Consider the following 1,153,433-nt stretch of genomic DNA (forward strand, 5'->3'; position numbering starts at 1 on the left):
AAATAGACATTTATCCCAAGAAGCCATGCAAATGGCCAACAGGTACATGAAAACATGCCTGACATTACTAGTCATCAGGGAAATGCAAATCAATGTCACAATGAAATATCACTCACACCTGTTCAAAAAGATGAACAATAACAAGGGTTGGCCAGGATGTGAAGAAAAGGGAGCCCTTGTACACTGTTGGTACAGCAAAATGGTACAGCTGCTATGGAAAACAGTATGGAGGTTCCTCAAAAAATAAAAAAAATAAAAATACCATATCAATATGGTTTGGCTGTGTCCCCATCCAAATCTCATCTTGAATTCCCACGTGTAGTGAGAGAGACCCTGTGGGAGGTAATTGAATCATGGGGGCAGGTCTTTCCCATGCTATTCTTGTGACAGTGAGTAAGTCTAACGAGATATGATGGGTTTATAATGGGGAGTTTCCCTGCCCAATCTCTCTTTTTATGCCTGCTGCCATCCATGTAAGATGTGACTTGCTCTTCCTTGCCTTCTGCCATGACTGTGAGGCCTCCCCAGCCACATAGAACTGTGAATCCAGTTAAACCTCTTTCTTTTGTAAATTGCCCAGTTTCAGGTATGTCTTCATCAGCAGCATGAAAACTGACTAATACACATATCATCTAGCAATCCTACTTCTAGGTACTTATCTAAAAGTATTGAAACAGGATCTTGAAGAGATATTAGCATTCTAACATAGTTTGTGACACTACTGACAATAGTCAAAATGTGGAAGCAACTTGTGTTCAGTGACAGATGAATGGATAAAGAAAATATGGTATGTACATACAAAAATATTATTCAGTCCTAACCAGGTGCGGTGGTACACACCTGTAATCCCAGCTGAGGCAGGAGATTGCTTGAGTCCGGGAGTTTGAGGCTGCAGTGTTCTCTGATTGTGACTGTGAATAGCTGCTACACTCCAGCCTGGGCAACATAGCAAGACCCTCTCTCTAAAAATAATATACATATATTTTTTAAAAAGGAAATCCTGCAGTATCAGATAACTTGAATGAAACTTGAGGACATTATGCTAAGATAAATAAGCAGTCACAGAAGGATGTATACTGCATGATTCCACTTAAATGAAGTATCTAAAATAGTCAAATTCAAAAAATCAGGGAGTAGAATAGTTGTTGTCAGGGGCTGGGGGAAGGGGAAATGGGGAGTTGCCAGTCAAAGGGCGTAAAGTTTCAGTTAAGCAAGATGAACAAGTTCTAGAGATCCGCTGTGCAATGTTGTCCCTATAGTTAACAATACTGTATTGTACACTTAAAAATTTGTTAGAGGGTGGATCTCATGTTAAGTGTTCTTACCATCACCACCACCACAACAAAACACAACCAAAACCAAAAAAGGTTGCACACTCGTACAGTAGTTAAAAATGTTATGGGCAATGGTATGCTAGAGCTGGCCTGTAATGGCTCACAAGAGCTGATTGTTAAATTTTCAGGAAGATCCTCGTTAAATATAGCCATTATTAAGTGTTAAATGGTATAAATTTACAATTAAACAAATTAAATTGAAAGTAAAGGTAATAAATATTCAGAATACATCACAAACGTAATTATTTCACTACATTCTACTACTATCTATGTTCTAGAGGTTACCTAAGTTATTATCTATTTTATCTGCATCCTGGAAAGTACATACAGGTTTACAACCAACCACCACTTTCAACTCTGCATTCAGAGACATCATATTGGCAGGTTGAAATTGGTTATGGTGTGTGAAGTTACACCACAGAAACTGGCAAATGCCATAAATCACATATTTTTTTTTTTGAGTCAGTTGTTAAATGTTCACCAGACACCACTGTTCCTAAGCCAGTTCTTCACAAAAGACTTCACAAAGACTCCAAAATGGAAGCAGAACTGATATTACCACCAATTTACTAATACAGAAAGAGAGACCCAGACATTAATTAGCTTGTCCAAAGAAGCATTCGGAGTCCTACTATACTCCATATTTTTACCATTATATAATTTTAAAATCATTTATTAATAATTGAAAGAGTCTCAATTATCTATGATCATCTATGATAATTGAAATTAATTATTAAATTCTTACATTTATTTTTACTTTTTCCTATAAAGCATAATACATTATAAAAATCATGGTAGAAATATAGATTAAACTAGGGTTGCCAGGTAAAACACAGGACATCTAGATAAATTTTAACTTCAGATAAATTATGAAAACATTATTTAGTATGTTACAAATATTGCACGGGACACATTTATAACAAAAGAAAGTTGGAGGTCGGGTGTGGTGGCTTACACCTGTAATCCCAGCACTCTGGGAGGCCAAGGTGGGTAGATCACAAGATCAGGAGTTCGAGACCAGCCTGGCCAACATGGCGAAACCCCATCTCTACTAAAAATACAAATTAGCTGGGCATGGTGATGCATGCCTGTAATCCCAGCTACTTGGGAGGCTGAGGCAGGAGAATTGCTTGAACCCGGGAGGTAGAGGTTGTGGTAAGCCAAGATCGTGCCATTGCACTCCAGCCTGGGCAACAAGAGCAAAACTCCATCTCAAAAAAAAAAAAAAAAAAATTGAGGTTATTTCACTCAAATTCAGTGAAACACTAGCTATGCTTTCATATTAACAAGACAGGAAGTTTTCTTACTCTATTTCTATTAAATTATTTTTTTAATCTGTAAGGTACATGGACGTACTTTGGTCAAGAATTAGGCCGAGGCAGACATCCAGGCCTGCATGACTCAGCGGGACTGGTACGCAGGTGCACACCTCCACTTGTTACATAACCTGTTTGTGTAAGCTCATACTTGGCTCTATGCCACTATTGTCTTTTTTTTTGAGATGGAGTTTCACTTTCTCATTGCCCGGGCTGGAGTGCAATGGTGCAATTTCAGCTCACTATAACCTCTGCCTCCCAGGTTCAAGCGATTCTCCTGCCTCAGCCTCCTGACTAGCTGGAACTACAGGTGTGTGCCACCACGCCCATCTAATTTTTTGTATTTTTAGTAGAGATGGGGTTTCACCATGTTGGTCAGGCTGGTCTCAAACTCCTGACCTCAGGTGATCCACCTGCCTCAGCCTCCCAAAGTGCTGGGATTACAGGCGTGAGCCACCGTGCCCGGCCGTATGCCACTATTATCTGTAAAGGGTATAACTGCCCTGCTGATGCTGATACATGCTGCTTGGCTCTCATACCCAGAGAGAGAGAGAGTAATGCTACTGACACCTGTAAGGGAGAGCTGGCCTTGTAGGTAAAGGAGTGCAGCTGTAGGTGTGGGGGCGGCAGGGGCTGTGGAGCCAGCTGCTGAGAGGAGCCACAGAGCTGGAGCAGACGGCCAAGATAAGGGTGGACAGTGCAAGAGAGAGCTAGAGTGAGTAAGCTGCTGATGAAAGAGCTACTGAATAAAACTACATTTCACCCACCTACGGCCCTCCAAGTGTTCTTTCAGCTATCTGCCACCTACCCACTCCTCTCAGACCTCAGCATGGGCTAGAACCTGACCCTGGGCCTGACATTTGCTGTAAGAGTGGACCTGACAAAATGACTTTCTTTACCACGTCCTCTGGTCAGTTCTACCTTTAAACCTTTGCTAGGGTCAAAGTTAATTGCATAAATAAATTGCTTACGATTACCTAGTGCAGGTACGATAACCTAGCGACTTTGAATTTCTACCTAAAAGGGACTGCCAATCTCCTTTCTGACTTTTTAGACATCTCTGGAACAGTCTAAAACAAAATAGAAGCATTTAAAAACACCATTTCCTTTTCCATTCATGGCCGTTTCATCACACAGTTTGCACAGTCATCTCCTCCTGGGGGGGATAGAACAGTCTCCTTGTCATTAGCACACTCTGGGGTCAGGTGTATCTTGGCCAGTGGCTTTAGTTTTTTACGGATTAGAAATTCTTAGGAAAGTAAGTAAAGCTGCCCTTCAGAATCTTGGGTCTTGAGTGAACAGAAAATCTGGTTGGGATACCTCTCTAATGGAGCTCAGGAGTGTGCCTGGACCAGTGAAGCAGTTGTTGGCAGGTTGATTATTGCACCTGTAATGCCGAGTGTCTGGCTATTGAAAGCTGGCGGCATTCATCTGGGCCATGTTTCATTTGCTGCGAATGCTCTTTATTTTTAACAGGGCCCAAGGATTAGTGGCAAAGAGCTCCCCTTAGAAGGTATGGGACTGGGAGTTGTGGAAACAGAGCAGGCAGTTACATTGCATTGGTAATTTAGGTGGCGTGTGTTAGCAGAAAAGGAAGCGATAAAGGGCCTTGCATTTTGGAGGCATTCCCATTTGGAAACAGTATTCTCAAAGCCCGACTCAGAAGAAAGACGTATCATTGCTCAGTTTCCTAGCCTGTGTGTTATTCCTTAGTTGTTTCAACAATTTGATCATCTTTCAATGATTGTTCTCATTGGTTATACATTGTGAACACATGAAGAACATAATTACTTAAGAACCTGAAATTGCTCTTAATAGTGTATTGAGGCAATAATACAATTTCAAATGCTTTCAGTTGTAAATCTGCAGCATATTTTACTGGTGGTTGAATGAATAAGATATATCAGGATGGTAACTACAGAAAGTGTCTATGGAACACTTTTCTGCTTACCAAAATTGGCATTGAGTTTTAAAAAAGTAATTATATTTTCCTAACTTTTCAGAAAAGTATGTTCTTTTTATAATAAAATGACAATATGAGTACTTAACTGGGTTTTGTGTTGAGATTGCTTCCATCGGTCCAGGCTTCTGTTACTTCCTAGGAGTGGGCAGGAAGGGTCTCTATAATGTGATCGTGAGTACTTGACCATTGCCTGTTGTGGAATATTCTTGTGATTGGTGCTTTTTAGTGCTCTTAGAAGAGAGCCAGGTTATTTCTATCTCCTGTTCTGCTCTCCTCCACTTTGGCTTTAGCCTAATTGGGCTCCTCATGGTCATAAGATGGCTGCCAGGAACAACAGTGGCTGAATGCTTCCTTCTCATTCAGCTGGAGGAAAATAAAAACTCAGGATCCAAAACCTTTTCTCCGCTCACATTTACGTTAGTTACATTATTTGTTTTTCACTTCTTCTAGCAAAACTCATCATTTTTGCCATTATTAAGAAATATTGGCTAAATGTTTGAAAGAGGAAGCTGAACCCATTGCTGCAAAATGTTACAAGCTTTGTGGTAGATTGTACCAAAAAGGCCACTGTAGTATTTCTATCCCACAGGCTCTTCCAGAATCTTGCCACTCTTCCATCAAGAAACACAGTCTGTTTCCCACCCCATCCCCTGAAACTGAGCATTATTTTGCCGCTGCATTGACTGATGGAATGCATCCCGACTTTTGCGCCTGGCTTTTTGCCTTGGGATATGGGTTTTGGGAGCTTTGAGATAATATGTAAGAAGTTTGGCTGCCCTGAAGCATCCCTGCTGGAGAGACCTGGTGGAGCGAGCTCAGAGGACGCCTGAGGAGCCACAGCTGTCCCTGTACCAGCTACTTGAGTCTTCCCAGCCCAAGTGCCAGACAGCTAAGTGATTGAGCCTTTAAGTGAGTCCAGCTTTCAGCCCCGTGCCTCCGCAGCTGACTCTGAGTGCAGCACAGCTGAGTTGTCCCAGTGGAGTACAATCCAGGTTACAAAGTCTTGAACAAAGTAAGTGTTTCTCTCTCTCTTTTTCTTTCTTTAAAGCACAACTTTTGAAGCAGTTTGTTACAGAGCAATAGAAAATCAGAATTAGTCTAGTTTAAATTCTGTACGTGTGTGATTTTCAACTCTGTCTTTGATAATTAAGAGTTGGCTGTATATTCAGGTAGTAGAAATGGGATAGTGTTTCCATTGATGACAGGTTAGCTCAGGTGTGCACATGCAGTCTTAATGTGGCCGATGGTTTGGGTGTAATTCCCACAAAGGCCAGTTTACTTTCCCCTGCTCCATGACTTAACTGTGTGGTTATCTCACAGATGTCTGCTTGCAATTATGAGGCATGAAGAATCCTTGCAGCCATTAGGAAATAGGCACCTGGCTTCTCTGCTGAGCGAGCGAGTAATGGAAGCTGTGATGAGAACTCTGAACAAAAACATAGTGTCGGTTCCATCAAGGGCCAGGCTTCTGGTAGACTGATCATATGAGAAGTGAGGATAAGTAGCCTGGAGCAGATGGGGTTGTAATGGGGTAGTAAGGATGAAAGTCTAGAAGAGAGATCAGTAATTGATGTGGCAGGTACTGGTGGTGTCGGCTGCATGGTGAACAGCAATAGACACCCAAACTCACAGAGCTAAGGATCAGACTTATTCCATGTTGCCCTGTGTGGATGTCATGGTGCTGAGTAAAGGGTGGACCCTGAAAAATTAGACTGAATTAGACTTTTTCCTCTTTATGTCCCCTTTGCTTGGCACACTCGTAATCATCTCTTGAGCAGAAAAGCCCCAGTTGAATATCCAGCTGCAAAATTTTATATTCAGCTGCATGATATCACAGCATCTTCCCCTTCCCCCCATTTTTTTTTGAGACAAAATTTTGCTCTTGTTGCCAGGCTGGAGTGCAATGGCACAATCTTGGCTCACCGCAAACTCCGCCTCCTGGGTTCAAGTGATTCTCCTGCCTCAGCCTCCCGAGTAGCTGGGATTACAGGCATGCGCCACCACGCCCCACTAATTTTGTATTTTTAGTAGAGATGGGGTTTCTCCATGTTGGTCAGGCTGGTCTCAAACTCCCGACCTCAGGTGATCTGCCTGCCTCGGCCTCCCAAAGTGCTGGGGTTACAGGTGTGAGCCACCGTGCCTGGCCCTTATTCCCCTTTGCTAAAAGAAAGCAAGGCTGAGGATACTAGTAGTGAGCAGGACAAGGAGAACAAATGTTAAAATACAATGAAGGCAATACAATACCATACAAATAGAAGGGGTTGTTTCTAAACCATTTGCACAAGCATGAATTACCTTTGCCTTGGTTTAAAAGTTTATTTTGCTGTCCTAAAATAGTTCTTCATTCCTTATGTGATTGTCCCAGCCCAGGGTCTCAGCTCAATTGCTAGCCCATTCCCAAACTTTTCACTGCCTCAGCCTCCTACCTCCCGTTCACTCACCCTCACCTGCTTCCGGAGCTACTCCCGAAAGTCCTGCGCAGTCTGCACATTGCAATGTGCAAAGGTTTGTTTTCGGCCATTTTTCTTCTTGTCATCCTCTGTGCCCACCAGTGGCATTTGCTGCTCTCTGCACGTGAAATGCTGTCCTTCCCTGGTTTGGATAAAGTACACTGGTCTCATTCTTCCCGCCTCCACCCCACCTGGCTTTCTCCTCAGTCTTCTTCTGCCTCACGCTGCTTCCCCAGGGGTTCTCATCATGCTGGGACTCTCTTTTCTCCAAATCTTCTTTTTCATGGATGCTCTGTCCACACCCACTTTCCAGCTTTTAACCTCAAAGAGACACCCAATTCCACATCTCTAGTTCAAAGTACCATTTGCACATCCCACCGCCCTCTGTAATTGCCATCAGCATGGGCAACTTCACATGTCCAAAACCAAGTGGATTTTCCTCGCTGGAAAAGTTTTTCCTCCTTGTCATGGATGAGTAGAAACTCAACTAGCAAAGCAGGCACTTGACCTTCCGTCTCTTCATCAGTTCCATCATAAGTAACTTGTCTACACCTAAAGCCTCATCAGCCACGAAGGATAAGGAAGAAATAAGACCCACCCCCAACTCCCTAAGCACACTAGGTAATAAAGAAAGTGGAGTTTTAAGTCAAGTTTGGGCCTTAGTAAGACAATGGAATTCTTGACATAAACTTCAACAATAACTACATAAAAATCACACATTTTTATGTGGTTATAATATGTGCTGGACTTCTGGTTACCTAGGCTCACACCTCAGAGGGATCTTTGGGTACCTCCATCCTTCACTGAGCAGTAGCCAAGGTCTACTAATTTTATTTCTACAGTATTTCACATTAGTTTTATTTCTCTTGACTGTCATTCTTTTAGCTCAGACGCTTATGTGTTTTTTGGATCATGGCTGTCAAACTTTAATGTTCCAAAAAATCACCTTTTGATAATGCAGATTCTGGTGTGGGACCCAATAGTCTGCATTTCTAGTGAGCTACCAGCCGATGCTGATGCTGCTAATCCCCGGACTACACTTTGAGTAACGAGGTTCTAGGTTAATTATTACAACAGCCTCAGAAGTGATTCTCCCTAAACCAGTGGTTCTCAACATATGGCCCCCAGACAAGCAACATTAACATCGCTTGGAAACATCTTGGAAATGCAAATTCTTAGCCAGTTCCAGTCCTACCCAATCAGAAACTCTCTGAATAAGCCATCCAGGTGATGTACTCCAGGTGATTCTAATGGATGCTGAAGTCTGAGACTCACTTATCTAGATCTTACCTTTACAACCATCACACACACCCACACCCCAGAATCTTTGCAACAATGTTGTAAAATTTTTTTGTAGTGTTTCTGCAATATGGCTTTCTTCTTTTTGTCTGTTTGTTTATTTATTTATTTATTTATTTAGAGACAGGATCTCACTATGTTGCTTAGGCTAATCTCCACCTCCAGGACTCAAGTGATTCTCTCACCTCAGCCTCCCCAGTAGCTGGGACTACAGGCACACGCTACCACACCTGTCACAATAGAGCTTTCAAGGGCCTCAAACTTTGTCCCTAGTGGGTTTCTCTCTCGCTCCATCCTCCTCCTACTCCTAATTTTGGAGTGAAATGTATTGCAAATTGTTCTCTGTTCATTCCCTATCCTTCCTCCATCTTCTCCTTCACTTGTTTCTTTTTCCTGAAGCACCCTCATCATTGCTCATTGGAAGCCTCTCCACTCCTTACGTTCTTGCCAAACACCATCTCTGCTGTCTCGTATTCCTCAGATCACTCAGCTAGGAGTGCATCTTTTCCCTTCCTTTAACTCAGTAGTGGTTAGCGTATCGTGCATCACACTAGAGTAGTGGTTCTCAACTGGGGCCGATTTTGCCCCCTGGGGACATTTGCTTATACCTGGAGATGGTTTTGATTGTCACAGCTGCAGATGGTGGTGCTGTAAGCATCAAGTGGGTAGAGGCCAAGGATGTTGATAAATATCCTAGAATGCATAGGAAAGCATTTCACACCACCCCCAGACAATTATTCAGCCCAAAAATCAGTAATGCACTGGCCGAGAAGCCCTGCAGTAGAGCAGTATGTTTATCTTGTATTTTCTCTGAGATTGTTGTCCTCACCACCCTGGGGTTATGTCTTTGTCATGCATGCAAGTTCCAGTACAGAGAACCAGGTGCTTCATAATGTCTTCATTTTATTGAGAAACTGAGCAATCAAATATTGTAAAGTTTAAAAATGTGTGATTTTTATGTGGTTATTGTTGAAGTTTATGTGGAGAATTCCATTGTCTTACAGGCCCAAACTTGAGTTAAAACTCCACTTTCGTTATTAATTACCTAGTGTGCTTAGGGAGTTGGGGGTGGGTCTTATTTCTTCTCTATCCTTCGTGGCTGATGAGCTTTAGGGGCAGACAAGTTACTTATGATGGAACTGATGAAGAGACGGAGGGTCAAGTGCCTGATTTGCTAGTTTGGAACTGGGTATTGCGACAGGGGCTGTATTAGAAACCTTCTGTCTGGAAAAAACATTAATGGGTCCCCTGCTTGGGTGTATTCTAGTTGTTGTTTGCAAGCAACTGGAGATCTTGGTCTCTTTGCTTTGTACAGCCAAGCATTGTCGAGGACACCCAGAAGTCTCATTCCTATGTACCTACAGGTTACAAAGCGGTATGTTGCCTTGCGATGAGGTGGTGTGCACGAGGCTCTCTTGCCCACAGGGACCTCTCCGCAGGATGGAGACCAGCACACTTTAATGTAGATTCTGATCTGAAATGCACCACAGGAAGGGAACTGGTTCTGAGAGCCGAACCAGGCTTTGGTAACTCATAAGTCCAGTTCTCTTATTAAGCACTTGGGTACAAGCTCATCTGTGTGAATCCCTTGGGGCAAACTGAACTAAGAAATTTTCTGATTTTAGAAGGTAATTTGGGTGTGCACCACAAAGTCCATAACAAGCTCAGCAGAGTCTGGGCAGGACCTGGTAGTCAAATGCACCATGTGTGAGAAACATCGGAGGAGTCTCATGAGGTCGGAGAAACAAAGACCATTCATAGCTTGGAGTTTGTTCAGGTGAGCTTTTGCTACCAAGTGCATTACAGAGTGTTTTTTTGGTTTTGGAGATTTGGGGATTTTAGAGAGACCCAGGGATACAAGGCTGCTGATAGGAAGGTCAGTTTGGTCTTGATGAGATGGTTACCCGGCATGAGTTTCTATTATAATCTCATTTCGACCACAGTGTAGAAATGAAATGTCAGATGGGGAGTGGAGCCATGGGGCCTTACAGGAAACGTTGCCATGGAAAATCCTGCAACATGTCAGCAGTCTCCGGCATGTCAGCAGCCTCCAGCCTGTGATGTGCAGATCTCTAAAGCACTCCATGGGCTCCCCTGATTGCTGGCTTATTTTTTTCTCTTTGTCACACAGAGGTTCCTTTGGTCTTGAGATAAAGGTCAGGTTTCTGTGAACCGACTGGCCGCAGCCTTTCTTCTCCTGCCGTCTGAGGTGGAGGTGAGCTGAGGCGCCTGGAGTGTTCTATTTGGTAGGTAAGAGACCCCAACAGCCTGGATGAATACTTTTGTAAACAGCATTTTGTCAGACAAGAGCCATGTTCATTTCCCTGTTGCCGTGTGAGTGAGAATACTGTATCTTCAGACAGTCAGACCTCACTTCTCGGGGGCACGGTTCTCAGAGACGAAGGGGACAGTATCAGACATTAAAAAGGAGCTGAAGAGAAACAAGACATACCAAATACACTGAGGTTTTTTGTTTGTTTTTCCTACTGAGTTTAAACACTGCTTTTTTAAACAGCAGCTTTCCATAATGCACGAGTCTCATTAATATGAAATGGGTCATCATTGGTTAACCTTCACTTAGGTTAGCTCCAAATACAATGTGACATCTTATGTCACCCTGATTCTTCTAAACCTGATATTTTATTGTCTAATGCACAACTCTTAATGAGGATCATAACATTAATGTGTGATAATAAAAAGATCTTATTGTTAAATGCTACTATTATCCATAATGGTATAATGGTATAGGGACTGTTTCTTAATCAGTCCCTGGTGACCAATACCCTCAAGAACAAAAAAAAAAGGGGGTCTGTGTTGTACATCTTATTAAGTGCATTGGGTTTTTATGGTCTACCATAGGGACTGAACAGAAAAAGAAATTTCCTCGCTTCCCCTCTTTCCTCTGAAAAACACCATTCCCATTTCTGTAGGAAAATTCAGGGTCTGGAGGCTCTTGTAGATGCAAGACACAGCCACTTGTGGGAGGGGGCCTTACTTACTTTCAGGACAATCAAAGCCAAAACAAAGGTTTCTTGTCACTTGGGGCTTTTATCCAATACATCCCATGTTACAAACAATAAATCACTGGCTGACCAACCTTCTTTGCCAAGGGAACCTGTGGGGGCTTTAGGCTATTTCATAGTTCAAGTAAGACCCCATCTATTGACTTACCTACCTCCATCTACCTATCCATCCACCATCTATCATCTATCTATAGCTATGTATTATCTGTCATCTCTCTCTCTCTCTCTCTGTCTATATCTATCCTCAATCTATTTGTATATGTGCCTAAAAAGGAAAAATGGATTGGCTTGAATAATTACAAACACTTTTAAATTTTTCCCACTATCTCTCCTTCTGATGCTGGAGGCTCCTAGCTGAGTCAGCTAATCACAGCCTGGCACAATGTGCTCTCAAAGAATTATGGGATGCAAAGACATCCTTGGTCTTCATGAGTCGCAAATGTAGGGCATGCATTAAGACTCAAAAATCATAAAGAAAATATACGGTTTCTACTAGGAGGAGGAATTCCATAGCACATTAATTCTGTGGCACAACTCCAACCAGAGAATGAGTCCTATTGCTTTCTTCTGGAAAGGTTAAGCCAGCCCTTATGTTATAGGGAAGTCATGTCCATATCACATTCTCTTTACTGTTGCATTGTATGATACAGATGAAGTGGAAACCCTGTCTTCAATGTGCCATGTTTCTCTCTCTCTAGAGGGTCTGAAGCATTCCTGTGAGGGAATCCAGAAATGTGGAGTCCTGTATGTCCAACTAGTACATAATTCACACATACATTTCTGTCTACTGCTCTATTCTGAAAGTTAACTTTTCATTTCCAAAACTATGCGTGAATTGACTATCATCATTTGATTGTTGTTAAATTTGGAGAAAGAACCATTTACTTGAGACTTGGAGCTGAATTAAACTATGTAGCGTGAAGGGAAGCCAGTTTTAAAGGACGATGGCAGCCAATTTCTTTTGTTACTGATGTTTTTATTTTTTCCAAGAACAGTTAACATTTACTAGGCACCTATTGGCCTCAGCCACTTGCATCTAAAGAGCAAAGCTAGTTTACCCGCGGCCCATGTTCTTTTCGATGGTTAGCCTTATTTCTTAGCTCTGTTAACCACTATTCTAACGTTAGCTTCAAGTTCAGTTTTAATAATCTATTCCATAGTTGTGTACTGCTCCCTGCCACATGAACAAAAAGTTTGGGGGAATAAGGCGAGCAGTTTACATTTTCTGTGGATACTTCAAGTAATTGGCCCCAAAGTGAAACTGAATTGGCCATGGTTTATCGTGTTCTGAGGGGATAAAATGTGTAAGGAAACGGACCTGTAGAGAGGGTTGATATCCAAGTATGCGTGAATGTGTGAAAATCCTATAACTCCACTTCAACTGGCCTAATATCCTGAGTCACTAGATGGTCAGAAGAATAGATACAGTACAAAAGGAACAAACTGATGTACATTTATACTAAAAAACCAAAAACAAAGTTTGTACAAGATGAACAGCAAATGAAATAGCTTCTGTCAAAATAAAATCTCACACAGGTAATTTTTCTAGTACGTGGACATACATACACCCACACACACAGACACACAAGCAAGAATGTGTATTTTGTAAGATATAGGTTCTTGGAAATAGACATTCTTAGCAAATATGGATGACAGATCAATTGTAATTTATTTTCTTTTAACACTGTATCATCATAAAGAAAACTGGTATAAATGAAAAAATCTATTTCAAATATCTACATCTAAAATTTTAGGCAGTGAAAAAGCACTTTGTTGACAAGGAGTGTGGAATGATGTATGTTAATTGTCAGAAACTGCTGAATGCCTTGTTTAGTTGTCACAAACAAATTCACATATCAGAACGAACAATACTGCTAAATATTCCTTTTTTCCTGCTTTTTTTTTTTTTTGTTAAAACATACTGGGAGAAAGTAAAGAAAAACTGGAAATCCATACATCTTTCAAAAGTTTGAAATTGAAGCAATATTTAGAACCATAGATGAGGAAACACGGCGGCATTGGTGTAATATACACAACGCGCTTTTCTTCTTTAATCTGTAATGTACATCAAATACTTTACAACAATGCATTAACAAAAGGCAAGAAACATCTTGCTGTACAGAGGAACCCCAATGCAACCTGAAGCCTAGAGTCACAACGGATGAAGAGAGTAAACAAAGCGTGAGAAGCCGTCCCCCACACAGTGTGTAAACTATTCTGTGTCTTGTGCTTAACGATAACCCTTACGCCCCACCGGCCCGAATGCCTCGTCTCTCCTCCCATCAACCACGTTCAGTATAAAGCACTTCTCGTTACTCTACAGCTCACGCTAGAAAGGTGCTGCCCACTGTCATATTTAGGATCACTTTAGCTTTCTACTGATTTCCAAGTTAACTTGCGATTCATTTAGCTTTCTAAAATAGCTCTTAATATTTCCTTACTGGTTATCACAGCCTTCCTATGGAACAGGCTTTAACAAACTAAATTTGCAGGAGAAAAAAACAAAACAGAAAGAAATGTCTTGTGGTATGCATGCACATGCACTGTTCCCGGAGCGCCTGTGCCCTGCTCCTCACACCCAGGAGTCGGGGGAGGCCGGGTAGTGGCTCGTTTCATAGTTCAGTTCACTGTAGGGACGGGCAGCTGAGTAGAAGTCAACGTAGTTGCCGGTGGACTTGAGACCCAGGTGCATGGTGTACTCGCTGGCGGGAGGGCGATGGTGGACCTGGTCCTCGAAGAAGGACTCATCGTAATTTCTTGTGGAATTCTGAAATGGCTGGTAGGTCTCGTAATCTTTTCTGCTGGGCTCCTGTGGGACTGGCTGTGCTGAAACCTAAACGGGAAAGAAGAGCCACACTGGGTTACTTGGTTTCCCTTGACTCAGCCTGCCTCTTGCCCCGGCACCCAACTCTCCTTCAAAGAATAGGCTGTGTATATCCAGGCATTCACCACTGTGGCCCTGCTTCTCCAAAACTGCCAACTGTCATTGGCTTTCCTTTTGAAAATTGGATCCTAGGTCCACGTGCTATCATTCTACATAATCTTTATCATGGCAAAATATACATAACATAAAACAGCTTGCTTTAAGAAATGTTGAAGTGTAAGATTAATTAGGTGGCATTAAGAACATTCACAGTGTTGTGCAACCATCACCACCATCCGTTTCCACCACTTTTTAAATCATCCCAAACAGAAACTCTGTGCCCATTAAATGTAATTCCTCATCCCCTCTCTCTCAGCCCATGGCAAGCACCATTCTACTTTCTGTCTCTAGAAATCTGCCTAATATAGGCACTGCAGAGAGTGTTTGTCCTTGTGTGACTGGCTTCTTTCACTTAGCATAAAGTTTGCATGGTCCATCCATGGTGTTGCACATGGCAGACCTTGATCCGTTTTTGTGGCTGAATAATATTCCACTGTATGATGTGCATTGCTCCACTGATGAATGCACTGAAGGCCATGACTTTACCTCAATGTAGCAAAACTGCACTTGCACCCCCATGATTGTATATATATAAGAATAAAATAGTCCATGGTATGCATAGACCACATTTTATTTATCCATTCATCCATTGATGGACGCTTGGGTTATTTTTACCTTTTAGCTGCTGTAAATAATGTTGCAATAAACATTGGTGCATTTGTATCTGTTCTAGTCCCTGGGGTCCCTTTTCAAGCACCTGCCCCTGAAATGAGCAGAACCTCCCAAGGTATAGGGTGAGGTTAACCCTACAGCAAGTGCATACCGGGATGCACAAAGCTCTGCTAATGTGCAGTAATTGGGGAGGAGATCTGGTGTGAATTATTAAACACTCTTAAAGAAATACTGTTTGATCACTTTTGGGTGGACTCAGTGACTCCCTATTAATTTAACTAAAGTTCAGCACGGAAACGTTCTCTAGAAATTGGTCTTAGTTAATAGATAATGATTTGTAATTAGCACGTTGTGTGTAAATGAATGCTTTTAAAGGCTTACACATAATTCTTCTCTCAAGTAAGTGAAACTCCCTCTTATATATGTCATTGATTTATACTAGTAATCAACCTGATCTTCAAAGAAGTGGTGAACTTCATCACAGCAGCTGTCTAGGATGTCCCACGTGTCTAGTTAGTGGTAGCTGAATGAATGAGGTTTCTGTCTACCTACAGAAGTCCAAAAGTCCATAGAGGATAAACCTTTGTTAGCCTGAGAGCTAACAAAGGATGAGAGGAACATTTGGAATGAATGTGCAACATCTGCAATTAAATACTGCTAAGTCCAGGTCTACTGGACTGCGTTGCTAGGTTGGGGTGCCCTTTGCTATTCTTTGAAGAGCTCTGCTTGTGTGCTGCTGAACTCCACTCCAACACAGGGCTGTTTTCCAAGTGCAAGACATGCAAAGGCTCAGAATCTAGAAGTTTGGAAAAATTATACAGGGAGGGAACTAGATTTGCTGTGTTTCTTGTTCAGCAGGGCACCCTATTCAACATTTAGCAAATTCTTTAATACTCCAGTAGTCATAAATATTTATGTGTGTTTGTGTCTGTCTACATCAATATCTATAATCTATCATCTGTCTGTCTTCCTATCCACCCACCAATCCATCCATCCATCCATCCCTCAAGCAAACTCCCACCTTATAGATGAGAAAACTGAAGCACAGAGAAGTTAAGAAACTTCTCCAAAACGTCATAGCTAGTGGTGTTGTGAACTGGAACTGGAACATACGGCTGGCTGACTCTAAAACCCAGGTGTTCTACCAACGTAGTCCAGTCCCATCAGAGCCAAGGTGGCCAAACCTTGGAGGACAGGCCTCAAGGAGCTGACTCTAGGCTCTAAGATAAGAAAGTCGGTGGACAAAAGAGACCAAGAAGCGGTGTGTTTTCTTATGGATTTTTGGGGGCCAGGGAAGGCAGTGCAGGGGACAGGGACATCTTCAGGAGGAGTCACTCACAAGGGTTATAGCTCTCCTCCAAAGTGGCTTCTGCTTTCATTTTTTTGGTTCTTTTGCACAACCTCGTTCAAATTGCTTTGACTGTTGTCATGTTCTCTCTGGTTGGTGAACATTTGGGAGCTGGGTATCAGCTTTTTCAGCCTCTTACCCCAGAGAATTAACTTCTTCATTCATCTGTACTGTTCATAAAATCCCACACCAATCACTTCTGAGGTTTGGTGCCCCAGTCCCAAAAGTGTGTACAAATGAACTGTCACAGGTGACACGTGTCACTGCTGCACCCGGAGAGACAGAATTTGCTCACTGTGGTATTTGCTCTTGTGGTATGGACATTTCTGTGGTATTTGCTCTTGTGGTATCTTGTGGTATTTGCTCTTGTGGTATGGACGTCTTGTGGTATTTGCTCTTGTGGTATGGACGTTTGCTGGTGAAACACATCCACAGTGGAGGAATATTGGCTGCATTTTAAACTTTAAGGGAATATCTGACAGTTGAAAATCTGGCTGATGAAATGACCCCTCCCAAAGCCCTCCTCACATAAGAGCTAAAAATAAATGCATTAAAAATTGCACAGTTTGCATCAGCCAGATTTGGATGAGGGATGTAGAATGATGCCCCAATAGAGCAGAGGGGATTTCTGAATCTGGGTGTCTGTTACGGTCTAGAGAAGCCCAGGAATACGCAAGCCCGAAGCTTTTGCCTTCTTTGCCTTAACGCTGCATCTTGTTTTGGAAAGGGGTGGTGACCAGCAGCTCACTCCAGGGTCAATATGCTCACGCTCTCTGCGCTCTGTTCCATGGCTTCTGTTTCTACCAAGTCATCTTTGCTGAACTTTTTCCTCAACAGTAGAATATTCACTCTAAATTATGAAGGATAGTGTCATGACACCTTCCAACTCTGTTAGCATAATGACAAAAGACTTCTTTGGGTTTATTCCTTAATGAATTTGCCAGGAAACTGGATTTATTTTGAACACAAGGGAAATAGTAGCCCAGTATAGCTCTTCCAACTTTTCCATGTCTCAGAGTGTTCATAGAAAGACTCAGAGTGTTCACAGAAAATGAAGGAGGCCAGATATGAAGTATCAGTGGTCTTCAAAGCATAATCCCAAGACCAGCAGCATCAGCATCACCTGGGAACTTGTTAGAAATGCAGATTACTGGGTCCCACTCCAGACCTACTGAATCAGGGCCTCTGGCGATGGGCCCCAGCAATCTGTGCTTTAACAGCCCTTTGGGGAATTCTGGCTCATGCTCCAATTTGAGAACCATTGGCACAGAGGTAAAAAAAATGGGACAGGAAGACAGAAGAACCAAGATGAGTATTTGCCTCTTCCTGGCTGGGGGACTGAAGGAAACACGTATCCTCCTGGGATCTCATCTTCCTCATTTCTGCAGACAATTACAACTGGCCTGCTCACGTGACAGTGGAACTAAGGACACCAGGAAGGAACTCAAGATTCCGGTTTTGTTATCATTTAAATATTGGTCATCAAAACAGCAAAGCTCTTTGTTTCTAGTTCCTGAACAAAAATCCTGTTGTCAGCTAGATAGATACCGTTCAACATGATATTTCTCTTTGTAATTATGGGGTGGACTGGTAGAAGCTCAAAAGGATGTTTGGAAAGTATGCATAGTTAAGTCTTTTTTTTTTTTTGAGACAGGGTCTCGCTTTGTCACTCAGGCTGGAGTGCAGTAGTGCAATTATGGCTCACTGTAGCCTCCACCTTCCAGGTTCAAGCCTTCCTCCTGCCTCAGCATCCCAGCTAGCTGGGACTACAGGCACACACCACCATGCCCAGCTAATTTTTGTATTTTTTGTAGACACACAGTTTTGCTATGTTGCCCAAGCTGGTCTTGAACTCCTGAGCTCAAGCGATCTGCCTGCCTCGGCCTCCCAAAATGCTAGGATTACAGGCATTAGCCACTGCACCTAGTCAGTTAAGTCTTAAAGTGATGTCTGTAACCCGTTGACCTCAGACATTCAAACCAAAGATCACGAACTGTGTTTTATACTACTGATTGTTTCTTCTAGGAGGCTTTAAGCTCAGAGTTCACTGAAAATGTGCCTGAGTCCCAGGTCACAGGAGCAGCACCCACGTGTGGCCATGTGTCTGGTGCAGGCGTCTCTTTCTCAGCTCTCACTGTCTTTTGCCTTATCTTGGAGATCCACTTGAAACTGATTTCCCTCCATGAATTGCTTCCCCATAAGCTCAGTCACTACCCAGTGTGAAGCCTGTGAGACCTGGCTGGTGACTGAGCCACCCGGGAGACAGGAGCGCTCAGCAGAGGACAAGCTTCGATGCTGAAACTGACCAAACCCTGGAGGATCCCTCCTGGTGAAACTGTTCCAGGCGCAAAGTTCTGGGGTAACTTTTGGCCCAGGGAAGCTCCCAACATGAAAGCATTCCACCTAGAATGGTTGGTTACACCTCTATGGCCAGAGAATCCAAGTCAGGGATACTGTTTATGAGTCCTCTCTAGGACTCCCAACCGGAAGAGAGTGAAAACATGTCTTTTGAAGGGTTAGGATGGTTGCACTTTATTGAGTCCCCAAAGAGAAAACTGCAAGTGAAGACAAGGTTTATTCCTATAACATAGTCTAAAAGAAGTAAAATGCTTTCTTTCCTTCCTCTCCAAGTTCAATGGAGTGTCATTATGATCTCCTTGGAAATACTTTTTGGGGAGGGGGGGGAACCCTCTCTTTGGTGGACGTTTAAAAATGGATGTTAGGCTAAGATAGAATGATCCAATTATCCACTTCCCTTGGCTGGTCCCTTACAGGGAATGATGGTGGTCCTGAGCTATGAAGATAGGACTCAGCTCTGCCGGGGGCTTGCCTGCAATGCCTCGGTCCTGACGAGAGATGCGGAGCTTGCTCTCCATCCAGGGTGGATTTTAGCAACATTTGCCTGAGGCCCAGTGGCCTTGGTGTTTCACTCTGAGACTGAGTCAAGCACATTCTGGAGACCTCTGGGAGAAAGGCTATGGCTAGGTGGTGTTCACACTCATGGCAAGGATGCCATCTTAGCACATTAATTCTCATTTGCTTAAATGCTCGGGATCTGCTTACGTAAAAAGAAGGTGCCCCTTAGAGCCATTATAGACTGTCCTCTAAATCTAGATGGCAAGCAGTCTTTTGGAACCTACTGCAGCCACTCTGTGAGATGCCAGAGACCCCTGGCCATGTCAGGGCGTTTCTTCAATGCCAACTCCCGGGGAAGGAAGGCTGGTGCAGAGGGAGCTGGTTCCAATGAGGAGCTTCTCTCTACCTGAGGGGACTCAAGATGAATCTCACACTCTTGGCGGCAAAATCATGGTCCTATTACAACCTGACAAGAATCTGTAATAATTGGCAATAATCTGCTTACTGTACATCCAGAATTTCATAATATTTGCTGCAAGAAGCATGATTGATTTCCATAAATGAAGTTGGCATTTCTAATACATTTTGTTTCTGTTTGCCTTTATGGAGGCAGGTTGGCAAGTGAATAGTTGGGGCCTCCCTGGTGACCTGGTGTCTACAGCTCATGACCCTATTTATTTAGTCATTGGCTTCTTTGCTTTTAGCAAATACTAGAACTGAGGGGAGGCTGATTAGATGTTAGCAACACATCAAATAGGCCATGGGGGCCAAGCCATTCACCAGGGGGTCACAGACAACACCATATGTTTTCCAGAGTGCTGCACATGGAGTGGGCTGATGCCCACCATGGGAAGGAGAGATGTATGAAGTTTCTGATCAACGAGGGGGAACAACTGTGTCTTTTGGCTTTTATAGTTCCTGCAGAGCCAGAGAAAATGAGCCTTCAATAAATGTTTGCAGAGTAACACACACATATACTCTCTCTCTCTCTCTCAGATTGGTTCCTTAAGAATCTACTGTTCAGATATATAGACTAAAGGAATAGAACAGAGGCCTTAGAAATAACACCACACATCTACAACCATCTGATCTTTGACAAACCTGACACAAACAAGCAATGGGGAAAAGATTCCCTATTTAATAAATGTTGTTGGGAAAACTAGCTAGCCATATGCAGAAAACTGAAACTGGACCCCTTCCTTACACCTTATACAAAAATCAACTCAAGATGTATCAAAGACTTAAACATACGACCCAGGACCATAGGAATCATAGAAGAAAACCTGGGCAATACCATTCAGGATGTAGGCATGGGCAAAGACTTCATGTCCAAAACTCCAAAAGCAATGGCAACAAAAGTCAAAATCGACAAATGGGATCTAATTAAATTAAGAGCTCCTGCACGGCAAAAGAAACTATCATCAGAGTGAACAGGCAACTATAGAATGGGAGAAATTTTTTGCAATCTATCCATCTGACGAAGGGCTAATATCCAGAATCTATAAAGAACTTAAACAAATTTACAAGAAAAAAAAAACCCATCAAAAAGTGAGCAAAGGATATGAACAGACACTTCTCAAAAGAAGACTTTTATGCAGCCAACAGACATATGAAAAAATGCTCTTCATCACTGGCCATCAGAGAAATGCAAATCAAAACCACAATGAGATACCATCTCACACCAGTCAGAATGGCGATCATTAAAAAGTCAGGAAACGAGATGCTGGAGAGGATGTGGAGAAATAGGAACGCTTTTACACTGTTGGTGGGAGTGTAAATTAGTTCAACCATTGTGGAAGACAGTGTGGCGATTCCTCAAGGATTTAGAACCAGAAATACCATTTGACCCAGTGATCCCATTACTGGGTATATACCCAAAGGGTTATAAATCATTCTACTATAAAGACACATGTACACGTACATTTATTGTGGCACTCTATTCACAATAGCAAGCACTTGGAACCAACCCAAATGTCCATCAATGATAGACTGGATAAAGAAAATGTGGCACATATATACCATGGAATACTATGCAGCCATAAAAAAAGGATGAGTTCATGTCCTTTGCAGGGACATGGATGAAGCTGGAAACATCATTCTCAGGAAACTATCACAAGAACAGAAAACCAAACACTGCATGTTCTCACTCATAAGTGGGAGTTGAACAATGAGAACACATGGACATAGGGGAACATCACACACTGGGGCCTGCTGGGGGTCAGGGGCTAGGGGAGGGATAACATTAGGAGAAATACCTAATTTGGATGTCGGGTTGATGGGTGCAGAAAACCACCGTGGCACGTGTATACCTATGTACCAAAACTGCACATTCTGCACATGTACCCCAGAACTTAAAGTATAATAATAAAAATAAAATAATAATAATAATAAAAAGAATCTACTGTTCAGTTCTCCTCAAACCTGAATGTGCACACAAGCGCATCTAATTAGAATGCAACTGTGCTGCAGAAAATCTTGGACGGGTTAGGGTTAGGAGCCAGAGAAGAATCTCTCCTGTGTTTCTAACAAGATTCTGGGTAACATTGATGCTGCTGGTTCCCCAACTAGACTTTGAGTAGCAAGACACTACAATGCATTTCATGTATTGCAGAATAATAGAACTTATTTATGTGTTCTTTTACAAGTTCTCTATTGAACTTGCTGTGTCTCCTTTATTGGTAGTGATCATGTATAATGAATGCTTCCTTCCTAATGCATTTGCAGGGTTACAGGAGCTACTCCATCTCTGTCCAGTAATTAGACAATTCCTGTTTAGTGACATCTTACAGTTGTCTATTTGGGGGTTTCTTTTAGTTTTGCACCATAGCAGAATACTTGCTTTCTGCACCAGATCAAGCATGAGGTTCAAAGGCCGTTTGCACATTTGAGGCTGTTCTGCCGAGTCCAACACACACACACACACACACAGAGACACACACACGCTGCAACAGGCGTGAGGAGAGGGCCTCAGGGGACGTTGCCTTCTTTTTCAGTTCTTTATGTATGTTGGATGAAAGTTTATGTTTAAAATTCCAGGTTATTTCACATGAGTCACACTGAAAAGGAAATACAAACGTGTTGCATTTACTTTACCTGGTTGTGTTTGATGTCTTCAGCGGGCGCACCATAAGAATTCCTATACAAAGTTGAAATTCCAGTGTTTTGAGCTAAAAGCAAAAGGAAAACAAAAGTTTAGCAAAGAAAACAACATTACAAATAAGGAATAGTTGTTATTGAAGCAAGTTCTTGCCCTAACAAAGCTTGTTTTCTTGGGGACCATTCCAAGTAGAAGACATTCTTTGGCCCTGAACACTTCATTTTACATACAGATATTAAAAAAGGAGAACAGTTATTCTAGAAAATCCCCACAGCATGTCAGCCGCTTGCAATAATGTTCACATCACAGACAGGGTCAGGGCAGATGCTGCAAACAGATGGTCATTTTGTAAGTTTTATGGCCTTCTTTTCTGGTGAAAACTGGCAGGTAATAAAGGCTTGTCACCTGCACTGAAGCATGCAGGAGTCTGTATCAGCAGCTTAGCTTTTAGCCGGAGAGTGACAAGAATAAAATTTCTAATTTGAGCTCACAGAAGTGCTTGATCATCTTTCAGACAGTTCATTTCTTACAGACCCAAAGGACGGGCAGGGGGCATCGCCTGCATGTCCCCCATGTATCTGGAAGCCTGCGGCTTTGGAATCAAACTAGATGCAGAGGGAGGATCCCACTCTGTTGTCTGGCTTGCCTGTCGTCTAGACGAAAGAGATGAAGGTCTCCTCTAGTTGCCAGCAGCTTCTGAAGGCCCAGAGAGGGGGCCTATTAGCCCACTTCCTTATGGGAAACCCTTGAAGCTCAAGCCACCCACTCAGAGGAAGGGCACAGGCCACCACTCCCTTCACAGCTGCTGAAGGGTCATGGTTCAAGAAATCTTTGGTAGAATGACCATATCACCTAGCAATCCCACTGCTGGGTGTATATTAGAAAGAAAGGAAATCAGTGTATCAAAAGATATCTGCATTCCCATGTTTATTGCAGTGCTGTTGACAATAGCCTAGATGTGGAATCAACCCAAGTGTCCACCAACAGATGAATGGTTAAAGAAAATGTGGTATATGTACACAATAGAGTACTGTTTGGCCATAAAAAGAATGAAATCCTGTCACTTGCAGCAACGTGGTGGAACTGGAGGTGATTTATGTTAAGTGAAACAAGCCAGGCACAGAAAGACAAATATGGTATGTTCTCACGCACATGTGGAATATGCGGAAGCTAAAAAAAATTGATCTATGAAGATGGACAGTAGAATGATGGTTATCAGAGACTGAGAAGTGGAGTTGGGAGAGAGGAATAAGAGGGGATGGTTAATGGGTAGAAAAATACAGTTAGAAGAGAAAAGATCTAGTGTTTCATAGCACCATAGGGCAACCATAATTCACAGTAATTTATTGTATATTTCAGAACAACTAGAATAATGGAATTGGGATGTTCCTAACATAAATAATAAATGTTTAAGGTGATGGTATCTCATTACCCTTATTTGATTGTTATACACTGTATACTTGTATCAAAAAATCACATGGACCCCATAAGTAAGTACAACTATTATGTATTCATAAATTTTTTTTTAAAAAAGCTTTGGAAAATGCTGTCTTGTGTCAGTGGGGTATAAAACACTCTAAAACTAGGAAGGGCTCATTGTTTGCTTCCAGTATTTAGGGGATAATGAAGTAGGATCACTCTACCTATAGGCCACAAGAGAAAGGTCAGTATAACCTCTCAAGGTCTAAGTTCACTCCACCCATGATTTTTTACCTAAGAGTTCACTACAGCTGTGCAATAAAATTCCTCCTGGAGAATTCAGCTTAGAAAGTGAGAGCCGAAAGTCCATTTTTCCATTTTAAAGACCATTCTGTTATCCTCTCTGGTTGAATGCATGTCACTCCTGTCTCTGTATTATGGTGCAAACCACCATCTCTCTCTGGACCATTGCTACCAAATCCTCCTCGAAGGCCCAACTTCCACTCTGCCCAGCCTGATTCCTCCATCCACCCTGTTACCAACAGTTAGAATGCTGTCTTTGTAACACAAGTTGGGTTCTGTCTCTTTCTCTGCTTGTAATGCTCCAATGCCCTTCACCCTGAGACGGCTCTCCACTATGGCCATGAGGCCCTGCAAGGTTTGTTTCCTGCCTAAAATCCTAACACATTTCTCCCTCCTCTCCTCCTGTTAAAGGAGTCCCAGCTTTGCCGACCCTCCTTCCTCAGAGCGGGCCAAACTTGTTTAGCTTCGGTGAGGTTGTCTTTGCTGATCTTTCTCCCTGGAACTCGCTTCCCTCAGACTTCAAATGTCTCCTCCTCCCACGTCAAGTGAAGTAACCCCTTCCGCCTGCACCCCCATCTCATTACCCTGATCAGTTTCTTCTTCCTACTAAACACAGTGCAGTATCATCTTGCTGGGAACTTGTTATACTGTTTACCTTATGTACTGTCTGCCTTCCTCTTCCAGAGCAGAAGGCCCTTGAGAGAGAAACAGTCTGTCCTGCTGCTACCTCCGTATGTATCCTCAGAACCTGGCACAGCACCTGGCCTCAGTGGACACCCATAGAGTAAGTGCCCCATTTGCTGAATGAATAAATGGGTAAACCTTAGATAGATCTGCCTTCAGAGCTATAATTTGCTGATAGAAAATGTCACTTGAGGAATAAGGTGAAATTTTGTTTTTTCTGTTGCTCAGAATTAAATGCATATATTTTTTAGAACGTTTGCACTATTGCAGTCTTGGCCTCCCTCCCTGTTGTGAAATCATAAACAGACACTGAGACGCTCTCACCAGAGGAATCTTAAAAGCACGAGGCACAGTTTGTGGCTTCTGAGCCTAGGATGTTAATACTGGAAGTTCTTTCCCCTCACTCGTTTAAACGAGACCATAGCTGAGACTGAATTACCTTTACAGACACGTGAGGCAGAGGAATTCACAGAGGCTCTGCCCTCATATGACCGAGCTAATAGTGGACTCACAGAAGAATGCCTTTCTATTTTTCTAACAGCCCCCAAATACCCAATTCCCAACTGAATCAACACATTGAAGACTAGAACGACTTTCAAAGGCATAAGAGGCCGGGTGTGGTGGCTCATGCCTGTAATCCCAGCAGTTTGAGAGGATGAGGCGGGAAGATCACTTGATGTCAGGAGTTCAAGACCAGCCTGGCCAACATGGTTAAACCCTGTCTCTACTAAAAATATAAAAATTAGCCGGGCATGGTGGCAGGTGCCTGTAATCCCAGCTACTCGAAACGCTGAGGCAGGAGAATTGCTTGAACCCGGGAGGTGGAGGTTACAGTGAGCTGAGATTGCGCCACTGCACTCCAGCCTGGGCGACACAGTGAAACTCCGTCTCAAAAATAAATAAATAAATAAATAAATAAATAAATAAATACATAAATAAATGGCATAAGAAAGACACTGACAAAAAACAAACAGACCATTGGATGAAAGGGTATGTGGGAAGTTCAGATGGGAAGGGAAAACCTCCAGGTGAATTTAAAACTCAGGCAGTGGAGCTGCTGGGATGCTGCAGCCCTTTCTTGAGGTGAACTGAACACGTGAGGTTCCCAGGCATGCAGGGCTGCAAGAACTCGCTATGGAAGCCGGCATGCCTGAATGAATAGCCAACTGGATTTCTCAGGGCTCTCCAGTGGCAGAGAAACACTTAGGAGAGAAGAATTTTATGAGGCTTCATCCAAGCTAGAAAATGAATCCAGAAAAGGAGGGTGGGGGAAGCCTGGAATAAACACCTAGATGGATCTGAACTTCTAAGAGCTCAGCAGAAGAGATGACAGCTCCATCAAAGAGATGTTTGCACTTCCAGCCCTCATAGGCTGCATTTTGGGGATGAAGCTTCCCTTGTGGTTTTCATATCAGAGGGAATGTTTTCTTGGCAGGGAATGAAACAAGGAAGATGGCAGTTTTTCAGGTTATCTTTCAATGCACTGAACTTTAAATGTTCCGTAGATTTGTTCTTGAACAAGAAAAAGCATTGCTTTTGATGTTGGGGCCACAAGAAATCTGATTTTGCAAGTAAACCCTGGAATGATGGGCATTTGCTAACATCCTGCAAGGTGGGGGTTGTAAACTCAATATCCCCATCAATATGTGAAAGACTGGCTTCCACCTGGCTTGGCTGGGGACTTATTCATACCACTACTGAAAGTGGCAAACCACCACTATCCTCACTTCTGCTATCCCACCATCACCTCCATCACCCTCACTACCACCACCACCACCATCATTGTTGTGATAATAACAATCGGCGTTTACATAGCACCCATTGGCTTTAGAGGAACTTCCCTATATACACATAATATTCAATAAAGATCTCAATGTTCTTTCTGGCTTGCTACATGATTGAGAGTGTACTCCTGAATTGCATTTTTAAGTAAGTTAGAGCAAAGCTGTTTAAGCCTCTAAATAAGTTTGAAGAATTACATACACTGAAATTGTCAAGATCCCTGCCATTTTCTAAGAAGATTAAATATCAGAAACATAGTAAATTTTATGTTTTATTTTATTTTGAGTCCAGGGCACAATTATGTGCCATTGGAACTGTTTTGACATAAACACGCACACCCACACCTGAAGGCCTTTTGAATGATTCTCTTGGGCAAGAGAGTTAAAGAGAAACATGAAACTGAATAATAATGCAGTCGATCTCACAACTGTTCCTTAATCTCAGTGTATCATCCCAGACAGCTGGTGATGTGGCTACCCAGGGCAATGATAACTGCACATTGAAAGGGTCAGTTGAATTTGGTGTCATGACTAGCTCAGCATAATCAGTACAAATGGGATCCTCTGCCGAATGTCTAGACTCCAGGGACTCAGAATTCAGATTCACAGCTTTCTTTGTTCCTGTTCATCTACGCGGCAACATGTAAGGGGAAACAGTGAATGTGAATAGTAACCTAGAGTCCATGTAATGAGTTAGGTTCTCCCGTTCAGGAAACGTCTCAGGAGCAGCGCTGAGGTGTTCCCTTGTAGGGTCTGCACATGGAGGCAGAATGTGCTCCTGGGGGCAGGGATAAGAAACATCCGTTTATTATAGTTTTCTTTACGCAGCTGAGCAGAGTTAACACGGAAAACACTGCCGCTGGGGTAAATGCATTTGCTATTAGAAAAATTTATCTTCGCTGTCCTGGTTTGGAAGGCATTTTAATAAATCATCCAATTTGTCTGCTCTGCTTCCCTGCCAGTCTACACCTAAATACTACTGGAGAACTGCCTCCTGCTCTTCAGATTCCTCTCCTAAGAGGGTCTCAGTGTCTGCACGGCGCCCTTTGCGCCCCAGCTTTATGAATGCTCTAACATGGCCTTGTTCTATTAAAGGCTCTTCCTCATAGCCTATTTTCAGCAGGGACCCATCTCCATGCCCATGTGGTAAAGAGGATGTGGGGTCCCCGTTGAAAGGTCCTCAGGGCTCCGGCAGCTTTGCTTTTAAGGTATAACTCCCTCTACAGCCAGAGCCCACATCCTGCTTCTTGGAGGAGGGCCATCCAGGGAGAGGGTGAGGTATGGAGAGCTTGGAGGGGGCTGTGAGTGCCTCAACAGAAGCATATACAGAGTGTACAAGACGTACAGACTATACAGTGACTTAAGGGTAAGCCCTGTTATCAGATGGGCTGGGCATGGCACAGTGGAGGGGGCAGAGACAGATACCCACTGTACCAATTCTGGCCTCCATAGAGTCTTGGCTGATGAGAAAGGAAGGCAATGGCTGTGACTGAGATCGTGAGGGATGACGAGCGTGAAAGATGAATGCCTCCCCAGGGAATCTGCAGTCATCAGCTCTAAGGAAGCTTCTTTGGGATATGTCACGTAAGAGGTTGTATCATGGCAAGAGGGGAAAATATCTCAACAGCAGTTTCATGCAGTTCCCCTTAAATCCTCCTCCTGCCCTCCTCTTTCCATTCCCCGTCCCTCCCCTCCCCACTCCCCTCTCCTCCCCTCCCCACTCTATTCCCCTCCCCACCTCCCCTCCCCTCCCCTCCCCTTCCACCTTCTTTTCAGTTCCCTCCATTCCTAATGCACAGGGCCTAACTACACTGCCTCCATCGAGTCCCCTCCCCAGTGGGTGATGTCAATGAGGAAGAAATATGTGGGAATATTCTCTCTAATTTGAAAGAATATTATGAGCTGGGCAAACAAGAGGAAAGGACCGATAAAACATGGGTAGAAAACATTTTATCTTAGTTATGCCTCTATTCTTAGTCCCAATTCTTGGAAATCATCATTATCAAGCTCTCAAGTGACTGGACAGCTGCTAAGTCCTGCTCAGCAGCCAAGCGCAGCCAGCCCCGTGAAGCCTGATGTCCCATATCTCTGCCTTGTCGCGGGTCAAGCCACCAAGTTCCAGGAGGGGGCGCGCGAGGGGCGCTCACCTGTCATGGCATCTTTCCTGGAAGTGTGTTCGCCTTTAGCTCCGTGGTAGGTGGCGTTGCTGCCGGTGCACTCGTAGTCTGTTTTCCTTTCTTTGAGGCTGATCATTTCCCGAGGTGAAGCTGGGGCACTTGCTACATAAAGAAATCAAAAGGGGGATTTTCTGCATCTCATCCCACAGCGTGTGTGCCTTCCACACAGTCAGGGTCCTCACTATGCATGGTCCCGCATCTCAATGCCTACGTGAGGACCTGATGGGTTTTCTTTTTAATTTTTATTTTTTGGCAGTTTTGGCTCTTGTCCCTGCCCCATTCCCTCACCTGTGACAACTGATGCTTTATAGTTAGAGGGCATGTGATTTGGAGGCTGGCAACTGGGGACCACATCCTGGGGCCATCTTCCTCAGAGAGAGATCATGGAGGGGACGTGACCTGCCCAAGGTGTGTGGGGCAGTTTAGGAATGAGACTGCTTTTGGTTTCTTCCTTTCTCTTCTCTTTTCCTTCCCTTTCCTTCCCGTGCTCCCTTCCTTAATTAGATGTGTTTCAGAAGATCTATTACTGATATTGACTAATCCTTGATTAAAATAAATGCAGTTTTACTTAAACACTGAGTCACCTAGAAACTGCCTTTAAAAAAGTCAGAGGAAACAGCTCTCTACACAGGATGATTTGTGGGGCAAAAATAACCAAGCCCACAAAGACCTTCTTTGTCTGTGGCTGGGGTGGGCTGGGGAGGGGCATGGAGGCAGCTCTAGTTCCTGCTAGGGCATTCTTGCTCCAGCTTTTTGCATAAACACCCCAATAATCTCTGAGGCCCTCCTTACACCTCAGCCACTCACTGCCTGTCTGGCTGGGAGGCTGAGCCCTGCCGTTCCTCTTACACCCATTTCTAAAGTGCTGGGTTGTAATTGGAGGATCCTCCTGGGAAATTCCAGGAGTCCTTAAAAAACTGGTACTAGAAGAGAGGAAAAGCTGAACTCAGAGGCAAGGAAGTCAGTAAAAGGAGGTTGAATTTTCATGAGTGACTGAATGGATTGGCAGCAACTCAACCTTCCTGCCAGTGCAGAGGGGCACTGGGAGAGGTTGGCAGGAGCCATGCGTCTGGGTGAGGGGGCAGCTGGTCGCGCACCCCACCCTGTGGGCACCTGCAGCTGTGTCCAGCTCCGCAGGAGCTCAGGTGCCGTGTCCTTCTGTCAGGAAGCTCTCCCCAGCTCCCATAGCCCAGGGCAGTGCTTCAGAGCCTTGTTTACCCTCAACACTCACTTGAGAATTTATGGATGCCCAGAGCCCATCCTGGACCTTTTGAGTCTGAATTTTCAGTGACGGGCTTCAGAATCCATATTTACTGAGCATACTTGGTGACTATTAAGGCTAGGAATCCCTAGAGCACTCTGATTTTTAGGATAAATCTCTCTTTCCTTTGCTAGTGTCAAAGCTCCTCCCCAGCCAAACTTCAGTTTACCTTCGAGCTTATCATTCACACCCTCTGTAGGGTCTCTTTGCTCCTTGGGTCTGTGGTCCCCCAAGGCACCTCTCATGTCACTGAGTCATGTGATTCAGTTTGTCACCCTTATATCTTCTATGTACAAATTCCTGTGCTAGCCACTGTGCAAGGCAGACATGCAGATCACGTGGCTCTTCCTGAACTTGTGCAGCTCTCAATCGAGTAAGGAAATGGATGTCCAAATAAAGTAGAATGAGAGGCAGAAGTGCCCAACAGACGTTACAGCCAAGTGCTGGGAAGATAAACATGGGTTGTTGCCACCCTCTCAAACCTATCAAAATAAAATCACGCCTCAATGCTCAGCTCTTGAAGCCATCACGGGTTTTGGATCCTGGATGCCTATTAGAATTCATTACCTGGAATCCTTTAAAAAAAATACTGAGGCTTGAACCCCACCCAATGCCAGCTGGCCAGAAGTCCTGGGTACAAATGCAATGGCAGACAGGGAAGAAAACCATGCAGCTCAGACAGCTGCAGCACCTTCATCACTTGTAGGACAAGCCTGGAGCTGCAATGACTTGATCAAGGACTGAACCTCCCTGATCCACAGTGACCCTGTGTAGGTGGAGAGAATGCCCAGGCTCTGCTGTGAGGGAAGAGAGGTTCCAGGGGAGAGGACAAAGGCTGGGACTTGGGCCATCTCTGTCCCGAATGTGAATCTGGGGAGATGTGAGGGGCAGCCACTGTGTCGTATGAAGATTGGGGTTCTGTTGCTTGGAGAGGGAACCTCTGCAAGAACAACTGAGTCCTTAGCAAGCTCTGTGCCCTGTCACTCAACTGGGCTCTGCATCCAGTTCCTGTCTGCTCGCTGGTTCCTCGCTAACCTCTTCCACCTGCTGCCCCCTTCTCTTTGGTTCACCATCTTTCTCTTCCAGGAAAGTCTCTCTTCCTGCCTTTGCCCTTTTGCCTCTGGGTCTTCCCTAATAAAGGTTAGCCTTTTATGAGTTACTGCCACATAATCATGAAGGGACAATATTTTAAAACCTGTTGACCACAGCTTTTAAAATTAGAATCCAATATTGCCCAGATGGTGGTGTTTATTAAACCACATCAAGTGTGTAATTATCTCCTGAGACCTCACACACAGCGGTGCTCCAAGTCTCTGGTAAATCAGGATTAAGTTCTGGGAAAAATCAAATCACGCAAACAAGTGTTTATTAGGTGTCTGGATGTGCCTCGCCTAGGAAGTCCTGAGGCAGCGCACTGTCTGCATGGCTGGTTGAACACAGCCCTGCCTGCTCGCGAGAAAAGGCTGCTTCTCTCTTCCAGCCCTTGCCGATCCATCATGTCGTTTCATTCTCATAACACTGATTGGCTCACTGTAATTCTTAATAATCACTGCTTTCCAAAAGACACCATCCATATGCTTTCCACACTCCATGCGCTTTATCTTTTTAAGCCTGCTGGAATTACAGAAATAAGAGGCCTAAGAGGCCACCTCCATGCTTCTGAGATGGGTGGACGTTTCCACAGGTACAGGGGGTTCCTGATCGTCACCCAGGGTTGGACTAAATGTGATAAGCAATGACAGTACACTAGAAGGATCAGCTTTCACAGAGCTGGGAGCGGGCCATTTATTTCAGTCAGATATTGGCCATTCATTTCTCATCATGTTGACAGTAAAGTCTGGCGTGGAGTTCTGCAACCATCATTCTCGCGGGTAGGGAGACCACTTTGCTGGGCAATGCTCTCTACCAGGTCCTCCCAGGTGTCATTTCAGAGAATAGGATTTCCTCAGCAGGGAGAGGGCAGAGAAGAGTAGGAAGAAAGCTTTCATAAATAAGAGCCTACATAGCTGTCATCTGTGTGGGTGCATATAACTTGTTATCCATCTTTCACTCTCAGAACAAAATCAAAATGCAGAAATCAAAATAAAAGTTTTAAAAACTAAACTGTGAGGAAAACAGCAAATTTATGCCATTTATATTACTAAATGGTGTGTTCACATTTGCCTTTCATCTTTCCTCTGATTTTTGGCATTTCTTAATGTGAATTAAAAAGGGTATAAAAATCAAGTATTTTTACGAATACAAGAAGTTCAAAATTTAAGCAATAGGAATGTGACAAAATTAGAAAAAAATTAAATGGAATGACATGGAAGTTATAGTTGGCTACGATAATAATTTATCAGTGGCATCTGCCGGTTTATCATTAATAATGAAAAGCCAATTAGATGTGGAACAGTTATGAAAGCATCAGTGCTATGTGTCAAATGTATATCACACTGAAGGAAGAAAGCACATTTGGTCTCCTCAACTTTTTATCCCAATTATGACAAAATGCAACTCAAACTATTTTTATTTTATTTATTTATTTATTTATTGAGACGGAGTCTCACTCTGTCACCCAGGCTGGGGTGCAGTGGCGCGATCTCTGCTCACTGAAATCTCGGCCTCCCGGGTTCAAGTGATTCTCCTGCCTCAGCCTCCCGAGTAGCTGGGATTACAGGCGTGTGCCAACAAGCCCGGCTAATTTTTGTATTTTTACTAGAGACGGGGTTTCACCATGTTGCCCAGGATGGTTTCGAACTCCCGAGCTCAGGCAATCCGCCTGCCTCAGCCTCTTAACATGCTGGGATTACAGGCATGAGCCACCTCGCCAGGCCAACTCAAACTATTTTAAGTTGGAAAAATTGTCCACGGAAACCCCGGATTTGCAGACACATGACAGTTTTCTTTATACTCGTTCCTCCTGAATTCAGGTTCATTACGTGCATGTCATGCATAAGAACCTGTTAGAGAAGGAGATTTGCTCTGAGTCTGTGTATACAAAACACAGAGTGGCCACCACAGTACAAAGAACAGATTCATTTCCTACTTCTAGCGAAGGTCTGAATGGAAGGCTCTCCTCTGAGTACGGGTTGGCTCACGGACTGGGAAGGACCGTCTTTGCTCAACGAGAAATAAAGCCTGGCTGGCTAGCCACGGCAGCCTCTTACCTGAGCGGTTGTTGGGAGACACGCGCACAGGGGAGATGGAGGGCGTGCGGGAGGAGGAGTAGGGCCTTTGCCGGTCCCTCTCGATGGTTGAAGACGAGGCTACAAAGTGGTATTGTGACCATCCATCCTGCAAAACACAGCACGCTCCTGTTAGATGGGCAAGACAGAGTGATTTTTCACCTCCGGACATTTTTAAGTTCCAAGTATCTGGATTTGCATAATATTTCTATGGTGTGTCAGAAGAGGTTCTTGAAGTTCTGCGCTCTCATGGAGGTGAACAGAGCCAAATGTGAATGAAGACACACCTCCTTCCCTCCAGAGAGCCTGGCGGGTAGGGCCTGCTTTCCTTCATGAATGTTGAATAAATGGTCCCTTTACAAACCCGCTCTGGTCAGAAGCTTCGACTTCGATGAAAATACGATGCTCAGAATGTTAGGGGACCCGGAAACTGTCTATTTTTTGCCGACCTGGTTCCAGCTCTGCCTGGCTCCCTCTTCCGCTGCCTCAAGATTTTCCACAAGGGTTTACCCCTTTGCTCCCAGGACCTATCTGTTGGCAACCAGAATCCAGGGCAGCGTCCTCCCTTCCCGTTTACCTGCCTGTGTCCTTTCCAGCCCCAAATGCCCACCCTCGCCTGTCTCCAAGCTGGTCTGCTCCAGGAATGATATTTTTCAATATAGAGCATATTCAAAATGCATCCTACCAAGCCTCCGTTAGGCTTCTGACATCTAGTTAATATACAGAAAGCATCTATACTATTTTTCCTTATAAAAACCGCATAAATATATCACAGATTATTTTGTGAATTTACAAAGCATAAAGAAGAAAATAAAAATAGGTGGTAATTCCACCCTCTCCACCTGAGAGAACTCCTGTTAACCTGTCATGGTATTTCCTTCCAGTCTTTTTTTCTTTTTTAAATAGATTTTATTTTTATCAAAGTAACATGTTAAATAGTACTAACATTATAGCAAAGAAAAGCAGTCACCTGCTCCACCCCCAAATCCTCCTTTACAGAGGCCATTGCTTTCAATTCTTTTAGATTTTTTATTTTTTTCCCCTGACAACATTTAGACTTTTAAGGGGCTCAATGCTTTGTTCTCTTGGGATTGTTCAGAGAATCTTGCCACACAGTTAGCACCTAGTAAGTAAGCTGGGTAATATCTTTTAAAATCATGCACCTCTCATTCTGGCTTTATCCTATCAGTCAAGTAGAACAGGAATAACGAGAATTAGATACACAAAGATTAGTCTTGGTGTATCTAATAAGAATTAGGAACATGGAAATGAGTATGCATTTTGTTCTTTATTAATTCATCTATTTATGTTTTCAATGATTTTTGATAGAGTTTTGAGCCCCTTAAAAGTCTAAATATTATCAGAAAAAAAAGCTAAAGAATTGAAAACAAGTGCCAATGTAAAGTGGGAACAGGGGCTGGGACAGTGCCTGCTTTCCTTTGCTATAATGTCAGTAATATTGGACATATTACTCTAATGGAAATAAAACCAAACTAATGGATACCATTATCTGCATTCTACAGGAAGAATTTGAGCCTTCGAAAGTAAATAGGCCACCCAAAGTCAAACAATACACAAGTTACAAAAAACATATTAATACTAACGTGGCATTCTAACAAGTGCTTGGAAGGAAAAACCAAGCCGGATTAGGGGATAGACGAGCAGGGGCGGGGATAGAGGAGCGGGGTGGGGGGAGATGGAGGAGCTGGGACGGGGATGGAGGAGCGGGGGCGGGGACGGAGGAAGGGGGCGGGGATGGAGGAGCGGGGGCCGGGGAAGGAGGAGGGGGGCGGGGAAGGAGGAAGGGGCCGGGGAAAGAGGAGGGGGGCGGGGAACGAGGAACGGGGCGGGGAAGGAGGAAAGGGGTGGGGAAAGAGGAGCGGGGGCCGGGAAGGAGGAAGGGGGGCGGGGAAGGAGGGGCGGGGTGGGTATAGAAAAGTAGGGGTGAGGATGCTGGCATCTCTATTTTGTGGAGTGGGGTCAGGGAGGTGCTGTCGGGAGCCTTAACGTTGCAGAAGGACCTGCAGATGACAATTGAACCAGACCCTGGTGACACAGATCTTGGCTTCCCAGCCCACAGAAGAACAGATGTGAAGGCCCTGGGTGGGAACGGCTTCGCTGGTGTGAGAACAGGCTCCTGGGACTGAATAGGCGTGAGCAGGGGGCCAGGAAGACAGGAAAGCTCTGGGTGTCCAGGACAGTTTGGGGAGGAGTAGCCACAGCAAAGCTGCTTGGGAGGTCACTCCCCTGGACAGAGGAGAGATGGCCCAGGCTTGAAGGGTGCTGGTGGTGGGAAGCGTGCAGATCTGGTATCCACACTGGAGGGTTTGCTGGTGGCATGGCTATTGGTGTGGGAAAGAGGAATCAAGCCTTACCGCAGTGCTTCTGGTGTGAACCACAGGGGCCTGAGGTCCCCTTCACTGAGCCAGGAACAATGGGAGGGAGGGAAGCAGCTTTAGGGAGTGGAACTAGGACTGCCTCATGGGGACGTATATGGTTACCGAAGAGGGACAGAGAAGGAAGCAGGATCTGCAAACTGGGATCTCAGGGCTGGAGGCAGAATTTTGGACGTCAGCATATAGATATTATTTAAAGCAAAGAGAATGGATGCAAACCTGTAAGCGAATGCAAATAAAGAAAAGCAGAAGGCAGAGGCTGAGTCAGCCTGAGGACATTCCAATATTGAGAGGGGTGCAAAGAGTAGGGGAAGCTTCAAAGGAGACCAAGAAGGAACCCAGTGAACTACAGGAAGCATCAGGAGGGTGTGACTGTGGCATCAGGCAAGACCAAAGGAGCAATGCGTGAGGAGGAGAAGGAGACCAACCGAATACCGAGGAGGACCAAGAGCTGCCTGGTGGTCTGGGAGGAAGGAAGTCCTCGTGACGGGGACAAAAGTGCTTTCTTTGGTCAGGTTGGTAAATGTCTAACTCCAGCGGTCCCAAAAGATAATGAGAATTGGTGAAGGGGAGACAGTGAGTACAGACAAGCCTTTGGCAAAGTTTTATTTTAAACGGAAATGGAGAAATGGGCTTGAAGAGAGTGAGGGCTGGAGAGATGTTTTCATAGATCACCTAGAAGATATTGCAGTATTTCGTGTGCTGATGGGAATGACTGAATGCAGAGAAGGAAAAACCTGGGGACATAGGAGAGAAAGGGAAAAATGGCAGGAAGAACATTCTCAAGACAGGAAAGGTGGATAAGATTAAGTGAGCAATGGGGTCACTGCCCACAGAAACAGACTGTGGCCATGGACATGGGGAAGAGACTGGTAGATGGGGTGACAGGAAGATAAGGATATTCACTCTTGATTTTTTTGTTTTTTGCATTTTCTTATGGAAAATGAGAAGAAGTGAGGTCATCTGCTGAGAATAAGGAAGGGTTGGAGCTTAGAGAACAGAGAGAAGAGAGAAAGGGAAGGGAGGAAGGAAGGGGACGGGGATGTGGAGTGGTCCTTGAGTTGGGTGGGGAGCGAGCTGACTGGCCAGGGCAAGTGGCCGGGGTGCCGGACAGGGCTGGAGGCTGTGGCAATGAACCAAAAAGGAGCTGACTGGTCAGCATCCGTGTGTGCCTCTCTCCAGCCACAGTCAGCTGCCCTAGGGCAGGTGTGGAGTGGGTAGAGTTGATGGGTCATCAGGCAACTTGGAGAGAGACAAGGGAACGTCACGGAAGCTAAGCCCAGTAGGGAGGAAAATGTAGGTGCTAGAGACGATATGGAGAGTGTATATTGATCAGGGTACTGGTGGGCTTATGAGGGCCACAGGCTGTTGGGAGGATACTTCACAGGTGCTGGGGGTTTTCTTGAGGGAGGGGAGCGGAGATCCTTCTCAAAAGAGCAATGAGGAGGGGGCAAGAAAGACGACTGCTCCAAGAAGGACGTCTGTTCCACCTCCAGGGTGGGACACAAGGGAGGGAGGGTGGGTGGGAAATTAAACAGCCCTCGAGGAGGGGGCTCGGGGGGCTGTGTCCTCAGGGCCGACAGGAGATGAGCAGAAGAGGTTTGCGAAACGGACACAGGGGATTTTGCTGATTTATTTATTTATTTTTCTTTTGAGACAGAGTCTCGCTCTGTCACCAGGCTGGAGTGCAATGGCGTGATCTTGGCTCGCTGCAAACTCCACCTCCTGGGTTCAAGCAATTCTCGTGCCTCAGCCTCCCAAATATCTGGGATTACAGGCATGCACCACCACACCCAGCTAATTTTTATATTTTTAGTAGAGACGGAGTTTCACCATGTTGGCCAGGATGGTCTTGATCTCCTGACCTCTTGATCCGCCTGCCTCAGCCTCCCAAAGTGTTGGGATTACAGGTGTGAGCCACTGTGCCCGGCCAATTTTGCTGATTTTTAACCACAGGTTAAAGAGGGAAAAGAAATGGGAGGTGGACAGAAGACAGGTGGAATATATGGGGGATAACTGGCTGCTCAGAGCCTTTGATCGAGGGGTCCAAGTAATGATGGTCGTCCCAGGAGGCTTGGGTGATTGTGACAGCTGAGGTGATGAGAGATGAAGGGTGTAAGTTACAAATAAATGCCTCCTTAGGGAAGGGTGGGGGTGGTAGGTAGGTATCACGGCAGGAGAAAATGTCTCCACTGGAGTTCTGTGGGGTTCTCTGAAATCCTCCGGAGGGTGGAGGCAAACACAGAGGAGGAGCAGTCTTACCAAAAACACGTTCAGGATGGAAGATATTTCAACAATGTATGTGTCCATTACTTATGTATGGGAACGATTAAAAACATTTTTTTTAGGCCAGGAGCGGTGGCTCACGCCTGTAATCCCAGCACTTTGGGAGGCCGAGGCGGGCAGATCACGAGGTCAAGAGATCAAGACCATTCTGGCCAACATGGTGAAACCCCGTCTTTACCAAAAATACAAAAATTAGCTGGGCGTGGCAGTGCGTGCCTGTAATCCTAGCTACTCGGGAGGCTGAGGCAGGAGAATCACTTGAAGCTGGGAGGCGGAGATTGCAGTGAGCTGAGATCACACCACTGCACTCCAGCCTGGCAACAGAGCTAGACTCCATCTTAAAAAAAAAAAAAAAAAATTTAAATCCCTGTCTTTTGAAGGAAATGCTTTGTAGAGGGCAGAAGTCCTAAATATGACTGAATGGGGACAGATCATTTTATGTTTGTCTCATTGCAATGTAGAAGGTGTGCTTTGGGATTCCAAGTAGTGGCTCGGGACAGTCGTTTAGTCAAAACCTTGGCTTCTTTGGCTATGAATGTGATGATATTCTGTGTGGTATTAAAGGTGAACAAGGTACTTTACAATGTGAATATTGGCTAAATATTTATTATGTTCTAAGACCTAAGGACACACTAGACCTAAATGTGGCACAGCTGTAGGACTGGTTTCACTTGGTGAGACATCAGTAGGTTTGTTAGCATTGCTCTCTTATGCAGGTGATTGGAGATATGTGTTGCTCAGCAACTCAGATTTCATGATGTTTAGACTATACTGCAACCATTTAAGTATTTACATTTCTGGAAATGTCAGAAAACTGAGTGTAATAACAAAATTGCTTACAAAGGAACTCCTATATGGATGCACTCAAAAAATTTTCAAATCCTTCATAAAATCAAATATGGAAAATGCAAATGCCTGGCAGAAGTGTGGTCCTGCAGGTAACTTGTCTGTATGTGATTGGGTTAGTATACAACTGAGGGTGATGACAGCGGAGTGTGGTGGGAGAAACGGAGAAGCAATCCCTGACTCAGACCCTCTGAGGATGGCCAGGGACTGCATGCCTGTGGGTATAGGCACTTTGAATGGAGGGGAGAAGGGAGCTTAAGGAATGGGGCAGAGTAAACACCCAATAAATATCTTCGTTAGAGCTGTTTCCTGACCCACAGCTCAGAAGCCCCAGGAGGAACAGAATACCTTCTACACTGCAATGAGACAAACATAAAATTTGTGTGCTGTGAGAAGAGGTGATCTTCTCCATCTCCCCTCTCTCATTCATCGATGCAGAGTGAAGGCTACAGTGACTAAACTGCACAACTTCAACACTGCTATGCTCAACAATGCCCAGAAAGGACTTTAAAACTTTAGTTCCGATGCCACATACAGTTGGCCCTCTGTATCTGTGGGTTCCACATCCATGGATTTCACCAACCTAGGGTGGAAAATATTCCAAAACATATTGTCTGTACTGAACATGTACATGTTGTTTTTTCTTGTCATCCTTCCCTAAACAATGCAATTATTTTCATAGCACATTGTATTAACATTACATATTATAATTAATCTAGAAATGATTTAAAGTTTACAGGAAAATGTGCGTAGGTTATATGCAAATACTGCACCATTTTATTAATACAGCCGGGACTTGAGCATCTACAAATTCTGGTATCCTTGGGAAGTCCTGTAACCAATTTCCCACAGATATAGAGGAGCAGCTGCCAAATGTCATGGAAACTCATGGAACACTAGATGCTAGAGGCTAGGGTGCAGCTGGCCCATGGCATAGATCAATCACCACTCATTACAAACACCTTGAGCACAAATCTCATGGCCTTCCTCATCTTTTATTGTATAAAATCTTTAGTCATTCAATTAAAATAATGTTTCACTTTTTAAATAAGAAGGGAAAGTTATTGCTAAGCTGACATTCCTTCTATTCCACTAGCCATGTATATTTTTGTTATCTAGCCAGCTAGCAATCAATCTATTATTCATTTGCTTCCCACTGTCACTCAGAATGGCTTGGAGGTGGTTCACATAAATATATACAACTCGGGCACATATCATTTCAATCATTATTTGCCTCTTTAATCACTGTATTTTCTTGTTAAAATATCAACTTATTGTAGGCCAGAGACTTCTTTTGTGAATTCTGTTATATTGGGCATTTTACCTTAGCTCTTCTTTGCACCACCTGTACAGCTCATAGGGGTTAGATAAGAAAGCCCAGGGAAGAAGCAGGGAGAGTGAAGAATCACCACGGTAACCGGGGAAGGGCCATGAATCCTTCCTATTGATGATAAAGAACTCTTTTACTATCTGTCGTTCACCTTCAACAGACTGACCCACAAGTTGTGCCCTTCAGCTGAAGACGCAGCTAAGCTGTCAAAAATGTGATATGATATCTGTGCCTCAAATTGGTTTTTATTTTTAACACATTACACTTAAAACTGGAGGTTGTTAAATTGTTCCAAGTATATAGAGATAGAAATCCAAAAAAGAAGATGAGTTCAAAGTCACTGAACTTTAAATTGCCACCAGGAACAATCTGATGTTCTTTATCTTACACCCTTTAGCTGTCCCTCCACCACTTTCAGCCTCTGTGCTCAAGTTTTCAATGTGTTTCTTATGAAACTTTATTATTCCCCAAAGCTACAATCGTCCATACGGGCATTTCCAATGTGCACGACAATCGGGCGATGTTCATCCCCACAGCCCCACTACCATCGGTCTTCACGGTATTTCTAGGACGTGGTCAGTCTGTTTAGTTGATACAGGTCTTCTTTTTATGGATTTCGACGGCCCTGAATCTATAACACTCTCCATTTTATATTTCTGAACATCCTGTAAACATCGCCAAGAAGAATGTATTAGTAGAGAGACTTCTACTAACAGTTTGAATGAGGGGACTAAGTAGCTTTCATTCGGACTGGTCTACAGGAGGTTAGGACAACACACACTTGAGCCACAGCTTCTTATTCTAGAAATTGTGTGGCTGAGCGCAGTGGCTCACGCCTGTAATCCCAGCACTTTGGGAGGCCGAGGCGGGCAGATCATGAGGTCAGGAGTTTGAGACCAGCCTGACCAACAGGGTGAAACCCCGTCTCTACTAAAAACACAAAAATTAGCTGGGCGTCGTGGTGGGTGCCTGTAATCCCAGCTACTCGGGAGGCTGAGGCAGGAGAATCGCTTGAAACCGTAAGGCAGAGGTTGCAGTGAGCCGAGATTGTGCCACTGCACTCCAGCCTGGGTGAAAGAATGAAACTCTGTCTCAAGAAAGAAAAAAATGTGCACGACATTCAGTTCAGATGAGCACAGGAGTTTGTTAGCTTTGTATGCAGGGGATGAGCTAGAACTGTCTGGCAAGGCTCAAAACTATTCTCATGAATATCTTTTCACTACTTGGCTTGCTAACCCTGGGTGTCTCAGCAGATAGAGAGGTGGAATTAGAGAGCTGTCAGGAGTTGGCCCTTCTCTCACAATTACTGGTAAGCTCCATCTCAGCTTCTTTTCCACACATTAAGGGCAATGTGACTCATCAGGCTGGGGAGTTTTAAAAATAGTAATGCCTGGGCCCCAGCCCTGAGGTTCTCTTTAGGTTATTCCGGGTAGGGCCTGGGTATCCTTATTTTCAAAAGCTCCACTCCTCCCCCAAATGGATGCTAATGAACAGCCAGGGCTGTGAACCATTGGCTTGGGGTTTCTTTGCATAGGTGTCAGTGACAAGTTGGGGCACATTTTTTAAAGTGCTAAATCCCAGGAGGCCCTTCAGTCTCCATTCCCAAGGTTGACTTCTATAGTAACAAAACAGGTCAAAATCTCAGGCCAGAGAGGTGCCACACACACTGAGCCCCAATCACACCTGATCACCCAGCATGCACTGCTTATGAGACTCAATTTCAAACATCCCCACCTTTGATCAGGCAGCTCTATGACATAGCAGGGCACCTTGTCTTTTTCTACCTGTTAAATCTTATCCTGCTTGGTTCTGTATTAGGCAAACAGGAGGCAGGTAATGCATGTTCATTCAATTACTATTGCCAAATAAATTATGCCACCCTGGTTTGGGGGGAGTTTTCAGTAATGCAACCAGTTTTCTTTCCATGATAGTAATAAAATGCTTTTACATCACAATACAGACTTTAGCAATGCAGGCTGTCTCCCTAGCTGTGAGGCAGCAAGGGTGCCTCATTTATTTCTGAAGCCGTGGTATCTAGCATAGTACCTGGAACACAGAGGTGCCTAATCAATGCTAGCTGGAGTCAATGATTTAAGATGACAGTATTAATTATTGTAAAATGAAATGATAATCAATTTCACAGGTTTTATAGCTAGCATCCACGGTTCTTACACTCTATTCTATAAGAAATAAATACATTCAGAGCCTTAGAACCTTTTTCTTTTAATTGTAGCTCAGAGTAACCTCATCAGAATCATCTTCTGCTGTTGGTAGATCTGTCTTTTATGACATACTCGCAACTGTGCTAAAGGTAGTGTTAGCTTAGGTAAAATAGTACCTAACAACAATCACAAGAAAAGTGGCCTTTGGCTTGCCTGCTCTATTTTAAATGGTAATTCCTCTCCACTGACCATGTTTCAGTGTGAGTACATACAATTGCCTCCTCTTTAACCGGTCTGGAAAATAATTTTGAAGCATCATTATCTCTGCCACCTCTGGCCCCTGGGTGGGTGCTGACTCAGTTGGAGCACACAGCTTGTCCCTCCACCTCCAGTGCTTCTTGCCCCATGGAGCTCAGAAGAAGATACAGGTACCTGCCCATGGCAAATGCATTCAGTTCCCCACAAACACAGATCCATAGGGGAATCAGGAAACAGGATAAAAGGGGAGAGTATATTACCTTTCTCATTAGCTATGCCCCAATTCCTTTTAGGGCTGGGTACAGCAGTCCACACCTGCTTCCAGAATGTGCCTACTAAACTGAAGGGGTTGGTTTCTGGATGGGTCACCTTGTGGGAATATTACTGGGTAGGGAACAGTGATGACCAGTGGTGCTCCAGAAAACATGCAGAGCATGTCAATAAGAGAGTGGAGAGAATTTAGATGTGGTGGAATGAGAATGACCCATGTGTTCTGAGGCTCCCGCCTCCCTCTATGAAGGGACATCCTGCCATTTTGAGTTGAGCAGGTGAGAGCACCCTACTTCTGCTGAATCACAGAAAGGATGGAGAAGGATACTCCTTGATGGAGGAGGAGGAAAGGGGATTAGGGAGAGAAGTTGGCTCATTCCATGTAATAGAGTTTAGAGAGAAGGTGGGAGGGGAGAGTGAATATTTCAAGGGCTGCTCAAATGAAGGTTGAGTGGATTTGGTGATTATGGGGAGAGAAAACAGGCTAAATACCAAATCCTCATTAAGGTGTTTCAACAGATGAGATTTAGCAGAAAATGGAATTTTGAGTTACGTGCATGGTGGCTTCTGACCCTGCTCCTGGAAGACAACTTTTAGAAACTTGACCCTGATGGGGTGGAGGGTGACCCAGTGAATAGCCACAGCTGTGATGATATGGTCAATGTTGATGTTTCTATTGATAATTTTGTTTCCAAAGAGAGTTTTGGAAACTTTGTCTTCTATCCTTAGAAGTTAGATTCATCAACTATTTTCTTATAAGAGACTTCTCTGACCCAGGAGCTTCAAGAAATAATTAACTTTGAAAATGAACAATGCTTGTTTATTTCTACTGGGGATATTAATTGGAACCCAAAATAATGACTAGGACACTGTTGGCCTATGTATGGCCTTTTTCTACCTGTTTTTTAAAAAGTTCTGGAAGTTTTTTAATGTAGCAAGATTTGGCCTCTAAGCGAGGATTCCTCAGTGGCCATACACAGACTATTTGGTACTGAAGTCACAAACACAAGCTTTTCACCTTAGCTGTCCTTGAAGGCTCTACAGCCCACAAAGCTTGTCAAGTCTAATTTTTTTTTTAAGTGACTTGAGATATAAAGAAAAGTGTGGCAAAAATCTGTTGGGCTTTTAGTAACCCAAGCTCACCCATGCACCAGCCTGTAACACTCAGGGCTTAGTACTTACATTCACAAGCAAGACTACTTCGCTGGGGACCTATTTTTCAGATGAAAGTCAAAACAGAAATCATTGCCTTAGGTAACCAGCTAAGACATTAATGCTCACGTATCAGAAGCCTGATTGTTCAAAATTGTACCAGTTTTCCAGTCATTTTTGAGTGGAAGAAACCTATTAATGTAATCACATTAAGCAGAGAATGAAAATATTTCAAATTAGTGGCATTTACACATACACTTCCTTCTTATTTCAAGAAAAGGTATTAAATACAATAAACTGAAGGTAGAATATTCTGATGCACAGTCTGTGTGACTAAAGACCAAGCCAGATTTTGCTTAACTACAAAACCTTCTGCTCCTCTCTGCTGTAATAAAACAAGCTCCCATCTATTTTTAAGGTAAACTGTTTGTTAAAGATTCATTAAAACTAATTCCATCAACAATTCCAAGAGCTATTAGAGTTAAATATTTAAACTAAATTTTAAGGGCCAAAAGGGAGTATTTGCAGTTTAATGTACAAATAAATACCACCTGACATACCAGTTGCTGTCATTAGTTTGTTTCAGCTCTGTTGCTTCTAATGAAATTTAATTAAATTGATTTGGATACTTAAAGGTACAGTACGTATAAGCATAAGGATCTTGTGCAACACCATCTTTTAAAAGCAAATACTGTGTAAATCTGTTTTAGGAATTCAATTTACTGCTACTGGGCTAATTCTAAAGAACCAGTGTAACCAAGAAGATTTGAAAAGTTGGAAAAAATGTATATGATTTAGTAGAAGAAAGTATACCATTGTTAACCGCTAGGAGTTAATAGGTACCAATGGAATGCAAAAAACCAAAACAAACAAAGAAACGAAAACACCTGGGAAATTGAAATAAGACCATATCAGTCCTCTTACCTCCCTGGCTTTGCTTTTGAGGCCTTAAAACAAAGATCTGACTTGGATGAGCTTTAACAATGTCCTCTGTGTTTCAATTAGTACTGCAAAGTTAAGTTCAGGATAAAACTGAACAGTCCAGTCTTCAGATTTAGGAATACAAATGTCTAGCTTCTAATATGTCATTTGAGCATTTGAACAGTCAGCTATTTTACATATACACTCATCACTGGGGAACAAATTCGATGTTTACGCTGGGTCTCAACTTCAAGTTCTCTATATTCCAGTCTCCTTCAAAATGCTTCTGACAGGCCGGGCGCAGTGGCTAATGCCTGGAATCCCAGCACTTTGAGAGGCCGAGGTGGGTGGATCACCTGAGATCGGGAGTTTGAGATCAGCCTCAGCAACATGGAGAAACCCTGTCTCTACTAAAAGTACAAAATTAGCTGGGCATGGTGGCACGTGCCTATAATCTCAGCTACTTGGGAGGCTGAGGCAGGAGAATTGCTTGAACTGTTTCGTTTTTGCAGAGGTTGCAGTAAGCTGAGATCATGCCATTACACTCCAGCCTGGGCAACAAGAGTGAAACTCCTTCTCACAAAAAAAAAAAAAAAAAAAAGAAAAATGCTAATGACAATGTGAATGGAAGCAGAGTCACTGAACATGCCCTCTGCTAGGCTTACACTCTGGGGTAGCTACACTGGTGCTTTTATTCAATAAAAATTAGTAAGTAGCTAGCACCATGCTGAGCACAGGGCAAGAAAAGAGAGACTGGCATGGTTGTTGAGGGGAAGATGAAGGAGAAACAGGTGTTCAGACATGATCACATCAATAGCCAGGCTGTAAGAGCCATGAAGGAAAAGTACAGGTTATTGGGAAGGACTGCTATTAGCCTTAGAGAGCTGGGGAAAGTCAGGAAGTTTTTCTGGAGGGTGTTATAGTTACACTGGGGCAGCAATAACCAGGATTGGAGGCAGAGAAGGGGAGGCATTCCTGGGGGAGGAATTGACCTGTGCCCAGGCAATGCCAAGGCTCTGAGGTGGAAACTGCTTTGTACCTGCAGAGGAAGAGCAAGGGGAAGCAAGAACAGCGTGGCTGAGGCAAAGCGATCGCAGGCAGGGTGGACGGAAGTCAGCGCAGGGAGGTGAGCAGGACTTTGTGAGAAAATGGAAGGTACTGAAGAGTTTTAATCAGGAGAATGGCCAGGTCAGATCGGGATTTTTAAAAGTATATTCTGAATGCTTAATGGAAAATAGACTGAAGATGGTAACGTTGATTCCAGAAAACCAATTAGGCAGTAATATTGTACCAGGACCAGGGACAGATGATGATGGAAGTAAGGATGGGAGACATAGTTGGGTATGGGAGATATTTAGGAAATATATCATCAGGGTTTGTGAAAAATAGAGTGGAGATAAGAAAGAAGGAAGTATTAGTTGGATAACTCTCAGATTTCTGAAAAGAACAACAAGGTGGGTTGGGTGCTATTTACTGAGATGGGCAACCACGGAAGAAGAATAGATTTAGGGAATATACTGAGAGCTAAGCACTGGATGTATGGACAGTTACAGCTGATGAGCCATCTAAGTGCAGATGTCATGTGGGTAGTTGTATGGATGGGTTTAGTGTTAAACAGTGAAGACCAGATAGAGAAATAAATGTGGATACAAACTAGTCTTCAAATGCATTTAAAAACCATGGGAGCAGGGTGCAGCAAACCACCATGGCATCTGTATACCTATGTAACAAACCTGCATGTTCTGCACATGTATCCCAGAACTCAAAGTATAATTAAAAAACAATTGTCTTAAGATGGTAGTGGTTTGTGAAGGGATCTTGCCTATATGCTGTGAAGTTCTCATGAGACAGGTTCTATTAAAAAAAACAACAACAAAAAAACCATGGGAGCAGATGAGATCATCTACATTAGCAGGTATAGGGTCCCAAACAAGGATGTTGCAGGGAAGACCAGGACCAGGGTATTGGCAAAAAAGACTGAGAAGGGGCGCTTTCCCACATAGAGAAAAATAAGAATAGTGACAAAGCAGCCAGGGAGGAGGCTGTTTAACAGAGAAAGATGTGTCAGGGCCTCCCCAGTCCATGCCCTTTTCTTCCTGGATGCCCATCTAGACCACATGTCCCAGCCTCTCCTTGTGGCAGCCTTTCACACCCACGTGATGGAGATCTAGCCAATGGAGGTGAGGCAGTGGGCATGTGTGTTGCCAGGTATAGCTGCGGCCCTTACGGCGTGCCAGAGCCACAGATGGAAGGAGGAGTCTGGGTCCCGAGTGCCCACATGGAGAAGAGCTGACCCATCTACTTGAACACCTGTCCAGGATGACTACAGGAGCAAGAAAATAAACTTTCGTGTAGTTGGATCATTAGATGTTTAGGTCTGCGTGTTACAGTGGGGAGCCCTCCCTAAGTCACACAGGCAATGAGACTCGTTGGATGCTCCAGTTAGGAGCCCTTTCCGTGGAGGCATGAGGACTGACTGCTAGGGGTTGATGAGCACAACAGAATGTAAGAAAGGCACCATGAATGAACTCCAACCTTCCTAGAAACCTCATTGTGAAGGCTGGACCATGGGAGAGCAGAAAGTGAGAAGGCAGAAGATGGAGAAGGATGGGGAGAGGACATTTCTCAAACATCGTAAGATAGAAGCACGAAGAGCATATGTATCTCTAGGGGAAGAATGACCAGAGGGAGAGGATGAAGAAACAGGAGGAGGAAAATGGACAATGTCAGGAGAAAACGACTTAACAAGAGGCCTGGACCATAAATAGGGAATAAATATATATTTCTATTTTAAAATAGAACCCAATAAAAGTAAGCACAAAGTGAAACAATCAAGAAAAAATTGCTAAAACGCATGCCACTGTGTAACTGGGGAAAGGTAACCCAATGTGGATGTATCCACTTCAGAATTTCCAGAACCTAGAAGGGAGCAGATGATCCAGCAGGTACTCAGTAAATATGCATTGAAGGTACGAATGAATGTAAGCTACTAGGAGTGGCCATTTGCTAGTAGGATTGACAGGACTGCTCTAAGAGGAATCACATGGTATTAAGGAGAATAAGAAAATGGGGGTACTATCGCATAGACTGGCATAGAGAAAAACCCAATTGCTGTATACTTTTATTTTATGCTACATACCTTACCAGCGGCCAATCTGTCATCTGGTTAAATGGAGCACTGGCGGTGAGGACGGCATGAACAGCTCTCTCAGAGCAGTTCATGGGAACTGTGAGTTCACTCAGCTTTAACCTCGGGAACTGCTGGCAGCCTGTCACGGGCACGTGGTTATGACAGGACACGTGGCAACAACAAGAAACATCTGAGACAGTTCCACATTCTGTGACCTCACTTCTTCCCTTGGTTGTTGCTAATGTTCTTATATTGTTCCAGCTACAAAACGGAGTCTGAAAACGTACAGTTCTCTTTCCATCGAACTGGCTGGCCTCCCTGCATAGGGCAAAGGAGTCATGGACTTGGGGCCGTTTTCAAGGTTGAAGCCAATTGGTAATTACTGTGGAAGTATTTCCAACGAAATGACAGCACTGTGGGATCTCCCAAGAATGTGGCTTTTATAAAAACTGGGCACAGATACTCAAAAGGAGCATTGGTGCTGTTGCACACATAGCGTGGATGTCCACGGAATGAACATCTCCGTAGCCTTTCTTCACTTTCGCACCGTGTAATGAAACTCGGCTTTTCAGTTAAGCCCCTAGACAGGGAGATGTGGGTGGCCACTTGATTAAGAACTGGAAGTATTTACATTCTTGTCTCTAAAAGAAAAAGGCATGCCCTCCCTGGCTCTTTTCCATTCCAGTTGTTTGGAATGTGGGCAAACTGATAGCCAATGTGGATAATACAGATGAGGGCAACACTCCAGAGGTGGTGAGCATGGAGTTAGGAGGAGCCAAACCCCTGGCTCTGGCAGGCGTTATATCAGACTTTGATCATTACACTCAGGCTTTTATGTGAGAGGGAGTGGGAGACTGAATAATACTGCCTCCCCCATAGAAGATGTCACCATCCTAATTCCCAGAACCGGTGAATATGCTACCTTAAATGGCCAAAGGAACTTTGCAGATGTGATGAAGTTAAAGACCTTGAAAGGGAGAGATCATTCTGAATATCCCAGTAGGCCCAATGTCATCTCAAGGGTTGTTCCTTATAAGAGAGATTTGGGGGGTCACAGAGCAGGCAGTACGACAACATAAGCAAAGAAATTTCAAAGATGCGGTACTGCTGCCTCTGATGGTGGAGAAGGAGGCCACCAGCCAAGGAATGCAGGCAGCCTTTAGAAGCTGGAAAAGGCAAGGAAACAGATTCTCTAGAAAACTTGTAGATAATTAAATACTGATGATAAGGTAGTATGCCAGGATGTTAATGTAATTTTCTTATCGTCTCTGTTCTGGCTAAGGTCCCAAGCAAGGCAAAGAATAATAGATGCCCCCTTGCCCCACTTTCTCGAAGTCTTAGACCTTCCACTCGGAGTTGCAAAAATGGTGGACAAAATAGGGTTCTGCAGTATTAGCATATGACTCAACTCCAGATTATATAAGATTAGGCTGAGGGTGGAAGCGGCTGGTGGTGAGAACTTCCTTGGAAGTAATCAATTGGTTGGGGATTCCTCAGCCTCCCTCTCCAGAAGCCCAGGGAGTGGACTATGTAAAGACCTTCACCATGAGCTCCCTGAAGTTTGGGGGTGGCAGGCCTGGTGTCTTCAGTGGCATTAGCGGGGCAATACAGAGATTCAGTGCCAGAGGTGAACTGACCATGGAGCCATGAACTTTCATGCCCGCCCATCGCATGGGCCCCTTCCAGGGTCTGTACCTAATTTTATATTCATAAAGTGTACTCTTCTTCTTAAATAGGACTTCCAAAATGACAAAAGCTACAGGGGCACAAAATTTGTATCTTCCCTGGTCTGTGTGTAGTCTGAGGCTGATTGAGAATTCTGAGGCGGATGGCTGTGGAGGTCAGGCATCCCCAGTTGGGAGGTCCTTGGTTGCAGGGTGGTACTTCTGAGCAACCCACCCCACTGCCCTCATGAGAGATGGAGCTAGCCAGCAGACATCTCCCATGGGCAGAGTGTACCAGAGCCAGGATATAACCAAGATGGTCAGGTTCTGCTCTCCTCTCCTTGAGTCTCCTTTCCCACTTAGCTCAACCTCATTGGGAGGCATTGAGACAGGGGAAGCCACAGCTTATGAGAAGGGGAGGGAGAAGAGATGGAGCTGGGAAGAGAGAAGAAACTGATCACGCTGTCTCTCAAGCACACCGAGTTCTCAAAGATGTGATATCACCCAATCTACTGGATCCACCAGAAAACGAGGGAGTAAGTTTGAGTTAATTGCCCCAAAGTAAGTGAGAAGAATGGATGTAGACTTACATTAAACTTACTGAGTTTACTAGCTCCTGATCTGGTCCTTTGATTCTGCCTTTTGTCTCTGGGGTATTTTTGTAGGGTTTGATTCAAAAATGTTACGAGCGAAGCCTTGTGAAATGGTGGAATTATAGAGGAAGTGTTTAGTTTGGGTACTGCTATATGGGATTTCCCCTGACTTGGGGATCTATCCCAGCAACAGCTGTAACTTAGTGACTTCTTGTTTAGCAACTGCCATGTGCATTGATTTCCACTTTTGCACAATTGATTTTTGCTTCTTTTCCCATTTGTGCCTTTGCTTTTGGACAGATATCATATGAGTGTCTGAGAGTTGTCTCAGAGAGGTCAGGAGACCTTGTGAAGAAAGACCTTCTTTGTCAATACCAAACATCAACAAGTAAACGTCCAGATTTATGAAGGAGACAGTATGGTAGCTGAGTTTAACCTTAGCCTTTTTGTTTTCTACCCTTACTTGACATCAAGTGATTTAGAAAAGAAAGAACTTGAGGAGCTACAATTGCAAACCTTGTGGACACTAGCCTTGGGTTGTTTTAAAATCTGGCTGAAAGTCCTTATGTTCTTCCAATAATCTGTTGTTGAAGAATTTTCCAGCACAGTAGGAAGATTAATAAATTCCCATTAAGCAATTTCCTTGATAAAATGACAGCTCTACATTTGGTAGTTTATTTCTATAGAGGATTTACTGCTTTTTCATCCCTATCTTAGATACCCAGAAAGTAGAATCTATTAATTCTCAAAATGGCAACATATTGGAAGACATATTAAAGCCCTTCAGTATTCCTCACCCTTCATACTGCAAAGCTTAAATAAAATTATGAATTTTGACTATATTGTGTTTTTCCTCGACAATATTTCAAAGTATCTTTCTAATTCTCACTGGAATCTGGTATTGTTTTTCAAATGTCCAGCAGATGAGGGTGATGGAGTAATGTTAAACATGAGAACATGACTTCAGTTTGCAGGGCCATGGCTACTGGCTCATCTATGTAGAGTGGTCAGTCTCCCACAAGCAAGCTGCGAAAGATGACAAAAGGCTGTATTCACTCCTTCATCCACTCTGATTTGGACATGTGAGGAAATCTACAGGCATTCCCTTACCCATCTATAATTACTTATTGATTTCTTGTTTTGTGAGTGCAATGGCCGCAAGAGCCAATGAAATGAATCCAAGAGCAGTAAGGAAAGAGAGCCTGGTGTGAGACAGGCCATGAAGGGCATGACTCCACTCCCATCAAAGCTCATTCTTCACTTGCTGTGCAACCCAAGAGTCTATCTTCTCTGACAATAAAAGGAAGGACATTGAAAGATTAGTTTTACGTTTTCTTTCTCTCATCACGAAGGCAAGAGTGAATACAGTGTCTCTATTCAGAGAAATATGATCTTACTCTGTTTCAAGCACAGGCAGTCTGGCATTCTTCAAGACATGAGCTCACTGTGCAAGATAACAACATTGTGTGTGGGGTGGAGTGGAGGGGGGCACAACCATAAAAACACCAGACCACTAATATTAGGAGGGATAATGCATCTGGTTTCTAACCCCATTGCTTGTCAACAAGAGGTTGGGTCTGACGTCTGATCTACCTGTGATTTGATCCATACGCTTAGGAACTATGGATTTTATTTATTTTTTATTTTTATTTTTTGAGACAGGGCCTCACTCTGTCACCCAGGCTGGAGTGCAGTGGTGTGATCTCTGCTCAATGCAGCCTCCACCTCTTGGGTTCAAGCGATTCTCCCACCTCTGCCTCCCGAGTAGCTGGGATTACAGGCGGATTGCACTGCCACACCCGGCTAATTTTTGTATTTTTAGTAGAGATGGGGTTTTACCATGTTGGCCAGGCTGGTGTTGAACTCCTGACCTCAAGTGATCCGCCTATCTCGGCCTCCCAAAGTGCTGGGATTACAGGCATGAGCCACCATGCCCCGCCTGAACTATGGATTTTAATTCATTCGGAGAGATACTGAGTGGACGCTGTTCTCTCTGAAGCACTTTGAGATTCTTAGAGCAAAATGAGCTTCAGGACCATAAGCTGAACATTGGAAAAATCATCTACCACTTTAACAACAGGGACTGCCCTGACCCTTTCCATAGTAACTTTACAGGGTCTGTTTGAATGGCCTGGCTTGTCTTCCAGGCAAGCAGTCCACGGAGAGGCAAGGGCACGGAAGCATGCAGGTAGCATCCCCTCCATTCTGATCACCAGCTTTCAGCACCTAGCACTCTCTGTTGTAAACATGGGACTCTGTTTCCTATAGGAATATCGCTAGCAGGCAGAGCTGCATGGGAGAAAGGAGAAAGACCGTGGGAAAGCAGAAAGACAGTGGGACTAGAGGAGACAGAGTAGAGAGACCAGGGGGAGAGGAGCTGTAAAAATGTAGGCAGAGGTGACTAGTGATGATGATGATGATGATGATAAAATGAAATCCTCAGATCCAAACCTTCAGCTGCCTGTGGACAGGATGGCAGAGACGGCACTTGCCAATCAAACAGCTTGGAAAAGGGTTGTTGAATTAATGGCAGCAACTCCCATGGATATATTACTTTCCATTTTACAAAGCACTGTGATGACTGCTGTTCCATTTGAGACATCAGCAATCCACTGAGGCAAGTGTTATGGCTTTCCCATCATGGATGGGAAAACCAAGGGAGGGGGTGGGATTGAGGGAGAGATGCCCACAGACTTCATGAAAGGCCATGAAGGTTCTTTAACACAAAGGTCAAGGAAAGATACAGACTTGGATACATAAAGTGGAAGGAAGGCATCATGGTGACCCAGGCTTCCAAACCTCCAAAGATCTGAGGGCTTGTCCCGCTGCTTCCAGAGAACATGCTGCCAGGTCTAAGAATAGCCAGAGACCATTTTAAGAGGTCGTTTACTTTCCTGGTGGCTCTTCATCAGGAATGGCTGCTTATCAGGTACAGATAACCGGCTGCCAAGCAACCCTAGCGCATCTGAAACCTGGTGAATCGGAGGGCTACTCATGGTGTTCCGCCCCTCAGCAGAGGTGGCCAGAGGGCTGCCGGAAGTCAGTTCTTACACTGATGGACAAGGGGTCTCAAGTCACCTGCCCAAGGTCATGCTGCTGGTAAGTGGCAGGGCTGTGCTGTGGACCCCTGGCCATGCACTCTTTGTATTTCACCAAATTGTAGGATGAGCCTTTCAGACACCAATGTGATCTCCAGTTTTATGAGTAGAAGTTGAGTGTCCCTCATCAGGAAAGCATAGTCTCTGTCTATTCTCCTCTGCTTCAAACAAGCTTGGAGGAATACGTTCATTTTGGGGTGCTATATTACCAAAGGGATACCAACAAACTTACATGCATTTGGCAAAAAAGGATAGCATGGTGAAGGCTGTGGAAAGGCTGACATATTAGAATTCAGCATGTGATGGGATTCATGCTAACCCCAAATATGGCACCTTGGCATTTGGGAAAACAACAGAGGCAGAAAGATCTCTCTCACCTTCCCCTCACGCTTCTTCCCTTAAGCAGGTCATAAAACCCTCATTCGAGAGGTGCCTCCTTATACTGGAGCAAAGGAACAGCCTTATCTCTGAACTCACAGGGGCCCACAGAGGAATCCGTAAGATCTCCTTGTTTATCAACATTAGATCATACCCTTTTGTCCTCCAATCAGACTTCTCCATGGGTGTCCACTCTCCATCAAACTTAAGCATAAAAATACACAAGTTTACCTGTTTCTTTGGGCCTTTATTTCCTTACAGAGGTTCTCATATAATTAATTGGCATGCAATTATCTCATGTAATTTTCTAATTATATAGATAATTTTGTATGCTTTTCTCTTGTTACTATAATTTGTCTTTCATTATAGGGGCTTCAGCCATGAACCTAGTGATGGGTGAGGGAGGATATTTCTTTTCCTCCCCTACACATTTTAGACCTAGAAAAGAAATGACCTTGTAGATAAAGATGGCTAGCTTCAAATCCAGGAAGGCTATTGCAGAGAAGACAGATTAGACTTTTCCAGTACAGCTTTTAGAGGACAGAAGTTGCAAATAATGAGATTTTTGCTTAATATAAGTAAGAAGTTTTGGATGATTACAGTTACCCCAAAATGGGATAACATGCCTCATTAGGTTGTGATTACAGCTGACATTAAAGCCATTTGGGAAGAAAATGACTGCTGGAACGGTACTGCCTTTCTTCTCCTGCCACAAACCTTTTGCAGGGGTTATGCAGCCCCCTGTCCCCATCCTCCCTGGCAGGGGGCTGTGGCGATGGGACTGAGCTCTCACCCCGGGGTGTGAGCCCGAGACTGGCAACTTCTGTGCCACTTGCCCTCCCCTCTCCCCTCTCTCACCCTATGGGCTGGAATGAGAAGTGGGCAGAGCCAGGGTGCTTTGCTTACACAGGCAGGAATGATGTTTCTTTTGCAAGGCAGAGCAATGTGACAGGCATCAAGGTCACCTGCTGGCCTTGGGCCACCTGCCTGAGCACGTACAGCTCCATGAGAGGGAAAGGGATCCCTGTGTAGTCTCAGCTCCTATAGTTTTGGGTCCCAACCAATGCAACTACTTCTTGGAGATGTTGTGCAGATTATTAAGGTATCATCTAAGAATTTATACATGATGATTTCTATAATCTTTTAATTCTATGACCTCCCCCTCACCCATCTTCTTTCCTTCAAAACCAGCCATCCTGACAGTTCCCCAACCATAGTCAAACATAAGCACCCTATTATTTCAGTCACTCCATTTCTTTTTAAGTCCCAAGGTTCTAAAAAGTCAAGAACTTTCCATCTCCTACTTCTCTTGTACCCCGACATCCAGTCTCTTCCCATGGCACATCGTCTTTTCCTTTAGAAAATATCCTCTGCAATGACACAAAACATCTAAGTTCTATTTGCGGTTATCTAAACTTAAAGACTGGCTTTAAAAGGGTGATGCATTCTTTAGCCTGCAAGTGATCACATTCTCCTACATCTGTTGATGTTCCATTAGGGCAAAATAACCCAGAAGGCCAAGCTTCACAAAAGTCAAAGGTTCCGATGATACAAATATGCTTTGGTTCCAAATGCAGCATGAATCAAACATAGTTTTATATTAATCAATACACCCAGCTGGAAGAATATTCTGATTTGAATCAGAATGTGTCTCCCTAGATAACATAAAGTAGGTGAGCTAATGAAATGACATTCTGGCCTCTGTACCTGGGTTCGACAAGAAAATGAGCATGACAGATGGCGCCGAATTCTGTTCCACGGACATGTAACTCTCAATCCAATTCCCATCTCTCCCCTCACACTTTCCCTTTTATCCATAATGTCCTTATCTCTTACCTCCTAATTATGCAAACTCCATAAATGCCTCTCCAGATTTGGTCTATAAGTTTCTTTCCCTTAATTCATGCTTTAAAATTTGTAGTATGTAATTCAGAACTGAATGAAGTTGCCCATTATAGTTTCATATTTCATCTTTACCCCTAGTACCTCCTTCCCATATCTTATGTTTTCCTTTGGAACGCTTCCTTTGCTAAGCCTAGAATAGATGTTTAATAAATAGATTCGAAGCATGGATAATTAAAAGATATGGATCAGACATTTTTTCAATGATATGCAAATTGTCAGTGAAGAACAAAATAGAAATCTATTTCCCCACTGATTAAAAACAATTCATAAAGATGAATGAATTTGGTTTTCTCACAAAGGAGCTTTTCAAAAGGAAAGCTTTTTTGAATTTTGAGCTTTGCTATTAGCAGCACTTATGACACTGGGCACAAAGATCTTCCTTTCATTTCACAACTGCATAATTTGGTAATTATTAAGAACAGCTCTTTCTCGATATTTTTAAATCATGGGTCCACTGAAAACATCACCATTCATTTGTCCAGTCCATCCTTCTTGAATCTCTTCAAATGAAACATATTTTAAGCATCTTCAACTCTTGAGTTTTAGCTCCATTAAATTCCTGTCAACACATTCTTTTTTTCATGGAAATAGACAGACAATTATGCTTTTTGAACTCTACTAACAACAATGAAAAACATTAAGATGGAAGACTCATATGACTATTCAAGAAAGAGCCTGGAGAGTGTCTAAAAGCTGCTTCCCTTCAATGCACAGAAGTATCAGAAGGTTTATTTCAGCAAACAGGAAACGTTCAGGATCTAAAGGAAAGAGGGTTTTATTTCAGGCAGTAATATTTCATTGAGCTTCTGGAGCCACTGATTCAGAATGGCCAGTTCCTTTCTAATTTATACCATGTTCCTCATTTCTGGCTGCCTATTTAGCTGAAGGACTCTTTCCTGGGCGAGACTTCATTTGCCTCCTGGAGGAATTCAAGAAGGAATTAACTAAGGAGGCTGGGATAGGAATTTCAAACAAAATAGAATGGAAGCCAAAACATTGTAGATAAAAGGCTTATGCTAACCCATTATATGAAATGCTTTGGGAAGGACTTAACAGTTGTCCCTTGAGCCATATGGGTTTAACACTGTGGGTCCACTAATATGCAGATTTTTTTCAACCAAATGCAGATAAAAAATACAGTATTTGCGAGATGCAAAACCCATGTATAAGGAGGGCTGACTAATTTCCATAGGGCCTTGAATATTCACGGATTTTGCTATCTGCCGCAGTCCTGGAACCAATCCCCTGTGTATACTGAGGGATGACTCTCATTGATCTAGAACTTCCACTTAATTTTGCATTCTGTTTCAACTTAAACACACTTCCTCTTAGGGAACAGGAAAATTTTGAAAGAGAAATATATAGGCTACACTTTATAAAACTTCAAGTGCAAAGTAATGAATAGTTAAGGGAAGTTAGAAAGGCCTTGGGGGAAATCTAGAAATAGACTCTAACTTAGTTGAGACAGCTATTAAATATTTTTTTCCCCCATTGCTTAGAAAAATACAAATTTTCCCTCTGGCAAGATGGGTCTCATTCCCTATGATGTGAGCCCCTTACTGTGGTCCCACGTCCCTGGCCAGTGAGTGGCCGGTGACCTGGGGGATGGGGGCTATAGATGGGGATGGAGGCAGCAATGATCTTGGCTTTCCCACTCCCTGCAAGTGGCCAGGGGGCTGCAGGTGGGTGCTGTGGGCAGTTGCTGATGGAAGCCCAGGCACCCTTCTGTAGTCCTGTTTGTGCTTCCTGAATCCCTGCATGGAAACCAATGCCTATGCCATTCTCCCCGCTTATTGGTGATGTCCTCTATCCCCTATATATTTTTTTTTTTGAGATGGAGTCTCGCTCTGTTGCCCAGGCTACAGTCCAGTAGTGCGATCTCAGCTCACCTCAACCTCTGCCTCCCAGGTTCAAGTGATTCTCCTGCCTCAGCCTCCTGAGTAGCTGGGATTACAGGCGCTGCTACCACGCCGAGCTTTTTATTTTTTTTTGAATTATTAGTAGAGACTGGGTTTCACCATGTTGGCCAGGCTGGTCTCAAACTCCTGACCTCAGGTGATCTGCCTACCTCAGCCTCCCAACATGCTGGGATTACAGGTGTGAGCCACTGCACATGGCCTTCTACCCCTATTTGTTAACTCGAATTTAAACTCCCATGCTTGCTGGCCTTGTCACAATAAAACAACAACTTCTGGGAAATGTTAAAAAAAAAAAATTCTCCCCTCCTAACCAAAAAGGAAAAGTTAGGCACCCCTTATTGAGCAGATTTTGGAAATGAGGCCTTGAATAAAACTTTCTAGATGTGACTTTTTTCTCTTAAGGGATTTTTGAGCCATGTTGGGGGTGAAGACTCTTTGGAGGTATGCGATATGAATTCCTGCCTGCCTTGTGAGAGGAACAAATGCCGAGCATCTTGGTGATCCACGTTTGTCACTGGGAGCACTGTCTTTTTCCTTCTGGCCAGTAACACTGTGAGGTTCTCAGGGGCTTAGTGACGTGGGCCAGACAGTTGAGTCTCCTATTCAGTGTTCCTAGTTTGCAGTGGTTCTTGATTTCCTGAATTACGTGCTCTGTTTCTCTCTTTCCATATATAAAGATATATATACATATATATATATATCTTTCCATATATATATATATCTTTCCATATATATATATATATATTTCCAAAATTACTTGTTAACATTTGTTGATTTTTTTTTCCCCAAAATCCCTCTGTCATTACTTGTTAGTCTACTGTAGAATACTGAAGCTCAGGAAAATGAGCTTATTTTCTTTTCTGTAAGATGACTTAGGGTAAGACCCTGTGAGCACAGGTCTGTCCAGTCCAGAAAGTTCATGGATCTTAGGAGCTACTCAGGGGACACATTGCCTCTTTTCTGGCTTCTTCACTGATTCTCGTTTCAGTTGTGTTTCAATGACTGAGGCTGTGGGAAAGTGCCCTCCACGTCTGTGACGCCTCTCAGGGTCCCGTGTTGAGTGTTTGGACTCAGGGCCCAGGTGAAGCCAGCCTTACCTTTTTGTAGAGACTCCTCAGATCTCGGTACTGCCACATGCTGTTGAGGACCTGAGATGCAGCCTTGACCACTTTTGGAGAGTGTCTGATGAAGAAAAGACAGGAAAGGCAAGATGTGAGTGGGACAGCTGTGTCACATTTCTGTAATTCTTGTAGTATTTCAAACCTCTTCATTATTATTATATCTATTATGGTGATCTATGATCAGTGCTCCCTGATATTACTACTGTAATTGTTTTGGAGCACCACGAACTGCACCCACCTAAGACAGCAACCGTAATCAAGAAATATTGTGTGTTCCGACTGCTCCACAGACTGGCCCTTCCTCCTCTCTCTCCTCAGGCCTCCCTCTTCCATAAGACAAAACAATGTAGAAATTAGGCCAATTAATAACCCTACAATGGCTCCCAAGTGTTCAAGTGAAAGAAAGGGTTGCACGCCTCTTACTTTAAATCAAAAGCAAGAGATGATTAAGCTTAGCGAGGAAGGCACGCCACAACCCAAGACGGGCCAAAAGCTGGGCCTCTTGTGCCAAACAGTGAGCCAAGTTGTGAATGCAAAGGAAAAGTTCTTGAAGAAAATTAAAAGTGCTACCCCAGTGAACACACGAATAATAAGAAAGTAAAACAGGCTTATTGCTGATATGGAGAAAGTTTGAGTGGTTTGGATAAAAGATCATATCAACCACAACATTCCCTTCAGCTAAAACCCAATCCACAGCAAGGCCCTGACTCTTTTTTTTTTTTTTTTTTTTTGAGACTGAGTCTTGCTCTGTTGCCTAGGCTGGAGTGCAGTGGCGAGATCTTGGCTCACTGCAACCTCTGCCTCGCGGGTTCAAGCGATTCTCCTTCCTCAGCCTCCTGAGTAGCTGGGATTACAGGCGTGTGCCACCATGCCCAGCTATTTTGTATTTTTAGTAGAGATGGGGTTTCACCATGTTGGTCAGGCTGGTCTCGAACTCCTGACCTCGTGATCCACCCGCCTCAGCCTACCAAAGTGCTGGGATTACAGACGTGATCCACCGTGCCCAGCCAACTCTCTTAATTATATGATGGCTTGGTGAGGTAAAAAAGCTACAGGAGAAAAGTTTAAAGCTAGCAGAAGTTGATTAATGACTTTTAAGGAAAGAAGATATTTCTACAACATAAACAAAAATATTTGTGTGATTTGCTTTATTGAGATATTTGCTTTATTGCAGTAGTGTGGAACCAAAACTACAATATCTCTAAGGTATGCCTGTAATTCCTTTGACTTAAAGACAGAGAATTTTAGATCCTTTCATGAATCCAGATGAAGCTGCATTTCATTCTCATATAATCGATGCTGAACAAAGATTAAATGTGATGTTTTGTTGTATTTTATCATTTAGCTAAATATTTGTTCATGACAATAGCCAAGCAACTCTAGAAAAACATATATTAATATTCAGGTCGTGATAGTGTAGTTGAAATACAATTAGTGTGCAAAAATGCTTCTGAGTAGAAACAAAAGTGTAGTTTTTGTTTCTATCTTTTGCATAGTTACAAAACCAAAAGAGACTGTGAATGTGTAACGAACAGCAGGTTTTAACCTCTCAATTAAAATGCCAATACATCACAGTGTTATACTAACATGTGAAGGTTAAAGAAACTTTGCTTTCTTTTTAGACTTTAATTTTGATGCATTCACTAGATGGATGCCATGGAAATTTCTACCTGAAAAACTCTTCTAAATATTGATTGAAGGGCTTGGACAATTGTGTGTTTCTAATGTGACAAGTGATTATAACCCAAGCCACAATACACAGTTCTTTACTGACAGTAACAGTTAAGACTGTTAATAGCTTTTCCGTCTTATGACAAAATATAGTGACACATTCAACACTACTTCCCATATAACTGTTAAAATTGGGGAAAAAAAACCAAATGTATTCTTGAGACAGATGAACATGATAGAATGTCCATAATGTATGTTTAAAATGATGTGAAAAGAATAAATAATTAAGATTTCAAAATGGCGAGTATAAGACTACTATAAGAGTTAATAACAATTACACAATTGGAGTTTGATCTTCACTAGAGCTGTCACATCAGGGGTGGTGAGGACTTCAGTTGGTGCAGTTCATTGTGGCTGTCAACACAGCTGTGCCAGCGGTGGGATCACAGAACACTAGCCCCCTTGGTTGTGTCCGCCAGACGCTGTGAGTTGTGCAGTTCTGATAGACTGTGATTGGCAACTCGCCAATCTGACTCATTAACATCACTGCACATTTAAGCTTGTATATATATATATGTATATATAAAGAACATGTATAAATACATAAACTAGAGCATCATAGCAAGGCACGTTTCTTCCATCTGTGTTTTCCCATACTATCACAAATAAAAATCAGGTTTGAACTGAACTTATTTCTAGAAATAAGTTTTTAAGGAATAATTTAGGGTGGGCAAATTAGCAATCATTTTATAAATAAGCTATGGTGTATTTGTATACCTACCGTTCCCAATTATTAAATTATCCTCAGTTCCAAAAATTTGATTTTCAATAAATAAATTCTATTTCCTTAAAATTTGTCTAGAAGTCCATGGGAATCTCCATACCTACTATTATAATAGAATTGAGTCAGAAATGGTGAGTTTCATGCTCAAATTTGGAGCAATTCTCCTGAATTCATTTTGTTTTAAGAGCAGTGAAAAGCAATAATAAAACTGAAGTGTAGGTAGGAGACGAGGATAAATGTAGTTATAAAAACCTTGTTTTGATCTCCAAATTAGTCAGTATATATATAAAAAAAGAGATAAGCTACATGAAACAGTGAATGAGACTGACTAAGCAGGAGAACTGTAACCAGGAAGATGCTTGATTCAATCCAATTTAACACTTCTTATTAAACTCGTAAATCCAGGCTGTTGGCATTGGAAAAAGAGATAAAGGAACAACAAGACAGAATGAGCGCCTATTCTATAAGTAAATTTTCAGCCAAATTAAAGGGCATTTATGAGATCATCTTTAGTGAAAAAAATCTTCCCATTAACAATAATCAAGATTGGACCTGGCTTATCAGGACCTTAGCAACATGGATCTGTATTATTTTATAGATGGTTTCTTCAAGTGATTTGTAATATCATTTCATAGATGGTTTCTTCGAGTGATTTGTAAATTAGTTTCACCAAATAATTTTATTTGACCATAGGACTCAATAAAACTTTTTTTTCTCTTTAGGCCCATTTAGTGATGCTTATTGCAGTAGGAATGCTCATAAAGTTGGAGAGAATTAATATATGCCAAACCACTCCTCAAAGCTCTCTAACTGTATAATTCAGAGAAAATACTTTAATCTTTGAATGTCTCATGAATATAGACAAGAATATATCAGATTGTTTTGCAGACTACGGTTTTATTGTGTGTGTGGGTGTGTATGCTCAAGAAAGCATTACCATATTAAGATCTTAATGCTCAAAACAGGTAAGCACTTCAATTAGAGATTCCAAAGGTCTATTGAAGCTAAATAAAGAAGAAAACCATATGGTTTCCTGCCTACGTAGGATAGCACTTTATTGTAAGTACAATATCATAAGATATAGCTCAAGCCAACAGTCTCCACTGCGCAATTATTATATGAGTCCAGTGGGGCTTTTCTACTTAATATGAGAAAACATTCAAATCCAAATGCAAAATTGTTGATTGAGCCTATTTGGAGGTCTCTGGGTGCTTAAACAGAAACTCCGAATCTTCTATAATACATTGGTACTATCCTGAATTAAGTGAAATAATGAGACAGAATTTCCAGAAAGTTTCAAAGTGCGTCCCTCAAAGTGTTTAATAACAACAAACTATTTAGCATTTACATGTAAAAGAATGGGGGGTGGGGGTGGCTTGGCAGGGAATGAAAAGTCAAGAAATAGACTCTTGATAACAAAATGTTTACCCTTTTAATCTTATTTAATTACATCGAGGGACTTCCAAGAGGCAAAATTTAATTAAGGTTAGTGAAGGTTTCTGTAAAATTGACACCTTGCTGATATACCGATGCGCTGGCTTGTGAAGCTATTTTCCAGCTGTATATAGTAAGATACTGTTGGTTCTTAAAAACTAGGAGGCATTCTTATTCAAGGAGGTGCAGTTGCTTTGACACCAAGTCTCATCTCTTTTTGTTCTATCTGCACGAAGGCCCTCCTTTCTCACCACTATCTGCACTGCCTGGGAAATTTCTACTCATTCTTTAAGATTTGATTATCAACTCTTCCAGCTAGCATATTGTGACAGCCTCTCCCTTAGGTTTAGATTGGAAAGTATAGGCATAGTGACTTGTTAAATTAAATATTTGCCCCACATCTCACAGCTTGTAAGGGAGGGTACTAGATGAGAACTGAGTTCTCTGACTCCATCATGCCCTGTCTCCTCCCCCATCCTTCCTGCATGGTGACTTGCTATGACTTGGTGGCTACTGTGATGTTGGTAAGGTGGACCTGACTTGGTTGCAGAGCTGAAGAGGCACAGAGCAGAGGGATGTAGAGACATCATCAACACACGGACTTCCCACCACAGAGGAACAACAACAAAATACCTTCATGTATCCAGGTTGAACTCGTGTCGCTGCCATGTGGAAGGAGCACATGGGTGTGCTGGATCGTCAAGTCCATTTTACCAACAGTAAGAGAGAAGACTGGAAACCATTTGCCATTTTCCTTCTCTTGATTCTCAGAGACAAATGCTTTCCAGTGACAGTCATAGTACTACCCGTCATCAGGAGTTGAAAGGCACATTCAGAACCAATTTTACCAGGACAGAGATATGGCGTCACCAGGTAACTTACTTATCTCCTTTGCTTTTGGAGATGCCGACCAACTTCTCGATGCCACCGGCATCCCGTAAGGCCTTGGCGTTCTCCATGTTCTTGGTAATCACTTCGTGCAGTGTGCAGCAGACAGCTGTCACTGTGTCATCCGACATGGCCTTGCTTGCAGTGTTGTTGCTGTTGTTCCCTCCTGGAAGCCTGTGGACTAGGTCTCGCATGGCGTATTTGCCTGGAAAAGAAAATAAAGAGAAGAGTTGAAAGGAGGTCAAGGTGAAGGCAGAGATAGTGGCAGAGGTGGGTATGGGGGAGAAGAGAATACGAGAGGCCACGTTTATGCAAAATTGTTTGTTTCCCATCACTGAATGTTCCCTATTGGGTAGTTTTACACACATCTACAGAGAAAAACAGTCATTCCTCATGGCAGTGCATCCACTCTGCTGCTAGATTGACCTGGGATCAAATCACTGGCCAAGTTATTTCATGCCTCTGAAGCCTCAGTTTTTTCAATCTCTAAAGGAAGACAATAATGGTACCTGCCATACAAGGTTGCTGTAAAGCATAAATGAGTGAATGTATGGAAATGAACAAGGACACAGGACTCCATAGGTATTAGCTATTATTATGTTCTTGCTTGATGTTTATAGAAGTCAAGAAAAATGTATGGGAATTCTAACATAACCCTCAAAAATACCTTAATGAAAGCTATGTTGCGGCCTGTATTTTTTAAAAACAGTCAAAGCAAAAATGTGTGGGGAACATGATCACATATGTGAGTACTGAGCTTTGATTCATTTAAAGCAAGGAGAAACACTGAAAGCAGGAGAGAGGTACTTGACAATCTATAACTATGTGTCCTCTGAACTATAGTAACCTGATGCTGTTTGTCTCTCTGATGGGATTTTATTGTGTAGTTCTACCAGGTAACACTTACTAATTTGGTGTGTTTTTGTGTGAAAAATATAATACAATCCAATTCTGCTTCCTTAATTCACTTTAACATTATTAATCTTACTATTCCCAATGACAAAGGTACTTATAATGACATATTTATGGAGTACTTTTAGTTTACAAAGCACTTTAGGCATTACCAATAGCCCTGCAAGACAATTAATTTATCCCACCTGCAGCTTCCATTTCTGCTCCTTTAATTGACTTCTGGAAGTAAGTAAATGAGTGCCTGTAGCAAAGCTGGCTGTTCTCACATTTTTCAGATGGAATTGGCAAGTGCCTAAAGTTAGATCCCTTTCTTGTCTCCCATCCCCCAATTAGGCACATTTAGCTAGCTCCTAAAGGCTGTTTGAAATATTTCACCTCCATGTACATATCTATAAATAATAGTCTTCTTCTGCTATTTAATTCTCTGGTGTATGGTGCCTGGCAGCAGGAAGGGAACCTTGTGGGAGTAGGCGATGATATCTTAATTCCAGGCAGTGATACATAAAACACAGGCCCTTGTAATTTTGGTATCTGCTCTTATCCTATGTTTAGGTGGCTTATTTTAGCTTAGAGAGAAAATGCTGATACTTAAATTACTGAAATAGAAAAGTGTGTTCATTCACTTGATGATAGCTGAGGAAGTGTCTGACAAAAATGGTTTGCCTGCAAACCCCCAAATGTAGCATATTTATTTTCTAATGACAGCACCTAAAATAGTTTATCTATTTATCATTAAATCAGCCTTAACTCTGGTTAAGAGTTTACTTTCGTAGGGCTCAGCATGCTGGAGATTCTACCAGTTCATTAACCCCCACAAACCATTAGAAGACAAATTTGAGCTCCACAGACATGAAATGATCAATGTGTTCCTTTTTCCTTTTTCTTATAAGGAAAGTGATGAAGGAAGGGCAAAATAACTGAAAAAATACTCCAGTCATTGTATATACGGGGACATTTACACCCTTGACTGTGTATGGAGGACTGGTTTCATGACCTTGGACACTGTCAAGGTTAAAACCAAAAATGAAGAGAGGGTTAAGAATTTGGCTGTAGCATTTTTTAGTTTTGTTGGTATTATCATTTTGAAAATTATGTCAGATAAATATGAAGATGTAGTCTCATCCTCCATGGCTTTCCAATCCTTGAGTCCTGATTAAGATGCGGGTCTCCCTGTAATGTTAGTTTATTTATAGATAATAAGTAGATGGCAGGGTACCCAACCCCTGCAGAGCAGCCTCTTCCACTCACCCCAATGTGCCATTCAAGTACTATCATTTTCCATGTGCCCCATGGTATGGAAAAGACCAGGAGTCACTGTTATATTTAACTTACCCCAACTTTACTGTCGAGGAAACTCATTGGATTTATCTTATTTCTAGTATTTCCAATATAGGTTACTGACATTTTACTAGGCAATTGGAGATTTTTCATTAAGTCTATTTATCAGTCTACTATTTATCAGTCTATCTGGAGGAATATATTTTAGTCCAAATTTTTGACCATCCAAGTAAAGAAACAAATCAGGTAATATTATTCCACGGAGAAGAAAACCTCGGGGCAGTTTGTTAATTATTTTAAAAGTTTACAATTCTTTTTTAGCCTTTGATTATGTGTTGAAAAATGCTGTCTTTTTACAGTGAAATTTAAATCCTATCTTCACAAGAAATTTGGGTAGCAAAAAAAGATTTTTAGCTCTTTCTAGTGTTTAGAAACTTTGAAGCTGATTAGGGAAATAATAAAATGTGGGACATAGAATAATTACAGATGCAAGTGACCTTGTGTTGTATGTTTATAACAGTAGTTCAGGGAAGAGACAAGTTAGATAGGACTGGAGTTATTATGGAAGGCTTGATTCAGGAGGTGTACATTTAGGATTTTTTCTTGTATGTCAAGGGGGCAACAAGAACAACTTGATATTTTACAAAAAGAATTCTGGTGCATTAAGAAGGAAGGTTTCAGAATAGTAAAACTGAGGGTGGAAGAAACATAGTCTTTTTCTTGACAATAATGTTCTCTTCTTCTAGACTTCTAGTGAAATTATAAGCACTACAACTCAAGGTAGTGTGCTTCTATAACTGTTCCATATCCTGTATTTTCTTTTTAACCTAAGTTTCTAAACACTTGAAAGAGCTAAAAAGCTATTCTTGCTGCCCAGTAGGAGGAATCTTGATTCCTCTCCTTCTACTGTTTCAGGCAGACTTTTGGGTCTTTGAGGTCTGAGATTTCTTCAGAGGGTAAAAGAAGTTAATTCCCTTTTTTTGTATCACATTGGCAACAGGAAACTGCAAAGTGGGTGGTTCAAACTTTTTTTATAGTTTCACACCATCAAGGTGGTCAAATTGTTTCCTTTTCTTTTTAGAGAGAGAAATGGATGGAGGTAGGGTTCTTTTAGGACTGGGGAAGAAAGAGGCTGGATCACCAGGTGGAGGTTGTGGGCAGTTCTTCACAGTCCCAGGGACAGAAAGGGCACCTAGAGCCCAGCTGTGGTCCTGTGGTGCACTGAGATTCTCTGTGGATGCAGAGCATAAGCTTCCTCCTGTGTTTGAGCCTGGCATGGGGCAGAAGAAGTGCCTGTCTTGGAATGACCTGCTTAGGCCCTCAAAAGGAGCAGGCACCAGTAACCACTGCAAATAGATGACTGCTCCAGCTGACTACTCCACCTTCTTCTTCTTTTTTTTTTTTTTTTTTTTTAAGACAGTCTCACTCTGTTGTCCAGGCTGGAGTGCAGTGGTATGATCTCATCTCAATGCAACCTCCATCTCCTGGGTTCAAGCGATTCTTCTGCCTCAGCCTCCCGAGTAGCTGGGACTACAGGCACATGCCACCACACCTGGCTACCTTTTGAATTTTAGTATAGATGGGGTTTCACCATGTTAGCCAGGCTGGTCTCAAACTCCTGACCTCAAGTGATCTGCCTGCCTCTGCCTCCCAAAGTGCTGGGATTACAGGTGTAAGCCACCATGCACAGCTGACTCTACCTTCTAGATTTAATTTGATTAAAAGATATGACACAGACTGAAAATAATAGAGTGATTCATTCATTTGGCAGGAAACTATAATATTTCAGGAACAAACAAGAACCTGTGACTACAAAAAGGTGGTCATGGGAGGATCAAGGACATGAGAGCAGCCATTATGGAAATTCTTAAGAAGCAACTGACAGGGCTTGGAGCCCAGGGAAATGTTGAGGTAATGCAGGGAAACAGGATTCAGAGATTTCACGCGGGAATAACACAGAGGGTAGTAAAAACCAAGTGAATTTTAAAGCTTAATATTAATGGATAAATTGAATGTTATTTTTCCACACAAAGAAAAACATGCAAAATTAGTTATATTACTTATATGAGAGAATCACGTACCAAAATCCCGTCAGAGAGACAAGCAGGTCATCAGGTTCAAAGAATACCTGGATTTATGAAAGCAAAGTGGATACCTTGCCTTGCTTCTATTTTGAATAAATGTGCTACCAACGATCCACTATCATGGACTCACATCTGAAAAAGGGAAATCATGGTGCTCGCTTCGGCAGCACATATACTAAAATTGGAATGATACAGAGAAAGATTAGCATGGCCCCTGTGCAAAGATAATACATAAATTTGTGAGGCGTTCCATCTTTTGTTTTTTTAAAAAGAAAAGCTTGTTCTTTGTCAGATCAAAACAATACAAAACAAGACTGTACCACCACCACTACCACAAACAAAGTCACTCTTTCTTGCTACAGTTCCCAATAGAAATGAATCCTTGGGCCATTTCTTTTAAGTTACTTAGTCTCTAGTAACAATGACTATATGTCTGATTTTTGCAATACTGGTAAGAGACTACCATTGGTGATAACATAATTGTGCAGAAAAAGGACTGTATTTTCATCAATGATGGACTAACTGAAACCTTGTAACTTTGCTACCCTTTCCACTGTGTGTATGTGTGTGTGTGTGTGTTTCCTTCAAATACCTGTATTTTGTATTTGGTGAACCAGTTTTCTAAATCCAGATTTTCTTGAAAAACTGCAAGTAAAGATTATTTTCTCTTTACAGTGCTTCATTCTCGAACTCTTCTGTTAAGCATTGTTGGGCACACCAAGGTACCCCAAGGGACTCACTCAGGAGACCTAACAAACCATGTTGCCCAAGAAAGGCACTCCTTGCAGACCGCTTGTGCAGAAAGGAGCTGGTGGGGATTTCATGATGAGGTAACAGCCTTGCTCTCGTTGACTGCTTCGGTTTCCATGTTGTGTTTGTGACTTTCTGTTTCTATTTCTGAACTAAGCCTGTATTTGTTACTGATGTGCATACTACCATTTGGTTTTCGCATTGGTGGCAGGAATGTTGAGTGGTGGTCTTATGGTCTAAAGACCTGCATTCTCTAAGGCAGCAGACAACAGGGAAGTCACTTGAGTTCCTTCCTACACTTACTATAGATCTCTTCTGATCACTGATGGAGTCCTATGTGTAGATGGTCTTTGTTGTGCACCATTATAAACTTAAATGTCTCAAACTGATTAGAGAAAATATATTTTTCCAGAAGGTCAGCTGGACTGGAGAGCAACCCCGGATGAGAAACATCACAACTCCTTTGTCTTCGAGGTTTAAGTAGTTCTATGGCCCTCCTGTTTCTGCAGCTGCTAAAACTGATCTGTGGGTTTTTGCTGAGGTGCTCTGAGTTTATTTTTTCTAAAAAACTTCTTTATTGCAGTAAAATACTTATAAAATTTACCATTTTATCCATTTTAAGTATATAGTTCATTGATATTATGTAGACTCATATCATTCTACAATCATATATCTCCAAAACTCTTTTCATCTTGCAAAATTGAAACTTTAAAAGCATTTAAACAACTCCCCAACCCTTCCCTTCAGTCCCTGGAAACCCCCATTCTACTTTCTGTCTCTTTGAATTTGACAACCAGGTACCTCATATAAATGGCATCATAAAGGATTTGTCTTTTTGTGATTGGATTATTTCACTTAGCATAATGTTCTTAAGGTTCATCCATGTTGTAGCATATGTCAGAATGTACACTCTTTTTTTCTTTTTTTCCAAGCAGGGTCTCATTCTGTCATCCAGGGTGTAGTGCACTGGTGCAATTTCAGCTGACTGCAACCTCTGCCTCCTGGGTTCAAGCAATTCTCATTCCTCAGCCTCCTGAGTAGCTGAGATTACAGGTATGTGACACCCCACCCAGCTAATTTTTTGTATGTTTAGTAGATACAGGGTGTCACTATGTTGGCCAGGCTGGTTTGAACTCCTGGCCTCAAGTGATCTGCCCACCTTGGCCTTCCAAAGTGCTGGCAGTACAGGCGTGAGCCACTGCACCCAGACAGAACTTTCTTTTCAAGACTGAATAATATTCCATTGCATGTATATATCATATTTTGCTATTCTTCTGTTGACGAAAAATTGGGTTGATACTTCATTTTCACTCTTGAGAATAATGGTGTGAACACGGATGTACAAATATCCTTTTACTTTCAATCTATTTCTGTCTTTGAATCTAAAGTAAGTTTTTTGTAGGCAACATATAATTGCATCATATTTTTTTAATGCACTCTGTCAATCTCTGTCTTTGATTGGAGAGTTTATCCATGTATATTTAAAGTAATTACTCATAAAAAGGGTCTTATTTCTAGCGTTTTTCTGTTTTCTATATGCCTTGTAGCTTTTTTGTTTGTCCCTAATTTCCTGCACCACTATCTCCTTTGTGTTGATTGTTTTCTGTAGTGAAATGTTTTAATTTCCTTATTTTCTTTCGTCTATATAGTTTAATGATTTTCTTTGTGGTTACCACAGGGATTACATTTAACATTATACCATTATAATTTGAATTTATACCAGGTTAACTTCAATAACATACAAACACTTTGTTCATTTACAGTTCCATCTCACACTTTTCAGTTATTGATGTCACACAATTACATCTTTAAACATTGTGTGTCCAAAAACATAAATAATTGGTTTTTAAAAACGAATTATGTAGAAAATTTCTCTTTAATTATGTAGAAAAAAATGTGGAGTTAGGAAACAAAGTCACAATAATGCTAGCCTTTAAACTAGTAATTGCTTTTTCTTAAATGTACTGAATTATGTAGAAAACAAAAGTAGCATTATAAACCATTGTTAAAACAATATGAGCTTTATAATTGCCCATGTATTTATCTCTACTAAGATCTTTATTTCTTCTTATACCTTTGAATTACTGTTTAGTGTTCTTGCATTTCAACATGCAGGACTCCCTTTAGGATTTCTTACAGAGCAGGTCTAGTGGTAGTGAACTCTCTTAGTTTCTGTTTATCAGGGAATGTCTTAAGTTTTCCCTCACTTCTGCTGGACATAGGATTCTTGGCTGACAGTTTTTTTTTTCTTTCGGCACCATGACTATATCAACCTACTACCTCTGGTCTTCAAAATTTTGATTAAAAAATCAGCTGATAACCTTATTTTGGATTTCTTGTGTGTGATGAGTCACTTCTCTCTGCTTTCAAGATTCTTTATCTATGTCTTTCAACAATTTGATTGTAATGTGTTTCAGTCTAGGTATCTTTGAGCTTATCCTATTTGAATCTCATTGAGTCTTGAATGTTTATATTTATGCCTTTTGTTAAATTTGGTAAGTTTTCAGCCATTATTTCCTCTAATAATCTCTCTATCCCTTTCCCACTTTTTTTCTCCTGAGTCTTTTGTAGTGTGTATTTGATCTTCTTGATGATGTCCACAGAACCCTTAAGCTCTGCTCCTTTTCTTCGATCTTTTTTCTTTCTGTTCTCCAAAGTCAGTAATTTAAATTTTCCTGTCTTTCAACTTTGCTGATTCTTTCTTCTGCCTGCTCAAATCTGCCTTTTCATTTCTTTAGTGAATTTTTCATTTCAATTATTGTACTTTTCAGCTCTAAATTTTTTGGTTTGTTTTTAGGTTTTCTATGCCTTTATTTATGTTTCCATTTTGTTCACACATCATGTTCTTGACTCTCTTCATATCTTCCTTTAATTCTTTGAACATCTTTAAAACAGTTGTTTTAAAGTCTTTGTCTAGTAGATCTACCTTTGTGCCATTTTTCAGCTATGGTTTCTGTTTTTTTTTTTTTTTTTTTTTAGTTTGTTTGTTGTTTTTCCTTGAACTGGTCATACTTCCCTGTTTCATTGTATGCCTTGTGGTTTTTTATTGTTGTTGAAACTGAAAATTTGAATGTAATAATGGGTTATCTGGAAATCAGATTCTTCCTCTTTTCCAGGGTTTGTAATTTTTTGTTTTTGTTTTGTTTTTGACTGTTTTAGGCTGTCTCTGTGTTGAGAATTAGCCTTAAGATCTTCACAGATGTTTTCTGAGCATGAGAGTTTCCCTGGGCATGCATACTGGCTCTCTTATTTCTCTTGTATATGCAGTTGCTTTTGAATATGCTAGTCTTTAATGACTGGCTCCCAAAAAGGGAAAAGAAAAACATAAAGTGGATGAGGAGGGTGACGGTGTCAGCTCTTTAAATCCTCTGAAAATAACTTCAGCCAAAGATAGAGGGGCTTGCAATCATGGTATGGGTATGTGCAACAATGGCTGCTTGCCTCTGTGTTTGTGTCACTGTAGTGAGAAGCAGCAATCAGCAGAAAGAACAGATCCACGATATTTAGAGGACGGGGTCTTTTGTGTCAACCCTGGTTTCTGCCAGCTGCAAGTAAGCTGCTCTAGGAACATGTGCACAGCTGCCTGCTACAGGGCTGAGGGGTGGGGGATGGGTAGCTACTGTGAGCTAAGCTGAGATTGACCAAATATACTGTACTTTACTGTCCAAGCCTTCTGAAATTTTTAAGTCTTCAATAGACTCCAGAGTTTCAAAATAGTTATATCAGTGTGATGGTTAATATTAGGTGTCAGCTTAATTGGATTGAAGGATGCCTCGGTGGGCTGGTAAAGTAGTGTTTCTGGTGTGTCTGTGAGGGTGTTGCCAGGGGAGATTAACATTTGAGTCAGTGGATTGGGAGAGACAGACCCACCCTCAAGGTGGGTGGGCACCATCCAGTCGGCTGCCAGCATGGCTAGAACAAAAGCAGGTGGAAAAAGGTGTGATAAGATGGCTTGCTGAACCTTCTGGCTTTCACCTTTCTCCCATGCTGGATGCTTCTTGCCCTTGAACGTCAGACTCCAGTTCTTTGGCATCTGGACTCTTGGACTTACACCACTGGTTTGACAGGGGCTTTTGGGCCTTCGGCCACAGACTGAAGGCTGCACTGTTGTCCTTCCCTACTTTTGAGACTTTTGGTGTCAGACTGAGCCACTGATGGCTTCTTTCTTCATCATCTTGCAGATGGCCTATCATGGGGCTTCACCTTGTGATCATGTAAGCCAATTCTCCTTAATAAACTTCCTTTCATATATACATATATCCTATTAGTTCTGTCCCTCTGGAGAATCCTGACTAATAGACAGATTCTGCCAATGTGATTGTGTCCAGGTGGTGAGACAAATTCCTGGTGCTTCCTACTTCTCCATCAGCCTAGAATCCTCTCCCGTCTCTGAATTTACTTTTCATCAATAATTGATGATATAAAAGTGAGGAGCTGATTTCCATGTGATTGGATGTCTGTAAGTTAGTGTGAAAAGGATTAAAGGGTTTTTTTCCTTTTGTATATAAAAGGTTGTTTGATGTTTACAATGCTGGAATGTTTTGTCTCTCATTTCTCTTTTGGGAAGTATTTGGAGCTTAATTTATAGAAATCTGTCATTTGCACACTATAAATATATCTAATTTAAACACAGTCTATCATCAAAGGGGAAAAATATATGCAAAAAATATATATTTTAAAACTGGTTAGTGTGGCTTACAGACCAAATTGGTGAAGCATTCAAAATGGTATTGCTTAGTTACTGAAAATGTCTGAATGCTTGTTAATGTGGGAAAAGTCTCTTCTGGATTGTCCGGAGATCTCTGACCTCTGGAAACATCTGGAAGGTTCTGAGTGCTTATTTTTTTTTCCCCTAAAACAAAATACATGGAATACTACTTAGCAATCAAAAGGAACACTATGTGCTACAACGTGAAAAGATTTGAATGGTATTATGCTAAGTGAAAAAAGCCAGTCTCAAAAGGTTCTATATTGTAAGATACCACTTATATAACATTCTTGAAATAACAAAATTATAGAGATGGAGAACAAATTAATGATTGCTAGGAGTTTAGGATACTTAGGAAGACTGTGACTATGACAAGATGGTACAACAAATATCATTGGGTTGAGGGAATAATTCTGTATTTTGATAGCCTTGATGGTTACACAAATCCACACATGTGATGACACTGTACACATATACTGCAATGTTAATTTCCTGATTTATTGTGTTATAGTTACATAAGATATAGCCATTGCTGGAAACTGGCTGAGGGATGCATAGGACCCCTCCTTACTATCTTTGCAATTTCCTGTGAATCCATAATTTTTTTAAAGTTAAAAATTAGAAAAGTCACACAGAAATATAGAAATATGCCAATAAACATGTGCTGACAAAAAGGTGTTAATAAATCTTAAAATGTATCCCCTGGTTCAATCCACAATGGACTTGACAAGGATTACAAAAAAATAGCACATATGAGATAAGAAGACATCCAGTCAGAAGTTCCTGAATCCTCCAGCTTACCCAAGAGTTTGCTGGGGATTCTTCTGTTGTATGTGTATAAACATTTTCTGTGTCTAGAAATTGGTATAACTTTTCTATTCTCTGGATGAGACTGATAAATGGAGCTCCCAATTTGATTGGCTTATGTAAACAAGTAAGTCCTTGTATATGTAATTACAACAAGAAAACTAAAAAATTGCCAATGAAAATACTCTCAGAATGCTTTAAGTTGCTGGTCCTTTAAGAAAAAAAATAAAAATCTGGCCAGGCTTGGTGGCTCATGCCTATAATCCCAGCACTTTGGGAGGCCAAGGTGGGCGAATCATGAGGTCAGGAGTTCGAGACCAGCTTGGCCAACATGGTGAAACCCTGTCTCTACTAAAAATAAAAAAAATTAGCTGGGTGCAGTGGCGGGAGCCTGTAATCCCAGTTACTCGGGAGGTTGAGGCAGGAGAATCGCTTGAACCTGGGAGGCAGAGGTTGCAGTGAGCTGAGATCATGCCACTGTACTCCAGCCCAGGCAACAGAGTACGACTGTCTCAACAACAACAGCAACAACAACAACAACATCTTTCACAAAAGCTTATTTCAAGGAAAAACACAAAGAAATTTCACAATGAATTAAATTAACAGCCTTGGTAGCTAGGTTAAAAAATTTAAAGCAAAGAAATAAAAGTTGATACCAGGTTAGCAAAGACAAGGTAAAAAATAGTACTAAGACACTTCAGGACCTTTAAGGATATTTGAAGAGGTTTCAATATTTAGTATCTAAGGTAAAAAGAGTTGATGCAGTATTTTCAGGTAAAGGAAATCCTTGCAAAATCAGACTGATTTGATAATATTAGGGGAAAAACAGAGATGTCTTTCCCCTGGTTTTATCATTTCATAAATCTTTTGTTAGCATGATCTGTTTTATAAAAGATTAGGTTTGTTTCCTCAATTTTTAATAATACGAATTTTTAAGATTTCCAATTCTAGGTTTATTAAACAGATAAGCTAATATTATTATTTAAACATTTAAAAAGGTTAACGAGTGTTCAGCTAGATTGAATTGTAATAACTGCTGTTTCATGAAGGAGTCGCTCTTCTTCACCTTAGGGAATTCCACAACAATCTGTTACTGAGTTACTCCACCAAATTCCTCTGAGTAAAATTCTTAGTGTCCTCTTTTTGAAAAAACACTGTCCACTAAACACATAGGCACACACATATATGCGCTTCAAATATCTGCAAATGTACAAATGTCCTGGACTTGTTCATGTTGCTAATTCATGAAATACAAAAACAATATATCAGACTGTTGGAGGAAGGACATTGTGAGGAGTCACAGGCAGCTTTCTGGAATCTCAGCTGATCTCAAGTGCACACAGGCAACTGTCTCCTAGCCTTCTCTATGTCTGTGAGGAAACAACTCAGTTACATGGTTTCAAAGTTATAACTCATGAAAAGTAGATGCTGCATGTGTTAGTTTTCTTCTTTTTTTTTTAATGTGATCTTTGTCATTTTTTATTGTGTTTATTGGGATCTTGTTTTTTTTGTTAAGCTAACTACTAGTGGTCTGTTGATCTTTTTTTTGCCTCTTTTTTAAATTTATTATTATTATACTTTAAGTTTTAGGGTACATGTGCACAGTGTGCAGGTTAGTTACATATGTATACATGTGCCATGCTGGTGCGCTGCACCCACTAACTCGTCATCTAGCATTAGGTATATCTCCCAATGCTATCCCTCCCCCCTCCCCCCACCCCACAGCAGTCCCCAGAGTGTGATGTTCCCCTTCCTGTGTCCATGTGTTCTCATTGTTCAATTCCCACCTATGAGTGAGAATATGCGGTGTTTGGTTTTCTAATGCTGCTGTAACAAATCACCACAGGTTCAGTGCTTTAAAACTAGATACATTTATTATTTCACAGTTCTGCAGGTTAGAAGTACAACACTGGTCTTACTAGGCTTCAATTAGGGTGTGGGTAGATTACGGTGTGGGAAGGACTGCATTCTGGGAGCTCTAGGAGAGAATCATTTTCTTGCCTTTTCCAGTTCCTAGAGGCCACCTGATTTCCTTGGCATGTAACCCTCTGTTTCTACCTTTAAAACTAGCAACAATGGGCCTTTCTTGTGTCACATCGCTCTGACCCTTTCATTTGCCTCCAGCTGCTCCCTTTTCCACTTTTAAGGACCTTTGTGATTACATTGGGCCCACTGGGATAATCCAGGGTCTTCTTCCTATCTCAAGGTTAGCTGATTATAAACCTTAATTCCCCTTGGCCACGTAAGGTGGCACAGCCACAGGTCTGGGGGAATAGGCTCTGGACATCTTTGGGAGGACATTATTCTGCCTACTACACTGTACTAGGTACAATAGTTGTAAAATAATATGAATGTGTCTGTAAGATAATGGAATGCATTTTTGTTTATCGAGGAAGAAAGTGTGTCTAAGGTTAAAAAATCTGGCTGTGTGTTAATATGTAAAATTAAGACATATTTGAGGATGTGCAATAAGTTATGGAAAGGTTGAGAAGAAGTGAACCTTATTTGTCTTGGTTTATAATGCCTGGAAATAATGAACTTGAAAAAAAAAAACAATGAAAGGTGTCACAGTCTTTTATAAAGTTTGTGTAATTTTGATGAGTTTACTTACAAGATAGAGAAAAGGCCTGTGAACTTTCTACTGCAAATGTTACATGAGTAGGGTACAAAAATAATGAAGTTAGTGTTGGGTTTTCTCTCTGATTATATTTGAGTATATACTCTGTTTTCAGTAAGAAATTGTGAAGAATAGTCTGTGCCCAAAGAACAAGAGCTTCTTTTGTCACTAAAATCCTCCTACTTGATATCGTGTTAATTTTTTTTTTGCGCTTTTGTTACTCTCGAGTCACTTTTAGCAAAATTTCCTCACTTGTGGAAATGCTAGAGTTCAATCTTTTAAATTAATATTTAGCAAAAGATCCTTGCTTATGAAAATGCTAGAGTTCCTAATAACTTCTTTAACCGTTTTATTATAAATATTATCATTCTGAGCCAAGCTGAAGTTACGTCTTGTCTTCAGCCACTCCAGATTTACACTCATATCTTGCATCCCAGATAACTCTTTTTGAAATTGCCTTCCACAAATCTGCACCCCCACAGTCAAACTAATACAACTTTTTTTTTTTGGACAGAGTTTCACTCTTGTTACCCAGGCTGGAGTGCAATGGCACGATCTTGGCTCGCTGCAACCTCTGCCTCCTGCGTTCAAACAATTCTCCTGCCTCATCCTCCCAAGTAGCTGGGATTACAGGTGCCCACCACCAAGCCTGGCTAATTTTTTGTATTTTTTGGTAGAAATGGGATTTCACCACGTTGGCCACACACCTCGGCCTCCCAAAGTGCTGGGACTACAGGCATGAGCCACTGCGCCTGGCCTCAAACTAATACAACTTTTAGAAGTATCTTCTACATCTAAACCATCTTTGCGGTTTCTCAGAAAACTTCCGGTGACACTAAAGATTTTTCTTCTTCACTTTATGAGAAAAGGGATCCTAGAAATAATTGGCTATGTTCAGCATTTCGTAGATTTTTATTTGGTTTAATACTATGTTGAGAGCTGTCCTGTTCATCAAGAATCCAATACAAAAAGACCTGCCAAGACATGAAAAAATGAAAAGCTCAACCACCACTTAATTATGATGAGTAAAATATGAGCATTATGATTATGCTTCAGCAGTGATGACCTTTTCATTGTGGAGAGAGGCACACTCTCCTTCATGTTAAAGAATGGCACAATAATGGTCAACAATTTTTTAAAAGAAGATCCCATTTCCACATTTAAAATAGCCTTTTCAGTTGGTGGTAATCCAAACACACATTGGATGGAATAAATTAAAAGGCCATGGAGATTGTTCTGTGCCCTCACCACTCTCATGGCCGTCACTGACTAATTATTTATGAAACTAAACTGGCCTCAATTTGGATATTAGTGGTTATAATGAGTAAACAACCAGACCTATTCAGCCTTAGCACCAACAGGTGGTTTCTGATTTTTTGTCACACGATCCTAAATACCCCTGCCAAAACCATGCGTCAGTATTGATGGCTGCTGGAAGAAACATCACAACAGCTCGATTAAAGGACTCTAACAAGTTCTTTCGACACTTCATAGAATAGAAAATTGGATCTTAGTTACACGCATCCCTATATCAGCTGATATCACCACCACATATGAAGACTACCAAGGGACTGAGTCAGGAGTTCCAGAACTTGTTTGCACTGGAGGCAGAAAACTTTGAGAAAGTGGAGTGCCTACTAATCCAAGATCAACAAAACAAGGATTAATTACCTCAACAAAATGATACAAATTTCGCTGTGATTACTGTTCTGATTTGAATCGGGCATGTTATAGAAGCCTTCTGTCTATTTCCTCTGTCTCCAGTGCTTGATCTAACAGGTTATGCTTATAAAGACTAGAATAAAACATTCCTTAAATGGTATCTTCTAATTAATCCTTCAAAACTCATTTTTAAAATCCTTTAAAAATTTTAAAACAGATGATGATAATAAATTATCAGGAAAAGCTAATAACTATAATAGTCCTGCAAATATCATGACATATATTGATTGGTCTGAAACTATACAACAACTGAAAGCAATAGTTACATTATTATTTAACTATTATTATTACTAATCTGGGTGTTTTTCTTTAGCCATAGGCCTTCATATTTACCTAGAATCTGTCCTCCTTCCTACCAGAATGTAATTGAGTAAATCAAATCTGTGATAATGACCATGCCAGAGATGTTACATTTAAAGGGAAATATAATGTAATTAGACATGACAAGCTCATTTAAAATGAGTGCATTTCATATGTGGGGTTAATGCCTACACCATCCTCCCAGGACACTGGCTTGGTTCATGTTGTGTAGCTTAGGGCAGGGGTCCCCAAGCCCTGGGCCATGGAACAATACTGGTCCATGGCCTGTTAGGAACCAGGCCACACAGCAGGAGGTGAGCAGCAGGTGAGCGAGAATTACAGCCTGAGCTTCGCCTTCTGTCAGATCAGTGGTGTCATTAGATTCTTACAGGAGTGTGAGCCCTATTGTGAACAATGCATGTGAAGGAGCTAGGTTGCACACGCCTTATGAGAATCTAATTAATGCCAGATGATCTGAGGTGGACACTTTCATCCTGAAACCATCTTCCCCACCGACCTCAGTCCATGGAAAAATGGTCTTCCATGAAACTGGTCCCTGCTGCCACAAAGGTTGGGGAACGTTGGCTTAGGGAATCCCAACTCTACAGGCAGTATGGCCAGGAGCACTGAAAACTTGGAGCTCAGAGAGATGGAATAATCTTTGAGACCTAGGTAGTGGATGTGAAACCTGGAAGAGGTGAACTTTGAATCTGAAAGTTCTGGATTACTGATTTCAGCAATCCAGAATCAAATATTTCTGCCACAGATATAAAAGTGACCACAAAACAAAAGTTAACCCTCAAGATTTAACATCATATAGCTCTCATTTTTATAACCATGCTAAGGGGTCTTTGTGAATGAATCAACACTGCTTGCTATACCTATGTCTATACAGCTGGTTCAATAAGACAACATATCAAATTAATGATCACAAATAGGAAAACTGCTAACCAAACACCTGTGGTTAAATCTATTTTAGGGGCAGAACGTCAGCATTATAACTGTAAAGGCAAACCAGTACCCAGCTCTGCACCTGTCATGGCAGCGTGCACATCATGTGCTTGTCACAGTCCTCATTCAGGGAAACAGGACAAAGCCAAGCTCAGGGAAACAATCCCAAAGCAAGCAAGCAAGCAAGCAAGCAAACAAACAAACAAAACACACAATCGCCTTTCTACTGTAGTCCCAAATAATGAATCTTTGACCCATTTCCTAACAGTTGCAGACTCCCCAATCAACATCATCTCTGACATTGGCAATACCAATCTGTGACAATGTGATTACCTTGTGAGAAAACTGCTGTTTGCCCAGCATGACCTGACTAAATGTAACCTTACAAACCAAGGTAATTTTGTACTTAGTTTTAAATGTAGACGGCTGGTCTTAATTCTGGCTCCCCTGCAACAATCCATAAGAAAACCCCTTTCTCATCTTGATGCTTTTTCTTTCTGTCTTCCTTTCACACAGTGGACGATGGCTGTGGCAACACCAACCCTCTGGATTGATCATACCAGTCCCCTTTTCCCAGAAAGGGACCTGTTCATCTCCACATCTGCCCCTTTGCTCTTGCTAGATTCAAATAAATATTTCAAGAGATGCCTTGATTTTTTTAAAAAATGAATCTTCTTTTATAATCTGCCTGTTGTTTTAATTGATTAGAGATTTATTCAAATAGAAAAAGAGAGAGAGAAGGAATATTAAGAAGAGACCAGCTGGAGCCAGGGGATCAAATAGTTGCAATGGGCAGAGGATAAGACAAATTCTAGAAGGTACACTAAAGTTCCTTATGTTTTTTTCTAATAACCATTATTTTAAAAAACAAGTACAGGCCAGGCACAGTAGCTCACACCTGTAATCCCAGCACTTTGGGAGGCCGAGGCTGGTAGATTGCATGAGGTCAGGAGTTCGAGACCAGCTTGGCCAACATGACGAAACCCCATCTCTACTAAAAATGCAAAAATTAGCCAGGCATGGTGACACGTGCCTGTAGTCCCAGCTACTTGGGAGGCTGAGGCAGAAGAATCAGTTGGACCTGGGAGGCAGAGGTTGCAATGAGCTGAGATCACACCACTGCACTCCAGCCTGGGTTAACAGAGTGAACTCTGTCTCAAAAAAGCAAACAAACAAAAAAAACTCCGAAAAAATTAGCTGGGCATGGTGGCGGGTGCCTGTAATCCCAGCTACTCAGGAGGCTGAGGCAGGAGAATTGTTTGAACCCGGGAGGTGGAGGTTGCAGTGAGCTGAGATCACGCCATTGCACTCTAGCCTGGGTGACAGGGTAAGACTCAGTCTCAAAAAAACAAAAACAAAAACAAAAAGCACAGACCTGTAGCACATATAAGATCCTATTTCACATGCCCGAATTGGTAAGCAGTTAGTCTGAGAAAATGATTCAAAGAGTAACTCAATCCTCTGAAAAGAAATAACATTGAATGAGGCAGAATCTTACAGGTTTATGGCATACGGTATGCATTTCTTTCAAGAGTTGTTATACTCAAATAAATAACCTATTCCATCTGTTTGGAAGACAAAAGGAATTGTATGTTTCAGCACCTTGTCTCATCCAGGGGAATTCACTGAATTAGATTCTGAGAAATTCTCACACTGTTGAAGTGTGAAGAACTAAGAAAATGAGTAGAACTGTGGGCAAGAAGGTGGCTGAGATATGCATATTTAACTAGTATAAGAATGGTTCTAAAAATAAAAATGGCAGTTAATTAACAAGAGATTTGCTGAAGTTCCTTTTTGAACTAGAAATAAATTGATTTTTGAGAAATACTGAAAATGAGGCAAGCAACTAATATGATACATTTTAACAGGATTTAAATAATTTGATTAACTATTAAGCATGATAACCATAAAAATAATTATCTCAATTCATTGACTAATTTTAGCAGAAAGGAATGATGAAAATTTAAACTTACTGATTCTAGCTTCAGGAGAGAAACCTATGAAGGGTGTTTTATTTTTAGGTCAAGATTGCTATCTAGCAAAGACCCAAGAACTCTCCTAAGATGAAAATTTCAGAAGACAATTGTCTGTCTGAGACAGATGAGATCAGTGTTTCTCTGAAGAAAAGTTTGTTTTCAGGAATAGAGTCTGAAATTAGTCCTCCAACCTGAGCGACATTGGAATAGCAGTAATTCATTGATTACTGCAATGGCTTAATGATTAATTATATAATCACATTCCCTCATTCTTGCTTTTCCAAATTGATTTACACCTCTGCCAAAATAAAAATCAGACCCAATTAAGGATATGGAGAGAGGGAATCATCTGTTGGTTTTCTTCATATGCTGTTACTCATAGATGACATTATGTAGTGTTCTAACTTTTTTAAGAACATTCATATTCATTATTTCCATTTGTGTCTTACATTACCCTAGGGATATAAAAATGGCAGGTATAATTTCCAATTTATCTAGAAGACAAATAGAAGTTAAATGGTATGGGAAAGGTCACAGAGCTGTCTCCTGAGCTTTGGTGACCATAAGTCTCTTAGGCAGAAGCTCTTTTCTCCAGCCTAACCCTCCTGACTCCTTCCTCTGAGCTCTTTTCACAGGGATAGACTGCCTTTACCACCTGTGTGACACCTTCCCTGTCATGCATTTATTCAGCCAGTCATTCCAAAAACATTCATTGAAGTTGCATCTAGTTTGCTGATGTATATAATTTATCCTTCTATCATATAAACTGAGGATAGGATGATAGCTAACAAACCTATGTCTACTGATAATAAACAAATTGCATGAGGCTTTTGACCACACAAGGTAAGAAGGTACAACAGCACTTTGATCACTGAAAATTGCATTCATATTTATCCTGTTGCAGTTGTTATTTACTTCTATGCAGGTCTGGGGAATACTAGTTTTAAAAGGTGCTATGTTATAAATAGGGTTTCACTGCAACATAAATGCAGGAAATACTGTACTTGATACTCATCTCAGAGATTTATAATGTATTAGCAAATTTACTTTGAATTAGCAAAGTAAAGGCTCTGAGCAGACCAACAGACACAATGAAGCCAACTGTTCAACTTTGTTTAAGCACAGGTTTTGCCAAACTTATCAGAATAGAGAAACTTATGAGAATAGAGAAACTTATCAGAATAGAGAAAGCAGTCTTGGGCATGGCATCCATTCCATTTCCAGAGAAGTGGGGGTCTGAGGACTCAGTCTGGGGCCCTGCTGCTACTGTTCTTGTTCCTTTGATTAAGTTTTCATGTCACCAAGTGCACACAGATCTTTACACCACAGAAGCTGTAATTTCACAACTTAAATTAATGTTGATGAAAACTAGAACTAAAAGAAAAACTCTTACTATGAAAAAGGGATGGTCAGAGAAGACGTATGTTAGTCTGTTTTTAGTGTTGGCTGATAGGAGCAGCTCACCCCAATACACTTTATTCCTAAATGCATCTGTCTTGTTCTTATGTTATACACGCACACCTTGTTCACAGAGGACTTCGTAAACTAGAGAGATATGTGGCATTAAAGAAGGATATGTAATTATTTGCTTAAAATTTCATCTTCCTTATTAACCAATGAGATGTTTATGGATGAATTCCAAGATGGTTCTCAAACAGAGGAAGTTCACTGTACGAAACTCATGTAATTTTGTTGCCCAAGTCAATTTTTGTCCTGGGACTTACCAGCCAAGCCAAGTGCTGGTTTCCACATGGCAATTCTACTTCTAATGTAAATTATAGAATTGAGCTTTGGATACCGGGAAGTCTTTGGTGGCTTTAGGTCACTGGTTCACCAGGGTCTGATTTGGCTTATAAAAAACCTGTACATCTAGGATTTCCTCCAGAGCTGAAATAGACCCAAGAAGGCAGCAAGCCTGGTGTGGCTTGGGGTGGTTGGACCATCACTTCATCTCTTTTCCTAACACATATAATGGGGCCCTAATTTCATGCCAGGTGCCTGAACTTTTCCAGATCTTACAAAAGCCTTGTCCCCCTTATGTTTAGGAGGTAATCTTCTTTCTTAGATGCAAGATAGTTTAGATGGTTCTTACCAACAAAAGAGATAGTATCCTTTCTCAAAAAATACTTCCAATCACTTGTCTTCACTTCGAGATTGGTCTTTAATAGTGTTAGCTTATAAAATTTTTTATATCTAGGTCAGAGCTTATTTTTTTTTTTTTAGGATAAAGGAATTGGGCCTCTTTTGTATTTTTATAGTACACAGAATTTCTATTTCAAGAGAAATAACATGAGAACCCAAAGATACTTAAATGTATTTTAGTAAAATTGGTTTGTGCTTTAGATATTTCTCCAAGTGTCCTAGCTAGTGAAAACACTATTCCTATGAACTGTAAGAATGTCTCAGGCTATATAATATTGACTGTATGTTTGTTAGTTAACCACAGTAGACATTTTTAATGAAACTGTTAGCATTATTATTACTCTACCCAGGATTCCAGCATTCATATTGTAGGCTTATGTCGTATGCATAAAACATACAGGATTTACATGTGATGAGTTTAAAACTTTGGTAGTTGTATTTGCGCTATACTAAAAAAAATCAGTAACTGTATGTTGTAATTGTATGAACTGTTCACAAGTAGATAGGTAGAAAAAACATAAGGTATGATGAAATGAATAAAAAGAGACCAAGTAGATATAAAAACAGAAGCAAAAAATGAGCTTAGAAGACCAAAAATGGACCAAAGTTTATTTTAACTAATTTCACTCAATTAAAATGACTTATTGTTATATCTGAGCCAAGTGATGACCCACTTTTTACAAGCAATATTAATATGGTAAAATTTCAGGAAAAGAAAAGAAGCTGCAGTGCTGTGGCAATTTCTTTATTGAGATGGGATTTCACTTGTAGCAAAGGAGAAAGATTTGATGAGTAAAAGAGATTGCATGGAAGATTAAAAAAGCAGGAAAATACTAGACACAGAGCTTCTGTAAATCACTTGGCTCAAACCTCAGGAAAGTGTTCAGTGTTTGAGTTTTCTCTTCTGAAATTGCAATTTTTGGAAAAGTTTAAGTATCTATTTGTCTCCCTCACTAGGGAGCCCAGGCAGGGGATAGAGGCTGTCATTCACACTTGGCTGAGAGTAACTGGCCCACAGGCACAGGCCCTGCATCTTCCAGCAGGTTGTACAGCGGGGTAGCAGCCTCTGCCCGGCAGGACTCTGATGGTCCTGCCTGTCTGCTCTCATTCTGCAATGAGGTACCGTGACAGGAGGTCCTTTCCCTTGGTAAGAATGACTTCCTAGCAGTGTCACCTTCTGAAATGCAGACACCAAACATGCCCTGCACACTGCCCTGCCACTCTGTCAAGCCCGTTTGGCATGATCTGACAGACGACAGGGAGGTGAGTGATCATCTGCTAGGATTGCAGGAGCCTACACATTGGTAGACAAGTAGCTTAACTATTATTACACAGTGACTATGGTCAGCCTCATCAAACCAAACCAAACCATGCAAATCCATACATCCATCCAGCAAAAATAGAGGTCTTCATATTATAGAACGATATTTTCTATGTACATTTCATAATCCGATATAAGCAGTCCCTCCTACCCTATTTTCAAAGTGAGTAGAAACAACACATGCTTGCAAAAAAAAAAAATACATATATATATATATATATAAATGGGTTGTTGGCTTCTTTTTAAGTCTGAAGATTCAGTGATGTTTGTTTGGTTTTACAAAATTCCATTAGTTAAACAGAGCTTATGCAGCATCTGTTTTCCTTCCAGTGTCACATTGCTAAGGTCAAGTTCAGGTGAGCATGTGCCTGAATACAGATCCAGGAGCAGAGTGGTGGACAGGGACAGGGAAAGATGGTGGTGCTCAAAGGAAACTGTCACTGGAGACTACAGCACAGGATCAGCTGGTGGTTCTGCTATTCCTCATGTGAGTCAGGCCAGAGCAGAGCTGGAGAAAAATGTAGGACTTCAGGGGTTTCAGGGTAGTGCCCCCTTGGGCCACCACTGGGGACCCTGAGGGCCCCTGAAAATGGTACTTCTTTCTTTTCCTTTCCATTAGTTTCCTGTGACTGCTTCAGTGGATTATTACAAACAGGGTGACATAAAAAATCAGAAATGTATCCCTCACAGTTCTGGAAGTCACAAGTCTGAAATCAAGGTATCAGCAGACAGGGCCATGCTCCCGCCTAAGGCTCTAGGGGAGGCCTGGCATTTATTCTGGTGGCTCCTGACATTTACTGGATTGGGGCTGTGTCTTAGTCCATTTGTACTGCTATAAAAGAATACCTGAGACTGGGTAATTCGTAAAGAAAATAAGTTTATTTGGATCATGGTTCTGCAGGCTGTACATAAAGCATGGTGCCAGCATCTGCTTTTGGTAAGGGCTTCAGAAAGCTTCCACCCACAGCAGAAGGTGAAGGGAAGCCAGTGTGTGCAGAGATCGTACGGGGAGAGAAGGATGCAAGAGGGAGGGGGGGAAGGTGCCAGGCTCTGTTTATAACAATCAGATCTTGCAATATCGAACAGAGTGATACTCACTCATTAAGGCACCAAGCCATTACTGAGGGATCTGTCCCTGTGACCCACATACCTCCCACAAGGCCCCATCTCCAACACTGGGGACTGCATTCTAGCATGAGATTTTGAGGGGACAAACATCCAAACCAAATCAGGCTGCATCGCTCCCATCTCTGCCTCCACCCTCACATGGCCTTCTCCTCTGCGTCTGTGTCATCTCCTCTTGTGTCTCTTACAAGGACACTTAGCTTTGGATTTATAGCCCACTTGGATAATCTAGGATGATCTCATCTCAAGACCCTTAACTTAATTGTATCTGCAAATACTCTTTTTCCAAATAAGGTCACACTCACAGATTCTGGGGACTTAGACTTGGACAGATTTTTGGGGGGCCACCATCTCACCCACTACACTTTCCTTATCTCCTCTCCCATCCCTCCTTTATCTTAAAGAATGTTCCCTTCCCTTCTCTGTCCTCTCTTCCTGTCTTCCACTGATAAGTTGGAGACTCAGGACCTTCCTCCTTGGTGGTTTTAACCAGAAATATTAAGTGGCTGGTCCCCTGTCTGTGCTGCAGGGCAGGGTGGCTGCTGGCTCAGCAGCTGTTGGGGCTACTTGGTGTGGGATGGGGTGGAAACGGGTATGCTGCCGGTTCTGGGTTGAATTGTTACCCCCTCACCAAAATTCTTATGTTGATATCCTAACCCCCAGTCCCTCAGAATGCGGCCTTATGTAGCAACAGGGTCATTGCTGATGTAATTAGTTAAGAGGTCATACTGGAGTGGGGTGGGCTCCTAATCCAATATGACAGAGATCCTTACAGAAAGGGGAAATTTGGATCCAGAGATAGATGCACACAAGGAAAGCACCATGTGAAGATGAAGCAGAGATTGAGGCGATGCTTCTACAAGCCAAGGAACGCCATCTATTGACAGCAAATCAGCAGAAGCGAGGGCGGCAGCCTAGGACAGATTGTCCCTCACAGCCTTCCAAGGCAATCGACCCTGTGACACGCTAATCTGAAACTTCCTGCCTCCAGCACATTTAACCCATGCAGTTAGGGGCACTTTGTTATAGGAACCCTATTAAACCAACACACTGCTTGACTTTTGGGTTTAGGTACGTTTCAGAGCTGCTACTTTGAAGAAGAGACCACAAAGAACAGTTCTATTTTGCTTTATTTGACAAATAATCATGTCTCATCAGTCATATGGAATCCCACGGAATTTGCCATTTCACTTTTAACGCTGTCTGAAATCTCATTGAATGATATCTCAACTTGGTATTTAAGACCAAATAAGCAAAAGCAAATAAATAAAATAAATAAAAATGATGCTTCAGTTAATCACATTGGCTGCCATCATCACTGTCACTACCACTGGATTCTGTTTTGTCCAAATCTGTTAAAACAAAACAAAACAAAACAAAACAAACAACAACAAAAAAACAGGCTTCAAGCTCCCTGGAGTTAACAAAGCACAGAGCCAGCACTGACGAAATGGCAAGCTCAAGACCAATTTCTCTAGAAAGTCCTTGACAGCCACAGAAAGCCCATGCGTTTTCATGGGCATAATCACCAACATTATTGGGGACAGAAAATAAAGTTTAAAATTCTGTCATCAGTGACTCTTCTCAGCAGAGCCTCCTCATGAATTTCCGGAGGGTTAATGAGCTGAGTTTCATGACCGTGAGTGCCTCTGTGAAAGCCATGCTTCTCTCAGAGAGATGAGTGTGCACACAGGCTCTTCATCTTGGAAATGAAAGATTACTTGCACATGGCACTCCGGCTGCTTCAGAAAGCAGGGAAAGCTGCCAGTACACACCTCTGCCTGTCCAGGAGGATGATGTCACAGGAAGCGGGACTGGGCAACTGGTTCTACAGGAACGCAGGGACCCAATCACATCACATACAGTTCCCCACCAACAGCGATGGCAAAAATGCCTTTTGTATTGTTTTCCCACGTAAAAGGCATTGTTTTGGGGTCTGAGTTTAAACCAAAGAGACACAATTATCCACCAAGGGGTGTGCTGGCTAGGGAAGGGACGGAGAGAGGGACAGGATATGTGTATATTTAGGGGTATAAAGAGTATGGCTCCATGTCTACATACACACAGATGCACAGATACATGCATACATATGTGCCGTGACTTTCGTTTATCAGCAGGTCAATAAAAACATAGAAAGATCAGTGTATTCCATTGCTTGCTGCTCTGGTATAGGTCCAGCGTCACCCTAATAAATACAAATCACATACTTCAATCCTAGCAGAAGTAGGCTGGGGGCACAAGACTGTGAGTGCCATTTTTTCTGTTGACCATGTCATGTCGCTAGCTCCCTCTTGCTTACCAGGTAAAATACCAGCTCTTGGGACTGGCCAACAGGACCCCTGCAGGGCTGGGGAGCTGCTGTGTTCCTAGCAGGTGACCCTGCTTGTAATTTTGTAAATATGCTCCAGGAGATGGGACTCTCAGGTTTAAGTCCTGTTGTTTTCGCTTCCTGCATTGTTTGCTCCTTTGTCTGGTTAACTTCAACTTCTCCGGGCTCAATTCAGGGGTTCCACCATTTAGGGAGGCTTTCCTAAATCGCTCCTCCCAAAGCTGCTTCTGCTGGCCGCTTCACCATCCCCAAATCCTGGCATTCCTCTAGCACAGCACAAGGGTCCATTCACTTCAGTACCCTCCTTGAGGCAAGGAAATACAGGCTCTTTATCACCTGAGCTCCCAGAACCTGGAACTGGCCTGGATCAAGGTCCATGTTCTACAAACACTGCCCTGAATGAAGTGTCATCCAATCTCTGCATCTACTTAGCCATGAACAAATAAAACAGGACCCCACCCAAACCAAACCATGGCAAACAGTCAGGTATCCCAAGGTAGTTTCTAAGACTGAAGCATAAGCTATTCCCTGAGTGAGGGTAGCTGCCTTCAGAGATTTACATGATCTCAAATATTAGTCCTAAATTTAATGTGATATTGTTTTATTTCCCCATAAAAATCTTGCATGCATATATTTTTAGGTACTGCATTTAGTTGCCTGGGAAACAGCAGGGTCTGTGCAGAGAGAAGGAAATGTTTCAGAGAGCGTTAGCCACAGAAGAGTTTCTGGAATATTCTCTAATGGTGCAACCATCCACCCCATGGATGCATAACTTAAACAGTTGAGCCATGTAACATCCCTGCCCCACACTGCCCCTGTGTTGAGCTGACAGGTAGAGTCATCTATGGCAACTCAAGCACAGATTTGTAGAGGGTCACAGCAGTGCTATATCCAGCTAGTGTCATTTGGCTGGATTGCATACTAGACTTGTGATTTTCACATATGTGTAGACATAATCTATGCCTACTGAAAAAGATTGGAAGGAATAGTTCTTTTGGAGAAAGACAGAATTTGCCAGGTTTCCAGGTCTCCTTGAGAGACGTCTGTACAAGATCTGGAGCCGGGTTCCTCCAGCTTGGCACTGTTGATATTTTGGGCTGGACCATGCTGTGTTGTGAGGCTGTCCCATAGCCTGCAGGACAGACAGCAGCAGCTCTGGCCTCCACCCACTAGGTGCCAGTAGCACCCTCCCATCCACACCAGTTGTGACAACAAAAAATGTTTTCTGATATTGCTAAATATCTCCTGGGGGACAAAATTGCCCCATGTTGAAAGCTATTGCTCTAGAGATTCCGAGGTAAGACGAGGTCACTGCTGGAAATGGGGGAAGGTAAGTCACCTTCTGAAAGTCAAGGGATGGGCATTTCAAGGAGCTAAAGGGAGGATCCTTTTTGCTAAAGCCTCCTGATATCTATTCCATACTTCTCACCTGCCTCAATAACCTCCTAAGCTCCTGGAACGTCATGCCTCATGGGCTTTTGGAGGCTTTTGTGTGATTAGAGGGGAGGACAAGGGTGTGATTTGGTAAAACTGACATAATACAAATTGCTTGTCAAATTTCCTCTCACTTGTCTGTGGAGTGCAATAGTAGGAACATTTGCACAGAGAAAAATAAATGTCTAAACATGCATTGGCACAGACAGTACACTAACTTTCAACCTAATGAAAGAAACCTAATGAATGAAAATGTAAGGCTTGCCAAATGTGTTATGATAACTCTCCAGTGCCAAGGAAATATCACCCTCCCCACGGATACCCTGGCAAGCCTGCGAGTTTACCCCAGTCAGCAGGTGCACCAACCATCTCCCCTGCATTGTAGGTGAGTGTATCTATCCCTCATTACAAGGCTTCTTGAAATTCCTTCTGAACTTTCTTTCTGGAAATGCTATCCATTATCCAGGCACCCAAACCCACCCCTTTGTGCATGGAATGTGTCCAATAAATAACTGGGTTTCATACCACTTGTGCAAAAGCAACATAAAAAGTGCTTTTTCCTTAAGGGGAAATATCTCACCATTTATACCTCCTGGGAGTTAGTAGTTTCATTTAAATACTAACTTTGTAAGCCACAAGCAATTCGCTGTCTTAGTGGAGGGAAATACTCTTCTGTCCATGTTGCTACATACAGACTACTGTTAACAAATAAGAATGGAGATATTTCCAGTGCCAGGCTCATAGTAGTGCCCAACCAATTTCAGTGAAGGAGTCTAGCAAGTTGAACAAAGTGCTACTTCAATAATCTATTCCTGAAAACTTGTTTTTAATGTGGTTTAGAGGATACAATTGTGCATGTATATTTTAGCCTATGGAATTTTAACTGGATGCTCTTTCTTCTTCCCTTTCTACCAATTTCTGGTAGATTTCTTTCTACTTTCAAGCCATGTTCTTTTTCCACCCAGGTCTATTGGTCCCTAGGCCTTGAGACCCAGAGTCAATAACACCTTCCCTACAAGAAACACACCCAGAAGTGTCCACCACCTCAGGTCCCAGTGAAAAGAGGTCCAAGGAGATACTAAGCTACGTTCAATGTTTCCCTTTGGTTAACTGCCTGCTTCTTACATTTCCACAATGATTTCCTTTACAATTTGTATCTACTGCTACAAATGGCTTATAGATGTAGTACCAGAAGGAGAAAAACTAATAATAGATAATTTTCTCAAAATTACCTGGCTATATTTAGTTTCATGACAATTAACTAAAAACTAATTTAAAATAAAGTATAATTTGGAACCAGAGCTCTATTACGTTATAACTCTCACATATGTCCCCATGGAGAGACTGAATATGCAAATGGACAATGGTCAGACAATGCATAAAAACAGAACTTTGACCCACAACCTGAGCATCCTGCCCAGGAAACCAACTCCTTACCTGTAATAAGCAACTCAGGAAGCAAGCCTGCTATTAGTTTCACAGAAAGACAGATTGCCATCTCTATTCAGAACTTGTGCAACATTTGGCCCCAGATGGCCAGGACGTGATTCATAAATGAAAGCTTCCCTAGTTTTTGTCTCTGCTTCCAACTGAGGACCAACCAGAGAAGGCCAGGCATACACCCCAACCAATCACCAGGGGTGCTCCACTTCTGGTTGGCTCATAACATCTCCGTGCTATCAGCTTCCAATTAGGGCACAACTGAAGCTTCCCTTTTCTCCACTATAATATTTACCACTCTTCTGCCTTTAAGTCTCTGCCAAAACACAAGTGATAATGGCCAGCCCCCTTGCTATAGGAAGCTCAGAATAGACAGCCTTTGCTTTTCTCCTTTGGTTGTTTATTTCCACAAAGCCTGCCCTACCAGAACAAAAGCGCATTCATTCTTAGTAAATTGCTAGTGAATTTCCTTCTCAAGGGTCTCAAAAAGGCTCTTTATTAACATATACTGCCATCTCTAGGATGCAGTACATTTGCCCAATGGCCAGAGCTCTAGTGGGTATGGGTACCTATGAAGCTTAGATCATGCAGAGAGATATGAGTTAACCAAAATAGAAGAGAATTTTGGGTGGGGGACAAGCAATTAGCTATATCAGAATTTGGCTGGGGCAATAAGAATATAAAAATGGAGACACAGCTCCCTGGTTAATTTTAGTAGCCTTGTAGAAATTTGAGATAAACTGACAAGAACCCTGGCCTTCATTGACAAGAGCTTTAGCTGCATTGTAAGCCACTGGTTCAAGCTCATGCATTTGGAACTTCTCTTGATTGTATCTACATCTCTTAGGAAAGAAGTGAGGAATAGAAAAATACAAATGTTTGAGACTAATAAAGAAGTATGTAAGATATGAAAATTCATCTAATAACTGAGAAATCAGAATTGCAAAAGATTTTTCATGAGAGTTGAGTCATTTCCTCTAATTTTTAGAATTAGGTTTCTTTTTTTAAAGCTATAGATCTTGTAATACCTGTTCTCTATGAAATTAGAGCATGAATATCCACCAACTATTCATTAAACAAATATGTATTGATAGTCTGATATTTTGTTGGCCTTGGACTTAATCAAAAGGCAAGTAAGAGTGGCATGATCAGATCTTGTGTCCCAAAGCAACTGAGAATAAACTTCAAAATAAAATTTGATTTTAAAAATACTAAATTTTTGTTTATTGCTTCTTCACTACGTAACGTTGTGCGTTTAATAAGCACTGTCTGCCTGCCATGTTTATCTTCTATGAGTTCCCACAGCACTTAAAGCATGCACGGTAATCCCAGTGTTTGTGACTATGTAAATGTGGTTTCAAGCGGGCCGGGGCTTGGTCCTTGAGAGCAGAGAGTCCATCATGCTTTCCATATCAAGCTGGGGTGGAGGAATTGAAGAGGGTGTACAGGTGTGGACTCAGGAGCCAAAGGGCTGTTAGATGGAAATACATTTTAGATCATTGATGGTTTTGTACTACCTGTGCTTCTATTTCTTCTCAATATCATCTGGCTTTTTTTTCCATGATGAAACAGAGCAATTTTTGAGATGTGTATATACTTTCAGTTCATGGAGAACTAAAACTATGTACCCTCCTAAAACTTCTGCCCAATACTCCCCTGACACACATACAGCTAGACAACAAATCTACATGCAGATAGAAATGGTTTTATTACCATCACTTAATTACCCCTGTCCTCATTAACGTCACTTACTATTCCAGGAGATTCTTGCCAATGCAAATAACTTGATTGTTCAATCCAGAAACTTGTAGAAAAACCTACTGACTCTTCCATGGAAAGTATCAAAAGACAGTTTGTGCCCTAAGACATACTGAATTCCTGTTTCTACCAATCCTGAATGGTGGCAAGTCTTAGCATTGGGAGATTCACCTTAAACCAGAATTCAAATTCTCCACAAAATCTCATCTCCCTCCTCCCAGGCACTGCCAAAGCTCCCTTGAGTGCTGTCCCCCTTACCACAGTAAGAAATAAATTCAGCTTTGTTTCAGCAACAGGTTGTGTTGATGATCTTTAGGGCGGCGGCCCTGGGCACCATGGAGGACCACTTTTTCACTAGAAACTCAAGCAGATAAGGGCATCTGAGGCAGCTGCTAGTTGGCAACACTTAAGTAACACTAGAAAAATTACCGAATAACACTTCGGGTTTGTATATTTTCATTAGTGAGGCTTATTTTTGGTCTGTGTTCATAATGCTTTTTTTTCCCCATGAGTCAATTTATTTCTTTGTATTAGAACAAATAAGACTTATATAGGGCAGTGGCTAGTTCAGCTTTAGATTTAATCAGTCTCTTAAAGATATGACTTAATGTAGGCAATTTACTGAAAGTTTCAAAGAGATATATTACAATAAGAAAAGGATGACAGATGTGATTTGCTGTAAGCTCACTGCTAGGCTGAGTTAATCTCAGATGACTAATCAATTTGGTCTCATTTGAAGCTTAAACTAAAGGTGCTTTTCTCTTTTCTTTTCTAATAATTTTTCACCACAGGCTTTGATGTTTTTGTATGCAGAGGCAAGCTTATCAGAGAAGTTTGAGACAAAAATAAAAAGTTTACGTGGTGCTATGAATGAAACAGATGAATTTCAATGTCTATAGGAAGAGGTTGAGCTCTTTGGAATAAAGCAAAGCATATTCAATACTGAAGAGGGAATTCAACTACATTGCATAATGCACTAAAATCCTTCCTGAGAATCCTCATCTCAAAGGATTTGCTGAAAAATATATTAATACATTTTCCCTGAGATTTTTCATGGTTCATTGAGACACCTAGAGACGGCTCTTTTCTGGCGTGCACCATTTAGACAGTGCAGCGCTAATGGGTATTAAAGACGCAGCACTGTTACCTTGAAGATACAAGCTCATGGAAGATATATGTGCATGGGGCCACAAAATGCATTTGATCTTCTACTTTGTGTTCATGTGTTTGAATTTGTTTAAGGCAAGCTTATTTTGGTAATTAAAGCTTAGGAGTTCTTGGCAGTTTTTTCCTCTTAAAGGAATAATAAAACTGGCTCTCTCTTTTTATCAAACTCTGCACATGTGTAGGAGAATATAATGACAGGTACTTGGGATTCCAGCTTCTGTGTGGTTGCAGATTACTCTTTAGTGGCGACACTGCTTCATTGTTCCATTATTTACCAGTGGGCTTCTTGGAAGAATGCAGATGTGATGACCAAATAGAAAACCTTGTTGAAAGGAGTAAGTTGCTTTTTGGGAAAAATTAAGCATCTGCATTAGAAAGATTTGTGCCTACAATAAAACGAAAATAAAAAAGGGTTTTGGAGAAAAGGCATCATCACAATAGGCTGGAGATAACTTTAAATATACTGAAAATGCTTAATCTCTTTTTCACAGAACAGAGGTGCTGAAAAACCTTTGCTTGGGAGCCTCCAAGGAACCGAAAGAAGCCCATGAAAGAACTGAGGCTAAGAGCAGCAACACGGCTACTGCTATGAAGCACGAGGACAATGATGGCAGTGAATTAACTCAGGGCCTGCCAAGTTCCAACTATTATTCTAAGTATTCTCTGTGTCTTCAATGGCTTCTAACAACAGCCCTAGGAGGTCAACACTGCAGTTCTTTCCATCTTAAACATGAAGACACAAAGGCACAGAGACAGAAAGTAACTTGCCCAAGGGAGTCAAGCTAGAAAATGTACAACAATGCCCAACACTTAGCCAGAAATAAAAGGTATGCAAGAGGAAAAGAACTAAGAGGAGTATTAGAGAAGACAAGGGAGCAGTAAGAAGCACATTTCCTACTACCTTCAGCAGAGGCTCCCTGCAAGCCCCAACTTGTAGTTTGGGTCCACTGGGATCCCCTCAGCTGCTCCCGCCTTCCCGCCAGTCCCCACGCTTGCCTCCCATCGTTCATCATCTCCCAGCTCCTCCTTGAAGACCGCACTTGCCCTTTGCTGGGCACTGCTGAAACTGAAGTTTTTGAGCATTTTCTCTGCGAAAGTTGAAGGCTTGCTATAGAGTCAGGGTGATTTAACATTTTCTGAATGACTCCAGGACTCTTTGGGGAGCATCATTTATTTTTCTATATTATAATAATATTCTCACAAAGAGCTTCTGCCCTACACTAAGTGGTCCTAGATAGTTCCACGCTTGTGTTTATATAAAGAGCCTTTACATTTCCATCCTCTCCTATTGCCTATTTATTTCTCATTACTTTTTAAATATTCTCTACTGTTCAATGTTTGACTGAGAGCCTTAATGTGTTTTCTGAGAGCAATGCATGGGCTCTCTGGCAGCTCTGTCCCTGGCTGAAGCTGAGCAATGCCAAGGGTCCCATTTTCCACCTGGCATAGGAATGCTGGCTTGAAGTGTGGCAGGACTGATTTCTTTTCTTGACACCACAGGCTTGATTGAGGAATGAATAACGGTTGGAGAAGGTAGAGTTAAGGACGTAGGTACTGAATGAACCAGGGTTAAGGACGTAGGTACTGAATGAACCAGGCTACCTAAACAAGTTGTGTGGAAGTCTTAAAGAACCCATCAGAATGGCATAAAGGTTACTTTAAACTTAAAAGAAGCCTTTTCTGAGCTTCCTTCATTGACTAAAGGCTGAGCTTTCTGAGAATGCAGCTGCCATAAGTCCCCTCTGAGGAGGCTCCAGCCAAGAAGGAGAGACTGACTCTTAGCCCTGGGGTGAGACATGGCATAAACCAAACTTTATCAGAACTGCCATACCCCCATTTATTTCCCCTCGAAGCCCATTTGTTTCAACAGAAGCCCTATCTATCCACCCTTCCCCTATTAAGCTGGAATATAAACTACTACCCATACCCGTTCAGTGAGTTACTCATTACTGAGTACTTCCACACACAGGTGAATAAACCTTGTCTTTTCTCCTGTTAATGTGTCTATTGTCAAATTATTTGCAGTCTCCCACCTCCATCTCCCCAGTTAGGACCTAAGTTAGTAGAGGGATGGCCTGGAGTCTGGAGCTGGGTGTGCTGGGGCATGTGCTATCTAAAGTAGCCAGTGCTGTGGAGGTTGGCTGTGATTGGGGGTACTGGGCTAGGTGATCTTTGGCTCATGTAGGGAGGAGCAAGAGACAGAGAGAATGAGCTGCTACTGGCCTACACCCTAGGTCCTTGTGGATGGCAGGTACTGCCACAAGCCACAGGCAGGGTTGGCTCACGGTGGGATGTCTCTGTGTGCTGAGGACACAGAAAGCCAACCTGCAATAAAGTTGGGCTTGAGCTGATTTCCTGGCTGCAGAACAAAATCCCATGGTCACGGCACACATGGTAGTGCAGGTTCTCAGATACACTGACCCATGAGTACTGAATTCCAACATGAGTAGTTGCAACATGCAGTGACCTGGATCACGGAGATGGGGCGGAGTGTCTCCCACCATCAGGCTTTTGCTAAGTACATGCTTGAATAAAAATTAGAAGTTTAAACAATGACTTTTGTTTCTGAGAATAAATGTTTCACATTTCAATACTATTAGTGAATCTTTCTGAAATGGAGAATCTAAATAAATGCCTAGCCTTGAGTCACAATACGTAGTGATGCCTTGAACATAGAATCACTTTGTTAATGTTCATTGACTGATTATCTTGGATTTCTGCTAAGGAAATATTGAAAAATGAGATGTAGAAAACAAATGGAAATGAATCTGGGAAAAAGTTTTAGTGTTTAGTATATATTAAAACCTGATGTGATACATATAGCTCATTTCAAAATAATGACATATTTGCCCCTCCAATTTGCTAAGGTATTTTAAAAATTATTATTTTGTTATTATAATTTCTAGAAACAGGGGTCTCACTGTCTTTCCCAGGCTGGTCTCCAACTCTTGGGCTCAAGCGATCCTTCTGCCTTAGCCTCCCGAGCAGCTGGGACTACAGGCATGTGTTATTGTGCCCAGCTTGCTTAAGTATTTTAAATTCATGGGCTCATTGCACAATCTTAATAGCACTTGACTTGAGTTTTGAAGGTCCTAAGAACTTTTGTAAGTAATAATTTAGAGCTCAGTGAGAAGCAGCTTCATATGAATGGAAAGGGCAGTGCCATTCATAAGAGGAAATGGCTGAACTAGCTAGGGCTAACACTGCAATGCAGATATGTGATGCTCAGCCTGGGCTGTGTATCAGAATCCCCTGGAGGGCTTCTATAGATAGAGAGAAGCTCAGGCCGCATGCCAGAGACTCAGATTCAGGAGCCTTCAGGTCTGGTCAGGGCCAGTGTCACTCTTCATGTCTGAAGGTGATTTCACACTGAGTACCTTTCATTTAATCATTTGTGTGTGGAATCCAGTCTTGTGCTGCATTGGTGTGACATCCATCTATCTACCACTATCATTGTCCCTTGATCTGCACTATAGAAAATCACATGCTTTTGCCAAAATCTCTCCTCCAGCTCAGGTCTCCAAGTATAGGACAGCTATCTCAAGACCAACATTCTGGATTGTCAAAACCAGAAAATGGTTTCATTGATAAAGTAAGCAGGAAACAAGAGAAAACAGGAAGTTTAATGAGGAGTATATTCATCTAATGGGGTGGGTTGTTGATATGGTTTGGCTGTGTCCCCACCCAAATCTCATCTTGAATTGTAACTCCCACAATTCCCACGTGTTGTTGGAGGGACCCAGTGGGAAGTAATTGAATCATGGGGACAGGTCTTTCTCGTGCTGTTCTCACGACAGTGAATAAGTCTTATGAGATCTCATCATTTTAAAAATGGGAGTTCCCCTGCACAAACTCTCTCTTTTTGCCTGCTGCCATCCACGTAAGATGTGACTTGCTCCTCCTTGCCTTCCACCATGATTGTCAGGCCTCCCCAGCCATGTGGAGCTGTAAATCCAATAAACCTCTTTCTTTTGTAAATTGCCCAGTCTTGGGTATGTCTTTATCAGCAGTGAGAAAATGGATTAATACAATACATTGGTACCAGTAGAGTGGGGTGCTACTGAAAAGTTACCTGAAAATGTGGAAGTGGCTTTGGAACTTGGTAACAAGTAGAGGTTGGAACAATTTGAAGGGCTCAGAATAAGATAGAAAAATATGGGAAAGTTTGGAACTTCCTAGAGACTTGTTGAATGTTTTTGCCCACAATAATGACAGTGATATGGACAATAAAGTCCAGGCTGAGGTGGTCTCAGATGGAAATGAGGAACTTCTTGGGAACTAGAGCAAAGGTAACTCTTGTTATATTTTAAAAAAGAGACTGGCAGGAATTTGCCCCTGCCCTAGAGATTTGTGGAACTTTGAACATAAGAGAGATGATTTAAGGTATCTGGTGGAAGAAATTTCTAAGCAGCAAAGCATTCAAAAGGTGACTTGGGTACTGTTAAAAGCATTTGGTTTTATAAGGGAAGCAGAGCATAAAAGTTTGGAAAACTTGCAGTCTGACAACGTGATAGAAAATAAAATTCTATTTTCTGGGGAGAAATTCAAGCCAGCTGCAGAAATTTGCATACGTAATGAGGAGCTGAATGTTAATCCCCAAGACAATGGGGAAAATGTCTCCAGGGCATGTCAGAGGTCTTCACAGCAGCACCTCCCACCACAGGCCTGGAGGCCTAGGAGGAAAAAGTGATTTCCTGGGCTGGGTCCAGGGTCCTCATGCTTTGTGCAGCCTAGGGACTTGGTGTCCTGCATCCCAGCTGCTCCAGCCATGGCTTAAAGGGGCCAATGGAGACCTCAGGCCATGGCTTCAGAGGGTGCAAGCCCCAAGCCTTGGCAGCTCTCATGTGGTGTTGAGACTGCAGGTGCACAGAAGTCAAGAACTGAGGTTTGGGAACCTCTGCCTAGATTTCAGAAGATGCATGGAAACGCCTGGATGTCCAGGCAGAAGGGACAGGGTCCTCATGGAGAACCTCTGCTCGGGCAGTGCGAAGGGAAATGTGGGATGGGAGCCCACACACAGAGTCCCTACTGGGGCACCACCTAGCGGAGCTGTGAGAAGAGGGCTACCATCCTCCAGACACCAGAATGGTAGATCCAATGACCTCTTGCATCGTGAAGCTGGAAAAGTCACAGACACTCAATACTAGCCCATGAAGGCAGCTGGGAGGGAGGCTATCCCCTGCAAAGCCACAGGGGTGAAGCTGCCCAAGACTATGGAAACCTACCTCTCACATCAGGATGACCTGGATGTTAGACATGGAATCAAAGCAGGTCATTTTGGAGCTTCAAGATTTGACTTCCACACTGGATTTCAGACTTGCATGGGTCCTGTAGCCCCTTTGTTTTGGCCAATTTCTCACATTTGGAATGGCTGTATTTACCCAATATCTCTACCCCATTGTATCTAGGAAGTAACTAGCTTGCTTTTGATTTTACAGGCTCATAGGCAGAAGGGACTTGCCTTGTCTCAGATGAGACTTTGGACTGTGGACTTTTGAGTTAATGCTGAAATGAGTTAAGACTTTGGGGGACTCTTGGGAAGGCATGATTGGTTTTGAAATGTGAGGATATGAGATTTAGGAGGGGCCAGTCACAGAATGATATGGTTTGGCTGTGTCCACACCCAAATCTCATCTAGAATTGTAACTCCCACAATTCCCACATGTCATGGGAAGAACCTAGTGGGAGGTAACTGAATCATGGGGGCAGGTCTTTCTTGTTCTGTTCTCACAACAGTGAATAAGTCTCATGAGATCTGATGGTTTTAAAAGGAGGAGCTCCCCTGCACAAACTCTCTCTCTTTGCCTGCTGCCATCCACATAAGATATGACTTGCTCCTCCTTGCCTTCCACCATGATTGTTAGGCCTCCCCAGTCATGTGGAACTGTAAGTCCAATAAACCTCTTTCTTTTCTAAATTGCCCAGTCTCAGGTATGTCTTTATCAGCAGCGTGAAAACGAACTAATACAGTCTTGTACATCATCCGTACTACAGAGCTGGGTTTTAGCTATGAGCACAGAAGCATCATGAATCTGTTGGAAATTTGAAGGCAGAATCACCATGATTTCCCATTTCATGTCAGTCACAGACATTTCTGAAAATAGCTTGGGACAAAAATCATGTTGTTTATAAAAACTCCTGTGGCATACAGAGCTACATATAAGATTAAAAAATCATTCACCTACCACCAAGATTCAATTGAATGAAAAAAAGTATTCAATTTATAAGAAAAAGTATCACAGAAACTCTTTTTGAAATATATGTGTATATATATAGATATACCCATACACATGAATATATACATTCATACCATATTTATATAAAAAATGGTAATTTTGTTGAGGCTTATCTAGGATTTGAAGAAAAAGGAAGAAGTAAAATATTTTTTCCTGCAAAATAAGGAGAGCTTGACTACAAGGTGTCTAATGGTCCTCTATCAATTAGATTTATAACTTCTGGGAGCATTTGCCTCCCTGCAGGCTATTCTCACTTCTAAATGTTTGACAGAGTCTCCTGCCAAGCCATGCACACAGCTGAAAAATGGAAGATAAGTTCACAACCACAGCATTTGCAGGGACGGCTCAAGGGGTGGGAGCTACCCCCACTGCATTTATAAAGGTACTAGCAAAGAAGCATTTCCATTCATTTTCATTATAATATATTCCATGGATAAATAACTTGGCACTGCACCTATGGGCCCCTAAAACAATTTCCTCCACATGGAAAACTGATCAAGACAGAATGACTAGGTACGTGGTCCTGTGCACAGGGATTCATCAAGTCCCAGAAGCCATATAGTAAAGGATGACTACACACACACACACAAATTACCTGACAGATAAAAATTTCAGGAGTAAGATGTGACCATTCGGAATAATAAGCCTAAAGAAATAAAAGTAAGACAGATAATACCCAACACGAGAGTCTAGACTCGTGGATGGAAATTCAGACTTCTGATCAGTCTCAACTGATTGGCCTTTTCCTCATGTCCCATATTTTTTCCTGGGGTGGATAAACAGCCAAGATGCCTCAACAGTAGTGGCATGAATAAATCTGTTTAAGTTTTGTTCTTAAACAAGTAAGAGGAACTTAAAATGGCTTCACGTGATGACCTACAGTCAACCTAAAATAATCTGAACATGTGTGGTCTTATAATTTTCAGTATCATCCACACAAGGAAACATTACCTCTTGTCTTCTTTATTCCAAAGTAAAAATGAAGACAATTATGTAAGAAACCTGTCTTGGGTTAATGAGCCAAGAAATGCTTATCTACCTGTGGATGGGCATTTTATTTTAAGATGAGACTTCCTGTAGATGTTTCTGTACTTAGAGATTAACATAATTGGACCATGACTTTAACTATCTTTTTTTTTCTTTTTCACACTGATGACACACAGATTAATATCTCAGTCCTGAGCTCTAAATGAATATTGTCGGCTTTCTACGTGGCATGTCCCCTTTCATGTCTCACAGATATTTCAAACTTTCAGTCCAAAATCAAAGTTGTGATCTACCATCCCCTCCCCTCCTCTGTCTTTTTTTGCCACTTACGGCATTTTGTATTTCATCCATCAGCAAACCTTGCTGGTTCCACCTTCAAAATACTTTTTCTACCCCTGTGCTACAACTCTGGTCCTGGACAGCATGAGCTCTTTCCCAGACTCCTGAATCCAAGTCCTCACTGCTCTTCCATCTTATCTACTGTCTAGTGTTCAACCAGCAGCCGGAGAGGACTTTTAGTAATAAACATCTGATCATGCTTTCATGAGCCAAAACTCTCAGAGAAAAATCCAACTTCCTTATCCAGGCTGAAAGGTATCCCGCACTCACCATCAGCATCTCTGACCTTTCCCTGCCTCGTTTTCCAGCTACAACAACATTGACCTTGTTCCTGTTTTTGCCACCTGCGAACCTCTCTCCTGCACCAGGGGTTTTGCTCTTGCTGCTCCCTTGCCCAGATGGTGTAAGGTCTGGCTCCTGTCCATCTCTTAGGATTTACCTCTTCATAGACTTCTTTCCTGACCACCCCATTCAACATTCCCTTCCCCTTGTCACTCTCTAAACCCTTACCCTATTTTACTCATGTCTGAAGTGGAAAGTAGATATTGTTTTCTTTCTCTTTTTTTTTTAGACAAAGTTTTGTTCTTGTCACCTAGGCTGGAGTACAGTGGTGCAATCTCGGCTCACTGCAGCCTCCTCCTCCTGGATTCAAGTGATTTTCCTGCCTCAGCCTCTGGAGTAGCTGGGACTATGGGCACCCACTACCACACCCGGCTAATTTTTATATTTTTAGTAGAGATGGGGTTTCACCATGTTGGGCAGGCTGCTCTCGAACTCCTGACCTCAGGTGATCTGTCTGCCTCGGCCTCCCAAAGAGCTGAGATTACAGGCGTGAGCCACTGCACAGGGCCTGTTTGCTTATTTTTGAGACTATTTTCACCACTAGGCTGTAAGCTCCACAAAGCAGAAACTTTGATGTGCTATGACTGGTACATAGTAGGCACTCAAAAAATATTGGTCAAATGAATGAATGAGGAGATAAATTAATTCCACATCTTGGAAGTTAGTACACAAGGATAAAATTACACTAAACCCTTGAAATATCCAACTATGTATTAGCATATTTTGCCAACTGTATTAAATAATCACATTAGACTTTCATGGTATGAACAATGAATTGTGGCACTTCTATTTTGAAAGCTGGACTTGTTTATATTTAATTAGTCCCTGGGAATTTTTAAATACTGTACTCATTGTCCCAATAATGATACTCTATATGAAGATAAGAAATTATGATCTAGCATAAAATTCTCACTGTAGTCTTAATTAGCTTCAAATGCAACCCCTAAATCTTGCCTGGTGTTTCATACCACACAGTTGGCTGCTTTTCTCTTTACGTGAGCTCCCTCTGGGGAACTGCAGCTCAAAAATGGCATTTGTGGAAATGACTTGGGAAAGCCCGAGCTAATTCATCAGACAAGCACATTCTTCTAATGTTAACCCTTGACTACATGGGAACAACGCCAAGCTCATAGCTATAGTTCCACTGGGGGCAGGCTCCCCTGGGGCAGACTCCAAAAGGAGCCCTGTGTGCTGTCGGGGACCGCGTAAAGGCTTGCCAGGGGGATACAGGGTTTGGGGTTTTAAGGGAATCCATTTTCAGATTCTCGACCTCCTTATGCACTCTGAACAAAACTGATCTGCCTGAAAAACGTGCTTGCATGTTCTTTCACACGTTCCCTTCTCTTGTTTTACAAAACCAGGTCAATTTTCTCCCTGCTGCAATGGCAAACATTCTCTGAGATGAAGCCAAGGGTATTGCTTAATGCCAGTGTCTGGGTTAAGGAGGAACAACCATGATGATGGACAATTCATCGTTTTCTTCAACGGGGCAGTTTCCAGTTCTTTACCTTCAACAAGATTGAAGGAAGACTGAACAAAGTTGACAGTTAACAGATCATTAAAAATAACTTGATGACGGATCCCAATGAGATATTTAAACATCAATGCATAAGAAGTTCAAAGAATCAAGTAGCATTACTATAAGGAAAGACCATCTATTCTCTTTACCTTATATATATGAGTAATGTTTCTCGGTATTTAAATCTATAAAAACAACAAAAAAGAGAATAAAATGAGACAACCTTGTTCAATCAAGCAATAAGTTATATTATTTTTGAATATATGAATGGATAGGGAAAAAAGGCTCATCCATCTGGTGAATGCATTTCCAATACAATTTTACATTTTATATTGAATAACTTTAATCAAGATAAATGATATATTATTTTGATCAATTTTATTCTGCTAATAACTACAGTAATAATCTGTAAGAAAGTTTTAATTTAAAGCCTAATACCATAAGAAATATTTACAATATATCTTAATTTGTATAAATTTTGTTTGCAAAGAGAATGAGCAATAAGACACTTTAAAGCATAAAATACATTAATCAGGGTAAAATTTTCGGGGGAGGTAGAAAGCTTATATGTTTGAGGAGCAAAAGGAATGACGTAGAATTTCTAATATTGATAAATAATCTGCTCACATATTGTTGAAGAAGATGATGTTGGGTACTAAACCACTGTGGTATCCAGATTTTTAAAGACATATTTAAAAGAGGGATGTGTCAGTTTTATTTTTAAAATGCCACCCGGGAAACTAAACTATATTCCTGGCAACAATTTAAATCTAAAAATGTGAGGGGGGTGGGGTTGGGGGGCATAGCTTTCCAAAAGTCTTTTAGAGAGTTAACAAGGAAAAATAAATTGCATACCCCTACTCTTAAACATTCTGTTAATGATTTGCAATCATTAATTCTATCAATACGCTGACACAGGCATCCTCCAGCCTGTGTGTGGTCAGGCCATGCTGGGGAAGCACAGAGATCCTCCGAAAGAACAGGGCATCTTCTCTCAAGGAGATTACCAGCATGGGTCAGCCAGACCCAGGAGATGCCAGCAACAGGATAAGATGACTTTAGAACTTCAGGGAACTTGGGGGTGGGGAGGGCTGGAAGAAATGGAGTCCTCTTAGGCATTTATAGGAAGGTCAAGGTGAAGGCAAGGTGTGTTCCCTTCCATTTCTTTCCATTTCTTTTCTCCAAGTAAAGATACCAGCTTGTTTCAGCCAAGTTGTCGGGCTATTTTTATGCACATATTTGAGCTCCCTCTTTTCTGTGTTTAAAATAAGGAATCTCACACGCCTTGGAATTTAGAAAGAAAACTAGGCAGAGACTAGCATCTAGTCACCGCATAACTGAGCAGAGACTAGATAACAATCATATAGACTGTGAAAAGTCCTGAACCTGGAGACTTCATAACCAATCAGAGGCTGATTCCCACCATCCGGGAGGAAGAACAGGGCTCAGAGTGGAAGGATGAGAAGAGAGGAGTCTGCAGAAGATGTGCCTTCGAGATAGAGAACATTCCATGCGCTCCCTCCCCTCCTTCTCCGGTAACTGTCCCCACTCTTCACATGCAGTAAGGGTCACTTGGGATTGCTTATCTATTCTGCAGAAGACAAGACCAAAGTTGGCCTACAGCTGTTTAAACCCCCTACCTCATGCCTGGGTCTACCAGCCCTGTCAGCTCTACCATCTAAACTCATCCCTTTGTCTCTTGCCAAAGCAAAACGGAGATATAGTTATTTTTCCTAAAAGTTCATCAGAATGCTTAAAGGAAAGTTATAAAGTAAACAAATTTATAGGAAAGTCTGTGTACCTGTCAATCACACTGTTACTATCTAGACTGATTCCTTATCTAATTAGACTAACTGGGATTTTAGGCAGTGGTGATTTGTTTTTTCTGCACCCAGTTCAAGCTGGTCGCTCAGCTTCCTTCAAGCCACCTAGGAGCTGGTGGGTTACAGATTAACCAGTTGGAGGGGTGGTTGTGGTTGTTCTTGTTACTGCTAGTTATTGTCTAAGCTGCAGTTTTCCTGCATTTCATTTTTATTCTAAACATTTCTACATCTTCCACTCCATCTCTGCTTTGAGTTAACGAGGGGTGGAGGTGGCCTTTGGAGACAACTGGGAAGCTAAAATGCAGGTTTGCTAGAAGTCCTGCTTTAAGCCAAGCTGGAAGGATTTTATAACCTGATTCAGTCACCTGGGCCTTTCCCACGGGTGCCTAATAACTGTGGATGCAGCCATGATTATAAGTATGAGGTCACTCACCTACTTAAGATAGTTCTTTTGGAAACTGTACTTAGTTATGCAATGCTCAGTATTGTTTGTTGCTCACAGAACTTTACTGCTTGATCCAGTAGCACAGTCACACATATGTGTATACTTTAAATATTTATCCCCAGGAGCCCTGATACTTTGTCATTCAAATTCTTTTAGCGAGTGCTAGTCCTTTGCCTATCAGAAAGAAGCTCACTGAATAATTCCTCTATTTTCCCCTATGGAGATGCTTTAGAAAAAAAATACTCCCTTTTCTTCAACAAACATCCTTGCCAATATTCATCACCCACTCTATCTCTTTTTATCTGTTACCTCTTCCCTCTGAGGACTAAACTCTGATTTTTTTAACATGCCCAAATTCCTATCTAAAGGATTTGGGGAGTCATGCCCTACAAACCATAAATTCTCATCAGATGGGTTTATTTAATCCTATATATCGTGATTTACTTTCCAATTTGACTCTGGCATAACATTATGTGACAAAGAAGAAAGTCAAAATATTTTACCCCAAAACATGTTTCTTTGCCATATTTTGAAATGGTCCTGCAGAGCTGTCCTTTGTGAGGGAAAATTTGCATCTGTAAAGAATCTCTGCTAACATAACTAGATCTTTTTATCGCAGGCCCTCCCCATCCTGAAGAGATTAACTGAGAGTCTAGCACCCTTTAAAGGTCTGAATAGGAAACATTTGTCATCTATTGTCTCTAAGGGCAGCCATTATAAGACTTCAAAAGAACCTTGGTCTCCACAATCTTTTATCTTTTTTTTTTTTTTTCAGATGGGGTCTCACTCTGTCACCAGGCTGGAGTGCAGTGGTGTGATCTCAGCTCACTGCAACCTCCGTCTCCTGGGTTTAAGAGATTCTCCTGCCTCAGCCTCCCAAGTAGCTGGGACTACAGGTGCACGCCACCATACCCAGATAATTTTTGTATTTTTAGTAGAGATGGGGTTCCACCATGTTGGCCAGGATGGTCTCAATCTCTTGACCTCGTTATCCACCCACTTCAGCCTCCCAAAGTGCTGGGATTACAGGCATGCGCCACCGCGCCCAGCCTTCCACAATCTTTTAACTTAACCTGAGCATTTCCTTCCTATTGATCCCAGGCCTTTAGACAAGCTCAATCAATTGTCAACCAGAAAATGTTTAAATTTACCTACAGCCCCCCTCACTCCCTCCTCCCCCACCCTGACCCCTGCCATCCCCAACCACCCCCTGCACTTTGAGTTGTTCCACCTTTCTGGACCAAACCAATGTATTTAATTGATGTCTCATGCCTCTCTAAACTGTATAAAACCAAGTGCACCCTGACCACTTTGGGCACATATTCTGAAGACCTCCTGAGGGCTGTGTCATGGGCCATGGTCACTCATATTTGGCTCAGAATAAATCTCTTCAAATATTCTGCAGAGTTTGACTCTTTTCGTTGACACCTCCAAGACCAACAGCGAGACTCAGTGAGAGTGAAATACAATTGCAATCGTGTTCTGATGGGCTAAGCAAGCTGTCACAGAAGAAGGCAATGCTAATGCCAGAATGTGGTCTCAGGTCAATTTAGGAATATTCAAGGCAGACCAGAGAATTACTCCTTGGGTCTCCCACTGTCTATGTTTCCTTAGTTCAGCAGATTAGCAATCTGACCAAAAAGCAAGACCAAAGGTTTGATCTTCAAGGGGACTGATTAGCTCCTCCCAGTGCCTGATGCAGCCATATACCAACCCCAGAGTTATTCTGCACACAACACATGCTGTCAGTCAGGGCCTGGGGAAGGGACAGGGCCTGGGGAAGGGACAAGAGGGAAGAGCTTATGAAAAATCCTGTTGCCATGATTCAAAAGCAATTCAAAGCAAACACTGCCTCACATCCCCTCTATATATCAAAGAGAACACATTTTAAAAATCGTCCAGGTATTGATATAAGGTAGAGGAGAGTATAAGCAGAGAATAGTGTTTAAGAAGTGATACGTAGCTTTAATTCAAGAAAAGTAGTTCACCAAAATGCAGTGGTAATACTCTAGCATTTTTGGAGAATGGTCAAGGCAGGGTTATAGCTCTAAGTATTAAATTACATATTTTCTGTTTATTTTTCTTCTCCTTTGCTTGCTCACTGAAATGCTGAAGAAATACTTTCCTTACTCAACCCACACCTAAACAGAGACACAGCTTCAAAGAAACCATGGGCCAAAGCGCAAGAGGGAATAACCAGATGCTGCCTGAAGGATCAGGTTCTTAGGTCCCAGAGGTTAGCCAAGACTGGAGCTGGGAAAAGGTGCTGCCAGGAAAAGCAGCACCTCCAACCCTGTGGTCTAACCACCTTGGTCACGTGTAGGCATCCTGAATGGTGAGAAACTTAGACACCTTGAGTGGGGCAGGAAACCCTGCCCTCATTGAAGAATTGAGAGACTCCCTGGAGCCTTCCCAGACCCCTCTACAATTGTCAGTGTTATATTTGCATTTTAATGTTTACAATGAGCTCTTTAAACCCATCCTCTTGATTAAATTGGTCTTCAAACATAAGGGGCTTTATTAAGTGGAAAGGTAGAGACTTTTGCTGAACTGAAGAGGCTCATGATGTCTTCATCAAAGTGTGTGTTGTGAAAGATTATATTAAAATATAATATTCCTACTCTCTCTATATATAGTATTTGCAACAATTTAAGCTGGTTTTGACTCTAGGGATCAATGACATTAGTGGCAATGTTGGCTGAAGTTGGCTATTCCATTAGAAGCAACTATCCATTACATAAATAATATAAAGTTTGGATCAGCAATTTCTGGAACAAATTTTTTTGTCTTTTCTAATCAGAGAAATGGGATATCTCAGAGGAAAAATACTCTTAAGTTTAAACTTTAATAATTATAAAATATTTCCAAATTGGAAGAACACAGTTTTCCAAAAGATTAGCAGGCAATTTTTATTTATGATGGATCTTACAGACTCAACTCAGTAGTTCTCAACCTTGGCAAACTTCAGCATCCCTCAGGGAGCCTTGAAACAAGTACTCATATCTAGGTGGCTCTGGGTCAGGCTCAGGTGATTCCACCGTGCATCCAACTTTAAGAATGGTGTTCTTTAGAAAGGACTTTTTGTCTGCTTTGGTTTGCAGAGTAAAAATAAAGCATGTAGTTCTATTTTTATAAGTTTGTGGTGGTGATGTGTTCAAGTTAAGGAAAGAGAGTAGAGGGTAAGTAGGTCTCAGTTATAAAAGATGCTCTGGTATAGGTTATAATGGCAAACTGATTTAAATTACTTAGGAAATCTATGTATGACAATAAAAATTTGGTTTATAAAACCACAATATTATGACTTCAACCTATTATGCATTACAACACAACTTAATAAGAATCTACTAGGCCAGGCGCGGTGGCTCACGCCTGTAATCCCAGCACTTTGGGAAGCCGAGGCGGGCGGATCACGAGGTCAGGAGATCGAGACCATCCTGGCTAACACGGTGAAACCCCGTCTCTACTAAAAAATGTAAACAAATTATCCGGGCGTGGTGGCGGGCGCCTGTAGTCCCAGCTATGTGGGGGGCTGGGGCAGGAGAATGGCGTGAACCTGGGAGGCGAAGCTTGCAGTGAGCCGAGATCGCACCACTGCACTCCAGCCTGGGCGACAGAGCGAGACTCCGTCTCAAAAATAAAAACAACAACAAAAAAATAAGAATCTGCTAGACGACAGAACAGATCCGTTCTGGGGGTTATAGTAGCAAAGAAGGAAGACACTGTCCGTGTCCGTGTTCCCACAGAGCTCATATTCTAGCAGAACAGTAACTACGCAACGTGTATCTTCATCACAACATTAATACAATGCTAGGCATATTGGGGCTTTCAAAAGAAGCACAAAAAGTAAAAATAGAGAAAGGTATTGTTCTTATTCCTAAAGAGTGATCAGGTTAGAGGAGGAGATGACACTACTCTACTTGAGTCATCATGAACTTATGGTGTTGTACACAGCATTCCTTAAATTCCTTAAGTGCCAAACTCGGGGGGTATACAGATTAACACAAAGAAGTGTAAATAGGGCAAAAATAAATCTAGAGCACTCACAGAAGCTTGTAAAAAGGGTAGGGCCTGAATTTGTCTTGGAATATGGGTTAGGAGTAGATAGAAAAGGAGGTGAAAGAGCCATCAGGGTAGGAAAATGGCTGCCATGAGCCATCTAAGTGAGTTATAATGAAAATGTTATCCGTAGGGACAGAGGAGAGAGTGTCCAACTGGAAAGGAGGCTGTGAACTCAGAAATGGTACATATTGAGGATGGATAGAGACAGTGGATGTAAAATTATACAAGGCCTGAAAAATATAGGTAGTACAATGATCCAAAAAGCTGGCAGCTGAGCTTCACAGCAGACAGGGAAACAAAGGAAAGAGAGAGAGAGAGACAGACAGACAGACAGAGAGACAGAGAGACAGAGAGAGAGAGAAGAGACAGAGAGACAGAGAAAGAGATCTTATATGGCTCAGAAAACTGATAACTGGGCAATAGTATACGGAGTATAGAGAAATCTTTGGAATCTACAGGTGCTCAACTTCTGAGCCTAATGGTAGATTAAATACTGATCATGCTCTTGAAACATTTGCACTCAGTGGTAAACTGAATTTAACTGGGCTGCAGCTGGGCTGAATTTAACTAAAGCCCAGATATAGTTAAAGCATGCATTAGATTATCTCAGCCCTCTACCTTAGCAACCCCGTAGATGAAATGAGGTGCTTTTTAGGAGGAAAGAATTACCAACTTCAGTCTATTCAAATCTTTCAACATAAAACGTCCGGCATACAATAACAAATCACAAGACTTGCAAAGAAGTAAGACAATATGACCGAAAATTAAGAGAAAATAAAGTTATCATAGGCAAATCCACAATAATATAGATGTTAGAATATGTAGATAAGGACTTTATCTGTGATATATTTGTTAAATTATCTAGTGAGATAATGGACAACATGCATGAAAAAAATTGGTTAAATTCAGCAGAGAAATGGAAACTATAAGACATAACCAAATTGAAATTCTAGAATTGGAAAATACAATATCAGACAGGAAGGATTTATATAATGCCTTTATAAAGGATTGAAAATAGCACATGGAAGGACCAGTGAGTTTAAAGATAGATTACTAGAAATTATCAAAACTAAAGCACAAAGTGAAAAAGAACAATAAAAAAATCTTAAACTGAAGATCTAAGACCTACCTACAGGACAATATCATGTAGTGTAATATACATGTAATTGAATTCCCAGAAGGACAGGAAAGTGAGATGGGGTAGAGGAAATATAATAATCAATAATGACCAAGCATCTTGAAAGCAGGTAGTATAAAAATACATACTCAGGGAACAACAGTAACAACTGACTTCTCATCAAAAGCAATGGAAGCCATAAGACAACAGAATAATATCTTTGAAGTGCTGAAAAAAATTATTCTCAGAATTCTAAGGAGAGGTATCCTTTGTGGATGGAGGCAACTAAAGACATTTTCAAAATGACACAAAGCTGAGAGAATTTATCTTCATCAGACTTGCACTATAAAAAGTGCTAAAGGAGTTTCTTCAGGCAGAAGGGAAATTATATCAGATTTATACAAGTTTATTGCAGGAAGAAATGAAGAGGACGTGAAATAAAATGGAGGAGAGGTCTTAGATATAGTGTGTATATGGAGAGGGAAGAGGAGGAGTGCGTAGGGGAGGGGAGGGAGGAGGAAGGGAGGAGAGGAGAGGGGGAGAGGACAAAAAGGCCCAGGACACAGCAGTGACGTAAAGTGGAGAAGAAAAGGCCAAAGAGGGGAGAAAAATGGAGAAGGAAAAGAGTAGGAAGAACACTAGGAAAGTTTTATCTTAGGAACAAAGGTACGTGAATATGCCAAATGCTGCCGGAAGGTTCCAGCAAGTTTGGAAGAGAGACATATCTACTGCACTAAGAAGCACAAAGGCTCTTGGGGGCCTCAATAAAAATTTTTACTAAGAAAAAAATCAGGGCTGGGCACAGTGGCTCATGCCTGTAATCCCAGCACTCTGGGAGGTTGAGGCGGGCAGATGGCTTAAGGCCGGGAGTTCAAGACCAGTCTGGCCAGCTTGGCAACACCTTGTCTCTACTATGAATACAAAAATTAGTCAGGCATGGTGGCGTCTGCACCTGTAATCCCAGATACCCAGGTGCCCGAGGCATGAGAATCGTTTGAACCTCGGAGGCTGAGGTTGTAGTGAGCTGAGATTGTACCACTGTACTCCTGAGTGACAGAGCCTGAGTGACAAAGTGAGACCCTGTCTTCAAAAATTTTTTTTTCAAAAAACGAAAAAAAAAAATGAGGCAGCAGAGTTCACTTTGTGTCATTCACATCAGGAAACACTGACTAGTCTGTAACTGGAGTACCTTGCAAAGGTAAGCGTGGCAGCAGTGATGTGGGAGGGGGGAGTGCAGACTGGGTAAGAAGGGGCAGAGGGCAGGAACCCCCACAGAGTGCGCGTGTGTCCTGGGCTTGTCATGCTATGGGCTGAAACTGAAAAGTAAAATGCTGAGGGGTAGTAAAGAGAACTCAAGAAACTCCCTGGCAAAGTATCAATAAGATATCACACTTGGTTTACTCACTTGGGATAAAGAAAAGGAAGAAAAGAAAACAAGGAAAGTTTCTGTTCATTTCTATCACTGGGAAAAGAAGGCCAAGTAAAAACTGGGGTTTATGTTCGAATCTGAGGAAGAAAGGAGATGGTGACTGGAAAATTAAACCTAGTGAGTTTCTAACATTTTAAGAGGAATAAGGTCACTCCCATAGACACTGGGGGTATTAGTCTGTGGAGGTAATAGTCAATTAAAATGTAATACCACCAGTTTCCATTTCATCACTATAACTTTCCTTTCTGACCAATAAATTAAACTGTTCAAGTCTCAAGGTGAGGACCACAGGGATTTGTATCTTTTGATCTCTCTTGAGCACTGAATAACCTCTAATGTTAATGTTGCAGTCTTAGTGAGCCTTAATTGAAAGTAACACACTGCACATTAACATATATGTGCATCAGCCCAGGCTATACTGCCTGAAGTTCAGTAGCCTACATCAAATGATAAGAAACATACACTCACTTTGGGATTGAAGGCTATTATATGCTTAGGAAATAAGCCACTCTATGCTTCAAATCCATTCATTTTACCTGACATTGCTTAAGTACATTATAATACACGAAATTGAATAGGAAAATTTTGTTTTAACTTTAAAAAACCAAGTTTCCCAAATGGACAGTATATTGTTACGAACTTTCTGGTTATGAGAGAAACAATGTCCGAATTTCAACTAATTTTCTTGAATGAACTTTCAGGACATTTTCATGAGGAGCTGTTGGGAATTGCTTGATTCTCTCACTCAATGTCCCTTTGACTGGAGTCTGGCAGGATGAACAACACGAGCTTTTTTCTTCTTCAGGCAATTGGTTTAGGAGCAGAATCTGTGGTTGCTGCTCATGCCAGGTCACAGACCAGCATCCCATATCCGGCCTCAGGCTGCCCAGACACTGGGACACTGGCGGGGCTGCATCTCCAGGCTTCTGTCTCCTTCCTGGTCCCCTGGTGTATGCCCGGGGGCTTGCGGTGCCCTTCCTGCTAGGCTGGCTGTCCCCTCCCTGCTGTCTGCCTCCTTCTCTTCTAACTGCCTTATGCCCCCAAGGGCAGCACCACTGGCCCATCTGATTGATGGCACCAGCCTGGAGCCTTCCTTTTAGCTGAAACCCAATTACAGCTGTCCTTGCCTGCTCCGTAATTTTTTGAGATCCAGTATAATAAATATAATCAAACATCAGCCAGGATGGTTTAAAAAGAATTCATCTTTAAACGTTTAAACTCATTTCTAATCCATTAATTTTTAGTATTCAAGAGTAAAAATAATAATTTCTTTCCACCTGATTGAGACTTTTGTTTTTAACAAGGAGAGAAGATAGCAGTCCACACATAGAAGGGAATACAATGTAAAAACATTATCCTGCAAACGTCTATTTTCTGTTTTTATATTCTCAAGATTTGGCTGTGGTATTTGAGGAGAGCCATTTCATTTCTCATGCATCCTCTTTTCTAAAGCTTTTCTTCGGAAACTGTTTGGCCAGACATAAAATGAACACCTAAACAGTCCAAATAAAGTTAGGTCGGCTCTCCGTCTCTTGCTCTCTCTTTGAGGTCTCTAAGCCTTTGGGCAGAAGTCCTGAATTTGAATCAACTGGAAATGTTTCAGTTTTGTCTTTTTCCCCACATGGAGTATTTCCAAGGGACAAATCATTAATTCTTATTTAATAGAATAATGATTGGCTCTTCAATTTATTTATAACTTCCCTTTTAAGGAATTCTTATCTTCCCGACCCAGCTGCCAAAATTCCCCAAAAGGTGTCCCAAGTTAATTAACAAAGAACCCATGGCTTCACCGAAAAGGGAGGCAGCATTCATGAAATTAGGTTCTGGGGTTTAGGAGATGGGAGCTGTAACATAGGCACCTAATCTGAAGATACAAAGTTCCAGCCAAGGTACAGAGCTTGCCTTCTGTCTAAAATGTGGCTTGTGAAATCAAGTTATTAAAACAAACCAGCAGAGAGTGCTCCAACAAATCACTTTGTCTAAGAAATAAGGTTTCTTTTTAAAATACTAATTGAAATTCCAAGTGTTCTAATAAAAACGACATCTGTCTGGGTCTGAAGAAACATATTTTGAAAAGCAGAGAAGATATGTCTCTAAAATTTCCTCAGATCAACGTAATAAAGTGAACTTACATATTTCCAGTACTAAAAACAGCACGTTGCCTTCCTGGGTTGCACTGGACTTTCCACAGCCTTGTATCTTTCCCTGGACGGAGGTGGGATTCGTCAGGGCCAAGAGCACAAGTAAAGAAGGTGCCTACAGTGCCACGTGATCAGTGACCCTCAAGAGGTCTGTTTCCCAGAATGGAGCACCCATATCCCAGAACGTTCTGTCACGTGCCAGCCATTAGCATGAGACGCAAAAATAAGAAAACACATGGGTATCTATTTTAACTGATAGGACTCTAAATGTTTCTTAGAGCCCTCTGTTTCTCAGTTTCGCCAGCAGACAGTGGGGGTGCAATATGATACTCTGAGCATGGAGAGGATACTGACTCAGGTGCGTTTCAATCCTAGACTGTGGAATTTAGACGGACTTTGAGGAATGATGTCCTGAGTATCATTTGTAACCATTTGTCATTGAAGTGGAGACACAGCTGCAGGGATCTGTTCATTCCCCAGTTCATGCTCTCATCATTGAGGGTTTGGTTAAAAAGGTATCTCAAAGCTTCCATGAAGAGCAGTATTTCCAGGTTTAGAATTCCTAGATTCCATTATAAAGCTTTATATGTAACATTCAGGACAGTATTGATATAACGAAGATTTTCCCTGTTCTCACCACCCCTCACTCCAGTTCTCCAAAGGAAAAAACATTTCTCACTAAGTAAAGACCTGGCATGGAGGAAGGAGTATTGTAATTCTATGGGCATCACCGTTTTCTTTATTCAGTCTTTATTTTCACTCAAAGACAGAACATTTTTATGTCGTCCTTTAAATATCACCAGGAATCTTTGTCCGGAAACAGTCTTTACAATGTGCAGATCAAATCTATTATTTGAATATTTAAAACATTGTGGTAAGTAAAGGAAGCTTGAAAGGATGGCCCTAATTCCCCCTGCCCACCCCCCACCTCCTTAACCCCCAGAATGAATGAAAAGGATGATCTAAAGATCCATGTGGGGAAAGGAATAGCAATGATTTTTACTACTTAAAAAATAATAAACTCCCAGGCAAGAAACCACCCTTATTTTGTTCCTGATTTTGTTCACGTGGGAAAACATGAGTTGTGTAATGCTCACTACACAGGGGGGCGCTGTGTAGCGCCCTTCCCTTCCATCTTGGTTGGTGGATGCCTGTGTTTGAGAAGCAGCAGATTCCCCCTAGGAAATGGCCCTATTCTGACCCCAGAGAAAGTCAGATCCCATCTTGTGCTCCTTTTGAGGTTGGAATGGGGAGAGAAGGCATTGGCTGGACAGAAGCTCAGCTAGTTGGTAAAGTGAAAAGAAAGCCCAGCGTGAAAAGTGGATTATAGAATAGGAACATATGGGGGCGTCAGTCAAAGGAAGATTCTTACACAGCCTCCCCAATGTGGTGAAGCAGCCATCCAAATGGGAGCAGAATGTAGGGAAACAGTCCTGCAAAGCACAGAAGGATGAGGCCAAAGGATGATGGCAAACTGGGAAAGGGCCAGGCTCATGACACGGAGGATAGGTCCTTCTCTTCAGCCTCAGGAGGGTGCAGGGAGCTAGGAGGATGCTTGCAGCATCCCAGCCCTGGTTCGCCTGCTGGAAACTGTGGCAAGTTGCCACCACCCGGGGCAGCCAGTGGAGGGGCTCTGTGAGCTCCGCCAGTACCCGCAGGGATGCGGTGGCCCCGCCAACAGGAACCTTTGGCAGTGATTGAATCACACACAGAAAGCATTACTATTTCCTTTCCAATCTCAAGCCTCTTCCACAGTGGCAGCAGAATGAGTTTGATTAGAGTCTGGATTTGAGAGAGCATCTAAGCTTTATTTCTTTCCTCTGTTCTCTGGACACCGTAGAAAGAGACAGACACAGACATCCCTCTACCCCTTCCTCTCTCTATTTGGATTCCCCAAACCTCCTCCAGATCTGCTCTTTGAATAAATACGCTGTGTTATTTATCCACCAGTTAATTCATTCAGCAACTACATACCGAGTTCTTGTTATGAGCATAGCAAAGTGCTAGACACTGTCAGACATAAAAGTAAATACATCACCTGATGCTTGCTTATTATTTCATTTGGGGAAGACATACGCATACACAAAAAACATAAGAGACAATGTGAGGATAAAATTACACAATGGAAATCTAAAACAAGTGAGAAGGTTTCTTATCAAATAGGTGCTGCCCACTTCAGCTCTGGGTGCAGGGAGTAGCCTTTATCAGGAAAGGCCACTGCAAGGTGGGCTTTGAATGGTGGTGGCAGGTAGTAAATGCAAGCTCATGTTATGCTTTAAATGTTTGGTTTGAGTTTGTTTTGTTGGCAGAGAGGATGGGATTTGCCTAAAATAAGTGTCTGCCATCTACACCAGGAACTGTCCATGTGCCGAAATGGGTGGCATTTTGCTAAACTTTCTGTTGAAGCAATACAATATTGTTTGCTCTTTTCACTGATGCTAATTATTACCATTCCTTTTTTAAACCTTCCATACTCAGAAGGATAATTAACATTTTTTGAAGGTTGCAAAGAAATGTATGGATGTGCATTAACCTCGGCTACTATTCTATGCCAGTAGGAAGAACACAAAGATCTATCTATAGCATACTTATTGCTGTTTCCCAGAGACATACACATAACTATGGAAACAACCCAAATGGAAAGCCAAGGGAGAGGCAAAGCGTGTTTCATTCTGCTAGTGCTACTGTATGATTCTCATTAGACCTCATGGGATAGGGTGATTATTGTTCAATAGCCTATTTAGAGTTTCCCCGATAATGGAGTCTAAGAAAGATGAATGATTCCTTAGCTGCAATTGTGGAGTCTGCTTCCCCCAACCTCTCATTAAAAGAATGATCTACGAAGAATTCTATTTTAAACTGAAAATCCAGAACCAATGATGGAAAAGAAAGGGATTCTTTCTGAAATCCTGAGTGTCTGCATGCATCTAGTAAATTTATAGAGAAAAGAAACTGGCTGTTTGATTCTTGGCTTTTTTAATAGAAAACCCCCCTTTTTTAAGTTAATGTTTTATTTAATTTCCTTAATGTTTTGCTGACTTGGAGGTCATTTTAAGATGACGACAAGCAGGAAATATTCGGTTCAGTCATTTTTTTTCTGGCAAATATTTATTAAGTCCCTACTACAGATTGGGCATTGTTCTAGGTACATGGGATATGCCAGCAAGGAAATAAGAGAACTCTCTGCTCTTAACAGGCTTACCTTACAGTGGGGAAAGATGGAAATAAAACAAGATGAATAAGTAATACATTATATATTAGAAGGTAATTGGGGCTGTGGAGAAAATTAAGCAGGGAAAGGAGCTGAGGGTAAGATTTTAAGTACGGTGGCCTGAAAAGCTTCTCTGGGAAAGACGTGAGTGAGGTGAGGACTGAGCTGCATGAATGCCAAGAGGAAGAGACTCCAGGAAGCAGCAAGTTCAAATTCCCTGAGGCAGGATCTCAGAGCATGTAATATAGGAATCACAGTCAACCAGTGGCCTCAGAAAATTTATTAATTTCCAGAGGACTAGGTGGGGTTGGAGAGGTCATAGGGAGCTTCCACATCTGCCCTGCAAAGACTTGATTTTACACTGAGATGAGGAGGGTTTGGTGTGAAGGAGTGACGTGCTCTGACTAAGGTTTCAACAGGATAACTCTGGTTGCCACTGCAATAGGAGACCATCTAGGGTGAAGGAAGCACAGGGAGACTAGGTAAGGGGGTGCTCAGGAATAAGCCAGGAGAGGGATGATGAGAGTTTTGGACCAGAGAGAAAGCAATGAAGATGAAGAGAAGTGTTAAAGTCTGCGAAAATTCAGAAGGACAACCAGATTTGTTGATAGATTAGGTATGAGGTGGATTGCATACGAGTCAAAGAAGACGCCAAGGTGTCTGTCCCAGGTCTCTGCAAGAATAACTGGTCATTTTCTGGGGGAATACTATGGAAGGGTCAGGTCTGGGAGAGACCTTGGTTGTGGACATGCTATATTTGAGACACTCATAAGACATCCAGTGGAGAGGATAGAGCAGACAGTTGGACACAGGATCTGAGGTTCATGCTGGAGATACCTGTTTGGAGTCACCAGAATACAGATGATCTTCAATGCCATGAAACCATATGATGTCACCCTAGCCTTCTGTGAGAGGTGATGGAGAGGAGAGGAGGTCCAAGATTAACCTTTCATTGTTCTTCACTCAAAGTCACTGCAGCTTTCTTCTGTGTATAAAGTTCTGTATAGCATTTTCCTACAAAAACCACTTGGGTACAGTATTTAAAGTAAAATAGTTAGCAAAAGTCGCATTTCCTCTCTCTTAAATACAATCCAATGTTGTTCTTGTCAAATTCTGCTATTCTCAGTCAAGAAAAAAATATTGATTTCATAAAGCCTGTGACTTAGATATTTTCCCTTCTACTTTCAAATGACTGGCTTCATTTCCCATCTGGTGACATTTGATAGTAAAGGTTTCGTTGAACACAGGCAGTATAGTGGTCTAAATATTCCTGTCTCCGAGAGAAGACTAGATAACTGGCTTTTGAGAAAGAAGAGATGCCTAGGAGCTGTCAAACCAATCAATAGTTCACTATTTTGTTATATTTTAATCCACCAAAAGAAAAAAAACACACATACAAACACACAATACCAAGTAGTTAGTATCCAGGCAGTAGACTGATTAGCTATTGATTTTTTTCTCCATTTTTCAGAGAAGGGATAGGATTTTATTGGGAATCCCAGTGCTGTCCTGTCTGAAACAACTGTGCAACGAAAAAAAGAAAAGAGTATATGGGAAGAGTACCTTGACCTTTGGAGCTAACGACCTACTTTAGATATACCAGATCTACACAATTCACAGATAACCCTTAAATTAAATGCAAACTAAGTGTAAATAGCAAGTTGCAAGCTTATTTCCCGCTGTATAATGAATTACAAGTATGGTGAATCTGTTAGACACAGATTTGCAGCCTGGCCTTGCAGTGAATAAATAAATGGCTGAAGAGCTGCAAATATTATGGTTTTTCTTGGAGGATATGATGGCTATTGTGAAATGGCAGGAGAAAAAGTGGCTGCTTCCCAGGTCATAAAAGGCTTAATATACCACTATCTGTAATTTGGATAGGGGAAAAAGAACCATGTAACTATAAAAACATTTTGTCTGCAATTTGGAGTCACACTTGGTCTTCCAGTTGCCCCAGGAATGGAATCTTGAGCTCTTTGCCTATTGTCACCTAATTTCTCCCAGTTCCCAAGATCACCTGCACCCTTGCCACGGGGGTTGGTCCAGCTCCCTTCTGCTGAGCCTCTGGATGCTACCTACTGACTTCTGTTCCCTGCATTCAGGCTGCCAGATTTCATGCTGTCATTGGACTAGTGACCCTACAGAAATGATATCCCTAACACCAGATGCCTACCAGCCAGACCAATGGCCTGTGGGGACTGTGTCATCCTCTGAGAGGTTTCAGTAGATTCATCTTTCTCCAGGAGATCAATCAGCCTTGGCCTTGGCATCTTCCCACCTACAGAGGGAGGCATCAGAAGGCCTCTCTGACCTTGGCTCCCAACACTCGCCCTGCCAGGTACACAAGGTCCCTTGAAGGCCTGGAGCCCACTGGCCTGCTCCCAGTTCCCTCTCCAGGGCCTTTTCCCTGGATTCTTTTCCCCCCAAATACCTGCATGGCTTCCTGTCTCATCTCCTTTGAGTCTCTAGTGTTACTTTTCCAACCACCCCTATCTTGACCTCGCATTGAAAATCACAACCCTAAACTGGATATCCACATATGGAAGAATGAAACTAGACTTTTACATAGAAAAATCAACTAAAAATGGACTCAAGACTTAAATGTAAGACCTAAACTATAAAAATTCTAGGAGAAAACAGGGGAAAAGCTATACGACACTGGTCTGGGCAATAATGTTTTTGGATTTGACTCCAAAAGCTCATGCAACAAAATAAAAGATAGACAAATGGGATTGCATCAAACTAAAAAGCTTCTGCACAGAAAAAAAATAATGGAATGAAGAGACAACCTACAGATTGGGAGAAAATATTATTAGTAACCAAAAATATAATTATGGGTTGATATCAAAAATATATAAAGAATTCAAACAATTCAACAGCAAGAAAACAAATAACCTGATTAAAAAATGGACAAAGGATATGAATAGACATTACTTAAAAGAAGAAATACAAATGGCTAGCACATATATGAAGAAAGGTTCAATATCACTAAGCAATGCAAATTCAAACCACAATAAGTTATCACCTCACACCTATCAGAACAGTAATTATCAAAAAGATAAAAACCAGTGTTGGTGAGGATGCAGAGAAAGAGAAACCCTTGTACTTTATTAGCGGGAATGTATATTAGTACAGCCACTACTGTACTGATTAGAAAAACTGTATATAGGTTCTACAAAAAGCTAAATATAGAATTACTATATGATCCAGTAATCCCACTTCTGGGTATATATCCAGAGGATCTGGTATCAGTATGTCACAGAACCATTTATAACTCTCATGTTCATTCCAGCATTATTCACAATAGTTAATGTATAGAAGCAATCTAAGTGTCCATCAATGGATAAATGAATAAATAAAATACGGTATATATACACAAAGGAATACTACTCAGCCACAGAAAGGAAGGGAATCCTGTCCTTTACAACAACATGGATGAACCTGGAGGACATTATGCTAAGTGAAATGAGCCACTTACATATGTACACATACCACATGATCTCACTTAAATGTAGAATCTAAAACAAATGAATTTATAGAAGCATAGGCTGGGTGCCGATGGCTCATGCCTGTAATTCCAGCACTTTGGGAGGCCGAGGTGGGTGGATTACCTGAGGTCAGGAGTTCGAGACCATCCTGGCCAACATGGTGAGGCCCCACCTCCACTAAAAAATACACAAATTAGTTGGGCATGGTGGCACGTGTCTGTAGTCCCAGCTACTCGAGAGGCTGAGGCAGGAGAACTGTTTGAACTTGGGAGGTGGAGGTTGCAGTAAGTCAAGATTATGCCACTGCACTCCAGCCTGAGCAACACATGAGACCCTGTCACACACACACACACACACACACACACACACACACTCACACACACACACAAACATGCTTTGTAGAAGCAGAAGGTAGAATGGTGGTTATGAGAGACTGAAGGTAAGAGGAATGGGGAGATGTTGGTGGAAGGGTGCAAAGTTTCACTTGAGAAGAACAGATTTTTTGAGATTTATTATGCAACAAGGTGACTACAGTTAATAATAATGTATTTTATATTTCAAAATTGCTAAGAGTAAATTTTCAAATGTTCCCACCAAAGATAAGATAATTATTTGAAGAGATGAAATGTTAATCAGCTTGATTTAATCAGTTCACATTGTATGCATTCAGGTTGAGAACCCCTTATCCAAAAATGCTTAGGACCAGAAGTGTTTTCGGATTTTAGATGTTTTCGGATTTGGGAATATTGGCAGAATACATACCAGTTAAGCATCTCTAATTTAAAAATTCAAAATTGGAAATGCTCATTGGAGCATCATGTTGGCACTCAAAAAATTACGGATTCGGCAGCATTTCAGGATTTTGGACTTCTGGATTAGGGACCCTCAACCTGTATATCATAACATCACTTTGTGTCCCATGAATGTCTATGATTATAACTTACTAGTTTACCATTAAAGAAACATAATCCTTATGCTAAGTGAAAAAAGTCAGACACAAAGGTCATATGTTCTATGATTCCATTTATACCAAATACCCAGAATAGGAAAATCCATAGACAGAGAGCAGATTGATGGTTGCCAGGGGCTGGAGAAGGGGGATGGAGAGTGATTGCTAATGGGAACAGTGTTTGCCTTTGGGGTGATGAAAATGTTTTAAAACTTGATACAGGTGGTGATTGTACAACATTATGAATATACTAAATGCCACTAAAATGGTAGACTTTAAAGTGGTCAATTTTATGTTATGTGGATATCTCAATTAAAAAGAAATTTGCAATCTCACTAATTACCCTTTACTCAGCTCCATTTTGTGATTCATTTGTTTAGTTTGCTTCTTGAACATCTCCTTCTCTTGAATGTAAACTCCACAAGGGCAGGGCTTTCTGTCTGTTTTGCTTATTGATTTAATCTCTGGGCCTAGAACAGGCCTGGAACAAAGCAGGCCATGAGTTTTGTTGAATAGACAGGTGAATGTATTACCTCTTTTGTGCCTTATTAATAAAAGATCCTCTGTATTTCTTGAATACCAAATTAAAGAGAGATAATTTCTTAAAAGAATAGGATTAAAGGGCTAGTGGTCTCATCCAAAATAAATTTAAAATAGAGAGGGGAAGAAAAGTAATCCTATCAGAATTCCTCAGTTCACTGCATGGGAAACAAACAAACAGCCTGTCAGAGATTCAGAGGATTGAGACAACGGTATCCTGTGCCGAGCATTGAGGTTCTTTTTAATTTGCAAGGATTAGAAATGTCAACGAGCATCACATTTTCCTCTAAATTCTAAAAGATGACTCAGTGCAGTGGATTTAAATCAGAAGGACAGCAGAAAAAATGAGGCTGCTAATAAATGCACGGCTTCTGTGTAAGCATAGGCTATGCATACGGGTTCAACCACACCTACCCCTAGAGAAAATATTTTCACTTAACACTTGAGACACTGTGAATCAGGGAGAACATACCGATGAGCTCCTTATTTCTGACGTCCAAGGCCATGTTCCGCAGCGCAGTGGCCACCGCGCACACCACACGGTCATTGTCTATTCGGAGCAGCTCCACGAGGATGGGCAGGCCTTTCTCTTTTCGGACAGCGGCTCGGATATATACTGACCACTGCAAAAACAGGGAAGGCGAAGGGCGTTAGAAACAGGAAGAAACCCTGCATGCAAATAGTACATTTGCGTTTTCAGGCGGCTGCTTACAGGAGCCAAAAAGGTTGAATTACCAAGACCTAGTTGTAGAATGGGTTGAATACGTTAGACATGCATTTAAACTTTTTAACTGTATTTTTTGCCTTCAACTTGGGGACAAAGATTTCAGGGTTAATCAGTGAACCACATTAGGTTTCTTTTGTGACACTGTTTTCAGTACTTGAAGTTGAAAGCCATTTGCGTGATGCGTATACTTGATGCTTCAAGATACAGAGGTTTGGGACAAGCGGATGTGGCCAGTGGCATTAAAGAGAAATAAAACAAGAACCCTGAAAAAGTAGAAAATGAGAATGGGTTGTGTGGGAGTGATTTCTCAAGACAGCTTTGAATTTGGAGATGGGGCACACAGGTGAGTTGCTGAACGTGCTGTCAATAAGTCGTTTGCTGAACAATAAAGAGTCAACTAGTCAGAAATAGGCAGGGGTGGATAAATGTAAATATGACATTGAAAAGCAAGAGTGCACATGGTAAAATGTTTTTTAAAAAACATTAAGGTTAAACTGTATAATGTTCAGGGCCATAATTCAATGTCTTCTTTATAAAGTAGGACATGAAATTTGTTTTGGGTTGGTGGTCGTCAGCCTTAATGGAACACAGGTAATGCGTCATATTAAAATGTCCTTGCAATATCAGGATGATAAAGCATTCCCATTCACTTAACAGAATGCAGGCCCACGTTTTCAGACATTTGTATGTATGATGTATACTCTTCTACAGTGTCCTGGAGAAGAGAGTACAATATAAAAATTCACAAATGTAAGGGTTTTACCTGTTGCAATTTCATTTTGATTTAAGAAAATTACATTCACGCAATGAGGCTGTGGATTCTGTGGTAGGGTCCTCCTGGGGACCAGTCCTTTCCCACCCAGTCCCCCCACCAGGCCACCTCCACCCCCCTTCCCCCATGGGGGCAGGCACCCCAGAGCTGGCTCTCACCTGTGGCAGGCAGGGAGCCCCCTCTGGCAGTGAACGTAGGGCATATGCCATGCCTGCCACATCCTCAGCCCAGCCCTGCATGAAATATGAAATCAAAAAAACAACTTCATCCTGTCCTACATTAGAAATCACATTCACACAGTTTCTTATCACCATCAACCCACACTGTATGCTTTTGTCTCACCTCTACTTTGTATCTCAAGCTCTAGGAAGCCTTGAGGGGGTAGGGAGCAGGTAAAGCTCACTAAAGCATCTCTTGGCTGCAGTGAACTATTTGACAGCTCCACTTTCAGGGAGCAAAGAAGTGGAAGGTTAGGAAGTGTCAGACATGACAAAACATTGAGGTTTGCAAACTGCTTCTTGGGATGTGGGAATCCGGAACTGATATCCCCTCCCAGGGAGGAAGCCCTTTCTCCTGGTACAATGCCAATTTCCATCGATGCATTTAACCGACATGCTGAAACATGACTTCCTGTGGACACATCTGCCTCCCCTACTCCTTGTGCCCTGCTGAGTCTCCAGTCCCCAGCTTGGAAAAGCCTGGAAATCTGAGCTTATGCAGCCCACTTAATCCTGGGATCTTCCCTAAAACTAAGGAGAGAAGCTAGAAAAAGGAAGAGAATGCAAATCAGGGTGTGGGGTCAACAATGACATATTGCAAAAGGAACATCAACAATAACTTGCAACATCGGGGAGATATTCTTGACCTTCTGGGAGATGGCAGGGGTACTCCTGGCAACTTAGGCAGGCTGATGCAAGTGCCCTCAGCCTGGTGGGGAAGAGATGAACTGGGGAAGATGAGTTCATCTCTTCCACCATACCACTTCTTTGCAGGCCCCATGCGACTGGCTTATATATTTGAGATCTCTTCTAATTCTTGAAACTCCAGGGAGGTCAGCATTTTTATTTTATACAGGGGGAAATTTAGGCACAAAGATATTCAATAACCTGCCCACAGGAGACACCTGTGCCCTTGACTCTGGGTCCTGTTACTTCATATCTGTCTTTTTTTATGCTGCTGACATTATACCCCCTCTACCATCATCTCATCCCCTCTCCTTTAATCCTCCATGCTCAGTCTCCCAGATATGACCTAGCCTTTCCCTCCATCCTTCCAGACACAGACAGAGGAGAACCTGGCCACATCTGAAATGAGCCAAGAATAAATGGACATAACTTTGTCCTTAGAAGTCCAGGTACTAGCCACACCCCCCAATGCTGGATGAAAAGGTGATTTGGTATTTGGAGAATAATGGGAATCCTTCAGCTTTGCTGGGAATTGATTTGAGAGCAACAATAACAAAAAAGGCTACTTAGGACCAAAAATGTGGATGATATAGAAACACATTTTTGATACGAGAAACTGGTGAGCAGTGATGTGTTTTCCCTAAGAAAGAAAGGATAACCAGACAATAGATTTGATATTTTTATTATTGAGACATAGAAAATAGCTTTCATTTTGAAAGGTTAGTTATGTGTATGTTTGTGTGTATATAGAAGATTTCCAATGTTATCACAGTAAATGAGACCAATTTGTCCAGATTTAGTAGGTCCAATACAAGAAGTCATGTCTAATTGGAATTTCTCGCTTGTGTCAGGAAAGGATCCCTTCCTGCAGGTGATGGGACAAAGCTTTTGCACTCCTCTTCCTGGGGAGAGGCTCAGGCCATTATTTGACCCAAAGAAGTGTTGTCAGCATGGGACAGAGAAGCAGCAAACATGTATTGTCTAAGGCTAGAGGGCACAGATCCAGGTAAAAGATGGAATATATTTGAAAGAGAATTGGAACAGGGAGAAAATAATTTGCCCTCTCCCTAGTCAATACAGAGCCTCCATGCTGGGGAAAGAAAGGATGCAGTTTGGAGAGGAAGCAAGAGATGCGGCAGCACTGTGGGGGCTGCCAGCTGATCCCTGGAGTCCTCCTGGACAAGCCCCCCTCCATGGATAAGGGGGACTGAGGATGACATCCCCCTTGAAGATGGGAGAATGGAAACTCCACAGTTTGGCTGCTCTTCTAGGATGACTGCAGTGGCTGAGCAAGACTCAGTGAAGTCTCCTGTACCATCCCAGAATGGCAGCCACAGGGCAGGAACAGTGACATGGCTTGCTGGGCTGGGGAGGGCTGGGAGGATTCGTGTAGCCCCAGTGTGGCAAGGGGTAGCTGCTGAGGGTGTTCTTGAATGGGTGGGGTGTGTAGGTTAGCTGAGGAGGAGAAACGAAGGACCCAGGGCTGCAGAGGGGTTACTTGGCCAGAAGGGAGGAGACACATCAGTGGAGCACATGGTGGGAGCAGACGGTGCCTCTCTGGATTAAGGAGAGGAGGTGGTTGGATTTCAGGGGAGCTCAAAAGGGATGGAGGCAGGTGTGGGCCAAGACAGGACCCTGGACCGGAGATGGTCCAATCACCAATCACCACGTCCATGTGTGTCCTGGAGAAGAGGCTGCATAGAACAGAGTTGATTCTACACTGAGAAATGGACACCACACCCCCATCCTCTGTGCGGGACTATACCTGTAAGACCCCCAAGTTTAGCACCAACTGCAGGGGCAGGAGAGGATGAAGGTGAGGAACGTAAAATGTGGCCACGCTTGCAGACTGACGGGACTGGGAAACAGCTGAATTTGACTGGGTTTGCCTAGAAATGTTGAGATTCACATTTCTTTCCTTTCTATTTGTTGGCATCAGGCAAATGAGGGCTCAGAGATGAACCTGAAGTAAATTAACAAAGATACTTGCACACAAGTTTGTGTCCCATGAAATTCCTAGTTGTATGTATTGAGAATTTGGTAACAAGGAGAAGTCAGTATCTTTTAACCCTTTAAGGCCAGACTGTCTCATTCTAATGTGGATTTCCAGGGATTTGACTTTTACAAATCCCAGCCCAGCTATAAATACAACTGATGGTCATAATTTTTCCAAAAAGTTCCCCCTTGCTGAAACTGAGGTGATTCTGTGAAGGCCTATTTGTTCCTGAAAGGAGATTAATACTATAATTTAACTAGCTTTTCCTCATTGAAATCCTAATAATTTGCTAAATTACAATGACAGTGTTTTCCTTTAAGTACTAAATATTCTCTTCTGAGGCTGAATCCATTATAGTGCTAAAATTCTGAATTTGTTGAATAATTCTCTATATTCTAAAAGTACTCTTGTGTTAGAAGTATAGTCTGCAATTAAATGATTTTCAGTTAAATAATCATTTGTGCATTAATTTTCTTTATCAAATTAGCCATATCCTCAGTTTTTCTTTTAACAAGGTAAAGTCAAATTTTAAAACCAAACTCTTCCAATGAAAAATACATACAATGAATTTGGTACAAATGGCATGTGATTCCTAAATTTGTTTCTGAATTTATTTACAATACCAGGGTGTCTCATTCCCATGACAAGAGGGTAGGAAACACCTCCTGCACTGAAAAGCTTATTTAGTTAGTCTTATTTTTACCAGTAGTTTATTATAAAAACAATGCATAAAATATTAGGAAACGGCATGGCTTTTGCTGTATGCCCCAGATTATTCTGTCTAGAATGGATTATTATTTGAATTACCAGATTCTCCCAGCTGGAAAGGAACTGTGCTTGGTTCCTGCTCTAGGATTTATGAAATAATGGGGTGGTATTAGCACAAGGTCCTTCAAATGATGGGGTTACTCTGCAATGGATATAGAAGTCAGGTGTTGGCTCTTCACATCCAGAGTTATGTTATGGATTTACATAACTTTGTTTTCAAAATTTCTAAATCTATTTTGAAAACTGGTATCTCTAGTCAAGATGACTAGTGAAGAATTCCATTCTGTTAGTAAAGAAATAAATCAATTTAATAAGCACAAATTTTGGTTAAGGCAATGGCAACTATTGCATGTTTAGTGTTTTTTGTTGCTGTTGTTTCTTTGTCTGAATTTTAAAAATCTAAGTCAAGTTAGGGCAAAGACTGAATTTTAGCCCATATGTTTATGCAATGCTCAAAATATTAATGTACAGGCAAGATAATTTCCTGGGGGGAAAACATTTAGATGTGTTTTTGTAGTAAGAACAAACAAAGAAGGTCAAGCTCAAGTAAAAGTGACCCAGAGGAAGCATTCACTGAAGAGATTGGAAGAAGCATACTCATTCCCCAACTCTCAAGCTATCTCAAGGATTAGTAATTTTCAATTAAAAAATTTCTTTAAAAAAGGAAACTTTCTGAACATGAAAAGGTTTTTTGTTTGTTTTTACTGTGGATGTAATCAAATATTAGAGATGTCATCCTTGTGTGCAACTGGTATCTAGAAATGCCTTCTGGGGAACTAAATACAACCCTGTTAAATGATAGACAGTGCATGGTATGAGACTCAGGCTGCCTCAGATCTTATTCTGAGACCCCTGTGTGTTCCTTAGTAACAGTGATGCATGAATACACCATTGAGAAGGGGAAACTGACCACAGTGGAGGTCCAAAATGAAACTGCTCACACTACTACCCTCTAAACAAGAGTGGTGGTTGAGAGGTGCAGGCTCTGAGCCACTACATTCACAGACATGGAAGATTTGGTGATATTTTTATCCAATTTAGGAAAATAAAATTAATTCAGTTGTTTCTTGTTCTAAGTTAATAGGCACTAAGTCAGAAAACTTTTCATCTACATATTTTTTTTTCTCTTTAAACATAGTGCCTCATGGGTGGAAGTGATCTGGACTTCATGTTTTTCTTTTGGAACCAGAAAACATGCCATTTTTGGAATATTAAGCAATTTCTTTCTTTTGGATATGGGGAGGGAGAAATCTGAAATGTATCTTTAGGGCACAGTTTGGAGGGGCCCTATTGATAAGCCCTTTCAGTCTTGCAACTATAAGGCAAAGTTTTTGCTGAAGTCTTAGGTAGTAAGTTAACTACAGTGCAATTATATTTTACTAAGATAGTGTGTTTTATTTTCTAATAGTCTAGTATAAATCTAATATATTAGCAAATTCTTCAGAAGACAGAATCTTATTTTTCTTGGATCTGGATTTAGATGACCTTACTGCAAATTATTATTGATTGCTGGTAGGGGATGAGTTTATGAAGACATCTGTGTACTAGAGGCTAGGAGCTGAGCCCAGCCTATGAGAAGGGACATAGAGCTGTGATCTTGACTTTCATAAGAGAACATATGTTGTTATGAACTTGTGTTTTTGCTGCTGTTGTTTTTGCTTCCTGCTGGTGGATAGTGATGACAACAGCAGTCCTCTAAGTCACACATTGAAGATGGCAGAACAGCTATCAGCCTGGGTGAATTAATTCGTGGAGGGGAACTTCTGCCTTAACCTGCTCTTAACTGTGACATCAGGAGAAAATAACTTATCTCGCTTGGGTATTTGCCTATGTGGGGGTCTCTTTGTTATAGCAGTTAGCACTCTCCTAAATACTATGCTAGTGTACTAAAATAAACTCTCAATCATGGAACCCTAGCCCTAAGGCTTTAACAAGCAATGCTGGAAGTGTGCTTCCTCACCTCCTCCACTTCATTGCAAAAACAACCTCATGGATGGCCCTGTGCCGGCACATACTGCTATAGCAGCATCTGTAATGGATTTTGTAGACACTTTGTTTACATGTTTACCATATTGTAAGGGAAGAGACCGAGTCATATTCATCTATTTATCTCAATTGTCTTGTCTTTTTTGGCCCACAGTTGGAGATTTTAAACTGTTTAATTGATGAAAAAAGATGTCAGGTTGATTTACAGCATCAAGTCTGATGATTTAACAACAGCATTCTGCACAGAGGGGAACTATGCAAAAAGGATCAAAGCCACTGAAATTACTAACAGGGCCAAAAAATTCTAACCACTTCCACAAAACGACTGCTAGGGTTTAAAATGGTTACACAGCTGGGCACAGTGGCTCACGCCTGTAATCCGAGCACTTTCGGAGGCCAAGGAGGGCGGATCACTTGAGGCCAGGAGTTCGAGACCAGCCTGGCCAATATAGTGAAACTCCATCTCTACTAAAAATACAAAAATTAGCTGGGCTTGGCCCAGGCTCCTGTAATACCAGCTCCTCGGGAGACTGAGGCAGGAGAATCCCTTGAACCAGGGAGGCAGAGGTTGCAGTGAGCCAAGATCCCACCACTGCACACCAGCCTGGGTGACAGAACGAAACTCTGTCTCAAAAAAAATAAATAGATAGATAGATAAATAAAATGGTTACATGCTCCTTTGGGAGTGTGTTCTAAAGCCAAACAAATCCCTTCATTCTGAGGCCCCTGGTGTGGTGCTGGAACCTTTGACTCAGGGCTTATGAATACTTGTTTGTCTCCAGGACTGAAGAACAGAATACTGAGGTGGCATGTCCGGAGCCACCATAGCGCTGTGATCATGCTGTGTCAATTTCATCTAAGTTTTTGTGTTAGAATTCCTCTGTGAAGTTGACTGCTCAGGTGACAGGTTAGCCCATGTCTTAAACTGGGCTGAAAATGGGTTTCATGTACAGGTAGTTTTACAAGTGCTCTCAGTGCAATTGGTGGACTAGGACTTCCCATTAGGGCAGAAGGCCCCAACCCCCGGGCCGCAGACCAGTATTGTGGCCTGTTAGGAACTGGGCCGTACAGCAGGAGTTGAGTGGTAGGTGAGTGAGCATTACCGCCTGAGTTCTGCCTCCTGTCAGATCGGCAGCAGCATTTGATTCTCATAGGAGCACAAACCCTATTGTGAACTGTGCATGTGAGGGATCTAGGTTGCATGCTCCTCATGAGACTTTAATTCCTGATGATCTGAGGTGGAACAGTTTCATTCCAAAACTATTCCTCGCCCCATTGGATCCACGGAAAAATTGTCTTCCACGAAACTGGTTCCTGGTGCCAAAAATGTTGGGGACCACTGCTTTAGGGATAGGCTGTGTCTGCTAGACACCAAACTAAAAGTCAATTTAATATATGATTGAGCCCAGTAAGTTCAGCCTTTTTTTTCTTTTTTTTTTAGTGCTTTATAGATGCTGCCTCCCTGTCTTCTCACTGGCGTTGTTGCTGATAAGAAATCTGCGGTCTTCCTTATCTTGTATGGAACATGTCTTTTCTTCCTCTGGATGCTTTGAAGATTTTCTTTTTATTGCTGACTTTGAGCAGTTTGATTTTGATGCACCTTGGTTTTATTTCTTCATGTTCCTTGTGCTTGAGGCTGTTTAAGCTGCTTTGATCTGTGAGTGTATGAGTTTCATTAAATTTGGGAAATTTTCAGTCATTATTTTTTCAAAAATTTTTTCCTATTCTCTTCCTCCTTTCTCTGTCCTCTCATTAGGGTACTCTGTCTACATATAGCGGGTGCCACTTGACACCCACAGATGATCTGTACCTTTCTTTTTTCTTTCTGTGTTTCATGCTGGATAGCTTCTATTGTCTTCAAGTTCACTGATCTTTTCCTCTGCAATGTCTAAACTGCTGTTAATCACACCCCATGTATTTTTCATTTCAGACACTGCATTTCAGACTCTAGAGGTTTTATTTGAGTCTTTTATACATTTTCCATGTGTAACTTTTAAAATGTTTTGAACACATGGAATACTGTTATAATAATTGCTTATTTGATAATTTTAACATCTGTCAGTTCTTAGTTTTCATTTATTTATTTTTCTCCTTATTATGGATTGCATTTTCTATTTACTTGCAGGATAGTTTTTAGTTGTATGCCAGACATTCTCAATTTTAATTTGTTGGGTGCTGAATATTTTTGTATTCCTACGGGTATCTTAAAGCTTTGTTCTAGGATGCAGTTAATTTACTTGGAAACTGTTGATCCTTTTGGGTCTAATTTAAGATTTGATAGGAAAGACTAGAGCATGGTTAGTCCAGGGCTAATTATTCCTCTGTACTGAGGCAAGACCCTACTGACTATTCTCCCCAGTGGCCCATGGATTATGAGATTTTCTTCTCTGGCTCTTGAGAACATGCACTATATGCACCCCCACATGAGTGTCCGATTTCATTCTCCCTAATAATTTCAGGTGTTTCTTTCCCAGCCTTGGGTATTTGCCTCAGACACATGTGCTGAGAGTTCTCTGTTGAATATTTAAGGGGAGTCCTCTGCACATCTCTAGGGTTCTATGTGTGGCTCTCTCCTCTTTGATATTTTGTCCTATGAACTCTGATCACTTTGATATCTCCCGATTCCCCGATCCATCTCCTGAACACAGTGAGTCTACCGAGATCCCCCTGGTCCCTCAATCTTCATACCATGGCTTGGAAACTCTCTCTCAAGGTGGTGAGCTGAGACAATCAGAGGACTCACCTTCTTTTGTTTCCTGTCTTTCAGAGATCATTGTCCTTTGCTGACTAATGTCTAGTGTCTTACTAAAAAACCCCAATGTTTCACATATGTCTTTTCTTTGTTGCTGTTGTTTTTCCTTGAAGAAAGGTAAATTTGAACCTTGTCATTCCATCTTGGCATCTTGGCTGGAAGTGGAAATCCCTCTGGTTCAGCTGTTTCTACAACTTTAAAGTTCTGTAATTTAGAACTTTAGAAATCAGATCATCCAATGACAGTACTAAAATTAATGCAAAACTATTAAAAATGGGTTTTCTCCATTTATCGATTTGGATGCATGTGGCATTTGCAACACAGATGTGGTCTTTGCTATCCGTGCTGCTTCCCGGGTCTTGCAGGGAAGAAATCACTGAGTCCTGTGATTAGGACCAATGACCTGGTTGTGGCCATGCTCCTCCCATCTCCTGCTCCACAGAGTGGGTCTGTTCTTGTCCTGCAACAGACTGGTCATTGCCTGTGTCTGAGTGTACCATCTCCAGGACACTGCTGACTAGACAGGGTGCTCTGATCACCTCTGTGTTTATACTGGCCTAGTTTCTAATTGATGAGGCACGATGCTTCGCGTTGTATTTTCATCACAGTCTTTCAAAACTCTGTTTCTTTACATTTAAATCTAAAGCTTGGCATCACACCATTAACTAGAACAAAGACAAGTCACTTTGTCTTAGACAATAAACCATGATTCTTAACTTGCGTTTGATAGACTCCACTAATCTGCCCTGGTTCACTTTTACATGATACACTACCTACTAAGCTATGCTAAAGTCAGTCTTTCTCAAGGCTGTTATCTCTCTCTCTAAGGACAAGTCTCTAATTTCCCAGTTCTCTTGCATTTTTTATTCATTTGGGGCACACGGCCAGAGATTCTGTTTCCTTCTTCACTAAGTCCATGTTGCTATTACGTTAGCTCATTAAATATTAATAGATTAACATCCAAGTCTCTCTTTGTTCTGTCTTATTTTTAAAATAAATGGCAAATAACAGATGCTTTGAAAAGAGTCACACTTTAGGAGGAAAACTGAGTGTACAAAGATTTTAAAATGTTTGACTTCATAGCAAGTACAGATATATTTCTACAGTTCAAATCCTGGGTTTTCAGAAAGCTCAAGTACAATAGAAATAATCCATAAACGGGAGTTAAAAGAACATTCGTTCACATTTTGGAAATCTTCAAAGCACTATACCCAATTGTTTTAATAGTCTGCAACAAACAAAATCACTGTACTATAAATGAGAAAAAGGTAACTGAAGTCCATGTTGGCAATGAAAAACATTTATCACTTTGCTTCTGCCATAATAACATTATGTTTTTCTGATGCTCATAAACCAAGTAATGAGTGTTTTAAAGTTTAAAAAGTGTTTAGGGCCATTATGAATATCTAGTTTGCTAGTCAATTTGTCACAGAAAAAGAGTGTGCATGATCTTCCTATAAAGAGAATTTATTGTTTTAGATGATGAGGTCTATAAAAAGCTGTCTCCATGCAAAATTATAGTATTTTACCTCTACATTTCTGTTTTTGTTGGGTCATAAAAAGTTAAGAACACTAAAGAAATACCACTAAATTTTAACAGTTGCTATAAAAATGCATTCTTTGAATTCTAGATTTCAGATGGTAACACTATATGCTGTTGTGTATCCTAACTCAATCTTTTAATAATTCAATACTTTTTTCTGAAATCATCTTTTTAAAAGTAAGGATTTATCTGTTTGGTTTCTGGACAACTCATCCTTTGTCTTCTTGAAATTATAATAATTCATCATTGCTTGGCTTCATGATAATCTTCTGAAATCTTCCCTAAGAATTGTCCACTTGCTCTTCCCATGAAACATGGCAAAATAGTATATTATACAAAAGATGATGATAATGTGACTGATCCCTATATGTGTACTTGTATTTTGATAAGAAATGTTTATATATGTATGTACATATTTATAATTACTCCCAAATATTACTTATCAGCCTCTCGTCATGCCTGAGAACTATCCCATTATCTAGAATTATTAGGGAAGCAGCGCTTCTCATAAGCAAGACTGACATCCTAAGAGGCAAAATCCTACTTTAACCATTGGGATGGAAATCTTTTGCAAATGCTTTCTGTCTTCTAAAATTACTAGTAATAACATTTTCTTGATGACAGAGGGCCAACTTTATGACTCGCAGAGTAGATGGAACAGCCATGACATTAAATGGTCTCTGACAGTTTTTCTTTCTTGCATTCTTATATTCAGTTTTCCTAACTCCTCTGTCTTTTCTCTTTGCCACCACAGTATCTACTCTCCCTCCTTATGATGGTCTATGTGTCTGCTTACAAGAGTTCTTGCTTTTTTTTTTTTTTTTTTGAGATGGAGTCTCACTCTGTCACCAGGCTGGAGTGCAGTGGCGTGATCCTGGCTCACTGCAATCTCCGCCTCCCAGGTTCAAGGGATTCTCCTGCCTCAGCCTCCTGAGTAGCTGGGACTACAGGCACACGCCACCATGCCCAGCTAATTTTTGTATTTTTAATAGAGACAGGGCCAGGATGATCTTGATCTCTTGACCTCATGATCCATCCACCTCAGCCTCCCAAAGTGTTGGGATTACAGGCGTGAGCCACAACACCTGGCCAGTTCTTGCATTTTTTAACATGTTGATTTCCGATAAGGACAGGGAAATCTATGGTCGTCATTGTTAAGCTTTGTCTAAAACAGAACAGCTTCTGTTATGCTGACTTTGGCTATTCTAGACCTTTCTGCCATTTTCCTATTATTCTCTACTCGCTTAGCAGTAGAGAAATTTACCAAAGAAATGCGCTCTGGATATGTGGAATAACTGTGCTGAACTAATGCACAGATTTATTGTGCTGGAAACAGTAAGAGGCTATTGCCAGAAAATATTAAGAATAATTATCATACTTCTTCCATAATTCCCATTATGTAAAGTAGAAGAGACTCTTAAAATATAAAAATAGTAAATGCTTTTTAAACTTGTCATTTTCTTACTCTACACACCTAAAGATCCACACATATCTAAGCAGTTCTTGCAGCTGATCTGGTTGCCCCTGAGATACGGAACCTGCAAACTTACACGGAAATCTCAGCACAGTAGGAACCGCAGAACTGGCCCTTTGCTACTGAGCTCTGCAACCTGCAAAACATTGTTCAGTCTGAACACTGAAAAGAAAATGGTTCTCTCATAACTTCTTTCTATCAATTTTACATTGTATTGACAGTATATTGCCAGCTGAACCAAAGAATCAAAATATCATAAAATGTGACCATCTGAGGATGGCCTGGAACATAATATGTGCTACCAAATTCTTATTGACTAGTAGACATTAATAAATAGAAAACACTGCAACCCTCAAGGAAGACATATAGACATGGATAGTAATTGAGAAAAATAATCACATTTGAATTTTTTCGCTCAGCCAATCACAGGGGTAGTCAGTGGGACAGAAAGATAAATGGGGCTTGGTCTGCCCATAAGGGGCGTACAGACTAAATTCTCTTCTAGAGGACAGTCTTAGCAGCTCAGAAGGAATCATTGTATGAATGAATGATTAGTGCCACTGATCCTTAAATTTGGTGTTTAGATGTGGCGCAGTTCTTTGTACTTTAACATGTCTTTTTTATCTGTCCGCTTTTAGGATTTTTTTTCTTTGTTACTAATTTTGAGCAATCTGATTAAAATATACCTTGGTATTTTTTCTTCCTGTTTTCTGTGCCTGGGGCTCCTTGAGCTGCTTAGATCTGTGAGTTTATAGTTTTCATTAAATTTGGAAAATTTTCAACCATTATTTTTTAAAATATTTTTTTCTGTTCTCTTTCTTCTCTCATTTGGGGACTCCGTTTACACATATATGAGGTCACTTGAAGCTCACTGATGCACTGTTCATTTTTTCTTCTTTTTTCTTTGTGTTTCATTTTGGATCATTCCTATTGCTGTCTTCAAGTTCACTAATCTTTTATTCTGTAATCTTATAATCTGCTGTTAATCCCATTCCACATAATTTTTGTTCAGGCATTATATTATATTATATTTATTATACTTTAAGTTCTGGGATACACGTGCAGAATGTGCAGGTTTGTTACACAGGTATACACATACCATGGTGGTTTGCTGCACCCATCAACCGTTATCTACATTAGGTATTTCTCCTAATGCTATCCCTCTCCTAGCCCCCCACCCCTGCCAGGCCCCGGTGTGTGATGTTCTCCTCCCTGTTTCCATGTGTTCTCATTGTTCAATTCCCACTTACGAGTGAGAACATGTGGTATTTGGTTTTCTGTTCCTGTTTTAGTTTGCTGAGAATGATGGTTTCCAGCTCCATCCATGTCCCTGCTAAGGACATGAACTCATCCTTTTTTATGGATGCATAGTATTCCATGGTGTAAATGAGGCATTATATTTTAATTCTAGAAGCTTGAGTTTGTTCTTTTACATATTTTTCCTATTTCTACTTTTTGAACATATGGAATATAGAGTTGAAAGGTTGAAGTCTTACATTCAAAATCTTCTAGAGGCCAAAGATATTTCTCCACTTTTAAGTTGTTATTATTACATGATAATGAAATAAGTATTTCTCAAGGAAAATGATAATTGATAAAAATAAAGGAAGAGAGAAAGAAGAGAGAGACAGAGGGAGGGAGGAAGAGAGAGAGAGACAGAGAGAGAGAGAGAGAGAGAAACAACATCTTAAGATGGCACACCTGATTTGCCACAATCTAGATCTTTGTGTCTTAGTCAGGCTGATGCCTGAAGCCCAGAGCCCATTTTCCTGTACCCATCTAGTTAGTGCTGCAAGGCAGGGGAGCTGGGTAGGGTCTTTTAGCTCATGAGCACGTGAGTGGTCATGGGCACATACAGTGTCTTGGCCTATCACATCTTGCTACCATCCTTGCATCCAGCGTTGTGACTGATGTGCATGATGTAGAGTGAGGCAGCCCTGATTTTCTCTGCAGATGACACATCTGAGACACAGTGATATGCTGTAGTTTGCCCAGGCTCACCATGCTCAGAAAAGGTGGAGCCTCGGTTTGAACTGTGATTTGAGTCAAAGCTTCCTAGATCACGCTAAATTTAGAGAGACATAAGATGTAAGTCCTCATTCCAGGAAGTGATTTCCATTAGTATCTCTTTCCTGCTCCTGTAAGACTATGCTTGGGATGTCTACCTGGTGCAACTCTGCTTTTGAAGCTTTTCTCTACCAATCTCTGGTTGCAAGCAAGAGATGTGTACAACTCTAGGGCTGTCTATGGGCAGGGTGTAGAAAAGGGCTAATTATGCCCATTCCTAAGACTCTTAGGAGAAGAAGTGGGTCTGGCATGGGGCAGCGGCTAGCTCTGTAGGAAGAATTGTCAGGGCCTGGCACCCATGAGCTGGGATGGCACACTTGAGAAAGAAGGAAGTTCTGTAGCTTGGACTGTAGTAATGGAAACAAAGGATGACAGAGAGAATGACAAGAAGGCAGACATCCAAAGGAATAAGCAAAGGGGAGGGTGTAGTTACATAATGTTGAGGCCAGGGTGTGGTGAGTGTGTGACATCTATGGCCTTGAGCTTCTGATGTCCGTGTGTATATGTTAACATGGTTTGGATGAAAATAAATGTAAAGGAAAGGAGTGATTGATGAATATCCCACACCCCAGGATTTGATATGAGATTAATGGAACATGCATGGCAGAAGTGCAAACTTTCTCTCTTGGTATTCTCCCCACCTGCCCTCATTCTTCTAATAGGTCAAACTTTTTTATGCAACAAAGCAAATTAGCGCATTGGTGACCAGACTCAGGAATGAATTACTATGGTGAATCTCTTTTTGCCCAAAATGAGTGTTATGAAAATCAATCAGGAACAGTGTTAGTTTATAAGGACTCAGAAAAAGGCTGTTCTAATCTCCTCTCCAATCATAAATTTACTTTAACATGTTTGCCAAAGTCAACTAACAATACTATTCTTCTCTGTAAGCCCATGCTTTAAAAACATAAGGGGTTCTTTTCTTTTCTTTTCTTTTCTTTTGGGGCTGGGACCCGGTACATTTTAAGTGTTCACATGGGATTTTACACAGGTATTTGAGCATTAACTCTCTTACCAGTTAATGATAGTGCTTTGAAAAAATATCAACCTGTCACAATCTGCACTGAAAACAAAGTAGCTCAGCTACAAGAATAGAATGAAAAACATTTCACAGCATTTTCAGTGACTATAACCACATCTAGTCCTCTCTGTTTGTAGTGATCTTCAAGGACTCCTGAGCCTTTAAGATCAATTTTTAAAAGGAATACATTTCCAAGTAAAACAGTTCAATATAATTTTTTTTTCTCTAACATCCTAGAAATCTTTATTAGAGTTGCATTTCTCAAAACTGGACTTATATTGTTTTCTGAGGAGTTGCTCATAACTCCAGATTTCTTTTTATTGTAATGAACTGGCCATACCTTCCAGCTCCCTGCAGCCAAGTTCTGCAGGGCGCCTGCCGCCCCTTCCAGCGTGTCTGGATTTGAGCACTCAGAGAGCAGTGTGAGGTAGGGTTTGACTATTGATGGGTGCCACAGCATCTGGATCCCTTTTGGTGGTTCAGCACAGTCTGGAAGAGGTCCTACTCCATCCCACTGGCGGAAGAAAAACAAGAGAGCAAACATCTTTAACATCTTTATGCTTCCCAACTTTGCCTTCCTCAAACATTACAGGCGAAAACAAAAGCAGAGTGCTATCACATTTGCTGAACATAGACTGCACGGAGGCTATTGCATCAGCAGTCCAGGGATCACTAAAAGTGGAAGCCATTCCTGCCCAGCGAGAGCTTGGGATCGAGGGTGGAGGGTGGGTTGGTGTATGCACGCAAGAGAATGTAACTGGCAGAAGAAGTGGATAAGCTCTCCAAGAACGACTCTAACATGTTGCTGTAGGAAGGAAGGGGAAGAGATGAATTAATTTTGATTGAGCAGTTTGGAAGAAGGATAAAGATCAAGGTAGCATATTTTATAGTAAGCATACTACCAGTGTTGCATAATAGTTACCAACAACAAATGCCCTCACTTCTTATGCATCATTATTAATGTGATAAACTCCTATATAATTTGTTACATGTATACAAATTGGGTTCTATTGTTGCATCTAACAAATGACAGAATCGATAAAAGAGAGAAAACTGCTATAGTCTATTAGACACAATGACATGAGCTACAGGCAAATCTAGATCTTGGAGCAATCATGATAGTTAAGTTTGCTTTGAATTGAATCTAATGAATAATAGGATAATGTGTAATTCAAAATTAATTACCCATAATTTAGAAATTATGGCTTACACGCACAAAGGAATACCAGTCAACCATTAGGAATGATACTTATGAAGACTATGTAGCAACTTGGACAAATTATAACAATAAAAGTTAAATGAGCAAAGCAGGATGCAAAGTAGTATGGGATTTGCACATTATTCCAACTAAAATGCATCATAAAATACCTGTAATTATCATAAAAATTTACTAATACAATGTCTTTTTTTTCTACATTTCAAACTTCCTGTTCTATTACTCTTAACAATTTAAAAAACACTAAAAATTAAAATAATGATTCTGATCTTTGATTACACAAAGGCTTTGTCTTTTGTGAAAATAATGACTATAATAAAGTTAGAAATGAAAGATGCTATGCTTTTAGAAAAAAATACACATATTCAGTTCTGAGAAAAATCACAGTAAAATAAACAATTTCTTTATAATTTTAGTGTGAGAACATGAAGGTATTTAGCTTATTAGTGTTTATTAATGATTACTTAAAAATACAGTGTAAATGACATATGCTAAATGTACTTACAGATATTTTATGTACATACATATATGTGCATGTATATAAATGTGTGTGTGTATAAATATGAAAAACAAAACCATATTTCTGAATGTAAGTTCCTTAATTCTGAAAGTTTTACTGCAAGAAAATACATGCTTACTTTTTATCCTTGCAACATAAAAATAGAAAAGTAGACAGAGATGGCTGCTGTCACAAATAATTTCAAAAACTTCATTATTTATTTCTTGAAATAAGCTAAACTGCATGTCTTCTTTTCCTCAATAATGACACAGCTTAGTTTAAGTCAAGGGTAAAGCTCAGAGATGAATGACATCCCATTAAAGGTCATTTTCAATGAACATGTCACTCAATTTTAACTTTATAACAAGGACACTCAGTGTGGGAAGCTTCCTGTCCTTTTAACCAAAGCCACTTCCTAACTATTCAAAGATGACTTTGCACCTGTGAACTGCCTATCAATAAAACCAATACATCTCCTTTAAATTAAAAAAAGAAGGAAGTGAACTAGCCCCGTCACATTGCTCCTAGTTCATTATTTGATCCTGGCTTGCTGCACTGAATAGAAAGTGGGCACTAGAAAAAGACAGTAGTCATTCTGTAGGTTTGCCAGTTTCAATGACAAAGCAGTAGCAATATTGGCCTCTCAAAGGAGACCAGCTTGGGGTAGTGAATCTATCTGCTAGAGTAACAAGAAATGGCAAATTATTTCTTTTATTTCATTTTATATCTTGTCTCCTTAAAAATTTAAAGCAATTATTTTCATATAAAAATGGATAAAATTCAGAAAAATAAAAATGTGAAACTTCCAACTCAACATGGATAGATTTTCCTTTTATGTAAGAGCTAACCTAACAGCAAGAGGTACAGAGAAGTAATATTTGCATGCTCGTTACAAAAAAGAGGAAAAAGTAGCCATGTTATCTTTTGCTGGGTTTCATCTTGTTCTCCTTTTCTAACTTCTGTGCAATAAAGCAGGATAAATGGTTAAGTCCGTAGAAAATTTTCCTCAGGCTCTGACATGTCATCTATGTAGCTCTCAAATATCTTTTATTACAATCCTTTCTTAATGGCTACAGAGAGAATCTGAAGGAATAAAAGGACAACTGATGTGAACACAGATAATCTTTGATGGCAACTGGAGATGGAGTTCAAAGGGGATTCTTGGCTATTTTAGCACGTTGATATTGAAGAAAAAGGACTATTTCAAAGCCAGTAAATGTATCTGCCAGACCTTTATCTGGGTACTTTATTCAAACTTTTATTAAGTTAATAGGGAGAAAAGTATCATAAGTTAATAGGGGGAAAAGCCCATTAAAAATAGATTTCCATCAGCTGTAACATGACTGGACGTATTCTGTAAGACTTGGGTTAACATGCTTGATATTATTTTGTCTAGCTCATCAACATCAACAAGGTAGTAGGGCAATGGTGAAGTTAGGATCAGACTGATGTAGGTGAGACAATTCTGCACATGCAAACTTTTGAGGCTCGAATGTGAAGATTCAAGAAAAATCATGGGATATACAACTCTTGCACCAAAGTAGAAATACTTGATTTACAAATTTAAATATAAGGTGCTTCTATCCTAAAATATCTACAAAAATGGGACATTATCAGAAGGCAAGCAAGTGGCTTAATCTGTAACATAATTGAAGCAGTGACCACACAGTGATTCAGCCCTGAAGAACACAAGACTAAACTTACAAATCTTGTGCAAACTGTGTTCGTTTTGGACTATATCTTGAGAACCTACTACCAAAAACTCTTTAAGAGCTTGAAATATGCAAAGAATACATAAAGAAGTAAAATGTCATCAAGTCAGGAGAGAGAATTTTCTATATAATAAAGAGCACATGAAGACAAAGTATTTCCAGGACAGCAGTGGTGGCAATGCCAGAAAAGGACTTTTTATTATGTTATCTGCATGACGACCACATATGTGTGTGTGTGTGTGTGTGTGTGTGTGTGTGTGTGTTTACATCTTCACTCCTCAGGTTGCAGTTTAAAAATTAAGCAGAATAGAGAAAGTGAGAGAAATAGCACGAAGACAGAGGCATTTGTGGTTTTAAAAAAGCTTTTTTGCTGGGTTTCATCTTGTTCCAGCTTGGGGGAAATTTTCAATGAAAATATCCCTTCCTCCTCAGAATTTTACTCCTTATGTTTGAGAGTTACATAAATGTTCCACAATTCTGTGCAACATGTTAATTTTCATCTGTTATATTTTAACGAATAAAATTTGCAAAAGTTCTAGTATCCCTTGAGTCTTACAGATATTACTTCAATGTTCAAATTACACTTTGTGCAAGTCATTCACATGCTGTTGAACAGGAAAACAGACCAAAGGATATATCACTAGTGTAATACTGAACCTCCTCTTATGAATTGTCTTGTTCATAGAAATTTCTAATTTTACACACATATTTAGAGTTCATAAAGCTAAGGATTAAGGTGGCTATAACCAGAGTGTTTGAAAACTGAGTAATTGAGAATTAGAGCTCTGTTGGAGACAGGCTGGTAGCAAAGCAGTGAGTGTACATAGATCATAGAACAAACCAATAGATTGATTTTTTGCCACTCCAAATAGTGCTTCACCCAATAATGTATCAGCACTTTTCTTTACTGGCTTCAAATATACAACTGCATGACTAATATCCATAAAAAATCAGCCAACAGTTTCTGTCATTCCATTTCTAAAACTGTATAGAATTGAAAATATGTATTCTTTCATTAAGAAGGTAATGCTCAAAAATTTTTGGAAAAAAAAGAGGATATCAAGCTTCCCAAGATAGAAGGTTAAGGGACTGCTGAAATTTAGACATGATGCTTTTTGATATGGTCACCATCGGCACAGAGCATACATAATGGCCCCTGTAAAAAAAGGTCTGCTTAGGAAGGAAATAACATATGCGTGGGGCTGTGCTCAATGTGTATGTTACAAAGAAAGAAAAGGAAAAAAGCCTTTCTTTGGATTTGCTTTAAATACTTTTGCTTCCATGCAGGGCTTAAATTCTATTTAAAAGATTTTTTTTTTTTTTTTTTTTTTTTTTTTTGAGACAGAGTCTCACTCTGTCACCCAGGCTGGAGTGCAGTGGCACAATCTTGGCTCACTGCAACCTCTGCCTCCTGGGTTGGAGCAATTCTCCTGCCTCAGCCTCCTGAGTAGCTGGGATTACAGGTGTGCTCCATCACACCCAGCTAATTTTTGTATTTTTAGTAGAGACGGGGTTTCGCCATGTTGGCCTGGCTGGTCTTGAACTCCTGACCTCAAGTGATCCACCCACCTCGGCCTCCCAGAGTGCTGGGATTACAGGCATGAGCCACCGCACCCGGTCTATTTAAAAGAGTTCTATCTCAGTTGGGTTTGAGAATGAAAGAGTGGAAGCCATTTGCTCCTTATATGAAGAGAAAGACGTAACTTAGGGATAAAAACCTGAAAGTAGGCTGGGCACAGTGGCTCATGCCCATAATCCGAGCACTTTGGGAGGCTGAGGCAGGCAGATCGCTTGAGGTCAGGAGTTTGAGACCAGCCTGGCCAACGTGGTGAAACCCCACCTCTACAAAAATACAAAAATCAGCTGGGTGTGGTGGCGCACACCTGTAATTCCAGCTACTCAGGAGACTGAGGCAGGAGAATCACTTGAATCCAGGAGGTGGAGTTTGCAGTGGGCCAAGATGGCGCCATTGCACTCCAGCCTGTGTGACAGAGCAAGACTGTCTCAAAAGCAAAAAACAAAACAAAAAAACCCCTGAAAGTAAAGATGTCAACATACTATATTAAAAAAAAAAAAGACTTTGTAAACATGGGGTTCTTTAAGTTATAGAGAGTCACAGGAGTACTCTAATTATCACATTCATAAAAGCCCCCTAATGAATGAGAAGAATTACAGGACAATTTACAAGACTCTTCTCTGTGAGCCATCCTGCAACTGCCCTAGTCTCTGATCTCCAATGCACTGGGCTGGGTACTGAGGAGACACCAACAAGGAGCAGTCAGGGAGTATGGAGAAGGATTTCCATTTCAGGAGAAGTGCTAAAATACACAGCTCCTCTTTCCACCTGTCACAGGCTTCATACAGTCTCCGCCAATCAAGTTTGTGTGCAGAAAAGACCTTTTACTGCTGAGTCGTATCTTCAGAACATAAACAGAAAAGGCTGGCTTCACCAGCGGAATGCACCTCTATCACCTAGATTTCTCTACTAATTAGGGAGCATCACAGTCATTACATATGTGCAGGCTCACTTTCATTTTTTAAGATATTTCAGTGAAATAAACAACAGACCAGAGATGCTGCAAGATAAAGGTAGCAGATCTGCAGCATCAGGGAAACATTCTGATTTTAAGATCCCACTCTTTCCTCTCAGGGGAAGTCACACATTGCAAAATGTAGGAAGAGAAGATGGCTCTAAGTAGGTAAACTGTCAGAGAATGTTCTCTCAAGCAGGGTTTGGTTTAATTAAGCTGCAGCCAGCACTATGTACTTTAAAAAGCAACAATAAAAACCCAAGTCCATCCACCGTCTGCCACTCTTGCTTGGCTTGCTTTGAACAGCAGAGTTATTACATAATTTGCCTTTACAGTGTTTCATGGCCACTTCCAGCTTTTGGGGGGTTAAAGGTGGAAGGATAGAGGTGATGGGTATTCAAAAACTCCAGTTAACTGTAAAAAGCCAGCGAGAAATGATTCTTTGTGTTGATTCTTAGGAATTTCAAAGAAAACGGTAGTGCGGGTGTCTGAATCCCCCAGGAGCTGTTCAGAAGACTTCGGCTGCAGCTGAGGCTGAGGCTGTGCAAAGAGGGGATAGAGTTGATGGCTAATTAGCTGTATTTATGTGGCACTGCATTGTCTCCAGGCTCTCCTTGCAAAAGACAGGAGGGACTTTGCATTTGAGAGATTAGAAACCCGCATTAAAGAGGCAGGATGAGGTGCTGTCTGAACAAAGCGTTAGGGCAAAAGAGATTCAGGAATAGCCTTGCTGATGCACCTCCTCCTGTGGGGGGCCACGGGGCCCGGTGAGCACACATCCCTCAGGAGTGAAGCTGGTGATGCTGCCTACTCCACAGACTGGCATCACGAGGCCGGCCACTGTGCTGTGCCCCACAGAAGACAGCTGTCAAGGCTGCTCCATATGACTGGGCCTGCCTGTCCCTTCCCAAAGTCACTGTGATGGAACCAACTGGGGCATCACTGATGCTCATCTAGAATTCTCTCTGCTCCTAATTTGCCATCCACATCTAGGGAAACCTGGGACATGGCCGTCCCTGTTACTGCCTTCTAAAGGGGCTTTGTCCCTGACGTGCCAACCTCCTTCAGATAATCCTGTGGTCTTGGTTTATATGTTTGGTAATATGTCCTTCGAAGGACAATCTAGTCCAATGGTCTCAACCAGGGCAATTTTAACACCCAGGGGGACAAGCGGCAATGTCTGGGGACATTTTTGGTTGTCATGGCTGTGGCAGAAGGTGCTACTGGCATCCAGTGGGTAGAGTCCAGGGAGGCTGGCAAATACCCTGCAATGCACAGGCCGGCTCCCTGGAACAGAGAGGTATGCTGCCCCACATGTGACCAGTGCCGAAGCCGAGAGGCCCTGGTGAAGTTGTAAAAGACAGTATTGATGGTGTGGAAGGCTGAGAGATAAAATACAATTAAGAAAACTAAACGAGACACCTGAAACAGAGTTTTAAGTCTATAAACTCACTGAAACTAAAATAGCAGCACTTTTAGGTGATGGGCTATATCTTCCACTAGAGGTGAGAAAGAAGTAGAAGAATATGGTTCATCCATGGATAATGGCAGACGAGAGTTGCTGCGCAAAAATGCACAGCCGTGATCTTTGCAGGCTCATGAGATATGTTGCTTCCAGGACATGAAATATCATGCCTTGAGTCAACAAGCTCCCAGCATATGGTGAGGTGAAGGCCGAGGGAGACTGTACTCGAACCAGCCAAGAGGAACGGGCGGCAGCTGAAAGAAGCAGATGGTTAGAAAGGAAATGATATTAAGCGGCAAAAGAAAGAGTATGGTTACTAATGAGAAAATGAAAACTGTCTGGAAGAAAAAGAAAAACAACCTGTGATATTAGGAAATGAAAGCCTAGGAGCATCCAAATGTCATGAGGAGCAGATGCATGAAGTGATAATAAAAAATCAAGTCCACGAACAGAAACTGTCACTGACATTTAGAGTGATTAAGATAAATTCTGGTTTGCGTATTGAGAGTCTTAAAAGCATGCATTTGGTCTAGCTATTTCACTTCTAAGAATGCACTCTCAAGAAGTGATTAAGGGGGTAGGTGAGATTTAACTACACAGATGTTCATTACAGTTTACATTAGTACAAACTTGGAAGCAACCTGATTTTCTAGGAATAGGGGATTGGTTCGCCACGTCATGGTATTCCTCTACCATGGAATTCACAGTAGCTCCTCCTCATTCCAGTGTGAAGAACTGCTTACTGGCAAGGAAAAAAGTCAGTCTGTGTCAAATGATAAGCTGTCATAAAGTGGTCAGCAAAGTGACATAGAGCAGACTTGTGCCTACACCTTCCCGCCCATCAGTGGTGTGCCAAAGTGGGCAGTGGGGGCTGTCACCTGGGGGCAGGTAATAAGAGGCTGCACTCTTTGCAGGGAATGTACAGGTAATGAAATGAATACAAGTTGGGTTTTTGTTCACTACCATGTGCAGACAATGCTACACGATTTCACTGGTAAGAGACTCCTCCTCACAAGGAGAGCCCCCTACTCACTGCACACCCTGAATGGGCCACTACATGCCTTTTTTTCTTTATTAAGAGAATGCCCAAGGTTCACCTAGGGTCATAGTTGTCACAAAAGACTACAATCCCCAGCCTCCCTCGCAGCTCTGGTGCCACTACGAGCCAGTCTAGGCCACAGGGATGTAACAGTGATGTGTGCAACTTCTGGGTGGGGTCCTAAAGGAAAGGATACTCCTGTCTTCTTTCCCCCATTTCTGCTCCTGAACTGTGGATGTGAAGAGCCAGAATCGTGACCATGGGGAGGAAGGCAGCACCCTGAAGATGAGAGCCCCATAAAATACAAGGAGCCCACCTCTGAAGACTCAAGAGACCGGAGTTCTACATCAGTGGAAATACACTTACTAACTATAAGACCTTATGAATTTTGCTGTCTGATATGGCCTCTAACAGAAAAACATCTGAAAGGATATATGCCCAGATGTAAGTTGTAACTATGAATCTCTCTAGAAGGAGGCACGCTGAAGGTGTGGGTATTATTTTCTTCTTGGAGGTTAGTGCTATTTTACTCACATATTATTTACATGTTAACTATGTAAATGTATACCTAGATATTTATCATTAATATCTACTTTGTCTGAAATGAGAAGAAACTGTTAAAGTTCAAATCTCCATTGTGGTCATTTTAACTACTAATAAAATTCATGTTTGTGCTTTGGGATATGCATGCTGTTTATTTAGCCCTAGAGTCTCACTTTTGGGTCAAGAGCATCCGAATGACATAGCAGGCAACGTGTGAGGCTCTTGAAGAAGTGGTGGCCAATACCGATATCCTGAAAATCCAAGAAAACCTTGTAGGTGGTGGGATTTCATGATTTCTCATAACACCTTCAGTGCAAAGAATTTGTTTAGTCTGGCAGGATCAAAAGTCCTGCTTCTCCAGGGATACTTTTTGACACATACACATATACCTTTGTTGCATATAAACTTAAGTTCTTAGATGATAACAGTAATTTAGATGGTGCATTTGTTTTGGTGGTGATTGCAGATTCAGAATACTGACTAACAGTGAGATAAATGCAGCACTGTCATGAGAGGCTGGGGAACAGCTCAAAACACAGGGAGGGAAGACTGCGGAAGACGCTTGGCTCACAGCAGCCCTTGGGGCAAAGTCTCACCAGGAAAGAAACAGATGAGTCTGGGAAAAGTCACAGCTATGAGCATCCACCCACAATTAAACCCACAGCAAGAGCTAGGGGCCACCATAGGCCACAGTGTAATTGGGGCCAGGCATTGGGCTAGAAGTCACAGACCGAAATAAGACCCACAGAGTCCTTTGCCCCAGAAAATTCGCTCTCTTTGGGGATCAATTGCTATACTTAACCCATAATATGATAATAACTAGCAGAGAAGTTTAAATAAAATTATGGAGAAGTAGATTAGGGAGTAATTGTTTACTTGAAAGAAGTCTTGGAAAGATAGAGGGGATGTTTTATTTGCTCTTGAATGATTATTCTCCAAGTAGTGAGTGGGGAAAGGGAGGGCCAGGCAGTGGAACAGCATGAACAGAAGCGTAGAGGCTGGTCTGCGGGATCCTAAGACAGGCCAGGAAAGAGTGCGGGCAAGAAGCCTTGAAAGTTCTTCCAAGACATCTCTTTCATTGTGGGAAAAATAAGGGGGCATTGAAGTTTTACACAGAGGCCCATTCCTACTGCTTTTATGCATAAAACAGCACCGTGTATATCACAGGTGAATCTTCCAGTCATTTATGCATTTGGCATCTACAACTTAACAAAGAGGTGAAAAAGAGCAAAAATATTTACTGTTAAATTGACTACAGTGCACTCAGTTGTGAAACAAAGATGATCATGAAAGAAGACCTACCAGATAAAAATAGTGGATCAGAATCCTGTTTGAATTGATAGGTTTGTCTCCTCACCCATGCAGACAGACATATATTTTTTACCCATTTAAATTAAATAACTTTAAATTGATTTATAAGCTAAAAAGGGAGGTTTTGGATTCCATCAGGTCCTGCTTATTTAGTTTTTGTTTTTCTCAGTGGCCCTCTGCCCATGGTCAATCTCACACCAACAGCGCCTTGAAGAAGGTCTGACCTGACCAGCAGCTGGTGGAGGACAATGTCCCGTCACCTCCAAACCACGCTGAAACAGTACCCACCTCAGGACACCATCACAGGATCGTTGGCCATAGACCAAGGTGAAAACAAACCAAAAAATGCTGATTGCTACAAAAGGTGCAAAAAGTAAATGAATCCATTTTGTCTCCTCCTATTTCCCTGGACCCCAATCTTCGGATTCCCTCCACCAACCATGCAGTGACAGTCTGCTGTCATAAAGCCCTGCTGAGGGCAGAGAGGGTCCTTCTGGGGGAGACGCGCCTTCTTGGCAGATGACATGCTGACTGTTTCATGGGAGGTTTTGTCCAAAACGGACTAGAGAAACTAGCAATTCCTTAGAACTCAGCAACAGGCACACAGCAGATGCAAAAATGGATGAGTTTGCAAGGACCTCTTAGACCAGAAAGTGATGCATAGAGTGTCAAACACTTCTGCACACAGGAGCTCGTAGTCTGGTGCTTCTAGACTAGAATGGCCTAGAAGTCTGATACTTCTAGTATGGTTCAATAGCAACCATTTCTTGAACTAACAGCATGCATGCATCATATTTTTGTATCATATATTTTCTAGAATTATCCCTACAGGGATTTTTTTTTAAAGTTTCTGAGATTTTTCTTATAGCTAAATTTGACATGCAGAATATTATAGTGTCTTTTTAAGGTCAAGAACACCAATGCCAAAGGTAAGGGTCAACATAAATTTCTGGACTAGAAAAAGTTCTAGAGGCCATCATTAAACCAATTATTATTTGTATCACTTTTACTCCTGTTATAATATTTGGCTCCTCTGTCCTGGAAGGTCTGTGTTGTAGACTAGATAACCTTTCATTTTACATAATGTCTTACACCTTTCAGTGAGGTATAAATTTCTCTGAAAAAAACCATACACTTTTATAAGCATACATTAACTTAGTGCCTTTATGAACATTATTTTTTAAAGGCCATTTGCAAAGATTACAAATGTAATTTTCATTGTAGAAGATTTATAAATACAGAAGTACAAAAGGAATCAATCATTATCTTCTCTTGGATCTTACTCTGCTTTTTCAAGAAACACATATATTTTGTACAGGCAAATAGCATTTTGTATTTGCATATGACATATTATACAAAACTGGCCAGATTGTATCTGTATCATCTATACCTATATCTATGTACGCACCTGTTTTTATATTGCTTTTTTTCACTTTACTTGTGAAACTCTCTGTAAGCTCCTTGATGAGATAAATCAGTTTCCAGGCCCTGAAGTTAACCGCTGTTCCAGTGTTAGCAAAGGTGGGGATGCTTTGTCCTCCCATCGCTCCCTGTCCTGGTGGGGCCTGTGGTGAGGGGTTTGGTCTCTCATGGGCTCCCCAAGACAGGAGCAGAGACTGTTCTGATGCATCAGGGTTGTGAGTTGCTGCCTAGCGGCCTTCGTTTTGCTGCAGGGGAACCTACTTCCCGCTGCAGCAGGTGAGGGCCATTCTGTTCTCAAGAGGCCTCCAGCTCCAGCTCAACATTGTTCTGAATTCACCTGAATTGTTCCCCACGGCCAAGCTTCTAATGCCATCCTGTGGAAGGGCTGTGAATTCTCTGTTACCCCATTTCCAATGGAAAGTGTGAGACTGAAAATCTAAATGCTTCGAAACCAGCGATTAAATACATGATGGATCTTTGGCCTCCCTCTGTCTCTCTCTGTTTCCCTTCTTATACCACATCTCCTGTTCCACCCATCCCTGTCACCTGGATGGCATCAAATCCAGCTCCGACAATGCCCTAAGTAAATGTGTGAATTAACACAGCGCCTGCTCAGAGGTGGAATGTCAGAGCTTGCTAGGGCCTCAGGTGTCTTTTTTTCTTTTTTAAGTAATTTCCTATCCTGGCTCAACTGCGAGACGTGAGGGAAATCATTTCATGTCCCACCGTCTCAGCTGTGAAATTCCCACAGGAAAATTGTGCAGATGCATTAGTGATTTTACCTCCTGATGAAAATGCAGGGCTCATTCTCTATATATTGAGGATATATTACAGTTGCAATTAGGAAGGGGATAATTGCATGCAGCTGCAAGCAGCCTGCATCACCTGATCTTGGGATTTCTTTTTCTTCTTCTTCTTGCCCCAGCACCCAGAGCTCTCAGCATCCTTGCCATTGGCCTCGCCACAGAGTAGCCCGTCCAGCTCGTCCGTGCCCATGTGCTGTCCCTGAGACGTTTCTGCCGCCAGCCGGTACGAGAGGTTCCTTAAAATGCACACACAGTTTTCAACGGTCTGCAGAAAAGGGGGAAACAGAGGAAAGAATGAGTAAAACTAGCACTCAGCACTCCATTCTTCCACCTGGAAAGGCCTCTTTCTCCATGGACACATTTCTCTTTGGAAGTGTTTAGCTGCCAGCTTCTGAAAGCTCCCCTGATGGCCACAGTGGAAAACAATTGGAGAAACTTAGAAAGGTCTTAGGACCTTTTATCCCCCACAAATAAATGACTTATCAGCAATAGTTACTTCTATAAACATCTGTTATTGTTGATTGAAATTCACTTGTGAGAAGGGAAGAATGTACAACCACGAGAGATCCCAAATATCATCCACTAACAGACAGCGCCCCACCTCTGACTCCCTGGCTGGGGATTGGGGATCGGGTAATGAGGAATCAAAGACTTAGAATTTCGGTCAGCTCTGGTGGGGGGCATATTTACTGCCCACCGGAGCATTTTCCGAGTGTCAAGGAGGCTACAGGTGCAAACCAGGGTTGTCCCAGGAAAGTGAGGGGCTGTGATCACCTGGGGTGCATAAATATTTTTAGTCTACATTTTTTTGAGATGCCTGACACTCATGTTTTCTTAGCCAAAAGGTTAAACAGTGGTTAAGGACACATGTTGTGGAGCCAGACACCTGTAGAACCCTAGGTGTCCGATTTAGCTGTGGGACTTTGGACAATGCACTTGACATCTCTGGGACATGGTGTACCCCTCTGTAAAATGGTCATAACAGGTCCCACATCTTAGGTTCTTGTGCATTAGTTGAGCTAAAACATGTGTGTGGTACGCAGAATAATGGCCCTCCCAGAAGGTCTACATTTTTTTTTTTTTTTTGAGACGGAGTCTCGCTTTGTCGCCCAGGCTGGAGTGCAGTGGCGCGATCTCGGCTCACTGCAAGCTCCGCCTCCCAGGTTCAGACCATTCTCCTGCCTCAGCCTCCCAAGTAGCTGGGACTACAGGCACCCGCCACTACGCCCAGCTAATTTTTTTTTGTATTTTTAGTAGAGATGGGGTTTCACTGTGTTAGCCAGGATGGTCTCGATCTCCTGACTTTGTGATCCACTTGCTTAGGCCTCCCAAAGTGCTGGGATTACAGTCGTGAGCCACCGCACCCAGCAGGTCTACATCTTAATCTCTGGAACCTGCGCGTATGTTAGGTCACGTGGCTGGCAGGAGGTGGGAATTGTTAAGCTAATCAGCTGCTTGTCAGATGGGGAGGTTATCTGGATTGTTCGGGTGGGCCTGTGTCCTCACAAGGGGCCTGTACGTCAAAGAGGAAGTCAGGAGAGTCACAGTGATGTGATGTGAGAAGGACATGGCTGACCATGGCCGGATCTGAAGATGGTGGAAGGGGCCACAAGCCGAGGTATGTGGGCAGGGTCTAGATGCTGGAATAGGGAAGGGAACAAATTCTCCCCAAGAGCCTCAAGAAGGTAAGCCTCAGACCTTACCACATTTTAATTTTATCCCAGTGAGACCCACTTCAGACTGCTGGTCTCTAGAGCTATAAGATCATAAATGTGTGTTGGGTTCAGCCACCAAGTTTGTGGTCATTGGTTATGACAGCAACAGGAAAGTAACACAGCGTGCAAGTACTGGGAAGAAAGCTGGGGCACAGTAAATGCTCTTCAAATGTTCATATCATTAACAGTGGCAGGAGATGGCACAGTGCGGAGCTCCAGAGGATGGGATCTAGGGCTAGCCGGCTTGGCTTCCAATCCTGGGCCTACCATTTCACAAGCTGTGGGGCCTTGGGCAAAGTGCTTAATCTTTCTGTACTTCTATTTCCTCATTTGTAAAGGGAGGGTCATATTAACAGTATCATGTACAGGCTGGGCGCGGTGGCTCATGCCTGTAATCCCAGCACTTTGGGAGGCCGAGGTGGGTGGATCATGAGGTCAGGAGATTGAGATCATCCTGGCTAACAAGGTGAAACCCCGTCTCTACTAAAAATTCAAAAATTAGCCAAGCATGGTGGCGGGCACCTGTAGTCCCAGCTACTCAGGAGGCTAAGGCAGGAGAATGGTGTGAACCCGGAAAGCGGAGCTTGCAGTGAGCCAAGATTGCGCCACTGCACTCCAGCCTGGGCAACACAGTGAGACTCCATCTCAAAAAGAAAAACAAAAAAACAAGCAAAAAAAACACCAGTATCATGTACAGAGCCACAGTGAGGGTTAATAAGCTCACAGATACAGCTCTTTGAATAGTGTCTGCTCAAAACTATTTGCTAAAATACTAGTTGTAATAACTTCTGATTGTTGAGAAGAGGGGTGAGCAAACTGCCGCCCAGGGGTCCGATCCAGCCCACAGCCGGTTGTGCATAATTGGTGTTTTCCTGGAGGACACCCAGGCCCATTTGTTTATGAATGGTCTGTAGCTGCTTTCATGGTACAATGCAGAATTACATGGCTGTGACTGAGACAGTATGGCCCGCAACACCGGGAATATTTATTCTCTGACCTTTTGCAGAAAACGTTTGCTGGTTAAGACAAAGCTGACCTTTTGACTACAGGAACCATGGAAAGCGGAGAAAAATATCCAATTTTAGAAGGGGTGAAACAATGATGGAAAAAAAAATAAACTGAGCCAAGTTTTATTTGAAGAATCTTACCAAGCTGGCTATCATTTTTTCAGGCACCTGCTACGTAACAGCCACTGTGATGGCACATAATACAATTCCATTGTATGGGTGAAAGGAGGACAGCTAAAGCTGTGAGTACCTCCCACCAGACTGAGCTGCTTCTCTGCAGTCCTGGGGTGGGACTGGAATGGGCAGGGGCTGCTGGGATCACAATCCTGCACTGCTTCCCTCCACTGGCTGGAATCTGGTGAAAGGTAGCAGGTGCCCTGTACTTATTACCGAGGGCATGAAAACTTACGAGGAAAACCAGTTTTCAGGAAATATCTCTGGAGCCTTTGTCATTCCAGACCTTTCTTGTCAGCTTTTCAAGGTGTCATGGGCTGCTAATCCCACAGGCTCTGAGTCAACCTGATTTTCTATTCCAAGCATCCTCTGCATCAAAAAGTGGACTGGCACGAAAGCAGGTAAACTCAGGGCGATGCATGAAAGAGAGAAACGACTCTCATTGAAAGGAAAATGTTATGGCATAAGTCAGAATGATCTTTAAATCAGCTCAAACTTATTTTTCTTACATCAAAGACTTGGGAGAATAAACTTCTTTCTCATCCCACTGTTCGTCTTCCCTGGAGGCATCACTGTTCCTCTGTTTAACAAATGACTCCTGGGGAATAAATCTGCAGTTGGGAAAAATGCTTTATAATCGAGCTGCAGCTGGGGAGATGATTTGGGAAGAAGCTAGAAGAAGAAGAGAAAGTAGGGATGGGGGCGGATGGGGAGGGAGGAATGGGGGAAAGAAGATCACAGGGACCACATTTATCTGTCATTTAAGCCTCCAGGAGTTCTGCAGTCTGGGTTGGTTTGGGAGAGTTACTTAATTCAAGAGCTTTTCTCTAAGGGGATAAGGAGAAAGAGAAGACAAAAGACTTGGGATCCTAGCAGGAGGGTGGCAGCCGGTAGCTTTGCTTGGGACATCCATTGCTGTCAGCAGTGCTTTCAGCAGTTGCTTTTGGTTACCAGGGTCATTTTGATTCCTTATTTTCTATTAGAAAGGGTTAATCTGGAAGTTGTAGAGTGCTCCACTATATGTTATCCAGTCAACACACTGGCCCAATTATAGGACCAGAGTCACAAGCTTGTATGGAATCCACGCTCTTTTATGTATTAACTTCTCAGGCCTTAAAAAGAAGGTGTACTCATTCAAACCCCTCACCCTCAATTTGTCATTGTGAAAGCTCAAAAGCGGCCAAGCAGAGGGCTGAGTGGAAAATGATGGTACAATAATAATACATTAAAACCCAATAGCACAATCCAGCCAGTGAAGCACCTGCTGAGTAACATCACATCTGATCCTTTCAACAGCCTTGGCATTCAGCTATGATTATGCTCCTTGTCACAGAGTTGAGGTCAGTTGGATATGGTGCTCCAGCCAGTGGGAGGTGGAGATGGCACAGTCCACTGGCACTGTCTTGATGCCAGCTCAGGGCTCTTCTTACTCCACCAGGGATATCTGGGTTTTCTGACTCCAGCCCTGAATACTCCCAATTATTTCAACTTCCTCTTTTGGGGAAAATGTGGACATTAGAAAAGATGATCTACCAAGTCTCCCAGGTTTTAGGAATCTGGTCATCTGACAGAAAGAAGATGTTTGTGCCATGTTGGTTCTTGAACCATGGCTCCTGAAAGATGCCTTAATCTTTGGTGCTGGTGGCTGCACTTAGCCAAAGCATGAGGCTGTTGACTCTTATTTTATTTTCAGCTGTAAGGTCCAGCTAGTATCAAAGCTCTTTTCGTAGCCATCACAGTAAAAGGTATAGTCTCCCAGTGCCTCACTCACCACTCTGAATATGACGATGCTGAGCATTGCCGCTTCAGTGATTTACCTTCAGGAGCCCTTTGAAAACACACGTGTCTATTACGCTAACAAGCACTTGTAAATATTCAAGACATCTTGACTGGTCACTTGTTTAGGAATTTAATTTTCCTGTCGATGATACTAAATGGTCTAAAATGGTCACTTAAGGCCTTCTGTGAAAGGGGAATGCTTACTCTTTGTTACATTATGTTCATCTTTGAAACTAAAAACACACAGTCAGTGAATGGATGTGAACCTAACTGAGCAGAAGTTAAAAGATGACAAGTGGTGCTCATAATTGGGGTGAACTAGTACTCAAAGGGCTGACGTCCCAGAGGTACCTTGCATTCAGATCTCTGGGGAGTAAGGCTCAGGCATCAGTGATTTTCTAAATTTCTTGGTAACCCTAATATGTAGTCAGGGTTGAGAAGTGCTATGCTAACTTATACACACAGCCAATTAATGACTACATGGATAGAAACACTTTTATTTGTTCTTTATCTAACTTTGTAACTAAATTACATTTTACCAGATTCCCAATTAGAGAGTCATATTAAAGCTCTATCTACTATGGCAGGTTCTTAATCTAAGATGTACATCAAATTACCTGATGAACTTTTAAAGGTACACAAACTTGTGACCAGAGTTAGACAGTTGGGTTAGGAGGACTGCAATAGGGTCTGTGCAGATGTATTTACATGAACACTCCAAAGGCAATTCTAATAAAGAGTCAGAATGAAAACCATAGGATTAAGGTCACGGTTCATAACCAGGGCCAATTTTGCTCCCTGCAGGACATGTGGCAATGTCTGGAGACACTGTTGTTTGTTACTGGGGTGGGGATGGGGGCTGCTACTGGTATCCAGTGGGCGGAAGCCAGGGAGGTTGCTAAGCATCCTGCAATGCACAAGACAGTCACATGACAAAGAATAATTCACCCCAAAATGTCAATAAGGGTGGCTCTTGAGAAATCCTTATTAAGAAATCACATTTATTACCTGCATTACTTTATGACTATTGGTAAAGTTTGTGTTTATAACAGGATATTATGAAATTACAAACATATGAATGAATCAAACTTATTTAAGACTAAATAAAATAGCTCAAACACTGGAAAAGCCCACCCAATTCTATTCTGGCTTGTGAACTAAGACACTGAATAGACTTTGCTGATTTATTTTGTTGGGAAGCCCCATTTATTTAGCATTGTGACATTTATTTAGATCTTGCAGGCCTTTTAAAATGGCACTTAGTGTAATCAACAGTTGTTAAAAAGCAAGTTTATAAGAATATGGGATTATTCAAATCGCAAATCTGGGTGTGGTGGCTCATGCCTGTAATCCCAGCACTTTGGGAGTCTGAGGTGGGCGGATCACTTGAGGTCAGGTGTTTGAGACCAGCCTGGCCAATGTGGTAAAACCCGATCTCTACTAAAAATACAAAAAAATAGCCGGGTGTGGTGGTGCACGCCTGTAATCTTAGCTACTCAGGAGGCTGAAGCAGGAGAATCACTTGATCCCAGGAGGTGGAGGTTGCAGTGAGCCTTCATTGCACCACTGCACTCCTGGGTGACAGAGCCTGGGTGACAGAGCGAGACTCTGTCTCAAAAAATAAAAAAAAAAAGCAGGTAGTTTTAACATCTTGTCTTTTCTGTTGAAAGTGGATTACATTAAAAAAAAAAAACTAGAAGCTTGTGAGCAACGTGGTATTCAAGTTTATACACTCAACTGGAACACCTGTGGTTTGAGTAACTTAGAACAATCTGCATATTTACTCACAGCTAATCAGAAGTTAGGTTATATATCTAGATCCATGCTAGAATTAGAAGCCCAGTCTAAAAGTGTTGGATTCTTATAAGGAAACCAGGAGAGAGTTCAGAAGGAAAGTCTGAAATACTGCATTGGCTCTCCAGGGTTGTTAGCTATTGTTGAGTCCCGTGGGAGTCTTTATTCTCAAACATGTTTAATCTATGCCAGCACAACCAACCTTGCTATCGATCTCACTGCTCCCCAGCGCAGACTGGATCACGTACAGCAAGGCATCCGTAAGCCCATCACACTCTCTCATCCTTCTGCGGGCCTCCTCTCCGGCCGAACTAACATTCCTGCAAAGCAAAAGGACACGTCAGCGATCTTCACGGTTGTCACCAAAAGAATGTCTTTCCATGCCCAGCTGCTCTCATAGTTTGAAAGTAAATGCATTTTTCCCCACTTTTTCAGAATGCTTATCAAGAATATATCTTTAATGAAAAGGGATGGCTTCCACAAAACACATCCCAGAGTTGGGTAAGTCACAGATGTCTGTAATGCAACTCCTGGAATAGACAATGAAGAACTCCTAATACGGGATCTGTGAGTCCCATGACCGTGGAGGGTGGGGGACCTTCAGAAAGTCTTCTAGGTTTACTCCATGTACAATCAGAAGCTTTTTGATTCAAAGGATTCCTCTTTGAGAGGTCCGAAACACTTTCAAAGACAGAACTTGTAACTTCTGAAATATTTTAGACATCTAAATTTGTCTGCCACAAAAGATACCTACCTTGGCCCAGCCAGAAGTAGACTTCTAGGACTTCATTCTAAGGACATAGTTAGAGGTTTCTGTGACAATTTAGTCATTGGGATGTGCATGATACCTCTTATGAGAAGGGGCTGCTCCAAGCTCTTTTCTGTACTAGCACATGCTGAGCTAATGGCAACAGATGGGGTCTACTGTAATGAAATGTGTGGCTACGAAGCAGAGAGATCTTCTAGTCCTACAAGAGACAGAGATAATCCGAAGGAAAATCTTGGGGTGCTTTTAGTTACTCTACCACCTGAGCATATGTTGTTCTTCTCCTACCCACAGTTAGCATATGGTTCCAGTAGAGAATTTCTGCAATGACTTACTACAGACAACACAACCTGTAAAAGGGAGGCTGCAGGAGATGACTTAGTGGGTGGTACAAAGGGATTGAAAGAATTTAAGGACCTTGGGAACAGTGGTAGAAAAAGAAGGACGATTCTCAAACTTTGGGAGCATCGGAATCCTCTGGAGGTGTGTGCAGTACAGACTGCTGGCTCCATGCTGGAGTCTCTGACTCAGAATGTCTGGGGTAGAGTCAGATAACTTGCATATCCTTGGTGATGCTGATGTTGAGAACTCAGACCCCAGCTCTCTAGGGAGGGTCTGGCTGGGAGGAGGGTGGTGTTCTTTGCTGAGTGCTGGGGCAGCCATGAGGCAGATCCCAAGGATCAGTAAGCCTGGACGGAGTCTGGAGAAGTTGAATGAAATGAATCTCCAGCCCGCTATAATTGACCCAGGTAGTCTCATTTCATATTCACAACATCTTTTGCTGTTGTAATAAATTCTGTTTTACAGATGATAAAACCGAGCCTCAGAGGTTGTCCAAGGCCACACAGTAAGTGTGTCTCTGCTTCAGATGGCCAAGATACTGGAGATCAAACCCAGAGAGGACCAAGGAATGAGATTTTGAGGAATCAATCTATTTGCAATTAGCCTCCCCCTTCACACTCTCTTGGCTCTTTGAACCTCCTTTACTGATCACCATTGATTTTGTATTGGAATTATTTGGCTGTGACCTCATTACTGCACCGAGACTTTCTGGAGGGTAGAAGGCATGTCAGTCTTACGTCTCTACCTAGCATTCAGCTGAGGAGGAGCTGGAACAAAACCTGTGAAGATGGGAAAGAAAGGGCTTCAGGCCTGTTGTCAAATATGAATGCAGAATATGATTTTTTAAGAATTAAAATAAAATAAAACAGGTTTCATGTTAAAATGCTACTGAACATGAAGAGTTTTTTGATACCTAAAAAGTTCCACAGACGTGTTAAGATAGGCTCTATCAGCAGCATTTTTGTGTAACACTGGGAAAGGTTATACAATTCAAATTAGTATTTTTGGCATTTGCTGATCTTCGAATATAAACAAAATTTCTCAGCTTCCTAGATAATATAACTAGGCAAATACTGACAGCATTTTTATGTAAAATTTTATAAATTCCATCCTGTGATGGCCAACCTTTGTTTCTGACACAATCCGTGGTGGTGGCCAGAGAGGAACTAACTTTCTGCTAGGGAAAAGGTGGTGACAGGCATTTGGATATTATTTTAAACTAAAAGAATGGCCCTTTTAAAGGAGCATTTTAGATCATTCCTTCTTGAAATGATTTTCACCAGGTTGAGCTGTGAAGCTGTTAAAATAATAAGTTTGTCAAAGATTCTGAATCAGACCTCTTTGGCCAGAAGAACTTTGCATGGCAATGTGTGATTATGTTTCGCTCTTTAGCGTGGCAAGTTAGCATTTCCAAATAGAATTAATGAAATTCAGGCTGGAAAGCAACTTAGGGTAGCGTGTGTACACCCTGATCTGAAAAAAACCCTCTGCAGCTCTTCTTTGACTAATGTGCTCAGTCTTTCCTTCGAGTATCCTTTTTTTGGAGGCAGGCTGCCTCCCAATTCACCAATAAACTTCCTAATAATCAGCCCTAATTTCACTGGTAATCATTAAATGCGCAGGACCAACCAATAGGAAATAATCAAAATGAACAACTTAACATCAGAAGTTGTCAATACTAATCTTAGCGTTTTTCTTTATTCTAGTTTCTATTCCATTCTAGTCCAGTCTCCTCCAAAATTTAAAAAGTTATTAATTGGCTACTATATTACAATGTGTAAGATATTGAAAAATGAGAAAGATTAATAACTTAAGGTCTCAGCAGAGAAGGGGAGTGACTGAGATACGCCTACACCCACACAGCACCTATGATATAGACTTCAAGAGGGGGTTATCATGCTGTCTGCAGGGGTGATGAGGCTCAGTATACATATAGACTTCAAGAGGGGGTTATCATACTGTCTGAAGGGGTGATGAGGCTCAGTATACATATAGACTTCAAGAGGGGGTTATTATACTGTCTGCAGGCATGGTGAGGCTCAGTATACATACGGACTTCAAGAGGGGGTTATCATACTGTCTGCAGGGGTGATGAGGCTCAGTATACATATAGACTTCAAGAGGGGGTTATCATGCTGTCCGCAGGGGTAATGAGGCTCAGTATACATATAGACTTCAAGAGGGGGTTATCATACTGTCCGCAGGGGTGATGAGGCTCAGTATACACATAGACTTCAAGAGGGGGTTATCATGCTGTCTGCAGGGGTGATGAGGCTCAGTTTACATATAGACTTCAAGAGGGGGTTATTATACTGTCTGCAGGCAACATGAGGCTCAGTATACATACAGACTTCAAGAGGTGGTTATCATACTGTCTGCAGGCATGATGAGGCTCAGTATACATACAGACTTGAAGAGGGCGTTATCATACTGTCCGCAGGCATGATGAGGCTCAGTATACATTTTTATATAAACTGTCTCTTTTCAATGGGCAATGATTTCCTATAGGCCTCTGGGCTTGGGTTTCCACTTTTAATCAACTATGCCTCAGTGCATGAAACATATCTTAAGAGAATATTTGATTTTCACATTGGTGGTAAGGAGGGTTTCCTGTTCCTCCGTCTTCCCCACAGACACAAGTTCTACTCTTTCAACCACAAATTTCAGCTTTTTATTGTTGTTGGTTAAGACTTTTGATCAACATGTTAAGGTGAAGTCATGTCAGCTTATGATTGAAATAGCATAAGCTTGTTAGTACATGATACAGCTATAAGCATCACGACTTGAACACAGCTCAAATTTTTGTCTCAACACCTTTACTATGAAACTTAACAAGATGTTTCACTGTTTAAAAATAAACACCCTGATAACCTTCCGCGATGCTCACTAAATGGTTAGTTGTAATCATGGTCCTTAGTGTTTGACAATTAATCAATGTTCAATCTAGAAAGTTCCTCCCTCCCATTGTACTTAAACCATCTTCTGCCCATCATGAGGAAGGTGACTTCTATGTCTGGTTAGAAATGGGTATGGAAAAATTCTATGCATAAACATAGTATTAAATACCTGTAGATTATTTGTTAGAAGCACAAAAATGTGCATAATATCTCATCCTTATTAGTAACCTTTACAATCGTGACTGAATTGTCAGTTGCTATGTCATTGGGAAGTTCCTGCTAAAAGTGGATTCTATAATCTTTTTATCTAATAGATAAAAAATGAAACAATTCATTTTTATGTCTTCCAAATTAAAAGACCAATCTATTTTTTATTTTAATGCAACTAAACTGCTTCCTTTCCCCTGTCTTCTGTGCTGCTTGAAATCTCATTTCTTTGAATCTCCATCACTCAGTGCTCTCCTAGGACCCAACGTGGAACTCAGACCATATGTTCACCTGTATGACTACGGCATTTTCCATGAAAGATGTGTCTCTGCTTCAGATGGCCAGGATACTGAAGATCAAACCACAGGGAAAACCAAGGAATGAGATATTGGGTAATCAATGTATTTGTAATTAGCCTCTCCCTTCACACACTCTTAGCTCTTTGAACCTCCTTTACTGATCATCATTTATTTTGTATTGGTATTATTTAGGCTGTGACCTTATTACTGCACTGGGACTTTCTGGAGAGTAGAAAGCGTGTCATTCTCATGTTTATACCTAGCATTCAGCTGAGTGTGTGACACATAGTTGGCTCTTATTGAGAATTCAGCCCTTCCATCGGATTGGAATTCAGGAAAGCAGGGGCACATTTACTCTGTGACTGACTGTGCTCTATGCTTACAGAATAAATATCAGATGTTTGTTCCAGCATTTGAATACTGGCTTCTTAAACTGTACCTTGTGTTACAAGCCTCATCTTGAGTTATTCGAGGCAGTTTCAACTTGCAAAAAAAAAAAAAATAGAAGATGCAATTGAAGATAGCATACAGCATCGCAAGTAAAATTAGTTCAAGATATAAACTTTCTTATGATTGTTCACAAGTTTGTGGCCTGGAGCCAGTCAGATATTTCCCAGTTTCTCACCCGTCTACAACCTCAGGCTTGGAGGAAGAGCTTTCACAGCCTGGCTCAAGGCTAGGTTGTCTTCCTATGTCTGTTTCCTCCTCTCCTCTCTCCCTCACCTTCTCCTTGGCCTTCAGGGTCTGGACTCCACTGGAGTTGTCTCATACCCAGCCTACTTACATGTCCTTGAGCCCTGGGTCCAGCCCTGCTATAATCACCGTCCATCAGGTGGCCCAGCCCTTCACATCCCTGGGCAGGCGCTCCCTGAGCTCCTACATCTCATCTTCCAATTTATAACCATCAGAGCCCAGATGCTGGGTCTCTGCAGGATCTGGCCTGGGTTCCTGAGACCATATACTAGTTTGAGGAGTGGGGTGGGCTGTCTGGAGGGTGTTAGAGAACAGAACTAGGTTTAAGTGATACAGAGAGTCCCAAGGCACCGTCCCGTCGAAAAATGAAGTCACATACTTAGTACAGCCTTGATGCAACCCAGCAAGGCAGGCCGGGGAGGCAGAAGACACCAGAGATGATGGCATGGACCAGAGACCAGACCCGACCCTGGGGATACCTGCGACCCCTCAGGGCAGAGCTGAGGGCCTCTGGACGCTTGACCAAGGATAAGGAGAGGCTGTCTGGGGTTCCCAGGCCCACTGATCCCTCCCCCTGGAATGTTCTTCCTTCCACCTTGAAGCCATCAACTCTGACAGTCGCAGTTGCCAGGGCTCAATCCAAGCACTGCCTTTTCTACCTTCTAAGCCTTGCCTCAGCCCCGCTACTCCTTCCTTCATAGCTCCAGGCACAAGCTTCTCTTAGAGCACCTGTAACACACGATGTTTGAGTCTGGTCCCACAAGGCGTTAGGAGGTAGGGGGGAGCATCATCTTATTTGGTTGTTTGTGCTCCCCACTGTGCAGGACACAGTAGGAACTCACTGGATATCGACTGGATGAAAGAGCATATGGTTCTTTTCAGGACTCTTTCTAGACCAGTGGTTCCTAACTAGGATGACTGTGCCACCAGGGAATATTTTTGGTTGTCACCGCTGGGTGAGTGTTGGGGACATTACAGGCATCTCATGGGTAGAGGCAGCCAGGGCTGCTGCTAACCATCCCACAATGCTCAGGACTGCCCCCACCACAAGGCACACCAACTGTTTCGAGGCTGAGAGGTCTGCTCTGGATAGCTGGGCTCCATGAGGATCTAATCTACATGTGTGCTTCCCCAGCACCTAACCTGTGTTCAGCCCTGTGGCTTCTCAAACCTATGCTCCTCTGCTGCATCAGAATCAGCTTTGGAGCTTGATTAAAATACAAAGGCGCAGGCCCTTCCCCTATACTTCGATTAGCCCCATTCTCAGTGTGTTTCACTGGTCTCCAGCTGATGAGAACGCATTCCAAAGGTGAGAACCACGGCCTTAGCCCACGGTAGGAAATTCAATGTGGAAAGGTAGAGTACTTCTTGAATGGCCATGAAGCCATGTGGCTGTCTGCCGTGTGCTATGTGATGTATAGACTCTGAACAACACTCCCCAGGCTCTTCCTAACAGGATGGGACCATGGCCCCCACACACACCAGTTATGGCCTTTAGACCAATGGCCATCAGCTTCTAACAGTCAACCAGCAAATGATGGGAAATAACACTAAACTTGTGAGGGGGGATCTCACAAGTAGAACATAAATATGGAGCATCTTAATTTTTTGACCATGTAATTACCTGCTCAGAAATTGATGGAAATTTTTTAACTCATGACAATCTTTTAATTCAACAACACAGGCACCCCCAGTAACAAGATCTCCAGAACTCCCAGCCTCTCCTGCCTGCTCTCTCTTGCTTAGGCTAAGCAGAGACTGAACAGACCTAATAGCTACCCCTTCAAAGAGCCATATTATTAGCAGCCAAATCGATTATCAAGTATTAATTACACGTAAAAATGCAAAAAATTGGCTCTTTGGAGTTTGATGCCTATAATTAGCTCCTTTCTGTGGAGAACATCCTTACATCCTCGATGGCTTGAATTTATCATAAATTACCTGATCTGAGTAAGTGTGAGAATGGGAAATTATGCCAATCATACTTTTCTCGATTCCACGAAGCACACTTGCTTTTGCTTCAAAAACATTAAATTTTAAAGAGATCTTCTATCCGTGAACACCTAGATCAGGAGTTAAAAACTCTCTGTAAAGGATCAGAGAATAAATATTTCAGGCTTTGCGGGCCACACAGGGTTTCTGCCACTTTTTCTTCTCTCCTCCTCTTTCTCCTTCTTTCAACAACCTTTTAAAAAATGTAAAACCTGTTCTTACTTGAAGCCATACAGAAACGGGTCACTGGCACGATCAACCCCTGACCGAGATTCTCATCTGAAGCTCAGATATAGGATTCAGGAGGGTGTCTGTGAACTCCTGATATTTTGTTCCAAGTTTTGTATATTTTTATATGCACGTTATGCATGGTTTTTTGTTTTTATTTTCTGTGCTAGAGGTACAGAACTTTCAGCATATTCTGAGGCTGGGATCCTAAACTGTCTAAAAACATCTCACCAAAATAAGTGGTTTGAGCAGCCCCTGCTTGGAGCAGCACGCTGCTCTCCTAAATCTAGAGTCTGGGTTTCAGGAATCAAATGTATTTGCCTCCTCGGGGAAACGGCAGCTCTGCCTTGTGTCCTCCCACAAGGCCTTGGGAAACTTTGTCTGTGGTTTCCAAAATCATTGTCCAAAAAGCCCATCCTTTTCTTCCGTGCAGGAAGATTGTCCTCTTTGTTGAGTGCCCAGGGGTGGGGAAGGAAGGGGTGTCTTCGCCCAGCCACTGGGTCTGCTGACTCCACCTGGCCTTTACTGGAGTGACAGTAATCCAGCCACAGCCTCTCTCTCTAGGTGCAGAGGTTGCAGGGCTAGGGGGGCAGCATGAGACCCTCCAAGTCTGTCCATCCCCTTCATTCTTCCACGAGGGCTCATCCCTTTGATTTGTAGCTTCTTTGAAAAAAGGGAGTGGCTGGCTTCCTTATTATTCAAAATGTTCACAAAAGTGGCTTCTCCTGTACCTGCTGCGGTGCACATAGCTGCGCTACTTAGCTGTGAAGGCGCTTTCTTTGCTTTGGCCTCCTCATCCGGGAGGTGCTGCTGGGAATGGTGTGGACATCACAGGGGATCTGCAGTGACACAGGGCAGCTGCTCAGCGCCGGGCTGGTTTCTTCTCAGTAAACGTTAGCTGAGCAGCTGCTCCACCAGAGACCTCCCAGCCCAGAGGGGAGAAACATGCCAGGCGGGTTACCAGCACCCCACAGGAAAAGTGTCTCCCGCAAATGTGTGAGAGGAAAGAACAGAAGGTTTCACAGTAGCATTGGCAATTTTAGTCATTTATTTTTTAAAAATCAAAAACTAATGTAAAAATATTAAGACAGCGGGGGAAATGTAGAACTAAAAGTGATGTCCACACTCTTCGCTTTCCCTTAAGGAAATCACTGTGACCATTTGGTGTTTATCATTCAAGATTATTTTCCACTCGTATTAATGAACCATGTAGGTAAGATTCTGTTTTTTACCATAACAATTCCTCAGGCAACTGGCTTTTACCCCTCAAAAGTTTATCTCTGTCTCTGTTCATGATGGTAGCTACAGTTATTGAATGACTTTTGGTATCTCATGGTATAAATAGATCGGCTGGGCACAGTGGCTCACACCTATAATCCCAGCACTTTGGGAGGCCGAGGCAGGCGGATCACCTGAGGTCGGGAGTTCGAGACCAGCCTGACCAACATGGAGAATCCCTGTCTCTACTAAAAATACAAAATTAGCTGGGCGTGGTGGCACATGCCTGCAATCCCAGCTACTTGGGAGGCTGAGGCAGGAGAATTGCTTGAACCCGGGATGCGGAGGTTGCGGTGAGCTGAGATCACGCCATTGCACTCCAGCCTGGGCAACAAGAGTGAAACTCTGTCTCAAAAAAAAAGAAAATAGATCACAATTCATAATTTTTTAAATTAATACCCTGTTAATGAATATCCAGATTATTTCTAATTTTTTACTGTATTATGTAATGTTTGGTTCAATTTTGGAGGAGATATGGGCTTTAGAGGAATCATTCTAGGAAGATAAAATAGCAGAGATAAATAATTTCAAATCAACAAAGCAGCCAACCTTGACTGGGTGCCTGCTTTCTTCCATACGCAATGCTAAGTCCTGGGATAAACTGATGAGAGTACCTGGCTTGTGACCTTTAGAAGGTCACCGTCCAGCAAGGTAAACAGACATTATATTTGATGTGAGTAACCACGATATCATCAGTATGTAACTAGCAGTGTGAAGAATTTGGGAACCCATCTTCTTTGGAAGTGACATCTAGATATACAACAGAAAACAAATATAGGCTGAAATGGATGAAAATTTTACTCTTCATCTGTTTTAGTAAAATATTTCCTTAAGTTGTAATTCTGTAAATGTAGATATCAGTTATTTTCCTTCACACTTACAGCAGCAAGTCATGGGTGGTAACTTAAAAAATAAGGACACGGAACATAATAAACATGTTTCCAGCAAAAAAGCAGCTCATGCAATGTAAATGGAAAGTATTAAAAATGCGTACTTTTAGATGCAAAGGGCAAGGCTTAAAGTACAGGCACAGGTTTGGGCTAAGTTCCAGGTGAACAGCCTGTGCAAATACCATCCACGCACATCCGTGCAGGGGTGGGGTCTGCAGGCTCCAACCAAGGACAGGACCTGGCAGGGAGCCATGGCATTCTGTGGCAAATGTTAATTTTGGCATATAATTCTCCATTTTTACTAAGCCTGGCATCCTCAGCCAGTGCAATATGTCTACTAAAACTGTGGCTGGCTCATGGTGGACCAAGGGCAAATCTTGTTAATGGCCTTTTACTCAACCACATTCTCTGTGCTAAGTGCTTCCTGAGATCTGGCCACAGGACAGCCCAGGTGGATTGCTGCAAATCCTGGGCCATCCCTCACCAGAGGTACCACTCCTGCCTCTTGTAGTTCCACGGCAGGTGGAAATGCAGTTCTGTCCTTGTCGTTCTGTGCAGGTGGAAATGTGTGACGTTTGCACGATACTCAAAAGTGGACTGAAGCAGGGCTTCTTCCCCCACCAGCCTGATGCATTCAAGTCCCTTACAAGAGGCATTTCCACTGTCATCTTTTTCTGACATCTGACCCGGAGGGCAAAGCTGAGGCTGACGTTCGATAAGCTCTGGCCTGGAAACCCAATGGCATTGGCTGGGCTGGGTTTCCAGGCTGCTTTGGAGCAGCAACTCCATTTTATTTTCAATTCCCCCTTTTAGAACTGGAGTGTCTATAATTGTTACTATGTCGTCCCATCACTGCATGTTGGGAGCAGATATGTTGCTTCCTTATTTTCACAGGTTCACAGACGGAGAGAAGTTCTTCCCCAGGAGCTGTACTTAACAGATTACTCATCCAGCTCGGATTTGGATGATTCAGATTTTGGACTTTTGAGCTGAAGAGATTTAAGACTTTGAGATGATGCTGTAATGGGATGAAACCTTTGGGGACTGTGGATGGAATGAAAGTATGTGGCATGAATGTGACTCTTTGGAGGCCAGAGGGTGGACTGTGGTAGGCCAGAGAACAGCCCCTCCAAGAGGTCTATAACTTAATTCTTGGAGTCTGTGAACAGGTTACTTTATATGGAAAAAAGAAAAAAAAAAGACGTTGCAGATGGAATTAAGGTTACAATGTTTAAAATAGGGAGACTTTCCCTATTTTGTCCCTGGAAAATCTCCCTATTTTATTCTCTGCTTTCCCTGGCTGGAGTCAGAGAGGTGCAGCAGAAGGGATGGCAGAGATCCCAAGAGTAAAGGTTCAGCTCCCAGCTGCTAGCTTCAACATATGGGGTAGCCACAGGCAAAGGGGAGGGAGAGGCCATTAGGAGTGCAGGAGCTGAGGGCAGCTCTCAACTGGCCACCACCAAGCAAGTGGAGACCTCAGTCTCATGGCCATAAGGAACAAGGTTCTGCTAACAACCTGCAGTAGCTTGGATTCTTCCCCAGAGCTGCTAGTAAGGAGAACGATCCCACCAGCACCTTGATTTTAAACCAGTGAGTCCAGTGTCTGAAGTTCTGGCCCAGAGAAGCTGTGGGCTAATGTATTTTGTTTTTTTAAGTCATGGAATTTGTGGCAATTTGTTACAGCAGCAAGAGGAAACTCACAGGGAGGCTGCAGCTCGTTTTGCTCCAGGGTAAACGGATTCTTCTCAGCACCGTCTCCGATGCCTCATGTCCCATTCCCTCCCAGGAAAACTGCTCAGCCTGCAGTGGGCACATGCAAGTTTCAAGAAGAGTTTTCTAGATAATCAAACAACTGGATTGCTTTGCTCAAGACCAAAATGCCATATATATAATATATATATTTATATATATTATATATAAATATATATATTATATATAAAATATATAAATATATATTATATATATACAATATATATAATATATATTATATATTATATTAAGTATATAATATATATAATATATATAATATATAAATATATAATACATAAATATATATTACATATATAAATATATATAATATATAATACATAAATATATATATTATATATAATATATAAATATATATAATATATAATATATAAATATATATAATATATAATATATAAATATATATTATATATAAATAAAAAATATAAATATATATTATATATAAATAAAATATATATTTTATATATAAATAAAATATATATATTATATATAAATAAAATATATATATTATATATAATATATATTTATATATATTATATATAAAATATACATATATTATATATTATATATTTTATATATAATATATAATATATATTATATATTTATATATTATATATAAATATATATTATATATTATATATTATATAAAAATATAAATATATAAATATATATTATATAAAAATATATAATATATATTATATATATAAATATATATAATATATATATATGCATCAAAATTCTTCCTCGGAGCATGTGGAAGGGCGTGAGGTGGTGGCATAGAAAATACCTGCTCTCAATGCCGTGAGGCCAGGCCACTGTTCGATGGGACTCAGGGCATGCCAAGGCCCTCTGCATGAGCAACACTGATGTGATGTTGGGATGACGCACTTTCTGAGGCTGAACTACGTGCTTCAATATATTCTGCCCTATCTCTGATCTCATCAGCTACAAGAATGCCACCAAATTTGCAGCCATCAGCTTGGTCCAGACTGCTCTTTTGCCTGGTTGGTATCTTCCACTTCTGCCAGAAAAGTCCCCTGAAAACTGGAGTTTTCAGAGCTTGCAGAGAACCAATAGTGCTACAGTTGGCATTCTGTATCTGTCTAGGACATGAGTACACTGGATTATAAGAGAGAGAAATGAGGCAGCTTCCTAGCCCTGCTTAAGTGAAGTCTGCAGTGCAGCCTCGTTATTTTAAATGAATTCCCATAACATTATGTGAAGCACCAACCATAAGTACCAGGCAGTATTACCCGCATTAGGATTAGCCACACCTCCATAAACTTTTATTGGTTGCAAATAATGTAAGGTTAAATTTACTTGAAAAGCTCTTGACTTCTCTCTCTCCATATGTGTTTTGAAAGCTGGTCTCTTATCACAGCCAAGTCAGAATAATTCCCAAAAAAACAAGTTTCCCTAATTTTTTTTTAAAGATTAGCACAGTCTTGCTGTTCGAATTACTATGCACCTTACTGTCTTCTCCCAAGGAAGGCAATTTCTTTATAAATCAGGACAATGATGGCTTGGTAATTGCTTTGCTGAGCTGCAGAGACAGAATGCTTCAGTGGCTAAAGACCAACTACCTATTGGGGCTGGCCGCGAACACCACTGTTGTTCTGTGCCCAAAGCGGTGGTTGCTAGGTTCATACCACACCCCCCCCATCCACCCATAAACGTAAGCCATCAGAAAGGGACGGAGGGCCCCTCTTTTGATGACGATTAAACACTGCACCGTTTTAAGACTGCCTGGATCCGTGCCTTCTGGAGTTAGCCATGCATCAGGGAACATTGTTCCAGAGAAGCCCAGAGCGGAACCAGAAATACCTGAATTAAAAGACACCCTCTTGCTGTCAAGTACTACCTAGGGTTTTAGCTACATGATTCCAATTAAAACTGATGGTCGCCACAGAGTTAACTGCTCTATGAAATGTCTGCTGAAAGTTTCCCATTGGGCTAAATTACAAGGAAATCAGAGGGAAGAAAGGTGTGGATGCTGTGTGGCTAAAACCATTAACTGTGAGCCTAATTGTGCGGGTGGCCCTTTGTGCTCCACAAACACTCACGTGCCGCTCACAGTTGTTCTTTCCTAACTTGCAGTACTTGGGGAATGAGCTGTACTCACTAGGCATTGATTTTTTCATGACCGGACGACGTCTCAAGCTTGGAGTAACGCCATATGGTCCATCCCCCGGGTCAGTGCCCGCCCTCCCTGTATTCTACCAACTCCCACAATGTTTTACTCTGGCACATTCATGGTAGGCTCAGAAAATCAGGGTGTACTATATATTGAAAGCCGCCCATATCTAACCTTAATTCTGGCACCTTGACTTCCCATCAAGAGGACCTCTGTTAAGTCCACCCACCACACGCCACTGCAGCAAGCATTACCATGCTTGCTAAATGATTTGCCAGCCATGGCCAGTTACAAAGTTACAAACACAGCGAAAAGAAAATGTCATGGGTCAAAACACAAATTAGATTAAAAAATGAATACTAGCTAGTTGTTTTCTTCTTTCTTTGTTAAACAAAATTATTTCTGCTCAACCAGGTGTGATTTATATGACAAGTCACAGAACCTAAGCCTTAAAATGTATATAATAAATGAATATGCTAGGAAACATTGCAGAAGAGAGATGCAATATTCACTTCACCAAGCAGTTGGCTTCCAGGAAAATAAATACCATGTGACTAAATAAATAATGAGCAATACCAATGTGATCCAATTCCTTGCATTTTGAGTCCCCTATCTTCTAAGAAGTAGGGGAACAGAACTTGACTAATAAGGGTTTATAGATTATTGGCTACCTGGCTTTTAAATGTCAGACTGTGGGCGTTAAGATTTTCAAGATCTGGCATTATGTTCTGGATTATTAACAGCTATTATTAAAACAGCCTTTCCGGCTGGGCACAGTGGCTCACGCCTGCAATCCCAGCACTTTGGGAGGCCAAGGCTGGCGGATAACGAGGTCAGGAGATCGAGACCATCCTGGCTAACATGGTGAAATCCCGTCTCTACTAAAAAAATAAAAAAAATTAGCCAGGCGTGGTGGCGGGCGCCTGTAGTCCCAGCTACTCGGGAGGCTGAGGCAGGAGAATGGCATGAACCCGGGAGGCGGAGCTTGCAGTGAGCTGAGATGGCACCATTGCACTCCAGCCTGGGCGATAGAGCGAGACTGCGTCTCAAAAAAAAAAACAAAAAACTTCCAACTTTCATTTCAATTCATCCCCTAATTCCACATATGCAGTCATGTAATCTTTTAATTTATTTACTTGCAGGATATTTTAACAAATCGTACTTCAAAGACTTATTAAAGCTGAGAATAAATGTGATTTTTAAAAGCTCACTTATCTAGATGGTAAAGTTTTCCTTGAGGTCTATTTCTTGTTTTTGTGATTGCTTTGATCACTGACTGATAGCTTACTGAATACCAATAACCATCATCAAAAAACTGAAAGAGGCAAAGAACTGCATATACTCTCACATACTCTTGGGTCTTAACCCTTTGTTTTGTGCAATTCTCCAGCCCCTCTAAAATATTGTTTTATTGTGGGGAGTCACCCCAGTATTTCTGTAAGCTGACTGCTCACTGGGGGGCTAAGTACTTAGAAGAGGGAGTCACTCAGTAGGGAAGAAAGGGCAGAAGCCGCTGTTATTCTGTGGGGTCCAGGCCTACCACCTGCGGGTATCCGGCCCTCTCTGCTTTTTATGGTCTTTGTTATAGACTGAATGTTTGTGTCCTCCAACAAATCATATTTTGAGATTCTAACCCCCATGTCACAGTGTTACTGAGGACTTTGGGAGATGATTAGGTCATAAGGATGAGAACCTTCTTGAATGAAATCAATGCCCTTATAAAAGGGGACTCCGAGACTCTTTGCCCTCTTTCCGCTGTGTGAAGACACAGGAGTTGGCTGTCTGCAACCCAGGAGAGAGTCCTCACTAGAACCCAACCGTGAAGGCACCCTGATCTTAGACTTCCAGCTCCCAGAATGTGAGAAATACATTTCTGCTGTTTGTAAGCTATCTTGTCTCTCGTATTTCACTATGGCAGGCCAGACTGACTAAGACAGTCTTCTTACATATTTTCCCTGGAAACCAACTCCTTAATTTGTGGCAAAAATGCTAATAGAAAAGGAGACTCCAAGAGCTCTTGGATCAAAACATTCCTTGGATCAAAATAGCTTAATCCCCATAAGTTTAAATTGGAAGGAAGTGATTGAAAATAAAACCCACCCTTCCTATAACCTCTTAGAAATTTACCCATCTCTGCTAACTGCTATCTCATAAACTGAGAAGTTTTGACAACTTATTTAGTAGTTTTTTACTTGAGGCAAAGAACAAGACAAATGTTAGAAAATCCGGACTCCAGTTAACTCGGCCAGAGATTACTGTATAGCTCTAGCTAGGTGAATACTGTATTAAAAACAGACAAACCATGTTTTTGGCTAATGGTTACTTAAGACTGCCAAGAAGTCTAAGGACCACTCGCCTTGTTTCAGAATGAAAATATCGCATATGGAGGTAATGGGAGATGGGGATAAGAAAGATTATAAGAACACATATATATTTCATATAAGAAAAAATATACAGAAAACAGTAAAACTTAAGATTATTTAGCCTTTTTTTTTCCTGAAAGGGAAATATTAGCACAGTCTTGCTGTTTAAATTATTATGCACCTTACTGTCTTCTCCCAGTAACTAGTAATTTAATCTTAATTACTAAAATATATTCTTAAATTTCTTTTTTCTTTTTCTTTTTTTTGAGACGCAGTTTCACTCTTGTTGCCCAGGCTGGAGTGCAATGATGCGATCTTGGCTCACTGCAACCTCTGCCTCGCGGGTTCAAGCAATTCTCCAACCTCAGCCTCCCAAGCAGCTGGGATTACAGGCATGCACCACCACGCCTGGCTAATTTTGTATTCTTAGTAGTGATAAGGTTTCTCCATGTTGGTCAGGCTGGTTCCGAATTCCTGGCCTCAGGTGATTCACCTGCCTTGGCCTCCCAAAGTGTTGGGATTACAGGCATGAGCCACCACGCCTGGCCTATTCTTAAATTTCTGAAAGAAATTTCTGGAAGGCTTATTAAAAGAAAGCAGGAGTTATTTCTGTAAAGAGAAGTACCAATGAGGTCTTGCAAGTTTATGCACAGGTCTTAATCACTAGTTAGGAATAATGTTGGAAAATGCGTTAACAGGGCAGCTCGAAGATTCTGCATTTTAAAAGCAAGGCTGCCATAGTACCGATATAGTCTGTCTGCTTCCATTATTGTCATGATTGCACTTTTCCCCTTCACTGTGGTAGGGAGAATTCTAAAGACATCTCTCCAAGATTCCTACCCTTTGGTCGCTCAACCAAATACTAACTGGGGAAGGGGCTTTGCAGGTGGAATCAAGGTTGCTAATCAGCTGACCTTAGGATAGGGAAATGATCCTGGATTATCCTGCTGGGCTCAGTGTAATCACAGGAACTCTTCAAATCAGAAGAGGAAGGCACAAGGGTCAGACTGAGAGATGTGGCTGAGGAGGGAGCAGGAGAAAGGGGGAAAGATAGAGGTAGTGGGGCTACTCAGGTGGCTTTAAGGATGAAGGAAGGGAGCAATGAGCCAAGGAATATCATGCCCTCTAGAATCTGAGAACAACTCCTGGCTGACACCCCACAAGGAAATGCAGCCCTTAGTCTACTTCATGGGTCTGAATTTAGCCAGCAACCTGAACGATCCTGGATACAGGCTCTTCTGTGCAAAAAGAGCCCAATGGCCAATGCCTTGATTTCAGACTCGAGAGGCTCCAAACAGAGAAACCAGCCAAGACCCCTGCATTTCTAGAGTGCAGGACTCTGCAGTAATCAATTAGTAATGTTCTCAGCCATTACGTTTGTGGTAATTTGTTATGGTAGCAATGGAAAACTACTATATTCACATAAGATAAAACAAAAGGAAACCCACCATAGTAATTTTCACAAATGTTCATTTTAACATTTCTGCTAACGTATTTCAAAAGTTTTAGATAAACATCGTTTCTTCAGATGGGGGCATTTCACAGGCTCTGAATGACAAGACGAGATGTAGTCATTAAGATTTTTAGATGTCTCTTGTTGCAGGAAGAACAGTAAGCTAAATGAGTTTCTCACCAACTCTAGGTAGCACCTAAGAATGACTTTTCTTGCTTTACTACTACCAGATGGCTTGCACACAATATGAGTGTAGGATAATGGCACCACTGGGTGCACAATTTCCTTTTACTGCTTCAGTTGTGAAAGGAGTAATGCTTCAAAAATCCAAGAATTATAAAGCTGCACAGAAAGGTCAAATAGCAATGACACTTTGAGGAGCCACAGAGCATCATTAAAAACAGGTCACAAGTTGGCCATGAAGAGTTTAGTTCCATTGTCTATCTTCACTGCGCTAAGTGCTGCAATCAAAGGACTTTTAATCTTTTACAGTACATGTGTCAGTCTTTTGAGCAAGTGTTAAGGTCTGATTTAAAAATTGTGCACTTAACCAGCTTGGTGGCCACCCTGGGAATAACTAGAAAACAAAAGAGAAGGCTCGTGCCCTCCACCATCAGCCCAGGGCACATTTGTCATTCAGGTTTTACTGCTTTTCGTAAATAATAATGGTTCTTAGAACTCTGGCACAAACTATATATAATGACTTCATGGGGGAAAATGTCAAGGCAACAGTACTCCATAGAAATAATCTAGAAAACAGAATCTAGAAACTCAAGGTTTTTCTAAAGTTCATCTTAATATAATTACTCTTATTATCCATCATTTTATATGTGCTGAAATGAAAAGGTTTTAGAGATCTGTCAATTAGTAAAGAAAAAAGTTACAGAAGAAACAGTGGATTCAACTTTTGACAAAACACATGCAGAGAGAGGATCCTTCTATATCACACAAATGTACATCGGTAGATTCAGTGATTGAATGACTTCATTTAATCCAATAATTTGCTAAAATTCTCTAAGACATACACTGTATTATTTTAATTTGAATCACAAATACTCATCATGGAATATTTTTACAGACTATGCTGAAAATCAAATACATAGTGTTAGGTGATTCCAACTCCAAAGAAAATTAGGATCGCTGAAGTCTCTGAGTAGTGGTTTCCCATCTTTATTTTCCACATGGACACACCTCAAAGATAGTGTGCCCATGACTGACACTCTCCTACATGCACTGGCCCCTTACCATGCAGCGAGATGCAGTGGGCTGTGGGTTACATGAAGTTGCAAACAAGCTAGCCACAACTTTGCCCTTGCTCTCCATCTGGTTCATATCATGGTGGTAGGTGGAGATATCCACTTCTAAATTAGCATTGGCTACTGCTATCATCTGAATATCTGTGTCCCTCCTAAAATTTATATGTTGAAACCTAACCCCCAAGGTGATGGTATTAAGTGAGACACTCATGAATAGGATGAGTGGCCTTATAAAAGATGCCTGAGGGAGTCTGTTAGCCTCTTCCACCATCTGAGGATGCAGGAAGGTATTATCTGTGAAGCAGAAAGCAGCCCTCAGCAGATCTTGAAGCCGCTGATGCCTTGATCTTGGACTTCCCAGCCTCTAGAACTGTCAGAAATACATTTCTGTTGTTTGTGAATTACCTGGTCTAAGCTGTTTTGTTACAGTAGACTGAACAGAGACTGCCAGCCTTTTTAGCTTGTTTTTTGTTTGTTTTTTAGTTCTGAATTTTCTTCATCTTAGAGGTCATGAATTAAATTAGTGATGAATAAAATAGAAATAATAAGAGTGAAAAAGGACTTTATAAAGTATATTTGTTGCCACAGTGATCAAGAGACACGAAAGAAGATAAAATGAAAAAGGCAAGAATGAAAAAAGGAGATAAAAATGAAATGGGGAAAAAGAACAATGGTGCTAACTGGGGCCTATTTTGAGGGTTTTCTTAATGCTTATGTTGTTATGCACCAGCAGTGCTACGCTTGTGGAATAGATATGTGTGTCACTCATCTCTGACTCTCCTCTTTCCCACACACCTACATTCAATCAGGCAGCATATCAAGTCAGCTCTAACTTCAAAGCATTTCCAGAATTGTTCTCTAAGGCCACCATGTATCTCTTATATGTTCTCTCTGCTTCTGTCCTCATCTTCTCTACCTTCTAGGGAAGTCTCATGTAGCAGCTGCAGGGATTCTTCAAAAATATATATCGAAGCACAAGTCCTCCAGTCCAGGGTCATTTCACTGAGTAAAACTCAAAGGCACATGCCTGAATACTCTCTCCTCTTCTAACTCCTACTCATCATTCAAGTCTTTTCCTTAGGAGGGCTTTCCCTGATCCCCTGACCAGGCTAAATTCATTGGTTCTATGTTCATTCAAGGCTCTCTTTCACAATTCCCACCCCACTGATGTTACCTGCTTACTGCCTCCTTCCTGCAAAGCCCATGAAAATAGGGCCTGTGCCTTTCTTGTCACTCATATATCACCAGCAGCTAGTACAGTGTCTGGCATCAAGTAGGCACTCAATAAATAGTTGTTGAATTGAAAAGACATACTATTGTATCTCTAATCCAATTCCATAAATAACATACTTATTCCAGATTGGTCTGGAGGAGCTGAATGACAGAAAAGCCATATGAGGAATTAATCCATTCATTAGTTCATTTCTTATTTATTAATATAAGACATCCCAATTTTATTGGGAGCATGTTGATCTAAAGGCAGGAATTTTATTAATTTTCCTATTCAGAGTCCGGAAATTTGATTTTTTTCATGCCAGTTTAGTCAAGAAGCTGTATCTAGTCGTCTAGAGCAAATTATGATTTGGAAAATACTATAAATAGTACATACACCCCAACGTGTCCAGGAATTTCCTTGTTTTTTCCTTGCTTGTTATATTCAAGAACAAGGTTAATCCTCATAAACTTAATAGGGTAATACTCTAAGCCTTGGTTTACTATTTCCATGTAGTTGTAGATAAGCTCTTACAAAATAACTTGGGAAGAAGACAACTAGCAGCAGGTCTAACTTGGGTGTAGGGAGGAAGAATGCTTTTGGAAAAGAAAGCAGGTGACTGATGACTGCCAGGTCTTCTTGCAAACATGCAAAACACAGACCTCCTAGCAAACAAAACAATAATGTTTACTAGCAGGCAAATCCTTATTTATGGAATGTTTTCTTCAGAATATTCCTGATGTCTAGGAGTGCTCATGGGAAATATTTAAGTTAGGTATCCATCTGGATATGAAATTAGAGGTATTTAATGACCAAAATGACCCTGTATTAGCTTTTTGCTACTGCCACAAGTTACCTCTAATTTACCAGACTAAAGTAACATAAATTTATTACCTTACAGTTCTCTCTTATTACAGGTTGAAAGTCCAGTATGGGTCTCCAGAGCTAACATCAAGGTATCAGCAGGGCTGCATTACTTTTTGGAGGTGCTAGGGGAAAATCTGTTTCCTTGCTTATTCAGCTTACTTGCAGAATTTAGTTTGTTATGGTTGTAGGACTGAAGTCCTGTTTCCTGACTGGTTGTCAGCTGAGGATCTTTCCCAGCTTCTAGCAACTGTGTGTATTTCTTGGCGTGTGGCCTCCTTTCTCCATCCTCAAAGCCAGCCGTGATCTCTCATTCTGCTGCATCTCCCTGACTCCAGCCAGAGAACATTCTCTGCTTTTAAGGGCTCATGTGATTAGACTGGGCCCACTGGGAAAATCACAACAATCTCCCCTTCTCATGGTTCTTAACCCTATTCACGTCTGCAAAGTGTCTTTTGCCAGGTAACAGTCTCAGGTTGCTGGGATTAGGATGTAGACATCTTTGGGGGCCACTATTCTGTCAATCCCAGGCTCCCTATTTGTAAGTGTTGTAAATGCACACCATTCTGCGAGGACACGTGTTAAACTGGGTCAGTGCGTGTCCTGACACAGCAGGAAGGACCTGGTAGTGGCACTGGTGGTGCCATCCTCTCCCTGCCCAACCTGTGCCCTGTGGTTACCTGTGTCTCTGATATTATTAGAAAAGCTTGATACCTTGTCGGGTCTGTGATTGGTGTGAGTTCGGCTCAATATTCTAAACCTTGTTACATCACACAGATTTAATGGGTGGTCCAGATTCTGTTCTATTTGTAGTTACTGATTAATTATTTTTTCTAGAAAAGTTAGCTTTGCTAGGAGCTACACAACAGGACCAAGGTTGGTGTCTTGGCTTATAATTTAGGTCATGAGAGCTCTGCTCCATACATATCTCCAGTGGGGAGTGAATGAAGTGGTACTGCTGCATTGATTAGTCATGAGGAGGTTCCTTCCTGCATGTCCATGCAGAACTAAAGCATTGGAATCATCTCCCCAAGAAGCTGGCACTGAGTATTCTTTCCCTGTCTTCAGAGGAGTCACAGAGTAAAAGGAAACTTTTTTTTTTTTTTCTTTTCTGAGGCTGGAGTAAAATGGCACGATCTTGGCTCAATGCAACCTCTGCCTCCGGGATTCAAGTGATTCCCATGCTTCAGCCTCCTGAGTAGCTGGGATTACAGCTGCACACCACCATGCCAGGCTAATTTTTGTATTTTTACTAGAGACAGTGTTTTGCTATGTTGCCCAGGCTGGTCTCAAACTCCTGGCCTCAAGTGATCCACTCACCTCGGCCTCCCAAAGTGCTGGGATTACAGGCATGAGCGACCACACCCGGCCAGAAACCATTTTTGATCTGGAAACCAAAAGAGGGAGAAAGCATCTTGTTACCCAAGAAGCCTGTCTGCATCCCAGCATACTGCGTGTTAGAGTTCAGGACTGTGTGAAAGCACGCTGACAGTGGCTGGATTTCATTTCACATTTGTTTTCTCACACCTAGAACGGGACCAGCTGATGAATCCCTGTCTTACTTGAATCTTTGCTCACCTCCCTGGGGTAACCACTGCATCATCATGGGTGTGATGTTTATGGAATCTTGGATGATAGAAGAGCCTGGGTTGAAAGGGAGAAAGAAAAACAAATCCCATTTTCTCTCTGTTTGCTGCTAGACCTCGTGTCCTGCTGGCCAGCTGCTCGTGCAGCTCTGCTCCCTGAGTGCTGAGTGCTTGCGACCTGCCTGGCTGTGTGGCTTCCTGGTGCTCCACAGGAATGCAACAGCTGCCTGAAGGCATCTGCTAGGTTCCTCCTGCTGCTGTAACAAATTAACACAAACTTAGGGGCATAAACTGCCGATTTATTCTTATACATCTGGAGAACAGAAGTCAGCAATGGGCCCACAGGCTGAAATCAAGGTGTTGGCTGTGTTCCTTCTGGGGGCTCCAGGGGAGAATGTTTCCCTGCCTTTCCCAGCTTCTACATGCACATCTTGGCTCATGGCTGCTTCCTCTGTCTTCAGAGCCAGGGGAGACTTTCTTATGTGGTATCACTCTGATACTCTTCTGCCTCCCTCTTTCACATGTAAGAATCCTTGAGATTATAGGGATCCACGCAAATAATCCAGCATAATCGCCCTATTTTAAGGTCAGGTGTTAGCAACCTTAATTCCATCTGCAACCTTAATTTTCCCTTGCCATGTAATTTAAGGTCTTCACAGGTTTTTGGTGATTAGCACAGGGACATCATTGGGGGTCTGGCCTACCACTGAAGGTCAGACTATTTTTTCATTACAGTTGGGCATACATTGGTACCCAAAGAAAACATGACAATCTCCTGCCTCCTTCAACCTGTCCAGGGCAAAGGAACAGGTTCAGGAAGTGTATTCACAAGACTGTCCTCAAAGTACTCCTAGGCTCTTCTTTTAATAATTTTATCTCAAAAGGAAAAACAGGTAAAAACATTATCTGGTCAATTTATTGGTCTTCTATTGATTAATTGGAATGCAATGCTATCTGATTACATTCAAACGATTGTTTTTGCAAGCCAAGGGCTAAAGTTGTTTTCAAACACTATGTATGCTAATAAAGTTCAAGCTTACCTGTAATAATCTAATAATAATGATTCTCTATAACTACCTATTGAGAAGACATCTGTATCTATATTTACCAATGCTACCAGTTCCTACTGTGATGTCAAACACATGGGAAGAGAGGGAAGAAGGAGAGCCCATTCACCCCCAGCTACAAAACAGTTACTGAGGCCATTCAGGATGTGCAATGGAAAGAAGGATCTGGGAAAACACAGTCTTTACCAAAAGTTCATCCAATGTATAGGAGAAGCCATCTGTGTATAGTATTGGAGAGAAAATGTACACGTATTTAAGTTGTTATATTCTAGATTTATTAAAAAAACAATTTATATAAATATATATGGAGAATAATTAACTGGTTTGGCTCTGGGTTGGAAGGTAAGAGACAATTACTAATACTATTTTTATTCCTTTTGTATTGTCTGATTGCTTTAAAAATTATTTTTATTTTTATTTTTATTTTTTTGAGACAGGGTCTCATTCTGTTGCCCAGGCTGGAATGCAGTGGCATAATCAGGGCTCAATGCAGCCTCTACCTCCCAGGCTCAAGCGATCCTCTGACCTCAGACTTCCAAGTAGCTGGAACTACAGGTGCATGTCACTGAACCCAACTAATTTTTTATTTTTTGTAGAGACAGGGTCTCCCTATGTTGCCTGGGCTGGTCTTGAGCTCTTGGACTCAAGCAATCCTTTTGTCTTGGCCTCCCAAAGTGCTGGGATTACAGGCATGGGACATCATGCCCAGCTGTTTGATTACTTTTTAAAACAAATGCATATAAGACCGTCATTTTTTTTTTTAATTTTGTAAATTGTTGGTGAACACAATAATAGAAAAGGTCAGAGTAATTAGTGACAATTGCATGCTTAAAGTGATTGGCTTTACCTGTTTTCTATGTGGCCAGAGTACCCTCCTGATGGCTCTTGGTGAATAAAGGAGCCAAAGCTAAAAGTTAGAGGCTCCAGTCTTTGGAAGGCGTCTTCAGTAAAAATATCCTTTGGGGATGCTTAGTTATTCTAAGAATAGTTATAGATCTAATAAATATTGCCTTTGAACGGTTAAGTTTGGATATGCAAGAAGGCCAGCTGTGAGAAGAACAGGCAGCCGTGCAAGCTGGCAAAGGGAGAAAAAACTGTTTAGGGATAGGAGAAAACAGATGGATGCCTTAGGCCAGCTGTGTCTGCACTCAGGAGCCCAGGTTGGCAGCAGACAGCCCTTGAAGGTTCTGCATCTTCATCTATGGCCAATTTTGGTCTGCAGATGAATATGAATGGCTGCTTGTGATTGATTTCTTTGCCTGTTGCTATAGTTTGAAGGTGTTCTCCAAATTCATGTGTTGGAAACTTAATCCCAATGTAACAGTGTTGAGAAGTGGGAACTTGAGGAGGCGATTAGATCCTGAGGGCTCTCAATGGATTAACATTTTTATGGGAGTGGGTTCCTTATTGCAAGAGTGAGTTTGTTATAAAACTGAGCCTGGCCTCCACTCACCCTCTGGCTCTCTCTTGCCCTTCCACCTTCTGCCCTCAACCATGATGCAGCAAGAAGGCCCTCACCATATGCCAGCCCCCTGACCTTGTACTTCCCAGCCTCCAGATACGTAAGAAATAAATCTCTGTTCTTTATAAATTACCCAGACTGTGGTATTCTGTTATAGCAGCATAAAATGGACTAAGACACCTGTCAAATAGATGATAACTTGCTCAAATGAAAAGGAGACAGAAGGACTAAATGATGCCAATACTAATGTACTCTAGCCACAGAAAGCAAATAAAATTAAAAGCCAGCAAGAGAGCTGCTTCCTAGTGCCTGCTTCTTCTTTAGCCCTATTCCACAGAGAAATTAGAAACGGATCAGATAATATTCTTATCTCAAACATGTTAAAGGAATTTCAAGCAAGAGAGTGTGAAGTTGAATGCAAGGGGGATTCTTGAAGAGCCAGGGAGAAGGGTGTGAACAGTGAGAGGAACACACCAGGAATACTTCCATACCCCTACCTTGGCAGGTCCTCATTTTTATAGTTCACTTATAAGAAATAGAAGTATTTTGTTTTCCATAAGACAGGCTGTGGTACTGGAAAAGGTTTGGTGTCAAATTTAAACTCTTTTTTTTTTTTTTTTTTTGTTTGAGGCAGAGTTTCGCTCTGTCACCCAGGCTGGAGTGCAGTGGCGCGATCTCGACTCACTGCAAGCTCCGCCTCCCGGGTTCACGCCATTCTCCTGCCTCAGCCTCCCGTGTAGCTGGGACTACAGGCGCGCGCCACCATGCCCGGCTAATTTTTGTATTTTTAGTAGAGACGGGGTTTCACCGTGTTAGCCAGGATGGTCTCGATCTCCTGACCTCGTGATCCGCCCGTCTCGGCCTCCCAAAGTGCTGGGATTACAAAATTTAAACTCTTTTATTAGCCAACTGGTCTTGGGCAACACACTTAACATCATACCCTCAGTTTATTCATCTATAAAGTGGGCTGATGTTTTAGAAGGATTAGATGAGGCAGTGTGTGATGCATGCAGGAGCCAGACCTATTTCCTCCTTCCCCCTTGACTTCTGCTCACTCAGGCATATGTGCCCGAGCAAAGGGCAGAGGAACCCATTTAACAAAGAGAAAATAAGAACAATATGTGTAAAGCACCTAATGTCATGCACAGAGGGCTATCCTATTATTCAGCTAATACCCCATTAGCTCTGGGAAAGGTGAACCTCTTTTCCTAGCTTTATTTTCCTAGAAACTCTCCATGACTTCCCCTACCCTTCCTATACACTTGCACCCCTGTACTAGTTTGCTAGAGCTGCTGTAAAACATTACCACAAGCTGGGTGGCTTAAGCAACAGAAATGTATTGTTTCACAGTTCAAGATCAAGGTGTCTGCAGGGTTGGTTCTTTCCAAGGGTTGTGAAAAAAAACTCGTTCTGGGCCTCTCTCTTAGCTTCTGGTGGTTTGCTGGCAGTCTTTGATGCTCTATTGGCTTGTAGGAGCAGGACCCTGATCTCTGCCTTCATCTTCACGTGGATGTTCTCCCTGGGAGTGTGTGTCTTTGTGTCCAAATTTCCCATTTTTGTAATGATCAGTCACATTGGATTGGAGCCCATCCTAATGACTTCATCTAAACTAACTTTATCAGCAATGAACTTATTTCCAAATAAGGTCACATTCTTCAGTAGTTGGGGTTAGGACTGCAAAATGTGAATCTTGGAGGGAGGTATAATTTTACTCAAAACAGCCCCTAATAAGGAGAGTGAATCATTTGACTGGTGGGTGATGAAGCTCTGGCATTGGCTGAGATTTTTGCACTTGTTGGAGCTAAGCTATAATACAGGACCAGGGACTGTGGGAGTCAGTGATGTTGGGTGGGTTTGTCAGCTTTTCAAATCCCAGGTTTTCCATAGGGGCAGTCGCCAGGTCTACACCAGCTAGGGGTTTCTACCATAGGGGCTTGTCCCCAGGTCTGCACCAGCTAGGGGTTCCTACCATAGGGGCAGTCCCCAGGTCTACACCAGCTAGGGGTTTCTACCATAGGGGCTTGTCCCCAGGTCTGCACCAGCTAGGGGTTTCTACCATAGGGGCAGTCCCCAGGTCTGCACCAGCTAGGGGTTTCTACCATAGGGGCAGTCCCCAGGTCTGCACCAGCTAGGGGTTTCTATGAGCAGATCCTTAGTCTGCCACTTGGCGGGTTAGAAAGTCATGCTGTCAGCCCAGTGTTGTCACCAGTAAACAGACTATTTAAGTTCCATTTGTCTGTTTTCATTGTCTTATTTTTCAATTAGTCCTAAACTTGGGAGAAGAAAAGGGTGCATTTATTGGGCCCCTCAGTCCTAAAATACGGATTTTAAGGAGGCATCAAGGAGGCATCAGGGAGGCAACGGAGGGTCGGGGAGCTCGGGAAGGTTTGGGAAGTGGCTTGAGCTCCCACTGCCTCCGGTCCACCTGCAGGCTACCCGACCAGAGCCTGGTCTCCCCACTTGGACTCACCTGTGCTTCCTCTGAGGATCTGTCACATGCTCTCCTTGTCTCCTGGGGCACAAAGGGCTGAGTGAGTCAGGGTAAGGGTTACTGTGACCACCAGCAGAGGAGATGTCAAGGCCTTGGGGGTCTACCTTTTGGTCCACAGAAATGGAAGCAGAGAATGAGGTCTTAGGGGACAACAGGTATCCTTTGAGTTGGTGGGAAGAAGCTGTATTTCTCTCAAGGGACCGCCGTCTCACCCCTTTTCTGGAGGAAGGGCCTCCACCCAAGCTGAGATGATCTAGGAGACAAATGTTGTTTTACGGAGTGAGGTTCCTAGCTCCTGTTGGTGGACACATTTTCCTAAGGAAATAGATGTGTGTAGGATGCTATGCCCAAGATGCATAAGACGACCCAGTGCTCAGCCCCTGAGTCTCCCCTTATCGTTCCCAACAGCTCCCAAGACAGACTTTCATTACAATTGCACGATGGCTGCCTCAGCAGAGACAGTGGTCTTGAGCCAGCAGCCATCCGTTTCTGATTGGTCAGACCCTATGCCAAGCAATTTATGTGCATGACTGCAGGGCCAGGAATGGGTGAGGGATGTGAGGCTGTCACCTCGGTGCAACATTTAAGGGGGTGCTGAAATAACTTACTAATTATGATAAACAACGTACACATTTTTATAATAAAATATATATTATATAAAATTACCATCTTAACCATTTTTAAACGTTCAGTAGGACTAAGTACATTCACATTGTTGTGCCGAAGAATATTTTAATGCAATATTTTTTCATCTAAATCAAAGCAAAAAAATACAGGATGAAAATATTACCAAAAATTTAAACTAAAGGTGGGATCTGGCCCTGCACAGCTCAGCCTCCCTTGCCTCCCCCTGTCCCAGCCCTACATGACTGGCCAATCCCTCTTTACAGAGGGAGAAACTGAGGCTCAGAGAGGCTACCTCAGTGGCCCAAGATTACACAACCTGTAGTTTCTATTCAGATGCAGATGAGGATGCCTGCTCCTCTGAGCTTGGATTTTACACCTGTCCATATCACACTCATCTCAAAGACAGTGGCAACTAACTGAGGTTCCTAGAGCAACACCTAGGACAGAGTCTAGGATCTGCAAATGGGGCCAGTGCTATCATGGGTCCTCTCATCCTTCTGCCAGCTCCACCCTCTTCTCCTCCTTGTCCCTGCCCCACCTCTCTAATCCTCTCTCCACCCTGTGGGAATGGCTGCATTTGTATAGCAAGAGGAGCCCCGTGTCTCTTCCAATCACACTTCCATGGTTCCACGCAGTCTACGAAAATCAAGACACCTCCTCCAAATGACGCTCCTTCACAGACAGTCTTAACAATCAGCTCCCAATAGGCCTTTCCCCTCTCTGTCCCTCCCTACCAACCGCGCCCTGGCTGGCCACACTGAGCCACCTGTCTGTCCCCAGACATGCATCATCTTCCTCCTACAGGTGGATCTTCTGGCCTGGAGCATCTCTCTGCGCCTTCACCGGCAAACTCTCCTTCTTCCCCCGGACAGACTCTGGGGTGGGTTCCTAGAGTTCTTCAGGTGGAGTCCATGGTTCCATCCCCAGGAGCTCTCTGGCAGTTTGCCATGGACTGTTTTAATGACATTAAGTATCCCCATGATGCACCACAGTTCAGATTTCCTCCTCTTCTGTTAAAACACAACTGTCACTTCCTCATCTTTGTTCCTATGGTGCCTAGCAAAGTCCTGGGCACATACTAGAAATTCAAGATATGTTTGTGTGCAATAAGAGATGTGATCCATTTTATCTAAGCTGTTGATTTAACACTGGGCCAACAAGGAGAGGATGAGATGGCTACGGCTGCTCCAATTATCTAGGGGAGGGGGCAGACTGGCTGCAGAGTTCAGTGCTGACAGGCTGACCACAAGGCAGCAGCATCATGGGAAAAGCATTCCGTCCAGATTCAGAAAGCCCAGCTTCGAATTTTGGTTTGTGGCTTTCTACCAAGGGCTCCAGGGTAAACTGCTAAACCTCTCTAAGCTTCAGTTTTTTCTTATTTAAAATTGGAAAAAAAGACATAATATATCATTTATGATGCTATCCTGAGAATTACGTGATGATTAGAGGTATTAAAGAGTTATCTTGTCCACAAAGCACTAGAGTGATATTATTTATTGATTTCTTAACGGTGCTGATAAGCACAGTCTAATGGCTTCCTTCAGATGAGGTGGTTGAGGAATTCAGAATCATAAAAACCAAGGGCAACATGAGCACATCGTGAGGACAAAATGTACTAAGCAAGTCAGTGAGGCCACCCAAAGGAAAATATATTCTGTTTGATAAAACAAATTGATGCGGTGGTTTCATTTAGCAGAATTATCAGCAACACACACACTGGAAAACAAGCAGTTACATGGCTCTACCCAAGAAATTAATCTCAACATGTGGAAACTGGGAAGGATAAATGTGAAGTTAGTTATCTCTCCAACTGGGAAGATTTTATGAACAACCAGGAGAGTGAAAAGTTTCCTTGCTTGGTGCTGATTAGTACAGGACAGTTATTAGGCAGCTGGCACAGCAGAAAAAGAAGGGCCATTCATCAATTCAGTCATTCACTCAGTCATTCAGGTAGGAGCTATTTATTCAGGATCTACAAGGTGCCAGATGTTGTTTTGGGGAAAGACAAAACTGATACTGATCAAAGACATGATCGTCATGTACGTGAGAATGTCACTTGTGAAGTGATGGGCCTTAAATACCCAAGCACACAGGCAAGAATATCCCTCCAAATTGTGAGAAGTTCTGGATCAAAAGCCCAGAATGCTTTGACAAGGCCATAGAGAAGGCCGAATATATACGGAATGAACGTGTCAAGGAGTGTCTCTTACAACAAGAGACATTTAAGTTGGGATACAAAGGTGGAAAGTCCTCCAGGTGTTGGTAGTCACATGTAAAGGTCCTGAGGTAGAAAAGACCTCAACGTATAGAACAACGGAAAAGAGGCTAGTATTGCAAACATGGTGAATGAAGAGCAGAGGGGCCCCACATGAGGCTGGAGACTTGCAGGCCCAGGCCAGCTATGTCCACACAGCTGAGACGGGCTGATACCAGTTCTGAGATGCTTAAAATAAAATGGTGAAATCTGTGTAGAGCCTTTCTCCTAAGGACTCAAGAAGAGTGATACAAAGACAGATGGCCATAATAATTCAGCAGTTGAAAAAAAAAAAAAAAACTTTTTCAGAATGAGGCGACAACATGAAACGAAGGTAATGTGAGAAAAAGAGAATAGGCCCAGATAATGTAATGGAGGTGAACATACAGAAAAAAAAGGAAGAGCTGTGAAAAGCAGTTGGCGGTTTTCAAAAAGTGATACAGAGTTACCATACAATCCATCAATTCTGCTTCTAGGTATATACCCAAAATAATTGAAATGGGTATGTAAACAAATACAATAGCCGAAGAGTGAACACAGCTCACATGTCCATCAATGGATAAGTGGATACACAAAATGTGCTATATCCATGCAGGGGAATATTATTCAGCCACATAAAGGACTGAAGTTCTAAAACATGCTACAACAATGATGAACCTTGAACACATCATGCTAAGTGAAGGAAGCCAGTCATAAAAGTCATCTATTGTAGGATCCTATTTATATGAAATATGCAGAAGAGATAGATTCATAGAGAAAGAGCACAGACTGGTAATTGCCAGGGCCTGGGCAAGGCAGAATGGGAGTAACTGCTTAATGAATATGGGGTTTTCTTTTAGGGTGATGAAAATATTTTGGAACTAGGTAGATGTCATTTTCAACACACTTTGAACGTACCAAATGCTGCCGAGTTGTTCACTTTTAAATGGCTAATTTGATGTTATGTAAATTTATTCTGAATTAGTTTGAATGAAAGGGATAGAAAGGATAGGGGAGGAAATGCCTGGGAGGTGGAGGGTCATAATCTGGTCATAACAGAAGGTGTTGCCGGGTGGAAGGGCTCGTTTCTGCTGCTAGTTCGATCTGCCTGCAGGCAGGTGCATCTGGGCTTGGTGGTCTATGGCACTCCTTGGCCTTTGTCTTCACCTGAATTAAAGTCTTCATAGCTCAGTAAGTTTTAAAGACAGTGGAGGGAGCTTCCAGGTCCAGTGAGGTGAGAAGTGAGGGGAGCCCTTTCTCCAGCAGCGTCCCTGCCTCATGGTGCTTTGGTGCTGTCTTTCTGGGCTGCTGTCCCCTTCTGTCCCCGTGGGAGTGGGAAGCTGCTCAGACAGGCAGCTCTACCTTCCCAAGGCCTCTGTGTTAGCTCTGGGGATCCCGGCTGGGTGCTTGGGAGGAAACAGGAGGCTATTCTGCCTCAATGATTTCCCCTCAAACAGGAATGCTCCCTGGGAAATCCTAAGAAGCCCTGGCATTGGTTTCTTTGTGAGCCTGTTACCGCAGGAGCTGGCAGAGGATGCTCTGCTTCATCTGACTCTTAATCTATTTCAGCTGCTTAGGAGTGACAGGGGTCAAGGACAAATGACATTTAATCATGTGTGGTAGCCAGTGCTGCCTGCAGAGGAGAAATCAGTAAAGTTCCTTTGTGTTCTAGGAAGAAACTCAGCGCTGCTTCCGTGCACATTAAGGAGAAACGCTGCCCTTCAAGCCCCATCAGGTTCTGAGCAATGCGACAGGCCACACACCACGCCTCCTGGCAGGCCTCAAAAGGACACGATGCTTTTGCTTACCTGAAACCATTATTTTTTGCAGTAAGCTTCATTTCCTCCAACCACCTGACTCTAACTTGTGCAAAATAGCTCCGTGAGCAGTCAGCACCCATCACGGTGACGCTTTCCTTTGGCAGAACCCTCATGTGTTTATATAAATTAGTCCACAATTGGCAATTACATTGTTGTTCCAAAATAAGGGCAGGCAACATGTAACCCCGGGAAGAACAATGGTCTGGACACGGAAGTCCAGACAGGACTATTATGGAAAATTATGGGGGATGATTCATCAGCTGGCCTCTCCCTGGGCACGGCCATCCTCACATACAATCTTTGTGCTAACGCAGCTACTTTCTGGTAATAAGTTACCATAAGAGAAGTGTAATTAGCTGTTGGGATTCATTAGCTCCAGTCAGTGCATCACTGGTACAACATCTTCCTTGCCAGTTTACTGCTTGTTAATGGGGAGCGATGATGTATTTGTACCTCTACGGAAAGACAGTGAAGGACGCAGGACTAATCTGAAGTCCTGGCGGTCTGTCCTTTTATGTAGCAGACTGAAAAACTGAAAATGAGTGTATGACACAGAGGAAGAGCCCAGGGTCCTAAAAAGCCAGTGTGGAAGGCTATCAGCCCATTCACACATATTATTACTAAATATTGCTTCTTCGGTTAAACCTGTTGGAGGCAAGAACATGCTGACCAAGCATGAAACCTGGACAGGGCTGTCTTCCCTTTAGCTTTTCCCTGCTTTAGAAAATTTTGTAGTGGGTACTTCTAGAAGCTTCTGTCAGTTTAGAACAAGAACTTACAAGACTTAAGGAGTAATGACTTTTACTTTCAATTGCTTCTCAATTCTGTTTCCAGAATAAGCAATTGGCTTTCTGTGACACAATGAAGATCCCATCCCAGAGAGGCAGACAGGGGCCCCACGGGGCTGTGCAGGAAGGCAAGTGCTAATTCTCTCTGCTCACCCCAAAGGCACCTCTGCTTCCTATGAGACCCCCACACTACTGTTGAGTCAGTGTTCAGAGACCCCACCTCTCACTCTTCCATAGCACAGCTGCACAGGGCAATGGAAAAGAACCCAGGGAACCAGACCTCCCGCTGAGCCTCCACCGCCCCCGCCTACTCCTGCAGTGATTGTCAAACATCCCTGAGTAAATCCGGTGGACTTCTCTACTGGCCCGCACAGTGACGGGACAAAGTCGTTATCCTAGGAAAGGGGGCCAGAGAGCATAGAATGGCACATGGAGACTTTTCTACTCACTTACTTGAAATAGTCTTGGTCAATTAGAGGGAAACTAAATTTGATTTCAAATATTCTTGGTTAATTAAGGACCAACCAGACTCAAGAAAAAGAGGATGTGGGGCCAGCAGAATGTGGAGAAGCGCAGTGCAGCACAGATAGCATCCAGCTCTGCATGCTGACATCAGGTGGTGGCAGGTGGTGAGGCCTCTGAACTGCTGCCTTCTTTTTTTTTTTTTTTTTTTTTTTTTTTGACGGGGAGTTTTGCTCTTGTCGCCCAGGCTGGAGTGCAGTAGCATGATCTCGGCTCACTGCAACCTCTGCCTCTGGGTTCAAGCAATTCTCCTGCCTCAGACTCCTGAGTAGCTGGGATTACAGGTGCCCGCCAGCTCACCCGGCTAATTTTTTATTTTTAGTAGAGATGGGGTTTCACCATGTTGGTCAGGCTGGTCTGGAACTCCTGACCTCAGGTGATCCACCCGCCTTGGCCTCTCAAAGTGCTGAGATGACAGGCGTGAGCCACCGCGTCCAGCCTGAACTGCTGCCTTCTGAGTGCCTTTCATGCCTCTCATTGCTGATGTTTTCCTTCCTCCAACAGGATCACATCTACAAGCTGGAGATCTTCACTTAAGGTTCATCAACAGGGGCATGGCCCCACGTGGACTCTGCTTGTTCTGTGAGCTGTACTAACTCACGGGTTGTTTGGCCCAACTTTGGTAAATGTCAGTTTTATTTATTTTCAAATAATGCCACTTTGAAATGGGAAAGAATAAACAGCATGAAAATCGATGTGTTACAGTGCTGGAGAGGCTGGGTACGTAAGCAGTACATGAAAGCGTTTGGTGTGCTCTTTCTTCTTCAATTTATGGTTAATAGATTTGTTTGCTTCTCCTCCAGGGAAGTTACTTCTTATGCAATGTAATGTAATTTGGGAGGCAGCAGGAAGAAAAATTACATTTTTAATGTCAAGAAGTTATGAAGGATTTAAAGAATGAACCAGCTTTTTATTTATCAGGGAGCTAATACCCTGTACTAATGTTTTATAGAAATATCTATTAAACATCATTTTAAACCAATTGATAATTCACTAAACTTTTTCATTGAATTTCTTTTAAAGTGAGTAATTTGTTCATATTAATGGAAAAATCCAAATATTCATGTCTTCATAGGAATAATGACTATTCATTCACGCTGAAAAGATAAATTAAATATTTGCTTGTCCTTTTAAAAGAAGCCCATATTTGCAACCAAATTACAGGATACATAATTTAAAACAAATCTCAGTTGGAGTGTGCAAATTTTCATAATTAAGTAGATCAAAGTTTGCAGAAATAAGTGATGAAAACTTTAAAAGGGAATAGCATGATGGGGGATTTTATATTAATCATTTATATTCAAGGAGAAATCATTATACTCTCACTTTTTCTAGCTTAGGAAAACAAAATAGTGTTTGGGAAGAAATTATCCCCAATACTATTTCAGGGAACAAAAATGCCAGGAAGAACTTTGGACAATGATACTCCTTTTGGGGAAGAAAGGCCATCTGAAAGAAATGAAAAATGAAGCTTTTTCGAACTTTTCCTAATGGAAAAGACAGGGCACATACAAAATTCCTAACAGATACAAAGCTCAAGGGCTACAAGATAGAAACTTTAAGCCAGCTTCAAGTAAAAAGCTTTTATACGTAAAGAAAGAATGTGTTAGTAAGAGAGAGGTGGATCAGCCACGGAGATACTGAAAAAAGGAATATTGTCTTCTGAGGCATTAATTAGGGAAAACATATCCCAGCTTGTCCAGTCTGGGGCATATAATGATGACCTAAATGCATCAGGCTGTCTTATCTTAATGATATTATGCAGTAATTTCAACTGCAAACTCCAAGGATTCTTCTATTTGCCACTAAGTGCAAAGTATTACCTTTTCTATGTATGGATACGTTTAGATAGACACATACTTACCATTTGTGTTACAACTGTCTGCAGTATTCAGGACAGTGTTGTGCTATACAGGCCTGTAACCTAGGAGCAATAGACATATCATACAGCCTAGGCTGTGTCATAAGCTATAACGTCTAGGTTTGTGTAAGTGCGCCCTATGGTGTTTACGGCGTTTCCATAAGAATGAAATGGACTCAAGATGCATTTCTCAGAACACGTTCCTGTTGTTATGCCATGCATGACTGTATAAAGCACACCTCCTTCTGACTGGGTGGGAGGAAGTGATCTGGAAATGTTGGGGTTGCACCACAGGAGACCCGAGCCCTCGTCACTGGTGGAGCTGCTGAGATGGGCAGCCAACTGTCTTTTCTGAGGAGCTCCTAAGATCACCTTACTCCTCCTCACTCCACTGAACTCTGTCCCCTCCCATCGAAGAGGACTGTCACTGCTGAGAACTGACTCAATAAAATCACTTCACATCTTTACTAGACACACTGATCAGGACTAAGCTGCCCGGCCAGGAGCTTCCTCTGCTCTAGGACCAGGTGTGGGAAAATGGGGTGGAGTGGGGTGAGTGGTGTGTCTCATCTGTTCCCATGTCCACACAGAGTCCTTCTCATTTTCAAGAACCTGGATTAAGAGTGCTGAATTCAGGCTGGGTGCATTGGCTCATTCCTGTAATCCCAGCACTTTGGGAGGTTGAGGCGGGAGGATCACTTGAGGTCAGGAGTTCAGGACTAGCCTGGCCAACACGGTGAAACCCCATCTCTACTAAAAATACAAAAATTAGCTGGGTGTGGTGGTATGTATGTAGTCCCAGGCACTCGGGAGGCTGAGGCAGGAGAATCGCTTGAACCCAGGAGGCAGAGGTTGCAGTGAGCCGAGATCATGCCACTGCACTCTAGCCTGGGCAACAGAGCAAGACTCCATCTCAAAAGAATAAAAAAAAAGGGTGCTGAATTCAGCTGACACATGCCCCTCATCTCTGGCCAAGACTGGGATGAGCTAGTTTGGGGCTCATGATACAACACTTTAAAAACACTTTCTCAAAAAGATTCTTTTTAACAGATGAATAATATTGGCAGACAACTGAACTTAACATAAAAATAATAATAATTCCTCTTCTTACCTGTGGCTAATGCAAGAGTAAGCCACAGAAAATAAACGTCCTTGGAGCTTTGTAGCCAGAGTGTGATTATCATTAACATTACTTTGTGAAGGGGCGTTTCTCAAGGTCACTCTAGAATTAGAGGCACCGTGGGACCAAGCACTCATCCATTTTATGGGTTAAAATGACTAATTGAGGGTCTGAGTTTAATTACAATCGTAAGCAAAGGCACAGTGCAGATACTTTGACGGGCTTAATAACATTCTTATGTACACAAAGATAGATGGAAAAAATTAGGGTTGTATATTGTTGTCCTTTAGGACAAGATACTGAAGTGGGAATAGAATAATAAAAATAAATAAACGACTCAGCGGCACCGGGAAATGAGCTGTGGAAGTTAGCCAGCCAGCCTTATGCACATACTTCAGCTGGAGATAAAGTCCTAAGTATCCATGACTAAATATAATGCGACTATACAGGAGTGCAGATCACAGTTGTTTTATTGAGCTAGCTGCTAGATTAAAAGGTAAAAAAGTATGCTCTGCAAGCTTCTACCCATAGTTCACCCTGAAATGATGATAACAGCCACAGCGGGATCTTTAGGATATGCATCGGTGATATTTTAAATGGGAAATGCAGTCATGTTTCACAGAAAATCCACAAAGCATCAGGTCTGTACACAGCTGCTAGAGTCGACATCCTTAAATGACACTGATATGGTGTCACATCCCCTGCGTAAGAACCTCAAATGACTTCTGGCTGTCCATAGTGTCAGAAAAATCCATGCAATGTTCAGAAGCTAGTTCAATGTCGGGAGGAAAAGGAAAGGTTGGCTCATAAATAAGAGCAGAACACACAGAAATCAGATCCGTGTGTGGGGAGACCCTCATTTCATGGCCATCCAGTCAAGAGGTTGGATATGAACCTTCTTTGGCCGAGACAGCCACATCTTGACTTGTAGAACTCAATCCTGCTACAGGTAGTGTTTGGTTTTGTAGCTAAGCTACAGAGGGGAATGGCCTTGTGCACAAAGAAAAACAGAAAAACATCTTTGATCTGGGTTGTTTGTTGAGTGTGTGGGCACTGTTTGGGGACAGGCAGCATCTCTGAGTTGTCTATCTCCTCCTCTTCTCAGTGCTGCATCCTCAGGCGGCTCCTTGGCTTCCTAGCTTAGCAGCCCCTCTCTTATTTTCTTACTGGAGTGACCATAATAGATTCCCAGGGCTGTCAGAACCGAGTACCACAAACTGGGTGGCTTAAAACAACCGAAACTTATTATCTCACGTTCTGGACGCCAGAAATCTAAAATCAAGGTGCCAGCAGGGCCGTGCTCTCTCTGAAGGCTCTTGGGAAAATTCCTTCCCTGCCTCTTCCTAGCTGCTGGTGTTGCAGCAATTCTTAGTTATCCCTGAATTGTGGCTGCAACACTCCAATCTCTGCCTTTGTCTTCACAAGGCCTTCTTCCCTGTGTGTCTCTCTGTGCATATGTCCTCTTTTTATAAGATGCCATTCATTGGATTTAGGGCCCACTCTTACCTAGTATGACCTGATCTTCATGAACTAATTGTATCTGCAAAGACCTTATTTCCAAATAAGATCACATTCTGAAGTTCTGGGTAGACAAGAATTTTGGGGGAAGATTTATTCAACACACCGCAGTGACTTCAGCCAACATGAGCTTGTCCAGAGAGAGCGGAGCCAGCTCAATGTTCCCTGGTTAGCGTTCAGACCATGGTCCCTCAACACATGTTTTTGGTTGAAGGTGATGATTATAGCGGCCACAGGTTAAGAGATGGATTTGATCACACGATGTGCAAGGAAACAACAATGAGTGCAAAACTGAATTGATTTCAAGGTCTGAACCTCACTCTATATGAAATTCATTTCCCTGGAGGACTCCTTCATCATAAAACAAAACAGAGAAGACTAACAAAATAACCTCATTTATTCTTACATCCTAAGCCTCTCCAACATTTTGCCACATTTGTTTGGGGCCATATTTTAAAATGTTTTTTGTTAAAAATGGATGCTTGAATCTGGCAGAATTGGAGCAAAAGGAACAACTAGCAAAGGGGAAGAAATGAAGAAGGGAGCATTAGTGTGCCTGGGATTAGGGGTGGTGGGGAAGAGGTAGCGGAGGCAGAGCGTAGAAATGAAGCCCTTCCCTTCTGATCACCCACAGCTCTAACCCCCGCAACCCCACCTCCCCATGCCGCTTGGCCTCTCACAATCTAGCTGCCATCATCCTTATCAACTCAGGCCTCCAACAAAATTTAAGGCTTTTTTTTCCCCACTTCTATCCTTTTTCCTCAGTGACAGACAGATACTCCAGGAACACAAAGATAGATCTGCTTTTTAAAAATTCAATTTCTTGTCCCCAAATGAATTTCAAACGAAAAAGGACTAAGGGCATTAACTTTTCATTTTACATTTCATATGTGCTTAAATTTTTGCTATGTCAACATGATATAGCTTCCCATGAAGATTCTCCATTCCTTTCTAGAGAAGGCAAAGCAAGTGTCTCCTCTCTTTAGAATGCTCCCTGTAAATGTGCCTCCTTCAGTAGTCTACGACCTGGAGGTGGTAGGGAATGGGGTGGCGTTAGGGCATGAAGTGGGGACAGCCACTGATATTGGTACAATATCCACTGCCTAGAGGAAAGCTTGAGAAACTGGACAGAGCCTATTAAGCCTGCATGAAATTGTCTAAAGACAGAATAGTGTCACATTGTCAGGTTCTGGCTAAGCCTTAGGCAGATTTTACTGACTTAAATTTATCTCTAATAAGCTTTTGGACATTTAAGAGCAATATAATTTGCATTCATAGATTATTTTTTTCCAAAAAATGAAAAGGTGACCTCTTTAAAAACACTAATTCCTTAAATTCTTAACCTTGGCTCCCCACCCTGAAATCACATAAACAAGTCTGAATCCTGCTAGGAAGAAAAATCAAGAGTAATGATTTTCAATAATGACCAGATGAATTTACTTTTACCTACCACATGCTCCTTCTGCTGGATTTCCAAGCTATACTAGTTTAGGAAATAGTATTCTAGGAAAAGAGTTTTATTTTCTTGGATGTTTTATTTTCTTTATATATTCCTGAAACAATAGCTACAGAAGCAAACCAAAAATATCAACTCATCTTAAAGTCATTGGCAAAAGAAGAAAGGAGTACTGGAAAAACAATGTCAACATTATTATCTAAAATATGCCTTAAAATATAGTCTTATTTTAAAACACAAAAAGGCACCCACAGTTCTAGTTGTCTACATGAACATCAAAGGTGGAGGTCAAGAGACTACTTGCACTTGGCTGAGTGGCTAATGCTGTCCCAGGTAGCTACACACTCCGTAGGTCCTAGCAGGGAAGAATTTGAAGTAAGAAAGAAGGGAGAGGGAGAAGACCACTGGCATTTAAAAGCCAAATGATGTTGGCCACATGGATGCCACTCCGTTTATCTCTGGAAGCAAATTTAAGGAACCAACAGAGAGGAAAGTGTTGCCCCGTCAGCAGGTGGTGGTTGTGTATTGTTTTAAGCACAGATCTGTTAGCAGTCTCCTATCCCATAACTTTGAATTTCCTCTCTGTGTGATAGGGTGGGGATGGTCTGAAACCAGAGTCAGGATGTGGCTCAAGTCCTGGCTTCACGACTTAACTACACATGAGCTCATTGGGCTACGATGCATGTGAGAATCAACAACATATCTGAAGTGGAACTTTCAGGCCCCTGGAAGACAGAGATTTTATGAATAATAACACTTACTTTAATTTTATTTAAAAATCTAATCTCTATTGATGGTGCATCTCAAACTCCTCTAGAGTCCTTTCAACGCTGGGTAGCGAGTGCTGGCCTCTGCTGCCCTCCATGATGCTTTCCCATTGCATCATTTCTATGTTTAGCCCAATCTCACCTGACTCTTCAAGCCTTTTTTGGCCACACCTAGCTGTCAGTCACTTTCTCACCAGTTTTTCCTCCTGTACTGCCATGATCATAACACTAAATTGCCACTAGGCTGTTGTGCTGGGGCTCACCGGCTGAGTGCCATTTCTTCCACTCAGTCATGAGTTTCTGCAGGGCAGAGTCTGCCCTCTCTCAGCCTCCTTAGCCCTCCCCAACACAAAGCAGGTGGTCAGCAAATGCTCCTGGGATAAAACTGCTGCATAGCAGAAGCAGCACAGGAAGTCATTTCTTTAATGTGAATAGTGATCTTGGCTTTGTTGGAAAAATGAAGAATGTAAATACACTTGCATACTAAAATCTAAAGCCTTCTGTCATGATATGGACGACTGTGACTGTTCTGGTGTCACAGATGTCTGCATGACAAACTGAATCAAATGGCATCATTTTTTGCTTCCTATTATGTGGTCACTCCTGGCCAGCAGCAGAAGCAGCAGCAAGTGTCGAGCTGCTGTATGTGTGAATAGACAGGGATGGGGAGTCATTCTGGTCTCACCAAACTGTGCTCCAGCAACACAACCCAGACCCTAAACTTAGCCAGATGATGTGTAAAGGGGACCCGTGAGCCTACACTGGTCTAGCTTCTTCATCTACTTTTTCATCAAAGGATGTCAAATGTACTTTAATAAAGGTGGTAGCCTATATCCTTTCAAACACCACGAAGACATACTTATGCTACTATATTAATCAGAGAGCATTTTAACAGACAGAGCTAGCCAGGTCCTTATTGATTACACTTCTACAATTGCTTCTGAGACAGTTCCTTCTGCAGTCTTCACTAGGGACCCTGACACTGTGAAAGTAGGGAATGCTAGCAAGGGAAAAACACTTTTAAATAGTTGTGAATAAGTGAAATAGAAAAAAATCAGGCATGGGAGTTCAGAAGAGCCTACAATTTTAGCTTTGGAGGAGTTATATTTCTTCTGGTGGGACAGATGTTTGCCCAAGGATAACAGAATTTAAGGGGTTATGAAATGGATGCCTCAGTAGGGGGTTTCAGAGTACTGTATATTTGCCATATGGTAGCACCTATCCAGAGAAATCACGTCAGATGTTCATGATTTCGTGACTCAGACGAAAAGCAGAATTGTCAGAGGATTCCCATTCCTGCCCATGAACGCATGTAGATATTCGTGGAGGCAGGCTCTTATCTTGCTCTGTGCACACACATTTCACACAAACACATACCGCCTCTCAAGACTGGAGGCTGAGAGCATTGGGATGAATACTCATGAGATGACGATTATTAATGCCACTGAGGTGGATTTTGTTCCTTCTCAGTAGAGACTGGTTGTTATACCTAGAAACTGATCAACTGTAGGAGAAATGGCAGCTTTGAACCATTTCAACTAAAACAATCCTGTATGTTTCACTTTCAAAATATAGATTATTTGGCTAGGTGTTTTCAATCACCCCTTTTGCCCCTATCCCAGCAATTTCATCCAGCAGAGATTTGCAACTTTGGTACAAAATACAACACTTTTGGGAGCACAGTTTCTAGAGTTTAGAAGAATCATATCTTGGTAACTACTTTCCTTCCTAAGAGCAAAAATTAAACAAGACATAAAGTTGATTCTAAGAAATCTCAATAGATTCCTGATGATTTTTGTGAAAAACGCATCAGGAGAGAATCACAAGACATTTGCTACTTTCATTATTTAAAAAACCATTTAATACAACAGGCCTTATTAAAGAGCTATTTCTAAGAATTATAGAATCTTACAGTCAAACAGAGAATTTTTAAAATGAGAATTTTTAAAAAATGGCTACTTGTGACAGTTAACCAGATCCCTATGTATCTGTTATGAACTCTGCCCAACCAGTCAGCCTGCCTGGTTGTGCTATATGCATGATATAATGTGAAATTACCAAGAACTATTGTTTTCGGCCAAAGAAAATGACTTATTTTGGGTTGGAATAAAAATGTTTGTTTTTCACCTTAGACCTAAGAAATCATGTGAAGTAAGTCTAACATTAATTAGGTAGAGAAAGATACCTATATGTCTTTATTACCTGGTTAGAAAATTTAAAATTAACTTCTTATACTCCGTTGCCACATCAACATTCATGTTTTCAGAATGGTCTGATCCTCAGTAAAAGAGCCACTAAAGTTATGGAAAGAGACAGTGTCTGGCCAGGGGAAGATGGTGGGAGGAGGCACTCGTGACACAGGACTGACCTTAGGCACCCGGTGGCGTTACGCAGCACCTGTGATGAATGCAGCTGTATTTTCCGATCATCCTGAAGAGGCGAATTTTCCCAGCCTGAGTGGGGGATAATCACCGCGTTGGTCAGTACTGCTAGGGCATCCTGGATGATTGGCATTTTGAGTGCATCGCATGAGGAGAGGTTCCAAAGGACTCCTGCAAGAGACACACAAAAAGAGGTTTTGGGTGGCCACAAGTTTTTCTCATCTCCAAAACTGTCTTCCTTATTTGAGTTAACGGAACTGGCAGGAAGGATGAAAATACTGTGGACACACATCCTAGAGTGTGTCCTTAATTTTAGAACATTCGTGTGAACCCATTAAAAGCATTCTGTGAAAAATCTGATGAGTGAGCAGAGGAACTGTGACATGATTATCTTTATTTCCTCAGGGAGCATAATCAAGGTTGCGAGGTCTGATTGAACTGAGGCTACCAACAACGCTTCTGTTCCATTTTAATACAATGGACCCAAATTGCTAAATTCTAACCAAGACCAAAGAGATGTGAAAGTTATTTGAAATGGACTAGTAGAGCATCTTTGTCTTACCCAAGACCTCAGTGTGCACATGTGGTTGCCATGAAAGCTAAGTGCTTTCATAAACAACCAGCTACCATGGGTAGGACCCTTATGAGAATCCAGCATCAGGTCAGATGACAACTGGCTCAACAAGCAATTTAAACTGTTGCCCCTTGTGACTGTTTTGTCAGCTTTTCTCTGAAAGCAATGCTCATGGAGGACCTACAGAATGTTCCTCCTTAAATAATGACAAAGGGAGAGGTGAGAAGAAGAGGGCATGTCCACAATGGACAGAGCGTCACAGTAATTCATGCAGGCAGAGCAATGCAAAATGTTAACGACAAATAGAATGCTTTAGGCTTTTAAATATTTTTTAAAAGGAGATGTTCTAGAAAAGGTCATAAACATTGCATATATATTATAACATCATTTGAAAATGCTTTTAAATAATTATTCTTTTTTTGTTAGGACAGTCTACATAAAGAAAAAAAGGAACAGAGAATAACATTCTATTTTTCTTTGAAAGAAAGCCTGTATACACCCTGAACCTAAACACGTACCATCACTGCAGATATTGGAAATAAAACACTATAGTTGTCTTTGGAAATAGAACTTGTAGCTTATGTTTTTAATGAGCTTTCGATATATTTTAACGAAATGCGATTTTGTTCCATCTACTGTGTTATGAATAGAACAAACAGAACATGTTTATTTCCAAAATTTGTTTTATTGGTTCCTTGCGTTGCACATGTTGAACTATCCAAGGACATTAATAATACAAATCTGACTGTTAATAACTAAATAAGTGACTATAAAAATAAAGCAACTATAAAGTTCAATAAAAATGTGACTACAGAGGCAAACTCAACTGTCTTTAGAAATACCATTTACTGGAAATTTTATTGAAGTGAATGCAAAGGAAACAAAATGTTTTTAGTGCCCAGCATGCATAAAATAATCCTTCAGTACAGGGGGTTAACCTGAAGGCAAATCTAGCTTCTCTTCTTTTATGAATAAAGTTTTATTGAAGCACAGCCATGTCGGTTCATTTCTAAATTTTTTACATCTGCTTTTGTCCTATGAAGGAATAGCTGGGTATTAGTGACAGAGACTGTACAGCCCACAAACCATAAACAATTTACAAACTGTCCCCTTACAGAAAAATTTTGTCCAACTGTGCTTTAGTGAATTTGACCATTTTATATACACTTTCATTTGTGCTTGTATTGCCATTAGTATCCTAAATTGAGTACACAAAAAGTGCTCAATGGTACACAGAAGGTGCTCAGAATATATTCTGATTTGGACTGATTTGAAATACTAGGAATATTAACATATGCATCTATCTTGTTTTAAATAAAACACAAAGCTGCTTATTCATCCATTGAGAAATGTTTTGCCAAAGTTTGGTAATCTAAATAATCAAAATGACTTCATTCATTTCCAGCCTCACAAAAATGTTAATTTTTAGAGTAAAATAATTGATTTTGCAGTTTTAAATAGTATATTAAAAAGAAATTAGTATCTACCCCAGTATTTGAGGATAACTTTCAGGAATACCATGTTAAGACATTTGTGTCTGCTCTTCAAAGTATACAATGCGAAAATATAGGAACAAAATGTGCATTTTTTTCATTCCCAAATCCAGACTCAAAATACCAATATCTAAAAATTGAGGCTTATAAATGTTTTAAAATATGGGTGACATATTTTGCTGTATGGTATATATCCTTTAAAAACTAAATAGCAGGCAGGGTGCAATGGCTCACACCTGTAATATCAGCACTTTGGGAGGCTGAGGCAGGTGGATCACGAGGTCAGGAGCTCGAGACCAGCCTGGGCAACATGGCAAAACCCCATCTCTACTAAAAATACAAAAAGTAGCTGGGTGTGGTGGCGTGTGCTTATAATCCCAGCTACTTGGGAGTCTGGGGCAGGAGAATTGCTTGAACCTGGGAGTGGGGGGGGGTTGCAGTGAGCTGAGATCGTGCCACTGTACTCCAGCCTGGGTGACAGAGCAAGGTTCCATCTCGGGAAAGCAAGCAAGCAAACAAACAAACAAAATAGCAGAGAGAAACCTTTGCATTTTTTTACATGCAGTGAGTATGAAAATCTCAAGGCTTTCTATGAGAATACAGCTATTTTTACTGTTTTCTTACAAACAGAAAAGAAATAGGGAAAGGGAGGAAGGAAATCAAAGAAAACCTAAAGGCCAAATCTAGTACCTGACAAGAAGTGAAAGAATGGAAAGGCAGATGCAGTCTGGAATATCTTTTTATAGGCTGTTCTATCTCCTTCACTTTTCCTTAATTAGTTAATTAGTGTAACCTAATTCAGAATCACGAACAAACAGAAGTTCACATTCATTCCACCCTTCCAGGCTGTCTCCATCTGCGAGTCACATTCCAGTGAACTGATCACAGTACTTGATCCATATCTCTGAACCATCTATCTCAATTTATAACTGCAATGCACAATGCTTCCTGGACTTATTACAACTGCAATGAATCTCTATCAAGCAACTTTATCACCTCTTGATGAAGTCTTGGTAAAGTGGATGGAACGCGGCAGATTTTCTTGAGGGGGAATTCAGCAAACCAGCTGCATGGGGTCGTCAAAATTTTGAGTTTTGGTTAGATTACCTGGACATGAGACAGGTTTAAGCATAGAAGCAGCAGTTTCTGGAGACAACTGAGATGAAGATTTATATCATCTGGCAGGAGTTCAAGTGGGAAACAACTGGGAATTCCACATCTTTCCTGCTACACACACACACACACACACACACACACATACAGACACACACACACACATGTCTTGACTGACGGAAGAGAGATTAGTGGAGAGAACTGGACGTATCTAGGCATCCTCTGAACAAATGGAAAATAAATTTTTTCCTCAAACTTTTACTTCACTCCTCCCTCCCCTTTTCCATAGTGGTTTAAAATATGTCCACAAATTCTTGGACATTTCCTTCAAATGGTGGAGCCTAATTCTTCTCTCCATGAGTGGGGATTTGATTTAGTGACTCATTTGTGACCAATGAAACATGGTGGAAGTGACTGTGACTTGAGACTATGTCATTAAAAAGGCTTTGTGGCTCCCTCCAAACCCTCTCTCAGATTGTTATTTGAGGGGAAGCCAATTGTCATGCCATCATGAGGATCCTCAGGCAGCCTTATAGAGAGACCAGCATGGCAACGAACTAGGGCTTTCAGCCGAAATTTTGGAAGTGGATTTTCCAACCCCAACCAAGCCTTCGAATGACTGCAGCCTCATGACAGACCCTGAGCCAGGACCACCCAAATCTGTGGCTCCTACTTGTACTCCCTCACACTTAGACAGTGGGTGACATAAATGTTGGTTGTTTTAAGCTGCTAAATTGTGGAGTAATTTGTTATGCAGCAATAGACAATATACCTTTCCTTTCCTATGAAGCTCCCACTCTCTCTGTTGCTTTCTTCTCTCTGCTTCACTTTCCTATCCCTTTGCCTTTCTACAATGGATGGACTCATTTTTCCCTCTCGCCTTCCCAGGACACTTTAATTCTTACTCCTCTCTTACCTAAATCCACTTGTTCCCTTATTCCTTCCAAATTCCAATGTGAGAGTATACAAGATATAGCAAGGATGATCCAGCTACACTTTGTAACTAAATTTAAAATGCATTTTAAGTGACAAGTATTTAATTTAAAAATATGTATCATTCTTCACGTTTGCAATTCAATAAGTGACCCAACACTTTCTTTAATTTGGAATAATCCTGCTCTTATTTCCAACTGCTGCCTTAACAAATCACCACACAGGGGCTTGAAAAACACAAATTTATAGGTTTGTGTTTGGAGGGCTGGAGTCTGAAATGGGCTGGCAAGGCTGGCTCCTTCCAGAGGATCCCGGGGAAGATGTGTTTCCTCATCTTGTCAACCTCCTGGGGGCTGCCTGCATCGCATTCCTTGGCTTGAGATCTTACATCCCTCTGATTTTGGCTTCCATCATCATATCTCCTTCCTGGACTCTGACCCTCCTACCTCCCTCTCATAAGGGCACTCTGATCACATTGAGCCCACCTGGATAATCCAGGATAATCTCCCCATTTGAAGCCCTCCTACCTTAGTCATACCTGCAAAGTCCCTTTCATCATGAAAAGTAACATTTACAGGCTCTGGAAATTAGGGGGTGGGCTTTTTTTGCAGGGTAGGGACATTATTCAGTCTACTACGTATCCCTTCAAAAATAACCTGTTATGCTTAAAATAAAATTAAACTTCCTATGGTAGCCTCATGATCAGGCCTTTCTCTAAATCTCTAAATTCATCTTGATCACATTCATTCATTCATTTATCCATTCCATAATATTAAGGACCTAGTACATGCATGGTTCTGTTTGACGTGGAGTGGAGACATCAGTGAAGAAAACAAAAAATCCCTGTGCTGGTGGGCCAGGTACCATATAGCTCTAGTCACTGTGCTCCAGCCAAAATGGCCTGTTTCTTCTTGAACACACAAGCTCCTTTGTGTCGCAGATCCCTGGACTTGCTGCTGCCTCATTCTGGAACATTGTTTCCTAGATCTTTTCATGGCCAATACTTCTTCCATTCACGTCAACTTAAATGTGCTAAACTCAGAGAGGCTTTCCTGGATCAGTCTAGTCTACCTTCCCAGATGCTTGCTGTCAGATCTCCTATTTAATTTCAGCAGAAACCTCAACACTAACTCATTCTGTCATTTGATCACTGTTCCATCCTCCAACAGGGTCCCAGGCATAAAATGAAAGCAGACACTTGTCTGAATGCCCATCGTATGCAGAACACAGAGCTACAGAATCCCTGGCATACAGAATATGCCCTGACAAACATGAACCAAACAAGCACTAAAGAAAAATAAAAAATAACAGCTGGATGGTATGATCTTATAGGATGCCATGTGCTGTAAGCATCGAAACTTCTGTAAGTATTATAGCGTTAGCAAAATGACGTCATGCCTAGAGAAAATAAAACAGCAGCTGCAAGATGTAATTTCACAAATAATAAATCCAAACAAGAATAGAAAAATGTTATTTAAGTGGGATTATTTACTTTGAATCTACAGAAATTCCATTTTTAGCTAGTAGAGAAAAATTTATAGCACTGAAACATATTAATCTGCTTTGTATTAAAAGGCTTATCTCTGGTGCTTCATTTGGGTAATTTTCTTATATTAACTCCCTGATAATTCTAAATTAGCCCAGGTAATACTAAAATTTCAATCTGAGGAAAAACTATAAAACTGATGGGATTCACACCAATTTTCAGCATTCATAACAAATTACCCTGTTTGTTTATATCTGAGGATAACATGAAAAATGGTTTAATATTTTGGTTGATGGTCACTAGAAAATTTAAATTTCCCTGATGAAAATATGCTAATTCCTTCCAGATTATAATCTGTGACAAATTTGTTTTATTAGCATCTTTCTTTTATTATTTCCATCCAATAGCTTTCCTTTATCAGTGTAAAATTATTGCTGTTCCAAATATAATTTTGAAAGTTTAATTGCGAAGACATTTACGTATACTAAAGATATTTAAAAATATAGTTTATTTTTATTTCAGGCACAGAATGGCTCTTTTCCTTGATATTATCCATATTCATGAGCAATGATTGGTTTAATAAAAATTCCTTAATAAAACCTTAATTACTTTCATTTGCTTCTTTATAATGCTTTAATACAGGGTAATTGTAGTTTCTTTTTACTGAAAGAGATGAAGACTATCTTGGTTAAAAAAACCCCAGATGAACAAAAAGAATGTTTTAATAAAAGCAAGTTTTAAATGATGGTAGAATCAAACACTGCCTGGTGGCTATGCAGGACTTTACGACAGCCCACTGGCTTGCTTTCAGCTCTTTAGACGTAGCATGAATCCTCTCATGTGGGTGAGGCTCAAACCAAGCCCAAAGGAAAGCTGGGCTTCATTCATTTTAAATAAATGTTTATAAAAATGTATTTACAATTAATTAGTGAATTAAGGCATCTACTTAGTGTATTTATGAGGATTTATTTTAAACAAATTTGTCATTTCTTTTGGGAGTGACAGTTTGTGTACCTGGGGGGAGGGGGAGGAAAAAGGAGAAGAATGGGGACAAAAAAGTTCTTTTTTTTTTTTTTTTTGAGATGGAGTCTTGCTCTGTCACCCAGGCTGGAGTGCAGTGGTGTGATCTCGGCTCACTGCAAGCTCTGCCTCCTGGATTCACGTCATTCTCCTGCCCCAGCCTCCCAAGTAGCTGGGACTACAGGCGTGCACCACCACGCCCGGCTAAATTTTTTGTATTTTTAGTAGAGACGGGGTTTCACCATCTTAGCCAGGATGGTCTCGATCTCCTGACCTCATGATCCACCCGCTTTGGCCTCCCAAAGTGCTGGGATTACAGGCCCGCCACCACGCCCGGCCAAAAAAAGTTCATTTTTTAAAAAAACCAGAGTTAGGCTTGGTTGATGGTGGGAGTGGGAGGGGGAGGGGTATAAAGGGGCTGTCACCACTACCTCCTCCACCCACACCCATTCACACTTTGAGTCCCTAGTGTGTGGAGGTTGAATGATTAAAATATAGAGGCCCAGGACGCCCTGAAGTCCTGTTATACTATTGTGTGTGTGCATCTGCTATACAAACGAGTATTTGGATGCATATAAACTCTCAATATGGCCCCGAGAAGCAATAACCCTCTGGAGTGGCTGCTAATGGAGATCATTTTGAGAGTCCTTCTAGATGGAAAACATTCCTATACCACACTCACTGAATGCTTTTAAAAAATTAAAGCGTTTATCTTGAGTCGATGTTAGATAGAGTTTACCAAATGTTGCTGTAATAACAGCTCCTTAGGCCAAGGCTTCTTGTAGGAGTCCCAGGGGTTGGTTGGCCACAACAAATGACCTCTACGTTTTCCTCTTTAATATTCCAGAAGAGGAACCTGCTGTTGCCTTTGCAGTGGGGATTACACAAAGGTCGATTCTTTTAGAATTTCAACAGGCTGAATCATCATTCTAGGCTGAGTCTCAGAGAGCCGGCAATGGGAAGAAAGGGCCTCTGAGGCTGATAGGCGTGGGAGGTGAAGAGAGAGAATTGGAGTGCCATGGTCCATAACACCGTAAACTCTCATTCTACAGTTGCCACATAACGCTTCAGGTCCAAATACAGAATTTTTTAAACAGAATCACTTAGGCACAAATATTGAGAATTAGGTAGAATTATTCTTGCTCATTTTCAAAATACATACAAAATTTATTTAGCCCCAGAATGGATGAAGAATGAGTTGTCCTTGACATTTGAAAGTAATTCAGATCTTTGCTGTTGCATACAAGGCAAATTCTGGCTTAAACTGACTAAATTTACCTGGGTCTCCATGCAATGTTTTAAATCTGCAGATTCTAAAACAATTTTGTTATAAGATACAGCCATCAATACTAAGGTACTGTCTTGTTCGAAGCCAAAACTGATCCCAGCAACATTCTGATGTTCAAATTTCAGTACCAGCAGCAAACATTAAAAGTTTAGATCAAGATGATAAACATTTAGATGGCAAGAAGCCAGAAGTCATATTCACTTTTTTTTTTTTTTTTTCAGACAGAGTCTCACTCTGTTGCCCAGGTTAGAGTGCAGCGGCGTGATCATGGCTCACATGGCTCACTGTAGCCTCAACCTCCTGAGCCCAAGTGATCCTCCCACCTCCGCCACTTGAGTAGCTAGGACTTCATGCACGTGCTACCATACCTGACTTTTTTTTTTTTTTTTTGGTAGAGACAAGGTCTTACTATGTTGTTCAGCCAGGTCTAGAATTCCTGGACTCAAGTGATCCTGCCGCCTCAGCCTCCCAAAGTGCTGGGATTACAGGCAGGAGCCACTATGCCTGACCCTCACCTAAATTTTTGATTAGTTTAAAAAATAACCTTCACTTTTGTTTTCAGAGCCTGAATTAATTTTATTTAAAATCAGTTAATATTACAGACAAAAGACTATAATTGACTGATTTTTTTAAAAATGAAAATCAAAACTCAGATGTATCTATGATCTCTCTTTTCATTCTAAAATGGAGTATACATATCCTAGTTTCTTTAGAATTCTTCTATTAGATGTTTACCAAAAAGGCACAACAGATCAGGCTCTATTAATGGAAAATGATGCCTGTCCCAAACTGGATGCCTATCTGCAACTGGCAATGCAGCTACTACAAGAAGTAGAAAGCTCTTCACACAGTAGTTTTTTTAAGTAATTATAATTGAAAATAATTTGTATGTCAGTGTTTGGTAGTGGCCATCTGTAAAAGTCATGGGTTCATCTTTGATCACAGCATTTTATAAATGAACCATAGAATTTCATATTTCTCAGGCCCCAAGAGATCAACAGTTAGGAATACAAAATTAGGCTTGCTTAGAACTATAGCCTTCCTCAATGACCTTGGGTGTGCAAGAACTTTGAAAAAATGTCACCAAAGCACCAAGGCTGAGTTGTATAATCTCTGGAAAGTGGTCCTGGAACTTTTTTCCTAAAAGTTATGACAGTTAAAGACTATACTCTTTTATCTGACAGCTGTCATATTCTTCTATGTGTAAAATGATTTCTTATACTTTGTTGTGTTTCTTGGTAGTTTTGTGCCCTGAATTACATACATTAAATAAAGTAACTTAAGTTTGACTTTTCAATAAATAGCATAATGAGGAAGAGGAGAGAGAGAAAGTGAAAGAGAGAGAGAGAGAGATTTAAAGACAAAATACCCCCACTATCTGATTAAAAAAAAGTAAATGCAGGAGGTGAAATCACCATAATTTTTGGCCCTGGGTTAAACGATACTGGGACAGATACATTTTCCTATCCCTGTGTTAGACCATGCTGAGACTGATCAAAAATAATTTAAGTGCTTGCTCTAGGAAACACTCGCCTGTGAATGTTTAGGCTGTGAACTAGAGAGCTGGCTTATCAAGAGTAATAGTTTGCTCATCATGACCCATTTCAAGACCCTCCCCTCACTGTGCTACTAGTTAAAACTCTGCCCAATCCCCATGGTTCCCCACCTTGCAATACCCACCTTAAAATCTCCCAGCCAAGGACCTACAGCCTTATAAATACCCTGCCTTCATTTTCCCTTTTGACACTAAGACTCTTTCAAGGGAGCATTTTAGATCCACTGCAGTGAGGGAGGATACTTACTGCAGTATGTCTAACAAACCCAGCTTTGCTGATCAATGGGTTTTTATGGTAGTCTTTGGGGAGCTGACAGCTGACAAACCATATAAATTACTGAAAATGGGTGGATGGCTAATGTCATCTTTGGTAAAAAATAGAGTCTGGCAAATTCTTGAATATTCAGGGGATCCATTATCCATAAATTCATCACCTTATCTCTATGCATGGAACAAAGGGTATTGAGCTGTTTACAGTTCCATTAAGTACTATAACCCAGAAGTTACACAGCCAGCACACATCTTGGCAAGGCCCCTAGCTGCCATTCCAAACTCTCTGGGTCTCGAGTGAGCATGCATATATAACCTCTTACAAAGATAGAGACGGCTATTGCCTTGGGGTTTCTTTTTTTATAATATAGGTAGCACATCTACCTCATAGGTCCTGTTGATGTCAACATAAGCGCGCTAATTGAATTCGTGGACGCTTGCTTATCCAAGAGTCCCCGGATTGGAGACCCTGTTATGCACTGGGGCCACTTTAAAGAGCATCTTGGGTTCTACGGCTTTCAAAGAAAAGCAAAGCAACCTTGATGAAGATATGGTGGCAGAGTAAAAAGAGCAACAGCTTTTTCACAGAGCATCACTGAACTACATGTCCAAAACAAGACCACATTGAAAAAAACACAACACAAATTGTAGCCGAAAATATCTAACATCTTTGAGTTCTTGTCATGCACTAGGATTTTTGTTAATCACCTGCATGTATTAACTTGTGTAAACCTTCAACCAAGTCCATTTTACAGATGAGGAAACTGAGACACAGAAAAGTTGAGTTACCTGTCAAAGTCATTCAACTTTTGGGGAAAATGAAGGTCAGATAAGAGTCTGACTGTGATGCATATGAACAATCAGACAAACGTCAGACACATAAATTTGCTATTTGAATTGGAGGGAAGAGATGTGGCGTGCTATCCTTTCAAGCAGAATATATGAACACAAGAGAATGTTCTGCTTTTCATCTTTTGCCAGTTCCCTTTTCGCCCAGGTAATGTAGCTTGAGAAATTTAAAGAAGGCATTTGAGTTCACAGAAGGAAGAACATTCAGTTTTATATGTTTTTAACTGACAGATACAATTGTATGTATGTATCTTCATACAACATGATATTTTGAAGTATATACACGTTGTGTAATGATTAACCATAGTTAATTAAAAAGAACTTTCAGCTTTGAAACTACTTTTACAACTAATTTTTCTTGCAAGCATTTAATTCTGCCGACCTCTACTAAAACACACATACACACACATACACACACACATACACACACACACAGCTACAACCTTCTGTGGGAAGCATGGAAGAAACATCAGATTGAGATTTGGGGTAATCAAAAAACCCAATTGTTCATCTATTCACCACACTAATTTCATGACTAGATCTTTTTTTCAGTTACATCAAAATTGTCTGATACTGTATTAGTCCATTTTCATACTGCTATGAAGAAATACCTGAGACTGGGTAATTTATAAAGAAACAGAGATTTAATGGACTTACAATTCCACGTGGCTGAGGAGGCCTCACAACCATGGGAGAAGACGAAGGAGGAGCAAAGGGTCGTATAACATGGTGGCAGGCAAGAGAATCACGTGCAGGGGAACTGCCCTTTATAAAACCATCAGCTCTTGGGAGACTTATTCACTATCATGAGAACAGTATGGGAAAAACCTGCTCCCACGATTCAATTACCTCCCATGGGGTCCCTCCCATGACATGTGGGGATTCTGGGAGCTACAATTCAAGAAGAGATTTGGGTGGGGACAGAGCCAAACTATATCAGATACTGTTGCTCTATCATAATAATGTCACTGATGATCATGAGCCCTCATTTCCTGAGACATTACCATGTCACATGCACTATTTAATTAAATCCTGACCACAACCTTAGAAGAGGGGTACTGATCTGTGAAGGAAACCAAAGGCTAAAGTGGTTACAGAAATCTCCCATGGACAGGTAATGAATGAGAGAGAGAGCTGGGGTATAAACACAGGCTCTCACACTTCCAATTATATTGTTTCTTACAGACATTCTAATAAGAGATTATTTTTCATGGAAAATATGCTATCACTGGATAATAATATTAACACTCATCTTTAATTTCTGCTGATCATGCTCAAATTTATATTTCTGAGTTTCATTTCTATAATTCTGAATGTGAACATTTATTACTGCATATTTTCCTCCAAACATATTCTCTTCTTCCTTTTGGTTTTTCAGCAGGTATTTTGTGAATGCCTGTTGAGACAAGACATTGCTAGGTACTCTAAGGAATACGCAGTAAATTAGTAAGAGTCCACTTGGGGAGACCAAATTACACTTGCCCAGGGAAAAATAAAACACATTTTATAGAGTTGTAGATGCTAAAGTCCATCAACTGTCAGAGGTGGTGTGTCATGAAAATTCTGACAGTGAAAAGTCACCATGGGAGGGCATCACGGAAGGTTCTATGGGAGAGGGAGGTCTTCACTGGCCCCTGAAGAACGAGCAGAATTAGCCAGAATGAGAGAAAACATTCAGGTATCAAGAAAAAGTGAGCAAAGGCTTACAGATAAGAAAGGGTGATGGATAACAATCCTAAAGACCGTGGGCCTAATTGTAGAGTAGATGCCACCTAAAATATTAATTGAGTAAAAAAGTTCAACAACAAAATTATACTTACATTCGGACAATTGTGGTCTTACACTAGAATAGTATTAGGTCGGTGCAAAAGTAATTAAAAACAATGACAAAAATGGCAATTACTTTCGCGCCATAATATTTCTCATGTGATCCACCTGGGGGGCATTAAGAAAGATACCGATGCACTAGCTTCACCTCTGGAAAATCTGGAAAGTGATCTGGGGTGGGTCCTGCTACCTAAGAATTTTTTTTAAAAAGTAGCCAGAGTGAGGGACCACTGGGGCTGGGAGTTATTTTATCTTAGTCCTGGTGACTTTAACTGACTTCACCAACATCAGCTTCCTCCTGAGAAACAGGAAAAAAAACTCTAAGTTATGACTATGGGAAAGTGACTACTGAGTTTCATATGTGAGATCTTCATACTTTAGCCTAATCATGACTGAACAACTTCATTCATTTATTTATTTGTTCATTTGTCTCATTATCCATCCTTTCAGTTGACAAAATCTTCTTTGGGTCCAGAACTGTTTCAAGCCTTAGGGCAAGCAAACCACTAAAGAATTCAATCTCACAAACATTCAGCAATTTTGGTTCAGTTCCTCTGCAGAGCTGGGAAGACAATGATAGGAAAATGAAAGAAGTGGTCTCAAGCCTCAAGGAGCTTCAGTGGGTGATAGAGGATAAAACAAGAAAGCAAACACATGTGGTATGTGGTTAAGGATGGAGAGCGCCAATGGGGAGGAAATAACAAAGGTTGACGTTAAGAGAAGATGCAGCGTGGAGCTTCCTGGCACTACCAAGAACAGGATGTCACAAAACTCATAATATCAATTAGGCAGAGAGAACGTCCTCCTTGGAAATAAAAGGAAGGTCTGCGTGGAGAGAGAGTGTTGGAGAAGGTATGATGGACACTGAATTCACTCCCTGTGCACACAGCTAGGTTTCCAGCAAGGACTATACAGTGGAAGTGAGGACTCCAGGAAGAGAGTGGGACATAGGTATTGTATGTTTTGGACCTAAGGGAAATCACTGTGCTTTTGTTTTTTAGTGTCTGGATGGCGAAACTGATGTTCAATGATCAAATTCAAGGCATTTAATTTTCAGCTTCCTACCAGCTCCATATATACAACACTGTAATGTCTGGCACTGTATACAGTCAGGACTCACATTGTCATAAAAAATGTCAACTTTGCCCACATGCCGAACTTCCCGGGTACCCGTGCCCTCTGGCTTGCAGCCAACCACAGGGTTCAGCTAATGGAAGAATAAGTAGGCAGTCAGAGGGCAGGAGGAGAGAGAGCTGGGGAATGTTATGCCCACTCCTCTGCTGTGCCCCTAGGGCTGGGAAGCCTTGTGGCTAGAGCAGCCTCTCTTCACGGCTCCCAATTTTCCCAAGTTCTGGAGACTGTGTTTGCTTCCACTGCTTCCCGCTGCTGACCACCCTCTAGATCAGTATACTAACCCTGTCGACTCCTCGGAAGAGTCCCTGCATTGGATTCTGTAGAGAATCCCAGCTGAGTGTTCTTTTCATGTCCTGTGGAAACCTTGATGAGAGCTGATGTGCAGGGGGCACTTTCTAAAAAGGACCTCAGAGGCCACTATAAGAAGTTTCAATTTTATCCACCAAGTGCAGTGGGAGGGATACCATTAAGCAGGTAACTGTCATAATTGGGTTTTTGTGTTTGTTTTATAATGTTTCATTCCTTCTTGGTGGATCAATAGCATTAAATAACAAAGTACAAGATAAATTCCCAATTGGAGCTATAAGGTTAGGCTTTGAAAAATCTTTTATTAAAACTTAAGATGAAATTCCCATAACATACAGTTAATAGCTTTAACATGCACAATTCAGGGTTGTTTAGTGCATTCACAGCGATGTGCAGCCATTACCTCTACCTACTTCCCAAACATTTCTGTCACCCCAAAAGGATGGTTGGTTTTTAAACACCATTCTGGAGGCATGCAGCAGAGAACAGGCTGAAGTGCGGTGAAAAGAAGTGGGCAGGCAAGGTAGGAGGCCACTTCAGAACCCTAAGGGAGAAATGGCCAGCAGAGATGGACGTGGTCAAGTCTGAGACGTAATTCAGACGTAACACTGGCTGGCTGGCAGCTCGGCTGGATGTGGGGGTGCAGGGAGATGGAGACGTTCTGGCCTTGAGCACAGAGGTGAGGAACACTGGAGGAGGGAGAGGCCTGGCAGGAAGTTGTGGGCTCCAGTTTGGGATGTGTTAACGTTTGAGATTCCAATCAGACATCACTATCAAGAGGCAGCTGGGTGCATGAGTTGAGTGCTGCACAAAGGTAGAAATGTAGAGCCTTCAGCATTTAAATGGTATTTAAAGCCAAGGGACTGGATGAAGTCACAGAAGTAAAGAAATAAAGGGTTCAAATTAAGAACCAGCAGCCCAGGGCTGGTCTTGCATTGAAGAGTCTGGTGGTGAAGGTAATTTGGTATAAAGAAGAAAAAGCAGTGTAAAAAAATGTAGTTGCACAAACTGTTAATCTTGGGATGGTTTGCTACTCTTGAATGTCAGTGGAAACCTTCTTCTGTTAGTTGCTGACTTATTTTTTTTTTAAATATCACAAGTAATTTGAAACTGTTTCTCTTTTATTGTGCATATTTGTAAAAAATACTGAGCCGCAGTTCCCATTTAAAAGCATCTGTTTCAGGACTATCAGAGGGTTGATTGAGGACAAATAAAAATGCGTTAGCCAGTTGATCATTATGGCACGTATTCAGTGATTATACGCAGAGCACGTCACAAGAGGGGATAAAAATCACTTATTTTAGGAATTTCCTGAGTCAAGGCAGGAGCAACATCAGCAGAGCGTGGCAAAGCACGCAGAACGGTGCAGCCTCTATTATGATTGGAATGTAAAGTGTAATAGGATTTTCAGAAAACAATTTAGAAAAAGTGACAATCTTGCTTATTTAAATGCTATGTGACATTCAGCACTACTCCTTGAGGTAAAATTACAAAACTGATAAACTGGCTTTTCAAGATATTATTGAATATGCTGAACACAGGTAATGCATTTATCTATTAACTAACCCTTAGGTTAGTATAAAGCTACATTGTTTCCTGAGAATGGAAGGTGACTTTCCTGAGTTGTGATACCAAAACTTTGGAATTTCTATGCTTGTGTATTTCAAACCAAATTTTAGATTGCTTCTATTTTTTTTTACATAGTAATTTCTCTGTATGGATATATATGGTATAAAATAAATTCCATTTTATATTATAATTAATCTTTATCAAATCTTAGGTTCAGAAAAAGTGCATGTTTTTGGTATATATTCTCAAGTTTTCTAGATGAACATAATAGTATTATTTTCTATGATTATAAAATACACATGGTAATATTAAAATCTTCAGCCTATTAAAAAGGGATAAAGAATAAAGTAAGAATAAAATCACCCAGAGATAATGAGATTTGGGAGACAAGCTCTTGTTTATCGCTCTATTCTTATCATATACTCACATGTCACTTTACAGAAATAGAATCCCAGCACGCACGCTGTTCGTTAACTTGACTTTTGCATTCAACACATGTTACGGATATATTTTGATATCAACATCTAGCCACATCTTAATTTTTAATGCCTGGTAATGCTCTATTTGATGGTCCATTTTTATCTGATTGTGTATTGATGGACATTTAAGTTGTTTCTTTCTTTTTTTATTTATTTATTTTTTTTGCTGACATTGGCTCTTACTATGTACTAGAGTGTTTGAAATGCTTTCCATATATTAACTCATCTGCTCTAAAGATGCTTCTTAATAGTCTCTCAATATGAATTCCTAAAACTTGGATCGCTGGGTAGAGTCTACACATTTTAAATACTGAGGTATATTGCCAAAATGCTCTCCAGAAAGATCACCCTCTTGACACTGTCACCCAATAGTGTGTGTTGCTGCCCCTCAGCAACCCTGGGTGCCAGCAATCATTCTCATCTTTGGAGATCTACTAGCAGACATGGCATCTCCTTCCCATGCGCATTCCTTTTAATTAACCTTCTTCTTATGAGTGTAGTAGCTGGTTGCATGTTGTTTTTTGAAATGCCAATTCATTTCTTTTGTTATTTTATTTCCCAGTTGGGTCATGCATGGGAATGAACACATAAGTTAAGCTACTAAAAGTTGCAGAGCTGTAGAGACGCTAAAGAACTGAGAAGTTATCAGAACTAGTACTGATGCCCAATATCATTATTTTTCCTTCTTCTTATCATTTTTGTGACCCTTAGTCTATTGACACCTGTATTTCTCTTTTCATGGTATCATTTAATTCATTTGTTTTCTACAGTGAATCCTCTATTTAAAAATCCAGGGGACATTTATTTTTGCTGTTTCCCACTGACATGATTCCCCCATCTTCTGTCTTGGTGAGAGCAAGCTTTGACGATTTATAAACACAAGGTGTAAAAAGGCTTTGGAAACATGTAGCCACCGACATGTTCATTGTTGACAATGGACATTAATATTCACACACTGTTTCCATGGCAAACTCTTGTCTCTGTTGCTAGTCTAAGGATGCAAAGCTCTAGTCATTCACTTTACCAAGTTTATCCATTTTACTGTGTTTGGAGGTTGAGAATGTAAGCACTGATACAGTTGAAAACAAGATGAATTCCTTCATGGAGTGAGATCCTATTGAACTATCTAGTAGCTTCTACCTCTTTCTCCAAACCACCTTACTCTGTGAAGACTGGTTTCCTTATCCTAACTTGCAATAATGGGAACTCAAGATCCAGCAAAATCTGAATTGGGCTCTACTGTCATGACTGATTCATAATTTCTAGCTAAAAATCCAACCATAACCTGACTGTGCTCACCCCCTCTGTTTATCTCAACTGGCTATTTATTCCAATCTATCATGTCATTGCTCTCAGATTAATGTTCCTACCCTGCAGGAGGGATTCATGGCACTGCCCTACTCAACAACCATCTGTTTGTCCCATCCTCCACAGATTTAGCAACAAATGACATAACAGCATCTAAAAGTCCAAGTTTGTAGGATTTGCTGACTTGTTTTTCATATAAGTTTCTTACATAAACTCTTAATAAGAGTAAGAGTAATAACATTAAAATATGACCTCTCTTCTGGGAGCTGAGCTAATGAGGTCCAGGTACATAATCTTGTGATTGAATGTTATGAACAGATGGAGTTTATAAATTCCTGCAAAGATGCATGAGTATTACATCCCTTATTTCACGTCAACAATTTCCAATGCACTCAGGTTCTCAGCAGGGACTATATAAGTTGATGGTAAGGCCCCAAGAAGAGAGTGAGGTTTAGACATTCTGTGTTTTACCCTCAGGGGAAATCCTGGTGCTTTTGTTTCTAGGTGTCTAGATAGGAAAATTGATATTCAATTATAAAATTCAAGGCATTTGGTTTTCAGTTTCTTACTATGTATCTACAACATGGTGATACCTAACACTGTCTATAGTCAGGACACCCATTGTTCTTAGACAGAAAGAAAGGACAAAAAACAGCTAAAAAATTATTGGCCTATACAAGACTCTAAGGCACTCCTTATTTGTGATTCCAGAATTTTTTAATATAGAAAAATTAATCAAAATATATGTATAAAATATATGTATTATAAGTTATTAAGAGAAGCTTTTACCTATCACCTCCTGGAGACTAAAAAAATATTTAAAGGAAGTGAAATTTTGAGGAACTTTTTTTTGGTCTTGTTCACAGATAATTAGATCTACAAAATGCTCTCATTAAACTACATGGATCAAGTTAGATGGAAATTTATATCATCCATCTAAATTCTGAATAATATATTGCAAAAACAACCTTTGTCATTTTGATATTAAGTTGTTCTTTATGGCAATAATTAGATAGAAGTGCCATTTATTTCCTTAGGTGAATTATGATTTGTGATGATAAAATCATATCATCAGATAAAAAGTATCCTCAATTCCATCGCAAGAAAACATGCATCAATTAATTTAAATACTATAGCAAGTTGTTTATACCAGAGGAATGTATATAAGATGATACTTGTTGGTTCCTGGTAGCTACTGATATTCTGGCAGTGGTGTTGGCGAAGGCAAAGAAATAGAAAAGGAAGACTTGAAGAAGACACAAAGTTGGCTTAGGATTCAAGCTGGTTTTATATTGTTTAGGATAGAAATGGGATCTCTCAATGCCCATTTCTATTCCTGCAATAGTGTTCAAGTATTCTTTATAGATGTGTTAACATACTGTCACCCATGATGACTCACACATTAAGCAAGTCTTACTATGAAATCAAAGATGGATGAGCATCAGTGAATACCAATAAGTCTGCTACTGACCTAAGCCTTTTTCTCAGTAGGTTAAAAGGAGAACACAACAGTGGTTATTAGTTGAGGAATACTCTTGAAGCCTGGGAATGCAGCTCAATGTGGGGAAAATTGGAATATAGTTTCCACCAAATTAGTCCAAGAGGGATTTATTGAACTCCTATGATATGCTGGGTTGAACATCATGGAAACAATCATGACTATGAAACTTCCCCTACTCTTAAGGAGCTTATAGGTTAATGTAGGTGATAGAGAGGCAGAGATGATACAACTTGAATGGAAAACCTGTGATATGAGTCCTGGTAGGAGGAGTATGATTAACAATGCGTCATAATGGAAGATGATGCTAACAAAATGAGGCAAATGCTGGTTATGGAGGTCTGAGAAATTTGAGATGTAAGACATCAGTAGAGCCTAGCAGAATTTTACTCTTTAAAAAGTATATATATAATTGGAAATTTATGGTATATAAATGGTTTTGTTAAAATTAATTAGACTCAGGGCACTCACAACATTGAATCATTTTAAGTTGGCAAAGAATGTAATGATGATTATCAATTTAGTGTACCAGGAAGACATATACAATACATTCTTCGCCTTATATTGAAATTTAACTCTTAGAAAGACATATGTCCTACTGATCTTTATGATACTGTGGAACTACAATAGCTTATAGCTAGAAAACTCTTATTTAAAATTACCCCACTGAGATGACAGTGCATATATTTTACAACTATTTCTTAATTATGAAGATGGTATGTTCAACAATGAGCAGATAATTTTTCATAGCTTGACTAACTTTTCTCAATTTCAGTTGCCTACAGTCTCTTGGATGGACACATTTCAAGGCAAATCACATGGGCCTTTATTCTTAAAGATACAGCAGAGCAATTAGTCCAGCGTGGTGGCAGGTGCCCTGTAGTCTCAGCTACTCGGGAGGCTGAGGTAGGAGAATCGCTTGAACCCAGGAGATGGAGGTTGCGGTGAACCGAAATTGCACCACTGCACTCCAGCCTGGGTGACAGAGCGAGACTCCATCTCAAAAAAAAGCACAAAAAACAAAAAAACAAAAAAACAAAAACAAAAACAAAAAACAAAAAAACATAAAACAGAGCACTGTACTATATTCCTAAAACAAGGTTATCACAGAAAATATGAACCATGCCTTTAAATATACATATTTATCTCGAACTCCTGACCTCAGATGATCCACCCACCTCAGCCTCCCAAAGTGCTGGGATTACAGGCATAAGCCACTATGCCTGGACTAAATATACATATTTATCTGTACCTAACCCTGACATTCTATAATGTCTCCATTTTTAGTTATCTTCACAAAGGAGATAGGAGATATATTTGTTATAAGAGATATGGTTTTAAAAAATCATTTTCTGACCTCCACTTCTAAAAGTTAGTAAATTTGAGGGCTGAGGACCTATTGACACCTCAACCCTCTTATTAAAGGCTTAAATGACTCTCAGAATAGATAACCCTGGATATTATATAATATTTAAAAAAATATGTAATTGGCTTGGAGAAAGCAGGTATTTGTATTCCAAAATGATGCTGCGTAAACATGGAAGAACTTTTGGTTTGGTGCTTATTACATTAACCTTTTAATATTTCCTTCTCAACCTAACATGGGGATAACAATGACACACATTTTATTTGCTGGAAATAATAAACTAAAGGCTCTGCTCATTGAAGAAATAACTCACAGCAATGACCTTCATTGAGGGATCGCTGAGGCTAGAGCACTAATTCTGTAACTAGCAATAAAAACAGGGTTGATATGGTTTGCTCTGGGTCCCCACCCAAATCTCATCTCGAATTGTAAGCCCCATGTGTTGAGGGAGGGACCTGGTGGGAGGTGACTGCATCATGGGGGGTGGTTTCCCCCATGCTGTTCTTGTGATAGTGAGTGAATTCTCATGAGATCCAGTGGTTTTAAAGTGGGGCACTTCCCCCGCATCGCTCTCTCTCTCTCTCCTCCACTATGCTTCCTTTTGGCCTTCCGCTACGATTGTAAGTTTCCTGAGGACTACTCAGCCATGTGGAACTGTGAGTTAATTAAACTTCTTTCCTTTATAAATTACCCAGTCTCAGGAAGTTCTTTATAGCAGTGTGAAAACAGACTAATACAAGGGTCATGTGGCCTTAAATGTAATATGTTATTTTGGAAGCAGAGTCCTAGGTTAATATTTAAAGCATTTAAAGAAAGAAACATAATAGCGATTGGTTGAGAACTCACTTTTAAGTTTCACACACTGAAAGCACAAGCAAGGCTTATGTGCCTCACATATTGTAGAGTCTCAGCATCATGGTCCCTGCAAGCAGATGGGCTCCTCTGTTCATGTCCCTGACCCCCAAGGCAGGATGTAGAGTGAAGAAGGACCTCACTTATCCTGCTGGGGACAGGGTCTGTAACACTGATCTCTTTTCCATATTTGCCCTAGGGCTTAGCTGAGCAACACACTCTAGATCCTGCTACCTCGTAGAAAACAGTGAAAATGTGATCTGGCTCTTTAGAGAACCAAACTGAAATACATCACTCCTAACGATGCCAACTGGCAACTCCTATAAAGAGTTCCCATGTAGCAGGGATGCTGGCTCCCATCTGAGTTGATGTCTCTGTCCTCTTCAGAGTTCAGACAGGGCTGAGCACTCCCGGTTGCCTGAGGATGTGGAGCTGACAGAGTCTACTAGTATGTGGGCCCGGAGGTTCTGGGGAAGAACCAAGTCTGTGCACTTGAGGTCTGGGATGTGTTTGGGCAGGTTAGGCAGGCTGGGCAGAGGCTGACTGGTGGGGCAGGAAAAGCTCCTAGGAGGGAACTGATGTGAATGCAAACCAGCCAGCGGGTACCAGGAGCAGGGTGCAGTGGCGGGGAGGGTGGACCCAATGACTGGAGTGGGAGCCATTATTTGACTCGCCCTTAGCCCAGCAACAGAGAGGCAAGTCTCAATTCCCGGGAAAGAGGCTAAGGTGGGAAAAGCTCTTTCTGTAATGCCTGGGGTATAAGAAGTGCTCTTCAGGGATTCTAGTACAAATTGTAATGCAAGGGGCAGTGAGCCATTCTTTCTCTCTGGCTTACCTACTACCTCATAGCTGCAGTCTCCTGGGGGCTCAGGGTAGACACATGTGGGGCCACTTTGCCCGGGAAGCAGCAGGTGAGATGGCGACAACCAGCAGAGCACACAGGCTGTGCCCCGGGGAGCCATGGTGACCAGCTGAGAGAACTGCAAGCTCTAAAAGCACTGTGGAAGCTTCTGCCAAGCCCAGTGTATAGAACAGATACACAAAGAAGTCGGGGATAGTAGTGCTTCCAGTGTGGAACTGCGTCTGGTAGAGCAGGATGGTAGGGAGGGCTGTGTGATAGCCAAAAACCCAGGAGGCTCCGTGTGTATGTGTGTGTGTGTGTCTGTGTGTGTGTCTGTGTGGTGTGTGTGTGGTGTATGCGTGTGGTGTGTGTGTGTGTTATGTGTGGCATGTGTGTGTGGATGTGTGTATGTGTGTGTGTGTGTGTCTGTGTGTGTGTCTGTGTGGTGTGTGTGTGGTGAATGCGTGTGGTGTGTGTGTGTATGTGTGGCATGTGTGTGTGGATGTGTGTGTGTGTTATGTGTGGCGTGTGTGCATGGATGTGTGTGGTGTGTATGTGTGGTGTGTGTGGAGGCTATGTGTGTGGTGTGTGTGTGGGGGGGTGCGTGGTATCTGTGTAGTATGTGTGTGGTGTGTGTGTAGTATGTGTGTGGTGTGTGGGTGTGTGTGGCGTGTGTGATGTATGTGTGGTGTGTGTGGGGTGTGTGTGGGGGGTGTGTGTGGTGTGTGTGGTATGTGTGGGGTGTGTGTGGATGGAGTGTGTGTGTGGTGTGTGTGTGGATGGGGTGTGTGTGTGTGGATGGGGTGTGTGTGTGGTGTGAGTGGGCGTGTGGTGTGTGTGGGGTATGTGTGTGTGGGTGTGTGTGTAGTGTGTGTGTGGTATATGTGTGTGGTGTGTACGTGTGTAGTGTGTGCATGCACACACCCGGGCATGTATGTTCATGCCTGCATGTGCTGGTCTGTGTGGGTATGCCTACATTGCACAGGTATGTTTGCATGCACCCACCTTCGTGTGCACATCTAAGAGTGTGCACACCTGTATATATATGTCTGTGTGTGCAAGTAAAGTTAGTGACTTAGTTTTTGGAGGAGAGGGATGGATGTGAGACACTTGGTTTTAAGTAAATTTGCCTCAACTTCAACCTCTCTCTTCCCCCATCCATGTCTAGGTAGCTTTTCCACTGCCCACGATGGCTTCAAAACTCTTAATTGCAGGTGATTGCCCTCAACTTCCCGCCCTCAACTTCCCACCCGCAACTCTTACTACTAGCCATGTCCCCCAAGGATTGGGTAATACTATCTTTGTATAAAAGAGATACAGCAAAAGAAACTGGCAACAGTCAATGGGGAGAAGCAATGCCAAGGGTAGCTGTGGGCTGTTGTCCTTGCAAATTTCATATGACTGACAGACTTTCTGTGGCCTAATGATTTTTTAAAAGGTAATTTGCATAGATATAGCTGTTTCCATAGCAACTCAGATTGTGTTTCATTACACTGCAGCCCTAATGGCAAGCAGCTTTAGGAAAGCTACCTAGAGATGGTGAGGGAGCCCCCTGGAGGTAAAGGGAATTTTAGTAAGATCCTGGTATTTGGAGTTTGGATCAGCAAATTTTAGAGATATTCCTTTCCATTCACTAAGCATGTGGCTTATCTAATCAGACATAGTGTTTGCTTTTGGGAGAGTTGCCCTTCTGAGATCACCTGATCATTTCCTTCTTTTCAATCCCATTTTCATTAGATTCAAATTATAAATACCTAGCCATGCTCAATGTGAAGTTTATACATGACAAAAAAATTTCACATCTGTGTTTATACACTTCAATAACTAAGTTAATAGCAAGGGCAGTTTTGCAGAAAATTATTAAATTGATAGACTGCTTGAAAATCCTAAATGATCCATGTTCATCTCATAACTACAACTGTATGTTAAATACAAATTTCTATCTCCTGTTAATTTAACGAAGCCTTAGGAAGTCTCCTGAAAAAGGCATGGAAAGTAAGGCATATTAACATGCCCCTCCACCCATACGTGTCCTTAATAAAGGATGCACGTGATTGGCTGTGCATAAGTGATTACACAGATCAGAAAATGCCCCAAGGTCAAAAGTAGAGAGGATGGCATCGACACTCTCCAGCTAGCGGGTACAGATACCCAGCAGCTAAGGCCCCACTGCTAAAGAAGAGCAAATCAATTTAGTTTCTTTTTTTTTTGGTTTTTTTTTTTTTGAGACCAAGTTTTGCTCCTGTTGCCCAGGCTAGAGTGCAGTGGTGCAATCTCAGCTCACTGCAACCTCCGCCTCCTGGGTTCAAGTGATTCTCCTGCCTCAGCCTCCTGACTAGCTGAGATTACAGGTGCCTGCCACCGTGCCTGGCTAATTTTTTGTATTTTTAGTAGAGACAGGGTTTTATCATGTTGGCCAGGCTGGTCTCGAACCCCTGACCTCAAGTGATCCAATTGCCTCGGCCTCCCAAAGTGCTGGGATTACAGGCTTGAGCCACCGCGCCTGGCCTAGTTTTGTGTACTCTCTCTCTTTCTCACTCGCTCATGCTGTCTCTCTCTGTCCCTCCCTCTTTCTCTTTCTCTCAAACTCTTTTCTTTCATTACCACAAGCATGCGTAGAACCAATATAAAATTAAACATCTGCTTCAAAACTGCAAACTCACTTAAAAGGCAAAGACTGAAACATAACAAAAACCGCTAAAGTTAATGTCCAAGACTTCTTTTGGTTAATAAAAGTGTTTCTGAATGCTTTGAAATCAGTATCTCGCAGTCTTAGATTTCCATGCATATTACTGCCTCTCACTAACGATGGAGGGGAATAATTTTTAAGAATAAAGGATGGGGGATGGTTCTTTCTAATCTAAAAAGAATCATTTGACATAAAATGTGAGAAATGAAAGTAGCCTTTTTTCTACTGATACCTGTGAATGCAAATGTGGTTCACTGTTAAGTATATCTGGAAACCAGATAAGAGCGCATGTTTATGTTTGCTTTTAATTAACTGCACAGATAAGCCTCAGAAAATAAATTTGTGAACAGAGCAGGTATGCCACTTGAAAACAGAATTGCACTTATGAATTAAAATCCATTTTCTCAAAAAAAAATCCAACATGCATGAAAGCCAAATACTATGTAGGGCAAGCAGCTCTTTTAACTAATATGTATCATAATTTTAAGTGCTAACTGTGTTTGCTATAGACTGCTGTACTTGAAGTACTGAATGCTTTTATGCTCAAGGTTCCATGGTTTTTAAATTGCCTGAAAATATGTCCTAACTTTTAAGTTGGCCGACTGTCATTTGCATAGTAGATTAATCCTTGTTCACTATTGTGAATTAATAGTCTGTGGAATTATTTTGTCTCATCAACGAGGACACAGCTGACTCTGGGTGTGTCCCTAGCAATTTTTGTGTGAAGTGAATCAAGTTATGTAGAAACTTATCAAGCACGTTCCTCATTATTCCTTCCACCCAAAGGCCCTTAACTTCTAGAAGAATTGTAGATTAAAAGGCAAATATGGATGGAAGGAGAAGACCAGACTGTTTGAACCCGCAGCACTCGGACTCAATGCAAGGAGAGTGGCAAGCAGATATGCAGAAGGAAGCTGCTTTGCGCAGGAGTGCTTGTGCCTTAGTCTGAGCAGGTGTGCAAGAACACACATGCCCACCCCTGCATGCACACGGATGACTCAGTTCTCAATCCATTCTTATTAAAGAAGCATGCAAAGAGAGTTTGCCCCTGTAACCTTCGTGGCCCATGTTTTATTCTCCTGCTCCCATTACCTGCACGCCAAACCCATATGCATCTTTAAAACCCATTTCAAATGTTGCTTTCTTCATAAAGTCTTCCTTGATCTCTTCAACTGAAGTTTCTCTTTCCTCCTCTAAGCTCCTCTGGCCCTCTCTCCATGCTTTTCTTATAGAACAGTTCTCTATCTCCCTCTCCCTAACTCAGTGGACTGCTCCTGGAGAACAGAGCTCACATCTACATCATTTCCATATGCTCTTGTCTACCCTGACTGAGCAACCTTGTAGTGCTGCTCAGGCATCTATTGTGAACTGGAGAAGAAAGAAGGAAGACAAGAAGGTCACCTTCTAAGCAGTCCCATTTCCTGACTTCTCTGGGATTACAGGCCTCATGATACAGGCTCCTATTTTAGGAAACCACTTCACAGAGATTCTTCTTCTGGGCATTCCCTGGGGATGGCACACAGTTGATGTACACAGCTGCCATGATGGCAACGACAACAGCCGTCATGATGGAAGAGCGAGTTGCTAAGTGAAAAGAGTTTTGCATGTGCAAAACTGAAGCTTCTCCTCCTCTAGGCTGAGTTTCATCCTCTAACGGATAACCAAAAAGGAAGTTTATTTCAAACGTTTCATCAGGAATGACAAACAAAAACATCTGTTGGAAAGGAAACCAGGTGTTGGGCAAGGGATGTAGACGTTATATAATTTGGTGTTCTCCTCCAGGATCCAGTGGGGATTGCTATGTTGTGTTCGTTAACACTAGTTAATGTAATTTTTGTGATAATTGTAGAGCAAATAGAGCAAACTCTCAAATATAATTAGGGAAAAGTGTTTCTAATTAACTTGTAACTCGTGAGTTGCAAAGTAAAGCCACAAATCAGTTATGCATTGTCAGACCTAACAAATGGAAATGCGCTGTACATTTCAATCTCGGCAAATACAAAACAAAGCACAAAGACCCAGAAAAACTTTCCTTTAAGCCTTTATACAATTTTGGCATGCTCTGAAATGTAATTAGAGATAAGCACAGATACATCTCACGTCACCAGCCCTAATGATCACGGAGGTGAAAACTGAAGGCAACTTCAGACGGTTCAAGAACATCCAACATTTTACTGCTGCAGAATGTAAAATGGATCATGCTCACAAAACACTCTCTGATCGGTGTACAGAAGGTTCTGATGAAACTTCACAAGGTTTCATAGGGAAGTAAAGGACTATAATATATGCAAGCTCCACCCCAGTTAACACTGCCATCAGTAACAGTTGCTTACTGCTGGCTGTAAGTCAGAGGGGGATACAGGAAATTTCTTCTATATCCAGTGGAAGCGATTCCACTTATTTTCTCTCTCACTTGAGGAAGCACACTGTAATATGAGGTAACCTCAAATTCATTCTAATTTGAAAAAAGTGATAAACGGGCCATATATTTTCATTGGATAGTGTAGTTACCATTAGCGTCAAATTATTTTGGCGTCTCTCAAAACACATCCATGTCTCCTAATCCTCCACCCCTCTGCAGTCCACTGTAATTGTTGGTCCTGTTAAAGTAGAAAGTGGTGTTTCTCAAACATGCATGATCCTAAGAACCTCGAGAGGGTATTGCTAAATGTGTGGATTCCCAAGCTATTATCGTGAAAATCTAGGGTCCAGAAATATGTATTGTTTTATCAAGTGCCTCCAAAGAAACTCTTATGATTGGAGAAACTGGAAAATCACTGGTGTAAAGCAGACTGGCTTTGGAAATCAAGGACTACACTAGTACCACAGACCAGCTGTGACTTTAAGCATGCCCCTTACATCCAACCTCACAGGACCTCAGGAGTATTCAAGGCAATGATAGACTGGACGGTACGTAGCACTATGACCGGTAAGTGTGGGTGTTCGTAAATGTATGCTTATCTCTTCTTGGTCCACAAGAAAGAAATGCAGAGAATACCTGGATTCTCAGGTTAGGCACATTGGACAACAATAAGAATGTAAAACACAGGAAATAATGTGACATATTGGCTCTAGAGGCATCTGCAAAGTCCTACTCTGTGACAAAGGTAATAAAGAAGGGGTATTAAGCTTGACTTACCCATATATAAATGTTAGCAGTCTAATCTTACCATAGCACAACTAACTACAACTCCCTTAAAAAGACTGTTTATGAGAAACAGAGACAAATGGGACAGAATAGAGAACTCAGAAAGAAGACTGCACATCTACAACCATCTGATCTTTGACAAACCTAACAAAAACAAGCAACAGGGAAAGGACTCCCTATTTAATAAATGGTGCTGGGAGAACTGGCTAGACATATGCAGAAAATTGAAACTGGACCGCTTCCTTACACCTTACACAAAAATTAACTCAGGATGGATTAAAGACTTAAATGTAAAACCCAAAACTATAAAAAACCCTAGAAGAAAACCTAGGCAATACCATTCAGGACATAGGCACGGGTAAAGATTTCATGACGAATACATCAAAAGCAATTGCCACAAAAGCAAAAATTGACAAATGGGATCTAATTAAGCTAAAGAGCTTCTGCACAGCAAAAGAAACTATCATCAGAGTGAACAGGCAACCTACAGAATGGGAGAAAATTTTTGCAGTCTATCTATCTGCAAAGGTCTAGTATCCAGAGTTTACAAAAATACTTAAACACATTTATAAGAAAAAAACCAACCCCATTAAAAAGTGGGCAAAGTACATGAACAGACACTTCTCAAAAGAAGACATTCATGCAGCCAACAAACCTATGAAAAAAGCTCAACATCACTGATCACTAGAGAAATGCACATCAAAACCACAATGAGACACCTTCTCATACCAGTTAGAATGGTGATTATTAAAAAGTCAAGAAACAACAGATGCTGGCGAGGCTGCGGAGAAACAGGAATGCTTTTACACTGCTGGTGGGAATGTAAATTACTTCAATCATTGTGGAAGAAAATGTGGTGATTCCATGAAGACCTGGAACCAGAAATATCATTTGACCCAGCAATCCCATTACTAAGTATATACTCAAAGGAATAAAAATCATTCTATTATAAAAATACATCCACATGTATGTTCACTGCAGTACTAGTCACAATAGCAAAGACATGAAATCAACTCAAATGCCCATCAGTGATAGACTGGATAAAGAAAATGTGGTATATATATATACCATAGAATACTATACAGCCATAAAAAGGAGTGAGATCATTTCTTTGCAGAAACATGGATGGAGCTGGAAGCCACTATCCTCAGCAAACTAACACAAGAACAGAAAACCAAACACTGCATGTTCTCACTTAACTTAAAAGTAGGAGCTAAACAATGGGAGCACATGGACACAGGGAGGGGAACAACCCACACTGGGGCCAGTCAGGGAGTTGGGTGAGGGAGAGCATCAGGAAAAATAGCTAATGCATGCTGGGCTTAATACCTAGATGATGGGTTGCTAGGTGTAGCAAGCCACCATGGCACACATTTACCTGTTTAACAAACTGCACATCCTGTACACGTACCCTGGAACTTTAAAATAAATAAAATTTAAAAATTAAAAACAAATACTGTATATGGAAATGTCTTGTTCACTGAGACACTGGTGCCACCATCCTGGTCACTGGTAAGAGAGCCATCCCATAAGGAAGGGGGAGCTATGGCTGGAAGAAGCCATATGGCTAGAAGGGTTTCTGAAGACTCTATGGGATACAGCTGCGTTATCACCTTGGAACACTTAACTCCAGATTTCACGTATGGGAGACAAAACTTCCTCTAGTTTAACAGATCATTATCCGGGGCTTTTCCTTTCTTCAAACTTCATTCTAAGTAGTAAATTTCTATCCCTTTCTAATCTCCTTAGCCTGCTTGATTTTTCTTCACAGCACTTGTCACATGCTGAAATTACAGATTTATTTGTCTCAGTTTATTGTCTGTCTTGTCCACTACGACACAAGCGTTAGGAGGGCAGGTCTACGAGTTCCAGCTTCTAATAGCCCACAATGGTTCTGTTAATAGATTATGAAATTTCACTTATTGTCTTGACACAGTTCACTCCTCTACATATGAATCAATGGAAATACCAAGACTCCTCTCAATGCTGCTCCTTCTTTTCTCCCTTCCTCCATGTGGCTCCTTGAAAAACAGGTGCCATGATCTTGACCATTAGGAAGAAAGCCATATCATAAGGAAGGCTGGTCTATGGCTGTAAGGTGCCTGGGTCCTTACTCCTTGTATCCCAAGCACCTAAACTTCACTTCCATATACATTTGACTTTGAACAACATGGTTTGAACTGCGCAGGTACACTTATATACAGATTTTCTTCCACTTCTGCCACCCCTGAGACAGCAAGACCAACCTCTCTGCTTCCTCCTCCTCAGCCTACTCAATACAAAGATGATGAGAATGAAGACCTTATGAGGATCCACTCTTACTTAATAAAGTGCATACATATTTTCTCTTCCTTATAATTTTCTTAATAACATTTTATTTTCTCTAGCTTACACTGTTGTAAAAATAGAGTATATAATATGTACATAAAATATATGTAAATTGACTTTTTATGTTACTGGTAAGGTGTCCAGTCAACAGTAAGCTATTTGTAATTAAGTTTTGGGGAGCCAAATTGTATGCAAATTTTCAGCTCTAGGGGTTGTCAGCACCCCTAACTCTTGGGTCGTTCAAGGGTTAACTATAGTAGGCACTCAGCAGCAATTTGTTTAATGAATGAATGAATGAGACTCACAGTCTACAGAATGGCTTCTGTCTCTAGGACTGAGGGTGGAGTATACAGAAAGTTAAAGGTGTGGATTTCCTAATTGGATTACAGTCAGTCTGTTTGGGGAAGCAATTAGGAATCAGAACAGTGCTGAGGGTTGTAAGTTTTTGCCCTCTGCCTGTGCATATGATTTGGGCTTGCCTCTGTGAAGAGATAATCCTAAAATGTTCAAAATGACAGGAGACAAGAATGGGCAATGTCTCAGCATAGAAGGCATGAGATACAAAGCTGGTTAGGAGATGACTTGCCATCAAAAGGTAGACCAAATACTTATCTCCTCTGCCCATCATTGATCCATCAGAATTAACAGCAATGTACTGGGAAGGATTCTTCCCCAGGCCTGATGTTTCCTTACTGCGAATGGAGCACAATTATGTAACACTGGACTCTCCCAGCCCCTCACTTGCTCTTCCCCTGAGAGGTAGAGGAACTTGTCCAAGGCACTAGTAAGCGTGCAGGGCTTGGCCCAGCTCTGAGCTTCTTCCACTTTGGGATGAAAGGCCATGAGGAACTCTGCTTCCCCTGGTCTCCATAAGATGTGCCCTAGTGGCTGGCAGAGGAGAAGGGAAGCTGCCCTGATCCAACGGCTGCCTGTGCCATGGTAGATAAGTCTAACTAATTCTGGCATCTGGCATTCTGTGTGAGCAAACCAATGTGGCTAAAAGGCCTGGAGTCTGGCCTCCAACCCAACCCCTAGCAGTAATGAGGTGACAATGTGGCCTTCTTCTTTATTCTGTTAGAACTTGGTTGCAGAAGACAGTATGAAATAGAAGGTTCTATAAACTATGGCCTGAGCTACCTGCTTGCATAAATACAGTTTAATACACAGCCATACACATTTGTTGATGTATTATCTATGGTGCTTTCATCCAGCACAGGTAGAGTTGAGTAGTTGTAACAGAGACCTAGGGCCTACAAGCTAAAATATTTTCTATCTGTCCTTTTACTGAAAAAGCTTGCCAAGTCCTGTTCTAGAATCTAGAAGAGAATGGTAGAAAAGCATATTGCCTCTAGTGCAATGCTTTCAGGTTCACGAACAACGGAAAAGTAGAAGGCAGGCAGGATTCAATTTCAGCAAACACTGCTACACTTCCAAGTGCTGAAAAGCAAAGTGTCCAACTTAGGAAGCAGGTTCAAGAGAACTGAGCCTTCCTGAGATCTGCAGAAGGAAAGCAGAGGAAAATGAATCCCAGAAGGACATCCCATCCCAGCAGTAAAAAGAAGTGCTGGAAAAATGCATTTCTCAGGGCCTAGAGCAGGAGCAAGCAGAGACAGTGGCCTGCAGTGCACACAGCAGAGGTCTGGGCTTGAAGGCGCAGCAGGTTCCCCCAATGGCAAGAGCAGCTTCAATTCAGGAGTCTGTTGAGGGTGATTTTGCAATCTTCGTAGGGATAGGGGAGCAAATCAATTCCATCATAAAAAGCAGAGAAATCACTGTTGCCCCATAGGATTGAGGAAAACCTGCTAACAAACCACAGGACAGTGGAAGGCTTGTCACGGGACAGAACACACTCATGGGACACTGGACCAAAACACCTGACTCCCATAGAGGAAATCCAAAATCAAAGGTTTCCATTATGTAGGAAGGGAAAGAAACCACCTCATATAAGACCTGGAGTGGTGGGTTTGTGCTGTGTCACCCCAGCTGAACTGCAACTATGCTTCCCAGGATTTCCCTCCCTGCTTGGTTGCAGGTTGAGACTGTCCATGGAGACATCTGCGGGATGCCTGGCAGGTCCAAGTGAAGCACAGTGCTGAGCTCTGAGGGCTGCGGGCAGAGGGCATCAGGGCTGCTGCAGTGTGTGCACGTACCCCCTGCTGCTGCTCCACCTTTTAGGCCACAGCTCTGACAGCTCCCACCACATCCCCTCTTTCCACTTCCCTAGGTCCTGGCCAGGAATAATCATGCAGAGTTCCGTGGCAAAGAGCGGCAGCTTTGTGTATCACTCATGTGGCAGATTTGCAGCCAGCGAGAGGCAAAAGAGGGGTGCCATTTGTCCCCATGAGTGGCAGCTGGCTCTGGCTTCCCCTGCTTCACATCCTGCTGTTCTTTCTGACTGCTGCCTGCTGGCCCGTGTCAACTGCAGGCCCATCACCAGACACAGCGGCAAAGCCTTCCACAGGCGTTTTCACCAGCTCTCACCGTGGTGTCAGGTCTAATCCTGATAACAAGTCCCCCTTTCCATGTCATCTACAGTGCTTCTGCCTCCCTGGTCAAACCATGATGCACCTGGAGACAGGCGCTGCCTCTGCTGCCAGTATCTAAATGTTGCAAGGTGGCAACAATTCCTGTGATTCCAGTTTCCTAAAGAAGAGACAATGGGAATCGAGGAATCTCCCTTCGAGTGGGAAATGCATCATGCCAGAATGAACCTTTGCCTGGACTTATTTCTCCCAATTCAGGTTAAGTCCACAGATGATGGACTCTCAAAGCCACACAACACCAGGCTGGCATCCCCCGACTAAATCCAAGGGGTCTCCATGTGCTCACTTCCCTCAGACACTGTGGGGAGCAGAATAATCATTCTCCAAAGGTGTCCACATTTGACTCCTCAGGACCTATGAATGGGCTCCTTTACATGGCAAAAGGGGCTTGCAGATGGGATGAAGGTAAAGAATCTAAAATGGGGAGACTAACATGGAGAGAATCCTGGATCAGCCCGGTGGGCGCAATCTAATCACACGGGGCTTTAAAAGTAGAGAATCATTTCTGGCAGTGATCAGAGGAAAATGTGACCATGGAGGACTCATCAGGGATGCAATGCTACTGGCTTTGAAGGCAGTGGAAAGGGGTCATGAGCCAAAGAATGTGGGCAGCTTTGGAAGCTGGAAAAGGCGAGGAAATGGACTGTCCCCTAGAGCGTCCTGAAAGCAACACAGCCCCGGTGACAGCTGGATTGTAGCCAGGTGAGTCTGTGTCAGGCCTGTAACCTCCAGAACCGTAAGAAAATCAATCTTCCTTGTGTTAAGCTGCTAAATGTGTGGTGAACTGTCACAGCAGCCACAGATGACCAATACAAACTCCACTGACACCCTAGGCAAACCTGGTGAGGGCTGGCTTCTGGGAACATGCCTGTGCCTGGGATACTTTCCCTTAGGGGGTCACAATGACTTGCTTGCTACATTTGATGGGCAGGGACCATTGTTCACACCTTTGAACAGTGAGAGGAGGGAGAACTGACAATGCAATCTTGCATCCTCTGAGGTCCTGAAAGTATGTGGCCAATTCCAGCGTGAGGCAGCCCCGAATTCAGGCTGCTAAAGGACCCAGGCCCCATAGAGGCACAAGAATCCCCCTGGCTGAGACTGTGCAGAATAAAAAATTGGGAGAAGATGATTTTTACACATCAGCTAACTTAAGAATTGTGGATTTTGAACTTTAACACACAATGGCAAGAGGTATTGATTCTTTGACTTTAATTCCTTTGAACCTTAATGTCTTCGGACTTCAACATGAAAGTGGATTTAAACTTTGATTTTTAATTTCTCCATGGGAATTTGATATTTGGTAGGGTTTATATTAAAATTTGAAGCATCTCTACATTGCTGGCATTTCATTATTGAAATGTCTGTATTCATTTTTATCTTTGGGATGTTGTTTAATCTTCTCATAGAACCTCTAATTTGCTAGGTTGGACAATGTACCTGGACATTATTTGGAATAAGAAATAAAACTGGACTTAATTTTAAATCTTGGGAACATAGTAACCCTGAATTTGGTTTAAATAATTTGCTCCTCTGACCCCTTTTGGTGCCTCTTGGTGTAATATATGAATTGCCCACCAAGAATTCCAGGTGATCCCCAAAAAGTGCCATCAAGATAGAAGAAGAGCTTTCTTGACAAATTACTTAGCTCCTGCTCTGGGGAGAGGGGCTATGCCTCTGGGTGATCATAACAAAGAGGGTGAAGGAAAAATAGGCTGGGGATGTTAGTGGGATAAATGCATCCTCTCTGTTCCAGTGTCTCCTTTCATGCAGGGTGCTTCATTAATGCTATACCTGAACTTCTATTAAATTAGCAAGGTCACTTGGCTGACCTTAAAGAAGGCCTCCAGCCTGGCTTCTGTCAGCAACAGAGATAATATCTGTAAACATATTTATACTTTGTTTAATATTCAAAACTGTTCAGAGTTCACTGTATGAGTTCTGAACTCATACAGGACAGAAGATGTTATTTACCATGGACATAATGGAATAGAGAAGAGAATGGAAGGAGTAATTCAGACAAGAAATTTCATCACATTTCTGTAAGATACAAAACAGCCAGAGGTGAGCTGACAGATGGAGCTCAGGGAGAAGCCAGCATAGCCCAGGATACACACAGAGGGGACCCTATCCCAGGGAGGTGGCTAACTTTCCTGGTGGAACACTAGGAAAGATTTATACTCAAGAGATGGCAGGCACCTGGGGTGCAGAAATGGGAAGACAAGCTAGAAAGGGGTGATTGAAAGGAAGTAGTCACCTCTCATTCTCCACTTTCACCTAGGTTGAAAGAATACCCAGCAGACAGGAAAGTACTGTCCCCTTCCTCCAGGCCAACAAACAAAATAAACAACTCAGAAGAATCTCCACAGAGATGGATTGTGATGGGGAGAACCAAAAAGGTACTGAGGATATTTGGGCCTTAGAGAAAAACCCTCCTGATTAAGACACTTAAAAGACTCCCCACTACAACAGTTCCCTCCCACCCATTCGCCCTGAAGTGAAGCTTCACTGTGAACAAGCTTCACCGACATGCAGAGAGCTCAGAAAAACTCCATTCCACTATTTTAAAAATAAGCAGAAAACTTGAAGACCACCACAGATTTGAAGTAAGCCTGCAAAATCAGTGAAAAAGCCCACCATAAAAAAAGAAAAGCTGACAATGAAAAAAATTGAGATAATTCATGCCAAAGAGATAAAAACAAACTTCAGTTCTAACTAATATCCTTAGAGAAATTCAAAAATATCTTACATTCATAAAACAAAAATAGGAGCTATTAAAAAACACAAAAGAGAATTCTTAGAATTTTTCTTTTAAAGAGATGATATTCTCTTGGGCCCCTGGTAGTGGGAGCATGGAAGTCACAGAAAAATTGGGGGAAAATAAATGTTGGATATCAGTGAATTCTTTCAGAACATATGATAAAAAGGCAAAGGGCTCCAAATTACATAAGAAAATACAAGAGAAATAATCCAAGAGGCTCAAAATCTGACTAATTTCAGAAAGAGAGGACAGAGGAAATGGAGACAAAAGAATTATTTTAAAAGAGAAGAAGAAAATTTTCTGGCACTGAAGAAGGTCATGACTCTTTAAATTGAAAATGTTCAACGATTTTTTTAAAGGCACACACCTAGATATATCACAAGAGAATTTAATAGTATTAAGGTTAAAATTAAATTATAGAAAATATTCCTGAGAAAAAGAATTTTCCATCTAGAATTGTGTATCTAGTAAACATCACTCATGTGTGAGGGTTAAAGACTTATTTTTTTAGAATTTAATGTCCTAAGCATCCCTTTTCAGGAACTTATGAGAGAGAAAAACAAGAGAGAAGAGGGCATAGGATCTTGGAAACAGAAGTTCTAATCCAGGATTGCTGTGCAGGTCTGGAGAGCAATATCCAAATCCGTCCTGAAGACAGAAGATTCTGGAAGGGACTTCTATGGAGAAAGGAGGGAATTAATGATGCCCGAAATGAAGGACAAGGTTAAGTCCTCAGCCCGACTCCTTAACTAAAAGGAAAGGCCATCTGGATATGCGAAGCATCAGACGGATGGACACTGTGCTCCTGGAGAAGCAGAGCTCTCAAGACACGTGCTTTCACCAAAATGAAACCTATTTACTAAGTTCTATAGTTTAATAAAAACCATTTTATTATAATTTGTAAAGCATTCTGAAATCTTTAGTTGGGCATACTCAAAATTTTGGTCAATTATTTCCATATTTAGAGAGAGAAAAATTATATTAGTCAGGCCCAAAGGACGTGCAGCATTTCTAATCAAAGTTTATTTGCTTCGGAGCTTTTCAAGCAATGGCTAGCATACAATAGCTTCGATTGGATTTAAATAAAATTATCATCATCATCTCATAGTAATTATTGCATAGGAAGAAAATTATTTATTGCAAGACATAGCAGGCAGCAAAATATATTCTGCTGTGAAGAGATATTGCCGTGCAAACAGGGAGCTGTTTTTTTCAGCATGCATGTTTATGCGCTGAATGTAAATGCATGTAAATATCTCAATTTTAACTCTTTATCATTGTTCAAATTGTTTGCCAAGCAATATTCAATACATAATTTAAAACTCTGCAAGATCATTTCTTTCTTATTTATAATTTGGCACTCTTGACATCATAGGTTCTTCTGGATATACAGCTAGGTCTAATCTAAAATCTGGTTTATAAACTGTGCTTTAGTTTTTTAAAAATCACTAAAATTGTTCTTTTGAATATTTGTTTATAATATATCCTAGTCTACAAATAAGTAAGAAATTCAAAGGGAGACCTCACCCTGCCTTCCCCTGTAATTTTTTGTTCAACATTTGCTCTCATCCATGAGATAATAGGTAGGAAAGTGATCAGAAAAAACTCCCCTGTACTGGTGGGGCTCCTGTAACGTACTAAGTCATTTTTCTTTGCTGAGCTCTGTATTAGATCCACGGGAGAATTGCAAAGGAAGTAAGGGGTATAGTTCTTACACTTAGATCTTTGTTTTGTTTAATTCATGCATGGATACCTGACCTAATTCCTAAACAGATTTGCAGTGGCTCCTTGCGACAAAAGACGTGAAGCCAGCCTTTCTTCTTGTACCCTACTCCACCTCTTGGAGTCATCCACTCCCTTGCGGCTCATCTAGCAAGTTCCCAAAATGTGGACATGTTTGTCAGGCCTATCGCTTTAAATATTTAGCAGCCAGTGCTGCACACTCCTGACCATTCAGAGCAGAGCCTCACCACTGTAGGGGGCACTGGTGTAGACATCTCCGTGGCTGCACTGTGTGGTCAACTGAGGGCATCCAAGGCTTGGTCAACAGAATCCAAGCTTTCTCTGAGGTGAATTCCTTTTGCCTCATTTTAGGTTTGCTTTGTGCAGTGAAGCTGGCTTTGGCTTGCTTTACATCATTGAGGCAATGACTGTGCAGATGTCAGCTGAGTCCTGCAGGTTTCCAGGCCCCCTCAGGTTTCTGTCAGTAAGGAAACTCAGAAGGCTTTGTCTAGAGCCAATCACTAGACTGGCTTACAGTAGCAATTCTTTTCACACTAGAATGTTCTCCTAGATGCTCTCTTCCAATTTCCTTTACTAGAGTGGAAGCTTGGCCAAGTGGCTTGTGGATTTTCTAAAGAATCCATGATGGCAACTTCAGAAACCATGAAGTTCAGCTTGTCAACATGTTCTGATATGTTTTTCTTTGAGAAAGGTGAAACTGATGGCTGAAGTTCAGCCAAGCACAACATGAAAATGCTCTAGAAAGGCAGAAAACATCTATTGAAGTAACAACCACTGTCCATCTTAACGGATGTGGCTATCACGGCAAAAGACAGCATTTCGTCTAGGAGGAGACAGACAGAGAGCCTCAAACCCCCAGCACATGCTGATGAAAACACAGTGGGTCAAGACATGACAGTGGGTGCAAACCTCCTTCTTCTTAAAAGAAGTGGAATAAGAGTGTATCCTCTCCATACATCAAGCAAGCATCCTTCCTACAGCCTGCGTTTCACCAGGAAAAGAAACAAGAGGTTATGCCTTTGGTTTTCCAAATGGGGCTCACATAGGAATTTCTGATGTTGCCCAGGCACACGTGAACGGCCGACACCCAGAAGCTGTTGGAAGCAATGTCGAAGGCAATGGAGTAGACTGCGGTCAGTTCCTTTACAGCTGCTTCAAATGGCAGCACAGGATAAGACACATGCTGCAGAAGATGTCATGTGTCAGGGGTATGGGATTTCCATTCTGTTTTAAGCCATCATTCATCTCAACCTTTGGCACGTGGCTGAGTTTTTCTGGCAATCAGGGAAGCCACAACAGAGGGGTTCTTCTACACAATGAATTTTGTATTGGAGCAAATTCAAATTGTAGTCAAATCCAATTCTTTTCAAATCATAAATGAATCCATACGGTGTACACAGAAGGTGCTCTGCTGGTCTTCCTTTCTCGTGGCTTCATGTATCTGTTGGTGGAGTCTTACTGCACGGAAGCCTCCTGTCCCCATCACATGCACTGAGCTCTTTCTTTTGCAGGCAGTTCCAACTTAAGCACAACCCACAAATATAAGGATGGGTGTTCCTAACCATAATGGTAGGAAATATTTTCAGTTACATAACTCACCCCTAAACTATCATAGATATCATACTGTGTAGATAAAAGTACTTTTACTTTCCCTGACTCATGTCTCCCCACATTAGTTTGGTGTGAAACATTGCTTTAGTAGCACGGCAATTTTAACAATTATTATTTTTTCCACAAAGATGATTTTCTAGTTATAGAAAGAAAAAACAAAAGAAAAAAACCAATTTACATCTAGTTCTAATACAACCAAGAGTGAGAAAGAAATGTGACAATAATCTCAAAGAGTGTACATTTAAGAAAATATACGAAAGTTGGGAGTCTTGACCCGGGACTGGACAAATATTTATGACTCTCTAGCTTGAATAATGTATTTTCTTTAAAAACACATTTTCATCTACTTCATCAGCATAGCTACAAGGAAATTTTAGAGTTAAGACAGAAGGTCGACGGAATCACAGATGATTAAAAGATCTTTTTAGACAGTCAACTATGCAATCCATTTGCTAAATACTTGCTGATGGGGTACTTTTTGATGAACTGAAAACCAAATATCACCTAGAATGGCAGTGAGCCTGATTAAGATGAGTAAGCAGCAGAGTTATTTGAAATGCTGTATTGAGGCCACCTGGGCCATTAGTACTCCAAGTAACACTGCACATTTTAAAAGGGAGGGATGACAGCTTATGGCTAACACGGACTGTGTTTACATGTATTCCATATATGTGCCAAATGTTTTACAGAGTCTCATTTATGAAACCTTCACGACTATGGTGTGGCTACTATAATTATCTCCATTTTACTAAGCCCAAAAGTTCTACAATCATGAAAAAGCTTTAATGTTCCCTTTTTGAAAATTCCTTAATATGTAATAATTGTGACTTTTAATAGACATGAATATTTCATTTAAAAAATTAACTGCTAAGTAGGATAAGCCGTCTGTTGTTAAACACACTAGAAACCAGAATATATACCTTATTAGCAAAAACTGACACACCTTGTCCTTTGATCAATTATTATTAATGCTATTCTAATAAAGAGCCCTGGGTATTGTACGATGCTCAACTACTACTTCATCCACTGACAAAAACTGTTCATGATCACAGAATTTTAGTGAGGATTACATTTACTGGATTATTGAATATGAATCCATGCATGTCACATCTGATACCATTTTCTTCAGTTGTTTACTCATTTGAAAACACATATTGAGACCGCCTATGTTATTAGAACACCACAATATTTATTTGATTAGTACATTTGCCTCTGTGTTGGATAATGGAAAGTTTATCTTGAGATATAATATAATAATTTAATAATGATTCTAACCTGTGACCAGCTCCCGGATCTCCAGGTCAGTCGTCTTGCGGAGTAACCTCACCAGTGCTGGGATGCCACCACAGTTTTTCAGGGCAATTTTGTTATCATCGTTGGCCTTCCCATACACCAGGTTTCTCAGAGCTCCACAGGCACTACGGTGGACTTCGGTCATCCGATGATCCAACAGGTCCACCAGGAGCTGGATGCCTCCTTGTCTCCTTATCTGAAAGAGCAAAGGACACCACTTTTGCTTTACAGTGTAAGGTTTCCCTACCTACACCAAAACATGTTTTTCATATAAAGTATCTGCTAACAATTAATCGCACCAAACTGAATTAAGGCATACAAAAGGAAACAAGAAAAAAATAAGTGTTTGCTTTATATTTGATTGCCGGTATTTGCTTTAATATCCTACCAATAAAAATCCAAATGTATTTCTTTCGAACTATAGAATTTTGGAAAGGTGATTTTAACTTCATATTGAGTGCCTTAGACATTTCTCTCCATAAAATATGCCACAACCTCATGGATGAAGCACATGAAGAAATAAAAGGCATTAGAGTGATCCTCATTCCCTAGACTTATTAAATTTAACCATTGTCTTAAAGGGCTGCAGGAATGATACACAAAATGTTAAAATTATGCTTAATAGGGATATGCTCTAAACATTTCAAAGGAATCAGAAGCGAAACGAGAGACTGGAAGAATTGACACAAGGAGTTTTATCTCAGAAGACCCGCGGAAATAAGAACGTCTCTTACATGAGAGACAGAAGGTGTGAGGCCAAGGCACGTTATGCTTAATTTAGGTATTTGATTCAACAACAACAAAACCACTCTACATTTTACTCTTCTTTTTATCAAAAGAAAATTTTAATCTTTTATAAGTAAATGCAAAATATTTTTGCTGTGTATTTTGAGATGCATGTTCTCCTGGCTGCCCTTTGATTTGGGGAACAATTTTAAAATTTAAATTAGAAACAAAATAAAGTGGCTACTTAACACACAGGCTATATTAGCAAAGCTGCATCTGAAAACTTTTGCATGTATATGGACAAAGAGCATGATTCGTGCAGGAATACCCTTCTTTTACACTTTATGCTTCACCGTTCTTCAGGGATCGAAGGATTAGCATCTTCTCTACTTAATTTTTTGATTACAGAAAAACTCATTCATGTCACAGATGTGCTGGGACACCTGGCTACATCCCCAGCCTCTTTCTTTTCTCTTTCTTTCTTTTCTTTTTTCTTTTTCTTTTTGAGACAGAGTCTCGCTCTGTCACCCAGGCTGGAGTGCAGTGGCGCCATCTCGGCTCACTGCCAGCTCCGCCTCCCGGGTTCACGCCATTCTCCTGCCTCAGCCTCCCGAGTAACTGGGACTATAGGCGTCCGCCACCACGCCCGGCTATTTTTTTTGTATTTTTAGTAGAGACAGGGTTTCACCGTATTAACCAGGATGGTCTCGATCTCCTGACCTCGTGATCCGCCCGCCTCAGCCTCCCAAAGTGTTGGGATTACAGGCGTGAGCCACCGTGCCAGGCCATCCCCAGGCTCTTTCAGTAGTGCCCAAGTGCTGCTCTGTGAGGTGACTCTAACCACACCGTTTAAAACTGCACTTAGAACCACACCCTCACCCCAAGCCAGCATTCTTGTTTATCTTCAAGTGCTATTGAATTCTTCATAGGATTTGTCATGTTCTAACTTATTTGTTATGTTTATCATTATTGTCCGTCTTCTCCTGTTAGGATGTGTGTTCTGGGAGGAAATGTCTCTGTTATATATCCCTATCCCTAAACCCAGTGCAATGCCAGACACCTCATAAATGTTCAGGAAATATTTGTCAAATGAATGGAGAGGGTTAATTAATATATTACTTGCTACGTTGGTGTTGCTCAGCTTTGCTAAAATAGTGTTTTCAAAATGAAGAAATATCCCTCTTTAAAGACAACAAACAAACAAACAAACAAACAAACACCTCTTTTGTGAACAGCCAAGGATGTATCCAGAGGCCTCAGCCCTGCAGCTCTTCCAATCCGGCTTACAAACAAAATAGAGCATGCTTCATTCATACAGGGTGGCCTCTGATGATTCCGAATATGCCTACGGGAATTATTTTCATTCATCAGCAAATGAAAGCAGAAAAAGTGGAAATCTTCAGAGCACTCTTGGACTCTAAATCCCTAAGTTGGAAACCATGAATGCAGCGTTTCACATATGGTGCCTCCAAGGGAACATGACAGGGAAGGAAGAGGGAGGGATGTAGAGGGACAGTGTGGTTGAGGGGGTTATGGTTGCCCAGCCTGAGGGTGGTCACAGCACCTGGGTAAGGGAGACTCAAGGATCTTTTGGGTCAAATAAGGAAAGAGAAAAAGAAGTGGGAAACAACTTTACCCAACTTACAGTTCTACCCAGGGCTTGCTTGGCACCCACCCAAGAGAGATGATGTTTGTATTCCTATATAGGTGTCTTGTTCATGTACCCAGATTATAAGCACATCCACTTTATTATAGTGCTTGAGAAGGGATATTCCACGTGTACAAAAAAGGTTAAACTATGAGTATCACTTTCTCTATGAGTGTATATTTGCCCATGTGTGATTTAGTTCAAAGTTCTCTGAATTTAGTTATTTAAATAATGATGAAACCATTGAAAAGAGATAATAAATCCATTCTTGCAGTGAATCTATTGGTTATGTACTAAAAACAGATGGCATCATCAATCAATCTATGCATTTTATTCATATGTATATATTTTAGCTATATTGGATGTTATAATTAATATTCCTAATTTATTATAATACATTTCCAATTCATATGATTTAATGAATTAAATGATTAAAATATATTAAAAGGGAAAATGAATTCAAACTGAATGCAGCATGAATTCTAAATGCTAAAATGAAAACACAATGTTTTCAGTATGGCCCTAATTAATGCCATATACCCAAATTTATAGTGAGATTTTCAATTTGATTTTAATCTATTTAGATAAACATAAGTAAGTCAATTAACCTTTTTCTTTTGCTCTTATTTGGGGTCACCAGATCCTCTATATTAAAACTTGTTTTCTTGGGGTTTAATTTTATCTAAGAATGTGAGAACCCTACTTCTGTTTTCTGAAGCCAAACATTACTCAGAATTAAAATGTAAATGGCCACATGTGTGAAATGGGATGGCCAGGTCCTTGGTTCTCCCTCCTCCCCCTGCAGCCTCCCCTCTCCCATCAGGACCAGAAGGGAGGCCCTGACATGGACTCCAGTCCTCTTGCTTCTGGTGGCTGTGCGTGGCTCTGATGCTGTCCTTTTCACTTTCCCTCTATTTTGCTTTTCTCCAGGATCCTTCCTTTCTCCAATTTCTTTTTTTTCTTTTTCTTTTTCTTTTTTTCTGAGATGGAGTTTCGCTCTGGTTGCCCAGGCTGGAGTGCAATGGCACGATCTCAGCTCACTAAAACCTCCTCCTCCCGGGTTCAAGCAATTCTCCTTTCTCAGCCTCCCGAGTAGCTGGGATTACAGGCACATGCCATCACGTCTGGCTAATTTTTGTATTTTCAGTAGAGACGGGATTTCATCATACTGGTCAGGCTGGTCTCAAACTCCTGACCTCAGGTGATCTGCCTGCCTCGGCCTCCCAAAGTGCTGGGATTACAGGCATGAGCCACCGCACCTGGCCCCTTCCTCCAATTTCTTGCACCCAATCCATCTACCAGTTTCTTCTGGTACCTAACATGCAATCTTTCCAAGCTTCCAAACAAACCTATTTTAAACACTTAAAATGTACAACTTTCTGAAAACCTATCAGAAGAAACTTGTCTTCTTTGAAATGGCACCTTTATTTATTCTCCCCCAAAACGACAAGTTGTCTAGTTCCAATTTATCCCCCTAGTCGATCACTCCACATCCAGCAAGCTGAGCCCAGGTTTTTGTTAACATATGATCATTGCAGGTCAGTTTACCCTCTCCTCACATTATTACTTTAATCATCTTCATGCAAAATTGTTTTTGTTTTGTTTTGTTTTGTTTTGTTTTTAGACAGAGTTGCGCTCTGTCACCCAGGCTGGAGTGCAGTGGCGCGATCTTGGCTCACTGCAACCTCCGCCTCCAGGGTTCAAGCGATTCGCTTAGAAGACATGAGGTTTCGCCATGTTGCCCAGGCTGGTCTTCAACTCCTAGGCTCAAGCGATTTATCCGCCTCGGTCTCCCAAATTGCTGGGATTACAGGCGTGAGCCACTGTGCCAGGCCTCATGCAGAATTCTTTAAAAGTCAAATCTTGAAAGATTTTAGGTTTCATAGCATTAAAATAAAGTCAATAAAATGCTAGTTAATGTATATCTTGTTATTTATATATAATTCAACAATAAAATAAAATGCATACAAATGATTAAAATGGAAACAATGAATGTTGAATTACATACGGGGAAATGATAGCTTCATTTGAATCTAGACTGAACAATTCTCATATCTGCTACTTTCCTGGACCTAATAGAATTGGACAGTGACCAGAAGGGACTTTTCATACTTGACCTGAATAGACAGTCTTAAACTCACTTATTGAGTTTAAGTGAGTAAAGTGGTTCTTTGACAAATGATTGACCTTAGTCAGTTGTTCCTGTGTCAATGGCTCACATTTATTTTTCTGCTTAGCTGTGCACTTCAGGAATCTAGATGTCGAGAGTAATCTACAAGGAGTAAGGGAGGTGGAGGCTGGTAAACCCCATCCCCAGGGGAAACAAAAGATGAATTAACCAATCAAATAAAGCAAAACTATGCCCTGCCTGTCTTTTGTTTTGTTTTTGGGTTGTTTACAGTGAGGGCATTCTTGAACCTGATGCAGATAATCTCTGGGGAATGAACACTAGAATGTATTCCCAGTTTGCACCAGGGGAGAATAAAAATGGTTTTCATACCCTTTGCCCTAAAATCCGCTGCTTTGAAGTATGTTTACAGTTTAAACTCTAGAACTGAGAGTATCTAAAAATCATGCAAAAGAAGGATGCAGTGGGTATCTTCCTTGTTTTTTCCTTAAAAGGTAGAATATATCTAAGCCTTTCAAATCAGAAAACAAATGGATAGGTAATTAAATTATACACAAGAGATATGCAAGTAATGCAATAGCACCTATTGCAAAAATAGGGCCCCATTTGTTACTCTTAACATAATCTGCATATATTGACAATAGCATATATTTGCCAATGAATTAGCTATCATCATTAAACTGATATCAACATCAATGAGTAATTTATAGCATATTCAATTACAGCAGTGTTCAGATATTTATGACAGTCTTCATAAAAATGTAATGATAATGATGATGTATAGTGGATAAAAAAATACTTTAAACAGCTTGCAATAGAATTCCTCTCGGGAGGTATCTGTCTTTATTTAAAAAAAAAATACTATGACAAGTTGCTTAGAGGATAGTGAGACCCCGAGGGCGTGGCCTCCCAGGCATTCAGGGCAACAGAAGATATCGCTCACCTGCTCTGCATTTGCAAAAGGGAGGGATTTGGAGCTGGGAAGAGAAGACAGAAAAGGTTGGAGTAGCTTTTGTCAACCTATTATTTGGTGATACAAGGACCTCAAAACAGGTAAGGACCTGGGTGTGTGCTGCTATTCCTCTCAGGAATCTTTCATTTTAATAAAATGGATATATCTTTAGGCTTCTGGGTTCATGCTGAAAGAAACTAGGCTGTGCCTGAGACTCAAAGTAAATTTTAATAATAGTGTGCAAGACTATCGCTACATACTATATATATATGTATAGCATATCATATATACACACATACACATATATAGTATACACACACACACAAACTATGGATACTATGTACTATAGTAATTACTTTCTTCAGATACTTATGAAAACTCAAGTCCCAATGTCTGAGAACTGGTTTATAGAAAGAGCTGATTAAAAAGAAGATAAGGGAATGCGGTGATTTTTTTGCTAAATTTTCAATTAACTGTTATTTTTCAATGGTACTGGCTTTGAAAAAGCTTTTTAAAATGATATAATTATTACACATTCTTTTTTAATATTACAAAATTCCAATAATTTTCTCTGCTTATAAGCTACTGGAAGATACAAATTTTATAGATCCCAAACTAGATGACTAAGCAGATGTATGTAGAAATTGCAAGGTTATCAGTTTGTAAAACACACAATTTACCTCACTGAATTTCAAGCCTTACTCTTATTGAAAAGCCAGTTAAACCATCAGTTTCCATAAAATATGAACTGAGGTAAGTCCATGTAGTTGCCTCTGAGTAATACAGAAGTATATTTCATAAAGGTCATAATTTTTTAGTAGAAATTATTTTTGAGAATCTCTCTCCTTCCAATTGTATGAAATGGCCTGCGTTCTCCATTCGATAGGTGAACCAAGATGAGCTATGTTTCTTTCTCAATTGTGTTTTCGAGAGAAAGCACATTGCAGTGACTGGAGGTGCTGCCTCAGACCTAGGTTCAAATCAAATCTTAAAACCGGTTTCCCCCAGGCAAGTTACTTAAATGCCTGTAAAGCATGAACAAAGTGTGAACCTACCTCATAGGTTGTTTTCAGGACTGAATGAGATTTCAAAAGTGAATTGTTTAACAAAGTACTCAGTAAACATTATGTGTCACAGAACCATCCACTGTATCAACTTTTTAAAGGATATTCTTAATTGCTTTCTTACCCGGCCAAAATACAAATTAATTTAATAAAATGTTGATATGTGATAGTGAAAGGAATACAATTTAGGGTTTAACTTTATAAACTGGATTTAGGATGTACGGTATATATCGAATAGATCTCTTGCTAACTGTGAGACGAGCAGTGAAGTTTTCTGAGAATGAAGCAGGCTTGGAGGTCAAATGCACCTCAAAGCTGTTTTTTTCTGGCAACTGTTTTTCTGAGAGCAGACACCCTCCACAAACACACTTGTGAGTCCTCAGAATTGCTGAACACCGTAAATGAGTTTCAACTTTACTCATTAAGTGCACCCAAGAAAGGCCTCTCCATTTTTTTTAAACACAAAAAATTTCAAGCGATTCCTCAAGTTTCTTTTCTAAAGACACCACTCAGGAAATGTGATCTTGATAAGTCTAATGGTTTCTATCACTTCGTGTAAATTTTGAGCTGTCCTTGCAGATACTGAATGCAAAAATCACAAAGCATTGACAATTACAAAGAATGCCTCCAGTAAGTCTTAGTGCATTCTGACTAAACTCAAATGTGAATTTTTATTTCCACATTTAGATATTTCATGATGCTAAAATCCCATGATTTTCTCTAAATTACAAAGTGTTGATGAACCCAGACTAGAAAGTACCTAAGAAATTCTAGGGCCTGGAATAACTTGAATAACTGCTTTCCCTGAATAACTTCATAACATCATCAGTCAGAGGCAAATATCGTGTGGTGAGTGCAGGGTGGATTTCTCCTCCCAAGACCATGTTCCCAGGTTTAAAGGCTACACTTACACTTACTCTCTCTCTCTCTCTGACTACTATCCTATCTCTGCAGATCTGTACATACAATCTGTTCAAGCAGATATATGCTCTACTTCACAGTAGGAGATTTAATCTATTGGATGTTTCATAAGAATACATGCTACATATATACCATGGACTACTATGCAGCCATATAAAAGGATGAGTTCGTGTCCTTTGCAGGGACATGGATGAAGCTGGAAACCATCATTCTCAGCAAACTAACACAGGAACAGAAAACCAAACACTGCATGTTCTCACTCATAAGTGGGAGTTGAACGATGAGAACACATCGACACAGGGAGGGGAACATCACACACTGGGGCCTGTTGGGGGGTGTGGGGCTTGCGGAGGGATAGCATTAGGAGAAATACCTAACGTACATGACGGGTTGATGGGTGCAGAAAACCAACATGGCATGTGTATATCTATGTAACAGACATGCAAGTTCTGCACACGTATCCCAGAACTTCAAGTATTTAAAAAAAAAAAAAAAGAATACATTCAAGGCCTCATGTTATTTAACTTTATTATATCAATTACATATAGTTAGTACCATACCCTAAAACAAATATTCACTGTCTATAAAGATGGACATTGTTTAAAATATTTAAAGATGGATGGTGAGGGCTGACACATTCTTTCTCTCTCACTTCTCTGAATTCTGATCTTTCGGCTTTTTTTGTGTGCTGCTGGACAGCTCTCATCCTCCCCACCTGATTAAGCAGAGGTCTCTCCTTAGGGGCCTGGATTAGATTTCCTTGCCTGGACTCCAAACCCACCACTCGCCTTTGTTATTGGCTTTAGCTTTGTAAGTCCTTGCTTCACAGCTAACTGAGCAGACTATTTGAACTTGAACTTGACTCTGAGAAAACCTGCCACTACTATGGCATTTAAGCAATTTTTAATCCATAATAAAGTGAAGACACCGGTTACCAGCCTTATCATTTAACCTTGTTGTGGGTGTGATGGTCAATAGAGTAAAACTAAAAAACTGAAATAAGGAGGTGAGTCATTTGGAAAAAAGACTCAGATTATCAAGATTGATGAAAAAACCTTTTGGAATTAATTAGAAAATTCAGTAAAATACAAACTTAAAATTTTAAAAATGAAAGCTTCCTCATGGATATATATAAAAATTCATAATTTTCTTATATACTAAAAATAATTGGTCAGAATATTAACAGAAAATTATTCCATTCAGAAAAGCAACATGGTATAGAAAATACTTAGGAAATAAATATGTTATGAATTGGGAAATTTCTGTATGAAGAAAACGACATGTATTTACTGAAATACATAAAAGCAGATGTGAATAAAGGTAAATGGACTACCACATTCCTTCAGTGTTATAAAGATTTCCACTGGTCTCCAGATTAATTTAAATATTTAAGCAGTTCAAATCCAAAGCCCAGTAAATTTTAAGTTGTTTTTGGACACAGTGACACTAAAGTTCATCTGGAAGAATGAACATAGGAAAAAAATCACAAGAAAAATAGAGAATTATGGAAAGATGAACATATTCTAAAGCACCAATATACAGAACAATATGAAATGACCCCAGAATCAATAGATAACAATGGGAGAGAAGAAAAAAACTCCAGAAAAGATACACATGTTTACAAGACTTTAGGATTTCATCATGAAGCAGTATGGATTCGATACCTAGAATTAGTAATAACAGGCTCACCACATAAGGGATGACACAGCATTTGATTTCTTCACAATGACAAAAAGTAAATTCCAGATGGATTAGAAATGTAAATGTAAAACATAAAACAAAAAAGCACTAGGGGGATCTACAAATGGATATTTATATACTACTGGGAAGACCTAAGGTTGATACAAAAGCCAGGAGCCATAATGAAAAGGACCGATGCACACACATTATAAACAAACTTAAAGTCGGGTGGAAAGAACTAAACAAAATATTGGCTACGAACATGATAGATAAGAAGTTTAGATACTTAGCATTGCTAAATTCTTCCTTGAATTTAACCCATCTATTGGCTGTAAAGTGATATCTCTTTTTAGTTTTAATTTGTGTTTTCCTAATTACCAGTGACGTTGAGTCTTTGAATAAATTCTTTACCAAAGAGGTAAAGAATCAACATGAATAAAATTAAAGTACTTTACTGAACAATATAAATACAAACATTAATAAGTATAAAGAAATGCTCTGTTCATGAATGAAAAGAGTGGATATTGAAAAGGCTATAAATTCCCCAAAATTTATTTATACTTTTAACACAATTTCAATCAAAATTCAAGGGATTTTCTAGAACATGACAAAATGATTCTAACTTTCATCTGGAATATTAAGCAAGCAATAAAAAGTAAGACTATTTCAATAAGGAGGAATACAAGGGAGACATTATTTTATCTCATTTATAAATGCTACATAAAGCCTCAATAGTTAAAACGTTGTGATACTGATGTAGTAGTCAAGATGGCTTAGTGGAACAGAATGGATAACCAGGAAATAGAGCCCAGTGTACTTAGGAGCTAACGTGTGATAAAAAGAATTACAAGCCAATGTTAAAGGCCTGAATCACACCTAAAGGTCTTAGAGAAGTTGACTATAGATCATGTACATTCCAAGAATTTAAGAACTAAATGAACCAAATAAGGGCAAAAATAAGTTAAAGGAAATCTATGAGATTTCAAGAATGAATGAGGAGTCCTGAACACAAACAAGAATGGAATCAATTTAATTCCAAAAGTAATAACTGTATGCAGATATAAGATACTGCTTCAGCTTTAGTATCCTAGTGATACAGAGGCCGAGGTGGGCAGATCACGAGGTCAGGAGATTGAGACCATCCTGGCTAACATGGTGAAACCCCGTCTCTACTAAAAATACAAAAAATTAGCCGGGCATGGTGGCAGGTGCCTGTAGTCCCAGCTACTTGGGAGGCTGAGGCAGGAGAATGGCATGAACCCAAAAGGTGGAGCTTGCAGTGAGCCGAGATCGCACCACTGCACTCCAGCCTGGGAGACAGCGAGACTCTGTCTCAAACAAACAACAACAAAAAAAGTGTAAATATAATTTTAATATATCCTTATAGGGAAGCATACTATCCATACTGAAGTTAGGATACATCTTTAGATGGTTCAGGTATTCACTTCCTTTTCTTTCTCCTCCTCCACTCCCTCAATACAATAAGGATAGAGTGTGACACTGGGTAGTTTTATAGAGATAATTTAAATAAAGATATAAGATTGGGCGTGGTGGCTCACATCAGTACTTTGGGAGGCCAAGATGTGCAGATCACTTGAGGTCAGGAGTTTGAGACCAGCCTGGCCAACTTGGCAAAACCCTGTCTCTACTAAAAATACCAAAAATTAGCCAGGCGTGGTGGTGCACACCTGTAATCCCAGCTACTCAGGAGGCTGAGGAATGGGGATCATTTGAGCCCAGGGGGCAGAGGCTGCAGTGAGCCTAGATCTTGCCACTGTACTCCAGCCTGGATGACAGAGGAAGACTCTGTCTAAAAATAAATAAATAAAAATAAAATAAACAAGAAATAAAGATCTAAGACTGACTGATAACAAATACTCTTCAAATGCCGGTCTTACTTTTTAAAAGAAATAGTCATCTCCCTTGAGCATAAATATCTACTTTTTAGGTGAATGGTTACTAATCTAATTATCTCTTCATTTGGAGAGGATAAGATCTAACATATTTATTTGTATGTGGCAAAGCTAAAGTCACAGATTGTTCAACATCTCAAAGAGAATTTTGGATGACCTCACATAAATTTTGAAAACACACACCCCAAAAGGTAGATAGGTAACTTAATTATTTGAAAATCATTAAAACATCTAAGAATGTGATTATAAGAGGCCCACAAATACTGCCCACAAAGCTTTCATTTTATAAGGACTGGACAGTTGCTTGTTTGGCAAATGTTTCCTGTGGGCCTTGTCTGCTCAAGGTGCTGGGGCTTAGAGGAGGTGAGATGGGCCATGGTCCCTGCTGGAAGGAGTCAAGGAACCTGTGGAGTCAGGAATTAAGTAAGGAAACCAACAAGGGAGCAAATATGACCTTTGCAATAATGAAAACTGGAGGCGGCTTTACTGAAAGAGGATCTCGCAATTTTCTAGTCATTATTTTGTAATCTTCTGCTTAAAGAAGATCCACTAAACGGACAAGTTTTAGGTCCATCAACAACTGGGTTCTTCTGGGTGATAAGAACCAAAAAGAAGTCAGAGAAGGAAGAAAGGATAAATAGGGTGTGATGGTGTTGCCGGGGAGTGGGTCAGCGCACACTAGAGCAAAGACTCAGTGACATGAAGTGACAGAGGCCCCAAGGAGAGGGAGACCTGGAAGGCCTGTGTGCTAGTGATGAGCAAAAGAGAGGCAGTGGGGCTGGGGGAGGCGAGATGAGGTTGCAGGGCCCTGGGTTTACTCTGAGGAAGACAGGAATTTAAGTTGCCCTAACTCATTGCTTTTAAAGACCATGTGCCATGTGAGGACAGACTGACCATCAGCTAGGGCCACTGCCCTTGTCCAGGTAAGAGAACCACAGCAGCTTTTGACTGATTGACAGGAGTACAAGCACTAAAAAATGGCCAAATTCTAGGTCTGTTTTACAGGTAGGGTGGTAAATATCAAGTCTGACTGAAAGAAAGGAATCATGCGTGACTACGATTTGGGGCCTTGGGCTTTTAATAAATGAGTGTGTTGATAATCATCACAGCAGTAGTTTTTGGTTGACTGACAGATGGCAAAGCAGTTCAGAAAGACACAGCCCTTCATTTAAATTTCTATGTTACTGGCATGACAAAAGCACACATTTTAAAAACTGCTATTCTTTTGTTCATGCAAAATGGAAAATAACATCTTTCTAAAATATAGAGTTATGCTAAGTATACATGCAGAAATAATAGAGAAATTGTTTTGTGTCTTAGCCTATGGTTGTAACAAATGAGGAGTATTAAATTAAAAGTAATATATTCCACCAAAAGAATTTATGATAGAAATGTCGAGAAAATTTTCTTACATATTTATTTTAATTTTAAATTAAAAATATACTGACTTTAAAAAAATTTAAGTCATCTCAAGACTTTCATTAAACCGGTAAAAATTGTATAGAATATAATTTGCTTTATTATATGTATTACATGATGGAAAGTATTTTTTGTTATGCACATATTTTTTTTTCTTTCTATTTTAGGTGACGGAGTCTCTCATATGTTTTGAAGATATATTTTTGTAGTAGTAAAAGCCAATGCTTAACCACACTAAACTGTGGTTGAGAAAATAATTCCAGTTTTGTTCAGTTCAGCTGATATTTATTAAGCATTGGTCCACATTCCCTGGGGTTGTCATGGTTTAGTGAAGGGGATACACACAGGAACAAATACAGTGTATGAAGCCCACAGGAAAGTCACAAAACCAGCCTCCTTAGGAAATGGGGTGGGGTAATTGTTTCTGGAAGAAATACCAGCTGAACTGACTTCTTGGGAGTTGAAAAACTGGTGACCTATACAATGTAGTACACGATTAAACTCTCAAATGCTTGGAGTGCAGTAGGTCCACGCTTTTTAAAGTTGAGAGCACATATGGTAGGGTTCAGGGAAAGGACAGGCATCAGTATGCCAGACAATGGTGCCTCTTCTTGGCCCTTAAATTCACCCAAAGATTGGGGGCCATTATTTTTCATACTAATAAAGACTTGGAGACTTTACGAAGTAGAACACAAGATGTATGGGAATTTTAAAGCCAAAGTACAGAATGTAAGAGCGTGGCACGTTTCTAGAGAGCTGCTCTGGTCAACAGGCCCTGATTCCTGGAGCCCACATGGCTGAGGCCTGGCTCCACAGAGAGACCAGCAGTGGAAGGCTGGAGAGTGGGAGCTGGTCTCGGTAAGGGCCTGGGCCTGGGCCTGCACGGAGCCCCTCCCAGAGGTAAGAGACAGGGAGCGTGGGGGATGCTGGGAGGAGACTAGACTGGAGCTGGCACTGAAAACCACATAAATGAGGAAATAAACACATAAATGAGGTGATAGGACCCACACATGGTTTCTGGGCAGGAATGACAAGGGAGGTTGTGGCCAGGAAGACATGAGAACAAATTTGAGAGCTGGTTCAAAAGAAGGAATTATCCATCATGTAAAAGTGTATCTTAGCTATTCAATGGTTTGACCATTTTCCTGACACCTAGAAATTTATAAGAAATTTATAGCATAACACACACAGGGGTTTCTACATCTCTCAACCATTTTTGTTTCAATCAACTTAAATGTTTTTACTCCAATAGCTCTGTGTTCTGAGCCCCAGCAAGGTAACTGGTGGAGCCATCTTGTGTTTCTGTGTTTAGCTCGGCCTCCACAATCAGAGGGTGGAGGCCGCTGGGATCCCAGAGGCTGAGCAAAAAGGAAAAGCTTAAGTTCCACCACTCAGAGCTCCCCGGAGCTCCCCGAGGAGTCTGCTGGATTTGACCACTATGACCCGCTCTTTCGAGACTCCACAAACTGAACCATGTCAACCTTATTTTTTCACATTTCTATTGAACACAAAGAAAGCTGTTACCAGGGAAATCTGTCCGCAACAAGGCAAATTGAAATATGATTTATTTAATGGTGCTGCTCAGCTGATTAAATATTATTCACTCTTCATTTTGTCCTTCAGCCCAAGCAGAACATTGATATGACACTTGGATCTTGGTATAAGAAAATACACATTTGGTGCATCTGTGACCCTTGAAATTTACAAAATTATGTACCAAAAAATCCCATCAAGTGCAATGCAGTGCATCCCACACTGATGTGTCATCCTAATGGAGAAGGAGACCTTCTCCCAGGCATTCCATGGAAGGCCACTGCAGAAATTCTGAAGGCTCACAACTCTCCTAGCAGTTTGGGGGTTAGTACTGCTATGTTACACGCATGCCGATAATTTTATATGCACATATATATATATATAGTATAATGTCATACATATATAACAATGTAAACATATATGTCCATAAGTAAATGTATACATTTAAAAGTGAAAATCGTTCAGAAAGGTCTTCTCCTCCTTCCCTCACCAAAATGGGATTCATTCAGTTCTTTATACTATTTTATTCCAATTTAAAGCTTGTAGCGTTAATTTTCTTTTTTTCTTGTAACCCACCACTTGTGGGTTCAGAGGGCCTGCCTGTAGGTACTCTCCTTTCCAATAATTCAAATAGCTACAGATGTTGAGAAGGCTGTTATTTCTTTAATAATTTCTGTTCAAAGATTTTCAGTTCTGGAGTGTACCAGATTCAATGGCTATAACCTCAATAATAAATAGTAAAATGCTCTGATTTTAATCTACTTTCAGAGGTTAGTTCTTATCAGTGAACTCTTTTAAAATCTTTCATGCATGAAATGTCAGGTTTATAAAAATCAAGTTTCTTTGTTCTCTGTTTTATTTACTGATTTTCTAATTTTGCATTTAAAAGAATACAGGCTATATAAATACCTTTGTTTGTATTTTTAATACTTTAAAAATTTTCAGATGAGTTATTTGTTTATTGCATACAATTTTTCTCCAGACTGGAAGGAAGGCAATGATTATACTCTCAGATTTCAATAGACCGGTAGATGCTGAGGACTAATAACGAAGCAGGGCCTTTAGGGGAGGGTTTTTTGTCTTTTATTTCTACATTCTGCACACACAGTAGTCAAAGTCATATTTTCAAAAAACATACGTAACCAATCAGATCATGTTGATCACTGCTCAAAATCCTCTAATGATTCCTGCCACATTTAGAAGATCATTAACCTTGGCCTTCAGTCCTGCCTGACCTGCCTTGTCTTCTCTCTGCTTCCATCTCTCATTATTGTTTCTTACTCACTTCGGCTTCCATTGCCTTGGGCTTCTGGAAATTCCTGAGCAGGTTGTTCTCCCAGAGTCTGCAGAGTAGCTTCTCTTCCATCATGCAGGTGTCCCCTAAACCTGATTAGCCATCAAGAATGATGGTATGACCACCCCTTCCCCCTTCATCCTCAATCTTCCCCTTCTCTAGGTTCCATCTTAGCTCCATTTACCACCTGACATATTTCACATACTTATTGGTTCATTTTCCGCTTCCATCCTCACCCAGAGAGATGTCAGTGCTGTGAGAGCAGAGATCTTGCCCGACTTGCTCAATGCTGTGTCCACAGGGCTGAGAGGAGTGCCTGGCAGCCAGCAGACATTCCATATATCCATGTCATCTTTAGACTGAGCGCAGTTTTGACTACTGACTTTGAACTTCTGCAATATGTCTGATTGGAACGTCTGTCTGTCAGGAGAAGTATCATATATCAAGCAGATTCACACTTGGGAACAAGGACTTCCAGTGCCTAAGAAGATATCTCGGAAACTCAGAATATTATACAATCATGAATATCATGACACTGGTCTGGCAAACATCATGCACCTCTAAAAATGTTTTTCTTACAGCTTTATCTTTTTATTTCATGAAGTGAGAGTAATTTTCCCACAAGTACACGACAGCACTATGTATAAAATGCCTCTGCCCTATGTACACCTGCATCTTGTTTGTGGGAGCCAGTGCTGAATATATTAGCTAATTATAGATATGCAGATGCCTTGTTTTCTTTAATGCAAAAATATGTAAAAGCATGTGAAATAGTGTAGCACTCAGGTCCATGGTTGAATATCCAATTTCCATTAAATGAACTTGGGTTAAATAGTAAAGAGACAGATAAAGTCGGAACAATAAGGAAGATTATTCATAATTCAAAATCTTCACATTCTGCTGTCACTCTTTAGGCTTTAAGACACTAAAATGGGGAAAAATCTAAATTGCAAAACAAATTATCATCCATTGATTCATTTCTTAGGATGTTCATCACAGAGAAATTAAACACACAGCCTGGAAGACTACCAAAAGGGGGAAAATGTTACCTTTGGGAACTCTCAGAGATAATATGGAAAACTGTTAGGTATTTACTAATATAGATATGCTTACAGGGGTGAGGGAAATAGTGATTTTGAATGACAAATTAAAGAAATTGTGGTTTACATTGAAATTTTCAAAAGGGGATTTTCATAACGAGAGTTGGGACTTATTCAACATATAATCGACACATTTGCTTTCAAGACCATGTGGTCATTAATATGGAATGGATTGATGTGACCAGCCAACCAACTAGTCAAAGGAATAATGCTCTGTTAAGTGGTAAAAAATCCTGAATCTTATCTGAAGGAAGATAGCTCCACAGAGCAGGATGTAATGTGGCATCCTGCAGGCAGACGTGCAGCTGTGCAGGGTTCCTCTAAGAGCTGAGAGAGCATTTTCCGCACTCTAATACACGGTGGTAGGCAGAACAATGCCCCCCCACCGCCACCCTATAAGATGTCAATGTCCCGATGCCTGAAACCTGTGAATACATCATGTTACACGGAAAAGAGGAATTAAGGTTGAAGATGGAATGAAGGCTGCTAATTAGCTGATCTTAAAGAGTCTAACATTAACTATCTGGGTGAGCTCCATGCAACCAAAAAGTTCCTTTCAAAGCCGAAGAGAGTGGCAGGAGAGTCAGAACAGAAGAACAACAGTGTGAGACAGACTCAACCAGCCATTGCTGGCTTTGAAGAGTGAAGGGGCCATAGACCAAGGAATGCAAGAAGCCTCTAGAAGCTGGAAAATGAGAGAAAACAGACTTCACCCTAGAGGCTCCAGAAAGGAACACAAACCTGCCAACACTGGGATGTTAGCCCAGTGAGACCAATTTTGCATTCTGAGCCCCAGAGCTACCAGATAGTAAGTGTATGTCGTATGAAGTCACTAAGGGTGTGGAAATTTGTTACAGCAGCAATACAGTGCTCATACATAGGTGGAAAATCTGCTGCAAAGTTATGTGCTCATGAGGAGCACTTCAGGCTCGCTGGATAAGAAGTGGCTGCTTTGATCAGCACACCTGCAAACAGCAGAGGGTTGCTGTGCCCACTCATTCCCAAAGTCCAAGCTGCTCCCTCCAGGAGGTTGTAACCAATAGATCATCCTCCTGCTATAACCACCAGGGCTCATTCTTTGGCTGCTGGAGGAGGTGCCTACTGAAGGAGGTGGATCTATATTGCCCGCCTAAATATAAGTCTGATAGGACCAAGGCAATCTCAATGTGTGCTGTGCACACATTGCACTTCTATGTACCAAGAAGTACCAAGTGTGAAGTACTCTTTGTCCATTTTCTTGACTCAATGGTCAACTCACTGGCCATTGTCCACAAACCACTGTTAAATGACTCTCTTTTCAGATAATTTCAATGACGGAAGACAGAAAAAGTCTTCCCAAGGTGGCAGATTGCACAATGGATGGCTAATCCTGTCTACACAAGTAAGAAATCGTTCATTATAACTAGCATCTTTTCAGATGAGTCATTCAAGAGAATACAGCCTGGTCAACTGGGAAGATGTGCTCTGGTATTTTGGTTTTGCTTTTTGTCCTGTTAACATTAACTTTCCCACAAACCAGGGAGGAAGGAGGTGGCTTTTCAAAAGTGTTCTCCATCATCTTGTGCTCTTGTCTGCAACTCCTGTTAATATTTATCACTGGCCTTGTTCTGATAAAGAGTCATAGGCAGTGCCTATGATTTCATTGTGGAAAAGAATGAAGCATCAGAAAGGATGCAGAGAGACCTGAATTCTGAGGCTTCCTGCTCATGCATTTAGTGGACATCTCTGGCATAACATAGGAATTTATTAAGGAAATCCTTACATTTAATTAGAGAGTTTTCAAGGCAGACCCTTTTTATGTCTGTATTTGAAATTTTCCAGGGTCTAACAGGAATTTCAGGCCGAAATGTCTCCTAGGGATGCAAGCATTCTCTACCAGTGCCTAAGAGCAAGCCACTAATCACTTTTCAAAAGGTAAGTATTTAATGGTGGACTCTGGTGGTCAGTATGTTCAAAAGCTTAAGGTTGTCTTTCTGTTGCCCCTACTAGCTTTTGCCATGAACTCCAATCTCTTTGGGTGTTTGTTGCTATTTGGGTAAAGCAGTTTGTGGATCTTAGGCATCCAAGGTTGCGGCTCATATTATTATCCACTGAAGACCTTGAGAGCTTCTTGTTGTTTGGGACCACCTTAAAAAATAAATCCCTCCCTCCCTCCCTTCATTTCTTCCTTCTTTCCTCCCTTCCTCCCTCCCTTCTTCCTCCTTCCTCCTTCCCTTCTTCCTCCTTCCTTCCTTTTCCTCTTCATCTGTCTTTTTTCTTTTTTCTCTTTTTTTTCTAATGGGACTTAACAATATCCCTGAATATAAGATAGGATTTCTTCAGGATCCAAGGAGTTGTACCAAGTGTTATATTTCTTACTCATTTCAGGGTAGCATCAGGGAAATATTTTTTCGTCAGTTGACAAATATCCCTGATTCTTCAAATTTTCCCCGTTGAGTCATCCTCATAATTCTCCAGAATTGACAAGCCAGCATCATCTTGTCATCGGAGTCATGCTGGTGCCAACTCTGACAGTCTTCTCATTTGTAAGCCCGATAATCATTATACCAGTAAAGTTGCATATCAGAGTATCTTTTATCATTAGTAAGTCTGGATCCCTACATAAAAGTTTTGGGCCATGGGTAAGGGAATGAGCATATCTTTGTGTGAAAACTGTTAAAATAGATTGTGTGTGTTCTCTCAAATAAAGGCAAATTGAGATTGGCTTTTTCTCAGAAACTAGGATTGAAAAAAAAGGCATTTTTCATATGGATGACAGTACTGTAAGCCCCTGGTGCCTACCAAGCTTCCTTTTTAGCTTGAACTACGTTGAATACTGTCAAAGCCACATGGAGCACCACTTTATTTAGACCTTAATAATCTATAAAGTCAACCCAGAAAAGCTGACTGCTTTGGTCCAATAAGCCATCTGTATAGAGAGGTGTTGCGAGCCAGGAGACCAGCCTCTGTGACATCCTTAGTTAATACAGATGTCACCAGTCCCTTCCCAGAAAATCCATCTTGTTTTCGTTTGGGGATTGCTGGGTCTTTCTGGCAGAGAGGCACTCAGTCAATGTGCACAATTACAACAGGTATACCCACCATTTTCACCACAGCTGTCCCCTCATGTGGAAGCTCACCCTGGCCTGCACATAGGGTGTGGCTGGATATGAGATGAGACCTTTCATTTTAAACAGCCACCATTCCTTTCTCTCTCTGAGCAGCCTCCAGTTCTTTAGTATGATGGCCAGGTATAATTACACTGATCAAGCTCAGTGTAAAATGTGGTTTCCCAACCAATGGCCATAAAAGTAGCCTCAGCATGTGGTCCCAGATCTCTCGCTAGAAGTGGTGGAAGAGTAGACCAGCCATCCCCATGCAGTGGGGGTCACCTGGCTGGTCCTCCTCACCCACTTCAACTATTAATCCTCCCACCATCACAAGAATCAAATGGAGTTAAAATCTTTCTTCAAGATCACCATGTTTCCTCCCTTCCTGAAACTCCAGCAGGGAATTTTTCAAATCAGCTAACTTAAGCATAAATACTCTAAATTTCCTAGAATCTTACAGAGGAGAGAAGAACATCAGTTTTTATTTCTTTTTTCTTCCAAGGTATTTAGGTTTTACTTATCAGTGGACAAGTACTTCTATGATAGGCTGAGTAATTCTCCTCCCTGAAGATGTCCAGGCCTTAATCCCTGTGAATATATGACCTTACATAGCAAAAGGGACTTTGCTGCTGTGATTAAGAAACTTGAGATGGGACATTTGTTCTGGATTATCTGGATGGTCCCAGTGTCATCACAAGAGTCCTTATAAGAAGAAAGCAGAGAGAGGGGATGTGATGTTAGAGTCAGAGGTCAGAATGATGAAATCTGAAGACGAAGGAAGAGACCACAAGCTAAGGAATGCAGCCAGCCTTCAGAAGCTGAAAAAGTCAAAGGATCAGAATCTCCCCTCAGGACACCATGACTTTGGCCCAGGAAAAGAACTTTGGAAATTATTCAGCTCTGAAATTTTAGATCTCTGTTGACAGAGTTCTTTCTTCTGTGGTCCAATTTCAGTATCTCTTAGAATAGGGTAGAGTTGTTCTAGCCTGTGAATAGGGGGCCTACTTCTCACTCCACCTCCCCAACTCCACTCACCAATCATTGCCAAACAGCTCCATCTTGAAAGGGGAGCTCTGTAAGACAACTGAAGGGAAGCGTTCTGCTCAACTGTCCATGTCACTATTTTATCATTTGTAAACGATATTATTATTAGTGTCTTCACAACATGAGAGAAAAACAGAAGAGGGACATATAGGAGGGAAACATTTAACTCCTGGTATGCTTCTCCATCACCTGTGAAGATGGTAAAAATCCATAAAAAAAAAAATTTAGAGTGTGTTTGCATTACATAGAAAAGAATAAAGAACAGCTGGGAGGTTGTGTCTCATTCCCCAGTGAAGAGGAAAGAAGGAAACTGGCTTAAAAGCCCCATAGATGGTGGCAACAGAAAAAATATTAGTTAGGTTAAGCAAAATTAAATGAAGGGAGTGCCAGGCAGTCGGTGAAGTCTGAGAAGATCCCCTGGGATTTAAGGGAAATGCAGACAGGAGCTTCTACTCCTCACATCTCCTTCATTCGGTCCATACTTGGGGTTCCAAAGCTCACCCAGCCCTCCTAACAATGGCACTGTCATTGTCTCTGTGCTCCTTTTCATTTGTCTCCATTTTCCCTGGACCCCTGCCCAGACAACAGATTTGATCACCTGGGGTCAGTAGCAACGATAATCCCCACTTCCATTCCAAAGCTTGAAAGGAAACTGTGCAGCGAACATACCCTTCTATGCGAGGGTGTGCTGGGATGAGTCCCAGGCATGCTACTGGAACGCTCTTTGCCCGTCTCCATAAATACTTAGAGATTGGATATGCCAGTATTATTCACCCACTGCTACAGTTCAGAGACGTTTTGGCTTAACAAAGCTTGTGTGGGCCTAATCTCCTAATATATCACACCGTTTCCAGGGGACATACATTTCAATTGCAAGATTCTTTCAAACAATCTTTGGAAGTTGAAGAGAGCCTGTATAGATCCACAGGAAACACAGAAATCATCCCATAAGTACAATTAAATGCAAATAACAAAAGAGTTAATGCCAACTCAGTGTTCTACTTGTCATGCAAGAGGCAAATTAATTAAGAAGGATTGTAAGTACAGAAGAGCAATGTGAATTTTGAAGAGCTCTTAGCAAAGCAGATTTTTTTTTCTTATGTTTGGAGCATGGTTAAAAAGTGCACTAGGGCTAACAAACTAGAGTAGTCATATAATGAGCACCTATAGCTTTTCTTGAAACATTTAAAAAATATTTGTAATGCTGAAGTGCATCTAATAGGAAGACACAGCTCTTCCAATCAGCGTCTGATACGAAATGACTGAAACATGGTCAAGCCAGAAATTTGCATACATTTAAAGTCAGCCAACTGGGGCACCTGTTCAAGTCAGGGAGGCTCTTCCCCTCCATTGTGTTAACTATTTCCAAGATGGCACATGTAGGTGCCCACAGAGCAGGGTTATTATGCATTTGTAGTTCCACCAGGTTGAGGAGGTCTAAATCTTTAGATTTAGAATGAACTGGAACAATAAACTTGGAAGATAAGGTTGGAAGAGTGATCAGAGGCTCAAAAGCAGTAAGTCTAAGATCATTTGCATAGGGTGGATTAATGAAACAGAGATTGCAAAAACATAGGAAAGCTCATAACTGCAATGAAATCTTAGGAGATGACGGCGCCTTATAATCTATGCATGGACATCACATGATACGAAGCCTTCTTGTATTGTTTCTCTCAGTATTTTCACAAAATGTTCTCTCCAGTTCTGTGAGCCAGAAAAACCTGGAGAACGTCTGGAAGGGAAAAATCAAGAAAATGACAGATAAACAAGGTGTGTCTTCCTTGGTTCAACGATTTAGAGATTTTTACTTGGAAACAAGGCCTGAGCGTGCTGAGTCGGTAGCAATAAGAAGCCAAGTGTCACCAGGAGGAGAAAGGCCAAGGTTTTGCTGCCACTTCCCCTACAGACTAAAGCAAAAGAAATGACCAGAATGCCAGATGAAGAAGTTTATGGTGGATATAAAGTTAAACTATGTCCCTGAAAAAGCAACTAGTTCTTCAGGTACAGGTCTTCTTCTCTAAACGATGACATATCAGAAATGCATCAAAACGGCAAAGCACAGTGAGAAATCCCTCAGTGAGTGCCGGCTCCTTCACCTGTGATGCAAATGCGAATGGACTGACATTCACACAGGTCATCTGTTTCTTCTGCTCACCATTGCAAAGACTACAAACCTTTTGTGGGTGGGTGGAGAGGCGGGGGGAAGATAAAAAGAAGACCCATTAAAATAGAAGGGAAGCATGGCCCAAAGAAGAAATGGAGTTAAAATAACCCAAAGTGATATTTAGCAAACCCAGAAAGGAAACTTCAAAGAGATCTGAAAAATACCTGCTGCATCATTGTTCGCAAGTCATGACCCAGTTTCAGAGACTGCTGTCTGACTCACGTCTGTTTTGCAAAGAGAACTTTGTGTACCTGGTGGTTTTAATCAGGAGTCTTGCCTCGCTGCAGGGTAGCTACATTTCATCACAATATTGGTCTGATTCCTTAACTTCATTCACTTTGGGCTATTAAAATGGTCTCCTTCTGGTTATAAAGAAAAAGCCTTGTGGGGTGTGTTGGCTCACGCCTGTATTCTCAGCACTTTGGGAGGCAAAGGCTGGAGGATCACTTGAGTCTGGGAGTTCAAGATCATCCTGGGTAACATAGGGAGACCCTGTCTCTACAAAAAATAAAAAAATTAGTATGGCATGGTGGCCATTGTCTGTAGTCCCAGCTCCTTGGATGGCCAAAGCAGGAGGATTTCTTGAGTTCAGGAGGTCAAGGCTGCAGTGAACCCTGATCACACCACTGCACTCCAGCCTGGGAGATAGTGAGACCCTGTCTCAAAAAAATAAAAAGGAATAAGCCTGTCCATTTTACCACTTCCATCCTTTCCCCCTCCCCATCTCCAACATCCCACCTCCTGAAGCAGGCTGGACGTGAGCTCCAGCCCCCTGGTGTGCCCTTCCCACCCATCTCCTTCCATCCTGTTCTTTCTCCTTTCTCATTGGAGGTGGGAGGGAGAAGGAAGAGGTGTTTCCTTACATAAAGGCAGGCTAGAGGCCACCAGGCCACTGCCTATGTCTGTGGGCCATCTCTGCCAAGGTGACTCCTGGGCTTTAGCAGGGGCCAGTTAGGTGGCTGAAGCTCTCTGCCACCCCATATCTTTGCATCTTTGGCCCTACATCTTTGATGCCTACACCTTGCTTCACCCCTTCTGCCATGCTCCTGCAGGAACACGTCTAAATCCCTCCATCACTAGTCTCTTCTCTCCCCTGTGACCCTGCCCTTGTCCATCTTCCTTGAAGGGACCTTTAAGCATAAAGGAATACAGTCCTTGCTCAAAGTCTGGCTGAATCCCTGTGTGATCTCCCCACTGTACTCCAGCAGCCCAAGGCAAGTCACCAGCTCAGAAGCTGAGTTGACAGCCAGTTGGGGAAGAAGATGCCAGTTTTCCTTTCTTGCTGCCTCCTACAAACTTTAAGGGCTATTCCCATCCTTAGGCCCCATCTTCCCCCAGTGTAGCTTCCTTTCCTCTCCTAGTTCTCCTGTTAAACTTCTAAATGGAAAAGATCATCAAACCAGTGAGGTCTCTACTGCCCCTAGAGAGATTAGCTCTTCTATCAAGAGCTGGGCCCTTGAACTTGGTCCTGGGGGAGCCATATCTACTGAAGTCTCTACTCAGTGACCTCTAGAGCCAGGAGAGGTGCTCATTTGGCACCTCACACAGAACTGTCACGCTGACATCTGATGCGTCCCTGACATTTGGGAGGAGAGGCCTTTGTTGGAGGAGCCCTAAAATCTCTTTAGCCTGCAGGGAAAATCTCCAAGGCCAAGACAAGCCTCTTGATGGCTACAGGATGCTAGAATCAGCTTAGGTTTAGGAGGAAAAGGAGGAGAAAGGAGAGTTAAAAGGAGCAGGCAGTGGAGATAGGAGGGTAGAGAGGTATACAATGTGCAAAAAATAGATGCATATGGCAGCTAGTAGCAGTGGCCCACCTGGCCTGGGATCCCCTGCTTCTCATCTGTCCCATCTATTGGTAAGTAAAAACACGACTGAATCACCATGGTTTGGTGTCTCTGGAGTCCTTCTTACTCGGCTTTTCCCCCTGTATTCTGAGTCCATGATTCTGCCTTACCCTCCAAGTTGATCTATACCTCCACGCAGCGGTATTTGTCCTCTTTAGTTGTAATTCTGTCCCAGGCTGTTAGCAATATTGCCTTCTTATTATCTCCTCCACTGAGGATGACTCATGGTCCTTTCCACTCAAAGCACTGGCCCAATAATTCCTGAGTGTGCCTCGTCCATCATCCTTCATGTGTGAAGGACCAAGCCTTCATGAAAATGGAAAAATATATTGGCCTCTGGCTGCAATAGTGCTCACTGTGGATCACATATCACATCTCTCTTGTGTTCACAAAGGTTGTAGACCCTGAGAAGCTTTAACTTCTCCACAGAGCAAACCCCTCCACCGAGGCCTGGTACACTGACCCTCAGCACATTCCTTGCTCTCTTCTTCCTCCTTCCCTGGCTGTATTTAAACATGACAAGATTCCATATCTTTTTGAAATAGGAATTATAGCTCTGTTTGTTAAAGTCACTGCCTTCCTTCTTTTTCTTTGTGCTGACCTAACTTGTCACATGTCACCCAGCTGTTTCCTGCAGGCTGTGTGCATGACCGCTAGTATCCTGGTGGCCAACCTCACAGGAGAGCTTCATCTTGCCTTGTGGCTCCTGGACTCTTCCACAGTGCTGTTCTGGAAGGTTCTTAGTCAAATGCCCCTCCAGTTTCTCCCACTTACTAACATTCTCTTATTTCTGAGTCTTTCTGGTTTACTTCCTAATTATGGATTACATGTCCTATCATAAATCATTCACATCTCCTTCAGATCCAATAAGTCACTTTGTTTTTATGACACTTTCTTTGTTTTTATCATACTTTCTCAGTCATTTTTGGATTATTACAAGAGGCTACTGTAGGTTACTGGGCAGCCCTTTTTGGCTTCTTTTACATCTTCCTGCTGTGAAGTGTGATATATGAAATGGTGTCTCTGTGGTTCAGAGCTCTAAATTGGAGTCAGAAAGTCATTGTGAGAAAGACTGCCTGTGTGTCTTGCTAACTGGCAACAGCAACAACAAAAAAAACCAGGAACTTGTCTTGACCTTTGAAGTGGGTCAAACTGCAGTGACCACCACATTCTGGAAAACAGCTGAATTTCTCCAGTATTGCAACCCCTGAACAGCGACCACCAGTAAACTATGGACGCATGTTCTAAGTCAGCCACCTCTACCAATGATAATTCTCCAAAACAACTTGTGTAATCACTCTGAGCTTCCTTTTGGTTTTCTCTTAAAATCCTCTACTCCCCTCTGTCTCTTCAGAAGCCAAATTGTTTCCTGAATTATAATTCCTAACATTAAGACCCCTATAAACACCACCTTGTCTTCTTGAACTGCAGTTTGGTCTTTCACCTGTTCTTGGTTGACACTACCCAGTGAATTTACCCATTTCCCATCTTCTTCAGAGATTCTCTTCCTCTTCTTTTATATCACCAGCTACCCCTCCTTTGACCATTTCATAGATTCCACAACCTGGTGAAGCACTGTTTCTTAAGATGTATTTCTTTCCAAACCACCCTGCCAAAAAGCACTCCCAGCTCCTTCTCCTCTGATATTAATAATAAGGCACTGGCCTACGTGGTTTATGTGATCCAACCCTGGGATATTACCTGTCTGATCTCACCTCCTACCCCTCGCCACCTCACTTGCTAGGTTCCAGCCACACTCTTTGTTACTCCTTGTTATAGGTTGAATATCGTCCCCCACAAAAGATATATTGAAACCCTAGTACCTGGGACCTACAAACGTGACCTTGTTTGGAAATAGGGTCTACATAGATGTAATCAAGTTAAGATAGGCTAGGTCCTAATCCAGTACAACATAAGCCCTTATAAGAAGAGGAGAAGAGATACAGAAAGAAACACGCCTAGAGGAGATGGCCATGTGAAGACAGAGGCAGAGATTAGAGATAAAGCCAAAGAATGCTGAGTACTGGCGGCCACCAGCAGAAGCCAGGCAGAGGCAAGGAAGGATTCCACCCTGAGTTTCAGAGTGACCATGGCCCTGCCCCTTCTCAATCTTGGACTTGTAGCCTCCAGCATCGTGAGAGAACAGATTTCCATTGTTCCACATCTCTCAGTTTGTGGCACTTGGTTCCCACAGCCCTTGGAAGCAAGCACAAATGAGCACATGCCTTAGAGATCTAGCTCTGAGGTACTCTCTCTGACTGCCTTCAAGCTCTGCTCCGAGGCTACTTCTCAGAGATGGCTTTCCTGACCATTTTCTACAGAATGGCAGCTGCCTCTCTTCACCCACTCCTTATTGCTGTCCACCCGCTTTACTGTGTTGTATTTCCTCCATAGCCCACATCACCATCTCACCCATGATGAATGTATGCCTGTGTATTAGTCCTTTTTCACATGTCTGATAAAGACACACTCGAGACTAGATAATTTATAAAGGAAAGAGGTTTAATTGACTCACAGTTCCACATGACTGGGGAGGCCTCACAATCATGGCGGAAGATGAAGAAAGAGCAAAGGGACATCTTACATGGCGTCCAACAAAGAGAGAATTTGTTCAGGGAAACTCCCCTTTATAAAACCATCAAATCTTATGAGACTTATTTACTATCACAAGAACAGCACAAGAAAGACCTATCCTCATGATTCAATTACCTCCCACTGGGTCCCTCCCATGACATGTGGGAATTATGGGAACTACAATTCGAGATTTGTATGGGGACATGGCCAAACAATATCAGCCTGTATGTGTTTATTGTTGCTTCCCCCTACTCATGGGGGTCTATTTTGTTCACTGCTGGATTATTGAGGTCAAAAACAGAGCCTGCAACTTTATAGCTGCTCAGTGATTATCTGTTGAATATGAATTAGTTCCACTTTCACATATCAATATATCAAGTACTTGGGTCTATATGTTGCTTTATGTTGGTATGTGCAGATGGCTTTTTGATTCTAACTTCCTAAAGGGCAGTAGTTGAATCTAGTTGTGTAAACAGTGGCTTAGCACAGAGCCACACACCGTGTGTGTGTGTTCAATTTCCTTTGCTGACAATAGCAGATCTCAAAACGTGGATGATGAACAATACAAGTATTCTGTCTATAAAACTATGGAATTGGTTTTACATTTAACTGTTGGAAAGAGATTTCCTTATTTATTTTGCAGCACATGCTAAAAATAACTCATACTCCTTTGCCACCTGCTCTGTGCTGGCAGTCTACCTGTGTTCTCTCTGCCATGATATGGAGTCTCAACGCAGTTTCATAGTCTGGGAGACTGAGTCTCAGAGAGGTAAAGAAACTTGCTCAAGGTCATGGAGCTAGAAAGTAGTACAGCAGCCAGGGTTCAAATGCAGGCAGCCTGGCTCCAAAGCCGTTGCTATAAGCTCAGTGGTATCCTCTCTACTGATATTTAATCAAAGAAATACAGGCTCTTTTCCAAAAATGTGAAACAATTTATGATGAAAGAAAGAGAAGAAATGATTCAAAGGTAGTTGACTGAAAAGATGAATAGCACATTCCCTCGAACTATATGAGGTAGAAAGAACTAAGAATAAAGTAGAAATTATGAAGCACTTTAAGTCTAGTAGACAGGAACCAGTCTCAATTTTTTTAACAGATGAAATGTTCTAAATTTGTTGGAATAAAAAGTTATGGGGGAGGGGAAAGGTATGCATATTTTATGCACAGAAATCAATTTCTATGTTCCATACTTAAAGGTAATCTGAATTTAGCCAAAATATTATTATAAATGATATAAGTATATTGCAACTATCTAGTCTAGACACACAGACACACAAACAGACAACTGCAAATATGAGCTGTCTTCCATGAGTTCTAAGTGGGTATGCCTTAGGTTATATTTTTCTGGCAACTTCTAATTTAAGACTTAGCATGGCCATCAGTGTAGGAAGCAGGCTGTTTTCCCTGACTCCACAAGGCTGGGATGTAAGCTGGACTCTCGCCAGCTGTGGCTTCATCTCTTCATCATGCCTAACACATGGTATTAGAATGCCCTGTTGGCTGGGCGTGATGGTTCATGCCTGTAATCCCAGCTCTTTGGGAGGGCAAGGCTGGTGGATCTCCTGAGGTCAGGGGTTCATGACCAGCCTGGCCAACATGGTGAAAACCCGTCTCTACTAAAAATACAAAAATTTTTAGCCAGGCGTGGTGGTGAATGCCTGTAATTCTAGCTGCTTGGGAGGCTGAGGCAGGAGAATCACTTGTACCCAGGGGGCAGAGGTTGCAGTGAGCCAATATCGTGCCACTGCACTCCAGCCTAGGCAACAGAGGAGACTCTGTCTCTCTCTCTCTCAAAAAAAAAAAAAAAAAAAAAAAAAACAAAGAATGTGAATGCTCATTTTACTGCTGTGGCTTCACCTCTCCATCATGCCTAACACATGCTATTAGAATGTCCTGTTTACTTATTTTCTGTCCTGCAGGTTATGGATTTTTTTTTTTTTTTGAGACAGAGTCTTACTCTGTCACCCAGGCTGGAGTGCAGTGGCATGATCTCCACTTACTACAGCCTCGTCCTCCCAGGCTCAAGAGATCCTCCTGCCTCAGCCTGCCAAGTAGCAGGGACTACAGTGGGGCACCACCATGCCCAGCTAATTTTTGCATTTTTTGTAGAGACAGGGTCTGGCTATGTTGCTGATGCCGGTCTCCTGAGCTTAAGCAATCCTCCCACCTCAGCCTCCAAAAGTGCTAGGATTACAGGCATGAGCCACCACACCCGGCCAGATTCCTTAAAGACAGGATCTATATGCTATTGATATTTGGACCCTCCCACTAACACAAAGCAAGCTATCAGTACACTCTTTTGCTTTCCACTAGGACTGAAAATTTCATTTCTTTAAAAACAAAAATGTTTTATAGCAGTTAGGATGATAAGGTAATTGGAAAGATTGTTAGGAGTTAAAAAAATAAAATCAATATTGATTTCCTAGAGCAAGAATTCTTACCTTGGGCCTGTGTAAGTTTACTATATAAGATCTGTAAACACTTCATATATAAGACAGCTGAAGCTACTTTTTGATATAACAAAAAGTAATCAGGTCGAAACCTTAAATTACATCTTTATCAGTGCTGGTCACCGGACATTTCTATCAAAAAGAAAGGAGTACAAGTCAATCCTTCTCACATATAAAGTCACATAATAAAGTTTGAATTTTTGAAATAAGGCATGTTTAAAAATGAGGCATGTTAATAGGGATGGTCTATGTTTAAAAGAAAATACATTTTCCAATTATTTGAACATTTATAATTTTTGTTAGATTAACTTAAAGTTTTAAAAAGTTAATTGATTTATTAACTTATAACAAAATAAAATATTTAGCTGGGCATGGTGGTGCACACCTATAATCCCAGCTACTTGAGAGGTTAAGGCTGAGGACCACTTGTGCCCAGGAGTTCAAGGCTACAGCACGCTATGATTGCACACCACTGCACTCCAGCCTGGGTGACAGAAACAGGCCTTGTCTCTAAAAATAAATAAATCAATAGAAATATTTAAACATTTAAAAATAATCCCTATATGCCACTTGAAAATGTGCAAACACTTTTAAACCACTAAGATACATATTACCTTGAATGCAGCCATATTGCGTGTGTGTGTGTGTGTGTGTGTGTGTGTATATATATAACTGTGTATATATACACATATATATACATATATATACAACTGTGTATATATACACACATATATACATATATATACTGTATAACTGCTTTCATGTATAACTCTTTTTGTATAACTGTGTACATACACACATATATATACATATATATACTCCTCTTTTTGTATAACTGTCTGTATATGAAAGGGGGTGCCACCTGCATGCCAACTCTGGTGTGTGCATTGGAAGAAATGGGGGAAAGTACAGGCAGGAGGAACATAAATAAACTGCAATCCTCACTACCCATGAAATGCACTTAGTATCCCCAAATCAATGGGATACTCATAATATTCTTAGCTGAGGTGAGTTTCCAAAAGAATGAAGAAAGGATTCATTAAAAATCCGCAAAAGGGACATGGATGAAATTGGAAACCATCATTCTCAGTAAACTATCGCAAGAACAAAAAACCAAACACCACATATTCTCACTCATAGGTGGGAATTGAACAATGAGATCACATGGACACAGGAAGGGGAATATCACACTCTGGGGACTGTGGTGGGGAGGGGGGAGGGGGGAGGGATAGCATTGGGAGATATACCTAATGCTAGATGACGAGTTAGTGGGTGCAGCGCACCAGCATGGCACATGTATACATATGTAACTAACCTGTACAATGTGCACATGTACCCTAAAACTTAAAGTATAATTAAAAAAAAAATCCGCAAAAGTTAGCAACATTTAGTCACCTCCTAAAAGATGCTTATAGTCCATACACCTGAGGAAGTGTCCATGTTTAATAATTCCTCTGTCTAAAGGCTTAATTTATGGTGACTTTCCCAACAATCTAGGAGACAGTGTAGATGACAGACACAGTTCAAGGAGCACTGCCATCCATCCACACTAATCATGCCTGCGCCCTTTAAAGTGGGAGGATCCACCTCCATCTCAGATATTCATTCACCCATGAATACGGACCACACTAACTTACTGTGTTTGCAGCAATCACCTGAACCCTCACTTTATTCCTTCTCCTTCTCCCATCCTCTTTAATTTTTCCTTGACTGCTTTTCTTCTGATCTTATCTCAGTCTGGCTCTGACTACTGCCTATGTGACTACACTTCTATCTCAGTTTTTAAAAACTTGCTGATCTACAAAGTATTTAAAGCTAATGTCCTACCCTGGATCAGAGAACTCAGTGGAATTCAAACTCTGCCTTAGTCACTGGAGATTGCTGAGCTAGATCCCACCCAGCCCTCCCTCCTCAGTTCACCTCACTGCTGGGAGGGTGATATGGTTTGGTTCTGTGTCCCCACCCAAATCTCACTTTGAATTGTAAAAATCCCCATGTGTCAAGGGCAGGACCAGGTGAAGGTAATCAGACCATGGGGGTGGTTTCCTCCATGGTGTTCTCGTGATAATGAGTGAGTCTCACGAGATCTGAGCATCTGACATTTCCCCTGCTTGAATACATTCTTTCTCCTGCCCCCGTGAAAAGGTGCCTTCTGCCATGATTGTAAGTTTTCTGAGGCATCTCCAGTCCTGTGAGTCCATTAAACCTCTTTTTTTAATAAATAACCCAGTCTTGAGTAGATTGGTACCAGGAGTGGGCTGTTGTTGTAAACAGACTTGAAAACATGGAAGCGTCTTTGAAACTAGGTAATGGGCAGAGGTTGGAACAGTTTGGAGGGCTCAGAAGAAGATATATAGAAGTACAAAAGTTTGGAAGTTCCTAGAGACTTGTTGAATGGCTTTGACCAAAATGCTGATAGTGATATGGACAAGGAAGTCCAGGCTGAGGTGGTCTCAGATAGATATGCGGAACTTCTTGGGAACTGGAGCAAAGATGACTCTTGCTATGCTTTAGAAAAGAGACTGGCAGCATTTTGCTCCTGCTCTAGAGATCTGTGGAGCTTTGAAACTGAGAGAGATGATTTAGGTTATGTGGCAGAAGAAATTTCTAGGCCACAAACCATCCAAGAGGAAGCAAAGCATAAAAGTTTGAAAAATTTGAGGCCCGATAATGTGATAGAAAAGGAAAACTCATTTTCCGGGGATAAATTCAAGCTTGCTGCAGAAATTTGCATAAGTAACAAGAAGCCAAATGAACGTTAATCACCAAGACAATGGGAAAAATGTCTCCAGGGCATGTCATAGACCTTCAGGGTATCCCCTCCCTTCACAGGCATGGAGGCCTGTGGGAGGGAAAAATGGTTTTGTGGGCTTGGCCCAGGGCCTCTCTGCTCTGTGCAGCCTCAGGACATGGTGCCCTGCGTCCCAGATGCTTTGGCTCCAGCCATGGCTAATAGGGGCCAAGGTACAGCTCAGGCCATTGCTTCAGAGGGTGTGAGCCCCAAGCCTTGGTGGCTTCCATGTTGTGTTGAGTCCGTGGGTGCACAAAAGTCAAGAATTGAGGTTTGAGAACCTCTGCCTAGATTTCACAGGATGTGTGGAAACACCCTGAATGTCCAGGCAGAGGTTTGTTGCAGGGGTGGAGCCCTCATAGAGAACCTCTGCTAGTGCAGTGAGGAAGAGAAACAAGGGGTTGGAGCCCCCACACAGAGTCCCCACTGGGGCACTGCCTAGTGGAGCTGTGAGAAGAGGGTCACCATCCTCCAGGACCCAGAATGGTAGATCCACTGACAGCTTGCACCATGTGCCTGGAAAAGCTGCAGACACTCAACATCAGACTGTGAAAGCAGCTGGGAGTGGGGCTGTACCCTGCAAAGCCATAGGGCAGAGCTGCTCAAGGCCATGGGAGCCCATCTCTTGCATCAGCGTGACCTGCGAGTGAGACATGAAGTCAAAGGAGATCATTTTGGAACTTTAAGGATTAATGATTGCCCTATTGGATTTCGAGCTTGCATGGGGCCTGTAGCCCCCTTGTTTTGGCCAATTTCTCCCACTTGGAAAAGATGTATTTACCCAATGCCTGTACCCCATTGTATCTTGGAAGGAACTAACTTGTGTTTGATTTTACAGGCTTATAGGTAGAAGAGACTTGCCTTGTCTCAGATGAGACTTTGGACTTGGACTTTTGGGTTAATGCTGAAATGAGTTAAGACTTTGGGGATTGTTGGGAAAGCATGATTGCGTTTTAAAATGTCAGGACATGAGACTTGGGAGGGACCAGGCATGGAATGATATCGTTTGGCTCTGTGTCCCCACCCAAATCTCATTTTGAATTGTAATAATCCCCAGATGTCAAGGGTAGGACCAGGTGGAGGTAATTGGATCATGTGGGCGGTTCCCCCTACTGCTGTTCTCATGATAGTGAGTGAGTTCTCACAAGATCTGATGGTTTTATAAGTGTCTGGCATTTCCCCTGCTTGTACTCAATCTCTCTTTTGTAGAAGGTACCTGAAGAGGTACCTTCTGCCATGATTATAAGTTTCCTGAGGCCTCCCCAGCCATGCAGAACCGTGAGTCCATTAAACCTCTCTTCTTTATAAACTGCTCAGTCTTGGGTATTTCTTCATAGCAGCATGAGAATGGACTAATACAGAGGGGAACTGAGGAGATGGTCTTAAATCCAAGTTCACTAGAGCAGCAGGAAAAGCCAGGGATGAGGATTTTATCTGCTGACTTACGGAAGCAAATTCTCAAAATTGCACATATAAGATCTGGTATCATTTTGAAAAAAAATTGATGTTCTTGGCTTTATTATATGAAAACCGTACAAATCACAGGAATAAGGAACAAGAAAGGCATGATTTATGACCCTCTGCATATAGAAGATGTAGTTCTGCCCTTCGTTCAATGGCCTACCCATTGTGTGAGCAAAGTCAATATGAATGATGAAATGTAGACTGAAGGGCTAAATCAGTTCAATAAAATGCAGTAGAAAGACTAGAGGACTGAGTAAATTTGGAAAGGCTAGTGCCTGCAAAATTAGTATTTGGACAACAGGTAATTACAAAATTCAATGTCTGTGTATGAAAACACGACAGGCAGCCATCTGTCACAAAGGTAGAACCAATTACTAACAGTTTGATCTTGGAGTGAGGATGAGAGAACAAAATAGATCTGTGTAGAATCCTTATTAGAGTTTACGTGTCTGTGTGTGTGTGTGTGTGTGTGTGTGTGTGTATGTGTATATGCACATATGCACGCCTCCCTATGTGACTGAATGGGAGAAAGAAAGGGAAACTCTGGAAGCTTCCTCTGTGTTTTATTTAAGCCTTTTGCACTTCCCATGTTCCTTTGGCTAACACTTACTAACTTCAATCTCATTTTGTCAACTCAGGATCAGGGTGCGCACTCAGTCATATACCACCCTTCCCTTCCTTCTCATCCCAGCCTCCCAGGTCCCCTGGGAACATTATCATGGGGCCTGGAAGTGTTTGCAGCCTTTAGAAGGTAGCATGGAGGGCTGCCATCAATAACATGAACTGCTGCTAGGAGTGCCAGCTGCTGGGGGCCACCCCAAACAGTGAGAAGTGATACAGGCAACCTTGATGGCACCCACAGCAAAATTAAAAAATAAACAGAAGCACACATATGTACACACACGCAGAGACAGACACACACACATATGCACACAGAGACACAGGCACACACACAGACACATGTACACACAGAGACACATATATACACACTGACACTTAGAAATATACATAAAATAAAACAATAACTTTAGTGTCTTAACCGTTCCTGGCCAAAAAGAAGGTGGATGAATGCACATTTCGCTACTAAGCAGTTTGTATATGTTAAGTCATTTAATTCTTGCAAAGATTCTACAGAGAAGGTATCAGTATCTTCATTTTAAAGATTAGAAAAGAGGCCCCAGGATAATCAGGTAGTTCAAGGTGACTGAGCTGGTAAGCAGGAAAGCCAGCCCGGGAAGCTCATCCATCTGCCATGACTCATGTGCTGGTTGCCCCTTCACTGGAAGGCCTGTGTTCACCACAGTGCACTGGGGGTCATTCTGATGTAGCCGGAAACAAGTCTACAGCTGCTGTCACTACAGCTCTTATCAGGTGGCATTGCCACTGAGAGGCCCCAAGGCTGGCCCATGGATCACGTTTACAGAGCCAGTTAGACCATGACTTCAGACTTCCCTGGGCCATGAAGCCTGCATTGCCTGGCCGGGTGACTCCTTGTAATAGAGTCTGACTCTATCTCTTGATGTTTGACTTCTGACAGCTTTGAAGCCTCACCCTTCCTTCCTCTGCCCCACATCTGAGCAAGCTGATAAAACTCAAGAGCTTCCTTTTTTGGTATCCGCAGGAGTTTCAACCCGTACAAGGCCCAGTCTGCATGTGAGAACCCACTTCCCACAACCATAAAAACTCCACGACAGTTTCCTTTCCATAAGCTTTCTCAAGACAATTTTGGACATGCCTGGGAGCCACTGTGCTTGGCCTGGAAAGCCTCACTGTGTAAGTGACACCTTTTCAGGCCCTCTTGGTGTGTGAGTCATGCCAGCAACCTTGGCATCAGAACAACCAAATTTTGGGTGGGAGTCCATCCCACTTCGGCGGGGCACTACAACACTCTTGAATCAATTCATGCTAACGATGAAATGAAATGCTTTCATGACCTTCAGAGAAACCCTCAAAGTTATAGTCTTCAAAAAAGAAGACTGAAAGAAAAGTTATAGTCTTCAAAAAAGAGAAAAGTTATGGTCTTCAAAAAAAGACAACATATGATGATGGTATGTGATCCCCCAGTCAGAAATCTGTCCTTTATTTTGCATGGCCATTGTTTTTTCTATTAAAAATAGAGAATGACTAAGTTAACATATGTTTGGGACAGGAGTCACGTAACTTTAATGCATTTTTAGGTCACTTTAACAGTTGGTATTTTTTCACATTTAAAATTTTTCTTAGATGGACAATATTTCTCTATATCTAAACTTTGGCACTGCTGACATTTGGGGCTGGGTGATTCTCTTGAGGGGGCTGCCCTGCACTTTCTGGGATGTTTGGCAGTATCCCTGATCTCTACAAGGGATACCCACAGCCTCCTCCAGCTGTGACAACCAAAGATGTCTCCAGATATCAAATGTACCTTGGGACAAAATCACACCTGGTTGAGAACCATTGCTCTATATTCATTCCACAAAGAAACAGGACTTTCCTGATAAGAACAAACATGGACCATGTTCTTTGCAGTCCCAGGGGAAGAGAGATGGAAAAAATAAAAAGCCATGAGGCTATGTATATCCCAATGCAAGCAAGCAAAATCTATAATAAATTGCAATTTTATCTTCAAATCTCTCTTTCCACTCTTAAACTAATTTAGACTCATCCTCAGAATTGCTTACACGCCATAAAGATGACTCGTTATAGTTTATAAAATCTTTTTGAAAAAAATGACTACTCAGTTCCTTATACGCAAATGCTTGTCCCTTGTCTAAAAAACTTAGATTTGGCTGCAGTGACCACTGTGATTTTCCAAAAATATCACACAGCATAATATATGCACTTCATGTATCCCAAAAACACAGAGCATGTTAACAGTTGTTTACATGATGGACATGGACAATAGTCTCCTTAATGGAACACATATCCACATTTAATCCATTATTCGTTTGTAAATAGCACCAAACACTTGGTTATAACACAAAGCCAATTTAGTGCCTAGAGTCCTTATCCTGTCAATGAGTTCTTCAGGAAGGACAGGTCATAGCTTATACTGACTATAACAATTTTATTGTAATTTGGAGATAACAATTGATGTTTAGTATGTCTTTAGGATTTAGGGGCAGAGAAAACTCCCAGAGTCGGAATTGGGAAGAGAAAGACAAATCACGTTCCAAGTATGGCATTTGACAATCCAGCCTCTATTAATAACTAGCATACACTATTGGTCCTCTGTTCCTCGGTATTCAAATACTAAAAAACGAAGAATGCATGAACAGGCATGCTAATCAATTAGATGAAACATGCTATGTTCTAGTCATAAATATAGATCTAAATTTTAAAAGCATAACTTCAGTTCTCCTAATTCTTTTCCCCATCAACATTAAGAAGATCTAAGTGCTTATGAATCTGACACCAATCATTTCAGAATCCAAGGAGCACTGACCTCGGCTTTAATTTTGTTGTCTCCAAAACAGAGGTGTTGCAAGTAGGCTGCCGCGTTAGACTGGACCGAGGGAAACTGGTGCTGCAACATCTGAATCACTTCCGGCAGTTCCGGGTCTCTCCATCCAAATTCTCTGAACAAAAGGAAAGAAGCGGGGAGAATATGAGAGAGAAATCCTACCACACTGTTAACACATGGTTAGCTCGTGTATGAAATGTACCTGACTCTAAAAGAAAATATTTCATAAATGACTGTTCTGGTTTTCTTACATGCAGACCCATTTAAGGGGATTTGGAAGAGATTCCCTTGAGTAAATAGTTTTCTTTCTTTTCTTTTTTTTTTTTTTTTAGACAGAATCTCACTCTGTCGCCCAGGCTGGAGTGCAGTGGAGCGATCTCAGCTCACTGCAAGCTCCGCCTCCCGGGTTCACGCCATTCTCCTGCCACAGCCTCCCAAGTAGCTGGGACTACAGGCACCCACCACCACGCCTGGCCAATTTTTTGTATTTTTAGTAGAGATGCAGTTTCACTGTGTTAGCCAGGATGATCTCGATCTCCTGACCTCGTGATCCGCCCACCTCGGCCTCCCAAAGTGCTGGGATTACAGGCGTGAGCCAGCGCGCCCAGCCTAGTAAATAGTTTTCAAGTGCAAACGTGTATACTACATATATTGGTTTTATAGATTATATATACAGATCAATCTATCAACTGAAGTTACATGTTAATAAAGATTATGAAAAAATAACCTAAAATAGCATATGATTTTAATATACACATTTTCATTTAAGCTTGAGTGGATTATTCATTTATTTATTTTTAACTTTTTTAAGAGATGGGGTCTTACTGTGTCACCCAGGCTGGAGTGCAGTGGCATAATTATAGCTCACCGCAGCCTCAAACTCCTGGGCTCAAGCGATCCTCCCACCTCAGCCTCCCAAATAGCTGGGGTTACAGGCATGTGTCACCACGTCCGTCTTAAATGGATCAGGTATAGAGGTCATATCTATTCTAGTATATTGTTTCAATAGTCTGATTCAGGCACAGGATTAAGCTAAATTATCAGACAAGAGAAAACAGAATTGGATGAGTCCAATCCAAAATGTTGTGATAGCAGCCAATGTTTATATCATTATTATTTTTATTACTGTTGTTATTTTCACAATCTCTTCTTTAAAAATAGACAGGGGCCTACATGATTCTCTGGGGATAAAAATGTAATAACATAATGACTTTATAATAGGAAATTATTTATTTAAGAAGCTAGAATTATTTGCAGAATGTTAATACATTTTATGCATTGCACTTTCTTTTTCCTGTCTCCTCCTTTTTACATCTGAGCTACTCCAAGAAGCTGGTTGTCATCTTAAGCAATATGGTTTAAAATATTTAAGTCCATTCTAAAACATTATCTTGATTGTACTGTCATACAAAGAAATATTCTTTTATTAAATCTCTCCACTCAACCAGTTAGACCATGCTGCTAACAGGACGAACTGTATGAATTCTATCCCTGCAGCAGGGAACCAATTTTTAACAGAGAAATAAAATAGCAACCTCCAAGACCACAGGTAAAAACTTGACCCCACAAGCCACCAAAGGGCACTATTTATCCAAAGAACAGGCTGGAAGAGAAATGAGTCAGTTCTGCAACCACCTCTATTCCTCATGAAACAACTCAAAAGCATACATCCTATCAATGCCAGGTCGATGCTGTCATCTGGGAAGAGAAGACATGAAAAATGGGACAGAGAAGGAACAGACAAAGGTTAAAAGTGTCCTCAAAGATTTTAACCTCTTCTCTTTATCTTTCCTTTATCACAGTTGGTAGAGGTTGTCAAGTAAACCTTGAAACATGTTGGTGCTTCCTTTACAGCAAGTGAATAAAATATGAAATAGAATACCTCTTGAAATGGCTTCGTTTTTATTGGAAAGATAAAGCATTCTATTTAATGTGCACTGAGCATTTTATAAATTTACATACAGTCAGACAGATTATATATACACACACAGATATATATACACATTATATATATACACACAGATATACATACACACTATATATATACACACACACACATACTCAGAAAGACATACAGTATAATAATATACTTGTGAAGAAACCTACTCAAGTGATTGCTGATAATGAACAAACTATTGAATCCTTCTTGGCTATGTGATCACAGTAGAAAACAATCATAGAATTAAAAATGTAAAGCCTGTTTTTCTCTCAAATTTAATTTCTTTTGTTTTATAATTCTAAACCACGTCTGCAAGGCTCAGATAGCACAGTCCTTCTTATAAAAGTAGCCCTCTAGAATTATATTCTTTATGCAAATTAATTCGAAATCTACTAAATACCTGTAAATTAAAATTAGGAGTGTGGAGACACTGGATGGCTAAGATGAATTCAGGTAAACCTATGCTTTTGGAAAGTGATTAATAAAGGATTCATTTTAATCTGTTTTATTAACCAGTCAGGAATTGCTCTATTAGGTGATGGCTTACACGGCATATGCCAAGTGCACCTTTTGAACAAGAACCCTAGGGAACAGGTTTAGGGGCTCTTTGCACACATGCGTGCACCTGTGCACATGTGCTTGCACACACCCTCAAACTCAGACAGGAAGGATGGACATTCCAAAGACTCATGAGTGCAGAAGGGATCCACGTCCCTCACACTAGGTCAAAAGAAAGGCTGCTGCCAGCTCTGCCCTGTCCCCAAGCCCAAAACCTCTGGAATCCCAAGCATCCCTTCCCTCCCCACTTCTGTTCTCCCAGACCTCACCTTCACTCTGCTGATCTGCAAATCTCCTCCCACCTCCCAATCACCACTCTTCCCACCTGAGGCATTTAAATACATTTAAATACGCAGATACGCACACGTGATTGTGCTACTTTCCTGCTCCACACCCTACTATGGCTCCCACCATCCTTGAGAGTCTAAGACACTCCCATGACCTTGGAGGCCCTGCTGGGCTCGCCCACTCCTGCCTCACAGGCTTCTGCCTGGCCCTGGCCTGCCTCTGCTCCTGTCCTCCTGTCCCCTGGCCTGCCTGGCCCAGTGGCCTCCCACTCAAATGCGGGGCCTCAGGCTCTTTACAACTTCCTCGGGGAATCCCGTCCCAACTCCTACCCACGCAATGCCCAGTGGAGGATGACACCGTCATGCTGTGGGCCATGAGGTGACCATCTCTCGCTTCACTCTGGTAGGCTCTGAGGCCAGGGCCCCAACTCTGTTGGTCATCTTTGTCAGCTGGCTCCTACAGTTCTCCCTGACACCAGATGGACTCCACATAAACGTGTTTTGAAAGAATGAAGGTGCTAACGAATGAAGAAAGGGCTTGGACATGGACAGTGTTTCCACAGTTCTACCAGTGACTCTCAGAAGAGCAAGAGTCATTCCTAGATTAGCCACACAACACACACACACACACCCCCAACACACACACCCAACACACACACACATTCACACACACACCAACACACACACTCACACACCCAACACACACACACACACCCCCAACACACACACCCAACACACACACACCAACACACACACTCACACACCCAACACACACACACCCAACACACACACACTCAAACACACACCCAACACACATACACCCAACACACACACACCCAACACACATACACCCAACACACACACATTCACACACACCCAACACACACATACACTCACACACCCAACACACACACCCACAACACACACTGACACACACTCACACACACCCAACATACACACACCCCCCAACACACACACTCACATACACTCAAACACACACCCAACACACACACCCAACACACACACACCCAACACACACACCCAACACACACACCCAACACACACACTCAAAACACACACCCAACACACACATACTCAGCACACACACCCAACACACACACCCCAACACAGACGTACATACACACCAAACATACCCAACACCCAACACACTCACCCAATACACACATCCAACATGCACACAGACACCCAACACACACACACCCAAAACACACACTCAGCACACACACACCCAACACACACACATCCAACAGACAAATACATTCAGCACACACACCCCCAACCCCCACACACCCAACACACACATACACTCAGCACACACACCCCCCAACACACACCCAACACATACACTCAGCACACACACCCCAACCCACACACACCCAAAACACATACACTCAGCACACACATCCCCAACACACACCCAACACACACACTGAGCACACACACCCAATACATATACACCCACATCATGCACACACACCCAACACACACACCAAACACACACACCCAACACACACACCCACCCCAACACACATGCACACACACCACACACACCTAACACCCAACACACACACACCCAATACACACACCCAACATGTACACACACACATCCAACACGCTCAAACACACCCAACATACACTCACACACCCAACACACACAGACACACACAGAGGAGTCCTTCTCCATGCTGCTAACCTGAGCAGCCTTCTCTATGCCTCCATCGCATCTCACAACTCTGTGGCTTAAGATTCTCCAGTGGCTTCCCACTGCACTTAGACAACAATCTGTGAGGGTGACGTGAAGGTGCAACATTTATGGGGAGCAACTCTGGGGCACAGTGAAAGGGAGTGAAGGAGAAAAAGCCCCGATCATTAAGCCAGACAAGACTGGAAGGTGAACGTAAGTTAGCATTCAGATCCTCTGGCCTTAAACCAGCTTCCCAGAAATTGGGTTGGAGTTGATTGTGTCTCCAGGCAGTTGACTTCTGGTTTATTCTAATTGGCAGTCCCTCAGGACTCAGTCACTGCAGCAGTTACCCACTAAGAAAAGACTAATCTTTTCAAATGTTCTCCTCAATTTCACAAAATAGATGCTAAAAGAGCACCCTCCAGCAGAAAGTCTGGGGGAATGATTTATCTCCAAGGCTCTTTTTCTATAACAGTTTTGTTTCGCTTAGATGAGATTCCGTTTGGTTTTCTTTTTGCTGATCATGGAGATATACCCCAGAGAAATAGCAGCAGGCCTGCAGAAAATAGTCTGTCTGGATCATTTCGGCCAGAATTCAGTGTATAGTATGGTTTCTTCACATAAGGTCTTAATCCTTAAGGACAAAGAGGATCCTGTAAGACAAAAAAGTTCTGGAAAGAACAAATACCAGAGGAGGGAACAGCACCTGCCAAGGTGTGGAGTCACCGGGGGTGGGGGGTCGGTTATTTGGGAAAGGGGAGCCATTCAGCATGTCTGGGGCATGGCTCTGAAGGGGATGGGGGCCTCCAGAGAGGACGGCTGTCTGGGAACAGGGGGAGTTGGAGCAGGGGCTGGAAAGCAAGTTTGAGATGAGATCATGAAAGATCATTCATTCAAATACAAAAAAATCTGAACCTGGTCTGTGGATACTGTTGTGAAAAAGAAATCGAGTAAGATTTGTTTAGAATTACACAACAGGAAGATAATAATCTCCAGTAATAACGTGAGCGCATACTAAAAGTCAGTTGCCAAGGTTCTCTGGTCACACACTTTAATGTTCTAAACCTTAACGAACATTGTGTGGTTTATTTTCATCTTACAGAAGAGGCAACTTAAGGTGTTATTGAACTTAAGTGATGAAGCTGGAATAAAATTCTAGTTGTCTCCTCTCGAATCCATAAATATAGCCATAAAACTATGTTGCCTGCTATAATCATTCTCTTGAAATAATGTCTAAAACAGTGATTTTTAAAAGACAATGTCTAAAGAATAAATAGCGTCTAAAACAGTGCCCCTCCGAGGACATTTAGCAAAGCCTGAAGACAGTTTTGGATGGCACCCGTGGAAGGCGCTGCTGGCATCCAGTGGGTAGAGGCCAGGGAAGCAGCCAACCTTATGCAGTGCACAGGACAGTCCCCACAACAAAGAATTATTGGTCCCCAAATGCCACCAGAGCCCGAGTTGAGAAGCTCTGGTCTCAACATGTACTGTATTTGATTAGTTTTGTTGAGCAAGGATGTTGTAAATCTTTCCCTCCTTGACTGTTGTACTAGAATGAGCACAGGATTTGGCATCAGAATACCTGTCAAGAAGTTCAGAATTTGAACATCTGGCTCTGTCCCTTTTATCCCATAAATACAGGACAGTCCCTTAGATCTTGCTGGCCTTGGTTTCCATGGATCAATATATAAAGAATAATACCACCTATTTTACTGCATTTCTCTTAAAATGCCAAAATAAAATAATATATATGAAAGTGCTTGATCAACTACTAAGAGCTAGATATTTTCTAGTAATTTTTACTTTAAGACTGCCAAAAGGGATACATTTCTCTTAAAATCTATGTAATACCGCTGAAGGTTTTATAAACCTTATAACCTTTCACTGATACGTATTCATTTAGACATTATACTTATTTGAAGAACTCTTAGTGTAAAGGGAGACACTGCTTCAGCTAGCAGTACAATTTGCCCTTTCAAAATAATTTCCTTTCTTCCTAACTCCCCTTGGGAGGCAGTGTGCTAGAGTGGGAAATGGTCTTTGGATGCAACCAGACTTGGTTCGAATCCTGCTCCACCATTAACTGTCTCTGCAGCCTTGGGCTTGGGTCTGAGTCTTGCTGGCTGGCAGGGAGGTGCTCACTGTGTAGATGAACATCGAGTCCATCTGTCCCACTGAGATAAAAATTCCTACCTGGGAGTATTATTGGGATGATTAGAAATAATATATGTGAACCCCTTAGAGCAGTGGCTGGCACCCAGCATGGGCTCTCTAGAAATGTCAGGTATTGTATATAACTAAGAAGAGGAGAAATGAGAACCCTCTACAATTTCCCACAGTAGCCAAACTCGTAACTCTCATTTGTGACTGGGCTTCACTTTAGAAATGTTAATGGAAATGGGGATATGCAAATGTAACCTTTTCTCCATTAAAACTTGTCACACAGGCCCACAATATTGTGAGTAAATCCTCACTCTTACATGGGCTATCTGAGTTGTTAAAATCAAAACGCTCAGCACAGCTAAACAGCCAACAGTTCATGACTATGTTCAACAGTTCATGACTGTTCTGCTGGTACGGAAACCAAAAAGTTGATGCATTGTCACAATATCTTATCAAGCTTCCCCATTGAAAAGAGTCCCAGGACAACTAGAATCCTCACAATTTCACACTATTTTCAGCAAAGCTTTATGGTGGCAGACATGGCTCACTTTGATTGCAATCTAAACTATTTCTATTGAGGGCAGGGCTGTGTGGACATTATTAAAATGTATGATAATTTTAATCCTTTAGAAACTCTAAACTCAAAATGTTTTAAAGACTGTACCGATTTTGACTTTCATATTTAGAGTCAAGAGGAAGTAGGTGATTTTGTTTTTCATTTGGGCTTATTGATGTAGTTAGGAAGGGTGCAGGGGTGATGGTCATAAGTTAGATAGATTTTTTTAAAGAACAAAATGGAGATATTTACATTCTTGTTGACCAAAGAGAACTTATTCAACAATTAACATATAAAAGTATTAATATCTTAATCCTCATTCCTGGATAGTTTGTAACTAAAAACAAAAAGCTGTCCTATACAATTTTTTTTTTTTTTTTTTTTTTTTGAGACAGTCTTACTCTGTTGCCCAGGCTGGAGTGCAGTGGCGCAATCTCGGCTCACTGCAACCTCCACCTCCCAAGTTCAAGTGATTCTCCTGCCTCAGCCTCCTGAGTAGCTTGGATTACAGGCACCCACCACCACACCTGGCTAATTTTTGTATTTTTAGTAGAGACAAGGTTTTGCCATATTGGCCAGGCTGGTCTTGAACTCCTGACCTCAAGTGATCCACCCACCTTGGCCTCGCAAAGTGCTGCGATTACAGGCATGAACCACGGCGCCCGGCCTGTCCTATAAAATTAATCACATTTTTTCAAAACACCAACATGGCTTTTATATAAACAATAGCACTAGAATTATGACTATCTGGAAAGTAAGCTCAACGGTTATACCATTTTTAAGGAAGAAATGGCCTTCTCCAAGCATATGCTAAGGAAAATTAATTCCCCAAACTGTATCATAAACATTAATTCATTCAACCATGATTTCTGGTCCTGGCCTCATGATGGAGCAGCCACAGATCTCCCTGGAGAAGTGCTCAGCTCATGGGGGACTAGAAGGTGCTCCACCCAGCCAGCAGCTCCTCCTTCCAATCAGATATTCCCTTCTCATATAAAATTTGTATTATTAATTATACCCAAGTTTTCACAAAAGATTGAGGCAACTCAGACAAATTATATATGAGATAAGATGACAAAACGGAAATGAAAAATCAAGTACACAAAAGAGAGAGAATTCAAATGTTATAAACACAGGGTCAGCATTCATGCCTGATTTGCATCAAATTTGATTATTTCCTTACAAGTAGCCCTGACAACAGGAGAGAAATGAACAAAGGCGAAAAGGGGCTATTCTTGTTCGTTCAGTGAAAGGACAGAATCCCCACTGGGAATTTAGGGGGCAGGGATCTGAGACCTTTTCTACCTGTCCCTATATTTGTGATAAAGACTCTGGTTAGGACACTGGGAAAGACTGAAGAGTGGCCCCCAACGTTATCCAGGTCCTAGTCCCTAGAATCTGCTAATGCTGCCTTCTATGGCCAAATGGACTTTGCAGATGTGATTCAGTATCCTGAGATGGGAGATGATCCTCGGTTAGCCAGTGGGCCCTAAATGCCATCATAAGTGTCCTAAGAAGAGGGACGCAGAGGGAGACTGGACGCAGAAGAGGGCAATGTAACACTGACGCACGAGGCCATGCTGCTGTGCTGAGCATGGAGGAGGGGTCCACGAGCCAAGGGGTGCAAGGAATGCAGCTCTACAAGCTGGAAAAGGCCAGGACAGTTTCCCCTAGAACCTCTAAAGGGAGCCTGGCAGTACAGACACCTTGACTGCAACACAATGAATTTCTGTTGGATTTCTGGCCTCCAAAACTGTACGAGAATAAATGTGTGTTGTTTTAAGCCACCAGTTTTGTGTTAATCTGTATTAGCAGCAGCAGGAATCTAACACAGAAGCCCATCTGACCCCAGGACACGGCCCTTTTAAGCCTGGAAAGAGACCACCCCATTAGGGCAAGAAGGTGAGAGAGGCCAAGAAGCACCACCTCTGATTCCAATTTGGAGAGTCTTCGATGTGACTTTTGATTATGAGGCCGACTCTTCCATTGATTTACTCTGACTTTCTGACCACCTCTCGTTCATCTAAGAGTTGGAAATGCAATTTCCCTGAGCTTCGGCTTATTTCAGTAGGGCCCAGTAGCTTTCACCTCTTGCCATGTTCCTGCAGGCTGCCTGCCTGCTTTGTCTAAGGATTCAGTCAGGAACCCTCTCACTCCTCCAAACAATGTTTAATGGCCACTGCGTGTTTGTCCAATGGAATACAGTGTTGAATGGAGCAAAGGTTCCTATTCTTGGGGAGCTGACTTTCGATTGGTCACTGGTCATTAAAATTATTAAAAGAGCAGAATGTACTATTTGTCAGATAGTGATACATGTGTAGTGGGTTGAAGAGTGTCTCCCAGAATTCATGTCCTCCTGGAACCTTAGAACGTGACCTTATTTGGAAATAGGATCTTTGCAGATGTAATTGAGGTAAGGATGGAAATGAGATCAGACTGGATTGGGGTGGCCCCTGAGTCAAAAGAGAGTGCCCTCATAAGAGACAAAGGAAGACACAGACACAGAGAGAGGCAATGTGAAGAGGAAGGCAGGGGCTGGAGTGATGCAGCCACAAGCCCAGGGACACCGAGGATTCCGGGCACCACCAGAAGCGAGAAGAGGGGCAGGACTCTCCCTCAGCACCTCTGGAGAGACGCTACACTGCTCACACCATGATTTTGGTCTGGCAGAATCAATTTCTGTTGTTTTGGGCCACCCAGTTGGTGGTGCTTTGCTATGGCCACCACCAGGAAACTCATACAAGTTGGATGGGAAAGTAAAGCCAAGTAGAGACAGGGACACGACAGTCTGTGTGTCTGTAGGTGGGTGGGGGGGTGGGGGGTGGTTATTATAAATACAGAGGCCAGGGGAGACTGCTCCGAGAAGGTGACACCGGAGCTGAGTGGAGGGAACATTCCAGAACAGGAAAACGGAAGTAACAAGCCTCTGAGGCAGGAGTGTGCCTGGCATGTCAGACAAGAGGTAAGAAGGTCACGGGGTGAAGAGAAGTGAGTCCCGGGCCCTACTGGGAGACCAACAGGGGGCCCTGATGTGTCCGACATCGCAGGCCTCTGGCTTCTGCTCCAAGACATAGGGAAGCCACTGGAACGCTGGGATCTGACTCACATTCTTAAAAGATCCCTTTGACGGTGGCTGCCTGGATGTGTGCATCTATTGACTCTCATAAACTGCAGGCCTAAAATCTTGCATTTCTTGGGTATCAATTACACCTGGATGATGCTGAGTTCTGGAAAAGGCCCCCGCTGGATGCTAGGTTAAGAACAGATTCTGAGGGGTGGGGCAGGAGCTGAGAGCAGTTGGGGGCAGATGGTGGCTCAGCCCCAGCAGGGACAGAGGGTGTTGAGAAGCACGGGCAGTCTGGATGCCCTTTGAAGGTAGAGCCTGCAGGAATTCCTGGAGGGGTGCATTTGAGTGTGAGAAAAGAAAGAGGCCCTCTGTGAGACCCTATGCAAAGCCTACTCCACGCCTCCCACCCATATCACTGGGGGCCTGGGCCCACTACGCAGGTTAGTCAAGGAAGGCCACCTTGTGGGGACTGTGGGGACTGGGATCTCTTGTTTCACAATTAGAAGGAACAATTTCAACTAGCAAGTTTTCTCCTGGCTGGTAAAGTGAAGAGAGAAAACAGTAAAATGATGAGAAAATTGGCTATTTCTGAACTATTATGGACACTAAGTGCCTTACATTAATCTTAGTCAAGCAATGGGCTTCTTCTCTGAATTCAATTTATTAGAAGTTAGGGGTGAGGAATGATGTAAAATGATTAGCCCCAATTTATGCTAATAGTTATCAAATTTAATTACATGTAGCTTAAATATTAACAAATTTCTGCTTCTATATAGAATATTTAGGTCCTTTAGAAGACATAAATATTCTCAAAGACCATTAGATTACAATGGATATCATCAATTATGTCATAATACCTATGCAATATCCAATTAACTTTAAAACAGCATTTATTCATTCATTAATGCAACTAGACTTTTTCAATAAAAATATGCTACAAAATGGAAAAAATAACCTCAAACATGTAAGAATTTAGTTGCCCTGGAAATTCTAACAGGTTCTGTCTGGTGGTAACAGCCCAAGGGAAAAAATACAAATTAGTGTCCATAAACTTTACCTTGTAAAGCATGATGACTTTATAGAAAATGTTTATGTTCACCACTATGTATCTATTTTAAAATTAACAGCCCGTGATGTTTCTTAGAAAATCACCTGGAGCTGTGAACCTGGAGTGTAAATAAGAGGGAAGGGATTTGATGCCCAAAATACTCGGATCAGGAGATTTAAGAACATTTGAGCAGTGTTTTTTACTTTGTTGATATCAGGGTAAGATCAGAATTTTGCCTCAGGATTAGATTAAGAATTTGAGAAAACCACAAAGGCCTTGGTCACCCTCAAAATGTTTTATTATACATACATATATATATATATATGTGCATGTGGGCACATGTGTATGTATATGTGCAGATCTGTGTGTATAATATATAGTGTGTAGATATTATATATGTATAATACATATAGTATGTGTGTGTTTGTACTTATGCACACATATAATGCATATATACACATATAATATACATGTTACAGGAAACTTGATACATAGACTTAAAATACATTGTGTATAAACCATAGACTAGAGCACACTTTCTTATAAATTAGGTAACCATACCACTTGACAATTGTCCCTGAGAAAAATATAAATGGTGCACTTGATGAATCTCTTTATGAAAACTTAACTTCTGATAGAAGCCACAATGATACAGGTAGATGCATTCTAATAACAAGAACACCATCTCTTGAGATTCCACACTAAGCTCTGTGTTTCTGGAAGTGAGAACGTGTCCTGAAGTACCTGTCACAGTGTCTTTACAATGTGAACCATGAACACATACTTTGGGGCTGACGGTTTACCGGAGTCTAGTCTTGGCTAGAACATGATTTAACAATATCCATTTTTGGTTTTCATCATCATCACCTTATCTTAGTTCTTCGAAGAATGCCAACTTAATTTATCTCAGATAATATTGAGCAGAGATACTTCCTCTAAAGAAAATCTTAATAGAATCTAACAAAATGTGGTCTAATTTGGCCTAACATTTGGTCGCTGTGCTCTCCAAAGCTGTCAGCCTCTAGTACCAAACACTGGTTCCTGCCCTCAGATTGTAGTGGGCAACACAGTGGGAGCAGAATTATCTACCAGAAAAAGCCTGTTATCTAAGAAGGAAGAGCGTACTCCTTGTTCTTGTTTTATGGGTTCATTTCCTGATAGGCCATGTGGTGTGGCATTCAGGAAGAGTGTACTTCAGAAACAAGCTGCTAGCAATGTCACTGCCATCCAACCGAGGGCATCAGGATCACACCTGTGTTTGAACCAAGTTGGGCTTATTGCTCGTAATAAGAAAGGACTCACACCATGGGAAACCATGGGACATATCAGTAAGAGGGCGTTGAATAGACTGACAAAATTTGACTTGTTTTGTGTGTCTTGGGAAGATTCAAAGGAGCAAGGCTTTGTTCTGGATTGGGTGCTACGAGGATGTAGGGGAAATTTCATGGTCAGGGGGCTTGAATAATCTTATCTAGAAGGAGAAAAAACAGAGTAATGTTCAACCTGTGATTGGCCAAGAATGAGCAGTCATTCATATCAGCCAGGCTACTGTGAGTTGTGTGGTCATTTTTGTGGTTTAGGGACCATCATATTTTCTATTCATATTTACCATTCGTATTCATATTTGACACTTCAGTATAATTTTTGAGGAATGACTTCATGGATTACATTAGATTGTTTTAACCTGAAATACATTAGGAATGGGAGGAAAGCTTTTGAGTGTGGTTATTTAGCCGCTAGAATAGTACAAAAACAAACAAAAAAAAAACCAAAAATCTAAAGCCATTTAATTAGATCTACAGTCATTAGTGTCCATGTCAAAAAAAAAAACCAAAACACACTCATCTATGTGTATTGCTTCACTTTGTCCTTAAAGAAATCCTAAAGAACATATGAATATTTGGGCATATTCTTAATATGAGGATATAAAGGGCTGCAGTGTCCAAGTGTCCATTCATAATTATTTCTCATTACTAGACATTAAAAGCAAAGCAATTCCATAGGGATTTTCTTTGATCATATTTCAGAGTACTTTGCTATAAAACTTTTAACTTACCTCCATTTCCAGAGTCTGCATTTCTTTAAATATAAAATGTGGAGAATATTTTCACCCTTCAGTTTGAATAAAATAACCAACAGTGGACCATGGGTGAAAAGGCTGTTGAAAGGCCCAACTATAGGTCATTGTCTTGGATGATTCTGTATCTGTACAACTGAATACATAAGCAAGTTTTGTTTTCAAGTGCAACAATAATAAAAAATAACGTTGATTTCAATATAATGGTACCCAATTACCTTTCATTTCTACCCATTGATAAAGTCTTAGACTAGCCTTTTTCTTACTTCTGTGTCTGCTCAACTCTAAGTAGAATGTGTGTAATTAATTTGAAAATTAATTGAAAGTTTGCGGTGAATTTAAAGGGTGCTCTCTCTCTCTCTCTCTCTCTCTCTCTCTCTCTCTATATATATATATATATATATACATATATTTTTTTTTTTTTTTAGAGACAGGGTCTTGCTCTGTTGCCTAGGTTGGGGTGTGGTGGTGGATCGTAGCTCACTGTAGCCTTGAATTCCTGAGCTCAAGTGATCCTCCTGTCTCAGCCTCCAAAGTAGCTAGTACTACAGGCACGCACCAACACACTCAGCTAGTTTTTAAATTTTTTCTACAGACAGGGTCTCACTAGGTTGCTCAGGCTGGTCTCCAACTCCAAGGCTCAAGTGATCCTTCTGCCTCAGCCTCCCAAAGTGCTGGGATTACAAGCGTGAGCTACCGCACCCAGCCCATAGACCTTTATAATTTAAAATGAGGTAGAGGGGTACACAGGGCAGATGGAAGACGTTTGACTACACCATAAAGACTAAGTGGCAGAGACACATAGTTTTGTTCGTGCAAATAATAAATGCATCTATGATCTTTTTCACTAATTAAGAACGATGGTTTCTTTATTAAGCATTTTAAAAGGTCTATTTCCATAGCAGCAAACTGAAGCCACTAGGAAAAAAAAGAACTTGGGTCTTTAAGAATGTTGGTTTATTATTTAAGTGTTGTACAGATTTATTTTTTATAAATCAAATATTTTTTATTTGTGAGAAGTGACTGAACACAATTATTGGCCGGAGTGTTTCGGCTGCTTGACTTTATAGAACTTGAGTTTCCTGAACTTTATGGGTTCACAAACCTCTTCATGTTTCACAGGGTGCCCCCCAGGCCAAAATAAATGCCTGACAGTTCCATTTAGTAAGTTCTTAGGTCTGAACAGCTTGAATCATCTACATCCTAACATGTCCGTGCTTTGGGGCACTGCACAACTTCTCAAAACTTGGAAGCAGACAATGCCATCTTCACATCCTCTCCTATGCTGATTGTCACTAGCACTTGCTTCATATCACAGAAACCTCTGAAAATCCTGGTATGCAAAGTGATGACATCATTGAAAGGAATGTGGCACAGCTGGATTTTGAAACTGAACTAATGGGAGCTCATGTTTCAACCTGGTTTCAAGATACCGTATTTATCTTGAAAATTTAAAATATCCCTCGGAATCCCTCGAATTTCCTATGTTGCCCTGGGACACCTTGGCATATAGTTTGGAAACAGAGCAAACGAATCGTCCTCACGACAGCTGTGACCTAACCATTAATGAAAAACTTCAGCAAAATGAACAATTATTGGGAGAAGGGCAAATTATGTGTATATGAATAGGAAGTTCGTCTTGTAAAAGTTTATACTCAGAATTTCAGAATTTCAATTAAGTGACACAGTAGCTAAGTAAAATAAATAAAAACTTGTAGTTTGGGAAAATAGACTTACACTCAATTTCTAAAAATTTGCTTATGTAAATGTTTTGAAATGTATCGTTTTATGACTTTGAAAGTCCTAAATCACAGCTTTCCTTAACAATTATTTATATATTTAAAAATACTATAAATTTTGGGGAAAACATCAGCATTTAGAATTGCTTTATCTTTTTTTACATTAGCAAGAGTACAGTAGAATGAGATCTTGCAATGTTCATGACAAAAACACCATTTTAGTGGCAGTAGCATTACTGAAAATGCTTTATTATATTCAGCTTGTTCTTCACTGCATCAAATTGCTCTTAATGTCTTCAAACTTGTACGTGAACTTAAGGGACCTCCTTCACACCCATTTGTTGCCCTTTCCCCAGATCCTTTGTTGGGCTGATATGGACTTAGACTGCAGAATGAGAAATCAATGAGAGACTTGACAGCCAGAGAAAGCAAACAAACTCAGTGATGTGAAAACTGCTGTCAGGTCAGTGTAACAAGCAGCTCTTTCTAGATTTCACTGCACTGCAGTGATCAGAAACTGGGGTGGGGGGGAGATTATACCTTAGTTCTATGTCTATAGACAACTACAGATTCAATAATCAGAGAGATTATCTCCTGTACATAACAATATTCTACAATAAGCACTGGCATAAGTTCATTTCTTACAAGTAGAAGTCAACATAATGTAAGCTCACATTTAAGGAGCATGTTCTGTGTTGCTAAGAACTGCTCTTATGCCTTCCTCACTTAATGTTCATCACATTCCCATCAGGGTGGTGCCATAAATATTCCATTTTATAGATGTAACATTTGCAGTATAGAGAGCTTCAGCCACTTGCTAGGAGTCTCAGAGATGATCAGGTGATGGAGGCAGAATTAACCACAGGCTCTCTTCAGAGCCCACAGTCTTACCCAGGTGGCTCACTCTCTCATCAAACACTTTTTGTTACTATTTTTATAAGCCACTGCAAGTTGGGCACCAAAATGAATGTGTACTCCTCAGTAATTTCATGAGGATAAAGTAAAATTCATCTACTGTAGGACTAACACCATGTTTCTTATGGCTCTTTCAATTATGATTGCCTTCTCCCCTCTAAATCAAGAGTTGTGTAATCTAAAAATAGCAGTATCTCACACAGAGATATTTTATGTTGCTGACTTTTATAAAGCAATGAACTGTTTGCAAATAAATATCTCTGCTATGCTTTCTCCATTTATAATCTCAGGCAACCTCAGTCTGAGGTTATTCCAGGGCCCAGGGTCAGGAGATGGAACAGAGAATAAAAGGTCATACCTGAAGAAAAAAATCATCAGTGCTCTCAACCAGTTCTTACACCTCTCCTTTTCTTTTCTTTCATGATCTGTCTCTAAATTTTACTTGGCTTCTCACTGGGCCCCATTTGTTCAAATTCCTCCCAGATTTGTCATGTCCTGCCTTTCTCTGGCTTTTGTGAGTTACCTGTGATTTATTCAATTAAGGACTATTGATATGGTTTGGCTGTGTCCTCACTCAAATCTTATCTTGAATTGTAGCTCCCATAATTCCCAAGTTTGTGGGATGGATCTGGTGGAAGATAATTGAATCATGGGGCTGTTTCCCCCATACTATTTTCATGCTAGTGAATAAGTCTCACAAGATCTGATGATTTTGTAGCAGTTTTCCCCTTTTGCTTGGCTCTCATTCTCTCTTGCCTGCTGCCATGTAAGACATGCCTTTCACCTTCCACCATGATTGTGAGGCCTCCCCAGCCACATGGAACTGTGAGTCCATTAAACCTCTTTTTCTTTATAAATTACCCAGTCTTGGGTATGTCTTTATCAGCAGTGTGAAAACAGAATAATATAACGATGATGTAAAAATACAATAGACCATCTAGATATCTATGTCCATAAAGAGTTATGCTATTTGTTGATGCAATAAATAAAACCTTCTGGATAAAATATTTTTCCTAATCTGTATTATTCTGCTCACCTTAGTGTTCTCCTGCCTTAAATCTCCCAAAAGGGAGTTGCTAAGCCAATCAAAATCTACTGGTTTGATTTGAAACAGATATTTTCTTTAAATAAGGTCTGATACAAAACACCTATCTTTCTGTACACTCAGTATATTTAATTTTTTATGTTTACTTACTTGGTGTAATCTATTGCCTTGACCCAAAACTATTTGTTATTTTTTATTACAATCCATTATGACTAAAAAAATGCTTTACATCAAACGGGTATTTAGAAAATGATGACCTTCTAGTCATCAAATTTAGTTAGTTGAAACATTGGATTTTTAAAATTTACATAATTTACTGCAATTTTAACACACTCAGTTTAGCAGAGTGATGGGATTTACTAGTTGCTCAATAAACATTAGTAGTCAATCCACTTTTCTTCCCAGAGCCTGATTTTCAGACATCTTAAATGACTTGTGCAAAGTTGGTAAAAGAAGCTCCCATCACTTCAAGTTTCCCTGAATACATACCCTCTGCTCAATGCATAAAGCAAAGCCCACCCTATCCTGGCTGTGGTTCTCAGGAACCACACATCCAGGTAAAGGAAGCTGGATATGATACCTGAATGTGTCTGGGCACAAAAGAATAATTTAATCATAGGTAGAGCAAAGAACATGGTTCCTACCTTGCACAATAGAACTGGGAACTCTCAAATTTTCTGGTGCTCTTTAGGGAATGTTTTTGACTCCATTTGAATAGGTATCAGAGGTGCAGGCTGTGGTCAGAGGCAACATCTCCAAGAAGGCTTTCTTCTACTAGGTCAGAGGAAATGCCCATTTCCTAGGTTCTGAGAACATTCAGATTCACCATACAACAGTGCATGTCAAAATTACAAAGTGGAAGACGGTCTAGAAATGTTTTTTACACTTCAAGAAGTATGAAATGTATAAAATACTTTTCTGAGCTAGGAGAAACAGGTGTCACCCTTACTTTTAGACTTGCAAATTATAATGCAGGGCAGCCTCCCTTCCCAACTAAGAATTATCTGGCCCAAAATCTCAGTAGTGCTGAGGCTGAGAAACCGTGGTGTATACTATATTATGCACATTTTGATAGCCCAGAACATAAACTGTAAGAGGCACTACATTAGGTCAAAACACTGTCAGTTCAGACCAACATCTTTCTCTGAATAGGACCAAGGATTTGGGTTGCTGTTGTAATTTAAAATTTGTCTTTGGAGTCATGCCAGAGCTACAGGTTTAGGGATGCATTTCAAAACATTTTCCCTCCATCTTCTATTATGTTTGTGTCATCTATGAGTTTTTTTCCTAAATATCCCTTGACTTGTTTATGTTTCAAGTCTTTACAACACACGAGACTTTAAATTTACTGCCTATTGTATGATTTAATACTTCCTTGTGGTAAATAGAAGAAGGGAAAAAGGACTGAATTAACAATTCCTGGGGAAAAAAAACTCACTTCATGAAAAATGTCCATGCATCTCAGTTGCAGTGAGGACTTGTCACATCGGCCCATTTCTGCAACAGTTGGGCCTCCAGCTGTCTCTACACATCATTTCTGGAGAGCAGACTTTGCGCTGGTTTTGCACAGAGGCCGACTAGAACTTTCGACAGGCAAGTGTGTGACACAGAAGCATCTTGAAATCCTAGCATTTTTTCCTGTTCATTTAACAGCTAGGGAGGTTTCAAACATCTTTCAAAAAATACTTTCTTAGAACTAAAATCACCATAATATTGTGACATAAAGAAAAATTCAATCTTGTCTCATGCTCTCATTTTCTTTGAAACACAAAATCCATACTTGGCTGCGACCACAAAGGTTACGCATTCTATCTAGTAGGATGCAGATGAAGGAAGGCACAGGCACGGTTATCATGGAGGAACACAAATCTTTATCAGGTCTGTTTCTTCAGTAACTGTTGGGGAAAAAATAGTGGGAATAAAAGTTTGGTTTCTAAGCTCCTCCCAGCATCAATCAGTCACGAGAGCTGGAAACTCACTTTCCATAATACTCCCATTGCTGGAGCCATGGCCCAGGGCCTCATTACGTCTTGCTTTGGAAACTGTGATGGTTTCCTAATGGGCTCTGTTGCTCCAGGCTGTAGCCTCTCCATTTTATCCTGCACAACTCCGTCCCTGTGAGGCTTCTAAAGGCAAACCCCAGCATTTTACTGACCTTCCAGCAACCCTCCATTGCACTCCATCACGGGACTTTGTTCCAGAACAGCCCTGCGTTCCGGCCACTGCCTCCTCCCTGGCTATACTCCTTGTGCCTGTGTGCTCTTTGGTGCATGCCCTGTGCTCAGGCCGAACTGTCTGTAGTTCCCTACTCATGCCAAACTGTGTCACTTCCTCCTCGGCTAACTTGGCCCCATCTCCTACCTGGCAATGCTGGTTCTGCTCCAGCATTAGCACCTGTAAAACTCCTTTCCTAATGACAAAAAAGTTGATAATATGCCTAGGTCATATTTGTGTGTTGACATAGATACATAAAACCCATTTGTGGGTCACACCACTCTGAAAAAAATACTGTCTGGTTTTTGACCCCATGAAAATTTCCCCAGCCTCTCTGTGGCAACCAAGGAGAATGTGTAGCACTTGTCACGTTGAAACTTGACACTTATTTGTGTAATTTTGTAATGATAATTTCCTCTACTCAACAGTAAACTCCAGAGAGCAGGGTTCATGCTAAGTTTAACTCATCATTATCTTCGCAGTACCTGGCATACTTCTTTGCATATAGTAGATATTCAATGAACAAATGAAACTATTCCAAGATAAAGTCATCTCAAAGATAAAAATAAGAATGATGACAGAAAGAGTATATATGCAATATTACATATGTACTAACTTATCAGTGGCTTGCTCTCTGGCTTACCATAGCTCCTCCTTAACCCCATTCATTAATTCAGCAAACATTTACGGGATACCAATGAGGCATAGTGAATAATATCCACTGGCCCCAGGGGCTACGGATGAGGAGGTCAAGGTGGGATAAAAGAGTGGGCAACATCAGTGTACGCCAGGGTTTCTCAACCTCAGCACTACTAAGATTTGGGGCCAGGTAATTCTTGGTTGGGAAGGGAGGCTGCCCTGCCTTATAACATATTTATGCAACATGCCTGGCCTCTACCAATTAAATGCTAATAGCACCCTTTTCCCCCAAGCTGTGACAACTAAAAAAAGTCCAGACATTGTCAAATGTCCCCTGGGGAGCAAAATTATCTCTGGTTGAGAATTACTGATGTAAGGTAATATTTCTGATACAGCAAGAGAAAGGTCACAGGAAATTAATCTCTGTATGACCTCTAGTCATATTACATAGACCTTTGTTGGCTTATTTCTTGCTAATAATATTGCCAAATGGTGTAGCAGTAGGTTTTCTCCACTGAATCTCAGTGATTTTTGGTCCAGAATTGTGTTGTGAAGGAAAGAAAGAATGGGAAAGGGTGTGCAGCAATTACCTCTTGTTTCCTTGGTTCAAGCACCTAAGTGAATGATTAGCCATTGGCACATGTGATAAGACTGCAGGAGTCATGGGAATATTCTCAGAGTTCATCACCATGCACCAATTTACTGTATTAGTCCATTCTCATGCTGCTATGAAGAAATAACCAAGACTGGGTAATTTACAAAGAAAAGAGGTTTAAGAGCCAGTTCTGCATCGCCGGGGAGGCCTCAGGAAACGTACAGTCATGGCAGAAGGCACCCCTTCATAGGGCAGCAGGAGAGAGAATAAGTGCCAGCAGGAGAAATGCCAGACGCTTATAAAACCATCAGATCTCCTGAGAACTCACTCATTATCAATGAGAACAGCATGGGAGAAACCACCCTTATGATTCAATTACCTCCCACTAGGTTTCTCCCAAGACACATGAGGAATATGGGGTTACAATTCGAGATGAGATTCAGGTGGGAACACAAAGCCAAACCTTATCACCCACCCTAACAGGAGCCTGATGGTTGATGGGCTTTCTACAGCATGTCCTGCCTCTCAGTGTCCCATGAACCTTGCCAGGCAAACGAATGACTATTTTCTGCTGGCTCCTCACTTATAGCTCTGCAATACTGCACTTATTTAGATGGTAAGGCACCTGACAGTCTCCATGCTAAGTAACTCTCCTCATGCATTTCAACATCGCCATCATTCTCCTATTACTCCTCCAAGCCCTCTTCCATCGGGGAATAGAGCTGGTGCAGCGCTTTCAGTTCATTGTACTCCTGGGGGAGAATAATGCTCTTCAACTGATCTGGTGTCTCAGTCAAACTTAGATCCCTCTGAAAGTCAGATCCTTTCAGCGTAGCATCCCTGAGTGCCGTGTTGGCAGGAAGCGAGACTCGTACCTTAGGCTGAATGGATTTCTTCTAACCAATCCCAGATATCAGAGTAGTGCAAAGTCCTGCCCATCAGGGAACCAACATATGCTGCATCTTCACAATGTCCACAGGCCAGGGAGGCAGCCGACATATGGCCCAAAGAGGGAATGGAGAGCTGACCAGGCCCAAAGCATTTGGAGGGGCTGGATGGGCCCCTGCTCTCCTTTCTTTTCTCTCCCTGGCAGCATCATGGCTTCCATCTGGTCATCTAAAAATCTTTTAAAACACTCACTCATCAACATTGCTATTACTGTTCACAAGCTTATGCTCAGGCACCAATCCGTTCAGTGAATTTTTCAGGGTCACACAGAAACACCTTACAAAAGCTGAAAAAGACTTCCATGCCCCTCAAAGGCAAGCGAACCTGGTCATCACTTCATCCTTATTAGATTAAAATGATCTAATCTTGGTAAGTTTCGCTTTGTCTACTCTTTTCATTTTTGCACAGAAAAGGATTATGTGTGCGTTTTTTTCAATGTGGCAGGTTATGAAAAACACTCATGAGCAGTTTCTTCACCTCTGAAGTGGAAGAAAGTGAGTTTTTCTGAGATTGCAGAATTTAAAAAATAATCAAAACCTGAGGATTTTAGGTCATTATTAACAGAACTCCTATGTTTAGATTTCATAAAGTCTTGTCAGAGGTGCATTTCAACAGAAAAATTCTGTACATTCTCCATATCTTTTTTCTTTCTTACTTCTCATTTCCCTCTGCACAGAAAAGATCAGCTAATTAGGAGATTCTTATGTCTCCTTCCTATTCTTCATCTATCCCCAATACATGAATCAGTGTATCCTTTTTGTAGGTCATGCTCTGTTTGGCTAGGCTACAGTTCCCGTGATTTAATCAAACACAAATCCACAAGTTGCCCTGAAGGTATTTTGTAGCTAGGATTACCATCTACAATCAGTTGACTTCAAGTCTAGGAGGTTACCCTTAATAATATGGGTGAGCCTTGTACCATCAGTTGAAAAACGAAAACTCAAGACTTCAGTAGTAACTCCTGCCTGAGTTTCCAGCCTGATGGTCTGCCCTGCAGATTTCAGACTTGCTAACTCCCACAAATGCATGAGCCAATTCTTTAAAATCAATCTCTCTCTTTCTCCCTCTCTGTGTGTATATGTGGGTCTCTTGGGATGTTTATTCCTGGGATATACCCTTTTAGATCCCAGCCACCACGCCAAAAAAAAAGATGGCACCATGTAGAGAAGATGCTAGGTCAATTGCCCCTGCTGAGCTCCCAGTTGACAGCAGTTTCACCTGCCTGCACCAGATTGTGCCATCCTGGACATCCAGCCCTGTGGGACCATTACATGATGCAGCCCACTGACATCTCACTGCATGCTCATGAGACTGCCCAAGTCAGAACTGTCCAGCTAAGCCCAGTCTACACAGAGAATCATGAGAGGTGAAGATTCACTGTTCTTTTAGACACTACGGGTTGGGGTGGTTGGTTATGCAGCAAATGGCAATGACATATAGGAAGAGCTTTTGCTATGTTGTTCTCGAGTCATGTTTGTATTTGAAAAAGAGCTTCTTCAAATGAGTCAAGAAGATAATGCAATGTGTCCAAATAGCACCTGGATTTTGCTGAATTCTTTCTCTTCAGACAGGAATAAAAGATCTGAAAAGAACCGCTTTGTTGAGGCCATCAGTTTGTTGTTAACAACCCTCAAAGTCAGCCTGGAATGGATTTAGCTCACTGTATCAAGACTGTGGACCCAGAGAGCTGTTCATCTGCTGTGCTTTTTCACTAATATTTTTTAAAGGGATAAACACGTTTTAAGCCACTCAGAAATTGTCCTAAAATGGAGATATTGCAACTACTACTTAATTTTTCCAACTCATTTATGACTTTCCTATGCAGCTCTGCATATGGTGAGTGAAATAATCTATCAGTCTGTTTCATTACATCCGAGATGGCCCTTCCTTGAATGATGTGTTCATATCTAATATTTGCTGCTGTGAAGTGATGGAGATAGGAAGGAGGAGTAGAACAGACCATAGGAATGAGAAGAAACATAGCAGGCAGGCAAATATATTTTAAATAGACAAAGACTCATGCTGAGAGGATAAATGGACAGAATGTTGTTTCCTGGTGTTTAGACCTCTTTGGAAGATCCTGTCTATATGATGCTATTAAATTACAAATTGCCACTGTAATGTATAAAATAACGACATATTTTAAATTTGTTGCTTCTTCCGAAGAGCTTTATTTACACACTAAGAAAAAAGGCTTAAAAGCACAAGGTCTCACACGAAAACCCAATGAAAAAAAACCAGTAAAATTATCTTTTACAATATCAAAATATTTAAAAATTTCATGTAATATATGTAAAAAGAGGACAATCAATGTCCTAATCTGTTTTATATGGCTATAACAGAAAATTCATCTGTGAGGGCCTTCTTGCTACCTCATCCCACAGTCGAAGGGGAAAAGGCAAGAGAGCACACACAAGTGAGAACCCACTCTCACAATAATATACCTGCTCCTGACATAATGACATTAATCTATAAGCCAGTCACCACTCAAAGGTCCCACCTCTCAACAAGATAGTACTGGGGATTAAGTTTCCAACACAGGAATTTTGAGGGACACATTCAAACCTTAGCAATCAACAATTTGAAAAAAATTCAAGGTGACAAGGACAACCATCTTATTGGCAATCATTAAGGGGGTAACATAAAATTTACTATTATAGGGAAGTATAATAGATGAGTTGGTGAGTAAAGACTGAATCCATACAAAGGTTATTAAATTAATTCTGACATATCCGTAATTATGACGGGCCTGAGAGCAGGACTCTCAAGGTTTTAGCTGTCGAATTGGCTCACACATCTTGGAGGGATGGGTCTGGCTCGGTGCATGCAGGTTGATCCCAGGCAGGGTGCTAACATTTTCAAGATGATACCCAGCCACAGTCACGCGAATGCTTGTGTGAATTTATACTTCACCTTGGCCCAGAAAGGACTTGGTGGGGGTTTCCTCTACTCTAACAAAAACTAAAAAATTAAAATTATGGCTCTTCACACAGAGGCAAATGACACAGGTAGCATTAGTGACAGTGATATTGGGCTGGCCGTTTGTCCCAGCCTCTCATCGGTCTAGGCCAGATCTCTTGGTCTTGCCCCAAGACAAGGGGCATGGGCTTGAGCCTCTTTATATTCTGGGAGTTCCTTCCTCCAGAACTCGCTGAGAGAATACTTTATTTGTTATTTGTTGCACACTGACACTGTGCTTAGGATCTGGCAAGCTACCCAATGTCCTCCCGGGTGCTTTGCAATCGAGACTGACAAATACCCAATTATAAAATCCACCAGCTGAAAAGGCAGTTAACTCTCCAAAGGACAGAGTCACTTAGCATTTTTATTTGGCCTCCATCTCAGACACTAAAGCAGCCTCTCAGTATCCTGCTGAACAAACCAAGGGTCATGTGTTTCTCTAGCTCTGGATGGTGGGATGCCCCGAGGGCAAAACATCCTCGTGTCTCACCCACCCCAAGATGGATATAGGGGATCTTCCACCACTGCAAACCTTGGTCTTTCTAACCTAAGTTAGAATACTATAGTATAACCAACTAGTATTGGTAAATAGGAAAGAAAGGGAGAGCATGAGAAATAATGGATTTTGCAGCTTTTATTTGTGAGTGAATGGGCCCACAATTTTCCCTTCCTGAAAGTCAACTTGAAGTTGAAATAATGGGGTGATACACCGTGAAACAACTCAATGACTACTCAGCCCAGTGGTGTTAGATAAATATTTAAAGTTAAGTATCTCGTGTAGAAAGTCTAAGTTAATCATAAAATCAAGGTGAGTCAAAACATATCTACGCCTTAGTTATTTATTTCATAATTTATCTATTATAGAGATCAAGAGTTTCATAGGCACCTGTTAAAAAAGATAGGAGGCCCCAGGTGGAGTCACTCATGCTAAAGTTCCACGTTACCAATCGAGACGTAAGTTGTTTACGTGTAAGATCTGACCTTCCCAGAAGCCAAGAGAGAAATGATGGCCACATTTCCAAGCAAACCTTTCAAAACAAAACCCAGGAGATTTCACAGTAACTGACCCACCAAAAGGGCCCAGTCAACCTGAGCAACATAATAGGGAAGTCCCCTCTGCTTAAACCCACACCATACTGAAGGTAACCAATGTGCTTTTTGCACTCTGCTGTCTCCTTGTTCCTACTAAAGCTGCCTTACTGAAGACAATTGTTCTGAGATACCTGGTGGAGCTCCATACTATTTTCTAGACTGGATGTTGCCCAGTTCATGAATCATTAATAAAAGCCAATTTGATCTTTGAAACTAAATGTGTTGGCCGGGCGCAGTGGCTCACGCCTGTAATTCCAGCACTTTGGGAGGCCGAGGCGGGTGGATCACGAGGTCAGGAGATCAAGACCATCCTGGCTAACATGGTGAAACCCCGTCTCTACTAAAAATACAAAAAATTAGCTGGGCGTGGTGGCGGGCACCTGTAGTCCCAGCTACTCGGGAGGCTGAAGCAGGAGAATGGCGTGAACCCAGGAGGCAGAGGTTGCAGTGAGTCGAGACCGCACCACTGCACTCCAGCCTGGGTGACAGAGTAAGACTCTGTCTCAAAAAAAAAAAAAAAAAAAAAAAAAAAGAAAGAAAGAAAGAAACGAAATTTGTTGAAATTGTGTTCTTTGCCACACATTTTCCATTCACAGGCTGAACTTCTGATTTCCCTGATCCCCCTAACTCCTTTCAACAACATAGGCTTTTAGAAACTTCAAAAAAGACTTTTCCTGCCGAGAATCGTTTAATTTATTTACATACAGCCTGACATGCTCTAGAACGAATTTCCGATGGCTCTCACAAAAGCATAACATTTCAGAGGTGAAAGAAAACTTGATGCCCACATAAGTGCAACTTTCACCTGAAATGTGACCTTGGATTGCAGAGCCATCATCTGTGTGTATGACAAGAGAACACCTCTTCTAGCTGGCCCACCTCCATTCAAAGATGACTTGATTCTAAATTTTCTTTTTCCATTGACCCAGCATCGATATCTCAACCTGCTTGACTTTATTGCTGACTTCTGAAACCTTTCAAGATAACTAAAAATCTCTTTTGTATAATGGCCCATTTCGTATTTCAAATATGAAATGCATCTCAGTATTTAATTTAAGTGTATTTTAAATAGAGCAACCAAGGAAATGATTAAAGAATACCATAACTCTAGAGTAGAATATTTAAAGCCAGTAAAAATGATGTGTTGAAAGTATACTTAATAACATGCAAAAATGCTCATGAAATGATAGTCAATAAAAAAAGATATAAATCCATATTGGAACTATGATTACAAATGTGTGTGTGCATGTATGTGTGTGTGTGAGTGTGTGTGTGTGAGGTGGAGAAAGAGTGAAGACAGAGGAAAAGAATGAATAAGAAAATTAAGAGAATTTAAAAAGCCTGGGAGAGAATAAACGTGAATAATGTTATCAGTGGTGGCACCATGAACCACTTGTAAAATATATCTTTGTATTTTCCAGTATGAGCCTTGAATTCATGCCTTTACAGTTACTGTGTGTATCTCTGCACTTACACCCACCCTAAACTCTTTACAGTTAATTTCATCAAATACCCAGTATTCCTCAGCTGATGATTTTGAGTCTTTTGTCCTCTACTCTAAACACACTCCAGTTTGTGCATGTGTCTGTTTCTGGAACTGCCAATAACTAGACACAGCGTCCCAGGTGTGGTGTGAATAGCTCAGATGCAGTGGATTAGGGTCTCCTTTGCCCTGGACAAGGTCTTTCTTTCCATGCATTTGAAATCGTCTTCCCTCTGGTGGCACGTCATCTGTAATCTCACGTTCACCTTCGAATCAACTAACATAGATGTTCTTTTAAAACATGTTTTGCTAAGAGCATTCTGATAAGTCTTTATTCTTAGTTCTGGCCATCAGAATGACCAATTAACTGAAATACTTATTTCAATTATTTGGTCTATCTAATATATAGTTTAAAATACAAGGAGAATTGTCAATTTTCCAAAGGATAGTCATTTGATATTATGGGTTGAATTGTGTCCTTCAAAAAGCTATACTGAACTGGCGAATCCAGAACCTGTGAATGTGACTTTATTTGGAAACAGGGTCTTTGCAGATGTAAGTAAGTTATGAGGTCATATTGGATTAGGGTAGGCTGTGGCAGTGGGCATGGCTATGTTCCAATAAAACTTTATTTTCAGAAACAAACAGTGGGCCAAATTTGGCCCATGGGATACAGTTTGCTGATGACTGCTGAAACTGTTTGAGGAAGATAATGGTTTTACTGGGTTCACAGGTGAGGGAAGTGAGGTTGAAAGTTTACAATCTTGTAGAAAAATCACACAGTGAATACAGGGTAGCCCTGGAGTTTCAACTGACACCACATCTCCAGAAGCCGCCGTTGTAATCACTCGGCTACACTATCTTAGAGGCAAGAACAATTCTGCACTTTTGTTAAAAGTGTATTCATTGGCTGGGTGTGGTGGCTCATGCCTATAATACCAGCACTTTGGGAGGGCGAGGCAGGCGGTTGGCCTGAGCTCAGGAGTTCAAGACCAGCCTAGGCAACATGGGGAAACCCTGTCTGTACTAAAAATACAAAAAATTAGCCAGGCATGATGGAGTGTGCCTGTGGTCCCAATTACACAGGAGGCTGAAATGGGAGGATCACTTGAGCCTGGGAGGCGGAGGTTGCAGTGAGCCAAGATTGTGCCACTGCACTCCAGCCTGGGTGACAGAGTAAGACCCCGTCTCATTAAAAAATAAATAAATAAATAGCAAGCTTTTCCAATACCTATATTATCTTGGCAAAAGAACTAGATCAACAAGTTCAAAGCAAAACAAAGACAGGCTAAATTTTATTAAATCAAAAAAACTGCCATAAATTATATATTTTAGAACTATATTATCTTGGCAAAAGAAAGATATCAACAAGTTCGAAGCAAAACAAACACAGGCTAAATTGTATTAAATCAAAAAAACTGCCATAAATGTTCTAAAGAAGTTACATATGTTAGAAGATTCAGGAAATTAAAATTCAGAGTTATTGAACATTAGTGTCTCAAACAATCTGTGTATAGGACTGGAAAAAATAATGTACATGAGAGAACAGAGGAAACAAAAATCTTAGGGAATCAGTGAAAGCTTGATGTACATCTCAAAGTTTCTGGTGGTTTTCCTAGCTGAAAAAACAATTAAAGGGATTTCTTTCAAGTTTCTGGGGCACACAGGAGAAACCATGAGGGTGATGTCCCACAACACAAGCCCTTCTTTTGCAGGATGGTCCCACCCTCTGCAAAGCTCCTCTCCACACTGCAGACGGGCCTTTTACTTGCCCCCAAACCATACTCCTGTATTACTCAGTAGCGTTTTGCTGAATCTTTTATTCCCTTAATACAAAAGTACTCCAAACACTCTAGGAGCGTTTGACTGAGTGTTAAACTGTTCTGCTCAGAAGACATATAGCATTAAGTTGTCCAAAATCAGTTGCAAATCACTCAGCATCACTGTATGTATTCTCTATTTTTTTTTTTTTTTTTTTTTTTTTGAGATGGAGTCTCGCTCTGTAGCCCAGGCTGGAATGCAGTGGTGCAATCTTGGCTCACTGCAACCTCCGCCTCCCAGGTCCCAGTTCAAGCAATACTCCTGCCTCAGCCTCCCGAGTAGATGGGATTACAGGATCGCACCACCATGCTCAGGTAATTTTTTTATTTTTAGTAGAGACTGGGTTTCACCATGTTAGCCAGGCTGGTCTGGAACTCCTGACCTTGTGATCTGCCCACCTCAGCCTCCCAAAGTGCTGGGATTAGAGGTGTGAGCCACCAGGCCTGGTCATCTCTTTCTATTTTTTAAAGTACCTTTCATTTACTGGTTCAGGTAGTTTTGATCCATAAAGACAAAAATCCACATTACTAACAGAATTTAGAGATCTTTAGTTGACAAAATAAAATAACTTTTTCGTCACCTAACTACAGCATGATGTTGATGCCTCTCAGATCCTTCAAATTAATAACTCAGACTCAAAAGGTATTGCTACCACTTGGGCTTTGTTTGAATTCTAAGTAAAAATAATTTATTTCCCAGAATACAGCTTTAGTTGAGCATGGCAAAATCACACTGGGCCAATGGATTCTCGCCTCATTTCCATAATTATCATAAATACACACAAAAGCATAAATAAAGAATAAGGAATTAACTTCACAAATATACTTGGAACAAGACATAAAGCTGCAGAGTGTCACCACATTTAACTCTCTGCTGTAATAAGTGCCACAGACAAATAGAGTTAAATGGGTTAATTAGTCACCAGTGGCCATTTTAATTGCAGTATTGAAAATCAGGCACAAATGCTAGAAGAATTCTCATTACAGGGTTACCTGGGCTTTCATGGGAGGGTTCGCTTGGGAGAGCGGCATCTCTAAAACATTGTGGAACTGATTACATCTCTTCCTCCCCTTTACCTTTCATAATTAGCTGTACACTATTAAGTTAATGCACATTTATCTACAACAATTCAATTCAGACTGCAAGAGAGAATCTTTCTAGTCTATAATTACACTCCAGCTTAATTAGCATAATTTCCACTGCACATATTTTAATAAAGAAGCTGCCATTATGGGTTGGCTTCAGAAGTGGAAACTCTTCCAGGGAGATACAAATGCTTCCTACTCTCGAACTGCCACAAATGCAAAGAGACGACCTAAAGCTGACTTTCTTTTTTGAGACGGAGTCCAACTCTGTTGCCCAGGCTGGAGTGCAATGGCGCGATCTCAGCTCACTGCAACCTCCATCTCCAGGGTTCAAGCAATTCTCCTGCCTCAGCCTCCCGAGTAGCTGGGACTACAGGCGCCCGCCACCACGCCCGGCTAATTTTTGTATTTTTAGTAGAGATGGGTTTTCGCCATGTTGGCCAGTCTGGCCTCGAACTTCTGACCTCAGGTAATCCACCCACCTCGGCCTCCCAAAGTGCTGGAATTACAGGCGTGAGCCACCGTGCCCGACCTGAAGCTGACTTTCCATGAGACAGTACTGTTGGGAAGGGCATGCTTCTGCAGGAGGGGACCTGATGGATTCTCCCCACGTGGAGCTAACGGCTAATCCTCAGTGATGGCTGATGGCTGGTGATGGGTGATTTGGCAATTGGGCTACGTGGTGATGGGGTTTGACCTCATCAGTCTGTAAATGTCTCATCTGAGAGGCTTGAAAAACATTTCTACAGTTTATTTTGGATCTGCCTCTCCAGGGGAAAGCCATTTGAGTGCCTGCAATCCAGCCACCACTAGATGTCACCAGTCATTAACTGGGACACAGATAAATGAGCCCTTTAAGATATTTTTATTAACTTGAAAGACCTAAGCAACTGGTTGTCTTTTCTGCAACTCCCTTGTGTGGGGGCCTGTTAACAACGAGGGAACCAATCTATTTGCCCAGCCCTGAAATGGCAAATGCCCACCGTGTGATTTAAAAGGACTGCACACACTTTGCAAATGTTAGAAACCTGTCCTGATAATAACCAGAATTGTCTGATATAAAGGAAAATCTTCAGTTCTAGTAGCTCATTATATTTTGCACAAACATCTGGCTATTCAAATAAAGTTCGCAAAAAAGATTTTGCCAGTGGCATTAATGTTCTTACTAGATCCCTTAGAGAGAAGAATGAGAGGCATTTTGCCTCCTCTGAATTTCCTGATGTTGAACGTGAAGTCATAGTATGATGCACAAGAAGATGGGCTTTGAAAAAGAGTAGGAAATCATCGCTGTCATCCAGAAAAACTTTAATGAGAAAACTAGAAAGGAGGCAGATGGAACAAACCAATGATTGTTGCGAAGTCCCAAAAAACTGTTTCAAATCCAAAAGTGGCAATGGTAGAAGGTGTGATTCTACCAATGGTTGAAGAGACCTTGAAAGAAGTAGGGGTTTTTAGAGATGCTAGACACCAGCATCATTTCTGGAAAATCCAGGTAGGTGCCATGAGGCACGGAACATGTGTCAAACATTTCCTTTTCCACATGGATATTTAAAAATGTAAACATTTTTAAAAACCTATTTTGAGTGAGTTTAAATAGTAATTTCAGTAAGGTATCTTCTCAGTCACCAAAGATTCGATTTAAAAATAATGCAACAGCCCAGGCACGGTAGCTCATGCCTGCAATCCCAGCACTTTGGGAGGCTGAGGTGGGCAGATCACTTGAGGCCAAGAGTTCAAGATCAGCCTAGACAACATGGTGAAACCTCATCTCTACTAAAAAGTACAAAAAATTAGCTGGGCGTGGTGGCATGCACCTGCAGTCTCAGCTACTCAGTGTTGGGGGCTGAGGCACGAGAATTGCTTGAACTTGACCTGAGAGGTGGAGGTTGCAGTGAGCCAAGATCATGCCACTGCACTCCAGCCTGGGTAGCCTGGGTGATGGAGTAAGACTCTGATACACACAAAAGAAAAAATAACATAAAAATAACATAGCAAATATATATATAAAGTACTATCACACTATAATGGTGTAATGGATTAAAAAATGATGTAATGAAGACTCATTTATGCCATCACAATCTGCATTTTTTTACCACAACACTAACCATTTAGAGCTCATGTGCCTGCAGACAGTTACTTAAATTTGTACTTATGTCTTCAAAATTACGGGTAATTTTTTTTCTTTTAAAACAAGATGTTCATTGCAGGGAGCAATGTGCACACTGACCCTTTTAAACTCTGCCACTGTTGCAAAGGTTTTCAGTAGGATTCTCATAGCGGTCTGAAGAGATAGGGAATGTTAGTTAACAAAACTGAACTGTCCTCATTTCAACCATGCATAAATGCTCACTCTGTTCCTTTTACCGAAACTTTTCCTTTAGAAATACAACAACACAGCTAAGAGCATGGCCTCTGGAGGCTACCTGCCTTGGCTTGAGTCCAGCTTCTCTGCTTACTGACTGTGAGACTGTGGGCAAGCTACATTAGCTCCCCGGGATTTAGTTTGCTCAGCTGTAAAATGGAAAAATAACAGCAGCCAGCTTATAGAAGTGAAGAGGAATGAATGGGGGAAAGCGAGGCAGTGCGCTTTGAACAGCGCTTACCCCAAGCTAGTGATACTGAATCACTCATCTTTATTTGCTCCTTAGCCTTCAAAAATGTAAGAAAACAGCTTTATAACACTTTGGGGCCCTTGATCTGCAAAACTTCTCTTTGAAATCTATTCTCGTTTATTATAATAGAAATGCTAGAAAATAGTTTCCTCTGATTTATTGATCTTACCAAAATAGATACAGTCTTTAAAAACAGCACACTGTCTCTTCACTTCAGAAGGATCTAGATTTCAGGCTACATTTGCATTGTATTCATACCTAATATTCAACTGGACCACAGCACGTATTTAACTCATTGTACTGTAATGGGGTTGAATGAACTGACATAGATTGCTATGTTTAATATAAAGAAATCAGTGCTTCTGGCTCCACAAAGACCACATGAATAGGAAGTTCACAATAGATGGTTGGCATAAATGTCAATATTCACAAAAAAGGTGCCTCTCTTTGAAACTGCTGCCAGAGTTCCTCTCCAGACTTGTACTTTGGACCCCTGCAGAATGATTTTTACAGGAGTAAAATCCCTCCCCCCTCAGAATATGCAGGACATCATCTGTATTTACTTCAATATAACATAAACCAAAAGGCAGACCTGGTCAGAAAGTTAGATGCTTCTCTAGAAAAATTATGCTAGTGATTGAAAACGAAAAAAACACGGAGCCTTGAATTGCAGGATTATGTCAACCCTGGAAATATTAATCACATGACAATTATTTTTCAAAAATTTACACATGTATAAAACAACATTCACAAACATTGTATTTCACCAATTCTTAACTTCAAATGGGAAACAAAACTTTGTGGCAAACTTCAGTTAAATTTGTGTCTAAATCCTCAATGTTGAGTCCACTTCCCATGAATACTGAAATTTACTAGAATTAGTTCCTTGTAGAAGAACTTCCCCAAAGTGGGGCTGTTTTTATTTTTATTTCACTCACAAAATGTGTGAGCATGTTAGGATTTTTCCCTTTACATTATTTCTTAAGTTCTAACACGTAACACACACACACATATATAATATATGTATAGTTATATAGTTATATAGTTTATATAACCAGAGACAGACACATTAAGCAATGCATTTATATGTAATTAATATACATTGGCTAATAAGTATTGGTGAAATACCACACATAACAACTATGTAACTTGTCAGGAACATGATTGTGTTTCTATAAGCCTATTAGGATACATTCAAAGGAAAACAATGTGGTAAAAAAAAAAAAAAAATCCATTCACTGTAATATTTAGCCTGTGGGAATTTTCATGCTTTTGCAGTGTCAGATTTCTGTCTGAATTAATTTTTATTCAACAGGGAGACAATAGATTATGAAATGCTCATAAAAAATACAGGATCCCTGCTTCAACACATGGTACCATGAGAAGCAGCATTAGAAAGGATCAAGCTCTTTTCTCCCTAAATCAGTGTTCAGCATTATACTTCTAGGCTATGTCTCTTAATACTTCCTTTGGTTGGCATTATTGGATTACTGCAACCCAATCTTTAGCCTTATTATTGCAAGAAAGCTTAAAATAGCAGATAAAAAACCTTCAATAACCAGCAGATAGAAAAAGCTAACCAAATAATAGTTAGTTCATGTGAATGCCACGTGGAACCAAACATGAAAGTATTTATTGAAATTAGATTGTATGAAGAAACATACTAATTAGCATCCTTTAGCATTTGGCAATAAAATACAAACTAGGAAAATAAAAGGAACATGTTAATCATTAATGTCACTATGACTTTAGTTCTATTTTAAAAAATGTTTAAATAATGAGCCACAATATAAAATAATTACATGTCAAGTCAATTCACATACACCCAACACACACCTATGTATATGCATAATTAAGTGAAGAACAAGTTATCCTCGCAAAGGTAGATGCATTTGAATAGGTCCTATTCTTTTCTAGTCTGTTCTGTTCTATTCCATTACATTATTATTCTACAAACACTGTTCATGACCAATAAACGTATTTTACCACCCACTAATGGATCACAACCTGTAGTTAAAAAATGACTATCAAACATATGTGCATTTATAAATTAATGTATGAGAACTAGATAATCATGCATACTCATATCACATAAAGTATTGCATATACAATATTAACAGTTTGGCAATTTGGGTAACACTTAGCTTTAAAAGCTAAAACTAAACCAAGGGAAAAAAGAGCTTTCTTTCATGATTTTAATTTTATTTAAATTCCTGGTTTATTGGGTATTTCCTTTCTTCCCTTCCTCCAAATATATGGTCCGCTTTTCAAAGATGTGTGCATGTGATGAGGATGATAGCAATGTTGAGAATATCGCCCCCTGCCACCTGGACAGTAATCTCAATTGTCAGAATGGGTCCCACTGCCATTATGACATACTTCATATTCAGATAAAGAGGGAATGATGGGCTTAGATGATACGCTGCAAAGGATTATGTTGTACCTTTAAATATCTCATATCATCTGCAAATTTGGCTCCAATTACCAAGTGGGTCCTCACCAAGGACTGGCTGAATGAGAAATGAGTGGGAGGTTGAAATGGGGATGTCTGGGAGCGGGTGTGGGGGAAGGTTTCATTCTAAGATATGCTTCATCTCACTTAACATAAGGAGAAAACAACTTTTACTGGGTAGGATACAAATTGTGCATCTTAAGCTACAATTCCCAAACTGTTTTGGGAATTGTACAAATGAAAATATAAATGAAGTATAATATAAATATAGATAAGCTGTTTTGGGAATAATACAAATAAAAATATAAAAATGTTTTATAAAATGTTATAAAAATATTTCCTTTTACAAGTATAATTTCCATGTTTCTAAAAAAATACAGTCCATTATTTCTTAAAATACCAATTCCTGACAAATAAACAGAGAGTTTAGATAATTTTTACACCAAAATTTGTGGATTAATTCAGAAAACAATTATAGCAACGTGAGATTATTTTTGTGATAGAATTCTGTCCTTTCTTCATCTGATCGCTCACCATCTACTGTGAAACACACCACTCTATAGCCACTCAGATTATTTTATATCCATCAATTATGATATATTCATTAGTCTTAAACAGCTAGAGGCATTTGACAACATTCTTCCTGTGTCAGAGTCTAGGAAATTTTTTTTGAATATATTATTTTAGGAAAGATAAATGTTTCTAAATCAGTGTTTGACATGTATTTTGAATCAAGACCCACAATAAAAACCTTAGATCCACCCATGCCACACTCACAAGTCTGACTCTTTCCTAAAATGCCAAACAAAACCCAATTTTTCCTTACTATGGTTATTATAATTTATTCCATCCTATTCAATCCCCTAAATACTGGTGAAAACGCTCTGAACTGATTTTACAACTCCATCGTAGGTGGTCCCCAGGTGGAAAACAAAATTGTGCTAATCCAATCAGGTCATGGACTCCTGAACTGCAGTACAACTATGCCATAAAAATATCATCATCAAATTCTCATTTGCACTACTTAGACTCAAGGGGCAAAGGGCGACTTTACTAAAATATATTAGGGCAAAGTATCTACTTTTATAATTCAGAGAAAGACATTAGAATTTTATCCACGAGTATATAAAATTAATGATATATTAGAGTAGGGGTCAAAATCTGGCCCATGGGACAAATCTGGACCACCTCCTTTTATTGTACAACCTGTAAGCTAAAAGGTTTCTACAGTTGCACATTTATAATCTGTCTGATGACAGGGAACACTAACTTTGAAGACCAGCTAGGCATTCTCACAAAAAATAATCCCATTCTTACTGGCAGACCTGTATTACAAAACATTATTAATATTGATATTATGAATTGTTTTTGAATTTCATTAATAATAGTTTTGTGAAAATGTGTTTTCTCTCCTGTTATATAATTATCTACATATAATATTTTCAATTTTGCCTCTTGGCCCACGAAGCCTAGAATATTTGCCATCTGGCCCTTCACAGAACATTTGCTGACCCAAGTATTTGAGCTGCATGAAAAATAATTGTTATAATTATTATTATATGTACCTGTCAAATCAGAGAGTGATCTGGTTCTCAACCTCAACACACCCTGAGTCTCAAGTGGACACATGGGGAATACGCACATCAGGTGTGTAACTGGCTAAGTGTATGAGTCACGCTGCCTTCAGTGAGCCAGATGCAAAACCGTCCCCTTGGTTATAGGGAGAAGTGTCTCGCTGAAGAGCAGTCCCTCTCTTCAGTCAAGGAAACTCAGATGCCTTCATTAAAAATAACTTTGCATTTATTTTATTAAGTGCCATAAGCTTGAAGGAAAATTGGGCTTTTCGGTCACTGAAATTTCTTTTCACTTAATTCCTTCCATATCATGGGACCGTGTGCAGCTCTGCAGCGGGAGACATTGTACTTAATAAGCATTGCAGGGAGATGAGCTGTTCCCGTCTCCTTGCAACAGCAACTGCATTTTGCATAACTGACACTTATCGCCCAGATAAATGGTATTATTGGGCAACCTCATGTTTATTGCACTTGGGAAATTCACATTTGTTTCTAGGTTGACATGAAGCAGCGTAGGTTAGCTCCCTCTGTGTATATTTTCCACTAGAAGAAAAAAGTTGTGCGCCATCCTGATACACAGTAAGTTTTCCTAAAAAGATGTTTTGCTCTTTGAGATATTAAGATTTTAAAGTTTAGCACTGGAAAAACACAATTTGAATGAATATATAGATTTCCTGGGGCGGCCAGGGAGGGGACGGGTATTTATGCCTTCGCTTTTCATTTTTCCCATGTTTTATTTCGACTGCTCCTGCTTCATGCTCTCCTTGTCTCCTGCTCTCATAAAGACTTCTCTTCAGAACACGCTGAACTGAAAACCTTAAACAACAGTCCACGCCGCCAACATTCATCACTTGTTCTCATTCTAACTAGGGGCTGAGCCAAGGTACTTTCTATTGGCGTAATCCCTGACAGTTGTACTCATCCTAGAAGTAATATTTTACAACTTTATGAAAATCTTACTTTTCATGACATGTGTTCATCAAAGCCTCATTTCTTAAAGACTTTGGGCTTAAGAATGCATAGAGGTTTCTATGACTGCTTTGGGTGCTGATGAAATATCTTTGGCCATATGCCTATTTCAGCAATAACTAATAACTTTTTCATATGAAAGGACCATCTTATTAAATCCTCATTTCACATGAACACAGAATGGTAAACAACCTGTCTCAGCAAAAATGTGAGACAAGCCCAAGATAGAAAAAAAATGTTCAATATCACATTGAAAACACATTTGGGAGAGTAATTAGAAAATAAAACAAATAAAACAATTTTCACAGAAAGTTGATTTTGCTTTCGTTTTTTTTTTTTTTAAAAAGGCAACACCAAAACACAAAACACTTAAAAATTTTCCTGGAGCAAGATTTAATCTATTGGAAATAGATTATAAAACAATCAAGTCTAACAATTAATTATCTTCTCCGTGCATAAGATATTATAGTTTATTTTTGCTTGCTAACCGCTAATGAAAACAATGTTTTTAATCTAAGCAAAGGTTTATTGTTGTTATTGTTGTTGTTGGAACAAAGAACTGTTTTCCAAGGAAAAAGAGTGAGGCAGGTCTAGAACTACCGATCTACAAGAAAGTTCTAAAAATATATTAAATATTTCTTTGTCATTAATGAACATTCTAAAAATCTTTCTGTTGCAAGAAAAACAGTAAATCTGGGACTTAACTGGTACTTGGTCTTCCTAGGGTGTTTCACCAATGTTACTAACATAATTACGGGTATAGAGTTGGTAGGAAGCTGGAGGAGATGATTCAAATTCTCTCCATAGATAAACTTATGCAGGTTAATGCGTGGGTGGGAACAAGTGTCCTCAATAGGCCTTGCAAAGTGCCAGGCACCATTACAAGCGATTTATGTATAAATCACTTTATTTAATTCTCACACAATGCTATGGGGTAGCGGCTACTAATGCCAGCACTTTACAGATGGGGAAACTGAGTCACAAAGACACAAGTAAGTGGTCCAAGGTCACATAGCTAACAAGCAGCAGAGGCAGGATTCAAACCCAGAGCATCTGGTGCCTCCTAATCCCTGCTCAGAATCAACAACTGGTAAGCAGTGATGTCATGACTGGAAGCCAGCTCTCCCAGCTTTTGCTCCAACTGTCCTGATAGCAGCCAGTGAGGTGAGCACTGAGAGAGAAGGATGGAACAGAAGACATCTGGGTTCAAATTCTGCCCCGTGGATTCCCAGCTGGCCCACTGATGTACACATCTGCTTCTTAGTCTCTTCCACAATAAGAGGGGTAAGATCCTATCCACCACTCTGAGTTGCTCTGTTAATGAATGAGGTCCCCATTGCAAGAGCAATTTTAATTAAGGAGATGCTTAGTAAACATCACTTCTCTCTCTTACACTACACATATTCTCTCCCTTAAACCTTTCTCAGTTCCCTGCTTATTTATAAACTCCTACAGCCTTATATTCAAGGGAAGCAAGACTTTGAAACAGCTAGAATTAAAGTTTGACATGACTTCAAATTAATCAGGATTCTATTTTGTGCCAATCCATGGGGGAAGGTACTGAGTAGAATGTGTTTCTTCAAAAGACATTTTACTAATTGTGTTTTCTAGATGATTTAATGCCAGCCAGAGAAACATACAATTTGTAGATTGCTGAATACCTGATTTTAATTCCCAAGTCATTCAATACTTGCACATGATCTAAAAAATACAATTAAAACATGGTCTTAGTTGTTTCTTAGAAATTCAAAACAACCTTATTTCTTTATATAATTAAGTGATGTGACTTTTCCAGAACACAAATAATGATGTATTGATTTAAAACAAATAAATCATACATCTCAAATTACAAAACTATAGTTTTTGTAGACCTCAGTGAGGACGTGACATTCGAGAAAATGTCTCCCTGGCTTCTGACATGAGAGGAGACAGGAGCAGGGGATGTGGCTTGAAGATGGTGGCCACTTAGTAAGCTCAGGATATACATATGTGTGCATCATTGCAATACAGATGATAATCAAAGCCTTGAGTCTGGATGAAGGAGGGAAATAGATGAAGATGGGCAGAGAACAGATGTGAGCACTGTGTCTGGGGCATCCCCAAATCAGCCACTCCTCCTTGAAGCACTCTCTTCTGAAAACCCAACTCTCCTGGTTTCCTCCTACTTCCCAGGCCCCTTCTTGATCTCTTTCCACAATTCTCCCTCATTGCTTGATTTCTAAGTGATGGCAGCCCTGGGGCTCATCCTGGTCCTCTTCTCTTCTTTACCTTCACTCACTCCCATGGTATTCCCATCCAGTCTCACGACTTTAACTAGACTAGGGTATAGTGCATAGTGGGTTGCAAAGTGGCCCCCAAAAAGATACATCCAAGTGCTAATACCCAGTATCTGTTAATGTGACCTTATTTGAAAGCAGTGCGTTTGCAAATGTAATTGAGTTTAAGGATCTCAAGAGGAAATCATCCTGGATTCAGGGTGGGCACAAAATCCAATGACTGGTGTCCTTATAAGAAGAGAAAGGAGAAAGAGATTCGTGACATGAGCACACACAGAGAGGAAGGCCACGTGAAGATGGAGGTGGAGATTGGAGTGGTGAGGCCACAAACCAAGGAAAGCCAGGGGCCACTGGAAACTAAAAGAACCCAGAAAGGATTATCCCCTAGAGCTTTCCAAGGGCGTGGGCCTGCTGATTTCTCGATTTTAGACCTCTGGCCTCCAGAACTGTGAAAGAATACATTTCTGTTGTTTTAAACCACATATTTAGTAGTAATTGGTCACAGCAAAGCCCAAGGAAACTAATCCACTATATTTTTGAAGAGAAAAAGAAACGCATCTAATGAAAATTCTCCCTTACTATGTAGAACAGCTTGAAAATCATTCCCCCTTGCCTTTTTTTTTCTTTCCTAGAGCAGTGAGAGAAAATATTTTTAAAATAATCTTCACAGAATAGAGGATACAACTCAATAGAAGTTTTGGTTCTTAAATATTATCTAAGAAAATGTAAGCTTTTGAAACTCTCCCTTTTACTGAGAACAACAGAAATTACAGATTTTTCAAATTTTATAATTCACATCATCAATGAAGATGGAATAATTCTTTAGAAAAAACATTTTGAACTCACTTGTTAATTAAAAAAATAAAATAACTGCAGAACAGCTTAAGTCCCAGAAAGAAACTTCAATGGCCAGTCTTTAAGAGCTGCTTTTGAATAGTATGGGCTGCTCTGGTGCTTTAAGCTTTTTAAAAATATTTATTTATTTATTTATTTATTTATTTATTTATTTATTTATTTATTTTTGAGATGGAGTCTCTCTCTTACCCAGGCTGGAGTGCAGTGGTACGATCTGAACTCACTGCAGCCTCAACCTCCGAGGTTCAAGAGATCCTCCCACCTCAGCCTCCCGAGCAGCTGGAATTACAGATGTGTGCCACCACACTTGGCTAATTTTTGTATTTTTAGTCGAGTCAGGATTTCACCATGTTGGCCAGGCTGGTCTCAAACTGCCGACCTCAAGTCATCTGCCCGCCTCGGCCTCCCAAGTGCTGGGATTACAGGTGTGAGCCACCGCATCCAGCCTGCTTTAGGCTTTTATGCTGTCTGACTTGGGAAACAACAATACCCAAGTGCACTTCCCTTTCCAGACACCCAACCACCCCATAGCTCCGGTCTCTCTCTCAGAAAGCCAGCATATCTACAACATTGCTGCAAAGCCTCTTGTCTCCACTTTTCTGTACCGCACAGTAGTTACTTCTTTTCTTAGGGACTTTATCTTGGCTCCAACACCTCTGTCCTGCTCCAACACATTCTCTAAAAATCCCAATATCCCTCCAACTAGGATGTTCTTCTTAATTTCTTATAAACTCTGTTCTCCTCGTCCCTCCCCACCAGCTATCTCCATCAAGGGTCTCAAGGGACGCGCCAATCCAATGCTTCTCTACAGTCGCCATTCTACTCAACCTCTACCCACTACAGATAAGCTTTCCCTCTTGCATGTCTGGCCTTGCCCTTGAACTATGTTTATCTCTCTCCTGCCTCTGCTTCCTCACTGGGCTTCTTTTACAGGTCCTATTTCCTTGTCTTTCATTTATTTATTCAACAAATATTCATGGAGCACCTCTTATGTGCCAGACACTGGAAAGCATGAAGAACAATTTTGTCCTCCACAGTGCTTGCATGCCACGGAGGAGGAAAACAGGAGGGAAGACATCAAAGCATGTTGGGCAGCTCCAGGTGCTAGAGGGGACAAGCACAAAAATGACATAGGAAAAGGGGGAGTGGGAAAAGCTAGTGGCCAGGAAAGACCTCAGTGAGGATGTGACATTTGAGAAAATGTCTCCCTGGCTTCTGACATGAGAGGAGACAGGGGGAGGGGATGTGGCTTGAAGATGGTGGCCACTTAGTAAGCTCAGGATACACATATGTGTGCATCATTGCAATACAGATGATAATCAAAGCCTTGAGTCTGGATGAAGGAGGGAAATAGATGAAGATGGGCAGAGAACAGATGTGAGCACTGTGTCTGGGGCATCCCCAAATCAGCCACTCCTCCTTGAAGCACTCTCTTCTGGGACCCACCTCTCCTGGTTTCCTCCTACTTCCCAGGCCCCTTCTTTGTCTCTTTCCACAATTCTCCCTCGTTGCTTGACTTCTAAGTGATGGCAGCCCTGGGGCTCATCCTGGTCGTCTTCTCTTCTTTACCTTCACTAACTCCCCCACGGTGTTCCCATCCAGTCTCACGACTTTAAGTAGACTAGCGTATAGACTGGGGTAATAATATAATTTGCTGTCAAAACCTGATGCTTCTGGGACTGAAATGGGGTGATGTAAATATTTACACTGAGGAAAAAGGCATCCATGGGACTGTCTTGGGCAGATGAGAATACATGATTGCTCGGTTCTATAGACAAATACCTGTTGATTTTATAACACCAATCCAGAACCGTCCCTGTCTTCCAGACTGTGATGTCCATTCAAATACTTAAGAGACATTTGAAACCAAATATGACCAAAATTATGACACCCCCTCCAAAACTGTCCCTCTCACCATTTCCAGCAGCTCAATTAATGGCAACCCATCCCTGCCTAAAGCCTATATTCAACCCATCAACACTTTCTGTCATCTTTACCTTGAAAATATGCCTGTAATCTGACTACTTCTCATTCTCATCCCTGCACCCCTCTGGTGCCCCATCATCTCTGTTCCATATTACTTCAACAGCCTCCCAATTGGTCTTCCTGCTTCTGATCTTACCCCCTGGAGTATACTTTCAAGAGAGCAGGAATAGCCAATCCACTTCAAAGCTAAGGAAATTCATGTTACCCCTCTTAAGAGGTTGAATCCCTCTGGTGCCTTGCATTAGATTAGACGATTCATCCATTGCTATAAAGAAATACCTGAGACTGGGTAATTTATAAGAAAAGAGGTTTAACTGGCTCGTGGTTCTGCAGGCTGTACAGGAAGCATGGTGGCATCTGCTTCTGGGGAGGCCTCAGGAAGCTTCCAATCATGGTGGAAGGTGAAGTGGGAGCAGACACATCACATGGTGAAAGCAGGAGCAAGAGAGAGAGAGCATGGTATGGGGGTGGGATGCCACATAGTTTTAAATGTCCAGATCTTGCAAGAACTCACTCACTATTGCGAGCCCAGCACCAAGAGGATGGTGCTAAACCATTCATGAGAAATTTACCCCCATGATCCAGTCACCTCCCACCAGGCCCCATCTCTAATACAGGGGATTACAAATTCAACCTGAAATTTGGTTGAGGGCAGATACACAAACTATATCATGCCTGTTCACCTTACTTGCAATAAGAGTCAAAGCCCATACCCCAGCCACACTGAATTTTAAAAGTCTAAGGTCTTAAATTGTGTAATTTGTTTTTGCTTTCCCCAACCCATCTCTATAAGCAGCATTTATTGTAAAGCTCAGAACATTTAAAATCCAGCAACATTTTAACTCAAATGAACAGAGACACAGGACAGAAAGTGTTAATACCAACCTACTAAAAGAAGATCAAATATTAATGTGGTGGAATAATAAAGGAATAATAATAATAGTGTTTTAGACTGCTCTGCTGCCACACAAAATACCAGACTGGGTGGATTTAACAACAGAAATGCATTTTCTCATAGTTCCGGAGGGTGGTTAAGTCCACAGTCAAGGTTCCAGCAGGTTTTGATTTCTGATGAGGGCTCTCTTCCTGGGTTGCAGGTGGCAACCTTCCTGCTGTGCCCTCACATGATGGAGAGAGATCAAACTCTATTTCCTCCTCTTTTGCAAGGACATTAGTTCTGCGATATCAGAGCTCCACCTTTGTGACTTCATTTAATCTTAATCGCCTCTTCAAAGGACCTACCTCCAATACACTCATAGAGGGGAGTTAGGGCTTCGACATATACATTTTTTGGAAGGGAAACACAATTCAGTCCACAGAAACAGAGGGAAGCATTTACAGGCATGTTTCTCTCTTACACACACACTTGGCAATCCCTGAGCACTTTCAGTTTTGTCCTGTGGGCCTCTTCCTTCCCCTAGTTTTTCCCTGAAAGTTGCATGCTACTCCAGCCCTGAAGACTATTATCCAGCCCTGTCTCTTCTTCCCACAGACCCCTCCTCAGCTGTGTGTCCTTCAACTCCCTGGATCAAGGAGCAAACAGAGTAAGGAGTGTGGGTGGTGTACGAAATGATGGCCCTGGGTTGGGAGAAAGCCTCATTTCAGATCAAGGTGGGGAAGAAAAAAGCGAAAGAAAAAAAGATCAGACTTCACCTTCTTTGAATCAGCATGTAACATGTTCACCACACATGAAATCCTCCAGACAAATTAACGACCATGTAGCTAGTGTATTGCAAAAAATATTATATCAAACATTTTATGTTTTCGGCCTTTTAATGGCAGACGTTTGCTCCTTGGGTAAATGGTTTCTTCACCTTTAGGAAATAATTGCAGAAGCCCAGTAAATCCCAGAGAGGATAAGGTCACTGAGGGAAAGGAAAGGCTAAGCATGTTTACATTATTGACTAAAATGGCTTGGGGGAGCTACGTTTCTGGAAATGTTCACGAACTCCATCAATTTTTCTAAAATGTTCCTTTTGGTGACTAAAGCTGTTACCTCACGAGAGGTGTTAGTGCTACTGAAAGCAAACAGTTATAGGAAATAGAATTTCATGAAGCAACAGCAAATAGCCACAGAATTCCACGAAGCAATGGCCAATGGCAAAAACTTGAAAGAGTATGCAAAATAAAGTCAACATTTGTGGACTGAATCTGTTTTCCTATCATGTATATTAGTTTGCTAGGGCTACCATAACAAAATATCACAGACTAGGTGGCATAAACAACATAGATTTGTTTCCTCACATTTCTGGAAGCTTGAGATCACAGTGTCAACAGATTGGTTTATCTGAGGCCTCTCCCCTTGGCTTGCAGCTGACTGCCTCCTCCCCACCCACTCACATGGTCGTTCTTCTGTGTATGCGCACCCTTGACATCTCTTTCATGTCTAAATTTCCTCTTCTTATAAGGACACCAGGCAGATTGGGTGACGGCCAATTTTCACTGCCTCATCTTAACTTAATCACCTCTTTAAATGGCCCATCTCTAATTACAGTCATATTCTGAGGTACTGGGGGTTAAGGCTTTAACATATGAATTTTAGCATAACACAGGTCAGCCCATAACATAGTGCTGAATAAACTATCCCAAAACTTAGTAGCTTAAAACAACAGTCATTTATTTTGCTCAGAAATCTAATTTGGGCAGGGCTCAGCAGGGACGGCTTATCTCTGTTCCAGGCAGTATAACATGAAGAGACTGAACTGGCATTGGAGAATCCACTCTCACGGTGGTTCGCTACCATGGCTGGCAAGTCAGTGCTGGTTGGTTGTCAACGGGGCATTCAGGGACAGGGCCATGGGCTGAAAACCTCAGAATATCAGCACGATCAGTCAATGCTGTTGGGTATTGGAAAAAAAGCAATTCATGCTTCTCGTCTGACATTTCTAAGCTTCCTACCACAGCACTCAGGAGAGTGACTGGCATGAAGTAGGTGCTAAATAATTACGAGTTTTTAAGTGCCCAGAGAAGATGTACTCAACAGGGAGAGTTAAGAGGTTCCGGACTTGATACCCTCTCTCTCCTAGCATGCAGCATCAGCAACTGATTTCAAACATGATGTCGGGAAGATAATCACGTGTTGTTTTGAAAATCACTCCAAGGTGGTTCTGATAAGCTCCAAGCCCCCATAAAGATGAACGCTACAGCCTCGATTTACAAAAGGCCAGCAGCTCCTGCTAGAAATCCAGGAGATCCTCCTCTGATGCATACACTGTTAGGGAACGACTGTTTTGTCTTCCTGTAGATGCTAGGCAACCAACATTACTTAGATTATCCTAGGAGGGTATGATTTACATATCTTTTTTGAATCAATTAATTCTGATAAAAAGTGGGCTTTCATATGTAAACTTAAATCTTGCATTGAATATTTATAGAACAATAAGCCATGAGTAAGTGCAATGCTTTTAAATTATTCCTTTTTATCTTCAATTGTTTATACAGGTTTAACGGCAACAATCTTAACTAACAACAAGTAATGCCCTGGCTATTTATTGTACCATCGCATACTGATATATCTTTGCCAGATAATGTTTACTCAAAACTCAGGAAACTCATGTTAAAACTTGCCTCGTTCTAGCACTCCCTCTTCCTCAGATCTTTTTAAGACAAAAGATTTACAAATTAAGACCCTTCAGCTGACTCAAGCTCAGCCTGATTTAATCCTCAATAGCCAGTCTTACAAAATTCTCCTAAAATGCTTTGACACCCTTACCAATGTTATTTGCTTGCTTTTACCCCAGCCCCTATGCTTTACCATGTTTACTGAAGAAATTCTGAGTAGTTTTTAACCAGACTGCTTAATCCATGAGTTAACTCTCAGGAAAATCCTGTGGTTTTAGTCAGACAAAATTAAGATTTTTTTCCCATCCTGTATGGGAATTGAAATCACTTGCCCATGCCCAGTGTACAAGTAAAGACCACTGTTTTTGGTATTTTCTATGGTATAAGGAGTGTCATGATACCAAAGAGATATGTCAACTTCCTCGCTACTGTTAACATGGGAGGAAAAAAAGAGGAGGGAATCGGCTGGGCGCAGTGGCTCACACCTGTAATCTCAGCACTTTGGGAGGCCAAGGCGGGCAGATCATGAAGTCAGGAGTTTGAGACCAGCCTGGCCAACATAGTGAAACCCCGTCTCTACTAAAAATACAAAAATTAGCGGGGTGTGGTGGCACCTGCCTGTAGTCCCAGCTACACGGGAGGCTGAGGTGGGAGAATCACTTGAACCTGGGAGGCGGAGGTTGCAGTAAGCCAAGACTATGCCATTGCACTCCAGCCTGGGTGAAAGAGTGAGACTCCGTCTCAAAAAAAAAAAAAAAAAAAAAAAAAAAAAAAAAGAGAGAGACATGGGAATCTGTATATTTGGAATTCAAAATGAAGAAGCTAATTTAAACAAATACATGTTAGATTATTCATACATTTTTAGAAAATAAGTAAATCACACGTTAAATTTTTCAGAATTGAGGAAATTCATGTAAACCTTAGAAAAAGTAATTCCTTAAGTTAAACAGTAGCAGCCATGCAATGCGGACCTTGTGGTTCTGTTCACGTCGTCTGACGTGTATTGTGTTTTTCCCTTGTCCAGTGTGTCTCTAATACAGTCTTCAACATGTGGGCTATTAGCAACCACCACCATAAAACTGTTTCTCAATACTGAGATGGTCCCTTTACTGAGGAAAGCCCAGCACATTCCCACTGCTGCCTGGTGTGGGCTTCACGCTCCTCTCTATTAGGAGAATGTGGTTCTGAGCCGCATCAGGTGTTCTGGTCATGTGAATTCTTCAGCCACATGGAGAGCGTGAGGCACCATCTGACAGCACTCCAGGGTTGTGCAGGGCTGTCAGTACCGGGCTCCTGTTGTGGGGAGGTGAAGGTTATGCAGGGCCTATCTCATTATTTTTTTATTTTATTTTTTTAAGTTCCAGGGTACAGATGCAGGTTTGTTACATATGTAAATGTGTGCCATGGTGGTTTGCTTCACCTATCAACCTATCACCTAGGTATTAGGCTCAACATGCATTAGCTCTTTATCCTAATGCTCTCCCAGCCTGCCCCCTGGACAGGACCCAGTGTGTGTTGTTCCCCTCCCTGTGTCCATGTGTTCTCATTGTTCAGTTCCCACTTAGAGGAGAGAACATGAGGTGTTTGGTTTTCTGTTCCTGTGTTAATTTGCTGAGGATAATGACTTCCAGCTTCACTCAAGTCCCTGCAAAGGACATGATCTTGTTCCTTTTTATGGCTGCGTAGTATTCTATGGTGTATATGTACCACATTTTCTTTATCCAGTTTATCATTGATGGGCATTTGGGTTGATTCCATGTCTTTGCTACTGTGAATAGTGCTGCAATGAACATACATGTACATGTGTCTTTATAACAGAATGATTTATATTCTTTTGGGTATGCACCCAATAATAGGATTGCAGGGTCAAATCGATCTCACCATTAACTTTGGCTTCTAAGCATGTATGTGTTCCAGGCTGGAACTTTGCCTCTCTCACTGTCTGGACTGAGAATGGAGGCTGAGTGATAGCAGAAACCAGAAATCTGCTTCTTTTGTGTCACAGGGGTCTGGTGGCCTGACAGAGCCCCCCTCCTTGACAAAGCTTTAGTCAGGTTCCTATAAGCCTTCTTCTCAATGAGAGCTCAATCTTGACTCTGTCCTTGCTAAGACCAGTTTTGGCAAGAATACTGATAATTTAGTTTAGAGAGAACTCCCACCTTTGATATCTGATTCCCCTTAATGTCTGATCAAGTTCCTCATCCTTCACAATACTCCAGGTTATATCTGCTGCCCCAGCAAGAATCCTGTTAGATTAGCAAAGAACCATCTCCCCTTGAGGCCCCCTCTTGGTAATTTTTCATCCACTGACCCCACCCACCACTGCCTTCCTCCTTAGCTTTAAGTCCCCACTTTTCCTTGTTGTATTCAGAATGAAGCCCAGTTCTATAGTGAAATCTCTCTTCCCCTATTGCAATAGTTTCTGAATAAAATCTGGTTTTGCTGCTTTAACTACTGTCCAGCTCTGGTTCTTTCACAAGCCCCAGTCTAAAAGTGTTCCTGAAACAGAGCAGAAGATCAAAGACAAGGGAGAAGAGTTCTGGAAAAGACTAGAGGATAAACACAAAAGTGTATGAATACTAGTGACAGGTGCTGATCAATATCTACTACCCCTTAAATTTGGAGACCCAAAAGCCAGAATGAGGGGGATTTTTCCCACTTCCCTCCAGAAAATAGACAGCTGGCCCCTCTGCAACAACCTCTTATGACTGCAGTAGAATGAAACGAAAGAATGGCAGGTTTGGGTACAGGGAGCCTGAGATACCGCTCCTTCCTTTTGCTCCAATTCTTACCTCCGCTTCCCTCTCAACCAGAATCCTCTTTAGCTCCTATAAGCCCAGGAGGCCTTTCCTGCTACCCATAGGAACTAAGGAGGTGGTTGAGAGTTAAAAGCCAGGGGGTTTATTTCCAGGAACTGAGGGAGAGTGCACACATATATGTTAAATCCAAAGTGATTTTTAAATACATTAACAATACACAGTGTAATATAAGTGTTAATAAGAGAGCATAGGTGGATGCAGATCAATAATGATGCCACAGCATAAATGTAGGAGTAATATTACAAATTAGAGGACAAAGATACTGGAAAAATAAGTGCTTTTCCAGCAATTGATATCCACATGAAAAAAAAAACAGATCCCTACCTCACACTACACACAAGAAGTTGAAGACATATTTGGGAACAAATGTGAAAGGTTAAACTTAAATATTTAAATAAGAAAATAAAGGAGCATGATACTATGAACTTCATATAAGGAAGACTTTTAGACATATAAAGAACAAAATTTAAATGCTTTAAAATTTATAAGTAAAAAAAAAGAGACATGCCACCAGTTGGAAGAATTTATAAGAATCTAGATACCATCAATAATTTATAAATGCCTCCTATATAGTTAATAATGGTTTTCACTTATGAACAAATCCCACTGAAATACTTCACATGTCTTAAGTTATTAAAAACTCAGAAAAGCTCAACAAGGTAGGTGCTTGTATTAGACTCTTAAGCATAAAAAGACTACAGATATTAAAGATAAAAATTGCCCAAGATCACATGAATAGCCGATATGGGACCTGCACCCAAGTGCCTTAGTTCTAGCACTCTCACTCGAAGCCAACAGTAAAATGGGGACAGGACTGAGGAAAAAGCAAGTCACAGACCACTAACAATGCTGAACACGTGCTAAACTTCAGGGATAACTGGGGTAATGCAGAGGGAAACAACCAACCCATCAAACTGGCAAAGATTTAAAAGGCTAACAGGAGTTGGCACATACAGGGTGAAATAGAAACTGTCATAAACTGACAGTGGGAGTATAAAATGGGCCCAAGCATTTTAGACAACAAATGGAGAGTAATTCTTAAATTTGAAGATACACGTTCCTCTGGTTTAGCAACGTTCATGCTCTGAAAATACTCTTCCACATTTGCCCAGGACACATGCACAAGAACAGTCCTTGCTTGCTGTCTACCAATAAGAGCATGGAAACCATGTAAGCATCCATCAATCAGAGAACAGATGAATGCACTGTAGTCTATCCATGCAATGGAACACTACCAAGTAGGAAAAGAGGAATGAAATCTACATATACACACCCACATGGATAAATCTCAATAACACCGTTGAGAAAAAAAGCATATTTCCGGTATCTCTGTATCTCTGCAAATGTAGTATGACGCTGTGACAAATAATTTTATGTGTCAATTTGACTAGGCCACAGTACACAGATACAGTATTTGGTCAAACATTATTACAGATGTTTTTGTGAAGGTATTCTCTTAGATGAGATTAACATTTAAATCAGTCAACTTTAAGTAAGGCAGATAACCCAAAATGCGCATGGGCCTCATCCAATCAGTTGAAGCCCTTAAGAGAAAAAGACTGCCCACCTTAGAAGTAAAGGGGATTCTGGCTGCAGACTTGAACTCTCCCTTGAGTCTCCAGCCCTGCTGACCTACCCTGCAGATTTTGGACTTGCCAAGCCTCCACTATTGCAGAGGCCAATTCCTTAAAATAAATCTCTCTCTTTTTATATAGACATATTTTTGTTGGTTGTGTTTCTTTGGAGAACACTGAGTAATACAGATGCCAAAGGTGCCAATGTTTAAAACACATAAAGCAGTTCATGGGCAAACACATATATGAATGGCATCCTTAGAAGTGTTCAAGGTAGTGTCCTGCTTAATTCTCAATATGCAGGAATAACAGTCCATATACGACCTTTACAGTACTATAAAGGGATGATTTGAAAAGTTTTATTAACATGCAAGAAGTGCAGGGGACAGGCTTAGACAATTCTGAGAGCTGCATTTAGAGTACATTTCGTTTTTCTAGAAAGTGAATATGCCTCCTTTTCTAGCATAAGAAGATAAGTTGATTTTCCTCAATTATAATTTGAATCACTGGACCAGTTCCAAAAAACTACACAAAAATGCTACACCAAAATAAAAACTCCGCATCAGTCAGTTGATACAATAAATGCGAATTACCAATTTTCCTCAGCTGTAGTTTTTTTATTTTTATTTTGTAACAGCAAATAATTTATTTTCTTATGTGTATTATAATTTACAATGTGTTTTTCTATTATGAATTAGGGGAAAATTTCTGGACCATGTCAGACATCATTCAGGTATGACACTTATATAATTCAATGCATTCTAAGTTATTAAACTACTGTAGGCAGATGCATTGCGGCAGGTTATTTGTTTTTGCATAAAACATGCCAATATTTTAAGGTGAGGTGGCATGGGAGACGCCTGCTATATATTTAAAGTCCTATGAGATTAGGATTCCAAAAGTAACACAAACATTAAATGACACTGATGTACTGACAATCATCTACATTCATGTTCTTCTTTTTGTGCAGAAACTGCTTCTAAAATGTTTTCTAGTGTGCCTTCAAGTATTTTTTTTTTTTAAATACGACTTGGGAAAAACAACTGCTAACTAATTTTAACACCATGTCAATTATGCTAACAAAATTCTAATTGAATTACTTGTAATGTAAATCAGTCTTTCTTTGTGTTGTGTGAGCGCTTGCATGGGTGTAATTATTATACAGGCTGTCAGGTATCAGACACTAACTGTATCATAAACCTATACCGTGGGCTTGCTTGTCCACAGATCTTTTGATATATCTAGCTCTGTCTTCCATAGCTTTGGACAAACTAATGGGGGAAGCACAATTTTCAAGGTACCACAGAGGTAAACCAATGGATTCTCATTATGGAAATGCAGCAGTCTAGAAAGAAGGAAGAGACTGAGTGTTCAGAATTGACTTTTTTAAAGAAATAAGAGATCAGTGGATGGGATTTATGTCACAAGGAATTCAATTAGTTATTTTATTTCAGGCTGATTATATGAGATCCTATGATGAGAAAAAAAAAGAAAACCAAAAAAGAAAAAAAAGAAAACCAAAAAGGAAAAAAAAAAAGAAAACCAAAAGAGATTCTGTACTGCAAGATATAAGAGGAGGCACCTTTAGGGGTGCCAAGGATGTTGTAACTTCAAATGCTGTCAAATGTGGAAACCCCGGCAGAGCACATGTGGACATTTCAGCCCCTCAGCATATAGAATCCCCATGTGGCCTTTACCACTGACATGATCAGTCTCAGCTCTGATGTGGCCATCTCCCTGTAAGCCTTTTGCAGCCTGCCATCCCCCCCGCCTGTGCTCCCAGGCCACTATCTGCACACCTTAGCACAGGTCTCATGAGATCCTCGTGCTGTTCTCTGTGTGCATGCCTCTGAGTGCCTCAAGAAGTGCCTGTTTTCTCTTCCCAGTGTCCAGAGCATCTAACACAGTGTGTGACACAATGCAGGTGACCATGGAAACAAAATAATTCTGTCTTGCAAACTTTCACTCAGATGCTCTTAAGCACTCCTAGTCTGACCTCAGGCTCAGATTCCATATCCCAGTGGAGGAACAGCTACCGAGTAGCACAGGGGAAAACATTCTATGCTTTTTAACTAGACTGCGTATGGCATCTTCTCTTATCAAATTGGATTTGGCCAAAAGAACAACAGCTGAGCACTGGGAAAGTTATTCTTAGTATGCTCACAAAAGAGCAACTCCTCGCCTTCAAAATAGTCCTCTGCATCATGAGTACAGATGCACTCTCCTGCAGAGCCAACTGCTCAGACATCCCTATGGTATCAGTCAGACGCCTTTGGATCCAAGTGACAACAACCCAAAAGATTAAACCATCAAACAGACAACAACAGCAACTGCTCTCTGGGCCCAGGGGACCTTAATCATTGGGCTTCTGTAACCTCTAAAAGAGAGGCTCAGAATGAGTCTCAGAGATCCTCTTTCCACGGTTCCCATCTAAGCTTCTCTTTTAATGTCACCTCTCATCTCTTCTAAGGCCACCTGTGGCTCCAGTTCCTCACTATTAACCACCAGAGATAAATGCAGATCATTCTTTTTGGTTCCAAGCCCAAAAGTTCCAGGGAAGGGCTCCCATGAGCTCGGCTGGGGCAAGGTGCTGAATTCTGGAGTAGTTACTGTCACCAGAAGGTGGGGCACTATGGTTGGTGACCTCTGGAAAAATCACCAGGATCACGCAGCATCAGAAAATGGTTCCCTTTGCAACTACAAGGATCGAGTATAGAGCAACACATTTTCCGGAAGACAAGGAGGTAGCATTCTGGACACATAAACTAAGGAATGTTTACTTCATACTCCTAAAGAGTGGAGAATAGCAGCATTTTTACATGGTTTTACAATAACGATGTGTAGCAATTTCCACTCCCCTCCCTCACCATTAGCAAAGACCCACTCTCTTGCTACATAAGTCTCTAAGTAATTTAAAAGCCTTTGCATTCTCTCTTGAACTAGGTTATAAACCCTGTGAGAACAAAACAGGTTTTTAATTATGCTTATAACTACCTATGAGGTACCTGACGGGATGCTCATCGCATAAGAAGAGCTAAACCTAGCACACATATGATTGTGTTTCTATTTGTAGCTCACACAATGATAGTGCATTTTGTACCCACTTTCAGTTCCAACAAAAAAAGCCTTTGACCATTTCTACCTCTACCATGACTTTTCCTCCCTTAAATACCACTTTTATATTGAGAATTACATTTCATCCATAAATGAGTGACCTCATATGAATAAACACCCATCATTTCATGGAATCTGCTGAACAAATGATCCTGAATGCAACTATAATTTACCTTCAGAGAGAGCTTTTAAAAAGCTATAAAAGAATTATATGAAAAGGTACGTTTCATAGAGAACATCTGTTTTACCCATGATCGGTCCTTTTAAATGATCTCTGAAGTCAACTTGGTGCTTTGGTCTAAGTCTTGTGCTCAGATCCCTCTATCACATTAAAAGAGATGAAGCAAAATCTGAGTCTTTTTAAAAAACTCTGATGGTTTTAACATAAAGTAACCTTCGTTGTTTATTTAACTTCATATAGTCAAGCAGGACACACTGAGCCCCTAAGAAGGGACACGTGCTGGCAGCTGGCTTTGTGAAGTTTAATTAAACCGTTGATTTTAGCAGAGTCCTAGGGAGTTAACACGTCACCTATATTGGAGTCTTCATAGAGGAAATCATGCTACTGGGGAGAGAGGGAAATCAGATACATGAAGAGAAGTGAAGAGAAGTGATCATGGATTAACCATCTTCAAGGAATTGCGGGTCTCCTGGTTACTGCTTGGTGCTGTCCTGCCACTCCCACACTCCTGACTGCGGTCCATATCTACCCTGGGGATTCGTCCACCCATTGGTGCTGTCAACTAAAGGCAACAGCCTAACCTGGGAGCCACTTCTTCCCACAAATCCATTTTCCTTCGAATGTCTCTTTTCTTTTCTTTTTTTTCAATAATATTAAATATATTTTCCCATCATTCTAGGCTAGAAAACTTGAAGTAAATCTGAATTTCCTTCTCACTGTTTAGGTTGAGTCTCCAAATGCCATTGGATTTTTCTCTGCAGTTTTTCTCCTATTCATTGGTCCCAAGTTTGATCCTGTTCCTTCAGTTCACATGAAGTAAATCATTTTCCCAGTTTACTGTGTCAATGTCTGCCACTTCCAATTCCTTACACAATTATTCTCAGATGAGTCTCCCTCATACACACACTTGCACATGACACTCTCCTGCTCAAAGCTCTCAGTGGTTTCCTGTTGCTTTTTAGGGGCAGGGAACTAAACTTAAAGAAAAGAAACTCTGGTCCTTTCTCTCTGGTACCGCCCTATCTCCCCAGATTCTCCTGCCACACTTGCCAAACTAGCCTATTCAGTTTTCTCCAAACGTATCTCTAGCTTTATGACTTAGCTCCCCAAATCTCCCCAGTACCTGATAACATGGAACAGAAAATGCCTGAAACCTGGTACAAAATAGGCAGGCAATAAATGTCTGTGGAATTAATGAAAACATACAGACAAAACATTTATTTCCTGATGTCTTGCAAAACTGTATCATAGCCACATTTCTCTTCAGATTTGCATTTACCATAAATTTTTGCTTGCTATACAAACCAGCTATACAAAGTTTCCCTAAATTTAAAAAAAAAAATTCCACATCCTGACCTATCCACCCCATAGACCCTGCTCCTCCTTTTGAGTTTCTAGCTCAACTCATGGTAGCACTATGTTCGAATCTGCTTGTGAAAACTAGAGACCTCAGAATAATCCTCAGTTCCAAGTTCTCCTGCTTATGATTGAAGAGTTATCTGCATTGCCATGTAATAACGACAATAAAACAACAATAACAAACCTTACATCTATTGAGGATCTACTAAATTATGAGTTGTGTTGTATCTTTGCCCAACTAAAATTCATAAATTGAAGTTCTAGTGCCCAATACCTTAGAATGTGGCCCTTTTTGGACACAGGGCCGTAGTAGATGTATTTAGTTAAGATGAGGTCATACTGGAGTAGGGTGGGCCCCCAATCCAATATTACTGGCTGGAGTCCTTCTAAAAGGAGGGAATTTGGGCCCAGATATTGATATGGTTTGGCTTTGTGTCCCCACCAAAATCTTGTCTCAAATTGTAATCCCCATAATCCCCATGTGTGGAGGGCGGGATGTGGTGGGAGGTAATTGGATCATGGGGGTGGTTTCTCCCGTGCTGTTCTCATGATAGTGAGTGAATTCTCACAAGATTTGATGGTTTTATAAGTGTTTGACAGTTCCTCCTTCACACACTCTCTCTTGCCTGCCGCCATGTAAGACGTACTGGCTTCCCTTTCTGCCATGATTGTAAGTTTCCTGAAGCCTCCCCAGCCATGCAGAACTGTGAGTCCATTAAACCTCTTTTCTTTATAAATTACCCAGTTTGGGGCAGTTCTTTATAGCAGTGTGAGAACAGACTAATACACACATACTCAGGGAGAATACCATGTGAAGGCTGGGTGATATTGCCACAGCCCAGGAACTGCCATAAGCCAGCAGAGGCCTGGAAGAGACCCTTTCCTAGAGCTTTCAGAGGGAATCTGGCCCTGCCAACACCTTGATCTCAGACTTCCAGCATCCAGAGCTGTGAGACAATCAATTTCTATTGTTTAAATCCTTTGGAAGCCCTTAGAAACTCATACACCAAGCATCAGCCAATGTGCTAAAATCCTTCGCAAACTTAGAGTTATTTAATGCTCACAATGACTCTGAAGTCATCTAGAGTTAGAGATTCATATAATTATTATGCCATTATACAGCTGTGCAAACAAAGGCTGGCTTAGAAGTTAAGCACCTAGTTCAAGGTCACTCAGATAAGCTCAGCTATTTATCAATAGCAGAGCAAACCAAAACATCTGTGATTAGAAAGCCCAAGTTCATACACACTAAACTCCAGGCCTCTCCTGATACATTTCCAAGCAGGGACAATGTTATACAGGTGACCCTCATACAATTCCAGGGCATAATACTGTAGAATTTCCACTTAAGATATTCCCTTAAGGTGCTCTTTGGAAATAGAAACTTGAACATAATTCATTTCATTTTAGGTGAGATTGTGTTCACAAAAAGATATCCAAGGGGAACTTATTTTTATCTAATTTATCAGATGTGACATTTAAAATAAAATAACTCATAAACAAAGCTAACATGCTCCACTGCACATTTTTACTGTTTCTTTTATAATGCAAACATGGTATTACCCTTGTTAAAAGAAATTAAAATTGTAGCATCACACAGTGCACAAATAACAAAAATTACATTCTAAAAACATTTCGTTCACAGTTTATATTTATTCTTAATATGTGTAGAGCAACTGAATGAAAAAAGCATTCAACAGCCCCGACATTCCTTTGCTATTTCAAACAGTGGACTTATGTAAACTAATAAACACAGAATACAACCACCTTTTGTTTAAGCATTAACCACAGGCAAAAAAGACTCCAAGAAATGTGCCCACATTTCTTGGAGTCTTTTTTGCCTGTGGTTAATGCTTAAATATATATGTATATATATTTCCTAAGGCAAAGTTGTGAGTTGTGAGTTTTACTAAATTATGCCTGTGTATTGGAAGCAATAATAGAACCAGCCCAGCCCAGAGCTGGTCTAGAGCAACAGTTCTCAGAGTCTCAAAGTTTGGTTCAGGAACCCCAGGACTGCCTTCCAGGAACCCACAAGATGAGGACATTTTGCGTAATTATAGTAAGCCATGATCTGCCCTTTCAATTTTCTTGACATTTGCACTGAAGCTGCAGGAGCACTGGTGGGTAAAACTGGTGCTTGAGCATGAATCCAGCCAGTGACATCAACTCGTACATATAGTTTCACTGTCACAATCTCAAAAAAAAAAAAAAAACAAAGCCAGTTCCAATTAAGAATGTCCTTGATGTCGCAGTAAAAATGATTAATTTTATGAAATCTTGATCCTCAAATGCATGCCTTTTTAGTATTTGGGTGATAAAATGGAATACACATAAAGCCCATCTGTTTCCAATGGTTCTCTCCCAGAAAAACACTAATGTGCTGAGTTGTGAAATGAACTAGCCACTTTTTCATGGGACATGGTTATTCAGTCTTGGGTATTTGCAAGTGTTTTTCTTGAAAAGGGAAAAAGCAAGCTCCTCGCTTTATGGAAATCAACTAACCATATTTGTTACCAATAACAAATATGATAAAGTTCAAGCTTTCATGCAAATATAGAATGTTGGAAAACTTACATCCAACACTTTAAGCTTGACAGTTTCAATAAAATACTGGCAAACTGAATCCAGCAGCACATCAAAAAGCTTATCCACCATGATCAAGTCGGCTTCATCCCTGGGATGCAAGGCTGGTTCAACATACGCAAATCAATAAACGTAATCCAGCATATAAACAGAACCAGTGACAAAAACCACATGATTATCTCAATAGATGCAGAAAAGGCCTTTGACAAAATTCAACAACCCTTCATGCTAAAAACTCTCAATAAAGTAGGTACTGATGGACGTATCTCAAAATAATAAGAGCTATCTATGACAAACCCGCAGCCAATATCATACTGAATGGGCAAAAACTGGAAGCATTCCCTTTGAAAACTGGCACAAGACAAGGATGCCCTCTCTCACCACTCCTATTCAACATAGTGTTGGAAGTTCTGGCCAGGGCAATCAGGCAGGAGAAGGAAATAAAGGGTATTCAAGTAGGAAAAGACGAAGTCAAATTGTCCCTGTTTGCAGATGACATGACTATATATCTAGAAAACCCCACTGTCTCCGCCCAAAATCTCCTTAAGCTGATAGGCAACTTCAGCAAAGTCTCAGGATACAAAATCAATGTGCAAAAATCACAAGCATTCTTATACACCAATAAAAGACAAACAAAGAGCCAAATCATGAGTGAACTCCCATTCACAATTGCTTCAAAGAGAATAAAATACCTACGAATCCACCTTACAAGGGACGTGAAGGACCTCTTCAAGGAGAACTACAAACCACTGCTCGATGAAATAAAAGAGGATACAAACAAATGGAAGAACATTCCGTGTTCATGGGTAGGAAGAATCAATATCGTGAAAATGGCCATACTGCCCAAGGTAATTTATAGATTCAATGCCATCCCCATCAAGCTACCAATGACTTTCTTCACAGAATTGGAAAAAACTACTTTAAAGTTTGTATGGAACCAAAAAAGAGCCCGCATTGCCAAGTCAATCCTAAGCTAAAAGAACAAAGCTGGAGGCATCACGCTACCTGACTTCAAAATATACTACAAGGCTACAGTAACCAAAACAGCATGGTACTGGTACCAAAACAGAGATATAGACAAATGGAACAGAACAGAGCCCTCAGAAATACTGCTGCATATCTACAACTATCTGATCTTTGACAAACCTGACAAAAACAAGAAATGGGGAAAGGATTCCCTATTTAATAAACTGTGCTGGGAAAACTGCCTAGCCATATGTAGAAAGCTGAAACTGGATCCCTTCCTTACACTTTATACAAAAATTAATTCAAGATGCATTAAAGACTTACGTGTTAGACCTAAAGCCATAAAAACCCTAGAAGAAAACCTAGGCAATACCATTCAGGACATAGGCATGGGCAAGGACTTCATGTCTGAAACACCAAAAGCAATGGCAACAAAAGCCAAAATTGACAAATGGGAACTAATTAAACTAAAGAGCTTCTGCACAGCAAAAGAAACTACCATCAGAGTGAACAGGCAACCTACAGAATGGGAGAAAATTTTTGCAATCTACTCATCTGACAAGTACTAATATCCAGAATCTACAATGAACTCAAACAAATTTACAAGAAAAAAACAAGCAACCCCATCAACAAGTGGTTGAAGGATATGAACAGACACTTCTCAAAAGAAGACATTTATGCAGCCAAAAAACACATGAAAAAATGCTCACCATCACTGGCCATCAGAGAAATGCAAATCAAAACCACAATGAGATACCATCTCACACCAGTTAGAATGGTGATCATTAAAAAGTCAGGAAACAACAGGTGCTGGAGAGGATGTGGAGAAAAAGGAACACTTTTACACTGTTGGTGGGACTGTAAACTAGTTCAACCATTGTGGAAGTCAGTGCGGCAATTCCTCAGTGATCTAGAACTAGAAATACCATTTGACCCAGCCATCCCATTACTGGGTATATACCCAAAAGATTATAAAACATGCTGCTATAAAGACACATGCACACGTATGTTTACTGCGGCACTATTCACAATAGCAAAGACTTGGAACCAACCCAAATGTCCAACAATGATAGACTGGATTAAGAAAATGTGGCACATATACACCATGGAATACTATGCAGCCATAAAAAATGATGAGTTCATGTCCTTTGTAGGGACAAGGATGAGGCTGGAAACCATCATTCTCAGCAAACTATCGCAAGGACAAAAAAGCAAACTCTGCATGTTCTCACTCATAGGTGGGAATTGAACAATGAGAACACATGGACACAGGAAGGGGAACATCACACATGGGGGCCTGTTGTGGCATGGGGGGAGTGGGGAGGGATAGCATTAGGAGATATACCTAATGTTAAATGACGAGTTAATGGGCGCAGCACACCAACATGGCACGTGTATACATATGTAACAAACCTGCACGTTGTGCACATGTACCCTAAAACTTAAAGTATAATAAAAAAAAGAAAGTTTCTCAGTACTTAAAGACTTTCTGATGTGATCATTAATAATATTAATGAATATGACTTTAAAATACATTGTATAATGAACTGTGTCAACATTTAGAAGATCTGCAAGAAAGTCAGCCCAGTATGTGCCAACATCACAGATGTTCATAAAAGACAAATTTACAACATTCAAGGTCCATTCAAGGATTTGAAGTTACACAGTACAAAAAAGTTCATTGCTATATTTTTAAATTCCATATTTCAACTAACCTTTAAGGAACTAAAACTTGTAGAGTTTTGGTATAGTATCAAATAATAACCACAATTGTCTAAAAAGCTTTGAAAATATTTCTCCCTTTTCCAACTTTGCATCTGTGTGTAGCCAGATCTTCTTGATATACTTCTAACAAAACGTATTACCACAGACAGAATACAGAGACAGATATGAGAATGCAGCTGTCTTCCACAGAGCTGGTCATTAAAGACATTTGCAAAATTATAAAATAATGTTATTCTTCTTATATTGGAAAACATAGTCATTTTAAATAAAATATTTACATCAATACATAAATGGTTTATGATCATAACTCTAAATGAATACTTAAAGGAGATATTAAATTAAGCATTTAAACATTTTTAAATTTTAATATTAAATACAGTAAATATTAAGAGATGTAACTCATAGTAAAAAGCTCTTTGAGGGCTTCCATAATTTTTAAGAGTGTAAGGGAGGTCAGGAGGCAAAAAAGGTCAAGAACCTCTATCTTAGAGAGTTTGGACAGGAGGAGTGGGGTGACTAAGCTATGAACCAACATATTCACGAGTTCGGATTTTATCCTAGGATGCAAAAATCTATTCCACCCACCATTGTCTAACAAATTTCCATATCTTTAGTTATTTTCACCTCAAAAAAGTGACAAGACAAAATGAAAATACCATCATCCTAATGTTAAAGTAAAAATTAGCACCTTCAATATTGGGCTAATAGAGTACAACAGGGGTGAGCACAGCCCTGAAATGTCCTATGTCCTGTTTCTCTGCTTTCTCTTAATGACATCACATTTCAAAGTTAGTAAATTGTACATAAGGAACCATGCCAGTGTAACTGCACCTAGACATTAAAACTTTACGCCCTATGAAAACGATGACAATTTTTAAGTGACAACAAAATCCTCAGGAAATAAATGGCTGTCTTTTATTTAGTTGTTTCTTTTTTCTTTTGAGACAGGGTCTTGCTCTGTCACCCAGGCTGGAGGCACAATCACAGCTCACTGCAACCTCAGACTCCAGGGTTCAAGTGTTCCTCCCACCTCAGCCCCCTGAGTAACTGGGACTACAGGTATGCACCACCATGCTGGGCCATTTTATGTATTTTTTGTAGAGATGGGGACTTGCTATGTTGCTCAGGCTGGTCTTGAACTCCTGGCCTCAAGTGATCCTCCCACCTTGGCCTCCCAAAGTTCTGGAATTACAGGTGTGAGCCACTGCTCCCAGCCATCTTTTGTTTTATAACAATGCTAAAGCTTAGGAGTGAATGTATTAATCTGAAGAGTAAAATTCCTTTTCTCCCAAACCCTTTCTATTTTGCTTTTAAAATGCCTAAATCATTGGATTTTCTCTCATTTAGTTATGTCTCTCATTGAGCTAGTTCTATTACTTCTATGATCTTGGTTTCTGATGACTGCATCTACAAACATGTTTCCTAAGAATTTAAATGGTTCATGCACTGCCTGTATAGAAATGCACAGTCAGTATAGAAATGTGGCGTGTAGCACGGGCTATAGCTACAATCCCAGACTCCACCATTCACAGTCTTGGGATGCTGAGCAAGTTACATATGTCGGTTTGCCCCAGTTTCCTTAGATACAAAATGGGAGTAGTGATAGTACCTCAGAGGGTTTTTGTAAGAATTAAAATGATTTATACTTGGTAAACACTTTAGAACAATGCGTAATGATTGGTGGTGAATTATTATTATTATAATATAGCTGGTAAATATATTTACTTGGGTCACCTTTTTATTCCACTGTATAGAAACCCTTGTGGTACAAACACATAAATGCTCACTCTGGATATGAGTTACACAGAAGCTATTTGGAGAACTATTTTATTAGATAATAAAATGATAGTGACGCATATCAGTCACCTCTTTAGGCTACCTTCCCACTCACCTCTCTTCTTAACTTTAGTGAGGATCTGTTTTGTTTTCCTAGCTGTTCTTTGGTTTTGGACTGGCTTTTCTTCACGGTTTGGTCTAAATTTACCACTTCGATGTCCCACTTGTGGAGGTTTAGCTACCATTTGTGTATCTGTCATAGGCAAGCATATGTCAAACTCTTTGGTATATACTCTCTCAACAAGCTGAGACCTCGTTACTGCCATCGCCTTTTACCAGAAGAAACAAACTCTTAGAAGAGTCTCACCCAAGGTTACAAAGCTCAAAGTAGCAGAGTCAAGAGAGGAGTGGAGCTCTTGACTCCCAATTTCACATGCATCAAGGAGGCAGGCTTGCATGAGGTACACCCAAGGAGCAGCAGCCTCTCCCGTTCCCACCTCTCACAGGCCCTCTGAGGGTGTTTCTATTCTATCGCTCATCACCTTGACAGAAACCTCTGGAGAAGCTATGGTCATCTACTAGCAGGATCTGTGGGTCGTCTAAGGTAGAAACATGTAGAATGGCCATGTTATTCCTCCCCTCCGTGAAACTTTCCTGCCAAGGTGTGTCTGATTTTTGCTGAGTGTGTTCCCAGGCTAAGGATGCTGAGAACAAGTGCAAAACCATAACAGGATGCTGGGAGCCTGGGCCAGCCACAAAGAAGGCCTTGACATTTGCAGATCTGAAGTCTTGGACCTTCAGACTGCTCGGATCCTTAAATAACCAGGGGCTGGTAAGGGAGATCTGGCAAAGGCAGGTAGCACCAGTGTGCCTCAGTGCTCTGATATGCCATGTAGAAACACGGCCACTTATGTGTGCTAATTGATGGGCATGAAACATACATGTGAATACATTACACATGATCCTCTCAAAAGAAATGGGCAGCTTTCAGGGCTATTGTATTCATTTATATACATTTAGGTTTGAAGATCATAAGAGCCTCTGGGGGTGCAGGGACTCCATTTCAGGAGAGACTTCTAAGTTGCCCACATCCATGACACCATCAATCCTGTGGTTAACCCTCAGATCCCTTCCATGGGGAACGGATAGGATTTCCTGCTCTTAGGAAAAGAGACCAGGTTTGGTCTCCAGCAGAAACAGCTAGGAGAGTGGCCTGGAGAAGGGAATGAGGATAAGAACCAACCCCTCCTCCACTGAAAAACAGGGTAGGCAGAGGACACCCAAGGGAACTTCACAGCCTGGAAGGTCCAAGCAAAGGAAACTATTCTGGTGGCCCTCTGGTCCTCAATGGGCCTGGTCACCCCAGAAATGCCTATCACTCAGGCCTTTGCAATCCCTCAAGTCGGGTCCAGCTTCCTTGTCAGGGCTCCTTGTCCCCCAGATGTTCTGCCATCTCCACCTCCTAGTGTGAATAACAGGCCTGGGGCCCCAGTGACTACAGATCCGAAGTCCTTCCCACCCTCCCCACACACAGTTCCCAGATTTAGCAAGTAATACAGGACACCCAGTTAAATTTGCATTTTAGACAAACAACTTTTTTTTTTTTTTAAGTGAAAGTATGTTCCAGGCAATATTTGGAACTTATATACTTATACTAAAAATTTACCCGTTGTTTATCTGAAGTTCAAATGTGGCTGGACATCTTGTATTTTATCTGGCTACCTTAGACCCTCTCCATGACGAGCTAAGCCACTACTCTTTTGAGCACCCCCAGCCTCCACTCCCATCCCCTCAAGGGTGCCGCCTTTTGGAAACAGGAAGTAGAAAGGGAAGATGTCTTCAGAACACGGGCCTGCAGCACAACCTTCTCCTGGGATCAGAGGGCACAATCTGACACTGATGGGGAAGATACTGATGGGGAAGAAAACAAAACAGAATGAAACAAGAACTGGTATCTCAGTGTGTGGTCTCCCCTTCTGCTTTCTTTTTTGAGACGGAGTCTGGGCTGTTGCATGGGCTGGGCTGGGCTGGGCTGGAGTGCAGTGGCCCTATCTCGGCTCATTGCAACCTCCACCTCTGGGGTTCAAGCAATTCTCCTATGTCAGCCTCCCAAGTAGCTGGGATTACAGGCACCTGCCACCATGCCCAGCTAATTTTTTTGTATTTTTAGTAGAGATAGGGTTTCACTATGTTGGCCAGGCTGGTCTCGGACTCCTGACCTCGTGAGTTGCCCGCCTCTGCCTCCCAAAGTGCTGGGATTACAGTCATGAGCCACCGCGCCCGGCCCCCATCTGCTTTCTTACTCTAGGGTCCAGCAGACAGGAAACATCTGGAATGCCCTCAGCTGGAGTCACTGAAATGAACTAGGGAAAAAACAAAGGAGATTCCAACGTGTGTGTGTGATTCCAACACTATGTGGCAGGGTGTGCCATGAAGGAACTGTATCATGTTTTAGACTTAAGACGAACAACCACACATAGTGCGTTTTTGGAGAACTTCATCAAGCTTTACAATCTTTCTTGTTGTTTCTCTCCAATGACCCCCAAAATATCAAACATTATTTTCTTCCCCTGAAGTTTCATTGTTGAGAGAGAAGAAATTACATTTTAAAATTCGTATTCTTCACTCAGCATTGCAATATAAGGACGGTTTGCAAGCAGACAGGGAATGGGTGAAAACATATTTTGTGTTTTAATCTTAAGACATACATTTTTATACTAAAGTCACATACTACATTTCGATCACAAGCACAGAAATTCTGTTCTTTTTTGCCCCCTCCCACCCTGGGGGAAAAATAGATTCAAATTTTTGGAGACTTAATTGCCCTAAACTTTCATCTTTATGATGGAAATGACATTTTTCCTGGAAGATGGAACTTGGCCCTTCACTGCTCCATGACTTTCTCGGACTGAGTTGTGTCCTTGAGGAAGAGGGAGTGGGTAAACTGGAGGAGGGTGGGGGTCCTGAGAAGGAATGTGGGCAACTGGGAGTTGGATCCTTGGCACACCATGAGCTGGAGCTGAGAGGTAACTGTCGAATCAGAAACCTGTACCAAATTTGCTTTCCTTGACTTGTGCTTCTGGCTTTTTCTTCGTAATTAATTGATATCTGCCCTCTTTGCTTTTGAATACAATTCTTCCCCTAAGGTTGGCTCTTCCCATCAGTACTGAGAGGAAGGAAAGAAGGGAAGCGGGCTTGTGTTTTTCAGAGTAAGTGGTGCTCTCTGGGCAGCTGAGAATGACAGCCACTCCCAATCAGGAAGACCGCGGGGACAGGGAGAGATCCAGGGAATCAGAGGGGATGTTCCTCCAGAGTCTTGCACACCTGGAGACAGCTCTTACCGGGGAGTCCTCTTAGCTGAAGTCTCGGAGGGATGTGTCATCTTTCAACATAGGAAGTTATTCTCCTTTATCCCCCAGTCTGTTCCTTGTGCTACTTCCTTACAAGGGGCCACAGAAGAGAGAAAAGGGGTGATGCCAAAGGAACGCAACAAACCCGGTAAATGCCGCATGTGGGATTAAGAATTGAGCACCTCAGTTTAGGTGTGGTTTAGAGAAAGGCAGTGAAGAGAAAAAGATGCCTTCCCCAGGTCTCCAGTGATGCTTCACCTGCTCTCCACTGTCAGGTAATGGAGAAGAAACCATGCTGAGGAGTCACAGGACAATTTCAAGATGTGACCATGGCTTCCCAGCTCTGAGAAGCTGCCTCTGACTGATGATAGCAGCTGGCAGGAAAATGATCTCCTGGGCAAATAGAGGATGTAAATAAATGTTCAGCATATGCCACTTTGGTTATGAGGCAATGCCTGGTAGGTTTCACAATGTAGAGGGAAGTTAGGAGGAGGAGGACCATTTCAGATACCCTTTCTCCTCCAAGAAACCTCGCGTCCTTCCTCCTTTTTGCCTACTGCCCCAGAGTTATCCCAGAGTGTTCAGACCCACAGGCATAGCCAGACTTTGAGCCCTGGGTTAACTTGCTGTCTTAATCAGTCACTCCTCAGCACATGGTGCCTCCTATATGTAATGTAATGTTCCAAGTATGTCTTTTCTCCTTAAGACTGTGAACATAATCAAGCCACGGGTTGCCTCAGAAACTTCCTTTCTCTTCCACTCAACACTTAGTCCAGTACCTGGCATTTGGCAGCTTCTCGAAAATACAGCTAAACTGAATTCTAGCTTGGTGTTTGAGATATAAATTCAGTCTCTGATGAGAAAAAGACAATGCTCTTGACCTTAGGAAAAAGTTAATTCCTAATTATTCATTTCTGTCAGTACAGGTTGCTCATGGAACTCACAAGGGGCAGCCTAACACGGTAGTTATGCTATGGTTTCTGCACGCAGATGGCCTTGTTGAATTCAGACCTCCTCACACTTTCTCTATGGCCCTGGGTAAGTCACCCATTGGCTTTGGCCTCAGTTTCCTCCTTCTATAAAACATAGATGATACTATTACTCCTTTCACTGGGTTGCTGAGGCCTTAGTGATGTAATGGATGCAAACTGCTGAAGCGGATGCCTGGCACAGACTTCACCTTCAATGAATGTAGGCCATCAGTATTTATCTGCTGACCATAATGACCTGATCACTATTCCTTCTTCATTCAGGAAGAGCTCCAAGACATAGATTTCTCCTGGTGCTTTTTGATTCCATGAGGAGGAAGTATGTGGTAATGGGAAACCAACCCAGCTGTTTCCACTTTGTTCAGTAGCCTTGATTAGTTACTGAGGGTATCTTGAATCTCAGTCTTCATTCTAAAATGAAGATAACGTTGATATGGTTTGGCTGTGTCCCCACCCAAATCTCATCTTGAATTGTAGCTCCCATAATTCCCACATGTTGTGGGAGGGACCTGGTGGGAGATAACTGAATCATGGGGGCGGTTTCCCCCATACTGTTCTCATGATAGTGAATAAGTCTCAGGAGATCTGATGGTTTTATAAGGAAAAACCCCTTTCGCTTGGTTCTCATTCTCTCTCTTGCCTGCCGCCATGTAAGAGGTGGCTTTCACCTTCCACCGTGATTGTGAGGCCTCCCCAGCCACGTGGAACTGTGAGTCCATTAAATCTCTTTTTCTTTATAAATTACCCAGTCTTGAGTATGTCTTTATCAGCAGCATGAAGGGTATGTCTTTATCAGCAGCATGAAAACAGACTAATACAAATGCTATCTGACTTATTGGTTGTTGAGGATTAATACTGTATTAAAATACTTTGTGAAATGTTGCACAAACCGTTTCATTATTTTTTATTTGGCCTTTTGTATACATAAATGCATTACACACGGACACACCACACACACACACACACACACTCTTTCTCTCTCTCTTTTGTATACATTAATGTATTACACACAGGCACACCACACACACTTACACACACACACAAACTCTCTCTCCCCCATGCATAACACTACTTCCTCCCTCAATGGTGCTCAGCAATGCATTTCATTCCTAGATGTATCCAGGTTTTTGCAGACCTGAAACTTGTATAATAATTTTTGGTCCCTCTAAAAAATATAAAACTACAAATATAAAATCAGGTTTTGTTTTTTATTAAACTGAGATCAGGGACAAGGAACAGTGGTGGGAGGGATTTTGTTCCTTGCAAGAAAGGGGCCAGGGGTTTCCACTCTCAGTCTAGCCACGTGGCAGCCCACTTGGTTATACCACCCTTTTCTTCCAACCACCTTGTCCTGACACAACTGTGCTCTCGGCAGAGAGTCTGTTTCTTCCTGGCCACTGTGCTCAGAGTTCAGTCAGCTTCTTTTCCTCCTTTTCCAACATGTTTTGTGCATCCACCTGTTCTCTCCATCTGCTGGGAATCTCCACGTGTTTCCCACTAGTCTAAGCTCAATGCGGAAAAGAACCGAGTTTAAGAAGCACGTTATCCCAAGTTCCTTGCAGCATGGAGGGTTTATGTGCTTCCTTGCTTGCTTGCTTGCTTGCTGAATGAATGCATCTCGGCATTGCATCCACTGAGCCACCAGGCAGCAGTCTGAGAAATGCCTGTGGTCACTGCGCTTGCATCTCCCAGTCACCACTCTCACTGCCTTGCTCCCTTCAGAGGTGGTGTCTTACCAGGTGCTAATGTAGCTCTTACTACACACAAAACATTGTTCTGAGCGCCTTTCAAATACAAACTCCTTTCATCTTAAGCACCACCCGACAGGGCAGGTACTATTACCATCTCCGTTTGACAGATGAGGAACCTGGCACAGGAAGCATTTAAGTGGATTCCCCAGGATCGCCCCACTGTCAGGAGCAGAGTCAGAATGGGCCTCAGCATCAGGCTCCCAATCCTGGCTTCTAACTGCTGCGCTCTGCCCTTCTCTCTCCCCACCTCCCCACTCCAGTGCCTTTGGTCATGCCACTGCAGCTTTCAGGCCAATACTGGATTAGCCTCTTAGTGTTCTTGTCCCTGCAGCCATTTCCCCAGGCAGCAATTCCATGTGCCCTCACTGATGTAGGTGGCTCTTGTGTCATTTGTCACATCCTATTGAATTGTTTATGCATCTTGTTCACACTCACAGCACCCTCCCTCTCACACGTCCTCCTTATAAAAATGTCCCTCAGTGTCTGCTATGAGCCAGGTGCAGACTTAAGTGACAGGGCTGCTACGGGAAATAAAAAATTAACAAGGAGCACCTGCCTCTTAATGCACAGTAACAAACTATGTTAAGTGTCAGGAAGGAAAGGTTAAGGATGCCAGGAAGGCTTTTAATAAATAACCTGACTTAGATGGGCAGGTGGTGCTGAGGATTCAGAACGTGTTCTTCTCGAGCGCATCTGAGAGATGAGTAGGGTTGGCCAAGTGAGAAACATGGGAGAATGTCCTAGGCAGAGGGATGGCCCCCGAGGAAGGCCTTGCAGTGGAAACAAGTTTGGCCCATTAAAAGGTATTGCACGGAGGTCTATACAAATGGCTTACCATATGCAAGAGAAACAGTGATGGGACATGAGGGTAGGCACTAGACCCATCCCAGGTCTTAAGAGAGTTTTTGAAGACTTTATACTTGTTCTTAAATGTAACAGGAAGACAGTGAAGAATGTGAGCAGGGGAGTAGCACTCTGATTTCCATAAATGAAGGATTTATATTCTCTTTGCTGTGAGAAGAACTGATTAGAAGAAAGCAAGACTGAAAGTGCGGAGAAGCCAGTTAGGAGGCTCTGACAATAGAAGAGGCAAGAGATGATGCTGGCTTAGGATGTGCGTGTGGAGGTGCAGGCTGAAGATAAACAGATTCATGATATATTTTGGGGGGATGTTTGAAAATACAGTTGTTCTTAAGTATTTGCCATGTGAATTAAAGATTGGTCTATTTGCTTCACTTATCCCTTCTTTCTTTGCAACAAATTAAAAGTTGCAAGCTGCTTCCATCAAGGCTGTTAGAACATCTTTTGGGACAACTTAGGAAAACAGGCTCCAGGAGCTATCATGGGGTGGATCCGAGGATGTCTGCTTTTCTATAGCCATTTTCAGTTGAAAAGATACTGAAATCATCTTATCATCCATTCAACTAAGAGTCAAGTTATTTGTCATTCTGTTGCCTTGGAAACAAAAAGACTTTTGCTTTCTTGATCTGCTGTTTTTTCAAAACTTACAGGTTGACCTTGGGGACTGTTATGCAAGGCCCAACTATCTTTAAACTTTATGGATGTGCTTTTATCCACACATATGCATAGGAATGTCTGATGCTTTGATCTTTCACCATGTTGTTGAGTCAAGATGCCAAAATGCCTCAAAGGTTTGGCTTGCACTGCGTCCAAATGAAAAGGCAGAGAGAATGAAGTGTGATCTTAAATTCATACAATTCAGTGTGCTGTCCTTAGTGACAACTCCCTCATTCTGCCTCAAAACAGAGGACTGACACCTCTGCTCGCACTGTGCTTCCTTTTTGTGTGTCCCTGCGGGAGCATGCTCATGGTCTCAGTGCAGGGTTCCTCTCCACAACCTGGGGTTGTTACCAACATCCTAGGGGTGCAGGTTGAAGGGACCTCTGTCTTTCAGAGTGGCCCCCTGAGGTGGCCATGGGCTTAGTTAAATGAGGCTACTTTGCTCAAAGTGTGATCCCAAAGCCTTTTTTTTTTTCTGAATTACCTTCAGAGTCATTTATCAGTCTCTAAGAACAAGTTAGTTTTACTGCTATAGTAATTCTTTCCACATCCCATACCCAGAAATGTTTCCATCCCTTCTTTCTCTGCTCCTGAATCAGTGATCAAGTGAGGGTAGATCAGGCTATGCCTGTGAGATAATATCCAAACCACAAAGGTAGAGTAGTGTGTGTGTGTGTGTGTGTGTGTGTGTGTGTGTGTGTGTACACAAGGGAATCGTCACAGGGCGCAATACACAGGGGCACTAGGGGAAGCAACCTGGTAGGAGGAAGCCTTCTATTCTCAGCAGGAGACAGCAAGGCAAGGCCTGCTTTGGAGACTTCTTGTAAAAATATGACAGGGGCCAAGGGGCTGAAGAAAGTTTCGCTTGCTGAACAATGCCTATATTTTAAAATAACCTCTCACTAGTAATAATTTGTATCATATTATCTCAGTATCTAAAGGGATCATCTTATGCTCATTTTAACTGGGGCTCATGAAACAATTTTCTATAAGAAAAACTTGGTTTCATAAGAAAATATTAGTCTAATGATGAAAAAAGTATCAATTATAGAAGATTTTCAAGACAAACGAAACTTATTACTTTTAAGGGCAAACATGCATTATATTAGACTCATAGTGCTGCCTGTTAAAAGTCCTGCTTTAGTTACTGCATAATTATTGATTGTTATGGGCTGAATGTTGGTGTCCCTGCTCAAATTCATTGTTGAAATCCTAATTCCTAAGGGGATGGTGTGAGAAGATGAGGACTTTGGGAGGTGATTAGGTTATGAGAGTAGACCACTCATGAAGGTAGACAGTGCCCTTATAAAACAGATCCGAGAGAGTTAGCCATTCTCTTTCCACCATGTGAGGACACAGCAAAGACTGCTGTCCCTGAGCCAGTACACTGGCCCTCACCACACAACGAACGTGCTGCTGTCTTGCTCTCAGACTTCCCAGCCTCCAGAACTGTGAAAAATAAATTTATCTTGTTTGTAAGGCACCCAGTTTGTGGCATTTTGTTACAGCAGCCCAACTGGGCTGGGACAGTGTTTTAAATTGTATGCCTAAGTATGGTCAGCCTCTGCTTAGATTATAATTACTTTTTTTTTTTTTTAAAGCAAGCTATCTATTCAATTTGCAAACAGGCTCTTAATGTATCACATAGTGATTTAGAAACAAGGCCAGCAAACTTTCTCTGTAAATAACTGGATAGTAAATATTTTAGGCTTTGGAAACAGTCTCTCACAACTAGCCAGCTCTGCTGTTACAGTGCTGCAAAAGCAGCCATAGAATAACAAATAGCATGGCAATAAAACTTTATTTACAAAAAAAACAACAACAACCAAAAACACAGGTTGTGGGCCAGATTTGTCCAGCAGTCTGTAGCTTGCCAATCCTGATTTGGGGAAAGTAGTGGGTTCACTTCCCCTAACGTTCCACTAATCACAAACTCAAAATTAGTGATGAACTACACAAAACTTGAAGTCTATTAATTGTTTAAATGTGTTTTGGTTTGATTTTTTATTTTTAAACATAAACTTACCTTCGTTCAGGGCAAAAGTAATCAGAAGCAATGAATACTGATGCAAATCCAGACAACATTTTTAATGGCTTGGACCTTTCCATTCAGATGTACCACAGTCTATCTGTATTAGTCCTTTCTCATACTGCTATAAAGAACTACCTGAGACTGGGTAATTTATAAAAAAGAGGTTTACTCAGCTCACAGTTCCACAGAGTATACAGAAAGCATGGCTGGGGAGGCCTCGGCAGAAGGCGAAGGGGAAGCAGGCACGTCTTACATGGTAGGAGCACGAGGAAGAGGGCAAAGGGGAACGTGGCACACACTTTTAAACAACCAGGTCTTGTGAAAACTCACTCACTGTCATGAGAACAGCAAGGGGGAAATCAAACTTCGTGATCCAATCACCTCTCACCAGTCCTGTCTTCCAACATTGGGGATTCGAATTTGACATGAGATTTGGGCAGGGACACAAATTGAAACCATATCATCAGCACCCGCACAGAGTTCTCAATGGGGCACTGCCTAGTGGAGCTGTGAAAAGAGGGCCACTGTCCTCCAGACCCCAGAATGGTAGATCCACTGATAGCTTGCACTGTGCACCTGGAAAAGTCACAGGCACTCAACGCCAGCCCATGAAAGCAGCTGAGGGGGCTGTACCCTGCAGAGCCACAGGGGCAGAGCTCCCCAAGGCTTTGGGAGCCCACCCCTTGTATCAGTGTGGCCTGCATGTGAGACATGGAGTCAAAGGAGATTATTTTGGAGTTTTAAGATTTAATGCCTCCCCTGCTGGGTTGTAAACTTGAATGGAGCCTGTAGCCCTTTTGTTTAGACTGATTTCTCCCTTTTGAAACAGGTGTATTTACCCAACAGCTGTACCTGCACTGGATCTTGGAAGTAACTAACTTGGTTCTGATTTTTCAGGCTCATCCATGGAAAGGACTTGCATTGTCTCAGATGAGACTCTGGACTGAGGACTTTTGCGTAAATACTGAAATGAGTTAAGACTTGGGGGACTGTTGAGAAGGGATGATTGTATTTTGCTATGTGAGAAGGACATGAGATTTGGGAGGGGTCGGGGCAGAATGATATCGTTTGGATTTGTGTCGTTGCTCAAAATCTTGTGTCAAATTGTAATTCACAGTGTTGGAGGAGGGGCTTGCTGGGAGGTGATTGGATCATGGGGGCAGATTTCCCCCCTGCTTCTCTAGTGATAATCATTGAGTTCTCATGTGTGGCACCTTCCCCTTTGCCCTCTTCCTTCTTTTCCTGCCATGTAAGATGTGCCTGCTTCCCCTCTGCCTTCTGCCATTATTGTAAGTTTCCTGGGGCCTCCCCAGCCCTGCTTCCTATACAGCCTGCAGAACTGTGAGCCAATTAAACCTCTTTGCTTTATAAGTTACTCTATCTCAGGTAGTTTTTTTTTGTTTGTTTGTTTTAGCAATGACAGAATGGACTAATATACTATCTACATATGTCTTTATTATTTAACAAGTATTTGGTCCCTTCCAATGGGCTAGGTCCTGGGCTAGGCAGTGGCTAGGGAGAAATAAATAAAAACAGCCTCTCACAGAGTTCCTGCTCATGGGGTCTGACAGCTTTTAGTGTGTTGTTCATTACATCCTCAGTGCTGTGCACAGGCCTGGCACCTAGTAGGTGTTCCAAAAAATCCTTGTTGACTGAGAGAACTGCCATATCCTATTTGACACAATTAAAGTGAGCCCTTATCTTCCCCTCAAACTTAGTTTCTCCCTCTGCCTTCATCACTTCTATTTATAACTCTGTTCTCTAAGGTCTAAAACCCCAAAGTCATCTTTTGCGACAGCTCACAGATCTATCCCTTCACTCCATCCTACACGTTAAAATCACTGTAATCTTCCTGCAACTCAGCTCTGATTCTGTCAATCCTCATTCATAACACCTGGGGAGTTGTCCTTTACCTTCAAAAACAAAGGCCATGCTGTTTCTCAACATGGAAACACCCCGAGGACCCGGATTTACCGACCTCTCCTCTTTCTCTGCCTTTCCCCAGCGGCATCTCAGTAGATGCCTCTCTCATGTTCCTCCTCCCTGTGAGACATTCACCCTCACACACTCCCCAAGCACTCTCACCTCACACACACATACACTCTCACATACACACTCCCCATACACCCTCACCCCACATGCACTCACAGTCCCATGTGCCCTTAACCCACACGTACTTACACTCATACACTCACTCTCCATGCACCCTCACCTCACACGCAATACACTCACACACACTCCCCATACACCCTCACCCCACATGCACTCACACTCCCTATGCACCCTCAACCCACACATACACACACTCTCACACTCTCTCCATGCACCCTCACCCCACACACACAATACACTCACACACACACTCTTACCCCACAGGCACTCACGCTCCCCATGCACCCTCAACCCACACATACATACACTCTCACACTCTCTCCATGCACCCTCACCTCACATGCACATACACTGTCACACTCTCTCCATGAACCCTTACCTCACAGGCACACTCTCACACACTCCCCATACACCCTCACCCCACATGCCCTCACACTTCCCATGCACCCTCAACCCACACATACATAAACTCTCACACTCACTCCATGCACCCTCACCTCACATGCACATACACTCTCATACCCACTCACCCTCACCCCACATGCCCTCACACTCCCCATACACCCTCAACCCACATGTACATATACTCTAACATTCTCTCCATGCACCCTCACCTCACATGCACATACACTCTCATACCCACTCACCCTCACCCCACATTCCCTCACACTCCCCATACACCCTCAACCCACATGTACATATGCTCTCACACTCTCTCCATGCACCCTCATCCCACACATACACTCACACACACACTCTCACCCCACAGGCACTCACACTCCCCATGCACCCTCAACCCACACATACATACTCTCACACACTCCCTCCCCATGCACCCTCACCCCACATGCACTCACACTCCCGATATACCCTCAACTCATGTACATATGCTCTCACACACTCACTCTCCATGCACCCTCACCACACACTCCCCATGCACCCTCACCTCACATGCCCATATGCTCACACACTCACTCTCCATGCACCCTCACCTCACACACACACACACACACACACTCCCCATACACCCTCAGCCCACACTCACACACACTCCCCATACACCCTCACCCCACACACTCCCCCTTCCCACTCACACACTCCCCATACACACGCCCACACACACTCCACATACATCCTCGCCCCCCACACACACTCACACACACTCCCTATATACACCTCCCACACACACCCACACACTACCCATATATGCACCCCACACACACACTCACCATACACCTTCACCCCACACACACACTCACACACACTTGCCATACACCCTTACCCCATACATTCATAAACACTCCCCATACACACACCCCACACGCACACACACAAACTCCCCATACATCCTCTCCCCCACCACACACACACTCCCCATACACCGTCATCCCCCACACTCCCCATACTCACCCCACATACACACTCACACACTCCCCATACAGCCTCACCCCACACTCACACACACTCCTCATACATCCTCTCCCCCTACCCCCCCAACACACATACTCCCTGTATTAGTCTGTTTTCATGCTGCTGATAAAGACATACCCAAGACTGGGAAGAAAAAGGGGTTTAATCGGACTTACAGTTCCACATGGCTGGGGAGGCCTCAGAATCATGGCGGGAGGCGAAAGGCAGTTCTTACATGGCAGCGGCAAGAGAAAATGAAGAAGCAAAAGCAGAAACCCCTGATAAGCCCATTAGATCTCATGAGACTTATTCACTATCACGAGAATAGGATGGGAAAGACCGGCCCCCATGATTCAATTACCTTCCCCTGGGTCCCTCTCACAACATGTGGGAATTCTGGGAGATACAATTCAAGCTGAGATTTGGGTGGGGACACAGCCAAACCATATCACTCCCCATACACCACCATCCCACATGCACACTCACACACACTCCCCATATACCCTCACCCTCACCTCCCACAGCCTTAAACATTCACACCCACCCCGTGCTCTCACAGAAACATGCTCTTACACAGTCTTTCACACACACTCAAAGCCAGCCATACGTCCCTGGACAACTTGTCCTTTTCACATATCTGTATATTTTCTAAATGAGATTTTGCTTGTGGCATTTTACCCTTCCAGAATACTTTTATCTCCATTTCAAAACACCATTAAAATCAATTCAAACTGCACTTCCTCCGTGGAGAATTAGGGGCCTGGAGAATGCCTGTGGTTTGCAGCTCCTTTGGCCCTGAGCACATCCATTGGAGCAGGTCAGAATCTGAACATTACTCCTCTTTGGTGCAGAAAGGTGACTTTGTTTTTCTCTCTAAACTCCTGTTTGTTCCAGAGCTTCTGTGTGTTTGGACTGACACTTTCCCTCAACCCCTTCAGAACCCAGTGACATTCCAGTTAGAGTTGACTTGTACAGATAGGTCTGCTTTTCAACTCCGTCACAAGAAGAGTTGTTGTTCAGATTTCTTCCTGTCCCTCCTCCTCCTCCCTGAGCAGGATTTGGGGCAGCAGCAGGAAACAGGGCTAGGATCTTACAGGCCTGTGCAGGCTCCCCAGCCTCAGTACGGCTGCTCAGGGTGCTCAGGGACAAGGTTTTTCCAAGGCTCAGTGACAAGCTTTGCACTTTCTCTGACTTCCAGTCCCGAGATCCTCTTCCAAGTCCCCGACACTCTGGGCCCTTCTTCAGAGACCTGTGGGAACAACTGGAATTCCTGCCTGTGAGGTGCAGTGGAAGGGAAGTGGAGGCATTCCTGAGCCCCATTTCACCTGCTGCCTTTCTCCTCAACCGTGTTGGTGTTGGTGACCTGGCAGGATGGGTCTTCCCGGAATCCTGGGCATAGAGCAGCCATGTATTAGTATGTTCTCACACTGCACTTCCTCCGTGGAGAATTAGGGGCCTGGAGAATCCTGTGGTTTGCAGCTGAAATAGCTGCAACTGGGTAATTGCAAACTGGGTAATTTGCAACCGGTAATTGCAAAGAAATAGCTGAAACTGGGTAATTTATAAAGAAAAGAGGTTTAATTGGCTTATGGTTCCGCAGGCTGTACAGGAAGCATGGCTAAGAGGCCTCAGGAAACTTACACTCATGGCAGAACGTTAAGGGGAAGCAGGAACGTCTTACATGGCAGGAGCAAGAGGAAGAGCGAGCAAATGGGGAAGTGCCACACACGATTAAACAACCAGATCTCGTGAGAACTCACTCACTATCACTAGAACAGCAAGGGGGAAATCCACCCCCAAGATCCAATCATCTCCCACCAAGCCCCTCCTCCAACATTGGGAATTACAATTTGACATGAGATTTAGGTGGGGACACAGAGTCAAACCATATCAAGCCACCAGCCCCTTTCTGGGACCTCTGATAGCTTGGTACCTATCCAACCTGGCTCAATCTTAGGAGGTAGGGTCTGCGGATACCTTCCTAGGGTCTCACACAGCAGCTCAACTGTGGACTAGTCCCCTATGAATTTCCTGACTTTCTGATTCCTGCTTGATCATTTCTCGTTCTTTCCTAAAGTCTGGAAATGTGCTCTGTGTTATATCTGGATTCCTGTCTGCTCCCAAGTCAGACTCAAAGCTATGTTTTGGGGACCCTAAAAGTCTTCTTCCCCTAGAGACAGGGTCTCACTCTGTCACCCAGGCTGGAGTGCAGCGGCATGATCAGAGCTCACTGCAGCCTCTACCTCCAGGGATCAGGCAATCCTATCCCCCTGCCTCAGTCTCCTAAGTAGCTGGGACCACAAGCATGCACACCACGATGCCTAGCTAATTTATTATTATTACTACTATTTGTAGAGATGGGGGTCTCTCTTTATTGCCCAGGCTGGTCTTGAACTCCTAGGCTCAAGGGATCCTTCTGCCTCAGCCTCCAAGATTGCTGGGATTACTGGCATAGGCCACTGCACCTGGCCCAGACTGGCTTTTTAAAATCAAAGAATCTTGCATTCCTACCAAAATTTGGCTAACCATTTAAAAATTTCTGTTTGAACCTCAAAGCTGAGCAATGAGCTCTGACTCCTGGCTCCCACTACCCCTGAAGAAATGAATGTCTTAGCTGCAATGGGGACATGATTTGGGGAGGTATGGGGTAGCCAGGGGTGGCTGGTAGGGTGGCCAGGGAAAATAGAGAGTGCCCAGTTATTGTTGAATTTCAGCTAAATAATGCATAAAGTTTTTTTAGAATAAGTATGTTCCAAATATTGCAAGAAACATACTATACTAAAAACTTTTAATTGTTTATTTAAAATTCAATTATAACTGGGTATCAAGTCTTTTAATTTGCTATCAAAAATAATCATTAATTATAAATTCCCAGTTTTTTTAAATTAAGCTATGCTAGCAATGAGAACTTTAAAGAAAAACAGGAAACCCTAGTAGCAGAGGGTTCACCAGGAATGAAATCCATCAGTTTAGAGTTTTCAAAACTATGATCCTCTCCATACTACCTTGTACTAGAAAGAGTGGAGCAGTTAAAGGGGTAATTTAATATGGCAACTGATGTAATGCTGAGCACAGTTTTTGCCATCATTTTATTAGTTTAAAGGTGATACAGTCTTAGAGAGAGTGAAGATCTCAAATTCTTTTATACTCCACATCTGAACAATATTGAAATAATGTATAAACAATTCTGTACTGTTGATTCCATTGTTTTGTCCCATTTCTCTAACTTTTGCCAGTAAAAACTGACTTCACAGCACTTTTTATTTTAGAGTTTTATTTGTTCACACAACCTAGTACAATAACTGGGAAATTGTAAATGATGTCATTTAATTTAAGGTAAATTAACATATAAATATATGTGGATAGATGTTTATGTTAAACACAAAACTGAGGGATCAATTTGGTTTTTGTAGCTGGGTAATGAAAATATACAACTTTTCAACTTTTCCTGTTAATAATTCTGAGAGCTAATTAACTTTGTAGAACATGTTAGACTTTTGTTATGAAAAACTCCATTTTTCAGTGTTTCATTTCAGTGCCATAGTCATGGGTCTGCAGGCTTTACCCTACCTATGGAAGTGGATGGCTACAATTCTTTATCTTCTTTGGTTGGTCCTACATAGTAAGCTTGATAAAGAGTTTGACTTTTATGAAAATATAAATAACATTGTTTTGGAATACTCTGATGTCTTATCACCAGTAGATAGAAATCAATTTCATATAATACCCTGAGCAGTGACTAAAAAGGACAACTTTTGGCCATTACCAACCTGGATTAAAATGCCTGTTGAGACCAAGAGGAAAAGAGCATTTATCCTGTTAATTATGATTTCTTTCACAATACATTTTATTAACAAGGTTTCTAAATGTTAATCTGATTCCAGACCTAAATAAAAGGCTACAGCTAAGAAAAAACAAAAACAAAAAATCTAAACTATCACTGGAGCTTATAATTAGGGTAAATCAGGACTAACACACACCATTTATTGAACAATTACTAGCCGCCAGGTATATTCTAAACACTTTGTTATTTATTTGTTTGTTTTTTGAGACAGAGTCTCCCTCTGTTCCCCAGGCTGGAGTGTAGTGGTGTGATCTTGGCTCACTGCAACCTCTGCCTCCCAGGTTCAAACAATTCTCGTGCCTCAGCCTCCCGAGTAGCTGGGACTATAGGCGCCTGCCACCACACCTGGCTAATCTAAGCACTTTAGATGTATCATCTCTTTTAATCTTTTGGGGGCTCCGTGAGGTAGGTACTCTTATCCACTATTTTTTATTATTATTATTATTATTATTATTATTATTATTATTATACTTTAAGTTTTAGGGTACATGTGCACAATGTGCAGGTTTGTTACATATGTATACATGTGCCATGTTGGTGTGCTGCACCCATTAACTCGTCATTTAGCATTAGGTATATCTTCCAATGCTATCCCTCCCCCTTCCCCCCACCCCACAACAGTCCCCGGAGTGTGATGTTCCCCTTCCTGTGTCCATGTGTTCCCATTGTTCAATTCCCGCCTATGAGTGAGAACATGCAGTGTTTGGTTTTTTGTCCTTGCGATGTTTACTAAGAATGATGATTTCCAGTTTCATCCATGTCCCTACAAAGGACATGAACTCATCATTTTTTATGGCTGCATAGTATTCCATGGTGTATATGTGCCACATTTTCTTAATCCAGTCTATCGTTGTTGGACATTTGGGTTGGTTCCAAGTCTTTGCTATTGTGAATAGTGCCAGAATCTACAATGAACTCAAACAAATTTACAAGAAAAAAACAAACAACCCCATCAAAAAGTGGGCCAAGGATATGAACAGACACTTCTCAAAAGAAGACATTTATGCAGCCAAAAAACACTTGAAAAAATGCTCATCATCACTGGCCATCAGAGAAATGCAAATCAAAACCACAATGAGGTACCATCTCACACCAGTTAGAATGGCGATCATTAATATCCACTATTATTTTATCCGCATCTTACAGGTTAAGAAACTGAGGCTCAATGAGATTTGTTACCGAGCCCAGGGTCACACAGCTAGTTAGTGGAAAACTAGGATTTGAACTCAGTCTTACCCTAGATACCATCATTTTAACTGCCATACACCATATACTATGTCCTCTCCTCACTGATAACAGCATTTTGGTGGCTATGGCAGCATAGTTAGCTGAACAAATAATACTTTAATGCCCAGAAAACACACTGAGGTCAGTGCATTCTTGCATGATTTCTAAATATCACTTCTTCCCATTTTGCTTTTTCTCTATAATAAACTCCCAATTATCCACTGTTTTGAATGCTGAATATCTTATAAACCTTTAGGTGTCCCACTATGGTACTTTGTCCACTGAAAGTATATTTCTTGTGTTAATTATAAGTACTTTTCAATGATTTTTATATTTTGATTGGTTCCTTTGAGTAAAGAGAGTATCTTTCAGGGAAAGTATTTTCCAGTTACAAACATGATTATTTCTTTAATTCAAATACTATTTTTTTTTATAATTGATATAGGTAATGCAGTCTTTGAAAGCCTTGATCCTTAACCTGAGGTTCGTAGGTCCACAGACAGGATTCTCTCATGCTCAAGTAACCCTAAAATTAAATGCAGAATTCTACAAGTATGGATCTATGCAAAGATGGAAATGTGAAGATGCCCAGAGCTTCCATCAGATGTCTGAAAGGGTGCAGGGCTTCAAATGTAGCACCACATGGATCACGGTACTAAAATAGTATCTGGATTTTTATGCTTCTTTGTAGTGGAGCCCCTGCCATGCTGAGCAGAGTTCCAGAGTTAGGTGTTGAACCATGTCCTTGCCCTCCTGCCAATGAGCATGTGTGGCATGCTCAGAGGTGCTCAGGGAACCCTCAGTCCCTCTGGTGAAGTACAGGACTGAGCTGCATTCTACTGACTTTGGTAGACTCAAGGAATCTGAATTCTTTCTTTATGAACCCAAAAGAAACTCCAGTACACGGAACCACCACCTTCCCTCTGTCCATCACTCCCTCATTCTCTGGCTCTCCCCACCAGGCTAGACCCAAAGTCCCCTGCTATCATCCCTTCTTCCTGTCCCTCCATGGTGTTCACCAGGCAACCTCAGAGGAGGCCTGACTCACTGCCTCCTTTGTCCCAGGTCCTGAACGTGACCAAAGACAAACATCAAGCCATGCTGAAGGTTGTCCTCTGAATTTACAACCACTCCCTTCAAGTGGGCACTCAGCCCTGTGTGGCAGGCAGTTCCACCTCCCTCTCCAGTCCATGCCCCCTCCCACGTACAGGATGGGCACCCCAATCCTAACCCTCAATCCTTAGCTCTTAGGCCCCTCCTCATGCTCAAGCAAGAACCTGATTTCTTTTCTCAGTGAGAAAACAAAAAGTCACCCTCTCCTCACCAGATCCTTCAACCCAACTGGATTTGTTCTCATCTACTGTGCCTTTGCTTTTGTGAAAATGTAGACAAATCGTCCCCTTTCCCTTTGACACCACTAAATCCATTCCTTTTCCCATAGGTAAGATCCTTCCTTACAACGATGCCCTCTTTCTTCCGCCCCACCAAGTTTTATCCTTCTTCGGTGGCATTCCCACCTGCATAAAAACATGCTGTAAAAGCTCTTATCTGAAATAGAACAAAGCAAACAGTCACAACACATGCAACCACTCTAGGTGCTGCCCCATTTTTCTCTCTCTAACCCACCCCTAGAAAAAACATATAGAAATGTCTATAATAATAATAATATATATATTAATAATGAGAGAACATACTTATATAATGTCAGGCACTGTTTTAAGCATGCTGTATATTTAACTCAAATTACTCTACACAGCAATTGTTAACAGAGGGCTGTTATTATCCTCATTTTACTCTTGAGCAAACTGAGCCACAAACTCACTTCTATGGCTTTCCCTGACCACCTCATGTAAAGTGGCACACCTCTCATTCCCAATCTCCTTACCTTGCCTCATTTTCTGTAGAACCTTCTATCTACTTAAGATTGTGTTTATTTGTTGCATGTCTCTTTCTTCTGACTACTAGATAAGCTTCAACAGAACAGAAACTGTGCCTGTTTTCCAATACCTGGAACAGAGCCAAGCCCATGGTTTATACTCAATAAGTATTTGTTGAATAAAGAAGGTTAAAGACCTACACAATAATTTTGTGTAAAATTAGAGAGTTTTAAGAATATGTAAAATAAATATTTATAAATTAAAATGTCTATTCAACGGATATCCTATTTAAAATCATCCTGTGAAGTCATTTGCAAAGTTTTTGTGTGTGACAAACCACAGAAGTCTATAGTGTCTTTATTTATTTATTCGTTTATTTTTATTTATTTATTTTTGAGACAGAGTCTCACTCTGTCGCCCAGGCTAGAGTGCAATGGCACAATCTCAGATCACCACAACTTCTGCCTCTTCTGTTCAAGCGATCCTCCTGCCTTAGCCTCCCAAGCAGCTGGGATTACAGGCTCCTGCCACCACACCTGGCTAATTTTTAAATTTTTAGTAGAGACAGGGTTTCACCATGTTGGCCACGCTGGTCTCGAACTCCTGACCTTAGGTGATCCACCAGCCTCGGCCTCCCAAAGTGCTGGGATTACAGGCGTGAGCCACTGTGCATGGCCTGAAGAAGTCTACAGTTATCTGTATTTTTTCATGTATTTGTTTTTTTGGATTTTCTTCAGCTGATGATCAGAATATTTTAGCCTGTCATATTTTAGTGTGAAATGCATAACGTGTTTCCTGTTTCCATGAAGTTGTCAGGCCCGCTTTGGCAGGCTCACAAATGGACACTGCATATACACAGGCACTGAGCTGAACTCTGAGAACACTAATCACATTTGAAATGGAAACGACACCCAGCGGTTCTGACCATTCTGCACGGAGTTTACATTCCAGTTCATTAGTCATAGGCACTGCTCAATTGCATTCAACTGGCATAGTTCACTTACAACACAGGTAAATATCAAAAGGAAATTAAATCGATGCTCAAATACAATATTTTGTGTAACTCTCTTTTTTCTTTAGTTTCTGTAAATGTGGTTGGCAGGTTTTGACAGGAAAAAAGTTGTTCTTCATAAACATTAATATATTTCACTTTCACTCACATAAGTAAAGTTGCTTCAGTTTTTTTTCTCCACTAGGTTTCTTGTTTATCTAAACACTGGTGTCCTCAGACAAACCAGCTACTATGTCATGGTTTAAAAAATCCTCTGTGGGTGAGAAAATAGTACAGCATACCAAACACCCAATCAGCTGAAGAACTGAAAAGGAAAAAGTATTGTATTAGTCCATTTTCATGCTGCTGATAAAGACATACCCGAGACTAGGAAATTTACAAGAGAAAGAGATTAATTGGACTTACAGTTCCACATGGCTGGGTGGGGGCCTCACAACCATGGTGGAAGGCAAGGAAGAGCAAGTCACATCTTACGTGGATGGCAAGAGGCAAAGAGGGAGCTTGTGCGTAGAAACTCCCATTTTAAAAACCATCAGATCCCATTCACTATCATGAGAACAGCATGGGAAAGACCCGCCCCCATGATTCAATCATCTCCCACCGGATCCCTCCCACAACACGTGGGAGGTATGTGAGCTATAAGATGAGATTTAGGTGGGGACACAAAGCCAAACATATCAAGTATCTTAAAGCAAATTTCTAAAATAGGCCCTGGTTAATCTTAGAAAATTAGGAAAGTGACACCAATTCCTACGATTAAAGAAACAGAATTTAACATAGCTTTACACAATCTATTTTTTGAATTTGATAAACATCAAGATGTTTTTAAAATGTTATGCAATAAATAATATTTTCTAAGTTGAAAATGTATGCATATGACCTTTTTTCTCAAATAAATGCAGAGCTAAATAACACATTCTAAAGACCAGTTTTATCATCTTTCTACTGTTCGTAACATAAAACTGAAATGGTAATGGATCTACCACCAAGCAAAAGAGAATTAAAACAGTTTAAGTGATCGGGAAAATTGACATAAAAATGGATAATGTTTTATACAACAGTGAGTTTCTACATATGTGTGTTGCAACATTAAAAAGGAATTTGATTTTCCATTTTTGTCACTTGCAGATATTGTGTTGATAATAAGATTATTACGTCAAATCAACATTATACTGTGTTCTCCACCATGCATGCTGGGCCCTGCTCTGGGATCACCTCCATGATTTGCTTGGTTGATGGTGGTAACTGGACAAGGTTGGAAGGTTTAAACAGTAGCCACCAAGCCAGGGACAAATAGCTGTGACTTACTGCCAACCTTACAACCTTCTCCATCATGCCTGCACATATTGCTATTTAAGAAAGCCCTGTAATAGCTGCAAAAGTCATCCTTATCAACCCAAGGCATCTTGAGAATGATGTATTAAAAATGTGAAGTAGGGATTGTGAGAAGTTCATAAAAGATGGAAAGTAATACAGCTGCAAGAGAAAGATGGGAAACTTGTGAGGGACAGTCCCTGTTTCAGAGACTGGAGAAATAAATAACCCCCCAATGCACATATGCACCACACACACACATGCATGCACACACATCACACACACACAAACACACTAACGTAATGAACATGGTTCTTGGTGATTCTTTCCTAGAGATTTTCAGCATGAAGCTTGGCTTATAGTACTGTCCTCCCATGTCTGATTCTAAAGCAGAGGTGAGCTTCCTAAAGCTTAACCCTATCTCCCCACTCCTTATGGCCATGATTCCAAGCACAATGAATACATCTGGTTATGTTACCTCCCAGGTCCAAGCCCCCAGAAAAATGGAAAGCCCTGGGGAGCTCTGTTGGAAACTGGGCCTGCCACACAACGCCTCTGGTGGTGTCCTGTTCTATCCCTCCCTCCACACGACTGCAACTCCCATGATCAGTAACTTTTGCTTCTCTATACGCATCATACTCTTTCTTTTGCAGAAACCCATCATGAACCTCACTTAAGTAGCCTATTCTTCAATTGCCTCATGCAGCTTGCTGTAGAAAGCCTCTCTCTTCCTGCCCATGCTAACTGCTCCTGCTCAGCCTCCCATGATATCAGTGCCCAGCATTTTCACTTCATGTGTTGCAGTACTGAAACTGCAGGTCTGTCATTTTCCCGCAGAGGTCCCAAAGTTTCTTGAAGATGCAGACGTATCTTACTCATCTTGGTAATTTTAATGTTACCACAGTGCTTGCCACAGAGAATCTCTGTTGACATAATGAAAGCATAGTTGCATAATAATATTATGCAATAAGCATTTATGAATTGCCTCCAAAAAAGACTGGTGATATAAATGCACTATCCCACACAAGAGTTCCACTGAAGTGTCATTTCACTCTATATATAAAAGCAACAAAGCTACACTGGGTTGATTCATTTTTCAATATTTTATGAAATTGTTCTATAATATATATTTTGAGTGGCTTCTTGGATACATTTGTTATGTAAGCTTTTTTTCATTTTGACAGCTATAGGATAAAAAGTGCCCTATTACAAGTGAGATACTATAAAATGTGCACAGTATAGAACAAAATATATTTGTCAAAGTCAAAATAAATTTTTACAAAAGTATGGGCATTCTCCTTCGGCAGGTAACAAAGCACATGCATGTATTTTTTTAAATAAATACATTTAAAGAGATTGTATGTATACTTGCTCTGTGTACGGAGATACCTGCTCTAAAGGGGAGGCTACAGGGCAATTTGTTGAAAGAAACAGATGTAAATTTAGAGATCAGAGGCAAAAAGTAACATGGTCTTTAGTTCTGTGGGCAGATGTGGTTATCTGACAAATTATGTCTGTGACATGGCTTATTTCATGAATATGTGAGGCACAAGTTTACCACACATTTGTTTGTTTGTTTGTTTGTCTGAGTCAGGATCTTGCTGTCTTGCCCCGGCTTGAGTACTATGGCACAGTCACATCTCACTGCAGCCTTGAACTCCTGGGGTTAAGTGATTCTCCTATCTCAGCTTCCCGAGCAGCCAGGACTACAGTGTGCACCACCACTGCCCAGCAAATTAAAAAACAAAAACATTTAGAGATTGGGGGGGGGGGTCTCACTATATTGCCCAGGCTGGTCTTGAACTCCCAGCCTCAAATAATCTTCCTGCCTTAGCCTCCTGAGTAGCTGAGAATACAGGCATGAAACACTGCATCCAGGGTATTTCTGACTTTTTTCCCACATACTCTGGCTCTTAAATTCAAAGCATCCCAAAAGTCAATGAGTCACATGATCTATGATGATGAACTAAGTTGGGACACAGTGAGGAGCAGGCAACTGAGCAAGTCATTGGGGTCTTATCCTTCCCTCCAAGCAACACCATTCTGAAAGGGAGGACTTGAAGATGATGCTAGTGTTTTTAGCTTAGGAAACAGACAGCCATGACAGGGTACAGGATCCTGGGAGCAGAACAGATTCAGGGGTCTCTGTTGATGGGATATAATGAGTTCTCTTTTAGACATGTTGGGTTTGAGATGTCTGAAACAAATATTAAGTTGAGGCAATTGCAATTATGGTTTTTGCCATTGAAAGCAATGGCAAGACTGCAATTACATTTGCACCAACCTAATATCTACTAGGTGTAAATATGACACTCTGGAGAGAGGCCTGGCATTGGGGACATAAAGCTGAGCAGGTGAGCAATAGGTAATTAAGCAGATGCCATCAGAAAATTCTGAGTAGCAAAGAGTGAGGTCCTAGCCAGGAACAGGATTCCCCAGCGAGGAATGGGGAATCACCCTTGCTTTAAGGAAGCTGAGGTGCTTGGTGTCAGGGTGGGGCCCAGGCTGATGGAAGCACGTCACCATCTGGTCATTAGCAGGAGGGAACTCGATGGACACTCAATCCAGAAAAGGCAGAAGCCTAGGTCCTAGGTGACAGGTGGAACAGTGTGAGGTTGATGTTCAGTCCTTGGATCGCTAAGCTACTCTGTCTTAGGTATTTTCTGACTATGGTCTGGCTTGACTCCAAACATGCAGAGGTTGAACCTCATGGTGAGGGCAGCAGGGACCCAGAGTAGGCCCTGGTTACCCTTTTCTCATGTTTATATGCCAAGCAGCAAAACGAGCCAAAACAATTAGAAATAATAATGCCCACACCATTTTACAGGTAATCTTCCCCATCAGATTGAAGCCTGCTGAAATGTCCACTCCCTGTACACAGAACATTTTCTAAGTCACAGCTTTGCATATCATTCTCTAAATGTTACCACTTGAAACAGCAGAGAAAACTTTAAAGGGTGCATTTTAGTAAGCCATCATATACTCGTTTTTTGTTGAAAGTTACCAAAGAAACTTTCCCTATCAATTCCAACGACCATCTAAAGAAAGTATGCCTTCACTTGTATTCACAATCTGGGAAGTATTTGAGACTATTTCCCTTGGCTTCTCTTTGTCTAATAATAACGATGAAACTGAATGGTGTCTATCCTAACAAGGTCGGGGGCACATCAGGTTATTGGCAGAGCAGAATTCTGGCTTTCTGGAAAAGATGAAATGCCTGTCTTCTCAGCCGAGGGCAGCCTGCCACCTCCACCACAGTGTGCCATTGAACGTGGAGAGGGTAACAGGATGGGAAAGTGTATAGTTGGCCCATTGTTTAAAAGCAACTCCAGACATCCTTATTTGCTGTGTATTAATTGAAAGAAACCATTTGTTTGGTGGCTAAGTTTGCTTCTGAAATTTACTAAGAACTGAGTGCTGATTTCTCAGAAAACTGAAGGCCAAGTTTAATTTTTCCAGCTTTCAACTTAATGCATTATCCTTTTTTTTTTTTTGTCTAAAGAGTGAAAGCCTTAAATGGAAATCAAAGTCTGTAGTGCAAGAATGAACCCTCTTTGCCTGAACTGGTGTTTAAGGAGAGCTGAAACTCTTCATTTCCTTTCTTGTTTCTGAGAAACTGGTTCAAAGGTCAAGCCTAATGGAATGTTTCAGAAGTTTTATTTTCCTTTGCAGGCTTACGAAAGGCTTGGAGCTGACCCAGTAAAATTGAGATTATGAAGCATTCAGTTGTTAAAGGAATTTCCATGGTTTTTCCCTTTAAAATAAATCCTATATAGATCAAAAGACAGTGCCTTGATATTTCATTAAACCAACACACATATATATATAACATATATATATCCCTTTTTTCCTCTGGCCATAAAGCTGTAACTGTTAATTTTTCTTTTGGATTGAGTTATCATCATGTGGGCATCATTAGTACACAACTGATCAAGACATATATAATTATAATATACAATTATTAAAGCATACAAATTGTGATATGCAATTATGAATCTTAAACATTATTTTATTGAAAAATACATCTCTTAATGAGTGGAGACAGGGTTTTAAAAATTAATTTATGTATCCATGAATGAATGCTATTTATTGCTAGACTAAGACAGGTCCATATCAATCTCTAAACCTAAGATAAAATTCTAAGCCCTCCAACCGACTGAACTGACCTCCTCTTGGTCAAGGGGACCCTACAGGAGCCTTGAAAATTGAATTCCTGGCCTCATTATACCCCCTCCCTAGCTAACCACCATTAGGCTTTCTTTCCCAAGGGCTAAATAGAAACCAGTACTTTGCAAAGACTCACTCCACCACTCTATCAACCAGCCACCCGATGCTGCCCTTCCCTTTTGTGCTTTTGACAAAGCAACTGGCCAGCATTCCTTCAACATAGGAGACCACTGGCCATGGAGTGGTTCTCGCCAGTCTATGAGGACTGCACCCAAATGGCTTTTGTGTCCTGTTTCACATTCTGATGTTCAGAGCCTAACTGTAGTACATTTAAATGTTGAGTCTCCACCACAAAGTGAACATGGGATGTGTGCTGCATATATGTTAGCCTATTACACACACATGCGCCACCTCTTCGTGAATTTTCATAGCTTCAACTGAAACCTGCTGAATATGTACACCAAGCCACCCTCCCAGCATCAATTCCTGTTCCTTTTACCCCTCCCTTGAAGTGCTTGCTTTTTGGTTTCAACAGGATGCTCTGCTTCTGGCCTGCAGGTTGTGGTACCCTCTTTCACAAATAAAGCCTTCCTTACCAAGTGTATAGATGTGTGACTTCTTTGGTCAACGAATCTATTTCTATCTTTGGTTTTTATAGATGCAAGAGTTGAGAAGGTTTGTCCATAGTAATATGTAGTGAGGTTCCTGGGGAGTCAGAGGCTGGCCTTTATTTGAGAAGAGGGTGGGATTACTGTGAGAGGGACATGGAAAAGAGAGTCAGGGAAGGGCCAGTAGACATTGGCCAAGTGAGTGTCTTGAAACTGATTGGCAGGACCCCTCACCCCTGGGACACACCATCTCAGCCTGAAAGCCACTGATCTACAATGTAAAGGGTACAATTCCTATCTCTAACCCTGTGAAACCATCCTGAACAGAGTTTGCAGTACTGCTGCCTTCTAGGTGTACATTTCTCTCTTCTCCCTCACGAGGCCTGTAATGAGCTGTGTGCCTCCACATCCTCATCCCTTTGCTCCCTGACAGCTCAACCCCAGGTAAGGGTGCCAAACTGCATGACAATGTGTAACAAATGGGAAGGCCTTTTTCAATGAGGCAGAAGGAAAAGAGCTGGGCAACACCGACCTTCAGATCAGGGCATCTTTAACATTGATGTCAATGAATCACAACTGGGGGGTCTTGCTAATGCAGATTCAGATCAGTAGGTGGGTGGGGGCACAGCTGGGATTCTGCATTTCGAACAGTGAACTCTAAGTTTCAAGGTGATGCAGAGGCATCTCCTGGGACGCATGCTCGCTGTAGAGAATGGTCTTACATCTGTCTGTGCATTGGTGACTTCTGATGATTGTCCTCCTAATTGGTAAGGAGCACACACAAGGCACCATCCGATTCCTTGATGACAACCACACAGCATGAAGTGCCTATGTCCAGGGTCCACGTTGAGGCATCTCAAGCTAGAGGGTATGCTACAGGCTGAAGTTAACCAGAGAAGACAGCCGGGATGTGGCTACTGCATTGGGTCAGGTGGAGGTCAAGGGCCAGTGGGAAAGGACAAAGAAGGGTGAGTCAAGCAAGGGAAAGAATAAAGCTTTCAGCAAGTATAAGTGATTCTGGGATGAACAGTCCAGATCCCCAAAGGCAAAGTGGGACAAAGGCTCAGTGGGAGAAAAAAGAGAACTTAGGGGGATTTGGCACGGGCTGGAAAAGGGGTAAGCATTGTTTGAAACCTATGAAAGGCAAGTTGAAACTTTTGACTTTTTAAAGGGAATAGTTCCTGTGAGAAAAATCTAAAAGGTAAATTGTCTTCACAAACTCTATTACAACCTTCTAAAAAGTGAGTGTAAATTTTGTTGATCACATTGTCAACTATATTAAACACCTGGATTCTCAAATCCAGACTTCTGATCAAATAAACGAAAACTCTAAGACTGTTAAGGTCAAGTGATCCTGGGGCCTTATTATGCCACTGATGTTATAATTACAAGCAGATTTACAAGGTCAAACAGGAGTAACATCATAACGTCATAGCTTGGTTTCTAACTTCTGCAATAAACTAAATGTGGTTGTTAAGAGATGTTTCTGATGATAAAATTGGTGATTCAGACATTAATGCGTGCAGAAATCACCCAGGGATCTTGATAAAATGCAGATTCTGATGTAGTAAATGTGAGGCAGGGTCTGGGATTCTGCATTTCTAACCAGCACCCAGGTCTTAGAACCTTATTTCAGATAGCAAGGATCCAGAAAAGGTGTTAACAAGTTTAAGTTTTGGTCAGTCTAGTGTTTGTAATTTTTTAAGTACAATAATATATTTTATGGAAAAATTCAAGATGTGGTAGGCTAGATTTCATTTCTGTGATTTTAAAACCAAAGGAATAAAATGGAAATGACAGTGATTCTTATTCTGTAGAAACCATTTCATTCCCATAAGTGAGTACGTTCACTTTATCAAAGCGCTAGTGATTTATTACATTAGGTTGATTTATACATATGTTTAATGACTTATATGGAAAACTAGAAAAATGACTCTTTTTTCCAAATCTCATTTTCTACATCTTACACAAACCTTTCAAATTTAGAGCAGATAAATGTATATGTGTTGAACTGCATGTTAAATTTTAAACACTACACAAAATTCTTTTTTTTTTTTTTTTTCCTCAAGACAGTATCTCATTCTGTTGCCCAAGCTGGAGTGCAGTGGTGCCATCACGGCTCACTGCTGCCTTGACCTCCCCAGGTTCAGGTGATCCTCCTACCTCGGCCTCTGGAGTAGCTGGGACTACAGGTGCTTGTCACCAGACCTTTTTTTTTGTTGTTGTTTTTTGTATTTTTTGTAGAGATGGGGTTTGTCATGTTGCCCAGGCTGGTCTCAAAATTCCTGGGCTCAAGCAATCTGCCCTTCTTGGCCTACCAAAGTGCTAGGATTTTACAGGCATGAGCCATTGCGTCCAATCCAAAATTCATCTTCAGAAAAGATACATCTATATGAGCAGAATGAATGGCCACTTAATATGCCTCCTTCTGGGCTTTCTCTCAGGGGCTACCATACTCCCAACAGCCCCTCTTTGAAGATCTACACGTGCAGATTATTGCGAAGTCCCACTTCAGCTGAATGCTATGGGAATTCCCACTGACCCACAGACAGCTCTGCCAAGAGCAGGTGAGCTGTGTCCAGTGTGTTTCATACTGGACACCCACTCATGGCTCCAGACTGAGCCTCTTGTATTAGTTTACTGGGCCTGCCCTGCAAAATATCCCAGATTTGGTGCTTAAACAGGAATTTATTTTCTCCCAGTTCTGGAGGCTGGAAGTCCAAGATCCAAGTCCTGGCAGCTTACATGTTTCCTGAGGCCTCTTTCCTTGGCTTGTAGATGAACAAATTCCCACTGTCCTCATGAGGTCTTTCTGTATAACCACATCTCTGACACCTCTTCCTCTTCTTATAAGGACACCAGTCCTATTGAATTGGGGCTCACCCTAATGGCCTCATTTTAAGTTAATCATCCTTCTTTAAAATTTTTTGAGACAGAGTCTTGCTCTGTCACCCAGGCTGGAGTATAGTGGTGCAATCTTGGCTCACTGCAACCTCTACCTCCTGGGTTCAAGCGATTCTCCTGCCTCAGCCTCTGAGTAGCTGGGACTACAGGCATGCGCCACCACACGCGGCTAATATTTATATTTTTAGTAGAGATGGCGTTTCATCATGGTGGCCAGGCTGGTCTCAAACTCCTGACCTCAAGTGATCCCCATCCCTCGGCCTCCCAAAGTGCTGGGATTATAGGTGGAAGCCACCATGCCTGGCCAAAGTTAATCATCTCTTTAAAGCCTTATCTCCAAATACAGTCACATTCTGAGGTACTGGGGGGTTGGGATTTCAACATATACATTTGGGGACAGAATTCAGCCCATAACACCTCTCTTAAGCCAGTCTGAATTCAGAGTGCTACAGTTACCCACACTGGAGAGATGCAGATCTCTGCAGAAGTCCTGTGCAATAGCAGCCCAGGAAGTCAGAGATTGGAGACCAGGAGAGAAGAAGGTGGTCAGAGGGAAGCGTCAGGGTGGCAGGGTCATGAGTGCAGAGGCAGAGACCCACACTGCCAGGCTCTGCAAAGGGGCTCAGCAAATGCCCGATTCTCAGCGCCATCCCCAAGGCTCCTGCCATGGTCCCAAAGCAGCTTTGGTATCCAGCACCGTGATCTGTTTTTCAATGAGACTCGTCTGGCTAAGGTTGCTGAAACAGCTTCCTGTCTCTTTCATACCCCTCTGGAAACTTACAACAAGCTCCTATTGACTGAGATAACCAGAGCTTATTTCATTCCTTGTAGTCTGTAAGTGATTACTGCAGTGAATGAGCTAATGTAGCATGTTACATACAGGAACTTCAGCAGACAGTATGGGCCTGAATGATACACACATCACATGTGGATGTACATAAAGGTCCTGTTGTACGTTGCCTGTGTTGCCTTGATTTTTATTAAAGCAATAGTGTAGGATAATCAGACAGAAACTTGTTTCCTTTTTAAACATGAAAATCTGGCTGGGCACGGTGGCTCACACCTGTAATCCCAGCACTTTGGGAGGCTGAGGCGGGCGGATCACGAGGTCAGGAGATCGAGACCTTCCTGGCTAACATGGTGAAACCCCGTCTCTACTAAAAATACAAAAAAAAAAAAAAAAAAATTAGCCGGGCGTGGTGGCGGGCACCTGTAGTCTCAGCTACTCAGGAGGCTGAAGCAGGAGAATGGCATGAACCTGGGAGGTGGAGCTTGCAGTGAGCCGAGATCACGCCACTGCACTCCAGCCTGGGTGACAGAGAGAGACTCCGTCTCAAAAAAAAAAAAAAAAAAAAAAAAAAGAAAGGAAAACTTATGGTTACAGAGTTCAGGCTGGGTGTGGTGGCTCATGCCTGTAACCCCAGGATTGCAGAAGGGCGAGGCGGGTGGTGGATCACTTGAGGTCAGGAGTTCCAGTCCAGCCTGACCAACATGATGAACCCCCACCCCCTGTCTCTACTAAAAATGCAAAATTTAGCTGGGCATGCTCACTTGAACTGAGGAGGCAGAGGTTGCAGTAGGCCAAGATAGCACCACTGAACTCCCACCTGGGCAACAGAGCAAAACTCTGTATCAAAAAAAAAAAAAAAAAATAGAAAGAGTTCAGCTAACTTATACAGAGCAAGTCCAGCCTGTGTGTGTCTGTGTGTGAGCCTAAGTGTATGGACACTGTTTAGCAAACATACGCAGTGTTTGAGTTCCTAGAGGCCCATTTTACAATATTAGCAATATTGTCTGTTACTTTCAAGCTGATTTATAGTAAATTTAAGTCTGTTAATACTTCAGTCATCTTCAAAACAAAGAACAGCAAATACATAGCAAGGCACCCTACAGAAACGTTTCCGTTTATCTAAAAAATCCCATGCTTTGTATTTTCTTCTTTAATGTCGAAAGCACTTTTACTGCAGCATAGATGTTAATTGCCACTTATCTTAATGAGTTCTTTTCTAATATAACTGAGCCTGGCTTGAAATATAGCAGACTTCTTTGTCAAGAAGAGATAGGGACAAGAGTACTGTTGGTTCCTGGAAGAAAGGGTATGCTTATTTTTTATCTGCTTTCTTTGTGTTGGTTGAAAGCCTTCTGATTTAGCATTTTTGAGGTATGAGTTACTGCTTTCCTCCTCAGTATGAGGGGAAATTAACCCCTGTAGAAGTCAGGAAACAGAACTTTGGTTCTAAAGGCAAAAGGCACAGTAGGAACTCCTGAGGTTGTTAAAATATTAATAGAATTATGTGGTAGCTCATATAATCAGTTACTAAGGGTAATTTTTAATAAAATTTTGGCAGGTCGCTTTCATTTAAATGTGATCTATTTTTAAGTTTATGTAATTTTAAACATGATTATTTTTTATTTATTTCCTAGTTAACATTCCTACCTCATCTTCCCTATGGAAAAGTTTTCAGGGTCCAGAACATACCTGACTATTTGTACTTAGAACATATTTGTTGAGTGAATGAATGAATGAAAATATCTAAAACCCCAAGGCGAGATTTCCCAAATAGCATACACAACTATTTTTATTTTATAGAATAATATTATGTCATTTAATTTAAAAGCTACTTTAGTGGGGAGGAGGGATGGGCAGAGATTGGTCAATGAGTACAAAATTACAGATAAGAGGAATAGGTTCTGGTGTTCTATTGCACACTGGGGTGGCTACAGTTAACAATATTATATGGTATATTTCAAAATAACTAGAAGATTTTGAATATTTTCACTACAAAGAAATCATAAGTGCTTGAGGTGATAGGTAAGCTAAGTACCCTGATTTAAGAATAATGTAGGCCGGGCATGGTGGCTCATGCCTGTAATCCCAGCACTTTGGGAGGCTGAGGTGGGCGGATCACCTGAGGTCGGGAGTTCGAGAGCAGCCTGACCAACATGGAGAAACCCCGTCCCTACTAAAAATACAAAATTAGCTGGGTGTGGTGGCGGGTACCTGTAATCCCAGCTACTTGGGAGGCTGAGGCAGGAGAATCGCTTGAACCTGGGAGGCGGAGGTTTCGGTGAGTGGAGATCGCGCCATTGCACTCCACCCTGGGCAACAAGAGCTAAACTCCGTCTCAAAAAAAAAAAAAAAAAGGTGGGCTTTCGAGCTTCCTACATGGTAGTGGGAGGCACTGTTTTGAAAGGATCAGGATCCATGAGGCCTGGGTGCTGCCTCCCTGGGGATTCATCTCCTGCTCGTCCATGCAGCCTTGGTTTCTGTCTATAGGAGGCAGTGCCTGGCCAGCCTGTAGTTGTCTCCTTCCTTCTATTTATGATGGTAAAATATACATAACATAAAATTTACAATTTTAACTATTTTTAAGTGTACAGTTCCATGGCATTAAGTACATTCATACTGTTATACAGCCATCATCACTAACCATCTCCAAAACTTCTTCATCATCCAAATTGAAATTCTATACCCATTACACACTTCTCATTTCCCCTTCCCACATCCCCAGGAAACCACTATTCTACTTTTGGTCTCTTAGATTTGACTATTCTAGGTACTTCATGTAATTGGAGCATACAGTGATATAATTAAACTGTGTCCCCACACAAATCTCATCTTGAATTGTAGCTCCCATAATTCCCACGTGTCATGGGAGGGACGTGGTGGGAGATAATTGAATTCCCTATACTGCTCTTGTGGTAGTGAATAAGTCTCATGAGATCTGATGGTTTTATAAGGGGAAACCCCTTTCGTTCATTCTGTCTTACCTGCCGCCACGTAGGACATGCCTTTCACGTTCTGTCACGATTGTGAGGCCTCCCCAGCCACGTGGAACTGAGTCCATTAAACTTGTTTGTCTTTATAAATCACCCAGTCCTGGGTATGCCTTTATCAGCAGTGTGAAAATGGACTAATACATATTCATCCTTTTCTATCTACTTTATTTTACTTAGCATGATGTCTTCATGATTCATCCCTCTTGTAGTATGTATCAGAATTTCCTCCCTTCTTACAGCTGAATAAAACTCCATCATATGTATACTGTATACTACATTTTGCAATGGACATTTAGATTGTTTCAACCTTTTGACTTTTTTCTTTTCTATTCTTTTCTTTTTTTTGTTTTTTTGAGGCAGGGTCTCACTCTGTTGCCCAGGCTGGAGTGCAGTGGTGCAATCACAACTCATTGCTGCCTCGACTTCCTGGGCTCAAATGATCCTCCTGCCTTAGTCTTCACAGTAGATAGGACCACAGGCATGTGCCACCACACCCAGCTAATTTTTGTATTATTCTGTAGAGACAGGGTTTTGCCATATTGCCCAGGTTGCTCTTTTTTATTTCGATAAGCAAAGGTAAAGGGAATTCCCCAGATGATATTAGAGGGAAAGATGGATAGTTTTGTGAGATGATCAGTCAGATCAGACATAACAAATCATCATCCCACAAACTTAAAGGCTGGAAACAACAATCTTCACTTATGACACCTCACAGGTTCATAGGAACACCAGATAGGGAAGAGTAGGGATGACCTTCTCTGCTTCACCACGTCTGGGAGCTGACCTGGAAGATCCAAAGGCTCTACTGACCCTGGCGGATTTGCTTGAAAGGGTTTGCTCACTTGGCAGGCAGGTTGACTCCTCACCATGGGCTGTTTGGACGTCCTTAGGACGTCAGCCTGGCTCCCTTACCTTCAGAAGCCACACACTGCCACCCCTATGGCATCCTACTGGTCATACGGGCCAGCTCTGCTTCATTTCGGGCGGGAAGACAGAAAGGTGTGAACCCCAGGAGACCGGGGTCATTGCGGCCATCCTACCACACACTTTATTACTTTAATTCTATGCTGGATGCTAGGTATTGGGAGATTTTTCAGAAATTATTAAGATTTAAATATTATTGCTACTTTGAAAAACTTGAAAATATTGAGGAGATATTATAATTCTAGTCACTCATTCATTTAGCAAACACATTCAAAATGGTAAACATAGGTAAGGTAAAGAAGATAAATGGCCAGGATTTCTTTTTCACACTCACTGGGACACAAATTTTGAATGTTTTCACTGCAAAGAAATCATACACGTTTGAGGTGATGGATAAGCTAAGTAACCTAATTTAATAATGATGTACTATATATGTATAGAAACATCACACTGTAACCCATAAATATATACAACTATTCTATGGCACGTGAGTATCTTAAGGTAATTTTACATTACTCGTTCAGAAAAATAAAGGCTCCATCATTGTGGGTTTCTAAGTCAGTGTTCCAACCACCTGTCTGTAAACCAACTTTCATTTTTTTCATAAGGCCTCTTTTATTCAGTTGAAAAGACTACATCCCAGGCTGATTTCATATCTGTCTTTCCAGTATATTAGGAAGTGCTGGAGGAAATCCTTTGTCAAGTGAAAGACTGGACGCCCTCTGCCGGCATCTCACCTATCCCTTCATATGTAACTAACTTGTGTCTGAATTCCGAAAATGTTGGGAACCACTGGGCTGCATTTCAAAGATGGGGGAGCCACCCTAGGGTCTCACTGTAGCATCCTTCAAGAGCAGATAGATAGGGTAGATGGAGGCCCTCACTTTGGGGGTTTCTTGCAAATGTCTCAGTTAACAAACACATTCCAAACTCCTTCATGTGGAGCTTCATCTCTAAAGAGGCCCCCAAACTAAGGACCCTCCGGTATGGAATTTTAAACAATAAACACATTCAAAGAACAAAGCATATATTGAAGTGTCCCTAGAATACTGAAAAGGTACAATAATGAAAAAGTGAGGATACTTCTGTCATCTTACTCTTCAATGCACTTTAGTACATAAAGCACTGTGTGTGTCAGAGTATAGCCTGCTGAATTTCCCACTGGTATCTTCTTCTCTTTCTTACCTTTCCTCCTTTCCTCCTCCTTCTTGTCTTCTTAGTAGAATTAAGTGCCTGCTAAAGCACACTTGGTTCAGCAACCCAGTTATAGTCGCTGAACATGTTCTTCAGTAGATTCAGTAATTTAAGTTACTAGGATTGTCAAACTTGAAATGCACCATGAGCAATGGGATTTCTGTTTAAAATATATTTTTTACTATAAAATGCTAATCTTCTCCTTATCAAGGTCAGTATCTCCAAATTAATGAGCACTATTAGCTGCAAAACATCTCAAGAAGCAATGGAAATTAATTTTCATTAGTTAAACACTGACAGTCAACTACAACCTGCTTTGTAAGACAATAAATATTTTGAATGCTCCATTTTTGTCCTCAAATGTTCAAAGTCAGATGGTGAAGGAAAATGACTTAGGACATCAAGCCAAATATCAAAACTGGTTTGCACATGAAATAACCAAAGGAGATTTCAGAATTCCACTTGTGGTAGAATAAATAAGGACTTTGAGGATGGATTAATTGAGATATGCTAAAAATAAAACACGTTTCCCATAGTAGTACACATTGAAGAATAAGGGAAGGAAGCTCTTTTAGGAACTGAGGCAGGAGAATAGGGTCTGGCGGCGGGGAACCTAAGGCCAATTCACACTGACTTCCTAGGACTAAATCAAAAGAAAAACCTCAACTTTTCACACCTAAGTAACAAAAGGACCAGAGCCTACTCCCTTTGCAAATTCCCACTCCCTTTTCTGTGTGCCAGATGGAAAATTGAAAATACCTCTGATTGGTTGCTTTCCACAACCAATCAGACTGATTGTGGGCCAAGTCTTTGTTTGCACAGAGGTGTAACTTTGGAAATTCACTTTAGCCTCTGATTGGTTGCTTTCTACAACCAATCAGACATTTGCATAGGATGTAACCTTTGTAACTTCAGCCTCTGATTGGTTGCTTTCCACAACCAATCAGAGGCTGAAGTGGAGTGACAAAGGTTACAATCAGATTTTTGGCCACTATTTCATTTGCATTGGGTGTACACCAAGTGGCTGATGGGAAACCTCTAGAGGGTATTTAACCCCAGAAAATTCTGGAACTGGGCTCTTGAGCCCCTATGCTCAGCCCTGCTCTCACCCTGTGGAGTTATACTTTCATTTTCAAAAATCTCTGCTTTTGTTGCTTCATTCTTTCCTTGCTTTGTGAGTTTTGTCCAATTCTTTGTTCAACATGCCAATAACCTGGACGCTCTCCACTGGTTAACAGAACTGGCCAAGGTCTCTGAAAGGCATAGTGTACTTTGAACAGAACATGAGTTCGAAAGGTTGAACGTGGGTATGTGGATGCCTATTAAATACATAAACACACAACCAGAATGGGCTTTTCAAAAATTTTATAGCTACTATGACTTATCCATACTTCTATAAGGAAAACAAGTCTTGTGTCTAAGTCTGTGAATTTATACTTTTAGTTTTCAACACCCTATCAACACTGATAAATAGAGAAGACAGAAAATCAACACTTTGTTACTGTGTGCCCTTTGTAGCATTAACAAACATGTGCTTATGCAAGGTTTGTATATCTTATCTTTGGATAAATGCATGCAGAGCCAATAAACAGATGGATTACATGTATATATAAATACATGTGTTTATACACATGTGTACACATACTACATAGATACATATACACACATTATTTATCATCTGTATGCCACATAGACAAATTATGTGTGTATATGTATGTATACAAATAGTATATCTACATATAATTTATGTGTACATACAAATGCTCATATCACACAAATACACTCATAATCTATATGGCACAAACACACACACACACACACATAACTTTCTTTAATAAAAGTCTAAGGCTGTCAAGATTATCCCTAGAGGAAGACAGTCCCTGAGGAATGATTGACCCAGTGAGCCAATTTTGTCACCTGAATTTTTTTGGTTTCCCTCTCTCTGGTGAGGGTTCCACAACGTGGGAACCAACTTTGGGTAGCAGGGGTGCTGTCCTCCATGTTCACAATCTTGTTCAAGACTAGACCCACAAAATCTTCCTTTGATACCTTTTGAAGCACAGAACCTTCTTTGCATTCCTTCGAAACCACTTCCCAGAACTCTAAAAGATATCAAGCAGGAAATAAATGGGAAGCACACGGATTTTAAATACAATCTGTGCATCCAACTGGAGTGTTTAGATTTCACAACTTCCTCTCTGGAATTACAAGCCACTCTAATTCTCCATGAGATTCCAGGGAAAGAGGCTCCCTTGTTTTTGGTTCTCAGCTGACTTCCAAGAGGTGCCATTTTTAATATTCACTCTCCTTTTGTGCTCTTAAACATTCTGACCATTTTTTTCAAATGCAGATGAAGAGAGAGATTTACTTCCCCCACCTACCAAGGACCTTTCTTCTCATTTGCAGTCTTTGATATCTGTTTCATCACAAAATGGTACAAGGAACAATTCCACCTGCAAGACCCCATTCTCCTTCCAGTATGAGAATATCTAAATCCCATAGATAACACATGCATATCACACATACATCATATACAATATCATCAGTAAAATGACAGAGATTAACCACGAAAGAGGAAGTAATACAAATTACTGATAAAGCTATAAACTTAAAGCATAATGACAACATTGCGGATAATTATTTGAGAATTCAGTAGATTACTCCTTTAAAGCACTACCTGCTTTTTTTTAATGTGTTATCACTGTACTTAGCATTATTGGGGACCTTAAAATTCATTAAGTTCTGACTTCTACTGATCCAAGATACCCTTGATACTGGACATTATCATCAGATTTAGTGTCTCCAATAAGCTTATTTTGTAAAAATTTCATGCTACTTTAATTATTGCATGGTACTTCTCAGTTGCTTTAAATTAGAGGAAAGATAATATATCTGTTCCTGGAACAGGGGATATAGTGGACTTCAGGTAGAAAGGTTAAAAAAGAAAGTTCTGGAAAGATGGAATAAGCAAATATGATGGATCCACTTGTAATTCATCAGAGACACAAGCTAAGTGACCCAGGACATCTTAGTTCCTGGCTTTTTAATGGAGACCAAATATAAGAAACACAACCACAGGTAGGGAGTGAACAAGGTGTGTAGCAGGGGTGTTAGGGAGGGTGAACTACACTGAGAAGGAGGCGAACATGTGAAAGTCGCTTTAGCTGCTATATGTTGGCTCTAGCTAGCTTGGATTTGGCTTTTTGCCCCCAAGTGATGTAGGGAAGCCCAGAATGCCTGGAGCCCACTTTAGAGAACTGGAACATGGGTCTCACAGACCTCTCTGCAGTCCTCGAGGCCCTGGCTAGGAGTGGGGACCCCATGGGTTGTCAGCTCTTGGGCCAAGTATGAGATCCACACTCACCTTCTGAACTTGGGGTACAGTCTGTTTTACTGATAGCACATGGATTTGGAAGAGAAGAGGCTCGTTCCCTAGAGGAAGGTCTGTATACGAGAGCACAAAACGGATTTCCACCATCGCAAAGGATGGGGTATTTGCTAACGAGGAATTAAGTAACTAGTACTTTGGGTAGGACTATGCATCAGGCATGATTGCCTGTCTCTCATTACTCTTGACCACATGATATCATGGAGGCCCCTATGCCAGAACCTGCCTTAGTATAAATTAGGTGGGTATATTTAGGTAGCATTAGAAATGAGTTGTTATTTTGGAATGCAATTGTTTATTATAAGTACTGAAAAAAATCAATATTATCACAGACAAATACTGTGTGTGAACATTACTTTCTTTTAAACTGATAAAAGAACTCTTGAAAAGGAAGTTTTATAAAACAAAAAGGTCTTTTTGCCTTGGAGTCTTCTCTCCCTTCTTCCTATCTTCCCTCTTGGCTATGAGGGCTGAGTACACAGTTCCTTCATTTTTTTTTTTTTTTTTTTTTTTTTTTTTTTTTGAGACGGAGTCTCGCTGTCGCCCAGGCTGGAGTGCAGTGGCGCAATCTCGGCTCACTGCAGGCTCCGCCCCCTGGGGTTCACGCCATTCTCCTGCCTCAGCCTCCCGAGTAGCTGGGACTACAGGCGCCCGCCACCTCGCCCGGCTAATTTTTTGTATTTTTAGTAGAGACGGGGTTTCACCGTGTTAGCCAGGATGGTCTCGAACTCCTGACCTCGTGATCCACCCGCCTCGGCCTCCCAAAGTGCTGGGATTACAGGCGTGAGCCACCGCGCCCGGCCCAGTTCCTTCATTTTTTAATGAGCTTTCATTAAACAGCCTCATTTTTTAAACAGCCTCATTTTTTAATGAGCTTTCAAAGTTGTGTGAGAGGGAAAGGGACATCTACAAATGACCATCATGCTATGGGGAAATAAGGCAGATGTGACAAAAGCAGTACCGCGGGAGGAGGTGAGGGCTGGTACATGGTGAGGAACAGATGGTATTGCCACAGGAAAAACTGAATTTGAAGGGAAATGGTCCTGCTGACACCTTGATTTCAGACTTCCAGCCTCCAGAACTGTGAGATGATAAGTTTCTCCTGGTTTATGCCACCCACTTTGTGGTAATCTATTATGGCAGCCACTATGGTCTGAATGTTTGTGACCCCCTAGATTTGTAGGCTGAAACCTAATCACAAATGTGATGCATTAGGAGGTGGAGATGTTGGGAGGTGACTAGGTTATGGGGGTATAGCTCTCATTGATGGGATTAGTGCCCTTTTAAAAGAGACCCCACTTTGTGAGGACACAGAGAGAAGGCACCATCTCTGCAGAAAGAGCCCTCACTAGACACACAGTCTGTTGGCACCTTGATCTTGGACTTCCCAGACTCTGGAAGTGTAAGAAATAAATTCTTTTCATATCAAGCTACCCAGAGATATTTTTCTTATGGTAGCCCTAATGGGCTAAGACAGCAGCCCTAAGAAATTAATACACTATGGTTATAATTTATAAGTTAAACAAATCCACATATTGGAAGTGCAAGCTTTCAAGTTACCACTTTGTCCTGATTTGGGTGGGTGGACAGGGCATTCAGAGACAGCTGCCCTCTGTAGCCCAATATCCCAACTGAGCCAGGCCTGAGTGTTCCCACTGGCTACCCTCCTCCATTTCCAGACCTCTTTTCTTTTTAACTGTCCTCTTTACCTGGAAAGCTTTATCTCAGTTCTTCCTGTGGCAATACCATCTGTTCCTCACCATGTACCAGCCCTCACCTCCTCCCGCGGTACCGCTTTTGTCACATCTGCCTTATTTCCCCATAGCATGATGGTCATTTGTAGATGTCCCTTTCCCTCTCACACAACTTTGAAAGCTCATTAAAAAATGAGGCTGTTTTCAGGCTCTTAGATCTGCAGCACCCACTCTGGAATCTTCCATGGAAAAGCCATCTAGAAGATAGTAATGCCTTCAGATGGATTCAGAGGGAGAGGTCCTGAGGAGTGAGGGCTGCAGGCTCCATCCTGGGGCCAGGATGTACCTGGATACAACCTCGCTGAGGACACATATGTCTGATTTTCCCATTTCAAAGGATGTGGAGCAGTGTTTATAATTATACTGGATAACAAAATTGGGACCCAAAAAAGATTTCTATAGTATCAAATAATGGAATCACTCTACAAGAAGTGAATGTAAAGTTCTTCATTTATGTTAAAAAGAAAATTCCAGATAAGATCAGTGATTCATAGTTTTGCAGAAGTTGCCTGTGAAAAGACTTGGCATTTTGTTTGATTCTACAGCTCAAATAGGTATGAATGTCCATTACAATTAGAAACACGAGACTGAAAGTCAGATTTGGGTTCTGTTTCCACCTCTCTGAGCCTCAGTTTCCCCACATGTAAAATAGGTATTATAAAAAGTCATGTGATAGAGATTTTGGGATGATTAAATTAGATAACGAATATAAAATATTCAACACTGAGCATGGAACTTAATAATTAACTTTCATCATCATTGTTATCATCAACACTGTTATAAACATTGTTGTCATCTTACTGTCAAGAAACCCTAAAGTGAACCCAGGTTTGCCCAAAGTAACACTTACTCTCTTTCTATACTTGCTGGTGATGTGTGAAGCATAATTTGGAGGGACATCAGCCACTGTTGGGCCCAGAAGTGACAGCTCATGGAACAATGGCAGCTAGCACAGGGGCAGGAGCCTTGGGCCTGGGAGTGAGGTGCAGGAACTGTCTCCCAAGGCCACTCTTTGAAAAAGGGATAGGTGTATTCTCAAACGATTTCAAAGGTCAGAAACAAGATCAGTGAAGGAACTTACAAAAGATGCAGATTTCTGTATCAATATAAACTAGTGCATAAGGCTTGGATTACTCAAAGAAAAATAAAATGGTTCAAGAGATGGTGAGGGGCCTGTTGCTCAAGGCATTCAAGCAGGGGCTGAATGGCAAGGTTTTGGGATTGCTATTAGCTCAACTGATAAACGACCTCCGGCACTCTTCAAACTCCAGAAGTCTTTAAGTTGTGAATCCAGTATTTCTCCCCTTGGATATTTCCTCAGTTAAATAAATAATTAGTGAGCATTTGAAGTTAAAAGCAAACTACCCAGAGATTCATCACCTGAGAGAATTGGACCCTGAAAAATATGATATGTGGTTTACTGCAAACATTTCAGCCATGTTATTTGAGTTACATGGTAACAAGTTACATAATACTGTTTAAACTTTAATATTTAAAAAATATTCTTCAAGTCTTCATCTTTTTAAAAGCATTTTTATGCCAGGCACTGTAGCTCATGCTTGCAACTCCAACCCTATGGGAGGCCAAGGCAGGAGGATCACTTGAGTCAGGGAGTTCAAGACCAGCCTGGGCAGCACAGCAAGACCCCTTCTCTAAAAAAAATAATAAAAACAATTTAACCAGGCTTGTGGCCAGCCTGTAGTCCCACCTACTTGGGAGGCTGAGGTGGGAGGATCATTTGAGCCTGGAAGTTTGAGCCTGCAATGAGCTAGGATCACACCACTGCACTCCAGCCTGGGTGACAGGGCAAAACCTTGTCTCAAAAAATAAAAGCATTTTTATAGTATATTTTGTTTCCTGAGCTTTCAATTCACTATATATGCATGCGCGTGGGTGTGTGTGTGTGTGTCCACATGTGCACATGCGTCGTGAACAGTTAAAAAAAGAAAAAGCAGCATTTGGAAAACATTCTTTACCAAGGTTTACCTAGTAGTAAAATATTTATAAGTAATATTCATTAATGAGATTTAACAATAAAGTGTCCAACAATAAGATAAATGTTGTTACTATTTCGAAACAGCACACAAAATATAGTGGAAATGTATACATAATTCCTTAAAAGTGCATATTGTCATACTCTTAGTCAAATTTTGCGGTTTGAAACGGAACAAATCCATGGAGTGAGTTTGATAGAGCCGACTGAAAGTGCAGCTGCTATAATTTGGGCCCAGCATCAGCATTAAAAATGTGCCATTGTATGTATTCCTGTTATGATGAATAACAAAATAGAAGATAGTGTTCTATTGCAAATCACATTCATAAAAAGTGAGATTCTTTAAGCATGTTTGAAAAACTGCTTTCGAGATAGTGTACACCAAGGATTACAACATCTCAAAAAGGGATTAATCAAACACGATTAAAAGTTGCTATTACTGCTACAATTTACACATTATGTCAGTAATATATCTTAACCATGACTTTTATTATTTGATAGACAAGACAGTTATAATACCCTTAGTATATCTGGGTATATCAGTCTTGCTGTGTTTTTTTCCATTTGTTTCATCATCAAATTTTCAAAATGAGAATGCTTTTGTGACTTATCACTACCAACATGACTGACACTTCTTTCATATAATTTAAGAGTTATATTTGACTTTCATGTTTAAAAACAACAGTATATAGAACTCAATAGCTGGTGTAGTACCTACAAATATATTAGCTATGATAACAATCCTTAAGAGATTCACATTTTATGGAAAATAACATACAATTACAAATAAAATCTTCTTAGCAAATGGGGCTGTAAAGGGAATTTTACAGGTTTAAAAATGATCTCAGTGACTGCTGGCTTTACAAAGAAAATTGGATAAGACATTTCTGTGGGTTTTCTGTTGGCATATAGGATGACTAGTCAAAAGAGAAAAGACCAAAGCTTTGCCACAATCCAAATGACTGAGCCAACCATCAACAAGAAAATCCCAACCCCTCAGAACCAATCCTTTTGTATCCTATGACTTAGAGTCACAGAAAGTCAATATGGCTTCTCTGGTTTCAAGTCTAATGATGAAGTGGAACTGCCATGACTTCAAATTATTATTTCAAAATGCAGTATTTGCTTAAACACTTCTCACTGAATAATACTAAAACTCTCTAACAGAGAAGAGATACTGGTCTACAATAAGAAAAATAAGGTAGATGCCGGAAATGAAAAATATAACAAAGACCACACATCCAATAAGCAATCGATCAGGGATGCCAGAACTACTTAGACAATTTCCTTCATTCTTCCCAACTCCTACACAGATACTGGTACTGCCATTCATCCTCTGAAAAAAAATCATAAATATACTCTTTCTTTTTCCTTTTTCTTTTTTGTAAAGAAATAAAAATGTTCGTGCCAACATGTGCTGCAGTATGGATTCAATATGTGCTAACAATGTAGATGTAGGTCCGCACACTCACCTGGCACCAATGCATTTTCAAGAAGTCATTTAACATTCTGATTCTGCATTTATTTAAGGCATTAAATATGGGATATCAGTTTCTGCTCACAAAGGAGGATTACATCAAAGATGTAAGTAAGCCTACTTTGAAGATTGTAATGTGCTATAAACATATGTTTATAATGATAAAGAGGCTTACATAGCCTGGTGTTTGGCAGTAAATAAAATGTTAACAAATTCTCTTAAATATATGTAAATATATTTCAAAAGCTTGAAAACATTGAAAAGATTTAAATAATAAGCCATAACGCCAAAATAAATAAGTGTGAGCCCTAGAAGTTAAACATATTAGTTCTGGTAATATTCACCTATGAGGAATCAAATTATAATATTTAAGGGAAAATGCAAAAATCTTGTCTTAAAAGAATTACTATATTTTGGACCTGAAGTTTAAATTTGGCACGTCTCTCCATTAAATAAAAACATGTTGCCGGGCGCGGTGGCTCACGCCTGTAATCCCAGCACTTTGGGAGGCCGAGGCGGGTGGATCACGAGGTCAGGAGATCGAGACCACGGTGAAACCCCGTCTCTACTAAAAATACAAAAAATTAGCCGGGCGCGGTGGCGGGCGCCTGTAGTCCCAGCTACTCGGGAGGCTGAGGCAGGAGAATGGTGTGAACCCGGAAGGCGGAGCTTGCAGTGAGCGGAGATCGCGCCACAGCACTCCAGCCTGGGCGACAAAACGAGACTCCGTCTCAAAAAAAAAAAAAACATGTTGAGACATTCCTTAATTTTAAGAAAACCCGACAAGAAAGGTATTATATTACTACACTTTATGCTCCATACATTTTGCATGATGCCAGATAATGAATCCCTTTTATAATAAACCACAATAGTCCAGTTCTGGTTCTAGATTTGTTTTTTCTTTTCTTTTCTTTTTTTTGGGGGGTCTGTGGGTCTGAGCTCAGGATGAACTTATAATTCATATAGCACTAATCTGCATACAAATTTGACGCATACAAAAGCTTAGTGGTCAATATTCTCTTATTCATTCTAACCCTTCTTATTGGTGTTTTTCTTTTTTGGTTTATAGCAGGCACTCAATAAATATAAGTGACATAATCCATAACTTGAAAAGGTAAGAGCTGTGTCAATATATTGAGAGAAGAAAAAAGGCTGTAAAAATGACAGTAACATAAAATGGAAAGGATACGCCATTTAATAAAATAAAATGCATTTAATACACAGTATTAAATACAGAAGCTATGCTACAGCTAGAGAAATATAATTTGGTTTCTTATTAAGCTAAATTCCTAATATGAAAATTTAAAGTATTTCCATCAGAGATAAAATGTTTATTGTCAATTTAAACCTCCTATGTTAAATATAAACAATGTCAAATCACATATTTTTGTCTTTTAGCATTTCTTAAGGGTTCACTATTACGCTATTTCTACACATTTTCAGTAGCATATCAAGAAAGATTATTTTAAAATAGGGAATATGTTGAGGTATTTTCTGATGAATACGCTTGCCATACATGCCAAGAATACTTAAGGATCTGGGGCAGGTTTCAGGACCAAGACTATAAAGAGTGCTGTTGAGACTGAAAATCTAGATAACCAGTACACTGAACATAGTAAACAAAAGAATGCTTCCGATTTCTGGTAGATAACAGTAAGCACTTATTACAATTCACTTTTTCAATGGTGTTATACCAAATACAATATTTAACATGGACCTTCCAAGCAGGTTTGAATTGTGCTAAAGTAGCTATCTCAACGTAAACCATAAAATGATCCCATTCTGCCTTTTATATTTGCAGAAGTGATTTCTTTTTGCAAAAAAATCTATTCCAACCCCTCAATACAGTACACAGGAACTTGCGTGCTCCATCAGTGAAAATTCCTTGAGATGAATTTTAAGTACAAGACCAGAGTCAAGCCACCTGCCCTGCCATAAAGAAATATCAGCAATCTGACATATCAACAGTATTCACAGATGCAGATATATATATTTATGGGACTCTATCAGCATAAATCCAATGGCTATGAATAAAACATCCTTTAACTCTACAGGGACTCAAATCCAACTTTACAAGCAGAGCATTGCTAAACCCCTTGCCACTGATGGAAAAAAGAAAGAAAGAAAGAAAAAACAGCAACAACAACCACAAAAAAAAACCTCCATAACAACAATTTCTCTAATATATTATGCTCACATTTTTATCAGTCTTTAAACAACTTCATCCTAATGTTTATTTTCAGACATAGAGAAATGAAGGCCATGTAAAATTTCTAAATTTTCAATTTTACTATAGCTTGGAAGGTGTACCCCTTTGCAATCTGATAAATAGAAATACGCATGATGACAAAGCATACTTCCACTGAGACAATAAAATATGTAGGCCATGATATCTGAAGTCAAATGACATAGCCTCCAGTCCCCAGTTTCCCCTGTATTAAAGACGGCTGTTTACATCTCATCAAGTAGCTAAACATCAAGCACATATAGATACTCTGATCAAAAGATCATCTCTGTTTTTGGTGATGAACCACCAAAGATACTAGGGATCCATTGCAAGCACACACATTCCAAGTCAAACAAAAGAAAACCCAAGAAAAGCCAACCCTTTAATAGTCAGTGACATAAATGCAACATGACGTGAAATAAATTACAGTACCAGGTTACAAAACCTCTTTAGACATCATAGGGAAAGAAAAAGGTTTTTACCCACCTGGGATCTTTCTGAATGCTATCAATGGACGGGGACCTGGCCAAGGTGCCTTCAGGCGGGAGAGCAGGGCCGGATTTGCTGTATGGAGACTCAACAGAGGGACAATACTGCAGCTGTCGGTAGGGGTCCGCGTAATTGGAGGCTGGGCCGGCGGCATAGCTGGCCCTCTGGAAGGTGGCCGCGGCGGCATTCTGTGGGCCGTGCTGGCTGCCTGTGCGCTGCAAGGGGACGGAGTCGACACCAGGGGAAGATGGGGCTACGACAGGAAAGTAGGGACAAAGTAAAAAATTGAGGACCTGCTCACAGAAATGGTTAACCAGGTCTAGGCAGGGGCAGGGGAAGTTACACACATAAAAAATAGGGGGTTCAAAAGAATAAAAAAAATTAATCCATCATATTTGAACCAATACATTCAATGTTATCCAGTCAAATGATAATTAGCATGCCTAAGAGACAAACCTTTCAGGTATGGGGGGAATGCATCTGTTGTGTGTATATCGCTTACCTACATCCAACAGAAGGTGTGTTCAGCTGCAATATAAACTTTGTGCATAAGAAGAAATATAGAGAATACTTTCTAAGGAGGCATGGGAAGTTAATTCTTCATTTTCAAGTTGAGAAGATTCAGAATGTGTTCCGGTAATGTTATATTAACTTTATTAAAGATGTAAAATGAATTCAGTAATGTAATTAGTAATGTAGTTAATTTTCTTGAATCAAAGAAAATAAGAAGAAATGAGAGGGAGTGTATGCATGGGGGTGGAGGTGAGAAGAGGTGGGGTTCACATCTCCATAATTAGCACCAGAACATTCAATCCATGACTGCTCTAGTTTTTGTAAAGTAACTCCCGAAAGATTTTTATATGCCTCTTTTTCAAGTGAAGCTGTCACAGAAACAAACACATTTGGTGAAGGGAGAATAAGGCCAAAACCAACCCAACTGCAAGGCAGACAAAATAAGGAGCTGACTTAGCTTTTCTGAAAGTATTTGCATCTTCTCAATGTGTCTAAATTGTTTTGAGAAGATTTTACACTAGTTACTAAAATCAGTTTGACTATTTTGAAACTGAATTTCAATTTTTTGTTTCCCTCTTGGATTCTTTTTAGATCCTTTCATGTCATTATTTTTATCTGGTTCTCAAAATATATTTGACATCTAAGGTTTGGTTGATAGATACAATGAAAATAGCATCTTTCATTTCAGTAGAATATGACCAGTTATTAACTGCTTTAGACTGCTAGTCATGATCAACAGCAGACAGCCCACTTGCTTTCTGGTGCTGTAGAACAGACTTCATATCCAAAATACAGCCAGTGGCTAGATAGGACCATTTATGACATGGGTGCTCTATGGGAATTAGGTTCTAATTATCAATTATACATCTCTGACTTCCTAACCATTTCTTAGTGAACAATGATAGAGCTTATTTTATCCTCTTTTACATTAGGGGACATATACCAAATCAGACACAAAGGACATTATGTCATGCTGAGAAAATAATTATTAAAAGAGGTAAGGAAATTGTGTCGAAATGATGAAAATCTGCAAAGTGAATGGGAGGAATACACTCTAATACCGAGGATTGACTTAAGAGTTCAGGGCTCTTCTTTCCCAGTGAACTTTCAAGACTTCATCTTAGAATTACAAAAATTTAGGAAATTAGGTTCCGTGACATGACAAAAATGACAAAAATATTTAAGAGAAACTTTATAAACAAAAAGTGCATATATTCCCAGAGGGACAATATTTTGAAATAACGAAGGTTGTCCTGATGTGTTAAGTCTCAAAATAATCAGATTAGGCTAATAAACATTAACTGCACAATCAGAAAATCCGCTTTATGTCCTTATGCAAGTCCTTGAGGATTTATCGTTTCTCCAAAGTATTACCAGCATGTGTAATTAAAATCCACATTTTAAAATTTATGCATAATGTGCCTTATATTATGCTGAAAGGGGTTTAAAACAGGCAAGTCATAAACTTGCTCTTGGATGAACAAATGTACAGAGGTAAACAAAATTTCATTTTCTACAAGTTGTGATAAGCTAGCCAGAAAATCAAGGGCAAAAAAAAAAAAAAAAAAAGAAAAAAGAAAACTAAGTACATCTGGCATTTTTCATAGATGTGCATTTTTTTCCATTCAGAAAACTAAGTATCAACATTTAATCTTGCTGAAAATGGTTTTCAGGAAAGAAATAGTTTTCTATGCAAAATCATTTGCTATTAATGTATTCAATACAATGATTAAAGTGTCAGAGATCAGGAAATAATATTGAAATCTAAAGAAGTCTTTTTGTTAAGAAAACAACAGAGTAGGTAAGGAGAACAATTTGACTACCCACACAAAAAACTCTCAAAGGACCATGAATTAAAAGAAAATATAACAAGAAAGAGTTTAAGAAAAACTCTGCCAAGCAGCAGACAATAAATTATAAATCATGTAAGAGGGACTGGTTCAAAATGTGAAAATAGGGTGGGAAATTCAATTAATTAAGCAGAAACAGGAAGGCAACATCTTGGTATGTATGCAGGAAGAAAAGGTAGAAAAAAGTTTATGAATGTTATTGGGTTCCTATTTATATTTCACTTTAGACCCTTTCAGGGAAATGTCCTGGAGCTCTTTTAGAGCTTGGTTTCTAAAGGTGGAGAACTGGTTCCTGTCCTGGCCTTTTGGTCAGTTCTTGGCACTGGACAGATTTACCGAGCTCTCCAAGCTCCAGTTTCAGTGTTATTGAAGAGAAAAAATGGCTTCATGGGATCATTGTTTAATTTCAACCCAGGAAAAGTGTTAAATAACTCATATGGAGAAAATATTAAACAAATAAATTATTAATATTATTACCATTAATGATGTTGAAATCAACCGACAGTAGGAAAGGGGATTGTACACTTGGCATTGGGGAGAAAGGCCCTTTCACTGGGTGTCAGACTATATAGCTCCTTTTGAGTGCTGGGCTCTGTTGTAAGTGCTTTATTTGTATAAATTCATGTTTTCTCCAACAGTCCTATAAGAGAGTATACACATCATTTTCACCTTACAGACAGGAAACTGAGGCTCAGAGAGATTAAGAAACTAGCCGGCAGTCAGCTGATATTAATAAAAAAGGAATTGAAGTCCTCGGAGTTGGTTTCTAGAGTTCATGCTCATAGACACCATGGCTACCAGGGCAGGTTTAAAACCTCAAAGCTGTAGATTATTGAATTACCTAATACGGTCAGAAAACTTAGAAAAACGGTGAGGCCTGAAACGAAAGGAAATGTCTACTAAAGGTACAGAGAAGAGATGGGTTCACTAAGGAATTAACAACCTGAATATTATATTGAAAAATATTACAAACTCGTATGCTAACTAATTTACACTATTTCTCATTACATTTACACTATTTCTCTACTAAAGGTAACAGATAAAAGATGGGTTCACTAAGGAATTAACAACCTGAACATTATGTTGAAAAATATATTACAAAATTGTTATGTTAACTAATCTACACTATTTCTCATTACATTTACACTGTTTCACTTTGGGAGGCTGAGGTAGGCAGATCATGAGGTCAGGAGTTCCAGACTAGCCTGGTCAATGTGGTGAAACCCCATCTCTACTAAAGACACAAAACATTAGTCGGGCGTGGTGGCACGTGCCTGTAATCCCAGCTACTAGTGAGGCTGAGACAGGAGAATTGCTTGAACCCGGGAGGCGGAGGTTGCAGTGAGCTGAGATCGTGCCATTGCACTCCAGCTTGGGTGGCAGAGCAAGACTCCATCTCAAAAGAAAAAAAAAATTTACACTGTTTCTACTAAAGATACAGAGAAGAGGTGGGTTCCCCCTTTAAATAATTAATAACCTGAACATTATACTGAAAAACATATTACGAGTCGGTATGTTAACTAATTTACACAATTTCTCAATTAAATTGAATTTATTGAGACATGCAAAAAAGTACAAAAATTATGCCAAATAAACCTAACTTTGTTCATTCCTTGGAAAATAAAAAATATATATATAATTATCTTAATTTTATTTTAAACTGTTTTACATTTTAGTTTAACCAGTGATATCACTACTATGAAAAGAGGCTGGGATATGAAATCTAAGATGAGAAACAACTTTCAAAAAGATTATATATTTAAAAAAATCACAATCATGTGTAGTTTCAGCCTTGTCAAATGGTCTTTTAGAACTGTCATTCCCAAATCCATGCTTTAAACTTCTTTTAGGTCATAATAAATAAAACAGCTGATGAAAATTTCAAAATATAAAACCTCAAGCCAAATTGGTGCTGTTATAGTAAAATAAGTTAGAGGCTAATCAATGCAATGAAAATAATGTAAAATACCAGTACAAATGGACAGAAAAACACACTGTATTAAAGGACAGGTTATATAATCATACAGAAGAAAATGTATGAGAATCTAATGGATCTCAAACCAACCATTAGTAATGTAACAATGTAATACCTTACTTTGTAAAAGTATATATGTGAAAACAATTACTTTAAATGAATGAAAATCATTAAAGATCTAATATGTAGAGAATATTAAATAAATGAGCTATTATTATTACCATTAAGAATTTTGAAATCAATCAATATTAGAAAATGGAAAAGTGCGTATGGCATTGAGTAAAATGACATAAAGATTCAGGGTCCAAGTCTCCCATCTGGCCCCAACTATTTAGACATTGATGTGGCTTATGCAATCCTTGGCTCTCCATTAGTATGGATAAATTAATATCAGTCACACTATTAAAAGACTTTCCTTTAATACATTTTTTTCCCTTAATTTCTGGACTGTTGAACACTTTTCCTTATTTGCGTTTTAAAGCTCAGTTGACCAAATCATTCTCCTTGTAGGATTACTCTATCCAATTGAACCCACTCAGGGCAAACACTGGAGAGGGAAGGTGCTTCATCAACTCTGTAAACACACTCCTCTCTCGTCTCACCTGCTCTACAAACAGCCCCTTTTCCCCTCAATAAGCTCTTAGAATTCAATGAACTGTATCACTGGTCTCTTCGGGAGATATAACAAATAGCCACTTCAGCAGCTGACGTGATACTTCAATAGATACCTACGCTTTCATGAAATTATCTGTTTTCTGCAGAGCTGCACAAATAAGGGCCTAGTTTATAAAGGAAAAATAAAGAGATGTTTTACGTTTATGTGCTGTATTTGTTTGAAAAAGGGGAAGAGGCATCCTTTTTAATAAAGTGAAATATTCTGCTTTATGATAGATAATTGCAAGCATTATTTACTGACAATGGAAAAAAGGAGAACAGAATAAAATACAAGAATCTGGGCACACAGTTACAGAAACTTGGTGGGGGGAAATACAAGGTAATGTTCAATAAAGAGGAAGAAAAAAAGCACTACTTTTTGGATTATTTGTCTTTAAGTATATCTGCATATACAGATAAATATGAAAACATTAAGCACATTTACATGTTATGTAAATACAAAATAAGCATATAATAAAGTAATTAAAGAATGTCCCTCTGAAAGTTCAGAAAACAAAAATAGATGAGGTGACAATGGGTCCAAGAAAATGGCCTACATACTTGGAATTCAACTCAGTTTCTTTAGGGATAGGGAAACTCTAGCACCCAATCTGGCATATATCCAAGAGTGTCATCATTAATAACTGAACTATAAACATTTTGCAATTTTCTGTACTCAGCACAAGTTGATCCATCTAAATTCAATGGAAAAATACTCAAGGGTAAATTTGAACATACAAAATTTAAAATAATTGCATACATTACTATCTTTGTGGGGAGAGGCATTTAATGCATGATTCTTAGTAGTAATGGAATAATTGTCATTGGTGTTGACCTTGTTTTCCCTGCTTTTATTGGAAAAGAAGACATTGAAAACACCAGAACAGGCCAAACATGCCTATCACATTGGTTCTCAAACTGAATGTGGGATCATGTGTATGAATATATCATAGATATATTTGAAAGCGAATATGATGTAAAACCCTATCCTTAAATAGCTCTCATAGTTTCCTTCTTGTTATAACCTTGAAAAAATTTAAAAATGCAAGCTCTTCATCTGGATAAATGGCTAATACATGCAGGGTTTAATACCTAGGTGATGGGTTGATGGGTGCAGCAAACCACCATGGCACACATTTATCTACGTAACAAACCTGCATGTCCTGAACATGTATCCTGAAACTTAAACAACAACAAAAAAAATTCAAGATGAGATATAAGGTACTACGGTCATGTTGAAACTTTGAATAACATTTTTGTGATGGTGGTGACTATACTTATCTTAACCAATAGCATTGTAATGAGCAGATAGATTTCTATGTAAGTACAATTTTTAAAAATGCAAGCTCCTCATTAGGTCTTCATGATATAAATTAGCAGGAAAAAAACAACAAATGATTAACACAAAGGATCCTGCTCATTCATTGGCAATAGCTACTACTATTTCTAAGAATGTTATGGCGATATACAGCATAATGGACTTCAGCAGGTTTCTAGAACTTGGTATAAAAATTAAAAATGTAAATAAGCGAATTAATAAAAAAGGAAAGAAAAATAATCCCATGTTTAATCCTACATATGTATGTATTTATATCTATTTAAATGTACATTTAGCACTGTGCATTTTAGTTGTCCTCTAATTTATAGTGTGTGTAACTGGAGTCACGATGAATGATGAAGAGGATGATACACAGTCTTTTTTTTTTTTTTTTTTTTAACCATTCCAAGCACGTTTTCAGCCATCAATGGGAAAGGATAAAAATAAATGCTACATGTATTTGGAGCTTCCCATTGTGCCAACTACCATATTAGGGGCTTCTTCACATGATCTCATTTAATGCTCACAACAGCCTACATGGCAGGTACTACTATCATTAACATCATCCTCATTAGGTCACAGAAGAGCAGTGACAGGACGGTGGGCAGGACTGGGACTGAAATGTAGCAGTGGACTCCAGGGTCTGCGTGTTTTACCCCCTCTCCTCCACTGTTCGGCACTAGAGGTGAGGGCAGGCCTGGTTAATAAAACCTACACATTTTGAAGTGCAATATGTTTGGCAGAAATGCCAGAAAAAGACTAAAATTTAATGTGATATAGAGTGTCACTGCTTAAATCCCTATTACCTAGATAATTGGCTCCATCATAATATTCCTAGGGCTGGGTGCAGTGGCTCACGCCTGTAATTCCAGCACTTTGGGAGGCCAAGGTGGGCGGATCACGAGGTCAGGAGTTCGAGACCAGCCTGGGCAACATGGAGAAACCCCGTCTCTACTAAAAATACAAAAATTAGTTGGGTGTGGTGGCAGGCACCTGTAATCCCAGCTACTTGGGAAGCTGAGGTAGGAGAACCGTTTGAACCCAGGAGGCGGAGGTTGCAGTGATCCGAGATTGTGCCGTCGCATTCTGGCCTGGGCGACAAGAGCAAGACTCCATTTCAAAAAAAAAAAAAACATTGTATTATCATTTTCTTTGGCTTCTTCTTCAGAAAGAAATGCAGAAGAATCTCCTTCAATTGAAGACAGAAAGGGATTAGGGGAAGGTCAATGAATAGAATTTTCCATAAAAATGGAAATAGGATGGTTGGGTGGAGAATGCTAATGTATCCACAGTGGACTTATTTCTTTACCTTGAGTAAGATGAGGGGACCGAGCAAACTCATCACAGGACAAGAGAGAGGCAGGCCAGAAGGAGAGGCTGCATGGGGCAACCTGAGCAGGTTTCCTACCTGCCAATCTCTAGAGAGCCAGATGAGAAGAGATGCATTATTCATGTGGTTTCACACGAGGCTCAACAATGTGGTGATAGAGCTGGTTTTGCTCCCAAACATGAGCTAGTTTGGTGAGAACAGAATTAGCTGTGGAAAAAATCTTCTCTGCCATCTTAAGCACTAAATGATTTTACATCAAGTACTTGGCAATATGTGGTTATGGCATAAAAGGTATATTATATTCTTTATGCATCCAAATGTCCACTGCTGAATAAGAGGCTCAAAAAGAAACTCCAAGGAAGCTTAAGTGTTCAAACAAAATACCTTAGCTGGCTAAGGGCCTTAAATTAGGGATATAGCTTGGAACCTGGTGGATTTAAAACCACAGGTGCTGTGACCCTTTTTATTTTGTAAAAATAAGCATTTCCATGTCAAGCGTATTCCATGCTGATCTTGATCTATTCATTTGTCTATACACTTGCAACATTTCTGAGAACATTTCCACGAACAGTCATATAAATAAATTTTAGAATAAAGAAAATTATTATTAGACCTAAAGGAAGAGATAGACTATAGAACAGTAGGGAACTTCAACCCCCCTTTAAGTGTGGACAAATTATCCAGACAGAAATCAATAAGGAAACATCAGACTTAAACTACGCTCCAGACCAAAGGGACCTAACAGACATTTATAGAACATTCCATCCAACAGCTTCAGAATACACATTCTTCTAAACTGCACATGAAACATTCTCCAGGATAGATCATATGTGGCCACAAACAAGTCTTAACAAATTTAAGAAGACAGAGTCAACATCAAGTATCTTTTCTGACAAAAATGCTATTGAATTAGAAATCAACAAGAAAAACTTTGGAAACTTTACAAATACATGGAAATTAACATGCTCCTGAACCAATCAATCAACAATTTAATGAAATTAAACGGCAAATTAAAAATTTCCTTGTGACAAATGAGGATGGAAACACATCCTACCAAAACCTATGGGACACAACAAAAGCAGTTATAAGAAGGAGTTTATAGCAATAAACACCTATATCCAAAAAGAAGAAAGATTTCTAATAAACAACCTAAAGGTGTACTTCAAGGAACTACAAAAACAAAAACAACCTAAACTCAAAATTGGTAGAAAGAAGAAAACAATAAAGGTGTGTTTATTTTTTCAAAATTCTCAACAAGATACTAGAAATGCAACAGCACATTAAAAAGATCGTTCACTATGATCAAATAGGATTCATCCCAGGGATGCAAGAATTATTTAATACATGTAAATAAATAAATGTGATATATCACATTAACAGAACCAAGGATAAAAACCATATAATCATTTCAATAGATTCTGCAAATAAGTTGATAAAATTCAACATCCCTGCATGATAAAACAAAAAAAAACTCTCAACAAATTAGGTATAGAAAGTGTGTACCACAACACAATAAATTTAAGCCATACATGACAAACCCACAGCTCCACAGCTAATATCATACTGAACAAGGGAAAGCTAATAGCTTTTACTCTAAGGTCAGGAACAAGACAAGGATGCCCACTTTCACCACTTCTATTCAACATAGTACTGGAAGTCCTAGTCAGAGTGATTAGGCAAGAAACAAAAACAAAAGGCATTGAAATTGGAAAGGAGAAAGTCAAATTGTCTCTGTTTGCAGATGGCATGATCATATAAATGGGCAGCCCTAAAGACTCCACACACAAAACAAAGCCTGTTAGAATTAATAAATGAATTCAATAATACTGCAGGACACCAAATCAACACACAAAAATCTGTAGCATTTCTATACACTATCTGTACAGAAATATACTAGCTGAAAAATCAGGAAAATAATTCTATTTATAATATTAATAGCTACAAAAATTAGATATGTAGAAATAAACTTAACCGAGGAGATAAAAGGCCTTTACACTGAAAACTATAAAACTTCAATTAAAGAAATAGAAGAGGACACAAATAAATGAAAATACATCTCATGCTCATGGGTTATAATAATTAGTACTGTTAAAATGGCCACACTACACAAAGTGATCTACAGATTTACTACAATCCCTACCAAAATACCAATGATATTCTTCACAGAAATAGAAAACCTATACTAAAATTGGTATGAAACAAACAAAAAAAGGCCCTTAAGAGCCAAAGCAATCTTGAGCAAACAGAACAAAACTGAAGGCATCACACTATGTGACTTCAAAATATATGACAAAGCTACAGTAACCAAAACAGCACAGCACTAGCAGAAAAACAGACACTAGACTAATGGAAGAGAATAGAGAGTCCAGAAATAAATTCATGCACCTAGAGCCAACTTATTTTCAACAAAGGTACCAAGAACTTACACTGGGGAAAAGATGGTCTTTTCAACAGATAATGCTGAGAAAACTGATATCCACATGCAGAGAATGAGACTAGACTCCTAATTCTCAGCATATACAAAAATCGACTCAAAATGGGTTAAAGACTTAAATGTAAAACCAGAAACTTTGAAACAACTAGAAGAAAACATAGGTAAAATGCTTCACAATATTGGGCTGGGCAAGAATTTTTAAAATAAGACCTCAAATGCACAGGTAGCAAAACCAAAAATAGACGAATTAATACTAATATTAATAGGCAAACTATTAATAGACTGAGAAGACAATCTATAGAATGCGAGAAGATATTTAAAAATGATACATCTGACAAGTGGTTAACATCCAGAATATATAAGAAACTGCAACAACTCAACAGCAAAAAAAAAAAAGTTCCGATTTTAAAATGTGCAAAAGACCTTACTTGACATTTCTCAATACAAGACATACAAATGACCAACAGGTATATAAAAAAAATGCTAAACATAACTAATCATCAGGGAAATGTGAATCAAAACCACAGTGAGATACTACCTCACTCCAGTTAGAATGGCTATTGTCAAAAAGAAAAAGAAAAGTGTTGGCAAGGATGTGGAGAAAAGGGTGCACTTATATACTGCTCATGGTATTATAAACTAGTTAAGCCATTATGGAAAACAATATGTTGGTTCCTCAAAAAATTAAAAATAGAGTTACCATGTGATCCAGCAATCTCACTCCTAGGTATATACCCAAAGAAAATTAAATCAGCATGTTAAAGAGATACCTGTACACTCACATGTTTATTGTAGCACTATTTACAATAACCAAGATAGGGAATCAACCTATGTGTCCAACAATGGGTGAATGGATAGAGAAAATGTAACACATATACAAAACAGAATACTATTCAGACATTTAAGAAAAATGAAATCCTGCCATTTGTGATAACATGGATGAGCCTGGAGGTATCATGCTAAGTAAACTAATCCAGGCACAGAAAGACAAATACCACAGGATCTCACTCAAACATGGAATCTAAAAAAGAAGCTGATATCATAGAAGCAGAGAGTAGAATAGTGGTTACCAGAGACTAGGGAGGGGAGGAGGATGAACAGGGGAGAGAATGGCCAATGGGTACAAAGTTACGATGAGATAGGAAAAGTGAATTCTGGTGTTCTATTGCATAGTAGGGTGACTATAGTTAACAGTAAAATATTGTATATTACAGAATAGCTAGAAGAGAGGCTTTTGAATGTTCTCACCACAAAGACATGACAAACGCATGTGGTGATGGATACACACACTGCCCTGACTGGATCATTAGTATACAGCATACACATGTATCAAAACATCCAATTGTATCCCATGAACATGTACATGTGTCATTACAATGTGTCAACTAAAAAATTAAATAAGTAATTTTTTAAAATTTGAGAGCTTTTTCTATTATAATTTTAAGTGATAGAGCATGTCTGGTGTTGAGGGCAGAATCTGCTAATGTGTAATTATGGTTCCATAGTGCTGTATCTTCGGGTAATGTCTTAATTATTCTTAAGTTCCAACTTTTGGTATTATATTATATGAAGCCCCATTCAATGTGCCGTTGAAATCTCATACTTGGCTTCTATTCTTTTCAACATTGCTACGCTTAATGATGTAATTCCACGTATGAGGTGACACATCTTCCAGTAATTGGGGTGCATCATCCAGGTCAAGGCCAGCTGTGTAATTTTCAGTATGTGTATCCCTAGTTGACATGACATTAATAAACATGGTTTCATGATCTATTTGTACAAAAGTATGACAGTTATGATATTTTTGAATTTTACCAATAAACTGTTCTCCCATCAAACACTCTGTCTTCCTTCAACTAAACAATTAGACTTCTTATTTATACCTTTTTAAGTGAATCCACACAGGTAAGCATCTGAAAGTTCTCTTTGGTTCTAAGATGACATTTATCGTTGGGTTGATATAAAATTTCTAACTGGGTAACAACAGGCATTTAACTTTTTAGCCTAAGAAAAGTGAAAATTTTAACTAATAGGTTATAGAGAATCTTATTTGACTTGCTCCAATAGGAAGCACTTGATTTAAAAATTTTAAGTAACAGCTCTTAATAAGTAATAAACTGCTGATAATTCACATCTTTGTGAACTCAAATAATTTTAATTAAAATATTTTTGATACTGGACTATTATTTATATCACAATGAATAACAGTAATAAGATTTTATGAATATGCAGGTCCTATGTAATCCCTCTATCGCTTCATTAAACACTGGCTATTCTTGCAGAGGATTACGTTTTTTTTAGAGACTATTTTCTCTACATGTGTAACTATTTCACCACATTCTTTTTTCTTTTTATGTTGCAGTACTTGTCATCTTCATGAAGATATTTAGCAAGTTTGCTCCTTGCAACATATCTATGATAATTCTTTCTTTATTACAAGCTGACACATACATCACAGAAAGCTTGTTTTCAACACTCAGTTTGAATAGCATTTATCCAAAAGAAAATCCATCTGACTATCATCACAGCAGACGTTGGCCATTTCTACTGGTTTATAAAAATGTGTTTAAGGGGTTGTCAGAGTCAAGTGTTTGTGTTGGTCAAATAACTCCTAAATTGACAGTCATTCATACATTTGAGTTTGAAATAAAAATTCATGTTATTTATTTCTGCTTAATAGACTTTACCACAAGCAAATTCATGAGGCCCACACATTCCTTGTTTCACTGTACTCCTTATTTTATAAGCTCTGGTTTTGACAAGCCTCATCTCACATGAAATGTATATTTTATCTAAATAGACACCTTAGTTAAAATTGTATCTCTTTACATTTTCATCATGCAAGAGGTATAAATGCCCAAATATTAGGGGGATGGTCATGTAAAAGTAAGTCTGTCATTTCTGCTGCAGTTCACACAATTCTGCCTCCTCATCTAGGGAAAGGACACTGGTGGCCTTCCTCTCTGTTATACTACCCGCCTCCCCCTGTTAATGGTCCTGCAAGAAAGATGTGGCTGTCATGTCTGGTGATGGGTACTCTCCGGGAGCTCTGTTGACCAGGGACCACTCTGTGGCACAAAGTGACCCTTTCACCTTTTCCTAGGCTGCCAGATCTCTGGAGCCACCATGCTGGCTCTGTCTCCCTCTTGGAGTCCTCGGGCAGGTGGGCACTGCTGTACTTTCTATCTGCCTCCCTGTTCAAAGCACTTTCTATCTGTCTCTCTATTCAAAGCCTGGGGCCAGGGATGCAGGCATTGCTGTCCCCAGAGCCCATACCCTTCTGCTGGGCCTAGTAGGGGACAAAGGTCTTTGGCTCTTATCTTGCAATGGCTGGCAGACGTAGGTCTGGGGCAGGAGGATGGAGAACCCCTTTAGACCATGTTCTCTAACACAGCCTTGGGTGATGGCATGCCTGTTCAGCTTCATGAAATCCTATTGTCAATAGTGAAATTTGTTTCTGTCACCATCCACAAGCCTGGAGTAGAGGAGAGGTGAGGAGTAGGACTTGGGTACCCTGCTCCTTGGACATTACATAGATGTTCCTATATGCATGCTCAGGAGGTCTCTAACATTATGGCTAGGTAGCTTTTTGGGTTAGGAAAGCCTGGAGGACCTGTTTGATTACAAAAAGGTAGACAGTAGTGCGCATCTGAGTTGGTACCCAAGATTTAAATTAGTCTTCATAATAAAGTAACAGGCATGGATGGATTACTTATGACAGCTAAGAAGAAAAGAGAGATGAAGAAGGAAGGTCTAGAGGAGAGATAGGAAAAGATGGTGGTAGGTGGAGTCTAAGGGGAAAAGCTAATTGAGAAATCCTCTTTGGTGGGAAAGTTAAGAGATCTAACATATCTTATCTTCAATGTCTGAAGTTTTTTTTCTGGTCTTCTCTGTGCAGTTATCTCCCTGACTATCTCTCAGCCCTAGAATGGTCTCTTACTCATGTTAGCCTTAGTGGTGTTTTGAGTAAGGAAAGCCCAGGGGTGAGGTCAGCATGGGGCAGAGCAGGGCAGAAAGAGTAGAGTGGCCACTAGAGCCAGAGTCATGCCCATGAACCCGAGCTGGTAGAGCGTACAGCTGTAGCACCGAATGAGGAGTGATCACACTCATACCTTCCCTTGGTGTGATTCCATCCAAATCCACACCTTTCCATGCCCCAACTTGCTACCCACAAAAGAGAGGAAGGCCACTTTAGTAGGGACATGAGCAGGAGAGTGAAGGGCAACTCAATCCCTCATTTCAATGTCTTCAGGTTTTTTTTGGAATATGCATGTAGCCTATATGATATTACCTTCCAATACCGGTTAATTTTTCAGATGTTTATGTCTTTCTCTGAAACAAAATTGAACATGCTTAAGGACAAGGAGTAGATTTTAAGCCTCTTTGAATCCGCCAGTACATCTAGCACACAGAGTATCTTAAACAGATATTATTTAACAGGATATAGAAGACCATTAAGCTCCACAGATGAAAATAAATGTCTATCTATTTTGTTTTTAAATGATGATTTTTACCAATGCAGTCAACGAAGCCCAGGATCTAGGGTAAGACTGCCTACGTATGAAAGTTTGTTTATTTATTTATTTATTTAGATGGAGTTTCACTCTTGTTGCCCAGGCTGGAGTGCAGTGGCGCGATCCTGGCTCAGCGCAACCTCCATCTCCTGGCTTCAAGTGATTCTCCTGCCTCAGCATCCCGAGTAGCTGGGATTACTGGCGCCTGCCACCATGCCCGGCTAATTTTTGTATTTTTAGTAGAGACGGGGTTTCGCCATGTTGGCCAAGCTGGTCTCAAACTCCTGACCTCAAGTGATCTACCCACCTCGGCCTCCCAAAGTGCTGGGATTACAGATGGGAGCTACTGCTCCAGGCCTATTTATTTATTTTTAATAGAGATAGGGTCTGACTATGTTGCCCAGTCTGGTCTTGAATTCCTGGGCTCAAGCGATTCTCTCATCTAGGCCTCCCAAAGTGTTGAAATGATAGGTGTGAGCCACCATGGCCAGCCTGTGTGAAGGTTTAAAGACTGGTTCCACACAACCCGTGTGACCTTCGCATATTACTCAACATCTCTGTGCCTCGGTTTTCTGATCCAAAAAGCAAGCACCGAGCATCATAACAGCATCTCCTTCCAAGGATTGTTCTGGTGGTTGGTAAAATACCCAAAGCATTTGGCACACTCCCTGGAAGAAGTTACAAGCTAGATGCTTCCCCACCAAAGGGGATTTCTCAGTTAGCTTCTCCTTTTAGGCTCCACCTACCACCATCTTTTTCTATCTTTCCTCCAGCCCTTTATTCTTCATCCTACCTTTGTTTATCTGGCCTCACATGCTTGTTTCAATGACACCGTCTAATAATTCCCTAACTGTTGAGGCATGTCTACTTTTCTTCATTCCCAAGTGTTGACCCCTTGAAGGGAAGCAACTGGTCTTCGATCTTTCTGCCCCACTTCTCTTGCAGTATCATCTGGAAATGCCTTATGAATTGTACTGAAAGACCTCCACCTGGTGGTCTATTCTTAAGGGCAGAAAGATAAGACCAGTTGCTCGGGTGCCCTCAGCCACTCATCTGAGCTAAGAGCCAGAGACCATGAACATTTTCAGGCTGGTAGGCCTCATAAGAACCTGTCCTCTTCTTTCAAGGAGTTAGGGTGTCTGCTTTAGGCCTGCAAACCTCTTAGAGTTCTGTATCAGTGGTCTCCAGGGTAGCGGTATGTACAACACAGATGACCCCCACAAAGATATTGGGAAGCAAACTTAGAATGTTTTTTTACGGCTACTGGATAACTATATTTAATCCTTACTTCTTTGTAATCTCCATTTTTATGGGTGTTATTCTAGACAGAATTTAATAATATTATATATGATGTCTTTAATATCTAAATAAAAAGACATATACACATATTAAAGGCATTTTCTCATACATGCAGGTTGTGATACAGTTTCTGTGGCTGTGAAAATGTGAAGACATGAAATTATATGAATTAGGTATAGACACAGGGGTAACCTTGGTGGATGCAGGGAAGACAGAGTTTGCGGCTTTATGCTTAGGAGCTGGAGAGAGGTAGTTTCTCCTCCTCCACTTGTGGTCCTAAGAGGTCATCCAAGCACTTCTGGAAATTTCCATAGTATTACGTCAATCAGCATGTTTTCTCAAAATTGCCTTAAGTTCAAAGGTGCAGGCTGGGTTGGGGTCTTGGACATCTGAATGTCACAATCATAGCACATCTCTGCCACATTTATTACCAGGAAAAGCCCCCAGCAAATGGGTTTCACCTTTGAAGCAGTTAGAAGGTTACTATTGCCTCCCTCATAGGCGGTAGGAAAAAAACACTTGTTCATTCTGGATAGCTCTCCATTGACCGCTTGGAGCAGGAGACGACAAATTTTTCCTGTCAAGGGCCAGATAGTAAATATTCTTGGTTTTGCCAAGAGTCTCTGTCACGGGCACTCCACTCTGCCCCTGCAGGGCCCAAGCCACCATGGATGATACATAAATGAATGGGTATGGCTGCATCTCAGTAACGTTATTTATGGATACTGAAGTTTGAATTTCATATAATTTTCACATATTACAGAACATTAATCATCTTTTGATTTTTCCCCCCAATCATTTAAAAATGCAGTCATCATTCTTAGCTCATGGGCACTACTAAAGTAGATTGGTGAGCTACAAATGGCCCATGGGCCATTGTTTGCTGATGCAGACTCAGAAAAAACACTATCACACTAGAGTTTTCTTTTTTTAAGTATGGATATCTTCCCTGTGTTTAATGTGATATAGATGAATTAAAGTTTTTTTTTCTTATGTAGCTAATTTTTCATTAAATTCCTGGAAGTTTATTAATAAAGGATAATTCTAAGAACATGTGAATATGGAATAGAGAATCAACATAATCTCTTTTGTCAGTTTTTATTCAAATTAGATATTGAATGTCACTGTGGTTATCTTCTTCTTTTATAAGATGTGCATAAAAATAAAATTACCTTACTTAAAAACATGCAAACATTAAATGCTAAAGTAGCCCAACTCCAAGCAGGAGTGGATCTAACAGGCTGAAGGTGAAAAAAATTCTGACAGAAGAACAAATAGGCATTCTTTATCATCAAAACCAAGATATGTATTATTAATATTGGGTGGCATTTATGATGTCAAAAATAAAATAAAGAGTATTTTGTGCCTTTCTCCCTATGATTCAGTGAAATACTGAAATGTAAATATCAATAATCAACTATAAAAGCAGCTTGGCTTGCCTTGATTTCAAAGCATGTAATTTAGCACCATAAGGCAGTTTAAGAAAATTGCTATGCTCTACTTAGTGGTCACTAGAAATTCCAGTAGTCTGAGGATGTAGAGATCTGCGTGCCAGGTTCTGAAGCAGAGAGCCAGCTCTGCCAGCCTCAGTCCCTGCCGGAGCTCATATATATCATTAGGAAAGAAGGAGAGAGCTGTACTGTCTGCAGACCAGCAACACAGTCATTCCAGTTTACTTAGCAATGTGCAGCTTGATAATAAATGCAATTCTCAACCTGTTTTTAATTATATCGATTTTGGAGTTAAGATAAGTGTTCTCTAGCAATCTAATTATGACATTTGACAGATTATGTTGCAAATGGCTCCAGATACTGGAAAACACTTGCGTTTTGTCGTGTGATCTGTGGTTGTATTCAATTGAAAATATATATTTAATCCAGGAGAGCTATATAACTGATTGAACCATTTGCAATTGCCAACATCCAACCTTCACACAATAATTTTGTGATTCAATCTATTAGTGTATATGAAATAAATTGTCTGCCTTTCAAAATATGCTACATGTTTAGTAAATATGTTTTTGTTCCAAGCTTGCCAAATAGGTAGACAATATCATGAAAAAAACACTTACCATCATCAAGCATACGTCTTTCACGTCCTACAAATGACTACGTCCTTGGGGTACTTAGATTCATTACGTAAGTGAATAACGATGGGCTTAACATTAGTATTGCTTCTTTCAATTTTTCTCTTTGACAAAATGAGCTTACAATCGCCATTTGCTTCCTTTCATTCAGATTATACCAAGGTAGCCTGAATTAAAGTCATATTCTGTTTCTACCATTATCATTACAGACATTGATAGAAGCAGGTCACAGTGCTTGTGGGGATAGTGGACACAGACACACACCTTTCATTTGGGAGTGTTATTGAAGCTCCCGCGCAGAGCCCACCCCCTGTGGACAGGCCACCCAGTGGGGTCCTGATTACACACCTGTGCTCGTGCGGTAGGTGCCGGTGTGTGCTGGCGGCAGAGGGTCCCCCTGGCTCTGGCTGAGACTCCTCATAGGGGGCTTCTGATAGACGCGGTCTTCATAGATGGGATCTATGTGGTGTTCTGGGGACTGCAGGGCCCGCAACTCTGGGCCCAGGTGCCCATGCTGGCTGCTGTATGAGGCTCGGGAACCAGCTGAAATAAATCAACAGAGGGACATCAAAGCTCAGGCGACCTCCAAACAGAACTTGTTTAATCAAAGACATATTCAAATTTTTTTGGACAAAATTGTTGAAATTCCCAGGAAACCAAATGAATAGCATGAAATGGCAGCAATATGTCAACCTAATCAGCCTGTCGGCATCACCCAGCTGCCTGGCTTTGCGACCAAACATGATCTCACTCTAAAAATGACAACGTTTCTGAGATAAACCCACATGGAACAAGACCAGTGAAATGTTATTTTTCTCAAAACCTAATGAATGTAGCTAGGTTCTTCACTAAAGGAATCAGGTAGATAGTCAGTCCTAAAAATCTGTTATTAGCCCATAGCCCTTGCACCTTAAATTGTACAATAGAAATTATTTTAAATGGCGAGCCACAATGGCAAAGCCATCTTGATGTTGTTCCTAAAAAGTGAACTAGAAATTGTTCCCATCAGCAGTTTTTCCCTGGGAAAAGGATAAAGCAAAATGTTTGAACTTACAACAGCCTAAATCCCCGAGAGAAGCAGATATTAAAGAAAGAGGTTTCAAGTTATATTTTCCTTTACTCTGACCCTCTAAATTGAAGCATTTACATTTAGCCTGCCTCTCTCTGAAAAAGTTAGGAATGATTGCCACTAACTGGTTTAATGTATAAATTGCGGCTACACACCACTTTGCTTTGTAGTATTTATAAATCCTTATTTGTGTCACTTCATTGCATGATATGGGAAGAGGTGTTGATGTGAGGCAATGCTATGGACCAGAGAATCACGAGAAAGTCTCTGAAGAAAGGAAGCCTCTGTACATCAGGAAATAAGACTTTAGTGAGGGTGAAGAGGCTGGCTTGACAGACAGGAAAGAGGACGTTGATTGAGAGCCAATATTTTATCTGACGTACAGTCAGAACCACTGGAGCAGAAACGTCACGAAAATCATTTGCGTTGGGGCAATGAGATGGCCTTGGGGCATCAAGGAGAGGTGGCATCTTCCATGTTGAATACAGAACACGGACAAGAACCAAAGGAGACAATGGCTGATTTTGGGAATGAGCCTTCAGCTACATCCTACAACTAATCCCCACATGGCGTAATGGGATTTAACTGGCAACTGTCTTTCAGCAGCCCTAGTTCAGCCTCTCTATTCCGGACTAACATATCAGGGTGCTGGGATTCCTTGATCTTGGCCATGTCGGGACAGCTCTCCTTCCATTTTGCCTTCCTCAAGGACCACTTCAAAGCCAAAGTCTTCAAATGCTGGATGTTAGGTCTGTTTTGTCAGGAACATATAAACTCAAAATTGTAATATTCTTGTCTAGAATATTTGAGAAAAAAAGCCATTGTAAAGTTTTAAAATTGCCAATAGAAAAATGTTTTACTGGTATATTTAACGTGGGCTACTTTAAATTTAAGTACACAGAGAACAGTATTCCTGAATAATTGGAGAAGTGGTGAGAATTCTATGAATTCAGTGTTAATAAAAACCACTGAGTATTTTGAGGAGGAGAAAGGGACAGGGCAGGCAAGTTCCTTACCATTCTCTTTGCTGGTAATTAAATTCTGATTTAGATAGCGCTCCGATGAATGACAGATTCAAAGTAACTGTTTTGCATAATTAGGTTCATCGCATCTGATCTGTCAAATGCCAACATCACTCTGAATATTACCTCAAGCTTAAATTTTCCAGGAATATATTTAAGTACAGTATGCTTTGAGTTCCTGTTGTCAATTCTTATTCCTGAAGGTTTTGAAAATATTGCTAAGGATTTAAAAATGTAAAAATAAAAAAAAAAAACAGTCATCACATCCAAATGCAGAGATAAATAAAAGTTATCCATCACTGGTACATTTAGAATTGTTACTTTATCACTATTCCTTTATTCTAAGCCTCAAAAAAACATCCAATGATGACCAATGAGAGGATCTGCTGAACTTTTAAGTGGTAACATGGTCTTAGGCTATATGTAAAAATCCTCTTATTACATGCATTTATTTGGCATTCAGAAATTTTCATTAGTGGCATTAATCAAATTGATGACCAAGGGTGCTAGGCAAGGAAGAAGAATCTTAAGGTAAAGTCTACCTATGTGGATATCAGTCTTTTGATGTGCTGATATTATTACGAATATAATAATCAAATTAACTATCTGAATAGGATACTATACTTTTTTACATATTAGAGGGCTCTGAGTAAAACTATAAGCTCATAGTGTTTCCCTGTGTAAATGCTTGTGCAAAATACAGTTGCATATGTAAGCCTTATGCATAGTTCTGAATCAGATAAGGCATTTTAAAAAGAACATTATTTACACTTCTTTTTATCCACTGTGATCAAGTTTTGATTGCTCAAGGGTGGGCACAGTTATTGGCAAGAGAGACACAGAGAACTATGGGAAAGAAAAGGGCCAAGGAAACAAAGGTTAAAGATGTCACTGCTGGAATTCATGTGTTCAACCGCCCGTGTTCAAGAAAGAACATTTTAGATCCATATGAACAAGGCCTATTTTATTTGGGGCAATTTCAAGAAAAAATTCTCACACAATGTTTTCTGGGAATCTGCTACAAAATGTCATTAGATGGTGTATATATTTGCTGATTCAAATTAAATGTCCTTTTGTTTAGTAGTAATTTTTTTCATCATTATGGTCTATTTGAAAGTGAATCTCAAGCGTCACACTGGACTCAAAACGTCATTCATGAGAATTTACATCTTTGCCAGGGACTGGAACTCTGTTATTATAATAAGAAAAAATGTTGGAGAAAATTCAACTTTGTCTAAAATGTTATAGATGTCAAGGCCAAATGTTCTTGCCAATTATGCTGGTGCAGAACAATCCTGGGAACCTGGCCTTGACCAAGACCCTGCAGGATGGCAAAGTGCAATCAAAACATGGATGAGCCAAAGAGAAAAGGGGAAGTAGATCCACAGACCAGACCAACTTTCCTGATGGTTTCCCCTGCCATGACAGACATAATGTCATGCAATCATAATCCCTGTGTCTATAAAGCATTTCATGACCAATTACCGCAACAATTCCTACATCATCCAGCATTAACGTCTCAATTTTATAATAGGGTTTTGCTCTTCCTATTTCTTCTCTTCACAGGGCAAAACTGGGGCCTAGAGAGCTCAGGCACTGGCAATTTTTCATATACAATGCGTTTCTGAAAATGAGCTTGAAGACTCACAGCTGAAACATGGGTACTTGGCTTACAGGTTAAGGAAGATTTCATGATGCAGGAGGACTAAAGGGTATTGGAATTTCCCTAGATATGTTCTGTGCTGGGTGCTGCTCCTATAGGTTCAGAGAGCCCCCCAAAACTGGGAAGGGCTTTCAAGCTGATCTAGGACTAAGCCTGAGGCATTTGCTGTATAAGAACTACCACATATCCTGTCATGGAACCTCAGAGCCATCTCTTCTTCACCACAGCTACAGGTGACCTGAATGGATGCTTAAACAGCTCAGAACCTACCTGACTACTGACCACTTGGCTGTGGGGTTGGTGTTGGGGGAGCGAGGAAAGGGTTCAGTCCTATGGCAGGGAGGGAGGTATAGATTCTAGGGACCCAGAGAGGTGGGCAGAAGGGACCACTGGAGAATGAAGGGACACAAGACCTCAGACATCCCCTGCTTCTATGTTGACACGTTTAATCCTTGGCTCTCATTTCCATGTACAACTACTATGAAGAATCATGACAACATGGCTCAGCCTCAAATTCTACACATGAAAGGTGGCCTCAGGGTGTTGATGTTCAATAGTTTGAGGTAAACAGAAATGGTATCTAAAGTAGTAATTTTCCTGCTGTTTCTTGTGTCACTTTTGCCCACAGAACTTGAAATAAGAATATGTGAATTCTGTCCCAGATCTGTCTCTAACCAGTTGGATAAACCCAGGAAACACACCAAACTCTTTGATCCCCAGTTTCCTCAAGTGTAGAAACAGAGATAATAATATAAATGGTATTGTTGGAGGGTCAGATGAGAGAGACTATGTGTGAAAGTGCTCTGCAATTGATAAAGCCACATCAAAATAGGTGTCCTCATGCCAATGAATCTTTGAATCAATAAATTATGTCACCTCATGCAAATATATCTTTTGATTTGACAAAATAGTTGAATACCTCTTACCATAAACTATCCAAATTTCAAAAACAAGTTGAAGATTTCATTTTGAAATAATCTAAATAACAACCATTTTTCTGATAATTCTGTGAAGTATTATTGCAAAATGTGAATGTTATAGTTTTATCTTTTCTTAAAAATGTGTGCTTTCTAATGGATTATTGCAAAAAATGTAGGAATGAATGACGTTCATAAGGAAAGAAAACACTGAAATGACCACAAAAAGGTGACATCCTTTTTAGAAAGGAATAGGGCATAAATTAAATCTCCAAATTGAAAATAACAAATACCTGCTAATTCAGTAGGAAGCCAGTGACAGATCTCAGGGGGTTCTTGACACAGAAAATAATTACAAGGCTGAAAAGGGCTACATATGGCTCACCGCCTTGTGTCTTGCCTGTTCCTGTTCCACACCATGTTTTCCTTGAGTCAACAAGGCTCTGTTTTCATTTGGCCAACAAAACAATGTATTTATTATTTTTGGAACGATTTGTAACTAAATTTCTATGTACTAGATTTTACATCTATCATTTGTAGGTACTAGTTAATCCTATGGATCTATATATTCATTCAACACATTCAACAAGTGCCTGGGAACCTCCAGGAGTTGAGGATGTCCTAGTGCTCAAAACAGACAAGGTCCCTGGCTTTGAAAATAAGTTATTACATGCAGGAGGATGGAGGTAAAGGTGTTGAAGAAAAATGAGGCAGGGCAGTGAGAAAAGAGATAAAGTGTCAGGAGGTTGTGGTGTTGGGATAGGGGGATCAAGAAAGTTCTTTCTGAGCACCTGACATTTTAGCAGAGAGCTGCAGACAGTAAGAGAATGAGCCTCACTGGAGAAAGAGCTGTATGGTTCTCAGGCGGAGGGAACCAGCAGCAGACACGAAGGGTCCCTCCGGGATTTCAGAATATACACAGAAGTGATTTTATGTGTACTGAAACCACATCATCTTTAAAAGAAATACCAGTAAGTATATGAAATCTTTACGAGTTCATACTACAATTGATTGGACGAATGAAAGGATTTTTTTAACTCAAAATTTCAAAATCACGGAAACACATTTTTATTAGAAGGATTTGCAGCATTCAATGGGAGATCACATAACCTTGGGAGAACTGCATAGCTGAAAATTCAGCTCCAACTACTTGGGTTTTTTTTTTTTTTTTACATTTCAATTTTCATTCCTTAGAATAGGATTAATTCTCAAATCTTAGTTTATTCCTCAAAGAATCATCTAGAAAACTTGCTGAAAATGCTGACTTCTGAATACAACCCCCAAGAGATTCTGATTAGGTCAGCCAAGTGGGATGCATCAATGCACATTTTAATGGGCACCCCCGAGCCTCCTGGTTCTAATGCTGGGATCACACTGTGAGCCATCCTGTCCCAAATAAAGGAGAAAAAGAGGAGATGGGCATATTTATTTTCAAAAAATAAGCATCTAATGTGTTACACCTTCCATTTATCATTTGTTGCTTTATTCAAACAATTCCACTTAATACAGGTTATGCCAATTATTTTACTACATTAATAAAACAGGTCCATGCTGGATTTTTTAAATTGGAATCCATTCATATTATTTTATTTATATACTCTATAATCTATGACTCTCTAATTTAATGCAAATTCACCTGCCTTTACAAAGAAATATATTTTTCCATGTTTTCATTTTGCAGTATCAATATAGTTTATAAGGACATACTGCTATGTAACTGGTGTCTTCAAATTTAGCATCCAGTTTCAAATGCTTATTTGCAAAGAAATGGAGGGAGAAAAAGAAGGGTCTAAATGACATAGTATTCACATAGCCAGAGTGAGCAGGCTTAATGTGTTTGTGAACAGTTCTTTCATTATTGAGATAAAGTGCTGTTGTATGGAGAAAAAAGTAAATTTCTTATGATATGAAGAAAAATCCAAAATAAAATTGAGGTTTTTAAAAACTGTAAGGTCAGTTAATGCACTGATAATTATTAACGAAACTACAACTTTGAAGGGCAAAAGGGAACTTCTATAGAGAAGGGTGGGGCCTGGACTAGATGCCAATTTTTCCCTTGCAAATCTACACTGCTGTTGTTCCTTTGTGGACATCCTGATTTTAGGGGTATGTCCCATGATGATAGGTCAGCATCGCTAGGCAACATGGCTTTGCAGGTAGTCAGCCTGTACTCTATGATAGTTGATGGCTTTGAAATAGCTATTTTCTGGACTTTGAACCTCTTAAAATGTTTGGCTTGATACCTGTTATCATGAAACTCCAAGGGGAAAAGGTGATATCAGCATATAAACACTTTGAGATATACAAAAACTAACATAACTTTGGTTAACATTATCTCAGAAATGTGTACTAGGTAAATTGTTGAGAGGTGCAAATATTACATCTTAGATCTGAAGAATACCTCATCATAATAAAACTTATCTCAAAGAAGGCACATTAAGAAAGGTGTGCCTCAAATGCTACTTCAGGAGTATCCATGAGGAACTGGGCACATTCACATCCTTCCTTCTGAACTCTGTTTCCTGAGATTGACTTGTTTTATTCTTGATTTTTGCTTTTGACCTAAATCAAAACTCCAAAGTCTCCTTCCTAATCCTATGTTAATTCAAAACTTAAATTTGCTATTTAAAGGGCCCCAAAATATTTTCCTATGTATTCTGAATCAAGCCTATCAACTGAATTTCATTTGCAAATGATCATTACTTTGTTGTAATTAATTTGACATCTTATATCATGTTGTTATAAATGCAAAGATATAAAGACACATTTCTCATATAGATTGAGTCGTATTTCAGACTTACGTTTGGAAGGAACATTGTTAATTCATATGATTTCAAAGATAAAATTGCACTGAAACCAAATAATTCCAGTGTAACAGGCCATCTGATAATATAAAATGATCTTATTATAAATCTATTTTTGGAAAGAAAAAAATGCCCTCCTATTTCATCATATTTCATAAATGTTAGATTTTCTTATACTAACTTAGTACAGCTTTGCTGCTTTCACTAATAACTTGAATACTATGCAGTCTCTGGCAGCGTACAAAACACAGAATTTGTTCCCATAACTTTGCTGATGAGGTTTTCCGATACAATTTATTGTCATGATGAAACCTCATCACACCTTTTACAAAATGAATACTGTAAACTATTGGGACTCAAATACTTTCCAGCAAAAATAATTTAAAAGTCAAAATCACTGCCCAGGACATCATGGTAAGTGTGTCCATGTGATCTCATCCCTAGAAAAGTATATGCCCCTTGTTCCTGTACTTTCTTTTTAACCACAAGCATCTATTCCCAAACTGTTAGGAAAACAGGCTTCCTTTGTTCAGTTCTTTTTGTAACAGGCAGGCATCTGGAAAATAATGATAGTGGTAACGGAGTATAATGAGTAATGTGGGGTCCTGTGTCAAGCTTTGCATTTTTACTTGCAGTGGAAGGTTGTTCTTCCTCTCTAGTGAAATGGATGGAGTGTAATACCCCACCCCTCATGCACGGCTTCAACTTAACAAAGAACCGGTAGGAACCTATGGCTAAGGTGGTACTGGTAATAGTAAAACATATGAAGTACACAGGGATGGTTTGACACCTGCAACCAATATCTGTTCTGGGTTTCCTATCTCACAGGAAGTAGAAAGTAGCACCAAATTTACTAGCCACGTATTTTGGTGTTTTTCAAAATGCCACAGGCATATGAATGCCTTAATTGGAATGCAGGTTCTGGCTCAGTGGGTTTGAGGAAGGGCCTGAGGTTCTTCATTTTTAGCAAGTTCTCAGGCAATGCTGGCGCTGCTGGTCCACGGACCACCCTTTGAGAAGCCAGGACATATTTGTCTAGCTATGAATACATATCTGGTCTCTAGGAGCCCCGGAGACAGACCATCAATGCCGTGGTCTCTCCTGCCTCAGTGCTAGGATTACAGGTGTGATCCACTGTGCCCAGCACTCCTGCTTTGTTAGGCAAACACAAGTGGCCTCAATAAAGGCACAGTTCAAGAGTATAGCTAGACACTGGCAATGCAGGTGCTCATCAGCTTGGGCTCTGCAAGCACAAGCTGTGCTGGCCATGACAACTGTGACCATTCTATCAGCTGCTGCAGAGTGACTGATCTTAGCTACAGTTGTCCGGGCCCCACACCAGGGGGACTTCAAAGGCCTTAATGAGCAGGATAGCTGGGGCAAGAGTCACTTCTAGTGGGGAAAGAGCATCTTTCTATCTCTAGGGTGGACTTTTTTTAAGACAGGGTCTCACTATGTTGCTCAAGCTGGTCTCAAACTCCTGAGCTCAAGTGATCCTCACACTTCAGTCTCTCCAGTAGCTGGGACTACAGGGGACCCACCACCATGTCTGGGTCAGGGTGGATATTTTAGACATGGGTGGGCTGGAACATTTTTGCTATGATTATGGTGTTTCTTGGGTGATTCTGGAGAGGCAAGTATCTAGGTTCCCTGCATTGCCACAATACCCACATAGGTAAGGATAGCTCAGGGCTTCTCAACCCTGAAAGAACATGCACAGCATTTGAATGGGAGACTTTTTAAAAGAGGAATGATGCTGTGGCTGCATTCCAGACCAGGACCTCAGGGGAGGGGCCCAGGGAATGGAATAGTTCAAAGATTCTCCAGGCTTCTCCAAGAAGCATCCAATCTCTGGATGGCCAGGGGTCAAACTAATAGATTTGGGGCTAGATGTAGGATCTTGAGGAGCATGTGTCAAGGTTTGGTCCTCAGCAGACTCTTTAAGGCTGAAGCTTCAGAATATCCCCAGAAATATCCATTCCTGAAAGTGAGGGAAGGAAAGAACCTCTTCTTAGATGAGGTTTTAGTGTCAGAAATTTGCGGGTACCTTTGAAAGTAGAGGCTGCTTTTTGCCCCTGGCATGCTACACCTAGGGGCATGTCCCTAGCATGCCTCCTGCTGGGAAGTCCCTGGGAGGTCACAGGTTGTGGCCAGGCAGAGATGGCAGGACATTTCCTGCCTCTGCCTTTTCCCTTTCCTTCTGCAGGTCTCTGGGCTGGATCAAGCCTTATGTCTGAGGAGGGTGGGGTCAGTGCTGTGATGATCACGTGTGTCTTGTGAACTCTTGCTATAAAGAACTACTGTAACCATACCCTTCAAGTGAGAGACAGTCCTGACTGAAGCTAGGGAAAAGACCCCTAGAAAGACTCTACCCAGGCACCCTAAACCCTTCTCAGCTGAGACCAGGTAGAATAAGAAATTATGGAGTGATTGAAATTTTGAATTTGTAATATCTTTGTACAGAAGAACAACATAACTTGACATCAGACTTGTAACAAAAGTCTTTTGACATGAGCATGTAAAGAAATTTAATCTATGAAGGTTAATTTTTACCTGGGAGAAGGCTTGTGTTTAAGATTTGCTTCAAACTACCTCTCCTCCCTGGGAGTAGCTTTTGGCAGCTACTAGGAGGAGTGGGCCCAGAGTCTTCACCACCACAATCTTCTGTTTGTCCTGATTAACTACAGATGCAGGGCGATCTATGACTCGGTATTTTATTCATTAGTGACTTACCAGAGTTTTTAATGGGCATATTCACACAGATACTCTTCCTTATCAAGGAGGGGGATAAAATTCAACAAGTGGCATTTTATTTCTCAACAGCTGTGTCTCAATACCCCATCAGTGCAATATTCCAACAGTGCATCTGGAGTCTGGCTTCCAGACCTCATTATTATGGATCACTACGAATATTTCCATGGAAATAATCCAGAACAAGGTGCTCCCAATCTACTTTTTTTTTTTTTTTTTTTTTTTTTTTTTGTTACATCAAGATGCAAAGCAGACCTGTGGGCTGAAGCTTCAGAGAGCCCAGAAGTCTCCATTCTGCTTTCCAGAGTGCTGACTGCTGTGGGAACTAAGCTAAGTATTCATTTTTGATTATGTGGCTTCTGCCCATCAAAGGGGTACAGATGAACTTTTCAAGGTATGAACAGGAATAAGGCTTAACAAGCAAGAATAGGATTAAACATGCAGTTGTCTTTGTAAATGGGTTCAAATATTTTGAAAAACATGTAAACGAAGATGTTTTACATCTCAACATCCTAAACAGAGGCCTTTTTCCTCAGATTGCATAAGATAGGTAATAGGTAGGCTGCAGAAATTCCCTTTAAACCATTAGACATTTAGCTTCTAAAATACAAACTGAAAATGTATTCTCCCTATATCATTTTCTTCTACTTCTTTGTATCTTTCACCAACACTCAGAGTGACCTCTGTCATAACTCCAGAAGAAAAAGACACCCTAACTCTCAACATAATTTAGAGGGAGGAAACGACAAGTAAACAGCTTCACAGATTAGTAATTCTCTGTACTTATATTTTACAACTTCTCTATATCAACATTTTATTAATTTTTATTATTTTATTCAACATAATATTCAGCATATATAAAACGAGTTGGAGAAGAGAGGAATTCTGTTATGTAATAAACAGTTCTAAGGAGAACTAAAATTTTCCTTTGATTCTTTTCCTCTCAAAAGCTTTAATATGTGTGTATGTGCATGTATATGTTAAAGTTCAATTAGTTATTGGGTTATGTATGTATAATGATCATTTGAATCGCAGTTGTATTCATTAAAACATTAATTTTCTAGTTGAATACAAAATTGATGAAACCAATCTATAGCCAAAATTCTCTCACCTCCTTTTTCAAATGTTGTCATTATCCAGATAATACTGTTAAACAACCAACTGGTTTTGTACCCTAGTGATGTTAGTGATGCTTTCTAGTACAGAAAGTCAATTTGTTTTGACTACATACAATAAATACTACATATCTGAAAAAAGCTACCAAGTTGGGGGAAAGGGGACTGTTTTTCGTCATGTGAATAACAACAAGCGAACTGACTACTAGGGTCTAAATGTTTGTGCTCTCCTCGCCCCCCGATTATGTTGAAAGCTAACACCCAGTGTGATGGTGTTAGGAGGTGGGGCCTCTGGGAGGTGATGAGGTCATGAGGGTGGACATGTCATGAGTGGGATTAGTGCCCTTACACCCGAGAGAGCAAGGTGAGGACACAGCAAGAAGGGGCCATCGATGAGCCGAAAAGTGGACCCTCATGGGACAATGAATCTGCCATCACCTTTATTTTGGACTTTCCAGCCTCCAGAACTAGGAGAAATAAATCTCTGTTGTTTGTAAGTTACACAATTTATGATATTTTTTATAGCAACCTAAACAGACTAAGACACTGACTCAGCCATGGAAAAAGCTGTGGCATTATCTGCTTCTAACCACCTGAGCTTAAGACCTGAGTGATGAATGCCTTTGTGTGTGTGTGTGTGTGTGTGTGTGTGTGTGTGTATTTCTTATTCTAAAGAGAAATAAATACTGACTTCCCCTTTCTACATCAATTTTCTATTTTGGTCTCTCTTTTTCATGCCACTAACTCTTTCCAATTCCTCAGTAATCTTTGATAATTTATCATATTTGAGAAAGAAAAATCCAGTGACAGCTTCTTTCCACAGTGTCAAGGGCAGTATTTTCCACTGTGCATTCTCGAGTTAGAATTTCTGGAGGGGAAGGCAGGGCATTCAGACTGGCAGTCTTCCTTCAGAATGAGTGGGGGGTTGGGGGAGCAGTCCCAACTTCCTCATCACTCCATACGCTTGTACTATCTAATGTAAACCAGCATCTATAACAGAAGTCTAGAAGTTTCTTCAAGAGAACACCTCTCAGAGTAAGCACTGGCTACAGGGTCGCCATTTTGGTAGGAGAGATGTTTGTCAGGGGGTGTCAACCTAGAACTGTCTTGAACACTGACTTTCAATGAATCCCTCTATCTTCAGCCCATCTCTCCCCAGCCCCACCCCCTCAAGCTCAGCTCTGACCCTTGGGCCTGTCCAGGAATTCACACAAGACAGCCAGTCCACCTCCAAAGTCCAGACAGAGCTCATTCTCAAAAGATAGCACTCCTATATTTTAATTGCTTATCACTCTACTTTCTAGAAATTCTTAACTTGGCTTGCTTGTCGGTGACACTCAGACCCTGGTCTCTGTGTTTTTGTCTCCTTTTTTTTTTTTTGAGAAGGAGGCTCATTCTGTTGCCCAGGCTGGAGTGCAATGGCACGATCTTGGCTCACTGCAACCTCTGCCTCCTGGGTTCAAGCAATGCTCCTGCCTCAGCCTCCTGAGTAGCTGGGATTACAGGCACGCGCCGCCACACCTGGCTAATTTTTTTTTTGTATTTTTTAGTAGAGACAGGGTTTCACCATGTTGGTCAGGCTGGTCTCGAACTCCTGACCTCATGATCTGCCTACCTCAGCTTCCCAAAGTGCTGGGATTACAGGTGTGAGCCACTGGGCCCAGCCTCTGTGTTTTGTCTCTTTTGTGACTTCATTCCCTATTGTATTCCTGTACTTTTATTTTTTGAGGTGTCCGGGAAATAGGGGAAACAAATGAGTGGGCAGAGGATGCCATCTTGAACAATTATCTTAGGTAGTTTTCATTTTTTTAGGGCACATTTTCTCAGCTAAAGCACAACTGAAGTCATATCAATATCAATAATATTAGAAGAGCTTTCACAGAATTCTATATAAAGATGCCACTTTCCTACCAAAGAACAAAAAAAGGATCTGTTTACCCGCATTTGATTTACAAGGATGCTATGAGGTAGGAAAAGAATGGTAGATATTAACTTCTGTGAAGGAAACAAAAATGAAAGACACCAGGAAGACATTTTGGGCCACCTCGCAATCCCAACTCTTAGTTCCAGGCTTAGGCACTAACTTGCCATACGGGAGTGTTAAAATTGCACTGTTCCCACTTCAGTTTGACCTGGACATCAGTTGGATAGAAATTGGATAGGAAGGTAAGTAGAATAGAGGTGCTATATCAAATGAATTTACAAAAGAAATGTTTGATTACCATTTCTGTTGAGTTCTGGACCCGTAGGCAGATGAATGCTATTAGACTGGGCTTAGCATGTATAAAGGATGGAAGGTTTGCTGAACCTTCAGCAAAGGCAGACCTCATGTCTGCCTTCCTGGGAGGTGGGGAATTCCAGAGAGATGAGCTTGCACGAAGCCACTGAGATATGGATTCCCTACTATAACATGGGGTCCTGGAATTCCAGAGGGTAAGTGGCTGGCTGAATAACTGCTTTGTTGGTGGAAGCAGGAAATGGCTGGTGTGTGGAAATCAGCCTGTACTCCCCAAGTGTGTTGAGGTGTAGGATGACACAATGCACTATGCAGAAGAGAGACCCATATTACATTGATTCTAAAGACACCTGGGGCAGGCAATGGGTTCCTAATGCTTATGAGGAAGGGGCTGGAGCCCAGAGGCATGGCCAGCAGGGAAGGCAATGAGTCGCTGTCGTTGGGAGAGTGCCCAGTTAGGTCTAGTTCGAAAGAACCCCTGGAAGCTCCAGTTGAGAGCAAGTCAGCCTTAACCACCTTTACAAGGTTAAAGTTGATTGATATCACAGGTTGATCATATTTTAATTAGTAAATGTACACTGGAATTTTTTAACTTTAAGTGACAGTGGGAAAATCTAAATATCTAGCACTAGAGTGAGCAGAATGTTCGTGAGAACTGCGCAATGCTTGTCCACAGCACGGGAAGATTAGCTTTCCAAAATGAATTGAAAGGAGCAGCAGGAGCCAGATATCATGTTGCATTTTGACCCCATCCCAGGAGCTGTGGCCTAAACAAACTCGTTCATTACCCCAGTAGACTTCACATTTCCTTTGAAAACCTCACTGCAGAGATTGCGAAGCTTTCATCTAGGACTAGACTCTTTTTTTTTCTTTCTCATATAAAGTGTACCTGGAAGCCTTAATCAGTCAGGGAATGGGTCTGAAATCTCTAAACAGTAAAGATTCAGCATTTATGTGCACGATCCACTCTAAATACTGAATTTTATGTCCATTTGACTGGGGGACAAGTTAGACAGGCCTTGACCAAATTCCTCTCCATATTAGGTCAATTTTGATTTAAATCATTGGTTAAGAGTCTCCACTTCATTCATTTCAATTTTACCTCAAAATAAGCTTCTGATGTTTGACTCAACTTCAATGCATGTCTACAACTCGTATTTCTTTTCAAAACAGGATTAATTTAGCTACAAATCCCGAAAGTGAAAGGATTATGTTATTCTCTTTGTAAAAGTGAACAAAAATTGGTACTGGTGAAGTTACAATCACACATTCAATAGGATGTCGACAGCTTTTTTAGATACTATTATTACTTTCTTTAAAATAATGAGTCACTTAAATAAGCTGAAAATTTATATTGCATTTCTACATCCTTCGTGTTTTTCTCCACTGACACAAAAATATACTACCTCTAACTATGCATCACGTACATTTAAGACTACAGAGATTCTGGGGTCAAAGCGACGTAGGTTCAAATCACATCCCTGTCATTTCTAGATGAGTAGCTTTGGGCAAGGAGGTTATCATCCATAAGCTTCAGTTTTTAAATCTGTAGAATGGGGGTAAAAATCATGTCTGCCTCATCAAGTTGCTGGAGACTACATGAGATGTATTAAAATAATACATTTAACTCTTAATTTATTAAAAAAAAACTAAACAAACTTTGGGTCAGGAAAAAATATAAAAAGTAGGTTCTGTCGCTGACTAGCCTTTTTCTCAACCATTTATAAGTGATAATTTTTGTATTGTCCCATTTCAAAGCAAACGGGAAAGAGTTTTAAGAAGCAGTGAAGGACTACTTCACTGGCTTCCAAAGTGATTCTCTGCCCATTTTTTCTTTGTAATTCCAGCCTCCACACACTGCCCAGAACAAAGTTTCTAACAAGCACATATGACCATGTCAGTTGTCTGCTGGATGGATAAAACGCTAAGTCCATTACAGTGGGATGCAGCAGCCTTATCTCCCTCTGCGCCTTCATGTCTCACCACCCCTACCACTCTGTCTTTGCTCAAGAAACACTGAGCTGCCAGTTGTCTTCCCCTGCCTCCCTGCACCCCACACACACCCTCTCAACTCTGACTTTGTTCTGGCTACCGCTTCTTTCTAGTTGCTCCTTTATAGCTTTGTTCTGGGACCACTTCATCAAGGAAGCATGCCAGGTGCACACTGAACCCCACTGTAAGATGCTCCGCTAGGATGCTCCCATAGTAACTAGCTTCTGTCTGACTCTGCGCGGGGTTTAAAACTGCCCATTCCTGTGGCTGTTCCGAAACTAAGTCTCTTGAAACCAGGGGTTATGCCTCATTCATCTGCATATGCCCAACACAGACACTGACATGTTCTGGGATTCAATAAACCTGCTGTGTCTGAAGCAAAGATGGATGTCTTCTTCCTTGCACACCCAAGGTAGTGTGGTAGGTATTACTAAATAATATGAGTTAACTTCTATTGAGCCAGAAAATGTGCTAGTACTTTACATATGCTACCTTATTTATGTGCAAAAGTATATGAATAGATACAATGGTGACCCCTTTTATCAGGGAATAATTTTAAGCCGGTGAGCAATGAGCCTACCAGCCTTAAGGAGCTCCCCCAAGGCAGAGTTGGCTTTCCACTCAGGTAGCTCTATATGATAAAAAGCAGATATGATTTTTTTAAATAAAAGAAACGAAATTTTTAAACCTATCCAGGGATCTTTGGGTTCTGATGACTTAACATCTGAGAAGTTACACTCTGTAGGTTGAATCTGAATTGTAGTGTTTTCCCAGAGAGTCAGAACTCTGACGTTTGTGGTCAGATTTTCTAAGGTTTGTCTATCAGGAAGATCCAATGCAAACTGTGAATGTGTGTTGCCTTACCAAGTGCCCACTATAGTCGATGACCCGAAACCCTCAGATAGAACTTCTAATTTCTGGAAATGTTTATAGCGAAACAAGAAAAACTTGAAAAACTCTAACCTGCATATATCCCACTTTCTAATGGCTACATGCACTTTGATTCTGACAGATATCACCTATGCAAAACCAAGATCTTAGCATTTACCAGAACTACTCCCAGACCACCCGGTCCCTCTGCAGCCCACTCCCTCTCAATTGATGGTGACTCTATTCTTCTGGTTGTTGGGTGGGTGGCATCCTTGAGTTCTTTTTCTCTTACCTTCATCACCTAGTGCATGAGAAAATCTCAGTGGCTACACCTTATATATACATCAAGAACTATAATACCCACTTCCATAACGTCCAATGCTTCCATCTTAACCCAAACCATAATCACCTCTTGCTTAAATTACTGCAATCAGCTCCCAACTGACATTCTTGCTTTTGCCTTTAATCCTGATAGTCTATTCTCCAAATGGCAGCCGAAGTAACCCTGTTACAAACTAGATCAGAATGCAGTACTCCTCTGCTCAAATCCCCAATGGTGCCCATGGGTTTAGCAAAGGCAGCATCAAGTTCTCCACAAGACTTACAAGGCCTCTCAGACTTGGCCTTCCACTCCCACCTTGCTGACCTCAAGTCATGTGTTTGCTCTTGTTCTCTCTGATTAACCCCCGTGGTCTCCTTGCTACTCAGCAAACATATCAGACACACCCCCATTTATAAGCCCTTGAACTTGCTGTTCCTCCTGCTTAGAAAACCTTCTGCCCAGATAGTCACAGGGCCAGCTCACTCACCTATGTCAGGACAGATTCAAAGTTACCTTCTGTATAAGTACTGTGTACTAACTAATGGCATCACTGGAATCTAAAAAACAAAATATTGGGGACCAGGTGTGGTGGCTCACGCCTGTAATCCCAGCACTTTGGGAGGCCGAGGCGGGCAGATCACGAGGTCAGGAGATCAAGACCATCCTGGCTAACACGGTGAAACCCCGTCTCTACTAAAAATACAAAAAATTAGCCAGGCGTGGTGGCGGGCACCTGTAGCCCCAGCTGCTCAGGAGGCTAAGGCAGGAGAATGGCGTAAACCTGGGAGGCGGAGCTGATAGTGAGCCAAGATCACGCCACGGCACTCTAGCCTGGGTGACAGAGAGAGACTCTGTCTCAAAAAAACAAAAAAACAAAACAAAACAAAACAAAACAAAACAAAACTATTGGGTACTATGCTCAGTACCTGGGTGACAGGATCAACTGTACCCCAAACCTCAGCATCATGCAATATACCCAGCTAACAAACCCAGAGAGGTACCCCCTGAATCTAAAATAAAAGTTGGAAATTATATATTAAAAAGTCTCTTCCTAATTAGAGCCTTCCCTGGCCATCTATCATAAGTATTTTGATAATTTTCTGTCTTCCTCATTTGAAACAAGGCCAAGGATTTTGGCTGATTTCTTATCCCTAGGATCTAAATCAATGGCAGTACATAAAAGGTGCTTAAAAGTAATTATTGAAGGTGGCTAGGTGCGGTGGCTAAGGCCTGTAAACCTAGCATTTTGGGAGGCCAAAGCGAGCAGATCACTTGAGGTCAGGAGGTTGAGACTGGCCTGGCCCACATGGTGAAACCCAGTCTCTACAAAATATACAAAAATTAGCCAGGCGTGGGGGCAGGTGACTGTAATCCCAGCTATCGGGAGGCTGAGGCGGGAGAATCACTTGAATCCAGGAGATGGATGTTGCAGTGAGCCGAGATCGCACCACTGCACTCCAGCCTGGGCAACCGACAGAGTGAGACTCTGTGTGTGTGTGTGTGTGTGTGTGTGTGTGTGTGTGTGTGTGTGTGTGTGTAGAATGATGAATTAGTGAAAGTCACTACATATCCTGTATCCACCCTTCCTAGTCATCAGTGACAAATCTCTAAAATCACAACCCCGAAATTCCAAAAGCTGTTTTGCCATCTCTTGACCTAACTGCTCTTTCAACTAGCAAACCAAGTAGCTCCCAACTTCACAACGCCTCGAATGGTATCAAGCACACGAAATCAGGCATGGAGGTCTTGGAGTTGCAATATTCCTAATCTCTCAGAAGCATCGAGTTTGTCCCTTATACCTTCCCTGGGCCATAGTTTGCAACCTAAGCGCAATACAATCTATTTTTACAATGTACTTTTACTACCTCTTCTTAGATGCAATGATAGAAGGAGCTGTTGGCTCTATTCAGCTCCATTCACCCTCCCCTAACCTCTCCACAGGTATATTCAGCCATGTGGCCACACTCTCGATTGCTACTGAAATGATAGACTAGAACATGCAAAAGTCTACACAAATCACCCATGGGAGAAAGAACTGGAAGCTAAGACTCCTGATTTCTTTCATGAGGTAAGTGTAAGAAATGAAATGGCCTCTAGTAGGACGCCTGGACTCCCTGCGCCTCAGTCTCCTCTTCTCTGTGGTGGTGCGCATGGCTGAGAAGGGTGTCATGGAGTCTCGTAAGAACTCCACCCATCTCCCCCTTCTTGACATGATCTGGTAACTTATTTTACAAAAGCATTTACATGAAGTTTCAGTACATGTTCACTCGCCCCCTTTTCTAAGCAGATCGCTACTCCTGAGTCCCTACAGCATGAAGATTTAGGTACTCATACTGGGTTGGCACTAATAATTGTCTACCTCAAAAATTCTATTTGAGAGAGAGGCAGTGAGTGAGAGAATATTTTCATTTCAGTAAACGTAGCTAGCATAATTTTGTGGGCAGTGGCACCCTAGCCTGCATCCTGTTAGGCCAGGCCAGTCCACACTGGCAATTACTGTGCTGAATTAAAGAAGCCCTTGGCCACCTGCCTCATGCATGCAACAAGCTCCTTTTTTAAATCCTATTTATCTTCACAGTCATCTATTTGTGTCAAGAAAGGAAGCATATGAGCACAGCATCTGTTACTAGAGTGACACAATTACCAAATCCTTCTGTAAGGGAAAAAAAATTCACAATAAATCCGGGTTAGTTGTCAGGTGTTTCAGAAGACAAAACATTAGTCTTTCAATCATGGTGTCTTGTTTAAGCTGAGCATATGGTGCTAACAGCAGAGAGGCACCAGCGCAGCCTGGTCGCTGACGGGCATAACGACCACAGAAATGTCACCTCCTCTAAACTGGGAGAGGAAAGCAGGTTTCTCTCCCCAAGCCCAGCCCCTCCCTCCCTGTAATAAAGCAGGTACAAATTTAAGGGACTTCATCATTGCTAACTTTGTCGCAAATGTTAGGACCCAAGTACATCCAATGACAGGTATGGGAGAGTCCTTTAGTTTTCCCAATAACTAATTTAGCAAAGATGTAAATAAATTCAAGCCAAAACAAAAGGGTAATAATTCAAGGCAATTCATTATTAATTATTTCCCCACTACTATTGAAAACTATGTAAGCTGAACGTCTAATTTGAGAAAATCCCTTACTTTTTCCACAATGAAATGTAGACAACTAAAGGTGACCCTGTCAATACTGCAACTGTTACTTGTTTTGCTTTTTTTCTGGATACCATCAACAGGTCTATGGGATGCTTTCCTAAATGTGTCTTACTTTTATGAGTTAGTCTTTAGGCTGGGGAGAGGGCAGAGAGAGAAGAGAGGAGAGAAGAGAGTGATATAGGTGTTAGAGATTGAGACACCACATTACTCCGGAAAAGAAGTCACTGACAAACTGTAGGGAAGATACTGACTTGTTCCAGGAAAGCCCTGGCGTTCTCTGTCTCCTGCAACTACTACAACCTGGCAGACAGCGCGCCCGGCTTCGCTTCTGCTCAAGCCGGGCTGCTGCTTCCGCGTCCCCGCCACGCGCCCAGGTGAGTCGCGCCAGGTGGCAGCGAGCCTTTACCTGCCAGGCTGCCCGGCCTCTGGAGGGTGGCCGTGGCATACAGCTCCTGCGAGTGCTTGCTGTACTGCTCGGACGCGTGGACCAGGCGCTTGGTGGGCGACAGGGTGGCGTACGTGCCGATGGTGGAGCTCAGCTGGTGGATGGGCGAGGAGGAGATGGTGGACTGCACGGTGGGGGGCGAGGTCACGCGGATCGGGGACAGGCCGGCCGAGGACACGACGATGTTGATGGGCGAGCTGGTGCTGTAGGACTTGGCCAGGCGGCTGGGCGACTGCTTGGGCGAGGAGCCGCGCGGCGCGGCGTAGGTGGCGCCCTCGGGGGCCGAGCCGCCGCGCTGCAGCTTGGTGGGCGAACCGCCCTGGGGCGCGGCCAGCGGGGAGCCCCCGCGCGGCGGCGCGGGCAGCGTGGAGCTGGAGTAGTAGAGCGCGGCGGCGGCGGCGGCGGGCGGCGCGTCGGGCAGGTGGAAGGCGCTGCCCAGGCTGGGCGCGAACGGCTCCCGCGGCGGCGGCGGCGGCGGCGGCGCGGGCTCGGGCCCCGCCAGGTGGCCGGCGCGGCTGGTCGTGCCCTGTGCCCGGGAGAGGAGAGAACACGCGCACTTAGCGAGGGAGAAGCACACGGCCCACCCGGCCCAGCCCGGCCCCGAGAGCAGAGGCACACCGGGGATGCCGCGGGCGCCCGGCGGCTCTGCGATCCCAGCTGCGCTCGGGGCAGTACGCGAACCTGCGCCCCGAACTCTCCTGGGGCGGATTTCTTGTCCTGACACTGGCACAGGCCAGCTGACTACTGGAGGGAAGTCACGTTTGACAAATGAGACCTGTGTTTGCTTACATGTAGATGTTATTTCGGAAATAGCAGAAGCATCGCATTAGTCACATAAAGATTTTTAAAGCCCCACCCCGACAGGGCAATCATGATCTCCCTGGTCGCAATCACAATCTGTTTGTTTTAATGAGAAATTCGGGCAGTAAATCTTTTTCTGTCCCCCACTCCCCACCCTTGCCCCAGGTCATTTCATTAGATACACTTTCTACCTCTGAGATTGGCCGAGTTACATACTTATCTGGAGAACATCAAGAATAAACATACTTCTTACAGTTTATTCTGTTGCTATTGTCGCGTGGATTCTTCTTTTTGGACAATGAAAAGTTAAACGGAGGGAAAAATACTAAGTCAGAATGAATTCGCTTCGTCTTTTCAGCATTAAAAAAAAATCTAGAGGAATTAGAGCAATTGGAAATGAGAATGCTAAAAAAGCCTCCCTTTTCTAGATTTTAATACTGGGCTCCCAATCTTTCAGCATCTTTCTCTCTCTAGCTCCCTTTAAGAGCCCCCTGCAGCTGTGTCTTCAAACTGAAAGCCATTCGCCTCTCATTTATTTACAAGAACACAAAAGACAACAAGGGCTGGGGAGGAGCTGGAGAGACAGTTGGAGGGGAAAGCACTTTCCTTGAATCTTGTCCAGAGACAAATTTGCATTCGAATGAAAACACTACATTGTCAACCACTTCTGGGCAGGAGGTCTCAGATCTTCCAGGCTTTCCCCGGGGAGCAGAGAGGATTTTGAGAGCCTGCTGGTGTGAAAAGGGAGTAGGATTGTACACAGAGTTGGAGAGAAGCTGGGAAGGAGGGATTTGAAATGAGGGATGAGAGGTGGGTGGGGAGGAGGACTCCAGAGAGATCGAGGGAAGGGAGGAAGAGAAGATTGAACAGATGCTAGCCATTAAAAGTTTCAATTATGCCTCTCTACCCGTTCTGGAATGGCAATTGGCAAATAATAGACTGGGCACTTTCACTGCACATACACAGGCATTCCAAATTTTATCTGGGATGTCAAGTTCATATGCAGATCTGAAGGAGTTAATTGAGCAACATCAAAATTCTCTATTAGGAGCAGCCTGGCATAGGAGGTAAACAGTTTGGTGAGAGACTTTCTCTATGCAGAGTGTGTGTATGTGTATGCATATGTATTTATGTACGGTATATATATTTTAAATATTCTCACACACACATGCAATCCATAAAGCAATTATTTTAATGTTAAGAGTGAAAGTAAAATGTAAGCTCCATGAGTTTGTTCAATGTTGTGTCCCCAGCAACTAGAACAGGGCCTGATTCCTAGCAGAGACTCCAGGAATATTTGTGGAATGGTTCCTCAAGTTAGTCTCAAGGCTATGAGGGTCTTATATGTGGAGGATGGGTAACGAACACTACAGATGTGGGTGTGCTTACTCTGAGCCCCAGAGAAATAGTCTAGCTTCATCCAGAGTCATTGAGGGGGTGGCTTTGATGCAATTTTGCTTCTCTCCCAGTGGCAGCTCTGAGCATGAAACATGTATTAAATAGATTGGGCTTCTCAAATCTAGTTGTATATTATAATCTCCAAGGGTGCTTTTAAAAAAAATCTCAATACTCATGACTTACCATTGCTATTTAATTCAGCATCCCTGAAGGTGAGACCATATATCAGTTTTTTTTGGAAGCTCAGCAGGTGATTTCACTGTGCAACCAAGCATGAGTCCCACGTCCCGCTAGAGCAGTGGTTTTCAAAGGGAGGTCCCTGATGGTCTTTTCAGCATTAAAAAAAAAAAAATTCTAGAGGAATCAGAGCAATCAGAATCATACCCCCACCATAAACTGAACAAACTCTGGGGGAGGGGCTGAGGGATCTGGGTTTTAACCAGTACTCTGGGTGATTATGGTGCTGGTCAAAGTTTGCCAACACTGCTCCAGAAGACACTTGGATTTGGAGGGTGCGGAGTGGGCCCCAGAGTCTGCATTTCTAACAATCTCCCAGAGCAGGCAAATGCTGTTGCTCTGAGAACTACCACTAAGCTGCAGACATTTTTCTTCTGAAGCTCTACTGGGGTTCCCTATCAACTGGGGCCTGAGCAACACTCAGCCATGCAGAACACAGCTGGCAAGTGATGGAAAAGCATCCGACAAAAATTTCTGAAAACCCTTCCCACAGGAACAAAATGAGAAGAAAGAACCCTTTCTCTAAGGTTTCAGGAGCACTCTCTGCTCCCTGTTTACAACAAAACAAAAACTTTTTGTTATGTCTTGGCTATGTAACATTAATAAAACAACCTTAGAGTACACTAACGATGCCATTACCAAATAGCATAATTTTTAATAAATACTAACTAAAGCATACCAATGTAAATGAGAATATTAAGTCGGTATTCATTCTAATATTTAAATATTAGAACATATATCCTGTGAAAACCTTAATGCTTTTTACAAATACTTTATTTTTCTTGTAATCTGTCAAAACATCTAGTCTCAGGTGTACTAAGTGCTGAATACGACTGTCTCCTATGTTTTCTTAAATGCACCCCAAATCTGTAGAAGTCTTGACAACTGCCACATGAGCTGTAGACATTTTGACAAGCTACGGCAACCAATTTGAAAGTCTTTTAGATATTATAGGATCTTGGTAAAATTGTGCTAATAATTTTGGCATGAAAAAAGGAAAAGTATAAACAATAAAATTTTATATACTGTTTAACATAGTAAGTGGTATTGTCCACTGTGTACTAAAATGCACTTCCAAAAAAGCCTCCTGAATCCATTTGCATAAGAAGCCATTATCAACTAGAGCACCTTCTCAGGAGCACCAGCTACACTGGTGTGTTACCAGCAATGCTTTCTACAACGTAGAGAATGTTCTCAATCCGTACTGCTCAATATGGCACCGCTGAACACATGGGCTGATTGACAGCTTGAAATGTGGCTAATCAGCTGAGGAACTTCAGTACATACTTAACTTTAATTAAGTTAAACAGCCACATGTGACTAGTGGCCACCTTCTTGGACAGCACAGTTGTCTAAGCTCCTCTGCAGTTTACAATAAATAAACCAGGGGTGCTATACTCCATTTCAATGGCTTATAGAGTAATAAATGCCTAAGAACTATTCTTTGGTTAAACAGAGAAATTTGTTTTGTAGCATCATTTGAATAAAAACAAAATTTGGGGGAGCCTCTTTTCACCCTTGTGCTTATGTTTTCTTTCACTACCGAATTTGATTTAGTAACTCTTTGTCAGTTAAGGTTACCTGAGGCTGTCATTCAAGCCAGCTGCACAATCATAGGACAGTTTATTACTACCCATCGTTGCATTAGAGATAATCGAAACACATTCCAACACATACAGAATTGTATTCACTTTAGTGTCACAAGAGTTCAATTCTACCTTAAAAGTATGTTAGCACTATAAAGCTGCAAATCTGATTTTAAAGTTAGAATTCAAGTAAAGTTTCATTTTCCTTTTTTAAACTAAAGATTACTACATACTGCTTCCCTGCAGATATTTGGAAATGTGTGTGTACATGCAAAGACAGTTGAAATAATTTTTTATTGATGTGTGACTCTGAAAATAAAAATAATGATATAACAAATTTAGATATACTTGGAATAGATTGGGCCCCATCCTTGGTCACACCATCTAGGCTGTTGGCAGAGACAATTCTTGACTCTGTCTTCATTCTCAGCTCTTTGGATCAGTCTCAGCCTCGAGGGCAACTTTATTTGTCTTTCCCACTCCTTCAAAATGAGGAACCCATTTACGAGAAATGGACAAGGAAGCAGAATGTTCACAGATAAACAACCCCATCAAGGAGATGTTCTGATTCAACAGTTTCTGATAGGTAGAGTATGGTGCACATTAAGTGTAGTTCAGTTCTTGTTTCCCTTATGGGAAATTTTTCAAGAAAAATATGGAACATTAACTCATCAAAGCTATTACAAATTATTTTATCTGTATACATATGTTTCAGATGGGTCAGATTTAGGATATATTCAGTGTCACAATTTTTACATTACATGGTGTGTGTGTGTGTACTTAGTGGTATATTGAGGCCTCTTGTGTAATTGTAGATGCATTGATATCTATTTTATAGAACTGTTTAAGGGGAGGATGTATTTACAAAGTATAGTAGAAAAAATATTGAAATGGGAAGTTAGGGAATATGTACATTATTCCAACAGCCATTAATGAACAGTACTCAAGTTTGATGCATTAATTTACTCACTGACTCAATAAACCATTAAGAAGAGCCTACTACAGTCTGGGAATCCCTACTCTGAAAATCCAAAATCTGAAATCCAAAAATCCCAAACATTTTGAGCACTGACATGAATGTCACAGTAGAAAATTCTACACCTGACACCTTTGCTTTCTGATGGTATAATGTACATAAACTTTGTTTCATGTACAACATTATTTAAAATGTCATATAAACTTACCTTCAGGCTATGAGTTATGTATGAAATACAAATGAATTTTGTCTTTAGACTGGGGGGGAGTCCCATCCCAAGAAATCTCATTATGGATACGCAAGTATTCTAAAATCGCCCCCCGCCAAAATCTGAAATCCAAAACACTTCTGATCCCCTGCATTTCAAACAAGGGATGCTTGACCTGTCTACACCATGTACAAATGAGGAGTTTGTTTTTGAAGAGCTCTCAACAATTCCCTTATATGGAGTATTTTACTTTGATGTTATTTTGGAGATCTATCGATGGAGTATTTTTGTTTGTACAGAATACTATCTGGCCACAATTAAGACACTGTTCTTTGGGGGAGTAGGAGCCCCTAAGAATATGGCACTCTTAAACCAGAAAGTGGCACTCGTTTTAGTGCCAAGCACATTTGCTTCCAGATTCTTTCACGCTGAATCTTCTATGGAGGGAGTAGGAATGGCAGAGGAGTCATAAGGGGACAATTCTCAGAACTTGAAAATTTATTCAATCCTCATTCTTTGGGGATCTGGCAGTGCAAACAAAACAAAACAAATCCCCCCAATGCTTATATCCAGTTAACAAGAGACCTGACAGCCTGTAATCTCTAAGGAATCTTGACTTCTCATCATGAGTAAGCCCTGTCACTAAGCAAAAGCACATTTTATAAAGCAGGCTCATGATTTATGAGCGGTCCTGTGAAGATGCATTTAGACCTGCCAAGTTTTCTTAAATTGCCAGCAAGTCCCCCAGTTCTGGGACAGGAGGCCTATTTGCCCAGGATGCTGGGCAGCCGGGCCAACAGTGTCAGGAATGGAGAACTGGAGCCCCGTTTTGTGGCTTCCCTGAGTCCAGCTTAACGGGATCAGCAGTCTGCTCCCCCATTCACTGTATTCATCCCTTTCTGTTTTCCTGGGATTACAATCAGACTGGCAAACCTAGTTACTAATGATGTCTTCCTTTTCCAGATAATATTGGCTGGTGGCACCTAAGGTCACCACAGGGAGCAGTGTACCCATGCAAGCACAGGGTTATGACAGGTGCAGCTGGGGAGCACATTCAAAGGAAGGCACAGGCCACAGGGCCAGGGCCACAGAGGAGTCAAAATGTGAATGTGGCCACGGACTGGGGGAGGAAGACATTGGAGCTCATGTGTGAGGAAGATGTCTCAATGCAGAGTGGTTTAAGTTGTGACAAGGACATGAGAAAGTAAAAGCAATGACAAAATGTACTCCTTCAGTGAGTTAAGAAAGGCAGGATCAATCCTGCATAATAAAAAACAGGGCATGGCTTAAAGATGACATATTCAAAGAAGTCTGTTTCTACTGAGAGCACTCTGGTAAGGTAACTGAGTTATATCAGCTCTGTGCTGCTGATTAACAGTTTTAAGAAATTGTTGCACTTTCCTAGTTTAAGTTTGTCTAGAGCTTTGGGCTTGCACACAAAGACAGACAAGGCGATTTGATCTCACAATTTTGAAACATGAAGAAATCACCAACTCCAAAATGCTTACAGTCATATTTAGTACTATATGAAATGTTCCTATAATATAGTGCAAGTAAAACAAATCTACATCCCCAAATAAGTTGTGTGCCTTGAACTTACTCCCTGGGATGTAATGAATTTGCTTGAGCATGCACACCATTGCTCAAAAAATTTGGAAAGTTTTCTTTTCAAATCGTCTTCCAAAGGAATGCCATTCTTTAATTCCAAAGGAAGAAAACTCTGGTACTGCGAGAAAAGTTTGATTTTGTCAATAACTAAATAAAATCATCCAGGGCCTTGTTTGATGATTCTCTTGAGGGGTGCTGGTTTTGGTAAAAGCTAATATGTAACATAAAAGAAGAGATAGCTTCTATGCACATTTTATACACCTTCCCTGAAGTCATCACCACTGGGATCATTACTGTTGGTGAGAAAAGAAGGGCTGGGTTTACCTGGTGGTGATGTCCCACTGACACTGAAAGGTGGTGTCCACAACAAACTGAACTTAAGTAACGGAAAACCCAAGGTACTTGGAAGAAATTCCTTTCCTCAGATGGGAACATCCAAATCAAAAGGACCATAAAAGCAACTATATCCCTGGAAATAATAACAGAAACCACCCTCGCTGCTTTCTCTCTGCCCAATGGTCCCAAAATTATGGAGGAGGGGGAGAGAAAGAACAAGAGAGAAAGTGAGAGAGAGAAATTTTGCAAACTATTTTGTCTCTGCCACTGCAGTTAGAAGGAGGCGGCAATGGATTCATTTTCCCCAGGTCTCTAAGTCACAAGTGCAAACATGGTGACGTAGATTTTTGCATCCTTGAGTACTGATTTTTCCTACCCTTTTACCTCCCTTTAAAGAAAACTGATTAGGATCATTATCAGTAAATGTTCTGAAAAGTATTTCATATGGCCATTTCTGTGGTCTACCAGTGGAAAGAAAATAGAGAAGAAAGAAATAAAGCAATGATGTAAGTATCTTATAGATTTATCTTGAAGAATACGTAAGGAGAGATTTCTTGATGGCAACTCTTTCTTAAAACCTACATGAGCACCCGCAAAAATATACTACACAGAACTTTATTTCAGCAAGAGGCTCATTTAATATAACTGCAATAGCCCAAATATTTGCTCAGAAGAGAAAATGTTACAGCAAAACACATATACACCCTCTCTGCCATGAGAAACGTTTCCATTATTGAAGCCAAACTAAATTTGCTTATCCTGGAAAGAGAAAATGGAGAGAAAAGATTTTAAAGCAAAGCAAGGAATAGGGATTCACAACAGAGAGTCATCCTAAAACTATCTTAAAAACAAATATTCTGCCACTTTCCTGCAAATACGGGCCAAGGAAAATATGTGAAACAATATGAATTCTCTTCTAAATGTTGCATAGTGTATACATTTATGTTAAAAATCTCTCTGCAATTTTTGTGTTTTCCAAATTTATTGGTGACTTTTCTCTGCAGGTTTTACCTAACAACAACTTATTTCATAATTAAGCAAATGGGAGTGAAGTCATACTAGCTGTCTTTACCACCCTTTTTATTCAACACTCAAGACATAGGTGTTTACAGGGAACTTGCTCTTCCTTCAACTTCCCCTTCCCCTCAGCCTTCACATCCACCCGCATGAGTGTGCACCAATAAGCAATGTTCCAAACACAATGAACACACTTCCTTCTGAAAGAAGTGAGCAGATGGTGTACTTATGATTATGATATAGCATTAATGAGGACTTTTAAGACATAGAAGTCAGCACAACATTAAATAGATAAGCCAGATCAAAAAGAAATGGAAATTTTGTTTCTCAAAAAGTGTATTGCTTTTCTAGAACACTTACCACTGTTCAGTTTTATTTTAGAGAACTATCATACAATTCTTAATTTCTCTTACAGCAAGCAGGCCATTTCCCTAAGATTGCGGTTGTGCACACTGTTCAATTCTACTGGAGAATATGCAAAGATTTTGAAATCTTTAGGCTTGTGTACTCCTTTGCCAGTGCTCTGTCTACAGATGTATATTTTTATATTTCTTGCATAGTTTTTTTGTTTGAGGGACAAAATGCTTGGTGAAACTATTTTTTATTCGGACATGGGGTGAAACCAACATGTTTAGAGTTGGTTTTTGGCTCCTCTTTGCCAGAAGTTTTATATTTAGCATTTCATATAATCCAATGGAAACTTTATGTGAGTGGAAAAAGCCAACTTCTTTATCTTCTAGCCCACCCACAAACCAGCACAGAATAATTATAAAACATCAGTCTGGTTTTGGCAGAACCTGATGGATATCTGGTGAACCCTGGGTCAATTATGAGGGATATGAAGGTAAGTCTTGCATCGTTCTCGCTCTTGCAGCAGGGCAATCTAATAGGAAGAAACAGACTTAAATGCAACTAACTATAGGATATCACTTATTATATGACAGAGTAATGTTTTTAACACATAAGGTAGATCATGTCGTTCCTCTGCTTGAAATTCTCTACTGGCTCCTCACTTCACTCCCAGTAAAAAAAGGAATCCTACCAATGACTGAGTGGTTTCCCATCACCTCACAACTCCTGCAGTCCACTGTAGCCACTCTGGCATCCTTGCTGCTCTGTCAGCATGCCAGGCTGCCCCATCCAGGGGCCACAGCATTTGCTGTGCAGAGGGAGCCATATAGCTTCCTTCCTCTTCTCCATGTCTTTGCCCAAAAGTCTCCTCGAGGTCCCTATCATGCTGCACTCCCCCATGCACTTTGGATCTTGCTTACCCTGGTCTGTATCCATTTCCTTCCCATAGAAACCATCACTTTCTAATGTACTGTGCAATTTACTTATTTGCTGTGTTGATTTTCTGAGTCTCCATCCCTGATGCTAGAATAGAAGTTCCTTGAGGACTGGGATCATGTCTACTTTCTTTACTTCTCCATCCCAAGCACATGGGCTCATGGCATCAATTGGCACATGATAAACATCTTGAATGCATCAAAGAATAACCTAGACACACAAAGGTGAAGGTTGACCTGGAAGAAGAAGGGGTCTGTGGAGGGGTGACCTACACAACTTATTTAGAGGCTGGGGCAGGAGCTTGCAGCATAGCTGAGCAGAGTGCTGGCAGTGGGGAAAGGATATCTGTAAATCAGTTCAGGTCACTTTCTAGAATGGCCTTGGGGTCTGATGGGAAGGGTAGTCTACTCTCTCTCCTCTGGACCAGCTCCATGAACTCATCCTAAGTCTCAGAAGAATGATTTTAAAGAGTAATGTCAGAGAACAAATATTTTATGGCAATTTGGGTGGCTTACAGTTTGAGTTTTGGGCTGATAAGTTGGGGCAATGTGGGTTACACACATATCATCAGGGCCTGTTGTAGATCCTGGTGATGATCACTGAATAAGCATTTATTACGCTGAATAGAGATTTTTAAATACTGAAATTAGAATCTTTGAGCATTTATAATACTCCTTTGAAATTACATTTAAATTTACGAACCAGATAAAAAATTATTGCTTTACTTTAGAACTACATAGTTTTTTAGAAAAAAAATAGAATATTTTTGTTTTGATTGATTATTGACCATACTCACTTGGTCTGACATCTGTTAGCCATCGTTTGAATTATATTAGGCCTTGTGGCAATTTATTATTACAGGATATTGTAAAAATTAACCTCGGCTTGAAGGAGTAAGATTTCACACGGATCAGAATTTTGAAAAGAAAAGTATCACACCACTCAAATAGAGGGATCTGAACAATAGTGTCATTATTGGAATGGAATGTGGCCTCCCTTCTCTCAAGGGTATAACACTAAAAGCAGAGTGAAAATGCTGGCTTATTTGTTGAACGTTTCTCTGACATTACATTGAAGTCACAGGCGCTACAGAATATTCAATAAGCATCCCTTTCATACTTCAGCACACAGCTAAAGTAAATTATAATACCAATATCTACCACTGAGTTAAATAAATGAGAATTCAGATATTCCACAATGGTTTCCCTTCTGTTAGTAGAGTGAATTAGAACATTTCAACTCCTGGTTTGATTATTCATACTTGTGCATCCTACCCACTGCCAGGTAAGTGAGTCTACCAGTAACCTTTGCCTCAAACTTAAGTTATATCTTTGAACATTTACATTTATCGATGTCTTCAAACTATAACTCTGATGACTTCAGATACAGAGCTTTGATATCTTTATAACTTAGTAACCCTTTCTGATTAAACTTTAAAGCAACTTTGAATGTGGGTAGAGGGACAGGCCCTTTATCTCAATGGAATGTTTTATCAGTTCCTCTTACCCATATTCCTATCATTCAGCATTGTGAGAAGGTAAGACTTACAAAGCCACTGATGAACAAGGATGTTGCTTGAAGAAGGTAATGACATTTTAAAAATTGTTTCTGGCACAGTAATTTAATGTTAGTAGTGGAAATCCAAAAAACTTCCAGCTCCTGCTTCAATAATGTGAATGTCACATAAATGAACACATAGTGGTGCCTGCACCAGGCTGTTAACCCTCTTTGCCTCTCACCTCTGCATTCATTTTTTGGGGCCATGTGGCCTGCCAGGTGCTCCTGATACAAACATGAAAAAAGTCCTGACCTCAAGTAGCTTTCAGTTTAGTTAGAGGAATGCCTGGATGGATAACATCAATAAATTGGTGAAAGAGATGGGCTCGGGGGTTACAGAGCCAGTGGTGCATAGTGAGCATTTCAGAGGAAGGGTTCCTGGAAGAGATAGTGCCCAATAAATGCAAAAGGGCTGAAACTAACTTTGTCAGCTGCAAACGTGGTGTGGGGCTTGCAGTTCTTCATTCCAGAAGCAAAAACACAGAGGTTAGAAGGACTTATGTTGCTGAAAATAAGCTTAAAACAAGACAGCCTTCCAATAAATTAACTCTGGCGTGATGATCAAAATTATACTCTGGTGGGTACCTCAAAATTATAAAAACTAAAATATTAGCATCCCTTCTCTCCTCTCTTCTAAATAACAACATTTACATCTTTCTTGAAAAAAAAAAATTTCCAGATTGGTAGCTGCTTCTTTTTACCAAGAGTTGGTTTTAACTGCAGCTAATGTATTTGTGCAGTGAAACTGTAAGATCAAGCACCTGCCTTAAAGAAACAATGGAGGGCAAATTTCAAAATCAGACTTCACAAAATGCAGCTATGCCTAAACTCATCACAATCATTTTCCAAACAGTTCTGTTTACCTGATTACACATTTATAGTATGTTTCTTTATATTGATATCAAAAACCACAAAGCAATCCCATGCTTTTTTTTAGGAGACACAATACTCAGTATTTTTTCCGAGTACACTCACAAATTCAGAATGTATATCATACTTATATCACATATAGACATAGAGGGAGTAACTAGATGGACACTGACATAGTCACACAGGGAAACATATATAAGACAGGTATAGCGTGAACAATACATAGATATTTCTAAAGAAAATGTCTGTAATTTAGCATTACTCCATAATTGTATTTTATTATTTATTTTCTTCATTCACAGCACCAAAGGGCATTTTCCCTCAAGTTGAGGGACACACCTACAAAAAAGGCAGGCTGGATCTCCACAATCTCCACATCCACTGCATGCCCATTCCCCACCTGTCCCCTTGGAGTCCACTGACACCATACAGCACTGGGTACCTACCTGGCTGAAGCTCTGGCCCGTAGCTCGGGCTTGTGTGCCTCGGGCCGGGAGCTGTGAAGGGGTGGTTTCCCCCAGGGCCAGGGTCTGGTTGCTATGGTAGCTGGCCGGATACTGGAAAGACCCTTCAGGTTTGGAATTGAGCTGAAGTGCACTCTGGGAGAGCAGGCTGGGCCCTGCATTGAAAGTCATTTAGAGCAGTCAGTGACAGTCTCAGTGAAGCAGAAATGACATGTATTATTTATTGAGAGTAGCCTAGAATTATCTCATGCACATGATTCCAGCCATCCATGCTTAAAATTCTGAGAACTAAAATGACCATATAATTTGACTCCAGCTCTCAGATGAGATTTTTTATTTTTTATTTTTTTTTTGGTGGTGGTTTAAAAGTTCTCAAAGGAGTAGATTTTTCAAATGATCTCATCCTGACCTACATAGAGACATTTCTTATGAGACAAATTAGTTAATCAAGTAGTTATTTTGGGATCAGACAATATCAGAAACATTTGAAATAATGTAAAACTCTACTTTTCGGTACCTGTTAATTTTGCTAATATAATTATATCTCCTACTTAATGATGGAGATGCTAAAACACTCGAAACCTTCCAATCACTGACAAATTCTACTGTATAAATAGTGATATAATACCTCAGTGCCTGAAGGGTAGACAGTGTTTAAAATATTAATAGCTCTTTGTACGATGTGGAATTCACCGTCGCCTCACATAATCCCTGATGACTGGTTACCTTTACCATCCCAGCAGTGCACAGTAGGAGAACAAAGAGAACATACGGTGTTCAAATTCATGCCACGCATGTAGCTGATATTACAAGGGGTGAAGAATCAGTTTCTGGTCTTACTTAATTATACGTTGCATATGAAATTGTGTTTTGTTTTCTTATATTCTTTTTAGATGAGATCCTTGCAAACATTTTCCCATTTTCTTTTTAAGCAAATTTTCTTTGATCAAATTTAATACTCTCTTTAGGGATCAAATAAATATGGAGGAGAGTAAATGTACTTGTTATTTTCCATTGTGTGTGTTTGAGAGGGGCTGGGGTAAGAAGAGCGTGTCAGTGGCAAAAACTTGGCAATACAAGTTTTCTCCTGCCTCTTTGTACCATAGTACAAAGTCATATATTCGATGGAGTGTAATAATACACATATAGACTATAGCATAACCATTAAATCATTCTTGATCCCCCTCTTTGGCTGTTTTAGACAATAATATCACTTCTGATAAGTATGAGCAAATTTCAAGTTCCTTATTTTTTTCTTTTTAAGAATGGAACATGACTTTATATTTCGAATGAGACATGATGTGGATCACCTTTCATAAAAATAATGCATCCTCTTTTAAATAACATTGGTTCACAAATTCTTTGGCACTTAAAGCCTTCCCAATCCCTCTGATTTTCTGATGGAACTTTGAAACAACATCAAGATATTTTTTCATCAGTATTTGAAACAACATGAAGATAATTTTTCATCAACATTTTATATTGAATAATATGCCAATTAACTAGTACAGTTATTTTGGAATCTATGCGGTTTCTGGAAAAAAAAAAGGTAAGCAAGGAAATAAAAGTGTTTTCATCCAGCCACAACTTCATCATGAAGGGTGTAACAAAAGTACAAATGCAATCCCTTCACTTTTAATTTAAGAAACCCAGTCCTGAGAAAACAGTATGTACCAGATGGTAACATTTCCAATAGCCTGGAAAAAAAATCATTTATTCTGTCCTAATGGCATTATAGGACTCAATCACTGAATATAAGGAAGTCTCTGAGGGGAGATGCATTTAGAATTTGATTCTGGGTGCCAGGAACGTATTGTCCCTATCACTGCTATGGAAGCTGCCAGGCCCAGCAGAGTCAAAGAACAGTGTCTGAGGTCCAAGTGACAGGCAGGCTGAGATATGGGAGAGCCTCTGGAGGTGGGGCAAGTGGAGACTAACCATAAAGCGGAGGAGAAGGAGGTGGGCACTGGGAAGACAGTGACAACTGTGGCTAAGGGCTTTACCCTTTGTCCCTCCGAAGGTCACATTTTAATGGTGGGAGTGAGCTATGGTGGAAAAGCAAAGGCCTTTTCAGCTGGGTGGTCACCATTCTACCTGACAAAGGAGGGCTGCCTGCTGCAGCTTTCTTGGTTCTTTCTTTTTTGTACAGTCTACCTGGGCATAATGGCTTGTACTGGCCAGCCTCTCCTCCCCCCTTGAGATAGTAATGCATCCTAAGGGCAAAGAAGGTTAAAGCAGATACAACGACAGTGCACAGACCTTTGGAAATATCAATAGAATGAAGTAAATAAACACATAAACAAAATACTTAATTTCATGGAAGAAGTTTAGCATTATCTTAGACAGTTGCATGTCCTCATTATTTGTCTTTCAAAGAGAATGCAGGAATTGCTCTGAAGAACTGTTTTGAGTATGTAGTTAGCAAGTTAAATAACTTTGTATATTCTGAATAGACTCATACAATTATCTCCAGAAACTTACAAATGCTGTCTGTACAGTATCTTCTAATGACAATGTAAAGTCCCTTTTCAAAAGAATTTAAATTAAAAATGTGGTTTACTTGCTCCCAGAATATATATGATAGAATAATGAAATCTCTTCATCTTTTATAGAATCAGTTGTGTATTTGATCAGTACTCAATGAAAAGTAACCAGGATTTTCTATCTCATTACTCTATTCATACATCTCAAGCACTGAAAACTAGATGTACTCTGACAAAAGTAATTGCAACAATGAGCAATGTATCAGAATATTACAACACTGACATATCACCTGGCAAGGACAGAACAGTCAAGACAATAGCCAAAACCATGTATGCATTTTAGAATGTTTTTCCATTGCTCACTAGGTTTTAAATCAGTGTCATTTACTCATTCTAATTTTAGAGAGCACAGACATATGAAACACGTTAAAATTTTAGGACAATTCTTAACTACTTTATAATGAAAGTACAATTTAAATGTAACTAACTTTCAATTAGCTTTATTAATATTACTGTGCAATGAGGTAGAAAATACAAATTTGCCAAGGATTTAAAAAGCATTTATAGTTTTGGGCTTTAAATTATGTTTTTTTTTTCCTCTGGAACTTTTGACTTTTTAATCAAGCCTTGCTTGGGCTAGAGGTAAAACGAGGCTGTGGTCCTGAACCTATGGAATCTATGACCTGAAGGATGTGGGTGATATGGAAAGAAATGGTAGACGAAGAGAAAGAAGCTGGACCCTAACATTTCACCCAGGGAAACAGGCTATTGTCTTTAATGTAATGATTTCCAGTAGACATCTGAACTGTGAGCAACAGCGGATCATCATGTCCTTCTTGGCCACAGAGAGCAGAAGCCATGGTCTCATTTGCCTTCAAGACGCTGACCTGAGGGGTCACAGTGACTTCTTTGACCATCTGGCCCTTCTCCATGATAGAATAGTCCTCAGAACTGAGCCCAAGGGTTTTCCCAAAATGAATCACCCCTGTGAGCCAGGAAGAAAAGGTGAAACCATTTCCTCATACATTGATGATGCTTAAGACAGTTTTCTTTGTTCTGAAACAAAACCTACTATCCTTAACTGGATAGAGAGAAGAAATTCCAAGGGAACTACAAAGTTGATTCCATTAATCCTAAGAAGATACATGAAGCAAGGATCTTGAGTGTAACACCAATGTCTCAATATGTTTTCACATGTATGAATTGGTTAGAGACTACACAGCAACCTGTGAAAAAAACTGCATGATCTTCATTTTTGTCCTAGAAGTACAGGCAGAGGCAAAGAGGTTAAATTGGCAGCCAGTGTCACAGACATGGTAACATGAAGAGGCTTGGATCCTTATCTTCTGTCTCCAAGTCCAAAAGTTGTTGTTGTTTAATATCAAAACACTGTTTCTTTAAGTCATATATACATGTCAGCAGTTTAAGGTTGAAAAAGTCCTGTGTAAACAGAAATCCACTTGTTTGCAGGAGAAATCTTCATGCCTCAGATTTTGGTGCTTCTCCAGTGAACTGCTGCTTACAGATTCCAGGTGCTGGCTAGAGGAAACTCGCTGTCCACTATTCGTGGGACAAAATCAATCTCAGAAGATGTAGAGGTTGAAATGTTAATTTTCTGCATAAAAATTCAGACCCACTTATAGGTCATATCAATACAGACACTATATAACACAGACACAATATGGCCAGCTTCTTCTGATCAGATTAACTGAGTATTTTAGAGTTTCCATGATTATGTGCACTTGTTCTGTTTACCTAGTTTTAAAGAGACTTTATTTGGAATTGCTAATATTTGCCTGCGTTAGCTGAACATCTGCCTTAGAATACAGTAGACCTTCAATTAAAGAATATACTTTGTAATAATACAGAAGAGGCCAGAGGTCTACAATGTGGCATTCCCGAGTTATTCTATAAGTCACAACCACACTAATGGAGTATCTGAACGTGTGTTGAAAAAAATCCAGGACTGGACATCCACAGACCTGGGCTCTAGCCCATCTCCATACTTATTTGACCATAGATGATGATGACAAAGATGATGATGACAGTGACAGTAATGACCAGTTAACCTTTTTTGAGTACTTAAGAAATTCCAAGGATTGTCCTGAGCAGTTTCCATCTACTAACCCATTCAATTTTAATGACATCTAAGCGAGGAAGGTACAACCATTCCCACTAATGTCGGGGGAACTGAGGGATCCATTAACTGAAACCTCACAGTTACTCGTGGGCCTGGGGTTAAACAAAAATAGCAGATTGGCTTCAGAATGTGTGTTCTTAAGCACACTTCATGATTCTGTCACAACAAATTGTAATCTTTCCAAATTTGAACACCTAAGGAGATAATGGATGTGCAAGTGCTTGGAAAAATTTTAACTGCTATATAAATATCAGTTATTATTATCTGATTATCTAATTGCATAGCCACATGGTCTGATAATAATAAAACCTTCACAGGGATATTTTGGTCTTGAAAACCTTATTGTAGGACTCTCCCACACATTATTCATGCTTTCTTTCAACAACCTGCAAGCTTTCATCTTACAAACAAAACATACAAGGCACAGTTCATTAAAATGGCCTGCATGCAATAAAACAACAACAACAACAAAACTAATGTCAGAGCAAATAGATGAGGAGCTAAAATCTTTTGGCACTTAGAGACAGTTCTCCGTTTCCTCAGCCTGAAATTCTTTTTTCCATCAACCTCAAAACTCATTCTCAAACTTAAACTGCTGCTTAAATGTCACCTCCCAATATTTTAATAGAAAATATTAAGTAAGAATAAAGGAAACAGATGGTAGAACTTACATACAAAAGGGTTATTGGACCATTACAAAATCAATGAGAAAAATTGTTGATTATTTCTAAAATTACCAAACTGATTTAAATAGATTCAAAGCACTTTGATCAGACTTAACTCTGCAGAATAAAAATATTCTGTTTAAATTTCACTACTAATGATTTCATTTGTAGCAGCAGTTTCACCTTTATGGGTTCCAGAAGAACTTGCCCATTTACAAATTAACTTAGAGTAAGAGGTAGCTACTGATGATAAAGTGGTTGTTTTCTCCTGATCTTCGTTAGTAACTTATAAAGCTCATTTGGAGGAGTTTCTCTGAGGAGGTCCCCTAAAAATAGTGGCTCAGCGCATCTACCATTCCAAAAATGAGCTGAGAGAAAAAGCCCAAGGGGCTTGTTATGCAAGAAAGCTTCAGAGTTGACGGGCAGGTGTGTTTATAAATATCATTTCTAAGCCTCTGTCTCCAGAATATCTATTTCGTCTGGTCAGTTGCTTTCAATGTGTAATGCTTTATGTGAAAATTAAAACGTTAATGGTCCCAGGAATATAGAAGTACCCATTTAGTTTTTAAACTGATTTAGACTTATCCAATGTCCTTGGCTTAATTAGTACGCTTTTCCAAGTTTGACTACTGTGGATGGATACATAAAGGATTGGTCAAATGTTTGCACTACACAGTAAGTCACTCAACTTTTTTTCTTTTTTTTAAATTTTATTTTACTTTAAGTTCTGGGATACATGTGCAGAATGTGCAGGTGTGTTACATAGGTATACATGTGCCGTGGTTGTTTGCTGCACCTATCAACCTGTCATCTAGGTTTTAAGCCCTGCATGCATTAGATATATGTCCTGATGTTCTCCCTCCCCTTCCCTCTCATCCTCCATCGGGCCTTGTATGTGATGTTCCCTTCCCTGTGTCCATGGGTTCTCATTGTTCAACTCCCACTTATGAGTGAGAACATGCAGTGTTTGGTTTTCTGCTCCTGTGTTAGTTTGCTGAGAATGATGGTTTCCAGCTTCATCCATGTCCCTGCAAAGGACATGAACTCATCCTTTTTTATGGCTGCAAGGTCACTCAATTTCTTTACAATGGTGTAAAATGGAAGACATGAGCAAACTGACATTTATCATAAAAATAACTCTCAAATGTATAACTTTAGTTTGGAATGTGTACCCAAAGAATTTTATCATGAGTGAGATTGCACATAATATTGTAATCAGAGAAGTGTACTTTTCATCGTTCATTCCAATTCCCAACTATACCTTACAAAGTTTTGTCTTTAGGTTATTTGCCATTAAAAATTAATGTAGCACAAGGAGAAGAAAAACATTATTTCTTCATAAATAGTTTAAAGAGGATCTGATATATTCGTATTTCTCACTATCAATACTTGCAAAAATAAATAAAACATTAATACAAATTGGTTTTGAAGAAAATAAAATTTAAAAGTGAAACTCAGAAAACACTACAATTTGTGAATGGGAACATAGCAGTTTAAAGAACCAGTCTTTGATTTGTGACACATCACACATTTGCCCCCCGTTGATCTGCATGGCTTGCTGGTGCATTTCTTTCAGGTCTCTGATTCAATGTCTTCTCACAATAGAGGATTTCCTGGCCTTCGATCATTCTTTATTCTAGTGGTTCTCAAAACTCTTGGTCTCTTAACCCTCAAAATTATAGAGGACTCCAAAGAGCTTTATTTTATCTGGGTATATATGATGCTAGTCACTCAAAATGTTTCCAACAGAAGAATATGCAGCACACATTCCCAGAGCTGTCAGGGACATGATGTTGTTACATGCCATGTAGTCTCTGGAAATCTTCAAAAACATTCGTGTGAGAAAAAGAATGGGAAAGCAAGTATCTCTTAGTATTATTATGAAAACCTTTTGGCTTTGAAAGTCCCCATCAGGGGCCACGAAGACCCCAGAATTCCCAAGTATATTTTGAGAAAAGGTGCTCTACTCTACTGTTGACCTGGCTTTGTCCTTCTGCAAAGCCATTATCGATCTGGCCCTCCAGTATTGAAAAGGTTGATTTTGGCCTTTTCTGACTAGAATGTAAATGCCACAAGGACAGAGACCCTTTGTTCCTGCCATTAATAAGTGGTTAATACATACATTTAACAAAATAAATGACTGGAACATCCACCTGTGCCTACAGTGATATAACAAAAACTCAGTACATTAAGAGTTGGTTACATCAGTTACTGTTCAAGTGCAAGTGCCTTATTGTTTGATCAGTATCTGTCAGTATCTGTATTCTTTTTTTTTTTTTTTTTTTTTTTTTTTTTTTTTTAGACAAAGTCTGGCTCTATTGCCAGAGCTGGAGTGGAGTGAGGCAATCTTGGCTCACTGCAACCTCTGCTTCCCAGGTTCAAGCGATTCTCCTGCCTCAGCCTCTCAAGTAGCTGGGATTACAGGGGTGCCCCACCATGCCCGGCTAATTTTTTGTAGAGATGGGGTTTCACCATGTTGGTCAGGCTGGTCTCAAACTACTGACCTCAAGTGATCTGCCTGCCTTGGCCTCCCAAAGTGCTGGGATTGCAGGCATGAGCCACTGTGCCTGGCCAATATTCATATGTTTTAACTTTTGGGGAAATCCCTCAATACATCTTCATAATGTGTTACTGAGAGAGTCCTCTCCTTCCTCTGCCTCGCGGGGAAAAGTCTGCTTATTCTAAGGCTTTCTCACTGGGGCTGGCAGCGTCTTTGCTTTTTCTCATACCTATGGCAGCTCTGAACCTGTCCTCACTTTCAGCAGCTTTCATCTAATCTTCATATTTGTGTTCCGGGAATCTACAATGCCTTGACAATTTCAAGACCAGGAAATTCCCACCAGGTTCTACACACATTGTGCTTGATCCCAGAAGATCCTGATAACTCAAGTGGGAATGATGTCTTTAATGAGAAATTTGCATTGTTTTCTCATATTAAGTGTGTGGTTAAAGAGCTCTTCTTACTTGATGCCTTTGCCTATTCCTTAAATTCTTAGGTTTGCCTCTGAGCTGGCGACCTTGTTAGAGAAGGTATAACATGCTTCTGAAACATCTACATGGTAGGAGGAAATCTAAGTGAAATCTAAGAAAAAGAAATTAGGCCGGAGCAGTGGCTCATGCTTGTAATTCCAGCTACTTGGGAGGCTGAGGCAGGAGAATCACTTGAACCCAGGAGATAGACGTTGCAGTGAGATGAGACTGCACTATTGCACTCCAGCCTGGCGACAGAGCAGGACTCCGTTAAAAAAAAAAAGAGAGAGAAATTAAACACCAGCTGAGAAACAGGTAGAAATACTTTCTGGAATGGAGGATAATTACAGCTTCCTGAAGGATTTTATTATTTCCTGTGGGCCACCTATGTGTTTTCCCTCAGCTTTTGCCCTCACCTTCTATTTTTGCTACTGCTAACCTCCCATTAATTTCATATACCCGAGGTAGGGGGGGAAGTGAGTGTAAGTGAATTTCAAAAGGAATGGTAGCATCAGCCAACTTTAGACATGGACACCATGACAAACCTCTGGAAAGAACAGTCTTGTTTGTATTTTAAAAACTTGGACCTCCCAGCACTTTGGGAGGCCAAGGTGGGCGGATCACTGGAGGTCAGGAGTTCAACACCAGCCTGACCAACATGGTGAAACCCCGTCTCTACTAAAAATACAAAAATTAGCCAGGCGTAGTGGGGCACCTGTAATCCCAGCTACTTGGGAGGCTGAGGCAGCAGAATCGCTTGAACCCAGGAGGCAGAGGTTACAGTGAGCTGAGACTGCACCATTGCACACCAGCCTGGGCAACAAAAGCAAAATTCCATCTCATAAGTAAGTAAATAAACAAAACTGGACCAAAGAGCATATGATAAAGTGATTTCACAGGGAATGAACAATTAGGATAGCTCAACTGACTCAGACACGCTTTCAGGATGTGGGGTCTCTAAGGCCAGGTGACAGTCCTTGGGCACATCTGGGATAAGGAAGGTTTTCTATCCTGTTGGGTCTATTGGAGGACCTGGTTTCCACTATAATAGAAAGCAAAACAAAGAAAACAGCCCTTTTTCCCTGACCATGACTTTTATTTTTTGAGCCAATTTGATTAATGGATTTATCATTTTGACTACTATGATTTTCATGAAAAATTTACTCTCCTAAGACCTCTTCTGCATCTTTTGGTGTCATGCTTAACACGAATTATGAAAACATTCACTTCACAAGGATGCCTCCCACCTTTATTATTATTATTGCATGAGAACATATGGAATTAGGTTTTATAGCTTTTAAATAACCTGATCTCTCAAACGTCTCTTGTAAATTAAGTATATTCACAGTAATCAAAATAAAATAAAACTGTAAGTCAACAGTGAATAATATATTTGCCTCTGTTAAACTATATATGATTATTCTATTTTAATTCCACCTGCTTAGAATGGTAACATATACGATTGATTCCTGAATATATTTAAAAATATATTCAGATTTGAAAACTTATAATAATATGTACTTTTTTTTAACCATAACACTCAGAATATATTAGCTCTGAAGATTTTCTTCCTACTGAATAATGGAATTTTCTAAAATATGACAGAATTTCAATTCATTAATATGCTACAGAAAAAATAATTACTATTGCAAAATACAATATTTAAACAAATTAACAATCTGTGGTTAAACATACGAGTTATTTTTTTCCAGGTTATCCTTTCTATTTCTTATTTTGACTGACAACATTTTTGTGAATCACTGGCTAAGATATAATCACCTTTATTTCTGAGTTTGTATATAAAAGGATGCATAGATTAAAGAAAGTACTTGGTCCTAGGCAGTTCAAGTCACATTATTCATTATGTAGAAAGCTAATGGCCCCAAGCTTCTGTTGGTAAATTATTTTTTATTGTTTTGTTTTGTTCCACTGAAGCGACAGCAGTCTCTGAAACAATTCTCCTAGTGACTCAGTGACTAGTTTGTTTAACAATATTTGTTAAAATTGAAATTACACAGCCGGTAGTCACAAAAAAGAGGCAGGGTGGCAAAGGTTGTGCACATGGTTTACCAAGTGTTTCAGATTGCACTGTTAAAAATACACAAAGTGTTGGAAAACACTGGTAACTGTATGACCCAATAAAATCAGCATAGCAGAGCAGTTACTGCTTGTCTTGAGGTCAAAAAGATGCGTACTGTGACTCAAATTTTATTTTAATCAGACCTTTGAAAGACAAATAGCAAAAAGCTTTAAATAAAACAAATTAAGAACTATGCGATCATGGGGTGAGACTGCTTTCCATTTTAGAACTTTTCCAGACTGAGTTTAGACAGTATTTAGCCTTGTTTTAGTCCCTTTTGAGTGAGGATTAAGAGACTGGTTCTCAAGGGCAGGGTGCCAGGTCCAATTTAGCATTAGCTGGTTCATAGCTAATGAATCCATTGATTGAATAATCACTGACTGGCAGAATCTGATGGGCTTTTCCTAATTAGATGAAATCTGTCAATGTGCCACTGCATATCTATTTGCTATGTTTCTATACGGGAGAGGTAAATATGGTATACGGTTGTTCCACTATCGAGGAGGATGCTGTGCTGATAGTGCTGTACACTCACTCTCTGCTAGTCCTCTGCACAGAGAAGGATGTCTTTCAGTTTGGCTTCTGGTTGGGTTTGGCCAATGGGAGGCAGGAGAAGGAGATTGGGGGAGGGAGGAAAAAGAGATTATGACATTGATTCCCCGCTTGCTGCTAGACTCTGCTGGGGATAGTTCCTTGATTTCCCTTAGGGTCTAAGGGTGGTAAGGGCATCTGTCTTCCACTGCCTGAATACCACAACATGCGCTGTTTGTTCCCTTAATCTTGCCCACCTCTTCATAAATAGTCCCTTAATTAAATTCTGTTCAGTTAAACTCTTTTGAATAGAATCTATATCTCATCTGGAACCTAACTAATATATATACACAGAGCAATTTAGATTTTTATTTTATGATCCTCTGAACACTTAAAATTCGCAATATTGATGCCCAAAATGATAGTTATCTACCCAATATGTTAAAATTATTTTCCTAGTTTTTACTCAGTTACTTCAGTTTCAAGGTGACTCTGAATATGTTAAGGGCAAATGGTTCTTAAGAATAATAATATTCTTTATGTGACTGTGGTTCAGAATCCTTCCGCATACAACTTTTGAATGGTACTTTTATCAATTGTTTCTTTTTTGTTTTGTTTCTTTTCCTTTCTTCAAAGCAGGATGAAGGAGCTTTCAAAAGAAATAATCAACTAAAATCCTAGGAGTCTTCAATAAGATAATTCAGTACGTGACAATATAAAGTGACTAATCTTTCTGAAAAATAAATATTTGGTGGTTACCAAATATATGTGGAAAGACCATACTGGAGCATTTAACTTCCCTATTATAAACCATTTGTAGGTAATTTTTGAATACATATTGCAGGCAAACTAAAGTGAAAGCTAAAAAATTTCTTTCCATTTTCCTTGTGTGTAACAGAGTTTCTCAACTAAGAAAGCTCAGTACTATTATTTGACTTACAGAAAAAAATATCATCTATTTATCCCCTCTATTTATCTCTTCTGGCATTTATTTATCTTTGACTATTTTACTTTATATTACTTTATCTCTGCATTACTATTATCGTATGCATCTTACTAGTTTCTTGCTATTTATTTACCTCTTTTAAGATTTTCCCCAAATAAGTACAACATTCTTTATTTTGTTTTCTATTTTTAATCATGAAGTTAAGATATCCTCTGAATGTGTTTTTTCCCCCATACTTCTGTTTTTACTAAAAAATGTTCCTGTTTTATTTGCTTAGTAAATGCTATGCAATTTTCTTTATTATTTCCATTTGATTCAGTAAATATCCAGAAGTATGTTTCTTAGTTTTAATATTAGTACATTTTGCTTACAATTTTATTATTTACTTTTAGTGTTGGTAGATTTTTATCCAAGAATATGGCCCTCCATACTTCTTAACTTTTATAATTGCCTTTATCTTCTAGTAGCTGGTCAATTTTTATAAATTTTCCTTGGACATATGTAACAAACATATACTATCATGCAATAAATAAAACCTTTAAAAGTTATTTAATACATGGTTATCTTAATTTGTTATTTCAACATTTTGTGGCTTTCCCTTCTAGCATTCTGTCTGATTCATGAGACGTGCATTCAAATGTTCACAATAATATTTTTCCTTAATTTCTTTTATTTTTAGTAACATTTGTTTTAATATTCACATGCTATGCTGTTTGGTGCACACATGTTCATTAGATTTGAGTATGAGCTTAACACATCTTTATAAGTTAAGACAGCTCACTACATAACTCCCATCTTTGGCCCTGCTAAGTGATTCTGTATTAAATTCCAATTTATCTCACATTATTCTTCCAATCCCACTCTTTGCATTGATTATATTTGCAGGCACTACTTTGACCATTCCTTTAATTTCAACACTTATTTCATTAAATGTTATGAATAACTCATAACTACTTTCTTTGTTTACTGCAAATTTGAACTTTTATTCTTTTCAGAGGAGAATTTAGAATGCAGCATTAGATTGATATACCTATATTTTCCCTTCTATTTTAATTTGTTTACTTTTTATTTAACTCATTAATTATTTTCTGTACTTTCCATTTATTAAATGTTACTCCTTCTCCTAAACTCGTTATCAAATATATTATTATATTAAAAAATGAGATTTCCACTATCATCTCCCCGTTTCCCAACAAGGCAAACTATTCTGTTGCTGCTCTTATTACTTGCTAATAAGATGAATGCATGTGTTTCAAATATTAATTAAATGTGTTCTAACTAGAGTTGTCCCTACAAGAGAAATATATTTAATGACTATGAGTAAAAGAGGTAACGATTAGACATTTTTCAATACAAAATACAGAGAACAAGGATAATACCAACCAATCTTTCTTTACGAATTGTATTGAGAGGATGCATATGGGTATAAATAAATCTGTGTATACACAGCAATGTTATCCTAACAGTAATGGTATTACAAAGATTATAGAGAAAATGAGCTAATCTGTAAAATAAATGGTTTTCAAGATCAGTTTGCTATCTTATCCTTATGTCTTCCTTTTGCATGACGAAGCTTAGTGGGTATTGGAGGAAATTTTATTTTTTAAATTAAGGAATAAAATGCTTCACTGGTTTTTGATGTATTACCAGGATAATACCTATTTTAATGATGAAATTTTTAGTCTTTTGTGGAATTTTATTAAAATAAGTAAAAAGAATTTTATGATTTATTTAAAGGAGGTCCATTTCAACTCCTAATCCACAACCATTCTGGTTGAAAAATACGTCATTAAATGGAGAGAAAGTGATTTTTAAATGTTCTATGGAATTAATATAGCAATGCAAGATGGTTAAATACAGAAATGTAAGAATTTATTGCATAGTACCTTAGCATAGTACTAAATAGATAATACTAAGAGTACACCATTTTTTTTCCTATTTTGTCATATAATTGCTGCTTTTTATGATTTCTACCAACAGTGATCTCTATGAGTAAAGCACTGATAGGTAATTTTTTTTTTTTTTTAAGACGGAGTCTCCTTCTGTTGCCCAGGATGGAGTACAGTGGCGCAATCTCGGCTCACTGCAACCTCTGCCTCCTGGATTCAAGTGATTCTCCTGCCTCAGCCTCTTGAATAGCTGGGACTATAGGCACGCACCACCATGCCTGGCTAGTTTTTTTGTAGTTTTAGTAGAGATGGGGTGTCACCATATTGGCCAGGCTGGTCTCAAACTCTTGACCTTGTGATCTGCCCATCTCGGTCTCCCAAAGTGCTGGGATTACAGGCGTAAACCACCGCGCCCGGCCAGCATTGATAGTTAATTTTAAGGCAGACATTGTGTTGACTACAAAATATATGATGAGTTCATAAAATGCAGTAGTCTAGATATTGAAAAGGATATCAGAGAACAGTGAGAATCACCAGTATGTCAGTAATTAGTGCGAAAACTAGATGCCAACTACTGACTTAAAAGAGTTTATACTCTAATGTGAACTGAGGTGGGATAATGTGGGAAGGGAACAGATGGGACGGAGTGAAATGGATAAAACAAGTATAAAAATATCCTGAAATCCTCATTTGATATGGCTCATAACAGTAATGATATTAGAAATAATGACATAATACTCCTATATTTCAACTATCTTCAAGCATAACTGCCACGTGACTTACTTTCACCTGTAGAATAATCCTGTGGGTCAAGTATTCCTGATTCCTGTAGTGACCTAATACAGGAGTCCACCAGCTCGAGACCTGTTGTAAGCTCATCTTCGATATCTTTTTGACCATCTGAAATGAAATATTTTAAAGTGATGAACAAACACATGGTATATTATTCTTAAAGATTTAGGTTATCATTTAATCATGGAAAATATCCTAGTCAAATATATTACCTCTATGAAGTTTTCATTAGCTATTCCATTTTAATTTTTGGTCAACCAACATTAAAGCCAAGGTCAGCAATTTCATGTACCCTTGAAGAGCATAGTTACTACAGAATTGAAAGATTTAACTCTCAATAAATTGTGAACTATCATAACAACTTCATCTAATTTTACTATCGGGATGTTTTCCTATTACTTTTCTAAGTCTCATTCTAAAGTTCATAAGAAAAGTCATCAGTAGAGATATGTTTAGAAGTGTAAGTGTTCATCAATAAGATAGACATTACCTTGTGACTGCCACTGAAACTGCTCTTCTGCTGAACTGTAAAAAAGAAAATACAGAGATATAATGCATTGATTAGAAAAGAAAAATAAAACCCTAAAATCTAAGACACAAAGGCATATTAGGGTAGTAACAGTGGCCCCGTTGCATTTCCTTTCATTTCTTACTATGAAAAGGGATTCCACTTTGATATAATTTTAATTTTAATCCATTTGCTGTATATCCCTTTTGATTCGCAAGTATTAGCATGTTTTAAATGGACATTGTCCAGTAATTTTCAGAAGAGCTCATTTTTTACAAAGCCCAACCTGTTAGACTCATTCTTTACAATAGCTTCTCTATACATGCAGTTTTACTCAATTTTAGTTATTTTAGAATAGGATCATGTAGACTTTGTAAGGTAGCCTAATAAGGAAATAACTATCCCTTTTTTTATTAGAGAGATGAAATAAATCTTTGCCTCCATTTAGCCATATCATATTAAAATTTCCCTTTAGTTGATTTAAGAGTTTAAGTAATTTAAAAATTATAACACTTTACCACCAACTAAATACACATTTCCAAAAATCTCAATAATACATCTTATGAAATGACCCAGACGGAAAGGGTTGTCCATATACATATGCCAAAGATACTGTATAGAGTGGTTCTGTATAGGTAACAGATTTATTTTGAATGACTTATTAAATACAAAATACATAGTTTCTAAATATGAGCAATTCTTCCATTGTGTATGCAAACACTTCCTACAGGCCCCTTTTTTATATGTAAATAATCGGTGAGAAATCTACATGCTAATTCCTGAAAGACATCATTTTGAGAATGATTTTGTACACTTATTTCATGATATTTTACTCTGTTCAAGCAGCTTCTCTGAATAGTTCATTAGTTTCACAACAGCACATGGATTGTAGACCTTTAGTCTGTACCTTAGAGGTGGGTTCTGAATACATTTACGGAGAAAAAGGGAATTCTGGGTATAAATCAATGTTCAGAAAGGCCATGACTGGCGTAAATGAAAACAAGAGTAGTCCATTAAGAGACATGTGACTGTTATGGGGTATCTTGCCCCTGAGTCAATCAATATTAGGAAACTGGACAATGGTTTTATAATAATGAGAGCTGTAGACAATATTGATACAGGAAATGATAATATTTCAAATTCAGTCCAATGCAACTATTTCTTGCACAAAAAGATGTGACATTATATAATAGTAACATATAACTACAAAGTTTAGCCCTTAAAATAGAAATGTAATAAAAATGATTTTAAAAATTATAAAAACCTTTTAAAAATTAACAGGTTCACTTAGTAAGTGGAATTTAATATAAAGTAGTCCCATCTTATTATTCAAGAATCACCAATTCAAAAATCAGAACCATAGTTATCCTGGCTATTTTAATCCTCTAAGAAGTCTATGGATCATTACTTTTCAAGAATGTGAATATCAAAATACTACTGTTTAAAGATCAATCCCATTGGTCATTTGCAGAAACTAGACTAGAACTCAGGCATATGGGTTCTGAGTAATTCCAAATGCTTACTTGTGTCAGAATCACCTGTAGCATTTCTTAAGTATATGTATTTTGGGGCCCTACTAGAGACCTACAAGATGAAAAAGTCTACGGATTAGGCTGGGAGCCTGCATTGCATAACAAGCTTCCATGATGATCCTTGCGTGCTTCTAACTTTGTAAAACACTAGATACTATTTTCATTAATCATCCATTATTAATTTAGGGCTCCCCACAACTTCATTCTTCTATATTTTAAGGCTGGACAAATTCTCAAGGTGGTATAATATTTTAAGTGTTTACATGCCATGGATTTATACACAGATAGAAAACACTTCCATATTGATAGTGGGTTGAACGGAGGGCCTTCCTCTCTCAAAAGATATGTCCTCATCAAAACCCTAAGACCTGTGAATGGTAACATATTTGGGAAAAGTGCTTTTGCAGGTGTAATTAAGTTAATAATCTTCAGATGAGGTCATCCTGGATCATCCAGGTGGGCCCTAAATCCAATTACACATGTGCTTATAAGAGATAGAAGAGAGACAAAAATGGAGAAGGGCAGGCCATGTGAAAATGGGGGCAGAGACTGGAGTGATGCAGGCACAAGTCAAGGAATGCGTGAAGTCATCAGAACCTGAAAGAGGTAGGGAAGGAAACTCCCCTGGAGTATTTGTAGGGAATGCAGCCCTGCTGACACCTTGATTTTGAACTTTTGGTCTCCAAAACCATGACAGAATAAATTTCTATTGTTTTAAGTCACCCAGTTGTGGTAATTTGTTATGACAGCGCCAGGAAACAGATACAACAAAAAAGTTCTCGTGTTATGTCCTCCAGGATTTGCTATTATCTCTATACTCCTACATTCCTTCACCAGTACAGCTATTTACTAAGTGCTTCCTGAATACCAAGGCCCAGTTAATTCACAACAATCACAAATCTCTTCTTTATAGATGGGGAATAACAGATTTAGTAATGTTGAAAAACTTGGCCAAACAGCTCCTAAGGATCCCAGCAGGGATTTAAACTGATGTGTGAACTCCTAAACTCAAATTCTTTTCTTTAAACCTTTATTTCCGGGATCCATGCGAAGGTTTGTTACACAGGTAAACTCATGTCATGGGGGTTTGTTGTACAGATTATTTCATCACCCAGGAATTAAGCCCAGAACCCAAGAGTTATCTTTTCTGCTTCTCCACCTCCTCCCACCCTCCACTCTCAAATAGACCCCAGTGTCTGTGGTTTCCTTCTTTGTGTCATAAGTTCTCATCATTTAGCTCCCACTTGTAAGTGAGAACATGCAGTCTTTGGTTTTCTGTCTCTGCAGTAGTTTGCTAAGGATAATGGCCTCCAGCCCTATCCATGTTCCTGCAAAGGACATGATCTCATCCTTTTTCATGGCTGCATAGTATTCCATGGTGTATATGTACCACATCTTCTTTAATCAGCCTATCATTGATGGGCATTTAGGTTGATTCCATGTCTTTGCTATTGTAAATAGTGCTGCAATGAACATTTGTGTGCATGTGTCTTTATGGTACAATAATTCATATTCCTCTGTAATGGGATTGTCGGGTTGAATAGCAGTTCTGCTTTTAGCTCTTTGAGGAATCATCATACCGCTTTCTACAATGGTTGCACAAATTTATATTCCCACCAACAGTGTGTAAGTGTTCACTTTTCTCCTCAACCTCTCCAGCATCTATTATTTTTTGACTTTTTAATAACAGCCATTCTTTCAAAATCAAGTCATGGTGGCGCTAGGCATGGTGACTCATGCCTCTAACCCTGGCTCATGCTTATAATCCCAGTGATTTGGGAGGCTGAAGCAGGGGGATGGTTTGAGGCCAGGAATTCCAGACTAGCCTGGGCAACATAGCAAGACCTCATCTCTACAAAATCTTTTTAAAAATTAGCAAGGTTTGTTGGTGCGTGCCTCTATTTCTAGCTAATTGGGAGGTCAACATGGGAAGATTCTTTGAGTCCAGGAGTTTGAGGCTTCAGTGAGCTGAGATTGCGCCACTGTCCCTCATGCACCCCAGCCTAGGTAAAAGAGTAAGACCACTGCCTCTAAAACATTAAAAAATAATTTTTAAAAATTTGTGCAAGGAAACATGCTTAGGTTACCACCCATTTTAAGTGATATGAGTGAGGGTGTCAATGAAAGTCATTCCCAGTACTCAGTAAAGTCCAGCACTCCTCTCCTTGCAGGCACTTTGAGGAAAACACTCTGCTTAGCTCCCTTGCACATAGATGGGGTCACAAAAGCGTATGAGAGGAAGTGACAAGTGCCACTTTATGGCCAAGCACAGAAGAATAAGCATGAGGTCTTCATGCTTTCTCTCTCTCTTAAGCCCTGTGTTGAGATGCATGCCTGAGTAACTATGTGGAATGGAGACTTCTGCCAACCCACAGAGAACACAGAGCACCAGTGAGAAACAAATAATTGTTGTGTTAAAACTCTGTAATTAGAGGGCTGTCTGATCCTGAAGAATAAATGTCACACTGACCAAAACAAAAAGGTGAATTCCTAAGGCATTTCTTGCTCTTGCTCTTCGATTTCTGCAGCACAGAGTTGGAAGAAAATGTCCGGGGTAACCCTAGTACAAATAAGGTGGTGCCGATTTTATGTGCAGGTGTTGATTTTATGTTTAGGACTACACGTCATGCTATTAGATATTTATTTTTCTGTTCATCTCTATCAAATGTGTTTCAATTTTATGACACAACAGAAAAAAGAAGAAACTCTTTTTATTATAATTTAAAAAATATAATTGGAAGTGAATATAAAACTGTCTTTCCAAAGCACAGGCAACTTCCTTTTGGGCAGACAAAAAGCACTAATCACTTCAATGGTTTCCCTGATTTCTTTGGCACAGTTAAAATGCATTAAAAGTATGACTGATCACAGAGAATGGAAGTCCCAAGAGAAAGCTGGTTTGGATTTTATTTCCTTTAAGTGCACACTTTAATCTCTTAGCTAGGAGATTTTATGCAATTGCCTATTTTATGTATTTGATTCCTTGTTTTAAAAATTGCTCTAAGGTAGATGCTTTTTAAAAAGCAAACAAACTATTTATTTATTCAATAAACATGGATTATGCCTGGGTCACAGACACACTCATATCAGGTGTCTAGGAATTACCTGTGGTAAATTTTCTCTCAATTACATAATTCAATTTAATATAATAGAAACGTCATTTTTGAAGGTGTTATAACTTAAATGCATGTTCAACTTCAGGAAATAAAGTTTGCTTTTACTGCTGAAATGCTATTTTATGAAATAGAAATCACCTCTAAAGAAATAAATGTAAAAAAGACTATAGACATAATTTTGATCAGTCCATATGTGTTTGAATATACCTAAATATAAGATCCAGAACCTAGTGACTGTGAGAAAAACATGTATTTAGGACAAAGACAACCATAAATAACACTTAGCCTTTAAATACATAAAGACATCAGTGATGCTAGGAAAGAAATTTTGAAACAATATATTGAAAGCAAAAATCCTAATAGCTAATATTTATATAGGTCTCATTTGGTAGCAGACAATAGTCTAACTGATTTGTAGTTAATCTTCATATTAAAACTTTTGAGAAAGGTAATATTTTCCCATTTTAGAGATAATAAAACCAAGGTAAAAAGATGCCACGGAAGTTGCTAGAGGTCCCTCAGCCAGTTAGTAGAGAAGCCAGGGTTATGACCTTGGTTTTCTGGTTCCAGAGTCTACAGAAATGTGTGAACCACTATTCCAGTCATACATTTGGCTACATCAAAAGTAAAACCTTATGTGACTAAAAAACTCCTACCAGAAACCAAGTTGTAAAATAAGCCACAACCTGGGAGAAAATATTTGCAAGGCATATAACTTACAAAAGCTTACTTTCCAGAATATACAATGAACTCCAATGAATTAATAAGATAGAGATTTAAAATGAAATAGAAGAGAGCTCATCAGACATGCATAGCTGGTGCACAGCAAAAAAACAAAAAAAAATGTATGGCCACTGAACACATTAAAAGTATTTGAGGAATAAAAATTAAACACAAGATAACTCCTCATACACCACAAACTGTCCAAAAATTTGAAAGCCTGACAATATTAAGTGTGGGGGAAGAAATGGGGAAGTAATTCTCATACACTGTAGGTGGGAAAGTAAATTAGTGAAACACACAGGTGACCTGTGGGATAGTACCTGGTAATTTTGTACATGTAATACCTAATCACCCAGGAATTTTGCTTCTATGTAGAGACTCCAGGAAAACATTTGCACCTTTGTCCAGGAGACTTGTACAAGATTGTTCTTGCCTACATTGTTGTAATAGCAAGACAATGGAAACAGCCTATGTGTTCCAGTAATAGAAAAATAAACAAATATAATAATATGACTACATATCATATATGAGGGGTCTTCAAAAAGTTTATGGAAAATGCATATTATGAAAAATTTATTTGTGGATTTCAAATATTTGTTGCACCCAAATAAGCTGATATTAACTTGTTATAACATGTCTGAACCTGATCTAGTTTGACGCACTAACGAGGGTAAGATATCGGTTTGAAAAGAGCTCTTTTGGGCCGGGCGTGGTGGCTCACTCCTATAATCCCAGCACTTCAGGAGGCTGAGGTGGGTGGATCACCTGAGGTTGGGAGTTCGAGGCCAGCCTTACCATCATGGAGAAACCCCATCTCTACTAAAAATACAAAAGTAGCTGGGCGTGGTGGCGCATGCCTGTAATCCCAGCTACTTGGGAGGCTGAGGCAGGAGAATTGCTTGAATCCAGGAGGCAGAGGTTGCGGTGAGCCAAGATCAGGTCATTGCACTCCAGCCTGGGCAACAAGAGTGAAACTCCGTCTCAAAAACAAAACAAAACAAAACAAAAAAACAAAATAAAGAAAAGAGCTCTTGTTAGAGCAATATGAATTCTGCTAAAATTGAAGCAAGAATAAATATCAAATTTACAGGAAGCTTGGTTGGAAGAATGGCAAAATCATTGATGCCTTACAAGAAGTTTATGGTAATAAAGCCACCAGAGAAATCAGCAGTTACAAATGGATAACTGGTTTTAAGAAGGGACGAGATGATGACGAAGATGAAGCCTGCAGTGGCAGACCATCCACATCAATTTGTAAGGAGCAGGGTCGCACCTGGTTACTACTTGGATATTGGGAGAAATAGAGTTTATTCTTTCCTTTTATCTTTTAATTCCATTTGTCCACAAACTTTTTGAAATCCCCTCATATGAACACTTATGGAATAAATACTATTTGGCAGGTAAACTAAATTAGCCAGATACATATGTAGTTCTTAAAAACAAAATACAGAGAAAAAAATGGAAGTTGTCAATAAGATATGTATTGCAGGATCCCAATTATGTGATTTTAGAAACACTGAATAAACAATATTGTTTATAAATATACACATTAATACATATACATGCATCTCTCTATATATATATATCTATATAGATGTCTATCTATATATAGATATATAGATAGACATCTATATAGATATATATATAGAGAGAGAGAGAATAAAAACATATGAACTGAAAAGGTATCAAATTCAAGATGGTGGTGGTGGCTCTACAGGGGGTCAGAAGGGTGAAGAAAATGAGTCCAAGGAAGGATAACTTCCCTCCCTCTTTTATCTCCAATGTTTTATTTATGAAATATGACAAAATGACCTGAAGTTATTATGACAAAATGTTAACATTATTTTAAAAATATCTTTGATACTTGGAAGAGAAAAAATTCCCCATGATTCCTACACTTAGAAATATGCTTAGTTAAATGTTTAGATAAACCTTTGTGATTGCAGCCTTTATAATATTCTTAGCATTGTTAGAATCACTCCCAGTTTAAACTCAAATGATGCCAAACAATTCTGAAATATATAATTACAAATAATAGTGGCAACAACTGTTTAGAGATACACTAACTTCTTTTTCCATTTCATATGTGAGACAACTGACAGTGTCATTTTTACAATGTTTCAAGTTTGATTTAGTTTGAACATTTCAAGTAAGCAACCAATAATCTTCAAGTTCAGAGGGCATGAAATAGGAAGCACACTGGTGTAAACCCAAAGACAACCTTTGAGTTCCTTCACAAGTGATTTCCACCTCATCATTCCAACATCATAGCCTTAGTAACTATCTCCAGGCCATTTCTAATAAAAATATATATATGAAAGTTCAAAGCATTTTTCTTAATGCCAGGAAAAGACACAAAGCAAACCATTACTAGAGATATTCCATCTGTTATGAACCTGCTCAAATATACTCTTATTGTCTTTTTCAATTTTTTGATGCCCAAAGCATCAGTCTCCACATTGTATCATGTGGTGTATTATTGCTCACAATATCTTTCAAAATGAAATAAAGGTACAGAACTATGAGTTTTTTTGTTAGTCTGCTTTTGAGTTAAGCAATGTACCTAAAACATAAGCCAGAGAAACTACTGGGAAATAAATTGCTTCAAAACTGACCTCTGGCCAGGCGTGGTGGCTCACACCTGTAATCCCACAAGTTTGGGAGGCCGAGGCGGGCGATCACAAGATCAGGAGTTTGAGATCAGCCTGGCCAACACAGTGAAACCCCATCTCTGCTAAAAATACAAAAAATTAGCTGGATGTGTTGTCAGGCGCCTGCAATCCTAGCTACTTGGGAGGCTGAGGCAGGAGAATTGCTTGAACCGGGGAGGTGGAGGTTGCAGTGAACCGAGATGGCACCACTGCATTCCAGCCCGGGCGACAGTGCAAGACTTCGTGTCAAAAAACAAAAACAAAAACAAAAAACCTGACATTTGATTCTAACCTATAGGAACAAAGACCTTTATATTGATGATGTCCATATGACCTGACCTTGTATTTGGACAGCAAAACATTTTTAGTACATAGTTTTGCATGCAGCCCTCCCAAGAATAGCCATGGGTTGCAAAATAAAATGCCCTTAGCCTCAAGTACTGTGAAAGTGTAACATATTTAGTTAAAAATGGTGAAGAGTGATCCCCCACTGAGCTCGGCTTTAGGCCGCTGTTGCCCTGTTCCATTAGCGCATTATGTCCAGAATCACTGGTTTGGGTTGCCGAATAACTCCACTCTCCGCAGAATGTTTCGTGGAACTGACTTCCCTTTGGTCGGCTGCCTGTGGTCTCTATACTTGTCTGTGATATAATCCCAAATGAATGTCCTAATATCTCTGCCATGCAATTAGAATGCCGTTTTTCTTGCTTAGATGATATATCTTCTTTTTGCTTTAACTATTGCCATCAAAAATACAACTTGACGGCTATTATGAACATTTTTACAGGCTACAATGGATATAGCTACAGAATCTCAAAGCCTGGTATATCTTGAGGAAGTAAGGAACTGCTTCCTCTTTTATGAGATTGTTACCCAGTGTCATGCCTACGTGACACAGGTAAATTTCTACCCCACCTTAACTCTGCTTACCTTTAGGAAACTAGATCCCTGAGAGGTCAGAAGCTCCCACTTCTGACCAAACTGGCTAAGACTAGCGGGAACCAATATAGCAGCTCGTCTGACCTCTGAAGAACCTCTAACTTCATTATAATCTGATTTCCATGCTAAATGATGCTCCCACTAGCACCATGACAGTTGGCAATCACCATGACAACAACTGGAGGAAACCATAAAAGGACAAAAGGAAAGTGGTAGCTCCAGTTCTGAGAAGTTCCCTGCCCATTCCCAGAAAAGATATGAATATTCTTCCCCTTGCTTTTCATGCCCAACCCCTTCATTCAAGATACCCTACATCTGTGACTTTCCAGCTGTCACCCCTGTCACACACCTGCTTCTTGATTTCATGGCCACTGAATACAGCTTGCTCTGCTTGACGCTTACTTTTGGTTTTGCATATTGGCTTCGAGGCACCAAACAGGGAAACACCCCACTTTGAGGGGGACCGGCTTTGCTAGTAACATCATGTTGTTCAAATGGCTTATATGGCTTATTGACTATGGCTTACTCTAATCTATTTCATCACTTGGAGTACACTGTGGTCCACTGGGGGAGGGCCAAAATGGGGCCAATATGGGGAAATGGGAACAGTGGACACTAAAAAAATACCCAGGCATGGCGGTGTCTGCATCTAAGCAGCCAGACACAACCAGTCCTAGAGAAAATGGTGACACAGTCACCACAAACTCTTGGTGAGTGCTCACTGTGGCTCTGCGGATAACAAAGAGAGGGGCAGCACCAGCTGTCTATGAGTTTGCAGTCAGGTAAGGGCACAAGTAGGTAAACACACAGAACTGGGGGGCTGCTGCCTAAGGGGATGTGATCAAGGCACTTCTGCCTTACACTCTCCAAGTCTCTGTTTCCTCATTTGTAAAATAGAGATATCACTAGAATTTTTCCCATAGTGATTGTACAAAAGTTAAGGGTATAAAACACGAAAAATCCATAGAACATTTCCAGGAACATAGGATGCAGGACTGCCCCCGCACTCCAGCCGCCCAACAAAAGTTAAGCTATCATTACCACATAGAGAAGAACAGAGGCCTGAGAGAGTGCAGCTAATTCACAGAACTGAAAGATGAACGCAGGCCCACCATATGGCATTCAACTTGTCTATACCTGGGGACCAATACATATTATCAAAAATATAAGTTACAGGCTCTGTAGAATTTATATTGTCTACCTTTTTTTCCCCCACGCTAAAATGGAGAAGAAACAAAGCAGTCTGTGATTTATAAAAAAAGATGATTTGCTTTAAAACCGTAAGTTTTTAAATCAGTGTTGCTCAGGATGTCTTTCCTGGCAACTGCCACCATTCTTGCCATAGTAAAAGCCATAAAGACCATTTGCTATTTTCAAGACCACAGGAGAAAATAAATCAGAACTAAATTGCCGCTATTAATTTTAGTTTGAGGCAGGGGAAATTCATATTCTTAAGCTAATTTTGTTGGCACTGGTGACTGACAATTGTCCAAGCAACTGACACTGCAATGTGGTAACAGCTCCCACACCACGGCCTGGACACACGCGACTCCTGTGTTTATCACAGAGTACCACAACACTGTCACGTCTGCGGGCCAGCCAGCTACAGCCAAACCAGGGAGAATTCACATTAAATTCTGTTTTGTTTTAATTCCTTCAAAATAAATATTCTAGTTTCTAACAGCCACAAAGAATTAGCCAGAGGCTCAGTCACCCTAAATGTTCTGTCTACATACAAGCCAAGCTGTCACTGTGGGAAAGAAATGCATTCATTTTTTTCTTCTTCAAATTCTTTTATAGCTTCAAAGTTCATTGTACTTATATTACAAGAGACACATTATGCATAAAATTCAATATCAGAAGCAGCAACAAATGGTGCATTATAAAGTAGAAAATTCTCACACCGTAGCTCCTTCTATAGTATTCCCGGAAGCTTCTCATGCATGGGGCTAGGTATTATTTTTCAAATGCTCATAACAGTACATGAGAAATTTACAGTAAAGTAACATTTCCAAATACCAACTATGTTAGAAAATAATGTATCATAGTATCTTTGCCAGTGGGCATTCCATAAATTGGAATGTAGTAAGTTGAAATTCCAGTTGGCCAGGGGTACTGTTCACCAGTTGACCGATAGGTCTTATAATATACAGTGTTTTGAAGTACTTTCCAAACCATCAAACTGAATAGTTTGTGTAGTTTGTGTGCTTGGTGTATACTGCGGCATTCTATATGCCACAATGATACTTCTGTTTTGGTGACATTATAACTCACAGTCAGATGTTGATTAACTTGAACACTTCATTCCCTGATCCTGAGAGTGAAGAGAGAGCTCACTGCATCTCTCAGGTGGATTATCCATAACTGATATTTCTGCAGGAGAAGAGTACCTAGTTTGTTTGCCGATAGAAGTGGCATGTATATCAAGGTTCCCAGACATTTCAAGTTTCACTCTTTTGCATTCAATGTATTTTTGTTCCCAGAATTATCCCTGTTGTCGGACCATCTCAGTTAAGGCAGCTCTTTAATTTTGGAGACCTCTCTGAGAAAATGGAGGGGGTCAAGCTTATGTTTTCCTGGCTTCCTGTGATTCTATGTGTGATATTATGTGCATGAGTGTGTGAATGTGTGTTGTTGCATACATGTGTGAACTCACTCCTCTGTTCCTCTAAAATACACTGATGTGCTCATAGCTTCTCTTTCCTCTGCTTTTGCTTCCTACATATGTCATCTACTACAGGTATATCAAACCCTGAATATTGGATTTGACTGCATTTGCTATGATTTTATTAATGTAAGCAAAGCTAACACCTCTTAGACATGTAATGAAAATACAAATGAATAACCATTGCCGATTTCACAATAAAGAAAAAATTTTTTTTTTGCTTTTTTTGAGGATCAACAGAAGATTTGTAAAAAATAAGTTTCAATCTTAGCGCCTTTATACAGCAGAAACCATGTAATATTCATGTACAACAATTTTTTGTGGTGTTATAGATCTTTACTTCCTTAAGAGCAATACTGGCCTTTTGACCATCTGAGTCATCTGAAACCATCTGAAAGTTTCGTTAAAAAGTTTAATGGGTGCACAAATGTTCATTAGAGTTCTATTCATAATTGTCAAAAACTACAAGTAACAAATGTTCTACAAGTGAAAGGTTACACACACTGATACATCCATACCAAGGAAGTGTATGTGAAACATGCAACAACTCTCAAGGGAATTGCGCTGAGTGAAAAAGAGGAGTAACGTTCTTGAAATACAAAATTGTAGAACTGGAAAACAGATCAGTAGTTGTCAGGATTTAGGGATGGAGAAGGAGGTGTGTGGCTAAAAAGGGGTAGCACGGGGGAGACTTGCAGTTATGGAATAGTTTTAAATCTTGATTGTGGCATGGTTTCATACAGCTACTGACATGACAAAACTGCATGGAACTAAACACGCATACACACACACATACACATACACACACATCAGTGCATATAAAACTGGGGAAATCTGTTGGTTGTAGCAATGTTGATTCTGGTTGTGATATTGTACTACTTAAGCAAGATAAGACTATTGGAGGGGCTAGGCGAAGTTAGAAGAGACGTGTGTGTGTGTGTGTATGTTTGGCATGTCATAAAAATCTATAGTTATTTCAAAATAAAAAAGCAAAAAAAAATTAGAGGAAAGTGGTTTTATACCACTGTGTCTGCTTTTCCCAGACTGGTTCTTTATGTGGAATTTGTTACACAATTATTTCCATGTAATAATTAAACTAGAATTTTTTTTAAAAGATTGGGAATAGTGAAGTAACAAGAAAGAAAAGAAGGAAGGAAGATGGAATAAAGGAAGAAAAGAGAAAAAAAGAAACCATTGTTGACTTCTGATTATCCCTTTGTTCTTCATTCTTCAGCCAGAGCTCAGGTGACCCTGCCCTGGGCTCATCTCTGCTTTGTTCTGTGAATGAAAGAGTTATCCCTGGAGCATAATATACCAATCATACTGCCCATTGCCAATCAGAGACAAGAAATTGTGCTGCTACTGAAGGAAAACTCATCCATTATGTGTAAGATTCCCTGCTCATCAGGATCCTGTATTCACTTCCATTGCCATATGTTCTCAGGGAAAATTAAAAATGATATTTTTGCTTTCAATATTGGAGCAGAGTACAAGTCTTAATGCATACTACGTGAGTTCAGGAGACCTCACACAATATACTTCACTGGCTCTCTGGAAGCATATTTACTGAAGTTAGGCTGCCACCTGGTAGATGATTTGCAGGGTAGCTACTGCAGTGCCAATCTGCTTCCAGCCCACTATCCTAATGCCTGGAAAGGGGTCTCCTTGATTGACTACATGTCTGTTGCCTTCCATATTTATTGTCATGAAAAAACATTACACATGAAAAAATTACTTTATTTCCAGCATTTAGCATCTGATACTTGAAACGGGAAAGATGGAGCAGCCTCCCCACCTTCTCCGGGTACACAGCAGCTGTATGTGTCCTGAAGTTATCCTTTCAAGAAAGAATGAGGATTTGAATGAGAGGTCTGATGAAACAACCGCACTGCCAGTCGAATGTATAAAATCATTTTAAAAGCCATGAATTGAAATTCCTACTAACGTTCTTAAGCTATTTAGAGCATATCTTTAATCATTCTTGGGATTATTTACACCAATCTATCCATTTTCCACTGGAAATGTCCCTGGAAACCCACTCCCCTTAACTGCCTTGGTTGGGGATTTTTATCATCTCTTGCCTGGTGGTATAAAGAGCTCTGTGCCTGGGTGGTATGAATAACTTCTCATTGACAAAGATTCTCTCCTTGACCAAATGTTGGTTGGGCTCTCCTGAGATCTTCCATGATCTTCCTTGGAGAGTGCAGTTCTAGCAACAACCCTGCTACGTCAGTTTCGCCCATCCTCCATATCTGATCAGGTTCCTCCACCTCCATCAGCCTCCAGGTGATGTGGGATCCCCTCGGCCTGCCTTTAGCAAAAATCCTATTAGGTCAGGTTAGCCAGAATCCTTTTTTTCCCCTGATGTTTCCTCTCAGTAATTTTCTATCCATTGACCCCCACCCTCCTCCTTGGCTATAAATTCCCACTTTTCCATGTTGTATTTGAAGTTGAGCCTAATCTCTCTCCTCCACTACCAAACCGCACTGTTGTAGCCCCCCTTGAAAAACACAAGTCATCCTTCTCATTCTTTATCAAGTGCTATTGAATAATTTTTTATTGATACCATCACAGCTTCCTTACTGCTCATGAGAAATGTGAAGGAAGTCACATCTTATCAATAGCCTGAGTCTACACATATGTGCTCAGATAACATTATGAGGGCTGGCTTCACGGGCCTGAGACCTGTGCAGTTGCACAGAGTCCCACACTTAGAAGGCCCCATGCTTGGCTTAATGCTCTGCTGTTGCCCTCTTAAAACTCTGGACAACTCTATCTTTGAGCTTATGTTTTGCGAGTGAAATCTGACAGGTCAATGGAGCATGTGCAGAGTGAAGGAGATACGCACAATCCACATTCCTCTGTTCCTTGCTGCCTCGTTCACATAGAGCATTTGCAATGCCCTGATGGACTCATGATGTGTTGTGGGAGTTGAGTGAGACTCAAGTCAGTACAAGGTAAATGTGTTACGTTTATGACTGAGTAAGCAGGCGTGCTGGCAGCTCCAAAAGACCACACTTTCCCTTCAAGCCAGAACTTGCTTTGAATGAAGAAGGTAATGACCTTCTGAAAAACATGAAGAATTGAGGAGCCCTGTCATCTCCTTTCTTACTCAGGTTAGCCAATCAGTTAAGTTGAAAATGATAACTTAGAAGGAAAGGAAAAGTCAGGGCAATTCATGGTTCCATTTGCTTTAATTCATTTCTAACTCACCAATAAGAGAATGTTGGTAGAATATGTGCATATCAAGAAATCAAAGAAACACAGTGGAGGCGGTTTTGCACAGTGTTTCTCCTGCTGCAGTAAGAACAAAGCATAGGGAAATGCATGAGCTATGAAATATGAACTGTATTATTTCAGTGATTCTGCAAACAAGTTAAATGCTCTTATATTTGCATTTGAATCTGCAATAGCACAATACACAGATAAATAGTAAAATCTGTGCTAACAACTTAAAATTTTAAGTTTTCTTTACTTAGAATTATATTAAATAGTATGTAAAAAACAACACTATGACGAGTTGAGAGCAAGACAGTGGAAGAAAGGAGAAAAGCCTTAGTATTTTTTTAGTACCTTTAAACGCATTTTCCCATATGCTTTTTTTTTTTTTTTTTTTTGAGACAGAGTCTCACTCTGTCACCCACGCTGAAGTGCAGTGGTGCCATCTCGGCTCACTGGAACCTTTGCCTCCCAGGTTCAAGTGATTTTCCTGCCTTAGCCTCCTGAGTAGCTGGGACTACAGGCGTGCACTGCCATGCCCGGCTAATTTTTTTGTATTTTTATTAGAGACGAGGTTTGACCATGTTGGCTAGACTGGTCTCGGACTCCTGACCTCAAGCAATCCACCTGCCTCAGCCTCTCAAAGTGCTAAGATTACAGGTATGAGCCACTATGCCTGGTCCCCATCTGCTTTTTGAACAACAGATCCTAAATCTGCATTTTGCATTGGGCATTGTGAAATATGTGAACATGACTGACCTCAAATGACCACTGTGATGATTCAATAATAAGGTACATGAAGGTCCCAGGCACACATAGGATATCAAGAAATCCTCTCCTGCCTCTCCCAGACTTCATTCCACCCCACTGCCCCTCTCTCCCTCTTCATGTCTGCAATCTTTTTGCTCCCATCAATTATCTCCACTGTCAAAGAAATCCACAACCTTTTATTAGCCTGTTTTCATGCTGCTGATAAAGACATACTCAAGACTGGGAGGAAAAAGAGGTTTAATTGGACTCACAGTTCCACATGGCTGGGGAGGCCTCAGAATCATGGGGGGAGGCGAAAGGCACTTCTTACATGGTGACAGCAAGAGCAAATGAGGAAGAAGCAAAAGCAGAAACCCCTGATAAACCCATCAGATCTTGTGAGACTCACTCACCACCACGAGAACAGCATGAAAAAGACCGCCCCCATGATTCAATTACCTTCCCCTGGGTCCCTCCTATAACACGTGGGAATTCTGGGAGACACAATTCAAGTTGAGACTTGGTGGGGACACAGCCAAACCATATCAACCCTAAAGACAAAGTCTGACTATCAACAATCCCCGGTTCAAAAGCCTTCAGTAGTTTTTTAATTAATTTCCAAAATCTGACCATCAGCAATCCCTGGTTCAAAAGCCTTCAGTGGTTTTTTAATAAATTTCCTTCTCCCTAATCATCACCTGTAAGATCAAGCCCCAACTCCTTGGAAAGCATGTTCCAACTGTGAGGATCTCCTTGACCTAACTTGAGGACCCTGTCTCAGCCACTTGCCTTAGATGAGGCCAACTGAGTGAGGCTCTGTATCCTCTGAGACTCCATAGTAGCTTTACCCCTTATCAAAACAGGCTAGGATTCTTTGTTTTTCAGCATTTGTCTTTCTGGACTGGGAGCACCTTGAGAACAGAGACTAAACCACATTCTTCCTTTTTTGTTGCATTGGGAAGCTCTGTTCCTGGTACTCATAAAACAGGTGTTCACAAATGGAGGTCAGCATAGTTAGTAAAGCGTAGGATTTCCTCTTAATATTCTAAGCATGCTCTGCATTTATTTCGCTGAATCTTGTCTTTAGAATTGTCTGTGACAAAAAGCGACTACAACACTTTTATTCAACTTTCATCATAAAGCATCACTGGCAGAAGTGATCAATCTACCGAGTGAATATTTTGATTTGTATAACCTCATTTGGAATAAGAACATTCAAGAATCAGTTCCTGAGCTACAGTCATGCTCCTTTGTCCTCATCCTGTATATTAATATTAAATACTTTAAGAACATATCATGGCAAATCCTTTTATGAAAACAATGAAACCTTAACTTATATTTTTATATCTCTAAATTTACATATGGCCTTCCCCACCCCTCCCCCTTAAACATAGCATATACCTTGATTTAAGAGAAAGCTATAGGGACCAACTTATTCCTCTGTAGGGAAGGGGATGGGGGTGGCGTTCACATATAAAAGGAAAATCCACCCTTTTCAAGTGCCACTGCATGTGACAGCACTTCAGAGTCATCTTTTTACTTTTCAGCTGTTAAACTCTGTCCATCCTATAAACTTGAGCAAACTAATTTCCTTCTCCCTAATTAAGCCCATTGCCATATTTCATTCACTCAAGCTTTCTATTAAATGAAACATTATTTTCACTTATAAATGTTCCATGATGTGTTCCTAGTGGCTTCTAATTGGGGACAATTATAAAAAGATAAATCAGAACTCATCAGCAGCAGCTGTCATGAGCATGTCCCCGTTCTGCCTCTGGTGCCCACGTGTTTGTTTAAGGCGCCGGGGCAGAGCAGGACCCGGAGTGAGCCCTGATGAAGCAGCTCGGGAAATTCGCAGGCTGCCAGGACATTCTTCATTTTTAATTTGTTGATTTAATCTGGCTAGAGAGGAACTGACAAAATCCTCATCACCTAATGTGCTTAATGGTCTAAATGAAATGAGTTGGTGGTGTTGGTTTAGTTCCTCTTGGACCCATTTCTAAGTCATACAAGCCATCGATACATTGCTCTAACAAGCCCTTCTCTCCGAAAATGCACCACAGAAGATTAGACTTTGGCGTTTTGTATAGATTTTCCAAAAGCATCAGAAAAACGAAGTGATGAAAGAGTGTCTAGCAAGCGGGTTCTCGCACCCCTCAAAGCACAGGTCATTATCAACCTAGGGGAAAACTGCAACTGAGTTTTCCTTCATTTTCTTTTCCTATTCAGGAAGAAGCAACTAGAAAAACAAATGTAATTTTTGTTTCTTTTTAGCTGTAATTGCTGGAGTTAATCTTCATTTTCACTACTAGAAAATAAAGGGGCCAGGTGCAGTGGCTCATGCCTGTAATCCCAGCCTTTTGGGAGGCCGAGGTGGGTGGATCATGAGGTCAGGAGTTTGAGACCAGCCTGGCCAATATGGTGAAAACTAGTCTCTACTAAAAATACAAAAATTAGCCAGGTGTGGTGTCGCGTGCCTGTAGTCCCAGACACCTGGGAGGCTGGGACAGGAGAATTGCTTGAAACCCGGAGCGGAAGTTTCAGTGAGCTGAGACTGCGCCACTGCACTCCAGCCTGGGCAACAGGGTTAGACTCCGTCTCAAAAAAAAAAAAAAAAAAAAAAGGAGTTTTTTTTTTCCTTTTTACCATTAAGAGTTAGTATAAAAAACATAGAAAGGAGTATAATGTTGGAATGGGACATGAAACAAAAAAAAAATAATTCTTCCAAAGTCAGGGTAGTTCAAAAATAATGATGTAGGTGAGGATGACTTGATTAAAAAAAAAAAAAAAAAGAGCTTACAGAGAATAAAAAGCATGTTTCCTTTCCTTTGTCTCCTTTAATCTTCAAAATGCAGGAAAGTTCCCAAAACATCAAATCCTCTTGAAATTTAGAATTTTAATTAATGCACTATCCTGGGAAATGACTCAATTTTCCCCCACAGTGATTAGAGAAACTGGACTTAGAATGTCAATTTAGTAAACGTATGAAAACATGTGTTTCTGTATTTGGTCATCATCTACTGTTTAATTAACATACTCATACACGTGTATACACATTCACATCACCACCACCAACATTATTCCTTTTGCCTTACTTTGGAAGTTGGGACAGTATTTTGTGTCAGGGAATAGAGAACAGAAATGCCAGTATTTAACCCTAGGGTTAGTATATGGAAAATGCAATCTTAGTTTATCTGGATAATCTGAGCTATGCATAGGGGTCATACCTTATATCTCTTTTTTGTTTTTCTTTTCAAAGATTCAATCGAGAACCCATCAGGCTAAAATACGGGTTGTGTATTTCAAAGGGATTGAGCAGTTTAATGTGTCTGAATCTTTAAAGGATATCATAAAGATTTGAAAGAAACAATGAATCTATACTGCCTATGGAGAATTAGTCAGTAGAAATATCATCATATAAAATAAATCATATCGGGCAGCTATTCTTTACTGAGGTTATATCATTTAGTAGAGGATTTTTATGGACTTTCTTCTTTTTCCTGACCCTCTTTTGGTGGAAAGCATTCTATTGCTTGCATGCCCTGAGCTGGTATTCTACGACTTAAGGTGAAAGTCACATAACACTCTTAGAGGTGAACTCAGCTAAAACACCATTAAGTCCATAGAGGTCAGGAAAGCAACCTGGTTGGTTAAACAGGTCTAGTTAGTTAACCTAGACACACTTAGGTCAGCAATACATATGATGGATTAAAGTTAGCCACGTATCCTTGCCATTTCATCCATTAAAAAGGGATGTCCATTTTTCTCCCTCGCCTTGTCTCTGGACTTGCCAGTGATATGTTGAGACGTAAAATGCAGCTGAAGTGATGCTCTGAAGCTTTCTAGCATCTTAAGGCAAGGCTTAAGAGATCAACAGCTGTAGATTCCCTTCATATGACCGAATGCTTCTTCTTGGCAGCCAGCCTCCATATAAGGACTTTGGCTACTCTGCTGACAACCATGCTGTGGGGAAGCCCGCGTTAGCCAGGTGGAGAGAGGGGCCACATAGAGAAGCACTGAGGTGACAGACGTGTGAGTGAAGCCCTCCGAAACCTTCCTCTGAGCCCTGCCCCTACAGTAAATTGCCTCAGTTATTGCCATATGGAGTAAAAGAACCACCCAGACATGCCCTGCTTGCATTCTAGACCCAGAAGCTCTGGGCAAGTAACTTGGTGTTGTTAAAGCGGCTAAGGTTTGGGCTAGTTTGGTAAAGAATGGTAGATAACCACAATAACACGCACAGCACGGAAGCACTCCTTTGTCATCAACAGTAGCAAAGTGACTTGTAAATTCGCATGGTATATTATATGTCTGCATTTTATTTTGAAGAAAAGATACTTGTAGAAACACAGGGCTAAACATTTACCTATCTGCTTCATTGCTTCCTGGGTAAATTTTCTATTTTATTTAATTGTTAAATAAAATGCTCAATGGACTAGATGCACTCCATACTATCATTTTCTGAGGTTGAGGCTTTTTTTTTTTTTTTTTTTTAAGTTAAGGGCTTAAGGACTGTTACTTTGAGAAAAATTGTAGTTTGAAATGGAAATGATATACAAATTATAAATTAATACCTGGCAACACAGAAAGTGTTGCAAGTTAGCATAAATTGGCCATATGAGGACATGGGCTGAAAAAAAAAAAAGAGACCCAAATTGTATGAAATTTACCAGGGAAGACATCTGGGCAGAAATGTGGTTTGAGCCAGATTTTGAAAGAAATGATGGGATAAAATTAGATGGCAGAATGGAGGGAAATCCCAGGGGAGTGTTGGCATGGCCGATTTCTAACATGAGATAAAGATGAAAGGAGAATCAAAATCAATAACTTATTTAATTCAGTTTCATATTCCTAGCAAACTACTACAGCTAGGTGTGCATGACTCTGCAGAATATAATCCAGCCTGTGAAATATTTCTTTTAGTTCTGCTGTGGTGGTGAAGCGGGAGGGGATGAGGGTGATGATTTCAACTAAACAGTGATATTTGAGAATCTTTCAGAAAGACAGAGTATCTTCAAGAGGATAAGCCAAATAAAATGATAAGCAAAAGAAAAAAATTATAAGGAAATGAGGAGGCACTGCTGGGGCACTTCGTTTTGGATTCATTACTATAACTGTGTGTATGTGCATTTTTTGCAACAACAAGTATCTGAATATCTTACGTTTCTCTAAAGGGGCTGAAATCTGTGATTTAATGGAATTTTATAGGGGAAAAAATCTGTAAAACAGACACAAAGTGGGAGTATATTTACTCCACATTAAGTTTTTCACAGAAGTCATTTTAAGACCACCAATCTATGTTAAAATTATTTACTAGCCGGGTGCAGTGGCTCACGCCTGTAATCCCAGCACTTTGGGAGGCCAAGGCAGGCGGATCACGAGGTCAGAAGATCGAGACCATCCTGGCTAACATGGTGAAACCTCGTCTTTACTAAAAATACAAAAAAAATTAGCTGGGTGTGGTGGCAGAAGCCTGTAGTCCCAGCTACTTGGGAGGCTGAGGCAGGAGAATGGCGTGAACCCGGGAGACAGAGCTTGCAGTGAGCCCAGATCACGCCACTGCACTCCAGCCTGGGCAACAGAGCAAGACTCTGTCTCACACACACAAAAAAAAATTATTTACTTATTTACTATAACATAAACAAGTGCTCTATATCATTGGTCATTAAGGAGATGCACATTAAAGCCAAAATGAGATGCTGATGCACCTGATGCACATCCACTTGAATGACTATTTTTAAAACAATTGACACTACCAAATGTCAGCAAGGCTGTTGTATCAGGCTATTCTTGCACTGTTAAAAGGAAATACCCGAGGCTGGGTAATTTATTAAAAAAAGAGATTTAATTGGCTCATGGTTCTGCAGGATGTACAGGAAGCATGGTGGTGTCTGCTTCTGGGGAGGTCTCAGGAAGCTTCCAATCATGGCAGAAGGAAAAGGAGGAGCAGGTGCATCAATGGTGAGAACGGGAGCAAAAGAGTGAGAAAGGGGTGTGGGTAGGTGCCACACACTTTTAAACAAGCAGATCTTCTGTGAACGAAGAGTGAGAGCTCACTCACTATCGCAGAGACAGCACCAAGCCATGAGGGATCTGTCCCCATGACACAAACACCTCTCACCAGACCCCACCTCCTGCATTGGGAATTGCAATTCAACATGAGATTTGGGTAGGAACAAATATCCAAACTATATCAGTTGTAAAGGTACCAAATTCAAATAGGTGGTTGTGTAAAACTGCCCAACTACTTTGGGGAAAAGTCGGGGAGTTTCTTTAATAACTAAACATATACATACCCAATGTGCCAGTGGTTTCAAACCAAGATATTTCCCCAAGAAACAAAAAGCATATATTTACAAAAAGACTTGTAAAAGAATGTACTTAGTAGTTTTATTCATAATTGTCCCAAATTGGAATGAGCCCAGAAACTAATCAATAAGAGAATGAATCAACAATCTGTAGTATATTTATACAATAGAAAGCTACTCAGCAATGTACAGGATGGAACTGCCAATACATGCAGCAGCATGGAGGAATCCCAAAGCTTCCCGCTCAGTGAAAGAAGACTTATACAAAATAAAACATGCCATTGATTCCATTCAATATGGAATTCTTAAACGAGCAAAACTAATCCATGGTAGGAAACAAAACAAAACAAAACAGAGCAGTGGTTGCCTTTGAGAGAATAAGGTGGGGATTTACTGGAAAGGACAGAAACCAACTTCCTGGGAAGACAGCGTAATATTCTATATCTTGACAGAGGTTTAGGTTACACATCTGCATGCATTTGTCAAAATTTGTTGAGTGGTACCCCTAAGACTGGTGCATTTCCTTGTGTGTAAATTGTACCTCAAAGGAAAAAATAGGGACTGAAAGTAAATATTAAAATATAGTTATTAATATGCACAATAAACTATTTAGGGGGATGTGTACTGATGCCTGTGACTTTCCACGAAATGCATCAACAAATAAAATGGATAAGCATTTGGAAAGAGGGGGTAGAAAAAGGGGTATGTGGTAAATCAAGTATATTAAACTGCTAATGGTAGAATGTAGGTAGTAGAGGGCTTCCCCTTGTCAGATTCTTTCAACTTTTCTGTATGTTTTTTACATAATTAAATGTTAGAAAAGGAATGCCTCCTATATTAATAGTATAGGAAAAGAATGACTCCCATATCCCAGGCTCAAACATGTTGTGTAGTATGCCAGAAAGAAAAGGCCAAATTCTCCAAGTAAATAGATTATGTAATCAAATCAAACTGGATAACTGCAAAGAAAATATAGCATGCACAAGTGTAACATACACACAAACAATAATTGAAAAAATGCACGAGGTTGTTTTTCTCCAATAATAATCCAAATAAGACATTTTACTTTATTACAGAAATAGAGATATTCAGTGTCACGAGATAAATGGCTACCTTGACTGATACTCTATTTACAGATTAGCAAACGTTTTCTTTTTTACTATTTATTTATTTATTTATTTATTTATTTATTTAATTTTTTGAGACAGAGTCTCACTCTGTCACCCAGGATGGAGTACAGTGGCGCGATCACAGCTCACCGCAAGCTCTGCCTCCCAGGTTCACACCATTCCCCTGCCTCAGCCTCCCGAGTAGCTGGGACTACAGGTGGCCGCCACCAAGCCCGGCTAATTTTTTTTTTGTATTTTTAGTAGAGATGGGGTTTCACCGTGTTAGCCAAGATGGTCTCGATCTCCTGACCTCGTGATCCGCCCTCCTCGGCCTCCCAAAGTGCAGGGATTACAAGCCTGAGCCACCGCGCCCCGCCGTTTGACAAACGTTTTCTGTAAAGGCACCGCTATTTCAGGCTTTACAAGCCCTAGGTCTCTACTGTAGTTACTGAACTCTGGTGTCATAGGGCAAAAGCAGCCACAGAAACAACCTAGGCAAATAGATGCTGCTGTGTTCCCATACATTTTTATACAAAAACAGGCAGCTGATTTGGCCCTCTGGCTGTCGCTGGCCAACTCCTATTCTATTTGACTGAAGAACATTCATATTAAATTCCTCTTCAACCTCACATCACAGATTTTATAGTATTTATAATGCAAATATTGGTTTCAGATAGTATAATTCAACTAGGATGTCAAACCTCAAGTCTTCCAATTCAAGGGACTTTAGGAACACAGTTCTATTATCTGAAGGCTTTTTTACAGGATGATTTTTGGGTTGGGGTTTGCTTTGGAGCCCAGCTCTTGCTTTCAAATTCACTGGGTGTCAAATGCTCACATTTCTTGGTTGCTTGAGTGCTTACTGATGGGGACTTTAGTACTCATGTATAATGGCGAAGATAAAATAACAGTTGTGAATATAACTAGGAGCGTTGAGATAACTGGAATAGGAGAAAGACGACGGCAGGGCAGAGTTAGGTGCCTCTGAGTACTACAGGCAAAAGTGGACTCCCTTTGCTTCCTGAGCGCTTGCTCTCGGGGGCTGGCACAGTGGGAGAACCAATCCCTACCAAGGCACAATCCCTACCCTTCAGGAATATACACTGTTGTTTGGAAGAACACCAGTGGGCAACAGACGAATGGGAGAAAGATTCACCCATTACAAAGACCTTTCTACAGTCAGAGCTGTCTGAGTTGAATTTTATACCTGAAGAGAGAGAAAAATCTCACTATCCCTGGAAGTACTCAAGGAGAGGCAGAAAGATCTCCAACCAGGCTATTTATTAGAGCAATTTCTCAATGAGGAAGAACCTTCTAAGTCCAGAATCTGATGTATAAGGTCACAACTTACAAATTCAATGTGATATTGGAGGAGAGAAAATACAAGATTTTATAGATTGTTCTTAGTGACAGGGCCTTGTTCCTCATCATGCACAGTATTTTGAAGTATTTTTACATGTATCTACTTTTTTCTTTATCGAGAATTCCGCAAACTGCCATGGTTAGTGACTTCCCAAAGATGTTCCTTACTCTTCCCTTGGTTTTGACTGATTCAAAAAGAATGAAACATTTATAAACATCCATCCCTGTATCTCACATTAGAAGTTAAAGCCTAAGCTATTTTATTTAGAACAAAGGATTTCAAAAATTTCACCCAGGATATTTGCTGACAGTTTTAAAATGACACAAATGGCACTGATTACTTTCAAGCTCTTTTAGTTTCCTAATATTTCCCTTTTGAATTGAAAGATAAATTCAATGAAAATGAAATAACTACAGCACCTCAGTTTATTGACATTTTGGTATTTTATTAGTTAATTAGTCACGCCTTAAAATGTTAACTTACAAATGGAAAGGAAGAGTATCTAAAAATACAGGCCAACCTAATCCACTAAATCTAAGTATGCTAAAGACATATTTTCCCAATATTGAAATAAACTCACTAGTTTCTCTGAAATGTTCTGGAGTACCAACTGGAAATATAAAAGCACTCTAAAAACCCAATAGTATGCTTTTTCGGCATATGCATTTGTCACTCAAGGGTAAAATTTACTTAATTATTGTTATGTATTTCCATCTTTTTAAGACTGAGTCAATTAGGTTACCTCCTTATGAGTGTGAGTTACCGAGTTTCAGAAACCCTGCATATTCATGACAGTAATTCTCAAATCCTTGTAAAAGAAATAAAGTTGGATTTAAGATATTCATAACTTTCCCAAGAGAGCATTTTCTAATAAGGGAACAAGTAAGAGTTTGGATGATCTGTCATCATCTTTATGTGCCTAATCTGTGCCCACCACGGTGCCAGGAATTGGAGGGGAAAAGATAACAGTGTTCCTGCCTTCCAGATGCATGAGAATCCAGCAAGCGGGCACAAAGTCTAAGATTTGACACTATCAGAAAGAGTGTTGGGAACGATTTTGTGTAAGGGAGGAAATGGAAGAAATGCCAACGGAGAGATGATGTGAGAACTAAACTGTGAAGACTGAGGGGAGTAAATAAGGGATAGGGATGTGGTTTGAGCTTGAATTGGGCATAATAAGGGAAAGAGCATTTGGGGTTGAAGGCAGACATGAGTGTGAACCCAAAGAGTAAGTTTGGGACAGAGACAATATTCTGAAATGCCTGGAGCAAAGGAGGTGTCTTCAAGAAGGAAGAGGAGAGGACTGTAATCGGAGATGGTCCCAGTTGATAAACTGGGGAACCCAAATGTCAATATTTGGCATTTATTCTGAAAAGACTTGGGTGCCTTTGGAGGTTTCTGGGTACTAGGCTGTCCTGCTTATAGAAGGCAGTGAGAAGAATATTCCACAAGCACCCTCACACAAGCACTGCAAGCTCAGGGGTGGCTAGGCCTCTTCTGAAGTACGAGGTCTGGCGGAGGGGCAGTTCCCTGCAGGGTCAGTATAGGCTGTTATGTGTTATCTTAACTCAGCATTCTCAGGGTATGTGTGACAACATGGGAGAAGAACCTGATGATCTAACCTAAACTGATGCTGATGAGAGTCTTCGTTGGGAAGAAATATTAAGAGGATCTCAGATGTACACAAAATGGCCAGCTGTGTATTGTGGACTGGATATAGAAAACTAGGCGAAGAGGATCGTCATCTTCAAAGGACTTTCAATAAGGTAAAGGGATACCAATTACAAAAATACAACCACAAATGCAGATTCAATTATATATTTCCATTTCTTTTGTTCATTCATTCAATCAACAAATACATATGTATTCATGTCCACAATGTACCAGGCCTTCTTTTAAATGCTGAGGATTCAATGTCAACAATACAAGCAGGCACAGTCGTGATTATAGAATCAACGTGGGTGAAAAGGATGGGCTGTCTGGGAAGCAGTTGTTAGGGAGCTTCCAAATTCTAATATATGAACTACACGTGGTGTTGAGAAAAGCAGATGGTCCCATATTAAAAATCTGTACCTAATTTCAGAGTCACACTTGATAAAGGGTCTGAGTTTTTAAAGGTGATTAAGTTGACTGCCATCTTTGGCATTAGATTTAAAGAATGTAAGAAGCAGCAAATGACTAAGAATGAACATGATTATTAATCTTCATGATCTACAGTTTATGAAAGGAGGCTATTTGGATGTGGACAAGATTAACACGTTCTCTGAATTATCAACAATGTCCTAATTACTTAGGCCAGTTGAGATTAGATAATTTAATCGGTATCTAGAAAAACATGATTTAATCCCTTCCGAAAGACATGCTTCGATTTTAACTTTATTAGCAATAGCAGGACAGTCCTACCTAAGGGACTTACTTCTTTTATGGAAAGTCTAAACTACATGGCATTCTCCCCTTCATTATTTATCCCTTTCGCCAGGGCAAGTCAACATAGCGATTAAAAAGTGGCTACTTTAAGTTACATATGTTCAATGTCTTAAAGTACCTTTGAGTTAAATATCCAAATGTTAGTTTTGAGATGTAAACTACACTAGTACCACCGATGTGTACCTAAAACAAGCAGCAGACACGCATTCTCCGACATATCAAATTTACCTGGCAGAGAGGGCAGGAAGCTCAGTAACCTCTCATTTCCTGAAAAGGCCAAAACCATAATCCAATGCATGGATGCATGGGTTTCTCAGGCCTCTCCAACCAACACCACGTTTTCACATCTTTTAATGTGAAAGTCAAGCCTTGTCACTGTTCACTGTTCAGCATGCTTGAATTGTCATCAAATTAATTCCTTAGGGGTAGACCTAGACAGCAGAGGGGATGCCTTGGTCAGGGAGAGGAGATCCCTGTAGACAGTAGTGGCTGCAGAGGGTGGATCTTCGGTCCACTATTTGGCCAGAAATTCTGGGATACCCTCGTTAGTCATAAAGAGGAAGTCACTTTTTCCCTTTCACTCCTTTAGTTTTCTGTTAATGGAAGAAGATGTGATAAATAAATGTGAATAGTTTCTTATTAATAGTTGGAGTTATAGTCGGAGTTATAGTCCAAACCACGACTTTTTTCTTTTTGAAACAAGGGTCTCACTCTGTTGCTCAGGCTGGAGTGCACTGGCACAATCATAGATCACTGCAGCTTGTAACTCCTGGGCTCAAACAATCCTCCTACCTCAGCTTCCCCAGTAGCTAGGGGTACAAAACTATGGTTTTGGCCCATTCAGGAACTGGGATGTTACTGAGCTAGCTGCCCTCTCTGCTAGCTATATCTATCTATCTATCTATCTATCTATCTATCTATCTATCTATCTATCTATCTATCTATCTTATATATATGTGTGTATATATATGTGTATGTATATATATTTATTTTTTTTTTAGAGACAGGGTCTTGTTATGTTGCTCAGTCTGGTCTTGAATACCTAGTCTCAAGTGATCCTCCCTCCCTGGTCTCCCAAATTGCTGGGATTACAGCCTTGAGCCACCACCATGCCTGGTCCACACTGGGACATTTCTTAAGAGAGATGACAAAGGAGGGGAATTTCTGCCAATAGTTATGCAGGTACAACTTGCAGAAGCCAGGACAGTTCTGAGAAAATCAGACATAGGTCCCCTCCCTGTAATTAACACACTTCTAACCCAGAAGATCTCATTCTTAATATTCTAATAAAAATATTCAGATGATAAAATTTGTCCAACTAACATATTCCTTTTCATCTCCACCTATTCTCTCATTAACTTTAATGTATACTAAACAGTGTCTAGCTGATGTGTGAACTCGCTCATGGCATCAAAATTCTCTGTGATCCATGTTTCACCTTATCTTAAACTCAAAAATAAATTATGATGCTTTAATTCTCCTCAAGTTCAACGTGGACTTTCCTAGTCAACTGGCTGTAGAGGGCTTTAATTGTGATATGCTATGATCCTGGTGTGTGAGTTTTAGAAAACTATTTTAATAAGACAGGCAATTTACCTTGAGAATATTGGAATTCTTCTGAAAAACTCCAGGCAAATAAAATGTATCTCCAAATTCTTAGGTATGATTATTGGGTAAGAATAGATTGACTATAAAGAATCCCCAAATGAGAAATACTGGGAAATAGTAGCCTTGTATTCAGAAATTGAGAAGACTAAAGTGTATTTTGATTTCCTACTACTATTTGAAAATTCTCATAATACCAGCATTATAAAATATATGTATCAGTGTTCATTGCTAGAATAATGCTAGAGGGCCAACATATATATTTGTACATAGTTATGACAAGGTAGTTTTATGTTGGAAAAATCTAATGTATGAAGAAATATGCTCCTTCCCCAAATTAAAATTTAACTTTCAGATGGCATGGATAGAGTTATCGCTGAAGCTCTATTATCCATAAAATTGTCAAACTATACTTTTGCTTTTATATGCTGAGTTTACACATAATTTGAATATAATCATGCAGAAGGAGCATACTTATTTGTTGATGTCTTAGTATCTTTCACAAAGAGATATAAACTATATAGAGGATATTCATAGTTGCAGAAAGACAGAGTTTTGGATTTAGAAGAATCTACTTTTGTTATCTAAAGAGCTGAAAACATAATGTATTATCATTACATTGATTTTTTTTAAAGAATGATAGTTTTGATGTTAGGCAACATTTAAAAATTATATGGGGATCATATTTGGTAATTACTTTTTGTTACTGAAATGTGTGTCACAGCATTAGTACCAAATACACTCATGATATTTTAGAATTTTTCTTACAACTCTCTACAATTTTGCAATGTATAATTTCACTTGCCCCGAACAGAGTTGATATAAAAACTGCTCATCAGGCCATTTTATTATTGAGCTTATGTTTATAATTTTTAAAAGAAGAAAAGTGTTCAATTCTCCAATGTGGGATTTTTTTTTTTTTTTTTTTTTTTTTTTAAAGACAGATTCTCACTTTGTTGCCCAGGCTGGAGTGTAGTGGCATGATCTTTGCTCACTGCAGTCTCTGCCTCCTGGGTTCAAGCAATTCTCCTGCCTCAGCCTCCTGAGTAGCTGGGATTACAGGCGCCCGCCACCATGCCCAGCTAATTTTTTTTTTTTATTTTTAGTAGAGACGGGGTTTCACCATCTTGGCCAGGCTGGTCTCGAACTCCTGACCTGGTAATCCACTCCCCACCCCCCACCCCACCCCCTTGGCCTCTCAAAGTGCTGAGATTATAGGTGTGAGCCACTTGGCCCGGTCTATCCAATATAGGATTAATACCCTGTCTCACTGAACTTGGAAGCTCCTGGGCAGTTTCTCAGCTCATTACCCTGTCTGGAGGGAAGTGCATCCATCATACTGTCTTCTCCTTAATCATCAGTTATGTGACTATTAACAAGATATTTTCGCCAATATGTGCTTCCATTAGCATAAACCCGTGCCTTAATTAACTTACGCTTTTTTCCATCTGTAACTATCTGACATAAAAATTACAGTAGCAAACAGGCCTGTGTGGCTTTTCTAATTTTTTCCAAACTTGTCAGAAATGACATTCTTTGATGCGCCTTTAAATCCAGTTTCTTTTTATTACTTCCTAACACTTTTTAAAAAAAGAACGAAATACATATTTATAGAAAAAATTTAGAAATTCCGTAGTTTAAAAAATTCACATCACTTATAATTCTGTGAGTCAGAGATAATCCCTGTGGGCATTTCATTGTATTTTATTCCACTATTATCTGTTAACATATATTTATTTTGCATCTTATTATTTTATAAAAATAAAAGCTTACTACTTTTCTTACTAGCCACTGGCTTTTTTCTCTAACTCAGTTTTCAATAAAATAGTACATAGATACAGATATAGATATATTTTTAGTAGATTAAATTAGAATCCCTTGTGAATACACCAAAGTTATCTAATTAGTTTGTTGCAGATTTTGCTTAGTGGTTCAGTATTATGAAAATACAACTAACACTGACAGAACAAGTAAGCATATAAAATTAACTGTGTTAATGTTGATTTGAAACATTTTATACAATCACTACAAAGCATTCATTTACTCTTGGTAAAAGAAAGGAGAGTTAGTTTGAAGCAACTTTTTCTTTATTCTGAGTACTGAAAAAGTAGTTTTGGGAAATAGGATTAGCTTTACTGAAGGCTTTCGCAGTGCTCCAAGGGTGAATAGAGGGTGCAAATCAGACACATTGGATTCTGCTTTGAATCCAAGTTCCTACTGAAGTGTAAGGAAAGAGACTTTACTCAGCATGATCTTGAGGGCACAGTGGGACAGCCAACCACTGTTGATATAAAATTCCATTTTATGAGATTGCAATCATTATATATATAATTATATATGTATATAATTTTATATAATATATAATGATTATATTATAATTTTATATAATATAATGATTATATTATAATTATTATAAATATTATATATATTTATTATATATTAGTGAAAAGCACTAAAATTAATAAGATATAATAAATACATATAATAATTATATATAAAATAAATATATATAATATATATTACATACACCATGAAGAATATATTTAAAGAGTATATTGGTTTCTATTGGCATTTTACTACAATGAGTACACCTCAACCAAACCCACTGATATGACCCAATGAAAAGGCATCAGTTCTATGAAACTGGTATACAACACAGGTCACTTTTGTTTATTACAACAAATTCAGACTTTGATTTTGACTTTAAATATGTTTGTGTGGTGTGTGGTGTGTGTGTGTGTGGTGTGTATGTGTGTGTGGTGTGTATGTGTGTGTGATGTGTGTGTGTGTGTGCTGTGTGTGGTGTGTGTGTGGTATGTGTGCATGTGTGTGGTGTGTGTGCATGTGTGTGGTGTGTGTGCATGTGTGTGTGGTGTGTGTGGGGAGTGTGTGGGAGGGTGTGTGGGGGGGTGTGGCATGAGTGGGGGGTGTGTGGTGTGTGTGTGGGGGGGGTGTGTGGTGTGTGTGTGTGGGGTGTGTGGTGTGTGTATGTCTGTGCGGTGTGTGTGTGTGCATACATATATATGTGCATATGTCTTCACACAAGCATGTGCAGATAGATACAGGCTAAGTTCTCTAGTTAAAAATTCTTTCAAAATGTTATCTTTACTTTCTTCTCTATTTTGATGTTCTTACTCTCTTAATGTTTACATTCCCTTAAGGTATGTATGGTTACCCTAAGAAGAAATAAACCAAATGTGACATTTACCAGCACTCTAAATAATGAAACAACAACAAACTACTCTGATATAGAAGAAATATTTTTTTCACTTGGAAATCACATGAAATCAGGTCCAAATTCAATCTCTGCTATCTCTCAAAAGTGTGAACTTGAGTAAGATTTTAAAACACTCAGTGAGTTTCAGGTTTTTTCTGCAAGATGGCATTATAATATCAAACTTATTGGGTGGCATAAAAAAACTAAGCATTGGATAATAGTAGTTTCCTTCCACTTAATCCTTTTATTTCTTACTGACACCAACTGTTATTTGGCTGCTTAACAACGGCACAATTTTCTTTGTACATATGGATGAATCAAGTCATTAATTACTCTCCATCAGCAGTGCAGAATGTTGGCTTTGTTTAATTTCGTTCAGAAACAGTCACTGGGAAGAAGCTAAGTGGGCTACCTCGGCATTGACTTAATGCCAAAATTCAGGAGCATTAAGACACTTAGAAGTAAGTAACAGATAACTCAACTGACTGAATGCACTGTGGAAGTGATACAGGTACTAAATAAATTAATTACTGGGCTGCTGGAGAACTGGTGTCATCGGATCATTGTTGGAATTGATGTAGAGAATACACAAAGCATTTTCTCTTCTTCAGATGTTCATACTCCAAAAAGTGCTAACAAAAACATGAATTAGCTCCACAATTGCAGGCTTCAATGAGCCACGAAAAAACAAATGTGTAACCTCACATAGAGAAAGAAATTCTCTAAAAATCTGGTCATTCAAATGCTCAACAAGTATAAATTCACTAGCTCTTAGGCACTGGTGGCTGTTAAGAGGAATGCAAAAATAAGGAAGTATAAGATGAAGGGCAGTCTGACCAACATGGCAAAACCCCATCTCTACTAAAAATACAAAAATTAGCTTGGTGTGGTGGTTCACATCTGTAATCCCAGCTACTTGGGAGGCTGAAGCACAAGAATTGCTTGAACCCAGGAGGCAGAGGTTGCAGTGAGCTGAGATTGTGCCACTGTACTCCAGCCTGGATAACAGAGTGAGACTCTGTCTAAAAAAATAAAAATAAATAAAAAAGATGAATGGTGTCAATGTATTTGAAGCATAGTAAAGACAAATAATTGACCAGTTCTGGGCACTTGCTGGCCCCTGGGACCTGTGGACAGGAAAGTGTCGATAAAGCCTTGAGCTGTGCTGAGGTCCTGTGGCCAGCACTGGCACCCAGGGCCTGGATTGGGGTATGTGATCAGGGCAGCGTAGCCATGAGGGGATCAGCTGAGGGCAGAGGTGGCCCATTCAGGCCCGAGTGAGTGTGAGGGGCTTGCTTGTCCTGAAAGCCAAGAGGAAACTGCCTCAGTTTCCTACGGCTGCAGTACCAAAGTAACATAAACTGGGTGCTTCATAACAGCAGAAATATAATGTTCTCGGCATTCTGGAGGCTTGAAGTCTGAAGTGAGGATGCTGGCAGGACCATGCTCTTTCTGAGCACTCCACAGGAGGATCTTTCCTTTTCCCTGCTGGCTTCTGCTGGTTGCCAGTAATCCTCAGCACTCTGGCTTACAGATGCATCACTTCAATTTCTACCTCCTGTCATTACCTGGTGTTCTCCTCTGTGTGTCCAGGTGTCCAGACCTCCATCTTCTTATAAGGATATTAGTCATATTGGGTTAGGGATATCTCATCCTAACTTGATTACATCTGCAAAGCCTCTATTTCCAATTAAGGTCACGCACGGTTTCCCGAGATTAGGACTTCAACATGTCGTTCTAGGGGACACAATTTGGCCCATAACTGGAACTAAACGGTGGGTTGAGTGTCCCCTTCTCCTGCAACTGTGAGAGTATCGGGAGTCTCCAAAGCAAAGCGGCTCATGCCAGGTGCCTCCAGAGGGACTGGAGGCCTGGCTTTGCCACCAGCTCTGCGTGCTTCTCCTCACCCATGCCTGGGATTTCCACCTTGGAAATATCCAAAAATAAGACTGCATCCCAGTGAACCAGCAGAAAAAACGTACCCTAATAAAAGCCCACTTACGGAGGCTTTCAGCCACAGGGAGGAAATTTTGACAGAACAATCATATAGCGGGGCTGGTGAGGTGAAACTGCTGGAAGTCAGTAGTGAGTATTCTACATCACATGTGGAGTTTCATTAAGCAGTAAGTTCTATAAATAATATGGAAACCAATTTTCTAAAGTAAAATGTCAGTTTGAAATGCAGTCATTCTCAACAATTAAACGTAAATGTAACACAGTATTTAAATAGATATTTGGACACAGACAACATGTATCAGATACCAAAATAAGGGGTAAACCTAGATACAAATTTTTTGTTTGTTTTTTGTTTTGAGATGGGACTCTCACTCTGTCACCCAGGGTGGAGTGCAGTGGCGCGATCTTGGCTCACTGCAGCCTTCGCCTCCAGGGTTCAAGAGATTCTCATGCTTCAGCCCCCTGAATAGTTGGGACCACAGGTGTGCACCACCAAACACAACTAATTTTTGTATTTTTTAGTAGAGATGGGGTTTCACCATATTGGTCAGGCTGATCTCAAACTCCTGACCTCAAGTGATCCACCTGCCTTGGCCTCCCAAAGTGCTGGGATTACAGGCGTGAGTCACCGTGCCCAGTACTAGATGCAAAATTTTAATGAAATCGGTAGCTTGACTTACAGTAGTCATTAGTGATGCTAGCAATGACTCCAGTTCTTCTCCTCGGTTCATGGGAGGGTCGGGATCTCCTACTCCAGTAGCGTGAAGAGTGGTCAGGTGACATTCTCTGAGCAATGGCATGTGGGTAGGGCTGTTGTACATCACAGGATGCTCTAAGAGCCAGCCTATGATTTGCTATGCTCACAATTCCTCTGGGAGATGCCTTCACATGTCTTCAAGAGTGTGGAGACTATTTGAGGTGACAAAGGGGTCTCAGATTCTGACTTGGAGCTGTAAAAACTAAAGGTTGCAAAAGATAGGTTGCCTGCATGCTGCCTGAGGGCCTGAAGGAGAAGTGTCTGTGCTGGGTTCAGTCTGTACCCCACATCTGTGGGGAAAGGAATGTGAATTTCTGGAGATCAAGAGAGTGATTCAGGGGTAAGATGCACCTGGGCCGGCCCCTGCAGAGAGAAGATGAGTTACAGAAGGAGCAAGTGGCAGGCTAGGAGACAGCATGCCACTTGAGCAAGGGGGCCGTGGATAAAAGTTTCTCAAAGATGTTGGTCACAGCACTAGGAGCAGGGGAGTGTTGGTGTTGGGCGCCCAGCTTACAGTAGTGCCAACTGTTCTGGAACTTTACTGCTCCTCTCAACTCTCTGGTGTCTCTTCTTCCCTATCCCCCCACCTCAGTCCTCAATGGCTCTAACATACACACACACACACATACATATCTCTGGAGGGTTCTTTAACCCCCTTCCCGGGTAACAACAACAACAACAAAAGTCCCTTCTATAAGACACCTTATCTGTCAGGCGGCTAAGGCGGGCAGCTCAATTGCGGCCAGGAATTTGAGACCAGCCTGGTCAACATGGTGAAACCCCATCTCTACAAAATACAAAAATTAGCCAGATGGGGCAGTGAGTGCCTGTAATCCCAGCTACTTGGGAGGAAGGGGCAGGAGAATTGCTTGAACCCGGGAGGCGGAGGTTGCAATGAGCTGAGATCCTGTCACTGCACTTCAGCCTGGGCAACAGAGGGAGATGCCGTTTACAAAAAAAAAAAAAGACAAACAAACAAACAAAAAACACCTTATCTGGAGGGAGTGTAAATAGCTGTAACTTTGAATGAAATCAGAAGCTTTGACTATGATAAGGGAATAGGAATGATAAGTATCAAATTGAGACAATGCTTTAAAAATTAAAGTAACTATTTATTTATTACCCAAATATTCAAAATAGTGAACAATCTATGTGGCATAGGCACCAATCAACAATAGACACCAGCAATGTCAGAGATGGCCCTGGAGGCCACCTGCTGTGCCTTTTAGTTGCTGAAACTTAAGAGAGTTGGGAGACTCAGAGCATAAGGGAGAATCTGGATGGCCTGTCCCTGAGGGCGGATGGGGGCTGTGTACACAAGGCACGTGGCTACTGTCCACCCAGACAGAAGTGCATTGCTATTTCAACAACTCAAGTGGTTGTTACAGCCTGAGTAGCAGGGGCCAAGGAAGGAGTTTCTCCCACTGAATACATTTCAAAGAATAGTGGGAACTGAAGAAAATTGCTTTGTGATCACATCCCATGAATCTTGACTGCTTGATGTACTAGTTGTGTATATTAACAATGTAAGCTGCTTAGAGAGGGTTTGATATGCATTCATATAACATACTCAATTTTCCTGAGAATGAAGTTATAGAAACTCGGAGTTGAAACTGGCCCCTAAATCAAGCCTTGGGCAAGTGTTCTGCGAAGGGAGAGGGAGAATCTTCCGAGTGGAGGAAATGAAGGTGAAGGATGAGTGGGTGTGCAGATTCACACATTTGTGGTTTTTCCCCAACTGCACACATCTGAGGATTAGCTGTGCTGTTCAATTGTTACTGCTGATACTGGTTATACCAAACGATTTACACAAAACTAATGAGAATGTGTAACTTTGGTAATGATATGAGATGTACAATATTAGGTTGGAATACTGAGGTTATGAATTTATGTGCTGAATTTGTTATATAATTACTTTAAATTGTTTAAAAATTTAGTTTAAATTACTTTAAAAAATTCAGTAGCCAAAAAGAAAAAAAATTTCAGTAGCCAATAAATGTGCTACATCCATCCTTACCCACAAGCCAAGAAAAAAACGACAGAGTATTATCATGATATTTCAAGTCTTTCGGGGAGGTTATATTTCATTGTTTTATTAATGTTTTATTGTCTGTCTGTGTGTGTGTGTGTTTGCTGTTGTCGTTTTCAAATAAAATAATTTTGTTATGGTCCAAGGGCTACTATACCAATACAAGCAAAAGATCTCATTTTGGTTTTCACAGTTTTAATTACTTATATTAAGGTATTGAAAATGTTTGTGTTTACATTATTCTCTTGCCTGAAACATATATATTTTTTGAACAGGATCTCACTCTGTTGCCCAGGGTGGAGTGCAATGGTGTGATCTCAGCTCACTGCAACCTCTGACTCCTGGGATCAAGTGATCCTTCCACCTCAGCCTCCCAAAAAGCTGGAACTATAGGCGTGCACCACCAGGCCTGGCTTTTTGTGTTTTTTTTTGCTTGTTTGCTAGTTTGTTTGTTTGTTTGTTTTTGTAGAGATGGGGTTTCACTATGTTGTCCAGGCTCGTCTTGAATTCTGGGGCTCAAGTGATCCTCCCACCTCAGTCTCCCAAAGTGCTGGGATTATAGGTGTGAGCCACTACACCTGGCCTCAGAATTTTTTTTTTTTTTAATCCTGGAGCTTGGGCTCAGTTGTGAATAAACTCTAAGAATGAATAAACATAAAAGAAACACAATTGTCTAGGTATCTAAAATTTTCATTTGCTGTGAATTTCAATCAAAACACAATTTATTTTTCTTGCTAATTATGAGGTCATATAAATAAATGTTTTTCATTGTTGTCTAAAAATATCATTCCTTTATTTCAAGGTTATTTACAGATATAAATGTCTATAAGAGAAACCTACGCTTTTGTCTCACTAGCATTTCATTGTCCCTGTATTTGAAAGCAAATTAATTGATCAACTGTTTCAAATGAATAGTGAATTCATGGTAGAATTCAACATCGTTAGGCTTTGACAATAAGCACATGTGGCTGCATTATCCTAGCCAAAAACCACATTGTTATTGGCTGCTCTGCTGTCCAACAAGATTTGGATCAGTCTTTCATCAAGACGCTAGTTGTCTCCTACCTAACATGAACGCTTAGCAGGTGGTCCTATAAACACTGGCAGCCATCTGAGGATCACAGGGGTGGAGGCAGGGGTTGCATATCATGGAATAATGACAGCAGGGGGCACACTCAAAAAGCCCCCCATCCATGTTGTCCCCTCAAAAGAAGTAAGATAAATTAATTACTTGTATTCATTTCTCTGTTACTTGAAGATGAAAGAATCCTGATTTCTTTTTTAGATGTCCCTTATTTCTATATGAAATTTTATAATTTATTGCTCAGTTACCTATAATCTGTCTCCTTAACTAGAATGTAATCTCATTCAGAGTGAAGATAGTTTCTATCTCGTTGACTGCTGTACTCACAGTATCTACTGCCGTGGCTGGCACACAGACATTCAGTAAATGTTGACTGTTCATAAGAAAGCTTTCCCTGGATCTTCTAGATAAAATGTCAGTCCAAGGAATTCATCATCTGTACAGTTGCTAGACACTGTGATCTGTTACAGTTTCATTCCAAGAAGTTCTGAAAAAGCCCCACTATTTTTTTAGAATTAGAATAAACTGAGTGCAAGAAAAGCCCTTTTCGGACTTAGCAAGGGCTGGCTTGTCTATACTGAACTGTTCACATTCCTCACCTTTCTCAGATCTTGGCTTCAATGGCTCTCAACTTATGTATCATTCGTGTAAAATGGGTTGCTTCTGACATTTCTCTACCATGTAGTAAATCCCACTGCTGAGATTTCCTTGGGCTGCCCCACATGAGAAACCTGGATCTGTCAAAGGTGCTATTGGTAGGTTCTATCATAAAATCTATAGAAGCTGTTATTCCATATGTCACCATAAAAATTCCCAGGACTCGAGTGTTGAGCTGTATGTCACACCATGCAACAGAACAGTCGTGCCTTCAGTGAGGGTGCCAATGGGTAAAACTTAAGTCTCTTAAAAATGACTCACATTGATGAAGGATGTTGTATTGTCAATTATCCATGCACCCAATATCTTAGGACAGGGGAAGTGAGGCCAGCAGATCCTCAGCTTTGTCCCACTAATACTCAGTGCACAGCACGCTTCTTTGCAGGTCCTCATCTAGCTTTAAGACAAAACAGGGGTTTCTGGAAAGAGACTGATTTCAATCTTAAAAATGCGTCCCAGGCTGGGCGTGGTGGCTCATGCCTGTAATCCCAGCACTTTGGGAGGCCGAGGCGGGTGGATCACGAGGTCAGGAGATCGAGACCATCCTGGCTAACATGGTGAAACCCCGTCCCTACTAAAAATGCAAAAATTAGTTGGGCGTGGTGGCGCATGCTTGTAATCTCAGCTACTCAGGAGGCTGAGGCAGGAGAATCACTTGAACCCGGGAGGCGGAGGTTACAGTGAGCCGAGATTGCGCCATTGCACTCCAGCTTGGGCAACAACAGCGAAACTCCATCTCAAAAAAAAAAAAAAAAAAAAAAAAATGTGTTCCAAAGCAGCCATTTTATGGGTAGTTTCCTTCACAGTTTTGGACAAAAAATATGTTCAATCATTTATCAATTATAGAGTGAATTTGGTTTAGGCAACCTCTTTTGGTCTATCAAATCATAACATGCAAATGTAGAAATTTTAAAAATTATAAATTTATATTTTATATAAAAATTAACCATATGTCACAACCAAAGGTATATATATAAAATACGAATATAAAAATTAACCAGAGACACTGTTTTTCATGTGTGTATTGTTGGTGTATGTGGTATCTGTCCCGTAACGTCTTTGTCAATAATTTTTCCCATATAATCACCTATTTAAAAAGTTATATTTAACATAAGAGTTGAAAGCTTCTAGGCATCACATTACCCCAACATTACCCTATTGTACCAGAGCTCTACCTAGAACCAAGAGCTCTAAAACCAAACCAACCACAATATAATTCTTCACCTCCAACTATGTGTGCCCAAAGACACAAATGTGCAACTGTCCTAGGAATAGTAAGTAATACAGATCAAGCATCCTCATCCAAAAATCCAAAATCTGAAATGCTCTAAAATTTGAAATGATGTTCAAAGGAAATGCTCCTTGGAGCATTTTGGATTTCTGGATTTGCAATGCTCCACTGGTAAGTATAGTGTCAATATTCCAAAATCCAAATCTGAAATCTGAAACACTTCTGGTACCAAGCATTTCGGATAAATGATACTCAACCTGGATTACAATAACATCAGACTAAAATAATAAATTCTAATGACACATTATTTATTATGAAAGGCAGTTTCAATATTACTATTTACATAATTCGCACGTTCAAGATCTGTTTGCTAAATCCTATAACATGCCTATTTTTAATTTGAGAGAAGAAATTGACTAAGACATTCATACTGAACAACACATGCGAATAACACATTCTTTCATTAAAAAACAATAAATGTAGTGGCATATGCTTCTACTTAGCATCATCCTTTACTTGTTTATACCCAAATAAACGCAGCTGGCAACCATGGAATTCCAAAGTCCACTTTCCTCTGCTGTTTTCCCCAACAGTGGTACATACGTTGCATGGTGATTACAAGAATCATCCAAGGCATAATTTTAAATTTTAAGGCTAAACATGCTTCAGGAAGAAACTTTCTGAAAATGGATTAGCTTACTTTAATAATGTCACATGTCTGCACAGATAAGAATTACTACAGCCCTCTAGGCTAAATATCTATATAGGTGGATAGGTTGCAAAGTCAGGCTACTGAACATCAATAAAAACGGCAAATGCAATTCAATATTTGCTTTTTTTATCCTGGTTTTTCAACTATTATGGTGGATATAGTTTTATCACAAGTCCCTGAATTAACGAAGAGACTATATTGGTAAACAGAAATGAATTTCATGCTCCACAAAGAGAAAATGAGTTGCTATGGAAAATATACCCCAAAGTAAGAATAAAATTTTATAATTTCTCTTAAAAGTATCGAAAAAATAATTTTTAAAAATGTGACTGGAAACACTGATGTCCAGAGAAGAGCTAAACAGGTGTAAAAGTGCTCCTTCCTCCCAGGAAATTCACTTTCTGCAGCTCAGCTCCTTTAAAACACACAGAGCTCTCTGGATTTCAGGGATGAATACCATTACCTCACAATGTTTGATTTATAATTTTTTAAAAATCAAAATACAGATAGATGCTGAGTGACACTAAGATTGTTCAAGATTCTTTTCATTCTAACTATTCATTCTAGGTAGCCTGTTCACAAACAGGCATTCTAATCTTTACCCAGTAATTTATAAAATATCGGCTGGTTTCAGAAAGAAAAAAAATACTCTGGCATAGAATCTAAACTTTTGATGTAGTTCATTTAAAATTGAAGAATTTTGAAATTTGAAATACACATAATATGTGCGCACATTTGTCTGAAGTACATAGGTTTGCGATCTATCCTAATATATGTATATGACACTGATCAATTGTAGGGTGAAGAAAAACTTTCTCCAGAAAAATCTTACATCACACTCATCAGTGTTACTCATTGATGGCTACAGCGATGAGTTCCTGTTGTGTTTGAAGTACTGTATATTTGCCTCTCAGACTTTCTTGGCTACCCTGACAAGCAAGTGGCATCATCTCCATGTCACACTTCAGGGAACTAATGTGACTCACCAAAGACCACAGAGCTAGAAGGTGGCAAAGGCAGCTGAAGTTTAAAACCAAGTCTGAGGGACTTCAAAACCTGTCCCCTCTGCAAGATGCCTCTCTCCTAAAACACAGCTTCTAATTCTTAACAGACACAACTATTCTATTAATAAATCATTAGCACCATCCCATCAAATGTGAGATGGTGGCACTAGCTAATATCAGAGGTTGACTTCTAAGACTAAAATCCATGTTATCAACAATGACATATGCGGCTGCAGCACTAGAAGCTGTCCCAATGTTTGGCAAAACACATCAGCTCTTCTTGGAGCCAGGGTATTTTAAGGAAGTGAAACTATGTCATTTCCAGAGTTATTGAGACCTACTCAAAATTTCTTTTCCATTTTCCCAAAATAATCCAATCACTGGAAATTTTTTCATTGCTTATTGTAAATCATAGGAGGTTTCAGCCGAAATATCAGGGACTCAGAGTATCAGACTATCAGAAAGCCCAGAATCATTAATGACAAATCAGAAGAGATTTCTATCTGAAAGTCTCCATTTTGGTTTGGGTATATTCAAAGAACATATAACCTAGTATTATCAGCCATGATATATTCCCCAAAAAGAAAACCCTTATTCAAAACACATTCAGAATTGCATTTGTGTAATTTAGGCATTTTGCTTTGCATCAGATAAAGATGTAACATGAATCTCTTTTTTTTTTGTGCATGTACACTTGTACTCTTCCTTTTAAAACTTATTCTATTAGTTTCTCCAGGATTTATACTACTCTTCTTGAAAATCATTTATTACACGATAATATAACTTTTTAATAGAAATGGGATTGTTTTATGAAGATTTGAAACTCATTCTCTTATGGAGTGTTACAGAAATACAAATTTATTCTATCAACATTAACACTTTATAGGATTTCACATATTTAAAAAGAACAACAGGCAGAATTAACTGTTCTTAGCAGCAAATTATTTACTTTGTTCCTCTCCACATGAGTTTTCCTATATTTTCTATAACACTTCTTAGATGACATTAGGACTCTACTTATAAAAACATAATAGGGCCAACGCGGTGGCTCACGCCTGTAGCCCCAGCACTTGGAGAGGCCGAGGCGGGCGAGTTACGAGGTCTAGAGATTGAGACCATCCTGGCCAACATGGTGAAACCCCATCTCTACTAAAAATATAAAATTTAGCTGGGCGTGGTGGTGTGTGCCTGTAGTCCCAGCTACTAGGGAGGTTGAGGCAGGAGAATCGCTTGAACCCGGGAGGCAGAGGTTGCAGTGAGCCGAAATCACATCACCGCACTTCGGCCTGGTGACAGAGCGAGACTCCGTCTAATAAAAAAAAAATAAGTAAATAATAAAAAATTAAATTCATTAACATAATATTTGTATATGTTCAAAAACAATTTTATTCATACAAATCAAGTATTTGTTTAGAGGGATTTTTTGATTGGTCTGCACTATGCACTCACAAGACATAATGTAATAGGATATTCATAACAGAAAGTTTTTTTTCCTTTTTTTTTTTGTTGAGACAGAGTCTTGCTCTGTTGCCCAGGCTGCAGTGCAGTGGCACGATCTCAGCTCACTGCAATCTCCACCTCCTGGTTTCAAGCAAGTCTCTCTCATGCCTCAGCCTTCCAAGTATCTGGGACTACAGGAACGCACCACCATGCCCAGCTAATTTTTTGTATTTTAGTAGAGATGGGGGCTTCACTATGTTGCCCAGGCTGGTCTCGAATTCCTGAGCTCAGGCAATCCGCCCATCTCAGCCTCCCAAAGTGCTAGGATTACAGGTGTGAGCCACCGCGCCTGGCTTTTTTTTTTTCTTTCCAGAAGAGAAATCATTTGGATTCTTTCTTAAAAATCAGAAAAAAAAATTCTGAGTATTAGAAAATGGAATGCTGGCAAATAATTTAACTCTTTTTTTTTTTTGCAGTGTAACATTGAAGTTGGAAGTACTTAACTTGTTCAAGTTCTAAGGCTGGACGGGACAGATAGGAACTTCTGGGTTTTTGGTTGTTCCTTTGGGTTGGCTTAGGAAGAATGCATAGCACTAGATCCTTTAAACCATTCAAAGACTGATAGTAAAAAACGCCAAGCAGAGGACTGAAAAATGGAACTGAAGTAGGTATAGAAAGCTACTTTATTCAGATGGAGAGTAGTAAGAGAAAATCAGTATCATTTTCCATTTGTGTTTCCAAGGTGATGCATAGTGCAAAGAACGATACTTATTTTGCCAAGTACAGTGAAAATACTATTCTCTGGGCCCCAACTTAATGTTTTTCTAATTCACGTAATCGCATGGTGCATACACTATGATCATGATCTTTCCATTGTGGGTGGAAATAATTTGTTCAAACCATGTGTATCTGTGTGAAGCACAAACAGAGCTGGTGCATCCCTACACTCATCATGGGACTGATATTGACTTTATTTCCAAGTATACACCAGAAATTTCAGATTAAATGGCAAGACATGACCTTTTATGTCTCTTTTCAGAGGCAGCTTAGAAAGCTCTCTGGGAGTCAATTCCTCCTCCTTCCTCCCTTCTGCCTCTTAGTTGTTGAGGTGTTGGTTTAAAATCAATCATTTTGTCATTCAAGAAGTGATCATACCTCCCTAACAGGAGAGAAAAGAAGTGGATGAAAAAAGATGACATTTTACTTTAGATAATGGCAACTAATGCTTATAAAAGAAGGTTTTTTTTTCTGCTCAGAATTAAAGTAATCATATATAATAAGAGCATTTTGTTTTCCATCCGAACCAAGAATGCTTGCTCAGGCGCCTTTGAGAAATAACACAAGATTACTTATGCTGTTAGATTCTGTCAGCATAAATCTTCCCCAATGGTGATGGGAATGCATTTATTTATTTATTTATTTTGGAAAAATGACATCTTTCATATGCCATGAGAAGGACTACTGCTAAATTAACACAATTAAAGGCAGCAGAACTTTTATCCGTTTCTACAAATTAATATGTGCACTGCAGAGCATGCACAAGACTGCACATTCAATTTCAGTCTTTCCTCACTTGGGCCAATATCTACATATTACCATCACTTATTTATCATCTAATCGAATCATCTGGGCAATAGATTGTTATGGGTTCTGCTACTTCTTGATGTGCCCCAAGGGAAGAAGGGTTGTGTTTGGTTTTCCTCCCTGCGTCAAGGAGACAATGTTGGTTTTACCCACATATAATTTTTTTTTCTTTTGCCTTTTTGATGCTTTTTTTTTTTTTGGTGTGCAAAAGAGGGCATAATGGAGACGGAATAGAGAATCATTTTAAAAACACCCTCTAGTTTTACCTGATATTTCATTTACAGCAACACGAGTTAGGTGTAGATTTCTAGTTTCACATCTGTGTCCAGACACAGGTGCTGTGACCCAGCAGAGAACTACGTCACGTGAGTTGAGGGGATACTTCCTGTGTCCTCAGTTGCACACATCTATATTTCAACCCCAATACCTGGGAAGGTTGCCTCAAACATGTTCTGTTATTCAACATTTCTATTATAAATTATATTTTCCAAAAGTACATCCAGGGTGAAGGTATGGGAACTATCACCTTATTTGGTGCTTTTGTTCTTGGCTTTAAAAAAGGGAAAAATTATTAAAAAGACGATTTAAAAATTATTAAAAGATAAAGCTTTCAATATATTGTATTTTTCCATTGAATGCTGCTAAGTATAATTTATTATAGTGGAGTTTTAATATGAAGGCACTACTTATTTTTCTACATAAAGTGGCAAATTTAAGATTGCCACATTGTTTATAGAGGTAAGATCTAAATGAAAATCTAGAACTCTGGTCTTCATATTCTGAAGACAGTGATTTTTATCACCAGCAGCATAATTGTACTAAATTGTCTAAACTTGTTCATTTTGTAAACTGTAAAATAACAACAATAATAAAATTAAAAACTTGTAATAGCCACTTAATTGGTGTCAAGCACTCTCTTAAGCACTTTCCGTATATTGTCTCATTTAATTTTCACCTTATTTATTTCTTTTTTATAACAAATCTTTGAGAGTGAGGTGAGGTGGCTCACGTCTGTAATCCTTGCACTTTGAGAGGCTGAAGTGGGAAGACTGCTTGAGTCCAGGAGTTTAAGACCAGCCTGGGCAACATAGTGAGACCCTGTCTCTACACAATTTTTTTTTTAAGTTGCCAGGCATGGTGGTGCATGCCTGTAGTCCCAGCTACTCAGAGTCTGAGGGAGGAGGATTGCTTGAGCCCAGGTAATCTCAAAACTTGGAATTTTCTAGAAGTAGAATTGCTATATATATCAGCAGCATGATAGAGAAACAATATTAATTATTAAATTTCCATGACAATTGACTTCAGTCATCACATTAACCAATGACATCCTCTGTAATATTATACTATTTTTAAGACAATAAGAAATGACCTCATTTGTTCAATGTCACAGAGCCAGTGAGTGGCAGGGCCAGGACTCTCCACTCCATAGTTGGCATTTTTTCTACTTCATCTTCTTAAGAAATCTGTATACTCCTTGATTCTTCATTGTCAGAAATGGAGATAAATTATCAGTAGTGCCTCAGGGTTGTGCTGGATTATTCTCCAAAGGCAGGCATTTTTGGCCATCTCTCTATCCATGCACAGGACACTTGTGTAGGATCCAGCAGAGCAGATTTCTGCCATCATCATGGGTGACTTCAAGATCCAACAACATGGCCCATCAGTTCTTTGCCTGCCTCTAACTCATTCCATGACAGCTGTTGACTGCAGTCCATGGGCTCTCCTCTGATTGCAACCCCTTCTATTCCTAACTCCTTTAGAAACTCAACAACCGTGATGGCTGATGAGACGCAAGACACTGAAATCTTACTTGCATGGGCTCTGAAGTCTGACCCTTGGACTTCAGCTCAGTTCCAGCTCTGCCACTTACTAGCTGAGCATGTTTTCATGACATGATAACAGTATGGATCTAAAGATGTTATTAAGATTAAATGAGTTCATATGTGAAAGAGCCAAAACAGTCTCTAGCATTTAGGTACTGCCTAAGAAATAGCATCTTACTAAGTCGTTCAACTCCTCACCTCTCCAATCTCTCTAGTCCTCACCAAGGGGTCTACTCAGGAAACACCCTAAGTTTTGCTTACTTAAAAGCTAAAATATATGACTGTGGATATGTAAGAGGAAGACAGGCCCAGGGGAACATGCTGGGCAACTTCCATGACAGTTGTTTCATAAACAGCTGAGGTATGGATTGGGTAGTTTATACACACAGGATGGGAGTGAAGTCCACACCAGCTGATGGATTCAGAGTAAGTGTGCCATGAGAAAACTAGGAACATGGCAATCCTGGAAAACAGAAGCAGGAATGAGTTGTCCAAAGTCCATTTCTACATAAGCCTCATGGCTGGGCAACTTTCAGGTGGACCCTTGAGGATGTGAAATCTCCTAATGGACGCTTTAGTGCCTGAGCAGACACAGTTGGGAAGGCAGAGGTGGAAACCAGGAAGAGCGCAAATCCTGCATCTCTAGTCCATTATTTTTCTGAATGAGACCAGGAGAACAGAAGTTCTACAAGATGTTAATAGTTGCACCCTATTGGTCCTTCAGTTCTACTTCCCTCTTGGAGATTCATAAGGTACAACTTTAGCAGAGGTTATGGTGCCGGTCTAACTCAAAGATTTGTTTTTTGTTTTATTTTTTGAGACAAGGTTTCACTGTTGCCCAGGCTGGAGTGCAGTGGTGCAATCATGGCTCACTGCAGCCTGGAGTCCCTGGGTTGAAGCAATAGAGCAATAGATCCTCCTGCCTCAACCTCTGGAATAGCTGGGACTGTAGGCACGCACCACCACCACGACTGTTTCTTTTCTTTTTTTTTTTTTGGTAGAGATGGCATTTTGCCATGTTCCCCACCCTGGTCTTGAACTTCTGGGCTCAGGCAATTTTCCCACCTCAGCCTCCCAAAGTGTTGTGATTATAGGCACGAGCCACCATGCCTGGCCCTTAAGGACTTCTTATAAGGAATCAATAAATAAGGTGAAAATTAAACGAGACAATACACAGAAAGTGCTTAGCAGAGTGCTTGACACCAATTTAGTGGCTATTACAAGTTTTTGTTATTATTGTTGTTATATTACCATTTACAGAGTTAAAGAGTTTAAAGGATTTAGTACAACAATGCTGTCGATGATGAAAATCATTCTATCTTTAGAATAGGAAGACCAGAGTTCTAGATTTTCATTTAGATCTTACTTCTGTAAACAATGTGGCAGTCTGAAATTTGCCACTTTATGTAGAAAAATAAGTAGAGTCTTCATATTAAAACCCCACCATAGGAGACTCTACTCGGAAGAATTCAGTGGAAAGGTATTGTTTTGTCTTATTAAATACAATATATTGAAAGATAAAGATAATTGCTTGTTCTGCCCCTTTTTAAAGCCAAGAACAAAAGCACCATGTATGGGGACAGACTTAAAGTTGCCTGACTTTTCATGCTGCTAAGTACGTCTGTTCTAAGAATATGAAATGTTTTCAGGTAGTTCTTTTATTTGTCTACCAGGCAAGGAAACTATTTCTTCCCTATATACCATGAATTCCAAAAACCTGCAGAAGGACATTTTAAAATATACTTTATTTAAAACATTAAAACTAATGACAATAAAACTTTTGTATATTTCTACATGGAAGGAGTTGTGGGTACACTTGGCAGAGTGCATTTAGTCAAGATTGTATTTAATATTTTATGATTCTATAAGTACATTTAGGTCAATGTCAAGTTGTAAGTACCTACAAATGAATTCAGAACCTACATTCTTCACATGTCTCACGAACTTGTGGTCAATGTACTGATAGTGTCTGATGGTTAATGCCTCAAGTAATCTGATTAAATGACTATTCTTATATTGCAAAATTCATACTTAGAATTTTGATGAAGCTGAACCTTTCTCACACAATAATATTTGCCTATCATGTTGACAAGATCACCCGACTGGGATGGAAAGAGTTCTTAAACCCCTTTGGTAACAGATTTAATGGTCCTGTCTTCAATACATGATGCCCGCAACAATCCAGTCTACAAATACACTCAGAGGGAGCCTCCAACATAGGTGAGACTGTGGCAATATGTGCCCACAACCCCACCAAAATCTTACATCTCACCCAGATCACGGGACTACTGACAGAATTCAAACTATCTCAGGAAAAATTTATCCAAGAACAAAGAGAAAACAGATGCCCTATGAGAGAAAGCCAATGGGAGAAATGCAAAGAATAAAGCTTGGAATTAACATCTAATTTCTGGCATCCATTGTAATTGTCCAGCCAATTTCCAAATTTGATGTATATCTGAATAACCTAAATGTTGAGACACTAGATGTCACTCATATTTTAATACTGAGAAGTGTGTTTAGATATGAGAACCAAAAATATGCACCTTCTACTGTTCTCTACTATGCTGTCCCCACTAACTGAGTGATGCTCTACCCCCATTGGGGGCCCCTGTGCATTTCTCTGCTTGTTTTTGGATCTGGCCCTTGCTCAGGCTATTCTAGTCTGGGTGATCTCCTTCCAGTACCCCAGGGCCTTTGCGCTTGCCACCCTACTACTTTGCCTCAGATACAGCTCACTCCCTTTCTTCTCCCTGGAGTGCTCTGCTCAAATATCACTTTACCTTAGCTGACTACTGCACGTTAAATTGCACTCTGGCCAGGAACTGTGGCTCATGCCTGTAATCTCAGCACTTTGGGAGGCTGAGGTGGGCGGATCATGAGGTCAAGAAATCAAGACCATACTGACCAACATGGCGAAACCAGTCTCTACTAAAAATACAAAAATTAGCTGAATGTGGTGGCATGCGTCTGTAATCCCAGCTACTTGGGAGGCTGAGGCAAGAGAAGTGCTTTAACTCAGGAGGTGGAGGTTGCAGTGAGCCGAGATCATGCCACTGCATTCTGGCGACAGAGCGAGACTCTGGAAAAAAAAAAAAATTGCACTCCTCCCTTCACTTTCCCCGCTAGTCCTGCTTCATTGTTCTTTCTGGTTCTTTATTTTCTTTCTCCCCTCACTAGATGTAACCCTCATGAAGGCAGGGACTTTGTTTTTTTTTAAACTGGTGAATCTTGAGCCTCTAAAAGTTTGTGGAACAAATGCCCTGAATAAACGTGCGCTGAAGGGACAGAAAAACATAGATAAGTAAGGCACTGTCCCATCTCATGTGCATGTGGAACTGGAAATGCATGCAGAATGCCGAGAGAACACAGTACAACTCGGTCCAAACCCAGCCCTTTCACGGGAACCTGAGAGTAAATGTAACTGCAAACCCAGAAAATGAAAATTAGGCCAGGTAGGACTATTTGCACTAAGATGCAAAGACACCTGGGAAATTGCTTGTGAACTTCTTGATATTAGAAATAGGCATGTCTCAAACTAGTAGAGTTTCATGAACTCGGTGGTAGACCTTTGCTTGGGGTGGTCTAACGCCAGAGACCCCAGCTGAAGCTTGCTGTGGATGTGTCACCTCTGTCCCTTCAATGTGGTTGACCTATGCATCTTGAGCATGTTGTAGCTCGAATGAGCAAGAATCATAAACTCATGGACTTTCCAAGCTGGAATGGATTTTAGGCATCATTCAGCCAACACTTCTTGTAAACAAAGAAACAAAAGAGTGACATTTAAGAAAATTTCAAATGTTTGCACTCACGTTCAGGGAAACTACTATCCAATAAGTAATTCAAGATTAGAAAGAAATAAGGATTGAGACATTGATTCTCAGAGATACTGTGCAGCATCTAGGTAAATTCTGGGTAAAGCTTAAAAATCTACACAAGAATAAAGTTTTGTTCATATTGCTGTTTCACTATTAGATTTTAGGTGGTACTGGATAACCTAGGTTATATTGAGTCTTAGGGTCTGTTCTGAACTGACAAAATACCATCGAGGAGGAAAACAAGGGTAGGAGGTGATCAACACCCCAGGTGGTGACCAGATCACAGTGGTTTCAGGGCCTCCACAGAGGGTTCCTGAGATTTGGTCTCAGTGCTCACAAATGAATGTCCCCACCCCACTATAATCCAGGGATATCTAAACACACTTCTGTGGGTTTTGCCCCAGCATACCAAGCAGAGGGCATAATTCCTGGCCAAGAGCAAAGACTGAGGATCAGAAAGGTCATAGTTCCAATTTTATGGTCTAGGTTCTTTATTCTTTGATTTCGATGACCTCGTGGGCATAGGACTTGGGGGAGCTGCCCTCTCTCCTATAGGCCTGGCCTGGCTTTCTGGCCTTCACTGTGGATTTGACCTATTATAAAGCACTGATACACCCCTGACATATCACATCTCCCCTCAACTTGAGCCCTGGCCTTGGTCTCTTCAGCCTCCCTGCCTTTGCTGTTGTGGCAGCAGAGAGGAGTCCGATAGTGTCATTAGTGGCCTCAGGCTTTAGTCTTAGATATTATGGGTATGTCTATAGAAGAAAGATTCTATTTTTTTTTTCCCCAGAGTAACAGAAGAATATAGAAACAGGTTACGATGAGGAGAAAGCATCAACAAGAAATCTAAAGCTAAAAAGCACAAAAAATAAAAAGTAAATTTAAAAATATAAATGGAAAATAAATTCCATTAGTTGGGGTGCTCGAAAGTAACTTACTTTTATGTTATGTGCTGTTGTTGTTGTTTTTAATAATTTTTAATAATTTAATAAATACCAACTAAGAAATGAGCTATCACTCTAATCTATGTGTTTCTTAACACTTGTCTGCAGCAAATAAACCACCACCAAGAAAAGAAACAAGAAAAAAAGGACAACAAAATGACCTATCAGAAGCTGCCTCGGCCTCATGTGGACTTGGCACGGATGCCCTCCTGTCCCACATCTGCAGACTCCTCAGTCTTCATATCAAATGTGGACCATCCATCAATCTTAGTCCTGCATTTAAAACTCATTAAAAAGCTGTTTGCCATTCCCTTCAAAGATTAATCACACAAGTCCAACATAATAGCTTTGACAATTTAAATCCTCCCATTTTAGCATTTCATTTCAAGTGTACTGTAATTATATTGCTTCTGGCTAACTTAGAAAATATATTCAAATAATAAGCCTACTTTTGGTATATGATACACTCTTAACACTATTCCTCATATTCATTATGTAGAAAACTTGAAAATGTACTTAGAAGCGTCTTCAGAGGTAAGAGTAATCTATTAATCCATCCATCCATCTATCTCTTAAATTGCACAGTTATATAAATATGCAAATGTTCATCCAGGGAGACAATTATTCTTTGAGTGCTTTGGATTTTTGTACAATAACTTCCTTATTTTTAGTTTGTGTTTGTATTGAAAAATTTACACCAAACATCTCAGCCATTTGCTGTCTCAGGTTTATAAGCACATACATGATGGTAATGTGCTTCTCAGTTATGTGGTCATTAACCAGGACCCTTGTTTGTGGCTACTGTATCCTAGTACATTAGAGAGGAAAATGCTGCCTGCCATAATATTCCATGCCCCCATGTTCTGGCTTACTCCTTGCCAAGAGTGCGGTATGATAAATTCAAAGCACAAACTCTTTCGCATGGATATACAGATACCTGAGAGAGCACACATGGGGTGCTTCATTAAAAAAAAAAAAACTTTAAGGATTCTTTATATCATGACGCAAAAAGCAAACCTACTCACTCAATTTCTTATATGCTTTTAATGACTTAAAAAAGCACTGGGCAATGGAGGCAGGAGTCTATGAACTACAGGTCCAGCTAAGCTTTGACAGCTGAGGAAAGCGTCCCTTACAAAAAAAAAAAAAGATTTCATTTGAAAATGAGAAAGACAAGTTTCTGGTTTCTTTTTTCATTCTCAAGTGATTAGTGAGGCAGGGTATAGAGATAGCCAAAATAAGTGTTAGTTTCAAAGCAATTTTAATTGATTATTTTGTGTTAACTCCTGTTAATTGATGATGAACTAGAACCAAAATTTACTTCCAAGAGTTCATCTAAGTGATATGAATAAAAATTAAATTCTAAGTAGGTAGTAGATTTTGTTCATTCATTCATCTGATATTTATTGAGTTCCTACAAGTGCCTAGTCCTCTTTAGGCATTGAGGAATTCAGCAGTGAGCCAAACAGACAAAAATTCTTCCATTTGTAGTTGGGTGAGACAGATAAACAAAATAAATAAGTACATAATTCTGTAGCATGTTAGAAGGTGATGAAAAATAAAATAGGGACAGAAAGTGTCAAGGGTTCAGCTCTGCATAAAGTACTGTGAGGGGTTTCACTGAGAGGTACTAAGGCATGGTGATCACTGGGAGGAGAGAGTCCTGGGCAGAAGAAAGGGAGCCTGCAATGTTCTCCAGGGAGAAAGTGCCCAAGGTTAGAGCACCTGCAGCCCTGGGGTGCCAGGCAGCAGGACTTAGACTTAGTGGGGGCAACAGGGCTCCAGACAACTAGGGCACAGTCATTGTTAGAGCTTCCATATTTACTCTGAGTATCCTCAGAGGCCTTGGGAAGTAGGGAGTGAAGTGATCAGACTTGTGTTTTTAATTATTATGCTGATACTTATGCTGAGAACACTCTGCTGGAGAACTGAAGCCAGCAGGCTAGCCATGGGGCAGAGATATACAGGTGAGAGCATGGTGGACCAGGGAGGAGAGAAGGTGGTGAGAAGTGGTTGATCCTGGCTAGATTATGAAAATGTGGGTGACAAGATTGGCTATTGGGTAGAATATGGGGTTTAAGAGATAAAAGGAGTTAAGCTTGGCTCCTGTATTTTATTAACTAAAATTCTAGGAATATACCATGATGGATTTGATGTGGGTTGTTCAATCATTGTGATCATATTTATTTTAAATTCATAACAACATGGAAGAGGAAATGCCTTCCTCAGTTATTGTGAGTATGGGCTGAGATCCCAAAATGATCTCTCCTTGCAGGCTTTGTTTCTTCTAGCTTAAAGGATATTTCTCTCTTCTTCCCCTCCCCCTAGCCCAAGATTTTCTCTTTAGACTTCCTAATCTTCATAACTGATTTTTGTCTTTTGGAAGGCACATTTTCCTTAAACAGTCATGTTAAGAATAACTAAGATATTTTACATTTTTGCAGTAATTGTTCACATTGTTAATAATCTGCATAACTTTTCCTATTATGCAGTATTAAAATATTTTCCAAAAAGCCCCAGTCTTTTACTATGCATACCTATCCAGAGTTTTCCTTGAAATAGCACAGAATATCCAAAACTGAACTTTTTTTTTTTTTTTGCATTCTCTTCCTGTCCCTATTGTTATTTTCAGAAGTTGAGCACAGTTAATGGGTTGCTCAGAATTATTGTGGATAGAGATGCAATGTTTGTGCAACTGGTAAAAATTTGAAACATAATAAATGCAGCAACTGTACACCTAGGCATTCTCACATGATCGATGTCCCAATTTTGAAATGCTAGAATTAGGCAGACAAACAAAAGTGACACAGCTTTCCTGTCACCTTTATTTTTGCCAGACTGACTCGAATGAAGATCACTATTGACTGTGGTGTTCCTGATGGGTAATTATTTCAGCACCAGCTACTGAAAAACTCATAGCTATAATTCAACATCTGTTTCCCCTTCCAAAAGGGCACAGACCCTGAAAATATTAAAACCATCATGGTGACTAAATAATCTTAGCAAGTTGGTCCAGTTTAGACTCTCCAAATATACTGGCAGAAAGATGACCAACTCCATCTGGAGTTTGCTATTATTTCTAGGAATTTCCTTGTAAGATTGAGGGTGTTGCAGTAATTTACTTGGCTTCCTCATGGCAGAATGCAGTTGAAGACAACAGTCAACTTCCATCTCCAAGGTGCAGATGGCCAGTTCTGGATAACCTTTCCTAATGGCAGACTTTATGGAAACAGACCAGTGGTACAACTAAAAACGAACTTCATGAAATTTTTATTTTCTAACTTAAAAAAACAAAACTACTTATTGAAGAGGTGGGGTTTTCACTCTGTCACCCAGACTGGAGTACAGTAGTATGATCATAGCTCACTGCAACCTTGGACTCAAGCAATCCTCCCACCTCAGCCTCCTAAGTAGCTGGGACTACAGGCACATACCACCATGCCTGGCTAATTTTTAAATTCTTTGTAGAGACGGGGGCTTGCTATGTTGCCCAAGCTAGTCCTGAACTCCTAGCCTCAAGTGATCCTCCTGCCTTGGCCTCCCAAAGGACATAAAACCATTTTTAAATACAAAAGACTGTTCCATTGTACAGTCATTCACCTAAAAGGTAGCTCATTTGGAACAACTACTAATCTCCGCTGAGTTCTAAGCCTTTTTTCAGTATCCCAGGACTTATCTGTCAATTTACTACTAAGTTCCTTCTGATCCATTTTCTTTGAAAAAAATGAAAAATATACTAGTGTCCTCCAAATTCTATAATCAAATCCACACTAGACTATGATATATAACAGAAGAACATCTAAAAACTGAATTGTTAATGAAAAACTAGTAACAAGAAAATGTAATCTCTTCTCTCTTCCTTTTTTAAAAAGTTAAATATTGTCAGGAATCCTCTTCCATTCTATTTAAAGTACTTTAAGAAATCATGTCTCTAAAAATGACAATTAAAAAATTATCAACAGGAGGGCATACCTCATGAGATATTGACAAGATGACATTTCCAAGGCCCACATTAGTGGGGGTTCTGTAGGACCATCAGTGGGAAAGTCACTGACGCCATCTCCTGCCTTTTATCTTCCCCTCCCCCACCAAATCAGTTCCTTTTGACAAACTCATTTTCTGGGAAAACGATGTTCTATGTGATGGTCAGCTTCCCACACATGCGTGTACTGCAGCAACAACATCACACAGGTGCAATTCACCATGAAAGAAATCTGTGCTATGCCAATCTTCCCAGGATAACAAGTATTGTGCAGTGTGGGCTGGACACAGCAAAAGACCTGAGCCAGGACAGCTCAGGACATGGAAATGCCCAGGCTCAAAGGTGGTATTGCTCACAAGGGCACTCACTGAAGCCATACAAAAAGCTCCTTCCTAAGCCAGTGCACCAGGCTGGTGCCCATACCATCATCTGTAAGAGATCCATAGCGTGGCCCTGGATGTGCAGAAAAGTGTGTGCAGAGCCAGCACAGGCTGTGCACTGGAGCAAGGCCCCTGGGGAGCTCAGCTCTCCCAGGCTGGCCTGCCCGACCCCAGGCGTGATGGGCAAGCTCCGCTATGTGCTTGCTTCATCTCTCCTCTTCCACTTCCTGCATGGTTTCTGCTCGTCCTGGTTGTATCTGGAATGGGTTGGCCCTGAGATGCTCTCTGTCCTTCTCCCACACTGGGGCAAGGCTTTGCTTATGTCGGAGGCTGAGAAGGTCCCTGCCATTTTTGAGGGTCCTGGAGATGAACGGTTATACTCCAAGTGCCTGTTGTTTACATCGGGCCTGATTCTACACAGAATATTCAATGAGTGTCAAGAATTTGTGGCATGTTCTGGCCTTTGAAATATAATTTTGTTTGTTTTCTCTAGGGTTGTGTGTGTGAGTCAAAATAAGTACGTAGACTTAACAAATAAATATGCTTTTACTAGATTTTAAAAGAAAAGGGTGACTTGGGCTTCTGGGGGTAACATTTTACTTAGAGAAATTTTAATGTTATTTAAGCAGCAGTTTTGGGTATTTATTCCCAGTGATAAGGGTGGAAGTCCAAAAATGAATCCTAACCACTTAGCTGTGTTGTGCAACCAACATTCCTGTTTTTCTTCTACATGCAGAACTATTTAAAACTTCCAGTAAATGTCTTTCACTAACACATACATAGTACTTTAGGGGGCATAAAGATAAATACAAGTAACTTTCTGCCTTTAAATTTAGTTCAAAAAATAATAGGATAAAAAATATGCATTAGCTTTTAGAGATATCGTACTGTTCTTCCTCTTCTGACTAAAAGTGTTTGTAAATTTCTTCTTCTTCTTTTGCTAATTTCAACTGGGGAGTTAAACGTGTGTCTGTGTGAAGTCCCAATCTGCAAGTGTTACTGTAATCTACATCAAAAACTGCACAGGCAGAAGGGCAAATGAGACTCAAGTACAAATAACAGAAAAACTGTATTAGTGCAGAATTTCCAGGGAGACAATCCTAAGATTAAGGCAGTCCCTAGCCCATAGAATAGGGAATCATAGAAACTTAAGAGCTAGTAACCCTTGGTATCGCAGTCCTTAAGCATCAGTCAGTCCTTACAGCCAATGGAGATGAAAGCAAGAGGACAAAAGTGACTTTTAAAAATTTGTAATCATAAAACAGAAAATCATTAAGATGAATAATAAACTCATTTAGGACACTTTTGGTTTTAAAAATGTCAGCTATGGGATACTTTTTAATCAAAGCAAACTTACTCAGGATAAAAATTCAGGGAACCATTTCAAGAGTTCCATGGTATCAGCCCCAGGAAGCCACAGCCCATCCACAGAGCAGCAGGTTCCCAGATCTCTCTGTAGATACAGTATCCAATATGTCTGTCAGGTCCTGAAACGTCCAAAGGGTGCTCGGACAATACTGCAGATACTCAAACCCTCCTGCGAGGCTTTAACGTTAATGACTACACTTATTCATTTCTAGAAATTCTATTTTTTCCTTTTTCAAATTTTAGAGTCTCTTATTTTCTCTTTTCATTCAGTTTCCTCTAGTAACTTCAATTCCTGGGTTGCTAATCACTCTGTTGAAATTGCTGATTATTCATGGTGACTCACTCATCTTGTCACCTGGAATTTTTAAATCTGAGCTCATTTTCAGTGGGGTGTTCTCTCCTTTCTTGTGGGATTCTTGCACGATCAACTTTGTGGAAGGGCCTGAAGAGAAGAGTCACATTTGCCTGTGCTGTGGCCCTAAGGGTTTCTACATAAGTCTCCAGTTTAAATTTTTCAGCTTGGGTTTCTGCAGGTCATATATAACTCTCTACGCTCAAGCAGGTCTGGAGTTTGGGTTTCTCATGGGAGAACGTTTTCCTCACCCAAGACCCCTGAGATGGCAAGTTGCTCTGCTGATCTCAAACAAGTGTTCAGGGAGTTTCTAGCTCTTTCCACAGCTGAGGCTGCCCTTTGCCTCCAGTCTTTGTGCAGGGATGCCATGCCAGCTTCCTCTACATCCAGCCTAAGGATGTAAAACAAAGTTGCATGTGATTTCTCCATGTTGGGTGCCTGCAGATTTCCTTTTTTCCCCCTGGAAATCAGATATGTATTAATATTTTTGCATGCAGATTGTAATTTATTCCTGACCTCTGAAGAGTTTCTGGTGTGCAGGAAGAAGATCAGCCAATATCAGTTCAGTCACCCACATTGTTGGGAGTTGCATAAATCGATATGCAAGAGAGTACACGAAATCCACAATCCTTTAAAGTTACTTTCAGCACAGAAAGGCATAACACTGCTGCATTTATTGGAGCACCAGGGCCCTGAAACCTGGATGCACGTTCAGAGAAGTCAGTCCGTCAGCTGACACTGCTTGTTACAAACAGATGATGATCACATCACAGGGGCTGACAAAGAAAGGTTCTAAGTATTATCTGCTCAAGACCAGAACACCCAGAGCCACACAGTTAAGGCCAGCTTCTCAGAAAATTCTCCACCCTTGTAGATGCCCACTCAACACTTTCTCAACATAATTTATTTTTCTTAGGTAATTTTAAATATTCAAGTATTTTTCCTTCCTTTTATAAACCTTTTCCAATGCTCCATTTTCATCTTGAAAGCCATCATCGTAGATTTTTCCCTCCTCTCACCACCTGGCCCAATTTAATCAGGGATTAAGTGCTATTAATTCCACTGCTTTGCACCTTGCTTCCTGCCTCCATTTAGTCTCACTGCTGTTGCCTTCGTTCAAGCCCTTGACCATGCCTCCTCTGGCCTGGTCTGAGTCTTCACAGGGCTACCGGAGTGCATATCCTATGACTCAATACCTTAGAGGCTCCAAATATAATTGAAATATGTTCTAAATTGCTTAGTACAGCATATAATAATTCTATGCTATCCAACTCCACTCTCGCCCCCTCCTTCTTTATAAAACACACCCTATTATCAGGATAGTTTTAGATTTATAGAAAAATTGAGAACATAGGCCAGGCACGGTGGCTCACACCTGTAATCCTAGCACTTTGGGAGGCCGAGACAGGCGGATCACCTGAGGTCAGGAGTTCGAGACCAGGCTGACTAACATGGAGAAACCTCATCTCCATTAAAATACAAAATTAGCTGGGCATGGTGGTGCATGCCTGTAATCCCAGCTACTCGGGAGACTGAGGCAGGAGGATTGCTTGAACTTGGGAGGCGGAGATTTGGTGAGCCGAGATTGTGCCATTGCACTCCAGCCTGGGTAACAAGAATGAAACTCTGTCTTAAAAAAAAGAAAAATTGAGAAGATAGTACAGAGAGTTTTGATTGTCCCATACCTAGTTGATCCCCTATTATAAACATCTTATATTAATACGGCTCATTTGTCACAATTATTCAGTCAAGAATATGATCACTGACTAAAGTCCTTGGTTTATTTAGATTTCCTTCATTTGTAATCTAATGTCCTTTTTCTGTCCCACGACCCCCTCCAGGATTCCACATTGCATTTATTCATCCTGCCTCCTTAAGCTCTCCTTGGCTATGACAGTTCCTCAAGCTTTCCTTATTTTCAATGACCCTGACGGTTTTGATGAGTACTGGTCAAATGTTTTGTAGAATGTCCCACTATTAGGATTCATCTGAGATTTTTCTCGTGATCTCATGATTAAACTGGGATGATAGGATTTGGAGAGGAAGACCACAGAAGTGAAATCACATTTTCATCACAATATGGGCAGAGCTGGGTTTCAACCAAGATGTCTAAGTATCTAAGTCCTTTTACTTTAGCTATTATTTGATACAAAGTATATATATATATATATATATATATATTTTTTTTTTTTTTTTAGATGGAGTCTCTCTCTGTCGCTGAGGCTGGAGTGCAGTGGCGCGATCTCTGCTCACTGCAACCACCGCCTCCCAGGTTCAAACCATTCTCCTGCTTCAGCCTCCTGAGTAGCGGGGACTACAGGCGCCCACCAACATGCCCAGCTAATTTTTTGTATTTTTAGTAGAGACGGGGTTTCACAGTGTTAGCCAGGATGGTCTCGATCTCCTGACCTCATGATCCACCTGCCTTGGCCTCCCAAAGTGCTGGGATTACAGGCCTGAGCCACTGCACCTGGCCCAAAGTCTATAATTTTAATGCATTTTCTATCTTTTAATGTAGTTTTTAATTTTCTTGTCATACATACAGATTTTATAGTCTAAAAAATGAATGTAAACACATTTGAATGCTTTTCTGCTGAATTAAAAAAGTTTCTTCGATTGTTTCTTTAACAAAGAGAATCAAGGACTGATTATACTCAGAATACACTGTTTCCTACTTTTAAAAAAATCACAGTGATGTTATCAACGTTTCTAAATAACAAATTCTAGTAATAGAATAATGGTTTTGATAAAGGTATTTACCAACAGTAAATGCTAAACAAATTGAGAGCACTTGATACTAATTAGTGTGTCCTCTCTATCTGACAGGCATAGCTTGACTATGACTTTTAAAAGCTCAGGAAGTTCATTCTATAAAGGCCAAAAAGTGGTCCATTAAATATCATGACAAAATCATTCTGAGAAAAATTGATACAGAAGCTTGCTGTCCTTGTCAAGGCTTAATTCCACATAGGAGTTACCAATGCCAAAAAGAATAAATATCACTCTCCAGAAGAATAGGAATTAGGTTTAATATGGCATTAATTCCCAAAGTGAAGCCAAAAAGAATTTGAATTTGGTACTTTTAAAATATTACTATTGTTAAAGTGAATAAATCTATGTCTGGCTTCATTTTGTTTTTAACACAAGCTGGCAAAACTTCTTGTCTTCCCTGTTACCATATATAGAACAATTCAGCCTTTATTTTCAGAAGCGAACACTGTCATATTCAAAGGTATCCTAAACAACAGTTTAATTTTTGCCTTTAAAATTAAGTATTTAAGAAGCAAGTGGTGTCATCGTGTGAGCCTTTCATTTTATATAAGTACTTGTTCATCCTATTTTTTAAATTTTTTGGGGGGGATCCTCACTTAATCCTTATAACTGTTGGACAACTTTACACTTAATAGAATCTCAACTGTTGTAAATTCTTCTTTTATAGCCAATGAGATAACCACGAATATCTTTCAATAAAATTATCTCAAGCCTTGACGTAGCTTTGTATAACATTCCTGGCATCAGTACCATATAGGTCTAACTATTTTATCATTTTACTTTTATAATTGAAATAATTTTACTTCTCATTAATCTTATCCTAAAATATTTTCGTTTCACCCATTGATTTTTCCAGACAAACTTCAGATTAATTTTCTTCCCAGATTCTTGCCTCATCCCTAATTAATTGCCTTTAAATTTGAATTTTATTAAATCTATGAGTGTATTTGGGGAGAACTTGCATCTTTTCAATATTTAGTATTTACGTTTTTGTCTTTTTACTCAATTCTGTAAGTTTCTGCATTTCAATCTTAGGAAATTTTGGTTGGAATAACTTCTAAGAATGTTATAGTCTTGAGATCTTTGCACTGTTAAGTTCTTAGAACTTATATGATTAAACTTTGTAAAAGGTTCCTATGCATTGTTAGAACTGATATTGATTTTTATATTGCAGTATATTTTCTAATTTGAAAAAGATGTATAATATGACGGTGTTAGACTGACCAGCAATTATATGACATCAAGTTCAGCACAGAGAGTGAAATGGATAAAACCAAAATGTTTCCTAGTCTCGTCTAAGAGGAGAGACCTTTACTGATTAAATTTGAGCAGTGTCACCTGTCTTCAAAAAATTATTTGGGCATGGTGGCGCATGCCTGTGGTCCTAGTTCAGGAGTCTGAGGCAAGAGAATCGCTTGAACCTGGAGTAGGAGGTTGCAGTGAGCCGAGATCGTACCACCACACTCCAGCCTGGGTGACAGAGCAAAACTCTGCCTCAAAAAAGAAAGAAAGAAAGAAAAAATTAGTGACAGGTCCAAATATTCTGTAGAAAATACAAATCGGATTGGCAGTCCTCAAGAGCTAAACTAATGGAATTCATTTTACAGCCAGAAGCTTTGACTATAAGACTTAAGGAGAATGGATGACAATTACATTCTCAAAGATTTAATGGCACCCAACTGAAGAAGGCCAACTGGGAGTGGGGAGAGAGAAAATGCAAAATCAGTAAGATACAAGTGTGGCTGGCAGTATCTTCTAGCCCACTCCTGGCATTGAATGTTCATGTTGTTTATTATAAGTATTAGGCTTTCCCTAGGCCAAATAATAAAGACATAAGCAACACATGGCATATAAGGGCAACCAGTTGGCTGAGAAGGGGATACTGAGTGAGAAGAGAATATTTAAATTTAGATGCGGCAGCATCATCAATGGTTTCCAGAGCAGTAAAAAAGGCCTAAGCAGGTTTTCTCTCACTGGTGCTGAGAAGTCACTGAAACACTCAACATACACTCAACAACTACAGGAAATGGCTCCATCGCTATTCCCAGAAAAGATGTTCATATCAAGGAAAAGTTAAAAACCCATTCTAGAGCACACTGAGAGAAGGACACAGCAGGTGTGTCCACAGGCAGAGCACTGCAAACAGACCAATGGGTGAGCCAGGAACTGAGGAGAAAGTTAGCAAGGCACCACTGGAGATACTAGGATAGAATCTGAGACCAGAGCATCCAAGAAGAGCTTCTGTAGGATCCCTGCTATTACAATGGGGATGCCAGGCCTAATCTGCAGTGTGCAAAGAAGCTGTGTGGATCTTAGTTAAACAAATGTGATGAATTTGAACACTCCCCTTCCTCTCAAATATTTTTAAGCTTCCGCATCATCTTGTGACCATGTTTGGCTGGGATTTAAAGAACTCTTTCTTTCTTAATAAGCAGTAATCGAGAGCCTGAAGCATGGCATCTATGCTGTTTGGAAGAGAGGGTCCACAAAAGGAGCACCTGTATATGATCATTATTTGGTTTAAACTGACATTTGTCTGGAGAAAAACCTTCAACCCTTTTAACCACAGATTTTTGCATTCCACCCATGTGAGATTAGCAAAAAGAATACAATATGATTTATATGATTAAAACTTCAATTAATTATGTAGATAACAATTTATTTATTTAACAATTTAACTGATTGTTCGGCCCACCTCCATGCACTGGACAAGGCACTGTGACACCTTCTCCCAACTCTCCCAAAATGAGCAAGGCTTAGCAAAGATCTTCTAATCTAGTTAGGGGCAACAGAAAAGCACTTAAATATTGTAATAGAAAAATAATGTTTTTGTTATAACAGTAAGAATCAAGGTTTAAAAATGATATTATGAGAGCCCAGAGAAAAGAGACAATAATAGCTAATTGGAGAAGAGAGAAGTAAACAAGCACATAAGAGAAGATACTTTGACTCTGGGGCAGCTTTCAAAAGGCAGAAGGAACTGGTGTTTTCTTTAAGGGTAAATCAGAAAGAGGGCACCAAGACAGAAGACACCAACGCAGGTGTCTCCTTAGGGATAGCAACAGCCATGGTTTTCCTTGAAGCACCATTGTGAATACTGGATAGGAAAAAAATTTATTTTTCGCTTATGAAATACTTTTGAAAACCATGATAGCTGAAATTTCTCAAGCTTGATGTCATTATATGCATTCAAACTGAGCCCCTTAGATTGAGTCCCATTAGCACAGCAAGTTGCCTCTTGCTATTTTGCAGCACTTGTCGTCATTATTACCAATTACCTTCCATGGTACCCTTGAGGTTCTAAGCACCCGCCCTATGTACACCTGCCCTTCATTGGTTCACTGTGCTAGAGCCATACTTCTGTGACATGTCATGGCCACCCGTTTTCACATCTGCTCTGCAAAGCTGAGGTGTAATCAGCAGAACTGTGCTGCCTCTGCAGAGATAATTTTCTGAACTACTAATCAGACTTCTCAAGAAAGTCCTTTTAGCTAGAGGTTATAAGTCAAGTGTGTCTCAGGTATTACCGCCATTCTCTTCATACTGCAGGCAAGTCAATTTGACTCACAAGCTTTATTTCACATTCATAGCCTGTGAGCTACACTGAATATTGGCAGAAAGTGAGAGAAATTAGAATTGATGATGGTTGTATTTGGCCAGCAAGATCGAGGGGCTAAATGACTTGTCAAAGCTTGGTCAAGTAGCCAGGTTGCTAGGAATTTAATTCAGGATTTTGGATACTCAAGGAGCAGTAAGTAATTAATTTTTTCTCCCTTTTATTCACCAAACTCCCTAAAAGTGAACAATTAATGGCATAAGAGTTCAACATTTCTTGTATGCCATTTTGAATCAGTTTGGGTTCAATAGCATTTATTATGTACCTAATTTGAGTGTGCAAAACACTTCATTAGACTCTTGCTCTCAAGGAATTTAGGGAAATCACACATATAAAGGATGAACTCTAATCAAGACAAAAGGAATATCCAAACTTGGATGTGCTGATTGCCCAGTGTTAGTGAAGTGAATGGTAAACTTGAGACACAGAAGTCAAGTTGGTTTTATATCAGGGTGCAGTTCTCAAAGAGAGTCAGCTGATGTGAGAATGCAGAGACTGGCACAATGAAACCTTTATATGCCACTTTTTATATTTAAATATAGGGTGACTTTAGATATTTTATGTCCTATATTCACATAAAGAAATGAAATAGAAGACTTCATGTTGGTAAACCTGGATGGACTCTTACCAGATGATTCTGGGGACTAATTTACTAGTTTTGTTTTGTTTGTTTGTTTGTTTTTCTTTTTGAGACTGGATCTCATTCGGTAACCCAGGCTGGAATATGTGGCCCCATCATGGCTCACTGCAGCCTTGACCTCCCCAGGCTGAGGTGATCCTTCTACCTTAGCCTCCTGAGCAGCTGGGACTACAGGTGTGCACCACCATGCCCGGCTAATTTTTCTATTTTTTTTTTTTTTTTTGTAGAGATGGGATTTCACCATGTTGCCCAGGCTGGTCTGGAACTCCTTGACTCAAGTTATCCGCCCACCTCGGCATCCCAAAGTGCTGGGATTACAGGTATGAACCACTGCACCCAGCCGGGACTAATTAACTCGGAAAACCCACTTAAGAACTTGTAACTCTATGAGTAGACTTACATTATTAATGACTTTTCAGAACCTCCGAGTGTCTTTAAATTCCCACTGTACCATTCTGTGTTCACCTGTAATTACCAATGAGGGTTATTACTTGGACAATTTACTAGGTGCCAGGCAACATGCTATGTGAGTTATATGCACGATTTCACTCAAACTTCTCAGTAACAATGCAAGATAGGTATTATTATTCACATTTTTAGATGAGGAAATGGAGGTCCAGATGGCTTAGGAAAATTTTCAGTGATTCTATGGCCAGGTGGAGGCAAAAGTAAACACAAACCTGGCTGATTCATATCACCTTTACATATAAAAAACTCCATACACTCACACGCCTAACAATCTTCCCCATACAATCAGCTTCCTACAAGTTTCTCTTGCAGTAATAATAATATCTATTTGCTATTCAGTATGGAAATATGCCCAGAGAAAATTATTTCTGGATAGAGCAAGAAACATATACTAAATGTTCATGATTATTATTAGAATGAAATTAATATACAGCCCAAAACACTTAAAAATGTAAAGTGCTATATAAGTGCAAAGTATTTTAACACTCCTTACAAAAAATAATACTTGACAGCGGCATACTGTTGAAATCATGGTTGTGGGATTAGAGTGATTTTTCACTTCCTATTTCCCTCCAATTTATTTGTAATATTGCACAGAAAGGGAGTAGGTCTCTGTTATCTTTGAATTATTTGCCAGAAGTAAAACACCTCCCTTTTTATACAAAGATCCCACTTTAACATAAAAAACTGGGGATTCACAGTTAAGAACACTTGACAAAGAAAATAATAGGCTCTCAGTCACATTTTTCTGAGTTAACTGGAATAGGCTGAATGTCAAGAAGAATGAGACTGTGTTGATTGTCTATTTTGTGGATTCAGTTCCATTGCTTTACGGGCAGGTCTTTTATAGCCCACTGTTTTATTAGCAGGTCATGATTTATCCCACAATTATCACGGCAATTAACTCCCATGAACTATTCATTATTAACTCTCAATTTTACATGGCCTATTCTTAGAAAAGCAACTTTTTTTGTTTTGTTTTTGTTTTTTTAACAACCATATGATGGTAGTGTTAGACACAGCAGACATATACCTGTTAGGGAGACTCAACCCAAGGAAAAATGTTTATGAATACACATCACCTATTTTTTTTTTTTGGTGGTGTTGTTTTTGTTTTGTTTTGTTTTGTTTAAGATCTAGGATCTTAATCTGTTGCCCAGGTTGAAGTAGAGTGGCTTGATCATGGCTCACTGTAATCTCAAACTCCTGGGCTCAAGTGATCCTCCCACCTCAGCTGCCTGAGTAGCTGGAACTACAAGTTCACACCACAACACCTGGCTAATTTTTAAATTGTTTTTTGTAGACACAGGGTTTCACTATGTTGCCCAGACTGGTCTCAAACTCCTGGGATGAAGCAATCCTCCTGACTCGGCCTCCAAAGGCTCTGCGGTGTCTGACAACACACTCGGCCCACCTTGCCCATCTTGACCCTACCACAAAACTACTCTTTCCAAATGTGTCCCTTTGCTATGGTTACAATAATCTATGAGGGATTCCTTTTCATGAGGTGATGGCATCCATGTTTCCTTAGAAAAGTTGGGTGGTAAAGAAGAGAATGTTGTTATGAATAGCGGACCAATGGAAATGATCTCCTGTACTGCGTATCTGATTTTTAGGGATTTAAGATCAAGCAAGCAAATAAATATGGCTGATGTCAAACAGTGAGAAGTTGTTGGAAGTCATCCAGCTTTGGGTGGTAGAGTTTAACCTCAAATTCACTCAGCCAAAAACAACAACGACATGACTTGGTAAAAATTCTTTGTTGTTAAGCAGTCTACTGGAATTATTTTTCATTATCTACTAATACTAGACTCTCACTCTACACTTCTTCTCTCATATATATGCATGGATGGATATAAGTATGTGTGTGTGCATATTTTTTCTTCTATTCTATGGGAGACAGCAATTCGTTAAAAAATTTCTCCCACTTTATCAATTTGTATCCATTTTTTCATGGGCCCACTGCTTTTGCTGTGCTTGGGGGACCTATACATTTGATATCTGTTTTTCCAAAGCAGTTTTTGTAATACAGCTGATTGAATGTAAAAATCCTGTAGTTTACCCATGGCTCCCAAATTGCTCATGTCCCTTGCACTTTCATAAACTACTTTCATTTCCTGCATGAAATCTGTGAAATCTGGCAGTGTGGCTCTTAGAAGATGGGAATTGCTGGAGTGGTGGCTTTTCAGCCTTTTAAGCACCGTGTCTTCAAAGCACTTTGTCAAAACACATCATACCAGCCACATCTGTTCATTTATTTGAACCAGAGAAAACAGCTTTTCTTTTAAGATCTTCTTCAATCATGCATATTGCTGCTTAACTATTTCCCAAAGGTAGATGCCATTGTCCCCTTGGCAGCCTGAACTTATCAGTGACCTATAATAATTATGCATTTTATTTCAGTCTTGTGAAATTTGCCCTGGTCTTTGAGTATTCTAGGTCTGGAAAGCAATGTTAGTCATCAATGCAATTAATTTTAAACTTGGAAAGGCTTCACCCAATCTGGTAAACTTAAATCTGAATATAAAGAAATTCATCAATTATTAGATTTAAGGTTAAGAGACGTCAGACGGCCACTGTACATTCCATGTTTACTTCACTTAAAATTTCACTGTTGTCAGAACAAATTTAACAATAGCAACATTTAGAAACTACTAGAAAGGGTTCTATTATATTAAACACCAGAGAGGAAAACATAATTTAACTTAAAAAAAATTAGGTTTGGGGTACATGTGCAGGTTTCTTATATAGGTTCACTTGTGTCATGGGGGTTTGCTGTTCAGATTATTTTGTTACCCAAGTACTAAGACCTGTACCTATTACTTATTTTTCCTGATCCTCTACCTCCTCCAACCCTTCACCCTCAGGAATGTCCTACTGTCTGTTTTTTCCCCTCTTCGTGTCCATGTGTTCTCATCATTCAGCTCCCACTTATAAATGAGAACATGTGGTAATTGGTTTTCTATTCTTGCGTTAGTTTGTTAAGGACGATGGTCTACAGCTCCATCCATGTTCTGGCACAGGATATGATCTTGTTCTTTTTTATGGCTGTGTACAATTCCATGGTATATATGTACCACATTTTATTTATCCAATGTACCTTTGATGGGCATTTAGGTAGATAACATGTCTTTGCTATTGTGAATAGTGCTGCAATGAACATACACATGCATGTATCTTTATGATAGAACAATTTATATTCCTTTGGTTATACACCTAGTAATAAGATTGCTGCGTCCAATGGTAGTTCTATTTTTAGCTCTTTGATGAATTGCCACACTGCTTTCCACAATGGCTGAACTAGTTTACACTTCCACCAACAGTGTATAAACATTCCCATTTCTATGAAACCTGACCAGCATCTGCTATTTTTTGATTTCTTAATCATAGCCACTCTGACTGGTGTGAGATGATATCTCACTGGGGTTTTGATTTGCATTTCTCTAATGATCAGTGATACTGAGCTTTTTTTTTTTCATAAGATAGTTGGCTGTATGTATGTCTTCTTTTGAAAAGTGTCCATGTCCTTTGCCCACTTTTTAATGTTTTTTCTTATAAGTTGGTTTAAGTTCTTATAAATTGGTTAAGTTCCTTATAGATGTTGAATATTGGATCTTTGTAAGATGCATAGTTTGCAAATATTTTCCCCCACTCTGTAGGTTATCTCTTTACTCTGCTGATAGTTTCTTTTGCTGTGCAGAAGCTCTTAAGTTTAATTAGATCCCATTTGCCAATTTTTGCTTTTGTTGTGATTGCTTTTGGAGTCTTCATCATGAAATCTTTGCCAGTTCCTATGTCCAGAATGGTATTGCCTATGTTGTCTTCCAGGATTTTTATAGCTTGGGGTTTTACATTTAAGTATTTAATCCATCTCGAGTTGATTTTTGCGTGTGGTGTAAGGAAGGGGTCCAGATTCAATCTTCTGCATATGGCTAGCCAGTTATTCCAGCACCAATTACTGAACAAGGAGTCCCTTACCCAATGATTGTTTTTGTCAGCTTTCATGTTTGAACTTTTAATTCACCAATGCCACTTGGAGCAGCCTTGGTTAATCACTTCTTCATGATTGAAGGTTTCCAGCAGTAAAACACAGACTGCACTAACTGTATATCTCCTGTGTGATCATTTTAAGTAGCTTATTACGGAACTTTCTTCTCCCACATGCTGCTCCCATGATGTAAGTTAGGTGCTTAAAGAAGAACACAGATAACTCCCTTCAAACTCCCAGTGTATTCTTTTCTAACGCGATTCAGTAATAGCTCTCTGTTCTGATGAAATTACTTTGACATGTTTCTGTTACCTAACTCCCCCCACCAAACATGCTTGTTCTATGATTTGAAAATACATATATGTGTGTGTGTGTGTGTGTGTGTGTGTGTAAGTGCATATAATTAGAGGTTATAATAGAGTTTTTCTTTCTGTAGAAAAAGAGTTGCACAGAGACCTAGGCAGGTAAGTTCAGTGTCTAGAAGGCAGGTAGGAAAAAGCGTTGATGTCAGGTGAGCTGCACATGCTGGCAAAACCTGCAGGATGTAGAAAGGCAGGGAACCATCTTGTGTTGTTTCTTTCCAAATGTTACTATGGAAAATGAGTGTAGAGGGTAGTCACCCAAGAGTGCCCTGCCAAGCCCTGCTGGAGCTTGGGATGAAAGGGGAAATGGGCTCCTATATACACTCATCGAAGCACATGACGATATTTTGAATTAACTGGAAAAAGTTAAAAAAGAAAAAAGCTCTACAATCAAAAAGCATGATTATATAAAGCCCCACATAGTCCAAGCTCTCCAAATGTCATCATCAACACTCATAAACCCATTGGCAGGGGACTCACAGCCAATTGTAAGTGACATAATAACAAAAAGGTGCACAATAACGTGGGATCAGAAAACAAACACATGGATGCCTGTCTTTATTGAAAAATTTGATACCTTGCTCCTCATGGATTGTTTTCCTGAATTTTGATTTTTATAAATATTCCCTAAAAATATGACTTGATGGACTACAATTTTGGTTCCCCCATAAGTCTTGCACCTTCAACAAGTTTCTCACCAATCTCACCCTAATCCTGGCTCTATCAGCCAGCATTTTAAAAATAGTAACAATAAAATAAAAGAGAACTCAGCCTGGGCAACATGGCGAAATCTGTCTCTACAAAAAATTAGCCGGGTGTGGTGGCGCAGGCCTATAGTGCCAGCTACTTGGAAGGCTGAGATGGGAGGATCACTTGAGCCCAGAAGGTCAAGGTTGCAGTGAGCCAAGGTCATGCCACTGCACTGCAGCTTGGGAAACAGAATGAGACCCTGGAGAGAGGGAGAGGGAGGGAGAGACGGAGAGAGAGAGAAAGAGAAAGAGACAGAGAGACAGACAGACAGAAAGAGAGAGACAGAGAGAGAGAGAGAACCTAAAAGGAATTATCTGGGTGCCTCACACACAAAGGAAGGTTGAGTATTATTTATTTGTAATAGTCATATTTGTGTGAACTGGGTTGGGAAAAAAAAATTGATTCCTGTCTGTAGGTGAAAAACAGAAAGAGTTAGAAAGCCAGTGGCCCAGAGAGTCCAAAATCAGACATAGGAATTGCCAACACGGACAGCCTGTGCAGGCCCCAGAAGGCCCCATTTGAGAAGTTTTTAATTACGCCATTTCTTTCTTAATTCCTTTGCACAATCTTTTGCAAAGAACAGCACACAGCCTTGGGTTTGGAGGAAGGTACCTGATTTTCTGCTACTGCCTCTCTGAGTTTTAGGTCCACGCCTTTGTACCAGTTCAAAAGGTATTCTAGAGTCTAACTTTCTCCCATCATTGAAGTCGGACTCATATGAACTTGATTATGCCGTGGACACTATGGCACTGACCTCAATACCGCAGGAATTGGTGTTTTGCAGTTTCCCAGGGTCCTTCCTAAGCACACTGCTATTCATGGCATCTTTCTGGCAGCTCCCCAGTCTGGAAGGTTTACATCCCTGATAAATGATGTCTCTATGGATAGGAATCTGGATAGTGAGGTCTCCTGGTGAAATGCCCTCCACCACCTACACATACAAAATGAATGCAAATATTCTGAACTCTTCCCCAGAAATATTCAGGATTCAGTGAATAGAGGTCTTCCTGAATGCATTAGTATATTCATTCACTGAACAAAGAATGACTGAGTGCCCTTTATATGCTGACACTGTTCTAGGTGCTGGGAATGAAGTAGTGAATAAAAACATCAAGAATCGCCATTCTCAAGGCGCTAACATTCCAGTGAGGAAGCGGCCAGCAAGCAGACTCCTGAGAAGGACACACGGCACCTCAGAGAGCAGCGTGCTAGAGAGGAGAACAAGCGGGAAGGGCATTAGAGATGGCTGGAAGGAGGGGGATGTGGTTTTAAATTGGTTGGTGGTAAAACACTGTCTCCCTGAGAAGCAGACATTTGAACAAAGACTTGAAGGAGGTGAGGGAGTGAGTCAAGAACCAGGAGACTGTTGTAGCAAATGAGAAGTCCGTGATGCTGGAACTTGACTGGAAGATTCAGTATCAGCAAGGAGACCAAGGGGCTGGTGCAGAACCAGGGTGCAAAGCAGGGAGTGAGGGGAGAGAGCAGGGGGCAAGGAGTTGGTGTGAGAGGGTCAGCAGGCAAAGGGGAGGAGAAAGAAGACGGCATGTGTGGAGCCTTTTGGGGCACTGAGAGGAACTGGGCTTTTCTCTGAGATTGAAAACCACAGAGAGGCACTGGTCAGAGCAATAAAATGGCTTTGGTTTTCATTGATAGCCTCCTTCTGGCTGCTATTGAGGTGATTTTGCTCCTATCAAAGGCAGAAGTGGATGGAGGACAGTAGTGGTGGCAGCAGAAGAGGCAGAAGGAATTGGCTGAATTCTGGGTAATTTTTGATGTCAGAGCCAATGGGGTGGATGAATTGAATACACATGTGATAACAGGTGACAGTCAAAGATAATACCTGATTTTCACAGTTGAGCACCTGGAAGCATGGAATTACCATTTCCTGACCTGGGAAAGGCCACTCAGGAAGAGTGGATTGGCGGTGGGTGAGGTTGAAAGTTCACTCTTGGCTATGAGGAGTGTGACCTGTCAGTGAGACTTCAGAGCAGCCATGTGAGTTGGGTGCTGTATAGGGCTGTGCAGTTCAAAGGAGAATTGTGGGCTACACATCTGGCCGTTGGCAAAGAACAGATGACATTTAAAGTTAGAGGGTACCCAACTGGAAGACCTGTTTCACATTGTTGCCCAGTGTTTTAAAAGAAGAGATTTGTGTACCTTTCAATGGAGCATATGACCTTCAATTGTCTACACTGGCCGCCAATCTCTTTTGCTTTATTCCTATCCTACTTCACTCACTTGCGAAGCCTGCAGTCTTGTAAGCTCCTCGAGAGTAAGGATCGTGAACTTCATGGTTCAGTGATGCATGTTTTTGGCACCGAGTCTGTTCTCAGAAAGTGACAAACGAATGAATGATTTCTGGTACAGAAAATGCAATGTGCTCAACAAAGTTTAAAGGAAACTGAACTCCCAGGAGTATACTGGAAGATCAGAGAGTGAAGCAGGAAACAGACTCAGAAGAAAGAAATGTACCAGAATAATCCTTTTACTGCCAGGCAGTCCCAAGGGATGGAAAACTGGATTGGGATAGACAAGTGACTCAGGTGGGAGAAACTGAGAATGACAACTGAAAGCAGGCATAGTCATAGATATTAGAATCAGTCCCAGTCAACAATAGAGGCACAAATTTGTTGGCATCACAAGCTGGCTCCCCCCAGCCAGGCTGTCCAGTTGCACACCCTCAAGGTTCTCGTAGCCCAACTAATGGCCACTCCACATTGCACAAATGAATGAAGTGCTTTCATGTGTCCTTAACTATGACTGAGCTGTTCTCCAGGACCTGTCTGCCCATTTCAGCCCATCTCACTCAATATTCAACGATCTAGCCGAGTGTTCTGCTCCTGTAACACCACCTCCCCATCACCACGTCATACAAATGGAGAGTCTGTCCATCATGTTACGCATAGTTGAATTTGGCTCCGAATCTGCCCTCTGGCTTCCACAGCACTATGACAATGCCTAGGTAAGAGTTAGTAAATGTGGGTTGTATTTGATGTCACACAGGATCTAAACACAGAGAACTCACAAATAAGAAAGGGTCATTCTGTCACATAAATGTGCTGCATCCAAATATCCCTTTAGAGACAGCACATTTCTGTACTAAGAAAAACACATTTACTAAGAGAAGTGTTTATATTTATGCACTAAGAAAGGCAGCATCTATATCCTGTGGGAAGCAGTCCATGCATCCCAAATATGCCCCCCATATATACCCAAGACAACTATATCTTCGCAGTTTACAATTAAAATGCTACATACTACATTCTGTTATTTTAACTATTCTAGAATATAAAGAATGGCAGAAAGTTTCCATATGCATCATATGGAGCAAGTATGAACTCATTAAACCATCAAATTATCCTATTTATGAAAAGAAAAGTAGATTCTATGTAAAATAGCAAACAAGACAGAACAGTATACAAAAAGAGCTCAATTGTGCTGGAGGAATGCTCATAGAGTTGGCAATCTTGACCGTCATGAAGGGTAGCCATCCTGCCCTGGTGGGCCTGCCAAAACTTTCTAAAAGAGGTGAAAGTATGAAAAATGTAAAACCTTCACTATTTATTTATACCTGATTATATCATATACTTAGGAAAGTCCAAATAATCAATAGAAAAAATCTTTAAGAACAAATTTTCAAAAAAAAATGTGGTTTCATGGCAGGTTACATAATATACACTGAAAATCAATAGCTTTTCTGTAAACTGGCAAAAAATGTACAACATCATTGGGGGAAAATTCATGGTAGCATCAAATATTATAATATGCCTAGCATAGACATAACAGAAAAGGTGAAAGAAACATAAAAACAAAATGTAGAATTGTTATTGGAAGAGTGAAAACAAAAGGAAAACATTTTATGCAATCAGTAGAAAAAATCATGTTTCTAGATGGGAGGACACAGTATTTTTTAAATGCCACTTCTTAACAGAGAGAGAGAGACAGAGACTGTGTGTGTGTGTGTGTGTGTGTGTGTGTGCGCGCGCGCGCGTGCGCGCGCACATTCAATGCAATCCCCCCAAAATATCTATTTTAATTCTTTTTCTACTTGAAAATTCAAGTCTAAATTAATCTCAAAGAGAACCTGAAGAAAACCAGTTTTGAAAAAGAAAATCAGCTATCAAAATATACTCTAAAATAAATAGCCTGTTAGTAGTACAGATATAAACAAATATATCAATGGAACACAAGGTGTCCAGATAAACTCATAGGCATATGAGAGCTTAGTAAAAACCATTATTTGGTAAACAATAATATTTAACAAATGATAAGTGTTAGGAAAATTATGTACCATTTTGGAAAATATAGGTCTCTGTCTCATATGATATTGTACACTTTTCCAGGAAGATCAACATATTTGGGAGAAACAAACTCCAAACAAGAAAATGAATAGCTATGAAAATAGGCAAAACGTATAAGGCCATTATTTTTATTTTATAATCTTTCATTGAGAAAGGTCTTTCTAAACAAGATGCAAAAGGCAAAAGTTATAAAGAAGAGTAAATCAAATTAAAATTTCACTAAGTCCAAAGATATCATAAACAACTTAAAATACAAAAGGAGACTGAACAATTTTTGCAAAGTATATAATGAAGAGTTGATAAAACATGGTATAAGAAGCCCTATAAATAAAGAAGAAAAAAACACCCAATTTGTAAAAATGGCCAAAATATATAAGCAGGCAACTCACTAAAGGAGAATTAATACAAACTGCTCAGGGATGGAAGGAAGCAGCCTCCATTTCAGAATGACCAGGGGAATGCACATTGCCAGGAGGATGAGATAATATCCAGTAGATCACACTGGGTGATAAAATCCAGTAGATCATACTAGGTGATAATATCCAGTAGATCACACTAGGTGATAATATCCAGTAGATCACACTGGGTGATAATATCCAGTAGATCACACTAGGTGATAATATCCAGTAGACCACACTAGGTGATAATATCCAGTAGATCGCACTAGGTGATAATATCCAGTGCTAATCTGCATGGGGCCTGGATGGGATATTCTCACCTTCAATACTTGTTCAAGTTGGCAGAAACTTTCAGAAAATCAATTTGCCAGTAACTATTGAAATGGAAAGTGTGTATAGTCTTTTTTTCCCCCCAAATTCCTTATCCAGGAAGGAAGAAAGAAGGTAGGAAGAAAGAAGGAAGAAACAAAAGGAGGACATTGGAGGGAGAGACAGGGGAAGGAGGGAATCCAGGAGGAATGAAGGAAGAGCAGAGAAGATGGGGGAGAAACAGAGGGAGGAAGAAGGGGAAAAAGGAGAGACTGAGAAAAAAGCAATTCAAAAATCATCACTAGTTTATCTTCAGCTATAATGAACCTAAATAGTCTTCATAGTATTATTACAATGTGAAGCTATCTTTCTTCATCTCTAATTTGGGAAAATTTTACCAAAGCTGTATATGAAATAATTTAAAATTGATAATATAAATAATCACCTGCTGAGTAGTTATGTTTTATCCTACTTGTTGCTGCTAAATAGTTTGAAATATAGTTTATATCACACATAGTTTATTTGAAAGCAGCTTACATATATAGTAATAACTCAAAGCTTTGGACATATGTAAAATGTCTATTTTAATGTCTGTACTTATGTTCACATAAAATGATGTTTTACCTGGTTCACTGAAAATACAAAATGAGTTACATATTTTTTATTCACTTTTGTATTGGTAAGATTTTATTTTCTTTGCTGAAACCTCCATGACCAAACACTGACTAGAAGATATAAATGATCATGTCAAAACTAATTATAAATAGATCAACTACGGCAAAACTTTTATTTAAATTCCTTCTTACTATATACTCTTAGCTTCTACTTAATAAAATGCAAAACTTACTAAAATGCATGTTCTGTACCTTAGCATCTTCTTAATAATACATACACACAGCGACACAAAGTGGTTATTTAAACAATGCAAATTCTTAGTGTCATGTTTTCCTTTATGTCCAGAAATATACCACCATTTTTACTATAATTTAAAAATCTGACCATATGGTCATTTTTTTTAACACTACCCTAGTAGAGTTTACGTCTTGTAGGGGCAAAAAATATTAAACTCCAAATCACATGAACAGCCCAGTGATAAACTGATAACCACACTGCAGGAAATGCACAGAGATCCATGAAGGTGGCATGTGGCAGTCAGAGTGCAGTGTGCTCGTCAGAGTGCACAGTTACATTTCCAGGGACGCTGTGAGTCTTTAAATGCAGACACCATTAAAAATTAAATTATATATGCTTATAATTAAATCATTTATATTAAAAATAAGATAATATTTTACATTTTACTATGATTTATGCTTTTGAGGTTATTTTTATCTTTTGTGTCTATGGTGAAAATACTATAATGTGTTACTTTGCCTCTCTTTCCAACTCCATGCGACCTCATGTTGGTAGCTTGAAATTGACCACGGTGGGAGTATTTAGACCACAGATACGAGCAAAGACTACGGATCAGTGGCTTTTTTTTGGTCCCAGAGATCTAGTTGTTAAACATTTTCCAGCATACCATTGCAGGAGGCTGTATATCAGGCAGCAGTGATCTAACCTGCAGATAGCAGGTATGTCAAGATGAACAGGGAAGATGCAGCAGATGCTGCTAGTTGTCCACCCACACTCATTCTCAGCCACTGTTTTGTTTGTGGTGGCAATTTGCGCAGCTACAAAACCTCATATCCCAGCCTACTGCCTATGATCTAAACATCTGATTATCTAAGAAAATACTGACTTACTTAGTATTTCTTAAACTGCAGTAGATTTCCCATTATTTATATACTTTCAAAAACTGCCTTTAAATTTTTTTATAACGTTTATAGTTAGCCTACTTTAAAGTAATAATATCCAAGAATTTATGGATCAGATGTATTATGAATGGTTTTTAAATACCCACTAAAATATATAATTGTTGAGCCAGGGGCCACCAGCAACCATGTCATGTCATATCTCGCTACTTCTCTTGCCCCACCATTTGAGAAAACACTATCTAAATACAGTTATTTCTCTTTCACATCGTAGATAAAGAACATGTTAACCAAAAATGCGGTTCCATTACATATTTTACGTTTTTGAAATTGCTATTGGCTTCATCTTTTTCATGTAAAAGTTTAGCTTCTTAAGCAGCTTAAGTAAAAACATGATTGAAAAGAATATTTTAAAATTACCAACCGAATTGGTAATTTTGGTATATGGTTTTGTGAATTATAACACATATATAGATTCATGTAACTAGTAGCATAATCAAAAGAGAGAAGAGTTCAACTACCTAAAAATTTCCCTCATGCAATCCTTTAGATACTCCCTGACAATACCCCAAACCCTAGCAATCTACTGATCTATTGGCCCACTTTCCATCGTTATGACTGTCCTTGGAGAATGCCATACTAATAAATTGTCATATACTACATAATCTTTTCCAAATGTCTTTTGTCACCCAGCATAATGTCTGTGAGATTCCTTGAAGCTGTTGTGTACATCAATAGTTTGTCCTTTTACATTGCTGAGTAGTATTCCAGAACATGGACGTGTAGAGTTTAAGCATTCACTAGTTGAGGTTATTCAGGTTATTTCCAGTTTTGGACTATCACAAATAAAGCTAGTATAAATACTTGTGTGCAGTTTTGGTGTAGACACAAGTTTTCATTTCTCTAGGGTTAATACCTAGAAGTTGGATTCTGGGTCACAGGGTACGTATATATTTATATGAAATTGCCAAACTGTTTTCCACAGTCTATAGTATTTTGCATTCCCTCGAGCCATGTATAAGAATTCTACTTGCTCCACATTCTCTCCAGAACCTAGTACTGTTCTGTTTTTAATGTTAGCCATTGTGGTAAGTATATAGTGATCTCTTTGGGTTTTCATTTGCATTTCCCCAGTGGTTAACGATATTCAACATCCATGTGCTTAGTTGGCATCCTTATACCCTCTGAGATTCAGTGTCTATTCAAGTCCTTCCATTTTAAACCACAGACCTACTTCTTTTTGACCATATTCCTAGATAAAATTTGTAAGACATAAAAATATGGCTGGATTCCACAGTTTGCTAGAATTTCTTATGCTGTCAACTCATTTTCCTTTCAAAAATTCAATAAATGTGGTCTGAAAATTATTGAATAGGAAAAAACGTGACTAGAGGAGCTTTCCAACACACAGTTTTACTTCCTTGGAGTGAAATGAAAGCAGAATGGGTTGGGAGATGCATTCTCCTGGATAATGTAACCAAATATGCAGAGAAGTTAATGAGTAATAACACAGTGATTGGCACACAGCTGCCCACATAACATTTACATTCACATAAATTTATTCTCCATACTTGCTCACTGAGGTGTCCTAATTCACATATGATTGTTATTCATTTTATTTATAAATTTTAAACTAGATTTATTATTAGGAAAGCATTTATCATCGGCAGGCACAGCTGTGTGTGAAACAACAACTTAGTGAATGCGTACGAGATCGTCTCTGTGAATTTCGTTCTAGGTTTATTGTATTTATTCCAATGCCTCTTGCCTCCACCTGCTCTAGTAATGGCTCAGATTCATATTCTAGAAAGAGCTTTGCAGCCAGCCCAGTACCACTCCTGGCCCACACTGACAGAGGGTAAAATCCCTGATGTGAATTCATGCTGATAGGTGGTGCAGGCAAACCTCATGATAAAACAAAATCTCAGCTTCTCCTGAGGGTCTAACTTTCTGTCTTTATTGTTTTAACATTTGGCTTTTTGCTACACAGAGCTTGCAACCACATTTTTAAGAACTCTAGTCAATGAGATTTTTTAAAATTTTCATATGAAAATAATGATGCACATATTTTTGAAGCCAGACGCTGACAGTCAAAGAATCAGAAAATGGTTCACAATTGTGTTTTACATACTAAAAACGTAATATATTTTGAGATGTATGCTGAGCTTTATCCTTTATGTGCTATTTATAAAACATAATGTTAAAATAAAATTAAAATGTAGTTTCCATAGCTATAATTTATTTCATAGCTTTTGAATGTACATGTATATTTATCACACATTTACTCTTTGGCAAATATGGACTAGGCACTAAATAAAAGATCTAAAAGATCCACAAAATGCCAGATGTAATGAGAACTACTCAAATATCTCAAGACATTTCATTTGAATTTTATATTCAAATTATTGTGCCTGACTACAAATGTTGGCCTTAAGAAATAAAAAGAACATGCACCTGTACAGACACATGCACACATGCACACACACACACAGAAACACACTATGTTTTAATTTTGGTTTTTCATTGCTTAGATAATTTGCTTAGATAATCTGACATTCTTAAATATTAATGAATATATCAGGATTGACCACAGTTCATCAAAAGCCTTCAATAATCTATAGTACACTTAATCTCTCGAATGAGATAAAATATGCCAAATAATTGCTCATCAAAATAAAAGTAGAAGGCCTGGCATGGTGGCTCACCCCTGTAATCCCAACACTTTGGGAGGCTGAGGTGGGAGGATCACTTGAGCTCAGGAGGTTGAGGCTACAGCGAGACGTGATTACACCACCACAGTCTAGCCTGGGTCACAGAGCGAGACCTTGTCTCAAAAAATAAAATTAAAAATAAGAAACAAATAAAATCACGAGACTGTTTAGGAGGGGAACTGTAACCATAATGAAGAAATCAAAAAGCAAGATGAATGTGACCATCTGCTTCCAGATTTTTGAAAACACAGAGTGAAGTTTTAGAAAGTCTGAAGCTTTCAAAATTCCATGATACCAGTTATGACACGGATTATTATTACCACCTAGTATCCTCCTGTCCTGGTTCCAGTTGCTTTCCCAGTGACACATGTCCACCTCCAGGCTCTTTTGGGGAGGTCTCCATAAATGATGGGGTTTTGGATGTTTACTGGGATGGCCCATTTATTTTAAGAAGTGCAAACAGTTCAATAGTGCTTCCTGGGTACCACACACAAAGTGCTTTCTTTTTTCCCATGTGTTATCTCATTCATTCCTCTCATCCACACCAACAGGTAGGTACAATTCTTAATAACATCCCCATTTTATGGAAGAGTAACTCATGTGTCGAGAAGTTAAATAATTTATTCCAGGTCCCAGCACTAGGAAGGGGCACAGCTGGGATTCCAACTACTGGCAGTCTGGCTCCAGAGTTTAAAATCTTAACCACACCCTGCCTCCTGGGAAGACAGAAATGCAAAGCATCTCATATGCAGAGCAGAATGTCAAATTCTACTTCTACAAAGGAAGTTCTGGAATGACTGAAGGCTCATGCCCGTCATCACAGTTACATCTCCTCTTTGCAAGTGCTCTGGTTCCTCGTCGGTGAGTGGGACCCTTGAAGCAGTTATTGATGCCAAAATGGAGAGATGCTAAAGTGACAATTCTGATTTCTAAGCCGATACCCAGTCAATGTTTTAAATAACATATCTGAGACAGAATCCAGTGACTCAGCAACTACTTGTGACGCATTCTAGTTACCATTGAACATTTGGTTCTCTCTAGACACTCTGCTGTCACCAAAACACTGCTATTTCATGCATGAAAACTTGCTTAGCAAAAATATTTTCAAGAAGAACAAGGACAGCTGTCAAAAATCATCATAACCTTTGCAATGTGAGGAATCATAAAATAAGCTGCTGGGTAATCTTTAAGTGTGAGATGGAAACCGGGTATAGCATTCAAAGCTCATAACACAGAATACTACCATGCACACATCCCATATATCGCTTTATGATGCTAATAAACCACACATGCCCATGTGGCTTCACATGAACTCTGCAACTACCACATGGGGCAGGTAAACGGCATTTTACTGGCATGTTCTCAGAAAAGGTGAAAGCATCAATCCATGGTTACTACCCTGTGGCAAAGGAGCTTTTAGACTGGTGTTCTCGCCTTTACAAGATGGGCAACATTCTTCATTTCCTGAGGTCTTGGTACAAGGAAGGTTTTATTCAGTAGTGTGGGTGTGTCTTACACATATTTGTAAGTATGTGTAAATATCAGAAAATGCATATGTAGATATCTGTACATATGTCTATATATATGCTTTCTGTGAATGATTTTCAGATATCTCTTTCTACAGCTATATATATATATATGTGTGTGTGTGTGTGTGTGTGTGTGTGTGTATGTGTGTGTATCTGGACTTTCTTTCTCCTATCAGCCATTATTCCATGAAAAAGAAATAAACTAATACAAAGTAGTAAAATAAAAATTTCTATACATATTAATAGATATATATGTCTTTATTCACTAAGAGGTATATACATCTTTCATTAATAAAGATATATCTATCATTAATAAAAATATATATTCATTAATAGATATATACATACCTATATTTATTCATGCAATTATTCTTCATATAAATATTAAGAAAAGGCTGGGTGTGGTGGCTCACGCCTGTAATCCCAGCACTTTGGGATGCTGAGGGGGGCAGATCACTTGAGGCTAGGAGAGTAAGACCAGTATGGCCAACATGGTGAAACCCTGTCTCTACTTAAAAATATAAAAATTAGCTAGGTAGGGTTGTGGGTGCCTGTAATCCCAGATACTCAGGAGGCTGAGGCAGGAGAATTGCTTGAACCTGGGAAGCAGAGGGAAGATTGCGCCACTACACTCCAGCCTGGATGACAGAGCTGCAGTGAGCCCAGATCCTGCCATTACACTCCAGCCTGGATGACGGAGTGAGACTCTGTCTCAAAATAATAATAATTAATCTTTATTCATGCAATTATTCTTACAGTTACTGGGTTTGAATGAGTGACCTGCGTGGCCTTGCTTAAATGACCACATCCTGGCCTGCTGTGTGGAAAGCAAAGGGATGGGGTTATGATTCCATCAGTACCTTTCAGTCTCACCTGCAGAATCCCTGAGTTTGAAGTATCAGGGATAACTGAGGTACAGGGGAAGGAACTGAGATTTCAGGCTCCACAACTTCAAGCAACTAAAACTCCATCTCTTGGGTTAAACTATAGGCTGCACTTCTGAGAAAGATTTCACTAGGAATTCTCCATCAAAGCAGACGTGAAAATCATTGATCCTGAAGGTTCCTTAGAGCTGTACACTTCTGCCATTGAATTAACTTAATGTTTAAATGTATTGTAATCTTATAAAGAATGGCATCTTCTTATCTATACATCTGAGCAAAACACAGGCAAGCACAATATTGCTGCTTTAATGGAGATATATAATTGTCTAGAAGTCATGTATACTGGGCTGTGATTTATATATCAATGCAAGACTTTGACAAGAGCTGTTGCCTTACTTAGATTAATTTCAGTTAACTGTCAGTATTCAACAATAGTTAAATTCCATTTAGCAGAATTCTAACCTTCAGACTTCATTTTATCAGAATCAATGAGGTTTTACTTAATGTCTTATTTCAGAAGAACATGCTATTCTTTTAAGAAAAATTTTGAATTTGGCTTTACTAATTTTCTCTATAAATATTTTCAACATAGGAAAAAGGTTAAGGATATGAAAAAGGTTAATTTACTATTATTGTAGATTTGTAGCTGCGATAATTTAGAATTATGAATTAATACTTAAATATAAATTTTTAGATACATAACATTAAAGAGATGTCAAATATTACAGTGATTAAAAAATCTTTTTATTAAAAAATGGTAGAATTTGGGTATAAGGAAAATTATTGAAATTTAAAGGACTGTTAATTCAATATCTATCCCTCAGGAACAAAAGATCTATTTGTGGTCCTTAAGAATATAGTAGTTGTCACAATATCCTGATTAGCAGGTTTCTAAACCTTCTAGTGAATAATTATTACAATCACTGCTAATAGATTAAGTGAACTTCATGAACATTTTCTCACTCTGATGATAGGGTCAATTTGTTGTTATATAATCAAACATGATGGACCTTTTGGTCTCACATGGCCAAAGAGAAGGACAATTTTCATTGGTAACAGACATTTTTTGAAGTTCAGTTTTACCAATCACTTACTGCATTCGTCTGTTTACAAAAAAAGAGAGTGATTTCTCATCTGTAAATACCTATTATAATATGGCTCAAGTACCAAACGTGTGTGAGTGGTATTTGAAAGAAAAAAAAATTTGAAATAAAATAAATACAAATAATTTTCAAAGAGGTGCTGCCACCTTTTGGTTGAACTCCCCTGAAGCATTCGCTCATTTCTGAAAATTTGCAATAAAAATGAGAAATGCTTGATGAAAGGACTGTGAAAATATGAGAATAATAAGCAATTCCATTATGTCAGTATTTCTTATTTGGATGGCTCCCAATACTTCTGATAGGTTTCAGAAAAGAATAATTGATATGAAGTGGTTTTTCCAAATGTTAGTATGGCAGTAGAAAGATCCACTTCAGAAATGGAGAAATGTTCCATGCTTTATTGAGGTCAGCCATATTAATGCTATGCCTCTGATACCAATTGAGTCAATAAAAAAGTAATTTTTATTGTATTGAACAAAAGACCACGAAAGATCACTTATACTTTCTGTTCTCAGTATTCCATTCAGACTCAAATCTTTCATTTCATCATTAATTATTTCTCATATCTGTGAATATCCTTTCACCAATGCCATTCTCTAGATATAGGAGGGGTCAACTTTCTCCTCACTGCTTGACTTACAAGTTCTTTAAAATTGCTTTCCTTCCTAAGGAATCAATTTGCCTTAGTGTTTAAAGAGCAGAAGCCCCTTACGAAATCATTTTGCCACAGTGTGGCTACTTTAGTTGTCATCTGATAAATAATTACACTAAGAGTGTGCTTCATGATTTTTAACAACTGTATTTAACTGACTCTGACTTGAAATTGGAAGTCTTTTTTCAGTCAAATGGTCACCTTTATTAATTATCGAAATATGTGGAATGAATAGAAAGATTAGTAATCATTTACTAAATGCCAAATACTTCACTTTAAAACCTCATCTTGAGGAATATTTAGTAGCATTGCTGATATTTACAGTATTTCTTCTATCCCCTTTAAAATAATTATTTATTCAAATTAATAACCTAAAAACCAAAAACTTGCAGTTTCCAAAATGCACCTGTAGCCTAAAAGAATCAAAGCTAACTATGTGAGCCACAGGCTAATTCTAAAGGACTCAAGTCAACTGAGATTTAATCCAGTTTTTGTACTGGCGTCAACCTTGAACTGCCCTTGAGTCCAGATACAAGCTGAGACCATCACTTCCCCTTGAGATCTGCATATGGGGACTTTGGACTCTTGGCTTATTCTGGGCATCTTCACATTCCAGGAGGCAGTGCAGGGCTTCCATCAACGACTCTTCTTTCTCTTGAACTTCTGCATTCCCACCACTCCCTCTCTCCTGCCTCTGGCAGAACAAGGCTTGAAGTTCAGCTCTTAAGTGACTTTTGCAACAGAAAATCACCGAAGTTCTGACTCCAGCAGCTCTTGCTGACATCTGAGGAGGGTGAGGACACCTAGGCCCAATTTCCCAGCTCCTCTCTGCTCCCACTCCCCCCAGTGACTTCTTCACAACCCCTCAACCCAGTGGCCCGAAAGATGCTTCTCCCACAAGAGGACCTGTGTATCTGGCAGTACCTCAAGTCATTGCTATGATGTTGTTATAATTCTTCTCCTTTCCTCACCCCATGCTGTCTCAGGTCTTTTCCATATTTTCTCACTTGATATCCTTTAACATGCTTATTCTGAATCGGGCTACACTAAATACAAGTGAACACAATCCCCCCATTACCTTCCCTTTTGTCTCTCCTTACCTGGATAAAATAGCACCATGAATACTCTGCCAAGGGTATTTCTAAAGTGCATTCATCTATTGCTGTTGTAAGGCATGAACAAACAGTAGAACCCATTGAAAGCCTGTGTCTTGACCTCAGAACAGTCAGGAATGAGTGGTTTCAGGTGCACCAGGCCAGGGCTGGAACCTCACTGCCTGTCAGCACATGCTGTGCAGCTCTGCTACCATTCAGAACTGTCACACTGAGAACATGTTTGGCTTCCATCCTAAAGATCATTTAGGTCATCAATGTTTTATTGTAAGATTTCTTCACAGGACTAGTCCAATTAGAGCTGCTCTTTATGCACATGACGCAGAAAATAGGGGTGTCCAGGGCAGCAGCACTGGTTATATTGCATTCCATCAGAAAATGCACTTGGGGCTGTGGAGTCCCCCTCCACCCTAAGGTAGGAGTGTGTATGAAATATTACACATGTACATGGTGAAGTTGGGAAGGTTCTACATAATCAGGGAGGCAAAGAATCCCTCATTACTGTCAGTAAAAGGAATTTGCCACAAATTTGGCAAATTTTGCATCTACTTGCATCTATTGATGCATTATATTCCTAAAGCCCTACACTCAGTCAGTTGTTTTGAATTCCAAATTCATTTTCCCATAGAAACAGTGGTATATGTTAGTTCCAAGTTCTGCTTATAAGGTTCTTCAACATCAAAGAACACTATTTGGATTACACTAGCCATAAAGCAGGACTGGTGACATGGTGTGAGAGTGGGACTGGGCCCCACACCTGGGAGAAGAAAGAGAGCCAGCCCCTCCTGAGTTCCTGAGTTTTGACTGCCTGATATCGGCATATTACTGGGCTAGGTATTGTGCATCCATTATCTCCTCAAAAATTTGGTCATAGTTAGGGAGTACAGGGTTAGTAAACAGAAGCTCAGAAAAGCCAGGTCCCTTGATGAAGGAAGAATGAAGGTCTGACCAACCACTAGAGCTGGGGCTCAGACTCATGTGGTCTGTCTGTGTGTCTCTAAAGTGAGAAATTCATTCCATTTGAACAGAGGAAGTTCTTCCTCCAGGGTTCTAATCATATTGATTCACTCATGTGACTACTTTTTTTTTTTAATACCATACCAGGTATTTCCAATATCAATGGAAACAAAGATGTCACTTCTGAGTCAATAATATTTGAGGTCTAATGTGAAAGGTGGATGTAATCTACCCACATAAAGAACGATGCAAATAGAAATTATGATGGGTGCTGCAGGAAGGAGTAGGGAGCTGTGAGCACAGAGGGGGCTATGTTAGATTAGGTGGTCATGAAGACCACTTTGAGAGTGGCACTTCAGCTAAGACAGGAATGATATGTTGACATCCATGAGGCAAAGAATGATGTGCGGGGGGGTGGGGGGGGGCAATATGTGCAAAGGCCCTGAGGCACAAAAGAACATGAGGCCTTTTAAAGTACTGAAATATCTGCTGGGGATACTATAAGGGAGTGGAGAGAGGAGAATTAATAGACACAGGCAAAGGTGAAATAAGAGGCTTATTTTCTAGACATTGACTTGTGTGTGTGAATCATCCACGAATCTAGTGTGTATAAGTCAGAAATTACTCATAAATTGGGCAAGAAAAATTAAGAAGATAATTATATGATGTAGGGAAATGGTTTTGTGATGAACTGTACTATCATTTAGCAAATCTGTACTCCTCCCCACCCCACTGCCATGGAATAGGCTTTGTGTCCCACTGACTATGGACTTTGCCAGGTAATGTGATTCAGCCAATGGGATGTGAGAGGATGTGACATGAGGCATCAGATTTTCTAGCCAGGCAGCACATGCTCCTTTACCCTGGGCCCAGAACAACTGCACATCAAAGGGGCCTGAACCCTGTCTGCAAAGTAGAGTCAAACCCAGTGAATGAAGTGCCTGAAATCAGGACTCCCCAGCCAAGAACTGGCAAATTGGAGGTCAGGCACAATGTGCATGATTGTGAGTGTGCAAATAAGTGCCTGGCATTCAAGGCCCCTGAGTTTTGGGGTGGTTTGTTGCCCAATTTTACTGCCACAATAACAGACTAAAGAAAAATTTTAACATTAAAACTAGCCATCACTCTCCCCCACCCCCTCAAACACACATACACATATGCATTTGCAAACAAGCACACACACATATCAACTCTGCCCAGCTCATCACCAAGTTCGACAAAACAACAGGAAAATGATGATTAGGAGTCAGTGCAGCATGGGAACCTTGATCATGAACTCTAACACTACTAAAAGATGGCTTGTTAGGCCATGACCTTTTAATTGAATGAAAACCAGGCTGCTAATACCAATGACACCACTCTAGACTTCCTCATAAAACAATTATTCAGAATATTTTCAATGTTCTGCAAAATTATTTCACTTACAACAATGTAGGGTACAAGCAAAACATGATGGCAAAAAAGACCTTCATTAACTAGCTGCCATATCCATGAGCTCAGTTTTCAGCTTATGGATGCTCCCATCTTTTCTAGCAGCTTCCCTTCCATACAGCCAATAAAATGCTGGCAGTTAAAGCTGCTGCTTTGGCCCTTCGCGTATAGCTAGATAATTTTTATATTGCAAAAATGCTTCCCAATTCTTAAGGGTTTTTTTCCTTTACTTAAAACAAATTTTTTAAAGCATATCTTTTAACAGTGAGGTTTTCTACATAGACTCTGGGACGACAATGAAGGTCATCTAAGAGAAAGAAAATTGCATTGATATATTCGGTCACTGTATAAGTGGCTCAAGCAGTCTAAGATCTGGATGTGTGTTTTTTTTTAAATGTATTTGATGGCTTTTGAACATTCTCATCTCCTAAGAATTTGAACACATTAAAATGCAGACTTCATGAGATCTGGAATCCTTTCTTCTGTGCAGGGTGTTTTAAAAATAGGACAATTAAATTTCTTGTTCTTAGATACATAGGTTTATAGAATTTTCCAGCTAAAGAGGCTTCAGAACTCCTGTATTCTACTATATCTCAAGTTTTGAGGGAATAAACACCTTTGAAAATCTAGTAAAGCCTATGAACTACCTGGCCAGAAAAAATTTCAAGTTAAAATATGGTATATATTTACAGGGAGCAAAGCCTCCTGAAACCTATCTATGGATACCAGTTCACGATCCTCTGAAAAATAGCTCTGATCTTGTCCACATTCTAGATGAGGATCACTTTTCCTGCCCTGTCCATCTAATTCTGCATTGCCCTACAGGCTTAGTGGCAGCCAAAATCCTGACAAGAGGCCAGACAATGGCAGGATTACCATTTGCCAACTTGTTTCTGGTTTATTTGAAGCATTTCATAAACATAGAGAGATTACTGAACTTTGGTATATCCATTACCAAGCTCCAATATTTGTTAACATTGTGGCCACCTTGTTTCAACTATCCTTCGTTTTTGGCTGAAGTATTTTTAAAAAATCCAAGGCATCCTGCCATTTCATTCATGAACCCTGCAGTGTGCATCCCCAAACAATAAGAATATGCCATTATCCTGATTAATAGCAATTCTCATGCCAATTATCAGAAAACCCTATCACCTGATTTCAAATTCATATAAAAATTTCTCTTGTCTCAAAGTTTTTTTTACAGTTGGTTTGTTTAAGTCAGAATCCAAAAAATCTGTACATTTAATTTTTAAATTTATCTTAAGGCTCTTTTACTTAATAGTACCTTCCTAAATTCTCTTTTTATTGATTTGTGATAAAAAGAAGTATTTTTTTTTCTTGAAGAATCTCCCACATTCTGGGTTTGCCAATTACTTCCCTGTACTTTCATTTAGTTTGTTACTTCATCCCATGCATGCCCTAAAATTTGGCAGGTAGAGATAAGTGATCTTTATTTTTTGCTCAATCCTATTTAATATAAAAAGGGAGTGAGGGCCTGTAAGAATCCCCTTATGAAGAGTACGATCAATGAAGGGCATGTTTTTATGTTTCAATCTGAATTTCCCTCATCTCTGCTGTAAGATGCTGTTTCACTAATTCTCTGATAAGAAACAGACCTTTCCTGTATAGACACCCTCTATGCCTGCATATTATCCTATTCTGAAGAGTAGGTAGGCCGTAATAAAGCATATTCCAAATCTTGCCCTGAGACAATATGCATGGGAGTGTCTGGCACAATCCCTAACACATGGCAAGCTCTTAAATGTTAGCTGAAGCTTAAAATAAAGCTCATTTCTCACTCAAAATAACTAAACATCAGTTATTAAAATAAATAATCCCTTTCAGAATTGAGGTAAAGAAAATTCTTTACAACCCATCATAATATAAATCAAAATGTTCTCTGTATTGAAATGGAATAAGAATACCTCTTCCTGTTCACTGTCATGGATGATGTTGACTTCTAGCCAATTTTGTGCTTATCTGATATCCAAAGACTGATAATAAAAACAAACTAACAACAGCACCAAAAATACCTAATCAAAAGGCAGCAGACCCAGAATACAACTTAGGAAGGCAAAATCAGTATCTTAGCAGGGTTGCATATTATTGTTGCTGAAAAATGAATATTCCAGGTAATCATCACCATGCTGTCATTCCACACATTGACCAGTTTATTACTCCAATAGCTACATATTCTAAAATACACATACTGAACACCACGCTGTGAAGTATGCATGCTAAATGTATCTCAGAGTAGATTATGATTTTATGTGAAGAACATAAATAGAATTGATTTTTTTGTATTCTCTCAGAATCAAAATCTGCTGCTCAGAAAATATCTAAGGATTATTATTACTATATAGACAAAACCTAATGGACCCTGATGTAAAGATTGCATTAGCCAGAACATTAGCATGTCAGCTATAAATACCTCTTAATTTGTAATTAATCAAAAACTGCTTTATAGTATCTCTTTTATTGAATTTTCTTGTTGTTTAACTTTTTGTGCATCTCAAGCATATTTTAACACTCCTTGAAAAGAGACTACTCTAGTGGAGTTACTTAAAGAGGACAGGGTTTATCTAATTGTTCATTCTCTTATTAGATAGCCTGTAAAAACAATATGGTTACAAACACAGCTAATGCTAGAAAAATAAATAAAAAGGCACAGTTGTTGTCCTCAACAGACTTACTTCTTTGAATCTCTCTTCCACCCATTCCTGGGAGCCAAGGGGGAAGCCCCAGAGTTTCACATGCTCCAAGAACAAGACAGGAGCCTTCAGGATTATCTCTCTCCAGATATGATCCCTACTCCTGCGAGAATGAGAATGACATTCCAGAACTGTGTACTCCTGGCAAGAGTTCCCACACTTTACAAATGGGAAGTGACTACTGGGTCTCTCACCTGACCAGTGACCACCCAAGCTCAACAAAAGCAGAAGTCACTGAAACCCTGCATCTCAACACTGAGAGGTCCTTATAACATAAATGGAAAGTCAGTGTTAGTGCAATCCAATTCAACAAATACTTATTGCAACTGACTGAATGTTTACGTTGTCGCTCCCCAAATTCATCTGTTGAAACCCTAATCCCAATGTGACAGTTACTGGAGGTGGGAACGCTGGGAGGTAATTAGGTCATGAGGATGGAGCCCTAATGAATGAGATTAGTGCCCTCATAAGAAGGGGCAGGAGGCTGGGCATGTGGCTCACACCTGTAATACCAGCACTTTGGGAGGCCGAGACGGGCAGATCACAAGGTCGGGAGATTGAGACCATCCTGGCTAACATGGTGAAATCCCGGCTAACATGGTGAAATCCTGTCTCTACTAAAAATCCAAAAAATTAGCTGGGTGTGGTTGCAGGTGCCTGTAGTCCCAGCTACTCGGGAGGCTGGGGCAGGAGAATGGTGTGAACCCAGCAGACGGAGCTTGCAGTGAGCCGTGATTGCGCTACTGCACTCCAGCCTGGGTGACAGAGCGAGACTCCATCTCAAAAAAAAAAAAAAAAAAAAAAAAAAGAAGGGGCAGGCGTGCTCTCTTTGCATGTGAGGACACAACAAGAAGGCAGCTGTCTATAAACCAGGAAGAGAGTTTACCAAGAACTCATTCCTGCCAGCACTAATGTTACACTTCCAACGTCCAGAACTGTGAGAAATAAATGTTTGTTGTTGAAGCCACCCATTTTGTGAAAATTTGCTATGAAGTCCAAGCTGACTAACGCATTTATTATGCAACCACTATGTGCTGTGCATTTTTCTAGGTACTGACTGTATAGCGGATGTACAAACTGTTACCTTTCTTCATGGAAATTCAATTCAAGGAGTGTAGTGTGGAAAACAGAATCCTATATAATCCTTACGATTTGTACCTGCTGATGGTTGCTTTGAGTTGGGAGATAAAAGACTGGTCAAGGAATTTAATATCAGCACATGGTTGAGACCATTCATGTCTGTGAATTACTTATAAATAAAAAATATGATACTTAAATAAATTATTAATATATGTGTATACAATGAGACTCTTGGAAGACATCTTCCACAGCAGCCCTCACCACCACCATCTATCTTGAGCTCTTTGAAAATAACTTCCTGTGATTTTTATCCCTGTTCATAACAATCACCACAAAGAATCCGGGAACATTTGGTACCCCAGACTATCATCCTCATAGGGTTTTGCACATCCCCTTGTCTAAGATTTTCCACCCTCACCAACTCCTGAAACCCTTCCCCTGTGACTTCTTGGAAAGATGAAGAAGGAAGCTGTCAACACCAAAAGAATTTATTAAAGAAAACACTATGAAAGAAGGGACCTAGAAATACATGCAAAAATTAAGGCCAAGTATACTTCACACTATGAGAATACAATTAATGGAAATGTAAGTACATGTACAAGGATATGATTTGTATTCAACATCAAATAGGAGTTCTAATGAAAGCTTTCATAATATCCACAGTCAGCATATACAAATTAAATTGATGTGTGGATTATTATATTCACATTAGAAACTATCAATGAATGAAACTGTATGTAGCAACAGAAATGAGGCTAAACATTGCAGGGATGGAGTCTTGATTTCATAGGGGTCAGCTCGCATCTGCCCTTTCCACATCTTCAGATTGCATCTATCCCCTTCGCAGTCACATGAAGACAGCCTGCAAATGCACTCGCCATGCAGGGGAGACACAGCTTATTAAAGCTCCTTCACTATTAAGTGTCTGAACAAAGTAAGGGTATATTGTTACGCTTAGTGAGGGCTGAAAGTCCTAGTTTCTTTTCATATACTGCTCGGACAAAAACAAACTATGACTCTAAACTCTTACTTCTTCTAGGCTATTATATTTAGCTTGGGAATCTTGTTCTCAATTGAAAGATCAATGGCCTATGTGACCCTCAAATGTCTCCGTTGACCAAGGTTTTCTTATTATTTAAACTTCTGCTTTCAGCTTTTATTTTGAATGAATTTCGTGAGCTGCCAATTATGTGATAATAAGCTTTAATCAATTAATCAATCAATGCATCTTCATAAGGAGGTATCTTATGATATTGTTTGTATCTAAAAGCAGCGGGGTTGTGTAGGTTTATTACCACTGCCTAAGGACAGCTTTAGTCATGACGGTGCAAACATACCACACATTCACTCAAACTCCAGAGTGATTTAAAGAGCACCATGAATTTTGCCATTGGATTGAGCATTATAATCTTTTCTTTCTGTAAACTGGTTTGTTCATACTTCTATACATTACGATGTCTTGTACATACCTTGTGATGGTTACTTATGGAACAAAACAAGGATGTTATAAAGAAGAAGATGTAGCAGAAAACATCTAAACCTAAGTATGTTTTCCTATGCCTCCTTTCCTATCTCTGATCTTGGGAGAATGAGCCATTCAGAATGAAGGACAACACATAAATCATTTACAAAGAAAAAAACTGCATGAAATATATTAAATCAGCATTTCCATTTAAGTGGCTTTACTGCTACCTCATTCTGAAAGATAATTATCAACGTACAAAACATAGAGAGTGCTAAAGAATCATTATATTTATCACCGACATTCTCTGGAAGCTAGACTGAATTTGGCCATTATTTGTAGCTTTTACATGTGAATAAGATAACCATGAAGAGTGCAGACAGGGAACCTGATGCTCCTCTCCTAACCCCACCCTCTCCAGGGGACCAAATCTACTCCTTGGATAAAGGCATGGTCAGGTCTAATGCTGTTGCTGCTGCTGCTGCCGCTGCTGCTGATGATGATGACGACGATGACTCAGCGTAATGTTAGAAATCATTATTAATCATAAAAGCAAGATAATTCCAGTAACTAAAATCTTGTGTTTTTTAAGAGTTAAGAGCCCAGTCTTTAAAAAAATTGTATATGTATATAAAATTTCATCATGTCCCTGCACCAGCTAGGACCTGCTTCAGTTGAGAATCCTCCTATGGTAACAAAGAGGCATGGCTGGCTTCCAGTTGATTTCCCCGCCTGACAATTCTTTCCCTTCACACCCTGAGCTGGCATCCACGAGGGCTTCCCACTCCTTCGGGGCCAAGATGGTTGGGGCCAGGCCAGCGATTGGGCATGGAAAAGTCTTCCTGGAGGAACGGTGTCACGGCCCAGCCTTGGTGCTCTCCAATGTGGATGGCTGTGGGGAGCTGATGCTTGCCTTTTTCAGATACATTTCATGGGTTTCCTTGAGAGGCTCCACAGGGACCATCTGACAGCCACTGCCTGAGCCTGGGACTAGGGCAACACCTCTCTGTTATTCCTTCCCCACATCCTACTACCGAGTGCAGCTTTAGAGTGTGACAGTGACCCTGTAGCCTTCCTTGCTGAAGATTCCTGCTATTGGCAGGCCTCTTGAGCAGGTTCCTTTTCCTGAGAACCTGGTAAGCCTCCCATCCACAGAGACCCCACATGGCCTCCTTTTGTCCTGGAGTCTGAAGAGCCATTCTCTCCCCTGGGGCCCTCTGCTGCACATCCACATCAGCTAATCTCCTGCCTGGAGGCTGCTGCGGGCATGAGTCATAGCATGAACTGGTGAAATATTTCTGTTAAAAGAGTTGGTGCTTTTATAAAAACTAGGTCGAATGTTTTGGAAAGGCACTATCAAAAACTGTTAACATTTAAGAAAAAATACGACAAATGATAAGAGGAATCATTAAAAAAAAAAAAAGTCGAGAAAGTCTCTGTATGCAAATTGCTTCACAAGTTAACTCCAAGATACCCTGCTCTTTAAAGACGCCAAAACTAGAAATGGCTGAGGCCATATCATGGGTGGAGTTTGCCTAGGAGAGAAGTTGAGAAAATCCAGTCAGCAGGGCCACATGCTTAGAAAAGGCACGGGCTCCTCAGCAAAATGCTGGTAAATAAATCAACACTCACAGGGTTTATGTTGAAATAAACCGCTTAATGTTTGCAAGTAACACATTTATAATTTTGTCTGAAACAAGTTTTCCAGCTGATTGACAATCTACCCACCATTCCTCACTCTATAAGAACAAGCGCTTCTGTTTTGTCATGTTGTCTCCTACTGTCAGGTTGTAGAGCCAGAAAACAAAAAGGAAAACCAAAAATCCTAAGGCAGAAAACAAAAAAACAGCCCCCTCCTTCATTTGGCTTCTCCCATCTGCCCATATCTTTTTTCATTCGCACCCCAAGTTCTAAATATCTTAGTTTACTTATATCTCCATGCTTGTATTTCAAAATCCCTCAAAATGTCACTAGAGGCCAGTTTCCATGAAGCTAATGAATTATCCCCCAAATTACACAACTCAGCAGCTCCTCACGATCCTCTGTGACTGACTTATTTTCTGGAGTAATGACGCAGGCCCCCGTCATTTTTCTATGGTTCCTGTGCCAGCTGCGTTGGGTTTTCCTCTCTTCGATGGCATCCATTCATTGCTCAACCACAAGATCCTTCCCTGCAGCCTCTTCTCTTCCTCTTGCTCATAACACCATGATTAAATGTGAGTTGAAACTCACATTTCTAGGGTGGTACCCATGGTGTCTGTGTGCATGGTGTCACAGCTCGGGACACTGCACTTGGCCACTGACGGAGGCTCAGGAAAGGTTTGTAGGATAAATTGCTAACTTCCCAACCTACACTGTTAGCCTTGACTCCTCCCCAAGCTCCAGACCTACATATTAGGGGGCTATCATAGGAGATTGGCCAATAGGGCAGGCTCCAGCATCAGACCACCTCGGTTCACACTCTGTCTCCAGTACTAGCAAATTGGAAGGCTTTGGGAAAGTTACTTAACTAAGACGCTTTTTCTTACCTACAACACAGGGATAATAAAATAGAGATTTAAAAAATAAGCAGTATATTGTTTTGTTTACTTTTTATGCCAAAGCTTTATTATTATTAATATTCACAGCAATCCTTCAACACAGGTCAGAGGATACAAAATAGCCAAAATGTAGGATGAACAAGTCTGGAGAGGACAGCATGAGGACTATGATGTGTACAATTATACTACATTTGGAATTTTTGCTAAATAAGTAGATTTTAGCTGCTCTTGCTACAAAAAATAAAGGTAACTATGTGAGACGAAGCGTGTTTATTGATTCCACTATAGTGACCATTTTAGTATGCATATGTGTCCCATAACACCATGCTGTTTACCTTAAATATACACAATTCATTTTTTTAAAAGATAAACATTTATTGTAAACACTATGAGGCATGCCCAGGGCTTGGCAAAGTGCCTGATGGCTAGCAAGCCTTCCACAACAGGTAGCTTTGCTTAACCACTTGCTAGATACCAGCTCACTCATATCACTCTAACACCTCAAATGTGTCCAAAACTTAATCCATTACTTAAACTCAAACAGTATCTTCCCTTCTTCACTAATAAAATCAACCCAGCTTTAGCGATGCGACTGGTAATCAATTTCTGAATTGTTTTCTACTTCCCCCTCAACCCTTACATCGAATTAGTTGTCAAGCTTTACCTCTCCACGTACTCTCCCAAATCTACATATTAAATCTTATATCTGATCCTTTCTTTTCACAGTCTCCGACCTACTTCAGACCTCATCACCTTTCGCAGGGACCACTGTAATAGGCTCGTACCTGGGACAGTACACAAGGATTGCCTGTAGAGTGCTTGCCCATAATACTTCTCTTTCACCTCCAAATACACCCTTAGTATGGCTAAGGATGTTCCTACATAATAATGGCTTTAAATGACTGAGAAACATTCAATGGTTCTTTACGAAATGAAGAATCAAGTCCAGGCTTCTAGCTCTATGTAGAGTAAGCTAAGAGAACAGGCCAAATGGAAAAATACCACCACACATGATGATGGTCTTGTTTAAGCTATACAATCAAGAGCATACTTTGTAGAGATAAGGCTGGGAATGCCTTCTGAGAGAAGTAAATGCCCCTCCTCCATCACCCAGAGGCAGAAAGGAACTGGGCTTTTGAGTGGGGAAGGGATTTCCTCCTTCCTCCGTTGCATAAGGTTGGTACCACATGGGCTCCTAGGTGTGGTGATGAAGCACAAGGTGCCCCCACCATCAGGCTGCTGAGAAGTCTGGAAGGGGATCAAGAGCAACAAGCAGACAGCTCTGAGAGCAGGTGTAAGCCATTTCCTCCACGGGTTTCCTCCTGGTCTTTATAACACTCAGCTTTTAATGATCTGTGCTGTGGGAAACCAGACAGCACAGGGTCCTGTCCCACAGCCTGGAGTTGGAGGACAAGTGGCTGTGAACAGCAGAAGAAATACGGTCGTGTGCAGATCACAGCACGAGCAGCCACAGATGGCTGGGGACCCAAGGAGTCTTAAGGACAAAAATGGAGTGGCATGTTCCACCGTCCTGGCGAGGAGGTCCCAGGCACAATGTTCCAAAATACTCGGTGGGAAACCTCGTTGAATGGGCTGAACTCCAGCAAATAAGGACAAATAAGGCTCGTGTTGTGAGGCTTTGGACATACAAAGAAATGGATTTTTTTTTTTTTTGGTCGGCATTAGCTGCAGAGAAAAGCAGCAGTTACATGATTCACTATATATTACATCTCTGTCCTAAGGTCTGGGATTTTATGTTACGGTTGTTAGGATTTGGAATTACTTTAATGAAACAATGTTCTCCTATCGCTAAGGAATTATTCCATAGAAACAATTCAGCTACTGTAAACAGCTGGTCTCTTCTCTGGCCAAAATAATTTTGCTTGTAAATATTTCCTTTACTTATGGACAAAACCAGAAGTCTGTTTTGTAGTAACGGTTCTCTCTTCAACACACTGCATTTGAAGACAATGTTTCAGGCTGATGTGGGATCTGACTTTTTCCCTTGCTGTTCTGATGATGCTCTGCTAAGCAAACAATTGCCATGTTCCCGAGACTTCAGGTTGAAACAACAGATGTAGAGGTAGGGAGGTGAAGTGTTTTCCTTCTGCTTCTGACACGATAATGCAAACGAGAAAATTCATTTCCTTTAATGTAGCCCCCAAACCCATATATCAACACATTATCAAGTGAAATAATCTCTTTTATGTTGCACTCTGAAAAACTTTTAATATTCATGTGAAGATAAAAAAAAATACTTGGGGTTAGAAAAAAATAAATGTAACATAGAAAATATTCCCAGGGCCGGGTGCAGTGGTTCACACCTGTAATCCCAGCACTACGGGAGGCCGAGGTGGGTGGATCACCTGAGATCATGAGTTCCAGACCAGCCTGGCCAACATGGTGAAACCCCATCTCTACTAAAAATACAAAATTAGACAGGCTTGGTGGCAAATGCCTGTAATCCCAGCTACTTGGGAGGCTGAAGCAGGAGAGTCACTTGAACCTGGGAAGCAGAGGTTGCGGTGAGCTGAGATCGCACCACTGCACTCCAGCCTGGGCAATAGAGTGAGACTCGTTTTCAAAAAAAAAAAAAATTCCCAGGATACAACACAGTTTTCAAGTCATCAAATTACAGAGCCAGTAATATTAATGTTTGTATGGAAGAGAATAAGTAGACTTACAATTAAGTTGCAGGGACTTTAATAAGATGTTAACATGATTTAACTTTGACACAGGTAACTTTTTGATACTTTTGAATTTTGTAAGGACAAAACCCAATCAACTGCTTTAAAATACAGAAGAGTACTATGAAGATCAAATAACCAAGTTTTAATAAAAAGGAACATGTTTCCAGAAATTCTAAGGTCTAGCATTCTTGCAGTTCCCCTAAGGCATTGCATCAGTGAACAGATTTGAGTTTTATTGGCTAAAGGGAACAATTCTCTGTAAATACAGGCATTTAGACTTATAAAAGGTGCCTATAAAACAGATAGAAGAAGCTGGAAATTATACATGTTGTGGAACTATAAAAAAACCCATTTAAAAGCCATCCCATAGGATGTTTTATAATGTTTATCCAGTTCAAAACAGCTTTATATTTCCCATTTTTCCTACATAATAGTAAACTTTAAGGGCAAAAAAGGCAAAAAAACTGAATAATGAAAAAAAGGAAAGTAGGAGGGTTAAAGAGCGGATCACATAAGAGAAGCTTGAAAGCAGGAGAATATTTACATTTATAGGATACAGAAATTGAGCATTACGGAAGAGACCACAAAGTAAAACAAATGAGAAATTTAAACAAATAGATAAAAGGTAAATAAGAAATGAGTATCCTTCTTTTATACATGTATAACTCATAAAATCTCTGAACTAGGAAAAATCTTAAAACTGGATCTAGTCTCTTTACTTCTCTTTCGGCAGAAATGTGGTTAAATTTTAACACAGACACAGCTGTACCAAACAGGTGCTACGGAGGAATGTTTTCGGATTTCACACCTTTTCTACAGAGAGTTTCCCCTCCCCACAAAGGCAGAAATGCTTACTGTAACTTTTAGGAACAGAATCAAAGCTTCACAAGGTAGAAAAAAGCAAAAAACAAATCGTTATTATTTTTCTTTTAGAGACAGGGTCTCGCTCTGTTGCTCAGGCTAGAGGACAATGGCGCAATCACAGCTCACTGAAATCTCAACCTCCTGGGCTCAAGCGATCCACCCTCCTCAGCCTCCGAGTAGCTGCAACTACAGACACATGCCAGCACACTTGGCAAATTTTTTATTTTATTTTATTTTTGTAGAGATGATGTCTCCCTAATTTGCCCAGGGTGGTCTTGAACTCCTGGCCTCAAGCAAAAATCCTCCTGCTTTGGCCTCCCAAACTGTTGGGATTACAGGAATGAGCCACTGTCCCATACCCATTTTTTTAAGCCCTAAATTTTACTCTAAGATCTAAACCCTTGGCAACTAAAAAATATGATCTTTGATTACAGAAATAAAGGCATCACTTAAAATCTTGTTAAATTACAGAATCTCAGGCCCCTTCCCAAGCTACTCAGCCTAAATCTGCATTTAACAAGATTCCTTATTTCTACACTCATTAAATTTTGAGAAGTACAATGAGTTTGTCTAGGTATCACTTCTGACAACGTTTACCTTGTGGTTTTATTTGTACAGCTGAATAACCTTAATTTATACCTTTCTTTTATTAACTATTATTAGGACTCTCTATAATTACACATATTTGTAGGTGGCATTAAAATTACATAAGAAACATAATTCAAAGTAACAGAAAAGCAAACACACTCAAATTTAAAATGCATTTGAATCGGGCACAATGGCTCATGCCTATAATCCCAGCACTTTGGGAGGCCAAGGCGGGCGGATCACTTGAGGCCAGGTGTTCAAGACCAGCCTGGCCAACATGGTGAAACCCCGTCTCTACAAAAATACAAAAAATTAGCCGGGCATGGTGGCACATGCATGTAGTCCCAGCTACTTGGGAGGCTGAGGCACAAGTATTGCTTGAACCCAAGAGGCGGAGGTTGCAGTGAGCCGAGATTGAGCTACTGCACCCTAGCCTGGGCAACAGAAAGAGACTCTATCTCAAAAAAAAAAAAAATGCATTTGAATAGAAATTATTTCTCTAGCTTTCATCACCATATCCTGAAAGAGGTACATACAGCAAAGACTCTACATGACAAAATAGGAAACTTCCATAATGCGTACTATGTCCAAGTATGCTAACTGTATGCTAATGAGGCCTTGCACAGTAAAAGCCCTGTGGCATTTCATGTTGTCTTGTTGAGAGTTGATTGGGGTAATTCTTTCAAGGAATCATTACTCTCAGCATTTCTGTCATGCTTTCTCAGAAAGTGTTAAAGGTCATTTCACTTTCTTAAGAAAAAATATCTAACATTTAATGAGTCACAGACATATCATTCTATTTGGTTTCTATCTGTAGTAGGCAAACATCAAAATCAAAGTTTTAACCCAGGATGTGTCCAGAAATTAGAGTAATTGATCCAGAGTCCTGGCTCTGGGGAAGATGAGCGATGGCAGGGATCCGCCTTGGTGGTAACAAAGAGGAAGCCAGGGCTGGGAGGGGAGAAGGTTGTGTGTGGCCAAGGTTAGTGAGTGGGGAGCCAGGACAAAAACCCAGGACCCCTCACATCGACCATTCCCATTCCATTTTCCCCTCATTTGGGGGTGATGTGTCCATTTGGGGACATATGGTGGATGTATCTTCTAATTTCTAGCTATGCACTGAAAACATGCATCTTATCCCAAATAATTATTATTTTTTTATTTTATCCTACCTGCTAATTTCCCCTTTATATGTCAAGCTCTGAACTTGAGGCAGGAATACTGAGAAGAAAAGACATCTGAAGAAATCCTCCCCCATTGTGAATTCTGCTGTTCCATAGGTTTCTGTCCGTGGCTGCCTTTACTCTCATTCTACATCCTCACACAGTTTTCCCGCAGGTGTCATATACCACCTATGCACTACAAACACGCAGCTCACTATTTCAAGATCTTGCCTCTCTTTTGTGCCCCAGACTCATACTTCTGACTGCCCTTGGACATTACCAAAGAATTTGTTTTCAGCTAAAAATCATTAGAACAAACCTATTTTGCACTCTCATGAACCAGATTTTCTTTCTGAATTCCATTCTCATGCAATGGGACAAAGACTCCTTTATTCATTCGAATTCATTCAAACAGAAACACAGAAGGATCCTGGATTGATCTCACCTCTCCCTCATTCCCCAACCAATATAGCTTCTTGGGCATATGACCTACGCAGTCTCATTGGGCCCCACACTGAGAAGAACAACACAGTGTTTGCTTTAATGCTCTGCTGTTGCCATCTTAAAATTCCTAATATTTTTGAACAAAGGGCTCCACAATATTCATTTTGAACTAGACCCTGCAAATTGTATGACTGGTTCAGTCCTCAAATCCTATAAATTGTGCGGTTAGTCCTGCTTCTCTATAATCCGTCTCTACACATTGCTGCTGGAATTCTCCTAAATCTAGGCAGTTAGGATGTCCATTAACAAAATTTTTTAAAGGCAAAAATTCTGCGGCTTATCAATTTCCCACAAAGTGTCTTTGAGCCTTGACTGCAATGAATTTTCCAGCACAAATTCCCATGCATCTTGATTTTCAACTGTAAAGGGCAACCTGCCCTGGTTATCATGTATTTGTGCCAATATTACATGGACTGAAAGTCACCACCTCCTTTCTATATCTGACACACTCTATTCATCCTTCAAGCTTCAATTTTCCCAATGTGGCATATAACTCTTCTCTGCCTTCCATCACTCTCCCTAGGTAGGTCCAGCACCTGTGGTCAACAGTATTAGCATGGTAAGTGATTTCTAGCTGATTTACATAGGGCTCCAGGGGAATGAGGGAAGACCTCCTTTCAGTCCAGGATTTCTTCTGGCAACATCTTCGATGAGGGGAACAGCTGAGACAACATGAGTGTGTGACTGCATGGTACATTCATTACACTGGCTTTGAGCAAAGTCTGCAGGAGAAAAGACAGATGCTCCCAAACTACACATCCACTCAAGTATACATGTTCAAGTTAGTTTTTCATACAAATCTCACGTCCTTCCTTTGTTGACTTTATTCCTTCTCTGCACCATGAAACTTGCCCATACTCCTTTCCATATCTTCATGAAGGTGGCAGGAAGTCACTTCAAATCACAGCTGACTTCATTTTCATTGCTGTTTTTCTTCAAAAACATGTTAGTCTGCATCAGAGCCCCACTGCCAGGCACCCAGGAGTGGGTACAGGGGACACATGCAGACCAGGGTCAGGAGTAGCCCAGCCCCATTCAACAGCATTCCAGCTGTGTGCACAACTCAATGCATCCCTTCCATGAGCTGCAAGACGGTGCATGGGCCACAAGTACCTCTCCTTGTTTTGCTTTTCTCTCTAAGAAATCAGGGATCTCAATTCCTGACCTAATACCATGCTTGTTTTGCAAACCAGTTTCAACTAATAATAAACAATGTTGTCCTTGACAGCAGGGCCATTACTGCTGTTTCCAAATACCCTCAAGATACTCTCACATCTGTTTCATTAGACAGGCTGCAAAGGGTTTGATCAATGTGATCAAGAAAGGATTAGCATTTACTTCTATTCTCAGGTTCCTACGCTCACCTACTTTCACTCAATTTTTCTTCCTTTCTCCATTTCACTTTACAAATTGTGATTTTCACTAATAATAATTATCTCTATTACAGAAAAATAGAAGATGGGCAAAAATATGTAACTGAAGATCCCTAAGTATGTATTGATGACTTAAATATCTTTTTGAATTTGATTTTCTAGCAATTCAGTTGTGCGGCTGTTAAAAAAAAAATCTCTTTAAGTACGTCTTAATTTGCAAATGTGCCTAACTACAAGTGAACCACTCATTTAACAGACATTTAATGAGTCTACACTATATAGTATGTGTGGTCTAGAGACACATAGCCACACCTCAATAATCTAATGAGAGAGAGAGATAATATTAACAAGTATTTGTATAATAATAGGAAGTATATATAAGTATCAAATGCACTGAAGACAAACATGCCTTTGACTCCGCAATTCCATTTCTATATATTTATAATTTTAAAAAATCTAACAAGAAATGGGCCAGCCTGGGCAACATAGGGAGACTTCGTCTCTACAAAAATTTAAAAAAAGAATTAGCTAAATATGGTGGCATGTGGCTGTGGTCCTCCCAGCTACTCAGGAGGCTGAGAGGGGAGGACGCTTGAGCCAAGGCAGTTGAAGCTTCAGTGAGCTATGATCATGCCACTGCATTGTAGCCTGGACAACACAGCAAGACCCTGTCTCAGAAAAGAAAAGAAAAAGAAAAAAAAAATGTATGAACATTTAGGTGCAATAGTTTCAATATACACATATATATATAAGACATATATATATGCACTATATAAATAAAGATTTAAAATAAAGCCTAATACCTGGCTACATATCCAAGGTAATCCAGGTTTAAAAAAATAATGTTCTACAAATATTTGCCATATTCTGGAAAGAAGCTAGTTATGTTCTTTTCCTGACAGCTGGCTGTATTCATTTGATGGATTTTGAGTTATTAATATGTTTAAGAGCATGAATGTAATACAAATATTTAACGATTTAAAAATCATTTTCTGTACGTATAATTGCACAACACATTTCATGGGTGATCAGCTGTCAAGCTTATTTTACTGTGTCCTTTAAGCTGTCCAAAATATAAAAATTTCTTCGTCTTTAAATGTCATAGTGTGACCTCAAAAAGCAATGCTGCATGAATGTGTAGTGACAGTTGACACACAGGAGGTGTCATTTTAGGCATCTGCACAGAAAGTACAAAAACATACCTCTAAAGTACCCATTTGCTTCGACTTGGAACTTTTCCCTAAGATGCAAATATGCATGTGCATGCACCCCATTCCCCCCAAAAATCACATGCAGTGATATTTCTTTCTTGAGACTTAGTCCCGCTCTGTCGCCCAAGATGGAGTGCAGTGGTGCGATCGTGGCTCACTGCAACTTCCAGCTCCCAGGTTCAAGCAATTCTGTCTCAGCCTCTTGAGTAGCTGGGATTACAGGTGCACACCACATTTCTATAAAAACATGCAAGTACTTTTTTGCATCACAATAATGAAAAGAATGTGTTCTAACGTTTGTGTCACATAATGAGAACTTGAAATGGAATCAATCAAATTTTCTTAAAGGCAGGGCAAACAAACGAAAACATGCATCCCATTAATGCACACCAAAAAAAAAAAAAAACGCATTTCCTAATGAATGGGAGGTGCTTTTCTCTGCAGAAGCATCATGGTCATCAGACTCTGAGTGTGTATTTTCTCAACGGGGGTAATACTTCAGTGATTCTCCTCAAATATCAGTCCATTCATTTCCCTCTATAATAAAAGTGACACTGGAAGGTTAATGATGTGAAACTCTGCAGACAAAATGAAGCTACTATCCTCTTTCTGCTGACAAGACCACAGTAACGCAATGTGACAAATTAGAAAGAGAGGAATAGAATCTTAGATGGAGATTCCGTTTAGGATGTATTTTTCCCAGCAGTGCCTCCACTTGACTAGGTAGTATGTAAATGTGCATAAACTTTTTAAATTTATGGTTAAGAGGGTTCATGATGTTATAATTAAGGGACAGACTAGGTCAAGTTATAACATATTCTATACCATCCCATAACATATCTTTGAATTTCTTTGTATTTAGTAATCTTTGAAATGGAAGCAAATCACGAAGTATGCAATTACATGATTTTTGCAACACTACAAAGTATGCTTTTTATGAATCTCAACATAGACCACATTAGGCTTTAAAATATCACTCAAATTTGAATTTCAGCAGAAGTGCATAGAAAATTTAAATACTCAAAGGTACAATTTTCTGTTAAAAGGCTCAAAAACATTATAAAATCTATCATAAAGTCTTTAGCTAATGAAAAATTTGTTAATAGTTCAATTCAGTTAAAAAATATTTACCTCTTTGGGAAGCTGAGGGTGGAAGCTTGCTTAAGCTCAGGAGTTCGAAACCAGCCTGGGCAACATAGCAAGAACCCATCTCTACTAAAAAGAAATTTTAAAAAATTAGCCAGGCATGGTGGTATGCACCTGTAGTCATAGCTACTGGGGAGGCTGCGTTGGGGGAGACTGCTTGAGCTTGGGAGATTGAGGCTGCAGTGTGCCATGAATGCACACTGCACTCCAGTCTGGGTGACAGAGCAAAACAGTGTCTCAAAAAAAAATTTACTTAGTTTAAGTGCAATAATTGCATTATTATCAAATATGAAATAGGGCAAAGAGTAACTAAATTGTCAGAGTCACCACAAGTTTTTTATTATCTAATTATAAGAAATAACATCTTGAAACAAATCATAACAACTAAGATTGAGAATAAGACAAGGATGTCCACTCTCAACACTTCTACTCAACATGGTAAAGGAAGTCCTGGACGAGGCAATTAGGCAAAATAAATAAATAAATAAATAAATAAAAATAAAAGGCACCCATATAGGAAATGAAGAAGTAAGACAACCTCCATTTGCAGAAGATATGATCTTACATATAGAAACTGCTGAGAATTCAGAAAACAATGTGTTGAACTGATAATCAACTTCAGTAAAATTGCAAGGTACAAGATCAATATTTTAAAAATTGTTTGCATTTCTATACACTAGAAATAGACAATCCAAAAATGAAATTAAGAATACAATTTCACTTACAATAGCATCAAAAATTAATAAAAGCAAAATAAGTGCAAAATGTATATCATGAAAATAAAGAAAAAGAAGGAAATGTTAAAGATCTAAATAAATATAAAAATGGTCCATGTTCATGGACAAGAAAAGTTAATATTGTTACAATGGCAATACTTGCCCAATTAATCTACAGATTTAATACAATCTCTATCAAGATTTCAGGTGTTCTTTTGTTTGTTTGTTTGCAGAAGTTAACATGCTTACCCAAAAATTCATTTGGAAATGCAAGGACACAGAAAAGCTCAACAATCTTAAAAAAGACTAAATTTTGAGAACTCACACGTCTCAATTTCAAAATTTGTAGTTGTTTATGTAGTTACTACCATATGTTTATGTAGTTACTACTATATAAATTGAATTCTGCATACAAAACATGTATTTCTTAGGCAAGCATATTATAGAATTACTTTCCAATATCAATACAAATTCCAATATTCCAGATTTCAGGAAGTTCTAGTTGCTGAATAAGCAACACTTAACCATTGTGTTTATGTTCCACACGTGATATGTGACGTACACACTGCTAAATACCAAGCACAAAATACACTCGAATCATGCAAGTATCCTCTTATCTCTTAAATCACTGGCTTAATTTGGCCTTCCATAACTTTACATCTATTTTAACTACTCTGCTACAACTTACACTTATTAATTGATGTAAAAGAAAATATTAAAAAGCCAGGCTTTAATATCTGTCCCCAACAAAATCACATTACTTGCATACAAAAAGGTTAAGGTAATTCTCAAACTGTCTAAATTCTTCTCTCTACAATAGGGTAACACTAATTCAAGTGATTCTGCTACTTAAGTAATTTTTAACACCTTTGTTAAAGTATAATTGAAAAATTAAAATTGTACATATTTAAGGTATACAATGTGATGCTTTGATGTATGTATACATTGTGAAATGACCACCGCAAACTAATATATCCATCACCTCACATAGTTAACATTTTCTTATTTCTTAAGAACATCACACACCGGGGCCTCTCGGGGGTGTAGGGGGCAAGGGGAGGGAGAGCATTAGGACAAATACATAACGCATGCAGGGCATAAAACCTAGATGATGGGTTCATAGGTGCAGCAAACCACCATGGCACATGTACACCTATGTAACAAACCTGCACATTCTGCCTGTGTATCCCAGAACTTAAAGTAAAATAAAAAGAAAATAATAATAAAATAAATAAATAAAAATAAAATACATAAGAAAAAAGATCTCTCCTTTCAGCAAAGTTGAAGTACACGATGCAGTATTATTAACTATAGTCATCATGCTGTATATTAGATCTTCGGACACAGACAAATACTGCAGGATTACGTTTATATGTGGAATCTAAAATAGTCAAACTTACAGAAGCAGAGAGTGGAAAGGTGGTTACCGGGCATTGGTGGAACGGGGCAATGGGGTGATGTTGCCAAAGGGCACAAAGTTTTAGTTACAGTCACACGACGTCACATAACAACATTTTGGTTAACAATGGGCCGCATATAAGATGGTGGTCCCATAGAATTGTAATGAAGCTGAAAATGTCCTATTGCCTAGTGATATCATCTTGTTGATGCTGACCTTATGTAGGCCTAGGCTAATAGGTGTGCTTGTGTCTTAGTTTTTACTTAAAACATTTAAAGAGTAAAAAAAATAAATAAATAAAAGTAAAAAGCTTATAGAATAATGATAGAAATATTTTTGTACAGCTGTACAATTTGTGTTTTAAGCCAAGTGCTATTAGAAAAGAGTCAAAAAGTGAAAAGAAATTTAAGAATTTCTGAAGTAAAAAGTTACAGTAAGCCTAATTACAGTAAGGTTAATTTATTATTGAAGAAAATGTTTTCAATAAATTGAGCGTAGCCTAAGTATCCAGTGTTTCTTGAGTCTACAGTAGTGAACAGTAATGTCCTAGGCCTTCACATTCACTCACCACTCACAGACTCATCCACAGCGACTTCCAGTCCTGCAAGCCCTGCATGGTTTAAGTGTCTTATACAGGTGTATCTTTTTTTAAAAAAATCTTTTATATTTTATACTGTATTTTTACTATACCTTTACTATGTTTAGATACACAACTACTTACCATTGTGTTACAACTGCCTACAGTATTCAATACAGTAACCTGCTGTACAGGTTTATAGCCTAGGTGCAATAGACTATACCATATAACCTGGTGTGTAGTTGGCTAGACCACTAGGTCTGTGTAGGTACACTCTACGATGTTCACACAATGACAGAATTGCCTAAGGACACATTTCTCAGAACTCAGGACTTATCTCTGTCATTGAATGACACATGACTGTACTTAAGTAATGCAAAGGTAATAGAATTTCAACACAAGTACGTCCACTGGCTCTCCTTTTTTTCCCTATTTCCTCTCCCTATCTCAACACACACACACACACACACAAATTTAAGTATATGGAGGAAAAAATGGAAAAAAATAGCTCCATGTGTTCTCCCTAACATCATCATTGCATGGATGAAGTTAATGGAGGTTCAGTAAGGTTAAGTGACTAGTTCATCTCAACATGCCTAGCAAACAAAGAATTCAAACTCAGCCTAATTTTGTAGACTATACACTTGATCATTCTTAATAGCAACAATTTACAGCTTCTTTTTAAAGCAAAACTTTTCAAAAAAGCTTTCACTTCTTTGAGTACCATTTACCTACTTTAATTGGACTTTTGACCCCTTCATTTCATTGAAATTGACTTTGCTAAAGTCAATAATGGCTTCCATGTTAGCACTTCCAATAGGTCTTGATTCATCTTACACATCTTCAAAGCAGCACTGAACCCAGCTGACAGCCTTATCTTTGAAGTTCTCTATTCCCAGCCACTGTGACTTAAAGGCTCTATGGTTTACTTTTCATTCTCTTTTGTGGGTTTTTTTTTTTTTTTCTGGTCAACTGCTAAATATTAGAGTGCTTCAGGCCTAGACGATTGGCGTCTTGTCTTCTGCATCTCTAGTTTCTCAAGCAAAACAAGATACTGTTTAATATTATCTGGATTTTATTTCCTTATTTATTGGTTTATTTTTCATCTCCTCATACCAGTGTATAAACTTCATGAGTCACAACAGATAGGAAGTGTTTTCTAAGTGTCTGTTGGATAAATAAATGGAAGGAAGGAAGGTAGGTAGGTAGGTAGGTAGAGGTATAAATTTTAATCCCTCCTTTCTGAGAAAACTGTGATTTTACCTGATAAGGAGTGACTGTTGAAAATATCTCTATCTGGCCAGGCATGGTGGCTCATGCCTATAATCTCAGCACTTTGGGAGGCTGACACGGGCGGATCACCTAAGGTCAGGAGTTCGAGACCAGCCTGGCCAACATGGTGAAACCCCATTTCTACTAAAAATAGAATAAAAAAAAAAACAGCTGGGCGTGGTGGTGGGTGCCTGTAATCCTAGCTACTCGGGAGGCTGAGGCAGGAGAATCACTCGAACCCAGGAGGAAGAGGTTGCAATGAGCCGAGATCACGCCACTGCACTCTAGCCTGGGCAACAAGAGTGAAACTCTGTCTTGGAAAAAAAAAAAAAAAAAGAAAGAAAATAAAAGAAAAAGAAAATATCTCTATCTTAGGGATCTCTTTTGCAGTAAGGCTTGGATCTGCTTTGTCTGCATGCTGCACCCCTCAGTATTCCACATTCTAGGCCAACTGCCCCTCAATGGTTGACTCCAAGTTATTATCACAGCCCTGCCACCAGGAAATCCTAAAATCAACCTAGATTAAAGAGAAAGGCCTGGTCAGCTGTGATACTTGCTATGAGTGCAAATGTTCCACAGATGAACTAGGTCATGCTGGATTTAGCCACTCTCTCAATGAGCAGGAATGCCAAAACTCATGGGGGCAGAGTGAGGTGCGTACCAGGCCTAAAGTGACTGCGTTCTCAGTAGAGGATCCCTTTCACAAGTGTTTCTGAGAAGCTCACTGTTTATTAGCATCAGACCTTGATCTCAATCATAGCAACTTGTCACCCATGAGACACGCCCAGCCCTCATCTCATTTCTTTTGAGTCCTCCAGGATGCTGCCTAGATTGGCCTTGAATTGTGGCCCTCATCCAGGCATTTGGCTGCCTTCACCCAGTACCAGCCCATCACCTGTCATGCCTCCTGCTTTCCCCAGCCAGATGGGCAGCCCCAATTTCTTAGCAGCTCTTGTGGAGAAGCTGTGTTATTTCAACAACCATATGCCAGAGCTTAGCACCTAGCAGTTTGTGATAAATAGACTTAATATAGTCAGGATCTCTGTTTAAGGAGAAATGCTAATGATGATAAAGATTTACATTTTGTGATGCAACAATGTGATTATATAAACCTAAGGAAACAAATGAAAATAAATCACGTTGTGCTATTTGGTTTACAGTTTACGTGATACGATTTTCATTGTTTTCCGATTTTCTATATTTTGTATTTTAAGTCATAGGAAAATAGAGGGGTAATTCGAATTTTCAAGTTGAAGATGTGCTTATTACCATTTTAGAAATATAATAAACATTCATATCAAAGGGAAATTTGGCATGTCAGAAAAATGACACTAAGTTTTTGTTTCAAAATGTGGCCATATATTTCTTAATGTTTTTTACCTTTTAATAGCACCTTCAATTCTACATTCTCCCCCAGCGATCACAAAGTCAAAAACATCCTATTGTAACATCAAGGCACATATCTGAGGACTCTTCTCTCTAACTGAGCCTTCTTTATTATTCTTGGGCAAATTATTTAATCTATTTTAGCCTCTTTTCCCATCATCATTCTCACAAAGGGTTAGTGATAGATAAGGTAAGAGCTTATCTTTCACTTACCTTAGAGAGTTGTTCTGAAGACTGAATGAAATAAACCAGGTGAAATATTTAGCACACTGCTTGCTTAGTGAATGCTCAATGCATGTTTGTCATCATCATTCTCACCACCATCATTAAACATATATACATAGTCAACATTTAACTTGGGATTTTCTCAGCATTCTTCAAAACAGTTTACCACAGATATTAATATTCTGGTTCTAAAACAGTATCCGGCAAAAATTAGGCATTTAGTAAATGTATATTAAGTGTTGGTCACATATTATCTTCTTTGGTAGCTTTACTGAGGCAAAGACCATGTTGCATCCCATCTGAGGCTAGATGAAGTATCAGGAGCAGCAAAGACAATCGATGCTCGTTGAGTGAATGATGCATAGCCGATGTTAAACATCCATTAGGAAATAACATAGAGAGCTTTGCATTCTATTACAATGACAGGTGACAATGGATGCACTCCCAACGAGAACAATTTATAACCTCTCCTTTCTTGCCTTTTGCTGATAACTGATTACATATTTGAAGATCATTGCTGCAACCTATATAGTCTATCCAGCTGTATGAGACCAGCCTCACAGAGCAAACTTAAAGCATAGTGAAGGGAGAGATCTATCCTAAATCAAGCAGACACAGTGCATGATTATTGGCTATTAATTCTGTGGACACACAGCGTGAGAATTTAAATTCATAAACATTAAATAGGTAACTGTTAAATAGAGAGCACTTATTTAATTTGGTCACTTAACATACTTTCTGAATCTCTATGTGTTAGAAGAAAGATTGTAAATTTTCCATGACAAACGTGATAAAAGTATAATTTATTTCTCAATTTCTGTATTGCATGGTTTAGTAGAAAGGACCCTGGGCTGGAAGACCCAGGAATACAGCCATAGCCTTGGCTTTGTAATTTTCACAAGTCACCTTACATTACGGCTTTAGTTTTCATCTGAAACCTGTCAGTTCCCTTCCAGCTGTAAAACCCTAAGTTTCTAATAATAACCCCATCATCAAAATCTGGTGTTTTGTTAGTATCATTCTCCCAAAGCATTGCCGCAGACTACAATCAACTCTATTATCCATGTTAGATTTTAACGTTATACCCGGGCTCTATCTACAGGGAGACAATATCAAATCAGTGCTCACAATGATGATTTGCTATACCCACGCAACTCCTTCTCCATGCGAATGAGACCTTCTCTGTGTAAATTGAAATTGCACATAGAGAACAGAGATATCATAAACGAGTATTTCCCATTCATTCTAATCACAGTTGACTCATGACAAGATGGCAGACAGGACCATAGCAGGTATCAGACTGCATTACTCAGGACCAATTAAGCCAAGTTATTCCATATAGACACAGGTTTTTTTCTTGAACGATGAAGGGAAAGACAGAAATTTTTGGCCATAGAAAAATTTACTATGATAAATACTGTCTCAACAAGCTACACATACACATGTATTTTTGCAAAGAAGCACCCATGCGTTTGAATTACTGTTAAAGTCAAGTTGCTGTGTGAAAACTGGGACACTTTCAGCATATATTCTCCAACATTTCTGATATCAAGTTACAGTGGAGCTATTTGGCATGGTTGGATGCGATGGGCTGGCTTCCCTATGCCATATGCTATTGAATATGCAAGTTTTTCTACAAAAGTTTCCATAACTGATACTAATTTCACACTTAATCCACATATACTAGCTATGCTGGAAGTTTAATACATAATATAATTATGGAGGAAACGATCAGTCTTTTTCCAAGGCTTGTTCCAGCCCTAAAGCAAATCATTCTGCATTATCTGTGGTAATACGTGGAAGCACAATAATGTTATTTTGAAATAACATGAGATTTTTTTTTAAGATTCTACAGTTTCTGATTTGGAGTTGTTTCTACACTTTTAAAAACTTCATATTTTTAACACAAAAACACAAATGTAACATAAGGTTATGGTATCATGTATATCGAGGCACACTTGCGTAACCATCGAGTCTCTCAACAATGAATGATCCTAAATTCCTGCACTCAGAAGCCTCCAATGACATCTTTGTATTTTATGACTCTACACTGGAATAATCACAAACCTACAAAGGGGCATTTCTCAGATGTGCACAGGTTTAGTGGTTCAGTACAGAGTACTAGAGGCTGGAGTCCACGTTTCTTCAGAGAAGAACTTTTGATGAATTTACTACAGTGACAATCTCAGTTCATCTCCAAGTAGAACATAACAAGAAAGACAGGTCCCTTCACTGAGGTCTGAAAAGAACTAATGCACCGGGGACTTCCTGCACCTGCTCTTATGGCTCTCTTTTTTCTGGTTGGATTGCCTCCTCTTCCCTTATCGAAACTCTGCCCCCTTCTCAGCCAGTCCTACTCACTGGTGCCCTTGACCACTCTGCCCTGGCCAGGGCTTACAACAATGAGCCCATGTTGCTGTGAAGCGGGTGCAGGGGGTCTGCACGTCTCATTCTCTCCATCTATGGCCTTCAGTTCTGGTGCTCTATCTGTGTTGCTGTCACAGTGATTCCTCAGCTAATTAATCCCCTGGTTATACAAACTCAACCATGTTTAAAAAGTGATCCTCATAAATCATCATGGGCAGAAATGCTTGTTAAGGAAAAAAGGCCTTCTAGGGCTGGCTCCTTTTGGAACTATCTCAGATAAGGGTAAGAGGGTGGGCAGGAGGTGGGCTGTGAAGCCCTAAAGCCTGGGGCTGGAATCTGTGATCCCCTCACTGCACCCCACACTTGCCCCACCTGTGACCTCCACCTTCCCACGTCCCCTCCACAGGACTCTTCAGCCTTTGCAGACACTCAAGACAGCGTGTGCCCTTTCACCTCCTAACAAAACAGTCATTTGAATTGTTTCCCTGACTTATGACGCCCTGACTCAAACACAATCACACACTAAGGCATGAAATCTGAAAGTACTTTTGTTGTAAGTTGCAGAATGAAATGCTTTTGTTCTTTGGCTAATGGAATTTCAAGCATCAGCAAACAGTGGATTTTTATTGTTCTTTTGTGTCTAGAAGGACCAGTGAAGAGACTCTCCAGTCCTCCCTGGGTTAATGGAGGCTGAGTGAGGACGCTCCTGGTGACACAGGGAACCCTGCATTAACACAGTTTCTTTCCCCCAACAAAGCCCTGCTCAAAAGAATTTTAGGCAATTTGAAGACGGATGCTAGAGGCCTAAGGAAGGAGATAAGCTTCTGTCTGTTCCCCTCCAGGAGTTCCTGTCTAAAAGAGCCCATCTCTCCTTGTTTTAACAAAGTACCTACACACTTTAACAAAATGATTGTCAAAACAAAATTAATGCAGTTCCAACGTTTACTGGTGATAATATACACTAGAGCTTGTAACGTACATTCAACTGTATACGCATCATCACTTCGTTTTGCAAAACTTATTTTGTTTCTCATCATGCAAAGGAAGCAAACCTTAAAAAAAAAGACTACAATGTTGTCCTTTTACTTGACTCAAACATAGCATATAAAAATATGCTATGTTCATTGATCCATAGCTTACTCACAATTCTCAAAATTCTTTGTATGATAGATTTGACAAGGAATTTAAATCGAATATTTAACTAACTTTTACTAATTTAGAAAAGCAGGCTGTCTGAAGAAGCCGAAAGTCATTTTTGTGTTTATTGTAAGATAACCTTTCCCCAGTGGCAGCCAGCAACACATCTGCATTCCTACCTTCCTTATGACACACTCACTATGGAGAGCTCTAGGGCTTTTTAGCTGCAGCCAAACATCCATGCTTGAGTTACATATCAAAGGAGATTTTTCATCCTTAGCCCAACTCACAGCACTTAGAGCACAATGTGCTGAATTTTTAACAGGAAACCGCCTCTTTGTGTAGTCCCTTCCCCAGGAGGCTCTTGTCAAAACATGTGATATTTCAGAGTTCAACTTCCTGGCTGCACAAACTGATACATTGTCTTTTTGTACCATGAGTAACATTTTCAAATTAAAAAAAAAACACATAATCATATTTCATGTCCTCAAAGAATTTAGGAAGAGGTTAAATTTAAACATTTTGATTCAGATCTCAGCCTTTGTAAATAAGGATACATAACATTCCATCACCTACCTATGAGACCACAGAAATATCAAAAGCTAGGACAAGAACAGCAGTACTGTGAACCACACACAGTTAAAAAGCGTTCATTGTCCAACACCACAAGTAAGTTCAGCAGTTCTCAAATAGCATCCATCCCTGCCCAGGGCCACTGTCTGTGTGTCTTCCCATTCTCCCCAGGTCTGCAGAATCCCAAAAATGTGCACATGAGGTTAACTGGCACGCCTACACAGTCCCAGTGTGAGTGTGTGTGGGTGTGTGTGAAAGGTGCAGCGATGGGATGGTGCCCTGTTCAGGGCTTGGTGGCCACCTGGTACCCTGAGCTGCTGGGATAGGCTCTGGGCCACCCAAGTCCTTGAACAGAAATAAGAAGGTAAATCACTATCTTACTTGTTTTTTTGTTTGTTCGTTTTGAGGCAGAGTCTCGCTCTGTCACCCAGGCTGGAGTATAGTGGCACTATCTTGGCTCACTACAACCTCCGTCTCCCAGGTTCAAGGATTCTCCTGCCTCAGCCTCCTATGTAGCTGGAATTGCACGTGTGTGCCACCACACATGGCTAATTTTTGTATTTTTGGTAGACAGGGTTTCACCATGTTGGCCAGGTTGGTCTTGAACTCCTGGCCCTAAGTGATCTACTCGCCTCAGCTTCCCAAAGTGCTGGGATTACAGACATGAGCCACCATGCCCGGTCTATCTTACTTGTTTTTATTAAACTTTCCTAAATGTATGGATAACACACATTCATTTCTTGTTGAATATTAGAAGCGTTTTGGTCTTCATTCAGAAGTTTGGTGATGTTTTTGTGACCAGAAGCCGCCATACAAACTTAACTCTTGTTTATACCAACTCGCCTATGGTGAAATTGGTTCTGTCATATGTTGTTTTGCTTCAAGTCGCAGTTTCCGGAACCTATCGATGACGTTAAGTGTGCACCTGCTGTGTATGCTGCCTTGTTTTAGGCAGTGCTGATCCTCAGGCCTCACTTCCAGGTGCTGGCCCAGCTGGCTGAGGACAGGGGCAGCTGGTGCCTTCGGTAGAATCACGCCAGCCACCACTTGCTAGAGTTTGCCACACGCCAGCCCTCTTCTAAACATGTCTAAGCATTTTGTTATGTATTAACACTTAATCCTCAGAATACCCCTGTGTTTTAGGAACTATCAGCACCCCCACTTTATACATAAGAAAACTAGGGTGCAAAATTAAAACCAAAATTACCACTTGATCCAGCCATTCCACTCCTAGGTACACACCCAGGAGAACTGAAACAGGGACTCACACTGACACCTGTACACCAGTTTTCACTGCAGCCCGAAGTGGAAGGACCCACGTGTCCATCAACAGAGGAATGGAAGAAGAAAATATGGTCTGTCCATACTGTGGAATATTATTTAAAGTGAAAAAGAAAATAAAATTCTGATACATGCTCAATATAGATGAATCTTAATGACATGCTAAGTGAAGTAAGCCAGACACAGAAGGACAAATACTGTATGAATCTGCTTACATAATGTACCTAGAGTAGGCAAATTCATAGAGACAAAAGAAAAAGAAGGTGGGGTTGGGGGAGAGCAGATGGGGAGTTACAATTTATACTTTCAGTTTTGGAAGATGAAAAAATTCTGGAAATGGATAGAGTGATGGTTGCACACTATTGTAAATATACTTAATAACACTGAATTTTATACTTAAAAATTATTAAAATGGTAAATGTTATGTATTTTTTTACCACAATAAAAAAAAAGAAAAAACTAAGATGCAAAGAAGTAGAATACAGTTCTCCAAATTGTCAGGCCTACAAATGGCAGAGTGTGGCTTAGAACTCAGGCAGGCTGGCGCCAGAAGCCTCGTCCTTCCCTACTCATGCAAAGATACACTGTGCCCCACAGTACCTCTTTCAAGTCTCCACTGCATCCCGCACAAGGCCTTCTGGGAGCCTGCCCTGGAATCCCACCCCCTGTACCCTTCCCACCCATCCACCTCTAGGCAGAACTCAGGCTCGAGGTCTCCCCACCTTTGCTCCATCTCAGCCCCTTCCCTTTATCTCCAAGCTCTAAAGCTCCCCTTAGATAGAAGCAAAGGTGGAGTCAATGGCAGTTCCAAGGCATCTCTGAGACTTTTTATCAGTTGTTCCTCTAGTGATAGTTTCTCACCAAGAGCTTGGTCATAGCATGACACTCCTCTAAGCTGCTGTGTCATTATATTTAATATTTCATATAAACCTGTCTTCTAAATTTTACTGTATACTCTTAACGAGAAAGGGTGATCTTATGCTTTATGTTTCCCTGGGCACTTAACAGAGAACAGTGGACACACAGGCGTGCAATAAACATTGTGTAATAAATGTCTTCCTAACAGTTACCCCAGGGTGTAGTCAACATAATGGCAATGGTTTATGACTTGGGTACGGCGCTGCATTAAGGGTGTTTTTCCAAACAGATTTAAACAGATTTCTTTGGAAAAGTAAATAAACTAGAATAATATCATAATAACATAACAATATTAATAGAGTCAATTTAAAAAACCCATGCAGTATGAGCACTCATATAAAGAGAGCCACATTTAAAAGCTCGCGGGGGACTTATCAATCAATGTCATTTTCACAATGGGTCCCCAAGCCTGGGAATCTCATACAGGGTTCAGAAAGAATGAACATATTGTTACTACTGCAGTTGTACTTGGTGTCAAATGACAAGATCATCCATCAAGGAGGCATCACTGTAACTTGGAGACAAGCCGCACAGGTCACAGGCACAGAAGCTTTTGGAGTTGAGATAATTTTCACAGACTTGAAGCTGTGCTCTTAAGTAATGGCTTTCTGGGTTTTCATTTGTATACTCACTTTGTGTCAACAAGTAAAACACAGCAACCCATGAAATGAAGAGTTCTTATTCCCAGTAGTTCACATAAAAAAAAAATGAAATTTCTTATTAGAAATATTCAAGAGTTCGTCCTCCATGTCATGGAGTTATCAAAAGTCAAAGTAATTGAAATATATCAGAGGGACTGGGACAGCCTTGAACAGAGTGGGAAACAACATCCCTTGGAAAATACCAAAAGGGAGGTGCAGAGTCTGGGGCTGGTGTCAGGTCCTCAGGGAACTCTTCCTCCAATGTCCAGCTTCACACTGGTGCCAAGCCCTGCCCAACCCAATGTAAGCCTGCACCACAGAGTATATGGCCTTGGGGAGTTGGCCGTGCTGGCCTTTCTGAGATGCACACCTTACACCCTGGAGTCTGAACCAGGGGCCACAAAGGAAGTGAGCAGCGACCTAGCTCTGACAGAAGAAGGCCTTCCAGTGGGGCAGGCACCTGCCCTGACCTCAGCAGGCACTTTAGACTTCCCCTTTTCATCAGTGGCCAGGTGGCCCCAGAGGCTGCTGGGATGGAGCAGAGCTGTCTGGCTGGGCAATTCATGTTGTCGGCTTCAAGAGACACACTTGAGTTTCTGATCTTCTCACAGAGGCCGGCGTTGACAGGTATGGAGTGATGAAAATATGTGGGAAGGGAACCCCAGGATCACAGTGTGCTAACCAGGACAGACTGGTGCCGGCAGGAAATAGCAATGCGGAAAACAGGGACACAAGGCCATATTTTTCCGTCATTGGCTGTGAAGATCTAGGAAATAAGGGTTGCTTGCCACTGACCAAAAGGAAACTGAAATGAAGTCTTGATCAAAAGGTAGCACTGTCTGCCTCCTACTTAGCATAATGCTCTATTAGCTGTGCAAAAAACTGGCAAAAAACAAAACAAAACAACAACAACAGCAAAAACAGAGATATTGTGTTTAGGAATGCTACTAAATGGATTATTTAATTTCAGTTAAAAAATTCAAATGCTTTATAAAACCAAAGCGTCTTCCAATGAAGTACATTTTATTTGCAGATATTCAGAAAAGGAAACAAAATTCTTCCATAGTTCATAAACAAGAAATACACACTGTGGTTCTACATAATTTGAGCCATCTTTGATCTATTTTTAACTCTGCCTTGGCACTCAAGAAAAACTCACGGGAAAAAAAATGATTCAATAAAAAGCAATATCCTCATGGGAAGATAATCAAATAAAGCTTAGTTTGGAAACTGGTTTTGTAGTTTCCTAAATACAAAGCATGCAGTGGATTTACTACATCTTTAGCATAACTATGAATATGAATGGGGTCTCCAGAGCTAACCCAAGATTATGCAGATAGTTTAAGCTTTATTCCAGGCAAAATTTCAACTAGATTTAGAAACATTTTCATAAAAAAGGGCTGTAAAGAGATTAATGGTATTTTCAAACAATCTAAAATCATGGATTTGAGAGATCTTGCCTTGGTTTATTGTCTTTAAAATTACTCAGAACAATACACACTTGGGTATCTAAAACAGAATTATCAAAATCCTTTTGTACTGATAACCCCATAATTCCTATATTATTTAGAAAAAGTAATTTATCTTGAAAATTACATATTATATGCTATAAGATTGCTTTTTAAAGCTGTACTTTTTCTGAGCTTCAGGCAATATTGTACCTTGCAGTAAGCTTAGTTTCCGAAACCAAAAATGTTCCAATGGAATTGGCATCCTAGATTCTCCTTGACTGCAATAGTTCCTTTGATTTTAACTCCATAAGTGCTCACCTCAAAGTTTTCATTATCAAAATAGTTGGCACAACTCTACTGGGGAAGCAAAGATATGATGAGGATTCCAGGATGACTCATAATATCTCGATACATAATGAGTGTACCAACCAAAAGCTCCCTTTAGTAAATAGCAATAATGTCAGATGGTTAGAAATGGGTAGGAGTTGAATAATCCTGCCTCGATAACCATCACGCAGCTTCAAAGAATGGACTTATAGATCCAATTTGGCCTCATGATCAAGTATTCGTTACCCAGCAAATGCAAAAGGTCTCATGGCCTGTGTGTGTGATTTGGGGAAGTCCCCCTCCCTGCTTTCCAGCCCTGGGACATCTCCGTAGTTAATTTCCAGGAGGTAGAAGAGGCTCACTCCAAGGTGGATGCAGCAGTGTTTTGGGGACAGGCACAGCCAGTCTTCAAGTCAGTTCAGGACACCAAGTCCTTTGGAATTGGGGTGTTGTGGCATCCACAGGGCTTCAGACCTCCAGGCCTCAGCACTGCACTCAAAATACTAGAATGTGTTATTTTCTGGAATCTGACATCCCAGTCACATAAGAGGGGCAGAGCCTTAACAATATTTCTGATCACATATATATCTTAATGCCACTCATTTCGTCTACAACTACGTGTTTCTAGCTTCCCTTTTGTACTTAGCAAACATGATGGTGTGGATTTTGGTACCAATTTTTGAAGGGCCCAGGGATCATACTTAGATTATGAACTCTTGACTGGGGTTTTTTAACTGCTGATTATCCAAGCCTACAGTAAAAAATAATGTGAACTTACAAACGCACACAAAAAGCAGCACTCTGTTTACACTGTAGTATCTTTAAAGTCAATTGCTCTGCAGACAATACAACACACGGCTTTGTCTCCTGCAAGCAACGAAAATAACATCCTGCAGACATAACTGTCATTAGAGGTTTACTCTACTGGCAAGAGATGAAGTAATGGAAAATGTTGATACCTTGTTAGAACTGATCATTCTGAATTTACAAAAGGTGTGGTCAGGCAAGGATGGTGGGTACAAGTGTCTCCAGAAAAGGACACCTGGCCAAGGAACATGGGAATAGTACCATGAAAATATGTCAAATACAGGAACAAAAGCCAGCAGCAAGGAACTAAATAAAGGACCCTACACAGGTGAGGAAAGAGGGAGTCAGGGATGGGAGGGAAACACGGCCCCCCACACAGTGAGCTAAAAAAGACAGGGAGGGCTGGGCACGGTGGCTCAGGCCTATAATCCCAGCAATTTGGGAGGCCGAGGAGGGTAGATATCCTGAGATCAGGAGTTCGAGGCCAGCCTGGCCAACATGGTAAAACCCCATCTCTACTAAAAATACAAAAATTACCCGTGCATGGTGGCAGGCACCTGTAGTCCCAGCTACCCAGGAGGCTGAGGCAGAATAATCACTTGAACCCGGGAGGCAGAGATTACAGTGAGCTGAGATCATGCCACTGTACTCCAGCCTGGAGGACAGAGTAAGACTCTGTCAAAAACAAAACAAAACAAAAAGACAGGGAGAGCCACTGCCATGGCGGATTGTTATCATAAGGTAGTAAATATTAATTACTAAAATGAGACAGCTCAGGAAAGAATAAAGGATGAAATAAAAACACTCAAAGAGCATTTTGATATATGCTTTTTCAGCCTTCCTTTCTATGAATACTTTACAAGTGATATGCTGCACATAGACATTTACATTCTGCTATCTTCACCAAACATTACAATTAATACCACATAACAGCACTTTTTATATTTTATTTGGCTTATCCACCAAATAAAGTCTGGTCACATTATTTCAAGACACACTAACCGCAGTGCACATTGCCACGTGCCTCCCAAACTGTTCCCCCAGCTGCTGGGTGTGCAGCTGCCTCTGGACAACACTCAGCTGTCAACCCCTTCAGGAAGAGCCAGACATTATGCTCCCCTCCAGGAATGGCTCACATCTATAACTGCCTGGCTGTGGACATAGAAAGGTGCAGCCCCTTTGCACCACCTCCAAACAATCCTGAAGGGCTCTCCCACCTCCAGAGCCTCCCTACAGGGCCACTGTAGTCTTGGTTGTGACTACACCACAGCCCAACTTCTCCCTCTGCCAGGCTTGCAGGCTCTTTCCCTTCCCATCCCTTGCCCCTCTCCCTCTTCTCCCTCCTTTTTCTCCAAACCCACCCCCACCCCTCCTCCAGTATTGGCCTCAAGAACATCCCCAATAAACTATTCTCCGTATCTTAGTCGGTTTCCCAGGGAACCTGAATAATGTTTATTGGAAACATAAGATATTTAATTTCCAACATTTTTGAGAGAACATTCTTCAAGCCAACTTCAATTCCAAAATTTTAAAATACTCTCTCAATAACCAAAAGGCCATTAAAGACCTTTGAACTATAAAGCAACTGTTTATTGAGCTATTGAGCACCTACTGTAGGTCATCCACCTTGCCAGGGGCTGAAAATTTATGAATAAATCGGGCAACTCACCAACTAAGAGTGGTGAAATTAACAGAAAGTAAGAAAACTGTGGAAAAAATAGTTTGTTCTATCATTTCAAATTATTTCTATAGGTTCAATATCGCAAAACAAAATCAAGAAGGGCCTTAAAGAAAAAGGACATTTGCTAGTCAGGAAATAGACTTTAATCAATATTTCACTGAATAAATTTTTACATGATCAAGGATCTGGATCAGATGTTACAGCAAGTGACTTCCTATGGCCCCCAGAAAAGGGTTACTTGTTGTTTCTCCAATGACAGGAGAAAAAGAAGGAGGGAGGTGGGAAAGAGTTTGAAGTAGTCACTTTGCATAAAAGAAGTATGCAATTCAGAGGAGAATGTGAAATTATGTTAGCAATTAATGCCTCTTTATGAGATAATAAAGCAATTAGTGGAAACTTGAACACCAGCCACTAGTGTTCCCATGAAGTGGCAGCCCAGGGGGCGGAGAAGAGGAAAGGTGGAAATGCAAGTTCACAAAGACTCTCACTCTGGGCTAAGAGGAGTCAAGAGGAGCTCACATTCATATGCATAAAAGGTCAGCCATCTTTTCAAAAATATTGAATTTCTGTTAATTCTTCTGTCAAACGCAAGACTTCCAATGCAAATATGTAAAGCATATTTTCTAGGAAACAACATGATAGCCTGTGCTTATTTTTCTGTGTCATCAGTTAATAGGCTTCAACAGCCCTTTAATGTAAATTATACTCAGGAGTGTCCTTGAAGTGCTAAGGGGACATCATCTCATGGCTCCTTCCACCTAGGGTGGGATTTAGAGCTCACAGATGCCCCAGAAGAAAATGTTCCCCGGGCTGGCTTCATTGTGAAGAATGAGCCAAAGTCACTGGACCTCAGGCAGCAAGGACCCCATAGCCTTGGCCATGGCACAGAGGTCCAGTGTGAGCCAGCAGACGTGGGGTAGCACAGCCCTAGCTAAGCCCAACACCCAGCACAACTCTTCCTTTCCATGGTAGCCCATGAAGCTTCCTGTCCCTGGCAAAAGACTCTGCTCTGGACATCAGCATTCTCACTTAAGGAAACTTCATCTCTGGCTTCATGGAAGCACCAATTTTTACAATCAATGGACCACTCAGAGCAGCTTTTCTCAAAACCTGATGTGTATTTATGTGGCTTCAGGGTCTGGCCAACACGAAGATTCTGACTCAGGAGTTCTGGGATGGACCTGAGATTCCGCATGTCTAACAAGATTCTGATGTCAATGTTCCTAGGCCTAGAACCTCACTTTGAGATGCCAGGGCTTAGTGATCTGGACTGTAGAGGGTGGGGAAGCTCACACATTATTCTGGAGAGCATTCTGCATTCACACTGCCTGTAAGAATGGATGCATTCACAACATGCAGGCTTCTGTATAGCAGTGAATTTTACAGGACCACCTCATGCAAAGAGTTTGTACTTCCCCTCACCAATAAAAAAATTAACATCCATCCTTTTATTCTTAAATGGTAGGAATATAAAAACAGCCTCCTACCGTGTTTAGATCATTTATATTTTGTAAGCCATTTTCACTTTTCTTAATTTGATGGGTAGAAACACCCTGCAGAAAAATTGAAAACCCCAAGTTTGTTGTAAGTAACTGCTGACTCCCACAGTTACATCAGCTTGTTGTAGGCACTAAAATCTCATATTCTTGGAGGAAAATCTAGGGAACAGTGTAGCCCATAAGAGCAGGGGACAGAAATCCTGAGGGTGCGCCAGGTGACAGTGGCTCACACCTGTAATCCCAGCACTTTGGGAGGCCAAGGCAGACAGATCACCTGAGGTCAGGAGTTCGAGACCAGCCTGGCTAACATTCCTACCAAAAAGTACAAAAAATTAGCTGTGCATGGTGGCATGTGCCTGTAATCCTAGCTACTTGGGAGGCTGAGGCAGGAGAATCGCTTGAACCCGGGAGGTGGAGGCTGCAGTGAGCTAGGATTGCCCCATTGCACTCCAGCTTGAACAAGAAGAGTGAAACTCCATTGCAGGGGAAAAAAAAAGAAAGAAAAGAAATCCTGAGGGTGATTCTATGCGCTGAGACCTGGTGACATCTATTTAAAGCCTGAATTCCTGGTTTCATGATTGAAAACAGGAGTGATGCCTTCCTCTTTAGAAGGTTGTCATCCAAATAAAATGAAGTCTGAGAGCTGTCTGTGAGCTAAATATTCTAAGAAATATGTAAGTTAGTTTTTCCTCGAAGACTTTGCTGACAATCCATTCTCTCTGCTCTAACTTTTGTTCTGAAGTGAACTTGGACAAGGATTAAACACTTCAAAAAAAGATTTCTTGGCCGGGAGCTGTGGCTGACACCTGTCCCAGCACTTTGGGAGGCTGAGGCAGGTGGATCACCTGAGGTCAGGAGTTCAAGACCAGCCTGGCCAACATGACGAAACACGTTCTCTACTAAAAATACATCAAATTAGCCAGGCATGGTGGCGGATGCCTGTAATCCCACCTACTTGGGAGGTTGAGGCAGGAGAATGGCTTGAACCCAGGAGGCAGAGGTTGCAGTGAACTGAGATCACGCCACTGCACTCCAGCCTGGGCAACTGAGCAATACTCTGTCTTAAAAAAAAAAAAAAAAAGACTTCTTATGGAACATTCACTTATCTGTACTGATTTAAAATGCAAAAGGAATTCTAATAAAATGATTCACTTTCTCACTCTACACAAATATACTGCCTCCAGTTCTTGTCAAAGAAACAGCCTGCAATATGGTGTAAAATGTGCTTCAAGATACCCCAAAATATTATATATCACTCTCTCTTGTGGATGTTAGCAGTATGGGATATTTACTTTTCAAGTTTGTTTGCTTCCGTATATAATTTTTTCCTATAGGTAGTATCATGATAACTATGAAATTTCTGGCCTTGTTTTCTTTACTCTCCATTATAACAAGAACTTTTTTTGTAAGTGTAATCTTATAAGTGGTAACTTTTTCCTTATTTATTCCTTGAGTATTTATAGATTGAAGCAAAACTAAATGCATGACTCCATCTGCAATCACACAGAATATTATTAAAACTATGGTATTTTATGCTTGACATAGCTCAGAAAAGTGGAATTGGTAAAATATAAAAAATGCACAGTGGGAAAATTATACAATTCGTAAATACATAAAAGGGTTAACTTACAAAGATCTTTATTCCCCCCGGTGTTACAAGCATGAGGTCTGAACCTACATTACTAAGTTTAAATTCCAGATCTGCTACTTACAACTAATCAGGTGACTTAGAAAAGTGTCTTGAATGCTTGACTTTCCATTTTTCCAACTATAAAAAAGGGTCTAAAACCAGAACTTTCCTCATCTGTAAAACATGGCTAAAACCAAGGCCAACCTCACAGGCTTGTTATAGAATTTAGTGTCATTCTCTATGTAAAGTGTTTGGAAGAGCATTTAGTAAGGGCTTAATAAATGTTAGCTCTTTTATTTTATTTTTATTTTCCATTTTTGATTTTTTAGTGACAAATTCTCACTCTGTCACCCAGGCTGAAGTGCAGTGTCACTATCATAGCCCACTGCAGCTTTGAACTAGTGGGCTCAAACAATCCTCCCACTTCAGTCTCCCACGTATCTAGGACTATAAGCTCGGCCACCACATTCAGCTGATTTTTTTATTTTTTGGTAGAGATAGGGTCTCCCTATGTTACCCAGGCTGGTCTGGAATCCCTGGCCTCAAGCAATCCTCCTACCTAGGCCTCCCAAATTGCTGGGATTACAGGTGTGAGCCACTGCACCTGGCCAAGTTCCTAAGGTATCTACCCAGAGGAAAAGAAGTTATTGTACGAAAAAGATACTTGCACACACATGTTTATAGCAGCACAGTTTGCAACTGCAAAAATATGAAACCAGCCCAAATGCCCACCAGTCAACAAGTGGATAAAGAAAATGTGGTATATATTTACCATGAAATACTACTCAGCCATAAAAAGGAACAAGATAATGGTATTCGTAGCAACCTGGATGGTATTGGAGATTATTATTCTAAGTGAAGTAACTCAGGAATGGAAAACCAAACATTGTATGTTCTCACTTGCAAGTTGGAGTTAAGCTATGAGGATTCAAAGGCATAAGAATAATACATTGGACTTTGGGGACTCAGAAGAAAGGGTGGGAGGGGGGTGAGGGATAAAAGACTATACATTGGGTACAGTGCGCACTGTTCGGGTTATGGGCGCACCAAAATCTCAGAAATCACCACTAAAGAACTTATTTATGTAACCAAACATCATCTGCTCCCTAGAAACCTATTGAAATAAAAAATAATTCAAAAAAGTTTTAATAAATAAATAAAATGCATTTAATATGTTAGAGCAGTCATTCTCAAAGTGTGATTTCCAGATCTGCAGTATTGGTATCTGCCTGGGGATTTAGAATACAAGTTCTTGTGTCCCATCCGAGACCAAGTGAATCAGAAATTGGAGGCAGCAGGTGGGGGGAAGGAGGCAGCAATTAGTCTCTAGTAACCCCTCCAATCATTCTGCTACACTCCCAATTTTACAAACCACTGGGATACAAGCAGAAGATACTATTGACTCTTTTTATAGATACGAATTCCTAGTGGATTTTCAGTTTTGTTTTAGGTATTAATTAATTTGACAAATTTGGGAAAGGCTGGCTCACAGCTATAAAGCACCACTTAAAGATGACCCAAGCGTCTTCAATGTTGGTTCATAATCTTTATAATATTTGGGCATTCTGAAACAAAATCCTTTCTCTGATTGATAAATCATATATCTGAAAAATAATGTTGAACTTATCCTTTTTGTTATATAACTCCTTATACAACTGAGAAATTAGTGTTAAACATCTTATTTGAAAAAAATATGGGGTTGAATAGAATTTATATACATCGTTCAACTCATAGTTTTGAAAATCCATCTCTTCTCAGGTATTGTAGGATTCTTTTGTGTTGGGCACTAATATCCTACAGGCATAGTGTAAATAGTTACCTTAAAATTTTTATTTCCTTTCTACCCTGCTTTTACATGGAAAAGGAATTCAATGATAAAATAAGAAAGACATTCACACTTAGGTTGGGGAGTTGGCACTTTTGTATGGTAGAATTCAGAAGCAGGGACTCTTCCCAAGAGTATGAAGAAAGCAGCATATATATTTAAAGTATAGTACCAGCTTTAGTAGAAAGGATTATGATAAACGTATCTTAGCATCACATATAAAAATACAAGAAAAGCAAACTGAATAAAATACCTATTCACAAACTACTTTATAAATTTTTTTCATTATGTTCTCCTGGAAAATCATATTATGGAGAATGGACTCATAAGTGCTGCTTTTGTGCTCACTAATCATACTTAAGATTCTCTTTATTCACCTACGCTGTTACTAGAATATTCTGAAGCAGCATGAGAGCTTGTATAGCCTTTGGTAGATTCACCATGGACTCAACCTAAAGAAACTCTTCCTGCGTGATTGTCACTTTGGAGCTGACCATCCATTCCCTTACTATCCCTTACTATTATTCTTAAATAGCAAACTAGCATTTTGTCCATAAACCAACTGCTTCTCTAGGACTGGCTGATTCGAGAATAGCCTCGAAGTCTACAGGAATTAGACAGGTTCCAATTTTATTAGAATAGTTTAGAAGTCAGAATTTTCATCTAATGGGAGAGTGGGAAGAAGGAATAATAACGAATAAGGTATGGGTCTTTGCAGGACACTCAGCAAAGCATACCAACCTCTGCTTGTTGTGGAATAATTTTCCGTCAACAAGTAATGCCCATTAAAAGGAAGCATGGCTGTAACCTGAATTCATTCAACTCTTTTGTTAAACTAACCGTTTCCTCATTTAACCAGTGACCACTATGTATGCTTAGCATATCAAAGCAAAGAATGCTGTATACACAGGGCAAAAGAAGATTTATTGTAATAATTATCTTCCCAGTCTTAATCCCAAAGAGTAACTGTGGCTGCTTCTGCTATTTTCATAACACTCTCTAGATGCCCAGAAACCCAGTAACATGGCAATTGAGAAACTTTATTTATAATATTCTATATATTCCATCATTACTCAAAGACATTCTCCTTGAGATACAGATGTTTAATGACGAGAATGTGAGTAATTGATTTCTTGGTGTCCTGTTAGTTATTTTTTTGTGAAGAGCTCTTTCCTAATCAGACTGGATGGAACACTCAGGTCATTGCTTTCTGTTTTGTAGAGCTCTCCAACTATTCACAGGATGTTATTTTTAATGACAAAGTTCTCATAAACAATTCTCAATAGTTTTCCAGAACACTAGTAAGATTTTTCACCTGGATGTCTATAATAAGAACTAAATGGAATCCCAAAAAGCCATACATAATTCTTACAAAAATGATGTATTACACATATACTCAATTTTTAAAAATCTCTAAGTTATTGCTATTAAGATTCATTAATATTATTGCCATTAATTGTTGCTCCCCAGATGCATGGTGTACACTCACAAGTGTACAATGATCACTGGTATCCTATGTTCAGGCTGTAGGGGACAAAAAGATGAAAATGTCAGGGAGTCCACTCTCCATGTGCTCCCCAAGGCCAAAATGTGAGATAAGAGATTTTTGAAACATCGTATAAATGCCAAGTCAAGAGCGTTCTTTGATTTGGAAGTTACTTGGACTGATGATAGAATACCTCCACATCTGAATTCCGGGTGACTGACGCCTGTCACCCAGACTGAATTCTGGGTGGCAGGCGGAAAGAACTTGCCCATCTCCAAGGCCCAGGGCCCAGCCCATGTCTGCTTTGTGAGTTCCATCCCATAAATCTTTCCCACAACCCACTGGAGCTACAGAGCTCTCAGCCCTAATTAAGTGTGGTGTCCACCTAGCTACTTATCACCTATAATAACTTGCTGTTTACAAGTGCCTTGCTGATATTTCAGTCACTCTGTACTGTTGCTGTCTAGGAAACCATTAATACGGGTCCATGTACCAGATGAGCAAGTCATTCAGTTGCAAGGATTCTCTTGTGACGTTTATGCAAGCAGCAAGCCATGGGTCCTGCCAATGGTCAGTGGAATTTGCAGCCTTTCTGCAGCCAATATGAAGCCTTCAATGCCACTGGGGCTCTCATGGCACTGCCACATGCTTGTTCCTCCACCTGAAACATTTAAAATTACCATTGTGGGCCGGGTGTGATGGCTCATGCCTGTAATCCCAGCACTTTGGGAGGCCGAGGCAGGTGGATCACCTGAGGTCAGGAGTTCAAGACCAGCCTGGCCAACATGGCAAAACCCCGTCTCTGCTAAATATACAAAAATTAGCTGGGCATGGTGGTGGGCGTCTGTAATCCCAGCTACTTGGGAGGCTGAGGCAGGAGAATTGCTTGAACCCAGGAGGAGGAGTTTGCAGTGAGCTGAGGTCGCACCACTGCACTCCAGCCTGGGCAACAGAACAAGACTCGGCCTCAAAAATTAAAAATTAAAAATTAAAAATAAACGTATAAATACATTAATTAATTAATTACCATTGTGGTGGGTCAAATGGCTGGAAATTAACAATTCCATATATTTCACCAGCTATTTCTACAAATGGACGCCCTATACAACCCGACACAGGTTAAAATAAACGACATTCCAAGTGTGCCCTCCTGCTGCTCACTTCAGTTAACAGGAATCTTTCTCTCCTCCAGAGTCCCTCTTCAGGGCACTTTTCAGTTGCCAGTATTGCCCTTCTTGACATGTACTTGCTGTTAAGCTGTGAAGCATGTGCCCTCCTGAAGGATGCACTGTTCCCCTTCACCTTTGTATCTTGCAGACTCCCTTACTCCTTGTGAGTACTTAATCATTTTTTCCAAGAGTCACTGGGAATCCCGCTGGGAATTGCTAAGAGGGAGTAGAATAAATGGTTACGACACAGACTTAAGGTCATACTGTTCATGCTGCAATCTTTTGTTTGTTTGTTTGTTTTGAGAATAAGTCTTGCTCTGTCGTCCGGGCTGGAGTGCAGTGGCACGGTCTTGGTTCACTGCTACCTCTGCCTCCTGGGTTCAAGCCGGGCTCAGCCTCCTGAGTAGCTGGGACTACAGGCGTGCATCACCACGCCCAGCTAATTTTTGTATTTTCAGTACAGATGGGGTTTCACTATGTTGGCCAAGCTGGTTTCGAACTCCTGACCTCAGGTGATCTGCCCACCTCAGCCTACCAATCATGTTGCAGTCTTAACATAGTTTTTTCCTACTGGTTTATATCCACCTGATAATGGAAATAATAAGGGTTTATACTTACCTCTAGTATGAGAGTTAAGTAAGTTAACTCATCAACAAGTGCTTTGAACAGGCAGGGGTTGAGTGAATATTGGCTATTATTGTTATTATTTAAAGGGGACAAATGCTCTAAACTTGTCTCATTTAGACTCAGGACTTAGCCCTTTGACAGAAATACCATGAGTCAGACTGCAAAATACGACACCATTGTTCTTATCCAAAGCCCGGGATGCACAGGCAATGGATGCCATCAACTGAGGAGAGCAGCAGCTTGAGAATATGGAGCCAGGCACTGCCCCTGGTTGCATATTAGCCTCACCTGGAGTACTCCAAGAGCTGTAGACCCCTAGGCTCTCCCCACAGACCAATCAAATCAGGCTCCCTGAGGTTGGTCCCAGGGATAAGTGTTTCAGAAAGCTTCCTAGGCGATTCTAATATTATAGCATTTTCAGGAACCACTGGTGCAAAACACTCTTGGAACACACTTAAAATTACTTTTAACAGTTTGGTACCGGTTTCTGGGATAAAGGTAAATAGCCATAAAGAAAAGTCATTCAGAGGAAAAGTTCTTTTCCAAGGTCATCACAATCTCAGGAAAGTATCACCATTCCTGTTTCTTCGATCTCCTCACCTGTGGCCACCACGATAAAAGGACATAGGAGGAGAGAACACATTTTCTAAATTAAGCTGAAACTTAGTGAAAAGCCTGTAGGGATCAGAGGAAAAGCCTAACTAAGCTTCTAGTCTTAGAGAATGACGAACACACTTGAACTTGCATTTTTCTGTACAGGGCTATAGACAAAGACCAAGAAACAGTTTTCTTGTCTTTGCTAAGGGAACATTTAGATAAGACATCTCAACTGAATTGACTGTTTTATTTGCCCACAATAAGCCTTTCTCAGAGCATCTTAATCCAAATGCATATCAGACCCCCGCAGTCTGTGTTCTATATGGTACAAGGCTCCTAATCCTCACGAGTCAGATTTGTCAACTTATTATTTATTATCGACCCCCCCCCCCCGGCCAAAAGCCTTTTCCAACTTTTATTCCTAATTGCTTCCCTCACCCCAAGCAACTTTACCACCACAGATAATCTGTTTTCATACTGTGGCCTTTGGAGGTTCACAGACCACTATAATATCTAAAGTTTTGTGTCCTCCCCAATTAAAAAAAAAACTATTTTTGTCCCCGTAGGGACATCATCACCCCCTTCCTGTTGAAAAAGCACAATGTAATTATTAATAAATGGCTCTGTCAGCCAAGAACATGACCTGCAGGGATTTACCTCAGAGGCAACACAAGAGTATATGCCTGCAAAGCTCAGACCAACAAACACAATCAATAATGAACTGCGCCAGATTCTAACCCGGATCCCTGCATCATGCTGCAGGGACCCACCGCCTGTTAGGACAGAACGCCTTCTTTTCAAGGAAGGTTAGAATAGAAAATTATAAAATAAAGAATGACTCTACCTATTCATTATTTCAAATGTCCTTTTACCTAATCATTCCAGGTTTTCCTGCTCATTTTCTGGGTAAATTCTCAAAATGAGAATTCTGAGTATTAATTTTGATTAGTTTTAAAATAAATGGTTTGATGACTAGAGCAGCCAACATAAGTTGGTGATATATAGCAGCCAGTAATGCAAAATGTTTTATTATTATACCAACTATAATTACTTCCATTTACATACTGCTTTACCATTTAAAAATATGTTCCCATACATTCCTATTTAAATAATGAGAAGGTGGTGAAATGATGTATGTATTCAATAATATACTTAAGAAGGCATATAATCCAGTCAAATTATTATAATTATGCTTTTAAAAGAAATGAAAAGGTCATTATACACTCTTAATTCAGACAATTTTTTGATAAACATTAAGACAATGACTTCCATTTTTACCCTTGTCTGTCAATCAAAGCCTTATGCCACTTCTTGTTCATCACAAAGCCTTGATAAAGTATCACCCTACCTCTGCTTTACGTGGGTCCCCCAAAACCCACAGCAACAGGAAAGGGAGGCTACACTTTTGGGGAGGTCAGGATGGGGAGTGCACAGGATGTCCCTGCATTTCATTTCTGAATGTTATACTCATTTATTAACATCAAATCTTCACATCAAAATCTCAAGTCACATATATAAGTGCACTGGATTGTCTGCCATTGGATAAACATGTGTGCACCTCTTCTACCTCTGCTCCAGGAACAACAAACGAGAGTACTGCAGGTTAAGTGGAATCAACTTTCATCTATGTGACTGCTCAATCAGCTGCAATCAAAATCATCTCATGCCTTTCAAGTCTAACTTTAAAAGTTATTCAAGGGCAACCAATATGGGCAGGGTCCTCTCATCATGTTCTATGTAGATGAAATCTGCAAACAGTCCAGGCTCTGCTACACTTCTTTGGGTTGAAATATAACAGGAACTAATCAGAAAGGTTATGGCAGTGTCCTCACCACTTAAGGTAAGTGTTCTCCACAGATACAGACATTCCTTCATGTAAGGGAGACCCTGCAAGGCTTCAGGGCGGAAGACATTCCTTCTGACTACATACAGGTATCTACAGATAAAAAGCAGTCTGATGTAGCTTGTATAGTTTATGTTTATGACAACTAGATAGTCTGATGGTTTCTTGTTGTCTTGTTTAGTTTTATTGCATTTTACACACTCATTGATAATACAATGAATTAGGTCAACTTCTGTTAAAAGCCGTAAGTACATACTGGAGCTACTAAAACCACTGAATTTTACACTTAAATGGGTGAATTGCATGGCATATACATTATATATCAGTAACGCTGTTTTTTTTTTTTTTTAAACCTACAGCAGTTCTTTTAATGATAAAGATCAATGGAATTCCATTCAATTAATAGCTCAGTCTAAACATAAAGGAGATTCATAGGCATTTCAAAACAGAAGAGTCCTTACTCATGTGGTTTAATGCCCTGTTTACATTACTAATGATGCTCTACCCAATACAGACCAATAATTTAGTTCAAAGTGGTCCTAAGTCAGCAGGATGCCCTCATACTCGGCAGAATAAAAGATACATCTTTCTTGGAAGACCATACCTTAAACTCTGACCTCATGTAATTCCCATAAATAAGTTACAAGGAACATGAATCCACAATCGGAAATCTTACACACATGAGAAAAAATGCCTCAGTGAGCAGGCTGTCATTAAAAACAATAAATAGAAGAATCAAAGTGAAGGACACTGAAGATTGTTGAATTATCAGATGCAGAAAAAATAAGGGAAAAGCATATGTAATATACTTAAAAATTTAAAGGGGACTTTAAAATTAAAATGAAGAGTTCTTCCATTATTCCAAGGCAGATTTTTTTTTTCTTTTTTTTTTGAGACGGAGTCTCCCTCTGTCTCCCAGGCTGGAGTGCAGTGGCGTGATCTCCACTCACTCCAAGACAGATTTGAATAAGAAAAAATTGAACTTCTAGAAATGAAAAATAGAACTTAAAGTGGCATATTAGAAACAGCTTAATAGAACACTGATACACTGCTGATAGGATTAGAAAATGGTAAAACCACTTTGGGAAGTAATTTAAAAGGTTAAGGATATGCAAGCGTATGACTCAATGATGCCACAACTAGGGATTTACTCAAGAAAAAGTAACAATTAAATCATACAAACACCTGTTCACAGCAGCTTTATTTGTAAATAGCAACAACTATAAACAATTCAAATGTGCATCAACTGGTAAATGAATATGCAAATTGTGTTACATCCTCACAGTGGAATACTACTCAGCAAAAAAGGAATGAACTATTGATATGTGCAATTACTAAAACTGAATCATTCTTTATGATGAAACACTTAGCAAATCAGCAATTAAAAGGAATGCCATGAGGGCTGGGCATGGTGGCTCATGCCTGTAATCCCAGAATTTTGGGAGGCCAAGGCCAGTGGATCACTTGAGGTCAGGAGTTCAAGACCAGCCTGGCCAACATGGTGAAATCTCTGTCTCCACTAAAAATACAAAAATTAGCCGGGCGTGGTGGCTCACGCCTGAAATCCCAGCACTTTGGGAGGCGGAGGCGGGCAGATCATGAGGTCAGGAGTTCAAGACTAGCCTGACAAACACCATGAAACCCCATCCCTACTAAAAAAGTTACAAAAAAATTAGCCGGGTGTGATGACGCGTGTCTGTAATCCCAGCTACTTGGGAGGCTGAGGCAGAAGAATTGCTTGAACCCAGGAGACAGAGGTTGCAGTGAGCCAAGATCACGCCACTGCACTCCAGCCTGGCAACAGAGCGAGACTCCGTCTCAAAAAAAAAAAAAAAGGAAAAAAAAAAAAAAGAAAGCAAAAAAATACAAAAATTAGCCAGGCATGGTGGCAGGCGCCTGTAATCCCAGCTACTAGGAGGGCTGTGGAAGGAGAATCGCTTGAACCTGGAAGGCGGAGGTTGAAGTGACCTGAGATCGCACCACTGCACTCCAGCCTGGGTGACAGTGAGACTCTATCTCAATCAATCAATAAATCAATCAATAGAATGACCTGAACCAGATAAAATGAGCCTATAGAAAAGCTACATTTGGCTGGGCATGGTGGCTCACGCCTGTAATCCCGGAATTTTGGGAGGCTGAGGTGGGTGGATCATCTGAGTTCAGGAGTTCTAGCAGTGTGGCCACACCCTGTCTCTACTAAAAATACAAAAAATTAGCTGGGCATGGTGGCGGGTGCCTGTAATCTCAGGTCCTCGGGAGACTGAAGGCAGGAGAATTGCTTGAACCCAGGAGGCAAAGGATACAGTGAGCCGAGATCACACCATTGCACTCCAGCCTTGGTGACAGAGCAAGACTGTGTCTCAAAAAAAAAAAAAAAAAAAAAAGGAAGAACATAAAGAAAAAGAAAAGCTACATTAAACATAAAGTGACCAAGCAATTCTGCTTGTCTAGCTATAAACCTAAGAGAAATACAAACATGTGTGTCCACATATAAACTTGTACATGAATGTTCATAGCAGAATTATTCACAATATCCAAAAGGTAGAAACAATCCAAATGTCCACCAACTAGTGGATTTATGTCATTAAAGTATAATTTATCCATACATACTTCTCCATATATATCTATACATACCTATATCATTAACTATGATTTATCCATACAATGGTATATTGTTTGGCAACTAAAAATAAAGTCCTTATATTTGGTACAACATCAATGAACCTTGAAAACATGATGCTAAGTGAAAAGAGCCAATAATAAAAGATCACATATGGTATGATTCCATGTATATGAAATGTACAGAATGGGCACATAGACACAGAAAGTCTAGGGTTAGAAGAAGCTTGGGGTTTCTTTTGGTGTGATGGAAATGTTCTAAAATGGACTGTGGTGATGCTTGTAAAAATCTGAGAATATATTAAAAACCATTAAATTTTATATTTAACTGGATGAATTGCATGGCATTTGATTTATATCTCAATAAAGCCTTTTTTTTCTAAAAAAAGCCCTGCAGCAGTTCTTTTAATGATAAAGATTAATGTAATTCCATTAAATAAAAAAGGTTGTCTGCTCTCCCCCATTTCTTATCAGTACAAAAAGACAAAACAAAACAAAAATTGTAAGATTTTTAGAAGAAGACACAATACAGTAATTTTCACAGATTGCTTATATAAAAACCCTAAAGAAGTCTACAAATTACTAGAGGTAATTAGCAAGTTTAGTAACTTTGCTTGGTATCAGATCAACATAAAGAATCTACTGCACTTCTATATAAAACAGAAATTCTTAGAAGATGTCTCTTTTTTAAAAAAAAGAACATTTCCAAGAGTAACAAAAACTCTGTGGAGCCTAGCAATGAGAATGAAACAACGAACAACACAAAACCTTTCTGGAAAAATGTCTAAATTTCACTGAATAACATTTGAGAAGAATTAAATGGACATCAAGTTCATGAATGAGAACACTCAAAATCATAAAGCTGTAATTCTCCCCCAATTTCTCAGAAGCAGACTACACATATGTGAAAAATTGACACAAGGCAGATATGGCATTAAAGCTTATGAGACAAATGACAGTCTGCTCAACAGCAGGTATTAGGAGAGCTACTTTACGTGAAAAAAAGAATTGAATCTATGCATCCTAACATGCGAAAAAATCAATGAAAAATAGATTAAAGATTTTAATATAGGTCAAGCACAGTGGCTCAAACCTGTACAGCACTTTCGGAGGCCGAAGTGGGTGGATCACCTGAGGTCAGGGGTTCAAGACCAGCCTGGCCAACACGGTGAAATCCCGTCTCTACTAAAAATACAAAAATTAGCGGGCATGGTGGCAGGCACCTGTAATCTCAGCTACTTAGGAAGCTGAGGCAGGAGAATTGCTTTAACCCTGGAGGCGGAGGTTGCGGTGAGCCAAGATCACGCCACCGCACTCTGGCCTGGGCGACAGTGTGAGATTCCATCTCAAAATAAATAAATAAATAAATAAATAAATAAATAAATAAATAAATAAATAAATAAAGTAAAAAGATATAGCTTTACAATTCACAGAATAAATAATGGGAAATTATTTAAATGTTGTTTTAATTCTGAAAATTGTTTAAATATGTCTTAAACAAGACTGATCAACCTAACATTAAAACCAAGCATTCTATTCATCAAAGGACACTACAGTGAAAAAAAGACACAAACTGGGGGAACATGATTCTAATACATACAACTAACAGATTAGTATTCAAATATATTCAGAATTAAAATAACTAAAATAAAAGACAAACCACCAATAGAAAAATATGCTGAAGACATGATTAGGCATTTAATCGAAGAAAAGACATGAGTAAGTGACAAGTGTATAAAAAGTGCTAATAATGCCTAAATCAGGGAAGTGCAAACTTCAAGCTCACCAGATTTGCAACAACAGCACCAAAATAATTAGGAAAATGTTAAGTTTTGCTGAATATGTGCAGCAATGGATTACATATTGCCAGTGGGAAAGTAACTTTGCACAAGTACTTTTGAAAGTTCTTTTGCATTATGGAGAGAAGTTGAGGATGTTCCAATCCTACAACCCAGTCATTTCTCTTCTGTGCCCGCCCAAGAAACCACTTGCACGCCCACACAAGGAGACTCATATGACAATGTCCCTAGCGATATATTTACAGAAGAAAACCCTGCAGACTCTGCAAATGTTCTCAGGAGAAAGTGTAAATGCCCTGTGGCATATTCAAATGACGGAGTAGGAGTCATCAGTGAAAGAAAAAAAAAATGCATGAACTACCAGCACCCACGACACCATGGGCAAATCTGCACAGAGTGCAGCAAAAAGCAAGGTGTAAAGAACACATAACATATTTATGTAAAATTCAAAATCAGGCAAACCACGTAATACTTTACTTATTAGGATGCATATGTGTGAGAAAATATAAAGAACTTCAAGGGTACAAATAAACACAAAATTGAGAAAGCTGTTTGACATAGTGGAAGAGAGACAATGAGGAGGGGGCCTAGAAGACTCTCCAACAATTACTGGTCAAATTCTACTTCTTCAACAGAGTTATAGCATTTTTTAAAACCATGAATATGCAAATACTGCATATTTGCAATAGTACATATCATAGATTTCATTATATTATGCATGCTACTATCTTAAAATATAAGATTTGTTTCTGAAAATTATATTTGTATAGCAAAATCTCAAACAAATTCTCTTTATAATTAGAGCCTTATTAATCAATGACAACATTTTAAAAATAGTCTATGATGTAGTTCAGTATAATATTTTTATTTGGAAGTATCTTATCATTGTGTCCAATTAACACCTCAGAGCTATATTTGGTTTTGTACTTTTCTGACACAAAATGTAACAATCTTCCTCAGGAACAACGAAGGAAGTTAAATCTTCCGTGTAAAGTGACAAATCCAATCCTTTAACAGAAAAACCACTCGTTTCTTTACATTTTGTTTCTTAAAATTCCCTTATTTTGTAGTTGTCAATATTTCTTTAAATGTTTTAAATATTCTGTGGAGTTTATTTCTTTATTAGTTGATTATTTATTTGTTCTGACTCCAAGATCTGCACATAAAACTAAATTCTGATTAATTTTCTTCCTCTGGAATGCTAGTTCATTAGCCAAACATAATAACTGTTTAAAATGGTCCAGTTGAAGCTTAAAATGCACTTCTGCATCCCTACCCCAAAAGGTAGTTTAACTAGAAAAGAGTTAATTTAAATTTAATTTCTTCTCTTGAATTTTGATCTTGCACTTGCTGTTTTATCTTGGTATTAATTGGCCTGTCATGCTTAGGAGGGTTAGCTTGATATATGTCTTGTTATTGATACCTAGGAAAGTATTTTTAACCAGCACAAGGTCTTGCTATCATCCCTGCTAAGGTATGCATTTAAGGTAGCATAAAGACTATAGGTTGCTTGAGGGCAGGCAGTTTTTCTTATCGGGATCTATATTTGGCGTCTGTAACATTATATACGGTGTCTGCAACATTGTGTAACACATGGTACCTCCACAATTCATGTGTTGAATGAACAAACGAATGGATGGAGGAATAAGATTTCACCCTCTTTCCCATCAGAGCAGAGGATAGCACAAACTCATACTCCTATACATTTGTCCTTGATTGGCTGACCCCAGCATCCACTCACCCCCAACAGGCAGACTCCAGATTTTAGATGCAAATCCTGGAGAATGCCATACATTTCCATAATCCCCCAAATAATAATCCCCCAAATATCCACAGGCTTTAAACACATTCAAACAATTCCAGTGTTTGGGTAACACTGAGGATTTTCTCTATTCCCACATTACTCTCTTTGGTAAAATTCTTTTCTAGTACCAGGTTACCAGGGAATTAAATGAAGCTTATTGGTAGTAGAATATAGACCCCAAAATTGTAGGGACCTTGAGCAACTATCCACCTGAGGGCAATACCATTTTCATAGTGATGAGACTGTGTCCTAAGGAGTGTGATATTTTCATGTATCACAGCTATGTTATCATACACATATTACTACATATTAATTTAAGAACATTGCTGTACTCTAGTGTTCTTTGGCAATAGCTACAATACTTGTCTTTAGCTAACTGAAGACATCATTATCATTCACTAAATAAAAGAAAGAAGGAAAGCCATAAGTAAATAATGTATCTGTAAAAATCAGGGCATTTCCTATCTATTCACGCATATAACATGTCATAAAGATGTTATATATTTCAATTAATTATTTAAGAAGAGAAAGAGCCCACATGTATGGAATACTTTCTCAGTGCCTAACACCATGCTAATTGTTTGAAAACACTTCTACATTAATGCTTATAACAGATTTCTGAGGTAACTGTTATTCTCCCGAATTTACAAATAGGTAAATGGGGTTTACCAGTATACTTTCCAATTACACATCACTAGTAATATGCAGAGCTGAGATTCAAATCTCAAAGTCTATGGTTCCAAACTCCGTTGTCTTCACCACCACCCTGGCTACTACCTCCTTAAATTAGAGCTTCAGAATTTGTTGAGCATTTATGATATGACAAGCAATACATGAGTCCAAAAGACAAAATTGAACTCTTTACCTTAAATGAGACATGTCAAAATGACGAGGACTTCCCAACAGGTGGATGCCATCATTCCCACATTAGGGAGAGAAGGTTAATTGTTAAATTTCGAGGAAAGTTGGCAGTCAATGCCTTGGACAGATCTTTTCAATAAAATCTTGCTGAGAGTCCCATTCTCAAATAAGTGCATAAGACAAAGGAATAATGTGTGACAATTTTTAAACTTCCTCAGCTCTTGAGGTACTAAACAAACAGATGTGTGAGAAGACTGGGACTTATGAATACAGCGTTACTGTCAACTAATTAGGCGACTTCTTCTCTGCCTGCTGCTAACACAGCAATCTCTGAAATTTAACATTCCATGATAGTTTCTCCTGGATAAAAGGGAATTAGAATACATTCACATAGGATGAAAATTTTTTAAAAATCAAAGGGTTCTTGTTGAAAATGGAGAATGGTTGTGGTAAAAGTTAAGCCCACAATATTGGATTAGCCTACCAAATGTTTTGTTAAATGTTTTTTTGAAGTAAGTAATAGCTTCCCAATCCTGCCCTGTGTCCTTTGACAAAAGTGAGCCTCCAGATCTTCTCAGCCCTAGCTCTGCAGCCTCTGGAAGCCCTCGTTACCTTGGGTGAAATTTTTCTGACCTACCTCCTGGGTAAGGCCACCCTCTCTAACGTGCACTGTGGAGCAGCCTCCCTGGGCTTCCATCCCTCCTCTTGGACACTCTATTGCCTACTCAGCAACGTGCAAAGTCTCTAGCTGGATGTGCAGTACGTGGCCTCTCAAAGAATGGGTATGCTCAGTCTCCATCCTTACCCAACACCAGTGTACCCCATCGGCTCCATTTCAACCATACTGATCCCAAATAGCAGTTTGTCTTTTGACTGTTCTTTCCCTCTGAGCAATGCCTTTACCCCATTTCTTTCCCTGCCAATATTTTGCATCCCTGACAAAGAAATATCCCTCTGTGAGCCATCCCCAGCACCACTTACTGGTTTTTTTTTTCACAGCAGCAACATATTTTATCATGTTTTAGCATATTTATGCTTTTTCTTTTTTCTTTTTTTTTTTTTTTTTTTTTGATAAGGGGGTCTCACTCTGTTACCCAGGCTGGAGTGCAGTGGTGTAATTATGGCTCACTGCAACCTCTTCCTCCCACCTCAGCCTCCTGAGTAGCCGGTAACTACAGATGCATGCCACCACACCCAACTATTTTTTTTTGTTTTCTTTGTTTGTTTGTTTTGAGATGGAGTTTTGCTCTTGTTACACAGGCTGGAGTGCAATGGTGCGATCTTGGCTCACTGCAACCTCTGCCTCCCAGATTCAAGTGATTCTACTGCCTCAGCCTCCCCAGTAGCTGGGATTACAGGCACCCGCCTCCACATCCAGCTAATTTTTTTGTATTTTTAGTAGGCACAAGGTTTCACCATGTTGGCCAGGCTGGTCTCCAACTACTGGCCTCAAATGATCTGCCCACCTCAGCCTCCCAAAGTGCTGGGATTACAGGTGTGAGCCACCACGCCTGGCGTTTTTCAAATTTTGGATAGAGATGAGGTTTTGCCGTGTTGCCCAGGCTGGTCTCGAACTCCTGGCCTCAAGTGATCCCCCTGGCCTCAAGTGATCCTGGCCTCAAGTGATCCCCTGCCCTTGGCCTCCCAATGTGCTGAACCCGAACCTGAGCCACCTTGCCCTGCTGCCTCTGTCTTTATTTGACAGTAAAACCCCAGAAGGCAAGAGCCACATCGTAGTCATCCCTGAAGCACAAGGATCACTTTAAGACATTAAACCCTTGGGAATACTACATAAGCATATTTTCTTTTAATGGAACCAAATATTATTTCTTAAAAGGCCCACTCCAAGGTATCCCTCAGTGTGAAACACTATTCCAGTTCCTTAGCTTTAGCTCAAGTTTTAGTCAAACTGGAAAACATTCAGACCATATGAGGCAACTTACAATATACTTATAAATTTCTTTTAAATTGTGTTCTCCCTCATATAAAGTTCATGCCTTGACCTAACAGGAGATTTCTATATTTAAAAAAAGCTAAATAAATCTATAGATAATTCATCTGCTTTCCTTGAAAGTACTAAATCTCATTACTTTTTTACTAAAGTTCAATTAATGTCCCCATCCTAAAATATTCAGATGAACAGCACCAGAGGAGACCACTGGGAAAAGCCAAGGCTCTTTGTGTGTCCTAATTTACAGGTGAGCGAAACTGAGATACAGAAATCCAAATGACTACCTTAAAGGCACGCCTTAAATGTGTCGCTGCCAAGACCACAATCTTCTAGCACTCACTGCAACACTTTCTGCTATACCCCCCTTCCTTTTCCATCCGAATAATCTGAACACTTGGAATCATGTTCATGGTGGTCAACAAGCTGTAGTCATCCCAAGATTGATGACTGACATTTCAGCTGACTTTCCTCTGAAGCACATCAAATGCTCATTGTTATTTTGTTGGCTAAAATATCACTGTTTCCAATGTTCTATAATGACCATAAACAAACAAACAAATATGAACATGCATCTTGGTAAAAGCTTTTGGACTCTCAGCATCTGAAGGAAGACAGAGTGGATATGATGGAGACACAAATGCCTTTCTACTCCTCGTCATATTTATACACTTACAGCAGGGAGAGGAATAAGCGTGCATGATTTGGGCAATCTCTTCCTCTCTTGCTGTTTGCTGTTTGAAGAGTATCTATTCAAAGAGTCACTGACTTCTATATATTAATTTATTATGCATTCCCTATTATACATATGTTATTATTGCACTATCACTCTTCTTTTTACTATCACACAATATTGAAAATCTCATCTTCAGTTCCAGCAGTGCGCATGGAGACCTATTAAGGTGGCCTGCGTGAAAGGGAAATTGATTTAAGCTTTCTTCCATCTCATCTTGTCAATTTCTGTGTGGTTGTCTAGACTATATTATGAAGGAGACAAACATGGTACTACTCTGATACATCTTTTTAGCCCACAATGAGAGGAACAATTTTATAATCTTCTGTAGAAAAATTAGAAAAGAGACTTCAATGAAAGATGTTCTGTGTATTCATCAAAAAGGGAAAATACACATGATTCACTCATAACAGTTGGTATGTGAGATGGTTTACTTACATTTCTCACTTAGCCACTGCAAATTTATAGAAGAGCATTATCCCCATTTTTATAGATGAAAGAAATAAATAAAAGATAAATTATGACTATATTTCAAGGCAAAGCTAGGAAATATCATAAAAACATAACAATGAAATTTAGCTATCATTTATGGAATTACAAACTCCATGTTTTGGATCTATGAGTCTGAAAAAGCTCTAAGAAGAAGAGAAAATATAAAGAATTTTCAACCCTAAATAAATTCATAAAGATTTCCAGTTCTCTACTGATTAGAATATTAAATTTCAAAATTCATTAGAGTTAGTTTTTGTAAAACATCTGTTTATACTGCAATTCTTCTAAATAAAATTAGTTATATTGATTGTTTTTAGATGTAAAATTAATATTAGCTTTTTGAAGTAAGATGACATTTAGGAAAGAAACCACACTTCAAAATTGATATAAAAGCATTAAGATACAGTAATTGATGTAAGAAATATGTCAAATAATTATAACCATAAAGTATTCAACCTTTCTAAGGCCCTACATCAAATTCTTTGAACAGCTGACTATTTATTATTCTCAAATAAATTTAGAACTATTATACGCTTAATATGATGACTGGTATTTTATAGACAAGAATATTAGTATAATTTGTCAATTGGCAATTTGCAAGAATTAATATGAAGGTAATTATACTAATGATAACATAAACTCTTAAGCTTTTAATTTGCATAAAAATAAATCTCAAAAATATATTTTGATGAAGAATCTCAAAACAACTATAATCACTGCAGTGTATGGAAAGGAAAAGAAGCAGAATATCAGTTCAAGAATGTTCGCATCCCTAGGGTGAAAACAGACGAGAGACATTTAGGTGACTATTTACAACACAATTCAAGATACTGTGTTAGACAGAAGGACAGCCTTGTGGTGTGACATTTGAATGCATGTGCTTGGGGAGTACAGATGCCTAGATTCGGAAATCAATGTCTAGACACCATTGAATCTATAGAAAGTGATTTTTTTTCTCTATATCTCAATGTTCTATCTACAAAATAAAAACAATAAGACTTTAAAGGGTTAACGAGGATGACATGGTATAATCTATCTAACCCATTTAATTTTGTGTCTGGCCTAGGGAAACTGCTCAATAAACTCTGCAATTATTATTATTAAAATTATTAGTCATTACTATTGTTAGAACTACTATCATCCTTTTCTTAAGATCAGAGTGAAAGTATGAGACTAAATCAACCATAGTTCCACATTCGGAGGACATCAAGCTATCTGGCCCTGGAATCCAAGATACCACGTTAACAAGTAGATATTTTCATGAAAATTAACTATGATGAATATCAAAATGTAATATTATGACCTAGCAAGATCAGAATAATATATACTATTTAATGTACTGTATAAATCAATTATATATATAAATATATCTACATATATAATACATATAAAATGTACATAACATAAAAAAATGAATAATACAATAGATAATATGTATACTGGAAGATATAAACATAGAAATACTTAAGATTAATAAGACTGGTGATACTGCCAAACAATACCAATGAGATAAGAACAGTAATAAAATCACTGTATGTTCATTCGTCTGTTCATTCATTTATTCATTCCGCACTGATTAAATAAATGAATACAGTATTAGTTGCTGTGTGCTGGCCACTGGTTTCGCATATGCTTGTCATCCCCGTCCTGGAGAAATTACTTATAGACTAGCCAAGGAAATGGAAGAGAAACAGACACCTAGTTCTAGCAGTTGACAAGGCTCAGCAAAGCCTTAGTATGGGAGGCAGCAGCTTTAATCCAGTTTGTGTATTTTGCTTCAGGATTAGGAGATCAAAGAAAACTGGGGTACTATATAGACATGGCTCAGTAGAGTGGCCTTGGACTCTTGGCTAGATGAGAAAGTCTCAGAGCACTAGTGACTACAAAAAAAGAGAGGTTTAGAGGAATAAGAGCTTCCCTGTTAAAGAAGCAACGGCTGTAAATGCTCCTGCTATTCGGGAGGAGAAAGAGAATGAAAACCTGACCAGAAATTTGATGGTGCTTGGGAAGCATGGAGATGAATCTTGAGGACCCAAAAAGTATTTTAGAATATCCCTCCTGCTTTATGAGGAAAAAGGAAAGACTATAAGAAGGAATCTTAGAGGAACAATCTCAGCATTAAAAGGCAAACTACATGAGGTTAGAATTAAAATAAAAAAAAACAGAAATAATGTGAAAGAATAAAGGGGTTATGACAAGAAGAACAATGATTCATAAGGAGATTTTTGAATTAGGAATATTTGTGAGGGAAGGTTCTGCTCTGGAATTTAAATTGGAAGAAAACAAAGACAGAAAAACTTGGAAAAAAACAAAATTGGCAATGCTGAGAAGTCTCCAAAATATGTCTATAGTCCCTCTAATTTGTTCTTCTGGTTTTGTAGTGAAGCAGACACTCTCAAAGACTTTGGAAATGACTACTGCAATGTTAATTCTGAATGACAATTCAATAAACTAATTGTCTTGTTTAAATAAATCAGTACAACTTTATTGGAGCAGTAATAATTTAGCCTCATGAGAAATGGTTTTTTTCCTAGCATGGAAACTAACAATTACTCCCTAACTTTGAAATAGAAATTATATTTAATAAAAAATTTCCAAAAAAATGATCCAAAAGCAATCTAACTTTTTTTTTCCACCTGGCAAATGTGTACTCGCTGTGGTAAGGATATAAATTCCTATGGCTATGGTTGGTAAACAGTAAAAAGCATATTCTTCAATATATAAGATGTCTGGTTTCCAAAAATAAATATTTTGGCAAATTGATTATTTATTTAAGCAAGAATAAATCAAATTATTTCAATATTGTATCCTGCAGAAGATAATGAAACTATAAAATGTCTTACTTTGTGAAACAATTATATTCCTATATTATTTATTTCCTCATGAAAATTCACATTTATCATGCTTTTGAAGAAATAAATTTTATTCTCACAAAATGTATGTGACCACTGGCTTCTGTTTCTTCACTAAATACTGTTAACTATTAATATATTAACTGGAAATCAGCATCTTCTCTAAAATAAGTCTGACTTTTTTTGCATATGTGGAAAAGATTTTTAGACTCTAGTTATAGAACTGTTGGCATTTGGGCTCATGAAATTTAGCTAATAAAGAGAATGGCCTTTGATAGTATTTATAACACGTATTCCTTTTGCCCCCTAATATCCAAAGTATGGCAGACTTTGTTGGAAACCTCTCTTTGCAAAAGTTCAATAGTTCAAAGGTGGGAAGAAAAGAAAGCACTTCCTTATGTGGAGCAAGCAACTGTTAATATTTATTACGTTTTATCCTTTTAGGTGTAGCTAACAACATCAACATCTTGGGAATCTATATAATAAAAATGGTGGGGTTAAAGATGATTGCTTTATTTAGTTGTCCTTATTCTATAGTAAACCATCACTCCACTCCAGATTCAAATTCTACCACTTCTCAGAATCAAAGCTACAGATTAGCTTTTGAGTACGAATGCATGCATATATGCCTGAAAAATAAAATAGGGTATATATATTAAACTTTTGAAGGGAATAAATATTGTCACAGAATAAAATTTATTTTCTCTCAAAAACTTTAATAATTCAGCTTTTTGTAATATATATCTAACATGACCGATTACAAAGCATTGTATTACTTTTCTATCATGCATAACCAATCACCAACAGCAACGTTCACTGTTTCAGCTAACAGTTTTATAAGTTTTGTCAAGTCAGACTTGGCAGGCAAGTCAGACTTGTAAAACTCTGTTTGGAGTTTTACAAGGCTATCATCAAAATTTCTCAAGGGCTACTTTCTCTTCTGCAGGTTCTGGGGAATCATCCCCTTTCAAGTTCATGCAAGTTATTACCTGAATTCAATTCTTTGGGCCATCAGATCGAGGTTCTGGTTTTCTTGCAGGTTGTGAGTTCAGGATCCTCCTCAGCATGTAAATGCCATCTGCATTACTAGCCCACAAAGCCCCTCCGTCTTCAAAGCCAGCACCAGATAATTTATCTTGTGTCAAAACTCTCTAGCTTCGAATTGAATTTTCTGAATTTTCCTTTGTCTCTGACCTCCAGACCCAGATTTAAAGGACTTGTGTGATTAGGTCACACCCACCCAGATAATCTACCTTTCTTAAAGTCAACCATGCTATATAAAATAACCTAATTAGGAGAGTGAGGCCCCTTCATATTTACATTCCTAGGATTATACAGTCTGCGAAAACCAACTGATGACGGGAATCTTGCTGGACACCTTAGAATTCTGCCTACCTCAAGCAGCAACGAATTTTCTTCCACCTAATAATCCTTGGAACCATGCTGGGAATGAGGGAGTTATTGAAGAGACATACACATTTGGAATCTCTTGATAATCCAGGAGGGAATTAGCCTAGCGGAAAATTCCAAAGAACGGTTCATTTTCTTTAGGAAGGGCACAGGTTGCTGCCCATTGGCAAAAATATTAAGAGGTGATTTCCAAAAAAGACAGAGGAATTATTTCAATAATTAACAAAGGGGGAGGTGACTGAAATCCATAAATCTAGAAATCCATAGCGAAGTTGGTTAGTTTCAGAAACAATGTTTAATGGAAAATGGTACAAATCTCAAGACTACATTTTGGAAATTTTCAGTCATCATTTAGTCAATCAATAAGCATTTACTGGGGAAAAGTTCCATGGCAGGTACCATCTTGGTGCAGGGGATACAGGAAAGAACATGTCAAGGTCACGTACAGAAAGGGCTCACAGTCAAGGGAAAGAGACATTTACCTAAATGCAGATAATGGTAATACTTTGGCTGTGAGAAACACGTGTGTGTGTGTGTGTGTGTGTGTGTGTGTGTGTGTGTGTGACACACAAGGTCTCACTCTGTTGCCCAGGCTGGAGTGCAGTGGCACAATCTTAGCTCACAGCAGCCTTGACCTCTCCGACTCAAGTGATCTTCCCAACTTAGCCTCCAGCGTAGCTGGAACTACAGGAGAGCATCACCACTCAAGGCTAATTTTTTGTATTTTTTTTTGTAGAGATGGAGTTTCACCATGTTGCCCAGGCTAGTCTCGCACTCCTGGGCTGAAACAATCCACCTGCTTTGGTCTCCCAAAGTGCTGGGATTACAGGTGTAAGCCACTGGCCTGTGAGAATATATTGGTAGGTATACACAGGTGCTGGGTGGGGCCCAGGTTGTCAGGATCAGGGTCAACCTATAGCTTTGAGTGCAAGAACATGGAGTTTGGAACCTGTGACTGAGGTCTCGATCTCAGCTATGCACTTACTGTCTATGTGGCATTGTGAAGATATTTAACATCTAAGCCTGTTTCCTCATCTATATGACGTGAGAATACTTACCTTGCAAGTGGTCGTGTAGACTAAGTAGGTAACACGTAATTGGGAGCTGTTAGGTTCTACACTAGCACCACTACCACCCCCTTTTCTGGCTACCAAATGTATATTTGGTTTGGGCATCATTGTGCAAAACCATTGCAGAGGAGTCTGGAATTTACAAGATCCCCCAGGGTATGGCTGGCCAAGTGAGGCCCTCTGGGAAACATTTTTCCTATATTTTCATATATCATTAATTATAGAATTAATATACTATATACCTTTATATTTGTATGTGTATATATTTATACACGTGTGTGGGTGGGATTGTGGAAGACAGACAGATAGGATGTAAGTCCCTTCCCTCCTTTCCAGTTCTACATGCTCACAAGTGAGACTGTGGTGCCTTACAACCATCAGGTGAATGCTTGGGAATCAGAGACGTTGACTTAGGGTCATGGCACCATTGAGACATCTAAAGAAAAGAACCCTGTCTACCTTGAGGCTTCATGTTAACTAAGGCTGAGACAATAAATGTTTCCACTGCTCTACTCCATTTTAGTCCAATATTCTATGCTCTCCACTTATACCACATAAAATGAATTTAGCACGACGCTTTAAACTGTGATCCCTTCAATAGTAAAATGGTTGTTGTTCTATCTTCTATACCTAGGTCTTACCTGGAGGATTCACAAGGGTCAGAGCACCCCAAGTCTCCATGCTATGATATCTTGCCTGCTTGCCCAGCCTTCTGAGACGCTTCTCCCCAGCCTCCTGAGATCCTTCTCCCCATTGGAGCCTTCCAGGAGTAGCTGGAGGGTGCACAAGGGCATGGTGCATATAATCAGAACTGCCACCTGCTTCTCTGCAGCTTGCTGTTGTCACCATCTTTCTCCTTCAGTGGGGGCTGTGGCTCTGCTGTCCTTGGGCTACAGTCCACATCCTCACTGCTGGACAACTGACAAGTAAAGTTCCTTCCCTCTACGGCCTTCTGACGCCCAGTGCCAGCTCTGCTAGAGAAGTTACCTCAGCAAAGCCCTGAGACTACCAGTGACCTGGCTGCAGAGGCCATCTGCAGGGATGGTCACCCTCACGCTGTGTCTGATTCCCCTGCCCCTTGCAGCCTCCACCTGCTTTGTTCAATGTGGCCCACATTGCCAGACTCCTCCACGTCCTTGCAAGGATCCATTCTTCCTGCCTTGCTCTGCTGTGGCTTCCTAATTGACGAAGTGGAGACAATGATGACACTTAACTGAAAGGGTTACCATAAGCATGAAATGAGGCAACATGTACAATTCTTCAAAGAGTACTAGCCCTCAGGAAAAACTCAGGAACTGCTGGCCTCACTCTTTATAATTGTTATTATTGTCATAAATCATCATCATTTTCATCAGCATAAGTCTTCTAAGAGTTATGTGTCATTTAGGAGCAGTCCATAGATAGATCTAACTGTTGGTCACACTCCTCATAATTGTTGCTATTGTCATAAATTACCCTGATCGTCAATCACAAGTCTTTCCAGAGTCAAGTCCCCTTTAGGAGATGTTCATAAGAGTGGTCCAACTGTGATTTGAATTCCATTTCTCTACCATTATGTTACTGATGCCTATGGAAATCAAGGAATATGTATAGGTACCTATTAGGTGCCCTTAAATTTTCATCAACACTTGGAGAAATCCCTACCCATTCTTTGACTGAAGGTTAAAATATTCTGTGGTAGGGCACTTATGGTAAAGTCAATGGAGTGATAGCCCCAACCCTTCTCCAACACTTTGTGAAGTTACAACCACTGCCAACAGTCCAGTGAGAAGAACAGAACAGAGAAACAGTCCAGTCTGTGCTGATCGAGAAGACATTCAGAAGGATATGAGCCCTGAGGTGGGTCACTAGATCCATAGGCAGAGGTAACCATGCTAAAGAGGGAGGATATTCTAGGAAGAAAGCATCATAGGCTCTGAGATGAGAAATCATCATGCATTCATAGAACTGCAGAAGTGGGGAAGGATCCTTCACAGACATGGTTCTGGTTTATGTATCCTGCAGATCTAACTCACGCCGTGTAGAGGATGGACTTGGGCTGAATACAGACAGAGGGATGAGTCTGAATGCTGTTATAAGGTTAACGGAGAGTATGACAAGGGCAGGTACTCAGGCAGGTCTCCAGGCAGGAGCCTCAACCTGGACGAGGACTGGATGGCTCATTAAGCTGCCGGATAACACCTCATTGACAGGCCTACAGCCTCAGGAATGGGCCTTGGGCTGAGCATGAGCCAGATCATTGTACTGGCCAGAGGTTAGGGCTGGCTACTACCAAGAGGGACTTGATTATCATCTTAAATAAAGCAGGACTTGATCATGACCCTTCATAAAAAAGCATCATCTGTATAGTGTTCCTGCCTCAGGTCTGCATAGTTCTTGGGAATCATGAAGAAAATATGAAACCAAAATCTCTATTTGTGGGAAAGATGAAGAATCCAACAGCTTTTTGATCTGAAAATAGGTTCTGGGTGAGGAAAGCCAAGACAGAAATGAGATAAGGTACAAAGTAAACCTTTAGCTCTAATAAAAAGCACCAATAACTTCTTTCCAGATGACTCAGAACCCTTAGACAATCACTAAACAGTCTGAATTCTGGAAACTATGATATGCATTTGGATGTTTAGGAAAGTCTGTGAAGAGATTAAGAGAACACAATGTTCCCATTTGCAGGGAGTTATAACCTACAGAGGTAGATGCAGAAGCTGATCTGCTGCAACAATAAAGATCTCCAGATTGCTTGTCCCGCAAATTCCTAGCATCCTCCTGTACTATTGGATGGACTGTTAGGAAGTTGACTTGTATTACAAATGCATACTGATAATTTTTTTTTAAAGTTGAAATGTTGATGTGACTACCTGAAAAGAGATCTTTGGCTGGGTACAGTGGCTCATGCCTGTAGTCCCAGCACTTTGTGGGGTCAAGGCAGGCAGATCACTTGAGGTCAGGAGTTCGAGACCAGCCTGGCCAACATGGTGAAACCCTGTCTCTACCTAAAATATTTTTAAAAATTAGCTGAGTGTTATGGTGCACATCTGTAATCCCAGCTACTCAGGAGGCTGAGGCAGGAGAATCCCTTGAACCCAGGAGGGGGAGGCTGCAGTAAGCCGAGATCGTGCCACAGTTGCACTCCAGCCTGGGTGACAGAGCAAGACTACATCTCAAAAAAAAAAGAGAGAGAGATCTTGGGAATCAGATAGGTGCAATTCCTACCACCATTAAAGTCAGAGTAAAACTGAAGTATATTTATTAGTCATTTCTACCTCTTATATACAAATATGTCTGGCAGTTGTGACTTGATTTTGTTTCTTTTCTCCTAAGAAACTCTTTTACTCACTCGCTAGTATCATTAAGAGGTATGAATCAACATCGAAATTACCAGACTTTTAAAATAGCCCTCTTTTTTTAAAAAAAAGTTGACGTTCTATTTTTGTTTAAATATCCCTTTTGATGTGCTAACTAGGTTAGTCTATCACCTTTAATGAAAACTTGAATTTCTAAAGGTGCATTTCTAAAGCCAAGAAAACAAGTAGGTTATGACAAACAAACAAACAGTGGAAGTGATGCTATGCATCAACTGTTCTCCAGAGAAGTATCAATAAATTGCTTGTAGTTATACAAATGCAGATGCATACATTAGAGATTTCCAAAATACAAAATAATTAAGCTTGATGAAGACTGATATTATATATGGCAAAGGGAAATATTTAGGCAGTGTCATCTTCACTCAACACTATTATTTAGTACAGATTTAAGACAGATTTATTGATTATATATCATAAGCTGTAAGCTAGACATACAAGACACAGTGTAAAGAACCAAAAGTTGTCATGGTATCATTTTTCTGTCTACCTTGGAATTAACTGATGTATTTTATTCAAGACACTTTGGATGTAATAAATGAAATCAACTTGAGATGAATCAAATCAAATGAGGAAAGAGGACAGGTTTTAAGAAGGTATCAGGTAATGTCATGAATGCAACATACATGAAACGTACATTAGGCAGCCAGTCCTAATGAAAACTATACGGCTCTCACTGACTTTCAGGGCCATATGGCTTCTCTGTTTTGGGAGGCTCACTGTTACCACAGAGTCCTCCACTAGCACACAAGCCACTATGGCCACCATTGCCAAGCACCCACTATTGTATGTCACAGATTTTGGCTTGCTTATTTCATATCCTCCAGAGTAAGAGCCCATATACTCACAGTCTGGTCAGGTCCATTTACAATACAACCAGGAATTGGAAATTGATTCACAGGTTACTAAACAGTTCCCTAGACCCATTCCTATCAGGGGCTGGAGTTGCATGAAACCATGTAAAAGGTATACAACATGGGAAAATGTCACACAGAAATATCAGGAACATGAACTGAAAAGGTAAACAGACCAATAGTGAAACAAGAGGCTTCAAAGCCAACTCGACATCAAGTCAATGGTGCATATGGACCTATAAAATCTGGCAGGCTTAGCTTTTCAAGTGTTCAGCTTTAATAGGAAGCTCTTCATGTATATAAAATTAGATGGAGTAAAGCAAAAATACACTTAAAATTATTATTTTTCTCTCTCCCTAAATTCACCACCTTCAATTAGTCCAACTTATAAAACCAACTTCAAGTGAATACAGTTTACTTTTTGTTTTCATTATCCATCCTGCTTTGGTTAATCTGGATGTTTAGGCAAGTCTGTGATGAGTTTAATACACCATGATGTACGTATTTGCAGCAACATATACATTTGGATGCAGAAGCAGATGCTTTCACATATCCTAAATAAGGTTTTATAATGGAAAATAATATTCCATCCACGTGGTTAACCCCGCTTAACAACAGAGAGTGCAGTGCTTTCTATTTAAAGAAAAAAAAAACACTAAGCAATGTTAAAAAGTTTAACAGCATGTGACTCCAATACGAAATGCTGCAATTACAAAGTTATACTCTTACAAATATAAAGTATTTTGGAACAATGAATACAAAGACATTTTTATTCTTTTGTGGCAGCAGGTAGCTAAGAGTCAACCAAACTCATGTTCCTACTTCTGCAGAGTGGCTGCTGACCCCAGGACTCTGCCCCACTTCCATCGATGAGAGGTCATGTGACTGAAATTCACTAATGAACTCTGAGTGCAGTGATGCAATTGATGATGCAATTCAGGATGGAGCCATAGGGGATGGCAAGGTCATCAAGTTAGAAAGAGGGCGTGAGTCACTATATGGAGAAGAAGTAGGCTTAGTTGGCTACCTTAGAGAGAAACAAACTACTATTGTGTTAAGTTCACTGCAGTATTCACTGCAGTTTATTTGCCATAGCAGCCTTGGTTTTCTCCCTAAAAATGTAGTAGAGTGCCAAAAACACACCATCTAACAAGAGCGTTTTTGAGAAATGGAAGTTAAGCCTTATGTCTCTTTCACACACACATGCACACATACACTTACATTTTCATATACGAAAGCCTGGTTCTAAGGAGGATAATTTTATTTTGTGGTCAAGTGGCTAAAAAGTTATAGGCTTTAAAAAATATATATTTCATAATCTCAAACTAATCACTAATTGAATAATCATTTATGTTTATGAATGAGGAAATATTTTTACACATGGGGAACTGCACGTGTGGTTGATCTTCAAGGGGCAATTTCATAACTTAGCATTATGTATTAGCAAAAACAATACTGGTTCCACCAGAATGTTCTCACTTTTATTTCAGGAACCTGGAGCTCTGGATCATTTACGAAAAAAAAAAAAAGTCCCAAACTCGGAGACTGTGACTTGGCATCTCCTGATTTCCAGCAAGCTGGCTGAATGCAAAGCCTTCCTTTGTGTAAAATTACGTATAATTTGCATTCAGGGCAGGCATTAATTTTGTTAAAAGAGTTTCAAATACAAATCAGGACATTTTGGACACCTTTTGAACATCTTAAATCAGGTCAGTTACAATTTCTTTCCAACGTTTGACTGAATGTTCCAATTCCACCACCGGGTTGGAAAGAAGAGAAACATCACGATTTACTTGCAGGGGCAACTCAAAGCACAGACAATGAACAGAGCGGCGCTAGTACCTCATGCTGCTCATGCTGCCAGTCTCGGATCCGAGCTTGCATCGCTCCAGCTGGCTGGCTACGATCTGCCGTTCAGCCTCCAGCTCTCGGGTCAGCCTTTCAAACTGTAATTCCTGAAAGAAACCCATCAACAAGATCAATTCAATCATCTACATGACAGGTGAAATTCAGACCAAAATAATAGGACGGCTGAGGGAGAAAAATATGATTTTCCAAGATGTCAAATTTGAGAAATGTGCAATAAAACTAGGATTCGAAGGTTAGACAGGCTTGTGGCCCACTGGCCATGCAACTTTGAATAAGTTAATTCATGTAAGTATCAGTTTCATCATTTGTAAAACAGACTTAAATACTTATTTAATAAGATGGATATGAGGATTAAAGGAGATACTGTCATGAAAAATTATCCTGTGCTATCTTTGGCAGACGGTCAGCACCCAACAGGTACCAATACTCCTGATACCACAAGTATAGCATTTAATGAGAAAAAGAGTTCAGTTTTTAATTATCTTTTGGAGTTTTGTGTTTATTCCCTACTGGCCTTCTGGCCAACTCTATAGTGTTTACTGCTTTCTTCATATTACTTATATATTGTAGATTGAAGAAAATAATGCTTTATAACCCACACTCTTCATAACTTTGCATTCCAGCAGAATGACAATGATACCAATTCTACACAGCCTCATTACTAAGTACATAACCTTTGAGATATTTGATATATCGCCTTAAAAACAGACAATTGAACCAATGAAAAATGCTTCTACAAAACTGCCTCAAATCCACTGTTGAAAACTTTAATGAATGATTCAATCAGTACTTCAAAAATCTCAGCTGTTCCAACAACAGGATTTTGTACCATATTTTACTACTGATGTTTTCTTTCCTCATACACTTAAGTTTTTTTAAAAATGAAAATAACCAGAGCAAATCATGTATTTTAATAAGGAATGGCAGGGAAAGTTTTTACAATGTCACATTTAATACCTTTTAAAAATAAATTATCTAAACAGTTATGTTTTGGGGATAAGAAACAAGAATGCTTTCTCATACTGAAAAATAGCTCAGGAGTCAGTTTTGGAGAATTTAAACTCAAAAGGTTGCAGGGATATATCTTTCCAGAAAATAAGATTTTATTTACTTGCTACCCCAGGACACTCTTGCATGAGGTCTTTAAAAAGTAGAATCTGGTGTGTCCCCTATATACATTAAAAATATCCTGGCTCTTTTCCATAGGTGCACATTTTAATATTGACATTATTTTGGGAAACAAAGTAAAAGACACTTTGTAAATGAGAGCTTAATTTTCCCTTTAAGGTGCTGAAACTGAGGGAACATTTTGTTTTTTAACCTCAAACTTTTATTCTTACATATTCTGAAGGGCATCAAAGTATTATAGTTAAGAAATTAACAAGATCTCGGCTGAATGTATTTTATGCATCTAACTTCTTCTTCTCTCTTAAAGTCCTACTGCTTTTTTTTCTTTCTGGAAATCCCTTTTCATAATATCCAACTTTTAGAAGATTTTTTCACTTCTAGACTTCTTAACGTATTGCATCTTAAATCTCTCTGTGAAACAGGAAACTCACCCATACTTTTAAGTTGATAACACTTTTAAAAACATAATACTTGAAGACCATACAGAACTCCTCACATGTCGATGGAAATTCATTCTTTGTAGCATCTAAAGTACTTTGATTTGCTGCCCACTTTCCTGTGTTACCGAAGTTCAACATGGTGAAACAGTGCAGTATTTGGAGTCAGAATTCATCAACCAGGGGCTTCCGCTAGGACGGATGTTGCTCTTGGTCATCCCCGCTTCAGGTGGTGACTTCTCCATGGTTTCACCTCTTGTCAGTCTCACAGGAGGGGTGACAATGGGAGATGACTTTCTCGTTTGCAAGCTTCCTTCCCAGCACGCAGTCAGATTTTCCAAGACTCTTCATCCATTCATGTAGATCTGTATTTGCATCTGGCTTTATTTTCCTTCCCTCTGAAAGAACAACCTTAGAGTTGTTATTATGGTGCAGTTCTTTGGGTAAAGAAGTCTTCCAGCTTGACAGGCCTTCAAAAGGTATATATGTGGTTCTCATTTTGGAAGACGTTTTTGCTCTGTCATCCTCTTGTTTGCACTGTTTCTAACACCACCACCACCACAAAATACAGTTACCCTTAAATTTATTTCTCTATATGTCTATAGTGTTTATTTTGTATTTTTTTATTTTTTTTTTAATTGAGATGGAGTCTCGCTCTGTCGTCCAGGTTGGAGTGCAGTGGCACGATCTCTGCTCAGTATATAGTGTTTCTTTTTAATTTTTCTCTGCTTTTAAGATTTTCTCTTTACCAGAAGCACTGGGCAATTTGATGATTATGTTGCTTGGTGTAGTTTTCTTCATGTTTCTTATGCCTGGGTTATTCAGCTTGGATATCTGGCTTTATAGATTCCAGCATATCTGAACATTTTAGGCCATTATTTCTTTATGAATTGTTTTTCTGTTCTCCATTATTTCCTTTCCTTCAATGACTCCAATTAAGTGCATTTTAGGCCACTTGGAATTGTCCCACAGTTCATGGATTCTCTTGCAATTCAATTTTTTTTTTCCTTTTGTGTTTAATTTGGGTAGTTTCTATTGTTGACTTCAAGTTAACTAAGCTTTGCTTCTGCAATGCTTAACCTACCATTTATCCCATCCAGTGTATTTTTATATCAGACACTGATGAATCAAACATCTCTAAAAATTTCATTTGGGTCTTTTTTGTATCATTCATGACTTTATTTAACTTTTTGCACATGTTGATTATACCTATATTAATTATCCTTTTTGTTAATTCTAACATCTGTGCTAGTTTCAGCTGATTGACTTTTTTCTCCTCAATCTGGGTCATATCTTCTGCTCCTCTAGACATGTAATCATCTTTCAACACAGACATTTTCATTTTACTTCTTGGGTTCTGGATAGGTTTGTATTCCTATAATTGTCTTCAGCTCTTTTATGAAGCACATTAAGTTATGTGAAAGCAATTTGATACTTTTGAGCCTTGCTTTTTAGATTTGTTAGGGGGAGCAGAACAGCATGTAGTCTAGGGCTAATCATCCTGCCCTATGAAGGCAAGACACTTCTGAGCCCCAACTCAATGCCCCATGGACTATGGGTTCTCCCAGCTTGGCTGGTGGGTGCTGGCAAACATTCCCACCTCTGTGTGAGTACCAGGCACAGTTTCCTCACATCCTTTCAGATGGTTCTTTCCCTGGTCTCTGCTAGTTTCCTTACATACATGGGCTGCTAAGTTGTTTGCTGAATATGAGAAAGGGCACCTTGCCTTTCTGATATTTGGACCCATGAACTCCCTGGACTCTCAGCACTGTCTTAACTACTGAGACCCTGCTAGGCTTCCTCCTTTCTGCACTGCTGTGTGGAAACTCTCTCAAGGCAATCATTTCCTACCTTACCCCAAGCCAAGGGTCTATGGCTTACAGGGAAAACTGTTTGGGCCTTGCCACACCACTGAGGCTAGGATCTGTCAAGATGTAACCACCCTGAACTGGAATGGTATTCTCTTTGGAGTTGATAACTGAGCTTGTGAATGGAAACAAGAAGAGCTAGAATGGAGGTTCTCTAACTTGGAAAGACTGACTGATTTTTCAACTGAGGATTAATTTTTCTCCTTGGTATAGACATTTTTGTGGCCCAAAGGCATCTAGAGAAGACACAGCATTTTCACAAGAATGGATGAGATTCTTTTGCACTGGAGGATACTTAAACTGTGGGGTAAATGGAAAGATGACATTATCCATCTCTAACACAGTTTGGGGTTTGAGGGAGGACAGACCTCTCAGGAATGAATAAGCTGCTGAGTTTCTTGGAAAATTTGAGATGAAACAGCATTCAAGAGAGGGATGTTGCTAATAAGGGCAGGTGAGTATACAAGAAGTTAACTGGAAAATTAGAACTATGTGAATATATTTACTGAAACTTGTAATTCTGGTTATAAGTAAATATGTAGTACTAAACTAATTCAGCAAAAGTGAGACTGTCAAGAAAGAAGAAATATCTCTAAAGATTATCTAGATTTGCAGAATAGAAGAAACAATAGAAGCCAAGATAATAAATAGAAGAGTAATTCTGGGGTAAAGGATCACTAGTATGGCCTTCTCCTGGGTAATTCTGGTGGAGATGTGGTGATGTAAATCAGGCTGCATAAAATGTAATACAGAGACTGCCCAGAGACATTAAGATTTCATGGGAATTTAGAGTACCTGGTGGTTTAGAGAGGACATCCAATGGTAAAAGAAGTTATAAGAAAAAGCAGAGCAGTGTTAGAAAGCCTAAATCTCCCCACTATGTGGAAATCAACTTATGTAAGAGATCATAAATATTCATAAAAGTATTGGAGATATGATGCAAAAGTTCATTAAAATGTACAAAGAACCAGATTTAAATGGTTTCATCCTAGAATAGCACATTATTGAACCATATAATACATTAGGATTATTATAAGAAAAATTATCAAACATTTTATAACTTTTCCTAAACAGCCTAAATTAATGATTTATTTGGTTTAATTAAATGGAGTTTATTAAATGTTTTTAAGTAGATAAAAGCATGTAAAGTCTCTTGGGGGGACTTAGCTAACTTAGTATGAAAACTGAAATCAGAAAACTCATCGCCATAGTTTCATTACTTCCCTCAATAAATATGTTACTTAACTTTGTGGTATAGCATTAGTTGGGATGGTATCATCCAGATTTAAGGAAGTATAAAAATGGACAATTGTTAAGTCTTAACAATATTGAGGCTTCTTCATTTCTATGGTCTAAATGCCTGTGTCTCCATCCCCTGCCCAAGATTCACATGTTGAAATGCTATCCCTCAAGATGAGGGTATTAGGAGTTAGGGCCTTTGGGAGGTGACTAGATGAACCAGGAAGTGGGCCCTCACCAGACACCAAATCTGCCTGCACCATGATCTTGTGTTTCCCAGTCTCCAGAACTGTAAGAAATGTTTCAGCTATTTATAAGCAATGCAATTTATGGTATTTGGTTATAGCAACCTAAACAGCCTAAGACAAGATGCACATACTATTTTTTGCACAGTTTCATTTCCATTCACATACAACATTTTGTTTTCCCTAAGTTAAGAACTTGGAGTTTTTTGTTCCTTTGCTCAGTTGTCTATGGACTTATCAAACCCCAAACTCCTCCGATTTGTATAAAACTTCTCTTCACACAAACATATGAAATAATATGTCAACTACTGAAGAAATCTCTCCTGGAGTTTTTGACCTGCTCCAATCTGGCCTGGCTGCCTTCTTTGCACAGCTGTCTTCTGGGATCTCTCTCCATCTTCAGGCGGGAGATTTCCTTTGTCCCTCTCTTCCGTGGATTCCTGTCTCCTCTATGAGTTGTCTTCTTCATTCTCCTACTTTATTTCCTTTTCTGGTAGAAAATGTCTTTCCAGATACACAGAGATAGAGAGAATGAATGAGAGGTATTATGTTCTGACACTTTGCACATCTTTATATGTTTTTATTCTACTCTCACACTTAGTGAATAATAGGACTTAGTAAAGAAATAGAGAATTCTAGGTTGGAAATCATTTTCCTTCAGGGTTTTGAGACAGTGATTTTTTGCTTCATTATCTTCTACTCTCCAATGTTGCTGTTGAGAAGTGTGAAAACTTTCAGAGGTTTTCTTTTCTTTTTTCTTTTTTTTTTATGAAATCTGCTTTCACTTTCTCCCAGAAAACATGTTGTATGTGGTGACATATCTTGATATACCTCTATTTTTAGACATGTTTGCTGGATATTTTGTGATCTATTTATTTAGGGATCTTTCGATCAAAAACCTATTGTTTATTCTAAGCAATTCTTTTGAAAATTTTTAATGCTTTTCTCCTCCTTTTTAACATTACTCTTGCTTTTTCTTCAACTCTCATTATTCAGATGCTAAAATCTAGTCCTCAAGGTTTCTTCCTTTAGTCTTCTTCTCTTGTATTATTCTGTTTCTTTATCTTCTGTTTTACTTTCTGAAAAGTTTTATCAATTTAATCATGTAAGTCTCTAATGAATAATTCATTGCTATTATTATGCTTTTAATTTCTCGGAGCTAGTTTTTATTCTCTGAATATTTCTTTTAATTTGCATCTGGTATTTATTCTATGGATGTAAAATCATCTCTCTTCTTTCTCCACAGTATTAATGTGGTCATGTTTGTTTTCTTCTCTCTGCATAGTTCCTATTTTATGATTTTTCTGTTTGTTTTAAATATGTATTTTTGAAGGTATCTCAACTTCCCTGGCAGTCTGCTCATATGTGACTGTTGGGGTGAAAGAGCTGACACTTGTATGAGCGCCAGCATGAGTGAGGCTTGTTAGCTGTGCCTTCCAGGAGAACCACTGTGTGCAGAACATCATGCAGAATCCCCTGAAAAGGCTCTTCCTAGCTCCAGCTTTGTGCATAAACATTTGCCTGCTCTTTTTCCGCAAAGCTAAGCAAGATTGAGGAGGGGTGGGTCTCAAAATTTAGCAAGTAAAACTGTATTCAATACCTCACTTTTAACAGTTTTTCTTGTGGTCCCTGCGTCAAGAGAATTAATTTCACCCCTTCCAGAGAAAAAGCCTCTAGTTTTTGGCATGGTGGGGTAGGGGATTTGGAGATCTAGCTGATATCTAAATTAGTGTTCAGCCAATCTCCGGAGCTTACCACTATACTTCATGCCCCATGCACCCACACCCCGCACCTTCGAGAGATTTTCCTGTGTAAATTGGTCTACGATTTAACTCACCCCCCTGCTTAGAACTCCATTCCCTTGGGTATAATAAGTCACTTCCCACTTTGTCCATCTACCTTCTTTCATCCATTCTAAGTCACACATTTTTCACACTTTAATATCTCTGGGTTTACCAGCTCATGAATTGGGATGACTTGCATTTGATAGTGTGTGACTCTTTATTGGAAGTACTGTTGCTTTCTTCACAGTGCTTTAAGTAACCCTAAAAATTGATGGCCTCTCAAACTTGATGAAATATGGTTCTTTATTTACCCACTCTCTATGTTTAGGGGGTTATAACCCCTTTTAAAAGTCTTACTGCCATTTTGGCAAGGAAGCAGGGGTTAACACAAGGGTTCAGTGCATCTTCTTTATTTGGCAGTCAGATCATCTTTTAAAATAACTTGGCAAGCTCAGGGCAAAGAAGGACAGGTCAGAGCAGGAGTGAATCTAAAACGCCCCAGGTCTTTGTGACATCTGCTGAACCCCTGAGCTGGAATATTCTAGTGGCATAGGTTGGTCCCTCTGCTCTCCTTCTAAGCATAACCATATCCTACACCAAGATGCTGATCATGTTCCTGTTTAGAAAGATTTAAAGAATGTCTGAAGTCCCATACTTCAGGTTTCGGTCAACTTTCCTGCTGTGTCCTCTATTTCTGAAATTTGGGTTCATACCTAGTTCTATTTTGAGCAAATCCCTGGGTCAATAATACAGAGAGAAGTCCTTCTCTAGGCCTGGGCCTTTACAGAAGCATTTTGTTGACTACTCAACCTTCTTGGGGAGGATGTTCTGCCTCTCCACACCTGTTCCTGCTGGTGGCTCCACTGGATGGTAGGTTGGGCCTATTAGATGACATCCTCCTGATACATCCCTCTGCTCCACTTCAACTTCTTCCCTCCTCCTTTCCTACGACTGACCACTAGCTAATATACCCACTGGCTCCTGACAGAGTCTCAGCAAATTATCTATTTCCCCCAGTGGCCCGCTACAGTCCCCATGCTTCATTCACTATCCCTATGTCTGGCCCATCCTGTCTATAGATGAGACCTGGTTCTCAGATGCACAAATGCCACCACGATCGAGTTAGCTGCATGTAAAATAAGAGAATGAAACAGCAATTCTGTATTTCTTCTGCAGCTAAGATTGAATGGTTTTATGGAGTCTGACTTAGTGACAATGTTTGCAATAATAGAGCAAAATAACCACTCAAGTGCTCTGAAGTATTTAATTAGAAAGCAGATTTCAGTCATTATCATTGTCTAAACTTTTTCCTTAGATGTTCTACCTGGGAGAGGATCAAGGTACAGAACTGTGGTTTCTCTGTCCTAGTTTCCCACTCTGGGTTAGACTGCTTGTTACAGTTCCAGCTAATCTTTGGGAAGCTACTTAACATCTCTAAGTCTGAGATGTCCCCGACAATCAAATGCCTACCTTATTGAGTCAACATTGGAATAAATAAGTTAATACATGTGAAGCACTTAGCAGAATAAGGTACATGATAAGTAATTGCTTAAAATATTAACTGCCATTATGTGCTGTTATCATAAGTAGATATGATAGTATCACCACTCTGTAGGTGAGTTCTTGCCGCCTGGTGTCTCTCCTCTCTGCACTGACCAACAATTAATACCATTGAGTATGCCTGGGTGATCTTTTTTCTTACATCACTTTTAATTCCCATTTCACATGAATGAGTTGACTCTACAGCCACGTCTCTTGGCAATGTTAATTTTACCCCACTGAAACATGTTGCCAAGCCAAGTTTGAAGGGGAAGTGGCACAAATGACAGGGTAATAATTGGAAGCCTACAGCAGAGTGTCCAACAAATCTGGACAGAACAAGCCATGATGTCAAGATGGAATGGAACAAATCAATGTCAACTGTAAAGCCGTGTACACCTCATTGGTGAGTCAGAAACTGTGGCAAAGAGCTGTCTGTGAAAGTTTACAAAACTGACAGATTAATGTTTTCAACAACGACAGTGTCATCCTGGGTTACCCAGCAAGGCAGCAGATGACAGGAATCAGAACTTGGAAATGGAATCATAAGCACCTTTCCAGAACACATTCAATAAAATAAAAATATAACGAAACACCTCTTTCTCTCCAACTCCTTCATTCTGCAGTGTTCCATCTGCTTTTGCTCTGCCATTTTCTCTTGCCAAATGCCTTGTTAGCCAAATAAAGCATGTTTAATACAGTTTATTTAATTCACTAGCTGACAGGACTCCATGAAATTAACAAAGGCTACATGTCTTGGTATTTGAAGATGATGTATAATTCCATTATGCTTAAAAAATTAGTAGCAATATTATATGGGTGACTCTAAACTCTATCACAATAATCTCTAGAACTGTTTAAAATGCCTGGGTCCATTCCCCGAGAACTGAAGACACAAATGTGGAGGCAACAGAGCCCAGCATGTGCATTCTGAAAATGTTCCATTAGTGATTATTATGCTCATATCTGCTTGGGGATGACTATTCTACTTATGATAACAGCACATAATGGCAGTTAATATGTTAAGCAATTACTTATCATGTACCTTATTCTGCTAAGTGCTTCACATGTATTAACTTATTTATTCCAATGTTGACTCAATAAGGTAGGCATTTGATTGTCGGGGACATCTCAGACTTAGAGATGTTAAGTAGCTTCCCAAAGATTAGCTGGAACTGTAACAAGCGGTCTAACCCACACTAACAGTTCAGAAACCCATTGCTTCCAAGCTCTAGGAATATTTATTTCCACTGTTTTAATGAAGGCTATATAATCAGGAACAATACAGCAAAAATAATAGCACAAATTTCTTTAATGAGGAAGAACTATAGCTCATCATTTCACACTCTCTTTTATTTTAGTTTTCCTCGCCTGCCTGGAAATAAAATATTAGAATTATTATGTCCAACCACAGAAAGAATTATACTTATTGTACTGTTCAAGTTCACACTACAACTGAAATAATTCCTTCAAATAATGGCCCTTAACTTTTAAGAGGAGCACTGCCAAACTCAGATATACCAAACAAGGGCAATGAAGACAGAGAGGGGGTGTACACCAACATCTTTGCCTATACTTATACCACAATAGAGAAAGCAGCCTTTCTATATTTAAAGGGTGAAAGACAAAAGTACCAGAATCCTAGCCTCAGCCAAAATCGATGACTTGCATTTCCTCAAATGGACTTTGCATGTGTTCAATCTGCATTTATTCACTCATTGCTCCAAATATCCATTTCCTCTTCTCTATCCTTTCCTTGTTCCTCAAGTCTAGCAAAAATGCCTTTGCCTTTCAATTTTACAGTGATGAATCACATTACTTCATTTAATTGCCATCTGTTCTATATATATGCACATTTCTGACCTCACCCTCAATCTCAGCACCTGAGAAGAATTGTCCACCACTCTCATAGCACTAACAACGCTTTCCTGAATTCTGTTATTTACATTCCTGTCTCCTCTCCTGGACCATATATGCCTTGATGACAGGCACCATGCTTTTGCATTATCACCTTCTTCTCATCTACCATAGAGTGCTCTCAGTACATGAGGAATAGATGGATGAGTGGATGGATGCCTTACTTGACCTCAACAAATAATGTTTGCATCCATATGAGAAAATGTGCAATAGTGAAGAGCAAACTCAAACTATCGATCTGGGAAAATCTAAAATATGACATTAGATCACTTTTATAGCACTTCCAATGCAGAATTTCTGTTCAATGATCTTTTTCCATGAATTGCTCCCTCACTCTACCTCTCTCTCCCCTCTACTCTCTGTGTCATCATTGTACATCCTTTGTATAACTAACCCGTTTTAGGAATAATGTTTTTCAGAACAGAAATATTTGAGTGACAAAGTATGATGTTTATCCTTTCTTACTCAATGCTCTTTGTTGAAACTTAAATAGCTAAATATCCATATCAATGGAATAATTATACATGCTCTTATCACCAAACATCATGTACTCGACTTGACCTGGTAACAGCATTTTACTTTGTTGGTCTCCTGTTCCTTCCCGCACAAACTCTTCTGATGGTTTCTGACACACCACCTCCTGCTTTCTTTCCCACCTCTTTTGCTGACCCTCTCATTTTCCTCTGTGGCTGTCTCTTCCTCTCTTAAGCCACCATTCTCCTTGTGATTCTTATACTTTCTCTGAACAAGCTCATCCATTCCGAAAGCCTCAATGACTAGTTCTTGGTGTTTATCCACTGACATTCATTCCCAAAACCAAGAGGTTCACATCCAAAACCAAAATCAACCAAATCCTACAAACCTACTCCCACTTCTTCATTTTCCTATCTCACAGAACGACAGCATCATTTGCCCAAGTTGCCTGATCCACAGATTTGCAAATCTTTCTAGACTCTGTCCTCTCCAGACATACATAACAAATCATCTTTAATCTGCCGAGTGATGCACTAATACCACTCCAGTTTTGGCCACAAGTATCTCTTGCCCAGATTCCTAAACTCAGTATCCTAATTAATCTCTTGCCCTGTTCATACTTGCTTTCAATCTGTTTTTCAAAATACAGCCAAAATTTTTCATGAAAAATAACAAATGTGATTATGTTACTCATTTATTTAGAATATTTTAGTGAATCCTAATTTCCAAAGGATAAAAATTAATTTTTCTTAACATATTAATCATATAAAATATAGTTAAATTACATACAATTAAGATTAAATAATTATATATAAATATATATAATTTTAAAAGGTTACTTATTACAGTACAGTTATATTAGAAGATGACAGCATCTTCAAAGTTATGCTCCATTTATTGGCCACCAAGAAATGTATGTAAAACTTTTCAGAGTGAGGAAGAACACTGTTCTGACTTTTCAGAAAAGCATCAGTAGATACTTGATTTCTATCAACCTAGCTGCAAAGCTCTCTGTCCAAATTGTGAAATCTACATTAAAAAAAATAAACTCAGTCATAAAATTGACACTTTCAGATATTTTTATCCTACATCATTACATGGCAGAATAATCCATTTTCTCATCATTTACCTCCTTCCTAGCAGAACAGTCTGTTTTCTCATCATTTGCCTTCTTCCTAACCTAAAACGTTCTAATGAATTTCAGAGTGCAGTAGCTCTTTGAGAGTTGAATGTCTGTCAGTATTTCAAGACTAGGAATAGTTTCCAGTCTCTTCGGTGGCTGGAGAATTCCCAGTGAGTTACCTAATTTGACCACTGGAAATCAAAATTTGCCCCCAACAATATGGTGGTACTGCTGCTGAATTTCTGTTAAATACCCACAGTGTCGGAGTTTTCTAGTATATATATGAAATGCCGAGAGCGTGCCATCTTCTCACTGACAATGACCACAGGGGTGTATTGAGTCTTTCGCACTTTGCCTGGCAGCTAATCAAAAGTTCCAATTATTTTTGACTTATTATTATGTTTTATTTCAAGGCAAGAATGACATTATCTTCTCATCGAAATCTCTGGTATATTATCACATATTAGGTATCAAATCAACATTTATGGAATAAATAAGTAAAACAGCAGTAGGGCAACAGATGCTTATGTGGAAAGCATTCTGCAAGGTGCTGAATGACGCAGTCAGGGAAGATACGAGCATAAAATTAATTCAGGTGTGGATCCTGTTGACAGTTCTAAGTCTAGTAAAATAGTTGAAATCAACACATCATTAAATAGAATGCAAAGTAATGCTAAATTGTAATGAGATGCAAATGAATTTCAAAGATGACTTTCCCTTAGAAAAGATGGAAGGGTGTGGGGACAAGGAGGGCAACGTCACATGCAGGAACTAGTATTTGAGACGGACAATGGGAGATTATTATTTGACCATGTGAAAGGGATGTCATTCCAGGCTCAAAGAACAGCAGGGATTTAAGCACAGACCTTGACAAATACTGAATGTGTGTGGTTGTGTTTCAGAGAGCAATTAGATTCCATCTTATTGGAGTTTAGGGGCAAATTTACCATCAGGCAAATTACATTGGAAGTTTGACATAAGCAAAAGGTTGATATTCAACAATGATCCTAATTTTCTTCGTTTACTGAATTTGATGCAACATCTCATCTATTTCCATACTCCAAATAAGAAACCCTTTGAAATTTTATGGAACTCATGTGTTTCACTGACAAGAAAATAGTTAATAAAATTTAACTATGTTTTTGACATTTGAGGGTCAATAGTGTAAACATGGATCTTGCACTATATTGCACTGCAAGGATGTTAGTTTGCCAGTCCCTAAATGTCCCTGTCAACAGTAGAGCTTTTCCGTAATTAGGCAAACACAATAAAGTCCACTGGGGCTATGGACACCAGTAGATACAGGTTCTTACACCCAAAAAAATAGTCTCAGTTTCTTCTGCTTCATTTATGTTGACATTTTTTTTCACCCATTCCGTGTGTTATTTTTCATAGCTCCTGCTCCTCATTGCCTCCAGAGTGAATTTTAATTGCTGCTGTCACATCCACTGTTGATTGAGGGGACTGAGGTTACCATAGGGCTGACATCAGGTAAGAGGGAGTTATTATTAAAATTGTACCCTAACGTAATAGCATAATAGTTTTATTATTTGTACAATTAACAGCCATATTGTTACTCTATTTTATCTTCACAATGACCCAATGATTGATTTAGGGTATAAACTATAATCCATTTATGTAAAGAGTAGTGAACTGGGCCAGGCGCAGTGGCTCATGTCTGTAATCCTAGCACTTTGGGAGGCTGAGAAGGGCAGATCACGAGGTCAGGAGTTCGAGGCCAGCCTGGTCAGCATGGTGAAACCCCGTCTCTACTAAAAATACAAAAATTAGCCAGGCACGGTGGCACGCACCTGTAGTACCAGCTTCTTGGGAGGCTGAGGCAGGTAAATCGCTTGAACTCGGGAGGCAGAGGTTGCAGTGAGCTGAGATCGTGCCACTGCACTCCAGCCTGGGCGACAGAGCGAGACTCCATCACAAATACATGAATAAATAAATAAATAAATAAATAAATAAATAAATAGAGTAGTGAACTGGCAATCACACAGGTAAAGTGAACTGGCAGTCAGAGAGGTTAAGTGAATAAATCAGTATCACTCAGTTAGTGGGATAGCAGAGGCAATACAGAGATAGCTGGCCCATTGGTATTTCCTATTCTTGATAAGGTATGTAATATATGTATGCATGTCAACGCTTTTGTTTCATCTGAGAAATATATTTCCCTGCTGCTTAGGAAGTAATATATTCAAAACATGAACATTCTTATATTAACTTGTTTAAACCCATGTGGGACAACAGGATTGATTTTACTGTTCATTTCTTACAATACTGCGCATTCAATTAAATACTCTCTCTACTAAAGCAGCTTAATGATTTGAACATTTCAGTGTGATCCGTTCTCAGATCAACTTCAAAAGACTGAATTTAAACCTATCTTCAAGCTGTGAAGGTTTTAGTTCCTTTCCTTTTTTTTTTTTTTTTTAACTTTTTAAAATTCCTCTGCTGGGAACGAATTAAGTACAGCCTAGCAAAGGATAGATCCATATTTGCATCCTGCTAATCAAACAAGAACTTGTAAGAATGTAGCAGTGATAAATGTACCACCGTTGAAATCATTTGTATAAGTTGGAGCAAAATGAACTGTGACCAACAGATTCCTTCCACAGCCATCACCCGTCTACATTGCTCCAATGTGCGGAAGTGTCTTAATGGATGTACATTATCAAGTTTGCAGGCTTATTTTCAGTCATAAAGAATAGTGTACCAGATGCTCTTGGTACACTGAATTTGTCACACCGTAGACAAGCTAATATCATTATGTGAGACCACAGGGGAAAAAATAAAAGATTCACATTTAATCCATATTAACTACCAGGAGACCCATCAAGGCAGTTGGGCTGGCTCATGATACAGCAGCTTCTAGCAAATTAGCAGCCCATAACAACTTAGTTATAATGAGCTGCAAGATCTTACACCATAAGCTCAACTCCATTAAACCGAGTTCAAGTACATGAATTCATGTACAAAGTATAACCTTAACATCTGTCTGTGCTTAGCCAATATTTTGTTTATGCCTTTTTAGGAACAACCAAATTATCTTTGTGTCCCCTGAAACTAGGGACTGTAATTTCCATCAACTGCAGTTTTACCTGATAGAGAGGGCTGGACTGATCACCACTGGCCTCCCCGGCTGCGGCGTCCAGCAGCAAGCTATGCATCATCCCGGCAGCTGTTCCCTACATATTGGGCCAATTTTTTCCCAAACAATTTTCCCTTGCTGTTCAAGTGGGAAAAGCAATAGTCTCCTCAGAAATTAAACAGTCAACAAAGCATGCATATCTAATAAATACTGTAGACCTTGTATTTACTTAAGCCCAATGAGTTAAATCCTATCCTACTCTACTCAACATGGAGAACATGTTTTAATAAACTTAGGCCATTTTTTTTTTTCTCAAAAAGCAATGTCCTCCTTCTTTTCCCACAGTGGACTGACTACTCTTTAGGGACTCAGGAAATACTATCACCATTATTATAACTGTTATTTCTGTTTTACAGATGGGGAAATAGAGAGATAGACTACCCATGGTTAACCAGTTGCTAAGTGAGGAAACAGATATTCAGTATATAATTTAAGGTATTTTCCATGGAGTTTTATGTAAAGAATGAATACATATTTATGGGAATAATCTAACTTTCTTATTATTTTCTGTCTTACATAACAAGTGTACATTATTCACTTGGGCAGTGTTTTCAAAATTCACATCTTACCTGCAGAAACCTTAGCATGCAGAAAAATGGGTACTGCATATATTGTTATGTCTTTTCTAGAGTTTTACATATCCAAATCTGATCTAGTTCTAATCAATCTAGATGCAACGTCTTAAAGTCTCGTAGAATTTTATATGTGGATGGGATCTAGAAAGTCATTTAGTTCATCATCCTTCTCCTTCAAGCGTCAGCCTTTCCAGCAGTTTCTCAATGAAAGTTGACAACAAAAGCAGTTCAAACCCCAATGCATACCATTCCATGGAAGGATAGCTCTGGTAATCAAATTCATAGTATGGTTTCTTATAAAAATAAAATGATTCTATCTTCTGTTCTACTTCTGGCTTCTAATTTACCAAAGCGTGAGACTGACTTTTTCACTGACACAGTAGACTTTGAAAAACCATTTGAAAAATCTTCTCTTCTGTAATTCAAACAGGGGTAGTTTAGAGGTTTCATCATTGTTTTTAGAAGCCCCCTCCTCCTCTGCCCACACCTTTGCATTGCCCTCTTGTTTTCCATGGCCTCTTCCACAACTCAAAACACCCAACAGTTTATATATGATTTCACATATGGCCTAAAAGTATCACTTTTCTTACAACTTTGAAATTAAACTTCCAATAATATAACTTAAGGTTACAGTAGCTTTCTTCCCATTATGAAATAGCTGCTTTATAGGAAACCTGAATTCAACTATAAATTTTTTTTTTCTGAACCCCTGTCAAACCAGACTTACCTACGCTACAGACTCTTCAGATGATAACTTTGAACCTGCAGACAAGGTGGGACATGCATCCCAAATTTTTATTTTTTTATCTTATATTTTTCAGCGTTTTATGTTCTTCTTGGAACAGAATTCTGTATCAAACATATGCATATTTTCTTAGCCCTGTGTAACCTGCAAATTCTATAGCTTGCTATGAAGATATTAGTCCAAGTCTTTGATTATAGTTTTGAATAGAAAGTACAGAGCTCAATGATTTGCCACAGACTCTTTTTCAGGTTGATAGTGATCCATTAAACAGCGTATCCAAAGGGATATATAAACATATGTCTACTATATGTCATCAACATACACAGATCAGCAAACACCTTGGATTGTTTTCCAGCCCCTAGATGGATTGCACTGTGATGTCAACGTTATCTTATTGGCTCCCTATCTGCAGAATCTCTGGTGGTGATGGACTCCTTTGCAAACCAAGAGCAATCATTCAAAATTATATAACTGTCATCTTTGGTTGACCCCCAACTCCAGTAATAATCAAGACAGGACAAGGATAAATGTCTAAGCTTCATAAATTACCTATTTCTCATATCTCAGGTTTCAAATTTGATTGTTAACTTCCTTACAATATGCTCAGCGATGCAGCTTAGCTAGTAGGGGCAGCAGTTGCCTCTGAAGTGGGGCATGGGAAGGGGAAGGGACGGTTTGAACTTATGTTTAAATGTACTGTTCTCTGCTTTAGTTTTTATTATATTTTTATATCACAAATGTTAGTACAGTAGTATTTGTATCATGTATAAATAAATGAGCATAAAATGGATGTTCTTACTCAGAAGACTTTTACTGACCAAGGACTGAGATTAACAAAGGATGGAGACCAGTGGATGAGACACCCACACAGAATAGGCCACAGAATGAAGTGAGAGCCCATTTCTGCTCATCTGGTCTGCATTACAGCTACAGTATACCCTAACTTGGCACTGGGAAGCCCCTGTATGAGAGACAATAAATTCCTACTCATTTGGAAGGGATCATAGAATTGAAGCTTTTAATTTTGCAGTTATGGAAACTGAAGTGGAGAGAGATTAACTGACTAAAATGAGCAGCTTTAAAGCCCATTTGGGACATTCCAGGGAAAAGAAAATGAAATGAAATAAAGTTCACATCAGAGTGGGACCTGATTCTATTCCATTGTTCTTTCTCAAAATATATTGCCCCAGTTAGGAAATAAACAAACCAAAAACCAAAACAAAGAAAGAAAAGAAAAACAAGGAAATGGAGAACGACCGTCACTGAACTACACCTTTTGGCACCACATAAATGCTGGCAGATGTTCTGGTGAGAGCATCAAGCACAGTGAAGTAACAGCAGTGCATTCCCTGTGCCGAATATTCACCTTGTAACTTAAATTCCGTCAGCATTCAGCTTTCAAAAATTGTGACTATCCACCTTTTCTAAAATAACACCAACACATCATCAAAAAATAAAGGTTTACATATAGAAATATTCAGTCCTAATCTTGCTCCAGTAAAATATTCTTCTACAGATGGAAGAGGAAGACACCACACACTTCATAGACAGCATCATATGGAGCCTGGACCACAGTGATAAGAAGGTTGCCACTGTTACTCTGAGAAAGTTATATTAAAAACACATGCATCTTTTCTTAGAATCATACAATTAGAATGCGTCGGTGCTAGCACAGAAAACAGCCTCTGACCACCAATCTCATATTATTTCCTCTACACTACAATGAAGGGGCCTATTTCATACCTGGTTAAATACACTAAGAATTTTGGATCTCATGAAAACTCACGTTTTCTCAAAGTTTCTCAAAGACATGAATGCTATTTTTAAGCAAGGCTGATAAAGTTTTTCTGGCTTCCTTCTAAAAATGAATGCAAACAGTAAGCTCTTACATAAAATTGACAGGGATAGACTCACTTGCCCTCCTTAGGATGGGCGTAGCCTCTATGCAGCCACAATGCAACTGAGTCAGGAAGCTGCATTTATAACAGTTGCCCTGGGAATTCTGACACCAGTAATTCACATGGTATCCACCATCATCCTGAGCTCCATGCTGATCAGTGGCTCAAAAAGTTTCTTGTAAGGGAAAAGTGCCTGGAGCACCTGGATGGAGGTAAATCGTAAAACAAAACAGAAGGGGCGTATGCAGTGAGAGTGGTCTAAGAACAGGCAGAAATCTAGGAGGGTTTTCTAAAATCTAAGTGAGATGCTTAAATTGAGCAATGCCCATGGATAGAAGAAGGCTGAAGGAGGGAGGGTCAGCTTCAGTTAAGTACACGTGGATACAAAATCCTGTGTTCATTTAATTCTGTGATCTCAGAAATACCATGTAATGGAATAATTACTTAGCGTAAATTTTCACATCAATCATACTGAGATAATGTCTAACATGTAGGGCCCTTGTGAAAGTTTAATGCGATATTATGGGTAAATAATCAAGAGCACACTGGATGTGCAAAATAATTTTATTGATTTTTATTTCAGAATAATAACAAAATAAACAGAGAGGTCAGGTTTATAAATTTTTAAATGAAGAAATGTAAATTTCCTATTTAATTCTACACACCCAGAGATAAAATAAGTTCCTAAATGGAATATGCATGACATCTGGTCAATATCTATGCATTCTATTTGCCAAATACATGCCCAAAAGTACCAGCATCTACAAACTAAAGTCAGGGCCAGGGCAGCACCTCAGGGTTACGTCTGATTCTACAGACACAGCCTCACAATTAACTGAAAGTCTCCCTTTTTAATTCTTTTTCATCTCCACCTCTGTTTTTACGGTTTCCAATTTTTGGAAGAAGTACTCCACGATAATGTGGGTGCAGTTAATCCCCCACCTCGGCAAGTAAATTTAATTACATTTAACATTTCAACACTGAATATAGTATCTCTTGAAGAGATTCCATTAATGCTGATGAAAATTACCAGAAATTGGTTCAGAAGAGCATGGGGGCTTGAAATGAACTGAGGCAGATAAAATTCATGAAGAAGGAACGTGTGACTAATGCGAAAGCTATGCAATAAATAACCATCTTCAGAGTTGCTCTCCTTGTAGGAACACGTATGCAAATGTTACTCTATACATGCAAAACAGTAGTGGAGGCGGAAAGGATGCAGAAAGGCTCTAATAATCGTTTTGCCTTGTACTAAAACAATTAGACAGTTGACCAACACTTAAAATTAGTTTTTGTTCTATATATACATATATATATATTTTTTTTGGGGGGGGGGAGGAGGAAGCTAGTACTGTTTAAAGTCACCGACTAACTCAATATTTTTTATTCCTAGAGGAAGAAACGCCCATAATGTTGAAAAATATTTACACACTGGAGAAGATCACAATGTAATTAGCCACAATGCAGTGTTTATTAAATTCCTAGAGATTACAGAGTTTATTTTTAAAATCATATGTGCTGAGTTTAATTAAACATATCAAAGGTAGCATGAACTTCATGGTATAGAAGCACGTAATTTGATTCAAAAATAACAAAAATGCACCCACTTTTGCTCTGTTTTCTAGGTAAGCTAGTATTAGATATGGCCAAATAATATCACCATGCACATGATTAACACTGATTGGTAATTCTTAGGACCCTAAAGATACGTTTTGTTTTTTTGAGCAGAACTTGATCAGAGCTACTGACTGAATATGATTCTGTAAAAAATCCAGGCCACTGCATCATTTTTCTCATGCTAATAGAGGATAGAAACATAAAGAAATACATGATTTAGTATTTTAGAAATTATATATACTTCTTCATGTGTTCTGTGTTGAAAACATACTTTGGAGAAAATGCAGATAAATCACAAAACCCTAGGGAGAGCTGCGGCATTACAATAATGGCCATGCTTTTCACAGTGGAAGGAACAGGCAGAGCATACAGAAGTCAAGGCATTTGTGACATTTCCATAGCTGGAGGGTGGTAACAGGAGACCACCCTGTTTAAGGTTGTTTCACTAAGAGTCTGTCTGATATCATATACCATGCCATAGAAGGGAAATACTCAGGTCTTACTCTGCTCCGATGCAGAGTAAGAAGGGTGTTGGAACATAAGCAATTGTGAATCTGCTGCCTGTAACTGACCACTTCTCTCCTACTTAAGAGAGAATACGGGGTTGCAAGTGATAACCTTCAATACTCACTACTGTATCTGTTTCACTTTTTTAATCGGGGGAAAAAGAACACTGTATATTTGATGTTAGAAAAAAATGTATTTTTTCTAACACACTATATTTATTTATATATATAACACACTATATTTATATATTTTATCTATGTATATCTATCTATCTATCTATCTATCTATCTATCTATCTATATCAGATTCTCATTTGTTTGTTCAGTAAATACACCAGGCACAGCCTAAGTGCTAGAAATGCATCAATGAAAAAAATCAGACAAAAATCCCTGCCTTCATGAAGTTTACATTCTAATGGAGAAAACAGACAGTGAACCAAATAAACAGATTACATAGAGCTACCTGTGGTCAAGGCAATTTAAAAAAGCAATTCAGGAAAATAAGACGATGGGGAGACAACTTAAGTAGAATAATTAAGAACAGCGTCATTGACAAGGTGACATTACAGAAAAGATGGGGAAGAATGAGGAGGTGAGGCGTGTGTATACCTGGGCTGGGGGGTGAGGAGAAAGGAGGGGCTAGGACGGTGCTTCATGCAAAGTCAACAGAAAATGCAGAATCCAAGTTCTAGGGGCATGTTCTAGGAGAGGTGAGGAGTTTCCTCTGCAGGAGCAAAAAGTGAGAGGAGGAAACATCTTGGGAGGCGTGGGAGGGATGGGTGGCTGGTGGCAGAGCACAGAGGCCCTTGTTGGCCACTGCAGGGACTTCTGCTCTGCATAGAGTAGTAACATGATAGGATTTACATTTTCATAGGATTCCTTTGCCTGCTATTCGAAAATAATCTTTATATTCATTTATTAAAGGTTATTTTGTGTGTCACTTAATATTTATTCATCTCAGCTACATGGGGAGGACCTAATAAACACATATAAATGCATCATATAAGCTATCTCACTGTTCATGCTCTCCTTGGCCACGACACCAGCACAGCAATTACTTTACTACATCCCAGGTACTAGTTCTCACATCTGGATCCCACCAGACTTTTTAGTTCTTGATCCCTAGGGAATGTCTCTTCCATTTTTATATGTGGCAATTCAATATTTAGAACAGAGGAATGACTCAAAAAACATTTGTTGAATACAAGACATTTCGAATGCAAAATATAAGACTTCTAAAATAGCCACAAAACTCAACTCTAAATCAGAATTCACACGTTAATAAGCTACCTGTAGAAACACAAACATAAATCTTTGTTCCCACACCATTCCAACTGGAACTTTTGATCAGACTTATTAGATAGGATTTTCCAACTTGGCCATTATCATCACATAAGAGTTGAACCACATCTGGAAGTGTGTGGACAAATAAATACATATATATTTAACAATGAAAATTCTTTTTTCTTAATTGTGTGGATAAAATTTGTGAGTCAAATGGGCAAATATATATTTTTAAACACTTGAAACTATTTTTTGTTAATTGTGTGGATACAATTTATGAGTAAAACACCCCAGAAAAGATTTTGTAACATGGCATTAGAAAATTCTCACAATTTTTTTTATTATGTTTGACTCTCTGCTTTTGTTTAAAATGCCACCTAAAGGGCCTACTTAGTATGTTTTCAGATATATCCACATAATATAAATACCTGGATTAAAAAAAAGTAAGTGTTCAAATTTAAAATATTTATAGTCGGAAATATAAGGGAATGGGCAAACATAATCATAACATCAATGAGTTAACTTAATTGCGTTTTTAAACTCTTTATTTGGATCACATACATATACTGTGTCCTATAGTTTGAAGACTTAGTGTCACGTAAATCTATTAGACTGATTTACAAAAAATGTGAGCACCCAAACACTATATTCCTGATGTGAGACTTCATAGTCATTTACTTTTATAGTTCAGCAAAATTATTAAATTACAGTCAATGTGGAAAACACTTCCAAAGGTCAAAGTTTTCTTAAATCACTTTCTAAATCCATAGCATTGAGATTGACTTTCACGCCTTAAAAATAAAAAGATTTCCTAGCTTTAAGACAATAAACATAAACTTTTACTTTTATTTAATAATTAGTTGAAATGAAATACTTAGTAAGAGATGCCCTCAGAATAATATCTTTCTTCTGATATTATTCTGATATTCTGATATAATAAGGGCCTTTCTTCCTCAGTTTCTTTAAAATAAAAATATCCATGGGTAGGCAATTAACATATTAAAACATGAAAATATGTTTCTGATAAAATTAAATCATTTTTAAGTCAACATGGTCATTCTTCACACTTAGTTTATAACTTACAAAGTCATTCAAATTTCATATAATATTAATCAAACATAAGTTTTATCTTGTGTTTGTCAAAATTAAGGTGAAAATCATTTTGTATCACTATTATTATTCATTTGAAAATACTTTAAGTTTAGAGATAAATACTTAAGGACTTTTTTATAAAGACTTTATAAATACTAAAGAATCTCTCAGGCATTCCATTTTACCGCACTCACAATTCTACAAGGTACAGCCAACTTAAATATATAACAATCTAAAATATAATTCCACAGATTGTCATTTTATTCAATCACTGGTTTCAAAAAATCAATTTGTTTCTTTAATCTGTTGGGTATCACAATTTTTTTTTTTTAACTACAGTGGTGGCACAGGTGAAATCTATGAAGCCATTGTAAATTTTGGGCAACAATTTTCTCAATGAGTTATTTGAATAAAAGCAATCTTGAAACACTTGGTAAAGGTTTTCTATAATTAAGGGGTGTGTGCATCTTATTTACACCTGCACCATTTAGAGTGTTCAAAACATGTAATTATTGTATTCTAGTTCTAGTATAAACTTATCACTGAGAACCAAATAATCTCTGCCAAAAAGAGAAAGCTATGCAACAAGTTAGCTGCCCAGTATATTAAATTTTTGGCTACTTCACATGGTGACTCTGGTTGGGTGATTTTTTTTCCTTTACTCTCCATGAATAATTTCTTTCTGGATGGGGTTATTCCTTTAACTGCGCATCGAAGGAAAAAAAAAAAAGACCTACAATTTCCAAATTAACTCTTACTTAATTCTCACAGAATTGTATGTGATTACTTACATGGATAATCATAACTTTCATAAAATCTAAAGTATATATCTATGACACACCAAGTCTTACTAAAAACAATAATTAAATGGTTATAATGGTTAGTTAATAGGGAAATGACCCATGAATTCTTACAACCACTTTCTGTTTAATTTGGTTATTTGGTTTTACAATTTCAATGTTCAGATGCTGAATAAATTGATAACTGTGAGGTCAGAAATAAATTCTTACCATATTTTCTATACAGAACTTTAACCTGCAGTTTTAAAACTTTAGTTAAAATTATCACAAAAACAACATTCATAATGAAAGCATTGAAAAACCAAACGCGGTTAGTTTTCACTTTTTGTCTTTTACCTTTACTGTACCTTTTGAAATAAATGGTCCTTAAATACTTGAAAACTGTAGTCTAGGCAAACAAGACGACTAGTCCCAAAGATGAAGGGTTACTCTTCCCTCCTTCCCCAGGCTGTGGAGCAGGCGGTTCCTGGCATCCTACCCACCTCCCTCCTCCCTCCCTGCACCACGGCTAAAAGGAACCACAGAGCAGCTCAAAAACCGAGAAGGGAGTGAAGAACAGCCTCGAAAAAGTCAGGACGCTGAATTATCCTATGGTAATTTCTGCTTTCACTCGCAAACAGTTTAAAAGAAAGCAAAGCAAGACATATCAGAGATACCACAAGCCCAGTGGTTGCTGTCTTAAAAGAGAAAAGAATAGAGTTCAGCCAGGCACAAAGGTCTCCATGGCAACAGTGAATTTAGACCCCCATTGGCATTATTTATGCAACATTTCATCACAAAAGGACCCTCCCACTAGCCTGCCTGGCAAATTCTAGTTTTCTAATCTTCCGTTCCTTTGCTTTGAATGTATCTGGATTCTTAGCTATCTGTATGTTAACATTAAAACACACACACACACACACACACACACACACGACAACAACAACAACAAAAAAACACATCATGAAATGATTATCAAACTCAAAATAGACTTTATTTCCTTGATGAATTCAAAAGCAAGAGGCAGATTCAAGATTGTTTAGAGTTCATATTCAAAGCCAGTCCGGTTTTGGTTTCAAAGATGAACAGCTGTTCAACAAATAAGTTTATTCAAATTATTTGGTTTTTTGAAATAGATTACAATTCAAAGAGAATACAAAATGGCAAAATCCTACCAACCCAAAAGGCTCACAGGAAAGACAGCTTGCTAGATACGGACTTTGAAGCTAAATTTTATATAATGATATCCATCCCCACCCACTCCTAGCTATTATAGTACCTCAAACAACTCCTTTGAGTCTTTTACCTGATTCTTTCTATTTTAGCCACAGCTTCCAAAAACATAAATTCGGCAAAGTATTTTAAGCACTTTTTATTGACCTTTGTACCAAATGGATCCCAGGTCCACATTTTATAATTAGACGACCTGGGACAAGTTATTTAAAACAGAGGTAACGCCCCAGTGGAATTAGGTTGCTGTGAGTATTAACAAGATGATATCTGCAGAAGTACTTTCTTCAATTCTAAAACAATATACAAATGTAAATGGTTAGGATAATATTTGATGGCACTGAAGGGAAACACTAGTCTTCATTTGAAAAGGGCTGTATTTAGTATTAGTTCAAATAGGAACTAAACAAGGTGACTTCTTAAAAATAAGATTTTGTAAATTTTTTTTTTTTTTTTGAGATGGAATCTTGCTCTGTTCCCCAGGCTGGAGTGCAGTGACGCGATCTAAGTGCACTGCAAGCTCCGCCTCCTGGGTTCACACCATTCTCCTGCCTCGGCCTCCCGAGTAGCAGGAACTACAGGCGCCCGTCACCAGGCCCGGGTAATTTTTTGTATTTTTAGTAGAGACGGGGTTTCACCATGTTAGCCAGGAGTCTTGATCTCCTGACCTCGTGATCCGCCTGCCTTGGCCTCCCGAAGTGCTGGGATTACAGGTGTGAGCCACCAGGCCTGGCCCTGTAAATTATTTTTTAAAAACATACAAGCTTATTATTAAAAATTCACAGTACATACTTTGATAAAGTACAGGGTAGTCCTTATTCCATACACTCCCAGCATCAAATCCATTCTCCTTTTTGTAAGGTCCTCTAAGCTGGCCGCACCATGGTCAAGCCATCATGACATCCCCCTGCCCTTGTGATAATGTACTTTGTGATATTCCCCCGTCCTTGTGAATGTACTTTGTACGATACATCCTCCCCGCCCTTGTGAATGTACCCTGCCCTTGTGACAATACACCCTCCCTGCCCTTGTAAATGTACTTTGTAACACCCTCCCCACCCTTGTGACAATACACCCTCCCAGCCCTTGTGAATGTACTTTGTATGATACATCCTCCCCGCTCTTGAGAATGTACTTTGTAACATCCACTCCCTGCCCGCAAAAAAACTGCTCCTAACTCCACCACCTATCCCAAACCTATAAACTAATGATAATCCCACCACCCTTTGCTGACACCTTTCTCAGATTCAGCCCACTTTCACCCAAGTGAATAAACAGGCTTGTTGCTCACACTAAGCCTGCTCAGGTGGTCTCTTATAGGGACACATTTAACACTTTTTATACAATTGCTTGTCTAGACCTAGATGCTTTATTCACCTTTACTTAGGTATTGATTGACACTATGTTGTCTTTAAAACAATTTTGCAAGAAAGTTCATGGGTGCCTGTCTTTCCTGTTAATGCATGTTTAAGAGGATTTTCCATTACCTGCAAGGCAGACAAATGTCCCCATTATGTAACCCTCAGAGGCATTTTTCACCTAGAATGGAATGTTTGTGGTACCTCCAGAAGCACAACTCACCATCATTCTCTGTGAAGGTGTCCCTGGTATTATGCCCTACTTAGAAGGTTATACAACTTTGGGATCACACTTTTCCTCACTCACAATTCTGAAGAAATCATTCAGTTACCTCTGACACTGAAAACTGCAGAATAGAATTAAAAAGCCAGATTGATATATCCCTCTTGTAAGAAAATTACTTTCCCAGGTGAGAACTATTGTAAAAATAACAACCCATACATTAGCTCCTAGTTATCTCTCTTCTACATCTATTGCCTTTTTTTCTCTCTTCTGCTTTATTTCTTCATACCAGTCCCGTTTATTTCTGCACTATTTGTCTGCTTGATGCTTCTAACATGGTTTCATTTCAGCAATAGCTATTTTTTTCTTTTTTTTGAATAATCTTTGCCAGCTCATTGTTACTCCTTTCATGCCTCCTGTGTCCTATGATTTCTTCTTTGATTTCATTTTTGCTCATAATTTTAAACTTACTCAAGTTACAAAAAAATTGTTAACTTTCCCTTACATCACCTGGGGGTAATTTTATTTTTCTGTGGTTATACTTTCTCTGCCTTTTGTGTATTTGTGTTTTTGTGTTCCTTTATTCTCTTTCTGATTTCTTTGTTTCTTACTTTTTATGGACAATGTCAACCCACTATCTTTAAACATTCCAGTTTATTACTTATTTTTGAATTATGGCAACCTTTTCTTGGCCTGACTTTTGCTTGGTAACAGATTGGGGAGGGGAGCAATTCTAAGTATGAAAAAAAGTGAAGGCAGCTGGTAGCTGAAAATGTAGTTCTTATGCTACCCACCCCCCAACCCCTGACATTATTTTCTCCTATTGGGACTTGTCCTTCATAGAGCTTCATCTCTCCTGTGTCCCCTCATGTCTTCAGAACTCAGTGTTTCAGTTGAGGATTCTGGCTCAGGAACCTATCTACCTTCCTTCCTTCCTTCTTTCCTGCCTTCCTGCCTTCCTGCCTTCCTGCCTGCCTGCCTTCCTGCCTGCCTGCCTTCCTGCCTGCCTGCCTTCCTGCCTTTCTTCCAGTCTGCCTTCCTGCCTGCCTGCCTTCCTGCCTGCTTGCCTTCCTGCCTTCCTGTCTTCCTTCCTTCCTTTCTGCCTTCCTTCCTTTCTCCCTTCCTCCTGCCTTCCTTCCTTCCTTCCTCTTCTTTTTTCTAAAATGAAATATGCATAATGTATGATATCTGGGAAGATACGTGTAAACTCACATATCTCCTTCATGAGTTTGTGCTGATTTATTTCCTAGTATTATTGTAAATGGAATTTTATTCGCAATCCTCTTGTATTTTTGGTTCATTTTAGTGTTTCCAGGAAAGAAGTACAATAAAATCAACATTGTGAGATAATCATAACAGTGGTTTAAGGGAAATCCCAAAGATGCAAAAATGTTTACTCTTGACAAAGTTCAACAGTATTCTTAAGTAAAAAAAAAAAATCTTTGCAGACCAGAAATAGTGGGGGAAAGCCCTCAATTTGATCAAAACAACAACCAAACATCTACCTAAAAATTATAATCAAAACCTCAGCATGCTTTTCTGGGGGGGTAAGGGGCCTGACTTAATGGACAGTGGATTCTAAAATTTATATCGAAATGCACAGGGCTAAGAAGAGCAAGCAGTCTTAAAGGAAGAGAATAAATCTGGAAGACAGCCTACCAGATAACATGGTGGACTAGAAAACTGCAGTCATAAAGATTGTGTGGTATCCACATAAGGAGAGACAAAAAGAACAGTGGAGCAGAAGAGAATCCAGACATGAAGCCACACATACACCTGATTTACAAGAAACATGACACTGCAGTGCAGAGGGAAAGATAGTGCCTTCACCTGTTGAAAAAAAATGCAACGTGACCCCAGTTGCGAAAAAATAAAAAAAATCAACTCCATCTGGAGTGAAGGGCTAGATGTGAAAGATTAAATGAAAATGCTTATATGCAGCACATGCATGACCTTGGAGTAGCCAAGGCTTTCTTAAGCAGGACACAAAATGAGCTAACCATAACAGAATATAAAAAAAGTTATAAATTGGGCCATATTAAAATTGAGAAATTCTGTTTACCAAAGACCCCATCAGGAAAGTGAAAGTACACTAATGGGAGAAGATATTTTCATTCTGTCTTTCTCTGTATATGTGTTAAGTCTGAAATGCAATGTAATATGACATTAATAGGCAACCCAATAGAAAAAGGGTAAAATACTTAACAAGCACTGCACAAAAGAAAACAACCACATGACCCATGTGGCCAATAAATAAATTGGCAAACGATTGATATAGTTTGGCTGTGCCCCACCCAAATCTCATCTTGAATTGTAGCTCCCGTAATTCCCAGGTGTCATGGGAGGGACCTGGTGGGAGGTAACTGAATCATGGGGGCAGGTTTTTCCCGTGCTGTTCTCATGATAGTGAATAAGTCTCAGGAGATCTGCTGGTTTTATAAAGGGCAGTTCCCCTGCATATGCTCTCTGGCCTTCTGCCATGTAAGACGTGTCTTTGTTCCTCCTTCACTTTCCATCATGATTGTGAGGCCTCCCCACCCATGTGGAATTGTGAGTCCATTACACCTTTTTTCCTTTTAAATCACCCAGTCTCCAGTATTTCTTCATAACAGTATGAAAATGGACTAATACGACAATCAACTTCACTACTCACCAGGGTACAAAATTTTAACCACTATAGGGTGCCACTAAGTACTCATTAGAATGATTAAAATTCAGAGAGACAGATAATGCCCAAATTGGCAAGTATTGGGTGTTATTGGAACTTTCATAAAACTGTAAGTGGGAATATAAAATGTTAAAATAAATGTGACAGTTGTGAATTTCTTCTAAAATTCTTGATAAACATACTCTGTTTCTCAGCAATTCTACTCGATAATGCCACAAACTAAAAAATGTGCACATAAGCACACCAGAAGACATCTCCTATAATGCTGTCAGTCCCAACTGAACACTACAGAAATGCTCAGTCACTAGAATGAATATAGTATAGTACACGTACACAGTGAAATACTATTCAGCAAAGTAAATAAATCATGTATAACCAGGCACACTATTATGACTGAGTCTCACACACATAACAGTGAGCAAGCTGCATTTGCTGGAATATATTAGGCTGGTGCAAAAGTAATTGCAGTTTTTGCCATTATAGCAAAAACCAAAATTTTTCTGTATGTATATTCTACTTTTGAAAAGGTTCTAAATTATTTTAAATCCTAGATTTTTGAAAGCTATAACAGGCATGCATGTATGAAAACAGGAATATTATTTACTTACTAAATGTTCTTGATTTTAAAAAATCAATTTCAAAGGTTTCTAGCAATATTGTTGCCAATTTCCTTTTTAAAGAAAATGAAGGATTTTTACTTTTTACAAAATAAAAGTAGAACTAAAGTATAAAGGAATCACTATTTGCTGTGGTATCATTAACTTTAAAATAATTGACTATGCTGTGGCCCTTTGGACAAATAATCCAATCTTTTGGACAAAAAACAAACAAATATACACACACAAACAAAACCTACATGTTCATGATGTCCATGTCCTGGCAATTTTTATCTACTTATATGGACAGAGGGGTGGAAGAATAAGTAGCATTAACACAGAAAAGCTTTAACATGAAATAGGTGACTTGGTAGTGATTTACAAATAAGTTAAAGTTAACATTTAAAATGTTTATGCTAACAAAACTTGATATTTAGGAGAGACTTTAAAAGACATGACTCCTGAAATTTTGGCTTCTTATTTTCTGATAATCAGCATTTCAGTGTAAAACTGTGTAATTCTATTTATTATCCTTCCAGACGCTAAGGTATAAAATTACACACAATTGACAGCCAAATTACTGCGTCTGCCTTCCAAGGGACACGGGGAAGCTCCAACACAGATTCTTTTGCAATTAAATCCTTGCAAGGAGTAAGATTTTTAGGGCCAGCTCAGCTTTTATCTGTAATCCAGCAGTTATCGCTGCTGAAATGGATTGCAGGAGGTGGTAAGGAAAAAAATGGGAAAACAGGATGAGGAAGGAAGTCAAACAAACAATGCTGGACTTTTGCCTAGGGGCCTTGTAGTGACAAGTACTCAGATGCAACTGAAACCCCAGTGCTGCCTGCTGCTGCACTAAACTCTTGAAACCAAGTGTCAGACAGACTCAAAAATAGAACCATTGGTACTAAGAGACTAGATGTATATGTTATCACACACTAGCTAATATCCCTGAATCCAGTGTAAATTCGAAGTCTGTACTAGCAGTGTAGGGTATATTAAATCTATTAATAATATATATTCTGGCAGGGTATAAACCTCTTATTTGAGACCTCACAAGCCTTTCTTCAATCTGTGCCTCAAACTAAAGCTCATGCAATGACAGATGAAGAAGACAAAATCATTTCAGAAGTAGCTCTCTACCCTGGCATGAAATTAATTTCACTGTATTCAAAGCAGGGTTTCTCAAATGGAATGTATAGTTGACCATCTCGGTAATAGTTCAGCTTTAAACCCATTGGCATACCTGATGTTGTAAATTATCAATCCATGAAATTCACATGCTTTTACATTTTTGGGATTAAAAAGCTTGAAGACAGCAATTTCCATCCAGTTATCAAATACACAACGACAACGATTGCCAGAAAATTAACTTAGAACACACTTTTTAAAACACATTAATTAATTAGAGGTAAAGAAACACATCTGCTATATGGAATCAGCACCACTGCCTCCTAAAATGCCACAATGCACCAGTTTTACTATAAATATATATTCTTTCCAAATAATATCAATAATAACAAAGGCAGGATCTCATTTTTAAAGTAATCTCTTTCTCCAAGACACATACAGACATGCACACACGCAAGCGCAACTTTGCAGAATGCAAAATTTTCAATTAACAAATTGGGAGTCTCTTTATGGCAGAACTGGGAGTATTTTTTGTTTATTACCAGATGGAAAGCATCTATCATATTTTATCCTTTTCTAGACCTCAGGCATAAATTTAAGGCACTGTCTTCTAAGAAATAACTCGACTTGTTTGACTACTAAGAATACTGCATCCTAATCACCCAGCATTAAGAGTGGCATTTGTTTCAATTTTTTGCATAATTAGCTCATGTCTTTACTTGATATCCTTTAACATTTATGTAAAGTGGTGATCATGAATAATACTCTGTCAAGACAGAGTGGGCCCTGTTTCTTTGGCTGGGCTTAGGTATTATGTCATTGCCCTTGGCTGAGGCACCTAAGGAATACCAATAAGAAAAAGGCACATGACTAAGCATTTTAAGTTCTTCCCACAATGTGCTTGGCTAAGGCACTAGCCAAAGAGACTACTTTAAAAATATTTATTTGCAAAGAGAAATAAAACAAATGAGTAATTTCTTGAAGATATATCACATTTCAATACATCAAAGCGTAACTATATACATGTTTTTGTATAACCATTCCCTGTAGGATATATTTGCCTTTGGTATTATAAAAATCCTTTACATTTAGGCTGGAACATTTTGTCCTTTAAATAGTTAACTTCCTACAGCCTTGGGAAGTTCAGATGCGTAGAGGGTAGTGGTTAAAGGTGCTGCCTTGGAGGTGAGGGTTACAGGTGGACAAACAGGCTGAACATGACTGGCATTCCCCTATGTCTAGGACTCTAGTGTTCTCTTTGTGCTTTTTGTTTGCTTATCGGCATTTTTTTAACTGATAGCAGTATTTAAATATTTGGCAATCAATCTTTCATGAATTCTAGTATATTTGTTCCATTTCTTCTTGACTGCCTGAGAACAAGCTCTCATTTGTTCTTTGTACTATGGTGAGGTTTGGTTTGTGTGGAGCAGGACAGGCAGCGAACCCAAACAAGTCCAGCGGAATCTCTGACGATAAAAGGATGCTGCTCACAGATATGGCAGCACTGTATATTAAACCGATGTGAATCACAACAGGCTCCGTGACTTATCATTTGTAGAAACAGCACATTGTTCTTCTAGAATTTTGAAGACTTTTCTGTAAGACTTGTTGAATATACCTCTATTTCCGAACAGTGCCTATACATTGGTATCTTAAAAATGGGGCCCTTCCGTGTATGTTACAGCTTAAGTTCGTTCTAGAACTGATATTGCATTATTTGAAATCAATGTTTAGGTGTCCACAGGCTTTGCTTACAGCTTTGTAAAGGTCTTAAATACTGAGTTTGCTCCCTTTATTACCCAGTCAATCTGGAATGAGATGATTCCTTGGTATTTCAAAGCTGCTGACATATCTGATGGACTGGATGAAAATTTAAGGCTCATTTAGCTCTACAGATTTATGTTATGTTCTCTATTTCTTGCTCTAAGCTTACAATTTGCCTTAGCCAATAATGTGCTTTTCTTAATTCATCAATGAGCAGTCCGAATTAGGGAATATTCTTTTTTTTTTTTGAAACAGAGTGTCAGTCACCCAGGCTTGTGTGCAGTGGTGTGATCACTGCTTACTGCAGCCTTAACCTCTCAGACTCAGGTGATCCTCCCACTGTAGCCTTCCAAGTAGATGGGACTACAGGTGTGGTCCACCATGCCCAGCTAATTTTTGTATTATTTGTAGAAAAGGATTTAGCCATGTTGCCCAAGCTGATCTCAAACACCTGGGCTCAAGTGATTCGTCTGCTCCGTACTGAGACTATGGGCATGAGCCACGAAGCCTGGCTTGGAATAGTCTTTGAAAATATAATAATAACAATGAAGATAAGTAGAGCTGGTATTTTATTGAGAAGTCAACTCACCACTGGATAATGAGGACAACTCATTTCCTATATCACTGAAATTACCCTTTTCCATATTCTCATGTGATAAAAATAGCTGTATTTTTGTTGTTGTTGTATCCAAAAAGCAGTTTAGCCTTAAAGTAAAATGTTATCATTGTTTCTGTGTACATCCAATGAGGCAAGTTATTATTATCTCATTTTATAAATGAGGAAACAGATTCAGAGAGGTTAAATAATTTGTCCAAAATCATGTTTGTGTTCTTAACCACTAGACAGACCTATCTATAATCATTTATAGTTTTAAGTTTGTCTTCTAGGAGCCATGGCTAACAACCACCACATCATGTTCTTATTGGGTTTGTATAATAATGATAAATCAGATTCTCCATCCCTCTACACCACAACCAAGGGGGATACGTGCTGATGAGGAGAAATTCCAGCTTCCTCAGAATCAGGTAAGTTTCTAGGTGTGCCAGGACTCCAGGGGGGTCTCCTACCCAGTAATCCCACTAAGCGATTCTTTACCACCATGGTTTTGTCAACCATTCTAAAGGTAATCAAGGTTGATATTGTATACACATTTTAAAATCCTTTATCTGATTACATTTAAATGGTATAGTGTTGTGCCTCCTTAAATAAGAGGAAACACCTATCACCTTTCTTTTCATTAAGCCTCCTATGAGAGGGTTTACAAGTTGAGGGAAAGGAGGAAGTGTCTATTTCTTATAGTCTTAATATACGAATTGAAGATGAAGAGCTGGGAAAATATATCTTCTCCATGAAAACTGATGAAAAATATGAGACTTAACCAAAAGATTTCACAAACAACTGTAAGTATAAAACTTTAATATTTATTATAGTGAAACTCATTAACAGCTGGGTCAGAAAACATGAAAAGGAAGTAAGCATCTTGTATTAGTGCATTCTCACGCTGCTATCAAGAACTACCTGAGACTGGGTAATCTATTAAAAAAAAGATGATTAATGGACTCACAGATATGCATGGCTGGGGAGCCTCAGGAAACTCACAATTACGTCAGAAGGCGAAGGGGAAGCAAGGCATGCCTTACATGGCAGCAGGAGAAAGAGAGTGAGCAAGCAGGGAACTGCCACACACTTTTAAACCATCAGATCTCATCAGATGTCAAGAGAACTCTATCACAAGACAGCACCAGGGAGATGGTGCTAAGGCATTTGAAACCACCCCCATGATCCAGTCATCTCCTACTAAGCCCCACCTTCAACACTTGGAAATTACAATTCCACATGAGATATGAGTGGGGACACAGATCCAAATCATAACACATCTAGAGCAACATCAAAAATGTATGGGACAATCTACTTAGGCAGTTCATGATAACATAGCAATATTTCCTGGAAAACTAAAAAAAATTAATAATAAGGGTTAAAGGAGGAAAGTTAACTATTCTAGTAAACTTCATCTTGAACAGGTATTTCATTTCTAATAGATGTTTTTGGAAGCTTGTGTCTTCTAGAACTTTTCTGTAGTTATAAATACATTTACACATATTTAATGACCATTTTTGGAGTTTTGAAAAAGTAACTCCTTTTGTGTATGAAATTTTGAAGTTGCCCGCAATAGTTCTTGCCATATATAGCATTTCTTCTCAAACATGACATCCATGACTGGCAAAGGATTTGGGTTTTTTTGCTTGTTTGTTTGCTTTTGCTAGTTCTTAAAATCCCAAACAAGTAGAACTTGTACTTATTCATGAGGTCCACGTAGATCAAAGGTTAGATTTATACCCGTGAGTACAATTCAGTGAAAAGTCAGGAAAATAGAAAAGTGATTGCGAAAATGGAGTTTAGACTTTCCCTTGGGGTTCTCAGACCAGGAAGCTTGCTATTCTGGTGATGAGAAATGGCACACTGATTTGGCTATCTAATTTCTTGAGAGTCTTATTGCATGCCCAGGAACCATAAAAGTGGAAGTTTCTTCTGCTCTTCTGTCGGCATTCTATGGCCATAGAGTTAATACTTGGGTTACACTCAGGAATCCGAGTTAAGAAGTGCCTCCAAAATGCATCAAGGTACCTACTTTTAGCAAGTCCCAAATATTGAGACCACAAATGGTCTTTATCCAATTCTAAAGCAAAACTATAAATATGGATCTGAATTTAAATTGTCTATGATTAAAATATGTGACTTAAATTTCCATTCCTCCATCTACCATCTAGAGTTTTCCTCAGCTGACACTGTCAGTGTTGGAGGCAATCACTGAAGTATTTACCTGCTTACAGAATTACATACCTATGCTAATACAGCAAGTGTGTGGACACACTGTTTTGTCAAGTATGGGAAAAACATTTGCTGACACCTAAATTCTAAGCAGTATGTGAAGTACACTAAAACTAAAAAAACAAAACAACAAAAAAAATTTTGTATTATATGTATCAACTATTTTCCACAGATATATTAAGTATATTGTGTGTTATAGGTGAACAATTGTACCAACATGTGTGCAAATTTTTTATATGAAGATTAGGCCAGGCATAGTGGCTCACGCCTGTAATCCCAGCACTTTGGGAGCCTGAGGCAGGTGGACCACTTGAAGTCAGGAGTTCGAGACCAGTTTGACCAACATAGTGAAACCCCATCTCTACTAAAAATAGAAAAATCAGCCCAGTGTGGTGGTGCATGCCTGTAATCCCAGCTACTTGGGAGGCTGAGACAAGAGAATTGCTTGAACCTGGGAGGCAGAGGTTCCAATAAGCCAAGATCACACCAATGCACTCCAGCCTGGGCAACAGAGCAAGATTCTGTCTCAAAAAAAAAAAAAAAAAAAAAATGAAGACTAGCCCAGGAAATTGTATTTCAAAATTATTGGGCAGAACACTCCCAGACAACGATGTTAGTAAATTAGCTTAGTAGTAATAAATAGCACAGAAATCAGAAGGTAATGAGAGCATTGGTGGTAAAAATGTGGTGGGAAGAAGGTACCAGTAGACATTGTGAAGTCATCCATGAGTGCTTGCCTCCCAGTGAGAAGGCAAGCTCACAGGTAAAGAGCTAAACTAAATGAAATGAATCCAAAGAATTCTAAATCTGACAAATATTCTAATTTGACTTGCATAAAACAGCAAGGTTTTTTTTTTATACATGATACTCTATTTTAGTAACACTATATATATAGATGTAGAAATATCTTAGAATGCCATATCTCTGAATGTATAACTAAGGACTATGCGAATAACGTGTTTGTATCCATAGATGTATAAACGAGAACATGCATATGCATATTTCACATAAACATAATGTTGAGCAGCAAAATATTTGAGAACAACAGGAAAGCTGGTATCACATTGTTTCTGTTTCCCATAGCATTATTTTCACTTTTTTTCTCTTTATGACCTAATTGGAATGATCAGATTCCATTCTTCTCCATTTTGCATAGACTCTTTCTTGCAATTCTATGGAAAATGATGTATTGCTCTGTAAGAATTTTATTTTTTTGTGAAAAAAATGAAAGGAAGGCACATCATATTAAGTGATAAATAATTGGAACAGATTTAATTCCAGTTATTAAAAATAAAATTTAGATCTCTAAATTTTAATGTGGTCTATTTGAAAACCCTTAATCATTTTAAATTTATTCAAATTATTTTATTAGATGTAATTGTTAATATTTAATTGTTCACTTCTCACAACTCATTAAGATTTTAATAACATATTTTTCTAAATGAGAATATGTCATAATAATACATAAATATATCTGCTGCCTTATAGTTTATAAAATGGATTTACATAAATTATCACTTTTGATCTTCTTAATAATCTTTTAAGTAGCTATTAAAATCTAAAACCAAAGAGAGATTATGAATTTAATAACAGAAAGCTAATTTAGATCAAAATTCTTATTTGGGAAGTTAAATTACCAAGCTAATTACTGAAAATACTCAGGCACACATTCAAATATGCTTCGGTACTTAGGTACTGCTCATTAAAGAAAGCACCTAGATAGTAGTACTATGTCTCAGAACATTCACCAGAACCTGTTCAACTCAAATCTGCCCCCGCCAAACACTCTAGAAGATTTCGCCAGGTGGGGAAAAGTGCCCTCCTCCCTACTACCCTGTGTTTCCAAGGCTCAGGCAGGCATTCCTCCAAGAGGGTGTTAATTAAGTTCCCTTAATAATAAAGGGATGTAAAGCACTATGGGATACAATTTCTCCCCTTAAGAAAGTTAATAATATAATTTCCTTAAAAATATATTTTATTATTATAAAATACTCCATCATAATTTAATTTTTAACATTGTAAGTGGCTCATAACAATGCAGTAGCATCATCGCTTCAATATCAATATAATCATAATTAGGAAATTACAGATAGAAATCTATTAGAGTTTTACACCGCTGGTACCAAGAACTCAATGATTTTTGTCATCTGGGAAGATCTGAGAATCCAAAGAACACAAATGAATATTTCTTTTCAGGCAAGTTCCCCATGGACATGTGTCAGTATGCATAATAAACACGATGACATTAGATAGTGCTATTCAAACACCCTCTTGGCAGTTGAAGCAAGAAACAAGGGCACTGCCCTTTGGCCACAGAGACCAGAGCGTCTCTTCCAGTAGTCTGTCCAGATGGGAGAGTGACACACTGAACCACTGGGGGCACTAATGGAATAACCTTACAATATTCATGTTCGAAAAAGACAGAAACCAAGAGACAGCTTTGCTTTCTCTCTCTCTCTAGATATATGTAAAATATATATATTATATATAATATATATTATAGAAAATTATATATAGTATATATTTCATATATTATATTATATATTTTATATGTAATATAAATATTATATATAATAGATATATTATTAATAGATATAAATTAATAGATATAAATATAATATATATTAATATATATTTATATATTATTTAAATCATCTGTCTGGAATACTACTTTCCATTTTTCAAGCTAATATTGAAGTATGATGATAGAATGAAGCAAACTTTGTCCTATAATTCTCCTGTGCCTAAAATTGATGAGGGAAAAAATCCAGCACATTACAACATAATACGTAATAATGATTTACTTAAATATTTTGATAAGTATAACAGAAACAAATAGGTTGGTAATTTAAAAGTAAAAATGCTTCTCAGATTATTCTCTAACCTATTAGAAAGAGGCATTTAGGAGAGGGTACTTCACAATGGGCATCTTAACAGTAACAATCACAACAAACTGTTGACCCTTTATGCCTCTGCTTCCAAAATGCAACCCATACTCATCATTGGGATAGAAGTATAAATGCCATTGCTTCGTAAATCTACTGAACAGATTCCATGTATACTTAGTATATTAAAATGTTGCCCACCTACTTTTGCAGTATGAACATCAACAGTTCTGGTTTCCAAAATAGATCCCACAATGAACCATCCCATGAAACAAACACAATTAGTTTATCCACATTATAATTTTAATGTCACAGTTGCAGTGGCTCTCAATTTTCAACTTTGCTGCCCATTGCTGGTGTCACCGTCAGGACCTCACGTGCTGCACCAGGACTCTCAAAACATCTTGCCTGTCTGTAAGTATCCAAGATTACCCTGCCACATTCCTGCTTTGACAGTGAAATAGACTAGAGGCCTCAAAGGAATTCAGAGTAAATGGCTAATTATAGAGTTTGCTACATTCAGCCTTATTATCATATTATTTTAATGTAAAATGCAAAACTCAGGATGATTATTTTCCCTAAAAATAAAAGGCAAGGCTATATGACAGAGCTTGAGATAATGATAATAAACAGTTCAGAGAAGTCTATTATACAGTCCAACAAATTACTAGAAGAATCTCATTTTTATTATCATTCTACAAATAGTTATTAAATACCTATTTTGTTCCAGGAACTCTTCTGAAGGGCAACGACAGATGTGGTCCCACCCTCACACAGCTTACCATCCAGTTTTATTTTGGAAACACTCCATATTTGATATCTGCTTCTCTTTCTTCCAAAAGCTCAATTTTATCTCTTTTAAACAAATCAGCATATTTATTCCTAGAGTTACTTGCATATAGCAAACATTTAATCATTGCCTTACAGATTGAATTGGTATTTTCCTTTTTAATTAATAAGCGTATAATATTAAGGCATAACTGAAACTTCAATATTATTGGCTACTTCAGTGTCACAGAGGGTAAAAATAAGAACACAGAAATTTACTATTTCATGTTTTGTGAATATTCATATTCACAGGCTTCTTCTCCTTTTAGTGTTGAAGTTTCAGTTTCTGGAATGTGGTTTATGGGGAGTGAGACTTTGGAATAAAAACAGTGTTTCATTTATGCAGCAATGAGCTGAGGCAACCTGTGACCCATGTCTTCACAGCCATACAGTTGGCATGAAAAATTTACAAACTCTCTACTTGCTGCCGTGAGTTGGACAGTGTCCATGATCTAGACATAGTACAAAATTCTTTACATATACCATCAAAAACATTCACCGTGGAAAGGAAAGCACTATTGATCTCTTTCAAAGATGAGGGAGATTCAAGAATGGGAGTGACTCATGTCAAGCCCCGAAGCTGATGTCTTGTGGAGCATGGGTCTGCGCACAGCTCCGCCTCCAAAGCCTTGAGCTTCCTCCCACAACATGTGAACCCCAAGCTTTGCAAGTCCCCTTGCCTTTGTGTATACAGTCCATATTCTTCTGCCATCTACCTGTGTCCTCTGGCTTTTCACATCTTAGTTCTTCCTCTCGCTCCTAGAAAGTCTAATTCTCACCTTCCCCAGATGATTCTAAGGCTCTGATATTACCTGGACTCAATTAATCACCCATGTCCCAAGATCTCAAAAAATATTCTGTTAAAACATTTGCTTTGGTATTTTCAGAAGCATTTATAATACCAAGTACATCAGTGGAGGAATGAGGGAGATATTCATGGGCATTTGTGTCAGCTTTTGGTTTTAGAGATGGAAGACCTACTTGTGCATTTGACCAGTTACATTTGTGCAATTTATTTATCTGTGCTTTAAGAATGTTGAGAATAATTACAAGTTTGGTATGTTGCAGAAAGGTATTTGGAGCAAGGAACAACAGCTCTGAGTTTTAGTTATAGCACCAGGATTCCTTGGAGAGGTTGCTGAACTCATCTTAAATAAAGTTCCTTTATTTATGAAATGGGAAAAACTCTTGTACCGTACAGTTCAAGAGAAGATTATAGGAATACAATGAGATGAAACTACAAGTTCTTTGGGGTCAAGGGCTCAGTGAGATGCACATTCATTCTCCTAACAGTGCCAAGAGGGACTCTGAGAAGAGGCACAGCAGTGCCCACACAACAGACATGCTTACTAAATGAACATACACATATGAAAGCAACTTAAATTATACACAATGACCACGTTTATGTCAATGTGCTGAACATCTGAGCTGTAGCAAACAGACAAGGGTCTTACATTCTAATGAAGCATCACAGACAAATTTATCATACACACTAAATGAAGAAGATGGTTTCTCAAGGTGGTAAGTCCTATAAAGAAAGTCAAACAGTCTGGTAAAAAGATAGAGCCTTTGCAAGAATAAAAAGCCCCTTATAGACCATATTAAGGTTTGGATTTTATTCTAAGTACTAAAGAAAGCCATTAGAGGTATCTAAGTGACATGATCTTGCAGGTGCTGTTTTTAAAAAAGATCCACTTAATGTATTATGCTATATTTAATGTGACCCTATCTAGAATAATAGGAGTCATAAAGAAATAGCCTTGTTTGGATCTGAAATGCCATGGTTCATAAAGATCACATAAGGGAACAGTGAGGAGTCTTTTGTAACTATGCAGGAACGGTGGTCACTGGAAATCTGGTGGTAGTGATGGAGGGAGAGAAGAAAAGTGTGCTAAAATACAGCTAAGAGGACATGGCAGTTGTGAGAGGAAGAATTCTAAAGATGTCCCCCGCCCAAGTCCCTGGTCCTGTAATTACTCAGTCAAACATTCACTGAGGTTCTACTGTGAAGGACTAAAGATAGACTTAAGGTTACAAGTCAGTTGACCTAAAATAGGGAGGCTAACCTGGATTATCCAGGTTAACCCAATCTAATCACATGAGCTGGTAAAAGCAGAGAATTCTCCAGCTGTACCCAGTACTGTATGTCAGAAGAGGCAAGAGACGAGACAGAATAGGAGGTAAGAGAGATGCAAAGCCAAAGATGGAGGAATGAAGCCACGAGCCAAGGAATACAAGTGGACTCCGGAAGTCAAGAATGATTCTTAGCCACCAGCCAGTAAGGAAATGGAGACTTCAACACAAGGATGGCATGGAACTGAATTTGGCCAAGAACCTAGATGCAGATACTTCCCTAGAACCTCCAGAAAGAAATGCAGGCCTGAAGACAATCTGATTTCAGCCCAGTGAAACCTACATCGGACTTCTGAGGCAGTGAGATACATAAACTGGTGTTGTCTTAAGCCACTAAGTTTGTACCAATTCACTTTGGCAGAAGCAATACAAAACTAACACAGCAGTGGAAAGTATCAGAAGGCAGTAAGGGAAAGAGACACATTGGGATGGCTCGGCTCTTTGGACAGAGTTTGAGGGAATGGAGGGATCATTTACTGAGATAGAAAAACATGCTGGAAGAACATTTGGGGAGAAAAATGGAAAACAAACACTTTGTTTTGAACACGTGAAGCTTGAGATATCTTATCATTCATCCAGCTGGAGGTGACAGGAAGGCAGGTACCAACACAAGTTTGCAACTGAATGAAGAGGTGAGGGCTGGAGGCATCAGTCAGCTTTATAAGTGTGTCATAAACATATCAATGATGTTTTTAAATATGGGACTATATATGTGTTCCCAGGATACCTATATGGACAGATAAACAGAGAATGTCTTCAGGATTTGTTCATCAACAATGTCTAAGGAAAATCAGGAACATTAAGAAGCACAGGAGATTACACCTTGTTATGGGTGGAATTGTATTCCCTCCAGAACATATGTTAGCATCCCAATCCCCAGAACACATGAATGTGATTATATTTGAAAATAAGGTCTTTATAGACGTAATCAAGTTAAAATAATATCAATAGGATAGGCCCTAATCCAATATGACCAGCATCCTTGTAAAAAGGAGAAATTTAGAGACAGGCACACAGGAAGAATGTTATATGAAGATGAAGTCAGAGGTCAGGAACCTGCTTCTGTAAGCCAGGGAACACCAAAGACTTCCAGCAAACCAGCAGGAGCTAGGGGAGTGACCGGGGACAGATTCTCCCTTGCAGCCCTCAGAACAAACTGATCTGATGGCACCTTGATCTTGGACTTCTGGCCTTGAGAACTGTGAAACAATCATCTTCTGTTGTTGAAGCCACTTGGTTTCTGGTAGCTTTTAATAGCAGCCCTAACAAACTAATTCACGCACATAATACTGTGAAGTCGATACCTAAGACAGGCGTACAGATATATTTTGAGTGGTATGGTCTCTGTATCTGACATATATAATATTATCTCCATCTTTAAAATTAAAAAAGATGAAAATATGGCAAGAAAAAAATAATTTTATTAAAATGATTACAACAGTAATCATATAGTTTTGATTACTGAGTTTTAAGAAACAGCAAACATTTATTTCTCAAGCACAAATTACTCAGAAGTTAGTTTCTTTCATTAGATGATCTTAAGATCTATGGCAATTCAATTGACACAAATGATTGTTATTTGAATATTAATCCTCCATTCAAAATTATGGAAGGGAAGTTGCTCAATAGTCTTAGTTATGAATCCACTTCTGCAAGATATTCCTTGCATTTATTCAAATATTATATTACTTAACTTAGACCTGTTAATAATGTCAAACTGTCAACATCCCCAATGAAAGAAACTCAAAACTTGGGCTGAAAGTCTGTGAACACGGCAGGTATCAAACCACATCCAACTTTAAAAGGACCACACCTTCTGCTATGAGCAGAAATTGATACCTAATTAGGCCCCATGCAAGGAATGTGTTTCACGTTGACACTGTGCATTAGAAGAAATTCTCAAGTTCATTATCAACCATAAAAAACCCAGGGGAAAATCCTCTTATAAAATACAACATCTCTGAATTTTATCAACAGTTCCCAACAAATCTAGAAATAGATGCTGCTGTCTTAAGATATTATGCTGTGATGATTAATACTGTCAATTTTGACCCTCAAGAGAACCCTGATGAACACACATACCAGATGCAATGTGAACCTACCCACAGCAGTGGAAGCTATGAAGAGTCCTGTTAGATTCTGAAACACTATGATTCATAGAAACCCAGAAAACACATAGTTGAAAGTAGAAAATTAATGCAGTGTTTTCTCAGCCTGGCCTAAGGCTTTAAACATCATCTATATGCTGATGATTTCCAAGGCTTTCATCTCCAACTCTGCCCTCCCCACTGAGCACTAGATTAATCTAGGCAATTGCCTACTTCCCATCTCCACTGGGTATTTACTTACTAGACTTCTCTAAGTTCACACACCCAGAATAAAATCTGGCATTTCTCCCATTATTCCCATTCCACCACTCTCCACCTTTCCTCTCTCCCAGGTGGCCTTATCTTTGTAAATGGTACCACCAGCAACCCAGTTGTAGGGAACATACAGAAAAGATTCTAGAACAGCCTCTTTCCCCCTACCCCACACAAATACATCAGCAAGTTTCTGTTGGTTCTGCCTACAAAATATATGCTGAGCTCCTCCACTTCACATAATCTCTACTGCTGCCAACTAGCCCATCATCTCTATTCTAAATTTCTGCAACAGCACCTTACTTGGTTTCTCTGCTTCCCATCTTGCACCCCCTGACACCCACCCACCACCTCCAGAGTCTTATTTTCCACAGAGCAAGCAGAGTTTTCCAACTGTTTAATCACATCATTTTACTCTTTTGCCTAAAATGTTCAAATGCCTTCCCATGAAATCATCATCAGCAGCAGCAGCACCATCATCATTCCAAGGGTATCTGAGGCTTCTGGATTTGATAGGACTCTGCCTACCTCTCTGATTTAATTTACTTTCATCCTTCCCACTTTTTACTAAGCCCCAGCCATATGGCATTTTTTCTTCCTCAGATCCATGAAGCAATTCCTGCAGCCTGGACCACGTTTTCGTCACATGGCTTCCTCTACTAGTCCTGTGAATCTGAGCACAGGTGTCGCTCATCAGAGACACCTTCCCCTCAGCCAGCACTGCCCAAGTCTCTCTGGTTCACTCATAGTTTTTTTCTCCGTGTATTTTGTTTCCTTCATCCATTCATCCCTATCTGAAACTGTACATATTACTTGCATATTTTTTCATTTTTTGTTGCTTATGTTGTTTCTGCCTACATAATTATCACATGTCTCCCAGTAAGTCATGTGGTTTAAGAACTATGCCTTCCTATCTACTGTCCACTAAATCTGAGAGTGTTTTATTTATTTTTTCTTTTTGATGAATTATGAATAGTTGATCGAAAGTTTCAGCTTTTGGTTTCTAGTGAACACAGAAAATGTGCCCTCTTTAAACGTATGAAATTTCTTTCCAAATCAGTGACTCTCAATGGACCCTCTGTCACTGCAATGGTCAGTCTTACCTGACAGAGAATTATTAATCACTCAATGACACTCTCATGGAGAGAATGATATTTCTTGAACTTTTGGGAGGACAATAGTCTATTTTATAATACTATTATATTAAATAATAGTATTGGACAATGAACATAATTCCAATACTTATTTTTTGGCCCAGTATAGACTGATAAGGCCCAACACTGACAAGTGAAACAACACAAAGGAATGCCTTGTCCATGTGTCTGAGTGTGCTCCAGCCCTGGGAGGATGTGTCTTGGCAAAGCCTGGCTGGGACCCAGGTGGGTTTGAAGCCACCTGCCCCAGGGGAGGCTTGAACCTGGGAGCCTTCTGCATCTGCAGCTGTGGGATCTTGACCTCATGACCAAGTGACAATGAACTTCTTCCACTTAGTCAGGCTCTACTAACCTTTTACCATTATAGTTTGTCCCTAACAGAATCACACTGAGAATCTTTTAACTTACACAATGACCTCCTTTAAACATGAGGAGAAATTTAGTCTTGATTTATTTGACAGCAATTCGGTTTGAGTCCTAGTATTTGTTATGTTGATTTATGACAACAATATAAGTGCCGATGACAAAGAGTTTTATGACTTGTTCCAGACACAAAGTTCCACTTTAGCTCCCCATACACTGAGTTCTCTCTACATGCACAGATCAAAGCCGCTTGGCTGTTCCCTGGGAATGGAGCCCAGTAAGACCTGGCCAGCCCAATTATAGCAGTGACCTTCATAAATGGATCCTAAGCAAAAACCCAGTGCCTTCTCTTGGCCGGTATCAATGTCATCAAGGAAATAACATTGAAAAGCTTCATCTCGCCTCATACACTGTAGCTTGAAATACCCAACATTTCAAACTCTTTAGCTGAAAAGATGTCAAATAATTTATTTGTGAGAATAGCCGATTTTCACAACCCTGTAAGGCATGCAATTCACAAAAGGCAGCAATAATATCCCCGTTTCAGTGGTGAGAAATTGAGGCCTAGAGAAGTGATGTGACTGGCATGGATCTATAAATTACTATGTTTTAATGCCAGAAGGCTGCCTCAATTTTCACCCTCAGCCCAGGGAACCCACCGTCCAATAAGACACTCTCCTCCACCTGCCTATCTTTGGGTTCTAGTTGGTAGTTTACAAGTTTTAAGTAATAGAATGTTATTTCAATGAATGTTGCCTGAACGGATCATAGCAAAAATATAATGACCCCAAAATATCCAGAGAGTTCTATTTATCTCTAAGCAGTGTGATCAATTCATATTTCAGCTATCAATGACATATTAGAGGTTTGTCTACACTGTTGTCTTGATGGATGAATTGTAGCTGCATATTTGCTCAGGTAGAAAACAATATTTTTTACAAGTGATCAAAGGAAGCTCTTGTTCACTTGAATGAGAAGATATTATACTTTACTGAGGTCAAAAAGCTTAGAAATAGATGGTAATCTGGAGTCAAGATTTAGGATAAAATCTAAAGTCTAAGTCAGTAGATGATATGGTTTGGCTGTGTCCCCACCCAAATCTCATCTTGAATTGTAGTTCCCATATTCTCCATGTGTCATGGGAGGGACCTGGTGGGAGGTAATTTAATCATGCGGACAGTTACCCCTCATGCTATTCTCATGATAGTGAGTGAGTTCTCATGAGATCTGATGGTTTTATAAGGGGCTCTTCCCCCTTTAGCTGGGCACTTCTCCTTGCTGACACCATGTGAAGAATGATGTGTTTGCTTCCCCTTCTGCCATGACTGTAAGTTTCCGGAGGCCTCGTAGCCAAGCTGAAGTGTGAGTCAATTAACCTCTTTCCTTTATAAATTACCCAGTCTTGGGCATGTCTTTATTAGCAATATGAGAACAGACTAATACTGTAGAAATATTCTAACAGCAAAACCTGTCAAGTCTGCAGCCTTCAAAGCTTGCTTTAAGCAAGATTTAAGACTATCATGGTTTGTTGTCACTTAATCACGAAGTCTACATATCTTCCCTTTATCAGGATGCAATGACAAAGGTTTATCTTGGGCCAGGTGCAGTGGCTCATGCCTGTAATCCTAGCGCTTTAGGAGGCAGAGGCAGGTGGATTACATGAGGTTAGGAGTTCGAGACCAGCCTGGAAAACATGGTGAAACCCCGACTCTAATACAAATACAAAAATTAGCCAGGCATGGTGGCATGTGCTTATAATCTCAGCTTCTTGGGAGGCTGAGGCAGGAGAATCGCTGGAACCCGGGAGGCCGAGGCTGCAGTGAGCCGAGATCGCGCCAATGCACTCCAGCCTGGACAACAGAGTGCAGACTGGACTCCATCTCAAAAAAATAAAAGTTTTTTCTTGAACTCAAAACAGATTAGATAAGCACACTATCTAGATATTTCCTTCTCTTCTGCATCTCTCACTACAATGTATTATCAACTTTTGTCTCTCTGACAACCAGCTCCCTCCAGACTCTGAGCTCTTTGAGGGCAATGATTCTATTTCATTTCTAGTTGTGTTCCTAATACAAATAAGTGATCAAGAAATATTTGACATTAAAAGCAAAACATATCATATTCATTTCTATTTACAGAAATCCTAATATCAGGGGTTCACCAAGCCTACGTAATGGAAAGTCACAAAAGTTCGAGAATATAGCACCTTAAAACTAACAATGTATATATATGATCAGGCTGATAGATAGGAAATCCCAAATACCAGAAAGTAGACACTCCTTTCTGTCATTTAAATGTTGTTGACTTGGGGAATTAAGAGATGTGACTTTACAAAAGGAACATTTGAAGTGAAAAGTTTTGCTTAATTATAATTCCTATCAGTAAGTCATTACTCATGCCTTCTGACTTGGGAATTTTGTCTTTAAAGAAACCAAAGTGTTGCAGAAGTAAGAGTTAATTATTTTTAAAGACTAGTACTAAGTAGTTCAATATCCCTGAATTATATTTAAATTACTAATGGCCTAAATAAGCAGATTTATGCTAAGATACATGGGATCTTAGCTATGTACCTTCTTCGTTCTTCATGGTATACACATTAAGTAAATTTGATTGTGAAGTGAAAACTATTCACTGAAAACATAGCTGAAAGCAACAGCATTAAAAAGGTATATTGCTTACTAATACTACGATGCTTACTATTTCTAAAATCAAAAATAGGTTGGGTACAGTGGCTCATGCCTATAATTCCAGCATTTTGAAGGGCCAAGGTGGGAGGATTGCTTGAGCCCAGGAGTTTGAGACCGGCCTGGGCAACATACTGAGATCCCCACCTCTACAAAAAATAAAAAATTAGTCAAGTGTGGGAGTGCATGCTCGTAGTCCCATCAACTTGGGAGGTTAAGGCGGGAGGATCACTTGAGCCCTAGAGGTTGAGGCTGCAATGAGCTATGATAGTTCCACTGCACTCCAGCCTAGGTGAAAAAGGGAGACCCTGCCTCAATATAAATAAATAAATAAAATAAAATATAAAAACACAGACTTTCATCATTCTCCAGGAGTAATTAACAATAGCTTAAATTAATTTCCATAATTAATAGAGTCGCAGAATTTGTCTCCTTGATAGTGGTATTTATTTCTTGAGTGCATACTCTTGTGCTTTGGTTGAATAATGCTGCCAATGAGATACATGGGCAATACAAAACAGCTTCTTTGTGACATTTTCTAAGAAGTTTTTGCCAATGTCAAGACTTCTTAATCAAAATCCATTTTGCTTTGGGGTTTTTATTTTAATGTCAAGATGGTATTCATATGGCAATTATTCTGTTGCAAGTAGCTTGGATAAGTAATGAAATTGTGGCTTACCTGGCTTCTTCTCCATAATTTTGTAGATAAACGTGTGTGTATATGTGTATGACACTTATTGAAGCTTAAATTAAAATAATCTTTTTAAAGTGCTTCTTATTAAAACCACTGATGACATTTATGAGAGATGTAAGCAAACCCTGATGCTTCCTTCAAAATGATAAGAGAAAAATGTCACAAGAACCATCATTTTATGGTATTCAGAATTCATGAAAAACCACCACTAGAAGCTAAGGAACTAGCCAAAGCTGCTGTCCAATCAGGCATTCAAAGACATTAATGGACGCCTCTGAATTGAATTTGTATGTATTAACCTATGTTTTCTTCTTCCAGCAATATATTGCTTCAGGGCTGAATTAAACGCTGGTGTGGACTCATTTCCTGGAGATAACCAATGTAACTAGCCCATGGAATTAGAGCCTGTTGCCTGCTAAAGTCTCAGCTCTTGGGTCATCTCTTTCTTACCAGCTCTCTTACTGTCCTCAAGCTGGGTAAAGCTAGGATTAGAATTAGGCCTTAATCTGTGTTTCCATGATGGTTAGTACATGTCTGTAGCTTAATATCACCCTACCAGGGACTGACAACTTTTGCTCCCCTGTCTCTACATCTGACTCCCGAACAAAACCCCATGTCCCCTTCATTCAATGCATCAATTGCTTTAAGTCCTTTAAGTCTTGTTTATTTTTTCATCTATAATGACATGACAGAACTGTATTTAAAATATACATGCATTTATGTAGTGAAGAGTAAAATGTCTGCCAATTGAAAAAGTTTGAATACTTTCAATAAAAAATTTTGAAAATTCTTCCTTGACAATGGACATTTTTCCTATACTTCTTTTTTTAAAATAGTGTGATTATTTTGAAGGTAACTTGCTTCTTACTAAGAGTACAATTATGCTTCTGGTTTATCTGCATGCCCTTTACATTTTCAGTTAACTTATACTGATCACCTTTTATGTAGAGACTATGTTTAGCAGGTTAAATAAAATATCTTTAATTTACAAAGTTACATAATGATGTTCAGACAGGTTAAAAAATGTGCCTGAGGTCTGACTTGTGGTAAGTCTGAAGAAACAAGATTTCTGCCTCCCCTTTTCCCACCTGATGTATTATTTCTGCTTCATTCTACCAAGATTAAAAACTCCAAGTGATGCAAAAAAATGTGAATCTACAGAATCACTTCCACTGCTGATGGGAAAACAATTAGACAACCATTTTGGAAAATAATTTGGCATTAGCGTATTAAGATGAATTTTAACTCTTGGGCGTTTAACAAAGAGAAACTCCTGAAAAATGTAAAGGCAGAGACATGTACAAGGCTGTTCATGGCAGAAATGTTTGTAACAGCAGAAACTCAGAAGCAGTCCAAATGCTCATTGAGGAAAGAATGGATGAATTGTGGGTATAGTCACATGACGGAATATTCTAGGGCAGTGATGAACTACAGTGGAGCACAGCATACAGGCATATCAAACTGTGTTTCATCACTGAGTGGGGTGGCATAACATACACTTGAGAGTCCAGACAGGGGAGCCAGACCTGCTGTAGCACCAATATCAGTGTGGCCCTGGACAATTCTGGAACCTCTTTCATCCTCATTTCCACATCTCTGGAGTGGGGACAATAGTACCTACCTGATAAGGTCCTTGTGAGAACTAAATGAATATACATATAGCAATTAAAATGGGCAATGATGCAAAATATGTGTTTTGTCTCACCATTTAAACATCATTTAGTAGAATCTAGTAGAATTTGAGTAGATATTCAAACTACTTATGTTTCATATTCATTAAGCAATGTAGAAGAGATCATTTCTATATCTTACAGTAGAACTATATTTGCTGTATTTAACATACGAAAAATTTTGACACATTTATTAGGTTGGTGCAAAGGTAATTGCAAAAGTAACTACTTACTTCCTGAGACATCTCTTCTTTCCTATTTAATTGCAAAAGAAATCACCATTACCTTTAATGGCAAAAACCGCAATTACTTTTGCAATGGCCTAATAACTGAAACCATGAAAAACAGTGGTTATAACTTTGAAGGACAATATTCATAATTATTTGTATACAGTCCCTTAAAGAAACACGTATACACTTAATATAAAGTATTTTCCCCTATTAATTGAATTTATACTTAAAAAATTATGTTCTTAAAAATAATGTAAGGCCATTCATCAAATAAGCATTTTAGCATGACTATACATTTTTAAGTACTGAAATTAGAAATGATGGAGATAGATAATCTTAGAAACACAAATAAAAAAATCCAAATTGAAGTAGTAGATCTTTGAAATCATCTACTCAAAACCCTTGATTTTTCAAATGAGGAAAACTGAGAACCAGAGAAGTTAACAAATAATCAAAAAATCACATGAGTTGGAGGACAGGACAATACGTAGAAACTCTATATTCTGGCTGTTAGTTCTCTCTCCAGTGTGTCACATAAGTGTATTTTAAATAAATGTACCCCATGACACAAGAGCTATGCATGTGATAAGACCATAGGCATTTATTCTATGGCCTGGGACTATGTAGTGGACCATCAGAAGTCCCAAGATCATCAAGGATGGCCAAGTGGCTACTGAAAAATCACATGCATGACAATGGTATTCTCTTTTACACAAATATTCCTGTGTGGTGGACCATCAGAAGTCTCAAGGTCATTTTAGCACCATGAGATGGTCCTCTATCTCCATGATGGCCAAGTGGTTACTAAAAATCATACACATAACAATGATTTTTCTTCCTTAGACAAATGCTTCTATTTCTGACTTCTCTCTCTTGGTTTATGACATTACATTTTTCCTGTTACCCAAGTTTGAAACGGTGATATTGGCTTTAAGCTCTCATGCTCCTTTGCCAACTACATTTGCCTACTTACTCGCTGAGACAGCTTTTCTTTCCAATTTAATCTCCTTCTCTCCTCTGGGCCATTTTCTCGCTACAAAAATGATCACTTTTTACAGTTTTCTTCAACTCTTTTTTGTCAAGGCATGATCTACTATGACTTTGTCAAGCACCTAAAAATATTTCCTTTTATTTTTCTCATGCATTTACATTTTAGTCCACTGCAAAAGAGTTTCTATCATTCCCACTCTACAGAAATGCCTTGTCACACATGACCAATAGTTTCCTATTTACTTTCACATCTGCAGTATCTGATGGTTAACTACACATCCTTCTTAATGTGGTTCACATACTTTGGCCTTGGTGTTAATAATATTCTAATTTCTACCTGTTTTTCCTTCCTTCCTTGCTTCCTTCCTTCCTTGCTTCCTTTCTCCCTCCCTCCCTCCTTCCCTTCCCTTTCCTTCCCCTTCCTTCCTTCCTTCCTCCTTCCTTCCTTCTTTTTTTTTTGATGTAGTCTCATTCTGTCATCCAGGCTGGAGTGAGTGGCGTGATCTTGGCTCACTGCACCCTCCACCTCCCAGGTTCAAGCAATTCTTCTGCCTCAGCCTCCTGAGTAGCTGGGATTACAGGCATGTGCTACCACGCCCGGCTAAGTTTTGTATTTTTAGCAGAGACAGCGTTTCGCCATGTCAGCCAGTCTTGTCTCAAATTCCTGGCCTCAAGTGACCCACATATCTCTGCCTCCCAAAGTGTTGGGATTACAGCCGTGAGCCACTGCGCCCAGCCCTGTTTGCTGTTTCTTTTTGCCAATCTCTTTGTTCAGTTTTGTTTCCCTCAAAATGCAGCCTTTCTCCTAGGTATTGCCTGTAAGGATTTATTCCTTTGCATACATTTTCTTCCATTATTTGGTCTGTTCTTAAAGCATCATCCATCATATCTACTCGTATCAGACCTGTGGCTATGCATGTGCCAAGGTTTCCAGAAAATTCCAGGAATACATTTCTAATTGTCCATTACCTCCGAGGATGGCCAAGTGGTTACTAAAAACCATACACATAATAGTGTTTTTCTCCCTTACACAAATGCTCCTATTTCTGAATTCTCTATCTTGGGTTACGACACTGATGTTGGCTTTGAGTCATTGACCTCTACTGACATCATCTTCATAACTTCTCACCCCTGGAAGGAAATTCCTTGGACATTCCTCAGTAGCTGGATCTCTGATACCCCATTTCATTCTCACCTCATCTAACACTATTTGATATCACTTGATGTCATAGTTTCTAGATCTGGTTTATGTTTTGCCTTCTATGTTGCCATATTTTAGCTCATCCATCATTCATTCATCATATATTAACTATGTATACTATAACAGGTACACACATTAGAAGTTTTTCTTCACCTGGTTACTTAACAAACATTTACTGAGCAGCTATTATTCTAAGCTCATTGTTAGGTCAGAAGCACATTCATACAAAAATGAATATTAAATGGCTCTTGATCTTAGTTCTGTGTCATATTGGTATATAGAGGAATATGAGCCAGTTTGCAAAATGTCTTCAAGGGAACAATATTTCCACAAGTGTTACAGAGAAATAAATAAGGGCACACACTGGGTCAAAGTTAAACAAGCATCTTTATTATGGAATTCTCAGAGCCACTTATATGTGAATTCACATTCTCAATTTCCCAGAAAGGGAAGGGAATACAGAACTGCCAAATTATTATACCACAGGCTTTTGCCTCTTTTCTCAGTCTGATAAAGTAGGTGTGTTTGACTGCCCACATTTTATGGATGGAAAAGGGAATTCAAGTAAATATAGTAATAGATGGTACACTGATGGCTAATATCTATCCTTCAAGGGCTGCTAAAAGTTTTGGCTCCTTTATTTTTCACGTATTTAGGACTTTAACAACATGCCCTATACCTTCATCATTCTCTGCCTCCTCTACCTAACCCTATCAGGCTTTTTTTTTTTAATACCATTCATATCTAACCATACCAGCTACTTGTGTCATGATGTCCATTTCATGTCATTTGAAAAATCTCAAAGGAAACTCTCCATCAATTACTGACCCACAATCCCCTACACAAAACACTTGGAGCTAGACGTATTTCTGAATTCAGAATGTTTGAATACAAATATATTACTATAACTACACTGTGGAATCAAAGAGAAGCACTTAGGATCAACACGTTAAAGTTTCTGCAAAAATATGCGCAATTTTGCTCACAGTTAGTGAGATTAATAAAACTATAAAGAGCTGCATGCTAGTTCAGGTCAGGTTTGGACCCAAAAAGGAAAAAACTTCTGGCCACTTGTGTCCTTAACATCTTGCTTAGAACAAGCTGCTAATTGCTCCTAGGAAACGTCTTCACAACATTCACTACACACTCATAAACCCACATACATGTCCACACAGGTGCATGCACATATATCTTATAGATTTTGGAGTCAAATGATAATAAATGTAATTTGGTAAAAATACTACTTAAGCCTCTTATTTTTCCACACCTCTGACTATCCGAAATTTTACCAAGAAATAATTACCACTGCATGGTACAGTTTACCATAAATTGATTTTTTTCACAGTCATGTCACTTTATTCTACTCAAAGCAAACACTTATGATTATTACCCAATCAATCTTTCAGGAATTAGGCGAGCTTAATTTTACATATATTGAGTATCATTTGTATACTCATTTTATATGATTTTATCCGATTATTGTATCTATCAGATATTCATTCTCAGCTAAATGTAAAATACATTTGAGGAAACATAATTAAGTAACTAGAAACCATATTCTGTTTACCTCCATTTTTAAAAAATTATGCAACTTTGGAACTTGTGTGAATTCAAGAAATATATTTTGCAAAATTAATCGACAATCATTTTTAAAAGTTATTATGTTATTTCTGAAGTTTTGTGGTGTATGACTTTTATTTACATGCACTAAAAACATAAAAGTCCTAAAAATAAAAACAACTCAAAATTATTCTCAGGCCAGGCACAGTGGCTCATGCCTGTAACCCTAGCACTTTGGGAGGCCAAGACGGGAGGATCACCTGAGGTATGGAGTTCGAGACCAGCCTGGCCAACATGATGAAAACCCATCTCTACTAAAAATACAAAAAGTAGCCAGGTGTGGTAGTGCATGCCTGTGATCCCAGCTACTCCGGAGGCTGAGGCATGAGAATCACTTGAACCCGGCAGGCAGAGGTTGCATTGAGCTGAGATCATGCCACTGCACTTCAGCCTAGGTGACAGAGTGAGACTGTGTCTCAAAAACAAAAAACAAAAACCCCAAAACCAAAATTTATTCTCAGTATTTTTTCTTTCCTTTATCTGGCACTGCATGCAGTCTGAGAGTACAGTTGATATGTAGTCCTAGTGGGTTACTCATTAATTAGTCTTTTTAAATCCTATGTACAGGAGTCTCTGTTGATCAGAAGCCATATGCACTCTCTACATGGGTTGTAATAAATATATTTTAAATTTCTGAACTTGTTTGCATGATGGCATAGAAAGAAGTTTAGATAAACATTCCAAACAGAAGGCATATGCATTTTGGCTTGGCTGAGTTTATAAAAATGACATGATCTAAAATATCTCAGTTTCTTAATGCTGCACAAGTAGCTGGAAATTTCTCTCACTGTACTCATCCCAGCTAGAGTCGTAACCCTTCTCCATTAACTACTGGTGCCATCTGTTGGTATGAAATGAATGGGCATCCAGATTGGTGGGTATTTAAATCACTCACAGAAGAAAAATCATGTGATTCACCTTATTATCTGACCTGTGAAGTTTCCATCATACTTTAGTGATTAGATATTTTCAAATATGTTTTCAATAAATGTTTAAAATAATGTATGAAATGCATTTCAATATCAACAAAAAGCATTTTAATCGATGATATTTTGCATTTCTTGATTTTAAAATATAAATCTTAAATAAAAACTTTGAAAACAGTAGCTTCATCATTATTTTTGGTATTCTTTCCAAGAAATGAATAATGGCTAATAGGTATCCTAATCATCCTTTTTTATTTTCTGTAATGCTGATGTTTTGACATCTTGGGACCTGGCTGACCTGGAAGGGACAGCTCCTGCCAGTGCTTGTGTACCCCTAAAGAGAGTAAATGACCAGCCCAACAGCCTACCTTTCATATGCAAGGTAACCAATCCAGTGCCCAATCACATCACTGCCTCCTCTACAGGGCTGTCACATTCAGGACCAATATTCCCCTGCCTAGTCATCCCAGGGGCAGAGAGCACACAATCCAGGACAGCGCCTACAGCCCACAGCCTGCTGAAATTATTCAAACTATCCAAACCTAAACCTGTTTACCCAGCCTTATTCTTCCTTCATACAGAAAGCCAAATAAAGGCGCTTGCCCACATTTCCCCTTTGCTCCCTCTGCCTCCTGACTGGCCCAGTGCTTGTCCGTATAGCCTGGAATATCATGGGGTGCCCCTCATTTTGGGAACTATGAGTAAAGAACTATCTTTTAATAGCAGTTGTCTCCTGGTCTGTTGGTCTCACAATGCCTGAGTTATAATAAAACTTACCTTTCAAAACAATAGGTCACTGGGTCTATTATCTGTTTTGAAGTCCCCATGATTATAACCTGTGACATCCTGGGCTCTTTATATCTGGAGGCTGGAGTTGTTCTTCCTAGTTCCAGGCAAAAGTGCCAGGTGACACTTAGCCTAGTGGCTCGGAAGCCTATTCCCAGAATTTCTGGATGTCGAATACCTGAATAGTCTATTTAGTGCTCAGGGCATATGAACCTCAACATGGCCCTGATGGAACACATGACTTATTAGCCAAAATGTGGTCTGCTTGACCCTGTCTGTCTCATGCCAGAGATCAAGAATAGTTGTAGGTCCTGGCTCACTGCTGTTTACTCAGCCATTCTCAGGAGTCTCCTGAAAGAACGGTGTATATGTGAGTGGATGAGTATCTGCATGTGTGTACACACACACACATGCATCCATCTAAAATAATTCTGCCATATTCAAACATATAAAACCAATATTTAAAACATTATGGAAAATAAGTATCAGATTTTAGACTACCACATTTATACTTCTTAAAAAGTAATTTTGTAATATGGATACATTGGTGGATAATTACTGGTAATATTCTGGCAATGCAAAAAAATCTGTTCAGTGTAAATTTCATGTTGATTACATTAATCATTATATTTTATTTGTAAGTAGGTTTGAATTATCAAACATAAAAATTTTATATTTCCAGTAGCATCTTTGCTGATTTCACTATTGAAAATTAATGCAGAGTTGATTCCAGATTTTTCATTTATATTATATTAGAGGTTTTTGTTAGATCACAGATTTAACTTTGGAATTTGTATTTTTGGTTGAGAAAAAATCGTGTAAATGGCATGCATTTGTAGCTTATAGAAATACATTTAAATCATTTAAAAACATGAAAGAAATCAAATATAAATACATAACAAATACAATATGGTACAGTTTATTTTATTTAGATGTTTATAGATAATATATCAAAATGCACTTAGCTTCCTTCATGCAACAAAAGAGAATGTTGTAAAAAGGTGACTCTGGGTAGGAAGCAGCTTTACTCCCAACCTTTAGCATTAATATCTTGGGAAGAGTAAATTATCTTTGTTATATGTTTCCCATCTGAAAATTTTAAACATCTAAGCTGTCTCCTAATGCTAAGGATTGCCTCATTAAGCATATGTAGGCGGGGCTGTCATAGTTGGCTGATTCTATAAGCTGTCTTGAAGCACTTTCCTTCCCTTGTCCCAAACTCTTTGCATCTTGCAAATATAATACACAAACAAAATACAGTATTTTTAGATGAAATATTCAGCATCACTTAAAATTAAAACTAAACTCAAATTTGTCAAATGGATGCTTAAAAATCCAAAAAGATCTAAGTATGAGTAACTGGGACCTGATACCAGGTTTATCATAATGCTCACTAAGAAATAAGACAGAAGAACATCACCCCATGCCTTCTTTGGGATTTACAAACAATTACCCAACATAAATTTCTGGTAAAAAATCATGCAAGTTGTTCCTCAAGGTCTAAAAATACCTTAAAATTAGGATTTTTCTGTAGAAGTTTATAATGAATAGATTCTGTTTCCTAAGCTAAGATTTAATTTAAATGAAGACCAAAAAGTAAATGAACTTATTTTCTTGCCAGCATAAAACAAGATGACTGTACCCTTGATTGAGGGTAAGAAACTAGCCAGCTTAATATTAAACATCAATTGCATGCAACTACATATAATAGGTTTTGCAATAAACACAATAATAATGTAAGTGTTTTGACTATTTGCTGTAAGAGTTCTTATCAGAAATGGACATCTCAGTTATATTCATATGGGTTCATAAACTGAAGAGTTTTTGATGATTTGGTCGTATTCCAAACCATTCTAAAAGGTGCAATTGATTGAACTGGCCATGCAGTTAAAATGGCTAAAATGATCAGATTGACTATAGCTCTGTCAGGTGCTTATCAGAAAAACACGATCTTACAGAGGCAAATCTGCCCCCACAAAAGCATGGCTCAGAAGCCATTCCTACCTCCATACAAACCTGGACCCTCAAAAATATATTCTGAAGTATTCATTTATATCCTGTCTACTTCAAAATGGAGTTGAGACAATTATATCAAGGGAGAAAGAGCCCTAAAAGCAAACACGCAAGTAAAACTAATATCATTCACATTAATTTCAGAATGATTAAAACAACTGTTTTACCCCTTAAGCATGTAAGATTTCCACTTCTTAAATCCTTCTTTTATTGTTGCTATTTTTAGTCTACTATGACTATATCCTTCAAAGCAACATTAACAACACGACTGGTTTATTTTTGGTACCATAAGAGGACAATTTACTGGCAAACTGTTCCCACTGAATGAGAATGAGAAACTTAACTACGCTGTTGGTCTTTGATATTTTTCCAGCAGAAATAGTCCTTCCTCCATGTAGTACATGAGACTTTCAGCCTCCAGACAGGCTCTTTATTTTAGAGGAAAAACAATATCAAATCGGTAGAAGTGTTCATAACTTTGCTTTATTTTCATTTTCTTATAGGCTCGTTGATATGGTTTGACTGTGTCCCCACCCAAATCTCATCTTGAATTGTAGCTCCCATAATTCCTACTTGTTACGAGAGGGACTTGGTGGGAGATAATTGAACTATGGGAGTGGTTTCCCCCATACTGTTCTCATGGCAGTGACTAAATCTCACAAGATCTGATTATTTTATAAAGGGTTTCCCCTTTCTCTTGGCCCTCATTCTCTCTTGTTTGCCGCCGTGTAAGATGTGCCTTTTGCCTTGTGTCATGATTGTGAGACTCCCCAGCCACATGAAACTGTGAGTCCATTAAACCTCTTTTTCTTTATAAATTACCCAGTCTTGGGTTTGCCTTTATCAGCAGTGTGAAAATGGACTAATACACCCATCTCACATGCAACGACACCCATAGGCTAAAAGTAAAAGGATGCAGAAAAATCTTCAAAGCAAATGGAAAACAGAAAAAAGTAGTGGTTAATATTTTAATTTCAGACAAAACAGACTTTAAACCAACATAGATCCAAAAAATACAAAGGGTATTACACAATGGTAAAGGGTTCAATTCAAGAAGAAGACCTAACTATCGTAAATATATATATGTGTGTATGTATATATATATATATATATATATATATATATATATATATATATATGCACCAAAAAAGGAGCAGCCAGATTCATAAAAGCAAGTTCTTAGAGGCCTACAAAGAAACTTGGATAACCACACAATAATAATGAGAGATTTCAACACCCCACTGACATTATTAGATCAATCATCGAAGCAGAAATGTAGCAAAGATATTCAGGACCCAAACTTGACACCTGACCATATAGACTTCTTTTTGTTTATAAATCACCTAGCCTCTGGTATGTCTTTATTCGCAATGTAGGAACAGACTAATACACTCGTTAATAAGTGAAAAGTTAAGGGCATGTAAACTCCCATGCATTGAGTATTTCTGTGTTAGAAAGAACACAAAGGTTTTAAGGTAAAATCTCATTGGATCCTTGGGACAAATCTATTGTTCTCTCAATTTTAGAGATAAAGATACCAAAGCGTGTTAAATTTACATGTCTTGACCAATACTGAACAGTAGTCACATAAGAACTCTCAGGTCATCTCCTTTATTCTAAAGAAATAGTTTACATCAATTGGCTTGTTGAGAAGAAAGAGGAACATGTGAAATGTGAGTATCTCTATTTATGAATAAAAATGTTGAATAACCTTGCTGTTTTCATTTACAAAAGAGCGCACAGAATTCCTTTAATACTTGACAATGGTGTTATTGTATTCATGGACAATGATCAGTCAAAATGTACTCTGTAGGTTGTATTTTATTAAACAGTTTTAATTTTAGATGTAATTTTGTTAAACAGATGTAATTTCAAGTACAAAATTAAAAGGAGACCTGAATAGAGCAGTAACATTCAGAAAAATTAACTTTTATCAAGAGTATCTTCTCTTAAAAGTGGCTTTTGTGATTTTGTTTTATAAGAGGTTAGAAAAATAAAACAAAATGATTCTGCTCCTGTTAAGGAAAATTAACAGTTGGAACCCACACAGGGATAGTTCCTTTCCCTCCCCCAACATTAAGGAATTCCAAATTTTTACCAAACAACCACAACTGCTAAAACTGTACCTACCTATACATTTATTCCATATATATTTATTTAGCATCTACTGTATGCCAGGTACTATGCTTGAAGTTGCATGTAGCCTAATGTAACTTGTGGTTTATATTTTAGAGGCAGCTATCTGTAAAACCAAAACAAACAAAAATCCATTGACAACAACAACCAAAAAAAAACAAAGTATTTTTGAAAAACTAAACACCCTTCAACAATATGCACTGTAAGTAGCATACAAAGATATGACCACATGGCTGAAACTGTCAGAGCACAATAGCAGATAAAAGTATTTAAACAACGACGTTACATGAAATTGCTATGAATCAGTGTACCTTTTGTTTCTTGCTTCTAATCTTCATAGGAAAATGACTTGGTCCTCAAAAATTCACTCCACTAACTCTCTTGTTAGAATGATTGGGGAAAAATATTTTGTCTAAAAGTTTGAATATGACATACATGCAAAAACTGATTTTAAACAAAGAGGTCAACCAATCTCATAGGGAAAGAACAATGTTTTCAACAACTGATGCTGGAACAACTGGGTAATGCAAACAGAAAAATCTCTCTCTCTCTCTCTCTCTCTCTCTCTCTCTCGCTCTCTAGCCTACTCTTACTTCACATCATTTACAAAAAATAACTTAAACTAGGTCATAGACTGAAGTGTAGGATGTAAAATTATAAAACCTCTATAAGGAAATAAGGGAACAAAATCTTTGCAATCATGGATTAAACATTTCTTTAAAATGACATGAAAACACAAAATAAAAATGGATATACAGTATTGCAATTCATCAAAATTACAAAGTTATGCTCTTCAAATAACAGTTGGAAAAATTAAAAGGGAACCACAGACTGGATGAAACTAGTTTCAAAACACCTGTCTGATACAGGACTTGTCTCCAATATACATGAAGAACTTTCATGACTCAACACTAAAAAGAGAACCCAATTAAAAAGATAGGTAAATTATTTGAATGAACTCTTCAATCAATAAGATATGAGGGTGACAAATAAGTATCTTAAAATTGGTCAGTATTACAATTTGTAAATTTACCTTAATAATGCCAACAAAAATTTAATGCCATCGGTGTTTGCTACAGTTTACAGATTATAAATAAATTTAACTTCAACTGAAATTATGAATATATTCATTTCACTCCAAATATATAACGTTTCTGCTGACAAGTATAGAATGGTATTGTCAGCCTATTTCAAAGACTGAATATAAAATAGTAGGTGTCTCAGATGCCTAATGTGAAATAAAACATGAGGCCATAATGTAAAGGCAACCCAACTCAAATGCCAGAACTCATTTGGTCACAGAGATTTCCATTGTAACCTCAGCAAAAGGACAATTTTCTTCCACTCGAAGTCTTTTGTTGCACATTGATGCCAACTTGTCTACCTTCCCCTTAATGCTCAGGAGTTTTGCCTTCGACTCCATTTCATTGCATATGTAAGGCTGATTGCTTGTTGTGCTTACTGATTACCTCATTTAAAGTTTTAAATTGCATTGTCTTAAAAATGAACACTATACTATATGTGATATTTAGTAATGACGTAAAACCTAAAACATAAACTTGCAGGTAGGAAAGATTTGCATAATTCATTGAGATTCTATGAAACACTATCATATTAGGAATGTACACATTGCTAATTGTAAAATTATATTCCATCAACCATCACAAATTGAAGAGTCAGAGTGTTTAAGTCACTTAAGTTGTTAAGTGGTTGAGTCCTGGAATGTGTTTTCAGTTTTGCTAGACACTCTGACTTTGTCTCTGGTGGCTGCCACTGTGTAATTATGTTCCTTCTCCTTAGAGAAGCAAAGACAGCAAAATTAACACTCTCAGATATAGGAAGCTATGACACTGCACATCACATCCACAGAAATATACCTACTCATGCTTTTTCTAAAATGAAATATTTGCTCCATACAAAGCATTAAACTTCACACGCAAATCGGAAAAGTACAAGAAGAGTTTTACAAGTGCATGAGCACACACATTCACACACAAATTGAAGAACCCATTAGTGTTTTAATTCTAAGTTTTAAAAATTGTGCCAAATTGTTCTTATTTCTTCTTTTTTTGGTGTGCTGGAGGCTCTCTCACTCTTTCTGCTAAAAGTGAGAGCCTTATTTCATCTATTTTCGCCTGCCAGGTAGAGGATAGATGATGAATAAAATTTGAGTTAATTTGCAGAGGTGTTAGGAAAGTGTTTGAAAAATTGCTGGTGATCACTATGCTCCAAAATTGGGTCATGAGGAGCAAGTCCCATAAGACAGCTCTTTTGCCTTTTGGATAGATTTATTAACACTGGAAGAACTAGGGAATTCTGTAAAAAATAATGTTTCTGGACTTTGGCCAAACATCTGAGAGGGCTAGTGGTAGTGCACTGAAATGCCCTTCTAATTCTCATCACTTCTGATAATTCTTCAAGACCTATCCAGATGTCCCCAGTTCTGCAAAGCAGACCCTACATAATCCAGGTGGAGTTACCAGCAGTTCTTCAGTGGCTCCACAGAACAGATGCTCTCTATTGTGCCCTTTTATTGGCTGTGTACCATGATGTTTTTAACAATTGGTTTTAACACAGCCTCATCTACTGGACCATGATTCTATAGTATAACAAAATGTTCAGACTCCATGCAGGCATCAATAGATATTTGATGAAAGCTATGGTTGAAATCCTGCAGACAAAATGAAAAAAAATTACTATGGGTAACAGTAGATATAAATAGATAGTCACAATGTGGAAATAGTATTTGCTATTTCAAATGATGAGGAGTACCCTTACAGCAGTGGTCCCCAACCTTTTCAGCACCAGGGACCAGTTTCATGGAAGACAATTTTTCCAGGCTGGGTGTGGGGGAGGGCAATGGTTTCGGGATGATTCAAGTGTGTTACATTTATTGTGCACTTTATTTGTAGTATTACATGCTCATCACAATGTACAATCAGTGAGAACCCTGAGCCTGTTTTCTGGCAACTAGATGATCCCATCTGGGGGTGATGGGAGACAATGACAGATCATCAGGCATTACATTCTCATAAGGAGCGCACAACCTAGATCCCTCACATGTGAAGTTCACAATAGGGTTCACGTTCTTATAAGAATCCCTTGCTGCAGCTCATCTGACAGGAGGTGAAGCTCAGCTTGGCTCGCTCACCCACAACTCATCTCTTGCTGTGCGGCCAGGTACCTAACAGGCCATGGAGTAGTGCCAATCCATGGCCCAGGGGTTGGGGACCCTTGCTTTATAGAATACAACTTTTTAATCAAATTTGTGATTTGGATAGGGATAGCTATTATACAGATTCCACACGTTTTCACCATGCGGAACAATGGGTAAATCCAAAAAGACAGAATTTAAACAGGATAAATTAAAAAGTCTTAATTTTAGATTAAAATATTTAATGGTCCAGGATCAAGACACTGAGGCTTAAAAATCATAATATGCATATAAGACCACAAAATAATGGATAATGTTCACTAAGCTCTTCTTCTGCATTAGCTTAAGTGAGAAGTGCTTGCCAAGTGTCAGGTAACTCAATTCTCAAAACAGTACAATGTAGCAATATCAGAATCTGCATGTAAAAGATGAGGCAATTGAAACTCAGAGGGCAGAAGTAACCTGCCCAAGGTCACACAAAGAGTATGTGACACAACATGAGTGTGATCCTCAGCTCTCTGGGGTTGAAATTCCCTATGCTCTTTTCCAGTTAATCACTGCTTCCAACCTCAGCTATAAGCACCATGATCTACTGATTCCCAAAGCCGTCTGGGAGTTACTTGGCCTCTAAAAAATTATAAGACTCTATGCTACATTAATAGATGTATTACGGCCAGACTAAGAGGGCTGATTGTTCTTCACCACTTTTTGTACTTTTTGTAAAATTATATTTGTCTCAATTATAGTATCCCCAGGATGGGAAAGTGTCCAAAAAAAAAAAGAGTGGTTAAAGCTTTTGAGAAGACTCGGAAAAACACAAAACACAATGGCCATCTTGGAATGCACAGAGAACGGCAGATGCAAATGGCACTTTTACTTTTTGCATGCCTCTTGGTGATGGGACAAAAGCTGGCAGGAAAAACTTTTTAGCAATTAGAAATGTCTAAAAATAAATAGACTAATTTGTGAGATAATAAATTCCTCTCTACGGGAAACCATTTTTGTGGAAGGTGGATGACACATAATTGGGAGTGCTATGAGGCTAGCAGATTTGACTAGGTGACTGCAAGTTCCTTTCCTACTCTAGGGATCCACACCTTTAGTGATCAATGACCTAGGTAGCAGAACAAATGAAAATGTTAGAGCTATGCTTAAATAACTAATTTCCATGCCAATATTTTTGAGTAATGTATATCAAGCATTTCTTAGTTACTGACCATTAGCCTTGTTGCCACTGCCTAACCCGGAAAAGTTAAACAACAACAACAACAACAACAACAACTCATGCAAGAGACAATAAGCCTCTTAAATAAAGACAAAAGATACACAGGAGGTAGAACAGATCTATCTGGTGTCTGATATGACAGCTGTTTTCTACAGGTGGTTCATAAACCCCATTCCCTACCCCTGGCATCTCGTTAAAATTCTCCAGGTCACTAAAAGTGATAATAGTATTTGTTTAGAAAGAATGTATTTCCACCCCCGAAACATAAGAGTTTGAACATATCAAATAAAAACTACCAGCAATTGGAGGAGAGATCACGACATAAACAGCCAAAGATGGAGTAACACCAGTGGTGAGTTTTCAGCATTTACAGTTGTATACATTTTATGTTTCATTTGTAGGCACATGTTGTTTATATCTGAACACAAGTTCATTTCTTATTTTATTTTATGTTTTTTAGAGACATGGTCTTGCTCTGTTGCCTAGGCTGGAGTGCAGTAGTGCCATCATAGCTCACTGCATCCTTGAACTCCTGGGCTCAAGCAATCCTCCCACCTCAGCCTCCCAAGTGCTGGAATTACAGGCATGAACCACCACATCTGGCCTCACTCATTATTTTAACATACCATTGGTCTCCAAATCAAATAGGCTATGATACGTCATGCTTTAATTGTTGAAAAAAATGCTAATTAAAATTAATTGAAACTTAAAATGCCTCATTTTATAGGGGAAAAAAGTAAACTTTTTTTCCCCCAAATAGTAATAAACTCTAGCATATTTAATATATGTTTCTTAAATGTTCCATATGGTTTTCTACTTATACGTGCATTTTTGAAAAAGACATACTGTGACTTTTATTTCTCATTCTATTTCCTATTTTTCTCACTCAACATTGTGCTTCTTAGTCCTGGCATCTGCAGAGAGACATAACTCATTACCTTGGGCCAATGCATAGTTCACCATGTGCTACACTTTATTCCTTGAGGGATCTCCTAGCTCTTTCAACCCATACAGTGCTGTGACAAATGTCTGCTACACACATCTCCTTGTGATCTGCAGGAGGATGTCTCTAATAATGCACACCAGGGTGGACTGCAGGACACTGGGCAACATGCAGACTGAATCTCATCAATTCAGTCCACTAGCTTCCGGAGGGACTGATCAGCAAACACTGCAACCAGGGGTGCAGGTGTGTTTCTATTTCCCCAATTCTTGACAGCACCTGGTATCTTTCGACTTTTGGCAAACCAATTGGTGTAAAGAGGTCATCTTTTTCTTAAACTGCATGTAGAAATTACTAAGAAGAATTCTACTTTGGTTTGGTAACTTACCCATTTATGTGCTTTGCTCAGTTTTCCATTAGGATAAGTTTTTCCTTTTTCCTTTATTGATATTGTTTCCTTATATATCCTACTTCTTAGGATATCTTGCTGTCAAATAACCCTACTGTCAATAATCACACCTGTAATCCCAGCACTTTGGGAGGCCGAGGCAGGTGGATCACCTGAGGTCAGGAGTTTGAGACCAGCCTGGTCAACATGGTGAAATGCCGTCTCTACTAAAAATATAAAAACATTAGCCAGGCGTGGTGGTGGGTGTCTGTAATCCTAGCTACTCAGGAGGCTGAGGCAGGAGAATCACTTGAACTTGGGAGGTGGAGGCTGCAGTGAGCCAAGGTCATGCCACTGCACCCCAGCATGGGCAACAAGAGCGAAACTCCATCTCAAAAAAAAAAAAATACATAAACAATCATATCTTCTCCCAGTCACCTGTTTCATACATCTCTTAACTCTTCAGATTGTCCTTCACTAAATAGAGAGATCAATTTTGATGTAGTAATATAATGTCACTTTTTCCCCTTAGGATTTTCCTTAGTGGGGGAAAAGAAAGTCCATTCAATAAAGCTTTTCCTATCTTGCTGTCATTAAGATATTCTCCAATATGTTATTCTAGACATTTTATAAGACTACTTTTCACATTTAGGTCTCCAAAATATTGAAAGTTTTAAAGGATCTTTCCATGATAAGCCAGGTTTCTGTACAAGGTTATGCTACCTTTATCACACATCAAGTAAACATATATTCATGGGGATACTTTCTGGACTCCTCTATAGCAAGGATCTATGTCTTATCGTGAAGACTATACACACACTTTACTACTATAAAAATTTTCTTATTATTTGGTAAGGAAAGGCCCTATTTACTCAAGATAACCAACTTAATCTTGGAGGGAAGAGAGTCTGTGGCATTTGTGCCACAGCACACTCCTCTTTTTGCTAATCAATGTGAGAGAAGCTGTACTCTACTTTGAGTGGTTGGTTCAAGAAGACAGGGCTCACTCGCTCACCACCTCCAAGTATAGAGCTACGCAGTGTTTCCAGGAGGGGAAAACCACCAGAGTTTCTCATCCTCCACAGCTCCATGTTGTAGAAGCTCCCTTTCAGACAAATATGATTGAGAGGTATAGGGCACCCTTCTTTCACCCAGGCCCTATGTATGGTGGAAGATCTCCCCTGCTGCAGCATGCTGAGACTAATGACTCTGATTGGCCTTGCCCCAGCTTGCTCCTCAGGAGAAGATTCTATGCTGGGAGGAGGAAGTTTACCATCCAGCCCCATCGCCCACTTACAGAGCAAGAGTGCCAATCCAAAAGACATGGGGCATGTCCCGGACCCCACCTCCAGAGAAGTGGTATAAATGTGTTGCCTGGGAGGACAGGCAAGGCATATGAACAGAGAGTTCCAGTGCTCTCCTTAATGGGAATGGCTATATTTAAAATAGAGCGTACAGAACTGAAGACCAAGTGTTTGTTTAAAACAATGAAGCTCTTGGTGTTGAACAATTAAGAGAAGAATGGCAGCTCCTTGATAGCAATAAATGAAATGACAGATGATTTAGAAGTTAGAAGTTTTCCAGAAGGACTCTAAGAAAGAGATAGCTAAGATGATCCCTCCTGTAGTTGGAACAATTCTCAGAGACTAGCAGTTAGTGAAGGTTAAGTGAGTGTGATATCAACAGACGTATACCAGCAGGAAGATTCATAGGGGGATGAAAAATAAAAAGAGACAGTGAGACAGCCTAGCTAAAACCAGTCAACCTGGGGTCCTGCGGTGAGGAGGAGGACATTAAGGAAAACTGTGTACCTGACTAAGGATGCAAACTCTGAGGAGTGACAGCAGAAACTGAACAGAGAAAACAGACCTCAATAAACTATTCCAGTCAAGTTACCAAATAAATAAACAACAGAAACAACAAGCACTGGTTGGAGGGTGGTCAGTATTCAGAGTAGCTTCAATACATTATCTAAAATGTGCAGCTTTCAACCAAAAAAGTTATGAGTCACCCAATGAAACATGAAAGTGTGACCCATATAAAGGAAAAACAACAACAACAAACCAGACATTAGAAACTGCCTCTGAAGGAGCCTAGATGGTAGATTTAGGAGATGGAAGATTTCAAAGCAGCTATTTTAAATATGTTCCAAGAACTAAAGGAAACCATGCTTTAAACCATGAATTAAAGGAATATATTATGATGACTCACCAAATACAGGATGTTAATAAAAACAGAAATTATTAAAAAATAAATCAAAGGAAAATTCTGGAGTTAAGAAGTACAATAGCTGAGATGAAGAGCTCACTAGAGGGAATCCACAGTAAAGTTAAGCTGGAAGAAGAAAATCTCAGCGTACTTGAAGAAAGACCAGTAGAGATTATGCAACATGAACAATAGACAGAAGAAAATAAATTGAACAGAGCCTCAGAGAAGTGCAGGACACTATTTGGCACACTAACACGCATGTAATGGAAGCGCCAGAGAGACAGGAGAGATAGAGAGAAGGCATGAAAATATCAAATGAATAATAGTTGTAAACTTCCCATATTCAATGGGAAACATTAACCTTCACATCCAAGAAGCTCAATAACTAAAAATAGAATGAACACAGAGATCCATATCCAGACACATCAGAGTTAACACGTTGAAAGTGAAAGACAATGAAAAATGTGAAGGCAGCAAGAGAAAAATTACTCTTCCTTAACAAGAGAATGCCAACAAAATTAACAATTGACTTCTCATCAACAACAATGAAGGCAAGGAGGCAGTGGGATGAAATATTCAAAAGAAACATACCTGAAACTAACTACGGAGCCCCAAATTAGATGAAGAAAAAATGAGAAAATTGAAGGAAGAAACAGAAAATTCAGCAATGTTAGTTGAAATTCAGCAATATTAGTTGATTTAAATATCCCATTTAAAATATTAGATAGGCCAGGCACGGTGGCTCATGCCGGTAATCCCTGCACTTTGGGAGGCCAGAGTGGGTGGTTCACAACGTCAGGAGTTCGAGACAACCATGGCCAACATAGTGAAACCCCATCTCTACTAAAAATACAAAAATTAGCCAGGCATAGTGGTGGGTGCCTGTAATCCCAGCTTCTATGGAGGCTAAGGCAGGAGAATTTCTTGAACCTGAGAGGCAGAGTTTGCAGTAAGCCACAAATGTGCCAATGTACTCCAGTCTGGGTGACAGAATGAGGCACTGTCTCAAAAAAAAAAAAAAAATTAGTACAACTTGATAGAAACGTAGATCAGTAGGCTACACTGGAAGGTCCAGAAATAAACCTGGACATCTTTCTTCTTCCAATGTGAAGTAGTATTTTAGGCTTCAGTGGTTTGGAATGGATAGTGGTACAGTCCATCTTCTTATGCCTGATGTTTTTTCTTGGGTGATTTCCCCCCTCATGACATCTGTTTCTATTTTCTGTCCAATACCCAGTCAACAGAATCAGGCTCATGCTTCTCCTGCACACAGCTCTCTGCCCCATGAGTTGGCACTGCCCATTTATCCAGCCACCCCAATTTCACCTATCCTTTTCCCCAACTCTTGAGCATTTGGCCACAATCAGTCAAGTCTTCTCTACATTCAACCGACTATATACTCATCAGAAAGAGAGAACTTTACCCTTTTCTTTGTCTGGTTGTACATAATGCCATATTTTCCCCATATTCTTTTTCAGCACCCAGGGAACCTGAGCAAGACCATAGGCACACACACAGCCATGGAGAAGGGTGGCTTCTCCCCTTCCTTGAAAGCACCTCAATTTCAGAACTGATTCTCTTGGGGATTCACAGTTGAGAATTTGAGAGAGCAGAAGCCAGAAAAATACCTTCTGCTCCACGGGGATATGAAGGGCATGGATGGGATCTGGACTTTCTCCTCAATCTCAATCCCGTGCACGATTTCTCCAGTTCTGCCTCTAGTTCTTGCTCTTGAGGATGAGGAGGTTACAAACCAGGAGTCTCTCATTTAAAAACCGGGGTTCTCAATAGGTTGCTCTTTCTATGCAATCCCACACTGAGTTTTGAAAGTCAGATCAGGAAAGTTGAATATTTTACTGTTTTGAGTAGGTGGCAGTTGCACAAAATATAAGATGAAATGGCCCAGAAAGTATGTAAAAAGCAATGAGAAGATTCCAGCACATTGTAATATTTAAGGGAAAGGTGGAAGAAAATGAGTCAATGATGGAAAGCAGAAGAATCTTAGAAAAGAGGGAGCACAGAAAACATGATGCTAGAAAATCTAGAGTGAAAAACCATTTCCTAAAGGTGCAGCTTGTGGTATCAGATGGTGTGAATAAGTCAAGTAGCTTCAGAAATGAAAATAGTCCATTATTTTTGGCAACCTGGAGATTAGGAACCTTTAGAGCAATTTTAATGTCATCTAGTGGGCAGAAGATATAGGCAATAGGTTGAAAGATCAATATAAAATGAGAAATTAGAGGTAGGGATTATACAGCACTCTTTTAGGACATCTGATGTTAAGGCAAGGGAAGGATAGCTTCATAAAATATAAGCAAAGATTTTTTTTTTCCTCTGTAAACTTAGGAAGGAAGAAATGACTTGGGCATGTTTTTAGGTAAAGAACATGGGGCAGTGCAAAGAGAGTTTTTAAAAATTTGAGAAACAAGATGGAATATAAAGCAAGATTTAGAAGAATATGGAACAAAAATGAGTGTGGGAGTTTGTGTGGTTAAATGTTATCTTTAGAAAGAAGAAGGCATCACCCATAAGAGAGGGGTAATGATCAGAGAGAACAGTGAGAAACTGGAGTCCTACTACTAAGCATGAGGAAGCAAAAAAGAGTGGAAGCTTAAAAGGAAGAAGATGAAGGAGGAGAAACGGAGCTCCTTAGGAGCAAGGATGTAATTTCACAGGAGTTTTAAGAGCAGATAAGACTCGAATGGATGAACATTGATAATTTCTGAAGGGAAGTTAGGGATAAGGCATTTCCATTTCTGTTACTGACTTCTAGGGCTCTTCAAATTGCCCCAAATTCTTTTTCAGAATTGCCACAACTTCTCAACCACATCTGGATATTCTAACGAAATATGCATGTTTTATTCCTAACATTCTAACATTGTTTCCTCTGCCCTTCTATTTCTGTACTATAGTAAATCAGTCCTGAACATTCTACATAGGAAAGAATATCTTTTTTTTCTTATAACATAGATGGGCTATTCTTTAACCCCTTGTTTTCAGGCCCCCTTTCAGACTTGCCTTGCAGACACATTGCCTGAGGAACCTGAAACCTTTACGGGTTCTACTAGCAGATCAGCTCCCACCCCTACTCCTTAATACCAGCTTCCACTCCTACTCTTTAATGCCAGCATGTATTTTGGAGTATCTTTTTTTTCTACTTTATATCACAACTGAAAACTCTTACACTAATTTCCAGTCTAATAGAAATTGTTCAAATGTCTTATCTTCTGAGGCCCTCCAAGCATCAATGGTTTAATCCCCCCCCACCCCCGCCACACACACATTCATGATTCTACAGTAACTTGAATGGAATTTTAGAGAGAAGAAAACTGAGGAAAACCCACCCCCTTAAATAAGCACCATAAACAATCCTAGGAGACATGAGCTGTTTATTTTGTATATTGTACTTCTAATGAGCATTAAACAAGCACACACCCACTTAAGCTGTTTCTCAGTTGGCTATAGGATATAGCTATAACTATTGCCAATCTCAAACCTCTGCCCGCTCCAGAATCATTGTTCAGTAGCTGTACCTGGAAATCATCTTGTCTTCTCTTTCCTCTCATTCCAGAATAAAATATCTATTAAAGTAAGAAGTAAATGCATGAAAGAATACAGCGCTTTGTTATACCTATCCAGATCCTGAATGTAACAGATTTCATGTCCTTTGTAATTATGGAAATAAAACTTTTACTAGAAATAAAATATAAAATAAGGGTGGGGGAAGTCATCCAAACGGCTAATATACACTAACAACAAGGAAGTTATGACAGTGCAGGCAACTGAAGTGAGCATTTCTATCCCCTCCTGATGATTTTCCAACCTCTGGTACAATTGGCAAGTTAACTCTGACTGAAAAAGTTTTTTTCAGGTATTGCTGTTAATCAAAGGAAATCAGGTCCAATGTTCATGTCTTGAAGGCACTTCTGAAACATTAGAAAGTGTGTCATCTTGGCAGCCAGCTGAAGTGCAACCATTTGGAGCAGATCTATTTATCAATACGCACAGAGAGCAAGTTTAAGACTTGCACACTGGAGCTGAATGGAGCATGAAGAAGGGGCAGTGGAGAACACATAAATATTGAGCAATGACCTTCTATTTGGAAGTTGGAGGCAATCCCACACATGGGCTTTTATGCATTTAGAATTTATTTCTCTGAGTTCCAAGGTGCAGGTGGATTGTATTAGGAATAAATAATATCATGATCCAGGAAACCATAGGAAAAAAAAGGTTACCAGCATGAAAAGGAGTTATTACCTCAAGTAGATGGCAATTTCAGAATGGCAATTATAATTTCTTTACAAGAAAAAAGCAAAACAGCCATTTCATTTAGTAATTATAGAAGTTTATATATTTTTTAAGAAAAAAACCTTCAAAAAACAATCATTACCTTGGAAAATGTTTACTTAAATTTGTCTATTTCTAAACGCCCACTGAGCACTTAAATACTAATAGAGGGAATGTGTATCTCCAAAATAAACTGAGTTCTTGCCAATGAACCGTTTGGACAAAACACACAACTCAGAAGTATAGAGATATATTAAAAGACTGTCTTGCTAAGAGCTCCCTTTAAAAAATAAGTACATATGCCACAATGCCAGTTGAGAAGTTGGCATCTACAACCACAAAATGTAAGTTAAAAATAATTTCATCTTGTGAATATGGAAAATAATACCTTGCACTTAATTTCCCTCCAATTACTTCTACTGCAAAATTTTATATGACAAAGTTACTTTTTTAAATTGCTTATCTATTTATTACAATCTTAGTACAGAATTCCACCTCTTTAGCCTCAGAACAATGCCAGCGAAAATTAGACTAGCACACACATTCTGCAGTATCGATTCCTAACTCATTCTGAAAATCATAATAATGACATTTATATTTTAGTAACATAAAAAACAGAGACCTTAAAAACCTGAGCAACATCAATCTTCTCAACAAATAATGGTTTGAAAAATACATACATTTATGTTTTTTAAATTATTTATTATTTATTTTTCAAATCCAATTTGATTTCTACTACCTCCACTCAAAACCTATTATGTCTAGTGAAAGGGGAGGAGGTTTTAGACATCAACTAATCTAAGACTCACTTTATAGATTAAGACATTTGAGTTCTAGAGAAGTGATACTAATTGAATATAGGATAAATCCCCTTAAGAAAACGAATACCGTATCAGTCATCAGTAAAATCTAATGTAAAGAACCGGTCTCTAAAGTCTTTGATTTTAATGGGAAAAGATAACAGCCTCTCTTTTTTCATCACGTAAATTAGCTTCAGATTTATTAGTTTTGTTAATATATTCTTAGTACTTTAAATTAGTCACACCAGCTGAGGGGGCAGTGTTTCCCTGTTACTAGCTGCCCCTCTGGGTAATTAATGGCTTGTGCCCATGCCTGTGTTACCTCTCTTCTCCACTGATCTGTAATGCATTTGCCACCGGACTGTGTTATCCATTCCCAAACATTCCGCCCATGGTTCTCTGGTTAAATAATTCAGCTCCTCAGAAAGCCAGTAACACTTATTTTTGGTATCTTATTCTATGTTTGCCAATTTTTTACTTATGGTATAATTCTACTTTTATTGCTTTATAAAAAAATAGCAAGAAGCACTAGCATTAGTCTAAGAAATAACTGGTACTGCAGTAATAGATGAGATGTCTTAATTCTCCTTATCTCTGCAAGGGCCCTTAAATTCTCTGCAACATATTTCATTCTCTGGTTCTAGAAATTCCCCTTAAATTAAAAATATGTTTCCCGCACAAAAGTTGCTAAGTGCTCACTAGCTATCCTTATAACTGTACAGAACCATGGACTCCCACCCACTACTCTTGCTCTGTCACCCAGGCTGAAGTGCAGTGGTGCCATCTTGGCTCAATGCACCCTCTGCCTCCTAGGTTCAAGAGATTCTCCCACCTCAGCCTCCCCAGTAGCTGGAACTACAGGTGCCTGCCACCACACCAGGCTATTTTTTGTATTTATAGTAGAGACATGGTTTCACTATGTTGACCAGGCTGGTCTCAAACTTCTGACTTCAAGTGATCCACCCACCTCAGCCCCGCAAAGTGCTAGGATTATAGGCATGAGCCACTGCACCCCGGCCATAACCTCAATTTTAGAACAAGGCAGGTTTCTTATTTCTTTATACGCAAAAAGATTTCCATGATCTGTGACAATTTAAAGAATTCCGGTTTTGGCCCATCTTTTCCATCAGAACTGAGAAGGAACACTTGAGAAAATCAAAGAAATAAGACATTGTGATGCAAACTATCTACATTGGTAGTCTCCAAAAGGGGGTGATTTTGCCCTCCAGGAGACATTTGACAATATCTGGAGACATTTGAGTTTGTTACAATGGGGATGAGAAGGTGCTACAATCATCTAGTCATCTAGTGGGCAGAGGGCAGAAAGGCTGCTAAATATCCTACAACGTGCAGGACACCAAGCACAACAAGGAATTCGCAAGTCCACAATGTCAATAATGCAAAGGATGAGAACCTTGATTTCAGTTCTGGCTATTTAAAATGCTGTCTCCATACCAGCAGCTTTGGCCTTTCCTAGGAGCTTGTTGGAAACTCGGAACCCACCACAGACCTACTGAATCAATCCACAGTTAGCAAGATCCCCAGGTGACTCATATGGATAGTCCAATTTGAGAAGCACTGATTATACAACACTTAGGCAATTCTTACATATTCTAAAAGAGCATCTGTCTTATAGCACACAAGAATACCCTTAACTTAAATAACAGACTATTACAGTATCCTGTCTCTAATACGATATTAACATTAGTTCCACTGTGTAGCATATGAAAAAATTCCATTGCTTAGTAAATACGGAAAATTCTGGTTAGGGAAAACAAACATACTAGAACCTCTAAGAGGCTAATGCATCTTAAGAATCTCCAAGAAAGGGATATCATAGATACCATTTCTCAAAATTATATAACTCTAGAATCTATTTGTTTCAGAGCTTTTAATAAGTCTAAGTTTTCATAGAACAAATTTCCTTTTCTCAGCATGGAAACTAAACATACACTGATTAAGGTTGAGATCACTCTCAACAGAGCCTTGAATGAATTATTACCTATGATGCATGTTGCTTCAATGAAAGACAAAACTCAAGGCCTGTCTTAACAATGAAAGTCTGGCTGGAATCCCACAGAACCTCAACAAGAGAAAACCTTTCTCAAGTGTTAACCATGCCTAAGTAGAAACTTGCAGAGGAAAATTTCTTACATATAAAAATCCAGGTGAAAAAAAATATCTTGGGTATTGTTGCATGTTGAAAGAACAAAGCTTATGACTGGAGATGAATTCTCTTCATTCAGAAATCATATTAAAAAGACATATGCTTTCATCACATTATCTGACTACTTTAGTGATAAAACATTTTCTTTATTATGTAATAGAAAAACTCTGTTAACAAGCAACTCTTGGGAACAACTGCAAAATAGAAGGAAATACATATGAGTAATTCAATGTCAATGGTGACTTTATTATGCACATAAATTACATGGAGTTGCAGACTGTCTCTTTTCATCACTAATTGCATTACAGCTTATGCAAGGTTCACTGAATGAATAGAATCGCCTTGGTATGGACAGCTTTGCAAAACTGTGAACATTTCCTTAGCAATTAAGAATTCCCTAAGGTTGCCACACACTGGGTACAAATCCTTGGCATGTAATGTTGATATGTGGACATCTATAAATAGGTATGTTACACTATCTAGAAAAAACCAACAACAATAACAAATAGCATATCTTTGTAAGTATGATTAATTAGTAAGACAACGGGACTGGTGTCACACATACCTAGGTTCAAACCTGCACGTGCCCTATGCCCTGGCTGTCTAGCAGCATCAAGGGAAGGCCTGCATTTTCCTCAACAAGCACTTGAGTGGAATGTGGCATGAGTCACATGACACGCAAAAACAGAGAACACAAGGTCTTGGCATCACTCTGTTAGCAGTCACCTTTGTTATATTTAAGATTTCCATTCTTAGGACTGCTTAGCTATTCAGACATCCTTGGATGAGAAAGAGTCATTTTGGTCCACCAGAATCATTATCTTGGACAGAGCTTCTGAAGACATACTGAACCCTATCAACTCTGCTGACCAATGGGAGTGGTATATCCCAGATGGCATTAGGAACATACTCTAAAGTATTTGACTTTTACTGAGTATATCGTTCATTCCCCTAACGAACAATATGTTCGTTAATAAAACCCAAAATAAAACCCAACATGTCAGTGTTTACTGTGAGACACATGGTGGGTTCCAGGTGTCAGGAAGGTTTCTACAAAGATAGCCATGCGTGTATTCAAGGTCGTTCTGAGCACAGGATTTTAAAAAGGTGAGCTCTCCTCACTTTTTATTATTACATGTGAAATTGTTAAATAACTTTGTTCATTTAACAGTGATTGAACTGTTAAATTCAAAGAATCAAATATGAACATAGAAGCATCAAATATGAACACTTTAACTCTCTCAGACATTCTGCTTTAAAGTGTGCAATGTGAGCGTTCCATGAACACAGTAGAAACATCTATCCCAGGAACCGGATAAACCACACTCTAATCTCAGTTTTACTAGGAGTATCCACTTCCCACTGGAAAAGACATTTAATCTCTTTGAGCATCTATTTCCTTCTCAGAACAGGAGTAAAAGGATATATATATATATATATATCCTTTTATGTATGTATATGTACATGCACACATATACACGTATATGTACATGCACACATATACACGTATATGTATATGCATACATATGGGATATGTACATACATATACGTGTGTATGTATATACATATACGTGTGTGTATATACATATACGTGTGTGTATACATATACGTGTGTGTATATACATATACGTGTGTATATACATATACGTGTGTATATACATATACGTGTGTGTATATACATATACGTGTGTGTATACATATACGTGTGTGTATATACATATACGTGTGTATGTACATACATATACGTATATGTATGTACATACATACACGTGTACATACACGTGTATGTACATACATATACGTATATGTGTATGTATGTATGTATATACATATACATATATATTTTGCCACACTCACAAGGTTATTAAAAGGATTCTTTAGGTAATACAAAACAATTTACATGTTTAAAATTGATAAAGCTGTTCATTGATTCCATTCCCTTTTCTTTACGGTGCATAACAATTGCAGCTTTCTCTCATTAAGGTTTAGGGTAATTGTTTTTCTCAGTGAATATTACATTGCATGAGCTTGGCAGGTAAAAATAGCAACATTGTTTCTTAAAAGTGAAAAAAGAAAACCCACGGAGTTTTGAGAACAATTTTGTGCCCCAATTTACACCTACTAAATATTGAGGTAGATCCATTCTATCAATATATATTGACCACCTATTTATGTCTCAGGTACAGCCCAGGTGTTTGAAACGTATCCGTAATGAAAACACATAAAGATCCCTGTCCTTGTGGAGCTTCAATTCTAGCAGCAGGAGGCAGAACATAAATAATATTATAATAAATCATCAAATTATGTATTTTGTTGGAAGATGGCAATCACATATTTTAAAAAGGAATCATAGAACAAGGGGGTTGCAATTTGAAGCAGCTGAGTCAAAGTAGGTGCTTTGAGAGGGTGGCGCTGCGAAAAGAATTGGAGGAGATGATGAAGCCAGCAGCACAAACTCTGATGGATGAAGTTTCCAGGCAGAGGAAGAGAAGGGCAAAGGCCCTGGCAAACTGCTGTATTCAAGGCACAGGAAGCAGCAGTGGAGTTGGTCAAAGTGAGTTGAGGGTGGGGCTGCGAGATGAGGGCCAAGAGGTGACAGGAAGCCCTCAAAGGAAGAAGCAGGTTGCCCACAAATGTGACGTTGGGGCCACAGATCCTGGGCACAGGCAATAAGGGTGACCTTGTGAGGAATTTAATTATAATAAGAAACCAACTGGCATTCAGTCTGCTTTTCTTATCATTATGTGCCAGCAATTCTAAGCAATGTCACAGATAAAATACTCCTCAACCCCTGAATTCTTTTTAGTCTAAATGCTAAATAATTGCCGTGGTTACTGTGAAGTTCTAATTGCGTGTAATATATGGAACTTCCTGCTATGTGGTCAATCCCTAAAACATGGAGACTCATGCTGCATGCATTTGGGTCAGTTAGAAGTCTGTAGCGGTCCAGAATTGTGCGAGTGCTGTCTGTGTCTCCAATCCCTGTGTCACTAGAGTCCTGAATTTAGATTCAAAATAACAAAACTCAGTAATTATAACAGCAAAGAAACAGATCTTCAGTTATAATCTATGTAAGCACTTGGCAGTTGAATTCTATTTCAAATTTAAAACAGTAAAATAGATCGCAAACTGTAAGGTGTAATATTTTATGTGTGTATGCTTGCACGTTTTAGTTCATACATTTAATATTTTATTTTTTATTTTTGTTTTTTTAATTTTATTATTATTATACTTAAAGTTTTAGGGTACATGTACATAATGTGCAGGTTTGTTACATATGTATACATGTGCCATGTTGGTGTGCTGCACCCATTAACTCGTCATTTAGCATTAGGTATATCTCCTAATGCTATCCCTCCCCCCTCCCCCCACCCCACAACAGTTCCCGGTGTGTGGTGTTTCCCTTCCTGTGTCCACGTGTTCTCATTGTTCAATTCCCACCTATGAGTGAGAACATGCGGTGTTTGGTTTTTTGTCCTTGCGATAGTTTGCTGAGAATGATGGTTTCCAGCTTCATCCATGTCCCTACAAAGGACATGAACTCATCCTTTTTTATGGCTGCATAGTATTCCATGGTGTATTATGTGCCACATTTTCTTAATCCAGTCTATCATTGTACAGCTTTATAACAGAAACTTGTTACTGTGAAATTATTCTTACATAACTGTAATTTATTAAACTTTAATGGGATTACTTATTATTGTGAGAGACCAAAAAATAATTATAATGTTTTTTCTATTTTTTCCCAAAAAAATGCACTAATGTAATTAAAAAATGTTACATCATTACTTATTTCCTTTTATGTATTGTAACATTTGTTTTTATTGCTCTGCATACATGAAGTAAAACGAAAGAATTTCATTTTTTCACTTTTTGTTCCCAGTCATTACTATTATTCATTTGACTTCATATTTATTAATGAAAATAACTTTTTGAATAGGAGAAGAAATGTTAAAAAAAGGACCCACTCCAGCTGTTGAATACATAAAGCAGACCAATGATTGGAAGGAACTCATTGATCTTATTTCTTAAATATTTAGTGCATGAAGTACAATAAAATCACTTAGTCTAGCGGCCGACTTTATTACTTTTGGCTGTTCTTCTCCACAGTGGGAGAGTTTCATTAATAGTTGAATCAATAAATGAATCAATAAGAAAAAGTGAAAAAAAACCTAGATAATAGTATTTGAAAGGCTGACAGGAATGTGTCAGGCCAGATATAGGACACAGGTACCAACGTGGCACTTTATGTAGGATGTTTCACATTAAAGTAGCTTATTTTCTTGCTTTAAACATCTAGAAATTACAACAGTAATTGTTATGTCCAACTACTATAAGAGTTAAGTCCTGTAAATGATACCAAGCGGCTGTGCCGGGTGCAGTGGCTCACACCTGTAATCTCAGCACCCTGGGAGGCCAAGACGGGTGGATCAGGAGGTCAGGAGATCAAGACCATCCTGGTTAACACAGTGAAACCCTGTCTCTACTAAAAATACAAAAAATTAGCTGGGTGTGGTGGCGGGCGCCTGTAGTCCCAGCTACTCGGGAGGCTGAGGCAGGAGAATGGTGTGAACCTGGGAGCCGGAGCTTGCAGTGAGCCAAGATCACGCCACTGCACTCTGGCATGGGCGAAAGAACAAGACTCCATCTCAAAAAAAAAAAAAAAATGATACCAAGCAATATATGTTATTTAATCCTGCTGGTTTTACAAAAACATAACAGCAAAGGAAATCTGTCATGACTGCCCACTATATGGTCATAAAATTGAACAATTGATGCTTGTCACCCATAAGTCAAACTGTGGATAACTATGAAAATAAACCTATTTTAATTGATTTTTTTATCTGTTAGAGAATTAGAGATATGAAGAATTCAGTTTGATGGCAAAAAAGCAGATGTATTCTGAAATCATCAAATAGTTATATATATGTATATACTTTCACAGTATTTTTTTGTAAGAGACGGGGTCTCACTCTGTCACCCAGGCTAGACTAGAGCTGCATAACCATCATAGCTCACTGCAGGCTCAAACTCCTGGGCTCAAGGGATCCTTCTGCCTCAGTATCTCAGATGGCTGGGACTATAAGCGTGCACCACCATGCCCAGCTAATTTTTTAACTTTTTCTAGAGACGGGGTTTCACTGTGTTACCCAAGTTGGTCTTGAACTCCCGGCCTCAATCAATCCTCCCACCTCAGTCTTCCCAAAATATTGGGATTACAGGCATGAGCCACCATGCCCAGTCTAATTTTTTGATATACAATTTCAAACTGCAAGCTAGAATGGTTCCCTCCCCCACATTTATTATATTATGACTCAACAGAATGTGAAACAGGTCCATATAACACAGAATGATATCCCAGAAATTGTGCTCATCTTCACAACACTATTTTTAAAAAGTTACATTAAAAACACTTTGTATTTGCCTAAAAAGGTTAAAATAAACCACTTCTTCCTATAGTTATGTATACTAAATTCAATTATACGTGAATGATTCCTTATCTAGATTTTTTAATTTTCCTTTTTTAAAAATTTCTTTTTATCCAGATATTTGAATATATCAATAATCATTATAGCCTTTCAACAACTGAGAACCACTGTTAGTGCAATAATTAAGAAAGGATTAATAGCACTTCCAGATACTTCTACTGTATTTTTGTGCACTTGTAACTGTTTCATTTTTAGACCAGGGAAATAAAAATATCTTGTCCTTACTGCTTATCTAAGTTTACATCCTTATCATAAAATGCTTAGGAAAACAAACAGCATAAAGAATAAAATAACAATCACATTACCTGTGAAAAAGTACAGTAGGAAATTTCATCTATATTAATATTTATTTTATGAAAATAATGTTCAACTTTTAAACATAAACAGTACATTATTTATCTAGCTTTATTGTTTTATTTTTTTTAAATTTAAAATCCTATCTTCCACCATAGTTCTTGTCAATATGCATAAATATTCAATATGCATAAAACATATGATTCCATTTTATGTATTTATCTCAGCAGTCCTCTGTGAATCTTCTTTCTTTCCTTTTCTTTTTCTTTCTGTCCTTTTTTCTTCTCTGTCCTTTTTTCTTCTTCTGCTCTTCTCTCTGCTCTCTCAGTCCATGAGCCCATGGGCCCTCCCTCTAGCCTTGTTTTTTGTTTTTCCTTCTTTATTACTGTGGATAAAATATGCTGAATATTTACCATGTTATGTTCCAGCTGCTGTGCTTAGAGTCTTATGTGTATCATCCTAGCTTCCCTCACAAGTTTCTGAATAGCCATTACTGGTGGTATTCATTTTATAATGAGGCAAAAATGAGGCTTAGAGAGATTAAGGAGTTGCCCAAAGTCATCAAGACGGCAGACAGCAAAGCTGGGATTCATATTCAACAGGGTCTGTTTCCAGTGCCAGAGCCTTTCACAATAATAGACACGGAAACACACATTCTCAAGGATGTGCCAGTGTACTCTTGCCTGAACGTTTCCTTGGAATACATTTCCATCAGTGGAACAATTCACAGGCTAACTTAAAATGTTGGATACATACTTCCAAATTATCTTCAAGAAATATTTTACCAATGATGCATGGAAAAGTCCTGGCTTCCTATTTCTTAGGAAATATCAAGTAAATTTCGTTTACTTGATATTTTAAAATATTTTTTGTTCAATTTGTCTTTTTGTTCCTATCTGCTAAGGCAGAAGCTTTTCTTCCCTTCCTCTCTAAGACCCTGTTCTTCCTGATCATGGCACAGGAGCAGGCCAAATGGCCCAGCCTCCTGCAGAACGTCTGCAGATCGTGAGTTTCCTCAAGTTGCCTGACCTCCTTCTGCAACCAGGTGGAAAGGTGCACCCTGGTCTCTCACTGCTCAGGAAGCTGCTGACACTTGGGGCATCTTCAGTCTCCCTGCACACACAGTGCTTCCAGGACATCAAAACAGCCACACATTCTCATTGGCATCCTTCTAAAACTGACCTTTATTTTTCTGTCTTCTATTCTGATTCAGCCTCCTCCCCTTCCAGCACTTTCAGTACATAACTAGTAAAATTCTTGCACCTGCAGAGTACTCGGTCACCACTGTCCCTGTCTCCATCACCCTTTCTGCTCATTGAGCAAACTCTACTGTTCTTTGCTCTCTTCCTCTTTCAGCTGGACTCCATGGTGTATTTAAAAACTCAGCCAGCTTTCCTCAAACACTGCCCCACCCCAATTCTTTTGTCAATTTTCTGGTCATTGCTAGTCCGGCAAAAAGTCCAAGCCTGGATCAATAAAGCTGTCTGCCTTCTCCATGTCTAAGTTCCAACAAAATAACTTCAGCTGCAAAAAGAGCACAACTGGACAGGATGCTGTTCAGGAGAATCCACGCTGTGTGGAATCCAACATCAGCTGGTCCTCCTTCAGTGTTCCCCACAGCATTTCTTATTCCCTACCAACCTGTCCCTGTCATCTCCACCAGTCACTCCAGCCACTGAAGGGTGGCTTCCATGCAAGCCACTTTGCTGATAGTGCCCCCCGCAAGCCCCTTCTATCTGCTTGTCAGTGAAATTGTACTTCACCTCTCTTCTATAATTGAAATAATTTTCTGCTAGTTTCTATGACAACTCACACCCCTAATGTTCTCACAAACAATTCCTGCACCCCACACAATTCTTTCTGGGCTTCTCCACCTGTCTGATAACCATTGGCGACCTTCTCAAGGTTGCATCAGGACCTGTGCTAACTCTACACTCTGTCCCTTGACAATTCTCACCTTCTCACGGGCATCCCATCACTAACTGCTTTCCTAACGATACCTCCACATCCAGCCATGATCTTGCTCTAGAGTCCAAGCTTATGCATCTAATTGTGTATTTGCCTGTTTCCTTAGAAATCCAGGTTTCTGTCCTCACCACCTGGATAAAGTATAGTCATGTTCACGGACAGAGTCACGGACAGACATAGACAAAGGAGCAGGCTTGCTTGGCTAAATCTTACTTAACTTTCAAGTTTTAGCCTAGATATTGCCTTCTATATATGTTAAATCTGGATTTAGTACATTTCTATTCTATTGCATCCTGAACTTTTATCATATCACTTAGCACATATAATTTCTTATATAATTTTCTGTCTCTCTGTCATCTGTAAACTGGCTCCATCAATGAGGGCAGAGAGAACAGTGACTTTTTTTTTTTTTTTTTTTACTATTATATTCCCAGCTTTATACAGTACACCCAGCAGGTGTTCATGCTACCAAGATAAACTGAACTCAATGGAATTTAATTCTGCCTGGGAATATGGGCCACCAGACCTAGGCTACTTGGTCCTGCCCTGTTAATAGCTATGTCTCAGCTGTCACTTTCTAGGAATGGTGATGCAGACATTTTCCTCAAAAGCCCCTTTCTCCAACCTTATCAACTCTTGCTAAGAGATGCCAAGTAAGCTACTGACCTATCCATTCTTCAGGGAAGAGGAATCTACAGACCCACTTGGGTTCAGCTTTACACCTTGCTGCACTTGGAAAGTCCTCCCCAAAATTATTTTTCCCCCAAATTAATTTATATTTTTTAACATGCCATAATCTTTAATCTACCTGATGCCTGTTTTGCTATAAAGTTACATTTTTTTCCAATTAGTAAGTTATCTTAGCACTATTTATTTAATTCTTTATTCTCTCATGATCTATAATTTCAACTCTGTAACTAGCAAAATCTTCTAGCACCATGGCAAAGAATATAGACCCTAGAGCCAGCTGCCTAGATCCAATTCCACCATGACACTCAATAGACTTTGAGCAGATCACTTAATCTCACTGGATTAATTTATAAGTAAAATGCTTAAAATGGTACTGATAGAGAGAAGATCTTTATGCGTTACTGTGTATTGTTACTGTAATCTGATTTCATATTTTATTTTCAGCTCCATTTACTTTATTGTTGAACTTGTGCCACATTAATTGCTGTAGATGGATAACACATTTTTGCGTCTAAGAGAATATTAATTCCCATCCCTTTCAGAAAAAAACTACTTTTATATTCTTATGTAATTATTCCTATAGTAAAATTCTTTGTCCTCCAAATATTAATTTAAAAAGTCAACTACCACTTCTGTATTTATTTTTATGGGTCAAAGCATTGTATTAACAGCTTTATTTACATAGGTAATCAAATTTACTCATATGAGATATGCTTTATTATTACATTTGCTTTATGAATTAGGAGAATAAAGGTTGCAAACATTAAGTAACCCAGGTTGTCTAAGTCCAAAATTTGTACCCTATATAACTGTAACATACCACTTTCATTAAAGAAACAAACTTATTTTGTTATTTTTATTTTTATTTTTTTAAGACAGAGTCTCGCTCTGTCACCCAGGCTGGAGTGCAGTGGTGTTATCTTGGATCACTGCAACCTTTGCCTCCCAAGTTAAAGTGATTCTCCTGCCTCAGCCTCCAGAGTAGCTGGGATTACAGGTGTGCACCACCACACTCAGCTAATTTTGCATTTTTAGTAGAGATGGGGTTTCACCATGTTGGCCAGGCTGGTCTCAAACAACTGACCTCGTGATCCACCTGCCTCAGCCTCCCAAAGTGCAGAGATTACAGGCGTGAGCCACTGCACCTGGCCATAAAGAAACAAACTCTTGATGAGATTGGGATAGGATTTGGGTTAAACACAGACAAATTTGGGGGGAACTGACACTGTTGAATACTGTCTTCTTGTTCAATATTGCGGTTACTGTTTTATCCAATCATTTATGCTCTTCATTAAGGTTTTATATTATTAATATAGCTAAGGTTTACAGTTTTTACTGTATTGTAGGCACTATCAGAATGCTTTACAACAATTAATTCTTCTAAGTCTCACGATGACCATATGACTTTGGCATTATTATTATTTTTATAATTATTATAATCATTTCACAGAAAACCAAGACACAGAGAGGTCCCTTTAAATTAAATGACTGAATGACTTAATATCACCTAGCCAGTGAGTGACAAAACTAGTATTTTTGTTATACACTCTTGGTTCCAGAACCCATGACTTTAGTCAGTGATATGATTTGAATTTGTGTCCCCACCCAAATCTCTTGTTGAATTGTAATCCCCAATGTTGGAGGAGGGGCCTGGTGGAACATGATTGGATCGTGGGGGTGATTTCCCCCTTGCAGTTTTCATGATAGTGAGTAAAATCCCATGAGATCTGGTTGTTTAAAAGTGTGCAACCCCTCCTCCTTCACTCTCTCTTCCTACTGCTCCAGCCACAGAAGACATGCCTGCTTCACCTTCACCTTCAGCCATGATAGTGAGTTTCCTGAGGTCTCTGCAACCATGCTTCCTGTACAGCCTGCAGAACTGTGAGTCCTTTAAACTTCTTTTCTTTATACATTACACAATCTCAGTAGTCCTTTATAGCAATGCAAGAATGGACTAATACAGAAAATTGGTACTGAGAAGTGGGGCATTGCTATAAAGAAACTTGAAAATGTGGAAGTGACTTTGGAACTGGATAATGGGCAGAGGTTGGACTAGTTTGAAGGGGTCAGAAGGAGACAGGAAGATGTGGTAAAGTGTTGAACTTTCTAGAGATTTGTTATATTGTTGTGACCAAAATGATGATAGTGATATGGACAATGAAGTTCAGGCTGAGGTGGTCTCAGATGAAGATGAGGAACTTACTGGGAACTGAAGTGAAAGTCACTCTTGCTATGCTTTAGCAAAGAGACTGGTGGCACTGTGTTTCTGCCCTAAAGAGCTGCAGAACTTTGAACTTGGGAGTGATGATTTAAGGTATCTGGTGGAAGAAATTCCTAAGCAGCAAAGTGTCCAAGGTGTGGCCTGGCTGCTTCTATCAGCATATGGTTATATGCATGAGCAAATAGATGATCTGAAACTGGAACTTATATTTAATAGGAGAGCAGAGTAAAAAAGTTCAGAAAACTTGCAGCCTAACCATGTGGTAGAAAAGAAAAACCCATTTTCTGGGGAGAAATTCAAGCCAGCTGCAGAAATTTGCATAAGTAAAGAGAAGCCAAATGTTAATAGCCAAAACAATGGGGAAAATACCTTGAAGGCATTTCACAGAACTTTGCAGTAGCCCATCCCATTACAGGCCTGGAGGCATAGGCAGGAATAATGGTTTTAAGGCAGGCCCAGGGCCCCACCACTCTGTGCGACCTCAGGACACTGCTCCCTGTGTCCCAGCCACTCCAGCTCTAGCCATGGCTAAAAGGGTCCCAGATACATCTCAGGCTGCTGCTCCAGAGGTTGCAAAACAGAAGCCATGGCAGTTTCCACATGGTATGAAGCCTGCAGGTGCAGAGAGGACAAGAATTGAGGCTTTGGAGCCTCTGTATAGATTTCAGAAGATGTATGAAAATGCCTGGATATGCAGGCAAAAGTCTGCTGCAGGCGCACAGCCATCATAGAGAACTTCTACTAGGGGAGTGTGGAGGGGAAATGTGAGGTTGGATCCCCCAGACAGAGTCCCCACTGGGGCACTGCTTAGTGGAGCTGTGAGATAAGGGCTACCACCTTTCAGAACCAGAATGGTAGATCCACTGACAGCTTGCACTGTATGCCTTGAAAAGCCATAGGCATGTGGCCCATGAAAGCAGCCACAGAAGCTGTAACCTGCAAAGCCACAGGGGTGGAGATGCCCAAGGCATTAGGAGCCCAGCCCTTGTATCACCATGGCCTGGATGTGAGCAATGGAGTCAAAGCAGATTATTTTGGAGCTTTAAGATTAAATGACTGACCTGCTGGGTTTCAGACTTGCATGAGGCCTGTAGCCTCTTTGTTTTGGCTGATTTCTCCCTTTTGGAATAGGGGTCTTTACCCAATGCCTGTTCCCCCATTGTTATCTTGGAAGTCAATAATTTGTTTTTATTTTATTTATTTTTTTTATTTTACAGGCTCAAAGGTAGAAGGGTCTTGACTAGTCTCAGATGCGACTTTGGACCGTGAACTTCTGAGTTAATGCTTAAATGAGTTCAGACTTGGGGGACTGTTGAGAAGGGATGATTGTATTTTGCAATGTGAGAAGGACATGAGATTTGGGAGGGGCCAGGGGCAGAATGATATAGCTTGGATTTATGTCCCTGCACAAATCTTATGTCAAATTGTAATCCCCAATGTTGGAGGTGGGTCTTGGTTGGGGGTAACTGGATCTTGGAGATGGACTTCCCCCGTGCTATTTTTGTGATAGTGAGTGAGTTATCACGAGATCTGGTTGTTTAAAAGCGTGTAGCACCTCCCCGTTTGCTTTCTTCCTCCTCCTACGGCCACGTAAGACACACCTGCTTCCCTTTTGCCTTCTGTCATAATTATAAGTTTCATGAGGCCTCCCCAGCCATACTTCTTGTACAGCCTGCAGAAGTGTGAATCAATTAAACCTCTTTTTGTTATATAAATAACTCAGTCTCAGGTGGTTCTTTAGAGCAATGTAAGAATGGACTAATACAGTCAGTGAGCTTTCAGACTGACTCTCAAATAATTTATAAATTTCCAGCTATTTATATTGTATTGACATTTGTGAATGGCACCTTTTCTCACTATATTGTTATTGCTAGTCTATAGGAAAGCATTGTTTCTTTATTTTCCTTTTTAAATTTTATTTTCAAGATGTAGAGCAAAAATTTATGTTACTGGGTTTTTGATTGTTCTGATACACAGACATTGTGAAGTAATCACCACAATTAAGCTAATTAACATATCCATTACTTCATGTATGAAGTTGTGTGTGTGATGGGAAGACTTATGACCTACTCTTTCAGCAAGTTTCAAATATACATTATTAACTATGGTTACCATGCTGTACATTTAATCTCAAGAATTTGTTAATCTTATAAATGAAAGTTTTTACTCTTTGACCTATATCTTCCCATTGCCCCCACACTCAAACCCATAGCAATCATCTTTCTACTCTTTTTCTAAGGGTCCAATTTCTTTAAATTACACATATAAAAGAGATCATGCAGCATTTTTCTTTCTGTGTCTAGCTTATTTTACTTGGCATAATGTCCTCCATCTATGTTTTTGCAGATGGCAGAATTTCCTTCTTTTTTAAGGCTGAACAAAATTCGTGTGTGTGTGTGTGTGTGTGTGTGTGTGTGTGTGTGTGTGTGTAACCTACAATTTCTTTATCCATTCATCCACTGACAGACATTTAGGTTGTTTCCATATCTTGACTATTATTAACAATGCCACAAGGAATATGGGAATGCAGATATCTCTTTGGCATACTGATTTTAATTCCTTTTTTAATAGTCCCACATATACCCATTATAGTGCGATTGCTGTGTGGTAGTTCTGTTTTTCGTTTTTTGAGAAAATGCCATGCCCTAATGTCTCTACCAATTTTCAGTCTCATGATGAGGGTTCTCTTTTCTCCTCACCTCAGTAACACTTGTTATCATTTGGCTTTTTTATAACAGCAATACTAACAGATGTGAGGTGGTATCTCATCATGGTTTTGATTTGCAGTTCCCTGATGATTAGTGTTATTTAGCCCTTTTTATATACCTGTTGGTCATTTGTATGTCTTCCTTGGAAAAATATCTATGCAGTTACTTTGGTCATTTTTAAATTGGGTTATGTGTGTTTTTTGTAAATATTGAATTATATGAGCTCTGTTATATATTTTGGATATTAGCCTTCTAGCAGATACATGGTGTGCAATTATTTTCTCTCATTCCATAGGTTGCCTTTTCATTTTGTTGTTTCTTATGCTGTGTCAAAACTTTTTAGTTTGATGTAGGCTTGTTTGGTTTTTTTTTTTCCCTTTTGGTTGCCTGTGATTTGGGAGTCATATTCACAAAATCACTGCCAAGATCAATGTTAAGGAGCTTTTTTGTTATGTGTTCTTCCAGAATTGTTACATTTTCAGGGCTCACATTTAATTCTTATTCCATTTTAAGTTGATTTTTATGTATGGTTTAAGATTAAGGGTTCAATTTCATTATTTTGCATGTGGATATCCAATTTTCCCAACACCATTTATTGATGACTGTCCTTTTCCCTTTGTTTGGTCTTGATGCCTTTGTCAAAGACTAGTTGACCGTATGTAGGTGAGTTTATTTCTGGGATCTCTATTCTGTTCCATTAGTCTTTGTGTCTGTTTTTATGCCAGTACCATATTATTTTAATTATTATCATAGCTCTTCAGTACACTTAAAAATCAGGTAGTATGATGCCTCCAGCTTTGTTCTTTTGCTCAAGATTGCTTTGCTCTTCCTGGTACCATAAAATTTTAGAATTATTTTTCTATTTCTGTAAAGAATGTCATTGGGATTTTGGTGCAGATTACAGTCATTCAACCTGTAGATCACTTTGGGTAGTGTGGACATTTTAACAATACTAATTATTCCAATCCATGAGCATGGGTTATCTCTCAATTTGTGTCATCTTCAATGTCTTTCATCAATGTTTTATACTTCTCAGAGTATAGATCTTTCTCCTCTTTAAATTTATTCATAAGCATTTTTATTTTTTTTGATGTTATTGTAAATGAGATTTTTAAAAGATTTTCATTAAAGAAACTCACTGTTAATTCAATATTAGTGTATAGAAACATGAGTGATTTTTGTATGCTGATTTTGTAGCCTACAACTTCACTGAATGCATTAGTTCTAACTGTTCTTTTGGTGGCATTTTTTGGTGGCGTCTTTAGGGTTTTTTTTTTTACATACAGGACCATGTCATCTACAAATTTCACTTCTTCCTTTCCAATATGGATGTCTTTTGTTTCCTTCTCTTGACTAATTGCTCTGGCTAGGACTTCTAGCCCTCTATGCTGAATAGAAGTGGTAAGAATGGGCATCCTTGTCTTGTGTCTGATTTTAGAGGAAAAGCTTTTAGCTTAGTTCCATCCACTGTCAAGGATGATGTTAGTTGCAGCCTTGTCATATATGGCCTTTATTATGATTAGGTACATTTCTCTACCTAATTGGTTGGGAGTTTTTAATCATGAAAAGATGTTTCATGGTGAGACAGATAAAAAATTGTCAACGGTGGGGAGCACTGGTTTATGTATATTATCTTGCTGCCCTGTTGGAAGATTATTAATTCTAATCGTTTATCAGTCAGTTATACTGGGTTAAATAAATCATTTAGTTTTTCAACATTCAAAATTTATCATTTTATATTGTTTTAAAGAATGTTTTGATTAGCACTTACTGAACAATTTTAAATAGATTTAGCACTAAATACAGTTGTCCATACTGAACCTTAGTGGGAATGCCTCTAGTTTTTCACATGTAAGAGAGACTTAACTATTTTTTTTTTTAGGCAGATAATATTTAACCTGTTAAGGAAACATTGGGGATTAAGGTTCTTATATTAAGTCAGTTACTATTATTTCCTGGATCTTTCATTATTTAAGGTGCAACCACCACCCCCATTCTGCAAAACACAGCCATATATTTCGTCAAGACAGCATTACATCAACCAGTAGGACTCTGCTCTCCACAACATGGATATCTCACAATTGGCATTCGTAAAGTAAAAGAACAGGATTGAAAAGAAACTCATTATTCTTATTCTTGTCATGATCAATCCTTCCAAGTTTACTTAAGATCATTCCAGAATAAATTATATTAATAGATAATTTTTAAGGAAGAAGTCCATACATTGTTCAGCTCAAGGTCATGTGTTTTTAGCTGAAATAAAACACAATACAAATGGCAAAAAGCTTTGCTTATATTGATTGATTATTTTCATTCAGAGCGTAGGAATCAAATAAGATCAATCCATATGTACTAGAAGCAACCCTAAGAAGCTTTCATACATTTCATGTATGGTTACCCAGGAAGTAAACATCACACACACTGTGGTTTCAGTAATTGAAATGGCTGCTAATGTGGCTCCAGGTTTCCCAAGTTGCTACTTTTTTTTTCTTTCAATGATGACACACACTCATTTGGTTTCTAATACGGGACGTACTGAGTCAGCGATCTTTGACTTATTTCCATAATGGTGTCATAAATGTTGCACCTGCAGCAGATTATTCTTTGATTCAGTAAAAAAAAAAATTATTTTAGTTTTAAAGTAGCTCTGAATATTTCCATTCCAAATCTGTTTCAGGATTTTAGAATTCAGACATGGTTACATAAAAAGAGAACCATAAATTGGCATGAGACTATAAATTACAGTCAAAGAAGACCCACGTTTCAAGCAAGATGAATCTGGATTTTTAAAATTTTTATGCATGCTTTTTCAGTTTTAATTCATATATACGTTACCTAGAAATACAATCAATAAGTGGTTTTATGTCTCTCCTCTTTAATTCTGTGTGAAATGTTACCCTTTGCAATGGTCTTGTTAAACACTCTAGAAAAAAAGAGCAGTCTAAGCTGACTTTATAAAACCTCTACCTTTGTTCAGCCCAACCCTATACCATCCCTGCTTCTATACCCCTGCTGAACACTCCCAGAAAAAAAAAAAATATACTAATGTGAACCAGAGTCACTATGCAACCTCATTTTTGCCCTCAGTGTATTAGGTAAAGGTTCTTTGTTTTCCAGATTCTCTCTGTCAGTCACGGCACAAGTTATTCCAAACACACATTGCACTGTTACCACCAATGACCCCACCACCCACCAATTTCAAAAGATAACTCATGCTCCTACTGATCCACGAACAGTGGAAACTCATTGACAGGAAAGTCTTCACCCTCTCTCTTATCGCAGGTGAGTGTTAATGCAGAGCCACAAAAGATGCACAACTACCAGCTTTGTAACTATGCAAGCTCCGTAACAGTGAGGAAAGGAAGTCAATGATAAAACAGTCCATCCCAAAAATTCTGAGATGCACATTTCTTCAATTTTAATGGTTCTGAAATCAGTATAAAGAAGACAGGCAGTGTCTTCTTACAATCACTTTCGGCCAGATGGTGGCCATGGCAGAATTCTCAAACCTAGCACAGGTGAGAACTTGGCCCTCTGCGTATCATTCAACAAACGCTCTAAGGGCTTTGAGTTAGGAATATCAGTTAGGGCTGTTGTCTGAAAACATTCCAGTGACATATTCTGATGAGACCAAGAAAATAAAACTTGAAGAATGTGTCTCAACAGCTTGTAAGTCAAGCACAGAAGGCAATCGTGAAACACTTCTTAAAAATGTCCTGCAGCCTCACCACTTTTCATGTCACAGAGGGTGGCAGTGTGGGGAAAATGAAGACACTGATGGCTCAGCATCAAAAGTGATTCAGAAGAGAAAGACAGTGGAATATTTTTTGGGAATTCTCAGTCACCTTACTGAACTCGTATTTTCATTTTTTAAAGAATGTGCAACAATAATATAATCATACATGATAAAAATTTATATCTAGATAAGTCTAAACCAGCTTTTCCAAAAGGTATAAAATAAACACGTGAAGTAATAAAAAAGCATTGTGTCCTACTTTTCATGCTAACATCTTTGTATTTAGCTATCTCTCTCTCTGTTTCCTTCCTTCTTCTTTCTCTCTCCTGTTTCTCTCTCCTTCCTGCCTTCATTTCTTCCTCCCTTCATTCTTTTCTTCCTTTCTTAGTACATAAAATAACCGTATGTATTAAATTCAAAGTGTCTCAGGTTTTATGAGTTGGCAAAGATTTAAATAGTGCTAGTTAATTCTGACCATTAGTCAAACAATTAGTGACAATCACACTAAAGACTGACAATACAAATTGCAATTTTTCAGATTAGTATGCTATTTAAGAAGTACATTTTGAATAACTTCAATGGGCACATCAATCAAAATAATTTTTAAAAATCATTTTGATAAACCTATTGTGCATAAAACTCAAATACCTTTAAACTTAACCCCAAGTCTCAGTATCACACAATATATGCATGTAACAAAGTTGTACATGTACCCCCGAAATTAGAAGTTGAAATTATAAAAAGGAGAAAAAGAAAAAACGTAAACAATGCTTCATATTTTGAATGATACAAAAACCTAAGCTGCTTCTTAACTTTATGACTTTTGTTATACAGATGGTTATAATTCTATTTAAAGTGGTTGAAAATCATTTTCTCCAAATCATCATCCAGAAGAACACTTTATTTTTATTACTAAAGCAAATTTTTATTTTTCAAAAATTAATTGCTATATTCATATTTTAATCTATTACACAAGTATTTCCTGAAAACCTATATTCAAATTATAGTAAGCTTCCTCTTCAAGTTTTATGAAGATTGTGAAACTTACTTACATTATTACATCTTTTTAACCAAGTAAGAATAAAAAAAAATTCTTGAAAATATCTTGTATGCATGTGTGTGTGTTCCTGTTGACTCATGATCCATTGCCTTCATTACATAAACCTCGTCCAAGTAACCTTTCACAGGTGAGGAAAATATAATTGCTAGCAGGTGAGAAGCAAGAGCAAGATGAAGAACTAAATCTGTATTAATTTCCCTAATACATGTCAGAGATATTGTGAATAGCTCGGTGACAGTGGTGCATTCTGAATCTATCTGTTGTTCTCCAGCAGATCAGATGCAGTCAAGTCAAATTACTGACAACCAAGGAATAAACAGAATCCATTATGGGAAAGCTCTTATTTCCTGGCTTCCTGTGCTATCTGTATTGTTGTATTCCGTGGAAACTCACTAAACTGAAAAAAACTGACATCCCTCATCTTTGTCAAGGCCATAAAAACATTACAGTCAATGTCTTGAACTCACTTAAGCCCCCTGGCTTCACGCACTCAGCTTGTAAGCTTTCCATAAACGACAGCTGATTGCTGAGGGGAGGAAGTGACAAATTAGTGAATTAAAAATTTACACTGCGCTATATGAATACATTTCCTGACAATCAGCATTACTGGCTGCTAAAATGAGTTTCAAAAAGATGTACAGACCTTGAAATTTTCAATCATAGTTTTATCTAATAACACAAATCACGTTTTTATTTAGTTTACAAAGGACTACTGAAAAGAATTTAGAGATCAATTATGAATTAAATATTATCATAAAACAGAGCTTATAACCAGATCACATTTAGCAATCATTTGATAGTTTAATAAAAACTTTTAAAAATTCATTTCAGTCAATTGTGCTTTAATGGTAGATTATTTACTTGCAAATGTGGTTCACCCTTTGTATTCACGGTTCCTCATCCACAGATTCAACCAACGGCAGATCAAAATTATTTGGAAAAAAATTTTAAAAATAAAACAATACAAATAATACAAGTAAGAAACAATACATTATAACAACTATTTTCATAGTATTTACATTGTATTAGGTATTATAAGTAATATAGAGATGATCTGATGTATACAGGAGAATGTGCATAGGTTATATGCAAATACCACATCATTTTACATAAGAAACTTGGGCATCTGTGAATTTTGGTATCTGCAGGTCCTGGAACCAATCCTCCTCAAATACCAAGGGCGTATACCAGCAAGACTGTATTCTTAATATAGTATATGCAATTAAAATGAATCCTTAACTCCTATAGAAGAATAAGTTCACGTGTGGACTGTAGACTTGAAGGCATCATTCTCTTGTCTGGTGCATTATAGCTTTCAAGTGTTAGCATGCACATTGATGCAAGGACATAGAGCTGATCCATGGCTCTATACCCAGAACTAGAACAAGGAAACATGGAACAAGGACTCCTGATGCCTGCTCAATAGACTCTCCCTACACAGGTGCAGTGGCTGCTCCATACCATCCAGCATATGACACGTTAAGGCCAAATGCAACTATGATCAGGGCCACTGTTTCCTGCATTAGGGCCTCGTGTTTTAATGCTCTTTTTCTCCTTGTCTCTTCAAGGACTCTCTTCAGTGGTCCAAAGCCTGAGAACAGTTGCTTCATATATTTGTCTAGTTTTATAACTATTTATGTCATGAGTGTACATCAGCTACCAGTAACGTCTTTATGACCAGAAGCAGAATTCCAGGCAAACACATGTTAAGAAGGGTTCTTACTGTAGTAGTAATAGTATATACCACTTTGAAGAGAATTGTAAACACTTAACGGGCTAGAATATTGGATACTTATCCTGAAGTAGTGAGAAGACAGGATGAAATCAGATTTTGAACTTCTTTAGCTGTCAATAAAGAGTCTTTATTAGATTAGCAATGGAGAAGCTTTAAAGAAATTTGAGCTGGTGGGATGAGCTCAGCAGTTTGTGCTTGAAGAAGTTTAATCTGGCTGAATTTATCAGGCAATAGTAATAGAATGAGATGTCCATAGGCAGACCAGGCAAGAAGCTGCTACCTGAGGTCACAAGGCCATGAAAAAGGATGGGGGAAGGAGAAATTTAATGAAAGAATAGGAACAAGCTACTTCATGAAGGTCTGCTATTTGATGAGTATGGTACGAGAAAAGTATAAGTTAAAGTACTATCAAAAGTGTTGAGCTTGCCTGATTTAAGGAGAAAGAGAACAATCACCGGACAGAAGGGATATCTGACTCTGGGAACAATTACATTAATGATATCATTTTGACTTTGAGGCTGGTAAGATGCCTAATGTTGAAAGAGGAGATGTCCAGATGGAAATGACCAGTAGATGCCTAAAAATACGGGTCTTCAGCCTCTGGAGTAGGCTCAGTTTCCCAAAAATCTGAGGATTTCATATACAGGTAGGCAATGAGTGAGTTACAGAAGGAAACAAATGGGTCATTGGTATAAAATAGAATTTGGGAGGAAAAACAAGTTGAGAAAGAGAAGATGGTGACATTGAACGTGTTTCAATTATTGATAGTGGTACCCTTAAAAAAGTCACGTATTTAAAATATTAGTCTAGTTTGCATGTGTGTGCATGTGGGCATGTGTTGCAAGCTGATATAATAACCTTAAAAATGTCTTAGTTCTAATGGCATAAATTATCCAGATGATAAAGTAAAATAAAGTTAAAGTACACAAATCTATGTAGGATCAATATAATTAAAAGTAACATTTAATTTAAAAATCTTGAGAAAAATAACAAATGGAAACTTTTAAAGAAGAATGTGAGAGTTGAAAATGTGGCTTGATTTCTGAAACATGGCTACTCAGTTGCTAGATCAGAGAATTATTTGAGTAATATTTATCAAAAAACAATGATAATACTTGCTTTTAATGAAAATAGGCCTCTTTCCATTTTTGGTAGCCACAGTGAGTGGCTTTCCGAATGGCCTAACATAGATACAACTTATCACCCACTTTAGATGTGTACTGTTATAAAGCTCTCTTGTTTACATAATTTTAAAACTTTATTAAATTAATTTTGAGATAATCTAATTAGGTTTCAGGAAAATAAATGTTGAGAAATACAAACTTCTTAAAAGATCAGATTAAGGAAAGTCACAGACTTGAAAAAGGTGTCATTTCAAGAGATATGTAGGCTATGGATTCCACAAGACATGGTGCCTCATTTAACAAATCAGGAAACTAAGTTACTAGAAGGTCCCATAAGCTACTTATTAAGAAAGTATTACTATTTCAGTTCTGTTACTTTTTTATTGCAAACTTTTGCAACATCTACTTAACCTTCTGAACTTGTTTCTCATCTCTAGAATAAGCGATCTAAGATGTCTTCCAAATAACATCATAGGACCTATGTGACGAAATGGCTTTTGTGCCTTTGTCTAGCACTCTTCCCAAACCTACAGGTTCATGCTTACATCTAACTCCTTACTATCATTAATACAGATCTTTAAAAAAAAATCATCAATTTCCTAGTAACTTTTGTAACAACTGCTTTATTTGGGTTTAGCTAGAAAAAGAAATAAGCAATCATCATACATGTCTATTTCTGTTCCCTAAGGATTATTTGCTTTTTAAATTTTTTTCCGATAAGCTGAATAAATTTTTCTTTTTATGTCTTTCTTGGTTTTATATATGTCACGGACTGGTACCGGCTGGTAGCCTGTTAGGAACTGAGTGGCACAGAGGAGGTGAGCGGCAGGCAAATGAGCATTACCGTTCAAACTCTGCCTCCTGTCAGATCAGCAGCGGCATTAGATTCTGTATTAGGGTTCTCTAGAGGGACAGAACTAATAGGATACATGTATATATACACACACACACAAACACACACATATATACACACACACATATATACACACACACACACATATATATACATATTTCTGAAACATGGATACATAGTTCATATATACATATATACACATATTTATGTGTGTGTGTATATATATATACATATATGTATATATACACATATATATGTGTATATATGTGTATATATACATATATGTGTATATATGTGTATATATGTATATATATACATATATGTGTATATATGTATATATATACATATATGTGTGTATATATGTGTGTGTGTGTATATATATATATATATAGACAGAGAGAGAGAGGGTTTATTAAGTAGTATTAACTCACACAATCACGATCACAAGATCCCACAATAGGCCGTCTGCAAGCTGAGGAGCAAGGAAGCCAGTCTGAGTCCCAAAGCTGAAGAACTTGGAGTCCAATGTTTGAGGGCAGGAAGTATCCAGCACTGGAGAAAGATGTAAGCTGGGAGGCTAAGCCAGTCTAGACTTTTCACGATTTTCTGCCTGCTTTATAGTCTAGCCATGTTGGCAGCTGATAAAATGGTGTCCACCCAGATTAAGGGTGGGTCTGTCTTTCCCAGCCCACTGACTCAAATGTTAATCTCCTTCGGCAACACCCTCACAGACTCACTCAGGATCAATACCTTACATCCTTCGATCCAACCAAGTTGACACTCAGTATTAGCCATCACAGATGGATGCATAAACTCTACTGTGAACTGCGCATGCAAGAGATCTAGGTTGTGCACCCTCTATGAGATGGGACAGTTTGGGCAGTTTCATCCCCAAAACATCCCCCTGCCTCCCCATCCCAAAACCCCGTCCATGGAAAAACTGTCTTCCGCAAAACTGGGCCATGGTGTCGAAAAGGCTGGAGATTTCTGGTCTACATGAAAGCTGCCAGTAAACAAATAAAGTGGATAAAATATTTCTAGTCTGTACTCACTTGAGAAGGAGCACATCAGAGCATTATGTCAAGACCAGGATGGTATTAAGCCATGTGTTGTGAGAATGAGAAGTGAGGAAGGCACCAAATGATTCCTAGCTATTTTTAAGATTTTTGTTTTAAGAAATGCCTCTAGTCAGGGTCTAAGGAAATGCAAGACTCCAACACAGCACCCACAAAGTCACTGCAGATGGCCTGCCATACATTTGTACTTTCTGTAAAGTGGTCGTGGCATCATAAAAAATGTGTCTGCATAATTGATTTGAAATATAAGACTGATAAAAATTAGATCACCCTAATGTTCTCCACTTGTCATTAGATTGATCTATATTAAAAAGACAATCAAATTTTCCCATTAAAGAGAAGATATTCAATCATGAAATTGAGTTTTCCATTCCTATCTGCAATCAACATTTTAATATATACAGCCTGTCAATAAGTACAGCGGAAAATAGAGTTATATAACTATTAAGGTGCTTAATGAGTAGAACAGAGATATTCCTGGAAGAAAAAGATGTCTATTCCTGGAAAACAATGAGGAAAACCATTAAAATATGATGTCTTCCTAACAGCATGAATTAAACTACATATGTGTGTATAAAATGCAGTGATTTCAATTAACATGATAAATTCTTTTCTTAATTACCATCCCCAAATACTCTATTCCACAGCAGTATTTAGAAACAAGAGACTAATAAAGCCAAACTTTAAACTTGTAAAAACCTTAAAATGCTTTCCCAATACAAAGACTGTATAAATCAAAGATTATTATAATTAAAATAATCCAGAATACAGTCATAATTTGACCTAGGAAGAATAAGAAAATAAGTACAATAAGGTGTTTGATATGTATTATAATATTTAAAGATATCCTTTATCATTGTATTCATAGCTAATAGCATTAAGTAACTTATTATGCTTCTAAATTATATTAGTTTGTGAAATTAAATTTAATGATACTAAAAGGGATCTGATTGGCAACACTCCAAATTAGCATTTCTTAGCAAGCCAAGAAGGTAGAAACCATCTCAAGACTAGATGCTATTTCTTCTTCAAATTCCATTAGTTGCCAACATATTTCAAAGCTACAGGGAACTTAACACAAAAGGTTTAGTCTAGAAATTCATTCAGACCTGAATGCCTCAGATAAAGCTGCTAATGAAAATGTTATTCCATAATAATATAAATTGGTTGCTAACCTTGATACCTTTATTCAAAATATCTACCAAATAATTATGTACATACTATATTGTTATCAATAGAACATTTTTTAAAAGTTCACTTCTGTGTCATACCTTGACAAACATTAAGAGTTTTCAGGGCTGACTGTATTAAGACGACTTAAAAATTAAAATACAAGCTGGGTGCGGTGGCTCACTCCTGTAATCCCAACACTTTGGGAGGCCAAGGCCAGCGGATCACGAGGTCAGGAGATTGAGACCATCCTGGCCAACATGGTGAAACCCCATCGCTACTAAAAATACACAAATTAGTTGGGTGTGGTGGCTGGTGCCTGTAATCCCAACTACTCAGCAGGAGAATCACTTGAACCAGGGAGTGGGAGGTTGCAGTGAGCTGAGGAAGTGCCACTGCACTCCAGCCTGGTGACAGAGTGAAACTATATCTCAAATAAAATAAAATATATAACTTACTTTAAAGTTTGTAACATAAACTCATGAAAGTACCAAAATAATTTATCATAGAAAAAACATTTGCTCATTTCCTAAGTTTCAGATGGCCTTCGGGTTGAGATCCTTTTCATCTAAATTATTACCTCCAATTCATTTCACTCACTATTTCCTCCATGGATACTTATCAGGGAAAGCTAGAATTGATAACTTAGTCTTCCATCCTCCACAGAATGAAGTGCTCCATCAGGTCTTGTTCAGGGAATGAAGTATGAAGTCCTCTTTATTGTTGGATTAAGTATATAATTGTAAAATGAAAGCAAATTAATTGTATTGTGAAATCACTGCTTTGAAGAAAGAATCCTAGTGAAAGGAATGCCTCCCCGGAATGAAAATTCATGAAATGTTAATATTTGGTGTCACGGGGTTTCCATTACTCGAGTTGCCAGCCTTCTTTTGATGGTGAGCATCAAAAGATGCTGATGGTGAATTGAAATTCAATTTCCCAACCAGATTTCCTATGAATAAATAAACTCACGCTTGAGTTTACAGATAACTGGGTTAATATTTGCTATTGGTGAATAGTGCATCTCCGTTCAGAGCTTAATAGAGAAATTGTGTAGCTCTTGTATATGTGGTGAATCCGTGGGCTAGCTGGGAACCTTGCCTGTGACTTTCAGCTCCACTACTTACCAGCTATGAGATAGTGAGCAAGTTATTCCATCCAGCTGCTTCACTGAAAGAATGCAGATAGTGATACCTACATTACAGAGTTGTGGTACTGGTTTATATAAGTGGTTCTGAATAACATCTAGCTTTACCATATAGCAAGATAGTTCCTGAAAACAGAATGCCTGAACCCGTGTATAAATCTTACTACATTTTCACAACCACAATGTTATCATCTTTAGGGATTTCACTTGAGGAGAAAATAGACTAAGTGACACAAGGATTTTCTCTTGTTTCATTAGTAATTTGGTTTTACAATTCAATGCTATACGGAATATCATCTTCAAGCATGGCTACTTCCCAGGGAGTTTTCCAGAATGACAGATTTATATAATGTCTTATATATTCAATAGAAAATATCAACTTGCTCTTCTTCTCTCTATCTTAATATTGATGTGAAACTGAAAACAAAGTGAGGTGTGTATTCAGGGGCCAGTTGAATCACAGGAAAGAGAGGCAGTGAAGACCCTAACCCTTTCCTGTCTCACATTGTTTAAACACATTTGCTTTGTCCTTCCAAGTGGACCACAAGGGTTATCCTCCTGTTTCATAAATATAGTGTTATGCTTAAGATATGACAGCAGAAATATGTAGGGGAAAACAAAATGCATCATATTTTTCCTTGATAATCATCAATCAGGAATCATATATATTATGAGCAAAGAAATACACTTTCCAAAGATCTAAGCATGTACTAGATTTGCATGCAGTGACCATATGATTATTAAATTTTTTAAACAAGATGAATGTGTACTACAGAATGATAGCCAAGAAGGATGACACTTAAGCCCCAAACCTAACATTCAGTGGAATCAAGGCATGTACACAAATTGCAACCTGAAATAAACTCATAGCCTGTGACATAACTGCAAAGTTTGTGCACTGCCAAAAAGCACCTGGAGAAAGAGGTAATTCGAGGCTGTAGTTGGACTCTCATAGGATTGTCTAAGCTATGCACCTTGGTCTAAGGCTGTGTCTTCCAGGAGGAAGAAACATCCCAAGTCAGCAGACTTATATCAACCCAGAGGGGAAACCAAACCTTAGAAGTCCAGAATGAAATAAATACATTAAGAATGAAACACAGATAAATGAAAGAATTATTTTCCCTTGAAAGATTATTGCACTCTTCAGAGAAGCTTTAAAGAGTTTTCATAGATGGGATTGTTTCAATAGTCACATTACAAAATGTAAAACAAAGTTTTCACAGATCAAGTTGAAGGAATATGTTTGGATAAAAGTAAAAGTGTGCTGTAATGCGATCATAAAATGGAACTAAGTCTGCCTGATCATTGGAATTGTTCTCTTTATGCCACTGAGTCTTAGAGTTGGAGCTTGTGCTTGGCCTGTTTCTGTAACGTATGAGGGAAGGAAACCATTTGAGATTTTTAACTACTCTTTTGTAATGTAAAGTGAATGAATTCTTCTATACTTCAAATTGAGAGAATCTGATTTCTTATTTTTTCTTTTTTTAAAATTATACTTTAAGTTCTGGGGCACATGTGCAGAATGTACAGGTTTGTTAAATAGGTATACATGTGCCATGGTGGTTTACTGCACCATCAACTCATCATCTACATTAGATATTTCTCATAATGCTATACTTCCCCCAGCCCCCACCCCCTGACAGGCCCCAGTGTGTGATGTTCCCCTCCCTGTGTCCATGTGTTCTCATTGTTCAATGCCCACTTAGGAGTGAGAACATGCAGTGTTTGGTTTTCTGTTCTTGTGTTAGTTTACTGAGAATGATGGTTTCCAGCTTCATCCATATCCCTAAAAAGGACATGAAATCATCCTTTTTATGGCTCCATAATATTCCATGGTGTCTATGTGCCACATTTTCTTTGTCCAGTCTATCACTGATGGGCATTTGAGTCAGTTCCAAGTCATTGCTATTGTGAACAGTGCCGCAATAAACATACGTGTGTGTGTGTCTTTATAGTAGAATGATTTATAATCCTTTGGGTATATACCCACTAATGGGACTGCTGGGTCAAATGTTATTTCTAGTCCTAGATCCTTGAGGAATTGCCACACTGTCTTCCCCAATGGTTGAACTAATTTACACTCCCAACAACAGTGTAAAAGTGTTCCTATTTCTCCACATCCTCTCCAGTATCTGTTGTTTCCTGACTTTTTAATGATAACCATTCTAACTGGCGTGAAATGGTATCTCATTGTGGTTTTGATTGCATTTCTCTAATGACCAGTGATGATGAGCATTTTTTCATATGTCTGTTGGCTGCATAAAAATCTTCTTTTGAAAAGTATCTGTTCATATCCTTGCCCACTTTTTGATGGGGTTGTTTCTTTACTTCTTGTAAACTTGTTTAAGTTCTTTGTAGATTCTGAATATTAGCCCTTTGTCAGATGGATGGATTGCAAAAATTTTCTCCCATTCTGTAGATTGTCTGTTCACTCTGTTGATAGTTTATTTTGCTGTGTGGAGGCTCTTTAGTTTAATTAGATCCCATTTTTCTATTTTGGCTTTTGTTGCCACTGCTTTTAGTGTTTTAGTCATGAAGTCTTTGACCATGCCTATGTCCAGAATGGTATTGCCTAGGTTTTATTCTAGGTTTTTATGGTTTTAGGTCTTACCTTTAAGGCTTTAATCCATCTTGACTTAATTTTTGTATAAGGTGTAAGGAAGGGATCCAGTTCCAGCTTTCTGCATATGGCTACCCAGTTTTCCCAACACCATTTATTAAATAGGGAATCCTTTCCCCATTGCTTGATTTTGTCAGGTTTGTCAAAGATCAGATGGTTGTAGATATGTGGTGTTATTTCTGAGGCCTCTGTTCTGTTCCATTGGTCTATATATCTGTTTTGGTACCAGTACCATGCTGTTTTGGTTACTGTAGCCTTGTAATATAGTTTGAAGTCAGGTAGCATGATGCCCTAGCTTTGTTCTTTTTGCTTAGGATTGTCTTGGCTATGTGGGCTCTTTTTTGGTTCCATATGAAATTTAAAGAAGTTTTTTCCAATTCTGTGAAGAAAGTCAATGGTAGCTTGATGGGGATAGCATTGAATCTATCAATTACTTTGGGCAGTATGCCCATTTTCACGATATTGATTCTTCCTATCCACGAGCATGGAATGTTTATCCATTTGTTTGTGTCCTCTCTTATTTCCTTGAGCAGTGGTTTGTAGTTCTCCTTGAAGAGGTCCTTCATATCCCTTGTAAGCTGAATTCCTAGGTATTTCATTCTCTTTGCAGCAATTGTGAATGGGAGTTCACTCATGATTTGGCTCTCTGTTTGTCTGTTAATGGTGTATAGGAATGCCTGTGATTTTTGCACATTGATTTTGTATCCTGAGACTTTGCTAAAGTTGCATATCAGCTTAAGGAGATTTGGGCTTGAGATGATGGGGTTTTCTAAATATACAATCATGTCATCTGCAAACGGGGACAATATGACTTCCTCATATCCTAACTGGATACCCTGTATTTATTTGTGTTGCCTGACTGCCCTGGCCAGAACTTCCAATACTATGTTGAACAGGAATGGTAAGAGATGACATCCTTGTCTTGTGCTGGTTTTCTAAGGGAATGCTTCCAGTTTTTGACCATTCAGTATGATAGTGGCTGTCGGATTACCATAAATAGCTCTTATTATTTTGAGATACGTTCCATCAATACCTAGTTTATTGAGAGTTTTAGTAGGAAGGGCTGTGGAATTGTGTCGAAAGCCCTTTCTGCATCTCTTGAGATAATCATGTGGTTTTTGTCATTAGTTCTGTTTACGTGATGGATTATGTTTATTGATTTACATATATTGAAGCAGCCTTGAATCCCAGGGATGAAGCCGACTTGATCGTGGTGGATAAGCTTTTTGATGTGCTGCTGGATTCAGTCTGCCAGTATTTTATTGAGGATTTTCGCAGTGATGTTCATCAGGGATATTGGCCTAAAATTTTCTTTTTTGGTGTGTCTCTGCCAGGTTTTGATATCAGGATGCTGCTGGCCTATAAAATGAGTTAGGGAGGATTCCCTCTTTTTCTATTGTTTGGAATAGTTTCAGAAGGAATGGTACCTTCCGCTCTTTGTACCTCTGGTAGAATTCAGCTGTGAATCCATCTGGTCCTGGACTTTTTGTGATTGGTAGGCTATTAATTGCTGCCTCAATTTCAGAACTTGTTATTGATCTGTTCAGAGATTCGTTTTCTTCCTGGTTTAGTCTTTGGAGGGTATATGGGTCCAGGAATTTATCCATTTCTTCTAGATTTTCTAGTTTATTTGCGTACAGGTGTTTATAATACTATTCTCTGATGGTAGTTTGTATTTCTGTGGGATCGGTGCTGATATCCCCTTTATCATTTTTTATTGTGTCTATTTGATTCTTCTCTCTTTTCTCATTAGTCCTATTTTGTTGATCTTTTTAAAAAACCAGCTGCTGGATTCATTGATTTTTTTTTGAAGGGTATTTTGTGTCTCTATCTCCTTCAGGTCTTCTCTGATTTTAGTTATTTCTTGTCTTCTGCTAGCTTGTGAATTTGTTTGCTCTGGTTTCTCTAGTTCTTGTAATTGTGATGTTAGGGAGTTGATTTTAGATCTTTCCTGCTTTCTCTTGTGGGCATTTAGTGCTTTAAGTTTTCCGCTACAAACTGCTTTAAATGTGTCCCAGAGATTCCAGTACATTATGTCTTTGTTCTCACTGGTTTCAAAGAACATCTTTATTTATGCCTTCATTTCATTAATTGCTCAGTAGTTAGTCAGGAGCAGGTTGTTCAGTTTCCATGTAGTTACGTGGTTTTGAGTGAGTTTCTTAATCCTGAGTTCTAATTTGATTGCACTGCGGTCTGAGTAACAGTTTGTTATGATTTCCATTCTTTTGCATTTGCTGAGGTGTGTTTTACTTCCAATTATGTGTCAATTTTAGAATAAGTGTGATGTGGTGCTGAGAACAATGTATATACTGTTGATTTGGGGTGGAGAGCTCTGTAGATGTTTATTAGGTCTACTTGGTGCAGAGCTGAGTTCAAGTCCTGAATATCCTTGTAAATTTTCTGTCTCATTGATCTGTCCAATACTGACAGTCGGCTGTTAAAGTCTTCCATTATTATTGTGTGGGAGTCTAAGTCTCTTTTTAGGTCTCTAAGGACTTGCTTTATTAATCTGGGTGCTCCTGCATTGGGTGCATATATATTTAGGATAGTTAGCTCTTCTTGTTGCATTGATCCCTTTATCATTATATAATGTCCTCCTTTGTCTCTTTTGATCTTTGTGGTTTAAAGTCTATTTTATCAGAGACAAGACTAGGATTGCAAGCTCTGCTTTCTTTTGCTTTCCATTTGTTTAGTAAATCTTCCTCCATCCCTTTATTTTGAACCTTCCATCCCTTTATTTTGAACCTATGTGTGTCTTTCCATATGAGATGGTCTCCTGAATACAGCACACAGATGGGTCTTGACTCTTTATCCAATTTGCCAGTCTGTGTCTTTAAATTGGGGGCATTTATCTCGTTTATATTTAATGTTAATATTGTTATGTATGAATTTGATCCTGTCATTATGATATTAGCTGGTTATTTTGCCCCTTAGTTGATGAAGTTTCTTCATAGTGTCAATGGTCTTTACAATTTGGTATGTTTTTGTAGTGGTTGGTACTGGTTATTCTTTTCCATGTTTAGTGCTTCCTTCAGGAGCTCCTGTAAGGCAGGTCTGGTGGTGACAAAATCTCTCAGCATTTGCTTGTCTGTAAAGGATTTTATTTCTCCTTCGTTTATGAAACTTAGTTTGGCTGCATATGAAATTCTGGTTTGAAAATTCTTTTCTGTAAGAATGTTGAATACTGGCCCCCCATCTCTTCTGGCTTGTAGAGTTTCTGCTGAGAGATCCGCTGTTAGTCTGATGGGCATTCCTTTGTGGGTAACCTGACCTTTCTCTCTGGCTGCCCTTAACATTTTTTCCTTCATTTCAACCTTGGTGAATCTGACGATTATGTGTCATGGGGTTGCTCTTCTTGAGGAACATCTTTGTGGTGTTCTCTGTATTTCCTGAATTTGAATGTTGGCCTGCCTTGCTAGGTTGGGTAAGTTCTCCTGGAAAATATCCAGAACAGTGTTTTCTGACTTGGTTCCATTATCCCTGTCACTTTCAGGTACACCAATCAAATGTAGATTTGGTCTTTTCACATAGTCTCCTATTTCTTGGAGGCTTTGTTCATTTCCTTTCACTCTTTTTTCTCTAATCTTGTCTTCTCACTTTATTTCATTGAAATGATCTTCAATCTCTGATATCCTTTCTTCTGCTTGATTGATTTGGCTACTGATATTTGTATATGCTTCATGAAGTTCTCATGCTGTTTTCTTCAGCTCCATCAAGTCATTTATGTTCTTCTCTAAACTGGATATTCTAGTTAGCAATTCGTCTAACCTTTTTTCAAGGTTCTTAGCTTCCTTGCATTGGGTTAGAACATGCTCCTTTAGCTTGGAGGAGTTTGTTATTACCCACCTTCTGAAGCCTACTTCTGTCAGTTCATCAAACTCATTCTCCATCCAGTTTTGTTCCCTTGCTGGCGAGGAGCTGTGATCCTTTGGAGGAAAAGAGGTGTTCTGGTTTTTGGAATTTTCAGCATTTTTGCAATGGTTTCTCCCCATGTTCGTGGATTTATCTACCTTTGGTCTCTGAAGTCAGTGACCTATGGAGGGGGTCTCTGAGTAGATGTCCTTTTAGTTGATGTTGGTACTATTCCTTTCTCTTTGTTAGTTTTCCTTCTAACAGTGAAGCCGCTCTGAGGCAGGTCTGCTGGAATTTGCTGGAGGTCCACTCCAGACCCTGTTTGCCTGGGTATCACCGGCAGAGGCTGCAGATCAGCAAAGATTCCTGCCTGTTCCTCCCTCTGGAAGCTTCGTCCCAGAGGGACACCTGCCAGATGCCAGCCAGAGCTCTCCTGTATGAGGTATCTGTTGGCCCCTACTGGGAGGTGTCTCCCAGTCAGGATACACAAGGGTCAGGGACCCACTTGAGGAGGCAGTCTGTCCCTTATCAGAGCTCAAATGCTGTGCTGGGAGAACTGCTGCTCTCTTCAGAGCTGTCAGGCAGGGACATTTAAGTCTGCTAAAGCTGTGCCTGTAGCCACCCCTTCCCCCAGGTGATCCGTCCCAGGGAGATGGGGGTTTTATCTATAAGTCCCTGACTGGGGCTGCTCACTTTTTTTCAGAGATGCCTTGCCCAGCAAGGAGAAATCTAGACATGTGGTTCACCTTGCTGAGCTATGGAGGGCTCCACCTGGTTCAAACTTCCTGGCAGGCTTGTTTACACTGTGAGGGTAAAAATCACCCATTCAAGCCTCAGCAATGGCGGACGCCCCTCCCCCAACCAAGCTTGAGCATCCCAGGTAGAGCTCAGACTGCTATGCTAGCAGTGAGAATTTCAAGCCAGTGGATCTTAGCTTGCTGGGCTCCATAGGGGTGGGACCCACCGAGCCAGGTACTGGAGGGAGTCTCCTGGTCTGCAGGTTGTGAAGACCTTGGGAAAAGGGCAGTATCTGGGCCAGAGTGTTCCGTTCCTCCCAGTACAGTCTCTCACAGCTTCCCTTGGCTAGAGAAGGGAAATCCCCTGACCCCTTGCACTTCCTGGGTGAAGCAACACCCCACCCTGCTTCGGCTCACCCTCCGTGAGCTGCACCCTGTCCAACCAGTCACAATGAGATGAACCAGGTACCTCAGTTGGAAATGCAGAAATCACCCACCTTTTGCATCGATCTTGCTGGGAGCTGCAGACCGGAGCTGATCTATGAAACTAATATAAAGTCCACAAACTTGTACACGTAAGGCCAAATTTCTTCTCATTTTCCAGTTTATCACTTTAATACTCATGGGTTTTACAATCAGAAAATGCAGGGCCTCTATTCTGAGAACACATCACTCTCAAATCTTTCAGAAATTCTGGAACTTACACAGTCTTTTTATATGAGATAAATCACATTTTCCCACCCAAGCAGGGAGTAGTAGAGAAGACAGAAAGCAATTGCTGTAGATTTTCACTTCCTATAGTTCTTTCTCTAAATAGTTCTCTCTCAATTAATTTATAGATATAGCTATTATTACGCAGATGAATATCCAGATTTAAATCCCAATATGTTATAAATGCATTTTTGTGGGTTTTGTGGTCTTTTTATTTTTATTTGTTTAGAAAATCTGCTTTAATGGTTAAGCAAAGACTTATCTGAAATTGCAGTAAATGATTATGCATAAGTTTTGGGTTTTATGAGTTAAAATTAATTTGTGACATGGTTGCTTTACATATGGAAATTCAGTCTAATCTTTTTCTCATACTTTAAAATCTTATTCTGAAGGCTGGGTTTTATTGTTTTGTAAGTTTTGTAATGGCCTCAAGCCCAAAGCACCATAAATTTGAATTGGCATTACCATGCTGATTTATTCAATATTAGAAAGGTAGCTAATTTTTACATGAAAAGTGAAAAGGGAATTTATGCAAGACATTTATAACTTCAGATAAAAAAGAAAAATAAATATAAAACTGATAAATAGCGTTATCTAAATGTTTGTTTGAGGCTCTATGATTTATCAGCATATGAGTCTTAAATCAGAGCCACAGAGAGAGTGAAGTGTCCAAGTGTTGGCTTAGGGGTGAGGGTTTTGATTTGTGCATGTCCTCTATATCATAATTATGACTAGATTGACAAGTCCTGGGTATATTCAACCTCAGTTTTAAATATGAAGCCGAATTTATTCACAGAGGTTTGGGAAACAGATTAAGTTAATACCAGAAAAAGTCCTTCTTAAATTACAATAAGTAAATGTAGTGAGTTTTTTATTCCCAAGCAAGTCTACAGTGTGGTTACTCTAAGTGTTGATTCTTTGAATATCTTTTGAATTCCAAATACAAGATACACCAGTAGACTTTAAAGTGAAACCATATCTACAGCTTTTCCTCCTAAGAAAATAATCCATTGGCTTTCAAAATTATAGCAAGGTTAAAAGACAGTATATGAGATAAAAATATATGCCACGTTCCATTATGGACTTTCTAAGCTATTTAATGAAAACAGATTTTTTTCACATATGCATATATTTTATCACTTAACTTATTAATTTTAGCGTAGTTTTAGGTTCACAGCAAAGCTAAAAGGAAGGTACCATGATTTCCCCTATACTTCCTACCCCCACACATGTATAGCCTCCCTCATTATCAACATCCCCCACCAAAGAGGTACAATTGTTATAACTGATGAATCTACAGTGACACAACATAATCACCAAAGTTCATAGTTTACCTTAGGGTTCAGTCTTGGTATTGTGCATTCTATGGGTTTGAAGAAACGTATAACAACATGCATAGATAAACTCATGTACATGAATTTCTGTAGCGTTAGAGTTGTTTCATTAGAAGTGGGATTGCGGAGTCAAAAGGTAAATGCATATGCAGTTTTTTTGTTTGTTTGTTTGGTTGGTTGGTTGGTTGGTTGGTTTTGAGACAGAGTCTTCCTCTGTCGCCAGGCTGGAGCGCAGTGGTGCAATCTCAGCTCACTGCAACCTCTGTCCCCTGGGTTCAAGCAATTCTCCTGCCTCAGCCTCCCGAGTAGCTGGGATTACAGGCACATGCCACCATGCCTGGCTAATTTTTGCATTTTTTAAGTAGAGACAGGGTTTCACCATGCTGGCCGGGCTGGTCTCAAATTCCTGACCATGTGATCCTCCTGCCTCAGGCATATGTAGTTTTATCAGATATTGCTATATTCTTTCCAATGGGGTTATTGCAGGTTGCATTCCCCCAGCAGACTCTAAAGGAAGGCAGAATTTTTGAGGTGCCTAAAATATTTATTCAAACTAAGATTGTCAATGAAAGTATTCTGAAACGGACGGAACTGAAGAAAATTTAAACATTTACTCAAAAAAGTAGAAAAAAAGGCATTTGATATGCAATATTCATACTTTAAATGGGAAATAAGCCAATCAGGTAAACTAATGTATAGCAGAACAGAAACTCACTTTCCATAGCACCAGCCCAATCCCTGTTTTAACCGTGATACCCAATTTTCAAACAGCCACTGGCACTGCCCATGGAGACTGATCTCCATGGAACCTGTGTTTGCCTGGCAAGTGCAGACATTCTGAATCCAAGTAGGGATGAATGCCATTTGTTAGCAAGTGCAGTGGGAGGGAGGAAAGGCAACCAGCGCCCTCAGAGAAACCAGAGTGGGGCAGTTCTTGTTCCTCACAGAACCCCATCTTCTCTCACCACCTCTGTGTAACCTGACCCCCCTCCAATTTTTAACTCTTTTTAAATTTTTGCCTTTTGCCTCTGAATTTTGCGTTCACCAGTCCTTAAAAATCACAGAGGACCCAGAAGAGATTTTAATGTAGCAACATTTTTTTGGAATGAAACACTTATAAATTTACTAAATATAAATGTTAAAAAAACTGTTACAGCATATATATATAAACTATTACATCACATATATGTGTGTGTATATATATGTGTGTGTATATATGTGTATGTGTGTGTGGAGGCTTTGTTCATTTCCTTTCACTCTTTTTTCTCTAATCTTGTCTTCTCACTTTATTTCATTGAAATGATCTTCAATCTCTGATATCCTTTCTTCTGCTTGATTGATTTGGCTACTGATATTTGTATATGCTTCATGAAGTTCTCATGCTGTTTTCTTCAGCTCCATCAAGTCATTTATGTTCTTCTCTAAACTGCATTTGAGCTCTGATAAGGGACAGACTGCCTCCTCAAGTGGGTCCCTGACCCTTGTGTATCCTGACTGGGAGACACCTCCCAGTAGGGGCCAACAGATACCTCATACAGGAGAGCTCTGGCTGGCATCTGGCAGGTGTCCCTACACACACACACATATATAACATTTTCAATTGCTTAGATACTGTTTTCCTAACTTTACTACCTTTTAGGTATAAAAACAGCTTTACAGAACAGCCTTCCTTCTGAAGAGACAACCATTATTAGGTTAGGTACTTAAGTCCATATTACAGCTTCATATTGTCTCCCTTTCTATGTCACACTCAACTCTGTCCCAAATACTAAAAAAAGAGGTGAGAAATTCTTAGCATCCTGGTAGTGATTTACACGTATCATATATCTTTAGTATTGTCAATCTAGGGTTTTTAGCACCCAATTTATGGGGGCAGGGGTTAAGGAGGAGGCCAGTGGGGTGAAAGTCCGTGAGTTAATATAATGAGGAAGAGCTCGCAAAAGAGATGAGCATTTATGAGTGACATAAATCTCTGAAGTTTAAGAACAGCACTTAGCATACTAAACTGTCCAAATAGTCCTTGAATGCTGACAAACGGTTCGTAAAAAGTTAAAAAAAAAAAAAAAGACATACATTCTTCAGAGCTATTTTTTCAATACCTGAAAAAAATCCTGTAATCCCATATTGGTTTGTGATACATGTTATCATTCCTTTATGGAGTTTTCAACTCAAGGTCAGAAGGTTCTTGAGTCATTCCTCTTTGGTGCAGATAAGTTGTATTTTACGTTCTACTGCAGTTCTCTGCCATTCTTCTTGACTTCCAAATCTCAAGCTTAGAACATTTCTTATGAAATCTATGACTTCCATTAATATCAAACCTGTTTCCCTTTTGTGTAAATTAATATATTACCATTCAATTATATTTAAGTTTACCAAACATTTCTCAAAATTATCTCATTCTCTTTAAAAGATAATCCAAAACTTGGTCCTCAATTAGTTTCTTCCATTGTAAACCAATCTTTCCTTTCTGAACTGGCTTGCTTAACTGATTGTATGCTTACTTTTTGATTCTGTTAAATGAACTTAAATTTGGCCTAATTCTGCTGCTGTATGTAGTTAACTGCAACCTAACCTAGCGTGTCAACCAAGAGCAAACCAACTTAAGAGTCTATTCTTGCAATAAATAGCTGTGTCTCAGCCAATCACAGTAGCCAAGCTTCAACCAATCACAAGTTGCCAACTGATAAGATCATGTTCATATAAGGCAAATGCCTCATCATATCTTGCCCAAATAGGGCAAACACTGAGCTGTAACCAATCAGGCTGTTTCTACACCTCCTGTGCTTTTCTGGTCTAGAAATACTATCTGCCCCTGAGTAGAGCTCCTGGAACCTCTCCTGGTTCTGAGAGCTGCCCAATTTATAAACTACTTTTGCTCAGATAAACTATGCTAAATTTGATTTGTCTGAAGTTTTCTTTCAACAGATCTGACTGGTTTTCCAGTAAGGTGATACCAGATAGACTACTATAGCGATTATGATTCCTTAGAAATGAATTAATATAAAGACTAATGTGAAGTAGAGGAACCGGCTTTAAGCAAAAATACTTAAAACACTGATAGATAATAATGTGTTTATGAAATGTGAACAACACACGGTTATGAAACCCTTGAGTTAAAAAGGGTACACAATGAAAGCCCATGTATTCGAGTTTTGCTTTAAGTCATTCAAAAACCGTGAAAGGGAACACTACAAGTAAGTTCTATTTTGATCACAGTTGTGTGTGGTTTCCACATAAAACACCTAGATTTCATCAGTGCTTGTCCAATATCATTACCAATGCTTCTAACAAGTGGTCCAGAATTTGTGGCAAAGGTGATGTGAATCTGATTCAGGAAGTATCAAGCAGAACACTGCAGGAGTTCCACTCATATTGGAAATGTATTTTTGGCCTTATTTTCTACTGGGCCAAAAATATCATTCTGGTTAACATCCCATAAACAGGTAGTGAACCAAAAAGAGGGTGAGAGACTTCCTTCCTGATAGTAGGAAAAATATTCACTCTACCACAGACCGTGGATGGGTACAGGTGTCAGACAGAACTCTGACAATAAGCAGTTAAACATTACTTGGCATTGACAATACAAGAAAAAAAAGTCAGAATTCCCTTCACTATCAGGAAAATAATCTAGATAGGTATTTTAGAAAACTAATGTATCAGATCAATCCACTTCCTGCCAACTGAAGTTACCTCCTACTCTGATAGAAATGTGTACTTATTTATTATTCAAATGGTTGCAGCTTAACAAATCCGATATCTATCAGGAGGAGACTAGGTTTTCTGAAGCAGTGACTTCAGAACCCCTGACTGGTATTTTACATTAATAAAATTGGCTAGAGCTCTAGACCTGCTGAGTCAAGAGTTAAAATAAAACTCCCCAACCAGCAATCCATCACCTAGATAGTGCAAGCGGCCACAATGCTGACGATGGAGTCTTTGATAGGTGTCCATTGAAATAAGGAGGACTAATTAATGCTCTGACAATCATCAGCCTTCAATAGGAAATTAAATGTTATTAAGACGAAGCCCTCTAGCACTATTGATCATTGATATGAGCAGGGAACTGAGCTTAACATGAGGTGCTATGTCCATCTCACACAAATTAATCTAGCTAAAATACTGCAAATCATGCAGATCACGAACAAAATTAAGGTTAATCTTCCTTTAGTAAAGAGTAACAAACCTTATTTTAAAGTACTATATTAAGAGTATGGCAAGTTACAGATAAGTTTAAGGAAAAAAGTAAAATGTTCCGGCCTATATACGTGAAAAATCCAGAGTACTGGAGTTTTTGGCTCATTGGCTCCAGGAACAAAGGACAGGTGTGTGTATGATCTTTTGCCACCCACTCCACATCTCTTACTTCCATTTCTTTACTTGCCTCTGCTTGGTCATATTGATAGATATACTTATTCTACATGGTGCTGGGATGGACACCGATGGTTCTGGAATTACATTACTCTCAAACATTGCAATCTCAGAGGAGGGAAAAGACTTTTGTTTTTCAGCATCCCTTTCGTTCTCATGGGGGACTCTGACTGGCCCTTCCTGAAACGATGCCTATCCAGGAACCAATCAGTGTGATCAGGGAGATAAGATCCTAGATGGGCCAGTCATGAGGCACACCCCTATCCTGGAGAACTGAAATGAACCATTCCAATAGAATCACACAGAATGACTAGTTACCTAAAGGAAAGGGACTGCCAAAACCTATAACTCTACTACACACACATTATGTACTCAATCCATTCAGGTGGTATTTACTGAGTACCTATATGGGCCAGGCCTTGTGCTAAACCCTACAATGCCAGAAATATGGAGATTAAAACTGATGCTTGTATCTCTATCAGAATTAAAATGCTGTAATTCATTGAAGTCTCAGTTTTATACCATCTTTAGGCCCGTTATGCTGGACCATCTTATTAGCAGGTTTCTCTGAAACAAAGTATGTAATATAGTCTAGGAATTGTCAGCCAGGCTGCTTCTCACTCCCTCAGGTGTTAATAACTTTCACCACAACTCAAAGCTTTAGAGTTAGTCTTTGGATTACTGCTTCATTGGCTGCAATCAAGTGGGCTCATTTGGTGGTCCCTGTCTTTCCCGACACTCATGTGTCTCTTTACTTTCTGCACCCAAATATGTTAAAGTCTCTACCTAATTAAACATGCCAACCAACAGCATAATGGTTTGTTGAATTCAACCAAAGAGTACAATCTCACCAGTGGCTGCTAATGATATTAGTAACGTATCCTGTTGTAGGCACTCATAAAACTGAGGAATGACAACAACCAGCTCCCTGACCTCATGGAGGCGGCATCCCAGTGAGGGAGACACAAACCAAACAGCTAGTAACACATTCCTTCGTTATTGTGGTGATTGTGATGAATGTTCTAAAGCACAATCACAGGAATTACAGAAGAATAGAATCCAAGCACATAACTTATCCTGGGAGACTAGAGATTATGTTTCTCGAGAAAGGGACTTTGGAAGTGTAACATGAAGGAAAGTCAAGAATTAACTAGGGGACGTGGGTGGCAGGAGTGAGGGAGAACGTTCCAGACAAATGGGGCATTTTAAGGAAAAACTGTGAGGTGTAAAGACCACAGGATGCTGAGAAACAGGGAGAAGGCCAGAGCAGGGAAAAGTGAGAACAGCAGGTGGATATCACCAACCCCTAAGGCAGCTCTTAGATAACGCAGGAACACAGACTTACAATAATGCTAAGGAATTGGCTCTTTATCCCTAGAGCAGTGGTTTCCACACTCAACAATTTTGCCCCCCACCCACACCCCCACATTTGGCATTGAATGGAGACATTTTGGTTGTCATATTGCCACAACTGTGGTGGTAGGAGTGGGGAGGGAGTGTTACTGACACATTTAGTGGAAAGAGACCAGGGCAGCTGCTAAACACCCCACCACGCACAGGACATCCCCCTACAACAAATGGAATCATGCTGGCCTGAATGGGAAGAATGCTGAGGTTAAAACCCTGTCTTAAAACAGCACAAGGACCTAGAAAGGTTTTCAGCGAGAAATTATCATACTAAAATGTGCATTACGTGCACTTAAAACAACCAAAATATCGTTCCTATCAGGAAATGAATAGGAGGAGGAGAGTGAGTAGATGCGTGTGGGCTGAAAAAAGAAAGAACCCAGGAAGTCAGGGCAGAAATAACAGCACAGAGCAGCAGGTGGACTGCAGAGGAGGTCAGGATGAACAGAGGCAAGACATGTCATGGACAACAAACCAACAGGCTTGTTCATCACCAGCCATGGGAGCAAGGAAAGGGAAAGGCTCCAAGAACCACTCTTGTCATTGTGGCCATTAGGTAAATAGAGCTCCACCACTCACTCACAACAGGAATGCTAGTGGAGAGAAAGCCACACACTCAGTTCTGGACATGTCGAGCTTTAGCTGTCTGGGATACAGGAGGGTGGAGATCTAGAGGATGAGATGGAGGGCTGGGCTGCTGATGCCAATTTAGAGATGTCTGCCATGGCCATGAGTGGTCTCAATCAGGAAGGACAGAATGAGATGCGAAGAAGATCTCCAGCTGAGCCTGGAGGAATTCTACCCCCAGTTGTGTAAGGAAGAATAAACTGGCTAAGAAAACAGAAGAACAGTCAGAATGGTAAGAGGAAAACCAAAGGAGAATAACATTTTGTACCCAAGAAAAATGTATTTCAAGAAGGATGGAGTGTTCAACAGTTTAGAAGAGAGCCCAGAGATAAATGAGAACTGAACCGTGTCCACAGCTGACACTCCAGAAGTACTCGGATGAATCTAAAGGATGCAGATTAAAGTCTCCTGAACATAATAAAAGCATTCAAAAGAACATGAAGTCAAAAGCTTGTGTCTGCACTGACATGTGCCCTGACTTTTCAGGTTCCCTTTCTCTTTCTTGGTTTGTCTTCTTCAGCAGCCCTGATCTTGCTATTTATTCCACATGGCTTCTATTGTGCATGTGCTGAAGTCTCTAAGAAATCCTGCTCTTGAGGAAAAAAAAAATTCTTTTTCCAGTCCCAACAGGGAAGTTAATGAAGGGATAATGAATGCAATAGAAAGCATAAAGATCCATTTATTTGTATATGCCAACAATTTTTATAATGGCACAATAATCTTAATTACAGTTATTTATCACAACGTAATTCCTACTGACCATGCCACATTGACACAATTAATAATTTGATGTGTACTTCCTAAAACAAATTGGTTTACACCTATCAGAAAGGCTGTGCTTGCCAGCTACCTGCAAGTTTACTAATTACCTGCTTTGAAAATCTACTGACCTATCAGGAAAGGGTTAATTTTTCTCAGTAGCATTCCTGTGGTCACCATTTGAAGTAATTATCACAACATAGTAAGAAACAGACAAGAAACAGACAAGCTGTCTACACATGAGATGACTGGCCTTCTGACACATGACACATGACACATGACACATGACACACAGCATGCTGGCCTTCTGTGCAGGTAAGTGCCTGCTTGTTTTTCCCCAGGTAACTGACTGGGAGCAGCAACTGGCCTATCTGTAACGTCCTGCCATTGAGACACAGTGCAGAGTCATAGAGCATTTGAATTATCTCTGGTTTCTACAAAGAAGACATGCATCGGCGGCACACTGGTTTAACGTATCACAGTTTCATATGCTCTTCCTAGACTCTCAGATCTTTATATGAAAGTTATTCTCTGTGCCTGAAGCCTTGGGCATTTCTACTGGGCTGGGGACAATATTTTTTAGAAACCAACAGATGGAAGCAAGATGACAGAGAAAGCCGAGGTGTTGAAAATTGCCCTTGCAGCTTAACATCCAATATTCCACAGGCGTTCCAAACACAACTTATTCAGTAGCATTTGCACATTATCACAACATCCGGATAGATTCCTAAAAATGTGAAAATGTCTACTTTGGTCAGCGAATGTGTTCTAAATAAAAGAATTATACCAAATGTATACTGGAAGGATATTTCTTTGTGTAAATTTAGAGAAAAAAGGTTCCTCCTTTAATTTCTTTCTTAACGGATTTTTGCTGTATCTATAAAGATGCAACAGATTTGGAGCTACATAAATCATAATACATTTCATGATACATGGAAGGTGAACAGTAGAAGAGACACAGTTATTATTCTTAATTGCAATACAGAAAATTACTGAACACCAAAAATGTACCCAGAACTGTGTGAAGGGCAAGTAATACAAGGGTCCTTGCTCTTGGATGGAAACACAATGCATAACCAAACCAAGAGGCTTCTTAGATTGGCATGTGGTCTGCTGTTCTGATAGGATGAAAAACAGAAACAATGAAATTCAAAAACCCTACCACTGAAAATATTACAGAAATATGCAACTATGAATGAGGAGGAAAAGGTGGAGGAATTAGAATTTGCAAACTCACTGTGTAGAAAACATAATTAAATAAAGATAATTACTAAATTTATTGGAACAGAATACATAGCCCCACAATTTAAATCACATTTTCTACATCACTTATTTGCCAGTCAATGATGCATCGATTTGTAATCTCTTCTGTATTTTCTGATGGTTCAGTTTGCACTGCTAATTTATCGTGCACTTCTGGGGTTTATCCATCTAACTAGTTTCTAACGCATTTTACCCTTCACTTGGAAATCCACAGACATGTAATGGAGACTCAAGACATTTAAATATTCTTTTAAAAGCAGTGTATTAGATAGAATATTAAGCTTCCATGTCAGAATGTAAACTCTAATGAGGTGATAAAAATTTCACTGAAAGAATTTTAAGTATTCTGAGCAATGCACAGACTATTTATCAAACAGCAGCAGAAAATAAATAGGCTTCATTACTCCAAACATTTAACCTCTCTTAAGTCACATTTTTACACCTCAATTCATAGTCCATAATAAAGCCATTAATAGAATACTCATGATCCAGTATAAAGACAATGATTTCTTTTTCCGAAATACAAATTAATCATTTTAAACAATCCATAGCACAACCTAAGTTGGCAATCCTGTAACTGTTGAAGACCGTCTTTGCACTTACATGGTACTTTGCCAATAATTAGTATTCTTCATTTATTTTCTACTGAACTGCTCTTTATAAAGTACTCAAAGAGAAAACTAATGCATATCTTCTTGAACTTTTAAGTGAAGGCAAATATTCTCTGGAAAGTGAGTTTCTCATCTCTCTCCTTCAAAAAGCCACTTGGAATCATATAAACAAGAAACCTCTGTTGACACCCTATGGAGAAACAACATATAAAGCTGCAGGCAGCATTACCATGTCTTTCCATTATGATGACTGGCAGACTCTAGGTCAGAGCCCTGAGTCCTGGAGCGCTGCCCATGTTTCATTTCCTCACTGTAACATGAAGGGTTTTGAGGAAATAAACTCTAAGCTCCCAATAGTCCTAACATGTTATGACAGTAAAAGTGCTAGGATTGCATGATTCCAGGGAAGAGAATAAAAAGGGTGTAGACCTAATAATATACCATTATGATGTCGATCCACTTTTAATCAAGACAGACAGCTACTATTAGGTTTTTTACACATTATTTATTTTTATTTTTATTTTTTATTTTTTTTTTTAGATGGAGTCTCGCTCTGTCATCCAGGCTGGAATGCAGTGGCACAATCTCGGCTCACTGCAAGCTCTGCCTCCTGGGTTCATGCCATTCTCCTGCCTCAGCCTCCCGAGTAGCTGGGACTACAGGCGCTCGCCACCACGCCTGGCTAATTTTTTTGTATTTTTAGTGGAGACGGGGTTTCACCATGTTAGCCAGGATGGTCTTGATCCCCTGACCTCATGATCCACCCGCCTCGGCCTCCCAAAGTGCTGGGATTACAGGCGTGAGCCACCGCAGCCGGCCTACATGTTATTTTTAATAGAAGAGAAATAGTGTAAATATTTAATGAGACATATTTTAAAGGATATTGTTTCATTGAAAAAAATGATTATTTTAAATTAGGGTAGAACATTCAATACACTTTATTTTAAATGCAGATTTCCTTCTCCAAACTCTATTTCTTCCAATAAGATCAAGTATATTAAGTCATATATCCAGTCAGCAAGTTGGTCATGGCACAGTTAGTACATGTACTGTGCCTCCCACCTTCTTAATTCCTAACATGAGTGTGAATGAGTTTGAAGTTTGAATGCTGTAGTGCTTTTTTACTATAGTACTCTGTTAGGTGATCTGGTGATTGTTCCTATAGTTGCTATGTGCTTGGTCAACCACTTTGCTAAGTCATCTCAGCTGTACTACTCGAGGATTTTATGCAAATCAGCTCCTTCTTCAACTGCCTTAAAACAGGAAGCTTTTCTCTATTTCTGAAACTCCTTGAACTTCCTTCCTTAGAATACTTCCCACTATAGTCAAACAAGTAGGAACAAAGAGAATGGTCCAATCCTTCTTCCCTCTACCTGATAATATAGTAATCATTGCCGTGAAATCATTAGGCTGATGCTTCACAGCTTATAACCTTCATCTTATTCATAGTGCAACCTAATAAAAGGGCTATTTTGTCATCTAAAACAGTGTAGTATCTTCAATTCCTCATAGTTTAGTATAAGTGCATTGTTACTTTAGAAAGTAGATTACCACAAAAAGAAAAACAGTACTATGTTGACCCTAAGACATTTTCTTTGTCCATACCTAGAGTTACAAGTTCACATGAGGGGCAGCAGATGAAGTGTATGTGTGAAGGTGCTGGGCATAAGAGCTAAGGGAGTCTTGGAGAAAAAGGTGAACACATATTCAGTCAAAACTTGTCCAATGTCTTTAAAAATGAAAGCAAAGTGTCAGCCATCATATTAACCTACAGGTAGTTCACAATCTCACCTCTCATGAATTCCTTACAACAAATACATAATTACTTGAGCTTTCTGGTTATTTGAGTGCCAGGTAATATTTGATTGTATGTGAACTAGGATCATAATGGTCTACTAGTTACTACAACATAGATTTAGGGATTGGGATATAACAATTCATTCAAGTAAAACAAATTCTTCTAACAATGGCTTACTTTTCCAAACATAAGGATTATATTATTAAACTCAACCTTTTACTCTCTTAATATGGAAACTCTAAAGACTTTGCATATATCCACTGAAAATTCTTTAAGTTAAATTCCATCAACAAATCATTCAGATGCTAACCCAATCCTACTACTACGAATTGCAATTTAATGAATACTTGCAATATTATTGATCTCTACAAAGAGTATCTCAGGTAATTCCCTCACAGTAAACCTATGTGAGAATTATTTCCCAGTCTAGAGGTGAGGAAATGAAGACCAGAAGTTGTTTATCCTTAATCTTTACATTCTCTAAGAATAAGTCCCCTTAGCATTCAAATCTATCACATAAATAAGCGTAAAGATTCAAGGAAGGCCTGGCACAGTGGCTTATGCCAGTAATCCCAGCACTTTGGGAGGCCAAGGCAGGCCAATAGCTTTGAGCTCAGGAATTCAAGACCAGCCTGGGCAACATGGCGAAACCCCATCTCTACAAAAAATATAAAAATTAGCTGGGTATGGTGACATGTGCCTGTAGTCCCAGATACTCAGGAGGCAGAGGCTGGAGGACTGCTTGAGCTCAGGAAGTGGAGGGTGCAGTGAACCAAGATCGTGCCACTGCATACCAGCCTGGGTGACAAAGTGAGACCATGTCTCAGAAAAAAAAAAAGAAAGAAAAAATATATATTTAAGGAAAAACTCATGTGAAGCACTGCACTTTGGAAAATTCTATAGTACAAAAGAGGAGGCCATGGGTAACTCTGTGAGGCATTACAAGAGCCCTGCCAATGCCAGGCCACTCCATTTGCTATTAGCCATAACTGACCTTAATTTTCAGTCTTGTCCAGCAGCACTAGGAAGGCAATCAATCTTTTGTCAGAGTGAACTTTTTAGGGAAGACATGTGCTATTCAATTGTATAATAACAATGATAATACTATTTCTAGTGAATAAATTATATTTGTTTTTTATATTTGCCACATTCAAAGACCTCTCCCAGAAGTATGTGTGAGCTCCAAAAAGGGGTTCTCAGTAGTCACTACCTTAGGCTCCACATCAAAGTATAGGTCTTGCTGATGAATAGTAGAAGGAGAAGAAATGTAATAAATTTCTAAATGTGAGCATGTTAAAATATTTAACAATATACTTTATTAATGGAAGTAATGCATATATAATTTTTTAACATCATGTTAAATATATTATTCTTATATAGAAATATATGTATATACAATACACAAATATAATACACATAATATAAATATATATTTATATACTATATGTATCTAATATACTATATTATACTATAAACATATATACATACTACATATACTATATATTTATATAAATATATTATCTATGTTTTAAAATATAGACAAAAATAGAAAATGCAGTTAAGAAGGTAAGAAAATGGTATTTTTCATTTCCCATCCCTCCCAGGGACGTGCCCTTTATAACTACTTGTGCTATGATTCAGTCCATTTTGCCTTCCCAGAGTCTTTTAAACTCACCCTCTCTCCCCATTTTCAATATAATTCACCTGGTTAAGTTCTTTGTCAATTTGTTGCCTGGACTACTCCAATAACCTCCAAACTGGCTTCCCAAACATACTGATTCTCTTCAATTTATTCTTCATGCGATTTCCGGAGTGATCTGGCTAAAACACAGGTCTGATCATGTCATACAATCTCATCCCTGACCTTTGACATTCTTCAATGACTGTCACATGTACCCAACTGCATTGCAAAGGCAACAAGGGGCCGTGATCATTGGCCTCCTGCCCACCTCACTGGCCTCAATTCCTTGCACTGCCTCCCACAGTCATTTCCAGGGCCCCAGATAAAGCATGTTCTCTTTCCTACCTAGATTCTAGGGTATGGATTAAGTATGTGGGTTCCAGCTGCAGTCCACCCAGATTCAAAACCTGCTGCCCCCACTTAGTCACCAAGGTGTGGGCAAGCTACTACACCTGTTGAAACTGCAGCTTCTGCTGTGATATGGAGGAGGTAGCTGGACCTAAAACATGGCTTAGGTGTGAGGATCATCAAGTGTATGAAATCATTCCTGCAGAGTTTTCCATACAGTACTTGGCTCACACACAGATAATATCTGTAGGCCTCCTTTCCAGAGCTAAAAATGCACACACTTCACAAGAGGGGAAAAATCTTAGCCCTCATGGAGCACGTGTTCTAGTGGAGACAGACACTGACAAGTATAATACACAGTGTGTTGGAAGTAAAAACTCCCATGAAGAAACTAAAGCTGGCCAGGACTGCCATTTTCAGTAGGATGGGCAGAAAAAACATTAATGGGAAAGTGGCATTGGACCAAAGATTTGTAAGAGGTGAGAAGGTGAGCCACACAGAAATCTGAGAAAGAAACATCTCAGGCAGAGAAAACCATAAGGCAAGGACCCTGAGGTGGGGTTGTGCCTGGAGAGTTTGGAGAATAGAAAGGAGATCAATGACTGGAACCGAATTTTGCCTGGGCGAGTGATAATGAAATCAAAGAGAAAAGTGGTGGTGGAGCAGATCATAGTGGTTTGGGGGCCATTTGAAGGGTACTGGCTTTTACTGAGTGAAGTGGAAAAGTATATGACTGCCACTGGCTATTACTACTTATTAACGTTTCTGGGAAGTTTCAAGCCAATCTTCCAAGCTGGCTCAAGAGCTTCATGTCTCTGCCCCCAGAGGACATCTGAAACCTCTATTATGGCACAGCAGTCCCCCACCTGAACTCCCGGAAGACAAGGCTCAGGTGTTCATCTTGGTGTCCCCAGCACTCTGTGGGTTACTCAGCAGGCAGGAATGGCTTAATTAAGAATGACTTTGAGAAGACCCCAAAAAAGTGTCTGTTCCATAGTGCACTAAATATACTCTGTATGATCCTAAAAATAGTGATGGGAAATAAGCATATGCCTTCCGCTGACATCATGTTTGAATTCTCAGCACTTTCAGCAATACGATACAGTGATGCTGGACTATTTTGCTAAGATTCTTTCATTTTACAATTTTGAAAAATTCTTGCATGGGTTATCTAAATCTGTTTCAAAAATAACCCTGTGCTTTTTACATTTTAGTAACTCCATTTTCCAAATAAGGAAACTGAAGCCCAAAATATCAAGTGACGAGTGGAAGTCTCAGTCCTATAATTCAGAAACCCACCACCCAGGAGAAGGGCCCTGATGCTTGTAAAGAATGCAAGAATGCATGGCTGCTTATGACACAGAGAGCATCCCTATTAAAACGGCTGCAGCACAGCGAGCTGAAGCAAGGCAGAAAGAGGGAGAAAACAGACTGAGATAATGCAGCAGCACTTGGTGGTGAAAGGAAACAACCAAAGCAGGAAGAATTCCATTCTGCATTCACTGATCACAGACGGAGTTGCCCTTTTGATGAATGACACAGCGAGGGCCACAAAATAAGAGGTGCTGCCAAGAGACACCAAGATGACTGGGAACGAACAGTATCGATATCAAAGTTACTACTGGTAGTGCCTATTCTCTGTACTGCTGTTTTATTCTATTGCATTTTTGTTGGATTCTAATTCCACAGTAGCTGTAGTATCTCTGATATGGAGCATAGGGCAGCTGTAGCACCAATCCAAAACTAACCAGCACTGTACCTGCACCCAGTTAAGACTCAGCATCTACTACTGATGAAGTCTTAGTCTTATTTTTTGTTTTCTTACTTCTGGGATCTGGTTTCTTAATCTGCAAAAATGGGAATGATGGTGTCTATTTTACAGATTTGTTACAGAATAAATAATGTGGTAGAGTATTAAAAATGATGAACTGTTCTATGATGGTAAAACATAATTAAAATCTCTCTTCTCTCCACATACATTTGTGAATTAGTTGTGTTGCCCTCAAATTAAATAATACTTTACTTTATAATCATTCTAAAATACATATTAATTTTTCTGCCATCTAAACAATTATCAACACCTAAAAACAGAATCATACTGCATACCCATTTCTTAGTGTCACTTTTCAGTAAATAAATCAATTTGTGAATGCTGTTGTACAGAATATTGTCACTTACTTTTTTTCACATATACTGTATCATAGTTTCATGAAGCTAATAATCACTGTACTGCAGAAATAGTCTAATAGGTCTTTTATTCACCACACTGCTTCTGTATTTTATTATGGTGATATTTTGACACTTGAGAAGCAAAAGTGGTGAGACAGTATCTTCATAAAAAAAAAGGGATCAATTACATTGAATTACCTTGAAAACTAAAGTAATGAAAATGATTTCCTTCAACTTAATATGAGACTGCTGATCCCATCATCTCTTTCCAATAGTGCACATCGTAACACAGCAGAAGCTATTTTGTTACAGCAGCATCACCACCCATAGCCTTGAGTCTAGGACAGTAAATGAGCAACATGAATGAATCGCCATTCTTCTTCCTTCCTACACAGTACTGTGAAGAATACAGAGCAATAGTCAAACATCAGGGGAAATCTATCTTGTTCTTTCAAAAATAATAACCTGAGTTTATATTTTAAAAGATTATCATTCCAAGTTTGGAGACTTTCAAATTGCCTCAATTATAAAACGACTTAAATGAAAGTGACAAAGTCAAAGAAAATTGCACTGTGATGGGGAAATAAAATCAGTGCCAGGAATGTGATGGAAGAGAATAGAATCCAATGTATCCACCGACTGGTGCAGGAATTCAAAATCATGTAACTGTTGACAAATATTTAAACAGCAACACATCAGCTTAAATGTACAACTAAAAAATAAAAACAAAAAAAACTTTCAAACGTTACAAACAAGAAAGCATACTATTGCAAATTGTATAGTCCTCAAATGCTGCTTCATTTTTACAGTAACACAGCGAAGTGAAGCAAAATGAAAAGCACATCAGGTTCTGTAACTCCTTCTATTCACCTACGATATTAGAGGCTCTCACTTAAGAAATCTATGCTTTCTTGGGAGGCCGAGGCGGGTGGATCATGAGGTCATGAGATCGAGACCATCCTGGCTAACAAGGTGAAACCCCGTCTCTACTAAAAATACAAAAAAAAATTAGCCGGGCGCGGTGGCGGGCGCCTGTAGTCCCAGCTACTCGAGAGGCTGAGGCAGGAGAATGGCGTGAACCCGGGAAGTGGAGCTTGCAGTGAGCCGAGATTGCGCCACTGCAGTCCGCAGTCTGGCCTGGGCGACAGAGCGAGACTCCGTCTCAAAAAAAAAAAAAAAAAAAAAAAAAAAAAAAAGAAATCTATGCTTTCAGCAATATACTCTTTTACAAAACAAAAAACTTGATTGCTTATAATTATTATATAAAATACTGCTGCATGCCCTTTGGGCTTAATATGAAATTAATAACTCCATGTAGAAGGATCACAGCATATTAACCTGAAAACACGTTGAAAATGAAAAGTGAAATTTTAGTTAACAAAATGTAATGATTGTGACCATAATGAGAGCTGCATTGTTTTGTATTTGTTTTTGCAGTCCATCTAACAGTGAGGCTCCCCAAGATAAGAACAAAAAAATGTGAATAATGCAAATATCTTAAAAGAAATAATGGCCGGGCGCGGTGGCTCACACCTGTAATCCCAGCACTTCGGGAGGCCGAGGCGGGTGGATCACAAGGTCAGGAGATTGAGACCATCCTGGCTAACATGGGGCAACTCCGTCTCTACTAAAAATACAAAAAATTAACCAGGCGTGGTGGTGGGTGCCTGTAGTCCCAGTTACTCGGGAGGCTGAGGCAGAAGAATGGCGTGAACCCAGGAGGTTGGAGCTTGCAGTGAGCCGAGATTGCGCCACTTCACTCCAGCCTGGGCGACAGAGCGAGACTCTGTCTCAAAAAATAAAATAAAATAAAATAAAATAAAATAAAATAAAATAAAAAATAAGAAATGATATGTCTGGCTAACAGAGCATGCAAAGTGGTCTCTGGTATGTTTTGAAAATTACCATTTTCCCCAATATACAAGTACTCAACCAAAGCATCAACTTTTTGAAAAATCAGTTTCATCTAAAAGATACACAGTTCAGATACAAATTATATATATTTTAAAAGAAACTTTAAATATATAATAAAGAAAAGTAAGAAGCAAGTTGGGGTGGCTCACACCTGTAATCTCTGTTACTTTGGGAGGCTGAGGTGGGAGGATTACTTCAGCTCAGGAGTTTAAGACCAGCCCTGGCAACACAGTCGTCCCCTCTCTACGAAAATATTAGTTGGATGTGGTGTTGTGCACATGTAGATATATGGCAGTTTGAGGTGGGAGGATCACTAGAGACCCAGGAGTTACAGGCTGCAGTAAGCTATGATTGCACCGCTGCACTTCAGTCTAAGGCAAAGTGAGACCTTGTATCAAAATAAAGAAAAACTTAGAAATGTTTTAGTTCTCAATTATGTAACTATATTTTTTTCATGTGCTCAGTGCTCATATTCTATGTTAACATTTTAGTTTAACTGGTTCTATAAAATGTAAAGGTTACATAGCTAATCAACAAAAACTGTATGATTGAAACTGGTTTAAAAAAAAGTTTTCCTAATATCTAAGAAACACCATACATCTATTTTTTTCTGAAAGACCATGCAATCATCAAAACACTATTTTGCAGCAGCTGCACATTTAATACTTTGAAAGCATGGCTGCAATGTATTTTGTGAATTTTAATCCTGGTTAATTCTGGGCACATAACTATTAGGGGTTTTTATTTTTTCCCTTTTATCTTACCTTCTTTCAGAAATTTCAAACAAAAAAAAATTTTAAAAAGTAAAAGAATATGATTCCCAACTCATTATAAAAACATAAAAATCAAACTGGAAAAACATTGGTAAACTATAGCTTGTGAAAACACAAGTGGCCAGATGCACAGTGAGACAGGCTGCTGTCTGTGTTTGGCTTTCTTGATATTACATTTCTTAGAATTTGTTTTATTTGTTAGGCAGCAAAACAAAGCTTGGCAAGAGGATACCACGTCTGAGGAGAGTCTGAGGATGTGGAATAGCTCAAGAGGCAGCTGGGTGTGTGATGAGAAGATAAACGCCATTAGGTGGAATTTGGAAAACTAGGTCAACATTTTATTTTATTTTATTTGAGATGGAGTATCGCTCTGTTGCCCAGGCTGGAGTGCAGTGGCACGATCTCAGTTCACTGCAATCTCCATCTTCTGGGTTCAAGTGATTCTCCTGCCTCAGCTTCCTGAGTAGCTGCAATTTCAGGTGGCTGCCGCCATGCCTGGCTAATTTTTATATTTTTAGTAGAGACGGGGTTTCGCCATGTTGGCCAGACTGGTCTTGTACTCCTGATCTCAAGTGATCTGCCGGCCTCGGCCTCCTAAAGTGCTGGGATTACGGGCATGGGCCACTGCACCCAGCTGGGTCAACATTTTTAAAAGACTTAGAAAGTCTCACTGAGGTATGTGACAAAAATCTCTTCTTATCTCCCCAAAACTCCAGTAAGAATTTCTGTATTTCTTCAAAGTTTAGTCCTAAAACACATCTGGGTTGTCAATTTTCATATATTATACATATAAATTCAGAGTCCAAAAACCAAGAACATTTTAAAAGTTACTCCAATGTCAAACTTTGGAGTAATTTAAAAATTCCTCGTAAGGTGAAAGGGAGCATGCTCACTCTTTCCACCAGATGAGGACGCGGGAAAAAGACACCATCTACGAATCAGAAAGTGGAGCCTCTCCAGACCCTGAATATGCCAGTACCTTGATCAAAGATTTCCCAGCCCCCAGAACTCTGATAAATAAATTTCTGTTATTCATAAGCCACCTAGCTTATGTTAGTTTGTTATAGCAAACCAAATGGACAGATACGCAGACTTTAGATTCAAGTCAACTTGGGTTTGAAACCCAGTTTTGGAAGATACTGCATTTCATTTTAGGGAAGTTATTTAAATTATTTGAATCACAGTTTTTTGTTTTTGTTTTTATTTTGTTTTGTTTTGTTTTCTTTAAGAAGGAGCTAGAAATACCTGTTTCAAAGCATTGTTGAAAGGATTACATGGCACACATAAAATGCCTGGAACAGGCACTTAGGAATTAACAAATCTTCAATGCAATGGAATCTCAATGAGGACAGGGCTGTTTGTGTCTTTTGATCACTGGTGTATGCCTGTCATACAGAAATGCTCCATAAATATTTGGAGAATGAGAGAACTAGTATTATCAATAATTATTTAATAATTTCCCCTAAGCTTAAGTAGCAGCCTAAACACAGTACGATTGATTCTTGTTATGTGTGATAGTTTTGTTCTATAAAGTCAATGATAACACTGAATTAGAGAATACTGAGCTATCGCTCCTAGGAGAAATAAAGGGTTAAGTTCCTGCAAGCCTTTGGTCACAATGTTTTCATCAACTAATTAATGCATAATCTTGTTTTATGGATGTTTCTCTTTGAAGCTATCTTATTTTTATATATTGTTGATTCATGAATATTTAATTCATGGCCAACAGCTCTGTAACTCATGCAGAAACAAAGCTTATTGAACACATATATTTTCTCCGTAGGGCACACTGCAGCTTTCTTGCACTTATAAACATTAGATAACAAATCAGCATTACCATTGAGGGCTATTTTAAACAATGAAATCACTAGGAAAAAACATGAAAATGGGCCAGGCGCGGTGGCTCATGCCTGTAATCCCAGCACTTTGGGAGGCCGAGGTGGGTGGATCACGAGGTCAGGAGATCAAGACCATCCTGGCTAACACGGTGAAACCCCGTCTCTACTAAAAATACAAAAAATTAGCTGGGTGTGGTGGTGGGCGCCTGTAGTCCCAGCTACTCAGGAGGCTGAGGCAGGAGAATGGCGTGAACCCGGGAGGCGGAGCTTGCAGTGAGCCGAGATTGCAGCACTGCACCTCCAGCCTGGGTGACAGAGTCTCTCAAAAAAAAAAAAGAAAAAAAGAAAATGAAAAAAACAAAACCAAACTGAAATGTGGCACCAACTAGACTATGAAAAGGGCATTTGTTTGCAGAAGGAGAGCTGAAATGAGAACGCAGAGTATTATCTTCTGAGGCCTCAGTTAGGTACATGTGTGTCCATGCACGGCACATGACTGTGAATACCCTGTTTGTTAATTTGGGGGTTATAAATGCATTTTAACATACACAAGCTCACAAACATGAAATTCTCAAATACTGAGGATGGATTGTATATCCAACAGGGAATCCATGGTACTCATGTAAGGATTACACCTTCTATTTCTGCATATCTCTCCTCTCTCCTTCTGTCTCTGTTCAACACTGTCATAAATATTTCTTTTCAAGCAGCAAACACCCAATCAGTACGTGCTGAAAAGAAAAAAAATGAACATATGCTTTGAGGATTTTCATTCCAATGGAGACTAAATACACAACAGGACTTGGAACCCCAATGTGTTGTCATCTTAAATGTATATGGTACAGTAGTCATCCAAAAGAATATTGCATATAGCAGGTCATTTTTTAAAAATGTTACATACAAACATGTCTTTCAATGAATGTTGTTAGGGTTATCGAACAGTTAGAAGAAATGGAAATATGCTAGATGAGGTTAAGTAAATAGAAAGTAGATAGAAAACCACTAGCTTCCATCAGGGTCTAGAGGAGCCTATAATAATAAAAAGGTCAGACCAGGAAGAGACAGGCTGGAAGAAGAGGGATCACACAAAGGAGGAAACTGGTTTGTATAGTATGTTATTAAAAATGCTGATTTTTGTCATATCTTGTCACATTGCTTATTGTTCAAGACAAGTATCTAGCAACTGGCCTGAGAGGAAATTAATACCCTATCATAATCTCTCTGATCTATTGTTCAGTGGCAAGCAATGAGGGGAAAATCTTTGTGTCTTGAGAGCTGTGTGGCTTGTGTATTGGTTTACTACTTCTCATTCCACTGAAGCTCAAGAGTTGAATTATTCTCTACAGAATCATTAAGAAGTATAAACGGAGTGCCCTACCACTTCTCTTTTCCTCGGTTATAATGGAATGGGTAAATAACAAGGTATTCAGAGATGTTTTCCTATTTGTGTATTAAAATAATGCTTTTCTATTTCTTGAGAAAAAATGGAATATTTTTATTCCGTAACAATGTCACATTCACATTTATTTCACTAATGAAGAACACTATGCAGAGTTCCTTTTACTTAGCTTTGCGTGAGTTTGATGTTCTCATGCTGTCTTATCATTTTAGTACTGAAGCAGGCTTATTTAGAATAGTTAGGCAATAAATAAAAACAAAATCCATAATCCCTTAATTTGTCCCATTTTTATCACACTATAAACAGATGTAATATTACATACACATATATTACATATTAAAATTGTGATATTATATATAAAGTCTTACACTGTTTTTAATCACTTAACTATATAATGAGTATTGTCCAGTTCCTTAGACAGTCTTCAAAAACAGTAGTTCACACTGCCTGTAATGGATGAATTATTTAAACATTTGCCACTTTTATTATAAATATTTGTATACTTTTTACAAATATCTATAATCTACTTTAAAATAGTTAGCATGGATAGTGTGATATTGCCATGCAATTATTTAACTGTCAGCACACTCTTTCTGCAAGGGGCCAGATAGTACATATATTTGGATTTGTGAGTAATCTCATCTCTTCTCCAACTGTTCAGCACTGCCATGTTAGTGCCAAAGCAGTGATAAACAACGTATAAAGGCATGAGTGTGCTGTGTTCCAATAAAACTTTATTAGTAGGCGCTGGTTGAATTTCACCTAATTTTCACATGTCATGAAATATTCTTCTTTTGAATTGTTTCCAACTATTTAAAATATGTGAAAAATCATTCTTAGCTCATAGGCCATAGAAAAACAGGCAGCAGCTTGGAATCAGCCTTGGGCTATAGTTTGCAGACCACTAGTTCAAGCCCCACTGCAGATTCAGTCAACTGCCCTAATGAGAATCTCTTGCTCCAAGACTGGCCAACTCCCTTCCATTTAGAAGCCCCTTTCTCCAGAGGAGGGCTACCCTAAACTGTTTAGACTAATTTTATATCTGATCAACAGCAGATATTTTTAATAATTTGCATTAGAATGAGTTTCCATGGGTGACATTAATGGCTTGTTAGCATAATGTAGATGTAAGAAATGAGCGCTCATTGTTCAAATTCATGATACTTAGAGCCAGCATTTACCCCTCTTTAGTGGTTTTCAGGTTGAGCACCTGCAGATCCTAAGGGAGGTCAGGGACACTCTGAAACCCAGACAGTAGTCATATATCAACAGGTATGAACAACCAGTAATTAGCAACTGACATGCTGCATAATAGCTGAAAATCAGCCCTGCCTAAATGGGCTTTATCTGATTTCACAGATAGCTGGATGAAATCTTTTGTGCTCACTTAAAGATACATTTTTGCCCTTTATAGAAAGAGCTGCTGACCCTTGCCTTAAACACCTGGGCAATATCACACTATCCATGCTATTTTAAATGATAGATATTCAGAAAAAGTTTCAAAATGTCCATAAATAAAAGGTCAAATGTTTAAATAATTCAGCCATTATAGGTAATGTGAACTGTTTTTGAAGACTGTTTAAGGAACCGGACAAATATCATTATGTATGTAAGTGATTAAAAATAGTGCCAGAATAAATATGTAAATGTCTGCAGGCATGGTAGATTTTGGTGTCAGAATTGCTCTCACTTTCAACTGTTATACAGAGGTTGTTGGAAAGTGTGCAAGCTGCCCCTGATTCTAACCATTGGAAGCTGCCATTCCATTGCCCCCCAAAAATTTGGACCTTAACAGTATATAAAAGTTGGATCTCAATTCACAGTTCTTCCATAAAACACTTACTGAGTTTCTTTTATGTGCCAGGCATAGATACAGACACAGTAGTGGAATAAAGGCAGATATGGTCCCTGTCTTGATATTCATTGTTATGGCATAAGTGGGAATAAAAAATAAGCATTAAAATGCATTAAATATTCCTTTGTATTTTATAAGTCAGTAACAGTATACTGTATCAATCACTAAAATAGGGATTTCCATGAGCCAGGACTGTCCCAAGGGCATGGCATACATCAATCTATTCAAGAACCCCGCCTTATGAGGTGATATTATGCCCACTTTTCAGATGAGGAAACTGAGGGACAGAAAGATTAAGGTATCTCTTGACATATGACAACTTTAAAGCTGTGGCTTGGGTTTTAACCCCAGCAGTTCAAACTCTTAGTCTATGCTCTTAGTCTCTGTTCTTCAAAGTTTGGTGAATGAATTTGGGGTACAAAGTGACAGTCACTTAGGCGGGCAGTCAAGGAAGGACTTTCTTAGCAGGGATAATTTAAACTGCAGCCTAAAGGACGGGAAGGCATCAATTATGAAAAAAGGCAAACAGCACATCTAACACCCTATGTCTGGGAGGAGATTTCTCTGTTCCTGTAAGAGAAAAGAGGTTGACATGCCTAGAACCTGGGAAGCCACAGATAGGACCTTGCTTTTATTCTAAGCTGGCAGAAAGTAGGAGAGTTACAGTCAGATTTAATTTTAAAAATCAGTCTGGTTGCTGTGCAGAGATTGCATAATGGGGTAAAAGTGATACTAGGTGGGGTCCATTGAAGATCAAGAACAAAGGTGGCTTAGACCAGAGTAAATGCTGCAGGGAAAGAAACTGATGTAGCCCATTTCAGAAACAGTTCAAAAGCTCCCAAACAATACTCCCCAACCAAGCCCTCCATGAAATCTATCTGATGCTGAAGATAAATAATTGTATTTCTTGTATTAAAGCAACACATTATTATTTTTTTTTTTTTTTTTTGAGACGGAGTCTCGCTCTGTCGCCCAGGCTGGAATGCAGTGGCGCGATCTCGGCCCCCTGAAACCTCCGCCTCCTGGGTTCAAAGGATTCTCCTGCCTCAGCCTCCCGAATAGCTGGGATTAAAGGCATGCGCCACCACGTCCAGCTAATTTTTGTATTTTTAGTAGAGACAGGGTTTCACCATGTTGGCCAGGATGGTCTCGATATCCTGACCTCGTGATCCCCCTGCCTCAGCCTCCCAAAATGCTGGGATTACAGGTATGAGCCACTGTGTCCCGCCCAAAGAACACATTATTCTAATGTAAATTACACACTTCCTTTTTTGTCTCCAGCTTACACCTTTCTCTCCATGAAGTGCTGGAAATAAATCAGGGACTAAATTTTCATATAAAGAATTTTTTCTCTCTTATCTAACTAAAATATACTTAATTTCATTTGAAATGTTATGAAAGCAATGGAGCTAGTACCACAACAGAGTTTAAAGTAAGAATTGTCCAGTTCAATCCATTAAACAGGTGATTTATTTTTGGAAAAATAAAGCTTTAAATAATTTATAAACAAATTTGATCATTTATTCTAAATTGTAAATATATATTATAATAATTGAAGGATAATTAATATCAATAAGCATATTTTCTTTTCTTAATGCATATTATTTTGTGCTATTATTAAAACATTAAAATATTACAATTTATGTATTAACTATATATCATATATATATACATATATATATATCATATGTTCCCCCACACACACATAGTTAGATTTAATCTACTTATACTTTTAAAAAGAGTTACTTTAAAAAAAGTGTCACTACATATGTCAATTCTATCGAATGAGTAGCTGTAGAACAGGTTTGCCACACTCAATCAGAATCGTAAGCACTGGGACAAATGGTCAGGTTTACATTTCAGAATCATTGCCTGGTTGTTAGATAGGTTGGGTCAACTCAGGATAGAGGCCAAGAGTCCACGGGGAGACAAAGTGGAGAGTGTGGAATCACAGAAGCATGAATGCAATGGAGGTAGGAATGGCCTATTTCTTAGGACCTGGGAGGATGACTAAGTCACCTGAGGATACGATGAGGATGACAAAAAGAGGGAAGGATTGTGGGTGAGAGGGAAATAAGATTATTTATGGGTATGTGGAGTTCAATTTGCTTATGGGGCATGAGAAATTGAATAAAAAGTCTAAATGACTGAAGAGAGAGGTGGGCCAGACCTTCTCAAATTTTCAACATTTAAGTGAAAACAAGGGAGGAATAATATTCCTCGGGGATATCATGAATTGCAGAGAAAAGGGCCGAGATGAAAGGAATATTTAAAGGACAAGAACATAAAGAGAAGCCTCCAAAAATACTGTAGCCCAACTCTCCTTCCTTCTTCTTATTGCCATCTCTTTAAATTCTTGCCACATAAAAAAGCATATCATCCACGGGCTTCCTTTCAAAGTAAAAATATTTTCTAGAGCTTTCTAACTTGTACCTGTCCTGGAAGAACTGTTCTGTAATGAAGTTAGAAATTATAAAGGTAAGCATGAAATAAGTACAACGTGCCAGGGTGTAAATTCAATCAAATCCCCAGGTGGGGTTTCCCTCTTTGGTTCAGCTTCATTCTTTTGTAGTAGAGGGAGTCGGATACTTGGTAGAAGCTCCATTTGACTGAACATTAGGCTTAGTTGAAATCATCTATATTTTGGGTTTTAAAATATGTGTGTGGGGGGCACTGTGGGTAGGTAGTTGTGTTTAACATATCAATATGTATTGAAAATTATTTTTTGATTGAAAGATTTAATCACTTGGCCAGGCACAGTGGCTCACATCTGTAATCCCAGTGCTTTGGGAGACCCAAGAGGGCAGATCATTTAAGGTCAGGAGTTAAGAGACCAGCCTGGCCAACATCGTGAAACCCCCAGCTCTACTAAAAATACAAGAAAAATTAGCTGGGCTTGGGGGCACACTGTAGTTTCAGCTACAGAGGAGGCTGAGGCAGGAGAATTGCATGAACCCAGGAGGCAGAGGGTGCAGTGAGCCAAGATCATGCAACTGTGCTCCAGCCTGGGCAACAGAGTGAGACTCCATCTCCAAACAAACAAACAAACAACAACAAACACAAAGATTTAATTATTGAAGGTGAGTGTTCCGACCCTGAGGAGCTTACAATTTGCTGTGGGATCAATGACTTAAAGAATCAAAGCCCTACTTGGTTGTATTCAGCGTGCTGGGGGAGTAAGCCATGGTGAGAATGTGCCTCGGGGTGATGCACATTTGTGAGCTCTTTTCATCGGCGCTGTGTGGTTGCATTCTCTGTCATCCTCTTGGGCTGCCATCCTTTTGTCTGTACCTATTCACTCACTGAAGCCTACGGTCAATAGAGCACTAGTTGAATAGAAGATTATTTTAGATGGAACACTCTCAGATCTCAAGAAATTTCTGAAAAAAAGTAACAGTGCCAGGTAGCTGAGGAAAAGAAGAGATAAGACCTTGAAATAAGAATCTGATTGAACAACTGAACTAAAGAGAGAGAAAAGCCTTTGAAAAGCATGTGATCTACTTGAAATTTGAGGATTTGGGCTATAATATAAATCTGTCATGTTGAAAGAATACTTAGGAAGTTGGTGAAGACAGAACCCGTGCTAATTCGGGGTAACTATAAAATGATTATCTTTATTTCATGAGTAGCATCAGACATAATCAAAGGGCAGTTATTTTATTAAACAGATGCTCACTTTGGTTAAATATTCTGGGATTACCTGAGACCCATTCTGTACATAAATGTCTTTTATGACGTCTAAAGAAATTGTCAATATTCTGAAAGGAGGCTTTTAACAAAATCATGGGCCACAGGTGGAGATTTCTCCTCTTTACTTGAGGACATAGCAGGCTTTCTGAGTATGTATTTCTACTTCAATAAGACCTAAGTCCCCATGAGGAACTCCCCATAGGAAAACCCTAGCACTACCCCATCAGCAAGGGACCTTCCATGCAGAGAATTCCATCGGATGTCACAGATAATGGCTGCCTTTCAACCAGTCTGCTGGATACCCAGGACAAACGTGCATGAAGTATAAGTAAATCCAAAGTGAACTTAATTGACAACCTAATAACAATATCAAATTTAATCAATAGACATCTTTGACCAAGTAATGATTCAGACCACTCAAAGAATTTCTATACATTCAATATTCGTATTTATTCTATTTTGAGTTAAATTGCTAGAATTATGAAATACAGAATTATTAATGAGTTTTCTACATTATATATGATGAATATGTATGAGGACACAATTTTACCCACTTCATTTACTATAACCTAGTCTATGTATTAAAACCCCAAAAGAACATACTTATACATACATAAGTATAAGAAAGAATGAGAAAGAAGTATGGAATACTCCTTAATATAAGCTCCTGTAGTATAAGTGCAGCATTTCTGTTACAAGTCTTATAAAATATATGAAGTATTTATTTGTATAATTTTTATATTAGCTAGGACACAAAAATCATGCTGAGAAAATAGTTAAGGATTTTTATCACTGAAGATAGGCTGAGTTATGCTGCAGTAAAAACAAACTAAAAATCTCAGCAGCTCGAGTCAACGGAAGTTTAAAGAGAACGAATTCTGCAGTGCCTTCCCACTGTGTCTATAAACTCAGCCACATAACTCATCATGGGAAGCAGGACACAAGCAAAGGCTTGGAAAGCACTCGGGCAGTTGGGTTTGTCCTCTTCCTCATGCCTCAACCATCGCTCTGAGAAAATGCCAGGTCTACTGCAGGAAGAAACACAGTGCACAGAACCAGGGGGTCCAGTTGCTCCAGATCACATCTAGTTGAAACCTAGAGACATACAGGCAAAATCAGCAGAATGGAGCTGACCACCCCAGTCCTGTGAGCAAAAAAATGCTTCTTGTGTACCACAAGGGTTTGTGGTTGTTTGTTACATAGCATACTTGTAGCAAGGCACAGCTGATACAGCTGTCAAGGTCCCAGTATCTGATTTTAGCTCCCAGTTTATTTTTCTGTTGTGATGAACACTGTTTAATTCAGTTTCAAGTCCACATGTACATGTTAGTTTTCCCAATCTATTGCCCTATAGTTACATGGAATACATGAAGGAGGTGCTCAGACAGTTCTTGTTTTATTGTATTTCCTGCCAAAAAGATGCCCCATGTTCATATTAGTTATTCCCCTTGATCAGCTCTGCTTCTCTTTTTCCACAACAATTAGTGCTTCTATCCAGAATTACTACTGTCCCTCTTATCTTTCTTCTTCTACCCAGAATTGCAAAGACAATTACAAGTCACTGACTCCAAGCCACTCTCCAGCACAAGGATTGCTACACCGGATCCTAGGGTGGAAATCTCAGGATAATCTTTTCTGGCTATCTGCTAATCCCTTCATATCTTGAGGGCTTCCCCTGGGTACTCTTCAAAAACACAGAGGTTGTTAGCATGCTTTAGCTCTCTATGCAGAGACTGAGCTCCACTTTGACTGCAATGCTTTCCTCCATTTCTCCTTGCTCTAATCTCTGCAGGTGCAAACCAACCCTGACATCCTGGACCCCAAACTGGGTCAAAGAGCCAAGCTCTCTACTTAATTTGGAGGACAGGCTTAGTACCTGATCATGTCAACTCTTAACCAACATCCGCAACACTCAGATGCTTCAGTGTTACTCCCAAAACATGGCAATGGGAGAATACCAACACAGAAAAATTCTAGGATGACGCATTCAGGGATCACAAGGCAGATTCCTACAGGATCACACATGAATGCAGTGGGCTGGCTGGGGTTAAGAGTTGGGTAGAGTCTGCAGGCTCCATCCAAATAGGCTAAGAGCTACCCAACTGAAGTCAATTCATTCCAAGAAGAATCATGTTTCAATTTTTCAAATTTTCAAAAGAAATTAAAAATATATAGTTGGCAATTAATTTTTAAAAACTTATATTGTCCCAATGAAACATACATCCAGTTTACAGATATATGTTTATATATGCTATCAGGAGATAGCAACCACCATAGAGGTTTGATCTATTTGGTGGATTATTCCAGCAGGAAAACAGTGTTCTTACAGTCAGGATACATGCATGGTACCTGAATTATGTTGTTTACTGGAAGCAAGAGGGTCTTGCCTTGCCTTTACCTGGGTTTTGCAGTCAGAATGGAACACAGAGAGTAGGGCTACACAGGCAAATCTCCATTGCTGCTGCAGAGTTACACCTTCTGCCAACAGCAAGTATAATATGCAAAAGATCTTAACTTTCTTTCTAACATTTATTCAGCAAATGCTATGTTCCAGGTACTTCTTTAGTTATTGCAAGATTTAGAGTGGAATAAAATATTGTCTCTGCCCTCAGGGAGTAGACAATTTCACAGTATTACTGTATTTAGTAAACAAACAGATGACTTTCAGTCTTTTGGGTCTCATAGAATGGATTTTTAAAAAGGGTGAATTTGAATTACTTATCTGGATATCTTGTATATCTGCCAAATAATTCGATTTTGGAATAAAGATACAAAATATAATTTGATCAGACCCCCGTATCTCTGATCAGAATCACTTAGTAACTAAAATAGTTAAGAAGGTGCAAAGGAATATTATCCTGGAGGAAGAAAATTAAAAGAATTATCTTTTTCTGAGGGATTCTCAAATAATCTTAAACAAGCATATAGAGTGTCTTAACAATACGTGTACTGGAATCCTCATCTCAAAGCATCCTACAATTTTTTTCATCTCTCATTCAGAGGACAGGGAAAAAGAAAGGAAATGATTTTTCATCAAAAATGTGAACATGCTGTTTTAACATCAATGACTAGAAGACTAGATGTAGTCAAGCTTATTTGAAATTAATTATCTAAGAAGCCTCAATAGTGCTCATCCCATCAATCTTGTTCCGGCCTGACCTCGGAGGACTACCTGCAAAGGTGTGAAGACAGCTCAGACTTCAGAACAATCCAATGCATGGCCTTGGCTGACATTCACTACAGGAAGACTAATTAAGAAGACTTCTCAGAATACAGATGCCTACCTAATGAGAGCTGAAGTAACACATACCATTTTTCACTTCGGTCAAGAAACAGATGACAGAGAGTAGCAGATGGTTCACTTTAACAGAGGCCTGATGAAAATATGAATGAGTGCCTCTCAGTTGCTACCTGGCAGAGTGTTGAAAGCACCTCAGTCACAGAGAGGGATCCTGAACCCAAGTACTTAGCATCAGGAATACAGCTCAAGTTCCAGTTTCCAGAGGATGTTCTAGCAAACATTAGTTGAGGCCACTTAGGTTTGGAACGGACTGTGTTGGTCCTGGAGGGCTCCTCGAATGGATGCATCCTAACCTTTAACCCACAATAAGAGAAATGTACTTAAGCCCACCTCTAAATGAATTTGTCTTCAGCTTGTTCCTCTGGAGGCCCTATGTCCAGCCCAACTATGATATAGCTGTCACAGTTTAGTTGTGGCTCACAGTTAGGAAAAAGGAAAAAGCTGCCTACATAAAGCATATTTACTTGGCTCCCTTCCCTGAAACCCACTGCAATGGAGGAAAACAACATAATCACACGTAATAAAAATGGAAAATATCTACAATACAAATGCTAACCTAGTGAAACTAAACTAAGGACACACAAAGTCAGTGTGTTTCTCTCCAGAGCTCAAGCAGAAGGCAGATTTTGCTAGAATTAAATGAGAGACTCTTGAGCATCTCAGCTCAAAATGATTCATTTTCTGACAATTAAATTAGGGAAACTGTCTGAAGATAAATCCAGAAGGGAAAGAAAAAATAGCCACAAGCTTTTGAAGAGCTGACATCTGTCAATGGTGCAGGCATAAATCATCTCCAAATAGCCAACCAAATGCCTGAACAGGACAAATACCACACTGACCTTCTGCCAGGATGATCAGCTTCTCTGCCCAAAGATGTGTCTCCAACCCAAAGGATGCTACACATTGTGTATGGAGAAACAGAATGTGTCTGAGCACTACGCCAGCCAGAATTCTTCCCCCACCCAACTCCATTCCTGAGCAAATCATGGGCCACACTTGAGAATAATTATTAGAAAGAGAAAAAGCTAATGTAATATAAGTGGAAAAAGCAAAAGGCAGATGACAGAAGTAATTCAATAAACTGCAAAACAGTATATATAGCCAGATCCCTTATATGAAAATATATGTATATGTGGGCATATAAATAAAATAATACCTGGGATGAGACATCTGAAAATGTAAATAGTATATATCTGAGTAGTGAGAGAGGGGTTAATGTGACGCTTCTACTCTTTGCTTTATTCATATAGGAACATTTTAAAAATATAATTTTGAAAAAACAGCTGAGTTGAGCTTAGCCTCTGAAGAGAGTGAACATCCCTTCAGGGAAGTGGTATAATGCTGTCAGACTTGAACCTTGATCCTTTTTCTTCTATCCCTTTTATCTTTCCCTTGACTCTATGGTGAACCACTTTAGAGTGTCCACACTTTTATGCAGTCCTCCACATCTTGAGTGTGGATAGGACCCATGACTTGCTCCTAATCAAAAGAATATAGCACAGTGATGGGATGTCATACCTATGATTACACTCCATTATATACACATGCATTACGTGAGACTTTATCTTGGGAATAGACTCACTCTAGAGACTCCCCTGGCTAGCTAGAGGAAGCAGCAGCTGTACTGGGAAATTCCACATGGCAAGGAATTATGAGTAACCTTTAAGGACCACAGGTAGCCTCTAAGAACTGAAAGTAGCTTCCAGCCTTGAGCCAGACAGTATCCCAGGCCCTCAGACCTGGAGGTCTGAACAAATTCTGCCAACAGTCTGAGTGAACTTGGAAGCAGATTCTTTTCCAGCAAAGCCTTCAACAAAACCCAACCCAGCCAACCCTTGATTGCAGCTGTGTGAGGTTCTGAGGAGGGGGCCCAGCTAGTCTGTGCCTGGACATCTGACTCGCAGAAACTGAACTCATAAAAGTGTGCTTTTTTAGGCCAAAGACAAAACAAAAGCAAAACTCTGAAACCATTTCCATTGGTGTGATCACTGAATCAAGGTGGTAAAATATGGGCCGAGCAAGGGATAGGGATGAGGCCTTCTCAACACCAGTGCTTTCCAAATATTTTTTGAAAGTCAAGTTTATTGGGGGAAATCTTATAGTCAGTAAAATTTATCCTTCTTAGGTATAAAGTTTAACATGTTTTGGCAAATATATAAAGGCAGATAAGCACCACCAAATCAAGATACAGAGTGCGTCATCACACTAAAGAGTACTCTCTTTCCCTTAGTTGTCAGCCACCTGCCCTGGCCCGCAGGCATCCACTGATAGGATTGTCTACAGTTATGTCTTTTTGTGAATATCACATCAGTAGAATCACACATAGCCTCTTGTGTCAGTCTCCTTTCACTTAACATAGCATTTCTGAGATTTGCACAAATTGTTGTATGCATCATAATTAGTTTTTTTTGATGATGAACTTTCCTACCAGGGAAGCTACTAAAATAAGGAAGTAAGGCCAGCGCGGTGGCTCAGGCCTGTAATCCCAGCACTTTGGGAGGCTGAGGCGGGCGGATCACGAGGTCAGGAGATCGAGACCATCCTGGCTAACGCGGTGAAACCCCATCTCTACTAAAAAATATAAAAAATTAGCCTGGCGTTGTGGCGGGCGCCTGTAGTCCCAGCTACTCGGGAGGCTGAGGCAGGAGAATGGTGTGAACCCAGGAGGCGGAGCTTGCAGTGAGCCGAGATCACGCCACTGCACTCCAGCCTGGGAGACAGAGCAATACTCCATCTCAAAAAAAAAAAAAAAGAAAGTGAAAATTAGGTGTCCCACAACTATGACTTTTGACAACGTGTGACTGCAGAAACACAGCACTTCTGAGATTTGCACAAATTGTTATATGTATCAGTAATTAGTTTTTTTTGTTGATGAACTTTCTTACCAGGGAAGCTACTAAAATAAGAAAGTGAGAACTAGGTGTCCCACAGCCATGACTTTTGACAAGGTGTGACTGCAGAAACAGAGCCGGTCTGCCAGTCCCATCCTCCTCTCATGCACACAGACCTAATGATTTTTCTACAGAATATACCCGTTGTCTCCATGCAGAGGCCGAACAATGACCTGCATCTCACTTCTGCCTTCTTTTTCTCATGCAAGTAATCCAAGTGGTAAGACCTCAAACAAATTCAGGACCCTAAATGAAAAGGAGTCTGGGAAATATATTTGTACCTTTCCAGCCTCTGTAGTTCAGGAAGATACCACAGGAAAAAACTACAATAGGTGATGAGTGACAGTCCAAAATCCCCAAAACCAGGAACACAGGACACACAAATGCCACAGTACATATTAAATGCTAAATTTTCAACTATTTTTTAGAGTAAACCAAAATATAAGTAAAAATTGTAATTTTTCTTCCTACTCTCTCTCTTATGAAAATCACTTTTGTAAGCCAATATTTTAGACACACAACAATTTGCGATTACAAAGTCTGTTTAAAAATAAAAGAAGAAAAACTACAAAAAAGCCTCAGGGTCTTCAAACATCATCACTGCAGACAGCTCTCACTGTATGACTCTAATTAATCTCTTGGAGCCTCCATTTCTACATCTTTAAAGAGACAAAGTTAAATATTTCTAAGAACTTTCCACTCCTAAATTTCTGCATTTTGCTAATTGTAGGATATTAGCTATGATGCTAAGTGGTAACTCACATATATTCAGAAGAAATATATTGATGATTAAAAGTATGTTTTAAAGATGATTTTTTTTTTTTTGAGATAGGGTCTCACTCTGTCACTCAGGTTGGAGTTCAGTGGTGTGTTCTTGGCTCACTACAACCTCCCCATCCCAGGCTCAAGCAACCCTCCCACTTCAGCCTCCCAAGTAGCTGGGACTACAGGTGCATGCCACCACACCTGGCTATAAAGATGATTTTTTAAACTTAAATAGATTTATCAGTGGTAAAATGTAACAAAACCCATTGCAGAGTAATAAATTGTATTTAATTTTTACTATAATATATAATGTGCGTCAGTTTGCTAAGGAAAAAAGCAATTAAACATTACCAAAGGGGGCCAAGAAATCTCCTAAAGTGAAAAGCTGTAAGTAAGAAAAGATGAAACCTTTCTTTAAGGGTTTAATCATGGTTCTCTCTAGATATTGGAGAGATCTGAGTAGTTCTACGAATTATAATAACACTAGTAATAAGTCTTTTATTTACAGGATACTAATCTGCTAGGATGTATCCATTTGCACAACCTGAATAACAATGTCTAAAATATACAAGTTTATTTTTCTTGCTTGGCGAGTCTGGGATTATCTAGGGCGGGCCTTCTGCAGTGTGGCTCAAGTACGATGAAGACACAGGCTCCATCATTCTGGATGCTTCCCCATCCTGGGAGTGTTGTTTGTCAACTCAGGGCCATGAGCTCTGTTGCAGTTCCAGGCAACAGGCCACATTTAAGGCAGGGTAAGCACCACAAAATCAAGATACAGAATGTTTCATCACCCTGAAGAGTACCCTCCTTCCCTTTGTTGTCAGCCCCCTCCCGTGACCCACAGGCATCCACTGATGGGATCTGTCTATAGTTATGTCTTTGTGAATATCATATAAGTAGAATCATACATAGCCCCTTGTGTCTGTCTCCTTTCACCTAACATAGTGCCTTTGAGATTCGCACAAATTGTCACATGCATCAGTAGTTATTGGTTTATGAACTTTCTTACCAGGGAAGCTACTATGATAACAAAGTGAAAACTAGGTATCCTGTAAGATTGAAGAATGGCAGTGCATCGACTGTTCCCAAGAGAGCAAGAACTGTTTCAAAAAACACAGTAGGTTTCTGCGTTTATGTGTCAGAGCTATGCCTGTGACACACCCGGCTACTGAAGAGGCTGGGAAGATAAAATCAGCTTTCCCACTTCTACAGCAGAAGCCAGAAAAGGAGAAGGCAGTTTCACTCGGCTAATGGGCAGTATCTGGCCAAGATTTACAAGATGAAAGTCTTTCATAGCTGCTATTCTTTAGGAACATTACCAGCTAGAGTTAACTCCAGGCCCAGCTACACAGCAGTGTGAATGATCTCTTATTCAATGACCACTGACTCTAGAAAAACTCTCAACTATACTGTGACATGGGTGTGTTTGCTCAAATAATTTAATCATGTAAAAGCATCTCTTCTTGGATCTGTTAAAGCACTTGTCAAAATGTCAGATAAAAGAAGATGATGAACTAAACTGTATTATAAAATTGTGTACAATAATCCCAAACAGTTAGTTATTTTTTTCTGCTTGCTAAGAATACAGCGTGACCTGCAAAAACAACATAAAAAGTTAACAATTCTACAGAAAGCAATAAGAGCAGTGCAGAGAGAATTGCTTCCATCATTTAAGAAACGGTAGACAAAGTATTGAGAAGCCTTAAAACAAGTGCAAATGATGCTGTCAGTAAGTATAAGGTTGGACTCCTTTTACTATGGAGAGATTTTGTACAAAACATTTCTTTAATATTAAACTAATGTTTTCTTAGCTAAATTATCGTATAGTGAAATTGTCCTTTAAGTACATTTTAAAAACAGAAATCATGCTCATTTAATAAAATTAAGATATTACAAAAAAGCATATTTGTACATTAATAATGTAAGAGTTATTTAGAAAAATGCCTTTGGTGTTCCACTTAAGATCCATGAATGGCATGTATTCTGTGATATATGGAATATAAAAATATTTTTATTATAAGAGATTAACTTAAACCCACAGAGACATTTCAATGTAGTGAGGGAGAGGTGACCACAGATAACTCTAATACCTGTTAGAGATGACTATGCATCCCAAGAGAAGGGCAGGCAAAGGAAAGATGATTGTTCCTTCCTCAGCTTTAAGGAGCCAAGAACCATTTATCTGGATTTTGACCTGCTTCCCTTTGTCTCCATCTCCTAAATCAGGTGATGGTTTAAGGAACCCTTCGGTCCGGCTGGGTGCCGTGGCTCACATCTATAATCCCAGCACTTTGGGAGGCTGAGGTGGGTGGATCACGAGGTCAAGGGATCGAGATCATCCTGGCCAACATGGTGAAATCTGTCTCTACTAAAATTACAAAAATTAGCTGGGCATGGTGGCGTGCGCCTGTAGTCCCAGCTACTTGGGAGGCTGAGGCAGGAGAGTTGCTTGAAACCAGGAGGTGGAGGTTGCAGTGAGCTGAGATCACACCAACTGCACTCCAGCCTGGGCCAAAGGCGAGACTCCATCTCAAAAAAAAAAAAAAAAAAGACAGAAAGAAAACTGATCTCACAGCAAAAACAGCTTGAAGAATGTCTACACTTTCTCCTTCGTTGGCCTATTAGCAGAAATCCTTGAAGGCAGATCTAGGAAACAGGAACTGATGAAAAACAAACATGAACTTTAACTCTACAAGTCTATTTTTTCCCTAAATGCCTCAGCCTGCTGCCTTCACAGCAGTTACAGCTGAAGGTCCGGGCAGTGCACCACTACAGTGGCATTTTCAATGGAAGGGAGGTTAGGGTTGAGTTTGCTATGTGCATCAAAGCTTTTGCTACGTTTCTCTTTTATTTTTTGTCATAGCAAAACAAAATACCATGCAATCTGATCCTTTGCCTATTCAGTTTAAACATAAGAAAAACAAGTTTTAACCCCTTGTCACTCCACATCATTTGTACAGATAATACATTTAATTTCCTTCCAGTGTGTTCTTATTGACTCTAATTATCAAAGAGAAATCACTGAGATTCCCATTCTTCTTACCAATGATTGGCTTAATTTTTTTTTTTTCTTTTTGAGAGGAAGTCTCACTCTGTCGCCCAGGCTAGCATGATCTTGGCTCACTGCAACCTCTGCCTCCTGGGTTCAAGTGATTCTCCTGCTTAAGTCTCTGGAGTAGCTGGGATTACAGGCATGTGCCACCACGCCAGGCTAATTTTTGTATTTTTAGCAGAGACGGGGTTTCACCATGTCGGCCGGGCTGGTCTTGGAACTCCTGACCTCAGGTGATGCACCCGCCTTGGCCTCCCAAAGTGCTAGAATTACAGGCATGAGCCACCACGCCGGGCCGACTGGCCTAATTTGATAGCATTTTTTTATATATATTTAATCGGCATAGTCCTAATTTTAACATGTAGGGCATGCTCATTGCACGCCACTTACATATAGAAATGTACATTCAGGTTTCACTATTGTCTTTTATATAAAAAAATCAAGCAGATATTCTTATGTTAATGGCACATAAAAGTAATAGCTAATGGTTATTTTGTTATTACTACATGTTATGAACTGTTTTAAGCTCTTTAGCTATATTAACTTTGAAATTCTTACAATTCTGCGAGATAAATACTATTATTAACTTTAACAGATAAAACTGACGCACAGAGAGGTTAAATAATGTAACAAAATATATTTACAACACTCCTAGTTACTGTTAAAATGAAGTATAGTTTTGTCTATGGATAACATTCACATCTTGATCTTTCACACTTTGCCACATACTAGCCACACGGCCTTAAGTATGCTAACTTATCTCATTAAGCCTCAGTTTCCTCATCTTTCAGATGGGCATGGGAATTGTATATGATTCTGGTAGGTGGGCAGATTATAAGATAATGTGTGTGAGGCATGGTGCCTGGATCACAGTAAGTCCTCATTGATAATTAGTTAACATTATTATTAGTAGGAGTTCAAACACTGACTTCTAGTCTTGGATTGGGAGTTTATAATTTGTGTAATGTTGGATAAAAGACTTAAGATCTTTGCTTTCCCTATTTCTTTGCCTGTGGAGTGAGAACTAAATGTCCCCAGCCAGCTCCATCATGTAGCATAAGGTCAAGTCAAACAATGTTTGCAGAAGCAGTCGGTAAACTGTAAAGAACTAGACACATACAAACTACTTCTTTTATTAACTCAACAGGGAGAAAAAGGCTTTAACCTTTTATTCCACAATGACTACTTCCAAAAGTTTCAGGGTCTCTGAGCTAACACAGATAAATGCTTTCATTGCATTTTTTTTTAATGGCAAAGTGGTAGCTGATTTTTAAAGAGTTTTCAGAAATATTTTCAACAAAGTACCTCTCAGCAACTTTCTTAGGATACAGACCTCTCTCTGAAGTTTCACAGTCCTTGCATCTGTAATTATGGATGAAATGTAGTATTCCTACTAACAACACTGAGACATCAAGAAAATGCTGAAATGTTTGTACTGTTCTGTTCTTTATTCAATAAAGGGCATACAGCAGTGTTAAAATAAAAATAATTTTATAAAGACAATTTAAATAGAAATATTAAAGTACTTGTAAAGTTCAAACTCTAAAGTTTCTTATTTGAAACTCATTTTTCCAATGATGCTAATTCAATAGGTATAATTTAAATAATATTTTTCTAAATTCGTGGTCACAAGGATTGTTTTTGGACATTAAAAGAAGAGGGTAAAATAAAACAAAAGAGTCGTTCATCCTAGAAATCAGAGTTTAGTAACTTCCCACAGTTAGCAAACTTAATAGCTTAAAATGAGTTTAAAATAGAATCAAATATACTAGTTGGAGAAGATAAGTTTTTACGAGATTATTTTTTGATTAAGTATATGCCATAGTGAAAATGGGGATATGATACTGAACAGCAGCACACAAAAGCAGAGGTATTTTTTGATAATATAGTCATTCATAGTATCCTAGGGGTCAGGCTAAAGATAAATAAAGTTCGAGCCACATTCCTGCAAAAATGGTATGTACACAGTGCTGCAAAATGGGGAGAAGGAGAAAGAAATGAGAACATAGGATATTCCTCTCCTTATGAAAAATTATATTGACTATGACCAGACAGAAATACTAAATACAGTCAGCAATTTATTTCTTATTTTAGGATGACAGAAATCAATGTGAATGGGTGATTTCACAAATAACATTTGTTTTTGTTGTTAATATTACTATTATTAGAAGGGCTGAAATTAAAAACTATTCTTTGTGGAGACAATTAGCACCTACCTATATTAGAAATACAATATGTAAGCCAGGTGCAGTGGCTCAGGCCTGTAATCCCAGTACTTTGGGAGGCTGAGGCAGGAGGATCATGAGGTCAGGAGTTTGAGACCAGCCTGATCAACATGGTGAAACCCCATCTCTACTAAAAATACAACAATTAGCTGGGCATGGTGGCATGCACCTATAATCCCAGCTACTCAGGAGGTTGAGGCTGGAGAATCGCTTGAGCCCAGGAGGCAGAGGCTGCAGTGAGCCAAGATTGCTCCACGCCACTACAGTCCAGTCTGGGTGACAGAGTGAGACTCCATCTCAAAAAAAAAAAAAAAAAAAAAAATACCATATATATACATATATATAAAGGACAGTTTTTCTCCTAGTATTTTCATCATGAGGATAAGACTTCTGCAACAACCTGGATATCATTAGAATATCTAAATACCAGCTCCATTTCATTTCAATACAGACAAATAAAATGTAACACAGAGCCTTAATTCTGCAAATTTCTTAGGGTACAAATTGCAATGAAATATGTCATGGATTTGAAGACTAAAATAAATGGTTTGAAACATTCATTAACACAATCTAAACTTGCCATCTTTAGTGATCAAGGCTTCTGGACCTACCGTTCACCTGGAAGTGTGGCATAGGACACTGGGGACAGCAGGGGGGCGGGACTCTGAGGACTCCATTCAAGTATGGCAGGTCCCTAACAAGACCGTAGCCTCGACAACAAGTTCAATATTAGTTTAACTGTAAATTACATTCTATATTTAACTTTGTTACACGGGGAGTATATGTTTGCTGTGAGTGATGGCTTAATTTATTTTTAAAGAGAAAGTGAAAGATATTTCTCGTGATTGTATCTGAAACATAGTGAATGAATTTGATGGAAGGAGTGCTCCTGTGGAGCTAACATTGGTAGAAAATGAAAAAAGGGAAACCCTATCAGAAACTGACTGGAGTCGGCCTTCCAGACAGAAAAACAAATGCCTCAACACCTCTTTAAATGTTTTTATTTTCCTAGGGATAATGACAATTTTTTTTTATGACCAGCTCCATATTTTTCTTAAGATTACTGCATGAATTTCTCTCTTCCTCTCTCAATACCTTACTCTGGTAAAGTTACAGAGCATTACACTGGTTGCCTTGATCTTTTACTTCATTTATATGCATTTACAGATTAGCAGAGAAGCAAGCTCACTTAAAAGGTAGGAAAATTTAGGTTTGAATGCCATTCTCACATTTAATAGTCTGTGACCCAGAATAGGTTGTAAGATCTCTCTTAGCCTCATCTTCATTTTAACTTGAGGATGATACAATCTTCCTCATATGTAAATTGTAATAATTCAGGGGGCCTGGCGCAGTGGTTCACACCTGTAATCCCAGCACTTTGGGAGGCCGAGGCGGGCGGATCAAGAGGTCAGGAGATCGAGACTATCCTGGCTAACACAGTGAAACCCCGTCTCTACTAAAAATACAAAAAAAAATTAGCCGGGCATGGTGGCAGGTGCCTGTAGTCCCAGCTACTCGGGAGGCTGAAGCAGGAGAATGGCATGAACCCGGGAGGCGAACAGAGCTTGCAGTGAGCCGAGATCCCACCACTGCACTCCAGCCTAGGTGAGAGAGCAATATTCCGTCTCAAAAAAAAAAAAAGAAAGAAAGAAATCAGGAAGGTAAAGAATGAAAATGTACGTGTATTGCGATACATTATTATTAGCTATTATGTTTATGATTATCATTAAGGGAAACAATAATACTTATGTAAAAATAAAATACCTTAAGATTTTGAGAGATAGGGTTTCTGTCTTAGAGTGAATTTTTCTTCATGGCCCTGAGTTACCAGGCAGAGTGATTGGGGAAAATAAATGCCCCAATTTAATATCCAATACTCTCTGGACAAGTTTAGTTCCATAGCCAGAGCAGATGTGAATGATACTATCAAGCATGAACTCCTCATTCACTCATTTTTACACAAGAGTATCACAAGAGACTGCCAAATGCTTTATTGAAATCACGAAGCATTACATCTTCAGGTTGTCGCTGCTTTATTTGTATGGTAATCTGTTGGGGAAAAAAAACAAAGGAAAACACACAAACAAAAAACAAGGCAGTTTGTAACCATTCCTTCTGAGTGAATCCAGGTGGGCACATTCTGATGAATTTTTCAATGTATTCTCCAGCAGTTGACTTAACTGTTAACTCCAAAACCTCCTGTTAGTCAAGCCTTTTTAAGAAAGGAAAAGATCCTTTAACCATCTCCAGAAAGTTGTCCAAATAACAGATACATGTGACAAGTAGATTTACCCTTCCTACTCTTTTCTGGGAATTCAGTTCTAGGAGGCCTTGCCAGGAGTCAATATTCTGGAATGCTTCAATTCATGCATAGCTTCTTAAAGGCATCTTATAAATGTCTTAAGATAGAAATGGAAATGTTATGGGCCTGCCTATAAAGAGATTACCCATCCAAGTGCCAAATACATGATTTAGTTAGAATGCATTTGGTTGCGACAGAAGGTCAATGTGAGCTAGTTTAAGCAAACCAAAAAAATGAAAATGACAAAAAACAAAATCAAACAACAAAAAATAATTTATTGGAAGAATACTGGGATCTCTCACTGAATCCAAAGAGTTGAACAATCAAGCATTCTAGCTTTCTTTACAGGGCAGAAAACAAGGCCTCCAATTATCCAAACTCTCTATCGTAGACAAGCAGACTTCGTTCAATACATAATAATGCTGGCATGAAAGGACTCAGAAAAAATGCACTGATGTGTCCGCATCTGTTCAAGTAACCATTCTGGGGCCACCAATCCTCTACGACCAACATGAGCATGGGGTATCTGGACTATTCACAGAGTGAGCAATTAGGGCTTGACAGCCACTCATAAGGGGTTTCCCATAGTAACTTCCGGATTCCTTTATACCAGGTCTGATGTGATACTACATCATTATCAAGTCATAATGTTTCTTGAAAAATGTAAACCCAACAACAAGAAGAGTAGCAATTTAGTTATACACTTAATTAAATAGTTTAAATAATAAAATAATTGAGGGATGTTAACAAAGGATAAATGTAACTTCTCATTCATTTATTTATGTGTATGTTATCAAAAAGGTCAAATTCAAGCATGTGCCCAGATAGCATTACCATGAATAAGAGAGATTATTTACTTTGGTTAAACTCTTTTAAAATTAAATGTGAGGTATTATTGCAATTGAAATATTCACATCACAGCCTTGCAACCCTTGCATCTACCTAAATATATTAAATTTCATTTACTTATTTTCTCTCTATACAATTTCTAACAGTTGTTATTTATTTAATCATTCATTCATTTAACCTAAAATTGAATCCCATCAGTTAAGAAATTGGAAAGTACTAGTCTTTTTATTTACTTATTTGTTTATTTATTTATTTATTTATTTATTTATGAGACGGAGTCTTGCTCTGTCACCGAGGCTGGAGTGCAGTGGCGCAATCTCAGCTTACCACAACCTCCTCCACCTATGTTCAAGCAATGCTCCTACCTCAGCCTCCCAAGTAGCTGGGATTACAGGTGTCCATCATCATGCCCAGCTAAGTTTTGTGTTTTTTGTTTGTATTTTTGTATTTTGAGATGGAGTCTCACTTTGCCACCAGGCTGGAGTGTAGTGGCACAGTCTCAGCTCACTGCAACCTCCGCCTCCCGGGTTCAAGGGATTCTCCTGCCTCAGCCTCCCGAGTAGCTGAGACTGCAGGTGTGCACCACAATGCCCAGCTAATTGTTGTATTTTTAGTAAAGACGGGGTTTCGCCATGTTGGCCAGGCTGGTCTCAAACTCCTGACCTCAGGTGATCCACCCACCTCAGCCTCCCAAAGTGCTGGGATTACCAGCATGAGCCACCATGCCCGGCCAAAAGTACTAGTCTTGATACTAGAAATTTTGTTATGAAATAGTGATTTTTTGAAAAGACAGAAAATGAGTTTCACCTTACTCACTGTATTAGTTTGTTCTCACGCTGCTAATAAAGACGTACCTGGCAGGGCACAGTGGCTTACACCTGTAATCCCAGCACTTTGGGAGGCTGAGGCAGGTGGATCACCTGAAGTCAAGACTTGGAGACCAGCCTGGCCAACATGGTGAAGCCCCATTTCTACTGCAAATACAAAAAAAATTAGCCGGGCATGGTGGCAGGCACCTGTAATCCCAGCTACTTGGGAGGCTGAGGTGGGAGAATTGCTAGAACCCTGGGGGCAGAGGTTGCAGTGAGCTGAGATCACGCCACTGCACTCCAGCCTGGGAGACAGAGCAAGAGACTGTGAAAAAAAAAAAAAAAAGATGTGCCTAAGACTGGGTAATTTATAAAGGAAAGAGGTTTAATGGACTCACAATTCAGCATGGCTAAGGAGGCCTCACAATCATGGCAGAAGGCAAAGGAGAAGGAAAGTCACGTCTTACATGGGGGCAGGCGAAAGAGAGATTGTGCAGGGGAATTCCCATTTTTAAAGCCATCAGATCTCATGAGACTTATTTACTACCATGGGAACAGTATGGGGGAAACTGCCCCCATGATTCAGTTATCTCCACCTGGCCCCACTCTTGACATCTGGGGATTATTACAATTCAAGGTGAGATTTGGGTGGGGACACAGCCAAACCATATCACTCACCATTAATGCTATCAACACCTTCTTAAATATATTCCAACAATTTAAATAAAATAGCTTTATTGACTTCCATAAAATAGTCCAATGGCAATAAAACATCAGGACTCTTGAAATGAATTTCGCACATTCAATTCAATCTCAGTGGTTAAGTGTGAAATTTATTACTATTGTTACTCATGATCAATTAATAAAATAATTTCAATATTCGTATTTGTAGCTACTATGCAAAGAGCAGCTTCCATATTCCAGGCACTACGACAGGCCCTTTCCATTGAATCCAAAAGAAGGAAGATGTCTCAAAGGGGCACAAGGACACTTTGCACAGCATAATTCAAATAGTGGCTAATGTTCTTAAGATTTAATGAGGACTATCTAGAGTCTCCTATCCCACCTTTTGTGAGAATTTCAATTGACCCAAGATTTCTGGAAACCCCAGAACTTCATGTTCTACTGGTCATCTGTGGCTCTGAGCTCCCGCTTCTGTAGGAAATATCTCCTTCTCCATTCACGGACAATAACTATTCTATGTGCTGACTGAGATGAGCAACACAACTTGTTCTCCTTGATTTCCCCAAAGCCTCTTGATATCAGACATTGGCAGGTGCTGGGACTTGCAAACACACTTGTGATCCAGAGGGTTTTAAGTCACAGCAACAAAAATGACCTGATTATCAAGAGTTCTAACACATTTTCTTTTTTTACAAAAAAAAAAATAAGAAAAGTAAGAGAGAAAAAATCTACATCTTCTCCCAGAACACTGAAATGTAACATGTTGAAGTGTTATCAAGGAGCTTTGAAACGCCTCCTGCACTCTCTCTCCAGCGGATTTATAGACCATCTCATGTAATAATCTGTCAATAAGTTAAATTCTGAAAGCTCATTTATTATTATTTTTTCTCTACCAAATATCCTCTCCTCTCTCCATATTTCCTTAGTGACTAAAGAAACTCCAGATTCACCATTGGATTTCCTGATTTAATCCCCAGCTTGAGACTGCATAGTCTTTACTGCTTAATTGTCTAAGAGAGATGGCAAAGAGTAATTCATCAAGCTGATATCAACTGAGGAGCACAGATTTCCATGGGCATCCTAATAAACTAATATGTGTTTGTAAAATGTGTGTTATTATATGCATACATTCCATTACAACACTGAGAGCTAACTGTCTTCATTTTATCAGATAATTAAAATCAGTTTCAGAAATGTTACATAACCAAGGCCGTTCAGTAAGAAAATGCTGGAGGAATCTGAAGTAAGTCTACTGATTCCAAATGTATCACTTTTTCCATCATGCAGAATATTAGCCCACACTCTATGGCCACTTATGAATCAGTCCTTAAAACAAGATGGCATACTTCTCCTTCAGAAGCGAGTGTCACGTAGCTTACTCTGTGTCATGGCAGAAGCCATGAAAATTACCTTATCCTTAAAATAGATTACAGCCCAGTAGTACTGAGTGACTTTCCCCCTAATTAACAAAGATAATCAGATGTCCCACCTCAAGTCCTTACCTAGACTTGTGGTGGAGACAATGGTTCCTAACGCTACATAATAAATTGTCTGTTGTTATAGATACTACATATTTACAAAGTATGGATATCTCAGACCACAGAGGAAAGATTCTTAGCAGGAACAACAACAACAAAACTATATTTAAATGTTGTCAAGATTAAAAAATAATATGCAATATTTATCCTTAGCGATGAAATACTAATAAGTAGATTTTACTAGCTAACAAGTTATATGTCAGAGTTTAACAACATCTATGATTTGGAGAAGACCTTAGTTCATTTAGTTAAATCTTCACTCTAATTTAAGTCCCTCACAGATATTCATTCAGATTCTCCTTGCTTAATTCTAACATCTAGGACTTCGCTACTTCTCTCTTTGAATTTGTGGGTAGCTCTGACATATACACACACACACACACACACACACACACACACACACACACACACCACAGATCCTTTCCAACTTTTTTCGTACCCTAGTATCCTATGTTTCATATGGTAGTTAGAAAAGGATAATATATTTTGAGCATGCTGTGCAAGGCAATGGACGAAGCCAGTGCAAAGAGCTTACCCAGCCACACCCCAGGCTAAAAAGAATTGCATCTCAGCACATTTACTGACAAGCGATGGTACATCTCTGTGCTGCCACCCACTGGTCAAAAGGTCTGTCATTGATTACTGTTTGTCAGTGAATTTCCCAAAGAGACAGCAGCAACTGGCCGTACTTGAGAGTACTTCCCTAAATTTGTCATTTGCTGGCATCTTTGAGACCATTTTTTCCATTAAAAAAAAGTCTACCTTATGAACACATCCCAGAGGCAGATCTGCAGTGAAACTTGCCATTGTCACTAGCAATGTAAACCCCAAACCTATTTGTTCCTTCCAAATATATGGGGGGCTACTTAAGTCTTTGAGTTATTCCTTTCAGGCTTAAAGTTCCTCAAGTTTGTAACTGAGATTCATATCTGGCACAAGACAGAGACCTGCCTCTCCTAAATTTTGACGCTTTATCCTAAGCTCTTCTCAGTTGTACAACAGTTATTGAACAAAAGTTTGGTTCTTCTTTTGCATAACCATATTTGAAGACAGCTCCTACAGCCCCCCTTCCTGTCTCACCCGACCACCCACAATTTGCAAGCCAAGCATCATTGATTTTCCCACCTGCAACATATGTAACTTGGTTTCTATATTCTTCACAGGTGTGGGTATGCTGCCGCGACTCATGTTTGGGAGCTTATTTTGTCTACTGACTAAATATATTGCTAATATTTTTAAATATAATATTTACATATTTTAAAATGTGTTGTTGGTCTGCCATGGAATTTTTTTGATGTTCTTAGGCTCTGGTCTAGCAGTTCATTTCAGTGTTACCTCAGCTCACTATTCTGCCTATAGTCAAAAAAGTCAGAAAACATCAAGTGTTGGCAAGGATGTGAAGATATTGTAATCCTCATAAAATACAGAAACAGCCTGGCGGTTCTTCAGAATGTTAACCTAGTGTTGTCATGTGACCCAGCATTTCCACTCTTAGGTTTTTATTACCCAAGGGAAATAAAAACATATGTCCACACAAACTTGTACACAAATATTCACAGCAACACTATTCCCAATAGACAACAAGTGAACACAACCCAAATGGCCATCAATGAATGACTGCATAAATGAAATGAGGTGTATCCATACAGTGGAATATTATTTGGCAGTAAAAAGTAATGAAATCCCGATGCATGCCACAACATGAATGAAACTTGAAACATTATGATAAGCAATATAAGCCCTTTAGAAAAGACCATATATTTATAATTCCATTTACATAAAACAATCAGAATAAGAAAATCTGCAGAAGCAGAAAGTATAATAGTGGTTTCCTGGAGTGACTGTGACTATACCAAAACCACATAAAAAAGGGAACAGTATGGTATGTGAGTAAATCTCAATAAGCTGTTTTTTTTTAAATTCACCCCAGGCTACATAGAATCGTAAGACTTAGAAGTAGAGAAAATGGTCTAACATGACTGATTTTTTATAAACATGGAAAAAATGAGTGAATTGGTTATCTACTGCTGTGTAACAAACCACCTCAAGATTTACTGACTTGAAATTACAACCACCATCTGCTTTGGTCCTCTATCTCCAAATATCAATGAGGACAGATGGCCTCTGCTTCACACAGCATTAGCTGGGGCTCGGGGCTCCACTGCTGATGGCTCACTGGAAAGGTTGCTAAGTCAGTGCTGGCATCAGCCAGGAGTTCAGATGGTGCTGCATGCCTGGAGACTGCGTGCCTGTCCACATGGCCTCTTTACAAGTGTCTTGAGCATGTTCACCTCATGGTGACTGGTTTCTAAGAATGAGCATCTCAGAAGAACTAGGCAGGAGGTCTACTTCCCTGTAGCCCTGGTCACATGCATTCCCTTCCACCATAGTCCTAAGCCTAACTGGAATGAAGAAGAGGAAATATGGAGCTCGTCTATCAACGGGAGAGGATCAGATTCTCATCACAAGAAGGATGGGAGACATAGGAAATTGTGATCTAGCACTCTGAAACAAGACAACTTACCATAGTGAGTTTTAGGCTAAGTTTATTGTCACAATTCCCCTGTTTACTTCGCCTTCCTGCAATCTTTATTTGTGGTCCACATTTCTAACAAAACCACCTATTTACTCACTTCCTGTGTTGATGAAAAATATATTCATATTTTACATTTTAGTGAGGTAGCTTTCAATAATAGACTGCTTTAAGACACCATTTTCACAGAGTTTTCTCCTAAGAAGATGCTGAAAAGTAAACCCTCACATGAGCCAGGGACAAGAATGAAGAATTTGCTATAACAGTACTTAAATTTTTCAACACAAATCCTCCCAGCATTTTCTTCTATGAAGATTCTATTTCCCGTAAACTGAAGAGAAGACTGAAATTAATGGTTACACAGTTGCAGGTAAGTATGCTTTTTGTCTCTCTTGGAACCATCTACACAAATGTGCTCAAAAGGAAATGTGCTAAAATAAAAAAGTGCCAACAATAAAAGAACTACTCATATACAACACTGTATAAGTCCATTCTCATGCTGCTATGAAGAAATACCTGAGACTAGGTAATTTATAAACGAAAGAGGTTTAACTGACTCCCAGTTCCACAGGGCCTGGGAGGCCTCAGAAAACTTACAATCATGGTAGAAGGGGAAGCAAACATGTCCTTCTTCACATGGTGGTAGGAAGGAGAAGAATGACCAAAGGTGGGGGCGGAAAGCCCCTTATAAAACCATCAAATCTTGTGAGAACTCACTCACTATCACAACAACAGCAGGAGGGTAATTGCCCCCATGACTCAATTACCTCCTACCAGGTCCCTCCCATGACACATGGGGATTATGGGAACTACAATTTGAGATGACATTTCGGTGAGGACACAGCCAAACCATATCAAACACATATGACATGCCACCATTAAACATAAAAATAAATAGTAAACACAAAAAATTACTTCAAAATCTGTAATGATTAAAACATTTTAATATGACAACATCAAGAGTTTCATCAAGCACAAATATGTGAAAAATCTCCCAAACACAAAAAGCATACAAAATAAGCACTAAAACAAATAATTGGATTTTTCTGAGACTCTGGGGAACAGCATGCTTTCAAACAGCAGTTAAAAATCACTGAAGATTTTCAACAAATATGATAAACTTGGCATAATTGTATACAAACAAAAATAATTAAGTGTATTTTTATGTTTTTTATGTGTAAAGTTGCTGATTCATGTACTAATATGGTAGGTTTTTTTTCCTCTTAACTAAAACAAGGTACACAGTCTAGTTTCAAAAAAAAAGACAAAGACACATTTTATTAATGAAGGATATAGTTGAGTAAATAAGCCTCATATTAAACTGAAAATATCTCATTCCACCTGATTAAATGAGTTTTGATTGAGGTTGTTTATAGAAAAAATTGCAATTTGGGGGCCTAGGATTCATCAGTCAATGGGCACATTCTGAAGCGATATGCAGGCAGCCCAAATGGAAGATCTAGACCCAATACAACCATTAAAGTAAGGGAAAAAGCATATGATCAATGTAACACTGGAAATGAGACCCCTGCACCATAAAAGTGACTAAGGACTTTTACCACAATTAAGCAACGCATTTACTTTTGTGCTAAAATAAAATGGAAAAAGACAGTAAGTTCATTCCTAAGTCATACTCTCAATACAAATATACTAAACACCTCCTCCATGGCTGGCACTGCTCCAAGAGCTGGTGACCCAACAGTAAGGAGGGGAGACAAGGCCACATCCCCATCCAATAAGCTTAGGTGAGAGTTAGAAAAATATTACAGTTATTGGGCCGGGCGTGGTGGCTCATGTCTGTAATTCCAGCAGTTTGGGAGGCCGAGGTGGGCAGATTACAAGGTCAGGAGATCGAGACATTCCTGGCTAGCACAGTGAAACCCTGTCTCTACTAAAGATACAAAAAATTAGCCGGGCGTAGTGGCGGGCACCTGTAGTCCCAGCTGCTCGGGAGCTGTGGCAGAAGAATGGTGTGAACCCGGGAGGCGGACCTTGCAGCGAGCTGAGATCACACCACTGCACTCCAGCCTGGGCGACAGAGCAAGGCTTCATTTCAAAAAAAAAAAAAGTATTACAGTTATGCAGTTATTAATTATTACCAGTAGTAAGAGTAATATGTCTATTACTGAAACGGTTCATTTATATTAGATCAGTTGACTATAGTTAACTATTGAAAGGTTTTCAATGTCAGTAAACAAACCAGTAAAGCTCCTAGTATGGTAATTTCTTATCTTGGGTCTCCATAAAGACAGAGTCACCAAATCACTGCAGCATTATTCAAGCCGTGTTCTTGGGGGGCATTCCAGTGGAGGGATGAGGTGTTGTTTTCAATATGAGCAGAGCTCTCAAAAGTGAGAGGATTTACACTCTAGATGATTCATTTGAAGAATAAATTGCCTCTGGCTTTTGACAGGAGGTCTCTATTAGGCAATTTCAGGTCTCTGAACAGTATCTCAAGTGTGTGGTATTATTTAACAAAATAATTTAATAAAAGTGGCTGTTTTGTTAATAGGTGGGCTGGATTCCAAGCTTATCTATTTCGGTGGAGGGTTTCTCCTCTGTTGTGGAGGTGGTGGGCATGGGTGCTGGCCAACAGTGCTACAGTGGTATTTCAAAAGTTCTGAATCAAATAAAAGACTTAAACACCTTTGGTTGATATCCCAGAGTTCTACTTTTCAGAATAGAAGATACGGCAGTGTCAAAACTATATGTGGAATTGTTTGTGATTTCCTATAAAAACTATGGACTAGACTTTTATGTAATTTTAATTTTTAATTTGAGCATAATTTCTTTATCACTCCAAGATGTGTAACTTGCGAAAATGCATCCCCAAATGACTAAATCTATTGACTTGGGGAATGAAGCTATTTAGCAATGTCTCCCTAGATGTTGAAGATTACCTGTCAAAAGTGATTTTTTTTTTTGCCTTATTGATATTGAGTTGTTCTTTCTCACAGTAATTAGGCAAGTGGCCCAGCTGCTTCCTGAGGCTATGAGTAGAATATGAAAGTCAGAACTTGTCCTTAGTGAAAAAGGAGGATGCTAATCTTCACTTTTCCATGGGAGGCCACAGAGCCAGCTCATTTAGAGCCCAGGGCATGAACTTGCACGTGCGTTTTATGATTGCAGCCCAGTGACAGCAACTTGAACATGATCGATGGGCTGCCTCAGGCATGTTTACCTGTGTCACTGATGCATGCTAGAGATAACTCCAGTCCAGGCCACTGATGCCCAGCAACAGAAATTTTCAACTAAAGTAAGAATGTGTCTAACCCACAGTATTCCCTTCCTGTCACATTTTCTCTACAGATACAATTAACTAAAAAATAAGGTATAGTTGTTCCTTAAATTATTTGTATTTGGGTTATTAGTGATTCCTTTTAAAAATACATTGCGGATCAAATTAAATATATTGCAGATCAAATTAATGTATAAATTTCCCTATTCTCTTCTCCTCGTTAAATAAGAGACTGGCAGAGAATACTATCTAACTTGACCTTAGCAAAACCTTGGTCATAGAAAAATATTTTTCTTCAGAAAAATATCAGACAACACATTGTAGGCCTATTATTTTATCTAAATGATGAGGTTGTGTAGTGTAGTGGGGGGGAAAAGCACTGAATTTGAAGTAAAACATAAAGTCTCAGTTTCTTGATCATAAAACATATTGAGCAAAATAATCATTAGAGGAAAAATATATGATTTAATTATATATCTGAGGAAATGTTTCACATGTACATTTTATAGAAATACATGTTTTACAAAAATATGTAAATTAAAGGAATTTATTGTCTGTTCTTTTTAAAAAACGTTTTTGAGATACTATTGAACATTGTTTCCTTGCTCTAAAATAATTCCTGTGTTTTTCTTGACTATTCCTACTATATCTGGTTCCATTTCTCTGAAAAAATCAACATTTTTCCCATGAGCTTCCTCTAGAATATTCTATGGGTTAATTTCTTGCTTTGTGCAAACCATGCACAGCGCACTGACTATTTTACCCCAGGAGCCCCTGCTTTGTTGGCCTGCCAGTGGCCCTTTTCAGTAATTAATGATGACATATTTTCCAAGCGAATTTTTAAGAGTCTTGAATCTTTTTTTTTCAAACCTTTGCTCCAGGCAGTGTCTGTCAAAGCAGACCCAATGATTAATGTACAAGGAAGTGTGACATGTCACTTCTTTTCATACTGTGAAAATGGAATCAATCTAAGATCAACAAAGGTAAAAATGTGAAATACAATTATATTAAATAATTCACAGTGAATCTATATCACATACTCATTAGAAACATGTTTGAAATAATATTAAATGATATGAAAAAATACTCCTCATAGAAGGTTAAATGTACAAAGAAGAATAAAATATTTATAAAGCAAAATGAAAATTTTGTACAGATAATCTTATATTCATATAAAAAGTCTGGAAGGAAATCTCCCTAAATATTTGCAGCTACCTCTGTTTGTGGTGAATTTTCAAAATAAAAAAAACCCAATTCATTTATTTTTCCTATCTAATGTTTTAAACTTTTACACAACATGCATGAATTACGCCTTTATAGTGGAAAATTCATAAAAATTACTAAAACACCACATTTTACATATTCAGTATGATTTTACATATGAATATTTAACAATGAGTTGTAGTAATAAATATGACAGAAGCGTTAGAAGCACTATATTGTCATGTTACAAAACCCCACATACTAAAGGCTTATTTTCTAATCTAGCATATAACACCCTAGTCTCTTTTTTTCCCTTGATAGCTCCAGTGCTCTGTAAACCCAACAACTAACACTATTAAATAGAACAGAGCATAAAACAATCAAATGAGTTAATTCTTGGAATGGAGTTTGAAATTATCAAAAGGACAGATAGGTATATAAGTGTCCTGAGAAGAGTTATAAACTGAAACTAAGGAAAATATTAAGTTTCAGGGGGAAAAGTCAAAATAACTTAGAGTAACTAACAGAATACACATAAGAGAGCATCAGGAAGCAGGGGTGGAGAGACAGAGATGATCTATCCAGAGTTCTAGAATTATTCACCCATAACTGGAACTCCCAGCACACATTCCCAAGACTTGAATAAGTAGTTTATGATTTGTTTCTCCTTGATTTATAGTTTTATTTATCATTTTTCTGATGCACAGGGTTAACAAGTAAACAAATACACTTCAAATGCAGGTGGTCCCATCAATCTCATGCTACCTGAGCATCCCTTTCCTTCATACATGAACTTCATAACTTTACATACACACTCATTTTCTTTCTTTACCCTCCTGGAACTCTAAACACCCCATCTGGTCAATCTATCTACAATCCTTCCATCCTGTACGTATGAAACTCACAAGGCTTTCTGATCCTTGCTCCCCCTTCCTTGTTATAAACCATATCATGTGTCATGACCCAGTTCCACGGACTCCTAGCTTGCACCTTTATCTCTCAATTCACAGCTTCAAACAGATGATCACTATTCCTAATACAGCTGAGTTTCTGCAACAAAAGTTAAAGGAAATGCATGCTTTTTTTTTCATTTCTAATCCACCCTGGCTTGAAACAAGAAATAAAAATTCAGCAATCACGTAATTCTCACTTAAATTTTGATATGTGGAGAAAGTTCAACTGGTAGCACTATGCTATGGATAATTCTTCCCTTCTCTGACTAAACGAATATAAACTTCACTGGTCTTTGCAGATAATCCTCTATCTTCTTGACCTTTCCTAAGGTGTTATAACTTCTGCTTTTTCTTGGATGATAATTTTGTCATTAATTTCATAAAATGCTTTCCCAAAATACCATCCGAAATTTGATTAATAGTTATAGGTCATTTCCCTAACAACACATTGTGTTATCAGAAATTATTGTTGCACATTATAGTAACACCAATAATGCTGAAAGATTTAGCAACGATATGTGGCACTGGAAGAAAACTAATTAAGGGAGTATTTTATAATGAACTTCTTCCAAATAGTATTCTTGTTATATATAGAGTTAAGTTACTTTTGAAATTCTAAATGTAGAAGCTGAATAAAAAGGAAGGCATGCTATCCTCACAAGAGATGATGTAAAAGATCTAGTTTCTTTAGATTTTAAATGAATCTTTTTAAATTCTTCCTTGTGGCTTCATATGACACAACATATATAAAGTACTCAGTGTCGTGGTTTGCCCCATAGTGAAAGCCCAGAAATGTCAGCTGGGCACGGTGGCTCACGCCTGTAATCCCAGCACTTTGGGAGGCCGAGGCTGGTGGGTCATGAGGTCAGGAGTTTGAGACCAGCTCGACCAACATGGTGAAACCTGTCTCTACTGAAAAAAAAAAAATAGCCAGGCGTGGTGGCGCATGCCTGTAATCCCAGCTATTCAGGAGGCTGGGGCAGGAGAATCACTTGAACCTGGGAGGTGGAGGTGGAAGAGGTTATGGTGAGCCAAGATCGCACCACCGCACTCTAGCCTGGGCGACAGAGCGACACTCCATCTCAAAAACAAAACAAAACAAACCCACAGAAATGTCTTACTCTTACTTTCCTATATTTTGTACAATAAGAAAAACTAAAAGGAAGAGAATGTCTGTTTTGCTACCTTTGAATCACCAATATCCTAAATAATGGTACTCAAAAAATCCTCTAAAATCAAGAATACGGTTTATAATGATTGTGAAACTAAAAGAACAATGAAAATTAGTGTAACAATAGAGTATCTGGAGTTACAAATGCTCTCAATTTCAAGTTTATTTTTAGTCTGTAAAAATCATCTGGGGTTTGATAATATATTGACTAAAGAGTTTCCTGAAATTTTCATCTATATTTTTTTCTATTTTAAAACTCTTTACATATGGTTGTCTTATATTTTTAACTCCACTGCTAACTACTTGAAGGCCAATTCAGATAAAAATTTTAAGAAACAACTTAGCTTTCACTCTACAGATAATATTCTAGACTTGAGGAAAAAAATAAGGAACCTTTAAGAATGATTTAGGATACAAATCCCCTAATGAAGGATAAGATTGGTTGTTTGCATCAGGACATCCCCAAAAAGCTCATGGAATCTGCTGCTTTTTGATTTATGCTTTCACCTAGGCAGATGCTGCACGTGGGACCTAATTCCCAGCTTCTGACTTGGGCACCTGGGGCTTCTCTATCTCAAGTTTCCAGAACACATTTGCATCCCTCCCCAAATTACTTATGTGCCACCAAAAAAAAAAAAAGTCATCTTTGCTGCCCCAAAATGAATAATACATTTTTTAATTCCTCAGAAAAAAAACTTTTCACAGTGATATAGTTTGGCTGTGTCCCCACCCAAATCCCCTATGTCTTCAGTCTGTTTCCACCTCCATCTAACTGTAAAACACAAATGCTAATCAATATTAATAGTTTGATTTGTTTCCTTCTATACTTTTCTAGATGCTCATAAATATGTATAAACCAAAAACATATCTAATGTTCTGAGTTTTTAAAAACAGGATAATACCATACTATGTAATTTCCTTTCTAAAATTCTCATGGATTTTTTCCCCAAAGATTAAACATATAGCCCCAACTCATTTTTACTAATGACTGCATAATATTTATAGAAAGAATATAACATTTTCAACTCTTCACCAAGCCATCCGTATTTTTGGCTATTTCAAATAATTTTATAATAAATTTCGACACACATAAAATCTTACCTATTTAGTCACTAATTTCTACAGAATATATATCTAAATGACTAAATCAATGGTTATTGAACATTTTAAATGTCAATGCATAGAAACAAATCATTTTACCAAAAAATTATAGCAATTTATATTCCCATTTGGAGTGAAAAAGAATGTGGATTCCTCCAAGCCTTAACTCTTACCTAGCATACAATATAAACTACTTTTCAACAGCTGTCTACCTGGTAGATTAAAAATTAGTTTTATTTTCACTTAAAATTGTATGTCCCCAATGGGTGCATTAGAGTGGACATTTCTAAACATTCATTACTTGCTTGCATCTTTCTTCTGTTTATATCTTTTGCCTAGTTTTGTATTCGTTTATTTCTCTTTTTCTCACCAACATTAGGAAGTCTTCATATATTAATTTTATCAACATGTTATTATACTTGTGGCACATATTTTCTCTTGGACTATTTTTCTTTGCTATTTTGAGTTGTGTCTTGCTATTACTAGTAGTATTCATATTGTGAAACTCATCGACCACTTATGTATGGCTTCTGGACTTCCTCTCTTGTTTAAAACTTTGCTTACCTTTAGTTTACAAAGCTCCTTCCCCAGAGTTTCTTCTAATATGTTGATGGTTTTATTTTTACAGTTACCATTTTTTTCCCTGTGAGATTTATTTCTCTTTATGCTGTAAGTTAACAGTTCTAATTTTCTTCCAGATGTCGAGTCAGTTATGACAACACCACGTAAGCCTCTTCTTTGTAATGAATTGAAACACGAACTTTAAGTGAATAGGCATATATGTATATTTGAATCTGTTTTGAACCCTCAGTTATGTTTTACACAGAGACCATTCTTTTTTGGGCCCATTGGGTACTACTGTGATTGGTAAGATTGGTAAGATAAAATCTCTCAAAACTTTCCTTGCATTCTCATATATTTATACTTCCACCGGTCTTTAAAATAGTTTGATCCAGTTTGCCAAAGAAACAAACAACCAGCCACAGGCTTCTGATTACAGCTGCCTAAATTTTATATCCTAATTTGGGAGACAGTAGTATTGTGATGATACTAAGCTTTTCAACAGAGGAGCATGCCATGCCTTTTTATTCATTCTGAATTACTTTATGTCCTTGTGATAAAACAATTTTCAGCAGACAGGTCTTGCCTTTTTGTTACATTTGTTCTTTCTGCTTTAAATTTTCTTACTACTCAGAAGTTAGTAGCCTAGCAAGACTTCCAGATCACACATGAATAAGAAAGCACGACATAACCCAACCATAACAAGGTAGTGTATTGAGGATGGGGAGTGGTATTAACCCCCTTGGTGGTCCCTTTTTCCATTTCCCCTAAAACATAATCAGAAAACTCTCAAGAGTGAGCTTTGGAAAGCAAACTAATCAAGGAGCACAGCCTAAAGCTCAACCCAATTTCCTGCTTACTGACTATTTTCACAAACTAGAGTATCCACTCAATCTATTCAACTCTCCCTTGAGTACCTACTTAGCTGAACACTTCCTGACCAGATGGCACACTTTTGACTGATAGCATCATTGATCCCTTCGGTCAGTGGGTTGACTGTTTAGGTGGTTTCCCACTCTTACCTAAATCAGTTTCCACTCATGAAACAGAATCAGTTTCCTCTAGAGCCCTTCTTCTTTTTGAATAGCGTTACTATTCTTAATTGCTCCCATTTTAGGCTCTCGCTCTGCTGAGATGTTCCTGGAGTCAGGTAAGTTGCCAATTCAGCATCACCAAATCACATAACCCAAACGCGGCAGGCTTTTTTACTTAAAATTTTAAAAACCGTTATACTTTCTAGCACATGTTTAGAAGAAGCAGTAACTAAAAGAATCTTGATCGTCCAGCTCTCTTTATTTACTACTTTTTTATTTACAAGAAACATGACTTTTATAAAGTGACGTTTTAAATCTAAGGTTCAGATTTTATTTACTTATGCATTTTTTGGCAAAGTAACATTGGAGGAAGAATCGTTCAGACTTTCATTAGTTCGAGAAGGAAATTTTAGACTACATCCTTCCAGATCCATCTCAGAAAACACTGGAAAAACCAATTTGCCTTGACTTTGATGTGATATTCATTTACTGTCATATATATTTTTAACCTCCCGGATATATTTTAATTTTTCATTAGATTTTATCTTTTCTAAGACTAATTATTTCACTTTGTATGTTTAATAGTATTAAATGTCAGGTCCATCAATTAATCTGCCAAAACTTCACCCATAGGAAATTTTGATTATAAAGTTGTTTTTCTTCCCCTATAAAATATCTTTTCAAGGAAGGCTGCCCAAAACATGGAGTCAAAAGGAATTATAACCATATTACAATATTATTTATATAATAAATACCAACACTCTGCTACATGAGTATGAGTTTCTTTTAACATAATTTAATCTTTAACGTTCATCTAGAAAAACAATTTTTAAAATGTCCCCAAACGCATATCACAAAAATGGGAATGTTTCTACCTGTTCTTTGACTGAGGCGAGGATGGCAGAGGTGGTTTCTGTTTCAGAGCCATCCCCGTTGGAGGTGTTTAAGCCGGGGCTCAGGGAACTCGTCTTCTCTGAGGCTGATGAAGGCTGGTCTGGAACAGGCATAGCTCCTGCAAGGCAAGAGGACATGATCAATACAATCAGATGTTGACACTAAACAGGTACAACTATCAGACCACTTTGAAGATACACACAGAAAAAAAAGTAAAACTATAAGCTGCTGAGAAAGACCAAGACATAATTATAGAACGGGAGTAATACAGTAAAGTAAAGTAACAGTACAAGTAAACAGAATGTTTTATTCTTTTATCAACTCCAACCAAATTCCAGAACACACTCACACTTTCTGTTTTGTCTTTGAGGTAAATGGGGAAAGAAATCATCAGAAGGAAAAAGAAGGAGAGACTATAAGAATAAAGTAATAAAGAAGTATTGAGTCTAAGAAGCTAGTCCAACTATAAATTTATGACTATTTTAGGTAAATTTATTACCTGCCTATTGGTATATGTGCTGTTATTACATGTTTCCTCCTTGGTTCCTGGCTCATATCTCCCATAACCCCCGTTATAGTCTTGTGATGGTACTGGGTGTGTCAGGTCTCAGGAGCAGGCCTCAGAAAGCAATCTCTCTGACCTTCCCCTGCCCTCCTTTTACCTGCTCTAAGGCAGGACTCTAATCCTCCCTGCCTCCTTTCTGATTGTGGGTCATAAGATCCTCATTCCACAGAGGGTCCTGCCCCCTACGTCCTGGGGAAAAAAATGCTGATGTCAAGAAGCCTCCATAAAACCCCAGAGGACTGGGTTCGTAGAGCTTCTGGAGAGCTAACCACCTGGAGGTTCCTGGAAAGTGGCACATCGGGAGGGCTTGGAAGCTCTGCACCTCTTCCCCCATAACTCGCCCTATGCATATCTTCATCTGTATCCCTTGTGATATCCTCTGAAATAAACGTGTATACATATGTGTTTCCCTGAGTTCTCTGAGCTGCTCTGGCAAATTAATAGAATCCAACCCAGGGACTGTGGGAACCCCAGCTGAAGCCTGTTGGTCAGAAGTTCTGAGGCCTGGACTTGCAATTGGTATCTGGGGGGATGAGACAGTTTTGGGGACTGAACCCTCAACATGTGGGCTCTGACACTCTCTGAGAGTGGATAGTGTAGTAGATAGTGTCGGACTGATAGAGTAGATAGTGTCAGAACTGAATTAGAGGACACCCAACTGTGTCTGTTGCTTGGCGTGTATGGGAAAAAACCCACACATTTGGTCACAGAAGTCTTCTGTGTTTGTTGTTGTTGTGTGAGAGTAGAAGAAAAATAGAGTTTGAGAGGGTTTTTCCCAAAACAGAATATTTTCAACTCAAAAGAAAATCTATCAGACATTCCCCTTTGCAAGAAAATCATACAGAAGCCATGATTAATAATTTACCAATAATTAAAGAGATACCTGAATTAACATAAGAAGCTTAGTTAGTATTGTGAAATACAGTCAATAACTAATCTACTCCACAAATATTTACCAAGTTCCTAGTCCATGACAGACAGCAGACAAAAACTGGCAAGGCCATTTGCCATAGTTGATTTTGTCTGAGTTTATTTGTGAAAGAAAGCAGAAACTCAAATAACATTAGACCCAATGCATAAGTGGATGCATATGTACAGGTTAAAAACAAGATTCTCAGAATTGTTCCCATCTTTCCCGCACAAACAAATGAGATTGCTGTGGTCTGAATGTTGATGTCTCCCAAATTCATACGCTGAAATATTAATACCCAAGGTGATGGTACTAGGAGGAGGGGCCTTTGAGAGGAGATGAAGTCAAGAGGGTGGAGCCCTCATAAATAGGATGAGTCCTTATAAAAGAGGCCTGAGAGAGACTTCTCTACCCTCCCACGATGTGAGGGCACAGCAATAAGGCATCATCTATAAACCAGAAAGTCGGCCCTCCCCAGACACTAAATCTGCCAGGACTTAATCTTTTGCTTCCCAGCTCCAGAACTTCAAGTTAATTTCCATTGCTTATAAGGAGCCAATTTATGGTGTTTGGTTACTCTGGTCCCCAAGAGAGCAGCCATGACCTTGTATCGCCACCTCTCTCCATGTCCAATGGTTCACAAGGGACTTTATGCAAGGTGATATGGTTTGACTATGTTCCCCAACAAATCTCATCTTGAATTGTAGCTCCCAAAATCCCCACATGTAGTGAGAGGGACCAGGTGGGAGGTAATTAAATCATAGGGGCAGGTTTTGCCCATGCTGTTCTCATGACAGTGAATAAGTCTCAAGAGATCTGTAGCTCAAATGAACTTAAAAAGGGACTGAAGTATTTGTTACATGTATCATCTAGCAGTGATCAACAGAGAAAGCAATAGTTAACTGAGGATATTTACCAAGGCATTACAAAACCCCCATCTCAATAAAAGACTGAGAGTAAACAGAAATTATTTTCTTGCCTAAAGCTATTACATTACACATCCCTCCAGGAACCAGGGTTGTGTAAATATTAAAAGATATTTTCTATTATACCATATCTAAGCATCCTGGGTTTTACATTAAGAGATGTGATTTCCACAGTAGCCTTTGCCCTAAGTTATTACGTATGTCTAGTTAATAATTTAGAGATATTCCAACCTAAAAAGGCCCCATTACAGAATTTTACTTAAAATATATGTTAAGGAAAGCAGTCATCCAAATTTCCTATTGAACATTTCATCTAATTTTTTATTTGTTTTAATTTTATGAAGTACTTATAATAATATCACCAATGGGGATTGGAATAGCACTGAAAAAGTAAATCTGTTACAAACAGAATATGTGAGAAGGAATAATAATATCACCAATGGGGATTGGAATAGCACTGGAAAAGGAAATCTGTTATGAACAGAATATGTGAGAAGGTTTGGGGAAATAATATCAACAAAACAAAATTTGAGCAAAGAGTTAGAATCAGATTAAATATGATTTGGCAAAATGCAACCACAGCTAAAAAGATTAAAGTATTGAAGGTGATGAATACCAACAGGATGACAGAAAGAGATTTGCGTAATTATGGTGGTGTGTTAGGAAGAACATAATAAAGCATATTTATGTATTCAACATGCTTTCTCATATGGTTTTCTTATTCGATCAAGTCTCTTAATTATGTAAAATGTAAACAACCAGTTCAGCAAATGTTGTGCCCAGATAAAGAGTGGAACCTATGAATTTCCAGCTAGGGAAGGTTTCAGAGATGGTGAAAGAGCAGAAAGTAAGAAGGAAGGACAATGCAGCTCTTGTGTGCACAGTCACCTCTGGTCCCTGAGAAAGCCGCCGTGACCTTCTATTGCCACCTCTCTCCATGTCCATGGGTTCACAGGGGACTCTATGCAAGGTGATATGGTTTGGCTATGTCCCCCGACAAATCTCATCTTGAATGGTAGCTTCCATAATCCCCACGTGTAGTGAGAGGGACCAGGTGGGAGGTAATTAAATCACGGAGGCAGGTTTTGCCCATGCTGTTCTCATGATAGTGAATAAGTCTAATGAGATCTGATGGTTTTAGGAAGGGCAGTTCCCCTGCACGTGCTCTCTTGCCTGCCACCATGCAAGACATGCCTTTGCTTCTCCTTCACCTTCTGCCATGATTGTGAGGCCTCCCCAGCCATGCAGAACTGTGAGTCCATGAAAACTCTTTTTCTCTATAAATTACTCAGTCTTAGGTATGTCTTTATTAGCAGCATGAGAATGGACTAATACACAAGGAGCACCTCATGCTGAGAAAGGGGGACTCTTACATATTTTAAATTACCATTTTAATTTTTGTTTATTTACATTTTATTGGGCCCATGCTAATTCAGGCTCTGAGCCAGTATTCTTATCAACATATTTTTGACAAAGAAATTGTTTAAGGGCCCAAAGTTATTAAGTCACATAAGTGGGCCCAGAACTCAGGCTTTCTGCCTTTTAATTCCTATTTCAATGTCCTTTGATGTGTCAGCCTATTTCCTATAACCTGTACTGCCTCCTAATGCTACTCTACTAACTAATTTTTATAAAATGTAACTCTTTAAAAGCATAACAGTGACCTGTCATAAAAAAATATGGGATTTAATAGGCACTGAATCAAGGTTTCTCCTCCGGCACTTGACAAGTGTGACCCACACAGTATGGGGAATAATTAGGCCTGTTTATCTACCTCCTTTCTCCTTACAGCAATAACAGAAAGAGAAGTGGAATCTTCAAGGCTTATTCCACCGTACAGAGCTACCGCTACCTAAAGCAACCTCCATTCCTGAATGCAAATGACTTGGAATAATTTCCATGATTCATAATTTTTTTAATCCAAATTTAATGTAACTATTGTGTCTGGACAGAAAAGACAGTCACCCTCCAATCACAATCTTCTCAGCTCAGGTCACACAGAAGAGAGAGAGGAAACCACAAAAGACCTGCCCCAGTGAATCCCTGGATGGCCTTAGGGTAAGTATAAAAAGTGTTAAACTTCTAACTTCGCAGTAATATGGCCAAATACGTCAGTCTTAATCACAGCTAATCTACTAAAAATTAGTATTTAATCTGTGCAACCAGGAAATCTGGGAAGTATAGAGAAATAAAAAGCAAAAACCAAGAACAAAGGAAGAGCAACCACCAGCAATTCTGCCATTCCAGATAAGTAAAATTACTTTGGGATTTTGGTGATTTATTATTTCTAATATAACTTATTCTGTACAATGTTTTTTACATAATAAGGTACTAATGCAAGGTTTTTGAATTTCTTGTGGCTCAGCAACATCTCATGAACAATTTCTTATATCAACAAACATTGCTCTACAGTTTAATTACAATGAATACTCAGTATTCAATAATCTGTACATGTTGAAAGTTATCTACCTGTCTTTTATATGTGATTTTTACCCCATTTTTACATCTATGACATATTCAATACATGGGTTCCCAGCAGTAGAATTGGTAAAATAAGGAATCTGTGTATTTTTCGGCCTTTTGTTAGCCAGTCCTGCTGCCAGGCTGGTCCAGCCTACTCGCCCACTGGAAAGGTCATGAGAATGTTACCTCACCACAATGTTAACCACACGGATCTCCATTATCCTCTCAGGCTTTTGCCAACCTGATATAGAAAAATGCACCCCTTTGACTTTGTTTTTGTTTGACTGTGAGTAGAGTGCACAATTTACCCAGATTTATTCACCCTGTACAGCACTTCTTGCTACCCTTGAAGTGGTTACCATGTAAGAAGTCTTCCTACACATAGTAGAATTATAATCTGCAAATACCCAAGCTGCATTTTGGACAGACCCATCTTCCACATGAGAAAAAGAGACAGCAGTGCGGGAAGAACAGCCCTAAATTTCGGGTGGGTTCTTCTAGCAGAACTTGGTACCAACAAGTCCTATGTCCAGAAAATAATAAAACAACACCACTAGCAGTTTCAGGGTGCAAGTCACCCTGCTCTATGCCCACACATGCATGAGCAGTGTTACGGACAGAACTGTGTTCCCCAAATTCATATGCTGAAGCCTTAATCCCTATGTGACTGTATTGGAGATGGAGCCTTTAGGGAGGTGATTAAGGTTAAATGGGGTCACAGAGTGGTGGGGCCCTAATATAACAGGACTTCATGTGCTTATACGAAGAGCAAGTGGCATCAGAGGTCTCTCTTCCCCTTTGCATACACAAAGACAGAAAGCCATAAGTAGGCACAATGAGAAAGTACTGTTGACCAGCGGGGAAGAGAGGTGGCCTACTGGCACCTTGATCTTGGACTTCTGGTCTCCAGAAATATGAGAAAATAAATTTCTGTTATTTAAACCATTCAGTCTGTAGTATTGTGCTATGGCGGCACAAGCTGACCAATACAAAAAGTGTTCAATTTTCTCAACTTTCTTTCCCTTAATTCCCCTGTGGGCTGGGCATGGAGTCTTGGGAACTGACAGGAGAAAGGTAAAACATCTCTTGGTAACACCTTCATCTAAAACGAATCACAGGTCTCAGGAGGAGGCATGTGTCCCAACATTGCTTCAAATCAGCATACCGGGACAAAGCAAAGCTTACAAAGGGATGTACCCCATTGTATGAAATAAGCCTACAGAATAAAACAGTATCTTAAACACATCCATAATACTACCACTTTCATAAATGATGCAATAAGAAATTCAGAAAAATTGGCCTGCATAACAATAACAGCAAAAGCAGTTAGGCCCTGCATGCCGAGCCTTCTTTTCAGTTTGAACTCTTATAACCATAGGTAATAAGATGTTATGATGTCCAAATGAATAGTCTAAACTTTTCTTTCCCAAATAGGAGTCTCTATAAATTTACATTACACTTGGCAACATGCTAGAATCTTAACTGCATTTTGGAAGGCCAAACTCTCTAGCCGTCAATGCAGAGACAATATTCAATGTCATATTTTATTGACATCCATCACACACACACAAACACACACGTAAATTCTTCATATTTGAACTTGTTCTTTCTTTAGTCACTTTTGCATTGCAACTGATGACTTACACATCAAGACATGGTCATCTTCAACAAAATAACTGATGATGTCTGTATCACACAACCATCCAATTAAGTGATACAGCCAGCATTCTTGTGTCACTCTTACTTGGTGGTCCCCTCCTCTCCAATTTTCCAGTAAGTTCCTGTGGCCATTATATGGGTTTGCTCCTTCTTAGCTGCCCTCCCCTCTCTATAAGCCATGACCTCTTATCCTTCCAATTCTCCTCTCATTCTGTCACTCTTGGGGTCCTAGGGCCCTCAGGCTCTGAAGTCACATGCTTCAAATTCCAGCATTTCCAAACTGCAAGTATGCTGTGGGAAGCTAGAGATTTCATTAGTTAGACTTGCACTATAGCAGCCCCTACCCACACATGACTATCTACATTTTAATTAAAATAACATTAAAAAGTCAACTATTCATATATTTCAACTGCTCCAGAGCTAGAGATGGCCAGTGGGTACACTATTGAACAGTGAAAAGTGGAAGATCTCCATCACTGCAGAAAGTTCTACTGATAGCCCAAGTCTATGCCCAGTAGTAAATTCTCTGATGTAATCTTCCATCTGCAGCTGAATCCAGGCAGGAGAGGTCTTGAGATGTGGTCAGATTACCAGGATAATTGGAAGGCAGAACTGGTGGGCCTCCTGAAAGATTCTATGTGGATGTAAGCCACAGTGAGAGGAGACCAGGTGAGTCCAAGGGCTTGGCCTGAGTGACCGGCCATCAGCCAAGATGTCAAGAATGTGGGTGGAACAGACTTGGGGCAGGGAAAGGCAACCTTGCCTGCAAACTTTCAACCTGAAATCTACCTATGACTCTTATGTGCTGCTGACATCTGGGCAGCTGAGCTCTATGGCCAGAAACCACACTCTGATGTCAGTCAGGGAATGTAAAGATTGAGAGCTATTTATGACAAACCCACAGCTAATATCACACTGAATGGGCAAAAACTGGAAGCATTCCCTTTGAAAACCAGTACAAGACAAGGATGCCCTCTCTCACCACTCCTATTATAGTGTTGGAAGTTCTGGCCCGGGCAATCAGGCAGGAGAAAGAAATAACGGGTATTCAATTAGGAAAAGAAGAAGTCAAATTGTACCTGTTTCCAGATAGCATGATTGTATACTTAGAAAACCCCATCGTCTCAGCCCAAAATCTCCTTAAGCTGATAGGCAACTTCAGCAAAGTCTCAGGATACAAAATCACTGTGCAAAAATCACAAGCATTCCTATACACCAATAGAAGACAGAGAGCCAGATGATGAGTGAACTCCCATTCACAATTGCTTCAAAGAGAATAAAAAACCTAGGAATCCAACTTACAAGGGATGTGAAGGACCTCTTCAAGGAGAACTAAAAACCACTGCTCAACGAAATAAAAGAGGACACAAACAAATGCAAGAACATTCCATGCTCATGGATAGGAAGAATCAGTATCATGAAAATGGTCATACTGCCCAAGGTAATTTATAGATTCAATGCCCTCCCCATCAAGCTACCAATTACTTTCTTCACAGAATTGGAAAAAACTACTTTAAAGTTCATATGGAACCAAAAAAGAGCCCACACAGTCAAGACAATCCTCAGCAAAAAGAACAAAGCTGGAGGCATCACACTACCTGACTTCAAACTATATTACAAGGCTACAGTAACCAAAACAGCATGGTACTGGTACCAAAACAGACGAATAGACCAATGGAACAGAACAGAGGCCTCAGAAATAACACCACACATCTACAACCATCTGATCTTTGACAAACCTGACAAAAACAAGAAATGGGGAAAGGATTCCCTATTTAATAAATGGTGCTGGGAAAACTGGCTAGCCATATGTAGAAAGCTGAAACTGGATCCCTTCCTTACACCTTATACAAAAATTAATTCAAGATAGATTAAAGACTTGAATGTAAGACCTAAAACCATAAAAACCCTAGAAGAAAACCTAGGCAATACCATTCAGGACATAGGCATGGGCAAAGACTTCATGACTAAAACACCAAAAGCAATGCCAACAAAAGCCAAAACAGACAAATGAGATCTAATTAAAATAAAGAGCTTATGCATAGCAAAAGAAACTATCATCAGAGTGAACAGGCAACCTACAGACTGGGAGAAAATTTTTGCAATCTACCCATCTGACAAAGGCCTAATATCCAGAATCTACAAAGAACTCAAACAAATTTACAAGAAAAAAACAACCCATCAAAAAGTGGGCAAAGGACACTTCTTACAGGCACTTTTCATACAGGACTTTTCATACAGGCACTTCTCAAAAGACAACATTTATGCAGCCAACAGACACATGAAAAAATTCTCATCGTCACTGGTCATCAGAGAAATGCAAATCAAAACCAAAATGAGATACCATCTCATGCCAGTTAGAATGGCGATCATTAAAAAGTCAGGAAACAACAGATGCTGGAGAGGATGTGGAGAAATAAGAATGCTTTTACACTGTTGGTGGGAGTGTAAATTAGTTCAACCATTGTGGAAGACAGTGTGGCAATTCCTCAAGGATCTAGGACTAGAAATACCATTTGGCCAAGCAATCCCATTACTGGCTATATACCCAAAGGATTATAAATCATTCTACTATAAAGACACATGCACACGTATGTTTACTGTAGCACTATGCACAATAGCAAAGACTTGAAACCAACCCATATGTCCATCAATGATAGACTGGATTAAGAAAATGTGGCACATATACACCATGGAATACCATGCAGCCGTAAAAAAGGATGAGTTCATGTCCTTTGCAGGGACATGGATGAAGCTGGAAACCATCATTCTAAGCAAACTATCACAAGAACAGAAAAGCAAACACTGCATGTTCTCACTCACAGGTGGGAGGTGAACAATGAGAACACATGGACACAGGGCTGGGAACATCAACACACTGGGGCCTGTCAGGGGGCGTGGGGCTGGGGGAGAGATAGCATTAGGAGAAATACCTAATGTAAATGTCGAGTTGATGGGTGTAGCAAACCAACATGGCACATGTATACTTACATAACAAACCTGCACGTTGTACACATGTACCCTAGAACTTAAAGTATAATAAAAAATAAATTGTCTTATATATTATATATTCATGTATATTATATATATAATATATATTCATATATTATAGTATACATGTATATATTACATAGTATATATGTATATATAGTAGTATTCATATATATATATATAATGGAATACTACTCAGCCATAAAAAGGAATGAAATAATGTTATTTGCAGTGACCTGGATGGAATTGGAGCCAATTATTCTAAGTGAAGTAACTCAGGAATGGAAAACCAAACATCATATGTTCTCACTCATAAGTGGGAGCTAAGCTATGAGGACACAAAGGCATAATAATAATACAATGGACTTTGGGGACTCGGGGGGAAAGGGTGGGAGGGGGTGAGGGATAAAAGACTACACATTGGGTACAGTGTATACTGCTTGGGTGATGGGTGCACCAAGATTTCAGAAATCACCACTAAAGAACTTACTTATGTAACCAACCACCACCTGTTACCCCAAAACTTATGGAGGAAAAAAATATATTGATGACTTCTAAACATTGCTTGTCAAATCTTGTTTCCCGTCCTGTTCCTTCTCTTCAGGAAGGTCCCTTTTTATCTTTTAGTTTAGAGTAGCTAGAAACATTTATAACTCTTCTCTCACTTTCTTCTTTTACCTTCAGCAACAGACTTCAACTCCAGAGACTCTGATGTTAACTACCTTGACTTCCTGCCCCCTCACACCAAACAAACAAGAGAACCCTGTTACAGCCACACTTAGCCTTCTTTCCTTCTCTCATGTAGATCAAAGAAATGTCTTCCATTTCTTTCAGAGAATACCCCCCTCCCTGTTCTTGATCCTATGTTCTAAAAAACAAATGTTGGCAAAATAGAATTACTTTTGGCTTTACTTCCATCATCAGGCATTACTTTCATAATCTGCCATTACCTTATACCCAAGTGAATAATGAAATATGGCATTAGAACATCCCAGGTATTGTTATTTAAATATATATGTAAATATGAGCTACTGAATGTTTTAAAAATTTACATATTTTAAAATATTTTATTTTGAAAATCTTCCACTGAATAGGTGACATTTTAAAGACTCCTACTACGTATAATTGAAGAATAAGCATAAACATCTTTTTATGCATATTAGGGTACACAGAATGTGTGGATTAGTACAAATTAGCAACACAAAGAACAGTATTGAGCACCTCATTTGTGTAATCACTCTCATCACCAAAACTGCAATTCTCTATTTGTAACTAGCATATCGCTACCAAAAGAAATAGGCATCATGTCATTCTCACTCAGAAGTGCTCTGCACACATAAACATATATTCATCCTCACTTCTCACTTTACAAAGAGAAATCTAAAGTTATCGCTTATCATAATATAAACAATATAGTAATAGTTGTCAAAACTATAAACAATTAGGGCAGAAACTCAATCTGTCTTGGTCTATGTTCAATTTCCCACAGCTAACTCAGTATGTAATATATAGAAGCTAGTTAATAAATATTTGTTGAGCTAATATATGAACGATTAGAGTAAAATCAATAATAATTGCTTATGAGAGCATGTAACAAAAATATAATGGGCTTTGCATTAGGAGCATTTCTCTATGTGGCATTTGAAATGATACTCCTTTATTTCAACTCAAGATAGCTGCTTTTCAGTAAAAGCAGAAATAGGATTCAGAATCCTAGGACTAGTTTAAGACTTTCGCTTCCGTCAACTACCTGAGAATGATGTACACTTTGGGTAAGTGGCTTCCAAGGTAGAATCGTCGATCAAGTAGGCTTCCAGAACCTGATACTTGCAACCAACAGCTTGCAAATATAGAATCTGGCAAAACATATAGAGAAGATCATGCAAGGATGGGAAGCAGCACCTTTGAGCCATAGTCAGAACATGCAACCACAAGGGCATCAGCAGACAAAGGCAGGAGGCAGAGGAATTTCAGTTCCACCTGAGAAGTTGGGGGTGTGGCATTAGGTCTTATTCATGGAGGCGGCTACACAGGTCATTTGCTGCTGTAGTGGAAGATGTGATGGCTGGAGGGTGGAGAGCTGGTGGGATCTCAGTGTGGAGCTCATGTGTCAAACACAAGGGGATTACCGTTCTACCTCTGCGTTCAGACAGGCAGGAGCAGTGGGAGGGTCAACATAGCTTGGTGGGTCAGGAAACCCATTCTGTATCCTTGCATGAGCTATTCATCATTGAGAAGAATGGGATCATCCTGAATATCACCACAGACTTAATTTCCACCTGAGTTATTATTCTTAGTGACATATTATGTGTGAAGGTAAAAAGGAAGGTTCTGTGATGACTTCTACAAAGCAAGATGGAACGGTGCTCCTCATACAGGGGAGACGCCTAAGCAGCCAGGCTCTAGCAAACTGCGGTCAGTGAGGATGGGAGCAGGTCTTCCTTTGGCTACGTTCCGAATGTCTCACCGTCTGTTTCTAAAGCATGATCTCAGCCAATTTTATCTAATCTTAACAAGCATTACACTAACAACTTATCTGTCTTAAAAATATTATTGAAAAGGTAGTGCTTTTAAAAACAAACCAGTGGTTAAGGGTGAATCAATTGCTGCTGCTCCTGAGCTCTGCCCCAGGCAAGCTTGTGACTTGAGAGCCAGAGCCAACACCACAGGTGAAGCAAGGAAGATGCGCGACGGCCAAGCAACAGGTTAGGCTCTCAGGGCAGAACTGACAGATCTCTCAACAGCAATCAGGGTCCCCTCAGACCTGAGGACTGAGAAGAAAGCTAAAAAAGTGTAGGAGATGGAGTGATTGACAGTGTAATGGCACAGGGTTAGAGCAGAGAGGAAAGGATCAGAATAAATGTATATAGGGAGACATGAGGAGCAGGAAAGAGCAGCAAGTGGGCTGAGATGCAGGGAGCACTGGCGTGAGCCTCGAAACACTGCCAGAGAAGAAAAGTGGGGTCAGCAGACATGCTGTTGGTAGATCCTTGAAGAGGAGTGTGTGTGTGTGTGTTTGTGTGTGTGCGTGTGTGTGTGTGTGCACGTGTGTGTGTGTGTATTTCTATTTTATTATTTTATTATTATTATTTTTTTGAGACAGAGTCTCACTTTGTTGCCCAGGCTGGAGTGCAGTGCCACAATCTCGGCCCACTGCAACTACCACCTCCCAGGCTCTGGTGATCCTTCCACCTCAGCCTGGGACTACAGGCATGTGCCACCGCGTCCAGCTAATTTTTGTGCTTTTAGTAGACATGGGGTTTCACCATGTTGCCCAGGTGGGTCTCGAACTCCTGAGCTCAGGCGATCCACCCACCTCGGCCAAAGTACTGGGATTACAGGCATGAGCCACCATGCCCAGCTAAGGATTTTAAGAAATTGGATGATGACCTTGAATTTGTTAATGATCTTGAACTTGAACCTGGTAATTTCAGGAAATAACCTATATATAACGTACTATATTATCATTGTTTTTTAAACCAAATAAACATTGTATTTATGGATTTGCATTTTCTTGGAATTCTGTGTCATATCCCAATAATGGAAGTGTGGCACATACATTGTTGGCAATGTTGTCACCCCTCACACATGTTGGCTCCACCAAGGCATTCTCAGGAGTCTTCTTTAGATGCGCCCTTCGTGGGATACTATATTATTATATCAACAAACGAAGTGAGCCACTCTCTACAACTGCATGTGGAATCCTGGGGAGAGGCTAGTACAATGAGGCTGAAGGCCACTGGCATACGTATATGAGTTTCCAAGGGGTCCACACTTTCTATTTCCTCTCATTGAACACTATCCAGACCTCTCTTTGGCAAAGCCATGCACACCCAAGATTGGATGTGCAAGTAATGATTCAGATGTCTACCTCTAGCTGAGACCTCACAGTTGATGTCCATACTATACATTTGTAATAAGCCACAATCTACTGCAAATGGCTCCATCAGATCCTCAGAAACACACCAAATTCAGCATGAGTCCAAGTCTCCTGCCTGGACACACAAAACCCTCCTAACCTGCCTCTCATGCCTGCAATATTACCTCCTTCAATCAAGTCCATGCATTATTCATTAAAAGAGTCAATCTTCCTTACCAACCATCTGATCACATAATGCTTTTTCCCTAAATTTATTTGAGTGGATCTCAGCATCTAAACAGAGGTTTCCAAACTTTCTTTGACAGAAAATGTGTTTTAACTCATGGCCCAATTACACATAATCATGTATTTTAACAGAAACAAGACTTCATGAAAAAGGAAGCTTTATAACATGTGATGCACTATATTTTATATTTTATTCCATTTTATTTAAAATGCTAGTGTCACCCACTAAATTAATGGATACAAAACAGTTCAGAAACCACTGACACAGAGGATAGAGTTCGATCTGCTTTGCATGATGTATGAGGCTGTTCTTGCCCTGGCCCACACATCTCCACTCTTAAGGCTGTTGCCTCTCCTCTCACACCTTACACTACACACACCAAGCCTCTTGCCACTCCCAATACATCTTAATAAACTGTGTTGTGAACACGCAGAGTTCTCTTCCTGCGTGTGCCAATTCAGTTTACCACAATTGAATTTATCATCTTCCCTTTACCATCACCAAGACTTTTGTTGGCTGCCAAACTCCCTTTCTCTTTTCACTTTCATAGTCCTAATGGATGCATTTCTTCCTCTCTGAAGCCTTTTGGACAACTCCAGGCACCATGAATCACTTCACGTCCTCTTTACTGTTACCTTTACAGCTTGAACTTTCCTCAGATATTACATGATCACTAAGAACTGTGATGATCTTATCTCTTCTGGGATTAAAAAAAACTTTTAATGTTTTTGAAATCGGGATGGTTCTTCATGTGACTATGGCCCCTTTTTCCTTTAAGCCATTCGGGATAAATTTTCTGTCATTTGCAATTAAAAGTGTTACTAAATCAATGATATACTCAATATCTTAGATCTATGGAAATACCATATATTTTACATTTTACATTTTACATCCCCTAATTAGTTCATGAATTCTTTGAGCACAGAAATTGGGTCTTATTCATATTTATAACCTCAGTGCCTAGAATAATGCCTAGTAAAGAGCTGGCATCATTAAATGCTTATTGAATAAGTCAAAATGAAAGAACATTTATAATTTATTGTCAGCCCCATTTTAAAATGTCAAGGAATTTTACACGTACAACACTGGCACATAAATGTCCTATAACTCTTCCCAGGTTTACAAACATAAATATTCAATATGTTAAATTAAATCTATTAAGTATATAGCTATAAAAATAGAAATATTCAAATTAATGACTTTGGTTGATACATGATATTAAAGTAGTCAAACCATATATATTTCTACCAATCACACCTATGTCTACATTTATAATGGAAATATGTCTAGATAAAATTAATAATCATAATAAGTTCTAGGGTTCATCTCTACTACAAATTAGATAGTGACACATTTCTTGCATCAACAACCATCCTAGTTCCCCCAGACAACACAAATATATTTCAACAGCTGATTGATGGGTTTACCAAGCTACAGGGACACTTATCCTTATGCCAGAAAAATAAAGTCTGGGATTCTAAAATTACAGACCCATCAAACTAACAGTAGATTGAGCCGAAATTGAAATAGGCACAGTACTTTAAAATTTGACTCTTCCAGAATAAAAGAGGAAGTTCTAACATATTTCATAAAAATGAAGTTCAGTGTTGAATTGACTATTCTTTTGGCTGAAACTTCAAAGAAGCATGCTTACCACAGCCCCTAATACAGTGTTCACCACACACAGTGACTGTCCAGAATACACTGTCACTGCCAAATGTCTCAGGTTCTGGAGTTCCTCTCACACAGCTCCTGTAGACTTCGAATCCATCTCATACATTGCATCTGTGCAAGACACTGAATAAAAGCATCTAAGCTTATAAGTGAAATACAATCTGTCTTCCTAAATATTCTCCCTAGTAATATCCTAAACAAATACACAGTTTTCCAGCTTAGATTCCCTATTTAATCATAGATTTACATCATAAAATCTGGCAAAAAAACAAAACAAAACAAAAAACGTGCTTAAGCCAGTCACAACAATTTTACCACTGTGAATTGCCAACTTTGACTGTCACAATCTATTAAACAGAAAGTCCCCAAATGCCAGCCACACAGTGGTTCGCAACATGTTCTTACTTCACAGTACTTGAAAGTGTCCACTCAAATTATGGCAATTTACCCTTCATATTGATTGCAAATATGTATCTGCCACTTCACAATTTCTCAAGATACCGAAGCTCAATGACACATCTAGTTTTTCCAGAATTGCTATCAATGGGCAGTCAAGCACAAAAAATCTCACTCTGCAAACAGATATCTGCACTCAGCCCATATGTTTAACCTATCACAACAGAGACTGTATCAATCAGTGTTTTAAAATTAACTATAAAACCGAGTTTCAACTACTCTTATACAACTTTAGTCACTACCATTGACTTAGCAGTTTTTTAAATAAATTGCTGACCTTAAGAAAACAAAGACTGAATAGAGCCATAATAATTTTATAGCTGCCAAGATACATTGACATTTTTTACCCGCATATAACAAATTTTGAAATTTTAAGTGATATAACCTGCCTATTACAACACATGACTTTAAAAGTAAGCTGTGCTTAGGAGTTAAATCTAAATTATATATATTTAAAAGGTATTACTGTAATTGTAAATGTTACATAGCAAAGAAACTCATTTTTTGTATATAATCATTCAATATTACACTTCAGGGCTTCAAATACCCTGGTATGTGATCAACAACTAATTTTAAATGGACAAATAATTAGATATTATGAAAAGGGGTGATTATCAATTCCCAGCCTTACTTTTTTGCCAATTTGTTTTCTGTTTTCTTTTAATTTACAATTTGTACAAATCATTACCCTGTCAAGCAAAATTTATAGCATTTCTTTACCGCCAAATTCCCATTTTCTCCAAATAAGACTCTCAGATATTGTTCCCTTTTTAAATTACCTCCTAATGAAAATATTTTCCCTCTCACCTGCATTTATATCTTATCTGCTTATTATTTGTTACTATCTCTGTTGGGTTGAGTTTGGGAGTATGTGATAATTTTCAATTATGTCCACAGGTTCTTTCATACTCCTCTCTTCACGAAGTAGAGCTTACTTCACCTCCCCTTGAGAGTGGGCTAGACTTAGTGACCCTTTACACAAATAATATGGTAGATGTGATGGTATATGATCCTGAGACAAGTTATGAAAGACACTCAGACTTCCCTATTGATCTCTCTTTGATCATTCACTCTGGGGAAGTCAGCTTCCAGGTAGACAGGATGCTCAAGCAGCCCTATGGAGAAAGAGGTCCACGTAAGGAAAAACTAAAGCCTCCTACCAACAACTGGCAAAGGACTGATACCTACAACCAATGGGCCATATGAGTAAGACATTTAGACAGCAGATCTTCCAGTCCCAGGCCTGCTTCAGATGATATAGACCTAGCTCCCATCTTGACTGAAACATTAGAGGAAACTTTGACTCAGAAATACCCAGCTAAGTGGCTCCTAGATTCTTGACTCACAGAATCCATGAGATAAATATTAGTTGTGTTAAGGTCCTAAATTCTAGGGCAATGTGTTATGCAGCAACAGATAACTAATATTGAGCGTAGTGACAATCTTCAGGTGTTTTTGAGGGTCATTACCTAATGCTGAGGTTTCAGTGATTTCATTATAGTCTTTTTTTGACACCAGCACATGGAAGGAGTCAGAAAATATGCCAGGCCAGAGATTCTGCTCCATCCCCAAATTGTATTCTGCATAGTCCCTCAGAGTTTATGACTTATCACAGACTCCTCAGGAGCCATCTCCAAGAAAGGTTCAAAGTTAGGAAGAAATCAAGGAAAATAATGTATGAATGACTTAGCATGAGAGTAATCATGATTTCACAGTACATTCTGTCTGTTTAAAGATTTCTAAAGATGTTCAAGGATTTTACTTAGTATATATACACATTTAAAAAGCATTTCATAATTATTGCTGAAGTTTAGGTTGATATTTTTGGACACGGATATCTTCTCCATGGTTTACATAAAATAAGTATAAAATAATAGTCTTACATATGAATGATAATGAGGATATACAATGTTTTTGTCATCAGATGATCTAATCTTATTCATTTACTATACCTTATTTAAAAAAATAGACCCTTGTATATTTAGGTTTCAAGTATTTCTCTTAATGAGTGCATATCATAATCTATAATTATATAGCTATGATTAGTGCTAAGTTTCCAATGACTAATTTTCTGGCAGGGTTTTTGCAGGATCCTCTGGGCAAGTGCTCACACTGAAGCCAGTATTCTGGCACTTGACTTTCTTCCTATTCTTCAACTAGTACCTTTCTGGTCTTGGTATGAACCAACTGCATAATCTCCCAACTCAAGGTGGAGTGAGTTAATTTTACCTTGATAGATACTAGCGCTGCTGACTGACTTTCCATTTTTCTTCTTCATCTAGGACAGCATTCACCTAAAATCAGTCTTGCTGTTATGACTTGTTTTGGTTAAGGAATTATAATTGAGTACAAGCATTTAAGATCCCCTGTATGATTCCTCATTCTCTGTTTCTTCCTACTTTGAAAAACCCTGTGTGTTGTATTAGGGTGGCAGAGGCATAAGAGATTGAAGAGTAACTATGTGGAAGAGGAGGTTTCATCTACCCACAGAGGATATGTTGCTTGAGTGATTAACTAGACTGCTTGGATTAAGCCAGTGTGATTTTGGTATTGTTTGTTACTTTGGCATGCCCAGCCCATCCTGACTAATACACTGTCCAGAGTGCATGACGGGGGATACCTACAAAAGTTTCTGAGTTAAAAGAACATGATAGTCTAAATTTCTCTTGAAAAACAAATTTTGTTTTGCCCCCAAAGGGTTCAGCTTTAATTACAGTCCTACTGGAAAAATATTTCTCTGGATCTTAGTTTCCTCATTGGTATAGGTAACATTGGTATAGCTCTATATTGTAGGTTTGCGTCAAGATTCAAAAACAGTAATTTTTATTATATTTTAAAAATTACAAAGCTTGTGACTAGACATTAGCTAGTCTAGACTAGACTAGACATTAATACAAAATGGATTTTAATTCCTAAATTATCTTTGTTAATATATTTTAAATTATCTTATACACCAAGATGTAATCAATAATAATTGATAAATGAACTATGACTATGAATACTCATACAACATTGTGATATATGGTTTAAGCAATGCACTTTTTAAAACCAAATGTATTTCTTAACTTCTTGGTATGATAAAATTAAGATTTCATAGACACTCACCTGTCCGGGGTAAAATTTAGTAGACTTTTTTATATCAGGAAATTAAAGAAACACTCCACTAAAGTGTAAACCTGAAATTTCTACTTAGGGAAACCATTAAATAATTTAAAAGAGATTTATCAGTGAATTTTGTTGATGTGCTCACAATTTAATCAATATTAATCATCTTTTCCACCATTCATTCTGAAATTTCTCAAGTGTAAAGCAGAAGAAAAGACAGCTTGTTTCCAACTTTTATTTCAGGTTCAGGGGTACATATGCAGGTTTGTAATATAGGTAAATTGAGTGTCATGGGGGTCTGGTGTACAGATTATTTCATCACCCAGGTAAGAAGCATAGTAGACAATAGGTAGTTGTTTGATCATCTCCCTTCTCCCACCCTACACCCTCAAATAGGTCCCAGTGTCTGTTGTTCCCTTCTTTGTGTCCACATGTACTCAATATTTACCTTCCACTTATAAGTGAGAACATGAGGGTTGGTTTTCTGTTCCTGCTTTAGTTCACTTAGGATAATCGCCTCCAGCTCCATTCATGTTGCTTCAATGAACGTGATCTTGTGCTTTTTAATGGCTGCATAGTATGCCACAGTGTATATCTGCCACACTTTCTTTAACCAGTCTACTGCTAATGGCCATTTAGGTTGATTCCACGTTTTTGCTATTGTGAACAGTGTTGTGATGAATATGGTGTAATGATTTACATTCCTTTGGGAATATACCCAATAATGGGATTGCTGGGTTGAATGACACTTCTGCTTTAACTTCTTTGGGAAATCGCCACACTGCTTACTACAATGGCTGAACTAATTTTCATCCCAACAAGCAGTGTATAACATTCCTTTTTCTCCACAGCCTCACCAGCATCTGTTACTATTTGACTTCTTAATAACAGCCATTCAGACAGGTGTGAGATAGTGTCTCTCTGTGGTTTTGATTTGCATTGTTCTAATGATTCATGATGTTAAGTACTTTTTCATAAATTGTTGGCTGTGCACAGTCTTCTTTTGAAAAGTGTCTGTTCATGTCTTTGGGCCACATTTTAATGGGGTTGTTTTTTGCTTGCTACTTTAAGTTCCTTACAGATTCTCTACATTAGACCTTTGTCAGATGCATAAGTTACAAATATCTTCTCCCATTCTGTACGCCGTCTGTTTACTCTATTTTATTTTGCTGTGCAGAAACTCTTTAGTTTAATTAGGTGGTCCCCTTTATCAATTTTTGTTTTTGTTGCAATTGCTTTTGGTGTCTCCATCATGAAATCTTTACCAGAGCCTATGACTGGAATACAATTTCCTAGGTTATCATCAGGGTTTTTATAGTCTTAGGTTTTCCATTTGTCTTGAGTTGATTTATGTAAGGAAGGGATCCAGTTTCAATCTTCTGTATATGGCTGGCCAATTTATCCTAGCAGCATTTATTGAATAGGAAGTCTTTTTCTTATTGCTCATTGTCAGTTATGTCCATTAGATGGTTGCAGGTATCTGGCTTTATTTCTGGGCTCTCTATTCTGTTCCACTGGTCTATGTGTCTGTTCTTTTTTTTTTTTTCTTTTTCCACTAACATGCTGTTTTCATTAGTGTAGGCTTATAGTATAGTTTAAAGTCAGGTAGTGCGATGCCTCCAGCTTTGTTCTTTTTGCTTAGGATTTCTTGGGCTATTGGGGCTTTTTTTCGTTCTATATGCTTTATACAATAGGTATTTCTATTTCTGTGCAGAATGTCATTGGTGGTTTGGAATAGCATTCAATCTATAAGTTGCTTTGGGCAGTATGGCCATTTTAACAGTATTCTTCCTATCTATGAGCATGAAATGTTCTTCCATTTTATCAGTCATCTCAGATGTCTTTCAGCAGTATTTTGTAATTCTCATTGTAGAGATCTTTCACCTCCCTGGTTAGCTGCATTCCTAGGTATTTTGCACTATTTGTGGCTATTGTGAATGGGGTTGGTTTCTTCATTTGACCCTCAGCTTGGACACTGTTGATGTATACAAATGCTACTGATTTTTGTGCACTAATTTTACATTCTGAAACTTTGCTAAAGTTGTTTGTAAGATCTACGAGCTCTGGGGCAGAGACTATGGGGTTTTCTAGGTATAGAATCATATTGTCTGCAAGCAGAGAAAGCCTGACTTCCTCTCTTCCTATTTGGATGCCTTTTATTTCTCCTTCCTGATTGCTCTGGCTAGGACTTCCAGAACTGTGTTGAATGGAAGTGGTGACAGTGGTCATCCTTGTCTTGTTCCAGTTCTCAAGGGGAATGCTTCCAGCTTTTACCTGTTCACTATGATATGGCTGTGGGTATGTTATAGATGGCTCTTATTATTTTGAGGTATGTTCCTACAGTGCTTAGTTTGCTGAAGGTTCATAACATGAAGGAATATTTAATTTTATTAAAAGCCTTTCTGTATTTATTGAGATAATTAGGTTTCATGTTTTTAGTTCTATTTATGTGATGAATCACATTTATTGATTTGCAAATGTTGAAACAAACCTGCATCCAGGAATAAAGCCTACCTCATCATGGTGGAATACCTTGTTCGTGTGCTGCTGGATTTGGTTCGTTTGAAATTTGTTGATGACTTTTTACATCAATGTTCATCAAGGATATTGGCCCAAAGTTTTCTTTTTTTGTTGTGTCTCTACCAGGTTTTGCTATCAGGATGATGCTGTCCTCATAGAATAAGTTAGGGAGGAGTCTGTCCTCCTCAATTTTTTGGAATAGTTTCAGTAGGATTGGTACCAGCTCTTCTTATACACCTGATAGAACTCAGATGTGAATCCATCTGGTACTCAGCTTTTTCTGGTTCGCAGTGTTTTTATTACTGATTCAATTTTGGAACTCATTATCAGTCTGTTCAGGATTGCAATTTCTTCCTTTTCTCACCTTGGGAGACTGTATGTTTCCAGGAATTTATCAATTTCTTCTAGGCTTTCTAGTGCATAGAGGTGTGCATAGAGGTGTTTGTAGTAGTCTCGGAGGGATTTTTGTATTTCTTGGGGGTCAGTGGTAATGTCCTCTTTGTTATTTCCAATTGTGTTTATTGGGTTCCTCTCTCTTTTATTATTAATCTAGCTAGTGGTATATCAATCTTATTTATTCTTTCAAATAACTACCTCCAAGATTTGTTGATCCTTTGTGTAACATTTTTTTCTCAGTTTCATTCATTTCAGGTCTGATTTTGGTTATGTCTTATCTTCTGCTACCTTTGGGGTTGATTTGCTCTTGATTTTCTAGTTTCTCTAGGTGTGATGTTAGGTTGTGAATTTGAGATCTTTCTAACTTTTTTTTATGTGGGCATATAGTGTTATAAATGTTTCTCTTAACAATGTTTTAGGTAGGTCCCAGAAATTCTGATATGTTTTATCTTTGTTCTCATCACTTTCAAGGAATTTCCTTATTATTCTGTTGTGGTTTTTTGGGGGAGGGGGCGGGGAGGTGGAGAGTTCTGTAGATGTTTGTTAGATCTATTCGGTCAAGTGTGGAGTTGAGGTCCCAAATAACTTCATTATTTTCTTCTCTGATGATCTAATATTGTCAGTGGGGTGTTGACATCTTCCTCTATTATTGTGTGGTTATCTACATCTCTTTGTAAGTCTCTAAGAACTTGTTTTATGAATCTGGGTGCTCCTGTCTTGGGTGCATATACATACAGGATAGCTATGTTTTCTTGTTGAGTTGATCCTTTTACCAATATGTGATGCCCTTTTTGTCTGTTTTGATTGTTGTTGGTTTAAAGTCTGTTTTGTCTGAAATTAGAATAGCAGCCCCTGCTTTTTTCTGTTTATATAGTGGATTTTTTTCCATCCCTTTACTGTGAGCCTGTGGGTTTCATTCCATGTGGGGTAAGTATCTTAAAGACAGTAAATCTTGCTTCTTTATACAATTTGCCACTTTGTGCCCTTTAATTGGGGCATTTAGGCCATTTACATTCAATGTTACTATTGATATGTACAGATTTGATCATATTATCTTGTTATTAGCTGGTTATTATGTAGACTTGATTGTGTGGTTGCTGTATAGTGTCACTGATTTATGTAGTTGTGTGTCTTTTTGTGGTGGCTAGTTGAACATTCTTTCCTTTCCATAATTAGCACTCCCTTCAGGACCTCTTGTAAAACAGGTCTGGTGGTAACAAATTCCCTCAGCATCTGCTTGTCTGAAAAGGATCTCATTTCTTCCTCATCTACGAAGTTTAGTTTGACTGGATATGAAATTCTCCGTTGCAATTTATTTTCTTTCATAATGCTTAATATAGGCCCCCAATCTCTTCTGGCTTGTAGAGTTTCTGCTGAAAAGTCCACCAGTAGCCAGATGAGGTTCCCTTTGTGGATGACCTGTAACTTCTCTCTAGATGCTTTTAATATTTTTTTCTTTCACTTCAATCCTAGAGAATCTGATGACTATGTGTCTTGTCGATGGTCATCTTGTAATACCTTGCAGGCATTTTCTGCATTTCCTGAATTTGAATGTTGGCCTCTCTAGCAAGGCTAGGAAAGTTTTCAGGGAAGATATCCTCAAATATGTTTTCCAAGTTGCTTGCTTACTCTCCCACTCTTTCAGGGACACCGATGAGTCATACATTTGGTCTCTTTACATAATCCCATATTTCTAGGAGTTTTTGTTCATTCTTCTTTTTTTTTTTTGTCTGATCATTTTATTTTGCAGAACTGGTCTTTGAGCTCTGAGATTCTTTCCTCAGCTTGGTTTATTCTGCTGTTAATACTTGCAATTATATTATGAAATTCTTGAAGTGAGCTTTTCAGCTCTACCAGGTCAGTTTGGTTCTTTCTTAAAATGGCTATTTCATCTTTCAGCTTCTGTATCATTTTATTTTATTCCTTATAGTTCTTGGATTGAGTTTCAACTTTCTCCTGAATCTTCATGATCTTTTTTCCTACCCTATGTTCCTGTTCTGAATTTTATGTCTGTCACTTCAATCATTTTAGCCTGGTGAAGAACCATTGCTGAAGAACTAGTGTGGTCATGTGGAGGTAGAAGCCACTCTGGCTTTCTGAGTTATCCGAGTTCTTGTTGTGGTCTTTCTCATCTGAGTAAGCTAGTGTTCCTTCAAAAAGACTGCTTTTTAATGCTAACATTATGCAAAAACTTTGTGCCTAGATTTAACATAAAATTCGGAAAAGAAAACCAAAATAATTTTAAACAGTTATAAAGCCTAGGCTGCAAGCACTACAAAATTATTAACAAGTGGCTGATTCAAGAATATAGAAAATTTTTTTAAATATTATAACTTCTATCTGATCTGAGTAAAAAAAATACAGTACTCAAAAACTGAACACTGGATAAACAGTTGTTTAGTTGTTATGTGAAAAGTCAATAATCACCTCTAAGTATTTTAAAAATACATTTAAACTGATAAAGGAAATGTAACTCCAATATAAAATTCATAGTGCCATTATAAAATGTTGCTTAACACATTGAAAAATTACACAGTATCTGGCTTTCAAATATTCAAACAACTTAAAACAATAAAAACAACATATTGACAAATTTCTCAGCAGTCATATTTTATGGGTATTCTGCTAGTTTTCCCCTATCCATTTACATATATATGTAAAGGTACACACATATACATAAATACATCCACATCCACACAAATCGATATACACACACATACATACACACACACACACACACACACACACTTAACAGAAATGTGATGATGCTATATATATTGTCTGTAACTTTTTTTTCCAATCAGTATGTTTTGGAGACCATTTCAGACCATTACTTATGAATTTATCATGTTTAAATCTGTCGACAGCTATCCCATTGTATTGATGTAACATTTTTAGTTCTCTCCTCTACAAATGTTGTTTTCATTGCATTGCTTTTAGTTGTTATGTGAAAAGTCAATAATCACTTCTAAGTATTTTAAGAATACATTTAAACTGGTAAGTTAAAGGAAATGTGACTCCAATATAAAAATTCATAGTACCATTATAAAAAGTTGCTTAACACCCTGAAAAATTACACAATATCTGGTTTTCAAATATTCAAACAACTTAAAACAATAAAAACAACATATAGACAAATTTCTGAGCAGTCATATTTTATGGGTATTCTGCTAGTTTTCCCCTATCAATTTACATATATATGTAAAGGTACACACATATACATACATACATGCACATACACACAAATCGATATACACACATATACACACACACACACATAACAAAAATGTGATGATGCTATATATATTGTTCTGTAACTTTTTTTCCAATCAGGATGTCTTCGAGACCATTTCAGACCATTATGAATTTATCATGTTGTTTAAATCTGTACGCAGCTATCCCACTGTATTGATGTATCATTTTTAGTTCTCTCCTCTACAAATACTTTTTTCATTTCTTTTTTTATTTTGCTCATAAATATATGTTGAAATCAGGATCACTTTATAAGGGTGTATGTGTGTATGTGTGAGTATTATTTTAGAATAAATTCCTAGAAATGAATTTGCTGTGTCTAAGAATACAAACATCTTAAGCTGTGACAGATGCAGCCATCTTGTTCCCAACGCATTTCCAATGGAGACTTCGCCAACAACATAAAGGAATGCCAAATTACATGCCCTTTGGCAAACAGAGATATGAGTCGTCATTTAAATTTTTAATAATCTGACAGTTAAAATGTAATGTATAATTGTTTTCTTTTGTGTAAAATGACATTTTAAACTGTAGAGTCCGTTAGACAAAAAGCTGATTCCATTAACAGAAAAACATGAGTCATCTTTCTATGACTTGTCAAAGTAGTGTTGTTGTATTTCTCTTATAGCACTTTACCCACTTTACTGCAATTACAGATAAAAATCTTCTGACCCTTACATCCAATGTAAAAAGTCATTACTTTTAACTTCATTTCACAAATGGAGAAAGATGAGACTCAGGAAAAATAAACAGCATGTACAGTCTCAGAAGTGTAGTCAGGGGCAGTCAAAGATTTTAAACTAAATTTCTGACATCTTGTCATGTATTATTTTGATTAGACCCCAGAATAGTCAATGTTTGGATGTAATAGTTCTTTTGCATATACATCCTATTACAAAACAATACACATTAGTTTCAAGGAAGTTGTTTTTATAATTTTAGATAAATCCTTCAGCTTTGTCACTTAGACGGTAATTACTTCTGAAATCCTGAAGATGCCATCTTTCTAATTCCCTATGATACCAATATCTATTTAAAATTTGTATTTTTAATTGATACATAATTGTATACATTCATGAGGGAGTATGATATGATGTTTTGATATATATTTATGGTGTGGAATAATTAAATCAGGATAGCTAACACATTTATAACCATAAATTTTTGTTTGATTAAAAAAAATTTCACTTCTACTGTTTTACCAATATTAAAATATGCAATGCAGTTATTTTAGTCACTATTCTGTATAATTGATCAGGAAAGCTCATTCGTCCTGTCTAATGGAAACTTTGCACCTCTTGACCAACATTTCCCCTTTCCCCATCCACTCAGGCCTTAGCATCTGGTAACCATCATATAGTACCTTTTTAATGTGTTGTGAAGTCAGTTATCTTCCAAGAGACCATGCTTATTCAAAACTCCAAAGACAAATTTCAGAAAAGCTGTAATTTCTCTGTGTTTACAATTACTTTATGTAACCATATCATATAGTAAATCTTAGATATGAGTAAACAGGTTTAAATTATCATATTCCCAGTCTAAAAATAATATTTAACATTTCAAAATTCATTTGTAGTATTCTCTACTGTATTTTTAAAAGTAATTTCCCTGACCAATTAAATTATTCTATGTTTAGGAGAACTCCCCTCATGGCAGTAGACTTCACACATTTTATTTTCTTTGTTCTTTCTTTTCAGTACATTTAGAATGTTTCACATCATCAACAGTTACCACTCTCTAATACATAAATTATTCCTGAATAAAATGTCAAATATTTTAATATTTAGTTGTTAGAAAATCAGTCAATTATAAGTGCTCAAAAATATTAAACAAATTTAAAATAAAACAAGAATAACCTGTGGAAAAATAAACTTTGACTTTATGTAAAAAAACAAAATTTCTGTAAATTAGGTAGGAAGCACTTGCTTCTTTACATAGAAATATTTTAGCATGATTGGTCTTTTTGGAGGGAGAGGTCCAAGCATGAACCTGATTATAATCTACCTTTTTATGTCACTGTTTTTTTAACAAACTTTCCTCTCCAAAAGATAATTGGGAGATGAAATTTTAATCAATTAGGGATATTATATTTTACAAAGAGCAAAAATTGTTTTATGTTTAACTGTCTATTATGAAAACCTTAATAACCTGCAGGAGCTATTAAAAGCATACTAGCAAATGCTTAAAATCAGAATTTGCTTTTTATAAACATGTCCAAGGATCTTAAGGAAAATGATACATAAATATAAATCAATATGATGTTTCTTTTTAAAATCTCAATTATGCAAACATGGTAGTTATACAGATTTTTGTTAGACAAAGCACAAATATTCAACTACAAAAGTTTTTTCTATATTTATTTTACAATCAGGTTTCTTATCAATTAATTTCTCTGTCTTAGATCAAAAAGCAATAAAAATGCATATCAGTGTCATACTGATCTCAGCATGTATGCTAAAGATTATCTATACATGGATTGTTATACATATGAGGTAATAACATTCTAAGTTAAAGAGAAATTTTTACAGTGTAATAATAACACTAATTGTGTACGTACTATGGACCAGGCATTATTCTAAGCTCCTCCAGTACTGACTCAACTAATACAGCAATGCTATGCAGTACTTCTATTATTATCCTCTTTTCTAGATGATGGAACTGAGATACAGGAGGTTAACCTCCCCAAGGTGGCAAAGGGAAGGGCTACTGTTTGAACTCACATGGCCTATGGTTCAGTCACTACACTGTGCTGTTAATCTACTGGATGCCTCTAAATACTGATACCAATTTGGTAAATTATTCATTAATTAAAAAATCATTCATGGACCACATACTTTGCCAGGTCCAGTACTTGGCATTGAGTACTGGATGCAAAAAAAAAAAAAAAAAAAAATCCTATTTATCCCTCCTTCCTACTTTGGAGAAGCCATAGGTAAAATAATTAATATAGCAATTGGATCTAAAGCATACATTTTGGTTATGAAGAAGGAAGGTTTCTAAGTAGGAAAGTCTTCAGAGGGCTTGCTTTGGTGTTCCAGTGCCTACCACAATGGCCACGTATTCTAGAAGCTCTTGGGAATGACTCCATTCCACAATCCTTGTTACCCAGCCCCTCATTGCACCTGTGGTCATCTATCTACTCCACAGGAGCCTGGGACCCTTCTGCCTCCTCTGGTTAAGGGGCCTATTACCAGGAGCTAGTTGTGTTGCTTCTAAACCCATTCATTTCAATTTTATCTAATAATTATATTATGTGATTAAACATATGTAAGACAATGAGACATAACTGCATCAAGAATAGTTTTTGTTATTTTATGAATACTTGTTGAAATTCCTTTAAGATAAGCCACTGAAAAATGCCGTGGTATTATAGATAAGGTAATTGTAAAAGGCAAAGGAAAAATTATAAACATCTAGAAGGATTCTTCTTTAAAATACTTCAAAAGTTTCTTAGATTCCTCCTAGAGGAAGGAAGGAAGAGTAGGGAGTGGAGCAGTAAGAATGCTCATTCCATGTTATTACGAGCAGACTCATATTTAAATAACTGACCTAGGTCCTATACAGTTAGTGAACACATGTACAATTAAGTTAAAAATAAAACGAATACAGCATTTATGTAGTTTTTTTTTAATGATTCTCTATTTTAAATGACTCCTCTTAACTCAATCTCTTGATTGAAAGAGTTTTTACCAACCATGGTCTCAACACTTATTGGTTGAATGAATGAACGAATGAACAGTAAGTGAATTGATCACGTTTAACCTATTCTGCCTGTTATGTGATTGTTTAGTTGGTCTTTTCATTGTATGAGTATTTGTTTTGCCTGGAATCATTTACTTGCTGGATCAATTAGTCATTTATTAACTTAATTAAGAAACAAGTGGCTACTGGTACTTGATGATGTCAATAATTCCACCAAAGACGATACCGAGTGTTGAAGGGCTCTTTTGTTTCGCCTGGAATCTGCCTCTGCTCCCTTGTAACTGTGTCTGCACACGGCACCCGCATGAGGCAATGCACTCGGATAGACCAATTTCATGAAACTGTAATTACTCTGAGAACGATGCTAAATTTAAATTGTACAAGTGACTGAATTTCAATTTAGAATAACAAATCTACACATCATCTTATTGGAAAATCATTATCTAATTTCTGTGTACCACACATATAATTTGCACAATTGAGAAAAAAAGTCTCTCAATTTGCTATCTTAAAAAGTGAAACAGCTTTGTGAACTTTGAACAGAGGATTAAAGTTCCATTGATATTCTGAACAAAGTGAAGTGAACTAAATAGGAAAAATAATGTTAATCAGAAATTAATTTGTAGATTTTATATTCAAGATGGTACAATATCTAGTAACAATCTAATCGCTTTTTCACCAAGGAAAAAGTAAATAATAAAGTATTGGATTTGAATTTATTGTATTTAAATTTGTATCATAATATTTCAATAAACTCAAGTTATTAGAGTTGCTACCTACTGATTTAGAACAAACAACTCTAGTGCAGAGGATGAAGCTTGTGTGAATACAGGAAACTCTGTTTTGGCTGTAAAAGACTCCATCAGGTTTTCAAGTAGCATAGGATCTAACACTAATTATTTCTGGTATACTGTGCACTATTTTATACAAAAAATGTGTAGCTTATATTGGTAACCAAGAAAACTTCCTATTTAAAAATCTAAGTTGATCACCATAGTTAACGCAATGGGCAAATTTGGAAAACTAGATTCTACCATAATTAGAAAAAAATGTGGAAATTGAAAAATGAAAGGACCAGGTCACATATATATAGATTAAGTGACATTAGTCAAATAAGAGAAAAAATTGTGTTATCCACAGGCATAGGCGACTTCTATCATATTTAGTTTCTATTATCTAGAAAATTAAATGCACCTTTAAATACAAAAATATGCTTACTGATATAACTGGATGAAATCTCAATTTCACGTTGTCAATTCTAGAGTCCCCTACAAAAATGGCATCCATTCTATACATTTCCTCTTTGCACACAGCAAAAACTACAGATGCACATGAGTAACCCTTGTGCAGCACAAGGGAGAGTAAGGACTCGTTGCCCAGACATCTTATAAATGGGAGGGTAATGAGGCATAAAGAAATTAAGTAACATTTTCAAGGTCATACCCTGAGTCTTTAATAGAGCAGAGAATAGAAACGTAAGTTTTGGTTATTAGATCTATACTGTAATGTCTAGAGCATGCTTCCAATCTTGCAAATCTTGCACAACAAACCAAAATGAAGTACCTGGCACAAAATAGACCTCATATGTGCATATGAAACACTTGCTTATCCAGGAAACTAAATGATCCAAAAAAGAATTATTTTGAAAAGTAAATTAAAGACAAAATAAAGCTCCATTACAATTTCCAAATGAAAGCTTGCTTTAAGATGGATGATAGCAATCAAGCAAATTTCTCCTTTGCTTGCTTTTATGCATGACATATTTTGTAATGACCTTCTGAGTTTAACCCAGGCCTTCACGAATAATAAGTTTATCGTCCTGGAGTTGCCTGGAGCAGCTCTGTACAGCAATACATCTTCCACATGGACTGGTCAAACCCCAGTACTGCCTTCTGTCTAGTTATTTTCTCCTGTTCATATATGGATTTGGATCTGAAACCACACATTTGAGTTCACAAAAGAATGATAATTCACCAACTGAATTTTGCCTGGGCAACTGTTCTTAATCTAAAATACAGAACTCCTTTCCACTTGCTGTTAGTAAATATTACTGTTTGGCTCTGTGTCCCCATGCAAATCTCATGTTGAATTGTAATCTCCAGTGTTGGGGTGGATCTGAGTAGGAGGTGAATGGGTCATAGGGGCAGATTTCCCCCTTGCTGTTCTCATGACAGTGAGTTCTCATGAGACCTGGTTGTTTAAAAATGTGTAGCACTTCCTCCTTCACTCTCTCTCTCCTGCTGGCCATGTGAAGATGGTACATGCTTCCCCTTCACCTTCCATCATGAGTGTATGTTTCCTGAGGCCTCTCCAGCCATGATTCCTGTATACTTTGCAGAACCATGAGCTAATTAATCCTCTTTTCTTTATAAATTACCCAGTCTCAGGTAGTTCTTTATAGCAGTGTGAGAAAGAACTAATACAGTAAAGGCTTACATAAGGCAATGAAAATGGGAGAAACACACTCTTTACTCAGCCATTGTGCTTTCTGCCCAACTACCCAAGCCCAAGTAACCCTATGACAGTAAGTCAATGGACTAAAAACTCCTGTAGGTCATTTCATTGTATGATCATGACCCATTCTGCACAGGTTATTTGGCTTATTAATGTTCCACCTGCCTGTGCTTCAATTGACCAGAGAAACTCTTGTAGAAGAAACACTGACTTAGCTTTAATTGTCCTCCAAATTTGATCCAATGAGCATTACAAGAGCTTCCAAAGTAAGTAATAGAGAATTCAGAGGAAATGGCTTCCCTGAATGCTACTTTAAACATTTCATATTAGCAAATTCACTGACACAATTTCAGATATTCTCATTGAATGGAGAAACATCTTTACAAGGCACTTTTAGCGTCAAAAATGGATGATATGAGCTTCAATGAGTACAGTGGAAATTAGTTGTTTTGGTTGATCAGTAGCTGGTTTCCCTGTTTTTGTTCATTGCATCTTGATCTTCCTTGACAGACTTACTCATCCTGACATTGCATGAAATTTTATGGACTCCCAATCAAGGGTCCACAACTCTGCAGTCAGAGTTGGCCCCCAAGGATATCCAAATTCCAATCCTTGGAACTTGTGAATATATTATGTTAAATGGCAATGAAAATTAGGGCACATGAAAGTTAGGTTTCTAACTAGCTGGCTGTGAGATGTGGAGATTATGCTGGATTATCTGGTTGAGCCCAGTGTAATCACAGGGTCCTTATAAATGGAAGAGGGAGGCAGGAAAGTCAGAGTCAGGAAGGAGATGTGACAAAGGAAGAAGGAATGATGTAATTGCTGGCATTGAAGATGGAAGGGTCCACGAGCCAAGGAATGCAGGCAGCCTCTAGAAGTCAGAGAAGGCAGGGAAATGGGTTCTTCTCTAGAGGCTTCAGAAGCAGTGCAGACCTACCAACACCTTGATATTGGCCAAGTGAGGCCTATTTCAGACTCCTGGCCTCCAGAAGTAGAAAGTAACAAATTTATATTGTTTTAAGTCACCACATTTGTGACAATCTGTTACAGCAGCCGCAATTTCCTGGCCCATTGTGGGCATGTCTCTGAGTGGGCTCCTCTTGGGATCAAAAAGCAAAAAAAAAGATAGAAAACAGTTGAACTTGATTCTGCTGGTGAGGCCACCCCAAAGCCACTGTCTACTAGTCCCTGATGCTCATATCCCTGGAGTCTTCCTGGGTCCTGCCTTTCCTAACTCCTGGCTTTTGGACATTTCCCTTTCTTTTATGGGCATGTCATATGGTTCCAACATGTGACTTTTCCTTTCCCCCTGGAAGCAAATCAGTGGTTTCTTCAACTTGTAACCAAAGATCGTAACTGATACAGTTCAGTCAGCTCTTTAACCTGGTTCTAGCAATGCCATTAGTTGACTGTGCTATTAAACATACCTTTTCTGTGGGCCAGCTACTGTGCTCAGCACTGAGGATCAAATAATAAACAACAAAACCAGTTTCTACTACAAAGTGTTACTGAGTAGCCAATACTGCAGACCCAATGCACATGAATCAAAGTCAAACTTACATGTATGAAAAAAAAAGTGTCCAGATAAAAAATAAAGAATATTATCTAACTCAGACTGCAAATTTATCAAGTTCCATTGGCCATGGGGCAACATGAATATGGTAAAATCCATCCTCAATAAGTGAGTCATTAATCCTGCCCCCCCCACCCTCCCTTCCTTTCTTCCTCATAGAGAAAATGTTTATGAGCCTCTATTTGATGCATTGAGCATAGAGAATACCAGACCAATTTAATGCAGACAAGCAAAGTCAGAGGATCTTGCAGTTCTGTGGTTCTAGGCTAAGGGCAGATGAATTAAGAGAGAGTCTCTATAATGAAACAAATGTTAAAATGGTTAGACTGGGATGGTAAGGTCAGGATCATGCCTGGGGAACACACTGCTGGGCCAAATGCCCAGGGACGAGCAGAAGCCGCTCAGGGGGAAGGTGGAGAAGGGGCAGTCCCAACCACTGGGAGGTGTGACCTGGGCAGAGGCAGTCATACACACAGCAAGGTTCCAGGCTGCCAGGTGGATCAGAGAAGGGGAGCAAAGACCAGAAGAAAAGAACCTTAGATGATGAGACTGGAAAGAAAAGGAAAGCCAGGCCAGACAAGGTCTGTGTCCACTCTTCTGCATTCACACTCCTTAGATTATCTAAAAACTGACAATGAAGTAAAATATTTTGTATGTGAGGTATGGACTTCAAGATCAGATTTGAATATTTTGGAAATATTAAAAATATAGCTTGAAAATGGCGTCGAACTCTCGGCAGAGCTATTATAAGGCTCTTGGGGTCGTCTGTGTATGCAACAAGCTCAAATGAGATGTAGAGGAGGGGATAAATTGGAGATGCAAGGAATTCACCTCCACAGGCCTTTTGATAGACATAGGTTTTCCAAAATGACTCAACACAGCTTATTGTTAGAAAACAAATCAAATAATTTGTTAATAATAATGTATTAAAATTTCAATTAAAATAATTTTAAATTGTAAAATGCTATATGTTCATTACATCAGAATAGATCTGTTATACACTGTGGATTCTGTATTATTTCTTAATAACTAGAGTCAGTATAGAGATAGAAAGCAAAAGCTTGGGTTTTCTAAAATACATGCCATGAAACTAGCACTGTAATGTTCAATTTTGGGAAATCTCATGACATATATAACCAGGCCTTTTAACTATTTACCTTCTGTAATAAGGGCTCATGTTAGACATGATTTTTATGTTTCCATTGTTTGCACCAAATAATTAAATCACATTCCAGGAATCATTTATTTACATATACTTGCATTGTCAACATCCACTTGGCTGACTGAGGGAATGTGCACCCCATAGGGAGAAGTAAAACATTCCATAGGGATAATAATGCAAGTTACAATGGTATTAGTGTTGGTGGCTCAGAGCCGCTTGATGTTCAAATGGGTGGTGATATGGTTTGGCTGTGTCCCCACCCAAATCTCATCTTGAATTTCCATGTGTTGTGGGAAGGACCCAGTGGGAGGTAACTGAATCATGAGGGCAGGTCTTTCCCGTGCTGTTCTCTTGAATGAATAAGTCTCACAAGATCTGATGGTTTTAAAAAGAGTTTTCCTGCACAAGCTGTCTCTCTCTTTTTGCCTGTTGTCATCCAAGTAAGACATGACTTGCTCTTCCTTGCCTTCTGCCGTGATTGTGAGGCTTCCCCGGCCACATAGAACTGTAAGTCCACTAAACCTCTTTCTTTTGTAAATTGCCCAGTCTCAGCTTTGTCTTTATCAGCAGCGTGAAAACTAACTAATATAGGTGGCTTGGGGCACTTAACTGACCCTCAATTTAGACCAGGGTGGTGCTGGGAGTCTCATCGAAGTCATGGAGGGAAGGCTTTCAGTCCTGTCTCACATAATAATAATAACACGCTGTGAATTCTATTTCTTATCTCCTCTCCTCCCTCCTGACATATGGTAACATAAAATTTCAAACCTACCTTGAATTTCAGGGCAATATTTCTAAGTCAGAAATGTTCACGGTAATAAACACCTCAGGAAAAGAGAACCAGGAAACTGATTGATCTCTGTACCATACAGCTATGGCCAGGAGTGTGGCATCTCCTTGCATGCCAGAGCTCACCCTGAGACCCACCCCACCCCACTGCACAACACTCCATCCATCTACATTGTCATCTGGGTCTTCGTGACTCCATGTAGTTAGTACACCAGCAGCATTAGCTATCATCTGGGAGCTCATTAAAAATAAAAAATCTCACCTTTCCCTGGACCTAATGAATCAGCATTGTAACAAGATGCTAAGCACATGTGAGGGGCACAGATATAGATGAATAGCATCTCCTAGAATTGAGTAATGTGCAACCTATGCAGCTGTGTATGGTAGCTCCAATCCCATCAGTGCTTCAATAGTGTTTTGATGGCAGGAAAACCATTGGCTACACAATGCCCATTAATTACTAGTAGGCCATGTGGTGGCAGGTGTGAGGTTGTGTGTGGGCATGTGTCTATGCCTCCATCTGTTCATATACACCCACTGCATCTCTCCAATTCCACTTCCAGAAATGCAGAACTCATGCCTGTGCACCTCTGTCCTAAGACAAAAGATCACTGAGTATGTGTCACACTCAAGAGATGGTTTAGAAATGAACCACGAACAAGAATTATATTCCCTTTGACAAGCAAGTTAGATGAACGCCCATTTTTTATCTTAGGGTCTTTTGGAAAACCTCCAATATAATGCTCAATAGCCCCTCCTTCATCATATTGAAAATGGATTCCTAGGATGCCTATCAAGGCAGACTGGCATACGGCACCATTCTGCTTGAGTCGATGCTAGGTTTTGACTGGCCAAGCACTGATGACCACTTTGAAGAAGAGGCAGAGGCAGTTGAGGTAAGCTCTGTATTTGGCAAATATCAAATGAGGAGCACTGGGAGGTCTGTTGACAGAGCCTTCATCGCTGTTCCCCCTGGCTAGACCATTGTACATTATTTGGATAATATCTGTCAAATTATGTAAAAAGAAAAATGTATGGTAGATATAAATATTGTGTATATCTCATAGTTTTGTCTGCTAAGAGAATATTCCAATAATGTATCACTAAATTCTTAACTGTAATACAAAAATTCTAGGTTGAAACAACAAACTCCTTCATTTCCACTAATAATCCAAAATGGGAGTTGACCTGCCTTATCACACTAATTTTTTTTTTCTAATTACAGCATTCAGCATGAAAAAGCTCTTACATGCATCTTTATGAAACTAAATGGAACAGGTTTTCTGTGGTCTCTTCATTAGTCTGTTGTCTTCCTGACAATCACTGCACAATATTAGGGCTGTATTATACTAAGTCATGAGCAGTAAGGGGCACCTAGCACTCAGAGAGTCTCTCTCCCACTCAGGAGTTTTGTTTTGTTTTGTTTTGTTTTGTTTTGTTTTGTTTTGTGACAGAGTCTCACTGTGTCACCCAGGCTGGAGTGCAGTGGTGCCATCTCAGCTCACTGCAACCTCCACCTCCCAGGCTGAAGCAATTCTCCTGCCTCAGCCTCCCCAGTAGCTGGGATTACAGGCATGCACCACCTTACCCAGCTAATTTTTTGTATTTTCAGTAGAGACGGGTTTTCATCCTGTTGGCCAGGCTGGCCTTAAACTCCTAACCCCATGTGATCGGCCCACCTTGGCCTCCCAAAGTGCTAGGATTATAGGTGTGTGCCACCACACCTGGGTGTTATTAAATAGCCAAAACATCTGAGACACTAAGAGACATTGCTGAAGTTCACATAACCAATGAGTAACTAAGCCAGACCCACACTGCATCTTGTGATCACATACTATCCCATGCTCATTGATAAAAACTACCTGCAATCATTTGTGAGGACAAACCACTGCCACAGACGAATCACTGAGAGGTCCCAAGAGAAACGAAGCCTCCCTAAGGGTCCTGATGCCCAGTGTCTTCAGGATCCCAGTTCCTTCTCCATCTTTCAAACATGTGGGGAATTCAGTGACGAAATATTGCTGGGAGTTGTCTGGCCCAGACTTTTATTTCTGTAGGTAAGAGCTCCCCTCAGTTAACATAATCCAGCCCATTTCTCATTAAGGGGAAAGAAGATAGTTTTTGTATTCTTTGTCTTTCCATAGACTATAAATAAGAGGCAACTCCCCTCAGAATCACATCAGTGGTTCTCAAACTTCAATATGCATCCGAATCTCCTGGGGACCTTGTTAAAAATGGAGAATTCTAGGCATCAGACTCAGAACTTAAACCTTCTGAATTCCTTCAGGGATCCAGTCCTGGGTCACTTTCGGGACTACCTGCTCTATGCCTTGCTTTGAAAACCCAGACACAGAAACCACAGTGAGGCTGAATCTCCAGAGGGAACTTTATGGGGTGCAAAGTTGGGGCCTCCAGAGGTCTCTCTGAAGGTGATGCGCACCAGGTCCCCAACAGTATTAACAGAAATGATATGGATAACACACTTGAATTTATAATTAACTACAATAAGAGCATATCAGCAGAAGGCAATCATTTCACATTTGTAATTGCAAAAACTAAATTCTTAAAGGAATTTTGTGGTTAATATTGTATTTGAGCAATTCTCGTGATGTACTTAAAGTGAATATTATACATGCATATAAAGATAACTGTAAAACATAACATTCTTCTAGAGCTTAAAAATGGCAATTTATTCTACTAATAATTTTACATAATATCCATTTGCCTATATCACTGAAACAGACACTTAATTCACTAGAAACTGAATTCCATTAATGAAGGTTTAAGTATAAAACAAGATGGTAACCAGAGATACTAAGTGGACAGTACATATATGCAAATTAACACACACATAAAATATATGCCCCAGAATAAGCCATTCAGTTGAAATCATTACAGTATAAGTGATTAATAATTATATTTTCATATTTCAGTAATAAGATGATTTGGCCATTCATAAATATGTATAATTTTCTGTACCAACACTGTCGACACATAATTTGTTTTCCAACCCCACTGATTTTCTCCAGGCAGATGTATCATTTTCCAATTATAAAATTAAACATTCAACTTGAAAATATGTTAGCAGTCTAATTCCAGTTTGAATAACTTTCTGTATATTTTCAGAAGTATATTCTGGAAGAATTCAGGGGGAAAGTATGGAATTCAAAATGGCTGATGAATTTAAAAGATGTAATCAGCCTCTGAGAAGTATTACCACCATGGGCTAAGTTGTGAAGAGGAGTAGAAGCTTTTAGGATAAGGAAAGTCATTGAAGAAAAGAAACAGAAACTCCCTAGGGCTTAGGAGACCTCACGGGCATCACAGACATAGGGAGAGACAGAAGAAGAATGGAAACCTGGTCTCTGTATTTTTCAAAACATGGAACTAATATTTATGGGTTTTGATAGTAACTCACTATTCTAACCTTAACGTGAATACTCAGTACTGAACTAATAACACTTGAAGTAAACAGAATTAGAATATATAAGGATCCTGAAATACTACTGAAGATTCAGATTGTTACACGTGGTATTAAAACAGAAAAAAAGGAAAGAAGGAAGGAAGGAAGGAAGGAAGGAAGGAAGGAAGGAAGGAAGGAAGGGGTAGGGGTAGGGGAAGGGGAAGGAAGACTGTTCAATATGATGGATATATTTTTAATCTGAATGAATATTTCCCATCATTCAGGAACCTACTCATGCCTGCACAGTGATCACAAAAAACAGAGTAGGCTGACATCTTCCTATACTTTCCTGCACCCCTTCCCCTGAGGCAAATGTCTAGCCATCTGAATTTGACCATGCTAGGACAGAGAGAACCTGTCCTGGGACTGTTGGATTTGGGGCGCAAAGGAGTCAGCCAATCCTTCTTCAATGACTACAAATATGATGCAAAGTTTGAGAACAGTGAGTAGATCAGAAAAGCAGACACAAAAAGAGAGAGAATATGTGTGTGAGAGAGAGACACAGAGACAGAGACAAAGAGACTGGGACTTGGGGTGAGAAGAGAGACAGAGACTGAACACAGTAGGTGCCCAAAAAGGAGGGGGGGACTAGTTTCAGTTGCTTTCTGATACTCAGCTATGTTCCTCTTCTTGGTTATGAGAAACACAACTATATCTTATAAAACAAAACAAAATCACTTCTTTTCTTTAATGTATGTCCACTGGATTCTGTCAGAATCAAATATTCCTAGTAACATACTCATAAAATCACGATATACATATGAAATGGAAGGCTTTACATTATAAAAAGGAAAGGGGTCCAAATTACCTTTGATAGGGTCCAAATTACCATCCTGGAAATAGCTCTATCATGAACCCACATTGTTAGCTTTTTTTTTTTTTTTTTGGGATGGAGTCTCGCCCTGTCTCCCAGGCTGGAGTGCAGTGGCACGATGTCAGCTCACTGCAACCTCCACCTTCCGGCTAATTTTTGTATTTTTAGCAGAGGCGGGGTTTCACCATGTTGGTCAGGCTGCCCTTGAACTCCTGACCTTGTGATCTGCCTGCCTCTGTTAGCCTTTTAGAATTTGAACATTTTTCAATGTTTAAATTATCTAATTAGTGCAGATCTACATTATAAAATGAAAAATAAGGAACATAAAGAAGAATAGAGTTAAAATACTTAAAAACACTACCATTTAGAGAAAAGTCAATGTTAAAGGGTTTTTTTAAATGAGAGATATATTTTTTCACAGACACAAACAAAATTCTACAATGTTGCTTTATCACATGTAGTCTTCTTTATCATTGTAGACCTCACTTAATACCTTCTCCTGACCCCCGTCTATTTACATAATCATTTATGCAGTCACTGTAATAACTTTCTATTATCTATTACTTGATGCCTTATAATTTAGCTACCTGAGCTACTGTTTTGAATATTTAAGTTTTCTCTAATTTCCCACTATTAAAAGAGATTAGAATGGAAACCTTTGCTTGCTTGTTCACTTCCTTAAGATAAATTATTTGGGTTAGGATCATTGCCTTAAAGACCTATACCACGTGAGGGCTTTTGAAACACTGAAAATGTTCACTCTGGGTAGGCTGTTGGATTTATGAGCTCAGCAGGCACACTGAAAAGCCATGTTAGGTACTAGGATTTTCTAGTCAAGTTTGCTGATCCAAAGGACAGTTACTTCATTGTTTTATGAGGCAAAAATGAACATTTTCCCCCATATCTTGGCCATGTTTACTTATTTTACAATTTGAACATGGTCCCTGCCTGTTCTAGGAGATAGCAGATTTTCTAATAGACTATTCCTTAAATAGCAGAAATTGATTTTCTAACTAAATTAGAAGTTTTAATCTTAATTAATCTTAATTAAATCTTCAACTTTTTTCCTTTATTATTTCTGCTTTTGTTTTCCTATGATTATATAAATACCCTTTGTTTTATCTATTTCTAAAGTCGTATTTTTACACTTCGCATTAGATCACAATTGCATTCATTTTGGAAAAGAGTTTAAAGTCAAGTGGTAGGGCTTTTTGTCTCAGGTTTTTCTGTGGGAAAATTAATAATAAAAACAATAATATGAAATTTAGATAGGCGTTCTAACATGGGGTCCATAGAAGAGCTCACAGAGGACTTTGAATATTTTAAACCGTCTCTGAAAAGTTGAATGTGTATGCATTTGTGGATTTTACTAAGAAGTCCTAAAGCTTATATGAAATTCTCAAACAGGTGTGTGAGCTCTTAATGGTGAAGAACTTTGATTTAAAGAGTAAACTATAGATTAAACACATAGCAGTCCTTTCCTTTAAAAAGGTGGTAAATCCCTTTTAATTTCAGAGGAGCAGACAGAGTCCTGTGATCTTTTGGCCACTGAAGTTTTTGATCCAATTGAATGTCACACAAAGCCCCACAGATACAAGCAGTTCTTCTGTTAAAGCCACGGTGGGGGAGTCCGGAAATCTGGGGCAGAATTTGAAAATACTGCATCAGAATATGATTCAAGGTGGCAAGATGTTCTATGAATACATCTTCTACCTCTTCAAATAAAAGTTTTCAGAATGACTCAACACAACTCAAATTTGTTATGGTTGTGGAGCCTGAAATAAATAATGCTGCAGATTAATTAAGAGAAATGCATCTTTTTCTCAAAGAGCAGAAATATAAGATGACCCAGATCATCATCCATTATCAGACTGTCTGGCATTAGTGCAAAGCTGGAATGTCGATATCACAAAAGAAGCTCTTGTGCTGAACAGTTACTGTCAGCCATGAAATCAACCTCAAATGCCAGTGGAGCCCAATAAACACCAAAACTTCCTCTCAATCATCTGTCAGTGCACCTATTTTAGGAAGTGATGGGAAACAATGCATCAACATATAAATTCAAATATATCTATGAATCCATACAAATGAAATGATTTTTTTTCCAAGCAGTAAAATCCAGGTCTTTCAGCTTTTCTGCTTTGTGCCGTACAGGTATTACTATTAGGACTAATTTACACAATTAGTAATGATGCAAATTACTAATAATATTGCTGAAAACACTTAATTATTTAATAAGTACAATAGTCAAATGAGTTGGACACTCCTGTGATACAGAATTAGTTATGCCAATGTAGCCTTAGCCCCAGATGCTATTTAAGTACAGAACTATCAAACTTATTTTTTCTTTACAAGTTTCCATATATAAGGACTTAGTAAAAAAGCATGCAACAGGGCTGGGCGTGGTGGCTCATGCCTGTAATCCCAGTACACTGGGAGGCTAAGGCAGATCACTTGAGGTCAGGAGTTAGAGGCCAGCCTGGCCAACATGGTGAGACCCTGTCTCTACCAAAAATACAAAAATCAGCCGGGTGTGGTGGTGCATGCCTGTAATCCCAGCTACTTTGGGTGGCTGAGGCAGAAGAATCGCTTGAACCCGGGAGGCGGAGGTTGCAGTGAGCCAAGATGGTGCCACTGCACTCCAGCCTGGGTGACAGAGGGAGACTCCATCTCAAAAAAAAAAAAAAAAAAAGCATACAACAAACATGCAAATTTATAACCAATCAATTTTAAAAGGAAATCATCATGTATTAATAGAAGTCATTAAATTCTTTTTTACTATTAAGAGAATGATCAATAGAAACTATCTTTTAATATCTGCACTTCCTGTTCTGACCAATTTCTTAGAATAGATAAAATACTAAACATGTTGTCAAGAAAGAAGAGATCATACATTAATCTGTAGAATTGAAACTAGGTACCAAATAACATTAAGCAGAAGGAAATTCAAGTAGTTGTTTTACAAAAGAACTGAACTTTGACAGTTTGCCACATTTATTATTAAAAATACAAAGAAAAACTCATTGAGATATATTTCAAGCACACATCAATTTGCCTATTTTTTGACAGAGAATAAAACAATGTTCTTGCGATAGTTTACTGAGAATGATGATTTCCGATTTCATCCATGTCCCTACAAAGGACATGAACTCATCATTTTTTATGGCTGCATAGTATTCCATGGTGTATATGTGCCACATTTTCTTAATCCATGAGATCACATGGACACAGGAAGGGGAATATCACACTCTGGGGACCATGGTGGGGTGGGGGGAGGGGGGAGGGATAGCACTGGGAGATATACCTAATGCTAGATGACGAGTTAGTGGGTGCAGCGCACCAGCATGGCACATGTATACATATGTAACTAACCTGCACAATGTGCACATGTACCCTAAAACTTAAAGTATAATAAAAAAAAATTAAAAAAAAAAACAATGATGGCTTTAGTCTAAAATACTGGTTGGTATGCCAGCCATGCTGATTACCAGATAGTCACATTTTCGCTTGCAATATGGAAGTAGTATGTATCTCAGTCTTGATTTAAGAAACACTTTTTTTTCAACTGGAGAATACAGTTTAATTTTGTGTTACCCCATGATACCATTTTATTAGTACGATTTTCTTCAAGGACTCAAAAATAGCTCTGTTCATTAATCTGAGCACACAGGTAACTGCACATTAGTACAGTTCAACTAACTGAGCTTGTCTGCATATGGAAGACACATCCTTAACAACTAACGTCAAATACTGGCAATGTTCTAACTACATACAACACCGTTCAGCTGGAAGTGCAGTCACCAGCTTCTCACTTCTTACATCCAATCCCATCCTAGTTGTCCTTCTGTCTCTCAAAATGCACATCGTGTCTGACTTTATAGTCACAGTCATCAAAGACAGCCAAACAGAGCTGGGCGGGGGGGCGGTGCGGGCAAGAAGACCTGTGTGAGAACTAACCACCTCTTTCAAAAGGCTGAGAAAAGTGCGGTTTTTACCACATTACCTTTTAGGAATTATTCTCCCATTCTGGCCTTACATAAAGATGATAGAATTTTAGTACACAGTTAAACAAAAGAGTGAAAGACATTTCCTAAATTCTCGGAGAACAAGAAAGGACTTGGGCATTTGAATTGACGAAAATTGGACATAAAATTCTCTTCTGCCACATATTAGCTACAGGACCTTGGAGAAGTCATGCAACTTTCCCTGAATATCCGTTTCCTCAAATATCCATTTCCTCATCTGTAAAATCGAGATAACACTAAGGACACTCCTGAGGATAAGACGAGAGAAGCACAGGAAGGTTCCGTAAGCACTCAATAACTGTCTAGCATGTCCCCCCATTGCACTGTCCCCAACTCTCTTGCTACTTGATATCACTTTATCTTGTCAAGGATCTCCCCTTGGAGTATTTACAGCTTTTCCCTAATGAATCAAAGTGTGCAATATCACAAGGAGAGCTTGCTCCTTCCCCTTCCTACAGAACTCAGGGAGGACTGCGGTTGCTCGTAAGGGTGCTGCTGCTTTCAGAGGAGTCAAAGGAGCGAAGCTCTGGGCCCCGGAAGGGACTCTGAGTAGAGTATGTGTCTGCAGCCTTGGGGCGCTGGGAGGAATAATATACCCCCGACATTTATGTCCACTGGAATCTGTGAATGTGACCTTATTTGTAAATAGAGTCTTTGCAGATATAATCAAGTTAAAATGAGATCATATTGGATTAGAGTGGTGCTAATACAAAGACTAGGGTCCTTATAAGAAGAGGGGAATCTGGACACAGACGCACACACACAGAAGACGGCCATATGAAGGTGGAGGTAGAGGGTAGAGTATCCTGCCACGAGCCAACTCCAAGGATTGCTGGCAATCACGAGAAGCTGGAAGAGGCCACGAAGGATTCTTTCCTAGAGCCTTCAGAGGGAGCATGGGTGGCCCTTCTGACACTTGGGTTTAGAACTTCCAGCCTCCAGAACTGAAAGAGAATAAATTTCTAGTGTTGTACACCGCTCAGTTTGTGGTAATTGGTTACAACAGTAGTAGGAAACAAATACAGCTAGGGAACAATGGTGGGGGCAGAATCCTAGGTTTTCTGTAGTCACAGAGGACTTCAGGCAGAAAACACTGGAAGCAGAGGGGGAGACCTTCCCCTCATCAGCCAGTGAGTGAGACAAAGGACGCTGAAGACAAGGAGTTAAAATAGCCAACCTCTGTAAGATAGATACCCAACAACAATGCATTTAAAATAATATTTTCTGTTAATTGCATTTCTAATCATAAACCTCTACTGTGAGCACTAGTGTTTGTGGAGGGTCAGAGAAGGGGGTAAGTAATAGATGCAGTCTACAAGACCGTAAACAGCTTTCATTATTTGAATAGATACTATTTTGCTAGGCTTATTGCATACTTATTTTTATCCACAGAATGAGAAACATAATATTATCAATCCCATTTATTTTATACATGGGAACACTGAGACTCAGAAATACTAATTAATAGCCTCAACCTCACAAAGAGCTGATAAGCGACTGATCAGGGATTTCCACCCAGAATATATCTGATTGTAGCTATTATCGATGCTTTATCGCAGGTATACATCCCCAAGTTATTCATCTAGCAAATAAAAATTACTTTTAAAAAACAAAATTACTTTAAAAAAAGGCATAATGTTGATCACCAGAAGATAGAAATATTTTATTGTTAAACATTCTGTATTTACAAGTCCTTAATAAGTGAAAAATTTTATAATCTCTTGAAAAGTAGGAAGCATCCCATAATAAATCATTAGGCAAGTTATACTACTGGACATCCACACTCCTAATAAAAACAGTATAAGAAAATCCAGATTTTCAAAAAGGATAATCTATTGGGTGACTACTTGTTAAAAAATACTCATGTTAATTAAGTAATTCTCAATAAATATATAACACACATGACACTTTCTATTTCAAATAAATAATTGTATAAGCAAGTTCTCACTTTCAATTACTTTGTTTTAATATACTCCATAAATTGTTTAAATATATTACCATAATCGACCCTCAAATGAGCAAAATATAATGAAACATCTCTTGGCATGTAAATTTGCCCTTCAGCTACAAATGAATCACTTACTCCTCAATCAACAGGACGTTTGTACACAATTAACAATAGCCATCTATCATTCCTCCAAAGATGGCATTTTGCCCATGACTAGAACCATCACAGTCCATTGACTATTGGTTATAAAACACTTCTTCAGTCATATCTACCTTAGTATTTCATAAGTCAACATTTAATTTATTGTGTTGATTAGATTCAATGTTTATATTCATACTTCCCATTCATCTGCTTAACTTCAGTTAATGAGGCTGATTTTGTTGTTTCCAATCCTGGATCGAGTTCTGAGACCTGGAAGATGGAGGTGGTTGAGTGGTGAAGCTTGCAGAAAAGCACCACTCCTGAATCTTAGACAGAGGCCAGCATAAAATTTGGGAAATGGGGGGGCTTCTCTAATAAATATTGGGGACTGTGCCTAAAGCAGGGGAAATGCATGCTTGCTAGGCAAAAACAACAAGCATCTCCCTACAGCAAAATTCTTCTATATCCAACATCTTAGTTTTAGTTCTTGAATGTTGGTCCTGTCAAATTTCCCCTGGAGAACTGGTAAAAAATACAACTCTCCAGGCCTGGCTCTCTAAATAACCTTAGGTCCCTGTGTTTTTTATTAGCTCTCCCAGGTGATTTTGAGATATCTAAATGTTTTTGAGAACTACTGGTCTATTCCACAAACTTTTAAGTTTTTGCACCTGGTATTTGGACCTAAAGTAGTCCCAGAATAAAAGATTTTTTGGACCAATCAGTCTTAAGCATGTACTGTGTGCCACTTCGTGCACTACTTGTCCCAAACTACCTGTGATCTCTTTTAATTTTAGAATCAAAATTTCCAGATCTCAGGTTTTGACTGAGACTGGAAATCTCAGTTTAAGTTGTTAAGGATGGAAGAGACATCCTTAACAACTAACATCAAATACTGGCAATGTTCTAACTACATACAACACCGTTCAGCTGGAAGTGCAGTCACCAGCTTCTCACTTCTTACATCCAATCCCATCCTAGTTGTCCTTCTGTCTCTCAAAATGCACATCATGTCTGACTTCATAGTCACAGTCATCAAAGACAGCCAAGCAGAGCTGGGCGGGGCAGGGGGGCAGTGGTGCGGGGAAGAAGACAGGTGTGAGAACTAACCACCTCTTTCAAATGGCTTTGAATTGTCAACAAGTTCTCCAGGTGATTCAGATCAGCCACTCCAACCAGGTGACATTGTCAGCATCATCAGAGATGAGCCATGCTTGACAGGATGAGCCCATAATATAAGAATGGTACTTTACTCTGTGGTCTCTTCCCCTAAACCTATAATCTCAATTGAATCATGTGGAAAACAGAAAAATCCTGGTTGAGAGATATTCTACAATATACCAGACCAGTACTCCCCAAAACTGTCAAGGTTATCAAAAGCAAGCGAAGTCTGAGAAACTGCCACAGCCACGAAGGATCCTAGAGAGACCTAACTAAAAGTAATGTGGTGTCCTGAATGGGATCTGGAAAAGGAAAAGGATACTGGAGAAACATTGAGGAAATATGAATGAACTACAGGCTACACTTAGTAATAATGCATCAATATTGGATCATTAATCATGCCAAATGTACCATGCGAATGCAAAACTTTAATAATGGAGGAAAGTGGGTGTGAGTCATATGGGAATTCTCTGTACCATCTTTCCAATAATTCTGAAAACTTAAAACTTTTCTAAGATTTAAAAGTTTCTTTTAAAAATCCCCCAAAATCAGTTTAAGCAGAAACACTGGCAAATATTGACACATCCTTTAAACATATCTTTAAAATTAGAACATATTTCCAATGCCCCATCTTTTTATGGCATGACAGGCCTTTTTTGGGTGTAAGCCTCTGGTCAGAAGGCCACAGCGTCCTCATGCATGACGCATGGTGTATCCGCCATATGTTCTTGTTTCAGTTAATTTAAAGAGGCAAGGAAAATCAGAAGACCCTGAAACATACTGAGTGTAAAACAATTTTGAATTTTTATGAATTTTTTAACCATATATTTTTAATGTTTTCTCACACACCCTAATTCAACAACTATTTTTGTCTTCTCACTCTCAAGTACTTATCATAGCTTTTACTAAGACAATAGCTGTCTTTCACACTTTATCCTCACATTCCATTGGTTTAGTGCTATTTACCTGAGTTATCTATTGATAACACAACAGGCACAAACAGACAAACAGGTATGGAAGCAAGCCCTGTTGACTCCAATCGACCTAGTGGGGGAAGAACTGCAGGCTGCCTTGCAGAGAGAGGGTGCCCAGCAAGGTGCTGGCATCAGTTCCAAATGTAACATGGGTTATGGCATAGCCTGTAACAGGAATTATGACATGGGTTGGTAGAGCTGGCAAGTCACTTCGATGGAGATCAGCTGGTATTACAGCTTCTCCTGCACTTCAAATATCTACCTTGGTTATATGAGGAGTCGCCACTTGCTGATGTATAAATATCAAATGGTTTTAGTTTTGTCCAATAACTGCTACCTCTTGTGATTTGTCAAACTTCCTTTTATACTGGGTGGCTGGTTTCCTTAAAAATAGTTCAGTTTAATGTATTAAATTTCCAGCAATTTTAGTCACTGAAACAGTATCATTTAGCAAACAGGACTTGATGGTTGTCCATTGTAAGAGTCCATCATCATTCCTAATTCCATCTTCCCCTCTCTAGCACACACGGTAAAGCAAGGACCTTTCCCTGCAACTGCCCTCTCTCTTCTCTCTTTTATCCCACTAGGATTGGGGGAAGGACAAGAGGAAGATAAAAGCAGGGCCTCCATTTAACCTTCCCTGTTGAGCGTGATGGCCCCTTCCTGGGAGGGACCCCACTCATCCAGTTCCTGGAAAAACGAGAGAGGAGGAGCTGAGACCTGAGTATCTACTGCAGACAGTAGTACATTGAAGGCAGGGCCAGGTCCTGAAGCTGACCGCCTCTGGGATCTTCAAGTCACACACCGTGTCATCCCCTAGAGTGCCAGCAGTCCTCATCTCCTCTGCTCTTTGCCACCCAATCCTGAGCCCCTAGGTACAGATTGGACCCTTCTTTCTTACCTCTCAGAAACCAGGAATTCAATGCTATGCCAGCCACCTCATCACATCTTCCCCACAGCCAATTTGAGTAGGACTGAGAAGTAGATGTCATCCTCTATTCCACGTGCTGTCTCCCAACTTTCCCAGTGATTGTCATGACCTTAGAAAGACTGGAGGGATGGCTGCTGCTCCCAGCAAACTTTGCCCACAGCCACCTCACATCTTCCTCTGCCCTCTCACCTGGAGAGTGCAGAGGCTATGGGGGACATGTTGAAATAGCAGCTTTTATCTCTGAGCTAGACTCCACAGCCAGCAGGCCTCTGAACTAGAATGGGATTGAATCCAGGGACCCCCATTCCCACATGCAGCAACTAGAAGATCCCTAGAGCCACATCCCAAGTAAACAGACATTTTTCTTGCTGGATCCTACAAGGAGGGAGATGCAAAGGGTAGGAGAGGCTGGCCCAGGATTTTCTAGAGTAATAGAGGTGACACACAAAGCTGAAGCTGAAGTTGCTTAAAATAGGTGATGCTTTTCCTGTGACTGCACCAAGGCCAGCCAGCCCTGGGGGAAATCCTGAGCAGTGACACAACAGATGACCCACGGAGCCACTGCAAGCTGGCCAGTGATGTCAGTGTTGGGTGAAGAATAGGTGAAGTAGCCTGCCCAGGACCATGGATTTCTACAATAATTTATTTACCCGATAAAGTGCTATTTCCTTCAAATTTAAATGTTACAACCTCCTTAGCCTTTGTTCCAAGCCAACTACTTTACTTTCCTTTTAAAGGCACTGCTTTAGTGAAACACACTGATAAACTGTTTTCAAGGTAGGCATGGAAGAGAAGAACTATCATTAACACACACCTGTTGCTGCCAGTCACTAGGGGTTTGGCAAATATTATCTCACCCCGCAGCAAGCAAATGAGAGAGAGAACACTAATCCAACTGACAGAGGAGGGATCTAAGGAGTGTTAGGTGGAACCAAGATTGAGCTTCAGCCCAATTAAAAAAAATAAAAAATAAAGCTTATGCCTTTCCAATTTCATGCTGCGATTTTCCATGATGGCATGCTAATCTATCAGTTCCCTAACACAATCATTTTCTGAATGCTGAGTTTAACAAAGCCACAAAGAAATATGAGGTTTCTGAGGAAGCCAGCCTCCGCCCTTTAGGAAGCTTATAATCAAATGTTGGGGATTCCTTTCCCCCAGGAGTCTGACTTTTGCTTTTTATTGCCCTTCAACTTTTTGCAATACAATTTATAATTTGAAGAATATTTGATAAAACTGCATGATGTTCTTTGAACACAACCTCTGTTAAGACAGGTTTTGAAATGAAGAACCATATATATGAGCAAACCTCTGTTTTTGTGTTTTGTTATGGATAATTTACACAATACACAATTTATACAGTTACAAATGACTCCTCAACTCTGAACCAGGTAAAATAAACATTTCATTACTGATCTTTTTTTCTTGGAACTTCTCCACACTGAATTATACTCAAGTGCATCACAATTACCCATTTGATCTTCTCCCCGTGTATTTTGGACCTACCATCTAATTTATAAATACTAACTACCTGTAAATGCACTACTTTTAAATTATAGCTACAATGATTTTTAAATGTGCCTATACTTGGGCATCATCTAGGGTTTCTAAAAAATATATTGACACCTGGGTCCACCCAAATCTCATCTTGGATTGTAGCTCCCATAATCCAACCACGTCATGGGAGGGGCCTGGTGGGAGGTAACTGAATCATGGGTGCGGGTCTTTCCCATGCTGTTCTTGTGATAGTCACATGAGAGCTGATGTTTGTACAAAGGGCAGTTCCCCTGCACACACTCTCTTGCCTGCCACCATTTAAGACATGCCTTTGTTCCTCCTTTGTCTTCCACCACAATTGTTAGGCCTCGTTAACCATGTGGATCTGTGAGTCCTCTTTTTCTTTATAAATTACCCAGTCTCGGATATTTCTATATAACAGTATGAAAATGAGCTAAAACAGCCCCCAAGAGACACGATGCAATTGGGCTCATGCAAATGTTTGAAAACCAGTGCTCTACTGAACACTAAATACAAAAAAAAAGCTGACCTTTTGTAAACTTACTACGTTTGAAATTTTTAAGAAAATGAGATAGAAGGAGATTAAACCTAAATTATCCAGATATCTGAATGCACACTCATGAGGGCAATAAAGGTCTGAGAAAAGGACCTATTATGTAAATTCCAACCATGTGTACCTGGTGCCCACATGGAGGTATAAAACAAGCCTTCATAAATGTATGTTTCTCTTGTGAAGTCTCATCCTTTGTTAACTAGTGCTAAAATAGTTTAATAATGGTTACATTCCACTACGACGAATCTATTTCAATCAGCATTCCAAAAAAATTTATTTGCTTGGTCCTTAATTCAACCTCTTTTCTTTTTGAACTGTCTGGGTTCACTGTGAAACGCTCAGTATCTTTCAAACAACCCATTATCCTATTCCATTATGAGATTCAGATTTCATTTCTCATCTATATGTTGATCTTTCTTTTACATGCTTATAATCAAGTCCCCAAATCTGTGATGTGAGTATTTTCAGGGACCGAGTAAATAATCACACCCATGTTCACTGCTCAAGTTAGAGCCAAGTAAGAGACTCAGAAAGGATTCAGATGAAAGGACATAACAAGTTCTCTTTTGGTGCTGGTCTAGTGGACATTGGAGAACATGGCTTACAGCTGTGGCCCAGAGGGAATCGTGATGCTGAAGCACATGCATGACTAGAACAAGCTACCGGGGCTGCCTTTGGTCAACTTAATAAATTATGAAGAGGCTCATGGAGGGGCAGATCCCGGAGAGAAGAGAGAGAGGTTGAGATCATGTGTCTAGCTCTTTCTCCCAGGCTCCCCAGTCACCCTAAGGAGAGATGAGCGAGGGAGCCAAGAGAATGCAGGAGAATTTCCTAGTTGGTTTTTCTCCATTGCATAGAGATATTCAGTATACTGCAGATTTGCTTATGACCTCCACTGACAACTGTCTAATATGCACTATTATTTCATCTTGACAGCTCTCCCCATTTGCTACCTGCAATTATGTAATCTGCTCTATATCTAAAAACCATTCTTCTGCACCCTACTCTCAGGAATCTGCCTCTCCACTGGCCCTCTTCATAATTTGTTAAGTTGACCAAAGGCATCCTCAGTGGGTTGGTCTAGCCATGTATGTGCTTCCGCATCGGGATTCCCTCTAGGCCACAGCCGTAAGCCACATTCTCCAATGTCCACTAGACCAGCTTGGTTTTTCATAATGGTTTTTAGGTATAGAGCAGATGACATAACTGCAGGTAGTAAATGGGAAGAGCTGCCAAGATGAAATAATAATGCATATTTGACAGTGGCCAGTGGAGATCATGAGCAAGTCTGCAGTATGCTGAATACCTGTATGCAATGGAGGAGAAACTTCTTTTGACTACTTTCCTCTTTCCCTGTGGAGGCACACCAACCAGGAAATCCTCTAGTGTAATGGTTTTTAGATATAGAGCAGATGACATAATTCCTACTTTCCTTCCCAGAGCTATCAGGTGAGGAGGCAAGGCCCTGACTACTTGTGCTATCTGTCTCTTCTTAAGGACAACTCTATAGATGTCTCTCGATGGCACCCTGGGTGAGAGATCACTTAGCAGAAAAGTGAGAAGAGTCAGGGAGTAGACTTGTGAACCACCCTATAGAGCTGGTGACCCAGCCACGTTCAGTAGATGGACCACATACCATGTCCACAAAAGTTGTTGCAAAACAAACCAGAACAAAAACAACAACCACTTATAGAACACACTAGGGAATAAGCTGACTTTTTGTTGTGATCAGTGGACAAATACAAACTGGATACTGTAAAAGAGCTATTGTTGACCTGCTGAAAATGGCATAAGCAATAGAAAATAACACTGGTTGAAACACACAGGCACAACATCAAACTCATGTCCATGGAATTCAAATGGACAATGGGAAAATATAAGAGAAATGAAAAAAGGTAACGTTTTAAATTCTTGTGAAAAATAACTTGATTTAAGTGGTTAACAGGTGAAAATAATACAGGATCTGTCACATATTCATGACTCAAAGAATATCAGTGGTAACTGATTTTAGGAGGTTTTTCTTGGGGAGGGGGATGTGATAGGCAAAACTCTAAAATGACCCCCATGTAATCCATATCCTTTTATTATCCTCTCATCCACAGATGTGGAAAAGATCTGTAAATACAATGGGATATCCTTCCATTGATTAGACTAAGTTACATGACAGATGCAAAGGGATTTTTCCAGATAGAATTAAGGTTGCTAAGAAACTGACTTCCAGTTAATCAAAAGGAAATTTATCCTGGTTGAGCGTGATTTAATCAAGTGAACTGGTTTTAAAAAGTGCCTAGAGATGAAAGCCTCAAAGCAGCAGATGTTTCTATTGTTGGCTTAGAAGAAGCAAACCCCATGAATTCAACCACCAACAGGAAAGGAATTCTGCCAACAATCTGAGATAGCACTGATGTAAGTGGGTCCACTCCCCAGTCAAGCCTGCAGATGAGACCACAACTAGTCAATGCCTTGATTTCAGTCTAATGACACCTTAAGCAGAGGACCAACTAAGCCAAGCCTGGACTTCTGACCTTTGGAAATTGTGAGTTAACAGGCATTGTTTTAAGCCACTAACTTTGTGCTAATTTGTTATGCAGCAACAAATAATTAATATGAGGATAATTTGCACCAGTTTTCTTCTATTGTTCTTGCAACTTGACTATACATATAACTATCTTGCTCATAAGTGCATACAATGTAAAAATAAAAAAATTTCCCTGATTAGAGTTCTTCATCATAATACCTTATACACAGGCTTTTTCCTCACATCAAAACATAAATTGTTATTGTGTATATTGGTAATTATAATACAGTGAGACATAATTAATGTATCCCAACATTATAGTGTTCACATTTACCTAGAAGATGAGGATGATAGTGTGTTGGTCAAAAATAGTCACAAGTTATTTTGCAAGCCATCTCTTTGGAAACAGGACAGATACAGATTTTAAAAGGAAATATCATGAATAATGATGGCTGGAGTAAAGAAGGGTTAATTCGGATTTTTGAACAAAATAACCATATAAAAACACTTTTCAGTAACTTGAACATCAAATATAAAATGTTATTTTTTAAAAAACTAAGTTCCAATTTAAAGTGAATAAAATATGAATTGGATGGATAATGTATGTTCTATCAAAATAAATCTAAACTATTTAACACAGTAGGAAGCAAGCATTAGATGGAAATATGCTACTAACATATGTTAATGTGGGAAAAAAGGAAAGTGTAAGACAGAATGTATAGGAGTATCCCAAACTCGCAGGTTAAATAGTGGAAAAAAAAAAATCCTAAAAATTATTATCAAAATCTACCTTGCAGAAAGAAGTATGTTGGTAGAATTTGGAGGCTGGGTTACTAGCATCTTCCCCAACTTTATCAAAGAGGGTAATTTCCTCCCCCACTTTTCTCCTTCATAGGGGAGGGAGTAACAAACACATCAGTACTATCAGGACAGGGTGTTTGAACTTGAGCACCTTTCTGGGTCTGGAAGCCAGCCATGGAGGGGAACTGCCCTGCTGCAGGAACAGACTCTTCATGAGTCAGCCTCTTGGGCTGGACAGCCAGTGCCCGGGGCAGTCATGGAGGGGGGTCACACTGCTGCCGCTGTCACTCTCACCAACTGCACCCGCAGCATTTCCTGGGTGCCCAGACCAGTGCAGAGCACATGGCTCACCTCACCCTATTCGACCAGACCCCCATTCTGCAAGTGGGTACATGTAACAGCGCGGCAGCAGGGCTGAGCTCTGGGTACCCAGCCATCTCACAACAACCACAGGAGCCACTCAGGGGACCAGGCCAGCTGGCAGAGGACAGGGGCTGCTTTTTCTTTCTCAGTAATCACAATTCACTTCTACAACTGTCATAATTCCATTTTAGAAAAGTAAAGTGTAAGACTGCCCTCTCAGAAGGGAATTCATCAATTTGCATATTTCCTGGAGACTTCTTTCTGTTACTCTATTAATTTATTAACACTTTTTAAAGTGATGCAGTTTCCCAAGATGCTCTCTGTCTGATAAATCATTGAGGTGGTTATAAATAAAGCATTACACCTTAATTCCCTAGGTATCTAACCCAGAAAACTAGATGCTACTGATTTTCTACAGAGATGTTCTGAAAATTAATTGCTACTGATAATTCAATTCTTCCCTAAAATCAGGAAAGGCTGAAGCAAGATGGGCAGATAAAATGTTTTCAGATGCTAGACAGAACAAAAATGACAAAGACAATGTAAACCTATGCTAGGATAATTAAAGAAAGTTTGTGCCTTATTTCGGACTAAAGAAACTGAACTGAAGGAGAAAATGGACTTTTCCTGAAGATCCCTCTCCTTTAGTTTTTTGTTTGTTTGTTTTAAATCATTTCCATGAATACACACTTATCTTGAATTATCCAAAGTTCTCACACTGTGCTAACTAACATACTGAGCTTGTAGTTCCCAGAGAAATTTTAGGGTTTACCCACATTTTCATTTTATTCTTGAACTAAAGTCACAACATTTTCCCGAATAGAGTTGGGGGACAGAAGTAAGCATATGAAAATGTCAGAGGAAGGGACTCTGCCTTCCTAAAGCTTGGCCTCCGCAAACATGCAAAATTGTTTAAACAATAAGGTCACATCTCATCAGCAACTTAGGTTCCTCCAGACCTGGAGTCGGCAGTATGTTTGTGATGCTATGGATGGAATGATCCCATGACACTAATATAAAAACTTCTGGACTATGCGATAGTGGACAAGTTATTAAAGTCCCTAAAATGTAGGGATTGGGGAAAGCAAGTCTTTATTAGTACCAATAAATTTTCTTAATTTAAGCAATGGCAGCTTTACATAGTATTCTGAACAACTAGAGCTAAGCAAAACTGTTACGCATGTGCACAACTAGTTTGGACAGTCTGTTGATAATCAAGATATACTAAATGTCTCCAATTATGTTAACAACTCGGCAAGATTTGAAAGCGAACATAAATCATAGGTAAAATAAATGCAACAACACTAATAACTGTAATGCATGACTTACTAGAAACTATATTTCAGCCACTTTTCTAGAGAATCATTTACACGCCAACATATCTAGCCACCACAGCCACACCATGAAGTAGACCCTTCAGTTATGACTAATCTGCCTGCAATTGATGTACTTATTATGTAAAGCATTTGTAATGTTACCTTTTTATTTCTTAGTAGGTTGAATTTTGAGCATTTTAAGATTTTTTTATTAACAGAAAGTATTATTGGAACTCCATTTGAAATACTTGGTTGGTTATATTGGAAATCACTGAACTTTACACATTCCCATAATTTAATAAAGGAAACTCTGAATGTGTATGTCCATGTCTGTGCACACGTGTGTGCATCCATGCCTGAACAATATGGATTACTTTGTACAGTTATTCTCGAGCTTTTAGTAGGTAAAGATAAAATAGAGTTGCATTTTGTTAGGGGAATTTTTCTATTCCCTAGTGAGATTGTGTTCAGTTCTTAATGTACTTTTCCTTAGAAGTGCAAATAAATGAATATGAATTGACAGGATCCTATAAATTAGTAACACTGACTTTCCAACAAAACACAGTAGACATTCATTTATAGAACATTGCTCCCTATAAGTTTACTGCTTTGAAGAATATATGCTTAAAATCCAATGATATTTCATTGTTGAAATGATATTTGAAAGTGTTTTTTAAGAAGATTTCAAAACAGAACTCATTACCTAATGATCACATCTAATTTTTAATTCCAGTTGATGCTTCTCAGTTTGACCAACCGTAGCCTTAAAATAACCTTGGTTAAATTTTTTAAAACTAAAAATTCAAAAAATATGTATCATAATATTCAGGACTCAAGACTTTCACAATTTGGCTATTAAGGTTATTCCCACACATCAACATTAAATCAGTCTAATAACTTCTTGCACAAGACAGTGTGCTAAGGACCCCTAGTCCTGTCCTCAAATCTGTAAGAGGGCTGCCTTCACTCCAGCAAAGAGCAAGTATCATAACTTTATCTCACATTTTATACTTTTTAAATATTTAGGGCCTTTAATCAACTTGGAATTTATGTGTTTAGTGGGAAGATGAAAATCTAATATTACTTTACTTTTCCATATAGACAGCCAAAGATACCACATTAAGACAACAGCACTGATTGAAAAAGTCTCCTCTGTTTCTCCCTTATATATGAAATTCTCACATACGTAGAAGTCTATTTCTAGTTATATCATTGTTTTAAGAGCTTAGTGATGCAATCCATGTAAATAAAAACAAGCACAGTGCTCATGCATACTTTGTCTTATTAACATTATTATTATTATTATTTATTATACTTTAAGTTCTAGGGTACATGTGCGCAATGTGCAGGTTTGTTACATATGTATACATGTGCCATGTTGGTGTGCTGCACTCATTAACTCGTCATTTACATTAGGTATATCTCCTAATGCTATCCCTCCCCCCTCCCCCTACCCCACAACAGGCCCTGGTGTGGGATGTACCCCTTCCTGTGTCCAAGTGTTCTCATTGTTCAATTCCCACCTATGAATGAGAACATGCAGTGTTTGGTTTTTTGTCCTTGCGATAGTTTGCTGAGAATGATGGTTTCCAACTTCATCCATGTCAAAGAAATGCATATCAAAACCACAATGAGATACCATCTCACACCAGTTAGAATGGCGATCATTAAAAAGTCAGGGAACAACAGGTGCTGGAGAGGATGTGGAGAAATAGGAACACTTTTACACTGTTGGTGGGACTGTAAACTAGTCGACCATCATGGAAGACAGTGTGGTGATTTCTCAAGGATCTAGAACTAGAAATACCATTTGACCTAACATTATTACTACTTTCTAAATTATCCTGGATTATTTTGTTCACTTACATTTTCATGTGACTTTCTGAATCAATTTTTTGCCACTCCTGAAAAATCTTCTTTGGATTTTGGAGTGGGAGAGCATTAAATTTGTTTATTAGGAGTAATTTTCTCTTGCCTTCCCATTCACAAACCTTCTACTGTCTCCTTTTATCCTGTTCTTCTTTATGAGCTTCTATGAAATTTATCTCCTAAAAAGTTTTGCATATTTTTGTTAGGATTTTATTTATGCATCTTATAATTTTATTATTTCTGCGAGTAAGAATATATTTTCTATTATATTTTCTAGTTATTTATGGCTGGTATAGAGGAAAGCTATTGATTTTTGTATTTTGAGATTTAATCTGAATATCTTAATGGACTCATTTTTATTAGTTATAATAGCTTTTCAGTTACTCCCTTGGGTTTTCTGGGTATATAGACTATAAAGTCTACAAATAATGCCATATTTCTTGCTTCCAAATCTTTTTACCCCTGCCATATTTAGAATTGCCTAGTATCTCAAATACAATGTTGAATATTGGAAGTGATACAAAGCATAACATTCCAGATTTTAATTAAAATACTTCTCATATTTCACCACTGAATATAATATTCTGATTGGTAACTCCTTTACAAGTTTAAGAACTTCCTTTTATTTTATTCTGCTAAGAGATTTGTTTTTTAACCAAGATTGGGTATTACACGTTATCAAATGTATGTTGAACATCTGCTGAGATGACCAGAAAGCCTTTCTTCTGACTAGTATTAATGTACTAGTTTTCATTCATGAGTTTTCTAATATTGAGCCATCCTTGCATATTTGCAACAAAACATGCTTTGCTATAACTAGTTTTTATGCTTCGAGGATTGAATTTGCTCCAGTGTTTAAAATTGAGCTGGACCTATCATTTCATTTACTGATTTCCATTTCTGGCCGGGTTACTGGGGTATCCTGTATTGCTTATCTAAAAATTAAATTTCTCAAAAATAAACTTTTTTTGGTTAATCAATTTGAATTGCATCATGTCATTCATTTGTCAGTCTTTCCATTATCCCCTACTCCAGAAGAAGTTTCAGCCACTTAGTGCCTGCCATATGCTTGTTGCTGTTCATTAGAAAAACATTTCAATATGAAGTCCTGGAGCCCTCTGAGTTGACTGACAATGTCATAGAGGTGTAGATTGAGCATGGGCTTTTGAGTCAGAGCTGACAGGTCCCCTTACTGTGTCAGTTTAAACCTATGCTCTCTTCCTTTGTAAAATGAACATAATTCCTACGTTATATGCTGCTGTAATGACTGAGTAAGGTAATGCTCACAGTGTACCTAGGGCACACAAGATTTTCTACACGTAATGATGTGCTGATTTTTCTTGATGAATGTGAATGTGAACATTTGCTTCTTTGAATATGTCAGCCTTGGTCTCTGCATGTTGAGTGATGCATAGAGTTTACACAGTAAATCTACAAATATCACTCATAAAAGAAATGTTTACGGGTAGTCCTTTGAAAACAAATTGGCATTTATTTACAAAATCAAAAGTTAGATACAGACCCTGGGACAATCTGACAGTGGAGGGAATGAACACCATGTGGTAGGGTCAGGAGCCCACATAGCAATTGTCACAGAATGAATGGTATTCCCCAGATAGATACGTTGAGGGCTTAATTCTCCAGTATCAGTGAACATGATCTTATTCAGACATGGGATTTTTGCAGACATAACTGGTTCAAATGAGGTTACACTGGGATGGGATGGGCCCAATCCAACAGGACTGGAGTCCTTAAAAAAAGAGAGATGATGATGTGAAGACACTGGCACCCTGGGAGAACACCATGGGAAGACAGAGGCGGACAGTGGAGCAACATATCTACAAGCAAGGAATGCCTGGGGTTACCAGGAGCTGGAAGAGGCATGAATCCTCCTCCAGAGATGTCAGAGGGAACATGGCTGTGCCAACACTCTGATTTCAGATTTCTAACCTGCAGAAGGGTAAGATAATACATTTCAGTTATTTTAAACCACATAGTTGGTCATACTTTGTTACAGCAGCCTGCGGGGTATGGGCAGGGGGTATCTCATGGATCAGAGCCATGAAATAACTTAGAGGTTCAGGTTGTCAAGCAAACCAAGAGGAAGACCGTGCAACAAGAAAATGCTGATATTAAGCCAAATGTTATCTGAGCTAGTATGAAAGCAAGAACATGTTCTCAAGTGCACACCAGCTAGAACAAATGGAAGGAAATGGCCGAAAGGGTCAGAGAATAAATGGCATAAATGCCACGATGGCTACTTATGTTGAAGATTTATTAAAAGTGCATCAGATGCTCATCAATCCACTAGGTAATGGGTGTGACTGTAACTGTTAAGTATATTTGATAATGTATTTGGCAAACGTTGCCATAGAAACACAATTTCATGGAACAAAGAAACACTAGCTTAATCTCCAATGTAATTTTGCTATGAAAGTGGTTCACGAAAACGAATCTGGGACATTGAGGCTCTTTCTTGCCTCAGAATTAACATTTATCCTATTAATTCATTACTGCTAAACTTTGGGATCCATAATCTTTCCTAGGTAGTATCAATCTCAGTCTTCAGAATTTCACCCTCCCCATCCCTCCCTATTTTCTGAGTGCTGAGAGAAGCAAAGTCAATTGTTATTCTAACTGATCAGATACTCTAGGCAAACAAAATGCAGTCATGCTGGTTTCACACTGGTCAAACAGGATCAAAGATGAGGATGCCATGCCAAGAAAGTGGGTGACTGCATTTAACATTCTACAAATAGAATTAATTGACTTGCTGTCCAAGTCATATGATGAAGCTATTCTAACTCTGGGAATGAAACCAGAATTTCTCACCATCAATTCTCTTTTCTCTTCTCTAGACCATGCGGTCTCAAAGTTTTTATTCTCCAATGATAATCAGTTTAAATGAGAGAATGCCTGCCAAACCCAATGCTCTAATTACATAGTTAGGAAGAACTGATAATAATTATTGCAATGTTCTACCCTCAAAAACTGTTAGGCAATGCTGACTGATTTAGATACCGAGACACAATTTTCTTTAAAATACACACACACACATATATATTTTAAAAACTGTCTAAATGTGTACATGCCACAAAAATCCATCATTAATGATTGTTAGCATAAATTTGTAACTAGCAAAACTAGTTCTGAGGCTTATGTTTCGCTTTCCATTTTTAAGTAATTCAAAAGTATTGGTTAAATCAATGAATGCATGAATATTTTATTAACATGGTCTGCAAATATAAGAAAGAGAAAAAGTCCTGAGATGCTCCTTCCCCACATATTTTTGTGCAAGCATGAACGCTTTCAAATATTTAAATACAAGTACAGCAGGGGTCTAAGAGGAAGCACATCAAGGCCGATGAATTGAGTGTTCAAGATATTATTCATGCCTGACATGGCTTTTTATAAAATTACACTTCTTGTCACCTAGAATTTTACTGATTCTTTCTTTTAATTATCAAATTCCATGGTTACTTCCACCAATAAAACAGCAATGTCCTCTTAAAAGAAAAATATTCTAGCAGCACACAATGCTTCTATTCTGCTTCCATTTCCTCTTTCCCTACGGAAGGCTTCCTTGCCAGATTCCATTCACAGCCAAAAAACTCTTGCCAACAAAGGCTTAAAATGATAAACTAACTCAGGGATAAATGGCAGAAGCCACATTTATTTAGGGGGAAAAAACGTCCACATTTACAGAACTCTCTAATACATATCATGATTTCCCAGCGATGCATTTTAAGTAAAATTAGAAATGCTTTAGATGGCTAAAAATTCTAATGCAATCAATTTTCATAATTTTTTCCATACAATGGACACTAAGGTAACTGATGTCGATTTCCACAGATAAAGAATTTGACAAATATTTTACAGTTTGCTGTGCTATTGGTTTATGGGGCTCCCGACCCTTACTATAAATGTCCACTCTTCACATAGGCCCAACAGGTGGATCTTTCCGAGGCCCCACGTCTGATCTGCTCTGCCTACTTGCTCCTCTCCATTTTCCATTTCTCAGGAAATGGCAATTCTGTTCCTCTAGTAATTCAGTCCAAAAAACCTGGATTCATCCTTGATGCCTTTCATAATGTCACACACAGTATTATTGGTTACAGGATAAACTGTGTCCCTCCCAAGATTCATATGTTGAAGTCCTAACCCCCAATACCTCAGAATGTGACCCTATTTGGAAATAGGATTGTTGCAAATGTAATTAGTTAAGATGTGGTCATACTGGAGTAGGGTGAGCTCCTAAACCAATATGACAGATGTCCTCATGAAAAAGGGAAATATGGACACAGACATGTGCACAGGCAGAACGCCATGGGAACACTGGAGTGATGCTGCCACCAGCCAAGGAACTACCAGAAGCTGGAGAGAGGCCTGGAATAGACCCTTCCCTAGCACCTGCTGAGAGAGCATGGCACAGCTGACACCTTGATTTCAGACTTCTGACCTCCAGAACTGAAGGTAAATTTCTGTTGTTCTAAGTCACTCAGATTGTGGCAATTTGATACAGCAGCCCTAGAAAACTCATAGAGTGATCAGTCTATCAACCAATCACATTGGCTTTTGATACCTATGAAATTACTTACAAATGTTTTTCTTCTAACACTGGGGTTATTTATTCCTAGATGTTATTCCTCATGTGACAGTTTTCATAGACATAGTATTATCTCTAGGTTGACTCCCATATTTATGGCATATACTTATTTTGAATTTACTGAAAAGAAACACTGTATGGTGTAAAGCGTGTTTTGTTGTTTTCTCCACCCTTGGTGACCAATTACAGGGACACTGCTCGCCCACTGCATGTCAGTGTACCATATCACACCTTGGGAGGGGCTGCCCCTGGCATTAGGCCAACTCCTGAAACTATCATAGTATTCTTCATTCACAGACAAGCTTCCAACATTAATTCTCTTCCCTAAGGAATTTTATTTCTGGAAGAGGGATGAGTAAATGGCACCAACTGGCATCCTCAAAGTTACTAAGCACCATCTACTGTCCCCGTATTTTAATACATCCATGGTAATTATATTATTTCCATCAGTCTGCTGAAAATTTAAACACTGATCTAAACTTAGAAAAAATGGTGTATCAACGTGAAACACAATAGCTACTGATAAAAGGCGTTATATAATTAGGTGATAAATTGTGTGCGCAGATGCTACATGCTGTAAGAGATCAGAGCGGCCTTAGATCAATGAGAGCGCACCAGAGGACTGGAATCTTGCTGTGTCAATTTGTGTTTTTCTCTTTGATTTGCTTTGTCATCTGTAGACTCTTCTTTGTTTTGGGTATTTTTAAGTACTTAGAATTAATTTACAATATGAAAGCATAACTTATACATCTTTGTCCACAAGGAATGCTGAGTTTTCAACAGGACTGTAAGATGATTAGTTGCAAGCCAGTAGGGAGCAAGAACTATAAACATCAGTCATTTACAAAATTAGAATTTATACCATCTTTTCTCCCACGTATGAGTGATCGACAGGATATAAAATAAATGCTTAGGATCCAAGCAGATGGGTTTTCTCCATTTGCAAGACTCCAAGTCTTTCTGGGTAAGGAATGCCTACTTGGATGCTCTTTTGCATCTGGAATGGTTTAAACATTCCTATTTATGATTCGTAGGCTCAACACAAAAAACTCATGGTATTAGCCCCATACAAAATAAATGTACAATTATTATTTTCCCAAACACTACTATATTTGTATTTACCATATTTTCCCATGTATTTTTTACTTCTCCCTTTTCACAACCTTATGCAATTGGATAACAAACAATAAATTAAAACGTTCTTCAGGGACCATAAATATTCATTTATTTATTTAACTCATTTAATTTAGAAACAAAGAGTGAGTGTTCCTCCTGTGTTAGACAGTGTACTACGTGCCCTGACTCCAATGGAGGGCAAGTAAGCCTTACTGCCCACAGGGTGCGGCAGTAGCTATCATAAATGCCAAGAATGTCTTTATTTAGAAGGCCAAGGAAGGTCTCTGGAGGAAGCGACCCTTCAGCTGAGCCATGACATAAAAAGAGGAGTGAGCAAACTAGCAGGTGAGGATACAAACCGCAGGGAAGGAATAAAAATCTGGAAGTGAGATTTAACATGGTTTAAGGAGATTCCGTTTATCCTACAGGTAATGAGAAACCACTGAAGAGTTTTCACTTTAGGGGACTGCCATCATGAAGTTCATTTTAGGATCCCAGTCTGTGACTCCAGATTTAGTGGGTGGGAGAAGATAGGGGAGTAACTGGCTAAGGGAGACCAGTGAGGAGTCAGATTCCATCATCTTGGTTAAATGTAGCGTGGGAGGGATAGAAGGGGAAATGAAAGAACTGAACTGCTCTGAGACAGGTTTAGAATGTGGACCAGCCCAGACACAGTGGCTGATGGCCCATGATAGCTGAGGAAGAAGACAAAGATTTCTTGGGAAGGAGAATATGGTATCTTAAAATCCAAAATGTTATTCATGTATGAGAAATAGCCATTCAATATGGAGATGTGACTCTTCTGTCTTACTCAGTAAGGTTTCTATTGTTGGTGGAGAAAAGGTTACCACAGACTTAGTAACTTAAAACAACACAAAGTTAGTACATTACAGTTCTTTAGGTCAGAATGTCCACACAGGCCTCAGCAGGCCATATCAAGCCATTAGCAGGTCTGTATTCTTTCCTGGATGATCTGGCAGAGAATCTGTTTCCTTGTCTTTTCCAGCTTCTAGAGGCCACCTGTATTCCTTGGCTCCTGGCCTCCTACCTCTATCTTCAAAGCCAGCAATGGCAGGTTGAGTCCTCTCCTGACCCTCCTCCATCATCACCCATCTGTACAGACACACCCAGGGAAGGTTCTCAGCATTTAGGAACTCACGTGATTCTATGTGGCCCGAGAGGATGAACTAGTTCCTCTGCACCTCCCACATTAGCTGAGTAGCAACCTCAACTGCATCTGCCATGCTAACCCCCCTCACCGTGCAATGTCACATGTTCACAGGTTCCAGGGATTAGGACAAGGTCATCTTTCAGGGCTATTCTTCCACGAACTACACTGATGCAGCATTTCTGCCTACACATGCTAGTCCACATCCAGCCCAATTACTTCCCTAGAAACTACTTTTGCACTATTCTCTTCTGAACAAAGCATATTATGGGCCACATTCTTCCCATAGAGCCTTATCTGAGAGGCTTTCATTTGCAGTAATATTTTAGCATAATCCTATCAAGAATGATTTCCAAATAAAGGGTATTTTGTCCCTTTGTACCTATAACATTGCTAAAACCTTATCTCATCCTTTGTGCTGCTTAATTTACTTCTTATAGCTTTCCTTCAAGGGCATATAACATTTTCAAACATAAGCATTTGCCCATTTTTAAGGTAATGAGCCCAATCTGTTTTTTGAAAATGAAATAATATACTTAAAATCATATGACTTAGGGCTGTTTATAGGATGTCTTAATTTTTCAGATGGTTAAGTATTACAAAAATCTATATAAAAACTAAACCTCAATTTACACCATCCATTTCCTACATTTTTATAACAAAACAGTAGGAAAATATATTGCTGCTAAAAATTAATAGTTACAGAAATTGTGAAAAGCTCAAGAGAAGTACTACTTCTGGTGATAAAACTTAAAAAGCAAATTATCAAGGAATAGTATGTAACTATTATTGTCTTTGATGGAGCACAGGAGTGAGGAATTTTACAGAACTATTGTCCATAAACACTGGATTGTGTTTACATTTATCTCATTGTGTTTATATGTATCTACTAGCAGTAAAAAGGCAAGTATCAGGGAAAAGAGCCATTACAGATCCCGAAAATGGCAAAATTAACTGAGGAAAAAGGTTTCTTTGACATTGAGATTGGCTTTACAAATATTTTTCCTAAATGAGATCTCCTAATAAAACAACTAGGAAAAGACTTTAAAAGTCTCCTCCATTCACCACAATTGAATGAGTGATCACCGATCATTTCGGTGTGAGTAACTCTGATATGCACACAGGGCAGTGGGGATGCTGCATTCCCGTCATTGTCACAGCCTGGCACTTGCCTGCGTCTCACCACAGGGTGGAGAATATTCCTGGCCCCCAGCCAGGACTTCCAAAATGGGGCAAGGATAAGTGGAATTAATTTTCCCTCATTTTGGATGTATTCCAAGTTTCAGGGTTCAGTGGTATCATTACCACAGGATCAAATTGTGATCAAAGACAAAAATGCATAAATATTTTATAGAGTAACCAAGTGTAAGCTTACAACTCCAAACTAAAATGTTTAGTATTAAATGCTATTCTCAAATATTCACCTCTAAGCTCCCATCGTCCTCATTATGTACTTGAATAATTTAAATATAAATGATGTAGTTATATCTCTGAATGTGGAAATTTTATAGAAGTAAAATTATGAAAATAATAAACAATTTTCAAACTTCTCAACAAATGTTTGCTAGTATCCTAGAAATTTAAGATAACATCATTTCTGGATTTGCATTTTATTTATCTTCTTGTATCTATGTATATGAATAGTCTAAATTTGTAGTATAGTTGCTTGACTTTACTTATAAAAAGACAGTGCCATAAGTTTCCTTTGCCCCTCTGTAACAATGCATGCAACAAAGCATGTTTTGTATGTTTATAACTGTTTTAAATGACTTTAGTTTAAAAGTACCACAGAGCAAAAGTTAACAGAGAAAGTGTCTTAATAGTTTGTGTTTTGGCTGAGCTTGGTGGCTCACGCCTGTAATCCTAGCATTTTGGGAGGCCAAGGTGGGCAGATCACCTGAGGTGAGGAGTTCGAGACCAGCCTGGCCAACATGATGAAACCCCGTCTCTACTAAAAATACAAAAAAAAAATAGCCAGTCGTGGTGGTACATGCCTGTAGTCCGGGTTACTCAGGAGGCCAAGAAAGGAGAATCGCTGGAACCCGGGAGGCGGAGGTTGCAGTGAGCTGAGATGGTGCCACTGCACTCCAGCCTGGGTGACAGAGTGAGACTGTTTCAAAAAAAAAAAAAAAAAAGGTTTGTGTGTCTTCAAACCAAGATATCAATTTACTTCTTTAAATTTTAAATATTGTAAATGCTATTTTCTTTTAGTGGGGAACTATTTTCATGTATGTTAGACTCTTTCTACTCTTCTGGTAACCACTGATTATGCCAGTGTGCATGTGTGTGTATGAAGTGAGAGTCCACATGTTTTAATGTCATTTTCTACAAAAACAGAGGATTTGGCCAGGTGCAGTGGCTCACGCCTGTAATCCCAGAACTCTGGGAGGCCAAGGCGGACAGATCATGAGGTCAGGAGATTGAGACCATCCTGATCAACATGGTGAAACCCTGTCTTTACTAAAAATACAAATATTATCTGGGCCTGGTGGTGCGTGCCTGTAATGGCAGCTACTCGGGACGCTGAGGCAGGAGAATCACTTGAACCAGGGAGTCAGAGGTTGCAGTGAACTGAGATCGCGCCACTGCACTCTAGCCTGGGGACAGAGTGAGACTCCGTCTCCAAACAAAAAAAGGAGGATTTATATGGTTGCATTTATCTCCATATAACAAGTATTTCAGGAAAAAAAAGTAACGTTTTGTGTTAAAACGTACTGTATACACTTTATGGGCCATACAAAACACAGTATAAATCATGACTTTAAAATGTTTGTGCTCTTTATCATATAAATAATCACTATTTTAATGTGCAGAAATTAAGGGAGGTAACAGGCAGTTTCATTCATGTACAAGAGTGCTATCTCAGGATTCTGAAATACTTGAGGCTGAATCCTGGTTTGTCAATATTCTTTTTTCCTTGCTGAGTGATCCTTGAGTAAGTTAACCTCTATAAACCTCAATTCATACTAAAGATTTGTAAAAATCTTTAGTATACTAGCATTTATATTTAGGTCTTAAATCATCCATCACATATTTGTTCATCGTTTTAAAACCTTTCTACACACTCTCCAGGTGCTTCATGACCATTTTCTACTTCACTGGTGTAGTTTCCCATTCTGTGATTCTATCTTAAATTCTAGGGTAGTTTTATGTCACTGGTGATGTTTTTAATCCTGTATTGTTTTAATTTACCACCTGCTTTCTTCCTTTTTATCTCTGAATAAAGATATGGGTTCCTTGGCAATTTCCAAGTCTTTGTTTTGAGACAGAATTTCATGGCTTACAGTTCAATGTCTCTTTCTTCTTCCTCCCGTTGAGATGTGTATAGTTTTCAAACATTTTACCTTCTCCAATGGCTTTTTATCAACTTCTACTCCCTGTTTTTATCTGTTACATCATTTTCAATGCATTTTTGTTCACTGACACAATATACAGACTTTTTTGTGGAATTTAATAGGAAAAGACATTAGCTGTTATTACTACCATATTATGAAATATCCCCCCCTTGCTCTGTCCATATCGCTACTTGGATAAAGAGGGAGAAGTTTAATATTTTATCCATGCTAGCAATATTTTGAAACATAATGAAACAGCATTCTAACTGCACAGACAGTGATAGATACTATTAATGTTGCACTTAAGTTGTGTCAGGCAAGCTACTGTCTACAGATAAAAATGAGGCATGAAAAGTTTATGTAGTTTAGTCAAAGTCACACAACACACAAAGAGGAATGCTAGATTCAGACTCATATCAAAACACTCCATGCATTTTCTACTACTCCAAACTCCCTCTTCAATTATTTTAAGAAGGAATTGACTAGGGTGGTAAAGTTTGACATTCCAGAATTTTGGACTAGCTGCCCATTTAGCCACTTACTACTTTAACTAAGGAACTGAATTCATTTCTCTTAGCCTCACTGTACTTTTTCTAAAATTTAAGCAATGACTGTCAACTTCATGTGTTAATGATACAATGAAATGAAATTAAGTATATATTAAAAAGTCTGAAACATAATAAGTGTTGAGAAAATATTTGTTGAATGGAATTTAAACCTTCAAAGAATTACTCCCACTATAGAGTATCAATTTTGGTTTTCCCTCTATAGTCACCTATCAGTAAATAGGGAACTTCTGAGAAGAACTGAAAGCAAAGATGATTCAATACGATATGGTTTAAAGATATCTGAGTTTCTAACACTAAAGAAAAGCTTGAAGACATAGAATACCTGGAAACACACCTTTCAAAATTCAATATAGATAGGATCTACTCAGGATTGTGGTCATGAAATTACATAGTACATTTAAAGATGTTATTGAGCGTGATGATCTAATTAGCAGAATTAATAAACAGAAACTGACTAGCATACATCCCTTAATTTATTCACCATAGGTCAGACCTTTACTGTGATACTACTGTGTGCCAGACACTCTACTGAGCACCAAGTGATGAAGGAAAAGGCATACCCTTCCGTCCATTAGAGAAACTTCTAAAAAAATTTTTCATTTGACTCTTCCACAGCATATAAACTAATGATTGATAAACATAAAGTCAATTGAGATAATTAGGCAGAACAGTTTCTTTTAGTAGAATAACAGCATTGTCTCATCATATTCTCAGCTATTGGAAAACCTAATCCTTCTCACTTAGAATTGAGTATTATATTTGAAATCCAAAGATAAAGTAATAGATACTTTATAAGTCTTATTTATAAATCACAAAATACATTTTAGAATTCCCTTCTCTTGCTTTCATTACTTTCAGAAAATACTGTTGTTAAGTAGCAGTAACATGCTAATTTTCTAATGAGAAGGTACATACAGAGTTTCACGACTGTTTTTCAAGAGGGTGTTCTTTGCATCTATCAAGGCTAAAAGAAAGAAGGTATTTAAGAAGCTAATTTCCTACGGGAATAATATAAGGTTTAAACACTTTCAGGGCTGTTCTTCCATAATTATCTTTTACAATTTTATCTTCCAAAGTGAATACACTCTTTTGTCGTTGTTGTTCTGTGAGTTAAATAGCACACTGGCAAAATGTCTTGTTAGCTGATGGGTACCAGTTAAGCATGGAGGTTTTTTGTAAGTTTGCACAGTGGTTTTATTTTCTGAGCCAACACAGAACAAATGTAATAATGAGCAAACTCTTACTCACCTAGGGTGAGTAACAGTGATAGCTACATTTACTAAGGGCAGAGCATCCGACTGATGATACAGTTGCTTCTGAACCTCTTTTAACTCTCACATCTGTTTTTGGCTCTGTGTTTAACAACAAAACCTGGGCTTTTCCTCAATTGCAAATGAACTAATTTGAATAGGCACAGAGATGTGTAAAGGCAACACTGGTTTCTTCTTACCTATGATAATCCAACTATTATAGTTTCCATTTTTGCAATGTTTCTGGCAGGACATTGTAACTAAGAGCATTGAAATGAGATAGCTGGCACCCTCCAGGTATGTAATTGGGAAAACTCCATAGGCAGCAACCAATTTTTTTTTCTTTTGTATATGCTTATATGCCCTTAGTTATACTGTATTATTTGGAACTGGAAATTTTACTCTATGAGCATAAATATAAAACCAGCATCTTTTTACTTTAGTAAAGAGTAATTCTATAGCATCCAATAACTGGACAATAATCAGTAATTCTGAGTTGCATATAGTGATCTAAATAGCAAATGTGTATTTTACAGTGATTTGTTTAACAAAATAAGCAATTGCATTCTTGATCCTATAATATTTGGAATAACACCTTCCAAACATATAAAAAATGAAACTACCACCCAGAAAATGCGATACATTTTTCCCAAACTTTTCTGCAGGCTCGAGTGTGTATCTATTAAAAATCTTCTACCAGGCATGGTAGCTCATGCTTGTAATCCCAGCACTTTAGGAGGCCAAGGCAGAAGGATCACTTGAAGTCAGGAGTTTGAGACTAGCCTGGCCAAAATGGTGAAACCCCATCTCTACTAAAAACACAAAAATTAGCCATGTGTGGTGGCCATGCCTGTAATCCCAGCTACTCAGGGGGCTGAGGCAGGAGAATCGCTTGAACTCGAGAGGCAGAGATTGCAGTGAGCTGAGATCGCACCACTGCACTCCAGCCTAGGCGATAGAGCAAGACTCTGTCTTAAAAAAAAAAAAAAGTCCAAGTGCAGTGGCTCATGCCTGTAATCCCAGCACTTTGGGAGACTAAGGCAGGAGGATCACCTGAGGTCAGGAGTTTGAAACCAGCCTGACCAACAGGGAGAAACCCCGTCCCTACTAAAAGTGCAAAATTAGCTGGGCGTGGTGGCGCATGCCTGTAATCCCAGCTACTCAGGAGGTTGAGGCAGGAGAATTGCTTGAACCTAGAAGGCAGAGGCTGCAGTGAGCTGAGATCGTGCCATTGCACTCCAGTCTGGGCAACAAGAGCGAAACTCCATCTCAAAAAAAAAAAAACGAATCTTCTAATCATACTATGTAAGTATTTCAGTTAATTATGACTTGTTACCTTGTTACAGTGTATACACTTTACCAGGTCATATATAATAAAACCATGAAATTAATTGCTATATAGTAGCCCACTGTATGGCTGTTTACTAATTTACTGAACAATTTCCCATGATTATCTATTTCTTCTTTTTATGATAAATAGCAATGTAATGAACATTATTTTATCAAATACATATTCATTCAACTAATAACTTTTGAGTCCCTTCTATGAGCATGTGCCTAGGAAATATAATCTTTGTTCTTAAAAACTTATAGCAGCCCAGATGTCATAAACACCAAATATCAGTGACTCTGACATATTTCAAGACACCCAGATTGTGAAAAGAAGAGAGGGGAATATTCTCAAAAGTTTGTTAACCAAAGGTAAGTTCATGCGAGACCTTTAAACCATATTAAGAAGTTCCAGGACTGGCGTGGTGACTGACGCCTGTAATGCCAGCACTTTGGGAGGCCGAGGCGGGTGGATCACGAGGTCAGGAGATCAAGACCATCCTGGCTAACATGGTGAAACCCCGTCTCTACTAAAAATACAAAAATTAGCTGGGCATGGTGGCGCGTGCCTGTAATCCCAGCTACTCAGGAGGCTGAGGCAGGAGAATCGCTTTAACCAGGGAGTCGGAGGTTGCAGTGAGCTGAGATTGCACCACTGCACTCCAGCCTGGCAACAGAGCGAGACTGCGTCTCAAAAAAAAAAGAAAAAAAAATATGCACAAGAGTGCACAAGAGGGGTCACTGAGAAATTTAACTTTTTGCTTTTGAAAAATCATCTTTGCTCCAAAGGGGAAAAGGAATCTGAACTGTATAAACTTGTGCAGAGCAGGCTACTGCTAGCAGCTACTTATGATAGGATGACATAAAATAGGGCACTGAATGATATTTCGGAGGTAGACGCTATAGGATTTCTGGATCCACTGAACTGAAGATGAGAAAAAGAGTCACTGAATGTTAAGGCTACCGAAATATTAAGGAAGTGAACCCTCTGCCTGTCACATGTGACTCACACAGCTCACGTTCTAAGGTTTTGCAGGCTGTCATTGTCTAGTGCTTCTCCACTGTGAGACGAGTTCACTTCCTATTCCACAAACTGTTTTTCTCACTGTTTCAAAGGGAGATCCTACGACCCATTGAATTTTATATCACTCGTCTTATAATTCACTGTTGTATCACCAGTGCCCATCCTCCCAGATATCTGGTCTGCAATATTGCAATATTTGAAATTTTTCTTTTTTTTTTCCACTCATTTTTCTCCTCCAATCTAGTCAGTAAAAAATCTTACTAAATCCTGGCAACCTCCATTTTTTTAAACTCATTTTTGCTCCAACCAAGTCAGTTAAAAATCTTACCAAATTTTAGCCACTGGCCTCTGTTCTGAGGACTCCTATGAGTTCTGTACTTCTATAAAGTCTTCACATTTTGTGGGGCAAGACTCTGACAGGGACTTCTAGGCAGATGCACTTTTAAATACAAGTCATGGTTTCTGTTTAACAGTATATTACACATTAAAACAATCATGAGATACACTATACAACTATTAGAATGGCTAATATCTAAAAAACCTGACAGTAACAGTTACTGTCGAGGATACAGCACAACAGGCCCTCTCATTCACTGCTGATGGGAATGCAAAATGGTATAGCCATTCTGGAAGACTGTTTGGCAGCTGCTTTAGTATACAACTAAATATAGCCTTACTATGCTATCCAGTCTTTATACTCCTAGGTATTTACCCAACTTATTTGAAAATATGTTGACACAAAAGCCTGCATGTGAATGTTTATAGTAGTTTTATTCATTACTGCCAAAACTGGAAGCAAACAAGATTGCCTTCAAAAGATGAATGGATAAATAAACTGGTATAGTCATATAATGGAAGATTATTCAGCCCCAAAAATAAATGAGCTATCAAGCCATGAAAAGACATGGCTTAAACCCTCATTACTAAGGGAAAGAAGACAATTTGAAAAGGGTACATACCGAATGATTCCAATTGTATGGTATTCTAGAATAGGAAAACTATAGAGATGGCAAAAAATAAAAATAAAAAGATGAGTGGTTACCAGGGGTTTGGAAGGAGGAGAAAAGGGTTGAAGAGGTGAAACACAGGGCAATTTTTAGGGCAGTGAAACTATTCTGCATGACACTACTCATTTGTCAAAACCCATGGAACTTTACAACACAAAGAATGAAGCTTAATGTATGTACATTTTAAAAAACATTTAGGATAGCAAGGAATCTGAGGATGAAATGCCAGATGTGGCAAAGCAATCTAACTGTACAAAACAACCTCACTGAAGAAGGTGAGAAAAGAAATGGTGTTCTAAGTAACTTTGGAAATGAATGGCGATTGCAAGACTAAAGGGAAAATAATCATTTTAATCATTGTGATTTAATCAATGATGTTGTTTCCCATGGAAGCATGGGTTAACGACTGTGATCTTGCTATACTTCTCTACTGTCACTGAACAATTAAGTAAAAGGATGGCATGTGGTTTGAGCCAGGTTTCTCATATTTGGAGTAGGCAGATACATTTAAGCAACAGGAGGAGAACAGAATGATCCAGGAGGTAACAGACTAGAGTTGGACACATCACTGTGAACTGATATATAGCTTTGTACAGATACAGATGGTTGAATACAGAAATATTCATAGGTAATGTATATACTCAGATTAGTATACACTCATATATTTATTTGCTATATCAACTGACAGTCTAAAAACAAGGACACTCCACTAGCAACAAGCACATCTACCACCCTTGGTTTTTAATAGTATTCTTCAATAAAAGGAATCACGGCTCCTGGAAGAAATGGCTGATCCTAAGACTGGATCAGGGACATGTAAGATGAGTTCAGAGAACCTCATAATGCCAGAAAATAAGGAAGTACAAATAAATAAATGAACAATGAATGAATGAATGAATGAATGGAATATGTCAAAGCCACTCAGTAGCCCCTTTGAAGAAAGCTAGAATAATTGGAACAACAAAATAAATATGCTAGCATTGGATCATAACATAAAGTATAAAATAAATATCCATGTGTCTATACTAATATAAAGGTTTGAATAAATAAGTAAATGGGGAGAAACAACAAATCTCCCATGCAGAATTCCACGTAACTCACATAGAACATAGATCCACCAGCCTTAAAAAGTAGAGTATATTACTCCATACTCAAGTGGATACTGTACATTGTGACTTCCTTCCAATTAGTAGAGTATAGAAAGCAGGAGAGAGCAACTTTACAATGGAGAAATATGACAAACACTGTCTCAGCTAAGTGAGCAAGGTCAACGTCAATAATGGTCAGTCATGTCAACAGTGTATACACTAACCCTATCAGACAGATTCCAGGAGAGGGACATCCTATAATATGACTGACCAATACTCCTCAAAACTATCAAAGTTATTAAAACAAGGAAAGTCTGAGAATCTTCCAGAGTCAAGAGGAGCCTAAGGACACATGATCCTAGAAGAGACAAAAAGACATTAGCTAAAACCTAGGAAAGTTGGAATAAAGTGTGGAGTTTAGTTAATAACAATACAGCAATACAATGTTGTAATTACAATACATGTGACATAGTAATGTAAGATGTTCAAGATGTTCAGATGAGGGACAACTGGGAATGGGATATATGAGAACTTTGTACTATCTTCTCAACTTTTCTGTAGATCTAAAACTGCACAAAAAATTATCTTAAAATGTATTTTAAAATGCATTATATATCTAACAATTTAAAGCAAATAAAATCAATAGTAACTAACGCTCACTGCCCACATGTCACTCTAAATACAGAATACTACAAGAACTTTAAAGTGATCAGAGATGTCATAGTATCTAATTTACATTTAATAAGGTAGAATATATTCAATCAAAATTTGTTTGAAGATCTTTTGGCACTGCCATTCATTCATTTCCAGGGTTCATTTCCTGAGCCAGCCATCTACAAGCAATGTGCAGATCTAAAACATAATATGGGCAATGTAAAAACCTGGGTAAGTTCTTTAGCATTCTGGGTTTTGGTTGCCCCATCTAACACATCAGGGTTGTAACAGCACTTATGTGCACATTGGGGAAATCTAAAAAGTTAATATATATTTATATATATAACACTGAGAAGGGTGCCTACAATAATGAACATAAATGTTAGCTATCATTATGATTATTTTGATGATCATGAATAATTGATCTTAAAAAAAAGATGAGCAGTACTTGCTCCCATAATTCCACTTTTATTAAGCAAAACCATGGGCAGGGTTGAGGATAGACAGTGCACTGCTAGTAGTAATTACATTTGAGTGGATGGATCATAGGTGATTCTCTTTTTCTTTATGTTTTGTTTTTATTCTCAAGTTGCTAATGGGTGTGTATTCAATTATAATAAAAATAAATATTTAACATTCTGCGTCCATTTGCTACATGAGATCAATGCTTATATCACCCCTGCTTAAACTCTGTATTATTAAAATAATACATGCACATAGTCAACTGCTAAATAGTTCAGGAGGATTTCATATTGAAAAACAACTTGTTCCTTCATTTCTTTCCACACTTAATTCCTCTGGTACTGCTGGCAACTTTAATACTTTCCTATTTGTGTTTTTCCCCTTGGTTACTCCCATATCTCTAAATATTAGACTTATATAAAGAATGCTTGTTGTGTCCAATTAAACATTATCTTTTGACTTTAGACTACAATAAATAAGGATTCAGCTTGCTTAAACCATCCCTACTACCTTCTGCCTCCCAGATTTTGGTACGTACATCATAACTCTAAGTCCTTGTGTTGATTAGGTTTTTAACTTACGTGATATTCAGAAGGCTGCTTTTGCCCTTAGTGTTCCACAGTATTACATTAGCAAATGTGCTCCACACTCCCAATGTCATCGAGTTCAAAGGAACAGGTGTATTTAACACAGAGTTCAGAATTATGATCAACGTGGTAGAATTTATTGGCAATCTGGAAAAAATGTAGACTTACATCTAATACAACCTTAGAATTGTGAACTGTGTGATCATTACAGACTTAGGTTTTCAAAGCCCACTCTAAAACACTGTGTACTTCCTCTCAGAAGTTCACCATCGCCACGTACTAAGACGCACGGACAGAGGCATAATGGTTCTGTCTGCATGTTCCCACAGGCCTACTTCACCAAAAGGAAATGCATGACATGGTTTGTTTCTGAACATATATTAAAACAGCCATCTATTAAAACTGCTAAGCCTATAAATTAACTTATATTATTAATGATTGTGTTTGAGTAGGTTATGTACTGTTCATAACAGTGATTCTCACCCTCATATTGTACTCTGTACAAAAGAAGTATAGGAAATATAGTCTATCAGTAATAGTGGCTCCCTACAATAGAACTTCTCATCAGATGGAGGGTACCACAAGACATATGAGAATTTGAATGGGATGGCATAAGCACTGAAGCCTCAAAATAAGTCCTACTTCTCTATCCAAAGAGATTCTGCTACAACTTCTAAAAGCATATGGCCACTTCCTTCCCTGTCCTCAACTGTACCACACCACATTAAACATCACAGATTTAAACCATAATGTGAAGACTTACAGTCATTGGACCATAACTAAACATACTTTATTCACTTATTGCCATATATTTAATGAACTCCCACCACCTGCAGATGACGGTCGAGGAGCTGAGAGCCCCTCCCTCAAGAGCACAGACAGAAACTGCTATGCTCACAGAGCTGACAGTCTAGAGTGGGGAACGGACAAACAAACAGGCAATTACAACACAGAGCCATCAGGACAAGATCAACCATTACTTAAACTAACCCCAACTTTCTCTGGGAATTCTTTAATTTAGAATCAGATCTTCTCAGTGCTTTTCTGCAGCTCTTGGTCTGCAAGCAGTTTCATGCCAACTGCTCTGAAGTGCTTTTCATAGCTGCCAGAAGTTGATTTCTGTTACAACTACATGGTTTCTATTTTAATATTTTCCCCTTCTAGTTGGTCTCACCCATTGCCTTGGATTCTCCTGCATCTGCTTTCTTTCTTCTCTCTACCACAGGCAGAAACTCTGATAGAAATACACATCACATTCACTAGAGACAGCAATGCAAACCAAACTTTCTACATTTTCCTAACACAGTAATGTTTCTCTAAGCCTGTTTGTTCAGGACCCTACTATTTTCTTAGTAAAAACAACACAGTGATTAAAAATAAGTTTTATTGTATTTATTATCTGAAAAGATATTGAAAGTGGAAATGAAAATATTGACAACTGCAGACAAAACATCCACGATACTAAGAAAATTAACCTGAACTACTAATGGAACAACTCCAGCTGGAATGGAAAGCTGTGAGAATTATCATCGCTGAGGCTGCATGGAGATACTTCAATATGGGCATAATGGGAAGAAAATTCTTGGGATATAATTCCTTGGTAATGCTGCAGGTTGAGCATTGCGCAAAATTCTAAATGTACAAAATGTGAAAGCACAAATTTCTCCTTGTAATAAGGATGACAAATGTGGATGTTTTCATAATCAGGTTTTAACTATTACTACCTTATTTTAAGATTCTTTGGAGAACTGAATATCAGATTCTAGTTGAGATATCCATTTATTCTAGGATTCCATTGATTGTATCACTTTCAAAGTGATGTAAAGCTAAACATAATAAAACAGGATATAAAAGATGAATTTTGGGAGACTCTTACAGAGTTTTCAAGCTCCAAATTCTAAAAGCATATGCATGTAGCAATACATTGGTGGGATTCTAACTTAGTCATCTTTACTTAGAATATCTACCAAGAAAATTATTTTAAAACTCAAGACATGTTCATAATTTTATTACCTAACTGAATTTACTCACTGCCACAGGATAGCCATAAACCATGAATCTAACAAATGATCAACAAAGAGTAAGTCATGGTGGAAATTCATATGTCATTGTCAGGGAGAGGAATAACTGAGTCAGGGCGGACCACAGGTCTCCAAATAGCAAAGGGACTTCATCATCATCGCCAAATATTGATTTATCACCAGGCATAAACAAGGGAACAGGTAAAGCTCTGTTCTATACCAAGACATAGAAATTGGTCACAGCTCATCGAAGGGTCACAGTTTAGTAGAGGAGAACCAAAAAACAACTGTAAACACTGACTAGTCTCTTGTCAAATGCATGGTGCAGCCAGTGATGATTGAAAGGGTACAGGGCATCTGAGAAGTCACTGCGGTCCTATTGTAAATAATTATTTTATCAGGAGAGAGGACTTGCAGCAGTTCTCAATGGAAGAGCAGAACTTAAGAAACAATCATGTCTATAAATGCTGGCCTTGAAAATCCCAGGCTAAACATATCAAAGAAACTATCAGTCCCTGAAGCAAACATACAGAACCTGACAATACCTTACTTTTTAATTATTGAGAAAACCATGTCCCCGGACAAATCTGACATCTTAAATATAAGAACTTATATGTAAGACTATACATGCCAACTTGAATGTGACATTCTTTAACATATTAAATATTAGCATATACTATGCTATATTTTTATAGGAAAAATCCATATCTAGTATCTACTATAGTAGTTTTCAATGGTATTAATTTTGCTAAAGTTGACATCTGAGCTACCACGTTAAGTTAAATTGCTAAGATTATGACGTAAGCTTTAAAAGTAATTAACAATGCCTGTGACACAGACCTTGAAAAGGAAGAAAGGGCTTCATGAAGGATAATTGTAGAATTTGGGATGATATTCATAATTTTTTCAAGGATTTACTATAGAAAATTACTTTTTAAGCTTAATCTTGAAAAGCAATTTGATAAATTATAAGAAAACATTGAACCATTGCCTCAAGCAATGTTGTGAAAATTAAGTGTGCATTGCATTAAAAGTTTAAATGTGGATTACTACTTTTTAACAAATGTTAATTTCTAAATTAAAAATGATCACGTTTTCCTCTTACTATAAAAATTATTTGCAATTATATCAATTGTGGCATGTCAGAAAAATCATTATCTTGAAAAACAACTTTGTTTCTAATGCTTATTATAAGGCATGATTGTAATTTGGAAAGCAAAGCAATTACTGGCATGTGTACATGGGTGTATGAGTATACAGGTATGCTATTGATTAAAATGAGAAGCAATATGCCTCTTAAATTAGCTAATTACGCATTGTCATACTACTTTAAATTTGAGCTTAAAATCCTAGGGTAAGTTAGGCAACACCTGGTGTCGGCACTTAAGGGCCTATTTTTTTAAAAAAAAAGACAGACTTTATGACATGCAACAGAGAAAGTGGTACTTATGTCTATTTCCATAATGTGATATTTTACATATCATCTGAATTTTACTGTAGTTTGTGCTATGAGTTAGACATACTTATTCCACATTAAGCCATAAGAAGTCATCTTAAAAGTGAAATATTTGTATTTATAAACCACTACTCTACCTATATAGGATTTTATCTTCAGCCCACAAATATTCATTGAGTTTCCTAGGAACCAGTCACTCAGGGTCTGTGAAAGATGCTGAGGAAACTGAGGCCTGATGGAATTGACTGCACTGCTAAGCTAAAATCTGACTCTGACCGTCCAACTCCAAAGACCAGGCTCTTTCTATAGCACCACCATACAGCTTAATGGAGAACTGGGCAGACAGAATGAAGTACAGAGAATGTGGTTAAATACTGCTGCCTTGGGGACTTAAAACACCACCTCCCGTGCTCGGTATAATGGGATAGTGAAACTTCATGGCCATTCTGATTTCCCTGATTGAGTGTGCATATATCTAACACAACTTACCCATTCCACATGAGATTTCTTTAAAGATTATCATGAAATAAGGTGTATGAACATAAATAAATCCAATAGGCTAGTATAAATTCTCTTGGATAAGGCATGATATTGTAAAGGTGTCAAAATTTTCCATTTTGTGCATTTAAAATTTAGATCCATCCAATTCCAATTTGTTTAGACAGGGTCCAATGGATGCCCTAGTTTTATATTACTCATTGCTTAAGTACTAGAGAGTGAATTAAGCTTCTGATCTATTTTCATTTTGATATTTAAGGATCAAACAGAACAACTATACATGAAGTCCCCATTTCCATAATGGGAGATCAGCAACATCACAGGATACTGAATTCTACCGTTGCTTTATAATGTCCAGCTTGGCAGCTCAGATTCTTTCTAGACACTAGATCTACAGGTAAGCTGTTTGTTGTTGAACAGCAGGAACTAGGCAATGTTTTAGAAGTGGCATCACATGGCATCCAGAGAAAAATATGGAAGTGCTTTATGATGATTTTTAAAGATTTTTAAAAAATCATTATTAAAATGGCTATCCTCATAAACTTCAACTGCCACTATAACACAAAAAAAGCATACTGCCACTGTAACATAATAAAAACATGGTAATGTAGCCATCAAATATTTATTAACTTTCTACCAAATGGAAGCACTATTTCATTCAAGGTTCCAAATAGTCAAAACTCCCTGTCCTTATGAAGCTTACCTTTAAAAGGAGAGAAATAAACCATAAACACAAAGAAATTAGTAAAACACAGATGTCCTGTTGTGCGGGGAATATCAAAGCAGAGACAGTGAATAGCAATCGCTGGGAGAGGTACTGCTTTTTCTTGCTTTTCCAGCTCTATTTTTAATCTTAAGATGAATTAGAACATTTTTAATTCTGTGAAAATCAGATTTTTGGCATAAGAGGTCAGTTTCAAAATAGATCCAAATGCTTTCTATTCTTTCATAACTGCAAGCCAGGAAACCATCCTATGGCTGACATGGCATGACCCCTATTTACCTTCTCATCCTCTTATTCCAAACTCTCCCCAGTAACAGACACTGTGGAGTTCTCCCAGCATCAATTCCTTTTCTATCCCATTTGTTAATGGCCATGAGTTTGCATCGAATTGCTTGGCCACCACATTGGGGCAGTGATGGGGAGGTACGCTGCCCCATCCATTGTTAGACCCCATCCAGGTCTAAACAAATACAAGCAAGTTGTTGGATTTCAGGAAAATAACAGTAAAGCTGAGCACTTTCGTTTGATGATTAAAGAAAAAAGGTTCCTTTCTCCAAACAATATATTTGAAAATGTGAGATTCAAACATAGTAGCCTTTGTTTTCTGATAAGGGAAGACAGCCTACAATCAAGCTGACTCTTAGGAGAGGACACAGTGCTGGGAACCACACAAAAAAAGTTACTGGAGCCCCCATCAAAGCATGACTAAAGCCCACAATGCCAGGACACGTTTCCATGTCAAACAAAAAATTCCCACCATTAATTATGTGTTCTTGCCTGCTTTGTGTATGCAAAAGTAACCCAAACTATCACCCCCCACACACATACTCATATATACACCAAAATCTACTCATATAATCGGGTGTGTTTTAGAATCTTATTTGTAGAGTCATGCACTGCATAAGGACATTTCAGTCAATGATGGACCGCATATATCAAAGTAGTCCCGTAAGATTAGAATACCATATTTTTACTGTACCTTTGCTATGTTTAGATACACCAATACTTACCATTGTGTTACAATTGCCTACAGTATTCAGTACAGTAGTATACTGTACAGATATGTAGCCTAGAAGCAATGGGCCATACAGGCTGTACCAACTACTTGTGTGTAAGTACACTCCGCAATATTCGCATAACGACGAAGTGCCTCATGATGCATTTCTCAGAACGTATCCCAGTCATTAAGCAGAGCAGGACTTACCACAGTCTTCCGGAACAAAGTGAAATAGTATAGTTGTGCCTCAGCCACCCGAATCTTGGAATGTTTTCACAGTCTGAAGTGTTCTCTGTTCATTTTTTTTCATTTCGGAAGCCTGAATAACAACTTCCCCCAACACTTGTTATGGAAATGTATCAAACCATTTCTGCTCCTAATTTGGTCTTGTACAAGCTGAAATGCATATCCAAATATCCTTAGCAACAGATATTTTTGGTGATACATATATCTCATTCTAAGTCAACATCAACTTTCTAAAAGAGTCCACATCTGTTTTAAAACAAACACTTTTTTTATTATCTATTTATGTATTTATTTAGAAATTTTTTGTAGAGACAGGGTCTCGCTATGTTGCCTAGGCTGGGCGCAAACTCCTGGCCTCAAGCGATCCTTCAGCCTCGACCTCCCAAAGCACTGGGATTAAAGGCATGAGCCACCCCACTCAGCCTAGAACAAACATTTAAATCAGCATGCATGTAACTGACAAATGAACAAGACGTTAAAATGATGCTATAATTTTCATGCTTTACCACACGGCTACTGATGGGCACACTTTTAATACTCCAGGTAAATCCTGTAAGAATCTGCATAATGACTTGAGAAGCATAATCTATTACAACTACCATGAAATTACTAATAGAATGAGGCTATTATTTTAATTTAGATGCTTTTTTCTTTAATGTGTATTTACGTACCTGACATATATTTTCATCATCTATGTAATTACATTTACTTTATGTATCTATTATTTCTAGCATATGTCATTGTAACAATAATGGAAGTCAAATATTCAAAGTTCAATTAAGTTGTACCTAAAACATATTAAATCATGCCAATGTAGATTTTTTACATAAATATAAAATGCATCTGTATTTTGAAATGGAATGTATCTTTGTGTATCTACAGAGAGCAATCATGAATCTCATATATAAAACTGAAGGCGTCTTGACATTACAGAACTTTGAGTCCCCAGTGGACAAACATCTAATTAAAACATGTGGTAGAGGACAGCAGCTCAAGCCCACATGAGTGGGATATCACTGATGGACGTATTAACACTGTAATAGACTGCTGGTTTAAAGAGTTCTATAACACTAAAGCAGACCTGTCTAAAATTTACTTTAAAGTTTGCAAGAAATGGTGACAGCACATGTGGTGAGCCAGGTTGGAGAGCTGCAAAGCACACATGGAAAAGGAAAGTGAGTGGCTCCTGGCCAGCTGCAAAGGGAAAGCCAGACGCAGAGAGCCACCGTTGGTTAACGCTAAGCTACTTTCAATGATTTCCAAGCTGCAGTTTTTAATGGACAAATATCAAGGATCTTGCTAGCAATCCCTGGGTTTCACTCTGAATAGGACTCTGCAATGTTGCCTAAAGATAAAGAAAGTGTTCTCTACTTGACAAAATAAAATAAAACATCAAATGAAAGGATAGCAGAATAGCAACATATTTCTGGTTGTGAGACTACAATATAGATTGTTGTATGTAAGATTTCTAAACAAGAGAACTGAGTTGATATTTCCATTATCATGATCAATAAAAGCTAAGTTAGAATTGACCATAGCAGATTTAATAGTTTCATATTTTAGTAGTAAATGCAATTTAAAGAACTTATTTTTAAGATCTTTTCTTATTTCATAAGATTCTCATTAGTGAGAATTTTGTGGATGCCAGAATCCTACTTGCTAAAGGAATTATATCTACAAATTATATCTAAACATACAAATCCCTACAAAACAGAAGTTCATTAAGAGACAACAGATATCACTAAGAGGTAATATATAGGCAGATATAGAAATTATGTGAAAACTGCCATGAATAAAATGAAAATGGAAAAGGAGTTTAATTCAAAAACCATAGAGAAATTAGAAGTTTCTGTACCAATGAATTAGAATTAACATTAAATGTTAATTAAAATTAACGTTAATGTGGAATTTTCACCTATTTTACTTACTTAACATATGGAACTTGTAGAAAATACTGTCATAATTATGCCTACTTTTAGAATTATAACAATAGCAAAAGCTTATGTGAAAGATGTCATTTAATAAATTGTTTTAACCAATTGGCAGCTATTAATGAATTTTATCTTATAAAATCCTCAGGAGACTCAAACTGTGTTTTATGATTTATGATTATGATCAGTTGTTCTCTAGGCTACATAAACAACATTAATGGATTATAATCCCAAGGGGTTTTTTTTCTATATAATTCTATTAAGTAGTAACTACTACACACTGTTGCACAAAACCAGTGGTATTTCATGATAGATCTCGTAAAATCAAGTATGCCATTCAAGTACCAGCGCTTGTGCCAGCAGTTTGTTAATACAACAGGATGAAGAGTAGGGTTCTTGTTGTGTAAGCATTTCAGCAAAAGCCCAAACAGGTTCACATTCTCAGGAGCACAGCTGAGAGCAGCGACCATCAGCCTCCCCCAAGACTTGCCAACAGGTGGGGGATTCAGACACCCCCAAGACTTGCTAGCAAGTGGTGGCTCTGTTCCTTCTAACTTTGTGGGAGCAGAGAAAAGGCTCCTCCTCATCATCTCATGTCACTGATAAGGTCTCCAAGATACCCACTGAGATACATGGGAGTGCCTGTGAGCAAGGAGACAGCATCTCCTTGTCCCGTGGCCAGCTGGGCTGCAGAGCCCACGAGTGTACCCTGGTATCCAGCACAGAACACAGTTGGAGCGTGCCTGTGAGAGCCTGGCAAGAGGCCCTGGTCCTGGGACCCACTCATGCACCTGGGGGCTGCCACTTGCCTCCTGTCTGGAGAAACCTACAAACACATGCAGTGTGGAGCAGCCACCACGCCCAGGGCGAGGAGAGAGGATGTGAATAGATTACGTAAGCTCCTTTCTTTGGTGAGATCGGTCAGTGAGTATAGAGTTCCCACTGGCTACCTGAACACCACAAAAGAGAACTGAGCTTGAAACTTTTCAGAGAGATCCTGTCCCCAAGGGCTACCTGCTGGGACAAGGAGAACACAGAAACCAGATGTGGTTGGGAGATCTTCTGTGTGCAGCAACAGTTTGAGAGAGGGAGTCCCAAGGCTGTGTGACCATGCAAACAACATGCATCAGGGTCTACGCAGAACCTCAGAAAAACGCAATAGAGGGGCCGCAGTCAGCATCTGGGGTGCCTGTGGTTGGCTGGTGTTAGCATAACGGTTTTTCCTTAAGGCCCTCTCCCCTTGCTCCAGTACCAGAGAAGCCAAGTGCAGAGCAGGTAGGGGAGGGAAGAGAGAGAGAGAGGGAAGAGGGAGAGGGGGGGAAGAGAGAGAGAGAGAGAGAGAGGAGGAGAGAGAGAGAGGGGGGGAGAGAGGGGGGAGAGAGAGAGAGAGAGGAGGAGAGAGAGAGAGAGGGGGAGAGAGAGAGAGAGAGGAGGAGAGAGAGAGAGGGGGAGAGAGAGAGAGAGAGAGGAGGAGAGAGAGAGAGAGGAGGAGAGAGAGAGAGAGAGGAGGAGAGAGAGAGAGAGGGGGGGAGAGAGGGGGGAGAGAGAGAGAGAGAGGAGGAGAGAGAGAGAGAGGAGGAGGAGAGAGAGAGAGAGGAGGAGAGAGAGAGAGGAGGAGAGAGAGAGAGAGAGGAGGAGAGAGAGAGAGGAGGAGAGAGAGAGAGGAGGAGGAGAGAGAGAGAGAGGAGGAGAGAGAGAGAGAGGAGGAGGAGAGAGAGAGAGAGGAGGAGAGAGAGAGAGAGGAGGAGAGAGAGAGAGAGGAGGAGGAGAGAGAGAGAGAGGAGGAGAGAGAGAGAGGAGGAGGAGAGAGAGAGAGGAGGAGAGAGAGAGAGAGGAGGAGAGAGAGAGAGGAGGAGAGAGAGAGAGAGAGGAGGAGAGAGAGAGAGAGAGAGGAGGAGAGAGAGAGAGGAGGAGAGAGAGAGAGAGAGAAGAGAGAGAGAGGGGGAGAGAGAGAGAGAGAGGAGGAGAGAGAGAGAGGGGGAGAGAGAGAGAGAGAGGAGGAGAGAGAGAGAGAGGAGGAGAGAGAGAGAGAGAGGAGGAGAGAGAGAGAGAGGGGGGGAGAGAGGGGGGAGAGAGAGAGAGAGAGGAGGGAGAGAGAGAGAGAGAGAGAGAGAGAGAGAGAGAGAGAGAGAGAGAGAGAGAGAACTAGCGCTGGAGTGAGCCAGAGCCAGCGGGGTCAGCATAGCACCAACACAACCCCATTCCCCACAGGTCAGGCCAACGGGAGGGAAGGAGAAAGGTAGTGAAGGGGGGAAGCGGAGGGGACAGCTTTGCGGGGCAGCTGTGGTGGAAATTCTGAATCGGATGAGACTTAAGACATAAAAGCCGTGTGGCTGTTAAAATCAGACTGTTTTTATATGTGGAAGGGCATCTCCACGCTCTGTCTCCACAGGTTACGGCGGGGATGGGATGCGAGTCCACTCACAAAGTGAGAAACCATGGTTCAGCTCAATCAGGGCTCAGAATTTATGTTGAACACCAGCAGAAGCATATTTTTAACACTTAAGGAAAACACGATTATAAAATAAGAAAATGAATGCTTGGGAAGAAGCACATAATCTGATTCGGAAATGGCAGATACAGACTCAATTACAACTCCAGGCAAAACAATCTCAGGGGAGTTTCAAAATGCCATGAAGTGAAGATACGTATTATGAGGTGTTTTTTTTTTTTTTTTTTTTTTTCAGTTCTCCTCCATCCAATATCAAAGCCGCACATTATATTTCTTTTCAGAGCATAGAAGTGACGTTCATTTGGTAGGTTCTACAACACATGCTTACTAATACGACAGTGCGGAAATCAATCATTAATAATCTTGAAAAATTAGGAAGGAAGGAAGGATACACAGATGGAAAAAAGGACATTTATTGATTATGACATGTCTAGACATTATCATAAGGGCTTTGACAATATGGTAATGCCCATGAATTAATTCATTAACTAAATGCATCAACTCATATAGCGGTGATACCCGTGTTGCAGCGTTTACATCACACGGCTCATGACTGGAGGATTTCCTTTGACCCAAGCAGCCTGGCTCCTGTATATGCGTTTTTTCTTCTTTTCTTTTTTTTTTTCCTCGCTGTCACCCAAGCAGGAGTGCAGCGATGTGATCTCGGCTCACTGCAACCTCTGCCTCTTGGGTTCAAGCAATTCTCCTGCCTCAGCCTCCCAAGTAGCTGAAACTACAGCTGCCACCACCATGCCCAGCTAATTTATGTATACTTAGTAGAGACGCAGTTTCACCATGTTGGTCAGACTGGTCTCGAACTCCTGACTTTGAGTGATCCACCCACCTTGGCATCCCAAAGTGCTGGGATTACAGGCGTTAGCCACCGCCCACGGCCCTGTATGTGCATTCTTAACCGATATGCCCTATTGTATCCAAGTGGCAAGGAAATACTAGATTAAGCAAATTAAATAAGAGTACATCAAAGAGTCTACCTAAGACAGCATATGTCACACATCCACCAGGAAAAGCTCCTCTGCCAGGTAACATGGAGCCCTCACTGTGAGTAACATGGTCAACTCTGGTTTTGGATTATAGCGGGTTTCCTCTCCTCAGCAAAGAGTTGTGGCTGTGGAGGTGATGAGTGGAGGGAAGCAGGCACCATGTGTCTCAAAGACCTATTTGTTTTCCTTTTCAGAACCTGTTGAGAGGCTTATAAGTAGGCTTTACAGTTTTTTCTTTCCTCTTAGATTGCTGGTTCCTTGCAGGCAGGGGCTGTGCACTGCTCCTTGAAGATCTTAATTGAAACAGTATCTGTACAGTAGACATTCAATAAATACTTCATTAATACTAAACCTGGCTTTGCAAATGTGACCAAAGGAGGTATATGGAATTTAGACCACACTGTAATCCCAGCACTTTGGGAGGCTGAGGCCGGCGGATCACTGGAAGTCAGGAGTTTGAGACCAGCCTGGCCAACGTGGTGAAACCCTGTTTCTACTAAAAATACAAAACTTAGCCAGGAGTGGTGGCGGGAGCCTGTAATCCCAGCTACTCGGGAGGCTGAGGCAGGAGAATCACTTGAGCCCAGGAGGCAAGAGGTGGCAGTAAGCTGACATCACTCCACTTCACTCCAGCCTGGGTGACAGAGCAAGATTCCAAGACAGACAGACAGACAGACAGACAGACAGACCTCTTTTTATTTTCTTAATGAAGAAAACCCTGCAAAACCTTAAGTAATTTTCTTTCCTGACACTTATGGGGAAGCAAGACTAGACCAGTGGATCCACCCCTGTTCAGGCTCAGTAGCTGTGACAGCAGCAACTAGGATGTCACTATTTTCCTCTCCTTTTGGGTCTTCCTAAAGACCTACTTAGCAGTGGGAACCAGTGCAGAGTCTAGGCCAAAGTAACTTTTGCCGCCTCTTTCACTGTATAGCCCTGTTGCCAGGGACATGGAAATACTCTTGGCAAACTCTCCAGGAATGGCCTCAGCAGAATCCTGGGCCCTGTCTTGGAAGTTTATGATATTCCCTGCTATGGAGTCCTCAGGGTGGCAGAGGAGCTCTAAACACAGGCCTCCACACTGCCTGCAACAGTCTCAGAAGGTATGTTAGTGATTCTCTTCTTGCAAGGTGGTATGCTAAGCAAGCTCTTCCCTGACTGCTAAAGGAAGAGCCCTCAGGAGCACTCAGCCTTTAGCTTTCTCCTGTATTCCAATCCCTGTCTTTCAGGACTTGTGGTTGGAAGAGTAGACACAGGGTCACATGTCTGACTGCCTGCTTCCCCCGTGTTTGTCTCCCCTCTTTCCAACACTGTCAAGGAAAGAAAATGTGAGTTCCCTGGTACTTTCTGTCTGAGATGGACTCAGATACGAAACCCCATAGCATAACCTGTTAATCATGGTTATTGACACAGTCTATGGGAGGCAAAAGAATATGGGAAATCCTGTTCTAACTGCACATTCCCTGCCATTTATGTATCTGTCAAGTTAAAAGGTTAAGAATGTCAACTTGAGATCCAAGGCTGCCTCTTTACCTTGGGCAATGTCTAATATTTCACTCCATGGGACTATAACCCTTAAGGCTCAAACTTAGAAGAAGAATGGTGCCGGGGAACACGACTGGAGGTAAAAATTAAAATGCAATACTTTAATACTTAGAAAATAGTATCCATATTGCATTAACTCCTGCTCCAAAGTTAACAGAATGCCCTGTATTCACATTGCAGAGTTAACTCTATGGTGAATTAGTAAAATGACTATAGTCCCAGCTCACAAACTAAGACGTGCTCATGAAGAGTTTTACATATTAAAATGAAATTCTCTTGACTGCTTACCCTATGTTAAAGATTTCCTTTATGATAATTTACACAACTGCTCCAAATCTGATTTTCTTTTCCTATATGGACTGTAAATTAATGTGCTGCTTTGATAGGAGGTCTCCTGTTAATGGGGAACTCAATAATTCTTGCTCTATGTCTGTTGAACAAGTTGAGTAAACTCTTTGAAACTTCAGGTACTGCAGGATGTGGGTTTTAAAAGGTGCTTGTGTCTGCACTTGAAGTAATGAAAGGTTCATTTCATCCCACAAACTAATTGGCAATTGTCTGTTACTACTAGGATTATCCCGGTAACAGAAATTATTTTTAAAGATAAATTAAGCTTTCAGAGGGATTGACAATTCACAAACTAGACACCACTGGTCAAACTACTAATGTCCATGGTATTCTCTGATGATGTCTTGCACATATTATGAAACATCATATCTTTAATTCACATTGATTTTTTGGTAAAGAATATTACTTTCTCCAAATGTTAGCCAGTTATCAAAATACAATTGTCTGTACCTTAAACTCTGACTTCTAACATACAATATATCCAATATAAACTTAGGTCTAATACTCATTTGTCAGAACTTTTTGAATATAAGCTTATTCGTGTCATCTTATGTAAATTTTTATTTTAAAAGAAACATAGGGAAATACTGAGATCTAGCTGATGTTACATAAACTGAAGTATTTAAATGTGTAGTCTGTACAGTGTACTTCGCTTCACAACTTACTCTGAAAGCACCAACAATGAATTGATGGAAGAGTAAAGAAATGGCAAAGTGTATCAATACATGAAAGAATTCATAGAGTAAATTGTTACCTGCACAATCTAGGTGGGAGAATTCTTTCAACATTTCTGTCGCTTTAAGGGTTTCATAATAAAATGTTGGGAAATTTATTTCAAATCCTTCATGAAGAATAAAATAGCAAAACCAAAAAAAAAAATTTCATCTGATCCTGAATTGTATAATCTCTTCAAATGACCTGTTGGTTGACCCCTGTGTCAGTTCTACACTGTTCTAACTGCCCAGTCTTCTTTATAGGAAAACTTAGCATCTGGCAGGCCATGTTCCCCACTGTAAATCACTTTCAGAAATTACTTCTGAGAGAAGTGTCAATGGCAATGGCCTAAAATCAGTATAAGAGAGATTTAAATTCGCTTTGTTTTATCAATTAGAAATATGAAAATTTCTATTTAGTTGAGAAAAACTAAATCAATTCGATTTCATTTACTAGTGTTATTATTTTAACAATTTAATTTAGTACTCCATATACTGAAACCATTTCCTAATAAACCACCAGCCCAGCAAATATGTCCCCCAAATAAGTAAACTACACATTCAGTTCAGTAAGGATGCATTCTGAGTTTTTCATCAATAGAACAGGATTCCTCATTCTTTAAGTAATGATATGCATCATAATAATACACCCCATCTATGTAGCAATTACTATGTAATAGTACTATATTAAGTGGTTTATTTTTATTATATTAGGTAAATTGTAAAAACTATCAAATATAATGTCAATATTATCTTCATTTGAAAAAGAAGAACTTGAGACTCAGAGATATAAAGTTAATGACAGAACAGGAATGTGAGCAAACTCCTATCCTGACCTCTCTGTTACACCTCTTCCATTAATGTGGCAGTAACTGTCTATCAGTCTGTATCTCTACTGCTATGTTTTGGAGAGTTGGCATAAATTATGGCACAATAGTAATACCTTTGGTTGAGAAGAAGTTTTAGTGACATGGTAAAAACAATGAGCAGTGTATGCGTTTCAAATTCTTCAAAGCAATTTTAAGATAAAGAACTTTAATGACTCCAGCAATATATTCAAACAATACATGGTATGTGTAACAAATGAGTACTTTATTGTGGTAGGCAGTCTCAAAAACAGTCCCAAATAATTTCCGCATCCTGGTATTCACGGTCTTCTCCTTGAATAAACTCCCTCTAATCACACAACAACGTTGATGGGATTATCATTACCACAAATAAGTTATAAAATATTGTGACTTCCATATTGATAGTAGTCCCTCTCTAGTGCTGTTTGACTTTCACACTTTGAAAAGTGAGCTGCCATATTGGAGAGACCAGCATGGCAAGGAAATGAAGGAGACCTCTGACCAAAAGTCAGTTAGGATATAAAGACCTGAGTCCAACAATTTATGAGAAACTCAATGCTGCTAACAACCACTAGGTGAGAATGGAAGTGGATCCTTCCCTACGCATGTTTTCAGATGAGACTGTAGATCTGGATTCAGGCCTTGTGAGAGATTGGCAAACAGAGAATCCATCTAAGCCATGTCCAGATTCCTTACACACAGAAACCATAAGATAATAAATGTATGTCACTACAGACCACTAAGTGTTAGAGCATTTTTGTTATGTAACAATAGATAATTAAAATATTCAATTGCCTGTTAAAATTACTCAATTATTGTAGCCATTGATAATTTACATTTAACTCCAAATTCCTTGAATCCATATTCAGTGCATACTTTTAATATTCATGTCAACAATTAAAATATATATTCAACAATAATGAGAATTATATTCAGAAGTAAAACACTCAATAAATGAGGATTAAAGACCTGCACATGGGAAAGATTTCAAGTTCTGACACTTCATGTCTTCCAAAAGACTAATGAAAAGATGAAATTAAACAAAACCACTAATGATGCATGCAATTTTTTCCAATTAACGAGTTTGTGGATTTGTGCTGGGTGTGCGTTGGGAGGATTACTACAGTCAATCACGAATTGTATTGACTCAAATTTGTACTCAAATATTTTCAAAGAAAATGTCTCAGTATTTATTTTTTAGCTTGATTCTGAAAGTGTAACAGCCACTGTTACAAAAACACACTGGTGGCCAAATTGTTAATCACTGAGGATATTTTCATTGCTGAATAATGATAAAAACGTAAATATCAGTCATTATAAAACTTTCAGATTTTTAGCTGTTATGCAGCTCATTTTTATTAGCCAAATTGATGGTATATGCTATACTTTTTTATATAATATTTTATAAGGCAATGTTCTCACATTAGTAAATTTAAGGGAAAGGTATTATTCATGCTATGTAAAAGGTTTCTAGGCCATTAGGTACCATGGTAATATCATATTGTACAGTAGTACTTTAAAAATCAAGTTTTGAGGAAATATGAATTTTATCCAGGGAAATGCTTATAATAAAAAGTATAATATAAAATGTGAAGCTCAGCTGGGCACAGTGGCTCACACCTATAATCCCATTACTTTGGGAGGCTGAGGCAGGCAGATTACTTGAGGTCAGGAGTTTGAGACCAGCCTGGCCAACATGGTGAAACCGTGTCTCTACTAAAAATACAAAAATTAGCTGGGCATGGTGGCGGGATGCCTGTAATTCCAGCTACTCAGGAGGTAGGGGAATCGCTTGAACCGGGGAGGTGGAGGTTGCAGTGAGTCATGATTGCACCACTGTACTCCAGCATGGCAACAGAGTGTCTCAAAAAAAAAAAAAAAAAAAACCATGGTGAAACTCAATTTAAATACTGATAAAAAATTAAATGTTTAAAAAATTATTAGACTTCTTGTTGCCATGTCCCTCAGTATCCATCCAGGCTTAAACTAAGTGAGTTATACATAAATACCGCATTGGCCAATGAGAATCCATTTTATAAACATCCATAGTATTACGTCAAAAATTCAATCAACAAGTGTAAAACACAACCCTCTTCTCCACACCTTTGCTATAGAAAACAAAGGCATTAAAGGAGCGTCAGCAAATGTTTCACTTCAGGCCTGATGCAGGAGACAGCAGTGGCAGTGGTAGAAGCAGAAAGTGTCCCTTCAGGAGGGAGATGGGGAGGAAATCCTCCAACTCACCATGAGGAAGCAGGAAACTATCCACTGCTTTTGGGTAAAGGGTAGAAGCAAAAGCAATCTGCCTCTAATTGAAGGGAAATCTCTAGGGCTCTAAATTCCTCAGTGACACAAAGCAGAAGTCAGCTACCATTAGGAGAGATACAGGAAACTCTCTCCTACCCAAGAAAAATCAGAGATGCCGACGAGGTCCTAAACCCTAGACCTAAGAGGATAGGTTCTGTAAAACTAAATCTAGACTTGGAGAATCCTGCTGGCACCCATCATGTCTAACACTGAATCATAAGCCACAACACTTTACTTCTGAGGAAGGATAAGAATGCAGAGAAAGACACCCCTCTGTGGAACACACAGTCAAGTACTGTGTAAGAGAATAGGGTGACAGAAGCCTGAACAATTCTGTCACCCCAAACAGAGTAGGGGAACAATAATAGCTGCAAGATAATCAGAGTGCATCACTGTACACATCTGAGCCTGTAGTGAACTGAGGATAATACTAGCTACCACAAAACCCAACCCAGCTAAACTACTGGATTATTGACTTATCCTCCAACACTAACAGACTCACAAAGATTCCCATTTCCAGAGGCATATAGTATTTACCTTTGATTTTGCTGTTCTTCCACAAACTCAAAAAGAAAAAAAACTACCAGGAAATAAAAAAATAAATACTAAGATTCAGAAATGATGCAAGTATTGAAACTATCACATAGGAACTTTAAAAGAACTACAGTTAATATAGAAGAGGTGGGAACACGCACAAAGTGATGGGGATATAAGCAAAGAAATAAAACTATAAGTAAAGAATGAAACACTTATGAAAAATGTGAAAATAAAAACACAACAACAGAGCTGAAAAGTACCTTATCAGCCTTATCAGCACAAAAGAGCTGAAAAAAGGAGGAGTGAATTTCAAGATAACTCAATACAGATTATCTTTAAAAAGAATTTAAAAAATTAAACAGAGCATCCAAGAATTGTGGAACAGTATCAAGAAGTCTAACCTATGGGTAACTGGACTCCCAGAAGAAGAGGAAAGAATGAGGCAGAAGAACTATGTGAAGAAATAATTCCTGAGAATTTCCAAAATAAATCAAGAAGAGACAACAAACCAGAGACTATCAGAGAACATTAAAGAAAATGAATAATAATCTAACAATCCTGACCCATCATAATTCTGTTGCTTTTATCATTATTAATAATATTATTATTAATTTGCTTTTGCTGAAAATCAAAGATAAAGATAAACTTATGCTGGTAGACAGAATAAAAAGAGAAAGAAATATTACCTCCAGAGGATGAAAGCCAAGGATTAAGCAGACTTTTCCCCTGAAATTATGAAAGGCAAATAACAACGATGCAACACTTTGAAGGGCTGAAGGGAAAATTATGTCAACTAGGAATTCTATACCTAGTGGAAATAAACAATAAAATAAATCAACAATAAAAATAAATTAAAACTTTTTCAGGAAACAAATACTGAGCCATTTTCTTGCCAACAGACATGCAACGTAAGGCATAATAAGGGAAATTCTACAGAGCAAAAAATATGGTGACAGGAGTAAATCGAGATATACACAAAGAAATGTAGACTAGTAGAAACAGTAAAAGTCAAGGTAAAGGAAAAAGTTTTAAAATTTTTTAATCATTTAAAAACATAACGTTGACATAAGCAAAAATAATAACTATTATTGTGGATTTTACAACATATATAGGAAAAAATCATAGTTCAGATTCTGAGAAAGACAAAACAAAATTATACTATTGTAACTTCCTTACAATATATAAGCCACAGTGCAATATAATTTGCAGTAGACATAGTAAATTTTATATGAACCAAACACAATAAATCCTATAACTACTAGGTAAAAATAAAAGAAAGAGCTAGACTAATATGCCAATAGTGGAGATAATGTAATACTTTAAAAGAAAACTCAATTAATCCAAAAGAATGGAGAAACTTTGGGGGAAAATAAGAAACAGATGGGGAAAATATAACACAATGATCAAAATGGTTGATGTAAACCCAAAATACAATAATCACATGAAATGCACATGAATTAAATATCACCAAATAAAAGGCTGAGATTGTCATATTATATTTAAAAAGTGATATCCAATCTAATATGGTCAACATAAAGCCAAATTTCAATATATTACAAAAATACAAATTAAAAATAAAATGACAGAAAATGATAATATCAAGTACCATTCAAAAGAAATCCAGAGTGGTTATATCAGACAAGACAGACTTCAAACTAAAAAACAATTATAAGGAGTAATGATAGAGGAGTCAATTCATCAAGACATAAGAATCCAATCTATATATTCATACAACATTATTCAAAATATGTAATATAAAAATGTATATAATTCAAAGAAGAAAAAGATAAAATCCATAATTATTGTTGGAGAATTCAATACTCCCCTCTCAATAGTTGATAAAAGCAGTAGACAGAAAACTGGCCACAATAAAAGAACCCTACACAACGGTATCAATGAACATGATGTCATTGACATTAACAAAACATTCCACACAAAAATAGCAGAATAAATATTATTTAAAGGACACTTGGACATTGATAAAGATAGATCATATTCAGTAAAATAAATCAAATATCAATAAATTTACCAGAATTAAAATCCAACAAAACATTCCCTCTAAACAAAATGAAATTAAGTTTGCAACTTACAACATGCGGACATCTGAAATATCCCTAAATATATGAAACTCTAAAACTCAGGTGTAAATAATTCATGGGATGTCAAAGAAGAAAGTCAAAGCGAGATTATAAAATATTTTTAAATTGAATAAAAACACAACATAGCATATGTGGGACTCAGTTAAACTGTTGCAGTGGGCAAAATGTGCTGCATTAAATCCTTCGGTAAGAAAGCCAGAAAGATTGCAAGTCAAGAATCTAAACTTCTACCCTTAATAAGATGCGAAGTAACAATAATGAATAAAACAAAGATAGAAATCAATGAAGTTGAGAAAAGGGAAATAATAGAAACAAATCCATGAAATAGAAAAGCCTGTTCTCTGAAAACAATAAAATTGATACATCAGTAGACACATCAAGCAAGAAAAAGATAGAGAAAACATAAAATACTGAAGTCAGGGAAAAACAGAACATCACTACAAGAACTAAAGACATTAAAAGGAAAATAAGGAATTATTATTAACAATTTTATGCCAGTTATCTTTGATAACACAGATAAAACCACAAACTCCTTGAGAGACACAAATATCTAAATCTCACTCAAGGGGAATTGCACAACAAGTATAACTTTCTCCCTCTTATAGAAGATTTAATTCATAGGTAAAATCCTTCACCCAAAGAAAACACACAATTTGCTTCAAAGGTGAATATTTTAAAAGAAATTATACCAATTGTATATAAGATTTTGCAAAATATAGAAGGAACTGAACACTTCTTAAATCATTTTATGAGGCTCTTTACTCATACCAAAATCTAGATATATAGTCATTGCCAGAACAGTACAGTCCAAAACTGTAAGTCAGAAGAGCCAAGATGGCTGACTACATGCAGCCAGAAAGAGCTTCTCCTACCAAGAGCCCAGACCAGCAAGAAAACTGACAGACTCTGATATGGTTTGGCTGTGTTGCCACCCAAATCTCATCTTGAATTCCCATATGTTGTGGGAGGAACCCAGTGGGATATAATTAAACCATGCGGGCAGATCTTTCCTGTGCTGTTCCCGTGATAGTGAATAAGTCTCATAAGATCTGATGGTTTTAAAAAGGGGAGTTTCCCGGCCGGGCATGGTGGCTCATGCCTGTAATCCCAGCATTTTGGGAGGCCGAGGTGTGTGGATCACCTGAGGTCAGGAGTTCGAGACCAGCCTGGCCAACATGGTGAAACCCCATCTCTACTAAAAATACAAGAATAAGCTGGGCATGGTGGGAGGCACCTGTAATCCCAGCTACTTGGGAGGCTGAAGCAGGAGAATTGCCTGAACCCTGGAGGCAGAGGTGACAGTGAGCCAAGATCATGCCACTGGACTCCGGCCTGGGCAACAAGAGTGAAACTCCGACTAAAAATAAATAAATAAATAGAAAAAGGGGAGTTTGCCCCACAAGCTCTCTCTGACTGCTGTCACCCATGTAAGACATAAGTTGCTCTTCCTTGCCTTCTGCCATGATTGTGAGGCCTCCCCAGCCACGTGGAACAGTAATTCCATTAAACCTTTTTCTTGCAAAAATTACCCAGTCTCACATATGTCTTTATCAGCAGTGTGAAAATGGACTAACACAGTAAATTGGTACCAGGAGTGGGGTGCTGTGAAAATGTGGAAGTGACTTTGGAACTGGGAAACAGGTAGAGGTTGGAACAGTTTGAAGGGCTCATTAGGCAGGGAAATTGGGAAAGACTGGAACTTCCTAGAGACTTGTTGAATGGCTTTGCCCAAAATGCTGATAATGATATGGACAATAAAGTCCAGGCAGAGGTGGTCTCAGATGGAGAGGAGGAACTTGTTGGGAACTGAAGCAAAGGTGACACTTGTTATGTTTTAGAAGAGACTGGTGGCATTTTGTCCCTGCCCTAGAGATTTGTGGAACTTCGAACTTCAGAAAGATGATTTAGAGTATCTGGCAGAAGAAACTTCCAAGCAGCAAAGCATTCAAGAGGTGACTTGGGTACTGTTAAAGGCATTCAGTTTTGAAAGGGAATCAGAGCATAAAAGTTTGAAAAACATGCAGCCTGACAATGCAAAAGAAAAGTAAAACCCCATTTTCTGAAAAGAAATCCAAGCTTCTGGCAGAAATTTATATAAGTAATGAACAGCCAAATGTTAATCACCAAGACAATGGGGAAAATGTCTCCAGGGAATGCCAGAGGTCTTCACAGCAACCAGCCACTCCCATCACAGGCCAGGAGGTCTAGGAGGAAAAAGTGGTTTTCTGGGCCAGGCCCAGGGTCCCTATGCTGTGTACAGCCTAGGGACTTGGTGCCCTGCATCCCAGCCATTCCAGTCATGGCTGAAAGGAGCCAACGTAAAGCTCAGGCCATGGCTTCACAGTGTACAAAGCCCCAAGCGTTGTCAGCTTCCATATGGTGTTGAGCCTGCCAGTGCACACAAGTCAAGAATTGGGATTTGGGAACCTCCAACTAGACTTCAGATGATGTATAGAAATGCCTGGATGTCCAGGCAGTAGTTTGCTACAGAGGCAGGGCTCTCATGGAGAACCTCTACTCGGGCAGTGCAGAAGGGAAATGTGGGGTCAGAGGCCCCATACAGAGTCCCTACTGAGGCACTGCCTCGTGGAGCTGTGAGAAGAGGGCCACCATCCTCTAGACCCCAGAATGGTAGATCCACTGATGGTTTGCACCACACACCTCGAAAAGCCACAGACACTCAAAGTAAGCCTGGGAAAGCAGCCAGGAGGGAGGCTGTACCCTGCAAAGCCACAGGTGTGGAGCTGCCCAAGACCATAGGAACCCATTTCTTGTATCAACATGACCTGGATGTGAGACATGGAGTCAAAGGAGATCATTTTGGAGCTTTAACATTTGACTGCCCTGCTGGATTTTGGACTTGCATAGGGACTGTAACCCCTTTGTTTTGACAAATTTCTCCCATTAGGAATGGCTGTATTTACCCAATGCCTGTACCAACATTGTATCTAGGAAGTAACTAACTTGCATTTCATCTTACGGGCTCACAGGCAGAAGGGACCTGCCTTGCCTCAGATGAGACTTTGAACTGTGGACTTTCGACTTGATCCTGAAATGTGTTAAGACTTCAGGGGACTGTTGGGAAGGCATGATTAGTTTTGAAATGTGAGGACATGAGATTTGGGAGGGGCCAGGGGCAGAATGATATGGTTTGATTGTGTCACCACCCAACAATCATCTTGAATTCCCATGTGTTCTGGGAGGGACCCTGTGGGAGGTAATTGAATCATGGGGGCAAGTCTTTCCCGTGCTGTTTTCAGGACAGTTAATAAGTCTCATGAGATCTGATGGTTTTTAAAAGGGGATTTTCCCTGTACAACCTCTCCCTTTGCCTGCTGCCATCCATGTAAGATGGGACTTGTTCCTCCTTTCCTTCTGCCATGTTTATTAGGCCTCACCAGCCATGTGGAACTGTAAGTCCATTAAACTCTTTTTCTTGTATAAATTACCCAGTCTCAAATATGTCTTTATCAGCAGCGTGAAAACGGACTAGTACGGACTCCACGCAGATCTCCCAGAGGAAGGCATTGAGAGGCGAGAGGAAGCAGACCCTGGGCTGAAAATGGAGGAAGCTGGGAACCCTGCAAGGAGCTGCAGAGCACCCGGACTCCTTACGCACCTCCAGCAACTCCTAGGTAAGGAGTGAGTTAAACAGACCTGATGTGGCCCACTCTTTCCACAGACCTCTGGAATCTTCAATGTAGAAAAATCTATTTTTAAAATATATACTTGCAAATGACAATTGAAAATTAAAATAAAACAATACCATTTATACCACCAAAGCATGAAATATATAGGGTTAAGTGTAATAAAATATATTTGAAGTTTATTCTGTGAAAATTATAAGACAATAATGCAAGAAATTAAAGGAGAGTATGTTTGTGTGTGTGTGTTTATGTGTGTCTGCTGGGTTGGAAGACTCAACATGATTAAGTTGTAGATTCTTTCCAAACTGTTGATCTTGAAATTCAACACAATCCTAATAAAAATTCCGGCATATATTTATGTAGAAACTAACAAGTTGATATTATATTTTTGTGCCAAATTGAGGGACCTAGAATAGTATTAACAGAAAAAAAAAAAAAAGCTTGAAAAAGAAAAACAAAGCTGGAGGACTTATACTGCCTCAATCAAGACCCAATATGAAGCTAGAGTAATCAAGACAGTATCTTTTTGACATAAAAACAGACATATAGAATGAGGAGGAAAAAAGAGTTGCCAGGCGTGGTGGCTCATGCCTGTAATCCCAGCACTTTAGGAGGCTGAGCCGGGTAGATCACGAGGTCAGGAGATCGAGACCATCCTGGCTAACACGGTGAAACCCCGTCTCTACTAAAAATACAAAAAATTAGCCAGGTGTGCTGGCGGGCGCCTGTAGTCCCAGCTACTCGGGAGGCTGAGGCAGGAGAATGGCGTGAACCTGGAGGCGGAGCTTGCAGTGAGCCGAGATTGCGCCACTGCACTCCAGCCAGGGCAACAGAGGGAGACTCTGTATCAAAAAAAAAAAAAAAAGAGTTCAGAAATATTTCCCCCTCATAAATGAGAGCCACTGATTTTTGACAAATGTATTAATGTAATTCACTGGAGATAGGAAAGTCTTCCTAACAACTGATGGTAAAACAACTGGACATATTTTTGTATATAAGCATGAAAAGAACCTCATATCACTTCCAAAAACTTCAAGTTAATCATAGATCTAATGTAAAAGTTAATATGTACGAGTTCTAGAAGACAATGTAAGAGTTAGGCAAAGATTTCATATATATGATGCAAAAGGGAGGCATCAAAGAAAAAATATAAAAACAAAACTTCATTAAAATACAAAAGCTCTGGCCGGGCACAGTGGCTTATGCCTGTAATCCCAGCACTTTGGGAGTCCTAGACAGGTGGATCATGAGGTCAAGAGATCGAGACCATCCTGGCTAACATGGTGAAACCCCGTCTCCACTAAAAAATACAAAAAATTAGCCGGGCATGGTGGCGGGCGCCTGTAGTCCCAGCTACTTGGGAGGCTGAGGCAGAAGAATGGCATGAACCCGGAGGCGGAGCTTGCAGTGAGCTGAGATCGTGCCACTGCACTCCAGCCCAGGCAACAGAGCGAGATTCCATCTCACAAAAATAAGAAAGAAAAAAAAAACGAAAGCTCTGTTCTTTGACATATATTGTCAAGAAAATGAAAAGACAAGGCACAGTCTGGGAGAAGATATCTCCAAAGCACTTATCTAATAAAAGACTTGTATCCAGGAGCTAGGAAAAAAACAAAAATAAACAAATAAAAACCCTTACTACTCTAAGAAACAGAACAACACAACTAAAAAATTGGCAAAAGGTGTTAAAAAATACTTCACCAAAGAAGAGAGACAGTTAGAAAATAGAACATAAAAAGATATTCAACATCAATGGCTGTTTGGGATTCTCTCCCAAAGCAAAACCAGAATGAAATGCTACTACCCACCTACTAAAATGGATAAAATAAAACTATATTCCAGGCTGGACGTGGTATTTCATGCCTGTAATCCCAGCACTTTGAGAGGCCAAGGCAGGCGAATCACTTGAGCCCAGGAGTTCAAGACCAGCTTGAGCAATATGGTGAAACCTTATCTCTACAAAAAATAGGAAAATTAGTGGGTCATGGTGGTGTATGCCTGTAGTTCCTGCTACTCAGGAGGCTGAGGCAGGAGGACTGCTTGAGCCCAGAAGGTCAAGGCTGCTGTGAGCGGTGATTGTGCCACTGCACTCCAGCCTGGGCAACAGAGTGAGACCCTGTCTCTAAATAAATAAACACAGGAAAGAAAAAAAATTATATATATTCCACACAGTGCTACACAGAGCTGACAAAGTTGTGGAGAAAGTAGAACCCTTATACCTGGAATCTTGGAAATGGAAAAGTGGATGGCAATTCTGTAAGAGTTTGGTGTTTTTAAAAAGCTAAGCATGCAATTAAGAATATCTATTCCATTCCTAGGCATTTACGTGAGAAACAAAAACATGTTTGATATTTTAAGCAAATGTTTGTAGCAAATTTATTCATAATAACTAATGACTGAAAACAATGTCAAAGTCCATTAACTGGAGAGTGGATAAACAAATTGTGACAAAGCCACAATGAATACTACTCAGTATTTTTTTAATGTACTGTGATGTATGATACAACATAGTTTAACCTCAATTCCATTATGCTGAGTGAAAAAAGCCAGACACAAAAGACTATGTATAGCATGATTCTATTTATATGACATTCGGAAAAAGGCAAAATTACAGGGACAGAAGTCAGATGGGGTCGCCAGGGCAGGGAGGGTACAGGTGGTGACTACAGTGGGGAAGGAGGGAGCTTGCAGGGATGATGAAACTATTTTGTTTTTTTTTGTTTTGAGACAGAGTCTTGCTCTGTCATCTAGGCTGCAGTGCAATGGCACGATCTCAGCTCACTGCAACCTCTGCCTCCCAGGTTGAAGCGATTCTCCTGCCTCAGCCTCCCGAGTAGCTGGGATTACAGGCACCCACGACTACTCCCAGCTAATTTTTGTATTTTTAGTAGAGACAGGGTTTCATCAGGTTGGCCAGGCTGGTCTTGAACTCCTAACTTCAGGTGATCCACCCTCCTCAGTCTCCCAAAGTCCTGGGATTACAGGCGTGAGCCACCGTGCCCGACTGGAACTGTTTTCTATCTCCCTTTTGGCTGCAGTCACATGATAGTACACATTTTGTCAAACTTCACTGAATGCTAAACCAAAACAATTGAGCCTTATAGTATGTATATTATACATCAAATCCTGAATATATCCTGAAACAAAATTGAATTAAAAAATGTTAATCATATGACTGAGATCAAAAGGCCTAAGTCCACCAAAAAATAATCCTTTGTGGGAGAGGCAGGTGAGACCTAGGGGAGGGAATGGGGTAGTTTGCCTTCTGAAGGAGTAGATTGTAGTAAAGTGCTAAGGAAAACAGAACCTTGGGGAAATAAAATAAAAGCACACAGCCAATAAAAAAGGGCTTGCATTCTTAATAACTGCACCATCAAATGCTCATAAAAATATTAATACATCCCCCATGGTAAACGTATGCATGTAAAAATAAATGCAAAGTAACATCATAGCACCTTACCCTCTCTTCCTCTACCCATTTATCCAAGACAGCTGTAACCAGCTGGTATCTACAGATCTTTTCTATGCATTCTAATTTTTCTTCCCTAGATAACATAACATGCCAAAACAAGTAATTGAACAATGTTGATTCTGAATATAAATACAAAAAAGTCTTCCTCACCAAAAAATGGTAAGTATGTGAGGGTGATGAATATGTTAATTAACTTGAATTAGTCATTCCATAATATATACATGTAACAAAACATCATGGTGCACCCCATAATATGCATGTTTTATTTGTCAAATTAAAAAAATTAAATACCTATATAAATAAATAAGATGCTTTCAAAGTACTCAGTAAAACTGAATACACAAACACCTATATTCTGCAGGATCTTGGGTTGAATATCATTGTGAATATACCTTTTATTACATCATAGAATAATAAATTCTGACTCCTACACTGAAGAAACTAGAACTACAAACAAAAGTAGCACCCACTTTCGAATCTCCTGATTCACAGGTCTTTGAATTTGCCCCCTTTCAACATGATATCCCTCATAGAAAACATAGGACTAAAGAATATTTAAAAGTGGATGGAGCCAGGTACAGTGGCTCCTGCCTGTAATCATAGCCCTTTGGGAGTCCAGAGCAGGAAGATCATTTGAGTCTGGGAGTTTGAGCAGCCTGGCCAACATGGCAAAATCCCATCTCTACAAAAAATACAAAAATCAGCCAGGCATGCTGGCACGTGTCTGTAGTCCAGCTACTCAGGAGGCTGAGATGGGAGGATCACCTAAGCCTGGGAGGTGGAGGCTGCGGTAAGCCATGATCACACCACTGCACTCCAGCCTGAGCAACAGACTGCAACTACCTCCAAGAATAAAAATAAAGTGGATAAATGACGAAAGGAAGAAAACAATTTTTTTATACTGTTGGATTTGATTTTATCATTTTTGAGGATTTCTGCATCTATACTAATGAGGAGTATTGGCCTGTAGCCTTATTTTCTTCTACTGTTTTTGTCTGAGTTGGTATCAGGGTAATGTGGCCTCATAAAATGAGTTGGGAAATATTTCCTTCCTTCTGTTTTCTGCACAAAAGCATACACTATTCAGGATTGTTGTTATTTCATCTTTAAATATTTTGTAGAATTCACTTCACCGGGAAACCATCTAGGCCTTTCTTTCTTTTTTTCTTTTCTGGAAGGTTTTAAATTATGAGTTCAATTTCCTTAATAGCTATAGAATTATTCAGGTTACCCATTTAATGTTAGTGTTGGTAGTTTGTGTTTCTTGAGGATTTTTTCCATCTCATCTAAAGTGTCAAATATGTATATACAATTGTACATAGTATTCCCTTACTATCGTTTTAATAGCTGCTTAGTATGTAACGATATTCCCAGTTTTGTTGCTAGTGTCGGTAATGTGTCTTCTCTCTCTTCTTTGTCAGTCTTGTTAGAAGACTGTCAATTTTATTGATCATTCCAATGATCCAGCTCTTTGTTCACTGATTTTCTGCAATATTTGTCTCTCTTTAATTCCATTGATTTCTACTATTGTCTTTCTTCTGTCCTTCTTTCTGTTTGTTTTGGTTTCATTTCCCATCCCTCTTTTCTTTTTTTTCCTAGAGTCTTTAGCTGGGAGATTAGATTACTGTTTAGGACCTGTCCCCTTTTTTAATGCATGCATTTAGTGCTATACATTCCCCTTTCAGCACTGCTCTGCTTATGTCCCCAAATTTTTGATACAATGCATTTTAATTTTCATTCACTTGAATGTACTTTTTAAATTTCCTTTGAGAATTCCTCTTTGAGCCATGAATAATTTAGAAGTGTGTTGTTTAGTTTCCAAATGTTGGGAGATATCATCCCCCTTTAAATCAACAAATCACCACTCCATGTTGGTTGGGCCACGTCAAGAACAGAGCAAAATGTTTCATCAATGGAACACGTTTTTATACATAATTTATAAAGTACAACATAAAAAAGCATTGGAGACTAGAAGAGAGTGCTAAAATGATCATGATTTCCCTAGATTCTAAGAGAAAACTATAGAAATGTGGAGAATATGCTTATCTGAGAAAACTTGAGAATTAGAGAACCACATACTACTCTTTGACAGTGACTAGCTAATCAGTAGGCATGGTAGGGAAGACGTGAGCACATGATCCTTCTGTAACACATTAGCTCCACTTTCATGACACTATGGTTCTGCAAAGTCTCATTCTGCTTTCATTTTTAAAATTAGATAATACCACTAAAAGGAGCCAAACTACCAAAAAAAAAAAAAGATTCCATTAGCCAAACAGACAATTTAAAGTTCAAGCAAAGAAATGAAGTACCCATAAAGAAATTCTCTACTTTGAAAAAGGAAATACATCATCTCTTATCATGTGCTGATTAGAACCAAGAAAAAAAAAACTCTACTTTGCTAAAAATTCCATAAAAGCACAAAATTATTTTAAAGTAGCCTATTTCTTTGCTACTCTGTATTTAGCTTTACCGAAGGTAGGTATATTGGCAATGAAAATATGTGAGACAGAAATTACAATCACAAGAGAGCTGACAAATGACCTATGCTGCCTCTGCTCCTGTTATTTCAGGGGGATGGGATGAAAGAAATCCAAGGAGAAAATATCCATCGCCACCAGTGGTCCAAGGCAAAAGCTCCAAGCGGGGCCGCTCTGGGAAAGGTGGTCAGCAGCAGTAAAGGGAATTGCCATAGAGCCTAACTATTAGGATATGAGAACAGAAGGGGATGTAGTTTCAAAGAATAATCAGGGAATCAGTTGTGGATCTGGTACTTGTTGTTTTCTGACTTTGGTTCAACCACCACAATTCTCAGGGTGACCACTTCTCTAGCTCTGAAGTACACAGGAGAGAACACATGTCCGTTAAAGTCCCCTTCCAGATGAAAAATATTATGATTCCAATATTTACTGGACATCTACCTCAAAGGACATGAAAAAATCTGGTGAATGGAGGGAAAGAATAAAGCACTGAATCAAAACAATGGGATCAGATCTTCACTTTACATTTTATGATCTGTGTGGCTTCAGAAAGTCATTGGAAGTATATGAAGTCTATCTTGTTCAACATGGATGATTGTTTGAAAAATAAATGTGATGATGTGAATTAAAATGCTCTGTAAATTGTAAATATACAATGGGACATTATTGCCAGTGGTCAAGGTTTGAAGAACAGAACTGGTAAGGGCTTGTGAGCCAAGGGCAGGGAAGACTAGTCATCATAAGAGAAGGCAATCTCGAATCTCCATTCGTAGCTGGACAATCACACCACTGCCCTAGCTACTGGGTTTTAAGAAGATGGATCTGCAAACATTTCTAATCTAAATTTACAGTATGAGTATCTTTAGGAACAAGTCAGATCCTCTGGACAAAAGGTTTGAAGGTTTTGTTTGTTTGTTTGTTTTCTTTCTTTGTTTTCCCAGCTCAAAGACTTGTGAATCTGTTTTTTCCTTCGAAAAAAACAAAGGTTTTTTTCTGGCTCCAAGACTCCTGAGTGTACTATAGAGGGAGATGATAATGTGCACAAGTTTGGGTCACTAATATCTACAAAGTAGTTGGTTATTGAAACTCTAGGTCATTTTTGGAGAAGAAATCAATTCTGAAAACAATCAAATGTATATATTTTTGCTCTTATTAATTTCCAGGCCCTTTACTTGTCTCCATCACAGTAGCCATGACTCCATGACAAGCTCTAATTACCTTCAGCATGGGGCATCACCAGGCCCATAGAATTGGATTCTCTGACTCCAGTCTTGTGCTCTGCCAGGACAATCAATTTTACACAAGCTTCTGTTCTAGGAACACCAAACATTTTTTTGCACCTTGTATTCTAACATTCCCTTCCTATAAAACATGCCCTTCCCAACATCTCAAGGGACTCTGAGATGTTTCTCTCTCCTTCCCAGGGAATTTCCTAATTCTCCACATTCAGGCCTTTTGTTTCCACCAAACTTCAGAATTCCTGAGATGAATCTTTACGCCTTGTGGAGTTCTTTTCCTCCCAGCTCTGCGTTTTTAGATTACCTTAGCTGTCCTTTAAAAATTTCAAACACAGCAGGCACATTTATTTTGAACTTTCTCTGCCAGATGTGAAGTAAGTATGTTCCAGAGTAGTGGTTCTCAAACTTCGGGCAATCTGACAAAAATACAGAGGTTCAGGCTCTCTCCTTAAATGAATCCCAGCCTTTTTATGACTTATTAGCTCTCCAAGTAAGGACAGGGATAGACATGGACGTTGCTGGGGTTTGAGGTAATAGGATTCAGCTGTGACAGATTCAGTTTCAAGTAGCTGACTACTTAAAGTTCTACATTTTAGAATGAAGGTCAGGCCCTGCATCAGGTTCACCCAACTTATGACTCCTCCCTCAAGCCTATCCTGAATTTCTGAGATATTCTTTGCTAGAGTATGATACTATCATCATTAAATATTACATTGCATCAATTTAAGAGATAAATTTTTTCACATTTCAATGTCTTTGATATTGTGTCATATCTTAAAATCTATGACATCTTAAAATTATTTGTCAGCATCTTTTCTTCCACATTAGCACCTAACATAATGGTGCTTCTTACAATCAAGTTTTCTTAGATTTGGTGAAAAACAACAGCAAAGACATCAAGAAAAGAAAATTATTCTCTAACTCAAAGTTAGAAGAAGTAACCCAACAGCTCAATAAATATTGTGGAAATAAAGTGGTAGAATGATGTAATATTATATGATTTATCGAATTCAGGCTAGCATGCTTAAATATGAAAATTTTGAGGAGGAATTTGTCATCTGCACAATTTTGTAAAAATTCAGAGGCGTCTAGCTCTCTCCTTAAATGAATCTCAGCCTTTTTATGATTTATTAGCTGTCCAAGTAAGGACAGTGGTACAGATGGACATTTGAAAAGTATTGCTGGGATCTGGGGTCATACAATTGGTGATCTAGTATCTAATTACCCAGAGAACTGAAGCATATTCCATCGAATAGCCAATTTGGTCTGCTAGGGACCAATAAAGCATGGGGCATGGACCACATCTCAGTTCTTAACTGTCTATTGACTTGTGGGTCATCAAACTTAGGTTCATCCTGATAACACTTCAAAAACAGAGGTGTCTATATCTGTGTAACAAACTACCCCAGATTTAGTGGCATGAAACAATGACAATTTTTTTTTTAAACTATTGCTGTCTATCATGGCTCCAGGGATTACCTGGACTTAACTAAGTGGATTTCACTTGGGGACTTCCATATGGATGTTTTAATGCAAAATCATGAGTGGCTGGGGCTGGAGACAGCCCACATGTTTGATGCCTGGGTGGGAAGACACAAACAGCTGGGAGCTGAAACAGAGGGACACCTTGGGCGCCTCTCCCAATCTCCATGTGGCCTGTTTATGAGGTCTCTACAAGACACTAGCTTCACAGTAGTCCTATCTCTTATATGCAGGTTCTTGGCTCCAAAAGTGAGTGTCTCCAGAAAGAGAGAGAGACAGAGAGATAGACATAGGTAGAGAGAGAGAGAGAGAGAGAGCATCTACCTGTGAAAATTGTGTAGCTCTTCGTGACCTAGCCTAGGCAGGCGTGAGTCTGCTGCATCCTATTTGCTAGAATTGAGTCATTAAGCCTGTCTACAGTCAAGAGAAAGATAACTAAACTTATGGATATGTTTTAAAACCACCATAAAGAGACATCTTAAATGTTAGTGATCATTCTCTGAATCCAAAATTCAAGTCTTGCATTTTAAATAATCTGAAAGTTAATCAACACAAAATCTTTTTTCATTCTTAAAAAAATTATAAAAGCTACTGCAATATATTCATTAGGAAAAAAAAATTGTAACTACATCTGAGTGGTCTGCTGAGTCAAAGAGAACTCTAAGCAACCTATAAACATAGAAAAACCCACACACAACCTATAAAAATAGAAAAACCCACCCACCAAAATCCATGATGCCTGTCTTTCCAAAACACAAACTGGATCAACACAAAATCGCTCATCAAAGATGCTTAAAGTAGCATAAATAATGTTTCTTTGTCAAACATTAATTGTTTACTACTATGTATTGAAGATAATTTTTAAAGTACATTATAAAAGAACTTGTGTCCCTTAAAATTACTTCTCTCAGGTTAGTGGCTGATTTCATTTCTTATCTATGAACTGCACCCAGAGAGATGGGAAACCTAGAGGTCTGAATAATCAAGACGATAAATATCTTCTATGGTTTTATATTTTTCAAAGAAATAAATATTAAATGGGAAGATGCCCATTGTTTGTGATTTTGACTCAACTTTTAAAACTTGCACATTTTGATCTGAATGCTACAAACTGGACCCACCAAAATAACTCGTATCACTTCATGCTATTTAAGAATCATGAGTGTTTACGTGTAGGAATTCATGCTGTTTAGAGTAAAATAAAGTCTCCAGAATCAGCATTCTGGCACTTATTTTCAATGTAATGTAGGCACAGTGGGAAACTGTAGGTTTAACAGAAGGAAATACTGGTAATTAATGTATTAAATTTTAAAATAAGAAATACCCAAAAATCTGACTGCCCATGTATCTATACATTCAAGTAATTTGGAAACTCCACTTTTTAACGGGCATATCTACCCTATCAGGCAGCCACTGACAAACTTGAAATGGGTAACATAAAATATCTAAAATATTTTTATGTTGATAAAACTACTATAACAAACTTTATGGCAAACACCATGCTGAATGCCAGGAATACATTTTCATTGAATTCTCACCAGAAACCTATAAGGCCAATAATATTCTATTTTAGATCTGAGACAACTACTGTATTAATTACCCAATTTTATATAAATGATTCAAGGAATCATTTGAACTCCTTAAAATAAACAACGATGAACAAAAAAAAGTAAGGTAACTTTCCAAAGTGCAATCTTTACCCTCTTGTTTCTCACTAATCCATTTTAGAGACACTTTTATTTCTCATGCCAGCCCCTTGTTGAATTTCAGCATTGCTACTAGCCTTATAAGATGTCTAAAGATCAGCATTTAATCTCAGAACAAGAACCAAAAACACAAACAAAAAAATTAATGAGCCATCACCCCCACCCCTACCCCATAAGTCATTACAGTTAAATAATTATCTAAACTTGGAATATGGATCACTGTGTTTAGGTCATAAGTTGATTAAGTCTGTAAAAAATGCCTTCTAATCACATACTCTTTGCCAGGCAATGGGAGAAAACTGTTAAAACAAAATTATGGAACTTTTATTTAGATTGAAGTTGAGAGAGACAAAATACAAATAACAAAATAGATATAATAGACATACCACAATAACAGCTAGTGGTGAGAAAGAGAAATGAAGCAGGCCAGGAGATGGAAAGAGCGGGCTCTCTGGGGTGGTGACATTTCAGCAGGGGTGACATTATAGCTTCTCTAGACAAATCACATAACCTCTGTATGTCCATGTTTCCTGATCTGTAAAATGAGGAACTGGACTATAATGACATTTAATGGACCTCCAAGCCTTGAAGTTCTATGACCCTGAGCCCTTCCATTCACAAGAAAGCCTCCCAAAGAAGAGTTTTCTCTAATAGCTCATCTAGTATCCATCCAATTCCAATGGAACCAACAGTATCAATCAATCGCACTCCCTTATGAATAGTACCTCTCATCCCTAGAGGTGAAGGTCTGCTCTCTTCTTTTTAATCTGATAAAGCTTTCTGGTAAATATTGCAATGCAAGAGAAACAATATTTCTAAGCATCAGCAAGGAATGTGGCAGGATTCCACACTGGCTGATCTTGTAGACTAGACAGGGCAAGAGATGTAATTTGCTGAATTATTTACCACACAAATTCTCACAACCTTAAAAAAAAAATCAGTGAACCAGTTTCAATGCAGAGAACCCAGTCCCCTTTTTTCTCTGAAATGAAGGATGGTATTGTGTAAATAGTGTCAGGATGTAGGGATCACTTAAGGGGAGGCAGCAATTCTGAAAACACAGATTAAAGAACAAAGATGCACACTGACATCTCAAGCTCTGCTTGATGGGCTGAATATAGTAAGACGTACCAGTAACACAAGCAAATTCTATACTATGGTTTAGAAAACCAAAGTGCAAGAATAATATGGAAAGCCAAATCTTGGTAGCAACATATACTGGACAAAATCTCCTTAGATATGGGCCGGGCGCAGTGGCTCACACCTGTAATCCCAGCACACTGGGAGGCTGAGGCGGGCGGATCGTGAGGTCAGGAGATCGAGACCATCCTGGCTAACATGATGAAACCCCATCTCTACTAAAAATACAAAAAATTAGCCGGGCACGGTGGCGGGCGCCTGTAGTCCCAGCTACTCAGGAGGCTGAGGCAGGAGAACCGCGTGAACCTGGGAGGCAGAGCTTGCAGTGAACGGAGATGGTGCCACTGCACTCCAGCCTGGGTGACAGAGACAGACTCGGTCTCAGAACAAAAAAAAAAAGTAAACTGTCTCTTTTATAATTTTTATACTGAAAATGTCAAAATAATATGTTGGTGTGTTGGTTTAACTCAAACACATTATTAAATTTAATTTCACCTGTTTCTATTTGCATTTTTTCATGTGGCTACTAGAAATTTAAACTTGCTTATGTGGCAAACATTTTATTTCTCCTGGCAATGCCGCTTTAGAGACAATCAGGAACAGGTACAGCAGTTTTTTTCAAACATGTGAAGCGCTGTTGTATAGAAGAAACATTAACTTGGCTCAGTCTAGAAACAAGAATTAGAACCCTGCTTTAATATTGCTTCATCAGCAAAGGCAGGTAACAAATCTTTCTTTCCCAACAATGCCCAGAAGGGAATGTCATCACTCTGACAGATCCATCATTGAATAGGACACTTATGAAAAAGTTGCACTTCTTATCTTACTAAAAAACGTGAAAATATGGCAATAAAAATAAAACAAGAAAACCAAACTACCTATCAAAAAGCACTGTCTCATTAGTAGTTCCCAATGCACTCTCCTTTTGCCTCCAGAGAATAATTACATAAATCATTTTATTTTCTCTTTAGAGAATGAGAGGTGGACACCCAGCAGGCAAGAACATCATCAGAGGGACTGACATTCAGGTTTGCAAATGAACATTTTTCTGAAGATGCCACCTACTTTTGTTAAACTTCCTCATGGATACATTACAGATCATCTACTGGAAGAAATATTTGCTGTCTTGAGACTGTCAGGATTCCCAGACAGCCTGTATCATCAGTATCACAGGAGGAAAAAATAAATAATTTGTAAAACCACCCTGTGTCCATAAACCTGATCTCAACAAAGTAGCAAGACTGTCAACAGAGTTTAGCAAAAAATGTCTATCTCACCACTATGATATTTGAGATAATACTCAAGAAAATATCTTACCTTTATTACAAGTTAAAGCTACAATAATGCGACTTATATTTCACTAGTTCCACATAGTTCACCTTCTAAATGTGTATTAGAAATGTTAAATAATTATTTATGATCCTAGGAAATTGACTCTTTGACTCTATTTGGATCAATAAAATCAGAAAAAAACTCATTTTTTTTCCAGGGGTGGTTTGTTTGATTTTCTTTAACAGAACCAGGTTTTTAAAGGAAAAATAAAAGATTATATTGTTTGTACTAGCACAGAAAATCTTAACAATGGTTTGACAGACCTTCAAATTATAAAATATCAGTAGCCCAAAGTGTTTCAAACACTGCTGTCTTTAAGAAAACAATTTAGATTCAAGAGAATTCAGTCTGAGTCCCAGTTGTCATCAAGCTCAATCTGTTTATGAGATTTTAGTTTACTCATCATTTACTGAGGGCATTGGCTGTTATACTGATTCCTCCAGCTTTAACTTCCCACATTCCACATTTCTATGTAAATAGAAGGGAAAAATCACTTCCCATTTAACTAACTAAAGCCCATGCATATTTATTTTAATAAAATAGGTGTTACTTAGGGATGAACATCTTTACAGAAACTTTTAACACAGGTTTCTAAGAAGTCTGTGTAATAGCTCCCTGAAGACCTTTTAAAGTTCATAGAGAGATCTAACGTGAGTGCATTGTAAATATCTTGAAGGGATGGATAGACTGAAATACACACACACACACATATGCACACACACACACATACACACACATACACATACACACTGCTTGCCGGATTTTGAAGACTAATAATGCAACCTCTAAAGCCAAATTAGGATTCAGATTTGTAGATTCCCATTAAAATGAAAGCAATCATCAGTTATACTTACTTCATTCCATTCTGAAAATTGGAAAATATTTTATAGCATAAAATAGCTCTGGCATTAGTATTACAAAAAGTAACACAGAAGTTCTGGCATATCCCAGAACTCTAATTATAAAACTAATGAATTCAGGGAGCACCTGTTGTTTAATTTGAACTCTTTTATAGGTACCATGTATATTCTGTGCCAGCATTTTGATGAACTGATTTTTAAAAATCTCAATAACTAGCTCATTTTTCTAATCAATCACTGTATTTTCCTGGCAACCTACTTTCTTCCTAGTAAATTCCATATATACTAAGTCACATTAATATTGTTAATCAAGCTTCAGAGGAAGTGTCTGAGTTGAATTTGGAAGTCCTGAGGTTGGCTATACATAAAGGTAGGAAGGTGAAGATCAGGGAGTTAGCCTCTTAACTGACTGGCGGAGGGGGGCAGGGGGGCAGGGAGCCATCATTTTCATGAACGGGAGCTAGCGTGTGACTCTAACTGGAGTCCCTTACTGTATCGTGGCAAGAAACCTGACTCTCCAGTGGCTACTAGCCGAGGACGCATAAGGAAGCCACAGCTATGTTAGGACAGCAGCTTCAACGTGGAAATCAGGTTTCTACCATCTACTTTTAGGAAGTGAAATAGCCAGGACCTGAATGCTTGTCTTAGCACCATTTTGAATGTGATCTGCCAGTCAGCTTTATAAAATCAGGGTCTAAACATCTTGTTTTCTTTTTTTATTAACTGCTATATCACTCACCCCCAGCACAGTACTTTAATAACTATTTTTAAATGAAAAAGTAAATCTCATCTACTCCATGGTGGCTGATATGGACTATATTATGTCCTCCCAAAAATCATAGCATCATAACCCCCAGTACCTCAGAATATGACTTATTTGGAAACAGAGGCATCGCAGATGTGATTAAGATGAGGTCATACTGGAGTAGGATAGGCTTCTAGTCCAATATGACTAGTGTCCTTAAGAAAAGGAGCACCACATGAAGATGAAAACAGAGCTTGGAGTGAAGACACAAAAGCAAAGAAACAGAAAAGGTTGCTAGGGAACTACCAGAAACCTGGAAGAACAGACTCTCCCTCACAGCCTTTTAAAGAGACACCTTGGTCTTTGACTTCCATCTCCAAAACTATGTTTTTATTAATTAATCCACTCAGTTTGCGATGCTTTGTTACAGAAGGGCTAGCACACTAATACAATCGTCAAGACGATCTATGGCTTGAAATTACACACAAGTCATGGAAAGTTTAAATCTGAATAAAATCAGTAAGATATCAAGGCTAAGAAAGGATTTTTTCAAGGGATGTGTAGCACTATACTTAATGTTTGAGTCTGTGATAAATTGTGACTAGTCTATATTTAGAAAAGCATAAATGCCTAAAATAAATCAAGACATCTAAAATGTAACCCCCGTGAGAAAGAGAAACTTTGATTTGTACTTTGACACATCCCTGGAACATAAATCACAGCCTAGCACATTATGGCCACAAACCATAATGATTTCTAAATGAATGAATGGCTAATAGAGAATAATTATTCCAAATATAGGAGCGAATTGGTGAACTTGCTTAATGAAACATTAAAAACTCAAAATCCAAACCAGAAATAGGTATAAAAAGAAATTTTCTTACCTATTTCTATTTGGACAATTTTGTCATTGTTTTATTAAGTGAATGTCAGTCAATAAAAACAGAAATATTAATGGAAAAATTAGAAATATGGCATATGGGCTGTCAGTTTGAGAAAAATGCAAGTACAATAAAATTTTCAAATTTCAACAAACTATCAATCTTTGACTTCATACTGTACAGATGGCAAAGGTGCTGTGTTTTTAAGCATCAATTAGAAGTAACTGTATATCCACATATAGAAGAATGAAACCAGACCCCTATCTCTCACCATATACAAAAATCAACTCTAAATAGATGAAAGACTTAAATGTAAGACCCAAAACTATGCAATTAGTTGAAGAAATCATAGTGGATCAATGCTTCATGAATTTCAACTGGACAATAACTTTTTGTAATAAGATCTCCAAAGCAGAGACAATAAAAGCAAAAATAGACTAATGGGATTACATCAAACTCAAAAGCTTCTGAACAGCAAAGTAAACAATAAAGTGAAGAGACACCCTACAGAACAGGAGAAAGTATCTGCAAAATATGCATCTGACAAGGGGCTGATAGCCAGAACTTATAAGGAACTCAAACAATTCAATAGCAAAAATAAGCAAATAATCTGATTTTAAAACGGGCAAAAGACCCAAATAGACATTTCTCAAAAGAAGATATGAAAATGGTTAATAGACATCCAAAAAAAATCAACATCACTAATCAACAGATAAATGCAAATCAAAATCACAATGAGGTATCACCTAACCCCAGTTAGAATGGCTATTATCAGAAAGACAAAAAATAAATGCTGGGAAGAATGCAGAGAAAGCAAACTCAGTACATTGTTGGTAGGAATGTAAATTAGTTCAGCTATTACAGAAAACAGTATGAAGGTTCCTCAAAAAATTAAAAATATAACTACGGTTTGATCTAGCAATCTCATTACTGGGTGTATATCCAAAGGAAATAAAATCAGTATGTCAAAGATTTTATATATATATATATATATATATATATATATATATATATATATATATGCACACCCATGTTTACTACAGCAGTATTCACAATAGCCAAGATATAGAAATCGATCTAAAAGTCATCTACAAATGAGTGGATAAAGAAAATGTGATATACACATATACACATAATGGAATACTATTCGGCCATAAAACTGAATGAAATCCTGTTATTTGCAGCAACACAGATGAGGACATTATGTTAAGTGAACTAATCTAGGTACAATAAAACAAATATGGCGTCATCTCACTCATTTGTACAATCTAAATAAGTAGGCTTCATAGAAGTAGAGAGTAGAATAGTGGTTACCAGAGGCTGGGAAGGAGGAGGAGGAGGCAGGTAATAGGACAGTTTGGTCAGTAGTTATAAAATTACAGTTAGGAAGAATAAGTGTTGTGTTCTGTTGCACAGTAGGGTGACCACAGCAAGTAACAATGTAGTATATATTTCGAAATAGCTAGAAGATTTTGAATGTTGTCACCATAAAGAAGTGATAAATGTAAAAGTGTTGAATGCGATAATTACCCTGCTTTGTTCATTATACTATGTAAACATGCATTGAGACATCACATTATACCCCATGAATATGTATAATTACATGTCAATTATAAATTTTAAAAAACTAAATTTAAAAAGAAATTAACTATGTGAAACAATGTGGAAATAGATACTGAAATTTTTAAATAAGCATAATTATGACAACATATCTACAGATATTTTCATTAATGAATTACTTGTGAATTACATTGTCAAGTGTCAAATAGAAAAATCTTTCAATAACAATGGCAATTATGTTAAAAACTGGACGGCGTTTAGAATTATGTTAAAAAGTTATTTAATGCTTATTTTAATATATTTTAAAATATCAATGAGAATCCTAAATTCCTATAGTAACAATTTTCTATACTTCTACACATAATTTTCATAGATTTTTCTCCCTTGCAAGGCAAAAGTTTGCCCTCTATTCTTTACACTTTAATTTCTTTTATTCAACAATATTAAAATATTTACCAAATTACTTCCTTGTGTTTAAACATTGCTACATTTTATGGGGAAAAAATTATAACCTGGTCTAAAAAAGTACGTCTTTCAAGAAAAATAATGATAAAGACATACAGTTTCAAATTATTTTTATTATAGTTAGGCATGGACAAATACAACTAGGCTAGAAGTCCTTAAGTTTGCAGAAACTACACACTTATAAAATGTCAAATTATAAAATAAATGTAAAAAGTATAAAATAAATAAAATTCAAAATAACAACATTAATATAGTGCGTTTGATGTTGTAGCATGGGAAAATTAATTACTACCCATAACGTGAATTTGGGACTGACTGGTAATGGTGTAGATCTTTTGAAATTTGGTGTGTCACAGAATGACTAAATTTTCCCCCTACCTTATTTACACAATGGCAATGTTTACTTCCTAAGGACATGTTGCCCTTCACTTTGCACAAACCCTTCATGAATGTCCTAAGCCTGTATCATGCCATGCTTCACACTGTTAGTTCAGGCTATGTCTTCCACACCCAGAGCTTCTCGTAGAGAGCTTCTATACACATAGCTCTGAGGGAGGCATATGGTATATGTGGATTGTGTATCATGTGAGTCAAATCCTGACCCAAACCTCCTAGGTCAGAATATTTCTTTCTCTTGTCCAGGATGATTCCCATGAGATCCAGGCTAGATCAGGCAGAGTGAATCCTTAACAGTCTCTTGGAACCATCAGGAAAAAGTACATTCTTCCTATGGTTGCTCAACAACTAGCATATAAACTTGGAGCTCCCATTGACATATTGACACTACTTATAAAAAGCCTGCTAAAGATGAAGGTAGTAAAGAAGAAAGCAGAACTAATAGACAGTGTATTGGTCCATTTTCAGGGTACTAATAAAGACATACCCGAGACTAGGTCATTTATAAAGAAAAAAAGGTTTAATGGACTCACAGTTCCACATGGCTAGGGAGGGCTCACAATCATGGCAGATGACAAAAGGCACATCTTACAACGCAGCAGGCAAGAGAGAGAAAGAACCAAGTGAAAGGGGTTTCTCCTTATAAAACCATCAGATCTCATGAGACTTACTACCATGAGAACAGTATAGGGGAAACTGCCCCCATGATTCAATTATCTCCCACCAGGTCCCTCCCACAACATGTGGGAATTATGGGAGCTACAATTCAAGATGAGATTTGGGTAGGGACACAGCCATATCAGACAGAAAGAGAAAAAAATGAGCCATGATCAGTAGAACGTGGGGACGGAGCAAACCTCTAGCATTTTTACTTATGAGAGTCTGTAAATTCCACATTTCCTAGTACTCCAGGTTAAGTTCATTTTCCATGGTTTGCAAAGGGAGTCCCAACTAATCAGGAAACTTCCACTGGCTGTCAGTGATATGCCCAGAATAAAGAACTGGTCCATCTGGTGGTACGGTTTAGGTAGTGAGCACACTGCCCTTAACTGGAAAGGTAGGTATTCACTATCTGTTAACAAAGTGGCTGTTAAACACCTCTCTATGTATCTCAAACCACAAGTTGGAGGGTTGGAGAACTTGATGAAGTGTCCCGGATGATTCTCATGGCCTTTTGTAAATTTCTCCAAAGAACAGGCAGTCTTACACTTAGACTGGCACAGTGAGAAACAGAGAAAAGAAAATATCTGACCACAGTGGCACATTCTGCCCATGGCCAGGAACCCAGAATGGCTGAGTAGGAAAATCACGAGCCTTGTAGGGTTGAAAGCCAAATCTAGTCCAAGGCTCAGACCTCCTTTTCCAGCAATCTGGCCATAAGATAGGAGGTTTAAAATACACCCAGCACTCCACTGATGGGTGCAGCAAACGACCATTGCATGTGTATACCTATGTAACAAACCTGCACGTTCTGCACATGTATCCCAAAACTTAAAGTATAATAAAAAAACAGAATAATAATAAATAAAATTACAATAAAAAAGTACACCCAGAGGCTGAGGGGTAGGGATATAGGTGATAGATGAGCTGAGATGCTAATACAGAGCTCTCATGTATTCTCTAAGTCCAAAGGCACATGAACACCATCATGGAAAGACGTTTCACTCCACTCCACCCAAAACTCCATGGAAATGAGAAATATAAGTGAAAAAAGTAGCCTACAATTTTGTGACAAATTAAAAATGATGAACATATTTTGTTTCGTAAAGACAAATATATTCCCTAGATATGAAATTCCAAGGTAATAGGTAATAAAGTAGCTACTAACAATCAACTTCTCATTGATATAGAAAGTATGGACTTATCTGCATTTATACCAAATATATAGCTTTATTTCCTTTGTGAATACTAGTAGTAATTCTACTATACATTTGTAATAAATTATTAAATTGGCAGGAGACATTGTATCGGGGAATGAGAAAAAAGGCAATTATGATTAATAAAAAATATTTCTTAAAAAATAATGGGAGTTCTTTTCTTCATTTACTTTCAAATCCATTCTGCTACTGAGCCACAAAAGATAATAACACCCAGAGTGCCAATCCAAAATCACAGCATTCGCTCACACATATTTCCATCTCATTAATGAAAAACAAAAGTTTCTATTTGAAGTACATTTTGTACTATCCAATATAAACTTCCCTGTAGCTCGAACATACTATTAATTTATACAGTAAATAAATATCTGAAGCTTCCACATTTGCTGTGATAGGAAACTTTATGTGTCTACTTGGCTAAGGTATCATGCCCAGCTGTTTGGTCAAGCACATGTTTAGATATTGCTGTGAAGGTGTTTGTGAATTTGATTAATAGTTACAATCAGCTAACTTTAAGTAAAGCAGATCACCAGCCATCATGTTGTGGGCCTCATCCAATCAGCTAAAGAACTTAAGAGAAAAGACGGAGGTCCCCCAAAATCAGAATTCTCCTCAAGACTACAACATAAATACCCTGTTTGCGTTCCCGGCCTACTGGCCTGTCCCACAGATTTCAGACTTTATACTGCAGCATCACCCCTCCTTGAATTTCCTGCCTGTCAGCTCACCCCACAGGTTTTGGATTTTCCAGTCCCCATAGCTATATGAGCCAATTCCTTAAAATAATATTCATATTATCTCTCTAATACATGCGTGTGTGTGCGTATGTGGGTGTGAGTGTATATGTGTTCTGTTTCCCTAGAATGAATTTCTCTTATTAGAATAACATTTAAATGCCCCCAAAAAGATCTTGGCTGAAACTCTACCTTTCAGGAGAAGAAAGGTCTTTACTCTGCATGATTGAAAGAAATGGTACAGAGCCTGTTTTCTCAGCCCTAGTTATTTCCTAGAGGAATTTGCTGACTTCACTCTGTGGCCTGAGGGGAACTGGTCTCACCCATGTCCAGTCCACAGGAGCAGCTGGCTTTATGCAGCTTTGTTCATTAACACAGGGCCTGTTTGGAAATCCTACTTTTAGTCATTAAACCACGCCTACCCAGGACTTCTTCACAGAAGTGCTGGATTCCGCCTGTAGTACTGAGTCACAGGCAATCATGTTTGTATTTTGGGGAGTTTGCTTGGCCTGTGTGCTGCTGCCAAGTCTCCACATTGGCAATGGCCAATTCCATTTGTGATTTTGGTAAACACAGTATGTTTCATAAGGTACTGATGGTAAAAGTAAATCCAAAATTCTAAGCTTTGATTTTCAAAATCCTGGCCAGAACCAGCTATTTATATTTTAATCAGCAGTTAGGGCAGAGGGTAGCTAAATGCAGTCGATGCTTTCTAGAAAAGGCAAATAAAAGATTTTGAATATAATTTCCAGTCATTCAGTCATGGTATACATTCTCCTCCTACCTCAAGTCAGCTACAAGCTTCCCTTCACCTTCTATCTCCTGTTTCCTGTTACACATTTACAATTAACTTACGTCTCTTAACCACGCCACCTCTTTAGTGGCACCCAACGGCATTCATTGTTCCTTCCCCCTTGTTCCTACCTTTCAGACTCTACAGCTTCCATCTGATATTTCCCAGCACCCACTGTAGGCCATGGTATCACACTCAGCCCCAAGAATGCCACAGGAATGTCACCCAGAGACTGACCTCAAAATGCTCAAAGTAAAGCCATTCATTATAACCAAAGGTGATTATTCAAAGTCTGAAAGAGATTTTTTTAAGTGCGTTCTTAAATTTAGAAAAAAAAATCCACAATCCTTGCTTAATTAATTATAGATGAAACTCAGTCAGCACAATGCCAAATCACTATATTCCTACCTTGACCCTAAGTGATGGTCTAATGGCAGTAAGGAACAAATGGCAAGAATCAAGAGAGAACTGAGAAAAATACTGTGAGAAAACTGGAGTAAACATAACATTTGGGGGCACTTGTATGTGCACAGCATGATGTGAAGGAAATGCCAACTGTGACAGTATCACTGACCAAAGAAACAGGTACCAGTCAGGGTGATCCAAACAGTATCCAGTTCAGAAATACACATCTCATGAAAAGATACTGTATACTTACATTGAAAACCTCTAAGTTTCTGTTTACATGCAGTGGGAAACAGTCTCCTAGATCCTGGAATTACACTGACTGACCCTTTAGAAACAGAAGTAAGCAGAGAAGAAATGTAATAGAGCAACAAAATATATGTATTTGAATTACTTGTTCATAGAAGACCCAATTAATTATTCAGCAAAAAGAAAAGAGGCAGCTGGAAATGAACAATAGGAAACCAATTTGATAATGGGTTTGCCCTTATGTGTGCACTTTACCAGCTGAAAGGTCCAAGTAATCACTCTTTCTCTCTCCTTTGACTGTCTTTTACTTGCCTGTTTCTCTGTGTCTCTCTTTTGATGTTTTTCTCTCTTTCTTTTCAAACCTCTTCCAAATAAAAGAATCACATTCAAACCTCGGGAGATTAATCAAAGCCTGTCAAAATTGGAAAACACATAAATCTCTGGGAAGAATCTACTTAGTTGGAGATTGCTCCCCAACTTCTCACCAGGTCTCTTGTGCTAGGGAAAACTCACTCTTTTTCCCTCATCACTCCACCAAAACTGCTTTGGTCAGGCTCCCCAAGGACCATCCTCTTTCTAAAGCTGTGGACAATTTTTAGGCCTTCTTTCCTTTACCTTCCTGCAGCATTTGACAGGTGCAGGCACAGCCAAGCTCTTCCTGGGTCTTTGTGTTTGGCTTCATGAACAGCATTCTCTGCATGTTTTCTTCCTACTTCACTGGCCACTTCTCCCTCTTCTGTTGTCTCCCCCTCTCCCTGGCATCCCAATCATGCTCACACCAGGGCTCAGTGGTCTTACCACCTCCTCTTTATTTACATTCACTTTCTTGGAGATCTCATCCAGTCTGGTGACTTTAAATATCACACCTACATTGATGAATCTCAAGTCACTGCCCACACCTGGACCTTGACTCCTAGATCCACCTGCCTACTGATCCACTGCCACTTAGATCCACTGACAGCTGGGTGCCCCATAGGCCTTGGTGAACTTGAAACTCATCTCAAGTTGATCCACCTCTCAGACCTGCCCCACTCACTTTCTTCTCCTTCTCATTTGGTGCCAATTGCATCCCTACAGTTTCTGAGGCCAAAAATCTTGGCAGTCACTCTTAACTCAGCCTTTTCTCTCCCATTGTACACCTAATCCACCAGGTAACTCCGTTGATTCTACCTTCTGGATAGGTACAGCGTTTAGTCACTCTTGCCACCTCCATTGTTCTCTCCTCCTCGTCTGAGCCGCCATCATGAGTCATTTGGATTGACAACATCATCTCTGAACTGGTCTCTCCGTGTCCACCACTGCTGTCCTGCAGTCTGTTCTCTACAGGTTCATCAGACTGATCCAAGTCTATGTCAGATCACATCACTTCTTGGCTCAAAAGCATCTATGATAAACAAGGCCCTGGAAAACCTGGCTGAGCATTCGTTCTCCTAAGTATCCTCCCTCTATTCTCCTTCCAGCCACACCGTCCTCCTTGTTGTTCCCAAAGCACGTTCAGCACACTGCCACGGGTGGCCCGTTGTGCTCACTGCTCTCTGGGCCTGGACCCGTCTTTTCAAAGCCAGGGTCATGGCTAACTCCCTCACCTCCTTTACTTGTCAGTTCTATATAAGTATCCAACATAAAAGTTCAACTGCATTACTTTTGCCTGGAATCCTTTCTCCCCACCATTTCTCCACTTTTATTTTGTTTTCCATGGCACTTATCAACATCTAACATACAATTTACTCATTTCTGTTTGCTGTTTATTGTCACCCTCCCAAACAGCTGGGCACCGAATCCTAGCCAAGCAGACACTTAAAATTACCTAACACAGTAAATGTGGAAGCTTCTGATATTTATTTACTTTATAAATTAATAGTATGTTTGAACTACAGGGAAGTTTATATTTGTTCTGTGATATATTCCAAGAATCTAGAAGAGTGCCTGGCTCAAAGAAAGAGCACAGTAAACACTTGTTGAGTAAGTGAATACTCAAAACTCTAATTTGAAAACTGTATCCAATATGTGCAAAATCCTTCCTAAAGCTTACAGAAGGTATATATTCCATCTTAACACAAGTATCGAACGTACAGTAAAATCAACACTGAACTAGGAATTCAAACCCTGGATCTGAACCTGGATCTCGTTCTAACGATTTGGCCACGAAGTAGTTCTTCAACCTTCCTGAGACTCAGTTCTTTACCTGTAAAATCAGGATAACGTTTCACAGTTTTTGTTGTTGTTTTGGTTTTTAAAACCAAATATGATGATGCCTGTAAAACTATAAATTCAGAAAAGCAAGATCATCTGATAAGAGGCCCCACTATTCTCTTCTAAACTGGGCCATTTGTGGTGCGCTGTCATTTTTCATAAAGCAAGTGATAAAAATATTCTGTAACTATAATGTGCAGCTGCACTCACAGACCAAAATAAATCTGATTAAGACACAGTTCCTTAAAGAGCGACGGTTACTTGGGTTTTTGCAATCAAGCATAAAAAACCTGTAATGCCGGAGGGCAGCCTTAAACCAGGGATTAGCTGGAGATGCCAAAAGGATTTGTGGAAAAGGCTTCAACCCACAGGTTGAAACAGGGACAGCAGCATCTTATGTTACCTAGAGATACCAAAGGTCGGTGGTGAGGTGTGTGGGCTCCTGAGCCAGACTCCCCAGGTATGAATCCTAGTTCCCCTACCTTTCCTGTGTGTATAACCTTGGACCAGTGAACTAACCTCACCTCACTGGAAAAACAGAGACCAATTGTAGGATTAGCATGAGGATTAACTGAGCTACCAGCTAGGATGCACTATGATACGTGCTCAACAGAAATTCCTTTGGGCAAACAAGGGAGTTTAGTGTGTACATCCAACAGGTAAAAGCATTTTTCCTTCCAATTAAATAAAGACCAGTGGAGAGGAGATCTGTAAGCACCTTATTAGGTGAAAAACAAAATCTAAAGATAAAAAGGTATATGAAATACACACAACTAAAAGCCACTTTTAACTCATCTTGAGATTATTCAGAGATTAAGTGTTCTTGAACTCAGTCACTTTAGAATAGAGACTTCTGGTCACCCTGCATAGAGGTTCCCTAAATGAGGTTCTGATGCAGAGGCATTCACATCACCTGGCAACCTCTCAGATATGTGCATTCTTAGGCCTCACCATAGACCTAATAAATCAGAAACTCTGGGCCCCAGACCTAGAATTTTAACAAGCTTTCTAGATGATGGGGATGGAGGTCATAGTCTGCAAACCACTGCCCTAAGCCATCAACTCCAAGAGAGAATAAAGGATATTGCCGGATAATTGAACTTGACTCTTCACTGCTTTATCTAAGCTACTCATTTATAAAGTGTGGTTGCAAGAAAAGGCTTTGAGAAAGCACTGAATGAATACTATGTGCATTAAGAAATTGTGGTTAGTTTGGCAGGACACAAAATCTTCAACTCACAAATATCTATTCAGCATTAATTATCTATAAGCCACCATGCCATAAACTGGGAGAGACAAAAAGAACAAAACATGGACCTTGCCCCCTGGGAGTTTATAATATTATAAGGTATTCAGATACAGAAAGAATGAACAAAAATACAAAGCAAAATATATTTTCTGCTTTCACAACTAAGAAACTGAGCAAAGTTCTGGAATATTGACTACACAAGGCAAGATCAGAACAGGAGTTCATTCGGCATGGCCAGAGGGAACGAGGTAAGAAGGGATGCTGTGGAAGGGGAGGCTGATGGAAAGTTGGGAGTGAGTGTCATCTGAAGGAGTGTGGTCTTTATCACTTTTTCAGCACAAAGTTGCTGAAGCCTTTTGCAAAAAGCTGTGTTTCTCTGTATTTGACAAACTCGGCTCAGGATGATAGTTTAGTATCAATCTGAGTGTCGAAGGTAGAAAGAGGCTAGAAACAGGAAGAAAAGGTAACTGTCCAGAAAAGAGAGGTGGGAGGGAAGAAGCGGAAGTAAAAAGTGCAAAACAGAGGATAGAATATGAAAGGGCATCAGGAACTACAGCGGCAGAATGAATTACCAGATAAGTCAAATAGCACCCCAGGTTTAAAACTAAAAAGAACACCAGAAAATACATCTCCCTTCGACATATATGTGGTTTGTGATATGATTCACTTACTGGTAACATGGCTGAATCTGAGCTATCTATAATATTTTTAAAATATGTACTTGGACCAGAATAAATTTGAACCTTATGTGATGAATTCCTGGCACAAGAAATAAAAACAAAATCACAGCATTTTAGAGTGTGAAAGCAATATGGGTGGTTTTGGAAATCCCTTTAATAATTATATAAGATTATTTATTTTCAAAATTATCAAATTCCCAAACAACCCACTTAAATAGTTGAAATTAGTGCATGCAGACATATGAATGTCCAATAAGCTGATATAAGACCATGCATTTAAAAAATTTCACGTACTTCACATTAAATATTTGAACTTAAAAACCATTCTTATACTACTGACATCAGGATTAGATTCCTAAATTATATAGTCCATACTAAATAATATAAACATTGGTTTTCACAGTTCAATTTCCCCTACTCTTACATGGTTAATTTGAACCCAATACAAGATGAGATAGAGGAATGGTCCTCCCTATGGAGCAAACGTTGGAAAAGAGTCCGGGATGATGAGGATGTGCCAGCCATATCAAGGTACAAAGCTCTGGCAGGGGGAATGTTTGCAGGGGGCATGTGTGGCGATACAAAGGCACCGAGGCAGGAACAAGCCTTGTTTGTACAAGAAACAAAAATGACAATGAGGCTGGAGCACAGCAGTCAATGAGGGTGTGTCAGCAGGCCGTGGTAAAGATGAGCTCCCTCCTGCACGAGAGCCGGACAGGGTGCGAGCAAGAGGACAATACGATCTGATGACCCTTTGCTGATGAGTTTATACCTGTGTCCTAATGAGGCCTGCAAATCTTGTCATTTGGAGCCAGAATAATGCACAAGGCTCTTGACTCATAAGGGTTATCTATGATCTTTGGGGTCAATAAGCAGAAGAGCTGATATATATTAAGTACGGGTTAACCTAGTTAGTGTCATATTTAATAAATTTGAGCTGAGCTACAAATGTGCATATTGGATCAGGGACTACCTATGCTATTAACGAAAAAATATCTTCTCTATAAGGGAAATGATGCCTCTCTGCTCTACAATGTGTTTTGTGATCGTGCATGAGCATATAAGAAAAGGAAGAATACATAACATGATATATTATGATTTCAACACGAACCTTCCAGCCAGGATCCACAAGAGGCTGACAAGGTCTGCCCATGATCAGGATGGCTGTGAAATGGAAAAGAGAACTTTTCAGATAGGAAGCACAGAAACTGTGGGTTCCTTAGGGGCCTGTAGCTAATCTGGTACTCCTTATGGCATATGTTTGGAGGTTGGACTTACTCCCTCAAAATGACTGCAATCAAATGAAATCACAGGTAATGTGGCTTCAACCCAGCCATGGACCATTTTTTAAAGTAACTTTATATGGGGATTGCTTGTGCTTATTTTTCACTCTTGTTTCCCTCCAGTTTTAATTTGATGTTTCTTCTTATCAATCCCTAGACACCTTCTTAAAGACTTTCCACAACATTGGATTCCATTTAGTTAATAACAAAAATAGGTGGCAAAGTTGGTTTTATATAATATTGCCTTATAAATGATGTCAGTATACATGCACACAAAGAAACTCCCAGAATTTTACAGGCAAATATCCAGTTGATAGGAATGGGGTGAGGGGGTGGAAGGTCAGATGACAGAAAGAACTTGGAAGTGTTCATAAGGTAACTAAACCCAAAATTGCTGCTGCAAATGTAAGGTTATAATACAATCAATACAATACCAATATCTGTCCTATTCCTTGTACTTTTACCAACTATATTGCTCTACACGAACCCTGCAGATAACTTATTGATATATGTATCATGGATGCATATTCTTAGCTATGAAGCATTAATTTTTCTGTTACTATCCACGTTTAATCAAATAATAAAACAACAATAAGAATAAGTAAGAACAGGCTGGGCACGGTGGCTCACGCCTGTTAATCCCAGCACTTTGGGAGCTGAGGTGGGTGGATCACGAGGTCAGGAGATGGAGACCATCCTGGCTAACACGGTGAAACTCCGTCTCTACTAAAAATACAAAAAATTAGCTGGGCATGGTGGCGGGTGCCTGTAGCCCCAGCTATTCGGGAGGCTGAGGCAGGAGAATGGCGTGAACCTGGGAGGCGGAGCTTGCAGTGAGCTGAGATCCCACCACTGCACTCCAGCCTGGGCGACAGAGTGAGACTACGTCTCAAAAAAAGAGTAAGTAAGAATAAAACAACAATAAAACTAGCTAATATGTCACAAACTTATATACGCTGTCCCCAAGTTAAATGCTTTACATGTATTATCTTGTTAATTGGAAAAACCCAATGAAGTAGATTCTATGATGGTCAAGTCACAAGGCTAATGGCTGGAATCAAGCCTGAACTCAGACACACACTGAACCACTGCAAGAGCATCTCCTTCACGACTGTCTGCTAAGACACAGCTCATGCTCCTTTCCTGTATGGAGTCTTCACTCTCCTTTAACACTGACATCTCCTTCCTATGAATGACTGAAGCAGTTCATTTCTGTGCCATTATGTGTTATGCTTAACACATGGTGCCTTGTTTCATAATTTGCACTATCACCACAGGTGTTAAATTCCACATGCAGACTTTCATATGGTCACAGATCTAGAAGAACAAAACAAAATACAGTAAATGACAACGAAAATAGAAATTAAAGTATCTTCCCATCAATCACCAACCCTAATGATTATAAAATTATTGTAGGAAGAATAAATATCCAGTTCTTGAACGAAAACAAGTTCATGTATCATCTGGACCCCCTATATGTCTACACGGCTCTGGGGGACCTCTTATCAGTCATTTTCCTGCTGCCCACTACTTGCTTTCAATACAGGAAAGGCCCTAGAGACCTTGCACATGATTTCCACAGAACAATCTCCTATTCTTACCCTTAATAACTGCTGTTCATCTATGAGAGCCACCTACATGCCTGTAACTCACACAAACCTCACACAACATTAGCCTTTGTCTCAATACTCTCTCTTCCAGATCCTGCTTTCTTCTCACTTAACCTTTTTCTCAGTAGCAAAATTCATTCATTAATGGGGTGAAATCAGAGTCCCCATAAAACTCTGAGCACCACAAGGGCAGGTACCATACCTATTTTGTATTCAGCACTCTTTCCTTAACACCTATACTTACCACAGTATAAGCACACTCTAGGGACTACCAGATATAGACTGAAAGATCCCTCCCCATCCCTTTATTTGCCATTTATTTAAGGAACTGGCAAAATAAGGGAGAAAAAATAATACAGTTGAATTGTTACTGTACTTTTTACAACTGTCAATCATATTCATTCATCATAACAACTGTGATCAATCGGATTAAATATCTAAAATATTTAAGGTTCAATTGGTTTATGCTACAATTAAACATGTGAAAACTTGACAATTTTATCAGATTGGCCATAAAATATTTTAATCTCATGATGAATTCATCTATTGAGAGTTATTACATCTTTTAAGCAAAATAGCACCCACATTTCCCATACACAATGCTTTTTACAGATTTACTAATGTTTCAACCACTGGACAATTCTGTAATCACATTTGCTGGACAACTCCGTTCTTAGTAAATTGTAGAGCTCTGTTGTAAATGCTGTTGTTTTAATAATATTTTGTAGCATTTTAAAAGATACATAATCCCTAATGTTTAACACAGAGGTTTATAACCAATTCTCTATGAGAGCTAAGTACTGTTAAGCTCATCTGTAAATTTCACCGTTTTAGTATCTTAATTGGATTTCAGGTAATTATAGCTAAGATTCTATAATGCACATAAGAATTGTTTCAGCTACAAAAATAGGAAAAATTTAAAATATACACATGCCTTTACTGCTTATAAAAATTACAAGCCAGCGGCTATTTGTTTTTATAAAAGTGCTATAATTTACCTTACAACAGATATGTAAAGAAACTAAACCAGGTAATTTAGGTACCAATTAGAACTTTTACTTTACTTTTATTCAAGCAGTGACATAATCTACCACAGTTGTAGCATTTAAATACAATAGGTTTTTGAAGAAGGTTGGCACATCTCCGTTACTCCAGGGTCTTGCATAAAACATGTCAACCCCCTAAATATTGCAAATATAGGGCATTGTACCAAGTCTGCCTAAATTGCCATCTACACATTACTATAACAGTAGAGGTTTTCTCTCAATAAAACATAATTTTCTTTTGTTGCTAAAAGGTAAATAATGTTTTCAGAAATCTTTCTATGGTAAGTATTTTGAAGTGATCTTGTTCTAAAAGGTACTGGAATGCTCTTCCTGTTACTGCCCTCTAAGATGTAAACTATAGAAAATGACTTGAACAGAAAACAACCTCTCCCACATACATGTTCTGACATACATAAGTCCATTTTTTACGTCTGTACTGCATGATCACCAGTGTATGTGATGGTTTCGAGTCTTTGAGTTTTATGTTTCAAAAAGTCTTAGAGTCCCATTCAGCCTTCTCTGCTCAACTCTAGACTCGTATCATCTACTGCCTATTGGACCCCTCCACTCAGACATCTGATAAACCTCTGCCACATGACACAGCATAATACCACATAACAGAACCGCAAAATAAAAACATAACAAACATGATCTACTGAACCTCTCCCACCCAAACTTCATTTTCTCCTCTATCAGTGAATAGAATGCCATCCTTCCAGTTGCTATGCCAAAAACTGGGAGTCATCTTTTATCCAGCTATTTCTTATACTCCATCCAATCTGTCAGCAAATTCTTTGACCTTCAGAACATAACCAGAAGATGATCACCTCTCTCGCCATCTCTCCTCTGAATGCCATTGTCCAAACCGATGTCATCTTTTGTTCAGGCCCTCTGCAAGGGCCTGCTATCTGAGCTACCATCCCCACCCCACAATTGAGCAGAGCAGTCAGAAGAATCCTTGCAAAACATGAACTCGATCACGTCCCTTCTCTGCTCAAAACTCTGCAGTGTGAAAGCCAAAGGGCCCTCACAGTGGCCTACAGAGTCCACTTGATGTGTTCTCCCATCATCTCTCTGAAGTGATGACTACATTTCCTATGATTTGTCTTTGTGCCTGTGTGCCAGCCATGATTGGACTCCTTGGCATTTCTTGAGTATACTCGGCATTCTCACACCTTAGGGACCCAATTTACTGTATCTACAAGGCTCCCATCCCTATCTTGTTGAAATATTAGCTCAAATGATGTCTTCTCAATGTAACCTACCCTGACTACCCTATTTATTAATAGAACTTCCAACAATGCCCCTATCATTTTGTGCCCAATCCCTCTAAACTTGCTCTGTGGTTTTCTATAGCACTTGTTGCCTCATTAGATAATCTATACTCAAATTGGGTGAAATGGAATTAAATGGGAAATAGAAATTAAGACTTCTTTCAACTACTGATTTAAACAAATTTCCACATTTATATTATCTAAATATGGACCAATTGTTAGGAAACTTTTCTCAAAGATTGTCCTGTTTTAACCAACTTACTACTAGAAATTTTCCATTTAAAATATTCCATTTAAAATGAATAATTTATGGAAAATAGAAATTTTCCATTAAAATGAAGGCACTTGTTATAGTAATTCATGTTTACTATAGTATTTTCAGGACAGCTGGTCAAATTTTGGGACGGTTCCCTCTCAAATCTTGGAATTTGTTCAAGTATGCACTAACAACATGACATTTTCTTACTTTGAAGGCACCATGGTTTTGAAAAAATTTATTCCATCTATTCAAAGACTTCTTCCCAAAAGTACATTCATGGAGTATGGTTTTAGGAAACTAGAAAACTTGATGCATTTCTTACCATTAGTTCTAAAACAGACATTTCCATGCCTTGCCCTATAATCCTAAAAGGTTGATATTTTTGAAGAGTTACTCAAAAAATAACAATCATATTACTACCATTTCACCTGCTTTCTCATTCCCTAGCCCTTATTTCAAAAAGGAGTCTTCATTTTGCCATAATTATTAGAACATTGTTTCTTGGCTATACGACAATTTATCTCCTTTGAGACATTGGCCAGCTCTTCTGTTTTCAGCCTCCTGAGAGTTCTCAAACTGCTTTATATTTGCTGTCAGTGCACAGAAGATGAGAAAAACAAGCACTATATTAAACTGAATATGAATAAAATAGAGTGAATATCATTTGAATACACAAGATAAACAGTTTTCTGTATCCCATTCAAGAGAAAAATTCGGGCTAACATGAAATATAAAGACTAGTTAGACTTCAAAATTCAACGTATACAGCTCAGAGTTAGATTTGGAGTCTCTGTACTGCTTGGCTGTCCCTAGTTTAGCAATGCAACCTGAGTACATCTATTTTCTCGTATTTCATTTAACCTTTGAACTTACACGAAAATGTCCACGTGTTTAAATTGTGTTTTCCTAAGAAAGTTAAAAGCTTTTTCTTTATGAAAAGAAATTATGTGTTGATATTCATCTGTATTCTCCACAGTACAGAGCACACTGTTATGCAAATAGATGTTCAATAATAAAACTGTTGATTGCCAAACAATTGTTGTTTCTTAGTGTAAATGGTATATCCCGAAAATATTCTCTCTCAGGACTTGAGGGCTGTAGTTCTCAAAGGATTTTGCTCAATGGGAATAAATCAAATTATGGGGCCAGATATATCACACCAGGACCTCATGCACAATAGCTTCCTTAGCTTAGGAACCAATTATTTTTGATTGGTGTAAGCATTACATGGACAGCTGCTACCAGGACAATAAAAATTATTAATAACTTCCGGCAGTAAATTCAATTATTGTGATTATAGATGCTTGGATATGTGTTACATGGGCAAACCAGGAAGTGAAAGAACCTCCTTTTTAATGCTGATTTTCATAAAAATAATCAAATCTGAGCACTGGAAGGCCAACTTAACAATTGCTTGGCAAACTCATGTGCTACAGTCAGCATAAAATGATAATCACCATCCACACTTTGCCTCTTCTATCAAAGTACCACTTCTGTCCAAACCAAATTTGAGAATAATAAAATCGCATATTGGAAGCAACATATTTAACACAAGATAATAGGCAATTTAACAGTCTGATGCAGTGTTGTCTGACACAAAGAGATGGTTTTACACCTCCAAATTCTACAATTATCTTCAACGTTCTCTACAAAATAGATATAATAGATAACTGAAATCAGCAGAAGTACACCTAGGACTAAGAGCTCCTGATGTCAGGTTTTATTTAGGGTACATCTAAAGCAGAACTCCACGTTCTTTTAGCAGTTCGGGCCTGCTCTGCTGATTCACCACTGCTGCATCATGAATTGATCAGGATCACGAACGTCATGTTTCACTGCTCTGCTCAGGTCAGTGTGTCCACGTCCTAATTACTGCTTGACTTGCTTTGTCTTCCTCAGTCACAGGAAGCCACTCCCCACAACGAAAGGCAGGCTTCCAAGAGGTCACTCGAGGGACGCCACCAGCAAAGGCCTTGACCAACCTCCGCTGCCTGAAAAAAAGGGTCAGGTCCCAGAGACAAATCGTTCTTCAATTTTAACAGCAGACAAATGATGCTGTTCTTCCTAGAAAGTTCTATTGCCAGTATTTAGTAGAAATCATTATTGTACTACTTAGAAATGTGGATGCCACAATAAGCAGATGCGAAATGTGACATTTTGATTATTTACAAATCCTCTGACCATGATTCTTGCAAAACAAATATGATCATCTTACAACCAAAGGGAGTTAAAATTGTATCTCAAAGCCTCACCTTTCTCCTCTAGAAAGGCCACTCAGCTTACTGGTCCCAGCACCTGGCTGACTCTCCAGCAGACCTAGGATTAGCACTCCCGCTGCCTTTCCTGGATCCACCATCTACCTGTCTGGTGTAAGGCAGGCTTTCTCAGCCACAGGACTGCTAACATCACAGGACAGATAACTGTGTTGTAGGGGGGCTCTCCTTTGTATTGTAAGATGTGAGTGGCATCCCTGGACTTTACAGCCTAACTTAAGAGCAGCCCTGCCATGCCTCCTCCACCAGTTGTGATGTGCAAAATGCCTCCCGTCAGTGCTCAGTGTCCCTCAGGTGGCAAAACTGTCTCCACTTGAGAGCTACTAGTCTACAGTGAATCACAAACCTGTCTGCCTGTCTGATCTCAACTGTTCTTCTTCTTCCTTTTTTTTTTTTTTTTTTTTTTTTTTTTGCGATGGAGTTTCACTCTTGTTGCCCAGGCTACAGTGCAATGGCACGATCTCAGCTCACTGCAACCTCTGCCTCCCGGGTTCAGGCAATCCTCCTGCCTTCAGCCTCTCAAGTAGCTGGGATTACAGGCATGTGCCACCACGCCTGGCTAATTTTGTATTTTTAGTAGAGACAAGGTGTCTCTATGTTGGTCAGGCTGGTCTCAAACTCCCGACCTCAGGTGATCCGCGTGCCTCGGCCTCCCAAAGTGTTGGGATTACAGGCATGAGCCACCGTGCCAGCCTGTTCTTGTTTTTGAATGTGTAAAATGGGCTGATTTAAGAATATGAGATGGAGAAGAGCATATTTACAAGCATATTCACAAAAGTTCCTTTCAGAACTAGGACTATATTGCTTGGAAGTTCTCTTTTTTTGTTTGGCAGCCTATCTGTCACTGAAAGGAAGAAATTTCAAAGAGCCTGATATGGGAAGAACTATGTGTTTTGAGAAAGGGAGAGAATTTATCAATAACTTCAAAAAGAAGGGAAAAGAGAAAAAGGAATTACTAAAGGAGAATAACTGTCAACCTCTTTCGGTGTCAATTAACTAAATAAACTCTTGATATAATTCATTTTTATTAATAGAGACCAGCAAAGGAGACAGATTTTCACTTCTAAGTTGGATCAGTGTGGGAAGCAGAAAATACCCGCCAAATGCATACATGTTCTAATTCCTAGAACCAGTGAATATGTTATGTTCAACACAAAAGAGAACTAAGGTTGCAGATAGAATTAAGGTCTCTAATCAGCTGAATTTAAAATTGGGAGATTACCCTGGATTATTGAGGTGGGCTTACAATAATCATAAGGGTCTTGAGAAGTGGACAAAGGAAGAAGAGGAGAACTATAGACGTAATGTGGAAAGTACTCAGCCTGTTGACACGGTCTTTGAACATGGAGGAAGGAGCCACAAGCCAAGGAATGTGGGGGCAACCTTTAGAAGCTGGAAGAGACAAAAAAAAAAAAACGAGTTCTCCTCTAGAGCCTCCAGAAAGGAACACAGCCCTAGTGACACCTTGATTTTAGCCAACTGACACCCACATAGAGCTTCAAACATAAAGAACTTCAAGAGGAACAGGTGTAGTGGCTCACACCTGTAATCCCAACACTATGGGAGGCCAAAGTGGGAGGATCTCTTGAAGCCATTAGTTTGAGACCAGCCTGGGCAACATAGAAAGACCTCGTCTCTACAAAAAATTTAAAAGTTAGCCAGGTGCAGTGGCATATGCCTATAAACCTAGCTACTCGGGAGGCTGAGGTGGGAGGATTGCTTGAGCCCAGGAGTTTAAAGCTGTAGTGAGCTATGATTTTGCCACTGCACTCCAGCCAGGATGATAACGCCAGACGTTGTCTCTAAAAAAACCTTTAAGAAAATGCATTTGTGATGTTTTAGGCCATGAAATTTATGGTGATTTGTTATAGCAGCATCAGAAAATGAATGCAGTCAGGTATAACCAATGCATCATGTGAGGACACAGGACTTGGTTAAGAGGAAGCCTGAGCAGGATGTTCAAATCTCAGTTGCCCTATAAATGGAAGTATGGGCCAAGGTTAACCATCTACAAAAATTAGGAGGTCCCCACTGACAGCTCTGACACAGGAAATTTAAAAACAAATACATTTCAGAGACTGGGAGAACTGAAGGAGATTTTGTACCTAAAGTGTGCAGCACAGTGCCTGGCACATCCTACGTGCTAAATGTTTTTCGTGGATCTCCTACTGCATTTTTCCTACAAACAGAAAAGCTTTTGCCACAATGTAATCACCTTTCCCATGTTGTCCTAATAACAAACTACACTACTGCTCATGCAAAATAACGCACAGGGAGAAAGAGAAATCACATGCCATTAGGCTTCTCTTGGAATTCTTCGCGTGATCAATAATGGCATTCTCTTCTGTGTGGTCCCAATCAATACATGATTCTAGTTATCATGAACTCACTCCAAGACACTGCCTCCCTGACACCTTATCACGAGCAGTAGATAAGCTGTAACAATTTTTCTAGATATCTGCAAGCACATCTATCACTGTGACAAATGCATGATGTGGCATTATATCTTCTCTTCTTAGCCTTGTTTTAATATCACAAGTCTGTATTTAATACCACAAGGTTCTGATCCAAGCTCACATTTTAACGCTTTCTGGACTGCCAATGCATAATGACCTTTCTTGACTATCCAGCTGGTTGGCTGGTACAAAATACTGTGAAGCCAGGGACAGTTTCAACAAGCCGAGTTATTCCAGAGAAGGATGAACTTGCTAGAGGCTGTGGTACTAATTTTATTGCATGTTAATTCTAGCCAGGAAAATTGCCCTTTGCTCAGACTTTGCACTGATTTCAGAGAAAAGTCCAATAATTATTTGAGGCAAGAAATAATGGCTGTTTTTGTTTTTACTTGGGGGAAGAAAATACAAAATCACAGAAAACATTACAGGCAAGGAATAACATCTCAGATTATTATAATCAGCCAATCAGAACTTTAACGAGCTGTTTAAGATTTTCTCTCTCTTCCACATGGAGATGTCAGTTCTGTTTCATTAACAGGATACTCAGTCACATTGGCAGAAAATCCTGTGGCTACTGTTTGAGAATGAGTGATCATTATTTTTAGAATTATTGTGTATTAGACCAGAAAGTAACTCAAAAGACCCACCAGTTTTGCCATTAGTTATAGATACTGAGACCATTCATTCATTCATTCATTCATTCAATAATATCTATGCTCTATAAAGCCTGTGCTGGTCTCAACTAGTCAAAGACACTGACCCTAAATCACCCAGCAAATCAGTGATAAAGCTGTGATTCCAAGCCAAGAACTTTGGCAGATCACTGTAATCAATACACCTAGTAAAACACCAACTTACACTGTGACTTCATTAAAATAATGTACTATTTATAAATTGTAAGAATTTATGAAAAACAGAAACAGTGTAAGCAGCGCTGGACATCTAGAATGCCTCACTGTTTTATGATCTAAGGCACATCAGATTGTTTTTCCCAATTATCATGGAGCTAGTTCCCTACACTTCACCTCAGTGCTCTTTTGTCAACCAAGATAAACCCCTGATGGCGAAGCAGGGGCAGGATAGACAGAGTCCCCAGGTGGAGTACTAGAACTAACACTTACCATTATGTGTGACCTCTGACAGGTCACTTCACCTGCAGGCACAGCTAGAGCAAGCAGTGACGCATGCGCAGGGGTGTCCCTTGCCTCCAATGCAGCCACCATCCCAGCTGTGGTGCTGAGGATCACACTAGCCCCAACTAAGACCTGCGGCTGGACTCCTGCCTCTGCTCTGTCAGGACAGTCTTTGGGTGCTCCAGGGTGGTGATTGGGGTGTGAATTCCACCATAGGGCAGTCTGATGTGGGAAACACTAATGACAGACCCAAGCTACCAGTTTGAACATCATCTTACCTTCAAAAGAGGTATGAAACCCACTGAAAGTAAATTAATCAAACTAATGATCTTTGGTGTTAAATGACTGAATATTCAGAATCAAGGGGATCATGGAGTTTGCCTGCTCTTTAAAAGTATCCAACTCAACAAGAAGAAGAAAATGCAAAAGGAGCAAATGACTTGAATAGACATTACTCCTAAGAAGATTGCTATCGTTTCAATATTTGTCCCCTCCAAAATGCACGTTGAAACTTAATCCTCAATGTGGCAGTACTGAGAGATAGGGCCTTTAAGAGGTAATTGGATCATGAGGGATCTAAGTTCATGAATAAATTTATTCATTAATAGATTAATGAGTTACCATGGGAGTGGGACTGATGGCTTTGTAAGAAGAGGAAAAAAGACCTGAGCTAGCGTGCTCAGCCCTCTTGCCATGTGAGGCCCTCCACAGCCTTGGGACCATGCAGAGTCTCCAGCAGCAAGAAGGTATTCACAAGATACGGCCCCTGGACCTTAGACTTCTCAGCCTCAATAAATGTAAGAAATACATTCCCTTTATTTATAAATTAGCCAGTTTTACATTTTTGGTTATAAGCAACCGAACACAGACAAGACAAAGACACCCAAATGGCCAATATGCACAAGAAAAAACACCCAACATCAACAGTCATTAGGGAAGCACAAATCAAAATTAGAGTATACCACTTCATATCCATTAGAATGGCCATACTTTAAAACATGGAAAATACGTGTTGGTGAAAATGTGGACAAACTGGAACCCTCATGCATTGCTAACAGGCATGTGAAATGGTACAGTCTATTCACTCAAAACAGGTAAACACAGAATTGCCATATGATGCACCAACCCCACTCTTAGGTATATACCCAAAAGAACTGAAAACAAAGACTCAGATACTTGCACACCAATGTTCACAGCAGCATTATTCACAATTGCCAAAAGGTGAAAGCAACTCGAATGTCAATTGATGGATGAATGGGCAAACAACATGTGGTTTATTCATACAATGGAATATTATTCTGACATAAGAAGGTGCCAACTTCTGACACATGCCACAACATGGATTAACCTTGAAAGTATCATGCTGAGTGAAATAAGCCTGATACAAAAGGTCAAATAATATGTGATTCCACCTATATGAAGTACCAAGAATAGCCAAATTCATAAAGACAGGAAGTAGACTGATGTTGGCTATGGGCTGCAAGAATGGAAAGATGGAGAATTACTGTTTAATTGGTACAGAGCTGCTATTCGAAATAATGCAAAAGTTCTGGAAATGATAATGACGGTTGCACAGCATCATCAGTGTATATAATGCCACTTACTTCTATACTTAAAAACGGCTAAGGTGGTAAATTTTATGTATGCTTTAATGCAATAAAAACAGATCTATTTTTCAAAAGTATTTTGTCCAAGAGGTACACTAGAAGGTGAGGAGACAAGTCAATTTAGTCCAAATATGTGTATTTCCTTTTCCTGTGCCAGAAGGGGGTCACTAAGGTGTTAGGAACAAAATGCAAAAAAATAAGGAAGCAAGAAATATTCTAATTCCCCTGACACAACCGTAATTGGTAGCAGGATGAAAATCTCAAAATGTCTGCACCTTGAGAATATTAGAGAGGCCTTGAAGAAGCATGAAACCACCCGGCAAATACTTACACATAGACTGATTTAGAGTGGAAAAATGGTCATATTGCATCCACTACCACAATGCCTAGCAAAAGAGCCCAATGGAGAAAATCAAAAGGGAGAATATAGCACTGCGATAGGGGTTGGGTCCACGGAAAGCCTCTGCAAATCTACATCAGTGGTTCTCATTCATAGGCAATTCTGTCCCCTAGGAGGCATTTGGCAATCCCTAGAGACATTATTGGTTGTTACAGCTGGGTGGTGGAGTTCTGCAGGCGTCTAGCAGAGGCTTGCGATGCTGCTCAATAGCCTGTAATGCAAAGGACAGCCCACAACAACAGTTATCCAGTCCATAATGCCAATAGTGCTGAAATGGAGAGCTGTCAGCTACATGAAAGCTGAGCCTTCTATGTAGTTGGTCAATCAGTTAAGATGGAATGACAGGTACACTCATGAGCGAGCTGTACAGTCAGCAAACTTGGAGATGAATTTGCTTACAAAGAATATGCTTCTGCAGAATTCCCTGACTTAAGTAAGCTCGAGGATAAACAGACTCTCCCTTGGCTCAATTCCCTATAAAAGGAAGTGAAAAAATGCATCAAGTGCCTAGTCGGCTTTTACAGAGCAAAGCAAGAAAACCTGTCCTTTCCACATCTCCTGAAGAGCAGAGAATGGTTTGGTCCTTGCTGTTGCTACCATTCTGCTCACTCAGTTCAGGCATGAAGAGGTGGCCCCAGCATGTGCTAGTGCAAGAACTGGCAGGAAAATGGAAGTTAATGCCTGGAGGGAAACTTCCACAAATTCAAACAGTCAGGTGCAGAGGACAAACTTATTACCTACTGATAAGACATAACTCTGTAATCTCAATTTATGGAAAACTAACCTTTGGTGGAGACACAGGGGTAAGGTTTCTGCAACAGAATGAAGGTTTGTGTCCCCCAAAAATTCAAATGTTGAAATCCTAATTCCCAGTGTAATGGTATTTGGAGACAGGGGTCTTTGGCAGGTAATTAGGTTTAGGTAAGGTCATGAGGGTAGAGCTTCCATGAATGGGATTTGCCCTCTTGCAAGAAGAGGCCAGAGAGTTATCTAGGTCTTTCCACCATATAAGAATATAACCAGAAGTCAGCTAACCCCTGCTCAGAAGGGGGGCCCTCATTCTCAGACTACCAGCCCTCAGAACTATGTGAAGTAAATTTCTGCCATTTGTAAATTTCCAAGTCTATGGTAACTTGTTCTAGCAGGCACAAACTGACTTAAGACAGCGTTCCTCTAAGCCATCTCTCATGTTTACATGGCTTAGTCTGTAGATGATACCACATAGAGACAGAGAAGTCTGTTAATTTCCCTATGCCATAGTTTCCTCATCTGTAAAACAAGGATAAAAACAGTCCCTGTCTAACAGGATTATTAGGGGGATTCAGGGAGTTAATATTCGTAAAGGACTTGGAATAATAAAAAAGTGCTACATATGTATTTATAAAATAAAGACTGTAAAGAGCTATCATATTAGAGGCAGCCTATCTGATTAGCATCATTTCTTTAAGAACGATCAGACTTAAAAGAATTTGTATTTTAAAGAAGAAAAGATAATAAAATCTTTAGGAATTTAACTGAGAGTTTACCAAGATTTCATCAGTATACCAAAGAAAGACTTTCTGGCACCCTCTAGAGATTTTATTTTTGTCTCTAAATAATCTTCATAATGTTGTTCATATTTTAGTATTTTCAAATGAAACAACTCTTCACAACTTATTGTGAGACTTGAGATTGGACAAGCCCGAGACACAATTATACTAGTAAGAGTTTTCACTGTCAAATTTCTTATTCTAATATTGGGAAGCAGAAATGATTACATAGTTTTAGGGGGAGGCGTAAAGATGTAGGATATTTCCTACAGAAAAATCTATTCATTCTTTTTTATTATTATCACAAGTTCTGGGACACATGTGCAGAATACACGTGCCATGGTGGTTTGCTGCATCCATCAACCTGTCATCTACATTAGGTATTTCTCCTAATGCTATCCCTCCCCTAGCCCCCCACCCCTCAACATGCCCTGGTGTGTGATGTTCCCCTCCCTGTGTCCATGTGTTCTCATGGTTCAACTCCCACTTATGAGTGAGAACATGGGGTGTTTGGTTTTCTGTTCCTGTGTTAGTTTTCTGAGAATGATGGTTTACGGCTTCATCCGTGTCCCTGCAAAGGACATGAATTCATCCTTTTTTATGGCTGTATAGTATTCCATGGTGTATACGTGCCACATTTTATTTATCCAGTCTATCACTGATGGGCATTTGGGTTGGTTCCAAGTCTTTGTTATTGTGAATAGCGCTGCAATAAACACATGTGTGCATGTGTCTTTATAGTAGTATGATTTACAATCCTTTGAATAGATACCCAGTAATGGGATGGCTGCATCAAATGGTATTTCTGCTTCTAGATCCTTGAGGAATCGCCATACTGTCTTCCACAATGGTTGAACTAATTGACACTCCTATTAACAGTGTAAAAGCATTCCTATTTCTCCACATCCTCTCCAGCATCTGTTGTTTCCTGACTTTTTAATGATTGCCATTTTAACTGGCATGAGATGGTATGTCATTATGGTTTTGATTTGCATTTCTCAAATGACCAGTGATGATGAGCTTTTTTTCATGTTTGTTGGCTGCATAAATGTCTTCTTTTGAGAAGTGTCTGTTCATATCCTTTGTCCACTTTTTGATGGGGTTGTTTTTTTTCTTGTAAATTTGTTTAAGTTCCTTGCAGATTCTGGATAGTTGTTGGGAAAACTGGCTAGCCATATGCAGAAAACTGAAACTGGACCCCTTCCTTATACCTTATACAAAAATTAAGACAGATTAAAGACTTCAACATAAATACTAAAACCATAAAAACCCTAGAAGAAAACCTAGGCAATACCATTCAGGACATAGGCATTGACAAAGACTTCATGACTAAAACACCAAAAGCAATGCCAACAAAAGCCAAAATCGACAAATGGGATCTAATTAAACTAAAGAGCTTCTGCGCAGCAAAAGAAACTATTGTCAGAGCGAACAGGCAACCTACAGAATGGGAGAAAATTTTTGCAATCTATCCAACAAAGGGCTATTCCTTCTAAAATCTGTAGAAAACTAACATTTGTTGGAGACACAGGGATTCAATAGTGTTATGCTTATCTGTCCAAAACCCGTATATAGTAACAAAAAAAGCAAAAGGTAGTTCCAAGATGTTTACAGTGTTTATGGCAGAGCACATTTATGCACAAGAATTTAAAATTTAATATAATGATATGACTCAAAATGACTCAAATTGATACTAAAAGATGAAACAGTTATCCCAAAACATAGCTGCATTTTGCACATCAAATAAGGCAGCATGCAGAGGTTAAAGTACAGCAGATCTGCTCCCAAACCTAGTTAGTGGATATACAGAGACACATTCTGGCAGGGCTGAGGTTACTTGCCACCAGCCCCTTTATATTTATCTTTCAAGGTGAACTGGATCACAAAGAGATTTTATTGACCGTCTGTGAGTTTACCACTTTATCATAATGTTAAAATCAATAAAAACATGTTGTGTATAAGTCACCTCTCCGTTCTGAACCAATTAAGAAATATCAGATGGAATTATAAAGATAGCATCCACTTTACTGCTAGTGGAGCTGAATTATCACCTTGGGCTAGATACCAAAGCAGCTACCCTGCTACTTCACTTTCTGCGTGGGAATTTCCCAACTGGACAAGGGGCTGGAATGGAGTCCACCCCTTTGACACCTGCCCAAGGTGGAGGCGACAAGGAGGAAATGTGCAGCTTCACAGTAGCCTTGCATCATGCACTGACCTTCAACACATCCATTCCATCCCAAAGCGGGACCAGCTGGTGACACAAGCCCCCACTGGTGACAAGGAAGTAAAAGTAATACAGAGGGAGCCTAGAAAAGGCAATCTAATATTACTACCTGCAGGGGAATGGCAGTGATGGGGAAATCAAGTGCCCTCACAACACAGACATCCAAGCCCTACTATTCAGCAGTGAATGAAATGGTAGGCATATTTACAGCCTTAGTTTGAGAGCAAAGAAAAACAAACAGAAACGCTGGAATTGATTAAACATGCATTGAAGTCCCATCCTAGTTTTAAGTTAAAATAGCAACTTTTAATGATAAAATTCTCTCACTCTTATGACCTCTTTGTGAGAAAAAATTGTGAGAAATTTTAAATAACCTCTGCACTGCAAAAAACCACAGCAGTAATATCAAATATCATTGAACTAGTAAACATAAGATAGCAGTCTGAGGGGAATATGTGCCAGAATCCCCAAAACCGCAGAAAGTACCAAATCCTCTATATACACTAGGTTTTTTCCTACACACACATACCTATGATAAAGTGAAATTTATAGTTAGGCACAGTGGGAGATTAACAATAACTAATAATACAATAGGACAAGTATGATATACCAGCATCGCTACTCTTGTGCACTGGAGCCATTATTAAGTAAAATAAGGGTGATGTGAACACAAGCACTGCCATATCCCAACAGGGGACCCCATCACCAAGACAGTTCATAAGTGACTACAGGGTTGCAGGGAGCAGAGACAGCATGCATTCCCTGGAGAAAGGGGTAATTTACATCCTAGGTGGGAAGGAATGGGACAGCGAGATTTCAGCATACTACTCAGAATGTCACCTAAGTTAAAACTTATGAATTGCTTATTTGTGTAATTTTCTATTTAATAGTTTTAGACCACAGTTGACTGTGGATAACTGAAACCTGAAAATTGAGGATAAGAGGGGACTACTGTAATGTTTAACTCACGAAATTGATACCACAATCCCTTACCCAGATAGCCTGTACTATTCCCAGGTAAACACCATCATTAATTTTCAAAGGAAAATATAACCCAGACATCTTTTAAGTTACATATGAAAGAATGGAAATGTACCAGTGATGAGGTGATTCTTTCAAACAATTGTGAAAAAAATACATAAATAATCTAATCACAAATTGGTTTGCCCATGTAGAAAACAAAGAAGAATTCTGACCTCATATAGTAATCATGACTACATCCTTTCACTTAAGTGGATAACTTAAAAATAATTTTCCTATGGAATCACAAAACCTCTGTCCCTTCAGAAGCAAAGGTTTCTAAATTGTTCAATCATTCTGGTAGAAACCTTTGTTGTTCAGGGTTTCAAACTCTAAGTACAAGCTAGCTGTTAGACGATTATACGTAGTTCTTCAACTTCAAAACTACCTCCCTCTTCCTACAACCTCAATCTTTGCTTCCTAACCCCTAATTCACTATTGAATTTTTGTAAGAACACTGCTATTTATGGTTGCTTCTCTGAAAATACATAATTCAATTTGAAATATTCATACCCTGGGAAAGAAAACTGCTGCCCAAAGCATTTTACACATTTGGGATTAATGAATATAATGGACTGAATCTTTGTGCTTCTCTCCCACAACCAAATCCATATGTTGAAGCCCTAACTCCCAATGTAACAGTATTTAAAGCCAGGGGCCTTTGAGAGAAAATTATATTCAGATGAGGTCGTGAGGGTTGGGCCCTCATGATGGGATTTTACCGTCCGTATAGCAGGGGAAGAGATGTCACAACTCTGCCATGTGAGGGCACAGCAAGAAAGCAACTGTCTGCAAGCCATCAAGAACCCAACCCTGCTGGCAGTCTGATTTTGGACTTCCCGGCTTTCAGAACTGTGGGGAATAAATACTGCTGTTTATAAGTCACCCAGACTACGGTATTTTGTTATAGCAGCACCAGCAAACTAATAAAGTAATCTTGAATAGACTCAAGACTATACTAGGAAGATTCAATAACTCATGGAGTTTCCCCTCCATAAATCAAGACCAGAAAGTAATCAAGGTTATCAAGACCAAATGTTGGTTCACCAGCAAGTTTGCTTTTGCTTCCACACAATCTCACAAGGAATATCCTTGATAAGGAATAAAACAGATGAAATTGTGAAGAAAGTGTATAAATTCTCTAATTTTGTAACAGCTATAGCATGACTAAGTAACATTACTAAATGACTCCCATTTATAAGATCTTCAACCTGGTGCTATTCATACAAAGAAGTGGAAGACACGATCATTCCCTATCCATGGTCCCTTAGAATATGGGCAGAATCTGTAATGGTATGATTTCAGATAGATAGGTAGAAAAAGAGGAGAGGAGGGAGGAGGCAGGAGGGAGGAGGCGGGAGGCAGCAGGGAGGAGGTGGGAGGCAGGAGAGGGCAGGAAAGGCGGGGAGAGGGGAGAGTGGAAAGGGGAGAGGCGAGAGGGGAGGAGAAGAGAAGAGAGGAGAAGAGAAAAGAAAAGAGAAAAGAACGAAAAAGGAAAAAAGATTTTATATATAATCTTTCAACTTGGGTCAAAGGTGACTTGGGTCAAAACACAATTCACAGAGAAGAATTCCATCTAAGAGTCAGCAAGTCTAACATTTAATCATAGGGTTAAAATCAATATAATCATATTCGCAACAAATTGACTGTGTATGTATACACATGCACATATAATTAAAAAGCACATAAATATTTAAACAAAAGAGAAGGATTACTTTGCAAGGGAAATAAAGCTGGGAGAAATAGTCCAGTAGCCTGATCTGGGTAAAAGACTGCTTTTAAAACACACCACATTATTAAATGCTCTTAAAAGCATTTAATAATGATGTAGATTGAAAAGGTGTTCAAAGCTAGCATTGTTTAAGTTTATACATTAGGCGCTTTAATTGGCATTGAGTTATAAACAATTTCTAAATTTCGTTATCTCAATGTTAACTTTTAAAAGTAATTTTAAATTATTATTATAAATCAAACATGAAAGAAATAAGCCACATTTAACATCATGACATTTAGTCCAGCAAACTTGCTGAATTCCCTTGTTAATTATGACAGTTAAGACCTTAGAGTCCCTTGAAATTTGTAAGTAAATATTATCTGCACATAGTTTTAAGCTTTTCTTCTTGTTCCTGCCCATGCTTCTTATGTCTATTCTTATTTTATAGCAATGACTGAGGTTAAAGAAGTGCTGTTAGCAGATATTCTTTTATTTTTGTGTCAGAAATGGGATTATAAGCCTTAGATTTCAGTATTATTTAGCCTAAGAATGTTTTAATTCCTGGTTCACTAAGAGATACTAATTAAGTCTGATATTGAAATGTATCGTTTTTAAATGTGAAATATGCATATTTGTAATAACTGATTTTCATCTTTCTTTCATTTTACTCCATTGCCATTATTTTCCTAATTTCTTGAGATGAGTACTTAGTTCACTAATTAGCAGTTATTCTTTTCTAATAAATTTCCCTCTGTGTACTAAACTAGCTATATTCTTTGAGTTTTGCTATTTGCTGTTTTAATTGGCATCCAGTTATAAACAGTTTCTGAAATTCATTATGATGTCTCAAAGTTAACTTTTAAGAGTAAACTTCTTAGAATCATCATTATAAATCAAGCCTATAAGAAATAAGCATATGTAATTTTTAAAAGAACCATATTTTGAAATATAAGCACATAATTTTTAAGCTGTGTTACCAATATTTGAATACGCTTGAAGATTAACTCTGATATTTAAAGTATCTAATATTGAGAAGCTTTCATTTCATATTACTGCCTAATTCACAGCAAGAAAATCAAGGTTTGCAAAAAAAATTTCCCACCTTCAATAATGATAGTTGTCGACAGCACCATCACCATCATCATCATCATCATCATCATATTCTACCAAGAGGTATCATTTCTCTTTAAGACAAAATATAAGACTATCAAAATCTGAAGGACAAAAAGACTTTTCTTTCATTTGGGAAGAAGTGCTATAGAACAAAGAGAGGAAAAATACAATTTCAAATTATTAACATCAAGTTTCATTAAACTATATATAAATCCATCTAATATATAAAAATATTTAAGTACCAAAGAGCAGCATGCAAAATTCTGAGACTTTGTATATGGCAGAAACAAATAAATATATCTTGTGTATAAGAAAAGAAATGTAGAAGGCAATTATCTTCTACTCAAGCTTTCTTCTTTTGAAAGTGTGGTACAGAATAGCTTAACAATTTTGTACACACACACAGACACACAAAGGAACAGAAATTGTAAAAGCAATCAGAAACACTCAAAAATGTGATTATATCCTTTCTAGTTTTTCATTTTATATTTGAAAAACTATAGCGGTATATATTAACAAATGTGGTATACAATTTTATATATAAATAACTCCATTATAAATATTACACATTTTCTGGCTCTGATCCCTAAAGAATTTCTTCTACCTCTTCTTTACTCTCTCTCCTCACCAAGATGTGTTATTTCTTACAAAAGTTTGCTGGCTTGTCTCTGGGATGAGCTCCCAAGAGACAAGGTCAGGCCCAAGTAAGGTAGGGTTCACAGGAGCCCAAGAAACAATAGCATTTGTACCTTCAGTTTACTTCAAATCTTCAGGATAGATCAATACATAGAGAAAACAGATGCAAATGTTTGGCAGTGTTCTATACCCCAGATCTCAAACTGAATACAACTGCACCAGAAACCTGTTCTAAGGCTTGAACAGCTGGGAAAGTGACTAGATGTTATTTCCGGAATCCTGAGCTGAAGTTTGCAGTGTAAGATCCACTGACCGTGAAATTCGGTGTCTACACCTTTTCAGGTTATTATTTGCTAAGAGTCCTTGCTGCTTCATGCACGTTAGCAGTCACTCACTGTGGAGACTCACTCTAGTCCAGCCTCAAACCTTCCCACACCATATTTCCTGAGACACCAACAAAGAAAAAGCATCCAAAGAGAGAAGGAAGCATGTGGACATTGGGGCACCATCATTTGCAAGGTGGGGAAGGGAGATGGGGCCTCATGGGAGTTTCGCTGCTAGCCTGGATGTCTCAAATTAATAACATTTTTCATTTCTGTGTCTGCAATTGCACTGGAAGCTTTTACAGGGTTCTTCAAGGCCTCCTCGCTCTTTGATTGCCTCTGCCAGCTCCAGCCGCCCCACATGGCAGAGCTGCCTGCAGTGCAGCCTGTGGTTACCATGGAGACAGTACCCCACGGAAGAGAAAGGGTGAGGCAGATGCCAAGTGGCACCGCAGAACATGATTGCAGCACCACGGAGCCCCAAGTACTCGGGACAGATGTGTCTATGAAAGGAGAGGAAGGTGGAGGGATGACAGAGCAGCAGAGCTGTGGGGCAGACAGGCTACGGGAGACAGAGGGAGATACAGTTAAAATTGTCAAGTGTTTCTGGATATGATTCACTGTTTCTACCAAAATGAAATATAAAAATCAGAATTTCAAGTGTATTAAAAAATTAAATGTGTGTATATATATATATATACATATACACACACACACAAACATATACATACATACACATATGCCTGTGCATGGGCATATACAAAATACAAGAAAAGTTTGATTTGCCTTTTCTTAACATCTGGGAACAGCATTTATAGAAAGGTTAGTTTCCATGGAAATCTCAAAAACCAGCAAGATGGCTCTGGAGCATGCTACCATTTTATTTGAGCACATTATTGTAATAATATTTCCAATCACAATTCACATCCTATTCTGTACCATTGATAAGCTTTTGACATTCTTTTTCTCTTATACAAAAATCTCGTTTCTATTTTATGTACAAGAATTATGAAACAAGACTTTTTTACTAATAAAAACTATAGGTTCGCAAAGAGTAGCTCTCAAAATGAAAGTATATATATGCTATCCAATTCTCAAAGTACACAAATTCTCAAAAGTACACAAAATGCTTTTTCTATGATGTGGGTAGGGCTGTTCTCCAGTATTTCATTTCTTCATCCTCTGGGCATATGGAAGGACTGGACTTCCCTCTCCCTTCAGAGCTGGGCATGGTCACATGGCCCACTCGGCCTGACGAAATAGGGACATACGACTCAATTTTCCAGGTTATTTCCCTATCTCCATGGCTATGGAAGATTGTGCTGAGATGGAGGATCCACTGTCCTGGGTTCTGGAGTCACCACAACTGTCAAACTCTCCATTCAACTCTTGCCAATCCATGCCAAAAATGTACCAACTTTTACTCTTGTGGGCTGCTGAAACCGGGAATTATTTGTTAAAGCAACCTAACTTAATTCATCCTGATACACAACCCCCCTTATTCAATTATAAAATATTTTCATGAAGACATTATGCTCATGTGTAAGAGGGGCCCAGAAATTTATAACATATTCTCTTTTCAGGGTCTGCCAAGTTAGGAAATGATTACTATAAAAGGTAATATGTGAAATATTCCATAATAAACGGAAAACAAAAGTTCTGTAAGAGTTCACTTTGGGCAGAGGTTAAGACTAGAATGATTAACACAACAAAGTGCATTTAAGATGGTAATTTTAAAGAGTTAATAAGTCAAGAAGAAGGCCTTCTATCACAAGTCAGGTGTGGGGGTCTATGACATGGAATAAAGGCTCAACTACTACTACAACCACTACTACTGCTACTAGTACTACTACTACTACCACTACTACTACTACCACCACCACTACTACTACCACTACTACTGCTACTAGTACTACTACTACTACCACTACTCCTACTATCAGCACTACTACTACCACTACTACTGCTACTAGTACTACTACTACTACCACTACTACTATCACCACTACTACTACTCTACCACTACTACTGCTACTAGTACTACCACTACTACCACTACTACTACCACCACTACTACTACCACTACTACTGCTACTAGTACTACTACTACTACCACTACTACTATCACCACTACTACTACTCTACCACTACTACTGCTACTAGTACTACCACTACTACCACTACTACTACCACCACTACTACTACCACTACTACTGCTACTAGTACTACTACTACTACCATTACTACTACTACCACCACTACTACTACCACTACTACTGCTACTAATACTACTACTACTACCACTACTACTACTACCACTACCACTACTACTGCTACTAGTACTACTACCACCACTACTACTACCACTACTACTGCTACTAGTACTACTACTACTACCACTACTACTACTACTATTATCATTATTATTAAAGGGAATGAATTGTAGATGCCCTTGTGCCCAAGAAACTCTGCATGGATAAATTAACTTGATTTTTTCATTTAATTTTTAATTGCCACCTAAGAATTATACATATTTATGGCATACACGTGCTATTTCAATACATGTATACAATGTGTAGTGATCAAATTAGAGTAACTGGCATGTCCATCACTTCAAACATTTATTACTTCTTTGTGTTGTGAACATTCAAAATCCTCTCATCTAGCTATTATTGCTAACTATAGTCACCCTACTGTGTTACAGAACACTAGAACTTATCCCTCATAGCTAAATGTAATGTTGTACTCATTAACCAACTTCTCAGTATCCCTCCCTCCCCACTATCCTTCTCATCCTCTGGTAACCACTATTCTACTCTCTACTTCCATGAGATGAAATTTTTTAGCTCCCACATATGAGTAAGAACATGCGGTGTTTGTATTTCTATGCCTGGCTTATTTCATTTAACATAATGTCCTCTAGGCTTTTCCACCTTGCTGCAAAACACAAGATTTCATTCTTTTTTTATTTATTCATTCATCCATCAATAGACATTTAGGCTGATATCATATATTGTTTATTGTGAATAGTGCTGCAATAAACATGAGAACATAGATACCTCTTGAACATACTGATTTCCTTTCCTTTGTATAGATACTCAAAAGATTGCTGGACCATATGGTATTTTTATCTGTAGTTTTTTGAAGAACTGCCCTACTTTCATAATGGCTGTACTAATTTACATTTCCACCGACAGTGTAAAAGAGTTTCATTGTCTCCACATTCTTGCCAGCATTTGTTATATTTTTTCTTTTTGATTATATCCATTTTAACTGGGTTGAAACGATAACTCATTGTGGTTTCAACTTGAATTTCCCTGATGATTAGAGCTGTAGATCATTTTTTCATGTACCTGTTAGATATCTCTATGTCTTTTTGATTATTTGCCCATTTTTACTTGGATTATTATTATTATCATTATAACTGCTGTTGAGATTCTTATATATTCTGGATATTTACTCCTTGCCAGATGGATAGTTTGCAAATATTTTCTTCCATTCTGTATACTGTCTCTTCACTCTATTGATTGTTTCCTTTACTATACAGAAGTTTCTTAGTTTAATATTGATATGATCCCATTTATGTATTTTTGCTTTTATTTCCTATGCTTTTGAAATCCTATCCAAAAAATCTTTGCCCAGACCAAAATCATACAGCATTTCACCAATGTTTTCTTTTAGTAGTTTCTTAGCTTCAGGTATTACAGTTAAGTCTTTAATCAGTTTTTGAGTTGATTCTTCTATATGCTGAGAGACAGGGTTCTAGTTTTATTCTTCTGCAGAATAAAGGATAATAAATAATAAGGGTCTAGTTTATACCGAAGAATCTCTCTCAACATATACAAATATATATATATAGTTTTCCCAGCAGCATTTATTAAAAAGCATGTATTAAAAAGATTGTCTTTTCCCCCACTGTGTGTATTCTTGGAACCTTTGTCAAAAATCGGTTAACCAGAAGTACATGGATTTATTTTGGTGTTCTGTTTCATTGGCCTATGTGTCTGTTTTTATAACAGTACTATAGCTTACTACAGTACTGGTTACTATAGATTTATAGTATATTTTAGAGTCAGGTAGTGTGATGCCTCCAGCTCTGTTCTTCTTGCTCAGGATTGCTTTGGCTACTTAGAGTCTTTTGTGGTTCCATAAAAATGATATAATTGTTGTTTCTATTTCTGTGAAGAATGTTATTGGCATTTTCAGCATGATTGAATTGAATCTATAGATTTCTTTAGTAGTATGGACATATTAATTTTAACATATTAATTATTCCAATCCATGAACATGGGATATTTTTCTATTTTTGTGTCCTCTTCAGTTTCTTTCATCAATATTTTATAGTTTTAATTGCTGAACTATTTCACCTGCTTTGTCAAATGTATTCCTAAGATTGGGGGGTTTGGTAGCTATTGCAAATGGGATTACTTTCTTCATTTCTTTTTCTGACTGCTCACTGTTGGGCATATAAAAATGCTACGATTTTTTTATTGGTCATTTTGTATCTTGAAACTTTACTGCATTTATCACTTATTTTATTATACTTCAAGTTCTGGGATACATGTGCAGAATGTGCAGGTTAGTTACATAGGTATACACGTGACATGGTGGTTTGCTGCACTCATCAACCTGTCACCTACATTAGGTATTTCTCCTAATGCTATCCCTCCCCTACCGCCCCACACCCTGACAGGCCTCAGCATGTAATGTTCCTCTCCTTGTGTCCACGTGTTCTCCTTATTCAGCTCTCACCTATGAATGAGAACATGTGGTGTTTGGTTTTCTGTTTCTGTGTCAGTTTGCTGAGAATGATGGTTTCCAGTTTCATCCATGTCCCTGCAAAGGACATGAACTCATCTTTTTTATGGCTGCATAGTATTCCACGGTGTATATGTGCCATATTTTATTTATCCAGTCTATCACTGATGGGCATTTGGGTTGGTTCCAAGTCTTTGCTGTTGCAAACAGTGCTGCAATAAACATACGTGTGCAAGTGTCTTTATAGTAGAATGATTTACAATCCTTCGGTTATATACCCAGTAATGGGATTGCTGGATCAAATGGTATTTCTGGTTCTAGATCCTTGAGGAATCGCCACACTGTCTTCCACAATGGTTGAACTAATTTACACTCCCAACAACAGTGTAAAAGCATTCCTATTTCTCCACATCCTCTCCAGCATCTGTTGTTTCCTGACTTTTTAATGATCGCCATGCTAACTGGCATGAGATGGTATCTCATTGTGGTTTTGATTTGCTTTTATCTAATGAACAGTGATGTTGAGCTTTTTTCATATGTTTGTTGGCCACATAAATGTCTTCTTTTGAGAAGTGTCTGTTCATATCCTTCACACACTTTTTGATGGGGTTGTTTTTTTCTTGTACATTTGTTTAAGTTCCCTGTAGATTCTGGATATTAGCCCTTTGTCAGATGGGTAGATTGCAAAAATTTTCTCCCATTCTGTAGGATGCCTGTTCACTCTGATGATCGTTTCTTTTGTTGTACAGAAGCTCTTTAGTTTAATTAGATCCCATTTGTCAATTTTGGCTTTTGTTGGCATTGCTTTTGGTGTTTTAGTCATGAAGTCTTTGCCCATGCCTATCTCCTCAATGGTATTGCCTAGGTTTTCTTCTAGGGTTTTTATGGTTTTAGGTCCTACGTTTCAGTCTTTAATCCATCTTGAGTTAATTTTTGTATGAGGTACAAGGAAGGGGTCCAGTTTCAGTTTCCTACATATGGCTGGCCAGTTTTCCCAACACCATTTATTAAATAGGGAATCCTTTCCCCTTTGCTTGTTTTTGTCAGGTTTGTCGAAGATCAGATGGTTGTAGATTTGTGGCGTTATTTCTGAGGCCACTGTTCTGTTCCATTGCTCTATATATCTGTTTTGGTACCTTTTTGGTGGTGTCTTTAAATTTTTCTAAATGTAAGATCATGTCATCTGCCAACAGTGGATAATACGACTTCCTCCTTTCCAATTTGGATGCACTTTATTTTTTTCTCTTGTCTATTCACTCTGGGTAGAAGTATCAGTACTATCTTGAAAAAAAGTAGAAAAAGTGGGTATCCTTCTCTTACTCCAGATATTAAATAAAGCCTTTTAACTTTAACCCATTCACTATGATGTTAGCTGTGGGTTTGTCACATACTGCCTTTATTGTTTTGAGGCACGTTCCTTCTATAACTAATTTGTTGAAAGTTTTTTATCATGAAGTATGTTGAGTTTTATCAAAATGTTTTTCTTCATCTATTGAGATAATCATATAGTGTTTTGTCCATTCCGTTGATGTGATGTACCATAATTAATGATTTGCATATGTTAACCCATCTTTGCATTTTGGGATAAATCTCACTTGATCATGGCGTATAAAAGCACTTTTGGATGTGCTTCTGAATTCAGTATGCTAGTATTCTGTTGAGGATTTTTACATCTATGTTCATCAGAGATAATGGCCTGTAGTTTTACTTTTTGTTGCTGTTTCCTTGTCTGGTTTTGGTATCCAAGTAATGCTGACTTCATAGAATGAGATTGGAAAAATTCCTTCCCCTTCAATTTTTTGGACTAGCTTAAAAAGAATTGATATTTGTTTTTTAAAAGTTTGAATTCAGCCATGAAGTCATCCAATCCTGAACTCTTCTGTTTTGGGAGACTTTCTATTACTGATTTAATCTCATTATTTGTTATTGGTCTGTTCACGTTTTCCATGCAAATAGAAACCACAAAAGAGCAGAAGTAGCTACATTTATATCAAAGAGAATACACTTTGAGTCAAAAACTATAAAAAAGAGACTAACAAGATCCTTATATAATGATCTTTGGGTCCATTCAGCAAGAGGATATAATAACTGTAAATATATATGCACTCAACACCAAAGTGCCCACTTATATAAAGCAAATATTAATAGATCTAAAAGGAGATATAGGCTGCAGTATAATTCAACAGTCTACTTTCAGCAACGGACAGACAGAAATTCAACAAACAAACACTGGAGTTAAACTACCCTCTGAACCAAACAGACCTAACTGACATTTATTGAACATTTCATCCAACAGCTTCAGAATACACATTTTTTTTCATCAGCACATGGAACATTCTTCAGAACAGACCGTATGTTAGGCCACAAAGCAGGTATCAACAAATTTTTAAAAATAAAATCATATCAAGTACATTTTCTGACCACAATGGAATAAAGCTAGAAATCAATAAAAGAGGAACTTTGAAAACTACAAATATCATGGAAATTAAGCAACACGGTTCTGAACAACCAACGGGTCGATACAGATTTTAAGAAGAAAATTTTAAAATTTATTGAAACAAATAAAAATGGAAACACAACACAACATACCAAAACCTATGGAATACAAAAAAGCAGTACAGAGAGGAAGTTTACAGCAATAAATGCCTACATCAAAAAAGTAGAAAGATTTCAAATAACCTAAAAATGCACCTCAAGGAACCAGAAAAGCAGGAATAAACCAACCCAAAATTAGTAGCAGAAAAAAATGTCGGAGCAGAAATAAATGAAACTGAGACAAAAATATAAAATATCAATGAAACAAAAAGTTGAGTTATTTTCAAAAGATAAATAAAATGACAAATATTTTGCTAGACTAAACAAGATAAAAAGAGAGAAGAACCAAATAGTACTTTGTTTATCTGGTTATTTAATAACCAAATAAAACCAGAAATGAAAAAGGAGACATTACAACTGATACCACAGAAATACAAAGGGTCATTCAAGACTACTATGAATAACTGTATGCCAAAAAAATTGGAAAACGTAAAAGAAATAAATTCCTAGATGCATTTAATCTACCAAGATTGAACCATGAAGAAATCAAGTTCAATTTGGTTTTCTGAAAAACAACAAATAATTGTTTAGTATAAGTGTGTCCCATGCAATATTTGGAACATACTTAGACTGAAAAAAAAAGTATGGTTTATATAAAATTCAAAGTAAAGTAGGCATCTTGTATTTACATTTGCTAAATCTAGCAACCCTAACTATGTGTACTTTCTAAGAATTACACGGGTTGTGTAAAAGGGCTGGTGAGGGGGCATTAAAAGTTTATCTTCAGATTATCAGTAAGATGATTCATAAAATAAAGAGTAATTACACATTTTTGGCCTTGTAAATGGAAAGAAGATAGCATTCCCACTCATTTGTTAAAATAATTTCCAAACATGATGAAAATGCTCTTTGCTTCTATAAAAAGCCATTCTCTAAACAAAATACCTGAGCAATTTTACAAATTTCAAGTTATGTTTCTTTTGATTCCAAGCCACTATCAAATAAGATGTTTTCTATCCTACTGCTTTTTTTTTTTTTTTTTTTTTTTTTTGAGACAGAGTCTCGCTCTGTCACCCAGGCTGGAGTGCGGTGGCGCGATCTCGGCTCACTGCAAGCTCTGCCTCCCGGGTTCACTCCATTCTTCTGCCTCAGCCTCCCCGGCAGCTGGGACTACAGGCGCATACCGCCACGCCCAGCTAATTTTTTGTATTTTTAGAAGAGATGGGGTTTAACCATGTTAGCCAGAATGGTCTTGATCTTCTGACCTTGTGATCCGCCCGCCTCAGCCTCCCAAAGTGCTGGGATTACAGGCAGGAGCCACCACATCCGGCCTATTCTACTGCTTTTTAAAAATAATTTTGAGTACTTATTCTCCTTCCCCTCACCTTTGCCAAAAATCCATGACATAACTGATAAAAATATTTTAGGCTGATTTGCTATTTAATTAGAAATCAATTTGAATAATAATTCTAAAATATTAGGACATAGTCTAACCCCACTAAAATCAAACAAAAACATCGTTCCCTTTACAGAGATCTTTAAAAACTTTGAGCAAGCAAAAAAAAAAACTTCTAGTGTTAAAAATTAGGTTGTAAAAAATAAATAAATTTTATCTTTTAGGACCTAATTTCTCCTATTATAAGCATCTTAGATTAGTATGGCACATTTGTTATAATTAATGACCAGTATTGATACATTATTATTAACTAAAGTTCATACTTAATTCAGATTTATGTAATTTTCCCTAAAGTTCTTTTACTATTCCAGGGCCCCATCCAAAATGCCACACCACATTTAGTCCTCATGTCTCCTTGGACTCCTCTTGGTTCTTAGTTTCTCAGACTTTCCTTGTTTTTGATGCCTTTGACAGTTCTGAGGCATACTGGTCAGGCATTCTGCAGAATAAATGTCTTCCACATGATTAGACTGAGGTTATGGGCTTTGGGGAAGAAGCCACAAAAGTAAAGTACTATTTTCAACACATTGTATCAAGCTATATATAAAGTAGATTTTTTTAATTGACACTTTTTATGAATTGCTTACTCATATCCTTGGATGCTAAATTATATTTTAATGCTTTCAACCTGGTATTACCAGCATATTCAATCTGAAGTAAACATTTGGACAAGACTTGAGGGCTTCAATTTTATAAATGAATGGCATTCTTAAATTAATTCTAACCTCATTTAGAATAATCATATGACATTTCAAAGTGCAAAAACAAAATGTTGTTGAAACTTAGAAAATGGAATATTGTAAACATTAGAACATTACATCTGTCCTTTAATTAAGCCTAGTGTAGCTTAAAGGCCAAAGTTACAACCTTACGACTAGGCTAAAAGACCCAGGAAAGGTAGAATGGTTGACGAAGATAAGAGTATTTCCCTGTGGCAGAGAGTGACTGCGTGCACCCCATTCCCCAGGGCCAACGTACTAGCCTGTGGGCTCAGGGACTTAAGCTAATTCTTTCCAGCCTTGCCAACCTTAATCCAATCAATGGTTTCCCCCATGACCTAAGAGTTGGCACATCTCCCTTAGTATTTGAAAACACAAGAGAATTCCAATCTCTTATTTGTCAAGCCACCAAATGAAGAATTTCAGGGGGAAGAAAGGAATACATGTTATTTTTCACTTATTAATCAGCTCCTCCATTGAGGAGAGTGAAAATAATTAGAATAGTTATTTTTATAGATCAAACATGGTTACCTGTTAGAAATTTCACATGATCCTCCTACCTACTACTTGCAACACAGCAATGTCGGCCTGGTTGTGTATTTTTCAAGTTCTCAGAATGACTCTTTTTTTTTTTTTTTTTAGATGGAATCTCACTCTGTCACCCAGGCTGGAGTGAGGTGGCACAATCTCAGCTCACTGCAACCTCCGCCTCCCAGTCCCAGTTCAAGCAATTCTCCTGCCTCAATCTCCTGAGTAACTGGGATTACAGGCACGTACCACCATGCCCAGCTAATTTTTCTATTTTTAGTAGAGACAGGGTTTCACCATGTTGGCCAGGCTGGTCCTGAACTCCTGATCTCATGATCTGTCCACCTCAGCTTCTCAAAGTGCTGTGATTATAGATGTGAGTCACCACGCCCAGCCCCTAGAATGACTCTTAAATAGAAACCTTTTCACGGCATGTACCAACCTTGGTAAATAATCAGATGAAGGCCCCTTTTCCTTCTTTCTGTAAGACTCAAAGCCAAAAGCTGGAGTAACTAGACAGCATGCAGAATGTCAACCATGCAGCTGAAGATAGGGAGAAGGGGCCAGAATGCCACCTTCCACTGAGCTCTGAGATTATCTACACCCAGACACACCACAGGTAACACATTTTCAGTTACAAACCTTCAAATGTCTCTCTAAGACTAAACTGAGTTAATGATTTTAAGATACAATTTAGAGCAGATTCAAACACTAAAGATGCACAACTATGTAGCCAATTCAATGCTCCAAGAGAGAAACAACTCATTCTAAATTAGTGTTTGAGTGGGTAGCCACAATTAAACACCAAAGGGCAACTACCTTAAAATACTCGTTAGGCCAAAGGAACCTCCCCAGTCTAATGACACATTTGATAACTTCAAGCATTTCTGTGTGCAGGTTTATATTTCAAAGACATAATTCACTAAAGGCACAGCTAATTTAAATAAGCAGGGGATTTCATGATAGTGGAGTCCAAACAGGAAATATTAAAGTTTATAAAAGCAATACTTCATTTTATATTAATATAAATTCTCAGATACAGACATTTCTTATATGAGATGAAATAAAAGTAAACACAGAATTACTAAAATATCACTCTTGAAGTCACAAGAATTCACTTCTAACATTTTATTACATTGCAACTTTTAAAACTCCATATCCCAAACACATTAAACTTTCTTCTTTATAAAGGACATCACAATGTTTTCAACCTTTATCACTCAAGGTCTTATGCCAAAATTAGCATCTGAATATTTTATAGTCTTTTAAAATATTCTACTTTTCTTTTAGTTGACAATATTCCAAGTCATAGACAGTACCTTCAATTTAAAGATAATGAAAAATATAAATTCACTTTGAGAAAATAAATCTACTTTCATAATTATATATGTTGTGTACTTCCAATTTTGCCATTATTCATCTATACTTTCTCATTATAATATCTTGAAAAAGTAGCCTGAAAATTCCCATCAGAATCAACTTTTTCCTGCAGTTCACAGTCCACTACTTTTTCTGAGATGCTGATTACTGGTCCCTGAAAACTTAAACTTGGTACAGTTCTATTTCTTGGTTCTATATTGGTTCATATTAAATCATGAACCAAAAGTATAGTCTCATATATTTAACATATCCTCCTGCCACAAAAACCTGTCACAGCTGTATTTATCATGAGATAACCTGCCTTTGAAAGACAACCTGCTCTCTCTGAGGATGCCAGGACATCCATGGCAGCTGACCAGAGAGGCAAAAAGCACTATATTACACCTGTACATGGAAAGGCAGGCAGCTCTTACAAACTCATCTTCATATTGATCTCTCACATCCCTTCAGATAGACTATCCGTCTTCTGTCTTGTCTTCTCATTTCAACATCTATCTATGATATGACTTGATGAATTAAAATTTTATCCTTCATAAGGCAGCTACTTAGATGCCAGGTATGCATTAATGCTTGTCAGTTCCTATGTGTACTATATCAGTAAATGATCAATTTTAAAGTCATTTTAATGATCAACCTTCGAGGAGGTTGCAGTCTAATGGAAGGAGACATGGAAACAAACCTGTAAACCAACAAATAAATGAGATGATTTCTATCACTCATATGTTATGAAAAAGATAAAACAGGGTAACTGTTAGGACAGAAACACTTGCTTTCGCAGGATGATCAGCAGAGACAGGCGGCCAAAGTGGCTAGAGCCTAATAAACCCAGGGACAGAGAGGGGAGATAAGATAAAATAGAAAGAAACTGGACCTTTTGCTGGTTGTCACCACTAGGGTTATAAGCTAAGGCAAGATGTGGGTGAACTAGAAGGAGCCCTAGGACGGCTGTAGGAATGATGAGCTCACAGTGGGTTGGCCAGCCAGGAGCCTGCTGCAGAAACCCTGGTGAGCAATGAGACAGCTGGATCAGCCTCTTAACACTGAAGGTGACAAGAAGTGGGAGGTTCAACCAAGATGAAAAGCATCCATGCAATTTTGAAAAATACACTTAAAAAGGAACTCTGGAATGCCATATGTTAATAAATACAGACATGTGGGTCTAGGTACTCTATATACCATATTGTTCTATGTATCACATTCTGAATTTTATAAATCAAAGCAAAACATTTAAACTGAGCTGAATAATCACTTATTAATAAAATAGCTCAAAGAGCTTCATATTATCCATCAGGAATTATCATTCATTTAGGGAGTAATTCAATACCAAAGTTCCAAAATCTGCCACCAGAGATTGGCCTTCCTTGACACTGGGTAACTTGCTGGTTTCATCCTGTGGTCTCTGTTATAGATTGAATGTTTGCGTCTTCTCCTCACCCACCAACAAAGTAATATGATGAAGTCCTAGCCCCCGATGTGATGGCATTTGGAAATGGGACCCCCGGAAGGTAATTAGTGTTAGATTAGGTGATGGGGATGGGGCCCTCAAGAAGGGATCAGCAGCTTTCTAAGAAGACAGATGAGAGATCTACAAAAGGCCATGTGAGGAAAGAGCAGGAAGGCGGCCATCTGCAAGTCAGGAGGAGAGCCCTCACCTGGAATCAAATCTGCCAGCATCTTCATTTTAGACATTCCAGCCTCTAAAACTGTGAGAAATAAACGTTGTTTAAGCCACACAATTTAGGGCAGCCTGAGCCAACTATGACAGTCTTGGAAAAAATTTGGTGGAATCCTTCCAAAGCCAGGATGCACTATCACTTGACATTGGACAAGTTTTTCTGAACTTCTGAGATGACAGGGAATATAGTATGTTATTAAATTTGGAAATATTTATGCCCTTAGGAAATATTTATGCCCTTCAGTGTGGTACTCAATTATCCACTCAGTGCTACAGCACAGTCTGTGAATCTGTTGTCAAAACGTCCTACCATCTTCTCTTGGTGATTCATGAACAGCTTCACAAATTCTTCTGACATCATAATATTCTCTATAACATCACACATCTGCACATCACAAAACCTGACACCTTACATTGTGTCTATATTTTTAAGCCCAGAATGCACATGCAGCTTAGCTTGTCGATGATGGTGAACTTTTCCACATGCAGCTTAGCTTGTTGATGATGGTGAACTTTTCCACATGCCAATGATTTCATGCAAAGAGTACATATAGCACCAGTGCTGATACTGGGATGAATAGCCTACCTTATTTGTCTTCTCGATGCCTTCTAATCAATGTACGAACAGTCCTACATTTCTCCAAATGACCATAAATATCTATCTTCAAAGCTATGCTGACAGTAAACATGAAAGTAACAATGCTCTACTAATATGAAAACCATTCAGCAGACAAACTGAAATTACTTCTGTAGTAGAACTAACTATTTAACATAAGTCCTGGGTACACATATTGAAAATTAATAAGCTATAGCAAAGAAGAAATATTTTCCCTCATAATCCACAAAGCAATTTGCTCTAAAGAATAAAAAGAAAAAGGAAAGGCAATGGACAGTTGTGTAAGCATCAAAGATCTTGAGAGAAACTGCCAAAAAAAAGACAAAATCTCTTCGGAGTTAGACAGCACCTTCTTTGGGCCAGAGCTAAAAAAAAAAACCTCACATAGCCACCAAATCCCAGCCCACCACATCTCAATTAGCTAAAATGATAAATAACTGTAAGGAACAGCATGTATATTTAAAATCAGATGAATATCACCTAAGGATATTCCAAGAATCAGTGAACACGACGAAATCTACTACTGGTCCAAAAATCTGTTACATTGCTTTCAAAATTCTTATCCTCCCTTTCAAGAGATAAAATATGAGAAAGCACTTGTAAAGACTAACATGCTATAAAATTCTACGGAATAACTTTGCTTATATTTCCTCCCACACTCTGTTCAACTTAAGACAGCACTTTACCCAGCCCTGTCACCAGCTCTCCCACTTGCGGCTCTGCACCGCCTGCCATTCTGTAGGTCTAACTGCACTACTGTAAAATGCATGATTTATCAGGCCACAAGGAAGCCATATAAACTCATATTATTACTCTGTAAACATACAGTATTTATGTTTACTACTGAAAGATCTTAAATCCTAGTAGCAATTAATGCATTTTAAGAGAATCGGCACATGGAGAAAGGGAAGGATTTCAGAGATGTGATGGAATTAAGGCTGCACAGCCATCTCAGTTGGAAATCCATGTTTGAAAAGGATAGAAATAGCTACCCTTCAACTAGAAAAATAAATGACTAAACCATTCAGAGGGGGACAGATTATCTAGCGCTGGAGGTATATACATCCAGAGCTTGCTGCTAACTACTAGTTATAACTTCTTGCCTCATTTAAAATTAAATTTGTCCAGTTTGTTGAATGAATGCATAAATCAATAAACAGTGGACTCGCCCATTATAATAGTTCTGTTTCTAAAACTAGTTTAAGCTACCTTGCACCTTTCCACTTCTTGAAATTCCTGCATTTACCAGGTATTACCAAACTCCCAGCTCCTAGCTCATGAAAACATCCTCAGCTTCCACATCCATCGCCTATATTTGCAAAGGAAGAAGGATGCTTTCTGAACGTTAATTTCCTCCAGCCATCATCTTGGCTCTATCCTCTCACACTCCGCTTCTGTCCTAGGTCCACAGGCTAAGTACAAGCTAAGTACACCCCATGGATCCCCTCAACTGCTGCAACAGGAAATATGGTGTCACTATACAATTTATCACACAACCCATGCTAAACTGCTGAAAGAAGACTTTTGATTTATAAGATCATATCTGAAATTGCTATAGGCAGTCAGCAAAACGAAGATTAGCATCCCCTCTCAAGTACCTAAAACTTTGTAACTCACTAAGTAACATACTCATTGAGGAATGTTTAACTTGACTTCTTTACTTCCTTCAAAAGTTTTGGGAATCGAGAATAAATTAGATTTCTGTAACTTACACATGATTTCTTCCTATTGGCAGACTACAGTTAGAGCGATAAGAATTCTGTGCAATTTGTTCAAAGTATTTAAGGAAATATCTCAAAAAATGGAAGCCAACTATGGTTCACACTTCTAAAACTGTTCTGATAAAGCCTCACAGGTGCCAGACGCGGCAGCCCACCAAGAGAGAAAATAATATTCTGGAGACATTTCTACAGACTTCACTCTTGAAGGACAATAGGGCTTCATTCCACTCCCATCTTTAAGCAGCAAATATCTGCACCACAAGGAAAAAATACAAGAAACTTTTTGGGCCAATTTTGTATAACTTACAATATTTGAAGTGGTATGAAGAAACAACAAGAATTACTTCTACGGATGGATAAAGGAGAATTCTTCCTTTAGGCAATAGCCAATAGCATGAAATGTAGCAATATCTTTACAACCACTATGGAAGTGGGCATTTTATAAACACATTAGTAACAAAATTCAGAGATTTAGTTTTATAGGCAAGAAAATCTTTTGACTCTAACTCTTACCCCCCACCATTACTGTATTTTTGAAGTGCATCAAAAGTTCCAGAGAATATATTTTATACTTAAATGTTTATTATGATTAAGCTTCCCAAAGCATTTTCACCTAAATTATCACAGCACATTCAACAAAGCCCTGTGAGTTTTTATCCCAAGGAACAAATGACAAAATAGGCAAAGATGCAAAGTCACAAGAGAAGGCAAGTGCCAAGCACGATTTAGATCCCAGAACTTGGCATCCTAAGGCAGTGGTCCCTCCAGGGTGCTGCAGTGTCTGTACCCAAAACCAACCCAAAGCAAGCAAAGAAACCTTGGTTCAGAAACCATTTTTGCCCCAAATGATGAACTAAGTGTTTGTTACATGCCTACTACTATCCTATGATTTGTGGATCAATTATTTTAAAAGATAGATTACCAGTATGGGGTGGGGCTGGGGAGAAGCATGGTCCTATGTGACCAGAGAGAAGGAGTGTGTGCCTGAGAGCAGGGGGAGAAGGTAGAAAATCATGTGTTTGCCTAAAAACAGTGTCCTGGCTCTTCCCAACGAACTTGAACTTGAGAAATGAGACATCCCTGAAGAACACACAGTCAAGTGCCAGAACCACACACAAAGCACTGCACCTGTGAGCCCCGGACTGCCACAAACACCTTGCCTTTTCACACAGTGATCCTGGAGTCTGTGCAGGTGCGTTTATGCTTCATGTGGGAAAAGCAAACGCCAGAATTACAGAAAAGCATCTGGCATCTGTATTATTTCGCAGTAGAAACAGCTAATGTGTGTTGTAATAGTGAATATACCACATACTCTGCTATGTATTTTAAGTCCATGGTCTCTTAATTCACCGTCGCAACAACCTGAAGACACAGGAATTATTGTTTCCCCTGTGTTATGACACTTAGTAGTAAAATAACCGTTCACTTAGAAAATGATGAAGTTGGGATATGAACTCAGTCAGTTGGGGTACAACTTTGAAGCTATTTTCTCAACCATTTGCTCCACTGCTGTATTTACTACTGGGACACACGAAATCAGCAAGCAGTAAAATGTTTCCTTAAAGAAGAACTCCTGTAGGACAAGTGAGTAAGTTTAACTTCAAGCTTTAGAATTATGCTCCCAAAATAGGAACCAATAAAATGATATATAAACTGTTAAGACATGACAGAGTGACATAATTACTATAGACAAACAATATAAATCAATTTTAAAAAAGGAAAATAGATAAATTGAGAAATGTGTATAAGATATAAAAAGATAATTCACAAAAAAATTAGACGTAGACACCAACAAATTAGAAAATATTTAACCTCAGGAATATTAATAGAGAAGCAAATGAATTAGAGAAAAACACAATATTTCTCCTATGTAATTAGAAGTTTTATTTTTCTCATTACAACACCCAGTGTTGTTGAAATCATGGGAAAATTTGTACACTCCTGCCTTGCTGAGAGAAATATAAATTATATAATCTTCCTGGAAGACAAATGAACAACATATATCAACAACCTTGAAAACATCCAGTTCTAGGAAGTAATCTAGAGTAAATAACCTGATGACAACTATTTAGTTATTAGGATCTTAATTACAGCATTAAATATAACTACCAAAAATGAAAATGTCATCAATCTCCAATAACAGAGTGATGTAAGTAAATAATGTTATATAAAGGTATGGAAAACAGACACTAAAAATAAATACTAATTACATGAGATGTTAATAGGTAACTAAACAGAATATGAGCAATGTTTTCTAAATTTAAAAATGTGTATCGCTTGATATCTCTGCTAAAAATATGGTCATTTCTGGGGCTTGCAACCATGCATGAATTTTAACTTCTTTTAATCATTTCTGTATTTTTGAATTTTCAATGAGCATGCACTACTTTTGAAAACAAACAAATCTCAAATTTAAAGGCGAGAAAATGTAAGTATGGCTGATCAAAATCTGTGTAATCTACATTCCATGATGAATGACCTTTGTTAACTTTAAGTCATGCATTCAGCTAATTAATGAACTTCACCCCAAAATAAATATATACTATTCTTTTCAAGAATGGAAAGGCATGCTTTTCTTCTGCATAATGTAATATATATATTAAACTATGATATATTTAGTGGAAAAGTAATATATAAAGAACAAAACTCTTGAAACCCTGACATAAACACTGTGTTCTCAGTGTTCTCACATTTGGGAGTGGGTATGTGTGCTGGGTATCACATTCAATATAGTTATTTGCCTTGATTATCTTCTTAGCTTTAGTATTATGAATAGTTCTCATATAATTAGCTACTCTGAAACTATAATTCATAATTGCATATTTCTTTGGCTAGAGGTGCCATAATATATCTATGCACCTGCTATGAATTTAACATTACTCTTTTTCAACCTGAGTTAAGCAACACAAATAATCTGATCCAGATGCTACAAGCCCCAGCCTTCCTGCATCAACCTTCCATGTCCTGGGTTAATGAGACAATTTGTACTATCTCTGAGACTTTTTATATAACACCTGTCTGTCTTTCTGGAGGATTCTTCTTCCTTATTTGGTTTCCCCATGACCCCAAGAACAATGCTCCACACCAGTGAAGACTGTGTTAGAGATGAGAGATTGAACTGTGGCTCTTTTACATTTGGAGCTACCAAAGAGGTTGCTCTTTCTGGAAATTACATTATTGTATACTGTTGAAGGTAATGACTGCTATATTAGTCTAATATTTGAAAGTCCAAATAAAATATGTGACAGAGGATAAAATTTGTTTTAAAAAGTGAGCATTTTTAGATTGAGTAGTCATGCTTAGACTTAAATACAACATCGTATCTATTTAGAAAAGCAATGTTTATCTTCTTTCTTTACTGTGTCCATGATTTCTCCTATTAATTGCAAAACATCAAACAGCCACCAAAATCTAATTATTTATACTGAGGCAGAAAAAGCTGTGGAAAATAGCTAGCCTAGATCACTTATATATGGTTTGGGAAGTCAGATTTTAACATCATCTTTTTTATGTCTAATTCTCACCACTTACAAAGCGATCCAATTATTGGCAGTTAAAGAATAACATGAAAAATAGGGGAAGAACGCCAAGGGTAAGTTATTTTAAAGTTGGCTATACATAAATCTGCTGAATTTCATGGACCATAGTTGCTACAAATCAACCAGGGCATTAGACGCTACCTTGATAACTCTTGATGTAGTGTCAAAATACCATGAAATATTTAAAGAGCTCAACTACCAAGCAAAGTACTGTGAAAGCTACTATATCCAGAATTCTATCAACTAGAATTCTTCATAAACCATGCCAATGGGGAACACTTCTTCTCTATTCTGATATTTCCTTTCAGGCAAAGGGAACTTAATTAATGTAACACTGCTGGCCTCTCTCCAGCTTTTCACTTTCTCTGCCTCTGAAGAATAAAGAAGCAGCTTGCCTTGCTGCTTCTCTCTTCCTCTGGAGATCATCCTCCCTGCAGAGAGCAAGGCTTGGCTCTGCCAGCTCAGAAAAAGCTCTGTCCCTGTGGGGAGGGAGGAGGGAAAGAAGGCAGAGGACCTGGGATGTAATTCAACTGCCACACCAAGCTATGTCTAATCAAAACTGATATTTTTGCCCATGGCAGCCAATTATTTATCTTTTTCCCTTCCAATATCCCAACATGCTGAGATGGGGAGTGGGGAGGAGGAGAGCTTGATATTTATTTGATTCCTTAAAGACACCAACAACCCACATTCCTGCACATTTTGTAATTCTTAAAGTAACTATATACCTTTCTGTGGTTTATGTAATTGCATATTTAAATGCAAAGAGATAATACAATAAAGCATTTGTACATTATAAGGAGGTTTCTAAACCAAAAGAAAGAACTGCATAAAACATGCACAAAATGCAGTTTTCTTAAAATTTCTAATGACAGTTGTGATAATCACATCTGTTAAACCAAAAATGTTACTAATACACTTCTCTGGCCTTTACCTAGGCAAGAGAAGTGTATTTTCTAATATCAATGATCCAATTAATTGTTCCCCCATCATCTAGTGTTATAAAGTAAACATCCTATTTAGTAACATTTCTGTATCATTCAAAACTTGTAGAAATGTTACATATATTTATTTAACCAAATATAATTGGCTCACCTGCTTACTTTGATCCAAAAAAACAAAAAAACCCAGTAAGGCCTTTTATCATAACATGTATTTTGCTCTGGTAACTTATAATTGGCAGTTCCCACAACAACACATAAATTTGAATACAAATAACCACATTTATTGTAAAAATGTTTTTCTGACTGAAGATAAATTTGTCCCCCATTATACAGCTCACATTCTGAAACAAATTCCAAGATACATCGAATCGTAATTATCCTAAAAATTATGTTGCTGAAGATCACAGTTCTAAATGAAGCCCCTCTGGGTTTGATCATCCCAAGGAGCTGGACATCTTCCAACCTGGAAGAGCTGGGCACTTTTTTGTCTTCACTGAAGCTCTTAAGAGTGAAACAAAGCAAAAATGACCATCTATTTTCAAAGAGGTACCAATTCACACACTTTTTAGTTCTCTTCAAGGACTTGATTTTAATTGGGGAGGGGGTCTTCCCTTTATGTAATACATTTAGCTGTTTAAGGTTTCTTTTTTCTCTATCATAATGACATGATGATGAGATTCATGCTCGGTGGTTCTAAACAGAGCGGATGTGTAATATCTGACCTCACAGAGAGTGATGCTTATTAAACTGTCTATGATAGTCTTTGTACAACATTAATCTTTGTAGAAAATTTGATCTTAATCAGGTGACTAATATAACACTAATAAAGAATATCAAAGTTTTGTAATTTCTACTGGGTTAGAATCTTTTATAATAATGGTGTTGGGAGATATAATTTACTTCTCCTTTAGCTTAACTGCTATATACTTTAATATATAAAGGGCTGGTATGTTTCAGAATAGAAAGTTTAGCATATTTTATAAGCAAATCTGCATAATGAAGCAATATTACAATAGGGGTTGGGGTAGGGAAATTACAGCCATTTAATATCCTTTGTTAGAGAGGATGGTAACCTAGATAACCTATTTAATTAGATATGTATAAAACATTAGTACCTGTCTTAATATGTATATATTGATTTCTTGTGTTCACATAAATTTTGTAATTTACAAGCCACTTATCCATGCTCTTACTCACTTTATCCTCAAAGAAATCTTTTAAGATATTGTGTCTTATTCTACCCATTTTACAGCTGAAGAAACTGAGTTAACAACTGAGGATCACATAAATGGTGAGGGATACACAGCTAAGAAGAGACAGGGCTGGAATCCACCAAAAGCCAGTGCTCTCTCCACATCTCTGTACCCACCAGAAGCAGAATGCAAAACAGCATTACACTAGGGAAACTTATTTTTCCAATAATTGTCATTTCAGATCACAAACATATTTCTAGAGAAATAGTTGGGCTCTGACATATAACGTGTTTGTGTGTGTGTGTATGTGTAACTTTATTACAAAATATTGTAATATATAATATATAAGAACCCAATAAAATGTTTCAATATATGTAATTCATTTTGCACGTAATGTGCCAAGAGAGACAGGTGAATATTTATCTAAGATAGAAAGGTTCTAGGAAGCATTGTTTCACTTATTTAGTCATTATTTCCAATTTGTCAAAAACTAATTGATACAGGTACTTCAATATCCTGACATAGCTAAGACACTTCCTACAAATCAATTAACCATGATTCAGAGCTTGGAATTGCACTTAACTGCTATGTGATCAAAAGATAAACAACTGGAGGTGTCATAACTGCAGATTTTTGTTATGAGTCTTAATATTTAATGGACTAAAAAGCACAGTATGATAAAATATTTCTGTGAGTTCCCTGTGTTGGAGGTACTGTTTGTGACTATAACTGAGTTTATTAAACCCAACCAGGCAGTTTGTTAATCAGTAGGCTGGATTGGCAGACAATGTGATAGAAACTATTTATTGATGACATGTTTAATATTTTATATTAATATAAAAAGCTGTTGCTTTGGCATATAATCAGATAACTTGAAGCTAGCAACAAGTATCATGAACTGTTCCTACTCAAATTAACTTTTCACACACCAGAAGGCTATCAAAGTACTGTGGACAGGAGAACACCTTCAGAAGATGAATGAGGAAAACCATCATGGAAGCCAACAATGAATTTGGCTTGGCAGTGTATTTCCAACTTGCAAATCAGCCAGCAAAGAACCACACCTTCAGCTGAAGTACTGGACTTGAAAATGACTAGCAGTCCATGCTTAGTTTTTGTTCATTGTCTGAATTATGACATCCAAGTTTAAGTACTCCCAACTATGTTAAGTCTTTTAAAAATAAAAACTCTGTTAGGAAAAGTGAGACTAGCATCAAGGATTTCCCTCTAAGAAGTGAAAATAATGTTCGCACAGAGAAAAAACAAAAATGGGTGTTCCCATTTTCTGTGGCTAATCATAAAGAAGAAAACATTGGAAGTTCAAAATGTAACAGTTTCTATTTTAATTCAATTGGCTTGTTACAGCTGTATACACTGGTCCATACATAGTGTACTGACCCTATGGACAAATTACAATAAATTATTTCAAATGTAATGTTAATGTTTTCTTAAAGACAACCTGATGAAATTACTCTGAAAACCCCTTCGACAAGTCCACACAAATTCATACCACACAAGAAAGAAGTCTGATAAGGCAAAACAGAAAAGAGCAAGTTCTGTAACATTTTCTGCAAATACACTGCATATTCAACTAAATGCCAAAGTAATATTATATTTGAGATTATAACTTCATTTTTAATTTTAGAAACTATTATGAAAGCAATATTATCCTTAGAAATTATTTAACAAAACTATAAATTGCATTTGCAAACTAGTATTTGAATTTCATTTTTGTCTCTGATGAACAATTTCACTGGGAGAAAGAATTGGCTTATATTCTATTGTGAAAGATGTAAAGTGGATAGAAATACTGTAATTTGACAGTGTATGACTTTTATTACGAACAATGAAAACATTAGTGACATCTATAATGACTGGGTTATACAACTACACAAACGTACACCAAATTAAATAACTCCTTTCCGCAAGACTATGACAATTTTATTAGGGCAACAACCTCACGTACTTACCACAATTGCCATTCAATCAGATAATATCATTTTCAATCCACAATATAACATAAAACCCACATATACAGTATATGTAGTTTTTCACATGCCCATCGGCCGCTCTGGGTACACACACAGGCACAGAGCAGTATCAACTAGTCCTTTAAAAATCATGTTTAAGAATGAAACACTAGGCTCAAAAGGAAAAAAGAAAAGGAAACGAGACATGTATGCTACTTCATCTATTGCTTTTGAAAGAAATTTTATATTAAAACAATGCAGTGGGCATAACGGTGTGTTCAAAGTGCTCTCGGAAAGTTCCCTGAATGTGAATAAGGTGAAACTAAAGCAATATTGCTAAAGACTAATCACAGTATTCAATCAACTTGAGCCGTATAGACCTTGCCAGTCCTCCTGCAACACTGACTTGTGATTAGTGTAATCAAAGGCCTCCCAAATTTCAACACTTAACTCCGAATGTAATCGTCTTCCTTCAAGCCCTGAGCCCTTGGAACCCACAGATCAGTAATGATGCCACTTAACATTTTTCCCCAACAACAGTAGGAACATTCTCCGTATGGCAACCATATGCTAATAAAAGACATTTGAGGGCAGTTTAAAGCATCTAGTTCGTATTTGAGGATACTCGCCCCTATATATCACACGTCTCGTAGCAGAAATCCCCAAAATAATGACAGGTTCACCGCCATAACTTGATATGAGTCACAGCAAACACTTCTCCATGGGATTTTAGAAGTGGTGCAGCCCCGAAGCCTTGTCATTATGTAGGTGAATGACCAGCAGCAGAGACCAGCTGGACTGCCCTCGGTAGCTTCAGCCCCTGATGAAGTATGCACAATGAGATAACTCCTAGGGAGTTTCAGCACCTCCTTGTTTTCATGGAAGTCACTGCAGAAAATCCCAAGACTCTTAAATATTGGTCACATAGTTCTTAAAAGTGAAAATTTACACCTGTCAGGCCTAATACTATGCTGACAACATTCTCTGTTTTCTAAATCAACATATTTGCTTGAGCACAGTAAAAATACATCTTAATAACACCTGCCAGAGCTAAGGCGAATCAGATCAGCTCAAATGAGGCACACAAGAAAAGAAAAGAAAAAAAAACACCTTGGAAACACAACCTGCCCCTCTATCTCTCATCTCCCACACCCTTCATACCCCCACGGTTACAGCAAAATACAACTTTGGGCATTTTGGAAGTAACTGTTATTTGTGACACACACACACACACCCCAAAAATTCCCAAGTCTGTTTTCCTACCACAAACACCAGGGAGGCTGCATCACCTTTCTAGTGACTTAATTCTGAAAGCAGAGGCTCAACCTGCCGAGTGGCAATCGAAGAAAACACACTACACACCAGAATAAGATGAGGGTCGGGAAAAAAAGAAAAAAGCAGCTTCGCTTTCAGCCATTAATTACGGATCACCCCAATTTTGCATCGCTCATCTCCCATACACACGCACAGCCTTCCAAACCTGGCTTTCAGGCGGCGCTTTCTGGAGCCTGGCTGTCTATTGTCAGCACGCAGAAGCCCCCGAAACCTGTGAAGCCGGCTGCAAAGGCTTGCTGGGAAGCCGCTAAATATAGACCAAGGGGGCTCAGGGTCTGGCAAGCCGCGGGAGCCTGAAGACACGGCCATGGACGCATATGACTAAGTCTTTCCATTTTGTTCTAGCCAAACATCGTAATGACATTGAACATAAGGGCAAAAGACTGGAGGGAAGTCCTCCCCACCCCCACCCCGTCTCCTCCCGTATATTAGGGACGTCATGAATGCACCGAGTATGTTCTCAGGGTGGCGGGGAGCAGCATTGTCGGTGTTGCCCTAAATACGCTTCCTCCCGGGGAGATGGGTGGCAGGGAGGGGGAGCACGCAGGGCAGCCACTTGGTAACCGCTCCAAGAAAGGCACTAACCCCGGACCCCCTTCCAGGCACAGCGGCTTCCGAGGGGGACCTGGCGCGATCGCGGTCCTCCCCGAGGCAGGCAGAAACCCCGCAGCAGCCGCCGCCGCCGCCTGCCGGCCGGGAGCCCAGGACCACCCCCACCAGCGGCAAGAGGAGGAGGACGGCGCCGGGAGGAGGCTGCGCCCGGCCCCGGCCGCCCAGCCCCGCAACTCACCCAAAGGCGCGGCGCCCGGCGGCTTCCTCGCAAACATGCACCCTCCGCCGGCGACAGCTCCTCAGTCCGGGAAGAGGCGTGCGCGGCGCCGCCCGGCTTCAGGGCAAGGTCCTGACCTTGCCCAACTGCAGCATCTTCCGCTTTTGTTGTCTGAGCGCGGCCGCGGGACAAGGGATGCTGGCGGGCGGCAGGGGCGAGCGCCGCGGGCGAGAGGCGGCTCCCGACGCGAGTGCGCAGCGCCCGGCCCGGCGGCCCCTCCGAGCTCGGCGAGCGCAGCGCCCCCTGCCCGGCTCCGCGGGCTCCACGGGCTCCTGCGGGCTCCTCGGGGCTCCGGGCGCCGCCGCCAGCCGGCCGGGCTGAGAGAGCAGCCGCCGCGCCCGCAGCTCCGCTCAGCCGGCTGTCGCCGCGGGCGCGAGCCTGGGGCCGCCGCGGCGCCCGGCGCCGAGCGCTCCCGAGCTGCGCCCCGCGCGCGGCCCGCGCCACCTGTGCCGCCGCCGCCTCAGCCGCCGAGGGCGAGGCTCCTCCCGCGGCGCGCGGCAGCCTCAGCCTCCACCTAAACCTCGGCGGCCGGCCCGGGCGCCCGGCTAGTGAGGGAGCGTCCGCCCCGCCGCCGAAACCGGCCCCGGGTGCGGAGCATGCCCAGTGCCGCCGCGAGAGCGGCGCTTCGCCGCGCGCGTTCCACTTCTCCTGGTTTTCGCGGCAGCAGCGGCAGCCGCGGGAGAGAGGGGAGGAGGCCGCGGGTTGGGAGAGGGCCGAGCATCCTTGGGAACGCACGCCCTGGACCTGAGATGGGTGGATGCTCCGGAGCTAGGCGAAAGCTGGAAGGGACCCGGGAAGGGATGGAACCCCAGGTTACTCCGCTTCCCTAATTCACGTGCAAGGCGCTGACAGTTGACTCTGGTGGGGCAGATGTCAGCCTGCAACAAAGGACCAGGGTGCGAGGGGTCCTAGAGTGGCCAGGTGGGTTGGGGGAGGGAGGCTGGCGGAACGTGCTGGTGAGCGCAGGTAGATGCTCTTGCAGATCCTGTGATTCCAGAGCTAAGGAGGCACGAAGTCCAGCAGAGGTCTTCTCCACAGCACCTGCCCAATCTTGCCATCACCTTCCCTGTTCAGATGGCATGTTTTTGGCGGGTAGTGAGGGTTTCTCCTTAGGCAAAATCACTTCAGATTTGAAACTGGAATGTCTGTAAACTTCCTGCAAGAAAGACCCTTGCCCAGTCTGGAACTTGAGCAGATTAAGTTCTCTCTCCTCCCCTTCTTGTGCCACCTTGTCCTCCTCTCTTGGTATCTTCTGCTGCATCTCTGCCACCTTCTCTTCCTCCTTTTCTTCCTTATTTCAAAGTGAACCACTCCCCTGATCCTTCCCCACAGTCTTCCAGTGCATCTCGCATTGCCTTCTTCACGTTCAAATCAGTTTTCCATATCACCTCCTGGCTTGACTGCTCCTTGACCCCATCGGGACTTCCCCATGCGTAGCCTGCTGTGAAATACAGCAAGTGGAATCACCGTATTCAAAGTCTTGTTGAAAAACGAAACCCAAAACATGTGCCAAGGAAGGCCTCTGGGCCTTCGCCCCTGTCCCTCTGATTCAGCAGCAGTCAGGACGGGGCTCACGTCTGCTGCATTCACAAGCCAAGCCAAGCAGGGCACAGCCTGCCCAGGGGCCAGGTCGAATGTTCCTCCTAATTATGCCACGGGCATGACCCTGAACACCGCAGACTGTCTGAGGTTGTGATCTCCTCCACCCCCCCCACCCCCCCCACCCCCGCAGAGCTTGTTTCTGAAACACAAATAAGCATGACAGAATGCAGGAAATTGTAATAAAAGGGATTTGGTGCTTACGATTCTCAGTAACATTGTGCTTCTATTTTGTGTTGAAAGAGATTATCCAACAAACTTAAATGATTTGAATATTCAAGTCTATTCTTTATTATACTTGGGAGTAAGTTGAAATATAAATGGAAGTAAGAGTGAAGGAGAAAAGCGGTACAGAGGTTAAATAGGTAACAAATAATTGCTAGGAGGAGCAGATTAAGCAGACTATTGACAACAGTACAAATGTTCGCTTTTATTCCTCCTACCCCAGGTGTGGACATGCACACACAGGCTTTGTCTCACCTGCAAAAAACAGTTCTCCAAGCTAACTCCAAGTGTCTTAAAGCCAGTTTGATATTAAAATATCCTGAGTCCTGTGAGGGAAGACATGCAAGACCATTTTTTTCATCACACGTTTAATTGTAATTTTTATCTTAGTTCTCAGAAAGGCAGTTCAATTACACTGAGTACGTGGTACAAGACAAATTAGCAGCACCATATCCATTAGGCCACATTATATTTCAAGAGATGTTCTTAGTTCCCACCTGAGCTTCTGTCAGTCTGCTATCGTTTGGTTTTCTCTTTGCATCTTCTAACTCAAGAAGTCAGTGGGGAGGTGGAAAGGGAGATGAGGGGACATCAGTTACTCTTTAGATTAAAATGGAGGTAGATGTGTAGATGCTATCCACAGGTAATATATGTGTCTTTTATGCCTGATATAGATCTAAGTAAAGAAAATAATTTTCTAACGTTTTTTAGTTACTATCGAGATGAGCAATGACAAATTCTATCAACTAATTGTGTGTCTGGGAAATGAGCTGGAGGCAGTCCCTACAGATACTGTTGGGGCTGGGGCTGGTGTGATATGGTTATTTAGGAAGCAGAGTGGTAAAGTCCAATGTCCTGGACTGCTTTGATTTCATTTGCTCAGTGCCCCATTTCATTGAAACATTTATGACTTTTATTATTCTAGAATAATTTGTAACTTAAGATATTATTCAATTCACAATTAGATAATATTGAAAAATAAAGCAAAATGAACATGTATAATGTTAGATCTTGGAACGACTCACTGCTGCCATCTTTTGCCTCCTGCTTCCGATAGTTCCTATATAAAGGAATATTCTGAATCCTCAAATTCACTATGAGACTAGAACATTATTAGTTTATTATTTTCAAATTACAGTACTCAATGCTCAGTGAAAAACCTTCATTGTATTTCTTCTGTTTATGCATTAATAGAGTTATCTGATACAGAAATCACATATAAATACTAAATGCTATATCTCTTGATTTTTCAAATCACTTTTCAAAATTTGAAGCAAACGTTTTTATATGGAAGTGTAACTTAACTTTAGAAATAAAATCTAACAATTCCAAATATTTTTTATAAATGTATGTGTCTTATTTTGTAATTCAAAGTATGTCGATTTTAGGAGAATGGCATTCTTATTTAAGTCACAGCTGTTTCAATATGGCATTGTTTGTTGCTATTGAGATTCAAATAGAAGATAATATTTTTGTAATTTTTTAAGTGAATTACCCATTGATAAACAATTGAGAAATTTTCAAATTGGGAAATGAAATCAGGTGAGTGATTATTGTTGCTGTTCAGCATTTAAATAGGGAGAGTAATGATACTTCTTTCAATTCACAATTTAAATTTTAAAGCAAATTACCTGAAATAGTAACCCAATAGTGTCATCATAAGTACATGTGTGTATATATTTGGGAGGCTAACACACACTGTTTGCTCTTGATCATAAAAGTTATGATATTTGTTACCTGAAAGTATCTCTAAGTTTTTGAAGACTGTAAAGTAGTTAACTAATTTAAACTAACCATTTTAGTTAAGATCAACGTGTGGGTCATTTCACTATTTGATTGCAAACTTCACATTTTCACTCAAATTGCCTTTTATTATTGCTGCAACTCCTATGATGGTATCATTCATTCATTCAGCAAATGTTTATTGAGCATCCATCCGCTGTGGTTCAGTATTGGCCAAAATTTGGAGAATTAGTAGCAAACAATAGAGAAGACAACAAATTCCTTATCCTCCCAGAGTTTAATTATGAATTGGGGTTATGGGGGAAGCAGAAATTGAAGCACTGCAGAGAGGTAATCACCACCAGAAGCTGAAATGAGGAACACAAATGTCCTCATTTCTTCCTAATTGTCTGTGTGCCTCAGTGTATTGGCTTCCTGTTATGGGAGGAAAGTTCATCTATATTGGATTAAGCCGTGGTGGTTGGATTCTGTTACCTGCATCAAATTCAAGCTCAAATTGAAATATATGTTATCTGTAATGTCTCCCCTCTGCTCACTATAGCTGTTATTACTGTATTTCCCCCACAATGTATTTCCAAAAATTAAAACATTTTTTCAACAAAGTGAGTAAATGAATATGGTCTAAATCATATGTATTAGAAGATAAATTAAGGAATAATATAAGACCAGTTTTTTATTGTCACTGACCAATAAATTCATGTTCAAAGCATTGCACAATGAGTCCACCTCAACGATTTTTATACTGTCTCCCAAAATGAAATACCTCATTTTCAGTCTTTGTTCTCCTTAATGTTCTCTACCCACTCCAGTGTCACTCTCAAGTTTGTACAGAATACACGTTCTGAAATTGATTTACTCATTAAAATGAAATCCTTGAAGCTCTCATTTTATTACCCATAAATAAGCCAAATCTTGCCTCTTGCTTTGTTGTGAAAATTAAATGAATGAATCAGTCTATGATAAGCAAATGGCTCTATGCCTGGCAAATAGGGAGCAATTAGTAAATGATGGTGAACATGAGTCATGACATTAGAATATCTCTTTCACCTCTGCTGTTTTCGTCGGCTTGCTATATCAAAACACACTTATTATCTGATTGCGCATATCTTATTCAGTCATCAAGACACCTAGAAGATACCATTTTGCCAGTGAGCTTTTTCATATTCATTTCTTTCAAATAATCATTAACTAAATTTCTCCTACATGCAGGTAATTATATCATGCAGACTAATCATGAGAATTTACAGGGATCTCCATTTGGTAAACTGGTTGTGTTTCATGCTTTCACTGAATTTTTAGGAATTTGAAAATACATCACATTCAGATTACAGAGTCAGGTAGCTTACCTTTTTGTCATATTTCATCATGTCTATATATTTATATGCTTTGTCTACTCCATACAATGTGTTGCTTTAGTTTATATGTTGATAAAGTTATCTAACATTATTTTCCATATTCTCTGAGATTGTGTCTATGTACATAGAATATGTATGTGAGCAGTTTGATTTTCTATTTGTGAAGTATATTATACTTCTATAATAAGCAAAAATCAATGTTTCACAAAATCTTTACACAAATGTACTCTAACATGAAATGTTCAATTATTTGAAAAAATCATTTTCGTTATGATTCTGCAAAGATTAAACATATATTTTGTTAGGAATAGGAACTTAATGAATTTTTCAAATCATTGAGCATTTCGTGTTAGAGTATGTTTGTATAAATATTTTGTTAAACATTTATTTTTGCTTATTAGAGAAGTAACAAGTTCTCATTTAAAAAACTTTAAAAATCAGAAAGTTATGAAAAACATAATTCTACCACCCAGAAAAAGTATAGTGTACAAATGCCTATCCTCTTATTTACTTAAAATTACATTCCTACACTTTCCCATTCCATTTCTCAAACTTTTCTAAGGTTAGATTATTCTTTATATAATGAGTTTTCTGTTTTATACATTTTGACTGTTATCACATGACCTCTCCCGTGGTAAATAAAGGTTCAATGAAGGTTGTTTTCTCAAATTGTTTGAAAAGAAAAACACCCCAATTATATCTATTTCTGAGTAGGATGAAATAGCTTATGGGACCTCCATGCCTCTGGTAAGAATAATTAGAATTTTTGAATGAAAAACAAAAATATTTATCTTATGCATCAGAAACCTGCTGAAGCAAAAAGGACTGGAGGAGCCAAGATTCCAGACAGGCAAGAATGTGGATGCCGAGCTAATGTGGTATGTCTGCTTTTTCCCTGATAACTTCGGCCAGTTCTGGATACAGTGAGAGAGGCTGGGTTTTGAGGCTTTTCCTGGGTAGAGGCCACTGTCTGAGACAGAGATATCAGCAGAATCTTTGTTAGCCTCATAGGGCTTTAGACTGAAGCCCAAGGGATCAAGATCCCAGTAAGAAGAAAGGAGCAGAGAACTGGGACAGAAACATAGCTGGCATTCCCTTCAAAGCTTTTGATAACTTATAAAGCTTCACAGGACTAAACAGCTAAACAAAAAGCCTCTGAAAATCAGATATAATTTTAACAGTCCTGCTGTGCAGAGAAGAAAAGCATTCACATCCAGGACCAGCCCCACCTTGGGAGATATTTCAAGTTATCAGTTAAAACTCCTGGAGTGTTGCACCCTGAGAGCTAGAGAAAACAGAGGTGGAATAAAATGTAACAATACTGTAATTGTCTCCAATTCAGTGATGTTGCTGATTGGAATAGAGGTTACCAGGTGATTTATCTGCCTAGCAGAGGAAAGGGTGAAACCTTTTAGGCAAACCTCTGCAATTTTTAAATATTCATTGTCCAGCATTCAGTAAAATCTGTTCTTCAGAGTTAGGAGCAAATGACCAAAAAACAACTAACAAATGTAGAATTGGAAAAGACCCATGGGTGATCTATATACTAGAATTAGCAGACAAAATATCTAAAATGATAATGACCAATATGTCCAACAGAATATAGGACTGTAGAAAAAGATGAAAAAGAAAAAACATGAAAAGGAAAAGACGGAGAAATTCACCAAATAATTGAAAACTGTGAGAAGAATGAATCCACTGGGAATCCTAGAACTTAAAAATGTGGCAAATTAATTTAGTAACAAATTTTATTTGATCCATCAAATATAAAATTGTATCAATCCACATGTAACATTTGACAAAATCAGCCATGTGCTGGATTGTAAAGCAAGTCACAAGCATGAAATGATTGTATTCATTCAGAGAATATTCTCAGAGAACAGTGTCATTAAGCCAGAAATCAATAACTAAAAAAAAAGAAAATCTTCCTATACATAATTTAATCTGCACTACTTCAAAATAAATCTACTTGAGAAACTTGAATTATTTTAACATAAATGATAAATAACATGTGTACAATAAAAATTGCAAGATGCAACAAAAACAGTCTTTATGATATCTATAAAATATATTATATTATGTACAAAATATATAAAAACAAGTTGCAGACACTTGACAGCAGCCAATGTAAGGCTGCTATTCTTGAGCTATTCTGGAGAGACAAAGTATTTAAAAGTCACTCCACTTTTGCACTGCCTTTTTCCCTAGGTACATTTTCTGGGGTGTGGTACAAGCAAGATCTTGCTTCCACTGAACAGAGAAGGCAAGGATTAAATCTGGGTTTATTAAAGTGTCTCCAATGTGGAAGAGACAGTGCTGGAAAAGAAAGAGTCATAGAGAGGGAAATCCAGAAGTTTACATAGAAATGCCCCTTGAGGCCGGGTGCAGTGGCTCACACCTGAAATCCCAACACTTTGGGAGGAAAAGTTGGGTGGATCACCTGAGGTTAAGAGTTCGAGACCAGCCTGGCCAACATGGCAAAACCCCGTCTCTACTAAAAATACAAAAATTAGCTGAGTGTGGTGGTGTGCACCTGTAATCCCAGCTACTAGGGAGGCTGAGGCAGGAGAACTGCTTGAACCCAGGAGGCGGAGGTTGCAGTGAGGCAAGGTCATTCCACTGCACTCCAGCTTGGGTGACACAGTAAGACTTCATCTCAAAAATAAATAAATAAATAAATAAATAAATAAATAAAATAAATCCCCCTTGAGCCTTGAGTAACTTGAAGAAATTGTGGATTCATGAGAGTAGAACAAGACTCCAAGAAGCTAGATAGAGAACTGCTGGGAAGCAAAGAACTGAGGAAAGATTTCGCAGCTTCTTCAGTGGTATGGATTTTGGTGGTCAGGCCCAACTAAAGTGAAGAATGTTTAGAACAAGTCAAAGATGGAGTTGAGATGTCAGACATGCCATCAGATACAGGTGTTATAAATTGAATCATGTTCCCCTCCTAATTCATATGTTGAAACCCTAACTCCCAGTGCGCCTGTATTTGGAGATGGGGCCTTTAAAGACATAATTAAGGTTAAATGAGGTCATAAATATGGGCCCTAGGCCAGGTGTGGTGGCTCACACCTGTAATCCTAGCAGTTTGGGAGGCCAAGGTGGGTGGATCACCTGAGATCAGGAGTTTGAGACCAGCCTGGCCAATGTGGTGAAACCCCATCTCTACTAAAAATATAAAAATTAGCCTGGCATGGTGGCGGGCGCCTGTAATCCCAACTACTCGGGAGGCTGAGGCAGGAGAATCGCTTGAACCAGGAGGTGGATGTTGCAGTGAGCCAAGATCACGCCATTGCACTCCAGCCTGGGCGACAGAGTGAGACTCCATCTCAAAAAAAAAAAAAAAAAAAAAAAAAGGAAAGAAAAAGAAAAGAAAGAAAAAGGGCCGTAATCCAGTACAACTTGTGTCCTTATAAGAAAGGAAGACACCAGGGATGCCTGTGCACAGAGGAAAGGCCACATGAAGATGCAAGAAGGTGGTCCTCTGCAAGCCAAGGGGAGAGACCTAAGAGAAACCTACCCTGCCAGCATCTTGATCTTGGACTTCTAGCCTCAAGAACAGTGAGACAATAATTCTCTGCTGTTTAAGCACTCACTCTGTGTCGTTTTGTTATGGCAACCCTAGCAAACTAATGAAAAGAGTAAAGATAAGTGCACTTTAGGATTGAGGTCTACAACCTAGAAATATGCGGGGGCGGGGGGCGGGAAATGTGATAGATCTCTTTGAAGAGAGTGTAAAACCAGGGCTTAACAGCTCAATTTATTCCATTAGTACTTTGTTGCCAACATAAAACTCAATACTTTTTGATGGATAATAAATGAAATCCAGTGCCTTTTCAAGATATTATCAGAAAATTGACAAATATAATTTTAAAAAGGAAGAAAAAATAACCAGGTTGTACAAAGAAAAAAAAATCTATCACAATGAAGTTGTTGACAACCAAAGATTGAAAAAGTAATTCTTGAAAGCAGCTAGAGAAAAAAGACACATTACACACAGAAATACAATTGTTACATACATTGGTAACTCAAAAGAATTTATGGAGGCCAGGAAACAGTGAAACAAAATCTTTTAAATACAGGAAAAAAGAATATAAGTGAAAGAAAAAGGAATTCATTGCTAGCCGTCTTGTTCTAACAGAAATGTAAAAGGAAGTTCATCAGGCTGATAGGAAGAGAGCAGAGGAAAACTTGGAACTTTAGAAATTAAAAAAGAGCAACAGAAATAGCAAATATCTGGGTCAATATAAAAGACTATGTTTCCCTCTTCAAGTCAGTTACATATATATAACTGTTAAATGTTAAAATTTTAACATTTTCCAATGTGGCTTTTGATATTCATTGAAATAACACATTTAGAAACTGTAACAAAATGTCAGTTGGTGATAGTTGGTGGTAGGGTAGGGTAAAGGGACTTATATGGTTGCAAGGGTTCTGTATAATAATTGAAGTGGTACATTATTAACTCTACTAACCAATAATAAAAATAATACAAAGACATGTAGCCAGAAAACCAACAGACAAATTGAAATAGAATATTAAATATACTCGAGTAATCCATAACAAGGCAGACAAGAGAACACAGAGGAAGAAATGCAGAAGGGACAAACAGAAAAATGAAATAAAATGGTAGACATAAATTCATTTATATTAATAATTATATTAAACATTAATGGCTTAACTACTTCAATTAAAGGGCAGATATTGACAGAGTGAATGAAAAGCAAGATCCTACCAGAGGCCAAAAACAAAAGCACAGTTATTGAAAGTAAAGGATAGAAAAAGATCTACCCTACAAAACTAAGCCAAAGAAAGCGAGGGCGTTTATATTAACGTCAGATAAAATAAACTTCGAGACGCAGATAATGTAATTAGATAAAGAGGAACATGTCGTAACGATAAAAGGGTTAAATTATCAAGAAGAAATAACAATTTAAAATGCACATCCCAGAGCCTCAAAATACATGAAGCAAAAGTTAATAGAATTAAAGGGAGACCCAGACAATCATGCATTGTAAGAGATTTTAACAGCCTTCTTGCAGTAATTCATATAGTAACCAGACAAAAAGTCTGATTATAAACACCATGTTCTTTACCTCCTGATTATACACACCATTGTGTGAGTCCCTCTTCTTGAGTTTAGGCTGGACCTAGCAACTTACTTTTACTGAATAGCATTCATATATCTGCAGAAATTATAAATATCCATAGAAAACTGGATTGATATTTTAAACCTGAAATTCATTTATGAAAGACTGTAGCATCTATTGCTTCAATTATTTCTTTCTGGTTCGTCTAGCTTGATCGTTCTGATGAAACATCCTGCCATGTTGTGAGCTGCTCCATGGAGAGACCCACATGGCAAGGAATTGAGGGTGGCGTCTGACCAACAGCCAGTGAGCAACTGAGGCTCTCATCAAAGAGCCCATGTGGAACTGCATCTTGCCACACCACACACACACACACACACACACACACACACACACACACACACACACGTAAACCCGGAAGTGAATCCTTCCAAAACCAAGACATAGTTGACTGCAGCCCTGGCCAGCAACTTGACTGAAACTTGTGAGAGACCTTGAATCAGTGGTCAAGCTAAGCCACACTGGAATCCCTGAACCACAGAAACTGTAAAATAACAGGTGTTTTTATTTTGTTTTGTTTTTTGAGTTGGAATCTTGCCTTGTTATCCAGGATGGAGTGCAGTGGCGCGATATGAGCTCACTGCAAACTCCACCTGGCGGATTCAAGCGATTCTCCTACCTCAGCTTCCTGAGTAGCTGGGATTATAGGCACGCACCACCATGCCAGGCTAATTTTTGTATTTTTAGTAGAGACGGGGTTTCCCTATGTTGGCCAGGCTGGTCTCGAACTCCTGGCTTCTGGTGATCCACCCACCTCGGCCTCCCAAAGTGCTGGGATTACAGTCATGAGCCACCACACCCAGCCAATAATAGGTGTTTTAAGTAACAAAGTTCAGGTGAAATTTGTTACAAAGCAATAGATGATAAATACAAACCCTATCTTGACAAAGACTACTTCAGTACTTCAATTGTAAATTAATATTTAAATTAAAATATAAATTGTGTTTGTTGTTTAGTTGATTGATTTAATTTTGAAATTAAATTTAAGCACTCATTCCAAAAGCAGTAGAAAATATGAGGCATATATATATATAAAATATAAATATATATATATATAACATAAATTGGATCCATAATTCAAAATCTTTTTACAAAGAAACTCAAGACAAAGTAGTTTTAATAGTAAATTATCTTTCAAATACTTAAGGAAGAAAATTATTCTGATCTTATACAAATTTACCAGAAAAGAGAAAAAAAAGGAGAGCACTTTTGCACTCATAGTATGAGGCCACCATAAACTTGACACCAAAGTCTAACGTGGACTTTACAGAAAAGCAAAAATATGAGTTTTATCTCATAAATGTAAATACAAACTCCTAAAGGAAATAATTAACTTCCAATTGAGTTAACAGATACATTTTAAAAATACATTATAAACAAGTGAAGTTTATCTTAGGAAAGTAAAGCTTTTTTAAACATCTGAATGTCAACTGCCATATTCACCACATTAACAGAATAAAGGAGAAAAATCACAGATTCAGAGAAAAGCTTTTAATAACATCCAATACCCATCTAAGGTAAAGAAAGAAAAAGCAATTTAGCAAACTAGGATTAGAAGGAAACACCACTAATCTGATGGTTAACTGGAAAAAAAACACCTGTAGATTTTCCTCTGAGTTCTTGAAAATAAGACAAAGATGTCTACTATCACCACTTCTTTTCAACATTTTACTGTACATGCTGGCCAGTGAAATGAGGCAATAAAGAGAAATAAAGATTATAAAAATAGAAAACATGGAGAGCAGGATGATTCTCCCCCAAAGATCTCTACATCCGAATTGTTGTAACATAAAAATATGTTCCTTATATGGCAAAAGGGACTTTTCAGATGTGATTAAATTAAGGATTTTGAGATGGGGGGTTTATCATGGATTGTCCAGGTGGGCCAGTGTGACCACAAGGGTCACTGTAAGTGGAGAGGGAGGCAGAAGAGCGAGAGCGAGAAAGAGGTGGAAGTTCTTATGGTGCTGGCTTTGAAGATGAGAGGAGGAACGGACCTCAGCCAACGAATGAAAGTGGCCCCCAGATGCTGGAAAGGCAAGGAAAATAAATTTTCCACTAGAGTCTCCACAAAGAAGCAGCGTCCTGCCAACATCTTGGCTTTAGCCCAGTGCAAACCATCTCGTATTTCTGATCTTCCAAATTGTAAGATAATGAATATGTGTTGTTTGAAGCCACTAAGTTAGGGAGTTATGGGTAATTTATCATAGCAATAATAAGAAATAGATACAGAAGAGATTGTATGTGTACAAAATCTAAGAGTCTGCTATCAAATTCAATATGTGAATTCTCAAGAACACTGGATTCATATTCAAGACGTGTCCATTGTATTTCGATAAACTCGCAGCAAAATATTGGAAAACAAAACACAATTTTTAACGAACACCATTCACAAAAAATATTAAATACCTATATTGCATCTAACAAGGATAGGCAAGATCTTAACAATGAAAAGTATAAAATTTGCTGAGAATGACCAAAGAATTTCTACATAAATGTAAAGATATTCATAGTTGTGAATTAGAAGACTCAAAATTGTTCAGATAAAATTCTTCATAAATGTATCTATACATTCAGTGCAACACTCATAAAAATCCATGGTGTTTTTAAACATTGATATGTTGATTCTAATATTTGTACAGGAGTGAAACATGCCCAGGATAACCAAGTCAATCTTGGATTTGAAGAATAAATTTCTAGGATACACACTACTGGATGCAAAACTTATTATATAAATCTACAGTAATTAAGACAATGTGATATTTGCACAAGGATAGAAAAAAGACAAAGGAGTAAGATAGAGTTCAGAAATTAACATACATGGATTGTCACTTGACTCATGCCAGAACCATCAGTGAACAGCAGTGAACAATCCCAACAGCAAGATGAAGACTGTATGAGTGAAATGCCTTTCCTTTGTGAAGTTGGAAAAGGGGGAAATTTTGAGAGGGGAGTAGGGAAGGAAATTATGCTCTTATATCACAATATGTTGCTGAGAAAATAAACTTTACAGAAAAAAACATATTTGATGTTGATCATTTGAAAAGTGACTTCTTTAAACTGAATGGTACCCTTGAAAATTCAGTGTGTGCCACCACGGTGATCTCACACGGGGACTGCTGGTTTGTAATGGAGATTCAGGAACCTTTGTCAGATCTCAATCACTAAGTTGATTGGTGAGTAAATGGATGTTCTTATTTTACTCTTTTTAACTTATGAATAGCTGTACTTCGATTTAATTTTAAAATTATCACGCATGTGGTTCTGGAAGATTTATAATACATAAATATAAACATAAACTATATAAAGATAAAATATGCAAAATATAATTATGGAAATAAATAATAGTAATGATCGATGTAATTAAAATAGCTTTGAAATATCAATATTCCTCTATCAAATTTGCAAAGTCTTCTTCACTTGTAATATTCAGTGTTGGTTAGAAGGGAGAGATGCCAATGAAATTCACATCATCACCACAGTTTTAGGGGAGAGTTTGCAATACACGTTGAGATCCTGAAGAACTTAATCTACTTTATGGAAAGTGATTTTTGAAGGTCTCATTATGAAGCAGAGCATGGGAAACTGAAGTAAACCTTTCATTGATAACTCAGACCAATAATATAGATGTTAATGTACTGTGACACCATGATAGCCTCAGGTGTCATTGCAGTGTCTCTTGACCTGTATTAAATGACCCTAGTCTTTGAACATTTAGCTATCACCAAGCAAGCATCTATCTGTACAGGCCATTTGAGTGCTTCTGCTTTCAGGATTCCCTTCCCTGCATGCACACACATGTGTAGTGTGATGGGTCCCCTACCAGGTTACTTAGGATGTATACCCACTGCTTGAACCCAAAGGCCAGGCATTGAGACAAGACCCTGATGCCCAGCAGAGGAGCAAGTGTTCCTGAGAACTTAAACATCCCTGGAGTATATGAGAACCTACCAAGAAAACCAGTCTCATCACTTAACACAGTAGGCAAAGAGCCAGAAAATCAGCTTAAAAGTACTTTACAGACAAGAGGCAGCATAGATCTCTAGCGTTGCCCTGCTGTTATCCAGGAGCACCCTGTATGTAAGTCCTAATAAACTTTATGTAATTGTCAAGTTGGACTTTCCCAAGTAATTATTTGGTCTCTCAACACCTTCCTCGTTGCAGAGGTAGAGGGGGGTGTGGGTGTTATAGCCCCAAGTTTCTCTCTTAACAATATGCAACATCAAGATTCCCATCTGCTTTTGTAACAGAGTCCCTGCTGTAGTAGAGATCAAGATACTTTTCTGGGACATTTCTAGCTTTATTTTTGCAGGATGTATAAATACAATATTTTGCAAAACACTTGAAGACAAAAAAGAATGTAAAATAAGAAAGCAGGATGATTTTGCAGTGCAATGGATAGGCAGGTTGTTTAATGGATAAGTATCAACCTGAAAAGAGGACTCAGTAATTTGTAAGTAGCCTTTCCTGGCTTTGTATTTTAAGCCTCTACATTTAAAAGGAGGCACATGATATCAGTTTGGGAAAAGAAAGTTGAAGAATTGAAAGACAGCATAAAGTCTCAGAACGTATTTCAGGAGATAGCGCAGTGGTCTAAAATTAACAAGATGAAATTCAATGGAGAGAAATGCAAAGTCCTTCCTTAGGTTAAAACAATGGTATAATAAATCCAGGTTAGGAGGCTGTGGATTCTGAACTGGGATCCATGTACCAGAGCTGCACTGGCCGCGCCCAGGCCTTGGGAACGTGGGTGTTCCTGGAATCAGTTGCTTCCCACTTGGTTCAATCTGTTCAGGGAAATTTCCTTCAGTGCCTACAAGAGAAGATTGGCCTTTCTAACTACTGCAAGCTGCTGCTAATTTTATTCAAAGGCGAGTATCGGAGACACCAGCAGATTCCCCACCTGCCTGGAAAGCTGCCTTCATCTTAGTATCATGGAACGAGAAGCTGAAGCACCAATTACGGTCTGCTGTGCCAATAATACCTCTGACACCACCTGGAACTTCATTTGGAGTCTTCCTTATTGTGACTCAGCACTGCCATCCTCAGCTGCACAGAAAATTCAAGCCCTCTGGTCACTTTGCTTTTCATTATTTGTTACCATCTTGCAGCTCTGTGTTCTTCTCTGGAAATTTTGGCTGAACATAATTAAATACCCCTAAATTACTTTTTGAACAAATTAGTTTTAATTTTATTCTTAAAAATTCATGACTTTGTACAAATTATTAAGAGACCTCTGTTCAGGTTGACATCTATTCATTAAACCCAAGTTTCATAGTTCTTACTCTTTTTATATGACTTAGTGTTGTTTTTCATTAAGCATAAATCACTCTTATTTACCTATATTGTTTATTCCTCAGTATACTAAAGACATGGAAATGAACTTAAATTTCAACTTTAATAAATGAATTTACAATAATTGTTGCTCTAAATCATGAATAGTCAATCACAACCAAATTGTGTTTATTTAATTCAGTTCCCTTTATTTAAAGCTAAAACCTTGAGCCTGGGAGTTCAAGATCAGCCTGGGCAACCTAGTGAGACCCCATATCTACAAAAATATACAAAAAATTAGCTGGGCATGGTGGCATGTGCCTGTAGTCCCAGCTACCCAGGAGGCTGAGGTGGGAGAATTGCTTGAGCCTATGAATTTGAGACTGCAGTGAGCCAAGATCACACCACTACACTCCAGCCTGGCTGACAGGGTGAGACCCTGTGTTTAAAAAAAAAAAAAAAAAAAAGTTAAACTCTATTCTACCTCCCAACAAAAATTGAACAACAGGTAATTCATAGGCCTCTTACTTGAAACTTATATTACATGTATTTCCTGATAAAATTTTATCAGAACTTTGTTTCTCTAATTTACGAGATGGTTTTTTCACCTAGATTTTAGATTTCAGGTCATTCAGCTTACTATGCAGAAAACTCATTCCTGCATCTGCTTTTACTGTGTTCACCTCTGTATTTCTAGACTAGGTTCTTGTCTAATTCTTGGTTTATCCAATGTAGCTACCAGGTTAGTTTCTAGGGCTGCCACAACAAAACACCACAGACTGGGTGGCTTAAACAACAGAAATGTGTTTCTCACAGTTCTGGAGGCTAGAAGTCCAAGATCAAGATGTTGGCAGGTCTGATTCTCTTGAGGCCTCGCTCCTTGGTTTGCAGAGGAGCCTTCTCCACGTGTCCTTCCATGGTCTTCCTTCTAGGCATGTGCATCCCTGGTGTCTCTGTGCATCCAAGCTGTCTTTTTCTAGAACACCAGTCTTATTGGATTAGGGCCCATACTCACAGCTTTATTTTAATATAATTATCTACGTAAAGGCTTTATCTCCAAACACAATCACATTCTGAGGTACCAGTGCTTAGGATTTTAACCTATGAATTTGGCAGGACACATCTCAGCCCCAGACAGCTACCATCTATTTTTTGTAGTGGTATTTGAGAATTTCATTCTCCTTTAGTCAGCCACCCTGCAGTTTTACTCCCCTTGCCGGCGCCGGCTGATTGACTGTTCATTCCTTCATTCACTTGCTCATCAAATGCCTTCTCAGGGGCAGGCCATGCTCCAGGGTCTGAGGGTGAGGAAGTGTCACTGCCCTTGTAGCACTGACATTCTGGAGGAGGACAACAACAGTAAACACAGAAACCGACTTTTCCGTATTGTGGTGTCAGATTGTAAGTGGTAAGGTCTCTGAGGAAAAATAAAGAAGGAAATGGGGCTAGAGATGTAAGAGTGCTATTTTTGATGGATTGTTCAGGAGACACTTCTCTAAGTAGATGTCATTTGAATAGCGACTGGAATAAAGTGAGAGAGAACACTTTATGAATATCTTGGAGATGTGTCTTTGAGGCAGAGGGCACAGCAACTGCAAAAGCCTGGAGTAAGATTATTCTTAGCAAATTTAAAGAATGGAAAAAGGAAAGCCAATGTGACAGTCAAGGGATGGATAATGTAGAGCATTTGAGTTACAGAAAGGTCTCTTTGTATTATAAGTCGCGGGGAAGACTTCGGAGAGTTTTGACCAGGGGCAAGTTGTGACCTAACTTACCCAACTTAGAGCCTCAATGGAGAGTTCTGGATGCCGTGTGGAGGACAGGTCACAAGTCACAGAAAGGCAAGAATGGCAGTGTGCTGCTACCCTGTCAGACCAGGACAAAGATCATAGCAACACAGGTGAAATTGTTACCTGATATGGTTTTGCTGTGTCCCCACCCAAATCTCATCTTGAATTGCAGCTCCCATGATTCCCACGTGTTGTGGGAGGGAGCTAGTGGGAGATAATTGAATCATGGGAGTAGTTTCCCCCATACTGTTCTCGTGGTAGTGAATAAGTCTCACAAGATCTGATGATTTCATAAGGGGTCTCCCCTTTGGCTTGGCTCTCATTCTCTCTTCCCCACCATCATGTAAGATGTGCCTTTCACCTTCTGCCATGATGGTGAGGCCTCCCCAGCCACGTGGAACTTTGAGTCCATGAAGCCTCTTTTTCTTTATGATATACCCAGTCTTGGATTTGTCTTTATCAGCAGCGTGCAAAGGACTAATACGCTGGTGGTGGAGGGAGGAGAAGCAAGAAGTGTGAAGTCCAGGAATCTCTAGTAAAAGCAAACTGAGTTTGATGGACTCCTCTCACCTGTGCTAGGAATGCAAGCCAGCAGAGTGACTTTGTTAGTCCTCATCTTTGTGGTGTAGCCGAAGATTGAGCTCAAAACTCTTCCTCCTGCCAGGCAACAGTATAAACTAAACTGGATAAATGTGGGCAAAAGTGAAGGAGGTGGCACAGGAGCCAGACCTCCCTCCCTCAAGGTTGAGTAAAATGATGCTATTTCAGCACCTTACAATGTTGCCAATTGTCCACAGCTGGAGGTAATATGAGATGACATTTCTGCTGGGAAAAAAATTCTCCATGAATCTTTACACATTTCCGCACAGTCAGAGCATGTTATATTCTGAGCAAAAGTGACTCTCAACCTGGGTTAAAGAATGGTTTAATGGTAGGCATGCCTGGCAAGTTAGAAACTCCACGTTGCTCCAGGGACAGTTGCTTACTTTGTAGCATAACAAACTCCTTTCTTGACTCCCCTGGAACCGCTGGTTTATATTCCAGATTAGAGACCTTCTCCTCCTCTCCTTAGAGATGATTTCTTCGTATTCCAGAGACATATTTTATCTCTGTCTCTGTCTCCATTTATCTGTCTCTCTGAAAAAGAAGAGGGACAGATATGACAGCCACACTAAATATGATCTGAGTTTCATAACACTGAGGCTCTCCTCTTCTGCGTGTGCAGGGAAGATCAGGCAATCATTGCCTTGCCCCTGGAGAAATTAAGGAATAGGGACCAGCACTAAGATCTCTCTGTTTTCTGACCCAGAGAGCTTGTATTTCCTATCAGGATGAATAAATAGACATTAAAATGTGACAAATTCCACTGTGATTCATCCGAATTAAAATGTCCCTGAATTATCAAACTTTGAAACTTGATACATCCAATTTAATGAATCTGGATAGAAAGTCATGAATGGTCATGGAGGGTGCAAAATCTTCAGAATACATTATTCGTACTTACACAGGCCATATGTTTGGTATGAGTGAGATCATGAGTAAAATATGTTGGGACACATCCTGCAAACTGGAAAGTGAAGCTGTGTAGAATTCCATCAACATAATGACTATGTAGACAAGTTCATGTACTATGCAAAACATTCGGGAGATACTGGTCTTTGGTGTATGTTATGGGCTGAAGTTGGTCTCATTCCTTCCCATCCAATTTCATATGTTGGAGTCCTAACCCTCAGTTCCTCAGAATGTGACTGTATCTGAAGATAAGAAAGTGGCAATTAAAGTTAGAACAAGGTAATGAAGGTGGGAAACTACTAATAGGAGTGATCATATGGTTTGACTCTGTGTCCCCACTCAATTCTCATCTCCAATTGTAATCCCTACATGTTGAGGGAAGACCTGGATGGGAGGTGATTGGATCATGGGGGCGGTTTCCCCCATGCTGTTCTTGTGATAGTGAGTTCTCTGACTAGTATTTGATTTTACAGGCTCATAGGCGGAAGGGACTTGCCTTGTCTCAGATGAAACTTCAGACTTGGACTTTTTAGTTAAGGCTGGAATGAGTTATGACTTTTTAGTTAAGGCTGGAATGAGTTATGACTTTTAGAGACTGTTGGGAAGGCATGATTGGTTTTAAAATGTGAAAAGGATATGAGATTTGGGAGGGGCCAGGGGCGAAATGATATGATTTGACTCTGTGTCCCCACCCAAATCTCATCTCAAATTGTAATCCCCATGTGTTGTGGGAGGGACCTGATGGGAGGTGATTGGGTCATGGGGGTGGTTTCCCCATGCGGTTCTCATGACAGTAAAAGAGTTCTCATGAGATCTGATGGTTTCAAAGTGTAGCACTTCCTACTTCACACTCTGTCTCCTCCTGCCATGTAAGATGTGCCTTGCTTCCCCTTCTACCATGATTGTAAGTTTCCTGAGGTTTTCCCAGCCATGCAGAATGGTGAGTCAATTAAACCTTCCTTTTTTTTTTTTATAAATTACTCAGTATCAGGTAGTAATATGAAAATGGACTAATACAAATGGTGTCCTTATAAGAACATTAGATTAGGACACAGCCACACACAGAAGAAAGACCAAGGAAAAGACAGCCATCTGCAAGCCAAGGAGGGAGGGCTCAGAAGAAACCTGCTCTTGTTCTCAGACATCTAGCCTCCAGAATGGTTAGAGAATAAATGACTGTTTTTTAAACCACACAGTCTCTGGTACTTTGTTATAGCAGCCCCAGCAAACTAATACAATGTATATAGTGTGTGTGTGTGTGTGTGTGTGTGTCTGTGTGTGTGTGTACATATATATATTATATATTTGAGAGTATATTATACATGCATTTAATTATGTTATCTCTGTTGTTGGTCACTAACCCTAAAGAGAGGGCCAAAGATTCTTAACCTCATGCCCAAGTAGCTTGGGACTCCTGATACAAGGCAGGGCAACTCTGGATGGTTTTTTTGTTTTGTTTTGTTTTGTTTGGAGATCATTCTTGTATTGACTATTCTTAAGCCCAGATCATTATTTGTCTAATTTGAACATTCTGATAAGCCCATGTGATTAGAACTGCTGGTGGGAGTGGAAGAGTGCTGCATAGAGGCATAGAGGTCTAATTCAGTTCTTTCAAGTTGAATCTTGACTCAGGTGTTTTCTTCCACTTGTGAAATGCAGAATTTGCAGAACAGTGATCACTAGTGAGAACATCAGTAAGAGCTGCTACCTAGCACAAAAGACAAGGTGGAAACTGTTGAGAAGGTCAAGTAAGTAACACACATATCTTTATAAGTTGGGGCATTATAATTTCACTTTCATATAAGAGAAAAATGGGTTCATAAATCCTACAAATGTTTTTCTGACATATAGAAAGTTATAGTAATGGAGAAATCCAAAACGAAATCTATGTTGGAAAATAGAGCATTAGCTAGCGGATAATGTGATAAGGAGGGAAAATAGTAAATTGAGAAAAGATTAGAATTAGAAGAGGGAATATTGCCAACAACCACGAATCACACTTTAACAGCATGAATCAGCAACCTTGCTAAATTCTCTAATTAGGTCTAATAGTTGAGACCAGGCGCGGTGGCTCACACCTGTAACCCCAGCACTTTGGGAGGCCGAGGTGGGCAGATGACCTGAGGTCAGGAGTTTGAGACCAGCCTGGCCAACATGGTGAAACCCCGTTTCTACTTAAAATACAAAAATTAGCCAGGTGTGGTGGCAGGTGCCTGTAATCCCAGCTACTCGGGAGGCTGAGGCAGGAGAATTGTTTGAACCCGGGAGGGGTTGGTTGCAGTGAGCCAAGATCGCACCATTGCACTCTAGCCTGGGGGACAGAGCGAGACTTTGTCTAAAAAAAGAAAAAAAAAGTTGTTGGTGGAATTTTTTGTTTGCACTTTCTTGGTAGACAATTGTTAACATAGAAGCACAGGTTGGTGCCTTTCTCTTTGAAATCTTAAACTTTTTGTTTATTATTATTATCATTTTTAATCTCATTGCTCTGGCTAAGAATTCTGGAGCAACGTTGGAAAAAAAAAATAGTGACAGTGGACAATTTACCCTGTCCTTGATTGTAATATCTCTAAAATTTTACCAAAAATTGTTTCCGTATATGATTTTCCTATCAGATTTTGCATTATGAGGTCACAATTTTTGGTGTCTTTTTTGTTTTCATAATTTCCCTCTGTAGAATAACCTTGGTCAACTTATTCATTCTTCTACCTGATTTGGTTGCCTGAGCCAACATTTGAACTTCTTATAGAAGTTTTATTTTTTTACTTTTGGCAAAATGTTTCTTGATGCCTTCTGGAAAGTCCTGCATTGTAACATTTGATGACACTGATTTGCTTTTTTACATTTAAGATACTTAGCAATGTGCCCCATGTGCTTAATGTTTGTAGTCCCGGCATCTTGAAAAGTCCCAAAATACAATACACTGCCTACCTTTACTTGCTGAGCGAAAGTAAAAAGGAATTCATGCACAGCCTTGAGCATGAGGAAAGAGTGTAATACTTGGGAAAATTAGGTACATAGGTAACACAGTTTCAACTTTTTGGTGAGGAGGACTTTGAAACTTGACCTTGTATGTTCTTTTACGTTTCTTTTGCATTTAGACTTGAAAAATAGAATTCTGGATTTGTCAGAGTAGGCAGAGGAAAAACAAGCCCAATGAATTCTCCAGTAATCCCTAATCCTTCTTACACTGTTTTCTACAAAACTGTTTTAAAAACACTGCACTCTTCAAATTACAGTCACCTCCTGACCCTAGTAAGAATCACAGATGAGGTAATCTGCTACAGAGGAATAGACTTCTTGCAAGAGTGATTGCTCAGGAGACTGACTTGTAGGGGAGTTGGTTTCCAGTGCTTTGCCCTGCAAAGATTTGTTTAAAGGCCACATTGGGCAGGAATACTTGTGAGGCCTATGAGTACATCACTAAAATATGACCAGTGCCAGAGCATATCAACAGTATTTTGAAAATAGGTTTCACTGAATGGGGTCAGACAACTTGATAACGAAACTATTGTTTGTGAGCAAAGGGTATTGTATTTATGGCATCCAAACTCATAGTGAGTTAATGTATGGGAAGAGGTTGTAATGCTATCCTTTATCTTAGTAGAAATATTATTGGGAAGCTCAACCCCATGTGTGGATGCAGTTTTTAATACCAATTCTGTATAATTTGGGGAATGACTTTTTCAGATTCCACCAATATGAAATATGAGCCTCCTGCCTTGAAATATTATGTGCCAATATAGTAAACACTATATGGGTTACCAAGATGATTTAGAAGTACAAAGTCATGTTTCTCTTACATAACCATGGAAATTAAATTTTCCTTTGAGCAAACCAAATTTTTTATCAAATTTGTCAAAACTCATAGACCTGTACCCCCCAAATTAACTTTAATGCATGTACGTATACCCCAACAGAAAAAAATACAGATTTAAATATATCTGAGAAAATGTCAATATTGACAATGCATTAATAAAATTATAGCTTATATATGTAGGTACTTCTTAAATTTTATTACATTTTTCTCTATCCTCAATGTAGAACACAATTCCTAACTCCCATCTTGGGACTCAAAAACTGATGCCCCAAAATATGGTGTCTTGACATGCTCAACTGAAGACAAAGCCTCAAGGTCTCTCTGACCTCTTCGCTGCCACCATCTCTTCCAAAGAAGTTGAAGTTCCTTTATCTGCCCAAGATCCGACCCAGCAAGGAGAGCAATTTTTTTTTTCTTCCCACTCCTGTAAGACCAAGAATGTAACCACACCTGAGCAGACATTTTCACTGTCAAAGAGAACTATTTACAAGTTAATTACTGTTCCTGCATCCATTCATTCTCCCTAGTATCCCCTCAATAGAACTCCTCTTCTCCCCTCTCCCACAGCCTGTTTAGCAAGGATGATATATAAGTTCCCGAACCCCACTGGGGTGTTGGGTCTTCATTCTGAAAGCTTCCATGTATAATCATTAAATAATTGTGTGAGCCTTTCTCCTACTAATCTACCTCATGTCAGTGATTTTTCAGCGACCCTTCAGAAGGCAAAAGGGAAGATTCCTCTTGGTTTCTCTACATTCCTATTGGCCAAATTCAATTACCACTACCAGGATAGTGACTCTTTGTACTAAATTTAATAGGATTCTTCCCCACTCCCTGTATCTGTCAGAGTTCTCCAGACAAATAGAATCAAGAGGAGATACATACATATATATTATACATATTATATATATATGCAATTTATATTTATTATGAGGAACTCGCGTACATGATTATGGAGGCTGAGATGTCCCATGATCTGCTATTTGCAACCTGTAGGCCCAGGAAAGCTGGTGGTGTAATTCAATCAGAGTGATGGCATAAATTCCAGTCCGAGGAATTTCCCTAAAAATAATGTTTGATCATTAACTACACCTAGAAAAAAATGTTTAATCTGGGCATCCCCAGAATCATCACGATTCCCCAATTCATGTCCACCTGGAGCCTCAGAAAGTGACCTTATTTGGAAATAAGGTCTGTGCAGATATAAGTGAGGAAGTTAGGATAAGGTCCTACTGGATGATGGTGTCCTTCTAAGAAAAGGAGACAACACACAAACACAGGCAAGGATGCAGACAAAGGCCATGTGAAAGTGAAGCAAGGCTGAAGTGATGCAGATGGAAGCCCAGGAGCACCAGGGATTGTATGGAGCCATTGAAGCTGGGGAAGGGGCAAGAACAGATTCTTCGCTAAAGCCTTCAGAGAGAGCAAGGCCCTGCCAGTAACTTGATTTCAGACTTCTAGGCCCCACAACTGTGGGAGACAAAATTTTTGTTTTTTTAAATGACCAGTTTATAGTAATTATGTGTTATGGTTGCCTTAGGAAACTATTACAATTCCCTTCTTGCCCAAAGGAACTGGGGGACAGTAGCAACTTGCTGTGTCCCCTGTTGGAAGTGTTTCCGTTTTGGGGACCAGGACTCCTGAACCTGCAGAACCCAGCATTACAAGGACAGAAGGCACAAATTCAAAACACAAAACAACGACAATAACAACAAAAACCCAAAACAGCAAAAAAGCTGATGTTTTTCACCTTTGACTCCTGAACACGTGTATTCTTCCCCAGGGCAAAGCAATGTATCTAAAGTCCTTTAACTCAAAATCTATACTGGGTCCTGGGAGAAGATCATCCATCCTTGGGGCATACCAGCTCTGAGCAGGCACTGCGAACTGTGCCTTTGCCCAGACTACCATCAACTCTCTGACCATCCACTTCTGGGTGGTGGAGAACATGATAAAACTAGCTGATGTGGGCCTATTCTTGTGCTTCTTTTCTGTAAAAAGGATCCTCTGGTCATACCTTAGGTTATGTGAGATCCCCAGTTGCCAGAGAGGTTCTGGCTGAGGCAAGTACATGGAAGAAATGAAGTATTTGTATTAAAGTATTATTTTGCCTCAATAATAATTTAATAAAATAATGACCTGACTTTTACAAAATGTTTTTCCACACATATGAGAATGACAAATATAAAATATATGCTGTCTTTAGCTGTCTTATTATATTGTGCCTGTCTTTACTAGACTCTCCTCTTTCTGGTCCCCTGTTAGAACTATTATTTCTTCATTACAGTAATCATCATTCAGGAGTTTTATGTGATGATAATGGGTTCAGTACATGCTAGTCTATGCCTCTGATCTAAAATTTGCCTGAATTCAATTCAGTCAACATTTATTAACTAACAACATAACAACGGTGTTGGGAAGGGAGTGTCCATTTCAAAGTTGTTCCACTTAAGAAAATGAAACAAGTTATACTATTTATCTTTTTCTGTATAACCAGTGGTCACAATATTTTATGACTTAAGACAACAATAATCATGTATTAGTCTGTCCTAGTTTCTGCAGGTGAGGGTTTAAACAGGATATAGTGAGAACAGCCCATCTGCTCCAGTTTTGGAGCCTCAGTGGACGATGTGGAGGCAGGGTGGCAGGGGATTCGAGGCTTATTCACCCGTGGGGTGGGGGTTGACACTGGCTATTGGCTGAAGCCTTGGCTGGCACTGTCAGCTGGGCCACCTCACTGTGGTCTCCCCATGTGCACTGGGCTTCCTCATACCACAGTGGCTGCTTCTCTGACAGAAGGAGAGCAAGAGCACACAAGCCAAACAGGAAGAAACTGTGTTCTGTAAGTGACCTGGTTTCAGAAGGTAGGTGGCTTCATTTTGATGTACTCCAGTCATCTTGGGAGTCAGAAGTACCGAGCAGTTTCAGCAGGAAAACACATAGACTTTGTTATGGTTTGACTGTGTCCTCATCCAAATCTCACCTTGAATTGTAGTTCTTATAATCCCCACATGTCATGGGAGGGACCCAGTGGGAGGTAATTGAATCGTGGAGGTGGTTACCTCCATGCTGTTCTCATGATAGTGAGAAAGTTCTCAGGATATCTGACGGTTTTATAAGGGGCTCTCCCCGCTCTTTGCTCTGCACTTCTTGCTTCCACCATCTGAAGAAGGATGTGTTTGTTTCTCCTTCTACCATGACTGTAAGTTTCCTGAGGCCTCCCCAGCCCTGCAGAACTGTGAGTCAACTAAACCTCTTTCCTTTATACATTAACCAGTCTTGGGTATTTCTTCATAGCAGTATGAAAATGGACTGACATAGACTTCCTGTTCTGTGAGATGAGTGTCAATTTCACTGTAAGGACAGATGTGAGATGGGATAATGTATTAGCGTAGCCATCATTGAAAATGGCCACAGGAATGAATGAACCCACATTCAATATACATTTGCTCTGTGTCTGACACTGCGCTGAGTGTTGTAAGCATATTTCTTATTGAATCTTTATAGTACCTCTATGAGACAAGTACTAAGAGACCTTTTCTCATCTGCATGATGTCACATGTAAATACTTGACTTATATAAAAATATCTGAGGTTGCCAAATAGTTTGCATTCCAAGCCTCCTACCCAAGGCTAATAGTGAGGGGAGCTATAGGAGTCTTGCCCTTTTTAAAATTTCTGTTCACAACATAAGAAAGGCAAGACACAAACATGGCAAGTACATCTCTGATTAATTCTTACTTTTTATTTCAGACTTATTTTTATTAGATTCAATATAAGTGTATGTGGTGAGGGTTTATAATTAATTTTGAAAAGGGAGATGAGTTGAATTAAAAATTACATTTTTGTCAGAGATGCCATTAAGTGGAAGACTTTTTTTATGACTCTGACTAAAATGTTAGTTTTTAGTATCACAAGATTATGATAGCATGTTTTATCTAAAAAAAGCTAGACATCATTTGGGTAGACTCCCTTGTTTAGTATCTGAAGCATAAAGAAGAGAAATTATTTGTCCGAGGTCATAAGAGGTAGGATGAGACCTCAGACTCAAAGGTATGCTTTACTTCTAATTTATTTTCAATTAAATATTTTTTAGATAAATGAAGTATTCTGTAAGGATATTATGTGGATATTGACCACCTCCTATTATTTGCTAGATTCACTATTAAATAACAGAGGAAACTTGTTGAATAACATTATCTGCCTTCAGTAAAAAAAATTTAGAAATTAAAATGTTGTGATAGAAGCAGAATGCTATGGGAAAATAATTATTTTCATATAATGATATTGAAATGATTTCATATAATTCATATAATGATTTTCATAATAATGAAATGCAGTTAATATTATAGATTTCAGTATGTAACTCAACAGAGTATTTAAAAACCAGAGTAACACTGGATCCTCTGTTAGTACACGGTTTAAATCTTTGGAAAAAAACTTTTTTTAATGTATGTGCAGATATTTCTGAATTTTGGGAGCAGCTTCATCAGAACCAGTTTATCTTGACTATTAAGCAGCAATTGAGTAGAAAATTTCTCCATATCAGAAATGTTTTATCTTTGCAAACATATTGTTTTCCCAAAGACACAGAAAACACTTATGGCCATTTTTATTGCTTGTAGTGAAAAAAAAAGGAAAATAAGTAAACACCACAATTCTGAAAAACAAGCAGTATATAAAACAATCAAGTACATATATACTTCACACATGAGAAAAATTATGGATAACCATGGGATATTTTTGAAAACTTTATAAAATAGCAGTCTTATAAGACTGACATATTATTTATTTAAAAAATTCAAAATTAACATTAGCCATAGAAATACTTTCTCTCTTAAACCTACACAGATTTCTCTGATATAAAACATAAAGCAGGCAGGAGATAGATTTTTTTTCGTATTTCTTGCACATGATCTGTTAGAATTCAGTTTATTTTATTTTAATTGAACTATGAAGAAAATACTGGTTTTAAAAATTTGAATAGATTACCAGGAAATGCTAATATTCATTTATGAATATTAATGTGTCGGCATGCATGAAAGTCTCATTAATCAGACAACTGGCACATGGTTGAAATGTGTAGATTGCTACTGTGTGTATCCCTGATGTTATATGATCAAAAAAGTTGAAAACTCACAACTTGAGCTCATGTATAATTACCCAAACTTCTTGAGTTTTGTTATGGACTGAAATATGCCCCCCTAAAATTCATATTGAAAATCAAAGCCCCCCCCGAGGCTGCTAGACGTAGGCGTTAGGCATGTCCCACCCACCCGCCGCCTCCCACCGCACCTCGGGGACACCAGAGCTGCCGACTTGGAGATTCCTGGTCTGTGAAGAGTCGGTGGTGCCAGCAGGAACCGGGCTGGGCCTCGTGCGTCCGTGGGGTCTGCGCTTGGTCTTTCTGTGCTTGGATTTGCATATTTATTGCATTGCTGGTAGAGACCCCCAGGCCTGTCCACCCTGCTAAGACTCCTCAGGCAGCGTTTGGGTCCCGCACTCTGTCCACATTTCCCCGATGTCCCCTGCGGGCGCGGGCAGCCACCCAGGCCTGCTTGCTGCGGCCCCCTCTCGGCCAGGCATTGGCTCAGCCCCCTGAGTGGGAGGTCATGGGCCAGTCCCCGAGGAGTTGGGCCCCTGCACAGTGCCTGGCCACACCCATGATGCAGGGCTGGCCTCCAACCCTGCGGACCGCGCCAGGCACCAACTCCGTGTTTGGTGTCTGTCTGTGTTTGTTTTCAAGAAATGATTCAAATTGCTGCTTGGATTTTGAAATTTACTGTAACTGTCAGTGTACACATCTGGACCCCGTTTCATTTTTACACCAATATGGTAAAAATGCTGCTCTCAGCCTCCCACAATTAAACCGCATGTGATCTCAAAAAAAAAAAAAAGAAAAAGAAAAGAAAAGAAAGAAAATCTAAGTCCCAATCCCCAATGTAATGGTATTTGGAGAAAGGACCTTTAGGAAGGTAATCAAAGTTAAATGAGATAATAAGGGTGGGGCTCTGATCTAATGGGATTGGTGTCTGTATAAGAGGAGGACCAGACTCTGGGGAGTGCTCTGTTTCTCTGCTTCTCTCTCTCTCTCTCTGCCTCTATCTCATGTGGACAGAAGAAAAGTCATGTGAGTACACAGTGAGAAGGTTACCATCTGCAAGCCAGAAAGAGAACCCTTACCAGAAACTGACCTTGCTGAACCTTGACCTTGGATTTCTAGTGTCCAGAAGTGTGAGAAAATAACAGTCTGTTGTTTATGCCACTAAGCTTGTGGTATTTTGTCATAGCAGGGTAAGTAGACTAATACAGGTTTTCTCTTCAGTTATTCAGAATAACTGGGAAATTGGAAAATAAATTCTCATTTTCAGGAAAAATACATCTTTTTTTACAAGTGTGATTTTCTCATAGTTAGAATTCATGAATTGCATTCATATATTATATAACAGTAACTAGAAGAATATGAACTGGTGTTTAAAGGGAAAAATAAGTTAAAGTAAATGGTGCACAGAAATAGGATTCTTCAGCACAACATTGGAAAGAGGAGACTAAGCTAAAAACATCAATGAGGGTGATGTCAGCAAGATGGCAGAATAAGAAGTCTCAACTCTCTTTCCCACATGGAAACACCAATTTAACAATGATATATGGACCAAATATCATCAGTCTATGTACCTTTATGAGAGGGTCAGAATCCAGTTGAGAAACTGCAGGCTTCTAGATAAGCACAGAGCTGAGAATGGCTATATTGAACCAGGTAAGAGCAATTTTACTTTACTAGTGTCAGCTCTTTCTCCAAGCCAGCATAGCTCAGCACCAAGAGAAATGGGCTCAGCCTACAACTTCTCCCTCATGGATGCAGAGAGAATGGACTGTGCTTACAACAACCCTGGCTTTTTAGTTCACTGCCTAAAGAAACAGATTCTGTCTTGCCTCACATGGAGTTCTGAGAGAACTGGCATACTTCAGATGTCCAGAGATGGTCAAGGACAGAGAAAAAGCGGTGGGGGCTTACTGCTGCTGGCATGGCTCTGTGAGATAGGGAGAAGGAGCTTCTTCACAGAGAATGATGGATAGAAATGTAGTATGCCTCCAATGTTCCAGCCTGTGGTACAGGGGTCAGATACCAGAAGGAGTAAGAGATTGAAGCCTCCTGGAAAGAAAAGAAAAAAGGAAAGGAAAGAAAAAAGAAAGAAGGAAAGAAAGAAAGAAAGAAAGAAAGAAAGAAAGAAAGAAAGAAAGAAACTAGTAAATCTGTCTACTTACCTATGCATTCGTTCAGAAAATACACATCCATGGAAGGGTTTGAGAAGCTCCCAGAATCTCTCCCAAGGCTGACTGATGAAGGTCTCCCTCTGTCTGAGTCAGTCTATAAGGACTGGAAAAAGCAGCTATTTCTGCAAATGCACAAACACCAACACAAAGCTACAAGGACCATGAAGAATCAGGAAACAACGATACAGCCAAAGCAGCAGAACAAACCTCCATTAAATGACCCTAAAGAAATTGAGATCTATTAATTGGCTGACAAATAATTTAATACAATTATCTTGAAGCTCAATGAATTATAAGAAAACAGACAACTAAACAAAATCAGAAAAATAATACATGAATAAGATAGAAATATTAACAAGGGGGTAGAAGCTATCAAAAAGAACCACGCAGAAATTCTGGAGCTCAAGAATATAATAACAAAACCAAAAACTTTAATACAGAGCTTCAGCAGCAGATTTTATCAAGCAGAAGAAAGAATCAGTGAACTCAGAGAGTGATCATTTGATATTGTTTAGTCAAAGGAGCAAAAAGAAAAAAGAATGAAAAAGAGTGAACACTTAAGGGAATTATTAGACCTAATGAAGTTTTTATTGTTCAAATTTTTATTTTAATGCATTATAAAAGTTTCAGAAAGGAGAAAGAGGGAAAAAATCTTATTTAAAGAACTAATGGCAAAAAACTTCCCAAGTTTGGGAAGAAAAACGGACATCCAGATTGCTGAAGCTCAAAAGGCCCCAAAAGTATGAACACAAAGAAATATACACCAAGACACATTATAATCATATTGTTAAAAGTCAAAAACAGTGGGAGAATTTTGAAAGATGCAAGAGAGCAATAACTTGGCATGAACAAAGGGGCCCCAAAGACTACTAGGAGATTTCTCAGCAGAAACCTTGTAGGCAAGAAGAAAGTGTAACCATATATTCAAAGTGATGAAAAAATTTGTCAACAAAAAATACTATACCTGGCAAAATTCTTTTTCAAAAGTGAAGAGAAAATAAAGACTTCCAGAAAAAAACAGAAGTTGAAGAAGTTCATTACTACTAGACCTGCCTTACAGGAAATGCTAAAGGGAGTTCAAGTTGAAACAAAAAGGACAAATATGAAAGCATATGAATGTATAAAACTCCCTGGTAAAGGTAAACATGTAGACAAACACAGACTACTGTAATACTTCAATAGTGATGTGTAAATACTTTTGGTTTTAATATAAAATTTAAAAGAAAAAAGTAGTAGAATTACTACAACTACAATAATTTACAACATGAAAAGCTGTAAATTGTCACATCAATAACAAAGTGTATTGGAGGAAGAATTAAATGTGTAGCATTTTTGTATGCAATTGAAGTTAACAGCATAAATGTAAGCCTAATGGTAATCACAAAGAAAATACCTATGGAAGATACACTAAAGGAAAAGAGAAAGGAATCAAAATATAGCCTGAAAATTCTTCAAATCACTAAGGAAGATAGCAAGAGAGGAAAAGAGGAGCAAAAGTACTCCAAGACAGACAAAAAAGAATTAACAAAATGACAATAAGTACTTGCTTATCAATGATTACCTTAAACATAAATAGATTAAATTTATCAAAATCAAAATACATAGAGTGGATAATTTTTTAAAAAACAAACCATTTTCAACTATATGCAGTCTATAAGAGACTTATTTTAAATTTAAAAAATATATAGAATGGAAGTGAAGGGGTGGAAAAGGATATTGCATGCTAATGACAAAAGAAAGCAGGGGTCATGTATTTGGCCATTCTTGCATTGCCATAAAGAAATAACTGAGACTGGGTAATTTATGAAAAGAAAAGAGATTTAATTGGCTCATAGTTCTTCATGCTGTACAGGAAGCATCCTGGAATATGCTTCTGGGGAGAACTCAGAAAGCTTTCAGTCATGGTGGAAGGCAAAGTGGAAACAGGCATATCACATAAGAAAGCAGGAGTGAGAGAGAGAGAGAGTGGGGGTTTGGCGATGTCACACACTTTTATGTGACCAGATCTTATGTGTACTCGGAGCAAGAGCTCACTGATCACTAAGAGGATGGCCCAAGCTGTTTATGAGGGATCTACTCCCATGATCCAAACAACTCCCACCAGGTCCCTCCTCCAACATCGAGGATTACATTTCAGCATGAGATTTGGACAGGGGCAAATATCCAAACTATACCAGGAGGCTATACTTATATATAATGGACTTTAAATAAAAAACCGTCTCAAGAGACAAAGAAAGTTGTTATATAATGATAAAAGTGTCCTGTTGTCAGGAAGATATAACAATTATAAATATATATAATATATATATATACATATACATATATCCAATATTGAGCATATGTATATATAGCAAACATTGATAAGTCTAAAGGAAAAAAATGAATGGCAATATAATATTTGTAGGATAATTTAATATCCTATTTTCAGAAATAAGGAAACAGTGGAGTTGAACAGATCCGTAGACAAAATGGATCTGATATATATTGTATTGGTTTGTTTGGGCTGCTCTAATAAAATATCATAGATTGCATAGTTTATAAACTATAGACATTTATTTCCCAGCCTCCTTCTGGAGGATAAGAAGTCCCCCATCAAGGCACTGGTAGATTCAGTGTTTGGCAAGCGCGGATTTCCTGGTTTATAGAAGGCAGCATTTCACTGTGTCCTCCCATGACAGAAGGGGCGAAAGTCTCTCTGGGGTCTCCTTCATAAGGGTACTAATCTCATTCATGAGGACTTCACCCTTATGACATAATCTCTTTCCAAAGACCCCACCTCCTAATCATTTTGGGGGCTAGAATTTTAGTGTGTAAATTTGGGGGTTACCAACAGTCAGACCATAGCAAGACATATAAGAAACATTCTACTTCACATCCGCAGAACATATACTTCTCAAGAGCACTTAGAGCATTCTCCAGGATATATCACAGGCTGGTTCACAAAGGAAATCTTAACACATTTAGGAAGATTTAAATCATGCCAAGTATGTTTCCTGACTACCATAAAATAAAACCAAAAATCAGTAAGAGAAGGAAAATGAAAAAAAAAACCCACAAATATGTGGAAAACGAACAATATACTCTTGAACAATGAGAAATAAAAATGAAATCTTAAGGCCTCCAGCTGACTGAATGGACCTCCTCTTGGCCTAGGGGACCCTAGCAAAACCTTGAAAACAGACTTTGTGGCCATGACAGTATGGGAGGTCATTATACCCCCTTCCTCACTAACCACCTTTACCCTTTCTTCCCTAAGGGTTAACCTGAAACCAGCCCTTTGGAAAGGCTCACTACACTACTATATCAACCAGCTGCCTGATTCTGCCCCTCCCATTTGTGATTTCAATAAACTGTCCAGTATTCCTTCCCAATAAGAGACCACTGGCCACAGAGTGGTTCTGCCAGTCTATGGGGGATGTGCAGTGAGGGTTTCATGTCCTCTGCTTTACCTTTTGATGTCAAAGGGCTGAAAACTCCATCCCAGAATCATGCTAATGCCACCATTTTTTGAACATGGGTCCCATGGTGAAGCATGAAGCTCGGCTGAACATCTGCATTGTTCTCCTATCATAAATACTCATGACTTCTCCTATAGCTTATTGAATATGGATATTTGGCCACCACATTCAGCATAAATCCCTGTCTTATTCTTTCTACCCTGAAAGGGTCTGTTTCTGGCTTCTGGGTGGAGATTACCTTTCCTAGCCTGTCAGAATGGCCACCTTGCAGGCTGCAATCATTTTTGAGAAATAAAGCTCTCCTCTCCAAGTTTTTGAACCTCATCATTCCTCAGTGGACACAACCTATGGGTCAGAGAAGAAATAAGCAGGGAAATTAGAAGGAATCTCAAGACAAAAACAAAAACAAAACACAATATGCCAAAACTTAGGTGATGCAGCAAAAATAGTACTGAGAAGTTTGTAGTAATGAATGCCTACATTAACAAAGAAGAAAGATCTCAAATAAATGATCTAAATTTATGCCTCACAGAATTAGAAAAAGAGCAAATTAAACACAAAGTTAGCAGAGGGTAAAAATAACCAATATTAGAACAGAAATAAAGCAGATTAAAAATCAATAAAAAAACTGCAGTTAGGAGTTGACTTTTTGAAAAGATATGAAAATTCGACAAACCTTCATCTAGACTAAGAAAAAGGAGAGAAGAGTCAAACAAATAAAATCAGAAGAGGAGACATTATAACTAATGCAACAGAAATTAAGATCATAAGAGATTTCTATTTAAGAAAGTGTATGCTAACACATTGGAAATCCTGGAAGAAATTAATGATTTCCTAGAAACATACAACCTACCAGACTGAATCATGAAGAATTACAAAATCTTAAACACCATGTCTTGGTCAATTTGGGCTGCTATAAAAAGGGCCTTAGACTGGGTAATTTACAAGCAAAATAAAGGTACCGCTCACAGATCTGGAAGCTGGGAAGTTCAAGGTGCAAGCATTATTGGTGTCCGGTGAGGGTTAGCTCTCAGCCTCATAGATGGCACCTTCTTGTTGCATCCTCACACAGTGAAAGGGGCAAACAGGCTCCCATAGGCCTCTTTAATATGAATACTAATTCACCATTCATAAGGGTGAAGCCCTTGTGATCTAATCACTTCCTAAAGCACCACTTTTAATAAAATTGCATTAGGGATTAGGTTGCAACAAATGAATTCCAGGGGAGCCAAACATTCAGACCATGGCAGAGCAATAATGAATAATGAGATTGAGCCTGTAATCAAAATCTTCCAACAAAGAAAAGCTCAAGACTGTATGCCTCCATAGGTTAATGCTGCTGAACACTCAAGAAAGAATGAACACCAATCTTCCTTAACTTATTTCAAAAAATCTAAGAAGAGGAAAGATTTCCAAACTCATTTTATGAGGCTAGCAGCACCCTGATACTAAAGCCAGATAAAGTCACTACAGGAAAAGAAAACTAAAGGATGATAACCCTGATAAACATAGTTGCAAACACCCTCAACAAAATACTATCAAACTGAGTTCATCAGCATAGTTAAAAGGGTCATACACCATGACCAAGAGGTATTTATCCCCGGGCTTTAAGGGTGGTTCAATATATGCAAATTGATTAATGTGGCACACTGTAACAGAATAATGTAATGCAACAAAATGAAGGATAAAAATCATCTGATCATCTGATTATCTCCATAGACTGCAGAAAAGCATTTGATAAAATTCAATATCCTCCTTGATAAAAACTCTCAACAAACTAAGTATACAATTAACGTTAACATAATAAAGCCCCAATGTGAAACACCTACCACCAGTATAATACAATATTCAATGTAAAAAACTGAAATCATTTCTTCTAAGATCAGAAAGAAGGCAAAGATGGCTATTTTAGTCACCTGTATGCAAGATAGTATTGGCAGTCTTAGCCAGTGTAATTGCTAAGAAAAAGAAATGGCATCCAAATAGAAAAGGAAGAAGTAAAATGATTTATGTGTGCATATGACATGATCTTATATGTGGAAAACCCTGAGGACGAAACACACACACACACACACACACATCCCACACACAGACACACACACACACACACGCACAAACTGTTAGAACTAACAAATGAATTCAGTAACATTTCAGGATTACAAACTCAACATAAAAGCCATGTTACTATTAATGACTATCTGAAAAGGAAACTTAGAAAACAATCATATTTAGAATGACATGAAAGATACTCAGAAATAAATCAGGGAGGTGAAAGACTTTGCCTTGGTCCGTTCAGGCTTTTATAACAAAATGCCTTAGACTGAGTAATTTATAAACAACATAAACTTATTGCTCACAGTTGTGGAGTTTGGGAAGCCCAACATCAAAGCAGCAGCAGATTCGTTGTCTGGTAAGGACCTCTTTCTCAGAGATGGTATCTTCTTGCTGCATCCTCACATGGCAGAAATGGCAAAAAGTCCCTCTCACTCCTCTTTTGTAAAGGCACTAATCCCATTCATGAGGGCAGAGCCCCTATGACCTAATTACCTCTCAACTGTCCCACCTCTTAATTTCATCACATTAGGGATTAGACTTTAACACATAAAGTTTGGAGGAACACAAATATTCGAACCATACATAACAGGCTTGTACACTGAAAACTGTAATGCATAGATGAAAGAAATTAAAGAAGATACAGAAGACAGAAATAAATACAAAGACGTGTGATCATGGACTGGAAGACTTAATATTGTTAAAATGTTCATACTGTCTAAAGCAATCTACAAATTCAGTGCAATCACTATCAATATCCCAATGGCATTTTGCACAGAAATAGAAAAAAAAATCTATCCTGAAATTTACATGAAAATAACAAACTAAAAACCCCAATTAGGCAAAGCGATCTTGAGAAAGAAGGACAAAACTGGAGGCATCACACTTACTGATTTCAAAATATATTTAAAAACAAAACAATGTGGTGTGAGCATTAGAAACAGACAAATATACCAGTGGAAGAAAGTCACAATCCCAGAAATAAACCCACATATAATGTCAACCGATCTTCAACAACGATGCCAGAAATATACAATGGGGAAAGGATAGTCTCTTCAATTAATGGTGCTGGGAAAACTGTACATCCACAGCCAAAATAATGACACTGGATCCTTGTTTTACATCATACACAAAAATCAACCCAAAATAGATTAAAAATTTAAATGTAATACCTAAAATTGTAAGACTTTTAGATAAAAGCATAAAGGAAGAGCTCCTTGAGATTGGTCTTTGCAATGATTTCTTGGCTATGACACCAAAAACACAGTACAAAAGCAAAAATAGGTAAGTGGCATTTTATCAAAGTAAAAAAGTTACTGCAAAGCAATGGAAACAATAAACAGAGTGAAAAGGCAGCCTATGGAGTGAGAGGAAATATTAGAAAACCATATATCTGATAAGGGGTTGATACCAAAAATATGTAAGGAAATCCTACAACTCAAGAGCAAAAAAACAAATATCTAGATTAATAAATGAGCAAAATACTTGAATAGACATTTCTCCAAAGAAGGCATAAAAATGGTCAACAAGTAGATAAAAAGATGCTCAACATCACAAACCATCAATGCAATTCAAAAGTGAAAAATACAATGAGCTATCACTTCAGACTTGTTAGGATGGCCATTATCAAAAAATGACAGATCACAGGGGTTGCCAAGGATGTGGAGAAATGGGAAGCCTTCTATACCGCTGGTAGGAATATAAAATGGTTCAGCTACTATTGAGAAAAGTATTGAAGTTCCTCGGCATATTAAAAATAGAACTACCGTATGATTCAGCAGTGTCACTTCTGGGTATATATATGAAAGAAATGAAATCAGGATCTAGAAGAGATATCTGCACTCCCATGGTCACTGCAGCATTATTCACAATAGGTAAGACATGGAAACCACCTGAGTGTTTACTTACAGATCAATGGATAAAGAAAATGTGGTGTGTACATACAATGGAATATTATTTAGCCTTAACAGAGAAGGAAATCCTGACATTTGCAACAGCATGGATGAACCTGGAGGACATTATGTTAAGGGAAACAAGCCAGTTACAGAAGGACAAATGCTACGTGATTCCAATGATATGAGCTACCTAAAATAGTTAAACTCACAGAAACAGAGTAGATTCATGGTAGTAGGGGTTACACGGAGGGAGAAATGGGAAGTGTTAGTCAATGAATCTAAAGTTATATAAGATGAATAAGTTCTAGAAATTTGCTGTACAGCACTGTACCTGTAGGTAAGAATACTGTATAGTACTGTTAAAATTTTCTTTACAAAAAGGAAAACAATCAGGTAAAGAGCCTATAGTCATTGTAAAATAAAAATCAGTCTCTTGGTTTTGCATTTTTAACTAGCAGGTAACACAATGAAGAGATTTTTAAAAGAAGCTTATAATTTAAAAACCTGCCTATTGTTGCTGGAAATTCACATTGAATGGCATTGTCATATATGTTATTTATAGGTCTGCTTCACTCCTATTAACATGTTAGCTCACCTTACTAACTTGCCTCACCCATGATCAATTAAATTTTCAGTCTCCAGGTAAATCTTGTTCTCAGCAGACAACATACTCTCAGTGAGGCTCAGCAACCAATGATGGATAAGCTCTGACTCAGATGTGTTCTCCTCCCTCAAGCTTTGCTGCACCAAGCCTGCCCACAGCTAAAGGAATCTGATGTTACTCTAGTTCACTCTACACAGTCACTTAGCAGGCTGGTCATTCTCAGCCCACTGAAGCATGTGAGTGGAAAGGGGTTGTGAGCAGCCTAAAGAAAACAGTGGCATTATTGTTGCTTAATAACAGAAACACATAAAAGAGAATGAGGAAAACTTCAATGTCACAAAGTTATTTTCATTAGAATAAGCAATATATGGAATTTAGAGTTGGGATACTATTTAGGTGATAAAAGTAGGAATGGTGCTTTCAACTTCATATATTTTTAAAATATCACAGGCTATTAATACCAGGTCTATATGCCTCTTTTATGTGTAAAAGACATAAATACATTTGTTGTTAAAATATAAGAATCTACTTACATATAATTTCTATTGAATGATTTTTTCCTACTCTTTTTGTTTCATAAAAAAACCGTCACCTTTTTATCATACACACACACACACACACACACACACTTTTCATGATATAGGCACACACAAACATTTCTTGTAGCCAATATGTGCTAACAGAGTCATCAAATGATCCCTAGGTATATACTCAAGAGAAATGAAAACCACATGAAAACAAAATGTTCATAGCAGCATTATCATTATTCATAGCCAAAAAGTAGAAACAACCCAAACATCCATCAACTAATGAACAGATAAACAAATGCAGTATAGTCATGCACTAAATAATGACTTTTAGGTTAAGGAGACTGCATATACAAAAGTGGTTCCATAAGATTATAACGGAGCTGAAAAATTCCTACTGCCTAGTGACATCGTAGCTGTCATAAAGTCGTAGCACAGTTATTTTAAAAATGGAATGTAGCATAAGTGTGCAGTGTTCATTAAATCTTCACTAGTGTACAGTGATGTCCTAGACCTTCATATTCACTCACCACTCACTCACTGACTCATTCAGAGGAGCTTCCAGTCCTGCAAGCTCTGTTCATAGTAAGTGTCCTATGTAAGTATACCATTTTTCATCTTTCGTTTCTCTTTTCTTTTTGTTTGTTTTCATTTCTTTTTGTTTCTTTCTGTTTGTATGTTTTTTGACAGAGTCTTGCTCTGTCGCCCAGGCTAGAGTGCAGTGGCATGATCTCGGCTCACTGCAACCTCCGCCTCCCAGGCTCAAGGGATTCTCATGCCTCAGCGTCCCGAGTAACTGGATTTACAGGCGTGCACCACCATACCCGGCTAATTTTTGTATTTTTAGTAGAGACAGGGTTTCGCCATGGTGGCCTGGCTGGTTTTGAACTCCTGATCTCAGGTGATCTGCCCGCCTCGGCTTCCTTAAAGTCCTGGGATTACAAGCATAAGCCACCGTGCCCGGCCCTTATCTTTCATATTGTATTTTTACGGTACCTTTCATGTGTTTAGATACATAAATACTTACCATTGTGTTGCAGTTGCACACAGTATATTCCCTACAGTAACAACACGCTGTACAGATCTGTAGCCTAGGAGCAGCAATAAGGCTAAGCCATATAGCTTAGGTGTGTAATAGGCCACACCATCTAGGTTTGGGTATGTACACTCTATGATGTTTGCACAACGATGAAATCTAATGATGCATTTCTCAGAATGCATCCTCCTCATCAAGTGATGCATGACCGTATCCTCCCGATGGAATATTATTCAGCAATAAAAAGGAATGAAGTACAGATACATGCTGCAACATGAAAATGAAAGTGTTATGCGAAGGAAGCCAGATACAAAAGAAAAAAGTATTGTATGGTCCCATTTATATGAAATGGGGAGAACAGGCAAATTTATAAAGATAGAGAGTAGATTGTTGGTTGCCTATGGCAGGGAGTTGGAGGTATGGAGGGCAATGGGTAGGACTGCAAAAAGTTATGGGGGCTTGTAGGGGGTACTGATAAAAATACTTTAGGTTTAGGTTGTGGTCGACGGTTGCAACAATATATGAATATGCTGAAAACCATCGAATTGTGTGCTTGAAATGGGTAAACTTATGGTTAGTGAATTATATCTCAATAAAGCTGTTTAACAAAATAGAAAACACCAGGATTGCAAAAGGACATTTCATCAGGCCTGTATTAAAGCAGGATTGGTAACTGCTATGATTTGTTTGTCCCCTCGGAAACTCATGTTGAAGTGTGATCTCCAATCTGGTGATGTCTGGAGGTGGGATAGTGGGAAGTGTTTGGTTCATGGGGGTGGATTTCTCATGAATAGATTAATGCTTTCCCACAAGAGTGAGTGAGTTCTCTTTCTGGCTGGACTGAATTAGTTGCTGAAGAAATGAGTTGTTATAAAAGTGAGTCCAGCTTCCTAGACTCTGTCTTGCTTCCTCTCTTGCCATGTGATCTCTTTGCACATGACCACTTGCTTTTCTGCTTCTTTGCCATGTTTTGACTCAGCACACAGCTCTTACCAGAAGCCAACCAGATGCCACGCTATGCTCTTGAACTTCCCAGTATGCAGAACTGTGAGCTAAATAAACCACTTTTCTTTATATATTACCCAGTCTCAGGTATTCTCTTATAGCAACACAAAACAAATACAGTATCTATGGCCTAGATACCAGTGACTTCCTTAAATTTCCCCTTCCCTTCCGTATATCTGTATTTCCCAATGAGCATCTTCTTCACAGTGAACATTAACAAAATACAAGTCCAGACTCTTTCATGTGAAACCTTGATCTGTGCTGGAGCTGCTTCCCCACAGGCAACTCCATCTCCTACATGAGAGGCAGGTGAAACTTTTAATAGGGGTCCCTGAGAAGTAAAATGAAAAATGGTACATAAAAAGCTTTTGACAAAATTGGAGATAATTATGGCTTTATGTCTACTATTCCAATTACAGAGTGGCAAACCTGCATTTTAAAATTGTTCCTTTATATATTATTTCACTATGACCAATGATTCTCCTGGACAATGGAAGATCAAATGCATGATTTATAATTAAAACGTTTCTGTTCTTATGCCAGGAGATGTATATATTGAAATTCAAAAGTATTGCAGCACACTTACAGTGATTCAATATTACAGGTAAAATATATTTCATGTTTCACTTATGACAGGTGCTAATTAAAGCAAGTTACATGCATTAGTTCAAAGAAAATTTTTTTTCATTTTTTTCATTGGCTGGAGCATAATCAGAAATTATCCTATGCCTTTGTTGACATTTAAGAAGGTGTCTTAGAGATTTTAATACAAATACAAAGTGTTTGCAACTGGGAAGTAACTTTAGAAATTATCCATTTCGGTGTTTTCATTTAAAAATGAGGAAACCGAGAGAGGTGAAAGCCCTAAGGTCGTTAGAACTAAGTGGTAAAAAGAATATAAATGCCAGTGTTCCCAGTCCCATCCCATCAGGATACTTTCTTTCAAAACTCACATAAACTAAAATAAACATGTCTACAAAGAGACGACACGATATTCTAGTTCTGTATTAGCCTCTTAATACTTGTGGGTGACGAACTTACTCAAACTGAATCTAACCTTCCTGATTTTTACAATATCTCACCTAAATTCTATGAATTTTGTGATGCTCAGATTAAATTACACAGACAACATGTGCTTCGCAATAGGTATACCAAGAATTACCATTAAATCTACTATTGCCCACGTTGAAATCTGGGATCTAGCAAAAAATCAGCTGTATGATAACAGGCAACTTTCTTAAAAAAAAAAAATCCCTTGCCATCCCTCAGTTTCTTCATTTTTTCACCTAAGGATAGCAACTGTATCTACCTGACAGCATTGTTCCATGAGGATTAAAATGACAGTGGGTTTTGAAAAGTGCTTTGGAAAGCATTTCATACTAAGGGCCCTTTAAGTTGTTTGAAAAGTTATCAATATCATCATCATCAATCATTATCATGATAATCATTATTATAATCAAGGAATTATTTACCAGGTGCTAATGTGTTTATTGGCCTATATGTCTTTTCCACATAAATGATTCAGAAATAAGAATTTCAAGATGGTCAGAACTTTGTGAAATCTGAAAGATCATAATTTATATTCAAATATTTGGATGTAACCTTGATATACAATGAAAATTAGGTCAGCTCACATTTAGTAATTTAAAAAATCACTGTGTGAGAGGAATGTTTTAAATATGCTTTTGGGAAAGATGAAAAAATTCAATCAGTAAAGTAAAACTGTTGAATTTCAGTATTGTTTTTATTAGTATAATTACCACAAAAAACAACATAATCAAAAGGAACACTTGGAACAAATTGTAAATGAGTTAGTATTGTACATTTTCTCTCAATTCCAGAGCAAATATGATTACTAAAAGCAAAGGATATTTTTGACACATACTCTTGTTGTTAACATGGACACTAAACCAAGGTTTATGTAACAATTACAGTTTTTAAATGAAATTAATTTCAGCTTTTATTCAGTTTCAGTTCCAATATACATTGGTAAAAGTAGTCATCGTGACTGAAAATGAGTAATAAGTGACACAGTATCTTTCATAAAAGATTTTTACAATCTTTAAAACCAGTGAGCAACAAATGATAAAAATTTATATTATCTCTACTGGATAATTATCAAGCCATAAGTTTATTTTAATAAATAAATATAAACATGACAATTATAAGTGCATATTTAAAGTTAACTTGCTAGTAAAAATTCAGTAGTATTCCAAAGTCATTATATGCCAGATTTATTTGGCAGAAATGTGTCTGACTCCAGCTTACCTTTTATATCTCATCAGGAAATATGCACCTGAGAGTCATTTTTCCCTTACAGGAGCCTCCTGTGATGACTGAAGAAGCCCTAGCCCTTTTGAAATTGGTGATGTAGAGCTTCATCATTTCCTGTTTAAACCAAGAAAATTGTGTGAGTTGCAAAACTCTAAATAATGGATCACCAGTGAGAATAATATCATTTGCCAGTGACATAAAGTTGATAAGAAAATGTGCTGGCAAAGTGGGGTGGTAGGAATGGCAATTGGTTTAGACATCTTTCCTGTGTTGTCTTTTGGCCCATCTATCCCAGTTTCTTAATTTTACAGATTAAGAAAAATAAAAAATAGAGAAGCAGGAAAGGAAGATATTTGCTCAGAGACTCTCAGGTAGTTAATGAAAGGACTTTGGCGTCCTGTATAGGTTCAAGAACCTGTAGGGTTCTTTCTGCTACCCCATCTTAAGATCACACAAGATGTATGATTAGAATAAATTTTGGAAAAGTACACAGCTGTAAAGCCACTAGCCATTTTATTTCCTAATAGGAGAAAGATTGGAGCTTAGGGAATTAGTGTGATATGTATAACATAAAATGTAAGGAATCAGAGTAAAGGAAACCTTTTTTAGTAGCACATGCCATGGTGCATATAACCAAGAAATAAACATCTACATTGATTAACATGGAAATAAGTAAAATTGGATTGCTAAACCAAGTAATTTAATTTTAAAATTGTAGGATTTTCACATTGCTAAAATGTTAAAAGTATTTTGAAAAGGGAATCATTCGTTACTTATACCCTAAATTCTTTCAAAGAGAAGTAAAGCAAAATGAGAGATACCTGAATTTATATAGAAGCATAAACTATAAGAATAAAGAATGCTGTGATTTGGAGCTTAGACGCCGTAACACTAAATGTAATGCCACATTGTTAAAAGTACCCTGGGTCCAGACCAGTCAGATGCAAATCTTGACCTTACCACTTGCTTGCAGTGTGAACTTGTACAAACTTAAGCTACGCTTGCCTCAAAGAATGGGGATAATAATGAATCTACATACATACACACATAGATCAGAAAAGTGCTTATAGCAATGCTGAAAGTATACCTTGTGTTAGTCTGCTAGCACTGCCATACCAAAATACCACAGTCTGGGTGGCTTAAGCAAAAGACATTTATTTCCCACAGCTCTGGAGGCTGAAAGTTCAATATGAAGATGTTGGTAAGTTCGGTTTCTCTTGAGGCCACTCTCCTTGGCTTGCAGACAGCCACATTCTCCCTGTGTCCTCACATGGCCTTTCCTCTTTCTGCATGCATCCTGGGTGTCTCTTCTTCTTCTTATAAAGACGCAATCACATTGGATTACAGTCCCACCCTAATGCCCTCATCCTAACCTAATGTCCCTCAGGAACATTATCTCTAAAGATGGCCACATTCTGACATACTAGGGGTTGGGATCTCAACACATAAATTTGGGGGAACATAATTCGGCCCATCACATACATCTTGGATCTTCTACCTTGTGGAACATAACTGGCGGAAAGGCCAAGCTGCATCTGAAATGTACAATGCACTTATTCTGAGGCTACACTTCCCACAGGCCAGTGGCTGAGCATCACAGGATCACTCAGGAAGGCCCCTTTGTATAAGCTTAAGAACTCCCTCTGGCTTTGCAGGAATTTTCTTTAAAATGCACTGCACTCTTTCTCCTTCTTTCTCTGTTTCCTTCCTTCCTCCCTCCCTTCCTTCCTTCCTTCCTTCCTTCGTTCCTTCCTTCTCTCTTTCCTTCCTTTCTTTTTTCCCTCCTTCCTTCCTTCGTTCCTTCATGGTTCCACTCTCCATGGAATTTGAACATGCTTTAATTACCATAAATCTATTTTTAAGATGTGTTGAAGCATTTTTGCTGAAGAACTATCAGTAATTACAGTTGCTAAAAAGCAGCTTGATTTTGTTTTCAGCCTGGCGCATATCTACTTTTATGTCAAGTGACCAAGGCGTGTACTTTACAAGAACAATTTTATAAAAGAATTCTGTAAGGTGTCATCATTTACTGAAAAACTACATGACTTTTAGCACCTACATTCTTCTGGAAAGGTTGATTGGTTCAGCAGAAGTCTTGAAAAGTGGTAAGAATTCATCTAAAGTGTTCACAGGTACCTAGAAGCTTTGGTTCCTGGCCCTGTGTTATGTTGATAGGTGGTACATGCCATGAACACATGCCAGACTCAGTAGTCTTTGTAAAGTTTCTTCACCAATGTTGATGGAGATAGTGAACAGTTTGTATCATGATGAGTAGTTTCATAGAGAAATTTATGGAATACCTATTTGAATTCATCTGGTGCCACCATCAGACTATCTTGGGAGTGTCAGAGATTACCTGAGCGAAGGGTTAGACCAGGTAGCTTCAATTCTTTCTTTATAAAATCTCAAACTAAACAATTATTATTGTATAGTGGCTTATTTGGAATCCACCTATAGATTTATCTTTTGGTACTTTAGATAGGATTATAACCTTGGTAAAGACTCGTTTGGCATAATGATCTACTAGATAATTTCTTTTAACTTCCATATTGCCCCTTCTTGCATGGACCTAAACCATTATCATAGTCATCTGTCTAAGAAGTAGGAGTGCCTCTAAAAGTTCCTTAACTATAGTCTATTTTTTTTGGTCGGTGTTGTCAGCTACCTAGAAACCCCTTTGTTTCCAAAGCATCTCCTAATCATGTATTACTCCAGAAGCGTGTTTGTTATCAGTATATATCCCTCTCTGAACTTCGGTGAATGGAAAAGCTCTAGCAAGTGCAGTAAGTTCTCCCATCTGGGCTGATTTTCTCTCAGGTATAAGATTGTATTCTAAAGGAGAGCTTAAATTAGTGAGAGTGTATCCTGTTTAATCCCCTCCAGTTTCAGTTTTGAGGTATGATATTAGATGAAGTTGCTCAATGTAAGCCTCTAATACATCTGGGTGAGATAGTGAAGGTTACCTAACCATGGTAAGGTGATCTTGAGGTCCTCTTTATTATGACGAAGGCAGGAAAGCAGAAGGACTCAGGGTGTTGTAGGACTCAGTAGTTTAACTGAGACCTAGGTCAAGCATGGAGCCTAGAACTAGTTCAGCAGAAATATTGACATGTAATAGCAACTGGCCTAAGACCAAGTGAACAAGTCAAATGAGGCTATAGTAAGCATTTGGGTTTTTTGTTTCCCATGAACCACAGAGGACAAAAAGGCTTGTTCAAACCACTTATGCACAAATAGACAAAAAAGGCTGTTTGCAGTTAACGAAGCCTAGGGAAGAAAGCTTTGAAAAACCTTCCTTAGGTAATAGAAGGCTTGTTCATGTTTTGAATCCTAAAAGAGAGAGTCTCTTATTTAGGACTTAGTCAGTTAATAAAATTGACGCAATTTCAGAAAAAAAAAATTGGCACATGTTGTCTGCAATATCCAGTTAAACCCAGAAATCCTCTCAATTATTGTATTGTAAGAGGTTTAGGAACAGTTCAGTAGTGTTTATTCTATCTGAAGAGAGGCCTTTTTTTTTTCTCCTTAGATAGATCATGGCCTATAATGGACTGTGTTTTGGTAAAATTGTAATTTAGCTTTTGAAACTTTATGTTCTTTCCCACTAAAGTTGAGAGCAAGTAAATGGATTCCTTTTTTATGGGTTTCCTTTTTCTCTCAACAAAATAGGTCATCTACATATTGTGTCAAAGCTGAATCAAAAGAAAATTTAGACCTTCTGTCTTGATTGAAGGTCTGGAAAAAATATGAGGGTGCTTTAGTTAACTTCTAGAGCATAACAGTGCAGGCATATTTTCATTCTCCCCAAGTAGGACCAGAAGATATTTGTTGTCTGCTCTAGGGGCATGCTGAAAAAGAGCACAGATCTGCCACAAGGACTTAAGTAATTTTAGGAATTGACAACAAGGTGATATTTGGATTAGGTACTACTGGGAAGTGAGAAGTGAGAAGTGGGGGCTAACAATTTTATTGATGGCCTTGAGGTTTTGAACAAATACATATCCTTGGCCATTTGTTTTGCAGGTGGTGGTGTTTTTCTTCTTTCTTTTCCTTGTAGAATGGAAGTGTTACAATGTTACAAAGGCTAGTTCAGAGTAAGAGAAGGCCTTTGGATATAAGGCCTTTGCCAATGGGTCTGAGACTTTCTCTTGCTTCTGGCTTCAAGGGATATTGGTGAAGATTGGGTAACAGTTTGGTGAGGTAAAAGATTAATAAGATCTGTTCCAATTATTTTCCCATGTTAGTGTGTGTCCCATAGTGTGTCAGGTATGATGTCAAGATCGCTAATGGAGGTATGCATCAAATGTAATGGAGAGGACAAAGGTATATCAAAGTATAATCTACAACTTGATCATGAACAGAGAAATCCTCTGAAATTTCAAAACATACCTGGAACTTCTGGTGTGCATTTAATATTATGATCTCATTTGAAAAGTAAATCTCTCCCTGTCAAATTTGCAGCTGTGTTATTAGAGAGGCTGAAAGAATGTTTTTAAGTCAAATGCCCAAGTGTTAAAAACTGGGAGATAGTAAAAACCTGTGGGTTATTGAAATACCTCCTACCTGTGTGGTAAGTTTATTCTGAGGAAGAGGAAGGATTTCACATGGAACAAATAGTACCTGTGTCCACCAGGAATTGATGAGGTTGACTAGTTTTATATATATAGTCAATTCAACTTGATTATTTAAGGGTAAGATAGGCATGTTTTTCCCTTGAAGTACAATTATTAATCTGGATGGAGGAAGTTTTTTTTGGCTTGAATTTTCTTTTGTAAAATAAAACCATTATTATTCCACTTTTGTTACAATGTTAACAAGCATCCTTGTCAATACAAGATCAGTTTTAAAATGGGCTATTTTACTGTTTGATCTGCAGGGTAATAATTTTATTTTGGGTCTTGTCTCAATTTTGTTGTAAATCTCTTTCAATGTGTTCTGAGTTAGGTGCAAAATTTAGGAATGTAATGAGAGAAAAAAAAGTTTTCCTGGAAAAGAAGATAACTTAGACTTAGCTGACCCCATAGGAGCTGGCAATGGTTGGTCACTAGTGATACTTGTGTACATTGTGTGTTTGACCCCAAATTTGATAATTGTCTGCCACTAAATGCAGATGTGACTATCTGTGCTTCTTGATAAGTGGAAATGAGAGAGAATGCTTTCTCTAGAACAAAGCCACACTCTTAGAACAAAACAAAACAAAACAAAACAAAACATGAGTTGAAATGGACTTCATTCGGCTTTATTGGTGACCCACTGAAATGTCTGGATGTATGCCAATCTGGTGAGAACTGCAAACTCACTATGGTATGAAGCAAGCTAAACAAGTTTATAGGGACTATGCCTAGGTTATATTGTGTGATTTTGCTTATTATGAAAAACAACACTTTTAGACAGTACAACATAACATAGGAGCACAAGAAATAGTAAACATGAATGAATAGCAATGGCTCAATTCCACCAGGGTGCCGAACAAATGGAAATCAAGGACAACACCTGGGGGTACCAAACTAAAAATAGTTGAGGAACCCATCACAAAGGGACCTGTAATAGTCCGTTCTCATTATTAATATAAATAACTACCTGAGACTGAGTGATTTATAAAGACAAGAGGTTTATTTGACTTACAGTTCCACAGGCTGTACAGGAGGCATGGCTGAGGAGGCCTCAGGAAACTTACAATCATGGTAGAAGGGTGAAGGGGAAGCAAGCACATCTTCACATGGCAGTAGGACAGAGAGAGAAGCAGGAAGTGCCACACACTTTTAAACCACCCGATCTCATGAGAACTCACTCACTGTCATGAGAACAGAAAGGGGGAAGTCCACCCCAAGATCCAATCACCCCCCACCAGGTCCCTCCGCCAACATTAGGGATTGCAATTCAAAATGAGATTTGGGTGGGGATGCAGAGCCAAACCATATCAGAGTCAGACTTCAGACCTGTTCTGTGTTAACACGTTGGCACAGAGTCAACAAGTCTGATATGGTTTGGCTGTGTCCCCACCCAAATCACATCTTGAACTGTAGCTCCCATAACTCCTACATGTGGGAGGGACCTGGTCAGGAATAAATCAATCATGGGAGCAGTTTCCCCCATACTGTTCTCATGGTAGTGAATAAGTGTCATGAGGTCTGATGATTTTATAAGAAGTTTCCCCTTTCACTTTGCTCTCATTCTGTCTTGCCTGCCACTATGTAAGATGTGTCTTTCATCTTGTCATGATTGTGAGGCCTCCCCAGCCACGTGGAACCATGAGTCCATTAAACCTCTTTTTCTTTATAAATTACTCAGTCTTGGGTATGTCTTTATCGGCAGCATGAAAATGGACGAATACAAAGCCCCAGCAGCAAGGCACAAGGGGCTTGCTTGTGTCCTATGCCTGTTTGAAGGCTGGGGTTTGCAGTGATGTGCAGTGTAGATCATTTCTTCATGGGGCTTCCAGGAAAACTCTGGAAATAAGTGAAGCCCACTCAAGTGAGGAAAAAACCCAGAAACTTATCTATTCAGAGCTTGCTAAAGTAAGGGTGTCAGCCACCATTACTGGTGCTAGATAGAGATTCAAAGGCAGGCAGAGGAGTGGGGAGGCTTCATATTGACAAAAATAAAAAGGGAAGCTTTCAGATAGGCTCTGATTGGATGTTGTTGGCATGAGGAAGCTGAAGACAGGCTACCTAGAAGTGAGACATCTCATATGATAGGTTTTGGAAGCATATTTGGCTTTCTCTAGTTAGTCTCGAGTTGGAAGCAGCGGCAACAAATAAGAAAGCTGACTGTCTTTGACCAAGCCATGATTTTTCTGGGCTTATTGTGGTTCAAGTTGTTGTTTGACTTACCGAGATGGTTGCTGCAGAGGTTGTGAGTCCCAGCTTTATTGTCATACGTGGTCATGTGACCTGGCCTTTGTCCATTTGTATGTGGAGTTTCTCCACTTCTATTGTCATTATTAGTGATATCATCCACAGGACATCATAGCCCCCAGTTTGTTACAAAGAAAGAAGCAAACATCAAAGCAGAAACTTCTGGAGCACAGAGTTGACTCCTCTTAATTTGATTATAACACCATATATAAAACCTCTGGCCCAGGTTTTGAGATGATTAAATACCATACATATGTTTGGAAAGTCTGCCTATAAAATCTCTCAAAAGTCAACACTCTGTGTTGCCCTCCAGGAGTTCAGCACAGGGGACGCAGACCTTACAGTAATCTCCCTTGCAAGAATTCCCTTCAAAAGGAAGGACATCTTTGCCCCACTTTGTCATTCCTTCTACACATTTCACTTAGAAGTTCATTTTTTCATGGTTTTACATCTCTATATGAATTTTAAATCCTGGATGGAAATATATCCATGTCTCTTAAATTTGGATGCACGTCTTACTAACTTTTATTCTTGTGTGTCCCATCTGAAATTGCTATCTTTTCCACACTAGGTTTCTTTTCTTGTATTTCCAATTCTTTTGTCCACAAAATGCCCATTCGTTCAGTTTCCAAAACTTGAGACAAGTTCCTAGCCCTTGAAGCACATAGTCTTAGCCCACCTTTGATATCAGCCTCATCATTCCTGGGTCTGGGTGGTGCCAACTTTACCTTTAAACTATATTTGGAAGCTGTATTTTCCTCTTTAGTTCCACTGACACTTCCCTAATTTGGTTTCTCATTAAATTCAGATAGGCTGATGCTCTCCTACACTCCAGCCATTCTCAGTCTGATTCAATGAAACCATTGATGTCAGACTAAATTCTTTAGAGCCATACCTGACCATTTCACTTTTCTGTTGAAAAACTTCACTTATTCCTTTGGTTATATAAAGTAAAGCCTGTATATCCTAGCTTGTGGTGCAATGCACTCTTCATCACCATCTTCTCGCCCTTCCTTTCCCTATTTATAAGCCCATACCATCCTTAATCTGAGCCTCTCATATGACTTTGCATGCTCAGCTCCACATCAGAGGCATCCAAGTCCATGTCCAATCTTTCGTATTGAACAGAAAGCTTTATGAGCAGCATATCTATATTTAATTCATCTTATTTTTAATAACATTTAGAATAATTAATGACATTTATTAAACAATAAAAATTAAATTCTTGAGTCAAAACAAATATATATATGAAATATATATGAAAATCATTTAAAAATGCAATGACAATGGCAAAATGCAAACTTTGATAAAAGGTATGATTATGGCAAAAATTATGTGCTCTAGTACGATAGCGGTCAATTTCTACAGTGAAAATGTTGAATGGAGTTTGGATTTGATGTAAATATTTAATGAATTATAGGATTTTTTTTTTTTACATAGGAATAACACAAAACCCCATGCTAAGAAGAGGAGATAATTTCAGGAAAGTTTTTGATGTGCAGTTACAATGAGCATCTTTATCTAGTTAGATAACAGGGAATCTTGAGTATCATTGGAATTCATCCCTATTTCTCCTCTCTTCTCTCCCTTTCTTCTAGTGTCGAAACAGGTACAAGAAAAATCAATGCTGTGGAGAATAGACCATAAATTAAGTGTCCCAATAATTTGAACATATGATTTAAATTTAAATATTTTGTACTACAGTTGATAAAATGTAGTACTAAAGTTCTAAAAAATAACTGTAGCTCTGCAGCTATGAAAAGAGAATAAAGCAGGATAGAAGTATGTTTTCCCTGCACTTAAGTTCAACAAAAGAGTAAAAGCTTGTTTACTGTGGAAAGTATTGTGAAAAAGAGATTTCACATTATAACTTCAGAGTTTTTCTGATTAGATCCACATTTTACTTTGGCATAAGTGAAATATTTATGAAAGATTGGCCCCATCTTTCTTTTTTTCATTTAGTAACAGCAAAGTATTCCAAAGGGATTCTTCAACTAAACCTTGATTAACCAGAACATTCTTTTGTAAAACAAATGGAAAATCTTGATATTACCATAAAAACAAGAGAATTTTTAGCCTTCCTACAACCCTGGCTTTCTCTTGTATGCTGAAAACCATTACTCTGCCCTCTAATGATTTTGAACATTGCTGGCTCAGGGGAGAGATGAGAAGCCAATTGGATCAATATCTGGAGAGGAAGCTCTTGGGTAAAACAAAATGCATAGCTGTGATAACCAGGATTGTTTTATCATCTTGGGAATTCATAACCAGTAGAATCATGTTCCAGGAAATGTGGAAATGGCTATGACTCACAAGAACCCAGCCAGCATTTACTAAGCTTATTCCATGTATTTTATGAGAATGTGGTCACTTTTCCTAGAGGTAAGAATTGTTTGTAAGCCATGGAACTTCAAATCATTAAGAGTAATTTTCTCTATTGTCCCAAGAAAGGTCAAGTATTAGAGGGCTTATCAGGGGGACAGAACAATCTTTTGGCCTCTGTCAATTAAAGGATACCATGTGTGGTTATTTGCCACTATACATCTATTGAATTGGGAATTGTAGCTATGCTTCCTTCCTAAGATTAATATCTCAATACTTTTGCATAATAGTCTGGAACACGGAATTGTACAGGTATTAGGAATGCTTTCCCACTCTAACCTGAATTAGAAAATGCATTGGCCTAAATTTAACTTGTCTAGGTATCTTTGAGATTTCACCCAGAAAGAATAAAATTCAGATGAAATGCTTCCTCTTTCAGTAGATGCTCCCTGGCTATTCCAGCAATGCAAGGAACAATTTAAATAACCATAACAATCTAGCATGGTTTGCCCATTTCTAGAACATTAATCACATCTCAACTTAAAGTCATTCCCTATCTGACCTCCTCACTAAATCTCTTGGCATATAGACTTCTGCTTTTAACTTTGAGGCAGCACCCACATGCAACTGTGCTTTGCACACAATAGGCACTACCTATGTTTCCTATGCATAAATTTCCAAGTGTTAATTCTTGAGATTTCTCTCACAACTCTCCAAAATGCCATTTATATCGATATAATCAGTATAGGTTTGCTCATATATTTATGGTGTGCATTTTCAGATATTGTTTTATTAATTTTACACATCGTATTTACTTGACTATTCCAAGGCAAACTGTCTTGAATGTCCTATCTTTATTTCACAAATGGCCATTATTAAACTATTTTTTCTTTATATATTGTGATGGCTGGTCCCTTAAGGCAGATGTGTCAGGAGCTCATGTGTTTAAGGAGGTCTAAGATTATGAACAATCCTCAGAGGGAAAATGGGATAATGGACCAATAATTGCTGCTGATTGCAAAAATAGATTTTCACCCTTTCATGAGATAAAAAGAAGCGTTGTGTAATTGCTGTAAATGTGTCCTATGCCTTCAGGAATTGGATTCAGAAGATATTGCGACGTTACACCTGGGAGTCTAAATATGGTTTTGTACTGATTGCTGATTATTATTTTTAGGTATTTGCAATCTCTTGTCTTAATGTGCTACTATATGAATACTCTGATAATACCTTGAAACAATCCCATTAACTCCATTAATGTTTGGCCAGTTTTCATGAGAGGGGTCAGTATGTTTCATGAACTCAAAATTTTATTTTAAAGAAAGGTTACTAGTGTGGTATGCATAGGAAAAAAATGAGTTATCAAACAAATGAATGAGGCAGAAGCCATATTTGTTTTAATGGACTTTGTATCTATTACTGTATGAAACCTTGACAAAATGATGGGAGAATCCGTTAAAAGCAAATCTGGAAAATGAGATACTTGCACAGTTGGAAATGTTGAACAAAAGTTATTTATTTTATAGACAGTGACATTATCTTATAGGTAGCTTACAATTGAATTTTTTTCAAGAAATTTAAGTTGTAATTTTTACTTGAATCTTTATTGTTGGTTCTTTCCTGCAATTTTGGCTATATTTTTTTCAATCTCTGCCATTAGACAAATCTATATTTTCATTTCAAGATCATTTGTGAAGTACTTTGAAGCAAAACAAACACAAACCTAAATAGCCTGAAACGAATTATTATGACTGTTCTCAATACTTATCAACTCATACCAAAATAGCAAGTATTTTGCTGGTAGCATACATTGTATCATTGAACAATAAAGTGAAATTGTAATAGAAATGTATTATATTTTAGTCTCTCTGGGTAGAAATTCAAGTCATTTTACCTTTCTATGCTTCAGGATTCCTGTCAATAAAATAAAGTTTTTTAAAAAATTATTTTGAGGGCAACATTCATACCCACTAATCTATAAGTATAATGAGTATATTTTAGAAAAAAAATCTGATAACAAATAGCTGAGTTACACCATGAGCTGAGAGTATATTTCTTAGAAAACTTCAATCTGCTTTTGAAATAAATAAAAACTATGCCTGTAGTCCCAGCTACTCAGGAGGCTGAGGCAGGAGAATCGCTTGAACCCAGGAGGCAGAGGTTGCAGTGAGCCAAGATCGCGCCACTGCACTCTAGCTTGGGTGACAGAGTGAGACTCCGTCTCAAAAAAATATATATTTTTTAAAAAATAGGAGACACATTTTTATTTTTGGAGATAAAGAAAATTTGAAGAAGATATTTAAAATGTCAGAATCGTTTCAGTTAAGTCATTTCTGAAACAACATTTAGGTATTTCATGTATGACTGAGTCAATTTCCTTTACATTAAGTCCATTTAACAGAGACGGTAGGATTTTAATTGTTTTCTGCAAATATTTTTAAAGGGGGAATTTTAGTACTGTTAGTGTTCATATGTTTTTATAAATGACAATATCAGAATTTAGAATATTTACAGAAAACTAACCAATCCCAATCCATGATTTGTGTGAATGGCGTTAATTTTATGAAATATGGGAGTTCAAATAACACAAAATTTACATACCCTGTCTTGAGTGCTCTATTTATTTCATGAAGGGCCGTTATTAAACTCTTTTTTCTTACATTGTGATGGCTGCTCCCTTAAGGCAGATGCGCTTGGAGCTCATGTGTTTAAATTTACATATGAAATGTTACATAATTTTTTCCTACAAAGAAGTCAGAATTAGCCTTATTTTGGTGATTTCACCTTTGGCATCTAATTAGGTGAGAAATGGCTTTGATTTACCTCTGTCGCTTTGTCAAAGGGAGCATGTAGACCTGGATGTCAAATTCCATTGACAGGAAAAAGGGACAAGACTGGAAAACAGCCTGGAGGCAGAAATATCAGGCACTTGCAAGCCTGATGCTATCTGCTACTCAGATTAAATTCTCTCACATCAAATTCTGCACAACGAATTTTTTTTTATAGCTTTCCTTCTATTACTACTGCTGAAAGCAAGGAAACAAATATATAAATCTCACACCCAAGCTCACAATAGAAAAACAGCACTTCACCAACTTAATTGCATTTCTTTCTACAAAAGAATCACAAGGGAAAACACCAAAAATCTGAGTTTTGTACTCTTGTGGGTAATATTTTTTAAATTTCCCCAATTCTTTCTTTGAAGCTTCACTTTAAAATACCTTATGAGAATAATATTTCTAAGGTTTGGATTTGAATAAAATTATTGAGAAAATTAACCATATACTTGAAATGATAGAGGCTTTTACATTTAATTTTTTTTTTCAGGATATTGGTTTAAAATATGTACTGCCAAGGAGAGAACACTTCTCATTACAGCATCCTTAGAGAAAACCACGAATTTAGGCTGGTTTTTCACAGAGGAGAAAAGATCAATTAACTTGTAATCACTGAAGCGCATATGTTTTAGAAGACTAAAGTAGGCACTACTTTCTGTGTTTCAAAAAATTGATTCCTGTTTTTGAGTTGTAACAAAGGAACTCTTGATTGTTCCTAGACACCTGCCGGTCACTTAGAGACTGCCCACCCAGAACAATCAGGCAGTACAGAAATGAATTTGAAGTCTGGTCGCAGGAGTATGAATGTCGTATCATGTGTTAGGACATGTTGCATTGTCTCCAATAGCTAATCCAAATAAAATTGTAGTTATTGGAGCACGTTTCACAGGTATTCCGTTTAATAATTTTTTAGTAATAATATTCTAGAGAGGTCAAAGTGTTAAAACCACCATTCTCTGTAATATCCTTTAAACACAATATGCCATTAGTCCAAGTTTTAAAAGATGTGAATTACCTCCTCTCCACAGAGCTTGTATTTCTTTTTACTTTAAAATTTCTCAATTTTTATCACAGCTCATCCATCAGAATCATATGTACCTTTATTTTTATACTGGTTTCTATACTGTTGTTGTAAATAATGTTTCCCTTATTAAAATAATAATACCTGTTCTTAGGTTTATTATAGCATTTTAATTTGACCAACTAACAGAATATCATGTGCTATAATTAGAGTTTTTAATGTCTTTGTAGACAGTGCCACTGCTTTAGTATTTTATTTTTCAAAAAATCCAGGCTGATTTTAATGTAAGTGTCCACAGCCTTGAGAAGATTAATAAATGATCCATACAATTACATATTATTGAAATAAACCATCATTTTTAAGACAGTGTGAATAAGACTTCCATAATTTTCCTTCAGAATCACCTATAATATTCCATTACCTTTTAATATATCTTCCATCTGATTGTAATTTTTTAATTAATATTCTGGAAACCTGTAAGTTTCCATCTGAATAAATTCCATGTCATTTTGATGTTTCCACATCATGACCAACTCTACTCAATTGTTGCTACACTTGGCCAGGGGACACCATTTTTAGATTCCTGGGCAAGTAATATATTTTTTAAGATTCATAGCTCATAAATCTGAAAATAGTTTCTTTCTCATATAATAAAATGACCACAAATAGCATATAGAATAGAATGTATCATAGGCATCTTCTCATCTCATGACAATATTGTTCATTTATTTGTTTTCTTGAGAAAATAAAAAATATATATAAATTAAAAATCAAACCAGTAGATTAAAAATGCAGTAGAGTAATTATAAATTGGCCAGAGCTATTTTTAAAGTATGAGTCTTTTATGTACACTTAGCCCTATTATTTCAGGTTATCTGTGGGAAAAAAAGTTAGCTATTTAAAGGGAAGTGCTTTTTTGTTGTTGTTTTCCTAATCATGAGTTTTATTTTTCACAAATAATTTAAAAATTTAAAATTATATTGAAAAATAATTTTTCAAAAGTAATATTCACATGGTTAGGAAAACTGAACATTAAAAAATGCCATTATATTATTTGTAAATTTCTGAAAAAGAGCATTTGAAACTAATGATTTCCTTCACAAATTGGCATCAATATACTATTTAGAGTAGAAATAATTAAGACACCAGGGGAATATGACACAGGATTCTTGAAAGGTAATTTATATAAACATAAAAGTCGATCGTCCAAACTCAATTTTGAATATTCACCATTGCAAACATTTTTGAAAGAGGTGGTATTTGAGAGACCTCTTTATTCAAAAAATTTAGATACAACAATGGTGAAGAGGGAATTTTTTCTCTTTTAGAAACAGCAGGAAAAGTGACTCTAACTATAAATGACCATTCAAAGGGGTTCAAAATCGGTTTGAAATAATTTGAAAAGAGCCTGCCTTACCACACATTAAGTTTTCATGATCCCTTATTGTAAAGAGCTGCATTAGTTTTCATGTGTGTTAATCAACGTACAAATTTTGTTTTCTAATTTATAGTACACGTTAGTCTAAAATGCTTAATTTTGTATTTGATAGAATTGCAAATATGTAAACCAGTAAAACGCTCATTTTTGATGAGCGACTACTTGGATTTTTATTAAAATGTTTAGTTTGGACTATTAAAAACTGAAGACATTACTGGTCTAAAAGCACATGCTTATTATGGCTATTTTGTCTTTATAGTTTACTTGTTTCCAGGGATTTTCTTGTGTGTTCTTTATTATTTATGATTAGCCAATCAACCAGACTATTTCTGTTTAGTTAATTTGGATAAGAAATTTTTCAGAGGATAGCAGGAATAGTAGTTGACGAAAAATTTTGTTAGGAACGACCCCCTAGCTGAATGGATTGCAGATCTCAGCAAGTCCTGTTACTTAGGGAGCCTCATGAGATTTTATCTGTCCTTTGTTGCCTTCAAAGCTTTCTGTTAACTGATCTCATTGCTTACAATATCTATTACCCAGAGAAAACGGTTTAATATAAATGGCAAACCTGGGATGGACTTTATACTAGATATTTTCACTCTGAAATAAATTATTTTAGTTGAAGTTGACTTTTGACTGAAGACTATCACAGTTCTGTATATAAGTGCATGAGCTCTTTCTGCAGCAAAATATCATTTTACAAATAACCTTACCTCAATTTCAATAATATGTAAACAAATAAATATTTATGTGAATAAATAAAAAGTCAGTGCTCATTCTGAAATAATGGATTTTTAAAAAATACACTCAGGGCCGGGCGCGGTGGCTCATGCCTGTAATCCCAGCACTTTGGGAGGCTGAGGTGGGCGGATGAGGAGGTCAGGAGATCCAGGCTATCCTGGCCAACATGGTGAAACCCTGGCTCTACTAAAAACAGAAAAAAAAAATAGCTGGGTGTGGTGGCGCGCGCCTATAGTCCCAGCTACTCCGTAGGTGAGGCAGGAGAATCGCTTGAATCCGGGAGGCGGAGGTTGCAGTGAATCGAGTTCGCGCCACCTCACTCCAGCCTGGTGACAGCGCAAGACTGCATCTCAAAAAAAAAAAAAAAAAAAAATACGCTCAGTAGACATGGAGAAATTCTTATTTGTTTACAATAGGAAGCACTCCAGATATCTCCAGATATATTTGTTGATCTGGAGTGATGTTACCAGTACAAAGTATTGTCCCCTTTGAAGAAGCCACCTTTGAAACATGTGTTTTTAATCCAATGATTAAAACCTCTATTTATGTGTCCTTTGTGAAAATTGTCTCTAAAGCCCGGGTACTTAGAGGTGGTGCAGTTCTTCAGAGAGAAGTTTATAAAGCCCCAGGGAACAGTAGCCAGGCTGCCAACAGGACGTGCTCAAAGGTCAAATAACTTCAGCCGGCGGGTAATCCATGGTTGTGGAGCTTTATAAAAAAAAAAAAAAAAAAGGAACAGAATTGTGGACACTCTAGTTGTATTTGAGAGATAAACACAACTGCAAGAGAGATGTCAGTTTGATCTGGGAATATTCAGGAATCAGAGCCTGGAGGGCAACTTTTAAAAATGAGGGCTGGTAGGTTTGCCTTCAGCAGAAAACGTTTTCCAGAACCTTTGGCTGCTTTTAAAGTCCTTTAGTCATGCCACCTGTGAATTAAATAAGGTGTTTGATATTTAAATCTATATACGAAATGTATATTGTTAGACAATATATTATCTAATTTGTTACTTCTGAAGTACCACTATTTTCAGCCTTAGAATATAGTTGATATTCAAAGAGCAATCAACACACTTAAAATGTTTGGATTTTATCACCAAGAGCTACTTAAAAATTAGCTCAATGTGTGCAGTGGGATTTTTAAATAGAAATTTTCTAATTCCAATTATAGCAATAAAATAGTATAAATTTTGATGTTCTAGTCTCCTTTATTTATCTTGCCTTTTAATTTTTTCCATGAAAGCTTTATACATTATTGTTGTTTTTATTATTATTATTATTATTGTCATTTGAGATGGAGTCTCACTTTGTTGCCCAGGTTGGAGTGCAGTGGTGTGATCTCTGCCCACTGCAACCTCCACCTCCCAGGTTCAAGAGATTCTCCTGCCTCAGCCTCCTGAGTAGCTGAGACTACAGGCACGTGCCATCATGCCCAGCTAATTTTTTGTATTTTTAGTAGAGACAGGGTTTCACCGTGTTAGCCAGGATGCGCTCAATCTCCTGACCTCATGAGCCACCCGCCTCAGCCTCCCAAAGTGCTAGGATTACAGGCATGAGCCACCGCAGCCGGCCAACTTTACACATTATTTATGAAAGTTTATACTTACGTACCTTCATATGGTACTCTAATATGGGATATTTTATTGAATATATTTTCTAACTGTTATAGTTCTTTCACCAAAGCTATTGATTTTTACATACCTACCTTGTAACTAGCAACACTGATGAAATTCATGATCAGTTCAATTTGTCCCTATTTCTGCTAAATAGACATATTTATCATAGCAATGATGGGTTTTTCCCATTTCAAATATTTTACTTCTTTTGTTTTATTGTATAGAATAGTCTTTTTTATCTTTTTATGTTGATACTATTTGCCGAACAGGTCAGCCTTTTCTTGTTCCTGACTTTAAAGAAGATGCTTCAAAGGTTTCTTCATTAAGTATGGTGTTGGCTGTAGGCTTTTAATGGATAGACTGATATCATTGTAAGGAAGTATTGATTTCTTTGTTTTCAACTTATCGTAAATGTGTATCAAATATTTCCAAGTAATTTCTCCACTTCTCATGAGGGTTTTATTATTATTATTTTCATGAATTTTTTCTATTTAATATATTAATATAATAAATTGCATTCATAGATTCCTAAGTGTTTAGGTACCTCTGCCTTCTTGGAATAAACTTCAACTTGTTCATATGAATTATTTAATACACTGCCTGATTTTAACTTACATTTTTTAGATGTGTATTTGTATATACATATTGGACTATAATTTTTCTGTGACTTTATGCTTATTTTTCTTTGAAAAATTCTCAGTTATATTGTTTTCTTTTTTATTGTTTGATTTCAAGGAAATAGCTATTAGATTTTTCTCTTGTTTTCAGTTTTATAAGGTATGACTGACAAATAAATCTTATGTATTTAAACTGTGCAACGTGATGTCTTGATAGATGTAAACATGGAGAAATGTTACCACTAACAAGCTAAATTAACATATCCATCACCTCACACAGTTACCAATATTTTGTGTGTGGTGAGAACATTTAAGGTCTACTCTTTTTGTATATTTGAAATAAGCAATACACTATCATTAACTACAGACACCGTGTTGCCTCTTAGATCTCCAGAAATTATTCATCCTGCATAACTGAAACTTAGTATTCTTTAAAGAAATAGCCACTGGATTTTTGTTATTCTTTCTAATATTTTATATTTTTCTATTATTTTCTGTTTTAATCTTTACTAATTTGTTCCTTCTGCTTTTCTCAGGCTTAGTTTTTGGTTCTGTTTCTAACTTTTAAAATTAAATGCCTAATTAATTCATTTTAATTTATTTTTGCTAAGACATGAATACATATTTTGCCGGGAAGATTTCTCTAAGCCCTACCTTGTAGTTATTCCCTAATTTCTAAAAGGTAAGGTTTTCATCATTGTAATTTTCTATATATTGTGAAAATGTAGTTTGATTTTCTTTGGCCTTACAGATCCTTAATTAAAGAATTTCTAAGTAGAACAGTAATTCATTTTTCACATTTTTGCTAATTTCCTGCTTTACTGAAGTATCCAATGACGTTTTGTGTGTTGATACATGGTAACCTTTAAAAACACTTAAAAATAGGTACTTGCTACAAAGTTATCAATGAGTATAAATAGAGTAGTTAATAAAAATACATCAATTATATTTGCCTAATTAATTATTTTACATGTCTATGCACCGCACTTTTTCCTACTTTTTCCACTGGGCTAACGGAAATCATACAAAGTTTCTTAGGTCTTTATGTTGCCTTCTCCTTGTACTTCCTGAAGTTTCCAATTCATGAATATTAATGTTATATAATTTAATAAATAGTACTCGTTATGGTTAGATTTTTCAATGTAGATTATCGTATTTATCATGGTAAAGTTTATTTCTGTATTTTGTTTTCCGTCTTTGTCTTGCACTTAACCTCAGTAAATATTGCTATTCACACTGCTGTGTTTTTAGGAAAAGAAGGGATTATTCCGACAATATTGTACCCAGCCACCCTTCCTTATCTTCAGACACTTTCACCAACGTATCACTCGGGAGCATATGAATGTAATCCAGAAACATGGGACGTCTTCTCGGCCCACTGTGGAATACCTAAGCCTGCTTCTGTGTGTGTGTGTGTGTGTGTGCGCGCGCGCGTGTGTGTGTGCCTGTGTGCAAACACGAATGGAACCTTATATCTGTTTGGCGAACCCAAATCATCAAAGAATCCTACCTCTCCAAATCTCCACCTCCAACATTTCTCCATCAATAATCTTTTTGAGTGCACTGTTTTCTCATTCAACTCCACATTCTCCAGCTCCTGCTTAGAGTCAGTGAGCTGTTACAGAGACCCCTTTGTTTGTCCCATCCAGTTGTTCCTAAGCTTTTTCCCCATATTATTTATTTATTTTATTTATTTTATTTTGAGATGGAGTCTCGCTCTGTCCCCCAGGCTGGAGTGCAGTGGCGAGATCTCGGCTCACTGCGAGCTCCACCTCCCGGGTTCACGCCATTCTCCTGCCTCAGCCTCCCGAGTAGCTGGGACTACAGGCGCCCGCCACCACGCCCGGCTCGTTTTTTTGTATTTTTAGTAGAGACGGGGTTTCACTGTGTTAGCCAGGATGGTCTCGATCTCCTGACCTCGTGATCCACCCACCTCAGCCTCCCAAGGTGCTGGGATTACAGGCTGGAGCCACCGCGCCTGGCCTTTCCCCATATGTTTAAGGAACACAGAATTGGAAACATTGTTAGTTCTGCACAGGAAGTGAAGAGCCCAGCATTATATTTTGGTATGCCTGCTTACCCTACTCCCTCCCATTGGGCACTGGGAAAACTTCTTCAAAATTAAAAATTAATAGTGTTCCTTAGTTACATTGACTACAGGCTTCCCTTTTCTATTCTGCAATTATCTTTGCTGCTTTCCTTTGTTTCAGAGAGGAGTGGAAATGCCTTTACCTACCAATTTAATCTGAAATTCTCAACAGTTTTGAAGTGGTCACAGTTGTATACTGGAAATGAACAGGTCTGAAAAATTAACGGTCTACAAAATAATTTACACAATAAGATTTTTTCCATATATCAAAACGATATAACATGCTTTTAGTAAATATTTAATTATGAGGGAACATTCTGTAGGATATTATTTGCCCCAAGTTTTAACAATGATTAAAAATATTTGAGTTAATAAACTATTTTAAAACAGGATACTGCAAATTGTTACATGAGTAAATTTGAGTAATGAATATTTTATTGCAAAAGATGAAAACTAAACATAAAATCGAAATTATTTAAAGTACTGTACAGTAAAAATTACTTGAAATTGAAAATAAAATACAATAAAAACAGGAAAACAGTAAATCTATACCAGTTAATAATAACTTATACTGTAAGTTATCATATTTTTTCTCTACTAAGAAAATCTAACGTGTTTAAAAACTGAAGTAAATTATTTACTAATTTGCATACTATCTTAGCATGTTGTTGAATTATTAAATATAAATATATCTCATCGTTTAATGGTGTTTTATTTATTTCAGAGAGACAAATTTGTATTTACCATGTCTGGCTAAACAATCATAAATGCACTCTCAGCTGAAAATGATATCATTTAATTAATATCCTTCAAACTTTTCTCTCACATGTTACTCTAACCTTCAAAATAGCCAGTGTGTAATCAACATTTATATAAATCAAAGATGTTATAATAATATCGATTTAATGAAAATTATACCTAGTGATAATATTTTGCACATGAAAATGGCACTTAAAAATTTATAATCATTTATTTCCACTAATGTGTAGCTTCTTATTTCACACTTGTGAAAATCATGCTGCATTTTATTTAGTTTCCAGGTAGCTGGAGTAGAGTCTGATTTTAATAGTATTCAATACTCTTTGCAATGACATTATTTTGCTATTTTAATACTTAAATATCCACAGGAAAAGGATGAAAGATTATTGCTTCTCATTAGAAGAAAAGATAATAATAAGCAATATTATGAAGACTGAAAGATTTTTATATCTGAGGATAAAGCAACAACTCAGGGTTATCTATTTTAAATAATTTTAATGGTTGCATGTATTTTAAATATTCAGAAGGAGGGGTTTAATTTTATGTAGACTGTGTTGTATTTATATGTATTGAGTTAAAGTTTAAAATACTTCAGGCCCAACTTGAGAATTAAACCTTAAATCAGTCAAAGCCCTTCTCTCTTCCTAAAGATAACCAGTTCCTATATTTGGTGTTAATTTTTCATGTGTACAATATATAATTTTTTTGTGTTTTAAAGCCTTATAAAATATGTTGCTGTATTCTATCTTTTCTTCCTCTCAAATTCATTAACGTCAGTACATGGGCTGTAATGTATTAATTTTCAGTGTTTATTATATTTAAGAAGATCATATCACAATTTATTACCTATTTGCTTACTGATAAGCATTAATATTGTTTTTGATATTTTCCAAAGACCACCAGTGTTGTCTTCTATACATGTTGCTTGTTCACATAATATTCCTTAGGATATACCAACGTCTGGAATTTCCCAGTCATTATTGTGTATGGGTATTTTCAAATTTCTAGATATAGCATCAAATTAGTGTTCAAACATCTTATCCCAGTTAACAATTCCCATAGTAGGATATAACCAACATGATTGCTTATATTCTAAACATCTTATCCCGGTTAACAATTCCCACAGTAGAATATAACCAACATGATTGCTTATATTCTCACAAACACATGGTGTCTTCAGACTTGATCTTTGCCAGTCTGTTTAGGGTTACATTGTAAGTTTTCTAGTTTTAATTTGTTTGTCTTTTGTTACTAAGGAGTGGAAGAACAACTTTTCAAATGTTTATTTGTCATTTGGATTTCCTCCTCTGTGAATCTCCTAATTTTGTCTATTGGAAAACCAAAAGACAAAATTGAGTATTGTTTCAGTTTTTGTTGTTTTTTGTTTCTGAGACAAGGTCTCGCTTTGTCACCCAGGCTGGAGTGCCGCAGCCTTGACCTCCCAGGCCCAAGCAATCCTTGGTAGCTGGCACTACAGGTGTCCGCCACTACGCCTGGCTACTTTTTGTAGAGATGGAGTTTTGCCATGTTGTCCAGGCTGGTCTCGAACTCCTGGGCTCAAGTGATCTGCCCGCCTTGGCCTCCCAAAGTGCTGGGATTACAGGGAGGAGCCTCCGTGCCTGGCCTAGTACTATTTCTCTTTTAAGAATTCTTCAAGGTTTTGAAAATTAAATTATTTGTTGAAGTAAATATTACAAATAAGTTAGTCTGAAAGTTCCTTTTTTACATGTTTAAAAACTTTTTTGACAGAGTTTTTTTTTTTTTTTTTTTTTACCTTTAAGTTCAGGAGTACAAGAGCAGGTTTGTTACATCGGTAAAAACAAATGCAAGTCTGTTACATAGGTACACTTCTGTCATGGAGGTTGGTTTTACAGATTATTTCATCACGCAGAGATTAAGCCTAGTATCCATTGGTTATTTTTCCTGATCCTCTCTCTCCTCCCATCCTCTGCTCTTCAAAAGGCCCCAGTATATGTTGTTTCCCTCTCTGTGTCCATGTGTTCTCATCATTTAGCTCCCACTTATAAGTGAGAACATGGGGTATTTGGCTTTTTCTTCCTGTGTTAGTTTGCTAAGGATAGTGGCCTCCAGCTTCATCCATGTCCCTGCAAATGACATGATCTCATTTTTTTTTTAATGTCTACATAGTATTCCATGGTGCATGTGTACCACATTTTCTTTATCCAGTCTATCATCGATAGGCATTTAGGTTGATTCTATGTCTTTGCTATTGTGAATAGTGCTGCAATGAACATATGTGTGCATGTGTCTTTATAATAGAATGATTTATATTCCTTTGGGTATATAACCAGTAATGATATTCCTGGGTCAAATGGTATTTCTGTCTTTAGGTATGTGAGAGATCACCACACTGTTTTCCACAATGGTGGAACTAATTTACACTCCCAACAACAGTGTATAAGCATTCCTTTTTCTCCACATATATGAAAAAAAAGATGCTTTTAATTATATTGTTATTGTTCATACTTTGCTTGTATACTTTAAAAAGTCATTTCTTAACTAAAGGTTATAAAGATAATTTCTGTGTTCTAGTTTTTTTCAGAAGTCTGTTTATAATTGTGAATCCATTTGCGGGTAACTGATATCTTAACAAATGTTAGTATTACAATCTATGCATATGGATATCTTAAGACTTAAAATTTAAAAAAAGTATGACTTAGCTCCATAAAATTTATAAAAAAACTTTCTTTAGCTTTTTTGTAGATATTTTATGCTTTAATGCTATTGTAAATGGCATTCCAAAAATTATCTTTATACTTCAGAGTTTTTCTTGCAAGTTATGAATCTGTTATTACTTTTAGTGTATCTTTCATCCAAGAACCTTGATCAATTATTTTTAAATTTTAATTGTTTTTTAAAATCTTGGCATTTGTTGTTTAGACAATTTTATAGTCATTATTTGAAAATAATAGTAATTTGTTGCTTTGCTTTCATTTTTTCCACTTTTATTTGATTACTTTTTCCCTCTAACTTTACTGCTTAGAATCTTAAGAGCAGTGCTGTATTGAAGTAATAATGGGTATCTGTCAACTTTCAATTTTTAAAATGAATTGTTTCTAAACCTTGATGCCTCCTTATTTATTTACTTATTTTTCAGACGGGGTTTCAGTATGTTGCCCAGACTGGCCTTGAACTCCTGAGCTCAAGTGATGCTCCTGCCTCAGCCATGTAAATAGCTGGGACTACAGGCATGCACTGCTGCTCCCTGCTTCTCCTTATTTCTGTTAGTTTTGCCATATGTTTAGCTATCCATGCATATATATATATGTATACATGTGTGTATATATACACATATGTGTACACATATATGTACACATATATATGTACACACATATATGTACATATGTGTACATATATGTACACATATATACATATACACATATATACACATATGTGTGTGTATATATATATACACACACACATATACAGTCACATTCATCTTTTTTTGGCTACCTTTCTTCTTGCCTATTAAATCTTCCTTCTGGAATCGTTCTCCTTGTCAAAACATAAAATTGAGAAATTGAGAATTTCCTGTGTTAAGTTTCTGTTGATTAATAAGTTCTGTCTTAGGTTTCCTGATAGTGCCATCATTTCAACTCGGTAATTGAATGACACATTGACCAAATATAAAACTCTAAGTTGACTTATTTTCAGCATTTTGTAGTCCTCATTCCACTGTCTTCTGGATTCAATTGCTCCTCTTGAAAAGTGTATGAATGCCCTATTTTCCTTTTGTAGGCATTCTCTCTTTCTGGTTTTTCTCTTTGTCTATGTTTTAAAAATGCCTCCCCCAATTTTTTTTTTAGTTTTATTACAATCAGATGGACGTACAATAAAATTATTCAAGCTAAAGTCGTGCTATAGGCTGAATGTTTGTGTCTCCCAAAAATCTGTAAGTTGAAACCCAATCAATGATATGATGGTATTTAGAATGAGTGTTTTAGTAGGTGATTTGTCATGAGGATGGAACCCTAATGAATAAGATTATTTTTCTTCTATAAGTGACTGCAGAGACTTCTCTTCCTTTTTTCATCATGTGAAGACATGGCTAGAAGGCAGCCATCTATGAAGCAGGAAGTGGGTCCTTACCAGACAGCAAATCTGCAAGTGCCTTCATTTTGGAATTCCTAGCCCCTATAACTGTGAAAAATACATTTCTGTTGTTTACGAGTCACCCAGTATATGGTATTTTTTTTTATAGCAGCCCAAACAGGCTAAGACAGAAAATTGGTTCTAACAGGTAGAGTGCTGCTGTAAAAAATACCTAAAAATGTGTAAGCAGCTTTGGAACTGGGTAATGAGAAGAGGCTGGAAGAGTTTTGAGGTGTATGCTAGAAAGAAACTACATTGCCATGAAAAGACTATAAAGGGTGATTTTGGTGAGAGCCCAAAAAAGAAAGAGGAGTGCTGTAGAGAATGCCCAATCTTCTCAGAGAACACTTAATGCATTAGTCCCTTCAAACTGCAAACTAGGAAAACTGGCCTCCAGAACTGTGAGAATATACATTTTTATTTAAGCCACCAGTTTATGGTATTTTGTATGGAAGACCGAGCAGATTAATACAAGCTCCTTTCACAACTCTAAGGTAACCAAGCATTTTGTTTTTGTAACATGTGCAAAACTAATATATTTTCACGTTCGATTGTTTAAGGGTGCTCTATGTTCATTTTTAGTCTGACTTCTTTTTGTGAGTGCCTTGAAGGGGTCATGAGCATTTTGAGCATCAGGCAAATGGAACAATAAATTGGGCAGTCATTTAAATTTGTGCATAGTCACTTGTGTTACGTCTTTGGCAGTCTCTAGTTTGTATAATTATGTAATTGCTAGCTGTCCTGATGTAGGCTGGCTCCGGGTGAGTGTCTACCACTTACTAGTCTGCCTCATTCAAAATTAACTTTGCAGAGGTATAGGTTGGAAGCTCATATTGTGATACAAAAGTGTTGTTACCTGGTGTTAAAAAGATATGGGGAATGAAGAACAGGTTGAAATAAATGGGGTCAGAAGCCATTCTGTGGCAAATTTTCAAAAAATCGAATGGATAAAATTGTAAACAGATAATATGATTTTCAACAATACTAGTGAAAGCAGAATTTACCTCCTAATACAATAATACTTGATAATTCACTTCTATAACAGTATATTTTTAACAATGGGAATCCATGAAATAGAATTTATCGAAACTCTTATGTTTGTATTGTACAAACATGTAACAGTATTAAATTAAGTATGTCTATAGTGGCGTGTTTATTCATCCTAAAATCAATGATAAATGATTATAAACCAGGGTCAATTATCCTAGAAGAGTAATTTTCAACAGAGTGTAACTTTATCCCCATGTCCACCTAGGGATGATTGGCAAAGTGTGGATATAATTTTTGTTGTTACAACTATCATCTAGGGGTTAGAATCCAGGGGTGCTGCTAACCAACCTACAATCTATAGGACAGCCCCCACAATAAAGAATTATCAGGCAGGAGAATGGCGTGAACCCGGGAAGCGGAGCTTGCAGTGAGCCGAGATTGCGCCACTGCAGTCCGCAGTCCGGCCTGGGCGACAGAGCAAGACTCCGTCTCAAAAAAAAAAAAAAAAAAAAAAAAAAAAGAATTATCCAGCCCTAAATGTCAATAGTGTTGAGGTTGAGGGAGTCCATCTTAGAGGAAAGACTAAATTATCTCTTTTGCATTATAATTAAAACTGTCACCAAATCATTGTCATATAAAAAGATAATCTATGAATAACTAGCCAAATATTAATATGTGTATGTGATTGTTAATTGTTAAATATGTTATTTCCGCACTGTGTGATTTTGCAATATTTATCACAAACCTTTTAAAATTTGTGATTTTTTTCTCAGTCTAAATGCATTTTGACTTTTACATTTAATTGTGTAGTTATAAGTTTGTATTCTTTCTTTTTTAAAAGAAAACCCCCCAAAGTTTCAGGCCCAATAAAACCTTGGTGGTACTTCTGGAGATCATTCTGGAATATGATAAATGTATTAGTTATCTGTTGCCGAGTAACAAATCACCCCAAACCTTTTTGGTTTTTGAACAACAACCATTTATTAGCTAATGATTCTGCAGTTAGCAGTTGGTCTGGAATCAGCTTCTCCTGGGGCCACTCATGTAATTGCAGTCATTTGACAGGCTACATGGGGCTGAATGGATTAGGTGGTCTCACAGATGTGTTTGGCCAATGGCACTGGCAGTCAATCGGGCACTTTAGTTTTTCTACTTTCCTTTGTGGCTTCCTGAGCACAAGGGCCCAGATGAAGTTCTTTATATTGAAATCTCAGGACAGCAAATCAATGGGTCAAGAGTGGAAGCTACTCTGGAATTCAGTGTCACCTCTGCCACATTCTACTAGTTAAAGCAAATTAGGAGGCCAGCCGCAGTCAAGGAATGTGGAAATGGACTTGCCTTTTGATGGTGGGCAGCCAAGTAACATTACAAAGTCATATGACTGCAAGGGGGCTAGGCTTTTATTGGAGACATTGTTTTGCACAGAGTGCCACAGCCAACATTTACTCAATTTTCCACACTGTAATTAGATATGATGAATGTTTTTATTTTATTCTCCATTTTTCAAAACCATTCTTTCATATTTTCCATCTGTCAGGTCCCAGCCCATGCTGAGGTCCGAGGGGTGTGGGTGGATAAATGGCAGATAGCTGAAAAAAAACACTCAGGGGGCCATAGGTAGGTGAAATACGGCTTTATCCAGCAGCTCTCTCATCAGCAGCTCTCTTACACTGTCTGCTCTGTCTCGGCTGCTTGGTTTGGCCGCTCCCATGAACACCTGCACAGTTGGCTCTCTCTTGGCTTCAGGGTCAGCTACTTAACTCTTTCTCTCTCTGGGCACGAGCACCTGTACCACGTCAGCAGGGCAATTATACCTTTTAAAGACAATAGTGGCTTAGAGCCAAATGATGAGCCTTCCTATATTATGGCTACATGGCTGTGATAACAAGCTGAGTTATACGCCTGTGTTCTAAACTCACTGAGTCACGTAGGATGTTTACCTTGGCCATGTTCCTTACACCATCTATGGCTTTCTAAGGTGCATCCTGGATAATTTCTGCAGTTATAGCCTTGAATCTACATATTCTTTTAATTAGTCTTCCAATTAGATATCTAACATTGTTACCAAATTTTCAATTTGCTGATATTATTCACTTCTAGTCATATTGGTTATTTTTCAAGCATTCCTATTCTTTTTATGGTATTTATTTAGTTCATATTTTTATTTGTATTTTGAAAAACTATTCCATACTTATTTTACATTTCATACCTGAATATTTCATTATCTGAAGTTTGTAAGGAGGTGTCATATTTTATTCTTTATTATTTTTAGTGATTCTTAATAATGGTTTATTTCCTTTTGCTTTTATAATTTCTTTTTCTAAATTGTGACCTTATATTCAGTGGGGTTTTATCTATGAGAATCCTGTGTGTCTGGATATGAAAATGTCCCTCCAAGAAAGCCCTGCTGGGCTCTCCAGACACTGAGGGATATTGCTAACCTGAATCAGGCACTCAAACTCATGTGAGAGTGCGTGTGATGAGGAAGTTTTAGAGAAGAACCTACAGATAGAAAAGTATCTTGTCTCCCTTTCTGAAGGGTTCACTTCCTCCCTTCCTAAAACCCATCCTTTACCAAAGGTGCAGTTCCTCAAGAGAACCACCTTTGTGGGATTCCATTGCCAAGCCCTCCTTTTGCATGCCTGTATTAGTCTGTTCTTATGCTGCTAATAAGGACATACCAAGACTGGGTAATTTATAAAGGAAAGAGGTTTAATGGACTTACAGTTCCACATGGCTGGGAGGCCTCACAATCATGGCAGAAGGCAAATGAGGAGCAAAGTTACCGCTTACATGATGGCAGGCAAGGGAGCTTGTGCAGGGGAGCTCCCATTTATAAAACCATGAGATCTCATGAGGCTTACTCACTACCACGAGAACAGTATGGGGAAAACCGTCCCCATGACAGAATTATCTCCACCCGGCACTACCCCCGACACTTGGAGATTATTACAATTCAAGGTGAGATTTTTGTGGGGACACAGCCCAGCCATATCAATGCCTAATCATATGTCATCTATGTTACGAGGCAATTCACACTGCAGTCTTTTAATTATGAAGTCAGAATGGCCACACTAGCATCACTCACAAGTTTCTACCTCTTGTTTCCAGCTCCCCATGCATTTTGGTACCTGATATTTTCTTCTATTTCCCTAGCTTTGCACTTAAAATCATGGGTGAATATTTTATTCAGCATTTCAGGAAACGATTTTCTGGATATTTCGCCTGCCACATTGCTAGAAATAGCAGTTCTACATTACATTATATAGGAGGCATTGTTACATTAAAGCATTACAGCCTGTTCAAAGTTCAATTAAAAAGTTAAAAGTTTTAAATTAATATCAACACCATATGAGGAGAATACTTTGAAGTGGCTTCACCGTTTTCATCTAGTAATATTTTTTCTTAAATGTGCTTGTGTATTGGTTTTGTTCCTACCTCATTATTCCTTATATATTAGCTATGAAATAAATCTTTGAAAATATTATCCTTAGAATAAAGGGTAACACACGTTAGGGTGTGTATTTTTGTGCTGTTAAATTCAATCAGCCCTTGGTTACTGAGCATATTCTATAAATTCACATTTTAAGAATGTAATTCAGAATTCTTACTCAGTCTTTTGTTGAGTAGCCAGGTGAACACGCACAATCTATCAAAGGGTCGATGTCTAGGCTGGGATTGCTCAGAAGAAAGGAAGAGTCTCAGACACATTTTTTTTGTTTGTTATTGCAGTGTGGCTGAGAATAGATTTTTTTAAACATATACCATCCCATGCTTCATTCTGTAGTTATATTCATTAGATACCAGATGATGCCAGATTTCAGTGCTTGACATTACAAAAAATACTTATGTGTGTGTGTGCTTTTTTAACAAGATTTTTTCAAATGTGATATATTAAAAAATAAATTTATATAGAGCATGGTGTTTATTAATTTAAAAAGCAAAACCTGTGTTTTAGAATTAATATGTTTATAGTTAAAATCACAGTATTTCTTCAGTTTTTTTACCCACATCGATTATTACTCCAAGTATCTGAATTACAGCTGCCAAAAATCGTTAAAATTGTTATATTTGACAATTGTTTTATGATACTGAGTCCAAAAGAAGAAAGATAAAATAGAAGAAGTTTACCAAATAGGATTCTATGTAGTTCAGTAGCACACATCAAATCATATCACATTTAATGTTAGATTGTTTTAGTGCCTGGGTAAACTTTTTATTCTTGCACTTTACTCTGAATATAAATATTTGATTTTTTTTTTTTGAGTCTTGCTCTGTTGCCTAGGCTGAAGTGCAGAGGAATGATCATACCTCAATGCAGCCTCCAACTCCTGGACTCAAGGCATCCTCTTGCCTCAGCCTCATGAATAAATAGGCTCAAAGGCCTGTGCTAAGATGCCCAGCTATTTTTTTTTTGTTGTTTACTTTTGTAGAGACAGCGTCTCCCAGGCTGTTCTCGAACTCCTGGGCTCAAGCAGTCCTTCCTCCTCTGCCTCCCAAAGTGCTGGAATTACAGGTATGAGCCACTGTGACAGACCTGAAGATTTAATTATATTTGTCCTCTCATTAGTCTGTTTTCTTTGATGAAGTGAGTAATTGGCCCTTTTGGACCCCAGGTGGCGGTGGGAAGTGTGAGAAGTTGTTTCTGGGTGGGAGGATGGGAGTAGGCCTCTGAGGTCACCTGAGAGAAGCCATTTACTCCAGGGCAGGAGTGGCCAAGGAAGTGTCTACACACTCAATCACATGTGAACTCATTCTGGGGCTGGCCTGGGGCTCCTCCATAGCTCTATGAGAACAGCCTGGAAGGACTTTCCCACATGAGGCTTGAGACCCAGACCTGCAGAAGGTGAGGGGAAGCTGGTACCAGGCAATGTCCAGTCTGAGCACAAGAGAGCCTCCCAAGAAGACAAGAGAGAACAAAATCACCATGGGATATTAGCCACATCCAGAGGTCACCACCAGGCTTGCATCTGTGTCTGGCCCTCAGCCCCTTCCCTCCTCCTGTCCCCCTTCTCATGGAGAAAACTCAGAGCCACTATAGGGAAGGGAGTAGCAAAGAAGAAGGGCAAGGATGCCTACTCTTCCCGGCTCCCAGAGTTCCTCCTCCAACCCACACTCCCAGAAGCAGGCCTCAGCTGGGAGTGAGAGGGAGTCTCAAATGGGAAAACTATGGAATTGACTCCATAGGACTTTTAATTCAAAAACAAGAAGGTTGCTTGTCTGAAAATGACCCTAAGTCTTTTTGTCATCTGTCTCTGACTGGAAAAGTTATGAAACCTCGGCAAATTTCATCCAAAGTTTATGGAATAAATGGCCCACATTATGGGTTCAAGGGACAATAAAAAGGAAACCAAAAAATGATACTGATTTATTGAGTAAAGCTTTGTCAATAGATAGTTAAGAGCTGGCTTTGTATTAAACTTGAATATCTAGAAAATCAGATACACAGATCTTTCTTATTTAAAAAGACATCTAAACTACTATATATTATATAGTACATGAGGTATCATAGATTATTTAATGGGCATGTGTATGTAGTTTGTGCTGTGCAAACAATGCTACAATTGATTGATTGATTGATTCATTTATTGACTCATACATTCACTGATTCAACAAGCATGTAGTGAGCACTGAGTATGTGCCACATTCTCCTAAGAACTTGGCAGGGGATAAACAATTTGTTTGCTCATGGAGTTTCTACTATCAGGAAATAGACATCCTTAGGATACTGTTGAGAATAGACAAGTACTGTAAATTCCTAGCAGAGGAACTGTTGAATAAAAGAGCATGTGTTTTTGAAATTCTGCTAGATACTGTTAAATTGCCATGCAAAATGTTATCCCCGTTGACAAACGCATCAACCATATAAGGGATTGCCTGTTTCCCAACCCTTCACCTACATGCTATTCATATATTGTTTTTAAATTTTGCAAATTTGATTTGTAAAGCTTGCTCTCAATATCATTTTATATTTCATTCCTTTACCTGTGAGTGAATTTGGACATCATTTTATAACTTTATTTGCCATGTTAATTCTTCCATAACATATCTATTCATAGCCTTTGGTGTCATATGTACTAGGAAATTATACCAGGAAATTAACATTGATACAATGCCATTGACTAATCTACAGCCTTCACTCATGTTTTGACCATCTATTCAAGTTACTGGTCCAGATTGCCATCCAGGATCCCTGTTGCATTGATTTGTTCTGTCTCCTTAGTCCTCCCAAATGTCAGCTGTTTCTTTGTCTTTTGTGACATTGACTGACACCTTTGTGAAGTATTGGTTATTTAACTGGATGTCTCTGAATTCAGATTTGTCAGCTATCTCCTTACGATTAAATTCAGATTATCTATTTTTAGCACAAATACCACAAAGGGATGTCTACCCTTCTGAGTGTAGGATATTGGGAAGAACACGTCACCTTCTCCATCTTATTACTGGTTACCTTTTATCACTTGCTGGTGTCTTCCAAGCATAACCACTGTAATGTGGTTTCTAATTAATATCTTGTGGGGCAATACTTTGAGGCTATGCAAATATCCTGATTCTTACAATTTTTTAACTCACTAATTTTAGCATCCTATTTATGATTCTTTGCAATAATTATTACTGTGGCATTTGTCAAATGGCAGTTTTTTTTTTTAAATCAGGATTGTGTTTTCATATTTTGATTTCACACAACAACAACAATGAAGCAAAAAACAGGCTTTGGTAACATTGTGTATTGTGTAATTTGGTTTGCTGGGCAAAGCCATGTCAGCAGAAGCCATATTTTAGGTTGTATGAATAAACATCTAGGAAAACTCAAATACCTGTGACCTTCAAAAGACTATTTTTGTAATAACTCTTCCTTGATAAGCATAGTTGATATGAAAGATGATTTGAGAATCTAGACTTATTTTTTGGTGGAGTCATAATATTTTTGTGATATATATAAATGTGATTGATGGGTTACTTTCAGATTTAAGCATGTAACTCATGTTAACAACTCTTATGAAAAACATTGCTGGTATCTGTCTTCTACCTAAAAAGTGGAATTTTAGATTGAAAAAATAATTGAAAATCTCATGTTTTAAAAAACTTACCACTGTTCAAAAATGTCACCTACTTTTTCTTCCATCAACAATAGACTGTTGGATAAAAAGTTGTGAACTTTTAGACCTGTCATCTGTACAATTTACTTGTGCTTTATTGGCTTAAAATATCTGCTAGGCAGCAATTGCCAGTCTAAAACTTAAATACACATTTCAAATCTAATTATTTGTCAAAGCAACTTTGCAAAAATGTTATTTTTTTGAACATGATCCAAAATTTCCTGTCTAAAACACATTTCCTTTAAAACTCAACTGATATAAAAGACAAGTATGGGTACATTTTGCAGAATATTATTCAAAGGGAAAGAAAATGAGATATTTAGGTTGATGAAATAAGAGAATAAGCAACTGACAATAATGTAGACCTCCACTTCAGATTGTATTTTTTTAAAAAATCAAATACTTTTCTATGACTTCTCTCTAACCTCTTCCACATAAGTAGTTGAGTTTTATCACAACATTAGTATAGTATATTTGAATATTGTGCTAACATAACAAATGTGTCAGTGACTTAGTTTTTGCATAATGGAGCTCATATATTTATAGCTAAACTAATATTCTGAATAGTTGTTATTTTTTCCTTGGTCTCTGGGTGGGTCCTTGTAGCAGAGTACCCTCAGTTTCATTGTGGACATACAGTGTGAGCGAGATTTAAACCTTTCATTTGTTAAATCATCAATATTTTGAATTTCTTTCTTATAAGAATATAAGCTTAACCTTCCCTGATTAATACAGTTACTAAGATTTCCCCCCTCTCTCCTATAACAACTTAGTTTCCTTAGACTAAATACTCAGATGTGGGACTGCTGGATCAAAGGTATGCCTATTTTAAGTTCTGCATTTTTCTAGAGTACTTTCAAATAAAAGGTATAGGAATTCACAGTCACAAAATCAACCAGTAGTACAGTATAAAATCTATTTTATTCATTCAGTGAACTATGAATGCATCTAGTAAGAGGAAGGATTTAGATGAGAAACTCTCAAATGTTTTGGTCTCAAAATTACTTTATACTCTTAAACAATATCGAGAACTCAAAAAAAAACTTGCTTAATGGGTTGCATCTGTTGATATTTCCCATGTAAGCAATTAATATTGAGAAATTATAAATATCATTATGTACAATTAAGTATTTTAAAAAGAGCGGTAGAACATCTATTGCATGCTAAGATAAATAACATTTCTATAGAAAACAATCATGTTTGCCAAAATGAGAAATAACTGTGGGAAGAGTGGCATTGTTTTAATTTAAAAAACGTCTGCCTCGCTAGAAGATACCTAGATCTCTCAGCTGCCTCTGCATTAAATCTGTTGTGATAATTGCACACAATATGGCCTCCGAAAAAGTCTACTGTATATTTGTGAGAGAATAAGTGAAGCAAAAAACTAAGGTCTTAGTATTATCATGGAAACACTTCTGACCTTTCAGTCAACCAGCCAGAAAACTTACAGAACTTCTTATGGTCTGAATGTTGGTGTCCCCCCAGAGTTCATGCTGAAATCCTGACTCCCCAAGGTGATGATATCAGGAAGTGGGGCCTTTAGGGGAATGATTAGATTGTGAGGGCACAGCCCTGGGAAATAGGATTAGTGCCCTTTTAAAGGAGGCCTGAGGGAGCTCTTTCACCCTTTCTACCATCTGAAGACGGGGTGAGAAGGCGCCATCTATGAACCAGAAAGCAGTCCCTCACCAGACATCAAATTTGCTGGCACCTTGATCTTGGACTTCCCAGACTCCAGAACCACAAGAAATTTTTTTTTTTTTTTTTTTGAGATGGAGTCTTGCTCTGTTGCCCAGGCTGGAGTGCAGTGGCGTGAACTCGGCTCACTGCAAGCTCCGCCTCCTGGGTTCAAGCCATTCTCCTGCCTCAACCTCCTGAGTAGCTGGGACTACAGGTGCCCGCCGCCACGCTCGGCTAATTTTTTGTATTTTTAGTAGAGACGAGGTTCTGGGCTTGGTGGTGGGCGCCTGCAGTCCCAGCTACTGGGGAGGCTGAGGTAGGAGAATGGCGTGAACCCGGGAGGCGCAGCTTGCAGTGAGCCGAGATCGCACCACTGCACTTCAGCCTGGGCGACAGAGCGAGACTCCATCTCAGAAAAAAAAAAAAAAAAAGAAAAGAAAAGAAAAGAAAAGAAAGAAATTTTTGTTGTTTTGAAGCCACCTAGTTTCTTGTATTTTGTTTTAGCAGGCTGAATGGACTAAAACAGAACTTCTGGTTTAGATCATTAGCTACCAACTTGGGGGAATGGGGCCAGGCTGCAATAAATGACAAAGCAATCCTAAGAGATGGATTATATATATTATATATATAATATTTTAATATATATTTTATATATGCATATATATTTTTATATATGCATCCATGTGTCTATATATGTGTGTGTATATCTTTAACAGTAACACCTACTGTTAAATATACCATTAGAAAAATTCCAAAGGTTGAAACTACTGCACAGAAGCGTATCTCTGTCCAGGGTTGTCTAAACACTGAAGACTCTCCAGGAGAATTTGCCTCTGGACGTTAAGGTGATTGACCTGGGGACTTTAGTTTTTGTTGCTGTGTAACAAATTACCCAAATGGAGTGGCTGAAAGCAGGAGCCGTTTGTCATCCCTCAGCTCTTTAAATCAGATGTCTGGCCCAACGTGAGTGGTTCTCTGTTTGGGTATCACAAGGTTGAAATCCAAGTTGAGCAAAGGTCTCATCTGGAGGCTCTGGGGAAGGATCCCCTTCAGAGCTCATTCTTGTAGTTGGCAGAATTTGTTTCCTGTGGCTATAGACTGGGGTCTCTGTTCTTTTGCTGGTTGTGAGACTGGGGTTCCCTTCAGCTCCTACAGGCTGTTCTCTGTTCCTTTCCATGCAGCCCTGTCTATCTTCAAAGTCAACAATGAATAATCTCCTTGGTTTGAGTATCCTTCCACATTCTACTTTCTCTGACCTCCTAATCTGCCACCACATGAAGACCATTCTCTGCTTGTAAAGGGCTCACGATTCAGACAGGTCCATACAGATTGTCTTTCTTACAGTCAACTCAGTCATATAACGTAACATAATCACTGGATTGCTATCTCATCATATTTAGAGGTTCTACCCATACTCAAAAAGGAGGAGGTTATATATATAGGCCAGGGTCATGGGTCATTCCAGTTTGTGCCAACCACATGAATCAGAGAATCTGGTTAAACATGATGTGGTAGACAGCCTCTGAGGTGGCCCGCTGTGATCTCCATGCTTGGTATTTACGCCCTTGTGCATCTCCTTCCTCAAGTGACCTGGACCTAGTGACTCACTTTTAACAATGAGCATATGGAAAAAGGGATGGGAGGAACACTAAATAAAAAGGTGTACATTGACTCAAAGTCACATGGACAATGCACATTTAAAAACATTACTCTGTGAAGAAAATCTTGGTGACATTGTAGCAGATGATATAGGAATACTGGTCCTTGTGCCACTATCTAGATTAGAGTAATATTTATCACATATTCACCTACACAGTGGCTGCCATCTTTGTCAATGCAGAGCATTAAGAAAGGACCAAATGCCCTGACTGAGAGGAGGAATACAACTGGAGTGGAAATGTAGTTGTCAGCAGAAAAGAGATGGAAAATATATTTAGGGGTGGAGGTGGGATTTGGGGTTGAGGAAAATGATGGGAGTGTAGGAACTGTAAAAACAGAGGTAGGCATACTTACTCTGTTTCAGTTCTTGACAATTGGCAATCTTAAATTATGAATGTTTATTCTTTATTAAGAGTATTTACAATATTCCTTTCCTAACAATGCTGAACCAAACTGATTGGATAATACAGTCATAAATTTACCTTCACACTTCATCAAAATTAAAGGAATAAGAACAGCTACATAATGCCTTTATACACATTTCCTCAGTCAAAAATGCTGAGGGGCGTGTGTTGCTTTAAAAATGTGTATTGTATGGTGAAATCTAGAATTAAACTCCTAACTTAAGGTCGGATTTAATAAAAAGCAAGAGGAGCAGAGTGCCAGGCCCACTTGACTGTGTGTTAGAAAATTCTATTTTATTTGCTCTGCACTTCTCTGTCTTATGAAACCTGACTTTTTAAAAATTAAACTTAGATTCCCAACTCTGAGACTATATTCAGCATATTTTCTTCCTCGGCTTCTTTGCTTCTATTACTCCCTAGGGCCATCTTTGTCTCTTCCCCAGTAAGCCAACTTCCATTGCTGACCAAAATATGATACATCAACATTTACCATCTTTCCATGTTATTGCTTAGTTTCATTGCTCTATTCATTTTTACAATCTCCCAGCAAGCCCTCCCCTTTTCATGTTTTTATATTTCTCTTCTCTGGAGGCTATTTTTTCTCTTCTTATGTCTTGCACTACATTTCTATTTTGAAAAAACAAATACTTGTACTGCTTTTTTCTTAATCAAGAGTAAGGCTGAACTTTATTACATATTCTCAGGCATTGCCAATTGACTTTACTAATTCCTGAAAATCATCCATTGGTTGTTAATTCTGTACCATTATCTCCTGGACCGTGAGATCACTAACAAATGCCCTTACTGAGAACAGTTGGTATTGGATGGTTTAATCAGATTGTAACTTTTTTTTTTAGGTGTACCTAAAGAATCCCTAAGTCTTTCTTCTTGGCCTCAGAAGTTTAGAGTTTTAAGTTTTCTTGGATTTTATACCATTAGAGCTGGAGATCATTCTATATTTCCTTATCTAAAGTCTCTGTGATAACTCCTTTCCCTATATTCTTATTTTCTCATAATGCCTATAAAAATTCAGCTTATAATGCTTATAACCATAAGCATTATAACTGCTTTCCCTGTATTCTTATTTTCTCATATTGCTTGTAATCATAATAGATTCAGGTATAATCTATGCAACCTTAATATTCATTAGTTCTGATGGTTTTAGATATGAGGATGGTCCAAAATATTTGATGCCATATATCTGGAAACCTTGTAGTGAAGGTTATTAAATCCTAGGGAATCACAGGAAGAAGTATGGGGAGAAATTTCCAGGAAAAAGAACAGATGTTACAGGGGCAAGCTGATTTATTATTTCATATTCTATATCTCTCTTACAAATATTGCCCTCTCTCCCACCCAAGCTTGATAATATATACATATATTTATAATTTTTAAAGAGGGATAAATTGGTGATGACTGTAGACTTATTTACAAATGTGTACTAAATAACACTTGAATCAGTTCTTATGATTGACTCAAGCTATGACTTACTATAGAATGTCTGAGTTTCCTGGTTATTTCCCTCTTTCCCTCTTATGCAGATCAAACTCTAGGCCCCACACCTAACATTGCTGATTTAATGATTTAACATTGAACTTGGAAGTGTGTGTTTTACATTGGAGGAACCTGATTACAGTGCATAATGTCTTCACAGATAAGTGTTAATGTGGAAAATGGTGCCATATTTTGGAAGTCAACTGGAAAATGACACATGGCAAGCTTGGCAGCACAACAGTCGTGAAGCAGTTCATGATCAGCCTTGGAAAGTTGCAGAGAGATGGCAGGCAATGACAGTGATTCAGGCCTTCCCTGATTTATACAGGAAATTAACATCTAAGTGGTGTGTGTACAAATTTTTAAGAACAAGTGATCCTGATGGAAAAATAATATGGAAGGTAAAATTTAAAAAGAAAACTCTTAGACCTATAAATTGATCATTTTGTTTTCAGAGAACTTGAAAGTGAATTTGATGCTTAGTTTAATCAAATTAGAAGTTGAATAGGGCTGTATGATTAAATTCCATAATGGATCATAAGTTAGAAGTAAACCATCATTCCTATTAATGTTTCTATAAATCTAATCATAATTTTGTGGTACTCTGATTCATAATGTACATTAAAGTATAAAAACACAGAAAATATTTTTAAGGAAAAATTATTATCTCACTATTAATATGAAAAGGAGAATGCACAATCAATATTTGGAGGAAAAATTATCATTCTCTACATATTTTATGTGTTGCCTTAAGCTGGAAGACTTCCTTTGGAGAGAAGGATAAGGCAACTCCAAGTATGTGAAAAACAAAATAAAAAGAGCAGACAAACAAAAATGTCTGGGAGCAAAGAAACAAGAAACTTCTGGGATTTATCAAAGGATGATTCATTCTTGGTTTTATGGGGATGCAGGGTCTTTTCAGTTGGGCTGGCTTAGGAAATTAGAAGAAAGATCACTGCTGGCAAATTACGCTTTTCCATGAGACCAGATTTGCATATCCTTGTACAGGTAAACAAACACTGCAGCCTACAATAAAAGCTCAGGCCTGGAAAATAACTGTTACAAGATAAGAAGTCATTTAATGTTTAATGATTTAATATCTTCTGTGTAATTATTTTTATGCTCAATAAGTAAGCTCTAAATCCAAAAGTCACGAAAATTGGTCAAAAAAGGTTAATTCTAGAAACAAGACAATGAGAAGCAATTGATATTTTTGCAGGGAGAACGATGTCATCAATAATCGGTTTCATAATAATTTTGAGTGCAGAGAGCAGTTTTTAACATAATAATGCTGTCCTGATGGCAAGTCAAAAGTAATTTGTTATTAATAATAGATGAAGCAATAATATTTTCAAGTAATATTTTAATAAACTGGTAGAATCTAGAGAATTTTTAATTTTGATATTTATTGAGGGGGCAAAATCAGTGTAAAGTTATAGTTTTCATGCAATTAATTTCACAAAATTCCTATTCATGGGCTTGTGTAGTGCAGGTTAACATTACATGTCATTTGTTTTGTAGAAGAGGAAGATGAGAGATCATTAGTGAACAGGTTTAGGATATCCTGTGTTTAGGGAGAGGAGTGTGATTATTGCATGGGAAAATAACCCATGAGTGAGGTTTGGAGAGTTAAGGATAGGGAAACCTCAGTGAGAGTAAGGGAGAGAGGAAACATATTAAAGGGAAAATAGAGGTTTCGGTATTTCTTGAAGAGGTAGACTTCATAGTCCTCAAACATTACTTCTCCCCTTCTTCTGTAATGCTAGAAACCACCTGATTTCTAGCTACATATGTGATTGTCTAGTACAAACACTATGTTTCCCAGCTGTGTAGACAGTTAAGTGTGACCGTGTGACCATGTGTCCAAGAATTGTTCAAAGGATGGCAGATGAAGAGATGAATGCAAAGTAATGGTTGTACCCTTAATGGGAAATAAATTGCCCTCTCCTTTTTATCTTTGCTCTCTCCTGTGTGCTGCAGTGCAGACATGGTATTGCACAACCTTGAATCATGTGGATGACCCTAAATATTGCAGAACATCCCTAGGTAAAAAGGAACCAGGTTCCTTTGGTGACCTCATATGGCAGAACTGCTATGTTGCCCTGGTCTACATGCCTCAAACCGTATGCAGAGGAATGATAAACTTCTATCTAGTTTAAATCATGGTTAATTTGGGTTTTTGTTACACTAGTATCTGAACCTACACATTAACTAATGCAGCATTTATATATTAAGCAATTCTAGGATTTTGTCTCTTTCTAATAATTATGGCTTTCCTGAGGGCCTAGATTACAAAGAGAAGACTGGCATTCACATCTGTAGGCAGCCTTATTTTTTTTTTTTTGTATTGCAAGCTGTTACCATGCAAGAGTATAAAAGAAGGCCAGGGGAATGATAAAAAATATTGTTCAAAAATTCAACTCAATCTGCAAATTACTCTTTGGTAACCCTCTTTTGTATTATCATGGAAATTAATATCTAGTGATAAAAATTGGGGTATTTTTGAAACACGTAAGGATGGCTGTGGCAAATATAACATTTGAACCAAGTTAGGCATGAAAGAGGGCTCAACTGTCAGGCAAACTGGAGATAGAAGGAAGTCAATATTGTAGGTAAATTGTGAATCTATGAGACTGGCTAAACTTTTAGAGATTGACAGGAAAGAGAAAAGAACAGATAAGTAGGAAGGAGTATTTCATAATGTTCAGAATTTTCAAAAAGAAGAAATAAGGAAAGCAAATCCAAAAGTAAGAGGTGTACTAATGTCCTCTGGTATCACACAATCAGGGTAGAATATTGAGGAAGAATAGCTCAGAGACAAAGAAAGAAACAGAAAAGAACCATCAGGAAGCAAGTAAAGTTAACCAATTATCATGATTTTGTGAAAATGATTAGTCTTTCTAAAATTAAGCAGGAATGTGAATATGTACATCTAATACCCAAATTTCTAAATACTCAGATTTCTAAATAACATTCTGCAAGCAGAACTCCTTGGAGAATCGGGGTTGGGGGAGCAAAAATACAAGATGAATCTGGAGCGTCTTGTGATGAGTAAGCAACTCCTTAAAAAAGAAAAGAAAAAGGTAAGAAAAGGGAAAATAAAAATGGACCTGTCCATAGGACTTAAGAAACAACTGGAAGAGCTGTCAGTGGATTAATCTGGAACCACATGAATAATGAAATATTTATAGTATTTGCATTTTAACCCAAATAACACAATAAATATCCATAACCCTCTACTGGTATAAATTAATGTTGAATGAATAAATAAGTAAATAAATAGGGGAGAAGAGACATCTCCTTACACAAGAATTCCATTCAATAAATGTGAAAGTAAAAGGGGAATTAGAAAATCACTATTAGAGTACTACAGTAATAATTGCTGCAGGCAACTTCCATAATGAACACTGAACCGATTAGGCTAGGATAAGCAGGATATTTTTACAGCCTCAAAGTAATTTCCCCAAAATATTTATTAATTATTGTGATGGTTTTAAGATATTTCATAGATACTTTCATACACTTCTTTCCAGAAGAAGGAGCTTAATTCTTCACCCTGTGTATATGGGCTGGTCTTAGTGACCTGCTTCCAATGACTAGAGCCTGCAAAGAAGAAACAAATAGTAATTTAACAGTGGAACTTGCAGATACCACCTGTACCAAATGATGAAGATTAACATCACCAGTAATAAGATATATCGAGTTCATGTGCATCCTAATATCATGTGATAAGTAGGGCCCATCACTTCTCCGTCATTCCTTTCAGGAACTCTATAACCTTAGTCTCATCACTAGAAAAGAGCAGACAAATCCAAATTGAGGGGCATTTTACAAAATATGTGACCAGTATTCTTCAATGTCAAAGCTATGAAAGATGAGAAGACTCAGGAACTGTCACAGGTTGGTGAAGACCAAGAAAAAAAAGACAGATAAATGCAAGGTGATATCCTGGCTTGAATCCAGAAATATAAAAATTACATTAGTGGAAAATCTGGGGAAATTTGAACCAAGTCATTTGTTAAAAATGTTTTGTCAATGTTTATTTCTAACTTTTAATAATTATACCATGAATATAAGCTGTTACATTAGCAGGATATGAGTAAAGGGTATACAATAAAATTTTGAATCTATTATCTTTGCAACATTTTTGTAAGTCTATAATGATTTCACATTAAAAGTTTATAGAAATCAACATATTTTTTAAAAATACCTATAACATTAGGGTCAAGTGCACAGTTTCTTCACACTATCAGAATCTCTAATTTCTACCTATAAATTACATGTGGGGAAGTGATGGACTAGAATTGAAAAAAAGATCCAAATTATACACTGATAGCAAAGCACTTGAGTCTGGGACTCAAAATAGTACCTAATTAAATTATGAACAAAATATACAAGAAAAAGACAAAAGATGTGTAGAAAAGAAAAATACTATACCAAATGAATAGTAATGAGTGGTTAGAGGCCAAAATATAATTACACATAGGCAACATCAAATTTAATTAAATTCTCAATTTGGTAGATATTATGTTCTTGCCTTGCAAGGTAAAACATTGCTTTAACAGAAGAATTTATTAAATTTAAATGCAAGTTCTAAAGAAGTTGCTAGTATCATGTGGAAAGTAACATTTAAGAGAAACTGAGGAAATGGAACTCAAGATGAAAATTTAGCAAATTAATTTCGAAAATGAACGTTTTTATATTCATTTATGACAGCATCATGGGCAACTGTGCTGATAGTCATAGATTACCTTCATCTCTGAAATTATCTTCTGGTCTGAAGACAGCAGCCATGAATGTAGCAGCAATAACATTGAATACTGAATTGAAGCATGTGACTTTGTGATAACTTTCAGAGACAATACATGTGATAGGTTGAATTATTGCCATGATACTTTACTCCTCCCTTTCCACATGACTTTCCTGCTTCTTCAATCAGAGGTAGAGATATTATAATTTCCTGCTTAAAGCTTTGTTTGGCCAATTTAGTGTTAGAAAACTTGACAGGAGCAAACTCTTGAAATGTGTTTTGTACGTTAAGGATTGCTCTCTTGGACTTTGGGGATGCATGACAAGAATGTGGCCCCAGCTGGTTGCACTGGTCCCAAAAGGATGAGAGACACATGGTGCAGATGTGGTCTCTACTTGGAGCTTAGAGGGAAGCCCTGAGGAGCCCAGCTCACATCAACCAAACCCCAGCCAACTCTCATACACAAATGAGAACACTATTATTATATAAAGCTATAGAGAGAGTTTCATGGTGTTTGTAATGTAGGTTTATTATGGTAATAAGTGACTGGTAGTAAGTTAGAATTGGTGTCTTCTTGCTTTAGTTTTGACTTGGATTCAAATAAGAAAGAGATTAGACTCGAAACTGTATGAGGTAAAAATCACTGTAGGGAGATATTATTATAAAAATATGTCCTAGGACACTTGAACATCTGAACATATATGCTGTACTTGGTATATAGCATATTATATATATACATATATATATGTATAAAGTATACTGTATATATTAATCAAATAAGTAATTAAATATATCAAAATGGTACCTAATTAAATTATGAACAAAATATACAAGAAAAAGACAAAAATATGTAGAAAAGAAAAATAGTATCCTGAACGAAAAGTAATGAGTGGTTAGAAGCCAAAAATATATAGCATAATATATATATATATACTCTATATATTAATATAGAGTATACTTTTATATGTAAAATGGCGAAGAGTGAGGTTTGGAAGCAGATTTTCAGAGGAAGCTGTGCCGTGAACCCCGCTCCTCTGCTCCTTGCATGGCCCTCCCCAAGTCAGTGCAGTAGCTTTTCATGGGGTTAATGGAAGTAAAATACAACATATGCTGATGTCTAGGGTTTTGTGCAATAGGATCTCCTAAAAGGATAGGGATTAGAGGACCTGGGTGACACACTCAGGTTGAAGGCTGGATTGTGGAAGGCATGGAAAGACTTCTCGGCATGGAGTAGGGATGCGATCACTCAGGTCAAGGGGTCTTCAAGGGCCTGACTAGACCATAAGCTGGGAATAGGTGTGAGGAGGAGGAGAGACAAAGAGAGAAGATGACAAAGAGCTTCTTTCAGTCTCCAGGTTTTCAGACTGAAGCAGGACTGATTTTAGGAATGATTTTAGAGAAGATTTAAAGCTTTTATATATCAGTATGTTTATTATATGATGGAATGAACCTCTTAATTATTGAATAGAGGCTCTATTAATGACTGAAAGTGACCATAATACTTATTGTAGGATAATAGATCAAAATTGTATTATGTTGGACTAACTCAATAAATTGCTTCATTTCTTTTGTCACACAAAAGCTGATATTTCATTTTTTTATATTGAAAATTGATCATGGTATGCTTTCTTTAAAAACATCCGTTGTATATATTTCTGAAGGTGAAGTGGCTTCAGTCAGTCACATATATTCAATTTATTTTATTCTTTTCAAGTATATTAGATGACTTAGATTTAAAAATCTATTGATTTATATTTTAGCCATAAATTCAGTGCTTTAGCAAATATTGAATGAAAAGTTAAGTGGCTAAATATAATGATTGGTTATGAATTTCTATTGCGTATTAACACATTCTTTTCAATATAAAAATGTTTTAAATAACTTTTTTACAATGAGAAAATTTTATTCCATAGAGTCAGGGTACATGTTACTGAAGAACTATATGCATGCATAGATATCATTTAACACATTGAATACAAATTGTTATATTTTACATATTCTATTTATAAATCAAGAAACAATGGGAGATATGTAGAATATCCTTAAATAGATTAAAATGATGCAATGGAATAATGATATTTTTAGAAGATACCAAGAGAACATGGAGCTCATTTAGTCCGTTTTTAAATTTTAAATTGTATTGATGAGGATATTTGAGCCTCTAAAAAATAAAAGATAAAGCGGAAGAGATTTTTAAGGTCATATCAAGAGTATACATAATACTTGGCCTTCTAGTTCTCTCTTTTCATTATTCCTTGCAGTAGTGTCTAACTTACAAATTATTCTCAAAAAATTCTACAAATTTTTTTAAAAGGGATGCATATTCAAATGATAGTTTATAACACACTGGGGATAATGCTACACTAAAGTGAACAATTTACTATTATTAAAAATAATTGGATAGACATCAGTTTGAAACAACAGAACAGTTCTAAACATTATACTTAAGCTATATTACATAAAATAAATATGTAAATTGTCCATACATTCATACATAAATATTTGATAAAATATTCCACTCTTGCTTTTGCATTTATTGTTAAAATATCAACAATTATTTAAATTCATTACTAAATATTATCCATGAATTCTTGAGAAATGAAAAATCCATGTTGTTTTTTTTCTTCATAATAACAAGAAATAAAACTACTATTTCTGAAAAAATAATATCTATAATCTTGGTGATAGATTATTGAAAATTTATCTGAATTTGTTAGATTTGAGTTTTATAATAGATTACAGAGTGGCTGAAAATACAACTCAGTGTATTATAAGTCAACCTCAGTAAGAAGTAACTTTTTTTTCCCTTCTACTCTTGTGATATCATTATTTACTAATAACTGCAAATATATTTACCAGTTATAGGTCTTTACATTTTCAGTGGTCATTTTAAAGCAACATGCAAGAGACCTTGCTTGTGAAGCCAGTTTCAGAGAGGCGAATCTCAGAGACTCTTGTACTTATGACCCACCTCTGCCCTGCTTCATTGAGTTAGGAACTTACATTATATGCAGTTAATTGGGTCATGGAAAGAAAGACATGTCTTTTGTCTAAAACCTAAGTAAGTAAATCTTGAGCTGTGAAAAAAGAATTTTTGAATGGCTCCACTACATCACAAACTCCTCAGCACTCCTCCTGTGGCCTGTTAAGAAGAAAGAGAAAAGGACAAAAAGGAGAGAACAGCAAAAAAATTTAAAGAAAAAAGGAAAGGAAGAAAATATGTTCAGGAAAAGGGTAATCTCGTTCAAAAGAGGAACAGCACTTTCCAGAAGTAAATTAGAACCCACACCACCCTCCATTCCTACCCTGAAGTCATAAATTATAACAAACTAAACCAAAAAACAGTAGTTTTGGGTTAGTTTGCTTTTTATGGTTGATTCTGTGTTACTCAAAATTGGATTTTAAAAGATCTGTTAATATGTCCATGAATTTAAAAAGAATTTAGACATATTGGAAATAGATACATTGCTTTTAAACAAATGCATAATCATTTCTACAAGTAATTTTTATATGATTTAGGTAAAGTATGTCAATGTCATTTGGTACAGGTCAAATTATAATACCAGGTCACTCATTCCCCTGGTCTGGATTTCTGATCATTACCAATGATAAATTTAGGAAGGGTGTTGAGGAGTGTGATAGATGACGGGAAGCATTCTAGAAACTGTGATCTATCAAAATTTCCAAATAGACCATAGAACATCTCCACAGGTGTGCTTTAGGAAGAGGTAAAGGTGGTGAAATGTTTGGAGAATGACTGGTTTTAGGTGAAATTCTGCCAAAATACACAAGAAATAAAACAAGTGGATCCTGCCAAAATACACAAGAAATAAAACAAGTGGATCCTTGAGTATAGAGATTCATTTGGCATATTGCTGTGTGCATCATTGTATTTTTTTTGGATTGTTCCATTTGAGATTATTTTGAGGTCAGAGCCTAGGATGTGTTCCTTAGCATCGGTTTTCCTGGCATTTATACCAGCTGAGCCCACAAGGTAATAGAGTTGATGCTAAAACTTTTCCTGCATCCAAAATATTAACCCAACTTCTTTTTCTACAATTATTGCTTCATTCATTTGGATTATCAAGACAATAGCAGCTTCAAAATCTCCTGATTAAAATGCACTTTGGAGAGGTGTTTAGCCATCAACTAAATTGGTGGCTAACTGGAATAATTTATCCATGCCAAAAATACTTCCAGCATCTGTGTAAATAAGTGCTTTTTCGAGAGGGGTCTGGATAGCTTATCCACAGGTACCACCACAAGCATGAACTTTACTGGGCTTGTGTCTCAATGAGTAAAAGTATTGAACACATGTAAGCATTCAAAAATTATTAAAAATAATAATGAAAGAAAAGTAAGTATAAATAAATGTGTCTGGAAAATAGAGGGAGGAATCCAGAGAGAAATCCAAGATGGCAGACTACATTGGAAACTATCTAGGCCTGATGCCACAAGGATAAAATTCCACTGTGAGATGGTAAGGAGGCTGCTGTGGTAGTTTCTCTTTATAATTAAGCAAACTCTTCCCCTTCAAAGATTGATGATTTTTGCCTCATAGTCTAGTTTCTAAGTGACTCGTTTTCAATGTAAGCCCAGTTCCTATAACTCTGAACCTGGAATTCTGTCCCCTGGAAAGAACCATAATTAAATTTATGCAGCTATTCTTCTGATAGTAATTAAAGTTAGTCATACATATTCAATTCCATTTCCAAATGAATATCTTTCATCACTTTCATCTGTATTTTTCAGTTTTTTTATGATGAAAAAGTTAGTCTTAGTTTCTGATATGATAAATTATGACTCTTTCAGGAAAATTGTTCTTTGTAAAATACACTCTTTCCTAAAGCTACATTTGCAATTTAAAACTGGTTAAATAGTAGAAGTGTGTGTGTGTATGAGTGTGTGCATATGCACATGAGACTTCAAAAAAACTATCTTTTGTCAATTTTTTTTTTTTTGAGACGGAGTCTCACTCTGTCACCCAGGCTGGTTTTGTCAATTTTTAATGGGATTTTTTCTTCTTTTCCTTGTTCAGTTGTTTAACTTTCTCATAGATTCTGGATATTAGACCCATGTCAGATGCACAGCTTGTGAATACTTTCTCCCATTCTGTAGGTTGTCTGTTTACTCTGTTGAGTTTCTTTTCCTGTGCAGAAGCTCTTGTTTAGGTTTCCCTTGTCAATTTTTGTTTTTGTTGTAATTGCTTTTGAGAACTTAGTCATACATTCTTTTTAAAGGCCAATGTCCTGAATAGTGTTTCCTAGGTTTTCTTCCAGGATTCTTACAGTTTGAAGTCTTACATTTAAATATACATTCCATCTTAAGTTAATTTTTTTTATATAGTGAAAGATAGGGGTCCAGTTTTATTCTTCTGCATGTGGCTAGCCAGTTATCCCAGCATATTTGTTAACTAGGGACTCTTTTCTCTATTGTTTGTTTGTGTCAAATTTGTGGAAGATCAGATGGCTGTAGGTATGCAGCTTTATCTCTGGGTTCTTTATTCTGTTCCATTGGTGTATGTGTCTGTTTTTGTACCAGCACAATGCTGTTTTGGTTACTGTAGGCTTGCAGTATAGTTTGAAGCCAGGTAATGTGATGCCTCTGGATTTGTTATTTTTCCTTAGGATTACTTTGGCTATTTTGGTTATTTTTTGGTTCCATATAAGTTTTAGAATGTGTTTTTCTAGTTTTGTGAAAAAAAAAATGACTCTGGTACCTTGAAAGGAGTAGCGCTGAATCTTAAGATTGCCTTGGACCATATGGCCATTAAAAAAAATTGATTTTTTCCAATCCATGAGTATGGAAGGTTTTTCCATTTCTTTGTGTCATTTTTTATTTCTTTCAGCAGTAATTTGTAGTTCTCCTTGTAGAGATCTTTCACCTCCTTTGTTAGATGTATTCCTAAGTTGGTTTTTCGGGCAGGTTTTGTAAATGGGATTGCCTTCTTGGTTTGGCTCTTGGTTTGAACATCATTGATGTATAGAACTGAATTCCTTCCTTACACCTTATACAAAAATTAACTCAAGATGGATCGAAAACTTACACACATGATCTAAACCATAAAAACCCTAGGAGAAAACCTAGGCAACACCATTCAGGGCATAGGCATTGGCAAAGACTTCATGACTAAAACACCAAAAGCAATGGCAACAAAAACCAAAATTGACAAACGGGATCTAATTAAACTAAAAAGTTCTGCACAGCAAACTATCATCAGAGTGAACAGGCAACCTAGAGAATAGGAGAAAAATTTTGCAATCTACCCATCTGACAAAGGGCTAATATCCAAAATCTACAAGGAACTTAAACAAATTTACAAGAAAAAAACAAAAAACCTTATCAAAAAGTCGGCAAAGGATATGAACAGACACTTCTCAAAAGAAGACATTTATGTGGCCAACAAACATATGAAAGAAAGCTCATCATCACTGGTCATTAGAGAAATGCAAATCAAAACCACAATGAGATACCATCTCACACCAGTTAGAACGGTGATCATTAAAAAGTCAGGAAACAGCAGATGCTGGAGAAGATGTGAAGAAATAGGAATGCTTTTACACTATTGGTGGGAGTGTAAATTAGTTTAACCATGTGGAAGACAGTGTGGTGATTCCTCAAGGATCTAGAACTAGAAATACCATTTGACCCAGCAATCCCATTACTGGGTATATAGTCAAAGGATTAAAGATCATTCTACTATAAAGGCACATGCACATGTATGTTTACTGTAGCACTATTCACAATAGCAGAGACTTGGAACCAACACAAATGCCCATGAATGATAGACCGGATAAAGAAAATGTGGCACATATACACCATGGAATACTATGCAGCCATAAAAAGGGATGGGTTCATGTCCTTTGCAGGGACATGGATAAAGCTGGAAACCAGCTTTCTCAGCAAACTAACACAGGAACAGAAAACCAAACACCGTGTGTTCTCACTCATAAGTGGGAGTTGAACAATGAGAACACATGGACACAAGGAGGGGAACATCACACACTGGGGGCCTGTGGGAAGATGGGGGCTGGGGGAGGGATAGTATTAGGAGAAATACCTAATGTAGATGACGGGTTGATGGGTGCAGCAAACCACCGTGGCACTTGTAACAAACCTGCATGTTCTGCACATGCATCCCAGAACTTGAAGTATAGTTTTTTAAAAAAGAAATGCTGCTGGGTTTTGTACGTTGATTTTTGTATCCCGAAACTTTACTGAAGTCATTTATCAGTTCCATGGGCCTTTTGGTAGAGTCTTTAAAATTTTTTTTTAATTTTTAATTTTTGTGGGTACATAGTAGGTGTATATAGTGATGCAGTATATGAGATGTTTTGATACAGGTATGCATTGCATAACAATTACATTCTGGAAAATGAGGTATCCATCCCCTCAAGCATTTAGTCTTTGTGTTGCAAACCATCTAATTATACTTGTTATTTTAAAATGTACAATTAAATTATTATTGACTATAGTCACCCTGTCATGCAATCAAATACTAGGTCCTATCCATTCTTTCTAACTATATTTTCTGTACCCATTAACCTTCACCCTCCTTCCGTCACCTCCTGCACTACCCTTCTCAGCCTCTGGTAGCTGTTCTTCTACTCTCTATGGTCATGAGTTCAATTGATTTGATTTTTAGATCCCACAAACAAGTTAGAACATGATATTTGTCTTTCTGTGGTCTGGCTTATTTCACTTAACATAATGACCTTCATTTCCATTCATGTTGCAAATGACAGGATCTCATTCTTTTTTATGGCAGAGTCTTTAGGGTCTTCTAAGTACGGCATCATATCACCAGTGAAAAGAGATAATTTGACTTCTTTTCCTATTTGGATGCCTTTTATTTCTTTCCGTTGTCTGATTGTTCTGGCAAGGACTTTCAGTACTATGTTGAACAGGAGTAGTGATAGTGGCGATACTTGTCTCTTTCTGGTTCTCAAAGGAAATACTTCCAGTTTTTGCCCATTTAGTATAATGTTGGCTATTGCATTTTCATAGATGGCCCTTTCTATTTTGAGGTTTGTTCCTTCTATGCCTAGTTTCCTGAGGGATTTTATCATGAAAGGATGTTGGATCTTATCAAAACCTTCTTCTGTGTCTATTGAGATGATTATGTGTTTTTTTAATTCAGTTTATGTGGTGAATCATGCTTATTGATTTGCATATGTTGAAATGACCCTGTATCCCAGAAATGACACTTCTAGAAGGAAGACATACAAGTGGCCAACAAACATGAAAAAATGTTCAACATTACTAATCATTAGAGAAAAGCAAATCAAAGTCACAATGAGAGGTATCATTTCCATCTCATGTCAGTCAGAATGGCTACTATTAAAAAGTCAGAACAAAAAACAACACATGGTGGCAAGGCTGCAGAGAAAAGGGAACTCTTACACACCGTTAGTGGAAATGTAAATCAACTCAGCCACTGTGGAAAGTAGTTTGGAGATTTCTCAAAGATCTTAAAACAGAACTAGTATTCAACCCAACAATCCCATTACTGGGTTTATACCCAAAAGAAAATAACTTGTTCTACCAAAAAGACACGTGCACACATGTATTCATCACAGTACTATTCACAGTAGCAAAGACATGGAATCAACCTAGGTGCTCATCAGTAGTGGATTGGATAAAGAAAAGGTGGTACGTATACACTGAGGAATACTATGCAGCCATACAAAAGAACAGAATTGTGTCTTTTGCAGCAACATCGATGCAGCTGGGGGCCACTATCCTAAGCAAATTAATGTAGGAACAGAAAACCAAGTACTGCATGTTTTCACTTATAAGTGGGAGCTAAACAGTAGGTACTTAAGGACATAAAAATGGCAAAAATAGACACTGAGGACTACTAGAGGTGGGTAGGAGGGCAAGCGTTCATAAACTAACTATGGGGTACTATGCTCAGTACCTGTGTGATGGGATTAATAGTATCCCAAACCCCAGCATCAGACAATACACCCAGATGGCAAATCTGCACATGTACCCCCTGAATCTAAAATAAAAGTTGAAAAAAATCTGGCTGAATATTGTTTTTACATTTTAATCATTGGAATAAAAAGTGAAAGTTGCTGTATCAGTATTTGTTTACCCACTCATTTCTTCATGTCCTGCTTAGGATTTTGACACTGTGATCAATCAATATTGCTTCAAAGAAATAATAAAGGCCCGGCCCGGTGGCTCACACCTTTAACCCCAGCACTTTGGGAGGCCTAGGCGGGCGGATCACCTGGAGTTTGACCAGAATGGCCAACATGGCGAAATGCCATCTCTGCTAAAAGTAGAAAAATTAGCCATATGCGGTGGCAGGCGCTGTAATCCCAGCTACTCAGGAGGCTGAGGCACGAGAATTGTTTGAACCTGGGAGGCGGAGGTTGCAATGAGCCAATATCGCGCCACTGCACTCCAGCCTGGGCGACAAGAGCGAGACTCCGTCTCAAAAAAAAAAAAAAAAAAAAAAAGAAAAAGAAACAAATAATAAAAATGCACATTTAGTTTTATTTTAGGAATTATTATGTAAGCATGTTGCCTTATCTCATTCTTTGAAGTTATCCTTTGCTTAATCATTTTTATTTATATTCTTGGAAGGCAATATTGCTAAAAAGGTTTTTGGCAGGAAATTACTGAGTCAAAATTTCCAAAAAAGGATATTGCATCATTCATTTTATGAACTTTGCATTCTGAAGGTTCAGCATCATTTGGGGTTTCTTTGAAAACCATGTAAATACTTCTACTTCTTTTAAGGATTTATAAAATTAAGAATATGTTAAAATAACTGTTTAAATTTCAGAACTGGATGGTAAATAAACTGCAGTAATTTGCCAATGTCAGTTTTCCTTTAGCCATCTCTTTCATCTCTTGTCCTCATTTCACATGTTTTAAATATAGATGTTATTGCTAATCAGATGCACTCGGCATTTCAAAGTGATTTGTCTTTTCTAGATAAATACATATTTTCATTGATTTTTAAATTCCAGAATGGGATCAAATAGAAGCAAGGTGTGTTTATTTGTTTGTAAATTCCAGATTATACAATTTGGAGCCTGGAATAATGATTTCCTCCTGAAGTTAATATTGTGAATAATCACTTTACTTAAGAAGTCTCTGTGCTAAATTAGAATCAGAAAATGCATTGTTTACTGGTAAGAGAGCTGGTATTGCTCTTCTTTCTGCTCTTTCCCTTTCTTACTTGTTTTGGTTTTTGTTTGGTCCTGGTGAATTGGCTAATGTTTAGATGATGTCACGTAGATAGGTACTACCAGGGGTCTTTTTATAATAAATATTTTAAAATTACAGAATAATAAACTGGAAAATGCCCAGGTCAACTAAGGGTATTGCTGAAATGCAGATTCTGATTCAGCAGTTTTCAAGTAGGGCCGGAAGTTCTGTATTTCTACTACGTTCCCAGATGACGCAGATGCAGCTGATCACCATGTTGAGCAGGAAGGCCATAGAGGTTGGGAAGTAGAATTAGATCTCCTCTAAGACAGGGGTTCTTGATTTTTTTTACATAAGTCATGGATTTCTTTAACAGCCTCATGAAGCCCATAAGTCCTTTTCAAAATAAGGCAATAAAATTTATAAAAAATAAGATTAAAAAATGAGCAATCATATAGAAATACCAGTATCAAATTATTTTTAGAAAACTGTATGTCACATAGTAGTATACGTGCTTCACTATTAACATTAAATAACAAGACCTAACAAAGGGTCCACTGATTTCTGTAATTTCAAAGAGTAATATTTTGCCTAGGTGTGGTGGCTCATACCTGTAATCCCAGCACTTTGGGATGACAAGGCGGGTGGGCCACTTGCGGCCAGGAGTTCAAGACCAGCCTGGGCAACATGATGAAACCCGTCTCTACTAAAAATACAAAAATGAGCCAGGCATGGTGGCACATGCCTGTGATCTGAGAATCGCTTGAACTCAGGAGGCGGAGGATACAGTGAGCCGAGATCACACCACTGCACTCCAGCCTGGGGGACAGAGAGACTGTTGCATCTCCGTCCCCCCCACCCCCACCACACACACACACACAAAAGTGATATTTGATGATTTCTGAAGCTACCATATTAAGATATGACAATATCTGTTATTTCTATGTATGACAAGTGTCTAAAACCACTGTAGTTCATTGCTCACATTCATAATGGGAGGAAATGTCACATTTTAGTTAGTAGGTAATGAAAATAAAGATGCTAATATCTTTTAAGCAAGTGCTCTAATTTCCTTTGCATCAGTACATTTCACAGTTTGTAACCAACACAAACATCTGATTTTCTTTGTATAATTTGTGAATTACTAAATATAGAAGCGAAAGCTTGACCTATCTATACCATTTCATCGGTGACCCTTCACTCCTGTTGTTGTATCTTTTCATACTTTATTTTTTGTAAATATTTATAAAATATATGACTATATATTTTTAAATGTACATGTCACACTTGGGAAATCACAATATAAGAAATCAAAACACACATGACATTTTAAAATGTGTAGTGGTAATTCATGCTTAAAACAATATTATTTAAAAAACTTAGCCATATGTTGGCCGGGTGCGGTGGCTTATGCCTGTAATCCCAGCATTTTGGGAGGCCAAGCCTGGCATATCACGAGATCAGGAGTTCGAGGCCAGCCTGGCCAACATGGTGAAACTCACTCTCTATTAAAAATATGAAAATTAGCCAGGTATGGTGGCATGTGCCTGTAATCCCAGCTACTCGAGAGGCTGAGGCAGGAGAATCGCTTGAAACCAGGAGGCAGAGGTTGCAGTGAGCCGAGATCCTGCCACTGCACTCCAGCTTGGTTGACAGAGTGAGACTTCGTCTCAAAAACAAACAAAAAAAATTAGCCATATGTTAGGTTTTTTTTAACTTCTGGAGCATACATAATAATAAAAATAAAATCAATACTAAGAAAACTATAAAACAAAGTACAGGGATTACAATGGATAATACCCTGCTTCTGGGGAGTGGTTGTGGTCAGCAGCACACCTTCACACAGGATCTTATTCTGTTCTTGAAACCAGCTGGGACAGGGAGGACGTCAGGACCATTGATCCCATCTCACAAATGAGAAAATTGAAGTTTGGATATATTATAATTAACTCACATAACTGGTTGTGAAGTCAGGGCTCAAATTAAGGACTTTTTATAGATCTATATTATACATCTATGTATTTAGTACCTATTCTTTGCTATCCACAGTAATAAAAGAGAATTATGAAAGGGTTCTTGCTCTTAGCGGACCACTTTCTGCTGAGGAAGAGACATACCATGGTCGATATTGCATATATTGATATGTTTATAAGGTGCCAGGGCCCTGTCCCAGCCTGCAGGAGGAGGTGGAGTTACTGAATGCCATGCCTCTTAAAATCATCCAGGATATAGTAGAGTTTGTGTTTTGGAAATTAACTTTAGAGTTTATTTTTAAGTCATACTGTGCATCCTTGACTGAGCCTGTACCTTCTTTTAAATTCCTTTTGTTAATCTTTTCTCTCTTGGAATAAACAACTCTTTAGCAACAGCTGTGCAAAACGTCCTAGAATAAAAATCAGCTTGAATCCTTGGGATTCAAAAGCACTCCTTGTTTTATGCAAAGGATGGAAAGATTTTAAAAATTAGCTTTTTATTTATTTGAGTCTTTTTTGATGTCATTTTTTATGACATTCAATAAAATCTTCTATTCAGTATAGTTGTTGCCCATATTTTATTAAACTTATCCTTACCTCTTTTCTCTTTGCTGTTATTACATATAATATATGCTGTAATTTTTTTTTTAAATCAGTAGGACAGTTTCTTTCTATTTCTAGTTTCTAGAAGGTATTTTTGTTCTAATTGTGTTTTGGTTTTCATCATAAAAGGATTTCCACCCAGCAATTTTTGGGGTGAGAAGATAATGGAGAAATGTTTGAAATTCTAAGGGGAACAAAGTATGACCCCAAAATATTTTATCCAGCCAGGACAAAAATAAAGATGAAAAATTTTATTTTTATGCAAGCCAAGATGTTAGTTAAATATGCTTTGTGCACAAAGTAGATGCTTTAAAACATAAAGAAACTCAGACTATCAATGAACCTTCCTTGGCACAACAAACAGGAGCACTGAAAAAAACAGAAAGCAACATTAATAACAACAGCAAAGCTTTATTGACCACAGCATCCACCAACTAAAAATTGTTTCAAAAAATACAGTCAACAAAGCATAGTGAGAGCATTGCTAAATGTTTTATTAATTTAGCAGTCCATTTGGGCTGTCATAAAATACCATCAACTATGTAGCTTATAAACAGCATACATTTATTTCTCTCAGTTCTGGAGGCTGAGACATCCAAGATCCAGGTATCGCAGATTAAATATCTGGTGAGGACCCGCTTCCTGGTTCATTGTTGGTGCCTCTTGCTGTGTCTTCACTTGTTGGAAGGGGTGAGGGGTCTCTCCCAGACCTCTTTGCCTCTTTTATAATAGAAGAATCCCATTCTTGAGGGCTCTGCCCAATGATCTAAGCACCTCCCAAAGGCCCCATCTCCTGATAGCATTACCTTGGGGGTGAGGAATTCAACATGTGAATTTTGGGGGACATAAACATTTAGGCCATAATAAATGTATTTAAATATAGACAACAATTAAACAGCTATGAAAGTTATGGATTTAGAAGAGTATAAATGTAGCAAACCTTGATAATCATTTCATTTTATATAGTTGCATTTATTTCACTAATATTTATGTAGTACTTACTGTGTGCTGGCATAGGTTCTAATTGTTTTAGCATTTTAACTTTCATAATGTAAAAGAAAAGTAAAACATGAACAAATTTTGAGGTGAGAAGGGGTAATGGGAGTAAGCTTGACAGTGCTTTGAAGGCCGGTTATTTAAAAAAAAATTTTTTTCTCTAAACATAAAATGGGAATTTAAAAAGGAAAAAAAAAAACTCCAACCTAATTCCATACAGGAAATGTAGACACAATCTTTAGAAAACAGTATTTTCTTTAATAACAGAGCATTTATTAGAAGTTCTTTAATCTTTTAAATTTATTTTATGTCACAGTTAAGTTTAATGTACCTTATTACAATTGCATCTGTTTGTGTTTTTAAATAAAATGTATTTCTCACAAACTCTCTCTCTCTCTATATATATACATATATACTTATATACATATACATATATACATATGTACATATACATATATATATATATATATATATATATTTGACTATCCATCTGTATATATGCCTAAAAATATATTGGACTAAGCGTCTTACTGATGATATTGGTTTTTCCGATACAGAGATTTGATGTGATTTCTTTTTACATTTGTCCTCACATGTTTTTCATTGTATTAAATATCTATGAAAAGGTAGTGTTAGTTACCAAAACCTGATTTAAAAATCAAAAAAAGAACACTGAAAGCACTACACCAAAATGTTTATTGGTAATTCTAGTGTTAATTCCAGGGGTAAATTCTAGTATATGGCAATATAGATGCTTATTTTCTTGTTACGTCTTTGAATTTTTAATTTCCCACCAGAATGTGTACAAATGAATAGGCATAAGCCCATCCTTAGTTTAAAGGTGCAACTACAGCCAAAGAACGTAGAAGGAGGAAAAGGTAAATATCTTTAGAGATTTTTGCTTCGTAGAAAGGCATTTGGGTTGGGCAGCGGAGATCAAGAAAAATGGCAATTTCAAATGGAGCTGGGTGACAGATGAAAACTCAGCATCCTGAAACAGGGTATGCATAGTATTTTGGGGTACTTTCCTGTATCAACATAGAGAAGAGGAAGGGTGGCATGGTGGAAGCCTTCTGTTGCCCGTTCACCTCATGAGTCGTGGTTCACAGCAAGCCTGCTGAAGGTTTGCCAGGCTCATTGGGAACAGGACCCTTCCAGGGGCTGCACCTAGCCCTGTCAGGTGTCACCATTCCTTTCCTACTTGGGAGGAGAACTCCTGGCAGTTGCTTAAAACCACAGTGTGTGAATGATAATGGGGTGCAGATTCTTCCCCAGTCAGGAGGGAATTCTCAGTCCTTTCCTAACTTTCCATCAAACCCACTGCCTCTGGGCAAGTTTTGGCTGATCTTTACATTTCTCTTTGGTCCCTAAAAACCTAATGAAAGAGTATATCAAGACAGATTACTACTGAGGATGGGGGATTCAACATGTAAAAATACTGTGTACAAGGGGCACAGTACATGAGGCATATCTCGTGCATCTCACATAATGTACTCATGTGTAAACAGCCCAGTGATTTTTAAGCATATTGAGAATTCATCCCAAGGACAATCCCAATGTATTAATTCCTTTGTCTGTTCCAGCAACACTGTTATCCTGTGATCAGTTTTATTTACAACTTAAAAAGACTGAATGGAAATTATGTATTAAATTTCTACCTCATGCTAGCAAAAAAAGAGCAATGGCAAATAATCTAAAACAACCTAATAAATCAAAATTAGCAGAAATCTGTCAAACATCAATGAGCAAAACTAAAAGTCTGCGTGATTATAAAGGGCAACTGTGTTACAATTAGAGTTTTAAAATCAGCACAGAAAATTCTATCCTTTTTCTTTCTGATGAAAGTTATAGTGTTAGCATTTACTTTTTAGGCTTATCAGTACTATGAAAGTAAAATAACATGAAAGAAAAATGAAATGGTGTTTTTAAAAATGGGTAATATTATCATTTTATAATTTAAAGTTTGGACATCATTTAAAAGTCCCAGTTTCATTCAGTTCACTTCAGTTCACTCATTTGCAAAAGTACACACTTTTTCTCAGTTCAATGAGTGCTAATTCTAAAATGGACAATTCAATAAATAAAAAGATAAGGAAGCTCCTCTGGGTCTGAAAAATGTGAGCAATGATAGCATGCTTTTTATTCTGGTTTCTAAGAAATTAGCATCTTGAAATAGCTTTCAAAAATGTTATTACACAGCATTAAGCATTTTAAAATTTACCCTTAAAATATTCTAAATTAAAAATAATTCATATCAGGCAGATTTTACTATTTCTTAAAATAATAGCTTTATTGGGATACATTATGCATACCACAAAATTTAGCCTTTTAAAATGCACATTCCAGTGGTTTTTTATGATCTTCACAGACTTATGCAACAATTACCACTTTCTGATTTCAGAATGGTATCGCCCATTATACAGATTTACACAAATGTATAATGACATATGTCTACCATTATAGTATCATGCAGTGTATATTCACTGCCTTAAAAATCTTCTGCCTATTCATCTCTCCCTCCTCCTCAACCCCTGGCAACTACTGAACTATTTACTATCTCCATCATTTTACTTTTTCCAGAATATCATATGGTTGAGTCATACATTAAGTAACATTTCTGCTGGTTTCTTTCACTTAACAATATGCACTTCAGTTTCCTCTATGTCTATCATGGATTAACAATTAATTTTTTTCTAGTGCTAAATAGTATTCCATTGTCTGGATGTACCACAGCTTACTTACGCATTAACTTACGGAAGGACATTTTGGTTGCTTCTAATTTTTAAAGCTGCTATAATATCTACGTATAGGGTTTTGTGAGGTCATGTCTTTAACACTTTTGAGTAAATACTAAGGGGCTTGGTTGCTGGATCATATGTTTAGTTCTGTAAGAAACCAACACTAACTCATGTGGACGTACCATTATGGAATTAACCATAAATGGAATTACTTTCTTCATTAAAAAAATATTTTTATTGGTAGTGAATATAAATACACTGGATTTTTGCATATTGGTCTTATTTCCTGCAACCTTGTGGAACTCAATTATTGGTTCCAAAAGTTTGTGTGTATGTGTGAGCATTTGTTGTATTTTAAGTGTATTTTGTTTCATTCTTAACATATATGTTGTCATCCTTCATGAGATTTTTGGAAGTTTTGTTAACTTTTGTTACTGTTCTACATAGATTTTTGCAATTCATCCATATTAATATGTGTAATGACATTTATTTTTAGTTATATTTTATGTTCATACAATGAAAACCTTAAATCTATTTACAGTCTTTCTTGTTGATGGAACTTGGGTTTTATCCAGATTGTTAACATGACAAAAACGCTGCATTGAACATTCTTTTTTTTTTTTTTTTTTTTTTTTTGAGAGGTAGTCTCGCTCTGTCGCCCAGGCTGGAGTGCAATGGCGCAATCTTGGCTCACTGCAAACTCCACCTTCTGGGTTCATGTGATTATCCTGCCTCAGCCTCCAGAGTTGCTGGGATCACAGGCGCCCACCACCACACCTGGCTAATTTTTGTATTTTTAATAGAGACAGGGTTTCACCATGCTGGTCAAGTTGGTTTTGAATTCCTTACCTCAGGTGATCCACCCACCTCAGCCTCCTAAAGTGTTGGGATTACAGGTGTGAGCCACTGCGCCCAGCCTGAACATTCTTTTATATGTCATGCAGTACACAAGTGATCCTTCTTTCTTTCCTTCCTTCCTTCCTTCTTTCCTTCCTTCCCTCTCTCTCTCCCTCCCCCCTCCCTCCCTCCCTCCCTTCCTTCCTTCCTTCCTTTCTCTTTCTGTCTTCCTTCCTCACTCCCTTCCCCCTCTCCTGTCTTTCTCTCTCTCTCCCTCCCTCCCTTTTTAAAAAATAAGTATATAGTTATAAATCTCTGGGTCATAATATATGTAGTCCTTTATCTTTACACTTTAACCTATGCTGTAATAACAATTCCTTTTTTTTTTTTTTTGTTTGCCAATTTGGTCATTATAACATGCTATCTCACCGATGCTTAGTCTTTATTTTCTAAATTGCTAATGAATTTGAAGAAATTTTTAATATTATTTGTTAGGAATAAATGTTTGTTTTTGTTTCTAGCACAGTATGTTTCTGTCTTTTGCCCATTTTTTCTATTATTTGTTTTTCTCCATGATTTGCAATATTTTTATTTATTCTGGGTACTAATTTTAAGCAATTATCTTGTTGAAAATATCATCTCCCAGAGTATGTCTTCTTTTTATGTTTTTCCCCCTGGTGTTCCAAGTTGAAAACAGATTTTTTGTTTTTTACTAATGTAGTCAAAACACATTATCATTTTAATTTATGATTAATACTTTTCAGTATTATTTAAGTAATCTCAGCAGAACCCATGAACATAAAATACTCTTCTACATTCTCTTCAATAAAATCTCCATTTTTGGCTTTGCATATTTAAGGCTAATCAAACTTAATTGTTATGTGTGAGATGAGGAAGAAATCTTTGTTGACTTTTGCTATATAGAGGATCAAATGTCCTGGCACAGTATATTGTATACTATTTTATTTGCAATGCTGGATCTTTCTTTTATCAAGTTTCCAGTTCCCATATTTCCCACTTGATTTTTTTACTCTATGTATTAGTCCATTTTCATACTGCTATGAAGAAATATCTGAGACTGGGTCATTTATAAAGAAAAAGAAGTTTAATGGACTCACAGTTCCACATGAGTGGGAAGTCTTCACAGTCACGAAGCCCATGAAATCATTTTGCAGAAGGCAAAGGAGGAGCAAAGGAGGTGGCAGGCAAGAGAGCATGTGCAGGGAAACTGCCCATTATAAAACCAGCAGATCTCATGAGACTTATTCACTATCACGAGAACAGCATGGGAAAACCTGCCCTGATGATTCAATCACCTCCCACTGCTCCCTCCCATGACACGTGGGGATTATGGGAGCAACAATTCAAGATGAGATTCGGGTGGGGACACAGCCAAACCATATCATTTCGCCCCTCCCCACCCCAAATCTCATTTCCTCACATTTCAAAATCATGCCTTCCCAACAGCCCCCAAAGTCTTAACTCATTTCAGCATTAACTCAAAAGTCCACGTCCAAAGTCTCATCTGAGACAAAGCAAGTCCCTTCTCCCTATGAACCTGTAAAATTAAAAGCAAGTTAGTTACGTCCTAAATACAATGAGGGTACAGGCAATGGGTAAATACACCCATTCCAAATGGGAGAAATTGGCCAAAATGAAGAGGCTACAGGCCCCATGCAAGTCCAAAATCCAGGGAGGCAGTCAAATCTTAAATCTCCAAAATGATCTCCTTTGGCTCCATGTCTCACATCTAGGTCACTCTGATGCAAGAGGTGGGTTCCCATGGTCTTGGGTAGCTCTGCTTCTGTGGTTTTGCAGGGTACAGCCTCCCTCCTGGCTGCTTTCACAGGCTGGTGTTGAGTGTCTGTGGCTTTTTCAGGCACACAATGGAAGCTGTTGGTGGATCTACCATTCTGGGGTCTGGAGGATGGTGGCTCTCTTCTCATAGCTCTACTAGGCAGTGCCCCAGTGGGGACTGTGTGAGAGCTCCAACCCCACATTTCCCTTCTGCACTGCCCTAGTAGAGGTTCTCCATGAGGACTCTGCCCTGTAGTACACTTCTGCCTGGACATCCAGGCATTTCCATACATCCTATGAAATTTAGGTGGAGGTTCCCAAACCTCAATTCTTGACTTCTGTGCACCTGCAAGCTGAACACCATGTGTAAGCTGCCAAGGCTTTGGACTGCACCCTCTGAAGCCACAGCCTGAGCTGTATGTTGGCTCCTTTTAGCCATTGCTTGGATGCAGGGCATGAAGTCCTGAGACTGCACAAAGCAGCAAGGCCCTGGGCCCAGTCCACAAAACCATTTTTTTCCTCCTAGGTCTCTGGATATATAATGGGAGGGACTGCTGTGAAGACTTCCATCATGCCCTGAAGACATTTTCCTCATTGTCTTGGTGATTAACATTTGGCTCCCAGTTATTATACAAATTTCTGCAACTGGCTTGAATTTCTTCTCAGAAAATGGTCTTTTTATTTTTTATCACATTGTCAGGTTGCAAATTTTCTGAACTTTTTTGTTCTGTGTCCCTTTTAAACATAAGTTTCAATTCCAAACCATATATTCATGAACGAATAAAACTGAATGCTTTTAACGGCACCCAAGTCACATCTTGAAAGCTTTGCTGCTTAGAAATTTCTTCCACCAGTTACCCTAAATAATCTCTCAAGTTCAAAGTTCCACAGATCTCTAGGGCAGGGACAAAATGCTGCCAGTCTCTTTGCTAAAGCATAGCAAGAATCACCTTTGGTCCAATTCCCAATAAGTTCCTCATCTCCATCTGAGACCACCTCAGCCTGGACTTTTTGGTCAAAACTATTCAACAAGTCTCTAGGAAGCTCTAAACTTCCCCACATTGTCCTGTCATCTTCTGGGCCCTTCAATCTCTTCCAACCTCTGCCTGTTACTCAGTTCCAAAGTCACTTCCACATTTTTGAATCTTATTAGCAGTGCCCCACTCTACTGATACCAATTTACTATATTAGCCCATTTTCATACTGCTGTGAAGAAATATCTCTGACTGCTTAATTTATGAAGAAAAAACAGGTTTAATGGATTCACAGTTCCACATGGATGGGGAGGCCTCACAATCATGGCGGAAGGTGAAGGAGGAGCAAAGGCATGTCTTACATGGCAGCAGACACGACAGTGTGTGCAGGGGAACTGCCCATTTAAAACCATCAGATCTGGTGAAACTCATTCATTATCATTAGAACTGCAAGGGAAAATCCCACCCCAATGACTAAATTACTTCCCAAGGGGTCTCCCCATGACATTTGGGAATTATGAGATTTGGGTGGGGACACAGCCATACCATATCACTTTATGTTATTTGTTTATTCCTGCACTACAGATTTATAGGATATGGTATTGCTTGGCAGACAAATTCACCTGTCTTAATTTTCTTAAGAGTATCTAGGCCATTCATGGATTTTTGTACCTTTATGCTCATTTTAGAAATATGTATTCAAGTTTAGGTTCAGAGTTAAGTTGAAATCACTTTTTATCCACAGACTAGAATGGCTAACACATTTTTAGTCTTATTTAAAAAATCTCAATCTAACCTCTGATCATAAAGACCTTTACTTTTTTTGTCTTTTTAAAATTATTATATTGGGTTCTTGGCCAATTTCCATTTGATTTGTTCCTAAGAACACTGTATTTTTGTTGCCATGGTAAAAGGACATTATTAGTTAAATTTTCTGCTCCTTGCTTTGTAGAGAAATACCATTTTTTTCTGTTGATATTCTATCCAGCAACCATTATTTATAATACTTTTTGTTAGAGTTTCTTGAATTTTCTTTGTAGGGAGTCATTTTATTTGCAAATATGACAGTTTTGTTTTTCCTTTTCTAATCTGTGCCTTTTAATTTTTTTTTTCAAGTTTATTGGTTGGAAGAAATAAAATTGCTTGCACTAAAAAGTTTACCCAAATATGGATTTATCTGTAACATTGTATAGCCTGATCTTCTGTGCCCTTAATTTCCTATCCCCAGATTACTTTGTTAGATCTGGATGCTTGATTACATTTAGATTTCGTGTGTGTGTGTGTGTGTGTGTGTGTGTGTGTGTGTGTGCGTTATAATAGATGATATTTTATATTTCTACTATGAGTCTCATAATGTTTATTCATCTCATTTCTTGAGATGTTGCCAAACCCAATTATCATTGCCTAGAACTATTTGCTAGACTCCAAAAAGTGGCCACAAATTATTCTCTTCCCTCTTTTCTCTGCTGTCTTTGCAATAGACTTTTCCACTCCTCCCATGAAAAATGGAATTCACTTCTTGCCCTCTTGACTCTGGGCTGGTGTTGTGATCTGCTTTCATCAGCATAATCCAGGGCATATGAATTTGGAGGGCTTAAGCACAGGACTCAAGAGACCTTCTATTCTTGCCCTGTTGCTGCCCTGAAACTACTAGCCTTCTTTAATATAATATGTAGAGAGAAAGGTTGAGCTGAGAGTCAGTACCAACTGACAGATATGTGTGAAGTCTTTTCAGACAATCTGACTCGATTGACTCTAAATGTATGTTTTCTAGGGGAGACCAGCATATTGACAAGTTTAGCCCTTATATTCACAGAATTGCCTGTCCAAAGAACTGTAAGCTAATACGTGACTGTTGTTTGTAAATGACCGCATTTTAAGAATATGTATTATGTAATAACAGATACGTGATATAATTTTTGTATTTATTATGGGCTACTAAATGATGATATTCTAATTCTATCAATACTTATTATCTGGAATACTTGTGTGACACTGACCACTGACTAATTTCTTCCTTGGCCTCCTCCAGCCTGCGGATTTTCAGCGTCTCATTTTAAAAGAGTGTCATTTCTTCCTCTGGTCTCCTCTTCTAACATTTCTATTTCTATAAGTAAATGTCAATATATCTCCATCCCACAGATATCTTCAGTTTTTCCATTTTTGCTATCTACATGAGAATACCTGATTGAGTGAAAAATTTTGGATTTCAAAACTATATGCCCTGTTGGGGCTTCATAAACTGATTTATAAATGCCCTCATCCTCACATATTCACAAAATGTCCTGTTTCTGCTTTTAGGGGATTTTTGTTATTTTCGCAATGCATTCAAACAAGTAAAATGAACTCTTAGAAGCTAAAATATTACATTGCACAAAAGCCTAATGCATAATTGGTAATCATGTATTTTTGTATGATTAAAGCTAATATATTCACTATATGTAAACATGCCTAAGTAGATTTATTTGTTGTTAGAATTCATTTTATGTATTTCCAAGTACATTAATATACATACATGTTTTAAAGACTTAACCAGCTAAATATTCTGTAGTTGGGAAAAATAAAGTATTTACCCTTTGAATTTTGAAAAATGTGTTTTATTATATACAAGCAAGTCATATATAAAATATGTTTTGATTTCACACACTATAATTAAATTTCATAATATAAAACCAAGCTCAGTCAATTCTTTTATTTATCACTTTTTATTCAGGTTTAATTTAACATATCTTTGGGATTAAACTACAATAGTTTTCTACTTTATTCCTTTAGGTATTTTATGATAAACTATATAACATCTCTCTGATCTACTCAGGAGGGGCTGTTAGATAAATCTTTTGATTGCAGTAATAAACACAACCGTGTCTCAATTTCCTCTTTCCAAAAAGGGTGATTTGTGAGGTTTAACTAAAATATAGTATTTGAAATAGAAGGCAACAGGTAAGTAACAGGATTATTTACATAATATATTTTCACAAGTAAATATAATTCACAATTATACCTTTGTTGTTTTTGCTAGTAAAACAAACATGTTAATTAATGAGGATTTTTTTTCTTCTACTGGATGAGAGATCCTCTTGAGCTAGCTCACTGCAAGGATCCCATAGCAGTCTAAGTCATAGACATAAAAAAGTACATAGTTGTTGGACCTGGGAACTGGGAGTTTGGGACTTACAGCTGCTTTCTTTCACCATTAATGCACTGATAGTGTCTATCAGTTTTGCTTTTGTCTGTACATCTTTGCATGCTTGCTTTCTTTTCTTGTCTTTTTTTTTTTTTGCCCATATTTTTCTGATGTAAAACAATGTAGACACATCTCCCTGACTCTGGGAAAGTTGAATGAAGAAATGCTTGGAAGGGTGAGACTTCAGGCTGCTCACAGACTATTACTTGCTATCGTCAGAATGTTTGTGTCTCCTCAAAACTCATATGTTTAAATTCTAGCCCCTAAAGTAATGAGGAGGTGGTGGGGCTTTTGTGAGGTGACTAGATCATGAGGGTGGAACCATCATGAATACGATTAATGCCCTTATGAAAGGAACCCCAGGGAGATCCCTCTTCCCTTCCACCATGTGAGGGCACAGCCAGAAGTATGCAATCCACAACACAGATGAGGGCCCTCATCAGAAGCCAACCATGCCAGCACCCTGATCTTGGACTTGCCAGTCTCCAGAACCATGACAAATTAAATTCTGTTGTTTTTTAAGCCACCCAGTTTATGATATTTTGTTAAAGCAGCCCCAGCAAACTAAAATAGCAATTTTTATCTTCATTTCTTTTACTCATGATGTCTCCCTTTCTCTGTGCATCTGCTTCTCTTGGTCCCTCTCTCCTTAGCAGTTATGTCTGGATCTTTACATTCTCCACTTTCCTGTACCCACTGCTACAGAAAGCCTGTCTCATTCTCAAAGCTCCATGAACTACTTGCTCAAGTTCCCACCCCCCAACTACTCATCTTCTTTTTGGCCTCTGATTCACAAGACTGAGTACATATAAAATTGTCTCAGTGTAACTTTGTGAAATACGTCACATATCATAGGTTATGGCACTTTCTTGTCAGGAGCTCACTCCTAAACTAGTAGACTGAGGTTCACAGGTTGTGTCCCCTAACAAGACGAGGGAGGAACTCAGGAAAGGACAGGACAAGGTTAAGGAATGACGGGTAACCCTGGTAGAAAAAATATGGCTCTCACTTTCCAAAGGAAGTAATTGTGCTATCTTGGATAATTTTAAAAAATATTAACATGTAAAAGTCACTTAAAATGATATAGCAAATAAAATAGAGTTAACTATCAATGAACAGATTTGCTTAACTTACAGTCCAGTCTTCACCAAAGAGCACATCCTAGAGCTCTTTCTGTCCAGCATTATCATAGGATGATTTGAGAGAAGTTATAATTATGGATTAATATGAAAGACCAAGCTGAATCTCAATCCCTTGAGATTCCATCCATTAATTAAGTCAGGTCACCCAAGAATTACATCCTGGGACCATATGGTCCTGAAAGCTTGCAGAATTGCAGCTGCATTTTGGCAGCTTTTCCACTGACTCGCATGAAAGGCTTCTGCAGGAAACAGCATCAGGCAAGAACACACTGAATTATATGCAAGGAAGCACATCCTTCCCCTCAGTACATCCTATATGAAATCCACTGTCACAAGGTTATATTAGAGATAATCTATGGGGAAGTCTTACTCTTCCAGGATAATGTTTTATCTTCAATGACAATGAATGCTACATAGGTAACCATCTATGTAGCTCTCTTTCATTTTGCAGCTAGGAAATTCAGAGCCAAAATCTAGACTTTTCTATGACTGTCATCTTTTAAAATTCACTTATTTAACTTTTAACCTCTTCCTCCCCTCCCCTCAATATCATAGTTATAACTTCTTATTGTAATGCATACCTTCATTTTAATCTTTTAGTTAAAAAAAATCTTGCCTTTTAAATGTTTGTAACCTTAGCTCAGGTGGTTGCATGTATATAACATAAGGCTCCACTCTGACCCAAAGAGAATCATCATAGGATCCAAGCCAGATATATTTCTCTAGAATATTAGTTCCATTATATCTCTACTGGAAAAAAAAGTCTTTATATATCCCTTTGCTTACAGCAGAACGACAAAATTTACTGTTCAGATTGTCTCCTGTTGTGTGTATAAATTCTTACCTCCATGTGCTTCCTCATGTGGTTCCATTTCTCCAGGGTGACTTCATTTTTTACCTGACAATGAACGTTCATACAGAATATCACGTCAGTTTATGCTGCTTTGTACTTCCTTAAATTATTTTACCCTCCACCTACACTTTGAAATCCAAGTAAAAACCTAAGATTTAACCCTGCTGATCCAGATCACAATAATTCCTTACTTCTCTGACTTCTTCCGATAGTATTTATTAACTGCATCAGGAAGTCCAGGTTGACTTCATTGAAGTGAAAATCTGCCTTTTGAGCGGCTGCCTAGATAAAAGGTTTTTAGTTTTGTTCATACAATTGTGTCTTTGCACATGTTCATCTTCTTATCAGTGGTGAAGAAAGGAGTTAACATCATGGCACTATCTTCAAAAGGTCTTGCTCTCAGGGCTGGCCTTTGATTGACATCTGGGAGCTTGACTGTCACAATAGTTTCTCCACTCCTAGTTGATAAGTTTGTTTTGCTACGACAGGGTTGTTGGTACAAACAATGTGATTTATGGTGAAAACCTGGGCAGAGGGTATCTATGTGACCAGCTACCAGTAAAAATCTAACTAAATAATAAAACAGATAGTTATAGTAAGTAAGCCAAAAAAAGGAACACAATACAGAGGGACAAATACTCAAAAGGAAAATTAACAACATCACCAAAAACCTTAGACGTAAGTACAAAGGACACCAGATCTGTGAGTCCTTCTGTGAATCACCAAACATGTGGCTGGTCTTTGTGACTTCTGAAGACCACCTGAAATGCTGTTAAAAATGACAGTGGGCTGGGTGCAGTAGCTCATGCCTGTAATCCCAGCACTTTGGGAGGCCCAGGAGGTCACATCACCTGAGATCAGGAGTTTGAGACCAACTTAGCCAACATGGTGAAACCCTGTCTCTACTAAAAATACAAAAATTAGCCAGGCACAGTGGCGGGTGCCTGTAATCCCAGCTACTCAGGAGACTGAGGCAGAAGAACTGCTCGAACCCCCGAGGTGGAGGTTGCAGTGAGCCAAGATTGCGCCATTGCCCTCCAGCCTGGGCAATAGAGTGAGACTCTGTCTCAAAAATAAATAATAATAAAAAAAAGACAGTGAAGGTATAAAATAGGTATAATTTCACAACGACTAAAAAGGGGATTGGAGTGAGCAATAGTGAAAGAGCACATCACAGTTTGGCAGAAGAAAAGTGTGCAAATTTGTCCCTAAGAAAGTGTAGCGCAGAAAACAGAGAGGGGAAAAAAATGAGAGTTCAGGCCGGGTGCGGTGGCTCACGCCTGTAATCCCAGCACTTTGGGAGGCCGAGGCGGGCAGATCACGAGGTCAGGAGATCGAGACCATCCTGGCTAACACAGTGAAACCCTGTCTCTACTAAAAAATACAAAAAAATTAGCCGGGCGTAGTGGCGGGCGCCTGTAGTCCCAGCTACTCGGGAGGCTGAGGCAGGAGAATGGCGTGAACCCAGGAGATGGAGCTTGCAGTGAGCTGAGATGGCGCCACTGCACTCCAGCCTGGGCGGCAGAGACAGACTCCGTCTCAAAAAAAAAAAAAAAAAAATGAGAGTTGATACCAGTGTCAGTCCTTCCGCAACCCCCAAAAAGCTCAGGACTGAAAAGCCACGCACAAGGGAAGGCAGGAATCACACTGGTGCCTAAGGGGGTTATTGGAGTCAAAGAATTGGAGTCAAAATATTGGAGTCAAAGCCCTCTGGTCACCCACACTGGTACTTTTATAAGCTCCAGAGATTAGCTGCTTTCATTTTAGGAAAAAAAACGTCATTTTTAAAAATAAAAAAGAAATGACTCCAGGTTGATCTGCAATTTCTTAACTATCTCCCTACCAGTGTGGCACCTGACAAAGCCTACCCAGGTGCCACGAGTTTTCAAGCAACATCTGACACTTTCATTCTTGTATGTGATTTGACAATCCAGGCTTATCAGACATCTGAGCAGAATTGTACCGCATGTGAGAGCTATATAAAAACATCATTAAACAAAAAACTTGACAGTTTGTTTTGTATTAAATTCTTTACCTCTCCAATATAGCAGAGGCCTCAGGCAGCTGTTTTATGCACTGAACCCAGCCCTGTGTGGAGGTGACTCACCCAAGCTCAGCTGAGCGGAGTATATTCCTCATGCATTTGGTCCGTCTACATTTGTAAGTTTGGCAAGGGAGTGAGCATTTGTTTTTATCTTCCATATGGCAGGAAAAAAAAAAAAAAAGCAGCAGCAGCAAGCCTGATGAAAGAGGGGATTAAATAAAAGGAGCTGAGATGAGCTGAGATGAGAGGTGGAAAATTAGAAAGGATCCCAGTCCATGCTGATCCCTTCCATGGAGCGGCTGTCTGCCTCCTGCTGAGACCTCCGCCTCCCGCTGAGTCCTGGAGACACCTCTGTCTGCTCTCACAGTTTCCCTGTCCTGATTAGACTAGCTCCAGTGGGAGAACAGAGATCTTTATAGACTGCCCTGGTTGGATTTTCAATTGCATCATAATTAAATTCAATCTCAGACATATGCATTAGAAACGTAGGTTTTTGTTTTTTAAATGACCAGAACCTAGCACATTACTATATACAGGGCAGGCTCTCGCTTTCTCTCGAATATGCATAATATATTAAATATTATTATAGATATTATATTATTTTAATATGTTATGTTATGATAATAGATTATTATTATGAATATTGTATTATTTTCATATATTATAATAATGGAATAACATATATTATTATAGTAATATATTTGTATATGTAACTCAGTAAGTTAAGAATGAACATTTTTATTTTCATTGGCTTCTGTTTCTCGGCCTTCTGAGGGTATCATCAATCATTAACTCTATCCCTAAAGCTTGTAGCCAGGGCAACGTAAAGGGTTCTTTTCATCCTTTTACACTTGTGGCAGCCTTTGTCACACATCGCCTCATTACGTTCACTCTGACCTGTTCTACACCTAAAACCCGGAACTGCTGCCAGTCTCCACAATGGCTCTCCCACCCACAGCTCCCTCTTGCTCGTTGGCTTTGACACAGGGCATCTGTCCCTTGGTCCTACACAGGCTGCGCTCTGGTTTCAGCTCCATCGCCTGCTCTGAGCAAAGAACTCGCTCCTTAACGACTGATAACTGGAACTTAACTCTGAAGCTCCCTAAACTCAGCTGCAGCCAGCTAGCTTCATTTCAGCCCCACCACGAGAACCAGGACAACCTTCTCTTTTTCAAATGAAGTTGGCAAAACCAACACTACTCTACCCACAAGCATGTTGTCAAGATCAAACTGAACAAGTAACTCCATGTGAATATATTTGTTTTAGATAGCATAGCATGTGATATTGGCCTGTATTGTGATACAAGTTTTAATAACACATGCTACCCTGCACAAAGTCAATCCTTTGGTGAAATTTAGTAGAGAGTGATGATTAAATGAAAGTAATGGGTCCATTTAGATCAGAAAATATTAAAATTTTGCCAAAGAAAGAAAAATTTTGCCAAAAAATATGACTATTTTCAAAAAGTTAGATCATGTTTGAAAGTGTAAAAGGTGTTCCCACCACAAGATGTTAATTTTGGCTCCATTCACGGTGAGAAAAACAATGAATCTGACATAACTTTTCTTTCTTAGGTAGTGCTGTTTGTTTCACAGTACCCTGATCTCATCCAGGTGTTTTAAAACTGACATTTTATTTCTGATTTTTTTTTTGTGCATAAGTATAGAAATAAGTTGAGCTTCCTAGAGCATACAGTATCATCTGTTATTTCTTTTTCAACTAAAGTTACAGCACTGACTCATTTATAATTTCCCGGCATTTGGCCCATCTTTAAAATTCTTAAAATTATAGCTAAAAGCCTTGCAGAGACTTTTGCCAACACCTTAAGTATCTTATTAATTGGGTTTGAAAATTATGTCTAGACTGGACATTCAATTCATTCAATTAAAATTAATGAGAATGCATAAGGCTGCTGGTTCAGAGTTGAGTTCTTGCCAACCTATCTCTAACCAAAAGTAAAATATGCTAAATTTTGGACAAAGTCCCTGTCACAATCACCGAATGATCACAGAGTGCTTCATCATTGCCAGTGACTACTCAATACCCCTTTCCACTATTTCTAAAGTTCCCATTGTCCCATGGAATTGATGAAAATCAGTAAACAGTTCTTGGCTGTAGCTTTGACACATAGTGTGGTGTATTTCAGGGTACCATGAAGCCTACGGTTGTTTTGCAGGATTAAATAGTCCTGGGCTGGCTGGAAAGACTTATTTGAAGTTGTGGAAAATAAATGTTTGAAAAAATAATTTTTAAAACCAATATTTACAGAGAAGAATTTTGAAATATTTTTATTTGTCTTATTTGATTTTCTTTAGACTCAAGCTCCACCATTTAGAAATTATTCCTCTGGTTCTAGTTGAAGACATGATTGCATTGGAAAGAAACATATTGAAAGGAAATAATTTAATTCAGACCATTAGTAAACATACTTGTAATATTATTTTATTCTTAGCTATCCAAGTAATAATGATTTTCTACTCCTGTTTGTCATAGCAACAATGTCAATGTGGGTTTCAAGAGTGTATTACATGAATTTAAAATAAGGAAAAACTGTATACCACAATATTCTTCCTCACTGGACTATAAGAAGACTTAGACATTAGGATGGTGTCTTTATATATTTTGATTTCCCTCATAGCTCTATTTCCATACTTTGTATCTGGGTTTCGCCATTCAAATATTGCTCAAATAAATAAAATGAATGACTTGGATTTGAATTTACCATTTTACCTATCAATTAAAGCACACGGTGGTAACTGTATTCCCTTCCATGAAATTTTGAATGTCACAAACTTAAAGTGCATGAAGATAGACATTTAAGACTCTATCTAGTCTTGGAGCTGACTGTATAACCAAAATGGAATAGTATGGTTGCAGTTGGGGAAATGCCATTTATCACATTAGTCTAGAATTCCTTCTGTTCTGAAACAAATACCCAGGCATTATTTTTAGCTTATATATAACTTGCAAAGAGCTGTACTTGGATACCTACCAAATAAAAAATGTTAAGTATAACCATAGAGACATTCTTTCTTATTCTGAAGAATAAAGGCATATCATCAAGGTTAAATAGAATTATGTGGTTTTAAGTAATTATGATTTAATTAGTAGAAACCAGATTTTTAGAACTAGAGGATTTTATTTCTTGGTCCTTTAAAAAATGCTGAAAAAAAGGTATTCCAAATGCTAATCAGTCTTTGTAATGGTTGGTGTAAAATCTGGTGACATAAAAGTGACCTTTGTTCCAGTCCCACCCCCATCCTAATGCACCTGGGCACCTGGAACAAAACACTCAGCTTGTGGTTCTGAGTTTCTTATTGTGAGAAGTAGGAGCCAGATTCTCTAACTTTCTATGGATTGCATTCGATGACTTTTTTGTTCTTATCCAGTTATCATGCTTATTAGCATGATATCATTTTCAACCAGTTAAATTCATTAACAAATGAAGTAAGCATGTACACTTAGCTGGATGAGAAAATGCTCATGATCCACAGCAGTGAGGCTCTTCTATGAGCATTGTTTCATCATCCCCCTTTTAGAATCACCCTCTGCTTCCACCTCCTACAGTATGAATGGGTCATTTAATGCTACCAAATTATTTTCCACTCTCCAAGGATCTGCTTTCTAGCTACCTTCTGTTATCTTTTGAAAATTTTCCATGGAAGTTACCTTCTGTTTGCCACATCATTTTTTCTCCCTAAGTCACCATTCTCTTCTAGATTTCCATGGCATTTGACGCTGTTACACATACAATCCACTGTATGCTTTCCAATACTTCATTATGTTGCGGTTTATCTACCTCTTTCTACTGTTTTAGCAATAAAACAGTCCATAATACCTTTCGTTTTTTAAATGAGACACAATAACCTGAAACTCTTACACAAGTGAATATTTTCCATGATGCTTAAAATGTGTACACCTCCCAATTTTATTTACCCGGCAAAATTTACTGAGCACTTATTCTGAGCTTGCCACTGTACAAGAGATTCTAGACAGAATGATGAGAAAATAGGCACCATCCCTGCCTTTTATGTGGCTTCCAGTCTAGTGGGAAAGACAACAACTGATAAAGTAGGCATATGATAGGTGTTTACTGATAGGTCCTTCTAAGGGAAGAGTCTCAGTTCTATGCCAGCCATCTGAAAGAGCCTGACCTAGCTGTGGGGGGGGGTTCCATTTTAGGTTGAGCAGCAGGATGTGAAAAGGAACTGTGGCAGGAAATATTTAATAACATGGTGTGTTTTAAGAATTGAAAAAAATGTATTTATATATAAAAGAAAAAACCAATAAGTTATGTGTGTATTAAAAATATGATGCTCTGAGTAATTTACTATGTAGCTGAGGTTACCGTGGGATCTGACATCCACCCATCTGTCTGTTGAGAAGACACTTTATACAGATCTCTAAAAATACCCTTGTTGAGGCATTTTCTCATCAAAATAGACATTGTCTCTCTCATATCCCATTAGTTGTGTTGGAAAGAAACATATTGAAAGGACATATCCTAATATGGACCATTAGTAAATATATTTGTAATGTTATTTTACTCTTAGCTATCCAAGTTCTTACGAATATAGACCATTAGAGTAATGAGTTACCAATGGTAGAGCCTTTGGCCTTGCAATTCCACAAATTTCAAATATTTTTATCTATCTATCTATCATCTATCTATATCTATCTATCTATCTATCTATCTATCTATCTATCTATCTATCTATCATCTCAATCAATCATCTATTTATCATATATCATATCTATCTATCATCTCAATCAATCACCCATCTATCTATTTATCATATATCATATCTGTCTATCTATCTTCTATCTATCTATCTATCTGGATATAGTTAGTGTGCTCAATGTGTGTGTGTGTTTAGGAGATTGGAAATTCTAGCATAAACAAGTAGATACATGAACTGATGGACATATGAATTAGGTATGGCTAATATCCCTAGAGCTACTAATAATGTTTAAGCATAGAAGTAGTTCTTCCTCATCAGCTGTGGAAGGCCGTTTTGAACGGGCACTCTGAGGACACAGGAGGAGATGTGGTTGTCTGGGGGAAGAGGCAATGAAAAGAACACTTTTCTTCCTAGAAAGGGCTTCTGAGGAGCACTTTCTCTGAGGAGCACTTTTTCTTTTTCTCTTCCTGAGTCAGAGAGGACTTGGCTCTCAATAATACTCATTGTGGGATGACTCTTCAGAGGGATGCAAGATGCATTGCTTCCTTCAGAGACAACAGTTATGCCATCCATGACCTCTGTTCCTTACAGAACTCCCAGGTAGGAGCTACAACATATACTGTGATTCTGAATATAAATCTCTGTCATATTGGCCAGGGTTTCTCATCAGTAAATTGTTAGTAAAATTTTCCTTCTGCATGAAAATTTGAAACTCACCTATTTAGAAATAAAATTTATCTCAAAAAGAAAAATGTATCTTGGGAGTCTTGTACTTTACAAATATAGTCAACATTATTAGTTCTGACCCACTAAATCAATCCATCAGTATTCAGGCAAAACTCTGAAAAATGTAACCATGATTTTCACAAAGTAAATAAAAATTACAATGGTGTTATAAGTAATGATCTGCTCTCTACAACCTACTGTAAACTTTTCTTTCAAAATGATCTTTCTAAACAATGTCCCCAGATGACAAAGTATGCAATAGAGTTTTTCTTACGCCAGTTTTAATTTCTGTGTATATTCCCAATTAATTATATATCCTAATATTTATGCGGCCCTCTGTCACTTGCAAAGTGCTTTCACACTTTTACGTTTATTATTATCTCATCTCAAATTAACATCACTCTTTGGTAAAAACAAGTGGGTATTATAATTCCAATTTGAGTGGTGAAGAAGAGATTCAAAGAAGTTAATTATTTGCCCAACATCAAATAAAAAGTGATTTGCAGAGCTAATAAGAGTCGTAAGTATTTACTAGTCAACAAACACATCCTGGTCCTTATGACAGGTGTGTCATATACATTCCCCTATAATGCTTGCCTCAGCCTTCGAAGGAAGATAATATTACCTCCAATTAACTATGATCACCAAGTTAACCCAGGTGAGTAAGTAGCGGAATCTAAAATTACAGTGGTGTTACAAATTAAACTAGACTAAACTAAGAGCATTTCACTGTGTGTTATAATATAGTTTTCTCTCATTCAGATTAGCTTTGCTTTTTTCATCTAATAATTTATATCGAGACATTTGTTATCATAGAAAAATTTGGGTACATATTTTTCAAGTCAAAGAATGACATATAAAATAATTTATAGTGGAGACAGTATCTTTTTAAAAAGTAATTCTTTTGAATGGTAATTTTCTATCGGATTACCAAGTTCTTCTCCCTGAAGAGAGCTTTAATAGGAGAGTCGGCATATGGCAATGTTGACTTAGGTGTTGCAACATGAAATAACTGGAAATGTTTAACTCATGTTCATACTTATTTAATTCTTTTAGACATTCCTCTTAGTGAATATTTAGATAATGGAGTAGAGAAGAAATCCTATGGAAACTTTATCATCATCATCAAATATTTATTTCTAAGCACCTCACAAAATAAAGAAGATATAACTTCTTCCTAAACCTATAAATCCGAAAAAGGGGATCTAAAGACTACACATCCAGAACGAAGTATTTTTCAAATAATTAATTAAATTTATGCTTACAAATAAAAAATCAAATAGGTTTAAAGGAATAATTAAAATTAAGAAATATTGGGGAAATATTTGAAGGTAAACTTTCTATCTAAGAGGATATGGGTCAAACTGATGTAATTGACAAATTACCATAGTAATTTTTAGGAGCTGGTTTGATAAGTTTATAGAGTAGAAACAAATGAAGCTATCTATGGTAGAAAAGAGTAGATGTTGTCTTCCTCAAAAAATTACATATTACACATATTACAGTGCCTGCTTTTTTAAAGTAAAGTGCTCAGATGTTGGGGAAAAAAAACCCATTTTTGCTATTGTTTCAGTATCTCTGAAAAGAGATTACTTCAATTTTTGGTGCTAGGATATTGATATTATCATAAGATATAGCACAGTGAACTAAAACTGGCTCATGAATTTGGGATTTTTAATTAAAAGAATGAATCAATCACCGTGGAGATTCAACCAGAGTAAAAGCTTCAAGGAATGGAATTTACATCATCTTAAATTAGGTTATTTTTCAGAGCATTACTCTTTAGGGACGTTACCTACCTTAATTCTAGTAAGCAAGAAGACAATTAAAGGTAATTTATATGTTTTTCTAATATTACTTTTGAATATTAATCCTGAAGAATTATCTAGTCTCTGACTCTCATGTACATTGCTATTTGACTCATTACTTGAAAACACTTGTATAACTCATATTAAACAATATTAGTGTTATCAATGCGGCCACAGCTCTGTAGTTATTGCTTGGCTGTGCGGACATTTTACTTCTCCATATTTCTATTGCCACTTAGTTCCGTTGAATTTGATTGTCTATTTTAAGGAACAAAAATCAACTTACATTAGGTACAGGAGTTAATGGGGTCATTCATTCACAAACTCTCAAAGAACCAAGTAATAAGTTGGTTTCCATATGTAGCACTGCCCTCTACTGGGCAAAGAAAAGTCTGATGTTATTAATGGTTTTCTAATTTCAGTACTTAAAGGCAGCTTAGTAGAAAATACTGATAGAGATATTCGAATTGAACTACCCTGATAGTTTTTTAAGGTGAAGAGCCTGATTATTATTATAGAATATGAGAATCTTAACATTTTGTAAAGACATTTTACTTCCTTTTCCTCTTGTTTTGATTAAACATGATCTTTGATTTGACCTTAGATTCTTTCGAAGCTTCAACATATGAAAAATATGGTATATTGTACTATAAACTAGTAATGTAATAATGAAATTAAAGTCAATTTGGCATTAATTCAAGGGTTTTTTATTTGAATTTGCTCTTGGTAGACATAAACAAGTATCTTTATTTTTAAAATTGTTTATAATTTATTTTGTTTATAACTTTATATTGATAATCAGTTTATATTTGGATGATAATATTTGGATGTTTGCTTTAAGGTATACCTTATGTAGGATATCAACAAGAGACTGTGAAGTGTTATCTTTTCTCATTTTCTCCTTACTCTGTTACAACGTAGGGCAGGGGTTTTAGGAAATCACACCATAACCAGACTCTGTTAATTACCGTAAAAGACAAAAGTTCAATACAAGTTTTTAGTGTGCTCATAAACATAAAATCTAAGTAATGTTGAATAACATTGGAAAACATGATTAGTTACATCAGCAAATGTAAACAGTTTGGATCAAACTGGGTAATACAATCAGCATTAGATGTCAGAACTCACGGAGATGGCAAAAACACACACACAATATTTTTCCGCATTGTTTCCATGATTTGAAATCTAATGAAGCTCACATCTTTTAAAATTTTGCATGTCATATTAATATTTGTCTCAGCCAAACTTTTACAAGATACAGAATGACAGAAGACTCGATATTATTCCCTTACAGGTATCTGTAATGATATTACATGTATTTGTCGGGGAAGAAACAAACTTTTAAGAATCAGCTGAATTAAGGTAGAATTTACACCCATCTGTGAAAACAGAGGATACATTGAAGACATTTGCCAGTTAGGCCGGGTGTGGTGGCTCAAGCCTGTAATCCCAGCACTTTGGGAGGCAGAAGGATCACTTGAGGTCAGGAGTTTGAGACCAGCCTGGCCAACATGGTGAAACCTCATCTCATTCTCAAAAATTAGCTGTGTGTGGTGGCGCACACCTGTAATTCCAGCTACTTGGGAGACTGTGGCAGGAAAATCGCTTGAACCCTGGAGGCAGAGGTTGCAGTGAGCCGAGATTGTGCCACTGCACTCCAGCCTGGGCAACAGAACGAGACTCCATCTCAAAAAAATAAATAAATAAAGTAAAGATATTCACCAGGTGGGAGCAAAGGGGATATCAGATGGCAGGGCCAACATTCTTCTCTGAAAATACTTTTTGTTGACTCTTTTTGACTAAAATATTACTCTAACCTGAAAGTGGAAGGTAATAGACACCTTTCAGTGAGGATTTTTTTCAGAAAGATTTACCAACAATTTTTTGCATAATGATGATCCAAAAGCCATATTTTTCAGTAGAACTATATTTATAAGAATTCTAAAGAGAATGAAATATTAATGGTGTCTATTTCTTTTAAAAGTGATATGGCTGGTAGGGATGCAGTAAATGCCTTGAAGTTGTACCGCCCAAAATGCCTTAAATCCTATTACTGAGCATTCTTGGGGCTATTGTGAACACTTACCTGACTTTCAATGCACATTCTAAGAATAAAAGCATCCATCATGACATTACCCCATCCAATATCCTTGATGGTTTTCTGTCATATATTGGTTAAAATCTAAAATCCCCCTTATTGGCATGAGACCCTGCAGATCTTACCTCTCTTTTCTCCTAAGCTTGATATCCACTATGCATGGCAGGTGTACCTACACAGTCACTCACATCCAGTGAACAAACCATATCAAACTCTTCTATTTCTCTAAAACAGAAATTCTTCATAGTACACAGAGAAGACATGAAAAGAATCTCATTGATCTACAATATAATGAATAGAAGATACTTAAAATGTTGTCTTCACAATCACTAACTTAAATTTAGTGGTTCTTTCCTTTATGAATGTAAGCAGACAACCATCATAAGAAGTACTTGATTCGCACAGATCACACAACCAAAAAAAAAGAAGTCCTTGCGACTTTCTCACCAATAGAAATTATCTCTATTTTTATAATATTTTGTACTTGTTGCAGATACTCAAATTGTCATTAACTGATGATTACTTTAAAATTATAGTAGGTATAAGAGCTAACATTAGAGCTATCCTAATAATCAGTAATTAAGCATAAATTTCATTACACATTTTGTAATGATTAGATAATTGTGCTTATAACTTTTTTGTCATCATATTTTTAACGTTATGGCTTATTTAGTCAATTTATAATTAATGTAATTATCAATATATACATTTTATTCTTCTATTTGCTTTCTATTTAATTTTTTAAAAATCATTTTTCTAATTTCTTGCCTTCTTTGTATTAATCAAACATATTTTTGTCATTTTCCCTACAATTATGTCAATTAAACATGATTTTAGTATTCTTTTAATAGTTACCTTGGAGATTACAATTTATGTCATTGACTTACACAGTCTATGACAAATTATTTCTTTACATGTGAAAAAACTCTAAGGAACTAAATATCACATTGATAATAACATCTCAAAAAATAAATACAGAACAAATCCAAGTAAGTTTTGAACGGCCTGTGTCTTCAGTCATATATACCTTCAATGGAATACAAACTAAAGATAAAAAGAAACAAACAGAAAATGTGGACTTTATTTAGGGAATTTTTGTTGTTCGTGTCATGAAAGTTCTAATTCTAAAATGACTTGATGTGTACAGTAGAATTAAGCAAATGAATAACTGTGTAAATATTTGGGAACCAGAGTTTTTTTCTGTGAGAGAAGAGCTTATGTATATGGACTGAGGAAAAGAGAGGGAGATCCTGGTGATGAATTGCACCAAAGTTTTGTTTTTGTTGTTTAACCATAATTTTCTAATTGTTAGGGTGAAGTGACAGTCATCCTAGATTTGTTCATCCTATGTATTAGTTTGTTTTCACACTGCTATGAAGAACTATCTAAGACTGGGTAATTTATAAACTAAAGAGGTTTAATGACTCACAATTCCACATGGCCGGGGAGGCCTCAGGATACTTATAATCATGGCAGAAAGCAAAGGGTAAGCAAGGCATATCTTACATGCTGGTGAGCGGTGGGGGGAAGTGTCACACTTCTAAACCATCAGCTCTACTGAGAACTCACTCACTACATGAGAACAGCATGGGGGAAACTGGCCCCATGATCCAATCACCTCCCACCAGGTCCCTCCCTTGACACATGGAGATTACAATTTGAGATGAGATTTGGGTGGGGACACAGAGCCAAACTCTATAATTCTGTCCCTGGCCCCTCCCAAATCTCATTTTTTTTTCACATTTCAAAACTAATCATGCTTTCCCAGCAGTCTCCCAAAGTCTCAACTCATTCTAGCATTAACTCAAAAGGTCAAGTCCAAAGTCTTATCTGAGACAAGGCAAGTCCCTTCTGCCTATAAACCTGTGAAACAAAAAGCAAATTAGTTACTTCCAAGATTAAATGTGGGTACAGGCGTTAGGTAAATACTTCCATTCCAAATGGGAGAAATTGGCTGAAACAAAGGGGCCACAAGGCTTCATGCAAGCCCCAAACCTGACAGGGTAGTCATTTAATCTTAAAGCTCTAAAGTAACATCTTTTGACTCCATGTTTCACAACCAGGGCAAGAGATGGGTTTGAATGGCCTTAGGCAACATCACTGCTGTGGCTCTGCAGAGTACAGCTCCTGCAACGTCTTTTGGGGGCTGGCATTGAGTGCCTGAGGCTTTTCCAGGCACAAGGTCCAAGGTGTCAGTGGTTTTACCCATTCTGGGGTCTGGAGGATGGTGGCCCTCTTCTCACAGCTCCACTAGGCAGTGCCCCAGTGGAGACTTTTTGTGGGGGCTCCAACCCCACATTCCCCCTTTGCATTAAGGTTCTCCATGAGGGCTCCACTCCTGCAACAGACTTCTGCCTAGACATCCAGGCATTTTCATACATCCTCTGAAATACAGGCTGAGACTTCCAAAGCCCAACTCTTGTGTTCTGTGTACAGGCTCAACATCACATGGAAGCCATGAGTGCTTGGGGCTTGTACCCTCTGAAGCAATGGCCCAAGCTGTACCTTGGCCGCTTTTACCCGTGGCTGGAGCTGGAGCAGCTAGGAAACAGGGCACCATATTCCAAGGCTGCACAGAGCAGCAGGGCCCTGGGCCTAGCTCATGAAACCATTTTTCCCTTCTAGGTCTCTGGGCCTGTGATTGGAGGGGTTGCCATGAAGATGCCAGAAATGCCCTGGAGACATTTTCCCCATTATCTTGGCTATCAACATACATCTCCTCATTACTTATGCAAATTTCTGCAGCTGATAGTTTGAATTTCTCTTCAGAAAATGGGATTTTCTTTACTACTGCATGGTCAGGCTGCAAATTTTCCAAACTTTTTTATTATGCTTCCCTTTTAAACATAAGTTCCAATTTCAGATTATCTCTTTGTGAATGAATATGGCTGTACACTTTTAGAAAGAGCCAGGTCATCTATTGAATGCTTTGCTGCTTAGAAAGCTCTTCTGCCAGATACCCTAAATCATAACTCTCAAGTACAAAGTTCCACAGATCTCTAGGCAGGGGCAAAATGCCTTCAGTTTCTTTGCTAAAGCATGGCAAGAGTGACCTTTGCTCCAGTTCCCAAGAAGTTCCTCATCTCCATCTGATACTATCTCAGCCTGGAGTTCATTGTCCATATCACTATTAGCATTTTGGTCAAAATCATTCAACAAGTCTCTAGGAAGTTCCAAACTTTCCCACATCTTCCTATATTTTTCTGAACCCTGCAAATGATTTCAACCTCTGCCCATTGCCCAGTTCCAAAGTCACTTCCACATTTTTAGGTTATCTTATAGCCGTGGCCTACTCTGCTGGTACCAATTTTCTATATTAGTCCATTTTCACCCTGCTATAAAAAACTACCTGAGACTGAGTAACTGACAAACAAAAGAGGTTTAATTGACTCACAGTTCTTTATGGCTGGGGAGACCCCAGGACACTTATAATCATGGCAGAAGGTGAAGGGGAAGCAAGGTACATCTTACATGTCCATAGGAGAGAGAGAGAGAAAGAGAGAGGGGGAGTACCACACATTTAAACTATCAGATCTCATGAGAACTCACTGACTATCATGAGAACAGCATGGGGGAAACCAACCCCTAAATCCAATCACCTCCCACCAAGTGCCTCCCTTGACATGTGGGATTACAATTTGTGATGATATTTGGGTATGACACAGAGCCAAGCCATATCATTCTAGGCAGAAGAAGTTTCTCAAAAAGATGATGTTGAAAACCTTGTTGTCAACCTTGAATGAAAGAAAGTCCTAATGGGGCAGAAATGAAAAGGGAAGCTGCACACCAAGTGGGAGCTGCACCATGGCCATCATAAGGATTTTGTATCTAGGTAAAGCTCCTAGAGCTGCTGGCTGCGAAGTTATTATTCAAGAAGTACATGACAGAAAATCCTTGGTTGTGCACAAGGGAGGGAGCTTAAAATAAGATCCTTGCCTAATGGTGGGTGCGTCAAAGTGCTGTCCTGCTCCATAGATAAGAAGACAAGAGGAACTACATACTGACACTGGAAAGTGGTTGGGATGGCTGCCACCAAAAAAATTCTTGGATGAATGGATGGAAAAGCCAACTTCCAGAACTACAAAACTCTAGGTGTGAGTTGCTGTGCATAAAATTAACATAAAATAAGTGAAAAGACCAGTGAAACTTCATGGCTCTGAAATGGGGAAAACAGACCCTAGAAGAGACATATTTGCCTCCCCATAAACAAATTAACAAACAAATAAATGTATCTCTTTTTTTTAGATGGAGTCTAGCTCTGTCACCCAGGCTGGAGTGCAGTGGCACGATCTCGGCTCACTGCAACCTCTGCCTCCTGGGTTCAAGCGATTCTCCTGCCTCAGCCTCCCAAGTAGCTGAGATTACAGGTGCCCGCCACCATGCCCAGCTAATTTTTTCTTTTTATTTTTAGTAGAGATGGGGTTTCACTGTGTTGGCCAGGCTGGTCTTGAAATCCTGACCTCGTGATCCACCCACCTCGGCTTCCTAAAGTGCTGGGATTACAAGCGTGAGCCACTGCACATGACCAAATAAACATATCTTATATAGTTTGTATATGTTGGTCAAACCTCATGTTCATATATAATCCCCAATATTGGAAGTGGGGCCCGGAGGGAGGTGATTTGAACATGGTGGTGGATTTCTCATGAATGGTTTAGCACCATCCACCTTGGTTCTCTCCTTACAATAGTGAGTGACTTCTCATGAGATCTGGCTCTTTAAAAGTGTGGCACTCCCACTCTCCTGCTCCTGCTTTCACCATGTGAAATTTCTGCTCCTGTTTCACTTTCCAGCATGAGTGAAAGCTTCCTGAGGCTTTCTCAGAAGCAGATGCTGCTATGCTTCCTGTGCAGCCTGCAGAACCATGAGCCAATTAAACTTCTTTTCATATAAATTACCCAGTTTCAGATATTTCTTTATAGAAATGCAAGAATGGCCTGACACAGAAAATTGGTACTGAGGAGTAAGGCGTTAATATAAAGATACCTGAAAATGTGGAAACAGCTTTGGAACTTGGTAATGGGTAGAAGTTGAAAGAGTTTGGAGGGCTCAGAAGACTAGAAGATGAGGGAAAGTTTGGAACTTCTTAGAGACTGGTTAAATTGTTGTGACTATAATGCTGATAGTGATATAAACAGTGCAGTCCAGGCTGACAAGGTTTCAGATAGAAATGAGGAACTTTTTGGGAACTACAGCAAAGGTCACCCATGTTGTGCCTTAGCAAAGAGGTTGGCTGCATTCTGTTCATGCCCTGGGGCTCTGTGGAAGCTAGAACTAAAGAGTGTTAATTTAGTTCAGAGATGAGAGAAAGAAGGAGATAAGAGGAAATCATGTGGGAGTAAAGAAATGACCTAAGGTTCAAACTTATATTTAAAAGGGAAGTAGAGTGCAAACGTTTAGAGAATTTGCAGCCTTACAATGTGGCAGAGAAAGGAAAAACTTTTATAGGAGAGAAATTCAAGCAGGCTGTGGAGCAACCACTTGCTAGAGAAATTTGCATAACTCAAAGGGAGCCCAATGCTGATAGCCAAGAAAATGGGAGGAAGGCCTCAAAGGCATTTTAGAGACCTTCATGGCAGCCCCTTCCACCATAGGCCCAGAGGCCTAGGAGGAAAGAATGGTTTTATTGGCCAGGCCCAGGTCCCTACTACCCTGTGCAGCCTCTGGAAGCTGCTCCCCACATCCCAGCCACTTTGGCTCCAGCCTCAGCTCAAAGGGCCCCGGATACAGCTTGGGCTGCTGCTTCAGAGGGTGCAAGCCTTATATAAGCCTTGGCAGCTTCTATGTGGTGTTAAGCCTTAGGTGCACAGAGTGCAAGAGTGAAAAACGCTAGCAGCCCCTGCCTAGATTTCAGAGGATGTGTGAGAAAGCCTGAGTGCCCATGCGGAAGCTTGCTACAGGGGTGGAGTCATGACGTTGAACCTCTACTCAGGCAGTGCCAAGGGGAAATGTGGGGTTGGAACCTCCATGCATAGTCCCCACTGGGGTACAGCCTCATAGAGCTGTGGGAAGGGGGCCACCATTTTCCAGACCCTATAATGGTAGATTATACAGCTTGTTCCCTGTGCCTGGAAAAGCCACAGACACTCAACAACTTGTGAGAGCAGCTTCACGCACTAAAACTTGCAAAGTCAGAGGGATAGAGCTACCCAAGGCCTTGGGAGCCCACTAGTGTGCCCAGTATGTGGACATGAAGTCAAAGGAGATTATTTTGGAACTTTAAGTTTACTGACTGTCTTGCTGGGTTTTGAACTTGCATGAAGCCCATAGACCCCTTTTGGCCAATTTCTTCCTTTTTAAAATTTTAATTTAATTTAATTTAATTTTTTTTTTTTTGAGATGGAGTTTCACTCTTTCATTCAGGCTGGAGTACAGTGGCTCCATCTTGGCTCACTGCAACGTCTGCCTCCTGGGTTCAAGCAATTCTCCTGCCTCAGCTTCCTGAGTAGCTGGGATTACAGGCGCCCACCACCACACCCAGCTAATTTTTTTTTTTTTTTTTTTCATTTTTCAGTAGAGATGAGGTTTCACCATGTTGGCCAGGCTGGTCTCAAACTCCTGACCTCAAGTGATCCTCCCACCTCCCAAAGTGCTGGGATTACAAGTGTGAGCCACCATGCCTGGCCCAATTTCTCCCTTTTGTAATGGGAATATTTACACAATACCTATACCCCATTGTATATTGGCAGTAAATAACTTTTTAAAAAAATTTTACATACTCATAAGTGGAAGAAAGTCATTTCCAGATAAGACTTTGGATTTGGGACTTGGACATTTTGAGTTAATGCTGGAATGAGTTAAGACTTTGGGAGGACTATCGAGAAGGGATCATTGTATTTTGAAATGTGAGAAGGACATGAGAATGGTTGATATGGTTTGGCTGTGTCGCCTCCCAAATCTCATCCTGAATTGTAATCCCCATAATCCCCACGTGTTATGGGAGGGACCAGGTGGGAGGTAATTGGATCATGGGGGCAGTTTCCCTCATGCTGTTCTCATGATACTGAGTGAGTTCTCAAGAGATTTGGTGGTTTGGTAAATATCTGGCATTTCTCCTACTGGTACTCATTCTCTTTCCTGCTGCCCTAGGAGGAGGTACCTTCTGCCATGATTGTAAGTTTCCAGAGGCCTCCCCAGCCATACAGAACTGTGAGTCAATTAAACCTCTTTTCTTTATAAATTACCCAGTCTTGGGTATTTCCTTATAGCAATGTGAGAAGGAACTTATTCAATGGCCTTACACAAAATTCATCTTCCATTAAAAATGAGCTCCAACCAAAAAATTACAGAAAAAGAAGATTAACCTGAAAGAGAATCATCAGTCAAACAAGAATTGGAAATCATAGATAACATTGAAAGAAGCCCTAAAATAGCACTAAAGTGGATAAAGTGATAAAAGAAGGAGGGGCTATTGCATTTATAACAACTGCTAAGTAAAAGTCTACTCCTTCAAAATTAATATATCAAAATAGTCATTTTATTTTGTTCACACTTTTGAGAGTTGGAAATTTCAAAAAAATTCATGGTGGACAATATTTATCTCTGATTCACTTTGGAGACGGGAGCAGGAGGATCCACTCCCATCACAGCCCTGGACTGACATGTCTGGTTCACTGGGGCTGTTTGACTTCTCTGTCTCTCTCCATGGCACATGGTGTCTTATCTTCCAGAACTTTCAAGGGCAGGTGCTACATCCTGTGACATGGCATAGGGCTTTCAAGAGGGGGTTTCCCGAGACTGAGCTTCCCAAAAGGCTGTCTTTGGAAAATATAAACTGCCACAGTAGGTAAGACAGAAGATTCCCCACAGGAAAATAGAGAGTTTGTAAAGTGTGTGTAGTGCAAGCGCATAAGGAGTTGGAAAATGCAGAACTGGAAAGTGTTAAAGAAAAACAGACAAGAGATAAGCAGTGTTGCCTTCTGTCAACTGGGAATATCAAAAGGAGAATATACAAAAATTTTAGAAGATATAAAACTCTGGTTTTCTTCAGATATGAAAAAAACTCTTGATTCTCTCTATCAAAGGAATGCTTTGAATATTGAGTGAGATAAAAAATTCAAACCTAGGCACGTTGTGGTGAAACTGCAAAATATCAAATACAAAGAGAGACATTAAAAAATTCATTAAGTAGAAAAGCCAGATAATGTACAAAGAAAACTCAATATAATGTATGTCGTACTTTTAAGAGGTAGAGAAGTCAGTGGCTGCTGGAGTAGCCAAAATAGGTTTCCTAGAAGAACTGGGTGTAAACTAGTCTTTAAAGCCTGAGATTTGAAAAGTGGTAAAAAACCAAAGTTCTTTTCCTGGGCACACACACTCTGCAAGTATATGATTTGAACATGGTAGAATATATTATTTTAATAAAGGTAATGACAATGGCTAATGTTTATTCACTATTTATAAGTACAGAATGATTTTTAGGGATTTTTCAAACATTATACCATGTAATCTCTGAAATAATGTTGGGAGGTGGCTATTGTTTTTGTCATTTTATAGACAAAATTTAATTGCCAAAGGTAACTGATAGTAAGTAGAAGAATCAGCATCATACCCCAGATATGCTTCTTGCTAGATTCCAAGGTCTTAATGACCACATGATACCCTCTAAAGAGACCAAGAATTCTATCTATTCACAACACCTCTGCCATACTTACTTTCCATGTGATTAACCAGAGTTTACTGTAGGGGAATATGCATATGGGGAATGCGATTTCTCCCAAAATACAACTGTGTTTGTAGAACAGCAAGAAACATAATAGGGGTGGTAGTGGGGTTTTGCTTTTTTATCTTGATTTTCTAATAACAGCAACCCTTGAAAAAATAAATCTCAGATGAAATTTTCTTTATGGAACAAAAAGCACCTTGCCTTACTACATTAACGCTGGAAGAAGAAGATTAATGTTTCCTTACCTTTTCAGTTTATTCACTCTTCCTTCTATGCTGTTTAGAAAATAATGGATATCAAAAAATTGCTTCAACACTTCAGACAAACCCAAATTGTGGTCTTTGCAACCAGCCCTCCCTTCCCACCAATCATACACTTTGGAGTAACGACTGAAATTCTGCTATATCCTTCAGATTAACAATTTATGCAAACTCTTAAAAGTATTCTCATGGATTGGATTTTAAACTCTGACATAAGGGAAATGATTATTTTATTTGAAGTGTGTTAAACTTAAAAAATATGTGATCCTACTTATGATAAAATGATGTAACAGGTTTGTAGCCATGCTTTTTACATCCCACAGGGGCTGAAAAACATTCAGATATAGTATTTACCAATATTTCCCTTAACTTTCTCATAGATGGTCATAATCGTTAAAACTTATTTATAGACTTTTTTTCTCTTGACTGGCATGCCGGCCATATGAAATTGGGTCAGGAAAGAACATCAAAGTCTTTTAAAGCTTGTCTCCATCTATGCATTTTTCTTTTGTACATTTTTATCTTTTGGGGGTTTTAGATACATTCTGTCTCTACATTTACAGGCTGATTTACCAACATATTTGCTCTGTGTTTGGGCTGGGGATACTCATTCCTGGCTCTATTCTGGAAAGGTATGTGACAGAAACTTGTACTCTTCAGAAGGAAGAACCCATAAGAAAAACTAATAGTGATTTTCTGCAATACTGACCTTTTTACAATACTGATTCTGTCTTCTAGCATTATTTCATTTATTAGATTGCACCTCATCACTATTATAGCTTACCTGTATATTATCATTTGTCTTTTTCCCCTGGCAGACAGATACAAATCAATAAACAATTCTAAATTAGTGAGCATATTGTAGTGTAGGATGTGCATTTTACTTTTATATGTATGTTGAGTGGGGAAGAAATGTAATAATAATTCTGGAAACAACATTAGGTAAGGAAGAAAAGACATAGATTCTGGTTATAACTCTGACCCTGACTGGCTGGCTATGAGGTGGGGCAACTGAGTCATTTGGGGTTTTATGTTTCTCTTCTATGGAAGTGAAGTAAATAACAAAGTAGCCAGTATTACTGACCACTTATTATGTGCCAGGAACATTTCAGACTGTTGCATGCATAAACATATTTAACTGAAATTACAACTATGTGAGGTATTAATAATATTGCCTCTTTAATTTGAGAAACGCTAGGTAGGGAGAGTTAACTTCCCAAGTCACACAACATTTAGAGAAGGATTGAACCTAGGGAATCTATCCTAGTGTCTAACCTCTTAACCTCTATATTGCAACTATTTCCCTTAAAGTGGTAGGAGTGGGTGAACTATCTTCACAATCCTTAAATTCCTTCCAGTTCTAACATGACACAATTCTTAATCTCCTCCCCAGTGTTGGTAAGTAAAATACTTAGATAGAAAGTGGAATTTCTAGAAGATAAAATGCTTAAAACATCAGGAAATCTGGTGAAGGCAAACCTGAAAAAGAGATCTTGGTGAGATAGGACATTTTTCAAAATAAAAGCCATTTAGAGGGGATACCTGGGTGGATCATGGCGGACGGGAGGCAGGACTAGATTGAAGCTCCAACTCGGATGGGCAGAGCAGCATATGGAGGCTCACATCGTGAATTTTTGCTCCAGAATGACTGCAGGCATAAATCAAGAAACCTGAGAAGACCCACAGACCTTTTGAAGGAAGTGGATTGCTCCTGCAGGACCTGGGAGACACCCCAAATACTGAGTGCCCAAACTGTGGAAGTGGGAAAGGGAGAACATTTGCCCTCAAACACACACACGCATTGGGGAGACTGAAAGTCTATATTATGAGAAGATTCAGATCATAACTGGAGCTGAGTCAACTTAGCTGAGCAAAATACGGGGGTAGAGGAAGGAGGAGAAAAAGCCCTGTGAGATCACTGGGTCCCCTAGCAAGCCATTTTTGCCTGGCTTCACAGGGGTCCTTGGGGAGGGTGGCCACAGGCACTGGGAAAAGGCCACAGGAGAAGGATATCTCCAGCTAAACTTTGTAACAATTTGAAACTGATTGCATAGTCTCCTGGCCAACTTGAGGGAGGAGCCTGGGGCAAGTTCTCAGCCCTGCTCACCCAATGCCTGGAAATAGACTCGCTGCTGTTGGGGAGGCACGGTGGGAGTGAGACTGGCCCTTCAGGTTGTGTGGGAACTGGGTGAAGCCTGTGACTTCTGGCTTTCCCCTATTTCCCTGACACCCTGCATGACACAGTAGAGACAGCCATAATCCTCCTAGGAACATAATTCCATTGACTTGGGAATCTCACCTCCATACCCCACAGTAGTCACAGCAAGACCCACCCAAGAAGAGTCTGAGGTCAGACATGCCTAGCCCTGCGCCTACCCCCATGGTCTTTTCCTACCCATCCTGGTAACTCAAGAAAAAGGGCATATACTCTTGAGGTTTCTAGGGCCTTGCCCACTGCCTGTTCTTCCCCATACTACCACAGCTGATGCTCTCTGGAAAGTGCCACCTCCTGCCAGGAGGCCAACCAGCACAAAAATAGTGCATTAAATTACCAAAGCTAAGAACCCTCACAGAGTCCATTTCAACCCCCTGCCACCTCCACTGGAACAGATGCTGGTATCCACGGCTGAGAGATCACAGATGGTTCACATCACAGTACTCTGTGCAGACTACCCCCACTACCAGTGCAGAGCCTGGTAAATTTGCTGTGTAGCTAAATCCAGAAGAGAGATAACAATCACTATAACTTGGCTGTCAGGAAGCCACATCCCTAAAAAAAGGGGGAGAGTACTACATCAAAGGAACACCCCATGGGACAAAAGGCTCTGAACAACAGCCTTCAGTCCTAGACCTTCCCTCTGATAGAGCCTACCCAAATGAGAAGGAACCAGAAAACCAACTCTGGTAATATGACAAAACAAGGTTATTTAACAGCCCCCCAAAATCACATTAGCTTACCAGCAATGGACCCAAACCAGTAAGAAATCCCTGACTTACCTGAAAAAGAATTCAGAAGGTTAGTTATTAAGCTAATCAGGGAGGCACCAGAGAAAGGTGAAGCCCGATTTAAGGAAATTTAAAAAATGATACAAGAAGTGAAGGGGGAAATATTCAATGAAATAGATAGCATAAATTAAAAAAGTCAAAACTTCAGGAAATGATGGACACACTTACAGAAATGCAAAATGCTCTGGAAAGTCTCAGTCATAGAATTGAACAAATAGAATAAAAAAAATTCAGAGCTCGAAGACAAGGTCTTCAAATTAACCCAATCCAACAAAGACAAAGAAAAAAACAAGAAAATATGAACAAAGCAGCCAAGAAGTCTGAGATTATGTTAAATGACCAAAGCTAAGAATAATTGTTGTTCCTGAGGAAGAATTGAAATCTAAAAGTTTGGAAAACACACTTGAGGGAATAATCGAGGAAAACTTCCCCAGCCTTGCTAGAGGCATAGACGTCTAAATATTAGAAGCACAAAGAACACCTGGGAAATTCATTGCAAAAAGATTATCGCCTAAGCACATTGTCATCAGGCTATCTAAAGTTAAGAGGAAAGAAAGAATCTTAAGAGCTGTGAGGCAAAAGCACCAGGTAACCTATAAAGGAAAACCTATCAGATTAACAGCAGATTTCTCAGCAGAAATCCTACAAGCTAGAAGGGATCGGGGCCCTATCTTCAGCCTCCTCAAACAAAATGATTATCAGCCAAGAATTTTGTATCCAGCAAAATCAAGCTTCATATATGAAGGAAAGATACAGTATTTTTCAGAGAAGCAAATGCTGAGATAATTCACCATTACCAAGCCACCACTACAAGAACTGCTAAAAGGAGCTCTAAATCTTGAAACAAATCCTGGAAACACATCAAAACAGAACTTCTTTAAAGCATAAATCTCACAGGACCTATAAAATGAAATACAATTTAAAAAACAAAAGCAAAACTAAAAAAAAAAAAAGGACATACAGGCAACAAATAGCATGATGAATGGAATGGTACCTCACATCTCAATAATAATAAATGGCCAAAATGCTCCACTTAAAAGATACAGAATTGCAGAATGGATAAGAATTCACCAACCAACTATCTGCTGCCTTCAACAGACTCGGCTAATGCATAAAGACTTACATCAACTTAAAGTACAGGGGTGGGAAAAGACATATCATACAAATGGACACTGAAAGCGAGCAGGAGTAGCTATTCTTATATCAGACAAAACAAACTTTAAAGCAACAGCAGTTAAAAAAGACAAAGAGGGACATTATATAATGATAAAAGGCCTTGTCCAACAGGAAAATATCACAATCCTAAACATATATGCACATAACACGGGAGCTTCCAAATTTGTAAAACAATTACTAATAGATCTAAGAAACGAGATAGACAGCAACACAATAATAGTGGGAACTTCAATACTCCACTGACAGCACTAGACAAGTCATCAAGACAGAAAGTCAACAAAGAAACAATGGATTTAAACTATACCTTGGAACAAATGGACTTAACAGATATATACAGAACCTTCTACCCAACAACCACAGAATATACATTCAACAGTGCATGGAACATTCTCCAAGATAGACCATATGATAGGCAACAAAATGAGCCTCGATAAACTTGAGAAAATTGAAATGTTATCAAGCACTCTCTCAGACCACAGCAGAATAAAACTTGAAATCAACTCCAAAAGAAACCCTCAAAACCATGCAAATGCATGGAAATTAAATAACCTGCTCCTGAATGATCAATCGGTCAAAATGAAATCAAGATGGAAATTTAAAAATTCTTTGAATGAAACAACAATATTGACACAACCTATCAAAACTTCTGGGATACAGCAAAGGCGGTACCGAGAGAAAAGTTCATAGCCCTAGATGCCTACATCAAAATGTCTGGAAGAGCACAGACAGGCAATCTAAGTTCACACCTCAAGAAACTAGAGAAATAAGAACAAACCAAACCCAAACCCAGCAGAAGAAAGGAAATAGCCAATATCAGAGCAGAACTAAATAAAATTGAAACAAAAAAGTCCAAAAGATAAGTGAAGCAAAAAACTGGTTCTTTGAAAAGATAAATAAAACTGATAGTCCATTAGCAAGATAAACCAAGAAAAGAAGACAGAAAATCCAAATAAGCTCAATATGAAATAAAGCGGGAGACAGTACAACTGACAGCACAGAAATACAAAAGGTCATTCAAGGCTACTATGAACACCTTTTTGCATATAAACTAGAAAACCTAGAGGAGATGGATAAATTCTTAGAAAGATACAACCCTCCTAGCTTAAATCAGGAGGAATTAGATACCCTGAACAGACCAATAACAAGCAGTAAGATTGAAATGGTAGTTAAAAAATTACCAACAAAAAAATGTCCAGGACCACATGGATTTACAGCAGAATTCCACCAGACATTCAAAGAAGAATTGGTAGGAATCCTATTGACACTATTCCACAAGATAGAGAAAGAGGGAACTCTTCCTAAATCATTCTGTGAAGCCAGTACCACCCTAGTGCCAAAACCAGGAAAGAGCATAACCAAAAAAGAAAACTACAGACCAATATCCCTAATGAACATAGATGCTAAAAACCTTAACAAAATACTAGCTAACCAAATCCCACAATATATCAAAAAGATAATCCACCATGATCAAATGGGCTTCATACCAGGGATGCAGGGATAGTTTAACATATGCAAGTCAATAAATGTGATACACCACATAAACAGAATTAAAAACAAAAATCATATGATCATCTCAATAGATGCAGAAAAATTATTCCACAAAACCTGGCACCCCTTTATCATTAAAACTCTCAGCGAAATCGGCATACAAAGGACTTACCTCAATGTAATAAAAGCCATATATGACAAACCCACAGCCAACATAATACTGAGTGCAGATAAGTAGAAAGCATTCCCTCTGAGAACTGTAACGGGACAAGGATGCCCACTCTCCCCACTCCTCTTCACCATAATACTGGAAGTTCTAGCCAGTACAATCAGACAAGAGAAAGAAATAAAGGGCATTCAAGATGGTAAAGTGGAGGTCAAACTGTTGCTGTTTGCTGATAATATGATTGTTTACTTAGAAAACCCTAAAGACTCCTCTAGAAAGCTCCTAGGACTGATAAAATAATTCAGCAAGTTTCCAGATAAAAAATTAATCTTGTATTTGTACACAAATCAGTAGTTCTCCTATACACCAACAGTGACTAAGCTGAGAATCAAATCAAGAACTGCACCCTTTTACAATAGCTATGAAAAATACTTAGAAATATACCTAACCAAGGAGGTGAAAGACCTCTACAAGAAAGTCTACAAAACACTGCTGAAAGCAATCAGAGACAACACAAACAAGTGGAAACACATCCCATGCTCATGGATGAGTAGAATCAATATTGTGAAAATGACCATACTGTCAAAAGCAATCTACAAATTCAACGCAATTCCCATAAAAATACTACCATCATTCTTCACAGTATTAGAAAAAACAATTATAAAATCCATATGGAACAAAAAGTAAGGCAGCATAGTCAAAGCAAAACTAAGCCTAAAGAACAAATCTGGAGGCATCACATTACCTGATTTCCAACTATACTATGAGGCCATAGTCACCAAAACAGCAGGGTATTGGTATAAAAAATAGGCAAATAGACCAATGGAACAGAATAGAGAACCCAGAAATAAACCCAAATACTTACAGCCAACTGATCTTTGACAAAGCAAACAAAAACATGAAGTGGGGAAAGGACACCCTTTTCAATAAACGGTGCTGGGAAAACTGGCTAGCCACATGCAGGAGAATGAAACTGGATCCTCATCTCTCAACTTACACAAAAATCAACTCAAGATGGATGAAGGACTTAAATCTAAGACCTAAAACTATAAAAATTCTAGAAGATAACTTTGGAAAAAGTCTTGTAGACATTGGCTTAGCCAAGGACTTCATGACCAAAAACCCAAAAGCAAATGCAATAAAAACAAAGACAAATAGCTGGGACTTAATTAAAGAGCCCTTGCATGGCAAAAGAAACAGTCAGCAGAGTAAACAGACAACCCACACAGTGGGAGAAAATCTTCACAATCTACACATCTGACAAAGGACTAATATCCAGAATCCACAACAAACTCAAACAAATCAGCCAGAAAAAAACAAACAATTCCATCAAAAAGTGGTCTAAGGAAATGAATAGACAATTCTCAAAAGAAGATATACAAATGGCCCATAAACACATGAAAAAATGCTCAACATCTCTATCAGGGAAATGGAAATCAAAACCACAATATGATACCATTTTACTCCTCTAAGAATGGTCATAATAAAAAGATAGTAGATGTTGGCATGAATGCAGTGAACAGGGAACACTTCTACACTGGTGGTGGGAGTGTAAACTATTACAACCACTATGGAAAACAGTGTGGAGATTCTTTAAAGAACTAAAAGTAGAACTACCATTTGATCCAGCAATCCTACTACTGGCTGGGTATCTAACTAGAGGAAAAGAAGTCTTTATACAAAAAAGATACTTGCACATGCATGTCTATAACAGCACAATTCTCAATTGCAAAAGCATGGAACCTACCCAAATGCCCATCAATCAATGAGTGGATAAAGAAACTGTGGTATATATATATATGATGGAATACTACTCTGCCATAATAAGAAATGAATTAATGGCATTCACAGCGACCTGGATGAGATTGGAGACTATTATTTTAAGTGAAGTAATCAGGAATGGAAAACCAAACATCACATGTTTTCACTCGTAAGTGGCAGCTAAACTGTGAGGATGCAAAGGCATAAGAATGACACAATGGAGTTTGGGCACTCAGGGGGAAAGGGTGGGAAGGGAGTGAGGGATAAAAGGCTACAAATAGGGTGCAGTGTATAATACTTAGGTGGTGAGTGCACCAAAATCTCACAAATCGCCACTAAAGAACTTACTCATGTAACCAAACACCACCTGTTCTCCAATAACCTATGGAAATAAAAAAATTAAACATCATCAACAACAAAATAAAAGCCATTTAATTAACAAATAGTACTAGAATCTACAGTGCCAATAATTTGTTCTTCAATCTCATGTATTCAAGTAACATCCATTTTCTAAAATTCTTTTGTTTAAAACAGCAAGTATATCGAGTACAGGAACAGTTAAGAAATATAAATGAATCATATGATAACAGTTGGTATGCGTGCACACACACACTAATATAACCCATCAATTATATAGATAGATAGAAGGTGACATTAATAACAAAGTGAAATTAATAGCAGATATCTATATCTATATCTATATCTATATCTATATCTATATATCTCAACACATATATATTTGGTGGGTTAAAACCTAGTCTATTGCTGGCCTGAGTCATAAGGTGCTAGTTCTTGAGTAAGTAAAAGATCTTCTTTGAATCATTTTTGGTATTCTCTGTCTCTAATCATGACACTGTTTCTCATGTAGTTCTTCAAATAACGTTGAGGACATCCACCATACACTGCTTCCTATCATCAAACATAGCCAGCCACCCACTGTGTCTATTCTACTCCTAAATATCTATTGTGCCAATTTATCTACATCTGTACCACCACCTGCCTAGTACCAGCTACCTTACCCTGCACTTGGTTGATTTTTCTAATGGTTTCCTCACATTCACTCCTGGTCCTCACTAGGCAGTCATCATCATATTTTAAAACTGTAATTTTTCTTTAAGTTCCTCCAAGGGAGGAAAAACAAGTAGAAGTGAGTAATCTAGATAGGAAGATACATTATAAACTTTCCTAATTAAGACATTTGGCACTGGCCCAGCAATAGGCAGATTCATCAGAAAAATACAATAGAGAGGGTGAAAGTGGCACAGATATACAGAAATGTGATATATGACAGATTTGACCATGCAGATCAGAAGGGAAAAAATGGATTATTCGATAAGGCCTGCTGGAAAAATGAATAATCTATACGTAAATCAACAAAATTGGACCCTTCTTTTTGTATGCAAAAAATACATTTTAGGTCATTCAAAACTGAAATCAGAAAGCAAAGCTGAAACAATTTTAGATAAAATAGAATATATTTATGACTTCAGTTTTTGAGTCAGTCACAAAAAGCAAAACAATGAAGTAAATGTTGATTCATGTTGATTAGGTTAAAGTGAAGAAACAAAAAATAAAGCAAATGCTGTGGCTTGAATATTTGTGCTCCCCCACCCCCCTGCAAATTCATATGTTGAAACCTAATTCTCAGTGTGAGGGTATTTGGAAGTGGGGCCTCAGGGAAGTAATTAGGTCATGATGGTGAAAACCCTCATGAATGGGATTAGTTTCCTTGTAAAAAAGGCCCCAGAGAGATCTCTCACCCCTTCAGCTGTGTGAGGAGACAGTGAAAAGACAGGAGTCTATAAAGAGGACCTCTACCAACACCTTGATGTTGGACTTCCCAGTCCCCAGAACTGTGAGAAATAAATTTCTATTGTTTATGAGTCACCTGGTTTATGGTATTTTGTTATAGTAGGAAAATTGATGAGGACAAAATTCTTGTGATTTACTAAATAATATATACTTATATGTAAATTAAAATGTCAGAGCACAATTGGGAAAAGATATTTGAAAAACATCAAAGCAATGAACAACTCATATTTAGAATATAAAAAGCTCTAAGTATAAGTAAAATATAGAAATAACTCAATAGAAATCAGGAGATGTAAATGGACAACAATGTATAGGAGAGAATATCAGAATGACCAATGAATATCTGAAAGATTTTTAAATGCATATTTAGTCAGAGAGATGTAAAACCATAGGAAACTACAATTTCATATTTATCAGATTGGCAAAAGATAGAAAATGGGATAACACTAGGTATCAGTGAGAATATGGAATAGGGGATTTGCCTATGCAATGATTTTAGATGTATAAATTGGAATACACCCTTGGGAAAATAATTGGCCAAATCTAATCAATATGAAAATATGCATAGTTTCAAACCCTTTAATTATACTCCTAGGTACTTACAACAATGCCATGACATATACAATAAAAGGTGTATAAAATACTCATAGTGTAATTTTCTATGATGGGACAAAACAAGTAAAAAACCTCATTCTTCCACTCTCCCATCTGATCCCCCTTTCAGAGGAGAATCCTTCCTGGATACCCCAGAACAGATATGCCCCCTTTAATAAACCTTTGTGACCCAGTTACCTTTTCTTACTGGGAGTTACTGCAACATGCAATTTTTCATTTGCTTGGGTAATTTTTACTAATTTTTCTGAGTATTTATATAATAAGTTCATAAGTATCAAAAGTTTTGCTGTGATATTTTCCTTGTATGTTAACACAATTAAATCACTGACATGTTTTGGACTTTAAATCAGTGTGTCCTCGGTGTGTTTTTTTTTTTAACTTCTGCCTTTTCCCCCCAAAGCATTTATAATAGCTCTAGGAACTGGTATACTGCAGAGAACAGACGAAGAAATATTAACTTTGCCTGGCTTAATTTAGAAGAAAAGTAAATTATTCCAGTGAAAGCAACTTGAAAGTAAAATCAGAATAAAACTAGCAACTGAGTTTCAATTTCTGTACTTTATGCTGCCTTGCATTTTATGAGGTACAAGATGAAAAATCACAGGTACAGAAGCTTGTTTTCTTACTCTAATAATTATTATTTTTAAAGAGTACAGTTAACTGTAGAAAATGTTTTGCTTGCACAGTTACTTTCAACTTATTCTTTGTCCACTCTTTGGTTCAAACTCTTGGTGGAATGAACAATAGTAATAGTAAGAAAAACAACCAACCAAGCAAGAAACAAGCAAATGAGAAAACACAATGCTGTGAGGGAAGTCATAGGAAGTGTAGTTATTTTATGTCAGAGATTTATGTACTTTGCAGTCGATATTTGAAGAAAATATTCATCTTGTAGCTTCTGAAAGCATTTTACAAGTCACTCATTATAAATAACTAGACTGAAGAGCATTTTTTAAAACAAATACAGAGATATTCTCTTATAAGAAGGTGTGAAGAGTGTGATTACTAGGTGGAGAACCATGAGAAGCTGCTTTATATTCCTGCATTTTGAATTCTCATCACATGGCTTTCTGTTGTCATTGAGAAATGAAGGTGAATCCAAGCTTAAATATATTTGTGTAATTTTTTAATGGCAAGCATGTATTGATGTATTGATCTTTTCTCCTAAATTCTCAGTAAGCTTTTTACTCTCTATGTATTTAAACGTTCAGTGTTCATATCCAGCTGGATATTCTTACAAATTATCTTAGTACATAAGAAATATTCAGTAATATTCTTGAATAAATGGATATATACAACTACCACTATAATGTACTGACTTAGATGAGAAAATGAATACTGACTCAGTATTAACAAGAAATCTCATGAATAAACTCATAGTCTATGATTTAGCTCTCTAAATTTAAATTATATTTATGTGAATAATTATCTTCTGAAACTCTTTAGTTATATCAATTCTTTCAGAAGACAAATATCCTTATCATTAAAAAATATACTTAGAATAGTCTCTGGCAAAATTTTAATTTGTATTTTAGCTTGTTATATGAATCAAGAAGAGCAGAATTCATTCCATTCTTTGGAATCAAAAAATAAATAGTGTAAGCACCATAAGACATGATGTGTTAGGACACTACCAAATAGAGTATTACGATGTAGCTTGGATTCAGAAGCCAAGCAGTCTGGCAAACATAATAACTGTGTGACTTTGTGGAAACAAATTGAACTCTCTAAACTTCAGATTTTCATCTGAAACCATGGAATGGTAATATTAACTACTTCATAGGGTCATAGTAAAGTTGTATGTCAAGGGCTTAGACTAGAAGCTAGCAAATGGTGTACTGTTATCTATAACAACAGCAGCAGCAGCAACAACAGCAATAATAATGTCATAATCGTTACAGGTTCAACAAGCTGCCTTATCAATAATGGGAATTTAGCATCATATATACACACACACATATGTATATAAATGTATATATATAATGTATATAATATATAATGTATACATATAGGTCTACAATGTATATAATGTATACATATAGGTCTACACGTATATAATGTATACATATAGGTCTACACGTATATAATGTATACATATAGGTCTATACGTATATAATGTATACATATGTATAAAAAATATATATATATATATTTGAGATGGCATTTTGCTCTTGTTACCCAGGCTGGAGTGCAATGGCACAATCTCGTCTCACTGCAGCCTTTGCCTCTCAGGTTCAAGCGATTCTCCTATCTCAGCCTCTGGAATAGCTGAGATTACAGGCACCCGCCATCATTCCCGGCTAAATTTTGTATTTTTAGTAGAGACAAGGTTTTACCATGTTGGCCAGGCTGGTCTCAAACTCCTGACCTTGTGATCCGCCTGCGTCAGCCTCCCAAAGTGCTGGGACTACAGGCGTGAGCCACCACACCTGGCCCAGCATTAAATATATTGAGTGGCTTAATAGGCACTTGTTTGTGGCAGATGTATCCACCTGGTATAAATAATAGTGTACGCAGCATTATTATCCTATATATAAATTATGAAGAATACTTCTAAAACCTTTCTTTACAATATCATCCAAGTTTCTAATGAATGAAAGTTTGTTTTGTTTTCTTGTAATTTTGCACAGTCCTTTAAAGTATCTGAGCTTTTTTGGATATTTTCCCCTTTATTAAGTTTCTCTTTAGTGCGTTGCAAAATTTCTGAACTCTCAGTAATGGTGTTTCACTGACTCCCATTATGATGGAATTGTACAATGACAAATGAATTTAGAAGTACCAACTACTTGTCCTTCAATATTCTTTTTAAAAGAGGAAATTTTCCTGCAAACTTGTAAAGTACTATTGAATTAGTTCAAAATAATGATAAATGTAGATTTGGACAGAAATTGGAGAATGTGAATGTTAAGGTTGACACTGTATAAATAATTCATGTAGAACCATATGTTAAATTATATTTATTCAAGTAGTAATATGATTGGCAATATGCAGGGTTTTTTTTTTTTGGAATTATTAGCCCTCTTTCTTTCAAATGCATGTGTCCAGAATTGGTTCCTTCCAGTGGGTTCTTCGTCTCACTGACTTGAAGAACGTAGCCGCGGACCTTCCCAGGGCGTGTTACAGTTCTTAAAGATGGTGTGTCTGGAGTTTCTTCCTTCCGATGGGTTTGTGGTCTCGCTGACTTCAGAAGTGAAGCTGCAGACCTTCGCAGTGAGTGTTACAGCTCTTAAAGGTGGCGCGTCCAGAGCTGTTTCTTCCTCCCGGTGGGTTCACAGTTTCGCTGACTTCAGGAATGAAGCCACAGACCCTTGTGGTGAGTGTTACAGCTCATAAAGGTAGTGCTGACCCAAAGAGTGAGGAGCAGTAAGATTTACTTGGAAGAGCAAAAGAACAAAGCTTCCACAGCATGAAAAGGGACCCCAGCAGGTTGCGACTGCTGGCTCAGGTGGCCAGCTTTTATTCCCTTATTTGGCCCCGCCCATGTCCTGCTGATTGTTCCATTTTACAGAGTGCTGATGGGTCCATTTTACAGAATGCTGATTGGTCTGTTTTTACAGAGTGCTGACTGGTGCGTTTACAAACCTTTAGCTAGACACAGAGCACTGATTGGTGTGTTTACAATCCCTTAGCTAGACAGAGAAGTTCTACAAGTCCCCACTGGACCCAGGAAGTCCAGCTGGCTTCACCTTTCATGCATACTTCATTGATTCCAAAAAATAAAAGATTTCTCCAAACTAAGAAAATAACATCTCATTGTGCACACTTAGAGGAATCTGAAGAATGTCTCTCTGTCACATTAGCAGATATATTTTTAGATTTTTCTCATAAAGCCAAATAAATGTCAGTAGAGATCAGTATTCGAGTTTAATACAGAAATTGCAGAATTATCAGATTTTTACCCTAAAATTTCCTAAATTGTTTCCAAGGAAGATAGCATTCTGAATCCTTGAGGGAAGTAATATTTCCACTAAATGCTCCTGTAACAGTGCCATGTGTTTTATCAAAATTATTTTTATATCCCTTCCTGCCTCTAGACAATAAAACTTTTAAGAATAAGGATACTGCTTGATATTATTGGCTGTGTCCCCACCTAAATCTCACCTTGAATTGTAGCTCCCATAATTCCTACATGTTGTTGGAGGGACCTGGTGGGAGATAATTGAATCGTGGGCACAGTTTCCCCCACACTGTTCTTGGTAGTGAATAAGTCTCACAAGATCTGATGGCTTTATAAGGGGATTTCCCTTTGGCTTGGCTCTCATTCTCTCTTCTCTACCACCATGTAAGATATGCATTTTGCCTTCCGCCATGATTGTGAGGCCTCCCCAGCCTTGGGGAACTGTGGGTCTATTAAACTTCTTTTTCTTTCTTTCTTTCTTTCTTTTTTTTTTTGAGAGGCGGAGTTTAGCTCTTGTCACCCAAGCTGGAGTGCAGTGGCACGATCTCGGCTCACTGCAGCCTCCGCCTCCTGGGTTCAAGCGATTCTCCTGCCTCAGCCTCTGGAGCAGCTGGGATTACAGGCATGCCACTGTGCCTGGCTAATTTTTGTATTTTTAGTAGAGACGGGGTTTCACCATATTGGCCAGGCTAGTCTTGAACTCCTGACCTCAGGTGATCCACTCGCCTCAGCCTCCAAAATTGCTGGGATTACAGGTGTGAGCTACCCTGCTGGCATCACTTTTTCTTCATAAATTACCTAGTCTTGGGCATGTCTTTATCAGTAGCATGAAAACGGATGAATACACAGCTTTTTCTCACTTTCTTAACTCTGTCATATTTCAGAGGGGATAGTTTATACTCTATGTGTTGAATAAAGAACCTATATATTTCTGGTCATTTGTAAGTAAAAGTCAGTGTTAATTTAAATGAAAATATAAAGATTTCTTCATTTTTAAACATTCTATTGTGCTATGTGATATATGTAAAGAAAAATCCATAAAGCTTATATGCAGTTATATGTTTTAACAATATTTCTCTGTGAACCCACAGAGAACTTCATTTTCTAGTTATTATGGTCCTTACCAGAAGGTGTCAAGAAAGAGAAATTTATTTGTTCAATAAAAAACAATATCAACACTCCCCGCCCCCCCAAAAGAAAGCAAACACACTTAAAGAATTTCCAGTTGCACTTAGGATGCTGAAGACTCTCAACCTATATTGAGAACAACCCAGAAAATTGACAAAATCATATATTTTTGGGACCCAACAGAGAACAGAGTTTGCAAGATATACAGATGAACTGAATTCCAAATGATGATAAGCTAGTGTGACAATTTAGAAGCCTGAGACCCCAGGCACAAGGGCACTGGTTCCACCCACCAGCTTTTGCCACAGGCCTCCACCTAGTGTTTATGAGAAGGACTGGTGGGGGGTTGGGGGGAGAGCAAAAGATTCAAGAGAGATCTCCCTCTCCCTTAGTGAGCAGAGCCACTAAAACCTATCCCTTTCCTGAACAAGCACTTTTCTCATCTAAGCAAAAGTCACCTGCACTACAAGAACACCCTGGAAATCTCTGTTGCAGGCAGATGTCACCTGTGGCCAGGGGAGGAGTAGAAGCAAAAATCATCTGCTTATGAGAAGTGGCAGAGCACCTGTTGTACCTAATTCTGCAGTGATGCTAAACAAAGAGCTGCTGCCAGAGGAGAAATGGGAAACATGTCTACCCAAGACCTTTTCTCACTATGTAAGACAGATTTTAGGTGCCATGGAATGAGTGAGAAAGCTCCATCCATGAGACTAATTACTCAGGGCCTGCTTGTGTCTGAATCTGGAGCATAAGAACCTAAAAACTCCACCTTTTAACACCAAGAATCTGCACTAATAACAAATGATAGTAATTTGCTAGGGGAAAGGCAAAAGTATGGAGAGAGACTTCTGTGTGGAATGTCTGTGCAGGACCTGCTGAAAGCAGAGAAACAAATATTTAGAAAAAATGTTCAGATAATCCAGGCATCACACTAAGCACAAGGTAGCAGCAGCTCACAACTGGAGAAATTTTCAGTTTTCAATGCACTAAAGGTAAGTATAACAACAAAAAATCCAAAACACATCCTAACTCCTGAATAGATGGACTTATTCCCCTATGATGAGAGTTAAGAAAAGCAGAGGAATGACCACATTTGAGTGTATATACAATTTACCTCAATATCTAAATAATCACCACTTAATTTAAAAATTATGGCTCTCTAAAAAGCAAAAAAAAATAGTACCTATTTTCAAGAGCTAAAACAATCAACTGAACTAGACTTAGAGATAGTCTAGATAGGCACATTAAAATACCTATACCTAATATGTCAATGGCTCTATTTGGCAAGTTGGGCATCATGCAGCAATACATGGAAAACTTAAGCAAGAAGATGGAAATTATAAACAAAAGCTTTTTTTAAAATCCTACACTATCAGAGATAAAGAATTCTTTTCATGAGATTATCATTACACTTTACATAACTGATTCCAGAAGGGCTAAGCTTAAAGGTGGGTCAATAGAAATGGGTCAATCATTTCATGGCTAATAGAAATGGTTAGTCATTTCATGAAATAATCTTACATGAAACACAAAGTGAAAACTGAATGAAAAAAAAAATACAACAGAGCACCTATGAGCTGTGGAACACTGTTAAATTGATTAACTCATATTTACTTGTTGTTCCACCAGGAGAAAGGTGCAAAAATGTAAAAAGAATATTTTGAGCAAAGGCTAAGTACAAAGAAAAACAGACCTGAGCACACGAGAGTCAAACTAAAATCAACAACAACAACAAAAAACAAATATGGAGAAAAAAGTCTTGAAGGTAGCCGGGGAAGAAAAAAACATTACATGCAGGACAATAAGAACTACAATGAAAGCAGGTTTCTTGTCAGAAACACAGCTATGTAAACCAGAAAACAATGGAGTGATATCTTTAAAGTTCTGTAGGAATAAAGATGAAATACTGTCACTCTAGAAATTTATACCCAGAAGAAATACAAAATGCCAACACCACAGAAGTTATCACCTCCCTTCCCAGACCACATCACCTTTCCCTGCTAAGGTAATCACAATACTAACATTTATGAAAATATACTCTTAATTTTCTTCATAGTTGTGCACCTATGCATTCACCTAAAGTTTAAATCTAATCATTCTATTCTTGTTATATATTTTTGCTCAATATTATGTTTATAGGAATCATTGGCATCATAATGTGCAACTCTATCGATCTTCATTTTAATCTCTGTGTACCTTTCCATGACATTGTAATTTCTCACAATTTATTATACATTCTTAAATTAAGGGAGATCTCTTCTGTGGTTTCTCTAGCTAGGCCTCTGTGACAACTCTTTCTTGATTCACCACTTATTTTTCTGATGACTATGGCTGAGAAATTTGGTTACATGAAGACATTCTCAAAATTTGGCCTTCTTGACCTGTATATATATCCTGAAATAACTCATTTATTTCTATTGATTTAACAATCAAAGAAGGTGACTTCCTAATCTGCATCTATCTATTCATTGAGTATGTTGACTCTCAATTTCCAAAAAAACTCATGGGCTAAGCAAAGCCTACTGCTTGAAGGTAGCATACTATTTTGATAGACTCTTAGTAACGTCTTAGGAGAATGGATTCAGGGAAAGATATTTGTAGGAATCTAGACCTTGAACTGTGTGATTTTAGATCAATTCTTGCAAGGTGGGAATTAATTGTGATGGGATAGAGTTTATAACTTTGGATTGGTAGTTACAACAAAGAAAGGGTATTGAAATGAGTCTTAAAAAAGATATCAGTTTTGATAAGTAAGCAGTTTTTTAGAGTCTTATCATCTAGGACCAGCCATTTTCTGGAGCAAGACATGAAGTCATTTTTACTTGGGCCCAGCCTTGTTTAACACACAGATAGGAAAGTACATCTGGTACAAGTGTTATTCAACACAGGGAAAGCGGGTTATGTTAATGTGAATTCTCAGACGCTAGACATTTTAAGATAAACTGTTATTTACAATTAAAACTCAATGCATTTGTGTCAGGCAGACACTCAAATGGCCTCCTCTTGAGTGTGCGATGGGACCTATGACTTGCTTTTAATTACTAGACTATGACAAGGGTGATAAGAAGTCACTTTGGTGGTTATATGACATAAGATTGTAAGTTCCCTCTTGATACCAGACCCTCTGGCAATGAACTGAGAGTTCCCTCTAGGTAACAGCCAGCAAGCAACTCTGAGCAGCCTCCAGCTGACATCTAGAAAAGAACTGAGACCCTCAGTCTAGCAACTCATAAAGAGCTAAAACTTGACAACAGCCCTATGAGTCTGGAAGTGGATCCTTCCCCTACTGAGCTTTCAGATGAACCCCCACCCTGGTTGATACCTGGATTGCAGGCTTGTGACAGATCATGAAACAGAAGACCCAGCTAGGTTGTGGCAGATTTATGATCTATAGAAACTGTGAGATAATACAATAAGTCCTCGCTTAATGTTGTTCTGTCCATAGATTTTTGGAAACCATGTAAAGCTGGTCCCAGAATAACATAATTTTGATCAATATTGTTTTATTATAACTTTGATGAGAAAAAAATTGGTTTCATTATATGTTATCTTGCTTAGAACCTACTGATGACATTAAGTGAGGGCTTCCTGTATAGCGTTATCTATGTTGCTTAGGCCACTAAGTGTGGCAACATTATTAGACAATAACTAACACAGCATTGAAAACTAAATTCTCCATGTTGGGTACACAAAAAGGATTTTTAAAAATGCATTCTTTGTTTTTTGTTTTTTCTTTTCCTTCTCTTATTTCTCCCAATCTATTTATCCCAGTGTGTTTTCTCTCTTCCTTCCTCTTGACATTTTAAGTTCCTTCCTTTTCCATTCTTTCTCTCTGCTTCTTACTTTGTTTCTGGCAAATTACACAGTTATCTTCCTAGTCACATTGAAACTTTGGACATATTTTTGGTTTATTATATAAATGTCCACAAGAGGATGTTTCTTCAACATGCAGAGGCCAGGGAACTGGACATATGGCTGAAAGTCCTGTGCAGTGTTGTTTATTCACAGGAAACAGTCAATCAGCTTAATGCATTTTCAGCGTAATTGCAAGTTTAAGCCAGAAAGATGTTCTCATGCAAAGAAGATTCCTTTGCTGTTGTTGAAGCAGAATGGAATAATAGGAAAGGCATAGGTTCTTTATTTTTCTGATTTTTACCTTCACATTATTTAATTTTATACGTTGTTTTGAGGGACAGATATTGTAGATCGATTTGGGTTTTAGATCCCAAACATGGGACTTTTAGAGGAAAGTAGGTTGAGTATGTGGGGTCTGATATAAAGGAACGAAGGAACTTATGAGAAACCAAAATAGATCTTTATTTTTTTATTTTAATTTTTCATTTAAATTTTATAGACAGGGCCTTGCTCTGTCTCCCAGGCTGGAGTGCAGTGGTACTATCATTGCTCACTATAGCCTTGAACTCCTGGGCTCAAGCAATCCTCCTGCCTCAGCCTCCCAAGTATTATAGCTAGGACTACAGGCATGTGCCACCATGCCTGGCTAATTTTTTTTTTATTTTTGTTTTGTAGATACAGGGTCTCACTTTGTTGCCCAATCTCGTCTCAAACTCCCTGGCCTCAAGTGATCCTCTTGCCTCAGCCTCTCAAAATTACAGGGTTGGCAGATATGTTACCATGGCTGGCCTGAAATAGATCTAAAGATGAGTGCTTGAGTGTATTTTCCCAGCACTCATTCTGTAACAGCATCTAGATGAAAAAGTTCAGCAGTTTCTATCTCTAGACGGTAGTATCTATACTATTTCTTGCCCTCACAGTGTCTTAATTTACATGACTTTCTCTTGTCACCTGCACGGTCTTCCCACTCTGCTCGTGCCGTATCATTTCCACCAACTCCAGCCATTCCAGACCACTTATTAGCACACATTATACCATGCTGCCTTGCAAATTATTTTTGCTATTTTAAAATTTTATGTCAGAATGCACTGCTGCTTCATCTTCATCTTGACAGCAAGAGAAGCTCTGATCATGCTTCATCTCAAAATATACCCTCACCATTAAGTCATTTCTGATCCCAAAGTCAGAATTGCAATCTGTCTTCTATCCTGTAACAGCAAGCTTCCTGATACTCAATCCTACTTAGAAGCCCTTTTGCAAGTCATGATGTCTGCCTGCCTCACTAGAGTACTCGCTTTTTGATAGGCGATTACTCTGTTATTTCCTTCTCTCAAGGGCCTACCATTGTAGATTTCACAAAATATTGGCTCAATATTTTCTTGATACCAGTTCAACTGCAAAACTTAAAGTAAAATTCCAACCCCCCCCAAAAAAATGAAATAATGTATTTTAAAGTGGCAAATAAACATGTGGCTTTCTGAAGCTGTTACATAAATCAGTATTAATAAATCAAATACACCTATTGAAGTCATGTTCCCCAAGCAATTGAACAATAATTTCCCAACTCTATTTTTTCCAAGCCATTCTCTACTACACAGAATTGGAGAGCCTATAAAATTTAGGTCAATTTCCCTTCTGCTCAGCAGGAATACAACTGCAAAGTTCGGTAACTTGCAGAACAAAAACACTCTTAACTTTTCTTTAGAAGTCTTTAGATTATAAACTTTCATACTTTTCAATTATGGTTGAAATCTCATTTTCTTTTCGTATGGTTTAAATATTTCTCTTGTTTTACCATCTCATTCCTGAAATATATTATTGGAAACAAAAGTTAGTTAAGTTTTTATAAATAACATTATCAGTTTAAATGCTGTCTAATCAGGTAACTGCTGCTTATAAAAGTAATCAGAAAATAAAAATGTAAACTAAAAAAATCCCAAATATTTACTTCATTATTATTTAATCACTTTTATTTATTTAGATGTTTCACATTTTCATTCAACTACTTCCATACATTTTTTAATCATCACAATTATAGAAAATGGAATTATTTTTCTAGCTTATGATATTTTCACATAATAAAGTGGGAAACATATTTCAATGCATATTAGACACAGCCAATCAGTGTGTTTATTAATAAAATTAAACTATGTAAGTTAAAACCTTCATATGCTAAAATGGAATTGGACTTATTTTGCCTGGTAACAAAATGCAGGTACTCCGTAACGTTTTTATTAATAATGTTAACCATTTTATATTAAACACACTTTCTTATCTGAAAAAATAAGAACTCAGATGAAAGATAATAATGAAACGCTTAGTATTATATAGTGAGTGCTTGGGTATTTTAACTTCACAGCTGACTTTGAAAATATCAGTATGGAAAAGGTACAATATGCTACAGATACGGCTTTTAATTGTGAGCAAGGATGTGACAAATTGCATGAACAGCTATGCCGTGTATTTTGGAAGATCATCTATTACATAACATCAATAATTCTGACACCTTGAACATCAGCTTTTCTTGTGAAATTGGAAGCATGTTTAAAGATTTCTAATACATACATTTCAGGAAAGTTAGTATATGGTTATTTCATAAGAAAAGGTTGGTTGAAGGATTAATATATGGAAGACAAAATTTTAATTTTCAAAAAAATTGGGCAAGTATACATGTGCTCTAATTAGTATGTTCTGCAAATTCTCATTTATTTAGAGGACATATAATTATAAAACTGAGAGATCAGTGGATTTTATCAAACCACAGTAATTTTGATTTTGAATTATTGCCCTTTTTAACTTAGTGTTCTATTTAATAAATTTGATAATCTCAGTGAGTATCAAAGTTCCTCATTTAGTCTTAAGGAGTAACTTACCCAATCCTGTATGCTATTGACTTTTTGGGAAGAACTTGGAAATTTATTATGCATCTTAGTATACAAATTTCCAACACCAACTGAGTCTGGAATGTATTAATTAAGTGCAGATTCAAAATAATTGCTCACTATGAGAATCCTATAAATTATAAAGCATAAGAATAATTTCTTAAACGTTTAATTATATAAGATATCTCATTTTTAATGTATATTGTTTGCAGGAAAACATGCCAAGATTAGCAACCTGTACACAAACATTCTTTGAGCCTCTAGATACAGAGTCTCTGAGAGCAGTTTCCAGTTCCAACACAACAGCACCTCATCTTCTGCCTGCACTCCTGAACACACGACCAGGCTCACACCACTCGAGACCTCCGTATACACAAAATAGGACCCATAAGTCCTTCTGAAGGTGTGTGGGTGCATGATAAATGCTCCATAAATAGCTACTGATAGAAAACCTACATCACAGGTAATAGTTGCAAGAGGATCAGATTACAATGTGTGGAGTGTGAATAAAAATCAGATTACAATGTATGGAGTGTGAATAAAAATCAGATTACAATGTGTGGAGTGTGAATAAAAATCAGATTACAATGTGTGGAGTGTGAATAAAAATCAGATTACAATGTGTGGAGAGTGAATAAAAATCAGATTACAATGTGTGGAGTGTGAATAAAAATCAGATTACAATGTGTGGAGTGTGAATGAAAATCAGATTACAATGTGTGGAGGGTGAATAAAAATCAGATTACAATGTGTGGAGGGTGAATAAAAATCAGATTACAATGTGTGGAGGGTGAATAAAAATCAGATTACAATGTGTGGAGTATGAATAAAAATCAGTTTACAATGTGTGGAGTGTGAATAAAAATCAGATTACAATGTGTGGAGTGTGAATAAAAATCAGTTTACAATGTGTGGAGTGTGAATAAAAATCAGATTACAATGTGTGGAGTGTGAACAAAAATCAGATTACAATGTGTGGAGTGTGAATAAAAATCAGATTACAATGTCTGGAGGGTGAATAAAAATCAGATTACAATGTGTGGAGTGTGAATAAAAATCAGATTACAATGTGTGGAGTGTGAATAAAAATCAGATTACAATGTGTGGAGTGTGAATAAAAATCAGATTACAATGTGTGCAGTGTGAATAAAAATCAGATTACAATGTGTGGAGGGTGAATAAAAATCAGATTACAATGTGTGGAGGGTGAATAAAAATCACATTACAATGTGTGGAGTGTGAACAAAAATCAGATTACAATGTGTGGAGTGTGAATAAAAATCAGATTACAATGTGTGGAGGGTGAATAAAAATCAGATTACAATGTGTGGAGGGTGAATGAAAATCAGATTACAATGTGTGGAGTGTGAATAAAAATCAGATTACAATGTGTGGAGTGTGAATAAAAATCAGATTACAATGTGTGGAGTGTGAATAAAAATCAGATTACAATGTGTGGAGGGTGAATAAAAATCAGATTACAATGTGTGGAGGGTGAATAAAAATCAGATTACAATGTGTGGAGTGTGAATAAAAATCAGATTACAATGTGTGGAGGGTGAATAAAAATCAGATTACAATGTGTGGAGTGTGAATAAAAATCAGATTACAATGTGTGGAGGGTGAATTAAAATCAGATTACAATGTGTGGAGTGTGAATAAAAATTAGATTACAATGTGTGGAGTGTGAATAAAAATCAGATTACAATGTGTGGAGTGTGAATAAAAATCAGATTACAATGTATGGAGGGTGAATGGGAGTTAGCTGATGAGCATGAAACACTTTTTTTTTTTTGAGACAAAGTACCATGGTGGTAGAGAAAGGGGGATAGTTTGAAGATCAATAAAAATTAATATTTTGAAAAGATCAGGGTAGAGGATGTTAATAAAAGATCTCTGGAATGGTAAATACTGTAAGACATGAAGGGTATAACAGACTTTATTCATAACTAATTGATTTTTTATGACAAAGGATTATTTGTTTGGGGAAATAAGTAGTTAAGTGTTCCCTTCATGCCAAAGGCCTCAAAAGCTAAAAGCACTGGTAACACTTGTTTAAAGGTCCTCTCTGTATTTTATGCAGAGAGTAGGATTAATGTCCAACATGTCTGAAAAAATACTCATTCTAAAGGAATGACTCTGGATCCACATGTTACAAATGTGGATTTTATTATTTGTTTATATTATTTACCCCAAACCAAGCTTTGTTCTATGTACTATAAACTATTTAATCATGATTTTCCCCTCTAGGATATAATTTGTGAATAGTTTGCAGAAATGGGAGCATTATCTTTTAAAAAGTGACTTCTCTAGTTCTAGATCCCTGAGGAATCACCACACTGTCTTCCACAATGGTTGAGCTAGTTTACCTTCCCACCAACAGTGTAAAAGTGTTTCTATTTCTCCACCATTTGACCCAGCCATCCCATTACTGGGTATATAGCCAAAGGAATATAAATCATGCTGCTATAAAGACACATGCACATGTATGTTTACTGCGGCACTACTCACAATAGCAAAGACTTGGAATCAACCCAAATGTCCAACAATGATAGACTGGATTAAGAAAATGTGGCACATATACACCATGGAATACTATGCAGCCATAAAAAATGATGAGTTCATGTCCTTTGTAGGGACATGGATGAAGCTGGAAACCATCACTCTCAGCAAACTATCGCAAGGACAAAAAACCAAACACCGCATGTTCTCACTCATACGTGGAAATTGAACAATGAGAACACATGGACACAGGAAGGGGAACATCACATACCAGGGCCTGTTGTGGGGTGGGGGGAGGGGGGAGGGATAGCATTAGGAGATATACCTAATGTAAATGATGAGTTAATGGGTGCAGCACACCAACATGGCACATGTATACATATGTAACAAACCTGCACGTTGTGCACATGTACCCTAGAACTTAAAGTATTTTATATATATATATAAAGTGACTTTTCTGCATTTCAGAAAATCAGGTTTAAGTTAGATATGATAATGATTAAAACATTTACATATATTAAATGTACATTTAGCAATGTATATTTAATTATGTATAATTAAAAATGTATATTTAATGTAATAAATATACATTTAGCAATGTAATTTAAGAAAAAGTGCTTAAGAGCTAGCCATCCTACCTTGGTGAAGGTGGGCAGGCTTTTGTACCCTCTGTCAGTCATCAGTGGCAGAGTTTCAGTTGTAGTAACAGGCATGTTGCCTCCTAGGTGAGAGCAAGGGAACTCCTCAGAGAAGGCAGCTGCTATTTAGCCAACTCCAGCTAAGGGGTGGGGACACCTGCCAGAAGACGGGATGTGGTGGGCTGTCTTGGAATCCACCATAAGCCTCTTGGAGAAACCAAGAGGGTGAATGAGTTGCTGCCATCTTGGAGCCTACTATCTGGGGGGTAAGAAAACAAACAAATGCAAAAATAAATAATGGAATTCCAGACACTAATAATTACCATAGAAACCAGAGTAACAGAATAGTGATTGGGAGGAAGTTGGGGAAATATTTTTCATGGTGTTTATGAATAACTTACCTGTACAGGGAACATTTGAGCAGAGTTGAAGGATGAGAAACATACAGCTCTGGGGAGACTTGGGAGGAAGGGTAGATTGTAGAATCTGCAACCTGTAGCAGTTCTGTGGTGGAGATGGGCATGTCCTCTTGATTTATACTGAGAAAAGTTAAGAGTGACGGAAGATGGACCTGAGGGGTTACCAGGGATAAATGACATAGAAATTTCGTGGCCATGGATATGTGTTTAAGTTTTATTGGAAATCTGTTGTTGCAGATAATAATGAAAAGCCTTTCAAGAGTTACACACAGGAAGACTGCATAATATGAAATACAATTTACAGTTTAGAACGTTTCCTTTGTTGGTTATGTGGAGATTGGACTACAGTGAGTCAAAGAGGGAGAAAAGGAAAGATGAAGAGACTGTTGGACTTGGCCATGCGAAAGATCCTTGGCCTTGGACCAGTGTGGAACAGTTTGGCAAAGTGTGAGAAGTGATGAGGATATATTTTGAAGGTAGGAAATTCTGATGTTTTAGGTGCAGAAGATGAAGAGTTTAAAAAACAAGTTATTGGAATAATCAACTAGTTCAATTGCATTCCATTTAACAAGATACTGAAAATGAGTTGAGCAGATTTGGTGAGCAGGCATGGGGAGTGGAACACAGTATGTGTGACAGTGTACATAAACTCATATGTAAAAGTATGTACACTTAAGTTTAATAAATCTGATAATTATAAATAATACATACATGTAATTGAGAAAGAAATTATGGAAGTTCTCTTGTTTCCTAGGAAATAAAAAATAAAGCAGGTATTTTATATAATATTTCAGAGTTTAGACTTTGGATTATGTCAATGGTTTTTGTTTATATAATAAAAATCTTAGTGCTAACCCTTAACTCCAAGATACTGTATCCTGTAGGCAATGAACCTACATCCATTATAAGCGCCAGCTAAGATAAATATCAAAAAAACAGCACACTAAGATTTTACCACACCCACCTTCTCATACACGAAGTCAATTAGATTTGACAGCACAGAGACTTCAATGATGAATAATTCTACATTAGGAATTAGCTGCCTGTGTTTCTAGAATTTATTAAACAGAATGCAGTTTGGCAAATGGGAGAGACTACTTCATTTGAAGTTCAAAGAGCCGAGTTTGAACTCTGTTTCTGGGATTTATAACCTTGGCAAGTGAGTGAGCCTCAGTTTCTTCCTTGTTATTTAGAGGTAAGAATATCTGTATTGTCTTGTTTGATGTAAAATATGTTATAATAGTAAGTATGATAAAAATAATTTATCTACCCATGTAAATATGCCAGTTTATGATTCATCCCCTAAATAGAAGTAGGAGAGCCCGAGGAGACCTGGGCAAGTCTGACCTCTCACACGGCATGACATTTGCTTTACCTGTGTAACCAGCCTTCTTTGGGTTTCCAATCAGACTCCAAGACTGGCTGCTTCCCCAGGGATAGGGCTTTTGGAGATATCTGCTGATTCTTAAACGGTTTCCTCCATCTTCCTTGAGCACCTGATAAACTAACCTTTCTTGGGATCCTTCTTGTTAAGCAGCCCCAACGCATTCTTACTGGGTAGGATTTGTTTGCCTCGAGCTCTAGCCTCGGAGGGTTAAATATCAAACAGCATTCACAAATTAATATGTAAATATATCTGATAACATTCACAGTGAATTTTCCTTAATGGTATCCTGTAGTCTTTAAGAGGGAGGACTCTAGATTCGGACTGTCCAGTTCTAAATCCTGGATCCATTAATAATCAATGTTGCTGAAGCTTTTTGTGACTAATTGTGCTCTTCTGTAAAATATAAATATCATATATAAAGAAAAAACGTGATTATTTTTAAAAGTAGAAACAAAAGTATAGAAAATCTAAAATAAATATGGAAACTTTGGAAGAATGCTGAGTATATATCAGATCATTAGGAGCTCGTAGGAAATGCTGCGTTTTTTATACATGTATTTTTAATGACATGACTGAACATTTTATTTGAGTCTAATATTTGTTTGTTACTGAAGTACTGAGAAGTCATCTATTTCTTAGGTGTCTCAGGGAAAAGGCATTGAATTATGTTCTTTTTATTTTGTTTTAAATTGAAGTTATTACTAATTTTATTAGAGCTTCTGTTACTTAACCTAGATCAGATAACTATAACTTGTCAGTAATTACTTTGGTGTAACAATCAGTATTTTAAAAAGCTTTTGAGAAAAAACAGGTTGAAGATGAATATATGTATTTCCATGTCTCTATCTATCCATCTATCTATCATCTATCAATCATCTATCTATCTTTCCATAGACATAAAATAATTTTTACTCACATGTAATAATCTTGCTATTTACTCAACCTACATAACACTTATAATTCCTGGCATATAATTGGAGAATATACTTTTAAAATCCAAATATTTTACTTTTGTAAAACACGAATGTTTTCTTTACCAGTTCATTTCTGCATGCAAATTATTTGCCAGTCACGATTTTTTTCTTTTTTAAATTCAAGATGTAATTGAAATACAGTAAAATTCAACTGTTTTAGTTTAATTTTTGTGTTTTGATAGAGTTCGACAGAGTTTTGACAATCATGTAACCATACCATAATCAAAATATAGAACATTTCCATCAAACCAAAAATTTCACTTGTACCTTTTTAAGCGATTCCACTATATGTATTTTGGTATTACATTGTAGTTTTAATTTGCATTTTCCTCGTGACTAATGATGTTGAACATATTTTAATGTACTTTTACCCATTTTTTTAATTGTGTAGCTTATTTTCTGGTTATGGAATTTCAGTAGTTCTTTAGGTATTCTTAATACAAGTCCTTCATCAGTTATGTTATTGCTAATATTTTCTCTAATCTGTGGCTTCTCTGTACATTTTATTTACAGTGTCATTATCATTTTAAAACTGAATTTATAATTTTTCCTAGTTTGAATTGTTTTGTTGTATTGTATCTCAGAAAGCTTTGCCCACTCATGGTCACAATATTTTTGTGCATGTGTTTTACTTTAAAAGTTTTACAGATCTAGCTATTACATTTAGGTTTATAAACGAGTTTGTGCGAGTGTTTGTATAATATATGAGTTGGGTATTGATGTTAATTTTTTGTCATATGGATATTTAATTGTGTCAGCACCTTTTGTTGAAAACAGTATTCTTCTCCACTAAAAGACAGCTTTTAGTGTTTCCTTCCAGTCTAAGTGCATTTTATTTACTATTCTTATTACATTGGAGAAAATCTCCAAAACAGTGTTAAATAAGAGGGAGAAGAAGAACATTCTTTTATTTCTATTTGTAATTTGTGTTCTCCCCTCCATCCTACCTCATTTAGTCTGGCTATGTGTTTATCAAATTTGTCAATTGTTTCAAAGAATTGGCTTTTAGTTAAATTGATCTCATTCTTGGTGCTATTGTTGCCATAGACTTTATTTTTACTTATGTTGTAAAGATACAATTTGTTGGTACTATCTTTGCTTTATCTGCTCAGACATATTTTAGAGCAACAAAAAGGGGAAAAAGTACATTTTATAGCTATTGTTTACTTAATGCATACAATCCTTCTGTCTGAAAAACTTGCTGTAACATATCTTGTAGTGCGGGTCTATTGCTAATACCCTGCCTTTTTTTCTCACCTCTAATTCTCTTTCAGTTTTGAAGGATGTTCTTGCTGGCTATGAAATTCTGGGTTGACTTTTTCTTAGCACTTCAATGATGCCACTCCATCATATTTTGTATTGAACATTTTCTGATTAGTAGACATCTATAATTCTTATCTTTATCCTCCTGGATATAGTATGTCCTTTTTCTCTGGCAACCTTTATCTTTGACTTTCAGCACTTTTAATATCATGTGTCAGTGTGTCATGGTTCTTGTTTGTTTGTTGAGGTAAATAATTTTTATGCTTAAAAAGTCCACTTTTGTTCCTTTCCCAATTCCTTCCTCCCTCCCACCTTGCCTCTCTCTGTCTTCTCTCTCTCTCTGTCTCTGTCTCTCTCTTTTGAAACCTTTAGTCTGGGGGTTGAGCCAATCCATTTAGAACCTGATTTGGGATTGTTCATTTTATTGTTATTGATTCGCCTGTTACCCTTAGTGCAGCACAAACTTTAAATGCCTCCAGTGTGTTTAGGGTGAGGATAGGTTTGCCAGACTTTTCCCTCAATGTCTTCTCACCATCTGATTTCAGCCTTTCTTTTGTGCCTGCGTCTCAAAGGAGGTCTCTGTGAGCTTTGATTCTCCTTCAGTGGTGGATTCCTATTACTTCTTAACATTTCCTCCTCTGCAAATAGGCATGGGAAGGCGAAGGCTGTTCTCTTTTATTCTGTCGCAGCCCCAGTCTTTGGCAAGGGTTGTGTTGCTGGGTCTTGGGTGTGGGTTGTTCTCGGGGATCCTGCACCTCTTGTGTCACTAGGAGACAACTAATATTTTGGACCCCAGAGGTTTTCTTGTTCCTGCCCCAGAGATGGGGGGTTTCTTTGATAATCTAAAGAATCCTTTTCAGTTCTCTTCCGAGACCAGCTGGAATGGGTCTTTCCTGCATCCTGAGGGAGACAGGTTTTACTGCTTGTTTCCCCAGTGACTTGTGGCTGTTTTCCTCTAGGGAAGATGAAGAAGGGTGAGATTTTGTGTCTTTCCCAAAGCTGTTCTGTGCCCTTACTCCAGGCCTGTGTCATGAGAGACAATCTTGGGTCTCTCCTGGGTGCCTTGTGAGGGCCGTGGAGAGCCCAGATGTAGGTACAAATTCCCATGTATCTGTGGCTCCGAGGGTTTCACATTCTCTTGGTAGCCCAGTCAGTCATTAAGAGTTTGCTAAAAACTTCAGCTGACTTCTTACTAGCCCTGGTGCATCCAGCCTCTGCTTCAAAGATGAAAATATTTATGTCTTATTCCTCCTACCTGGTACCTGTTTTTCCTCAGATTTCAGGTTAGTGCTCTACAACCTTAGCTGACTTAGGAATTCAAGAAAAGTTAATATTTTACAAATTATTTAGCTATTTTTGGTTGTAGATATAAGGTTGCGTGGTGCAATGCTTTTTCCAAATTTCTGTGATGGACGTGGAAGAACCGAAATCTGTGAGCCATGATATTTGTATTTCTTTATTGATATATGAATGGAACTATTACTTTCCTTTAAAACAATATGATTAATGCTGAATTTGGCAGAACACGTATCATTCAAAGTTTTGGTGCCATTCGAGTCAAAAATAGTTGTATACTTTACAGAATTTTGTCCAATGGAAGTAATTAATATATTAGGGAATTATTTTAAGTTAAAGTAAAATTCGTTTCCACAGAATTTCCATCTGTACACAATTTATTAAATTTCAATTCAAATCTCTGATGGTAGACTCTGAATTCAATGTGGAAGTCTGATTTAATAATCATATATACATTGTCAACATTTAAAAGAAATAATGCTAAAATTCTTATCTTCCAATTATAAACTAAGAAATGGGAAATCTTTTTGTGTTATAAAAATGTGGTATTATGAAATGTCAAAAGAGTTAACTATGAAAAAATTGTTTGTCTATTACAATAATTGCATATCTTCTAAGTAATTATATACTTTATCAATGAGATCTTTAATATCAGTCCAACTTCACTTTCTTTAACTTTTATAAAGTTAAATATGTAATAATATACATTTTTTTCTGTTCCTCGGTGGATTATCTTGTAAATTTCATTCTGAAGAATATTCCTCTGAATAATTTACTTTTATTAATGAAACCTATATACTCATTAAATATTTTGGGAAAATACCTTTATGTTAACCATGTTTTAAAATGACTCAGGATGGCTTATGTTAATTATGGTTTAAAATGACTCAGTATTTTCATACTGCCACCAGCTTATTTATGTCCCTCAAGTTGGTAGGTTAGATAATAAAACGTTAACTGAAGAAAAGTCTTTGATTTAACCTTAGTAACCTCTTTTTAATAGATTTGACTGCTTATTTACAACTATCAAACTATTTTTGGATCTTGACTGTGTCATTCACCATTCGTGCTGTCCACCTCAACTTTGCCTCACCCATGTATTTTACAAAAGCAAAGGGCAAATGTCTATTTTCAGTAAAGAGATTGTTAAAATGGTTTTCAAGCTTAAATATTGCAAACCACAAAATGGTGGATGCTTTCATTAATGTGCACATTTAAAAATACATTTATATGTCTCATGCTTTAAAATATAATAAAAGAATTTATTAAATTATGTACATATAATTGTACTGGGAGATGTTTCATTAAAAGTAATATACCATTCAATCCCTTTGTGATACTGAAATTGATTATAAAAATACATATTTGATAATAAATCTGATTATCATGTGTACTGTAAGTACATATTTTAGAGTAATTATTAATATCCCCATTTTAACCACTTAGACTTTATTTTAACAAATACATAATTAGCATTTAAAATAACTCAGAAGTAATCCTAAGCTGAATAGAAGGTTTTATATGGTAAATATGATGGAAGAAAAGGGATTGTTGGCTTGATTCCTTCTTCTTTATAAACTTGGGCTAAGCTTTTTAATTTATTTTACTGAATGCACTTAAATTCTTCTTGAAACTAATTACTAAATTTTAAGCAAGATTACTGGCACAAAGAGAAGCTATGAAGGTCCTGGCAAAAAATTTTAATTGTGGTCTTCAAATCAATATAAAAAAATTGCCAACATAGCTGGAGATTTCAAGGATGAATTAGAAAATTTAAAATTATGTTATTGTGTGGACTTATCTTTAAGTCTAGGAAGGGAACTGAGCCCTATTTTATTTTAAAATAGAGAAATGTTAAGAGCTAAATCTGCATAAGCAGAGGAATAAAAGTAATACAAATATTCCAAACATTAAATATATAATACATTAAAATGTTTAATGGTTATTTCATGATTAAATTATGGATATCAGCAAACATAATGACTGAATGAAAAACCAAGAAAGAACACATTTCTGTATTAAAATATAAGAATAGAAAAATCCAATTTCATTAATGACATTCTTCATGTGATGGGAATGATCAGCTAATTGACTGAAACTATGTTAATAGGGGAGAAAGTCACTTTAATGAATATGCAATGGTAGACAATATGAATAGAATATTGATACAAATATTTGTTCAACCTATTATTTGGAAGGCTTTAGTGCTTAAAGCTATGGGAAATATAAAGATTTTAAAAAAACTTTCAGTATTTTCATGTAGTTTAGAATTTATTGTATGGCAGAGGTAGAAACAAGATGCCACATTGAAAGGCAAAATGATCTTTCAATAAAACATTGTACAAAATATAGAGGCACAAAGGAGGGGCATATTTTTAATTTCCATAAAGGAAGCCAGGGAAAGCACTTCACGGAGGAGATGCCTACTTAAGTGGACTTCCAAGATGAACCCATGTACTACTATCTGCTAACAAAGAATAAGGAGAAATATGTATTACTCAGAAGAATTAGGATGAACAAAAGCATTGAAACAACTAAAATTCTTGGAAGGAAGAGAGAAGAGGGAATGTAGATCACAGTTGGAGGGGATGCCCTTGGAAGAATCTAAGAAAATTATCCCAGTTTATGGAGAGAAGCCATAAGAGATAAAAACAGATACAGGAAGGTTAATCTAGTTGATTGAGTTTCCATCTGATGACATCCATTTTACCAATACCGTATGAAGTGAAGTCTCAGCTGAGAGGGTGTGGTGGGGAGAGTTGGGACCTCTGAGGAGAGAGGAAGGGGTATACAATTGTTGGTTTTGTTTTGTTTTAGAAAGGGACAAGGTAAACTTAGAAAGGACAGGTAGTAAGTTCTTTTGGCTAATGATGAGGGTCCATTCAAAGTCTGTGGTCGTGTATCACATGGTAGAGTAAGAATTTCCAGCAAACTTTACTTGCTAGGCTCAGATTAAAAGGCAGATATAGCTTTGCAGCCAGGGTTTGTGCTTTATCAGTTGATTGGACAAGGGAGAGTAAATCAAAGATGTTGCTATTCAGAGCAGTGATTATGAAGATGGCCAATGAGTTCTAATTTAGTAAACAAAGAAGCAAATGCTTGGAAAGTGTGATAGAAAACATGCTGAGGCCAAGGAATTAGTAGAGTAAAGGCTCTGGTTTCAGTAACACTGAAGGTTAAAATGACGAGTTAAATAGTGGAGTATTTGGAACTGAGAATTTTGGTGGTCATGTGGCTTTACTGGTGATTACTAAGGTCCAGTATGCGATCAAAGACAAGATGACCGAAATAGGATAAAGGAAAAGGTTGTAGGAAGTGAGGTGGCCAAAGAGCTGCCGATTCAAAATGTGGTACGGGCTTTACATGCTGGTTTTAAAATCACCGGGAATGACTACTAGAAAAGGGGGAAGGGAAAGACAGTGAACCAAGAACTAAGTTTTTCAGTGAACTCCACAGTGGAGAGTTTGTAGACATTTTGACACTGGTGTGTCACAACAATTTGGAGATTACAGCTAAGTGGTCTGAAGTTCAGAAGAGCAGTAACATTTTGAGGGAGGTAGAAGTGGAAATGGTTTGGCAATAATGACGGGGGTCGTGAAGGAACACGAAAAGATTAATAACCTCCACCTGTAAGCAGAGTCAGTGTCTGTCCGGGAGAGTGATGTTTGGGTAAAGGGAAGGGGAAGGGAGAGAAAAGAGAAGTTGATAATAGGAGAAAATTTTGTAATCCCAGAAGAAGAGTTCCAGATAGATTTCTTCAGGGGAAAAAATGGGAACTGTTTATGGTAGTTTGGAGGTTGTGTAAAGTACAGTGGGTGTCAGAAGTCTCAAGATAACGGATGACCTGGAGGCTGGGATATCCAGAAGAGTTGAGACAGAAAGAGAAATAACTAGCATTACATTCCTTAAAATGCCCTTCCTTTTTGATCAACACATACTTAAAAATCATCTGAGCAGGTTCTGCTTTATATATATGTTTAAAATTATTTATATTTGATGTATAGGTACAGCTTTACTAGCCTTTGAGGACTTTATAAATTATACATAAAATGGGTCAGACATGGTAGTTCACACCTATAATCCCAGCACTTTGGGAGGCCAAGGTGGCAGGATTGCTTGAAGCCAGAAGTTTGAAGCTAGCTTAGGCAATATAGTGAGACCCCATCTCCACACACACAAAAAAAATTAGTCAAGTGTGGTGGCATGTGCCTCTGGTCCCAGCTATTCAGGTGCCTGTGGTGGGAGGATCACTTGAGCCCAGGAGTTCAAGGTTACAGTGAGCTATGATCGTGATAATTCCACTGTTTCCCAGCCTGGGTGACAGTGAGATTCTGTTTCAAAATAATCAATCAATCAATCATACATATAATTGAATGAAAAGTGTTGAGAAAAAGATTAATTTTTAATGTATGAATTTAAAACAATTCTTTTTTTCTTTTGCACAATAAACTGAGGAATAGTACTACATTAAAGAAAGGTTTTAAAATTTATCCGGAACAATGAATTATTCTTCGGGCATAGGGAATGCTCAAGGAGTGAGAAAGTCAGGCTAAAGCTCTGCAGCTGCACTAAACATCAGCAGCAGGCCAACATCGGGAAGCCCTTCTCCAGGGATGCAAATGTAACTGCAGGAAAATTTGACATTACATCGTTTAGACAAAATATATTTAGAGGAAATGACTTTGAATTGTCTATTATGCCATCTTCAACTTGGCTTCTCAAGTAGAATAAATGTTGCTATTAGGACCAGAATTTTTTTAAAAAGTAGTTAATAAATGACTTGTAAAGTGTGCTTTCTGTTTTGATCTCCAGGTACCCTCAACTCAATCTCGTTCTTGCCTGGAGAAGCAATGTGATGAAGGATCTAGGTTTGAACCCTGGCATTTAGCTTTCTGAATAGTTGTCAGATGAGTTTTTTTTTTAACAAGAAGCTAAAGAAGATTGAAATGCAATGATGAAAAATTGACTCAGAGGTGGAAGATGTAATTGTTTTCAGTGGAATGCCTTCTGTCCACTGTATAGGATCTACTGAATGTTCACATGGCTGGCTCTAAGTGCCATTCTAGACTACATACTATGTGAAAAAAATCTTTCTTCTGTTCATTTTATATTTTCTCAGGTCCCTTCCAAGGATGGATGACCTAGAGGCTGGGATATCCAGAAGAGTTGAGACAGAAAGAGAAATAACTAGTATTATGTTCCTTAAAATGTCCTTCCTTTTTGATCAACACTAATACTTAAAAATCATCTGAGCAGGTTCTGCTATATATATATATATATATATATATATATATATATATATATATATATATATGTTTAAAATTATTTATATTCAATGTATATGTACAGCTTTACTAGCTTTTGTGGACTTTATAAATTATACATAAAATGGGTCAGACATGGTAGTTCGCACCTATAATCCCAGCACTTTGAGGGTCCCAGCACTTTCTCAGGTCCCTTGGAAGAGAAAATAATTATTTTTATTATTACTCAATAAATTAACATACATTTGGTTTGGAATTTAAAAAATTAAAGATATCTTGAAAAATTAAACATCATATTGTCTTCACTGGAATGGTTGTCTCACCCAGCGTCATCTCTTCTAGTGGCTGGATCCTGTTCTTCCTGAAAACCACTCATTTCTGATAACAGTAGAACTGTAGCTCAGAATGCAAGCCAAAACTGCCTTCCTTGAGTCTGGCCTTGGTCACAAGTGGGTCATCGCTTTATCCAGGACAATCATGATTCTTCCCTGGAATTTTCACACATGATCTTAGCCAAAAAGCTGAGAAGAAATTCTGGGATTTTCCAATGCACACTTGAGTTTTCTTTCCAGCAGCCAAGCTGTGTGAAGCTGAGCCTGGAGCTGCTGATGGCCATGATTCCTGAGTTAGAAAATGTCACAATATAAGATGCACACTAAATCAAGACCAAAAACATTTAGAAACTATGACAAATGAATGAAAATTAAGTGGTGAAATGACATTATGTTCTTCTATTTGATTCCACTTATGTGAATTTCTAGACTAGGAAAACTTATTTTGATTAAAAGTACATCTGTGGTTTCTTGGAGGCTTGATTTGCAGTAAACGTGCAGGAAAGTGTTAACATCAGCAGGCAGGAGACTCCGATCCTTAGAAGGGCCTGCTTGCGAGCTTGGTCTTCGCTGGCATCTAGAAACTTATGTTTCAAGAGAGTACCCACCATTCTCTGATAAGAATGATTCATTGTCCTAAACCATTTGTTCAAACAATTGGTTTATCCTGAATATCTGTTTTTCTTGAAGTCTAAAATTTTTATACAGAGTAGGCAGAGTGTGTCCTATGTAATCAACCCTAATAAAAACCATGGACTCTGAGTGTCTCAAGAGCTTCCCTGGTAGACAGCATTTCATACTTGCCATTACAAGTTGCTACTGGGTGAATTAAGATCAGCTGGTGTGACTCCAGTGGGATAAGATTCTTGGATGCTTGCACCTGGTTTCTTCCGGATATTGCTGGATGCACCTTTTCTCTTTGCTGATTTCGCTTTTTATCCGTTTTCCATAATAAATCACTGCCATGACTATGCCTATATGCTGAGTCGTGGGAGCACTCCTTACAAATCACCAAACCTGGGGATGGTCTTGGGACCCCTGGTACAGCAAAAAGAAACTTTTTATCTCAATAGAAGTGTGATTTATGTGGCTGCATTCAATTGTCAAAATTGATTGAACTGTGTACTTAAGATCTGTGTATTATACCTAATAAAATTATTTTGAGGAAAAAACGATTAATACATTTGTTAAAAAATAAGATTATGTGAAGTGTTATTCTTTAGTTGCATGACCTTTCAAAAGAAGACCTGAAATTCCATGACACAAAGGACAGTGTTCCAAAGACAGATGATTTCATCATCTGTTGAATGAAGTGCATAACCTCTGGAAGGGCCTCTGCAATTTCTCAACCCACTAAACCCATGGAAATGGTAACATTCACGTAGTCCTGACAGACTTCTTATTCCACTTGGCCATATGGTTAATTAGAGAAAAACTTGGCATTGCATTTAAATAATGTATATTTTCAACTTTTTTAAGGTAAGAGAGGTGAGGGATCAGGGCTTGAAAGACATGGAAAGACATGGCCAGATTTGATTCATGCCTTTTATACCAGTTTTCCAGCTGCCAGTTGATGGAGGCATTTCATGATTTCTCAAAAAACTATCCCAGGCATGGCAGCTCTTCAAGTGGACAGGACCTTGTTATCACATTAAGAGCTATTTAGACTTATTATATGAGATTCTTCTTTGCAAATTCTAAATGAAATTAAGATCAGTGAACATTCCAAGATATCTACATCATAGTTTATTCTTCTAATAGGTATTTCAGTGAAAAAGATTCTATCATCAAAAAACAGAAATCTTTAATGTAATAATTCTCAGAAGCATTAATATATTAGCACGAAATGTGATTATTCAAGATAGAGAAAAAATTTGGTGTTTACCAACTCTTGTTTTTCTCAGCTATAGAGCCCTGTGGGGCTCTTTTTGGAATCTATTTCTTGAGGAAGAGATAACATATTACCAAAGAGAAAAGTAGTTGTCTTTATTTCTAGGTTTTTTTAAATTAAAGTCTATAATAATGTAAATTTGAATTACATACTGAATTTAATAGTTACATGATAAAACTAGTATGCAAAATGCGGTATATTTTTGTACATTACAAATTAGAAAATGAAGTTAATACTAACTTTTAAAAGGAAAGCAAGACGGTCGGATGTCTGTGTTAAAACTGAGATTTCTCATTTCCCTGACTTTCATTAAGTTTAGGGTAGCAGCTGAGGCCTTGCTAATGCTCAAATCCTCTTCTCATTGGTATGTATAGTTGAATGAGGAATTTTCGGGTGTCAGATGGGTTAACAGTAAGAGGATCTTTTCGTGCTGTGTTTGCTTAATTAGAGTTGGTACTTCCAGATGTTATCTACCGGTATGCAAGAATTTCACATAACACTGAGGGAAAACACATTTTACACATTTTTTTAGCTCATGTATTTAATTTAAACTACCTTCTGTAATATCTTGCCCCCCTAAATTGTATACAGAATGCTGTGTTTCAGTATAAAATGCTGAAAACCAAATGGAAACTTCTAGAACCCAATAATTTTATATAACACACAGAAAAAAATTATTAGTCTAAAAATCAGCTCATCATTCACTGTACCAAAAGATGGTAGAAAGAAGCCTCATAAAAATTCAGAGTTAAGGTTGTATATTAGACAGAATAAATCTAGAGCAAAAATAATTTTTTTTTCCCAGAAAGCATCAAAAGTCAGTGAGAAGTGACAGGACTGATTAGAAATTTAAGAACCTGGAAGTGTCCTACAAAGTGGTAGCTATAAGCTGTCATGTCATGATGTCATATTTTTAAGTCTTAGGAACTTCTGTGAACACATGATAAAAGGAAATGGATCACATTACTTTTAAGTAAATCACTTATTTTATGATGCAGTATATATTTTGAGCATAGTAACATCACCAATCTATTTGAATAATCGTATTTGTAAAATCCCTAGAATTTTAAAGATATATAGGTTTCATGTTTTATAACTACCTCTTATATTCCAAAGGATAAGTTACATAAATTTTCATCCAGGCAAGAGCTGTGGAGTTCTAGGGATTTGTAGAATGATTAGTTCAGTGGATTTTAATGGTCACAAAAGGAGGAAATGATGCGTAAAATAACCAAAATGTACCAATTTGGAGCTTACAGAAAACCATGCAATCTGTAATACCAGATACCATGCTTTCCATCCAATTTACTAATTCTTTCCAGTGACATGCTGCTGCCCGTGTGACACAGCTGCTGGCCTCATCTTTAAGGCACTGAAATGCCTGGAACTGATGATGCAGATGCTTTGCCCACGCAATGCTTAGCTCCATTTAATAATTGTGCATTGACAAGTGAGTATGCAATCTAGCCATTATGAAAATTAAGCTATCTTATGAGACAGATGATGGATGATTTGGGGTGACAGAATCATGATACTACTGCCTATTTTATAACTGCCTACAGACAGGCACAAATTCTTAACATGATACTCATTAGCTTGCTTTGTTCAAGCAATGAAACTTGCACTAGACTTGCAGTTATTAGAAATATATTGAAGCCCATATGTGAAGGTAGACACAATCTCTCTTGGATACTTAATATGAAAATCAGATGGCACTACATTGTCTTTACTACCCCTCGGAAATGTAAATTTTGGAGGTAGTCACTGCACTGGCAAATTTACAAGATGATAACTCCCGAATAACTAAATCAAAATTCTATTCTGCCTGAATGGTACCTATGACAGATGTCAATTCACCTGTCATAGGTACCTTGTACAAGATCCCACCAAAGTACAGGAGCAATGTTTGTAATTACCTTATATCATATTAATTGGCTTCACTATATGATTATGGATACAAAAGATTTTTGCTTAAGAATGATGTACTTGAATAAGTGTTACATTTACATCATGAACATGAACATTACATGAACATTACATCAATCCTGTCAACATCAACAAATTGTATTATAGTGGTGAAAGAACATTTTAAATCAAAATCTATGTAGCTACCTTAACCAGGAAGAGTGACCCACTGATAAGTCCACAAAACTGTTCTTGTGCAGGCCAGGTGTGGTGGCTCACGCCTGTAATCCCAGCACTTTGGGAGGCCGAGGTGGGCAGATCACGAGGTCAGGATATTGAGACCATCCTGGCTAACACGGTGAAATCCTGTCTCTACTAAAAATACAAAAAATTAGCCGTGCGTGGTGGCGGGCACCTGTAGTCCCAGCTACTCGGGAGGCTGAGGCAGGAGAATGGTGTGAACCCAGGAGGCGGAGCTTGCAGTGAGCCGAGGTCGCGCCACTGCACTCCAGTCTGGGTGACAGAGACAGACTCCGTCTCAAAAAACAAAACAAAACAAAACAAAAAAACTGTTCTTGTGCACACGCGTACCTAGTTGAAACTTGGGGATTGTACAAGGTCAACTACACTGTAAACGTGCATTTTTCACTGTGCTCTCATATTACATGTTAGATAGCATAAAGTATGGCAATTATCACACCGATTTTTTTTTGAGACAAAGTCTCGCGCTGTCGCCCAGGCTGGAGTGGCAATGGCACTACCTCGTCTCACTGCAACCTCTGCCTCCTGAGTTCAAGTGATTCTCCCACTACTTAGCCTTCCGAGTAGCTCGGACTACAGGCTCACACCACTACGCTTGGCTACTTTTTTATATTTTTAGTAGAGACGGGGTTTCACCATGTTGGCCAGGCTGGTCTTGAACTCCTGACCCCTCTTGTGATCCTCCCGCCTTGGTATCCTAGAGTGCGGGGATTACAGGCGTGAGTCACCACGCCCGGCCGCACACCAAGTTTTGGCTTTTGGTTAGGCTGTTTTCCTCCACAACTACATTGAAAAATTACTTTAGAGAAAGACCAAGTTTTATTCTTTTTTTAAAAATGTGATTTCAGTAACCAGCAGAGTACCTTGTACATAGAAGATGACAATTTAATGTAAATGAGTAAAATGGATAAGAAAATGGATAAAAATTTTCATATATTCTTCAGAAAAATCCTACAGCTTTACTTTCTTTCATACAGTTAAAGGGCTACTTTACATTTTTTTTTGATTGGCTCAGGTAGCTCCTGACTTACGTGCTTCTGTCACACAACTGACACACCAAATAAACAAAAATGACCTGAAGCACAAAAGGGTAATAAAGAGCAGAGAGAAGAGGAAGGTCAACATTGGAAGAAGGAGAGGTATATGAGTTTCCTGTCTATATGGCTTTTAGCCAGAGAGCAGACTGCTGCGGCTTCCATGTAGTGTGGCAAATTCTCCAAGTAACTGGCAGCACTTTTGGCTTGAAGAATCAAAGGACGGAGTTTGGGGCAACTCACGGCCACTAGAAAGTGATTTTTTAAAATCCTAAAAGGAGAGACAACATATGGAGTTTCTCAAAATCTGTAAATAAATATTGACCATTTTTCAGGTTGACCCCAGAATCGGGTATATGCTGTTCAGACTTAAAGCAGTCCAGCTAAGTATAAAAGAACTATACTGAGATTGGAGATATTGCTGAAGAAACAGTTTATAGTTGAAATTCAAGCAGGTTAATTAACCTTATAACAAAAACTTAAACACTCTTTGGGGACAATAACAGAATTCACAATTTCAATAACATAATATTCACAACATCCAGCTTACTATCCAAACTTCCTTGATATAAGAATAAAAAACATATGATCCAGTATCATGTAATAAGATGATCAATAGAAAGCAACTCCCAAATGACACAGATATTAGACTTCATAGAGACGGATTTTAAAGCATCTATTTTAAAATGCTCAAAAAATAAAGAAAAATATATTTGCAATAAATGAACACAGAGCAAAATTCAGATGATAAATAAAAATATTTAAAAATTCTAAAATCAAATGATTAAGTACCTGAAATTTAAAATTCACAAGATGAACTTGATCACAAGTAGATGATAGAGGAGAGAAGACTAGTAAACCTGAAGATAAAAAAATAGAAATTATCCAAGTCAAAATGAGAGAGATAAGCTTGAGAAAAAGGAAGAATATTAAATATCTGTGAATATTAAAAATATTAAATATCATAGATATTTAAATATTAAATATTATTATTAGAATAGAATATTAAAAATCATAGATGCTTCAGTCCCTGATACAAAATGGGCAAAGTATTTGCATATAACCTATGCATATCCTCCTATACAGTTTAAATCATCTCTAGATGACTTATGATACCTAATAAAATATAAATCCTATGTAAATAGTTGTTGTATTTTTTAGGGAATAATTTTTTTAAAAGGCTGTACATGTTCAGTGGAGATGCAATTTTTTTCTGAATATTTTTGATCTGTAATTGGTTGAATCCATCAATGAGGAACACATGGTGGGCCTACTGTACAAAGAAATACATGCGTAGGCATACCATAATCAACTTATTGAAAAAAAATAAAGAGAAAATATTGGAATCAACCACAAAAAATAATATACTGGGGACTTGTGATTTGAAGAAATCCTGACTTAGAAACCATAGCTACCAGAAGACATTGCAACAGTATCATCAAGTGAAGAAAAAAGAGAGATATATCAATCCAGAATTCCATACACAAAGTATCCCTCAACACTGAAAGCAAAATAAAGATACAATCAGCTAAATTAAAATTAAGATAACTTATTGCCATAAATTTAAGTTCCAGGCACTACATGAAATTTTAAAAGAAAATTTTAAACTGAAGAAAAATAAAGCCTTAGAAAAAATTTGTTCTTCAGAAAGGAGGGAAAAACGTCAGAAATAGTAAATAATGAGGGTAATATAAAATATGATTTTTTAAAATTTCCTGAAAATGCATAGTCTGATCAAGCTAAACTTATTATCTTAGTTGTTTGTAATGTACATAGATATAATACATATGGCAATTATAACATAAAAGATAAAGATTAAGTTTACAAGATTTCTACATTTTTATGTGTGTGATAGAGTACTAATTCTAAGTATGTTTTGAAAAGTTAAGGATATATATTGTAATCTCTAGAGCACTAAGAAAGTACTCTACAATATATAGTTGTTTATTTAGAACACATATTCTAAATATATATTGTAATCTGAAGCACTAAAATATAATGCAAAACTTCAAGACACCGATCATTATCAAAGTAAAAATGAGCTATTTAATGACCAAAAGATCAACTTGTCAATAGCAATCATGAATTTGTAAGCACCTAATAATAGAGTTTCAAAAAAATCAGTGACAAAATTGGCAGGATTAAAGGAGGAAACAGATAATAGATTGGAAATGACTTAGTGTAATATAAGCAAATTGAATCCAGAAATGTGAAAAAAAAAGTTCATACATCATGACCAGTTAAGTAGGGTTTATCACAAGAATGCAAGTTTGATGTAATATTTAAAAATCAATCAATGAAATTTACCTCATTAGGAGAGTAAAGGAGAGAAACTGTAACATCATTTCAATAAGTGTACAAAAGCATTTGAAAATAATTCTATACCTATTCATGATGAAACTATCAGCAAACTAGAAATAGGAATAGTCTAAACGGCATCAAAAATAAAGCAGTTACAGGGGATACTAGCAAGCTGGTAACATAGGAATTTTCAGTCTTGACTCCATTCTATGAAATGTAGCAACAATCCACAGGATAGAATGTCTCTTAGAAGGTTCCAGTACTTAAGTACAAGCTTGAGACAACTGCATGGTGTCTATATTTATATTTATATAAAAATATATAAAACAAAAATTTAAAAATCTGATAGGAGAGATAGATTGTAATATAAAAATAGTAGGAATTTTCAACATGATACTTTCAACAATAGACAGATTATCCAGACCAAAAAAATTAATAAGAAAACATTGGAATTTAACAATACTTTAGACTGAATGGATCTAAAAGACATATATACTTACCATGCCATTCAACAGCAACAGTCTCACATCCAGGTCATGCTGATGCAAGAGGTGGGTTCCCATGGTCTTGGGCAGCTCTGCCCATGTGGCTCTGCAGGGTACAGCCTCTTTCCTGGCTGCCTTCATGGGTTGGCATTGAGTGTCTATGGTTTTCCAGGCGCATGGTGCAAGCTGTCAGTGGATCTACCATTCTGGGGTCTGGAGGATGATGGCCCTCTTCTCACAGCTCCACTAGGTGGTGCCCCAGTAGAAACTGTGTGGGGACTCTGACCCCACATTTCCCTTCCACACTGCCCTAGAAGAGGTTCTCCATGAGAGCCCTGCCCCTGCTGAAAACTTCTGCCTGAACATCCAGGCGTTCTATAAATCCTTTGAAATCTAGGCAGAGGTTCCCAAATCCCAACTTTTGACTTCGCTGCACTGCAGCAGTCTCAACACCATGTGGAAGCTGCCAAGACTTAAGGCTTGCACTCTTTGAAGCCCTAGCCCTACATTGACCCCTTTCAGCCAGGGCTGGAATGGCTGGGACACAGGGCACCAAGTCCCTAGGCTGCATACAGCATGTTGACACTGGGCCCAGCCCTGGAAACCACTTTTTCTTCCTAGGCCTCTGGGTCTGTAATGAGAGACGCTGCCATGAAGACCTCTGATATTCCCTGGAGATATTTTCCCTATTATCTTGGGGATTAACATTTGACTCCTCATTACTTATGCAAATTTCTGCAGCTGGGTTGAATTTCTCCTCAGAAAATGGGATTTTATTTTCTATTGCATTGTCAGGCTGCAAATTTTTCTGAACTTTTATGCTCTGCTTCCCTTATAAAACTGAATGCCTTGCTGGGTGCAGTGACTCAGGCCTGTAATCCCAGCACTTTGAGAGGCTGAGGTGGGTGGATCACAAGGTCAGGAGATCGAGACCATCCTGGCCAACATGGTGAAACCCCGTCTCTACTAAAAATACAAAAATAAGCTGGGTGTGGTGGTGCATGCCTGTAATCCCAGCTACTCAGGAGGCTGAGGCAGGAGAATCACTTGAACCCGGAGGCAGTGGTTGCAGTGAGCTAAGATCGTGGCACCGCACTCCAGCCTAGATGACAGAGCGAGACTCTATCTCAAAACAAACAAACAAACAACAAACCTGAATGCCTTTAACAGCACCCAAGTCACCTCTTAAATACTCTGCTGCTTAGAAATTCTTTCTGCCAGATACCCTAAATCATCTCTCTCAAGTTCAAAACTCCACATATCTCTAGGGCTGGGGCAAAATGCCACCAGTCTCTTTGCTAAAACATAACAAGAGACACTTCGCTCCAGTTCCCAACAAGTTCCTCATCTCCATCTAAGACCACCTCAGCCTGGATTTCTTTGTCCGTATCATTATGAACAGTTTAGTCAAAGCCATTCAACAAGGCTCTAGGGAGTTCCAAACTGTCCCACATTTTCCTGTCTTCTTCTGAGCCCTCCAAACTGTTCCAACCTCTGCCTGTTACCCAGTTCCAAGGTTGCTTCCACATTTTTGGATATCTTTTCTTTTCAGCAGTGCCCTACTCTACTGGTACCAATTTACTATATTAGTCCATTTATATGCTGCTGATAATGACATACTCGAGGCTGGGCAATTTACAAAAGAAAGAAGTTTATTGGACTTAGTTTCACATAGCTGGGGAGGCCTCACAATCATCGCAGAAGGCAAGGAGGAGCAAGTCACATCTTACATGGATGGTGGCAGGCAAAGAGAGTTTGTGCAGGGAAACTCCCCTTTTTAAAACCACCAGATCTTATGAGATTTATTTGCTATTATGAGAAAAGCACGGGAAAGACCTGCCCCCATGATTCAATTACCTGCTACTGGGTCCCTCCCACAACATTCAAGATGATATTTGGGTGGGGACACAACCAAACCATATCATTAACCATAGTTCCTGAGTTAACGCCCGCTTTTAAAAAGCTGCCTTTTCTCAAGTACTTTAAGATTTTTAGCTCCAATTTTAAAAACATAAAAAATTCATAATTCACACATTTTTTTACTGCAGTCATTGTAGATATTACTCCACTGTTACATACTATTAGATGATAGTGCACAGAGCCTGGGAGGAGCCTGGTTTTTGCCCTTTTGTACATTATCTAACTTTATTTCCTTTTCTTTTATTGCGTTGAGATTCATAATGATTTTTATTTTACTTTTCAAATCTGGTGAGTAGCATAAGAAGGCACTCATTATAGATAACTGTGCATCAATTTTGTGAGAGATATTGGAGTATTTTTCATTTGTAGACTTGAATCTTTTTTTTTAAGAAAGTTTCTTTGAGAAAGACCTTTAAGATGTCTGATTAGAAGCAACTGGTATTTCCCTCTTCTACAAAGAAGAACCAAAATTCTGAGTAGATAATCACACTTTGAATAGATTATCTAAGAGAGAACACTGGAGTTCAACAGAAAAATGACAGGAAACATTTAAAGCAAGGAAAGAGAGTGAAGCAAAACAGCCTGCTTTACTGGGACCAGTGGGGAGCCTGGAGAGGTTCTACATTGTGTGGAAAGGCTGAGTGACCTTCCCAGAATCCATATTCCCACCATGGACTCCCATGCTCCTAGCTACATGAGAGACTCTAGACCTTTGTGAACCCTGAGGCTAACATAGGGAGTCACCTAGACACTGCATGAAGGCACTGCTCCAGTGAGGGAGCTCGTGCTGGGTACCACACCCCCACAAGCCCTAAGCAGCTACAGCAAGGCACCATACAGACAGCCCAGTCCCCTCTAGACCATGTCCTGCCCAGAAGCCTAACAACCCCTGCATTTTCACATCCCTGGAGCCTCATTGACATCCCCTGCTCACAGCCACTGCCATGGCTGGCTGCTTCTGTCAAGGCTGAAGCACAATCCATTGGCAATAACCCCACTTCTTTAAGCAGCAAAGCTACCATGCATTTTCATACACCTTCAGGACAAACCCCTCCAGCAGCTGCAGGCTGCTGCCATTGAGATCAAAGCACAGTGAAATGCATGCACCTCCAACACCTGCATAAGGCTGTTGCCATTGAAAGCAACCCCACCCTCCACAGTATCTGGGCTGCAGTGCCATTGCTGTGGCCCCTACCTAAGCATTCTGCTGGGTTCCTAGGGGTCACCTCACCCATGTCTACCACAATCAGCACCTGTGTGCTCCACCAGGGGTCCTGAGGGCAGGTTTGCCCAGCCAGGACCTAACCACCCTGTAAGTGCCTGAGCATGCCCCCTGGCAGGCTGCAGACCAACCAGCCAAGTTCACCACCATTGGTCAATGAACTATCTTCCCAGGGGCCTGAGGTCAAGCCCACCCAGCTTGCCATTACCACAACGCTGGCACCCACAACAGCTGGTTACTATACATGTGCCACCTGTGGACCTGGAGACTGGCTCACTCAGCCTGTTGCAACCACTGCCAAGACCAAAGTGAACTTCTTGTGAGCCAGAAAATTGTCCCATCCCTGCTATTGACATTGTCCTTGTCACACCCACTGCCTAGGGCCCTGGGGACTTGTCCATCTGCCTAGCTATCTTCTGCCATTACTAGCACCCAAGCAAGTCACCTGGAGGCCCCAAAATTGACCCCCTTGGACCTACTAACAGTGGTAACAACTTATACCACCCTGAGGCTCAAGAATGGGCCTATTTCATGACCCCGTACCCACCAAAACTTTATCACAGCCTCCACTAGCAATTGTACCCTAGGCCAATGGGGAAATAACAGATATCACTGATGCTGTTTATAGCCAGATAAATTATATTCAGACTACAACTGTACACACTGAGAATCAAAATTAAAGTGTGTTACCCAATGAACACCATAAATACATCTTCAGAAATATGTCCTCCCCTTAAAAAGTAAATTCTAAAACTAAGAAGGGTGACTGTTATACCATATGAGCAGTTATCAACATAAGGACACAATAAACATGAAAAAGTAAGAAAACATTACACCTTGAAAGGGTCACAATAATTCTCCAGCAACAGAGTCCAATAAAACAATTATAAAATTCCAGAAAGAGAATTCAAAATAATGATATTAAAGAAGTTCAGGAAGATATAAGATATAAAACAATACAAAAAGACAACACAAATAAATCAGGAAAACAATTCAAGACAGGAATGGGAAATTTACCAAAGAGATGATATAAGAAGACCAAACAGAAATTCTGGAACTGAAGAGTTAATTAAATAAAATAATAAGACATTCAAAATCTTCAACAATAGATAAGATCAAGCAGAATAAAGAATTTCAGAACTGGAAGACAAGTCTTCTGAAATAACGCAGACAAAAAGTAAGCAAAAAGAATAAAAGAGAATGAACAAAACCCATGTGACATATAGGACACCATAAAGTGACCAAATATTTAGGGTCCCAGAAGGTGAAGGGAAAAATAAAAGAAATAGAAAACGTATTTAACAAAATTGTCCTCAAGTCTAGGAAGAACATTAGACTTTGAGATACAGGAAGCTCAGAGATTGGCAGATACAATTTTTTGAAAAAGGTCTTATCTTTTGTAAATTATAGTCAAACTGTCAAAAGTCAAAGAGAGATAATTCTAAAAACAGAAAGAGAAAAGTATCTGGGCATTTATAAGGTATCCCCCAGTAGGATAACTGTGATATTCTCAGGAGAAACCTTATAGGCCAGGAGAGAATTGGATGATAAATTTGAAGTATTAAAAGAAAAAACTTCCAGCCAAGGCTATCATACTCCATAAAGTTACATTTCTTAAATGAAGGAGAAATAAAGTCTTTCCCAGACAAGCAAAAGCTCTGGGAATTCATCACCACTAGACAGGCTCTTTAAGAAATGCTTAAGGAAGTTCTACACGTGGAAGTGAAAGAATGATATCTGCCACCATGAAAATGCATGAAAGTATAAAACCCATTGGCAGAGCAAACACACAAATGATAAAGAAAGGACTCAAAACAGAAAACCACCAAACCAAAATGGTAAATAGTAAGACAGAAAAAAGGGACAAAGGAGGTACATACAACCTGAAATCAATTAATAAAATGACAGGAATAAGCTCTTACATACCAATAATAACCTTGAAAGTAAATGGATTAAGCTTTCCACTTAAAATATGTAGACTGACAGGATGAATTTTATTTTAATTGGTTCAACTATATGCTGCCTACAAGAAGGCCATCTCACCTTTTTAAAGACATATAGACTGAAAGTAAAGGAATAGAAAAAGATTTTCCCTATAAACAGTAACAAAAGTGAGCAAGAGTATCTATACTTATATAAAACAGACTTTTTGTCAAAAAGAACAAAAAGGGACAAGGTTTTTATATAATGATAAAGGGATTAATTCAGCAAGAGGACATAATTTTAAACCTGTGTGCACCCAACACTGGAGTATCCACATATATAGAGCAAATGTTATTAGATCTATAGGAAGAGATCGACTCCAATACAGTAATAGTTGGGGACATCAATACCCCACTCTCAGCATTAGACAAATAATCCAGACAGAAAATTAACAAAGAAACATTGAATTTAAACTGCACGTTAGACCAAATGGACCTAACCAACATCTACAGAACATGTCATTCAATAGCTACAGAATACACATTCTTCTCATCAGTATATGGAACATTATCCAGTATAGAACATATTTTTGAATACAAAACAAATTCTTGGCAAATTTAGTGACTGGAAATCATATCAAGTATTATCTCAGACCACAGTGAAATAAAACCAGTAATCCATAACGAGTAATTTTGGAAACTGTACAAAAAGATGAAAGTTAAACAATATGCTCCTGAATAACCATCGGATCAAGAAAGAAATTAAGGAGGAAATACAAAAATTTATTGAAACAAATGAATATAATACCACAATAAGATATCATTTTACCCCAGTTAGAATGTCTATTATTAAAAAGAAAAAACGATGAATGCTGGCAAGGATGTGGAGAAAAGGGAACTTGTATACACTGTTGGTGAGAACGTAAATTAATATAGCTACTATGAAAAACAGTATGTAGATTTCTGAAAAAACTAAACATATAACTACCATGTAATTCAGAAATTTATCCAATGGAAAAGAAAATCAGTACATCAAAGGGATACTTGCTCTTGCAAGTTTATTGCAGCATTATTCACAATAGCAAAGACGTGAAATCAATTTAAGTGTCCATCCACAGACTAATAGATAAAAAAAAGTTCTATACATACACAGTGGAATATTATTCGGCCACAAAATAGAATGAAGTTATGTAATCTGCAGCAACAAGGATGAAACTGGACATCAACTAGGCATAGGAAGACAAATATTGCATGTTCTCACTCATATGTGGGAGCTAAAAATATCTTATGGAGGTAAACCGTAGAATTATAGATACCAGAGGATGTGAAGGGTGTGTTGGTATGTGTGCTGGGAGAAGGGGATAAAGAGAGGTTGTTTAATGGGTAAACACATTGCTAGATAGAAGGAATAAGTTCTAAGATTCAATAGTGTTACCATCGTCCAGTCCCCTCGTGAGGCCCATCATGAGGCCCCTCACGGGTCCATCTAGCCATAATTACCTCCCAAGGCCCTACCTACTAATAGCATCATGTTTGAGGTCAGTGTTTCAGCAGAAGAATTTTAGGGGGACACAAACATTTAGTCTACTACCAGAAGGTAAGCGCATAAAGGAGATTAGGAAAATGAAGATATTTTGAATTATTTCCAAGTTTTTGACCTTGATTACTAAAAACATAGTGGTACCACGAGCAGTTGTAATTATATGGGAGAAGGGGAGTAAACTCAGATTAGATATGTTAAGTTAGTGTTGCCCACACAAACTTATGGTGGAGCTCCACAATAACCAGGCAAATATACGAGACTGGGGCTCCCAGGAACTGGCAGGGATGATGGGGAGATGGCCTAGCTGTGAGCCAGCCAGAATCCAAGGAGACTGCGGAGAGTGAGAAGAAAAGGGTCTAATGAAGAAACTGATAGGAACCTAAATATCTTGAAGGGGGAAAAAAAGCTCTTAACTGATATGACTGTTTGTTAAAATAAAATTTCAAAAATATATCTACTATTTACTAAAATCTGATATCAAGTAGTATAAAATAAATAATGATGGCAAAGTTATTTTTTATGCATTCATAAATGTAATAGATTTTCAGAGAATGATTTGACATTTGGTTAGAGCCTGTCTGGCAAAAAGTGGGAAACAGAAAAGTATTTTTGGTGAGGAAAGGAGTAGGAGCAAATAAATACAGGGAGGAAGTTATGCAAAATTATCCTAGAATGATTAATATTTTGAATGTAGGTTTGTTAGAATATATAAAAGGGAAAAAAGATACTAATGGAAAAACAGATTTGGAAAAACCAATGGAATTTGAACTTCGTAGTTTAGATATTAGTTAAACAAGAAAAATTTTTGCTACATATTATAAATTTAGATAACTGCATGATCTGTCTTGATAATTAATTTAACCACTGCTTCATGTGATGGACTGGAAAATCCTTTTTAGCACACTGTTCACTTCCATGTTAATACCACTGCTTAAGAATCTTGGAAGTGAATTAAAATCTAAATTTAAAGATACAGAAATCTGATTTTGGCCAATAGTATCATGTTTATATTCAAAGGAGAATTATGAATAGTTTTATTCCCCAGAGATTGATTGATTTAGCATGACAGGTAATATTCTCAACATCACTGCTGCATCTCAAAAGTAATTTAGCATATTTAGTATGATGTTTCATAGCACAAAAAAATACATTTTGGCTAGCTTTTTATTCTTTTACATTAAAATGTGTATCACTTTTATGAATCCTTACACATTGTGCTTTAATCATGCAATGCTATATTTTAATAAATTCTTATGTATTTATAGAAGGAGTATCAGAATTAAAAAGGTGTAATATTTTTATTCTTGCAGCACTGAATTGAAAGACTTGAGAGCTTAAATGTTTAAGACTCAAAAGATTCTTTTTATCTATTTATTGTCACTGTAGTTCTATAACTAGGCCATGGGAAAAACCATGTCATTTTAGCACAAAATATTAGACTGGCAGTATGTTTGTTTGCACATTAAATCTTACATGCATCTGAAACAAAGCCTGAGGCACAACACCTTTGGGAAAATGTACAGTTTAACTAAACCAGTGAAATGTATTAAATGGATATTGACAAGCATTTTGAGTAGCATTAACATTCAATTTTAGATAACACCTATAAAATGAATGGTCAAAAGTGTAAAATACTTAGAATCTTTGATTGAGCAATATTATGTAAGATGTTTAAGCCAAGCTGCTTATTAAAGCCATATGCACCTGTATATGCAAAACAAAAAATACAAAAAAGGTAAATAATTCTGATGATTTTCAAACAAATTTTGACAAGATATTCTCAAAATGATACAGGGTTGTATAGGATATAATTGTATCTGTGTAACAATCAATTCATTTTCATAAAACAGTTGTTAATTGTACAGAAAAAATACAATATTTTCATTAAGGTCGGCAACAGGAAATTGTGCCTCATATGATGGCTAATTATTTAGCATTATTATTGGAAATTTTAGATAATATAATAATGTCAGACAAAGACATAAGAGCTAAAAGATTTAAATGGAATTATAAGTGAAATGAAATAAAGGAAATCACAAAAATCAGGAAAATGTATAAAATACTGCTAATAATGACAGAGTTCAATAAATGTATGGATACGTGATAACAAGCAAAAATAATTAGTATCTTTATACAAGAAATAAGTGCAATAATGTTTATCTTTTAAGCCTGTTCTGAAGAGCAACAAAAACTGGATGGTCACTAGGAATATGTGTAAAATATATGCACATGTGCATGGTGCCTAAAATATATGATGCCATTGAAAGCTTTAAAGAAGAAAGGGAAGATGTACTATTTAAAAAATGTAAATTCTCTACAGATGATAAATTAATGCAACTTTGAGCCAAAGCTCAATAGGACATTTTGTGGAATGTAAAAAATTGTTTCTAAAAGTTATTGAAAATCATCACAATATGCGGGGTATGTGGCAGGTTGTCATTTCAGGTTTCAGGGCATAATTTAAAGCTCTAATGGTTGAAGTTGAGCAAGGTATAGAAAGTGCATCATCCAATGGAAATCATAGAAAGAAATTCCTGCACAGTTCAAGGCAGATTACAGAAATACTAAATTTAGTAAAAATGAGTAAGTTGCAGAATAATACAAATACTAAGGCAGCATTTATGTAATGTAGAAATAAAAATGATAATAAGTATCTTTTTATTTTTCATGCTTCTGTGTGTGTAAGCATATATATTTAGATTGGGAAGTTTGTTTCTACAAAGTGTGCAGTAAAATAAAACTAATAATTGGGGATAAATGACCTTAACTTTATCTGTACTGTTTTCTATTAAAAAAAACTTTAAAAATTATTTCATTTCTAATAAAAGCGAATGCTTATACACTGATGGTAGGAATGTAAACTAGTACAATCTGTATGGAAAGCATTATAGAGATTTCTTAAAGAATTAAAAGTAGATCTACCATTTGATCCAGCGATCCCACTACTGGGTATCTATCCAAAGGAAAGTAAGTCATTATATCAAAAGGACACCTGTATGTGTATGTTTATTGCAACACAATTTTCAATTGCAAATATATGGAACCAACCTAAGTACCCATTATTCATTCATTAAACTGGGTGGATAAATACACACACAGACACACACACACACACACACATATTTTTATATATATAATGGAATCCTACAAAGCCATAAAAAAGAATGAAATAATGTCTTTTGCAGCAACTTGGATGAAGCTGGAGGCCACTATTTTAAGTGAAGTAACTCAGGAATGGAAAACCAAGTATGTTCTCACTTATAAGCGGGAGCTAGGCTGTGGATAGGCTAAGACATACAGGTGATATAATGGACTGTGGCAGCTCAGAAGTGGAGTGGTGAGGGATGAAAAACTACATGTTCAGTACAATGCACACTGCTCAGGTGATGAGTGAACTAAAATCTCAGACTTCACCACTATACAACTCATCCAGGTAACCAAAAACCACTTGTACCCCCAAAACTATTGAAATAAAAAATTAAAATTAAAAAATAATATAACATTAAGTGAACAAATATAAATTTGTGATTGTTGTAGAGTTTTTTTTGCTATGTTTGTGCTTTGTAGAATGTTTCTTAATTTTCTCAAAGCAAAATATCATATAGTTGTTAGAAATGATAGATGAATAAAGAGGTGTTGGTGATTCCTAGAGCAGGCTAGCTCTGTGTCCTGCTCTCAAGAATAAGAAATACACAACAGCAACAAGCATGCTCAGGTGAAACTCTCAGATCAGCTGACAACAAACAGTGCTAGTGTTGATAGATGAGAGGCCAAAAAATAACAAGAATACTGTCTCAGTCTATTTTCTGTTGCTATAACAGAAGACCATAAATTGGATAAATTATAAAGAAAATACTTTTATTTCTTACAGTTCTGTAGGCTGGGAAGTCCAAGAGCATGGTGCCCACATCTGTGGAGGCTTTCTTGTGATGTCATAACATGGCTGAGGTATCATGGCGAGAGGGCAAGAGTGTGAGGCATCATATGGTGAAAGGGCAAGAGCATGAGTCTCGGCTGAGGTTCCTCTTAGTTTTCTTATCAAGCCACCAGTTCCATCATAGGGGGCCCCACCTTCATGACCTTATGTAATCCTAATTACCTCCTAAAATTCCCACCTTCGCTCCTCATATGAATTTGATGATTAAGTTTCCAACACATGAAATTTGGGGGGCATATTTAAACATGGCATGCACCCACCCACACATACAGCGAGACACTTTTTGGTTACTTGTTAGGTCTTCCAGAAATTTGATACAAAGAGGAGAATCTAAATTGATTCAAGGTATGTCACCTCTACCATATGAGATAGAGATTAAAACAGAATTTAAGTTCTATTACAAGAAATTGTGAAATAGTATTTTTAGAGAAATGAATTTATGAACTGATATTCATATCCACTGCAATTTATAACTTCCCCACAATTTGAAATACAAGTTGATTTAGCCTTAGTTTGGCTAATTTATTATAGTCCTTAAATAATGTATAAAATGTTAATTATGATGCCTTAAATTTTATGTGTATCATACCATATGATATCATACATGTAGACTACACACATATATACGTATCACATGATATACATGTGATACATGTATGATATACATATGATATACACGTATAATCGTTCAGTTCTTAAGATGGAATGTATTTAGATAAAAAATTTTATCTTCACTCAATCTAAAATCTGATTTTTCACTGAAATTTATTTATATATGCTAAGTATAGCCAGCATTTAATTGTGTGAGCTACAGTTTTCAAGGTCACACTCATAATAGAAATACTAATTAATAGTTAGCACTTATGGGCTTTTTATCTCCCAAGTACTTTTCCAATAATTAATTTAATACTCTCAAGAACCATGTTACTTCTGTTAGATAAAAGGAAGGTTATACTAGACTCACTGGGAAGAAAATTATATCAGTTATGTCTTCACATACATTTGCAATATGTATCAACATGAGGTAGGAAAAATAAAAGGGAAATAAAGCACATATAATTCAGCTTATCTTTACTGTGAAGTTGCGGATTTCTAGAAACATATGCCCTTTTCCTAAGGTGTAATAAATTGAACTTTAACAAAGTGTAGAATTTAAATGTTCTTCTGGACAATTCACTAAAAGAAAGCCATAAATGCAGTCAAAATCTATGATAACACTAGAGGAGTTCATAATTACTTCTGATATGTACATTTTATTTCAACATAATTTATTCCAGATTTCGTTTGTTAAGCAGGAGACAAATGAGATATTTTGAAGCACAGTCTGTCATATATTTTTGGGGATGGCTGTTTTGAGCACTGGAACCATAGTCTTATCTTTGTTACAATATAAATTTTCCATAATTCTGTTGCAATTTAGAACATTCTGGCTATATGCTATTAAATCAAACCAAACATTTCATAATGTAGATGTAGGCCAAAAAAAGACTCACCATGGTTTGCCGTCATATTAATGTTGTGCCTATAAAATTTGGTAAATTGATGTGCTGGTGGAAAATGCTAATTGTTAAAACCTGTATTTATTATCTTTTTTGTTACCTTTAAGTGATCTCAATGAGTTGCCCTTTTACCTCTATTTATAAAATTGAAATATAATTCAATTTTATTCTTGTTAATAGAGCAAAATTTCATGTCATAAATGCACAAAAATGATTCACATCAATATTTTGAATGGATTTACCTCCAAAATTAATTCAACATTGGGTAATAAAAAAACTCGGTAGAGAGAGTTGTCTACCATTCTCATAGCAAAGGTCATTCTTCTTTGGTGAACTGGCTGTCTAAAGTCATCGAAGGTGTCATCATTTCCTTTAAAGAGTCAGGTGACTGTGTTCTTGGAGAATTTCAATTTAGTGAATTACATGCTACCAATTAGATCAAGAGCACCACTTTTTTCCTACTTCGTCTCTCCCTCCCTCCTGTTTCTCTCTCATATTCCTTCTACTTCCTGTTCTCTCTCTTCCTCTTCTTCTTCTTTATAAACAGCTGTCAGTGCCTAGTTGATTAGCCTCCGGTTTCACCCACACGCAGTTATTTTCCAGGTGCTAGCACTGCACCCTGCATGCATAGCTTTGTGATAAACTTTATACATTTAGTCTGCATCTGTAAATGTGAAAGCTTTCATTTAATTGGAGAAATGTTCAATACGTCTAGCTGACGCTGTGCCTAATGTAAGAAAGTGAAGAGTTGTAGCAAATTTAGGCAAAATAACTATTATTAAACAGAAAGTTATTTTTCTTTTGGAAGAATCATTTATATTTATTAAAAATCTCAATTTACTACACAATTTACCAACTATTCAAATACTCACTTTAAAGTATATAGAATAAACACCTTTTATTTCTCACTCATTCAAATATTATAACTAGTTGATACCTTAAAAAAACTGAGTTATAGTGGTTTTCTATTATTGGTCTATTTATTCAAAAGCCTAGTTTATCTCTCATTTCTTGTTATTATTTGTCTAATTTTGTCAGAATTTTGGAATTGTTTCAATAAGGAGATGGTTACATTCCAATAAGGAGTTAACTAATGAATAGTTCCAAATATCAATGTTAGTATTCTTTTAGTGGAGTTTAAGAATCCGTCCCAAGGGCTTGTCTAGAAAAGGATTTACAGGTAAGTAATCTACTATTTTCTGAAAAGTGTTGTTTCTAATGATGATACACATTTGGTAAATTATTGACATAAACCTAAAAAAAATTTTTTTCAACATTACCAATGTTATTGGCTGATGACAGGGTTCAACTACCTATTTGTTCAGATATTTTGGGAAATTCTAACTGCATTTTCTAATCTGTTTATCAGCAAAAATCCTAGCATTTCTATGGTAGGCTAAATAATGACCCTGAAGATATTCACACCCTAATCCCAGGAACAGGTACATGCTACCTTACTTGACAAAAGAGACTTTGTAGATGTGACTAAGTATCTTGAGATGGGGGATTACTTGTCTTATCTAGGTAGACCCTAAATGCAATCACAGTTACCCTTAAAAGAGAGAAGCAGAGATAGATTTGACTACAGTGAGGGAGAAGGCGATGGGACTATGGAAACAGAGAGTGGAGAGATGCAGCCAGGAGCCAAGGACTGTGGGCAGCCTCTAGAAATGGCAAAATCAATGACCATAATCCTCCGCAAAGCTAATAGACATAACCAGGCTTGTTAATACTTTGACTTTATCCCAGTGAAACTGTCAGACTTCTGGCCTTTGTAAGTGTTAAGAGAATAAATTTGTGCCATTTTAAGCCACCAAGTTTGCGGTAACTTGTTATAGCAGCAATAGGAAACTAGTCCAATATTCTTTAAAATCCCTTCCCCACTAAAAAGCTACACAGTCACTGTAAGCCAGTAAATAACTGATCACACATGTATAGAATATTTGCTGGTAATCATATGTCTGTGCTTTATATTTTAATAGTCAATTTTTGTTTTAGTATTTTGTTTAGTGAGCTTATACATATATATGTATATGTATATATTCTAACTTGCATTTATTTCCCTTTTAATTCTCACAAAGAAATCACCAACATTTCTCCGTCCATCTACCTGCAATGTAAACAACTCATCTGGTTTTTAAGCATAATTCATTTTGTAAGTGACCTTGTACAGTTAAAATGATTTTAATAAGGTATTCATCACGAAGACATTTGGCTACATAACAATAAAACATCTTCTGCTTTGCAGATAGAATATCTAAAAATTCAGAGAGGAGATGTCCCTGTCTTAAAATCTGCCTGACATTTCACAATCCATATTTGGTTGGGTAGAATTTATTTTAGCTAGTTGAAAGAAAATACATGCCTTGTAAACCCTGAGGTGCCATCTTAGTAGCAGATTGCACAGGAAGTCTCTCATCACGCTTGTTATAGAAAACTATTGTTTCATCACTTTGCTCTCAGATTCATAATCTTGAAGTGCATACACATTAAAAACATATTCATAAAACAATTTAATAATTATACTCAGCAGAAAGTGTGTATGAACCCGTCTCTACGTGTACTTAATCTTTTTTATAAACACTAATAACTAGTCATGAAAAAGGGGATCATCTCAGTCTTTGCATGTCAGTTTTTTGCCATAAAGGTGGAATATTGGGCTGCATTATCTCTCTTGTCTGTAAATATTCCCAGGATACTACTTTTTTATGGTTAAATCAATAAAAAGATTCTCTTTGTGACTGTTACCTCCAAACTGTGGTGCCCACCCTGTAAGCCTGGTTCAAATCAATGAGGAACTGATTTGATTCCACAAGCAAAAAATTACATCCAGTTAGTAATTCTCAGAGAGATGATTAACATTCTTTTTAAAAAAACATACAAGAAATAGAAGTAAATTCTTCCAAGTGAATATGCTTGTATAAACGATCTGCAGTTATGACTGTTAAGAAAATTGCACACACTTCTTAATGACCCATGAATGTCCTCATGAGGTTATGCAGACTCCTGTAACTTCCACATGTATAATTCAGAAATGGAAGATCAATAGTAAATTACCTGGAATTATGCAATTCTTAGCATTTTCACCCTCTAGGTAAAAGTCAAGCAAGTTTTGTGTGTGTACATGTGTGTCCACACGTGTGTGTGAGCACATGCAGGAGGTGAGAAGTAAAGGTGAGGATGGGTTGTTTATAAAATGATGTTTGGACCAGGGGCGGTGGCTCACTCCTATAATCCCAGCACTTTGGGAGGTCGAGGTGGGTGGATCACCTGAGGTCAGGAGCTCAAGACCAGCCTGACCAACATGGTAAAACCCCGTCTCTACTAAATATAAAAAATTAGCCAGGTGTGGTGGCGCGTGCCGGTAATCTCAGCTACTTGGAAGGCTGAGGCAGGAGAATCGCTTGAACCTGGGAGGCGGAGGTTGCAGTGAGCCAAGATCCCACCGTTGATCTCTAACCTGGGCAACAGAGTGAAACTCTGTTGGGAAATGATAATAAATAAATAAATAAATAAATAAATAAATAAATAAATAAATAAAATGATGTTTGGGAAACTTGCCTGATAACAAAAAGTTTATGCCAGGAACTGAGACCTATATTTTCTTTTAGAATTATTCACTGGATTTTATTTCTAATTAAATGAACATTTCAAGCCAAAGCATAATTTTTTTCTTGGGAATTTAATCATATAGTACAAGTCAATATTTGCACAGAATTTTTTTTTTTTTTTGAGACGGAGTCTCACTCTGTCACCAGCCTAGAGTGAAGTGGTCTGATTTCGACTCACTGCAACCTCCGCCCCCCGAGTTCAAGTGATTCTCCTGCCTCAGCCTCCTGAGTAGCTGGGACTACAGGCGCGCACCACCACTCCCAGCTAATTTTTGTGTTTTTAGTAGAGACGGGGGTTTCACCATGTTGGCCAGGATGGTCTTGATCTCTTGATCTCGTGATCTGCCTGCCTCAGATTTTAAGAGGTAGGTTGTTCAGAGTGCCACAAAATAAGGAAGGAAAAAAAAAGAACACTTACATGGAATTTGACTTCAATGCCTAAGGACCCCCCCAAAATAAGCTGCAGACAATTTTCCCCTGAAGCATCACATGAAAGTGGGCAATTAAGGTGGGCCCCCACCTTGGCGGCTGCCAATGCTGCCCCTGCATACTCGTTGTCCCTGGGAATCTAGTCCTCCAAAATGTTAAAAGGGTATGCTGTGCGCTCCACTCTCTTTATTCTCTTCCTCTCTAAACTGAACACTTCCTCCTTCATGCCACAGACCGCTGTGGCAGCCAAACTTGGCAACATTTCCATTAGGACGCCTAAAACTGTGTCATTACATTTTGGGTCCCATATTTTCCCCTTTTAAGTTGTTCTAACATAAAAGCCTCTTACTGAGATTAGGGAGAGGAACGTGGTAAATCATTACAGCTCAGTATTTGCTACATGCAAAATCAAAGGTATAGCCTTGGAGGCAGACGAGAAATACAAACCTGCATGAGAAAAATATTGTGCCCTTATGTTCCAGAACAGTCCATACAGTTCACTTATTTAGTGCCTATTATCTGAGAGTGTGGCCTATGACTTGGGGCAATTGGGGCATAGCATAAGTGGAGATGAGTAAACATGGCTGTTTTCAGTCACCTAGAGCCTCATACTGTGAATGTAAGCAGCATATTGAACAATTGAGATGAGAGATGCAACCTAAATGAAACTTATTTTTTAATTCAGTGGCGATATGCTTCACCCCCAAAAGGACGAAACCTTAAGTAGGTCTCCTCACTTGCCTGTTCCTTTATAGGAAATAAAATGTTTAATGGTCGCTTTACATTATAAATACAGTTGACCGTTGAACAACATGGGTTTGAACTGCATGGTCCACTACTAATATGCAAAAATTTTAAACCAAATGCTTACTAAAAATGCAGAATTTGTGGCATGCCAAATCCAAATATATGGAGGGCTGACTTTTCTTATCTGTGAGTTCTGCAGGGCTGACTGCCAGACTGGAGCTTGCACGAATTTGGGTATACACAGGGTCCTTGAACCAATTCCCCACATATAATGAAAGATGACTCTACTGTCACATGTTATGATTAGAATATTCATTCCAAACTGTTAAACGACACCAGGAACCTGATGTCAGGTTTGCCTTTATCTTTGCCAGCTCTGGCCTGCTGGAGTGTGGGCTCTAGCACTGGGAAGAGGCAGGGTTGGTCTCTTCTCTTATTCCTCTGGCCAGTTTTTTTTTCAACTTCCACTCATAACCCTCTTGGGCTGTTTTGGACTTTTTCAGGGAAAGAGAAAGGATGAGAAGTGTGGAAGGATTTTCTTGAACAGGCAGATATTGGAACTTTCTTCTGTCACTTTAGTGAACTCTTTGCTACTTCCAGCACCCTGGGTCTTTTTGCTGCCATTCACTTTGCCTGGATAGGTGCTTCTGTACTCTGGGTGCTGGCTTGCCAGCCATTCCCAGGCTCCAGTCTCTGACATTCACCTCCAGCCTTTTGTATCCTGTTGAGCAGAACCCAAGACAGCTCTCTCTTTCATACCTCACATCTGCTCCTTGGCTCATTTTCACTTTCTCCTGCTGGCTCTGATAGAAACCTAGCAGTTCTCTGCATTTCCCCACTGCAAAGAATGTGTGTCAAAGCATTACTGTGAGTAATCTCAGAGACTGTCTTAGCCCATGTTGTTGCTATAAAGGAATACCTGAGACTGATGAATTCATTTTGAAAAAAGGTTTATGTGGCTCATGATTCTGCTGGCTGGAAGTCTGGGCATCTGGTGAAAGCCTCAGGCTGCCTTTACTCATTGTGGGAGGCAAAAAAGAGCAGATGTGTGAAGAGATCACATGGTGACAGAGGAAGAATGAGAGGCAGTGGGGTGGTGCCACACTTTTTTTTTTTTAACTACCAGCTCTTGTGGGAACTAATAGAGTGAGAACTCAGGCATTACCACGAGGGTGGCATGGAGCCATTCATGAGGCATCTGCTCCCATGATCCAAACACCTTCCACTAGGCCCCACTTCTAAACTGGGGATCAAATTTCCTCATGAGGTCTGGAGGAGACAAACATCTAGACTATAGCAGAAACTGACCTCTGTCCCACATCCGCTTGTCTCATGTATGAGGCAGCCTGCAAATGCCTCTCCTTTTGGGTGAGGACACAAAGTTCAAAGACACCTTTCTCCAAAAACACATCTCTTCACTATCTATCTCCACTTTCTGCTTTCTTTTTTATAATTCTGATAGTACCATGAGGTCCTGGAGATAGAATCAATTCATAATTATTCCTGTATAGATTCCGCATTTGAGGATCTTTTCCCGCACTCAACTACCTATCTCATATCCATTGCATTCATACCTCAGTCTAAACAGAGACAACTCAGCTCTTAAAATCTTGATAGCAGGCCAGGTGCAGTGGCTCAAGTCTGTAATCCCAGCACTTTGGGAGGCCGAGGTGGGTGGATCATGAGGTCAGCAGATTGAGACCATCCTGGCTAACACGGTGAAACCCCGTCTCTACTAAAAATACAAAAAATTTAGCCGGGCGTGGTGGCACGTGCCTGTAGTCCTAGCTACTCGGGAGGCTGAATCAGCAGGAGAATCGCTTGAATCCAGGAGGCCGAGCTTGCAGTGAGGCGAGATCGTGCCACTACCCTCCAGCCTGGGAGGCAGAGCAAGACTTCATCTCAAAAAAAAAAAAAAAAAAGAAAAAAAGAAAAAAAAATCGTGATAACAAATACTCGCAATACAATGTGAAAAGTGAACCAATAGATACATCAGCAACTTATTAGGCTAGGAAAAGGTGGAAGACACTGGCCCTGTCTAGAAGTGAGTGGCTAGGGGGTGAAGAACAGGTCAATGTTGAAGACAACCAAACATTTGAGCAGGACCTTGGAGGAGGAGCTCTCTGGACTCAGAAGAAGGACTGTAAAGGTAAAGGCATAAAACAAAAGCTCTGAACTGGTGATCAGGACCTCAAGGTGGTAATGACTTTACGATTTGGGAATCTTTTTGGTGTGATTTGAAAGATTAAAAAACAGGATTCTTCTATCCTAACACTTCCTCTCTCTCCTTGCCACGTTAAGATGTGCAAACTCTCTGGTTCTCCAGAATCACTGTGGTTTCATGCATACTTTCTTAAGGCCAATATTAAATTTTATTTCAATCAATAACAAGGTATTGAATTATCAATATGTTTAAAAAACCATGTGAAAAACCTGAAGGCATTCAAACCTAAGTCCCTAAGAAGTGGACAATGAACGAGAGAAAGTAAGCCAGCTGCACAAAGAGAAAGAAACATTTCACTGAGCACTGAATTGGTGCCAAATACGTTCTGTACAATTCCAGGTTGGGTATTTATTATCTACATTTTAGAGATGAGGAAAAATGTAGACAGAAAGTGAAGTAATGGGCTAGATCTCAGAGACAGAAAGGGGAAGAATTTGAATTTGGATGTGCCTGCTCCAAGTCCCCTTTCCTTTCCATGACGTATTCTGTTGTCCTTAAATGTGACAAATGCAAGCTGTAATCAAGAACGAATCTTAAGAAAGAGATAAAGTATTATAAGCCTACAGAAAAGGATGGAGCTCATTTCAGTTTGAAGGACTAAAAGCAGTCCTTTTTTATTTTATTTTATTTAAGTTCCAGGGTACATGCTCAAGATGTGCAGATTTGTTACATAGGTAAGCGTGTGACATTGTGGTTTGCTGCACCTATTAACCCATCACCTAGGTATTAAGCCCCACATGCATTAGCCATTTTTTCTGATGCTCTCCCCAACCCCCTGTCTTCCTCTGACAGGCCCCAGTGTCAATGTGTGTTGTTCCCCTCCCTGCGTCCATGCCTTCTCATTGTTCAGCTCCCACTTACAAGTGAGAACATGCAGTGTTTGGTTTTCTGTTCCTGCATTAGTTTGCTGATGATAATGGCTTCCAGTTCCATCTATGTCCCTGCAATGGACATGATCTCATTCCTTTTTATGACTGCATAGTATTCCATGGTGTATATGTACCATATTTTCTTTATTCAGTCTACCATTGATGGCATTTGGGTTGATTCCATGTCTTTGCTATTGTGAATAGTGCTGCAATGAACATATGCATGCATGTATCTTTATAATAGAATAATTTATGTTACTTTGCCCACGTTTTAATAGGATTTTTTTCTTGTAAATTTGCTTAAGTTCCCTGTAGATTCTGTATATTAGACCTTTATCAGATGGATAGATTGCAAAAACTTTCTCCCATTCTGTAGGTTGTCTGTTCACTCTGATGATAGTTTCTTTTGCTGTGCACAAGCTCTTTAGCTTAATTAGATCCCATTTGTCAATTTTGGCTTTTTTTGCAATTGCTTTTGGCAATTTCATTATAAAATATTTGCCTGTGCCTATGTCCTGAATGGTATTGCCTCGATTTTCTTTTTGGGTTTTTATAGTTTTGGGTTTTACATTTAAGCCTTTAATCCATCTTGAGGTAATTTTTGTGTAAGGTGTAAGTAAGGAGCCCAGTTTCAATTTTCTGCATATGGCTAGCCAGTTCTCCCAGCACCATTTATTAAAGAGGGAATCCTTTTCCCATTGCTTGTTTTTGTCAGGTTTGCTGAAGGTCAGATGGTTGTAGGTGTGCAGTCTTATTTCTGAGTTATTTATTCTGTTTCATTGGTCTATGTGCCTGTTTTTGTACTAGTAGCATGCTGTTTTGCTTACTGTAGGCTGGTAATATAGTTTGAAGTAGGGCGGCATGATGGAAGACAGCCCTTCTTGTAGGAAGATGGTGTTTGAAGGATGTAAAACAGGCAGCCCAAGACTTAACAAAGAAGTCAGTTGTGGCAGGAAGAAGAGGAAGAGTTTTCAGCACATGTAGGGAGAGGGGGAAAGCTGAGGGCCATTCCAGAAAAAGAAGAGTCTAGTTTGAATGCCATATGTCATGAGGTTTGGTGTATCTAGGAGATTTGTAAAATTTGAGGCTCTAAGGTCAGAATACATGGTATTCACTTAATTCAATGGAAAACAAAGACTTACTAATGTTTTTAGTAAAGGCATATAATAATTAAATCCGTGTTTAATTGAATATAGATTCCCACACCTGCTGTGTGAAGCCTGAGTACAGGTACACACACTCACACACACACTCTCTCACACACACTCACACACACTGACACCCTCACACTTTCACACTCTCACACACACACTCCCACACACATTACACGCACACTCACACACTCTCACACACTCACACACACTCTCACATACACTTACACGCACACAGTCACACACAGTCACACACACACACTCACACACACTCACACACACACTCACACACTCTCTCTCGGCTACCAAGCTTTCTAAAGAGAAAAGATAATGTATTATTAAACTTTGTTTAACAAGAACTTTGTTTGCCTATGTGCACAGAGTTGGTATCAAAAATATTTTTAAAAATATTAAATAACTGACAGTGTAGATAGAGATATGAGGCCTTTCAACAAGCCAGTTAAAAACCATGTTATGGTAGTGCAGGGGAGACATAGTAAAATCTGGAAACAAGATAGATGAGTGAGATTTTAAATGCACACTTTTCATGAATTAACAGGTAAATACACATCAAGAAAAAGTAACAATGGTTCAGAATACTGTAACTTTGGACTATAATTAGAGTGGGCCAGGTTACTTTAACTTTGGACATTTACAATGGCATTATGAGGAAAGAGAAAGTCAGAAGGCAGGTTCTATTTAATTTGGAAAGGGTGAATTTTTTATCCCTGTTTATGAACTCACAAGATCAGTTTCTTGGCTTAGTTTGAGATCATGATAAAAAGAGAGTGGGTCTGGCAGGGTCAGACAACAGGCAAGTAAGACTAGACAAGGAGGAAAAAGAAGAGCATGTGACAGCAACGCGTTTCCCATGGAGGTGGGGTTTGGGTGGAGGTGACGGGATCTCAAAGGAAGGCCTTCTTTATACAGTTTATTGTCTTCACCAAGATTGGCACGAAGAATAGCAGTAAAAGGTGAGGCTGAAAGTGCTCCAGGCTCTTGTCAGGAAAAATCCATTATTTTTCCAAAGCAAGAAGGAACCAGGCATTGATATTTAAAATTGCCTTTAAACAAGAGTAAGCAATGATAGATGAAGAGAGACTTGAGTAGCAGAAAAAGAAAATGAATAGAACTAATGTTAGGTAGCAGGAAAATACTAAGTGATTAATTCTGAACACATTGTAGAGGAACAGGCATCATTATTTCCTCTGCTCTGATTGTGATGAAGGACGAGAGGAAGGCAGGCAAGGCTGGCAGTGCTATAATCCAGAAAGATGAGGATGCAGACTACCATGTTCTTAGTAGAAAGAGAAGGAATCCCTTTCATAAATGAGACAAAATCCCACCAAATGAAAACATTCTCAAAACTAGAGGGCACTTTAGTTTTATTTTAGATTATTGCAATACTGTAGACAATAATGTGCACCAAAACCTCAAGAAAACTCCCCCTGTGGGTCAGCATGAGGAGTTCTGGGCATAAGTTCTTGAGGCAGGCTGCCTGGACTTTCTTCTAGCAGGTGATATGATGTTTGACAGATACCCCAGCTCTCTGCTTCTCAGATTTTTAATCTTTAAAATGGGCATAGAGTAGTGCCTACCTCAGTAATGAGATACTCAAATTTGTTTTCATATGTAAAGTGCTTAGAATAGTCTTTGTTAAATAAACATAAATAAAGGTACTTGTGGGAAAAAGGTGATTCTAAATTCAAACTATAAATTTCAGTGTAAAGACGATACAACAAGGACCCTCCTTCTCACCTAGAAATAACTTTAGTTCTGAAAGCTCTCCAAACTTACTAACTTTTTTTAGACCTTCCAATTTCTTGAGAATTACTGAAGCCCAGAGAAATCAAAGTTGAAACTCAGGGACAGAATTGGTACCCTAGGTTAATTCCAATTTTTCCAAAATCCTTAAAATAGTACCTGGGGCTCTACTCCTGACAACAACAAAAGAAAGACTAGATAAGGAATTAAGAAGGAATGATGAATATAAAATGAAATAATATTTATGTATATATTATCGTGATTTCTCCACTCTTAAAACATTTTCCATATCTCTATTGCAAGCAAGAAGATTTCATTTTAAATTGGATCCTGAGGGTTAAGCAGAATCAATAAGGAACTTCAGAGTGCACAGAACTTAAATTATCAATATTCTCTGGGACAATAAAATTTATCATCATGCCTACCCTAGAGTGAAATTATTTTGCTTAGAAATCATCAGAAACATAAATAATGAAGATCCTCACCACAGAGATTTATATTTATATCATGTTCAAAACGTAAAAGATTTTTGGAGGTAAAAACCCAAGGCAAAAAGTTCTCAAAATACAGTTATGAAATGAGCTTGATGATTTTTGAAAGGTATATAATTTTGCAAGTGTTAAGGACTCAGTACTTCTACAAAGATAACCTTAAGAGAGCATTCAATCATGAAAAAATATAACAGGCTTAGTCACTTGTTTTCCCCTAGAGTCCACTATTCAGCACAGTTACATATTAAGTGTCCTTGATCTAACCCCAATACTCACACCTTAGTATTCATGCATACATATCCATTGATTGTTTTATTTGTGAGTGTGACCCAGAGCAAGTTTCACGATTCCAGGTTTACTATAGGGCAAAACGAGTTATAGTTAATAAAGCCTTTTATTACCTAAGTGCAATCCGCCACTAGCTACACCTGCAAAGAAACATTTTTGGCATGGTAGGTGTGGGAAAAGGACTGAAAAGGGAGGAAATGATGAGGAATTGAGCAAGACAAATAAGATGATACTAAATAATCATGACATGAAATTGTTATTATTTTAAAAGCTCTATGTAAGGTGAGTGCAAACACCTATCCAACTATTCACTGCTTTATCTGAGATTTGGCTCTCAGAAGATTATGTTTGATTTAACAGTATGCTAATATTGATAAGATAATCATTGTAGTATGCTTTAAAGTTCTCTTTTTTGAACACTTCTTTGACTTTATTTGCATAAATCTTACATATGCTTTGCATTCAACAGACCAAATGCTGTGTCTTGATCATAAGAATGGGAGGCAGATGGTCCAAAACATGGCTGAGATGTCTCTGGAACGCTTACCAACTTGGGGACATTAGGTTGGTAAATATATGTTTCTCTGTATATCAGACAGTGACAATATTTCCTCTCATAGTTGTTTAGGAATTAAATGAGACAAGTATGTAAAACATGTAGACAGAGCAGAGATGCTGTCAGTACCCGCAACGAGGAAATTGCACCTTGCCAAGATTAAATGACTTTTAATTTAGAAAGAAAGTCTCACAGGGGATGAGGGTCATAGCCAAGCTGAGTAATCAAGTTTGTCTTATCTCTGGCCATAGTTTTCTAAAAGCACTAGACATTATAAAACTTGGCTTTTTATTCTGATTTTGGGCACTTCACAACTTTTTGTCTGATTTCCTAACCTCAAATGTAATGATAGATTGAGGACTTGAAACTGACAAATTGGATTTGACTAATGCTGAAATAACTGATCTCCACTGCAGTTGCTGCAGAGCTTGTAGAAGTGACAGAAACATGTGAGACCATGACAACAAAAACTCCTCATCAGTGCGTAGCTACTGGACACTTAGTGGCAAACGCAAGTATCATGACATTGCACACATGTCTAGGATGGTGACGGTATGCATATTTCTTGAAATAATGTGTGTGCTTTATTTTGCAAAACACCATATTGAAGGATATGTGTGGAGTAAGATGGCGGTAATTCTCAACATAAAAATTGTTGAGATAATTTTTAGTGAATATTTTATTATTTATTAAAATTATTAAAATGCCAACAATACAGAAGTATATAATAATGGCAATAAAATTCATTAATAATTTTACCTACCCGAAACTATTATTTTGAATTCTTAGATTTTTTTTGTATTGTATATGTAGCTCCCCCACCCCTTTCTTTCTTCCCTAGTGGTAATTATTACCATAATACAGGTGCTAATCATTCCCAAGTGCCATTTTGTAATTTGTATTACTATTAACAATACATAGTATTGTTTTATGCTTTTAGAACTTACATAAGCTGTATGATAATGTACATATCCTTCTGCAACCTCTGAACTTTATATTACATTTTAGTTATTTATCCATGTTAGCACATATAGGCCCAATTTATTTCTTGCTACTGTTATGGAATATTCCATTGTTTGAAGCAATTATACTTACTTGTGTAATTCTTGCTGAGAAGGAAATAAGCAGGTCCCCTACTTTGCTACAACAAACAATGCTATGGTGCAGATGCCCGGATGTGTTTCCTTGGGCCAACGCGGGAGTGTTTCTTCAGGACACAACACTGAATTGCCAGGTCATAGGGTATTTGCATCTTTAATTTCACTAAATGTTTTCTAATTGCTCCTTGAGGAGGTTTTATCAATTAATATTTTCACTGGCTGCATATTAGTGTCCCCTTTTTCTCACCACCATCAACAAATGGTTGTAGAAAGTTGAGAGTGATGCAATAACTTACTTTCCTGTTAATTTGCATTTTCCTTATTATAAGTGATGGTCAAGAACTTTACACACAATAGTCAGTGATTCAAATTTCCGGTGATATTCATTTTAGTGGATGATATCACCATCAATTTGGTTGCACCTGCCAGAAATCTAGAGGTCATTCTTGGCCCTTCTGTCTCTCTCATTGACCATCAGGCTCTTTTGATTCTTCATCACATGTATGTTTCATTTCTTTTATTCATATCTCTGCCAGCATCCTGGCCCAAGCCACAATCCTTGGTCTACATACAACTACAGCAGGCTCCCAGCTGATACCCCACTCCCTAGTTTTGCCTCCTTACATTTCATTATCCATCTAAACCATCAACTAGGATGATTGCTTTTAGAGGAAATTATGATCTTATGTTGTTTTTTAGTTAAGTAGGTGAAATGAGCAGGCAACATAAAAATCTCTCTCTGTCTCTCATACACACACACATGCATGCACACACACACACAGACACACACACAGACACACACACATATTTGCCAATAGATGTAAAATAATAGTTTGGCTTTCTAGGCCTCGACTTTATTAATCCTCTTGTTCAAAATTTAACAGTATTTCTCTGTATCAATAAGTTATTAATATAAGGCTTGATGCTTTTGATATAAAATTTATTTAAATAAAATGAGATTCTTTTCTATAGAATTAAATATAATCACTTAGAAGACTGAATATTTTCTTTCTAGTCCTTACATATTATCTTAATATTACATATAACCAGCCACTTGCCTTGCAACAAATTAAAGTCTAACATTACCTAACCAGGGTTCTAAACACCAAATACATTTCTATAACTGAAAGTTATAAAATAATTTTGTAGTGATCATCCATTAAAAATTTTCATTTGCCTTAGCATTATCCTCAAATCAACATGATCTAAAATTATAGCGTGCAGTTTATCCTTTCACATAATTGTACTACGTTAAATCTTTGGTCAGATAGTCATTTAGTACCTATTATAAATCTCTGATCATGAGCCCATTAAATGTCTTTTCATAGAACTGCAAAGTGAGATAGTAATTTTCAGTTAAGTTTAGCCAAACTGTTTTGACAGTTCCTTTTACAAAAGGTTGTACTTTACATAATATTTTGGTGCATACTTAGAGTGTTTAAAAAATCTTTTTTAAAAAAGGTTATAATACTATTTTGTATGTCTAACTTAATGTATTGCAAGTCGAAAATATTTCCATGCAGACAATAAAGTAAGAATATATAACTTTGGTATACAGTGTGTACCATAGATTAAATTATTGGCCATTAAGTTAAACATATTGCCCGGCTCTTACAAAGCGGTATCTAGAGCAGTGCGTTATCTAAAAGATCCTGTGGATTGAAAATGCCAGAGCTACTAATTTGAGATCTATGTTTGAAATATTTTGGTTTAGGCTTGGGGATGACCTCTATTTAGGAACTTTTAAATTTTTCATTTGGTTACTGCCCTTAGGAAAATTCTCAAGATACTATACTTGATGTCTCTGCTATATATTTGCAAGGGAGAAGATGCTGACATCTCTGATGTTTCTAATCGCATTAATTTGTCAAATAATATTTTTTTCTCATAAACATCAGCAATGTAGTTGCCCAAATATATACCAAATTGCTTCATGTTCTTTGGTTACACAGCATCTCTAACCCAGTAAGTCCTAGCACTCTGAAGAGAAGATGATAGGTCACCCATTTTCTGCTCTCCCATGCCAATTGCTGTTGTCCTTCCAGGTTCCCAGGGATGCCAGAAATCTGTTTTGATCCCCTAAGGAAATGGACAGCTAGTTTATGGACAGCTATTCCTCTTCCTGATGGGAAGAAATGCATTGCGTGTTATCTTTTATCACTTAGTAAAAAGGCTTCATGAGCTTACTTGCAGGTGGTTTGTACTTCAGACTATAAACTGTCCGATATGATTAATCCACAGTTAAGAGCTAAGGGTTGTGATGTTTACGTTGATTTCATCATGCTAAGAAAATTCCCTTAACACATTACAATCTGTTGATTCAGTCAAGAAGTATCATTTTCCAATATTATTCTAGAAACTTCATTTTTAAAGAATGATTATTCTAAATATTAGTTCAGTGATGAATTATTTCGATGTTGAATTAGTTTCCTAGGACTTTCATAACAAAATACCACAGACTGGGTGGCTAAAATAAACAAAAATATATTCACTCAGAGTTCTGGAGCCACAAGTCCAAAATCAAGGTGTTGGCTAGACCTTATTTCTTCTCTAGCCTCTGGGGAAGGATCCTTCCTTGTATTTTTCAGGTTCTGATAGTCTCAGGCATTCCTCGGTTTGTGGCAGCATGACTCCAAAGCTTGATTTCTGTCTTCATATGGCTTTCTCCTCTGTGTGTGTGTCTTCACATACTGCTCTCTTGTGTGTGTGTGTGTGTCCAAATTTCCGTCTTATAAAAGGACACCAGTCATAGTGGATTAAAGGTCCATCACACTGTAGTTATCACTCAATTTAGCCAATTATATCTGCTATGACCCTTTTCCCAAACAATATCACGTTCTGAGGACTGGGGGTTAGGATTTCAACATATCCTTTTGGGGGACGCAATTCAACCATAACAGATGGTTATCTAAAACTATTAAATATTGATTGTGAATTGCAGGGTATAGGCATATGGAAGGTCTATTATAAAGCAAGTGTCATGAAGAGTAGAAATAAAATTGTTTATTTTTGTAAACTGGAAATTCATAATGTGTGAAAATGTTTGCTCAATTTAACCAAATAATTGTATGTTGTATACAATCTGCAAGTGAAGTCAGTCATGGTATTCATCAAGTCGGTCAAGGAAACACACCTGTAAAATTGCTCTCGCTCCTTGTTCAGCTAACCATCATTCCTCAATAATTTGTTGCTTATAATATTTCTTAGGTTGTTAAGATGAAAAATGGGTATCCACATCACAGTATTATTGTAATGTGTCATATAGAATACCCTACAGGTTAAAAGCAGAATTCTGGGGATAGGGTGCATTATTTGGAATTCAGGCTCTGTCACTTATCAGTAATTCAGCCTTGGGCAATTTACTTAGCTTCACTCTGCCATCGTTTCTTTACCTGTACAATAAGGATAATCATATTAGCTATGTGATGTGGTTGTTTTGAAATAAGGCAAATCTTCTAAAGTATGCACCAAAGAGTCTGACAAATAGAAATTTCTTAATAAATATTTTCTATTCTAGTTATTGTTAAAATGTCCATTATTCATTTGGTATACAAAATAATTACTATATTTTAGTCACATAACACATCAATTAATGACACTTCAAAAGCAACCTAGAAGAATTTAGATGCAGTGTATGTAATCTTTCACCCATGCTTGCACTAGTTGGAATTGCTGTTAGTTTGGGGATCTTCCAGATGTTCATGTTCTTCTATCTATTGTATATCTTTTGAAAATATATAGCTTGGTTTACTGAATATAGTAATTCCTTTGTTGAGATGGGACCATACTCTTTTAACTTGCTTTCATACCCTCTCACAACCACCACAGCAGATCAATGGCAGTATATTATAAAATTCTGACAGAACAGTCTACAGTATATATATAATTAAAGAGAATATTCAACAAAAGAAAGATGGTTGAATCTGTACTGAACATGTATAGACATTTTTCTTGTCATTATTCCCTGAACAATACATACAATTCCCTATACAATACATTATTCCCTAAACAATTCCCTAAACAACTATTTATGAGGAATTTACATTGTGTTAGGTATTATAAGATTTATAATATATTTATAATATATAGTATATTTATAATATAATGCCTAATAAAATGGTATTGAGTATACCAACTAGATTACTTATAATACTTAATACAATTAGTACAAAGTATCAGTACCAACTGATTACTTATAATACTTAATACAATTAGTAAAAAGAGAATGTGCAGAGGTTATATGCAAATACTATGCCATTTTATATAAACTTGAGCATCAGTGGGTTTTGGTATCTGTGGAAGGTCCCAGAAAATCCCCTATGGATACTGAGGGACAACTGTACTTACAACAGGGGAGTTTACTTCACTAATGTGGAATTTTCAGCAGATTGCTGATGCCCATTAGAGAAAGATTGATTGGTGTTCCCTGGGACACTAATTTTTGGAACAGGTGATTCCCAGGCAAGAAGGATTGAATAATCTTTACAGTTAGACATTTGTTGTAGCAAAGAAATGTGGTTTTTTTAAAATGCAGTTTAGCCCCTAGTTAAAGATACAGTATATCAAATATCTTAATATTAGGCAAGTTAATAAAATTTCAGCACATGGTAAGAATTTAGGAAACTTTTTTGACTTTTATCTAAAAACAATGTTTCTCAACCCAGGGCAATATTGCCTTCTAGGACACATTTGACAATGACTGGAGACATTCAATTTGTATGTAACTGGGAACTACTAGTGTCTTCCATCATTGGTGGAGGCCAAGGATGATACTGTTTCCTTAAGTTAAAAAATCCCCAGTTAAACACAAATTCTCTAATGTTGTATTATTTTTAATGAAACTGTTTTTGAGATCCTAGTGTTCACCAGTAACCTTTCTGAATATGTAATCACTATACCAAAAAGCTCTTAACATTTAGATAAAATATTCAGTAACTGCTTAATGGTGACCGCGCTCGTACTTATGTTTTTGACTCTGATTCATCATTTCCCGATCAGCAGTTTTTAACATAATTGAAGTATCAACATTCCTTTGAGTTTAATGTTAATTAATAATATGGTTCTGGTCTTTGAAAAATGTGCATGTCTGTAATCTCCTTTGACTTTCTGTAATATTGCTGGAAGTTCCTAGTGACTAAACTCAAGTACGTTAAATCATTTATACTTCTAAACTGATGTCCTAAACCCCAAACACTGATTGAGATTAATATAGTTTAATCATTTAATTGACTCAGGCACACAAGATCTAAAATGTGAGCATATATAGAAAAACAGGTTATTTCTAAATAATAAATAAATTGTACGATAAAATTTTACATTTACTACTTTGGACTAAATTTTGGAAATGAAGGTGAGATTTTTATGCTCTCTTAAAATAAATATTTATGGCATAAAGCACACTGTCTTTACATCTTGAAACAGTCCTGTCATGTTCAGAGGCCTAAATCTTTACTTTGCTAAGCACTGTATCAGTAAATTTTGGAAAATTTTTGTTTTAATCTAAGTGATAAATGACTAGTCATGAAAATGTTGTAACGTATGTGGTAAATTAGGAAGAATACGTTGAAAAAAATCATTCAGGTTTTATCAGTTTGGAATTGTGACCCAAATTATAGCTGTTGAGGCAGAAATAATTTGATAAAGGTTTATTGGAAGCCAAATGTGAGGACTGACCTGGGAAGACACACCGAAAAGGTTAGGAATTTCCAGAATCTGTTACAAGTTGGAAGGTGTGAATAGGAAACTTTAGGAGAGGGAGGAGAGGCTTCATACCAGAGTTGTCCCTTCTGGTTTGAGAGTGTGATACAGAGGTTACAATCATTGTATACAGATTGCAACATACAAGCTAAAATGTCTACCTGCAAGAGAGTCAGTAAAACTTCATGTTTCAGAAATAAATCAGGGTCCTTCTCAGTGTCCTTAGGTTATGCATTAATCTGTACATCAACAATTTGAGAAACTAATGATAAGATTCTTTACTCAGGGACAGAAGGTCACCATGAATCACAAGACTGTCACACGGCCAGTTATTTTGGAGGCCTATTTACTTTTAAAGTAAACTGTCCGGTATGACCTGACAGTGTGACCTAAGTTATCAGAATATAGACCTACAGCGACAGAGATAGAAAGCGAGATGGTTATTTCAAAGAGGAAGGCTATATGAAAATCAGAGTGTGGACAGCTCTCAGCAGGAGATTGATGCACCAAACATGATCATTGTTGTCACTGTTGTGAAATTAATGGCTAGAAAATAATCACTCTGGAAATTCTGGATGCTTCATAAACAGGCAACAAGTAACAGTAAGAGCCAGAGACTATCAAATACTATGAGCTATGAATTTAGAAGAAAACATGTCTAGGTTTAGATAGTAAGTATATGATGATATTATTATACATTAGTTTAATATTTGCTCATTGGACATATTATTCATGGTAGTGGAAATTGTAACATTGAACGTATATGTAGTAAATGGTGAATCTTTAAAATTTATGTTAGTCATCTCTGTAATCCTGTACTTCTGTGCATCTAATTATTTATTTTATATTTGACCTATATATATTTGAAATATATATGTATATATATATATTTGTTAGTACATTATCTTTAACGAATGTTTTCTCTTTACATTAAATCAAATGTTGAACTGACTATACTGTGCACTCACAGAAAAATATGGCTTTCAGAGGTCCTTCATAGCAGAGAAGCTAAAGCTTATAGTGGAGTTCTCAGTCAAACTTTAAAAAATTTAGAAGTAACTGACACACATCCACACATGTGCATGTGCACACATGCACAACACAAACATACTAGGGACAAAGAGAACAGCCAGGCCATCAGCGCATTCCAGAATCCCATTCCTGCCTTGTAAAGAACTTGGTGACAAGTCACTGGGAAGTTTCACACATTGTTTTGTAATTAGAGACTTTACTTACAATTACCTGGAAGGCACATATGGATGGCTAATATTTAATTAAAAATAATTTAATTATCAAACAGACCAACACTTTAAGTAAACATTATGAAGAAAGCATACTGTTTAATTTATTGACTGATTTTGAGAAGACATTCAATATATTTTATTTGAGAGAAGTTTTGAATGTGGATGATCATTTTTGACATGAATAATACAAGATTCTACTTAAATTCCCCTCATAAATAAGAGAGAAGAGAAAATGAGACCCTTCATGGTCTGGTGGCAAGAGAACAGTGAACTAAAGAGCTACTCGAAATAAGCTTGGTGGGACAAAAATGTCTTCCGTTTGTCAGTGTATTGTAACTATAACTCCTTTCTCAAATGTATTGAAAATGGGACAGAGAATTGCCAGAGATCGCTAAACAGCTTTTTTTTTTTTTTACTGTCCCCAAAGTTAATGATTAACTAGAAAGCATATACTCAAGATCAAGATTTGGAAAACATATTTGTTTTTAAAAATCTTAAAAGAAGTGAGAAAAAAAGGCACAATACCTTCAAAAGGATGACAGGAAGGCCACCCTGGACTTCCCCAGAGAGGCAGGGAGGCCAGAAGACAACAGAACAGGAGCTTCAAAGAGGGAAAAGCAGATGTCAGCTGATTTAGAATTTAAACCCATGAGAATATCTTTCAGAAAATAAAGATAGGCATTTTTAGAGAAATTAAGTGGCACAGGATTTGTCACTAGTAGAAGTACATTAAATAACTATATTTTTTAGGGAGAAGGGCAATGATGCTGGATAAAAGCTTGAAGATGCAAACTTGAAAGAAGAGCATTTGAAATGGCAAATATATTAATAAATATAAACAGATATTGTCTGTTAGAACTATGGTGATTATGACTTGTGGAGAAACCCCCAATAATGAGAAAAGAGAACTAAGTTAAAAGAATCAAATCACATGAGAGAGGTAGGCTGTAAGTCAGGAAGAAGACAAAAGAAATGAAGGTAGTTAAAGGAAATTGTCTGATATGAGAAGCAGTAAAGGTACTAAACTTTGATAACTCAAGGACATGTGCTATAATTGCTGGGTAATCATTAAAAAGCATAGTAAAACAAACTTGTAATCTTGCAAATCTTGTAAATCTACCAAGCCAACCAGAGTAAATAGAATACTGAAAAAACAACCCAAGAGAAGTTAAAAGAAAAAAGAAAAGGAAGAGTAAACGTCAAGAATAAGATAAATAGACGTGATTCCATACTCATCTAAGTAAGTTATTTAATTACAAATGGACCAAATTCTCAAATTAAAGAGCAACCTTATTATATTGGAGGAACACATCTAAAATGTAAAGAATAAGAAATCTGAAAATATTGGACAGTATGGATCTAGAATTTAAGACATGATTGCCTTTATAAAAATATATTCATAGCCCTGTAACTAAAGAATATGTACACAAAACTTCCTAAAATTTGTTCAGAAATTATTTGTAAGCTCTTACTATACACTTTCTTTAAATGTATAGCGTATCAACAGTTAGCTGTTACATTCTATATCAACAACATTTTTTGCAGAAACATTAACTTTCATTTTCCATTTGAATTCACAATTTTCGGGCTGAATTACTCTCCTCTCCCAATTTCTCCCCTGGCTTATTTGGTATTCTCCATATCATGTAATGGCATCATTCACCCAGTCACCAGGGCTAGCACCTGAGTGCTATACACAATATTTTATTTTCCCTCCAGTCTCTTGACTTCCTCAAAACCACTGATAGTGAATAGGCAGACTATTCATCTTGCTTGGAACTACTTCAGTTAAAGACTGTCACAATAGCTTTGAGTCTCTAAAGGAAAGGGCATGGGCTTTGTGATAGTCTGTTTGTGCTGCTCCGACAATGCACCAGAGGCTGGGTAGTCTATAAAGAATGGAAATTTATTTCTAGATTTGTTTCCACAGTTCTGGAAGCTAGGAAGTTCAAGATCAAGGTGTCAGTAGGTTCAGTGTCTGGAGAAGGCCTGTTCCTCAGAGACGGTGCTGTCTCAGTGTCCTCATGTGGTGAGAGAGATAGGGCAAAAAAGGACAAATTCTGTGTCCTCATATGGTGGAAGAGCAGAAGAGAACAAACCCATCCCCTCACAGTCCTGTGTAAAGGCTCTAATCCCAATCATGAGTGCTTCATCCTCATGGTTTAATTACCTCCTAAAGCCTCATCTATTAATACTATAATTTGAGAGACACATTGAGACCATAACAGGCCTCAACCTGCTGACTCCCTAGATAACATTTCCACCTGTTACTTGCAGTATTTGAAATCCACATGCCATAAAGTTTGGAGAGTTGGAAGACCTTTGTCAAGTTAAAAACTTGTCCCCAAATACTTGGTTTGGGCAGCTATGCTTCTCCTAATGAGAATTTAAAATTATATCAAGTGGAAATACAAAATACGACTACATTTCCTTGATTCTATAGTGACATCAATAATAAGGGGTACTGTATGTCTATGCACATAAATACATCTA

General features: G+C 39.0%; 1 protein-coding gene, 1 long non-coding RNA gene and 1 pseudogene across 13 annotated transcripts, besides 14 other annotated features; 2 read left to right on the forward strand and 1 right to left on the reverse strand.

Annotated features, from left to right (window-relative positions):
* Positions 2,710-2,919: an enhancer, noted in NCBI's record as "active region_22383". NCBI's record gives its function as "activates an Ori minimal core promoter by ATAC-STARR-seq in GM12878 lymphoblastoid cells {active_cell/tissue: GM12878}" and the evidence as "EXISTENCE:reporter gene assay evidence [ECO:0000049][PMID:35858748]".
* On the forward strand, positions 5,210-28,028 carry LOC105374654 (uncharacterized). Its single transcript, XR_925791.3, has 4 exons — positions 5,210-5,625; positions 10,494-10,612; positions 24,688-24,787; positions 27,921-28,028. It is a non-coding gene; the product is annotated as an uncharacterized LOC105374654 (long non-coding RNA).
* Positions 12,341-944,951, reverse strand: CTNND2 (catenin delta 2). 12 transcript variants are annotated; one of them, XM_005248251.4, is made up of 23 exons: positions 944,322-944,951; positions 772,641-772,777; positions 605,449-605,561; positions 452,540-452,574; positions 452,041-452,157; positions 437,536-437,708; positions 425,170-425,734; positions 405,201-405,395; positions 386,877-387,132; positions 277,196-277,328; positions 239,953-240,166; positions 200,081-200,264; positions 157,955-158,072; positions 151,363-151,548; positions 139,080-139,253; positions 124,386-124,460; positions 123,201-123,351; positions 63,274-63,484; positions 58,479-58,563; positions 33,056-33,182; positions 28,616-28,747; positions 22,278-22,351; positions 12,341-14,218 (listed from the first exon to the last, which is right to left on the reverse strand). In XM_005248251.4, exons 1-23 carry the CDS (start codon positions 944,356-944,358, stop codon positions 13,958-13,960), a joined length of 3,753 nt encoding a protein of 1,250 aa, XP_005248308.1. In that variant the 5' UTR covers positions 944,359-944,951; the 3' UTR covers positions 12,341-13,957. The 12 variants fall into 12 exon arrangements, 11 of the variants coding, with proteins under 11 accessions (XP_005248308.1, NP_001323.1, XP_011512269.1 ...); NR_109988.2 differs by lacking the exons at positions 425,170-425,734; positions 437,536-437,708 and adding an exon at positions 27,143-27,246; NM_001332.4 differs by lacking the exon at positions 124,386-124,460.
* Positions 28,102-28,603: an enhancer, noted in NCBI's record as "H3K4me1 hESC enhancer chr5:10987709-10988210 (GRCh37/hg19 assembly coordinates)". NCBI's record gives its function as "activates a minimal SCP1, AML or CMV promoter by ChIP-STARR-seq in primed H9 embryonic stem cells {active_cell/tissue: H9 hESC(primed)}" and the evidence as "EXISTENCE:reporter gene assay evidence [ECO:0000049][PMID:30033119]".
* Positions 28,812-28,861: an enhancer, noted in NCBI's record as "active region_22384". NCBI's record gives its function as "activates an Ori minimal core promoter by ATAC-STARR-seq in GM12878 lymphoblastoid cells {active_cell/tissue: GM12878}" and the evidence as "EXISTENCE:reporter gene assay evidence [ECO:0000049][PMID:35858748]".
* Positions 62,727-63,926: an enhancer, noted in NCBI's record as "BRD4-independent group 4 enhancer chr5:11022334-11023533 (GRCh37/hg19 assembly coordinates)". NCBI's record gives its function as "activates an origin of replication core promoter dependent on BRD2, P300/CBP, MED14 and CDK7 cofactors, and independent of BRD4, by STARR-seq in HCT116 cells {active_cell/tissue: HCT116}" and the evidence as "EXISTENCE:reporter gene assay evidence [ECO:0000049][PMID:35650434]".
* Positions 67,705-67,811, forward strand: RNU6-429P (RNA, U6 small nuclear 429, pseudogene; annotated as a pseudogene).
* Positions 105,840-106,767: an enhancer, noted in NCBI's record as "OCT4-NANOG hESC enhancer chr5:11065447-11066374 (GRCh37/hg19 assembly coordinates)". NCBI's record gives its function as "activates a minimal SCP1, AML or CMV promoter by ChIP-STARR-seq in naive H9 embryonic stem cells {active_cell/tissue: H9 hESC(naive)}" and the evidence as "EXISTENCE:reporter gene assay evidence [ECO:0000049][PMID:30033119]".
* Positions 109,408-109,998: an enhancer, noted in NCBI's record as "NANOG-H3K4me1 hESC enhancer chr5:11069015-11069605 (GRCh37/hg19 assembly coordinates)". NCBI's record gives its function as "activates a minimal SCP1, AML or CMV promoter by ChIP-STARR-seq in primed H9 embryonic stem cells {active_cell/tissue: H9 hESC(primed)}" and the evidence as "EXISTENCE:reporter gene assay evidence [ECO:0000049][PMID:30033119]".
* Positions 181,424-181,598: a silencer, noted in NCBI's record as "fragment chr5:11141031-11141205 (GRCh37/hg19 assembly coordinates)". NCBI's record gives its function as "represses an EF-1alpha promoter that drives an FKBP-Casp9 reporter gene in an ReSE screen in K562 erythroleukemia cells {active_cell/tissue: K562}" and the evidence as "EXISTENCE:reporter gene assay evidence [ECO:0000049][PMID:32094911]".
* Positions 184,521-184,580: an enhancer, noted in NCBI's record as "active region_22385". NCBI's record gives its function as "activates an Ori minimal core promoter by ATAC-STARR-seq in GM12878 lymphoblastoid cells {active_cell/tissue: GM12878}" and the evidence as "EXISTENCE:reporter gene assay evidence [ECO:0000049][PMID:35858748]".
* Positions 269,422-269,591: an enhancer, noted in NCBI's record as "experimental_80752 CRE fragment used in MPRA reporter constructs". NCBI's record gives its function as "activates a minimal promoter by MPRAs in K562 erythroleukemia cells, with activity observed for the non-introgressed 5:11229114 variant allele {active_cell/tissue: K562}" and the evidence as "EXISTENCE:reporter gene assay evidence [ECO:0000049][PMID:34662402]".
* Positions 426,187-427,143: an enhancer, noted in NCBI's record as "OCT4-NANOG hESC enhancer chr5:11385794-11386750 (GRCh37/hg19 assembly coordinates)". NCBI's record gives its function as "activates a minimal SCP1, AML or CMV promoter by ChIP-STARR-seq in naive H9 embryonic stem cells {active_cell/tissue: H9 hESC(naive)}" and the evidence as "EXISTENCE:reporter gene assay evidence [ECO:0000049][PMID:30033119]".
* Positions 506,948-507,124: a silencer, noted in NCBI's record as "fragment chr5:11466555-11466731 (GRCh37/hg19 assembly coordinates)". NCBI's record gives its function as "represses an EF-1alpha promoter that drives an FKBP-Casp9 reporter gene in an ReSE screen in K562 erythroleukemia cells {active_cell/tissue: K562}" and the evidence as "EXISTENCE:reporter gene assay evidence [ECO:0000049][PMID:32094911]".
* Positions 569,334-569,855: an enhancer, noted in NCBI's record as "H3K27ac-H3K4me1 hESC enhancer chr5:11528941-11529462 (GRCh37/hg19 assembly coordinates)". NCBI's record gives its function as "activates a minimal SCP1, AML or CMV promoter by ChIP-STARR-seq in naive H9 embryonic stem cells {active_cell/tissue: H9 hESC(naive)}" and the evidence as "EXISTENCE:reporter gene assay evidence [ECO:0000049][PMID:30033119]".
* Positions 740,811-741,312: an enhancer, noted in NCBI's record as "NANOG hESC enhancer chr5:11700418-11700919 (GRCh37/hg19 assembly coordinates)". NCBI's record gives its function as "activates a minimal SCP1, AML or CMV promoter by ChIP-STARR-seq in primed H9 embryonic stem cells {active_cell/tissue: H9 hESC(primed)}" and the evidence as "EXISTENCE:reporter gene assay evidence [ECO:0000049][PMID:30033119]".
* Positions 837,513-838,043: an enhancer, noted in NCBI's record as "NANOG hESC enhancer chr5:11797120-11797650 (GRCh37/hg19 assembly coordinates)". NCBI's record gives its function as "activates a minimal SCP1, AML or CMV promoter by ChIP-STARR-seq in primed H9 embryonic stem cells {active_cell/tissue: H9 hESC(primed)}" and the evidence as "EXISTENCE:reporter gene assay evidence [ECO:0000049][PMID:30033119]".

The sequence above is a fragment of the Homo sapiens genome, chromosome 5, assembly GCF_000001405.40.
Source record: "Homo sapiens chromosome 5, GRCh38.p14 Primary Assembly".
NCBI classification, from domain to species: Eukaryota; Metazoa; Chordata; class Mammalia; order Primates; family Hominidae; genus Homo; species Homo sapiens.

Bases quoted from the DNA above. Each gene is read 5' to 3' on its own strand.
- CTNND2 (XM_005248251.4), bottom strand. From the start codon at position 944,358: ATGTTTGCGAGGAAGCCGCCGGGCGCCGCGCCTTTGG. The intron at 277,329-386,876 runs GTGGGTAAAAAC...CCTTTTGTTCAG, and splicing joins AGCATTCAGAAAGATCCCAG to AGAATTTGGATGGAGAGACC. The intron at 63,485-123,200 runs GTATGTTCTCCC...TTTCTTTTCCAG, and splicing joins CAGAAATAAGGAGCTCATCG to GCAAATACGCCATGCGAGAC.